Below are 920,441 nucleotides of genomic sequence, written 5' to 3'. Positions count from 1 at the left end.
AATTTTTTTTCCTGGTACTAAGGCTTCATTTGCCTTAAGCTCAACTCACTCTCAGAAGTCTTTTCCCCAAGGATATCGGAATGAGAATAAATTGAGAGAACCTTATTAGGGGCCCTTCATTACCTAAGGTGTAACAATTAATAGTCAGGTTTACTTTTATTGTGCTTTGAATGATGCTTTGGAAACAATCAAGGGTCTCATATGTAACTCAAGCAGTTTTGACTTGAGTAGTAATCCTTTCCCACTTCTCATTCTCCTGCCACTTTGAAATCTCATCTGCAACCATGGGGAATGGGAGAAAATTAGGACAAGCTAGGATTACAAAAGAAAACCCTTAGGAACTTTTAGAATATAAAAAGCCCTTGCCTTCTGATACAGGTTAAAATGAAGATTCATTTCCAATGATCCTCTTTTATCCCACGGCATGTGCTCTAGAGCCTGAGCATCTGCCTCTACATCCTCTGATCAAAGAAGAAAGCTTTCCTTCGCTTCTGAACCAAACCTGGTCTCTTTCTGTTGGTTCAAACAACACCGGGGGGTAGGAGGAAGACCCTTGTTGGGGCTTGACCTCACAGGGTTTATAACACTACCTTCTTGGAACTCTCTCCTCCCACCTCTTAATCCTGACTCTCCCTTTCCTACAGCAGTTCTTGTCCTGCTCTTCTTTTTTTTTTTTTTTGAACTCTGATCTTGGATGCTGGCTCTGAGGAATCTGGTCAATACTCCCTGAGATAAAATGGCCTTCAGAGCCAAGGCATTTAACAGGTGGAAGCTGAAAGTGCTGCTTGTTCCACATGACTTAGCCTATACCACCTCACTTTCCCACTGTGAATACTCACCAAATACTTGTCTTCCTGTAAAACTTGTGGCACAAGCTAGCCGATTCAGTGACAAGACAGTAATTTATGACTTGGGCTATCCAATGTTCCATCTCACCTGCAGAGGCCCATGACTTGCTCAAGAAATAGATCTGCCTGGAAGTTCAGACTCTACAATAACTAAAGAGGCTTCTGAGCATCACCATTCCGGACCACAGCCCTCTGCCTCTGGCCCCCAACCATCTGCAGCACTTTGAGGAAGATGGTTTTTCACGAAGCCTATAATTTCACGGCCACCCAGTAAGATATGGAACAAAGACACTCTTCCCAGGCCTGTGAGCTATATGAGTAGCCAAAGTGTCTCTCCACAGGCTGGCAATAGTCCCAGGCTTAAGAACAAGGTCCTCATGACCTGCTGAGCTGGGAGAAGATTGTGTTCCTGGATGACAACCTGCCTTTGGCTCCTGGGTGAACCCTCTCTGTAGGTATAATGTGAAAATGTGTTTAGTGCCTCTCTTCAGAGAAAACCTCCTCTCTGCTGACAAGGGTTAGTAATATGCTAAAATGGTACACTTACCTCTCTCTCTTTCTCCTTTAAATATCCAAGACACTTAGCGTCTGCTGAGGTTTGCTAGTTAATAATGGGGCTTTTTCCCCCCCGACAGTCCCATCAAGTGTTACCTGAAGAAGGGCTAGCCATTTCAAAATCCATAGTAGCCAAAGAATTCTTCTAGCACCTGCATGCACCTGAATGCGCCTCTTGTCTTCTATCCCACATTATCCTTACTGCTTTCAAGTAAAGAATCTCCTACCAATAGAGGAAAAAAAAATTTTTATTTTGTTTTTCAGCAAGTGCACTTTTTTCCAATCATCTTGTGTGCTGGAAGTTAAGTAAACATTGACCTAAAAATGTTACAGCACCTTCAAGAACCAAGCTTTTTTTCCCCCCTCTGTCTCATCCAATATGATGGGGCCAAGTTTGACATTTCCAGAGTATTTAAAATATAAGGCTAAAATATAACCTCAGTGGTCATTGGCCTGACATGAGTCTGGTTAAATTTAAGGAAACTGCTTCCAGGATACGACTTAGATGCTTCAGAATTTGTTGGAATGTGGTCAACAAAAAAATAAAATTTCAAATCCCAGTTTATTTGTTTGAAGGACCTCCATGAGGTAGACTCTATACAAGAAACAATTCCATCATCCAGAGTGAATATTCACTCATTTTTTTTTTCCAGCCAGGAGTTTGGAAGAAGCCAGCAGGCAATGTAATCATTTGGTAACATCCTTCCCACTGCCAAGATGGATTAATGCTGGGAGATCTTACAACTGGTGAGTAATCGGTAGTACTTACAGACCCTTCATGATCCCTAAGATGTGATTATTTTCCTACATGGATTTCTGTCCTCATCCTCCAAAGGGTGCTTTGTCATTTCCTTTACTCTCCCCGCTCTGGACTCTCAAGCCCATGTTACAAGTATGGCATGGTCTCCAAGTCATTGCTGACTTCCTTCTCAAACCAAGACAGTGAGCACTTTAGAGACACTGCTAAAATGTGAGGGCTATATTATCAAAGTTATACCAGTTTCCTTTTAAGTGATTCTGGAAAGGTATGAATAGTTGTTTATTAAAATTTAGAACCTAAGCATCCTTTGGTTCCACTGGTTTGGTTTATTATGCCCCTACCTAATACTCAAGCTGATTTGAAGATATCATGGATATACTAAAATCTCACTGTGGAGAACCTAACTGAAACAATAGCCCCACTGTGAGTTTTCAAAATAAATGCTCTTTGCGGCTTTTAGCACTATCATTCGCTTCTTAAGTCTTGCTCACCTCCACTGCCCCAGCTCTTCAACTTATATTCAACTCCCTTCTTGGACTAAAACGGCCTCTGAAAAGTGAAATGAAATCTGACACCAAAAGAACTCACATTCGGGAATCAAACAGCCTAAAGGTCAAGCTCTGTCTCTGCCACCAACTAGCTGGGAATCCTTAGATGATTCACCTAATTGCTCTGAGCTTTGGTTTCCTCATCTGCAATTTGGACATACAGTTTACCTCAAAAGACTGATGGTTCTTTGACCTAAGCCAAACTCTTTTCCTTTAGGCTTAGGGACCTGCAAACCTTTGCCTCCTAATCACTCAGGAGGTAGGTACTTTGGTCCTCTTCCCAGATCCCTTCAGCTGAGTCCCAAGTCTTAAGGTCATCCCCAACAGCAAGGCTAATTTTGGAAAACTGGGCTAAATATATCTCCAAAACCTCATTATTTCTGATTAGCAGCCTCACCCCCAGAAACACTGTGTTGCCTAAGCTGAGTGCTACCCCTCATTCACAGTAGCCCACACCGCAAACCAGTGGGCCCTGCCTCACCTGATATCAGAATCAGCCAAGAGCTTTGAAAACCACAGATGTCTGCTCCACTCCCAACCCTGGAAGCCTCTATTATTAAGTTTGCTGGGTAATTCTGATGATAACCTCAGGTTAAGAAGCTCTGATTTTAGTAGCCACCAAACATCCCTATCTTTTCCTCCCACACCTTTGAACTGGCTTATCTCTCCTGAGCTATATAAACCCACTGCTACTTCTCCTGAACCCAGTTAGATATTGACTATGAGCTCCAAACAGGTCACAGGGACTCAAGCTACTGATTATGGCTTAAGAACCCTCCTCCACATCCCCAGCCCCTTGGGTCCAAGAGGGAGAAAAGGCATCACATTTTAGCCAAAGAAATATAATCAAGAAAGCACTGGGGTTGTAGAATCAGTAGCAGCCAGTGTGGAACAATGGATCTAAGTTCAAAAGATTTAAAGGCCTGAGACTCCAACAGTGATCAGAAGCAGATAAACACCCTCCTCCCTGCCAAGGCAATCTAACATGACGTAGCACTGAGTGTGCGGGTGAAGCTCATAAAGCAACCCTGGTGAGACCTCTGTTGTGAGAGAGAGAGTGTGTGTGAGAGAGAGAGAGTGTGTGTGAATGAGAGAATGTGTGTGAGAGACAGAGTGACTGTGTGAGTGGGTGTGAGAAAGTGTGTGTGTGAGTGAGAAAGAGACAAAGTGTGTGTGTGGGAGTGTGTGAGAGAGACTGTGTGTGAGTGAGTGAACATGTGTGTGTGCGTGAAACTGTGAGAGAGACAGAATGTGTGTGGGAGAGTGTGAGAAAGAGACTGTGAGAGTGAACGTGTGTGTGTGCGTGAGACAGTGTGTGAGACAGAGCGTGTGAGAGAGACAGTAAGAGAGTATGTGTGTTTGAGTGTGAGAAAGTGTGTGTGTGAGTGTGAGTGTATGAGAGAGACTGTGAGAGAGAGTGTGTGTGAGAGAGAGTGCGTGTGTGAATGAGAAAGAGTGTGTGTGAGTGAGAGACAGGCAGGGAGGGAGAGAGGGAAGGAGGGAGAGAGAGAGGAAGAAGGAAGGAAGGAAGAAAACAGATCGTGTCAAGTCCTCATGTGATTAAAACGAATGAGCAGGGCAGTTTGCACTTAGGGGCATTCTTTAGGAGTACCAGTGCTGCTCATGTGGCCCCCGACTCCAGCTCCATCTCCACTCGTCCCCAAGTTCCAGGTACTTGCCTGCACCCTGCTCACTGGTTTGACTCATAGTATGGCTGACAGTTTAACATGTGCCTGATAAACCAAACACAGGGTGTAGGAGCCGGGATACTGAGCTGCAGGGACTCCAGCGGGAGTCCTTCAAGCCTGCCCACAGGAAAGCTCATGGAAGAGCCTGCTGTGAGACGAGACGCTGTGAAGGCGAAGGCAGGCGCCCCTCACTCCCTGTGCTCCTAGGCACTCTTCCCAGCACTGCCTCCTGAGCAAAGTCCAGTAGCTTCCCACTTAAAACGCATCAAGCCCTTTGCTTGACTGGCCCAAAAAGACTGTGTCACCTCACCCAGAATTCTTTTCAGAAGACTTTACAAAGCCATTCATAAGAACGACATATTTCACTATCTGATGTCTTTACTGACATCTCAGAACCCCTAGAATCCTTTGATCACTTTTTCTCCCAGAGGACATAGCTTTTCAGCAAGACCAGTGTGAGGACCATCTCCAAGGAAAGCAGCCAGCACCCAAGGTTCACCCTCCCTTAGCAAGCCTCTCCAGGCGTCGGCAGCCCTGTTCCATAAAATGCTGCTAGGTGCCCTTCTGCTTTTGCTGCGGTGGCTCCCCACAAGGGCTCCTGGGGAAACACAGGCCTGCACCCTGACTCTGGATCCTAGAGCCCAGCCATCCTCCAGCAACTGGCTAACGGAGCAGGCTAACAATGGTTGGAAATCGTTAAAACAATTTTAATAAAAATAAAATCATGAATAATATGGAACTCTAATACAGATCTCATTAAAGCAGGTAGCTATAAAACCCTATACTTTTAAGAATGGCCTCTCTCTCCAAGTGAATTTCAGTTACGGTCCAGAATTTAATTTACGCTTTGGGGCTCTGATACTACTGCAGATGGTGGGCAAACCATTGTCTCAGCACCGTGGTGATAGTCAAGCACGGTCTTAGCACAGCAAGTCTGCCTGGCTGGAGGGAGCAGGTGGCGGGCCAGCGACCTGAGGGCTGTTGCGCATGCGCCCCTGCGCAGCCCGCCGGGCCGGGGGCGTGGCTGTCCGGACGGCGGCCCCCGCGGCGGCGTCTGACATCGCCGTCTGGGGCACCCTCTCGTCTCACCCGGACCCGAATTCCTTTCAGGGATTAGTCCTGACTTCGTGATTAATCGGCGCTTTCTGGTTTTCCTAGGGTGACGTCATAGGTGCGCAGAGATAAAACAGGCTCCCCTCTGAAGGCTCCGGCGCAGAGCAGGGTCCTGAGCCCCGGAGGCGGTCCCGGGACCCCGCCCCGCCCGGACGGCGGTAGCCAACTCCGCCCTGCGGCCCTGAGGAGCGCTGGGTGCCCCGCCACGGAGACTCTGCTCTTTATTGCTTTGGCCCCCTGGTTAAATGCAAAGTTCAAGACTTTCTGTGCTTTTTTTCATAGTTATAAAAGTAGGACATGCTCATTTCAAAAGCTGGAAAATTATAGAGAAAAGGCAATCAAGCAACGTCTCACCCTGAGGGCTCCATCTCTGTTCATTTTGATGCATTTCTTTCCAGCCGTTTTTGTCTTTCTTTGCAATAGATTTTCAGATGTTAACACTGCCCAGCTGCAGTCGTGTTATAAGGAAATAATTTTGAATCTTTTTTAGCTTAATGTGGGAGCAGATACATTGCATGTGCTTCTGTAAAGCTTCTGTAAAGCTCCTTTAGAACCTCCTTAGTAGATGTACTCTCACATAGGAAAATATTATTTCTATTTATGGACATCTAAGATGGGGCTTCCCTCATAGCTCAGTTGGTAAAGTATCTGCCTGCAGTGAAGGAGACCTGGGTTCAATCCCTGGGTCGGGAAGGTCCCCTGGAGAAGGCAATGGCAACCAACTCTAGTACTCTTGCCTGGAGAATCCCATGGGCGTGGGATGTCCATAGGGTCACAAGAGTCGGACACGACTGAGTGACTAAACCACCGCCAGGACGCCTCCGTCTTTTACTGGAATCCAGGTAACAGGTGGACCAACTCTGCAGCCTTTCTCATGTTTGCCTAGGATTGGTTTTTGGTGAAACATACAAACCCAAACTAAGAATTTCATCCAGTTTATGTTAAAGAGAGAGAGAACTTGAAAACTTCCGCCCTTTTCCATATTGCTGAGGGTGGGGAACCAGGGTAGGGGCTGGCTGCAGGATGAGCTTTCTGTGTCTGTGAAGTGAGCGGTCACAAGGCTTTGCAATGGAGATGGAGGCTGGCGACAGAAGAGGATGCACCCTCTCCACTCAGCTGAGAAAGAGAGGTCAAGAAGGTAGTAATCTGGCAACTATGGGGAAAACTCCCTGTGAAGATAAGGGGTTAATTAATTTTTGTTGTTCAGTCGCTGATTCCTGTCTGACTCTTTGTGACCCCTTGGACTCCAGCATGCCAGGCTTCCCTGTCCTTCACTATCTCCCAGAGTTTGCTTAGACTTATGTCCATTGAGTCAGTGATGCCCTCCAACCATCTCACCCTCTGTCACCCCCTTCTCCTCCCACCTTCAATCTTTCCCAGTGTCAGCATCTTTTCCAGTGAGTCAGCTCTTCACATCAGGTGGCCAAAGTATTAGAGTTTCAGCATCAGTCCTTCCGATGAATATTCAGGGTTATTTCCTTTAGGATGGACAGGTTTAATCTCCTTGCTGTCCAGTGGACTCTCAAGAGTCTTCTCCAACATCACAGTTTGAAAGCGTCAACTCTTCGGTGCTCAGCCTTCTTTAAGGTCCAACTTTCACATCCCTACATGACTACTGGAAAAACCACAGCTTTGACTATACAGACCTTTGTTTGCAAAACGATGTCTTTGCTTTTTAATACGCTGTCTAGGTTTGTCATAGCTTTTCTTTCAAGGAGCAAGCATCTTTTGATTATTTTTAGAACACTGTTATTAAATGATCTATTTTAATTCTGTTGGTCACAAGCTCCAATGTATTATTTGGGGAAACTCTTCTTGTCTCTTTCTATTAAAAAAATAATAAAATCAGAGAAAAAAAGGTGGGAGAACTGGTCTGAGTGAAGGGAGAGAATCACCACTTGCATTTACTGCCCTGCTATGATCTGCCCTCTGGAAAGTCCCTGCTCCATTTTATGAGAGACTGGTGTAATGTTTTTGTAAGATTCCAGATAGCTGGGATAAGCAAAACCCATGAGCCATCCAAAACTTCTCTGTGGGCTCCTGCATAAGCCTACTTCTATTTTACCTCCTGCAAGCCACCTTGTCTGCAAGTTGTGATAGGAGAAGGAGATAGTGGGACAAAGGCTGGCAGCTGGGGAGTAAATTCAGCCTCCCAGGGCCTTTTCTCCCAGGTTTTATGCACCCTGTCACTTGTTAGTCTAGTTAGTGAGTGGCACACCACCCTACTAGTTGTGTGAGGACCAGAACACTGCAGGTCCCAGCCGTGCTTGGCCATGACTGTCTGTAACCCAAGAGAAAGCCAAGAGCAGCCCTGGCTTTCCCCTCCCCTCTTTGCTTGGTCTGGGGACGCTTTCCCTTTATGGGAGAGCGCTGTCTCCAGTGTAGTCCGTTTCCTCAATGCTATCTCTGAGAGGAAAGCTAGACTGACCAACTGGCAGCATTAAGACACGCCACCATGGTACTTGGTCTGCAAGGAGAGGAGAACCAGCTTTCTGGAGGGCAACACTCCAGACCTGCCTTCCAGCAGCAAACCCACCAGCTCCCAGATCTCAAAATCTGGTCCTCTTTTAGTAGCCAGCGGTTTTCAACACTTCCATTTCTGGAGGATGGTTTCCTTTTTGCTGTCTGGCTCTCACAGGACTAGGGAAAAGCCAGCTCCTTCACAGTTACTTCTCATCATGTCCAGTGAGGTCAGTCCTTCTTGGCCTGGACTCTCAGCATCTTTCTCTAAGTCACAACGTTCTCTAGGCACTTGCTGACCCTGCTGTGTTCTGCCTGTTAAAAGGTCACCTGCGTTTTGAATTCTTTCCACTCTCCTCCCAGTTACTTGTGATAGCCTCTTAGAAGCTTAAAAATAACATTTGTTTCCCCGGTGGTTTTGTATATTTCCATTTGACAAACTCTATTTTGTTCCATGTGTTTCTAAGGGAACAGAAACCAAAATGGTTTATGTCCTACTTCCTACACTGGCCTGACTGATGTTGTCAGCCTGGAATTGTCCTTCAGCCAGAGTGGGTACTTCCAACCATAAGCTGGACCTTGATGCAGAAACTATATAAACTACAAAGACAATGGACATTGTTTGGCTGTTGCGAAAGCTACTTCATTGTACTTCCTTTAATCAAGCAGTTAATTTTTTAATAGACAGATTCAAGCCACTTTGCATGCATATGATAATATAAAAGTGGGTTATACCAAGATACTGTGATTGTGAATCCATTATTAAAATATAACTGAGGGCAATATCAGACATCAAAATGGAAAGCAGCAGTTACCAGAAGGGGTACACTGGGGGACTTCTGGGGAAAGAAAATGTGCTGGAAATATTCTATTTGAAGATGTGGGTGTTATATGAGTGTGTTTGCTTGTGAAAATCCAGTGAGCTCTGTAATTTATGATCACGTTTTTCTGCATGTATGTTCTACCCCAACAAAAAGTTGACTTATAATAAACAGACAAACTGAGGGCTTTGGTTGAGGTAGGCAATTAAAGGAATGAGGACAACTCTTCTTTCATTTGACGTGTATTGTTTTGGTGCTCACACAGTGCTCAGTGGGAAACAGACTTAGTATGTATTACAGAAATGAAAAAGTTAATGGCCTGGCTTCAAGGAGTTTACAGTTATGAGTGAGTTATAATATAAATGCAAGTGCTCAGTATATATACCAATGATGCTAATTGGTTGTAGCAAATGTACCACAGTAATGTAGGATGTAAACATTAAGGGAAACTAGCTAAGAGGAATATGGAATTCTCTGTAGAGTCCTCACAAATTTTCTGTAAATCTAATCCTATTCTATGTTTAAATTTTTATTTTAAAAATATGCAATGCCATGAGAATCACTAGAAGGAAGAGATTATTTTTGTACTAAGGGAATCAGAGGTGACTTTGTAAAAGAAAAGATGTGATTACTTTAAAGGAAGAATAGGATCATAATCAAGGAAACTAGGGAAGAAGTTAACTGACAGGTGAAAAATGATATAAGTAACTATGGGGCTGGAGTCAGGGGTTTCCCTGGCAGTCCAGGGATTAAGACTCTGCATTTCCAATGCAGAGGGTACAGATTCAATCCCTAGTTGGGGAACCAAGCCATGTGGCCAAAAAAAGTAAAAATTAAATAAATTAAGCAAAAAGAAAGAAATTTTACAATCAATAGTCAAGATATGAAAATAACCTGTGTCCAACAACAGATGAATGGATATGAAGATATGTATGTATATATGCAATTCAGCCACAAGAAGAATGGATTCATTTAGCATACTGCATTCAAGATCCATCCTTTATGGCAACATGGATGGATCTTGAATGCAGTATACTAAATGAAATTAAGTCAGAATAAGCCAGATAAAGACAAATAGTATATGATTATTACATATGTGTGAACTCTAAAACACTCAGATTCAAAGAAACAGAATAGAATAGTGGTTACCAGAGGCATGGGGTGGTAGGAGAGAGGGAAATGTTGGTCAAAGAGTTCAAACTTCTAGTTGTAAAGTCATTTAGTTCCAAGGATCGAATGCATAGCACAGTGATTATATTTAATGAAACTATATTACATCCTTTAAAGTTCCTAAGAGAGGGAATCTTACGTGTTCTCACTGCAAAGAAGAAGTGGTCATTTAGGACATGATGCAGGTGTCACACCCAATGCTGTGGTGGTAAGCATTTTGCAGTATATAAGTGAGCAAGTCAACATTATACACTTGAAACTTACACAATGCTACCTGTCAGTTTATCTCAGTAAAGGTGGAAAAGAAACTGTGGAATGTATCAGGACTAGTACATGGTTCTGTCAGACTGGTGAGTTGGAAGCAGGAAAGAAGTGGTGTGGAATAGGACCAGAGAAGCAGAGGGCTTTAAAAGCAGATCGGGAACAGCCTTCAATTTTAAAACTTAGCTGATGCACAAAATATTAGCTCTTGATTGCCATTAAAACTCATTATTGGGCTTCCCTGGTGGTCTAGTGGTTAAGAATCCACCTGCCAGTGCAGGGGATGCAGGTTTGATCCCTGGTCTGGGAAGATCCCACATGCCACAGAAAAACTAAGCCCGTGCCCCACAACTACTGAGGCCCATACATTCTAGAGCCCATCTCGGCAACGAGAGAAGCCACCACAACGAGAAACCCACACACCGCGACGAAGTGTAGCCCTTGCTTGCCACACCCAGAGGAAGGCCATGTGCAGCCATGAAGACCCAGTGCAGCCAAAAATAAAGAAAATAAATGAATCATTTTTTTAAAAAAAAACTCATTATTTTACAATGAAAGACAAATGTTAATTTGAAAACAGATGGATATTATTACAGGTATTACCCATTTTTCATAACTTGACTTTACATCATCTCACTTTTACAAAAGCCCTAAGTTAGTACCCGTTTTTGCTAAAAGAAACCGGAGGAGGATTTTTTTGCTTTTATGAAAAGAGGTGAAAAGCAAAAATACACTTCAGTGTCTGACTTGCAGAGACTGACAGAGGTAGCACCCAGCTCAAGTGGTGAGAGTGGCCCCGCCAAGCTCCTGCCCCAGAAACCACACTCAGCATCTCTGCATCAAGATGCCACAGCTTTTGCTTTATTCTTTAGATCCCACAGATAAGTTATATCATATAATATTTATCTATATACCAATCAGAAACAGACTCATAGACTCAGAAAACAAACTTATGGTTAACAAGGGGGGAAATGGGGAGAGAGAGAAAATTAGAAGCAAGGCATTAACAGATATCATCCTCTATACATAAAACTGACAAGCAACAAAGTTTACTGTGTAGCACAGGGAACTGTATTCAGTATCTTATAAGAACCTATAATGGAAAACAAAGTGAAATATATATGTATGTATGACTGAATCATTTGCTGTATACCCAAAACAAACACAATATTGTAAATCAACCAAACTTCAATTTAAAAAAAATGCCATAGCTTTGAACTGTCTGTGAGGATATCTTGATTTATTTCATGCATCCTTAGCAAGATGTGTCCTAAGGTAATTGCTTTTTCACTTTTCGCCATTTCACCTTGTGAAATAATTTCCTAGGAACTCTCTATTTTCAGATAGTAGGAGAAACCTATATTTAACTCACTGTCCAAGTCTTTATACTTCTACCATGAACTAAAGGAATTAAATTTATTAAACATTCACTATGTACCTCATACTGTGAAATCACTTTGTCTACTATCTTAATCATCTTAAAATCCTTATGAAGCAGCTGTTATTATTTTATTCTACAGATAAAAAAATCAAGAACGTGTTCATTTCCAACAAACACAAAAGAGTCATAAATATAAAAAATAGATATAGGCACCTGAGATCTTGTTTGTTTCCAACAAGCACAAAAGTCACAAATGCCAAAAAAATAGATACAGTGCTTACTGCCAGAATGTGCTTCAGTGGTTGAAATAGAACTGAGTTAAAAATATGTTTACATTCAGATTTTGTTTAAATCCATTTTTTAACTGGAAAGAGAGTCATCTGGGACTAATTTAAGTTCTTCAAGACTTAATGGTCTTGATAAACCCATTTATCAAGTTGTTTCATGGAATAATTCAGACAAGTGTGTTTGGCAAGGAGTAATTATCACACAGAGTACCCAAAACTGATAAAGCCTGGCCTACACAGACTGGACTAGACATAGCGCAGGAGAGCTGTTTTCCAATTCAGTTGTATAAACTCGTTCTGTAGAGTCAGAGACAGCACAGCTATACTGCATGGACCATAGGGTGGACAGCCCAGTTCTGAGCTCTGAATGCTTGCAAACAGTTCCAACGGAAATGAAACAGACTTAACCTTCCTATCTTGGGGTGACTTGCATTGTGACTTGCCTGCAAAGCTAAGTTATTGGGTCTTTGAGAATAATAGAGTCCAATAGTTACTAATGTCATTTCCCCTCAAATTATAAGATAGAGTGAGGAACAAAATAGGTTTCAGCTTGGCTCTTCTAAATCTCAAATCATGCAGAAATGAAAAAGTCATCAAAGATCCACAGTTTCTATCGAGGACTTCCTTCCTTCGTTTTTTATTTTCTAATGAGATTTTCCCTCCCCATACAACCACATAACAAATTTTACCTTCTTTATATTTGTTGAAAGAAAAATAAATTCTCAGTTCTCTAAATTCTCAAAGAGAAATAAATTCTAAATTTTGCTTTCCTCTAATTCCTGACACACTGTTCTATACCGAACAGCCACAAGGTAGGAAGGCAGCTGAGTCATTCAAAGAAGCATTTTATTCTTGATCTTACCATTCAATATCACAGGGTGTGATGAAAACTGGAACAAATATGGAAATCACAGAGGTGCCAGAACATTACATTTAAAAAATGGAATTATTTGAGTCAATCTGGAATGTCTGGTTCTTTTAGTTTAGGCCTCATGGGTAGCATTGTGCTTCAAAAACAACTTGAATTGGCTACCAGGATTCCAGAAGGGTAACATAATCGTGTACCTTTGTGGGAGATGCTTATCTATGTCTCCTACGAGCAGAAGGAAGCTGGATTCTTCTACCTTTTCAAGTTTCAAAATGAAAATTATTCAAAAAAGTTCCAAACCTGAGTGGAATTTGGAAACAATGGGAGGAGGCAGTTTCTCAGATCTTTTCCATTTGTGCTAGTCTTTATTTGAAATAAACACCCAGCATGAATCAAATCCTCTACAGCTACAGACATATGGGGCTTGGGGGAGGTCCATCCTCACCACTTCCCCTATGTGATTTGACAAGTACAGAAAAGGTCTCCAAGTTAATCATCCTGAATACAAAATTCAGACCTGCGGAGGAGACAGAGATACTTAACTGAGACCCAGGAGCTGGCAGCAGCTTACCTCCTCTTCTGAAAAATGCAGCCTGGAACCCTGAGACCTCCCACCCCCTGGAAGGACACTGCTCCCTCTGCAAAGTCCTCCACTGAGGGCTATGAACACAAGGCAGGTCTCTCCTCCCCAGTCATTGATGCACAACATTGTACGGGTGTTGTCAGACCTCAGAAAAGGGTTGGGGAAAACCAAAGGGAATTATAACATATGAAGGAAGGAATTTTCAGCTGTGTCATCCAACACAGGGGAAAAATTCTCCACTGAGTTAAGGGGACACACCCAGACTCCTGACCTAGTTGCCTTGTCACACACTGGGAATGAATCCCCAAGCGCCTTTGGGGTTAGAATTTCTTCCCACGGGGGTAGCCTGCCTCCATCATTCTTCCTCTCCTCTGTGTAGTACCCATCTCCATGTCTGGGCTATCCCATCTAGTAAAAACTCTAAACGGCTCTAGCAGAACAACCCACGGTGCCTCGCAAGAGTCTAGGGTCCAGTTCCCTTGAGGGTTTCACCTTTGGTCTGGGTTGCGGACGTGCCTCTGAATGCTACTTGGATAACCCAGATGCTCCTCCCCTCTACACACACACACAGAAGCATTCCCCTGATGTAGTAACATCACAACCAAGAAACGTAATACTATTCAGTCATAAAAAAGAAGGAAATATGCCATTTGCAGGAACATAGATGGACCTAGAGATTGTCATACTGAGTGAAGTGAGTCAGAATAAGACAAATATCATATGGTATTACTTATTTGTGGAATCTAAAAAACTAATACCAATGTACTTATTTTCAAAACAGAAATAGATTCACAGACATAGAAAACAAACTTGTGGTTACAAAAGGGGATGAGGGGGAGATAAATTAGAAGTTTGGGACTAACATATACATACTACTACTATACACGAAATAGGTAAATGACAAGACCTACTGTATAGTACAGGGAACAATACTCAATATCTTATACTAACCTATGGTGGAAAATAATCTGAAAAATAATATATATATATGTATAACTGAATCACCTTGCTGTACACTTGAAACTAACACAACATTGAAAATTAATTATGCTTCAATTAAAAATTAAAAATAACATTTTAAAAAGAAGTGTTAAACTGATTTAATAATATCATCTAATATTCTAATATAATGCTTCTCAACCTTTAATGTGCATCCAAACAACCTGAGGTTTAAGCTGCATTTCTTTTTTTCTTTTTTTTTTTAAGCTGCATTTCTAATAAGCTTCCAGGTGCTGCCACTGCTGGTCAGCTGTCCAAACTCTAAATAGTAAGGATCTAATTAATATACAATCCATATTCAACTTTCTTCAATAGTTGAAAAATCTCTTTGACAGTTTTTTATTCCTAACTCAGGATCTGGTCAGGAATCATTCATTACACTTGGCTGTCATGTCCTTTTAGACAGAGGATGTGAGCTTTTTCTTGGCTGCTCACTTGGTTTCACAAAGAATCAGTCAAAGTGTTGACATTTCCCCTAGTGAGACCCCCTCACACCATTAAATACTGAGACACGGACCACCCCTCTCACAGTCTCAGTGAGGGAGAGGCAGAGGGGAGAGAGGTGTCTTGTCCAGCTGCATCTGGAAGGAATCGCCTGCAGGAGGCACTGTTAGTGGTGAGGTTCTATTATGTGCTTTTTTTAAAAAAAAAAAATGCAAACCATATATACTGACCTGGATTTTCTGAGACAAGTGCAGGTATATGGTGCCTATCTCAGAATAGCAGCACAGCACTCAAACATAGCTGCAAAAGAGTTTTATTATCCTTGTTGCTAGCCTGAAAGGTCTTATCCATTCTCTCCAGAGAAATTAGAGTCCCATGCTACAGGCATAGTGAAACCCACTGTGTGTACAAACTTCATTTTCTATTTTTCAGAGCTTAGAGTTTAGATGAATTCAATCGTTTCTAGAATAACTCTTCTAAGGGCCCCCGCAGGGTGGGCCATAGGGACTTGTCCAAATCCCACTACACTGTCCACTGTGGGCTCTACCATCCCCTCCCTGGCTTGGTGTGCCCATCTCGTTCACCTGTGCAACCTCATCATAGCAGTATCTGCTAAAATGCTAAATAATGCCTAGAAGGAAAGATGAAAGATGCATCCTTACGGCCAGTTAGCTATCAAAGACTCACCTGAAGAATCAAGATGGGTTATCTCTCAAGCTGATAGAGAAAGGGGTTATGTGGCAAAGGCACTTGACCAAATAGGAGGAATGGAGAAGCAGGGAACCCAAATAAGCAGGCAGCGCAACCAGCCATCTGGCACCTGAGATGAGGATGAGCATCTCAAGAAAGGCAGTGGCACTGAAAGGGCCCTGAGAAGCTCCCTGGTCACCAGCCTCATTCTTTGTCCTAAGGTTCACATATTATGTTCCCAGGCAGCACAGGAATTATTTCATAGAATGGAAAATAATCTAAGATGATGTTAGATCCAGACACCCTTGTCCCCTCATGTCCCAGTACTGTATTCACTTACAACATTTTAACAGTAGGAGTATTTTAGCCTCTGCTTGAGCATTTCCTACGTGGGGTTCACAGCAGGCCTACATTCCTACAAAACACATAATACTAACAGTTAGTGGTTACCAACCTAGACAGCATATTAAAAAGTGGAGACATTACTTTGTCAGCAAAGGTCCGTCTAGTCAAGGCTATGGTTTTTCCAGTGGTCATGTATGGATGTGAGAGTTGGACTGTGAAGAAAGCTGAGTGCTGAAGAATTGATGTTTTTGAACTGTGGTGTTGGAGAAGACTCTTGAGAGTCCCTTGGACTGTGAGGAGATCCAACCAGCCCATTCTAAAGGAGATCAGCCCTGGGTGTTCATTGGAAGGACTGATGTTGAAGCTGAAACTCCAATACTTTGGCCACCTGATGCGAAGAGCTGACTCACGGGAAAAGATCCTGATGCTGGGAAAGATTGAAGGCAAGAGGAGAAAGGGAAGACAGAGGATGAGATGGTTGGATGGCATCACCGACTCAGTGGACATGGGTTTGGGTGAATTCTGGGAGTTGGTGATGGACAGGGAGGCCTGGCGTGCTGTGATTCATGGGGTCACAAAGAGTCAGACATGACTGAGCGACTGAACTGAACTGAACTGAGTGGTTACTGAGTGCATTGAACATGGGCACCACTCCAAGGGCTTTACAGAGTCATTTAACCTCCACAATAGCCCCAAATCTGTAGTTCTCTTATAATCTCCATGTTATAGATAAGGATATGAAAGGATCCAAATTAGACCAAGATTGGGATTATAGACCAAAACCAAGATTATGAATTCTAAATTGGAACAAGAAGTGGGATTCCAAGGCCGGTGATCTTAACCACTTCTCCAAGCTGCTTCTCAAGAAGTCACAAAACAAAACAGTTGCTGCCTTACAGAGGATTAAAGCCTAAAACATGTAACACACATATATTATGTATGCACTCAACTTAAGAATTTAAAACTCATAATGCAATGCATTGATCAAACCAGTTAATCCTAAAGGAAGTCAACCATGAGTATTCACTGGAAGGACTGATGCTAAAGCTGCAATACTTTGGCCACCTGACTCAAGAGGCAACTCATTGGAAAAGACCCTGATGCTGGAAAAGACTGCATGCAACAGGAGAAGGGGGAGGCAGAGGATGAGATGGTTAGATAGAATCACGGACTCAGTGAACGTAAATTTGAGCAGACTCCGGGAGATAGAGGTGGACAGAGGTGCCTGGCGTGCTGAAATCCATGGGGTTGCAAAGAGTCAGACATGACTCAGCGACTGAACAACAAAAACAACACAATGCAATGCACTTTTCTTTAAAATTTCATGCCTTCGTTTTCTGTTTTTCCTATTTTCTATATTTTACTTGTGGTAGACTCAGCACAGACCTCCTGGGAAAAGACTTATGCCAGAGAGGAACAATGAAGATTCCTCCCATAACTCACCCACAACAGGAGGCTTCCCCCAAGGTTTCAGGGGGGATTTGGCAAGAGATTTATGGGGGAGAAAGGGAAGGGAGATGGCTAAATACTGTCTCTGAGATGATGACTTCCAAATCAATCATTCTTGCCTCAAACTTTTCCATTTTGATATCTAATAGACGTCTCCAACTTAAGTCCAAAATGAAATATTTTATTTACACCACTGCTCCCCAAACTGGCTCTCATCCACCTTGTTAAATCATACCACTGGTCACCTAATTCCTTAAGCCAAAAGCATGAGAGTCATTCACGATCTCTCTCTCACTAATATCCACAGCAATTCCACTGGCATGTCCCATTGGTTGTACTTTCTAAAGATATCCAGCATCCAAACATTTTTCACCACCCTGTCATTCTCATCACCTCTTGAGTCTAAGCTGCCATCACATTCTGCCTGGATTCCTGCTCTCGCCTTGCATCTGATCTACCCTCTTTGGCCCTTGTTTCCTGAAGACTCTACTCCAAATGGCAGCAGTGGTCATTAAAAGCTTAAGTGACATCATTTCACTCCCTGCTCGGAACTCTCTAATGGTTTCTCATCAAACTTAGAATAAGATACAAACCCCTCAACATGGTCAACAATGTAAACTCCGTATGACTAGCCCCGACCACCTCTCCAAGAGCAACCTCTATCCCTCTCTTCTTGCTCATTTTCCTCTGCCCACGTGGTCCTTCTTGCTGTCCCTAAAACACACTATGCTTATCTTCCCTTTGCACTGCTTCATTCAGATCGCTTCTCCTTGTCTTCAAACATTTGTAGGACCTACTCCCTAATTCCTTTCAATGCCACCTCCTCAGAGACAACTTCCTAGACACCCTTTCTGAAAGAGCTGTTCCAACCCCACCTCCAACCATCATTCTTTACCACTTTGCTTTGCTCTGTTTTTCTTTGTGAACATTTATCACTCCAAAATCATATTTTATATTTACTTGTTTACTTATTTTTATTTATCCTATTAGATTATAAATTTTATATTTTATAATGGTCTTGTTTCCCTAGTGGCTCAGTTGGTAAAGAATCTGCCTGCAATGCAGGAGATCCAGGTTCGATCCCTGGGTCAGGAAGATCACCTGGAGGAGGAAATGGCAGCCCACTCCAGTATTGTTGCCTGGAGAATTCCATGGACAGAGGAGCGGGGCAGGCTACAGTCTGCGGGATCACAGAGTTGGATCTGACTCTGTGACTAACTTTCATAATTGTCTTATTCATAAGTGTTTCCCCAGTGCCTGGTAGATTGTAAGTGTTCAGTTTATATTAATTTATTGAATGAATATCAAGATTGCCAGGAGAAATATCAATAACCTCATATATGCACATAGTGCCACCCCAGTGGCAGAAAGCAAAAAGAAACAGCCTCTTGATGAAGGTGAAAGGGGAAAGTGAAAGAGCTGCCTTTAAACTCAACATTCAAAAAACTAAGATCATGACATATGGTCCCATCATTTCATGGCAAATAGATGGGGAAACAACAGAAACAGTGCCGATTTATTTTCTCGGGCTCCAAAATCACTGAAGATGGTGATGCAGCCATGAAATTAAAAGATGCTTGCTCCTTAGAAGAAAAGCTATAACAAACCAAGACAGCATATTAAAAAGCAGAGATATCACTTTGCCAACAAAAGTCTGTGTAGTTAAAGCTATGGTTTTTCCAGTAGTCATGTATGGATGTGAGTGTTGGACCATAAAGAAGGACTGATGCTGAAGTTCCAGTACTTTGGCCACCTGATGCGAAGAACTGACTCGCTGGAAAAGACCCGGATGCTGGGAAGGACTGAGGGCAGGAGGAAAAGGGTGTGACAGAGGATGAGGTGGTTAGAGGACATCACCAACTCAACACATCAGTCTGAGCAAACTCCAGGAGATAGTGAAGGACAGGGAAGCCTGGCTGCTACAGTCCATGGGGTCACAAAAGTCAGACACAACAGAGTGACTGAACAACAACAACCAGTCCACAGTTTGTTTTTAGACTTTCTCACTGATACTTAGATCCATATAACTTGCTGTGTATGACCCACAAGTCCAAAAGGAAATTCAAACTCAGCATGGAAACTGAGCTCACTATTCCTTCCATTCATCCCCCGTCATTTCCAAGCATAATTAACAGCACTACTATTCATCTAGGCCCTCAAGACAGAATTCTGGGTGTCATTCTAGATTTCACCTTTTCTCTCACCCTAGTCTATCACCAAATCCCACCATTTCCACTGGTATCAGATTGCGTTCTTGGTCACAAACAACAGAATCCACTGCAGCTGCTTTAAGAAAAATCAAAGAGCACTTACTAAACCACCAGGTAGCACACAGCACCTTCAGGAAGGCCGAAGGCCCAACTCGGCAGATTTGCAGACAAGAACAATGCCCAGATCACCCTGCCAAGCTGTCCGGAGGAAACCTGTCCCTGCTGACCCAGGCCCCAAAGAGCACAACAAACCAGAGGGGAAAATTATAGCTAGGATCACTGTCTCTCAACACTCAGTGGCCCCCACTCTCCTCTGCAGAATATGTTCCGTTATCTCTTTCTTCACGCCCCTCTTTTCTAAAATCAGGTACTAGTGGGCAGCGCCTAGATCACATGCCTGTTCCCCATCTGTCAGGAAGGCTTCCTGGGAAATTCCCGAGGCATGGGAAGAGTGTTCAAAAAATGGAGGACAGCCACAGGGCATCACAGATGTCAGCTCACACTGTCTCCCATTTCCCGAGCCCACCCACCACTGCTGACTCAGCGCTAGTCTTAATAGTGTGTGGTCTTGACTGTGATCACCTCCTAACTGGTTTCCCTTGCCTCTTTTCTCACCTCTTCACTAATGCATCTGAGGGCAGACACACTGAAACCATACTCACAGAAAACTAGTCAATCTAATCACACTAGGACCATGGCCTTGTCTAACTCAATGAAACCAAGCCATGCCTGAGGGGCAACCCAAGACGGGCGGGTCATGGTGGAGAGGTCTGACAGAACGTGGTCCACTGGAGAAGGGAATGGCAAGCCACTTTAGTATTCTTGCCTTGAGAACCCCATGAACAGTAGGAAAAGGCAAAATGATAAGATACCAAAAGAGGAACTCCCCAGGTCAGTAGGTGCCCAATATGCTACTGGAGATCAGTGGAGAAATAACTCCAGAAAGAATGAAGGGATGGAGCCAAAGCAAAAACAATACCCAGTTGTGGATGTGACTGGTGATAGAAGCAAGATCCGATGCTGTAAAGAGCAATATTGCATAGGAACCTGGAATGTTAGGTCCATGAATCAAGGCAACTTGGAAGTGGTCAAATAAGAGATGGCAAGGGTGAACATCGACATTCTAGGAATCAGCAAACTAAAATGGACTGGAATGGGTGAATTTAACTCAGATGACTGTTATATCTACTACTGCGGGCAGGAATCCCTCAGAAGAAATGGAGTAGACATCATGGTCAACAAAACAGTCCAAAATGCAGTACTTGGATGCAATCTCAAAAATGACAGAATGATCTCTGTTCGTCTCCAAGGCAAACCTTTCAATATCACAGTAATCCAAGTCTATGCCCCAACCAGTAATGCTGAAGAAACTGAAGTTGAATGGTTTTATGAAGACCTACAAGACCTTTTAGAACTAACACCCCAAAAAGATGTCCGTTTCATTATAGGGGACTGGAATGCAAAAGTAGGAAGTCAAGAAACACCTGGAGTAACAGGCAAATTTGGCCTTGGAATGCGGAATGAAGCAGGGCAAAGGCTAATAGAGTTTCGCCAAGAAAATGCACTGGTCATAGCAAACACCCTCTTCCAAAAACACAAGAGAAGACTCTACACCTGGACATCACCAGATGGTCAACACCGAAATCAGATTGATTATATTCTTTGCAGCCAAAGATGGGGAAGCTCTATACAGCCAACAAAAACAAGACCAGGAGCTGACTGTGGCTCAGATCATGAACTCCTTATTGCCAAATTCAGACTCAAATTGAAGAAAGTAGGGAAAACCACTAGACCATTCAGGTATGACCTAAATCAAATCCCTTATGATTATACAGTGGAAGTGAGAAATAGATTTAAGGGCCTAGATCTGATAGACAGAGTGCCTGATGAACTATGGAATGAGGTTCGTGACATTGTACAGGAGACAGGGATCAAGACCATCCCCATGGAAAAGAAATGCAAAAAAGCAAAATGGCTGTTTGAGGAGGCCTTACAAATAGCTGTGAAAAGAAGAGAGGCAAAAAGCAAAGGAGAAAAGGAAAGATATAAGCATCTGAATGCAGAGTTCCAAAGAATAGCAAGAAGACATAAGAAAGCCTTCTTCAGCAATCAATGCAAAGAAATAGAGGAAAACAACAGAATGGGAAAGACTAGAGATCTCTTCAAGAAAATTAGAGATACCACGGGAACATTTCATGCAAAGATGGGCTTGATAAAGGACAGAAATGGTCTGGACCTAACAGAAGCAGAAGATATTAAGAAGAGGTGGCAAGAATACACAGAAGAACTGTACAAAAAAGATCTTCACGACCCAGATAATCATGATGATGTGATCACCAATCTAGAGCTAGACATCCTGGAATGTGAAGTCAGGTGGGCCTTAGAAAGCATCACTACGAACAAAGCTAGTGGAGATGATGGTATTCCAGTGGAGCTGTTTCAAATCCTGAAAGATGATGCTGTGAAAGTGTTGCACTCAATATGCCAGCAAATTTGGAAAACTCAGCAATGGCCACAGGACTGGAAAAGGTCAGTTTTCATCCCAATCCCAAAGAAAGGTAATGCCAAAGAATGCTCAAACTACCTCACAATTGCACTCATCTCACATGCTAGTAAAGTAATGCTCAAGATTCTCCAAGCCAGGCTTCAGCAATACGTGAACTGTGAACTTCCTGATGTTCAAGCTGGTTTTAGAAAAGGCAGAGGAACCAGAGATCAAATTGCCAACATCCGCTGGATCATGGATAATGCAAGAGAGTTCCAGAAAAACATCTATTTCTGCTTTATTGACTATGCCAAAGCCTTTCACTGTGTGGATCACAATAAACTGGAAAATTCTGAAAGAGATGGGAATACCAGACCACTTAACCTGCCTCTTGAGAAACCTGTATGCAGGTCAGGAAGCAACAGTTAGAACTGGACATGGAACAACAGCCTGGTTCCAAATAGGAAAAGGAGTACGTCAAGGCTGTATATTGTCACCCTGCTTATTTAACTTATATGCAGAGTACATCATGAGAACGCTGGACTGGAAGAAACACAAGCCGGAATCAATAACCTCAGATATGCAGATGCCACCACCCTTATGGCAGAGAGTGAAGAGAAGCTAAAAAGCCTCTTGATGAAAGTGAAAGAGGAGAGCGAAAAAGTTGGCTTAAAGCTCAACATTCAGAAAACAAAGATCATGGCATCCGAACCCATCACTTCATGGGAAATAGATGGGGAAACAGTGGAAACAGTGTCAGACTTCACTTTTTTGGGCTCCAAAATCACTGCAGATGGTGATTGCAGCCATGAAATTAAAAGACACTTACTCCTTGGAAGAAAAGTTATGACCAACCTAGATAGTATATTCAAAAGCAGAGACATTACTTTGCCAACTAAGGTCCGTGTAGTCAAGGCTATGGTTTTTCCAATAGTCATGTATGGATGTGAGTTGGACTGTGAAGAAGGCTGAGCACCGAAGAATTGATGCTTTTGAACTGTGGTGTTGGAGAAGACTCTTGAGAGTCCCTTGGACTGCAAGGAGATCCAACCAGTCCATTCTGAAGGAGATCAACCCTGGGATTTCTTTGGAAGGAATGATGCTAAAGCTGAGGCTCCAGTACTTAGGCCACCTCATGCGAAGAGTTGACTCACTGGAAAAGAATGATGCTGGGAGGGATAGGGGGTAGGAGGAGAAGGGGATGACCGAGGATGAGATGGCTGGATGGCATCACGGACTCGATGGACATGAGTCTGAGTGAACTCCGGGAGATGGTGATGGACAGGGTGGCCTGGCGTGCTGCGATTCATGGGGTCACCAAGAGTCAGACATGACTGAGCGAGTGAACCGAACTCACTAATGCTAGAGGAACATGTCTAAAAGCTTACCCTTACTTGCCATCCGTTACTGAAAAACAAAAAGTCTCTCAAAAGCGCTCATTGCCTACAGATATAAGTCCAAACTCCTTTGACTGGCATAGCGAGCTTTTGGTAACATGGCCCTGCCCATCTTTCCACAATCACCTCCAGGCTCCTGCGCTTCCACTGTACCAAACTATTTGCCCTTCTCCAAACGTTGTTGCCCATTCTTCCCTGCTTCTGCTTCTTTGTACACACTCCTTCCTGTTCCTTGGAATGACCTTCTCCTCAACAAACTCTTACTCATCCTTCAAAACCCATCTCAAGCATCACCTCTCTGCCTCCACCCTGATCTCTCATTGAGACACCCCAGATTTGGTTCTCCCTTGACATCTACCTCTACCAGTACTTATTCTGTTATTTTGTAATTGTTTGCTTCCACATTTGTCTCTGTGACAGGAAGGAGCTTGACTGTACTGAAATATTTATATATATTATATATATGATATATGCATATATAGACTCCAATATACTGTTTATTTAATAAAGATAATGACTCTATCATTTAAGTATGATTATCCTCATTTTACAGATTGGGGAAAAAGAGCCTTAATGAAGATATAAAAAAGAGAAGGGGGTGACAGAGGATGAAACGGTTAGGTAGCATCACCAACTCAATGGACATGAATTTGAGCAAACTCCAGGAGATAGTGAAGGACGGGGAGGCCTGGCGTGCTGCAGTCCACAGGGTTGCAAAGAGTCAGACACAACTTGGTGACTGAATAATAGCAACAACAAATAATATTCCCAGGATCACATCGCTAAAAACCAAGTGAGCTGAAATTTGAACTTGTGATTCCAAAGCTTATACTTCTGATTACTACAATTGACAGCTCCCTGTGAATAAATGAAAATGTGGGGAAAAGAATAAACAATGCAAGTGTGAAGCTTCACCTTGCATTCTACAGTTGGAATCACTCTCCAGCTTGCACAACCAGAACAGTGTCCTTGCTTTTTTGTTATTTTATGTACTTCATTCTGCTTGAAATACAACTGCTTCTTCCCATGCCCTCGGAGACAGTGAGCTCCGTGAGGGCAGGAAGTCCTCTCCTTTTCATCTTCATGTCTCCTCACTTGTATTAGTTTCCTAGTGCTTCACTGGTGGCTCAGACAGTAAAGAATCCACCTGCAGTGTGGGAGACCTGGGTTCGATCCCTGGGTTGGGTAGGTCCACCTGGAGAAGGGCATGGCAACCCACTTCAGTATTCTTGCCTGGAGAATCCCCACAGACAGGGGAGCCTGGAGGGCTACGGTCCCTGGGGTCGCAAAGAGTCAGATACGACTGAGCAACCAAGCACAGCAGAGCCTGAGGTTACCAAAATATTGTACCACAAATTGGGTACGTACTGTCTCACAGTTCTGGAGGCTAGAAGTCTGAGCTTAAGGTCTGGGCAGGGCCACGCCCCATTGAAGGCATGAAGGGAGGATCCGCTCCAGGCTCTCTCCTAGCTTCCGGTAGCCTCTTGGCTTGTAGCAGCAGAACACTAATTTCCACATGGCATTCTCCCTGTGTGACTGGTCTTTCTGTGTCCAAACTTCCCTTTTATAAGGAGCCAGTCACTTTGGATTAGCGCCCTCCTTCATGACTTCATCTTAACTGGATCACATGCAAAGATCCTATTTTCAAATAAGGTCGCATTCTCAGGGACTGAGAACTGCAACACATTTGAAGGGACACAATGCAACCCATAACACCACGCATCCAGCAAGGTGTCCTGAGGTTATCAGAGCTCACTGAAGGTTGGTTAAAAGACCTGTAGGGCCCACAGTGAGACCTGGCCTCCAGCCAGTGTGTCTGAGATTCCCTTCCCTGATGGCTCAGACAGTAAAGAATCTGCCTGCAATGCAGGGGATGTAGGTTCGATCCCCGGGTCGGGAAGATGCCCTGGAGAAGGGAATGGCAACCCGCTCCAGTATTCTTGCCTAGAGAATCCCATGGATAGAAGAGCCTGCTGGGCTACAGTCCATGGGGTAGCAAAGAGTCAGACAGGACTGAGCGACTAACACACACACATACATCCGTGGTGAGGTAGAAAAGCATCGCCAGGTGGTCACATTACTCCTTGTGAAATCTCTGCAGGGCTGGTGGGTGGAGAGGAGCTGTAGAGACTTCAGGTCATCTTCTCTTAGAAAACAGTATTTTCTTCCAGGAAGGGTATAATGTCCTGGGGCTCATTTGTAGATAAGAAGAACGGCATTTGAGCTGGCTGCTTTTATGGCAGTGGTGTTGGGCCAAGAGGTTGTAAACATGCCATCCTCTGGAATGCGTCTGCCTGCCTCACTTGGCAGACTCGTCAGGGACTGGATGGGCTCCAGCTGATGTCCAGGCTCTGCATCCTCACTTGGGGCCCAGCAGAATGTCTTGCCATCCGCCGCCGACTCCTCTGTGCCGTCCGGCCCCGCCCTTGCCAAGACTCAGGGAAGAATGATTTTATTCTTTTTAAAAAAATTTACACACGTATTATATTGATCACTTTTATGCCCGGCACCATGTGTGTGTCGTGGGCCATTTAATCTTTTTAATCTTTGCCATAATACCACAAAGTGGAGTTTTTATTTAATTGCAGGAGGTATCACAGATAAATGAATAAATGTTATCTGTAAATGTTTAAAATAATGGTGAAATGTGTAACCACTGCCCAGAATAAGAAACAGAACATTACCAAGTATCCTAGCGCTTCTGAGGCCTCTCTCCAGTTGCACTGCCTTCTCTCTCTGTATCTAAGCTTTTATTAACCACAGCCATGCTTTTCTTTATAATTTACCAACTGTGTATGCATCTCTTAGAGTATAATACTTGGTTTTGCCAGTTTTTGTTTTTTATATAAATGGAATCATCCCATGTGTAGTCTTATTTTGTTACATTTTTCATGCTTTTTTATATCTTTTATCATCACTCTGTTTTTGAGACTCGTCCATGTTATAGTAGTTCAATCATTGTCTCTGCTGTGTTTTTCCCACTGTATAAATAAGCCGTAGTCTATCTCTTTTACTCTTTATGGACATTTAGAATGTCACCAATCAGAGCTATCAGGAACAATGCTGCTAGGATATTCGTCTCTTTTTGTGTTGTTTAGTCACTAAGCCTGCCATGCTCTCTGTCCATGGGATTTCCCAGATAAGAATACTGGAGTGGGTTGCCATTGCCTTCTCTAGGGCATCTTCCCAACCCAGGGATCGAATCTGTAACTCCTGCATTGGCAAGCAGATTCTTTACCCCCGAGCCACCAGGGAAGCCTATAAGCTATTTTTCTACATGTCTTTAACATACATAAGCAGAGTTTCTCTAGGTGACAGACTCAGAAGGATAAGGAATAGATTCAGGATATGCACATTTTAGCTTTACTAGGTAATACCAAAGTGTTTGTAAAATGTTTACACCAAGTTATATTCTGCATAGTTACATTATTCCAAGTCACAGTGGATTAGAGGGCTCATTATTCCATGGACTTGCCATCTGCATTTATCAGAATTAAAATTTCACCCATCCAATGAGTACGAAATTATAATTTTAATATTAATATATATTTCCTTGATTGTTAGAAAAGGATGGACACTAATGAATTTGAGGCTCTCTTATGAAGTGCCTATTTTCATTCTTTTATCTGTTGGACCATGCTGTCTTCTTCTTATTGATAGTATACTTTAATACAGTCTGGATGTTAGTCCTTTTTGGTATTTGATTATATGTGTTGAAATACCTTTTTCATCTTTATGACCTCTTTTTACTCCTTATTTGGTATCTTTTGAAAGATATTTAACCAAATTGAATTTTTCAATTTTTCATTATGGTTTATGTTTTCATATTTTGGCTTAGAAGACCCTCCTTTACCCTTAGAATACCATAAAGATATTCTAATTTGCCTTCTAAAACCTTTATACACTTGCCTTTCATATTTAAGTCTTTATTCCACTTGAACTTGATGTTTGCATGCAGGTTAAGTTCAGATCTGATTTCAGGTTCTTCCACATGGATAACCGATTGTCCCAATACCATTTGTCATTGTCCCAATACCATTTGTCAACCTCATGCAATCCACCATGGCCAATTTGTCCTCTTTCAACTGTCCATGTGTATATGTCTGTTTGGAACCCTCCCTTCTGTTCCACTGGCCTGTTTTATCTGTTCTTGTACAAATATCACACTAATTTAATTCCCATGGCTTTAGCAGATCTGGTAGGGCAAGTTTTCTAGCAGTCTTCTTCCAGAGAATATTGGCTATTCTAGGCCTCTGTACCTCCATAAAAATTCTAGTATCATTTCATCAAGTTCCAGGAAAACCTCTGAGAGAATATTGACTAGAATTCTATTGAATCTCTGTATTTATTGATTTGTAAGCTACTGTAAATTCCTACTGAAAAATTTGCTATATGGCTTCACTTATTTCAGTTCAGTTTAGTTCAGTCGCTCAGTCAGGTCCAACTCTTTGTGATACTGTGGACTGCAGCACACCAGGCCTCCTGTCAAATCACCAACTCCTGGAGCTTACTCAAACTCATGTCCATTGAGTCAGTGATGCCATCCAACCATCTCATCCTCTGTTGTCCCCATCTCCTCCAGCCTTCAATCTTTCCTAGTGTCAGGGTCTCTTCAAATGAATCAGTTCTTCACATCAGGTGACCAAAATATTAGAGTTTCAGCTTCAGCATCAGTCCTTCCAATGAATATTCAGGACTGATTTCCTTTAGGATGGACTGGTTGGATTTCCTTGCTGTCCAAGAGACTGTCAAGAGTCTTCTCCAACACCACAGTTCAAAAGCATCAACTCTTTCATGCTCAGCTTTCTTTATAATCCAACTCTCACATCCATACATGACTACTGGAAAAACCAAAGTTTTGAGCAGATAGACCTTTGTTATGCAAAGTAATGTCTCTGTTTGTAATATGCTGTCTAGGTTCATCATAACTTTTCTTCCTAGGAGAAAGCATCTTTTGATTTCAAGGCTGCAGTCACCATCTGCAGTGATTTTGAAGTCCCAGAAAATAAAGTCTGTCATGGTTTCCACTGTTTCCACTATTTGCCATGAAGTGATGGGACCAGATGCCATGATCTTAGTTTTCTGAATGTTGAGATTTAAGCCAACTTTTTCACTCTCCTCTTTCACTTTCATCAAGAGGCTCTTTGGTTCTTCTTTACTTTCTGCCAGAAGGGTGGTGTCATCTGAATATCTGAGGTTATTGATATTTCTCCCAGCAATCCTGACTCCAGCTCTGCTTCATCCAGCATTTCTCATGATGTACTCTGCATATAAGTTAAATAAGCAGGGTGACAATATACACCCTCTATGTACTCCTTTCCCTATTTGGAACCAGTCTGTTGTTCCAAGTCCAGTTCTAACTGTTGCTTCCTGACCTGCATATAGATTTCTCAGGAGGCAGGTAAGGTGGTCTGCTATTCCCATCTCTTAGGAATTTTCCACAGTTTGTTACGATCCACACAGTCAAAGGCTCTGGTATAATTAGTGAAGCAGAAGTAGATCTTTTCCTGGTATTCTCTTGCTTTTTAGATGATCCAGTGAATGTTGGCAATTGATCTCTGGTTCCTCTGCCTTTTATAAATCCAGCTTGAACATCTGGAAGTTCACGGTTCATGTACTGTTGAATCCTGGCTTGGAGAATTTTGAGCATTACTTTGCTAGCGTGTGAGATGAGTGCAATTGTGTGGTAGTTTGAACATTCTTTGGCATTGCCTTTCTTTGGGATTGGAATGTAAATTGACCTTTTCTAGTCCTGTGGCCACTGCTGAGTTTTCCAAATTTGCTGGCATATTGAGTGCAACACTTTCACAGCATCATCTTTTAGGATTTGAAATAGTTCAACTGGAATTCTATCACCTCCACTAGTTTTGTTTGTAGTGATTCTTCCTAAGGCCCACTTGACTTCGCACTCCAGGATGTCTGCCTCTAGGTGAGTGATCACACCTTCGTGATTATCTGGGTCATGAAGATCTTTCTTGTACAGTTCTTCTGTGTATTCTTGCCACCTCTTCTGAATACCTTCTGCTTCTGTTAGGTCCATACCATTTCTGTGCTTTATTGTGGCCACCTTTGCATGGAAATTCCCTGGTGGCACAGAGGTTAAAGCATCTGCCTGCAATGTGGGAGACCTGGGTTCAATCCCTGGGTCTCCTGGGTCGGGAAGATCCCCTGGAGAAGGAAATGGCAACCCACTCCAGTATTCTTGCCTGGAGAATCCCATGGATGGAGAAGCTTGGTGGGCTACAGTCCATGGGTTGCAAAGAGTTGGACACGACTGAGCGACTTCACTTTCACTTTCCATGAAATGTTCTCTTGGTGCCTCTAAATTTCTTGAAGAGATCTCTAGTCTTTCTCATTCTTTGTTTTCCTCTCTTCCTGTGCATTGATCGCTGAGGAAGGCTTTCTTATCTCTCCTTGCTATTCTTTGGAACTCTGCATTCAAATGGGTATATCTTTCCATTTCTCCTTTGCCTTTCACTTCTCTTCTTTTCACAGCTATTTGTAAGGCCTCCTCAGACAACCACTTTGCCTTTTTGCATTTCTTTTTCTTGGATCATATATTTAGGTCTTTTTAACCTCTTTCCTTTTGAAGGAGGTAGCCATTATTTAGGCCAAACTACAGGGAGGGAACACAGCCCCACCCATCAACAGAAAATTGGATTAAAAATTTACTTAGCATGGCCCCACCCATCAGAGCAAGACCTAGATTTTCCCACAGCCGGTCCCTCCCATCAGGAAGCTTCCACAAGTCTCTTATTCTTATCCATCAGAGGGCAGACAGACTGGAAACCACAATCACAGAGAACTAACCAAACTGATCGCATGGACCACAGCCTTGTCTAACTCAATGAAACTATGAGCCATGTCATGTAGGACCACCCAAGATGGATGGGTCATGGTGGAGAGTTCTGACAAAACATGATCTGCTGGAGAAGGGAATGGCAAACCATTCTTGCCTTGAGAACCCAATGAACAGTATGAAAAGGTAAAAAGATATGACACTGAAAGATGAACTCCCCAGGTCAGTGGGTGCCCAATATCCTACTTGAGAAGAACAGAGAAATAACTCCAGAAAGAATGAAGAGATAGAGCCAAAGCAAAAACAGCGCCCAACCGTTGATGTGACTGGTGATGGATGTAAAGTCCGCTGCTGTAAAGAACAATATTGCACAGGAACCTGGAATGTTAGGTCCACAAATCAAGGTAAACTGGAAGTGGTCAAACAGGAGATGGCAAGAGTGAACGTCGACATTCTAGGAATCAGTGAACTAAAATGGACCAGAATGGGTGAATTTAACTCAGATGACCATTATATCTACTACTGTGGACAAGAATCCCTTAGAAGAAATGGAGTAGCCATCATGGTCAACAAAAGAGTCTGAAATGCAGTATTTGGATGCAATCTCAAAAATGATAAAACGATCTCTGTTTGTTTCCAAGGCAAACCATTCAATATCACAGTAATTCAAGTCTATGCCCCAATTAGTAATCCTGAAGAAGCTTAAGTTGAACAGTTCTATAAAGACCTACAAGACCTTCTAGAACTAACACCCCAAAGAGATGTCCTTTTCATTATGGGGGACTGGAATGCAAAAGTAAGAAGTCAAAAGATACCTGGAATAACAGGCAAATTTGGCCTTGGAGTAGAAAATGAAGTAGGGCAAAGGCTAACAAAATTTTGCCAAGAGAATGCACTGGTCATAGCAAACACCCTCTTCCAACAACACAAGAGAAGACTCTACACATGGACATCACCAGACGGTCAACACTGAAATCAGATTGATTTTATTCTTTGTAGCTGAAGATGGAGAAGCTCTGTACAGTTAGCAAAAACAAAGACCAGGATCTGGCTGTGGCTCAGATCATGAATTCCTTCTTACAAAATTCACACTTAAAATGAAGAAAGTAGGGGAAACCACTAGAACATTCAGGTATGACCTAAATCAAATCCTTTATGATTATACAGTGGAAGTGACAAACAGATTCAAGGGACAGAGTGCCTGAAGAACCATAGATGGAGGATTGTGACATTACAGGAGGCACTGATCAAGACCATCCCCAAGAAAAAGAAATGCAAAAAGGCAAAATGGCTGTCTGAGGAGGCCTTACAAACAGCTGTGAAAAGAAGGGAAGTGAAAGGCAAAGGAGAAACGGAAAGATACACCCATTTGAATGCAGAGTTCCAAAGAATAGCAAGGAGAGATAAGAAAGACTTCCTCAGTGATCAATGCACAGAAAGACAGGAAAACAATAGAATGGGAAAGACTACAGATCTCCTCAAGAAACTTAGAGGCACCAAGGGAACATTTCATGCAAAGGTGGCCACAATAAAGCACAGAAATGGTATGGACCTAACAGAAGCAGAGACTTCCCTGGTGGCTCAGACGGTAAAGTGTCTGTCTACAATAAGGGAGACCCGGGTTCGATCCCTGGGTTGGGAAGATCCTCTGGAGAAGGAAATGGCAATCCACTCCAGTACTATTGCCTGGAAAATTCCATGGACAGAGGAGCTTGGTAGGCTACAGTCCACGAGGTCGCAAAGAGTCGGACACGACTGAGTGACTTCACTTTCACTTTAACAGAAGCAGAAAGTATTAAGAAGAGGTGGCAAGAATACACAGAAGAACTGTACAAAAAAGATCTTCATGACCCAGATAATCTCAAAGGTGTGATCACTCACCTAGAGGCAGACATCATGGAGTGCGAAATCAAGTGGGCCTTAGGAAGAATCACTACAAACAAAACTAGTGGAGGTGATGAAATCCCAGTTGAGCTATTTCATATCCTAAAAGATGATGCTGTGAAAGTGTTGCACTCAATACGCCAGCAAATTTGGAAAACTCAGCAGTGGCCACAGGACTAGAAAAGGTCAGTTTACATTCCAATCCCAAAGAAAGGCAATGCCAAAGAATGTTCAAACTACCACACAATTGCACTCATCTCACACGCTAGCAAAGTAATGCTCAAAATTCTCCAAGCCAGGATTCAACAGTACGTGAACTGTGAACTTCCAGATGTTCAAGCTGGATTTAGAAAAGGCAGAGGAACCAGAGATCAATTGCCAATATCCACTGGATCACCTAAAAAGCAAGAGAGTTGTAGAAAAACATTTACTTCTGCTTTTCTAATTACGCCAGAGCCTTTGACTCTGTGGGTCATAACAAACTGTGAAAAATTCTTCAAGAGATGGGAATAGCAGACCACCTTACCTGCCTTCTGAGAAATATGTATGCAGGTCAAGAAGCAATAGTTAGAACCGGACATGGAACAACAGACTGGTTCCAAAGAGGGAAAGGAGTATGTCAAGGTTGTATATTGTTACCCTGCTTATTTAACTTATATGCAGAGAACATCATGAGAAACGCTGGACTGGATGAGGCAGGAGCTGGAATCAAGATTGCCGGGAGAAATATCAATAACCTCAGATATTCAGATGACACCACCCTTCTGGCAGAAAGTGAAGAAGAACCAAAGAGCCTCTTGATGAAAGTGAAAGAGGAGAGTGAAAAAGTTGGCTTAAAACTCAACAGTCGGAAAACTAAGATCATGGCATCTGGTCCCATCACTTCATGGCAAATAGATGGGGAAACAGTGGAAACAGTGACAGACTTTATTTTCTTGGGCTCCAAAATCACTGCAGATGGTGATGCAATCAAGAAATTAAAAGATGCTTTCTCCTTGGAAGAAAAGCTATAACGAACCTAGACCGCATATTAAAAAACAGAGACATTACTTTGCCCACCAAGTTCCACTAGTCAAAGCTATGGTTTTTCCAGTAGTCATGTAGGAATGTGAGAGCTGGACTATAAAGAAAGTTGAGTGCCCAAGAACTGATGCTCTTGAAATGTGGTATTGGAGAAGACTCTTCAGAGTCCCTTGGACTCCAAGGAGTCTAACCAGTCATTCCTAAAGGAAATCAGTCCTGAATATTCACTGGAAGGACTGACGCTGAAGCTGAAACTCCAATACTTTGGCCACCTGATGTGAAAAGCCAACTCATTGGAAAAGACTCTGATTGTGGGAAAGACTGAGGGCAGGAGGAGAAGGGGACGAAGAGGATGAGATGGCTGGATGGCATCACTGACTCAATGGACAGGAGTTTGAGCAAGCTCTGGGAGTTGGTGATGGACAGGGAGGCCTGGCATTCTGCAGTCCATGGGGTTTCAAAGAGTCGGACACAACTGAATGACTGAGTTCAGTTCAGTCGCTCAGTCATGTTCGACTCTTTGCGACCCCATGAACCACAGTACGGCAGGCCTTCCTGTCCAACACCAACTCCTGGAGTCCACCCAAAACCATGTCCCTTCTGTCGGTGATGCCATCCAACTATCTCATCCTCTGTCATCCCCTTCTCCTCCTGCCCTCCATCTTTCCCAGCATCAGGGTCTTTTCCAATGAGTCAGGTCTCCCCATCAGGTGGCCAAAATATTAGAGTTTCAGCTTCAACATCAGTCCTTCCAACAACACAGGACTGATCACCTTTAGGATGGACTGGTTAGATCTCCTTGCAGTCCAAGGGACTCTCAAGAGTCTTTTCTAACACCACAGTTCAAAAGCAACAATTCTTCTGCACTCAGCTTTCTTTATAGTCCAACTCTCACATCCGTACATGACTACTGGGAAAATCATAGCCTTGACTAAGCTGGCCTTTGTTGGCAAAGTAATGTCTCTGCTTTTGAATATGCTATCTAGGTTGGTCATAACTTTCCTTCCAAGGAGTAACAGTCTTTTAATTTCATGGCTGCAGTCACCATCTTCAGTGATTTTGGAGCCCAAAAAATTAAAGTCTGACACTGTTTCCACTGTTTCCTCATCTATTTGCCATGAAGTGATGGGACTGGATGCCATGATCTTCGTTTTCTGAATGTTGAGCTTTAAGCCAACTTTTCACTCTCCTCTTTCACTTTCATCAAGACGGTCTTTAGTTCTTCACTTTCTGCCAGAAGGGTGGTGTCATCTGCATATCTGAGGTTATTGATATTTCTCCTGGCAATCTAGATTCCAGCGTGTTCTTCTTCCAGCCCAGCGTTTCTCATGATGTACTCTGCATATAAGTTAAATAAGCAGGGTGACAATATACAGCCTTGACATATTCCTTTTCCTATTTGGAACCAGTCTGTTGTTCCATGTCCAGTTCTAACTGTTGCTTCCTGACCTGCATACAGGTTTCTCAAGAGGCAGGTCAGGTGGTCTGGTATTCCCTTGTCTTTCAGAATTTTCCATAGTTTATTGTGATCCACACAAAGGCTTTGGCATAGTCAATAAAGCAGAAATAGATGTTTTTCTGGAACTCACTTGCTTTTTCCATGATCCAGCAGATGTTGGCAATTTGATTTCTGGTTCCTCTGCCTTTTCTAAAACCAGCTTGAACATCTGGAAGTTCACAGTTCACATATTGCTGAAGCCTGGCTTGAAGAATGTTGAGCATTTCTTTACTAGCATGTGAGGTGAGTGCAATTGTGTAGTAGTTTGAGCATTCTTTGGCATTGCCTTTCCTTCGGATTGGAATGAAAACTGACCTTTTCTAGCCCTGTGGCCACTGCTGAGTCTTCCAAAGTTGCTGACATATTGAGTGCAGCACTTTCACAGCATCATGTTTTAGAATTTGAAATAACTCAACTGGAATTCCATCGCCTCCACTAGCTTTGTTCGTAGTGATGCTTCCTAAGGCCCACCTGGCCTCACATTCGATGTCCGGCTCTAGGTGAGGGGAGTGATCACACCTTCATGATTATCTGGGTCGTGAAGATCTTTTTGTACAGTTCTTCTGTGTGTTCTTGCCGCCTCTTCTTAATACCTTCTGCTTCTGTTAGGTCCATACCATTTCTGTCCTTTATTGAGCCCATCTTTGCATGAAATATTCACTTGGTATCTCTAATTTTCTTGAAGAGATCTCTAGTCTTTCCCATTCTATTGTTTTCCTCTATTTCTTTGCATTGATCGCTGAGGAAGGCTTTCTTTTTTTTAAATTTATTATAATTGGAGGTTACTTTACAATATTGTATTGGTTTTGCCATACATCAACATGAATCCGCCACAGGTATACACGTGTTCCCCACCCTGAACCCCTCTCTCTCCTCCCTCCCCATACCATCTCTCTGGGTTGTCCCGGTGCACCAGCCCCAATATCATGCATCTAACCTGGACTGGCGATTCATTTCATATATGATATTTTACATGTTTCAATGCCATTCTCCCAAATCATCCCACCCTTTCAGCAAGAGACACAGATGTATAGAACAGGCTTTTGGACTCTGAGGAAGGCTTTCTTATCTTTCCTTGCTATTCTTTGGAACTCTGCATTCAAACAGGTATATCTTTCCTTTTCTCCTTTGCTTTTTGCTTCTCTTCTTTTCACAGCTATTTGTAAGACCTCCTCAGACTGAACCTAGACAGCATATTAAAAAGCAGAGATATCACTTTGCTGATAAAGGTCCATCCAGTCAAAGATATGGTTTTTCCAGTAGTCATGTATGGATGTGAGAAAGTGAAAGTTGCTCAGTCGTGTCCGACTCTTTGTGACTCCATGGACTATACAGTCCATGGAATTCTCCAGGCCAGAATACTGGAGTGGGTAACCTTTCCCTTCTCCAGGAGATCTTCCCAACCCAGGGATCAAACTCAGGTCTCATGCATTGCAGGAGGATTCTTTACCAGGTGAGCCACAAGGGAAGCCCAAGAAAGCTTAGTTTCGAAGACTTGATACTTTTGAACTGTGATATTGGAAAAGACTCTTGAGAGTCCCTTGGACTGCAAGGAGGTCAAACCAGTAAATCCTAAAGGAAATCAACCCTGAATTTTTGTTGGAAAGACTGATGCTGAAGCTGAAATGCCAATACTTTGGCCACCTGATAGGAAGAACTGACTCATTTGAAAAGACCCTGATGCTGGGAAAGATTGAAGGTGGGAGGAGAAGGGGATGACAGAGGATGAGATTTTTGGATGGCATCACCGACTCAATGGACATGACTTTGAGCAAGCTCCTAGTTGGTGATGGACAGGGAGGCCTGGCGTGCTGCAGTCCATGGTTTGCTAAGAGTTGGACACAAATGAGTGACTAATTTACTGTATCTTTTTCCTAATAAAGTTCTATAATTTTCTCCACTAAGCACTTTCACATTTTCTTCTTAGATTTATTCATCACATGTGTTTTGGCGTTTCCATAAATTATTATTATTTTTTTTAATGCATTGCTTTTTGTAAATGATATGCTGTTTTGAATGACTCTCTAGTAAAATACTGAATAGCTATTCAGTCTCCCTTTTTTTTCCTGGATCTTATGTAGAATGTTTTCAATATTTCCTTAAAAATTATAATGTATTCTGTAGAGATTTTAATGGACACCATCTTCCAAATTAGGTAAACCTTTTTGTTTGTTTTTTAATCATGAATAAATTTTAAATTTTATCAAATGCCTTTTTCTGAGTCATATGTGCCTGGCAGCTCTTTGTTTTGTTTTGTTTTTGTATGTGGAAAGATTTTAAATTACTAATTCATTTTTTTAAAACTATTGTAGTAGAACTATTCAGATTTTCTACTTTTTGAGTCAGTTTTTCCATTATGTTTTTTTAGGACTGAATCCATTTCATCTAAGTTTTCAAATTTATTGGTATAAAGTTGTTCACAATGCCATCCATCTTTTAATCTAGGAAATTTCTTCATAATTGAAGTTTTGTTTCTGCTGTCTCTCTTTCTCTCCCTCATTCATAGTGTTCTGTTTTCCTAGTGTGCTTTTTGGGTTTGATTTTATTGTGAGTTGCTCATTTCCCTTGTAACTATCTGAAAAAATTCTTTAAGTCTAGGGTTGAAGGTGAGTTCCTCTTCAGAAGATTCAAATTGCTTCTGCCAGTCTCCTGGGGGCACTAATCTGGTACTATCTGAAGTTGAATACTTTACTTAAAGTTGTTTTGACCCTGAAGGAGTATGAATTCAGGCTGATAAACCCTTATGAGGGCTCAGTTGTGATTACATAATTCAGGGGGAGGAGCTGTTTAATCCCTTCACCCAGTAACCAGGTCAGTGCACTGATTTCTCTCTGTGGCAGTTCGTGCCAGGGTATCTTACTCAATCTCCGTACTGAGCAAGTGTGGGAGTTAACTCCAACTTCTTGAGTCTGACATATCCATCAAAGTAGAAATTTGCTGGCCCTCCAGAAAACCTCAGGGTGAAAATTACCTCGTTTCTCAGTGACTCCTGGATTCCTGGGTTCTCAGTGACTGCTGTTCCTTTCCTTTTGGGAATCACAGATTCTTTATTTTCAAGACACTTTAACAACGTGTTTTTGTTTTTTAAAGGCACTTTTTTTTCCTTCTTTCATTTTAGTTGGTTCAGTTGGAAGTGTCATTCAGTGTATCTAATCTGCTATACTGCCAGAAACTAAAACCCAGATAATCTTTTTCCAGATGAGTAAAGTGAGGTTTGATAAAGCTATAGCCAAGTCCAAAAGCCACCACATGAGCAGTGCTGACACCTAGAAGGAGCCACAGGTAGTGTGACCTCTCACATATCACTCTGGCTGTGGACGGGTGCAGGAGATATAATTTAAAGCCAGAGACTCTCAAGCAAAAGGTCCCGGAAGTCTTCTGTCTCCCCTGGGAAGTAGCAGTTGATACTGTCTCATGGGGAGAGTGTCTGCCTCCCTTTACAGTCCCCTACTCCATGTCATCTGGCCTTTAATACCATCTTCACTCATGAATCTGGTAATTCTGTGTATTACATAAGGTAGGAAGAGTCAGGGGTAGGAATGCTCACAGAATCAGCCAAGGTCAGAACTTCAGCTTAGAAGTCATCCCTTAGGGACTTTCCTGGTGATCCAGTGGCTAAGAATTCCATTCTCCCAATGCAGGAGACCAGAGTTTAATCTCCCGTCAGGGAACTAGATCCCACATGCCTCAACTGAAGATCTTGCATATTGCAACTGAAAGGTCACGCATGATGCAATTAAAAACCCCACATGCCATAAATCAAGATCCTGCCTGCTGCAGCTGAAAGATCCTGCATGCCAGAACTTCCCCGATGGTCTAGTGGCTAAGACTCTGCCTTCCAGTGCGGGGGGTGTGGGTTCGATCCCTGGCTGGGGAACTAAGATTTCACATGCCTCAAGGCCAAAAAACCAAAACATAAAGCAGAAGCAGTATTGCAACAAATTCAATAAAACACTTTAAAAAGGGTCCACATCAAAAAAAAAATTTTTTTAAGATCCCATATGCCGCAACAAAAGATTCCACGTGCCACAACTAAGACCAGGCACAGCCTAAATAAATAAATATTTCTTCAAAAGGTCATCCTTTAATTCCTTTTAACAAACGTTTATTGAATACTGTGCTATGCCTGGGGGAGTCACCAAACACAGGAGCCAATATTTGCATCTGTGTAGCTTACAGCTGGTGGAGGAGACAGAGGGGTGGAGCAGACTTTCTGAAGGTAGGACGGTTGCTACAAAGGGGCGAGCACCGGATACTGCAAGAGCACTGAGTCAAGGGGTCAAGGAGTGTGCGTCTGGGAGAAGTAACGTCTAAGCAGAGATCTGAGGGCAAGAGGGGATTAGCCAGGCAAAGAGAGGAGGCAGCCATGGTGTTCCATGCACAAAATATCCTGGGCTTGGGAGCTGAAGTGAGGAGCAGCATGAGAAAAGTCTGGAAGGTGGGTAAGGGCAGCCAGGGGAAGGGTCTTGCCTGTTGCCCTAAAAAGTATGGACTTTGTCTGGAGGGAAATAGAGAGTTAGAGAGGGTTTTAGAGAGAGCTCATTTAGAACAATTGCTCTGGCTGCATTATAGGGAATGGAGTGTTACAGGGAACGGAGGGCGGGGGACATGACATCATGGTGGCCTCAGAGGACTGAGGCACATTGAGTATTTAGAGCTTTGAAGCCAGACTGCCTGGGTTCCAATCCTACTTCTATCACATATTGGCTGTATGACTTCAGGCAAATTGTCTAATCTCTTTTGCCTCAATTTCCTCATCTGTAAAGCAGGAGTATGACAGCATCCACCTTACAAAGTCGTGAAGCTTGATGACAACACATGTAGAGTACTTTTGACAACACCTAACGAGGAGATCCAGCCAGTCCATCCTAAAGGAAATCAGTCCTGAATGTTCATTGGAAGGACTGATGCTGAAGCTGAAACTCCAATACTTTAGCCACCTGATGCGAAGAACTGACTCATTGGAAAAGACCCTGATGCTGGGAAAAATTGAAGGAAGGAGGAGAAGGGGACGACAGAGGATGAGATGGTTGGATGATGTCACCAACTTGACGGACATGAGTTTGAGTAAACTCTGGGAGTTGGTGATGGACAGGGAGGCCTGGCATTCTGCAGTCCATGGGTTCACAAAGAGTCAGACACAACTGAGCAACTGAACTGAACCCAACACATATGAAGAGCTTCCTTTTACTGTTATTTAAATGGACAGGACTTTGTGGGTGACTGAATAAAGGAAGTGGAGAAAAGAAGAATCAAAGATGGTTGAAGGGACAAGGAAACCATGGAAGGAGCCAGCGGGACATTCACGTCTAGTCTACAGCTGGATGTTCTTGCTTTCTGGTTCTTACATATCCCTGAAGCCTAGCACACAAAGAGCCGGGAACAGTGATTTAGTCCCTACTTTGGAGGAGCTAACAAAACAAAGTGATGAGCGTTTGGCTAGAAGAATTGACAGGATGCACAGGAATGGCTCCTGCCTAAGCTCAGGTGGGCAGGGAAGACACCCCAGAAAGAAACTGAGCCGCACCGTGAAGGACACGTAGGAGCTACTCAAGTGCTGGGAAGCAGGGAGAGGAAAATGGCAGGAGATAACCTGGGAAGAGGGATAAAGCAGAAAAGCCAGAGAACAAAAGGGAATGCAGCAGAGGAGGGAAACAGTGGAGGCAGAACAAGAAAATAGCAGTGTTATGACCTAATAGTGTGATGGAGTCCTTCTCAACTCCCTTTTCTCAATACCTACCATGAGAACCAACTTTTCTTTTTCCTTCCTTTATTTTTTCTGGGGAATGCTAACTTCTTAAAATGTTTTGCTTGCATTTTTAAAAATAGTTCACAGCAGATCTATTTAATCAACATGGTAGGTCATTACAGTGTCTATGTGGGCCTGGGCATCTCTGTGACTCTGCATCCCGGGAGTGGGGCTGAGGCCTGGCTACCCTTCCCTCTGCAGGATGCCCGGAGCACATGGCAGACTTTGATGGTAATGAAAACGCTTCTCTGCTCCTCTTCACAGGTCAAGTCCATGGCAATGGGCCAGCTAGCACCCTGGACCTCACTCACTGTCAGACTCTCAATATGATGTGTTCTTTCCACTTTCAAGGCTTAGTAAAGCCACCCAAAATTTAAGCCAGAAATGTAGTTGCAGGCCAACACTGACAGCACATCCTCATGACTTTTCAACATCAGGAGCGCAGGTGTGCTGGTCACGACTCTTTATGCCCCTCCTCTTCACTCTTCCCAGACCTTGGGTCCTGGAAACAGACTGCAGCAGTCCCACCAGGCAGCCTCCCCCGAATTCAGCCCTATGAGTCACTGGCTGCTGATTCCACATCCCCAGTGAAATTTCCTAAAGTCCAGCACATGGGTGTATGCTTATGAAGTTGAGCTACTGGGGGTGATGGTCAGTGCCAGGCAAGGCCCTTCCCAGAGGGTTCCTCACTCATGGCATCCTGAGCTCATTCAATACTGGGGAGACAGACCTGGGTTCAAATCCTGGCTCAGCCATGCACTCAGACAAGCTAAGCCTCTGAGTCCTCACCAAGAATGGCCCCCGGAAAATGAGGTGATAATAACTACCGTAAAGCATTGTTGAAAGGATTAGAAACAATTATATAAAGATTCTAGCACACAGTAAGGAATCAGAAACGGATGGCAACTGTTAAAAATAACATTTTGTAGGATTGGAGGCTCAAGGTGTTAGACTGCATGATCTCAGAGTTTCAGAGAGCAGACTTGGAGGCTGATAGTTTCCTCCCAGGCCAAGCAAACAGGGTGGGTTGCTGGTGGGAGGGTGGGGAAGGGGTGATCAGACCCTAGACCCCAGGGATTCTCTGGATTCTCAGCTCTTGCCCCATAGGACAGCAGGGAGTTAAATGGAACATCTTTTCTCCATGGCTCACCCCTTCTTTGGGCAGAGGCATGAACTCTCCAGCTTCAGGGAACCCTCTGTCTTCTATATAAGCCACTTTTACAATTTCCCCTTGGCTAATGTTTAATATATAATTTTATAATTAGCACTTCCCAGTCACCGTCTCCAACTGCTCTGCAACCCCCCTGGGGACTCTGATGTGATGAAACACACCCCACCCCACTTTGCCACAGGCCCTCCCCCACCAGTGCTGGCTGAGAAGGGCACAGGAGTCTGTCCCCTCATTTCTAGAGGGTCATTTCCTCACTCTCTGCAGGCTGGTATCTCAGTCCAGCTGTGGTCCTTGTTCTGGAATCATTCCACACAGACAGCACCAGATGTAACGTGCACACAGTTCACCTCTCAGGCCTACAAGCTTCAGATCCCCTCCACAGTTCTGCTTGGACTGTAAGAGTGCCAGGAGAAAACAGGACTGAGGATGCGAGGCTCCTCAAGGATAATCCTTTGGGATTTGAGCAATCTTCCCAGCCAGACGTTACAATGTGCTAACACCCTTGTGAGTCATGAACTAACTCATGGTCAATTCTGTTTGGAGAACAGGATGAATAATTGAGAGTAACTGGGTGTTTGCTTGAATCTGGGCCTAACCCAGTATTTATTCTGTTTTCTTGTCTCTTTTTGCCTAAAACAAATATGTCTAGTTTCCCATCTTCCTCCACATTCCCAGCCTAATCCTTCACTGGCTCTTAGAGGAAAGTCAAAGCCTTTAACATGATCTGAAGACGCTGCAGGATGGCCCTGCCTACTTCTTCAGCATCTCTAGACTGGATGTGAGGGCAACCACATCCTTGGGGGTATGTGCCTGAAAGTCATGAACTTTTCTTTTTTTTTTTTTTTTTTTGTGGAATGCTTTTACAGACAACTTGCAAAAATAAAACAGAAAGTTCCTCCATTTCTCTAAACTAGCTTCCCTAATGTTAACATCTTATATAACCACAGTCCAATGATCAAAACCAGGAAAATAACATTGGTACAATACTGCTAACTAAACCACAGTCTATATTTGAATTTTAACAGTTTTCCTATTAACATCTTTTTTCTGTCCCAGGATGCATTTGGGACCACACATTGTATTTAGTTGTTAGTTTCCTTTAATCTGTGACAGTTTCTCAATCACTCGTCTTTTATTTTTGATGAGCACTGGGCTCATTGGAAAAGACTCTGATGCTGGGAGGGATTGGGGGGCAGGAGAAGGGAACGACAGAGGATGAGATGGCTGGATGGCATCACCGACTCTATGGATGTGAGTTTGAGTGAACTCCGGGAGATGGTGATGGACAGGGAGGCCTGGCGTGCGCGATTCATGGGGTCACAAAGAGTCAGACACAACTGAACGACTGAACTGGGCAGTTATTTTGTAGAACATCTCTCGGTTTGGATTTGCCTGATGTTTTCTCATGGTTAGATTGAGATTATGTATTTTTTGGCAAAAATGCCACCGAAGTAATGTCATAGTCTTCTCAGCACATCATATCAAGGGGTAGGTGATATTGCTGTTTCATTACTGCTGATATCAACCTTGATTACTGACTAGAATTACCTTCTTCATGCTCAGCCTCTAAACATACTGTTCCTATTCTCTATTGTAATTCCTTTGGTGAACTTGTCCTTTCTCATTGGTTTGAGTATCATCTATCTATACCCCCAATATAACCAAATTTGTATGTTTATTTTAGTTCTCCTCTTTAAACTTTAACCTGTATGTCAGTCTATTCATGCTTTCAAATTGATTATCTAGTAAGGATATCAAACCTAATATTCAAAATCAAACTCCTTACTCTCCAGTAGTCTTTGATATCTTGGTGAATGGCAACCCATCTTTTTAACAGCTCAAGACAAAAAATCTTGGTGTCATCCTTCCCTCCTTTTTCTTGCTCACTGCATCTAATCCATCAGAAAATGCTGTTGGTTGCCTGGTGGCTCAGGCAGTAGAGAATCCACCTGCCAATGTGGGAGACCCCAGTTCAACCCCTGGGTCAGGAAGATACTCTAGAGTAGGCAACGGCTACCTACTCTAGTATTGTCTGGAGAATCCCACGGACAGAGGCTACATGCATGGCGTTGCAAAGAGTCGAACATATTTGAGTGACTAAGACTCTGTATTAAAAATCTGTCCAGGTTCATTTCTCACCACCATCTCAGCTACTGCCCTGAAGTAAGTCATCACCGCCACCACCTTCTACTTGGATTACTGTTAATTGTCACCCACCTGATCTCCCTGATGTTAGTCTTGTCCTCCTAGAGTCTTTTCTCCATATAGAAAAAACCTTTCAAAAACCTAAATCAGATCATGCTATGCCTCTGCTCAAAACCCTCCCATATTGATAGCATCCCATCCTGACAGCATCCCATCAAAAGGTAAAATCCTTTCCTGGTGACCTATATCATCTGCCTTCTCCAATCACACCTCTGATCTCATTTCCTACTGCTCTTCCCCATGCTATTCCTTGAAAACCATCGAGTTTTGTCCAGTTCAAGGCCACCTTTGCTCATGATTTCTGTTCTACTTTTCAGTGATCCCTCACACATAAGTGGAGCTCAGCTGATCCAGCAGCACAAATTGGAGCCTCAGTCATCCTGGATGATCCCTTTCCCTTGAGTCTAATCCATCATCAAACTCTGTTTTCCCACATAGACAATGCTCAAGCCTGTCTATTTCTCATCTCCACTGCTAAAGCCTGCATTCACTATGATCTCTCCTTCCTGAGCTCTTTGCCCACTGCCAATGAACTCCCCCCACTGAAGCCCAAGTGGTCTTTTTGAAATGCAAATCCAGTCAAATCACAGCCTGTTCAAAGGCTCCTCAATGGCTTCCCACTCCTGGTAGACAGACATCACAATTCTGAACACAGCTTACGTATCCCTCCTCCTGTGGCCCTCGCGCTTCTGTTCCAGCCACAGTGACCTCCTCTCCATTCCTCCCAGGGCACCATGCTCCCCTCACCATAGCCTGCTACTCTGGAAAACACTCCTCAGCCCAACCTGCTCCTGCTGCCCAGCCCAGTTTTTTGCCTAGTTGAGACCTATACCTACACATATGCACACAACCTAATCATCACTTCTTCAGAGGAGCCTCCCCAACTACTCTCTCCAATTGAGGTGTGTGTTTACTCAGTCATGTCTGACTCTTCACGACCCCATGGATTGTGGCCCGTTAGGTTCCTCTGTCCGTGGAATTTGGCTGCCAAGAGTACTCGAATACTGCCATTCCTCCTCCAGGGGATCTTCCCAACCCAGAGGTCGAAGCCACATATCGAGTCTCCTACATTGCAAGCAAATTCTTTACCCACTGAGCCACCTGGGAAGCCCCCTTTGTTTTATAGGTACTATCAAAGAACCTTTCTTTCCTACAGAAATGCTCACCAATTTATAATTGTCTATTCAGCACTGGAATTCTTTGTCAAATATGTCTCTCCCTCATTAGCCCATAAATCTTGTTATAGCAGAGAGCAAAGTGTTTAACACCCAGCTGGCACTCAATAAATATTTGTTGAATGAATGGATAAAGTGATGGACTGATGAAAATAAAATCATACTTTTGAAAGACAGATCTGGCAAATCAATTAACAGAAGGAAGAGAAAGGGAATTCTGTACAATTAAGAGGCAGAGTAACACAGGTCAGGAAAGAGGAACAAAATCCTAAAGTAGGATGCTGCATGCAGAATGGAAAGTAACTGCCTTGGGGGACTGTGTTGTGTTGATATACCAGGTCACCCACTAGCTAGCAACACTGCGTTCAGTGCCCACAGCTCACCCCACACATGGGTGGAGGATCAACAGACATCTGGCATGCTCAGGAGTCTCAGCACTGAGGGAAATTCCAAGGCAGGGACAAAGGCACTTTCTAGGACATCTTGTCCCTTCAAAAGACAAAGCTGTTTGAATGACAAAGAAATTCCAGTACCCTTTTGCCATCCTCTGGACCCTGGGAGTTCATAAATAGCCTGGTTCCTGTGTTTTAATAGCCTCTGATGTATTTGATTACATTTTCAATTCAAATGGTTCCATTACTACAAGAAGCAACTTCATTACCAGGAGGGCCCAGAGCCCAGACTATACTAGCTCCCTGTCATATAATTTAGCCTCAGTCATACCTCAGACAATATTTATACAAGGTCACTTCTTCAAACCATGTCTAGCCTTCCCAAATGACAATATTATTTATGCCAAATGCTTCTCCTAAGGGGTGGAAAACTGCCAACTCTGGTTTAATAGGCTATATGGACAGGCTAGAAAAACATCATTTGTAGCACACACAGTTTATGCATTTAGTATATAACTAGAAGTACAGACTGATCACTGGAATCATGGCCGAAAGCTGGCCCCAGGAAAAAAAAAAAAAGCCACAAAAGCAGTAAGGTTTGGATCTTTCCTCCCTGATATTAGTTTTGGAAGCCCTAGGCTTAGCCAGAATTATGAATGCACAAGAGAGAGCTGCTTCAGTGGCTACCTGAATATCCAAAATAGGGGGAAAGCCTGCAAAAGGAAATTTAGCTTGGGCGTGTTTGCCCAGCAGCCATCCTCCTGTGGTTGCAAATTAATGTGACCATCCAGTGGAACAGGCAGCCCAGGGGCATTTGGTAACAAAGAACAGTCTAACCCATTGATGTTAATTTACCAAATTATTCACATCCCACAATCTGGAATAGAAATCAGCGGCCAAAAAAATGCCTCCTCTACACCTCAGTCAAAACACCTATAAAAATCTAGATACCAGGAGGCAAAGTCTGGAACATAAACTACTTCATCCTGTTGCCAATGAGTTATTAAAGTACAGAGCGTCGGAGCTGCCAGCAGTGTCTGGGCCTCCCTTGCTTCCAAGCTCCATTCTTGGTGGTGTCTTTAATAAGACATTTGGGCAAAATATATTGGTGACAACTCCTTTCTCTTAAAATCTAGTTAAGGATACAAGTCATGCATTCCACTTAATCCCTTGGGGACCTCAGGAACTTGAAAATCTCTCTCGTAGAGAGTTGGCAAATGTTAGGATGCTGAGCTTTCTTCACATAAAGTGAAAATATCTGTCCAGATTTGCATGATTTATTGATGAAAAATATCACTAATAAACAATTTAAACATTATTGTCCTTTAAAGAGATGTTTACTACTCCTATGTAAAAATACTGTATCTAATTTAAATTTTAGGAACAAAAATGTCAGATTATAAAGGAGTTTAAAAATTCAAAAATTTCCTTTGTATTGATCAACTTGGACTGGTTCTTGTTTCTTAATATGCATTTTTTTAGAGAATTTACATGTTGCATTTTTGTTTTCAAGCACTGTCTCCAGAGTAATTGCCTCCCATTGGCCCAACATTTAACAGGACTTTATATCATTATGATTTATTAATAATAATAGAATTAACCCATTATGATAACTACAGCCTTGACCTAGCAACTCCATGCCCAGAATTCATTTCAGGACAGCATTTAAGAGATGTGTGCAAAGATGTGAATGTAAAGACGTGCATGCAAAGACAATCATCACAGAATTATATTATTATTGGTAGTAAATGTACAACAATCAAGGGCTGGTTAAACAAATTATCCATACGATGGAATACTATATAATCATTAAAAATGTAACACAAAGCAGGAGACACAACCTTCACACACTTCAGACAATATTACAAAACTACAGTAATCAAAAGAGTGTGGTATTGGCATGAAAAACAGCCGTATGTATCAATGAAACAGAAAAGAGAGCTCCAAAATAAATCCACACACTTAGAGTCAATTAATCTTTGACAAGGTAGCAAGAATATAAAATGTGAAAAAGATAGTCTCTTTAGTAAGTGGGTGGGCTTCCCTGGTGGCTCAGAGGTTAAAGAGTCTGCCTCCAATGCGGGAAACCCGGGTTCGATCCCTGGGTCGGGAAGATCCTCTGGAGAAGGAAATGGCAACCCACTCCAGTATTCTTGCCTGGAGAATCCCATGGACAGAGGAGCTTGGTAGGCTACAGTCCACGGGGTCACAAAGAGTCAGACATGACTGAGTGACTTCACTTTTGCTGGGAAAGTTGGACAGCTCCATGTAAATCAATGAAGTTAGAACACACCCTCACATCACATACAAAAACAAACTCAAAATGGCTTAAAGACTTAAATATAAGACAAGACATCATAAAACTCCTTGAAGACCTCATAAGCATAACATTCTCTGACATAAAATCATACCAGCACTTTCTTAGATCAGTTACCCAGGCAATAAAAATAAAAACAAAAATAAACAAATGGGTCTAATCAAATTTACAAACCTTTGCATAGAAAAGGAAAACAGAAAACAAAAGGACAACCTATGGAATGGAAGAAAAAATTTCAAACGACACGACTGCCAAGGACAACCAGTCTGTACAACTCAACAACATAAAAACAAATAACCCAACTGAAAAATGGGCAGAAGACCTAAACAGACATTTCTCCAAAGATGACATCAGTTCAGTTCAGTTCAGTCGCTCAGTCATGTCTGACTCTTTGCAACCCCATGAATCGCAGCACGCCAGGCCTCCCTGTCCCTATCACCATCTCCCGGAGTTTACTCAAACTCATGTCCATCAAGTCCGTAATGCCATCCAGCCATCTCATCCTCTGTCATCCCCTTCTCCTCCTGCCCCCAATCCCTCGTAGCATCAGAGTCTTTTCTAATGAGTCAACTCTTCGCGTGAGGTACAAATGGCCAATAGGCGCATGAAGAGATGCTCGTCAATGCAAATCATTAGAGAAATGCAAATCAAAACTACAATGAAGTATCACTTCACACCAGTTAGAATGGCCATCATCAGAAAGTCCACAAATAGTAAACGCTGGAGAAGATGTAGAGCAAAGGGAACTCTCCTACACTGTTGGTACAAACGCAAATTAGTGCAACCCCCACACAGAACGGTCTGGGAGTTCTTTTAAAAGCTAAAAATAGAACTACCATACAACCCAGTGATCCCACTACCGGGATATGTCCTGAGAAAACCATAATTTAAAAAGACACATGTATCCCAATGTTCCCTGAAGCACTATTTACAATAGCCAGAACATGGAAGTGACTTAAATGTTCATCAATAGAGGAATAAAGAAGTTGTGGTACATATATATAATAGAATATTATTCAGCCATAAAAAGTAACAGAACTGAGTCATTTGTAGAGAGATGAATGGACCTAGAGTCTGTCATACAGAGTGAAGTCAGAAAAACAAAAACAAATATTGTATATTAATGCATGTATATGAAATCTAGAAAAATGGTGCAGATGAACCTAGTTCCAGGGCAGGACCCGAGATGCAGATGTAGAAAACAGATGTGTGGACATGGGGCAGGGGGCAGGGAGGAGGAGGTGAATTGGAGATTAGGTCTGACTGAACTATACTTCCACGGGTAAGACAGACAGCTCGCAGGAAGCTGCTGTGGGCACAGGGAGCTCAGCTCGGTGCTCTGTGATGACCTGGAAGAGTGGGGCAGGGGAGTGGGGGGAATGCAATAGTGAGAGTGCAGGTGGAAGTCCCTCAGCCGTGCCCAGCTGTTTGTGACCCCATGGACTAATGGGATTCTCCAGGCCAGAATACTGGAGTGGGTAGCCTTTCCCTTCTCCAGGGGACCTTCCCAATCCAGGGATAGAACTCAGGCCTCCCACATTGCAGGCAGATTCTTTACCAGCTGAGCCACAAGGGAAGCCCAAGAACACTGGCGTGAGTAGCCTATGCCTTCTCCAGAGGATCTTCCCAACCCAGGAATTGAACCAGGGTCTCCTGCATTGCAGCTGGATTCTCTACCAACTGAGCTATCAGGGAAGCCCCCAATATATGTATACATATAGCTGATTCAATTTGTTGTACAACAGAAACTAGCAGAACATCGTAAAGCAATTATACTACAGTTAAAAAAAAAAGATACGCGCACCCCTATGTTCCTAGCAGCTCTATTCACAATAGCCAAGATAAGGAAACAATCTAAATGTCCATCAACAGATGAATGGATAAAAAAATATGGTACATACAAACAATAAAATACTACTCAGCCATGAAAAAGAAATAATATCATTTGCAGCAACATGGATGGACCTAAAGATGATCATACTAAGTGAAGTAAGTCAGACAGAGAAGGACAAATATCATGATATCACTTATATATGGAAACCAAAACATGGCACAAAGGAACCTGTCAACAAACCAGAAACAGACTCACAGGCATAGAGAACATCATGGTTGCTGAGGGAGAGGCAGGTGGGGGAAGGACAGGCTGGGAGTTTGGAGTTAGTAGATGCAAACTCTTATGTATAGAGTGGATAGACAACAAGGTCCTACTGTATAGCACAGGGAACTATATTCAATATCCTGGGATAAACCATAATGGAAAAGAACATGAAAAAGAATGTATATGTGTCATGTACAGATGTGAGAGCTGGACGATAAAGAAAGCTGAGCACCGAAGAATTGATGCTTTCTACTGTGGTGCTAGAGGAGACTCTTGAGAGTCCCTTGGACTGCAAGGAGATCAAACCAGTCAATCCTAAAGGATATCAACCCTGAATATTCAGTGGAAGGGCTGATGCTGAAGCTCCAATACTTTGGCCACCTGACGTGAACAGCTGACTCATGGGAAAGATCTTAATGCTGGGAAAGATTGAAGGTAGAAGGAGAAGAGGGTGACAGAGAATGAGATGGTTGGATGGCATCACTGATTCAATTGGGCAAACTCTGGGAGATGGTGAGGGACAGGAGAGCCTGGTGTGCTGCAGACTATGGGGCTGTGAAGAGTCACACATGACTTGGCAACTGAACAACATGTGTATAACTGAGTCAGTTTGCTATACATTAGAAATTAGCACAACAGTGTAAGTCAACTATAAATCAGTAAAAAAATAAATTAAAAAAGAGTCATGTTAGGACTTCCCTGGAGGCCCAGTGGTAAAAAAAAAAAAAAAAAAAAAATCTGCTTGCCAATTCAGGAGACACAGGTTCAATCCCTAATCTGAGAAGATCCCACATGTTGCAGAGCAACTAAGCCTGTGCACCACAACTACTGAGCCTGTGCTCTAGAGTCAGGAAGCTGCAGCTACTGAGGCGCCAGCACCCTAGAGCCCATACTCCACAGCAGGAGCAGCCACCACGATGAGAAGCCCTCGCACCATAACCAGAGAGGAGCTCCTGCTCACCACAACTAGAGAAAGCCTGCACAGCAACAAAGACCCAGCCCAGCCAAAAAAAATTAAATAAGACTTAAAAACAAATAAGTCATTTAAAAATCAGTTTATAGAAAATATCCCCTCATAGGAGAAAATTCACAGTACACTAAATAGGGAAATAACAGAGCAATATATACCAAGTGTATGTCCCGATGGAATAATATCAAAATATTCACCCATGTAGGACAGTCCTGGAGATGCCCCCAAATTTTGTGGATCAGGTTTTAGAAGGAGGCTAGGGAAGTAACACTGATGTGATTTCATTTATACCTGCAGGCAGGTAAGACTTGGGAACATTCAGACAGTAAGAATTTTTATTTACACTTTTATTATGGAAATAATTTGCTTCCTACTTGTCATCATCCAAGCAAAGAAGGGAGAGCATGGGCATTTTTCACTGTTCCTAGCCCAGTGGTGGTTTGGATGGGGTCTGCATAAGATTCCATCTGGTTCTCTGTCTGAATCACTTTCCTTAAGTCAAGAGCGAGAAGCCTAACTTCAGTCTCACACAGTGAGATCCCTCTGTCCTCAACAGTAAAGTGTTGCCATATGGTTCGTAACATTACAACACTCACGGGTAACCCCTGAAACCGTCTTCATGTCCACATGATCCCAGAGCACAAAGATTTATTTAGGATATTGTAAATAAAACTTGGATAAACAGAAGCATGAAATGGGAGACCCCACAGGCTAGGGGGAAAAAGTTGTTAGAAAAATAGACCTGCTTCATCAGCCTCTCTGGCAAATAGATATGACCCATGATTTATTAAAACAGGAGCTTTTTCAAGACATAATTACAGGCAAGAGAAAAAGCCTTTTCCTAAGAGTGTCTCTGTATGCTTCTGCTGAGACTTTTGTATTTGAACTTGACACATTTGAAAATCATTCTAATTTTTCCTTAGTGTCACTGGGTAGTACCTGAGCAGAGGTAAAAGCAAAGCAATAGGGGTGACTAAGATTTCTGTGGGCAGAAGCATCATAAGACTGGGGAAGAGGACCAACAAGAGACTCTTGGGATAGACCAACATTTGAGGGAGAAGAAGAAAGAAGTAAATACAAAGGTATCATTCAAGAAGTCAGGATGTGAATGAGTCCTCTCTGTATCAAACTATGTAAATAACACTTGCTTTAAGGTAGAAATTTTTAGTGAAAAATATGGTTTGAAAGCTATAGTTTTGTTTTGTTTAATGCGAATGGATCTTTGCCTGGGGCTAAATTAATCCAGATGTACTGGATAAAACAAAGCAAAATTATACTTAAATAGATTCAAGAGTTCTACTATTTTACTCTTCTGAAAAAAAAAAAAAACGTTAAAAATAAATAAAGGTTTTCAGGGAGTAAGTGAATAATTACAAGCATATAATCCTACTCTAAAACATTCAATGTATCAGGAAAAGTTTCTAAATGAGCAGACCTTGAAAGGGTTCTACTGGTTTTACAGACCATGGTTTCTCATCCTCAAAGGTTCAACTGACATTTTTGCTAGAACATATTACTAAACAGAGGGGGCTTGTGAGGGTTCACTTTTTGTTTCCCAGCCTGCATGTTGCCTGGCTCCCTCTGCTCCAAAATAACCACAGGGCTTGCTCACTCAGTAGCAATGCTGACAGCATCCTCCGCGACTGGAAGGTAGAAAACTTGCCTCTGTGGTTCCCGAGGCTAGGATCAGACTAGAGCAATTATGCAGTGAGTTTGGCCCACCTTGGGGACTTTGGCTTTCAAATGGCAGGGCTACACAGACTAAACTGAAGGTTGTTTTACAAGAGACCATCAAAATCCTTATTTGCATGTGTGACATTCCTGTGGAGAGGCTGATTTTCAATCAAGCTGGCTGGGCCAGATTACAAATCCAGTCTGCTAGTGTGAATGTAAATGGCATCAGCTGGATCTCGTCCCTCCCAGTTAGCCTTTGCCTTCTCTGACCCACTGCGTGCTAAGTCACTTCAGTTGCATCCTACCCTTTGTGACCCTATGGACTGTAGCCCACCAGGCTCCTCTGTCCATGGGGATTCTCCAGACAAGAATACTAGAGTGGGGTGCCATGATCTCCTCCAGGGGGTCTTCCTGGAGGTTGACCCCAAAGATCGACCCCATGTCTCTTGTGTCTCCTGCCTTGACAGGTAGGTTCTTTACCACTAGCGCCACCTCGGAAGCCCCAGACCACTAGCCAATTCAGTTTAAATACAAACGATCCCAACACCTTCTAGCTAACAGGAAGACATCAAGTTTTCTTAGAACAATGGTGATCAGTAGCCATCCCCACAATCATGAGGTCCACTGGGTATTTACATTGTACTAAGTGCTTTACACGCGTCATCTCCTCCAATCCTCACAGCAGCCCTATAAAATGAAAGTATGAGTCACTCAGTCATGTCCAACTCTTTATGACGCCATGGACTGTAGCCCACCAGGCTTCTCCGTCTGGGGAATTCTCTAGGCAAGAATACTAGAGTGAGTGGCCATTCGCTTCTCCAGCAGATCTTCCCAACCCAAGGATATAACCTGGGTCTCCTACGTTACAGGAAGATTCTTGGCCATCTGAGCCACCACAGAAATCTTCATAGCAGACCTATGGCATGTGACATCACTGTATTGTCATGTTGCCATTCTTCAAGGGGGAAACAGAAGCTCAGAGAGATTAAGGTTAACTCATCCCTGGTGAGTTAACACACCAGTTAACACAGGAAGAAGGCAATAGATGTGAAGGCAGACAGTCTAATTTTCACATCTAAGCTTTCCACCCTTTCTGCCTGATGTCATATTGCTAATGAGTAGCATGGCTTCAGTTGACAACAGCAGCAATGAACTTTGAGATCAAAACAAATCATAAAGTGTGCTGTGTCATTTTTGTCACACAGAGCTGTAGGAATCATAGGGAGCCCTCCCACTTCTGGATGGCGATTCTAGTCCATTAAAAACCTAGACCTTATATGGAGGATCCAGACAGAGGATCTGCTCCATGCCTCTGTCTCCCAGTGGCAATAGTTCTGTAATTATGCAGTTTTTCTCGTTAGGCAGCTCTGGGACTCAGCACTTTCTCTGTAGAGGCCTGGGGGAATAGGAAACAATCCATAACCAAAGTCCCAAACTGGAGCTGCAGAGGGCAGGTGCCCATAGCATTGCAGCTGCACAGACTACTCCCCTACCCCACTTTCAGGGTAGGTGCTGGGGATCATGAGGAAATGGGGACATTCACTCTTCAGCACAGAGATTTCTGGGAGTCATCAGGACACCCTCGGTCTTGAGGACATAAGGCCCTGACAACCATTCCAGGGGAGAATGAAGCCCAGTAGTTACAAACTTCCCAGCTCTCAGTCCCTGCGGAACATCTTCCACATATGGAGGGGGTCCTCCACTCATCACCTGGACAGCAGTCTGGCAACCGCTGGCCGAAGTGGTTTATAACATCTGGATAACTGTTTCCAGATGGGGCCTTCCCCTGAAAGACTTGATTAAAAGTTTCACACTCAGCATCTTGAAATAACTGACATATGCACAGAGAGTTTCTATCATCTGCACCCAGAGTGGAAGCAGCGAGCCACGCCTAAGATGAGAGCACGCATCCTTCGTAGGATTTCAAGAGCCTCAAAAACTGCAAGGCTGTTTCTACTGGGCCCATATCAAAGTCCAGTAAATCCAGCTGCGTAGGGAGGCAGTAAAGTGGACTGGACAGAACAAGACCTCGGGAATCAGATCTGCATCCAAACCCAGAATCTACCCATTGCCAGCAGGGACTTCAACAAGGACTTAACCTCTCAAAGTCTCCGATTTCCTCTCTGAAAAATAGGAATGCAATAGTCCTTACTTAGAGGAGGACTGTGACACGCCTGCACACAGCAGGCACTTAATAAATGGTTTTTTTCTCTCTCTTTTTTTATTATTAGCTGAGTCTATAAACACAATTCACTATCATACTTATTACAAAATTTAGCAAAACACGTAGGACTAGAAGTTCCTTTTTCAGTCTTTATACAGAACATTAACATTTTAAAAGCATAAACAATAGTAGCGGATGTTTATGATATGTCCTTTTGAGGAGGAGCTCTAACGATCTCCCATCAGAAAAAAAAAAAAAAAAAAAAACACCCTGAATTTGTCTTTTAAACAGATTCAGACCAATTCTGACCCCTGGATTCAAATCCTGTGGTACCTCATGTCTTCTGGAGCTAGACATCTTGATGTTGAAGAGAAAAGGAAGTCTGACTTCCCTGGTGGCTCACAGAAATGAGGCCCGCAGTGTGGGAGACCAGGGTTCGATCCCTGGGTCGGGAAAACTGCCTGGAGAAGGGAATGGCAATCCACTCCAGTATTCCTGCCTGGAGAATCCCCATGGACAGAGGAGCCTGGCAGGCTACAGCTACAGTCCACGGGGTCACAAAGAGTTGGACATGACTGAGTGTTGTCTTATAAACAGATTCAGACCAATCCTGACCCCTGGATTAAAATCATATGGTCCCTCACTTCTTCTGGAGCTAGACATTTTGATGTTGAAGAGAAAAGGAAGTCCAACTAGACCTAAGATTAAGAGTCACCAAATATGTGAATGGGTCAAACAAAATGATCCTCATTTAAAAGGGAGGGGCTTCCCTGGTGACTCAGTGGTAAAGTATCTGCTTGCCAATGCAGGAAACACAGGTTCGGTCCCTGATCCGGGAAGATCCCACAGGCTGCAGAACAATTAAGACCGTGCACCACAACTACCGAGCCTCTGCTCCATGGCCCAGGAGCTGCAACTACCGAGTCCATGCGCCACAACTTCTGAAGCCCTCTCGCCCTAGAGCCCGTGTTCTGCAACAAGAAAAGCCACTGTAATGAGAAACCCTCACACCTCAACTAGCGAGTAGGCCCCGCTTGCCGCAGAGAAAAGCCCAAGAAGCAGTGAGGACACAGCACAGCCAAAACCAAACAAAATTTTTAAAAATAAAAATAGGTTCAGAGAGGTTAAGTGATGCTTTAAGTGTTAGGTTGAAGATTTAGTACAAATGAGTAAGCTAATTTCCTTCACTTTACAGCACGTCTCCCACTTATTTTTAAAAAAAATTAAATGGAGGATAATTACAATATTGTGACGGTTTTTGCCATACATCAATATAAATCGGCCACGAGAATACACGTGTCCCCCATTCTGAACGCCTCTCCCACCTCCCTCCCCACCCTATCCCTCTAGATTGTCCCAGATTACTAGCTTTGACTGCCCTGTTTCATGCATCTAACTTGCACTGGTCATCTATTTTGCATATGGTAATATATGTTTCAATGCTATTCTCTCAAAACGTCCCACCGTTGCCTTCTCCCACTGAGTCCAAAAATCTGTTCTTTACATCTGTGTCTCCTTTGCTGCGCTGCATGTAGGATAGTCGTTACCGTCTTTCTAAATCCCATATATACGCTTTTATATACAGTATTTATCTTTCTCTTTCTGACTTACTTCACTATGTATAATAGTCTCCAATTTCATCCACCTCGTTGGAACTGACTTAAATGTGTTCCTTTTTATAGCTGAGTAATATTCCATTGTGTATATGTACCACAGCTTCCTAATCCATTCATCTGCCAATGGCCGTCTAAGTTGCTTCCATGTCCTAGCTGTTATAAACAGTGCTGCAGTGAACATTGGGGTACATGTGTCTCTTTGAATTGTAGTTTCCTCGGGGTGTATGCCCAGTAGTGGGATTTCTGGGTTGTAGGGCAGTTCTATTTCCAGTAAGGAATCTCCACACTGTTCTCCATAGTGGCTACACCAGTTTGCATTCCTACCAACAGGGGAAGAGGGTTCTCTTTTCTCCACACCCTCTCCAGAATTTGTCTGTAGACTTTTTGATGATGGCCATTCTGACTGGCATGAGATGATACCTCATTATGATTTTAATTTGCATTTCTCTAATATTCCCCCATTTATTTTGAAAATCATTATCAATATAATAATGGCTATAATTTATGGAGCATGTATAATATTCCAGGGCAGTGATAGGTCCTTACACTATTTCCATGTAATCTTCTTTACAATGTGCCTATAAAGCAGGCATAATCATCAACCCTGGGTTTTTTTGGGTGAGGAAATTGTAGCTCAAAGAAGTTAAATAGTTTACCACAAACCATAAAGCCAACCAGCAGCAGACCTGGAATTTGAAGCCATCAGTCTAGCTCCAAAGTCATTTGCCAAGAGCGCTGAAACAATTTCACCTTGCTTGCCATGAGGCGAGCAAGAAAACTAGTGAGAAAAATTTTTCCTGCTCATCACCTGAAATCGCTATGATAGTTAACCTGTGGCATCCTTGGTTACTGTGTCCACAATCTGGGCTCTGTCCACTATTCCTCATAGCTGCTATAAACCCTTTTTTTTTCTTTTTTTTTCTGGTCTCGATTGCTGGACAGGTGTTCAACACAATAGCTCCCTTTTCCCTCCATCTGCTTCTCCCTGCACAGTGAGGCCCTGATCCGCTTCGGGCGGCTGCTCCCCACATGTGCTCACAGCTCCACTGATGAGAAATGGCAGAAGCAGGTATTAAAGGTGGAGGTTCTGGCTTGTTGCTCTGGATGTATTAAAAACCATTCCCAGACTCCACATAAAGAGCTTTACACACATACCCAGCACATGCGATACGAGGGAGACAGAGAAGCAGACGTGGGGATAACCACAGTGAGACAAGTAACCACAACAGAAGTCTGGAGAGATGGGCCCAAGGAAAGCCGCTTTCACAGACCGGGTGATGGATCGTCTCCTCAGCAGACAGACAGACAGCTCGAGGTACTTATTTTTATAAAAAGCTGACAGAAAGAACTCCAGACATCCAGGCCCGCTCCCTGCTCAGTCCTGTGTCCAGAGCTGACTCAGCTCTCTGTTTCCCTTTGCAGGATGGTGAGTTATTCCATGCGCTCCTGCTAATTATCCCCATCCAGCTCCTTTCTTTTCTCACAGGTCATTTAAATGTCTCCTCGTCTGGGTTAGAACTCGGGTGGATGCTGAATTCCCTTTTGTTTTCCTCCCCAGGGATGAATTTCTCATACATAGGGTATTGTTTGTGGGGGTAAATTCTTTCAGTTTAAAGGCGCTTGAGATGATTATCCCAAGAACTCGTCTCACTAGGCTCCTGAAGAGGATACTCACCATTTACTGAGTCCACAGTAGGTGCCAGATAATCTCCACGCTCTATCCCCTTTGACTCTCATAATGATTATACAAGGTCCTTGTAAGTCCCACTATATAGACCAATAGCTTTGCGCAGTGGCAGTAGTGTAGCCAATGAGGTTTATCCAAGGCACAATTATTGCTAATTATTGCTATCTGAAAACAGATCAATAGCACGTAGGACATACACAACGAATGCAAGGGAAGACAAAGCCACATAGCCTACTGATTTCCTCAGTGTTTCTTTATAAACCAGAAGACAAAATGATATAGTAAAAGGAGTTGATTCTGGACCAGGAGACCTGAATTCTTGTGTTAACATGAAAACCAACCAGCTCTCTGGTCTGGGCAAGACATTTTACCTTTGTGCACTTCTGTTCACTCAGTCTAAAAAATGCATGAATAGACTAGCAATTTCTACACACATGGCTCCTTCTTCCTCTAAATTTCTATGACTATTGCCTGCTTTCATACTATAACTATAGTCAATACTCATAATGTCAGACTCTCCAAGAATGAAGTCCTTGAACACAGCTAGTCCATCAGCACTGAATTGACATCCTTCATCACCCAGCTCTGGAGCACATCTAAGCCACATCTGGATAACAAATTAAGGTAGCCATAACACTTTACCCCTTCCAGGCTAATTCAGCATGCTGTAGCTTTTAAAGACAAGGTGAAGCAGAACTTCAAACCCTGTGGCATAATAACAGATTCAGTTGTCTTACTACCTTGGATCTGAGAGATTTCCTGACAAAAACAGATACTTGGTATTGTAGTTAGTTATTTATTTCTGCCCCCCCCAAACCCCAAAACTTAGTAGATGACAACAAATATTTACTATTATCTTTCATGATTCTGAGCCTTTAAAGACTCAGCTGGTGTTTTTCATTTATGGGGTCCCTCATATAATTTTAGCAGGATGGAGGCAGAGGCTGGGAGTCTTAAAAGATTTTTTCATTCACATGTGTGACAAATGAGCTGAGATAACTGTGGGCTTCTTGGTCATATCTCTGTCCATGTGACTACGTTGGGCTTCCTCACAGCATGGTAGCCCTGGGGAAGTCAGATTTCTCATATCATAATGGATTTCCCCCTAAAGTGAGCATTGCAAGAGAGCCAGTCAGAAGCTATAAGCCTTCTTGTGAACTAACTTCACTTCTTCTGTAGGTCACAGCATTCACAGATTGGCCCAGACTCAAATACGTGGAGGCACAAATTCTAGTGCTCAGTGTGAGCACAGTTTTTCCCTCCAGGAATGAAGGGATGGTAGTCATCTTGGGGACAAGTTAATCTACTTGGCCTATCTCAGAGCAAAATGAACTACAGTAAAGGTCAGTTAGATTCTCAACATTTCTCTCTTTTCCTTACACACACACAGGCACGCGCACACACACAGTTACACAAACAGTTCCAAATGATGGCAATTATAGTACCATACTTGAACATCAAAGATGATTACATAAAGTAGGAATTACAGGTTTACTCCCATAAAGAACAGGTCACAGAAACCACTCTTCCATTTCTCTCTGAAATAACATTAAGCTCTGTCACTAATGGGAAAGGGAAAGCAACTTAAGTGAGGAAAATGTCTTCAGAAGAAAGAGTGATGGCAGGTCAGTGATCTAGTCAGGTCCATCAGGATGGACACTGAATCCCAGTTATCTTAAGAGAAATCCAGATGTTCCCTTGAAACCATCCTTAAAGGAAGGTGAGCCAGCAGGATGAAGTCGTCAGACTCTATTCCAGACATCCACACCAATAAGCAGGCCTGAGGTGTGGCAGTTTTGCTGGGCAGGCTTAAGAAAACTACTAAGCAAACTGAGGATCTGGACAGTATCACTATCAGGAAAGCATATCATAAACCTCAGAATGTGACACTGCCCCAAGAAAAATAGCAACCCAGAGGCCAGCTGAAAAACTAGAGATTCTGGAGTACAAACGCAGGTCAGATAGGAAAGCAGTGGTGAGCAAAGTCTGGATGGTGTGCTGGAACTCAAGAGGGATGGCATAAACACTGGAATTACAGGCCCCCACAGGGCTGAGATGATCTGTAAAAGAAAATACCAGCAGCTCCCGGGGAGGAAGAAAGACTTAGGAGCCATCAGGGAAGCAGCACAGTGATCCTTTGGGTATGGATGCCAGAGCAGAGCTAGAATTACTGTGGCTTGGAGGTGACTCTAAAGGCCCCCTCAAAGAAGCATTTCTTTCTCTTCATGACTCAGAGAAAGTCAGGAATGAATTCCCGAGACACGAAACTTAAGGAGGTTTCTAGCCTCTAATTGGAATATTTAGGATTTGTCAGTCTTGAAATCTGATGGGCACTTCTAGGAGCTCTGTGGTTCTATGGGGTGGGAAGATGCAATAGAAAGTTATTTTCCTCTCTGGTTCTGCCTTCAGATGGGAATACGAGGCTTGCTCTTTAAGCCGTACAATTTTTAGCACCAGAGGGCCCAATGGGTCAATCATAGTCCACCACCCAGCAGAGGAGCTAACTGGACCAATCTTCAGGTTAGAGTGCTCAGTTAAACCCGCCCCTCTGCCTCTTAAAGCACTCTCCCTTAATTCTCCATGAGCAGGGGAAACGCACGCGCATGAAGATGTTCACAGCAGCATTATTTATAAGTAGACAAACTCAGAGCTTCTCAAAGTTGATGCGCATCTCTTAGAGGTTTTCTTAAAGGGCAGACTTAGTAGATCTGGTGGGTCTGAGTGGGGCTCTCATCTCTGCATTTCTAGCAAGCTCTCAGGTGATATCCAGCTTATCAGGCCACACTTTGAGTCCCAAGGGGCTTACTTTATATGCACTGCTAAGTCTGCTGCCAAGTTGCTTCAGTTGTGTCCGACTCTGTGCGACCCCATAGACGGCAGCCCACCAGGCAGCTCCCCCGTCCCTGGGATTCTCCAGGCAAGAACACTGGAGTGGGTTGCCATTTCCTTCTCCAATGCATGAAAGTGAAAAGTGAAGGTGAAGCTGCTCAGTCGCGTCCGACTCTTCGCGACCCCATGGACTGCAGCCCACCGGGCTCCTCCGTCCATGGGATTTTCCAGGCAGGAGTATTGGAGTAGGTTGCCATTGCCTTCTCTGTTATATGCAACTTTTTAAAAAAATCAAACATGTACATGACTAAATAAATGATAGGTATACCTCCTCTGTGGAATACTGAAATGGATGTTAAAATGATTTCAAAAACAACTAATGTGAAAAAGTGTGTATGACATACAGTAAGAGAAAAACACAGGATACAAAATCGTATACATATTAGGATTGTAATTGTAAAAAAAAATAGGGAAAACATTGGAAGCAAATCCAAAATTATTAACTGAATGGTTCTTTTAGGATACTGAGATTATGTTTCCCTCCCTCATTTTCAAGTTTTCCATCATGTTGCCACATTACTTTCATAGTCTAAAATTGCTGGTAAACCGGGGAATATTAGGTAATCACACATCCTGCTTTGCTAGAGTAGTCTCAGGTGCCTGTTGTCTCTACACAATTATTAATAGTGGTCCCTTCACTCCCAAAATGCTTTATGTAGTTGATAAATTCTGTGGCCATATTAGATACAGGACTGTCTGGAGGCTAGTTACGTGCTTTCTCGGTTACTCCAAAGCACGTGAAAAGCTGAACTGAAATGCCTGGAGAGAGTAGGCAGGGGATGGGGGGAGGTCTCTGATGTGTACATTGTTTCAGTTGATTTTTTAGAGCAGTTTAGGTTCATAGCAAAATTGAGAGGAAGATACAGAGATTTCCCATATACTCCCTGTCCCCACACACACACAGCCTCACCTATTGTCAACATGCTCCACCACCACACCTGAACCTACACTGACGCATCGTAGTCACTGAAAGAGCACAGTTTACATTAGGGTTCACTCTTGCTGTTGTACATCCTGCGGGTTTGGACAAAAGTATAATGAATGACATGTGTCTACCATTATAGCCTCATACACAATCGTTTAGTTTCACTATCCTAAAACTCCTCTTGCACATTTGTTATAGGTGTATTTAGGTTGTGATATAAGACCTCAATAGTAAATGCATTAAAAAATGTCTGACACAACCATGAAAGCTAGCAATTTTGAAACAGGGGAGAGAGGAAGGCAGATAAATGTTTGCTGTGCTTTTTAAAACTCTTGCTTTTTAGTTAGCTCTTTCTGATCTTTTCTAACTGCACACCAGGAGTCATCTCGTAAGATGAAATCCTACACATCTTAGGGCTGTGATTTTTCTCCTGCTGCTGCTGCTGATCCTCTAAGGCAGTAGAGGTAATGTTTGAAAAGGCTGATGATTTGATTCCTTTTTGCTGCTTTTGCTAATACGTGGAATTTTTAGAGCCAGATTTTTTTCATTGTTGCCTTAAACCACGTAACTTACTAGGTCTTTTACTTTATGCCTTATAAACCTGAATCAAACTAATGCTACTACTTATCAGTTAAATATTTTTAAAGTATTAAGAGGAAAACTTCAAAACAATTGAATTAACTAAATACAAACTGGATTTCCCTATAGCAAATTCTAAGGCACATTCCAATTTCACTGACTTGGAATTTTATCATACAGAATATTATCTTCAAAAATGTAAGCAACAAAAAAATATATGTGAGCCATGGGGGAAAAAAAAAAGTGAGCCATCAATTGCAGCTTGGAAAATATCTTATAAATATACCTTCTGTTGTAATTATTTTATACAAATTGAATTTAACTTGCAATGTTATTTCTTTTGTCTTTTATGAGATTCATTAATTTTTTAATTCTTACAGAAATTAATATATGTTTCCCTCTCTCTCTTTCTCTCTCTCTCTCTCACACACACATACACACACACACACACACCCTGGTGTGAAACACTCTAAGTCCTAGGCCCAAACTATTTGCTGTAAGTCCTTGTCTGCTAGTGATTAGGTAGGTGGCAGCCCAGAGAATGATGGTCTTTGTACTTTTGTTCCCTCTGGTGTATATTCCATTTCACCTGTGTAGAGCTAAACTTACACCCCAAGGACAAACGACACTTAGGTGAATGACAATAGGTGATTCTAAATTGAGAACAGCTATTCAGTATGGGTGTGAGTTCTGATTGATGGTGCATTTAGAAGCAAAAAATAGAAGCCCATGGGGTGGATACTGGACTTCACCTTTCAGGTCATTTTAAAGAATAGTGAAAGAAAGACAGGAGAGTGAGAGGCCATAGTTTGCCATTCCAGGAAAACAAAGGAAAGAAAAAGACAACAGATAAAGCTGAAAAGCAATGGCCTCAGAGTATACAAGAAACAGAATAAGAGTGAAATAGAGTGTGAACAAACTCCAGAAAAAAAAAAAAAAACGTTTAAAAATGCTTAGGGGACAAAGTGTTACTAAAGAAAGGAAATCCTAGCTTGTGAGACTTAACGTGAAACAAGAAGATAAAAATCCTTTATACAATCAGCAAACAAAAGCAAGGAAATATAAATTCTCAAATCCCATGGAGAGCCTGGAAGGGAAGTCAGCGAGACAATGCAGAACAGGCAGTTGAGAGGATAAATCATTTCTTTACCTCACTCTACACAAAAAGAAGATAAGGGCCAGGGTGAGGCATATTTTCCAGCAGAAGGGTAGGGAACTGTTGCAATGCTTTTTCCTTACCACAAAAAACTAACAGAACACCCAGTTCCAATGAACAGGATTCTCTCAGAAAGACAATCCATTCCTATAGCAAACACGGGTGAGGTCCATGAAGGTGGAAGGAAGAGAGGCTGCCCACTATGGCACCACATGAAATATCTGTCAACCCACTGTTGAAGGAAAATCAATAAGGACCTTAGAATTTGTGGGAGCAGCCTCTCTTGAGGGAAGACACTGGGGTTTTCGGGAGGTGCGGTCTGAGTAATTGGAAAGTTGGATCGTTGGAACACTGAGACCATGAGTCTCTCACCCATAACCACAATTTTGAGAGGAAATTAAGATTGTTTAAAATAAAGAATCAAATTTACTTAAAAACATTTACTTAAATGTCTTGGCATGTACTTAAAAACAGTACACACACACACAAAAGACCTGGATTCCAAGAAGTCCACCAAGGTCTTACAAACTTGAGGGAAAAAAGAAATGCCTGACATGAGATTGAAGCCAAAAATATTTTCCCTTGGCCAAAAAGCATTTAAAGTTCATTTCTCATAATGAAACACAAATTTGGCACATATACAGAATGTTTATTTTTTCAAATGGCTGAAAAAGTAGGTAACCAAAACATACAATGTCAATGAACTATGTCCATTAATTTATCCTGGCTATGGATAATCAGATATGGAGTACCCTGAAAGCAATCATGTGAGTGACCTGAATAATTGCATAGGGGCATTTTTGTAGTTGGGCCTTAGAACCACTAGTAACTCTCGTCTCTAACAAAGTGTCCTCATTGTTCACCGGCAAAATGGACTCTGCGATAATACTGCTTTTCTCTATACTGGCTTTTTTTTTTTTCAATGCTCCGAAAAAGGTCCAAGCTTTTCTGAGATGCAGTTTTGAAAACAACAAGAGGCTTGGCAATTCAACTCAAATTCCTTTGTATACAAACTTGAGTTTCAGTGATACAGACAGAAGAGGAAGTGTTTCTGGCTTTGATTTGTGTGTGTGTGTGTTTTATTGAGTGTGTGTTTTCTTGAGAAATCTTTCCTAGTTAGAAAAAAGCCATCAAAAGTTTTCACAAGCTGTAGGGAGTCTTGCCTACATCTTGATTTTCCCCTTTCTTTTCCTTCTTGGTTTCTGATTGATTTAAAAATTTTCAATTTCTAAAGGAAAGATCCAAGTACTGTGGGTACAGGCAAATACAATTTGCATTTTCCCTAGTAAAATGCCTATTTCCTTCCCACAGTTAGAGAGCGGTCTAGAGCAAGAAAAGAAGGCCATCTCTCTGATTGGAGCACAAATAAATAGATAATTAAAGCCTTTTGATGTGCATGAGCAGACAGCTTAAAGAAGATTATTGATAGACTTTCGTGCTCTTTGATGGACTGTGTGGAAATAGCTTTTTCCTTAAACCAAAATAATAATGAAAAATAATGTTGGTAAAATAGTGGTTAAAAACTGAAGCTTTGGGGAATATTTAATTTGTACTTAGGTGGTTATGTGTCTTTAAAAATCTGTTTAGACTGTGTAAACACACATTTTACTAAAATGTCCTTTTTATATCCCTTTTTTCTCTTTTTTTGGATAGTACCATTATGGCCAAAGAAATGGCCCTTAGTTTTTCTATATGACCAATGAAAACCAAAGTTAATTATACTCAGAATTATTCCATAAGGTTTTTTGCCCAACAGATGTGTTTCTGGCTAGCAAGCTGTGAATTTATTTAAACTGCATGTTTGCCTGGTGTTAGTTCTAAACTCCAACATATCAGTCTATTTCACTAAATCATAAAAACTTTTTGAAACAAGAAAAAACTGCTGTTATTTCAAAAGAAGAAAAGGTAAGAAAAGACATATAAAGTATGGTTTCCTTGTTTTTGTTAAGATTACAGTTTTAATTTGTTATGGAACACTTCTGTTAAACCAGGAAATCTTGCTAGAACTCAAATTTGTTGCATTATTTGAGATGAACATACTTTTAGTTTGTAGTGAATCTCCTTATTCAAAAGCTATTCGGAATAAAAAGCCCAGTCTAGAAAGCAAACCTTATAGTTTGTGTTTTTAAAAGAACTAATTTGCTGGTAGGAAATTCTTCTTAGAAAAACCACAGTGACTTTTCAAACGCTATTTTTTAAGAAGACCCCTAAGGGTCATTTGTCTGTAAAAATAAGGACTAGGCTGCCTCCAAGGGCTGTGCCTTTCATTTACTCTCACGCAGGCATTCCAGTCAATCAAAGCAGGGCCCATCCTCTGGCTCCCGTTGCCTACACACATTTTTGCCTAATTTTGCCTAATTTTGGCCAATTCCCCCCTCTTCTCTTCATCTTCCCCTGTTCTTCCTTTGTTCTCTTCTCGGTTTTCTAAAGGAAAAACTATAGCATTTAACTTGATAAGTAGATATAAATAAAATTCCCATTTAGCTTCTAAAAACTGCTTCCCAAAGGTACAGGAAAACCTTAAATTGTGAAATGTCAAAATGTCACTGAGATGACTCTTTAGCTGTTTAAATATATATGTTATTTTATACAAACAGACACATAATAAAGTTATACCCTATTCATTAGAAATTCATTAGGAATTTACAAAATTCAACCTGGTTGAGATCAGAATTTATCTTTTTAGTCTTTAGAAATGATTTTACATGGAAGTAATATCATAAAAGATAATAGCATTAAGTTTAAATTACTTAAGACTGTCTAAGGCCAAATGAATATTGTTTTCTACTCAACAGAAAGCATCCAATAAGAAATCTTGGTAACCTTTTCTTAGCAGTTAATGTGAGTTATTTTTGATTTTGAAAGCAAGACCTACATACATTTTGAAAAATACCTGTGTAGCCAGTTAGACTGTTAGATCTCTTTCTCACAGTGTGATGAAAGAAAAAAAAAAACCAGACTTTGAAGTTAAATCTGTTTGACCCCTGGCTCTATCGCCCACTAATTTAATAGCTTTGGACAAATTTCTTCTTCAAGCCTCAACTCTCTATCTATAAATAGAGATACTAATACCTACGCCAGTGACTTGTTTTAAGTGTACAGTGCTAGATCCCTACTATGAGATTAGTCATGTGTGTTTCCTGCCTGTCCCTCAGCTCTCGGTGACCAGTTTCTTTGCAGTGATCTGAAGAGAGGAGATGCAGGAAAAGGACAAAGGAGGGAAGCTTTTGTCAGCTGGTGTTAATGAGTTGACTCAAATACAGTTGAAAGAAGAGTGATATACCTCCCTACCAACAGTGTGGCATTCTAGAATGTTTTCTCTCAACTGTGATTAGAGCTTCTTTTCCGCTCCAAGATGAGTTTTAAATGAATAAAAATGCTGAAGGGTATGGAAAGCTATGAGATAATTGGCAGTGCAATTATTATGTGCCCAACATATTTTGGGAATGACCCTTCAATACCCTTATGGCGGAAAGTGAAAGCCTCTTGATGAAAGTGAAAGAGGAGAGTGAAAAAGTTGGCCTAAAGCTCAACATTCAGAAAACAAAGATCATGGCATCCGTCCTATCACTTCATGGGAAATAGATGGGGAAACAGTGGAAACAGTGTCAGACTTTATTTTTTGGGCTCCAAAATCACTGCAGATGGTGACTGCAGCCATGAAATCAAAAGACACTTACTCCTTGGAAGAAAAGTTATGACCAACCTAGACAGTATACTCAAAAGCAGAGACATTACTTTGCCGACTAAGGTCCGTCTAGTCAAGGCTATGGTTTTTCCTGTGGTCACGTATGGATGTGAGAGTTGGACTGTGAAGAAGGCTGAGCACCGAAGAATTGATGCTTTTGAACTGTGGTGTTGGAGAAGACTCTTGAGAGTCCCTTGGACTGCAAGGAGATCCAACCAGTTCATTCTGAAGGAGATCAACCCTGGGATTTCTTTGGAAGGAATGATGCTAAAGCTGAAACTCCAGTACTTTGGCCACCTCATGCAAAGAGTTGACTCATTGGAAAAGACTCTGATGCTGGGAGGGATTGGAGGCAGGAAGAGAAGGGGACGACAGAGGATGAGATGGCTGGATGGCATCACGGACTCAATGGACGTTGAGTCTGAGTGAACTCCGGGAGTTGGTGATAGACAGGGAGGCCTGGCGTGCTGTGATTCATGGGGTCGCAAAGAGTCGGACATGACTGAGCGACTGAACTGAACTTCAGTACCAAGGTATGGGCTTCCCTTGTGGCTCAGCTGGTAAAGAATCCGCCTGCAACGCAGGAGACCTGGGTTCGATCCCTGGGTTAGAAAGATCCCCTGGAGAAGAGAACAGCTACCCACTCCAGTATTCTGGCCTGGAGAATTCCATGGACTGTATAGTCCAGGGGTCGCAAAGAGTTGGACATGACTAAGTGAGTTTCACTTCACTATGATCCTCTAACATAGGTTCATTCACTCATTCATCAGTCATTCAACTAGCGTTTATTATGTGCCTGTCAAGTCCCCAGCACTGCACTAGGTATTCAAAGATTTAGCCCTCAGGCACATTACAGCATCATTTACGGACATATAAACAAGTGCCCTAAAGTCCTGGCACTCAAGGTGTAGCCTGTGGGCCAGCTACATTGGTATCTCCTGGGAGCTTGCTAGAAATTCAGCATCTTGGTCTCTTTTAACTTTGGTTAAGAAGTAAGTATTGTCTCACTGTGACCAATTATCTTATTTGACCAAGTATTTCAAAGTTTTTTGACAAACTTCCCAAATACCAAATTTTAATTAACATTCTTTTGACTTCCAGCTAATGTTGGGATGCTTTAGAGGCCATCTCAGAGAAAAATGTTTAACTAATATGATTTGGTATATTAAATTACATAAAGCCCATTACTACATGAGCAATAAACTGACTTAAGATATACTGTATAGATGAATGTTATTAATATAGACATTCTAAAAATTATATAAAGTTTCTAAAATTTGGATAAGTCCTGGTATAATGCTATAGTTCTAGTTATTATCTTGAAAAGTTGTATGTCAAAACAGTAACCAAGCTTCTATATCAATTACTGTAATCAGATGTCTAAACATGCCTTTTCAGTCTTTTGTCATTCATAGACAATTATTATTGTACTCTGATGGTGTTACAAAAGTGCTTTATCTTCAGGAAGATTCATAGAAAGACTACTGAAGCAGTTACAACAGTTCCACATTAAGATGATGTCTGCGCAGGAATTCCAGCCCAAACCTACCTAAAACAAGAAGCTGTCCTGCCCTTGGGGCCTCTAGATCAGGCTTCAAAAGAGTTTTACTTCCTGACAGGCAGAGTTGATGCCCCTACTTAGCCCTGAAGCAGCTACAGAAAACAGACTATCCCCTTCTGCTTCTCAAAAGATTATGGGAGTAAAATTTCTAAGTGGGGAATGAAACGGTAGGGAAAGGGGCAGGGCAGAACCTTTAAATGAATGACAGTCATCGAGGACACAACATACACTGGTTAGAACCAACTAGGTCCAAGATGGCGGAACTGATTTCCACTGAACCTTGAGCCTTAATATACTTTCATACTACATGAGCAAGCTACCCACAACATACCCTCAGGTGACAGTTCCAAGGCTGACCATAAAGGCCAGAAAGTGGGCAGTGGCCCAAATTCCTGGAAATCTCTGTCTCTTCCCCAAAACAGCTGGAATACTCTTCCTACTCATTAGCTTATGAAACTACCCACCCCCTATAAAAACTCACAACCCTGACCCCTCTCACTTTCTGAGATCGCCCACACGCTGTCTCTGGAGTGTTTATCTCCCTAAATAAACCTCTTTCACTTAATGAAAAAAAACAGAAATTCAGTATCTGAGGCCCCAGTTTGGGCCTAATGACTCAGAATCTGCATTTTAACAAGGCTACAAGGTGATTTGTACGTACATTATAACTTTAAAAGCAGTGCCTTAAATGGGACCTAATTAAAAGCTTTTGAACAGCAAAGGAAACCACAAACAAAATGAAAAGACAACCTACAGACTGGGAGAAAATATTGGTAAACAATGCTATGGGTAAGGGATTAATTTGCAAAATAGAAAAAGTTAAAAAATATATATATAAACAACAACAACAACAAAAAAAAACAATAAAAAATGGGCAGAAGACCTAAGTAGACATTTTTTTGAAAGAAGACATACAGATGGTCAACAGATACATGAGACGATGCTCAACATCACTAATTATTAGAGATATAAATCAAAACTACAATGAAGTATTATCTCACATCAGTCAGAATGGTCATCAAAAAGTTTACAAATAATGAATGCAGGAGAGGGTGTGGAAAGAAAGGAATCTTCCTACGCTGTTGGTGGGAATGTAGATTGGTGTAGCCCCTATGAAAAAGAGTATGGAGATTCCTTAAAAAACTAAAAGCAAAGGAGAAAAGGAAAGATATAAGCATCTGAATGCAGAGTTCCAAAGAACAGCAAGAAGACATAAGAAAGCCTTCTTCAGCAATCAATGCAAAGAAATAGAGGAAAACAACAGAATGGGAAAGACTAGAGATCTCTTCAAGAAAATTAGAGACACCAAGGGAACATTTCATGCAAAGATGGGCTCAATAAAGGACAGAAATGGTATGGACCTAACAGAAGCAGAAGATATTAAGAAGAGGTGGCAAGAATACACGGAAGAACTGTACAAAAAAGATCTTCATGACCCAGATAATCATGATGATGTGATTACTAATCTAGAGCCAGACATCCTGGAACGTGAAGTCAAGGGGGCCTTAGAAAGCATCACTATGAACGAAGCTAGTGGAGATGATGGAATTCCAGTTGAGCTGTTTCAAATCCTGAAAGATGATGCTGTGAAAGTGCTGCACTCAATATGCCAGCAAATTTGGAAAACTCAGCAATGGCCACAGGACTGGAAAAGGTCAGTTTTCATTCCAATCCCAAAGAAAGGCAATACCAAAGAATGCTCAAACTACCGCACAAATGCACTCATCTCACATGCTAGTAAAGTAATGCTCAAAATTCTCCAAGCCAGGCTTCAGCAATACGTGAACCGTGAACTCCCTGATGTTCAAGCGGGTTTTAGAGAAGGCAGAAGAACCAGAGATCAAATTGCCAACATCTGCTGGATTATCAAAAAAGCAAGAGAGTTCCAGAAAAACATCTCTTTCTGCTTTATTGACTATGCCAAAGCCTTTGACTGTTTGGATCACAATAAATTGTGGAAATTTCTGAAAGAGAAGGGCATACTAGACCACCTGACCTGCCTCTTGAGAAACTTGTATGCAGGTCAGGAAGCAACAGTTAGAACTGGACATGGAACAACAGATTGGTTCCAAATAGGAAAATGAGTACGTCAAGGCTGTATATTGTCACCCTGCTTATTTAACTTATATGCAGAATACATCATGAGAAATGCTGGGCTGGAAGAAACACAAGCTGGAATCAAGATTGCCGGGAGAAATATCAATAACCTCAGATATGCAGATGACACCACCTTTATGGCAGAAAGTGAAGAGGAGCTAAAAAGCCTCTTGATGAAAGTGAAAGAGGAGAGTGAAAAAGTTGGCTTAAAGCTCAACATTCAGAAAACGAAGATCACGGCATCCGGTCCCATCACTTTATGTCAAATAGATGGGGAAACAGTGGAAACAGTGTCAGACTTTACTTTTTTGGGCTCCAAAATCACTGTAGATGGTGACTGCAGCCATGAAATTAAAAGACACTTACTCCTTGGAAGAAAAGTTGTGACCAACCTAGATAGTATATTCAAAAGCAGAGACATTACTTTGCCGACTAAGGTCCGTCTAGTCAAGGCTATGGTTTTTCCTGTGGTCATGTATGGATGTGAGAGTTGGACTGTGAAGAAGGCTGAGTGCCGAAGAATTGCTGCTTTTGAACTGTGGTGTTGGAGAAGACTCTTGAGAGTCCCTTGGACTGCAAGGAGATTCAACCAGTCCATTCTAAAGGAGATCAGCCCTGGGTGACCTTCGGAAGGAATGATGCTAAAGCTGGAGCTCCAGTACTTTGGCCACCTCATGCGAAGAGTTGACTCATTGGAAAAGACTCTGATGCTGGGAGGGATTGGAGGCAGGAGGAGAAGGGGACGACAGAGGATGAGATGGCTGGATGGCATCACTGACTTGATGGACCTGAGTCTGAGTGAACTCCGGGAGTTGGTGATAGACAGGTAGGCCTGGCGTGCTGCGATTCATGGGGTTGCACAGAGTCGGACACGACTGAGCGACTGAACTGAACTGACTAATATTATCCTGCAATTCCACTCCTGGGTGTATTATCTGGAAAAAACTCTAAAGATACATGCACCCCAGTGTTCACAGCAGCACTATTTACAATAGCCAAGACACAGAAGCAACCTAAGTGTCCAGGGACTGACGAATGGGAAAAAACGATGTGGTATATACATACGGTGGAATATTATTCAGCCATAACAATGAAATAATGTCATTTGCAGCAACATGGATAGACCTAAAGATTATGTGTGTCAGAGAAAGACAATATCATATGATATCACTTACATGTGAAATCTTAAAAAATGATATAAACATACATTTATAAAACAGAAATAGACTCAAGACATAGAAAACAAACTGATGATTATGAGAGGGAATAGAGGGGGCTGGAGATAAATTAGGAGTTTGGGATTAACAGACACACACTACTGTATATAAGATAGGTAACCAATAAGGACCTACTATATAGCACAGAGAACTATATGCAATGACTTATTTTAACCTATAATGGAAAAGACTCTGAAAATATACACAAAGGTATAACTGAATCACTTTGCTGTACACCTGAACCTAACAAAACATTGTAGTTCAGTTCAGTCGCTCAGTCGTGTCCAACTCTTTGCCATCCCATGGACTGCAGCATGCCACGCCTCCCTGTCCATCACCAGCTCATGGAGTTCACTCAAACTCATGTCCATTAAGTCAGTGATGCCATCCAACCATCTCATCCTCTGTTGTCCCCTTCTTCTCCCTCCTTCAATCTTTCCCAGCATCAGAGTCTTTTCTCATGAGTCAGCTCTTCACATCAGGTGGCCAAAGTATTGGAGTTTCAACTTAAGCATCAGTCCTTCCAATGAATATTCAGGACTGATTTTCTTTAGGATGGACAGGTTGGACCTCCTTGCAGTCCAAGGGACTCTCAAGAGTCTTCTCCAACACCACAGTTCAAAAGCATCAATTCTTCAGTGCTCAGCTTTCTTTATAGTCCAGCTCTCACATCCATACATGACTACCAGAAAAACCATAGCCTTGACTAGATGAACCTTTGCTGACAAAGTAATGTCTCTGCTTTTGAATATGCAGTCTAGGTGGGTCAAAACTTTCCTTCCAAGGAGTAAGCGTCTTTTAATTTCATGGCTGTAGTCACCATCTGCAGTGATTTTGGAGCCCCCCAAAATAAAGTTTGCCACTGTTTCCTCTGTTACCCCATCTATTTGACATAAAGTGATGGGACTGGATGTCATGATCTTAGTTTTCTGAATGTTGAGCTGTAAGCCAACTTTTTCACTCTTCTCTTTCACTTTCAGAGGCTCTTTAGTTCTTCACTTTCTGCCAGAAAAATGGTATCAACTGCATATCTGAGGTTATTGATATTTCTCCCAGCAGTCTTGATTCCAGCTTGTGCTTCATCCAGCCCAGCTTTTAACATGATGTACTCTGCATATAAGTTAAATAAGCAGGGTGACAATATACAGCCTTGACGTACTCCTTTTCCTATTTGGAACCAATCGGTTGTTCCATGTCCAGTTCTAACTGTTGCTTCCTGACCTGCATACAGATTGCTCAGGAGGCAGGTAAGGTGGTCTGCTATTCCCATCTCTTTCAGAAATTTCCACAGTTTATTGTGATCCACACAGTCAAAGGCTTTGGCATAGTCAATAAAGCAGAAAGAGATGTTTTTATGGAACTCACTTGCTTTTTCCATGATCCAGCGGATGTTGGCAATTTGATCTCTGGTTCCTCTGCCTTTTCTAAAACCAGCTTGAACATCAGGAAGTTCATGGTTCACATATTGTTGAAGCCTGGTTTGGAGAATTTTGAGCATTTCTTTACTCGCGTGTGAGATGAGTGCAACTGTGTGGTAGTTTGAGCATTCTTTGGCATAACCTTTCTTTGGGATTGGAATGAAAACTGACCTTTTCCAGTCCTGTGGCCTCTGCTGAGTTTTCCAAATTTGCTGGCATATTGAGTGCAACACTTTCACAGCATCATCTTTTAGGATTTGAAATAGCTCCACTGGAATTCTATCACCTCCACTAGCTTTGTTTGTAGTGATGCTTCCTAAGGTCCACTTGACTCCCATTCCAGGGTGTCTGGCTCTAGGTGAGTGATCACACCATTGTTATTATCTGGGTCATGAAGATATTTTTTGTACAGTTCTGTATATTCTTGCCACCTCTTAATATCTTCTGCTTCTGTTAGGTCCAGACCATTTCTGTCCTTTATTGAGCCCATCTTTGCATGAAATGTTTCCTTGGTATCTCTAATTTTCTTGAGGAGATCTCTAGTCTTTCTCATTCTATTGTTTTCCTCTATTTCTTTGCATTGATCTCTGAGGAAGGCTTTCTTATCTCTCCTTGCTATTCTTTGGAACTCTGCATTCAAATGGGTATATCTTTCCTTTTCTCCTTTGCCTTTTGCTTCTCTTCTTTTCACAGCTATTTTTAAGGCCTCCTTAGACAGCCATTTTGCTTTTTTGCATTTCTTCTTCTTGGGGATGTTCTTGATCCCTGTCTCCTGTACAATGTCACAAACCTCCATCCATAGTTCATCAGGCACTCTGTCTATCAGATCTAGTCCCTTAAATCTATTTCTCACTTCCACTGTATAATAGTAAGAGATTTCATTTAGGTCATACCTGAATAGTCTAGTGGTTTTCCCTACTTTCTTCAATTTAAGTCTGAATTTGGCAACAAGGAGTTCATGACATGAGCCACAGTCAGCTCCCAGTCTTATTTTTGCTGACTGTATAGAGCTTCTCCACCTTTGGCTGCAAAGAAATCCAAGATCAAACTGTCAGCAGCCTTGGTTCCTTCTGAGGGCTAAAGGAGAATCAGTTCCATGCCTTTCTCCTGGCTTCTGGTGGCCTTTGTCATCCCCTGGTTGTAGATGGTGTTCTTCTGTGTCTTCGCCTGGTCTTTCCTCTCTGCAAGTCTATCTACAACCAAATTTAGTCTTTTTATAAGGACACCAGTCATTCTGCATTAGGGCTCACTCTAGTGACCACATCTTAACTTGACCATCTGCAAAACTCTATTTCCAAATAAGGGACTGGGATTAGGACTTCAACATCTTTTGGGGGGACAAAATGCAATCCTTAGCATGACCTTTGACCCCTCAACTTGAAAATGATTAGGTATTAGTGAAACAAGCTGGGCATTTCAGGTGGTAGAACCAGAGTTAGTAAAGGCTAGGTAATGAAACAAGCATAAGGAATCACATCTCTCAGTAACCACAGTTGAAGGATAAGAGCAAACGGAAGGTGAGGGAAGGAAGGAGGCAGATTTACTAGAAAACTAAGTAGGTCTAAAAATGCTGCAACAGAACTGAACTTTTCATTCTGTAGGCAATGGAGACCCAAATGGAGGGCTCCAACCTTCAGTGATATGGCCCAGTTTCCAGCTCCCTGGAAGCAGGATGCAGAGCAGACTGAGCTGGCCTCTGGAATCAAGTCACCAGTGAAGAGGTCACTACACTGGTCTCTGTGAGAGATGAGGAGGGCCTGAGCTGGGGCAATTCAGATAGGATGAAGAGTGGGGGAAATGAGAGTCATGAGGAGATGGTGATGTCAGCCCTGGGCTTGCTGCTTAGTCTGCTTATGGGGGGAAAACCGACCTCAGGGGCAGCATGTTGGACTTGGGACTTGTGTTCCTTCAAGAAGAGAGTCTGGCCCAATGAGAAAGCAAGACAAAGGATGCTCCCCCTCTACACCCCGAATGCCTGGTAATCAACCTACAGACACATCAGCAGGGCTTCCTGGCAACATTCAGACACAGTTGCAGCAGGAGAAACACTCGTGACTCTTCTGGGATTCAGATCAAAGAGTAAAGAGGAAGAACCTGGAATGAAAGGCAGTCTCTATCTCACCAGAAACTTTAGGAATCAGCTTAGAATCTTATCTTCCCCAAACCTTGGAGGTGAGCCAGCTCTTAAAGAAGGGTATTGGAAGAAAAACACCCAAGTATCAAATGGCTCAGACGATTTGATAAACACGTGTGCTCGCTGGGAGGCAAGGCTGCTCTGGGAGTCCCTTCACGGCTGGGAAGTTAGAGAGCACTGCTCTAGTCCACATTCAGTCTCACTCTCTGTAAGCCGTTGGTTCTGCATCCACTTACCTGCTGAACACAAGGTTTGGCGGCCTTGGACTGTGGTAAGGCATGCCTCAGCGTGATGCAGAAAGCTCTCAAATTGCATGTGGTTCTCGTAGGGTCCTTGAGCCAAGTCCTCTCCTAAGCTGACAGACAACACAGACAACTTAAGGGACAAAGAGAAATGACATAGCAGCTAAAACTGAGAAATGTCTCATGATTACACCCTCCTAGCTTAGACACTTTTTCTGTAAAAGTCCAGATAATAAATATTTTAGATTTTGTGGGCCACATACACTCTCTATTCCATATTATTTGCTTTTAGTGTTTTTTTCTAACAGCACTTTAAAAATGTAAAAAAATCATTTTTAGTTTGTGGGCTGCACGATATCAGGGTACAGATGATAGTTTACTGACCCCCGGCTTAAAGCTGACCCATGAAGCCATGGAAAACAACAGATATGCAATCTATCTTGCTTAATCACTTGAGACATTTGAGTTTTTATTCTCACCTCTTTCCACCATAGAGTCTGATTCATTGGCTCTTGCAGTTAGCCGACATGAGAACTCTCCAAGAATTCAGAAGCAGAGCTTGTGTGGCCTGCCTTCTTATAAACAAACACACTCTAAGGTCTGAGGTGCAAAGTGATTGATGCACAGGAAGCAAAAGGCCTCTAGTCTTCCACTCACTACCTTAAAACCCTGACCACTATCTTTTTTTTTTTTTTTTTTAACTTTTTGGCCTCACCCTGTGGCACATGCGATCTTGGTTCCCCAACCAAGGATTGAACTTGCATCCCCTCCATTGGAAGCATGAAGTCTTAACCCCTGGACAGCCAGGAAAGTCCCATGAGCACTAGTAAGGAAAGAGGAGCCCCACTGAGAAGCGTAAGAAAAGGCCTGCCTCTGAGATGGCATGACTTTACGTTCCCCAAACAGTCATGGGTTATGCTTCCAATTAGCTTCAACCCTCCCTACATCCTGCAGAGAAACTCTTGGCCAGTTCACACGTGTTAGGTGTTACATTAGTAGCACACATCATGGTATCGATACAACAGGCCTGGTGTTTGCTTTCTGACTCACGGACATGGTTTCCGTGGAACTACAAGCACACAACCCCAACAATGCCCAGTCTGTTCAAGGTACAGACTATTTTAGGAGCATCTGGCTTAAAGCAGAGTAGATTAAATGGAAATAATCAGAGAAAGAAGAATTACAAAAAAAGTTTTATGCATAGATCTCAGTTCCAAACCCAAATCTCTATTCTAACATCAAACAATACAGATACTACTATGAATTTATATGGATGCAATGGGGTGAACTGGAGTTAGTGAACTCTAGCATATATGCAAAGACAACAATATATGATATGATAAATAAAGCCCTGGGTGTTTGTGTATTTTATTCTAGAAGCATTGATAAAACAGTTGATTTGAGCATATGCAAAGACAGATATTTGCCTGGAAATTGACAGAGGCAACAAAAACAGACTGTGTACCCTTCACGCCAAGGAAATTGTCTTCTCCTTTCCTTCTCACCCCCCAGCCCTGCTAGAACCCTGCTCTCAGGTGCTAAACTCCGTTCTCGGTTTACAGTGAGCATCCTGCCAAGAACCGAGAGGAAAACAATGTGCCTGTCATTCGAGCATCTGGGAATCGTTTTGTCACATGAGCCCAGACAAAGCCACGCTCACCACAGGTCAGACTGCTCCTCGGCTATATACATGGGTGTTTCTCCGTGTGCCTCGGAATCCCCTCAGCGTGACCTCACCATTGTGTTGTCCACAAAAGTATCAGCTGAAAAATAAAGGCCCACTTTTCAGCTATTGTATTGCTGGCTTGTTTTATGTCCAGAAATATTCTATTTAAATACAGCTTTTGTAGAACTTGGAAAATGCTCACTATAATTGCTAAAATATCAATGTAAACCCTCTTGGCTTTGGGATTTAAATATATCCATGAGCTACTATCGAACTGCGCAAGTTGAAAATTGTCTGCAAAGAAATAAAAGTGACAAATATGGTAGGAACATACAATAGTACAAATGATGAAAAGTAAATTGCCCTTTGAATTATGCTCATTTAACAACTGAAAACATTGTACTGCACATAAGGGATTTTATGAGGCATAGCATTTTAACTGCTGTTTCTCAGTGCAGCCCTCTATCCATTCCATCTCCCTCTAAAATGCCATAACCCAATGCCCTGCAACTGTGAAGGAAGGACAAATTTTGAGTTATAAAGCTGGGCTCTGCCACGTACAGCTGCCTTCTTAGAATAGTACAGCCCACTGCCAAAATAAATGAACAGCATCTTTTTGTGGAACTTACTGTCAGAAACCCTCTAGCCTCACGTCTACAAGCTTGATTGGTAACAGAAGCAACCCAAGGAAAACTATGTGATGCCTGCTCTCTGCTTAATGGTGCCATCTGTGCATTTGTTATTCAGACCCAGCTTTTCATAGCAACCATTGAATATGCAAAGTTGAATTTAGGGATGCCAGAGTTAATTAACACCAGCTCCATTTGATGGCAAGCTTTGTAAACAATCAGGATTCTAACTTCTCTAGACTTGAATTTGGGAGCCTGACAATTTTTTATCCCTTGGAGTTAGGAATTTTGTATAAAGTATAAATAGATGATATCAGGTCATATTTACTTGCCAAAAGATGGAACACCAATTGGTAAGGATGCCTGCACACCTACAGCTTACTGGATGAAGGAGGATTTTCATTTTTAATGGTTAGCAGTAATACCTCGTTTAAATTCAGAGGGAGGCCCAGGCTCAGTGGAGGGGCAATAATCTGAGGCAGGCTCTTCAGAAATCCTAGGCTGTGACTTCCTTTTGCTGATCTTCCTTGCACACACTTCAAGAATGACTACTACTTTGCTGTTCTCAGTGACCATGCAGTTGGATGCAACAGAAGAGGGTTTCATTTTTTCCATGTTATACGCTGTGCCCTGAAGATACTGCAGAGGTTTAGCATCTTGCCAAAGGCAAATTTCCCCCATATTCTCCCCAGTCTACGTACTTCACAGCTCCATACAAACCGTTCCCCTTACACAAAACTCTCAGTTGCCACAGAAACACCCATCTCTTATCTGCTACCTGGCATTTGAGACTCAGCACTTCCAAGTTTAGAAACCAGGCAGCTCCTGCTCTCTGAAATGAGACGAGACTCCAGTGAATTTTCATTTTTCCAGAGGTTGAATGTCCGGGTTGCTGCTCTTCCTCTGGCCACTTGCCTTTGGCATTTTGCTGCCCATTCAGGCACTGCCACCAGAGCCTGGGCAAGAGAAGTAAATGAAGTTAGGATTCAAATCTGCCAATGTGGTTCCTCCTTAGATTCTGCCTGGTAAAAGATTTGGCCAAGAAGGGTGCCATGTCTAAACCACTTTTTTTGTAATTGGAGGATAACTGCTTTACAATATTGTGCTAGTTTTCACGGTACAACAACATCAATCAGCTATACACATACACATATCCCCTTCCTCTTCAGTCTCCCTCCCACTGCCCCAGCCCACTCCTCGAGGTCATCACGGAGCTCTGAGCTGTGTTCCCTATGTTTCTAAACTATTTTAAAGTGTAAATTATCTATGAGCTGTAGCCATTTGACAACTTGAAAGTCAGGGACTAAAACGATTTTTAAACCTTTGGTAAATGAACAACTTACTCCAACAAACTAGGAGGACTGTGTACAAGTCAGGAGCCAAAGAAAATGAATCAAGAACCTGAATATGGAGAAAGCTGAACACTGTGTTGCTGGACCTAGACAAGGAAAGGCTCAGTGCAGTTTCCTGATGCGCAATGTGAAGGGGTTACATTGAATGAGAGCTGCAGTTCCTTCCAGCTGTGACTTTCTACAGCGTTTCAGCTGAGTGTAAGATTATTATTTGTTTCTGTATAGAGCGGCAATTACAAGGAAAGACCTGGGCACTCAGGGCAGGGCTGTTTTGCTTTTCTTCTGCCAGGAAACTGCTCTTTCTAAGGCTGTGAAAGATATCCGAAGAGTCATTATGAACCCACCTGTACCATGTGAGCACCTACTATTCACCAGGCACTCTGCTAGGGACCAGGATACAGAGGCGAATAGGACCCAGACTCTGCCTCCAAGGAGCCCAGAATCTGGTGAGGGAGACAAATGTTAAAAACCACCCAAATACAATATAGTAAGTGCTGCACTAGAGATGACATAAGAAATATTTTGAGTTACAAGAAAGAGCAAAAACTCTTATGGGATAAGGCGAGGCAAAGAAAAGGATGCAAGGGCATTTCTGGGAATGGCGATGAGTGAGAATTAGGAGGAATGGGAGCAGCTTGTGTGGCTGTAGTGGGGCAAGAAGTAAGCACAGCTAAATGACTGGAGATGAAACTGGAAACAGTTTAAAACAGCTTATACAGCTCGCTAATTAATGTGGATGTCATCTTCAAGGCAGTGGTTCTTGACTGGTGGTAAGTCGTCATGGCAAGAAATCAAGAATTCATTGTCTACAGATTGAATGTATCTTATGTTTCTGGATAGATATTATTGGTCAATTGTATGTCAATGCTTTATTTCTTTTTTCAAGTTTTTTAAAAAATTTATTTATTTTAATTGGAGGCTAATTACTTTACAATATTGTATTGGTTTTGCCATACATCAACATGAATCCACCACGGGTGTACACGTGTTCCCCATCCTGAACCCCCCTCCCACCTCCCTCCCCATAATAAATTGTAAACTGTTGCTGAATTCAAAGTAGCTTTTAATTTAGGTAATCTCTCAATTAACAGGTGAAAAGAGTATAGCTATCATTGACATAAAAAAAAAAAACCATGCAAAAAGGATTGAGAACTACTATTTTGGGTGATAAAAAAAATAATTACTTTAAATAAGGGCATGATTACTTTAAATAATGCAGCATGATTTAAATCATTCACTGTAGGAATGAATGAATTTTGGAATAATCACTCTAAAAGATATTCTAGGATGAATATGAGTGCAGTGAAAGGAAGCTGCTCAAGTTGAACAAGGAAAAGAGCTTTGACAGTAACAGGAAGAGACAGAGGAGAGGATAAACTCATGAGATATGTAGAGAGTACAAATAAAAGGATTTGTTGACAGATTGGATAGACTGGAGAGAGAAGGAGAAGAGAGTAAGGACCACTCCCGGGTTTCCCATTTGGACTGTGAAATGCAAGTGGGACATACAGGAAACAGAACTGTTGGAGAGGATAGGAAGCTTGGTTTGGGATATGTTCACTCAGAGGTGCCTGAAGGACAGAGAAGTGGAGTCCTTAATAGGAGATAAGGAATATGAGTTGGAACCCCAGGACAGAGGCAGAGGCCACAGGTTAAGTGATTTCCACAGATACCCAGTGGAAATCACGAGAATAATTAGGAGAGGTAATGGAAACCTTAAGAGTGGATGACATTACTCAGAGAGACTTGTTAAGGAGCTTAGAAAAGAATGCTATGAAACAGCAAACTTTAGGGTTGGGCAGTAGAAGAGTCCTGACAAAGGCGGCAAAAGACGCAACAGGATCTGAGGGGACAGTGAGACAGAAACTCTGGAAGAGATGGCAAAAGCCTAAACATCACAGAAGTAAATTAAAAGGGAATGAAAAAGAAGGCAACAAGTTCTGGCCACCAAGGGGCCATGGTGACCTGTAAGAACCCCTCAGGACAGGAATCGGCAGAGAATCCAGAGCACAGGGCATTGAGTAATGAGTTGTAAAGGGAGGAAAAGGAGGCCAGGAATGAAAGGAAAAGAGAGGTGCAGGACAGTAGATTGAGGAAATAGCAAACAAGGAAAATGATTTCAGACCTGAGGAAACATGAGTGTACAGGTTTCAACCAAGGAGAGGCTGTCAAGGGAGACGAATTATGAAGACATGAAAAAGGAAGGTGTCAACTGACAGAGCCAGTCCCAGAACCAATGAATGGGTTGATCGTGATTCCCTCTCCTCCCCAGCAACCTGGACACACTGCTAGTTCTTCCCCCGGGCTGGCAGAGAATTTTCACACCACTGTGCCACCGCTGTGGTATAAAATCACTTAATCTGTGGCCTCACATTGTTCTATCAGCTAGAAATGACTTGCCCACTTGCCCTGCCTTCTCTGTCTTCCATTTGCACTCACCCTTCCGACCCAGAGCAAATTGTGCCCTCCTCTGAGAATCCCTCCTGATTTCCCCTGCAAGCCCCAGTCCTACAAAACGAGACGAACCTGCTGGATACTGTCATCACAGACTTTATTTGTACTGCCATCATCATTTTCCTCTCTGTTTCCCCCAGTAGAATGTGAGCTCCTGAGGGCAGGGATTTTGTCATAATATGCTTTGTATCTCAATTGCCTAGCCTGTTATCTGATTGACAGGGGCAGGGAACTGTAATTGCATACTCACTTTGGAGGGTGCTTCAATCCCAGCAAACTCTGTTACACATGTAAGATGATCTTCCTCTTACAGAGGAGGAAGCTAAAATTCAAAAACTCTAAACAAGTTGCTGAAGGTCACATTATCAATAGTAATAAGGGAGGGTGGCGCTTTCCTCGTGGCTCAGTCGTAAAGACTCTGCCTGCCAATGCAGGAGACACAGGTTCGATCCCTGATCCAGGAAGATCCCACAGGCCGCAGAACTAAGCCCATGTGCCACAACTTTTGAGCTTGTGCTCTAGAGCCCAGGAGCTACAGCTACTGGAGCCTGTATGACCTAGAGCCTACGCTCCAAGAGAAGTCACCGCAAGAAGCCCGTGCACCACCGCAGAGTGGCCCCTGCTCACCACAACTGGAGAAAAGCCTGCACAGCAATGAAGACCCAGCCCAGACAATAATAAACAGAATCTTTTAAAAAAGACTTCCTGTTTAAAAAATACGTAAAATAATAGTAACAATGCAGTTGTAGCAAATACAGATCATGTTACCCCACCAGGCACTGCTTTGGGTTCCAAAGGAAAAAAAAAAGACAAAATTCAATTGATATGGCCCTTACAGTTTCATGCCTTTTAGCTTCAACAAGCCCCACAATTGCATCTAATCAATCCTTTTATGCTTTTCAGAGTATCTCCTTAACACAATTGGCATATTTGACCAACACATTCTTCTTCCTCTCATTGAGTAGCCATCCTACCACTTCATTACCCTCAGCACATAATTACTGACCCAAGCTCAAAGGTAACCTCTTCCCCAAGCCTGTGTGTACTCAATTCTGCAATTTAATCTCACAAGGTGCAGTTAATTGTGGGATCTAAGTCACATGCATATAGCCAATCTGTTAAGAAGACTGAGAGGAAAAGGTGTTTGGTTATCTTCCTATACCTTGTGATAGAGGAGCCCTGGAAGGGAGAGAGAATGGCTGTTGAACAAGCTAATCTTCAGTTTCATCCCTATATGGACTGCTTACCTCTCAAATTTAGCACATCCCAAATTAAAACAACATCTTTCAATAACTCAGATTTCCAATCCTCTCATATTTTTGTGAGATTTTCTGATTGCACACAGAATTTCTGTCAACCCAAACAAAAAAATTAAGTCAACTCTTATCTCTTTATCAGCTGTGTCCAGTCTTTTACAAAGACTCAGTGTTTTCTTTGAGAGGAACTGTTCGTGGACACACACTTTCTGCTCCATCCCTCATGTCCCTATCCTATCAAGGGTCTCACTGCCCCAGTGTAAGACTGCTGCCATTGACTCCCAGCCTGTGTACATGCCTCCAAGCTCAATCTCTTCCAAACATCTTTTGTAAAGTCAGGCATACTTCTGAAGCATGGCTTTCATGATGGCAACTTCCGGTCAAAAATGAATTATTAACACAGGAGAAAAAACACGTAATGTTTGATTAACAATTCCTAATGCTTGTATATGTATGAAAGACATACATATACATACATACAAGAAAAACTAAAACCGGGATTGTCAATCTAAAGTTTGCAAGTTTCTAAAGTATGCAAGGACAATCTACTAATTACAAAACATTTGGAACTGAATTGAGAAATTCTATAGAAGGTGATAAGGGCTTCCCTGGTGGCTCAGTGGTAAAGAATCCGCCTGCCAATGCAGGAGACGTGGGTTTGATCCCTGGGTCAGGAAGATCCCCTGGAGAAGGAAATGGCCACCCGCTCCAGTATTTCTGCCTGGGAAATCCCATGGACAGAGGTGCCTGGTGGGCTACAGTCCATGAGTCGCAAAAGAGTTGGACACGACTAAGCGACTAAAAAACAACAAAAAACAGAAGGTGACAAATTTTTGCCACTTAAAATTGAACAAACCACAGTCTGAAAGGCAAAGACATGTTTCTTTCCCACTTCCTGCATGACATTCTGGAATGTACTTCAGAAAATCACGCAGCTGTCACTGTACTGCTTTTTGGAGTAGCACATTACATTCCCCTCATATCCTCAAAACTATTCTAAGTGTGTCCCCTACTGTGTCCTTCTAGAACTATTGCTCCCAGCCTACAACAAGGTGGGATATAGAAAAATGGGTGTGGTGAACATGCCTCCCATTATCCAGAGTGCTTCAGACCAGATGGAGGCAGAGACAACCCTACTATTGGTGTGGCAGAAACTTCTCATTGCCACCACCCTCCCGCCGCCCCAATATCAATTCTTTCTTCTTCTCTGGTAAGAATCTATAGCCAGATGACGGCTTCCAAGAAAAGGAACCATCATCTACTCTTCACCTAGGTATCCCCATGAATGAAGTTCTCACCAGTGGCCTTTAAGACAAAGGTGCTCGTGCATCTTTAAGAGGCAGCTGGTGTATCCTCTTTACCCCTTATTCTTCATCCTCTTTCCCACAAAACTTCCCAGGCGGCACCAGTGATAAAGAATTTGCCTGCTGATGCAGGAGACACAAGAGAAGTGGGTTCAATCTCTACGTTGGGAAGATTCCCCTAGAGACGGAAATGGCAACCCACTCCAGTATTCTTGCCTGGAAAAACCCCATGGACAGAGGAGCTTGGTAGGCTACAGTCCATGGGGTTGTAGAGTCAGACATGACTGAGTCCACACACACACGTTTGTGCAAAATAAAATTGAAAAGCTAAAAACTGAAGGGTAGGCAATGATTTCTTAAGCAAATGCAGACACCAAACCCAGGTATGACAATATTAATTTCAAACAATTGAAAGTTAAAGCAAAAGACATTAGAAAGGACAAGGACGATCATATTCCTTTATAAAGATCAATGACTGGGATCTGCTACTAAGTAACAAAGCATCAAAATACGTAAGATAGAAACAATTAAAAATTACAAGGAGGACTTCCCTGGTGATCCAGTGGTTGGAGTCTGCCTGCCAATGCAGGAGACATGGGTTCAATCCCTGGTCTGGGCAGATTCCACGTATGTTGGGGCAACTAACCCAAAGCACCACAACTAATGAATCCTGAGAGCCCTAGAGTCCATGTTCTGCAACAAGAGAAGCCACTGCAATGAGAAACACGAGTGCCTCAAGGAGGGAGTACCTCCCTCTTACCATAGAGAAAGCCTGCACACTGCAATGGAAACCTAGCCAAGTCTAATAAAATTCAATAAAAAATTATAAGAAGTCAATAGACATAAAACTAGAGCGACCTTTTAGATAAGTCAGGTAGACTAAAAATAAATGCAATGAATTCTGGAATTATATAATTACATTAAAAATTAAACCATTAAAAATCCAGGTGAAAAGTTAGCTGATCTGAGAGTGGGTAAATCTAAAAACAATGGAACAACAGAAAAAAGAAATGAAAGATTTGTCTACGTAATTTTAAAATACGTAATCCAAAAAAAAAGGCAAATGATGTACTAGAAAAAGTTATAACAGGTACAACAGACAAAAGGTAAAATTCTGAATTTATGAAGGTCTCATAAATAAATATCAGAGATACTAACATTTGATGCTGCTGCTGCTGCTGCTGCTAAGTCGCTTCAGTCGTGTCCGACTCTGTGCGACCCCATAGACGGCAGCCCACCAGGCACCCCCGTCCTTGGGATTCTCCAGGCAAGAACACTGGAGTGGGCTGCCATTTCCTTCTCCAATGCATGAAAGTGAAAAGTGAAAGGGAAGTCGCTCAGTCATGTCCGACTGTTAGCGACCCCATGGACTACAGCCTACCAGGCTCCTTTGTCCATGGGATTTTCCAGGCAAGAGTACTGGAGTGGGGTGCCATTGCCTTCTCCAGCATTCTATGCTAGTTCTATCTAATTGTTCTAAATCCTCACTGTCCAATAGGGTAGCCACTAACCACAAGAAGACATGAAACAAGGCTAGTGTCAGTGTTAAAATGATACTATTTGGGGTATATTCAGCTAAAAAAATTTTATTATTAAAATAACTTCATTAAAATTATTTTGATACTAAAATTATGTTGATACTAGAAAATTTTAAATTACATACATGGCTCATCAGAGAGGGAAAGATGGCGGAGGAATAGGACGGGAAGATCACTTTCTCCCTCACAAATTCCTCATACATGGCTCATGTTAGGTCTTTATTGAAAAGGGCTGTTTTAGAATAATGATTAAGAAAACAAAGAAAAAATTCACAAAACAACAAATACAATAAACTAGGTACAAAAAATTGTTAGTACCTCACTTATAATCCAAGAAATACAAATTGAAACGAGATACCATTTTTTCTTTGAAACTGACAAAGTTAAAAAAAAAAAAAAGACCTTACTGTTGGCAAAGTTTCCATGAAATGGAAGGCCCATAAAATGGAAACTCTCATATAGTGCTGATGAGAGTATAAATGAATTCAACCTTTCTTGAAAGCCATTTGGCAATATGAATCAAGAATCTTGAAAACACTTATACTCTTTGACCTAATGTCTCTGTTTCTAGGAATTCAGCCTAAATAAATAATTTTTAATGCAATTAAAGCTTTTGTATAAGGATATCCATCACAGTGCTAATTCTAATAGTGAAAAGTTGGAAACAAATAGACAACAACAGAGAAACTGTTAGGTATATCATGGTTCTACCTTATTATTCACATTCTATAGCCTTAAAAAATTGTTTTTAAATCTAGTGATGAGGAAAACGTTCACAACAAACTGAAAAAAGCAGGACTTATTTTACAGTATAAAGAACACTGTATTTATGTACATATCATGCATAGAAACACTATTTCATAACCTTAATATCTTAATTTCCTAGTTTATAACACCTTTCACAAGGTTAGGATCAAAGTTAGATAACGCAAAAAAGGCTCTAAGTGGGTATCTCTGGGTAGTAGAATTATTTTATTTTCATCTTTATACTTCCCTGGGTTTTTTCCTCTAAAATATTCATGAGTATGTACTATTTTAAAACCAAGAAGAGAACAATCCCTTTTATGAAAGTATCTAGGCCACATCAATCCCCACCCTCTCTCAGGTTGCAAGCCCTCTATGAACCAGGGCCCTTTTCCTTTCCAAATTTATTTCCCATGGCTGCCATTAGTCATGTCAGAGTTCCCTCCATGCCACGTCTGTCCTCGCCTCCCTTCCCCTAATGTGGCCTGACTTCCCACTGAGCACATGCAGCTCAGAACATGCACAAACCCTCTCATTTATCCCACCAAACAATCCTGAAAGGTGGTTATTATTATCTGCGCTGTAAAGAGAGAAGGGGGAGAGGAAATGGTGTTTTTTTTCACTAACCTACAATTTCACCCACCCTTACCTTCTGCACAACTGTTTTTCACCTCCACTCCCTGAGTGACAAAGAGCAAGTTACTTAACTTCCGTAAGGTCGGCTTCTCACATGCAAAAGGGGGCAACAATGGTACAACCCCCACGGAGCTGCTGTGAGGACGTTGGGATCCCCCTACTCAGTTCTCTTAGCCCACTGCCTGGCCTCCTCCTACCATTACTGACCCTTTTCAGTTGGACCCCAACAAGACACCTCCTGCCGGGTATCTCAGGCTAGCGAGAACTAGTCCAGTGCAGACGGAAAGGAAAACTTTCTTAGCTCAGAAAATGGACAGCCAGAAGCTCGGGCTCTAGAGCACAAGCGCATCCCACAGGTTGTGGCCCCGGCTGCCTTATAGGGATCTCGCCAGAGGGGGCGGATTTCTCTCGGGGCTGGCACAAGTGCGCTGCTCTGCTTCCACAGAGCCGCGCTGAGCACTCCTCTGCACACTGCCTGCTGCCACCGCCGCCATCTTGACTGGAGCGTTGTGCTCAGCGCTTCTGCACAGGCCTGGCCAGAACTGAGTTATAGGAAACAGCTATCTCCCACCGGAAACTCTGGTCTAAAGGGCTGGGTGCGAGGCCTCTGCATGTGGCCCCTGTGAGCAAGTGAAACCAGACTCAGCACAAAGGATTTTTTTTTTTTTAAGTTTAGACCTTATTTCATTACTCAGATTCCTTTTTATATTTCCCAGGAATTGTTAATGGGCTTTGCCGGTGACACTGCCAGCTCAAGTCCCTCTTTGCCTTCCAACTCTCTCCAGCTCCTAAGACCCATGCCTTTCTCTGCCTTCTCTACTCTTCCTTAACACAGGGCTTAGTGGTTCTGTGTGTTAGTTGTGATTCCCCAACTGCACCACAAGCTCCCACCAGGGAAAGGCAGAGCCATTTCCACTCCGCCCCCCTTCCACCGCCCGTCTCCCTCTCCCACCACATTGAGCACTGTGGAACATTCTAGACTTCAACGTCTAATTGCTTGAAAAATATTTAATTGCTTGAAAAGTCAGTAGCATTAGCTCACGTGTCAGGTCTTGGGCAAACTGAAAATTTCATATAGGGTGAGCAGTCAGTCACATGGATTTAATAGGCTTCTCCCAGAACATTCTTACAAGCCAAAGATTGAGGAGAGGCCCATCCACTTTACTCAAGCAAACCTAAAGCACCTGCATATTGCCATGGGCTGGATACATCCCATTGCCTTAATTAGCAGGGACTCCCCAGGGAAGTTCAGGTGGTGCTAGTGGTAAATAACCCACCTGACAGTGCAGAAGACCTAAGGAACTCCGGTTTGATCCCTGGGTCAGGAAGATCCGCTGGAAGAGAAGATGGCAACCCACTGTGGTATTCTTGCCTGGAGAATCCCATGGACAGACGAACTACAGTCCATGGGGTTGCAAAGAGTCCAACGTTCCTGAAGCGAACTTAGCACACACAAGTTAACCAGTTTTCTAGCTAACTAATTGCCTCTCCTTCCAATCCTGACCCCAAATATCATATGCTGGATCTCAGCGAGATACGGCCTCTCCACAAAGAAGCTCACAAAAGGGATTCCTTCAGATGAGCCCCACCGGTCCCTGGGTCAGCGCATTCCCAGCCCATCACCCACAATGCCTCTGGCTGAGGACTCATTCCCCACTGGGCAGACACGATCCAAGATCAGGATGAGTCTGATATGATACTAAGTTATTAACCATCCAAGGAAAAAACAAAAAAAAAACTAATTTGCTTAGTACACACTTTTAACTAAGGTAGTACTTATAAGAGATAGTTACTGAGATGAAAAGAGAAGTTAGTTTAGGGGAAGCAAAAAACTTAGATACCCAGAATATCTCATCTTCAAACAGATTCAACAAATATTTTCTGAGCGTCTGTTTGGTGCCAGGCACAGTCTGGGACACTAGGCACACAGCAGCATTACTGTTGCTAAACTCCCACAAGCCTACCCTGCTCCTTGCCACCCGTCTCCCCTGACCACACCCCACGATGATTCAGAACCCTACATTTATCCACAAGCCTGCCTCCCTTGACAGCTTGGTGAAGAGTGATGTGGACACAGAAGGAAACCAATAAATATTTGTTGAAGGAATGAATTGGCAAGGAATCCAAGTCTTTGGTTTCCTCACGCCTTCAGCACAGGACACACAGAGTGAGAAACATTCCCTGGGCCCCTGGGAGGTAGGATCCTGCAGAGCTGCTCACAGCATCACCTGGAAGTGGGGAGGACGGAATTCTTCACTGAAGGAGCCGCACACACATGCGCCAGGGGGCAGAGTGAGCAGTACTTTTGGAGTTGGCCGGGAGCTGGTGCCTTTTCAAGAGAGTCCTCCTGGAGCCGTCTGAGACCTCCCAGTAGAACAACAACATATTTTCTGTGCTTCTCGGCACATTCATGTTTCTAGTCAAAGTACGGTATCTCGGAAATCCAGCGTGTGATGTCCAGGTCAGGATGGGAAGCAGAGGAAGGCAGTGAGCTGGAAAGTTGGGATTCCTCAGGAAATGTGGATAATTCATCCTACCCTTTTGGTTGGGGAGGCTGAAGGAACAGTCACTGCTGCTGGAAGACTGTGTAACACAATTCCACTGGCCCTCAGTGTCTGAATGGCCAGCCCCATGAAGCTGACAGTAATCCAATAACTGGGAGGCATTCTTAGTTTTATGTCCCAAGAAGAATGTGTAACATTTAGAGGACAGTAAACCCCAGGCCCACAGTGTTCCATTAGACTCTTCCTTACTAGGCAGTAGGCACCACTTGGGCACTCTAAGCCTAGCATTATCAGGAAATAATTGAGAAATACAAACTGAAAGAATTCTGCTACAAATGGTATTTATTACTTCAAAAGAGAGAAGTGTTTTCCCTTTTATGGAATCGAAGATATCCATTTTTTGAAAATGTTTTCCTAGCACATTACAAATTACTTCAGAGTTGGGAAATGCTCCTTGCTAGGAAGAGGCTGTGTGCTCTGAGGATTGGTCCTGACTCCTGATTGAAAATATTGTTTATTTGGGCAACTACATTCTTCAGTCAGTAAGGCCTGGGGAGTTTACTATTAATCCCAAATGTAAACCCCACTTAGAGTTGCTGGTTACAAAAGCTGATTACTATTTAACTCTCATGTTCACAGCACATCTTGCAAATGCCTCTGATAAATGAGAAAACAGTGCTTACAAGCAATGCTGACTGAGGTGACCTAAATTACTGCCCCTTCGATCTTTTCTCCTACCTCGAGTCTCTCCATTGACTGTCCCAGAAGACACCTGAGGGTTTAGCCTAAAGATGAACTTGCACCAATCTGGGGGTGGAGGTGGGGGTGGGGGGCCAGGGGGGAACACAGGAAGTTGTGCCTGACGGCTGGCCTGGTGATTGCATGCTCCCTTCCTGTTTTAAAGAATTGCTATCTGGACAGGAATTGAACCAGAAGAACCCTAGATACACATGGAGTTAGCATTGCCAGATTTAGCAAAACAGACAAAAACTAGTGTATGTGACATAGACAATATAGTCCCTGTTGATCTGAGGTTCAACTTGAACTGGGCATCCTCACAACCCTCCACTGAACAGATAACTCAGACTTGCAGGAGACAGGGGCTGTAGAAGGATGAGGCCTTCAAAATCCCTAAGAGAAAGGTTCTCAAGATTTCTAGGGCAGCCACAAGTACCCAAAGTAGAGGTGAAGAGTCTAAGACTCCTAGAGGGCAAGGGTTAGTCCATCCCATGAGCCTGGCACCCCTGGTTCCCCTGGTTCCCCTGGCCAGCAGTGGGCAGTGGGAGAGGAATCAAAGAAAAGGAGATAGCCAGCAGGGTACGCCCTTTCCTCTTCCTGCAAGCTCCTCTCTTCACGTGTTCTTTTTCCTCCTCTCCCTTTCGACTCTCCTCCTCCTCGCCCCAGTATCCCCTAAAGCCAAACAAATCCCGAAAAACAGAAAGTAAAAAAAGAAAACAAAACCAAAAAACACCTTTTTTTCCACTGTGCTTTTCACGTAGATTTTCAACCTACGACGTGCAGACATGATTGAAGCAATTAGCCCTGAGGTGCGAGAGACGCTTCACTAGGATTTGCAGTCGCCAGTCAGGAGGCGAGACTGGTGCGGGAGGGGCGGTGGGGCCCCAAGAGGAGGGCGCCCCCAGCCGCCATCCCCATGGGCTCCCGCGGCCGCTGCTGTTTATCAAGCGGCTCACAGGAAGGGCTTCACAAAATAAAAATCAACTTTCCAGTTGCAGCCCTGACAAGTCCCAGAACAGCCAGCTCCCGGCTCCCACACACGCACCCCTTGTGCCCTCTCTGGCTTTCAATTCCAACTCCCCATTACATGGGGGTCCCCACCTGCTGCCCCATGAAGCTGCTCTTCCTCTTGTAACAAGAATGTCCATCTCGGGTTTTATTTCCTCCCAAGAAGCCTGAGGAAGCCTCAGGTGGGTTTCCATGTCAACCTTCATTGAAATCCAAACATTTGACTTTCTCAAAGGCAGTTTAACCTCTGCCACCACATCCTTAGAGGGGCAGAGGATTTTTTCCCAAGGCTTAAAAAAAAAAAAAGACTAGAGCTTTCAAAAGACTCAGGCTTCTGGGGGATTCTATTCACAGAGTGATAACACATCTTGAAACAGGATATTTATAATTTGTTTGGTTTCACGTTTATCCTCCCAAAGCTAAACAGTAATGGCTGAGAGCTATGAAAACACTTAGGTAACAAGAGGGGCCAGAGCAGAGATAAAAAGGATAATTGGAAACAGAGAAGCTGCTTCAAGTCGCACCTTCTTGAAGGCTCATAGCTCGGCAGGCTGGAAAGCTCAGGACAGGCCGCAGCATCCTTCCATTCTGGGCATTCCTCAGCCTCCCCTCTTCCAAGGTTTACTTATGCAAGCTTAGCTGCAATTTTCCATAGATCCTTGGCCTGGTCCCAGGCCGCCTTCCCAGGGAAGAAGCCAGCAGGGATGAGAGCTTGGGGGAGAACAAACACAGGTTCCAAGCTCTGGAACAGGCCACCTGGAAATGAAAGAGAACCTGTTGAGATAAGGGATTTACCCAGGCCAGGGTGCGCTGTGGGAAGGGGGCAGGGCAGGAGAGGCACAGCCTCACATGCCCAACCATCAGATGACGAAACTGGGAGGTAATAAATGGGTCTAGTGAGGCCACACGTGGAATAGTATGTTCCTCATGGCCTCACAGGGAAGAGGCACACACTGAGTTGGCTGCCATTCAGAGAAGAGCAATTAGGATGATTAAGAGGCCAGAGGGAGTGACTTAGGGGGAGAGATTAAAAGAATTAAACATGTATACCTTGGCTAAGCTCAAAGCAGAGGGAATGTGGAAACTCTATAAGCATCCTCAGAACATAAACATGAGGAGAACATGGAATTGTTTCACATAGTCCCTGAGGGATGTAACTGGAAGTAATAGGATGGAGGAAAAGAAAACTGAACTACCTGTTGGAGAAAGCTCCTGAATAGGTCCAGATCAACTCTGACATTCAAAAAGTGTCAGTCACACCAAATGTTCTTGAAAACAAAGTCAACAAGGGGAGGAACAATGTGATAGGAGAGAAATAAATGCATGTAACAGAGACGCTGTGAAAGGGAAAATATAATAACACAAGACAATTCCTTATAGGGCATAGTCGAAATCTTTGGAGGCTCCCTACTAACTACAGTTGATTATTGGATGTCTTAGCTTGGCATTCAAGGCCCTCTCCCACTGGCCTGAGCTCACCCTCCTAAAATGACTTCTCATCAGTTCTCAACGTTAAGCGTATCTCCTGAAGTTTCCTGCTGTGTTTCCTCCTTTGTTTATGAAATCCCCCAACCTGGAATTCCTCCCCTGACTCCCACTGTCCAGCTATTGAAATCTTACTCATTATTTAGAATCTACTTAAACCCTGCCTCCTCTGGCTACCCTGATCAATCCCAGTACTCTTCCCGCTCCCTCCTTCCCAGAACCCATTTTGGCAGCTGTGACAAACTACTTGTTTTGTCACCTAATAGGTTCATGTAGCACTGGAGACATCATGAACTGGAATGTGTTATCTTCTCTCTCATCCTTTGCCACCAGCTTTTTGATCCTTCTTTGACAGTTCTTCCCTCCATGGTGAACCAGAATTCATACAACACTAGGATCCTGTCCTGCTTTCCTCCTTCCTACCACTCCAGAAAAAACTCTTTCTTTTTTCTGACTTTCAGATGCTGGTGTTCCCCAGAACTCCTTCTCAGCCACCTCTTTTCTCAGTCTGCATTCTCCCTGGAAGATCACTTCCAATCTTGGGGCTGCAAGGACTCTCTCAACACTAATAATTCACAAGTCTCTGTCCAGCTCAGTTGCTTCTTCTGTGCACCAGGCTTCTTACTGGGCATCCCAAGTTGGAGGTTCCATGTGCTCTTCAACATATCCCAGGTACAGATCTGAACTCAATGTCTTCTACTTCAAACCTGCTTCTACTCTTTTCAAGAGAATGCCCTCAACTAGAAATCTCCCTATCACCCCAAATGAAAATCTCCGAAGTGCCCTCCTTGGCTCATTCCTGCCCCTCCTCCACAATCAATCAATCATCTCAATCAGTCACCAAGTTCAGTTTATTCTGTCATGCCTTTGTGTCTGCCCAGGACTGCCCCCAAACTCCCCTCTACTTATCTGGTGATAGTACTTACCTCCTTGACCACTGATGAGAGCACATCCCTTAGACACAGTACTTCTCCTGTTGCATCCAGAGATGAGCCAAGATGTAAGCATATGATCCAAGCCTGGTCAAAAACAGATTTTCCTGGGCCCCTACATTTTGAAGCTGTTCTGAATCACAGAGAGCAGGACTCCTTGGTTTCATCAGACGCTGCAAAGACATGATTTCACAGCCACCAACAGGTCATGTAACCAGGCCTGAAAGAGCGAACAGCTAACTTCCAAAGATAAGAATAAAAATAGAAAGAGATGGCAGGATGCCATCCCCCAAACCAGCTGTGACAGGGCCAGTGGCTTCCTTGCATTTCCATGATTTGGTTACAGGAGCCAAAAAATTCCCCACCTTTAACAGAGCTTCTTAGAGGTCATTTCTGTCTCTTTGAGAGTTCCTATTAATATAAAAAAAAAATCAAATCTGGCATATCACCATCAGTCTCACCCAGGCCACTAAAAGCCTGCCCACTGAATCTTGCAAACAGTTTCACTCCTTTCTGTGTCACTCTCTCAGTGCAGCCACCATGAATTTTCTAGAACTCAAGCCTGATCAAGACACTCCTGACTTAAAAGTCTAGATTCCTTGTCAAGGCTTAGCAGGCCCTGTGCACCCTTGCTCTTGCTTACTTCTATTACATGCTGTGTGCCCTGATGTAGAATCCATTCTGCTTGAATTGCTCTTCTTCTCCTAATTTTGACTCATCCTTACAGTCTAAGTGTAAAATGCCACTTTGTCAGACAGACTCTGAACTCTAAATTGGATTGTGTGTTAGTCCCTCAGTCATGTCTGATTCTTTGCGACCCCAGGCTCCTATGTCCATGGGATTCTCCAGGCAAGAATACTGAAGTGGGTTGCCATTCCCTTATCCAGGGGATCTTCTCAACCCAGGAACTGAACCCAAGTCTCCTGCATTGGCAGGTTCTTTATCATCTGAGCTACCTGGGAAGCCCTAAATTGGGTTAGATATTCTGTTATTTCCTTGATCATAACACTACCCATCACGGTTCTTACAAAAATTATTTATTAAATGTTTTACCTTTCCCCACTAGTCGATAAGCGCCTGAGAGCAAGTCCATGTCAGCTTTCCCAGAGAGAGAGTAAACAGTGGTGAACATAGTGAATTCATAATACCAGCTACCACCTAGTCATTGATGGCTTTCAAATGTATTTCTAGACTTTCTCCCTTGATTCCAGATGTGTATTTCCAACCGCATCCTAGACTGGTCCACGTCCTGTGGTCCATATCCTCCTAGGAAAATAATCTAGATCCCTGGGAGTCACTTTCTGATGCCTCCTTCCATCTTCCCCAATATGCATTCAATCAACAAAGCTTATCTGTTATCCCTTCTACTCTGTGGCTACGCCAACTCTGCCTAGTAGAGGTGGTAGCCTCCCAAATGCTCCCATTGATTAGCTGCCTTAATTCATTTCAATCTATTCTTGACATTGTACCCAGAGTTGTCTTTAGAAAAATGCAAAGCCAATTGTGTTGCTCCTCTTAAAATTATATGATCTACCCAAGATAGAGTTCCTCTCTTTTATGATCTGGTCAAAGCTGACACTTCTCCTTTCACTTTCTGCCCCTTCTATCTCAATATTGTTCCTGGGGGCTTCCCTGGTGGTCTAGAGATTAAGAATCCACCTGCCAATGCAGGAGACATGGTGCGATCCCTGGTCCGGGAAGATACCAAGTGCCACGGATCAACTAAGCCCGTGCACCACAACTACTGAAGGCCGTGCACCCTAGATCCCTACTTGGTAGCAAGAGAAGCCACCACAGTTAGAAGCCCGTGCGCCACAATGAATAGGAGCCCCTGCTCACCACAACTACATGTGCAGCAATGAAAGCCCGCGTGCAGCAAGGAAGACAGCACAGCCAAAATAAATACATAAAAATATTGTTTGTGATACTTACACTATCTTTCATGCCTACGTACCTTGGCATATGTAATTTCCTCTGCCTAGAATGTGCTTTCTCCTATGTCAGCTTGGCCAGCTTAAGACAACTGAGCTCTGGGAAGCTTACCTTAACTTTCTTAAGCAGGTTTAGGGTAGTCTTCCTTCCATGATGAGAAGGAAGATAATGATAATGATAATAATGTATCACATATATACTGTATACTAGTTTCTCTGCTACTAACCATTAGTCTATATGGATTGTTATATCCAATAAAGAAACTGGGAACTGAGGTGAAGAAAGGTTAAATGACTTGTCCAAGTCTTCACGCTTAATGCATTTCCAGAGTCAGGATTCAAACTCAAACTCAAGTCTCATGGCCCCAAGGTCTACGCTCAGGTTCTTTATGCCATGCTGCCTTCTGTACCTCTGTTACTGCACACACACATTTTATCACTAAATACGTGATCTGCTTTATTTCTGTCTGTCCTGTGAGAGAGTAACTTAGAAGCAGGGCCATGGCATTTTACGTTTGAGTCCCAGTGTGGCAGACGGTCAAAAATGTTTGTTGAATGAATAAATATATCAATGAAGGTATGGTGAGAAGCGAGAACACTCAGTGGCTTATTCGTCTCCAAATATGGATGAAATGGTGACATAGGCAAGTTTCCCCTCAGTTTTTGAGTCAGTGCACTCATGTTTGCTTTCCACCCTTGGGAATGATGTGAAATTGGAGATAACAGGAGAGGGCAAGTGAGCCAGAGATTCCACAGAAACTGTGCAGGCCAGTGGAGCAGAACTGCATGGGAATAAGATAAATAATATGAAATTCACATGAAGTAAAAATTCCCCTTAACATTTCCTCAAGAAGATGCTATGTCAGGACCCAAAGTCATCGCCTGTTAGAATGTTTAATAAGGCCAGTTTTTCCTCCAGAGTTCAAATGCATGACTGTTTCTTTATTGAACCTTGATAACACAGTGAATGCATCTGGGGGTCATATTCAGGTGTTCCAGGCAAGGGTACTTTTAATAAACATCTTGCATGGTAAGTTTTATCTGACCCTCCTTCCTAGAGAAGCTGGTACTAGGAGTCATCTGGGAGCACAGATGGGAAGATTGGGTTTTAGAGCTGGATCACTTATAGCCTGTTTGGTGGTAGGTAGAGCACACATATCCCCCAGCACAAGGTGGAAGTCCAACTGTTAGAGCTCCATTACTGGTGAATTATTAGGAGAAGGCAACGGCACCCCACTCCAGTACTCTTGCCTGGAGAATCCCATGGACGGAGGAGCCTGGTAGGCTGCAGTCCATGGGGTCGCGAAGAGTCGGACACAACTGAGCGACTTCCCTTTCACTTTTCACTTTCATGCATTGGAGAAGGAAATGGCAACCCACTCCAGTGTTCTTGCCTGGAGAATCCCAGGGACGAGGGAGCCTGGTGGGCTGGCATCTATGGGGTCACACAGAGTCGGACATGACTGAAATGACTTAGCAGTAAGAGCAGAAAGAAATTACATGAACTGGGGCAAAGTATCAGGCTTTTGAGGTATATGAGGCAAATAGTAAGTGTAAAGTCAATGAAACTGAATGGATATTGCTAAGCCCCACATCACTAGGAAAAGATAATAAAAGGCTGAAAGCAAAAGACAGGCAATAGAAAGCGAAGTATGAAAGCAAAGGGCCTCCCAGGTGTCACACAAAAAAGGCTCCCAGATCCTTCAGGATGGCAGAGAAAACTAAGGACCAGGTTTTAATCAGAAGAATAGACAAACTCTAAGGAAGGTTGAGCTCCCAGCTGTGGCAGGTATGCTATGCCTGGTTGGAAAAGAATACAGCCCTGAATTAGTTATTGTAAACAAACTCATTTCCTTTTACATGGCTTGTCACATTAATAGATTTGGGAAGACAACGCAGACATATACATACATAAAGTGTCTGTTCTTGTGCACTGAGTGGAGAAATATGGTGGGTGTCATTCATTCAGTCAACAGTTAAGTTACACAGTGCCAGGCACTGGGCTAATTAAGTGAGATACAAGACAAATTAGTCATGGTAGAAAGGAAGTAAGAATAGAATCCAAAAATGCCACTTGGTGAATTGATTTCTATCTAGAGGGAGGTTTTTAATGGCATGCCACAAATCTCAGGCATTGTCCATACCTTATGTAATATTATTTATTAGCCATGATTTTGATAAACAATAATAGGAGACCTATTTGTCACATTTTATATTAGCACAAAACTAAGTAGGTTAGCAAATACAAAGATGGCAGGATCAAGACACAACCAAGACTGGAAGCATCAAGGAGAAATATTCAATATAGACAAATATCAATTTTACGTTAAGAATAAGTACAGGTTGGGGGTGACATGGCTTGATACCAGCTCATGAGGAAGAAAGTTGGCTTTGAGTGCAACAAGAGAGTGTGCTCTGAGAAAAGAATTGGATTGTTTGGAGCACAGAATGTGATCCACAGAGCACCTGGAATACCGTATCCAGTTCTGGGCACCACATTTTAAAAACACTGATCCACTGAAGTTGGTTCAGTGGGTGGTAGTTAGGACATGAAAGGTCTGGAAATGATACCATATGAAGAAAGACTGACAGAACAGAAACCCAGAGAAGACTGAATGGAAACACAGTGGTTATCCTCAAATATGTGGAGGCATTTAGGTAGAAAAAAAGAATGTCTTGTGTTTTGTTCCAAACAACAGAAATAGAATTCCGTTCTCCCTCAGACCTGTCCCATAGACAGGCTAGCATTGTCCAGAACAACTTATAAGGCAGAATGTAGGACTGGGAGATGGGGTTTGATCTCCTCTGAAGATTCTTGTGCTCCCTTGGTGGTGCTGGTGGTAAGGAATCTGCCTGCCAAAACAGGAGATGCAAGAAACATAGGTTCCATCCTTGGGTTGGGGAGATACCCTGGAGAAGGAATGGCAAACTACTCTAGTATCATTGCCTGAAAAATTCCATGGAAAGAGGAGGCTGGCATGCTACAGTCTATGGGGTCGCAAAGAGCCGGACACAACTGAGTGTGCACACACACACAAAGATTCTTTAGACTCTAACATTCTGTGTTCCCATCTGTCAAAAGTGAAAGTCACTCAGTCATGTCCGACTCTTTGTGACCGAGGACTATAGAGCCCATGGAATTCCCCAGGCCAGAATACTGGAGTGGGGAGCCTTTCCCTTTTCCAGGGGATCTTCCCAACACAGGGATCAAATCCAGGTCTCCCACATTGCAGGGGGATTCTTTACCAGCTAAGCCACAAGGGGAACCCAAGAATACTGGAGTGAGTAGCCTACTCCATTTCCAGGGGATCTTCCTGACCCAGGAATTGAACCAGGGTCTCCTGCATTGCAGGCGGATTCTTTATCAACTGAGCTATCAGGGAAGCTCTTCAAGTGTACTGGAGTGGATTCCAATGCCCTCCTCCAGGGGATCTTCCCATCCCAGGGACTGAACCCAGGTCTCCCACATTGCAGGCAGATGCTTTACTGTCTGAGACACCAGGGAAGCCCCATCTGTCAAAAATCTGCTCTCAAATACTTCATTCAGACTCAGGCATACACGATGGAAGACAAGCTTGTAGCCTCCCATTACCTCCTGGTATCTGGACTTTGATAAAGACACATCAAAGGGTTAATTTGCTTGCTCGTGGTGAGGCCATCCTAGCTGAGAGTTGTAGTGAACACTAAAGGGTATGGAGCCCTTTCCACTGCCTAGAATTCGCAGGGACAGGGCAGTGTTCCCCCAGGAAGCTCACAGCACTTCGCTTTCCTGGCACAAGGAAAAATTCCGCAAGAATAATGTATTTGTTGTTAAATCTGCTCTTCCAGCAGAGCTGTCATTGCTTCCCAGGGAACATCTTTACATCACAAAAGCATCGGTCTCCTTTTAAAATGAATGAATGAATGAACAAAAATGTCAATGCTTTCATTTCCTTTCATCAAAAGCCATGCTTACAGTAATAAAAGACAAACCGGGGTAACTGAGAATACATGAAAGCGGGAGGAAGTACCTAGTAAAGCTTACATTATAAAAGCTCCTTTGGCTGAAAGCTTTGCCTGTCTGGATACGAAATTGGCATTTCAGAGCCATATAATTTATGTAAACGGTAGCCACAGAGATATTTTATCTTGGTCATGTGCATAATCTGAAAGAAAAAGAAAAAAAAAAAAAACTGGACATCGTCCGGGAGGACAACTTCCTGCTGGAGCTTTCTGGATGATTTATCAAGAGACTGTGCATGAGGTCACCTCTTTAGGTGGCAGACGCTTTGGAGATAATTATTATGACCACGACTGGAGACCCTCCCGAGCCTGGGCTCAGGACCCCTCCCCAGCCTCTCTGGGCTGGCTGCCTCCTCCGTAACCATGGCTGACAGCTGTCTGCACACAGTCCTACAGTACCCAGCCGGACTGGGAGTTATTAGCCCATCTTGACGGGGCTCTTTCCCAGAGACTCGCTGGCAGTGCGTTTCTGCAGAGACAAGCTGTGTGTGCTCCTGGTGCGCTGGTGTGCGGCTCCCCTAGAAGGTTGGGGAGCCCAGCCTGGGTTTAGAGCAGCACTCCAGAATGAATGTGTGGTTTTGGAGGACGTGAGGGTTGGAGGGTGTTTGTCTATACTCAGTGTAATTCCACACAGGAGTGAGGAAACAGTAGATGAAGTGAAGGGGTTGGTAAAGACATAGAATAAATAAAAATGAACTCCAAACAGTGAGAAGGCCCAGAGTCAGCCAGGTCCCATTTCTTTGGCCTTGAGTCACATCAGGGAGGTATAGGCCCTCACAGGGGTTCAGAAGACCTGCTTATGGCCAGTTTTGTTTTAGTATAGTGCCTTGTGAACAGCTGGAAAGCAAAGAACACTATCAAGCAGAAGCCCAGCATTGGATCTGGTCTGAGGGAACACTCTGGCAAAGGCTTGAAACTCATGGGGTCCACATCCACAGACACCAACTATGGCTGTGGACAGACAGGAGTGGGGACCTGTTGCATAGGCCTGAAGGTGGTAGCAGAACGACCCTGGGTATTTCTCTGTGACAAATTATTGTTTTTTCCCTAAGGGAAGACTGGAAGTTTGCAGGCTGTTCTTGGAAATTCTGTAATCCTAGCAAAAGAGTTACCCAAACCATGGATCTGTTTGGAAATCAAGAGATAGTGCTTATCAATTCCTTATCTAGGTCTGACGATTCTGCTTCACTCTAAGGAAGGGCTTTCACAGTGCAGTTTCCAGAGAGTATCTGAAAGCAGAGAAACAATAGGAGAGGAGAAAATAATTTGAGAATGACCTGAGACTATCAGAAACTGATAAGATTCAAGAAACCTAAATCCCTAATGACACTGGGGGCAACTTGTAAATTCATTTAGTGACTCCAAAATGGTCTCTTTCTCAAACAAATGTTTGTTGTTATTGTTGTTTTACATAAACTTCTTCACAGTTAACAACTTTTTTCTAAATGACATTAGAGTACACACTTTTAATTGGTAAAAGCAATCTCTTGCATCATGAGGAATGAGTCATTACAGGACCCAGACGTCCCCTCAGTTTCCTCTACAAACACATAGGTAGGAAAGTGGGTCACAAGAGCCTGTCATCCATGTCATATTCTTTCTTGTATGTTTTATTCAACATTGTTTTGTACTTATAAGGAATTGTTACACTAATCATCTTTTTGCCAAATTGGCCACAATATAATCCACCTACCACTGACCAACTACAGAAGAAAAATTAAACAAACGTTTTGCTGTTGTTATCTTTTTTTCCTAGGGGTTGAGCTTCTGAAGCCAGGAGGTCACTTGGATTATGTATACAATTTTGGTAATTGCATTCCTAGATTCTACAAAATGCCATGGCACTCGCTGGAGTCGAAAATAGCTGTTGCAAACAATGACAATTACTGCCCAGACATTTTCAAACACAGCAGGTTACTGGCTGAGGCCGTGATGGAAACCCTAAAAAATAGATAAATATTTTGAAATGCTCTGTAAATCAAACTGATGCCCCAAACATGGAGTGGATTGTCTTGGAGCAGCTGAAATTATTTGGAGGCTGAGAGGCTTTGTGGAAGGATGTTGGAAAACTTTTGAGCTTGTTAATATTAAGCCCCAAAGTCATAATTAAATGATTTTTAAGTTTTCTCTCTCTCCAGGAACAGGGATCACAGTTCTGTCTGGTCACCTTCACCCTATAAAGGCCTGTACTCTATTAAAAAAAAAACATTACAACTTAAATTTCCCCAGTGTTTCCATATGTTCAGATTCCCACATCCAATGGCTGCTATTGGATGGTGATGGGCACCTGTTCATGGAAAGGGGAGATGAGGCACCTGTCCAGTGGTGATCTGAGAGGCCTTGAGGGTAGGCAGTTGGGGTCAGAGGGGAATGATGATGGGGCCAAGAAATCTTGCTTAAACACTCTAACAGTTTCTGCTGCCCTGGGTCAGCCTATGGAGGAGTTGCGGTGCCTTCTGTTTGGAGTTGGGTGGGGCTAATCATTGGAAAAGACTCTGATGCTGGGAGGGATTGGGGGCAGGAGGAGAAGGGGACAACCAAGGATGAGATGGCTGGATGGCATCACCGACTCGATGGACGTGAGTCTGAGTGAACTCCGGGAGTTGGTGATGGACAGGGAGGCCGGGTGTGATTCATGGGGTCGCAAAGAGTTGGACACGACTGAGCAACTGAACTGAAGTGAACTGAACTGAATTTTGTCAAGACTGATATCTAGAGGGAAGCTTACAAGTCTTGTCCAGTTGGGGCTACGGTAAGAAATCTGACACTAATATAGTCTCACAGCAGCAGGACAATCTGCCACAAGGCCCAGTCTCAACCAAGGATATGAAAGAGCCTGCTTCAAAAACTCCAATATGGCGGGCTGCCCTTGGGGAAGTAGGAGGTCAGAACTTAACCCAGTGCACAGCCTTAACAAGTATCTCTTCTTCCAAGAGGAAGTCTGGACCTTGAGTGAGACTAAGGAGAGTTTCTTTTCCTAATAAATGTGTGTCATGGACAGAACGTTTGTTTTCACCCAAAATGTGTATGTCAAAGCCCTAACCCTAGTATAATGGTGTTCGGTAGTGGGGACTTTGAGAGGTAATTAGGTTTAGATGAGGTTATGAGGATGGGGCCTCCATGATGTGATTAGTGTCATTGTAAGAAGAGGAGACACTGGAGCTTTCTCTCTGCTAATAAGCACACAGATGAGAAGGTGGCTGTCCATAAGCCAAGCGCAGGGCCCTCAGCAGGAACGGAAGTGATCAGCACCTTGACCTTGGACTTCCCAGCCGCCAGACCTGTGAGAAAAAAATATCTGTTATTTAAGCCACTCATTCTATGGTATTTTGTTATAGTATCCCAGGCTAAGATAGTATACATGCCAGTATACTGGATTTCCTGGAAGTAAATCTCTATATTCAAGTAAGTCATTTCCTTTAAAAGCTGAAAACTATTAAAACAAAAAAATATCCACCTATATTCAATTCTTTAAAAAATGTTTGTTTCAGGTCCTGGGTTACAGAAAAAAACACAATTTCCAACCCCCAGAAAGACATGAACCCTGTCCTCAAGGAACTTACAGGCCAGGAAGAAAGGAAGATATTTTTAAAAATGAGCTGAGTAATACATTTAAATTGTCAATGAGTTTAATATTAATTTATCTCAGCATTTTCCTGTCTTTTTATTTTTTATGTGCCACGGACCATGTGTTATTTTCCACTTGGCAGTGAATAAATCTGTGAAGGAAGACTTTTATCATTATTCAGTGATCAGGAAGCTGGAGGGATCACAGTTAATGCAGAGGACATCTTGACTCTTCACTTCCCCCAATGGCCCCTTGAAGGTGCTTCTAGCCCTTCTGAGGACCTGCCTCATTGTGGGAACTAACTGCTGCTTCTTGTCAGGCAGCCCTTACAGATCATGGGCAGGACTCTCTCGATTGCTTGTAGCACGAACCCAATTGCTACAGTCTGAATGTTTGTGCCCCCAAATGCATATGTTGACATCCTAATCCCAAGGATGATGGTACTGTGGGGGACTGAGGCCTTTGGGAGGCACTTAGGTCATGAAGGTGGAGCTCACGAATGAGATTAGTGCTTTTTTTAGAAAAGATTTTGGCTGCACTGGGTCTTGTTGCTGTGTGGGCTTTTCTCTAGTTGTGCTGAGCAGGGGCCACTCTCTAGTTCCAGTGCCTGGGCTCCTCACTGTGATGGCTTCTTTGTCGTAGAGCAGGGGATCTAGAGGAGGCAGGCTCAGTAGTTGTGACGCAGGGGCTTAGTTGCCCCATGCCATGTGTGGGATCTTCCTGGACCAGGGACTGAACCCAAGTCCTGGCTTCCTAACCACTGGACCATCAGGGAAGTCCAGGATTAGTGCTCTTAAAAAAGGAATCCCAGAGAGCTCCCTTGCTTCTTGCACACAACAAGAAGTTCTGACTATGATCCAAGAAGAACGTTCTCACCAAAATGCAAAATGCTGACACCTTGATCTCGGACTTCCCAATCTTCAGAAATCTGAGAAATATATCTCTGCTGCTTATAAGCCACCCAGCCTGTGGTGTGTTATTATAGCAACTTTAACAAGCAAAGATACCAACGACAAGGAAGTTCCTGATTCACATATATCAAATAAACAGGTAAGGCCAAGTCATTGGATTCCTGAATGGCCCTGAGGCCAAGCACAGCAGCTGCTATCAGCAGAAGGAGTAGTGAAGCCATCAGTTCAGTTCAGTCGCTCAGTTGTGTCCGACTCTTTGCAACCCCATGAATCGCAGCATGCCAGGCTTCTCTGTCCATCACCAACTCCTGGAGTTCACTCAGACTCACGTCCATCGAGTCCGTGATGCCATCCAGCCATCTCCTCCTCTGTCATCCCCTTCTCCTCCTGCCCCTAATCCCTCCCAGCATCAGAGTCTTTTCCAATGAGTCAACTCTTTGCATGAGGTGGCCAAAGTATTGGAGTTTCAGCTTTAGCATCATTCCTTCCAAAGAATCCCAGGGCTGATCTCCTTCAGAATGGACTGGTTGGACCTCCTTGCAGTCCAAGGGACTCTCAAGAGTCTTCTCCAACACCACAGTTCAAAAGCATCAATTCTTCGGTGCTCAGCTTTCTTCACAGTCCAACTCTCACATCCATACATGACCACAGGAAAAACCATAGCCTTGACTAGATGGACCTTTGTTGGCAAAGTAATGTCTCTGCTTTTGATATGATGTATAGGTTAGTCATAACTTTTCTTCCAAGGAGTAAGCGTCTTTTAATTTCATGGCTGCTGTCACCATCTGCAGTGATTTTGGAGCCCAAAAAAGTAAAGTCTGACACTGTTTCCACTGTTTCTGATGAAGTGATGGGTTCGGATGCCATGATCTTCATTTTCTGAATGTTGAGCTTTAAGCCAACTTTTTCGCTCTCCTCTTTCACTTTCATCAAGAGGCTTTTTAGTTCCTCTTCACTTTCTGCCATAAGGATGGTGTCATCTGCATATCTGAGGTTGTTGATATTTTTCCCGGCGATTTTGATTCCAGCTTGTGCTTCTTCCAGCCCAGCGTTTCTCATGATGTACTCTGCATATAAGTTAAATAAGCAGCGTGACAATATACAGCCTTGACGTACTCCTTTTCCTATTTGGAACCAATCGGTTGTTCCATGTCCAGTTCTAACTCTTGCTTCCTGACCTGCATACAGGTTTCTCAAGAGGCAGGTCAGGTGGTCTGGTATTCCCATCTCTTTCACAGTTTTCCACAGTTTATTGTGATCCACACAGTGAAAGGCTTTGGCATAGTCAATAAAGCAGAAATAGATGTTTTTCTGGAACTCTCTTGCATTATCCATGATCCAGCGGATGTTGGCAATTTGATCTCTGGTTCCTCTGCCTTTTCTAAAACCTGCTTGAACATCTGGAAGTTCACGGTTCACGTATTGCTGAAGCCTGACTTGGAGAATTTTGAGCATTTCTTTACTAGCGTGTGAGATGAGTGCAATTGTGCAGTAGTTTGAGCATTCTTTGGCATTGCCTTTCTTTGGGATTGGAATGAAAACTGACCTTTTCCAGTCCTGTGGCCTCTGCTGAGTTTTCCAAATTTTCTGGCATATTGAGTGCAGCACTTTCACAGCATCATCTTTCAGGATTTGAAATAGCTCAAGTGGAATTCCATCATCTCCACTAGCTTTGTTCGTAGTGATGCTTTCTAAGGCCCACCTGACTTCACATTCCAGGATGTCTGGCTCTAGGTGAGTGATCACACCATCGTGATTATCTGGGTCGTGAAGATCTTTTTTGTACAGTTCTTCCGTGTATTCTTGCCACCTCTTCTTAATATCTTCTGCTTCTGTTAGATGCATACCATTTCTGTCCTTTATTGTGCCCATCTTTGCATGAAATGTTCCCTTGGTATCTCTAATTTTCTTGAAGAGATCTCTAGTCTTTTCCATTCTGTTGTTTGCCTCTATTTCTTTGCATTGATCACTGAGGAAGGCTTTCTTATCTCTTCTTGCTATTCTTTGGAACTCTGCATTCAGATGCTTATATCTTTCATTTTCTCCTTTGCTTTTCACTTCTCTTCTTTTCATAGCTATTTTTAAGGCCTCCTCAGACAGCCATTTTGCTTTTTTCATTTCTTTTCCATGGGGATGGTCTTGATCCCTGTCTCCTGTACAATGTCACAAACCTCCGTCCATAATTCATCAGGCACTCTATCTATCAGATCTAGTCCCTGAAATCTATTTCTCACTTCTACTATATAATCATAAGGGATTTGATTTAGGCCATACCTGAATGGTCTAGTGGTTTTCCCTACTTTCTTCAATTTAAGTCTGAATTTGGCAATAAGGAGTTCATGATCTGAGCCACATTCAGCTCCTGGTCTTGTTTTTGTTGACTGTATAGAGCTTCTCCATCTTTGGCTGCAAAGAATATAATCAATCTGATTTCGGTGTTGACCATCTGGTGAAGTCCATGTGTAGAGTCTTCTCTTGTGTTGTTGGAAGAGGGTGTTTGCTATGACCAGTGCATTTTCTTGGCAAAACTCTATTAGTCTTTGCCCTGCTTCATTCTGCATTCCAAGGCCACATTTGCCTGTTACTCCAGGTGTTTCTTGACTTCCTACTTTTGCATTCCAGTCCCCTGTAATGAAAAGGATTCTTTTTGGGGTGTTAGTTCTAAAAGGTCTTGTAGGTCTTCATAGAACCATCCAACTTCAGTTTCTTCAGCATTACTGGTTGGGGCATAGACTTGGATTACTGTGATATTGAATGGTTTGCCTTGGAATGAACAGAGATCATTCTGTCGTTTTTGAGATTGCATCCAAGTACTGCATTTCAGACTCTTTTGTTGACCATGATGGCTACTCCATTTCTTCTAAGGGATTCCTGCCTGCAGTAGTAGATATAATGGTCATCTGAGTTAAATGCACCCATTCCAGTCCATTTTAGTTCGCTGATTCCTAGAATGTCAATGTTCATACCAACTGCCTAATACTGGTATGACAGAGCACTTTGGAGGGGATGAAAAATATGTCCCTGTAGTTTTCTCCTCTGCAACAGCCCTAAACAAATCTAATTTCTCCCCAATTTGAAAGTCATCAAAATATTTAAAGACAGGTGTGAAGACTAAGAATTCATCTCCATGCTGAGTATTCTCCCGTCCAAAACCTCATTGCTTAATGTAAAGTCCCCTCATAAGGTGAGTTACCTGTTCATCTTCTAGTTTGTTCATGTCTGTCCCTCTTTGGTCCTCAGCACAATGTCCAGCAAGAGGGTTCAGTTCAGTTCAGTTCAGCTCAGTCGTGTCTGACTCTTTGCAACCCCATGGACCACAGCATGACAGGCTTCCCTGTCCATCACCAACTCCTGGAGCTTGCTCAAACTCATGTCCATTGAGCCATTCAACCATCTCATCCTGTCATCCCCTTCTCCTCCAGCCTTCAATCTTTCCTAGCATCAGGGTTTTTTCCAATGAATCAGTTCTTCACATCAGGCAGTGAGAAGCCCTATATCACTAGAAAGGAAATATCTAAGTTTTCTTCCTAGCATTTGTCTAATAATTATATGCATTTCAGAAACATCTTGGAAGTATTTTGAAGTGTAGATCCATCTGTCTGTAATTACCATACATAAAAGAAGATTTCATAAATATTACCTTTCCTGTACTGTCTAAACACCATGAGGTGCCAGAATATACAGACATATTCCGAAAATAAACTACTCAGAGGAGAAGGAAGCCCTCAGGTATCACTTCCCAAGCAACAGATCATTCAATTGTCATGATGATTATTAAGTTATTAGCAATTTTTCTCATTGTCTTCCTCTCCTTTACTGAAATACAATGGTGGCCTACACATGACTTAGTCCTATCCTGACTTGTAATTCAAGAACCATTCATTGAGTGCCTGTTATGTGAAGAATACATTTCAACATTTTCTCTAAGTGATGGTTCGAGGAGCTATGGATTTACTGACTAATGCATGGAACCCATTGCTTGTAGAATGAAGTCTTGTCTTTTTCAATTGATCAGCAAAGATTCTTGAATTCCTAACGATTATATTGTACAATTATATTATAGAATTACAAGTAATAGAAATGAGCTCAATCTAGTAAAAGTGATAAAAGAAGGACGTGGTGTAAGGATTGAGAAGTGTCTCATGGAATAGCAGGGAGGAGCTGCTTTCACAAGGGGCTGGGTGGCGATCCGGAAGTAAGGCAACCACTCTCTCCTAGGGCTGTATGGACTCTCACCTCTGTTTATCACTGTGTGTCTGCTTCTCTGCTCTGTATAGGTCAGCTTTCCAGCATCACCATGTGCATGGCAGATGTCTGCTTCACAGAGAAGAAGTTTCTACGTCCTGCAGGTCCAGTCATATCTAGAGACTTCCAACTCCACATTTTCAGGGAAACTCCATCAGCCTATCCACCCCAAAAGTGAAAGTGAAACTGAAGTTGCTCAGTCACCCCAAAAGTGAAAGTGAGAGTGAAGTCGCATGACTCTTTGTGACCCCATGGATTGTAGCCTATCAGGCTTCTCTGTCCATGGGATTTTCCAGGCAAGAAGTGCTGGAGTGGGTTGCCATTTCCTTCTCCAGGGGATCTTCCTGACCCAGGAATTGAACCCAGGTTTCCCGCATTGCAGGCAGACGTCTTACCGTCTGAGCCACCAGGGAAGTCCATACACCCCAAGGACCCACCTTATCAGCTCTGGTCAAGGCAGCAGGAACGTGTATAACAGGTACGGCTCTGACGGATGAGGGGCCCCTTCTCAGAGAAGAGTGGTTGAACAGGCACCCCATAACACATCACTAGTCCTCCTTCACAGTCTGCTTTCAACTCATGACTCCCATGAACTTATTTGTTTTCATGTAGTCACTGTGGTCATCTAAATCTTTTCATCTCATTAAGTGCTCCATCTCCATTTTTAGTCACAACTTCTTGGTTCCTTCCTCTAATGAAGAGATAGTCATGCTGATTCTCATGAGTTGTCAAACAATCTTCTGTAGGACTGATTCTTGGGAGCAGGTTTCTAAGCCTTGCCAGAACCTTCAGTATCTTTGCTTGGAGTAGAGTGAATACTGCTGCTGTCGCTTCAGTCATGTCCGACTCTGTGTGACCCCAGAGACGGCAGCCCACCAGGCTCCCCAATCCCTGGGATTCTCCAGGCAAGAACACTGGAGTGGGTTGCCATTTCCTTCTCCAATGCATGAAAGTGAAAAGTGAAAGTGAATTCGCTCAGTCGTGTCTGACTCCTAGTTCATGGACTGCAGCCTACCAGGCTCCTCCGTCCATAGGATTTTCCAGGCACAAGTACTGGAGTGGGGTGCCATTGCCTTCTCCAAGAGTGAATACTAGATTCTAGCAAACATGTCTGGGAACAGGGTACATGCTAGTTGGCAAATATCCAATGGAAGCAACAATCCACAGGCACACTCAGAGATACACTCACACTCTAAGAATTAAGGGGGTGTGGCCGTCCAAGCCCCTACCTGTGACTGAAATGACGACACAGGATCACCTTGAGATTTACCACAAACCTAAGGTGGTGGTAGAACAGTCCTGGGACACCAACAACCTCAAGACCTGGCATTTTACAGGCAAGATGTCCTTGCAGCCTCGTATCAACACATGGGGTAGGGAAGTATGAGCTACACTCCACCCACAGGAAACTGAAGCAGCAACATCAGACAGGTGACAGAGACAGTGCCCCTTCACTAATGCTTTCTCTGCCCTAGTGTCCCCTAGTGCCCTCTAGTTGACCTGTGCCTGGAGGATTTTTTTCTCAACGAAGGGCTGTCTGTGCTTCCAAGGGGGCAGCAGCTAGTTCCTGAGACATGGGGCTTGGAGTACAATGCTGTTTTAGTATTCCAAGGAACAGATGTAAACAACTGTGATCGGGCCATGGCAACACCATCCAAAGCCCATCTCCCTGGAGGCCTATACCTGTCAACAGCAATCTTATCATCTTGGACAGCTGGTCCACCATGTTCAACATGCCAAGTCTCTACTGACTGGCACCTTCTGGCTTTGCATTTTATTCTTTTTGGTGGTGTCTGGTGAATTTTTCTTTTTTTATTTTTTTAAAGATCTAAGGGTCCTGCCTCTTTGGTGAAACTAGTTGGCTTCCATTTCATTTTTCAGGATAACTCAGTGTATTGATTTTTCCCTTTGCTGGTGATCAACTTGGCATCTATGCCCATGGGGAAGCTGTTTAGTTTTCCTGTTGTTTCGAGTTGATTCTAGACATTTCAGACTGCCCCAGACTAGCTGAATGGAGGCACTTACAGGGGTTTCACAGCCGCATGCTCATTCTGAGAGGTCTCACCTGGACCAGCCAGGTGTGGAGTCTGTTCTTTGCCAACTGTTACCCACTGCCTCAGATGGTGATCTGAGGATTGGCAGGCGACTCTGTCCCATCTGTCACCTGTGGGGCCACACAGTAGGGAAGCAGAGGTGTCTGGTGTCCATCTGCTTCCCTCCAGCAGAGGACCCAGCCTGGGTCATGCTCACTCCTGAAAGGTCTCCATTTACTTGGATTCAAGCCAAACTATGTTGGGCTGTAGAACTTTTTGGATATTTGACATTGTATCAGGAATATTCCTGAGAAGGAGGCAAGAGGTCTCAAAAATGCCTCTCTTGGCTGGGAGACAGGAAACTGACTCTGGGGCTATTTGTACGATACAGCTATGGAAAAGCTGACTCACATCTCCATAACTCAACTTCTCCTTCTCAAAAATGGGGACAATTCTGTCCCTTGAAGCTTCCTGAGGCCCCTGGGCAGGGGCAAGAGCTCTGTTCAGAAGTACCTGAGCCCTGTGGCAGAAACGCTCCCCGCTTATAAACAGGCAGGATCATCTATCATTTTGTTACTACTTCTCAAACAGGCCAGTCTTTGACTTCTGGCGGAATCCCATTTCTCTCCTCTTGGACTGAGAGCTTGAACTCTTCAGGGAGCCAGTTTGTCCCCCACGAAAGACCTCTGGCTCATCAAATGATATTTATTGACCAGTCTCATGCACAGGGCCCACCACTGGCAACTTAGACAGTGAACTCTCCGAGCACAGACTGTTTCTAACTCTGTGTTCAGGACAGCAACTAGAAATTAGCAGCAATCAAGACTCTGTTGAGATCATCATCTTGGGCTATTTTCTGTCTGGCAACTGTGTGCATCCAGGCTTCTGCCACAAACCTTCTTAGCTAAAAACCCTGTCTGTCTGCACTGCAATCCAGGGGATAGCAGCCCACACTTTGTGGGCAGGAGCTGCTCTCATAACTGTACCTATTTTGGGCAGACACTGAGGGAACAGGCAAGAATTCCTGTAGCGTTAGATTGGTAAAGAAAAGATCTGCCTTGGATTTAACAACTTATACATCTCAAATAGGAGGAGAGAAATTCTGAATATTGGAAAAAAGAAGAAAAGAACCATGGAGGTATATTTATATGAGCTGAGGAAGGAAGTTGAGGAATGGGGCTACAATGAGGAGCATTCCCTCCACTGCAGGTCTGGACATCCCTGTCTGTCTGAAGCAATGGCCTTTCCTTTCTGATGCTCTGGCAAGAGTGTCAAGATTTTCCCATGAGCTCATAAGGATGGGCTGTTTTCATTTCTCTAGATAAATTTGGAGAAAGACAGATTTCACAACGGAATCTCAGAATAGTCATCTTCAGCTGGACCTGGCTCACAAGATTGGGCAGCCAGGCATGTGGCAGAAAAAGAACATTCTATCTGGGGCACTGTTTTCAGAAGCATCCCCCTAGGGGGGATGGGAGGAAGAGTGTTATGGAGAGAAGAGAAGGTACAAGAAGGGGATCATGTGTCAACATTTTCTTCTTATATCTTAGTGTGGATGTGTGCTTCCAATGTACTCAAATGAACATTCAAAATAGAAACCACCTAAGTGGTGCTGTTTTGGACAAGTCAGTCTCATGGCAGAAAGAAAAAAGAAAGAGCCAACCACCAACAGCCAGGACACAGAGTATGTCACATATGCTCACATGCCATTGGTCAAACACAGAAAGTCGTATGGCCAAGCCCAAAGTCAACCGGACAGGGAACAGGCTTTATTCTGCAGCAGGGGCCACCTCAAGTCACAGGGCAAAGGGCAAGGATGAGAAAGTAAAGGAGCAGCTGGGAAGAACAATATATTCCACCACAGCCCTGTATCATGACCCACTTATGTAACTAGTATATCCCCATCCTGTGGGCATGAGGGTCTTTTCCCAAAATCTCCTCAGTGCTTTCAGATCAGTTCAATCGCTCAGTCATGTCTGACTCTTTGAGACCCCATGGATTGCAGCACATGAGGCTTCCCTGTCCATAACTAACTCCCACAGCTTACCCAAGCTCATGTCCATTGAGTCAGTGATGCCATCCAACCATCTCATCCTCTGTCGTCCCCTTCTCCTCCCGCCTTCAATCTTTCCCAGCATCACGGTCTTTTCCAATGAGTCAGTTCTTCCCATCAGGTGGCCAAAGTATTGGAGCTTCAGCTTCAGCATCAGTCCTTCCAATGAATATTCAGGACTGATTTCCTTTAGGAAGGACTGATTGGATCTCCTTGCAGTCCAAGGGACTCTCAAGAGTCTTCTCCAACACCACAGTTCAAAAGCATCTTTGGGTTTTGAAAGTCAAAATTCTTTGGCGCTTAGCTTTCTTCATGGTCCAACTCTCACATCCATACATGACTACTGGAAAACCCATAGCTTTGACTAGATGGACCTTTGTCAGCAAAGTGATATCTCTGTTTTTTTATATGCTGTCTGCGTTGGTCATAGCTTTTCTTCCAAGGAGCAAGTGTCTTTTAATTTCATGGCTGCAGTCACCATCTGCAGTGATTTTGGAGCCCAAGAAAACAAAGTGTCACTGTTTCCATTGTTTCCCCATCTATTTGCCATAAAGTGATGGGAGCATATGCCATGATCTTAGTTTTTTGAATGTTGAGTTTTAAGCCAACTTTTTTCCTCTTTTACTTTCATCAAGAGGCCCTTTAGTTCCTCTTCACTTTAGGAGACAGCAAATCCTCATAGACTTTCTTTCTTTTTTAAATTGTGATTCAATATACACAACATAAAATTTACAACTGTCTTCTTAATGGAAGGTAACCCCCTGGTGGCTCAGACAGTAAAGAATCAGCGTGCAATGCAGGAGACCGGGACTTGATCCCTGTCTCAGGAAGACCCCCTCGAGAAGGGAATGGCAACCAATCCAGTATTCTTGCCTGGGAAATCCCATGGACAGAGGAACCTGGTGGGCTATATAGTCCATGGGGTTGCAAAGAGTCAGACACAATGAGCAACTAACACTTTTTTAAATGAACACAATTCTGTAGCATAAGCACATGTACATCGTGTACTGCCATCACCATCATCCATCTCCAGAAGGTTTTCATTTTCTTCAACAAGAATTCAAATGAAATATAACTCTTCCCTCCCCTCCCCACAGTCCCTGGCAACCACTGTTCTACTTTCTGTCTCTATGAAGTTCACTCCTCTAGGTACCTTCATACAGTATGTGTGTTTTTGTGACTGCCTTGTTTTCTTTACCATAATGTCCCCAAGCCTCATCCATATTGTAGCAGGCATCACAATTTCCTTCCTTTTTAAGGTTGATAATATTCCATTGTATGTATCCCATTTTGTTTATCTGTCAATGGACACTTGGGTTGTTTCAGCTTTTGACTGCTGTGAATAATGCCACCACAAACACGGCTGTACAAATGTCTCGAGTCTCTGCTTTCAGTCCTTTTGGTTATCTACTCAGATGTGAAACTGCTGGAAAATATGGTAATTTTAGGTTGAATTTTTTTGAGGAATGTCCGTAGACTGCGGCCGTCGTTATCTCTGAAGTTGTGGTAAGCAGAGACTTCTGCTGTTGACGACTTAGGAATGTTTTTCCTAGAGACACTGATTCAGTCCCTCAAACTGCTTCTTCCCATGTTGGAGAATATTAGTAAGAATTTTTAGGATTTTGCTGACTCACCTTTTCTGAGTACCAGTTATGATGGGTAAGTTCAAAGGTAGGAGTTGCATGTAACTATGTGGATTGCACAAGACTTCCCTTCAACCACTGTTTTTCAATACAGACAGCAGAAAATTATTCTGCTTCTATTGTTGGCTTGTTGTTGGTGATATTTTTAGTCCTTTAAAAAATTCTCTTGTTTATTTTATTGGATTGTGGGAAGACAGATTCTATATTATGACTTTATTCTGTCATTTAATCCTGGAAATATATTTCTTTAGTTTTTGCTAAAATTGCAATTTCTCTTTTATACAATTTCAGTACATGTCTCAAAAGAGACTGGAGCTCCAGGCTAAGATGTTGTTTTAAAATTATCTGTAGGTTATCACGTTTTCCATGGCTTGTCAAGAGAGTAAAACGTTCGTTTTAATTACACTAACAACTCTCACTAGGAGCTGTTACAATTTCCTTTATGTAGCAGCAGAGGAAGACCAGTTCTGTGGGTCTGAATATTTTTGCTTTCATGAATAATTCAATAAGGCAGTTAATAAAGATGAGTAGTTGTTCACAGGCAATTGGGGGTGAAATGATGGGAGATGATTCAAGCTTTTCTCAGCAGAGCTATGATATCATTTGGCCAGGTTTCTTCAGGCTCCCTTGAAATGCAGGAAGATTTTGAGCATTATTTACATAAATCTCTGCTCTCAGCTTGGATGAAACTAAGGAAACCATTTCTTAGACTGTGGATATATGCTCAGCAGGCGCTGCAGGCCTCAGCGTGGGAAGCTCTAAGTGAAGAGCTCCCAAACACCAGGCTTCTGCCCCCGAGGAGGCTTTCAGATATGTGATATTGTCCCTAGTTCCCTACAAACAGTGGATCCTAGGCACTGGTAGCAGAGACACTGTGGGTTTCATCTCGGCCTTCTTGGAGCTGGAGCATGGAGTGAGGCTTCGTACCAGCCTCTGTGTTCTCAGGGTCCATGTGCTACAGCTTCTGGGAGCACTCTGTCTCCACGACAGTGCTCTCTGCGAGCAGCTGACTCTTCTGCATGCGCCCCTGGAACTGCAATGGCTGTTTTGCACATGAGGGAAGCCACAGGCATGTGGAGACAGGCAGAGGGACCTCCAGGGTTCCTCCAAGACCCTGTGGAACAATGGACTTCCATCTGGAACTGGATCTGCACTGCCCTTGGTGTTCAAGTCGCTTGTTTAGTGTTGTCAGTGGTAGGGGTGGTTGAGTCACTAAGTCGTGCCTGACTCTTGAGACCCCATGGACTGCTAGGCTCCTCTCTCTGTAAGATTTCCCAGGCAAGAATACTAGAGTGGGTTGTCATTTCCTTCTCCAGGGGATCTTCCTGACCCAGGGATCAAACCCAGGTCTCCTGCACTGCATGAAGATTCTTTAGCAACTGAGCCACCAAGGAAGCCCTTCGTGTCGCTCGTGTGTTGTGTTTAGTCGCTCAATTGTGTCTCTTTGTGACCCCATGGACTGCAGTCCACCAGGCTCCTCCATCCATGGGGATTCTCTAGGCAAGAATACAGGAGTGAATTGTCATTTCCTACTCCAGGGGATCTTCCCAACCCAAGGATCGAACCCAGGTTTCCCATATTGCAGGCAGATTCTTTACTGTTTGAGCTACCAGAGAAACCCAGTTATTAGTGTTGTATACGTGCAGTTAAAAGCCTTCTTAGTTGAAAAGGAGGTTAAATGGAAAAATAAGAATAAGATAGTAAATTCCACTAAAGAGAAATGTACTCATGTTTTTAGTGTTCAAATGTACTTTCTCTTAGAAAGGATAGATTTTAGAAAAATGTCTTTGCTTGGCAGAGCAAAAAGTTAGCCACTCTACATCTGTCTTCAAAGTAGTTTGAAATTTTACTGGTCCATGAAATCTGAAAGTCTGGGAACCGCTGCTCCAACTTGAGAAAAACTCATTTTTGGACCAAGACTCAGAATTGGGTTTTAGCCCAGTTGCTTTCCTCTCTGGCTACTCCTTACATGAAAGACCTGTGATTCCAAGTCCTGCTTTCCACTTGGTTTCCTGCTTAGAAAGATGAAAAAGGATAGGAAAGACTAATTCACTAAGCTTTCTTTTTTTTGACTGAGATATCAACAAGCCATTGCGCATTCCTTCTCCCTCTCTCTAAACATACACACACACACATGCATGTGAATACACATATACATGTATACACATGCAATACATGCACACGTGCACATACATTCTGCGGGGATGAACATTCTTCCTATTTACCCATCACCTATATTTACCAATTATTAACATTTGCTATATTTGTTTGTTGTTCTCTCTCTACACCTGCCCCATTTTAAAAAATCAATTCTTTGAAAGCTATTTGCAAATATCACAACACTTCCCTATAGATAACTTTTAATGACAGTTGAACTTGCTACAGTTAATTACATATGGTTACAGTCAGAAATTTTGCAGTGGAGTTGGAATTTGAGAGAAGTTTCATTAACTAGGGGAGCTTTTGACTCGCTGATTGTAAAGAAAAATATGGCTGAAATCATTTGTAGCAACAAGACAGTTACAGGTAGGCAACACTATCTTACTAAACACAGGCTGGAAGCACCCATAGTCCAGAAGGGCCAGAGGAAGGGAATTGTTTTCTCCATGAGTTACTTGTTTTTGGACCACTCTTCTGGGACCAATAAGCAGAGAGGGATGTTGTATGTTCCTCTTCCTAAATGTGATTTGCAACAAAGAAAGGCTAGGCACTGGCAGTAGCAGAACTGTTTTCTCATAAATCCTGGTTTTCTACAGTCCTGCTGGGCACAACATGCCAGCGGATGAGTGTGTCAACCTCTCTCAGCCTGAGTTTCCTCTTTGATAAAATCAATAATTATTATGATAAGATAATGGGCAGAAAGCCCCTTCTAATACAACCTGACCAGAAATAGAGCATACAGTAGGTGCTCATTAAGTGGCATATACAATTTTTTTACTTTCTTAAATTTGAGGACAACAGTTTTAAAAAGAGCAAATGCAATTTCACAATGAAAATATAAGTGTTTATAAAATAGTAGTGTGGTCTCTTTTCAAAGTCTTTATCTTTTAGGGCCATATTCTAGAATATTTAATGATGAAATAATTTTGCTTAAATAATCCACAGTAGAGGCATGCAGATGGAAAAAAAGGCTGGTCATGTGTTGATAACTGCCAGAACTTGGGTGAAGAAGGCTGAATAGTTAAACAAGTTTCTCTGCTCTTTGCATATGCATGAAAATTTCCAAAATAAATTAAAACAAAATAAACAAAGTTGATACTTTCTTGCCTAAAACAAACAAACAAACAAAAATCAAATTAAATGTCTTCAACAGTGCAGGAAACAGTTCTAATTACTCAGCACCCCTTATTCTTATAAAACATATTACATTAAATACATACACTATCCCTTATTATTTTCTTCATACACTTCTTGAAGGGATCCCATCTGTCTTATCAGAGCTTTTCTCCTAGGCGATTATCAGCAATTTAATTACTATGAAGTGGATGAAAAAGATCCATTTGTTAGACTGTTAGTGGTGGGGGAGGGGAGACTGTAAACAGGTTTAAAGTGAAGTTTTCTTTTTGATTTGGAATGACAGTGGACTCCAAAATTGTCCCTGACCATAGCTGTCATCACTAATTTTGAGGAACAAGAATTCCTGGCCACCCAAGGAGCCTTTTTGAAGCTCTTTGGAAAGAGATGGTATGAATTTAAAATGATCTGGCTCTTTGAGGGTGGGGAGTGGAGTGTTGTGTGCTCAGTCATGTTCGACTCTTTGCGACCTCATGGACTATAGCTCACCAGGCTCCTCTGTCCATGGAATTTTCCAGATTTTGGTGGGGGTGGGGGAGGGTGGGAAGGAAGATACAAAAACTGTGACTTTTAAGGCATGTTACAGCAAAAATCTTGGGAAAAATTTTTTTTGGTTTGTGTCTTGATATTTACATGGGGTATCTGTTTTATATGTAAAAAAAAAAAACCTCATGCTAAAAATTCACACTTCAAAGTTAAATAAATAAGGGAGTAACTCTCTTCTTCAAAAGACCGCTTGGAATTCCTTACAGTAGCAGTCGACCCCATATGTTTGAGTATCTGTTTACACATCATTAACAACTTCCTTGAAAACTCTAGGAGAGAGGCAGACTAAGGGAGAAGACACTCAGTGTTGGCTTGTCAGCCCCACATGCAGCCAATTCAGTTCAGAGGACAAGGCTCATTTTGAAATTACCATTTAAGAAAATGGGAAATGACTTGAGCTGCAGGAATGCAACACACAGACAGTTGTGTAAACTTGCGGCATATCCCAATGGTGAGGAAGCAGAGCACCAAGTCTTGCACACTTGGAGGCAGCTTTGCTAGCAGTGCTGATAGACCTTGGTTAATTAGCCCTCTGGAAGGGAATCCTGAAAAGACAGCTGTGTGCTAACCTCCAGGGTCTGAGAAGTGGTTCTGCTTCCTGTATTTAAGAGTTAACTCAGTTCTAAGAGGTCAGAGATCTTTCGTCTCCCTAACAGGTAACACATCAGGTCAGGTGGTCCAGGTTTCAGCTAATTTTAGAAGTAGAAATAGGGACATTTAGCAAAAGCATGTATTATATCAGTCTTAAATTAAATTATAAAGTAATGCCAATAATTTTTAGACAAAACACCAGCACTTTTGCATCCAAATGAGTGAAATCCTTCAAAAAGGTCACTTGCTCAAAGCATATTTGGAGTTGTTTTTGTGGTATCACCCGGGGCAATTTGTAAGACAGAAGATATTTGTAGCCAAAATGATTATATGCAAATTACTCATCAGATCTGGTTTTGAAATTTTGTGAAAATCAAATCCATCTTACTCGGGGAGATAGTCTAAACAAGCAATTTAAGAAAGCTTTGAGTGATGATTTTGCTCTTAGGATGAGTATAGAGTGATCTCCAATGATTACTTGGAAGGGAACAGCACTCATTTGGAGAGTTAAGGTCTAAGGTATTGATTTTAAAAGGCAGACATAGGAGATAGCTGGTACATGTAGTTTCTGCAGTTGAGATTAAATATGGGAAAAAATGAAACAGTGGGGCCTCTCCTCCTTCCCTTCAGCAGGAGCTTCCCACATTGGTGGGGACTTGGCTCCTGGCACAGTAAATAATAACATCTTCATGACCCAGCCTACATTCAGAAAATCCTGAAAGCTAAATGTGTCTGCTCCAGGTTATTATCTTGTTTCATAATTTCAACATACACTTCCTCTTTTAAATCTCAAAATAAAATGTATTTAATTTCTCAATTTTACTTTTTCTCTGTTTCAAAGTTTAGAGCTCTTAAATTCGTCTTTATTGCATTTAGGTCAGCCGTGAGAACTTTTTTTCCCCTACCCATTTTAATTCAAACTCACATTTTAGTCACTTCCGGGAGTGTTTTTTTTTAAAATATCAAGCCATTTTTATAACTATCCAGATAATAAGTACACATTATCTCTTAACTTGGACATCATCCTCCTTTGCCTTTATATTTGTATAGATACAAAGCATCAGGAAGGTTTTTTTTATTTTAACAACAACATAAGCAACAAACAGGAACTAAATGTTGATTCATTTATATTGGATTTGAATGGTTAAAAATAAAATACCAAAGTTGATGATATTGAAAGAAGGTGAAGAGAACAGCATGCTTTTTGCTCGCCTTTGGATCACAAAAGCAATTCCTCAGTGCATGTACACTTTGGTTTTCCTTCTCTGCAGCCTGTTGAGTGACCTGGTTTGGGGAGGAGCTGGGGTGGAGGGCAGAGGCGCATGAGGTCCATCTTGCCAGGCTGAGTCAGGCCAGTGCAGCTGCTGGCCTGGGCACAAGCGTGGGCGGCCACCTGTGGCTCCCAGCACAGCTGTTTGGTAGAGCGCCAGCCAAAAGCCCTGTCGGTGGGGTGGAGGCAGGTGGCCAGTCGGACAGCCAATACATTCTGGCATGGGCTGAAAGAACACCTGGTTCCACTCTGTGGACCCACCACAGAAGGTCAAAGAATGTGCTTCCTGGCAGCAGCCCCATGGCCTGGGCTTTCCAGTCCCTATGGTCCTGCTCTGACTGAAACACAGAGAATCCCACCTTCCTTCAGAACTTACCCCAAAGCCAACACAGGACTCATTCTGCTCCAACTGAGTGGATGCAGGTCAGCAAGGCCATCTGGCACGTTTGGAACTGGCGTGGGGGGCTGTCAGGCAGGGACAGGCTCCGTGGTTCCAAACAGGACGTTTCAGGAGCGGTGACAGCCTTCATGTTGCTTGGCTGCTGCCACATCCTCCAGTGTCTTTGACCTTCCTTCTCCTCCTCTTCCCACGAAATCTAACCACATGCTCAGAAACCACTTCTGGTCCCCACCTGTAATTTTGTCACCAGACATAGGAATTTTCAGAGTGAACACCACCACCTACTAGACAGGAGCCCAAAGTTTACCCTTCGGTGACCCCTGAGGCCCCTCTCATGGCCTTGGGCCCACTGCTTCCCAGGAAGTAGGACCCCATCGCCTCTGGTGATGTTTTCTCTTTGGTAGAGGAGCTTCCTTCCCAGCTTCCTTGTCTCAGAGGTGGGCCAGGCAGCTCCCTTCTATATGCCAAAGAAGTGACACTTCCTTACTGGCCTGTGACTATTTGTAACTTACTCAACATCTCTGAGCCTCAGTTTTGGCATCTGTAAATGGGGATCAACAGTATTGTCCTCACAGGTTTGAGAGAACATTGCCCGGGACAGCATATGCTAAGTGCCTAGCACAGAACCTGGTCACAATAGGGCCTCAGCAAATACTGCTATAAATGAATGCCCATGGCTAATGCCAATCTCCAGACACAGTGGCACAACTGGCCCAGAATCGAACTTCCTGTGGCCATGTTTGCTTGGGATTTCAGGAGCGTCATCTTATAGTTGCTGCTCTGTGAGTGCATTCAGTAGCCTGCTATCCACAGCTGCCCTTGCCAGGGCCACAGAGCAGGCCTCCCAAGAATTGCATCAGTCTTGGGCTGGTGGATGCCACCAACTTTTTGAGCCATTGATTTAAAGAAGCACTCTGAGTTCTAGGAGGGCTTGCCCCTTTTTATGTGAAACCTCTTGGTAAGGTAAGGTATTCAAGCCAAAAATTTAAGAAGCACCTATAGAATTCAAGGCTTTCAGTGTGCTAAGGAAAGCCACTGACCAAGAGACAATATGGGCATAACCTTGGTTTGCTCCACAGAGCAGAGCCAGCCCTCAAACCACTGTTCCATTTCCGGCCTCAGATATCATCTGCGGATGAAATGAGGGATGAACAAAGCTAGAAATAACCCTCTGAGAAAGAAATGGGAGAAAAGACCATTTTCCTTTTAAGTTCCAGCCTGAGGTTTTGAAGTCTAAGGCACAAAACCATTGTGAACAGCTGCTTTTTTTAAAACCATGTGTTAATTTAGTCCACACATTCTGATGATATGAATGAGACAGAATTGCAAAAATAATCTGTCACTTTTTTTATTCAGTGAGTGGTCTCTCTTCTGTGACCACTTATTTAGAATTTTCCAGTCCTGGGCTATGACTTTTTTTTTTCCCCTTGAATTACATTTCTTTTCCCTTCTTTAAAAGTAATGCATCTTACCCTTGCCACACAAATTCACGTATTTTCATTACAAAGATCAATACCCAACTTTCTCCCTAATTTACTTGAAAAAAATGTCACCTGGCCTCTTGGGGCATAAGGTTGAAGGGTCCTACTGTTCCTCCTGCTACTGCTAAGTCGCTTCAGTCGTGTCCGACTCTGTGTGACCCCATAGACAGCAGCCCACCATGCTCCCCCGTCCCTGGGATTCTCTAGGCAAGAATACCGGAGTGGGTGGTTGCCATTTCCTTCTCCAATGCATGAAAGTGAAAAGTGAAAGTGAAGTCGCTCATTTGTGTCCAACTCTTAGCGACCCCATGGACTGCAGCCCACCAGGCTCCTCCATCCATGGGATTTTCCAGGCAAGAGTACTGGAGTGGGGTGCCATTGCCTTCCCCAGTGGCAAAATCTTTAGAAAGCCTGACTGTCCTTGGGGTCAGTGCCCTAGGCAAGATAGTGACAGTTACGTATTTCACTGGGAGAGAAACATTTAAACAGAAGCTTGAAAACAACTGTATATGAAAAGACAGATTTGAATCTGAGGAATCAAAGCTAAAGCAAGACTTATTTCTTGGTTGGTATTCCCCCTCCCTGACCCATAGTAGTAGAATTACCCTTTGCAAATGCAGTGGGAGGTTGAAATAGTTGGTGCCAGGGTATTCTTATTAACTGAGCATTCATAATACTTTACCATTTTCGGCTCCTAAAATGATCTTGAGAAAGCACCCCCCAGGACTATCTAATCACCTTACTTGATTCCTTCTAATGTATACAACTGAATGTGTGGGGGGAGGGATATGCGAGTGAGTGGATTAAAGCACAAACATGTTTTGGACAGTGCACATTTTTTAATGTAATTGATGAAGTTGTCATTATGAAAGTACTGAAACAGCTAAGAATGCAGGAGGGACAACTTATTAGCTGCTAAGCTTCATATTAACTGTTGCCTTTCCATATGATAGGATCCCTCCGTTCAGCAAAGTGGCTCAGCCTAAGAGGAAATGTCTGAAAGTGGCAAAGTATGCTTATCATGTTCTTTGTTTCTAGTCAAATATGAATAGAAAAACCATTCAAGCATGAATTCTTTGTTCAGCACCCTTTCTACAATGAAATACCTTGTGTCTATACTAAAGAGTTTACATAGAAGGCAAAAAGGAGAGGGCAAAAAGTTGTGGGCCATGTGACTGAAGTTACGTGGCAGTGGCCAATCTGACTTCCCTTCTGGCCTTTGAACAGCTGGCTGGTGGCATCTAGGGATATAGCCCCACTAGAAATAACTGAGGCCTTGCATTTAGATGTTACTGACATACAAGTAGATGTAATCTCTGAGGACGGTAATAAGAAGGCAACAAGTGGGACCTCCCTGGCAGTCCAGCAGTGAGACTCTGCACTTCCACTGCTGGGGGTGTGGGTTTAATCCTTGGTCAGGGAACTAAGATCCTGCATTCTTCACGGGGTGGCCAAAAAAAGAAAAAAGAATTCAACAAGTTATCTCAATCCAGACACTTCCTGGAAAATTTAGACGATGTAGGGGCTTCCTTGGTGACAGATGGTAAAGAATCTGTCTGCAGTGCAGGAGACCTGGGTTTGATTCCTAGGTTGGGAAGATCCCCTGCAGAAGGGAACGGCTACCCACTCCAGTATTCTCACCTGGAGAATCCCATGGACAGAGGAGCCTGGCAGGCTCCGGTCCATAAGGTTGCAAAGAGTCAGACGTGACTAACACTTCATTTCACTTTCACTGCAGTATGGTATTGCAAGGGAGAGAGTTCTCCTACCGTGATTTTAACACCAGCTTTTCAGGGAATAGACAACTTTCATCTGAATCATTCTTACAAGCTGAATTTTTATTTTTACTAAATTATCTATGTTAAAAAAATCTGTGCCTGGTGTGGAATTTCACTCCATCAAGTGTTACAATGACTTTTTCATTTTCATTACAAGCAGGAGACTGAATGTAGAACAAGTGTTAGGAAACATGGCAATAAATTAGAATATAATTTACAAAGCAAAAAAAAAAAAAAAAGTAACAGTGTACCACATTAATACTGAATATAAAATAAGCAACAACTAATCACAATAATACAAAGGTAATTTCATTCTGTATTATTAAGGATACCTATGTGACATTCACTCAAATAATAAAATTCCTAATGAAATGGACTGTTCAGGGAGTCAGTTGGCTACGCTTACCTTGCCTTTTTTGGTGGGTCTCTATGCAGTGGCAGATACTTCTCTCAGTCATGGGGTACCAGTTTCCTTAGGCTTCTCTGAGTAGCCTACATAGCTCACTCCTTTTGGAGGGCCTGGCAGGGTGGCTCAGCCTCCACAGACAATCCTATTGTTAATATTTAGGAATAGGGCATCATGCAGCTATGTGATGGATGAGAGAGCAGCAGCAATGTTGCGATGTAATATGGAATAAGACTTTCTCAGTCAGGTATAAATTCGAGGCCAATTGAAAGTTTAGTTCTGTTGTATATGCTCTGTGTTTGGATCTTTCCAGAAAGTAATCTGATGCTGTTTCCAGGTGCTCTCTGCCCCCTGGCCTTGCCGCTGCACACCCCCCAGAGGGACATGGCTACCCTCCTTTCTAGCACCAGTTGGGGTGCTGCACGGGGCTCAGGGTTACAGCCCTCACAATGTTAGTTCCTGGGTGAGGGGGAAAGGAGCCTCTATTCTTAAAATAAAAACATATAAAATATTCTTAAAATAAAAACATAAGCTGGTATTTATGTTGGAAAAAAAGCAGATCCTGACAGCAAACCTATGTCTAAAAGGTGCCACAGAAACCACCTATCCTTTGTTGGTTTATTTTATTTCACCAGGCACGTTAGCACCGAGTTGCTCTTTGCAAGGGCCCAAAGGAAGTCAGTGCTTGTGGGCTGCCTGCCCTTCACTGAATGGCCGAGGTGGCACTTGGGCTGTCTTCCAAGGCAGCAGAGATAGACACGCTGGCCACTTTCGCCCACTGTCAATAGCTCTCTCTGGAAACTCGGGGATGTGAGCTGTGGTGTTGAGAGAGAAAGCAGGCGAGGAGACAGATAACCATGACTGAGCATGCAGAGCAACAAACATCCCAGGCTGACTGTCCACAGCAAACCTGACATCTAGTTTGGTTTTTGAAGAATATGAGTTTCTCTTCCTTTCTGAAAAACCTAATCAACCACTCTTAGGTCATGGTGTATGTGATACACCTGAGAGGTTGTTTCAGAGCACAGTGATGATTGAAGTCAAACACACTCTTTAACTGCAAGTAGTATCTTGCAAAGTAGCCATTTGGTTTGAGTTTGAGGTGTTGGTGTCGCATGGTGCACTCGTGTTTTGGACACAAAACACATTCGTCAAGATCCTGCTGCAAGTGTTCAAGTACAACATATTCATATAAGCAAGTACCCTCTTTTTGTTTCTCTTCTTAAAAAATCTCACTGTCAAATCTTTTTGATGAGCATGATGTGAAACTTGTGGACAGGGAAAATGTGAGCTAGTCAATTTAATTAAGGTGGATTTGATTCTAGAATTTGAGCTACCCAAGAAATTTGATTTCACATTTAATTGCCATTCAGAGTATCCATAAAAAATACAAAATCCTTGGTTAGGTGACTATTTAAATGATGCTTTATGATCTCTGGTCTTCATGAGTTTTTCTTCTTTGGTTATTGTCCCTTGCCTACCTTAGAACTCACAGAAATAGCACATCTATGTGCAAGCACACTCATCTACCCACACACTCAAAAGCGCCTGCACACACACACACACAGACATACACACACACACACTTGCTTTTATATAAATAAATGCCCTTCTGCCATATCAAAGAAGGGACATCTGGAACCCATCGTAATTGTCAGCAAAAGGGTCTGCCTGGTTGTCACCGAGCCAGTCTGTCTTTTGCATGGTATCATCTCAGCAAGCTCAGCATGCATATGCAACGATCCAACAGGGCAGAAGCCGGTCTGTGGCTGGAGAGGATGTAAACATGAGTGAGTTGGGGTGATTCAAATAAGAACTGAGGCAGCCTGTGTGCTGGCAGCAAAAGGCCTGGTACTTCAGTCTCTACCATACCCCAGGTCTGCTTCTGCATGAAATTGAAATGTTTTTCTCTTAAAGTTTTAATGGAAATCTCAGCTTCACTTGCACAATGGCAAGTTGGCCACAGTCTTTTAGCAGTGAATTTATAGACTTGCACAGCTGCAGTAACTGATGCACTGCTTTAAACTAAGTCCTTCATTGTTGTTCAGTTTAATATAGTTTATATATGGCTCACAGCAGTGTTCAGAACAGGGGGATTATTCCTAAGGAAATTAAGTGGAATGAAGAAAAATAATACAAACTTTCATTACTTCTGATTTATAATTGCTCCTTAAATTACAGTTCAAAGCCCATTTTAGAATTTAAATTGTGGTGCTGTTGTAGTGAGATAAAGTATAGTAAATATTTTTAAGCTATGACTTAAGATTTCTGAATCTTCTTTACTTCCATAGTTGACCAAAACAGCTACATTTTAAACAGTTTTAAACACAAATGGATTCAGTGTCATTGCTAAGTCCATAATAAAAATTATCTTAATGGTCCAAGGAGGTAAACAGGCTATTGGATTTACTCAAAAGAACACAAAGGTTCCACAGTAAGCAAGTCTCCCTGCGTTGTTTGGATCTCTCCAATCTGGCATTCCCTCCTACTACCGTGTCCAGCACTTTGGATCAATAAATCCCACTTCACAGAAGTTAAAATAATATTGAAATCCTGTCAGCTAGGGCTGACCAGTGGTTACGTTTTCCACAGGGTAATGCATTTGCAAGGACATCAATCCTCTTCCTCTGGGTGGCTCTCTGTGATGGATACATTTCCACGATGAAATGACAAGGCGCTCTCTCTGGCTTTCCGTGGGTCAGTGTCCTTGGCAGGTCTTACAACACATCTGTCTGAAGTATGCTCGACTACAGAACTTGAACTTCAGCACCAGTGGGCAATAAGCCACTTTGTTCACATCTTTGCACTCTAACCAGTGGGGGAAGAAAAGGGAAAACAATTAGAGGCACATAAACAAGTACATAAACAATAAGCTTGGATGTTCGGCAGAGACCCCACCCCCACCCCACCCCGCTGCCTCCCTGGGCCAATGCACCTTGGCTTTCACATCCATGTGGTTTTTGTTTTCAAGCATACCCTGTCTGGTACACCCTACCAGAAATATTCTTTTGATACATTTTAACACGAATTAAAAAAAAAATGATTTGCAAGGCTTTTCTCCCAGACTTTTATAAGTATGGTGCATGCCCACTGTGTCTTGAAAGAATTACCATTTGTTGGGATAAGTGATCACTTTAGACAGCTTGGAAACATGAGTCATTTTTCTTACAGTGCTTTTATTGCTTCTTTCTCAAGGGTTATTTTATTCAGCAGTGCAAGGTTATCCAAAATCAAACATGAGTTGCATTGTTTGATACCAGAGTACACATGTCTCCAGAGAATCTCTGCATCTGTGGGGTGTGGGGATGGGCCTGGGTGAATGAAAAGGACTGCTGACAGTGGCCTAGATTTAGCAACTACACTAGACAAAGAGGAAAACTTGGAGGGGGTTGGCCTCAAATGGCAGCAGTCTGTGGGTTATGGAAACATGTAGAAATGTCTTTTTTTAATTTGGAAGTGAGACATGGCCTTCTTTTTTCCTATGTGTGTTTTCTCCTCAGTGCTAGAACTGCCATAGTTGAAATCTGCAGTTCTTGCAGCCAGAAGGTGAATAAATGATTCTTTCTCCACTTCCCCTTGAGGCTGGTTGTAGAAGATGGGGCCGAGGGGCCAGTGTAGAAAAATAGACACAGGCTTTTGAGTCTCAGAAACCTCCACCATTCCATATAACCCCACTACTGCTAATGAAGATATTCTTCTCCAGTTCTCTGGTCAATTTTATCTGGGGGTTTTAAAATACTTTGTAAATCTAGTAATTAAATTTCCATATGCCTCCCAGAATCAACGTTCCACCCTCATTTTTCCAGGTGGTTATACTGAAGCATCCTGGGTAAATTGTTTAAGATAATTAGAATCAGGCAGAACACTGGGAAATGTTCAGTGCAACAGAACAAAGTTGTTTCTTTATTTGCCTGTTTTTTCCTTTGGCTTCATAAATCCACTAAGGTTCAAGAGATCATATGCATGGTACATAAGCCATATGATAAACATGGTAAATTAAATGCAAAGAAATGGAAAATTTTCTAGTCATTATTATTAAAAAGTAAGGTAACAATTTTATTGATCTCACTTTCAAGGCTTTTTCAGTGAAAGACTTAACATTTTAAACTGTAGCCTTTAATCTTCTGAAAGTATAAGCTCTGCCACCATAGAAATCCCTTGAGTTCTGATTTTCAAAGAGAATAATTGTTAGAAATTTGAATAGAAACTTTCTATACTAAGATTCTCAATAAATTTTAAGTTTTTGCTGAAAAAAGACAGGAGAGACATTAAAAATTTCTTTAAACTTTGCAGTGAAAAAATTAGATATTTGGTGAATCAAGTTTGAATTTGAGGTGAAAGTATCTCCATATATTTTAATTTGGAGGTCACTTGTTATGCTTTTTCTTCTCTGTCATGATCAGTGAAAAGTAACCCAAAAAGTTTAGGCTAAGGATATTTTTGTGTTGTATATTTGTCATAAAAAAGAATATTTTTGTTTTGTGTTGTACAAAAAAGGTTGTATCAGCGTTACCTAGAGGAATATATTATCAGGATAGTGAAGTTATTAAAATGATGAGAAAAGCTAAGCATACAGGATGAGGCAACCTAGACAGCATATTAAAAGGCAGAGACATTACTTTGCCAACAAAGGTCCCTCTAGTCAAGGCTATGGTTTTTCCAGTAGTCATGTATGAATGTGAGAGTTGGACTGTAAAGAAAGCTGAGTGCCTAAGAATTGATGCTTTTGAACTATGGTGTTGGAGAAGCCTCTTGAGAGTCCCTTGGACTGAAAGGAGATCCAACCAGTCCATCCTAAAGGAAATCAATCCTGAATATTCATTGGAAGGACTGATGCTGAAGCTGAAAATCCAATACATTGGCCACCTGATGCAAAGAGCTGACTCACTGGAAAAGACCCTGATGCTGGGAAAGATTGAAGGCGGTAGGAGAACGGGACGACAGAGGATGAGATGATTGGATGGCATCACTGACTCAATGGACGTGAGTTTGAGTAAACTCCAAGCGTTGGGGATGGACAGGGAGGACTGGCATGCTGCAGTCCATGGGGTTGCAAAGAGTCACAAAGAGCAACTGAACTAAACTGAAAGGATGAGGAAAGCTGATACAATATCACTCATCTTTAATTTCAAAACACCATCCTAATGGGGAAGCCCTCCAGTGGAGACCATCACTCTCACGCACTATAACAGGGTTTTGGTGTGACTGCTTTAGGTTCCAAATAAACTTTGGCTTTCATCTTCTTTGCCAAAATATAAAAATGATTTAGTTGATAAATGGATAGAGGAGGACTGGCTCTTTTATCAGTACAAGGAAATAAAATTAGTAGCCAGACTACTTGGATTTAAGACCAGCTTTCTATTTACAAACTTTATGACTCAGAACAAATTTCCTAACCTCTCTGTGCCTAAGAGGTTAAGCATCCTCACCTGTGAATAGGAAAGATGACTGTTCCCACTCCCACATGTAGCATGTGTTGCCAATGATTTTTGCCTAGCACAGTGCATAGAATGGTTATTGGCTCTCAGTAAGTGTAAAATACTGAATTACTATTACTACTGTTAGTTATCATCACCTTTTACCACCTGATGACAAGTACGTTGTGCTCTGAATTTCTCAACAAGGATGCGATACTTAGATTACTACTTAGAAAATGCTGTCCTACAGACACAAGTCAGTTTGAAGACAAAGAATAATATTTCCTGAGGTGTACCTTTATTGGGAGGTTCATTACTCCATTGTTGAAGAGTTTCTGAACCAGGAAAATTCTGAGATGAGCAAAATACAAGAAAATTTACAGATTTTTCTTTTAGATTTAGACTTTAGAATTTGATTCAATAGAAGATAATGAATAAAACAAAATATTCATAAATTGTTTCTTCCTCCAACCACCCCTCCAGCCACCCATTCAGGCCATTACAAATAAAATGTTCAGGATTCAGCTCCTTAGGTAGGGGCTAGAAATGAGAAGCCCCCTTCACACACAAAGGTCCCAGCACAGCCCTTAGGCCAGAGCAGTGTCTAGTCTAGGGGCAGCCTGAGGCCCACTGCCAGGGTGTCTCCCTGTGAACTTTCCAACACCTCTTCTAAGTTAGTTCTCAATAACTTGATTCCAAGTAACTTAATTGAAAGCAGGAATTCATTTGGGTCCTAGGAGCAGGATCAAGCTTAGGGAGGCAGGGACATTCCAGGATCTGAGAGTATCACTGGTGACAGTGGCAGATCCAGGGGTGAATTCTGGCACTGCCTCTTCCCAGTATTTGTTTGTCCTTGGCCAAGTGACTTCATCTCTCTAAACTCAGGTTTAGAAATGAAGCTCACAGGATGTTGTGAAGTTTATACGAGGTAACATCTACAGCACATGTGTGACTTGGCACAAGAGCGAGCACTCAGTTTATCAGCTCTCATTACTGCTACCAATAACACATTTGGGAACAACCATCCTGTATTGTTTCTCTGGGATTCCTGTCAAAAATATATAGGCTCTTCACTGGCATACATAAGTAAATTAACAATAAGATTTTAAGAGAGAGCAGGTAAATTATGATGAGGTGAGGAGAGATCTGGGGTAAGTACCAGGGTTGAAGACTGCCAAGCAGATAATGGGCCTTGATGAGATATAAAATGGTGATTCTTGGGCTATGGAAGGCCAGTCAATATTGATGGAGTGCAGGGGGCTCCCATGAAGAAGGGGCCCTGAGGGAGATTCCATTCCTATGTTATGGTTTTACCTTCTAGGGATTGCTTCAGTTCAGTTCAGTTGCTCAGTTGTGTCCAACTCTTTGTGACCCCCATGGACTGCAGTACACCATGCTCCCCTGTCTATCACCAACTCTCAGAGTTTGCTCAAACTCTTGTCCATTGAGTCGGTGATGCCATCCAACTGTCTCATCCTCTATCATCCCCTTCTCCTCCTGCCTTCAAACTTTCCCAGCATCAGGGTCTTTTCCAATGAGTCAGTTCTTCACATCAAGTGGCCTAAGTATTGGAGCTTCAGCTTCAGCATCAGTCCTTCCAATAAATATTTAGGACTGATTTCCTTTAAGATTGACTGTTTGGAGCTCCTTGCAGTCCAAGGGACTCTCAAGAGGCTTCTCCAACACCACAGTTCAAAAGCATCAATTCTTTGGCACTCAGCTTTCTGTATGGTCCAGCTCTCACATTCATACATGACTACTGGAAAAACTATGGCTTTGACTAGATGGACCTTTGTCAGCAAAGTAATGTCTACGCTTTTTAATATTCTGTCTAGGCTTGTTATAGCTTTTCTTCAAGGAGCAGCCCAAGAAAATAAAGTCTGTCACTGTTTGCACTGTTTCCCCATCTGTTTGCCATGAAGTGATGGGATGAGATGTGATGATCTTCATTTTTTGAATGTTGAGTTTTAAGCCAGCTTTTTCACTTTCCTCTTTCACTTTCATCAAGAGGCTCTTTAGTTCCTCTTCACTTTCTGCCATAAGGGTGGTGTCATCTGCATATCTGAGTTATTGATATTTCTCCCAGCAATCTTGATTCCAGCTTGTGCTTCATCCAGCCTGGCATTTTGCATGATGTACTCTTCATATAAGTTAAATAAGCAGGGTGACAATATACAGCCTTGACATTCTCCTTTCTCAATTTGGAACCAGTCTGTTGTTCCATGTCTGGTTCTAACTGTTGCTTCTTGACCTGCATACAGATTTCTAAGGAGGCAGATAAGGTGGTCTGGTATTTCCATCTCTTGAAGAATTTTCCACAGTTTATTGTGATCCACACAGTCAAAGGCTTTGGTGTAGTCAATAAAGCAGAAGTAGATGTTTTTTCTGGAATTTTTTTGCTTTTTCTATGATCCAACAGATGTTGGCAATTTGATTTCTGGTTCCTCTGCCTTTTCTAAATCCAACTTGGACATCTGGAAGTTCTCAGTTCACATACTGTTGAAGCCTGGCTTGGAGAATTTTGAGCATTACTTTGCTAGCGCACGAGATGAGTGTAATTGTGCAGTAGTTTGAATATTCTTTGGCATTGCCTTTCTTTGGGATTGGAATGAAAACTGACCTTTTCCAGTCCTGTGGCCATTGCTGAGTTTTCCAAATTTGCTGGCATATTGAGTGCAGCACTTTCACAGCATCATCTTTTAGCAGTTGACATAGCCCAGCTGGAATCCCATCACCTCCACTAGCTTTTTCATAGTGATGCCTAGGGACTACCTACACTGGAAGAACTGGTCTTCAGAGAGGTGAAAACCTGCTCATCAAAGAAGATCAACCAATGACCAGTCTTTCATTCTTTGTCTTTTAAGTCTATGAGAGATTAATCTAGTAATGATAACACTAAAAATAATTTATCAAGTGCTTCCTTTATGCCAGGTATTGACTTAGGCAGTTTTACATATTTATATATATTTAATCATTTTAAGTGAGCATCCCTGATGGGTCAGTGGTAAAGAATCCACTTGCCAATGCAGGAGATGTGGGTTCGATCCCTGGGTCGGGAAGATCCCCTGGAGAAAGAAATGGTAATCCACTCCAGTATTCTTGCCTGGCAAATCCCATGTACAGAAGAGCTTGGTGGACTAGAGTCCGTGGGGTCGCAAAAGGGTCAGACATGACTTAGCGACTAAACAACAATCATTTTAAGTAAATAAACTGTCAACTTTACACAGATGGAAAATCTGAGGCTCAAAAAGGCTACATACAAAACTCATTCTGTGTCACACAGCTGGTTGGTCTAAGCAGTGGGACCAGAACTCAGGTTTGTCTGATTCCAAAACCACTCTATTTGGCAGCATTCTTCTCATCTTAATGCAAAAGAGTTTCTGCCTGTCAGTACTTATTCTTGGCTGATAACCCTGATAAGTCAATCTTTGGGGACATCATTATTAGGAGGTCTGCTCTGCCATCCAAGAGAAGGGGTAAATATTTTTAAATAAACAATGACAAATATGTTTTGACTGGATTTCTGAATGATCCTCATTTGGCATTGATTTCTAGCTAATATCTAAAATATCTAAAAATTGGTTTTTCTATACCCAAGTAATACATAATCTGCACATAAACAATTATACTAGGAAAGCTACTGAAAGGAATCCTTTTTTTTAGGTAGAATCTTTTTGTAATATAATCTCTTTGTAGTTGATCTACTTCGAAAGTCTGGTCTTTACTATCATGTTTTCTTCATGCAGATACACTTTTATCTACTGCTTTTAAAGCAGTGAATCTGAGCTAGCAGGTCAAAGATTTTAAGATGACAGAGTCTGATATTTTTCTTCTACTATCTTCATGTACCAGCTAAGCACTCTCTGGGGAGGAGAATGAGAAGACACTCTTCTATCTTTTTTCTTCTGAGGCTATTAGAAGGGTGAGAGGTCCTTTTAGTGTGGTTTCTGGGACATATTTTGTGAACCTAACTAGTCTCTCCTTTTTTTACATCTCCTCTCACCTCCCTGCCCAAAAATAAAGTTTCACTTTACCCACGGTGAGAGATTTCTGGAGGGACAATTTATGGACTATTTCTAAATTCTTCTCAGAGAGACTTCGGGATATACCAAGGGCTGAAAGCCAGCTTCTAGGCCTCATGATATGAATTAGACCCACTATTAGAATCTTAAGTAACATGCCAGGTATGCTGGAGTGGGTCTCACTGGTAATCTGGGTTCTGGTAGAGTTGAACAATAAAATTAGACAACCTGTTTCATAGGCAACACATGAATTTACTTATCATTGATGTGCCAATAGTTTTTCCCCAGGTACTTTACATTAATCTTTCAAAACTCTGACCTAAAAGATATGATTTTATAGTCACACTGAACATAAGCTTATGAATTTAGGATGCAAAAGGATTGAGATTCATTATGACTTTGATGGCTTGACTTAACCCAAGGAGTATAAGAGCAACTCCTGAAATGCAGTGTTCCTCTATTTATTTCATAAAACACTGCCAAGCCTGCCTAAATCAGGCTTAAATTCTATTAATGGAGGAGTTGGGATACATATGACATATCCTTCCATGACCAAGTTGGACCATTCAGGACTTTTCTCTGGAGAATGCATGTTCTCTGTGCCTATAAGTTCTTTATGAAATTCAGAGGGAGAACACAATAAGCAGAGCTATGATTCTCATCTAAGGGTCTATCCTTTGGATTACAAAAGTAAAACCAGCTGTACTTTTGTCAAAGAGCCCATGGAGATGCAGAGCCTGGTGAGAAGAGAAAGGCAAAGGCTATGCATGTACATGTATGGTGAAGGAGTTAGGAGTAGGGGATGTGAAATCAGAATACTTTTCCTGACGAAACTATATTTGAGTCCTTGGTATTTTACATATTCAACTGGAAAAGGATGCAATAACATGTTTTACTTGGGAATTTGATAGCATTCATTGCAGTGGGAACAGTCCACTGACTTTTACTAGTAAAGCAAGGTAATATCAACTATGGGACTTCATTTTGAGTCCACCTTACCATGGACTAAGCCATTTCTTTCTCTCTTTATTTCTTGGTTTCTTCTTACCGAGTCTTATTCTCTGGATGCCACCCACAGTCAACTTGAGGTGCTTTGATCCAATACAAATCCAGGGTTCCCTCCAAACTAGACAGCAGGAATGTGACCCTGAATGTTATGGTGGATTATGAGCTCTTTAAAATGGCAACAGAACCGTCTGGTCTTCCTCACCTGCGTGAACTCAAAGCCCAAATGACCTTCACCATTCATTCCTTTCATTGATTTTAATATATCAGATGCCACCTTAAAACCCAAATTCAGTAGCTGTTTTGTTCCATGGATCTCAGGAGATTGCTGGAGCTGCTTAGGCAGCTCAGAGTCATTTACTTAAGGGAGACTGAGACCCGCCAAAGGCACCGTTAGACAGCCTGGTCTGGTAAACCAATGTACACTAACCACACCTTTCCTGCTCACCTTTCCACACCATGAATCATTACCTGGCAGCAATATATACTAGATGACAGAGTGCTTTGTGCAATTGAGAAGCTGGAAAGACTCACCATGTAAACTACAAGGGAATCTGAAACTGCATAAAGGTGAATAAAATGGCATTTGGGATAGAATTTCAGGTGAGCTTGAGTAGGCTAGTCTCAGCTGCCAGATGCAGTTTAAAAAAGTACTCTGAGTAGTATTTCAAATGCAGTGATACCCAGTGTGTCTATAATTCACTCTTAGCAGCAATGTAGTGTTACCCTCATCAGTGGCAGTCTGTCAAAATCAGGCCTATAATGCCTTTACTCTTAGCTGAAGGTTTTTAGGAATAAAAAGCTAAAGCAGATGTTAAATGTGGTAAATTGTATCTTCCTTCTCCTTCCTAGCTCCCTCTCACCATTTACTTTAAATTTTTTGATGCTCCACTTCTGATTCTCTTTCTCTTACTATCCTTTGGTGCCTTAACCTTCCTCCATTTCTTCAATCTCTCCATTGTTTATTTTTATTTTTTAAAACTTTATTCAAATTCCATTATTTTATTATGGCTTTGGGGGACTAATGTGCTTAATTTCCATACAGAGGCCTAAATTCCTTATCATGATTAATAGTATCTAGTTCCCTAAATCTGACACTTGAGAGTCATATGTAATACTTCCACAACATATTCTCATTCCTATGTCCAATGGTTCATCAAGGTCTTTTTCTTCTCCTTTCTATTTTGTCTCTCTCTCTCTTTTTTTTTTTTAATTCATTACCCTCTTTTTTTGCTACTTTACTTGAAGGATAATTGCTTTACAGAATTTTGTGGTTTTCTGTCATACATCAAGAATCAGCCATAGGTACACACATGTCCCATCCCTCCTGAACCTCCCTCCCATCTCCCTCACCATTCCAGCCTTCTAGAATGTCACCATTGCCCTCTTTTTGATCCTTACCATATCTGTTTGAGTTCAAGCCTTCATCATCTCTAGCCTGAGCTCTTAGCACAACTTGGTAACTCTTCTCCCACACACGGCTATCTTCCCTCTGCCCCTTTACACACTTGCCAGCCTAAGTATGTCACTCCCCAATTTCCTTCACTTGTTCCCAGAACTGGTAGATAGAGTCTTACCTTCCTTCCACTGCATCCAGGAACCCCCCAAACCAAGTCCCTGTCTCTTTCTTTGCAGCCTCATTTCCACTGCTTGCTCATCTGCCTCCCTCTGCAGCCATACTCAATTATGTTTGACTCTACAGCTCTGTGACTGCATACACTCACCTTCTGCCAGGAATGCCCAGCATCTCAATATCTTCTCGGCCAACTATTCCACCTTCCAGTGCCTTGCCCAGTGATGCTTCTGCTGATACTCCTTCCTCTGTGTACTCATGGGAGCTTCTGTCTACCCCTATTACAGTACTGGCCATATGGTAAAAACTATTTGTTTGCATGCTGTCACCCCTACTAAACTGTGCTTCCTTTGAGGATAGGAATCTTTTGTAGTCTCAGTGGCTGGCACATGGTAGGCATGTTTGCAAATTAAATGAATTTATTGGTTGGATGCCTGGAAAGCACATTATTTAAACACCATCACTTGACAAATGGACAGATAAGATTTCTATGTGACAAGGCAAGTTCAGTAAAATGTTAATGGTAGAATCTAGATGGTGGATATTCATTATAAACTTCTTTCAACTTTGCTGTATGTTTGAAAGTTTTTATTATTTTAAAATAAGATACCAGGAGGAGAACCATCTCCTAAACTTCAGTAGTTGAAATAATAATCAAGATTCTATCAGTGGTTCATGTTATCCATAGAGATTCCACTGAAAGATGGTCTTTTAGTTCCCAAGAGATCTTCCTCAGTCCTACTCTGTCTTGCTTAGAGTAGAAATGAACTAGCTTCTCAGTTCAGTTTGGTTCAGTTGCTGAGTCGTGTCCGACTCTTTGTGACCCCATGAATCGCAGCACGCCAGGCCTCCCTGTCCATCACCAACTCCTGGATTCACTCAGACTCACGTCCATCAAGTCAGTGATGCCATCCAGCCATCTCATCCTCTGTCGTCCCCTTCTCCTCCTGCCCCCAAGCCCTCCCAGCATCAGAGTCTTTTCCAGTGAGTCAACTCTTCGCATGAGGTGGCCAAAGTACTGGAGTTTCAGCTTTAGCATCATTCCTTCCAAAGTAACCCCTTTTCCAAGAAACAAGGGAACCTGACTCTGGTAGAAAAAAGCATCCTCTTTTACCTCCTGCGTTAACCAGAACTTGATCTGGTTAACCTTCCCCCACAACCGGACCTTCCTCCCAGTTTCCCCTTTGTAAGAGCTACTTCCTCTCTCCTTGATCTGATTTCCAGAAACTATCAGGTCACACTCATATTACTTTCATGTAAGAGCCTTTTCTCTTTTGAAATCCATATTATCTGCCCATTTCATATCTCTATGGATGACAAGTTATGACTTAAATCAACTGTTTCATCTGTATTTTTCCAACTACAACTGGCTCACAGACCACTTAGTCTATGAAGCTTGCCTTGATCCAAACATTAAAGTTTTTAGTCACTTATGTGAGCACTCTTAGCATTTGTGTAAATGGCTCCACATAACACATTCCATCTTGCTTTTTGTTTTTTTAAAGAAGTATCTTCCCTGTAAGACTATGAACTTACAAGAGTATTTGAATTTCCATAATAAATGGCAGAGGCTGGCCACAGCAAGCATTCAATAAGTAGCTTCTCATGGAATGAACAGATAGTTTCAGACATTTTAATATACTCAAATTATGCTATTGGGAAGCTAAGGAGAACACAAAACAAGTTACAACAGCTATATTATTTCTACTTTAATTCTAATTTTATCCTGTCTTAAATGAGTCAACAGCTTTAAGGAGTAACAATTCTAAAATTGGTCATACTTTGCAGGATTAATAATTTCCTAAAAGTTTCCTCCTTTACTGAGAAAGCTAAAAATATTGTCCTAACTGCATACTTCAGATTATGGTGATCAAAAGGTGATTTGGCCAGACAGAAATAACTATGAAGTATTTTTCCAAATAATCCAAGAAATATCAGATTAAATCTATCCATTTTAAGAGAATCTTTTTAAGGCAGAAATAAGTACAGTTGCAAAAGATATTCCACTCACTATAAAAACAGCCTTACATCTCCAGCTGCAAAGTTCATGTATGATAATTATCCACCTTAGAGAACTGTTTGGAGAAATTACTAAAATGGCCTAAAATAAAGTTATAAATATAACTTCAACATACATTATTGTGGGCATGTCAAAAAGCCAGGTCTTTCAACAATTATTAAGCCTTAATCCTTTGACAGTCATGCCAGAAGTCTCTGTACTTCATAATCAGAAGCTCTGTTTTCATGTTAAAATTCTTGATTTTAAGAGTAAATTACAAACAGCATATAAATGCAGTTGAAAATGATATACCCCAGGGCTCTTCCAAATCTTTGTTCAAATCCTGGTTCTTCTACATCCTACTTTTGTAATGTGGGTAAGTCACTCTCTGTGTGTGTTAGTTTCCTCATCAGTAATACCAACTCTCAAAAGGTTGATATCATGATTATATAATACATATAGATATTTATATACATGAGATATATATAATGGATAATAAATATAAAGGGCCTAACATAATACCCAACATACTTTACTATGATAGTTATATCCTCTCTTCTACCTTAATATTTTATCTTGCAACTCTGAAAAACAGACACCCAAACCCAAATGAACTGACTGATTGCCAATAATTTACAATAGATGAAGATTTGTTTGCTGCAAGGCTTAAAGAAATCTTTAAATTTCATATCATTTAAGGTAAACAGTTTTGCTATGAAAAGTACTTCTGTTTGTCATAGATTTTTGAGCCCTTCTCAAGAGAAGGAAAGCTAGATTTATAGACTATCCCTTACCAAAGGGAAAAAAGGAGATGGCATTACAGCCAGAGATTCTGCAAATTAAAATTGTAATTTTTAATTAATGTAGGGTAAAGCTATACTTCTTTGCAACAGTAAACTATATAGTAAGTATACTGTATCGAGCCACTAGGGAGGTTCTTAGTAGCTCAGATGGTAAAGAGTCTGCCTGCAATGCAGAAGACCCGGGTTTGATCCCTGGGTTGGGAAGATCCCCTAGAGAAGGAAATGGCACCCCACTCTGGTATCCTTGCCTAGATAATTCCATGGACAGAGGAGCCTGGAGGGCTACAGTCCATGAGGTCACAGAGTCGGACATGACTGAGTGACTAACACACTTTTCATACTGCTCAGATAGAAGAAATGGGCCACTTGCAAAGATGCAAGTTTTCTGTATCTTGTCATGCAAGATGCTTGCTCTTCCTAAAATGAAAGTCCTCATGGAAATATTGAAAAATAAGATTAAAAAATGTCCCTCAAACTAGATAGATTTTATCAAAAGGTACAATCTCTTTTTAATAGATTAATTACCATTTCATTTTCATTTGATAAATATTAACAAATTATAGTCAGCATAGCTCTTTATCTTTTTGCTTTTTTAAGTAGAGTCCTATAGCTGGGTTTCTGACATAATTAAAATTCATGGCTTCAGATATTTATATATGAGAAGGCAGTATGAACTTCCTGACTATGCCACAGTTGTCTCTGTACTCTCCAGTTTCTGTGATAGTGCCTTGCAAATAGTAGCATTCAGGAGATTTCAAATGGATGCTTGATTGAATAAACAAAGTACATTCATTTAAATACAATATAAGAAAATTCAGAATTTGGATGGGTATCTGCTGTTAATACAGAGACTTCCCCATATGTAACAGAAAATTTTCAGTCTGAAGACATTGTCCTCCTATATAAGCAGCTTTACAATAACATTCTTTTATTTTTCTTCAATGAGAAAATTAGTATTTGAAACCTAAGAAGTTCCAAACATATGATTTCATTATATCTGTAACAAGCATGGATTTTAACCTTTCCAATAGCACAAATCCACTGTTACAGCCAAAAAGAAACAGAAGTTTTTACTTTCAAGCTTGGTTCATTAGAAATCATCTCTATCTTTCTAGCACAAGTCAAACATAAAATGCTAGGTTGGACAGAACCTTAGAGATTATCTCCATTCCAGTCTTTCATTGTATAGATAAGTACACTTAGCTCCAGAAATGTTAAGTGACTTAAAAAGATCATATAGTTAGTGAAAGAGTCTGGAAAAAACAAACAACAACAACAACTTAGGTTTCCTGATTATATATCCAGTACATGTGTAGCTTTCACAAATGCTGTATGCAAACACACTACAACAGTGGTTTTACGGGGCTCTTTGAACCCTGTAAATCACTACAGTTGAATCACTAGAGATTAGAGTCCCCTTACCACCTGTACTGGAGGTACTGGGGAACTTACCTTCAGTACTGGAAATGGGCGTACTGTCACATTTGCTTTCACACTGCTGCATTGATGGAGGTCGACTAGTTTCTGGACAGTCACTTGATGCCTGGCCAGTGTAGGAAAGACACTGCACAGTCCGCATTTGCTGTCCAAGGCCACACTGAGCAGAACACTAAAGCAAAAGACAAGGAGAGACAAAATACTGTTCTCAACAATTTTCAGGAGATAAAATAGATACTATGTCATTTCAAATACTATATATATTAGCTTTTAAAGCTCATATGTAGTTAATCTTAGAGAGGTATGTGATTAAATCATTCTATTACAGCATTGGTTTAGAAACTCAAGGATCGTGTCATTACCCTAGAATATAGAAGTAATATAGTTTCCAGAAGACAACAGACAGAGATTTCTTGGGCTCTGATTCCAACGGTGCCAAGCAGTGCCAGTGAAGTTAAACAAGAGTATAATGAGAAAATACCTGTGAAGAAGTAAAATAGGCAGAGATTCTAGGGCTGGGACATCACTATTGCTCCCTATTTATTAAAGACTCGTGGGAAGACAACTCGGTGGTCTACTGGAGTGCTCTGAATCTGATTAAAATATTAGTTCAGTCTAACAGCAGTGACCATTGTGGGCCCTGGTGATGAGACCAATTTGAAAAAAAAAAAAAAAAGACATTAAATAAGTACCTTGAGTTTTGTAAAGTATGCAGATCTGAGACAAATCTGAGAAGAGGTCTGTAGGTAGCCAGTTAGCATGTCTCCCTTTCCTTCTTCATCTACCTGGGATTCAGTTACTTTAGAACTGAAATGCTCTCTGGGCCTGATCAGCTATCCTGGCTGAAGAGTGAAGCTGTGGTCTATTTTCAGGGGCTGCCACTCAGAATATGCAAAGGTAAGATTCGGGATCAAGGAGATGAGGAGCTACTTGTGGAAAGATGGGTGATGGTGATATTTACAAGGTAAATAGACCAAGGCCCTGCTGGATTAATTTGCAAAAACTCTCAAGGCACTTATAGGACTTGCCAGGATATTCACAGATACTTTTATTTTTAACTTTCTAAATACAGAATGATGAATAAATGCACCATAAAGATGTAATAAAGCATCTTTGAAAGGTATTTTCACTGATTAATTTCAATTTTAGGAAACTGAATTGAAAGTATACAGGAGAAGAAAAGGACTTGACAACATTTAAAAGAATAAGAACAGGGAAATTTGGTGAAATTATCAACATGAAGAAACTTCTACATGACCTTTATATAACAGTACATTGTAACAAAGAATATATAAGAAAGGAGATTCCTACCTAATTTAAATAAAAATCAAAAGAGTATGTCTGCACTGATTCTTTAATAGCAGAATATCAATTATAAATTGTGAAACTATCACATGTCTACAGATAAACACTTAACTGCATTCGATTCTTACTTAAGCTTGTGATGCATATTCCACTTGAGCACTTTGTAAATTAAACTAAATATCATTATATGAAAGAACATTATTAATTACTTGTTAAAAAAAGTGAAGTGAACTCGCTCATTCATGATCGACTCTTTGCGACCCTGTGGACTGTAGCCTGCCAGGCTTCTCTGTCCATGGGATTCTCCAGGCAAGAATACTGGAGTGGGTTGCCATTTCCTTCTCCAGGGGATCTTCCCAACCCAGAGATCAAACCTGGGTCTCCCGCATGGCAGGCAGATGCTTTATCCTCTGAGCCACCAGGGAACACAATTACTTGTTAGACAAATGCAAATGTTAATTATTTTATGGTCGTACGCTTTTATTTCCCCACAGGGCTGAGCATAGACCAAGAATATTTATTTGCCTTAACGGAGACTGAAAATCTTTGCCCACTCCCCAAAGAGGTCTGTAGATATAGCTACACTCTAGCGATAATGCATTTTGGCCACAGTTTTGGTAATTCTATGAAATGCCATTCCTACTAAGTAATGGCAGGCCCAGAGCACAGACAAAATCATGCTGGTGTAGTTATATGCCACTATGATTTACCTGGGCTCTCAGATATTAGAAAATAACTAGCTACAAGGTTAATTGTAAAACCACAGGAAAAGGGCATTGATTCACTAGAAACTTACTTTCTGGAGCATTATTTTTTAATATAACCTAAATGGGTTTCCTTTTCAACTTTCAAAAGAACAATATTTAATTTGCTGTCTATTCAAATAAATCAATTTGCTTTCAAAGGATTAAAAGGGGACCTTCAGCAAGATAACATAATTTAAAACTGAGAAAGAAAAAAATAGGAATTGGAAGATAAAATATAAATGAATCCAATCAATATAAAAATACAGGGACTTCCCTGGTAGTACAGTGGATAGGACTCTGCCTGCCAGTACAGAGGACATGGGTTCGATTCCTGGTGCAGGAAGATCCCACAAGCTGCAGAGCAACTAAGCTCATGTGCCACAACTACTGAGCCCAAGTGCTACAACTACCGAAGCCTTCATGCCTGGAGCCTATGCTGTGCAACAAGAGAAGCCACAGCAGTGAGAAGCCCTTGCACCAAAATGAAGAGTAGCAGCTGCTCACCCCAACTAAACAAAGGCTGCTCACAGCAATGAAAACCCAGCGCAGCCATTAAAAAAAAAAAAAAAGATAAAACCTAATTAAGATCCTGACATGTTTTCTGTGAGGTTAAGAGGATTCATTTCCTTAGTGTGAAAATTAAGAAAATGGTGTTAACGGATTTGTTCTTGAAATAGTTGAGAGTTGGCAACAGAAGCCAAAGTTCTGGTAGCTTGCTCAAATCTCTAGTCATCTAGATGATTTCTCTTTAAGTTAAAATCTTAGAATCCAAGAAGCAGGTGAACGTGGGAAGTGTGCAGGCGGGAGGAACACGGCTCGGTGTCTGCACGTGACTGCTGCCGCCTGCGCGCTTTTCACATTCCCATCTCATCCCTAGGTCTGTGTGTTGCTGCTCGTGTCGTGAGCCCCTGTAATGACCCAATCAGGAACCTCAAGTGTCTCACAGCGCTGCTTCAGCAGGGGCCCACAGTCCAACCACCTTACCTGGCCCCAGTCTCCTGCCACCCAGCGAGGAGGAGGGCAGCGGCCCAAACTGCAGCGGATGCGGACAGGGGGTTTGCTCTCCTCAGAACACTGTGTTGCTGGGAATGTTTTAGAAAGGTCACTGCTCTTGCACAGAACAATACGATGCTTGAATCCTGGACCACATTTGGGAGTGCACTGTAAATAAAACAAATACTAATGAATAACGATAGTCTAAAGATGGAGAAAAATTTGAGGAAAATCTTTCTCCAACTAAATGTGTATTTGAGTAAACAACATACACATGTACTAAATCTTAAGCAAAGTCTTAACAGATATGAAAATTCCTTAAGTTTTTAAATAGAAGAACTTCTATCTTTTGCCCTAAGGTCTTTAAGAGCTAAATCCAGAGTTTGCTTTTCTTGGCAGCTTATCTTTTATTGTTTGTAGGTTTATTCCTTTTGACTCTTCCCTATCCTTGGCCATATTCAGTTGTGGTAAGATGCTATGGATTTTTGGAATGTGGAATTCTTGGTTTCTTTTGAGAGTCCCCTGGACTGCAAGGAGATCCAACCAGTCCATCCTAAAGGAGATTAATCCTGAGTGTCCACCGGAAGGAATGATGTTGAACCGGATGCAAAGAACTGACTCACTGGAAAAGACCCTGATGCTGGGAAAGACTGAAGGTAGGAGAAGGGGACAACAGAGGATGAGATGGTTGGATGGCATCACCGACTCAATGGACATGGGTTTGGGTTGGTGATGGATAGGGAGGCCTGGTGTGCTGCAGTCCATGGGGTCACAAAGAGTCGGACACAACTGAGCAACTGAACTGAACTGAGGTGTAGTCTTCTCAAAAAAATTCTTATGGGTACTAGTAGGCGATGAGGAATTACCTTTGTGAAGCAAGCTAAGGTTTGATTCAGATGTGTACAGGTGGCCCTCAGTATCAGCAGGGAACAATTTCAGGACCCTGGAGGACACCAAAACCTGTTGATGATCAAGTTCCTTGTATAAAATGACACAGTATTTGCATATAACCTACACACATCCTCCTGTGAACTTTAGATCATCTTTAAATCACTTATGATACCTAATACAATATAAACACTATGCAAATAGGTGCCAGTGTGGCAAATTCACGTTTTACTTTTTGGAACTTTCTGGAATTTTTTTCCAAAATATTTTTGATCTTCAGTTGGTTGAATCTGTGGATATGGAACCTGGAGATATAGCAGGCTAAATGAACTCTTAGTATGCAATAGCCAAGAATACATGATCACAGGTAAAGATTTATTGCACAGAGAATCTCTGGATTCTTCCTTGTCCATCAGTTGAACATAATGAATTTGATGATTCTTTAGTTGGACCAGTAAGCTCTTCACACTGAGGAAAAGATCCTTCTTCCTGTCACAAAGTCTATTATTTACCTTTTTGAAGTTAATTGGAGTGCTTCAGGAGTTACCTACTCAACGTGGTGGCTGACTGAAGTCCTCCAGCTTTCTCCCCTGAACATCTGAGCCTTTCCTTAAAATCTGTACTTCTTAGTGAAGTGAGACCCTTACCCACAATATTTTGAAGCCCTGTTTCTACGTCTTTCATTCAAAAACTACTACCAAATTTCCTATAGGAACTACACTAGACTATAGTGTAGCGTAGACTGTAGGGGGAGGGGAGACCTAAGAATGAATAAGTCTGTATCTCAAGGAGCTCATGGTTTTAATGCAGGAGATAGACAAGTGAACATAATAAGTAACATTACAGAGAATGTAAGAATATATAAATTCTTGTGCTCCTAGTCATCATCTGCCTATTTTATGATTATGAATTCATATGTCCTCTCATTTCTATCAGACTATAAGCTTAAAATTATTTCATTTCTGCTTCATCTTCATATACATCCTCACCCCGTCCTCAGGATCCAACAGAGGACTTTGAGAATGCACTCAATAAAGATATTTGGAAATATCTTCAAAATATAAATATATTTGGAAAGATGATGGTTTTGATTTATTTTTAGGTAAATCAAGACCTACTAGCTGTGGGCTGGGAATGTCTTAAGGAACAATGTACGCTCCCCTAAGCGGCTTTGCCAGGGGCAATCTTGAACTGGTGACATGTCACAGAGAGCAAGAAAAATAATACAATCTTTTCATGTGTAAATCAAGGACCCACGAACACTCTTCATCACAATGAATGTAGTAACAGAGTGCATTTCCTCTAACTTAGAAAACATTTAATTAAGATACAGTTGAAGGAGAATAACATCCAGTTTTTTCCAATATGGTTCCAGAAAAGGCTTTAGTTAGGGATTTAGAGGTCAAGAGAGAAATTCCTGATCCCTGTTATTATGTTTTACAGCCAAGTCAACATCCTTCTTTTCAGCTGCAGCTTCATTCTACCCACATAATCAATCACTAGGTTCTATTAACTGAAGTCCTAAACCTCTCTCACATCTGTTGATTTCTCTCTGTCTCCACTGCCACTAACCCTCCTACCAACAAACATCATTTCTTGCATGTAATGTTGCAATGACTTTCTAACAGGTCTCCTGTTTCTTGCTCTTGTCTTACTTCAATCCACTCTCTAAAGTACATATCTGATTATGTTCTATTTTGATTTTTTTTAAAAATCCTACATAAACTCAAACTCTTTAAATATGCTTACTACAAACTGATAGGAAGGCTCTGCTTACCTTTCCATATTCACTTCAATAGGCATAAAGCTAATGCTGCTGCTGCTACTTCTATGACTGTGTGTGTGTGTGTGTGTGTGTGTGTGTGTGTATTCAGTTGTGTCAGACTCTTTGTAACCTCATGGACTGTAGCTTGCGAGGCTCTTCTGTCCATGGAAGTTTTCAGGCAATAATACTGGAGTGGGTTGCCATTTCCTACTCCAAGGGAATCTTCCTGACCCAGGGATCAAACCTGAGTCTCCTTCATCTCCTGCATTGGCAGGCAGTTTCTTTACCACTAAGCCACATGGGGAGACTTACTCCTATGACTACCGCTGCTATTAATAACTAATTATGATAGCAGCCGCCATTTAATAAATAATCTAGATATCAATGGCTTCCCTAGAAGCTCAGCTGGTAAAGAATTTGATTGCAATGCAGGAGACCCCAGTTCAATTCCTGGGTTGGGAAGATCTGCTGGAGAAGGGATAGGCATCAAGTGCTATGCTAAGTGCTGTAATTCACAAAGCTCTCACAAAAATCCTATGAGATGACAATTATGTTTAAAGGAAGAAACAACCTTAGGGTAAGTGGTTGGTACAAAGACATGCAGCGATTAAATGGCAGACCTAATGTTAACACCTACTGAGTGTTTCCTGGATGTCAGACCCTACATGATGAACTTTGTATATATTATCTCATTTAATCCTCACCACAACCATGTTACTTTATATTTCAAGAAACTAAGACATGTGACAGTATCTTGCAATCATGCATTCTGCAGAATGAATAGAACCCTGATTTGAGTCTCTTGAGCTTGCCCCCCTTGTGTTTGGTCCTCTTGACTTCACACAAGTTTCTTCTACCATTTATCAGTGTTAGAAGACACAGCTTTAGAGAATTTCTGTCACTCTCTTAATGTTTAATATTATTATTGTTAATGATAATCCTACTGCTTTATATTCCACTAGAGTTTCACAGTTCACAAAATATGTTCAATACATTATTCTCATATATATTTTTGAGCCTTTTACAGGAAGCTTAAACAACTTAATTGAGGTTAAACAGATAGCAAATGGTAGAACTGGAACTAAATTCTAAGGCTTCTGTTCTAATCCATACTTTAGCTCTTAGCATTCATAGAAACAAAGTCTCATGAATACATAAGTATTAATTATTATAAAAATAAATGAGGTAAAATACAAAAGGATAGAGAGTTACTTCAGACTTTAGGGATATGAGCAGAGACATATAGGATGCCTCAGGAATTCCAATTAGTATTTAGTATTCAGTTTAGTGTTCAGTAAATATTTTGAGGCTATGATTAATTTTCTATATTGGGAAAATTTATTGAAAAATGCACTCAAGCCTTTCTCTTTCTCTCTTCATATCTTAAAAGCATATGTATATATATTAAAGCCTCAGATAAAAGAATTCTATATGGGTATAATGAGTCACTCTGTTGTATAGCAGAGATCTGCACAAAACTGTTAATCAATGATATTTCAATTAAAAAGTAAAGTTAATTAAAGCCTGGGACATAAGTCTCTTGTTTATTCTAATATCTTTTTACAGTAACAAGAAGCTTCTGCTCTTATTTGAACACTGTAGTGATATCTAGCAGTGTTCCCTAAGAGCCTGTGCCAAAGTCCTGTTTACAATTAGGGGAAGCAGACAATGCAAAGACAGACGATTCATTCATTTGTGTTTGAGAAGTCCCCAGGGAACCAGAGACAAAACAAAACAAATGAGATCGATGACAATAGGGAGAAGAATAAAATGAGAAAGCAACACTGAAATTTATTAAGTGTTCTAAGCCCTCTGCATACCATAATCTAACTAATCTTCACAGAAACCTCACAAAGTGCTGTTTTCATACTCATTTTGTTAGTGGGAAGCTGAAGTATTGAGTAGTGCAGATAAATTCACATGGCAGTTCTGAAAAAGATAATGATCTGAAAGATAAGTAGAAATCCTCTGTGGGACAATGTGAAGTTATATGCAAAGCTTAACATACAACATCTTCTATTGAAACAAGAAATAATTTTAGAAAATTATAGCCCAAGCTCCACTAAGTAAGCCGTGGATATTCTATCCTATAGCACTGGAAATAAAGAGATAATCAATTGGATTCTCAAAACAGTGAATGACTGAGAACTACATTAAGATTCAATGAATACAATGGCCCCAAGCCCTGAAGACCTAGCCAAGAATATTACATGTCTATAGTCATCATCTCAACTCTTCTAGAGGGTGATTATAAAATTGTTTAAAAATTGCTTGTAAAAAATAATAAAGGCACAAGGATGTCACTTAGACTAGCTTCAATTTAAGTAGGGCTTCATCCTGCAAACTCTTCTGACCTTATGTCAGCGATGCTCAAGCAGAGACATCCCTCAGCTTGTTTTTATTGTTACTTTGTCCCTCTTCTTAATTTAAGCTACATTTCATCTTCGCCTCTCTAGCCTTCTGATGAATAAAGATGTTTATCTGTCTGACAGCCTCAGTTTTATTTAGTTACCCCCCAAAATAAGAAATCCTAGAAAATCAAGAGTAACCATGATTATGCATATGATTAGTAGGCAGTAAATTAATCATGAATGATTCAGAGCATTTTTTAGAGACAATATTAGTCTGCACTCATGTAAAGGGCGTATTTTTGTACATTTTTTGAGTATGCAGTAAAATTCATTAGAAATAATTAGAAACTGAATACTTAGTTCAGTAATAAAGTCATTTTTTAGACTAAAGTCCAGTTATAAATATCAAAATCCATTCAATTCATTCTTATAATAGCTGGGCGGAAGGTAATTCAGTGGAGAATGATTCTTTAGTAAACTTATTTCTATTTCTCCTTATTGCAGATAAATATCTATCTTTCCTCTTTTATTCATATAATCAGAATCTTACAATTATTTAAAATCTGATCAGACCATTTATTGTTTTGTTCTCATCTCAGTTGGATATAGATGGTGATTTTTACGAGAGATACATTTGTACTTCAGTTTAACATTTTACGATTAAGAAGCAAAAACACATTTTGCAGAAAAAATTTTGCAACCACACCAGGGAAAATAATCTGGCTCTCACTTATAAAGGATAGAAACATTAACATTTTGGGGTTAGACTGAATTCTCTCTTGATAAGTGGGTTTAATTTACTTAGTTATGGTACCAGAGTAGAACCTAGGAGTAAACACGGTGATAGTACAAGTATCTACTAAAACAAAGAATGACTTGGAGGTAGATTTTCCCCCACCCCCATCCTTCTTAAGTAATGCTACCTAAATGTAAACCCCATAAAGTCAATTGAGTATGATGCTAGTCATCTACTTGTTGAAGAATAAGTACAAGAAACAGACCTTTTTCAATGGGTACTCTGTGGGAGTCAAAAGAAACCATTCTTATACATCAAAAGAATGGCTAAGGATTGCTGGAGTCCATCCACAGTACACAGCAATGCTTTCAGAGTAACATGCCAAGAGAGGGCAAAAACAGAAAGCCATTTAAGTTCAACATAGCATGGGTGATCCCAGGAGTGAGGCTAGATTGTAGGAAATGGGAAAGCCATGGCTTCATTAGTTCCACAAAAGACTGCAGAAAAGTCATTTTCCACGAAAGTAATTTGGCTGAATTTTTTTTTTTTTTTTTGCATAAGCATGGGGTGAGATTCACTGATGGGGAAAATGGTTCCTGGCTTTGCAACAATGGAAATTTTATGTGAGAGCAGCCGGCAAAGAAAAGAAAAAGGTCAGAGGGTACATTCCTCTTACTGCAACATGTTTTCACCAGTTGAACCTCACCCTTGTGATTAGCAGAGCTCAGACAGCTGATAGTTGGAAGTGGGAAGGGGGCAGAAAAAGGAGGAAAGTTTTCATGGGTGTGTCAGAAAGATATTGTGTGAAATTATCTTTGCAAAAGTAAAGTGAAAGAGACTGACCACTGCCTGCTTTTCTGCTGGGACCCCCTTTTTTCATTAGTGGGAGATGTTACATTCCTCTGGGAAGATCAGGCTCCTTGTTCTCACTTTGTTCTCCATAGCTACTCAAACATTTTTTCACTTAGTGTTATTTCCTTCTACTTATTTTTAATTCATCTAGAGAGGAGGTAGGTTTTGTGGTAAAGGGAAGTGGAAGAGTGAGAGTATACCCTCTCCTTTGGAAAATACACAGGAGAGACTGAATGGGGCAAAAATCATCTCTTCTCCAGAACAAAAAGATCAACATGATGGTATTGATGATGTTCAACTAGAATCTTTGAGATGGTAATGGCAGGATTTCCTGACTCATGCTTACCCCAGAATAGTTTTCCTGCATTGCCTGTAGAGAGACAATAGCCCACTAAATTTTTTTGGTGGGAGTGAGGGTGGGGTGGGGGGGGTGGGGGGGTAAGGTGGGGGTGAGGGGGGCCAGTGATAGTCCCAACCTGTGTACTCCATGCCCTTGGCTCTACTTCTCTACCCTAAGCTTTGACTCAGCTATCTTAAAGAGATAGCAGACATGTGATTAGAAGTCCCCTTCACTTACATATATTTCTTCAGGCAGCTTCCAGGAGTGCCTAACAGCCTCATACAACCATTTGAGCAAGTCACTTATAAGACTGGAGAGATGAGAATTGAAATGCTAAGAGTAGGGTAATCACAACCTACATGAGGTTGAATTAGGAAGAAAATCTTAAAATGGTATTTGAAATGGAAATATACAGTAGTTTACACAATGGATATTTTAAGGTGATAATATTTGGTGTTTTATGTTAAAATAAAAATATAATGACACAGAAAAATGTAGGTCCTGAGACCAATGTGAAGTGAGTCTGCACATGAGAAGGTTTTGCTGTTTTAGTGATTGGCAGAAGTTTTTTTCTAGTTTTTGTTTTTGAACTTGTCTGTTTTCCTCTACTTTTTGCAGAAGAATGATGTGGTATGAAGTTCTGTATTCAAGCCTGCTTTAACCTATCACTACTTTTTCAATCTTATCTTCCATTTATTCTTTAAAACAAATCCTTTCCTCCCACCCTACTTTCACCACATATTCTTTGTGTTTTTGTTCAGTTGTTTCTCTTATCAGGAATACTTCTCCAGTTTCTCAGTTCTCTTCCCTACTTCAGATTTTACACTCCTACAATATTCAGTTCAACTCTCATCAACTGAAAAGCCTTCTGATTATATTCCAGGCTATTCTGACCTTCGTAGCTCTGAATTTCTGTATCACTTATACAATCCATCATTGTGTTAAACACAGTCTTATGTTATTCTCTAGTTGTTTCATAGATATTCCTTATTTTCCCAAGTTTATGAGATTCTTTTGAATTCTCCGTAGTCCCTATCCCAATAAGGTTAGAAAGCACCCAATTATACTTATTGAGTTGGCTTAAAACCCTTCAAACATTGCAGCCAATCATCAGGTCTCCCATTATGATTTTCCAGTAACAATGTTGCCATCATTATCAACAACTATTTATGAATTTCTTCAAGGATTTTGGGCACTGACTTGCAAGTAAAACAACTACTAACATGTACAATTCTATAAAATGTCTCTTCTTTATCAATGGATTTTATCTTCCAAACGAATTTAGGAGTTAATCCACTCACTGTAGGTAACAGAAGAGTTTATACCTTTTCCATAACCACTGAGTGAATAATACCAGGAATATCTCTACATTTGATTGAAACACAAATAAAAGTTAGGTAGGCAGAATATAATTACTGAAGAAGGACTATGGCCTCGGGAAACTTGGGAGAACATTCCCAACTTCTCCCAAAGATTCCACAGATAACCACAACTGGTCAGAATCTCCATTTCCATGTACCATCTTAAATACAGTCTCTCTTTCAACCCCAGCCCTCTAGCAAAATAAGGCTACTCAAGTAGTAAGATTCACAGGGAGAAAAGTTACATCCATAGGTTCCTAAAGAACAGTGTTTAATTATTTTTATTTTTTCCACAAACTTATGAGGTCTACAGGAAATACCTAAAGCAAGTACCACAATGTTTCCAGCAGGAAATGCATCCTGTTTTGCTATCTTAGAAAAATGATCTTTAGTTATATAGCCAGATACTCATCCTTTCTAACACTAAACAACATTTGAGAAAGATTCAGTTCCTCTTTAGGAAAAGTAGAGAATGGTACAATATGTATATGTGTATGTCTCATGCAGAATGAAGAGTCAATTAACTCTGCCTCTTACCTCATTTTTCATAAGACCATTTCTCTGAGGGTTTGGGATTATATTTGACTTTTTACATGTATGCCAGAAAAACATTATCTTAGCCAGATCTTCCTCACTAATCATGTAAGTGGAGGTAATGATAAAATCTCAATTTGACTTTTTGATATGTTATAACCCTCAAATCCATATTTTTTCCACAGAAGCAATTAAAACATATATAGATATATAATATGTGATAATCAATTAACAAATTCATATGTAAGAGTTAATACAGTTAGGCTTGAACATTACTTTGAAAAAAAAGATAAACATATCACTTATTTTGAGCCTATAAATACTGTTCAATAATAGCAAAGAAAAAGGAAAAAAAAAGAGAAAAATATACATAAGGTATATATATGTATATATACCTTAACTCACTATAATAGTCTCTCAAATTCACTTCAGGCTTGTTTTTAATCAAATTGATTACTAGTTTCTCATTGAGTTTCCTGACCCCCAAAACTTTTAGTTCCTGGCAAGCAGCAAAAAAAGTATAACATGGCCAAATTCACTGTTATGCAGTCCTTACTTGTTAAGTTCTAAGACGCTCACACGCTCAGGTGTCCTTAATATTAAATGCTTTGGTATTGATAGTTAAGACATCTCAAAACATACAGCCTCAGATTTCCTTACTTCTGACCAGTCCAAAGCCACCCACTGAGGGGGACATGACTGGTTGTTGCAGGGCTCTTTTTCAATAGGCCGGTGTGTTAAACAACCACTGTAGTCCAGTGTCTCCTCCTCAGAAGGTCCAATCTTCCTGATGCAGAGTACTGCCCTTGTGCGCATCCCACCATCACAAGTCTTGCTACATTCCAACCAGTCCCCAATGAACCACCTGCAGCAAGAAGTGAAAGAAACACAGAAAAGCATTCCCTCAGTGCAGCCAGAGATTTCAGCAGAGTGAAGGCACTATATCAGTGGACTACTTCCTCTTCCCAGAAGAGCTAACATTTCAGTGTTTGTTGACGTGACAAATGACAAACAGAAAAACTGTTTCCATATACATAAGGAAAAGATAAACCACTGTTAGCTGCTTTCCAGAGTATAGTGCATGGGCTTTGCAACAGGCAAACAGGTTCAAACAAGCAATGCATTATGTGTTTTTAAACTTTTTCTCCATTTTTAAAATTAATTTCTAAAATGAGGATAACAATACCAATCATGAGATTTTCATGAGAATTAAGCAAGGTAACATATGAAGCTCCAAGACACATGCTGGTAAATGTTAAAAACTGGCTCCTCATGGGAGGGAGAGAGTCCTGATCCATCGCATTAGCCAGTTTTGTGATATAGATACTTCATTATGGCCAAATTCAAGCTATCACCCTGAACATAACTAAGATAAGATATGCTAGTCACAGGGTCTCAGGAGCGTCTACCAACATCTGACACACAACAAACAAGACACAGAAGCCATTTTTATTATTATATTGAGAGAGGTTCTCCCTCAATTGAGTGTTTGGTGATAAAACCACCCTGCAGGAGCAAGGAATTTGTTTCCTGATTCCCAGAAATGTGCATCACGCTCTGCATAAGACACAAGTCTTTACTGTCCTTCTAGGGGCAGAGATGGCCCAGGTGTCCATTCAAAAGACATGGGAGTGCTGAAGACTCTGCAGTAGGAGTAGAGTCCTGAGCCAGGTCTGTGAAAACATGGAGATCCCTTGCTTTGACCTCCTTTACTCCTAAAAACAGCTTCTACAGAGCTAATGTGGAAAGAAACAGAAATGTCTCAATAAAAGGACATATCTTATATTTGTAGGTATACCATGCCTAAAGTCATCAATGAACTTCCATATACGCAATTTCAGGTGTCTGTTTGTGTCTGTGTCATATTTCTGCATGACTCACTCTTTGGGCACATTAATTGGTCCAAGGGTACTAACCACAATCCCAACCAAACCAAGAAGAATTCAGCTTTAGAATTTTTACATCTAAACATAAGCAAAAGGAATACTTTCCTTTCTGGTCACAAGGGTATATAAAGATATAAGAGCTGATGATGGCCATGTCCCTGTTAAGTGGAATTAACTGATCTGAAAGAATGCAGAGGAGGAGCTAGAGTCTTCAAAGTATTTGAGTGCTTGATTCCAGCCATTCCTAGGTCCACTTTTATATTTCCCTCGGCTTTGTTAATATAAACCAATAAATTCTCTTCAGTGTGGAAGCTAGCCGAAGTTGAAGTTGTGCTAGTATTACCAGAGTCCTGACTGATACACTATTGTATTTAATGCCATGAATATATGCTGAATGCCTACTATGCTCAAGGCACTGCGCTTTGTTTCACAGAAGAAAGTAAGACATTGTGTTAGGAAAACTGTTTTCCAAAATCATGATAAGTGCAATGATGGAGCTAGAACTAGATCCCGCATCTACTGTTATCCGCTGAATTTCACTTTCAACAACGCAACATTTCTAACAAATAGTAGAATCTAAACCACAAATATGAGGTCAAAAGACATTTTCTTCAATCCATGCTTATAAATCATGCATACATGCTAAATGGAGACGCTCATGCTCTTGGGTAGGAGACTAACCAGAAAGAAGAGTATAAAAGTTAAGAACAAATGTCAGCTCTTTCCGTGAGCTTAATTCAGTTGTGCCAGTTTTGTATGTGGAAGATAATACCTTAGTGAAGTCAGAGTACTAGTGCCCTAAATTTGAGCCTGCTGCTGCTGCTAAGTCACTTCAGTCGTGTCCGACTCAGCCAAATAAGCCCCGATGGCCTTTTTCATTATTATTTTTATTATCTTTACTGACAGAGGGAAACCAGCATTTCGAAATATAATTAACCAGTTTCCCAAACTTAAAATATATTTTGTAAAAAATTTATAATTTTTCAATCTAAAATTTACTTAAAGAGTGACAATTTAATCTGGAATTTTAGAAAACTGACATCAACATCTTTTTTCTAAGTCATTTTCCAGAAGAGATTTAAAGTGATTTTCATATTCTTTCCATTTTGTTTTCCACAGATTAATAGGATCCTAAGTTGTTAGTACCATTTTTGGTAAAGAGGAAAATGTGTACTGAGAATAATAACTTGCATGCCAGCCATAGTGCAACTCTGATTCAATTCGAAACAATGATTTCATCACCAAGATTAGGGGATAAAACAGTAATGTGTATAACTCAGCCACAAAAAGTTCAGTCATACCACCTCCAGCCATGATCTCATTAGGTCTCATAATGTAAGAGGGATGGAGACCTTCAAATTAAACACAGGTGCCCAGAGTAACAGCAATGATTCAGGAGGTGTTGCTGTTATTTTTGCTCACAAGGCCAGGGCCACCTCTGCCTTTTTATTCTTCATCCTCTCTTATTGCCAACCATCTCTTAGCCTAGGTGTATCACTCTAGCATTTAACTCGAAATGTATGAAAGTAAAAACATTATCTACCCTCCTAATTTCCCTTCTGACTTTAACTTTGATTTCAGGCTTCACACTCAGTCCCTCCCTGTTGTATCTTTATTGCTCAGCAAATCATCCCTTCCCATGTCTCTCTAAAGGATTAAATCACCATCCAGATATTTAAGCAGTTTTGCAATTTTACCACTGTATCTACTAGTCCCAGTTTCACCACTCTTCTGTCCAGTTTAAGACAGACTGCTTCCTCATCATTTTCCATGTATTTGACCCTCTGACGACATTCTCCTATTTCTCTTTTTTCATTCTCTAGATTCAGTGGTAAAATACGAGCATGAAAATTCTCAGATTATCAGCTGCTGAATCATTATAATCTGTATAATACTGGGGCTATTCCTTTTTGAGCTGAAGAACCTATAATAAAATTGTCTTCATTCTCACCAGGATGAAGAAGCTGTACAGTTAGTAGGATTCATTTTTGAGTGTCTGAAATAAGAGTGGCTTGAGATAGCCTGTGTAATCCAATCTACAGTATCTGTACATTAAGAGGACAAACAATAATACTGGAGGAAGGGAGTGAGATGATGGGAGTTGACTTCTAGGATCCCTCCCAGGTCTGATATTTTGGAGTTTTATACAGGAATTTGATGATCTTTTCCTCAACTTAGAGTATGGTTGTACATGGGAGTGATGTGCAATGACTCAAAATAAAAAGATACTATTAAGAAAACCTTGCCCCTGGGTAAAAATCTCTCTCCACTGTGACTCCTTTTGCTTATAACTCTTATCATACTTAACATATTTTGCCTTGTACTACAGTTATTTTTATAGGGCTTCCCTGGTGGCTCGATAAGGAATCTGCCTGCAATGCTAAAGACCTGGGTTTGATTACTGGGTTGGGAAGGTCCCCCGGAGGAAGGCATGGCAACCCATGCCAGTATTCCTGCCTGGAAAATCCCCATGGACAGGGGAGCCTGGCAGGCTACAGTACATGGGGTTGTAAAGAGTCAGACAGGACTAAGCACAGTACAGCACCATGTACTGTATTCTATTGCTTTCACCTCTCTGATTTTCACCAATTTAAAAATGAAAGTTAAATACAGGAATTATATTCAGTATTTAAAGATTCTTCACATGAGGTCATATACAGAAATCTTTTTGCTATTAAAAGACAGCATGGTAAAAACTGAATGCTTGGCCTTTCTCTGGATTCTAACTCAGCATTACTTCCTTTTCCTATGGTGAGGCACCAACTTCCTATCAGTCATGCTCTTTAACATCAACTCCTCCCTTTTCCTTTTCCTAATGATTTCTGCCTGTGTCACGAATCCCACTATTTTCATTCAAGGCCTTTAGAATTATTGTTTTTTTTTCTCTCTCCCTAGTCACCTGACCACCTTGACTGTTATTCTCATTCTCATAAGGGTTGCTCCTCTGACCACATTACTTTTTCCCAGCAAGACTTCCTTTGGCTTTTTAAAGTCTCTCAAATAAACACGATTATCAGTATTTCTTTATCAATGCCTTTTTTGTCTATTCTTCCTAGTCCCTGTCATTTTCTTTACGTAATATAAGGACAAGTCTTATTGCCCTCTTTTTTTTTCCAGTCTCTACTTATAAAGTCTCCAATATGACTAAAGGAGATTTAAAATATTTCATTATTTGAAAAGATAGTTTCTGATTAAAAAGTACCATCTAGGATTATAAATTAATGGTATCGGGAAAACAGTAATATCTGAAAATAAATATAGGTCCTTTCCTCAAAGCAGGCAAATATATTTCGGATAGACTAGAGTTTACATAAAAAAAAAAAAGACTTTGAAAGCATAAGCATAAACTGGGTAAGGCCTTCTTAACATTATACCAATGAAACAAATAAAAGTTAGATAGTTTTCCTATATAGTATTTAAAAAAAAGCTTTTATAAGTAAAACTAGATCATAACAAACTATAAAAAAATATTTCCAAAGGAGTTAAAAATCTTAATTTATTAAGACTTCATACAAAACAATAACATAATGATAAGCACTTTGATAGAAAAATGGCACAGGCCATGAAGAGAAAAAAACAAAAAAGAAATGACCACTGAACATAATTTTTAAATGTTTAGCTGCATCAGCAATTCTAGAAGTACAAAAAATAAAACAGCAATTAGATATCAAGGGTTTTTTCCCCCCTTTAAATAGTTAAAGATTGTTTTAAAAATAATATTACCAACTGTTGTTCAGGTTAGGGAAACAACAGTCTTATGTACATACTATCAGTGAGAATACACTTTTATACATTCTTTCTAGAGAGTAATCTGACAATGTGTCCCAGAGGGTTAAACAAAATTCCATTTACACTAGAAATTTTAGAGGCAAAAATGATCAATGCTGTGGAATAGAAAGGGATCAAAAGCTAGGGCCCAGAGAAAATTGTTCTATAGTGGAAAGTCAATTCAAATAAACATGACCTATCTACTAAATGTTGTAGATGGTGTTTAATGTTCAGAACAACATAATGTTCAATATGCTGAGAACTGACTACAAGACATCATAAATAACTGTTGTTTAGTTGCTAAGTTGTGTCCGACCCTTTTGCAACCCCATGGACTGTATGTAGCCTGCCAGAGTCCTCTGTCCATAGGATTTCTCAGGCAAGAATAGTAGAGTGGGTTGCCTCTTCTTTCTCCAGTGGATCTTCCCGATCCCTGGACTGAACCCACATTTCCTGCATTGGCAGGTGTATTTTTTTTACTACTGAGCCACCAAGGAAGTCCAAATAATATAATACCACTTTGTTACAAACATGTGCTGATGTAGACACTGAAAAAGACGAAAAATATTAACCATGATCTTACAAGAATTATTGTGTTTTTAAAATTTTCTTCTATTTATCTGTATTTAAGAAATTTTATGCTTTAATATGTATTGAAAAACCAAACACGATTGTCACATTGTCATCTGAAAAAACTTCTTTCTCCCACACTCATTTAAAGTCTTTTTGAATTCAGTAGTCTTTCAGTGAGCCTTATCTCTATAATACCAATGTAATGGGAATCTTATAACATACGATAACAATTCTGGATAGTTTATTAAGATTTCCTTATTCATTTTGTATTGGGGTATAAAAAAATAAAAGTTAAATTTAAAAATTCCTTTTTCATAGTCTGAATTCAAAGAAATAAGGAAGAAATTAAAAAGGAACTAACAAGAAAAACTACACTAATAAAGAATATTTTAAATATGTATATTAGCTCTTTTCAACAAAGAAAACTGATTTTTCTTTTTCAAATTCCATTCTCTTACCTCCAAACAACAAAAAAGTTAAGAAGTAACTTTTTATTTCAGAACTACAAAAGAAAGGGAAATACAAAACAATTTTAATTGTTTAGGTTGATTCCAATATGTCAATTATCCTTAAAGGGTTAAAGACTCCAGTGTAATATACAAGCATGTAATATATGGGATGAAATGACCAACCACTGAAATCTCAAAGGATGCTTGAATAGCATGCATTTGAACTTAAATGAAAAAGCTGAGGCCCAAACAAGTGTGACCATGCCCATTCAAATGCCTTAAATGGCTGATTATGATAAACATAATACTTAAAAGTATTCAGTGCTGGGGAAGTAACTAGGATGAGGCTCACAATTATATGGAAATACACTTAGGTCTTTAGAAATGTCAAAAAATAGCTTGTGAGTTTTGAGCATCACTTTGTTTTATATAGCTTTTCAGCTTCTGTTGAGACAAACTTACAAAAATAATTAGCAGAAGAAAGGAAAATAAAAAAATAATTAAATATCTTGTCTTTGTAATACATACCAGGTTGTATTTCTATACTTTCCCATGTCTGGATTTTAAGGTGCTAGTTACATAGTGATCACATTTGAAAAAGAAGAGACATGAAATTTCAAAAGTCTTAGAATAAAAACTTCTATCACTCTAGATTCTGTGTGCTCCTCATTTGGCAGCCACTAAACTTTTCCAGAGACTAGGGGTTGTGTATTTCCCTTAAAGATTGAAACATTCAGGCAGATACTGACTTTGGATATTGAAAATTCAGAAGGTATTATTATTTTGGAACAAATATCAACAAATATATCTTGATTTAACCATATTTTGTTGATGTTGTTTAGTCACTTGGTCATGTCTGAGTCTTTGCAACCCCATGGACTGCAGCATGCCAGGCTTCGATGTCCTTCTTCGGGAGCTTGCTCAAACTAACGTCCATTGAATTAGTGATGCCATCCAACCATCTTGTCGTCTGTCATCCCCTGCTCCTCCTGCCTTTGATCTTTCCCAGCATCAGGGTCTTTTCTAAAGAGTTGGCTCTTCACATCAGGTGGTCAAAGAATTGGAGTTTCAGCTTTAGCATCAGTCCTTCCAATGAATATTCAGGACTGTCTCCTTTAGGACTGACTGGCTTGATCTCCTTGAAGTCCAAGGGACTCTCAAGAGTCTTCTCCAACACCACAGTTCAAAAACATCAATTCTTCGGTGCTCAGCCTTCTTTATGGTCCATACATGACTACTGGAAAAACCATAGCTCTGACTAAATGGTCCTTTGTTGGCAGAGCAATGTTTCTGCTTTTTAATATGCTGTTCAGTTTTGTCATACCTTTTCTTCCAAGGAGCAAGCGCCTTTTAATTTTGTGATTGTCATCACCATCTACAGTGATTTTGGAGCCCAAGAAAATAAAGTCTGTCACTGTTTCCATTATTTCTCCATCTATTTACCATGAAGTGATGGGACTAGATGTGATGATCTTCATTTTTTGAATGTTGAGTTTGTTTCTTTGTTTGTTTTTTTAAAAATGAGCAATGTGTAGTGTTCTTAAAAACTTTTATTTATTTATTTAAAAAATTTTCTATGTATTATGTCATGCTGCTGCTGCTAAGTTGCTTCAGTCGTGTCTGACTCTTAGTGGCCCCATGGACTGCAGCCCACCAGGCTCCTCTGTCCATGCGATTTTCCTGGCAAGAGTACTGGAGTGGGTGCCATTGCCTTCTCCAGTATTATGTCATAGGTATGGCAAAAACCATGACATGTATGTCATGTCAATGTATGGTAAAACCCACTACAGTATTGTAAAGTAACTAGCCTCCAAATAAAATAAATTAATTAATTAAAAAATAAAAACATATACATGAAAAAAATTAAAATTAAATTAAAAATAAATAAAATAGGAAACAACATAGAGAAAGACTGAATGTTGAGTTTCAAGCCAGCTTTTTCACTCTCCTCTTTCACCTTCATCAAGAGGCTCTTTAGCTCTTCTTTGCTTTCTGTCTATGCCATAGACATTTTTTTAAACCATATTCAGTTCAGTTCAGTTCAGTCGCTCAGTTGTGTCCGACTCTTTGAGACCCCATGAATTGCAGCACGCCAGGCCTCCCTGTCCATCACCAATTCCCGGAGTTCACTCAAACCACGTCCATTGAGTTGGCTATGCCATCCAGCCATCTCATCCTCCGTTGTCCCCTTCTCCTCCTGCCCCTAATCCCTCTCAGCATCATGGTCTTTTCCAATGAGTCATTTCTTCGCATGAGGTGGCCAAGGTACTGGAGTTTTAGCTTTAGCATCAGTCCTTCCAATGAACACCCAGGGCTGATCTCCTTTAGGATGGACTGGTTGGACCTCCTTGCAGTCCAAGGGACTCTCAAGGGACCAGAATTCTTTATCCATTTTAAGTTTCAGATTTTTGTGACTCTTACTCTTAGAGAAAGAATTACTTTGTTATAGAATTTCCCTCCCCAGTTCTAGAGAGCCTGGAATACACAAATTCCTTTGCCTACTTTCTGCTTTTTTAAATCAATTTCATGTTGGGAATAATTAGCTAACCTTGGGATAATGGTTACTCTGATTTCTCAAACAAGAATGAAATGCCTTCCATACATGTTCTGTCTTCCATACATGATAAGGATTAAATCATCATCTTTGTCTTTTTGCACATAATTATCGCCTTTTGCTCAATCAAAAAGCCTTTCTTTCATATTATAGAGTGTGGCCACTGACAGCGTGTCTCATATTTTTGAATTTTTTAAAAGTCATCATTAAGATGGATGGGCTCTCTTCTGCCTCCCTTTATAGTGAGTTGTAATTGCTACATTAATCAATGGAAAGGGATTGACGTATGCTTCTATGCCTGTGCTCAACACTTAGAAGACAAGATGCCTTAGGATGACAGAATTTAAAACCAGGTCAGCAAATTAAAGCACTGCTAGTCCATTACAGAATATTTCTAAACAACTAAAAAAGTCTTTAAGCCTTTAAGATAAATATCTGGAAAAGATAGGACTGCATGCCAATCTTTTATAGTTTATTGAATCTAAGAAATCATTATTTTATATACCATTAAACAAAAATAATGTTGATTATTATTGTAAGACACCATCAATTGCAAAGTGAATCTAATTTCAGAGATGTTAAAATGCAAAAGATATGTGCTTTAGAATTAAAGAAATATGACAACTACCAGCACTATGCCAGGATTAATCTACTGAAGTTCCTGCTCTAAAGGGGTTACTTACTAAATTTTGTGAATAAATAGGAATCAAAATTCTACCCTCTGTGATGTTTTACTTGATTTTTTTAGCTTAATTTATTAATATCATATGAATGTATATTTCCAGATAAGAATATCTAATGTTTTTCTCTGTGCACTTGAAAATATTTCTCACTTCTTTCTCTTACTTACTCAGGTGGGCAGGGCTCAGTGTTGCAGGTTCTTTGATTTTCAGGTGGCTTACTATCAGGGTCACAGTAATTGTTCTGGACAATGGAGTTGTCATCCAACCTTTTACAGACCACCTCCTGTCTTTGGACACCTTGAGAAAAGGAGGACATCATTAATTGAAGAGTAGTTTACCTTCCAGTAAGTTAGGTATGCATAGCTTTCCTCTGTCGGGAATCAACCTCACTGGATCGATGCTGTCTTATCTGTTCCAGAATACTTGACTGCTTCTCTAAAAAGGAGAGAAGTCTTGGTCATTATATTGCAAACTTAGGCAAAATCACTGTTCTCATATTTAGAAAAATAACTTTTCAAGTTCAGAAAAGAAACTATTGATAATTTTAAACAATTGGTATATCCATATGTATATTCTTCTTCATGCTTTCCTTTAAAAAAAGAAACTTTATTTTCCCAAAATATAATCAGATAAAGTATATGAATATACATTTCAATGCAAAACAATGGTTGTAGATCTATTTAAAAACAAAACATTAGGGACAAATTTACATTTTAATATTTTGTAGGAAAAATCCAATCAATTTAGTCTTTGTTAGGAACACATAACATTCACACATTTCATTTTTCTCCCTTCCATTTACAAAAGGTTTATTTCTCTGAAAGTCCACAAAGTCTAGAATTTAAAGACAGCAGGGAGCCTCTTTGAACTGCAACCCATTAAGTAATCTGTTTGCTTTTGTAGAGTTGGCCCTGTTGATCACACCATCGTCAAACAGATATATACATGTTCCATCAAATATTAACTTACAGAATACTTTTCATCCTTAAATATTGGTCTATATAACTTGTTTGCCATAGCTAAAAATATTCTCATAAAAGTTGTAAAATTCTAAATATGTTTATTATTTTTGGCAAAGATATCCACCACAACTTGCTCACATTTCACAAAATACAAGGACACACACAAACACACTCTTATTTGTAAGCATGCCCGGAAATAGACTTTGTGCAGATTCATTTTCTCTTCAGTGGGGAAGAATCAAAAAGAAGCAAAGATAAGGTTTATCAAAGTCTCAGAGAAAAGTCAATCTATAAGACAATGCTAAGTATTTCAGATCTTATGGGGGTAGTAGCTTACTCCCAGAACTAAAAATAAAAGCACAAACTAAGCTACCCTTGCTAACCACCCACCTCATTTCTATAACCAAGTAGGCTAAATTACCCAGAACCAGTTGTAAAAGCAGCATTAGCAGTATCCAGGAAACTACAGCTTCATATCAGGCTAAACCTACACAAACCTTCAGTTTTTTTCTCAGTTGCTTCTACAGTGCTCTAAAGAAAAGAGTTTGATCCCAGATTAGAGAAATCAGTGTGAAACAGGACCATTCAATGAAGGAAACTGTCACCTAAAGAGGTATGCACTAAATCCTTCCTCAAGCATGCATGAGACTTCTGCAGATGGGAGTGCCACAGCTATCAGGTTTTGCACACTTTTAACTAAGCCCTTTGAATCTGAAGATAGGAAATCTATTTCCCTGATAGGGAAAACCATTAAGTCCCATAGTCTCCATAATGGTGGTGAGCAGTTGAAGAAGATGTATTTGATTACTAGCAGTGGTTCTTACTAATCATCTTCAACAAGTTTCTTGGTTTTCCTAAATTTAGAGCTTTAAAGCACAGCCAAACAACTTACTGGCAAAGTGTCTCAGAGTATGTGTTGTATTCATTCCTTCCCAACCCATTGAATAGGCCAAACATCTCAGTTTATGCAACAACAGTTTGGAATTTTTTTACTATTAAACTTAAGATTTTTGAGGCAAGAATGATTCACATCAGGCATATCTCTGACCCATTCACAGATGTTCCACAATATTTACCAGATAGTTCCTCATTGTGTCATCCCAGTGGGCAGATAACTAAGTCCATGTGATTCACCTAGACAAAAATCTCTATTATTAGTCATCGGATTCAACTACCAAATGCCACAATGGCTCAGAATATATATCCGCCCGACTTCAATACTTTGTTCCTATCAGGAAGAGCAGGGAATTGTTTTTATAGGTTAGTATGGTTATTTTTAAAAAGTCATTCAAATATGATTATACTTGAAGTGGGGAAACTCAAAATATCCACTTATACGAAGGACTTACAACTTTAACTAACTTTTATAAATATGTTTAATAATTTAAAAAAATACGATTATACTTGCAATAAGAAAGTTGTCATTCAATCTAGTATTCTTGGGTGTTTTTCAGAAAAGCATAAGCTTTTAATTTTAATTTAATTTTATGTTTATTGAGGGAGGATAAACATTTTCAACACTACAAAATGGGACTGATATTGCTTGATATCAGTGGCAGAAATATCAATTCAGTTTCTACAGGTTAAGATAAAATTCTACTTCCTTAAAAAATCTTAGAAATGTTGTTTGTTTATAATGATATTAGTTTTTAAAAGTAGCCTTAATTATAAAAGAAAGACCTCTGCAATGTGAATCACAGATGAGATACTAGTTATTAGAGGTAAGATTTACACTTGATTTTAAGATAAATTCTATCCACGTACGATCTTGAAACAAATTCAGCTACGTAACATTAATTGTCAGAAATTTGGAAAATACACAAAACCAGAAAGAGCAAAATAAAAATTATCCACAATCTCATATCTTTGCTTTGGATCTTTATTTTTAAGGCAATTTTATTCTTTGGTGGGATCCAATAATTAAAATTAATAGTACACAAACTAAAAGTGCCAGCTAAACATGGTTAGTGGGTCATTCATTCTTTCACTCACCCATTCATTCATTCAACAGAGAATAATTACTGAATACAAGGCACTGTACTTCTTATGCGACACTGAGCTAAGTGTGAAGAATTACAAATTGACTTAATTTCCTCATGTCTAGTTTCTTAACAACTAGAATTTAGGATATTTAGGGGTGCATTTCAGTTTTATAATTTCAGAATGCTATTTTTTATGAAGCAAAAATTAAAGTTCTTGAATAAGCAGCTGAAATAACTGTATTTTACCAAGACACATTTTCCTTGCATTCATCTTTTATTAATTTTCTTCTAAAATGTCACATTAGATAGTGTGGTTTCACACTCAAGAACTGACTATACCAGTAATTTATTCCAAATCTTCCTAAAATGCTGAACTATCTTCCTTCAACAGCACAAATCTTCCAATTTATACCCCCCACACTTGGTAGGTTTACAGATTTTTTTTTCTTTTTAAGTCAGTAGCAACAGAGTTGCTGACAATTAAGGCAAAGCACTTAATTGAATGGATTTTTCAACACATACTTATGGATTAAGGAAAATGCAGCTTTTAGCGTTAGAAAATTTAAATCAACTGGAAATAATCTAAACTAAGTCAACAAGAGAAATGATTGAGTTTAGAATTTTTTTATATGATTAACCCTCTTGTACATAGCTTCTTTTAAAGTAATCTGTAAAACATTGCTAAGAAATTGATTTAAACCTTTTCAGGAATAATTACATCCAGTTACACAAAACCACTATGCTTTCAAATCTAAAGACATATAGTTTATAACCCAAAACATAAAATATCTGTATGACCAGTCAGTATATGCCTAATCAAAAATAAAATTCTGTGGTTTAGTGCCCATATCCCCTGGAGATATGCAGATGTTCAGCAGAATTTAATTGGTCAGACTTACAACTGCACTAATATTTTGTTCTTAAACACCTGAAGTTACAGGCATGCAAATTCTATACCTAATTCTGTTTTTAAATGCAATTCCTCTTCCTTGTTTAAAAAAAAAAAAAACTTTGCTGCTTTCATATTACAAAATTTAAGTACAAAGATATCACTACCAATATACATTTACTCTAAACTCTCTAAAATGAGTGCATCCTGTTTAGAGTCTTTTGTTTATTATTTTGATTAGTAGTAGTAGTAGTGTTAGTTGCTCAGTCGTGTCCGACTCTGCAGCTCCACAGATGGTAGCCCTCCAGGCTCCTCTGTTCATTCTCCAAGCAAGAATACTGGAGTGGATTGCCATTCCCTTCGCCAGAGGATCTTCCTGACCCAGGAATCAAATCTGGGTGTCTTACACTGCAGGAAGATTCCTTACCATTTGAGCTACAGGGCAGCAAACATGCTTCTTAACACAGAAACATAACCTTTATTTTTAGCTTGGAAGCTTAAATTTGACAGATCTTTTATTTCATTTCTGCCAATAGTTAAAGGTTACAGATGATCTACTTGCCCATCAAAAGTTATGTTGTCCAATAGGAGGAAGGAGTACACAGCTTGAATCACTGCTCAAGGTACACATGAAGAAATGGCATTTAGTATTTTGAAACAGCAATATACCATAGGAAAACGAGCAAGAAGTCCTGGATGGAATCCTTCATCTTCTGTGCTTATTCTAGGAAATGGTGATGGTTCACGAATATAGGGTCTTTTGCTCAGCAGTTGCAGTCATAGGGCCAACCCTGAGTGAAGACTTTAGAGAACTTTCCTGCTTTTCATTTCTTGCATCCTTTTCAGTCCCTCTTCTATTCCTCTTATAAACTGCTCAGAGTTCTCACATCCCATCTCTCTTTTTTCAGATAATTAAATCACTTTATAGATACATGTGTAAAAATATTTAGCAATTTATTGCTTTTCTCTGGGCATTTTTTTCAAATGCCATGATCAACAAACTAAGATCTTGGCATCTGGTCCCATCACTTCAAGGCAAATAGACAGGGAAACAATGGCAATAGTGGCAGACTTTATTTTCTTGGGCTCCAAAATCACTGTAGATGGTGAGGCAGCCATGAAATTAAAAGATGCTTGCTCCTTGAAAGGAAAGTTATGACCAACCTAGACAGCATATTAAAAAGCAGAGACATTACTTTGCCGACAAAGTAATAGCTGTCTAGTCAAAGCTATGGTTTTTTCAGTAGTAACGTATGGATGTGAGAGTTAGACCATAAAGAAAGCTGAGCGCAAAGAATTGATATTTTTGAACTGTGGTGTTGGAGGAGACTCTTGAGAGTCCCTTGGACTGCAAGATCAAACCAGTCAATCCTAAGGAAATCAATCCTGAATATTCATTGGAAGGACTGATGATGAAGCTGAAGCTCTAATCCTTTGGCTACCTGATGCGAAGAACTGATTCATTGGAAAGACCCTGATGCTGGGAAAGATTGAAGGCAGGGGAGAAGGGGATGACGGAGGATGAGATGGTTGGATGGCATCGCCGACTCGATGGACATGAGTTTGAGCAAGCTCTGGGAGTTGGTGATGGACAGGGAACCCTGGTGTGCTGCAGTCCATGGGATTGCAAAGAGTCAGACACAACTGAGCTACTGAAATGAACTGAACTGAATCTTTAGTGCAGATAGCATCCAGAGAGCAACAAGTGCCAGGGGGGGAAAAAAATGTCTCTCTGCTCTGCCTTTCACGGCTGGAATCTGGCTGCTGTGCTGTGATTATTGGCCAGACATAAGCATTTGTAGGGCAGAGCAAAGCCCATCTGCCTTGGATCTAACAGCTGGCATCAGGGTACCAATCAGCTGCACCCAATTACTTCCTTCTGAAAAGACTTGTGCTAGTTTTTTATCTTCCAAAGGTTTCCTTTCTCTCTTTCCAGCGTCTTCCCTTGTCTTGAGGAAAATTAAACATCCTAAGAAAGCAGGATTAAGAAAAGGAAAATGAGGCACTAAAAATACTTATTTTTTTAGAGCAACTGTGTTTAGTGATGGTTAGATAAGGTGGAGCATACAAATATTGTGTTTATTGGAAATCACATTATCCTTAGAGGGAATTCCTACTGCTCATTACAAATTAACAGTAATCTTTTCCATGGAAAGAATCTAACTTAACTCACTGAATTCCTACTAAGTCTAAGTCATAGATTTTCTGTTATCATAAGGTGGAAAATGAGTGAGACAGACTTGACTTCAATGAGATTACATTAATAATGAAGGGAGAGGATATGGCAATTACTATTATATTATGGAAGCTACCTTATCTAATAAGACCATGCCTTTTCAGACCTAATATTGTTAATTTTATAGTCCTCTCATTTTGTTAAGTTGCTGTCTAATTCCTTTTTCTTTGATATTCGTGGATCTTAAGAATTCTCATAGCCATATATCTATGTGGTTATCTCCTTTCACTTTATCTTTTTATATTTTTTTCTCAGTCCAATTTCTGCCATGTTTAGTTACCATCTCTTTTTGAGTTCTAGCAGTGTAGGTAAATGATCTAAGGCAAGTTTTTATTCTCCTTTGTATAATGAGATTAAAAAATTAAATGATTTCTAATGTTTCTTTCAGATCCAAAATTCTATGAAAGCTGCCTTTTCTTTTTTTCCCCCACAATTCAATTTTCCATTTTTTCCCCTTCTATGTCTGCTTTCCCCTGTATTCGACAGACTATAAGTCTGGAGAACAGCGTTTGATAGATTCCATTTGCTTTTGAGTTGTTTAAATGTCTCAGTTCTTAGCAGTGTGAGGTATGTATCAAAGGAGTCAGACATGTCAAGAGGCAGAACACTAGAAATAAAAGACTATGAGAGGCAAGTTCCCTAATTTTAACTCATATTATACTAAAAGGTATTTCCATGAACTTTAGTAGGAGTTTATTGTTTTGGGTATTTCATTAAAAATCTTAGAGGAATGATGCTGGAGTATAAGATGATTTTGAGCTTCTTTTACTTATTACCAAATAAAAAAGCTTTCCTTTAATTATATGTAAAATCCTTTTCTTGGAACCAAAGAGCAAATATTTCAGATTTAAATTATAACAAGGACACAATCATAAACAAGCTGTTCATTTAAAACTAAAATTTTAATTTTGTTTACATAAAAAAATGGGAGTAGTAATATCATAAAATCCTATAGAATTGTGATAATATTTATCATTATAAGAAGCTTTATTTTTTTCCAAAAGTATTTTATGTATAATACCTTGTAAACATGCATGATATTATGACTGTCAAAAATGAGATTTGGGACAAAATTTCTGTGAAGTGAAACATGACCTGTGATATATAGATCATTAATACAAAAGGAATGCATTTAAACATTGCTTTCAGCCCTACCCAAGTTTTTCAGTGAGTAAATATATATGCAGGCCCTGTTTATGTTAAGGAAGAACACAATCTCTAAAGCAATAGAAACAAAATGAAAGAGGAAGGAAAACAGCATTAGGAGGAATATTTTAGGTTAGCAGAGATTTCTTTCCCTCAGTTATAAATCTTAGCATTAGAGAAAACGCAAGCCACAGTATGCAAGGGTAAACAGTAAAAAATGTCAGATTCTCAAACTAAACTTGCATATGCAAGATTTTTTACAAAAAGTTAGAAAGCTTAAATTATATTGAAAATACAGAGTAGAATTCAAAGAATTTTTTAGAATGTATATTCCATAGAGGAAGCCATATAAGGAAAACGATAAATAGAAATAGAGAAATAAAAGAAAAAACATATTAGCTTTCAGAAGTGTGAATCAGCCAAGAGTATGAGTTTACTTAGTGGAATACTCCTCTGAAGGGCATGTTACATGAGAACTGAGCTAAGTGCAGTCGATGGCTACATTTGTTGCTCATTTGCTCAGTGATGTCCAGCTCTCTGCAACCCCATGGACTGCATGGAGCACACTAGGCTTCCCTGTCCATCACCAACTCCTGGAGCTTGCTGCAACTCATGTCCATCAAGTCGGTGAGGCCATCCAAAAATCTTGTTCTCTGTCGTCCCCTTCTCCCTCTGCTTCAATCTTTCCCAGCATTAGGGTCTTTTCTAATGAGTCGGCTCTTTGCATCAGGTAGCCTAAGTATTGGAGCTTCAGCCTCAGCATCAGTCCCTCCAGTGAATATTCAGGATTGATTTCCTTTAGGGTTGACTTGTTTGATCTCCTTGCAGTCCAAGGGACTCTCAAGAGTTTTCTCCAACACCACAGTTAAAAAGCATTGATTCTTCAGTGCTCAGCCTTCTTTATGGTCCAACTCACATCCATACATGACTAACAGAAAAACCATAGCTTTGACTAGATGGACCTTTGTCGGCAAAGTGATGTCTCTGCTTTCTAATATGCTGTCTAGGCTTGTCATAGCTTTTCTTCCAAGGAGCAAGCATCTTTTAATTTCATGGCTGCAGTCACCATCTACAGTGATTTTGGAGCCCAAGAAAATAAAGTCTGTCACTATTTCCATTGTTTCCCCATCTATTTGCCATGAAGTGATGAGGCTGAATGCCATGATCTTCATTTTCTGAATGCTGAGTTTTAAGCCAGCTTTTCCACTCTCCTCTAGATAGCATAGGCTTTTAGGAGCTGTGATGTTCACAAGAGCCCTGCTATAAGCCTGATACAACTAACCCCATATGTTTAAGTGTACTCTTCCTTCTCAACACTGAAAGTTAATTGAAAGAAGGGGATGATGAGAAAGAATGACTAGGGGAATGCCACAGTCAATACAATGACAGACTATAGTCTAGTCTAACAAATATTTTATTTTTCAAAGAGCAAAGCGAAAATTAGGGAATAATGAACAAAGCTCATACAAATCTTTAATTCCTTGTAAACTCAAGTCACTTTTTACAAAGGCCTTGTGTCATTAAAAGTATCACAGTGATCTGCTTTATGTCTAAGTTTGGTATATAAAGGAACCAAATGTAACAGGACCCTCATAGTTTCAAACAGAACACAATACAACCTTAAACAGAAAATATCTTTTATAGGGGATTTTTCCTAAAAAGTAATTATATAACTATATTTCTTCAAAGGGAAAGAAATGACAATGACTAATAGGTTTTTAATTATTCAAACTAAAATTCCCATCTCTTATCTTTTGCTTAACTCTGAAAGTAACTTATGTATGGTAATTTCTAAATCCAAGGGAAGAGAACAATTATGTGACTTATTAATGTCTTTCACACTTCATTCCAATCAAGTCTATCTTGAAACTCGAAAAATAGTTGAGTTTTGTTTTCCTCTGCTTCATTTTAGGGCCCCATCCACTTTGAGTTTGTTTCCAAGTTACAGTGTACGCGTCATTGCTGCTGCTGCTGCTGCTGCTAAGTGGCCTCAGTCGTGTCTGACTCTGCGCGACCCCACAGACAGCAGCCCACCAGGCTCCGCCGTCCCTGGGATTCTCCAGGCAAGAACACTGGTGTGGGTTGCCATTTCCTTCTCCAATTATTTACTAGGTCTATACAAGTCAAGTCTCAAAACCCTTTTTTGTATGAAGCATATTCTGTTAGTTCACTAATAATGTCAAATGACCATTATTAGTGATGTTAAATATCTTAGGTATATTGAACATCACTAACAGAATCAGCAAAGAAATTAAAAGGACATCTGTGAATATATAAAGCATTTGTCTCTGTTTTATCTAGTCCTTTGAGAGATGGTCTCTTTCAGCCAGATATTAGTACTGGCATAAGATTGCATTATATTTTTCTAATAATTACTTTTCAAAATTGTTATTTTGGATTTATTTTAAGTGCACAATTATGGTTGTGTTGCATCATTCTTGAAAACAATAAAATATGTAACATTAAGTGCTTCTATAGAAACAAGATAGAAATATCTAACTTTCTAAGGGGACCAGGTAATCTGCATGAAAGATTCACTAAAGCAGTCTGAAAAGTCTATTATTAGTAAAAAGAATAGTGTATATTATTACATAAACTTGTTAGGTAGTAAACTGCAAAGAAGAATTTGCTATTGGGGCTCTTTCAAATACATAGTTTTTTTTTTTCTTTTCCCTTTCTTCCTTTTTTTCCTTTTGTTTTAATCACTTGAAGCTGAACTAACAGAAACAGGAAGGAAACATATTCAAACAGGGCACATCAGAAGAAATAAATATAGATATGAAGGAGAAGTTTACATACTACTCAGAATCTCTAGTTTCTTAATGAAAGTGCATAAGAGTCTCCATTTTTAAACTCTGAACATCACTAAGACCCTGAATAAGGAGTTTTTATACATTTTTTCCTCTTATGAAATAAAATTCACCAACTACTGAAACGAAGTGAGGTGACTAATTTTTGTCCAACTTTACTGATGCTCATTTTAGTCTAAATCAAGAGTTCTCAAATTTTCTTGGTTCACAGCACCATTAGTGTCCCAGTAATTTTTTCACAGCTCTCCCAGGAAGAAAAAAAAATAAGAGTTTCACTTATTAAACAGTTAGGTCCAAACAACTCAAAAGTAATAATTTGTGTAGTGTATGACCCATGTCATTGTGTTTGCATTGAAAATGTACAATATTCAGTAGTGCCTCTGTGAGTGTGCTGTGGGGAACCACAGTGTGGTGTGAAAAATATGACCCTAAATCAGGAAAATACAAACTAGTAACTAGAAACTATGTAAAGCATCTTAAAAAGTAGAAACCAGTTCCAATACATACAAGAATCTAGGTGAGTCAGGTAAAACCACAGAGTAAAATATCTGTCTTAGAAAGAGGAAAAACATAGAGTTTCTTTTTAAAATTTATATGCTATTCACACAAATACACACACACACACACACACACACACACACATTAGGCTTAAGATAATATCCAGGGAAGAAAAAGAATAACAAGTAAAATAAGCATCTATATAAAATTTAGGCATCAAATATATAATAAAATTAAACAGACTATGTAAATGTAAAAGAAAAACTGATAACATTTTAAATAGTCAAAGACAATTGATCAGAAACATTCCTTAAACACTCCATTGTATAAAAAAATCTGTGCTCTTTGATCAAACAAAATCAAAATTGCCTCTAAAAATAAATCTGTCTCCCTCTTCCAGTCCTCCATCTAAGCATAGCTTTAGCTTATCTTTTTCTTTTTCTCCCCTGAGCTGCTAAGTAATGAATGGCTAGCAGAGAGATGCTCTTGTCAGCAGAAAACTGACCAAACTGGTATATAATTTTTGTATTTCAATATAAAGAGAAAGAAAGAAAAGCCTAGAAAAAACAATTTGAAGAAAGTAATCAGAAGTGTCAACAGACCTGATTGCAGGACAAAGACTGTATATTTAGAGTATAAATGTAAAACTAATACATTAAAATACATATGTATTGCTGAACTTTCTTGGCACAACTAAAGCATCCTTAAGATTTCTTTTGTAACAGAACAGGTACAACAGTACAGCATCAACTCTGTTAACTGGTTTTGGAAAGTTTTGCTTTAAAGTCTTTGTTAGTTTCTCAGTCCTGTCCAACTCTTTGTGACCCATGGACTGTAAACCACTATGCTCCTCTGTCCATGGATTTCCCAGGCAAGAATACTGGAGTAAGTTGCCATTTCCTCCTCCAGGGGGACTACTTGATCCAGGGATCGAACCCGGGTCTCCGGCATTGCAAGCAGGGAAGCTTTAAAGTCTAAGGGTTGTATTAAATAAGAGGAGGACTTGGCGGGTGAGGTGTAAAGGGACTGGTTTGAATAGTGGGAAATGAGAGTACCTCTAGAAAGATAGGGAAGGAGATTATCGTGAATACTGCTGCATTTTGCAAAAATTCATTCCCTAACAAAAACAAGAATTTCCTAAAACAATAAAAGACCTTCTCTGATTAGAACTCTTAGTCACAAAGAAAAAAAATAAAGTTTGTTATCAGCTTTTCATAAATGTTAAAACAAGGGCCTCATATTCTGACTTGTGCATCTAAATTAAAGTTGGTTGAGTATATATATCACTTATTCATTTTAGCTCCCTAAGTACCACAGAAACTTGAAATGAGAAGAAAGGGTTTTGGAAAACCCATTTAGTATAATTTCACTTGATCTTAGCCAAAAGGCCAAAATAAGATATTTAACACAATTTCAGTCAGTTTTAAAAGCATTATTTAGACGCTTATAAATGATTTACTAGGTAAAGAAGTAAGCTACAATAAACTACAATAAACTTTCTAAAGACAAGTCCAAGGACAATGACCATACTAAACAAAATTGCGAAATTAATTAGTATTCTACCACTCTTTTCATTCCCTTCTCTGATGCCTCTAGCTACTTTTCCACCCCAGATACTTATACCAAAAGCTCATTAACCTTTACATTCAACTAGTAACCAATTAATAACAGAGATATGAGTAATGCTTCGAGAGGTGTTTGCATCTGAATGCAATTTGAAAACTAACTAAACCTTCAATCAGCCTCAAAGGCAGTACTTAACCATGGCTACACATTAGAGCTATCAACGGAGCTTTTAACAATATTCCTAAACAATTAGATAGGAATATCTGGGGGTAGGACCGAACTTCAAAGTTGTTTAAAGCTCCCTAAGTGATTCCAATGAACAGTCAAAGCTGAGAATCACTACTTTAAGAAAAACATTTGAAAAAAAGAAATTTCAAGCTGGAAAGGAGAAATTATTAGTGGGGAATATGTCACGTTGCTCTACTGTTGTTTAGTCACTAAGTCATGTCTGACTGTGACTCCATGGACTGTAGCAGCCAGGCTTTCCTGTGCTTCACTGTCTCCTGGAGTTTGCTCAAACTCATGTCCATTGAGTCAATGAGGCCATCCAACCATCTCATCCTCTGTCACCCCCTTCTCCTCCTGCCCTCAATCCTTCCCAGCATCAGGGTCTTTTCCAATGAGTCAGCCTCCAGAACGAAAACCACAATACAGAAAACTAACCAAAATGCACACATGGATCACAGCCTTGTCTAACTCAATGAAATTATGAGCCACGCTGTGCAGGGCCACCAAAGACAGACAGGTCATGGTGGAGAGTTCTGACAAAATGCGGTCCACTGGAGGAGGGAATGGCAAATCACTTCAGTATTCTTGTCTCAGGAACCACATGAATAGTATGAAAAGGTAAAAAGACATGACACTGGAAGATGAGCCCTCCAGGTTGGTAGGTATTCAATATGCTACTAGAGAAGAGTGGAGAAATAGCTTCAGAAAGAATGAAGAGGTTGAGCCAAAGTGGAAACAATATTGAGTCTGGTGATAAAAATGAAGTCCAATGTTGTAAAGAACAATATTGGACTGGAACTTGGAATGTTAGGTCCATGAATCAAGGTAAATTGAATGTGGTCAAACAGATGGCAAGAATGAACATCGACATTTTAGGAATCAGTGAACTAAAATGGACAGGAATGGGCAAGTTTAATTCAGATGACCATCGTATCCAATACTGTGCACAAGAATCCCTTAGAAGAAATGGAATAGTCCTCACAGTCTGAACAAAAGAGTCCAAAATGCAGTACTCGGGTGTAGTCTCAAAAATGACAGAATGATCTCCGGTTATTTCCAAGGTAAACCATTCAACGTCACAGTCATCCAAGTCTATGCCCCAACCACTAATGCCAAAGAAGCTGAAGTTGAATGGTTCTACGAAGACCTACAAGACCTTTTAGAACTAACACCAAAAAAAGATGTCCTTTTCATCATAGGGGATTGGAATTCAAAAGTAGGAAGTCAAGAGATATCTGGAGTAACAGGCAAATTTGGCCTGTTTGGAGGGCAAAATGAAGCAAGGTAAAGGCTAATGGAGTTTTATCAAGAGAACACACTGGTCATAGCAAACACCATCTTTCAACAACGTGAGAGATGACTCTACACATGGACATCATCAGATGGTCAATGTTGAAATCAAATTGATTATATTCTTTGCAGCCAAAGATGGAGAAGCTCTATACGGTCAGCAAAAACAAGACTGGGAGCTGATTGCGGTTCAGATCATTGACTCCTTATTGCAAAATTCAGACTTAAATAGAAGAAAATAGGGAAAACCACTAGGTCATTCAGGTATGACCCAAATCAAATCCCTTATGATTACACAGTGGAAATGGCAAATAGATTCAAGGGATTAGATCTGATAGACAGAGTGCCTGAAGAGCTATGGACGGAGGTTCACAACATTGTACAAGAGGTGGTGACCAAAACTATCCCCAAGAAAAAGAAATGCAAGAAGGCAAGATGGTTGTCTGAGGAGGCCTTATAAATAGCTGAGAAAAGAGGAGAAGTAAAAGCCAAAGGAGAAAGTGAAACATATACCCAACTGAATGCAGAGTTCCAAAGAATAACAAGGAGAGGTAAGAAACCTTATTCAGTGGATAATGCAGAAAAATAGAGGAAAACAATAGAATAGGAAATTAAGAGACACCAAGGGAACATTTCATGCAAAGGTAGGCCTGTTGCTCTACTGATAATGTCAACTGATGAAAAAGCTCTGTTCAAGGTAAAGGACCATTTTTATTATAAGAGAAAATGCTACATTTAGAAAATCACTAGTTTGAAGTCTTGATTTCAGCAAGTTACTTGAGTTTTACCTGTAAAAGAAGAAAAACAATAGGAATGCCTATCTCCTGGTGCTATTTAGAATGAGCAAATGAAACAGGGCACCAAAAAATGTTTCATAAAACTGTAAAATTTTATTTGCTATTACATAGATGAGCTAGAACCATTTATCATTTAAAAGATTGGTTGTAAAGTGATTACAACTATAATATGGATTATTATCTAAAAGATTTATCAGTTTGTTTTAATAATTTACTTTATAAAATCTAAGCATCTAGCCCAATGTTTCTTAAAGTATGATTTCTTAAAGTATGATTCACTGATACCACTGAACGCTGGTATTACCAGCATCAGTTGAAAATTTGTTAGAAAGGCAAATTCTTGGAGTCTGCCTCAGACCTACCAAGTCAGAAACTGGAGGCAGAATTTAGCAACCTTGTTTGAACAAGACTTCCAGGTGATTCTGATGCATACTACAACTTGAAAACCATACATCTACCCAAACATCAGTAAAAAGAGAGTATATACAACTAAAACTAAAAGATAATATATATTATTTATTGTATGCGCTTAATAACTCAGTCATATCTGACTCTTTGTGACCCCATGGACTGCAGCCCACCAGGCTCCTCTGTCTATGGGGATTCTTCAGGCAAGAATACTGGAGTGGGTTGCCATGCCCTCTTCCAGGGGATCTTCCTAATCCAGGGATCGAACCCAGGTCTCTTGCATTACAGGCAGATTCTTTACCGTCTGAGCAAATATTTAAATAAGAAATGTTATTTATTATTTAAATGTTTAAAAGTCATAGAAAAGGCATATCATCATCAATTGCTACTTAAAAAACTCCTAACGTTTTGTATTGTAAAACAGTACAATTCTCACTACCTGGCCAAGCTTTATCAATTAACAAGTTAATCATGAATACAATAGTAGTATATAAGTTTAGAAGTCAGATTAATTACAGAGTATACAATACTTTGGATAAGGAATTCTCACAATAGTGGGAATAACAATGGTTCAGAAAATAGTCAAGTTTTAATTCTCTCAGAGAGGAAGAGTCACAACTGTATCTTAAAAATCACATTTATCCTGAAGACAACACCCCACAGCATCTCAATGTTTTTATTCAGGCTAAGGAAGTGTGTCATCACTGACTCAGAGAAAAGGCCATTTCTTGGACTGAATCACCAGTAATGTTTCCTGCAGTCTTAGATTTGTCATTGTGTCTGCTAAGCAACAGAAAAACAGTCTCAAAACTTCTTATCTTGAAAGATTTCATAAGAAAAAATACCAACATTGCTCCCAAACTCAAAGTCCAAAGGTCTTGCTATTAATTAGACATATGCAGGACAGCATAGGTGAGAACACTAACGAGTCACGAGATTGCAATAGAAAGTTCTTTGAGATCATTCCTGTTCCTTTGTTTTACATTTTAAAAAGTTTTGGCAGTCTCAAGATACCTAGCACCACCTTGGAAAGATGAGCATAGAGTATCCCAATTAAAAATTCATGTTTAGTATTCATCTTTAGCTTCTGAGTGAAACTGAGAAGAAATGACTTTCCCTGAAAGACTCCTTAACTACAGATGAAGTTCCATTTACCATCACTGAACATATGACTCTGGTTCTTTCTTTGATCAAGATTCCTGGAGCTGTAAGGGATTTTCCTTCCCTGAATCCTAAACCTCCAATATTTAAAGAACCTAAGGTTAAAAGTGGGGTTATGTGTAGGAAGAATAATTCTAATAATTGATATCTGTATTCTATATTCTAGGAAATATTTTCAACCTATTCAAACAAAAGACTATAATCAAAATTATACTGTCTTTCTCTAGCAATTGCTTTGCTCCACCTTACAAGAAAAACAGCAATTCTAAACTCTAATTTCCTCCACTGGAAAGAATAACATAAATATAAAATTGCCCAAAATAATTCACTCCTTTTGCTCATTCACTTACTATAAACATTTCCTGAGTTCCTAGTATGTTCCAGAAATTGTTTTAGATGCAAAATGAGTCTAGTGAGATGCACAGACTTCAGTGGTGAGGATGTGAATTCTATATGTCTAGAGTGCTAGGTTTCAGATTCTCTGTGAACTAGGACCAGTGGTACTGAAATTTGAATGAGTATCAGAATCACTTGGAGAACTTGTTAAAACAGAGTTTGGGGCCCCATCCAGAGAGATGCTATTTGGTAGGTCTGAGATGGGTCCCAAATTAGCATTTCTCATAAATTCTCAGGTAACACTGACACTGCTGGTCTGGTGACCACACTTTGAAAACTACTTACCAAGAAATAACAGCTCATCACACTATGCCTGCCAATTTTCAAACACTGTACATCTCTCTTCCAAAGAAGGAAATGGCCTTTTAAAGGCTTGTCACTCATAACTGAGCAGAACTTTATTTCCAGAACCACCTCAAATATCTAGAATGGTAGCTCCACAAGAGAAGAAAAAAGTACAAATAACAAAGAGAAAATTCTCTTTCCAATGGTTTTGCTTCCTCCTTGTTTTTCTTTTGTTTTATCTCCTAGCACAAGAAGTCTATCTTCTATTATGATTTCTCAATACTAGGGTCATGGAAAAGAATAACACACATTCAGATTTTTCATATTTCTTTACTTTAATAAAATCATAGTTTCTCTCCTAAATTAAGTCCCCTTTTTTGTTGGACTATCTCCTTTCTGAACAAAAGAATCAGAGTTAGAAGGAACATTGAGAATTTACTTAATCCCTCCTTGGCCTCAGACAAGACTGTATCTAAACCATCCCCAAATATAGCAATTGTCAGTACAAAGATGAATAGGCACTAAGAATTTCCCATTCAACATTCTGTCACATACTTGAAGAAACTAATATTCTCTCCCTCAGCCTTCTCTTCTCTGAGATAATCAACCTCGACATTCAAACTCCATTAGATTTCCTAAACTTAAATTCTTTTTACTCTTCTTTAATAAGTTTATCCCACCTTACCTCAGGGCCTGAATTATGTATTTATTGTTATCATGAAGATTTCTTTTTGGTATGTGAAAAGGGGAAAGTTAATTTATGGATTAAAAAAAAGGAATTTAATTGAAACAAAGAAAGATATAATATAATATATTATAATGCCACTATAATATAATGGCATTCACTTGAATGATTCATTTCAAATATTCTCTATTTTATTAAAAGAAATAGTAGTGCCCTAGAGTTTTTTAAATTTTCTAAATCACCAGCCATTTCACACATAAAATGGATGGGAATTAGAGATCTTTATAAGTATGCCACAGATTACACATAACCATGTTTCATGATACTTCACACAGAAGGAAAACATTATTATTATTCATTGGTTTTTCTTTTTTCTATAGTGTTTACTACAGAAGTTGGAGTTTATCTGTGATTTAATTCTATATGAGTTTAAAATTACTGAATCTATTATTGTGATTATTTACCTCTGTGAAAAATAATTTCTCTGATTCAAGCTTTGAGAATCAGAAGTATTTAGAGATTCAGTGAGTATAAGACTAGTAGGATAAAGTCCATGTAAAGCCTGTGTTTCTTAGTAGTTTAGAAAGGAAAAATAGGTAATTGGAATATGGGGTAAAATGGGATGATTCACTTTAGTTCCATCTCTCCCATTCTATATATCACTATTCAAAATTTCACCTTTGCTTTTGGAATGGTGAGGTGCTCTAGTCCAGCACAGACCTGAGGGATACATTTGCTTTCTTGCCTACTAGGATCAAGGTGTACGGTGGAGGCGATGCATTTAGTCTCCAGAGAGAAGGAAGATGCTGCTTGCACAGCACTTCTACTCACCAGTCCATGCAGCAGCAAGGGTGTTGGCTTTGAAGGAAGCCAACTGTCCTGCTCTCCCAGCCAGAGGTAAAGAATTGCATTGGTGGCCACTAGAGGGAGGAGGATTAGGAATAGAGTAAATTGTGGGGAAAAGGCACCCATGAAAAACGCACATGGGACAACCAACACATCACCAACCACCGCCTAGCAGCTACCTCTCTGAGGGACTACCATGGGGTCTGCAAACACCATTAAGCCAGAGACCCAGACCAGTAATTATTGTAGTATCCCAGAATATAGTCCCTTAACTTGGATGGCTGCAGAAGGGAGTTTGAATAGGATTGTGGGAAACACACAAGCACACAAACACAAACATACAAGCACACAGACATACATTCTCATCCCCCATTACAAGATGTTGCATCTGTGCCGTCTGATTCTCGCTCATTTTCTTATTTAAAACTCTTGATGTTCTTTACCAAGAATGTGTTCACGAAAAGCAAACAGCCCACCTTCAAGATAGTCTTGGGAGAAGCACCAGCAGAGACACTCATTGTGCCAAGATGTATTTTACCAACAAATCTGTACAAATTACATGAGGTTAAAAACAAACGGAATGTAATGTAATTAAAGCAAAGTTTCTTTTGCTAAATTACAGCTTGAAGCAAACCTGCAAGAAATGTTTCCAATTAGCTTCTTTAGCAAACACAAAGCATAGCTCAGAATGTTTTGCTTTCCATACTGCCCTCTGGGTGGGCTGCCTAGTGGGTGTCTTACCTCCAGCACAAGTAGCTGAGCATTCTGACCAAGGCTGATGATTCCACGTAAAGCCAACTTCATTGTCTCCACTGCCCGTCCGGGTGATGGGAACATTGAATTTATACCTAATTCCCAAATTCTGTTCCTGAAGCAGAACCTGCCATTGAAAACAACTGGTGAAGATAATTAAAATACAATGAGCCTTTATTCAGATATTTATTATTTCTTTTGAAGAAGAAAATGTCATAATCTAAGTCTTAAGGGAAATTTAAGACAACTTTTAGAACACATGTATTTATATTGAATATTCTCCTTCCATTTTCATGGGTAATTTGGAGCCATTTCTCTGATTTGCCTTGTTTGGTTATACAAATATCATTCAAGCAGGCATTGAAAAGATCAGTCATATGGAAAGAGCAGTGCAGTCTCAACTTGACACAGATTTTTTCACCCTTGGGCATTTTACCATTATTTACTTTAATTTCAGATAATAAATCCTGCCCCGTCCTACCTCAAAGGACAGATTACAAAGAGGAGAAATGAAGTGGCAAAGGCATATTTACCATGACAATGAGATTTTCCGAGGTGGGACCTAAAGCTTCTAAGGATTCTGGTTCATCAGTTGGTCTCTTATAGTGAAAAGCTGTCCCAGCAACATCAAATTTCCTCGGCCAGTCAATAGTCCAGGCACCATTAATATAGTAATCATCCCCTTCAGATTTTAAAGCTAAAAAAAAATTTAAAAAATAAACCAAAACACTTTAGCTAAAATCTGAAACTTCATTCACTACAATGTAACTGAATAAAAACTGCACTGAAGTGTACAATGAATATCCATTTTCATTTAGATATGGGATTCTTGACCATTTTCTTAAGTACAATTTTAAATAGTAATTTTCCACATGAATGTCAAGAAGATATTGAGTATTTATAATGTTATTGATAGACAAGAATGAAAGGCTTATCTGAAAGAATAAAAATATGGAACAAGCAAGGGAAATTATGACTAAAGGATGGGAGTAGGGGTGAAGAGCAGAGTTTCCTGTCCAAATGTTAAAACAGTAATTATACAAGTACAGGGGTGGGGCAACCTGTGGTCTGGCACATAGATGGACAGAAAAATAGAACAAAATGGATAGCTAAGAAATAAACACAAGTACAATAGGGAGTTAATGTATAACAAAGGAAGCATCCCAAATTAGTAGAGGAAAGATAACAAGAAATGGAACTAAGACAAAAGACTAGATTTTAGGCAAAAAAAAAAAAAAATGCTGAATTTATCTCATTTTTTATATAAGAATAGCTATCACAACTCCATTCCTAGGTATATATCCAAAAGAAATGAAAATTAGTACTCAAATATTTGTATACACAAGCTTATAGTAGTAATTCTCAATAGCTAAAGGTGGAAACAACCCAAATGTCCATCAATGAATGGCTGGATAAAAACTGGAGCATATACAAGACACTGGAATAAAATTTAGCCGTAGAAAAGAATGAAGTACTACACATGACTCAAAGGAAACTAAAAAAAAAAAAATTGCACTAAGTAGAAGAAGCTAGACAGAAAAGATCACCTATTTTACTCTTCTATTTACAAGAAATATCTAGAATAGGTATATCCATAGGGACAAAAAGCAAACTGGTGGCTGCCAGGGGCTAAGGGATGGGAAGTAACTGCTTAACAGACATGCAGTTGTTTCTGGGATGATGAAAATATTTTGGAATGTATTAAATGCCACTATGTTGTTCATTTTAAAATGTTTGAATTCTATATTATTTGAATCTTACTTCAATAAAAACAAAGTTTAAAGAAAGGGAGAGAAAAGAATAAATGCCAGATGTGTAATTATTTAAATGTAAATTTAGTTAAGTCATAAAATGCTAGGAGAAAATGTGGGAATATATAAAAAAAATAATGTTGGGGCATTGAAAGGCTTTTCTAAGCATGATCAAAACCTCAGAAGGTATCAAGAAAAAGATTAACATCATTTTTTAAACCTCCTTAGGAAAAAAATGTGAAAAAAAGTTTAAAAATATGTAATACAAAAATGGTTATCAGCACTACTACATAAAACTTCTATAAATAAATGAGAGATAATTTTGATAATAATTATCATGCTTTGACAGTGATAAAAAATATGTCAGCTTAATCTTTCTGTTAGTTTGCTAACTTATTCAAAAACTTTATGAGGCCAGATGATCATGCAGCCCCAAAGGACTAAAAGGGTCATGATGCAGAGTCTCTGACTCTGGAAATCTACCACTTATCCTTAGCAGTATAGATCATTTTCATTTCCTCATCCTTAACTGCCTGGAAAATATATCTGTACCTTCTTGACTTCAAATATGTTGTAAATTCATTTGACTGTCAAAAAAGTCTAAACTTTGGAGGCAGGAACATGCTAGCTAAAAATTATTTAGTCTTAAATTTGTCTTATATTTAAAATATTTTATTTTCAATTCTCACAGTGATTCTGTCTCATTTGAAACATCAACACTACCTAGGCAATATAAGGACAAAATGAAGCAGGGCAAAGGCTAACAGAGTTTTGTCTAGAGAACTGGTCATAGGAAACACCCTCTTCCAAAAACACAAGAGATGACTCTACACATGGACATCACCAGGACGGTCAATGTTGAAATCAGATTGATTATATTCTTTGCAGCCGAAGATGGAGAAGCTCTATGCAGTCAGCAAAAACAAGACTTGGAGCTGATTGTGGCTCAGATCATGAACTCCTTACTGCAAAATTCAGACCCAAATTGAAGAAAATAGGGAAAACCACTAGGTCATTCAGGTATGACCCAAATCAAATCCCTTATGATTATACAGTGGAAGTGACAAATAGATTCAAGGGATTTCATCTGATAGACAGAGTGCCTGAAGAACTATGGACAGAGGTTTGTAACAATGTACAAGAGGCGGTAACCAAAACTATCCCCAAGAAAAAGAAATGCAAGAAAGCAAAATGGTTGTCTGAGGAGGCCTTACAAATAGCTGAGAAAAGAAGAGAAGCAAAAGGCAAAAGGGAAAGGGAAACATATACCCAACTAAAGGCAGAGTTCCAAAGAATAGCAAGGAGAGATAAAGTTTTCTTAAGTGAATAATGCAAAGAAATAGAGGAAAACAATAAAATGGGAAAGGCTAGAGATCTCTTCAAGCAAAGTAAGAGATACCAAGGGAACATTTCATGCAAAGATGGATAACAAAGGACATAAATTGTATGGACCTATCAAAGCTGAATCACAACAAACTGGAAAATTCTGAAAGAGACAGAAATACCAGACCATCTGACCTGCCTCTTGAGAAATCTGTATGCAGATCAGGAAGCAACAGTTAGAACTGAACATGGAACAACAGACTGGTTCCAAATAGAGAAAGGAGTACATCAAGGCTGTATATTGTCACCCTGCTTATTTAACTTATATGCAGAGTACATCATGAGAAACGCTGGGCTGGAGGAAGCACAAGCTGGAATCAAGATTTCTGGGAGAAATATCAATAACCTCAGACATGCAGATGACACCACCCTTATGGCAGATAGAGAAGAAGATCTAAAGAGCCTCTTGATGAAAGTGAAAGAGGAGAGTGAAAAGTTGGCTTAAAACTCAATATTCAAAACACTAAGATCATGGCATCTGGTCCCATCACTTCATGGGAAATAGATGGGAAAACAGTGGAAACAGTGACAGACTTTATTTGGGGGAGGGCTCCAAAATCACTGCAGATAGTGACTGCAGCCATGAAATTAAAAGACGCTTACTCCTTGGAAGCAAAGTTATGACCAACCAAGACAGCTTTATTTTGCCAACAAAGGTCCATCTAGTCAAAGTTGTGGTTTTTCCAGTAGTCATGTATGGACGTATGGACTATAAAGAAAGCTGAGTGCCGAAGAATTGATGCTTTTGAACTGTGGTGTTGGAGAAGGCTCTTGAGAGTCCCTTGGACTGCAAAGAGATCCAACCAGTCCATCCTAAAGGAAATCAGTCCTCAATATTCATTGGAAGGACTGATGTTGAAGCTGGAACTCCTATACTTTGGCCACCTGATGCAAAGAACTGACTCATTGGAAAAGACCCTGATGCTGGGAAAGATTGAAGGCGGGAGGAGAAGGGGACAACAGAGGATGAGATGGTTGGATGGCATCACTGACTCAATGGACATGAGCTTGAGAAAACTCCGGGAGTTGGTGATGGACAGGGAAGCCTGGCGTGCTGCAGTTCATGGGGTTGCAAAGAGCAGGACACAACTGAGCGACTGAACTGAACTGAACAAAGTTGAAGAGATTAAGAAGAGGTAGCAAGAATACACTGAACAATTATACAAAGAAGGTCTTAATGACCCAGATAACCACAATGGTGTGATCACTTGCCTAGAGACAGATACCCTATGAATGTCAAGTCAAGTGAGCCTTAGGAAGCATCACTATGAACAAAACTAGAGGAGGTGATGGCATTTCATCAGAGCTAATTCAGATCCTAATAGATGATGCTGTTAAAGTGCTACACTCAACATGGCAGCAAAATTAGGAAAATTCAGCAGTGGCCACAGGACTGGAAAAGGTCAGTTTTCATTGCAATCCCAAAGAAGGGCAATGCCAAAGAAAGTTCAAACTACCATACAACTGTGCTCATTTCACATGCTGGCAAGGTAGTGCTCAAAATCCTTCAAACTAGGCTTCAAAGAATGTGATCTGAGAACTTCCAGATGTAAAAGACAGATTTAGAAAAGGCAGAGGACCAGAGATCAAATTGCCAACATCTGTTGGATCACAGAAAAAGCAACAGAATTCCATATAAACATCTACTTCTACTTCACTGACTTCGCTAAAGCCTTTGACTGTGTGGATAACAACAAACTGTGGAAAATTCTTCAAGAGATGAGAATACCAGACCACCTGACCAGCTTCCTAAGAAACTTGTATGCAGGTCAAGAAGCAATAGTTAGAAGCAGACGTGAAACAACAGGTTGGTTCCAAACTGGGAAAGGAGTTCATCAAGGCTGTATACTGTCACCCTGCTTATTTAACTTGTGTGCAGAGTACATCATACGAAATGCCAGGGTGGATGAAGCACAGCTGGAATCAAGATTACTGGGAGAAATATCAATAACATCAGATATACAAATGACACCACCTTAATGGCAGAAAGTGAAGAGGAACTAAAGAACCTCTTGATGAAAGTGAAAGAGAAGAGTGAAAAAGGTGGCTTAAAACCCAACATTCAAAAAACTAAGATCATGCCAGCTGGTCCCATCACTTCATGGCAAATAGATGGAGAAACAATGGAAACAGTGACAGACTTTACTTTCTTGGGTTCCAAAATCACTGCAGCCATGAAATTAAAGATGCTTACTCCTCGGAAGAAAAGCTATGACAAACCTATATAGCATATTAAAAAGCAGAGACATCACTTTGTCCACAAGGTCTGTCTAGTGAAAGCTATGGTTTTTCCAATAGTCATCCACAGATGTGATAGCTGGATCATAAAGAAGACTGAGCACTGAAGAATTGATGCTTTTGAAATGTGGTACTGGAGAAGACTCTTCAGAGTCTGTGGGACAGCAAGAATATCAAACCAGTCAATCCTAAAATAAATCAACTGTTAATATTCATTGGAAGGACTGATGCTGAAGTGCCAATACTTTGACCACAAAGAGCTGACACATTGGAAAAGACCTAGATGCCAGGAAAGATTGAGGGCAGTTGGAGAAGAGGGTGGCAGAGGATGAAATGTTTGGATTGCATTACTGACTCGATGGACATGAATTTGAGGAAACTCCAAGAGATAGTGAAGGAAAGGAAAGCCTGGCATGCTGCAGTACATGGGATCGCAAACAGTCAGACATGACTGAGTGATTAACAACAATAAATATATCTGAATCTGCACAATAAAAAACAGTGAAAACAAAATAAAAACAAGACATCTAGCAGCTTTGAATTTTCCTTCAATTTAAGCTCTCACTTTTCAATTTTCCTATCTACTCAGTTAAGGAATCCTATATCACCTTTGCTAGTGTCATAATGTATTTCAGAACCACACCAAACACTTAAAGGATTTAACAAAAATTTGCTAAGGGAGGAGAATGTGAGGAGGATGTGACATTACGGACAGAGAATTATCAAAGGTAAAACATCTGATGTTAGAAATCTTATTTTCGTTTGATTCTTGCTGTTGCACAAAGGAATCTAAAATTATGCTGTAAGAATAAAAAAGTCTTCTTAAACAAAGAAAGGAAGAGTCTGATGATACTGATATTCTATCTAAAGATGCATTCTAGATATAGTCTTATTTTTAAAAGATTAAAGGAAAAAGAGGTGATATTTTAAGGGGAGTAAGAACTCATAAGGGCCATAATAGAGTCTAAATCCATCTCAAGGAATCAAATATCAAATAAACAGAATTTCCATTTTTTCACATGGGAAATAACTGGGATTGGGCTTGCCCTCCAACTATAAACAACTAGAAAACGCATGAAATATATGAAGCAGCTGTTTTTAGACACTGGCCAGGATGGTGAAGAGCTGTGATATGCAAAAAGTAACATAAAGTGAGTCATATAATTTCCCTACCTTTCTGCCTGGAGGCACTCTCTGTCAGTGTAGACCAGGAGAACCAAAGCAGAACATGGTGGTCTCACTGAGTTAGGAGACAAAGATCAGAAACTAAGAAGCCTGAAATAGCTGGAATTTGCAGAACCAGAAAATTAGAGTAAAAGGAGGGAATTTGTTAGTGAATAGTAGTCTATATATACACAGGATAAAATTCCATGAAGCCATATCGCCCCACCCCAATACTAGATAATCATAAGCAGAAAAATTTCTAGAGCAAGAATTCAGAAGTTTCAAGCACTAGGGCATTCATCAGAGAATAATGGGGCTGAGCAACTCTGAAATAAAGGCTACTCTGGACTCATCTCAACGCTGCTCAAAACAAGCCTCAAAAAGATCAAGCTCATCTACAAGTTACTTAACACTCCAAGGGGGGAAAAAAAAACAATAAAAAAATCGATACTCTCAGTAAGAAAATATTCACAATGTACAACATCTAATGAAAAACTACTACAAATGGCAAGGAGGAAGATAATATGGTCTAAACCAAGAAGGCCAAGTTAAAGCAAGAGACTCAGAAATGACAGAAATTATAGAATTAGTAGAAAATAACTTTCAAACAACTATCATAAATATACTCAAGAACTTTAAGGGAAAACAAATCTAATGAAAAAACCTGGAAGATATATATATATCTTGATGGATGCTCAAGTCAACACAAAGAAAGAAAGTATGACAGATACAGTAAATTTGCAGGTAAACAGAAAATAATTCTTATTTAAAAAATTTTTAAAAGTGACTCTTTAGAAAAAAATAACAACAATGCATTGTGTTTATAACATGAAGAAGTAAAATGTGCTTTTGAAAAACAACACAAAGGATGGAAGAATACAATGGAAGTAATCTGTTGTTAAGAGTCTTGTATCATACATAAATGTTGTAATATTATTTGAAGGTATATTGTGATAAAGATGCATTTTATAAATTCTAGAGCAACTACTGGGGAAGGCAATGGCACCCCACTCCAGTACTCTTGTCTGGAAAATCCCATGGACAGAGGAGCCTGGTGGGCTGCAGTCCATGGGGTCACTAAGAGTTGGACAGGACTGAGTGACTTCACTTTCACTTTTCACTTCCATGCATTGGAGAAGGAAATGGCAACCCACTCCAGCGTTCTTGCCTGGAGAATCCCAGGGACGGGGGAGCTTCGTGGGCTGCCGTCTATGGCGTCGCACAGAGTTGGACACAACTGAAGCAACTTAGCAGCAGCAGCAGCAGCAGAGCAACTGCTATTTAAATAGAACAAAACAATATAGCTAATAAGTCATTGTGTGCGTGTGTGTGCTTAGTTGCTCAGTTGTGTCCGACTCTTTGTGAGCCCATGGACTGTAGCCTGCCAGACTCTTCTGTCAGTGGGATTTTCCAGGCAAGAATGCTGGAGTGGGTAGCCATTCCCTTCTCCAGCAGATCCTCCCAACCCAGGAACTGAACTTAGGTCTCCTGCATTGCAGGCAGATTCTTTACTGTCTAAGCCACCAGAGAAGTCCACTACTGGAGTACCATAAAACATTTGATAAAACAAAAAGAAAACATAAAAGGAGAATAAAGGGAAAATACATGGACAGAATAGAACAACAGCACAATGACAGACTTAAATCCAATGATTTTAATAATCCTACTAAATACAAATGATTCAGACACAGCTGACTGAGATAAAGTCTTCATGTCCTATAAAGTTGAAAATATTTTCCATGTGGCCCATTACAGAAAAAGTTTGTCAAGCCCCTGCATTTAGAGATTGTATTTGAAAAAGCAAAGATTGTTAGACACCATAAGAAATAAGACTCAAACAACATGTTGCCTAGAAGAAACATATTTAAAGTTCATAAACACCTATATATGAAAAGTGGATGAACAGAAAAGAATTTACTATGCAAGCACTAATAGAAGAAATCTGGGTTGCTAGATTAGTACCAGTCAAAATAGATGTGGGTCAAAGAATACCATCAGAAATAAAGAATATAGGATAACGATAAAATGTTCAACACATCAATAAAACCTAACAATCTTGAATGTCTACACACCTAACAACAAAGTTTGAAAATAAATGCAGCAAAACCTTACAAACTAATGGGAGAAATAAAAAAACCCACAATTCCAGTTGGACATTTCAACAAGAATCTTTCAGTATTTGCTGAAACAAACAGGCAGAAAATTAAAAATGTACAAGACTTCAACAAAACTATCAACCGATTTAATCTAATTGACATTTATGGAATACTAAACCCAATACCACTATAATACATATTCTTCTCAAGTGCACATGGAACATTCACTAAAAGAGACTATGCTCTGGGGCATAAAACAAACCTCAACAAAAGAACTAAAATCATACAAAGTATCTTATCTGTCCATAACAGAATTAAAATAAAAATCAGTAATGACATCTGGAGTCCCCCCCAAATTATTTAGAAACTGAATAATACCTTTTAAGCCATGATTTATGGTAAATAAGAAAATATTTTAAACAGTGTTAATGAGAAAACAACATATCAAAAGTATATGGGATGAAGTTAAAGCAGTGCTTAGAGGGAAATTTATAGTGCAAACTGCTTATTTTAGAGCAGAAAACAGACTTTAAAAATCAATAATCTAAGTTTCTATCTTGATAAGCTAGAAAAATAACAAATTAAATACAATGTGAGTCACAAAAAGGAAATAATAAAGAGAAGAATAGGAATCAATATGATGGAAAATGGAGAAATAATAGGAAAGTCATTTAAACCAAAAGCCAGTTCTTTGAAAAGACAATAAAATTAATAAAAACTACTCATCAATTTAATCTAATTGACATTTAGACAATACTAAATGATTATGGAATACTACATAATACTAGAATGATTAAGAAAAAGAAGACACCAATCACCAATGTGAAGAATGAGAGAAGAGCCATCACTAGGGATCCTACAGGCACTCAAAGAGGATAATTAGGTAATATTATACAAAGCATTATGCCAATAAATTCAACAACTTTATAGCTATTACACAAACTGAATTTTTCATCAAAAACTTCCCACACAGAAAACACCAGGCTTCACAGTTTATTTATAATTGGAGGATAATTGCTTTACAATGCTGTGTTGGTTTCTGCCATACATCAACATGAATGAATCATAGGTATACATATGTCCTCTCCTTCTTGAACTTCCCTCCTACCTCCCACCCCATACCACTCCTCTAGGTTGTCAAGGAGCACTGGGTTGAGCTTCCTGCATCATACAGCAAATTCCCACTGGCTATCTATTTTACATATGGTAAAGTGCATGTTTCAATGCTACCCCCTCAATTTGTCCCATCCTCTCCTTCCTCCACTGTGTCCATAAGTCCGTTCTCTATGTCTGTGTCTCCACTGTTGCCCTACAAATAGGTTCATTAGTATCAGTTCTCTAAAGATTATATGTGAAGTCACTCAGTTGTGTCCGACTCTTTGCAACCCCATGAACTGTAGCCTACCAGGCTCCTCTGTCCATGGGATTTTCCAGGCAATAGTACTGGAGTGGATTGCCATTTCCTTCTCCAGGGGATCTTCCCAACCCAGGGATTGAACCTGGGTCTCCCGCATTGTAGACAGACGCTTTACTGTCTGAGCCACCAGGGAAGTCTCTGCATTAATATATGGTATTTGTTTTACTCTTTCTGACTTCACTCTGTGTAACAAGCTTTCGGTTTATCCACCTCACTAGAACTGACTCAAATTCATTTCTTATTATGGTTGAGCAATATTCCATTGTGTATATGTACCACAACTTCTTTATCCATTCATCTGTTGATGGATATCTAGGTTACTTCTATGTCCTGGCTATTGTAAATGGTGCTGTAATGAACACTGGGCTACATGTGTGGAAGACAATATTTTTAAGATGTCAATTCTCCTCAAAGTGATCTATAGATTCCAAATAACCTCATTTTGTAGAAATTAACAAGTTGATTCAAAAAAGTATATAGAAATGTAAGGGACCTAGTGAAGCAAGAATAATTTTGAGAAAGAACAAATTTGAAGAACTAATGCTTCTTATTTTCAAGACTTAATGGAAATCTCTATTAATCCATACAATGCGGTTTTGGTTTAAGGGGAGGGAACATCAACAGACCCAAACATTTATGTGAGATTGACCTCTCACAGCAGAGAGACATTACTTTGCCAACAAAGGTCCATCTAGTCAAGGCTATGGTTTTTCCAGTAGGTCATGTATGGATGTGAGAGTTGGACTATGAAGAAAGCTGAGTGCCGAAGAATTGATGCGTTTGAACTGTGGTGTTGGAGAAGACTCTTGAGAGTCCTTTGGACTGCAAGGAGATCCAACCAGTCCATTCTGAAGGAGATCAGTCCTGGGATTTCTTTGGAGGGAATGATGCTGAAGCTGAAACTCCAGTACTTTGGCCACCTCATGTGAAGAGTCGACTCATTGGAAAAGACTCTGATGCTGGGAGGGATTGGGGGCAGGAGGAGAATGGGATGACAGAGGATGAGATGGCGGGATGACAGAGGATGAGATGCCTGGATGACATCACCAACTCGATGGATATGAGTCTGAGTGAACTCTGGGAGTTGGTGATGGACAGGGAGGCCTGGCATGCTGCGATTCATGGGGTCGCAAAGAGTCGGACACGACTGAGTGACTGAACTGAACTGACCATTCACAAAAATGTCAAGGTAGTTGAAGGGGGAAACAATTTTCTTATATAAATGTGTTATAGCAATTGAACATCTATGTGAAAATAACTGAACCTCAACCCTTACTTCATACCTTACATAAAGATTCAAAATGGACCAAATATCTAAATGTAAAAGCTAAACTCATAATTTATTTAAGACACATTGAAGACAGTCTTTGCAACCTTAGGGTAGGAAAAAATTTTAAGGTAAGATGTGAAGGCACAAACCATAAAAAAATTTACACATTATATCTCATCAAAATTAAAAGATACAATTAAGAACAAGCCACAGACTAGAAGAAAATATTCATAAAACATACACTTGAGCAGGGATTTATAACTAGTATTTATAAATAACTTACAACTTTATAAATTTAAAAAAAGTAAATAGGCAAAATATTTGTTTAGGTACTTCACACACAAAAAACATCTCTATGGGTACAGTTAAAAAGACTGACAATGCCAAGAATTGATGAGGACGTAGAACAACTGGAACTCTTTTACATTCCTGGTGGGAATGATACAATCACTTTTAAAACAGTTAATTCAATCAATTTCTTATAAGGTTTTCTTGTTTGTTTTGTTTAGTCACTAAGTTATGTCCAACTCTTTTGTGACCTCATTATAGCCTGCCAGGCTCCTCTGACAATGGGATTTTCCAGGCAAAAATACTAGACTGGATTGCCATTTCCTTTTCCAGGGGATATTCCAGATCCAGGGATTGAACTCATGTCTCCTCCACAGGCAGGCAGATTCTTTACTGCCAAGCCACCAGGAAGCCCTCTTAAAAGGTTAGATATGTATTTATCACATGACCAGATATTTCACTCTTAGGCTTTTTATCCAGGAGAAATGAAAATACACGTCCATACATAGCTTGTCTATGAATGTGCAAAGAAGTTTTATTCATAATAGTCGAAGACAGCAAAGACCCAAATATCCATCAACAAATGAGTGGATAAATAAATGATGGTGTATAATCATATAATGGAATACTATTTGGCAATAAAAAATGAATGAACTTTGAACACACTCAGCAATATAGATGAATTTAAAATTATTTGTTATGAACGAGAAAAGCCAGATGTAAAAGTACATATTGTTATGATCCTATTTATGTGAATATAAAAATCCAGAATAAAGAAAGGTAATATAATAATGTCAGAATAACAATAATACGTCAGAAAAGATTAATGTTTTCTGAGGCTAAGGCTGGGGAGACTTGACTGCAAAGGATAAGGAAAGAATGTTCTGGAGTCATATAAATGTCCTACATTTTGGTTGTAGTATTTATATGGATACATAGACACACACACATATAACTGTAACACTCTTTGAACTATACACTTACAAAGAACGCATTTTATTTTATGCAAATTATTTTTAAAAACATCAAACCACCCATAAAGAGTAAGGTGTAAACTGCTAATTTTTTGTTTAGTTCTTTCATGTGGAACTTCTTTTTTAACATCAAAGTGTTCTACCTCAAAGCAGTATGTTTTTTCCTTCCTGATACTGTGCTGCTTTTCCTCATTAATATTTAAAATCTAGCAAAATATGCTACTTACCAATATAGTTCTTTGACATGGCAACTTCTTTGACTTCAATGTGAACAGAGCCTCTTGGTATCTGCACTACTTCCATGTAGCCTGGAACACAGAAGATTACCAGTAATAAGCAGCATCTGGAGCTTTCATCAGAAAATGAGTGTTTAGTAACCATTCAGCAGTTAAGTTTCCTTATTCTTCTATTCTTTCTATACACTTTATAAATTATAAGTAATGAGTAAATTTCCCTTTGGGTTCATGAATACACCTAGAGTATTATTTTTCTCTAAATCATCTAAAAATATCTTTAAATCCTCAAAACATATAATATTGGTTCATGGTTTTTTTTTCCCTCAACACAGGTTCTATGGGAATTCCCATCTTAAAGAAACATTACTAAATGAAGCCAAGCAGAAATAGAATAATATTTCCTTAAAATAACTAATCTGAAGCCATATTTAATATTTAAAAGATTGAAAGTAATTTGGGGAGAAATCACTGTCTACTTAACTAAAGAAAATTTTAAAATAAGGGGGAAATCAAGTAATTTGTCTTCAAGTACACCAGAGGTGTGAGGAAGAGTTCTTTCTACACACTCACCTCCTCTGGGCAACGAATCATTGAAGAACCCTTCAATGGCATCACATGTGCTTCCATCCCCTCCACAGACTCGACATCTATCTTCCCTAGCATCGGATCCCAAAATATTATCACAACCTACATGCTGAAAACAGAGAAGAATATTCAGTGTGTCAAAAAGAGGAACTCTTGGACCCACTAAGCAAATGAATACAACTTACTTATCTACTTGCTTTTCCAGTAAAGGAAATCTAAACAGGAAATGTGAACCACTTCTACCTTCATTTTCTGGTAATTCTAGCTAACATTTCTCAACATATAATTTGAAAGAAAAATAATCTGATTCCCCAGGAATGTATACCTACATTTCTAGACTAGATTTCTTCTTCATTTATAGACACCATGCTTCAATTCTTAAAATATTATAATTTGTTGGCAATGGGTTCTTATATATAACCTCAATTAACTCAGAAAAAATGGCATATGGTCCTATACAACATGGGTGATAATAACAAGAGTCTTTACTGAGCATTATGGTTTGCCCTTTCTAAACCACTGACCCTTTAGGATATCCAATTGTTAGTATTAATGAAAAGACTAGTTGTGGAATTGATGCCTGGGTAAATCCCTAAAAGTGAATACCTGTTTCCATCAGCTGAATAAAATTATCATAAAGAAAAAGGAGATGTAAACATGTAATTTTAGAACCTGAAAGCCTACCTTTCTGTTTTGCATTTAATCATAGAAATACAGTTTGTATCTATATTTTTGGCATATTTTGGCACTTTATTTGTAACTTGTCTTTTATCCATTAAACTAGGCATGTAGTCTCTGAATATAACCTGTGTCTGGGTCTTTTTTATCTGAAAAACATTTTTATACTATCCCAGAAACAAGTGTTTTTTCAAGTAAATATATAAACACACATACACACACACACACACACACACAGTATCATCTGATACATAACAACACACACTGCATCATCTGATACATAAGATACATTTGGAGGCAAGTTAATAAGGACATAATTTGCAAGAAATTATAAGATTAATTAAAGTAGACATGGTTTTTTGTTTGTTTTTAAATCTTTTCTTTCTCAGTTTCTGGCATTCAGTTTATGCTTCTCTTTAAGGTAAAACAAAAGCAGACAAGGAAAAAAGTTAAGAGAACAGTGGCTTTTGTGGCTTTTCTTACGATAAGATGCCTACACAGTTCTAGGAAAACACCATGGATTTGCTCCTGCAATTTCCAACTGACTGGTCTGGCTAATTATCTGAAGTAAACACTTTAAAAAGGTAAGACTAATTCTATAATCAAAAACTACTATAAATGCTTCAAAAGAAGACAGAATGAGAAGAGCATAGCTAGTTTACATTTTGACAAGATATTTTGCTATGAAATACATCAAATAATCTTTCATTGAGAACACACAGTAGCCATACAAATAAGAATTGAATCCTCATTCCCTCTCTTTTGCTATCATCTTGTTTATAAACAGAACATAAGAATAATGAAAACTAAATTCCAAAATATTTTCATAGTTCTAGCAATTCGTATAAATATAACTAGAACACCAGAATAAATCACATTTGCAAGGTGCTTGTGAATGGCTAATTCTACCTTTAATTGTGTACATTTCTTATAGAAAATCAAATGAGTCCAAAATGCAGCTTTCATTATTAAAAATTAGCACAGTATTAATTAGGAGCTACTATCTGAGAAAAAGAGACAACAGCCTCAAAAATCCCAGCAAAATGGAATGAGATTCAAAATCTGAGCAACCTTGCATTCTCCATTGATACAGATATCCAGTGAATCCGCATTGCACTGAGTCCCATCAATCACCGCAGGGGAACGTTCAGTGTAGAAATTGTAACCTTCAGCCAAGCAGTTCAATGCACAAGGTTTTACCCCACCTGGAAGAGTAATAAATGGAGAGATAGTAGAAGAAAAGTAAATGGAGTGTAAGGAACAGTGATTCAATATTATCCATGGCAAAGTTATGATTGATATAGACATCATTCTCTGTTCTATTGCCTTCTTTGGTAAAATTTCATGTTTATTTGTATTGCTTGTGCAACTTGACGGAGGATCTGCTGAGTAATATTACAGTTTTAAAATTTCAGGTATTTCCCATATATATATTTTCAGTATATTTTAGGTCAGAAGGGATCATAGTGGAGGTAACTGAATATTGAAAAGAAATGGAGGAAATAAAAGCAATTTTTAAAAACTAAAAAAAAAAGTTTAAGAAGACCTTGAGAATGATCTCGTAAGATAAATACAAACTTATGCAAATGATATCACTTGTTACTGAAGATGATACAAAAACTGGTACTTCAAGCAGAGATATGGTAGTTGTAAAATTAAACTTAGACCTGTTTTAAACATATCAGGGACTTCCCTCACAGCTGGAGGTTAAGACTCCGCGCTTCCACTGCAGGGGGCGCGGGCTAAGTCGGGGGACTAAGATCCCACATGCTGCCTGGTGCTGCCAAAAAGTAAAAAATAAAAACATAAAAATTAAAAAAAAATAAAAAATAAAAACATAAAAATAAATATATTCCATGAATATGGCTTTAGCATGGAGATAAATTCTTATGATTAGCAAATCAAAGATTAAAATATATTAAATTTGAATAATTCTATGAGATCAATAAATTGAAGAAATATTGCATAGCATCATATGTATTTTACCTTAAATAAACTGAATAAAAACTTTAAAATAAACTTTAATTAAAAATCTGATTTTATATTGTGAATAAATTCATGTAGTAACTTGAGCATTTTTATTTTGTCACTGAAATCTGTATTTCAATGGTTGTATGTATTTTTCAAGGTTGATGTGAAAGAGGTAAAAACAGATATAAATAGTAGCAATTTAAAAAATAAGCAGAGTGCATAACTTCTCAGTATACTGGAAAAGTAGCAATAAATATGAATTTACTTTTATTCAAAACTGCACATAAAAAAGCTATTAATAAATACATAATTATTTTAAAATACTTTCTTTTGAACTCTTACTTTGGTCTTATTGTAATGATCTTATAAAATTTATCTTTGAAATAAAAAAGACTACTTCTAAACAAGAAAATTAGGCAGGAAGATGATATGCCTAGGTCTTAGTAAAGGTAGAATCCAGGTCTCTACAGGGTGAAGTAAAGGAAAAGCCAGCTGAGTGGTGGAGACAATAAGAGAGAACAATCCATTAAAGATCACTGTTACAGTTGACGTTTGTCATGTAAGAAGATGGCCCAATATTGCCAGACATTCTGTTTTTCCAAAAGAAGATAAAAACCTAGATTTTAAAACTATAAACTCTTCTTGGTAACTCATTTAAAGTTTTCAAAAATACTGTGGCGTTTAAAACATATATATAAGTAAAAACGGTTCCTGAACTGCCAGTTTACAACTTCTGGCTTAATTTCATGTTTTCTTCCATTTTCAGTGTCTACAGGCTATAGAACTTCTACATAACTTATGATGTTATTATTAGGCTTAGGTTAATGATACATTTTGCTGTACTAGGCACAGAAATAACAAGTAATAAATAAAATATTTTCTTCCTGAACTGATAATGAAGGTACTATATTTATTTATATAAGATTCTTGTGAATAAAATTGCTCTAAATTTCCACAGATCTTACTGGGAATGTTTTTTTTCATTACTACCCAATATAGTTCTTTCCCCATCTCTTTATTGTAATGCTTTGGAATTTTATGCAGCTTTTACACATCAGGTTTTAAAAAGAGAACCTGAATCTTTTATTTATATAATTTTAGTATTAATTACGTAAGGTAGTATTTCATAGGCAGGACATATAAATGCTATGGTATATTCCTTAGCCCACTATACTATATGATAATAATACAAATAAATTTATTCTTCTTTTATTGTTGAATATGTGTTCAGCTTCCTCCACTACAATAGGTTTTTAGAAGAGGTAATGCTACTATTTCAAGCAGGGATTTAAGATGATTATCTGAATGGAAGGTTACATTATCAGTTACCTTCATTTAAAGCTCATTATGAATTTAGGGTTAATTACTAAGCACACAATTATTAAGATGCTAGTGATTAAATCTGTGAACTATTTCAGAGACTTACTTCTACAGTAAGACAAAACAATTCCAAATGTATATGTACCTAATAAAAGCAATTCAAAATACATGAAGCAAAAACTTCAACCACATATAAAAAGAAAAGTTGTAAAATACTTGGAAGATTTTAAGACACTTCTCTCAGGAACTAATTTAAAAACCAGAGCAGAAGGAAATCATAAAGATTATATAAAAGACCTGAAAAATATTATGTCAGCTTGACATGATGATCATATAGAACACAATAGCCAACAACTGGAGAAAATATATCCTTTTCAAGTATACACAGAACATACATCAAACTGGACAAGAAGCTGTATCATAAAACAAATTTTAACTAATTAAAAAAACTTAAATCATTTAGACTATTACTGATCATAATATAAATAAATTATAAATCATTAACCAAAAATTAGAGAAAATTTTAAATTATTTAGAAATAAAAATAACATAGCTTTAAATAATACATGGGCCAAAGAAGAAATTACAATTTAAATAAGAAAATATTTTTAACTGAAGGAAGTAACAATATATAGAATTTGGGGAATGCAAGATAGCAAAATAAACCCCTCAACCAAAATAATAATAAGAGCAAGAAACTAATTAGAAAAAAGGATAAAAGCTTTTTTTCTTTGAAAAGAGTAATAAAATTGATAAACTTCAAGCAAGACTAATCAAGAAAAAGAGAGAAGATACATATTATCAATATCAGAAATACAATAGTATATATATCACTACAGATCCTACAGATATTAAACAGGATAATAAGAGAATGTTATGACAGTTTTCTGCCAATAAATTGGACAAAATGGAAGTAACATAAATTTCTTAAAGACAAACTCAAAAACTGACATAAAAATAAAAAATGTGAATAACTCTGCATCTATTAATGGAGTTGAGTTTATAATAAAAAGAAATTCTTTTTACAAAGAAAATACTGAGCCTAGATGGTTTAATTAGTAAAATCTGTTCTAAGGAGGAAATATTATCAACCTACGAACTCTTCCAAAGTAAATAAGAATTCTATTTCTGGAAGCCAGATTAACTTTGACACCAAAACTTGTCAAAACCATGAGAAGAAAAAATTTACAAATAAATATTCCTTATGACGATAGATGTAAACATCCTTAATTAAATATAAGCTATTAAGCCCAATAACATATAAAAAAGGTCATCAACACCTGGAGTTTAATGTGAAAAGCAAATGTTGATTTGGCATTACAAAATCTATCAACTAACTCCCTCTATAAACAGAATAAAGATGAAAACACATATAATTGACACATGCACAAACTTTACTGAAGGGCCAAGTCAGTTAATTAAGGGAAGAAAATAAAATAAAAAGGCAAAATGATTGGGAAAAAAAGTACCTATCTCCAGATAGCAAGACTATTTACCAAGAAAATTCTAAACAATCTACTAAACAACTATTAGAACTAGTAAGGAAATTTAGAAGGGTCACAGAATATGTAAGTTAATATATAAAAACCAATCTTATTTGTATATATTAGAGCAAACTGTTGAAAATGAAAAATTTTAAATCTTTATTTACAATATTGTCAAAACCATAAATTGCTCAGGAAAAGATTTAACAGCAGATGTGATGACCTTAAACCTAACACTATAAAGCACAGCTGAGAGAAGTTAAGCAAAACATGGAGAGATACACCATGTTCATAAACTGGAAAACTCGATAGTTAGCAAGGTAGTTCTCCCTCAATTGATGCATAGATTCAACAGGAAAACAACCATGAGCCCAACATGTTCTTCTGTAAAAATTAACAACTGACTCTAAAATTTATGTGGAAATGCAAAACAGAATACCCAAAGAGCTCTTGAAAAAAAGACCCAAGTAGGAGGAGCTTATACTTGCTATGTCTAAGACTATACAGTTAAAGTAGTCAGTATGGCACCAGGATAGGACTGACAAATACATCAATGAAACAAAATAGTCTGTAAACATACTACAAATACATATTATACCCCCAAATTATTTTTAGAGTGTAGATCTAAAGACCAAAACCATAAGGTTTTTAAAAGAAAACATAAGAAAATATCTTTCTGAGTTAAGGGAGGCAAAGATTTCTAAGACAGGACAGAGAACACAATGACTATAAAATATTTAAAAGCTGAAAAATTAGAAGTCATCAAAATTAAAATCTTACATTCATCCAAAATATCATAAGCTATGAAAAAATACTTGTAAAATTTATAAATGAACCACTTGAAAATAAAAGATAAATAACCAATTTAAAAATAAGCAAGGGATTCGAACAAACATTTTATAAGAGAAGATACAGAAATGCTCAATAAGCATATGAAAATGTGCTCAACACATTCAATAATCAGAAAGCGCAAATTAAAACTTCCTTGAGACAACATTATAGACCCACAAGAAGAAGACTGCAAACACCAAATGTTGGCAAGGATGAAGAGCAAACAGAACTCTCATACACTGGTGGTGGGAGTGTGCTTGGTATAATACTTCGGAAAAACATCTGCAAGTTTCTTTTAAAACTAAACTCACAGCTATCCTATGGGTTAGAAATCCCACCCTTAAGTATTTACCTAGGAAAAATGAAAACTATGCCCATAAAAAGACAAACACAAATGTTTATAGCAGCTTATTGATAACAGCTGTAAACTAGAAACAATATAGCAGAATGGAAAAACAAACTGGTTAGTACAATGGAATACTGCTCAGCAATAAAAAAGAATGAACTAATTACATTTGCTGTGATATGGATAGATCTCAAAAACATCAGGCTTAGAGAAGCCTTACATGAGACTAAATATGGCATGATTTTATTTACACAAAGTTCTGTAACAGACAAAACTAACTGATAGGGGGAAAAAAAAATCAGAACTGGCTGCCTCTTGTAAGTAGGTTGAGCCAGTTGCTGAATAAGAAGGATGAAGACTATGAGAATTTTGGAGGCAATGGTAATGTTCTGTAACTCAGTAAGGTTTTATAGGTGCATGTGTTTGTCAAAACTCAGGGAAAGTACAGTTAGGTAGGTTAAGATCTGTGTACATTGTACATAATCTTCCCTCATAATTTCATTGTACATAATCTTCCCTCAAAAGAAAAATAAATATTGAACTGCAGTTAATCTTATGTATGCTGAGGTATTTAGACAGGAAAGTATACTGATGACTACAATTTACTTTGAAATGCACCTGAAAACAGAATAAATTAATGAATGGATAAAGAGATGACTATACATGTAATAAAGAAGTATATTAAAATATTAATCATAGAATCTTGGTGGTGGGTATACAGTTGTCACTGCAAAATTATTTTAACATTGCTCTGTGTTGGAAAGTTTTCAGAGTAAAATGTTGAGGGAATTCCCTGGCGGTCTAGTGCTTAGGACTCAACACTTCCACTACTGGGGCCTGGGTTCAATCCCTGCTTGAGGAACTAAGATCCCCTAGCTGCATGGTATAGCCAAGAGAGAGAGAAAAAAAAAAAAGTAAGATGTTAGAAAAACAATAAATAAAAGTTGTTTTTAAGAGTACATTTTATTTTTCTAAGAGAAAATTTAAACAAATTTTAGTTTGTGTTTTGGGACCATAAGAAAACTTGAGCTTACTAAGCAATTAGCGTCTGATGCTTGCCTAAATTAGAGTAAGAAATGTTTCCCTAAAAAAAGAACAATAATCACCAGTGGAAAGATCCTTCGCCTTTGGCCAAGAGAGAAACACATTTTCTTAGCTTCTTTTGAGCTGATTTATATCAGGGTGATAATTCCAAATATTTGATATTATAAATTATCATAATGTCTATACACCTCAAGGAAGTCTGAATAATTCAGAAATATTATTTGGATTTACAACCTTTCTAGGAACTCTGTACCTAAATAGAATTAGGTTTTAAAAAATGATTTCTGATCATTTGTACTAACATATTAACTTTACTACAGGGAAACTACAGGAGACCTTTTTAGTACTAGAGCACTTTCGTGCTTTGATTTGTAAACATTAATTTTTACTAGTCTGTATATGAATGTATGGGTATGTTTGTTTGTATTTATATATTCTCTTATATTTGCAAAGCTCTCAAGCATAATGAAAACTCTGCCAGGTTATACATTACCTCCAGTATAGGGTTTCCAATTATAATACTTTCCACGGAAAGGCATATTGTCAAAGTCTGCACACTGTTTCTCTCGAAAATCTCGGGCCCCCAAAGGACATGGCTAAAATAAAATAAAATAATAAATAGCATGATTGTTGAAAAATACCAAAACCAAGGGACAATGCCCCTAAAATTAAAAATGTCTGAACACCCAACACATTAGCTCACTCCCTTATTCCTGGGCTACAATTCTGGCATTTGCTTTACTGTTTCACAACCAGTATTCTGACTGAAGTGTCTGAATTGTAATCTTAGCCATGGAAGAAATAACTGAAGTAATTTAAACACAGTTAAGTGTTAGACAGTTTCCATATAACTTCACACTCAGATGCATGTCACAGTCCACTTTGCAATCAATCCGTTAGGTGTCTCCTTATAAACAGACGTAAAACCTAGGTGAAGACACTAAAACACAAAACCCTTTTTGGAAACAGTATTTGAGGTCCAGCTGCCACAACCAATCCCAGCTCTTTAAGAAATCAAGAGGCAGGTTTGTAACATGACATTCAGCACTATTAATTGAGGTTTGGATCCCAACTACTATAGCTGTTTACTGTCTAGTCCTGACAAAAACCATATTTTGAGATGCGGAATGAACTGGGCAAAATCCTAGGCCTCAAGTGTAAACACCTTTAAATCAAAGAATTTGGACTTATTAAGATTTACATTTAATCTATTAACATCACAGAAAATAAAATACTAAATTTTCAAAACATGTACATGTGTTGGTTGTTGGAGAAGAGAAGGATGTTGAGAGAGTAAAGAGAGGATTATTTGTTTTTAAAAGATTGGAATGCTTTTTCTATCTAAGTTTTTTAGAGAAGAAAATCTTGCCAATCAATCTAGCTAGGTCTAGATTCCAAATTCCACATTATTTAGGGCCATCCTAAACTTGAAGTTCACAAAGAATTAAAAATATAACTTCTCATAGTGTTAAGGAAACATGACCTAATTTGACTTATCCTTTAGAGTTCTGTACCAGTAGCATCTAAAATTGGGCTTCCCTGGTGGCTCAGATGGTAAAGCATTTGCCTGCAATGTGGGAGACCCGGGTTTGATTCCTGGGTCGGGAAGATCCCCTGGAGAAGGAAATGGCAATCCACTCCAGCACTCTTGCCTGGAAAATCCCATGGACGGAGGAGCCTGATAAGCTATAGGCTACAGTCCATGGGGTCTCAAAGAGTTGGACATGACAAGTATATATTGCTTTTGAAAGAGGGATGGAGAAAATATTTCCCTTAAACATGACAGAAAAAAACAAGTCATTAGATGAAATTCTCAACTATGAACAAATATGTTACATTCTCAGAGATCATTTTGAGGACATTTTACTACCCTCCCTTAGATCTCTACATTTACTTAATACAGCTTCCTGAGATCAGTACATTGCTATTGTCCTTTAAATCAAGTGCAAAAAATAATAAGGCTACAATGTGCAAACGTGTGCAAGGTCATCATTACTTGCTATATGCGAAGAGCTGACTCATTGGAAAAGACCCTGATGCTGAGAGGGATTGAGGGCAGGAGGAGAAGGGGATGACAGAGGATGAGATGGTTGGATGGCATCATCGACTCAATGGACATGGGTTTGGGTGGATTCCGGGAGTTGATGATGGACAGGGAGGCCTGGCGTGCTGAGGTTCATGGTGTCGCAAAGTGTCAGACACGACTGAGCGACTGAACTGAACTGAACTGAGGTTTGAATTTCTAGCGTATCAAGTTTAAAGCCTCAGATTCTGAAAATAGAGGCAGCAGGTCTACATTCTGTTATGAGCCTTGCATTTTAAGATATTTTCTGCACATTAAAATATGACACTGCAATGCTAAATCCAATGGTTTTACTTATCAAATTATCCTTCATATTTGCCCTTTAAAAAAATGAAAAAGAACTATTCACATAGGCTATGCAATGCATCACACTAGACAGATATGCTTCCACCATCTTTTGTTTCATGGTGTGCTAATTTTTGGAATAAAGAAATGCTTTCCATTACAAGACATTTTCAAGAAACCCCAGAAAATGACCAAGGTTATCAGTGGCTTTGTATGCAGCAAGACTAGTTTTAAAGAAAATATCCTCAATTTTAAAAAACAGAAGTAATTTGAAATACAACTTTTCACACAATATTTAAGTATTTGTAAAGCACCAACCACCTAAAACTTCATCCAGACATGTCTTTCAATCTATTTGGAGTAAAGCATAAAAAGGGAAAAACTACAATCCTATCTGAGGCAATAAGTATATGACAGCACATTATAAGTTGTCTACAAGTGCTGTATATAGGTGAAAGATCGAAGTGTCAAATGAATCAGGGAAATATTTGTTGAGGAAGAAAATCTTGAATGCATCACAAGAATTATAATAAAAGTACCATACATACTTATTCTTTATAACATTATAAAATATTAAAATATTATAGGAATTGAGCTGGTTAAGAAAGAAAACAGACTTCTATTAAGAATGAAGCCAAGACTTCTCTGTAGTGCAATGGCTAAGACTCCACACTCCCAACACAGGGGAGCCAGGTTCAGGGAACTAGATCTCATACGCTGCAACAAAAGATCCTGTGTGCCACAACTAAGACCCAGCATGGCCAAATAAATAAATAAAATAAAAATAAATATTAAAAAAAGAATTAAGTCAAGTAAAGCCATGGGGAAAGAAAAGAAAAGGTCAATTTTTGGAATAGTTGGATAAAGCCCATCCTGGATGAAAGAAAGGAACTGTATAGAAGGATAAAAGTTAACATTTCATAGATGGAAATTGGTTAAAAAAAAAAAGCCCTGAAATCATAAATGAAGTTGAGGGACACTCACTTCAAAAAAAAAAAGAAACACAAAAATCCTATTCTTGACCATCTGTGTAACTATTATCCTAAACAGCAGAGAAGTGAAAAGTCCAAAAGACGAATATTAGTTTAATGACATACCTGGATAACATTTCATAAGATTTCTGACCTATTCTTTTCTTGTGATAACCATTCCCAGGGTCAGCATAGTAAAATTAACAATAACAATACATACTTACATTTTTCTAAGCATTTAGTAAGTACCTATTCCATGGCATACTGTTCAGAGGTCTCTAGATCTATTATAAGCTGTCTCACCACTCTTGAGGTGGTTATAATTAATAATCCCAATTTACAACTGAATAAATTATATTAGTCTGCTTAGTAATAGTTTCAATGTGCAAAGACACTTCCTTCATCTGAGTAGGGGCTTCCACTGGACTCTGTAAATGCTACAATAACAACATAGGTTTTTAGCTCTGCTGCTGCTGCTAAGTCACTTCAGTCGTGTCCAACTCTGTATGATCCCATAAATGGCAGCCCACCAGGCTCCCCCGTCCCTGGGATTCTCCAGGGAAGAACACTGGAGTGGGTTGCCATTTCCTTCTCCAATGCATGAAAGTGAAAAGTGAAAGTGAAGTCACTCTTACAAAGTACAAAAACCTGATAGGAGTAACTTGGGTTCTAGACCTAGCCTTGTCTTTACCAGCTGCAAGTTTATCTGCTCCAACTACTTTTTTCTTATTTGTAAAATGAGAGGGTTAAAGTATGAATTTTCAGACTTGGATTTGATTCTAACTGATTTATTTCATTTACCGCCTTCAGCAATGTACTTAACTTTCCAGGTATCATCTATAATCTAGGGATGATACTACGATTTACTCTGCAGGTGAGGATTTATGTAAACTGTTAGTTCTGTACCTGGCAGTGGTTCAGTTCAGTTCAGTCGCTCAGTCATGTCCGACTCTGCGACCCCATGGACTGCAGCACGCCAGGCTTCCATGTCCATCACCAACTCCTGGAGCTTGCTACCTGATAGTGGTAGCACTCACTATTAGCAGTTGTGTGATCTTGGGTCTAGGCATCCTTGGACTCATTCTGCACCCTCCTCTTGGTCTGTTCTTTATTTCAGGGGAACAAATCTGCAGGCTCTATTTCATAGGATTCTATGCCAGTTGACTTCTAGTTGAGTTCAGGCAGTGGAAGGCACTAGTGGGAGAAGCCAGGGTATTTCATTTCCTCTCTACCTCCAGCAGCATCTTAGGCAGAAGAAGAATACTTTTGTGGCTCCAAAATCAAACAGCCACCCTTACCCTCAATCCTATGGTTCCAGATTCAGCTGTGTGATTTCAGTCTCTAGCATGAAATAAAACTACCTCCTTCCTGTTTTTCTAGTAGGAGGGGTGGTATCTTTCTGCTGATGCTGATCTATGGGCTTGTCACCCTCTTCCATTATTCATGTAACCAATTCTTTACATTAAATTCACTTGATTCAAATATTCAGAGGTTCATATTATTATGGTTGGATCTTCACAGATACTACAGTTGATGATGATGATGATGATGATGATGAAGAAGAGGAATAATGAGAAAAGAAAGAGGAGAAGAAAGAGGAGGAAATGATAGTAGTGGTATTGGTACTTGGGAGACTGAATAGAGATATGTTTCCTTGGATTATATTTTGCAATTTATTGGTTAAAGGCAGAGGCTGGCAAACTTCTGTCAAGGGCCACACAGTAAATATTTTAGACTTTGTGGTCCGTATAATCTCTGTTGAATGTGCTCTGCTGCTTCAGTTGTATCTGACTCTTTGAAATCAGTGTCTGACTGCTTGTTACTGACCAAAATAAAAGATGCCCAGGGAATTTTACAACTAAAAAAACATTTTATTTTTCCAGTGTACTAATCCAGTGGAATCTTTCCCTCTTTTAAAATATTTCAGTATACATTGTTAGTTGCTCAGATGTGTCCGACTCTTTGCGATCCCAGGGACTGTAGCCCAACAGGCTCCTCTGTTCATGGAACTCTCCAAGCAAGACTATGGGAGTGGGTTGCCATTTCCTCCTCCAGGGAATCTTCCTGACCCAGGGACTGAACTCACATCTCTTGTCTCCTGCATTGGCAGGCAGATTCTTTAACACCAGCACCACCTGGGGAGCCTATATAATCTGTTACAACTACTCAGATGTGCCATTACCCTTTTTAAAGAAGACAGACCATATGTAAATGATAGGGCTCTGTTCCACTAAAATATTATTAACAAAAAGAGGCGATGGTTCAAATTTGACCCAGCAGGCACAATTTGCCAACCCCTGATTCAGGATGTTAACATCTGTATGTCAGCATTGTGCAGAAGAACCAAGCTCACCTATTAATTTTTGAGTCAATACAGAATCATACACTTTAAAGACTGATGTCAGATTATAATATAATTTGCATAAAATATTTAAACTTCCTGTACAATTATCCCCATAGGGGTCATACACTCTGTATAATCCATAGAAAGATAAAATACTTTTCAGATGACCACAATTATTATCCAGTTCTTTCTTTCAGCCAAAATCTGTTTTCCCATAACCCAGTGGTCTTGTGCCTTTCTTCTGAACAAATCTAATCCCTAACTGAAAGGTATCTAGACCTTGATGGCTTTCTTATGGGGACATAATAAATTATCATTAGTACTTTTAAAACCAGGCACCAAGAACTGACCTTAGGGGTCTTTATATTCAGCAAATATATATAAAAATATTGTATGTATCACATAAGATCTAGGCTCTGGAGATAATGCAGTACACAAAACAGATTAGGTCCCTGCTTTCATGGAGCTCACTGTAGTTAACTGGAGATGAGAAAGAAGAAAAATAATGCAGGGTACTAAGATGGTGGTTAGGTGGAGGTTGGGGGACGTTGTTTTAAATGGTAGACTAAGAAAAATTTTCTCTGATAAGGTGGCACTGAAGCAGAGAGTTAAAAAATTGAGGACATGACTTATGTACATATCTTTAAAAGAGTGTTCCAGGAAACATTAAATGCAAAGGGTCTGAGGCAGGAATATGGGAAATTCACAAAACATGGAAGATGGAAGGTCTTGTAAATTGGAAACTGCAGCAGACTTGGGGACTTGATTCCATACCTTTCTGTTTCTAGAATATATCAGCTAGTGTTATCTTTTAATTTAACTGTTTCCTTCAGTGGACGCTCTGAATTTGTGTTGATTAGAAATAAGCTTACGAGGAGTTGTATATTCTGGTTGCAAAGAATGAGAAAGATCAAAGAAAAGAGTAATCTCTTAAGGAAAAATTCCATAAAATATATTTTTGTTTTGTTTAAGCATAATGGCAAGTTTAGGGAGCAATGTTTTTTAAATTACTTGAGTATAATAAATGTTGACACTATGTCAAAACCATAACAGGAAATAGGCATAGGCAACAAATTTATTATGTAAAGCTTGACAGGTTTTCAGCTTCCTAGTGTTAACACTAATCAAGCATCCTCTCCTTCTAAAAAGCAATCAGCAGGGCCCCATATAAATCTAGAAAGCAGGCCTCAGTATCTTTTGATCTTAGTATTTACAAATATACAAAAAAAAACAATATTAGCATCTTTTTCATTATTTTTTTTTTTTAGAGAAATGTGTATGTTAGCACATTCTATGGACTATCTTAGGCTTCCAATCATGTTGACAGATTACAAGAATCTCCTTTCACAATACTTTTTATTGGTAGATAAATCTAAAACAAAAGAAAAAGTAATTCATTGGGGCATGCTGTTGCTGCTGCTAAGTCGAGTCAGTCGTGTCTGACTCTGCGCAACCCCTAGATGGCAGCCCACCAGACTCCCCCGTCCCTGGGATTCTCCAGGCAAGAACACTGGAGTGGTTTGCCATTTCCTTTTCCAATGCGTGAAAGAGAAAAGTGAAAGTGACATCACTCAGCTGTGTCTGACTCTTCGCGACCCCATGGACTGTAGCCCACCAGGCTCCTCCATCCATGGGATTTCCCAGGCAAGAGTACTGGAGTGGGGTGCCATTGCTTTCTCCTCATTGGGGCATAAAAGTGCTATAAAAAGAAATCTCAGCTTTCGCTGACAAACTGTCCTGGGACTTTTCTATTACTAGGGTTGAAATCTTCGTTTTATTCCAAAAAATAGGGTGACCTTGGAAAGTCCTGGGATCTCTTTGTGCCTTCTTTCTTTTGTTTGCAAAATACACCCCAAATGCCCTTACCTTTCAAGAGCAATACATCCCAATATGTTTGCAAATGAGGAAAATTCTGCAAATACTGAATTAAGTCTTCTTGTTGTTGTTCAGTTACTCACTTGTGTCTGACTCTTTGTGACCCCATGGACAGTAGCACGCCAGGCTTCCCTGTCCTTCACCATCTCGTGGAGTTTGCTCAAACTCATGTCCATTGAGTCAGTGATGCCATCCAACCGTCTCATGCTCTGTTGCCCTCTTCTCTTGCCCTCAATCTTTCCCAGCATCAGGGTCTTTTCAAATGAGTTGGCTCTTTGCATCAGGTGGCCAGAGTACTGGAGCTTCAGCTTCAGCATCAGCCCTTCCAATGAATATTCAGGACTGTTTTCCTTTAGGATTGACTGGTTTGATCTCCTTGCTGTCCAAGGGACTCTCAAGAGTCTTCTCCAGCATCACAGTTCAAAGGCATAAATTCTTAGGTGCTCAGCCTTCCAACTTTCACATCTATACATGATTACTGGAAAAACCATAGCTTTGACTATACAGACCTTTGTCAGCAAAGTGATATCTTTGCTTTTGAATAAACTGTTGAGGTTTGTCATAACTTTTCTTCCAAGAAGCAAGTGTCTTTTAAATTCACGGCTGCATTCAGCAGCTGCAGTGATTTTGGAGCCCAAGAAAATACAGTCTGTCACTGTTTCCACTTTTTTTCCCACCTATTTGCCATGAAGTGATGGGACTGGATGCCATGATTTTGAACACAGAGTTTTAAGCCAGCTTTTCCACTCTCCTCTTTCACCCTCAGCAAGAGACTCTTTACTTCCTCTGTTTTACGGGTAATAAAGAGTGAGAAGCAAGCTGAGAATAAAAACTTTGTTCTCTCCCCCCTTTTCCCTTTCCTCGTTTTTTCCTAAAAGAGATGGGAAGGCTAGGAAGACAGGAGGATTCCTATAGCTTCAGGAAAAACAGCAAAATGAGCATTCTGTTGGCCTTTTCTCTTTTCCACCTTCTGTTTTTTCTTTCTTTCTTACATGCATGCCAAATGCACTTGTATCTCCTCACTATTACACTAGACCAACTTTATACATTGCCCAAATTTAATGTTCTTTCTCTCCACAATAGAAACATATTTTTAGGCACTTATATCCTATTACTTGAAGAAGCAGAAGTGGAGATTGGATTCTGACTCTTGCTTTGCTTAGCAAGGCATGCACTTGACATGGGATTGTAAAAAAGGGACATATTTCTGTTCGTTCACCCAGACAGGTGTCATATACATAAAGATACCACATGCCTCTCTTATAAGTTCCAAACAAAATTACTGATTTCTTAATTATCAGGAACTGTTTTATTATCTCATTAAAAACATCACAAAGGCATTTCCAAGGTTAAATTTAGTGTTCAATATATGTAATAAATCATTTCAACCCCAGTTTTTTCTTTAATTGGAGGCTAATTACTTTACAATATTGTGGTGGTTTTTGCCATACATTCTTATGAATCAGCCATGGGTGTACATGTGTTCCCCATCCTGAACCCCCCTCCTACCTCCCTCCCCATCCTATTCCTCTGGGTCATCCTAGTGCACCAGCCCTGAGCACCCTGTCTCATGCATCGAACCTGGACTGGCGATCTGTTTCACATATGATAATATACATGTTTCAATGCTATTCTCTTAAATCATCCCACCCTTGCCTTCTCCCTCAGAGTCCAAAAGTCTCTTCTTTACATCTGTGTCTCTTTCGCTGTCTCGCATATAGGGTCATCATTACCATCTTTCTAAATTCCATATATATACATTAATATACAGTATTGGTGTTTTTCTTTCTGACTTACTTCGTTCTGTATAATAGGCTCCAGTTTCATCCACCTCATTAAAACTGATTCAAATGTATTTTTTAAGAGCTGAGTAATATTCCATTGTGTGGAATATTACACAGCTTTCTTATCCATTTGTCTGACGATGGACATTTACGTTGCTTCCAAGTCCTGGCTATTGTAAACAGTGCTGTGATGAACACTGGAATATCAATCCCAGTTTAAATGTAAACTTCTCATCTTTTCTCTCCCAAATAGTTCCTGGTTTTACGGGAGCAATTTCACTATACTTTTACTTTTGAAGAAAACAAAAGTCTGATAATCCTACATTGTCTAGAAAAATTTAAGTCTCAATCTCATGTTTGATATTATAGTCTCTTATACAAGTTTTCAAAATTAAAGCTGTTTTTATATGCCTTGTATAGCCTGTATTTTATTTAAATGTCTTCTATCCATAGCATGACCCTTTTCTCAGCCTGTAAAAATGTTAAGAATCAAATTTTTACTGAGTGATTTTAGAAATGTCTCTTTAAAGAACAAAATAAACAAGCAAGTTTTTTTCTATGCTTAAAGCTAGTCTTTATTTCTCAAAACAAGATACACACTATAAAATTCATACTAACCTAAAGGTTAATGACACTGCTTCTGCTATTTTTTGCCATCTTATATATATATATATATATATATATGGACACATACATACATATGTATACATGAAAGCAAACTTTTATAAGTATATTGAAGTATACTTATAAGAATAATGTGGTTGATACATGTTTGCTTTCTAATTATAACTTGGGACACAGTTATAACACTGTTAGTTAATAGAGCAACTCTGTACTTTGTCATCACTTACCCCATACCTTTCCCTGGGGGCAAGGTCTGTAGTTTCATAATTTTCTCAGCTATCTGGTTCTGCTGCAGGTTAAGGTTAGACTGGAAGTAAGACAATGTCAAAGGTGACTAAACTCAGAGCTTACTTTGCCATACCCACCTCCCAAAGGTTCCATCTTTTTAAAGAAGGCTAGAGCAGCATCTGGAAATTCTATGCCTGATTGAATCCTTTCCATGGCACTAGCCTATTGCTAAGCTTTAGTTCCTCGTGAAGCGTTCCATATTTTTAGCAAGGTGAAAAGACAGCCTTCTGAATGGGAGAAAATAATAGCAAATGAAGCAACTGACAAACAACTAATCTCAAAAATATACAAGCAACTTATGCAGCTCCATTCCAGAAAAATAAACGACCCAATCAAAAAATGGGCCAAAGAACTAAATAGACATTTCTCCAAAGAAGACATACGGATGGCTAACAAACACATGAAAAGATGCTCAACATCACTCATTATTAGAGAAATGCAAATCAAAACCACAATGAGGTACCACTTCACACCAGTCAGAATGGCTGCGATCCAAAAATCTGCAAGCAATAAATGCTGGAGAGGGTGTGGAGAAAAGGGAACCCTCCTACACTGTTGGTGGGAATGCAAACTAGTACAGCCACTATGGAGAACAGTGTGGAGATTCCTTAAAAAATTGCAAATAGAACTACCTTATGACCCAGCAATCCCACTGCTGGGCATACACACCAAGGAAACCAGAATTGAAAGAGACACATGTACCCCAATGTTCATTGCAGCACTGTTTATAATAGCCAGGACATGGAAACAACCTAGATGTCCATCAGCAGATGAATGGATAAGAAAGCTGTGGTACATATACACAATGGAGTATTACTCAGCCGTTAAAAAGAATTCATTTGAATCAGTTCTGATGAGATGGATGAAACTGGAGCCAATTATACAGAGTGAAGTAAGCCAGAAAGAAAAACACCAATACAGTATACTAACACACATATATGGAATTTAGGAAGATGGCAATGACGACCCTGTATGCAAGACAGGAAAAAAGACACAGATGTGTATAATGGACTTTTGGACTCAGAGGGAGAGGGAGAGGGTGGGATGATTTGGGAGAATGGGAATTCTAACATGTATACTATCATGTAAGAATTGAATCGCCAGTCCATGTCTGACGCAGGGTGCAGCATGCTTGGGGCTGGTGCATGGGGATGATCCAGAGAGATGTTGTGGGGAGGGAGGTGGGAGGGGGGTTCATGTTTGGGAACGCATGTAAGAATTAAAGATTTTAAAATTTAAAAAATAAAAAATAAAATTAAAAAAATAAAAATTAAAAAAAATGATAAAAAATAAAAATATTTACAAAACAAACAAACAAGGCACTTTTCTGGGCAGTTTAACGGTTAAGACCTGTGCTTCCAATGCAGGGGGCACAGGTTCCCAAATCCTACATGCCACGCAGCAAGGTCAGAAAAACAAAACAAAACAAAACAAAACACCAACCCTGTCTTTCCCTATTATAAAAGTGATTTGAAGATTTAATGAGTACTTTTAAAAATATATAAAAGTACTTTGTAATCTTTAAAACACAAATGTGTACAGTAATAGCTGCACTGATTGAATACGGATTAAGCCCTAGATGTTTTAGAGTGTGTGTGCTCAGTCACACATGACTCTTTGTGACCCCATGGACTGCAGCCTGCCAGGCTCCTCTATCCATGGAATTTTCCAGGTGAGAATAATGGAGTAGGTTGCTATTTTCTACTCCAGGGGATATTCACAATCCAGGGATCAAACCGTCATCTCCTGTGTCTCCTGCATTGGCTGGTGGATTCTTTACCACTGAGCCACCTGGGAAGCCTAATTAAAGTGTTACTTCTTTTAATTCTCAAACAGACCAGCAAGTTTGATATAATTATACTCTATTTATACCAGGTGTTCCTTAAAAATTTAGTGATGTTAGGTATCTTGCCAGGGTGAAATAGTAACAACCAGGATTAAATTTAAGTCAATTCTAATCCAAAGTCCATACTTCTTTCACTATAGTTTTACCTCTGAATATAGGCTATACTTTTCCTGTGTATCACAACCAAGGCAATAACACCATTTAACTGACCTTAAGCAATGAATGGAAGTAAAGAACTGCAGACAGCATGCACCTCTAGCAAAGCTGACCGAAAAAACACCCATGTACTACATAACCTATGCTTAAATTTTAGAACAGACCACAGGTGAACTGGAAAATCCTTAGTCTCCATAATTTTTTTTATAGTTTTGATGCATAAAATGAAGGAGGAAATGAGATGCTCAAGATGTGAGAATAATATGATTTCATCCAAACCAAGGTGGAGCTTAGGTTTTTCACCAGAAGTTCTATCCTAGTCACATTTTCACGCAGACAGGCAAATCACAAATAGTATGGAAAGAAAAACTTAAGGATTTTCTGGAAAATAGCTAACAATACCAGAACGCTCTTTTTAGAAATGTAGAAAAGTTCTTTATACTGTAGCTAATATTTCCTCTTTAGGCTTTGATGATAGAAAGTTTGGCTTATAACCTTAATGTAGGTATATTTTTCACCCATGACAAAAATCGTTTGATATTTAACACACTGATATATAAATTCTTCTACTTAAAATACTATGTACACCAATTTTTACCCTCTTAGAACATTTTATGTAATAGTTTTAAGTGACTGCAGTGAAAAGTTTCTCAGGAAAGCAGAAATGCCTGCTTAACAGTCAGTATTCTTTTATTCCAATAAAAAGGAGATTCCATATACAAAATAAAGTATTTTTTTAGCAATACTTAAGTAAACACTTTTAGAAGACTGAGTACATATCTGGATCTTTATTTCTCATAATGGCACTACTGGATAATCATGTTAGCTCCTACCTGTGCTCATTTATAAACACTGTCAGGACCTTATTAATCATTTAAGTCCAAAGAGGGCAACTGTCCTCAACCAGTGAACCCTCAGCATCACAGCTTCAATAAAGCTCTGCTCTCCAAAACCAAGTTCCGTAAGACCATGTCTATTAGATTAGTTTATGATTCCAAATATTCTCTTGAAGTTCCTGTTTAATGATGAGACCAAACTTCATCTAATTATCCTGTCTTTAACAGATGCCTTCTAGGGCTTCCCTTGTGGCTCAGCTGGTAAAGAATCTGCCAGCAATGTGGGAGACCTGGGTTCAATCCCTTAGTTTCTCAGTAGCTTCAAGGCAAGAAGCATATTCATTGTTCCTGCCACAGCTATTGTCTTTACCTACCGTTCTGTCCTAGAAATCATGATGTGAATATCATAGAAAGAATCTTTGTCTAGATGCCAGAGGTTCCTAATACAGGGAACATACTACACATCTAATACACCCTGATGTAGACAGCCAGCCTGAGAGTCTATTGTGTGATAGCTTTGGCCTGTAGGCTGGTCATGCTGCTGCTGAGAGTGGTCAGACCAATTTTACAGCTCGCTTTATTTAAAAATCTTACAGACTGAGATTCTCTAAGTTGCCTCTTTCAAGAAACATAAGAGAAGTAAAAGACCTACACAAAATAAACACAAGAAAATTGACAAAATCGTAATAAGCTCATACATATTGATAATTATCTTAAATAGAAATGGATTAAAAGTACCAACAAAAGACATAAGCTGGCTGGGTGGATGAAACATGTGTATGTATGTACTTCCACTTACCACAACCCCCAAATTATATGTAATCATTTTACATTGTTAGGTTAACCATGTCTCCATTATAGCTTGCAACTGTAATTACCTTTTCTGTCTGACTATTGATCGTGAAAACTGATAAATGTCTTTTACTACTGTGATTATTAAACTATTATCTGCTTAATAACATTGTATTATGATTGGTCAACAGAAAATAATATAATTCTATATCACTAAAACTATCATTTAATAGGAAAACTGGTAATCACTTTTAAAAAATCCAGATGTATATCAGAATTATCTTGAAATTTTTGAAAAATACAAGTGTCCAGTATTGCTTTTTTCTCCAGACTTCCAGATGTGTTTCTAATGAGCATCCATGTTTAAAAACAACTGGACTATATGATGATTTTATCTAGTTTGTTTCACTTATTCTATTTCATATGCAGTACTCTCATTTCATTTAGTTTATGTTTTCCAATTTTTATATCTCTTTTTGTTGTTCTTTCTCAAGCCTTCATCAAGAGTAGTAGAAATGCTTTTGTACACACACACATATATAAATATATGTATAATATAATATATATATTAGAAAACCTATGAATTTTTGCCTAGCTAAAAAAATTTATGACATTTTGATTCCACTTGTTTGACTTAGTATGAAAAGAATGCTTAATTTCTAATTTATATTCACTCAAAAGTTTGATATAGTTTCATGTATTCTGGCATCTAATATAACTGTTAAAAGATTAGAAAGTTTACTATCTTAATGATCTTTAAAAGAAAATTTGAATGAGGCTGGAAACTTCTAATCCAGTTCTAAGAATATAAGGAAATACTGTTGTTAAAAAACAAAACAAAACAGGAAATTAATGTCATATAGTATTATTAACTAATGTGCAAATTTTGTTTCAATTTTACAAAATGTTACAGTAGTGGCCATTATTTGTTTTCATACCTTATTCAAGATTCCACTTTGTATTTAGCTGCATTAAGCAGCTTCAGCTGCATGCAACAAATTCTGGTAAATTCTCATTTTTATTCCATTACAAATATTCTCTAATATTGCTTGCTATATCAATAGCTTCTTAGACATACCCATCATTTAAAAGTGAACATTTAATTTTTTAAATACATGGGGCTTTTAAGGTACCTTTGATATTAATTTCTCATTTAAATGTTTTCTTCTCTGCAACCACCACCTCTTTTTTCAGTCTTCTAACTTTATTGTGGCTTTCAATGGCTAAGTCAAAGATCTCTCTTGCTAAATGTCACATAACACTTGAAAATATGTGGGTTGTTTTCAAATATCTTTTGATATTGACTTCTAACATAATTCTACAGTGATAAGAGAACAGATTCTGTATGATTTCAATACCTTTAGACAATGAAATTTTTGCACCTTGTTTTATGTCCATGGATATGTTCCAGTGTCTCCTAGTTTAGTGTCTATGGGAACCTGAATATCACTGTTGTAAGAAAATTGTATAAATTTTAATTATGTTGAATTGGTTCATGATGTTTTTCAGGTCTACTATGCCCTTCCACTTTTCTGTATTATTCATCTTATTAATTTTTGAGAGTTTGATATTGAAACTCCAACTAAAAAAATCTTTATTTATCTACTTAAAAAATAAGTTTGATATATAGTAGAAATATATATTACCTTGTTCTAAATTTTCCAAGTCTCTTATAAATGTGTTATCATACTTTCATAATTTCATCTGCTATTCAGCTGTATAAAGTCAAAATGTATTTTGACTTCAGTAATGTATTTTGCTGTATTTCTTAGTGGCACGAAATAAATCACTTATCAACTAATTTGTGTTGTAGAAACAAGGCTGTAAAAAGACAGACTAATATAAGCTTATAGCATAGTTTTTCTAGATTTCTATTGAACAAATGGAAATTAAAATTATCCTACAAGTCAACTCACTGCTGAGGAGTGGTGAATACAGAAAATATGGTTAAAATAATAGGTCTAGTATGTAGAAAGTGCTCAATAAATAGCAGCAGCTACAACTATTACTACTACTGTTGCTGCTGGTACTACTGGTATTGCTATTAGTACTAGTCCTGTTACTGCTGCTACTACTTTTGTTGCTGAAATATAGAAACTAGATGAGCTCTGATGCAGAATCTGAGGTATACTCAACATCTATCACTCCCTACTTTCTTGCTTCCTTGTTGTTGTTCAGTCACTGAGTCGTGTCCGGCTCCTTGAGACCCCCTGGACTGCAGCATGCCAAGCTTCCCTGTCCTTCACCATCTCCCAGAGTTTGCCCAGGTTCATGTTCATTGAATTGGTGATGCCATCCAACCATCTCGCTCTCTGTTGTCCTCTTCTCTTTCTGTCTTCAGTCTTTTGCAGCATCAGGGTCTTTTCTGATGAGTCAGCTCTTTGCATCAGATGGCCAAAGTATTGGAGCTTCAGCTTCACATCAATCCTTCTAATGAGTGTTCAGGGTTGATTTCCTTTAAGCTTGACTGGTTTGATCTCTTGCTATTCAAGGGATTCTCAAGACTCTTCTCCAGCATCACAGTTTGAAAGTATCAATTCTTTGGCATTCAACCTTCTTTATGGTCCAACTCTCACATTCGTACACGACTACTGGAAAGACCATTATTGTTTAGTCACTAACTCGTGTCTAACTCTTTTGTGATTCCAGGAACTGTACCCCTCCAGGCTCCTCTGCCCATGGGATTTCCCAGGCAAGTATAGTGCCATTTCCTTCTCCAGGAGATCTTCCTGAATCAGGGATCAAACCTGAGTTTCCTGCTTGGCAGACGGATTCTTTACCACTAAGCCACCAGGGAAAGACCATAGCCTTGACTATATAGACTTTTGTTGGCAAAGTGATGTCTTTGCTTTTTAATACACTGTCTAGGTTTCCTTCCAATCATCTTCTAAGTTCATGCCTGCAGTCACCATCCACAGTGATTTTAGAGCCCAAGAAGAGGAAATCTGTCACTGCTTCCACCTTTTTCCCTTCTATTTGCCATGAAGTGATGGGACTGGATGCCATGATCTTAGTTTTTTTAATACTGAGTTTTAAGCCAGCTTTTTCACTCTCCTCTTTCACCTTTATCAAGAGGCTCTTTAGTTCCTCTTCACTTTCTGCCATTAGACTGGTATCATCTGCATATCTGAGGTTGTTGATATTTTTCCTGGCAATTTTGATTCCAGCTTGTAACTCATCCAGCCTGGCATTCTGCATAACATGCTTTGCATATAAGTTAAATAGACAGGGTGACAATATGCAGCTTTGTCGTACTCCTTTCTCAGTTTTGCACCAGTCAGTTCTTCCATGTTTGATTCTAACTGTTGTTCTTGACCCACATACAGGTTTCTCAGGAGACAGGTAAGATGGTCACATATTACCATCTCTTAAAGAGTTTTCACAGTTTGTTATGGTCCACACAGTTAAAGGCTTTAGCATAGTCAATGAAGAAGAAGCAGATGTTTTTCTGGAATTCCCTTCCTTTCTCTATGATCCTGCGAATGTTCGCTATTTGATCTCTGGCTCCTCTGCCTTTTCTAAACAGAATTCTAATTTTTTCTCAGGAATCTACTTCTCAGAGAGTATGACTCTAACCCCATTTTAAGGACTTATCTGGATTAGCTGAAACCAGTTATAGTAATATCATTCCTTTTGCTTGTGACTGGGTTAAGGGTGGGCATGTGGCGTCTTGACGAACAAAACATGAAGGAAGTCTGCTGAAGAAGCAGGGAAGAAGCTTTGGTAAAAATTTGTCATATACTTAAGAAAGACACACAGGAGTACTTTATCTCTTCTCTTCCTCTGAATATTGTCAGGGAAAAGTACCTTAGTTGTTCTGTTGCTCCCTTTTTGATACTTTTCAGTTTCCTTTAAAAAAAATATGACCTTAGGATATTTTCCTTACTATCTGGTCAGCTCTTTGCTGATTTTAAAATGTTAAAAAAATATCTTATTCAGCAATCTAAAAAAATTTTTCTGTCACAGTAATGTCATTACCAAAAACAGAAGTTTCACATTTGTTTCTAAAATGAACTAAGATTGATTTGATTAAAGAATTTTATCCATACTATTTATAGTCTTTTTTATTATTTCTTTTAAATTTTATATTTACAATGCTTCAGGTATACAGCAAAGTGATTCAGTTATACCTATCTATCTATATATATTCTTCAGATTCTTTTTCATTATAGGTTATTACAAGATATTGAATATAATCTTCTGTGCTATACAGTAGATCCTTCAAAACAAAAATAGACTCAACAGACATAGAAAAAAAAAACTTAAGGTTAGCAAAAGAAGAAGGGAGAAGGATAAATTAGAAATTTGGGAATAACAAATACAATCTTTATAATAACTAGTTTTCTACTGCAAAGCTAGACTAGCTTTGTGCTGTCCAATACAGCTGTCACTAGCCACATGTGGCTATTTAAATTAAATTAATTAAAGATTCTGTTCTTCTGTTGCACTAGATGAATTTCAAGTGTTCAACAGCTAATTTGACTATGCATTGGACAGTGCAAATATAGAATATTTCCATCATTGAGGAACATTATCTTGGACAGTGGTGGGCTAGATTATGTGCCTAGAAAGTTTAAATTTTCATGTATTAGATTAAATTTTAAAAGGCTCTAGCTTCCACAATTTATGCTCAGATAGCTTTATTAACTTGGATAGCATGAAAATAAGTTTTGGTGTGGTAATTTATTTGTCTCTAATTCTGAACTAGTAGAGACAAGATTAATGAAAAAACATTATTTGCATATCCATTATATATATATATGTTAAATATATCTCCTTAACATTTGCTGAAAGCTGAAACAGAAGACAAAGATACTAATAGAAATGTCAAGCGACCAATAGCAAGCTTTATAAAAAATCTGAGCTTATAAAACATGGGTAAAATGTGTGTCTGGTGTGTCTTTATCTGTTTTTTTATTACCTTACCATACATTATTCATATTATATAGCACTTATGTTGTTAGGCCCAAAATGTGGGCCCACCTCTACAACTATATAACAGAAATAGATGGGGATTGAGAGATGGGTTTGGCTTTCACACTCCTACCTAACACAGTCTAATATACAGTAGGACTCCCTTCTTCTTCTCATGCATAAAACCTCTATTTTCTGAGATTTACGTTATTCATCCAAATCACTATTTGGTTTCATCACTGCTTTTTACTAACCGCATGATGACCATTTCCCATCACTGGTTAAAGAGCTTCATATGTACTTCACAGTTTTACTATATGCTTCAAGTCCTAATGTCACCCACATAGAAGACTCCCCAAACTCCTTACCCTTAACAGTCCTTGAACTCCTTGACCTCCATTCAACATTGGGGATGTACTCCCATGATCACACTCTAGAGCTGACCTCAGTGATAATAGTCTCACTTCTCACATCTTAAATTCAAATATTAATATATTCCATTCTTGGATCCCCTGACTTGCTTGCTATCTCTTTCACCCTGTTTATCCTGCAACCTTGGTTCATTAATTTTTATGGATTTTTCAAAGTTATATATCTAATTTTCTCCCTGCTAGCCCTCTTTATAGACTCCATTGTCATTCCCTAGTGTACAGTGCATGACTCACCAGTATCCTTAAATTTTCTTGATTTGTTTGCTGTTCTGTTGTAGTCTCACCTTTCTCTAACCCATTTTCATCTAAAGCATAAATCTGAGGCTAAATTTTAACCTACACACTTTGCACTTAATTTTATTTGTGCCTAGAAAGCTCTCAATGTCTCTTCCTTCTTTTCTTTTCCAATTTGCCCTTCAGGTCTTTAGCTTCCTATGGGAAGAAATCCTTAACTCCCTAATTAGGCTATGTGCCAATTCCACATGTTTTCATAGCTGCTGCTGCTGCTGCTAAGTCGCTTCAGTCGTGTCCGACTCTGTGCGACCCCAGAGACGGCAGCCCACCAGGCTCCCCCATTCCTGGGATTCTCCAGGCAAGAACACTGGAGTGGGTTGCCATTTCCTTCTCCAGTGTGTGAAAGTGAAAAGTGAAAGGGAAGTCGCTCAGTCGTGTCCAAGTCTGTGTGACCCCATAGACGGACGCCTACCAGGCTCTTCCATCCATGGGAGTTTCCAGGCAAGAGTACTGGAGTGGGGTGCCATTACCTTCTCCAGTTTTTATAGCATTCCATACTTATTCTATCATATCACTTGTCACCCTGCCCTGTGATTTTCTGTGACTTCCTAAGAAATTATAAAATCCTTGAAGGCATAGACTCTCTTACTTTAGTACAGTCTGATAAAAGTAGGCACTCAATTACTTGTTAATTAATGCTGAAAATTTAATACAATCATTGTAATTGAAGCTACATCTAATTATTAAATTGAAACTACACATATTATTAAAAATAAATTAATAGAACTAAATATCATAAGCTATAAATAAGAGTGTGTTAGCAATAATATGAGGAGAAATAGAGTAGGGTAAGGAAGATTAGGAATCCCAGGGTTGTAGGGAGAAGGGAGGGTTGCAACTTTAAATTCAGTATTCAGATTAGGCCGCACTGAGAAGATGATCAGTTGAGTAAAGATGAGGTTAGGGAGTTAGTGATGTAGATATCTGGGTTGGAAGAGTATACATTTCAAAGAGAACAGCCAGTGTAAAAGCCCTAAGGTGGAGCATGCCTGGCATATACAAGGAGGGAGGCCGTGGGCCTACAGCAGGGGGAATAAGAAGGAAAACAGTAAAAGATGAGTTCAGAGAAGTAGCAGAAGGCCAGATTGTACAGGCCTTGCAGACCTTGATATGAGTTTGGATTTAAATAAAACAGAGAGCCACTGAAAAGTGTTGGGTAAAATACACTGAAACTCTGCCTCTCACATTGAGCACTGTAGGGAGCAATAGTAATATCAGGAAATTCACTGAAAAAGCTATTTAGAATAATCCAGGGAAAGATAGGGGACAACTTCCCTGATGGTTCAGTGGTAAAGAATCCACCTGCAATGCAGGTGACACAGGAAACACAGAAAGCATATGAATGAGGAATAGTGTGGGAATGTGGGTAATAGTCTCATGATACGATAAAAACTTAAAAGCTGTCTTTTTAGATCTGAGAAAGGAAGGAGTAATAAGATATATGACTGGGTATGGGGTTCCCTGGTGGCACAGTGGGAAAGAATCCGCCTGCAATGCAGGAGATGCAACAGACGCAGGTTCAATCCCTCGGTGGGGAAGATCCCCTGGAGCAGGAAATGGAAACCCACTCCAGTACTCTTGTCTGGAGAATCCCATGGACAGAGGAGCCTGGTGGGGTACAGTCCACAGGGTCGCAGAGAGTTGCCTTATAAAGCATCACTACGAACAAAGCTAATGGAGGTGATGGAATCCCAGTTGAGCTATTTCAAATTCTGAAAGATGATGCTGTGAAAGTGTTGCACTCAATATGCCAGCAAATTTGGAAAACTCAGCAGTGGCCACAGGACTGGAAAAGGTCATCCCAAAGAAAGGCAATGCCAAAGAATGCTCAAACTACCACACAATTGCACTCATCTCACATGCTAGTAAAGTAATGCTCAAAATTCTCTAAGCCAGGCTTCAGCAATACATGAACCGTGAAATTCCAGATGTTCAAGCTGGTTTTAGAAAAGGCAGAGGAACCAGAGATCAAATTGCCAACATCTGCTGGATCATGGAAAAAGCAAGAGAGTTCCAGAAAAACATATCTTTCTGCTTTATTGACTATGCCAAAGCCTTTGACTGTGTGGGTCACAATAAACTGTGGAAAATTCTGAAAGAGATGGGCATACCAGACCACCTGAGCTGCCTCTTGAGAAATCTGTATGCAGGTCAGGAAGCAACAGTTAGAACTGGACATGGAACAACAGACTGGTTCCAAATAGGAAAAGGAGTACGTCAAAGCTGTATACTGTCACCCTGCTTATTTAACTTCTATGCAAAGTACATCATGAGAAATGTTGGGATGGAGGAAGCACAAGCTGGAATCAAGATTGCTGGGAGAAATATCAATAACCTCAGATATGCAGATGACACCACCCTTATGGCAGAAAGTGAAGAGGAGCTAAAAAGCCTCTTGATGAAAGTGAAAGACGAGAGTGAAAAGGTTGGCTTAAAGCTCAACATTCAGAAAATGAAGATCATGGCATCTGGTCCCATCACTTCATGGGAAATAGATGGGGAAACAGTGGAAACAGTGTCAGACTTTATTTTTGGGGGCTCCAAAATCACTGCAGATGGTGACTGCAGCCATGAAATTAAAAGACGCTTACTCCTTGGACGGATACTCAAAAGCAGGGACATTACTTTGCCAACAAAGGTCCGTCTAGTCAAGGGTATGGTTTTTCCAGCGGTCATGTATGGTTGTGAGAGTTGGACTGTGAAGAAAGCTGAGCACCGAAGAATTGATGCTTTTGAACTGTGGTGTTGGAGAAGACTCTTGAGAGTCCCTTGGACTGCAAGGAGATTCAACCAGTCCATTCTAACGGAGATCAGCCCTGGGTGACCTTCGGAAGGAATGATGCTAAAGCTGAAACTCCAATACTTTGGCCACCTCATGCGAAGAGTTGACTCATTGGAAAAGACTCTGATGCTGGGAGGGATTGGGGGCAGGAGCAGAAGGGGACGACAGAGGATGAGATGGCTGGACGGCATCACCGACTCGATGGACTTGAGTTTGAGTGAACTCCGGGAGTTGGTGATGGACAGGGAGGCCTGGCATGCTGCTATTCATGGGGTTGCAAAGAGTTGGACACAACTGAGCGACTGTACTGAACTGAACTGAGCAATTAACACACACTAATAAGATATAAAGAAGATAGTCAATTCAATTCCAGGCCCAGTCATTCATGGGCTAGGGGAGAAAACACAAGTCCTTAACTTTAGAGGCCTGCGAAGGAAGCAGTATCTTCAGAGGAAAGCCAGTTTCCATTAGAACAAGAAGGTAAAAGGAAAGAAAATTCAGAGACTTCAAGATATAAGGGATTGTGCTGATGATGAATCACGAGTGTCTGGGAGCACAGAAGAGTTTCAGTGGTTCGGAAGGGATAGGAAACAGCAAGGATATGCAAAGACTTATGGAATTGAATGGAAAGAGATGAGGAATGATGTGGAAGTCTGGGACTTCTTGAAGTGGCAAACATAAAATGGAATAAAAGCCATAATAAGATTAATCATTATTTCTCGAACTCAAGAAAGATAATGGTGGCAAGGTTGTGAGTAATGAGGGGCTAGGAAGTTCAAGGTGTGTGTGTCTCTTGATTCCTTTTCAGGAAAGCATATTTGCTCCTAGTGCTGGAGCTTCCTCTTGACTCTTGTTGATGGAATTGATGGACCTAAAAGGCTGGTTCCATCCAATTTCAAAAATTCATGTGACCCTCACACACATGGATTTCTGATCAAATTAGCTCACAGTTTAAAAAATTTCCCTGCTCTAGGGGAAATGTAAGCTAACTTTTCATAGCAGAATTCGGTTTTACTTACATCTGTGTTGCAGGAGCGATACCGTTTCCTTTCCCCAAGGCAATATTTTCCACCTCCTGAAGGTCTGAAAACACATTTTGTTTAACATGTGAATATATTGAGTACATAAATTGCTTGATGGAAACATATTGACATTTAAGAAAATAAAAAATTTGACATTTTATTAGCTATTAAAATAATAATCATGGTGATAGCAATAATGATTATGGTTGTCAAACAAAAATTAAGACAATTTACTATGAGTAATTTTATAAGGCTATTAATTGTGATGATACATACATTTTTAAGAAAATGTGATTAAGTCAATGTAGTTTCTAATTAACACAGTAAACAGGTATTCAGTTCAACACAATGAGTTTAAAAATCATTTATAATGAAAAGCCATTTTAATCATATTCAACAAAACACATAATCTGATACTATATGTTTATCAAGTAGGAAGTGGAAAGTTTGTTTTTACAGACTAGAAATAAGGAGAAGACACTAAATAACTTTCTGGAAATAGCTTCAGTTCAGAGTATATAATGCAGAAATAAATTTCTATCTTATTTCAAATATTAAATAAAGTTTAAAAGAATTAAATCAGATACACTTGTACTATTATATATTATAATGTACTTTATAGTACATTCAATTAGGGTATTAAATACTTATTTTACAGAAATCAATTTCTGGAGTATTTAACATTAGAGAAAGTCACATGCTATTATTTTGGCATGTAATATTTAAATGGAAAAAACTAACTTGTTGTTTCAAAAGTGGTCCAAGTCATTCTCTTAAGTATTTTGGTATATTATTTATTACCATAGGGTTTTATACTTTTGGTTATTAAATTACAGTAGCTTGGAGCTGAACTTCATTATTCTGTACTTGTTTTAAAAAGATCAAGTCTAAAGTATAATTTTGGTTCACTGATAACTATTATCAATTTATTAAATTATCAATTATCTCATTGATATTAATTACAAATGAGATAATTAAAGTTATACTTTGAATATATTTTGAATGCCAGTGAATGCTGACTTTAAACAAGGGGAAAAAATGGCCCAGCTTGAGCCAGGATGGGAGAAATGGGTTGGTCAGACAAAAACAAGGTAGTGGGAGTAGTGGTGGCACTGCTGTTTATGAGTGGGTGACAGTGAGCTCAGTTTAACAAAATGAAAAAACTGAAGCAATACAAAGGGAAACAATTTCAAACTGAAAAAGAAGAAAAGAGAAAACACATTTAGAGGGAGGAACCAAAGACAGAGATAATAAGTTAAAATAGGAAAAAATAAAAATAGACCATTTTTTTACCCCAGCAGGGGGAAAAAGCAGAGGTAATATCATAACATCATTTTGCACCAAATAATTGAATTCTAGACAAAAATGGGAGCACTTGACATGAAGCAGCTAAGGAGCAGTTTAGTCTCTGGCAGGACACAAAAGACCAACTAGAGAAATCATCCACCTGTAATGGGCACTGGTGGGAGGGAGAAGCAATACAGCTTAGCAAGGAATATGGCTGGGCTGGCTTTATGCCAGGGGACTCTGGCTAGAGAAAGAGTGGTGGGAGAGGAGCAGTCTGACCTGCGTAAAACAGTCATGAGGAGAAAAGTGGTGGCAGTTCCGGAAGATGATTAATGGGGGCATGTGAATGGAAACTATTTTAACACATGGGCAGTATTCTTTTCATTGTGATTTGTGATGCGAATCAAGGCATTTCAACCCTTGAAGTGCTCTCATTGGTCTTTTTAATACTAATGTAGCAGTAATAATTTTATGTGACATGTGAAAAGACCTTAGGTTTCCTGGGAATAATGGTAATGTAGCTAAGACCAGACCTGGTTTCATCCATAATTCAGTAGTTTTTGGAGGAGGAAATCTATCTGATTATTACTAGATGAAAAGTCTGGCTGTACCTGGGATAGATACACACACAATGCTTTTCTTTTCTTTTTAGTTACACAGTAAGGTGAAAAGAAGAAAAAGAAAGTCTGTCTAACAAGGCTCCTCCACTTTCCTGTGCCTATTGCTTGTTCTGAAGAAAGCACTTGGCTCACTGGCGAAACGTTTTTACAGATAACATGTGAAACCACAGCTTTGAATCATTTCCAACTGTGTCTTTTTGTTGGCTCCGGCTTACTTTAGCTACTTACGCTGGACTGTCACAGTGTCTTAGGGATGAGGAGACGCCTCCCCCGCAGGTCCTGCTGCACTCTCCCCATAGTGACCAGGGACCCCAGCCCCCATCTATGCTCTGGGGCCAAGTGCCAAAAGGAACACAATCTCCCTGATAACACCACTGCAAGATTTCACAGAAAACACAGAATTAGCTTTTAGGCAGACAGGGCTACCAGGATAGAAATAAATACACAAAGGTCAGGCAATGACCAATTATAGGCATTAGCATTCTCCCAATAGATAACAGACTGAAAGTTCTTTACCTGTATTTAGACATTAGTAAAGGTGCATGTGATTTGCAAATTAGCTAAGCAATGATTTATAAATCTCTAACAAATACCAGGTGTCTAAAAAACTTGACTTTACTTCTTTTTTTCCTTCTTTCTCCTCCTCCAGACTTCGGTGTTTTCTCATTATAGAGACCTCAAGAGCCTTTTTTAGATATTTTAGTATTATAACATTTTTTTCTTTATATTCCACTATTATTAGACTCATGGAATGATAACGCAATATGGAAAGTTCCCCAGTAAGGAATTTTTATGATGGTAATTGCTTTCTCTTAAAAAAAAAAAAAACGGCCGATTGAGGCTACAATAGTAAAAGAATGTGTTGTGGCATTTCATCTACATGAGTACTGCAGACATAATAAAAGTAATGCCAAGACACTAGGGACAGGGTACAAAAAAACCCTTATATACACTGACTAGCCATGTGTATAGCCCCTACATGAACATGTGTATTGGAATTCTTCTCAGCTTTACTCTCTGCAATAAACCACACATACTGCACATAAGTAGACAGCTAGGAATAATTTATCGAGATGCAGACATCACATAATCAGCTCATAACTCTAACATGATAAATCTTATTTGCAGAATATGGTAAAAATGAAAGCCATTTTTAAAAAAACCAAGCACTATGCAAGACTTTCATTAGTGCATTTTTTCTGAGTTATCAAAATTTGATGAACCATGCTGATGCTTGGAGAAGGAAATGGCAACCCACTCCAGCATTCTTGCCTGCAGAATCCCATGGATAGAGGAGCCTGGTGGGCTACTGTTCATGGGGTCACAAAGAGTTGGACACGACTGAGGGACTAAGCAGCATGCTGATGATATGAAAGTTCTTTGTTTATATGATGAATAACAATAGTGAACATTATCAGAGTTGAATAACTGTCAGCAATGTTAGATTGTTAAATAAAAATTCAACTTTATATTAAAATGTAAAGGGTTTATGACATGTAAAGGTTTACTTTTTAAAAGTAATCAATTTATTATATTAATTCTATATATCCAAAATTATTTCATTCTCACCATTAGTACTGCTATCACTCTAGACCAAACTGGCAAATGGAATAGCTTGTTACCTGGTCCCGTTGCCTCACTTTCTTCTATCTATAATCAACCTATTCTCCAGGGAGCTATCAGAGAGCTCTTTTAAAACATACTATGATATCATGTTACTCTTTTTCTTAAAAGACTGTAATGGTTTCCTCTTCCCCTATGGTCAACAGTGACCTTTGTGACCTAGCCCCTGCCTCCCTCTCCAGCCTCATTCTCTTTCTGGTACAGAATGCTCCAAACACACTGGCTTTCTCTCTATTCCTCAATACACTAAACTTATTCTCTGCTCAGGGTACTTGGATTTGCTGTTCCTCCTAGAAATACTCTTCTAATTCCTTCTATTGTAGTCTTCTCATCATTTGGTCTCAGGTCAAGTATCATTCAAAGAGGGGGGCTATCTTTCCTTGACCACTCTTATTATGAAGTGGCTGTACCTCACTACCCCTGCCGCCCTCCCCTCCTCCTACTCCAGCATGTACAGAGATTACATCTTCCTGTTTTAGTCCCCTTTACCACTCATTTAAATTACCCATGGCAGAAGATGAGATGGGTTAGACAGCATCACTGATTCAATGGACATGAACTTGAGCAAAATCTGGGAGATAGTAAAGGACAGGGACGTGTGGCATGCTACAGTCCATGGAGTTGCAAAGAGTCAGACACGACTTAGTCACTGAACAGCAATAACTTATTTTTCAAATTATTTTTTTATTACTTTTATTGCCTCCTCTCTTTGGTATACAAAAGCCTTAAGAGCCACATGTGGCTATTCAAATTTAAATTAATTAAAACTGAAAATTCAGTTCCTGAGACCCCCTTCTAGGACTCCATAGCCACATGTGTCTAGTGGCTGTGATACTTGACAGAGTAGATATAGAACATTTCTATCATCACAGAATGTTCTAACTGAAAATGCTGAATGTCTAGAATAGTGCCCAGAATGTAGTGGATATTTAACAAAACTTTATTGAATGAATACATTAGTTAAATTATTGAATTCTGTGTCCCATTTTGGTTACTATATGTCAAGAAGGAACTGGAAATACTGGAGAGTAAAGAAAGTCAAATTCATCTTTGCGTCCTTGGTAGTTGGCATTCAGAGAATGTTTCAGTAATTGTAACAACATAAGGACTTTTTAAGAAAAGTGCAAAGGAATTATCATTTGTCCATAAAAAATTAGGCAAGAGGAAGTTAAAATTCGGTTGACTATGTAAGGCCAAACATTCTGATCCTAAATCGAATAAATGTTAAAGTAGTGCATTAAAAAAGATGATGAGTTTTGGGCAATTAAAAAGTATTATGAAGAGAAAAAACCATCTGTCTAAAATGATGAAGCAGAGGTAGTTGGCTGAACTGATAATACAGTACCAACTCTAGAAGCAGGGCTGCTAATTATGTACATGTGAGAGGGAGAATGGTCAAGGTGCCAGCTAATGATTTACCTAATTGATCTTGAAGACCAACCAGTTTGTATAATGGTATATCAATTGTGTTAGATCTTCATCTATATAAAAATCATAACAGTGAACCAAATACCCTCTGGTTTTACATTTTTGGTATTACAAATGTTATTACAAGTAGCTACATGTAAGAATATTTATGCATCATCTATTTTCCTATGAGAGTAACTGAGTAATGTAGTATTAACCAGCAATTAACTGTTCTTCCCCCACCGTGGTTTGGAAGGACTGATGCTGAAGCTGAAATTTCAATACTTTGGCCACCTGGTGTGAATAACTCACTCATTTGAAAAGACCTTGATGCTGGGACTGATTGAAGGCGGGAGGAGAAGGGGATGAAAGAGGATGAGATGGGTGGATGACATCATCGACTCAATAGACATGAGCTTGAGTAAGTTCCAGCAGCTCATGATGGACAGGGAAGTCTGGTGTACTGCAGTCCATGGGGTCACAAAGAGTCAGACACAACAGAGCGACTGAACTGACTGAACACTTAAAAATTCCAAATATTAAAATTTGTGTATTTTTTAAGTCGGAAACTTAGCATTACTGATTTCAAATAAGAATAAAATTTGATTTTACATTGATCTTATATAATCACAGAGCTGCACTTAAATCTCAAAGAGATTTTAGAATTTATGTGGTCTAAGCACTTCATTTTTTCATATGAGGCAACTAGAATCTTAAGACTTGCCCAAGATCACTTACTGAGAAAAAAGGATTTGCTGTCCAAATACATATAAAAAATGTAGGGAAAAATCAATTGGAGGTGAAGGACTATATATCCAAAGACATTAAAGAATATGCTAATATACTTTATTGAACTGTTTTTACTACATAAAATACAAAATAACACTAGAGATTTTTTAAAAATTCAATTAGCTGCAAGTGTGTGTATATATATATATAATACATATACACATACATGGATATGTTTTTTCATACCTCCTTGAATATTCCTATAATTAGTAGAGGAAAAAATTCCACTTTGTGCATTTTTTAGGGCATGAAATTGTGAAGGCCACAAAAACACTGAAAGATGTAGGTTTTAAAGTATTAAATAATATTGTTTTACATGTTTTTTAGATGCTCACAAAATACAGCAGAGGGAAAGAAATCACATAAATTCTCCTCTTAAATGTACACTTAATGTATAAGATAAATACAAGTATTCAGTTTGTAAAATGTTGCTCAGTTCTTACCATTAATTAATATATACACAGTAGTAGTATTCTGTAAGTGGTTTGCTAAAACTTTTTATCGTGAAAATTCATGCTATTGATTATATCTATTCTACAGAGTCATAACATAATAGACATATCATAAAGTTAAATAACATAAATTAATGGGTAAAGAATGAAGAATTCATAACAATAATTTAAGTATCAGACATTTAGCAGTTGACAAGAGACTGCTGCTGCTGCTAAGTCGCTTTAGTCGTGTCCAACCCTGTGCGACCCCAGAGATGGCAGCCCTCCAGGCTCTGCCATCCCTGGGATTCTCCAGGCAAGAACACTGGAGTGGGTTGCCATTTCCTTCTCCAATGCATGAAAGTGAAAAGTGAAAGAAGTTGCTCAGTCGTGTCCGACTCTGCAACCCCATGTACTGCAGCCTACCAGGCTCCTCCATCCATGGGATTTTCCAGGCAAGAGTATCGGAGTGGGGTGCCATTGCCTTCTCCAGACAACTTAGTCTTCAGTCAGTGTGTTGATTTTAGTTGCTCAGTCGTGTCAGATTCTTTGCCACACCATGGACTGTAGCCCACCAGGCTCCTCTGTCCATGGGGATTCTCCATGGCAAGAATACTGGAGTGGGTTGCCATGCCCTCCTCCAGCGGATCAAATCCCAGGGATTGAACCCACGTCTCCTGAATTGCAGGTGGATTCTTTACCATTTGAGCCACTAGGGAAGCCCAAGAATTCTGGAGTGGGTAGCCTATCCCTTTACCAGGGAAAATTCCCAACCCAGAAATACCACCAGGGTCTCTCCTGCATGGCAGGAGGATTCTTTAACAGCTAAGCTACCAGGGAAGCTCAAAGTTGCTCAGTCGTGTCTGACTCTTTGTGACCCCACGGAATTCTCCAGGCCAGAATTACTGGAGTGAATTCCCTTCTCCCGGGGATCTTCCCAACTGAGGGATCAAACCCAGGTCTTCCACATTGCAGGCAGATTCTTTACTTTCTGATCCCACTAGGGAAGCCCAAACATTTTCTTGGCTCCTCTGTGCATGGGGATTCTCTAGGCATGAATACTGGAGTGGGTTGCCATGCCTCCTCCAGGGGATCTTCCCAACATAGGGATCAAACCCAGGTCTCTCACATTGCAGGTGGATTCTTTACCATCTGAGCCACCAGGGAAGCCCATCACAGAAGTCTGTGTAGCCTGTTACAAACTTCAGTTCTCATTTTAGCAACATCCTTCTTTGGTCCAAAGCAAGTCCTTTGTTCCTTTTATTTAGTTTCCCTAACTATAAAATGGGGTCTAATTCCAGTTTTTGATTAGAATATGGTTTGGATTAGGATGACTACAGAAATTAGTTCTATATAGACATTCCTTCAAAGAAGTTAAAAATCTATCAAATGACTTGTTTAACTTTGCTCTCTGGCAAAATGTTCTTTTGTGCTTGTTTACTTTCCTCTCAACCTTGTGTTTATAGGAAAGGATCTCTGGAATTTTTGCTACTTCTCCTTCTGGTAGCATTATGTATCTTAATGTAGTACATGATTTTAAGAGAAGAAATTCATTTACCTTAATTAGTTTTTTAAGAAACCTATAGGGAACTTCATGTGGATCAAGTTATTTGAGCTAATTTTCTAGATGATGATATTAATCAACTATACTAAGATTTTAATCAAAGTTATAATTAATATAATTAGTTTATGGACAGGGAGGCCTGGCATGCTGCAATTCATGAGCTCGCAGAGAGTCGGACACGACTGAACGACTGAACTGAACTGAACACCAAATAAACTTTAAGTATACAAATCCTATAAGCATAGTAAAGGTGAGAATTCTGAGTTTTGTATTTTCTATTTTTATCCTTTTTTAACCTGAAGATGCCAAAACTGTAAAAGTTCCATTTCCACAGGCATAGAATTTTACTTCATTTCTTAAACTAGAAAAGTTAAATATTCAGAGGGAAACTAGTTTTTAATTTTTATTCTCAAGGGTTATATCCAATCTAGTGATTTTGTACTATTCTAAATATCAGTCATATTACTTTAGCCTAGCCTATTCAGATAAAGTAGATAAATCTGGCCTTCTTTTCACTAATTCAGGTGTGTTTAACCAGATTCAGAAAGGTGGAAGAAGTGAAACTATCACATTCCAAACATAAAATCTTGTATTGCTCATTCTTGCTTTTCACATTCCTTCTAAATAAAAGAAATATGTTTTTAAAACTATCTAGAAAGATGATATATCCCAGTTAGGCTTTAAAATTTTTCTTAAGAAACACTTATTCATCATTAAACATTTATTTCTGTTAAGCCACTGAATTTTATTAATATTATAAATCAAACAATCTAACTTTGAAAATTTGTCAGAATTCTACAAAGTAAAATTTCAAAATAAGTATACACACAGTATTTTAAAATAATTTTTTAAAACTGGACATATTTTAGGATGTAATTATGGTAGATCTTGTACCATAGCCAGCACTGGGTCTAGTCAGCATATGGAATAAGATAATTCTAAGGAAATCCTAAGATTTTAAAGGATGTGATATTGGTGATTCAATATAGAACATTCTTCCCAAATCAGAAAAGCTGAGAGTTGGAGCACAGTGCTGTTAGAAGGCTTATCGTTCGCTGTGCAGGTGTGGGAATGCGAAAGTTTATTTCAGCCCAAATTTTAAATCAGAACTGGTCATCCCATACTATTCAAATTTCTAGAGCAATTGGAAGAGTTATTCTTTTTTTACTTCCTGTGTTTATAGTTTGGGACACAGTCAAAACATATTAAATTCTACTCTAAGAGAATGAGGATCTAAGGCTGCAAATGTCCTATTATATAGACAGTGCTTTAAAAGGACATGTAATAATTCTATTCTAATCTAGTCTAATGCTTAGCATGCAAAAATATTAGGAATCAATGTCATATATATGTAAGACTAAATTCTGGATTGTGTCTCTAATTGGGTCTTGTAGAATCATTAAATTAATCTTTTGGCAATAAACCAAGTATATGAAATGTTCTTTGTGGTCACCATCAGAGCTTACAAGAGCTGGGTTTTGATTATCCTTAATATCCTGTTTAGTAACAATGCCAACACTACTATCAGAATTTTTATAGTGTAGATCTTTGTTTACTATCACATCAAATATGGCATCCCTCCGAGTTCTGTCCAAAGGGCTATTGCTGATGGCATGCCTAACGAAAAATCTTTTACTGCAAGTTATACTGACTGATTTGTAAGAGTGTGACCCATGGACATACAGTACCAGTGCACTGTCTGGGCTCATCAAATTTCCTCCTTTGGTTAAGGCTACTGTCCCAGAGCACATCCATTCAGACCATATGGTTCTTATTCAGCCCTTGAATGGCTTATTCAGGCAAACATCCAATGGCTGTAATAGCGATGTCAGACCCCCCAGGACTCACGCAAAGATCAGTTTTTAATTTTTTGGCCATATTTCTTACTCCATCTGCTAAATGTGCATGGAACAGTTCCCATACTTACATGGAACATTTGTGGAACTGTGCCCCCGGGCAAAGATCCCGTATCTTTTGCAGCCAGAGTTTGACGAGATCATTGTGGATCCAGTCCTCTGGATATGTCTATGCTATCACTTAAGCCATATTTCTCCCCTCCCCCAACCTTTAAAAAAAAGATTTATTTAAAAAACTATGAGCAGCTTTGGTTTTATCCTGCTGGCTAGACAGGATATAGGTTCTTTCTTGTTCCTTCTGCTGAGAGTAGTTTTGAAATTCAGAATTAAGATCAGAGGTTGTGGATATACCATTCATGCTTCTGAGACACACAAACTCATGCTTACAGTCTGTGATGCTCATTACTACCAGTTAAGACAGTCTGGCAAATAATTTTCTGCCCACCACCATCTAAGGTTGGCACATAATAATGAAAAGTAATAATGATGTTCTCGTAACATATATTAGCACCATTCCTCTAAGGAAGCCAACAAAAAGCTCACCAAGATAGTGAGCTCATTCCATTCTCACTCTATCTCTATGAAATATGTAAAAATAGATTTGGTCTCACTTTAAAGTGATTCATTATTTTGCCAATTCACTATTTTGCCAACTACCATATATATTTAGCTCAATGTTCTGTCCAAGGGCCTTTTTATTGTGATTCCAGAGATAACAAACTATTACAAGTAAATAAATGAAAAATCCACTTAGTAATAAAGGGTAAAACATATTGTTAAACCATTTTAGGCTCAGTGACTCAGCATTCCTATGACAGTGAAAATTTGTCTTTTATTCCACATAATTTCCCATTTGAAGGTAAAATATAATCAGAGGCAGTAGAGAGGGACAGTTTTCAACTTTGGAATCAGAAAGACCTGGGCAAGAATCTCAGCTTTACTATTCAATTGCTATATAATCTTAAGCTTTCAAGTCTTACTTTCTTCATCTGTAAAATAGAATTAAAACAGTACCCACTGTAGAAGTTTTTTGTCAATAGTAAACAGAACAAATATGTGCTTGGCACACTGTAAGTATAAAACTATTCATTATCATTTATAATCATTATTACTGATAATGTCAACTATTTATAGATGGCAAGAATACAGACTAGTTACACAAAGTTGATCAGACCAACTGAAAACTTTGCTTTAATTTTGTTACTAAGTGTTTGCATGGCTATTTTGGTTTGAATTAAATTCTGGGCTCTTATTTAATATCCAAATATGTGTGCGTGCCCAGTCGCATCAGTCCTATCCAACTCTGCAACCCTATGGACTGCAGCTTGCCAGGCTCCTCTGTGCTTGGGAGCCATTCTCCAGGCAAGGATGCTAGAGTGGGTTGCTACGCCCTCCTCCAAGGGATCTTTCCAAACCAGGGATTGGACCTTTGTCTCTTATGTCTCCTGCACTGGCAGATGGGTTCTTTACCTCTAGTGCCACCTGGGAAGCCCTAATACCCAAATAGGTATAGCTTTAAGAGGAAAATCTGCATTTGTTAATAGTACCATGCTTCTCTCTTAAGGAAAAAAGTAGCTTGAGATCAACAACAATAAAAATTCATAAACAGATAACAAGGCAAATACAGTAAGTGAAAAATAAAATAAATTCAGCTCACATGAATAGTACTTTGTACTTTTCTCCCTTAAAACTGTAAGTTGGAAAAAAAGGTTAAGTTGATCTAGCTTTCAAAGCTTTTTCATAAATTCAAAATTAATAATAAGGATATTTTGAGAGTCTTCTCCTAGTGCTGTCCTTTCTATTTCTAAGAGTTTTTATGTTTGTTTTTTTTCATTCATTCATTTAAAATTTCCTAAGGCTATTCTATCTATAAACCTTCTATGACTTTGGACGAACAGCTAAGATTTATTTTACATATTAATTTGAGATGATGAAATCCAAAGTATTGACTTTATGAAACTGCACTCTAATGTTGTGAATTTTAATAACCTCTTGGTAGGCAAACTTTGCTAAAACTTACAAGTTCTTAAATAGACTTTAATGGAGTGCAAGTTGTTGTGCCAAAGTCTGCTGGAAGCTGAGAAGATTCTAAGGAGAGGGTAAGGAGGCAGGAAAGGGGTTCTTTTAACCTGAACATTTCCACTGTTTTCAAATGTATATAACAGAATTATGTAGAATGCATTTGAACAAAGTATTTAACAATTAAAAAATTGACAACCATTAGCCTAGATTAAGAAAGTGAATCTTTAGAAATCAAATACATTTTTGCCCCATTTCATTTAGTTTCTCTTGCCTGTGCTTATTCTTACTTATGCTTAGAAATAATTATATTTCCCTTCTATTTGCTAATCTAAATTTAAATTCAATATTGTTAGCTTTGATATTATCTAGAACATTTTTTTAAAGTAGCCTTCAAAACTGTAATGCATATGTAAATGACATCTCTATCAATTATATGCATATAAGCTTTAAAATATGATATTTTAGAGCCCTGCTGTTAAGCACAAATTATGAGATATTAACTGTGTTTACCATAAAGATGACTGAGTTGGGTTTTCAGATAGCCACTACTTGTGATTTACCTAATTAGAGTGATCATATAATTTACAGATGCTTTCAGGAGAGCTCTTAAGTGTTTAAAAGAATGAGTTCTTCATGCTTTGGGTTAAAAATTAAAGTAAAATAAAAAGAGATATCAGGTCTAGTGATAGTATTATTACAGGCAAATAGAAACAGTGAGCTGCTGGTGTAGATCACAAGAATAATAATCAATCAATGGCAAATAAAGAAACAGATTCTCACTGTGACTTTCCCTTTACTGTTGTACAGTACAGATCTGTTCTAAGTACAGATCGATGTAAATTGCTACTTGTCATTGACAAGAATTGTTGGTTCCAGAATAAACCTAGACTGTTGTTTCAAGAATGTGGTCCTAATATTCCTATTACATCTATGAAAAAACAGAAAGCATTTTTGGTAGTGTGTGAAGGTCTCTGTATTTTTATTGGCTACTTACAAAAGTTTCAAAAAAAGATTCTCAATCTTTAAAAAAATGACCCTATCAATTTATACATTTAGCATAATTTACCAACATTTTCAAACTCAGCATGGAAAAACCATCAACATGGCACTAGGTCATGGGTCCTGAATTAAGCTATCAGCAAGGATTAATAAACTCTGACGGCTGCCCAAAAGCTTTCATTCTTTTTATTTAAACATCAGATTGCAAGCTGAAATTCACTATAATCTGTGTTGAAACTAGCCCATCTAACATGGAAGAAGTCAGAACTGAGAACAGATGACAGTGTAGTTACTGTTGTAAACTCAGCCCATAGCAATAAATTTTAGAATCACATATATAGCAATTCCTAAAGAATTTCAAGAATAGCCTAAAATATTCTTATCTGTTTAAACAATTCCTAATAATTGTGGGTTTTGAAAACTAGGCTGATGATACTAAAAATTATTCAGCAATCATTTCTATGCTTAATAAATTATTCTTCTACTATTAGATCTTTCATATTGCAATTTAAAAATGACTCATTAGACTATTTTAGGATCACATAATTTTCTTGGAAATTGTTGCAAAAAAACAGCCATATGACTAAATAGACTCTATTAAATAAGACTGCTGTTGGGCTTTTTTTGTGCACATACAGCTCAAACATATACATAAAGAAAGATGAAACTGACTCAGAAAATACTCACTATACTTTCCTGAAAAATGCATATTTGCAGATATCAAGATAATTCATTAGGCTAGAAAATTACTATCTTCTCAAGCACAATTTAATTAGTATGCATGATTTTCTAGTGGCTGAATATCAAAACCAGAAATTTGTCAGTTTAGTCTACATGTTAAAAGCTAATGAATCTTTTGAGCTTACCCCCTTTTCAATATTCCCAGTTTGACAGAGTGTTCCCTCAGCTGCGGGAATACTGTTGGTGACACAGCGGTTGCTTTTGCTGAGACACCAGAGCTCTCTACACACTTCCTAGGAAAGAAGGCAAAAGCAAGTTGATCAGAAGTAGAGACTAAAATCATATCCACTTGTCCATAAAAAATATCCACAGTATGTAAACCATATTAAGCATTACTTGTCTCTTGCTGGTATTGAAGCATCAGAGATGAGGGTTTTAGAGGAGGTCCTTTTAGAAGGTAGGTTCCCCGTTTCACAGATTAATTTTTAATATTTGTCTTCATAATTCTTTTTTCAATAGATAAAGCATATCTTCATTTTTAAGTATATCTTTGTTTTAATCAGACTCTTTTAAAAATAATGTACACAAATTCTATTAATATAGAGTAGTGAGAAGGAAAGAATATGTGGAAAGGACGCATATGTTTATTACTCCCCAAAACATACTATAGCACAAACTTTCAAACTAATAGAGTTGCTGAGGAGGTAATTTCCTAGACCTAATGAAATATTCTAATAAAGAGTATTTTTTTAAAAGAGAGACTATGGGAATGTACAGGAAATGATTTCTAAAATTATTGTATGCCAAAAGAACAATCTAGCAATGTTATTTGCAGTTCATCAACGTAGCCCACTTTCATGAAAGGGAAATTTGGTTTTGAACAAATGCTGCTATTTATGTGTCATTTCCATAACTGATATATTTCAGATGTTATTTGGAGCTGTTCTGTCTTCTTGATTATAAATTTTCACTACCCCACTGCAGCACAGGAGAATTACATTTAACTGTAATGCTGGCAATTTAAAATATCTCATTTTGTTCACACATCCGAGGTGGCTCAGTGGGTAAAGAATCTGCCTGCAATGCAGGAGACGAGGGAGCTATGGGTTCAATCCTTGGGCCAGGAAGACCTCCTGGAGAAGGGCATGGCAACCCACTCCAGGATTCTTGACTGCAGAATTCCATGGACAGAGGAGCCTGGAAGGCTACAGTCCATGGAGTTGCAAAGAGTCGGACACAACTGAAGTGACTGAGTACACATGCACATATTAATCTATCAGATTTTAAAATAAGCTGTCCAACATATACCAAAATAAAGTGTTGGAAACGCATGGCCAAAAAAGATTACTTTGGAGAAAATACTGAAAAATTTTAGGTGTTTTTAATATATGCTTACTAACTAGCAGGAGGCAGTGTTCAAAAGCATCCCTAAGAAAAGAAATGCAAAAAAGGCAAAAGAAAAGAAGTGAAAGGCAAAGGAGAAAGGGAAACATATACACATCTGAATGCAGAGTTCCAGAGAACAGTAAGGAGAGATAAGAAAGTGTTTTTAAGTGAATAATGCAAAGAAATAAAGGAATATAATAGAATGGGAAAGACTAGAGAGCTCTTCAAGAAAATTAGAGAAACCAATGGAACAGTCCATGCAAAGATGGGAACAATAAAGGACAGAGACAGTGTGGACCTAACAGAAGTAGAAGATATTAAGAAGAGGGGGCAAGAATACACACAAGAACTATACAAAAAAGATATTAATGACCCAGAAGATCATGATGGTGTGATCACTCACCTAGAGCCAGACATCCTAGAATGTGAAGTCAAAGGGCCTTAGGAAGCATCATTACAAACAAAGCTAATGAAGATGATGAAATTCCAGCTGAGCTATTTCAAATCTAAAAGATGACGCTGTTGAAGCGCTGCACTCAATATGCCATCAAATTTGGAAAACTCAGCAGTGGCCACAGGACTGGAAAAGGTCAGTTTTCATTCCAATCCCAAAAAAGGGCAACACCAAAGAATGTTCAAACTATTGCATAATTGCACTCATCTCACACACTAACAAACTAATGCTCATAATCCTCCACACTAGGCTTCAAAGTACGTGAACCAAGAACTTCCAGACAATCAAGATGAGTTTACAAAAGGCAGAGGAATCAGAGATCAAATTGCCAATATTTGTTGGATCACAGAAAAAGCTAGAGAATTCCAGAAAAACATCTACTTCTGTTTCATTGATTATGCTAAAGCCTTTGACTTTGTAGATCACAATAAACTGTGGAAAATTCTTAAAGAGATGGGAATACCAGACCACCTGACCTGCCTTCTGAGAAACCAGTATGCAGGTCAAGAAGAAACAGAACTGGACATGAACAACTGACTGGTTCCAAATTGGGAAAGGAGTATGTCAAGGCTATATATTGTCACCCTGATTATTTAACTTATATGCAGAGTACATCATGAGGAACACTGGGCTGGAAGCACAAGCTGGAATCAAGATTGCCAGTAGAAACATCAATAACCTCAGATATGCAGATGACACCACCCATATGGCAGAAAGCAAAGAGTAACTAAAGAGCTTCTTGATGAAGATGAAAGAGGAGTGGGAAAAAGCTGGCTTAAAACTCAACATTCAAAACATGAAGAATGGCATCTGGTCTCATCACTTCAAGGCAAAAAGATGGGGAAACAGTGGAAACAGTGGCGGACTTTATTTTCTTGGGCTCCAAAATCACTGTGGATGGTGACTGCAGCTATGAAATTAAAAGATGCTTGCTCCATGGAAGAAAAGCTGGGACAAACTTAGTGTATTAAAAGGCAAAGACATTAGTTTGCCTACAAAGATTCGTATAGTCAAAGCTATCGTTTTTCCAGCAGTCATGTACAGATGTGAGAGCTGGACAATAAAAAAGGGAGAGTGCTGAAGAATTGATACCTTTGAACTGTGGTGTTGGAGAAGACTCTTAAGAGTGCCTTGGACAGCCAGGAGATCAAACCAGTCAATCCAAAGGAAATCAACCCTGAATATAAATTGGAATGCCTGATGCTGAAGCTCCAATAGTTACGCCACCTGATGTATAGAGCCAACTCATTGGAAAAGACCCTGATGCTGGGAAAGACTCAAGGCAGGAGGAGAATGGAAGACAGAAAATCAGATGGTTGGATGGCATTTCTGAATCAACGGACACGAGTTTTAGCAAACTCCGGGAGATGGTGAAGAACAAGGAAGCCTAGCCTGCTGCAATCCATGGGGTTGCAAAAAGTCGGACACGACTGAGCGACTGAACAACAACAAACTGGCATCATTAGTGACATTAAAAGTTTTCAATTTAAACTGGAAATAATATCTATAATATATAAATTTGCAGTAAGAACATATTAATCTGGAGTGTAAAGATACATTTATATGCAACATTCAATTCTATTGCTATTATTCCCCAACTGCTCTTTTATTCTCAAAGTATAAAAGTAAGAACTTATGCCACATATCACAAGAAAAAAAACTGTAACTGCTTATGGTGATATATATTAACTATATTTATTGTCATGATAATTTTTCAATAAATACAAATATTGAATCATTATGTTGTACACCTGAAACTAATATTATGCTACTTGTCAACTGTATCTTAATTAAAACTTTTTAAAAATAATTTTGCCACATAAACACAATTCAGAAGTACAACGGTAACATAATGAATTCACTAGTTAATCATTGCTATAAACAGAGATGCCCCACAAAACATAGCAAAAAGCAAGGATCTTTTGGGGCTCCACTTTAAGGTGTTTCACTCCACCAGGCAGAGAAAGAAACAAAATTTATATTAGACTTTTAAAATATGCTAAAAAATTCATCTATTATACCTAATTTATCTACTTTAAATCCCATGTGAATTACTGAGCCAGAAGAAAGTTAAAATCCTTGAAAAGAAAAACATGTGCTGTGAATCATAATATAAAGATAAAACTTTCCTGTCCTACAATCCAACATATTACAAATTCTTCTTTCTTTCAAAGTTTCAGTTTCTGTTTAAAGAGAAAGATATTTGCACTAATTTATTCTTCCTTTTCTACAGGAGATGGTTTTTTTACTATATGTTCCTAAATATATTCTCTTAGTTTATTTAAAAGTAGAAGGAATAATATTTTATGCTCTTAAAATATTATATCATATATCCAAAATACTTATATTCAAAGAGAAATGCATTCACAAAAACAGAAAAGCATTGTTAGGATAATGATTGAGAAATTACTAACAATGTTATAATTCTTGACCATATTCTTGATATTTTATTATTTTTATCAGGTATAAGAGCTTCTCTGGTGGCTCAGACAGTAAAGAATCTTCCTGCAGTAAGGAATCTACCTAGGTTCGATCCCTGGGTTGGGAAGATCCCCTGGAGAAGGGAATGGCTACCCACTGCAGTATTCTTGCTTGGAGAATTCCATGGATAGAGTCTGGCAGGCTATAGTCCATGGGATCACAAAGAGTTGCACACAACTGACTAACATTTTCATTAGGTCTAAATCTTACTTTAGACAGAAGAAAAGAAGCCTAAAGTTTCTTTAGACAGAACTATGCGAAGAAAATCCTATCATTGTAAAGGACAATATTCATAGCATTTATTAGGAAAACACACTATTTAGTCAAGTTATAGAAACTCTATTGATATTTTCCAAAAGTTTCCTGAAAACCTCTACCTTAAAATGGCAAGTCCTTAAGATATTCTTTCCAAAAATTTAATCTCAAGATTCTACAATAGAGTCCTCTGATAAAGCACTCATATGCTTCAGGGAATAACACATTTTGAAAGTTTGATTCCCACTCTTAAAAAAAGATTTTATTATTTTAGTGGGCTCCTGGGAATTTACATCTGCTAGGTATTAACTCCTCACATATTGCTATTTAAAGTATGGGACAAGAAATCCACGTATGGGGAAACTCTCAAGATGCTAAACTAGTCTTGGAGGAGACTCTGCAGAGTTTTCAAATAGACTTCTCATCTAAAATATCAGCTTGAATAAGAAAGATTTTGAAATCCGAATTAAGAATACCAAGATAAAAACTACTGTCTTGGAAGATAAAAAAAAAAAAAAAAAAAAAGGGAAATTTTATTTCTTACTGAGAGAGCAAGAGGTACATTTTCTGAAAGAATTGAGAACAAGTTCACACTTTCAGAAATACCCTTTTTTCTCTAAATGGAATCCTACACCGTGGTTGATATATTTGCATATGAATATCAGTTCCAATTGCATATGTGTATCAATTGCTGAATAAGCATCAAAAGGTAGGTCCCAACCTCTAATTAAATTAAATGAATACTGAAACATTTTTACTCTTGGAGAAATTGTATAACAATCATAGTAGCTGGGTTAATTTCCCTAAATAAAATATATAAGGTGATAGAGTATAGAACACGACTGGGTGACTGAACAGTGAACAACACAGTACAGTAAGTGAGAGGCACTGATGACTTTTTTTTTGATTACCCACCAGCTTAGCTCTAGAAGAACACAGTTCTCTTTCACATACACATTATTCTTCATAGGATAAGTTAAGATTTTTTTAAGATTAGTTTCACAACCTCTATGAACTAATAAATAATTGCCTATTTCTTACAGCAATCAATTTCCTTCAGTAAACCTATAATTCATTTGAGAAGGCTCTCTAGGAGAAACTTGGGTCTTAATGTTTGCTCTTGAAATTAAAGAAGGAGACAGAAGTCCTCAATCTTCATTAAGGGAACTTTCTGTTATATTACACTGAAAATTAGAAATGATATTTCTAACCTCATAGGATCAACTTTTAACCAGTTAGGAGAATTGCATGGTAAAACAAATAACAGGTTATTTCCCATTCATTCAAGAATATTTGTTGAGCATCCACTATTCACCAGGTAATATAGTTAGTGTTATGAAAAAATAATACTATCACTTAGAATTCATGAGAAACAGGAGAAGGTAGGATATAATTTAGACATGTAACCCAGCTGCCATGAATTGGTAATGCTCTGTAATAAAGTCTTTAATATTCTGGAAATAAATTAGAAGAATGCTATCAATATGGTTAGATTTTTCACTAATTTTTAATTTTAATGAACTGTCCTTATTTATTAAATTATACTATTTTTACTTTCTAAGTTTCAAAAAAACTGTAAAATTTCTCAGTGCAAGGTATGTATGCTTATGCAATCTTTATAAAAATGTTTCTACTTGGCAAATGTGAGAGTTAGCACCCCTATGTTGGTGTGTTAACTTTTGGAGAAAATTTTTCTTAGCATCCAAAAATTTAAGTTTGTGACCCCCCGTCATTAACCAAATGTGTGTTTAGACATAGCTATGTGTTTACCAATGCCTTTAACAACCAATGGTTCTTATAGCCCACCACTATCTTCTGAATTCAACTTCTTTCTTCCAGCATGCATTCTTTAGTAGTTAAAATAGCAAGTTGAAAGTGGTCAAATAGGAGATGGCAACAGTGAATGTCAACATTCTAAGAATTAGCATACTAAGATAAACGGGTGAATTTAACTCAGATGACCATTATATCTACTACGGTGGGCAGGAATCCCTTAGAAGTGGAGTAGCCATCATTTAGACAAGAGTCAGAAATGCAGTACTTGGATGCAATCTCAAAAATGACACAATGATCTCTGTTCATTTCCAAGTTTGCAAACCATTCAATAGCACAGTAATCCAAGTCTATGCCCCAACCAGTAATGCCGAAGAAGCTGAAGTTGAACGGTTTAATGAAGACCTACAAGACCTTCTAGAAATAACAGCCAAAAAAGATGTCCCTTTCATTACAGGGGACTGGAATGTAAAAGTAGGAAGTCAAGAAACACCTAGAGTAACAGGCAAATTTGGCCTTGGAGTACAGAATGAAGCAGGGCAAAGGCTAATAGAGTTCTGTGAAGAGGACCCTCTTCCAACAACACAAGAGAAGGCTGCACATGGACATCACCAGATGGTCAACAATGAAATCAGACTGATTATATTCTTTGCAGCCAAATATGGAGAAGCTCTATACAGTCAGCAAAAACAAGACCGGGAGCTGACTGTGGCTCAGATCATGAACTCCTTATTGCCAAATTCAGACTGAAATTGAAGAAAGTAGGGAAAACCACTAGACCATTCAGGTATGACCTAAATCAAATCCTTTATGATTATGCAGTGGAAGTGAGAAATAGATTTAAGGGACTAGATCTGATAGAGTGTCTGATGAACTATGGACGGAGTTTCGGGACATTGTACAGGAGACAGGGATCAAGACCATCCCCAAGAAAAACAAATGCAAGAAAGCAAAATGGCTGTCTGAGGAGGCCTTATAAATAGTTGTGAAAAGAAGAGAAGGGAAAAGCAAAGGAGAAAAGGAAAGATATACCCATTTGAATGCAGAGTTCCAAAGAATAGCAAGGAGAGATAAGAAAGCCTTCATCAGCAATCAGTGCAGAGAAATAGAGGAAAACAATAGAATGGGAAAGACAAGAGATCTCTTCAAGAAAATTAGAGATTCCAAGGGAACATTTCATGCAAAGATGGGCTCAATAAAGGACAGGAACGGTATTGACCTAACAGAAGCAGAAGATATTAAGAAGAGGTGGGAAGAATACACAGAACTGTACAAAAAAGAGCTTCACGATCAGATAATCACAGTGGTGTGATCACTCACCTAAAGTGAGACATCCTGGAATGTGAAGTCAAGTGGGCCTTAGGAAGCACCACTACGAGCAAAGCTAGTGGAGGTGATGGAATTCCAGTTGAGCTATCTCAAATTCTAAAAGACGATGCTTTGAAAGTGCTGCACTCAATATGCCACCAAATTTGGAAAACTCAGCAGTGGCCACAGGACTGGAAAAGGTCAGTTTTAATTCCAAAACCAAAGAAAGGCAATGCCAAAGAATGCTCAAACTACTGCACAGTTGCACTCATCTCACATCCTAGTAAAGGAATGCTCAAAATTCTCCAAGTCAGGCTTCAGCAATACGTGAACTGTGAACTTCCAGATGTTTAAGCTGGTTTTAGAAAAGGCAGTGGAACTAGAGATCAAATTACCAACATCCTTTGGACCACTGAAAAAGCAACAGAATTCCAGAAAAACATCTCTTTCTGCTTTATTGACTATGCCAAAGCCTTTGACTGTGTGGATCACAATAAACTGTGGAAATTTCTTCAAGAAATGGGACTACCAGACCACCTGACCTGCCTCTTAAGAAACCTGTATGCAGGTCAGGAAGCAATAGCTAGAACTGGACATGGAACAGCAGACTGGTTCCAAGTAGGGAAAGGAGTATGTCAAGGCTGTATACTGTCACCCTGTTTATTTAACTTATATGCAGAGTACATCATGAGAAATGCTGGGCTGGAAGAAGCACAAGCTGGAATTAAGATTGCCGGGAGAAATATCAATAATCTTATATATGAAGATGACCAGACCCTTATGGCAGAAAGTGAGGAAGAACTAAGGAACCTCTTGATGAAAGTGAAAGAGGAGAGTGAAAAAGTTGGCTTAAAGCTCAACATTCAGAAAACTAAGATCATGGCATCCAGTCCCATCACTTCATGGGAAATAGATGGGGAAACAGTAGCTGACTTTATTTTTTTGGATTCCATAACCACTGCAGATGGTGATTGCAGCCATGAAATTAAAAGATGCCTACTCCTTGGAAGGAAAGTTAAGATCAACATAGATAGCATATTAAAAAGCAAAGATATCTCTTCGTCAAGAAAGGTCTGTCTAGTCAAGGCTATGGTTTTGCCAGTGGCCATGTATGGATGTGAGAGTTGGACTATAAAGAAAGCTGAGCGCTGAAGAATTGATGCTTTTGAACTGCGGTGTTGGAGAAGACTCTTGAGAGTCCCTTGGACTGCAAGGAGATCCAACCAGTCCATCCTAAAGGAGTGTTCATTTGAAGGACTGATGCTGAGGCTGAAACTCCAATACTTTGCCACCTGATGTGAAGAGCTGACTCATTGGAAAAGACCCTGATGCTGGGAAAGATTGAGGGCAGGAGAAAGCAATGACAGAAGATGAGATGGTTGGATGGCATCACTGACTCAATGGACATGGGTTTGGGTGGACTCTGAGAGTTGGTGATGGACAGGGAGGCCTGGCGTGCTGTAGTTCATGGGGTCACAAAGAGTCAGACATGACTGAGTGACTGAACTGAATCTGAAAATGGCAAGGGACTCATTCTTATTTGTCTAAAATTATCTTTGTTTTAGTTTCATTTCAAAAATAATATTTTAGTCAAATATAGAGTCCTAGGCACCGTTTATCTTACTTCTGCATTTGAAGATATTAAGTTCATTGACACCTGGATTTTATAGAGGCTGATGAAAAATCACTTGTCAGTCTAATTGTTGCTTCTCTGTGATAAAGTCTTTCTAGTTGCTTTCAAGAGTTCTCTTTGTCTCTGCTTTAGAGCAGTCTCACCACCTTAACTATGTGCTCTTTTTATTTATCTACGCTTTGAGGATTTATATATTTGTTTGTTTTGGAAAAATTACTAGTTTAGTCATTAAATCTTTTAATATACTTCTTCTCCATTCTTTCTTCTAGAACTTCGTATTTAACTTACATTGGACCTTCTCATTCTAACTCATTTCTCTTAATGTCTTTCCATATTTTCCACATCAGTTGATCTTTTGTAGGCTTAAAGTCTGTTGATTGTGATACTTCCTTTTTAGAGATGTAGGTCTTTACCTCTGACAAGAAATCAGCGTCATAAAAATTACTAAGTGGCTTCTGGATACAGTTTCTATCAATGTTTTAAAAATTAAACAAATGAATGCATCTTCACAGATTCTTCACTTGCCCTAATGACTTCATCATCTTAGTTTTGGAAATCAAGCTACTAAGTTATCTTGTAAATGTCCAGTAAAGAGGCCATTCTATAGGAATTTCAAATGTTTCTAAGAATCTAATGTTACTGCTACAGATTTTTCTCTTTGTAAGAAAATTTGCCTGATAGCTTCATACCATTAATGCACTTAGAAACAATCTAAGTGAAGAAACAAGATTTATGCATTATACTGGCATCATCACACAATATATCAATTTTACCTGTGCCTCTCCTCATTAGAGAAGTACATACTGAAGCTAAAACAATATTTAATTTTATTTTGTTAGTTTTGTGTGCATGCATGTTAAGTCACTTCAGTCGTGTCTGATTCTTTACAACCCTATGAATCACAGCCAGCCAGGCGACTCTGTCCATGGGATTCTCCAGGCAATTATACTGGAGTGGGTTCTCGTGTCCTCCTCCAGGGGATCTTCCTGACCAGTGATCAAATCACATCTCGAATTGCATCTACTGCATTGGCAGGCAGGTTGTTTAACCCTAGCGCAACCTGAGAAGCCCTTTGTTAGTTTTACTTATCTACTATTTTATGTTTCTGTACCTGAAGGAGTGATTATTTATTCTAAATCATGTTTTTGAAACATGACTCAAAAAAAAAGTTACATACAGGATTGGAGATAAAATACGCATGCTGACTTAGAAGTCAGTTCAACTAATGGATAAAAGGTAGAAGGTACACAGGAAATTTGCTGAAAGAGTAGATCCTAAGGAACTTTCCTGGTGGTTAAGAATTCAATTTCCAATACAGGGGGTACAGATTTGATCCTTGGTGGAGAAGCTAAGATCCCACATGCCTCACAGGCCCCAAAAGCAGAACATAAACAACAGAAGCAATACTGTTACAAATTTCATAAAGACTTTAAAAATGGTTCACATTAAAAAAAAAAACTTAAAAAAAGAGTAGATTCTAAAAGTTCTCATCACAAGGGAACAAATTTTTCTTTTCATTTTATCTATATGAGATGATTGTTGTTTTAGCCGCTAAGTCGTGTCTAATCCTTTTGTGACCACATGTACTAGAGCCTGCCAGGCTCCTCTGTCCATGGGATTTCCCAGGCAAGAATACTGGAATGGGTTGTCATTTTATTCTCCAGGGGATTTTCCAAACCAGGGGTCAAACCCATGTCTCTTGCATTGGCTGGAGGATTCTTTACCAGTGAGCCATCTGGGATGCCCATATGAGATGATGCATGCATGCATACTCAAGTCACTCAGTCACGTTCAAATCTTAGCAACCCTGTGGACTGTAGCCCACTGGGCTCCTCTGTCCATGGGATTCTCCAGGCAAGAATACTGGAGTGGCTTGCCATGCCCTCCTCCAGGGTATCTTCTCGATGCAGGAATCGAACCTATATCTCCTCAATCTCCTGCATTGCAGATTCTTTAATGCTGAGTCACTGGGGATGCTCATATGAGATGATAGATGCTAGCTAAAACATACTATAGTAATTATTTCACAACATATGTAAATCAAATCATCATGCTGTACACCGTAAACTTATACAGTGATCTATGCCAATTATGTTTCAGTAAAACTGGGAAAAAAGGATTTTTAAAAAACCTGGAGACTATGCAGATCTATTTAATATACAGAAAAATCTTCCAAAAGTCAGACCTGAACAATCATAATTTCCTAATCATTGGTGATACTGCAGCATACACTAAATAACTTCTTAGCAGCAATGTTGTAGGCATGAAAAAAGAAACTAATACTTTTTCACGGTATACTGGCAACTACTGTGCTAGGCATCTTCATATCTGTATCTTATTTCATCATGACAATCTATTAGAAAGTGTGAGAAACAAGCTCAGAAAGACTTAGCAATTGCTTCAATCCTACCTAAACCTAGATTTCAATCAGTTGCCTAATATCAGTGCCTAAAATATTTCCACACAATTAAGCTACTTTTCAGTTTCTTTTAAGTGTATCAAAACTGAATAAAGTGACTGGTCAATTAAGGCTGATTAGTAAAGGTTTACTTACAACAACATCATACAAAACCCCACTCAATATTCATAATGTCCTTTATGGACATAATCATAATCCTACACTTTACCTGTATTTTAAAGGAGGATACCTCAACTTAATATTAATTAGCCTCCAATTAAAATAAATTTATATTAAAAATATTATTATGTACAAATTCATAATATTCAATATATGAGCTTGAGGGCTTCCCTGGTGGCTCAGATGATAAAAGAATCTGCCTGCAATGTGGGAGATCTGGGTTCGACTCCTGGGTTGGGAAGAACCCCCTGGAGAAGGGAAGGGCAACCCACTCCAGTATTGTTGCCTGGAGAATCCCATGGACCAGAGCTTGGTAGGCTACAGTCCATAGACAGGGTCGCACAGAGTTGGACACAACTGAGTGACTAACCCTTTCACTTTCAAAGTATGAGTTTAGGCATCAACTTATACATTCTTATTATTGGAACTTCTGAATGTAACATCATCATGTACATAGAATGTACATCTCTAATGTAATTAAAGATACTGTTAATATACTCTTCAAAACTTACCTAAAATTTTAATATCAACTCCAAGATTTCTATTCCATTTGATTTTTCAAATGAAGGAAGTTTGCAAATACTAATAACAATAAAAATATTAGCAAGTATAAATCATAATTAAAAATACATAGAGAGAGTAGAGTTTTAAAGTAATCATCTAATGAAAAATAATTTACCTGATATCAAGAAAATAACTTTGTAAAGGACTGAACTTGTCCTCCTTTGATCAGAATAGAATAATTGGTTATTTTATAGTCAAAGACATTAGGATTATCTTTCTTAGTGTTTCCATCCTTTTCAAGTAACTACAGCTGTTAAATGATGCTAAAAAAAGGGGGGAGGGAGAAAGGCCCTTTGATTTACCTGAGAAAATTAAAATTAGCAGCTGACATGGGGGAAAGTGAAAGTTAAGTCACTCAGGCATGCCCAGATCTTTGAGACCCAAGAATACTGAGGTAGGTTGCCATTTCTTTCTCCAATAGGGGAAAGGGATATTGTAAAAACACAATACCATTTCATAATTATTATGTCATTAAGAAATTAAAACAGTATAAGAAGAGAAAATGACCTTTTTACTGCTAGATGGTTTTTGTTTTTAATTTTTTAAACAACTCTAAAGATCAATTGGCTTCTCTGGTGGCTCAGAGGTTAAAGCATCTGCCTGCAATGCGGGAGACCTGGGTCCGATCCCTGGTCGGGAAGATTCCCCTGGAGAAGGAAATGGCAACCCACTCCAGTATTCTTGCCTGGAGAATCCCATGGATGGAAAGATCAATTAAGAGACATACACAAATTTTCTGCCCTTGTGAAATCCTAACCCTATGACATCTTGGGTCCCTGGTTCTGGATATGAAACATTCTCTTTGTCCTCATTATCCTATTGGTAACATTTCTCAACAGCTGTTTGCAATAAAGGATCCTAATGGCCAAGGGGGAGAGCAGAGCACTAAAGAGGTCAAGAAAGAGCATCGGTGATTAGAAAGGTTACTTATCATTGTATCACCCAAAGGAAAATTGAAAACCAACATGTGGTGACCCGGTGTCCTGGCTCCAGGTGTTTAGTAGCCATTTGAAGAAAGAGAATAATGTACCCTTATTTCAGCTTAAATAGATTAATCCTGTTATGTGTGTAATTTAAGTGCAAGAGATCCTAAAAAGGTTAAAAAAAAGCCATATATATATATAGTTATATGTGTATTATATATATACATCAAATACACACACATACATATAAACAAAAAACTAGCCTAGAAATTCAGATTAAATAATTATCAATCTAAAGGGATTAAAAATTATTAAATGGTTTAAAAAATACTTCTAAGAAGCAAGTGAAAGTGTTAGTTGCTCAGTCGTGTATGACTCTTTGAGACCCCAGGGACTATAGCCTGCCACAGTCCCCTGTCCATGGGATTTTCCAGGCAAGAATACTGCAGTGGGTTGCCATTTCCTTTTCCAGGGGATCTTCTCAACCCAGGGATCAAACTTGGGTCTCCTGCATCTCAGGCAGATTCTTTAGAAAGCCCAGAGTAAGAAGCAGAAAACCCAGAGTAGAAACTACTGATCTCCAAGAATACAAATGATTATAAACCTATGATTTTTGGCTTGAAATTTGAGTAAAAATAAAAATTAAATCAACTTCTTATCAAGTATATGCCTGATAAATACATATATTTGTACTCCAAAAGAATATTGAGGTGTTAAAACAATTCCATGTCTTTTATTCCCTAAGCCCATATCAAACCATATTGTAGAATATTTACGTCACCTTAAAATCCTCAAGGAAAGTGATTCTACAATTTCCCTCAGTACAAAATTCCAGTATTTAATAACTTGAAATTCTTCCTACTACCTAATCGACAACCTTCCAGCTGTAAAAATTAAGGCAACTGTGCTTTTTTATGCTCTTGGTGGGGAAGGAGAACAATTTGTTACCAGCAATCAAACTATAATAAATGTTCCAAAGCCTGAAAGTGATTTTGAAGCCAACATTTAGCTTTCTTTTTTACAGGCTACTCAAACTCAATTTCTTTAAACTTCCCTTATATGTACTTCTAAGTATTTCACTATTATCCTCTGAAGTTATCTGAATCTCTTAAAAAAATTATGGAGGTAGTCAAAGGTACCCAAAAAAAACTAATAAAGTATTTTTAGTGAAATGATTCTCAATGAGAAAGCAAAAATGGCTTGAACCTTAGCTAACTCGTAGTGATAAAATAATAAACAAAAGAGAGCAACATGAAAACATTAAAAAGTGAGTCTAAGAGACAAAATAGGTCAGTCTTAAGTACACTCATGGGGATAATACCTTGATTAAATAACTCAAATATCTTATCTCTAGCAGGTTACCCTTACTGCAAAGAGCTATATTTCAGGCAGACACAGCTTGATGCAAGGCTTCTTAAAGACATTAATTACTACAATACTGTAAAGTAATTAGCCTCCAATTAAAATAAATAATTAAAAATATAAAGACATTAATTAACATGTTGATAAAAATAATTTATACTGTCCTATATTAAATTATATTTATTTCCTAAGATAATGTGCCTTCGAAATTTCATGATTCTCTGCACATCAATAAGTTCTCCTGGTCTCATTCATTAAAAAAATCTTTTGTTTTCTATTGCTCTTAAGACAAAAACCTAGAATTCTTAACAAATCCTGTAAGTCTGATTTGGATCCTACTCTTTTCTTGCCTCATGCACATGATGGCTGCTTTGAGAGTGTCAGTCGCACTGGCCTTCTCTCAGCTCTTCAAATACACAGCTTCAGGGTCTTCACAAGAGTCTTCTCTCCTCTCTTTACCAGAAAATTCTTCTCACTCATTTATTCACCAAACATTTTCCGAGCTCCTATTATAGGGCAGACACTGTGCTATTCACTTTATAAACAGCCAAGAACAAACAGGCAGGCAGAAGCAAAATGAACAAAATATACAGTGTGTTAGAAAGTATCAGCAACAAATAATAAGGAAGAAGAAAAAAGTCAGGAAAAATTACATGAAGTGTGTTTGTGTATGTATATGTGTGTGTGCAGTTTCAGATAAGGTTGTTAGGGCAGGCCTTACTTAGAAGATCACATTTAACTAGCTAACAGGTAATCAAATAAGTAAAATGACTATGGACTGTGGTAAGTGCTATGAAGGAAATAAAAAGCATAATTTCCTTTATGCTTTAACTGGGAGCATAAACGTAAGTAACTGGGAAAAGACTGCATATAGATGGATCAGACTGAAGGCCTGTCTGTAGAGAAACTGCATGTGAGCTGAGACTGAAGGATGAAATTTAGTCAAAATGTGACCCTTAGAGTATGTTAACATACTCCCCGAAGTACAGATGGCTCAGATGCTCCTAAAGCACTACGAGCATATCAGTTACAGAGGATGGTAACATGGCTGACATAGATATTCATAGAGGAAAGGGAAGTATGTATTGAATGTCTACCATGTGAAAGGTAAATGAAAAGTATGCTTGTCATACTCTAGGTTTTTGAAGTCTTCAAGAACAAGTTAGCTGATGTTCACTGTAAAAAGTGGCTGAGTAAAATCTCTTGGTGGACAATGAACATTTAGGTTGCTTCCATGTCTGAGCTATTTTGAATAATGTTGCAATAAATATGAGAGTACATACCTTCTTAAAGATCCTGATTTCAGTTCCTCTGGATATATACCCAGGAGTAGGATTCCTAGATCATATGGCAGTTTTATTTTTAAGTTTTTGAGAAAGCCCCATACTGTTTTCCACAGTGGCTGCATAAATTTACATTATCACCAACTGTGTATAAGAATTCTCTTTTTTTTCACATTTTTGTGAACACTAATTATCATTTTTTTAATAATAACCATTCTAACAGGTGTAAGGTGATATCTCATTGCTGCTTCGATTTGCATTTTCCTGATGATTAGTGAGGATTAGCACCTTTTCATATAATTATTCATTTGTATGTCTTTTTTTGAGAAATGTCTATTTAGTTCCTTTGTTGATTTTTAAATTGGATTATTCACTTTTTTGCTAAAACTATAAGAGTTCCTTATATACTGTGGACATTATCCCTTCAACAGATATATAGTTTACAAATAATTTCTGTAAATTCCATAAACTGGTTTATCATTTTGTTGACTGATTTGCTGTGTGGAGCCTTTTATTTTGATGTAGTCCCACTCATCAAAAGTAACTATAGTTACTTTTGTTGCCTGTACTTTTCATATCAAGAAACCACTGCCAAGAACAGATCAAGAAACTTTTCTCCTATATGTTCTTCTAGGAATTTTATAGTTTCCAGTCTTATATTTCAGTCTTTAATCCACTTTGAGTTAATTTTTGCAATATGGTGTAAGCTGAGGGTGCAGTTTTATTCTTCTGAATGTGGTTGTCCAGTTTTTCCAGAGCGTTTTATTGAAGAGACTATCCTTTCTCTTGACTCAGCTCCACCCATCAACAAAAAATTGGATTAAAAATTTACTAAGCATGGCCCCACCCATCAGAACAAGATCCAGTTTCTCCCTCAGTCAGTCTCTCCTATCAGGAAGCTTTCATAAACCTCTTATCCTTCCCCATCAGAGGGCAGACAGACTGAAAACCACAATCACAGAAAACTAACAAATCTAATCACATGGACCACATTGTTGTCTAACTCAATGAAACTATGAGCCATGTCATGTAGGGTCATGGTGGAGAGTTCTGACAAAATGTGGTCCACTGGAGAAGGGAATGGCAAACCACTTCAGTATTCTTGCCTTGAAATCCCATGAACAGTGTGAAAAGACAAAAGATAGGACACTGAAAGATTAACTCTCCAGGCTGGTAAGTGCCCAATATGGTACTGGAGATCAGTGGAGAAATAACTCCAGAAAGAATGAAGAGACAGAGCCAAAGCAAAAACAACACCCAGTTGTGGATGTGACTGCTGATGGAAGCAAGGCCTGATGCTGTAAAGAGCAATATTGCTTAGGAACCTGGACTGTTAGGTCCATGAATCAAGACAAATTGGGAGTAGTCAAAAAAGAGATGGTAAGAGTAAACGTCGACATTTTAGGAATCAGCGAACTAAAATGGACTGGAATGGGTGAATTTAACTCAGATGACTGTTATATCTACTACTGTGGACAGGAATCCCTTAGAAGGAATAGAGTAGCCATCATGGTCAACAAAAGAGTCTGAAATGCAGTACTTGGATGCAATCTCAAAAACGACAGAATGATCTCTGTTCATTTCCAAGGCAAACCATTCAATATCATGGTAATCCAAGTCTATGCCCCGACCAGCAATGCTGAAGAAGCTGAAATTGAATGGTTCTACGAAGACCTACAAGACCTTCTAGAACTAACACCCCAAAAAATATGTCATTTTCATTATAGGGGCCTGCAATGCAAAAGTAGGAAGGAAGTCAAGAAACACCTGGAGTAACAGGCAAATTTGGCCTTGGAGTACAGAATGAAGCAGGGCAAAGGCTATAGAGTTTTGCCAAGAGAATGCACTGGTCATAGCAAATACCTCTTCCAACAACACAAGAGAAGACTCTACACATGGACATCACCAGATGGTCAACACCGAAATCAGATTGATTACATTCTTTGCAGCCAAATATGGAGAAGCTCTATACAGTCAGCAAAAACAAGACCGGGAGCTGACTGTGGCTCAGATCATGAACTCCTTATTGCCAAATTCAGACTGAAACTGAAGAAAGTAGGGAAAACCACTAGACCATTCAGGTATGACCTAAATCAAATCCTTTATGATTATGCAGTGGAAGTGAGAAATAGATTTAAGGGACTAGATCTGATAGAGTGCCTGATGAACTATGGACGGAGGTTCGGGACATTGTACAGGAGACAGGGATCAAGACCATCCCCAAGAAAAATAAATGCAAGAAAGCAAAATGGCTGTCTGAGGAGGCCCTACCAGTAGCTGTGAAAAGAAGAGAAGGGAAAAGCAAAGGAGAAAAGGAAAGATATACCCATTTGAATGCAGAGTTCCAAAGAATAGCAAGGAGAGATAAGAAAGCCTTCATCAGTGATCAGAGCAAAGAAATAGAGGAAAACAATAGAATGGGAAAGACAAGAGATCTCTTCAAGAAAATTAGAGATTCCAAGGGAACATTTCATGCAAAGATGGGCTTAATAAAGGACAGAAATGGTATGGATCTAACAGAAGCAGAAGATATTAAGAAGAGGTGGGAAGAATACACAGAAGAACTGTACAAAAAACATCTTCATGACTCAGATAATCACAATGGTGTGATCACTCACCGAGAGTGAGATATCCTGGAATGTGAAGTCAAGTGGGCCTTAGGAAGCACCACTACGAACAAAGCTAGTGGAAACGATGGAATTCCAGTTGAGCTATTTCAACTTTTAAAGACAGGAGCTTGCATCTGTTGATGATGCTGCATCTGTGACAATATACAAGGCACCCTGCTTATTTAACTTATATGCAGAGTATATTATGAGAAACGTTGGGCTGGATGAAGCACAAGTTGGAATCAAGATTGCCAGGAGAAATATCAATAACCTCAGATATGCAGATGACACCACCCTTATGGCAGAGAGCGAAGAAGAACTAAAGAGCCTCTTGATAAAAGTGAAAGAGGAGAGTGAAAAAGTTGGCTTAAAACTCAACATTCAGAAAACTAAGATCATGGCATCTCGTCCCATTACTTCATGGCAAATAAATGGGGAAATAGTGGAAGATTTTATTTTGGGGGGCTCCATAATGATTGCAGATGATGACTGCAGCCATGAAATTAAAAGCTCACTCCTTGGAAGAAAAGTTATGACCAACCTAGACAGTATATTAAAAAGCAGAGACATTACTTTGCCAACAAAGGTCTGTCTAGTCAAGGCTATGGTTTTTCCAGTAGTTATGTATGGATTGACAGTGGGACCATAAAGAAGTTGAGCACCGAAGAATTCATGCTTTTGAACTGTGCTGTTGGAGAAGACTCTTAAGAGTCCCTTGGACTGAAAGGAGATCCAATTACTCCATCCTAAAGGAAATCAGTCCTGAATATTCATTGGAAGGACTGATGTTGAAGCTGAAGCTCCAATACTTTGGCCACCTGATGCGAAGAACTGACTCATATGGAAAGATCCTGATGCTGAGAAAGATTGAAGGCAGGAGGAGAAGGGGATGACAGAGGATGAGGTGGTTGTATGGCATCACCAACTCAACGGACATGAGTTTGAGTAACCTCCGTGAGTTGGTGATGGACAGGGAGGTCTGGCATGCTGCAGTCCATGGGGTCACAAAGAGTCAGACAAACTAAGTGATTGAACTGAAATGATCCTTTCTCCACTGTGTACTCTTGGCACCTTGATTGAAAATCAAGTGATCCTATATGCATGGGTTCATTTCTGCATATCTTTTCTGCTCCACTGGTAAATTGCCAAAAGTATTCAAAATGTATATTAATCAACTTATTTAGAAAGAATTCAGACAAGATTTTTCACAACTACAGATGTAATTACTGATAATCCCTACAATGACTGCATGAATACAAAAATGGAAGAGATGGAAACCTCACCACCGCTACAGTTCTGGGTCAGTCTGTAGATCTTTGTTTAAAATCTTCCCTGACATCATTATAGACCTGCTAGTTGAAAGATTTCTTGATGAAACATTTCTTGATGCTTCAACACCAAAAGTATCTCCTCACAAAAAGGATAGAGTGCCTTCTTTGAACCTCCAGTGTTTGTGTTTGGTGTTTATCTCAGGATGCTATATTCAGATAGCCATCTAAATTAGGGCTGGTTTGTTTTTCCCTTTGAAGGAAAGTTATGACCAACCTAGACAGCATATTGAAAAGCAGAGACATTACTTTGCCAACAAAGGTCCGTCTAGTCAAGGCTATGGTTTTTCCAATGGTCATGTATGGATGTCAGAGTTGGACTGTGAAGAAGGCTGAGCACCGAAGAATTGACACTTTTGAACTGTGGTGTTGGAGAAGACTCTTGAGAGTCCCTTGGGCTGCAAGGAGATCCAGCCAGTCCATTCTAAAGGAGATCAGTCCTGGGTGTTCTTTGGAAGGAATGATGCTAAAGCTGAAACTCCAGTACTTTGGCCACCTCATGTGAAGAGTTGACTCATTGGAAAAGACTCTGATGCTGGGAGGGATTGGGGGCAGGAGGAGAAGGGGATGACAGAGAATTAGATGGGTGGATGGCATCACCGACTCGATGGATGTGAGTTTGAGTGAACTCCGGGAGTTGGTGATGGACAGGGAGGCCTGGCGTGCTGCGATTCATGAGGTCGCAGAGTCGGACACGACTGAGCGACTGAACTGAACTGAAGCTACAAGTATATACAAAGATTGTGATTTAAAACAGTTTTTCTGAGGGAAAAAGCAACCAAGGGAAAAAAGTAACTGAAACCATACAGCAACAATAATAGAAGTAAAGATTCTTTATAGAGAGACAAAGTTTTACTTAAGGCTCTAGATCTTTAGATAGTTGCACACAGTCTTTAAATCTAGTGCACAAAATGTGCTGCCAAAGCCTCCTAGGAATAATAATATACTTGTCACTCAAAGGTTGTTTAAAAAATCACTTTCCTTTGTACTGCACCCAACAAGAATAACTGGTACAGTACAATGTGTGCATCATTTAGTCTTAACTACCTTTTATTGTTATTATTTTTTAAGGGATTTTAAACACACTGTTTACAAAAAAATGGAACTGAGGCCTTAAACTTACTTTCAAAAATTTCTGACATACAATTCATCATTTAAAAATCCTATTCTTTCATTCAACATGTTTACATTGTGTATGTACTATCAACATCTCCCCTGTTAGACACTGAAATCTTTCTCTATGAAAATTTTAAAACAATTATTTTTTAACATCCTCTGAGGTAGATTCTGAAACTTTTTTAGACAGACAAGAAGAGTAAACCATGATGTCTCCATTATTTTCCCATAGCAATTTTCCTTCTCTATTTAGCCTAATGTCATTTGTGTCCCCACTCAGTTACTGTGTTAGAATGTGGGCAACTTGCAATGACTCAATACAAAAAGTGTAAGTTAAAAACTCTGAGCCAAAGTGAAAGTGTCGGAAGTGGGGGAGGTTTCAAAATCATAACATTTTAAAGACAAAAGTTGGCATTATAAACTCAGGACTTAAAAAAGAAATACACTGGAAAATATTTAAATTCTATCTGCATCCCTCTCAAGACATTTGAAATTTATTTAGTTAAAGGACTATTCAAACATTTAGAATAAACATCATACAAATGATTTCAGTAAAGGAGCAATGTCAAAGGCCATACTTGTGTTAATACTGATACCAGAGAAATTACATTCATCAAAATTCCTTCTTAACAATTGTGTCATAAAAAAAAAAAACATATATTTGACTAAACAGAAGGATTAAGACTTCTTACCCCATATTTACATTGGCGAGATGTTGCTCCATACTGGAAACGGCATTGTTCATCGGCATCATACACCTGACCTGGGGCCACAGCTGGATAAAGAAAGTCACGCTTGGGAGGCTCATTATCAAGGCAAGTACCACGGCCTGAACTGTTCAACATAAAGGATCAAAGGAGATTAGGTACACTGTGGACTATTTCAATCTCAGTCATGAAACCATGTATTGAGTTCTTTATTTTAATAATTGATGCATGAAAAACAATCTATTCTACTAATATATAATCATGGCAAAATAGAATAACTTTACTAAAACTTGAATAAGAGCTCCAACAGTTTTTTCCAGAACTAAGACACGATAAAAACATCTTACAAAATAATTTAAAAATGTCAGGTTGGCCTTTAAACACTGATTTAAACTAATTTCTGGAGGAATCAAAACAATTTCATACTGCTCTAAGTTTCTTGTTTGTTTTCAGTGAAAACATAACCATATCTGGTAGTGGAATCAAAAACAAAATATGGGAAAAAAATTGGTTGTGATCTTTAAAGACCTAATCTATATATTTCCACCTTGCGTAGAACAAATAGATGGTGTGGTAAAACATGCCCAAAGGTTCTTGAAATATTTCAATAACAAATGGGCTGAATGACAGATGAGGCCAAGATCCAAAGTTCTCTTCTCAAGTATATTAAAAATGTTTAGTCTCTCAAAAATTTCATATTTCATCTAGGATCATCAGAATTGGAAAAGAGAATGTTCTCCTCTCTATAATTTCTGCTTTTCAAAGTATGCTTCATTCAAACATAATATTTAATTCAGTGGAACAAATAACATAAAGATTGCCAAAAGTCAGACAGAATATCTTGAGTTTAAGGAGCTTTATACTTTGCTAAATATAATTGTTCTTTTTATTTAGTCAGTGTGCATAAAATAGGACAGATGCTTTTTTACTTTCATTTCACATGTGAGTAAGTTAGAATTTTTAAAGAATTCCTATGCCAACATTAAAAATTTTTTCCAACATTCCTGTCAATTGTGCCAGCACTTGTGTTTTTTTTTCCAAATCTTTTCCATCCACTTTGCCAAAGGAAAATAATTTTACAAGTAGAAGTTCCTCAACTATTATTTAGGACAGTACAAATTTTCATTTATAGGTAAGCAAGAAAAAAACATACATAATAATAAACTTCATATTCACTTCAAATTTTATCATTCTTATAATGTGAAAGTAAATGTTATATACTAATACATATTTGCATAGAAGCAAATAAATACCTTTCAAAAACTGAACCATGCTATTTATAAGGTGATAGATTCAAAGACCCCTTTTTCTTTCATTTATGCCCCTTGATTAATTTTTTTAATTTTTTTTTGCTTTTTTGATTGATTTTAAACAATAATGATATTTAGATGGAATAATAAATGTAGTGCTGAATAGATGGATGTTATTATTGGCTATTATAATCATTTCATTTGTCACTGCTCTAGGTGTCTCACTAATAGAGAAATTTTTTCACCCAGTTATCCATATTTCATGACAGAATGCTTTTTATTTTCTGTTCACAATGCTTTTAGAAATTGACATATACTAAGAAAGACCATTTCCAGATGAATTTTAAAAATACCAAGTTCTTTTTATTATATAAAATAGCTTCACATGGGTATGCAAATTTTAGCCAAATAAAATTTTACTAGTAAATTCAAAGTTTATATTAAGGTTAGTGATAAAGAGGTCAATGTGAAAGTATAACAAAAGAAGAATTTATGAGATAATTCCATTAGTAGTTTTATTTCCTAATTTTTTTCCTAAAATATAAATTTCATCTCTATCTACAACCAAACTATAAAAGTCTCTCTGAAAGGAGCTAAATATGTTATAAAAATAAAATATCAAGCTAAGTTCTATATAAATTAATGGAAAATTTTTAAACACTGACATACTTAAGTATAGGAACCTACAGATATTAAATATTTGCCAATAGCATAACAAACAAAGTATAAGATATATTCACTTAAGTGGCACCAGCTCAAAATCCATTAAAAAATAGTATACATAATTATTTTTAGCACCTAAAAACTTAAGAGAAAGAAGTATGTGGACCCCCCAAAAGTTTACAAACAGGATAACCTGAGGAGAAAAATAAAACATGGGAAAAATTCTTTCCTGATAGCTAACAGAACTGGTTTAACCTAGGAAGAAACAACAATTACTTCATTTAAAGTTCTTGTTCCCAGGTATTAATGGTCTACAAATCATGGTTGGTGGGCTTTCCTAATAGCTCAGCTGGTAAAGAATCCACCTGCAGAAGACCCCAGTTCAATCCCTGGGTTGGAAAGATCCCCTGGAGAAGGGAAAGATTACCCACTCCTGACCTGGAGTCCATGGGGTCATGAAGAGACAGACATGACTGAGTGACTTTCACTTTTTCTTTTCACTTTCAATCCTGGTTGGCATTCTTTAAAAACTACCAAATCAGATGACTATTGCAGGAGCCTCCAGACAATGAAGAATGCCATGTACTGTGGTCCCCTGTGGGAAAATCTTTCTGAGAAAGTCTACCCCAAAAGTGATTTGTCTTTCAATTGCTTTGTATTGATGTGGTCTAGTTAGTTATCTCGGAGAAGGCAATGGCACCCCACTCCAGTACTCTTGCCTGGCAAATCCCATGGACGGAAGAGCCTGGTGGGCTGCAGTCCATGGGGTTGCTAGGAGTCGGACACGACTGAGTGACTTCACTTTCACTTTTCACTTTCATGCATTGGAGAAGGAAATGACAACCCACTCCAGTGTTCTTGCCTGGAGAATCTCAGGGATGGGGAAGCCTGGTGGGCTGCCGTCTATGGGGTCGCACAGAGTCGGACACGACTGAAGTGACTTAGCTTAGTTATCTAGCACGTGTCATTCTCTTTCCAATATATGTATATTTTGTAGAAGAAACACCATATGAAATACAAGTGAAAAAAAATCAGACCTTTAAATAATAAACATGTATTTAGGAATACAGCATCAACAGAAACCTTTTAAAATGGATTTGGCTATAGTTGTACAAAATATCAATGCTTGTAAGTCTAGTGTTTTACCTACTAGTATTGGCTCTAGGATAGCAAGTGTAGGATATCTGTAAGGTTGACTTAAACTGTTTTTACATTTTGGGTAGAAAATGTACCACATATTTTCCTTCTAGTAATGATAAATATTACATACAGTAAAACCTTGACTGAAATATTTGAGGGGTAAGATAGTCTTCATACTTTAATTCTTAACTGAGGGTTAAAGCTATAAAAACAGTTTTTGCATGTTACTAAAATCTGTTACTTTTTGGTTATCTTCAAGTAAGTTAAACCTATAAACATTAAGTATTAATTAACTCTTTAGTCGCTCACGCTGTCTGACTCTTAAAGAGACCCTGCAGCCTGCCAGGCTCCTCTGTCCATTGGATTTCACAGGCAAGAATTCTGGAGTGGGTTGCCATTTCCTTCTTCCAGGGATCTTTCCCAGGGATTGTGCCCGCATCTCTTGCATTGGCAGACAAATTCTTTAGCCCTGAGCCACCAGGGAAGCCCTTAGAAGATAATAATTCTGGATATTTTCATGCCTCTGTGCCATCAATTGCCATTATGAAGTATCACAGATATAGGTATAGAAAGAAGATAGAGGACATGAACCTGAGAGATGTACATTTAACTCTAAGAAGTGTTTTCTCTGTTTTCTGTCCCCTTAGAAAATTTCCAAGTGCTCAATCACAACTCTCCTTGTCTCCCAAAGAATTAATGATTTTTTTCTGTGTAATTCAAATTTCTAATGCCCACATATTACATTTTCATTCTCCAAATAAATAAAAGGTATAAACTCTGAATCTACAGGGAAGAGGATGCAATTAATGATTTTTAAAATAATTGTTTTTGCCTGATTTTTAAAATGATACTTTCTTTGGTGTTCTCAGTAATTATTCATCTCTCAATTTATTCATCTGACAGTTCTTGAATTCTACATAAAAGGAGTCATTTTGTAGGTTTTCTTTTATGACTTTATCCTTCTGCTCAATACTATGAATGACAGACACATCCATGTTGAGGTGCACAATTGTAAGCTATTCATTTATACTGTTCTTTGATATTCCATTTAAGACTATGTCACTTCTATTAACAAGTGTTTAAATTATTTCTAATTTCTGGAAATTGCAAATTATGCTGATATAAATCATTTTGTATTATCTTCTGGTATAAATGATTTTCTTAAAAATATTAGATATGAGTTAATTACACATATTTTATAGTTGTTTTAACAAAAAGAAGCTATGAGTAATTTTTACTAAAGTTACAATTAATCAATATAATAATTCTTATGATACTGAGCCTGTTATTTATGCTATTTTAAAATTAATAGTAGTAGTATTATATATAAATTTTCTTAAATTTTCTCATAAAATGCCACTTTTAAGCATAGCGAGCTTGTGCCCTAGTGTCATATGTGAATTTTTTCACTCAGAAAATATAAACCTCACTCATTAATAAATGAAATGGAGAACATTGTATATTCCACCTATAAGATGTTATTACAACTTACTATTGCTTGTGACAAGATATACTTGTCCTGAGCAAAACTGTATACTCCATAAAAGTAGAAGTATGATTAGTTCCCTAGAAGCACATATTTCACAACTAAAAGTCTAATCCTGGTTAGTGTCTACAGCAATATAGGTAATTATTGAACTAATACACTCCACTTTTCTTTATGCTTCTAAGACAAGGCAAAAAATTTGTTATTAGTTTGAGAACATGCTTTTTCCTTAATTATGAAACTCTTAGTAAATCAAAGTATATTTACATTTCCAGAAATCCTTACAGAATGATAGCAAAGTCATATTTTATGTATTCTACTTCTAATTTAGAGAAGTCTTATTTACAGAGTTCAAAAATTAGCTTTGAAAATAGGAACATGAGCCAGATTTGTGTCTTCAATTAAAATGTACAGATTCTTATGTAAAATATGGTGTCTTGGCTTTGTTTCCAGAACACATGAAAACATAATTGTAATTTTAGATTTATTTTTTAGTTAAACAATTACACTATAAAGTACAGATCTTCAGCCGATAACAGTGGGTCAATCTAAGAAATAAATCTTTCTATATAACCCTGATTATATCTTAACAGTTTCTTAACAACAACAACAAAAAGTTAACAGATAATATAACATCCACTTTTTCCTATAAAGTTGTGCTAACACACGCAAATTAGGCAAAAATGAATTAGGTGTCTCATCTATGGCAAGTCAAGTGTCTTACCTACTACATTTTCATAAATTGCTTTACCAATCTTGACAAAACTAACAATATATTACCTTTAAAATGAGTTACTCTAAGTCAGACCTTTATCTCTTACCCTCTATAGGACTGGGATACTTGAACACAACTGAACTTGAGGCTTCCAATATGCAAACACTATGCTAATCATGTTTACTAAGCTATGCTCTTTCTCTCCATATGTAATTATGACTTATCAAAGATATTTGTGGGTTAGAGTGAAGTCCCCAAAATACGTCAGATAAATGGAAGGAGGAGAAATTTGTTTTGCTAGGCTGTTTTTTGGCTCCACATAAAAAAGAGGTCCCATCTATAAAAGTTGTTTTCTGTCTAATAGACTACCGATAGTGACCTTCAAAAGTAATTGCTCTAGAAGAATTGTTAAGTGCCTTACTTGTCCTGTTCATCTTATATCACTTCTCTTGCAGCTCTACCTTTCTTTCTAGTTCATCTTCAAACATAATATTGCTTCTCTTTTTTTCAGCTTCCATCTTTTCTGTGAAAATATTTAATTTGGAACTGTAGGAAATTTTGCTACGGATCTCTGACAGTTCAAACAATATAACAGACTTTAATTTAAATAGAGCAAGAGTTGATTCACAGAGGCCCCAGGATTTTTGAGGACTATTTGAAATTACTCTGTACTACCACTAAGTGGTGGAAAATATATGAAAAACTGGCCTCAAATACTTCTGGCTGCCTTCTACTGCCTGGTAAATTAGCCCATAGACATCAATGAATGTGAGCCATAATACCAGGTTCATCTTCTCTAGTTTCTAAATAAATAAATAAATGAATAAATAAATAAATAAGTCCCGCAGGCAGATAGGAAGGACACTACCTGCAAAGCCGTCGTCGAAAACATCAGAAGCTGGCATAACACGTCCATTTTAACGGTAATGGGTTCTTTATTATTTAATCAGGACGGCTTCTGGGCGATTCATGAACCACTTATTGAATCACCGAGTTTAAGAAATCTGAAAAAAAATATTGGGAGTTGGTAAACACCATCTCCTGATTGATCAATAGCACCTAGTGTTTCAGAATGACACGAGAGACTTTTTTTACTCTATTGGCATTTAAAGGCCATGGAATTGCTTTCAGTTGAACATAGTAAATAGTGAATCTCTATAAATCATAGAAAGCTTATTGTTAAAATCCACCATCATCTTTGGCCTATATAGTCACTAAGTAGAGAAAAGTATGCATTCTGTTGGCAGGGCTGCAGTTCCTAAACAATTCATCTTTCAAGATTTCTTTTTCTTGAGAAGAGAAACTAAAATAAAATGTTATGAGTCTTTTAGAGCCAACTATAAAACATAAATGTAACCTCAATCCCTAATCAAAATATCACTGGATTTTTAAAAATATCACACAAAGCTGTTAAAGCAATTAAATCCCCTGAATTAATAAAGAGGAACAAAGAAATTCAAGAAAGTTACTATTGTATCTTTGTGCTCCAGTGAACTGACCTTTTTAAAGGGCCTTGTGTTTAAAAAACCTTTATTGCTTGGTCAGATTACAATCAGAGTTATTTAGTTTACTATTAAAGAGAGGGGAAGAGATGCCAACTTCTCCCCAACTCCCTACCCATTGTCTTTCACATCTATCTTTTACTAATGTCTTTAATTTTGTGAGCATTCCCATGAGGATGCAACAGAAATATTTTTATAAAATACAGGATAATAGACCCACTAGAACCCTGTCAACACTAATTATGCTTACACATAGAAAATGCAAAGAGGCAATAAGGCTTACATAATGCTTTTTGGATTAATTCTTTCAATTAATTCAGTGGAATGATTTATTGTAACTAGTAATAATTTTACATCTCTCAACAAACCAGTGGTGATTTCTTAACTGTGTTTTATCAGCAATTTAGGGATTCCCTTTTGGAATGTTTTAACAGCCTTAATACAGTTTTAACTACACGGGGTCTGGCAAGAGATCAAAACCAGTCCTTGTATTTAGTATAAAGAGATATTCCTAGCAAATGGGCTGTACAAGAGAAACAAGACAGAACAGAGAGAAATGATGTACATGGGGAAGGAAAAAAAAGCAAAAAACAAGCAGAGAAAAGTCTTCAAAAATGCACAGGAATACTGAGCATTCATACAGCTTGTCTTTCTGGAGATAGACACTAAGATTCCATTATAAAAACATGAGCCAAGTCAAGGGAGAAATTCCAGATCTGGCTTCATTTCTGGGGAGAGTAGATCTTCAACAGTGCTTAAAGTTTCGGTTATATGATCTTGTTAAAACATCTCAGAAAATGATACTGCTAGTGCTTTGTGTTAAAAAACTACAAAAAGATGTCAAATTTTCTGTGGTCCTTCACCCAGTTTTGGCACAAGGCAAGTATTATAATTTATCTATTACAAAAATTTAAAATTGTTAGGTTATAGTATAGCCATCCAGAAAAGCTACCTTCTAAAAATACTTGCAATTCCTTCAATTTCATTATCACATTAATTCAAAAGAGTCCATTTTAAACATCTGTCTTTTGATCTTTGACTGAGCAAAGCACTGCTCTCGGTAATTTATTAATAAAATCTCTTGTCTGGGGCTTTTAAAAATATGCAATTATAAGTTTTAAGAATATAATCTGGTTCTTAGCAGATATGAATCAAAATCTTAGTAAGTATTATTACCCTACATAGTGTTAGAAAGAAAATGTTGGTCGCTCAGTTGTGTCCAACTCTTTGCAACCCATGGACTGTAGCTTGCCAGGCTCCTCTGCCCATGGAATTTTCCAGGTAAGAATACTGGAGTGGATAGACATTCCCTTCTCTAGGTGATCTTCCCAACCCAGGGATCAAACCCAGGTCTCCCTCCGAATTTCTAAAATGTTACACTATGATCATGTTAAGGTGAACTTTAAACAAAGACAGTTTTTAAAAAGAATTTCTGTTGCTCTCCTGTACTTTGTGTATGACCAACTCTTTCACAATACTTCATCACTCCTCCTCAGAAAAAAATGGCAGAAAACAGTGGAAGGTAATGATAGAACAACAGTGCTTAAAACCTTGATATTATTTAATATACCACATAATGAATGTCTATTAAGTGCTTTATATACATTATGGTGTTATACATAATTATTTACATAACAACTTAATAATATGTGTATCATTACCTAAATTTATTCAACAAATGAAGTCACTGAATATTAGAAAGTTTAAGTAAAAAACATGAATGACCAAGATCACACTGTTAGAGAGTGAGACCTAAGTCTAACAGTTTCCAAAGTCTAATCTTAAAGTTCTACGCAGGTGAAATATGGAAAAACATCTGCTTTCCTAAACATAGTTACACCTGAGCTAATTTATAGTCTTCAAATTTAAATAACCGGACTCTTAGAATATACGTTAAAGGACCAGCAAAGAAGTTCTCAAACTGGAGAAAAGATGAGTCACTTTAATATATTTTCGAAGACAAATTTTCATTTTCTTATTTTCATTTCCTGGGTTTTGTTTTTTGTTGTTGTTGTTGTTTGTTACTATTAGATACTTTGGCATTTCTACAGAACTCAGTTTTTTTTTTAACCAACAAAATGAAATATGTAATCACTGAATTAAGGCCTGGCTTATGCATTACTAAGTTATGTAAATCTAAATTCTTTCTAACATTCCTTCCCATTTATTTAACATTTCTAACTCACATCATTAACTCCTTTTACAGTCTTACTCCAGTTCCTTAATCTGTTTGTGTCCCCCTAATTTAGTCTGTGTTCTATTTGAGTACAAAGAAAAAAATTTAAAATTTGCCACAATGATGTATTAAAGTATTTGGGGAACAGTCTGAAGTATCACTGGGACCCATAAAAGTTACTCATTATGCAAAGTTTGAAGCACTACATATTAGGCTTCTATCAATGGCTTACTTCTGGAGCAATTCATCATCACTCTCCAGAGATTACTTACTCTAGAAAGCTGGTGATATAATCTCGGCTGCAGGCAGACCAGGAAAAGGGATTGGTATTTGCAGTAATGTGAGCTGCCATAAGTTTTGCTGCTTCATGACCTTTTGTCCCACAAGAATTTCCAATTCCATCATGGTTCATACCAAAACTGTTTTGACAAGGAAGAAACATAAGAAACATACAAGAAAAATTAGAAAAAAATAAATAAAACAAACCCTCAATATGTTTTATTTCCTTTTTAGATCATTTATTAGCCCTATCAACATATGGCTTCTATCAAGATAGACTAGATTCTCTAAGGAAATATAGGATTAATGTAAAGAGATTAAGGAATAATTCAATGATATAATGTGTTTCTAAATCTGTTTACATTTATACTATACTCTCAAATGTTATCTCATATGATAGTCTCTCCTTGAATAGACAGGGATGTATAACTGACCCATAAAAATCATACTAAGTGTTGAAACTGTTAATAGCCCCTACCTAATACCTGCTAGAGTTCAAGCTACTTCATAATGCTGAATCCAAAATGGAATTATGAAAAGATAGTTATGATCCATAGAGTTCTATGTTATAGGCAAAACATAAAAACTCTTTTTCTTAATATGTATAAAGGAGAATTCAATACATTATGTAATTTACGTTTGTATGTGTATGTGCTTTCAAACCACCTTTTGAAAAATCTTGATACATTTAAGGATTATGAATATAGTCTTTTCTTTAACATGGCCTCTCTGATTTTTTAAAGCTTTTCTTTGTCATTTTTTTCCTGTGTCCTATAGCTATGCTGAGTGCTATCACTGTGATCTGAAAACATATCTCAATGATAAATCATAAAGTTTTTCTGTAAAGGATCACTGCATATGAATAAAGTTAAGTCTTTCATCACAAGGAGTCAAAAGTTTAGGTGAAATCACTAAAAAATATCCTTGTTGTGTCCACTGTGACATTCTAGTAAGTGCACCATTATATCTGTTCAAGGAGATAAGTAATTTGTGTGACACAAGTAAAAAACAGATAAGAATAGCTGCTGGAGAAAAATTTGGAAAAGTACTTGAGAACAGATAGTCTCAAGCTAATACATGTAAGAAAGTATCAACACTTTAGCAAGTGCACAGACTTTAAAGATTTGTCAGTAAGAGCAACTGAAAATTTCTAAGCAGGAGAATATGGAATTGATCCAAATTTTAGAAAAATTATTATAGTAATTCTGTGGTGGATACAATAGAGTAGAAAGAGAATGGAGCCAGGGAGCACAGATAAAAGATGATAACCAATTGAGAAATGAGGTAGATCTGAATGAGGGCACAGGACAGAGAAGAGGGATTAGATTTGAGACATGTATGGTAAGCTGAATTCACAAATATAGTATTAAAGAGCTATCATTAAGACAGATATGGTGGGGCGAGGGAGGAGGAACTATTCAGGTGTAGGGACTAACATAAGCAAAAGAAGAGAATTATATGAGCACCCTAAATGAAACCACCAAATAACCTTCCAAGAATATCAATACTTAGTCTTGGGTTTGACATCAACACACTCAAGTCAACCTCTTCCAGGAACATAATAGTTCATTGCCTCAGGGTATAAAAACATGGGTGTCAAGGAAAGAGACAATTAGAAACAGTGTCAGGACTAAGAAGAAGACTGATTTCATTGATTGAGTAACATATGTAGTTTCTTGCTTTCATCAAGTTTATAGGATGATATAATCAAATTAATAGCTGATGGGTTGTTAAAAATTTTGATGATAGATCCCCAAGTTGGTTTTAACAAATAATTCAAAAGAACTGAGTGATATTTCTATAATAAAATCTCTTCATCTCAACTACATATGTTATCCAATTTTATCAACATTCACATCTATAGAAAAAAAATAAAGAAGCTGAATTGGTGCTGAAACCCTGTCTTATTCTAACAGTACAAAGGTAAATACAGTAATTGAAAATATACATTTAAAGATACATCTTCTATTGCTTCTTGGTCTTTTGGCTAAGATCAAGTCTAGTAAAGATATATTTTCTAACATAAACTTTACTTTTATATTTAACTATTTATTAAAATTCATAATATGTATATATTCTTCTAATCAATTATTAATAATTGTAATGTAATGAACATATAACCCAGAAAAAAGATTTTTTATGATCACAGGAAATTTAAAAAATGTAATTGTAACTTAAATTTTTTATTGTAGAGATATTTTATATAATTGAAATACTTTAAAGCATAAAAATATGTTTTTAAAAAATATTAAGAAATATTAAAATATGCATTAGGAATGATATTCTGGGAGGGAAAGGAGCAGCAGAAACACTGAGCTAAAGAAGGGGAAAAAAAGATGTAAATTTGACTATAAAAGAAGAACCAAATGGATAAAGAAGCTATGGTACACATACACAATAGAATATTTCTTAGCCATAAAAAAGAATGACTTTGAGTAAGTTCTGGTGAAGTGGATGAACCTAGAGTCTGTTAAATAAAGTAAGTCAGAAAGAGAAAAACACATATAGAATATTAATGCATATATATGAAATCTAGAAAATGGCACTGTTGAACCTATTTGCAGGGAAGGAATGGAGACACAGATGTAGAGAATGGCCTTGTGGACACAGTCGGGGAAAGGGAGTGTGAGAGGAATGGAGAAAGTGGCATCAACATATGCACACTATCAGGTGTAAGATGGACAGCCTGTGAGAAGCTGTGCAGCACAGGGAGCCCAGTCCGGTGCTCCATGCTGACCTGGAGGCATGCAACGGAGGCAGGGGAGGAAGGCCAGGGAGGGAGAGGATGTATGTGTAACTATGGCTAATGCGTGTTGCTATAGGACAGAAACCAATACAACACTGTAAAAATAAGAAACAAAAACCAGAAGAACCTATTTGTGTATTTTTAAAATGCATAATGATAGTTACCAAATTGCTATGGCATTTAGATTTAATCAGGTATATTTAAGGAGGTTTTTACTTTTTACAAAGTAATTTCTGCAGTACTCTAGAAATTCTATTCTTTGCAATTAGTTAGACATAACAAATTCTGGACACCAACTGAAAAATAACCAATAGAGTACATAGTTTTTAAAAATTCAGAAGTAAAGAAGGGAAAAGATTTGAAAATTAATGAATTCAAGTATCTGAAGAAGTAAATCTTAAATTCTATTTCTACATAATCTTCATAGTTTAAGGGTCAGGTGCAGATAGCTGTCTTAAGGATCTTGGTTTCAGTTGTCTAGGAGAATGTATACTTTTACAAATTATATTTAAAATGTAAAAAATCCGAGAAATGATATGACTAATGTCAACTGGTTTCCTGACAGTGACACAAAGCGTAATGGGACATTACAATTGCCATTCGTGACACCAGCTTCAAAATATCCCTCTAGTACACTGACCAGGCTGGAGTGTGTGTGTGTATGTGTGCGCGTATTACAGAAAAGCTCCTTCCTGAGCAAACACTATCAGTGAGGAGTTTGGCAAAAGAAATGAAATTCACTAGTAATTAGAGAAAATAAATGAGAGCAAACTTTAAACCATCATATTAGCAAAAATGAGAATGTTACCTAGGACTAAATATTGGCAATGGTATAGAGAAACTGAGATCTTAGTATAGAACAGTTAAAGTGTGGCAGGGCAGCTGTTCCATAAGGCAATTCAGCAGTACTTTGATTAAATTAAATAGAAGAAACATTATGACCCAGCAATTCTATTCTTGGAGAGATATGCCAGAAACATTCCTAAAAGGAACATGTATGGGGATGTTAGTGACAGAATTATTTACGATAGCAAGCAGTTGAAGACAACATAGGTGTTTGTCACTCGGGAACGGATAAGTAAACTTTGGCAGATGCATACTATGGAAAACTAGGCAGAAGTTGGAAGTAACAAACAAGATAGACGTCTACACATAAATATAGGTGGATCTTAGAAACACTGAAAAACTGAGAAAAGGAACAAGGTCTATACCAGTATATCATACAAACAAAAATTACATACATATTATCAAATAACAAAGAAAGGCCAAGGAACTGTTCCGGAGAGTTAAAGACTAAAGAGACATGAGCAAATGCAACAGAAACTAGACTGGAGGAGGGAAAGGTTAAAAAAAACACTGCTGAGACAACTGAGGAAATTTGAATATGGATTACATATCAGATAATAATAGTGTATAAATATTAAACTAACTTGATAATCATACTGTGGTTATGTAAGAGATTGTTTTTTCTTCTTAGGAAAGATACTGAAATATTTAGGGATAGGGGACATGTCTTCAACTTATTTTCAAATAGTACAGAAAAAATACATGTACATAAGAGAAAGAAATGTTGCAAAATATTAACAATTAAAAAAATATGACTCAAGAACATATGGGAACTCTTTCTACTATGTCATTTTCTCCATAACTTTGAAAACATTTCAAACTTAACTTAAAAAACAAACAGACATATATAAAACAATCTGCAATATTTTACAAGGATACAGATGATTTCAAATATGCTAAGTCACTTCAGTCATGTCTGACTCTTTGTGATCCCATGGACCATAGTCTACCAGGCTCCTCTGTCCATGGGAATTCTCCAGGCAAGAACACTGGAGTGGGTTGCCATTCCATTCTCCAGGGTATCTTCCCGACCCAGGGATCCAACCCTCATCCTTTATGCTTCCTGCACTGGGAGGTGTTCTTTACCACTAGTGCCACATGGGGAGCCCAAATATAGGTATCAATTTTATCAAAGGAAAGAGGGAAGCAAGGGAGTGAAAATGAGAATACAGAAATGTACATTTACATATATTAAAACAGGGCTTCCCTGGTAGCTCAGCTGGTAAAGAATCTGCCTGCAATGCAGGAGACCCCAGTTCGATTCCTGGGTTGGGAAGTTCCCCTGGAGAAAGGATAGGCTACTCATTCCAGTATTCTTGGGCTTCCTTCGTGGATCAGACGGTCAAGAATCCAGATGCAATGTGAGAGACATGGGTTCGATTCCTGGGTTGGAAAGATCCCCTGGAGGAGGGCATGGCAGCCCACTTCAGTATTCCTGCCTAGAATCCCCATGGACAGAGGAGCCTAGTAGGCTATAGCCCATGGGGTCGCAAAGAGTTGGACACAACTGAGTAACTAAGCACAACACATATTAAAACGAGAAGGGTTCTTGCTGGGACTGATAATGATGATGTGCCAAGATCTAAGGAAAGATAGATAAACAGATAAAAAATAAACTCAGCCCCCTGCTCTTGAGGTAAATAATAATTTAAAAAAAAAGAACAAAGGAGAGTTGGTGAACCTGGTGCCCACTCCACTGGAAGAACAGTGATAGGAAGAGAACATTATCATGGTTGGTTTTATGTGTTTAATAAAATACTTCAGATTAGGTAATGATTGTCATTTGTTTGACAGAGAGAGATAAAGGCACATATAGGTAGAGAGAGAGAGAGAAATGAGAGAGACGCTCTTATGATTTCCCATATTTTGTTGAGTATGATAAGTCTGCAAGGCTTGCTCTTAAGGCCCCAGGACATTCCTCAGAATAACTCTGAGAAATGAGGTTACATCCCCTTGTTATAAAAGTATTGGGCTTCCCAGGTGGCCCTAGTGGTAAAGAACCTGTCTGCCGATGCAGGAGACAAGAGACTCAGGTTTAATCCCTGGGTTGGGAAGATCCCCTGGAGAAAGAAATGGCAACCTGCTCCAGTATTTTCTTGCCTGGAGAATCCCAAGGACAGAGGAGCCTGGCTACAGTCCATAGAGTTGGACATGACTGAAGCAACTTAGCACACATAGAAGTATTAGATTCCCCAAGCTCACTGTTTCTCAGTTTTGATATAAACCCACCACTTGTGTGGCATTTATCTGAGGCCATACTGTGCTGCCCATGTGGGATTTTGGGTTCCTTCCAAAAGGAAACAAAATAAATATACTAATGCTTATACTACTTGCTGTGCTTAAGTGCCTGATTCAGGAACTCATGCCTTTTGCTAGCATCCATACAACAGTAATAAGCTAACTTATTGGCTTATAAGTAAGGCAAAACAAATCTCAAATCCAATGATAGAAGTTTGTACTCGATTAGGATAACATCATTAGGAAACAGCAACCCACTCCAGTGTTCTTGCCTGGGGAATTCCACACACAGAGGAAGCTGGTGGGCTACAGGCCATAAGGTTGCAAAGAGTCACACGACTTAGTGACTAATAACAAGGATAGCATAGCCAATTATGGAAAGCTAAGTAATCCTGAAACCAAAGTATTCCAAAATTATTCTTAACTTTTCAAAAAATGAAGTACAAAATCTGTTAAAACAAAGTAGGCTTTTTGCTTTCTTTCTTTCTCAGGAAATAAATTGTTTGATGAACATTTTCAGCTAAACCTCCCCTAGGCGATACAAATGAAAGACTAGGAATTCCCCTTCTCATATCTTAGTACTTCTGGTTGTATCTCAAAGTTTAAAGGACACTTTTTTCTACACTGGGAGTAAAAAGTTTTCCCTTTTCCTCTAATATATCACTCAAAAGCAATTAAAAAAATGGAAAAAAAGAAACATAAACTCCACATTCAATGAAAAGTAGAAAACTTGTAAAACCATACACCACCATGTCATAATGTATGTGGAGGGATGACTAAATACAGAAAAATCAAAGAGGAATGAAGACAGACACACAGAGGGGACAGTAATAATTGATCTAAGCTAAAACGAGTAGAGCATGGTCTCTGAAGTTAAGTTCAACAACCTGAAGGACAGAACCAACAATACTTCTTATAAACAGCTGGAATAAGGGTGCAAACTGCTGGAATATACACCCTTATTCTAGTTGTCACAAGAGTAGATGGGGCTGACTGGGGAGTCAAACAAACCATATTTGTAGGAATCAGTCTGTCAGTGAGAAAAGGTGAAAGAGAGATTCTATCTTGCCAGTAGTTATTAAAAAAATATATACAGAGTTAAAGAATTTCAGTCATGCAACACTGTATATCATTAATACATTTCTGTTGACAAAGTAGCTCTGGTCCCTCTGCAACATAACCTTCTACAAGTAGTTCATCCAGAAAAATCAAACTCATTCAAAGATGTGTGGTTCAAAAGGAAAAAGAAGTGTGTCTACAAATATATTAAATATTTAAAAGAAAAAATAGAATAGGAAAATACAAACAAGATGAAGGACATCTGGCAGAAAAAAATATTGCTACAGAGAAGATAAAAATTGGACACATATGAACCCAAACTTAACAAAGCCATCATTTCAGAAAAACAAGAATTCAATGTGGAGATACAAGTAATCAGGGAAGATATGGTAAGACAAGAGATGAAAACATGAACTGTCAGAGGGAATAAATGGAGGAGGGGGAGAATAAAACTATTACAAGAAAAAGGCCACGCTGAGGTAGCAAAAAAGAAAAACAGGCAACTGCTAAAAATATTCCTGACAGAAGTATAAAAAAAGCAGAGTTTAAAAGGATCAAAGTAAAAGAATCCAATATATGTATCACTATTATTCCCAAAGAGAAGAATCAAAATAATAAACACTAAGAAAAGTGATTTAAAAGTACAAGAAAACTTTTAAGAAATAAAAATGGCTCAAATCTCATCAAACGTGAATTATTCTACATCCTAGGAAAAACTGACACAGGTGCATCCACATTGGATCACATCCTAGTAAAATTACTGAACATCAAAAATAAAATATATTTGGGGCAACACAAGGCAAAAGAACAAATTACCTGTAATAGTAAGATAATCAGATTAACCTCAGATTTCTCCACGGTGACATTTAACACAAGCGCACAATAGAGCAGTGCCTAGGAAAAGTCTTGCATTCAGCCAAACTGAGTATAAAGTCATTTTGAATAAGACCGCAAGAAACAGAGGTCTTATGAATCATTCTTATAACAACTGCTTCAAGATAAACTTCAGCTTTGTTTAAAAATAATGTTAAGGTGTGATGGTTTATTGACTCTGAGTTTTATAGCAGGCAATATATACAACACATGTGAAATTAGTCACCAGTCAGATTAACTCCTTTATCATATTTCTTAATCATATTTTCTTGTTTGTTGTTTTATTTTTCTGGGGAGGTTAATTTAATTCTCTTATGCTCATAATATATGATATGAGAGAATAAAACATATATTTACATCTTAGAGAAAAATTATAAAGCAAACATCCATGATATCTCCACCAAATTTAAGAAACACACATTTTCAGAATAATAAGAACTTGTCTCCTGTACTCACCTTAACAGTTATATCCTTTTTACCCTGAGAGAGAACCACTATCCTGACTTCTGGGGTAATCATTCCCTATGCAACTCTAAACCATATATGTTAACTCTGCCTGGTTTTGAAATCTATACAAGTGGAATCACAGTGTACATATTCTTTTATAACTTGCTTCTTTTATTCCACAATCTGTTAGAAAGCATAATCTTTGCTCTAGCTACACACATCATTCATTTTCACTGCTATATAGATTTCCAATGTAAATATGCCATTTAATTATCCATCCAATGATGAAGAATTTGCTGTAGTACCTGATATGGGGCTACTATGGACAATGCTGCTATGAATTGAAGTGAAGTGAAGTAGCTCAGTTGTGTCCGATTCTTTGTGACCCCATAGGTTATAGCCTACCAGGTTCCTCTGTCCATGGGATTTTCCAGGCAAGAGTACTAGAGTGGGTTGCCATTTCCTTCTCCAGAGGATCTTGCCGACCCAGGGATTGAACCCAGGTCTCCCGCATTGTAGGCAGACGCTTTACCATCTGAGCCACCAGGGAAGCCTCTTAAATATCCTGGTCACATATGTAAGAATATCTCTACAACAGCTTCTTAAATTTTTGGTATCCTTTACACTCTTAAAATTATCAATGACCCCAAAGACCTTTTGTTTATGAGGTTGTGTGTAGTGATATTTATCATAACAAAAATTAAAACTGAGAAAAAATTTTAAATTAATTCACTTTAATAATTAAATGTTTAGATTAATAACCCAATACATGCTAACATAAATAACCACTTTAATTTTAAAAATCTTCTAAAACAGAAGAATGTCACTGAGAATAATAGCATTGTTTAATTATATTTTTGCTAATTTAGTATTTGGCTTATTAGAAGACAACCGGATTCTCATATTTGATTCTTCATTCAATCTATTGTGGTCTTTTGGTTTGTTGAAGTATATGATGAAAATCTGGCCTTACATTAACATATAGTTAGAAAAGGAAACAGTATTTTCACTAATCCTTTCAGATAATGGTAGTTTTTTTTGATTCTACAATAAAACTTGACAACTAGAAATTTCTTAAAAAGCTTAGTCGTAATGCAGATTCTGAAACCGTTATCAGTGATCTCTTTGTATCCTGTTTCATCAACTATCACCAATCTCACTGGGAAAGTCTTTCTTTAAATATTAGGAAGCTGGCAGGCTCAGTGACAGAACTTTTATTAAATTTGAATTTTCGCTCAAAAACGTTCAAATTTTCATTGGCAATAAACAGGATTGTTTGTTTTCCTTGAATAGTAAGCTCTTTTGTTCATTTTTCAAGTGAATTTCTGCTAACCACCCATAGTTTTTCATTTGTTCTTTTAAATACAAATTGTGTTCCAGGAAAAAGTAGCTAGTTCATCTCAAACGACTGCACAAGCACTTTTCATTATAACAACCAACAGACTAAGACATGAAGCAAAAGGAGGTTTACATACTTCCCATTCTATGAAACAGATGATTTGTTCAAAGACATGCACTTAAGAGTCATGATTTAATAAAATTGATAATTCTTCTGCTTCATCAAAGATATTTTTAAGTGAAACTGGGGTGATGGTAACAAATACAATGACTATTAGTATGGGTGCCTAGATTCAAGCTAAAGTGCCAGAACATACGCAACACTGTTTTTGTACAATCAGAGGAAACAACAAAAAAAGTCTTAGTATTATTATGAAAGAAAAAAAGAATACCAAAAAAAAGCGTGAGTTAGAAGATGTTCTTGAAATGATCAAGAGTTGGAAAACTGACCAAGGGAAAGAGAAAAAGAGACAGTGATAAAAAAAGACATGTTCCTTCAGAAGAGAAGACTGTTTTCATTATCAATGTATCCATAATATATAGCAGCTGCTCAGTAAATCTCTGAAATCAGATAAATTGTACACCAGTGAGAGAGTACATACTGATCAACTGTGAACCATAACAGACATAATTTGTGAAGTATCATACATTTATACCGCCCTTGATTTCTTCAAGAAAATTAGAGATAGCAAGGAACATTTCATGCAAAGATGGGCTCAATAAAGGACAGAAATGGTAGGGACCTAACAGAAGCAGAAGATATTAAGAAGAGGTGGCAAGAATACACAGAAGAACTGTACAAAATAGAGCTTCACGACCCAGATAATCATGATGATGTGATCACTAATCTAGAGCCAGACACCCTGGAATGTGAAGTCAAGTGGGCCTTAGAAAGCATCACTACGAACAAAGCTAGTGGAGGTGATGGAATTCCAGTTGAGCTATTTCAAATCCTGAAAGATGATGCTGTGAAAGTGCTACACTCAATATGCCAGCAAATTTGGAAAACTCAGCAGTGGCCATAGGACTGGAAAAGGTCAGTTTTCATGCCAATCCCAAAGAAAGGCAACGCCAAAGAATGCTCAAACTACGGCACAATTGCACTCATCTCACATGCTAGTAAAGTAATGCTCAAAATTCTCCAAGCCAGGCTTAAGCAATACGTGAACCGTAAACTTCCTGATGTTCAAGCTGGTTTTAGAAAAGGCAGAGGAACCAGAGATCAAATTGCCAACATCCGCTGGATCATGGAAAAAGCAAGAGAGTTCCAGAAAAACATATCTTTCTGCTTTATTGACTAAGCCAAAGCCTTTGACTGTGTGGGTCACAATAAACTGTGGAAAATTCTGAAAGAGATGGGCATACCAGACCACCTGAGCTGCCTCTTGAGAAATCTGTATGCAGGTCAGGAAGCAACAGTTAGAACTGGACATGGAACAACAGACTGGTTCCAAATAGGAAAAGGAGTACGTCAAGGCTGTATATTGTCACCCTGCTTATTTAACTTCTATGCAGAGTACATCATGAGAAATGCTGGACTGGAAGAAACACAAGCTGGAATCAAGATTGCCGGGAGAAATATCAATCACCTCAGATATGCAGATGACACCACCCTTATGACAGAAAGTGAAGAGGAGCTAAAAAGCCTCTTGATGAAAGTGAAAGAGGAGAGCAAGAAAGTTGGCTTAAAGCTCAACATTCAGAAAACGAAGATCATGGCATCCGGTCCCATCACTTCATGGGAAATAGATGGGAAAACAGTGGAAACAGTGGCAGACTTTATTTTTGGGGGCTCCAAAATCACTGCAGATAGTGACTGCAGCCATGAAATTAAAAGACACTTACTCCTTGGAAGAAAAGTTATGATCAACCTAGATAGCATATTCAAAAGCAGGGGCATTACTTTGCCGACTAAGGTCCGTCTAGTCAAGGCTATGGTTTTTCCAGTAGTCATGTATGGATGTGAGAGTTGGACTGTGAAGAAGGCTGAGCACCAAAGAATTGATGCTTTTGAACTGTGGTGTTGGAGAAGACTCTTGAGAGTCCCTTGGACTGCAAGGAGATCCAACCAGTCCATTCTGAAGGCGATCAATCCTGGGATTTCTTTGGAAGGAATGATGCTGAAGCTAAAACTCTAGTACTTTGGCCACCTCATGCCAAGAGTTGACTCATTGGAAAAGACTCTGATGCTGGGAGGGATTGGGGGCAGTAGGAGAAGGGTATGACCGAGGATGAGATGGCTGGATGGCATCACGGACTCGATGGACATGAGTCTGAGTGAACTCCGGGAGATGGTGATGGACAGGGAGGCCTGGCGTGCTGCGATTCATGGGGTCGTAAAGAGTCAGACACAACTGAAAGACCAAACTGAACTGAACTGAACTGATGGTGAATAATATACTGAAAGTATGTACTATCATATAAGCAGTAATAAATGGGCTAGAGGACAGGTTTCAGGTCAAAATAAATGGCATCATCAGTCAGAGACAAGGTGGTTGCTATACAGAGACCAAGAGATATGTAATAAAGATTACTCATTAAGTTTCTGTAACTGAGGAGTCTATCATACATATTAATCTATTGTTACACATGCTTTTCTCAAATGTAAGTACATAGTTTTCTATGCAAATGATATTTTTTCATTTGAAACTATATTTAAACTTCCCCTTTCTATGATAGACAGATACAAAGAGATATATCTTAGGAAAGAATGTCTTATGTTTTAAGATATATACGAGGCAGCTCATTTGTGATTACATTTTATGTCATTTCACCATATATTATACGACCATTTAACACTGCAAAAGTAATATAACGTGTGTGTGTGTGTGTGTGTGCGTGCGCTCAGTCCTGTCTTACTTTTTGTGACCCTACAGACTCTAGCCCGCCAGACTCCTCTGTCCATGGAATTTTCTAGGTAAGAATACTGGAGACTGCCATTCCTACTGGCAGGCTGCCATTACCTACTCCAGGGCATCTTCTCAACCCAGGGATCGAACATGCATCTCTTGTAACACAAAATAACAATTTACTTTTGATTCTGGTATATAATTAATACTGGTTCTTTTGGAAGATTTGTAAAAATGAAAAAGCGTAAATATAGACTGCTGAGTAAAAATTTAATATGCATTGTCAGGATTTCTTCTAAAAATCAAAACAGATGTTTTCAAACCTAACAGAAAATCTATATAGCTAAGGAAAATCTTAAAATGCTTAATTCAGTTTTTTGTCTAAGCAGTTAATTTTGCCATGTTGCTAATATATTAACATCATTGTTCTTTTTAGAAAACCATGGTACTTTAAACTCTGCCTTTCATTTTATTAAATATAAATTCTTCACTAAAATAAGTTGATGACTATTCAGTTCTTCAAAAATATAACACATTTACAACTACAAAAAGAATAGTTTCCTAACATTTTCAATATGATTAAATTTCTCTTCAGAAAGTGATGAAATAATTATAGTCTAAATTGTGACAATTATAAAATCTCAAAACTACATCTTCTCATTGTAGTAGAAAAATACAAAGGAACAAAGGGACATCTTTCCTTACAATTATTTTCCATTTATTCTCTTTGATCTGTTCTTAGTCATAACTGATCTTGGCTATGAATCACTTGTTATAAAAAAGCAAAGATGAAATTTAAGGGATGTATTCAGAAACTTCTCTACCCACATCTGGCAAACATTTTTAGATTTAACAGTTACCCACTAGGATAGCTATTACCATTTGTTCATGTGTTTTCTAAAACAGAGTTTGGAATTCACTTCTACTTTTGGGCTTTACATACAATTTACTAAACTAAGTGAACTCAAGATTCTGAACTTATTTAGGAAGATATTTAACAAGCGAGGTGCCTAAAAGAATCTAGGACCTAGACTCTTTCCACATGTGTAGAAAGCAATGTTCACATTTAGTATAAACATTTCTGAGTTGAAAGTTAGGTTTCTAAAGCCAATGATATCACTATAATGCATTTCTACTTCTACTTCACACTTTTTTCCTTTTATCTAACTGTAAAGATGCTAGGGGTCAGAGGAAACAAGCTATTTGAGACATACTAAGATTTTGGGCAGGGTATGTACATGTATGTGCATTTATTTGTGTGCATGTGCAGTGAAAGGTAGGGAAGACAGAAAATTATGGCAAAGATAGGGAAGGCAGCTGAAACAAGGAAACCTTTGTTGTTATAATCTTCCATGTACTATGAGCAAAATGTAACTGAATTCGTTTACGGCAGCTGAAATTTATGTCGACCAATTAGTACAATCGTGTCTGCCTACAAATTCATTCTTTGTTTTTCTGCATGAAGAGAGTGCCTTATCAAAGTTCTTAAAGTTGACAGTAACTGAATTCTACTTCAGTAGGTTTAATATTTATATAACACACACATACATACACCTATTCTGTCCTGTAATTCTAGACATTTACTTCAGTAATTACCTGATTGGTTTTACCTACATTTTGTATTACTGCATGTCATAGCAAAGACTTAATCAGTGAAGTAATTCAATTTGTTAGAATTTCTTATAAAAACTTTTCTTAAAAAATCTTAATGTTACTATCATTGTTTTAGCTATTATTGGGAGTATGTCTGCATATGTGACAGCCTATATATTAAAATGCATATTGTATTAATATATGTAACATATATATATGTGTATGTGTACATATGTGCATGTATGCATATGTATACAGGCAGGTAACATAATTTTGGCTTCTTCCTAGCCCTGACAGTTATGGAGTAGTATTTTAATAATAGTAGCAATATGAAATATATACAAATTTTAATAGTAGATTCATAAAATCTAATACAAATAGGAAGAAACAGGCATATTATATCATACATGGTATTACTAGTTTAGGTAAATAACAATGGCACCATACAGCTCTAAAGCTTAATCAACTGACAGAGTAAAATGTTTGTCATCTTCCATTGAAAAAAAAATTTCCATATTAGAAAAAAAGTAAGTTCATTGCTTTTCCCAAAGGGTGTAAAACCTTAAAGGAACCACAACATTCATTTTAGAGTTAGACCTTGTAATATGAACATTTATCATTCAATCATTCATTCAATCATTAACAATTATTGACAGAATGCTTATTACCTCACATTAAGGTACAATTTACCTCAGTCCCTATTATCCAATACATCATGTCTGGCTTTAAATAAACAATGGCAAGACACGCTGAAACACATTCAAAATGGAAAAAAGAAACATCAAAACTAGACTCAGATATTATACAAATTTTGGAACTAACAGAATGGGAATTAAAGATAATTATAATTAATATTTAAGGGCTCTAATGAAAAAAGTAGCCAATATAGGAGAAAAGATAGGTAACAGGCAGAAAGATGAAAACTCTAAAAAAAAAAAAATCAAAAGAAAATCTAGAAACCAAAACCAGTGTAATAGAAATGAAGAATTCCTTTGATGATCTCATAAGTATACTAGACTAACTGAGGAAATAATCAGTGAGCCTGATGACAGCTCAACAGAACCTGCCAAAATTGAAATGCAGAGAAAAAGAATGAAAAAGAGCTCCCCCCCCAAAAACAGAGTAAAACATCCACGAACTCTGGAACAATATCTGAAGGTATTACATGTATGTAATGTAAATACCAGAAACAGAATAAAGAAAGACTACAGCCGAATGAATGTTTGAAGTAATGACCAAGCATTTTCCAAAATGAACAGATACCAACAACACACTCAGGAAGTCCAGAGAATATCAAACAGGATAAATATTTAAAAAAAAATATCTACTTATATTGACTCAAACTGAAGAAGACACAAAATCTTAAAAGAAATATCTTCTAGAGTACAAGGATAGGAATACCAGCAATTTTTCATCAGACATCATGCAAATTCTATATCCAGTAAAATTATTCTTCAAAAGCTCTGAAGGATAATTACTTTCACAAACAAAAACTGAGGGAAGCTATTATCAGTAGACCTGTACTGAAAGAAATGTTAAAAGAAGTGCTTCAGGGAAAAGGAAAATTAAATAAATTAACTAATTAAAAATAAATAAATAAATATATAAATTTATTTAAAATTTTTATGCTAAAACCCAAGAGAAACCATTAAAATTTTAAAGGAAGCATAATTGATAAGCTATGAGAAGAGATAAAATAAAACCATGTAAAATGCTCAATTAAAACCAGAGAAAGGAGAAAAAGAGAAGGAAACAAAACAAACTGCAACAAAGAGAAAAGTTACAAAAATAGTAGATATTAATTCAACTATATTAATAATCACTTTAAATATAAATGGTTTAAATACATCAATTAAAAGCGAGAAACTATCAAGAGTGAATAAAGATATAAGAACTAATTATATACCGAATTTAAGAAATCCACTATAAATATAAAGACTCAGTGAAGCTAAAGGGATGTACATACACAGATAAACCTTGCTCATATGAATCAAGAGAAAACTGGGGCAGCTATATTAATTTTAGACAAAGAATACTTCAGAAAAGAGAAATTCTCAGGATAAAAATATTAAACAATAACTTAGAGGTCATTTCTCCAAGGAGACAAAAAACTTAACAAGAATGTATGCATTTAACAATAGTGTCAAACATTTGAGTCAAAACTGATACAAAAGTATAGGGAAACACACAAATCCATTACTATAATTGGAGATTTAAACATCCCTTTCCCAATAACCGATCAATCAAACAGGAATAAAAAATCAGTAAGGATACAGTTGACCTGAACAGCACTATCAACTGGATCCAAAGAAGACATACAGAGGGCCAATAAGTACTTGAAAAGATGCTCACATCACTAATCACCTGGGAAAATCAAAACCACAATGAGATATAATTTTATATCTGTTAGAATGGCTAACAAGAGATTACAAGTGCTGGCAAGGATGTGGAGAAAAGGGAACTACTTTGCACTGCTGGTGAGAATGTAAATTGGTATAGCCACTATGGAAAATAGTATTAAGTTTTCTCAAAAAAATTGAAAATAGAACTATGATATTTTCCATATGATATGGATCATATGATCCAGCCATCCCACTTTGGGATATGTAGTCAGAGGAAATAAAATCTCTATTGCAAATAGATACCTAAACTCTCATCTTCATTGCAGTATTGCTCACAACAGCCAAAATATGAAAGCATACCAAGTATCCACCAATGAATGAATGGATAAAGGAAATGTGATACACATCCCCGCTCACACAGTGGAATATTATTCAGTCATAAAAAAGGAAATTCTGCCATTCCCTTCTGTATAGCAAAATCAACAATCAACAAAACAAAAGGGACTCTATGAAAGGAAGAAAATATTTGCAACATGGATGAAACTTGGGGCATTAAGATAAGTGAAATAAGTCGAATAAAGACAAATACTGTTTGATCTCACGATATATTTGGAATCGAAAAAAGCTGAACTCATACAGAGTAAACTGGTGATTGTCAGGGGATTGGGGTCTGGGAGAAATGGGAAGATGTTGTTCAAAGTGTACAAACTTCCAGTTATGAGATGAATAAGTTCTGGGGGGTCTCAGGAAAGCATGGCTGACTATAGTTAATAATACTGTATTGTATGGGCTTCCCTTGTGGCTCAGCAGTAAAGAATCTGCCTGCAATGCAGGAGATGCAGGAGACACAGGTTTGATCTTTGTGTTGGGAAGATCTGGAGGAGGCATGGCAACCCACTCCAGTATTCTTGCCTGGAGAATCCCATGGACAGAGGAGCCTGATGGGCTACAGTCCATAGATAGGATCGCACAGAGTTGGACATGACTGAAGCAACTTAGCACGCATGCAAGCACTGTATTGTATACTTGAAACTTGCCAACAGAATCAATCTTAAATATTCTCACCATACCCACACAAAGAAGCAATTATATGATGTGCTGGATCTGTTAACTAACCTTATCATGGTAATCATTTCGTAATATATACGTGTATCAAATCATCACGCTGTACACCTTAAACTTATACAATGTTATATGTCAATTATATCTCAATAAAGCTGGAAAAAAAGGAGAAAACACAAATTACAAATATCAAGAGTAAATGATGAAATGTCATTATTTATATTATAGACATTAAAGGAGACAATAATAAGAATAACTGTAAAACAAAATTGGTAATTTTGCTGAAATAGTCAAATATGTCGAAATACAAAGTTAACCCCCCCCAGGGAAAGACTCAAAGATTTTAAATGTTATCTCACATCTAATTGAAAAATTAAATTATTAATAATAGTCCTACAAATGAAATTCCAGGCTCAGATGGCTTCATTGGTAAGTCTATTAAACATTAAAAATGAAATAATATCAAACTTATGTATACAAACTCTTCTAGAAAACAGAACACTTCTTAATTCAATTTATAAGACTAACTTTATTCTGATACCAAAACTAGTCAAAGAAATGAAAAGAAAGCTACAAACCAACAATTTTTTGACAAATTGGACTGAAATAACTGGATCTTCATATGAGGAAGAAGAGGAATTTCAACCCTTACTTCACATCATACAAAAGAAGTTAACTCAAAGTGCATTATAGATCTTAATATAAAAGCTAAAAGTATAAAACTGAGACAAAAATATTGAAGAAAATCTTCACAATCTTGAAGCAGACAAAGATTTCTTAGGACACAAAAACACAAACCATACAAAAAATATAAATAAGATTTCATCAAAATTTAATTCTACTTTTCACAAGACATCATTAAAAAATGAATGATAAGCAAAAGACCTGGAAAAAATATTCACATTGCATATATATGATAAAGACTTTTATCCAGAATATATTCAGAATTCTTGCAGTTCAATAAGAAACACCTCAGTTTTTTTTTTCCAAATGGGAAAAGAATTTGAGTAGACATTTCAGAAGATAATAAATAACAAATATGCACATGAAAAGATGTTTATCATCACTATTTATCAGAAAATAGATAATTAATTAAAGCCACAATGAGATACCACTAAAATGTATAATGGGTAAATCAAAAAGACATAATAATAAATGTTAGCAAGGATCTGAAGTAACTAGAACTCCCATAGACTGCTAGTGGGAATGCAAAATGGTATACAGCCATTGTGAATTAGAGTTTGTTTATTATAAAGTGAAACTAACATATACCATTCTACCAGCAGGACTACCCAAGAGAAATGAAACCGTATGTCCATACAAATTCTTATACACCAAATCTATTTAAAATAGCTCCAGACAAGAAATAGCCTAAAATGTGATGTATGCTATTATGATATGGAATATTCCTCACAAAAAAAAAGAACTATCGATATACATAACAACATGAAATGAATCTCAAAACCTGTGCTGAGGGAAGAAAGCTAGTCACAAACGGGTACCCACTAAATGAGTCTACTTAAAACTACAGGAAACTATTGGAAAGACAAGTTTAATCTATAAAGATAAAAGCTAGATCTGTGGTTGTCTGGGGCCAAGGAAAGCTGTAAGAGTGTGGAGACTGACTATAAAAGGGAGCAGAGGGACTTTTCTCAGGTAATATTCGTGTTGATATCGTGATTGCGGTGATGGGTACATAGTTATATATATTTGTCAAAATTCATCAAACTGTACCCAAAATGGATGCATATTTATTGTATACAAATTATACCTAACCATTTAAAAACTTACTCATGGGAAAGCAAACACTTTGAAAAAACAGAATACTTAACTCATTTTTATAAGACTAACACTATTTTGATACCAAAGTTAGACAAAGGCATTCAAGTACCAACTACCTTAGTGTATGTTTATTATTAGCCTTCTACCAAGAAAACACAACACTTGTACACATTGCTACATTTAAAACGGATAACCAACAAAGGCCTACTGTGTAGCACAGGGAATTGTGCTCATTATGTAACAACCTCAACTGGAAAAGAATTTGAAAAAGAATAGTCATATGTATATGTATAACTCAATCACTTTATTGTACACCTGAAACTACCATAACATTGTTAATCAACTATACTCCCAATATGAAACAAAAAGTAAAAATATATATAAAGAAAAAATAAAGTCTCCATATATTATATATCCACCAAAAAGAGAAAAAAAAAAAAAAAAACAGCACCGATCAAACATTTAAAGATATTTAGGGGGTTTCCATGGTGGCTCACTGGTAAAGAATCTGCCTGGCAAGGCAGGAGGCACAGGTTCAATCCCTGGTCAGGGAAGATCTCACATGCCACAGAGCAATTAAGCCCATGCACCACAACTATTGAGCCTGTGCTCTAGAGTCCAGGAGCTGCAACTACTGAGCCTGCATGCCACAATTACTGAAGCCCGTGAGCCCTAGAACTTAAGATCTGCAACAAGAGAAGCCACTGCGATGAGAGGCCCAAGCACAAGTAGAGTAGCCCTTACTCACCACATCTAGAGAAAAAGCCCACTTGCAGCAACGAAGACCCAGCATAGTCAAAAATAAATAAATAAAATTATTTTAAAAATAAAATTAAAGATACGTAGGTATTTGCAGCAGGAGAGGGGAAGTTTGGATAAAGAGAACAATAATAATAGCTTCCTAACAAAAGTAATCTAATTTACAGTTTTGTCCTGAAGTCTTGCTACATTTTTCCTTATTTAAAAAATTTCACCTCCTAACCAATCTTCTTTAAAAAGTATATCTCTACTGGAGACCAAATATTGATACTGATTTCCAAAAGCAAGACTTATATATCCCTGCAGCTTTTAATACAACTTTCAACAATTCTTCCAAAATTAGTATTATAGTTCACTCAAATGCTATTAATTGATATATGAGTTAAGTCAAATCTAAAAGTTTTATGATTGCAAAACCTGTTCATCTTTTATGAAAAAATCAGACATATATAATAGTAGAGTAGCATAATGGACTGTCATCCCAGCCACATATCATTAAGATTACAAAATTCAAAATGTTATTATTTTTGCTTTATCTTTCTCTTTTCTTCTTCTTTAACAAGCAAATCTCAGATGTCCTGCTACTTGAACCACATATACTTCAACATATATCTCTAAAATATATTGATTTCTTAAAAGATTTCTATTTAAGATTATCTGCTTTTATACAGTATAAATATATAGCTTTCTTAATATATACATGCCTGGTTGAATTCTTGTGAATTCTCTTCAACATAATTTTTTTCACTTTCTAAAGCCTATGGCAGCTACATAATTAATAAAAAAAATCAAAGACTCTTTTCTCTAAGGTTTCATTAAGTGTTGATAGCTTATGGCCTGCATTAAAGCCAGATATATTTAAATAAAGCATATAGATCAGTTTTTCATTTGACAAGGAAGCTGATTTTTTGCTTGCATAAGGGAATGAACATGGTCTAGTCTTAGCTATCCACTGCTGTTTAAAATATACCATTCCCACATAAGTATGTGTGTGTGCTCAGTCATGTCTGATTCTTTGTGACCCCATGGACTGTAGTGTTAACAGGCTCCTCTGTCCATGGGATTTTCAGGCAAGAATATTGGAGTGGGTTGCCATTTCCTTCTCCAGTACATAAGTATACCCCAGGTGCAAAACCATATTCTATTAATATACAACCTAAAAATTAGTACAAAATATTCACAGTCTAGTAACACAGCAGAGGTACTAACTAATTCATGGTCAAAGATTTTTCATAATCACTTAACATTTACCTTACTAAATGATAAAAATGATAAAAACTTTTGTCTTATACTCTATATAGAACACATTATACTCTGAAAAGTACCTGATATATTTACCATATTATTTTGTTTCAGCACTTTATTTTAATAATGACATGAGTTGTACCACAGTTGACTTGCTAAATTCCTTAAAGTTCAACCCAACGATCTTAGAAGCAAGTAAAAGAATTTTCATCCATGAATAGGGGGTATGTTTAGTAAACCCTACTTAGTTGTCTGAAGATAAAGGGATAAGGGGATAGTGATATAGGAATCAACATGGAAAGAAAGCTAATTTCTAGTGTTTCAAATAACATTTTTGAATTGAAGCATTCTGGCTTTCAATATAAAGCATTTTGTGGATTCCCCCCAATTTTCCCTCATGTTATCAAACAAGAATTAGCTGTGAAATAGTTACTCCAAGGCACATATATCTTAAGAGGTATATTTTACTTCTCTTTTACATTTCTTCTACATAAGGTACAAACCATTCATCTTAGGAAGAATTACAAGGAATTATCCATAAGGTCAACAAAAAAAATCTAATAAGCTTAGAGTAGCTCAGTTAGAATCTAATAAAAAATACAAAAGAGATGAACCCTCACCTTGCCTATTTAAGTGCATATAAGAATGGGGCTTGTAATGCATATGTTGACATTGACTAACTTGTGGTTGCATGAGGCAATAGTGCCCTCATTGACACATTATTCATCTGCTGCATGTTACTTGTCCTAACCTTTCAATTTAATTGAACCTAAAAGACCCTATTAAATTCAGTCTGGTTGTATAAGATTATGACAGTCATTAATGAGTCAGATTTTTAAGTGAGTTCAAGATAAACTGCCTGGTTAAGAGGGCTTTTCCCTTTTGTTTCCCTGCTGTTTATTGCAATGGAAACTAGAATACCAATATTTTTAGGACTTCATTAAAAGTGTAATACTGACTTTCCTTGTGTCTGAATTAAGTCAGGTTTGAAACTTGTTGGTTACCTGAATTCACACATAAATCAATACCAATGTGGTAAACTTTAAATTGAAACTTTCAAAGTATCGCAAGAGACTGACCCAATTTTACTCTTCACTTAGGGAGAAAAAAATGAATTACAGATTTATCTCAGGAATGACCTCTGAGGCAACTATACAATAAACATTCATTTTGTTTGTTCTTTTCCCCCATCCATTTTTCTACCAAAAAGGCAGACTGTAAAAAACTTAAGGCATACCAATCAGCATCAGAAGTTCTTGCAAACAGCCTGCTTCTTTTAGTTTAAAATGTTTGACTATCCTTTTAAAGCATTCAAACTTCTCTCCCTCCACATCAGCAAGCTTTTACATTTACTGTTGCCTGTTGCTTGAAATAAAGTAAGGGTTTTATTGCGACTGGGTGGTGGGTTGGGGGAGGGGAAAGACATAGGATAGTTTTTGGCACAGATTTATTGAAAACAAATATTGAAAACTCCAGATCCTCCTAAAAAGTAGTGAGAATAATATCTCACTACTCCTGTAATATCAGGATTTTGTTTTTTACTGACCCACAAGTACACCTGAAAATGCAAATTGCTCAGCAGTAATTACACAAACCTAGAAAAGGCCATGCTCATAGATGTATGAACAGTGAAAAATCAAAGTTCACTTTATGGTAATGATGTCAATAATGATTTTTAAATATATATGTATTGTCACTTAAGGAAATGAAAGATCATTTAAACAATTTGACTGTGAGAAATTGGGCGTTGAGTGGATCATGCTAAAGCTAAACTGTTTCAAATGTATATAAAAAAAACTTGAGTGTAGTGCATTCACTACTCTGAGGACACTAATCACTGAATCAGAGAGACTATTTAACAAGTCTCCAATTCTTAAGATGATTTATCCCAACACCTTAAATGATAACACTCTCTATTGAAATCAGACAAAAAGGTATAAAATATGGTTGAGTACGGGCATTTCACACAGTAGTTATTTATGAATTGCTCAAAAACGTGGAGCTCTAAAATTTATTTTGATTTTCTTAAACTCACTCACTTGTGACCAATCTCATGTGCAATGGTAAAAGCTGAACCCAGGCCAATGTCTTCATTAATGCTGCAGCTCCTTTCAGGCTCACACATTCCAGCCACAGAGGCCAAGCCTGAATAAACAGAAGGAGACACAAAGGGTCAAGCCAAGGTGTTTCAGTCTTAAAAAGCCCATACTTATAAATGCCTGGATTCTTTTTAATAACCTCCATGCACAGAAGGAGCAGTTGGCAAAAGGTTAACTTTCTAGTCATTTGCAAAATCACTGGGGGGAGTTTCACTTTGCCGGCTAGACATTAATATTTTTTGAACTGCAGTCAGTGCTGGAAAATGTCTAGACTAGGGGTTAGATTTATAAATTTTACTTCTGGTAACTTGGGACCACCTAGTAACTTGAGCCAGAAGAGGGAATTCAAGAAAGCATTTCTATTTTAACATTCTTCAGGCTGTAGAAAGCAAAATATATCCACATTATTTTTCTAAAGAGATCTGTTTAAGTTTAGTGGGTTCATAAAAATATACAAGCAACTTTTTAGTTACCAAAAAAAGGGAATCCCAAATGGTTTTTTAAAATGACATTTTCATAAAAACATAAATGAATGATTCAAAACAGAAAAAAGAACTGTTAAAGATGTGAGGTTTTCGCATTTTTTTAAAAAAAATTTTCTGAAATTAGTCCTGCAAGTGATGCAACAATTTCTTTAAGTATTTTAATGGACAGAAAGTCATTCACACATTCAGTGTGGTTGTCCCCTCTCTCATTCCCCTAAATGAAGTAGAGTTTTAGTAATAAAGCAAAAACTATGGTGTTAATTCACTGATTTCTGGTGAAATGTTATGTTACTGAAGGCATTTTTCTCTTGGGAATTTTACCATGTAAAAATTTTTATATTTATTTTCAAATGAATACCATGCTTTGTGATTAGTCCATAACTTTAAAACAGTGCTGAGAAAGAAAAAAAAATTGTGTGAAAGATAAAATTTCATGTATTATAGGAAATAGATGCCAAGTCATACTTAACACACATATGTACTTAAGCTATTTCGAATAAAGTGAAGAAAGAGTAAAAAAATATATTTCATATATTAGGAGCCTACTATCATTACCCAGGTATTAGTAATTATCTTCCCATGAAAAGTGATTTCAATCTAATTCAATTAATATTTACTGAATGCAATAAACAATGTTCTGTGTTAGGAACAATATCCCAGTTGCACTAATTTGGAATAGTAAAAGCTATCCAATTCATATTCTTACTGACCAGAAAACTCTAAAATTGCATTTCTATTGTATCAATTAATATGAAATATCAACACTTACTACCATATTGGAACAAAGTTGAGGTTAGTATTGGATTTGCTAATAGACCATTTGCTTTTCTTACTGTTTTATGTTGAGGGGTAGGCAGGAATTGGGGAAGGAAGTAATTTCTGTCTCACAGAGTTAATAGTGATACCTTTGTCCTGCTCTTCCATTCAACTAGAAGTCTTGGGACTTGAAGAAGAGGAAGTAAAAAAAGAGATTAGTTGGGCAAGATGACTTAATTGTTTTTTTTTGGTTAATCAAAAAAAAAATTTAATGACTATTACTACTAAACTCCACAGAGAAAAAGAGAGGGAGGGAAAATACAAAAAACTTTGCAGTCCATTATCTTTTTTAAGCTATTGGGTTCAATACGATCCATAATATGGAAGAAATAAAGCCACTCTATTTGAATATTGTTTCTCTTTTGAGCTTTATGAAATCTGGTTTAAAAAATTGCTAATATTTATTGCTAAATTAACAGCATTTATATTCCCCAAATATATTATTCAACAGGTTATCTTTTTGTTGTTATTGTTGTTCTTGTTTGGTATGTGCCATATAGCCCTATTTTTAATTGAGAATTCTAAATGACTCCCCAGGGTGTATTTGCAAGCACAGATTTACTTCTGCATCTGCTATAAAATTGTTAGCTCTACTAAAAGAACAATCTAAGAAAGAACAGTTCTGGGAAATAACTACGATTTATTGAAAATACAAGGTATATCTTAACTAAAATAAAGAATTTAGATGCTAATATATTTTTTACAACTCCTTACCATTTTTTCTTTTCTTGTAAAATTAAAGCTGTCAGTTTTTATGTGTGATTGTGTTAATAAGGGTTTGATTACCATCAGGTCATTTAGATTTCCTCAGTCTGATGGCCAGTTTGCATGCTTAAATCTACTTAGCCATGTCACAATTAGTCACCAGCAGTATTAAGCAAGACAATATCCAAGAATTGGGATAAAACCAATATGAAAGTTAAAAAGACCACTCAAAAAGAAAAAAAACTGATCAACTGTGCTGATAACATATTTGCCACATATTAAATTCAACACATGTATATATAATGTAGTTCATTCAGTTTTCAGCATAAGAGATAGTATAAAAATAATTTATAATAGTTTATAATTTGACAAATATAATTTATATTATGATTGAAAATACATTGACATGTACCCAAGTATTAATATATTGATTCTGGACATTAAAATATACTAAAGCATTAGGCAGTGTTATTTATGTCCCAATGAAGAATGTATCTCAAGTATAAATAAACTGCTTTTAAAAAGCAAAATAGACTATGTACAGATCCTACATATGAATATAGCTATACGTATTTATTTCCTCAAAATATATACACTAGAGAATACAAGCTGTAGCTGGTATCCTCTTTGGGACTTAGTGGATACTGTACCTAAAACTGATTAAGTACTTAATAAAGGCTTATAGAATCTACACAGTAATAGAGGGAATAAGTTTAACTGTATAGATAATTTCTACATTAAATAATACCAGTTCATTTCTATAGTAAACACCCTTATATTTCCTTAAGTGACTTTAACAATATCCTTGCAGCATAAGGGCAGATATTACTCTTAACTTCATAGATAAGGAAACTGAAGAACAAAGAGGTAAATAAACTGTAAAAGGTAATGCACTAAAACTGTCAGAGCCAGTGGTTGGTTTTTAGCTCAGGTTCCCTTCCTTTGGATTATTGTTGGTCTTGTTAACATAATACACTATGAAGAAAACCTTTCTGATGTGAGCTTTCCTAGAAAAAAGAGCTCTTTCTCTGTTATGATTTTAACTAGCAAATTTCTCCACCATAATACTTGTCATTGGCAAACTGGGATTTCTTCTTTCACCATAAATCCTGAGGGAAATGGCCTGAGGGAAATGGTGAAAGAGAAGCCTGGGAAGGCAGGTAAAATCATCAAGAGAAATTTTAATTTCTAAAGGGGCATTTAACTGACCTCCTCAGGAAGTGAGGTTAATACCTTTTCTCCCACCTCTACTTTAAATTTGATCTCAAAATTCTCATGAAGTGCATAGGAACAGATTTATAACTATTCCTTTTCAGATAAGAAAAGTGAGACTTGTCAGAGAATCTAGAGAATTCACCTTCAGTTGCTTAACCTCTAGGTCTGTAAAAAGTCACTATGACACTGAAAAAAAAAAAAAACATAGAAAAGGCTCCTTTTTTACTTAAAATAATTCTAGTTGCTTAAAAATTTAGTTGACTTGAAAGCTACCATTTTCCCTCCTTTGTATTTGCAGATAACATTTAACCACTATGAAGTCATGCTCCACAACAATGCATAATTTTTTAAATTGTAGGCTAGTATAGAACTGCCTTAAAAATGTGATATTTAGGAAGAACAAGGAAGATAATTCTGCTCTCTCTCCAAATCTGGCTATAATATTTTACAAAATTGGATTTTTTTTCTGTACAGGTAATAAAATTTTCCAATAATATATTAATTTATGAGGACATAATCTTTCCACAAATTGGGACCAAAAGAAGTACTGTTCTTAATGTCTCTGCATGAAGTATCTCCCAAGTTTCTTTTTCCTTTCTTTTCCTGAGATTTGAAGGTGCTTTAATTTGCCCTCAAACTCTCAATATTTTTGGAAAATACATTACAGAGATGGATTATATGAAAATGAGTGGTAACTTTTGATTTAGTATTACTGTGTGATGATTTTGAAACACCTTCTAATTTGTTTTTAATCATCATTTTACTTGTTTCCTAATCAGTGACATATCCACAAAGGTCTGGTTTAATACTTTATAGGAATAATTTCAGATGTGCCAGAAATGAAAATCACCAAATTAATAATGATTAAAAACTAAAACTATTGGACCAAAAAGACAATCTGAACTATCCTCCCTTTATAAAAAAACTTACCCAGTGTTCCACAGGGCTTATTTTTATAAGTGCAGATATCATATCTATAGAGGAGAAAAAACAGAAATGAAATTTGTAATCTGATCAAATTTTTAAAATGTTTTGTATATTCATCACATTTCTTTCATGGAGCTTTGGTTGTCAGACCACAATCAGTGCAATTATAAGCAGCCAGCTGGAGTGTCGGCATTTTCAGCACTCTGGGGGACACGCCGGCTGTACTACACTCACAGCCTCTGGCTGCAAGCCAATGGGACACCTGCCAGTAAGAAAGAAAGGTTAAAGTGGATTTCTGTAATTGCAGGTTCCATAAAACCATCTACCATACTGTTTTGAAGCTAGAATAGCTTGTCTGCAGAATGCTACTGCTTCTACAAAAAGCAAACGGGTGGCTTTTTATTCCCAATATCTTTTGGACCTGCTGGAACATTTTTTTTATTATAGCCACAGACGGTATTTTATACTTCTGAGCTATAAGTAATATTTGGAATTCCTTCAACTCTAACACAGGTTCTTGTTTTTTTTTTTTTTTAAATAGGGCTAAACAACAATGGGAATAAAATTGATATCATCTGGCTTTCCTAGTTGTATATCAATAATTTAGTGTGGTTAAAATATAAACATTTTACAAAGAACTAAAAAAATAGCTCAATAGAAACCTTTCCTAATGTTGGTCAGATACTTATTCCAATGTTGTTCTACATTAAAACTCAACATAAAAAATAGAATCTATAATACTCCATATTTTAATGTATATTACATTTAGAATGCTAAATCAATATTGATGCAGACATTTAAGTACTTTTATATATCTTTTTAATCGAATCTCTAAAATCAAAAGTATTCAAACTACTAAAATGAAAATAAAAAATAAAGTTAAAAAGACTGAACATTTTTGTTTGCCTACAATTTATGCTAGAAAGGAAAAGCTTTTTTGGAAAAAAGAATAAACTTTCACCAACTACAGGAAAATCTAAGTTGGAAAAGTCTTTTTTTTTTTAATTGTATATAAATGGTTAGTCCATATCACTTGAAGAAGGGGTTAATAATCAATCTCATTCTTGTTCATTATATCAAAACGTGTTTTCAAGAAACAAATATTATACCATTGGTTATTTCCTTACAATCCCTGAAGATTCCTTTGCCTACTTTTGAATTTCAAAATCTTGATCTTGATGACTTTATATTTGAGAAAAGGGATTTCTTCTCTTCTTGCATAACTTTATCTTCTGACCATTCACACATTCATGCCCTCTTTTCCTATAATTAGTAAACCACAGGATTGCAGTACCTGGTACACTCCTAAATATAAGATAGATATCAGTATCTAGTACACACTTGAATATAAGAGAGAGGGTACTTGGTGTACTTATCAAAGCACCAGAAAATATATTCTGGGTGTCACAATCAATTTATCTTGTGATTATATGTGTAATGCCTATGACATTACATAGACACCACCCAAACCAGCAGTCTTCAACACAATGTAAACACACCTCTCATTGGTAACGCAGATACAAATGCATTACCTATTAAATGGAGCCTATTTCCAAATCATTAATTTCCATTTGTCAGTTCAGTTCAGTTCAGTCGCTCAGTCGTGTTCGACTCTTTGCAACCCCATGACTCGCAGCACGCCAGGCCTCCCTGTCCATCACCAACTCCCGGAGTTCTCTCAGACTCACGTCCATCGAGTCAGTGATGCCATCCATCCATCTCATCCTCAGTCGGCCCCTTCTCCTCCTGCCCCCAATCCCTCCCAGCATCAGAGTCTTTTCCAATGAGTCAACTCTTCGCATGAGGTGGCCAAAGTATTGGAGTTTCAGCTTTAGCATCATTCCTTCCAAAGAAATCCCAGGGCTGATCTCCTTCAGAATGGACTGGTTGGATCTCCTTGCAGTCCAAGGGACTCTCAAGAGTCTTCTCCAACACCACAGCTCAAAAGCATCAATTCTTCGGCGCTCTGCCTTCTTCACAGTCCAACTCTCACATCCATACATGACCACTGGAAAAACCACAGCCTTGACTAGACGGACCTTAGCTGGCAAAGAAATGTCTCTGCTTTTGAATATACTATCTAGGTTGGTCATAACTTTTCTTCCAAGGAGTAAGCGTCTTTTAATTTCATGGCTGCAGTCACCATCTGCAGTGATTTTGGAGCCCCCCAAAATAAAGTCTGACACTGTTTCCACTGTTTCCCCATCTGTTTCCCATGGAGTGATGGGACCAGATGCCATGATCTTCGTTTTCTGAATGTTAAGCTTTAAGCCAACTTTTTCACTCTCCTCTTTTACTTTCATCAAGAGGCTTTTTAGTTCCTCTTCACTTTCTGTCATAAGGGTGGTGTTATCTGCATATCTGAGGTTATTGCAATTTCCATTTGTACCCCTACCTAAAGTTGGTTTGCTGAAAATGCATCTGCAAGTCACCAATATTCTGTCCCTCTTTCACTTTTCATAATTGGCCTGTTTCTACTTTACAAAAAAAAGAAAGCATACTTCTCACCCTTCCCAAACCTTGTCACTGTGCATTGTTCCCCTGGGGATAAAAGTTTCCAGAGCATAATGCAAGTGGATAATTCAAGAATGCATTGATCCTAGAGGATAATCCTTTATGTGAAAAGCAAGAAAAACTGAAGGGGATGATGCTTGTTTCATCCTGGGAAGATCCTGTGTCTGTCAGTCTATCTGACTGTTTATTAGTAAATCTATCTATCTCATAATTAGAATTCAGAAGTGAGATGGTTGCCATGGAGGGTATTAACAGGCTGATTTGATCTAAAAAATAAAGACATCAAAGTCTGACTTAGCTAAGTAATTTGGAAGCTAGGAATGAGGTAGCCAGTTAGATTTTATGCAGACATTTTTTCATGACAATGAAGTAGGCACCTCCAAAGTTTTGAAAACATTTATTTGAAGCATTTACACAATATATGTTTTTAGCTATAGTCTCTGTAGCTACTTAAACTTGCAATTAAAAGTATTTTAGATTTAAAATATGCAAAGTGGTATATAATTTCTCAAAATTATTTTAGGGGTCAAATTAAGCAAAAAATTTGAAAAGCCACAGACAAACACAACTTATATTTCCACCTCTTAGCAGTCCTTTCTTATCTTCTTTTCTTGTTCTCATTTTGCCTATACCCTTTATATTGCAGTAGATGAATATTATTTCATTCTGTCATGACTGTAAAAATACTTACACAAAGGCTAAAGATACCAATAATAAAAGCTAAAGCATCCTAGACTAAGATATTTCTATTTGCATTTTCTTCAGCTTTCTCCAATCCTTTAATATATCTATAGAATTTTTCTATAAGCCATTCTATAGAGAAAGAACATAATTTCTTATTGGCTTCTTCATTCAATTCATACTCTATCCATCTCTGTTTTATACTCACAGAGAACAATTATGACCTATGCTTCACCTATAATATCAAGTACTAAAGGCAACATTTTTACATTCATTCTTTTATATACAGATGTACTGAGTACCTATCATGTGCCCAGATATAGTGCCATATACTTAAACCTAAAAATGAACAAGTAAGTTATAGTCTATTTGGGAAAAGACACATAAGCAGATAAGTTACAAACTGTGAAAAAACGATTAAATAAATGTTAAAAAGCTAAACTTACACACAATAGAGCTAATACTTGCTAGCTATTATAATTAAGATTATTGTCACAATCAAGTTATAAACAAAATACTGTGGAAATACAGATGAAGGAATGATTCCGTAATAGAAAACTAGGAAACAGATGCATATAGGACATAACATCTGAAATGGATTTCAAAGATCTAGCCAGATAAAACAGAAAAGTAAATGCATTCTAGGTAGATAATAAAATAGTCAAAGAAGCAGAGTTTGGAAAGGGTATGGCATGTGCAGGGAACCATGAAAAATTCAGAGAGGCTGAAACACTCAAAGTATAGGGTAAAATATCAGAATACGAATTTGGGGAGTTGTTGTGGGAAGGATACAGTATTAAATACTCTGAATGCCAAACAGATTTTTTTTTTTCCTACAGGCAAAAGAAACTAAAGTTTGAACAACAGGAAACATTTTTAAGTATGTTTATATGAATGTGTATACAGATTAAGTTTGCATACAGATAAGTGTGGAAGGTAAATGGTGGATATCTGAGAGTGGGAGGTAGAAGAGTGGGGGAGAATACAATGATTTTTACTCTTTTTACTATGTGTGTGTTTGTTGCTCAGTCATGTCCAGCTCTTTGCAACCTCACAGTCTGTAGCCCTGTCCATGGAATTCTCCAGGCAAGAATACTGGAGTGGATTGCCATTCCCTTCTCCAGGGGAACTTCCCAACCCAGGGATCGAACTCTGGTCTTCTGCCTCGCAGGCAGATTCTTTACCGTTTGAGCTACAAGGAAGTCTCTTAAAAAAAAAAAAAATGAAGCCTTAGCACCTGAAAAGGGACATGAACCCTGGACCCTCAGATTAAAAGTCTGATGCTCCAATGACAGAACTATCCAGGCAATGTATACTCTATTACATCCTCCCTCAGTGTTAGTTGCTCAGTCATATCTGACGCTTTGTGACCCTGTGGTCTGTAGCCCGCTAGGCTCCTCTGTCCATGGAAATTCCAGGCAAGAACAGTGGAGTGGGTTGCCACTCTCTTCTCCAGAGATCTGCCTGACCCAAAGATTGAACCTGGGTATCTCACACTTCAGGCAGATTTCTTTACTGTCTGAGGCACCAGGGAAGTCTAATAAATTTCTGTTTAGCCAAGATTTAATCGGAAAGCATTTTGGCTATATGGGCCTTTGATTATCAACACAAGAGATAACTGATAACTAGCCTAATTAATGTTTAATACATGTTACCTGCCTCCTTAGAAACCTGTCTGTGGTCAAAAAGTAACAGGTAGAATCAGACATGGAACAACAAACAGGTTCAAAATTGGGAAAGGAGTATGTCAAGGCTGTATATTGTCATCCTGCTTATTTAACTTATATGCAGAGTACATTATTTGAAATGCTGAGCTAGATGAATCACAAGCTGGAATCAAGATTGCCAGGAAAAATATCAATAACCTCAGATATGCAGATGATACCACTTTAATGGCAGAAAGTGAAGAGGAACTAAAAGCCTTTTGATGAAAGTGAAAGAGGAGAGTGAAAAAGCTGGCTTAAAACTCAACATTCAAAAAACTAAGGTCATGGCATCCAGTCCTATTACATCATGGCAAATAGATCAGGAAAATGTGGAAACAGTGTCAGATTTCATTTTCTTGGGCTCCAGAATCAATGCGGATGGTGACTGCAGCCACGAAATTAAAAGACACTTGCTCCTTGGAAGAATAGCTATGTCAAATCTAGATACTGGTAAAATGTATGGAGAGAATAACATGGAAACTTACATTACCATATGCAAAACAGATAGCCAATGGGAATTTGCTGTATGATGTAGGGAACTCAAACAGGGGCTTTGTATTGGTGAGATGAAGATGGAAATGGGAGGGAGGTTCAAGAGGGAGGGGACATGTGTATATCTATGGCTGATTGATGTTGATCTTTGATAGAAAACAACAAAATTCTTTAAAGCAATTGTCCTTCAATTAAAAAAAAATTTTTTTTTAAAGAAACCTGGACAGTGTTTTAAAAAGTAGAGACATCACTTTGCTGACAAAGGTCCACATAGTCAAAGCTATGGTTTTTCCAGTAGTCACGTATGGATGTGAGAGTTGGACCATAAAGAAGGCTGAGAGCCAAAGAATTGACGCTTTCGAACTGTGGTGCTAGAGAAGACTCTTGAGGGTCCCTTGGACTGTAAGGAGATCAAACCAGTCAATCCTAAAAGAAATCAACCCTGAATATTCACTGGAAGGACTGATGCTGAAACTGAAGCTCCAATACTCTGGCCACTTGATGCAAAGAGCTAACTCACTGGAATATACCCTGATGCTGTGAAAAACTGAGAGCAAGAGGAGAAAGGGGTGACAGAGGATGAGCTAGCTGGATGACATCACTGACTCAATGGACACGAATCTGACAGTGATGGAGAAAGAAGCCTGGCATGCTACAGTTCATGAGGTCTGGCAGTGATGGAGAAAGAAGCCTGGCATGCTACAGTTCATGAGGTCTCAATGAGTCGGACATGACTTAGCAACTGAAAGCAACAACAAATGCTGAAAACACGTTTTTCGTTGAAAAAAAAAAAGAAAATCAATGATGCTCCAGATCTGTAGACTGGCCAAAAGATCGCAGAAGTACTCTACTACTCTTCATGAACACTTACAATAATTCAGCAAACTTTGCAGGCTGTACACTAGGGTAAAGATTCTAAGATTTGTCTTGTACGTCTACTCAGTGGTTTGAGTATTACAGCGCTAACTGACAACTCTAAGAGTAATAGAATTCTGCCCCTAAAATATGTTCATGCACACATGCAATTCATTTTTTTCATACAGAGAGTACCAAAACAGCCGAAATGTCATCCAACATTACACACAAGGAGTATGAACATTTTTTGACTCCTTGCTTACTTTATAAATATTTGTATGCTTAATGAAATTTGATCTAAAACTTCCCTTCATTACAGTTGATACCATACACTCACCAAACCCTAAGAGTACGCCTGATCATATTAGCTTAGGTCAGTCTGACAATAAAAATTCCTGGCTGATGGAAGGAAGGGGTGATAAAGTAACACAAAAATAATACTCTCAGCACCCTTATCAATCTCTAATAAATCTTGACCAACCCAAATATGGCAGGAGTCCCCAAACTTGGGCCTTTGTCTAAACTACAGGCTAAGCTAAGAAATACACTGGAGTCCTAAGTAGTGAGAGAAAAGCTAAAATACAATTAGAAAAAGGTTTTCCAGATTCTGAATCTAGATAGAAAAATAGCACTTTTTCACTATGGTACTTTTTTCTTTGTTTTCTTTTCATGAAAGAATAATAAAGGGCTCAATCAAGGCAGGTGAAAAAGAGCTAAGAAAAGTGATCAAAAGGATTCTAGATAAAGCCAGATACCTAAAGGAAATCAGGGATCTTTTTGAATGGGTAGATGAATGCACACATTGTCACTTCCTTACCCTCAATTCATCAGGGTGAATTGACTGAGCAAGATCGAAACCAGAGTTAGCTAAATACCTGTTACTATAACACTGGTATACTTTTCTGCTGTGGATACTTTAAACTGTTTAATCTCCTAATCACTTTGGCTAGACAGGGCTATCAGAGGAAACTGACCAAAACGTATCATGAAGCTCCATTTTAAGATCTATACAATATAGCACTACCTTACAGTGATGTAATACCTGGGTGGGTTCTTCAGACCTTTCTTCAAAAACTACATTCCATTCTTATGCAAGTGAAACAATCATTGCAAAGAAGCATTCCTTTCAATGATTTACTTTTGAAAGTGAAATGATTCAAAATCTAAACCTTGAGTCTCATTTGTTTAACACCAAATCACAGACTAACTTCCAAACAGAATGTCCTATGTACTGTGCTGTCTCATTTTGTTCTCTTAGATGTGGTGGCAAAAGCCAAGTGATGGTGACACAGCACTTTTCAGCTTTCTTTTCATGTGCTAAGGCTCATTGTAAAAAAAATTATCTCAGTTCTAAAAACAATTGTAATAAAATGAGAAAAGTTATTTTAATCTAGTATATTTGAGAACCTGGGAATTCCAAGGTCAAGGTGGCTGCAGATTCACTGTCTGGTGACAGCCCACTTTCTAGCTTGTACACACTGTGTGCACATGACCTTTCCTTGGTGCCTGCTCTCATGAAGAGACAGAGAGCTCTGTGTCTCTTCCTCTTCTAATAAGGGCACTAATCCCATCATGAGGACTGGGTCCTCATGACCTCAACTAAATCTAATTACTTCACAAAGGCTCCACCTTCAAATATCATCATACTGGGGATTAGGACTTCAACACTGGAATCGGGGGTGTGGTTCAGTGGCTCAGTCACGTCCGACTCTGCGACCCCATGGCCATGGACTACAGCACTGCAGGGGGGATACACATTCAGTCCATAACATTTCACCCCTGTGCCCCAAATTTATGTCCTTCTCATGTCCAAATATGTTCATTCTATCACAGTAACCTCAAAAGTCTTACTGCATCCCCGTATCAACTCTAAAGTCCAGAGTCTTACCTAAGTATTGGCTAAATCAGATATGGGTGAGACTCTAGGCATAATTCATCTTGAGGCAAAACTCCTTTTCAGTTGTGAACTTTTGTAATCAGAAAAGTTATGTGTTTCCAAATGGAGGGACAGGCCTAGAATAGATGTTCTTATTCCAAAAAGTAGAAATCAGAATGAAGAAGGGGGTGATAGGTCCCTAGTAAGTCTAAAATGTAGCAAGCAATGGAATTAGACCTTAAGGCTTGAGGATAATGCTCTCTGATATGATGTTCTCCCTTCTAGAACCACTGGGGTGGTGGTATCATCCCATGGCTTCCTGAGGTGGCCTCACCCCTTCAGCTTGGCAGAGTGTTGCCCACTTGGCTTCACCCACTCAGCTTTCTGTGAGGGCCCTCCCATGCAGCTCTGCAGGGCAAAGTCTTGCCCTTTGAAACCAGGTAGAGGCAGTCTTGTTTCCCAGGCTGCACAGTCTGGGCCTGTGGTGGGAGTAGTAGCCCTGCTGGTCTCTGAATTGTCTTTAGGGTCTTTCTTCCGTTTTCTTGAAGGATAATTCACATTCACAGCTTTCTTTCATTCCATCCTATTTTCTGTTTCCTTTTGTCCCAGCTGGCAATTTTTTCCTAGTATAATCCCATTTCTATTCCTGACTGTTTAGATGGCTGAAGAGGTCTGTAGCTCAGAACCACACTACTCTCCTTGTCAAATGGTTCAGTCAGCCACACACTGACTGTTCTCTTTTGAACACGTTTCCTCACTTTTTGCAATCTGGACAGGATGAGGATTTTCTAAATCTTGAAGTCCAGATTCTTTTCTGTTTAATATTTCCTTCTTCATTTCTCTCCTTATATTTTATTGTAAGCAGTTAGGAGGAACTAAGGCACTCCTTCAATGCTTTGCTTAGAAATCTTCTCAGCTAAATATCCAATTTCTTTTCTCACAAGTTCTACCTTCTACAAAACACTAGAACACAAACATAATTTGGCCAAGCTTTTTTGCCACTTTACGACAAGTTTCAGTAAGATTCACCTTTCCTCCATTATCTAATAACCCTCACTTCTGACAGAGACATCGCCAAAATGGTCTTTCCATCCATATTTTTATCAACATTCTGCTCACGATTGTGTATTCTCTAAGAACACTGAAGCTTTCTCTATAACTATCCTCCTTTTATGAGCTCTCACCAGAATCACCTGCAAAGCCCCTTCATAGCAACTAAGCTTCTTCTGCTGCTGCTGCTGCTAAGTCACTTCAGTCGTGTCCGACTGTGTGTGACCCCATAGATGGCAGCCCACCAGGCTCCCCTGTCCCTAGGATTCTCCAGGCAAGAATACTGGAGTGGGTTGCCATTTCCCTCTCCAATGCATGAAACTGAAAAGTCAAAGTGAAGTCGCTCAGTCGTGTCCGACTCTTAGCAACCCCATGGACTGCAACCTACCAGGCTCCTCCATCCATGGAATTTTCCAGGCAAGAGTACTGGAGTGGGGTGCCACCGCCTTCTCCACTTCTAGCAGGCACCTTACAAGTTTTTCAGTCTTTACACACTACCAAGTTTTAAACCTACCCCACTTCTCAGTACCAACTGTGTAATTAGTCAGCTTGGGCTATGTAACAAAATACCAGAGACTGAGTGGCTTTATCAACAAATATTTATTTCTCATATTTCTGGAGCGAGCAAGTCCAAGATCAAGGTGCTGGCAGATCCTAGGTCTGGTGAAGGCCCTCGTACCAACTCACAGACAGCCACCTCTTTACTGTGTCCTCACATGGCAGAGAGAGAGAGGGGGCTCTGGTATTGCCATCTTATAAGGGCATCAATTTCATCATGGGGCCCTAGCCTCAAAATCTCATCTAATCTAATTACTTCCTAAAGGTCTTACCTCTTAATACTATAACCCTGGGGGTTAAGATGATGACATGTGTATTTTAGGGGACCACATTCAGTCTACAACACTACTTTAAACAGCAAATTTGATTCAATTTATGAACTTCACTGCTTAAGTTATATTTTCCCCCAAGTTACATGTTTTATAATACTTATCTCTGTATCCAAATGACCTTAATTATCTTGGAAAAGTTACTTGCTAACATTTTTGAACTCCTAAAATGCAAACAACCATATGTATATTGTCTGACAAAGGGACATAATTATTATTATGTGAATACCTTATACACTAGTCCTCAAAGATACGTCAGTTATTTGTTTAATAAATATTAGACATATTTAGCTACTAGTTCCTGTCTTATGTCAGATGTTACCCATGTTTTTGCTCATGGGATGAAATAAAGATTTACCTTTAAACTGTAAAACACAACTCTGGTTATTCACATTATAATATGAATTTTCCATTCAGTCTACTAGGATTTTTCTATTGGGAAGCATAAAAATAGTTAGCAAACAATGATTTTGCAAAACAGTCTCCCAACTATTATAGCAAAATGTTGATCGACCTGACAAGATTGAAACTTTCATATGTAAGTTATAAAAGGCCTACCAACACAGGATTTTCATTACTTTACAATCACCAGTAGCCTCAATTCAAAAGATTATGATTTTGGTCCTCCGGGCCTATCCTCAATAGCGTTTTAATCTTTCTACATCTCCTGGTTATCTAACAAATTTTCTCCTTGATTGCTTTGTCACTAAATCATGATATATTATTTTCCATGAATAAATTGTTTCTATATTTCTACACGTTCACAAAAATTAGGATATTGCATTGTTTGCATTCAGTTAGTTAACAATATATTTTGAGCATATTTTTATGTTAGTAAAGAAATATGCACATCATTTTAATGACTTTATCAAATTCTACTGTAACAAAATTTATTTAAACAATTTTCTACTGTTGAAAACATAAATTTTCCTAAGTTTTCACTGAAATAAACTTAACTGCAATGAACATCACTATGTTTTGGCACATTTATCTGATAATTTTTTTCATATTAAAATCCTAGAAAAGAAACACATTTAAGGATTATTATTCATATTGTAATGATCTCATTCGTGTTCACTTCAATAACCTTAGGTCTACCTCCGTCCCCTCTCTACAATCAAGTTGTATTTGTCTTCTTTTGGTTTCCTGAACATATCATATTTTCCCCCATTTCACGAACTCTGACCTTGCTCTTCCCTCTATTTGCAACACTTTTCAACCAACCTTACTCTCTTTGCTGGGTTACTCTTACTAATCTTTCAAATTCCTAGTCAGTGCAGTTCCTCAAGGAAGTCTTCCCTGACTAGATGAGGTTTCCCTAATTAATACCTGTGGAACTCCCTAAATTTTTCCTTCATAACTTTCCATACCTTTTCCTTTCCATCAGATGGGTATTTTGATATGTATGTCTTCCCACTAGATTGCAAATTCTTTGAGATTAGAGACTAGACTGTTTGCTCATTACTGTATCCCAGTACCCAGCAAAAGGCCTGGCACACAATAGGTATTTAGTGTTTATAGAATTAATGTCCTCTAGAAAAATATCCCATTTTTGTGAACGTGTAGAAATATAGAAACAATTTTATCACAATTTAGAAATAAAGTCAAGGAGAAAATTTATTCATTTGTCAGTTTATGCTTCTACAAGCATATTTTCCAATGCCCTTGCCATTGAGGAGAAAGTTATTTTAAGGTACTAAAACAAAGTTAAATAATGAAGTTCTTGTGTGTTTGTCAGGGAAGCAGAATTTTTTTAAAGGTACATTTAACATAGCAATGCCTAGATAATGGAACAAGTTTGATTCATTTAAAAAACTATCTAATAAAAGATTCTCTCATAAATTTAGAAAATTAATTCATTTTTTGAACAAATATTTACTGAGAGTTTACCATGTGTTGGGGTAGGGAAAAAGATGGACAAGACTAACATACTTCTCATCTGAAGAAGCTTAGAAGCTTTTCTAAGATCAGTAAAAGATTAATCAGTTCAGTTCAGTTCAGTTCAGTTGCTCAGTTGTGTCCGACTCTTTGCATTACCAAAGAAAGCAAATCTTTTCACTCTTTTACATCAGTGCAGTACAATTTATTGGACTCAACTTTAGTCATTTTAGTTATTATTGTGTTCTACTTTTCCTTTGTTTTTCAATAAGAAGAGATAACTACAGACTAGAGGATAACCTTTTCTCAGGTCAGCTATATTCTTCCTTTGAGTTTCAACTCTATTCATAACTCCCTAATTTATATGCTATGCATCTCTTGTTGGGGTGAATACAAATATCCTTTATCCAACTCTACCTAATATATTATTATTATTATTATACCTAAAGCTTAGCTCTGCTTATACCATTCTCCCACTCAAAAACTCAATTGTCTCCAAAAAAATCTAAACACTTTAGCTTGGAGTTCAAGACCCTCAAAAATCTCACTTTACCTTTCTACAACTACATTTTACTTCTCCCTACATACGTCTTTTATTTTAGCTAAATTTGACATGATATTCACCACTATCTAAAAAGTGATAGGAATGTAAACTGCTATACCCATTATGGAGAACAATATGGAGGTTTCTTTAAAAACCAAAATTAGAGCTACCATACAACCCTGCAATCCCATTCCTGGCCATATATCCAGAGAAAAACATGATCCAAAGGATATATGCACACCAATGTTCATGGCAGCACTGTTTACAATAGCCAAGACATGGAAGCAAGCTAAATGTCCATCCACAGAGGAATGGGGAAAGAAGATCCACTATTAATCAGCCATTAAAAAGAATGAGACAATGCCAATTGCAGCAACATGGATGGACCCAGAGATTGTCATACAGAGTGAAGCAAGTCAGATAGAGAAGGAGAAATATCATATGACATTTCTCATATGTGGAATCTAAACAGAAATGATACAAATGAACTTACAAAACAGAAAGAGACCCACAGACTTAGAGGATGAGCTTATGGTTGCTGGGGGAAGGATGAGGGCAGGGACAGTTGGAGAGTTTCGGATGGACATGTACACACTGCTAAGTTTAAAATGGATAACCACAGGACCTACTGCATAGCACATGGAACTCGGCTCAGTGTTATGTGGCAGCCTGGATAGGACAAGAGTTTGGGGGAGAATGGATAAGTATATGCATATGGCTGAGTCTCTTCACTGTTCATGTGGAACTATCACAATATTGTTAATTGGCTATAGTTCACTACAAAATAAGTTTAAAAGTATTTTTTAAAAGGCCCTCAATTTTCCTGTAACCCATACTTTGATGATGCAATATTCTCTCCCATTTATATAGTGTAATTCTAGAGATACTTTAAGCTCATTTCAAATATCTCATCCTACACTATGCCTGATGTGATCTATTCCTTATCTAATTATTACAGCATTCTTATGTTTTACATTGCTGCTTTACACCATAATTACTTACATAAACTTCATTTTCTTCCCAAATACTGTCATCAGTATTTAGGAATTATAATAAAATCTGCCCATCATTGTACTCCTCCAAAAAAAAAGAGAGAGAAAGAGAACAAAAGACAATAATGATGAGAATTTGATGGATTTTTTTTTATCCTTGGGATAGTTATATTTATCACTGCAAAATTATTAAATGGTCCTCAGATTATGATTAAGCTTTTCATGTGATTTAGCAACAAGGAAGAAAAATGCTGTGTTAACTTGTACAGTTTAGTCCACTGTCAGTCATATTTGTTACTGTAAATTAATAAGAAATGGGGCATTTTTATTTCATATAGATCAGTTTCAAAAGTTTGGTTAATTGTGAGTAAATCTTTAAAAGTGGAATTGAATGCTGACAAAAATCAGCTTTTTAAATCTCCAAGGTTAAGCACCAGGTTCCAGAGTATCTAAATTCATCTAATTGATAAATGCCAGTCCATTCTAAAGGAGATCAGCCCTGGGATTTCTTTGGAAGGAATGATGCTGAAGCTGAAACTCCAGTACTTTGGCCACCTCATGCGAAGAGTTGACTCATTGGAGAAGACTCTGATGCTGGGAGGGATTGGGGGCAGGAGGAGAAGGGGATGACAGAGGATGACATAGCTGGATGGCATCACTGACTCGATGGACGTGAGTCTGAGTGAACTCCGGGAGTTGGTGGACAGGGAGGTCTGGCGTGCTGTGATTCATGGGGTCACAAAGAGGCGGACACGACTGAGCGACTGAACTGAACTGAACTGATATGTGGGATCCACATATTAAGTTTCACAACTAGTGCCAAATACACACCCCCAGCAGTAGAGTATACAGTCTTCACCACTGGACCACTGGGGAAGCCCCCAATATCATATACTTTCAATATTAAAATATTTAAAATCATTATAGCACCTAGAACAAAAAAGGATAAGAGTGTTGAATGAAAAAAAAGGCTGGTTTTCTAAAAAATAAAATTTCTCTTTGGTTAGAAAATTAATTAGCTGCCTGTAAAAAAAAAAATACAGCTTTCTTTAGTACTAAGAAAAAAAACTACTTTTGATATCAATTTAGAATGAAAACTCTTTATAAACAATGAAAAATCCATCAGTCCATTTTATATTATTTATAATATAAGGACACTTTATACAAATAACTTTACATACTTACTACATCTAAAATGTTTTTTCTTTCTATATTTTTACTATAGCATCTTTTTAGTTTTATGGAACATGGTAGACCACAAGAGCTCTCTGCCTTAAAACAAAGTACATAGCTTATTTTGTCTTTTTCCTCAAAAACCTCAAAACCAAAGAAGCTATTTAAAGCAAAAAAGGAAAAGCATAATATACATGTAAAGCACTGCTCAATAGGGAGAAGAATTTTTCTGCCACAAGCAACCAATAGTCTAGTTCTGTCTGTCAGTACTTTAGTAGTTGAGTTGCAAAGATAAATTAATCATTTCTCTCTTTTACTGATATTCACAATAAAACCAGTGAACAGCTGTCATTTGCCTTCTAAAGCATGGTCTAGTTAAAGAAAGTAGGCGAACAGGTCATATTGACTATTCTGATTTAACAGAACATTATACTACACTGTTATTAACAGAATTGATTATAACTTGAATTATAGTACCTCTATCAAGTAAATTAGAAACATTTTCAAAAAGACTGATCGTAAGTCAGAATTAACTGTTAACTTTCCTTAGGGAAAAAAAACAAAAAACCGAAAAAACGCAGGCTTACCTAATGAGCTACTGTGATCATAAATGCCTCAAATGCCCTTTGATGTAATCAATAAGGATCTATAGTGTTGCAAAAGGTTTCACATATACCATAGTCATTTATTATACCATTCTATCTGTAAAATTTTCCTCATATCTAATCTAAACCCTCCATGACACAGTTTAAGTTGATTTCTTGTTTGACCATCAGTGAAGATTGAGACAATCTGTTCTCCATACTTTAATGCATAAATTAAATACCTCTAAGTCATCTGGAATAATAAAAATCCCTGCTACTTTAAAATTTTTCTTTTAGGTTTCTCTTTCAACCCTTTAATCATCTTTGTGGTCCCCCTCTGAACTTCCTCCAAGTTCTCCATGTCCTTCTTTAGTGGTAGAGCCCAGAACCAGAAACAATGCTCTCAAAACATTCTGACCATGGCAAGTACAATGGGGAAATAATCTCAAGTTTCCCACATTTTTGATTCTTATTTATATGACCTTATAATGTGCTTGCCTTAACCACAACATTACATAATGTTAACCCATAATTGTTGACCCATAATAACCTTATTATTTCTTTACTACTGAGGGGCCTTCTAACTTTACTTAAATTCAGTTACTTATCCTTTGGAGTTCATGATATTTTTCATCTCTAACCACATTGCTTTATATCTGTCCCCTACATTATTTCATTATCCTAGTTTCTAATCTATATTCCAATTTACTAAATTATTTTAGTCTAACACTACTTTCTAACTCTGATATAGTAAGGTACTGACATCTCTTGCCATATTTCTCTCCAATTTCAACTTCTAATATTTTATCAAGAATATTAAAATGAGTAATCATTACATGTCTGTAAGGGGCGATGAGGTATTCGTTAAAAAAAAAAAAAAGGAATGCCAAAATTTATCCTCTTAAAAAGTATGATCACAGAGATATTGTCAAATTTGCTCCATCACCTTCAGGTCCCAGCCTCAAACTGTCCATCTCAGGAGCTAGAGGGTAGAATATATGATGGACCAAAATGCTTTCATAATTTCCAAAGGTCTCAAAGAGCTATGTTAAAATTTTCCCAATATGCTTTTCCCAATAGTTCCTTTTGCAGAAAACAATAAAAAGCTTTCAGGATCACAATACATTATAAATATTTGAGTTTCCTTGCTCTCTACTAGGCAAGCCTTCCATTCTGTAATTAACAGAACAAGATTTGTTTGAATAAGTTTACTAATAAATACACACAAAAAAACCCACAACACTTTCATAATGACCTTATTATATGTAGAGCTATATCAGATAAGATACCAAGAAAATTAAACTGACCTGGTTTCCACTGGGAAGGAATTTATTATGATGGAAGTATACATAGCCAGATAAAATTCACCAGGTCACCTATTGCTATCACACAGACATGAATTATATATTAAACACTGCTGCTGTTGCTGAGGCTAAGTCGCTTCAGTCATGTCCGACTCTGTGTAACCCCATAGACAGCAGCCCACCAGGCTCCTCTGTCCCTGGGATCCGCCAGGCAAGAATACTGGAGTGGGTTGCCATTTCCTTCTCCTATGCATGAAAGTGCAAAGTGAAAGTGAAGTCGCTCTGTCACGTCCTGACTCTTCGCGACCCCATGGACTGTAGCCTACCAGGCTCCTCCGTCCATGGGATTTTCCAGGCAAGAGTACTGGAGTGGGTTGCCATTGCCTTCTCCATATTAAATACTGTTGCAGAGTAAATGTACTTAAGAGATGAAAAACAAAGATCAGTACATAAATGACATGAAGAAAAACAATCGTGGTGTTCTATGCTCTATCTGAACAAAGTTGTTCCACTCAACTTTAAAAAATATCAAATAAGCACAAATATTGTCTTCTACAAAGTGCAAAAGCAAAAGACATTTAACTTTTCAGTTATAAATAAGAAACAAAGGTTAATTTATTGTTTAAATTTTAAATGATTATATTGGGAAGATGGGAATAAAGTCAGTGGTTTAAATCAGTGAAGTTATTATCCATAAAAGAAGCAAATAAAAGAAAATGTATAAAATTGACAAATCAAAAAGCTATCATAAAAATCATATTTTTTATAGACAGAGCACTAACTCTCAGAAGTTACAGCTGAGAAGGAATGGGACAAAAGACAATTGTTTAGTACCATAGTAATACATTACTTTGATGTTAAAATTTTTCAATCCCTTTATTAAAACTTAATCACAAATTCCAAATTTCACATCAGTAAAAACTGTATAATCTAAAAATAGCAAAAAAAAAAAAAATTAAAAAATTAAAAAATAAAAATAGCAATAACTCTTTTATTGAAGATTATGAAGCAATTAACAATATTTTACTTTATGCAGAGTCCCTCCTAACTGAATTCACAAAGCATCCATTGAAAGATGATATTTATAAATTTATAATGTAACTAATAGCAAGCTAGGAACCACCTTGAAATTTACTCTGAATATTCAACAAGGTTTCCTTGGAAGTTGCCAAACTAAAAAATTATTAGCCCTAATGCAGTTAAGATAAATGAAGTGTCAGGAAACGTTCTGTGGCAAGTATGAAGGCCTGTTTGGCTGGTAAATTTTTTCTATCTGACAAATTAAAGAATACTTCACCTTTCTTCCAAAACCACTATTCTTTTAGTCTTGTGAGCACTGTAAAAGTAGTCAGCTTTTTTTTAAGAAGAGGTATAAATCAAATTTGAAATCCCCAAAGTGCTCTTGCTGTTTTTTTGGCCAAATCTAGTATATCTTCTAGTATTTTCCTCTTGTTCTTTGCCCCTTATATTGCTTCCAAGACTAAAAATTTTTCTGAGTAAAAGTCCTAATGGCCACTTTTGTGGATTCATCATAACCCAAAAGGTGTGTCACAATGTAATGTGGTAATGTTCTGTCACAAAACAATGACACTGATGTGAGAATGAATATAATACGAAAATGAATCATTGTGTAAATAGTTTAAAGGTATAATGATAATGTTATGTTAAAACTATACAAAGAAAAGGCAATAATTGAAGGTGGGATCATTTTTTAGAGACAAAGCAAAATTCTAGAATGCATAAAAATCTTCAAAATACCAAGATAGTTCAAAAATGTGTCTTCACGCAAAGTTTCAACTTCCATTATGAACTTATGCTATATAGGACATGATTCTACTCTCACCAAGGAACCATTATGGCAAAAGGGCAGTTGAATTGTGACATTCACATTTGGCATCAATGAACCAAGAAAAAAAGGTTTGACCAAAGTAAAGATAGTATTTTACTCACTGAAATCAAATGACTTCTCTAAATCCTTCTTTAGCCTGGCACCAAACCACATATGTTTGAAAGGTTGTTGTTGAATTACGACGCCGGGATTCTTGGCCCCCGGAGGAAAAGAATTCAATCCGGGGCCAGAGACGAGGCTTGATCGCTCAGAGCTTTTGTGTAACAAAGTTTTATTAAAGTATAAGGGAGATAGAGAAAGCTTCTGACATAGGCATCAGAAGGGGGAAGAAAGAGTACCCCCTGCTAGTCTTTAGCTGGATGTTATATAGTTATCAGCAGTCTGTTAATGAAAGAAAGGAATGTCTCAAAACTTAGAATGGCACCAGGCCCGTCACCCATAGGATGTATTTTGGGATAATCTTGGCTCCAAATGGTTCATCTTGGGCCATAAAAGGATTAACTTGAATCTTGAAGAAGGGCAGAGCACCATACAAATAGTGTTATTTACATAGATTAGAGGAACAATATCGGAGTATAACATACTGGTTTATCAAGTAGGTTCTGAGCCCAAAAGGCAGAACTGACTTGAAGACAGAGTTTGGGGTAAATGCATAGAACATCAGCATAGCTTAAGATAAATATTTCCATAAGAAAAAGGCATTGGTTAACTGCAGGTGAAACCAGGTATCATTATGACAACACAGAATTTTAAGAGAAACCTCCTTTTAAATATGTATAGAGAAGGAAAAAATATCGCTAGTTTGTTTCCTCCTGCTAGTCTGTTTCCTCCTGCCGCTTAAGAGAGATAAAATGTCTGACACTTGCAGGCTATTTCCTCCTTACCCTCTCAGGTTTAAAATTAATAACCACTTGAGACATAAAACAAAGCCACCCTGGAAAAACAGAACTGGGTTTACTCGATCCAAGGGAAATGAGTAAACAAGGAAATCAAACATCCTCTCCAATGTATGGCTACAAGGATATTTTAATAAAACTATCCACTTCAAATAGGTCTATGAACATTTTAATGATACTAACACTATATACTCTTCAGGTATGAGTTCAGTTCCGTTCAGTTCAGTTGCTCAGTCGTGTCCGACTCTTTGCGACCCCAAGAATCGCAGCACACCAGGCCTCCCTGTCCATCACCATCTCCCGGAATTCACTCAAACTCACATCCATCGAGTCGGTGATGTCATCCAACCATCTCATTCTCGGTCATCCCCTTCTCCTCCTGCCCCCAATCCCTCCCAGCATCAGAGTCTTTTCCAATGAGTCAACTCTGCATGAGGTGGCCAAAGTACTGGAGTTTAAGCTTTAGCATCATTCCTTCCAAAGAACACCCAGGACTGATCTCCTTTAGAATGGACTGGTTGGATCTCCTTGAAGTTCAAGGGACTCTCAAGAGTCTTCTCCAACACCAGAATATGTCATAAATATGTCTGAAGTAATAATTGCTGTCATAATATTAAACTATATATTTTAATTCAGTTTCTTTATTTTTCAAAGTTGCTCTCTTCCATCCCCTAATCTCATCATCACATTTCTCAATCCTAGTTCAAACACACACACATTTAGACAACAAAGTGATGCTAAGAAACCATTCATGTAATATGAGATTTTTTTTTTTAATACCAGAGCTCCTACTTTTAGTAGACATATTTTTAGCTTACATTTAAATAATTAAAAATGGATATACCTTTTTTCAGGTATATATTTGTCAATATATTTCATACTTCCAATTCATCAATATATTAATTTTACAAGCTTGATAGCCAGAAAAAGAAATCACAAAAAATTAAAGCAAGGCCCATTTCAATAATAATTCACTGAAATAATCTCAGTTACAAATATTTTATCTTGAAAATAAAACATTTTTGTAGATCTCTTTCTAACTAGTGTTCTCAAAAAAGCTCTGATCTAGGCAAATACGAGAACTACATCCTGTTCTTGACTGTGGTGTGTCAGTGAACCTTTCTACAACTATGTCAGATGAAGAGTGCTATTCTTTCCCTCTTGTTTACCTCAAAAGCAGCGTCTATAATAATGGAAGGCATGCAGTGTGAAAGCAAGGGCCAAACAACAGGACCCTACCTCTCAAGATCCAGAGAGCAGCTGGCTAGCCCCAAAGAGCTATGCTTTTCAGTTCTTGTCTGAGAGAATGCATTTTGCACTTTTTCCTGTTTAGTATTTAATATCTTTTCTTCATATATTTTTTCATCCCTGCCAAGGATGCCCCCTGTGTATGTCTCTTCTGATTAATCCAAGCCAATGACACCACACTAACATTTATCACTTTGCTCAAATTCTATTTTGCTGGGAAATTGGAATTTATTAGAGATTTTAAGTTCCAACCAAATATTGATGCAGCTGCTCCCTGAAATTTTAAGGGTATGTTAAAACTGCGTGTTTTGGAGAATGAAAAATAAAGGTGTTCAGCTTCCTACCTCTGCTTTCCTTCCATATCTGAACACACTTTTATTTAGCTTTCAGTTTTAAATGAAGATAACATAGATTTTTCAGGAATGATAAAATTAATAATGAAATAGCCTCTAGTGCAGATGGGAAGGAACTAACCTGGTTTGGCATGGAGTTTGCTGTTGAGTATGGGAGCAGTGAAAGTAAAGAAGAGTGTCAGATAATTAGATATTACTTAACAGAATTTATTGCACTCAAAACTACATATAAAACTACTCCATGATCTACATATTTATAGTCAATTAAATTATAATAAAGGAGGCAAGAATATCCGATAGAGAAAAGGCAGTTGTTTCAGTAAGTGATGCTGCAAAACTGGACAGCTACATGCAAATTAGTGAAATTAGAACATTCTCTAACACCAAATATAAAAATAAACTCAAAATGGATTAAAGACCTCTATTTTAGACCGGAAACCATAAAACTCCTAGAGAGAAACACAGGCAGAATACTACTTGACATAAATTATTACAATACTAAAGCAAGGGAAATAAAAAATTAGCAAACGGACCTAATTAAACTTAAAAGCTTTTGTATAGCAAAGGAAGCCATTGAGAAAACAAAAAGACAACCTACTGACTGGGAGAAAATATTTGCAAATGATATGACTGATAAGGGGTTACTGTCCAATATACATAAATAGCTTATGCAACTCAACATCAAAAAATGAACCACCCAATCAAAAAATGGGCAGAAGACCTGAACAGACATCTTTCCAAAGAGGAAATGGAGATGACAAACAAGTACATGAAAAGATACTCAACATCACTAATCATCAGGAACATGCAAATCAAAAGTATAATGAGATACCACCTCACACCCGTCAGACAGCTATTATCATAAAGAACAAAAACAATAAATGCTTTTGAGGGTGTGGAGAAAAAGGAATTCTCATATTCTATTGGTGGGAATGTAAATTGGTGAAGCCTCTGTAGGAGGTGCAACCTCAGCAGTGAGGTTTCTCAAAAACTAGACAGCTACCATATGACCCAGCAATTTCACTCCTGGATATATATCCAAAATAAACAAAAATACTAATTTGAAAAGATATATGCACCCCAACATTCACAGCAGCATTATTTACAATAGCCAAAATATGAAAGTAACCTAAGTGTCCATCAATAGATGAATGGATGAAGGAAATGTATTATATATGTATTATATATAAATGTAAATATTATATAAAAATGTAAATATTATAAATGTATTATATATACACAAATACACACACACAATGGAATACTATTCAGGCATAAAAAGAATTAAATGTTGCCATATGCAACAGCATGGAAGGACTTGAAGAGTATTGTGCTAAGTGAAATAAGTCACAAAAAGAGAAACCATTTTTGCTATTTCATTCACACATTGAGAAATTACCATAACAATGCACTTTGAATAGTCCTTTGTCCCAGAGACCTAAGAAATACAGTGAATGTTAAAGAGAATTAAGAGGAGAAAGACAGTATGTCATCAAAAGAACTCCAAATTTAACTATACAGTCCATGGAATTCTCTAGGCCAGAATACTGGAGTGGGTAGCCTTTCCCTTCTCCTGGGGATCTTCCCAACCAGGGGATTGAACCCAGGTATCCTGCATTACAGGTGGATTCTTTACCAACTGAGCCACAAGGGAAGCTATTTTATCTACAGAAGCTGTTAAGATACAACCTTGATGCTTTGTCACTTTTATTAAATGTTTCATATTTTTTAGTAGTTAGCCATGCTGGCCTCACATTCCTTTAAAGTAAGCTTTGGGAAGGTACTGATCATATCTTGTCTCTATGATGTAAGCTCTTCTAAGAACTTAGTGAAAACTATGAATCCTCACAAACAACTTGCAAATAAAGAGTATAAAGTATGTAACCAGATAGCATAGCATCAACCTCCTTTGGGACCATCTAGAAGTGATTCATCAGACCCATGAATATGAATCCCATAGTGAAAACTGGAATCTAGTCTTAGACACAAAAACTACAGACTAGAGGAAAAAAATTTCAGTAAGAGCAAGATAGCTTAAAATAGTTTATACAAACATGAAACAAATTTTGTTTGGATTCTAAATTTGCAGTGAATTTATAAGCCATCCTGCTCCAAAATTCCTCTTTATAAGATGTACAATTATGTCGAATGCCTCAGTATTCCAAAGACACTCAAATAGCCACCACTGCCATCTACCTTAAAAAAAAAATTGTTTTAAATATATACACAAATTTAGTACTCAAAGTTCAGTACCAATACCACTTCATAGAACTAGGCACCTCAGTTTCAACCTACAACTCCCAAATTGTTTCCGTTTCTACACCACTGCAACTAACAATCCTGCCAGACTGCACAAAACCATCCAGTGGTTTTGTCTGATGTGGAAAAACATCCATGAGGAACTAGGAGGTGCCACCAATTTCATGCCAGGATAAAGATCTAAGTTGGTTGCGCTAGAAATTGGTGCCTTAACCAAATGCATCACCTTATTTCCATTCTCTATCTTTTTGAGCAAAAATTATTTTTACCACAGTAATTTTGTATTTATCTCTCAAAAAACCTGCTTTATCTGAACTAATGGTAGTGTACCTGAAGGAATCATTCTGATAGATGTTTGAAAGAATGAATTTTTATAATGGTAAAACTTTAGAACACAGTGATGAATACGCTATAAAAGGAGACTGTGATTGGCTAAAGAGAACAAGAAGTTAGCCTGTCAGAAGATCTGAGTTCTAGTTCTGGTGCTACCAGCATCTAGTTATATTCCCCTGACAAGCCACCTCACTGTGCCACAACTTTCTCATACTGGCTCTCTCAACTTCATAGTATCCTGCCAGGAGAGCCAGATGAAATATTCTACACGCACAGAAAAGTACTTAATGAATATAATAAACTAGTGAATCAAAATTAATAAAAGGTAACTTCATTTTGTTTTTTTTTAACCCAGAGAGAATTCTGTCAATGAATATTATTTATTCTCCAAAATATTTTCCAAGGCTAAGTACTTTTCTAAGGCTGTTTCTCAAAAGATCAAATCATAAATCTAGAAAAGGAAACACATTCAAATCATATTCTGTAGACATTTATCATATTAATTCAACAACAGAAAATAGACCTTGAAGAGTATCCCACGTTTCATATGAAAATTAACATAATACCAGGAATTACTGGACTCAGTTCTTCCAATCACATATTTTGTTTTTCTCTCGCTAACTTTTTCTTGACTTCAGAAGAGATTTGCCTTCAGTTGAAGAAACAAGTTGAGGAAGAGACGAACAAAGCCCAGTCTACGAATTTTACTCCAGGAAATAAGTCATTCATAAATGTGATTTTTAAAACCAAAGATAATTATCCTGTTTCAGTAGAAAATGTTTTAAAAAAGAATATTTTAAGTATCACTAAATAAAAATAATTTCTTTCCAAAAATATGACATCACAGAATGCAGAAGGAATACAGGACAAATCCCAGTTATCAAAAATCCAACAGGTAAACTTTAAACAACTAGCATTTTCCCCCCAAGACAATGCAGCAGCCAATCAAGATTTCTGATGCATCATGTACTAAATTATATTCAGAGTAATTCTCATACAAGTATTTATTGTAGCCTAGTTTTGTGAATACATATTAATCCATGGATACATGCATGCATGCATGCGTATGTGTTCTGTCGCTCAGTAATGTCTGACTCTGCGATTCCATGGACTGTAGTCCACCAGGCTTCTCAGTCTACAGAATTCTACAGGCAAGATACTGGAGTGGGTGCCATTTCCTACTCCAGGAGGTCTTCCTGACACAGGGATCAAACCTGCATCTCTTGCATCTCTTGGATTAGCAGGAGGATTCTCTACCAACTGTGCCACCTGGGAAGTCCCCAGTGCATGGAAAAAATATAATTCTCATATAAATAAAATACCAAATACTCCATCTTTTTGAAGAAAGAAATAAAGAACACTCTAGCATGCTACTGATGTAATAGGCGATTCAAATAGAAGCACTTAAGGTGCTTCAGTTACTGGTTTCCCAGTTTTTTTACTTGTAAGTCAATATAAGATACAAAGATAGTAAACAATGCCAAAAATGTTATAGCAAGAGCTTCAACCTCTTTTATGGTAGCAAAATTACATATCCTTTATGCCCAGACAGCAAATAATAGTATTTTGGCAAATTTTAAAGTTAGCATTAGGAAAGCCAAAGAAAAATTTAGCATTAACAAGAGTTTCTAAAAATTAAACTTTTCCTCCAAAATAATACTTTCTGACATAAGACACAAAGTTTATTGTTAATTCATTTCAGGCCAGTATTTATTATTCTTTTGGCAATGCATGTTTCTGCATCTTGAAAATGCATTTAAGTTCACTTTAGTATTATTGAATCCGTTCATCAAATCTAAATTATCCACTAAATGCAAATAATTTTCGGAAGCATTGCTTAGTGCACTTTTATGCTGTGTAATGTATTCAATTAAAGGTAAGAGACTTTTAAATAATCTTTAAGGAGAGCCACCTGCCAAACCACACAGAGTTCCTGGTAAGAAAATGATATTTGAGATTTACAATTTCAAATCAAAATAAATCATCAACTATTCAAAAATAATTTTCTGTGCCAAATAGAAATGTTAACATCACAAAAAGCTTGTATCTAATTATGAATCATTTAAAAATCATCTCAGGATACTTCAAGTTGATCTAAGCCATAACAAAGTTCTCAGAGCTAATTGAGAGTTACCTTCACAATCTACTTTGAAAAATTGAAGTGCAAACATCACACATATATGTGGTAAAGATTCTGGTGTTCTGAACTCTTGTCACTTTGACAAACAGTTCACCATCTAAAAAGTCAACCACCCTGTGTTTGGAAGGGGCATACATATTCTCAATTTAACTATAGGACATGGTTCTGTCTCCTCAAATATTGATATGAAAGTCTTTTGGCAAAGTACAAGGACTATTTTTCCCTGGAGAAACTGCAGCTGTGAGAGTTGACCTCAGTCTTTTAAGATCAAAGGATTCTGTCTGGGAAAATGATTTACTCATTATCAGAGTTAGCCAGAATAAAAGACCTCAGTCTTCAGAGCATCCTCACCAAATAACTACTGTCTTTCAGTATTCCTAATACATCATGGAGTACTGCCATGTTGCACAACTCCACAGGATAACATTCAAAGAGAATACAATATGAATGAGTATGCCCCGTGGAATTTCGAAACTCAGCCCTGATATTACCATCATTGTAAAAGCTTTTTTGACTCCCTGCTAAGCCCTGATTATGAAATCCTGGTTTATTTTGATATAATCTATTTACCTTAGATATGCTGCCTAGAATAGACCATCTTATCACTTTATACTTCTTGGGAGCCTCATAAATACCTACATCTCTTAGAACAAAACTAAGATCATGCCATCTGGTCCCATAAATTCATGGGGAAAAAGTGGAAACAGTGACACATTTTATTATCTTGGGCTCCAAGATCACTGTGGACAGTGACTTACAGTCATGAAATAAAAAAAACGCTTGCTCTTTGGAAGGAAAGCTATGACAAACCTAGACAGCGTATTAAAAAGCAGAGACAGCACTGTGCCAACAAAGGTCTGAATAGGCAAAGCTATGGTTTTTCCAGTAGTCATCTATATCTGTAAGACTTGGATCATAAAGAAGGCTAACTGCCAAAGAATCGATGCTTTTGAATTGTGCTGCTGGAAAAGACTCCCGAGAGTCCCTTGGAGTGTAAAGAGATCAAATCTGTCAATCCTAAAGGAAATCAACCCTGAATATTCAATAGAAGGACTGGTACTGCTGGTGGGATATAAACTGATACAGCCACTATGGACTATGGATATTTCTTTAAAAACTAGGAATAAAATACCACATGATGCAATCCCACTACTGGGCAAATACCCTGAGAAAGCTATAACTGAAAAAGACACATGTATCCTAACGTTAATTGAAGCATTATTTACAATAGTCAGGACATAGAAGCAACCTAGATATCCATCAAGAGGTGAATGTATAAAGTTGTGGTACATATAAACAATGGAATCTCACTCAGCCATTAAAAGAAATGAATTTGAGTCAGTTGTAGTGAGGTGGATGTACATGCTACGCAGAGCGAAGTAAGTGATAAAAACAAATGTACATTAATTCATATAGATGGAATCTAGAAATATGGTACTGAGGAACCTAGTTCCAGAACAGGAATAGACACTCAGACGTGAAGAACACCTATAGACACAGCAGGGACAGGAGAGGGTGGGATGAACTGTGACGCACTGAAACATATACATTGCCATATGTAAAACAGATAGCTAATGGGAATTTGCTATATAACACAGGGAGCTCAACCTGGTGCTCTGTGACAACCTAGAGGGGTGGAATGGGTGGGAGGTGGGAGGGAGCTTCAAGAGGGATGGAACATATGTATACTTATGGGTGATTCATGTTGATATACGGCAGAAACCAACACAATATTGCAAACAATTATTCTCCAATCAAAAAAAAATAATTTTTAAAAAAAGAATGAAATAATGCCATTTGCAGCAACATGAATGCTCCTAGAGATTATGTGTAACTGAATCACATTGCTATATACCTGGAACTCTCCTGGAAAGAGGAAAGTGAAAAAGTTGCCTTAAAACTCAATATTCAGAAAACTAAGATCATGGCATCCAGCCCCATCACTTCATATCAAGTAGATGGGGAAACAATGGAAACAGTGAGAGACTTAATTTTCTTGGGCTCCAAAATCACGGCAGATGGTGACTGCAGCCATGAAATTAAAAGATGCTTGCTCCTTGGAAGAAAAGTTATGATCAACCTAGATAGCATATTAAAAAGCAGAGACATTACTTTGCCAACAAAGGTCCATCTAGTCAAAGCTATGGTTTTTCCAGTAGTCACGTATGGATGTGAGAGTTGGACTATAAAGAAAGTTGATCGCTGAAGAACTGATGCTTTTGAACTGCAGTGTTGGACAAGACTCTTGAGAGTCCCTTGGACTGCAAGGAGATCAAACCAGTCAATCCTAAAGGAAATCAGTCCTGAATATTCATTGGAAGGACTGATGCTGAAGCTGAAGCTCCAATCCTTTGGCTACCTGATGCAAAGAACTGACTCTTTGGAAAAGACATTGATGCTGGGAAAGATTGAAGGTGGGAGGAAAAGGGGATGACAGAGGATGACAGAGGATGAGATGCCACCAACTCGATGGGCATGAGTTTGAGTAAGCTCTGGAGTTGGTGATGGACAGGGAAGCCTGGCATGCTGTAGTCTATGAGGTCACAAAGAGTCAGACACAACTGAGAGACTGAACTGAACTGAAGTGGAACATTGTAAATCACCTATACTTTAAAAAAGTTAAAAAGTCTTCTCAATATTATTTGAATATAGCAATGCTAAATAAACTATTTCGAACAGAATTTCCAAGAGTCTATTTGTTCTAAGTACTGGGGCTTCCCAACTGACTCAATGGTAAAGGAATCTGCCCATTAATGCAGGAGATGTGGGTTTGATACCTGGGTCCAGAAGAATCCTGGAAGAAGATGGCAACCTATTTCAGTATTCTCTCATGGGCTTCAGTCCATGGAGTTGCAAAGAGATGGACAGGACTGAGTGACTGAGCATATATATGCACAGCACATACTATATTTAGGGTCTCTTAGATAGGTCATTTTTTATGTAAAACTAGCTCAAATTGATGGAGAAGGCAATGGCACCCCACTCCAGTACTCTTGCCTGGAAAATCCCATGGACGGAGGAGCCTGGTGGGCTGCAGTCCATGGGGTCTCTAAGAATCGGCCATGACTGAGTGACTTCACTTTCACTTTTCACTTTCATGCATTGGAGAAGGAAATGGCAACCTACTCCAGTGTTCTTGCCTGCAGAATCCCAGGGACGGGGAAGCCTGGTGGGCTGCCGTCTACGGGGTCACACAGACTTGGACACGACTGAAGCAACTTAGCAGCAGCAGCTCAAATTGAATTAAAGAAGCAAGCATTGTCACTCTTTCTACAAGGTAGAATAACGATTACTAGATTATCATACACAACAGTGTTTTTACCTGCCAATTGCTTTACTTTATGTACAGACTTTTTAGCACTGTAGAGATTTACTGTATCTATAGTTTCAGGGAATAAGCATTCCTATATAAGCAAACATCTAGTTCTACTTTTGGTCTTCACAGTCATCACATGAAACGAGAAACATCTCTTTTAATGCCACAGGCACAGTCATCAACTAAACTGGAAAACCAAAGATCCATTTTCTCCAAGTTTAAACCAGACTATTTATTTCATCAGATTTCCAGAAACTAACCTGAAAAAAGGAACTAACTTTATAAACACAACCTCCTAAGGAACAAAGGGATACATAACTTTTCATGCTACATAAAGGCAGAAGTTGAGAATTATTCTTCAGAGAACCCTACATCAGTTAGTCCAAATTATTTGTTAATGGTAATGGTAAAAAGTTTAGCAGGCCTAAAAAAATAGCATCTTTATAACTTTCATTCTGATTGTGTCTTCCAGTTGCCAAAGAGAAAGAAGAAAGAGTGAGAGAAGGAAGAAGAAAATACTTAATACAGAAAGTCAGCCAAAATCTACCAATCTTATTTGAATCCTGGAGTACAAGAAGCACAAAGCCAGAGGAAGCTAACTTAAATCATTACTGATTTTTCTGGCCTCGTGGATTTACACTCCAAAAAGTGTAAGCTTGTTATTTAAGATGTGTAAGACTCTCTTATAACTAGTGTGTCTTGTTATAAAAATCCATGTTCATAAAATTATTATTTTACTGATCCCATGTTCTCACAAACTGGTCACAGACTTAAACTCGAGGTTATTCTAAGTGTAAAATCTGTGAAATCTAAATTCAATCCATCTTATTGCTGTTCTTGTAGTCAATACAAGATATCCCCACCCTCTACCCCCTACTAGGTTCAGTAGTAAGCTGCTCTGTTCTATAAATACTGTAGCTTCTGGATGATTTTCAGGGAAAGTCCAAAAGAAAATAAATTATAGCAGTTTAACCAAGAGGCAAGGAAGGTACAGATAACAACCAAGACAGATTCCCTCTCTTTTAAGCTTCCATTCCAAGAAAAAGAATGGGAAGCATTAAAGAAGGGATTCTTTTAATACAGGCCAGTTAATTTATGAGGCAGGAAAAGAGAATGATGTCAAGCATAATTCTTAAAAATGCTACAGAAATAATTATGGAAATGCACTAAAATGAATATTCTCATGAGTAAATTAAATTTAAAACTAAAAAAACTGAAAAACAAGCTACTATTCTTACTTAGTATTCAACATATGTAGAATGATATTATAAATGTGATTTAATACAATTAACATTTCTGAAAGCAGGGGAGACTAAAGTGAAGTTCATACTAATCTTAAAAAAAAAACCTGTTTATTAGAATAAGTCACTTTTTAATAGTTCAAGAGCCTTAAATAAAAGCACATATTAGTAAGATTGGCACAACACTGCAAATCAATTCTACCTCAATTTAAAAAAGTACATATATCTGTAGATTTTGCACTTAGCATGGGTAATATTCCTAAAAACTGTAATGAAAAAAAAAAAGTGGAAGTTAAATCTGATTTTCCCATGATTACAATGTTAAATTAGAAGAATTTATTCTGCAAATGGCTATTAGCCCTCAACTGTCTGTCAGTCCTCTCCAAGAATTACTCTCAGTTCTACAGATCATTTTATTCAAGATTACACCACCTCTTGGTGTCAGCTTGCATCAAATGACTTATCAATGTAGGGGAACAAAGATCCAGCCCACTTACTTCACCCTACATCAGCTCTGAACTGCCTCCCTGTAGGATTGGCTAAGGCTATTGTTCTGATTGAAGCAGCACAGCCCTATTTCTCCTTCAGCCCAATTCTGCTTCCTTCCCTTTACCCATTGGTGTAAATCCCAAAAGTTCTCACTGACAACATCCAGCCTGTTGATCCTGCTTCCAGGCAACCGACCTGCAACTACTGTAGATAAATCAAACAAGATTACTTATATAAATCAAACAAGACTACACATATATCCAATCACATAAAATTCTATTTATGATCATACTATATCACACCCTACTGCACAAAAGTCTTTTTCCTTAATTCAGGGTTGCTTTTTTTTTTAAGTAATCACAAAGGTATGGAGTAAGGAGATCTTGAATTTACCTCCTCCCACAGACACACCAAAACTATAACTACATGAAAGACAACTATCTCTGAGAGCAAATTAAAGACTAACAGAAAAGATTTTCTGCAAAGAAGGATATGAAGAAATGGCCACATCAAGACAACTAACAAGGGCAGAGACACTGTTCAATTAGAATTTATACTCCTAGTGTGGCAACCCACAAGGAGGAGGGATGTCACAACTATAAAAGTTGCCTCTGAGGAGTGAGCGGTCTGAGTTGTACCTCAGGCTCCCCAGCCTGGGGAACCTACATAAGAGGAGTCTTCATAAACCTGGCTTTGAAACCAGTGGGGCTTATGTCCTGGAGAGTCAGACAGCTGTGGGAAACGGAAAATCAACTCTTGAAGGGATCATGCATGAACTTACAGCACAGGGGCAACAGCTTGAAGAGCACATGGTTCATACAAGAAGGAAATTCATTTTAGGACATGTGCCAGAGAGGCAGGGAGCTGGTGGAATTCTGTGGATGAAGCACTGGTAGGTAACATTTTTTCTTTTTTTACTCTTCTTCCATCCAGTAGGTCCTGAGATGGCAGGCATCATTTCTGTCACTATCAACCTACCTAACACAGTGAACATCAGTTAATGCCCCACTCTAGCATTGCAGAATCAGCCCTGCCCAAAACACCAACCCCAATACCTCTAAAGTTGCCCCTGACTCATTCTACCTGGTAGGCCACCTCAGCCAGCACTATCAGTCAGTCAGTTCAGTCGCTCAGTCATGTCTGACTCTTTGCGACCTGATGGACTGCAGCACGTCAGGCCTCCCTGTCCATCGCCAACTCCCGGAGTTTACCCAAACTCATGTCCATTGATTTGGTCATGCCATCCAACCATCTCATCCTCTGTCATCCCCTTCTCCTCCCACCTTCAATCTTTCCCAGCATCAGGGTCTTTTCCAAAGAGTCAGTTCTTCGCATCAGGTGGCCAAAGGATTGGAGCTTCAGCTTCAGCATCAGTCCTTCCAATGAAAATTCAGGATTAGGATTGACTGATTGGATCTCCTTGCAGTCCAAGGGACTCTCAAGAGTCTTCTCCAACATCACATTTCAAAAGCATCAGTTCTTCAGCGATCAACTTTCTTTATAGTCCAACTCTCACATCCATACATGACTACTGGAAAAACCATAGCTTTGACTAGACGGACCGTTGTTGGCAAATTAATGTCTCTGCTTTTGAATATGCTGTCTAGGTTGGTCATAACTTTTCTTCCAAGGAGCAAGCGTTTTTTAATTTCATGGCTGCAATCATCATCTGCCGTGATTTTGGAGCTCAAGAAAATTAAGTCTCTCACTGTTTCCATTGTTTCCCCATCTATTTGCCATGAAGGGATGGGACCAGATGCCATGATCTTAGTTTTCTGAATGTTGAGTTTTAAGCCAACTTCTTCACTCTCCTCTTTAACTTTCATCAAGAGACTCTTTAGTTCTTCTTTGCTTTCTGCCATAAACATGGTGTCATCTGCATATCAGAGGTTATTGATATTTCTCCCAACAATCTTGATTCCAGCTTGTGCTTCCTCCAGCCCAGTGCTTCTCATGATGTACTTCTGCATATAAGTTAAATAAGCTGGGTGACAATATACAGCCTTGACATACTCCTTTCCCAATTTGGAGCCAGTCTGTTGTTCCATGTCCAGTTCTTTTACTTCCTGACCTGCATACAGATTTCTCAAGAGGCAGGTCAGGTGGTCTGGTAGTCCCATTTCTTGAAGAATTTTCCAGAGTTTGCTGTGGTCCACACAGTCAAAGGCTTTGGCTTAGTCAATAAAGCAGAAATAGATGCTTTCCTGGAATTCTCTTCCTTTTTCCATGATCCAGCGGATGTTGGCAATTTGATCTCTGGTTCCTCTGCCTTCTCTAAATCCATATTGAACATCTGGAAGTTCACGGTTCACATATTGTTGAAGCCTGGCTTGGAGAATTTTGAACATTACTTTACTAGCATGTGAGATGAGTGTAATTGTGCTGTAGTTTGAGCATTCTTTGGCATTGACTTTCTTTGGGATTGGCATGAAAACTGACTTTTTCCAGTCCTGTGGCCACTGCTGAGTTTTCCAAATTTGCTGTCACAGTATCATCTTTCAGGATTTGAAATAGCTCAACTGGAATTCCATCACCTCCAATAGCTTTGTTCATAGTGATGCTTTCTAAGGCCCACTTGACTTCACATTCCAGGATGTCTGGCTCTAGGTGAGTGATCACACCATCGTGACTATTTGGGTCATGAAGATGGTTTTTGTACAGTTCTGTGTATTCTTGCCACCCCTTCTTAATATCTTCTGCTTCTGTTAGGTCCATACCATTTCTGTCCTTTATTAAGCCCATCATTGCATGAAATGTTTTCTTGGTATCTCCAATTTTCTTGACGAGGTCTCTAGACTTTTCCATTCTAATGTTTTCCTCTATTTCTTTGCATTGATTGTTGAGGAATGCTTTCTTATCTCTCCTTGCTATTCTTTGGAACTCTGCATTCAAATGGGTGTATCTTTCCTTTTCTCCTTTGTCTTTAGCTTCTCTTCTATTCACAGCTATTTGTAATGCCTCCTCAGACAACCATTTTGCCTTTTTGTAATTTCTTTTCCATGGGGATGGACTTGATCCCTTTCTCCTGTACAATGTTACAGATCTCCATCCATAGTTCTTCAGGCACTCTGTCTATAGATCTGATAGACCGACAGCACTGATACCCCTACAAAATGGCCCCCAAAATACTCCACCCAGTGGGGATCACTGGCCAGCACTGGCACCTCAAAAGTATCTCCCACTTCAAGGGGCCAGTCACAACCACCAGCCCACCTGTAACAGTCAAGTCCAATTACAACAGAAGGGGCACCCTGCTCACATAGGGGATATCACTTGACAGGACCTGGCTCTGGTGACCATGGGGCATTGTGTCACTGGGTCCCACAGGATATCTACTACATGTGCTCAGTCACTTCAGTTGTGTCCGACTCTCTGTAACCCCTGGCGAGCCACGGCACGCCAGGCTCTTCTGTCCATTGGATTCTCCAGGCAAGAGTACTAGAGTGGGTTGCCATTTCCTTCTTCACTGATAAAGTGTGAAGTGAGTGAAGTGAAGTTGCTCAGTCATGTCCAACTCTTTGAGACAGCATGGACTGTAGGCTACCAGGCTCCTCCATCCATGAGATTTTCCAGGTAAGAGTACTGGAGTGGGTTGCTATTTCTTTCTCTGACATAAAGTCATCAATTGTAGCTAATATACCTGCTACACATAGAAAAACAGAGTTAGGGAAAATGAGACAAAAGAATACTTTTCAACAAAAGAGCAAGACAAAACCTCAGAAAAAGAACTAAATGAAATGAAGATAAGCAATTAACCTGAGTTCAAAGACACAGTCATTAGGATGTTCAACAAACTTGGAGGAAGAATGGATGAACTCTGAGTAATTAAAAAGAGGTAGAAAATATAAAAGAGAAATAATCAGAACTGAAGAATACAATAAGGGATATGAAAAATAAACAAAAGGGAATCAACAGTAGATTAGAGGATGCAGAAACATTTGATTAGTGACACGAAAACTTTGTAATGAATATCACCCAATGTCAATGGCAAAAAAAAAAAAAATTGTTTAATGAAGATCATTTAATGACCTCTTATATAACATCAAGCATACTAACATTTGCACCATAGAAGTCCTAGAAGTAGAAGGGAGAGAAAAAGGACAGAAACCCTACCTGAAACAATAATGGCTAGAAATTCTTCTAACTTAGTAAAGGGAGCAGACTTCCAGGCCAAGGAAGTACCTAAAGTGCAAACAAGATGAACTGAAAAGACTCACACCAAGACATATTATAATTAAAATGCCAAAAGATGGGGACTTCACCAGTAGCCCAAAACTGAAGAATGCAGGGGACATAGGTTTGATCCCTGGTTGGGGAAATAAGATCCCACATGCTACAAGGCAACAAAGCCCACATGCTGCAAGTCCCTCAGTTATGACTCGATGAAGCCAATCAATCAATAAATATTTTAATGCCAAAAGTTAGAGAATCATAAAAGCTGTAGGAAAAAAATAGCTAGCAATATACAGGAGAATTCTGTAAGACTGTTAACTGATTTTTCAGCAGAAATTTAAGGACTGGCAATATATATTCAAAGTACTAAAAGGAAAAAACTTATAACAAAGAATATTCTACCCAGCAAGGTTATCATACAGAATTTAAGAAGAAATAAAGAGCTTCCAGACAAACAAAAGCTAAAGGAGTTCATCATCACTAAGCCAGCCCATACAAGATAAAGGGACTTCTTTAAATGGAAAAGAAAAGAATGAAATGGAATTGAAACAAGAAAATTATGAAAGTAAAAGAAAAAGTATTACTGGTAAAGGCAAACATATACTAAAGGTAGGGGATCAACCACTTAAAAAGCTAGTATGAAGCTTAAAAGATAAAAATAGCAAGGTATCTATATCTAAAATAATTACTTAAGTGATACACAAACTAAAAGATGCACAATATTATGTTCAAAATGTAAACTGTTGGGGAGGATTAAAATGTAGTGCTTTTAGAATGTACACAAACTTAAGGAACCATCAGTTTAAACTACTATGCACATAGATTGTTATAGATGAATCTCTCAGTAATCACAAAGCAAAAACCTATGCAGATACACAAAAAATTTAAGAAAAAGGAATACAAACTTAACTAAAGAAAGTCATCAAATCACAAGGGGAAAAAAAGAAGAAAGGAATAGAGAACTACAAAAACAAAACAAAACAGAAAACAAACAACAAAATGGCAATAAGTACATTATGTCCAAAATACTTTAACTATAAATGGGCCAAATGCTCCAATCAAAAGATATAAGGTGACTGAGTGGAGAAAAAAAAAAACAGATCCATTTATATGGTGCCTACTAGAGAGACTCACTTCAGATCTAAAGACACAGACAGACTCAGCATGAAGGGATAGCAAAAGACATTTCATGAAAATGGAAATGAAAAGAAAGTTGGGGTAGCGATATAAATATTAGACAAAATAGGCTTTAAAACAAAGACTGTAAGAGAGAGACGGAGAAGAACATTACATAATTGGTAAAGGGATCAATACAACAAGAAAATATAACACTTGTAAATATCTGTACACCCAATATGGAGCACCTAAATACACAAAGCAAATATTAAGAGACATAAAAGGGGATATCAACACTAATACAATAGTATAGCAGTAGGGGACTTCAACATCTTACTTACATTAATGGCTAGATTATTTAGAAAGAAAATTAATCAATGAAACATAGGCTTTAAATGACATCCTGTACCTGATTAACTTAATAAATACATATAGAATATTGCAGTCCAAAACAGTAGAATATAAATTTAAGAACCCAGAACATTCTCCAGGATAGATCACACATTAGCCCACAAAACAAATCTCAGTAAATTTAAGAAGACAGGCCTGACTCACCCATGGACCAATTCCAGGACTTCCAGGAATCTGCAGCTAGACTCCCTGGAGCCTAACTCCACTCAACTGTAGGCCAGCACTAGCCCCAGGACCAGCCTGCCCCCACCAGTGAGAAGGCATCTGCAGGATGCTCTAGGCCATGGCTCTGCTCATCAGCAGGTTGACACTAACTCCAGACCCCCAGGGGTTGCAGTCAGAGACCTTGGGATCTGTCTGCACCTACTAGCGAGACAGGCCACCAGCAGGATAACAATAATTCAGTCAGTTCAGTCGCTCAGTCAAGTCGAGCTCTTTGTGATCCCATGAACCGCAACACACCAGGCCTCCCTGTCCATCACCAACTCCTGGAGTCCATCCAAACCCATGTCCCTTGAGTCAGTAATGCCATCCAACCATCTCATTCTCTGTTGTTCCCTTCTCTTCCTGCCCTCAATCTTTCCCAACATCAGGGTCTTTTCAAATGAGTCAGCTCTTCGCATCAGGTGGCCAAAGTATTGGGAGTTTCAGTTTCAACATCAGTCCTACCAATGAACACCCAGGACTGATCTCCTTTAGGATGGACAGGTTGGATCTCCTTGCAATCCAAGGGACTCTCAAGACTTTTCTCCAACACCACAATTTAAAAGCATCAATTCTTCTGCATTATAGTACAACTCTCACATCCATACATGACTACTGGAAAAACCATAGCCTCGTCTAGACAGACCTTTGTTGACAAAGTAATGTCTGCTTTTTAATATGCTGTCTAGGTTGGTCATAACTTTCCTTCCAAGGAGTAAGTGGCTTTTAACTTGATGGCTGCAATCACCATCTGCAGTGATTTTGGAGCCCAAAAAAAGAAAGTCAGCCATTGTTTCCACTGTTTCCCCACCTACTTGCCATGAAGTGATGGGACCAGATGCCATGATCTTAGTTTTCTGAATGTTGAGCTTTATGCCAACTTTTTCACTCTCCTCTTTCAATTTCATCAAGAGGCTCTTTACTTCTTCTTCACTTTCTGCCATAAGAGTGGTGTCATCTGCATATCTGAGGTTATTGATATTTTTCCCGGCTATCTTGATTCCAGCTTGTGCTTCTTCCAGCCCAGCGTTTCTCATGACATACTCTGCATATAAGTTAAATAAGCAAGGTGACAATATACAGCTTTGATGTTCTCCTTTTCCTATTTGGAACCAGTCTGTTGTTCCATGTCCAGTTCTAACTGTTGCTTCCTGACCTGCATACAGGTTTCTTAACAGGCAGGTCAGGTGAACACATTTAGAGTATATTATGCTAAATGAGAGCTTCCCAGGTGACTCAGTGAGTAAAGAATCCACTTACAATGCAGGAGACATGGGTTTGACCCCTGCGTCAGGAAGATCCCCGGAGGAGGGCATAGCAACCCACTTCAGTATTCTTGCCTTGAGAATCTCATGGACAAAGGAGCCTGTTTGGCTATAATCCATAGGGTCACAAACAGTCAGATACAACTGAAATGACTGAGCACGAACACACACACATGCTAAGTGAAATAAGCCAGACAGGAAAAAAAAAATACTTTATGACTTGACTTTATGTGCAATTTAAAAAATAAACAAAGCAAAAAACAGACTCATATACGGAGTACAAACAAGTGGTTGCCAGTGGTGGGGTGTGTGAAAGAGGTGAAAGGGATTAAGGGGTACAAACTTAAAATAACTAAATCATAAGAATACAATATATAGCACTGAAAGGAAACATTCAATGAAGATAAGACTTAAAGTCACTTAACTTTTCGAGTTAGTCATAGCATGTCTGTTTTGCCTCTTCCTTCTAATTTCACATTTCCCTGTAGCAAATATGGTTATCAGAAATCAATCTGTTTATGTAAAAGAGAAGAAACTCCTTTTGCTTATTTCAGCCATCATTTCATCTGTAACAATTCTTTTGGATCCTGATATTATTTAAAGGATATCTGCTTTCAGAATGCAAAGACCAGCTCAATTAGCCTGAAATTTACTAGTCTTGAATGGTTTATCACTAATTGCTTCATGTTGTCACTCAATAGCTAATTCAATGCCTCTTTCCTTTGCATTCCTCTATTGCAGAAATTAGAAAACAAATACTTTCAGAAATGTAGCACAATTCTAGACAATGAGATGCAGGCAGAAGTCCCATTCTTTGTAGGGAATGATAGGAAGATCTGAATGCTTACACCCTCCGCCCCCTGCCGAAAGCCACTAATCACTGCTATGCTTCAGTTTAAAAAAATGAAATAAACACTAAAATTTGAACAAAGCAAATTTGAACTATGATTATAGCCAACTCAGCTTTTATAGAAAATAACTAATACATTAAAAAAATTTAAGTATTCATTTAAATAGCTTTATAACATTTTATTAAGAATGAATATCAAAATATTTTGGTATTTAATTAAATTATTATAGCTGAATAAGTACTATATTAAGTACTATATTAAGTACTATATTAGGCATATTAATAATAAGAATACAAATATGAGCTATCTTGTTACCTTTAAGCATAAATTTTCCACACAGGCATATTTTTTCTTGCCATGTATGATTAATTCTATAACACGATAACAATTCTAGAAATCATCTGAACCAGCAAAAGTGTATGGTCAATCAGATTTCATAGTTGATAACAGAACTGAGGGAAATACTGCTCCTTACCAATATGTTTAATGGGAAAGTTTTGCATGGCAACCAAATGGACAGTGTATACACACTGGGAAAAGGAACTTATGTTCCAAGGTCAACGAGCATCAAAGTCTGTATTTTCACTAAAAAAATAAAAAATTGTGGCTTAGGCATGAGGAGTTCCAAAAAAGCAAATGTTCACATGCACTTAAAAGTTTTACTTTCCAAACTACTTCAGTTATTTGGTAGCCTAACTGATCAATCTCCAAAACGTAACAACAAAAAAAAATATATATATATATATATCAGAAACCAAGTCAAAAAAGCAGATCAAGGGGAAGGGGAACAATGTCTATAAAATTAGATACAACCTTTATATTATTTCAATCATTAAAAAATTGAATTTGTCAGTTAAGACAATAGCACTAATACATAGGACCTCTTCAGACAGAGTTACAAGGACAAGCATTTACTACTCTCTCTTTTTTTCTGACATGCTCTGTGACTCACGCTCTCTTTTCTTATTTCGTGATCCCCATATTCTCCCCACTTCATATGGCTATATTTCCACTTTATTCTGACATCTGATATTCTTGAAAATGTAGGTAATGTGATTTCAGATTGCCAAATAAGCTAGATAGACTTATTACCTTTATTCCCTAAAAGCAGATGCACATATCCCAATGACGTATTCCTGCACAATCCAAGATGACTTGACTCACATTAAAATCCCATTTAAGAATGATATTAAGTGAATAAAATATTAATAAATGAACAGATTATTTTTAAAAGTTAACAAACTGTTCTCTCTAATTTTGACTCCATTTACTTGTGTTTTTGTACATTTTTCCCAAGGAAGAAGTTAGGAAAAAGGAATTGTTAAAAAGAAGAATCAGGGATAACCCTTGTGGTTCAGTGGCTAAGACTCTGTGCTCCCAATGCAGGGGGCTGGGTTTAATTCCTGGTCAGGGAACTAGATTCCATGTGCCACAACTAAGACCCAGTGCAGCCAAATAAATTAATTAATTAAAAAAAATCAAAGAATAGCATCAGCATCTGTATTAGTTTCCTGTGGCTGCCATACCAGAGCACTGCAAACTCTGTGGCTTAAGACAACAGAAATTTATTGCCTCATATTTCTGGAGAATAGAAGCTTGAAATCAAAGTGTGAGCAGGGCCACACTCCCTCTGAAATCTACAGGAGAGAATCATTCTTCGCCTTTTCTAGCTTCTGGTATTTGCCTGTGATCATGGGGCTCCTTGCCTTGTATATATATACCTCACTCCAATATCTGACTCCTTCATCACACATGACCATTTTCTCCCTGTGTATCTCTATCTCTCTGTCTCTTCTCCTCTTCTTATAAAGTCTTATTGGATCAAGGGCCCATGTCAGTCCCACAAGAATTCATCTTAAATAATGACATTTGAAATGACCCTATTTCCAAGTAAGGTCATTGGGGTACTAGGGGTTAAGACTTAAACATGTCTTTTTTAGGGGGATGCAATCCAACCCACATAGCATATGACAAATGGATATTGCAAATTAGATGTCTAATTATTTCATCAAATATAAAATGCAGTATTTTCTCTTACAAAATTTTTCTATGCTCCCAGACCTCTTTAATTATTGACTTATTCTTTTCACATCTATCAACCTTTCTTTCAAGATGGCCCTAATTCAGTTTAATCCACTCAGTCAGATTTGTTTCAACAGTCTCCTCCTACTTTCAAGGTCTCATTCAGACAATCCATTTCAAACATACTGTTTTCTTCAATTCTTACCAACATGTGAATCCTCTTTTAAAAACGCCATTAAACATATATAAAGTGCTTAGCAGGACTAGTTCACAGTATTACTTAATTTAAAAAAAAAATCTATTACTATCACTTTACTGTATTTATTGCTTTTATTATTTTTTATAGTATTTATATTTTATGAACAATTTTTTCCATATAAAGATCAATAATTTCTCAAAACTAATTCTGATTCCCAATAAATTTTAAAAGCATCAGGACAGAAGGATGCTTGTTATTCATATTTATTATGGCATGCTAAATACCCAAGTATTGAATGTTTTACCAACAAAAGGGCAAATACATCCAGTTCTATACCTGAGAAGGAGTGGCTATAGGAATTTAAAAATTATCAAAAGGAATAGTGTAGTATGAAAAATATCTCAGAGTATAAGACTGCGCATTTAAGTTTCAATGTGGTCCTTAAAATTTACCACTACGCATTTTGGCTGAGCATGGAGAAAGCACTAAGAATTATGAGGCAGTGATGACCTCTATGGTCAGAGAAAAGAGAAGCTGTTTATGGTGACCAGATTTTATTTATCAGAACTCCTCTAGTCTGATATTTGAGTATTTTCACAATAGAAGCTCTGTAATTTACTAATTAAGCTATAATTTACCAGAGTCATGGGTATGCTACAAAAATTATAGCATTGGTGTCTTAGCTACATCTTTAGATATGTTTCTTCTAATTGAATTTTAACCTATATACTATTACATTTTGCCTGGGGATTGAAAATATCTCATTTTTTAACAATAAGTAATGAGTACATCTACTCTATTTTTGTGTACATTTGAAATTTTACCCTTAAACATCCTCCTTCACTTGATTTTTAAGTTGCATCCAATTTTCTTCTATATAAATAATATGGTAATGAATAGCTGTTTTTCACAAATTTTTAATGACGTATCTGTTTATATCCTTAAAATGGATTCTAAGAAATGCACTTGATGGATCTAAAGATATATAAATGTTAATGCCATTAATTCATATAGATAAAATGCCTTTTGGTAATCTTAAACCAATTTATACTATCAAATACAGGGGACATGAGGACGATTTACACAATAGCTTAATAAACATTGCTATTAGCTTCTTTAATTAACATCTTAACAAGCAATGACTATTACCTTTTAGGTCTTGATGAATATAAAATGATTAGTGAGAAACAAAGATGATTTCATTGGATTTGTTATAGAAGGGAGAACAATAATGCAAGCTGGTTTCTATGTTAGTCATTTGGAAACTGTACAATTTTAAAATTATCTCATGTTTTCCTTCCACGGTACCTGAAGTTCTTCCTTCAGTAGAGTTACTCTTTGGTTCAAAACATGGGGCAGTTATATATGATAACTGACATTTTGATCTCAGCATAGGTGATCTATTGATTTTTTAAAAAATTATCAGTGCTAAGAAACAAAACCTATGCTATTAGTCTGAATTTTAGTGTGAAAGCTATAAAATGAGATATATATATATATATATATATATGCAATTACCCTAAACCATAAAAAGCATATTCATAGCCATGTCATCTAAAGCATATTCATAATAAGAGATAAAAATATAACTCATAGATTAGCTAAAGACTTCATTCCTTAGTCATTAAACTATTATGAATAGATGTTCAGTAACACATTTTTCAAACTTTATAATTCTATCTCCAGCACAGGACAAGAATTTTATACTTTATATACGGTGAGAGTGTACCTTTTAAATCAAAGGTTTTAAAGTGTCTGACAGGTTGTCAGTAAGGTCACTGTAAACTTCAGATTCATGGTTAAGTCAAGCCAACCTGATATCTGAGTAATGGAACAGGGCACTGGACAGCATGAACAAATTTCTTAATTTCCAAGCATGTAATCATCAGCAGTTTTATAGAAGTGGTATTTATGATCTCAGAAGGTTATAATGAAGGAGACCATTATTAATAAGTTTTTTGATGTACATCTCATGTGGATTAAACTCATGAGTTACCCTGAAAATTTTCAGTGAGGTTTGTTGGTAAATCTTCTGTCCAAGAAAACAGTATAGTTTATCATATGCTACCATATGTAAGACTATTCAGAGAATTGAAACAATATTTAAAACCACATTCTTTTGCCTAAGAATACTTACATAAGGTAGGAGACCAAATAAGAAAATAAATGGTAGAATTTGTACAATAAATCTTGTTAAGACTGGTATAGTAAGCAAGCATAATATGCAAGTATATACAGTAAGTATAATATGCAATCCAACCCTTATCATTCCTCCACTACCACCCTTCTGTAATTTGTTGCATCTAAGGGTTCTCCTAAATCTACTTTCTATGATGTAATTTAAAGCAAGTTATTTAACTTCTCTGAACCTCAATCTCATCTATAAAATGGTAAAAAATAATATCAACCTAGGGTTTTAGTAATGATTAAATTTGATAATGTAGTGTTTCTCATCCTGGGAGTACATAAACTCCTTCTGGTTACAGATTTACTGATAATTGTTTTTGTTTTAGATTTTCATTTTGAGGACAATCTTTTAAAATGATGAACCCAAGTATGATAAAAAAAATAAACACAAGTATGACTAAAAAATAAAAACTAAGCATGTAAAATGAATATCTTAAAGTACCAGTATGTAGTGTCAGTGCTGCTTTGGCATCTGTGTTCTGGATTACACTGTCCCCCAAAACTGTCATAACTGTCATAGCTTCAAATGAAAAGAAAGTCACCTTTAATGGTCATTCTTGAAAAATTATCATTAGATAATCTATGTATGCCTTTGGTTCAACGAAGAGAACAGGATGTCAGGTATTCAAGGGAACTCTCAAAGCTTAGACTCATACAATTTCTTAGAAGCAGCAGCAATTGGAACCTAACAGGTTACAAAGTAACTCTAGCCCTAACAATCTTGAAAGCAGAAGAATAAAGTCACTGAAAACAAACTAGTTTTATTTATTTAATTATAACATCTTTCCATAAAGAATTTGATATAAGCATATTAAAATTAACAAAGCCATAGATATGACAAATTTCATCACAGACTAGGTCTCCAGTCTAATGCAGTGAGAGATATCACCTGGTGTTGTGACTTGCCTAGTCAAGCATTTTAAAACTGCTTCAGTTTGTCAGAATTCCTCCTGACGAGTTCATAAGAGGAACTTTTATCACTGGGTCAAAGACAAGAGGGGAAAATAAGTAAGAAAGGCATTGATAGAGTAGGCTGCCAGAGATTTCAGTAAACTGGAGAAAATTAGGGTAGATTAACTACAGGGCTGCAGAACAGAAGCAAAGGGAGCTTTCAAAGCAAGATATAAGCAAAGGAATGGTTAATACGGTAGCATAGATTGGCGAGCAACTATTTTCACAAGTAACAGCATAAATTCATAGTCATTCAGGTCACTGAAAATAATACATATTGTTCTCTAATTCTACAGTTCTAGAAGAAAGGATAATAGTTTGAGTTTCTTTTTCTTACTTACACATTTGAATACCTCAAAACAATAGAAAAATAGGACATTACCAATTAGCTCACTTTTTCCTTGATCTTTCCTCACAGCTTTGATTATACCACTTGCCAAAATCACAGAAAGAATCATAGACAGAAGAAAAAATTCCACCATGTTGTTCACTTTGATACCTTCATGAAATAATCTCTTTAATATCTTTGAGATATAATTTCAAATGTCTCAAAGTAATGGATCTCCTACTAGCTTATTAAATGAAATTATTTAGTTTTGCTTTATTTTATCTTTTAATTCTAACATCAGCTAGGTTTTCTGTTCCCTAAAAAACAAACAAAAACAAATCTTAATTGAAAATTTCAAATTTACACAAAGCTGCCAAAACAAAAGGAGCACAATGAACACATATATCCAGACTCTTCTATTGTTAAACCTTCCACCCTATTTTCTTTATTATTTGCACCATGCTCTCTATACACATATATAAAATATTTTTTGAACTATTTAATGGTAAGTTACATACACCATGGTCCTTTACCCCTAAAATTTCAGTGGGTATTTCCTAAGAAATCTACTTATGGATACTCTCTTATCTAACCACAAAAATTATAAACTATATATATATATATTGATAAACATACTTGTATCTAATATTCTAATTATTAGTTGACTTAATAATGCTGCTTACAGTATTTATTTTTCTCTCCTCCAGTACTAGAAACAGCTTGCTGCTGCTGCTAAGTTGCTTCAGTCGTGTCCAACTCTGTGCGACCCCATAGACGGTGGCCCACCAGGCTCCCCCGTCCCTGGGATTCTGCAGGCAAGAACACTGGAGTGGGTTGCCATTTCCTTCTCCAATGCATGAAAGTGAAAAGTGAAAGTGAAGTCGCTCAGTTGTGTCTGACTCTTCACGACCCCATGGACTGCAGCCCACCAGATTCCTCCATCCATGGGATTTTCCAGGCAAGAGTACTGGAGTGGGGTGCCATTGCCTTCTCCAAGAAACAGCTTAGGGTTAGGTATTATATTTAGTTGTCATGTTTCTTCAATCTCTGAACATTTCCACAGTCTTTGTCTATTTGACATTGACATTTTTAAAGGACACAGTGCTCACTCCTTTCTTTAAATAAAACATTCCTCAGTTTGCATTTGTCTGATGTGATTAGGATGAAGTTAAGCATTCTTGACCAGAATGTCACAGCTGGAGACATAACAGGTCTAACTGTCCTTCATTCACTCTGTAAATTTTAGTCACATGGTCAAGTTGTTACATGATTTCTCCACACATATTATGGATATTTTTCTAATTGCAGCCTACTAAGCAGACTCACACTTGAAGTCAATCAAACATCCAGCTTCTCATCAAAATTTTGCCCTAGATTTGTCATCCATACATGATCCTTCCCTGATCTCTCTTTACTGTGATGATTTTCAAACTCAGATTGTGGTATTTATAATTAGCCCTTAGCATTCTATTATAAACAAGAGCCTCTCTTTCTCTTCTATTTATAGTAACAAAACTTTACTGTAAACCTGAAAGTTACAAAGAAAGTAGATCTTGAAAGTTCTCTTCACAAAAAGAAAAATAAAAAAGGTAGCTATGTGAACTGATGGATGTTAGCTAACTTTATTGTGGTAATCATTCTATAACATATACATATCAGATTGTTGCACTGTACACCCTAAACTTAGACAATGCTATAGGTCACTTATATCACAATAAATCTGGGGCGGGGGAGAAACAGAATAGAGTAGGTATGATCTTAATTTAGCATGGGTAAACTACCCAATTAATCTCTGAAACAGGAAGTGAAAATGTTAGTTGCTCAGTTGTATCGGACTCTTTGCAACCCCACGGACTGTAGCCTGCCAGGTTTCTCCGTCCATGGGATTTTTTCAAGAAAGAATACTGGAGTGGGTTGCCATTTCCTTCTCCAGGGGATCTTCCAGACCCAGGGATCAAACCCAAGTCTCACACATTGCAGGCAGGCAGACTACCGTCTAAACCACCAGGGGGGTTTCAAAACCAGAAATGGGCTAATAACTAATGTTCTTTAATACTGAGTAACTGTCACTACCTATGGGCACTAGCCACTGGTTGTAGAGGAATCAGGATGTTCATCTCTATCCCAGAAGCTATTCCTGTCAACTCCCTGAAAATACAGGTTATCAGATTCAACAATGTTTATCAAGTACCTACACAGTGATAAATTAGCAATTAATTTTACTTATAAAGAGATGACAACATATTCTGAAGACAATATGCACATAACTATAACATAGTATAAAGTAACAAATATGATAACATGCACAGAAGGTGTCAAAGGAAATAAGAATAAAACATCATCACTATCTATCACAGTACAAACGGTTCTCCCCAATAAAAGTGTCTGGAGTTTCAATGCAAGCCAATGACAATGCATACTTTTAACATGTGCTTTCCAAACTAATATTTATTAGCACACTTTTAATAAATAAATATGACTCCAAATAAAATTGAGGGTTTTTTCCATTAGCTCTGTCAATAATCTTTCCAAAATGATGCATAATTTAGATTTAAGAGTGTTTTAAGAGAGTAGTCCTATTACTCTTACTCAGTTTTTGTTTTTTCCTTATTCATATGTAGCAGGAAATTTGTGTAATTACAAAAAAAAATGAAACTAAGTCATTCAATATTGTGGTTCCAGAGAAGTCAGGATAACAGGTGGCAAGAGCTATATGTGAAAAAATAGGATCAATCATCATTCATATGGCAGATTATTTTTTCCAAAGATGGTCATAATAACATCCCTAATGCACCTATGATTTTGACACTCCTCTCAAGAGATGAGATATGTTTCTTCCTCTGGAATCTCAGCAGGTTTGTGACCTCAGAGGTGAGGTCATAAAAGGCATCACACTTCCTCCTGTTTCGCTCAGGACACTATCTTTTGGATTCTCCTGTGAGCAGGCTGGCTGCCCTAAAGTCAGAATGCTGTGAGAAACTCCCAAGAGATCACAAGGAAAAATTACACAAAGAGACAAAGATGCCCAGTCAGCCTTCAGCTGCATCAACTGCCTTTATCAACTCTGGTCGCAGTCTACCTGCAAATGCATTAGAGAATAAGCAACCACTGCCCAGCTGAATGCTTCTCAAATTCTGACTCAGAGAATCCATGAGCAATAATAAAAATGATGGCTGCTTTAAGCCACTAAGTTCTGGGGTGATGTTATGCAACATAACATGTTAGCATTCCAGATAGTGAATAGTGAGTAACACCATGGACTGGTCTGAAAAGGAATGTCAGGTAAAGAACTGAAGGTATGAAAATCAGGCTGAATGTTTATTATACTTCTCATTCAAGTGTCCACAGGGCTCTCAGTTTTTCTCAAAGTTCATTCAGTAATGTTGATCTAAGCAAAAAAAAAAAAATCATGAAGTATAAGTGGTAAAGCTAACTTTGGTCTGCTAGAAAGAGTTAGCAGCAGCATTAAACAGTTATGATTCCAATAACTGGATCTATCGCCAAAGTTCCAGAGACTTAGCTTCTGATTTACCTACTATAATATACTAATATTATATATATACTTGTAAATAATAATTTACAAAGTACTTTCATGCACATGATTTCATTTGATCTTATAAATAATCTTGTGAAGTTGGTAGAGCCTCATAGTGAGAAAATTGAGACTCAGAGAAGATACATAGGTTGCTTAGAATTCAAGAGCTGGGGGGTGGGAAATGTTTTTAATCCAAACAAGTAGAAGACTTGGTCTGCTAGCCTGACCTGGGATTCAAGACATAAGTACATGCATGGAGCAACATGATATGTTAGACTCTAACTGTCACTGATCATGTGGTATATGGTGGGAAAAAAACGAAAGACTCGGGTGTATATTAAATATTATGCTCCTAAAGATTATACTCTTTTTGCTTTAAAAAACCCTCCCCTGAAAAACTTACTTTTTTTAAAATTATTCTCTGGATAATCACCAAAGGCTATTCCAAGGAATAGTCTCAGGAGCCTTATAATTTTTTAAATGTTAAACAAAGTAGGTGCTATTTCAAAGTCCAAAGTTTTGATTTAATGAATGCCAAGCATCTCAAATCCACAGGAAATTTTTTTAACACAACATTGCTGGAGATCCTCCAAAAAGGAAGATTAACATATGGACCAAATGGAAATCTCCTAGAACTCCAAGTATTGCTTATCAGGATGGAAGATATTTGTTGCTATTGTTGTTTCTGTTCAGTGCACCAAAACATTGATTAATTATAGGAAAAAAAACGAAGTTTTTTTTATTCTTTGCCTTACTAACCACCCCTCCCTCACCACTGGAATAGTTCCATCTCCTTTTAACAACTTCCCATTAAACCTCATGAACCATATCCTGTACTTAATGGGCTGTTAATATTTTAAAGCTTCTGTAGTTCTACTGTAAATCCCTAGTCCCTTTTGCAACATTGAAAAGATATACCAAAAATATTCCTCCAACTGATGGTACAAAGAAACAACACATCTTACACTTTGATAGTTAAACAATAAGCTGTACTATTACAACAGACACATCACTGGCTTCAAGTTACATACTTGTCATGTTAGCCCACCACAGGCCACAATGCACTGGCTTAATCATTAGAATGCACTTCAGTGCCTAAAAAGAATAAGTAATAAATACAATCAAGGTAATATGCCAAGAGAGTTTAACCTGATTATTTCCCTCTAGAAAATTTACATAGAAAAAAAGATAATAAGATAAACTACTATCTCAAGGAAGTAAACTAGACCTCTAAAAACATTTTGTCCCTCCCTCCTTTTTTGGGAAAATACATAAAAACAGTTGAGATGATGTCATTTCTAGTTTCCGTGCCGATTTTTATGCATACATACAATCTTTTAATAATTCTTGCCAAGAACTGGAATAGATAAGTTTTATCTAAGTAAAACATTTAAGTTCAGAAAAAGAAACATTACGATAAAATTTACAGGACTTAAAATGTCTTGATTTGAGATAAGGAAGAAAACTACACTACTATCTGATTGGAGCAGACGTTTCCTATCTACGGCCACCCAGTTTATCCCCTGGTCACTCCTGACCTAACCCATCTGGTTCATACTGTCAACCTCGCTTCTGTTTCTATTTTCAGCTCTCCAACTTCCTCTTCAACAATTAGAGAGTTCAGAGCAGAAAGCTGTGAATTTTATATAAATAGAATATATCTATGATGAATGGGACATAATTCTTCCTTAAATTCTAACAGGTGCTTTTTTTTTTGATGTACCACAATCATTCTTGAAATTTAACTTTAGTTTTGTTTTGTTGTTTAACTCCTGACAATTTTCTCAAATGTTTAACTACAGTGCTATTTTGCCTACTAAAATCAAGACTTGTGTATCTTAACGTTTTCTCTTGGCTATATAAATAAGCCCCTGAGTCAGTTCTTCAAAACTCCAATACTTTGGCAACCTGAAGAACTGACTCATTTGAAAAGACCCTGATGCTGGGAAAGACTGAACACGGGAGGAAAAGGGGATGACTGAGGAGATGGTTGGATGGCACCACCAACTCAATGGACATGAGTTTGAGTAAACACTGGGAGTTGGTGATGGACAAGGAGGCCTGGCATGCTGTAGTCCATGGGGCTGCAAAGAGTTGGACATGACTGAGTCATTAACCTGACTGATATAAATAAGCACCTTAAAATTAGCAAGACCAAGAACTCTTGGATTTCCTCTAAAAACCTTCCCCAACTCTTCTAAAAACAAAACAAAACAAATAAAACAATTCCATTCAATCTCTTAGTCAGACTAAAACGTTGGAGCTTTCATTTACTCCTCTCTTTATCTAACACTACTGGCCCCTATACAATACACTGGCATAACTTTATTAACTCTGCCTTCTAAGCATATATTTAGAATGTGATTCCATTGACACAATACTGGTTCAAGCTCCTATCATGTGTTATTGGAAGTGCTGAATAACTTTTAATTGGTAACTCGACTTTCACCTTTGTTCTTTATAGAGCATGTTATCCACCTAGATGGAGAAGGCAATGGCGACCCACTTCAGTACTCTTGCCTGGAAAATCCCATGGGCAGAGGAGCCTGGTAGGCTGCAGTCCACGGGGTCGTGAAGAGTCGGACACAACTAAGCGACTTCAATTTCGCTTTTCACTTTCATGCACTGGAGAAGGAAATGGCAACCCATTCCAGTGTTCTTGCCTGGAGAGTCCCAGGGATGGTGGAGCCTGGTGGGCTGCTGTCTATGGGGTCGCACAGAGTTGGACATGACTGAAGCAACTTAGCAGCATCAGCAGCATCCACCCAGAAGTCAAAATTATTTTGTAGTGCTTTTCTCTCTCACTTAGAGTAAATACTATCTTTACATTGGTCTCCAAGTTCATAAGTGATCTAGCCCCTGAACCTCTCTGATCTTACCTTCTACCTCTCCCTATTCCTATCATTTATTCAACTCCTGCCACACTGGTCCCTACATTTCCCCTTGAATGTTTAACTTGCTCCTGCCTCAGGCCTTTATTCTCACTGTTTCATTTGACCGGGTGCCTTTCTCCTACTATCTCCCAATATCTACCTGGCTTACTCTATCACTTTGACTGAGTCTCTAAAATTAAATTTCACCTTAAGAGAAGCCTCCTGACCACATAATATAAAATAGCAATTTCTACACACATACATAAACATATACTATGACTCTCTTGACTCTATAAGTCTTCACACATTTAGAACTAGCAATTTATTCTGTATTTATTTATCTTGCTTTTCACCTGTGTCCCCAATTTAAATGGAAGCTCTCCCAAAGACAGGAGGAATTTTGTTTGTTCATCACTGTACTTCAGCTCTTAGAATGCATAGTACATAACAGCTCGAAAAAAATAAATTAATGAATATTAGACTTTATCCCAATTTAAAATCACTATTTAAGAATCTTCATCCAGGTTGTCTATTATTTAAGATGTGATATAATAAATCCTAAAAAATTCAGAATAAAGTTTCACATTTTAGTATTGATATTAATCAATCAATGAATTAAGAAACTATATTTGACTCAATTTTTAATATAAACACGTAGGTTACTTAAATGCTTTGGCCTCTATGAAAATCACATACTTGAAGAAGAGAAAGCATAGTATTTGTAATTTCAGAGGACTGCTTACAACTCCATTTGGTTGAATTTATCATATTATTTCCTAAAAATATACTTAGTCCCAGGTAACAGTAAGAGCAAGGAAAGAGTGAGAAAGGGCCTCAAAAAGAGAAACTTGGAGTCTCACTGACAAACTTGGCCATGTCATAAATGCTCAAGTCCTGGACATTGTTGGTAACCAATTAAAAAACATGTCTGTTTACTATAAAAAAATAACATTTATTCTTATATAAATTATTACATACAAATTCAATCATGTAACAGTTTGTTGACCCATGCATAATTCATTAAGTCAAATAAATTACAGATACAAGTTAGAGATAATAATAGTTGCTAGCATTCTTTTTCTTATGTTGTAGATTGAATATTTGTTGTCCTCCCCAAAATTTATATGTTGAAGCCCTAACATCCAATATGATGGTACTTGGAGGTTGAGCCTTAAAAAAGCAATTAGATTTAGTTGATGTTATGAGGATGAGTCTCCATGAAGAGATTACTGTCCTCAAAAGAAAAAGAAGAGACCACCTCTCTCTCTCTCACTCCCTCTTCCTTATCCCCCATTAGGGTACAGCAGAATAGTAGCTGTTTGCAAGGCAGAGCAAAATCAGGGAACAGAACTGACTATCACTTTGATCTTAGAATTTCTCAGCCTCCTGTGAGAGATAAATCCCTGCTTTTTAAGCCTCCCAATCTGTGGTATTTTGTCACTTGCATCTTGAGCTAAGACAACTTAAATGGAAAAAAATATATATTTAAAAGTTGCTGCTGCTGCTGCTGCTAAGTCGCTTCAGTTGTGTCTGACTCTGTGCGACCCCATAGATAGCAGCCCGCCAGGCTCCCCCACTCTAACAGAATTCTACTATTTCTCTCATAAGCATTTTATTCCTATTCCAACTACTTCCTACCTTTTGCTACCAATCTGTCCTCCTCACAGTCTATCTAGTCCCTGTTACTTCTCAAATTGGAGTATGAGTAATGAGAGGAGCTTGGCAGGCTGCCATAAAGTAGGCAAAGTCATAAGCTAAATATGGTGCCTCTTCCTGCTCATTCAATTTTATTCAAAGATAAGGGTACACTGGGGAAAGAAAAAAACAACTTAAAAGTTAAAAGAAAACATTTATTATTAAAATCAACATGGTTATTAAAACTGCAGTGCGCAGAAGCCTTGAAAGATATTATGCATTTCTTGAAGGCTGTCACAAGCTAGAAGCTGTAGGTTCTCATGTAGACCACATTACTATGCCCTTAAGGGTAGGGAAGTAGGGAATTAGAGCTGCTCTACAATATATTATATTTGTAAGTCTCCTGCTAAGTCAAATAATCTCACTAGAGTGCTAAATATTAATAATAGCTGTCATTTATTGAGTGCTAATTTATACCAGGCACTGCTCTAAAATATAAGAATTATTTAATCATCATAATCACTCAGTGAGGTAGGTCATTATTACAATCCTTACTTTATAGGTGAGAAAATTAAGCACAAAGAAATAATCTGTCCAAGGACACACAGGAAAGCAAGGGAATCTTTAATTTAACAAATGATTATGATGTGATATATATTCTGGGAGAATATATACTTTCAAAGGTGAAAATACAATTATCAAAAACTATAAGCTTTTAGAACCAAGAAATTATATTTTAGAGTAGAATGACAAAAACAAATGCAGAGTCTCAATTATCAATAATTAGTCCTTGGAGGAGTGAATTATGATTGTAAAGTCATATACTTGTTTTTGTGCAAGTATATATATATATTAACTTTAACCATATACATATAATTTCATATTGTATAATAATGTCCTTTAAATATTTTAAAGCAATAATTTTATTACTCTTACCATGATAGCATGTTGTAACCTATTTTCATGTTACACATTCATAGCACATGTCACCAATAATATATGCCTACACAAGTAAATTTCAAGTAGTGGGTAATTTATATACATTTGCTTTAGTAATAAAGTTATAGATGATTCATATTGAGATATGACAGCTAAATTATTGGGATACTACATATAAAAAACAAAAGACTGTTCATGCAAGACATATACTTGGTATCAAATAACAAAATTAAATAAAACTAAATAATGTAATTGAAAACAACAATGAATTTACTGAAAACTATTCAAAATAACACTGATATAATGTTTTCTGAAAACTCAGCTATATGCACCTGGAAACTGTTTAATGTTAAAATACAAGTCCCTAATCATGTGTATCTTAGTATTTTCTACTGTATTGCTTAATTTTATGAATACCAACTTTTCCCAAATCTTTCTAACTTCCTTGTGTGTGCTAAGTCACTTCGGTCATGTCTGACTCTTTGCAACCCTATGGACCGTAGTCTGCCAGGCTCCTCTGTCCACAGGAATCTCCAGGCAGGAATCCTAAAGTGGGTTGCCATGCCTTCCTCCAGGGGATTTTCCCAACTCAGGGACTGAACCCACGTCTCTTATATCTCCTGCACTAGTACATGGGTTCTTTATCACTAGCGCCACTTGGGAACCCCCCATAAAGTGCTTTGTAGTTTGCTAACAGCCCAAATCTATATATTAAAGATCAAAGTTCACAGAGCTGTATTTATTTCTCTATAGCACCAAAGGTAGAGAAGGTGATGGCACCCCACTCCAGTCCTCTTGCCCGGAAAATCCCATGGACGGAGGAGCCTGGTAGGCTGCAGTCCTCCGGGTCGCTAAGAGTTGGACACGACTGAGCGACTTCACTTTCACTTTTCACTTTCATGCAGTGGAGAAAGAAATGGCAACCCACTCCAGTGTTCTTGCCTGGAGAATCCCAGGGATGGCGGGCTGCCGTCTATGCGGTCACAAGAGTTGGACACAACTGAAGTGACTTAGCAGCAGCAGCAGCACCACCACCAAAGAAAGAACTTGTAGTTTTGATCAGTTTGTAGCGTCTGAAAATGACCTTATAAAACCTAAAAACAGGCCTCTGTATCTTCTTAAAGAATCACTGGCTACAACTATAAGCAGACTCAGCAGGACATTCTCTCAGATGACAATGTTTTCTCTAAAGAAACTTGACCCCTATATATGCCGTCTACAAGAGACCCACCTCAAACCAAGGAACACCTACAGACTGAAAGTGAAGGGCTGGAAAAAGATATTTCACGCAAATGGTGACCTAAAAGAAAGCAGGAGTAGCAATACTCATATCAGATAAAAGACTTTGAAATAAAGACCATGAAAAGAGACAAAAAAGGATACTACATAACGATCAAAGGATCAATTCAAGTAGAAGATATAACAATTATAAATTTATATACACCTGACATAGAAGCACCTCAATATAAGGCAAATGCTAACAAGTATGAGAGGGGAAATTAATAGCAACACAATAATAGTGCGAGACTTAAATATCCCACTCACACCTATGCTTAGATCAACCAAACAGAAAATTAGCTAGGAAACAAAAGCTTTAAATGATACAATGGAACAGTTAGACCTAACTGATATCTATAGGGCTGCTGCTGCTCCTGCTAAGTCACTTTAGTCGTGCCCGACTCTGTGCGACCCCATAGATGGCAGCCCACCAGGCTCCACAGTCCCTGGGATTCTCCAGACAAGAACACTGGAGTGGGTTGCCATTTCCTTCTCCAAAGAATGAAAGTGTACACAATGGAATGTTATTCAGCTATAAAAGAGCACACATTTGAGTAGGTTCTAATGAGGTGGATGAAACTGGAGCCTATGATACAGAGTGAAGTCAGAAAAAAAAAAAACCACCAATACAATATATTAATGCATACATATGGAATTTAGAAAGATGGTAATGATGACCCTATATGCAAGACAGCAAAAGAGACACAGATGTGAAGAACAGACTTTTGGAGTCTGTGGGAGGTGAGGGTGGGCTGATTTGAGAGAATAGCATTGAAACATGTATATTACCGTATGTGAAATAGGTGACCAGTCCAAGTTTGATGCATGAAGCTCAGAACTCAAAGCCAATGCACTGGGACAACACAGAGGGATGGGATGGGAGGGAGATGGGAGGGGGTTTTAGGACGGGGGGACATACGTACACCCGTGGCTGATTCATGTCAATGTATGGCAAAAACCACCACAATACTGTAAAGTAATTAAACTCCAATTAAAATATTTTTTTAAAGTGCACAATTCTGTCATTTTACCATATACACAAAATGGTTCAGAATATTTTCATCATCATAGCAGAAGAAACTTTGTACCCATGAGCAGTCACTCTGCATTTCTTCTCAGCCCTAAGCAACACCTAATCTATGATTTGTTTTTCTATTTTCTTTTATTCTGGATATTTCAATAAATGGAGCCATATAATATATATGTATGTAGATACATACATATATATATATACACACACACAGAGCCTATTTGACTTCTTTCACATAATATAATGCCTTCAATGTTCATTAATACTGCACTATGAAACATTTCTTCATTCCTTTTTATAACTGAATAATATAACAATGGATAGATATACTACAGTGTAGCTTTCATTGATCTGTTGGGATTTTGGGATATTGTATCCTCTTTTTGACTATTATGAATAATGGTATTAGTAATAGTGGACAAGTTTGGACATTAAATTTTTGATTCTCTTAGATTTATGCCTAGGAATGGAATTACTGAATCATACAGTAATTCTACATTTAACCCTTGAATAACTACCACATTGTTTTTTTTCCAACAAATTCAAACTGTATTCCAAAATAACTCTACCACTGTGCATTTATATCAGCAATACAAGAGGGTTCCAATTTATTTACACTATCATCAAAATGTGTTATTCTGTCATTTTGATTACAATCATCCTAGTGGGATGAAGTCCTTTCTATTTGTAGTTTGATTTGCTTTTCTCTAATGACCAATGATGCTGAACATCTTTTCATGTGTTTGTCGGCCATTTGCATATCTTCTCTGAAGAAATCTCTATTAAATATTTTACCTAATTCTTAATTGAATTCTAGTGTAAAATTTCATTATTTAAAGAACAAAAGATTACAACTAAAGATAACAGTAAGGAAGAAAAATTATAGGATACAATATCAATAGGTTATTATTTCAAAAAACCAAATTTCCTCTAAATAAGCATCAAAGAAGTCACATGAGTTAATGAAATAAAGATAAAATTCTGTTTTAGTTCAGTTCAGTTCAGTCTCTCAGTCATGTCCGACTCTTTGCGACCCCATGAATCGCAGCACGCCAGGCCTCCCTGTCCATCACCAACTCCCGGAGTTCACTCAGACTCACGTCCATCGAATCTGTGATGCCATCCAGCCATCTCATCCTCGGTCGTCCCCTTCTCCTCCTGCCCCCAATCTCTCCCAGCATCAGTCTTTTCCAATGAGTCAACTCTTGGCATGAGGTGGCCAAAGTACTAGAGTCTCAGTCTTAGCATCATTCCTTCCAAAGAAATCCCAGGGTTAATCTCCTTCAGAATGGACTGGTTGGATCTCCTTGCAGTCCAAGGGACTCTCAAGAGTCTTCTCCAACACCACAGTTCAAAAGCATCAATTCTTTGGCACTCAGCCTTCTTCACAGTCCAACTCTCACATCCATACATGACCACAGGAAAAACCATAGCCTTGACTAGACAGACCTTAGTCGGCAAAGTAACGTCTCTGCTTTTGAATATACTATCTAGGTTGGTCATAACTTTTCTTCCAAGGAGTAAGCGTCTTTTAATTTCATGGCTGCAATCACCATCTGCAGTGATTTTGAAAAAAGAAACTCTGACACTGTTTCCACTGTTTCCCCATCTATTTCCCATGAAGTGATGGGACCGGATGCCATGATCTTCGTTTTCTGAATGTTGAGCTTTAAGCCAACTTTCTTGCTCTCCTCTTTCACTTTCATCAAGAGGCTTTTTAGCTCCTCTTCACTTTCTGTCATAAGGGTGGTGTCATCTGCATATCTGAGGTGATTGATATTTCTCCCGGCAATCTTGATTCCAGCTTGTGTTTCTTCCAGTCCAGTGTTTCTCATGATGTACTCTGCATATAAGTTAAATAAGCAGGGTGACAATATACAGCCTTGACGTACTCCTTTTCCTGTTTGGAACCAGTCTGTTGTTCCATGTCCAGTTTTAACTGTTGCTTCCTGATCTGCATACAGAGTTCTCAGGAGGCAGCTCAGGTGGTCTGGTATGCCCATCTCTTTCAGAATTTTCCACAGTTTATTGTGATCCACACAGTTAAAGGCTTTGGCTTAGTCAATAAAGCAGAAAGAGATGTTTTTCTGAAACTCTCTTGCTTTTTCCATGATCCAGCAGATGTTGGCAATTTGATCTCTGGTTCCTCTGCCTTTTCTAAAACCAGCTTGAACATCAGGGAGTTCACAGTTCACGTATTGCTGAAGCCTGGCTTGGAGAATTTTGAGCATTACTTTACTAGAATGTGAGATGAGTGCAATTGTGCCGTAGTTTGAGCATTCTTTGGCATTGCCTTTCTTTGGAATTGGAATGAAAACTGACCTTTTCTAGTCCTGTGGCCACTGCTGAGTTTTCCAAATTTGCTGGCATATTGAGTGCAGCACTTTCACAGCATCATCTTTCAGGATTTGAAACAGCTCAACTGGAATTCCATCACCTCCACTAGCTTTGTTCGTAGTGATGCTTTCGAAGGCCCACTTGACTTCACTTTCCAAGATGTCTGGCTCTAGATTAGTGATCACATCATCATGATTATCTAGGTCGTGAAGATCTATTTTGTACAGTTCTTCCGTGTATTCTTGCCACCTCTTCTTAATATCTTCTGCTTAGGTTCTCCAATTTTCCTAATAGTAATACAGTCAAATTTGGATAAAATCCTACTAAAATGTACTTATTGGTAACTGGTCTTTAATAGTAAAAACAATTATCTTAGTTGCTTTTGAAAGTGAAGTGAAAGTGAAAATGTTGGTCACTCAGTTGTGCCCAACTCTTTGCGACCCCATGGACTGTATCTCTCAAGGCTCCTCTGTCTATGGAATTCTCCAGGCAAGGATACTGGAGTGGGCTGCCATTCCCTTCTCCATGGGCTCTTCTGAATGCAGGAATGAAACCCGAATATCCTGCACTGCAGTCAGACTCTTTACCATCTGAGCCAAAAGGAAAGCTATCATTTGCTTTTAATACCTGTAAATTGGCATTTTAGATTTAAATCTCTGATAACTTGTTTTGACTTTTATATTCTCTTAAACCAAACTCATAAGACTGTTTAAAAAAAAAAAAAGACTGTTTTAACCAAGGTTTAATATCAGACGTAGGATAGTAGCTACCAATTCATTTTCTATAAGATAAAAAAGCATTTTAGAAATTCATTACCAATCTTTCATCCAATGTAACTCACTCTTTCTGGTCTCCTCACCCTAATATCATCTCCAAGCATCCATCCAATCAGTCAGTCCCACCAATCCTCACAAAATTTTTCCACATAAATTTCTCAGGGTCTCTGACTTGTCTCCCTCATTATTACCCTCATTCTCCCACAAATGTGATGATACTGAAAACTCATCAATGTAAAACTGTCTAACTGTTCTTTATCCTCCTTTCTACCTTAAGTGCCCAGTGTCTTTTTTTAGCACTGATTCCCAGTGCTAAATCTGGGATTTAAATTTTAAATCTGATTCCCACTATAAATGGGCCTTGCTCTCAGAGCTCTGTTTCTTAATAATTTCTGAAGCTCCAGCAGAGCCCTTACTAGGACTTAAGACATTTATAATGCCGATTTATAAATAAATCTTTAAAAAGTAATTTAAGAGCCAACATGCAACATTATATGAATTCTCAAAGCATCTTCTTCACATCAGTGTCCATGCTTTATCACTGCAGTCATAAAATCACTTAAGTAAATCAAAGGTTTTAAAAGTCACATTTTTCCCATAATATCTGCTAAAATTGGTTCAGAATCTGTTTGGAAGTAGCTGTGATCTGCACAATAAGCTTGGCTCCATTTTTCCTGATGTTCATCTCTAATATTGTGTGATCCTGTCAGGAGAGAAATGGGATGAACTAGCCAAAAACTCAAAGTAGGCTTATAATGAGGATAAGGAAGAGAAAACTTTCGAATATGGCAGAGGAGTAGAAGGACATGGAGTTCATTTCCCTACACACACATCAAGAAAACATCTACAGATCAAACAATTCTCACAGAGCACCAACAATAGCAGAGGGCCTCAGACACTTAAAAGGACTAAAAAGATCCCCACTTAACTGAGTAGAATGAAAGAAAGAAGGGAAGAAGAGGAGAGGAAGTAGGACAGAACCTGCTCCCCTGGCATAGCACTGAAGGTAAGGAAAGGTTCCTGCATCTGGGGAAGTTTCTTAACCAGCAGGGAGATCAGATGGGACAGAAGGGGAACTTCAGGGGCTCAATAGAAAAGAAAGCTTACTGACAGCACAAATATATATTTAGTATACAAAAAAAAGAAAACAAAGTTTAAATTAAAAGTATATAGATAGCCAAATACAGCTAAATGCAGGTTTAAGTCAAAATGCCAATATGACTCAGAACAATATATGAAAAAAAATTTTTTTCTTTAACTTAAAGGTATACTCCTAGGGTAAAAATGGTAAGTTTTGAAAATAAGAAAATATAACTAGTCAAAATTCTTATCATAATTAAGTTAACACATGAATTTTTATTATAAACTTCTCTTGCTCTATGAAATTATTTATGAAAAAGGAGGGACTTCCTGGGTCCAATGGTTAAGAATCTGCCTCGCAATGCAGGAGAAATGGGTTGACCCCTGGTCTGGGAAGATCCCACTTGCGTGGGGCAACAAAGCTCATACATCACAACTACTGAAGCCCATGTGCCCTAGGGCCCATGCTCCTCAACAAGAGAAGCCACTGTAATGAGAAACCTGTGCATTGCAATGAAGAGCAGCTCCCACTCGGTACAACTAGATAAAGCCCATGCAGCAACAAAGATGAAAAGTCAATAAATAAATAAAATTTAAGGGAAAGAGGAATTATTTATAAAAAGGAATTATAATATAAAAAGTGTACTTCAGAAGTTCAAAAATCATGATTTGAAAGTTATTTTAATTATTGTCTTTATTCCCACTGGTCCCAAAGAGTTGGACATGACTGACTGACTATTTCCTATAGACAGTGTCAACTACAAATGGGCATTTCCCATGGGCACTTGCCATCCACCTCTACAGGGATTACATCATGTGCTGCTGCAGTTGTTGACCTCTACCATTCCCTGAAAGAAGTGCAGGGTAAGAGCAGAAATGAGGCACTCCGTACTTAGGGGTAGGCGAGTATGGGTGGCAAGACAGGTCTTCAGATAGTTATATATTTTCAGGAGCAGTTTTATGAGCCCAACTTTGATACGTCCTCATTCTATGGGGTCGCTAAGAGTCAGACACGACTGAGAGACTTCACTTTCACATTTCATTTTTATGCATTGGAGAAGGAAATGGCAACCCACTCCAGTGTTCTTGCCTAGAGAATCCCAAGGACGGGGGAGCCTGGTGGGCTGCCATCTATGGGGTCACATAGAGTCGGACACGACTGAAGTGACTTAGCAGCAGTAGCAGTAGCATACCTAGAAAAGCACTAAAATCCTTCATGGTGATGACTATTCCTCGTGACTAGCAAAAAATTTCACGAGACTAGCAGAAACTTTTTGGAAAAATATGTGCTTGATTGAATGTATTTCCATTTCACTAAAAGCACACGACTGAGCGACTTTACTTTCTTTTTTCACTTTCATGAATTGGAGAAAGGCAATGGCAACCCACTCCAGCGCTCTTGCCTGGAGAAGCCCAGGGATGGCAGAGCCTGGTGGGCTGCCATCTATGGGTTCACACAGAGTTGGACACGACTGAAGTGACTTAGCAGCAAAAGCACATATATACTGATCTTGCCCCCTGCCTCTTTGGAGCAGGTTCTCAGAGCTACCTGAGGAGATGTCTTCTAGACTGCAGTCCTGATTTAGCCCCAAATAAAACATAACTTGCAACTCTCATGTTATATTTTTTAAAGTTGACAAAAGGTTCACTAAGCACACAGTAAGTGTGACGATTTTTAGTCACTTTCATTAAATAAACATTCAGCATCAAGAATATAATCATTATCATTTACAAACTCTATGGAAAAGTAAAAGTACTTACATGCCAAAGGAAGAAAACCAAAGAGAAACAAAGGGCTTCAAGGAGTATTGCCCAATAAGCACTGAAAAGGCTCAGTAATTTACACGCTGTACCCACATTGGGTGAAAGTCAAAGAGGAGAGTGAAAAAGCTCGCTTAAAACTCAACACTCAAAAAACTAAGATCATGGCATCCGGTCACATCACTTAACAACAAAAAGAAGGGGAAACAATGGAAACAGTGACAGACTTTATTTTCTTGGGCTCCAAAATCACTGCAGACGGTGACTGCAGCCATGAAATTAATAGATGCTTGCTCCTTGGAAGAAAAGCTATGACAAACCTAGACGGTGTATTAAAAAGCAGAGACATTACTTTGCCTACCAAGGTCCGTCTAGTCAAAGCAACAGTTTTTCCAGTAGTCGTGTATAGGTGTTGGACCATAAAGAAAGCTGAGCACTGAAGAATTGATGCTTTTGAACTGTGCTGTTGGGAGAAGTCTCTTGGGAGTCCCTTGGACTGCAAGGAGATCAAACCAGTCCATCCTAAAGGAAATCAGTCCTGAGTGTTCATTGGAAGGACTGATGTTGAAGCTGAAGCTCCAGAATTTTAGCTACCGGATGTGAAGAACTGACTCATTAGAAAAGACCCCAATGCTGGGAAAGACTGAAGGCAGGAGGAAAAGGGGACGACAGAGGATGAGATGGTTGGATGGCATCACCAGCTTGATGGACAAGAGTTTGAGCAAGTCCCGGGACTTGGTGATGGACAGGGAAGCCTGGCGTGCTGCAGTACAAGAGGTCGCAGAGTCAGACACGACTGAATGAATGCATGAACTGAACAGAACTGAACCTTCATTGTAGATAAAGTTACTTGTTTTTTTCTGAAAATTATTAACTTATTTTACATATTTAAACTTTCCTAAGGACCACGTTACACACCAAAGTACTTTACTAGCAATCCTGATGATTTTCTAGAGCTTACCTGGCAGAAATCCAAAGGGATGTTCAGTCTATTCTGAATTGACCTTTGCACAACATTAGTAGGAAATCAAAGCTTTCTTTCTAACTAGAGAAGTATCATAATCAAGTACTTAAGAAAAAAATTGAGGAAGTGAAAAATTGTCATTGGAAGGAACAGAGTCAGTGGGAAATAAAAATAAATTTATTATATACATAATATTACTTATCATCATACTACTGAATGATTAATCAGAATTAACCAACCCTAAGTAACAAGACAAAATTAAACAAATTTTGTCTATTCCATATACTTCATTATCAATATCACTTGAAGTGAAGCGAAAGTTGCTCAGTCGTGTCTCACTGTTTACAACCCCATGGACTATACACTCCATGGAATTCTCCAGGCCAGAATACTGGAGTGGGTAACTGTTCCCTTCTCCATGGGATCTTCCCAACCCAGGGATCAAACCCAGGTCTCCCATATTGCAGGTGGATTCTTTACCAGCGAAGTCACTAGGGAAGCAATTATCATTATGATAGCTAACTTCAGCTATCATTATCAATATTTGTTCTGTATTTCTGAAAGATTTAAATACATTATCTTTGCAAAAAGGAAGTGGAAAATTAAAAATTAACCATCTCTGGGACTTCCTTGGTGGTCCAGTGCTTAAGAATCCACCTTGCAATGCAGGGGACATGGGTTCAATCTCTGGTATGGGAACTAAGATCCCACATGCCTCAGGCCAACTAAACCCCTGTGCCACAATGGAGAGCCAGCATGCAGCAACTACCAAAGAAAACAAACAAAAAAATTAACCATCTCTGAAAGGACTGAGACAAGAGGTTGAAAACTGGGATTGGTATAAAAATCTGTACACAAAATTTAGGTATTTCTACAAGTCTAGAAAATAGCCCCAACCTCTAGTTTTGTTATCTGAAGAAACAAAAATAGAGAAGCTCGGTTTCAAGCATATTTTACTCAGTGGAGGGCAAAGGTAAAGCGTAAGGCTAAAAAAATGAGAATGTTCATGCATGGAACCTTTCCACCCCCTCATCCATCTTGCTTTCAGAACATGTGCAAATGGGCAGGAAACTCTTGGTTATTTTCTGGAAAAAAAGAACAATCTCAGGGAAAAGCGTCCAAAACACTGACACTTTTGCTCCCACACACAAAGAAAGTCAAACAACTTGAAATCACCTTAAGGAAGCCCTCCTCAACAAGCCCTACCCAATGTAAATAAAAGGTTCTCAATTAGCATTTTTTCAAAATAAACAGACAGCTAAGTGTGCTCATGGAAAGGCAAAGCACAAATAAGTGAGAAAAGAGTGGGTGTGCTTGTACTTATAGCAAATATTCTCATAGAAGCTAAACTCTTTACCATCACTTTTACTTGCTGCTGCTGCTGCAGCTGCTAAATCACTTCAGTCGTGTCCGACTCTGTGCGACTCCATAGACGGCAGCCCATCAGGTTCCCCCATCCCTGGGGTTATCCAGGCCAGAACACTGGAGTGGGTTGCCATTTCCTTCTCCAGTGCATGAAAGTGAAAAGTGTAAGTGAACTTGCTCAGTTGTGTCCGACCCTCAACGACCCCATGGACTGCAGCCTTCCAGGCTCCTCCGTCCATGGGATTTTCCAGGCAAGAGTACTGGAGTGGGGTGTTTATTATTTGCATGTGCTGTTTCCTTTGCCTAAAACATATATATGCCCTTGTCATTTCCTCCTCCAGTAGGCATCATCCTTCAGAATTTTTAAATCAAGTCACCTTATTAAAGAGACTTTTCATAGTTTATATATATATCACACGCATTTCTTTGTTTACTTACTTATAATCTATTTCCCTCTAGAATATAAGCTGTGCCCAGATTTTTATTTCAGTCACTGCGATCCCAACAATTTACACACAGTAAGCACTCCATAAATGCTGAATATATGTTAATGTTGTAGAATGTCTTGCTGCTGCTGCTGCTAAGTCACTTCAGTCGTGTCCAACTCTGTGCTACCCCATAGACGGCAGCCCACTGGGCTCCCCCGTCCCTGGGATTCTTCAGGCAAGAACACTAGAGTGGGTTGCCATTTCCTTCTCCAGTGCATGAAAGTGAAAAGTGAAAGTGAAGTCACTCAGTTGTGTCCGACTCTTAGCAACCCCATGGACTGCAGCCTACCAGGCTCCTCTGTCCATGGGATTTTCCAGGCAAGAGTACTGGAGTGGGGTGCCATTAGTGAATGAATAAATGCAGCTTTAAGACATTTCTTAGAAAGATAACAATTTTTTTACACTTCAAGATTATTTTTAAATTGTTTACTTCTTTTTCCACTGCAAGCTCTATAGAGCCCAATAAACATCTCTTCTTAGTTTTTGCTTTCTCAATTACCCTTTGTCATCAGCAAAATGGAAAAGTTTATTTTTTGAAGAAACTTTTGAAAAGTTACTGTATTATTTCAAGTGTTTCTTTTAGGCCCCTAAACTCATTCAGAATCTAAACCCAAAACTTCAGAGAAATGGACTGGTTGGCAGGATCCCCTGAATACATCATTTACCTTCACAAGAACCATAATTCATCTTCTTTCCTCTTAATAGTGTTTTTAAGTTTGTATATTTTGCTAATAGCTCATGACATACATAAACTATGAGGAGGCAGGAACAAAGATATGAGAGATTAGCAAACAAAAAATATCAATTTAAAGCAAGGAAATCGAGGAAACGCTTGAAAATTCTGTAATAGCTAAATACATATTAATTTCCCAGTATCAAGTTATAATTTCTCAATATTAGTTCCCTAATTGGAACCTCATTCACTTTTTACGACAGGAAAAATTACCATAATTGCCATTCAGGGACAACCTGAAAAAAGAAAAGCTGCAGAAAGAGCAGGTTTAAAGGAAAGACTGGGAATCTGCTTTAGTTTGAGACACATGGAGATGTCAACTATGCAACTTGATAAAAAAAATACAGACTTTAGGGGAGGGACCCAGCTGATGACATATATTTAAATATAAATGGTGCTTAAAACTGTATAGACATACCTAACCCCATAGATGGTACTTAAAATCATGAAAAAATAAAAATACTAAAAGTAAATGTAAGCTGAGAAGAGACTGAGAGAAATTGGTAAAAGACGTAAACACTACTTTTTCTTATTCTAGAAAAACTTTTCAGAATTACTTCTATCAACATTTCTTTAACATAGGCCTATTATTAAGGTGCTGAGAATTTATGAAATGAGAAAGATATCATTTATAGGGATGCTGATTTTTGATAACTTTGGGGGGAGTGGATAAGAAAGATAATGTGAATTTAGTAAATATTGTCCCAAAAGAATCCAGTGTAAAATTACCAAAAAAGAGGAAGAACCTATCATAAACTTCAAGTGGAGTTTTCCCCCTTTTTAAGCCCCAAATCTCCTTTTCCTCTTTCTCTTTTATCCTTTTACATCACTCATCAAGAAGTCCTCATCTTCTAACACTAAAACTCAAAGATTTTTGCCTGGCATCCAATTCTTCAGGATAGCAAGAAAAAGGAAAGTGAAATGCTAATTCAAATGGTTCTAAAAAGCCTTTCTAAACTGGAGAGAAAAGAGGCATTGAATTTTTTTCTACCCATTTTTCACTGCTTTGCATATATTAGCACTTAAGTCTCTCTCTCTCTCACACATACACACACACACAATCTATCCTCATACCCTTTCCAGGGACATATTTTGAATTTGCTCATGTCACTTTTCTGCTTAAATTTCTACAGTATCATCCATTATGTAAAGAAAATAGAAGCTAATTCTTTTTCTTCTCAAAACCTGATTGTATCTAACATATAGTTAGCAACAGCTCCAAATTATTACTATGCCTCCCTACAAGGTACCACCTACTTAAAAGGATAATATGAAAACATTATGAAGAATTTTGTCAATACATTCTAAATTTAGATGAAATGTATTTCCTGAAAGACTGAAACTACCAAACCACATTGAATAAGATAATCTTAATAGCCCCACATTTCAGGGACGTCTCTGGTGCTTCAGTGCTTAAGAATCCACCTTCCAATGCAGGGGACAAAGGCTTGATCCTTAGTCAGGGAACTAAGAGCTCCTATGCCTGAAAGAAAAGATCCCACGTGCTGCAACTAAGACCAGATGCAGCCAAGTAAATAAATAAACAAATATATGTGTATTTTTTAAAAGCCCTGTATCTCTGAAAGATTTGAAGTGGTAGCTAAAAATTACCCCACAAAGGAAATTCCAGGTCCAGAGAGCTTCATTTGTGAATTCTATAAAACGAATACAGCAAAACAATATTGATTCTACGTGAGTTTTTCCAGAAAATTGAAAAGGAAACAATGTTCTCTAACTCACATTGTGAGGTCAACATTACCCTCTTAATACCAAAACCAGATAAAGACATTATCAACAAACACTACAGGACAATATCCCTCAAACATGCATGTGCGCATTGCTAAGTCGCTTCAGTTGTGTCCAACTCTTTGCAGCACTATGGACTATAACCCGGCAGGCTCCTCTGTCCATGGGATTCTCTAGGCAAGAATACTAGAGTGGGATGCTGTGCCTGCAACTTCTGCACTGCAGGCAGATTTTTCACCACTGAGCCACTTGGAAAGCCCATCTGTCATACCACATGGGAAGGCCATTTTGCATAGAGATGCAAAGAACTATAAATAAAATTTTGGCAAATATTATCTAATGGTATACGAAAAAAATTACATACATCACGACCAAATTGGGCTTATCTCAGAAACTTAAGTTGATACAATGTTCTAAACCAATCAATGCAATTCACTGTATTAAGCTAAAGAATGAAAAACCATATATATAATCATCTCAATAGATGCAGAAAAGGCATTTAACAAAATCCAACATCCATTCCCGATAAAAACTCTCAGAGAACTAGGTATAGAAGAGAACTTTGCTAGCCTGACTGAAGGGCATTTACAATAACCTACAACTAACATCACAATAATGAAAGATAAAATGCTTTCCCACTAAGATCAGGAAGGAACAAGACAATGATGTCTGCTTTTGCCACTGTGGGGAGACAGCAAACTAGCCAAGATGGCATGTTTAGGCTCTCATGCTCCATGTTTTGTAAATAATGACTATGTAACAGCTGAGATCATTTATAGCACTGAGCATAAACATCGCAAGGTACTCCCTCGGACACAGGCTACTTCTGCTATATGGGCTCCACCTAAAAAGCAGCAGCATTACTGCTGCGTCACAACTGTGTCCATTGGGTAAGCCACGAGAGAAGACAGCCTGTCGACTGATATGGCTGCTATGTCAGCCAGGAGAGAACACTGTTATGGCTGCTGTGTCAACCAGATGAGAATAAATGCAGTTCCTACAGCTCCTCGAATTTTCTTCGAGTCTCTCAGATCACGCCTTGCCTACCATAGGTTCAGCGAACAGTGCACACAATGAAATACAGCAAGACAACTGGCGCTGCAATACAGCCAGCTTTATTCCACACTGTAGGGGAGAGGATAGTCAGTGAAACAGGCAAGAAAAAAAAAAATTTCATGACTAAAAGAGAAAAGTAAAAATATTTCTAATCTCAAAAATCATTATCATCTTTGTAGAAAATATCACTGGAATCTTAAAAAAAAAAAAAAAACCTACTTAAAGTAATAAGGGCTACCCTTGTGGCTCAGCTGGTAAAGAATCTGCCTGCAATGCTGGAGACCTGAGTTCAATCCCTGGGTTGGAAAGATTCCCTGGAGAAGGGAATGGCTACCCACTCCAGTATTCTGGCCTGGAGAATTCCATGGACTGTCTAGTCCATGGGGTTGCAAAGAGTCAGACACGACTGAGCAACTTTCACTTAAAGCAATAACCTTAGCACGGTTATACAAAATCAACTGCATTTTTATATACTGAAAGTGAAAGTGAATATACTGGTGATGAACAATTAATAAGTGGATTTTAAAAAACAGTATCATTTACAATAACATGGAAAAAGGACAAGAGGTATGAAAACACTGAAAACCACAAAACATGCCTGAGAAATTAAAGACCTAAAGAAATGGAGAAATATACCGTGGCTATAAGTAGGAAGAAGTCTCATTATTAAGATACCACAAGGTCCAGCTCAAATCCAAGAGAAGCTGATTGCACAAAGTCATGAACATCAGGAGGCAGAGATAGCTGGGGACCATCTTAGAAGACTGCCTACCAGGGGCACCAATATTAGTAAAGTATCTCCATATTAATTTTTGTTGAATACCCTTGTAATTCCTCTAAAAGTACTCTGGAACCAAACTACCTGTTTTACATTCTGGGTCTTCTAACTAATGTGTGAGCTTGCTAATCATTTAACTTCTCCATGCCTCAGCTTCCTCATCTATAAAATAGAGATAATGATAGAACCTATCTCATGCAGTTATTGAGAAGTTTAAATGATTAAATATAAATCTGTAAAGCACTAAGTATTTGGCACATAATAAAAAAGTGCATAAATAGATCCATACAAACAACATAAAAATTTACTTACTGTTAACGTGTTTATTATAACATATCCTTCTTAGATTTAACTATTTAGTGATACCCATTATAAATAAAACACAGTTTTAGGCAAGATGTATACAAAGACAATTTACTAAATTGCATGCTATTTGATCTTCATGGACTGAAGAAAAAGTATCTTCTTATTTCCATTTCTCAACCAAAGTTTAACAAGCAAACATACATAACGTCTGGGATGACCATAACCCTGTTTACCTGGGACTAGTTTTGTGCCTATTATTTAGCCAAAACTGTCAATGGTACCCTCTTTTACTCTTAAAGTGTCCCAGATTGGACAAAAATTAGGGTCACACAAGTGTGTCATGGAGAAGGCAATGGCAACCCACTCCAGTACTCTTGCTTGGAAAATGCCATGGATGGATTTCCCCTGGTAGGCTGCAGTCCATGGGGTCGCTAAGAGTCAAGACACGACTGAGCGACTCCGCTTTCACTTTTCACTTTCATGCATTGGAGAAGGAAATGGCAACCCACTCCAGTGTTCTTGCCTGGATAATCCCAGGGACGGGGGAGCCTGGTGGGCTGCTGTCTATGGGATCGCACAAAGTCAGACACGACTAAAGTGACTTAGCAAGTGTGTCATAATCCTCAAATGGAATGGAATCTGAATCTAGATAAACACATCTACCTAAGGGACAAACAAGCCATGGATAAAGAAAAAAAGAAAAAGACAAAAAAAAAAAAAAAAAAAGGGAAGAAGAAAGGTAGGCAGCAGGACAGGTAAGAATGGTGGTAAGCCAAGGTGGTAAGAGAATAATAAATGCTTCAAAATATCAAAATAAAAAAATCAATATACCCACAACCTGCAATCAAGATTCCTTTTTTGCCTGTAAACACAGCATATTCTTAAAAGCTTAACAATACTTCATAAAAAATTTAACTGGCATTTCCTTAAGGATTAAAAAATCCATAAATGGATACCAAATAAATATTAAGGTACCATGTTTAATTTCCCTTTCCTCTGTTTTTAATATATAATCAAAAAGCCTATATATAATTCTCCAAGTCTTTAAATTTTTTTTTAATTTATTTAAACCTGTATGCTACAGGCTGTTTTAGCAAGAAACCATTTTTATAGCTATTTTTAATTTCCCACCTGAAAACATTAGTTGACTTTGGAAATTCTAATCCCTTTAAAACCCAGCAGCATCAAAGCAAATAGTCATGATCCCTTAAGAGGATAAATATGCTGATTTTAATTAAAGACTAAATTATGTCACTTGGTGTATAATTTTTGCATCTGTACTTTGAGTAGTATTTATATATCATGTGCATTTCATTAATGAAAAACTGAAAAGAAAGTATATATTTTGAAGAAAAGCCTATCAACAGAGACACTTTTAAAAGAGCCGTACCTTGAATTTTCCAAGAATTTAAGATAACAGGAAAAAAGTCCTGGTATATGCTACTATAGGATGAACCTTGAAAACACCATACAAAATAAAAGAGTTATTCAGTCGCTCAGTTGTGTCCAACTCTTTGCAATCCCATGAACTGTAGCCTGCCAGGTTCTTCAGTCCATGGAATTTTCCAGGCAAGAATACTGAAGTGGGTTGCCACTTCCTACTCCAGGGGATATTCCCAACCCAAGGATCAAACCTGAGTCTCCTGCCTTGGCAGGTGGATTCCAGTAATTGTGGTTACTTATTTTAAAAAGCAAAAATACTGAATGGTATGACTAGGCTTATTACACTAGTTTAAAAATAGGCCAAGTACTAGCACTGCATTCTCCTCATGCTAACAATAGTAATTTAAAATAGTGAATATTAAACATGTGGGCTCCATATCTAACCCACAGAATCTCCACCCCAAATGTTAATGTCTGTGTATCAAATGTCCACTCTGTGTGTACTATGAAAGTTTTATTTATGCCAGTCACAAAAGACTATACACTGTCAGTTCAGTTCAGTCAGTCACTCAGTCATGTCCAACTCTTTGTGACTCCATGGACTGCAGCACATCTAGCCTCCCTGTCCATCACCAACTCCCGGAGCTTGCTCAAACTCATGTCCGTTGAATTGGTGATGCCATCCAACCATCTCATCCTCTGTTGTCCCTTTCTTTTCCTGCCTTCAATCTTTCCCAGCATCAGAGTATTTTCCAATGAGTTAGTTTTTCACATCAGATGCCCAAAGTATTGGAGTTTCAGCTTCAGGATCAGTCCTTCCAATGAGTATTCAGGACTGATCTCCTTTAGGATAGACTGCTTGGATCTCCTTGCAGTCCAAGGGACTCTCAAGAGTCTTCTCCAACACCACAGTTCAAAAGTGTCAATTCTTTGGAGCCCAGCTTTCTTTATAGTCCAACTCTCACATTCATATATGACTACTGGAAAAACCATAGCTTTGACTAGATGGACCTTTGTTGGCAAAGTAATGTCTCTGCTTTTTAATATGCTGTCTAGGTTGGTCATAACTTTTCTTCCAAGAAGCAAGCATCTTTTAATTTCATGGCTGCAGTCACCATCTATACTATACACTGTAAGATTCCCTTTATATGAAAAGTTTATAATAAGCAAAGCTAAAGTAAATTACCACTTGCCTCAGGCTGGAGCTGGGGTGGGGAGAATGAAGGGAATGGGAAAAATGTTCTAAAATTATGTGATGGTTGTAAAACCCTGTGAGTATACTAAGACTACCGAATCATATACTTTAAATGGGTAAACTGTATGGTCTATGAGATACTATTTCAATAAAGCCATTACCAAAAGGGAACAACTTAGATTGTAATACCTATGCAAAATATATACTGTTATATAATATCATAAAGATTCAAAATATGATTCTGATGCATGTTTAGGGGAGAAAACTATGAAATATATGCGTTAGTCATGTTAATTTGCTCAAAACAATGATGCAAGTACACTTATGTCACTAAATTTTCTACTTATTTTCAGACTATACATAGATTTCTTGAATGTCTTTGACTTAAGATAAATTTAAAAATTGACTTGACTTTAAATTTATGGTGGATATTTCCTGATTCATGTAGAAATATAAATAATTTTTTGAAAACATGTCAAATGGTAGAGTTTTACTCCTAAATAGCATTAATTCACAATTTTTTGATACCAATAAATAAGGATTATCTAAAATTTTTGTAGCAAGTGCAACTTTTTAAGTGTACACACAGTTCTATGTTATCTTCTTAAATTCTGTTTCTAGAGTATCAGGAACAAACTATTAATCACTTCTTGAACTAATATATCATGTCATACTCCATTATTTTGAAAGAGTTAATAAATGTCAGGTTGATTTAGATGAGCACTAATAACTGTCAGATAAAATGTACGTTACTACTATTTTATTTTAACTAAAAACAGATCACAAAAATGGAAGATAAGTTTCAATAATGCACCATTATTCAAAAAAGCACCACATGGTCATATTTTGACAAATTTATACATGATAGCATTATCTCTGGTATTCAAAACTAAAATGTCAGGTAGTTGATATACCATAGAGAACTAATCAATGCCAGGGTATCAGTTTAGAAAGTGACATGAAACTGCTCTTTGATGGGGTATAATTTTAAGATTGAATAAAGCAAGGAGAGTAATATCAGCAATGTGGTGAAGTAGGAAATATTAACCTTCATCACCCAACAGAAAACAATTAGACAGCAATCCACAAATAAAAATGGTCCTGAAAGGGCTTGAATCTAATTAAGTCTAATTAAGAAACAACAGTACCATAATAGGGCAAAAACTAAAGGGTAACTGCATAGAAAGGGGAGAAGGCAATGGCACCCCACTCCAGTACTCTTGCCTGGAAAATTCCATGGGCAGAGGAGCCTGGTAGGCTGCAGTCCATGGGGTTGCTAAGAGTCGGACACAACTGAGTGACTTCACTTTCACTTTTCACTTTCATGCACTGGAGAAGGAAATGGCAACCCACTCCAGTGATCTTCCCTGGAGAATCCCAGGGACAGGGGAGCCTGGTGGGCTGCCATTTAAGGGGTTGCACAGAGTCGGACATGACTTAAGCGACTTAGCAGCAGCAGCAGCAGCAGCATAGAAGGATCACTGGGGAGATCAGCTTACTGAAGATGTCTAAAGGCAACTAGGAACAAAGAGGAAAGGTGGAAACTATCAGCCACAAGACTGAAGAGCCCTCACAACAGCTGCTCCCGAGCAGACTGGCAGGTTTTATCACCCAAGTAATTTAGTTATTGTTATCACAGATCTTAGGGAAGGAGATGTCACTGCGCTTACCCCAAGAAAGAGCCACTATTATGCTGGCCTGGGAAAAGAACTTCCAGCACTCCCCGACCCTGAGCACATCCTGGGCACTACAGTGTCATAGTTGCTCCACTTGTTCCACATGCCAGACCTGGATCTAGGGCCACTTTGTGGCACCCATGCACCAGACTCCAGCTCTGCCACTGGTCCACACATGACCACATCTCAAGACTTGGAGGCACTGTCACTTCCAGCTAGCCGGCACCTGGACCCAAATGCCATCACTGCTCTCTAAGTGCCATGCTTCAAACTCCATCTACATGGCTAATTCACACACATCTACAACTCACACATCACTGCTGTTGTGGTATAGCCAGCACACCAACCCCAGAGCCGCTGTCACTCTGCAGGCTCTAGCATTCCAGTCCCCAGCTCCGTGACTGCTCCACAGGTGCCCACACATTAGACACCAGCACTGGTGTAGGCTCTTCTAAGCCAGACGCAACACCAAGAGGAATCCCTTGCACAATGATATCTCCTGTGAGAGAAAAAGAGATTAGCTGGTCTCCAGCAGCCTTTGCTGCTACTGCAGGGGTCCTGACCATTGGGGATTCCTGCAATCTTCACCAATGCTAACCACAACTGATGAAGCTGCATGAAGACTACACTGCTGGGCCTTCTCCAGAGCTAGAAATGATTTAGCTTTAAGGATACATATAGACTGAAAGTGAAGGGAAGAAAAAACATATAAAAGATATTTCATGTAAAGAGAAAAGAGAAACTCATATCAGACAAAACAGACTTTTTAAGTCAAAAGCTGAAAAAGAGACAAAGAAGGTCATGATATAATGATAAAGGGATCAATTCATCAAGAGTATTTAACTGGAAATATATACGTACTCCAAAATCAGAGCACCTTAACATATTAAGCAAATATTGGAAGATCAGACGGCAGAAATAGGCAGCAATGCAATACTAGTAGGAATTTTAATATCTCACGTTCAACAATGGATATATATATATATATCCACAAATATAGATATCAGCTCATAATGTATATGTATGTCAAACCATCACATTGTATACTTTAGATATACGTAATTTTGCTTGTCAATTATACCTCAGTTGTTCTTGTTCATTTTGGACATGCTGCACGGCTTGTGGAATCTTAGTTCCTTCACCAGGGATTGAACCAAGGCCCTCCCAGTGAAAAGACCAAAACCTAACCACTGGTGCATGCATGCTAAATTGCTTCAGTCATGTTTGACAATTTGTGACCTATACATGGGATTCTCTAGGCAAGAATACTGGAGTGGGTTGCCATGCCCTCCTCCAGGGGATCTTTCCAACCCATGGATCAAACCCACATCTCCTGCATCTGCTACATTGCCAGGCAGGTTCTTTACCACTAGTATTATCTGGGAAGCCCTGCTAATCACGGGACTACCAAGGAATTCTCAGCTTCAGTTTTTTAAAAAAAACGTTAGCTAAAGCTAGTTGAGGTGTAACAAATTTCACTATATATTTATATACACATATGCTTACACACAAAAAAATGTATATGAACATTTAAAAATATGTTATATTAATCATTTTTAATATGCTCTTTAGTGTTAATTAATTCAATACTGCTGATACCAGATAAAACAACAAAATTTCATTTTTTAATTTTCTTTCTGTCTGCTTATGGTAGTCTGAGAGCTTTGTACAGTGCCTTGCTTTAAATTTACATCAATAAAATATCATTTGATAAGAGGAGATAATATTTTTAGTTTTTATACTTTTTTCCAAAAGTAACTATTATACCTATATAACTAGGTTCCAAATGTTTTTCTGATTAAAACATTTAAATCCCTAAAACAAAATTGAATTCTCGATGAACACATTATACATTCTCCCTAGTGAGCTGACATTTCGAGCAAGCATAAATCACGATCTTACCTCCAAATGGTGGAATCACAATCCTGAACATGTCAACAAATGAGTTACATGAAGCAATTTCCAAACTTAATATAAAATCATCTATGGAAGTGTCATAATTATTTTTAATAAAAGTGGTACTATGATATAAGCATATATTCAATTTTGCAAATCAAAAATATACAAGGAAGAGTCAAGAACTGGTAAAACTTCCAACCAATAAAAAACCTAAATAATATTCAGAAACTCATTTATATAAGCCACTCTGTGGCCCTAATAAAGATAATTACAGATTTTTAATTAAGGTGAAAGTTATTTTGAGACTTTAGTAACAAATCAAAAAGGTATTCTATGCAGTCCTAAAGGGCATTTTTCTAACCTCCATTATGAAATCAATCTAAAATGATATGAAATATGAATTCTTTATAGTATTGACCTTTAAGTCCTGAGATCATTTCTAGTGCTTTCTGAACATTAGGAGGAAAATTTCAAAAGAAAATTTTGTGATCAAATCTCAGACATCAAACACGCGCTCAAAGTAGCTTATAGAAGCAAAAAGAGTTCTGCAGAGGATCGCAAAAATATCTGGGCCAATTCAGAGTAACAAATCAGATAGTTGCATGCTGTAGCCAGTGTAAAGATAGGGTGGCTAACTGCCCAGATGTATTTCCCTACTTGAACACTTATAATCTTGCACTCTTAGTGTAACTCCTGTCATTTGATGGAAAAGTTAAAAATCCAAGAATTCCTTGGCAGTCCAGTGGTTAGGACTTTGTCCTTTCACTGTGGAGGGGCCAAGGTTCAACCCTCTGGTAGGAGAACTAAGATCCTGCAAGCCATGCAGCATGGCACAGTCAAGTAAATAAATAAATAGATTTTTTTAAATGCGGAAAATCCAGCACAGATACAATAACAAAAATATGAATCATCAGGAGCTTTCTGGGGAGAGGTAGCATTTTATAAATATAAGTACTATGAGTACAGATACCAATGCAAGTATCTGTGATCATTCTGCTAAATATATATAATAGATATATTCCTCTAGTAATTTCATAGGAACCAATCATATCATATAAACCTTTATATAAAAGTTTCTATATTTGCACATTTCCTAGTATATTTTTAACTCCTCAAATTATATTTGGGAATCATACCAGACCATAAGACTCTGAAGAATTGAAGAATTTATCAGACTGATGAGTCAACATATATGAACAAAGAACTTTAAAATGTTGGTTTTATTCAGCAAGCATATCATAAAAAATTTTTTTTGGTCTACAATGTGAAGTAGATGAAGTCAATTGTAAGCATTAAAAAAGGTAAAATCAGAAACTTGACAACTCTATTAACAGGAATATTTTTCAAAAAGCTAAAGTCACATTATCATACTGGGCCTCACAGTTCTGATCCTACATACTTCTTACTCCTCACCTAGAGAGTCTAATGTGGAGTCTGTGGGCATACCACAGATGATGTTTATGTTAAATATGGCCTTGTAAATTAAAAAAAAAGTAATCTACTTGCCAAGATAGAATAATGCTTCCATTTTGCTTATTTGTCTATTTATTATAACTTATTTTGTTTTCACTTTTAAATACTGATAAGAGATCAAAGAAAAGCATCTTTAGTTGATTTAAGTATGGTTTTAACCAACCATAATCAAAGTATTACAAAACTAAGACAGACAGCCAAGTATAAACAAAGATAGGATCCTGGACTTGAGCCCTTCTCTTTTACTTAAATATTTTGAACTGGTTTCCTTGTTTCTTACATGAGAAAAATAATAATAATATCTACTTCACAGCATTTTTATTGAAGACTAAGGAATAATGTGGATCTGAATATAGGTTTATAAAACTGGAAAGAAATATATGAATTCATTGAGTTATCATCAAGTAATAATTCTGCCTGAAAGACAAGTGAGTCAACATATGGTATAGCAAATATGGTTCTTTATGTATCTCTTAATTAAAATGTTTAATTAAATAAGCATTCATCTAAATATACTGTAAAACTACTGATGTCTTCCCTTTTAACAATTTGGAGGTAAGAATAATTAATATATTTTATAAAAAGAGTAATAACCCACTTTTATATTTAAGACAGATTTTTCTCATAATTTTCAATTTTGCTTTAGCAAGTATTTTGTTCAATTAACAAAACATGTATGTATTTCCAGTTAAACTTTATGAATAGAGCTTAATAGAAGAAAGATATTTACTAAATTCCTAAGTCAACTCTAAATCTTTTCTTTTCTCTTATTTGGTTCATTTAATGCAAACACAATAATAGTGTAATATATTCTTTCTCAGTGGTGAATAATAAAGTACCATTTTGCTTTCTCCAAATATAGTTACAATATCAAACACAACAATCAAAGGTAAAATACTTTCAGCAAACCATACCTAGTAATAAGAACTGCATTATCGTGGTGGGCAATCCCATTTTCTGGAATGGTGTTTCCATCACTTTGGTGGGAGAGAATGGATTTCTGCCATTTACAGAAGCTATCGAGGGACTTGTCTGCATGGTGGTTTATCTCCAAGTTTGGCTGCAATACAACATGCATACCAGAAATGTTCCAAACAAATTACTAAGGTCAGTTGTTAAAACTTTTGAAGACTAAAGTGGGACTATAATTAGACATAGTGGTTTCTAGGAATAACCTCTTGCCAATTTTCATCTCTGTCATATCTGGCCTAGAATTAATTTAGTGTATTATTGAACAGATATTCTTTCCAGTTTCAACTTTAAAGATAATGTGAATATATGTGATTATCAGCCTACAAAACCAACCAAAACCACTCTTATAAGGTCTGCCATGCAAATCCTCATCTTTATACTGAAACATATAGCTAACACACACATATATACATCATGTACATAAGAGGTATACTCTTGTAAACTACTTAAAATTTGCTTAAAATATTAAGTGCTTAGAGCTGAAAGTCATATTCAGCTAGAACTTTCTAAGAGTAGCAATAATAAAATATACTTTTTAATATTTCTACAGTCTGTTAAGAGTTTTAGACTTATAAACTAACTCATTCTTACCTGATCTTCTGTGAGAACAATTAAACGGGCCACTATAATATTCACAACGTTTCCTAGGCTGGAATCACGGTAAAGTTTGGCAACCTGACCTCCAGAAAATAAGAAAAGACACAAAGTCAGACAAAAATCACAAAGTGATTGTTCAATTTTTTTTAGAGTGGTAGAACAATTTTTCATCAAATTAACCACTGTGTGTATAAAAAGGTATTCTTTTATTTTATGTCACTTAGAACTCTACCCTCAAGATATCTTAGTTAAAGGTTATACAAATCTACGTTAAGAAAAATTTTCTTCTAAAGTTGAACTACGTCATAGTAATTAAGAGGATGAGTCAATCTAAATGAACAATAAAGTAACCTTTAAATTTATCTTACAATAATAATAGATCAATTCTAACTTTCAATGAGCTAGTTCTCAAAATTATTTCACAATAAAAATTCACGACCTTAGTCAAAATTCACAACAAATTATTAAGTTAAAAAATTACATAGAGGGATCAAACTTACAATATTCATCACACTCAAAATGTAATGTTCAATGTCTTTGCGGCCATGGTAGCCCACCATCATTTTGTCTGCCACTACTAGTGTCTCCACAAACCGCTCAATGCTTACTGATCTCTTCTGTCTCTGGTGGATATGTGTGCCATTAATTGGTAGTGAAGAAGGAAAAGCAGATGTGTCATTCAGCCACCAAGGTTTGCCACTTCTTAGGAGGTCTACAATAAAAACAATACATAGTTCACATAGTTAACTAATTTAACCTACTTATTCATAGAGCTTTCATGCAGACATGCTTCTCAAATTCTCTAACATATAAAGATTTATCAAAGTGAGGGAAGGGGATGAGGAAATGCAGTAGTGAAAAAATTAAACTCTTCAAATTTTTCAAAATAATCTTACCTGAAAAAATTAATAACATTAAACTATTCATGAAAACAAAATAAAGCTAATAGTTAACTTTAAAAAAGGAAACTTCAAATAATCAGTTCACATTTTTCCAGTGAGTGATTATGTCATAATACTTTTAAATTTAAAATCTATACTTTAAAACATCATTTCAAGTTGTTTAAAAAGCAACTATTAAGCATTAACTTTCTAAACAGCCTAAGACAGTTCTGATGAAGAATATTAATATTGTAAAAATCTATTCCTAAAATGCTTTGCAAACATTTATTTTAAAATAAGATGCTTTTATTAAACTATTTTAAATTAGAGCAATTTTACTCCTCTAGATAAAGACCCTGACTCAATGGACATGAGTTTGAGCAAACTCAGGGACATAGTGAAGGACAGGGAAGCCTGGTCTGCTGCAGTTCATGGGTTCGCAAAGAGTCAGACATGACTTAGTGACTGAACAACAACAACAAAGGCTCTAGAAATCTCAGTTCTAAAAAGATATGAATTATCATTTCCATTTAGCTTCACAGTCTAGAAATCTTTATCCTGACAAAGTATTCAATATATTCCTTTTCCAAACTCTAGAGGTAAATGGGATTAGAATCAGAGTTGAAAGACAATGATTCCAACATGACTCACTTTAAACCAGATTTCAGCGTGGATTGTAGCTTTTCTTTTGATTTCTAGATATTTGGTCCTTCAGCACACAGGAAGCTTTTTAGTACTATGGCATTCGTAAACACTTGCCTAACTTATATTCATCTTCATTTAGTAAACTTGAGCAAGTACAGATCCATTGTACACATTTTCTTTTTTTTTTTTTTAAGGGAAGACTTTTAACTACAGATTCATTCTTTTATTATTATTATTATTATTATTATTTTGGCTGTGCTGGGTCTTTACTGAGGCTTTAGTTGCCTCACAGCATGTGAAATCTTAGTTCCTCGACCAGGGATTAAACCTGTGTCCCCTGCTTTAGAAATGCAGATTCTTAACAGCTGGACCACCAGGGAAGTCCCTATATGCCCCACTTTCTGATCGTCAGACTGAACAGGAAATCTTTCTAATTATCACTTATTGAAAAATTTGGTGAGGAAAAATCAGAGTAATCTATATAATCTACTTTATAAAAAGTAGTGGCATTACTCTCTGTTTTCAGGTTTTCCCTTTTAAAAATGATGTTGAGAGAAGTTATAAATTTTAAGAAATAAGAGAAATAACCACAGGGAGCATCAGTCGAATACTTTGAAACTCAAATAAATTAAATGAGTGTCTATTCCTAGGTCAAAAGGTCAAGAAAGAAACATTCTACTTCTTAATTCAATAGCATATCCCCAAGACAGTCAGTAAGTATTCCCCTATGTCCATTGTGGCAGACACTCTTAAGGTAGTTCCCATAACCTCCTGTGTCCTCATCTCCTCCCTTGAGTATGAGCTGGAACTGTGACTAGCTTCTAACAGAAACATGTATATGCCTACATAGCTATACTATATAATGTTGTAGCATCTCTCTTACTACAGTTGTTCCCTTGCTGACTTACAGGAAGGAACCAACCAAGTTGGTAAACTGTACATGCTGAGGCACTGCAGGTGGACTCTGGCAGACAACAAGCCAAAACCAAAGCTTTCAGTCTTATAACAGCAAGGAACTGAATGCTGCCAATAACTATGGGAGTGAGGAAGTGAATTCTTCCCCAGTAAAAACTCTGGATGAGAACCCAGCCCTGGTTGAGGCTAAATAAATAACCTGAAAGTGAAAGTGAAGTCACCCAGTCGTGTCCGACTCTTTGCGACCCCATGGACTGTAGCCTACCAAACTCCTCCATCCATAGGATTTTCCAGGCAAGAGTACTGGAGTGGGTTGCCATTTCCTTCCCCAGGAATTCTTCCCGACCCAGGGATCGAACCCGGGTTTCCCACATTGGAGGCATACGCTTTAACCTCTAAGCCACCAGGGAAGCCCCATACACAAACTTCTGGTCCACAGAAAATGCAAGATAATAAATGTATATTGCTTGAGCCACTGGGTTTGTGGTAATATCGATGTGAGACAGCCAAAATCTTTTCTGCATTAATATTACTCCCAGTTTCTCTTGCTCAGTCTTTTGTGATCATGAAACCACTCATACATTCAAATCATGCTTAGTTTTCTTCTTCCTCTGGCTGGACAGCTTAAAGGTCTAAATACAGGACAGAATTTCCATTATTTTTATCATTTTCACGTATTCAATTTCTCCTTATTTTCATTTAAAGTATTATATAAAGAATTAGACATAATTGGGCAAAATAAACATTAGCAATAGTGTTTCTCATTTTATAGCATTTAGTATAAGGTAACTGTTGTTATTATCATTTTCACAGCTTTCAGCTTTTAGGATTTTTAAATGTTAAGTTTGCTTGGCTACTGCTCCATCAGAAATATATATTCACAATGTCCTTGATCAATGTTCATAAATGAAAAAACGTAATCCTTATACTCAAAAGATTTGTAGTCTGATAAATACATGTAATAAACATGCATGTATTCTGAGTAAAATTTAAAGATTAAAGACTCCCCCATGTGATTAGATCATTACAAAACATAATCTACATTTTACAATTGTCAATTGACTGCTTAACATTAAGTTTAATGATCTGTAATTAACATCCTTTTTAGTGTGAAGCAGAATACAGAACTGACTTGTTTTGTTTCAAAACAGAGATAAGTAGTTTTTCAACTGATACTCATTCCATGTGGCTTGCTCAGTTTAATCCTGGATTGAGTATAAAATGTTAAAGAAAACATTCTTCCACAAACATATATTGTACAATGAAGAACTTTACCCCCAAAGCCAAATACATAGATCTCTTCGTCATCTAAAATAGAATTTTAAGTTTTTGATCAATATTAAAACATTTTTAATATATACAGCCATGCAAAATTATCTCATTGATCTGCTTTATTTTTCATTACTCACTACTTCTTGACAGTTGGCCATGTAGTTATTTGTTTATTTAAATGCTTGTTTAGTAACTGTCTCTCCTCAATGGACTTCCCTGGTGGCTCAGATGGTAGAGTCTGCCTGCAATACAGGAGACCTAGCTTTGAATCCTGGGTAGAGAAGATCCTCTGGAGAAGGAAATGGCAACCCACTCCAGTATTCTTGCCTAGAGAATTACATGGACAAAGAGGCTGGTGGGCTACAGTCCACGGAGTGGCAAAGAGTCAGACACAACTGAGTAACACTCTCCTCACTAGAATATAAGATTCCAGAAAGTATGAACTTTTTCTGCTTTATTTGTCGCTGCATCCCAGCACTGAGAATAGTCTTGTGCATGCATGCCAAATGAATATTTATTTCATATTATATTTAAGTAGATAATGCAGGTATAAAGACATATCTGTATGAACAGACTATAAGAACACTCAGTTATCTCTGGGTAGTGGTATAAGAGCAACTTCTTTTTTCTTTTCATCCTGTATTTTCTAAAATTTCTACAAAGAACAGACATTTCTTTCATAAAAAGTTTCCTTTTTAGTTTTTAAAAATTTAATACAGTTCAAATTAATGTGTGTAGTTCATTTTAGCTCCTTCACTGTCAAACCTAGGGGCAAGGACTGCTTCTTTGCTTTCTCTTTGTCTGCGAAGATGAAGGTATAAAGGTATCTGCTGCAACGAACTTTAAACTTTGCATTATCCTTATTTTTCTTCATCTTGACAGATCTGGTGTCCCTTCACCTGGCTGTGAGCAGAAAGTCCTTGATTTCTAAATTCGGTGAGGCATGGTGACGAAGTGCAGGGAGCGGGGCCAGACACAAGAGACTCACTTTGAGCTCCATAAAAAGTTTTTTAATCAACAGTAAATCTAACTAGAATGAGAAAGTTCATATTTTAATTTGAAATAAATATACCCACTGTCAACAGTTTTTATATATTTTAATATAAACTTGAGTTCCTGATAACAGGCAGTGTATACCTGTAAATGCACATCTCGCTTTACTATACTGAACTATACTGTTGAACTAGTATCAAAATTAAAATCAGTAGTTCTTAACCAGACATTTCTCACACTTATTAAATATAAAATGCTTTTTCCCCAATAATATCTAGTGACATATCCATGGAATTTAGGGAACTACTAGTACTACTATATTCCCACTGTTGGGATGCCAGTGGGAAGGTGTGTAAGCCAGAATTAGGAGACAAACCTGACGAAAGGCAGAAATGGACAAACCTGGAGATAGGAAGACTGGATAGAAACTCATTACAATGGTCTAAGCAAGAGATAATGAGAGTTCAAACTAAATGGACCAGTGTTAGAGGTAGCAGAAATGGCTAATGAAAGGATGCATTAAAAGCAAAGACTATTTAGGAAACAATTTCCATAATCTAGGGAAAGAGATTGTAGAATATAAAAATCTTCTTCCAAGAGGACAGAATTTTACAACAGTGATAAAAACAGAATTGCCTGATTCATGTCTAAACCATTGAAAAATAAGAATCTTCCTGGTAAATACCAATTAGTAACAAAATAGGCACTGCAAAAGTTGATAATTTGAATTTCAAATAGTTAAGAGATACTTTTCAGAATATGAAATCTTTAAATGCATTTGCAAAGGTTATCTTTACAATCATGACTTGAAGAATGTCATGTTAAGAAAAAAATGGGAAAACTATATCACAATAAACAGCTAAATATTTGAATCCTGCTCTTTAAAGAATTTAAATAAGGTTGTCACTTATAGCCTAAATTTTGTTAACTATAGATAAATAAATGATTTCCACACTGTTTAGTTTCATTATTCAATCCAAAGACAAATAAAAGTTTTTTTTCATTATTTACTATGATGTTGTATTTCATCTCTCAGGTAGATTCACTTTAAGTGATCTTTTTTAGGGCCAATTATCCTTAACCAATAAGAATCTCCCACAATTAAAAGCCTCAAAAATCACTCAGGAAGAGAGCATGGAGAATGAGAACAGTGAGCTGAGGAAAGAACTCCAAAGAAAACTTGTACTTGAAACAGAAGAAAAAGAGCCTATGAAGGATACAGAGAAGAAACAGAGGGTGATACATTCACTAACTCACAAGGTAAACTACTCCACTTTTACAAATCTATCTGTTGAACACATTCCATATTTTACTAAATTTACTGGTTGGTGAATTCTTCTTTGTATTAAGCTGAAAGTTGTCTCTGAAACACTCTGCTCCTACTTCTAGCTACCAGAACTACATGGAATAAATCTACTCTTTTTTTCTGATATAGTATCTCAAAGGTCATCCCAATAATAATGATGGCTGCTGCCACTGGACTGAGTAACTAATGTTTGCTGAGAGGAGTACTCAGAAAGTTGGATAATTTGTCCACAAATATGCCCCAGCCCATGTTCTTTCTACTATATTATACTATATCCTCTATTTCTCTAAGTTCCTAATCTTTAGACTAAATCACCTCCTAACCCCTTACCTCTCTTCTGCCCAATTCAGTCTCCATAAGGCTGCCAGAGTAAGCTTTTTAAAACCCAAATCTAATCATTTGATTTTCACTGACCCTTTCTGTGGGATAGCACTACACTTAAGATAAACAAACTCTTCAACAAAGTTTATAAGCCCTTTGTGACTGGGCCACTTCTTACAGTTTCACCTCTCACAACCACTCACCCCAAACCACTATGAATCTCACTCTTTCTCTCCAATCCATATTCTAATATCGAGTTACATCAACTGCCAGTTTCAGCAATGTGATATCTTCTCTTTTGGTTCAGAACCTTTGTAAATGTTATTCCTTTTATATAGAACACTCTACCCATTACTCCCTCAGCTTAAAATTCATTTCCTCCACGAAGCCTTCTTTGACCACTGAAGTCTAGGTTTGTATGTATCTCCACAGTATCTGAACTAACACTACCTTTGAATACGAACTTTAAGTCTCTTCAAGCTTTATTCAAGTGTTTAGATTCTTATATCAGGCAAACCAAACAGCAGAGTACTACAGAATACCTGTGCATGAAAGCTGTAACTATTATCTGGATAAAATAAGGCTTAACCTTCAAAGAAACAGGTTTCCCTAGTGGCTCAGACAGTTAAGAATCCACCTGCAATGCAGGAGACCCAGGCTTCAATCCCAGAGTCAGGAAGATCCCCTGGAGAAGGGAATAGCTACTCAATCCAGTTCTCTTATCTGGAGAATTCCATGGACAGAGAAGCCTGATGGGCTACAGTCCATGGGGTTGCAAAGAGATGGACATGACTGAGCAACTAACACTTTCAGAGAAAAAAAAAACAACTTTCACACAGACTTGTATTTTACAGACTTCTTCAAGAGCTTCCAAAATTGACTTGAAATTATTGACAGGTGACATCTTTTAAGTAGACTCTGGATATTATCATTCTAATTACTCAAATTCCTATTTATTTTTTATTGTTAATCTTACCATATATGCCAGAAGGAAGTGGCAATACAAGACTATACTTTCTAAAAGCTACACACTCACCCGAGACCCCACAATGAGAGTGATCATATAGATGCCTTTGCTGAAGGGTAGACTTTTTGTAAATGACATGAGGATGGCCATTTTCATAACTAAAATGTTTGGAATCCTCTGTGGTATTCTTTAATGGTTCAATAAAATATTCTTCATCTTCTGTAGCAATAACACCATGCTAAAAGAAAAAGAAGCAAAGAATTTAACAAGAAGAATCATTTTAAATATTAATTACTACTATTGCCAAGAGTCAAAAATAAGGTGATACCTCTCCAAAAAGGAGGCTAAAACACATGAATTTTGCTATTCTTTAAAAAGGATGCTTATATACCTTTACATGCTTTGCCTTGTACTAAGCATAAAACATAAATTATTCCCTCCAGTTTTCCCAATAACAATGTTAGGTAGTAGAGATCTCTGTATGTTCGTGTGGTACATGCTCAGTCACTCAGTCGTGTCTGACTCTTTGCAAACCCATGGACTACAGCCTGCCAGGCTCCTCTGTCCATGGGATTTTCCAGGCAAGAATAGTGGAGTGAGTTGCCATTTCCTTCTCCAGGTTTGTATGTTCACTAAGACTTATTTACTTTCCAAATTGTGCACACAACTTAACTAGGTACAACTTTATAGTTAAATTGTGACCAACAGAAAATAGACAGAGCATATACGACTTTCAGGCCAAGCCCCTAAGAGTGTCTCCACTGGAATTCTCCACTCTCTCAGAGAAAACCTAGGAAAAGTGGAAGCCAAAAAAGAACTTGGGTCCCTAAGTGACCTCATGGAAAGCTGTCCAGTCTAGACACATATACGGGAGAAATAAACTTGTATTGTGATACACTTCTCACATTTAAAGCTCTATGTTACACCAATATATATGTCCTTAATTCATATACATGCCATACATCTCCATACATCTCTGAAGTACTAGGTTCAGAGGTTAAGAACCTGTCCAATATTAGACAGAGGTAAGTGAAGGAGCTGGCAGTCACACAAAGCTCTGCTCTTATTTGCAATATTATATTGCCTTACGTCTGTTTACTTAGCCAAGTTCTACTTAGCTCAGTCATCATTCCTCTTTAAAACATCTTTGAGCCCAACTGGAGTAGCTTCATACTCTTCTGAACTACAAGAGAGCTTACTATTGGTATCATTTATGTTTAATTAATTCAACATTGCATTGCTACATCTCAAGTATTGAATCAATTTTTAACTTTTCAACTCCATGTTGTCTTTTCCCAAGCATACTATTTGCTCTCTTAAACAGAGATTGGGCCACTTCTTATCTCTCCAATCCCCAACTCTTAATCTCTGGAAACGGGTTTCTTGTATCAGTTACAGGCAAAGAAAGTATTCCATATGTTGTATATATAGGAAAAAAAAAAAAGCTGATTAAAAGAAATGAGATAGCAAGCTATCTGCAACAGAAATAAGAACTTCCAGCTTTGTCTAACAGTGTTTTCCTAAGAATGGCACATGTAAGGACTGTTCTTAACCCAACCAATTTACCCTGTAACATTGGATAAAACACAAACTCTGAGTGTATTTCCTCAGCTGGAAAAATGAAAGGGTTGCTGTAAATTAGTGCTTTTAAAACAGCACTCTAGGGAACCCTAAAGGTTCTATGGAAGTGCCTTCAGGAGGCTGCCACAGACAACAAAGGGAGACCTACATGGCTTGGATTGCTAGGCTTAGGAATCAGCTGCACTTTTATTAATCTATATATTAAGTTTCCACATAATATTTCATTTGAGAAAAGAATTTTGCTGCTTTAAAAAGAAAAAAGCTGAAAACCTCTGGTGCAATAATCTCTAAGATCCCTTTGAATCTAAACCTCTATGATTCTGTTTAGGGAAATTCATGCTAAGTACCATATGCTTGAAGAGAAAAATAAGACATAATCAGAGCTACTCTAATTAATAGATGAAGTTGGCTGTCACCTACATGAAATGAGCTAAAAGAAATGAGTTAAAGAAGAGAAGCAAAGAGCAAGTGAGAAAGGGAATGATATACCCAACTGAATGCAGAGTTTCAGAGAAGAGTAAGGAGAGATAAGAAGGCCTTCTTAAATGAACAATGCAAAGAAACAGGGGAAAACAGAATGAGAAAGACTAGAGATCTCTTCAAAAAACCTGGAGACAACAAGGGAGCATTTCATACAAGGATGGGCATGATAAAGGACAGAAATGGTAAGGAACAGGCTAAGAAGAGATGGCAAGAATACACAGAATAACTAAACAAAAAAAGGTCTTAATGACCCAGATAATCATGATGGTGTGGTCACCTACAGCCAGACAACCTGGAGTGTGAAGTTAAAAGGGCCTTAAGAAGCATTACTACAAACAAAGCTAGTAAGGTGATGGGATGCTAGATGAGCTATTTCAAATCCTAAAAGATGATGCTGTTAAAATGTTTCACTCAATATGCCAGCAAATCTGGAAAACTCAGTGGCCACAAGACTGGAAATGGTTAGTTTTCATTCCAGTCCCAAAGAAGGGCAATGACAAAGAATGTTCAAACTATCATACAACTACACTCATTTTACATGCTAGCAAAGTTATGCTCAAAATCCTTCAAGCTAGGCTTCACGAGCATGTGAACTAAGAACTTCGAGATGTACAAACTGGGTTTAGAAAAGACAGAGAAACCAAAGATTAAATTGGCAACATTTGTTAGATCATTGAGAACACAAGGGAATTTCAGAAAAACATCTACTTCTGCTTTATTGACTACACTGAAGTTTTTAACTGTGTGGATCACAACAAACTGTGGAAATTCTTAAAGAGATAGGAATACCAGACTATCTTACCTGTCTTCTGAGAAACCTGTATGCAGGTCAAGAATCAACAGTTAGAACCAGACATGGAACAATGGACTGGTTCCAAATTGGGAAACGAGTACATCAAGGTTGTATATTGTCACCCTGCTTATTTAACTTCTACACAGAGTACAGCATGCCAGACTCACAAGCTGGAATCAAGATTGCCAGGAAAAATATCAACAACATCAGATATGCAGATGATACCACACTAATGGCGGAGAGTGAAGATGAACTAAAGAGCCTCTCAATGAGGGTGAACAAGGAGAGGCAAGTGAAAAAGCTGACTTAAAACTCAACATTCAAAAAACTGGATCATGGCATCCAGTCACATCACTTCATGGCAAATAGAAGGGGAATAGTGGAAACAGTGACAGATTTTATTTTCTTGGGCTCCAAAATCACTGTGGACAGTGACTGCAGTCATGAAATTAAAAGGCACTTGTTCCTTGGAAGGAAAGCTATGACAAACATAGACAGCACATTAAAAACAGAGACATCACTTTGCCAACAAAGGTCCATACAGTCAAAGCTATGGTTTTTCCAGTGGTCATGTATGGATGTGAGAGTTGGACCATAAATAAGGTTTAGTGCCAAAGATCTGATGCTTTCAGACTGCGCTTGAGAAGACTCCTGAGAGTCCTTTGGACTGTAAGGAGATAAAATGAGTCAATCCTAAAGGAAATCAACCGTGAATATTCACTGGAAGGACTGATACTGAAGCTAAAGCTCTAATACTTTGGCCACCTGATATGAAGAACCTACTCATTGGAAAACACCCTGATGCTGGGAAAGACTGAGGGCAGAAGGAGAAGCGGGTAGCAGAGAATGAGATGGTTAGATAGCATCACTGACTCAATGGATAGGAATTTGAGCAAACTTCAAGAAATAGTGAAGGACAGGGGAGCCTGGTGTGCTGCAAACCACCGGGGTCACCAAGAATCGGACACAACTTGTGACTGAACAATAAAAAAAGAGTGCAAAAAACACAAAAAAGCGGCCTAGTCACTTCACATTATTTTCACTATTGTTGGCCTTATTTAAGGATATTAGTCTCTAAATTAAATAGAAATACTGAAAGGAATACTTCCCTGGTGGCTCAGTGGTAAAAAAAATCTGCCTACCTTACAAATAGCTGTGAAAAGAAGAGAGGAGAAAAGCAAAGGAGAAAAGGAAAGATATAAGCATCTGAATGCAGAGTTCCAAAGAATAACAAGAAGAGATAAGAAAGCCTTCTCCAGCGATCAATGCAAAAATATAGAGGAAAACAACAGAATGGGAAAGACTAGAGGTCTCTTTAAGAAAATTAGAGATACCAAGGGAACATTTCATGCAAAGATAGGCTCAATAAAGGACAGAAATTGTATGGACCTAACAGAAGCAGAAGATATTAAGAAGAGGTGGCAAGAATACACGGAAGAACTGTATAAAATAGATCTTCACGACCCAGATAATCATGATGATGTGATCACTAATCTAGAGCCAGACATCTTGGAATGTGAAGTCAAGGGGGCCTTCGAAAGCATCACTACGAACAAAGCTAATGGAGGTGATGGAATTCCAGTTGAGCTGTTTCAAATCCTGAAAGATGATGCTGTGAAAGTGCTGCACTCAATATGCCAGCAAAGTTGGAAAACTCAGCAGTGGCCACAGGACTAGAAAAGGTCAGTTTTCATTCCAATTCCAAAGAAAGGCAATGCCAAAGAATGCTCAAACTACGGCACAATTGCACTCATCTCACATGCTAGTAAAGTAATGCTCAAAATTCTCCAAGCCAGGCTTCAGCAATACGTGAACTGTGAACTCCCTGATGTTCAAGCTGGTTTTAGAAAAGGCAGAGGAACCAGAGATCAAATTGCCAACATCCGCTGGATCATCAAAAAAGCGAGAGAGTTCCAGAAAAACATCTCTTTCTGCTTTATTGACTATACCAAAGCCTTTGACTGTGTGGATCACAATAAACTGTGGAAAATTCTGAAAGAGATGGGCATACCAGACCACCTGACCTGCCTCTTGAGAAACCTATACGCAGGTCAAGAAGCAACAGTTAGAACTGGACATGGAACAACAGACTGGTTCCAAATAGGAAAAGGAGTACGTCAAGGCTGTATATTGTCACCCTGCTTATTTATCTTATATGAAGAGTACGTCATGAGAAACGCTGGACTGGAAGAAACACAAGCTGGAATCAAGATTGCCGGGAGAAATATCAATAACCTCAGATATGCAGATGACACCACCCTTATGGCAGAAAGTGAAGAGGAGCTAAAAAGCCTCTTGATGAAAGTGAAAGAGGAGAGTGAAAAAGTTGGCTTAAAGCTCAACATTCAGAAAACTAAGATCATGGCATCCAGTCCCATCACTTCATGGGAAATAGATGGGGAAACAGTGGAAACAGTGGCAGACTTTATTTTTTGGGGCTCCAAAATCACTGCAGATGGTGACTGCAGCCATGAAATTAAAAGACGCTTACTCCTTGGAAGAAAAGTTATGACCAACCTAGATAGTATATTCAAAAGCAGAGACATTACTTTGCCGACTAAGGTCCGTCTAGTCAAGGCTATGGTTTTTCCTGTCGTCATGTATGGATGTGAGAGTTGGACTGTGAAGAAGGCTGAGCGCTGAAGAATTGATACTTTTGAACTGTGGTGTTGGAGAAGACTCTTGAGAGTCCCTTGACTGTAAGGAGATCCAACCAGTCCATTCTGAAGGAGATCAGCCCTGGGATTTCTTTGGAAGGAATGATGCTAAAGCTGAAGCTCCAGTACTTTGGCCACCTCATGCGAAGAGTTGACTCATTGGAAAAGACTCTGATGCTGGGAGGGATTGGGGGCAGGAGAAGAAGGGGACAACAGAGGATGAGATGGCTGGATGGCATCACGAGATGGACATGCTTCTGAGTGAACTCTGGGAGATGGTGATCGACAGAGAGGCTTGGCGTGCTGCAATTCATGGGGTCTCAAAGAGTTGGACAAGACTGAATGACTGAACTGATCTGAACCAATGTAAGAGATGTGGGCTTGATCCTTGGGTTGGGAAGAACTCATGAATAAGGAAATGGCAACCAACTCCAGTATTCTTACCTGGGAAATCTCATGAATAAAGGAGATTGGCCCTCTATAGTCCATGGGGTTGCAAAAGAGTCAGACACAACTTTGCGAGTAAATAATAACAACTGACAGGAATAATAGAATAGGCCACTAACAAACCCTAATCTCTGATTATGAATTACTTTACCAAGAAGATTAACAAAGCAATAACAAACTAAGCAAGTCTCCTGAAGAAAAGAAGGTGCATGCAGAAGGGAGGGCTTATGTAAGACATTTTGATAAGCATGAAGTAGAGGAAGCAGGGTCTACAGTAGATGCTGGACTGTGGGCAGATGTCAAAAACAAGAAAGTCAGGCTGCTGGAGAAAAATAGTCAGAAACCTGGTAAATAAAATCTCTAATTTCAAGAAGGTAAAGGTCTTGGAAGAAAATCCAGAGATCTGATGTGTTAGGTAGTCTGTAAAATGTCTATACACATTATCCCATTTAATCTTAATATCTCTATAAAGTAGGTACTACTATTTGGCAGATAAGAAAATTATATTGAGCAAAGTTCAGTAACAAATTCATTCAACTATGTTTGGAAGCTGAACTCTTAGTCACTATATTATAATTCCCCTAGTCTCTGAGGGTTGCTTCTCACTTCATCTATTTATTTAAAAAGTATGCTTTGAGAGTCTATCACATGACAGGTTCTATTCTAGGTGGTAGGAGTGCAAAAATGAAAAAAGAATTTTGGCCCTTTCATGAAGCTTATATGCTTTAGGAAAGAACTAGAAAAAAAAAGTTGTTCATTCATTGTATAAATAAATGAAGAATCAGGTAGCAAGATATGTCAAGAAGAGAAATAAAGCAGTAAGAGGACAAAGTAATCAGAGGACAGAGAGAATTATACAAACTATTTAGGATGGTCAGGAACATCCTCTGTAAGGTGGTATTTGAACATAAACCTGAATAAAGTGAAGGAGTATGCCAGATATCTTAGGAAAGAGCCAGACAGTGGGAATGGCAAATGCAGAGACAACAGGACACAAGCATGCACACAGTATTTGAAAAGGAGCTCTGTAGATAAAGGGAGGGTAAGGGGAAAGGATTATGTGCTGGACGTTAGATGATGGAGTCCTCCATTCCCTGACATGCCAGTCCCTACAAAAACCCCAAGACTCATTCCCTGGATTCTACTGCCCGTATGGTTAGGTACATTACATTTTGTGATCTCATCTTCTATTTCCCCCTTCACCATTTAAAACACTGCAACTATATCCTCTCAATCTCAAGGTCAATTATATATAATTGATATATACCCTCTGCCTCATCTGTGAATGTTCATTTCATCAGGTTCAAACAAAAACCTGAATCTCCCTGAATAACATTTTTCCTTCCCTGTAGTCTTCTGGAATGGTGGCTACTTTCTCTCCTACATGCCTCCTATTAGACATGGAGGGAGGGTTAAGATTTCTTGTACTCAATGATATTTCTAAGCAATTATCGCCCTGTTCTCAAAAAAAAAAAAAATTCCATACCCTTCAAATCCCATACCATCACCTTTTCCCTCTGCAAGTAGTAGTTGCCAACTACTGACCCAAAGTCAGTTTCATCACTCCTCACAGACGTTAGTTTCTGGATCATTGTCACTCACTACAACACCATTCCTGAATAATTGTTGACTTCAGTATTTTTTTATATCATTGGCTCTTAATATTTGTATTTGTGTATGTACCCTGAATCCCTCTGGAGGTCTAGGAGAGAAGCCATTGATAAATTCAATTTTTGGTCTTTAGTTTACTCTTATTTTGACTCAGCAGCACTTTTCCCTTTAAATACTTCCCTCTATTAGCTTCCAGGATATTTGCCTGGTTTTTCTTCAGCCTTCTTGCTCCACTGTTCTTAGATGTCCCCTCCACATCTTTTTGATCTCCCTAACCTCTTGGAGCACTCAAAAGGCCCAGTCCTTAGACCTCTAATTTATTCTATATATACTCTCTCAAAGCAAATTCATATTACCTCCTGGCTTAAATGCCATATATAGAGAGACAGATACAGATACAGACATATACATAGATAGATGACTCCCAAAATAAGTTCACAACTCACATCTCTCTCCTGAACTCCAGGCTTGCATATCTAGTATCCTAGATAGTATCTCAAGTTCAGTATGTGAAATTATGTTATATAAAACCCCCCAACCTACTACTACTACAGTTTTTCCATCTCAATTAATACCTACATCTTTCTCATCTCATTGATGGCTGCTATTAATATATTCTAGTTGCTCAGGCCCCAAGCTTGGAATCATCACTGATTCTTTCCTTACTGTGTTCTCTAAAGCCTAACATCTGCCCCGAGTTCTCTTTCTAACTTCACCTTCCATTACTCTTGCTCTCTCTCACTTAGCTTTAGCCATGGCAATCTTCTTGGTATTCCTCAAACACTCTCAAATCAGACCTTTGTATTTGAAGATTTCCACCTGGAAATCTTATCCTTCAGATGTCATCATTCCTTTTCTTATTCCTTTTAAGGTCTTTAGTAAATATTTTTTCTACCTTAGAACTTATCACTACCCAACATATTATGATTCTTATTTACTTAATTGTGCATCTCCTCCACTAGAATGCAAGCTATAGGATTACATGGATTCTTGTTTTGCTCATTGTTGTACTCCTATTACCTGGAACAGTGCCGCGTACTTGATAAGTACTTATAATCATTTGATGAATGGATGAATTAATAATGAAAAATGTAGAGAGGCAATTGTGAACATAACTAAATGAACAGAAAGTCTAACGGGGTTGTTGGTCTTTTCTAACTATGTAGGCAAGAATCCCTTAGAAGAAATGGAGTAGCCATCATGGTCAACAAAAGAGTCTGAAATGCAGTACTTGGATGCAATCTCAAAAACAACAGAATGATCTCTGTTCGTTTCCAAGGCAAACCATTCAATATCAGGGTGATCCAAGCCTACGCCCCAACCAGTAACGCTAAAGAAGCTGAAGTTGAACGGTTCTATGAAGACCTAGAAGACTTCTTAGAACTAACACCCAAAAAAGATGTCATTTTCATTATTGGGGACTGGAATGCATAAATAGGAAGTCAAGAAACACCTGGAGTAATAGGCAAATTTGGCCTTGGAATACGGAATGAAGCAGGGCAAAGACTAATAGAGTTTTGCCAAGAAAATGCACTGGTCATAGCAAACACCCTCTTCCAACAACACAAGAGAAGACTCTACACATGGACATCACCAGATGGTCAACACCAAAATCAGACTGATTATATTCTTTGCAGCCAAAGATGGAGAAGCTCTATACAGACAACAAAAACAAAACCAGGAGCTGACTGTGGCTTAGATCATGAACTCCTTATTGTCAAATTTAGACTGAAATTGAAGAAAGTAGGGAAAACCACTAGACCATTCAGGTATGACCTAAATCAAATCCCTTATGATTATACAGTGGAAGTGAGAAATAGATTTAAGGGACTAGATCTGATAGATAGAGTGCCTGATGAACTATGGACAGAGGTTCGTGACATTGTACAGGAGACAGGGATCAAGACCATCCCCATGGGAAAAAAAAATGCAAAAAAAGGAAAATGGCTGTCTGAGGAGGCCTTATAAATAGCTGTGAAAAGAAGAGAAGGGAAAAGCAAAGGAGAAAAGGAAAGATATTCCCATTTGAATGCAGAGTTCCAAAGAATAGCAAGGAGAGATAAGAAAGCCTTCCTTAGTGAACAATGCAAAGAAACAGAGGAAAACAACAGAATGGAAAAGACTAGAGACCTCTTCAAGAAAATTAGAGATACCAAGGGAACATTTCATGCAAAGATGGGCTCAATAAAGAAATGGTATGGACCTAAAAGAAGCAGAAGATATTAAGAAGAGGTGGCAAGAATACACAGAACTGTACAAAAAAGATATTCACGACAAAGATAACCACAATGGTGTGATCACTCACCTAGAGTCAGACATCCTGGAATATGAAGTCAAGTGGGCCTTAGAAAGCATCATTATGAACAAAACCAGTGGAGATGATGGAATTCCAGTTGAGCTATTTCAAATCCTGAAAGATGATGCTGAGAATGTGCTGCACTCAATATGCCAGCAAATTTGGAAAACTCAGCAGTGGCCACACGACTGGAAAAAGTCAGTTTTCATTCCAATTCCAAAGAAAGGCAATGCCAAAGAATGCTCAAACTACGGCACAATTGCACTCATCTCACACGCTAGCAAAGCAATGCTCAAAATTCTCCAAGCCAGGCTTCAGCAATACATGAATCGTGAACTTCCAGATGTTCAAGCTGGTTTTAGAAAAGGCAGAGGAACCAGAGATCAAATTGCCAACATCAGCTGGATCATCAAAAAATCGAGGGAGTTTCAGAAAAATATCTATTTCTGCTTTATTGACTATGCCAAAGCCTTTGACTGTGTGGATCACAATAAACTGTGGAAAATTCTGAAAGAGATGGGCATACCAGACCACCTGACCTGCCTCTTGAGAAACCTATACGCAGGTCAGGAAGCAGTTAGAACTGTACATGGAACAACAGAGTGGTTCCAAATAGGAAAAGGAGTACGTCAAGGCTGTATATTGTCACCCTGCTTATTTATCTTATATGCAGAGTACATCATGAGATATGCTGGGCTGGAGGAAACACAAGCTGGAATCAAGATTGCCGGGAGAAATATCAGTAACCTCAGATATGCAGATGACACCACCCCTATGGCAGAAAGTGAAGAAGAACTAAAAAGCCTCTTGATGAAAGTGAAAGAGGAGAGTGAAAAAGTTGGCTTAAAGCTCAACATTCAGAAAACAAGGATCATGGCATCTGGTCCCATCACTTCATGGGAAATAGATGGGGAAACAGTGGAAACAGTGGCAGACTTTATTTTTGGGGGCTCCAGAAAATAAATCACCACACATGGTTATTACAGCCATGAAATTAAAAGACGCTTACTCCTTGGAAGGAAAGTTATGACCAACCTAGATAGTATATTCAAAAGCAGAGATATACTTTGCCAACAAAGGTCCGTCTAGTCAAGGCTATGGTTTTTCCAGTGGTCATGTAGGGATGTGAGAGTTGGACTGTGAAGAAAGCTGAGCACTGAAGAATTGATGCTTTTGAACTGTGGTGCTGGAGAAGACTCTTAGGAGTCCCTTGGACTGCAAGGAGATCCAACCAGTCCATCCTAAAGAAGATCAGTCCTGGATATTCACTGGAAGGACTGATGCTGAGGCTGAAACTCCAATACTTTGGCCACCTCATGCAAAGAGTTGACTGACTGGAAAAGACCCTGATGCTGGGCGGGACTAGGGGCAGGAGGAGAAGGGGACGACAGAGGATGAGATGGCTGGATGGCATCACTGACTGGATGCACATGAGTCTGGGTGAACTCCAGGAGTTGGTGATGGACAGGGAGTCCTGGAGTGCTGCAATTCATGGGCTCGCAGAGAGTTGGACACAACTGAGCAACTGAACTGAACTGAACTATGTGTATAGTATTTAGTATCTTAGAGAGATAAAATCATTTTTCATAAAGTTGAACAAAATACGAAGAAACAAACAGATCTGGAAAAGATCTGTTGAAAATAAGAAATATGACTGCTATAATTTTTAAATCAATGAAGAAAAAGAAAGCAAAAGTGGGAAAATTTCATAGATCTTAGAACAGAAATGAAAAAAAAATGGGGTGAAAAGAAAAAAGGAGATCCAAGTACAGAATGGGATGGTGGGGTACAAGGAGAGAAAGTTACTAAGAAATTTTTTTTTATATATCTCTCATTTGAAGGAGAGTCTTTAAATTGAAAGTACTCATCAAATACAAAGTCAGTGTAAGTACAGAAGACCCACAGCTTATACATTATTATATAATTTCTGAAACAAAAAGGATAAGAAGAAAAGCATACCATTTTGAAGAAAGAAAAATTTTTAAAGAAAAGAATAAGAAGCAGACTTATCTGCCACCAAAATAAATCAATGCTTAGACCTTTAAATCTTTTCCTAAGATATAAAGCCATAGAGATAAGTTTGATACCCCATATTTCCCTTTTCCAATTCCAATATCCATGGTCCTAAAGGAAAATTATTTTTGAACCTAGACTTCTATATCTAGCTAAATTATTAACCAAACAAGAGGGCAACATAAAGTCACTTTGAAACAGGCAAAGACTCAGAAATTTTACTTCTCAGGTACCTTTTCTGAGGTAATTACTTAACAATGTTCTCCAACAAAACAAGTATGCAAATTCTGTAAACAAAAAGAAAATGCAGAATTAACCTAGGAATAAAGAAACCCCAAGATCTTGAGCTATTACTAGCTCAAGAAATTGATTAAACCATATACTCCAAGAAAAATGACTCCAAAGTAGAATGGAATATATTCCAAGCAATAGATACAAGGGCTAAGGAAATGGATGAGTGGTATAAGCATTGTAAAATTGAAATTATGGGTAAGGAAATATGATTAGAAGGCACCAATGATCTCTACATTGAAAACTATTTTATATAGAACAATTAAAAACAAAATTGGTTAAAAGGGACCTTAGAAAAATGGGATTTTAGAAAAACTTATTTATATATTCCATTTGATTAAAAATGTAATATGATATAGGGCTTCCCTGCTGTGTCAGATGGTAAAGAATCCACCTGCAATGCAGGAGACTCAAGTTCAATCTCTAGGTTGGGAAGATCCTCTAGAGAAGAAAATGGCTACCCAATTCAGGATTTTTGCCTGGAGAATTCCATGGACAGAGGAAGCCTGCAGGCTACAGTCTACGGGGTCACAGAGTTGGACACATTTTAAAAAATAACATGACATAAAATAAGAATAAATGTGAGGATTACTAAAACTGGCAAATAAAAGTATGATGAGGAAGGATATTTACATAGGATCTGCTCACAAATTCCTTATTAGTTGCCAAAGTGAAATGGAAACTTCAGTTATAAACCTGGTAGACCACCCCTGAATCAAGAAATCAAAATGAATCAACACCATACAGTTTCAACAGGAAGCTAAAAGTAAAACAGGTGCTAAAAGTGAAAGTGAAAGTTGCTCAGTTAGGTCCAACTATTTAAGACCCCTACAGTCCATGGAATTCTCCAGGGCAGAATACTGGAGTGGGTATCCTTTCCCTTCTCCAGGGGATCTTTGGAACCTAGGGGTCAAACCCAGGTCTCCTGCACTGCAGGTGGATTATTTACCAGCTGAGCCACAAGGGAAGCCCAAAACAGGTGCTAATGAATAGGAAAAAAAAGAGAACAAGAGACACAGAAGTTTCAATGAGGATGAAAAATAAACGAGTGACACTGTTAGGGGAAGCACATTGATTGAAACCACCCACCCTGGCCAGGCACCATAGTAACCATTTGCATGAGTTGTTTTATGACAGAAGATCCTGATAAGGAATAGGGAACTAATAAGCCATTACCAACTGGAAGAGTTCGGGAAAGGTCTAAAGGAGACACTGCGTGTCCGTCCACTTCCCAGAATCCCTCTCGCTAGCATCCATCTTGGCTGAGCGATGCGTGTGCCACCAGGAAAGACTCTGAATTAGAATGATTGGCCAAAGACCACCAGGAAACTAATCCCATCACCATAAAACCCAAGACTGCAAGCCACACGGCAGAGCAGTTCTCCTGGATTTCCTTACCCTACAGTTCTCCTGGGTTTCCTTACCCTACTGGTCTCCACTCAGGTGCCCTTTCCCAATAAAATCTCTTGCTTTGTCATCCCATGTGTCTCCTTGGACAATTCATTTCCGAGCATTAGACAAGAGCCCAGTTTCGGGCCCTGGAAGGGGTCCACCTTCCTGCAACAACACTCTGCTATTCCCTTAAGTACAGATTCCATTTATAATCTTCTTCTCACCTTTGCCTTATCAACGTCTTTCACCATTCCATCAGTAGCCACTTATATCAGCAATTCTCAAATTATTTGTTTCCAGAATAAAATTCTTTTCTAGATTTCAAAGCTATATTTTCCAAAAGCCAACTAGAATCTTTAACCTTTATTTCTTCAGATTCTTCACATTCACTATATCAAAATCACTATCTTCATCTTCCTTTGAACTCCAGCATTCCACTACCATGACTTTTCTCTGTTAGTAAAATTCATATACAGCCTCGTCCAAAAGTGAAATCTCAATCATCATCAATTACTTTCTCTCCTCCATTTCACATCCAGTTCAATGACTTTTTAAATATCATTAAATATCCACTACTTACTATATGCTAGGGAAGAAAAATCAATAAGACACAAATCCTATAAATTTTCTCACCAAACTGAGGTTCAAATTTATCCATCTGCTCCATTCCCAGTGCCATAGTCGGTATAGACTTTCATTATCTCCTATAAGATCTAACTCACCTTCATATCTCCAATCACTCCTCTTCCCTCAGCTTCACAATGGAATTAGCTTTTTTTCTAAATCTCAGATCTGTTCATTTGACCAGCATGTTAAAATTATCAATGGCATAATTAATGCCAAATTTAAAGAGCTTGGTTAATGACTAGGAACAGTATTTTTCTATCATACTTAACAGCAAATGTCATAAGTTTAAAAATAGTTGTTTTGGATAATTTATTCAAAAAGAGGAATCTCTTTTGTATATAAAGTTTAAAACTGCTTAGAGACAAAGAAACTAGTGATGAATATATTCAATATGTCTATATTATAGGAATTAACCCAAATATTAAAATCTAAGTAATCATTTTGACTTATTAACATTACAGAAAATTGACATTTGAGCAAATTCTTATATATACCCATGGCAAAAATTTTTCTCAACTACATGGTTCTTAATACTTCTTTGAAATTTAGAATCTATCTAAACTCAACTCCATATACTTTTTTATAGTGAAATAAGATTGAAGATATGGATGTGATAGAGTAAGGAAGAAAAACAGTTTCTGAAAATGTGAGTTGAGCATCAAAATGTCTGTACTCTTTTACACCAATAAAGCTTTAATAGAACATCTACACTGGCATGAAAAGCAGTAGATGAAATGTGAAATACAGGAAGTAGAAACGAAGAATGTGCTTTGTTCTACAACCATTACTATGTGCAGCCTTGAACTGTGTATTTACCATTAGACTAGAATGGACTCAAATGCCCAGCATAGAACCTATACTCTTGAAATCCAGTTTCAGGGTAAAATAAGATTTATTATCAATTATCAGATAAATGTGGGAAAAAAAATATTTTCTAAAGAGACATTGATTGATATATAAGATTTTGCTTCAAGGACTTATAAACCTAAATAGGTCATGAGTAATTTTAAGTTATGTTGATTACCAGAGAAAGACACGAAAGAAACTTTAAGAGGTAATCAGTGTCATGGTTTCCTGCATAATACAAACACATACATACACACAATACCCTTAAGTTCCTCATCAAAGACTGAGTTTTGTCTATGCATTAAGCATATAGTATTTGATCAGAAAAATTTAACTCTAAAAGGAAAGGAGAGGTTTCATTCACTCCTCTACTAATAATACAGGGTTTTAAAAATTGTTCTTACTTTGAAAGTTCAATGCAAACATTATGAAAAAGATTATCAAAAGCAAAGGCAATAGAAATAACAAAAATTTTAGAATGTTTCCTTCCCTAGATAAACCATATAAATATATGTGTGTATATTATTAACTTGAGAAAAGACATTTATATTGTGAATTTATTTCCCCATCAGAAATTTAAAATTATAACATCTACTTACCAACCCAACACAATTGCTTAAAGCCACTTTAGTTGTACTATGTTGATCTTGCAAGTATCCTGTGTAATGACAGTTGTCTAAAAAATCATGCTTCCACTGGGGTCCATCTTTTCCCCAATATTCTACTGTAAAATGTTTGGACACAAAATCTGTGTTGAGAGTCAAATTTAGGTGAAAGTGCTTGCCATAGGCTGAAAGTTTAAAAAATAACTTAGATACTGCCTGCTGTGGATCGATAGGGTCCATACTCCGTCTTCTCCTGGAGTGTTTATCATTTTTCACAGTAAAGCTGAGAAAAGCTCCATTTTGATCAACTCTTATTGGAATAGTTAGCTGGTAGTGTTCTAGATAAGTCAGGAATTCCTCTTTTGTAATCACAAGGCAGAAAATCCAGAAAAAACACATGGAAGAAAAGAAAATTTAACAGATCAAAGAAGTAGCAGTATAAGCAACTATATTCCTTAAAACTATGCATTATTATATACAAAGTATGGGAAAACATGTTATATTAAGCAAAAATGAAACAGCAAAAGTTTAAAATCTCAAGATGAATTAAGTTCTAAATATTCCATTCCTTTAAAAAGTATTTTAAAGTTTTTTGAAAGGCTTTTTTTTTAATTTAATTTTGAAAACATGAATTCTAAGAGCTAAATTTTATAGCACATAAGAATATTGGTAAAAATACACATATGTAAAACAACAGAATTTCATTCAGATAAAATGTTGTGAAAGTTACCCAAAAGAGTTTACACAGAATCTCTACAGCCTTGTTGAACTTTTTTTTTTTTAATTATCAGTTACAATGTAAAATTACAGCAACCACTTTGGAAAACAGCCTAGCAGTTCCTCAAAAAGTTAAACATAGAACTACCATCTGACACAGCAATTTCACTCTCAGGTATTTTTACAAGAGAAATGAAAACATAAACCCACACAAAAACTTGCACAAAAATGTTTATAGCAGCATTATTCATAATAACTAAAAGGGGTAAATAACCCAAATGTCCATCAATTGATAAATGAATGAATGGATGAAAAATATATGATATATTCATGCAACAAATTATTGTACAATAAAAAGGAATACTGAAACATGTTATGACATGAATGAATCTTCATAACAGCCTTCATAATCAAAGTTCCTTATCTAATACTATAAAAACACTATGCTAAATGAAAAGAACCAGTCACACAGAATAGGCAAAACTCTATGGACAAAAATAGACCAGAGGTTGCCTAGGACTGGGGATAAGGTGGTTTGGAGGGAAGTGGGGAGTGACCATTAATGAGTTCAGAGTTTCTTTGGGGGTTGATAAAATGTTCTAAATTTGATTGTGATGATGGTTGTACAACTCTGTAACTGTAAACCAATGAATTGTATATTTTAAATGGGTGATTATATGGTATGTGTATTACAGTACAGTTGTTTAAAAATTATCAGATCGATAAAAAATTCAGAAGACTATTAAATATATTTTCGTCACTTAGATGCATTAAATATTACCAATTTACCTTCTTAACCATATCTTCCTTTAGCTAAGTTTATCACTAAGGCAGAACCAAATGTCTGCACACTGCTTCACTGTCTAAATATGAAGTTTACCCACAAATATAAACTCCCATGAAACCATGACCAAATGGAAAAAAATTTTAAAATAATACTTATGTCAATTATAAACAACAGTTTATATTAAATGCTATGGCTTTGTTGATTTGAGAGCCACATTTTGTACATATGGACTTCTTAGATATATACATCAATCCATAATGGTCCTGAAAATCTGGCTTATCAGAACAACAAAAAAAGATCTGTTACTATACATTCATGGGAGCAGAATTCAAAAAGGTATGCTTTCAATAACTCTTTAAGAATTGGACTGGTCTGTGGAAAACAAAATGATCTTCATTCCTAGGACCTCTGGTAACATCTTTTCTATGATAAAAAGTTCAATTTTATGGACTAAAATTATGGGCTTCCCTTGTGTTTTAGTTGGTAAAGAATCCACCTGCAATGTGGGAGACCTGGCTTTGATCCCTGGGTTGGGAAGATCCCCTGGAGAAGGGAAAGGCTACCCACTCCAGTATCCTGGCCTAGAGAATTCCGTGGACTGTATAGTTCATGCGGTCGCAAAGAGTCAGACATGACTGAGCAACTTTCACACGTGGATTATTAGAACTTGACAAGTTGAACTTCTAATTCTTTTATCTAGCTTCTAGTCCTTAGATCAGAATTCTTAAGTTTGGAAACACATTTTTATATTAAGGGTCCACAAGGATCTTACGTCAGAATTTGTCTGGTTTCTTATTCTTCTATAGCAATAACCTCTGGATTCCTTTTGAGCATGATCTTTACTGTAAACCCTGACAATGAGTATATTAGTAAAGTTAAGAATCAGAAGAAGAGGCCAGGGTCTTCTGAGGAAGACCAGTCAACTCTAAAATGCACTAGATGTTAAATACTAGTAGGACAAGTTAAAAGTCTATTATAGCCATTAACATTTATGAAACTAGCACTGAATTGACACACTAGGTCTCTGCTCCTACCATTATACATATGAAAGAAAATGTTTGTTCAACTAAACATTCAGAATCTTTCCTTGTAAGATTAATAGCAATATTTTTTTGTCAGTTTCGAAAGCAGGAATCCTACCTTGAGAACTGTATGAAAGCCTGTAGTCACTATGAAATTCCGATGAAGCCATGACGAGGCTCAAAATCCAGGTAAACGTCTTCCACAAAATTTCCATAATTTAGAAAACTGGATGATTTTTTAGAGGGCTACCTATGTTCTAGAGAGTCAATACCATACCAAAATCGAAGCATAACAATTTTATTTCTTTATAACTTCTTGCAGATTAGTTATTAGATGTTCCACTATTTAGCAGGTATTTTTTCCCAACATCTGGTACTTTCTTCTATACTTGGATTCATTTTCTCAATCCAAAATGAAAATAATAATGATGGAAATTTTCATAAGCAGAGTATTAGGCTGAATAGTCACTAAAAGTATGGCTATTTTTTAACCTAGAAAAAAAAAATTAAGTTAATTGAAAAACATTCTGAATGGACAGATCTATATTGCAGAATGCTTGCCAAAGGACATATACTACAAAAATACATAACTAATCAGACCATTGTTGTCCTTCATAGTGTAAATAAACATTCACGAGACTAAGTACCGAATTGGAAACCTAAATGTTTAGAAGGATAATACCAAAGCTACTTGATAATCAAAGAAGGAACCTAAGGAGGATCATAAAAATTCTCTTCTTAAAACTTTGAAAATAACAATGTATGGGTATATAGTGACTAATCTTTCAGTAAAAACCAGGCTGACTTCACAAAGTTCATTTTATGAACAGTACTGATAAACAGTATGTGACTGTATTCCTTAACATTTAGTACACCTCTATCTAGAGTTTGATTTGTTACCTATCATTTTTTTCTTAGAGAGTAGATCTAAAAATACACAGCGGTATTAAGCAACTATTTGTGAAAACTCAGACAGTAGCATAAATTAAACTTCTGAAAAGCTGAACCATATTTACTGTAACCCTTGACTTTATCTGGAAATCTTTTGACTCATAAAGCAACACATATGAAACAATTTATCTAGAATATAACTATAAAGAAAAGTAATTCATTTTCTGAAAAGAATTTTTTAAAATTCAGTTCAGGTAACACAACAGATTTCATGTCCTATCTCATATACTTTTCTTCTGACTTACAATTTCACTCAGAAGCCATGATTTCACATTTTATACAGAACACTGGCATATTTGGCTACCTGATTTTCCAGAATAAGGAAACAAAAAAAGGACTAAAAGGTAGCTCAGAAAAGACAACAAAAGTTAACCAAAAAAAGAGGAAAAACCAAAAAGTAGCTTTAGAAACCGAAAGCAATACATTGAAGGTAGAGACAAATGGTCCTTATATAGCTTAATAGTTCATATTGTGTATATGACTGTGTTATAGCTAAATATCTGATATTCAAAAGCTTAACTGTAAAATTAAGTTATTTGGAATACTTCATTCCCTATAGTGCTAGAAATATCGGTTATTACAATGTATTAAAAAACCCACAATCGTTTCAAGTTTCTTAAGTCTGTGTCTACAAATTATTAAATTGATAAACCTTGAAAAACTAATTCAACCAATCAACAACTGTTGTCTCACATGTTTTAAAAATGATGCTATAACAACATGGAGATAAGAAAAGATTAAGACACAATCTTTGCTCTTTAGGCAATCATAATCTAAGGAAAAAGAAAAAACTCAAGACAGACTGACATATGCCATAATAAACTTACAAAAGTATTTATAAGAGATCAGATGAAGGGAATGACTTCTGAATCAAAGAAAGATAGTGAAGAAAAGGTTATGAAAAAAAATAACACTTGAGATACACCCTGGAAGATGAACAGAATTTGACAAGTCAAGTTTCTGGGGGCAATCATTACAAATTAAAGAAACAGATTGCACAAAGTACAGATGGCAAGAAAAAGTGGAAAATATTAGTAATGATATTAAGTTTTGTTCCTATGCAGAAGACAGGTAATATCTAGAAAGGTAGTTTAAGGTCAGGTCTAAAAACAAAGAGAACTTTAAATATATGTTACTCCTTTTAATATTCATTACAATCTTATAAAGTAGGTATTATTGCTGTGTGTGAGGAATGGCCCCAGAGATCCTGCCTCCTAATACCCAAGCCATTCTGTAACCTCCTTCCTTGGAGTAATTTGATCCTAACTAATATAATACCTCAATGGTGAGAGGATGTCACTTCCATGATTAGATTACAAAAGATTCTGACTTCCATCTTAGCAGTAGACTCCCTTACTGGACTTTGATGAAACAAGCTGCCATATGGATAGGCTCACATGGCAAGGAACTGAGAGCAGCCTTCAGATAACCACTAGCTAGGAAATGCAGCCCTCAATTCTATAGCTTGCAAGGAACTAAGCCTTGAATATGTGAGCTTATAAGCATATCCCTCCCCACTCAAGTGTTCTGTGGTTCCCTTAGTCCTTGCCAACATTTTAACTATAGCCTCTTGAGAGACTCTGAAGCACAAGACAGAGTAAGCCATGCCCAGGCTCCTGACTCACAGATACTGTTAATAAATGTGTGTTCTTTAAGTTGCTAAGTTTATGGTGATAATTTTTGAACCAACTGATAACTAATACAGCTGCTAATTTACAGATAAAGAAGTTGAAGCTCATAGTGACCACATAACTAGAAAATAGCAGGGCACAGAGTCATATATAAGATTATCTGGCGTTAAAGTCTAAATTTTTTATATCATATCACATTTCCATTTTAAATTACTCTAACTTAAATATTCAATAGTAATTGCATATGACCAGTAGCAAACTAAATATTCATAAATGATGATAATTAACGTGAAATTTTAAGCGACTTGATACACAATAACTTCTATCTCAAAATTTCTTCTACAGTGATTTAGGCAAAACAACAGGCACTATATATTCTTTCTCAGGCAAAAATCTATAAAGAGATTAAATCGCACTATTATTTAATAACAGCACAACTGACCCTTGAATTACCTGTGAGCGGGCAGTACCCAGTTTCTGCAAAAATGTGAATTATAAACTACAGGCAACCCTCTACGTATGCAGCTTCTCCATAACAGATTCAACTAATAAAGGACAGTGTAGTACTATAGTATTATTATATAATGTATAATATATAATAATACATAATATAAATTAATATATATAAATAAATATATAACACTATAGTATTATTACTGAAAAAAAATTCTTATATATATGGACTTGCAGCTCCAATCTGTGCTGTACAAGGTCAACAGTAAAAAAACAATCCAGTTATCTTGATTCCCAGCCTATTCATGTACAGTCTCCAACTGCTTACCTGTTGCTTCATGAGCATTTACTCTTCGCTGTTGTTTTGTCAGATTACTTGAGTGCTGGGCATAAAAATATCTGACATTAAGTGTGTCCCTCATATACTTTAATCTTCCTTTAAAGAGGAATATATAATAAACATATTTGAGTGAATTTCTAGTAAGTGATGATAGATTTGTAGTGAATCATATTTATCCTTTTTTTCCTATTTTCCTAGGCTCTAAAACTGACAAACTTATAATGAGCCACATTTAGGAAACAACTGTTTTCTCCTCTTGAGAAATTTCCTGCTCTTCACAGTTTTTTAACCTCTACTTTTACCATTACTACCACTATCTTGTAAGTGCCCAAGTTAAATAAGCAAGTATAACATCCAGAGAAAAAGTAGTATGAAGTACCTGGCCAAAAGTACACTAACATTTGATTTAAGAACTTGTAGTAAAAAAAGAACATTGATGCATAATAGAAAGAGCAGAAGTTTTGAAGATAAAGAAACCAGTGCGATAGTCCTGGTTCTACCACTGACTACAGTATCTGGCACACAGGCACTCAATAAATTTCAGTCTCTTTCTCCATTCTCATTCCTTCCTCCCCTCCTCACATTTTTCAAGCTTCTAGTGCCAGTGAAGAAATTTAATAATGAGTAAATGAGTGGGCTCAAGTTCAATTAAAGTCAACAACAACTAATATATCTAACCACTCAGTCACCTATACAATAAAAATGAACAGCTGAACTTACTTTCTGACACCTACTGGAGAATTTAATCTGGACATTATAAGCAAATATGTATAGGTACTAACTTCTCCAGAAATAGTTTCCAAAATTCAGATTAATATTAAAATAGTACATAATTATCCAAAAAGCATAATGTCCTTACATTGGACAGCAGAAGCATTATGCTGTGGAATATACAAGAGGTTTTGAATCCTGTTTTGACTGCGAGTTACTTAACTCTAATAGATGTTTCCTCATCTATAAAAACATGATTATGATATCTACCTTACAAAGATTTGCTGAGAGATTTGATTATACATGATGTAAAGTGTCCACATGCTTCACTTTAATAGTTAAATAAATATTAGTCCCCTTCTCCTCAATATCTGACTCATCATTTTTCAAAGGCCTTCCTTCAAGGAGTTTCATGTATCTCCGTCCCTTAAGAATGTGGAACAGTTGGATATGACGATGGAATCAACTAGGTCATATTATCTATTAGAATGAACAGTAAAGAATTTAGGTCATGATAACTGGACTGACAACTACTTTAAATTTGAAAACAGAATCAAAACTTCCATTTTACATTGATTTTACACAGACTTTTTCCCCTAAGAAAAATGCACCAATCAGTAGAGTTAAGGGATCATTTACCTGCTTCCATCGATCAAAGCGACACTAAGTAGAAATAATTTTAAAAAACTTAAACTTTACTGATTTCCTCAGTAGTCCACCCAAGCTGAAGGGTACTTGTCTTTTTCCTCTATCATCTGTACTTCCAACTCAAATGATCTAAGAGTAGCCAAGGTAATAATTTCCTCTCAAGAACTATCATTATGGAGCTAAGGAACACACATAACATCCTTCTTGACTTCCTTCATTCATCTTAATTCTGATTATTTTTTTAAAGCTGATTTTGTCTTCACTGAGGAAGCAATAATACCACACTTCCTTCAGGTACTTCAATTTTTATATGTGAAAATTAACTTCTCATTTCATTTTCCAATTATTCATTCAACAAATATTTAGCTACCCTGGTGACTCAATTAGCAAAGAATCCACCTGCAATGCAGGAGACACAGATTTGATCCCTGGGTTGGGATGATCCCTGGCGAAGGAAATGGAGACCCACTCCAGCATTCTTGCCTGGGAAATCCCATGGACAGAGGAGCCTGGCGGGCTGCAGTCCATGGGGTCGCAAGAGTCAGACACAACTTAGCAATAAAACCACCACCATTATATGCTAAGGCTTGAAATACAAAAGTTTACAGGTCATTTATAAATTCTGTGACACTGCTTTCCAAGGAAAGGTGTAGTTAAGGAGACTTAAAACTTAGCTAACAAGAAAAGCAAACAAGCCAAAAGCAAAAATATACAATATTATTCTATAAAAATCAAGCCCCAAATTACATACAGCGCCCAACTGTTTATTCCAGATGGCAAGTTAAATATGTTATCTTTATTATAACTTCTCTCCTGAAAAACAGAAACACCTTTTTCTCTTGACATTAGCTCAAAATGTTGATAATTCTTTGGTAGAACCAAGAGAGCTATCCACTTCTTCCACCTTTTACTCTTCTCCCCAGAAATGTTCCAGAGAATGTGCTATCAACTCTCTTAATATGTTAGCTCTTTATTCTCTCACAAAAGTCACACACAGCATAAGATTGGCATAGAGGACCATCCCAAAGCACCAGCAGCTACTAATGGGTGCTAAGGAAATGAAGAGGAAGTAGTAAGAATAGACAAGAATAAGAATTAATCTTACATGCAATGGCTCAGACATGAAAAGTATTAAAGTATTTCAAGTCTTGAGGTTAGAGAGTTTTGCCCTTGAGAATCACAAAAATACTAATACCACAACACAGATTTCATTTGCTGCCATTTGTAAAAAATTGAATGATTTGTTTGAAATCAGCTTTTTTGCCTCTATAGCTATTCTTCAAAAATCTAAAATACCAATGATCACATATAAACACTAAATTAATATAAACTGGAACTGCAGCTACCACTTTGGTGAAACACAGGAAAACAATTATCTCCAAAATTAATTTTCTCAATTTCCTTTCAACTACACCAGTCTTATGTTACATTTATTTTCCTGTCATGAATTTTGAGAGCTGCCATTCACACATCTAAGTTTCAGTCTAATCAACATAACCTAAAAAAGGAAAGAAAAAAATTGTCCAAGAAATTTGAACATAAAAGAGTATGTTGAAAATCACACTCCAGTGTGTTTTTAAAAGTTCCAAGCAATAGTTCAGTTTCCCCTTTCCTCCGTCATTCTGCATACTCTCGCCTCCCCCCAACCCCCCCACCCCCACCCCTCTTCACCCAGACAGAGGGTAACAGTCTGAGCTGCCCTGGTTGAGTTGATCCTAAAGTTAACATTCAGCAGCCCATTTCCAGACAGCAGCGCTAAATCTATTTGGATAAAACGCGTGTGACCCAGACAGTTGGCATTTGGCCCAAACGCGTTGCACCGGCAGCTCAAATAAAAACAAGAGTAAGAAACTCACTCTCTTGTTCCCTCTCAGTGCGCTTTCTCACTCTCTCCCTCTCTTTGCTTCCACTACAACAAGGAAAGAAATTACCAAAGACAGGAATTATAGTAAACATTATCTAAAGGCAGCTTTCCAATAACCCCTGAAGCACAATCCCCTCTCCAGTCTCTGAACTTTGATCCCATATACCATATACACGGACATATCCCGATATTCAAGGCTCCAGAGGGTTATGAGCCTACCATGTCCCAAGTGGCCAAAAGTAAATCAAAAACACACGTTTCCATCTCTTTGATTAGCCTATTAAGAGCTTAACATATCTAGAGCATCGGGACTATAGCTAGCACATTAATTCTGCCCTCTGAGCCCAGGCATAAAATATGCACTTGTCTGACTACTTAAGACACTGACTTGAAACTGTAAAATGCAGGTCTTTTTTTAAGAACTGAAAATCAGATTAAAATCACATCATTATTACTTTCCCAATTACTATTTGGTGATTAAAGACCATAAAAATCATAAGCAAGTCATACTTCACAAAACATGTCTATTTGTATAATAAACATATATTTCTTTTTGCATCATAAAATATTTGCAAGACCCAGAATTCTCCAACCCCCGACTAGTCTGGAGTTAAAAGATTTCTATCTGTAAAATGAGTTCAGTCAAGCTCACTCATTGCCATTAAAAAAAAAAAAAAAAAAAGAAGAAGAAAAAGAAAAAAAAACACACACAGAAAAAAAGTTTTCTACGCGTTATTCGGAAGACAAGCAAAGCACAAGTTTTAATTAAAAAAAAAAAACGGTTTCATTGAATATTGTGAACTCTTCCTTACCGTTTTCATCTTCAAATTCTGATAAAAAGTAAGTTTCAAACAATAGAGATTGCACTGGACGACTCACGTACTCCCTCTCCTCTTTTTTTTCTGCCCCCCTTTGCAAAGCCACAGCAGTGAGTTAGTTATTCTGCAGCCAGAATAAAACCCTATAGTCTGGCTAACCCGGGCTTTAGAGAACGGACTTTCCGATTTGGCAGAAAAAAAGATGCCTTCAATACATCCAGGCTATCATCCTGAGATGCTGCCTTTGCAAACCCCCTTTCTCTCCCGCACCCCCTCCCTTCAAAAAAAAAAAAAAAGGAAAGAAAAAAAAAGAAAGGAAGGAAGAAAAAAAAAGACTTAAGACTTATTGGGGGTGGAAGTGGTGCCCTCTCTTCCTGGACAGCTTAGTGCCTTTGCTATGCAAATAACATGTGAAGAGCATCAAAAGGTATCAGGAGAAAAGAAGACAAGAAGAGCAGGAAGGGCAGCAAAGTTTTGTTGAAGTAGCCCTAGATCTCACTACCGGCCCCCAGCCAACTTGAATTGCAGCAGTAGAAAATTTTGGCAGCTTTTCCTCAGAGGCAGAGCACACTGACGTCAGTCTGCAGATGTGCCGGGCTGCGTCGGGTGCGCATGTGTCCTGGGTCGTCACGTGGAGGGGGAGGGGAGGTAGAGGTACAATCGGGGTAACCAACTACCAGCCATTCAGAAGGGTTTAGACAATGTCAACTTTTCCACCCTGTGAATGAGAGAAATTCTGGCCCTTCTAACCTCAATCCCCTTCCCCACTCTGCCTCGTTTCCTCCTCTTCCTCTAACCTCTTTTAGAAATTCTAGCTTGGTTTGTGATTAGTAGTTTCTTGGAAAAGGAAAGGGGGAGGGAGGATGAATGGCTTTAGGTGAACTAATGTCACTGTTAAGATCTCTGGTACCCTTCTTCGTGTATTTTTTTTTAAGTCCACGCAACAATGTTAAAAGTTTCACATAAACAGTGTCTCTGAGGAAACTATAGTAAACATCAATCAGTGGCAGATTTCAAGACTCGGTAGCTACAAGTGCACAAAATGCCTGTGTGTGAGCTTTTTCTCCCCCTTAATATACCTCAACAAGCAAAATTGCCAACAAAAGGGAAAGTAGACTAAAATAAACTAAGACCAGCACATTTTCCATCTGATTACTGACTTCAGGTTATGTGGGGCTTTAAAAGAAAAAAAAAAAAAAAGTGGGGGAGGAGAGAGCGCGGGGGAAGAGAGAGAAACTTGCATTATTTCCAGATGAGGGTGAGACTGGATGGTGTTTTCAAGTGCAACCGGGGAAAGCTACAAGTATATATACATATATATATTTAAGACAGTATATTGAATGAAACTTCAATGACTGCCCCAAGGAAAATAAATCCCAAGTCAGACCCCAGAGTCGGGAGAGGGGGCAGATACCCTCCTGCTATCTCAAGATAAACAAACAAAACCTGAAAACTGGTTCTTCAAGTTTCCCAATCCAACCCCTCCCCCAACAACTCCATACACACCAGCTGCCTGTCCCCACTTTAAGGATAAAACAAGGCTACAACGTAGCACTTTCACTTTCATTTGTTGGGGAAAAGCTACTGGCATTAAACTATGAGTGAAATGCCCAAATATGTTTTCCATGTCCTAAGAAAGCAAACAAAGTCTGGCACACAAATCGGAAACAGGAAAAAATGTGAAAATAGCTCAGGACAAATGTTGCCTTTCAGCAGTGTAATCTGCTGTATCATTTATCTGTCTCTACCGTTGAGAGGAGGGTAGGGAGAGGTTTAAGAGTTTCCGAGGGGTGGGGAGTCGGGGGTGGGGGGGGTGGAGGCTGGGAATTGACGCCTCGAAATTCCAGTTCGCTGTTAATGCCAAGTCAATTTCCGATGGCCAGAACCAGAAAGGGGAATTGGACCGGAGGGAAGGGGATAGGGAGGAGGGCGTTTCTGAATACCAGCTCTTAAGTTTCAAGCTTCTGTTAACACTATTGCTCATTTGATTTTTTTTTTTCTTCCTACACCGGAGGTAGTAGGTGTAATACTTCTGGTGAATACATGAATAGTTGGCTAAAGAAGGCATGAATCAGACTGAGAACATCCAAGAATACAGTTACTTCTATTCTTTTTTGAGGACTGAAAGGGGAAAGCATCTGTCCACAGTCAATAGTTTGCATCTTGACCTTAATCAGTTATATCTGGCTCAATTCCATTTAAAACGTAGAAACATAACCTGAGGTTGGAACTGACAGTTTTAAAGAAAAATGATTCATATGGAGATATAGATAGATAGATATTTACATTAAAATATACAAGTTGGCAGTCTATGGGGTCGCAAAGAGTTGGACATGACTGAGCGACTGAACTGAATTGAATACAAGTTGGCTAATCTCTTACCAATAACTGTAAATACTAAAAATAAGGGTGGGTACAGAGCTGGCTTTGCATCAAACCACCTTTGAAATAGTAGTTGAAACTTATCCTTAATTTTTCAAAACCTGGTAGTAGACAGAGCTAGCAGAGAAAATTTAAAGTTAAGGTATGAGTAGTAATCATGTCTATAAGCTGACTGAAAAGTTTTTACACTCACCTAAGACAAACTGCCTTAGGAAACAGCAGTACTGTAAAGGAAAGGAGCTTATTCAATGAGAAGTGGACTTTGGCTAATTACTTATTCAAAGAGTGCCATCCTGCGTCTAAACAGAGTAATGAAAAATTTCCAAGAGATTCTCATCCTATCCTCCAAATGACTTAAGAAAAACAGCAAGAATAAGGGTAAAAACTTATCAGCATAAGAAATGATGAATTCTCAGTTTAACTCTGTGTGTGTGTGTACATTTTCACTGTATGACAGAAATTTCAAACACATTCAAAAGCAGAAAAATAGTACAATGAATCCCAATGTATCCATTATCCAGTCTTAACAAGTATCAAATCATGTCCACTTTTCCTATTACTGGTTCTATCCCTCTAGATTACCTTAAAGCCAAACTCAGATAACATCTCATTTCATTCATTAAATATTTACTGTATTTCTAAAATATAAGGACTAAAAAAATAGCCGCTACTACACTATTGACTTAAAACAACAATCCCTTAATTTCATTAAGTACTATAGATTTCCTCAATTGCAAATAAAGGCTTAAAAAACTTACTGGAATCAGATCTATACATTGCATTAGGTTGATCTCTTATGTCTCCTTTTTAAAGAACTTTGTAATGAAGTAGAATATTCATAAAGAAAAGTACATAAATATATCTTGATGAAAGTGTTATCCTAATATATTTTCACAAAAAGAAGCTACCCATGTAACCATGTAACTTTAATCTATTGGTTCCTCCTCATTTCTTATCAGGGTTCCCTGGTGACTAGGCTGGTAAAGAATTTGCCTGCAATGCAGGAGACCCAGGTTCAAATCTTGGATCAGGAAGATCCCCTGGAAAGTAGAATAGCTACAAACTCTAGTATTCTTGCCTGGAGAATCCCATGGACAGAGGAGGCTGGGAGTCTACAGCCCATAAGTCCCAAAGAGCTGGACGCAACTAAGCCCACATGCATTCCTTATGTTGCAATGTAAACACTGTATTAATATTTTACTATACAAACAACTTCAATTAGCATGGAAGTGTTTTAGTGCACTACCCAGACATTATTTTTTAGTTGAATTATATGTAACAAATTTAAATCAAACCCTGAATGAATTTAAGTTGCAACAGAAATTCTTTAAAATGTTTATCATGAACAATCCTCTACTCTTAGACCCTAAGTTTTCGCTCCAGCTTTCTTTCTCTTTTCACTGTTTCATTTTAAAATGATAGAGGAATTGGGGTAGGGGAGAGATGGAATGGGAGTTTGGCAAATGCAAACTATTATATGTAGAATGGATAAACAACAAGGTCATACTACATAGAACAGGGAACTATATTCAATATTCTGTGATAAACCACAGTGGAAAGGAATATAAAAAGAGTATATACAAAGCACTCATTTCTCAGTGGGAGACACCTTGGCTTTAAAAAATAATAGTAAATAATTAATTAAAAATTTTAGAAAGAAATAAAGATTATGAGCAAAGTGGACTTGATAGCAATCTCCCTACCTAAAAATATTTTTCCTGTAAGTTTTAAAAATATAATTAAATGTAAATGAATGGACACTTTCCGGAAATCAAAGATGAAATGAATGGAAATATGGGCGAGGAAGAAACTTGTATGTACACACATACATATATTTTCATGCACACATGTGTTTATTTTTTCAGAGACTGAAAACCAAAGGTAGAAGAGATTGAGAATCGGAAAAGAGGGACCAAGGGAATTTTAAGGGTAATAAAAATTGTAAGGTAGTTTATTAATATATTATTAGCATATAAATTAAATTTAGTTAAAAATCAAGCCATGTCTTATAGTTAGTGTTTTCTTGTATTTTCAGAAAAAAATGAGATGAAGAATTCTGATTTTATGTTGGTTTGAAATTATTAAATTGAAGCAGGTGACTATCTCTAAAGATGATGAGTTTTAAATTTACCTCACAGATATTAAAACCAGAGTCCATACACTTTTTATATAAAACATTTTATTCTTTCAATAGGACTGGATTTAAATTTGACTTAGTTAAAATAAATATCTTCTAATCTTTGAAAGACTATTATAGGATTTCTTAGGTAATGTGCAAAAGCTCAAAGCATAAAGGAAAAGATTGGTAAGTTTAAATTTATTAATGAAAATTTTAAAAACATTTAAAAAAGCATAAACCAGAAAGCGGGAGAAAAATCGTAACAATATAAGGCTATGGTTTTTCCAGTAGTCATGTATGGATGTGAGAGTTGGACTATGAAGAAAGCTGAGCACTGAAGAATTGATGCTTTTGAACTGTGGTGTTGGAGAAGACTCTTGAGAGTCCCTTGGACTGCAAGGAGATGCAACCAGTCCATTCTGAAGATCAGCCCTGGGATTTCTTTGGAAGGAATGATGCTAAAGCTGAAACTCCAGTACTTTGGCCACCTCATGCGAAGAGTTGACTCATTGGAAAAGACTCTGATGCTTGGAGGGACTGTGGGCAGGAGGAGAAGGGGACGACAGAGGATGAGATGGCTGGATGGCATCACCGACTCGATGGACATGAGTCTGAGTGAACTCCAGGAGTTGGTGATGAACAGGGAGGCCTGGCGTGCTGCGATTCATGGGGTCGCAAAGTCAGACACGACTGAGCGACTAAACTGAACTGAACTGAACTGAAGCTTAATAAATATCAAGAATATTGAAAGAACTCTCACCAATCTATAAGGGACAGGTCAAAAAAACTTTTTTAATGGTATAAACAGAAAAGAAGCAGGAGAAAAAAACCTGAGGACCGATAAATGAGTAATGAAATGTTCTATCTTGCTAGCAATCATAGAAATGAAAATGTTTCTTTCATCAGAGTGGTAAAAATGTTACAATTTGATAATATCAAGTGTTTGGGAGGACTGGACAAACTGGACATGTAATATTTTGGGGGTTTTTTTCTCTTTTTAAAAATTATTTATTATTTTTTAAAATGTTTTACTTTATACTGGAGTACAGTTGAGTAACAATGTCATGTTAGTTTCAGGTGATTCAGTTATACATGTACATGTATCTATTCTTTTTCAAGTTCTATTCCCATTCAGGTTATTACAGAATATTGAGCAGAGTTCCTAATGCTAAACAGTTCATCCTTGTTGGTTATCTATTTTAAATAGCAGTGTATTTATGTCAATTCCAAACTCCCAATCTATCCCTCCCCCTTATACTTCCCCCGTGACAAACATAACCCTTTACACTTCCCCCTTGATAAACATAAGTTCATTTTCTATGTCTGTGAGTCTTGTTTCTGTTTTATAAATAAGTTCATTTGCGTCTTTTTTCAGATTCCACATATAAATGATACCGTACGCTATTTGCCTTCATCTATCTAACTTCACTTAGTATAATAATCTCCAAGTCCATCCATGTTACTACAAATGGCATTATTTCATTCTTTTTAATGGTTGAGTAGTATTCCATTGTATATATGTATTTATATATATATATACACACACACACACGTTTTCTTTATCCATTCATCTGTCAATAGACATTTAGATTGCTTCTGTGTCTTAAATACTGTAATTAGTGCTGCAATAAACAATGGGGTGTATGATCCCTTCTGAATTATAGTTTTCTTCAGATATATGCCCAGGAGTGGGACTGCAGGATGATATGGTAGCTCTATTTTTAGAGTTTTAAGGAACTGCCAGGCTGTTCTCCATAGTGGCTGTACAAATTTACATTCTCACCAACAGTGTAGCAGGGTTCCCTTTTTTCAATACTCTCTAGCATTTATTATTTGTAGACTTTTTCATGATGGTCATTCTGACTGGCGTGAGGTGACATCTAATATATTGTTGATGGAAGTGTAAATTAAGTGCAAACACCACAAAGAGCAAATGTGGCAATATCTAATCCAGAAGATGTGCATTTTTGACCCAGCCATTTCATTTTTAAATACATAACTTTAAGAAATTCTTGCAGATGAACATCTACATTAATAAGTAAGGGAACATTATTTGTAGCAGTGAATAAATGGAAATAACCAAAATGGCTATCCATAGGGGGAAAAAAGTTGTATTCTATTTCTACATTGGAGTATTATATAGCAGTTAAATGATGGACTAAATCCACACACATCAACACGGATAAATTATATAACATTTTGGAAGGAATGATGCTAAAGCTGAAACTCCAGTACTTTGGCCACCTCATGCAAAGAGTTGACTCATTGGAAAAGACTCTGATGCTGGGAGGGACTGGGGACAGGAGGAGAAGGGGACGACAGAGGATGAGATGGCTGGATGGTATCAGTGACTCGATGGACGTGAGTCTGAGTGAACTCTGGGAGTTGGTGATGGACAGGGAGGCCTGGTGTGCTGCGATTCATGGAGTTGCAAAGAGTCTGACACAACTGAGCAACTGAACTGAAGTTGAAATACTGCAATAGGATACATTATAATTCAAACTGGGACAGGATGTAGATATATGACTATATGTATATAAAGCTTTAATTATAAATATTTTTAACACTAAATGTATATCTCAAACTTACCAAAGTACGCAGAGGAAGAACATAGTATCTCAGGGATCATACTTACCTAGGAGAGAAAGAGGGTGGAATTAAGGATCACAAACTGAGCATCAGCTACATCTATAAAATTCTGTTTGAAAAACAAAACAATTTGAATTATCACAAAATGTTAACAGCTACTAATTCAGGGTATTGAGTGTACATGGGTATGTATTCATTTTAATCTCTGTATACTTGAAAAAATTTGCAACTTTATAAAAAAGGAAAAAAGATTACAGTGATTTGTTGTTAGCATTTACCTGGCAATTTCAAAAACATTTTAAATTTGCAATCAGCAATATAATGATACATTATGGGTGAGCAAAGCTCACTAGAATTCATGTATTGTGTTTTACTTTATAATTTCGGCCTTTATATCCAAAACTTTTTACTACAGATAGTGGCATAAAATAATTTCACTTTAACCTTTTTCTTTATTTAACTTATTGAGTATGAGATTTTTTTTAAAACTTGCTAAGAAAAGTGTGTGTATAACCAATTACTTTTAACTGTATTATACAAATATCTATCATTCAGAAAGGAGAAGAAAAAGTCAAAGAAAAAGGCCTTGATGCCAGGAAAGACTGGGGGCAAGAGAAGGGATGACAGAGGATGAGATGGTTGGATAGCATCACTGACTCAATGGACATGAGTTTGACCATACTCTAGGAGATAGTGAAGGACAGGGAAGCCTGGTGTGCTGCAGTTCATGGGGTCGCAGAGTCCAACATGACTTAGCAACTGAACAACAGCAAAGACCCTGATATGCCAATAACAACTGCCTATTCCTCAGCACTGTGCAGACAGCAAAAGAGTATAAAAATAAAAGGCAAAGTTCTTCCCCTCAATCGAGTTACAGATGGACTGCAATAAGTTACGTAATTTAATAGTACTTTGGGCTTCAAACAAGAGAACTCAGTGCAGTCTAAATAATGATTTTTTTGGACATACATGTAGACAAATTTTGTGGTCGATTTCTTAGTTCTCACTTAAACTCCAACAACATTCAATTCAGTTGATTTCTCCCAACTTCAGGAAATCCTAATGTCTGATGTGACTGTATTAGGAGGTGGGGCTTTGAGGAGATGCTTAGGTCATGAGGATAAAACACTCATAAATGGGATGAGTGTTCTTATAGAAGAAACCATATAGAGACCCCCACCCAGCCTTTCTATTTTTGCAAATGAATAATTTCTGTTTTTGCCTTTGTAAACTATCTTTTCTCTTTAGTATCTTTGAAAATTCTTTCTTTGATATTTTACAGCTTTATTAAACTGTTTCACAGTGTTGCTTATCATGCACAGTATTCAGTGTACATTTTTCTGAGGCTTTCAGTTCTTCTGCAGAAAAGTTTCCAGCTATTATCTATTCAAATATTGCTTAACAATCATTTCTGCTATTCTTTCCAACAGGAAATTCTATGTCGAAGTGCCTCAATTTGTTCTTTTTTATCTGCTCTTCATATTTTTTTTTAATTTTTCTGGATGAATTCTTCAAATTATCTTTCAATTAAATGAATCAATCTGTAACTCTATCCAGTCAAGAGTTTATCCTACTTGTAGAATTTGTATTTAAGTCATTATATTTAATCATAATCGGACATACAATTAATTCCTATTTATAACCAAATGTTGTTTCATTTGTTCCTATTTTTGTATTACAATGTTGGGCCCTTTTTAAATGGAAAAAATTAATTTCTCCCAGCAACCTCAAAATACACATTTTAAAGTCTTTGTCAGACTGTTTCATAAAATCAATTTCAGCAAGTTAAAGTTCCATTTGATGGTTTGGTTACATTGGTAGAATGACTTTTGTTTCAAAAAACAATAACAAAAAAATCTGCCTCAGAAGGAAAATGTATTTTCTTGTAAATCATGCTCCCTAGTACCACAGCTCTATGGTCAATTACCTGGTTCAATAACATCAGGATTTGTTACTTTTTGAGATACTGCCATACTAAATATGCCAGATTCTCCCATGGCAGCTCTCCAAACGCTTACAAAATGGCTAAAGAGTCGTAGATGTTTCATGCAGATGTAATAACACCCACCAGGACATCACAAACCATTTCTTCATGTTTATTTTTTTTAATTAGTAAGAAAAATCTTTCTCCATTTCCTCAGTTCCCATATACTTCATTTTCCTTTGCCCATAGTTTCCACTATCATTAACATCTTATATTTGGTGTTATACTTGTTAAAACGGAAGAATTAATATTGATACATTATTAACTAAAGTCCCTAGTTTACATCAGGTTTCATTTTTTGTATAGTGCTGGGTTTTAATAAATGCATAATGTTAAATATCCACCAATAGAGTTAACATAAAGAATAGTTTCACTGCCCTTAAAATCCTCTGTAATCCACCTATTCATTCCACCCCTCCTGCCCTGCTGCTGCTGCTAAGTCACTTCAGTCAGGTCCGACTCCGTGTGACCCCATAGACGGCAGCCCACCAGGCTCCCCCATCCTTGGGATTCTCCAGGCAAGAACACTGGAGTGGGTTGCCATTTCCTTCTCCAATGCAGGAAAGTGAAAAGTGAAAGTGAAGTCGCTCAGTCGTGTCTGACTCTTTACAACCCCATGGACCGCAGCCTACCAGGCTCCTCTGTCCATGGGATTTTCCAGGCAAGAGTACTGGAGTGGGGTGCCATCGCCTTCTCCATCCACTACCAATCCCCTAAAACCACAATCAATCATCTTTCAACTGTCTTCATATTTTTGCCTCTTCCAGAATATCATACAGCTGGAATCATACACTATGTAGGCTTTTCAGATTGCCTTCTTTCACTTAAGAATATGCATTTAAGTTCCCTTCATCCTTTCTTGTGGCTTGATCATTTCTTTTTATATCTGAATAATCCATTGTAATCCACTGTCCCATGATTTGTCCATTCAATTATTGAAGAACATCTGGATTGCCTTCAATTTTTGACAATCATGAAAAAGGCTGCTAAACTCATTGGTGTGCAAGGTTTTGTGTGAATGTAAGTTTTCAACTCATTTGGGTAAATACCAAGAAGCATAATTGGTGGATTGTATATTAAGAGTATGCTTAGTACAGTTTTTTCCAAATGACTGTATTTTGCATTCCCACCAGCAATACATGAGTTCCTGTTGCTCCACACTGTCAGCATTTGGTCATTCTAATGGGTATTTAGTGCTATCTCATTGCTTTTCAATTTGCATTTTCTTGATGACATACAATGTGGAAATCTTTTCATCTGCTTACTTGCTGTTTATCTTGTTTGGACAGGAGTCAGTTGAGACATTTTGCCCTCTTTTTAATTGGGATGTTTGCCCTTATTGTTGAGTTTACTGTATTTTGGTGAGTTCTATCTTTTATCTTTTTGATATATGTGTTCTGCAGACATTTTTTCCTGTTTTTTTCCACAGTGTTTTTAACAGAAAAAGTTTCAATTTTAATAAAATCCAGTTTATCAATTTTTTAAGAAGTCTTCACCAAACCCAAAGTCACACTAGATTTTCTATTATTTTCTAGAAGTTTTGTAGTTGTGCATTTTATATTTAGGTCTATGATTCATTTTGAGTTAATTTAAAGGTGTAACATCACTACGGCAGTGCCGTTTTCTTTCTTTGTATGTGCATGTACAGTTCTATCACCATTTGTTGAAAAAGACAGAGCTTTCTCCATTGGATTGCCTTTCCTCTTTGTCAAAGATTAGCCGATCATATTTGTATGGGTCTACTTCTGAGCTCTCTATTCTGTTCCAGTGATCCGTTATCTGATTTTGCACCAACTTTACAATATTGGTTACTACAGATTTACAATGAGTCTTAAGGTTGCTGTCAGTTCTTCCACATTGTTCTTCTTCATTATGGCAGATATTCTGCGTCTTTTGTCTTTCCATATAAATTTATTCAACTTCCAGTACAATGCTGAATAGCACTGGTGAGAGAACATATTCTTGCCTTGTTCCTGATCTTAGAGAAAAAGCATATGGTTTCTCATCATTAAGCATGTTAGCTGTGTTTTCTATAATTTTTTTTTAAAGAATAAGTAATAATGTACAAGATTGTGGATGTTCTTTATCAAGCTAAGGAAGTTTCTATTTCTAGCTTGCTGAGAGCTTTCATCATGAATAGGTATTCAATTTTGTCATATAGCTTTTTAATAACCTATTGGTGTCATCATGATTTTTCTACTTTCTATTTTGAGAATATATGCGTTACATTAATTGATATTTGAATGTTGAACCAGTCTTGAATATTTGGAATAAATACCACTTGGCTGGATGCATAATCCTTTTAATATACTGTTGAATTTGATTATTTTGTTGAGGATATTTGTGCCTGTGTTCATAAAAGATATCTGTTTAAAAGTCTTTGGTTTTAGTGTTAGGATAATGTAATGTCTGGTTTTGGTATTAGGGTAATGTAATAAGCTTCTATTTTTTGGAACAGACTGTACTGAATTTTCATCATTTTCATCTCAAATATTTGATAGAATTCACCAATGAAGCCATCTGGGTCTGATGTTTTCTGTTTTGAAAGTTTAATAACTATTTTCAGTTTCTTTAATACATAGGCTTATACAAAGTGGCAATTTTTCCTTGTGTAGGCTGTGTCTTTCATAAAATTGGTCCAGTTCATCTAATTTATAACATTTAGGAGAACAGTTATTCATAATACTCATTACCCTCTTAATGTTCCTGGGATCAATAGTGATGGCCCCTACATACAGGTTCTCAAAAACTGAAACATTTTCTCCAACATACTCAAAACCACACACACACAAAACAACAACAACAACAACAACAACAAAAACCCTTAGAGGCCTGTAAGCTTAGATGGGGTACAAATCAAGACTAATTCTACTGTAATTTACTTTGTTTATGATTGAGATGAAAAGTGGGCAAAAAACTGTGCTATATAAGAAGGCTGGGTTAGCAAATTAAAAAGTAGGATGCAATCATCATAGTTTTCTTTAAAACTTTACACAAGCCCATGCACCCTAGAGCCCATGCTCAGCAAGAAGAGAAGCCACCACAATGAGAAGCCTGTGCACCGCAACTAGAGAGTAGCTCTCGCTTGCTGCAACTAGAGAAAAGCCCGCACAGCAATGAAGACTCAGTACGCCAAAAGTAATAAATAAATTAAATTACATAAATGTGAAATCAAGACATCAAAAAATCATCAAATTGTTTACTGCTTTTATCTATTTATTTCTGTAATTTGCAACACAGAGAAGTTCACAGACAACAGTATTATCTGCTTTGTAGAAATACTGTCAAACTTATACTGCCAGCACCATTTTGCCTTTTTCTAGTAACTTCAAGGAATAGTAAGTTGCTCATTCCTTTGAATCTCAATTAGAGTATTCTAGGAAGGTATTTTTGTATGTCATCTTCCCGAGAAAGAACTTACAAGTTTTCTAAAATATAACAGTATTTGTATTTGTTACAAAAGGGACATGGTATACTTGTAAGTTTTTGCCTGTTTTAAGAGAGACTTAGTATTCAAGGTAAATAAAAAACTTGAATAATACAATGCAGTAGAAATCAATTTCAAAAATAAAAATATACACCAAGTCCACTCTGAAAACTAATGACACAAAAAGTGTTTGGAATTCTCTAGTTTACCTTATATGTAGTATAATTATATTGTCACTTATCTACCTATGATAAAGGCTATTTATTAAAATATCATGCCACACCCCCAAAAAAGCTAGAGAATTTTAAATGAGAATTTTATTTACAGAAAAGTCACAGAGGATTAACAAAATTTCACAAACACAATATCATTAGCAATAATTAACAGAATGAAGAAAGGTTTAATATATATATTACTTATAATACACATTAAGATAGCTTTCATGCTACCTTTATTCATTATTTTTTAATATTCCAATCTTTAACAAACCTAGAAATATTGTAGTATACATGGAACAGATGTACTATATACTTAAAAATTATGCTACATTATACATTAAGATACTAAGTCAGTTTTTTAACCTCCAGCAAATTATGGCCTTTCACCATAATTTATAAATTTACAGGATATAAGCACCAAATAGAACTCAAAATGCATAAAATAAACTGGCATATATTTTAAAAGAAAAACATTACATTAGGAATATAATTAACAAAGAATTTTCCAAAGAATAGTGCAGAAGTAAGGTATATTTAAAGTATTATAAAGTCTAGAATGTCTTTTACTTACATTCTTGTCAACTCAGTTGAAAACACAAAAGCATTGACTGACTATGAAGCTATCATTTTTAAATGAATAGTAGATGGCAGCATGAGTCATTTTAAGCAAGAAAGGAAAATGGACTATATTATGCGTTTTGATTAGCAAATAACATTTTTTATCCAAGCAGTTCTCAGTGTTTCCATTATCCTTGAATGACAAGATTCTTTATGTACTGTGTGAAAAAAACACCATCTTTTTACTGATGGAAGGCTTCTAATCTTATTCGGGTTGGATCTTCTGGATGTCTCAAGGCAATTCCATTACGCAGGAGCAGCTCAATATAAGGTGGCCAAAAAGAATCACTAATTTTAACATATGGGTCATGTGGAACACCAAATAATCTATTTAAAAGAATCTAGGAAAAAACACCATTCAAGATATATCTTACTTGGGAAAAAAAATTGATACAGATATATTAAAGCAGTTTTTTTTTTTTTTAGCCAAAGAACGTTGATCTCTTTTCTTTGAATAATTGTTTAATCATAATTTCTATGTATTAAATAGCTGATTCTCTTTTTAAAAAAACTACAAATATTACTAAACGGAAATAGCTTTAAAATGAATCTTTGTACCTGAATTTTTAAAACATTTCCTAAAAACTTGTTAAAAGCATTTACAATTCTCCCCTCAAGATTAATAATTTGTTTATGTTAGAAATTTGGTTATAACCATTTCTTCAGATTAAAAAAAAAGTTCAAAAAATTGCATACATGTCTTAATATTTCAGGGAAAGAGAAAACACCAACCTTCCCCCTCTACTCAAAGCCACTTATTCATCTGATAAACCTTCAAAACAAAAATTCTATCATCATTATTTCTTCAAATTATCTTAAACACTTTGATCTCTTCACTAAGGATACTGAGAAGTTTTCAATACCTGTAGTAAATTATATAAGACTAATATTTCTTGAACTACATTCCATGAAATTGGTCTCCCTAGCAATGCTCTTAGCATGGAGTAACAGGATCCTGTGGTTAAATAAGCTCAAGAAAGATACTAATATGCACTGAGAATGACCCATCTTTCCCAGATTCAGGGCATTAGAAAAGTTGTGTAAGAAACACACATTAATATCTGAACATTAATGTTCTATGAGATATAGTGAAAAATGTTAAATATGTATCAATTATTACTCTACCTCCTCAGTTCCCACAAAGTGCCTTCAAAAATTACAAAACCAGGATTCATAACGGTTAAAAGATTCAAGGGGTACATAATTAGTAGAAGATAATGAATTAGAATCCATATCTTCGAACTGCCATGCCAAAGTTTTCACGTAAAGACATTATTTTAAGAAACACAGAAAAGGAAAAATAAAATTTATACCATTAAATAAAGAATCTGCCTGCAATGCAGGAGACGTGTGTTTGATCCCTGGGTCGGGAAGATCCCCTGGAGAAGAAAATGGCAACCCACTCCAGTATTCTTGCTGGAAAATCCCATGTACAAAGGAGCCTGGCGGGCTATAGTCCATGGGGTCGTAAAAGAGTCGGACATGACTTAACAGCTAACAATAGTAAATGTGTCATAGAAATATAATTAAACTATTAAGTTCTCATCTCAATCACATTTCATGATAATATCAACACCTCTATTCTTGTTTTTTAACATTATAATTCTTAAAGAAAAATTTCACCTGTCATAAATTTTAGCTTGGTTTTTTTTTTTTTTTTTTGGCGGTGACAGTGTAGAATATCAGTTCCTCAACCAGGGACTGAACACGAACTGTGGCAGTGAAAACCCAGAATGCTAATCACCAGACCACCAGGGAATTCTCTAACTTTAGTTATTTCTAGAACCACATCCTGGAGAAGAAAGCTGTTGGTCTCATTTCTTTTAGGTATGATCATAAGAGAATAAGATATTATTTCCATTTTAGAGCAATTGCTCACATTTTAATATAATTTAAAATCTTACTTTTCACTGCTACATAAAATAATATCAATCAAAATCCTAGTAAATGCCAGAAATAATTAAATGTTAAAAATTCTACTTTAAAGTCAATATGTTTATATTATTTTACTTTTCACTGAACAGCAGTATAAATTTAGTTTACAATTATCATTGATAATACAAGGCTTGGCATGTAATGGTTCCTAGATCTAAGCTTTATATGGTATCTCATAGTACACTATTCAAAAATTACAGATGTATTTCTGCATTAACTGTCAATATTTGCCATATATACGACAATGTTTATTTTAAAAAATGTCAAGTCATCCATGAGAAATGGTAGTTTTAGTTTCAGTATAAATTGTAAGTAAACTGGAATATGCTGAAAGATTCAAATTACAATCTAAAAAATATTTGTATTTTGCTGTTCAAAGTAATAATAATCTATATTAAGAAATCCTGAGGTATCAAAGATACATGCTTTCTCTGCCTGACATTTACTTTTTTTTCACAAATATCTTTGACCCAAAGTTTTTGAACTTTGGCCAAATTATCAACTATATTAAATACTTTAGATCTTGATATGACAACTTATTCCAAATTGGGTGAACAAGAAGGTAGAGGTACCAAAACCACTTAGCTAAAGACGTTAGTATCAAAAACACTTACCTAGATAAATGAAGACTTTAACTAGATAAAGACTTTTCATAAAATTACTATGAAGCAACTTTTCTGAAATCACTTTGTTCTAAAATTATCACTCATTTTAAAAACCCACATTGATTGTTAAACAGCTCTTCATAGACCATCTACCTTTCTGTTCATCCAACTTGCAATAGGTCATCATATCAAGATCTAAAGTATTTAATACTTTAGTTGATAACTTGGCCAAAGTTCAAAATATCTTTGAACCCTTTTTTTTAAGGGTCAAAGATATTTGTAAAAAAAAAAAGCAAATGTCAGGCAGAGAAAACACGTATAGATTACATAACAGCAAAGGGTTTCACTGTGTAGATACTAAATAACATCATAAAAAATTTTCTTTTTTTTAATATAGATTTATTTTAATTGGAGGTTAATTACTTTGCAATATTGTATCGGTTTTGCCAGCCATTAAAAAGAATACATTTGAATCAGTTCTAATGAGGTGGATGAAACTGGAGCCTATTATACAGAGTGAAGCAAGCCAGAAAGAAAAATTTTCTTAAAGTAATAATCTAGAATACAATTAAGGGTAAGATTTTAGTTTCACCTTCTCTTAAAAAATATTCTTTCTTACTACACAAAAAATAGAAACTAATTTTATACTAAAGATAAATTAATATATGTAATAAAATCTGGTGTATACCTTAAAAACTAAAGCAGCATTTTTTTCTTTTTCATACCAGAGCATGTGCCTGTACTTAGTCACTCAGTTGCATCCAAATCTTTGCAATTCCCATACACTGTGGCTGGTCAGGCTCCTCGGTCCATTGGAATTTTTCAGGCAAGAATACTGGAGAGGGTTGCCATTTACTCCTCCAGGGGATCTTCCCTGTTCAGGGATCAAACACTCATCTCTTTCATCGGCAGGTGGATTCTTTACAACGGAGCCACCTGGGAAGCCCCAAGTTTCTGTATAATTGTCCATAAATCACTAATCAGGACATCTTCAAGACAAATCTTCAAACAAAACAACTACACAAAACACTTACCTCTAACATATCATGCAGTGTTATCAGCTGCGCAGTTGATTCTTGAATGTTTTTCTTTGAGGAAAGTGTGAATAATAAGAAATTAAAATTTCAGTTCTGACAATGGCAGGCTATTAGACTATTTATTTAAATTTTTAAAAAATCTTTTAAATTAATATCTCTCAATTGCAATGATACAAGATATACTAAAACCAAACATTTAAAATGAGATGACTTTAAAAGAATTCTGAAAGAAAACAACCTGTTGTACTAAACATTAAGGTTCATAAAAATACAACTGAAACAATCTCTAAGACAGGGAAGTCTTTTGTAATTACTAAAACATACAATTCAGACTATTTACCTACCTATCTATAAATAAATAATGAGTAAAGTATATTACACATATTATATATACCCATATAAATGTAAATCTAATTTTTGAACTTCCCCAATCGAAATATCCAAGCAAATGACATTTCAGACTCTACTGATAGTTTCAGGACAGAAAACTTGCTTCCTGGGGAGATTTGCTCATCTTTTCACAGTTCATGATGGTTCCTAATATTAACTCAACTCACTAGTTCTTTTTTTCCTGGAATGACAGAGAATAGATCTCATTCCAGTTCCATTCTAGAGTTTCACTGTATCTAGCTAAGATATGTCTCCTTTATTCTTTTTTAATGTTTTAACCCAAGAAAGATATTCTAAGTTCCACCACTAAATATTGTTCTATTTTATTTGGACTATCCTATTTTATCATGGCAATTAAAAAATTCAGTTTTAATTTTGTCATCCAATAAATTTACTCTCTAATCCTCTTCAGTTTCATATCATTTATAAACTTTGATGACTATGTTCTCTACCTCTTTATCCAAATTACTGCTAAAAATGTTCAATAGGATAAGGTTCTACGGGAAATCTTCCAAGATAATACTAAGTGAAATCAGGAGCTTCTGAGTTCAGACATTCAATTAACTATATTTCCTACCATAGTGAAATCCAGTACTTTCCTGACAACAGGCAAAGATTACCACAGAGTCCTTATAAGGTCTTATAGAAATATAAATATATAAAAGAAACAGTAAAATAATCCTGACAAAAACAAATGTGATTACTGAGTAAAGATGGTAAAGCTGGAGATCATCATCTCCTGTCCCCCTAATACCTTACTAAATGGAAGAGAGGTAAAAAGTAGCATATGCTTTCACTAGTGATGAAAGCATACACAATTACCAAACTGATAAAGAAATAAGAAGCAGCTAGGCACAGATAAAAATATAAAAGTTTGAGACAATCAAAGAAAATGCAGAGAAAAATTATAATAAAAGGAAACAAAAAATGTTTAAACATCAAGATATAGTGAAAGTGAAATCGCCCAGTCGTGTCCGACTCTTTGTGATCCCATGGACTGTAGCCTACCAGTCTCCTCAGTCTATGGAATTTTCCAGGCAAGAATACTGGAGTGGGTTGCCATTACCTTCTCCAGGGGATCTTCCAGACCCAGGGATTGAACCCTGGTCTCCTGCACTGCAGGCAGACGCTTTACCGTCTGAGCCCCAGGGAAGATATATCAGAAGCATATAATAAAAGACACAAATGGCAATATAATTATATAATAAAGGCAATATAACAACATATAATAAAGTACAGAAATGGCAAGGACCTAAAGGAAACAGAAGAGATTAAGTACCAAGAATACACAGAACTTTACCAAAAAGGTCTTAATGACCTAGCTAACCACAACGGTGTGGTCACTCACCTAGAACCAGACATCCTGGAGTGTGAAGTCTAATGAGCCTTAGGAAGCATTACTATGAATAAAGCTAGTGGAAATGATGGGATTCTAGCTGAGCTATTTCAGATCCTAAAAGATGATGCTATGAAAGTGCTGCACTCAATATGCCAGCAAATTTGGAAAATTCAGTGGTGGCCACAGGACTGGAAAAGGTAAGTTTTCATTTCAATCCCAAAGAATGGCAATGCCAAAGAATATTCAAATTATATTACAACTGCTCTCTTTTCAAATACTAGTAAGACAATGCTCAAAATCCTTCAAGCTAGGCTTCAGCAGTATGTGAACCAAGAACTTCCAGATGTATAAGATGGATTTAGAAAAGACAGAGGAAATAAAGAACAAATTGCATAGATCTACTGGATCATGGAAAAAGCAAGGAATTATTAAAAAAATCTATTTCTGCTTCACTAACTACATGAAAGCCTCTGACTGTGTGGATCACAACAAACTGTAGAAAACTCTTAAAAAGATGGAAATGCCAGACCACCTTACCTGGGTCCTAAGAAACCTGCATGCAGGACAGGAAGCAACAGTTAGAACTGGATATGGAACAGCAGACTGGTTCAGCGTTACTGGGAAAGGAATACGCCAAGGCTGTAAACTGTCACCCTAACTTTTTTAATTTATATGCAGAGTAAGTACATCATGCTAAATGTTGGGCTAGAAGATTCACAAGCTGGAATCAAGATTGCGGGGAGAAGTATCAACAAACTCAGTTATACAGAGGATACCACTTTAATGGCGGAAAGTGAAGACGAACTAAAGAACCTCCTGAAGAATGTGAAAGGGCAGAGTGAAAAGGCTGGCTTAAAACCCAACATTCAAAAACGGAAGATCACAGCATCTGGTCCCATCACTTCATGGCATATAAATGGGGGAAAACTGGAAATATTGACAGATTTCATTTTCTTGGGCTCCAAAATCACTGCAGATGGTGATTGCAGCCATGAAATTAAAAGATGCTTCTGTCTTGGAGGAAAAACTATGACAAACCTAGACAGCATATTAGAAAGCAGAGACATCACTTTGCTGACAAATATCCATATACTCAAAGCTATGATTTTTCTAGTAGCCATGCATGGATGTGAAAGTGGGACCATAAAGAAGTCTGAGCACCACAGAATTTATGCTTTTGAACTATGGTGCTAGAGAAGACCCTTGAGAGTCCCTAGGACAGCAAAGAAATAAAACCAGTCAATCCTAAGGGAAATTAACCCTGAATACGCATTAGAAGGACTGATGCTGAAGCTGAAGCTCCAATACTTTGGCCACCTGATGTGAAGAGCTGACTCTTTGGGAAAGACACTGATATTGGGAAAGATTGAGAGCAAGAGGAGAAGGTGGTGACAGAGGATAAGATGGTTGGATGGCATCACTGACTCAATGGACATGAGTTTGAGCAAACTAAGGGAGATAGTAAAGGACAGAGAAGATGAGGTCACAAAGAGTTGGATATTACCTAGTGACTGAACAACAAAAGCAGTATAAAATATAATATATTTCCATGAAATGAAATGTGACCTAAATCTGCCCCAAGAAACAATATATCATCAAAGCAAAACAGATACTGAATGATCAACATGGTGACATATCCTCATTAAGTTACTGAAGGTCAGACATAAAGAATCTTTCAGGCAAGTAGTCATGCCAGAAAACATCTGCAGGCTGGCCTCAACTTCTCCACAGCATATTTCCATCTAAGAAAAATGGAGAAACCCACTACCAAGTCTTGTGATTTTTTAAAATCTCTGCCAAAGATAAGCCTCTAATTATAAAGCAAACAATGTCAGCAGTTAAAATTTCAAAAATAAAACACCCAGGAATTCTTCTTGAACAAATTACTTGTTCAAGAAATCCATCATAGCAAACAATGGATTCAACTTAAAAACGAAAGGTAAAATATGATAAGAATGGAATCTAACAATGTACAATAAAGACTAAATGCATATGTGAATGATGGTATAGAACAAAATATAAATTCAATAAAACTGGGAAAGTTAAAAATAAATAATACAATTTACTTATTTTAAATAAACTGATGGCACTTTGGACTTTTGGCCGCCAAAACTGTGAGAAAATTAATTTCTTTTGTTTAAGCCACCTAATCTTTGGTAGTTTGTTATAGCAGCTTGAGCCTACTAATACATCCATTTTTCTAGCTTGACAGAGAAAGTAACCTATCATTTTGTAATACGTATCAACAGTTCATATACTTCATTTTAAAAAACTGAGCTTATCCAATATGACTTAACAAATTCATGATAGCTTCTGGTAATGAATGCTTCCTTTTAAGAATATCTCAAATCTATGGTTCTATTAGTGGAGAACCTTAAGAGGTTAAAAAAACCCAAAAAAAAACAGTTAAAAAAAGGGAGACTAGAATCAGGAAATAAATCACTGAGTTAAGATTATGATCATTAAGACATAAGGGATCCTAAATTAACTGAAATGGTTAACAGAAGGCTGTCAACAATTTCAGAAATGACTAACGGGTATAAATAATAACAGAATCAGAAAAATATTCCATAACAAATATAAAGCCTACTGATAGTTACAAAAAGAAAGAGAAGAATAAATAAACACAGATTATAAGAAAACAAAACTTTCTCCTTTCCCTAGACTGCACACAGTCACTCAAGAAATATGAACTGAGGTACTACAATAGGTATGAAAGACAGTACAAATACAAATATGAATTAAATGAAGCAAGCAGCTCACAGAGCATGGTAGGTGAAGAGAGAGGCATAAATTGCTACTACGAAATCATGTAATAAATGCTAATAAGATGACACCTCAACTTCACTTAATGCCTCATACAAAAGATGTTGTTTCAGTTGCTTTGAGAAGGAATTTACTATCCTCATCAGATAGGAACTCTTTTGTAACCAGAGGGAACAGCATGTAGAAGGCACAAAAAAGTGACAGGTTAAATTGTACATCTGCTCCAATAGCATGGATGAATGGACTCATGCAAGAGATGGATAAAGATGGAAAGAAGGCTACAGAGATGGACAAAGTCCAGAATACAAATTCATTACTCTAAGGCGTTTATAGACTTCATCCCAGAGGGTGGCATCAAAATTGGAAAAAAAAAAAAAGGTTTTACAATGAAAGATTAAAATATGCATATTTTAAAATATATGATTAAATAAATTATTAAATATGTAAAGTTTTAGAAAGATCATTCTGGATCCAGTTTCAATGCCTATCCTACGCCCACAAGTTCTTATTATTTATACCCTGTTTTGCTTTTTAAAAATGAATTAAAGTGCTTGTTTCCAACTTTCTGTCAACCAATGAAATATTTATTTGCTTTTGTGAAAAAAGTTTACTTCATCATAACTACTATTAAAATAGTCAATAACTTACCTCATAGGTATAGGTATCTTCTGATTTTAAGTTACATGTTTATTATGGAAAATTTGGAAAATATTGAAAATGAAAACAAAAACAAGTCTCATCTAAAATCTTAGCCCCAGGCATTAAGCACTATTACATTTTTTGGTACCAATTAGACTTTTTGGTATACAATTTAATCATCTATGCTTTATCCTCTAACGAAAATTTGTGAGCATTTCATCAATTCCTTTGATAGCGTTCAATACATTATTTTGAAAAGCTCCATTTTCTCCACTATATGAATACAATGTAAAAAATATATATTTATTTAGTTTATTGAATAACTAGATTCCTTCTAATTTTTCAATAAATACCATAACATGATGATGGAGTACTTCTGTACATATACCTATTTGTTTATATCTTTGAAAAGAAAAAAAAGAAAGAAAGAAAGTGAAGTCACCCAGTCGTGTCTGATTCTTTGTGACCCTGTGGACTGTAGCCTATTAGACTCCTCCATCCATGGGATTTTCCAGGCAAAAGTACTGGAGTTGGTTGCCATTTCCTTCTCCAGGGGATCGTCCCAACCCAGGTATCGAACCCAGGTCTCCCACATTGCAGACAGATGCTTTACCGTGTGAGCCACAAGGGATGCAAATTTATATCTTTGAAGTGCATATTAAACAAGAAAATTCATCAGAAAATTTACATTTGAACCTACTAAAACAATTTCATATCTGAAATTGAAGAGAATGTCTTCTCTACAACTTACCTTTTTCTTTTTAACGTTTCTATCAGGCAGAGGAAAATGGTCTTCGAGAAACTCACCCATGGTAACCAAGAGTTTCTCTTTATATTCTTTTACATCGCTCATTTTTGTTTTCAGCTCATTAAAAATTCTAGAAAGATTTTTTTTAAATTAAGAGAATTAATTTGTTGATAAAATACTTAGGAATAAAGAATTGGTTACTCATAAAATTAATCAAACACTCTGTTCAAACTTCATTGCTCAAATCAAACAACTAGCTTTATGAGATAAATAGTCTATTTAACATAGGAAAACTAAAAGTCAAATTATTAATAAAAGATTATATAACTTTTAATAATTAGTAAAAGTCAGGGTAAGACAATTTCTGATAAAATTCATCTGCTTTTCATCTATGCATTTCATATAACATAAAAAAGTAAATAATTTCTCCTATTTTGAAAACCTAGAACACAAAGTCAATACCTTGATTCAGAAAATGTCACAACCTGCTGTTTCAATTCATTTTGTATTACATTAAGAGATTCCAATATTTGTTGCTGTTCATCCAACCATTTTTGCTCCCTTTAAATGTGAAAAAACAAAACAAACAATAGTCAAATAAAACATTAATGCTAATTCAATACACAGAAAAGACTAATGGTAATTATAATATAAATATACCTTTCTAAATCTTCCTTTAATTTTTCATTATTTGACTGAATAGTAGATAGCACCAATTCAAGATCATGTCTCAATTTTTGGAACTAGAACAAAATAATTAAAATTAATTGTTTAATCTTGTAGATAGTTATATATCTGAACAATAGTGAAATTTACATACTAGGATATACATTCAGAAATTAACGGCAAAAAAACGCTAGCAAAAAAGTCTTTGAAACAGAAATATACACCAGGTATTAGAATGTTCATTGGTAGGACTGATGTTGAAGCTGAAACTCCAATACTTTGGACACCTGCTACAAAGAGCTGACTCATTTTAAAAGACCCTGATGCTGGGAAAGATTGAGGGCAGGAAGAGAAGGGGATGACAGAGGATGAGATGGTTGGATGGCATCACCAACTCAATGGACATGGGTTTGGATGGACTCCGGGAGTCGGTGGTGGACAGGGAGGCCTGGTGTGCTGTAGTTCATGGGGTCGCAAAGAGTCAGACACAAGTGAGCAACTGAACTGAACTAAGTTCTATATAATATTTCACTGTTAAATTAAAAGATAAAAGAGGTTTTGAGCAATAAATTGTAATTTCATACTGAAAGGCAATTCAGTGGAAAATTTTCAGTAACCAGGCATATTAGGTAGGTCTCTTTTCTAAGGAGACTATACTAAACAGACACAGATGAGTATCACTCATTCAACAAATATTTCTTGATCAATTTTTAACCCAGGCACTGTTGAAGGAGTCAGGGATGCAAAAGTGAACAGAACAAAGAGGGGAATCCAAACGAAGAAAACAAACTTGAAACTCCAGAGAGGGATAAATACAATACAGCAAAAATAGGTCAAAGCAAGAGTACAGAAATGAGGAGCAGGGATGGCATTCTTAGGTATGATATAAACAACACTGACAGTACATTAAATATGGTCCAATAATGGACTTAAATTAATAATAAAAAAATTTATTTGAAAAAAATGTGAAAATTTGGATGCTAGAAGTACAAATAAAGATGCAAATAATCCATGGGTCAAAAACACAATCTTCAGAAAAATAAGAAATTATGATGAACTATTTGAAAATAAAAGCAAGATTAAACTTTCTGGAATAAAGCAAAAGAAGTATTCAGGTAAGAATTTACACCACTAAAAGCCTGTATTAGAAAAAAAGAAAGCTCTCTCTCTAAATTCAGCTTGAACATCTAGATCATCAAAAATGCAAGAGTTCCAGAAAAACATCTACTTCTGCTTTACTGATTATGCCAAGGCCTTTGGCTATGTGGATGACATCAAACTATGGGAAATTCTTAAAGAGGTGGGAATACCAGATCACCTTACCTGCCTCCTGAGAAATTTGTATACAGGTCAAGAAACAATAGTTAGAACTGGACATGGAACAACAGACTGGTTCCAAATCAGGAAAGGAGTGGTCAAGGCTGTATATTATCACCCTGCTTATTTAACTTATATGCAGAGCACATCATGTGAAACACCAGGCTGGATGAAGCACAAGCTGGAATCAAGATTGCTAGGAGAAATATCTATAACCTCAGATATGCAGATGACACCACCCTTATGGCAGAAAGCAAAGAACTAAAAAGTCTCCTGATGACAGTGAAAAAGGAGAGTGAAAAAGTTGGCTTAAAGCTCAACATTAAGAAAACTAAGATCATGGCATCTGGTCCCATCACTTCATGGCAAATAGATAGGGAAACAATGGAAACAGTGACAGATTTTATTTTCTTGGGCTCCAAAATCACTGCAGACGGTGACTGCAGCCATGAAATTAAAAGACGTTTACTCCTTGGAAGAAAAGCTATGACCAATCTAGAGAGCATACTAAAAAGCAGAGATATTACTTTGTCAACAAAGGTCCATCTAGTTAAAGCAATGGTTTTTCCAGTAGTCATGTATGGATGTGAGAGTTGGACCATAAACAAGACTGGGCACCGAAAAATTGATGCTTTTGAACTGTGGTGTTGGAGAAGGCTCTTGAGTCCCTTGGAGTGCAAGGAGATCCAAGCAGTCCATCCTAAAGGAAATCAGTCCTGAATATTCATTGAAAGGACTGATGCTGAAGCTGAAGCTCCAATACTTTGGCCACCTGAATGTGAAGAACTGACTCTCTGGAAAAGATCCTGATGCTGGGAAAGACTGAAGGCAGGAGAAGGGGATGACAGAGAACGAGATGGTTGGATGGCATCACTGAGTCGATGGACATGAGTTTGAATCAGCTCCGGGAGTTGGTGATGGACAGGGAGGCCTAGAGTGCTGTAGTCCATGGGTCACTAAGAGTTGGACATGACTGAGTGACTGAACTGATGAACAATGAGGTGCATGTATCTTTCTGAATTAGTATTTTTGTTTTATTCAGATATATACCCAGGAGTGGAGTTGCTGGGTAATATGATAGTCTACTTTTAGTTTTTTGAGAAACTGCCATACTGTTTTCCACAGAGGATACACCAATTTATGTTTCCAACAGTGTTTGAGGGTTCCCTTTTCTCCATGTCCTCAGCATTTGTTATTTGTATTCTTTTTGACAAGAGTCATACTGACAAGCATGAGGTATCATCATTTTAATCAGCTTGTTTTTTCGCTTTTTGGGGGGGCATTACCATGCGGCATTCAGGATCTTACTTCCCCGACCAGGGATTGAATTCAGGCCCCCTGCAGTGGAAATGCAGTCTTAACCAGGGGACTGCTACGGAAGTCCTAGCTGTTTTTTATGTTGACTTGTATAAGTCATTTATATAAGTTGGATATTAACCTCTTATCAGTCATAGCATTTGCTAATGTATTTTCCCATTCAGTAGGTTGTCTTTTCATTTGCTGATGTTTTCTTTTGCTGTGCAAAAGCTTTTAAATTTAATAAGGTCCTATTTGTTTACTGTTGCTTTTATTTCCTTTACCTTAGGAGACAAAGCTAAAAACACATTGCTATATTTTATGTCAGAGCCGACAAAGGTCCGTCTAGTCAAGGCTATGGTTTTTCCTGTGGTCATGTATGGATGTGAGAGTTGGACTGTGAAGAAGGCTGAGCGCCAAAGAATTGATGCTTTTGAACTGTGGTGTTGGAGAAGACTCTTGAGAGTCCCTTGACTGCAAGGAGATCCAACCAGTCCATTCTGAAGGAGATCAGCCCTGGGATTTCTTTGGAAGGAATGATGCTAAAGCTGAAACTCCAGTACTTTGGCCACCTCATGCAAAGAGTTGACTCATTGGAAAAGACTCTGATGCTGGGAGGGAGGGATTGGGGGCAGGAGAAGGGGACGACAGAGGATGAGATGGCTGGATGGCATCATGGACTCAATGGACGTGAGTCTGAGTGAGCTCTGGGAGATGGTGATGAACAGGGAGGCCTGGAGTGCTGCGATTCATGGGGTCGCAAAGAGTCGGACACGACTGAGCGACTGAACTGAACTGTTCTACCCATATTTTCCTCTAGGAGACTGATGGTTTCTGGTCTTACTTTTCTGTCTTTAATCTGTTTTGAGTTTACTTTGTATATGGTGATAGAAAATGTTCTAGTTTTATTTTTTTATGTATGGATGTCCAGTTTTCCCAACACCACTCACTGAAGAGACTGTCTTTTCCCCATTGTAAATTCTTGCCTCCTTTGTTGTAGATTAAATGACCAAAAATGTGTGGGGTTCTTTCTAGACTGTGTTACATGCCTACATTAGTTCCTTGTTAGTGTAGAGAAATGTAATATGTTTCCATTAATTTTGTATCCTGAAACTTAACCAAATACACTGAAGTGTTCTAGTAGTTTTCTAGTAGTGTCTTTAGGATTTTCCACATATAATATCATGTCATCTACAGTAATAGCTTTACTTCTTTTCCAATTTGGATTCTTTCTATCTTTTTCTTGAGTGATTGCTGAGTCTCAGACCTCCAACACTATGTTGAATGAAATTTGTTTCATGTTTCATTAAAGAAATGTGAGTTTTAATTCACATTTAAAGCTCAAAAACAAACTCCACTCATAAATTACTTTTTGATGAACATCCATCCTGCTTTCCACTGGGAACTCCCCTGTATTAATACTTATAAACCTTTTTTCTAGGGCCATTTATATTTTCCAGAGACTATTTTAACTCCAGTTTGAGGCTACTTTTATACCATACTTTAGGAACTCTAAAGGAAATCAACTCTGAATAGTCATTGCAAGGACTGGTGCTGAAGCTGAAGCTCCAATACTTTAGCCACCTGATGTGAAGAGCCAACTCAATGGAAAAGACCCTGATGCTGGGAAAGACTGAGGACAAGAGGAGCAGGGGGCGACAGAGGATGAGACGGTTGGATGGCATCACTGATTCAATGGACATGAGTTTGAGCAAACTCAGGGAGATAGTGAAGAAGAGGAAAGCCTGGCATGGTACAGTTCATGAGGTTGCAGAGACTGGAACACAACTTTGCAACTTAACAACAACAAAGGACCCCTGTAGACAGATCAAGAGAAGGAGCTGGTACTTCCACCACACAGTATAAAAATGTTAACTTGAACTTTCTGACTTTTGACCTCACACCAATCTTATTAAACCTGGTGTGCTAAGGTCAAAGCCTCAATAGTTTAATGTCTCCATATAACATGCCTCCAGTTTTCAGGTGTGTGAGTCAAAGTTAGCCACTTGATTGCAAGAGAGAGAGAGAAGGTCTAGTGGTCTGTTCTTACTTTAAAGAAATCTTATTTTAAGCTCTACAGTTGAACCCTGAATTTTCAAGTACCAGGTTCCCTCAAATCCAAAGCCCTTCTTCAGTTCTACTGGGCAGATTCTGTCTCTAAGAATACAGATATTTATCTATTTCAATGCTCTACAACTTTGTTTAAAATTCTTATTTGCTTCTATCTTATCTCCTAAACTTCGATCTAATAAACTGATGCTTTTAAAAACATCTTTATTGACCTTTATGTTAAGTTTTAAGGACAGATATGTATGTATAATCGCTTAGTTATATGTAAACTTTTAGCATTTGAAGTTTAATCAACAAAAATTAAATACAAGAGTAAAGTTTACATATTTAATTCAAAATTCAAACAATCTGAAGAATCCTATTCAATAAAACATAATTAATACAATTTTAAAGTGGTTTTATCTCACTCGCTATGGCATGAACTTATTAAAAACACTTCTTGTCATAAGCTATTTTGGGTTACTACAAATTCATTCAGTGACTTACCTCTTCTTTTCCTAATGTTACCAGAATTTCTTCATTCAGGGGAATCACTGTAGGAACAAAACAAACAAAAATTATACATATACTTAGTTATCTCTCAAAAATCAAGAATTTGATTTTGTAGTTTCTAAGATAACAATTTAGCTTTTCATTTATATATACTAGAATGTTTATGAGATGTGTAAAATTTTTATAAACATTTTTATTTAACACCTTTACATATATAGCCAAATTATATATCACATTAGACAAATGTGATATTTTCACATTTTGTTTTCAGTGCCTTTTTCTCTTATTTTATTTTCCCAATCCATCAAAAACAAAATTAATAATCTACAGTGTTTCTTAAATATTTCTCTGTGGTTAAATGATTCTATGCATACAAACATAGTTCCAATGTATACAGTATATGCATATTTGTACATATACAAAAAAAGGATTATTAATTTTGTCATTCCCAGTTTTACAAGAATGTTATCATATCATACACATTACTCTTATTTTCACTCAACAAAACCCATATGGAAAGCCTGTGTATTCATCAGGAGTAAGTCAAATTCATAATTTTAAATCACTGCATAATATTCCACAGGGTAAATTCATCAAATGTGTTGAGCAATTTCACTACTGATTGAGCACTAACTTTGTGTCTAGAGTTTAGCCTCAAAAAACAATGATGCAGGAAACATTCTTTTATTTATGTCCTTATATGTTGATTCTTTCATTTCTGTGGGATAGATTCCCAGAAAGTAAATTTCACAGAAGAAAATGAGTATTTTGAATTTTAAAATAGTATGCTAGATTTTTTTTTTCATTTTCTGGGAACAATGACTAACAAACAGCAAAAATATTATAAACTCTTCTAAAAATTCTGCCAGTCTGATGAATATAAATTAATATTCCATTTTAAATTCATATAGAGGAGCCTGGTGGGCTGCCATCTATTGGGTCACACAGAGTCAGACACAATTGAAGCGACTTAGCAGCAGCAGCAAAATCAAACCCTTTTATTTACAAAAGTTCAATTCTTATACTAAATTTATTTTTCCTAATAAAGTGCTACTAAAATTTCTCAAATGATATGCTACTGGAAACTTTCTAAGCTTTCTTCCATGCTAGAGGGTTTTCTAACAGAAAAGAGATGTAATTCATAGGCCCTGTAGAACTAAATAGGACTAATTATAGGCAGCCCTAGGATAGCTATACAATGAAAAGGATTCTAAGAATATAAAGTTTAAAAATCTCCCTTTTGACAAATGTGACCAAAAGTAGCACTTCATATTCAAACAATCATTTCAACCAATATGGCAGGCTCTAAGAATATAAAGATTTTAAAAATCTTTCCAGTGTGGCAGCCTATGGGATTCACAACCTTAAGCAAGGTGGATATTTGACCAACAATTCAATGTGCTAGCAGTACAAGGTCTTTATGTAAGATTATTAGACGTCTGGAAGGTAGAGAGATATACAAGTGTGATGTTACAGAGAAGTCTTCTTTGGATATACAGACATGAAAGCTGTGGAAATTTTGTGTCCTCTCCCTATTCTTCTATCCATTCCCACTCCACCAAAATTCATATTTTGACATCCTAAGTTCTAGTACCTCAAAACATGACTGTATTGGGGCTGGATCATAATTAAGTTAAAATGAGGTCAACAGGGTGGACCCTACTCCATTATGAATGGCTTTCTTATACAAAGAGATTAGAACACAGATGGGTGACCATGTGAAGACACAGGAAGAAGATGGTAGGCAGTCTACTAGCCAAGAAGAGAGGCCTCAGAAGAAACCAACCTTGCCAACACCTTGATCTTGGACTTCTATCCTCTAGAATTGTGAGGGAGGAAAAAAGCTTCTGTTGTTTAAGCAACTCAGTCATGCTACTTTGTTATGGCAGCACTAACAAACTAATACAGAAATCATTAATACAGACATAACACATTAAAATAGGAGCAGAAAAATATAATGTTGAAATAGATATAGAGTAAGAAGCAAAAAGCACTGAACACCAACATTTTAGAGTATGAGCGGTCTTTGAGATGCCCAATATAATGCTAGAGGAGGCAACAAGATATACGGTTGAATATAAATTAAAATCATAATTGTATATACATACATATCAGAGGTGCTGAAATTAAAAAGACTACTAGGTGGTAGAGAAGACATAAAACAATGGTGGACATTGGCATGAACATAATATTAGGTTGGTGCAAACATAAATGCAGTTTCAGATCATAAATTTTAAATCATTATAACCAGGCTCAAACAGATCTTTATTAATCAAAATAGGAACCATTATAATCAATACATTTTTGCCAATGAGAAATAAGTTAGTTTATTCCTGTAGCATAAAAATCCGGGCTTCAGGATTTGACAAACTCTCAGAAAGCATTTTCTGCCTCCTGCTGGTTGTAGAAGCGTTTTCCCTGCAACAGTTGTCAAGATGCTTGAAGAAGTGGTAGTCCATTGGCAAGAAATCAGGTGAATATGGTGGATGCGGCAAAACAACAGCCCAGTTCATTCAACTTTGGAAGCACTGGTTGTACGCTGTGCAGTCAGGTGTTGTTACAGAGAAGAATTGGGCCTTTTCTGTTGATCAACGCCAGTGCAGGTGCTTCAGTTTTCAGTGCATCTCATCAATCTGCTGAGCATACTTCTCAGATGTAATAGTTTCACTAGGATTCAGAAAGCTGTACTGGATTAGACCAGCAGCAGACCACTAGTGACCATGACCTTTTCCTGGGGCAAATTTGGCTTTGGGAAGTGCTTTGGAGATTCCTGTTGATCCAACCACTGAGCTGGTCATCAATGGCTGTCATATAAAATCAACTTTTCATTACACATCACAATCCGATTGAGAAATGGTTCATTGTTGTTGCATACAGTAAGAAAACACTTAAAACGATGATTTTTTTTGACTTTCAGTCAGCTCATGAGGTACTCACTTAATGAGCTTTTTCACCTTTTCAATTTGCTTCAAATACTGAACAACCATAGAATGGCCAACACTGAGTTCTTCCATAACTTCTTGTGTAGTTGTAAGAGGATCAGCTTCAATGATCCTTTCAACTAGTTGTTGTCAACTTCTGATGGCCGGCCATGTGCTCCTCATCTTCAAGGCTCTCATCTCCTTTGCTAAACTTCTTGAACCACCACTGCACTATACGTTTATTAGCAGTTCCTGAGAAAAATGCATTGTTGATGCTGCAAGTAATCTCTGCTGCTTCATCAACATTCCAAACTCCTATAAGAAAAATCACTCAAATTTCCTTTTTGTCTAACACCATTTCCCTAGTCTAAAATAAATATAAACTAAAGAGCAAGTAATGTCGTTAGCAAAAAATACATAAAGCTACAAATGTGCATTAAATGTATAATATAACCACATTTATTTAAGATTATATTCCAATATTAAATGGCAAAGTTCAACATTGCAAAACTGCTATTACTTTTGCATCAACCTAACAGTTTAAAACAAGAATGCAGATAAAACTGTTTAGGAAGAGAATGAGAAAAAAGAATCCTGATAACTGGAAGAAAATGGAGAGGAAACTAAGAAATAAAGTTGGAAAAGAGACAGAGGGTTAGAAGAAAGCAGAAGGGAGACCTAAACAAAAAAAGAGAGTACAATCCATATAAAAGATCGAATACAGACATACATACCACTTAAAGGAATGAAATCTTTAATAACTGAAAAATATCTCCTAGCTGGGTATTATAACCACAGATTTTTAAGTAATTTTCTGTTTCTCAACTAAAGGCAAAAATACCGTTGGACAAATCAAAAGGCAACATAAAATGTGTGCAGCTTTTAATTCAAGTCTCTAAAATAATTTCTCTCTTCCACTATGTAAGTTTGATTCATTAGGAAACAATACAGTTTCTACTGAGCATATAAAATAGTGTCTATGAGAATAAAGTGATAGCTATAATAAAGTCTCCATAATCAAGATTACTATATTCTAATGCGAGGCAGACATGCTCATCTATAATAATAAAGAAGTATGAAATTCTGTGCGTAAAAAAATAAAAATAAGGTGACTTCCTTATAGCAATGGAATTTAGACCAATTTCAAGAAAGTTAAATACATCTTGAATTCTTCTTGTGATCATTAGATTAATTCAACATTAATTTGTTTATGAAAATATAAATCTAAAAATAAGAATCTTACTTTCAGGAGTTTCTTTTTGCCACTGACTAAGTTCAGCAGTTAAACATTTCACTTGCATAATTAATAATGAGAGCTATTAAAAGAAGAGAATAAAACAAAGTTATTTCCTATGGAATATTCATATCTATTCATAGATGAATGTGTAAACAGTCTTAATACTTTAGTACAAGTCCCTAAAATAAGTGGCTAATGTAACATCCATCTAAACTATAAAAAATTATCACTCCCAACATAATTTTCCTTTAAATCACATTAATTATAGCCTATAAATTGCCATTATAGCAGCAATACAGTCCTACAAATGATCATTTCTAATTTCACCACTCAACCTAAAAGAACCTAAGTACATTAAGTCTATTCTCTGAAGTAATATTCTTTTTTTAAAAAATGCTATTTCTTGCCGATTTTGGGGGGCAAATTTGCTTGAAAGATGCTCTTCCCCTTTCTATGCACTTTTAGAAAAATTGCAACTAGTTTAACTGAGGAGTTAAAAATAAGTTTAAATACTTATATAAAAAACAATTATAAAATGAGACTTATTCCACAAATCACACATACACACACAAAAAAAGTTTTACTATACCAAAGTTTGTAAATTGTATATCCCTTTAGCCCAAAATAAATTAGAATAAATGTTTCTGATATTAGGTGATTCCAATCATTTTAATCTGAAAAATTATAAATCTATGTGATAAATCTGTTGCCAGATTAGACCATAAAATTAACATGTATGTATGATTAAATTTCTCAAGGAAATGGCAACCTACTCCAGTATTTTTGCATGGGAAGCACCATGGACATAGGAGCCTGGTGGACTAAAGTCCACAGGGTTACAAAGAGTCAGACGCAACTGAGTGACTAACACATGCTTAAATTTCAGAACATTTTAATCTCTTCTACATAATTTTTATAGGTAGCCAAATAGATTAAAAAAACTTACATTTCAAAAATGCAATAGGGAGGCTTCCCTGGTGGTCCAGTTATTAAGACTCCGCCTTGCAATGTATGGAATGCTGGTTCAAACCCTGGTGAAGGAAGATCCCACATGCCACAGAACAACTAAGCCCATGTGTCACAACTACTGAGCCTGTGCTCTAGAGCTCTCAAACCACTGCTACTGAAGCCTGTGTGCCTAGAGCCCCATGCTCCACAAGAGAAGCCACCATAACAAGAAGCCCACATATCACAACTAAAGAGCAGCCCCTGCTCTGCACAACTAGAGAAAAACCCTCACACAGCAGAAGTCCCAACACAATCAAAGATAAAAAATAAGTAAATAAATATTTTTTAAAAGGCAGTAAGTATTCCTGTAATAACTATATTAAAAAGTTACCAAGTACTCTTTTTTTTATAATTAAAATTTACGTATTTATTTTTGGCTGTGCTTTGTCTTTGCCGTGGTGCCTGGGCTCTTTGCTGCTGAGCTTGGGCTTTCTCTAGTCGCAGGGACCAGGAACTTCTCCTGTTACAGAGCACGGGCTTTAGAGTGCGCTAACTTCAGTAGCTGCAGTGCAAGGGTCTAGTTGAGCTCCAGCAGGTGGGATTTTAGTTCTGGACCCACAGATCAGACCACAGATCAAATCCACAGCCCCTGCATTGGCAGGCAGATTCCAATCACTGCACCACCAGGTAAGTCCCTCAAGTACTCTTGTTTAATCAATATTTAAAATACAATCAGGAAGCTTAAAGACCCTACTCTGGATCATAACATTGGCTGTTGAATAGTCACATGGAAAAACCTAGTCTCTTTGAAAGATTTACTTAATTATATAAAAATGCATCTACAGGTATTATAAATTTTTACCAAAGAAGAGTTTAACATAATTTTCTTAGAGATTAAACAAGAATGTAAAAAAGTGTTTTGAGAACTATAAAGTCACTTATAAATGCTAATTATTATTATTACTATAAAAGAATAACAAATTCTTAAAAAGTAGCATTTAAACTAGGCAAAACTATCAAAATGATAAGGACTCTATATCACTTTTCCTGCACATATTAGACCAAAATACATAAAATTACTGACACTCATTTTTCTAACCTATTAAAAAATATAATTTAACCTCATACTATAGATGAAACTCAGCTCTTACCTTTTAAAGCCCAGGTAAGGCAAATATGCAAACTACATCTGATACTGCTATAAAATTAAACCCTTTCTAACAAAGAAAAGAGTAGTATTTCTAAAGTGACTTTTTAAAAATTTGAGAAATCCTACCATTTTCCCATTTAAATATCTAATTTCTTGCTTTAGAAAATGGACTAGCTTTAATACTGAAGTTTTGAAACAAATAGACATGCTGAAAAGAATAAACTAAGCAAGCTTGAAATTATCCTTAAAGGCCTGCTTGCAAGGTTGGTCCCTGGCATCTAGAAACCTGGATCTTAAGTAAGTTCCCACCAATCTGATAAGAGCGGCTCTCTGTGCCTAACTGTAAGAAAATACAATTTATACTGAACACCTGCTTTCCTCCTAAGAATCTGGTGTTTTGATAACTGACAGGCAAAAGGGTGCCTATGTAACTACCTCCCACAAAAAACTTAGGACTCTGAGTCTCTAATAAGCTTCCCTGGTAGACAATGTTTCACACTCGTCACAACTCAATCGGGTAATTAAGTATGTCTTCTGTGACTCCACTGGGAAAGGGTCCTGAAAGCTCATGCCTGGTTTCCTCTGGACTTCAACCCATGCTTCTTTTCCCTTTGCTAATTTTATTCTGTACCATTTCAATGCAATAAATCTCAGTCATGAATATGACAACTATAGATTAAGTCCTCTGAATAATTGTAGAGAACCATCAAACCTGGGAGCAATGTTGGAGACCCCAATACATTTTGTGGATTCTTTGGATAATGTTATTACTGACTACCTCAGGATACTGATTATTTACCACTATCTAAGCACTTCCCTCAAAACTGATGTTTGGCTTATTGTCTGAAAATCATTCAGGAAACTTACAGGCTTCATCACTTGTGATTCTGATTCAGAAGGTCTCAGTTTCTACAAGAAAAGAATCACATTTCCCAAGGAAACCAGATAATTTATTTACTGTACAATGATTTCCCAAATATAATATTCAGTTTTACCCTGTACAAAAGAACATTATTTACTTATTGATGGATACAAACCCTTTTACAAAAGATGACTTAATTTTTTATGACCAGTTTTCAAAAATCTGCTGTAATAGGCACTTTTCAAAGTGACAAATTAGCATTTTTCTTGTCTCTTTCTCACTCATGAGAAAGAGAGGAGTATTACTGAGTAATTACTGAGTAATTACTGAGGAGTATTATTCTCACAGATTTTAATGTTTTCATATTGTTATAATCAGCTGAAGCCATTATTTTTTTTTTGATGTTCACATGATACCAAATATGGACAGCTGAGTGCCTTCAAAAGGTTCCAATGTCTTTTGACATGCTCCCAGTATTTCTGGAGAACTTTCATTGGAATTATTTGCATATTTAACTCTGTTCTTAGAATTTTTATTATAAAAACATTTTTAACTTTTTATATGGTCAAATGCATCTAAATTTTCTTTTACCATGTCTAGATTTCTATTCATTCAAAAAACGAAGATCATGACATCTGGTCCCATCACTTCATGGGAAATAGATGGGGAAACAATGGAAACAGTGTCAGACTTTATTTTAGGGGGCTCCAAAATCACTGCAGATGGTGATTGCAGCCATGAAATTAAAAGACACTTACTCCTTGGAAGAAAAGTTATCATCAAGCTAGATAGCATATTGAAAAGCAGAGACATTACTTTGCTGACTAAGGTCCATCTAGTCAAGGCTATGGTTTTTCCAGTGGTCATGTATGGATGTGAGAATTGGACTGTGAAGAAAGCTGAGTGCCGAAGAATTGATGCTTTTGAACTGTGGTGTTGGAGAAGACTCTTGAGAGTCCCTTGACTGCAAGGAGATCCAACCAGTCCTTGGAAATCAGCCCTGGGATTTCTTTGGAAGGAATGATGCTAAAGCTGAAACTCTAGTACTTTGGCCACCTCATGCAAAGAGTTGACTCATTGGAAAAGACTCATGCTGGGAGGGATTGGGGACAGGAGGAGAAGGGGACGACAGAGGATGAGATGGCTGGATGGCATCATGGACTCGATGGACGTGAGTCTGAGTGAACTCTGGGAGTTGGTGATGGACAGGGAGGCCTGGCGTGCTGCGATTCATGGGGTCACAAAGAGTCGGACACAACTGAGCAACTGAACTGAACTGAGATTTCTATTATTGACCAAGCCATTTTCTTCTGTCTCTACCAAGACTGCAGTCTCCAGCTTTTCTTAGGTTTTCATAGCATCTAGAACTAAGTTTCTACACTAAAAGACAGAAGTCCAATTTTATTTTCTCCAGATGAATATCTAATTGTACCACTATTATTTATTAACTAATTCATCCCTTTCCCAAAGATTGTGCTGTCATCTCTGTCACACTTTAAATTCTTAACCTGTTGCACTGAACCACTGGTATATTTCTAAACTAATTCCATAGGTCTTTGATTATTCAAATGAATAGTTTAATCCTTTTATGAAGCTTAGGGTAAAACTAGTCAAGATTCCACACAGAAAGTAAATAACTGTGGCTACTGCACTTAACACAACGTAGGACAGTCTTTGTTCTAATTTTTAACAAGGTATCACGATAGCTGCCAATGAGCAATTCACTCCATGCTGAATGCATGCGCAGTTGTTAAAACATAAATAATAAAGAATTTACTTATAACAGATTATTCAAAAAGTTTTTAGAATATTTCTCTTAAATCAGAAAGAGGAGAAAATTTTCCAAATCATTAAGTATACAGGTAGTAACAAAAATGTTATACTTGGCATAAATACAAACACATTTTGTACCTAAAACACAATGTATTCTACTTTTAGGAAGAACAAAAGGAATCATACCTGAACATTTGAATCACTGAGTGTCTCAGTTCCAGTAAGTGATAATTTGTTTTGACACTTGATTTAAAAAGAAAAGAAAAACAAATCACATACTATATACCATAGACAATTTCTTTCCTCTATCTTTTTATACCAATGTAATATTCCTCTAAAATGATATACAAATATCTTATGTATGAGAACAATCTTTAAAATCCTTATTTTCCAAGCAAGAGGATCAAGAAGGAAGCCAAACAGGTCCCAACATGAACACAACAAAAGTACAAGTGGACTCTTGACTCAACACAGAATGAAAAAATGAGCATAAGAAAAACAAAAACTAATAGCTAGGGTAAATTAGAAAGCAGATCATGGAAAAATGGGAAATAATAGAACATGGGGGAAAGCACTACAGAAAGATAACAAGAGGTAAGAAGGCAGTTAAAATCATATGAAAATAAAATCATCAGGAGACACTGCTACTATGCTATTGAAAAAAGAATTCACAATTGTTAATAGTGATTAAATCTAAGTAAAAATATGGCCAACTTAAATGTTATTTGTGCTTATTTCTAGTTGCAATACTTTTCCATAAAAATTTTTTAGTTTTTAAATTCAAAATTCTATATTGAAAATATTTCAAAAGCAACACAAAGTATCTTAAAAATTCAGTAATCACAGGGTACCAAGGATATATGTTTAAAAAATAATAATTTTTTAAAAAGGAAAATATGAAAAAACCATTAACTGCCTTAACATAAAATTTTACTGGGAATAAGATGTAAAAAATTGTCTATGGCCTATATCATATATTACACTATTTTGAGTAAAACAAATTTTTACCAGCATATTATAGTGCACCAGAGTGATTCTATCTCATTAACTCAGAAAATGTACATATAATTCAATCAAATTTTCTAAATTAATTCATATTTTCACTCAAACTCCATTAAGTATAAAGTGTTCTTACCCTTTATATTCTCTATCTTGGAAAATAAAACCACTAACCACTCAATGGCCCAAGCTAGGAACCTAAAACTATCTGTAATTCTATATTACCATTTCATAACAATTAACCTCCAGGTCCTTTTAGTCCAATCTTCTTAGTATCTCTTGAATCCATTCTTCTATTCGCAATGACAATACTCTGGCTTTAGTACTTCTTATAGGACCACTACTAGAGCCTCCTGAATATTCTTTCTTTCTGTAGTCTCACTTTTCTACATTCCATCTTCTTCAAAACTACCAGAGTTATTTCCTTGAACAAGGTGTCTCATAATGCCACTTCATGTTTATAATCCTTTAATAGTTCCCCATAATATTCATCCAACAAAATTCTTCATGTGCTTGCCCCTAATTACCTCTCCAGTCTCATTCTACAAATCCTTCTTCTTCTAATTTAAATGTCATAATATTCTACTAAGAGTTCTCTAAATTCTCCCAACATTTATATATTTTGTTCTACTTTGTATACCTCTCCCACTTTCACAGGCTAACTCCTATTTATCCTTTTGAAATGAATTCAGTATTATTTCCTCTTTAAGAAAGCTATCTTTGATACCTTCGGGCTAGGCTTAGTACTCCTCTTAAGTATAGTCTTTAAACTTTACCACCATATTATAATTTGTGATTGCCTGAATTAGATGATAATCTCCTTGAGGACAGGGACTGCCATAATTTTTTCTCTTTCTACAGCTCACCTAGCATAAAATTTCTAAAATGAATGCTTATAAGTATAAAAAATATGTAAGTATTTATCATATAATATAATGGCTTTCAGGCTTCCCTGGTGGCTCAGCAGTGAAGAATCCACCTGCCAATCCAGAAGACACAGGAGATGCAGGTTTGATCCCTGGGTCATGAAGATCCCCTGGAGGAGGGTATGGCAACCCACTCCAGTATTCTTGCCTGGAAAATCTCATGGACAGAGGAGCCTGGCAGGTCCATAGGGTCACATATGGCTACAGTCCATAAGGTCACAAAGAGTCGAACACAACTGCACACATGCATAACTGCTTTCAGAAACCAGTGTAATTCTTTCTTAAGTCTACTACTGAAATGGAATTCAACCTTATAGTAATTAGTTAGTATATCACTTTTATGTCTTGATACTTACTTCTTCCATATCTTTCCACATTTCTTCACATTTTTTAATAAGTTCTTCTTCAGCATCGGCAACATCTTCCACATCTGTAGTACTATCTGGATCTAGATCTTGCTGATTCACTGACATATGCCTTATGATTTTTGTTAACCTTTTAAGAAAAACTAAAGTAAAAAATATTCATTTAACAATATTCATTGATACCCACTACCTGCCAGATACTCACCTAGAAGCTAAAGATGTAACAGTGAAGAAAACAGGCAAATATTCCTCCAACCAAGGAGCTTACATTTCACTTGAGGAAAACAATATAAACTCAAAAGATTAAAACAAATATAAATAAATATGAACTATAAATAAAACAAAAGATATACATATGTGTTATATATCAAATAGTTTAAAGTACTATGAAGAAAAGCAAGACAAGCAAGAAACATAGGGAGTGCTCAGACAGGGGCAACATGATTTTTCATAAGGTGGTCACACAAGCTCAATGAGACAACTTAGCAAAAATACAAAGGAGAGAAGGAAGACACATGGATATTTAGGAGAAGAGGCTCCAGGCAGAGAGAACTGTAAGTACAAAGGTCCTGGGGAAGTAACATGACTGCTGTGTCCTAAAGTAGTAAAGAAGCCACTGTGATTAGAGCAGAGTAAGGCAGAGAAAACAAAATGAGGTCAGAGGTCCTTTGTTCTTGAGGTGAGGTCAAAGGTTGAGATTCCTATAAACCACCACCAAAACAAATGTTAATTCTCTGTTCTGACAAGAGAGGGAAAGGTCCCAAAGCTCAACTTTTGCCCCCCAAGGTCCAGGCTAAGAGAAGGGGGGTCTCTACATGAGCAATTTCCCTTGCCTGGGAGAAGCCATCCACCACTCAGGCTGGGTCTTCAGCACCTTGCTCCCTCAGTGATAATGGCTGGGTAGAGTCTGGGAACCTGGCCCTGAGGGCCCTACCAGCTGAGAGCTGACTCTTCAGCCAGGCCCGGGCACTGGCTGGAAGACCCAGACTGAGTGGTGGATGGCTTCTCCCAGGCAAGGGAAATTGCTCATGTAGAGACCCCCCTTCTCTTAGCCTGGACCTTGGGGGGCAAAAGTTGAGCTTTGGGACCTTTCCCTCTCTTGTCAGAACAGAGAATTAACATTTGTTTTGGTGGTGGTTTATAGGAATCTCAACCTTTGACCTCACCTCAAGAACAAAGGACCTCTGACCTCATTTTGTTTTCTCTGCCTTACTCTGCTCTAATCACAGTGGCTTCTTTACTACTTTAGGACACAGCAGTCATGTTACTTCCCCAGGACCTTTGTACTTACAGTTCTCTCTGCCTGGAGCCTCTTCTCCTAAATATCCATGTGTCTTCCTTCTCTCCTTTGTATTTTTGCTAAGTTGTCTCATTGAGCTTGTGTGACCACCTTATGAAAAATCATGTTGCCCCTGTCTGAGCACTCCCTATGTTTCTTGCTTGTCTTGCTTTTCTTCATAGTACTTTAAACTATTTGATATATAACACATATGTATATCTTTTGTTTTATTTATAGTTCATATTTATTTATATTTGTTTTAATCTTTTGAGTTTATATTGTTTTCCTCAAGTGAAATGTAAGCTCCTTGGTTGGAGGAATATTTGCCTGTTTTCTTCACTGTTACATCTTTAGCTTCTAGGTGAGTATCTGGCAGGTAGTGGGTATCAATGAATATTGTTAAATGAATATTTTTTACTTTAGTTTTTCTTAAAAGGTTAACAAAAATCATAAGGCATATGTCAGTGAATCAGCAAGATCTAGATCCAGATAGTACTACAGATGTGGAAGATGTTGCCGATGCTGAAGAAGAACTTATTAAAAAATGTGAAGAAATGTGGAAAGATATGGAAGAAGTAAGTATCAAGACATAAAAGTGATATACTAACTAATTACTATAAGGTTGAATTCCATTTCAGTAGTAGACTTAAGAAAGAATTACACTGGTTTCTGAAAGCAGTTATGCATGTGTGCAGTTGTGTTCGACTCTTTGTGACCTTATGGACTGTAGCCATATGTGACCCTATGGACCTGCCAGGCTCCTCTGTCCATGAGATTTCCAGGCAAGAATACTGGAGTGGGTTGCCATACCCTCCTCCAGGGATCTTCATGACCCAGGGATCAAACCTGCATCTCCTGTGTCTTCTGGATTGGCAGGTGGATTCTTCACTGCTGAGCCACCAGGGAAGCCTGAAAGCCATTATATTATATGATAAATACTTACATATTTTTATACTTATAAGCATTCATTTTAGAAATTTTATGCTAGGTGAGCTGTAGAAAGAGAAAAAATTATGGCAGTCCCTGTCCTCAAGGAGATTATCATCTAATTCAGGCAATCACAAATTATAATATGGTGGTAAAGTTTAAAGACTATACTTAAGAGGAGTACTAAGCCTAGCCCGAAGGTATCAAAGATAGCTTTCTTAAAGAGGAAATAATACTGAATTCATTTCAAAAGGATAAATAGGAGTTAGCCTGTGAAAGTGGGAGAGGTATACAAAGTAGAACAAAATATATAAATGTTGGGAGAATTTAGAGAACTCTTAGTAGAATATTATGACATTTAAATTAGAAGAAGAAGGATTTGTAGAATGAGACTGGAGAGGTAATTAGGGCAAGCACATGAAGAATTTTGTTGGATGAATATTATGGGAACTATTAAAGGATTATAAAACATGAAGTGGCATTATGAGACACCTTGTTCAAGGAAATAACTCTGGTAGTTTTGAAGAAGATGGAATGTAGAAAAGTGAGACTACAGAAAGAAAGAATATTCAGGAGGCTCTAGTAGTGGTCCTATAAGAAGTACTAAAGCCAGAGTATTGTCATTGCGAATAGAAGAATGGATTCAAGAGATACTAAGAAGATTGGACTAAAAGGACCTGGAGGTTAATTGTTATGAAATGGTAATATAGAATTACAGATAGTTTTAGGTTCCTAGCTTGGCCATTGAGTGGTTAGTGGTTTTATTTTCCAAGATAGAGAATATAAAGGGTAAGAACACTTTATACTTAATGGAGTTTGAGTGAAAATATGAATTAATTTAGAAAATTTGATTGAATTATATGTACATTTTCTGAGTTAATGAGATAGAATCACTCTGGTGCACTATAATATGCTGGTAAAAATTTGTTTTACTCAAAATAGTGTAATATATGATATAGGCCATAGACAATTTTTTACATCTTATTCCCAGTAAAATTTTATGTTAAGGCAGTTAATGGTTTTTTCATATTTTCCTTTTTAAAAAATTATTATTTTTTAAACATATATCCTTGGTACCCTGTGATTACTGAATTTTTAAGATACTTTGTGTTGCTTTTGAAATATTTTCAATATAGAATTTTGAATTTAAAAACTAAAAAATTTTTATGGAAAAGTATTGCAACTAGAAATAAGCACAAATAACATTTAAGTTGGCCATATTTTTACTTAGATTTAATCCACTATTAACAATTGTGAATTCTTTTTTCAATAGCATAGTAGCAGTGTCTCCTGATGATTTTATTTTCATATGATTTTAACTGCCTTCTTACCTCTTGTTATCTTTCTGTAGTGCTTTCCCCCATGTTCTATTATTTCCACATTTTTCCATGATCTGCTTTCTAATTTAACCCTAGCTATTAGTTTTTGTTTTCTTATGCTCATTTTTTCATTCTGGTGTTGAGTCAAGAGTCCACTTGTACTTTTGTTGTGTTCATGTTGGGACCTGTTTGGCTTCCTTCTTGATCCTCTTGCTTGGAAAATAAAGAGATTTTAAAGATATGTTCTCATAACATAAGATATTTTGTATATCATTTTAAGGAATATTACATTGGTATAAAAGATAGAGGAAAGTAAATTTTGTCTCATGATAGTACTAGTCATAGTGAAATTTAAGTTTTTCATTTCAATTTTTACAATGCAAGATGTCAGAAACAAATTATCACTTACATTGAACTGAGACACTCAGTGATTCCTAAATGTTCAGGTATGATTACCATATTCATGTTACTTCTAAAATGTAGTAATACATTCGTGTTTTAGGATATCAAAATGTTTTGTATTGTAGGCAAGTAATCAACATTTATAGTTACTAGCTGTAACGTCTACATTGGATTTGGATGAACAGGGTCTGGCATGCTGCTGATTTATGAGGCACAATAGTCTACAAAACTGTTTGAACTGAATGACTGCATTGTATGTATTTCTTTATTACATTATCAATAACAATCGCATCATTCAGCATGGAGTGAATTCTCATTCAGCTATCGTGATACCTTGTAAAACAGTTAAACATTACAAGACTGATGACCTACGTTGTGTCTAAAGTGCATGTAATGCAAGACAGTTATCACTTTACTGTATAGGATGCTTATGACTAATTAACTGATTAACTATGCAAAGTTCATTAGAAATGATGCACATTCATGTAAGAATCATATGACGCTATTGGAATTAAGATTAGACAATACTGACAGTGGTAATCAGTAGCACAGGTTTAAGAAATTTATGCATATCCAGATATGACAGCAGCAATCTTCCTTGTATGGCACTAAGGATGAATAGTTAAGTTCACAAAATAAACAGTCGTTACAATTTAGATAATTTATCTGAAGCAAAAATCAAACATTGGATCTTTAATAGTACCTTAACCTGCTTAGAAACTTAGTATGCAGATGCTATCGATCCTATAGAAAAGCTGGAGATGGAGAATACATGAGCTAGAGACAGCAAGAATGCCTGGGATCAATAATCAGAAACTCAGATATGCAGATGACACCACCCTTATGTCAGAAACTTGAAGAGGAACTAAAAGCCCTGATGAATGCAGTGCAAGCAGCCAGGCCAGATCCCTGTGACAACTCAGAGGTCACTCAGACGAGATCAGGTCCGTCCATTCGATCCATGGCCATCAGACCATCTCAAAATCCTCTGATCGCCCTTCGTACTCCTTGGAAGAAAAGTTATGACCAACCTAGATAGTATATTCAAAAGCAGAGACATTTCTTTGCTGACTAAGGTCCGTCTAGTCAAGGCTATGGTTTTTCCAGTAGTCATGTATGGATGTGAGAGTTGGACTGTGAAGAAGGCTAGCGCGAATTGATGCTTTTGAACTGTGGTGTTGGAGAAGACTCTTGAGAGTCCCTTGGACTGCAAGGAGATCCAACCAGTCCATTCTGAAGGAGATCAGCCCTGGGATTTCTTTGGAAGGAATGATGCTAAAGCTGAAACTCCAGTACTTTGGTCACCTCATGCAAAGAGTTGACTCATTGGAAAAGACTCTGATGCTGGGAGGGATTGGGGGCAGGAGGAGAAGGGGACAACCAAGGATGAGATGGCTGGATGGCATCACTGACTCGATGGACGTGATTCTGAGTGAACTCTGGGAGTTGGTGATGGACAGGGAGGCCTGGCGTGCTGCGATTCATGGGGTCGCAAAGAGTCGGACACAACTGAGCAACTGAACTGAACTGAACTGAATTTAGAAATTAAGTGCAAATTGATCCTTCCCCATCTTGCAGAATACTAGCCAATAAAATTCATTATCAGTGAGAAAAAGTAATGTAATTAGCTGAATGTACAACTCAATGTAGCATGAATGTACAACTCAATGTACAACCCAATGTAACAAATAAATAAGAATATTTAAGGATTTAAATTTTGGAGAAGGAAATGGCAATTCACTCTAGTATTCTCACCTGAGGAATTCCATGGAACAAGGTGTCTGGTGGGCTACAGTCCACAGGTCGCAAAGAGTTGGACACGACTGAGTGACTAACACAAGGATTTAAATTTATCCTTTCCCTACAATATATATCCTTAAATCTACCTTTCTATAAAGAGAACAAGTCCTCAGATATTTTGAAGTCCTCAGTATTACAATTTGGAGTCACTTATTGAAGAACAGTAGTGCTATATTTAGAGATACTATGCCATACAAACTTAAAAGATCTAAAACCAAGACAACATTAATTAAAGAACCTCATACCATCATTGGAAGAATATACATGAAATAAATTAATAGGAAGTACCCATGTAATTCTAAGCTATATTTATTTATCTGACACATTATCTTAATGTGTGCCATTTGTCAGACACTGTGGCTCTAACTGTGTAGATGAAGTCTGCCCTCATGCAGCATACATTTTCAATGGAGACAATATAAATAAATGGACAAATAAATATCTGAAATTTCTTCAGGTAGTTGCAAGTGTGGTAAATTATACAATAAAGACTGCAAGTGCTTTCAGAATTAACTATATCGAAGATCAAAGAAATCTACTGGGAAGAACAAATGGCTTAGTACAGTGCTCAGTACACAGTGCTAGCTCCCTAGAATGGCAATGATTATGAGAAACTGTAAAGATGAAGGTTAGCTTTCCTATAGAGATGCTCTCTCAAAGAATTAAAAACAAGATTAGAGCAAGTATGAACATGAAAAATTTGTGAGACACAAAAGAAACTGGTGTGATTAGAGCAGAAGGCAGAGAAGAAATGAGAATTTCTAGGTAGGACCTGTCAAATAATGGGAGCCTTTAAAATTTGCTGTTGCTGTTGTTTAGTCACTATGCCCTGTCCAACTCTTTGGCGACCCCATGGAATGTAGCCCACCAGGCTCCTCTATCTGTGGGATTTCCCAGGCAAGAATACTGGAATGGGCTGCCATTTCCTTCTCCAGGGTATCTTCCCCACCCAGGGATCGAACCCACATCTCCTGCATTGGCAGGTAAACTCTTTACCACTGAGCCACTGGGGAACTCAGGGGGAATTTAAAATTTAGAGGCGAGGTGAACCTTTAACAAGTATTTCCTATGGGCAGTTACCTCCCTGTATTTCGGGTCTGTGTGTGCATGCGTGCTAAGTTGCCTCAGTCGTGTCTGACCCTTTGGACTGTAGCCCGCCAGGCTCCTCTGTCCATGGGATTCTCCAGGCAAGAACACTGGAGTTGGCTGCCATGCCCTCCTCCAGGGGATCTTCTCCCACCCAGGAATCAAACCCATGTGTACTGTGACTCCTTCATTACAGGTGGATTCTTTACTGCTGAGCTACCAGGAAAGCCCATCTGGGGTCTACCACAAAGCAAAAGCAAAGAAGCAATTTATCTGGTTTGAAACAGGCAACCAGATGCCTTCTGAGTGGGCTTCTGGAGGAAGTGTTTTAGGGAGACCATTTGACAAGTTGTATTTATTGGATAAAAAAGATCAAGATGGCAAATTTTACACATAGGTCAACAAAAACAGAATAAAGAGCCCTGAAATAAACCCACACAAATAAGGTCAATTAATTTTATGACAAATGAGCCAAGAATACATGACAGGGAGTCTTCTCAATAATGGTGTTGGAAAATCTGGACAGCCACACACAAAAGAATGAAACTGGACCACTATTTTATACCATACCCAAAAATTAACTCCAAATGGTTAAAAGACTTGAATGTAAGACTTAAAACTCTAAGACTCCTAGAAGAAGATATAAGTGGCAACTTCCTTGTCATCAGTCTTGGTGATGATGTGGGGAGTTTGGCAAAAAAGCAAAAATAAACAAGTAGGACTATATTAAACTATAAAGCCTCTGCACAGCAAAGGAAACCATTAACAGAATGAAAAGGCAACTAACTGAATGGGGGGAAATATTTGCAAACCATATATTTGATATGAGATTACTATCCAAAATACATGAAGAACTCAGACAAGTCCATACCAAAAAGTAATGTGACTTAAAAATGAAAACGTTCCAAAGACATATAGATGACCAACAGTTACATGAAAAAGTACCTAACATTATCAAGTAAATGCAAATCAAAACCACAATGAGGTACCATCTCACACCAGTCAGAATGGCTGCTATCAAAAAGTTTACAAACAATAAATGCTGGAGAGGGTGAGGAGAAAAAGGAACCCTCTTATAGTCTTGGTGGGAATGCAAACTAGTACAGCCACATGAAGAACATGTTGAGATTCCTTAAAAAAGTGGAAACCGAATTGCCATACGAGCCAGCAATCCCAATCTCAGCTGGGCATACACACTGAGGAAACCAAAATTGAAAGAGACACATGTACCCCAAAGTTCACTGCAGCACTATTTACAATAGCCAGGACATGGAAGCAACCTAGATGCCCATCAGCAGACAAATGGATAAGAAAGCTGTGGTACATATACACAATGGACTATTACTCAGCCATTAAAAAGAATACATTTGAATCAGTTCTAATGAGGTGGATGAAACTGGAGCCTATTATACAGAGTGAAGTAAGTCAGAAAAAAAACACCAATACAGTATACTAACACATATATATGGAATTTAGAAAGATGGTAACTATGACCCTATAAAGAACAGTCTTTTGGACTCTGTGGGAGAAGGCGAGGGTGGGATGATTTGACAGGGTAGTGTTGAAACATGTATATTATCATAAGTGAAATGGATCGCAGGTCTAGGTTTGATGCATGAGACAGGGTGCTCAGGGCTGGTGCCCTGGGATGACCCTGGGGGATAGGATGGGGAGGGAGGTGGGAGGGGGGTTCTGGATGGGGAACACATGTGCGCCTGTGGCAGATTCATGTCGATGTATGGTAAAAACCACTACAATACTGTAAAGTAATTAGCCTCCAATTAAAATAAATTAATTAAAAAAATACAATGAGATGTTAGAGTGGCAATTATGAAACCAGTGTTGGCCAGGATGTGGGGGAAAAGGAATTCTTTGTTCACTGTTGGTGAAAACATAAACTGGTGTGGCCCCTGTGAGAAATATTATAAAGGTTCTTCAAAAAGGTAAAGACAGAACTACCATATGATCCAGCAATTCCACTTCTGGGTTTATCCAAAGAAAACGAAAACATTAATTCAAAAATATATATGCAGTCTCATGTTCATGGCAGCATGACTTACAACAGCAAGGACAACCTAAGTGTCTATCAACTGGCGAATAAAGAAAATGCAATACGATATAGACAGACATATCAGTAAATTTTATTCATCCATAAAGAAGAATGAAATCTCCTCACTGGCCACACCAATGGACCTTGAGAGCAGTATGCTAGGTGAAATAAGTTGGACAGAGAAAGACATACCACATGATCTCACTTACATGTGGTATCTAAATGGCTGGAGAGGGTTGAAAGGTACAAACTTAGTTACAAAATAAGTAAGTCATGGGAATATAATGTACAGAACGGTCACTACAGAAAATTATACTATATGAAAGCATATATGAAAGTTGCTAAAAAGAGTAGACTTAAAAAATTCTCACCACAGGGGTAAAAAACATTCTGTAACTATGTATAGTGATGGATGTTCGACTTACTGTGGTGATCATTTCTCAATACATACAACATACAAACACTAAATCATTACACTGTACACCTGAAACTAACATGTCAATTACATCTCAATTTTTATGGTAAATTTTGTATATTTGTTTTTTTCACCAGAGTAAAAAAAATCATTTTTAAATAAGAGAGCTTAAGTCTAGAAGCCCACTAAGAGATGGAAACCTAGACCAGAAGGTAAATGGTCCTGCCTGGGCCACTTCGGCGTGACTGGATTTCTGCCCAGTCCCTCCCGCCCCAGTCCCTCCCGCCCCACTCCCCAGCCCCACCACTCAACCCCCACAGTAACAAGCGCTCATTATCTTCTTCAGACTGTGTGTGAAAGAATCAAGAAGCTCAGGAAAAAAGATGTTTGGCAAATCTCAAGGGAGGCCCGAAAGTTAACTAGTTCTTTCAAATTCCCCACCCCTATGTCTTTCTCTCATAACCGGTGGGATTCTAGACCCGGAGAAGAACGGGACTCAGGCCTGGTGGGACGACAGGTATCCAGTTTCTCGGAGCTAAGGGTCCCACCGTGGGGGTCTGCAGCTCCATATCCTAGGAATTGTCAACCCCGGGAGCAAGTTTCACCGGTTACGACGCTCTCCCGGCCAAACGCTTACCTCCGCCGCACCACAGACTTCAGGTCGCCTCAGCCTACTCCAGAAGTGGCTCTACGGCCCAGAACGCGCGCGCGCTGATTGCTGATTGGATCTGCTTCCACCCATTCCAGCCAATCCTGGAACTTGCTCGGCCGCTGACGAGAAGGCCGCGCCGCTGCTTCGGGATTGGTAGCCGAGCTGTGAGTGTCGCGCATTTTCTGACGGTTCGGACAACATGGCGGCCGAGTGTGGTAGTGATTCACAGCTGAGAAGAAGAAGGCGCCGGGACCCGGAGGAACCGGAAAAAACGGAACTCAGCGCTCGAGAGCTGGTAGTGGCAGTGCCTCAAGAGAACGAAGAAGAAAATGAAGAGCGCTGGGTTGGGCCTTTACCTGTAGAAGCAACATTGGCGAAGAAGAGGAAAGGTAGCTACAGAGACAGGCACAGGGCGAGATGAAATACTGTGTCCTCCGAGTGGGAGAGTTCAAACCAGACCCCAAAACGGAGGGTGTGTGATTGTGGGGATTTGTGTCGTCGGAACAGAGGGTCGTTTTCTCACTTCTGGCCGTTCTCTACTCCGAAATAGTGATTTGGACAGAGTAAAGCGTCTTTTTAATAGTTATCTAACAATCTCTTGTTTGTTACAATAGAGGCTAAAGCTAACTTGCCATTACATAACGTGTTTGGCACCGCTCATTTAATCCGTACAGCTGTCGTATGAGGTTGGAAGTTTTAACCCCGTTTAGCAGATGTGGAAAAGAAAACTTTCTATTTCAGGTTTTTAGTTGAAGACTGGTGGTAGTGTATTTGGCCACCCGGGAAGGTGGTGCCTGTTTAGAGTCTTAAGGAATAGATAAGGATAATGGCAACCCACTCCAGTGTTTTTGCCTGGAGAATCCCAGGGACAGGGGAGCCTAGTGTGCTGCCGTCTATGGGGTCGCACAGAGTCGGACACGACTGAAGTGACTTAGCAGCTTAGCAAGGATAATTTAATTCCTGACTCCACCACTAATGAGTTTTCTGACGATTACAAAACTTTCCTGGATTACAAGTTTTTCATCCAAAAACCAAGATCTGTGTTTTTCAAAGCATACTCGTGAGATATCATGGCCGGAAGCATTTTGCCACTAGCGTGTAATAGTGACAAAATTTTATGAAATAAACAGGGTGCACCAAAAAAGGGGGGAGATGTTGGTGAAAGGGTCACATTAAATTTTCTTATTTTTCAGGTTCTTTGAAATGTTTTCCTTAAACGTATAAGACCATTAAAATGTGATCTTTCTGAAAGCTCGAATCTTTAATTACTCTTCCAACTTAAAAATTTTAAGTGATTTCTGATTAGAACAATGTCCAAACTCCCTAATATAGCATGTAAGGCTCTTGATATGATTCCTCCTTCAGCACATTTCCATTACTTCCTCTCCCAAATCCTTGATCCTCCTTACTCTTTGTCCAAGCCATACTATAACACTAGAGAATGGGGCATGCCCTTTTACAACTGCGAATGTCTGCGTGGGTGTCACAGGGTCTACCTGGAATAATTTTCCTCACCCACTTCACTTAACCTACTGTCGTTCAACCTTTAGCTCAGCTGTTACTTTTTCTGGAAAACGTATGACTTTTCCAGTCTGGGCTGAGTTTCTAAAGTACATTGATCATAAGTATGAGGTGTATTTATCAGAGTGACATTTTTATGGTTCCAAATTTTGAATACAATTTGGATCCAGATACAGCAAAATTTTATGTATCCAAATTTTGAAGAAGCTACTTTTTTGAATATTGTTCCTTAACACCCTTAAAGTGCAGTTACCTTTTTTACTGCTAAGCCTTTTAAGTTGAATGTTTCCATAGCAGTTGTTCCTCATTGCACTTGCTACATTTTTAAATTGAATGTTTATTCATGTAATTCTCTGGTGAATGTTTCTCTTCACTGTTAAGACTGTAAGCATGTAAGAGCAAAGACCATGCCTATTTTGCTCCAGTGCTGGGTACAGGGCTTTCCATATAGCAGGTACAAAGTAAGTCTTGAACAAATGAATATTACTATGTGTATGTTCACAATTATTTTCTTGGACTAGATATCAGGTCCCTTTTTGTGGAAATGAGTGGAAATGGAAAAGTCCGAAAATGTCAAGTTGCTGATATTATTAGCATTAGGGAACAAAGAGCTTATAAACTTAATACAGTTGAGACAATGAGATGCTTATTCAAATTAATCAGTAGTGTATTCATTTTGAAGAAAAAGTTGAAATTCAAAAACATGTATGAAATGTTAGAAAAATATCACTGAAGATTTCATTTAAAAGGATAGGGTTTAAAACTTAATAGAAATGGAACCATCCCCTTTAACATGTTCTTTGGACATTGGACTTTTGTACACATTTTCAGAAAGATACTATAAATGGTTATATGGCTCTACCTTATATGGCTCTCTCTCTATATATATATTATATATTATATGGCTCTACCAATGATGGTTTTCTCAAGACAGTGTTAACTCTTCATGTCCATGTCCCTTGGAACCTAGTTTTTTTTCAGTAAATATCTGTTCAACAAGTGAACTAACAGCAAAAGGAATATCCATCAGGATTAAATTTAGCTGTATATTACAGAAAAATCCAAATGACAGTAAATAAAGAAAAAAAATCCAAAATGACAATAAAGATAAAAGTCCTAAAGTAGACAATCTGGGATTGGTGTGGAGGCTCCACAGGTTCTTCCTAGTTTTCTGCTCCAGCATCACTAGGATATGGACCTCGTGTTTGTCCTTGATGGTTATCTCCCAGTTTTAAACTGTCAGATGGGGAAAGAAAGAACTGCACAACTCTTGAGGGAGACTTATTGACTGTTACACAACACTTCCATTTTTATTTCATTGGTACTTAGTCACTCCTAACTGCAGAAAAGTTAGAGGTGACTACAGCTAGATGTCAATATTCCCATGTAAAAATGGAAGTTCTGTTACTGAAAATGAAGAGAGACGTAATTTGTTGAACACAACTTTGAGCTTGCTAAATAGCAGTGATGAAAAACCATGAAATGATCATGCTTAATTTAGAAACTTTTTATGGGCATGTTTGGCCATCATTGGATTGTTTTTAGGTAACAAGTATGTCATTTTTTTACTAGTAAAATTTTTTATAGCTCATACCATGAAATATTTCCTCAAATTACCACTCTTTTTTTTTTAATTTTTATTTTTACTTTATTTTACTTTACAATACTGTATTGGTTTTGCCATAAGATTACCACTCTTAAAAATGTTTTGCCCTTGGAAAAAGTTTGAGACTCACTCAACTGCACGTTCTCTAGGATTGTCTCAGCTCCAGAAATCTAAGCATTTATTACGTTTACTCAAACCTAGTATCAGTGACTTCAAAGAGGATCATTGCCTTCAAGATAAACTGAGATGTTCTGGATGGCCTCTGACCTCTTACAACTTATTTAAATTAGCAGTAATAATTGGATCTACATGGTTGGAAAGTTGGTTGTGATACTTTCATGAAATTTAAGTTTTTTCTCTTTTAATGGAACTTGTATATTAAGCCAGAGCCACTCAATTCCTAAGTTCTGGGACACAGTTAAGCATCTGTATAAAACCTGAGAATGATTCATGACCAAATAAACAACGGTGCTATTCAGTACAATGAAATAATAAGTTACAACTGACATAACAGACACTGGATATTTTTTCATTACGTGTGAATTGAGAGAAATTAAAATCTAAAAGAAAATACAAAATAGTATTTAGTTCCAGTTGTTAAAAATATTTTCCTTTACTTTTTTCCCTTAGTTCTAGAGTTTGAAAAAGTCTATCTTGATAATCTCCCCAGTGCATCCATGTATGAGCGCAGTTACATGCATAGAGATGTTATCACCCATGTGGTGTGCACCAAGTAAGTCTATATTCTTTTCTGAGAATGTATTTTTTTTTTTAATACTTCAGTTTTGAGGTGAATTGTAGAAGTAACTTTTCTGGAAATGTCAGAGAATCTTTAAAATAGCTGAATGAGGTTTTGTAGAAGGAATAGTAATACTCTGCTCTTTGTTGAGCTCATATTATGTCTAGGTCCTATATCAAGGCTTTTTCATTAATTGTCCCATTGATCTTAACAGTCTTACAAGTAGTATTCATCTATGTTTTATAGATAAGGAAACAGGTTTAGAGGGGTTTAAGTGGTAGTTGAGGCTGGAGAAAAAATGCAAGAAGTCCCACAGTTTTCTATTTCTTGTATGGATTTTGAACCTGATTGAGAGAGTAACATCACACATGTGTATACATGTGTCTGTGTGTGTGTAAACTTCAAGATCACTGTGGTTGTGGTGAAATGAATGGATTCAAACACAGCAAAAATGGATACAGAGAAAGCAATTAGGAGGCAGTAATCATAGATGAATTAGGATGGTACCTGAGATGATATTGGCAATGAGTATGGAAAGAAGTAGATGATTTACTTTGCTGTTTGGATCAGTTTATTCTTGATCTCTTAGAGACAATTAAAAGATTTAAATATCTTTATATTCCTTTTATGGGATAATTTTGACCAAATATTAGCTCTTTTCCTGGTAGAAAGTTGTCGGTTAATAAGGCAGCATATAGGACTAGCTTTCTGTCACTCCAGGTTTCTTTGTTTAACCTAAGGCAGCAGACTATAATGGAAAGATTTTTGAAGATTTTATAGAAACCTAGTGTTTTGAAGTTAGGCAAACCCAGTATTGAATGCTCTTCTCCAGCTACAGACCTGGGGCAAATACATTTAACATTTTTAAACTATTTCCTAATTTTTAAAAAGATGGTGAAAAATACTCACCTTATAGGGTTGTTGTAAAGATGGTTATAACTAAGATAATGTATGTAGAGTACTCAACATATAATAGCTTTCAACAAATGGTTTCTATTTTTATATAACTGATGAGAGGCTATACTGTACAAAATTTTGGTACTTAACCAAAATACCTTGGATAATATCTGAAACAAACTTACATTGAGTTTTGCTTTATATGTAAGTTGTATGTTGGGATTTAATTATTTATCACCTTCTGAAAGATAGTACATTTTCCCTGTGGAAAGACTGCCTGTAGGGTAATTTTAGCATTAAAGGACTCTATGAACTAGTGATTCCTTGTGAGACTTTTTTAATGTCAAGATTACCTCAATCCTGATCCTAGCTCTTAGATTTAAAATTAGTGCAGCATGGAACTCTTTTTAGTGCTCTGCGGTGACAAAGAGGCGAAATATTGAACATGTTTACATATAGCTAATTCACTTTGCTGTACAGCAGAAACTAACACAACACAACTGGCATAAAGCAATTATACACCAGTAAAAAATAAAAAAGATTAGTGCAGCAGTAGCTGTTATGATATCCAGAAAAGAGCTTCAAATTTTGCAATGTCATGTCTACCCTAATACAGTGATACAGTGGTTTGTATAAAGGAAGATTTTTTTTGTAATCTGTTAAGAGTCCAAGATTCTCAGTAAATGATTGGCTTGGGGGCACAAAGTGATTTTTACATCTGTTTTAGAAAGTAACTTCTATAATTTTTTATGCAGGACAGACTTTATTATTACTGCTAGTCACGATGGACATGTTAAATTCTGGAAAAAAATAGAAGAGGGAATTGAATTTGTTAAACATTTTCGTAGTCACCTAGGTAAGAATTTCACTTTTTTTTGGCTCTCATTTCAACTGTATTAATTAAAATTTCTTTTTAAACTTCTTTTCCTTTTAATTATATCCATTTCTTTTATGTTTACTAGAATGTTTTGATTTGGTTTCTTTAAATAGGAGTTATTGAGAGTATTGCAATTAGCTCTGAGGGAGCTTTATTCTGTTCCGTGGGTGATGATAAAGCAATGAAGGTGTTTGATGTAGTAAACTTTGACATGATCAATATGCTGAAGCTTGGGTGAGTCTTTTTTAAAGTGTGTGTGTGTATATATATATATTTTTTTAACTTAATAAAAGAATTTTTGAACTAAACTTCACCATTTCATAGGTATTTCTAAACAGAATATATTACCATTCCTTTAAAAAATGTGCCTTTAGATTTTGCTTGGGAAAATTAAGTTCTATGAATCTTTGTTATGATGTTGTTTGTGAGCTTCTGCTGTGAGTTTTGTCATTAATTACAACAGAAATGTCCAAGTAGCCCCATAACAAGGATTAATTATATCATGTCTAATTTACTGGCATTTAAATTAACTTCCTAGTAATGCTTATTTCAGTAATATAGCATTGTGTTTTTATAAGGCTTATGTGCATTTTTGGAATTGTTGGTGATTTTAAACTTTAAAGTGTATTGATACCCAAACTATGTGGTTAGACTGTGCAGTAATGAAATTAAACAGAAGACCATGGAATGCGTAGCTTAAGCAACAGAAATATATTTTCTCACACTTCTGGAGGTTCAGTTCAGCTCAGTTGCTCACTTGTATCCGACTGTTTGTGACCCCATTGACTGCAACACACCAGGCTTCCCTGTCCATCACCAACTCCCAGAGCCCACTCAAACTCATGTCCATCAAGTCAGTTATGCCATCCAACTATCTCATCCTCTGTCGTCCCGTTCTCCTCCTACCTTCAATCTTTCCCAGCATCTGAGTCTTTTCCGATGAGGAGATTGGAAAGTCCAAAACTTTTGGAGGTGAAAAGTCCAAAATCATTGTTCTAACAGTGTTTGTGTTCTGGTGAGGACTCTTAGGGGTTTCACACTTTGTCCTTGTTAAGTACAGGGGAAAGAGGGAAATATTTTGCTCTTCCACTTCTTAGAAGGCCAAGGCCTGTTGGATTAGGGCCCCACCTTCTGACCTCATTTAATTACCTCTTTAAAACCCTTTCTCCAGATACAGTAACTTTGGGAATGAGGGCTTCACCATGTGAATTGGAGGAAAGTAGGGATCAGAACTACACAATTCAGTATGTGACAGTACTTTTTGGGAATTTCCTTCAAAACCAGTTTATGAACCACTAAAAGAAGTTAGTCTCATTATTTATGATAAGAGCTTATTTTTTTACTACAAATAGAAATACCTATTGATATGTGTCATATTCCCAGCTTTGTTTCCCCCAGACTTTAGCTGTTTGTTTGTTTTTTAAATCAAATATATGTTGAACATTTGCCACCTTTGAAGGTATTGAAAGAGAACAGGCATATCTTGTTTTATTGCACTTTGCACACATTGGGTTTTTTTTTTTTTTTTTTTTTAACAAATAACAAGTTTGTGGCAACCCTGGATGGAGTAAGTCTGTACTCACCAATTTTTCCAATGGCATTTGCTCAGTTTGTGTCATTATTTCACATTTAGTAATTGTCATAATATTTCATTTTTCATTATTATTATATTTGTTATAGCGATCAGTGATCTTTGATGTTACTGTTACAAAAAGATTACAACTGGCCAAAGCCTCACATGATAATTAGCATTTTTTAAGCAATAAAATATTTTTAAATTAAGATATGTATATATACATGTAATTTTTTAGACATAATGTGATTGCACACTTCAGTAGAAATACAGGTAGTGTAAACAAACTTTTATTGTGCTCTGGAAAACCAAAGAAAATCTATATGGCTCACATTATTGCAATTTTCAATTTTTGTGATCTGGAACCAAACCTGCAACATCTCCAAGCTATGCCTGTGTCTTTTAAGATTTTATAGAAATTCTGAGAGTCCTCAAAAAGCTTTGAGCATTAGCTCTGTCATTGGAGAAACTGTAGCTTCTCAGACTAATGATTTTGAAGGAGACAACACACAATTGAATATATAAATTTAGTATGTTGATTACATCTGTCCAATTCTTTTACACTTTATCAGGTAACATGTTCAAAGCTCATAGTATTAAGATCAAGCTACTGATAATGAGAGAGTGATATCAGAACATTTTTGTTTTGAGCAAAGCCATGACTGAAATATTTTGACCTTAAATATTTCAAGAATGGATTTGTAAAGTATACTAACATGGTAACCTATTTAAAAGTAGGGTATACATAGACAGGGGCTTCCCAGGTGGAGCTAATGGTAAAGAACCTGCCTACCAATGCAGGAGACATAAGAGATACATGTCTGATCCCTGGGTAGGGGAGATCCCCTGGAGGACCTGGGCATGGCAGCCCACTCCAGTATTCTTGCCTGGAGAATCCCATGGACAGAGGAGCCTGGCAGGCTACAGTCCATTGGGTCCCAAACAGTCAGACACAACTGAAGTGACTTAGAATAGCACATACATAGACAGAGACATCGAGATCCAAAACAAAACAAAAAATGCCTTAGAATATTTTAAGAACCAGGTCTGTTTCAGTTACCTTGTAAATACTTGCTGTGTGAGTTCTCTTCCTGTGGTTTGATCAGTCCTCAGAAGTTATTATCATTCATTTATGAGGTCAGAAAGAGAAAAATTAGTAACTTTTCCTATTCTTCCCCATTCTGTTTCTTGCTGCTATGTTTGATCAAAGAATCTAAAACTGGCTGAATCACTGCAGGGACGTTTTTTAGTGATGGGAATGAGTAAGGATGCTTATGACTTGTTTTGGCCTCTTCTTATCCCCCTCAATTCTTTACTATTTTAGGTATTTCCCTGGACAGTGTGAGTGGATCTATTGCCCGGGGGATGCCATATCTTCAGTTGCTGCTTCTGAGAAAAGTACAGGAAAAATTTTCATTTATGATGGTCGAGGAGATAACCAGCCACTGCATATCTTTGACAAACTCCATACATCACCTCTGACTCAGATACGGCTAAACCCAGTTTACAAAGCAGTAGTGTCTTCTGACAAATCTGGAATGATTGAATACTGGACTGGTCCTCCTTATGAGTATAAATTCCCCAAAAATGTGAATTGGGAATATAAAACTGACACAGATTTATATGAATTTGCCAAGTGCAAGGCTTATCCAACCAGCATATGTTTTTCACCTGATGGAAAGAAATTAGCCACTATTGGTTCTGACAGAAAAGTTAGAATTTTCAGATTCTTAACTGGAAAACTCATGAGAGTCTTTGATGAATCACTAAGTGTAAGTGCCATATAAATTTAATCAGATTTTACTTTTCTAAAAATGTCTTTAGTTTGTGCTGTTTCTTAAAAGATTTTTTTCTGGACATGGACATTTAGATTGATGATTAATATGCTTATCACATTAAAGATACTGTTTGTCTGCTGTCTTGCATTGTTACTCTTTAAAACTCTCTTCTCTAGGTTTATGATGTGACATTTTCTGAGCCAGTTTTTCTTACACTTACGTGGCTGTTTTTGTAGTTTTGTTGTTTGAAAGCTCATTCTTTTGAGATCCTCAAAACCCATGCTAGGCCTCCTTCTCTTCTCATTCTTTTCACTCCTGCCTTCTATATGACTACTTAAAAATTTATTTCTCCAGCCTTCTATTATAAACAGACCTGTCCCTATCCTTTTATTTATTTGTTTTTGCTGTTTTCATGAATGGCACCAATATGTATCTGCTTGCACAAGCCAGAAATCTGAGTCATTTTTAACTGTTTTTCCTTACCCGTCTGTTTAATTCATCATCAGTCCTGTCAGTTTTACTTTCTACGTATACTTTAAATACATACATTTCCTTTTAGCACAGCTGTGACTACCCTAGCTCATAATCTGTTGCCTGGCCTATTGCATGGCCTACTCTCTGAATCTATTCTAGCTTCTTCCTAACCTGTTATCCATGTTCCACCCAGAGGAATCTTTTAAAAATACATTATCTTATCATGTCATCCTTTGATTATTTCAGTGACTACCTGTTGTTTTTAGGAGCGAGAGCAAAATCATGGCCTGCCGTATTGTACCCCTCCCTTCCACTTCAACCTGCTGTAAATCACCTCCCTCCCTGCCTCTGCTGTACCTAGTCAGGCCTTCTTTCAGTTTCTTGACGTCTCCCACCACGGCGCCTTTGCATATGCTGTCCCTCCTGCTTGGAGTGACCCCTAGTCCCATTAATCCTCATTCCTCCCCTTACATATTGAACTCATCCTTCAAATCTCAAAGAATCATTTCCCCCAGTGATCTTCCACTATTCTCCCAGTCTCAGACTACTTATATTTTTTTAATGTGGTAGTATATCACTATTTATTTTCTTTTAGAATATTTGGTCTTATTATTTGATTAATGTGTATCACCCCCTCCCCCAGTAGATTAAACTGTGTGTCATTTATGGTCCTGTATCTGTTGTGCTTGTGATTGAATCTCCAGCACTAAGAATGATACCTGACACATAATTAACTGTTAACAAGAATTTATTGGGACTTTGCTAGTGGTTCAGTGGTTAAGACACAGCACTTCCATTGCAGGGGGGCATGCGTTCAATCCCTGGTTGGAGATTGAAGATCCTGAATGCCTTTTGGCATAGCCAAAAAACGGGGAATAAAAAAAGTATTTATTAGAGCATGTAGCTGTAGAATGAGTTTTTATCCATGCAAAGATAATTGGTTTTGTGGATATTTGAGTCTCATCATGTTTCCATCTTGTGGTTCTCTAACTGCTATGGGTATGTTGAATTCTCCAAAAGTCTGTGGGTGAAATCTTTGTAACAATAGTGTTTATTGTACAACAGTGTCAATTCTACAGTCTTTGTAGCCACCAGTTTATAATAGATTCCTTGCATTAAGTAATTCAAAAATGCTGTCACCTTATTAGAGATGTAGTAATAAGTTGGGTGAATTAGCTGCCTGAAGGAATATGAATCCAGACCAAAGGGAAGGTTTGTATGCTAGTCAACTTATCCTCATAACTCATTTTCTTATTGGAAGAATATAACTTTCCATTATGCTTTTGGGAAAAGGAGAAACCTTGTGATGTTTTCTTTAATGGTGGCTTCAACTTAACTATAATTTTAAAACTCTTCACAATTTGCAATTCTTCCTAGATTCCTTAAGAAAACAAAACTATTCTCTGATACAAATCATTTAACACATATACTCTGAGCCGTTGAATTCACTCTATTTCATTATTGTCTTTAATATTTGTTGAAATTATAGGATTATTGTGATAAGATCAGTAGCAAAGTATAGGACAGAAGTTGAGATTCAGGATAAGGGAGTTTGCCACCCCCCCCAAAACAAGAGGGGGTGTAAATGCCAATTAATTTAGTAATAATGCTAGTTACTAGTTAGTTAATGACTGGTATCTCCTAGTTCCATGTTAAGGGTTCTAACTAGTTAAGCGTCCTAGTTTAATAGACAAATTTAATTGGATGGTGTGAAGTTGTATCTTTTGGTATTTTATTAATCAGGAGTACTGCATATGGCCATACAGAGATGATGAGATGGTAAGAGATGCAGCTATTAAAGCTAGAATATTGTAAAAAAACACCAATACAGTATATTAATGCATATATATGGAATTTAGAATGACGGTAACAATGATCCTATATGCAAGGCAGCAGAAGAGACACAGGTGTAAAGAACAGACTTGGACTCTGTGGGAGAAGGTGAGGGTGGGATGATTTGAGAGAATAGCATTGAAACATGTTTATTACCATATGTGAAATAGATGACCAGTCCAAGTTTGATGCGTGAAGCAAGGCACTCAAAGCTGGTGCTCTGGGACAACCCAGAGGGATGGGATGGGAAGGTGGGAGGGGGGGTTCAGGATCGGGGGACACATACACCTGTGGCTAATTGATGTCAATATGTGACAAAAACCACCACAATATTGTAAAGTAATTATCCTCCAATTAAATTAATTTTTTAAAAGATACTAATGTGCTTGAAAGGTTAGATTAGCATTTGTTACTTTTACATGGGCAGATCACCATCTATAAACTTTATTTCTTGAAAATGAATCTTCTTTCTAGCAAAATAGTCAAGGCTCCCATACTACAAAAATGTAGTCTAGCATCTAGGCCATTTCTGGCAAATGAGTAACAAGAAACCCTATACTCCTTTTCATTTCTGGAGTTAACGTATATTGTTGTTCTTTCCACATCTAGAAAAACCAGAGATTTTGTTAATGCAAGCATGAAAAAAAGTAGTAGATGGGACATAAGCCTGACTGACCTCTTTTCATTCGCAATCTAGCCACTTTTGATTTCTGCAGTTTTATGCCCTAAATGTTGGGGAAACTGAATGTAAAGATCACATCTTTGGGGAGGCTGGTAGTGTGACTGTACATAGTAACTGACCCTTATCTTGAAAGTTGTATATTAAATATCTAAAGAAAAGTAAACCAAATATCCAAACTAAAGGGCACTCATAAAATTCATCAATCCTAAATCACATTTACCTAATGATAATCTAAATATATAGTGATGCTCCAAAACAACTTGAAACATTTTCTGAAATATGAAATTGTTATAAGTTAGTGAAATCATAAAAAATAAAATCGAGTGCTTGTTAAATGGCAGGTCCATGATCCTGGAACAAGGTCTCACAGTCCGTATCTGCATTGTGCAGCTTAATAGCCACTAGCCACATAGGGTTGCTGAACACTTTGCATGTGACTAGTCCAAATTGAGCTGGACTAAAAGTGTAAAATACACACTGGACTTCAAAGACTTAGTATAAGAAGGAAAAAAGATCTCAGTTTTTAAATATTGCTTAATATTTTAATGTCTTTATTTTGCTTTTTTGTATTATTGATTTTGCTTAATGTCTTTTGATAATATTTTAGACATTGGGTTGAATAAAAGATTAATTTCATGTTCATTTTTACTTCGTTTAACATAGCTACTAAAAAATTTAAAATTACATATATGGTTTATATTGGAAAGTGCTGTGTGTGGCTTATAAAATGCAGCAGATATATTGTTTCTGCAGAAAAAGCAGTAGTTACATTAACTCATTTTTTTAATTAAAATAACGAGTTAGTATAAATACTATTTTTTATGATTGAATTTTGTAATTCAATTCCTGCTTATAGTGTTTATAGAGTACTCCTTAAGAAGATATATAAGCACATAAACTGTCAGTGGCTATTAATGGACACTCTGCTTTTATTTAAATTCTCCTTCCCTTTATCATGTAACATTATTTTTGTTAATAAATGGTTTGTTTCCTAGATGTTTACTGAACTGCAGCAGATGAGGCAACAGCTACCAGACATGGAATTTGGTCGACGGATGGCTGTAGAACGTGAATTGGAGAAGGTGGATGCAGTAAGATTAATAAATATAGTTTTTGATGAAACTGGACACTTCGTGCTGTATGGAACAATGCTGGGCATTAAAGTTATAAACGTAGAGACAAACCGGTAAGCTTTAATATCACATACGCTTTTTAAAAATTTACTTCTAAAGGACCATTTCCTCCTTTGGGGAAACAATGGGAGTTTTGTTTGTTCCAAGACAAGTGGAATGGTCCCAGATGTCTAAACTTAACCAAATGTTTTGACTGGATTTTTCTGTGGTCTTTTGGTTGTTTATAATCTTATGTAAAAAGTTTCCACTCATGTTTGTTAAAGAAATGGAAGAAAGATATGCATAGTTTCAAGTTGTTGTGTTTTTTTTTTAACAAGTTTCAGTCTGTCTTTTGCTTATTGATTTAAATTAGCCCGTTTCATGTTAAATGTTGCCAAATATTTTAACCACAGAATTCAGCATTACATCCTGCTAGACATAAAATCAGAAGTTAAAATGCATGAAACCACAATAAGCCTTTTGTACAAACAGCCCATTTGGTCTTAGAACAAAATTGCTATAATCAGATACTATCACTGAATGTAAATGAAAAGAACTTAAAGTATATTTAAAGGAAAACAGTCTTGTACTGTACATTTTCACATATAAACAAATTTATATTGTAGTTCTTGGCAATACAGAATCTTTGAAGGCTTGAAGAAAGATTAAAATGATAGGGGTAGGTTAAAACTATTTAAATAAATTATTTTTTTTAATCTGAAAATTATAAATACCTACCAATTTAAAATAACTTTTTGTGGGGAGTGGGAGAGGCAGAAAAATACTTTTTAAAAATCTTTTACTGGTTATTTTGTACAGAAATAAAAGATAGTTGATTTCTAGCTTTTATCTGCAAAGTTGGTATAATTGGAGTTAATCCTAATAATTTTATTATATGTATTTTCCAGTTGTGTGCGGATCTTAGGCAAGCAAGAAAATATTAGAGTGATGCAATTGGCTTTGTTCCAGGGAATAGCCAAAAAACATCGTGCTGCAACTACTATAGAAATGAAAGCTTCTGAAAACCCTGTTCTTCAGAATATTCAAGCTGACCCAACAATAGTCTGTACATCCTTCAAAAAGAATAGATTTTATATGGTATGTGGAAGTATCAATAACAGGAGATAGTCTTTAATGTTTCTTCCAGTTTGATTGGAGTTTTATTTTTTTAACTTGTGTTTTCAACTGAAGAGAATGTTGCCCATAATAACAGACTTTCTAAACAACCAGAATACCATCTTATAACATTAGTATTGTAGAATCTTTAACTAGGGTTTGTTTAAGTATTTCTGTACTGTTTTACATCCGGTTTTGAACTAGTTTTCAACCTAGCTTCTACAACTTGTGTTGTCTAAGACAATAGGAAGTAAGTGGCTGTGGTAATAATTGCATCCAAAATTGATTTTCCTGTGGACTTTTAAAAATTCTTCTGTTTTAGTATTATTCACCTTTTATTCTTCAACATGACTTGCACATTTCCTTCTCTAGATACAAATCTTTTTTCACCTTTTGATTCCATTGTAATGATGCTACCGTGGTATACATTCCTGAGAGATTTTTTTTTTTCTGGAAATTAAAAGTACTTTGCATGTTAAGTAAGATTGGGCTCAAAATCAAACTACTAAGCCATCTAGGAATAACACTGTTCTAATATTGTTCAGTCAAGCAGAAAAATCTGAAGTGTAGAGACCTCTGCATCTGTATCTGTCTTTCATGCTTAGAGACTTTCTAAAACCCAGGTGTGATTATTCTTTTGCCTAAAATCCTTAAATGACTCCCCATCTGTCTATATTAACCGCTCTCCTAGTTTATCTTTCTTCATTTTTAGTTCATTGCCTATACTGAACTTGACCCCATTTGCAGGACTTGATGTTATTTTTACTTGGTGGTGTTTGCACAGGTTATTCCTTCTGTCAGCCACAAACCTCTCCCCAGTTCCTCTTCATATTTCAGATCCCAGCTTGGAAGCCTTCCCCTGACATCAAGTCTGGAATAGGTGTGCCTGCTTGTGTACATGTCACACTTTCTGGAATAATTGTTATTTTCAGGGGGTGGGGAGGAGTCCCTTACACTGTCTTCTCTTCCTCAAGATAACATAAAATCCATAAATACAGAGCACTATGTTTTCGTCACATACCAAACTCCACAGAGTTTGGTGAATTATCTGACCCATTATAGTATACTCATTCATTCGTCTGACAATTTACAAGCAGCTGTGAGGCTTTAAAGGTTACCAGCATTTGGTAAATGTGCGAAATAGCAGTTTATCTACTCCAATATTTTTCTTTTAGCCTAAAATGGGATATATTTTTTTAAGATGAGAATTTTGCTTATAAACTTTCAAATTCACTGCTAAAGATTTATTAATATATATGTTAAAGAAAAATACTTTTTCTTGTTATTACCTATAATTTTTTGAAGGTAAAAAGAAATCATAAAAGACAGTTCTTAATATACACTAAATTTAATTTTCCATCCACTTTATTTAAAAATTGTCTTTCCCCAGAGTTTATGTTTGATTAAACCACACATGTTCCTTAGAAACTCTGAAGAAATAGAAAAATAAAAAATTAAGTCACTCACTGAGTATTTATACTGCTAACATTTTCATGAATTATTAGATGTACATATTCTTAAAACTAAAATGGTATTCATATATGCAAATTTTATATCCCTTTTTTCAAATCCAGTACCATAAAATAACCATAAAAGTAAGATTGTATAAAATTTGAACTGTAATAGTTCTATATGTGAACTAAATCAAGATAATTTTTAAAATTCATATAATTAAATAGTGAAACAGACATGTCATTCTTTGGTAACTGGAGAAAAATATGCTAAAGCAGTGACATCCTGGCTTAGTTGTTCCTTTATCTGGAATCGATCCAAGTAGACCAAGGACGGACATAGGCAAAACAGAGTCTGGGCACTAGACTGACCTTCCTGGAGCTCAGTTAACATCCACTTTCTCAGGGAGAGAAGATTTCTGCTTACTGAGAGTCAAATAAAACAAATAGGCCTTTAGAAGTCCAGAATTTTAACAACTGAAAGTTTTTTCTTAATTTTCTATAGACCTTGAGGATCCTGAGATTTCTGCTTCACTCAAAATGTACTGTACATCCTTTCTTCCAAGCTTCAAGGTTTAGATAGATCAGATGGGACTCTGTCAGAAAAAAAAGAGGTCAAGGTCCACTGCTGATTCATCTTTGAATCCTCATCCTACCAGTACCAGGTCCTGTTCATAGTAATAACAATTATTAATATGTATATATTGCCTTCTGTGTCAGGCACTATTCTCTAAACATTTTATATCCTTCATTTAATCTTCATATCAGGTGTCATTTTGAGGTAGTTTTTATTATCTTCTTTTATGAGTAAGGAAATGAAAGTAATGAATTTACTTCCCCAAAGCCATATAACTAGTTAAGTGGCAAACTACAATTCAAACCCAGGCAATCTAAGTAGTGAAAAGTAAGCAATAGATGGCAGGTTAGGTAGGACATACTAGAAGGCAGAAGCAGAGAGCTACCTCAGAACTGCCTATTTTTAAGTGGGTACTCAAAAATTTTTTCACCAAAAAAGAAATTAAATTCCATTTGAAATCATTCATTTTCATCATATGAATTTTCTCATTAGGCAAATGTAGAAATTTAGCTGCCTTGCATGTCCTATGATTGGAAGCAATTCCTGAAATAAGCATTTATTCTGATGTAAATTCTTAGTTTCCTCAAATACTTCATTAGAAATGTAATTTTCTTGTTCATAAATTTTAAACAGATGAAAAATTTAATTGATTTACTCACTTTTTATTTTCCTCCTTGAGTTTACTAAACGAGAACCAGAAGATACAAAAAGTGCAGATTCTGACCGAGACGTTTTTAATGAGAAACCTTCTAAAGAAGAAGTCATGGCAGCTACTCAAGCTGAGGGACCTAAACGAGTGTCAGATAGTGCCATTATCCACACAAGCATGGGAGACATTCACATCAAACTCTTTCCTGTTGAGTATGTACTGTTTCTGTTGTCATAAGTAAATACCAGTGTAAATGTATATATTTGAGGAAACCGCAACTTCTTGTTATTTTGACTTAAAAGTATTTTGAAAAATTGAGCTGTTAGATAAAGCATCTTCCTAAGCTCTGATAATTATTGCATTAGAAAATGTGAAAATTTTATACATACATAAACATATTTCACAGGTTTATTATTATGAGGACAAAATATAGTAGATATGACAGTGCTGAATGTAAATTATAGATTTACACAGATATATATTATCGCTACCATCAACTACACATGCCAACTATAGGTTTTGTGGCTCACTTGTTATAATTGGCTTTCCTCTCAAATCTTTAAGGGGAGGATAATTATTTTTCCTTCCTGACATTTGAGTTTGCAGAATGAACATACAATACCAAATACAATGTGATATGACTGGTTATTCTTGATCCAAAAGAAGACCTCTTGTACAGTGCCTTGATTTAAAAGTACTTTGTTATTTTGATATGAATGTTTTATGTCCAACCAGACAAAACACCTGGACTATCTCATTTTAAGTATTCAGAACCCATGCATCCACTAAGCCTACTCCCTGATGTGGTTGGTACAAGATTCTCTTGATTCTCTCTGCCATTCTCAGCATTGGGAGCTATTATATGATAATATACAGTATTAAATCATTTCATGAGATTAGTTAATATTATTTAGAAAGTGTATCTGAGTGTGTGACTATCATTTAAAGTTTATTAAATTTAGTAGCTATCATAGCAGTGAATAAGTTCTTGGTCAGGAAATGTCACCATACTATAACATTGTTTTTATAAGAAAATTACCTTTCCCAGGAACTATATACAGTGGGTTATGGTGCTGTGGTTATATTTTTTAAAAATACTAAATGACTTTGGAACCTAAATACTCTCAAATTCAAGTAAAATAAGCAGTTGTGATGTAAAGATGGTATATTATATAAACTATAAGAACAGGCTACTGCCTATATGCCCTGTCAACTCTTGCTTCTACTGAGATCAGAAGAAATTATGAAAAAAAAGACTGTCCTGAAACATTCAGAAGATTCTGAAAATACCATTGGGAAGCCTAACTACAAAGAAAACTTTCCTAACATGCTCCATTAAATTTTCATATTTTTAATATGTCTCACTAGGTGCCCTAAGACCGTGGAAAATTTCTGTGTTCACAGCAGAAATGGTTATTATAATGGACACACATTTCACCGCATAATTAAGGTAAGTTATGCAAATTTTATATGATTTAAGGAAAAGTATGTCATTGTATAACAAGAGGTTTAGAACCTAAGGAATCTCATTCACACTTAGCACTTTATTAGGAATAGGAAAAATGGACTATGGAAGTCACAAGAATAATGGATGATCATGAAAATCAGATATAAAATCAAGGATAGGAACAGTAGCAGGGTAGCCTTTTTGGAAACACTGCAGCAGTTTTTGTCAGCAGTTAAAGCAAAGGATCAGGTAATGAGTAAAAGGTCTTGCTGAGATCAAATCAGTAGCCAAGGTAACCTGTTTTTAGTGGCTAGATAAGGTCTAGATCTAGAAGATTAAGTATTAGAAGAGCCATGTTGCCACTTTATCTGTGAAAACTACCACTAATACCTGATGAACAGAATGAATTCAAGCCAGGATTTTGTTGAGCAACATTCCATGAAATGTATGGAGCAGTGAGGTAGTTCTTGATTACTGGCAGGTCAGAAATGGCAGAAGAAATGTCGGAAGGAAAAATTAGATTTCAGATTTCTGAAGGAATTAGTGAAGTGACTGACTAGGACATTCAGAGTGTCTAGGGAAAGGGGAGAGAAAAGAGTGGGCCAATTATGTAAGACCTAACACATTAAACAAGATCCTAAAACATATCTACACTATTAATTGGCTTTAATTAATTATTGAGTGAGATAGTGCCTATCTATAAATGGAAAGACCTTTACATTTTTGTTTCCATCACTGAGATAAGGTGGCAGTTACGCAATGAAAATACATAATCTAAAGTATAAGCAAGGGTTTACTTTAAAATGAGTTTACAGAATGACTTAAGATTTTATTGAATATAAAGCACTCTTGACAAACATACGACTCCAAAGCATACATGTATATAATGTGTGTAATACTACTTTGGCTACTTTCTGTTAAGGGCTTCATGATTCAGACAGGAGATCCAACAGGTACTGGTATGGGAGGAGAAAGTATATGGGGAGGAGAATTTGAAGATGAATTTCATTCAACATTACGACATGACAGACCATATACACTCAGCATGGCCAATGCTGGATCGAATACTAATGGATCCCAGTTTTTCATAACAGTAGTACCAACAGTAAGTAGAACATGCATGTGTGTGTGCTAAGTCGCTTCAGTCATGTTTGACTCTTTGCAGCTCGATGGACTGTAGCCTGCCAGGCCCCTCTGTCCATGGGATTCTCCAGTCAAGAGTACTGGAGTGGGTTGCCATGCTTCCTCCAGGGGATCGTCCCAACTCAGGCATCGTCCCAACTCGGGGATCGAACCCATGTCTCTTATCTCTCCTGCATTGACAGGCAGTTTCTTTTCTACTTGCGCCACCTGGGAGGCATTTTCCAGGTGAATGTAAGCCAAAGATTCATCAGCTTTGATCTAAGAGAGTGAATTCAGTGGAAAAGAGAGCTTTATTATTCTCTATTAATGCTAGGATATAAAAATGAAAACAATTTAGAAAGGAAAATGGAAAATTACCTAACAAGGCTTTATAATCAGTACTTTTGTAATTCAGGCCAATAAATAATAATAAATTATTAAATAATTTATTTATAATAAATAAAGCTGAGTTTAAGTCAGCTTTGCACTATTTCTTGGACAATCCAAAACAAATTATTCTACCTCTGGGCTTGTTTCCTCATCTTTAAGGATGAGGGTATAAGAATTCCCGATTTTAATACAGTTTTTCCCACATTTTTCTATCTCTGAAATCAAAATGCATTTTCCAGCTCCCTTTCATCTAAAAGATGCAGATATTAAATATTAAGCTTTTATTAGTTTTTATTATAACATGGAACTACTCTTAAAAGCTTCTAAGTGAAAATATATCTTTTAAATTATATTTTAAAATGAAGCCAAAGTTTCTTTTTAATCAATGACACTGTAGCTTTGATGAAATACATGTAAGAATATCTAGCTCTGTTGCTATGCAGTTCTACAAAATTACAAAAACTCTTTATTTTTTAGAATTAAAGAAAACAATTTATAACTACTATCTGTCTGCCAAGTACATGATCTCATGTAATATTCACAATACTTCTAGTATCATTGCAACCGCATGGACTGTAGCTCATCAGGCTCCTCTGTCCATGGGATTCTCCAGACAGGAATACTGGAGTGGGTTGCCATTTCCTTCTCTAGGATATCTTCCCCACTCAGGGATCAAGCTTTGGTCTCCTGCATTGCAGGCAGATTCTTTACCTTCTGAGCCACCAGGGAAGCAAGTTTTAAAAAAATAGATGAGGAAACAGTGAGACCTGATGAACTTGCCAAAGGTCAAGTAAGTAGCAGAGCCAGAGTCTGAACTCCTATCTCTGATGCCAGAGCACATGCTGCTTAAAGTATTCCAGACTGCTGCTTGTGCAGGTAAGGTTACTGCAAAGAAACTTACCTTTAGCAAACATCTCCCAGCTCCCTTTGATCTAAAAGATGCAGATATTAAATATTTAACTATGCTTTTTTATTTTTATTATAACATGGAAACTACTCTTAAAAGCTGCTAAATGAAAATCATCTTAATTATATTTTTAAATGAAGCCAAAGTTTAATTCTTTTTAATTTGCTCATCCAGAGGGTGTGATTTAAGAATTTAGGGTTTACCAAGATTTTCTGTTTGTCCTCCAACACAGCCTTGGCTTGATAATAAGCACACAGTGTTTGGACGAGTGACTAAAGGAATGGAAGTCGTACAAAGGATCTCCAACGTCAAAGTCAATCCCAAAACAGATAAGCCCTATGAGGATGTCAGCATCATAAATATTACTGTTAAGTAAAATAGATTTGTCTCATTGTCTATGTAAATAAAAATACACATACATTAAACACAGGATTATTTTACATAAGGAAGCTCAAGGTTTGCTGAATGTACAAATCATGTTTCAGGAATTCAGTATTATATTTGTGTATTTTTCATTAAAGGCTCTTTTTTAAAAGCTCTGCCTTTGAGTTTTCTTGCAGTATTTCTCATCCTAAGAGGTAATAAACTCAAATGGACTAAAACTCAGGCAAATAGCACTCTTTATACATAATTTCTCAAGAGTCTTAAAAACCATATTAAATAATGAGAATGGTATGCATTTGTTCCTCAGCTTTTTAAAGATATGCCAAATAGTCTGCCCTCAAATGTTTCTTTTAAGAAACATGTTTTCTTAGATCTTAATAAAGGGCATCTTTGGTGATGTAACATTTCCTTTTTTACAAGGTTTGTCTTTCAAGCCAAATAATTTTGTCTTTTGAGCACTCAGTCAGTTCAGTCGCTTAGCTGTATCCAACTCTTTCTGATCCCATGGACTGCAGCACGCCAGGCTTCCCTGTCCATCACGAACTCCTGGAGATTGCTCAAACTCGTGTTCATCAAGTTGGTGATACCACTCAACCATCTCATCCTCTGTCGTCCCCTTCTCCTCCTGCCTTCAATCTTTGCCAGCATCAGGGTCTTTTCCAGTGAGTCAGTTCTTTGCATCAGGTGGCCAAGGGACTGAAGCTTCAGCTTCAGCATCAGTCCTAATGAATATTCAGACTGATTTCCTTTAGGACTAACAGGTTTGATCTCCTTGCAGTCCAAGGGACTCTCAAGAGTCTAAGTAAGTAGTAAGCAAAACTTCAATAAATAGGGAGTTCCTCTGGTCAAAAGTGTTAAATTCCTGAATAGTTACGAAATATTCTTCAAATAAAAGAATCAGAATAAATGAATACCTGAGTCCATGGTTTTATATAATAGTTCATTTACTATTTTCACATCATTTTTCTAATGTAGCTAAACAATTTTTGTCTTCAGGTTATAGTATCTCATCTTACAAAATATATCATCAAAAAAACTAAGTATGAGTAAAACTGTTAACATCTAACAAGGGAAAGATTAGTAGAAATTAGAGCAATATGAGATTAAGTCGTAAACTGATTTCTTCATTCACCCTCATAAATTACTCCATAACTATTCAGAATCACTGCTTCTACTTTCCAAATAAACTCTTTAAGGACTTACAGGAGGTACATGTTCAACAGACCTGTTTAGGAAATTCACATTCTCATGCTTTATATCTAAGCTTGTACTTTTCCTTCTACTGATCGGCAGGAATATTTCCTTTACCCATTGTGTACCACAAACTGATGGAAGAACATGCCGTAACTGTAATATTGTGTCCTCCTTGTAAAAAGAACTAAAACCGGGACACAAAATGACACTTTGCACTATAACATTTATCTTTTTTTCCCTAATTTTAGGTGTTTAGACTTATCTATCAATTCATTCATAAAAGCTTAATCCTAAATTTTGGGTAATAACTGCCAACAAGTGGTGGTGGTGATGCCTCATCCTCCCCAAAATACAATTATTTTTGCTTTGAGGGAAATCATGTTTGATTAATGAATTTTTCCATTCCATGTCACAAATTTACCATAATCAGACCTAAAAAACATACATTGCCATATGTCTATTTTAAAGCATGTTTTAAACTATTAGCAAGATACTGATACTTACTCATTAGTCCTTTTCATTTATTCATATGTCTATTTTGAAGCATGTTTTAAACTATTAGCAAGATACTAATACTTACTCATTACTTCTTTTCATTTATTACTCTTTATAGGGAAAAGTATAGCTATTTTCTTCCTTATTACCTCCTTGCAAATTGAGAAGTATCTCAGTGTTACATAAAAAGTCTTTCTTTTAGCAATATTAGCTCAGGATATAACGAGGTTTCCCAAGGCCTTTTCTGAAAACAGCTATTTAAAATATGATATTCTGTGTGAAACAAGTTAAATTTAAAATTTTTAAAGCAATTATTTCACTTTAGTCAGTGCAGAATTTTAGCTCTCCTTTAAAAAACACTACAGTTTTAATATACATTTAAATGTGACTTAAATTGCAAATAAAAAATAACATTTCTAAATTTTTAATAAACGATCTCAATTTGACATTCAATCCCTATCCCATTTTGTTTTGTTTCTCTTAACCACAGCACAAATATGACTTTAATTGGTTACTAGCAATACTACTATATAGATGATTCAGGATGATTCAAGAATTTTTAGAAAGATGATAGGATTTCTTTAAAGTGATCTTAACATTTTATTGCTATCCATACTGATGATTTGTATAATGTAAATAATGGCTTATGGTGATTATAAAGCATTCCAGAATTATAGACCCAAGACTATACACTTGAAAAACCTGCTTGACATAAACTATACAATAGTATTTAGCTTAATACAGAAATTCAGTGCCAGGAGGCAAATCCAAATAGACTGTATTTAAAACCTCTGAAGTTTGACATTTCCCAGAGGGAACTAGCGCAGTCTTGCTAATAATTAGTGAAAGTACAACCAGAGATAAAAATAAGAGCCTGAAAAAAACTTCTTGAAAAAATAAATACTACTACTAGATACATTATAATCAGGTCTAAGCACAATTTTTAAATTGTTGTAGAAATATGCTAGGAATGTGATTTAAAAGTCAAGCAAAACAGGTAAAATAAATTTACAGAAGAAAGCAAGTTTACACATTAGTGTTAGACTGTTTTTGAATTACCTAGTAGACAAAACAGTTCAAGGGATCACAGGCAAATGTAACACTTTTATTTTTCACAGTTACTGCAATCAAATATTAATTTAATTCAGAAGTATTATATGCACAAACTACACTTGTAACAGCATGACCTTTTACTTGAAAAATAAAGGATGAAATATTACATTTACTTATTTACACACTGCCCATAACTGACAGACTTTTAATGCTTTGTTTTCTAAAAGTTTTGTTGTTTTTAAACGAATTATATTTGAAGAGACTGAACCAAAACAGTGCTACCCAGAAGTCACATCTTGTCATCAGCCATCATAAGGATTTAACTTCATCCTAAAGTATGTGCTCAGTCATGCCTGACTCTTTGTGACCCCATGGACAGTAGCCCACCAGGCTCCTCTGTCCATGGGATTCTCCAGGCAAGACCACTGGAGTGGGCTGCCATTCCCATCTCCAGGGGATCTTCCCAATCCAGGGACTGAACCCGTGTCTCCTACGATGGCATATAGATTCTTTATGAAAGAGCCCCCTGGGAAACACTTCATCTAAAGTATACAGAGCATTTAAAAAAAAAAACCTATAAAACCAAATCTAGGTATTTTTAAATATAAAATTAGACTGCCATAAGGGAGTTTCCTTAAAAAATGAAAAACAGTAAAGAGCGCACACTTTAATTTTTTTACTCACAACCCTGTAATAAATGTGATATAAATTTTTTACACATTTCTTCTTTTCCTTTCGTAGACATGTTTCTCTCAAAAAACCTCTTAAGGCCTTGTCATGAAAACCCTTGATCACATTGTTTAAATAAATGCACTTATTTTGGGAAAACATTTTAAGGTAATCATTTCTACTGCTTAAATAACTTCTCTTGAGGTAGAGGTAATTTCTACTTAGATCTCTACCTTTTATGTAAGACCAACACTGGCTTCTGTGTGTAACTTACTACATTTTACCTATAGTCATTCTCCTTAAAGATGCAATATTATTTTTAAAAAACACACTACTAGGTACTTTATATTGAAAAATAGAAGGACGAATTTAGAACTCTGACCTTGGAAATAATATATCCAGGTTCAGCTCTGCAAATCAGTCTTTTCACAAGTGAAGATCAACTAGAATATAACTGACTTTCAGTTTTTTATTAATTGTTCTTCAGTGTAGTACTAATCTGGTATCAGGCCTAGTAGGATTACATTTCAGTCTAACTCATCGGGTTTTATACAAAAGGCTTTAAGAGAGCTTTAATAAAATACTGTATAAAATATTAATCTTCTATAGCTTATAGTTCTTAGCATTAGATGTTCTGTTATACTGAACATTAAAGTAATCCTATTACCCAAAGATGCAGTTTGGATTTTATTTCATTAAGTCATTGCCTTTTTTGCTACTGAATACTGCCAAAATCCAGTGAAAAGGCAAGTTAAGAAGCCATGCTTCACTTCATACAGAGGTTCAACAGAACCTCTGGTTCACTAGACACTTGGTTGGCTATTCTTCCTTGAGTGAATAAACCTTCACCTGCTCTTTCACTGTGACTACTTACTTCCCAATGCTGGACTGAATACTAATGGATCCCAGTTTTTCATAACAGTAGTACCAACAGTAAGTAGAACGTGCACGTGTGTGTGCTAAATAATCTGTGTGTACACGTGTAATCTGAAAAACTTAACAAATGTATGTTTAAAAAAAATATATACCCAGTAAATCCCTGTTTAATCCAATTTAATCTGCTCAATCAGCTATTTAAATTTTACTAGTTTTTAAAAGTAATATTGTACTGAATTCCCAATCCAAGATTCCTTTTATATTAATATATACATTGTAAATTTACTTTCAGATGTAGAATTTCTTACATCATATTATGTGCAAAATAACTCTTTAACCACAAAACTTTAAACAACTGCTACATTTAAAATCAGGCAACGTCCAACACTCCAGCAGCCACAAGTTGGCGTGAGAGCCAGTCCAATCCTTCATACAGTCCCATACCACTTCGAGCATCACAGCCCTGAATATACCAGCTTCGGCCACAGCACAATTTATGGAGACTAAGAAGCTCAGTGATTTCTTCTACTGACAGAGCTCCAGCAACATCCTAAAAGATATATACACATTAAAAAATTTTTTCATAAGTCTATGAAAATTAGCATTTCTGTAATTATTGCTATATACAATTCTGCTGGTATCATTTGAAAGTGAAAGTGAAGTCGCTCAGTCATGTCCGACTCTTTGCGACCCCATGGACAGAGGAGCCATGGGATTTTCCAGGCAAGAGTACTGGAGTGGGTTGCCATTTCCTTCTCCAGGGAATCTTCCCCACCCAGGGATCAAACCCAGGTCTCCCGCATTGTAGACAGATGCTTTACCATCTGAGCCATCAGGGAAGTCCCTGGTATCATTTTAACAGAAGCCTAAATTCAACTTTCAATAATCATTCAGAGATTAATGAGAATAGAAAAAGAATTGTTTTGGTTATAACAGTTTGTAAGAACACTCTTTTAAAAAAAATATTTGGCTGCATCAGCTCATAGGATCGTCATTGTGTCATGTGGGATCCTTCGTTGTAGCACAAGGACTCTAGTTCTGGCACACAGTTTTAGCTGCTCCACAGCATGGGGGATCTTAGTTCCCCAACCAGGGATCGAACCAGCATCCCCTGCACTGCAAGCCAGATTCTTAACCACTGGACCACCAGGCAATAGTCTTGCAATGAAATCAATGAAGGCTCTGCCCCCTGAATAAAAAATACTGCCCATCTCACTATAAGGCATCTACTTAAAAGGAAATTAATACACATGTATCGTAAGAAATGGCTCTTATGTAGGGTTTATAAAGAGTTTATTAAACTCGCCCAAGGAATTCTCTGACAGTCCAGTGGTTAGGACTCAATGCTTTCACTGCCAGGGACCCAGGTTCAGTCCCTAGCCAGGGAACTAAGATCCTGCAAGCTGTGCAGCAAGGCCAACAACAACAAAAAACTCTCCAAACAGCACTGAATACCCTTCTTCCCAGAAGCAACCAACAGTAACAATTGCTTTCATATTTTTCCAGAAAACTTCCACGCACACTCATGTAAATGAACAGTACACACCCTAGGTTTTTTTTTTAACACATATATTGAAAAATAAAGATACATTTCCATTATCAGAACAAGCAGAAAAAACTTTCCACCAGTATTTTTAACTTCTATATTGCATTCCACTGTAGGTGTAACATCAGAGAAGCAATGGCACCCCACTTCAGTACTCTTGCCTGGAAAATCCCATGGACGGAGGAGCCTGGTAGGCTGCAGTCCATGGGGTCGCTAAGAGTCGGGCACGACTAAGCGAATTCACTTTCACTTTTCACTTTCATGCATTGGAGAAGGAAATGGCAACCCATTCCAGTTTCTTGCCTGGAGAATCCCAGGGACGGCGGAGCCTGGTGGGCTGCCGTCTATGGGGTCGCACAGAGTCGGACATGACTGAAGCGACTTAGTAGCAGCAGCAACAGGTGTAACATAATTTTCTTAACCAGTCTTATACTGAATATTTAAATTGAAAATATGTGCTTATGTGCTATTACATATACATACACATGGATGTAAACATATTTTTAAATACATACACTTGCAAAATTATCTCTAAGACAACCTTAGGATAACTGTCTTCAGAATACATTACTAGAGATTTACAGGGTAAAAGGGTATATGCATCGAAACCTTTGACAAAGTACTGCCATATTGCCCTCCAAGAAAATGTCTCACATTAATAACCACACCAGCAGTGTATCCTGCCTATGATTATCAAACATTTTCATCTTTAACAAGATGATAAGTGGAAAATGGTATTTCACTCTGCCTTATTTGCATATCTTTAATCATAATGTGAAGTGTATCAGCTCTTAATAGCTTGCCTTTTTTTCAAATTAAGGGGAAAATCCTTACCGTCTATCCAACTCTTCCTTCTTATGACATCTAAGCCACTTTATTGCATTAAAAAAAAAAAGCATTCTTATCCTCCTAGAAGCTGTCTCAAAATCTAAGAATCTTCAGCTGCCACAGTTCGAAAGTATCAGTTCTTCAGTGCCCAGCATTCTTTATGGTCCAACTCTCACATCTGCACATGACTACTGAAAAAATCATAGCTTTGACTATATGGACCTTTGTTAGGAAAGTGCTATCCCTGCTTTCTAATAAGTCATCTAGGTTTGTCATAGCTTTTCTTCCAAGGAGCAAGCATCTTTTAATTTTGTGGCTGGAATTATTGTCTGCAGTAATTCTGGAGCCCAAGAAAATAAAATTTGTCACTGTTTGCACTTTTTCCCTATTTGCCATGAAGTGATTAGTTTTTTGAATGTTGAGTTTTAAACCAGCTTTTTCACTCTTCTCTTTCACCCTCATCAAAAGCTCTTTAGTTCCTCTTTGCTTTCTGCCATTACAGTGGTGTCATCTGCATATCTGCTATTGCATATCTGAGGTTGTTGATATTTCTCCCATCAGTCTTGATTCCAGTCTGTGAGTCATCCAGCCCAGCATTTCGCATGATGTGACAACATACAGCTTGGCGTACTCCTTTCCCAATCCGGAACCAGTCTGTTGTTCCATGTCTGGTTCTAACTGTTGCTTCTTGTCCTGATACAGGTTTCCAGGAGACAAGTAAGGTGGTCTGGTATTCCCAGCTCTTTAAGAATTTTCATAGTTTGCTATGATTCACACAGCAAAGGCTTTAGCATAGTCAGTGAAGCTGAAGTAGATATTTTTCTGGAATTCTTTTCCTTTTTTTCTATGATCCAATGGATGTTGGCAATTTGATCTCTGGTTCCTCTGCCTTTTCTAAATCCTACTTGTACATGTGGAGGTTCTCAATTTACATACTGTTGAAGCCTGGCCTGAAGGATTTTGAGCATTACCTTGCTAGCATGTGAAATGAGTACAACCATACAGTAGTTTGAACATTCTTTGGCATAACCTGTTTTGGGACTGGAATGAAAACTGACCTTTCCAGTCCTGTGGCCACTGCTGAATTTTTCAAATTTGCTGGCATACTGGTCTCCATGATGCTCTCTAAAAATACTCATGTTTTTATTTTTTCTGTCTATAGTGTTCTTTCCTTCACATACTAACTCAAAGTATTATCTATAATTTCAATTCAAATCCTACTTTTTATAAATCTTAGAAAATACAACTTTTAGAACTACTCTATAATTTTCCATAATACTTTATATTAATATTACTGAAGTCACTTAGCAGTCTTATTAATCTGCACTTAGCAGTGTTAGAAATAAACACTTAACATGCAAACCTAAATACATACGAGTTTCTACCGTATTTCTTTCTGTATACTCCAAGGTACCAAGTATGGCACCTTCCATATAGACTGCATTCAAAATACAGTGCAGAAATTTTATATCTACTGAGTTATTTCTCTCAAAATCTTAACAGTTACCTTATAATGTAGAATGCTAAAATAAATATTCTGAAATACTAATGTATTACCTGTTTGTTAGCAAAAATCAGGAGTAAGGCATCTCGGAGTTCTTTTTCTGTTAACAACTTTGCGAGTTCACTGTGTGCTTCACTAACTCTGTCTCTATGACTGCTATCAACAACAAACACAACAGCTATCAAAAAAAGACAAAAATATTCATTTAGTCATTTGTTTAATTTCAGTAAGTGGGCTAAATATTTTAATGTTATATTATGGTGAGTTGACCATCATTATTTTCACAGGAAGGCTGCCTGTTATAGGAGCATCTAGCAATAATTAATGATATGATCTCAAGCAGTTCACCTAACTTTTGGTCTATTTTTTTGCCATCTATAACAGGATTTACAACATTTGCACTACCAAACACATATTGCCTTGCATACAATTTAATATTTTTCTCTTAATGAATGAAAATGTACCTCTCATGATCTACCTACTGATGCTACTTCTTTGATTACTTTGATCACTCTACTTCCTTTACCAAAAGATAGTCTTTTAAAAATAAATAAGTTACCAACTTTATCTCTCCAAGGTATTCTCTTTAGGTGCCTGGCACAGCACTTTCCATAACTTTACTCAAAATACACAGCAGAAACTTCATGAGTTCAGTTCAGTTCAGTTCAGTTCAGTCACTCAGTCGTGTCCGACTCTTTGCGACCCCATGAATCGCAGCACGCCAGGCCTCCCTGTCCATCACCATCTCCCGGAGTTCACTCAGACTCACGTCCATCGAGTCCGTGATGCCATCCAGCCATCCTATCCTCAGTCGTCCCCTTCTCCTACTGCCCCCAATCCCTCCCAGCATCAGTCTTTTCCAATGAGTCAACTCCTTTCCAGCTATCTAATGGCAGCTAAACATCCTAGGCTTTCAACCATTCCTCATGTTCAAAATTCTATTTCTTCCCCTTAATCACTGGCTCATACTAACCTAATATCAAAAATTTCAAAGTAAAAATTATCTAGTCTTTCTTCTAGGTGGAAAACAGCTTGATATATGGAACAGAGAGTATGAACATAAGCTTTATGCTGGGGTACAGGAGGCAAAATGTACAATTCATTTATGTCAATAAATGCTAAGTGGAATGTATGTCACATAACACAGTTTGGTTAAAATCAAACCACTATGGGTTTTCTGCTAATGATAACTAATTGTGAATGGAAATAAAGGAGTGGAGCTATTGAGAGGTTATAATGGGATAAATGTTGAGTTGAATTGAATTGAATAGAGCAACAGAACTATACACCACAGATTCTACCCTATAACACAGTATTGCCAATGATTATACTCATATGACGGAGAAGGCAATGGCAACCCACTCCAGTACTCTTGCCTGGAAAACCCCATGGGCAGAGGAGCCTGGTAGGCTGCAGTCCATGGGGTTGCTACAAGTCGGACACAGCTGAGCAACTTCACTTTCACTTTTCACTTTCAGGCACTGGAGAAGGCAATGGCAACCCACTCCAGTACTCTTGCCTGGAAAACCCCATGGGCAGAGGAGCCTAGTAGGCTGCAGTCCATGGGGTCGCTACAAGTCAGACATGACTGAGCGACTTCACTTTCACTTTTCACTTTCCTGCATTGGAGAAGGAAATGGCAACCCACTCCAGTGTTCTTGCCTAGAGAATCCCAGGGACGGAGAAGCCTGTTGGGCTACCGTCTATGGGGTCGCACAGAGTCAGACATGACTGAAGCGACTTAGCAGCAGCAGCATACTCATATGAACACTAATAATACTCTGTGTTAAGAACACCAAGAGGAAAAATAAATAAATAAAAAGAATACCAAGAGGAAAGTACCCTTAATTGCTTACATGTATAAGATAAATATTATGTTAAGTTATGGTTTTTCATGAAATACACCAGAGTACATATCTCAGTCTATCTAGCTTAATTTTCTTAATAGTGTTGGGCGTGCTACCAATATGTAATAGTATGGTCATGTATTTAATCAACTCTAAAATATCAGCTTTATTAGCTAAATCAATGCACTGATAACTGGACTGACATTCTAAAAATTTGAAAAATTAAGATGTAATTTTACACTCTTACCTTGAGTATTAAGGTAATAATGTTTCCACAATGGTCTTAATTTGTGTTTTCCACCTACATCCCAAATGGTGAACTTTAGATTTTTATATTCTACAGTTTCCACATTAAAACCTGTTTAAAAAAAAAAACAAAAACTTACTTTAATACTGACTTATGAGTGACACACCAAAAACCGGCAACCCCAATTGTAACTGTGACTTACAAATCATCTTCATACAGCACTATCTAACCAACTCCACTTGTAATAAACATACATGGGGGAAATGTATACCTTTAACCAGGGTTAGCCCTCTAATCCAATAGAGTCCTTAAGACCTTGACAGCTGAGTACCAGCTCTGCAACACTACCACCTCCTCATCCCTAATTTTCAGCCAGAGTCATCAATATTTTATTCCTTCCAACTGTCCCACCAATATTTTATTCTTTACTATCCCCCCTCAATCCACATTTCAATCCCACAGTCACTGAACCTTGCATTTTTCCTCTGAAATGCTGATGTCTTACAGACAATCTCCACATCAAGTGGGCATAAAGTAAGGCCCTGAGAACTCATCTGTAAGTTAGGGTTTTTTCCTATAAAATATTCATTAAGGTAAAAGCAATACGCATACTTACCAATTGTTGGAATAGGCTGCATAAACTCATCCTGTTTTAATTTAAACAAAATAGTAGTTTTTCCAGCACCATCTAATCCTAATGTAACAACTCGAATTTCCATTTTGGGTCCAATGTGAACTCTATTGTCCTATAATTTTTAAAAAAATAAATCTTTTTATTTTGATACAGAGTTCAAAGTACTAGCACTTACACTTTTATTTATAAAATACCTTTGTTAATTATTTTGTCTCCTACTCATTCCTCAATCCATTAAAATCAGTTCTATTCCCATATTAAAATACCCTGATTCTGATATTTACAAAGAGGAAATGTTTCCTCACTGCTTTGTTAAATCTTGGCTTAGTAAAACTTTCTACATACTATGTAAGCTAAAAAATGCACACACACACACACACACACGTATTTTTCCCAGATTTTCTAGCTCAACTGAACCTTCTTTAAATAAGATTTTTCATGCTGTGCTAAATATATTAATTAAAAATAAAAAGTGACGCTTACTTCCGTTAAATATTCACTGTTAACAATTTCACATGTATCCCTCCAGACATCTTCCTGTGCATCATACACTGGTTGACATACACAAAGCAGACACACTTTAAAAAAAAACGCACACACTGCAACTAACTTTTTACACTCAATAGTACCTTACAGAATCCTTTCATTTCAAACATATAAAACTACTTTTTTTCTTTCAATTGCTTTATTATATTCCATTTACCACTTGACCAATCCCCACTGACAAATATTTGATCTCTCTGACTTTTTTATATTATAAGTAATACTGCAATGAACATACTTGTTCAATTTCTAGCTGCATGACTACTCTGCCTCACCTCACCCATGTATAAAATGGGCATTAAAAATAGACTAAAGTCCTAGAGGGGCGGGATGGGGTAGCGATGTGGAAAGGAAGTTCAAGAGGGAGGGGACACATGCATACCTATGAGTGATTCATGTTGATATATGGAAGAAACCAACACAATACTGCAAAGCAATTAGCCTTCAACTAATTTTTTTAAATAGACCAAACTTACATAGGATTTTTGTAAGAATTAATTTTTTAAAAGATGGGTAATTTGGACTCATGGAGTTGGGAGAGAAAAAAACAATGAAGAAAAGTGAAAAGACCCTAAGAGACACATTGGACTGGGAGTCCCAGAAGGAGAATACAGAAATAAAGGGGCAAAGAGATCTTACTTGAAGATACAATGGCTGAAAACTTCCTAATCTGAGGAAAGAAAAGGATATAAAAATCCTACCTCAATGCATTCAAACTATGATAAATGCAAAGAGACCCACATTAAGATATATTATAACCCAACCGTCAAAATTCAAAAACAGATAATCTTGAAAGCAACAAGAAAAAATGACTAATCACAGAAAGGGAGCTTCCATAGGACTATCAACAAATTTCTCAGCAAAAACACACTGCAGACCAAAAGGAATGGGATGATACAGTCAAAGTGCTGAAAGAAAAAGGCTTCAACCAGGAATTCTATATATAGCAAAACTCTCCTTCAAAAATTATGGGAAAAAAGATTTTCCTAGAAAAACAAAGCTGATGAAGTCAGGATCACTAGACCTGTTCAACAAGAAAAGCTAAAGGAGTCCTTCAAACTGAAATGAAAGGCTGTCAGCAATACGAAGTCATATGAAAATCCAAAATGGTAACAATAACTACAGGAACAAATAGTAACCTGCATTATTATAATTTGGGTGAATAAATTTAATTCTTCATGGAAATGAAATAACAAACACATTAAAAGAAACTATAAGCCTGTGCTAATAAGTGTACAGTATATAAAGATATAATTTGTGACATCAATAATATAAAGTACAGGGGGTGGAGCTCTGGAGAAATAGAATTTTTCTATGCAATTGAAGTTAAATTGTTATCAATTTAAAACAGAATGTTACAACTAAGATATTTTATGTAATTGTAAAGGTAACCTCAAACACACACACAAAAATCCATAGAATATAAACAAAAGGAAATGAGAAGGAACTCAAACCATGACATTAAAAAAAAAAATCAATAAAACACAAAAGGCAATGAAAGAGGAAAGGTAAAACAAAAAAAAGTATCAAGTTAGGCAGAAAATAAACAAAATGACAACAGTGAGGGTTTACCTAACAATAATTAAATATAAATAGACTTAACTCTCCACTCAAAAGACATAGTGTGACCTAGTGTGAAAAACCAAGATCTAAAAATATGCTGTTTACAAGAGACTCACTTTATATCTAAGGAAACACACATCTGAAAGTGAAAGGATGGTAAAAATGCTAATCTCTTTGGGATGCAAATCACACCCAAAAGAAAGCAGGGCTGGCTATCCTAAAATCAGACAAAATAGATTTTTAAGTCAGAAACTGTTATAAGAGACAAGTTCATTATATAATGGGAAAATAGAAGGTTTATAAAGAATATATAATAATTCTAAATATCTGGATTATAAATAAATAGAGTAAAGCCCTAAACATAAGAACCAAAGCTATAAAAATCGTAGAACAGCAGAAAAGCTCCTGACACTGGATTTAGCAGTGATTTTCTTGGATATGACATAAAAAACAATCAACAGAAGCAAAAATAGATAAACAGGACTAGATCAATGTTAAAAGCTTTTGTGAATCAGAGGACACAATCAACAGAGTGAAGAAGAAAACTACAGAATGGGAGAAGATACTTGCAAATCATGTATCTGATAATGGATTCATATATGAAATATATAAAGAACTCCTACAACTCAACAACAAAAGTCAGATAGAAACAGAAAAATAGGCAAAAGGACTTGTAAAAAATTCTCCACAGAACTGACCAAGAAGCATATGAAAAGATGCTTAACATCACTGATCATCAGAGAAATGCAAATCAATACCACAATAAGTTACCACTTTACACCAGTCAGGATGGCTACTATCAAAAACAAAAACAAAACAAACAGAAAAGAATAAGTGACAATGTGGAGAAACTGGAATCCTCATGCACTTTTGGTAGGATTTATATCACGTGATGGAACACTAAGCAAAGAGTATGACATTTCCTCAGAAAACTAAAAACAGAACTACTATATGAACCATTAGTCCCATTTCTGGTATTTATCCAAAAGAATTGGAAACAAAGCCTGAAAGAGATGTCTATACAATCATGTTCACAGCAGCACTATTCACAATAACCAAGAGGTAAATTAACCCAAATATCCACCGATAGATGAATGTATACACAAAATGTGGCATACACAATGAAATATTATTTAGACATAAAAGGATAGTCTGTCACACACTACAACACAGGTGAACTCTGAGGACATAATACTAAGTGAAATAAACCCAGTCACAAAAAGACAAACATTATCCACGTATACACTCAATTTAGAGTAGTCAAATTTAATGAAACAGAAAGTAGAACAGTGGATACCAGGATATGAGGAGAAGCAGGGAATAGGGGAGCGGTCATTTATAAGGTATAGTTTCCATTTTTGAAGATGAAAGAGTTCTGCAAATGTTTCACACAATGTGAATATACTTAACAATACTGAACTATACACTTAAAAAACGATTAAGATGGTAAAAAATTTTGTGTTTACCAGAATTAAAAAATGTACATACTCACAATCGAGTACCTTGTAGGTGTAAAAGGGAATGGAAAAGGTCACATATACTGCTAAGGCGTGACCTCTAGGATGTACCCTCAAGTTAAAATGCAAGGTGGAAGAGTATAGTACTCTACCTTTAAATGGGTGGAGAGTACACGCAAACATATTTCTCTATTTTTTTAAATGATGAATAAAACTAAGAAAACTAAGAAAAATTCTATTCTTCTCCATAGTTTTGTATGGAGAAGGGAAGAAAAGGATGGAGGGGTCAAGTTAAAGTTAGACTTCACTGAATGCACTTTGCTTTGCAGATATGACTCTGGACCATGTGAATGCTTCACAGTAATTATAAAACAAGATTAAAAACAATTTTAAAGCCACTCAAAAATAGCAAAATGAAACACATGTACCTTTTTAAATTAGGGGGAATCCACTTGAAAAGAGACTAAAACATTATCAAAAAATGCGAAATACGGTCTCAGACCTAAAAAAATTTATTTAACAATCTAGGAAATCTGAATACTAATTCAATAATGGGTAATATTAAAGATGTATTTAATTTCTTAGGTGTAGTGATGGTATTTTGATCATGTTTTAAAAATGATTTGATGTTGGGATGAAATATGTTGAGATTTGTTTCAAAATAACCTGGGAGATTACAGGCAGAAAGAGACTGGGAGAAGTGTAGGTGAAATAAAAAGTTTGTAACTGTTGAAGTAGGTGGTGATGAGTATAGGAAGATTCATTACACCACCTTCTATTTTCCACTGATAAAGTTTTCTTTTTTAATCCTATGGTTCATTAATTTCTTAGTTGTCTATTCAAGCTAATTACCAAGGAAGGTAAAACAATTATGATTTAATTGTGAACAATTATGTGTTCAAAAACACACCTAAAAATGAAGTACAGAATGCATTACCTTTGTAAAAGTGACAGGGATGCTGGCATCCAACTGAATGTGATCTGCAATTTCTGTAAACTGCTGCTGCTGCTTTTGCAATGCTTCCAGTAACCTTGTAATTTCTTGTTTTGCCAAAACAACTCTACAATCATCCTAGAAAGAGAAGATATTTCTTATAAACCTTTTAAAGAAACCAGGAAAAGCGATAGCATTAAAACTCAAGAAAAGCTCATTTAACATTATAGTATTCAAAGTTAGCTGCTGAAGATTCAATGCTTTTGAATTGTGGTGCTGGAGGAGAAGACTCTTTACAGTCCCTTGGACTGAAAGCAGATCAAACCAGTCAATCCTAAATGAAATCAACTATGAATATTCACTGGAAGGACTCATGCTGAAGCTGAAGCTCCAATATTTTGGCCACCTGATATGAAGAGTTAACTCACAGGAAAAGGCCCTGATGCTGGGAAAGACTGAATGCAGAAGGAGAAGAGAACAGCAGAGGATGAGATGGTTAGACGGCATCACTGACTCAACAGACACGAATTTGAGCAAACTCTGGAAGACAGTGGAGGACAGAGGATCTTGGCATGTTATAATCCATGGAGTCGCCAGAGTTGGACATTCAACAACAACAAAGTTAACTTATGTGTAAATCTGACTAAGATAACAATAGTCAGACATTAATAAATAATTTAAGAGACCATCAACATAAGAATAGGTAAATAATTTTATATTCACAAATGTAACACTATCACAATAAAAATGAACTACAATTACATTTTGACAAAATGAATTTCACATGAAATAAGAGTAGAAATGACATGAAGAGTTCTTATTGTATGATTCCCACTTTTATTAATTATTCAAAATAGACAAAAACAAAGTATACATTAGAAATCAGGATAGTGGTTCATCCTTAGGAGGAAAGGCAGGTAGTTACTAGAAGAGAGTCTGAGGGGCTTCTGGGGTCCTGGTAATGCCGTTACTGGATCTGGATGCTGGTTACATAGCAATGTCCAGTCCTAAAATACAGCAAGTTGAATGCATATGCACATATTTCTATGTGTGTGTGTATATATGTATACACATATACACATACATATATATACACACACACATATATATAGTACTCCTATAAAAGTTTTTCAAAATAATGTAAGATATACACCTATCAGTTCCAGAAACAAAGGACTAAAGGTCAAATTGTGATGTCTCGTCTCACTCTAGAGTCCCAGGCTCTTTCCTTCCAGTTGCTCAAATATTATTCCAGAAATATTCTATACATATGCCAATGTATTCTTCATAAGATATAGATTTTCCAACAATACATAAGCTCCATGAAAGAAACAGCATTGTTAGTTTTTGCTCACTGCTGTATATTCACATGAAAAGAAAGAAAGTGAAAGTTGCTCAGTAGTGTCCGTCTCTTTGCGACCCCATGGACTACGCAGTCCATTGACTTCTCTAGGCCAGAATACTGGAGTGGGTAGCCTCCCCCTTCTCCAGGGGATCTTCCCAACCCAGGGATCGAACCCAGGTCTCCTGCATTGCAGGTGGATTCTTTACAGCTGAGCCAAGAACAGCTCACTCAAGGGCTTTCCTTGAGTCAAGGGAAGCCCAAGAACATGAGTGGGCAGCCTATCCCTGCATATAGCTTTCTCAAGAGGCAGGTCAAGTGGTCTGGTATGTTCCCATCTCTTTCAGAATTTTCCACAGTTTATTGTGATCCACACAGTCAAAGGCTTTGGCATAATGATGCTTACCCTATTTCAAAATGCAATCTGCTACACCTTCACACTTTTTATTTTTCCCTTAGCTCTTATCACTTTTTAACATACTATATAATTTACTTATTAGAAATGGTTATGGCTTATTGTCTGTCTCTTGCTAAGATGCTAATTCCACAAGATTATGGCTTTTGGCCTATTTTGCTTATTGATGTATTCCATGTACCTAGAATTTACATGGCACATAGCAGGCACACAAAAAAATGTCTGCCTCATAAATAAATCTTAACCAAGCAGCATCATGCCTTGAACTTAGACGATGCATCAATTGTTTTGGAGGGGAGGGATGATTAAATTTTATCCTCAAAATTGGTAATAAATATGTGCTAATCCATCTATTCCTCTGTTCAGGCATCTCTGTGGAAGGAACTTTTAAGACTACTGGCTGAGAATAGGGTTCTGTGGCCATAAATCAGAATAAAACTAATAAGTCCATATGAAGAATGAATCCAAGGCCCCAATTTCATTTGCATTAACACAGTGAGATAATACCATGTCATTAACATTTATCAGTCACTTTGACAAAATGCTTCAGAAACTCTAAAATACTTCTAAATATTTCAGTAGCCATGAGCATACTTTTAAATTAAATAAATATAAAAATACTTTGAAGTAGTCACTTAAGTATGATTTAGGGCATGCTCCATTTCTAATTTTGCTGTGCAGCTTGAGCTAAACAAGTGTTTATTAAGCTCTTTCTAACCAGATACAAAGAATTTAGATACAAAGATGCATTCAGCCAACATTCAGAAGGACAAACGTGAGTAATGTATCACTAGACTCAAATCAGGAGACAAAAACCCCCACAATCATGTGAACAGAAAAACTAATACGAAAAAAAAAAAAACTAATACGAAGAACAGTTAACTAGGTGTAGTTATTAACTAGGCAACTGAAAGTGTAAAAAGAGCTCAGAGGTCTCATGGAGGAAACAACTGTAAGAAATAGCTACCACTCTCAGGGCTGGGGGAATAAAGGAGATGCTAGAATTATTAAAACTTAGACACTTATAGGAGGGATCCCATGGAGCTGAAACTCAGATCTCTAAGGAAAGAGGTCTCGTTTGAGCAGTGACATTTACATGAACCCCAAGCAAACGGGAACCCACAGGAAATCACATCCACCTTTCAGCCTCCCTCTACTGCCCCCTACTGGCAAAGCCTAAAATAACATGGAACCAGCTGGCAGAGCAGGTTTTCAGCGTTCCAATCTCAGCATCACAAAGCAGAGGTCAGAATAGGACTGAAGCAAGAAGACAACTTAGTAAATGGCAAAAACATCAATTACTACAATTCAATGTGACAAGAACTAAAGGACGCAAGACTGATGCAGTTACAGCCTAGCCTATCAGATTTTTAAGAGAAAAAGCTCTACAATGGTAGAAAGTTTTTAGCTCTCTAATGATTTGTATCAACACAATCATAAGCAATATATCAAAAAATGAGTGTCTGCAGCATACTAGGATTCTTAAGGCAACAATTAGTCTTAAATTGCATGTTTATGAAGGCAGATCCAAAACAGTAATGAGTAAGACTGACATTTTTTTAGAATAACCTTAAATCTAAATCATTTTAAAAGCATATTATCTTATGGCAAAACCAATACAGTATTGTAAAGTAAAATTTAAAAAATAAATAAATAAAATAAAAGCATATTATCTGCAATATGGGTAACAAATTGCTTATGATACCTCATGCATCAAAAAAACCATGGATTTTCTGTGACATAAAAGTTAAGAACTAATAAATTAGAGCAGAGATGGGTAGTTCATGCTACAGATGCACTACCCACCTCCCCCCACCAAAAACCAATGAACAAAAAAGAGCAAGGAAAAGGAACTTCAAACAACAGTAAAAATTTGAAGAAGGATTTCCAATATTAAAAAAGGGAGACAGAAGCCCACCAAGCAGGAAGTATAGTATGTATGTTTGGCAAAAAAGGGTTAAAGGACTTGGGATGAATAAAGAATGACAAAAAGTTAAAGAGGTTCTAGAACCTATGGTTTTATGGTGGGGAGGACACAAAAAAGAGAGGCTACTGATATGATTGACTGGAGCAATGCGAGGTTAGAGATCACGTCCTAAGCACAGCCCACATTAAAGCCCACAATAACATAGAGTAATAATATAAAACTATTTATTAAATTAATAAAATAACTAGTATGTACTCTGGTAATGATTTGATTAAGCTTACAAATTCTCCTTCCTAAACTATGTCCTAACCATGTTTTAAACCATGTACCTGTTGCAAAGTCTTTTCACAATGGAGACAGGCTGTTGAAACCTGAGATAACAAAATAGTCATATCTTCTTGTTGCTGCCTAAGCCAAATCAATTTTTCTCGAACATGAGCATCAACAACACTTAGAGCCATTTCTTCTTGACGACACAGAGTTTCATGCAGATCAGAAAAATAAGCTCGGACACACGATCGGGCATTCTCTGCAGTACCTGGTACCTTGGGCAATAAAAATAAGTTTTCAACAACTGTAACCTTAAAAAAGATTTTTTATGTGAAATAATGAAAATTTCAATACCATCTATAACCTTAAAAATCCCAAAATGTATATCTCCACACAGGACTTTTCCCCTTAAACACAGCCTTTGGATATCCAACAGTTTAAATGATATTTCAAAAAAACAAGGAATGCCTAACCTACAGTCTCCCTCAACCTCAAACCTAGCTTTCTCCATCTCAATAAACGGCAACTACAACTTCCAGGTTGTTCAAGCTAAAAAAACTGGAGTTACCCTTAACACTTCTCTTTTTTATCTCTCAACTAGTTTCTTACTGAATTCTGCTGACTTCAAAATATATCTAGAATCTGATCATGCCTCACCATCTCTACTTCTACCAACCTAATCAAAGCCATTATCATTTCTCACTTGATTATTGTAATAGCCTTCTAACTCTGCTCACTAGATCTACCCCTGCTCCCTATAACATATGCTCCATCCAGAAGCCAGACTGATCATTTTAACTGTTAAGTCAGAATGTTAATTATTACTTTGCTCAAAACACTCCCATGGTTTCCCACACAGAGTAAACGCCAAAGTCCTTTATATGGGATGTTCAATGACAGAATCCCTGAGAAAGAGCCATCTGAGCTGAGACCTGAAGGAGGTAGGAGAGGGAACCACATGAACATTTTGAAGAAGAGCATTCCTGAAATAAAGTAAAGCAAGTGCCTATAAGGCCCTTTCTGACATCAATTCCAGCTATGCTTTCCATTAATCATTCTGTTTTAGCTACACTGAGCTTCCTTAAAGTTTCCTAAGAAAACAAGGCTCATTCCAACTGCAGGGCCTCTGTACTTGATCTAGAGTGTTCTTTCCCCAAATATTAGCATGGTTCCCTTTTCTCAGCTCCTGTAGGTCTTTGCTCAATGCCCCTTCTCAGGGAGCCTGTCCTCAAATACCACCTTTTCTGGATTTTTATCCAAAGCACCTAATAAAATACTTCTGCCATATTTTCCTTGTATATTGTCTCTCTTCCCACATTAGAATGCAAACTCTGCATAGGTGTTATTTTTGACTTGTAGAGTGGTGTCTCCTTAGCTAGAATAGTGTTTAGCACTTGAGATATGTTCAATAAATATTTACTGAGGGCATAAGTATTTCCACCATAGTACAACAAGGTCCAACAGAATTTTATGTGGTGACATGTTCTATATCTGTGCTGACCAATATGGTAGCCACTAGCTACACACACAGAAAATGTACTTCAAATGCAGCTAGTGAGACTGAGGAAGTAAATTTTGTATTTCTTGGGATTGATAAATAATTTAAACTTAAACAGCCACATGAGGCTACGGGCTACTAGTTTGACAGAGCGTTATTCTAGCCATTATTCCCAATGACTTGGCTTTAATTTTGATTACCAAAAAAACCCACTATACTTTGTCTGTCCCTGTGCTTTATATTCCTGTCTGAAAATATCCCTTTCTTCTCTATGCATGTGTGCTAAGTCGCTTCACTCATGTCCAACTCTTTGTGACCCTATGGACTGTAGCTCTCCAGGTTCTTCTGTCCATGGAGTTCTCCAGGAAAGAATAATGGAGTGGGTTGCCATGCCCTCTTCCAGGGGATCTTCCTGACTCAGGGACTGAGCCCATATCTCTTAAAGACTCCTGCACTGGCAAGTGGGTTCTTTACCACTAGTGCCACCTGGGAGGCCCAAACGCTTCTCCTCTATAATTCAATTTTTAAAAGCAACTACCACTACTGCCTAAGTCCCTTCCTTCTCTTCATAGCCAAACTCTTAGAAGTTAGACACACTCACCTCCTAATACCCACTTACTCTTCACCTTACTGGGGGTTGGTTGCGGGGGCCGGGGGGGGGGGGACAGTATTTCCATTTATTTCACAGATATAACAAATTCAACACCCAAATTAAACTTACCACCTTGGTCTCATCCTCCCCTCCCAAATTCTTCTTCCTCCCCGTTTAGAGCACAACCATCCGCCAGGCTGGGCAAGGTGGAAACCTAGGCATCATGCTTGACCCTGCAAGTTACCTATCAATCAATATTATCAGTCAATCACTATGACCTACCTATTCTACTTCTTTAACATCTCAAAGCCATGTGCTTCTCTCCATCCTCAATACTGCAGTATTATGGGCCACAAACAATTCTCAAGTAGATAATTTCAGCAACCTCACAAGAGGTCTCCTTGCTTCCAATCTTGTTGTTCCTCCAATTCATTTTTTATATTAAACAGCAACCTTTCTTAATGCAAATCTGATTAAGTTATTCCTATGACAATTCTTCAATGGCTCATCACTGCCTGTGAGATAAAGTCCAAACTCTTTAACATAGCTAACAAGATGTTGCACGATTTGGCCCTTAATTCTCCAACGTCTTTTCTTACCATCTGCCACCCCAATACTCAAAGCTTCAATCACAGTGAACTTAGTTAAGTTTCTACAATATGTCCAAGTCTCACTGCCAGGTATTTTAACATATGCTTCCCTCTCTGGAACAACTCTCTCCCATCTCACTCTTCTCCCTGACTAAATTCCTTTAAATCTCAGTTTAGACATCACATCTTCTACAAAGCCTTCCAAGACTTACCTAAGTTAATGCTGTTTATATGCACACTGCCAGGGCATCCTGCATTTCCCCCACAAAGTAAACAGTTACCACACTTGAAACTCTTCCATGATGGATTATAAATTTCCGTAAAGACAGAGACTTTTCAAAAAACTTATTTCCACTGACTAGTGCAGTACTGGTACAATGGAATTGCTCAATAAATCCTATAAGGTGAAAAAGTAAGAAGGAAAAAGGGTAAGGAGGAAAAAAATCCATACATGTTCTGTGTGGGCCATTCCAATTCCATCTTCTACTATTTGTTCTCCTCCTTCAATGTGCTGAACGATTCCAACTAATTTTCTGGAATAATCTGAAATTTCCTCAGTGAAGGTCCGTATGCAATGAGCCATATCTAAAATTGATGCTCGGATCTGGTTAGCTTCTGGTTCCAATACTGAATGCTATAAGATGCAACATAATTATAGAAAAGAACTCATAGTATTGACTAATGATATAAAATGCTACTTAACTGGTTCCTATTAATAAAAAAAGCATTAGCTGCAAGTGGGTTTTGTAACATATTTACAAAATCACAGCATGAAGAAATACTAATTTGCCTTCATTCCAAAATTACTGATCCTTCAAAGAAATAATTTAAAATTTGGAATTTCATATACTGCTAAGAAACCAAGAAATCTCTAAAATTTGATCACAAGCATTAGCTCATCAACAGATATATTATCAACACAATCCAGTGCTTTACAAAAACATGCACAGAAAGAAAAGGACTTTTTATTTCCTTTCTGGAAAGCCACTTTCAATAAAGAATGAAGCATGAGGACTCTGAAATTTTTGATAAGTCATTATAAACCTCTCTTTTCCTTTCATGCTACCAAGCTCAACTCATTTATCATTTAGCTCTTCTTCAGTTTCTACTTTAGTATAAAGAACCAAGTCAGTGAAAATAAACAGTAGGCTGGTAAAGCAGATAAAGTTATCAACTTTAGTTATATTCATACCTTGTGACCTTGGTGTTTTCCATATTCTTTGCAGACACAACACATGAGTGGGCTAGTTTGACAGCCATCTTCCAAGCAAACAAACTCAATGGCGTGCACTTGATGCTGAGAGCACATGGTCTTCTCATGCGGTTTATCAGCTAGAGGCACTCTCCTGTGCTTTGCTAGTGTCTTCGTAGAATGAGTAACTTGGGAACACTCTGAGCACAAGTGAGTTGCACATACAGTGCAATATACAGATGCAACATGAGCTTCATCTTCATCACAACGAATGATGCTCTGATAAACAAAAAAGTAATGTATTAAAACTAAACCCCTTTATTAAACAGAAACTGACTGAGACCCAGAAAACAAACTTACGGTTACCAAAGGAGATACCAAGGGAGAGGGAGGAGAAATAAATTACACATTACTATATATAAAATAGGTAAACATCAAGGACCTACTGTACAACACAGGGAACTATACTCAGTATCTTATAACAATTTATAATGGAAAAGAATCTGAAAAAGAATATGCGTGTGTGTGTTTGTGTATAACCAAACCATGTTGATGTATGCTTGAAACTAACATAATATTATAAAGTAACTATACTTTGATTTTTAAAAAAATTTTTTAAACTAAACCCCAATCATTATAACATGCCAAATTTTGAAATATAAAAGCCCATAATCTTTATATATATAAAAATAAACTGATCATTAAATACAAAGGTCATTCACTACTCACGTCTATAGGTAAGTGAAAGCTATTTCCAAAACTGATCATCAATATATGCTATGAATTTGAGGCCAAAAATACAACCATTATTTTAGATTCACTGTCAGTGCAAAGGTATCTACTGCAAAATCCCCTCACTTTATACACAAGAAACGAACAATAGAGGATAGAAGTCTGTGTTTTTTAAGACTGAAAGAACTGATAGTAAATACTTCCCCCCTGCTTTAAATATACTTGTCAGCATAATGTATAGAAAAAGAGAAGCACAAATTTTATTACTTATATAACCAAGTGAAGCTTTTAAAAAGATGCTTGGACTCCAACCTGAGAAATACCCATTGCTCAATAGGTGTAGATGAAGTCCAGGCTGTGTATTTTTTCTAAAACTCCATAGTTGAGTCCACTGCACTATCCTGGTTGAAAATCATTAAATTTAAGAAAAAAATAAAATAAATAAAATAAAAATGTTACATGTAACCTTATAAATGTTTATTATTTTTATGAATTAGTTAAAAAGCATTCTGAGTTGTCAATTTTACATGTCAGATAATCAAGAATGCTTCAAAAACTTTTTCTAAATACTAAAAGGCCATAACTGGAAAGGGAAAGATTTGATATAAATTTCTGTAGAAATAAAAATTAGAAAATATATCAATGGTATCATTCAGTATCACAGTAAATAAAAAATGAACCCAAAGTTAAACAACTTTGCTTACAACTATGAAAAATGCCTATGTATAAAATTAAAAAGTCATGTCTTCTGCTTTCTAGAGCTGACAAATTTGTAAGATCAACGTTAGATAATCCTCAATGTCTTTCAAAATAAAGGTAAAAGATAAATCATGGGAAAGAACTGTAAAATTTTTAGAAAACAGTGCTTCAGTTTGAGATTACTTTCATTGATTCACTTCATATAGGAAATCATGGTCTAATAAAAGAGAAGTAAAAAGTCAATCTGACATTTTCCTTGATACTAAACATGTGGTTTTCAAGGTGTTCATTAAAATTATTAACTATTTACTGAACAACTATTCCTATATTCAAAACAGTCTATGAGTTATGTAGACAAATTTTATGCTAAAAATGTGTATTTTAACTTGTGTTAATGGCCTTCTAATAATTATTGGACACTAACCTGTCTGGATAAAGAGAGTACATCTACATACAATTTAACTTTTCATGAAGATATTTAATAGTAATTCCCTCAGGAGCTATGGCTACCTGTAAGGCATTTTGTCTCTATGCTAAAAGGTCCCTTTCATGGAGTTCCTCTTGCTTTCTCTGTGCTTTAACTGTTGAATGATTCACTTTTGCATCCTCTGCTTTAAAGTAGGCTACATATCCTTCGTATTCATCCATAATCTTCTCTTCCACTTTACCCTTATGTAGAACTAATGATGATAAGGAAACAAGTTCATACAAAAAACATAGTTGCATATATTTTCAGAGAATTCAAGCTTCAGTTTTGCTTTTCTTCAGTTGGGGATTCTGTTGCCTTCAGAACTATAATGTAATGAAAAGTTGTGTCTCTGGCATCCTACTTCATAGGGCAAGTGAAGGTAATATTGTGCATATAATGGCAAATATTTTAAATTTTAAAAAAATTCATGGTCATAACAAATATTTCAACAGTTTTCGATCGATACCTCTCCAGATATCCCAATGGCTTCTTCTGCAGCTCCATACTGACCAGTATGTCCATTCTGTAGTCTTTCCAAAAGCTCCAATAAAGCAAAATTTTTTTTCAATCCCCAGACACCTGAATCTCCTAGAATATAAACATATAAACTAAATATAACAAAATGGAATATTATTTATTTTACCCCATATCCTGATAGTAATTTCAATGTCTCACAGTTCAATCATTAATAATGTTTAAATTTTGAAAATTCAAAATTCCTCCATTTCCTGTTAATGATATAACAGCAATATTAATATTCTCTTTAAAATACAGAACTCCTTAGCATTCTAAGTAGAAACACTTTTTCTTTTCTTATTCTTTTTCTATAATTTAACTTCAATATAATTTATAATTTATAAATCCTATTTCCTCACTGACTTTTACTATATATCCAAAAAAAGTGCTTTAAATATTTTTTTTTGCTTTAAATATTTTTAACAGCAACCTACAGTAAGAAGTATATTTTACACTGCAACCCAGTATAACACACACACACACACACACACCACTGAAACAGAAGATTTACAAACCAAAATTCACCCTCGCAGTGTGCAACAAACTGATTGGTTTTATCCTATTTCTTTTTAAAAAATATTATTCACAGATAATTAAACTGATTTTATGACCACAAATATGGTCATAAAATATGATGCATGTTTGAAAATCACAGTATGAAAGATACACTTAACCTAAAATAAATCCATCTCTAAACTGGAACTACAGCAGCTAAAGACATTTCCCCATATCTCATCTAACCTAGAACCCTAAGGGCAATCAATAAATATATAAACTCCTTCCCACACACATACACAGAGTTTCACACTAAAGTCTGACGATACTCCCTTTTAGGTAGATAAGACTTTAGGGCACATCTGAATGAGGACCAATGCTCTTTTCCCCAGAACTGACCATAAAAGGCCAGGTGAACAAACATATGTGCATCCACACGTGGCCACACACATGAGCACACATAAACACAAACTCTTCCTAAGACTATAAATAAAAGACAGATCCTCTGGAAATTAGAAGGAATATCTGTTACGCTGAGCTTGTATACAACAAATACCATCTGACACAAAGCTGCCACCTAATACATACTCATTGAAAAAACAAAAGAATGATGAAGTCAATGGTTACAAGGCTTCCGTCCTTCTTGGCCCCTCTTTTCTAAGGGAGGAAAGGAAGGAAGGAGGAAAGCTGAAGAAAAGGTAAGGAAAAAAGCCATTTCTAGTTATGGTTCTTCAAAAAAATATTTTTAACTAGGCTAAGTATCTTTACCCTCCTCTCTGATTTCTGTGACCTCCTTTCCCAAGTATCTATATGCAGCCCCTACCCAGCATTTCCCCCCTGTCTTGCCATCCTAGCAAGGCTTTCTCAACTGATTTAATTTTTCACACATATTCTACATCAAACTGGGTTCTATCCACTTTGTTTATAAAAAATTAAGAAGTACACTAAGTCCTTTATTTAAAAGTATTATCTTGACAGTATCCAAATACTTTAATTATATATTAAACACAAACACATAAACTCCCAGTAGTATTTAAACAGTCCCTATCTAGTGCCTAAGATATCACTTAATTTTTCTGTGACTATCAAAATAAATCAATATCTCAATGACTTAAAACAACAAAGATTTGCTTTTTGCTCATATAACATCTCAGGGGTTGGTGAAGACAAGAGAGATTCTGTTCCCTTCTGTCCATTATCAAGGACACAGGCCACTGAGGCTCCAACCACCTGTATCACCTCACTACAGCAGGGAAAACAATTTACTACAAACTATCATAAATCCATCCTTAACAGCTTCTACCTGGAAGTTAACACCTCACTTCTACTCATAATTTCACTAGTTAAACGAAAATCACACAGCTCTGCCTACCTAATCAGAAGAGAGCAGGAAGGTGTAATTTTACCATGAGGAAAGAAGAGAAGAACCACAAATGATGCTGACCGCTACTAATAACTATGATAAACAACTACTGATACTAAAGAAGAATTCTAATTTTGATTCTTTCATATTAACAGCAGTTCATGGGGACTGGGGTGGTAGAAGGGAGGGATGGGTTGGGAGTTTGGGATTAGTAGATGTAAACTATGATATACAGAATGGATAAATGACAAGGTCCTACTGTATAGCACAGAGAACTCTATTCAATATCCTATAATAAGTCATATGGAAAGAAAGAAAAAAACAGTAACTTGATTTTATAAGCAGGAAATACAAATGATTTTCTTATACTTTTTAATAGATTTTCCAAATTTTCTGCAATTTATATATATATAGAATTTCTATAATAGATTTTAAACAGAAATTTAAAAATAATGACATCAAACTATATCAAGGGTCAATAACACATATTCCATAGGCTCGAATCAGAGTAAAATTCTAAGCTACAAGGTATAGTAATTACTATACATCATGCAAAATGCCAGGCTAGATGAATCACAAGCTGGGATCAAGATTGCCGGGAGAAATATTAACAACCTCAGATATGTGGATGACAACATTCTAATGGCAGAAAACGAGAAGGAACTAAAGAGCCTCTTGAGGGTGAAAGCGGAGAGAGAAAACGCTGGCTTAAACTCTACATTCAAAAAACTAAGATCATGGCATCCAGTCCCATCACTTCATGGCATACAGATGGAGAAAAAAGTGGAAACAGTGACATATTTTATTTTCTCAGGCTCCAAAATCACTGCAGACAGTGACTGCAGCCATGAAATTAAAAGACAGTGGCTCCTTGGAAGAAAAGCGATGATGAACCTAGACAGTGTATCAAAAAGCAGAGACATCACTTTGCTGACAAAGGTTCATATAGTCAAATCTATGGTTTTTCCAGCAGTCATGTACAGATGTGAGAGCTGGACCATAAAGAAGGCTGAGCGCTGAATAACTAATGCTTTCAAATCGTGGTGCTGGAGAAGACTCTCGAGAGTCCCTTGGACAGCAAGGAGATTAAACCAGTCAATCCTAAAGGAAATCAACCCTGACTATTCATTGGAAGGATTGATGCTAAAACCAAAGCCCCAATAGTTTGTCCAGCTGAAGTGAATAACCAACTCACCGGAAAAGACCCTGATGCTGGGAAAGATTGAGCAGAGGTGGAAAAGGATGAGATAAGATGATGATGAGGATGAGATGGTTGGATGGCATCACAAACTCAATGGGCATTAGTTTGAGCAAACTCCAGGAGATAGTGAAGGACAGGGAAGCCTGGTGTGCTGCAGTCCATGGGGTCACAAAGAACTGGACATGACTTAGTCACTGAACAAGAACATAGAAATCACAACCTATATTCAAGGCAAAATTATTGGTTTGATTGATTTCAACTAGGATATCACTAACCATTACCTGTCACGAATTCCTAGTTTATCACAGTGAGGGTAGTAATAACCCACACTGTGGTATTTATGTAGGGAAGATACAGTACCCTTCAAAAGAAAGAAAGGGTCTATCTTACATTTGCAAAGTATTACTACTTCTATACAGTTTTATATAAAGAAGATGGTATGATATATAAATTACAGAATAAAAGCACAATAAAAACACTGTAAAAATAAAGACATTTCCCCCCTGAACCTTATTATTTCTTGACTAATGATAAGTTAATGCTATCCATAATAATGCTAACACTGTCTTATATTAGTTTTCTGGCAAATGAGCATGCTACTTAGTTAAATCAAAGTCTACCAAAATCTTAAAAAACCCATTCTATCCTACCCTTATAAGAAAATATTTTACAACAATGTTTCTTAGCATTTTAAAGCTTTCTGATCTAAAAATCTGGGTATTCTTGCTTGTTTTCCTGGTGGTTTAATTATTTCAAATGTGTTCCACATGATATATAGTCTGAACAGTCTTAAACAGTACTACTGAACTAAAAATAAATGACAACCTTAAACTATTAATTTTGGAGAAAATTCCACCATTAAAAAGAATAAACATAAAATTTATAGTTGTAAGATAACTGTTCAAATGTTAATAAATGTCATTTGCAAATCTGGTATCCTACAGTAATAACTCATTTTAAAAACTATAAAGCAAAGTTTTAAAAGTATGCAAAAAACTGAAAATAAAAACCACCAGACCTTTAAACACATTTTAATGGAGGAACAAGAAGTATTTAGTAGTTATCAAATGCTAAAAATACTTCTGTCTCTGATATCAATAAATAACATGTTGAAACTCCAAGTACTTATCTATATTTTCCTTAATGGCCTATTCATGTCTAAGATAAACCCTGTTTTAAGGAAAGTGGAAAAGGCTAGCATATCTTTCTCAGGTGTCTTAAAACTATTGATCTATAAGTACTGAATATAAAAGTCCTAGAAGATGAAATAAAGTTAGTCCCTAAGAGTGGGGCTAGTTTATAGCTTCAGGACTACTGGTTTTAAAAGAAACTGAACCCTCCTTGGAATTTTGTTTCTTTTTATTTTTTTGGCCACACCTTGGCATGTTTCCCGATAGGAAAAGACCCCATTCGCCCTACAGAAGAAGGACAGAGTCCTAACCTCTGGACTGCCAGGGAATGCTCAGGGTTTTATTTTTTAAATCAAGCAGAAAGAAATTGTCTACTATGACATTTGTATTACATGAACAATTATATATATATATATTTTTTTTCCTACCTAGGTCTGTTACTTGCCGATCAAAAGGGCAACGGATTGCTCTTCCATGAAGAGGCAGCCGAGTGAGACAGTCATGACAGACTGTATGGCCACAAAGCAGAAGGCGAGGAACTTTGTCTCCTTGCAAAGAAAAGACATCTTCACAAACTCCACATTCCAGCACCTAATAATTGGAAAGAACATATGTGCTCTTCAAATGACTTTAAAGCATAAATATTTTAGGCTAAAAAAAAAAGTCTAATCGTATTTAATGAATCAATCTTGTTACTTTTCCTCCATGAAAAAAAACTGTCTAGGTGTAAAATCTTAAATCATCTTTTATTACTTCATCTGATAGATCTCATGAAAATTACATCACAGTGAAATCTCCTTGGCAGGATAAGTGTCAGGGACCAAAACAATGTTGTAAGTTAACATCTTAAGTTTTGAAAATTATTACATGATTCATTATATGTGAATACCTAACAGTATATAACTCTACTGAAGTTGGGTTCTTAAACAATTTCTCTGCAATTAACTAACCCTCAGAAAACCCAACATTAATTTGGACAAAATAATTTGATAAATGTGCTTGGATGACAACTTACCTGGTAAATGATAAAGAAGTTAAGACAAGACTATAAGTAATTTTCAAGTATCTTCTAACATATATTTGCTTCATACAATGTAAAGGTAAGAATGCAGTTAGACTTAAATTTCAACTCCAAGTCCTCAATTAATAATAATGCCCCGGGTTAGAAAGTTTGTTGTTTATCTAGTTCCAGTTGCAGGTACCTGACTTGTGAAAGTAGACGGAGTCAGTCGTAGGAAAGATGACAAATCAACTATACTTCAAGTTAAAAAGAAAAGGTATACTTCAATTAAAAAAACGGAAGGGTGACAAGAATTGGCATATTCTAATTCTTCAGCCCATGAGTTTGTTTTATAATTAGTCAACAAACTATATCAATGAAGGTTATTTCTTATATATTTGCAGTTTTCCACAATAATTTTTTTAAACATACCCACACTGAACTGTTTGATTGTACCCCAAATTCCAGAACCACCATCTGTGACTTGCCGCAGCATGGCTCCTATTCTATTGCTTCTCTTCTCTTTCAAATTCTATTCTCAAACTATATCAAATAACTTGCAGTTCACGGCACATACCAAACTGTTTTTGCCTCTTTCTTTACGTTAACACTGAAAAAACAGCTAAAGAGACATTTTCCTAGGGATTCTATCTTTACATTAACAAACTAACAAATTCCTAAGTGAACACACTATCCTTAGGGTTCCCATGTACCATGGATAAGTGTTGATCTCAATACTCAAAACACTTTTTAATACTTTAATTGGCTTTCCAGCCTCTCTTACCCTGTTAGACCAAAGCCCTCAGGAACAAGGTATTCCAAATACCAAGTACCTATGTGCTTAGGTTAATAAAGTCCCAACAAAAGTAAAAATTTTAACCAACAAATACATACTACAAGGTTAAAAAAAAAAAAAAAACACAGAAAACCCAGAGTGAAAATCAGACTTAATCCAGTAAAACTTTAATAGTAACTCTACAGTCAAGCTGGAGTCAGCACATGAAATGTTAATGTTTTTCACTGTAAATAAACTGATAATTCATGACTGGCTTGCATCCCAGTATGGTCCAAAAGAAGCTTAAATGTAACACATAGTTCACAGAAAAGGCAATGAAAACAGATCTTTAATTATATGAAAAGATGTCCACTCTCACTCAAAGCATTTTGCAATCAGTTGAAGCTATATCAATACACTTTTTCCAGATTATATTTTAAACAGCTGATAACACTTCCTACTGATGAAAGTGTGGGAGAGTAGATAAACTGCCGGTTGCTGTGAACTGTTTATTGACTGATATAGCCCCTATGGAAGGCAATTTGACAAAACCTATCAACAGTGTGAATAGCTTAGTAATTCTACTTTCAGGAATTTATCCTACAAGTGTATCACATATGTATAAGAATACCTATATATTATTCCTTCAAGCATCTTTTCCACTAGCAAAATATCGGAAACAAAGTAAATATACACAGAAAATAAATTAAGCAACATTCATATACTGCAAAACTATGCAGTCTAGTGGGGGGATTCTAGATGGCTCAGCAGTAAAGAATCCACCTGCAATGCAGGAGACGCAGGAGACGCAGGTTTGATTCCTGGGTTGGAAAGATCCCCTGGAGGAGGAAACAGCAACCCACTCCAGTATTCTTGCCTGGAGAATCCCATGGAGGAGGAGCCTGACGGGCTCCAGTCCACAGGGTCACAAAGGGTCGGACATGACTGAGCACCGACTCACACATGCAGTCTAGGGAGGAAGAGTCAGGAAACTTCTTATGTATACACAGAATGATTCCATATGAATACAGCAAAGTGAAAAAAAAATCTAGAATATTTAACTTTTGCATAATGGAGAAGATATAAAGGAGGCATATATTTTTATATACACTGTTTTGCAAGTATGTATCTTTGGGGAGCTAAAGAGAATATTCGTAGTTCAGTAGCTTAGTCATGTCCGACTCTTTGCGACCCCATGAACTGCAGCACATCAGGCCTCCCTGTCCATCACCAACTCCCGGAGTACACTCAAACTCACGTCCATCGAGTCGATGATGCCATCCAGCCATCTCATCCTCTGTCATCCCCTTCTCCTCCTGCCCCCAATCCCTCCTAGCATCAGAGTCTTTTCCAATGAGTCAACTCTTCAAATGAGGTGGCCAAAATATTGGAGTTTCAGCTTTAGCATCATTCCTTCCAAAGAATACCCAGGACTGGTCTCCTTTAGAATGGACTGGTTGGATCTCCTTGCAGTCCAAGGGACTCTCAAGAGTCTTCTCCAACACCACAGTTCAAAAGCATCAATTCTTCGGTGCTCAGCTTTCTTCAGAGTCCAACTCTCACATCCATACATGACCACTGGAAAAACCATAGCCTGGACTAGACGGACCTTTGTTGGCAAAGCAATGTCTCTGCTTTTTAATATGCTATCGAGATTGGTCATAACTTTCCTTCCAAGGAGTAAGTGTCTTTTAATTTCATGGCTGCAATCACCATCTGCAGTGATTTTGGAGCCCCAAATAATAAAGTCTGACACTGTTTCCACTGTTTCTCCATCTATTTGCCATGAAGTGATGGGACCAGATGCCATGATCTTCATTTTCTGAATGTTGAGCTCTAAGCCAACTTTTTCACTCTCCTTTATATATATTTATATATATATTGCTTTACAAGCTTACTATCTTTCTGGCATGATACAGTACATTGTAATGTTACAATGTAACATTACATTTTAACTGTAGTTCTCTTTGAAGAATGGAAACAGCTGGAGAATAACTACACATAAATCATATATATATATGTACACACATATATATACAATATACAAACTTCATATTATCCTGAATTTTTTTAAAAAGTCAGTAAAAAAGTATCACTTAAATATCTTCACTTAAAAAAAAGAACAAAAGAAAAAATCTTCAATATCAAATTACAGAAAAGATATTCACAATAGAAATTAGATATCACAAAGTAAGTGCAACATTTTAAATAAATGTTCTCATATAGAGACATCATATTACCATTATATATCACAAAACTCCAAAGAACCAAATTAAAATTTTACTTTTTTCATTCAGATCTTGTATCTTTAACAGCATCATTATTCATGTTACTACCATAGGTTTTTTTCAAAAAGCACTAGTAAAATTCCAGTAAACCACATTTACTAGATTATTTTGCATCATCTCAGTAAATAATAGAGTAAGAAATTTTTTTCTTCAGTATTTATGAATAGAAGTGTGGCTAACAGCATAAGAAATTAAGTCCTAGATAGGAAAAAAGCTCTTAGTGTTATAAACTTCACAATATGCCAAAGAGGGCTTCAAACTTATCTCATGTAAATTAAATTTTAATAAAGGAGGCCATATTTTCAAAGGATTAAGGTCAGGAAGCAACAGTTAGAACTGGACATGGAAGAACAGACTGGTTCCAAATAGGAAAAGGAGCACATCAAGGCTGTATATTGTCACCCTGATATTTAACTTATATGCAGAGTACATCATGAGAAACACTGGGCTGGAAGAAACACAAGCTGGAATCAAGATTGCCGGGAGAAATATCAATAACCTCAGATATGCAGATGACACCACCCTTATGGCAGAAAGTGAAGAGGAACTAAAAAGCCTCTTGATGAAACTGAAAGTGAAAATGTTGGCTTAAAGATCAACATTCAGAAAATGAAGATCATGGCATCTGGTCCCATCACTTCATACGAAATAGATGGGGAAACAGTGGAAACAGTGTCAGACTTTATTTTCTTGGGCTCCAAAATCACTGCAGATGGTGACTGCAGCCATGAAATTAAAAGACACTTACTCCTTGGAAGGAAAGTTATGACCAACCTAGATAGCATATTAATAAGCAGAGACATTACCTTGCCAACAAAGGTCCGTCTAGTCCAGGCTATGGTTTTTCCAGTGGTCATGTATGGATATGAAAGTTGGACTGTGAAGAAAGCTGAGCGCTGAAGAATTGATGCTTTTGAACTGTGGTGTTGGAGAAGACTCTTGCGAGTCCCTTGGACTGTAAGGAGATCCAACCAGTCCATTCTAAAGGAGATCAGTCCTGGGTGTTCATTGGAAGGACTAATGCTAAAGCTGAAACTCCAATACTTTGGCCACTCATGCAAAGAGTTGACTGATTGGAAAAGACCCAGATGCTGGGAGGGATTGGGGGCAGGACGGGACAGAAGGGGATGACAGAGGATGAGCTGGTTGGATGGCGTCACCGACTTGATGGACATGAGTTTGGGTAAACTCCGGGAGTTGGTGATAGACAGGGAGCCCTGGCGTGCTGCGATTCATGGGGTCACAAAGAGTCAGACACAACTGAGCAACTGAACTGAACTGAACTGAAGGCAGTTCACTATTCTTCTGTGAAGATTAAATAATTTCATATCCAATTTCTGTTTTTCCTAACAAGAAAACTCTAGCAACTCGTTCATAAAGCAGGAAGTTATTTTATATATACAAACATTAGCATTATATACTTCCAACTTTTACCTTCCAATGAACACTTCTTACTTCCATCTGTAACAATGGCCATGAGGATTTTTTAAAATTTGATTTGTAATTTATCTTACAAATTACAGCATGACGCTCTTGCCAAAAAGGACTATCCTACTGCACATCTCAGTCACATTTTACAGATAAAAATGAAAATTAACAAAATGAGCCTCTAATTTACCAATCTCTGTGCTTTAGTAAACTGGAGTTACATCAGGTTTTGGTATATTTTTCAGATTTTAAGACAAACAAGATAACAAAAGCAGAGACAGTAGTAATGTACATTCCTATTACTTCTTAATTCAGGTTATTTCACAAAATAATCTTCAGGTATTCTCTACTTAGAAAAAGCACAATTCAATAAATAAAATCTCAATCATACAAGCCAAATAATGAGGGCACCTTCACATCTCAGATATGCTATGTATCTTCAAAATAACTTTATTAATATTTAAAAGGCGAATCAACCACCACCAATACCGATTGATAATATAGTTGAAGGCAAAAATGTATCATTCCTTGTCATATGAAACCAACGTTAGATGAAAAACCACAGGTGCCTATTACTCAAGATCTTAAAAGAATTTCAGATATCTCCTTCAATGGTTTTGAACCCTAGTTGCACATTAAAAGTATTCTGGGAATGCAAAAAAATATACTGATAACAACTTAAGCTGAACTGGGGGATTAAATCGTGTGTGTGTGTGTGTGTGTGTGTGTGTGTGTGTTTTACGTCCTCAGTAACATGTAGCCAGGAATAAGAATTACCACTATCTGAGATTACAGGGGATTCTAAAGGTTATTAAGATCAGTTCTCCCTTCCAGATCTATCTATATACGAAAAGTGGATTCTACGGTTATTTCAACTGAATTTTTGGTAAACCCATTTTAGAGCATTTAAACATGGCAGAATTTCAAACTTCAAACATAGGGTAATTGATATTCCCGAGCATTAACGGGGCTGTTGAACACCCGTACTACCAAAAGAGGAGAGGGCAGGTCAACCAGTAACAGAGGTCTGATTAAAAAGAAGTAGTGCTTTAACGAAAAGAATACTTTAGAGCAGTCAATTCTGGCTCAGCTACAGTGTTAACCGAAACCTGAGTTTCCTCACTTGTAAAACTAGAATCAACAATTACTTCAGAAATAGATATTAACGAGGTAAAATATCTAAGATAGTATCTGTCAATAATAATGGATCAATTTCATAAAAATAAGCTTATTAATGTCTGTTGGGCTTAGCTAAAAACAGAAGGCCTGAGGAAAGATCAGCCCAGGTCACTCTCACAGGCCCATAGGCTCCTTTCCACAAAAGTCCCCGTTGGCGACTACAAAGGACTAGAATGACCAGGAGACCCGGTAACCTCAAGCCTGCAGGGATAAAGGTCCGGAGGGGAAGCATAGGCTTGTAAAGCGGAGAGGGACCCGAGTCCGCGCAACCCGCCCAAAAAAAAGCCAGATCTCCGGGATGAACCGAAGGGAGGCCGATGGCGGAGAACAGAGCACGCAAGGTCCCTCACCTTCACCACGGCCGTCCCCCGGCTGCCCTGACGACCACTGTCTAGTCCCGCTCCAGGCTTGTTTACAACCAGAGCAGCCATCCCAGAAGGAGCCTCGCCACTGAAGCAGCCGAGAAGGCCTTCACATGAGGGGCGGGGTAAAGCCACCTACCCAGAAGCCTCGGCGCTTGCCGCTGGCGCACAGGCGCACTACGACGCCGGGCGTCGCCGGGCGCCGCCGAGGCGGCTTCCTTGCACCTTTTCACGCCAGCAGAGGCTTGCGAATGGGAGCTTTATTTTTATTGAAGAGTCTGGAGATTTTCAGTCTCCGTCAGACTTCTATCAATTTGATGAGAGGAGTAAAATTAAAGCAAAAGATAAGGGCTAAGACAGAAGTAAGGTTTTGGGGTGAAATTCTTGCTCCAGTAAAGACCTTTTCTCCCCAGTTGTAAAACGCACTGGATGAAAGGGGACTTCATCTCCCTGCAGGCTTTGCGGCTTTTGAACTACAAATCCCAGCATGCCACATCTACAGCAGTTACTGGGAGATGTAGGTATTTGCAGGGCCGCGTATTGTCTCCGAGGAGTGGTTTCTTGAAGTCGCGGTTTGTGATTGTGGCTGGAAAAGAGAGAAGTATTTTATGTATGTCTCTAAGAGGCAAGAGATGGCTTTGGTAAAAAGAAGCCGTTGAGTCGCTAAAGGACGTGGTAAGAGAATTTAAGGCATCACCAGCAGAGAAGAAACGATTGGGAATGTGATGCCGTCTTCCGGAACTTGCGCTTTCTGTTTTCTTCCGAGCTAAGTGAACCTCTTCAGCCTCCGTAGGCAGTGGGTTCAAAGTGCCGGTCAAAATGGAGGTGAATCCCCCCAAACAGGAGCACCTGCTGGCCCTGAAAGGTAAATTTTTGCGAACCCGGCTCCCTCTACGCTGTTTTTTCCCCTTTTCTCACTAATTCTTGCAGCTTTTGGCACGTAGACCTGACCCCTGGGATGTAGATCTCGTCCTTCTTAAACAGTCAGTGCTCGCCCTCCTGTTCAGTTTCTTGCCGTGGAGCGAGAGGAAGCTATTCTTCACTTTTTAGGTTTGAGAGCCCCTCTCCTCCCTGCGACGGGATGGAATATGAGTGCTCAGTCAGCCAGTCATGTCCGACTCTTTGCAACTCCATAGACTATAGCCCGCCAGGCTCTTTATCCATGGGATTTTCCAGGCAAGAATACTGGAGTGGGTTGCCATTTCCTACTCATCTTAGAATGAAATAGATACCTGGTAAATTACTTACCCTGTTATATGTTGCTGAAGCCCCCAAACAAGCCGCAGATGCTGAAGTTCCCACCCTACCCGGGGAGAGACCTGTGTGAACCGAGATGATTAATAGCGGGTATCTAAAGCGGTTTTTCCTCCTGTCTCTTGTCTCTTCATTCGGCAGTGACAAGTTTACCAGGCTTCAGCTTTAGTGAAATTAGTCTAGTATTGTGCCAAGCATTTAGAAATGCGTAGTACTACAACATATAATTTAGGTTTGTTAAAACTCACTGCAGTTTACTTCAGAGTATTGTGTATGGGAAAATTCGTATCAAGTTTCGTTTTCTGTATACAGCATACAGTTTTGAGTAAGTTTGATTATTTGATTGGATTATTATTTAGGGAGAACCAGCAGGGCATACTTTCTCTAAAATTCCTGAGGTCTCAGATTGTTCTCTGCGATCTTTTATTTAAACTGCCTTTAGCTTTATTTTATCTGTTTTCTACTACCATATATGCACTTATTTCTTTGGCGCACTACTCTGTGGTTACCAGTATCTTCTTGGACTGAACTGAGAAGATGCTCGGTAGAGGTGAATTCAGCTGAACTGCACTTAATCTTTCTTATGGTATCCATTTTGAGGGATTCTTACCCCCTAACTTACACTGTAAGCATCAGACATTCCGGAAGCTCACCAGTTTCATTTGTACAAAAAGCATGTACTAATAGTTGGGGTTATCAGAACTGTCTCTGACTATGGAACTAAGAATTTGAAATGTTAACTAATAGCAGTAAGACCTGTGACTTAGCCTGAGCAAATGGCCTGGACTAAAATGACTTATTTCTGAAAGAAAGAAAGAAGAGAAATTGTCACGTTTTTCATCTCAGTCTTACATCAGATATGTAGAATATATATTGCTTAACTCTCAGTTAAACTTTTTCCAGATCACAAAGCTAGTAAGTGATTGAGGTGGTATTTCAACATAGGGCCTTCATCTTTCCAAGACTCCATGGTGCCTTCAAATGAAGGAAAGAGCATTTTCAGATGCTCTTATTTCCTTAGTATTTTGATGGAAATTTGGAGAAGTTCTATTAGCTACTAGATGTCATTTTATACACATTCAAGGATATTATATACAGTTAAATTCCGGTGATGTGGAGGCTAACTGCCACTGTCTTTTTAGGCTGCTACAATGGTCTTTCCCAGGTATTTTTTATTTTCCAAAACAGAAGGTTCCTGGGAAGGAGTATTTTGGCAACCTAAAAGGACAAGTTATTTGAAAGTCAGTGTCAGTTTCAGCTTTCTTAAAGCTCTTTGGACCCATTTTCTCCATTGTCCTAATTATCTAAGAATTTTCACAAGTTCTAATCGTTGAATGCCAAATATATCGGTTTGCTTTCATATATATGTAAAATATTAAGGCGTTCTCACAACTTCAGTGTCCCTGGAATACAACACTGAATAAATTCAGACAACAGTGAAAGAATTCTCAATGCCATATCTTCAAATGTAAAAATGGAAGGAAGAAAAACTAAAAGCATTATTAAGTAATAAAAGAATATGCTATATATATTTAGAACCATGTTAAAAATGGATGTTAAGGATCACAGTCATTTTGAATTTAAGAGTTGTCAAATCTTTTAGTCAGTGAACATTAACAGTAGGGAAAAGAATCATGAGATTGGTTACTTTTGAGTTTTCAGAACATTGGTCAAATGAGTGTTGTGACATCATGACAGGGAGCCTCCACTCACAGTCATCGTGGCAACGGGAGAAGCATCATCAAGTAGTTCTCTGATGATTTGTGGAAGAAATGATTCAACCTCTTTTTTGTTTGTTTTTAAAATTTTATTTATTTATGGCTGTGCTAGGGCTTCCCTCATAGCTCAGTTGGTAAAGAGTCTGCCTGCAATGCAAGAGACCTGGGTTCAATTCCTGGGTGGGGAAGATCCCCCGGAGGAAGAAATGGCAACCCACTCCAGTATTCTTGCTTGGAGAATCCCGTGGACAGAGGAGCCTGGCAGGCTATGGTTATGGGGTTGCAGGGGTCGGACACGACTGAGTGACTAAGCACACGCACACAGCTGTTCGGACTTTTCTGTAGTTGCGAGGAGCGGGGCTCCTCTCTAGTTATAGTGCATGGGCTTCTCACTGTGGTGGTTTCTCTTGCTGCAGGGCACAGGCTCAGTAGTTGTACCGTGCGAGCATAGTTGCTCCACCACACATGGGACCTCCAGCTCAGGAATCAAACCCATGTCTCCTACATTAGCAGCCAGATTCTTTACCACTGAACCACCAGGGAAGCCCCAACCTCTTGTTTTTAACTCCAGAAGCTAGAATTTAAAAGAGCCTGCATTATGAGCTTTGGGCCCAATTAGGAAGTCTTTACTTGCAGATCCAGAGAAGGCTGCATTATTGAACCTGTGTGTTGTGTACTGGCACTTACTTTTGATGACTTAATTTGGTGTAACGTGAAGACTTCTGTGTTCTAAGGGGAAAAAAGTAAGGTGCTAGCCTTCTTGTTCATCCTCCCAATTGGAATTCAGGAGCCATGCTACTAAGGTTTTGACACTGCTTAATTGCCCCAGTTATATAGATGAGACTTTGTCATGAAACCAGTTCCTAGTCTGATTAAAATGAAAGGTTAAACCATTTTCATGTTTTCATTTGCATTTCCACTTCAAGTGTTTACTTCTGAGAATGAAATAAAATCATTTAAGTATTCTATTTGGTAGAATTCGTGTAATTTTAAAGTATGAGAGGATCCATTTTCTTCAAGGTAGATTAAAAATTACAGTGATTTTCATTGTCCTCAATTCACATCTCAGATTTTTAAGTATTATTGCATTTTTGTTCATTATCTTCATATGGCCCTAGTATTTTAAAAATCTTAATTTACTTTTTGTTTTTGCTATAGTGTTGATTATATATTAATATATTAATAGCAGTACTTCTAAATCTGTTACATCTGTTCAGTTAAATATGTTGATTATTAGAAGTTTTAGGTTAAAAGGATGTTAAGGATTTGTTATCCAGATTCCTTATTTTCTTGAGAGAAAGGACTTCCAGTTTTGTGGACTGCATTCACATTTACCAGTAGCACTCTGATAAAATATCATATTAGAATTGGTTTTGTTTTTTTCTTTTTTCCCTGCCTATCTGTATATAGGCTCTCCCTACCATATCTTATTCTTTGTAATACTTCCACTTTAGGTCCTGTTTCCCTCTGATATGGAAAGAGAGAGAGTCTTGTAATTATAAATTACATTCTAGCTCTGAGGAACTCAGCTAAGAAATTTTCTCTTCATGAAGAATAGAAGGATTACTGCAGAATGACTACAGAAGTAATACTGCATTATCGACCATATGAGAGTGATCCCACACAACTGCCAAAAATTGCAGAGAAAGCAATTCAAGACTTTCCTACACGTCCGCTATTGAGATTTAGTCCTTGGTTTCCACATGATGGGTCCAGACTTCCACTCAAACCTAAAAGATCACCGCCTGGGATTTCTGAAGAGACAGCTGAAGATGTGAGGCAGTACTTAGCCATTTCAGAACATAGTATTAAATCACAGAGTTATGATTGCACAGTAGATCTGTTGGAGTTTCAGCCTAATTTGAAAAGAAAGAAGCACTTAATCCAGTCACACACGCTGAATGAACAGACTAATTCTGGAAGTCTGGAGAAACAGGCAGAAAGAGAAAAACGGCACAAGAAAAGGTCTTGGAGTGTATCATCACTTCCCAGCAGTAACTGTACTGAAAATATTTCTCCTTTGTGTAAAGAATTGCGAGATAATCTAAAGGCACTAAATTTGCACTCATTTTATAGAGCAAGATGGACAATAGAACACACTATTTGTAACAGCCAGACTCTGGAAGACATTTGGGCAAAACTCAATCGAATTATCAGGCACAATGAACTTCCGTCTTGTAATGCTACAATTCAGAGACATTTAGGCCAGATATGGGTGTTCTGTGATATTATGTACTGTGAATATGTGGGGAATCTTCTTAAAGGAAGATTAGCTCTTACTGGGAAAATTAATTTATTTGTGCATAAATATGGTGTTATTTTTAGTATGTGATGAATTACAGTGATTGTCCAAAAAAAGAATATTGTGAATGAACTGAGTAAGAATGAAACAGATGAATAAATTTTTAAGTGTGTGGTTATGTATACAATTTGTGTCCCAAAAGTAAATATCAGGTGCATTCCTAGGCTTTCCATTTAAGTCAGGAACTTTCTGGGTTCTACTTTGAGCAGCTTTCCTTTAATTGAGTTGTGATGAATTATTATTCAAACTGAATTTAAAGGTAAAATGTTCTATTCTTTTTGTTCTGTTACTGCTTTTCCACTAGTTCAATTAGATATTTCTGTGAATTACAGTGAATAGTTTGGATTTTGATAAATTCCCAGAATCTAATTTTACAGGATTTTTTCTTAACTTGCCTAAAGTGTAATGATTTTTTTTTTTAATATAACTAAAACCAATTCTGTTGGGAATGATACTCGTGGCATAATGTAATTGAAATTGAAAGACCAGCCCATATTCTGCCTATTATGGCCAAAGATATGTAATAGACAATAGCTGATGTGTTGTTTTGAAACAGAAGTACAAAATGTATAATTTGTCTAAGACCGTAATATATTTTTAAGGCAATAAACATTTTTTGAAGTGAAGTATCAAATATGGATAAGAGATCAATTTATTCTTTGTTTAACACAGATAATTCAGTCTGATATTGGTAATGCTAATCACTAGTTCTGTGGTTCTTGGATTCACTGTGGGTTTCCCATAGCAAAATGTTAATGGGTTTCCACATCATTTTATAAAAATCTCCAAAGTCATTATATAATGAAAGTTTTATTAGAAAGTATATTTAACAAATTTGAATGCCTACCATGAAATAGGTGCCAGAGTAAAGTGGAGAAGGGACAAATACGGACCCTACCCTCAGAGCTAACATAGAGACACTATTATTAATATTTAAACTATATTCATAAAAAAATCAGTAAGACTATATTCATTAAGAAGGCAAAAATATGCTTGCCTTGTGGCACAGTGCCTGGCAAGGTAAATGTGCCCTTTGGAGGATTTCTCATAACCCATGCCTCTTGAGGTTCCTTAAAACCTAAGAAGTCTACCAGTTTTTAACTGAAGAGGTTATCTTTTCTAATTAGGTTTCACACTGTTCAAACACGTTTTTGTTTTCAACTATTAGCCCTTTTTTATTGTCTCAAATGAGACTGCTCTGTAGAAAATAATCATCATGTACATGAATGCTTCCAAAAATCTTTAAATGAAAAAAATCACCAGGTATAGAGGGAGTTTCCAAGATAACCTCTTCAGTAATTACTTCCTCTTTCATTCATTAGTCATCTTTGCAGTCAAAACTGCTGGTGAAAAGTCAGAAATTATTCATTTTTACCAGTGAAGTTTGCAGGTGGCTCAGTGGGAGAGAAACTGCCTGCAATCAGGAGAACAGGGTTTGATCCCTGGGTCGGGAAGATCCCCTGAAGAAGGAAATGACAACGCACTCCAGTATTCTTGCCTGGGAAATCCCATGGACAGAGGAGCCTGGTGGGCTGCAGTCCATGGAGTCACAAAAGGGCCAGACGTGACTTACTCACTTAACAGCAGCAACAGTGTTATTCAGTTCAGTTCCGTTCAGTCGCTCAGTCGTGTCTGACTCTTTGCAACCCCATGAATAGCAGCACGCCAGGCCTCCTTGTCCATCACCAACTCCCAGAGTTTACCCAAACTCATGTCCATCAAGTCAGTGATGCCATCTAGCCATGTCATCCTCTGTCATCCCCTTCTCCTCCTGCCCCCAATCCTTCCAGCATCAGTGTCTTTTCCAGTGAGTCAACTCTTCACATGAGGTGGCCAAAGTATTGGAGTTTGAGCTTCAGCATTAGTCCTTCCGATGAACACCCAGGACTGATCTTTAGGATGGACTGGTTGTATCTCCTTGCAGTCCAAGGGACTCTCAAGAGTCTTCTCCAACACCACAGTTCAAAAGCAGGCTATCATAAACAATTTTCTGTTGTTGTTCAGGTCTTACACAGCATTAGGTAGTTAATCAAGGGTTAAAAGTTAAGTAATCATAAGACATGGTCACTTACATAGACCACAGTGTTTCTTGTATAGTACATTCTTATTATTTTAAAATGATGATACACAGAACTGAAAATATTCTTAGGAATATTTTCTTAATGAGCTTCTTACGAGCAGCTCTTTAATTCAAGAATCACATTAAAAAGGGCTTCTTTGTCTTCGTATGTGGCAGATGTAAATTTCTCTAATTTACTCTGTATAAATTGTTTTCTTCCCCTTTGAGAAACAATGAAAAGGTGAATCAGAACTGGGAAAGTGAATTTTACTGCAAATAGTGCCATGATCTTAAAGGAAGAAGCAATTCATGTCTCATCTTCCTAGACAATACTTAAAGAATTGAGAGTCCACTGCCACATCTTTGAAGCCTTAAGAGTATTTAAAACCTTAGGACTGATGATTCTAGCTCTAATAGTAGGGCTCAGCAACATTTGTAGGTTCCGCTGTTAAGTCATCAATGTGAATAAATTGAGGGAAAAAAAAACATGTACAGGAAGGTGAATCGGAGGGCATTTGGTGAAATGCCAAAACATTTAGGGCTTCCCTGGTAGCTCAGCTGGTAAAGAATCCTACAACGCAGGAGACCCTGGCTTGATTCCTGGGTTGGGAAAATCCCTTGGAGAAGGGAGTGTGTACCCACTCCAGTATTCTGGCCCGGAGAATCCCAAAGCATTTACTCTCTAGGAAAGAGGCAATGATACCATAATTTTATTTTTCTCTGTCAGTGTTATAAATGTTAATCCATCCCAAGAAAACAGATGTGAAGGGCATCACATGAATTTCTCAGATGAGTTCCTGCATAATGATTAACTTATTTAATCTGCTCAAAATATCCCAGATTATTCAAAGGTTCACAAAATTGAATGCCTTCAGGAACTAGACAAGGAAAACTAAATATGGTAAGAACTCAAGGATTCGAAATAAATTTTATTTTTAATATTCTGGCCAAGATAAATGTATGTGCAAGTTGAACTAGCCTCATTCATTAATTAATAACATCAAGACTACCTTTTTTAAAATATTTTAATTTATTGAAGACTTTTAAAAGTTTTTTTTTTTTTTACAAAATTTTAGGTGAAATCTGAATTTCATAATCAAGTGTAAATCAAATGTATCCTCTTCAGGTTTTAATCTGTTTTCCTAGTTAAAAGGAAGAGTGAAAAGAGGTTTGAAACACTTCCCCATTCACTTCTTTTCCATGTCACTGATGTGCAACTGGTTAATGTTCTGAGAGAGAGAGATGGACTTTGAATTCCCATGAGATGTTTCTAATAAAGCTTGACATTCCAGGTTTATGACCCAGGGCTTATAATTAATAATAGGGAAAATTATTTGTGAACAGAATGAAGTCATTAGAGGCTAGTTCTGACATCTACCTGCTTTATAATCTTTTATATATAAATTACCTTCTCAAGGCACCATCCTTATCTGTTATAGGAGGATAATGATAATTTCAGCCTTATAGTTTTGAGAATTAAATGTGTCAGTACTTGTATTTAGCATAAAGTCTGGCACTAGTAAATGTTGAGTAAATATCAACTACACAAGTGACTTTAGAAATTTTAAGGTTAGCTTTTTTTGACTATCTCAGCAGCCATCTATTCACTATAACATTGTTTAGTGGCCTCAGTTCATGAAAGTTAAATCTTCAAAAATACCACTTACTTGAGGATTAGGATCAGGTGCTAATTCTGCCAGAACCTGTGTCAAGTGGCAAGACTACAAAACTGAACATGATACATAAGAGCTTAGACTACAAGGAGCTTGAATAGGAGTGCTATAAACTAATAAGTGAATAAACATAGTCCATGATAAATACAAGGCGCTATGAGAGGTGTGCAGAGGCTTTGGTAGTTGCGGCTTTGGTTCTCTAGAGCACAGGCTCAGTTGTGGCACACAAGCTGAGTTGCTCCGTGGAATATGGGATCTTCCCAGATCAGGGATTGAACCGATGTTTCCTGCATTGGCAGGTGAATTTTTTACCACTGAGCCACCAGGGAAGCTTCTAGGTCAGTAAAGTTTGGGGTTTTAGATTTGAATGAACATATTAATAAAAGTTCTAGGATTCATTTTCTGTAATAGAGTTTATATGATTTTTACTTCTATATTTTTGTCTTTATTTTGATGTGGTGAAAAGTCAATCTTTGGAAATAATTGAAAAAGATTTTTTAATTAGAATGTCCTATCCTTGCTAGATTAGGTATAATAAATTTTCACTTTTTCTGGTTCTCTGTTACTTAATTTTTGTCTATTATTTGATACATACAGTATTTGATATTTGAAAGGTAAACTAAATTTCATGTTTCCCAGATAGTGAGCCAGTTTCCTAATACCTTATAGTGTTGATTGGTTTGGCTTCTTAAAATTCTCTAACACTCTGTATAATAGGCTCCAGTTTCATTTACCTCATTAGAACTGATTCAAATGTATTCTTTTTAATGGCTGAGTAGACACAGATGTATAGAACAGTCTTTTGCACTCTGTGGGAGAAGGAGAGGGTGGGATGATTTGGGAGAATGACATTGAAACATGTATAATATCATATATGAAATGAATCGCCAGTGCAGGTTCGATGCATGATACTGGATGCTTGGGGCTGGTGCACTGAGAACACCCAGAGAGATGGTACGGGGAGGGAGGAGGATTAATCTGTGGCAGATTCATGTTGATGTATGGCAAAATCAATACACTATTGTAAAGTAACCTCCAATTAAAATAAATAAATTTATATTTAAAAAATGAACATAAATTCTCTAACATATCTGTATGGTCTTATATTAATAAGCATATTAGTTGGTTATGGACTTACATGTTTTGCTGTCTATTATGTCCAGTTTTTCTCATTGTTTCCTATGAATTTCTATAGCTTATTTTTATTTGTTTTTCTAGATAAACTTTAGATACATTTTGTCATTTTCCACAAACAAATACTAGTTTTGGTTGGAATTCTATAAACCTACACATTTACTGGTACTTTCATAATGTTTACAGAGAATTAAAATTACTTAAAGGGCTACTTTAAGTCATTGGAAAAGACTCTGATGCTGGAAGGGATTGGGGGTAGGAGGAGAAGGGGACGACAAAGGATGAGATGTCTGGATGGCATCACTGGCTCGATGGATGTGAGTCTGAGTGAACTCCGGGAGTTGGTGATGGGACAGGGAGGCCTGGCGTGCTGTGATTCATGGGGTCGCAAAGAGTCGGACACGACTGAGCGACTGAACTGAACTGAAAGGGCTACTTACTGAACTGCAGTGATCCATGATTATAACACATGGATAAAGTTTACAAAAATCCTTTTTACATAAAAGTATTGTTTCATATTCAAACAATATGAAAGCATCCTAACTTTTTCCCTGTCAGACCAATATTGGTTAATAATAATTTGTTGGTATTGTTTACAGTGAAGTCACTCAGGATCTTTTTAAAGTCTATTCTCCTACTATACCTTAAGTTTTCAAATTCTTTTATTTTCTACTTTTTTTATAATGAGACATATTACATTTGCATATGATTTTTATAATTCCTTAGATTGTAAGTAAAAGCAAAATTGTTCTCTTTGTCATATATAAAATTCTTCATTACATATTAACATTTTTAGTAAATTATTGCTGTATAGTAATCTTGGGAAATACTTAATATTATAATAAGTTTAGGTCGTATTTAGATTATATTTTACCGTAGTATAAAATTGATTAATCTCATACATTCAACTTGGGGACACTGGCATAAAACATTAATATTTTCTTTCTTATTTTCCCTACTTTTCTAATTGACAGTTATGCGGTTGACCAAACCTACTTTATTCACCAATATTCCAGTAACATGTGAAGAGAAAGACTTACCTGGTATGACACATGCTTTATTCTTCTTGTACCTAGGAAAGAGTTGTATTACCTTGGGGATAAGCCTAGCCTTGCCAATCTTACACTGACTCTTTGCTGTATCCTTCTTTGCTTGTTTTTGTACATGTAAATATGGCCATTTGAGCAGTAAGTCTCACTCATAATCTATAAATCAAGATACTATTGATATCCCATGGCAACAGAGACTTTTAGTTTTAGTAACAACACATTCCTTATAATAATGTTATTAAAATTTTGTTTATCCTCACATGCTCCATCAATGTATGTTAGCATTCCCTTTATTTAAAATTATTGGAGCTTCTATATTTTATATCTCATGACCTACATTTTCCTTTGTCCCTAAAGTGTTCATTTTCTGTAGAAACAGAATTTTTTGGTGTACATTGTTGTAATGAAGATTAGAAATTAGATTTTTTTAATATAATTTTTGCTGTGAGATTATTTTTTTTTAATCTCTCAAAACTATTTCTTCACATAAATAAAAGTTACTTACAAGGTCAATGTTAGAATTTGATGTTTTTCTCTTTCTGCAGGAGATCTCTTTAACCAACTTATGAGAGATGATCCTTCAACTGTAAATGGTGCAGAAATTTTAATGTTGGGAGAAATGTTGACCTTACCACAGAATTTTGGGTAAGAATCGTATGCTCACGTTTGAAACACAATAGCACTCTGAAGCCATAACAAATCATGTTTTCAAAAGATAACTATAGGGTGGAAAAACGCTCATGATACATTTAAGTGGTTGGAAACAAAAGTTTAACAGAAATTATACTATTTGATTCTGGTGGTTTTTGTTTTTGTTTTTAATAAATGCATACCAAAGTATTAATAGTGGTTCCTAGGGTGGTAGAATTTTAACTTTCTTCTTTGGTGGTTGTGGTTTAGTTGCTAAGTCATGTCTAATTCTTTGTGCTCCTCAGGAGCCTGGAGCCACAGTCCATGGGGTCACAAAGAATTATTTTCCAGGCAAAATATTGGAGTGGGTTGCCATTTCCTTCTCCAGGATATCTTCCTTACCCAGGGATCGAGTCTACATCGCCCACATTGCAGGCAGATTCTTTACCAACTGAGCCAGCAGACAAGCCTATGGATCTTTTAAAATGCCTGTGTATTCCTTTCATTTTAAAGGATTCAGTCTCAGTGTCTTTCAGAATCAGCTCTTTTCTTCACCTTCACAGCCCTTTACCAACATAAGTTATTGGACTTGTCAGCTTATTAGGAACTCTAAATGTTTTATTCCTTCTCTTGCTCTTAGTTATTCTCTTATTCTAGGTTATTACTGAGGTGAAAGCCCTTGGTTCCACTCTGTTTGCAACCAAGATAATTTTTAAAGGTTTGTAGAATGTGGTCATTGATTAGTGTCTTGAGAGCTTAGAAATATATCCATGTAAAAAATGTTCATCTGAAAATATTTTTATATAAACCTACATACATCTATATGTTAATATGTATTATATATAGTATATACTGAGGCTTCCCTGGTAGCTCAGCTGGTAAAGAATCTGCCTGCAATGCAGGAGACCCCTGTTCAATTCCTGGGTCGGGAAAATCCGCTGGAGAAGGGCTAGGCTATCCACTCCAGTACTCTTAGGCTTCCCTTGTGGCTCAGCTGGTAAAGAATCCACCTGCAATGTGGGAGACCTGGGTTTGATCCCTGGATTGGAAAGAACCCCTGGAGAAGGGAACAACTACCCACTCCAGTATTCTGGCCTGGAGAATTCCATGGACTGTATAGGCCATGGGGTCGCAAAGAGTCGGACATGACTGAGCCACTACTAGTCATTTTAATTAGAATAAGTTAGAAAAATAAAATAAATTGGTAAAAATACTCTGAGATCAATAACTTGATCCCTTCTAGATTCAGTGCATAAGTTATTTCAAATATTGCCTTTTGTAGCCTTCTTATTAACAAATCTTAAGATTTTTAACATCGATCTGATTTCACTGACTTATTTTTAGGAGAGCTGTTAGTTTTGGCAGTAGTTGAGGGTCAAGTTATATAGCATGCTTTATAGATTAAATCATATTTTGAATTGCACTAGATAATGAGTGAACAGCCTAGTGTAAACAAAGAAATATTGAAATAGTATTTCACCTGAGTTACGAAGCCACTCTGCCTTGACAAGGCTGTATTCCATGAAGGGATTACTATCCTTGAGTAACTTCTCCATTTGATATTCTCAGTGGTGCAAAAATAGAATATTTGTGATAAAACTTGAATGGGTTTCTGTCTAACAATTTATTTTATTTCACAGGAATATATTTTTGGGAGAGACCTTTTCCAGTTATATCAGCGTCCATAATGATAGCAATCAAGTTGTAAAAGATATATTGGTTAAAGTAAGTGGCATTCTTTTTGAGGATTTTTTTTTTTACTTTTTAATTTTTATTCTTAATGTTTTGAGACTTCATTAAAATATGTTTAATACTGACTTTTAAATTATTATTAGCAAGCATTAATTGAACACCCTAAGTTATAAGATATGCTTTGCATAGAATCATTGTTCCTTATCCTCAAAGTTTGTGATAGCTTGGATGAGAAAATATACCAAAGGTAAATAGCACTTAAATTTCTGTTAATGATTTATGATTAACGTAATAAAGTTTGAATTTCAGAGGAGAGATCATCACTGGGGATTGCATCATTCAGGAAGGGCTGTTGAGGGAGAGGGAACACAAGGTCTTGAAAGTGCAGGGTTTAGAAGAAAAGATGAAAGAGGGGCATGGTGATTGGAAGCAGAAACATAGGAATATGTAATGTGTTCTTGTAGCAGTGAACAGAATTCACTTAGTAAGAGCAAGTAAGGTTGTACAGATAGGTAGTAACCATACAGTAAGTGAGCATCTTAAAAGCCAGACTAAGGCTGAGGTTATTTTAAGACAGTGTGCAATCAGTGGAGACTTTTGAGCAGAGGTTCGTGTTGGAAGGCTAACATGAAAGCATTCTATGGGATGGCTTGTAGGAAATAAGCCAGTTAGAAGATTCTTACAGTTTTGAGAGATCAAGAGATAGGATATGCTAGCTCAGTTAAACACCTTGGATATATTCACAAAGAGAAAGAGCTTGAAAAAGAAAAAAATTCATTGTCAAATCTGTATTCACATGGCATTTATAATAGCAAATGAGACAATACTAATAAATATCCCACTTTGAAGTCCTTGCATTAAGAAATATTAGGTTAGAATTTACTGCAGAGCGGGTTCACCAATACTGAAGTGAGAGCGCGAGTTGGGGAGCGGTTTGGCTGAGGAGTTCGGGGTTCTGCCACTTGCTGAGGCTGGGGGTGAGTCGATATCCCGGACCAGGAGAGACTGCAGTGGGTGCCCCGAGGGGCTGCCTCTCAAGAGGGCTGTCACCTCCACAGGCCAGAAAGGGGAGCCCGGGTACCTTCCAGAGCGTGAGACCCAGCGCCCCTCTCCCGCTGACCGCAGGCTTTCGTCCCCGCCATGGCTGAGCTAATCCAGAAGCAGCAGCAGGGGGAAGTGGAGAAATATCAACAGCTGCAGAAGGACTTGAGTAAATCCATGTCAGGGAGGCAGAAACTAGAGGCACAACTAACAGAAAATATCGTGAAGGAGGAACTGGCCCTGCTGGATGGGTCCTACGTGGTGGTTAAATTTCTGGGGCCCGTGTTGGTCAAACAGGAGCTGGGGGAAGCTCGGGCCACAGTGGGGAAAAGGCTGGACTACATCACAGCTGAGATTAAGCGGTATGAATCCCAGCTCCGAGACCTAGAGCAGCAGTTAGAACGACAGAGGGAGACCCTGGCTCAGCTGCAGCAGGAGTTTCAGCGGGCGCAGGCGGCAAGGGCAGGGGCTCCTGGGGAAGCCTGACCCTGTCCTGGGGGGTGGGGGAGGGGAGGGATGCGGCAGCTCTAGGGTCTATACTGTAGCTAATAAAATGTGAAAATGCCAAAATAATAATAATAATAATAATTTACTGCAGAAAGCTTGTTAACTGATTTCTTTTTTTTAAATAAAATCTTTTTAAAAGTTTTAGTTCTTACAGACAAAACCACTGGCACTCCCCATGACTTAATGTGATCTTTTCTTTCTCTGTGTTTTTCTTGACATTTGCTTTGAAGTTTTATCATAATTTCATTGATTTCATTATTTGACAAACATTTATTAATTGCCTACTGTGTGCCAGGCTCTGTGTTATAGTGGTGAAGAAGAGAAGACATCTCTTTTTAAATCCTGCTCACCCAAAAACCAATTTGGAGCATGAAACCTACCCTGTAGTTGTATTCCGCTTCCTCAAGCCAGCCATCCATTCCTCCTTTACTCTGTATTATCTTCCCAAAACATTTAAATTCCATAGGAACAGAGATTTTGGTCTCTCTTGTTCACTGCTTTGTCTCTAATTCCTGGAAAAATCATGGTGGTAATTAGGAAATAAGTGTTAAGTGCAGCAGTTATAACATGAAAAAGGAAAAAGGTATAAGTGTTTAGCTATATATATAATACATACTGTAGTTATGATTAATGTTTAACAGATAATACATAGGGAAACAAACTGGACAGAAAGCCCATGGGTTTGACTGTTTGCTTTTCTTCCCCTCCTCCTTCTCTAATGTCTAAAATGTTAAAGAATTTTGAATTTTAGTTTCATTACTTATTAGTTGTGTAACCTATGGGGAGTTGTTCTTTCTGTGTTCTTTCACTTGTATGTAAAACAGGGATGGTACAATTACCTGCTTCAGAATTTATTCAGTCACTAAGTCGTGTCCCACTATTTGCGACCCATGGACTGCAGGATGCCAGACTTCCTCTTGGAATTTGCTCAAACTCATGTCCATTGATTCAGTGATGGGATCCATACATCTCATTCTCTGTCGCCACCTTCTCCTCCTGCCCGCGATCTTTCCCAGCATCAGGGTCTTTTCCATTGAGTCAGCTCTTTGCATCAGGTGGCCAAAGTGTTGGTGCTTCAGCTTCAACCATCAGTTCTTCCTAAATGAATATTCAGGGTTCATTTCCTTAAGGATTGATTGGTTTGATCGTGCTGTCCAAGGGACTCTCAAGAGTCTTCTCCAGTGCCACAGCTTGAAAGCATCAATTCTTCTGCATTCAGCCTTCTTCATGGTCCAACTCTCACATTTGTACATGACTACTAGAAAAACCATAACTTTGACTGTACAGACCTTTGTCGACAAAGTGATGTCTCTGCTTTTTTAATACTCTTTTCTAGGTTTGTCATAGCTTTTCTTCCAAGAAGTAAGCATCTTTTTAATTTCATGGCTACAGTCAACATCTGCAGTGATTTTGGAGCCCAAGAAAATAAAATCTGCAGCTGTTTCCACTTTTTCCCCATCTATTTGCCATGAAGTAATGGAACCAGATGCCATGATCTTAGTTTTTAGAATGTTGAGTTTTAAGCCAGCTTTTTCACTCTCTTCTTTCACTTTAAGCAAGAGGCTCTTTAGTTTCTCTTCACTTTCTGCCATTAGGGTGGTATCATCTGCATATCTCATGTTGTTGATATTTCTCACAGCAATCTTGATTCCAGCTTGTGATTGCTCTAGCCTGGCATTTCACATGATGTACTCTGCATATAAGTTAAATAAACAGAGTGACAATATACACCCTCGATGTACTCCTTTCCCAATTTTGAACCAGTCTGTTGTTCCATGTCTGGTTCTAACTGTTGCTTCTTGACATGCATACATATTTCTCAGGAGGCAGATCAGGTGATCTGGTATTCCCATCTCTTTAAGAATTTTCCACAGTTTGTTGTGATCCACACGTTCAAAGGCTTTACTGTAGTCAGTGAAGCAGAAGTAAATTTTTTTCTGGAATTCCCTTGCTTTTTCTGTGTCCAACGGATGTTGGCAATTTGATCTCTGTTTCCTCTGCCATTTCTAAATCCAGCTTGTACATCTGAAAGGTCTCAGTTCACGTACTGTTGAAGCTTATAGCAGGCATCAAATGAATAATGTGCTTAGAACAGGGTCTTGCACATGGTAGGGGCCCAATAAATGTGAGCTACTACTACTGTTTAGTAACTGAATATAATAACAAAAGAGAGGGCACTAATAAATATCCCACTTTGTAGTGCCTGCATTAAGAATGTTAGGTTAGAATTTACTGCTAAAAACTTAACTGAATTTTTTTAAACAAAATCTTTTTAAAAGTCTTAGCTCTTACAGACAAAACCACTTCCACTCCCTGTGACTTAATGTGATCTTTGCTTTATTTGTATTTTTCTTGACATTTGCCTTGAAGTTTTCTCATAATTTCATTATTTGACAAACATTTATTAATTACTTACTGTATGCCAGGCACCATGTTATAGCAGCGAAGAAGAGAGAACAAGAGGTTCCTACCTCAATAGACCTTACATTTTTGGTAGGGGAGATGGAAAGAAACAGGGGACAGAAAATCATAAGGTAATTATAGATGGTAATAAATGTTACAAAAGAAATTAACAGGGAATGTGGTAGAAAGTAACTTAGTGGGGGCAGGTTGCTGAGTTAGAGAAACTGGTTCTTTCTTGCTGCTGCTGCTGCTGCTAAGTCGCTTCAGTCGTGTCTGACTCTGTGTGACCCCATAGACGGCAGCCCACCAGGCTCCCCCGTCCCTGGGATTCTCCAGACAAGAACACTGAAATGGGTTGCCATTTCCTTCTTTCTTAGTTGATGACTTTAATGTTGATCTCTACTTCTGCAAATCAGTTGGTTTCTGACTTCTAATGTTTCGAATGATTGTTTACCTTTTAGTGCTATATTCTAACACATGTGTACACATCTGTATATATTTCTGTAATATCTATCTGTATATATATAAATTTTAAAACCATAGGTTCATATGGATGCCCTAAATTCCAGTCCAGTACCAAAGGTTTCATTGTAGCCTTCTCACTTTTCTTATTTGTACTTTTTTGTCTCCAAAGGTCAGAAACCTGTCTCTTGCTACCCATAATGTATATATTTTTTGTTTAATCCTGGTATACACATAGAAGTTTTAGAATTGCTAATCTGTACCCTTGCCAAAAAGCAGATGTTCAAGAGTAAAACATTTGTATGCCATTCTTTTTGTTTTTAGCTATTGTTTGCCAAGCTTAAATTGGTTCTTACTTTTCCTTTTACTCTTGGTATGGTTGTGTTCATTTGCAGTAGAGTTAGATTCATTTGATGCTGTATGGATTCCATTTTGGATTCCTCCTACTTCATGGCTGATTTTATTTATTTTCAGGTGTGCACTGGTATGAACCATTACTCTTTTCTAAGCATCAGAGAAACGTGACATCAATACAGAGTGATGTGTACAGAGAAGTGTCGCTCTCCTTTCATCCCTACTGCCTTGTTCCTGTTCCCCTGTTCCCTCTGCCCATACTCACCCACAGCCTGGAGGAAACCAAGTTCACTTGTATGTATTCTCTCTTTCTTTCAAGGCTGATCTTCAGACAAGTTCTCAGCGTTTGAATCTTTCAGCCTCTAACGCTGCAGTGGCTGAACTTAAACCCGATTGTTGTATTGATGATGTCATACACCATGAAGTAAAGGAAATTGGAACACACATGTAAGAATTAATTTTACTACATCTCAAAGGCTTTTACTTATGAAAGGCTTTATTTGAATTTTTTGCTTTATTTCCACTCATTATCAAGCCTGAAAAATTACTTCAGAAGGAGTTTTATGTGCCATGTTTACATGTTTGCCAGAAACAGACTTTAAACAAAATATTTATTGTGTAAGGGAAAAAAAATGTTCATTTATCTCTAGTTTTATTTTTGCATCTGCAGTCTGACTGAAAAATAAAAATCCATGCTGCAAACCTTTAAAACCCAGGTGGTACTCTAAAAATACTTTTAGAGTATGTTTATTCTTTTGAAATGCTAACAACTGATGTTAATCACATTTATTTTTAAATTCACAGCTTTTCAGTTCTGGGTTTAACTATATAAATACACTCTATCCTGAGAGTTCAAAAGTAGAGACCCAAAATAAAGCAAACTATGAGAGGAAAAAGAAATGTCAAATTCTGTATCCCTGGCCTGTGTGGGTATTTGAATGTGAATGCTCTGTTTTTCTTTGAGAGGCAAAAATGAACATTTCAGAGCCATCTAAAGTAATTTTAGATTTCTCTGTCTGCCTTACCACTCCCACGTGTAGTTGATTCTCAGAGTCCTATTCTTGTTAATTATCTCTCAGTAGCCTCTCTTCATCTCTTCTTATATCACCGTTTCAACTGTTTCTCTTTCTTGTCTTGAAGAAGTACATATAATATTATCTATCATTTAATTCATTTTAGTGACAAGCTCTGTTTAGGCACTTTTTAATGTATATTCTGGGCTTCCTTGGTGGCTCACACCACAAAGAGTCTGCCTGCAATGCAGGAGACCCAGGTTCAATTCCTGGGTCTGAAAGATCCTCTGGAGAAGAGAGTGACAACTCACTCCAGTTTGCTTGCCTAGAGAATCCTATGAACAGAGGAGGCAATCCATGGGATCGCATAAAGTTGGACATGACTGAGCAACTAACACTAGTATATATTCTGTGGTTGGTATAAGCTTTGGTGTCAGATTTTCTGGAATTCAAATGTTAGCTCAATCATTTATTTAACTATGTGATCTTGAATAAGTCACCTAATACTTCAGTGATCTCCCATTCAGTTCAGTTCAGTTCAGTCGCTCAGTCGTGTCTGACTCCCTGCGACCCCATGAATCGCAGCACACCAGGCCTCCCCGTCCATCACCAACTCCCGGCGTTCACTCAAACTCACGTCCATCAAGTTGGTGATGCCATCCAACCATCTCATCCTCTGTTGTCCCCTTTTCTTCCTGCCCCCAAACTCTCAGCATCAGGGTCTTTTCCAATGAGTCAGCTCTTCCCATGAGGTGGCCAAAGTACTGGAGTTTCAGCTTTAACATCAGTCCTTCCAAAGAAATCCCAGGGCTGATCTCCTTCAGAATGGACTGGTCGCATCTCCTTGCAGTCCAAGAGAGTCTCAAGAGTCTTCTCCAACACGACAGTTCAAAAGCATCAATTCTTCGGCACTCAGCCTTCTTCACAGTCCAACTATCACATCCATACATGACCACTGGAAAAACCATAGCCTTGACTAGACGGACTTTTGTTGGCAAAGTAATGTCTCTGTTTTTCAATACGCTATCTAGGTTTACCCTTAGGAAATTCTGACTTCATATAGGTTTTGCAGAGCTCTCCATGCCTATTCCTTACCAAATACTCTAGTTCCACCTTTCATCATACTTCGCTCCCACTTTACACTGCGGTTATATTGGACTCTTTTACCTCTGAATTCCTCCACAACTTGAAATGTATTCTTCTCTTATAAAGGAATGCCTGTGTCATTTTGTTTAGTTTAATTCTACTTCTTCAAATATTTTTCTATGTCTTTTGTACTTGAAACTCACCGAGTGCCTGCTGTTCCCATTAAAGAATGAATTCCACAAAATTGGCTGTATCCTCAGAATTTAGCAGAGAAATAGTGGTCAACGTTAGTTGAAGTTGAGTTTACTGAAATAATAAATGTGTAAAATCCCCATTTTACAGAAAATGAGACTCTTGTAGAATTAAATAGCTGGCAAATAATGGCATGGAGCTCAAATCTGGCTTCAAAATCTGTACTTTGTGTCCAACTGTGAGCACTAGGAGAGCAAGTATTGAGTTTTGATCAACTCTAAATCCCTAGCACCTAATTTAGAACTAGGTACAAATATAAAAAAGAAATTAAATTACCTATAATGTCACCACCTAGCATAACCACTATTAAAATAATGGTATACTTCAGTCTTCTTATGTGTATATATAACAGATATGTATAAATAAATTAAATAATATTTTGTAAAATTTTGATAAAATTACCCATGGCTTTATCGTTTTTAATGCACCAAGAACATTTTCCCACTTGAGTCAGTATTCTTTGAAAAGATTCTTAAAATGATTTTGTCTACACACTTGGACCATGTACTGTAATTTGTTTACTCTGATATTAAACTTTCCACTTGTTCACTGTTATAAATAACACAGTGATGAACACCTTAATATTTCCTATGATAGATTACTTGAAATGGGTTTACTGTAGGAGCATATATGCATTTTTAAGACTCCTTTCCTGAAGGATTGTTTTCTCAATTTTTATAACCAGTAGCAGTATAAAGAGTGTCAGTTTCTCTAAACCCTCAAAAACCCTGTTATTTCTTGGAAAGAATTTTTGCCAGATCCTAAGATGGGGAAAAATCTTACCTCATTATTATAATTTGTAATTTGTTTCTTCGACTACTTGTAAGGGTAAACATTCACATTTCACATTTTTGTTAGTAAATCATGGTACTGTGATTTATATATATATATAATTTTCTCCTATTTTGAGTGAGATATTAATGTTATACCTACAAAGCTTGATATTGTTAGAAGCCTTTTATCCCAATATGTTGTCCTTTTTTAAATTTTGTTTTAGTGTCTTTGATTTATCCAGTTTGTAAATTTGTAGAGGTCATCCTTTCCATTGGATTTATATTAAAAAGCCTTTCCTCATCTTGGAATTTTTTTAAAAATTTGTATTTTCTTCTAGTTTAATGTGAACTTATTTTTAATATTCAACTGTTTAGTTATCCTGGTATTTATTTTGGATCATGTTTCACTTTTTGAAGAAAAAAGTTTCTGACTTCCGTCTTTAAAAATGGTGTATCTTATTTTACTAATCATAGCTTTCTTGTTCATGGAATTATATCTATATCTACTGAAACTTTTTTTCCTGCCCTAGGCTCATTTGACTACATTTTCACATCATTGGTATATTTTCCAAATTTGTTGATAGAGTTGAAATGTAGATTAAGTATTAAAAAACAAAACTGAAAATGATTCAGAAATCATTAAGACATCTTTCTGTTTCAGCTTGGTGTGTGCAGTGAGTTACACGACTCAGGGTGGAGAAAAAATGTATTTTAGAAAATTCTTCAAGTTTCAGGTATTAAATCTGATGGTGGTAAATTGTGTTTAGGTGCCTTCCCCCTGCCACCCTGCCCCCAGGAAATTACAGCTATTTATCTGCAGTAAAAACAGACTCCAAATAAAGCAAATGCCCTAATATTTTTTTAATTTGTCATGTTACTAGCAATCTAAAGTCAGACTAAAGTAAGTTAAATAAAAACAGAGAAATTATCATTGGCAGTATAATATTTTTATTCAAAAAAAAATTGTTTGGTTTTCATGCCTTAACAAAACATGCAAGAATCCAGAAGATGGATAAAATGACTGTAAAGTCCAGACAAAATAAGTGTAAATAATATCAGATTTATAAAGAAATATTTAAATGAAGGATTATTGATTTGGGTTAAGTGCACCAAGCTTCCTTCAGAGAAATCAGGAGTCACTAAAATTGCAGTTAGAAGTTTTTATTAATACAGAGATTTCAAAGTCCATAATCAAAGAATAGTTTAAAACCACTGTTTTTAACACCTCTATGTGTATGGATAGGGAAATGAGATGACCATATAGTAGATCATGCTATGACACTATGTATATTTATGTAGATCTAGATATGACACTATATATATTTTTTACTCCTCTGTATGTGGAAGAAAAAGTACTATCAATAGGAAGAAAAAGATTGCTATTGCTTTGTTGTTATTGCTTTTGTTATCACTCACCTGTAAGATTTTACATGCCTTTTAAAAGAAAATAAAAGGTTTGATTGCTTATGTTGATAAATATACTTTGTGAAATATATAGAGAAAAATACACAAGCATATATGTGTTCAGTTTAGCAAAATACTGTGAAGTGTAAATCCATATAACTCATGTAATTGTCACCCAGTCAAGAAATTATGGTAGCTTTTTTTAAAATGCCTTTGGGATTGTTTTTGTTTTTATTTTTACAAGAATATTGCATACCCATTTGAAAAGTCTATTACAATTAAAATTGGAAAATGCCTTTGACAAGCTTAAACCCAAGATTTAAAACAAATAAGCAAAATAAATGGCCAAATGATAATAATCTTCTTTGATTGGTATGCTTTATTCAACTAGGTTCTCAAACCATTGGATGTGAAAACCAAATTTTACAATGCAGAGGTAAGTGTTGAGCACCTAATGGGATTTCATGTTCAACATTAAGATCTTATCTGACTAAAATTCTCATGTATTATATTTCTTTTCATATCAGAGTAAATTGCTGATATGACTACAAATTACTTGTGAAAAATGAGCATAAAGTTAAATCACAAGTGATTAATTTCACTGCAGATCTCTTTTAATCTGCTGTTTTCAATTTACATGGAATCAATATGCCTTGCTTTTTATTCTCATTAACTTTGAGGCTTTCACCTCCTTTCATTAAATGATGACCCTGTGCTTCCATTGAATAGTTGTTGTTCCTGTCTAAAAACATTAGCAATCTGTTAAATATTTATAAATGTGGTTGTAATATTGTAAAAATTGAAGCAGTAGATCTAAACCTGCAAAAAATATTTAATATTTATATAGAAGAATATTAAGTAGAACTCAATACATTAAATTCTTTGTCCTGAAAAGTCAGTGTGAGATTGCTTAGTTTAGTGAATGATTTTAACTTCTCCATAGGAGAAACAAATTTGGCAAAAATATAGAAAGGAGTAACTTCTAGAATAGAAGATTGTCTTCTGTTCTAACAAAAGATATAGAATAGAATTTGTCATAAGGAAAGGGTTTTACTGCTTGAATTTCTTTTACAAAATTCTGTTTTATCCTGGTACCTAGAATTCCAGAAAAAACAGATTTCCTAATGGGCCTCTTACCCCCGAAAAATCATGTTTCAGATCATTTTGAAATGCAGATTATGTCTGTTACTCCAAAACCAGGTGATAAGAAATTTGTAGTCACATGTCAAATTTGACAATATTATTTTTACCATCAGCATCTTAGAGTTTTTATTCACTATGAAGTTTGTGCTACAACTGGGCATACTAAAACATCTAAGATAAGGAACCTAACCTTGAAGTAAAAACCTATCAGGAGAAAAGAAAAAAGTGCATAAAATAAAGTTACTAGTATAGTATATAGTGAGACTAGAGAGACTGGTACAAAAAAATGTGCTACAGGAACTCTGGGAATGAGATTCTGGAGTAGTCTAAGAAAGCTTCATGGTAAAGAAAGAGAACTCCTCAGAGTCTAGAAGGAATAGGTGCCGGAAGTGTAGTGTCAGAGCAGTGAAGGCATTCCAAGCAGAGGTGCAAGGGGAACATCGAGTATGTAGTGAAGAGTATACATACCACTATTTGATGGGAGGACTCAGTCTCATCAAGGAGATTACTAGATATTTAAAGAGTTGATGTTTCTTTGTGTGGAGGGACAGGAGAATTGGGATAATACATATTTGTTCTCCCTTTATTTGTTATTAGTAATATATGTACTTAAATAGTCTTAATTTATTATTTTGCTGGGAAAGATTTCATTAATAGTATGAGAGGAGACTGGTAGTTATTCTATTAGAAAAAATAGTTTGGAAAATTAAAAACAAATATGTAGGTGAGTCTTTTTTTCCTGTAATTGACTCCTAGGAAAGCACATACTAAATTACTCTTAAGTTTTCTTTCTTGAAATATGGTGGTACATGAGGGTACTTGTCTAGTTTTATCACACCAATATTAAGGGTGAATTGCAAATTTTTTTAAATTGCTAATAATTCCATAAATAACATAAAAGTAACATACTCCCCAAGAAGAAAGGAAGAAACCCACAATTTTACCACAGCAAAAAGTAATTGGTTCTTCATTAACCAGTTTTCTCTTTCAGTCTTTACTCATTTATATATAATATTCTGTTCTTATAGTCATAGTAACAATTTTGCTTTTTCAATTAACATTAAATATAGACATAATCTTTAATGTAGACTTTGCCAACAAACTTCAGCTAAAAAATTTTCATAAAATTCGAAACTTTTGAAAGAGACATTTCTTTAAAAATGAGGAGTGAGCAAATAGCATTTAGGATCTTTCTAACATATTTGGTGCTACCTATTAGGCAAACTAATACTGTCCTGCCTGTGGCATAAAGCAGATTCTATTAACCCCAACTAGGAAATTTGGGAGTTAGTTAAGCACACTAGTTTCAATAGTTTATTACACTATTCCATAGACCTTACCTGACAACTATTGTTAGCCCCACATTTGTTGCAAACATGTTTTTTTATGCTGCATCTAAAAATACTGTGTGAATCACCAAAAGGAAAACAAGTTTAATAAAGCTTTGCTAGGAGAAAAAAAATGACATAAGAAGCTAGGCTTCAAACCTTTTGGTCACCTGCTGAGCACAGTGTTCTGTGCCAGGTACTGAAGAGAAATAAATGTAAACTGAACATCTTCCCTATCCTCATAGCACTTAGATTTAGTGGAGGAGACATAACAGTGCTTCCCTGGTGGCTCAGACGGTAGAGTCTGCCTGCAGTGCGGGAGGCCCAGGTTCATCACCTGGGTGGGGAAGATCCTCTGGAGAAGGAAATGGCAACCCATTCCAGTATTCTTGCCTGGAAAATCTCATGGATAGAGGAGCCTGGTGGGCTACAATCCATGGGATCACAAAGAGTCAGACATGACTGAAGTGACTTAGTGGTTGATATGACTTGATATCACAGTGTAAGCACTCCCACCCACCCTGATCATGAAGTGTACTTTTACTCTGGGAACATAGGTGAAAAATGATTTCCAGCTTGATGTTTGATGAAAGAGCCGACGCCTGTGGGAAATAATTAGCTTTAGCTGCTGCTGCTGCTAAGTCGCTTCAGTCGTGTCCAACTCTGTGCGACCCCATAGACAGCAGCCCACCAGGCTTGCCCGTCCCTGGGACTCTCCAGGCAAGAACACTGGAGTGGGTTGCCATTTCCTTCTCCAATGCAGGAAAGTGAAAAGTGCGAGTGAGGTCGCTCAGTCATGTCTGACTTTTAGCAACCCCATGGACTGCAGCCTACCAGGCTCCTCCGCCCATGGAATTTTCCAAGCAAGAGTACTGGAGTAGGGTGCCATCGCCTTCTCCAACTTTAGCTATATATATATATATATATATATATATATATATATATATGAAAAGAAGACAAACTGTGAAATCTGTTAACTTTCAGTTGTTTGAAGTGGTCTAGTTCAGCATTCCCTGAACTGTAAGATCCCATTATTAGATAAATTTAGAAGAAGCTATACAGTATCTGTCCTGAATGTGGCAGATATTTGTATACCCATACTAAGTAATCTATGAAGAATTACAAAGTGGTAAGAATTTAAAGAATTAGAAAGGCATGGGATATGCCTCTCCTCCTGAAAATATGCCCTTGAATATTTGCTCCTGTTTAAGTATTCACCTGCAGTCTTCTCTATTCATTTAGCCTTAGCAGTTTCACCTTTTTAGAAAAATGATTTGTCATATTTCTTTGTGTTACTTTCTGTTTATGTCCTTGTTTTACTAATGCTGTCTTGTTTAGTAAATTAAAAAATGCAGAAATGCATTTTATTTTAAAGTTATTCTTTTCCTTTAACATTTAATCTGATTTTTCTAATTTTTCTTTTTATTTTTCCATTAGAGTGACCTCAGTTCTGTGGTAATTTGATTTTTTATTATAAATTTATATGCTTTTCTTACTTACCACTTTTTGACTTTGCCTAATTAATCTCTCCATACAAAACATAGTGGAAAAACAAAGTTAGTTGTGAATATACTTATGTGACTTTGAAAATATGTATATAATTTGTACTTTTTATATTATATTGTCTTATTATATGAGAAAATATACATCAAAGATTAAATTGTCATATTGAAACAATTCTTATTTTAGTGTGTTTTCTGTAGATATTTTTTAAAAGAGGCCTTGTTAGCCTTGTTTAAATAGCCTTTGAATTTTCAACATCTTAACATAAAATAGTCTGTGATCCTTCACATCTTTGAATGAACTGTGTAGTTGAAATTCATCTTCAAATGCACAGTGGTTTTAGTCTTAATTCTGGGTTAGGTAAAGATGGCCCTTTAACAGTAAACTGAAGAAAATTAAATTTTCCCAAGTTGGTTAAAATCATATTTTCAAATTTCTATTTAAGCAACATTTGCTTATAACATATTATATACACAATAAAAACAACTGCCTTAGCACTGATTTCTTAATTTTTTTAATGTCAAGTAACTTTATACTAACTGTTCAAACTAACTTAATTTTCCATTATGCTGCTTGTTTTTCCTTTCATTTTATCTAAGCTCTTCTAAACTTGTGCAGAAATTGAATTTTTAAATTTGAAATGTGGGTCTATGGTTATTTTTTTTTAAGCAATGGATTGATGGGATATATTTACTTTTTGTTTTTTTGAGAAAAAAATAACAAAAGGCCTTTGAATGTGTACCTTTTAAACTGATAAATCATTGTATTTCTATTTTATTAGGGCACATGTACCTAGGACAAAAGAATCTGTTTTTAGATAATAATACATTACATAATAAATTCATCATTATGATTTTGCAAATAATTTCCATTTTTCTGGATTTAGTGTTAAAAAAGCTAAATGCCAACATTTTTTGGTCATAGTTTAGTTTGTTTTACTTCTGTATATATATTACTATGAAACTTTTGAATAAAGTAATTCTAGAATATCCTTAGTATACCATTTTATATATAAGTTTGTATCAAAAAAGAGGCAAGTTGTCTATTATCCTGCAATTATATACCCCCCAAAATAACAAAATAGCATAAAAGGAATAATGTTTAGCATAATTAGGGAATTTTAAAAATTATGTTAAAGTACATATGTAAATTACCCCATGACTGAAATACTGCTGTATCTGTCAATAAGACTACAAAGTACCTTTTCTTTGATTTAAAAACTCAAAGATTTCAAGTATAACTCACTTTTTTTTTCCCTAAATATATACTTAACAATAAACTGGGAAATCACTAATGAACACTAAAATAATTGCTTTATAAGTTAAATCCTATAAGATTATAAAATAGATTGTTCACTGTACTATCTTAATTTGAAATAATAATGAAAATTAAGTTAAAAATTATGCTGAATAGTATAACAAAGACCTAATTATCTTAACACATTTCTGAAATGCTAAGTGCACAAGTGTATTCATTATCCTAGATTGCATTTTCACATTTTAATAACTTACCAGAAAATTTAAGATATATGTGAATGAAATTCCAGTTAAACATTTTTGGATGTCAGTACAAAAAATATTATAGTTATCCCCCATCCATTGTTTGATAACTTATCAGTTGACTAACACTTGACTTTGCCCCTGTTAATTATGTTAGGATAAAGATTTCTTTTCTTGCATTAATTATGATAACTTTGATTTGCAGGCATGAACTAATCACATTTATGGTTAATGTTTTTTCTTCAAATAAATCAGATATTGTTGTTGAGGTAAATACTTTAAACACCATCATACTTTGGTGGATTTTTTTTTTTCAGACTGATGAAGTATTTCTTGAAGCCCAGATTCAGAATATTACAACCTCACCCATGTTTATGGAGAAAGTTTCATTGGAGCCATCTATAATGTACAATGTAGCAGAATTAAATTCAGTCAACCAAGCTGGAGAATGGTAAATATGAATTGTGAACTGTTTGTTTTTATTTAAAAAACATGAACTTTTGTATCATTGTTTCTCTTGGGTGATTTATGATTTTTTTAATTAATAGACTCTACTTTATAAGAGAATTTTTAAGTTTACAGAAAAATTTATCAGAAAGAGCAGTATTCTCATGTGCCCTCCCCACTTACAGGGTCCCATATTGTTTACATTTTAACTTGGTGCATTTTTTACTATCAGTGAAGCAATATTGATACTTATTATTAACTAAAATCCAGTTTACATTCGTGTTCACTTTTTGTGTCGTGCATTCTATGAGTTTTGACAAATGTAATGACATAGCCATCATGACTTTACCTTCTAAAATAATTTCACTGCCCTTAAAGTCTCTCAGGGTCCATCAAGCTCTCCCTTCACATAAAAATAAGATCTTCACCATTTGTACCTGGAGCACTTATTTGAATTTTCATAGTAACTCAGTGAGATAAATATGGACCATTTCATCCTTTATCCTGCAAAGGATAAAACTGAGGCATGGGAAGGAATGATGGAGAAGTTAGAGTGAGCAGTAAGTTTCAAGATGATGTATCCCCTCAACATCAAAAGGAGCAAGCATAGGAATAGATGATTTAATTATTTTTACAAAAATGAAATAAACATCTATGAGTAATTTGTAAAAAGAAGAATAAATGTAAGATCAACATTAATGTATATAAGAAGGTAATAGCTGGAGAAATATCTGATTTTATTAACCAAGAATGGAAATTTTACTTTTATTATGTTAGAATACAGTAAAGTTTGTAGCCTCTCATACCCCCACAGAGGAAAACAATATTTTTCCCCTCTTTGCCTGATCCTTTTATTCATTTTGAAAATGATTCCTTAGTTTAGAATGGTATGTTTCTTTATTTTCGTTTATAATTTTAGAGAAAAGGGACAGGATACTTAAGGTTCTGATTTCTATTGCATTTTTTCAGCTAATTGATATACGTCCAATACTTTAGATAATATATTGCATTCTATTATAAAGAATCTGAAGATTTTCCTAATCAATTGAAAAAAAATAAAGAAAAATAAGTCTTCTCAGTTCAAGTTCTTTTCATTTGTATTGAAACCACTGACCTGTTGTATTCTAGATCTTTGGATGGTAGATCATTCAGGTCCTATCCAAAGGAACAATCACAGCTATGGTTTTTCTTTTAAAAGAGTGTAGAGAATTTTTTCCATCTCTGTCTTCACCCCTCAGTGTAACTACATTTGGGTCAAGAGCATATTTGCAGCCGATGGATACACGCCAGTACTTATACTGCTTAAAACCCAAGAAGGAGTTTGCAGAAAAAGCAGGCATCATTAAGGGAGTAACGGTAATTGGAAAATTGGATATAGTATGGAAAACAAATCTAGGTGAAAGGGGAAGGTTACAGACCAGCCAACTTCAAAGAATGGTGAGTCTAGAAAACACATTGATGGGGATTTTGGTATGTTGGGGATTCAGATAGTTAGAACAAGTTAAATTTCCGTAGGTCTGTCACTAAAAATCAGAGCACTATAAAATGCATTAATATTACCAGAGAATAAAAAACAAATAATTTCACTGATACCTAATAATACCTAATACCTAATAATTTCACTGATACCTTTTTTACTTACCAAAGAAATTAAAATAACTATATCAGTTGTTTCCTCCTATGGTAATTCATGCTCATTGTTATCTGCCTTCCACTGTATTAGAGTTATCTCTTTCTTTTTGCAATTTTTGGAACTCTTGGATTTATACTGTATTTACCTACTTAGTTCATTCTTTTTTTTTAAGATGTTTAAAATGTCAGTCATCTGAAACTCATGTGAGTCCCACTCAAATTATCTTGTAAACACTGGTTGGATATTTTATCTAATATCTACTCTGAGAGTATGGATAGCGACCAGCCTTCTTTTTTTGTGTGTGCTAGTGAAAATATGCTACAGAGTCCTCTATTTATACTGAATATTACCTGCTGAGATAAGTTCTAAAATTTACTGTTTGAGGTAAAAATTGAAGAGAGAGAGAGAGATTACCACTGGGCCTAGTTTAAAACATAGCCGTTAGCTATCACCCTGTCATGGCATTTTGATTCTACTGTCTGTCCATATCAGTGTATCTTGTGAAACAGACAGGATTTGCTTCCTCAGTGTCTTCCAGTTATTTCAGTGTCTTCCTCTACCTGTTTAGGCAATAACCCTACCTATGCAGAGTTATGTTTCTATAAGCTACAGTAAGTGTCTTTGGAAGCTTCCCCTTAAGATCAGACCCCCTGAAATTGCTTTACTATTTGCCTGTGAGACTCATTTCAGCTTTACTAGACATGGAGTAATTATAACAAAAACAGTCAGGGTCTCTAGTACTATTTTACAAATAGGAGCAGCAAAAGAAGTTAGAATGGATAACAGTAGGACTGTGGTCCTCTTTTAAAATGGCAAGGTTTTTACAATAGATGTATATTAACTGATATTTCATTTTCTCATAGGCTCCAGGTTATGGAGATGTTAGGTTGTCTTTGGAGGCAATCCCAGATACTGTAAACCTTGAAGAACCTTTTCATATTACTTGTAAAATAACGAACTGCAGGTAATGCCAATATTTGTGGATGGATATCCTTTCTTTTTTACCTAAGAGAGACTTTTTGAAGCTTTTAAATATGCTATCTCCTTGTAAGTTTCCTCTTGCCATATAGTCTTCTCTGATGTTGCCATTGAATACTATAAAGTTCTTCATCTGGTAGCTAGTATGACATATTTTAGAGGTCCTACTCTATTAGGCACTTTTTAATATTTTATTTCTGTACCTGTGAGATAGGTATTAATTATTCACATTCTTTGCAAGAGCAAGGTAACTCAGAGCTTGTGGCTTATTCAGTCTCAGAGAGCTAGAAAAGATGGGATCAGAGTTTGAAACCAGTGTATTTGACTTCAAGGTCCGTGTTCATTTCATTGTTAACACTCTTTCACACTTCAGAGTACTAAACATGAACTAGTAGGTTCTTATGGAATAATACATTATAGATTGACTGTAATAAGATAGATTTTCCTGGGCCATATTTATACCTAAGCTGTATCTTTAGTATTAAGAAACTAAAAAGTAGTTATGAATTTAATATAAGGGATAGCCATAGTCTGGAAAATAGGACTTTGATAATAGAGTATAATCTAGCTATTGAGAAGCAAAGAGCATAGAGTTTTGAGGCCAGAAAAACCTAGGATTAAATCCCAGTCCTATCACTTTGCTGCTCCTTGGAGTACTGTTTGGTGCTAAGTCATTTCAGTTGTGTCCGACTCTTTGCAGCCCTGTGGACCTTAGCCCACCAGGCTCTTCTGTCCATGGGCTTCTCCAGGCAAGAATACTGGAGTGGGTTGCCATTAGGGCATTTTGATAATATCACAGTAATGAATCCAAATCATCATAGTCTGAATATATAATCCTTTTTAATTCTTTTTTTTTTTTAATTTTTTTTATTTTTTAAATTTTAAAATCTTTAATTCTTACATGCGTTCCCAAACATGAACCCCCCTCCCACCTCCCTCCCCATAACATCTCTCTGGGTCATCCCCATGCACCAGCTCCAAGCATGCTGTATCCTGCATCAGATATAGACTGGCGATTCAATTTGAATGGATAAGAAAGCTGTGGTACATATACACAATGGAGTATTACTCAGCCGTAAAAAAGAATTCATTTGAATCAGTTCTGATGAGATGGACGAAACTGGAGCCGATTATACAGAGTGAAGTAAGCCAGAAAGAAAAACACCAATACAGTATACTAACACATATATATGGAATTTAGGAAGATGGCAATGACGACCCTGTATGCAAGACAGGGAAAGAGACACAGATGTGTATAATGGACTATCATGTAAGAATTGAATCCTTTTTAATTCTATATCCCTTACACCTTTATGGTATTAGGAAGATAAGCATTTATCCTTCAAAATTACAGAATACCTACTTACCCTGTGATACTTCCTAGACCTTCTCACACATAATCATAGCAAATTGTAATATAGTTTTTTTGTGATACTGATATATTCCTATAATTAATCACTAGTCTCTTCTGTATTGGATTGCAAATACTTTAAGAGAAGAGATCATGTCTTACCAGCATCATAAGTGTAGTGCCTGCCATATCATAAGAGCTCAGTAAAAAACACAGGATAAAGACTTTGTGCTACATATACCCTTTATGGGTCTGCTTTTGGATTATTTGTTTTGTGTTTTTTGAGTTATAAAAAATCAGTTATTCACCAAATGACAAAGTGCTGTAATAAATAAAGAAATAACAGTTTGAGTATTCACTTTACCTTTTGGTAATTCAAATAAGTTTTCTAAAAGCACTTCTAAAAAGCACTTATTTCTTAGATCTTCAGTTTCTTCATCTATAAAAATGGGATTACTACCAACCCACAACACACACAGACACAGACCTGGAATCTGCTCTTACTGAATTTTTGTGAAATGTAATGAAGAAATTCATGTATTGCACCTAAACTGGTCTGTGGCACACAGTGAACATTTCAAATTTTAGAGGGGAGACAGAGACATATAAAAGCTAAATATCATTAAATCAATACATCTAAAATTCAAGTTTAAATTTAAATTTTAAATGAGTATTTTAAAATGTGGAGCCAACTAAGGAGAGAAAAAGAGCTTAAAGAGTTGAAAGTAAGTCAAGCGTGGTGGTAGAGTAGCAGACCATTTTTCATTATGAAACTTTCAGTTTTGTTTTTGTTTTAAAAACAATGCACACACTTTCACTAAAAGTGTTTTATTAAGTTAATAAGTTTAATTGAACTGGTGTTATCAATTATAAGGAGAAGTAAGTAGTCTTTTTCATGTCAAGTGAATACCTGAATAGTTTTACTTGTAAATCTTGCCAGTCATTTGCTATGTTATCTGCGTGGTAAGGGCTTCCCAGGTGACTCCGTGGGTAAAGAATCTGCCTGCAGTGCAGGAGACACGGATTTGATCCCTATGTTGGGAAGATCTCCTGGAGGAGGGCACAGCGACCCACTCCAGTATTTTTGCCTGGAGAATCCCATGGACAGAGAAGCTTGGCAGGCTACAGTCTATAGGGTCACAGAGAGTCGGACGCAGCTGAAGCGACTGAGCACACACCGCGTGGTAAAGGAACATAGATTACATAGAAAAAGCACTGGACCAGCCTCAGGTTTTCATTCTTTCCCACAGAGTATCTAACAGAAATAGGAAGGCTACATAGCAACAAGATTAGACACAGATGTCTGGAAGTCTCCCAGAGAAACGGCAAAACTCTTTTTAACAGATCAGCATCAGAGCCAGTGTTCAATAACAGAACCAGAAGGCCTACATCCAGATAGGCAGATTAGTCTAAGTGCCACTGTAAACTCCAGAGCAAAACCGTGTCCTTTCATTTTCCTGATTCTGTCTTAAGTGAAATAAAATGATATGACAGATTTTCATTTCTGTTCCTGGTTTGCAGCTGGATACCATGAAAAGAAATAGTGATTTAGAAACACTGCAGTATCCCTTTGTGAAAAGAACAAGATTTATTCCTGTTTTTCTGATTCCTCCAGCAGTGAAAGAATGATGGATCTTGTTTTCAAAGTGTGATTTAGAAATATTGCAGTATCTCTTTGTGAAAGGAACAAGATTTATTCCTATTTTTCTGATTCCTCCAGCAGTGAAAGAACGATGGATCTTGTTTTGGAAATGTGCAATACCAATTCTATCCACTGGTGTGGCATTTCAGGAAGACAACTTGGAAAGCTCCATCCAAGTTCCTCTCTCTGCCTTGCCCTCACACTACTGTCTTCAGTGCAAGGACTGCAAGTATGCTATCTTTTCAGTAATTTCAGTATTTAGAGGCTATTAACCCATAGTCATTTATTATATCCATTCTTTCTCTGGTCATTACCAATGAATGAAAACTTGGGTCTGTGTTTTTCTCTCAATAGAGCGTCTCCGGCTTAAGACTAACAGACACATTCTTAAAGAGAACATATGAATACGATGACATCGCACAAGTCTGTGTGGTATCTTCGGCTATTAAAGTGGAAAGCTGAAGAAAATGTCCAGTGTTACACTTTTCACTGAGTTGCCCAGAATTTTCTGTATTTTTGTCACCTTTGTAAAATGATCAACAGTAAAAATAAGTATGTTATTTAAATTTCTTTCCTATAAAAGTTAAAATATTAAATATTTGTTTTGAAAAGAACCATCTACTGATTTTATCTTGTAAATTATATTCCAAAGGAACATTTGTATATTTTCTGCACATGTGATTTTGTTTCACTTTAAATGACAATTGGACTTTGTTCTCCAAAAGCTATATTTGAGGCCATGTGTCCCTAGCAGGTATCTTGAACAACGGTCAGTAAACTTTTAATGCAAAGGGCCAGATACTGCATATGTTAGACCTTGCAGGCCACGAGGTTTCTGCTGAAATTACTCTGCGGTTGTAATACAAAAGCAGCCGGTAGGCTCTAGTGACTTAGACAGGAAAGAATCTGCCTGCAGTGGAGGCGACCCAGGTTCAATCCCTGGGTCAAGAAGATTCCCCTGGAGAAGGGAATGGCTACCCACTCCCATATTCTTTCCTGGAGAATTCAATGGACAGAGGGGCCTGGCAGGCTACAGTCCATGAGGTTGCAAAGGGTCGGAAACAACCGAGCGACTTTCACTTTAGGCAAAAATTGTCCCACAGCATTTACAAAAACAAGCAGCTGGCCAGACCTGACCTGCAGGCCATAGCTTGCTGACCTTGATCTCAAAGATACAGTGGTTTCTTAAAACTGTAGAATTCTCATCATCCTTTATATAGGAGTATTTTCGTTAACACCAGCTGTTTCCTCAGTCAACAAAAAAAGTTTAAAACAACTGTGGTGGTCCTCACATAATCTTGTATTTGCTAACACGGTATGAATTTTTCTAGTTGTTTTCAAAATTATATTGACATCTGTATTTTTGTGTGCATACAAACACAAACGTCTAACTTTCAGTTACTAAATGCAGATAAGAATTGGTTTTATTTCTTAAACTGTCAATTACTCAGATAACTCTAAGCTAAGAAGCCTCATCATTTTCTAAGACTGAACTGAACTGAACTGAACTGAAGCCAAGAAAGTCCTGTTTTATTCCCATTGAAAAATAAACTACTTTTTTTAAAGGCATACTTAAAGGATTTCCAGCTTCTGATACTTGATTTTGAACTCTACATCATGTATTATTATTACAAAACTGTTTCTGGATATAATCACATTAATTTACTTATGTCATATACAAAACAGTGAGGAGATTAAGACTATAAACAACTTTTCGATATGGATGTAATAAAAGTTTCAGTACTTTGAAACAAAACAAAAACTAATGCTGTTAAATAAAAACTTAAGTTGAAATTCAAGCATGTGTATATAACTGCTTAAATGTAAATGCATTAAGTCAAATACAAAAATCGGTTCTTCTTAAATGCATAATTATTTATTGCCATGACAAATTGTTTGATCCAAAATGAAAGCTGTATTCAGAATGAGATTTGCCCTTAAATTGAAGAGGTAATTAATGAAACATCCGTGCAAAATAAAGTGCAAGCAGTGTAAAATTATCTTTGTCCAAAGACAGTCTTTTCTCCAAAATGAGTACAATTGATTAAATGATGAAATAAGACTTTATAGCCCCTGCACTGGATACTTCAGTAGCTTTCAAGGTGTCTTCTCATGACTGAACCTTCTGTTTGACTCCATTCAAATTTTAAAAGTAACATGATGGTCACTTGGGATTCTGCTATACAATTTGACTTAGTTACAAAGACTCCCTTTTTTATAAGCCACAACCTAGACACATATTGTTCCTTCTTAAGGAAAGGTTACATAGTGTCATCTTAGAAAGGATCTGTTTAAACCATATTATAAAAATTAGATAACCAATTTGGTACATTAAGTAGAAATGTCATTTGCATACAAAGGACATTGTAAATTTTACATTTACAATGGAAAAGACCCTGATGCTGGGAAAGATTGAAGGCAAAAGGCGAAAGGGGCAGCAAAGGATGAGATGGCATCACCAACTCAATGGACATGAAGTTGAGCAAACTCCAGGAGACAGTGAAGGACAGAGGAATCTGGCGTGTTGAAGTCCATGGGTTCACAAAGAGTCAGACACACCGACTGAACAACAATAAAAAATTTTACATAGCATCATAACAATTACAGCTACTATAATGAAAAATGGTTAATGGAAACCAATCATTCCTAAGTAGAATGTATATAAAGATTTATTTTAACGGCTTCTTGTTTCAGACAAGCACAATAACATTTGGGGCCTTCTTTATAATTTTAAGAGTAGCTAACACAATACAGCTACACAAAACCTTCTTGAAATAGCGTGCAATGGAGTAATTTCAAAGTGATGAAAGTACTTAAAAAGCAAAAGTGGCTTGAACAGAATGGAAATCCAGGTAAGTGGATAGATTATCTAGATGTGTTATGGGAGATACATTAGAAAAGAAACAAACTAGAAAAATGAAATGGAAGTAATACACCAATTCACATTACTTCATATAAAAAGAATGGCTACTTTACAGATATTAGTAAAGACATTGTTTTAAAGTATTTTTGCTTATAATGTCTTTGATTTTGGTATCAAAGTTGGCAAAATAAAATGAAGTTGGGAAGTGTTTCCTCTTCTGCTGGAAGAAATTGTGTAGATTCAATATTAAGTGTTTGGTAGAATTCACCATTGAAATTGGGCCTGTGGTTTTCTTTTCTGGAGGTACCTTATTTCTTCAGTGAGTTATGGTAGTTTGTATCTTATAAAGAATGTATCTGTTCCATGGATATGGACCTACAATTGATCACAGTATTTTCTAGTTCTCTTTCTAATGTCTGCATGGTCTGCAGTGATATCCCTTCTTTCATTTCTGATACTGTTGATTCATATTCTCTTTATTTTCCTACTCAGAGGCTTACCAGTTTTACCAATTTGAAAGCATCTGTAATGCTTTCAAGATAATTATGCTAGGAACCTTTTCTTATGCAACATCAGCAAGAATTGACTTTTTTTTTTTTTTTTTTTTTGCCCACACCATAGGCTGGCAGAATCTTTGGAAGTATGGCATCTTAACCACATCACCACCCAAGTTGATTTAAGTGCAATATAGGAGACAATTCAGAAGGCTTATCTTAGACTTATGTCCTACTTTTCTCTGGAAAAGAACTGTAGGTTCATGTAGCTCTTCCTTGTATCCTGAGCTCAGGCATTTTAGATATTTGCTGACCTAAAAGAGGAGAAATCTCTAACCTAGTGTTTAAATTAGAGCCCTTGGGATCTACATCAGAACCACTTGTTGTGCTGTGTGGAATGGTGATTCCCAGACCTTATTACAGGACCGGATAAAGTTGAAAAGTATGCCCCTGAATCTGGATTTTGAACGAATTCCAAGGTGATTATTATAATGAAATTATCGAACTGTTCTAATCCAACAAAGGGAAAGAAGGGAAAGTTGGTTTTTAAATTTTAAGATATCAAATAATTAGCCTTTTGAGATGAAGTTATAGTAATAATTAAATCAGTCAGCAGTAGTACTGATTTAATTTTGTATTACTGTTTCAGTTTTCTTTCACAACACTTGTGAAATTCATTATGTGTCCACCAGCTTTACCAATTTTATCATTAACAAACCAAAGAAATTCCAGCTGGAATTAGAACAATCTCATCCATCACTCTAGTTAAAGCCATTCCAACACTTAATGCCACTTCTCTTCACTAATATGTATTCTAATTTCAATACAATATTTCAAGTCCCCTGTTACATTTAAGCTGCATCAAATTAAGAAACATAAAAGTGACATGCCAAGCCAAATTATAGCAGAGGATGAACATGAACAAGAAGTGTTAATGACAGATACTTTTTGTAACCCATCAAATAATTACGAGTTCAAAAAATCAGTGTCTGCAGGCACATAATTAAATGCCACTTAGGAAATCCTTAAGGGCCAAGCTATTGGTTTATTTAAATGTAGATATATTTGAAAGTTTCCATGGTAAGGTCACTAGAGAAATTGTGCTAGTGAAATTGAATAGTTATACAACTCACCTAACCAATATTATTAAGGATTTCTAAATGTATTTTATTATGTACTTAGCATAAGTGGCCATGCTAATGTTATCTATACCAAACTGTAGGCAAGATTAGTTAAGACCTATGCAAAAAACCTGAGCACCCTACATTCACTTTCTATACATTCACAGCATCTAAACAACACCGAATACTGCTTTCCACCAGCTCTTAAGATTTCTGTCACCCGACAAAATAAGCACCATTAAAGACAGTACTGGCCCCTGTCATATCTTCACTACTGATAGCACTATCAAAGCTAAACCCAGTAACGAATTTCTTCTCTCCAAAGATGCTACTCAGTGGCAAGTATATTTCTCCTAAATCAGCATGAGAATCCTTTCCTCTTGGTTATCTCCCCTTTCAAAAAAGTTTGCTTATGGGAATTTGGTGCTAGAGAACTCAACCAGTAAACAGTCCTACTGTTCAATAAATATACTCTGCTATTAAGTCTAGTATACAAATACAATGAAGATTTGAAAATGGAACCATGTCCAGTTAAGTGCTATACTGGCACTTAACAAAGCTACTGATCACCTGCTTACAAAGGAATCATGTTATGGTCAAGTCAACATAACATAATCATGTTATGTTATCTGTTTGTGATAAACCTATTGTCTAGACAGATTTATATTTTAGATTTGTTTTTGTTTTGGTCACTATCTACAGCAGACACTTGAGAGCCATCACCAACTGCATTCTGGGTGAGGGGCCCCAGTCAAGTCAGGAATGTTCTTCAGCACTGCTGCTGAATGACCTGCTCCGGATGTGATTTCTAAGTTGCTCTATGAGTTCAGGATTCTGCTGCTGTATCTGCTGAGCAAACTGCTGTCCCCTGTAGTAAAGAGGCAAAGTAGTATGAATTAAGGAACTTCCAACCACACAATACCAACACAAAAAGAACTGCAAACGATGTGGATACTACCCAAAGGGAACTTTTTCTATAAAAACAACTTTTAGACTCGACCTGTCTTCAAGAGTACCAGCACCTCCATATACCATTTATACAGTGCAGTGTTCTTTATGAGAAATCAAACACCCAAGCTAACAAGTGAGTTCCTGAATTGAGTGAAATCCACCCCTCCCCCACCCAGTGCTTAACCACAGATAAGCAAAGGGCTAAAAAGAATATGCTTTTTATTATATGTGTGCAAATATAATGCAAGGTATTTGTTCTTGTGATCAAGTCAGTCTCTCATATGGCAGGTGTCACACCTATTTGGGAATGCTTATGAAGTCACCTAACAGAACTGAGTTTTTGAAAGACAGAGATTTGATCCAAACTACTGAGTGTGTACCTCCCAATTGCAAGTGTTAGGTATCACTAAAATCATGCCACTTAAAGATCCCTCTAAAAATGCCATATTGCAAGTGGGTTTATACAGTTGTGATCACAAACAAAAAATTATATTTGTCACTTCATATAACATTTCCAGTAACAGCATCACACAGATTCAAAAAGCACAGCAGCCTAAGCAACTTGGATGGAGGTAGAGGTAATGTGTTCAAGTAAAGAGAAGATAAAATGAGGTCCTTTAGCAATGACATGCACTGCAGAAGTTTGAATTAAAGTATCCTAAATCCTATGCAATATATGATTTTTAAATACATAGGTGTACATAAAACTCAGTAAGTAGATATTCGTCATCTGATTTGCTAAAAAAGTTTTTCTTGGATCCAATCTTCTGGACTCCTGCCTTTCAGGCAGAAAATTTAAATTTATGAACCACTTTAAAATTTAATAACTAATGAGGTCACTGATAACAGTAAAAGATAAAAATTTAAAAAGAAAGCCTTGGTCCCCTTACCTTAGAGACAAATGGTAAAACATAAAGTACTCAAACTGTAAACATAAAATACCTTTTTTGTTTTTTTAACTATTTCTATTTTAAATAAAACTTACGCTTGAATGAGGCTAGACAGGTCAGTTAGGCCCCCAACACCAGCAGCAGGCCCCCCAATAGCATTTGTCATCATTCCTGACATTCTAGAGGAAGCAAGAGATAAATCAAATTGGTATATATTCTTTTTTTTAATATTTTTAATTGGTGGATAATTGCTTTACAATGTTGTGTTGGCTTCTGCCATACATCAACATGAAACCAGCCATGGGTATACGTATGTCCCCTCCCTCCTGAACCTCCCTCCATCTCCCACCCCATCCCATCTCTCCAGGTTGTCACAGAGCACCCAAGTTTGAGCTTCTTGCAGCATACAGCAAATTCCCACTGGCTATCTGTTTTACATATGGTAATGTTTATGTTTCCACGCTGTTCCCTCCGTTCGTCCCACCCTCTCCTTCTTCCACTGTGTCCGCAAGTCTCTTCTCTATGTCTGCCTCTATTGCTACCCTGCAAACAGGTTCATCAGTACCATTTTTCTAGATTCCATACATATGTGTTAGTTAATACACAACATTTGTTTTTTTTCTCTTTCTAACTTCACTCTGTATAACACGCTCCAAGTACCTCCACAACATTAGAAATGACTCAAATGCATTCCTTTTTATGCCTGACTAATATTCCATTGTATATATGTACCACAACTTCTTCATCCATTCATATGTCGATGGACATCTAGGTTGCTTCCATGTCCTAGCTATTGTAAATAGTGCTGCAACAGACATTGGGCTACATGTGTCTTTTTCAATGAATTGGCATATATTTTTAACAGGCAGAATACCAGCCAAGGAAAGCAGGTAGATATACCCACATTGGGTAGGCCAAATGAGTGTGACTTTAAGTTCCAATTGACTGACATTTAGGTATCATTTTGGCGCTAATGTGCTCAAATTAGGAGCCTGACAAGTGGAAAGGAGAAATGTAATATACTCTTTCTGTATACTCACAGCTGTTGAACTTGAGGATTCTGCATTAAACTTGCTGCCTGGAATTGAAAAATGGTATCTCTCATGAAAGGCAGTTAATATTTAGGGATCGTTAAAAAAGGTTTCTTTTTCAAGCAGAGAAGCTAGATCATGTATATATTAGCATTTTACAGAGTTTTGGTGTGCTATACAAAGTGAGTGGGAATGTAAAAAAGAGGAGGTACTAGGAAAAATGGTATTAACAATACATTGCACAATAAAGAATTACAAACACTATAAACTAAGGATACTGGCAGCAGTTTACTTCCTCCTACTGATCAGACAAATAAAGCCAAAAGAGCTTAGGAAACCACAATAGCCAAAATCCTCACACTTCAAATACTAGATACCTTCCTAGGGTTACTTTCACCTAAGAGGGTAGTTTTTAGCCTTCTGTAGATTTGCAGATCCCTTTGCCAATCTCATGAAAAATATGATTCTCTCCCGAAAAATGCATGTATCTATATGTACTCAAAGTTTCATCTACAGTCCAAGGAATCCAGGGGCTTCCTGAAGTTCACCCATGGCTTTTTCACAAAACTGTACATGAGTAGGTTAAAAACCTCAGCAATAACATCATACCACCACTGCTACCACTGCCATCGCAAAAGCTCTCTTACTTGTTTCTAAAAACTTTGGAACTATACAGTTCTAATGGGAAATAGAGCCAACAAAGCAGAAAAGGAAATATACTCACCATACTAATGAAGGCTGGATTATTTATTAAGCTAGCCATGTCAAAGCTCAGTCCAGTTCCTGTCTGTAAAACAATTACATCTGAGAATTACTCTAAACACTACAATTTGATAATTGTGAATGATAAAATATTCCATTTATTTGGCATTAATAACTTACAGGACTAGATACCTCTCTTAACTTCTGTTCTGCTATTTTCAGATTTGATTTATAGGAATCATTTTCAGGGTCAAGATCTAATGCCTTCTGATAACTTGTAACTGCTTCTTGAAATTTATTCATGGCAGTGAGGGCCAGCCTGAAAAGAATGCATTTTGAGAGTATAAGCTGTATGACTGAAGAACATTAGGACACCACAAATGTCATCAAAAGTCTATCTTGGTATTCAGTTTGAATCCAGATTACATTTTATTTATTCATTGTACAGTTGACCCCTGAACAGCATGGATCTGAATAGCAAAAACCCACTAATATGTGAATTTTTTCCAACAGCAAATACTACAGTACTGTACAATCTGGTTGGTTAAATCTGCAGACCCAGAGGAACCATAGATATGGAGGAACTGTGGATACCACGGTTGACTGTAAGTTACACACATATTCTTGAATGCAGAGTGTCAGTACTCCTAACACCCACATTGTTCAAGAATCAACTACAGTATGGTTCACAGGAGTGTCACTTCCTTTTAACTCCAAGATTCTGTAAGTCTGGATTCTCTCCATTCTGCTTGGTGCCAACCTTGGTTGTCCTACATGAATCAAGAACTTAATGATTAGAAAGGGAAAACAAACTGAAAAAAAAAAAAAAAGTAGATAAATATGAGGAATTCCCTAGTGGTCCAGTGGTTTCACTGCTGAGGGCCTGGGTTCAATCCCTGGTCAGAGAACTAAGATCCTGCAAGCTGTGTGGCATGGCCAAAACAAAAAACCAAAATACAGCAACAACAAAAAATAAACATTTATGTACATGTAACTGAATCACTTTGCTGTACACCTGAAACTAACACAATGTTGTAAATCAACTATTATTGTTTAGTTGCTAAGTCGTGTCCAACTCAACTATACTTCAATAAAAATATTTTTTTAAAAAGAAATTATTATACAGAGTGATGTAAGTCAGAAAGAGAAAAACATATCATATTCACACACATATAAGGAATCTACAAAGATGGTACTTATGAACCTATCTGCAGAGGAGTGATGGAGACACAGGCATAGAGAGCAGGCTTGTGAAGATGGCAGGGGTCGGGGAGCAGAGGGTGGGACAGATGGAGAGAGTGGCGTGGAAAGAGACACTACCATATGCAAAATAGCCAGCCAGTGGGAGTCTGCTATATGAGTTCAGGGAACTCAAACCGGGGCTCTGTGACAATCGAGAGGGCTGGATGGGCTGGGAGATGGGAGGGAGGTTCAAGAGGGAGGGACACATGTATACCTATGGCTGATCCATGTTGATGTGTGGCAGAAACCAGCACAACACTGGAAAGCAATCATCCTTCAATTGAAAATAAATTTTTTTTAAAAACTTAATGATTAGAAATGAATCTTATATACCCTTGCATTTTTAAGCTTACTATGTGAACTAATTTGCTTTATGAATGATTAAGCTCCATAAAAATGTGAGCTGACTAATTCTGTGGTCATGTAACTCCATGATGCTAAAACTGCTTTAAGAACTCCAAACTAAATTTGTCCTTCACTACGGCCCACTTTCTTCCTTCTTAACAGAGACACTGAACCACAATAAATATCACTTTACCATAAAAAGTAAAAAAAAGTAAGCTGTGAGGTGTCAGCTAATTACTCTTGAATAAGACATGTTAGTTTTTAAATAGATAAAACTGGCAATCCTTATGCCTCAAATAACACATTATCCCAGGCACAGGTCAAAGAATTAGTTACTAAATTTAATTTTTTCCTCTACCTAGTTAGGATTTATTTACTGCAAAATTATTTCAGAACTAAAAACTAATGGTGTATATAGAGAGAGCATTGAGGGTTTTATTTTTTCTAAGTTTATTTTTTAACAAATTAACTCCAATTCTTTCTTGACTCACTTACCTCATAGACTTCTGATCTAAATAAAATATAATGCCTAATCACAGAGAAAAATCTCAGAACCTAATTAGTTTTCTCCCAATCATGCAAGATACTTTATCACAATCCTCAATTAAGTCATACATGTTTATTGGAGTCATACTATGTACCAGGCACTATTTTAGATTCCTCAGTGAAAAAGGTAAAGTTCTTGGGTTTGAGAAAATTTTATTCTATCGGGGAGGACAAGCAATAAACATGCAAATAAAAAAATATACTATTAAAGAGAATGCATAGGGGCACTCAACAATGAAAAGAAAAGCGGTCCTAAGCAAATTAGAGGAGCAACATTTTAAGCAGAAGCAGCAATGAACGCCACGGCCCTGAGATGCTCCAAGTTTAGCATGCTTAAGGAAGAGGACTAAGGCTGAGGCGGGAGCTCAGAGAACAAAGTGCGGGAAGAGACGATGTCAGGGAGCATTATGGGATTATGGGGCCACGGTTTGGAGTCTGGATTTTATCCTGGTCGCAACAGAATGACATAATTTGATTTATGCTTTAAAAAGCTCACTCTGGCTTCTCTGCAGAGGATCAACATGGGGGGACAGAGTAGACTGAAGGCAGGGAAATGAGTTAGAAGGCTACTGCAGTAGCCTAGATAAGAGATGGTAATTTGGACTAGAGCTGTAAACAAGAGAGCGATCAATGCTTGAGTTCAAAAAATACGTGGAAACTAGAATTGGTAGGAGATAGGTTAGATGTGTCAGGTATAATAGGAGTGAAGGATGATTCCTAGGCTTTTGAACGAAGCTCAGGACAGGTAGAATGGCACTATATTTACTGAGAGGAGAAGGATTTAAGGGAACAGGAGCTCTGTTTGGGACACGTTAAGTTTAAATGCTTATAAAAAATCTAAGTGGAGATGAAAAAGAGCTGGTTACATGAGTATGGGGTTTAGACATATAACTTCAGAGCTCCATAAACATATACAGTTGGTTTTTATCATCTATAGTAATTATGCTCTACAAGGACACTGCAAACACTAAATCAGCAAACACTGAACAACTGCTCCTAGGGGAAATACAATGTTATGTTCCTGTGAGCCTCTCGTCACAACATTTTCATCAACCAGTCAATACACAACTTGTTTTTACATGTGTTTCTGTTTAAAGAAAACTTATCTAATTGATTCACAGTCTACTGTACTAACTCATGCCTGAACAAAGCTTATCTAACTCAGGTATTTTCTTGGTGAGGCACATTACAGCCTCCTTGCACACAGAAACACTAGACGACACTTCAGCCTATGTTTGGGCAGCCACTGTAAACAAAAACACAAAAATGCAAAAAATATAGCACTAAATAGACTGTGAAAAGGACACTCATTGTACAGCATGAGAGCTGAAACAAGAAAGATTGAGCACTGCCTTATCTGACCTCAACTGAGCTCTTGTACATCAGGTGACTGAAGGTTTTCACCATTCTGCAGATGCCCACAAAGCATAGTAAGTACAGATTTGGATCCATTAATACAGAGTATTGACAACAGATGAAATTTAAAAACATGGGACAGGATGAAATCAGAGAAAAAATATAGACAGAGAGAGAGCAGCAGCAGAGGAAAGAGCCCTGCAGCATATCATTATTGAGAGGTGGCAGAGGAGGAAGAAGCAGCATTAGAGACTGAAAAAGAACATCCAGTGAAGGAGAAGGAAAACCAGGAAGCATGGTGTCCCAGGGGCCTAGAGAATGAAGTATTTCAGAAAGAAGTTAATCCTGGGAATTCCCTGGTTAACCAGTGGCTAGGGCTAAACATTTTCACTGCCTTGGCCTGGGTTCAATCCCTGGTGGGGGAACTAATATCCCACGAGCTGAGCAATGCAGGAAAAAAAAAAGTTAATCATGCCACATACTAAAAGATGGGGTAGGATGAGACTACAGAACTGAATACTGACCTTGGAAAAATATGGACAACTGGTGACCTTGAATAGAGTTCTCAACAGAGTGATACAGATAAATAGTCCTACTGGAGTGAGCTGAAAGAATAAGAGATGATGAAGACCAGACAGCAAGTACAGACAACTATGAGGGGCTCTGCAGAGAAAGAGGAACAGAGGAATGATGTAGCTGGGTACAAGGACGGTTCTAACAGATGATTTTTATGATCTTTTCATGTGTAGTAATTGTCACTGTTAGAGATGGGAAAACAGGTATTGTAGAAGATACAGGAGAGGATTACAAATGTAAAGTCCTTGGTACAAAGGCATGAGATCTAAGGCATGAGTGAATGCATTAGTCTTAGATAAGACCCCTTCCATTTGAATAGGAAAAAAAAGGCTATCTGTGCAAATACACATGTGGGTACATTGGTGGCTTTGCAAGTAAGACGATGAAATTTTTTTTAATGCATCCATTTTTATCAGTTTAGTAAAAGGTTGAGAGGACCATGGAAAATGCAGTGGAAATTTGAAAAGAATATGTATGAAACAGTCAACTCAGAGAGGGGTAAGGTGAATTTAAAAGTGTAGTAGGATTAGTTGTCAAAATACTGTGTGCTTGAGATTTGTAGCCTTGAATATGAAGTAGGTCTACTCAGTATGGTTGTTATGGTTTTCTCCAAAAACCACCCATTCATCATACACTAATCATCTCCCTTCCAAGACAGAATTGCAATCATTTCCTCCCTCAATGTTATATTTATACTAGTGCAGAGGGTGCAATATGACGCAGGAAATTCAAAACCAAGCCATTAAGAACAGCATATCTGATACTACTTGCTAGTACTTTGAACATTCTCCCAAAACTTACCCCATTCTCCCATAGGCCTTGCTGTACTTTGAATCAATCGCTATTGCTTTTTCACAATCCTTTATTGCATCTGTGTAGTGACCTAATTTACTCTGAGCAGCAGCCCTAAGAGAAAGAGAAGAGATTTTTATCATAAGAAGCATTCAAGGCACTAATTTAGATTTCCAGGCGCTAATAAAATTATATTTTCCTTGTCCCAATTTGCGTATCACTCCCAGTAAATATTTAAACCAAACTAAGATAATTCTATAATCAAGTGACAATTCAGAAACAAAATTCAGAGAAAATATGTACTTTGCTTCCCCCAGTTTGCTTTGATATAGAAAAGATAAAATATGAGAACCTTACAACTGGTTTACCTGCTTTCTAATTTGCCCAAACAGAAAACTGAAAACACCAGGACATTTGGGATTACTTGGGAGGCATACACAGTGATGGCTGTGAATGGCCACTCAGAGTGTTGTACTGTTAAATGATCACATAGGAACTAAAAAGCCTCTTGATGAAATTGAAAGTGGAGAGTGAAAAAGTTGGCTTAAAGCTCAACATTCAGAAAACGAAGATCATGGGATCTGGTCCCATCACTTCATGGGAAATAGATGGGGAAACAGTGGAAATAGTGTCAGACTTTATTTTGGGGGGCTCCAAAATCACTGCAGATGGTGACTGCAGCCATGAAATTAAAAGACACTTACTCCTTGGAAGAAAAGTTATGACCAACCTAGATAGCATGTTGAAAAGCAGAGACATTACTTTGCCGACTAAGGTCCGTCTAGTCAAGGCTATGGTTTTTCCAGTGGTCATGTATGGATGTGAGAGTTGGACTGTGAAGAAGGCTGAGCGCCGAAGAATTGATGCGTTTGAACTGTGGTGTTGGAGAAGACTGTTGAGAGTCCCTTGGACTGCAAGGAGATCCAACCAGTCCATTCTAAAGGAGATCAGCCCTGGGATTTCTTTGGAAGGAATGATGCTAAAGCTGAAACTCCAGTACTTTGGCCACCTCATGTGAAGAGTCGACTCATTGGAAAAGACTCTGATGCTGCGAGGGATTGGGGGCAGAAGAAGGGGACGACAGAGGATGAGATGGCTGGATGGCATCACTGACTCAATGGACTTGAATTTGAGTGAACTCCGGGAGATGGTGATGGACAGGGAGGCCTGGCGTGCTGCTATTCATGGGGTCGCAGAGTCGGACACGACTGAGCGACTGAACTGAACTGAAGGTTGAGATCATCTACAAGTCAAAGGTGAAAAATGAAACTTAACCTATGTGCCTAAATCTGACTGTAAATTGAGTATGGCGATGTATTCAATCTACTTAGCATAGAATCTCAGAGCGATTAAGGACTGCAAGTCCTTCAGACTGAATGGCTCCAATGTCTCCTGCCCTCCATCCCAATCATTACCCCATACCTTCTCCTCCAGACTAAGTATTTCTACTTTCTTCACTCAACTAATCTATCTGTCAAGGGCAAGCTAATGCATACCTACTTTTCTAGACATAATGGACAGAACAGTAATCATGATTATATTCTGGTGGGGAAGGGAGGAGGAGGGCTAGCAGACTATAAAAGGAAGGCTGTGGTGAGTTCAGATTTCCATCAACCTTTGTTTACACTACACGAATGAGACTACTTCTCAAACTAAGATTACAAAATCTGAAAAAATAAACATAGTCTTCTTTGCTTGAGTTAAAAAATATAAATATGAAAGTAGAGGATTCAACGAACCTGTTTTGGTGGTTCATGTGAAAAAGCAGTATGGATTCATTTGACTGAATACTCACTACAAAACTAACAGGATGACAAGAATGCCCATTAAAAATGACCACTAAGGGCTTCCCTGATGGCTCAGTGGTAAAGAATCTGCCTACCAGTGCAGGAGATGCAAGTTCGATCCCTGATCCAGGAAGATCCCACATGCCATGGGAAGCTAAACCCGTGCACCACAACTTCTGAGCCTGAGCTCTGGAGCCCCAGAGCCACAACTGCTGAAGACTATCCGAGAAGCTCCTGCACCACAAGTGAAGACTAGCCCCTGCTCTCCCCAATTAGAGAAAAGCACTCGCAGCAATGAAGGCCCAGCACAGCCAAAAATAAAGAAATAAAATCTGAAAAAAAAAATGCCACTCTTTGAAAAAAAAAATTAAAAGAATAGATATAGAATGCTAGCACTTCCAAATAATTAGAAAAAATCAAGTAAAAATAACAATGTAATAGAAAGCAAAAGAGAAAACAGAGCGAAGGAGAGGGAGAACAAAACAAAATATAAGCTAGCAGAAAAAATTCAAATACATAAGTAATGAAAAAATTGCCTAGATAAACATCAATTTCTCAAACTGTATACATATCACTTACAAAACAAGCACACACAAGTTGAAGTTAAAGGGATAGAAAAAGAGAATGAGGTAAACTAAAAACCAACCAAAAGAAAGCTGTTACAGAAACATTAATAATAGACATAATGCAAAGGACATGAGTAAGACTACAAAGTCATCATTTATTAACATTCTTTTTTAGTTCAATTTTACGAAAAGTGTTTATGTGGCTCAGAAGTCAGACATATATTAAAAGCCTCATGCTTATCTCCTAGAGGATGCTTGGCAATGGGAGAGAAACGAGAATGACACTTCAAAAAGAATGAAAAAGTAAACCTTCTAACAGAAGAAAACAGAAGCAAATAACCCTAACTCTATACCAAAAGCAATTCAAGAACTCAAACACAGTATTCTGAGTATATGGCCTTAGTAAGATGCATTCTAAGAACAAAAAGTAAACTGCAAAGGAATTCTGAAGTTCCCTTAGTGAGCCAGCTAGAGCATGTTGACAGCCTGTGTGTGCTCCGTTGCTCAGTCTGTCCAGCTCTTTGCAACCCATGGACCGTAGCCCGCCAGGCTCCTCTGCCCATGGGATTTTCTAGGCAAGAAGACTAGAATGGAGTAGGTTGCCATTTCCTCCTCCAGGGGATCTTCCTGACCCAGGGATGGAACCTACGTCTCCTGTATCTCCTGCATTGGCAGGCAAATTCTTTACCACTGAACCACCTGGGAAACCCAATACCAGTTGACGAATAGAGCTTATCAGGAAGTACACTGGTGCTGTTGGAAAGCAGCGCTCTCTTCTGGAGACAGGTATAAATACAAAATGAGGGACGGCAGGGAAAGCCTCTGTGACACTAGATGGGAACTGAGAACATCTGGATAAAATGATGACTTTTCAAAAAGAATTATTTTCTAGCTCTGTCCTTTGAAAGGACCTGAAGCAGTAACATTTCAGTAGAAGCTATCATGCCTTGCAATCAGATCTTGGTTTCTAAATATGATTCTCCACTAAAAGGAGTTCCTTGCAGAAATAGTTGAGCCCAGGTTTAAGGGCAGAGAAAGTACAAGGCATATCTGGAATGCTTTGTTCTCTCAGAAAGCAAGAAAGTGGTCAAAAACAAATGAAGGTATACAAAAGGACGACCAGTTTAAAGGGCTCCCACTAGACAAATATAGGATAATTTAAGGGTCAAAATGATAAGTAGGTAATTTATTAGAACACACTGAATAGAGGATTTTTTTAAATTCATGAGTCCATAGGATGCTTTGGGAAGACAAAGGAGACGAGAAGCTGAAAAAGGTGAAAAGGAAAGAAAACTCTTCTTTATAGAAATATGTGAGGAAATATACGTAAAGGAAAAGACAAAATTAGAAAATCACTGTTTTGTAACCATTTATGTAATAATGATTCAGGGACACTTCTTGAATGGATGACAAAACACTTCGTAAAAGACTGTTGGTGAACAGGATAGTAACACGATTTGACCATATAATTTTTTCCTTTTTTTAACTGAAATACAGTTGATGTACAGTTTTATGTTTCAGGTGAACTACATGGTGATTCAACATTTATATCTGTTGTGAAATGGTCACAGTAATTCTAGTATACAACCATCCCTGTACAAAGTTATGACAAAATTATATCCCATATTCCTTAGGCTGTATATTATGTCCTCTTGCTTATTTACTTTATAATTGGAAGTTTGCAACTCTTAGTTCCCTTCATCTATTTCACCCAACCCATCGTTCCACTCCCCTCTGGCAAACACCCATTTGTTCTCTATATCTATCAATCTATTCTCATATTGTTTGACTGAGTGGCTACACCAAATTACACACCCACAAACAGAGCATGAGAATTCCCCCTTGTATACACCCTCACCAATACTTGTCACATGCTGTCCTTTTGCTGACAGCCATTCAAAACCATTGTGGTTTTGATTACCATTTACATGATGATTAGTGATGCTGAGTAACTTTTCATGTGTTTCTTGACCAACTGTGTCTTCTTCAGAAAAAATATTTATTCAGGTCATCCATTGGTTGGTTGTTTTTATGATGTTGAATGGTATGAGTTTTTGTATACAGTAAGCAATTATCTAATAAACATAGAGTCTGCAACTCTCTTCTTCCATTCAGCAGGCTGCCTCTTCATTTTGCACTTCGAATTATTTCTAAGTATTTTACTCTTTTTTGCATGCTAAGTCACTTCCGTCATATCCTCTGCTCTGTAACAAATCTTTAGTTTAATATAGCCCCATTTGTTTATTTTGCTTTTAATCTCCCTAGCGTGAAGAGACAGATGCCACAAACTACTGCTAAGATTGATATCAAAGAGTGTATTGCCCATGTTTTCTTTGAGGAGTTTCATGATCTCAAATCTTACATTTAAGTCTTAGTTTCATTTTGAGTTTATTTTTGCATGTAGTGTGAAAATTGCTATTTCTTCTTGAGTCAGATTTAGTAAGCTACAACTTTTAAAACTGCCCATTTGCTCCAAAGTTCATAATACTTATACTCACTTAAGGTTTTTTAAAAGTTCTGATTGTACCTGTAGTTCTGTTTTACTCCTGATTTCTTTCTCCCACAAAGAAAGCTTTAATCTCACAAAATCTTTTTTTCTTGCCAATCTTCCTCCCTGCCCCACCCCTCCCCCAATCTTTGTCTCTGCTATTCATACACTGAAAGAACCAACTCTGGTATTTTTTGCAGATTGTCTCTGTTTTTAAAATTTTCTTCCATTACCTTTTGTTTGGGGCTTCCCTGGTGTCTCAGATGATAAAGACTCTGCCTACAATGCAGGAGACCCGGGTTTGATTCCCGTATTGGGAAGATCCCCTGGAGAAGGGAATAGCAACCCACTCCAGTATTCTTGCCTGGAGAATTCCATGGACAGAGGAACCTAGTGGGCTACAGTCCATGGGGTCACAGAGTCAGACACGAGTGAGTGACTAAACACACACATAGTGTGAGAAAATGGTTCAGTTTCATGCTTTTGCATGTGAGTATCCAGTTTTCCCAATACAATTTGTTAAAGAGCCTATCTTTCTCCATTGTGTATTCTTACTTTCTCTGTTGTAGATTAATTGACCATGTAAGTGTGGGCTCACTCCTGGGCTCTTTTCTGTTTCATTGATTTGCGTCTGGTTTTGTGCCAGCACCATACTATTTTAATTACTTTCACTTTGTAGAATAGTTTGAAAACAGGCAGCATGATGCCTCCAGATTAGTTCTTTTTTCTCAAGAATGATTTGGCTATATGGGGTCTTTTGTGTTTCCATACAAATTTTAGAATTATTTGTTCTAGTTCTGTAGAAATTGTCATTGTTATTTTAATAGGAATTGTACTGAATCTGTAGATTGCCTTGAGTAGAATGATCATTTTAAGAGTATTAATTCTTCTAATCCATAAGCACAGTGTATCTTTCCATCTGTTAGTGTCATCTTCAATTTCCTTCACCAGTGTCTTATAGTTTTCTGAGTACAGATCTTTTATCTCCTTAGTCAGAAATATTCCTAAGTATTTTATTCTTTTTTGCATGCTAAGTCACTTCAGTTGTGTCTGACTCTTTGAGACCCTGTGAACTGTATCCTATTAGGCTCCTCTGTCTGTGGGATTCTCATTGGGGAAATATGGGGGGAAGCACCCCATATTTTTAATTATAAAAGAGTAACAGAGGGACTTCCCTGGGAGTCAAGTGGCTAAGGCTTCTGCACTCAGGCAAAAATACTGGAGTGCGTTGTTATTCCTTTCTCCAGGGGATCTTCTTGACCCAGGGATTGAACCTGGGTCTCCTGCATTGCAGGTGGCTTCTTTATTTTTCTTTTTATGCAACTGTAAATGAGATTGTTTTCTTAATTTCTCTTTTTGTTAGTCAGTCTGTAGTGTATAGAAATGCAACTGATTTCTATATATTAATTTTGTATTCTGCAACTTTAATGAATTCATTTATTAGTTACAGTAGATTTTAGTGGTATCTTGAGGGTTTTTTATATACAATATCATGTCATCTGTAAACAGTAACAGTGTTATTTTTTATTTTCCAGTTCAGATTCCCATTATTTCTTTTTCTTGTCTGATTGCTCTGGCTAGGACTTCCAAAACCATGTTGAATAAAAGCGGTAAGATAAACAAGTCTTTGTCTTGTTCCTGATTTTAGAAGAAATGCTTTCAGCTTTTCACCACTGAAGATGATGCTGGCTATGGGTTTGCCACAGATGGCCTTAATTATGTTGAGTTATGTTCCCTCTATACCCACTTTGTTGAAAGCTTTTATCACAAATGGATGTTGAATTTTGTCAAAAGCTCTTTCTGCATCTATTGAGATGGCCATATGATTTTTATTCTTCAATTTGCTGAGTTTTATCTTCAGTGGTGTATCATATTGACTGATTTGCAAATATTTAACCATCCTTGATGCATTGGGATAAATCCCACTTGATTGTGATGTACGATTTTTTTAATGTATTGCTGAATTCAAATAGCTAATATTTTTCTGAGAATTTCTGCATCTATGTTCATCAGTGGTGTGGTGTGCTGTGCTTAATATCATCAATGAGACTGGCCTATAATTGTCTTTTTCTGTAGCGTCTTTGGTTTTGCTATCAGGGTGATGTTGGCCTCATAAAATAAGTTCAGAAGTATTTCTTCCTCTTCAAATTTTTGAGGATAGGTGTCAACTCTCCTTTAAATATTTTATACAATTCACCTGAAAAGTCACCTGGTCCTGGGCTTTTGTTTGTTGGGAGGTGTTTTGTTGTTGTTGTTTTTAATTACTGATTCAATTCCACTGCTAGTAATTGGTCTGTTCATATTTTCTACTTCTATCTAGTTCAGTCTTGAGAGGCTCTTCAAGATCATTCAAGTGGATCTAACCCAGCTCCCTTCAAACCACTGCCTCTGCACTGGGACTTGGAGACTGTTAGATTTTACCTGCACCCATTAAAAGTAGACCCTCTCTTTCCTAGAGTGCTCCAGCTCTCCTGAACGTAATCCCTGCTAGTTTTCAAAACCAGACTTTCTGGTGACTCATCTTGCTTGTGTAGGACCTCTGGACTGAGGAGCCCAAGGTGGGACTTGGACCCCTCACTCCTTGGGGAGGACCTCTGCAATTACAGTATCTTTCCTGCTTGTGGGTCACTGACCTAGGATTGTAGATCCTGCCTATATCACATTTCCTCCCCTCCTTCTTTGTATCTTTATATCTTTTCTGCTAATCTTCATGTCATCCTCTTACATATTCACTCTGTTAGTACTTCTAATTTTCGTATGCCACTGGGAGGAGGTGAATTCAGAGTCTTTGTACTCAGCTATCTTGAGGAAGCACCCTATATTTTTAATTATAAAAGAGTAATGGAGGGACTTCCCTGGTAGTCAAGTGGCTAAGACTCTGCACTTCCAATGCAGGGGACCCACGTTTGATCCCTGGTCAAGGAACTAGATCCCACATGCCACAACTAAGACCTGGCATAGTCAAAATTAAAAAAAAAAAAAAAGAGTAATAGAAAGGCATGGTAGTCACCACTTTAAGATATCAAACTCAGAATCAGTATCAACAGGACTGTTTGAAATTATGGGCCTCCTAATATAATGTAATAAATGGTATACATAATTATTTATGTAGGCTTGATGTCAAAATGTGACCTAAATTTAATCATGAGGAAGCAATCACACATACCGAGAACATGGCACATTCTGTAAGATCATTGGCTTAACTCTTTGAAAAAAATCTGTCATGAAACATAATCGAAAAAGACAGGGATACTTTCCAGATTAAAACAGACTGAAGTGACATTAAAAAAAAAAAACAATGCATGATTCTTGATTGGATTCTGAATCAAAAACATAGCTATAGATGGTATTTGGGGAACAACTGAAGAAATTTCAATATTAATGCTAATATTCTTACATGTGAATGACATGATAGTTATACAGAGTATATCTTATTCTTAGGAGATACAACTGAACAATTTAGGATCAGCAAGAAACTTCTGTGTGTGTACATACACTGATAGAGATAATAAGACAGAGAGGAAGGAAATACGGCAAAACGTTAGCTACTGTTGTCTCTAGGGTAGACATATGCAGATGCTCATTAACTAGAAGTAAGTTTAAATTGGTTTACGTTCATTTACCTAAATTAATAAATATAAATAAAAATACTATAGATAATAAATATTATTTATGGATATATATATATATGCAATATGCTGCCATGTGATTGTCTCACCATTAGAAGTCTTCAAATAGAGGCAATTCTGCCTTCTAAAATTCACCGAATCAATTCAACTCAAAAATTTTGTTGAATACCTACAATATGTTAACACAGCTCAAAATCAAATATACAGAAATGGAGAGGATATATCTTTGCCCTCTAAACATTCCCTCTCTAATAGGGAAATAGATATGTAAATAAATAAACAATATGGTAAGTGCAACAATGGAAATGCCAAAAGAAGAGGTAACATAGAGTAAGGTATGGTTAACCCTATGCAGAGCTGTCTAACAGAACTTTCTGTAATAGACAAGTTCTTTCTGTCTAATAGAACTTCCTGTAATAGACAAGTGCTGCCCAATACAGAAGTCCCTAGCCACATATGACTAAAGAACATTTGAACATGTTAGTGCAATTAAGAAACTGTATATTTTATTTTACTAATTGTAATTAATTTATATTTGAATGGCCAAATGTGGCTAGGAGCTACCATATTGGACAGCACCACTCCATAGGCCATGGCAGAGAAGGGGAGGTTGAGGAGAGAAGAAATTAAGAAAAGTCTTCCCAAAATATGCAACATCTAACAGGGTCTGGAAGGATGACTAGCATTTGACCAGTTACATAAGGCAGGAAATATCCTATGAGAGGAAGGAGCACATAAAATCATGCAGAGATATCCCAACATAGCATTTTTAGGAAGTCAGTAAATTTCACATTACATGTGCATAGAGAATAAAGAAGAAGGATGGGGTAAGAAAAGTGAGGATAATAAAAGAAAAGAGAGAGCCTATACTATAAAAGACCTGAAGCGTCATTCAGAGAAGCTCAAATTTGATCATGTTGGTAATTTGGAACTAGTGAACACAAAGCAAGAGTTGGATGATTAATTTCATATTTTAGAACAATCCTTTTGGCAGAAGACTGGAGTAGAGAATGGAAATGGGAAGCCAACTGCAGTTACTAGTGTACTAGTTTAGCAAAAGTTAAGAATTTAGCAAAGTTAAGAATTTGGCAAATGAAGGAAGGAGCGAATGAGCTACTTGGGAGATGTATGAAAAGAAAACAAAGAGGAAGATTCCCTGATACTTACCTTCAGATACTGGTAACAGGGAATAAAGCACAGAGAATCAGACCCAGAAAGAAAGAATGGGCAGAAAGAAAGAGTGTGACTGTATTTCAATCCTGATAGCTTGGGCTTTAGATCACAAACTGCAAGCTGAGATGAAAGATTTGTGCAGTTCACAATAGAAAGAGGACAGGCGTCTGAATCTGCAACTAGGAAAGGAAACAGAAATCAGGCTATATTTGAATCTTCTGTGAGATGCAGCCAAACACATCAGTGTCTGAACTAAATAACAATGTGGTCTGCTCTCTCTGGACCTGCTGTCTGATTATCAGAGCATAACTAAAGAAGCTCCAGCAGAACAAAGCAGCTGGCGTCATCATGTTTTCAGACACGCTCACTTTCATTACCTTGTTAGAGCAAGAGCATGAATATAACTTGTGCTCTTTTATAGGAAAAAATAGGCAGAAAAAAATTTACAGATGGCTGGATGGCATCACTGACTCGATGGACGCGAGTCTGAGTGAACTCAGGGAGATGGTGATGGACAGGGAGGCCTGGAGTGCTGCGATTCATGGGGTCGCAAAGAGTCGGACACGATTGAGCGACTGAACTGAACTGAACTGAACATTTCACATACTGTATATTATATATATATATATATATGTTATAGCAAAAACCTATTCTTACAGCTAGGAATTACACTGTTTTTTAAAGAAACAAATATTGAAAGCCTATAACTATATATATGAATGTGTGTGTATATATTTACTCCTTAAAACTACTCTATGAAATGGTTAGTATTACCTCTATTTTACAAGTGAGGATATTGAGGCTCAAAACGGTTTAGTAAGGCTACCCAAGGTCTCACAGCTAGTTAGCGGCTTAACTGAGATTCAACTCCAAGTTCAACAAACCATCAAATCCACCTTCAACTCAAATTCCCATCAAGTGAGAGGCCTTCCAGATAAATTTTCTCCATCATGCTCCTTCTCCTTCCTGATATTTTTAATTCCAAGTTCCAGGGAACCTAATGACTACATGCTGCTTATGGAGGTGGAAGAAAACAAAACGTATAACAAAATGCATAATGTGGTCTCCGTTTCCGTCTTTCTGGGAGCTCATGCTGTCTCTAAGCACTCCCTGGTACAACAAGCTCTCCAACATAAAATACATTCCTCTCTCCTCTGTTTACCCTTGTTCTACCTGTCCATCAAATCTACCTTCAGCTCAAATTCCCATCATGTGAGAGGCCTTTCTGATAATTTTTTTTTCCATCATGCTCCTTCTCTTTTCCAGTATTTTAATTTCATTTATTGCTTCAGTCATTCAACCAGGTATCCATCCCCAAAACATGACACAACTCTGGGTAAGGTAATGTACTTAGCCATGAGGCTGTACAAACAAAAAGACCTGTAAGAATACAGATGGCCCCTGATTTACCATGGTTTACAATTTTTGACTTTACAATGGGGCAAAAGCAATACCCATACAGTAGCAACCATACTTCAAATTTTGAATTTTGATCCTTTCCTGGGCTGGTGATATGTGATATGAAACTCCCTTGTAACCCTGGGCAGTGACAGTGAGCTTCAGCTCCCAGTCAACCCTGTGGTCATGAGGGTAAACAGCTGATAAACTTATAACCATTCTGTACCCGTGCAATCTTTTACTTATCACTTGCAGTACAGTAGTCAATAAATTACACAAGACACTCAACACTTTTACTATAAAATAGGCTTTGTCTTAGATGAGTCTACCCAACTGTGAGACTGATATCAGTGTTCTGAGCATGTTTAAGGTAGGCCAGGCTAAAATAGGTCACTAAATTAGGAGTATTGAATGCATCTTCAACTTATGACATTTCCAAGTTTATTGGGATGTAACATCACAAGTTGAGAAAGATCTGTACTCTTTAGGGATGGAAAACAGAAAACTAGCCAGTTTCATATGAAATACCATTTCATATTATAAAGTACTTGGAAATGTTATAGACTTGTAAATCATTTGCTGTTTTATGTATAAAAGTGTTAATCTGTCTGGTCACTACAACGTCACTGGAAATTCCTTATATTTCTTCTGCGTCTTCCATGCATCCGACAAAAACTGGCTCAACTCTGGTGAGGTACAGTGCTGAGTACTATAGGGAATACAAATAGATACAAGATACAATATCTGCCCCTCAGCTGAAGTAAACAAGTATGCATATAACTGGGGCTTCCCTGGTGGCTCAGTGGTAAAGAATCCGCCTGCAACGCAGGAGACAGAGGAGATGCTAATTCGATCCCTGGGTTGGGAAAATCTCCTGGAGGAGGGCATGGAAACCCACGCCAGTATTCTTGCCTGGAGAATCCCATGGACAGAGGGGCCCTGTGGGCTATAGTCCATAGGATCGCAAAGAGTCGGACACAACTGAAGCGACTAAACATGCATCAGTTCAGTTCAGTCGCTCAGTCGTGTCCGACTCTTTGCGACCCCATGAATCGCAGCATGCCAGGCCTCCCTGTCCATCACCAACTCCCGGAGTTCACTCAGACTCACATCCATCGAGTCAGTGATGCCATCCAGCCATCTCCTCCTCTGTCATCCCCTTCTCCTCCTCTGTCGTCCCCTTCTCCTCCTGCCCCCAATCCCTCCCAGCATCAGAGGGGAAGACTCTTTTCCAATGAGTCAACTCTTCGCAGGAGGTGGCCAAAGTACTGGAGCTTCAGCTTTAGCATCATTCCTTCCAAAGACATCCCAGGGCTGATCTCCTTCAGAATGGACTAGTTGGATCTCCTTGCAGTCCAAGGGACTCTCAACAGTCTTCTCCAACACCACAGTTCAAACGCATCAATTCTTCGGCGCTCAGCCTTCTTCACAGTCCAACTCTCACAACCATACATGACCACTGGAAAAACCATAGCCTTGACTAGACGGACCTTAGTCGGCAAAGTAATGTCTCTGCTTTTCAACATGCTATCTAGGTTGGTCATAACTTTTCTTCCAAGGAGTAAGCGTCCTTTAATTTCATGGCTGCAGTCACCATCTGCAGTGATTTTGGAGCCCAAAAAAATAAAGTCTGACACTGTTTCTACTGTTTCTCCATCTATTTCCCATGAAGTGATGGGACCAGATGCCATTATCTTCATTTTCTGAATGTTGAGCTTTAAGCCAACTTTTTCACTCTCCTCTATCACTTTCATGCATATAATTACAAGGCAGAACATACATCATGGTAAGTGCTAGGAATATAGACAAAAAAGTAAAACAAAATCATAAGTTTTCAAGAAAGGACTCATGTTTTCCTGGTATCCGAGCTGAGCCTTAAGCATCATTAGAATCCTGCTGCGTCTAAGTTGCTTCAGCTGTGTCCAACTCTGTGTGAACCCAGAGACGGCAACCCACCAAGCTCCCCCATCCCTGGGATTCTCCAGGCAAGAACACTGGAGTGGGTTGCCATTTCCTTCTCCAATGCATGAAAGTGAAAAGTGAAAGCGAAGTCACTCAGTCGTGTCTGACCCTCAGCGACCCCATGGACTGCTGCAGCCTACCAGGCACCTCAGTCCATGGGATTTTCCAGGCAAGAGTACTGGAGTGGGGTGCCATTGCCTTCTCTGCATTAGAATCCTAAAAGGCCCCAAATAGACAATTAGGTCTAGAAAACAAAGACATGCTTAAGAAATATACCAAATGATTGTTTTCTAACATAAAAAAATCACTTTTATTAAAAAGTAAACTTTGGTTCATCTAGCAAGTTTAACATGTAAACAATATTTTGATTAGTAATAAACTGTGAAAATACATATCAGAAGATTTAGATCTGCTATTCTGAGCTCCCAACTTCTGGCTGTCAGCTGGCCGAGAAAAACGGCAAGGAGTCGTTGGCAAGACTACAGGCTACTGAGATATTTATAGCCACCAGAGTCTAAAAAAATCCCAAAGCTTTCATATTCATAATAAAAATACAAATAAAGCTTTCTAATTATTTAATATTAAATTTCATATGCTATTACTGAACTTCTCAAGGAAGAAGATACTACTCAAATGTAAAAAAGGAGCATAATTATTCATCTCAATTTAATAATAATTAAATGAAATGCAAGATGGGAATTGTCAAGAATTTCTCCTATTACAGAACTAGTGAACATACAACTATTAACAAATGGTAATCTCATTAAAAATAAATGATTTATTTTGCCTCCAATTCATCATATTTATGGTTAAGAGTATATGCCTTACTGAGCTCTATAAATAATCTATTTTCTGTTAACACTTATATCTGGTCATAACATTCTAGACAGTATTAAATAAATTTATTTGAAGATTTCATATGCTAAATGAAAACCTGTCCAGTCATCTGATTACAAAAAATAAAATTCAAATAAAGCAGAATTAATTTTTTGTGGAGAGAGAAAATGCAGGCTTTCAGCATGGCCAGATGAAATTCCTTATGGATCCAACTCTCCCAAAGGTAACTATAAATGCTAGACAATACAAAAACAACAACAACAATTAAAGGTGGCTCAGGTGCCTATGAGTAGGAAAATGCCTAGACAAACTGTGATGCATTCAAAGAACCAATACTCAGTAGTGAAAAAGCAAGAACCACGCAACAATGGAGCTGAATGCCAAAACCATTATGTTGATCAAAAAAGGTCTCATACACAAGGGTATGTATGGTATGATTTCTTTTTTATGAGATTCTACCAGAGACAAATATTGTCTATGGAAAAACAATAGTTTTCTCCAGTGAGTGTTTTAGGCACCTGACTCTGAAGGCCAGGTGGAGCTTCCCGGGCTGGTGGTAATTTTCACTATCGTGACGGGGTGTTGAGTTATATAGGTGGATGCATTTGTCAATACTCAGTGAACATACGGTTAAGATTTGTGCTTTTTATTGCATGTAAATTTTACCTCAAAAGAAAAGAATGTAAAATACTGAACTCTACATAATGATATGCATACTAAAATATTTAAGGGGAAAGTATACCAATAGCTGCAGTTTACCTTGAAATGCATCAAAAATAAGAGAGGCACAAATAGATGAATAAATGGGATACAGCAAATAAACTAAAATATTACTGGCAAAATCTTGGTGTGGACATATGGATATTCACTGTAAATTTTCAGTTTCATATATTTTCACTAAAAATGTTTGAGATCCCCCCAAAATGGAAAAAAACCCACTAGATTAATTCAGAACAAGTCCTATAAGACTAACATCGTTTCTTTTCTATTTTAACAGGATTACTACCAGACTGGTCACTCAGAGAAAAATAACTGACAAGATATTTGGATCCTGATAAATTTAGATCTCTCTTCATATTCCGATTAAAGCAAACCCCCAGATTACATTAACAATAATGATAATAGCTATTGCTGTGTACAACACTCTTTACTAGACACCATTCTAGCACTTCATATGTACTAACTATTTAATCTCTACAACAATATGATAAGATAAATACTATTAGCCACAATTTTACCAATGGGGAAGCTAAGATGTTGGGGTAATTTGCTCAAGGTCACATTCACGTAAGTGGAAGAGCCAGAAGGTAGAATTCAAAGACTGTGGGTTAGAACCCCTGTTCCTAACTACCTCCCCACAGCCACTCCCCTAGCTGGCTCTGTAACTCATACCATGTAATATATGGTGCTCTTCTCAAGTTTGTGGGTGACATGAAGCTAGGACCAAAAGCAAATGCATTACAAATTATCCCAAACGATTAAGGAACCTATAAATAGAAGACTAGAATGAGATAAAATTCTATAGGGATAAAATATAAGATCCTGTATTTGAGTCCAAACAACCAACTTTACCTCCTGAGACAACACTGGTGCACAGCAGGTGTTGGGCAAGAACCTGTCAAATGAATATACAACTGAGTGGCAGGATAGAATGTATGAAAAAGGAGGACAGGATTCAATAAGCCAAAAGCAAAATATAAATTTAATAAAGAATGCTACAAAACACGAATATATAGTGTTTTATAGAGGTAGATTAAATGAGACCCCTGGAAGACTGCTCTACTCAAGCCAATGCCAGATATGTTAACTTCTGGGAAGTACAGAGTAATGGCTACAGGTAAATTGGAAAAGTTTAGAGCAAAAGTGCAAGCTTTAAAGCTGAACTATGTGAGGTAAAATTGAGGAAGCTGTGAACATTTGATGTGGAGAAAAGAACTCAAATGAGGATAGTAACAAAGTTCAAAAATGTTAAGAGTACTGTCATGAAAAAGAAGAATCAGTTATTCTGTAACTGCCATTAGAATAAAAATAAAGTCAATTGAGAGAAGCTACAGGGAAAACAAAATCAGCATCAACAAGGAAGAATTTCCTAACAGAAATAACCACAAAAGAAAAGGTGGGGGAGAACAGATATCTCAGAAGAGTATGAATATGATTTAAGAAAAAAACAAACCTCAATGAAAGATTGGACCAAATTAACAAAAAGACTGCATTTAAGTCCAATACTTAGATAATAAAAGGTAATTTTTATAAATCTCAGTCATGAAAAGCTTCAGATTGATTCAAATGGTTATACCAGCAACCAAAATAGACTTGGCATGATAAAATTTAAATGTAAAGGAAAAATAAGAAACTAGACATTATCTGCCAAGTCTGTAAACAGAGCTGTCAGCCTAAAAACACTGTAATAAAATTCAAAAGAAAAGAAAAACAAATATGTTTCAAGTGGTCATGTATGGATGTGAGAGTTGGACTATAAAGAAAGCTAAGTGCCGAAGAATTGATGCTTTTGAACTGTGGTGTTGAAGACTCTTGGAAGTCCCTTGGATTGCAAGGAGATCCAGATAGTCCATCCTAAAGCAGATCAGTCCTGGGTGTTCATTGGAAGGACTGATGTTCAAGCTGAAACTCCAATACTTTGGCTACCTGATGCGAAGAGCTGACTCAGTGGAAAAGACCCTGATGCTGGGAAGGATTGGGGGCAGTAGGAGAAGGGGACGAGAGAGGATGATGTGGCTGGATGGTATCACCGACTCGATGGACATGGGTTTGGGATGGACATGGTCTGGGAGTTGGTGATGGACAGGGAGGCCTGGCATGCAGTGATTCATGGGGTCGCGAAGAGTTGGACACGACTGAGCAACTGAACTGAACTATATAAATATTTAAAACTTTTATATGTGAAAAACATTAAAAGGCAAACAATAAGCTGTGCAATTAGGATAAAGAGGTTTTAGCCTTAATACACAGCTATAGTGTCCAAAACGGCAGCCAGAAGCCACAATGTTGTTGTTGCTGTTGTTCAGTCACTAGGCCATGTCCGACTCTGCAATCCCATGGACTACGGAATGTCAGGCTTCCCTGATTTTCACTATTTTCCAGAATTTGCTCAAATTCATGAGCATTGGTGATGCTATCTAACCATCTGCTGCCTACTACTCCTTTTGCCTCCAATCTTACCCTGCATCAAGGTCTTGTCCAATCACATCAGATGGCCAAAGTACTGGAGCTTCAGCTTCAGCATCAGTCCTTCCATTGAATATTCAGGGTTGATTTCCTTTAGGACTGAATGGTTTGATCTTGTTGCTGTCCAAGGAACTCCCGAGTCTTCTTCAGCATCACAATTGGAAAGCATCAATTCTTTGGTGTTAGCATTCTTTATACTCCAATTCTCACATCTGTACATGACTACTGGAAAAACCAGTAGCTGCTTTGATTATCGGACCTTTGTTGGCAAAGTGATGTCTCCACTTTTTAATACACTGACTAGGTTTGTCATAGCTTTTCTTCCAAGGAGCAAGTATCCTTAAATTTCATGGCTGCAATCACTGTCTGCAGTGATTTTGGAGCCCAAGAAAATAAAATTTGCCACTGTTTTCACTTTTTCCCCATCTATTTACCATGAAGTGATGGGAACAGATGTGCCATGATCTTAATTTTTTGAATGTTGAGTTTTAAGTCAGCTTTTAAACACTCCTCTTTTACCCTCATCAAGAGACTCTTTAGTTCCTCTCTGCTTTCTGCCATTAGAGTGGTGTCATCTGCATATCTGAGGTTATTGATATTTCTCCCAGCAATCTTGATCCCAGCCTGTAATTCATGCAGACTGGCTTTTCTCATGATGTACTCTGCATATAAGTTAAATAAGCAAGGTGACAATATACATCAAGTACTCATTTCCCAATTTTGAACCAGTCTGTTGTTTCATGTCCAGTTCTAACTGCTGCTTCTTGACCTGCATACAGGTGTCTCAGGAGACAAGTAAGGTGGTCTGGTATTTCCATCCCTTAAAGAATTTTCCACAGTTTGTTGTGATTCATGCAAAAGCTTTAGCATATGAATGAAGCAGATGTTTTTCTGGAATTCCCTTGCTTTTTCTATGTTCCAACTGATGTTGGCAATTTGATCTCTGGTTCCTCTGCCTTTTCTAAATCCAGCTTGTATATCTGGAAGCTCTTGGTTAACATACTGCTGAAGCCTAGCTTATAGGATTTTGAGCATAACCTTGCTAGCATGTGAAATAAGTGCAGCTGTATAGCAGTTTGCACATTCTTTGGCATTGCCCTTCTTTGGGATTGGAATGAAAACTGACCTTTTCCAGTCCTGTGGCCACTGCTGAGTTTTCCATATTTGCTGGTATTCTGAGTGCAACACTTTCACAGCATCATCTTTTAGGATTCGAAATAGCTCAACTGGAATTCCATCACTTCTACTAACTTTGTTCATAGTAATGCTTGACTTCACATTTCAGGATGTCTGGCTCTAGGTGAGTGACCACACCATCGTGGTTATCTGAGTCATTAAGAACTTTTTAGCTCTTTTTTTCATGGCGCCTCTGTCAGCTGCTTCAGAATGAAGCTAAACGTCTCTTTCCCAGCCACTAGCTGCCAGAAGCTCAATGAAGTAGAAGATGAACGAAAACTTCGTACCTTCTACGAGAAGCGTATGGCCACAGAAGTTGCTGCTGACGCTCTGGGTGAAGAATGGAAGGGTTATGCAGTCCAAATCAGGGGTGGGAATGATAAGCAGGGTTTCCCCATGAAGCAGGGTGTCTTGACCCATGGCCGAGTTCGCCTGCTACTGAGTAAGGGGCATTCCTATTACAGACCAAGGAGGACTGGAGAGAGAAAGTGCAAATCTGTGCGGGGTTGCATTGTGGATGCCAGTCTGAGTGTTCTCAATTTGGTCATCGTGAAAAAAGGAGAGAAGGATATTCCTGGACTCATTGATACTACAGTGCCTCGTTGCCTGCGTCCCAAAAGAGCTAGCAGAATCCGCAAACTTTTCAATCTCTCTAAAGAAGATGATGTCCGCCAATATGTTGTGCAAAAGCCCCTAAACAAAGACGGTAAGAAACCTAGGATTAAAGTACCCAAGATTCAGCGTCTCGTGACTCCACAAGTTCTGCAACACAAACGCTGGCATGTTGCGCTGAAGAGCATACTGAGAAAAATAAAGAAGAGGCTGCAGAATATGCTAAACTTTTGGCCGAGAGAATGAAGGAGGCCAAAGGAAAACGGCAGGAACAGATTGCCAAGAGACGGAGGCTGTCCTCTCTGAGAGCTTCTACTTCTAAGTCTGAGTCCAGTCAAAAATGAGATGTTCTAAGAGTAACAAATAATGAGATCAGACATCAGAAAAAAGAAAAAAAGAACTTTTTAGTATAGTTCTGTGTATCCTCACCACCTCTTCTTAATATCTTTGCTTCTGTTAGGTCCTTCCCATTTCTCTCCTTTATTCTGCCCATCTTTGCATGAAATGTTCCCTTGATATCTCCAATTTTCTTGAAGAGATCTCTAGTCCTTCTCATTCTATTGCTTTCCTCTATTTCTTCGCATTGTTAACTTAAGAAGGCTTTCTTATCTCTCCTTGCTATTCTCTGGAACTCTGCTTTCACTTGAGTATGTCTTTCCCTTTCTCCTTTGCCTTTCACTTCTTTTTTCAGCTATTTGTACGGCCTCCTCAGACAGCCACTTTGCCTTCTTGCATTTCTTCTTCTTATGGATGGTTTTGGTCACTCCCTCCTGTACAATGTTATGAACCTCCATTCATAGTTCTTTAGGCACTCTATCGGATATAATCCCTTGAATCTATTTGTCACCTCCACTGTATAATCACAAGGGATTTGATTTAGGTCATACCTGAAAGGCCCAGTGGTTTTTCCTACTATCTTCAATTTAAGTCTGAATTTTGCAACAAGGAGCTCATGAACTGAGCCACAGCCAGCTCCAGGTCTTGTTTTGGCTGACTGTATAGAGCTTCTCCATCTTTGGCTACAAATATAATCAATCTGATTTTGGTATTGACCATTTGATATCAACCATGTGTAGAGCTGTCTCTTGTGTTTTTGGAAGAGGGTATTTGCTATGACCAGTGTGTTCTCTTGGCAAAATTTCTGTTAGCCTTTGCCCTGCTTCATTTTGTACGCCAAGGCCAAAGTTGCATATTACTCCAGGTATCTCTTGACTTCTTACATTTGCACCCCAGCCCCCTATGATGAAAGGACATCTTTTTTTTTTTTTTGGTGTTATTTCTAGAAGGTCTTGTCAGTCTTCACAGAACTGTTCAACTTGATGTTGAATGGTTTGCTTTGGAAATGAACCATGATCATTCTGTTGTTTTTGAGATTGCACCCAAGTACTGCATTTTGGTCTCTTTTGTTGACTGTCAGGGCTACTCCATTTCTTCTAAACGATTCTTGCCCACAGTAGTAGATATAATGGTCATCTGAATTAAATTCAGGGTTGAAATCTGGTTCTCCTGCATTGCAGGCAGATTCTTTTACCATCTGAACCACCAGGGAAGCCCAGACAACATAACGCAAACTACCAGTCACATATGCCTATTTAAATTTAAATTAATTTAAACTCATCTTAAATTCAGTTCAGTTCAGTTCAATTGCTCAGTTGTGTCCGACTCTTGGTCTCAAATTAATTAACCATTAAAATGTTAGTTTCTCCATTGCACTAGCCACATTCCCAGTGTTCAATAGCTATTGTAATTAGTGGCTACGCTCCTGGACAACGCAGATACAGAAAATTTCCATCACTGCAGAAAGTTCCATTGGAATTTTAATATCTAAAAGAAAATAATTTAGTGCAGGGAATTCATTGCATAGCTAATAGAAGAGCTGAGATACCTAACAGGGTGTTGTGCAGGAATCCAGAGATTAGCAACAGCAGGAAGCCACTACCATCACTAAGACTGAACAGAGTACACAGCCCAAAACCCAATGTCACCTGGCACAAGCTGGGACCATAGCAGACATCTTAGGTGGGCTCAGGAGACAAGAAAGAGAAGCAGCCTCTGCTAGATGAAGCCCCTGATGGAAAAAGAGGGGACTTCTTTTTCCCTTCTCCCTTCCTTCTGCTCTCCATTGCCTGCCAGTACCTTGCATGACTGAACACAGAGGTGTGAAAGGAGCCTAGGAAATGCAGACCATAGTGGTCAAACCCTCGTGAAAAAGGAAAGAGCAGAGAAGGAAAGAATCAAATCTGAGGTCAAACAGCCTGAGGCCTGCCACAGATACAAATAGATAATTTAGAGGCGGGGAAACCCACAAATGGCCAACATCTGAAAAATGTCCAGCCTTACCAGTAATAAAATGTAAAACAAGAGTAATATTAAATTAGTAAGAATAAATACTAATTCAAATACACAGTGCTGATAAAGGTGTGATAAAAACAGACACATTCATATATCCTAGGGGAGGAAAAGAATTTTCAAATATTTTCAAAGCTGAAATAATTTTGAAATTAGCATCACCAAATTTTAAACATTTTTCATACTTTTATATATTGTTAGACCAACTGAGTACATTTCCAAGGATAGATCCAAAGTTGAGAAAATCTTAAGTCCAGAAAATAATTTTAGAAATAAAGATGTTCATTGTAGCTGTATAGTACTGGGAGAAAATGGACAATTTCAATGTCCATCAGTGGGTCAAGAGTTAAGCAAAGTAAGGTACATTCATCCATTTATTAAAAAATAGTCCTGTTTATTTGCCAGCCACAATGAAAGGTACTGGAAATATAAAAAAGATTAGGAAGTAATAGGAGACTAATTCATATCTATTTAAGTAATGTTTATGAAGGATTTAAATAAACTAAGGACATGTTTGTGATATGCCCAGTGAATAAAAGATGAACCTGAAATTGACTACACTTACATCAAACAACATATGCCAAAAGGTTATTAGTAACAGCAATTGTCTGTAAGTGGTAAATTTATGAGTTTATTTTCTCCCTTCTTTATACATTTATAAACTTTCAAAGTTTTCTAAATAAAAAAAACAAATTTTACAGAGCTATAAAAGACTCCTTCAGAGCTATTAATGTAAATGTTTAAGAACTGTAAACCTGCCACAATCATGCTAGCTTACCTGTTACAATAATAAACTGCATTATTTGAATCCAATTCTATCGCCTGTGTGTAACAATCCACTGCAGCAGCATAATTTTCTTCTTTCATGTGATTATTGCCTAAAACAAAGTAATCGACAGGTACAGTAAGTACAATATACAGGAAAAAATGTGAAGCCTGGAAGATACATTTTAATCATAAAAAATTACAGTAATACGAAGGACAATAACATGATTTTTCAGTCACACTGGAGATAAATTTTATATAGTACTATAGAGCTGATGGAGAAGGCAATGGCGCCCCACTCCAGTACTCTTGCCTGGAAAATCCCATGGGCAGAGGAGCCTGGTGGGCTGCAGTCCATGGGGTCGCGAAGAGTCAGACACGACTGAGCGACTTCACTTTCACTTTTCACTTTCATGCATTGGAGAAGGAAATGGCAACCCACTCCAGTGTTCTTGCCTGGAGAATCCCAGGGATGGGGGAGCCTGGTGGGCTGTCGTCTCTGGGGTCGCACAGATTTGGACACGACTGAAGCGACTTAGCAGCAGCAGCAGCAGCATAGAGCTGATACTCCTTAGCCTTCAATGTGTTTGAATGATTTTGAACTGCAGAGTCTTTCAAAAATATTAATGTTTGAATATCTTATAAAACCAGACTTCAATAAGTGAGTAAATGCTACAGTAAATGATTTTCTCTTGGCAAAATCTAATCTCTTCTCACTTTCCTTATCTTCATCTGCCTCTTCCCTTTTAGAGCTGCTATGGGGTCGCACAGAGTCGGACACAACTGAAGCGACTTAGCAGCAGCAGCAGCAATCCCCTTCCATGGGAGAATCCCATGGAGGGAGGAGCCTGGTAGGCTACAGTCCATGGGGTTCGCAAAGAGTCAGACACGGCTGAGCGACTTGACTTTACTTACTAATCCCCTTCCAGGTGGACCACCCTCTACAATCACTATCTCAGTCTGGACCTGGTTCTCCATTCCTTCCCTGTCAAAACATATACTTGCTAATGAGCAAGCCCTCCGAACCTGCTGTGGGGGTAAGCTAGAAAAACTAACTGTGTCAATATGTTACTGGCAGATAATATTTTTTTATGTGTTATCCTTTCCAGAGATAGATTCTTTTCTAAAGGGGATTATGGGAGATTAATTTCTAGAAAGACAGCATTTCAGATACCACAGCTAGCCCACAGGATACTGATCTTCAGGAAAGGCATCTGCAGATACATCTGGCAACAATTTAGCTACATTAACAACTGCTCAGCAAAATAAGGGATTTCCTGTGGCTATCTTCTGTATTCCATTAAACAGAAAAAAAGCAGTATGCTCACTTATAATAACTGATTCTCAAAAATGGAAATTTTTAAAACACTGGGATTAGAAGGAAGGATTTATATAACAAAAGCTTCTATTATTTCTTCCAGTTATTTCTAAACTAGAAGCTCTCCTATCAGCCTTTTTTTAACAGATCATTACATACTTATTGGGAGAAGTATGTAAATTTGCAGAGAACAGGAAGATTAAAAGGAAAGACATCTAAAATCATACAAAAGTTACTGCAAATTTAGAAGCAGAAACGGATATAAAGAATGATTGCTAAATGGATATTAAGTGATTTCTACATGATTTCTCTTTGGGATGACAAAAATGTTCTTTAGTTGTGGTGATGGATACACAACTCTGTTAATCTACTAGAAACCAATGAATTGTCACAGTGTATCATGTGGTATGTTAATTATAGCTCATTAAAGCATTTCTTTAAAAGTCAAAAAATTAATTTAAATCCCACCTTCCATAAGAAATGAGTATAAAGCCTCTAAGGAAGAGAAAAGGATTACATAGTTTTTATGATTGAGTAAGAAATTAACAACATTAGTACTTTAACTACTCAGTACTTAAATAGATTAGATTGTTCTGTGTAAAAGATTTAAATTTTATGGGTTATGTGGATTTTCTTTTTGTTGGATCTTCATGTCTTGGCATGACCTCTCTTGGGTTGTATTAAAACCTAGAGTATGCCTTTTCCCATAAGCCACATCAAGTGTATAGATACTATTATGTATCTATACGTCTATCTAGACAGATAGTGATATTAATCATAAAAAGATTCAAGTCAAAAAATATTCAATATACAAAAAGTCAGGACACAGATATTTGTGAAGATACGTATCACTAGGTACTGCACAGCACACTTAGACACAGTACTCTCCTGTCTCCTTTATTCCTCAAGACAACCCTTTGAGATATGTCTTTACTTCTGTAACAAGGCAGGGAATGACAGCAATGAACACTTCCTGGTTTTGTCTGATCTTATTGAAGCTTTTCAGCAGCAAAGCACACAAAAATATTTGAAAGCAACCTTCTGGGAAGGTACTAGCTAACTAGAAACCTTGATTAACACAGGTAAGTATAACATGCAGTATGGAATAACTATGCTTGACCATCTACCACAGCCATCTGTTTTCACATGAATAGCAAAATCTGTACAACAGCTGCTTTAACTTTATGGGTAACGTGTCTTAGATGTGACAGGTCCTAGGGAAGAGTAAAGGATAAGAGCTTTTGGTTAGAGGTGAAAGCAGTTAAGTAATTCAGTCTACCCATGCTGCCACGGTAACTAAGCCTCACTCTGCAGCTCCTTCCAACCCTCAACTTACTAACATTCATTATATCAAGACAAACTCGAGGAAATGCAGACTCCCAGTGTTCTGCCATGCAGATGGAGTAAATGCGAGGGACAAAAAAATAAAACATCAATTTGCCATTTAGTACTAGAGCTAAAGCAAGAGAGCTGCAAAAGCAAAATGTTTAGCGAAGCATATAATATTATACATCACTGAGGATTTCACACATTACAAAAGTCTAAGTGGAAGGAAAAAAAATCAAATTAAATTGCTTCGATTAGAATAATATATGAAAATGCATTTGTATCGAGATAGTTTAAATTCAGTCATTGGGGAACACTGTAACTCAAACAGCAATGAGGATCTGACTGTTACTTTATTCTACGGGTAATTTGTGAAAGTCCTAATTCTAAAATTTTAAGTCACTGTAGTAATAAGATTTCTTAAAGAAAATAAAAAATTGAAAACCGAACACAGCACTTTCTAATGTTATCCAAAGAAGATAATCACCCAATAGTGAAAGTAAATATAGACAAAGATACAAAGACAGTGTTACTTAGGATCAAAAAATTATCTGTCTAGGTAAGTAATGGTCACACAGTATCATGGAACACTATGCAGCCATTAAAAACACTGATATAGTGTAATTTATAGACCTAATAGAGAGAACCATGCTTGAAAAATGGGAAAAGCATACTCTTTTTCCTATCTACTTTTTAGACACCAACTGATTTTTTTAAACAAAAACTCAACTGTCCTATTCAGAGTATGAACTAAAAAAAAAAAAAAAAAAAAGGCCAGAAAATAAAAACATTTTTGTACAGCTTCTGGACATTACAAATTCCCTAACACCTCTGTGCCCATTGGACAGGGTCTTCTCTGACTCTCATTCACTGGTGAAGATCAGGACTCTGGCCTACAGCTCCTTACTACAAATCTTATAGGCCTGACCTGGCTTGCCTCTATAGCTTAACATAACTGACCATGAGAGAAAAATTGAACCTGGATTCTCAATGCTGACTTATTTATAAAAAGCAAGTATGCTCCAATAGCTTCCCTCGTGGCTCAGATGGTTAAGAATCTGCCTGCAACGTGGGAGACGCAGGTTCAATCCCTAGGTCAGGAAGATCCTCTGGAGAAGGAAATGGCTACCCACTCCAGTATTCTTGCCTGGAGAATTCCATGGACAGAGGATCCTGGCAGGCTACAATCCATGGGGTCACAAAGAGTCAGACATGACTGAGCAACTAACACTTTCATGTTCACGCTTTCTATAGCCACTATTAGAAAATTTAATAACACAGTAATCAAACGTGCTAGCTAATAAACTCTTAAGTGCCATATACATACATTAACACATGTCAAAGAACTCAAAAACACTAAATACAGGAAAGTTAAAAACAATATTGAAAACCATTTTCATGTCTTTTATTTAGCATAAAGACTTTGGGATCCTAGAGTACACATAGCAAACGCAGGTACAAGAATCACCTCTTAAGTGATTTGTTCTGCAGGTTTTCCTCACAACAGATCTGCTTCTCTTGAAACAAGCCATACTCGGACCTTTCACAAGCTATTCTCTATTTCCAGGCCTCTTCCCTATCACATTCATTTCTGTTTCACAAATGCCACGAGGACTTATGACAATCCAGTCTTGGCAGTATAAACCAGAATCTTACCACTTCATAGTCACTTTCCCTAGTACTGCAGAAACTTTTTACTAAATAAGTAATTTTTCTATGAAACATTTACCTTCATCTTTTAATTGGTCAGCTTTTCCCATATCTTCAGGCACTGAGTTTGAGAGAGGCAGAATGTCATTCTGAAATTAAATAAAATACAATGTACTTCATTCATAGAGTCATCCCAGAGAACTATCAGTTAGAGTAATAATGACTTAACCGTTATTTAGTACATCATCTATAATTTCATGTCATGAAATCTACCATCTAAATAACAGTGTTAACAAGAAATAGGGGGAAAGTCCCCTCACATACGTTTATTAGAAAAATGAATATGTGGCATTTTTCCAGAAAAAAGTGAACAACTATGAATCAATTTGTTTTACTTGCTTTCACTATATCTAGAAATCCTACTTCATGAACAAAGAATGGAATCGCTATACAAAGAATAGTAATAAAAATATGTTCAAGGCATTGTTTAGTGAAAATTCAGAAACATAGTGCTAATATTCTAAGAGAAAACCTACTAAGTCAAATTCACAGGTAACCAATAAAGCATTTATAATATGACCCTGTTATTTAAATATATGCAAAAATATTCATACATATGCTGGCTGAAAATCAAAGAATGGTAAGGTACACACAAAAAGTTAACAGTAGGAATATTTGGAAGTAAGATTTTCAGTCTCTTCTTTATATCGTTCCATATTGTTTAAACTTTTTAAAACAATGGTCATAAATTCCTCATAAGATAAAAAACAGTGTAAGATTCCTGCTTTTAGCACCTACTATCATCCTCAAACCTCTTTTGCAATAATAAACTTCAAGCCAAAGTGCTTATGAAAACTAAATAAAAATTTAGAAATGTCCTGAGTGGTAATAGGAACACAATGTATTTTTCCATTTTTGAAAGAGTCTTTTCAAATTGTGTTGTTTTTAAACTTGACTCTGAAGTTCATAAATGTTTATAATTTTCAAAAAGGCATAATTTGGAGTCAATATACCTATGTATCATATTAAAAATACATTCACCATTACCTTTGTTTTGACTAAAATGGCAATAAACTTGACAGCTCTAACACTGGAAATATACTTTGTTAAATATACACAAATCTTCACAGGTACAAAACCACTATAAGGTATGTAAGTTGTTCTTATGGTTTTTAATCTTTATCAATCAGTTTTTCTAAGCAAAGTATTAAAATAAAAAAGTACAGAATCAAATAGGACATTAATAAGTAGAGATCACTACTTAAAATTGACTGTTTCAGCTACTCAGGATGTAAGTGTAGTTCAAAGATGCATTGCTGCCCTGCCGTACTTGCTTTTGAGTTCCTTCTATTTCAGATCTCCTAACAAGCCTAGGCAGTTTATGTATGCAAAAGTGACTTTGGGGGGTCAAAAAATGGCATACTGAAAAACGGGTTATAGTCCATTCTGTCTTCTAAATCCTTCTGAATGATTTTAATGAAATTGCCACAGTTTCACAACTTTGGAAGTTAATTCTCATATTCATGAAAACATTTGAGCAGTCCACAACGTGAGGACAAGTGTTATCTACTTTATATAGGAGAGAATCCACTTAGTATATAAACTTAATTGGGGAGGAAAGCAGTATCCTAAAAATAAACTGCCCAACATAACAACCAAGTACAATTGGAATGGCAGTGATTTCTGTAATTGTAACAGTCTTGCTGCTTCAAACCAGTTTTAGACTTTCTCCGCCATACCCTGCTAACAGACACCTACACAATAAGTCATACCTGTTAATAGGACTGTGAAAGGACTGATACCACAAATAACCCCATGTAGATATACTATGGAGCCAGTTTTAAGAAACTATATATTTAAAATAGTAAGCAACAAATTTTTACAAGTAAATCCAATCAGAAATAGGAAAAAAAAAAAAAAGAAAAGAGCTCTATTCAAACAGTGTAAAAATCAATCTGAGTTTCCCGGGAAGAAAAATAGTTTTGATCTCTTCAGTACTAGTCAGTGATGACAGGAGCAAAAAGAGTGAGCAAATCCAAGCCCTGTCTCAAGCACAAGCCTCTTCTGCACGTTGGAGTAAAGGTCAGCCCTGCCGCTGCCATGCCCAGCCTCTGAAATAGGGCTCCCAGAGGAGGACGTGAGCCTGGACAGTGAAAGAACCACAGAAGCCAAAGAGAAGAACAGCACCACGTAGGCATGCCACTAGCTCCTCGCATCTTCTCAGATGACCGGAATTCATCTATTTGATGAATTAATGTGTAACTGCATTGTCCTTTTTCCAAGTATAAAAGGAGGGAGCAGCTTACTGCCAAATCACCATTTTCATTGCAACTCTAAGGACCTCTTCCCAGGGAATTCTAGAAACAGTGTGTGTGGTATTCTCAGCAATGTCCCTGCCAGGCTGAAGATACCCTGCATGTTTCTGCTCCTCTCCTGAGTTCCTCAATCTGTACTGAAGCTTGAATACACAGTGAGAATACTAAAAAGAGATTCACGTGGCACCAAAATGTAATGAAAAATCACATGGGAGGTCCTTCTGGGGCCCTAAACTCACCAACCTTAAGATTTTTCAATCTTATCATCCATATTTCCTGAAAAGGTCAGAAACCAGACAGCATGTAAACAGCCCCAGGGAGCAGATATCAGCATCCTTGGCTTTCAGTCTTGGTTTTGCACACTGACCACAGAACCTTTCCCTGTTTAAAGAGCCCCATTAATGGCCAAATTTGATAAAAATCTGTCTCAAAATGATGATGCCTTTTTAATATAGTTTCTTCCTAAACATTAAGATTTTTATTTTTAATTTGTATTTCACATTTTCGGGGACCATTAATTCAGATGTCAGAAATTTAAAAACACCCAAATACTATAAAAGACTGAAGAAGTCAATTAAGATATATCATTAAGTATAAAAGAAGGTGAGAGGATGAGTAGAGTTACTAATACGAAAATCTAATGCACAGTAAAAGTTACATTTTTAGGTCCCAAATCATATCCATGTGGACTATCTTATTTATACCCAGGAAGAAGTTAGTTACCTAAGCCTGGCCCCTCCAATATTAACAATCCAACGTAATACTGTAGTCACACTTAGATAATCCCATACTAATGAGGAAAGGACGGGAGCTTACCTTACAGAAGGAATTTGTGAACATTTCTGTCAAAGGCTGTGAAACTGCTAGATGTGTATCTTCTGCGCTGATTTTAAAAACTGTCTCCAAGCACTGAATTGCAACTTGAAATAAATTTTAATAGTGAAAAAAATTAGCAATCTAAAATAAGAAACTTTTTTTTTTCTGGTAGAAATCTGCCCTAAGCAATCTGTGGTAATTCAGCATTTTGATCACAGAACATAAGGAAAACTAAAGGGTTCAGCTGCACAGATTTCTGTTTATAGCCCAGCTACTGAGGGAAGACGACTCGGCTTCTTTTTCTTCACTTTAAGAAACATGTTACCTAGAATATAATTTCTCAATATGTGTATTACATCATATTCTTTTTTAAGCAAGTCATTAACAACATATTCCCCATTACCAATATCTTGAACAAAACTTTAAAAAAACTATTTTTTTAAATGTGAAAAATAGAATTCTCAATCTGATTAAAAATAGTGAGAGAAATAGTCTCTGGCATTTAGGAACCACTAAATATTATCCTGATGTACTTACTTAGGTGAAGATAGTTTGGCTTTTAAAAACTCATTCAGGTATGCAAATTTACCAAGCACCTACTATGTGCAAGGTGCTCTTATAAGGTGGCAGAGATACAACAGTTAGCACAAAAATCCCAATCCCAATGATGAAGCTTACCCTTAATAGAAGGAGGCAGACAAACACAATTGCTTGTTTTTACACCACTCTACTGAAGCATGATTGACATGTAAGAAAGTACACATTTTAATGAGCTTGTCCCCTTTACTGGTGTGTTTGCGTGTGTTAAGAACACTTAACATAAGATCTACCCTCTTATCAACTTTTTAAAATTTATTTCTAATTAGAGGAGAATTGGTTTACAATATTGTGTTTGTTTTTGCCATACAACATCAATCAGCCAAAAGTATTCACATGTCCCATCCCTCTGGAACCTCCCCCCTCCCAGCCCCGACCCCATCCCACCCCGCTATGTTGTCACAGAGCACCAGGCTGAGCTCCCTGTGTTACACAGCAACTTTCCACTAGCTGTCTATTTTATATATGGTAATATACATGTTTCAACGCTACTCTCTCAATTCATCCCACCCTCTCCTCCTCTGCTGTGTCCACAAGTCTGTTCACGTCTGTGTCTCTATTCCTGCCCTGCAAATAGAGTCATCAGTATCATTTTTCTAAGCTCCACATATATGCAACATTTGTTTTCCTCTTTCTGACTTACTTCACTCTGTATAACCAGGTTCATCCATCTCACTAGAACTGACTCAAATTTGTTCCTTTTTATGGCTGACCCTCTTACCAAATCTGCTGAATAGCTCTCCAGAACTTATTTGTTTAGTACAGCTGAAACGTTGTACCCTTTGACCATTACTTCCCCATTTGCTCTTACCCCAGCACTGGCAACCACCACTGTGCTCTCTCTCTGTTCTTATGCATTTGACTGCTTTAGAGTCCACATTAAAGCAAGCACAGGTGCTTTAATAAGTCAATTTGCTGCCAGAATGTTTAGTGTTCAACATTAACACATATTTAGAGAGACATATGGTTTAGTAAAAAAAATAAGCCACCACAGCCTTGGAACTCAGGACTCTCATTATCATTATTAATCCAGAAAATAAAAGTCTAATAACCTGGGCACAACAATTTATCTCACTTTTACCTCAAGATTCTCATTTATGAAACAGGGATTATTACATATGGTCCTTTCAGGAATAAATCATAAAAATCTAGACAAATTTTGTATACAAGTTTGCTCGACTCTTACACCAAACAGTAAGAGTCTGATACTGATGATGATAAGGACAAGCAAAGAATTCTATTCAATGATACCACATCCCATCTATGAAGCACCTCATACTAAAGCTTCCATATGCCAAACACCTGCCATCACCAATTCTGATTCTTTTGACACATCTATTAGATGAAGGGGGAAAAGAACTCCACCTATTAGAAATTAAGATACAGACTAACTAGGATGCCCAGGATCACTGGATTTGATTCATCAGTTCAATTCAGCAAATATTTATTGAGCACCTATCATGTCTCAGGCCCTTTTTATATATCAGTGAACAGAAAAAACTCCTGACCTCTCGGGGCTGTCATTCCACTGGAAGATGGAGAAGAAGACTGTAAACAAACAATAATAAGAAGCAGAACAGGGCAGAAAGGATGGGAATGCAGAAGACAGAGGAGGGAAGTGGGCTCCAGGTTTAATGGAGTGCTCAGCGAAGGCCTCATTCAGAAAAGAGGACCTGGAGATGGGGATATTGCCATTATCTAAGGGAAGAACATGCTAGGCAGAGAAAACAGATGTAACAAAAGTCTTTATTTATTCATTTTGATACGGACCATTTTAAAGTCTTTGTTGAATTAGTTACAACATTGCTTCTGTTTTATGCTTTGGTTTCTGGGCCCCGAGGCATGTGGGAATCCCAGCTTCCAAACCAGGGATCCACCCTCACCCTCTGCAGGGGAAGGTAAAGTCTTAACCACTGCCAGACTGCCAGAGAAGTCCCTGCAAAAGTCTTTAGGAAAGAAGATTTGGTGCATTCAGAGTAAGAAAGCTAATCTGACTAAAGCCAAGTGAGAAAGAGAAGGAGTCTTCAAACTGACATAGATCTGACATAGTCTGTTTTAAAGGATCACTGATGGCTGCATTAGGAAGAGTCAATGAAGGAGCAAATGTAGAAGCAGAGAGACTAGCTAGAGGCCATCACTGTAAATAAGTACTTAGTTCTATCCATAGCTAATATTGGTGGAGGTGGGAAAATGTCAAGATATATTTGGAAGGGACAGCCAACAGGATTTATTGAATAATTAGATGCAGAGCCTAAGAGAGGGAGAAGAGTTCACAATGATAAGAAAACTTTTAGCCTAAGCAACTGAAAAGATGGAATTAGGGAACTGAGTTAGGGAAGTTGTGAAATAGAACAGATTTTGGGTGGGAGGATCAGGAGTTCAGTTTTGGAAATATTCATCTTGAGATGCCTGTTAGACATACAAATGAAGTTAGCTAGTAGGCAGCTGGATGTAGAAGCCTGGAGTTCAGAATAAAAGTCTGGGCTGAGGGTATACATTTGACAGATATCAACATATAAAAAAAAAAGGATGGTTAAAGCCAAGAGGCTGAACTATAACACCAGTGAAGTGAGTGCAGATAATGAAGAGAAGATCAAGCACTGGGCCCTGGATACATCCAGGGATCAAACCCAGGTCTCCCACATTGCAGCCAGATTCTTTACCAGCTGAGCCACCAGGGAAGCCCAAGAATACTGGAATGGGTAGCCTCTTCCTTCTCCAGGGGATCTTCCCAACCCAGGATCGAACCAGGGTCTCCTGCATTGCAGGCAGATTCTTTACCAGCTGAGCTACCAGTATATTCCTAGTATATTCCAGGTCAGGGAAAAGACGAGGAATCAGCAAAGGAGACAGAGAAAGAGCATACAATGAGATCAGAAGGAAACCAAGAGGAATATGAGGTATCCTGGAAGCCAAGTGAATAAAGCATAAGGGGAGGAGGGAGAGGGAATGAGGGAGCCATCATCAATTTTACCAGGGACTGCTAACAAGTGAGATGAAGCCTGAAAACTGACCTTTCGAACTACATCCCACAGAAATCACTGACAACCTTGATGAGACCAGTATGAGCGGAGAGATGGAGGCAAAGGCCTATCTGAGGCGAGTTTAAGAAAGAAGAGGAGAGGAACTGCAGAAAGCAAGTATAGACAATCCTTTCAAAAAATGTTCCAGCAAAAGGGAGAGAAAAAAAAGTAGGCACCAGTTCAGTGGGGGAAAGGGTGGATAGTAGTATGGCAAGAGTAATCAGTTACTGGTTTTGATTTTTTAAGAAGGGAGAAAGTTTATATTCTGATGGAAATGATCTAGAAGAGACTGAAAATTTGCTCATGTAAGTCAAGGAGGGTAAAATAACTACAATGAGAGCCTGGAGTAGGAGAGACAGGATGAGATCTAGTCTGCAGGTAGAGGGGTTTCATTTAGAACGGACAATGGATAGTTCACCTATGGTGTCCTGGGCTTCTATGACAGAAGTTCTGGAGATTGGGAGGTTCAAGATCAAGATGCCGGGAGAGTCAATGTCTGGTGAGGACCTGCTTCCTGGTTCACAGACAGCACCTTCTTCCTTTGCCCTTACATGGTGGAGTGAGTGAGGGAACTCTCTGGTGGCACTAACCCCAGTGACGAGGACCCCACTTAATACCATCACACTGGGCATTAGAAAGTGAAAGTGAAGTCGCTCAGTTGTGTCCGACTCGTTGTGACCCCGTGGACTGTAGCCTACCAGGCTCCTCTGTCCATGGGATTTTCCAGGCAATAGTACTGGAGTGGATTGCCATTTCCTTCTCCAAGGGATCTTCCCATAGGTCTCAACATTTGAATATTGGGAGGACACAAATATTTAGTCCACAGTATATGGTAATAGGCAGACAGAGTATGTGTGTATTGCTGCTGGTGGCAGGTAGATGGAGCAGAGGGAGTCTATGGAATATTCTTATTACTTCAGTTTCTTGATGGAGTAAGCAGCAAGGACATCAACAGAAAATGAGTACAAGGGAGAAGATTTGCTGTTTTGAAAAGGCATGAAAAAGTGTTAAAGTGGTCATCTAGGAGAGCACAAATGTGAATGCACTTGGAACAGAGGGCAGCATTAAAGGTTCACTTGAGGCTTCTGGTCATGAATTCAAAGTAGGACTAGTCAGTAAGGTTGTGCATCATCCCATCTATACACAGTCACAGAGATAGGGGCATGGAATAGGTGGAGGGTCAGATTCAAACAAGTTTTGGAAGAAAGGGAGCCATATACACCAGCATGATTATAATGATCAACCATGGACTTTAAGCTGGGGGGAGTGAAGTAAGTCAGAAAGAGAAAAACAAATATCGTCTATTGACACACATATATGGAATCTAGAAAAATGTTACTGATGCACCTATTTGTAGGGCAGGAATAGAGACACAGATGTAGAGAACGGACTTGTGACCTGCGGTGGGGAAGGAGAAGGTGGAAACTGAGAGAGTAGCAGTGACATACACACGCTGCTGCTGCTGCTGCAAAGTCACATCAGTCACGTCCGACCCTGTGCGACCCCAGAGGTGGCAGCCCACCAGGCTCCCCCGTCCCTGGGATTCTCCAGGCGAGAACACTGGAGTAGGTTGCCATTTCCTTCTCCAATGCATGAAAGTGAAAAGTGAAAGTGAAGTCGCTTTACAATGTTGTGTTAATTTCTGCTGTACAGCAATGTGAATCAGCCATATACATATGTATATATATATATCCACTCTCTCGTGAGCCTCCCTCCCACCCCCCGCCATCCCACCCATCTAGGTCATCACAGAGCACAGAGCAACTATATTCCAATAAAAAAAGAAAGCAAAAAAAGAAGAAGAGGGGTGTGGAAAGGTGAAGGATCAACAGCTTGGAGGTACTGGTAGGGTCAAAGAACTGATGGAATATGAATTCTGTAAGGACTGAGTTGGAAAAACAAGCAGCAGAAATGAAATGTTTAAGACAGAGTTTATGGAGAATAACAACAACAAGGCCTAGGGAAGAGTTTCTCAACCTTGGCAACTGATATTTTGGACTAGACAGCTCTTTATTGTTGGGGTCCATCTTGAGCATCTGTGGTATCTTTATTTGTGACCTCTACCAACTAGATGTCAATAGTACCAGCCCCATTCCCAACATAACAATCAAAATATCTCTAGATACTACAAAATCAAGCCAAGCTCTCTAGATACTACAAAATCACCCCAAAATGAGAACCACTGGCCTAGGTTACGACCAAGCAAGAGAGTGGTGAGATCACTGGAGTAGTGAAAGTCAAGGAACTTAGTGGGAGAGAACTGGAAGCATTATGAATGAATGCATTACAATCGTCAAGAATGAAGACAGGATAGTGGTAGAGAGACAGTGAACAGGAGCCACGATAGGGAAAACATGAAGCAGATGTCAGCTGATGACAATTAAGAGGAGTGGGCGACACAAATCAGATGACAAGGTTCAAAGCTGATGATAATACACTAGCTTCCCCATAGTGGTAAAGGTAGTGTGAGAACTCAGGCTCCTCTCCGAGGGCTTTTTTAAATGTCTAGAAGGTGGGCAGATATTACCACGTGATTTTATGTTCAATTAAATTAGACTCACTGAGTCAAAAATAGGGGTCGGTCAAAAACAATTGGCACCATTTCTGACTGCCATATATAACACACAGCTGAAGACACATATTTTTGGCTGACTACTATCCTCAACATAGGACACAACATCTTGGTTTTAAAAAAACTCTTTTTTTTTTTAAATTTTCTTTCAGGCCCTTTAAAAGTATTATACTGCCTTTGATGACAAAACAAACATCTTTAATTAAATGATTCCATTATCTGTTTGCTACAGAGTAACTATAAACAACATTTTCCTTAGATAACCAGTCGCCTTTATCTTCACATGGTCTAACAACCAAGGAGGACAAAAAGACCTTAATGGACTGATTGCAATCTCCAACTGCGAATCACAAGCTCCTCTCACTGCCACCTGGAAAGATTATCTCACCAGATTGCAAGCAGATTTAGAGCAAATGCTCAATTTTCATCCCCACTTCCTAAAGCATATTCACAGGGGGAAGTACTTGTTGAAATTAATAGATGTGTCCCCCTTTATAGGAGAAACAGCTCAAGATGGAAAATGCAAATTGTACTGTTATCTATTAAATTCTCCCCAATGCACTATCTTATTGAAATAATTAAGTCTTTAGGCCACAAGGAAGCTGGCTCACTGAACCTCCACGAGCCCATCTGCAAAATTCTATCTTCTTACGGTTATACTGAATTTAAATTTTCTAATGCATAAGCATGAAGCAGAAAAGATGGTGTCAAGGAAACATGTGATGCTATCATCCAAATCCTGCTCAACTTTACAGATTACCAAATCTAATATTTAAAGCTAACATAAAACAAGGGTGATATCCTCTTATTTCAAGTCCCCCAGTAGGAAATTATTAGAGATTAATAGTTATTAGACTTTTGCATAGTGCTTTAATAATGACTAAGGTGTTTTCAGACATTGATTCTAAACTGGATGCTTTTCTATTAAAAGAGAGGATCTTCAGAGTACGAACCAGGATTTAAATCTCAGCTTTGTCACATATTAGCTGTGTTAGATTACTTAATCTATCAGGTTTCACTTACTTCTCTGTTGAATGGGGATAATAACTAACAACAGTTACCATGGAGAAAAATTTCCCTATAATATGAATAGCATAGTTCTGATACATAATAGTTGTTCAATAAACAAACAAAAGTCCTCTTATCTTGTTGTTAACTGGAAAAAAAAAAGCCTCAGCAGATGAAAACATTACAACCTTACCATAAGGTCTCTCTTCTTGAAAAATCAACAAGATATTCTGATTTTGAAACAACAGATCATAAAGTCAAACTTACAGATATTTTAGTCTTTATAATCATAACACAAATGAACAGGGAGAACAGGTGCCTACCTTCCAAACTTTCTTGCTCATCTGAGGTATAAGCATCCATCTGACTTTGTTCCCGTAAGAAACGAATAACTGCATAAACGAGATGCTTGATGGATGACATGTTCAAAGCTTAAACTTTTCCTTGATAAGAAAAGGAAAACACTGGATTAAGTAATTTTAAAGAAGCAGTGAAGATTATAAATCACAAAGGTCATAAATTACATTAAAGGTAAAAAGCAAAAACAAAAGTCTTAATTACTTTCACTCCTTTCTTTTAAAGTCAAGAGAGCACAAATTATTGATATGGTAACGCATGACATTTTCATTTACACCTAGGAATATCAGGTTATGTTAAAACTTGCAAAAGTAAATGTTTTCTCAAAACATGTACAACATAAGCTTAGATTCTTGCTGAACAGCTCACTATATCTTAATAGTTTATATGATAGGTATCCAGATAAGCATAGGGGTACAGATACAGAAATCCCCAAAAGGCTTTAGTACTATTTTGAGGGAGATTTCATACTGCTGACTCAGAAGCTGATCCACGCAGGGCATCTTCCTTTACTTCATGAAATTTTTTTCAAATGTATGCATAATTTACAGTCGTAGGTGGAGACAGTTACCGGATGAGGAAATTTATTAGTGAAAGGTTGTTCAACCATTGAGGGTCATTTTTAATAAAAATGTCATTTCTATTCAATCAACAGACATGTCAGATAATCATTGCCCAAGTCGATGGATACTACAAGCCGACCAATGCTCTCTGGAGTAGCTGTGCTCTCGTGGACAGACTGGAAGCTCCAGGTCATGTTCATTCACATGGAATACTATCGCATCCAAACAGTGGCGCAGGGCCAGACGGCATTAATGGCTTATTTCCACTAAATCGCATCATCCATCTGCTCACCAGGTTCCCTTATTCAAAGCCAGGGTGTGGTACCCACCGCGAGGACGTTTACTGCTCGGTGCTTATTTTAAAAGAGAGCCCAGCCTATAGGCCACGGGGCTGCAAGTCCTAAATAAGGACCCAGGGCAGAAGGGTGCAAAAAGAATGGGGAGGGGGAGAGGGGACGCGAGGCAAAAATGAAGTCCAACCTCCTCCAGGCTTCTCCCCATTCCTCTTCCCGGAGCACATCGACCTCCTTCTCCCTCCCTTCGTTACCCAGGCCTCGCCTTAGCCTCAACAGCGTTTGCTGCGGATTAGCCGTGCAGGCCCGGACGGGGGCGGCGGGAGACGCACCCTTCCCAGACAGAAGCCCCTTACCAGGGAAGAGGATGCGAAACGGTGGCAGCGGCCCGAGAGCGTCCGTAAGTGTGTCCACTTGCCCCCTGGTTCTCCGGGCTTCAGCCTGGCTCGGGAGCGCAGCACCGCAGCCAGAGGTGGCCCAAACTTCCCCGGCTCCCAGACCGCCGCCGCCCCTCAGCCCACTCCTCGCTGCGCTTGGCTCCGGGCCGCCGTCTCGCCAGAACCGCCCCCGGGGCGGTGCGAGACGCATGGGGCGGGGCCGGGGCGGGGCCGGGGCGGGGCTGAAGTGGGCGCCAGCGTGGGGCTGCCGCACGTGGGAGGGTTCAGGCCCAGCTGGCCGCCGCCGCCACGGTTGCCTCCTGCGCTAGGCCACCGCACCGCTTCCCGGCGCCCCGCCACCCCCACCCCCAGACCGGAAGACAGCGCGCCCGCAGCCCGTCGCCTCCCGGCTCTCCCATGATCGTCCAGTGCCTTTTGGCTGTGCGAGGCCTCCACAGGTACCTCCCGTGCGCGGCTTAACCTTGACCGTGGGCGGGGGTCTTCTGCCTGGTCAGTGCCAGGCGCCCCGGGCCCAGCCTTTCCCAACAGCACCCCTACGACGCTCTTGGAACCTTCCCTCCCCACCGCCCTCTTGGTCTACCCCAAGGGACACCTGGCGCGGGAACGTGGGGCCACCTTTCCTTCCTCTGCTCCCTCGGGAGGGCATCCATTCCCTTTGTTTGGGACTGCCTCGACTGCAAGCAGTCAGATTGGTCAGAGGCCCGGCCCGAAGGAGTGCAGAAAGATGATCGGGATAAAATCGTTAGACTTTCGCCCCCATCCGGAACTGCAGACCTGTCGTTAAAAGTGAGGGCAGCTGTAGACTCAGATAACAATTCTCATTTACTCCTCGTGTGCATCGTTGGCACACAGATCGTTTAACATCCACGCAAAATGGAATCGCTATGATTTTGCTGCTTATTTCTGTCCATGCTTTCTAATTTTCTTTTCATTTACTTCTTCCGTATAAAACATTCTGCTTCTTGCCGGGGCTAATTGACATGGCCCAAAATGGAGGAAAAGATTGCTTGGACACGGTTAGGGGCAGCTTCAGCGCTGTTTTGGATAGATTACTTAGCGCCTAACCACACCCCTCTGCAATAGACTAGTAGCAAGATGGTGAGTGAGAGAATGAAATTCTTTTCCCCGCTGCGACGGATGGAGTGGTTTTCAGAAACAATGCGACTATCACCCGCATTCCCAAATCTAGCTTTCAACTGAAAATCCGAATGAAGAACCAACAAAAAAAGGAAGATCCTTATAAAACCACTTTAGAACATAGCAATCAGCATGTAAGCTTTTTAACAGTTTTCTGCTGTACGTTGCCACTCATCTTATGCTGATCAGTCTTTATAGTTTTGGTGCATTGGGAACCTTAAACTAATCATAAAGAGTTCATGTGATGATTTGGGCTATATTTCAAGCTGTCCTTTTAGTCTGCAGGCTGTAGGTGGAAGAGCTGTCAAATGAAGCTATACCAGCAAATGAGGAAATGTAACACAGGTGTAAGAAGAAAGAATAAATTTCATATAAGACAGTAATTCTCAAACTTTTTAGTCTGAGGATCTCTTTACCACTCAAAAATTACTGAGGACCTAAGAACTTCTGTTTATATGGGTTATATCTTTCCATATTTACTGTATTAGAAATGAAACCAGGGAGATTTAAAAGTATTTATTAGTTCTTTTTAAACAGTATTACATTTGTTACATGCCTAAGATTTTTAATGAAAAATGACTATTTTCCAAAATGTTTCCTAAAAAAATCACTGAGAAGGGTGACATTGTGGATTTTTTTCCTTGGGCTTGTGTGTGTGTGTGTGTGTGTGTGGTAAAAGATAAATAAAATTTACCATTTTAATCATCTTTAAGTGCATAATTCAGTGCCATTAAGTGCATTCACATTGCTACCTAACCATCGCCACTATTCATCTCCAGAGCGTTTTTATTATTCCAAACTGAAACTCTGCATGGGCATTAAACAATAACTTTTCATTATCCCCTCTTCTAGTCTCTGGTAATCACTATTCTCTCTCTGTCTTTGAATGTGACTATTTTAGGTTCTTCATACTAGTGGAATCTTAGAATATGTGTTCTTCTGTGACTGGCTTATTTCACTCAGCAGTGTGTCTTTAAACTTCATATCCCTCCTTTTTAAGGCAGAATATTATTCTGTAGTACGGATATACCACATTTGTCCAGTCGTCCATCCATGGACATTGGGTTGTTTCTACTTTTTGGCTATTTTGAATAATGCTGCTGTGATCATTGGTGTGCACATATCTGTTTCAGTGTGTACTTTCAGTTCTCCAGGATATGTGCCTAGAAGGGGGATTACTGAATCAGATGGTAATTTTATGTTTAATTTTTGAGGAACCAGCATACTGTTTTCCACAGCAGCTATACCATTTTACACTCCTTTGGCAAAGCATAAGAGTTCTAGTTTTTTCGCATCTTCATCAACACTTACTTTCTGTTTTGCCTTTTTTTTTTTTTTTTCCCAAGAGAACCATCCAAGGAGTGGCACTGTTTTGTACTTTTGCAAAACAAATGTATGACTTAATAGAAGATGGCTGGATTCTTATATCTGCTTCTTTCCACATTTTTTCTGTTGTACTGGTTTTTTTGGTTTAAGAAAATTGAGAAAATCCCACCCGTCATGTGTAGTTGTAAAAAGAGAAGTATTTTAATAGACTTTTTAAGATAATCATGGATATTCTTTGATATCACATCAGAGTTTGACAAGTGGTAGGTTTTGAAGGATGGTTGCAATGTGAAATATGAAACGATCAATGTGCTTTTTTTACTGTTACATTAAAATCCATGGGTCTGTCTTACAATTTGAATGAATCTTTAACCTATGCATGATTTTGTAATATCAGACACTTGCCATTTGGAAAATTGTGGTTCACTGTGTTACACATATCTTTCTAATGTTCTAAGGTGCCTAAAGTTTTATCTACCTTTGCTTTTCACCATCAATGCAGATGTCAACCAAGTGAAAATGTAGAGAAGGTCTTAGTATTTTTATGCAATTCTTTCAACCTCATGTACTCCTTAAAATGGTCTCAAGAGCTACTGCTCATATGCTCATCCAGGAATGCAGACCACATTTTGAGAACCACTGATAGGTGTTACGCAGATTCTTTGTTTATGCGTGGAAGGAAATAAACATTAAAACCCATACAGTTGTTACTTTTTTAGGAGCTAGCAATTTGCCATGAATATATCAACTTTTTTGTTACTCAAGGGCATATATTGCAGTTAATCAGTGTGCTCTACAATGATCCAGTAGTCATCAACCCCATGCTCTTAAGAGTGACTTACTAACAGAATCTCTGTTTCAAAACCTCTATCTTAAAAAACAAAACAAAACAAAACAAAACCTGTATCTTCCTGAAAGAGTAAGTACTTGACCACATGGAAGGCCGTCTGTGTACTCCTAATCATTTTCCTGTTCCTTCTGACACTTGGGAATTCATTTTAGTGTTACATGAGTAACTAGGTAACTGGTTTATGATATCTTTTGGGTTTTCCTGAAGGCAGAGTTACTATAGACCCCTTCCCGAAGCCAGCGTGGCACCCAGGATCATTGATTGGGGTATTTAGCCAATTTCTTGGGAATAAGTACACTGGGAATCTGGAGATTGAATTGTAGTTGCTGTTCATCTAACTTTGTGACCTTAATTAAATCACCCAATTTCTCAGATTTCTCTTAAATTTCTTATTTTGTAAAATGAAAAGGAGTAGGTTAAATGATGTCTGAGATTTCTTATTGTCAGCTCTTGTTGTCATTGCAATTAAACCAGGAGAATTTCCCCTCATGGGAAACAGACACAGCATGTGAGCCTCGCAAAATCTGATGTATATTATCAAGTAAGGGATGGTTGGGATGGTCAGAGAAATGAGAGAAATAATTCAACAGTGCTTAGTCCAAATCATAGCTATGATAGCGCTAATGTCATCTTTCCGTTAAACAAAGAACCTTGATTTGTAAAATTATGATAGCAATACATATTCCCTGTAGTAGTTGTTCAGTCACTAAGTCATATCTGGCTCTTTGTAGCACACCAGGCTCCCCTGTCCTTCACCATCTCCTGGAGTTTGCTTAAATTCAGATCTGTTGAGTCGGTGATGCTATCTAACCTAACCATCTATTGATAAGCAAAAGAAAATATACACAATTCACCTATCCAGAAGAGCCAGTCATTAATAGCTTCTAAAATATTTTTTGTAAAGAGACATATTTTTACAAATATAAGACTTATTCTATAATCTTTCTGTAATATAAACATCATTCCATAATACAAATACCTATAATGTAGTTCATTTGTGGGAGGTTTGGTAATCCAATAAACCCTATTTTTTGGACATATCAACTATTTCCAACTTTTTACTATGAGTAAAAGTGCTAAGATCAACATTCTAGCTACCAGATTTTTAAGTCCTTAATTATTTCCATAGCAAGAGTTCTTAATGATGGAACTTGAACATCAAACGGTATGCATATCCTTCAGACTTTTGTTGCTTGCTACATATTCTCCTCCAAAATATTTCTACCAAAGTATGCTTTTATCAGCAGACTGTGCAATGTTAACAGTTTCCTACATGTTTACTAACACTGAGCATTTTAGTTTTTTTTATCCTTACCAGTTCGATAAGTGGAAACTTATTATAAAAATTGTTTGCTTTCTGATGTGAGAATTTATTCATATGGGAAATCTTAGAAAGTCAAGCAAATTAAATTACAGCCATCCATAACTTTAACAATATTTATGTATCTGACTATAATTAAATAAAATTGAGGTTCTCCCCCCAAATCCAGTATATATATGCCCCAAATTTTTAGAGCAATGGTGCTAGAAAAAGAAAAATTGACTAATAAAAGGAAAGGTTAGTAGTTAACAATTCTCAAAGGCTAGACTGAAATTATTTATAAAAATGGATTTTTAAAAGTTGAAAGATTTATTTTGATCTTTGTTGTTTTTGTTCTGTCACCTCTTTGATTAAGACAAAGCACAGACCTTCCCTGGAGAAGGAAATGGCAACCCACTCCAGTATTCCTGCCTGGAGAATCTCATGGACAGAGGAGCCTGGCAGGCTACAGTCCATGGGAAAGACCTCCAAGGAAGCACTTGGTGCCCAGGCCTGGAAGCTGCGTGCACAGCACGCGAGGAAGCGAGGCTCCCTGGGCAAAGAAGCAGCAGCCCGCTGGCGTGGGTTCGCAGAGAGTCGGACATGACTGAGCAACTAACACACGACACACACAACTTCCATAAGGAGAAGCACCTAGATTAAAATCTGAAGAACCAAGGAAATTGATGTTTATTGAGTGCATATTGTACAATATATCCATAAGCCTCTACATTAGGAATGCCTATGGCCAGGCAGTCTAGACTAGATTATACAGGCTATAGTAATCTGGAGCCAGTTTGCTTCAATTTGTATGCTGGCTCTGCCACTCACTAGCACTGTGATCTCAGGCAAAGTTGCTTAACTTCTCTGTTTATTTCCTCATCTCTTAATTGGGAATTGATTGGCTGGTTTCTTCACTCACCAAATATTTACTGAGCATCTAATGTGTGCCCGATAGGATTCCAGTCTAAGGATACAACAATGAACACAGCAGCCAAAATGCCTTGTGTTCATGGAGCTTACCTTTGCAGAAGAGATTACTAAGGAAAATATATAGAGTGTGTTAGATGGGGAATTGTGCCAAGAACAAGAGTAGGGACTTCCCTGGTGGTCCATTGGTTGGGAGTGTGCCTGCCAATGCAGGGGACATGGGTTCGATCGCTGGTCCGGAAAGAGCCCACGTGCCATGGAGCAACTAAGCCGGTCTGCCACAACTGCTGAGCCCACGCTCTAGAGCCTGTGCTCCACAAGAGAAGCCAGAAGCCACTGCAGTGAGAAGCCTGCACCCTGCAACAAAGGGTAGCCCTCGCTGGCCACGACCGGAGAGAGCCCACGTGCAGCGATGAATGAATAAATAAATAGATAGGTTTTTTTTTGTTTGTTTGTTTTTTTAAGAACAAGAGTAAAGCCAGAAACAGGGCATCCCAAAATTACAGAGATGACTGAAAAGGGCTCACTGGGAAGGTGATTCTGTGCCTCAAATACTATGTTTGAAAAAGTAAAGAGGCCATTGTGCCTAGAATGGAATACATTTCAGATAGGAGGGTGGGGGATGAGACGAGAGGGGGAAATTGTCCTCACCTGGACTAGAAGACCTAGTTCTCCCTTCTGCTGACAGTCTCCTTTACTACTCACACAGAACAGTTCACTCCCAACACTTCTGGTCGCGATGTGTGTGGAGGTGTTTTACCACAACAGGCAAATCTCTTATACCAACTAGGTATCCAGGAATTTAACTCAGTTCTGCCCCTTTCTACCTGGAGATGGCATCAGATTCCACAGCTCAAGGACCCAGTCCCACAAGACTGCTCCCACCCTCCTCAGAAGGTAGTTGCACGCCCATGTTGTCACCTCTACTTCTGACCCATGGGGCTGTAAATCTGAGCTTCCCGCAACCTTCTCCTTGGGTTTTATTAATTCGCTAGAGCATTTCACAGAATTCAGGAAAACACATTAACCACTTTATGAAAGGATATTTTCAGGATACAGATGAGACCAGAGAAGGAGATGCATAGAGCAAGGTCTCCCAAGCACAAGAGGTTCCGTCCCCTTGGAGTTGGGGTGTGTTCCCCTCCCATTGTGGGTGTGTTCACTCGTGGAAGCTCTCCGAAGGGGTTTTACGGCATCTTCATCAGGTAGGCATGATCAATCACTAACTCCATTTTTCAGTCCTTCTCCCTTCTTAAGAGAATGGGGGCTGGAGCTGAAAATGCCAAGCTTTAAATCATGGCTTGGTCTTTCTAGGATCATCCCAGAGCCCACCCAGAGTCCCTTCATCAGAACAAAAGACTCCAGGGCTTCAGGAGCCTTGTATCAGGAACCAGGGTCGGAGATGGACTATTAGAACAAAAGAAGCTCTTACCAGCTTAGGGATTTACAAGTGTTTTAGGAGCTCTGTGTCAGGAACCAGGGCCAGAGAACAATATGCATCTATTTTCTGTTAACTCACATCACCTTTTCAGATTGAGAGATAATACACGTAGAGCGCTTTGAGCATTGTCCCGCTAAATTCATTACTATGGCCCCAATAATGCATATAACAAATCTCAGTGGAGTACAAGGATAAATGTTTCTTTTTCTGACATATCTGTATGTTTGTTGGGCAGTTTTTCTGGCCCTGACTGGGCTCATTCTGCACCTCGAGTTAGCCATGGGTTATGTAGGCAGTTCTGCTGATCTTGGGCGAGATCTCTAACATGTTTGGGGATCTAGGGTGGCCAAAGCTGAGGCCACTTGGCTCTCTGCCACATTATCTCTCATCCTCCAGGAGGCTAACTGGCTTGCTATCATGTCAGGGCAGGCTTCCATGAGCACCAGTTCAGTTCAGTTCAGTTCAGTTACTCAGTCATGTCCAACTCTTTGCAACCCCATGAACCGCAGCATACCAGGCCTCCCTGTCCACCAACTCCCAGAGTTCACCCAAACCCATGTCCATCAAGTTGGTGATGCCATCCAACCATCTCATCCTCTGTCATCCCCTTCTCCTCCTGCCCTCAGTCTTTCCCAGCATCAGGGTCCTTTCCAATGAGTCAGGTCTTTGCATCAGGTGGCCAAAGTATTGGAGTTTCAGCTTCAACATCAGTCCTTCCAATGAACACCCAGGTCTGATCTGCTTTAGGATGGACTGGTTGGATCTCCTTGCAGTTCAAGGGACTCTCAAGAGTCTTCTCCAACACCACAGTTCAAAAGCATCAATTCTTTGGGGCTCAGCTTTCTTCACAGTCCAACTCTCACATCCATACATGACCACTGGAAAAACCATAGCCTTGACTAGATGGACCTTTATTGATAACGTAATGTCTCTGCTTTTTAATGTGCTGTCTAGGTTGGTCATAACTTTCCTTCCAAGAAGTAAACATCTTTTAATTTCATGGCTGCAATCACCATCTGCAGTGATTTTGGAGCCCCCAAAAATATAGTCAACCACTTTTTCCACTGTTTCCCCATCTATTTCCCATGAAGTGATGGAACTGGATGCCATGATCTTCGTTTTCTGAATGTTGAGCTTTAAGCCAACTTTTTCACTCTCGTCTTTCACTTTCATCAAGAGGCTCTTTAGTTCTTCTTCACTTTCTGCCATAAGGGTGGTGTCATCTGCATATCTGAGGTTATTGATATTTCTCCCAGCAATCTTGATTCCAGATTGTGCTTCCTCCAGCCCAGCGTTTCTCATGATGTACTCTACATATAAGTTAAATAAGTAGGGTGACAATATACAGCCTTGAAGTACTCCTTTTCCTATTTGGAACCAGTCTGTTGTTCCATGTCCAGTTCTAACTACTGCTTCCTGACTTGCATACAGTTTCTCAAGAGGCAGGTCAGGTGGTCTGGTATTCTCATCTCTTTCAGAATTTTCTATAGTTTATTGTGATCCACACAGTCAAAGGCTTTGAACACCTCCTGAGTCCTAGGGTTAGAACTGGAATTCTCTCAGCTGCCACAGTTTACTGGACTGTCAAAAGCAAGTCGTAAGGCCATCTCAGATTCAAGAAATGGGAAGATAGATCCTGACTTTTGATGGGAGGGAACAGCAGATTCAAATTATAGGAAGGCATAAATAGAGGGATGGGGCCATTTTAGCAATTAGCCTACCACATTGGCACACAAAAGCCCAATAAATATTAGATATTACTTTTATTTTATGAATTGCCTAGTTGTGTTTTGGGGGTTTTTAATTGAGATTATTAATTTGTAAGAGCCCTTCTAGATGTTGTGGGTTTTTTGTCTTTAAATTTTGGGGTGGACTGTTACTGCTTTTTGCTTTTTTGCCCTAAAGAAGTTTATATTTTTACTGTAATAAGACATACCAGTCGTTTTTCCTTTATGACTTCCGCCTTGGTCTCATGCCTGGAAAGCCCTGTCCTACTCCAAGACTGTAAGTGTTTTAGATCACCTACATTTCTTATAGTACTCTTATGTTTCATTTTGCACAGTTAAACCCTTTCTGTGTCATGAAGACTGACATTTTTTTTTTTTTTGGAAAGACTTTTTCTAATTATTAAGTGAACCAAAAAGGAAATCAACACAGAAACTATAGTAAGTATAAGAGAAAGGCCAGCTTACTAAATATGAGTTTCTGAATTACCATAGCTTACGTTCAAAGACCCTGTCCTTTTCCACCTACTCTGAGATGTTCTCAGATGTTCTCTGATACCTCCTGCTTAGCGTTCAAAAGGATAGTCTCGTATTTCTCACTGCACATAGCTGGTATCTTTGATACCTAATCTTGTTTGTCATGAAGACCAAGAGAAAATTCTTTTTCTGCCTCACTTTGTAGGCAGAGCTATGGGGACTGAAATAGTCACAGCTTTCAGGTAACACCTGCTTGCCACAATGGATGACATATATACTATAAAGCTACATTGTCAGATCTTATCATTCTAACACTGAAAATTATACATTTATACAGCATTCAGATTCTAATAGGAATTTTCTGCCAAGGCACAACATAAAGAAACTCAACTATTTAAGTAAAAGAGAAGATGAATGATATTAAATTCCAACTACAAATTGGACAGCTTTTTTGGAGGTCTCATTCAGTCATTTTTTCATTTTACAAAATTTATTGAGTATCTGTTATGTTATTATTTAACCTCAATGCCACCTTATCCTAAACTGTATTTACAACATTCCTATAAATCCTCTCTTTGGCTATTGTCCTCTGTCTCAATGAATGTCACCAGTTACCCAAATCAAAAGACTTGTTCCTCGCCTTTTTCTCTCTAACTTTCCTATCAACTCCCAAGTCTTCAAATTCTTTCTCTTCTTCATTTGAGGTGTCACTGCTATAATCCAAATCTTCATCGTCAGTCTTAGCCGCAGTTTTTGCTTCCTACTTATATACTTTCCTTATGAAAACCAAGATCTTTGTGAAATGCAAATGTGGTGCATCACGTTCTTAAAAATCTTCTTTGATTGGCATGAATCTTAGGATAAAATCAAAACTCATTCAGATGGTTTATAAAGCCCTATACAGTCTGACCATGACTTAGCTCTCCTGGCTTCTCTTACTCAGTGTTTTAGCCAGAGAATTCATGGTGTTTCCAGAATAGTTGCTTAAAAAATATATTTAGTGAACGAGTGGATGAAAATATGTCATCAGTGATAATGACTTAAAATTCAGCATTCATTCCTGATATCTAAGGAATATAGGCCTAGATTTGACGTTTTTATATTGACAGTGAGTTATAACTTTCACTAGAAAGTAAATATTTCAGACTCTTCATGAAATAGCTCATTGTGAATTTCTTTATGCAAAACAAAAAAAGTTGCCAGGGGAAATTTCTATTATCTAGTTGTGTAATAAAAAATTACAGTGTAGAGTAATATGCAGCAGGAAGCTAACCTGACCAACAGACTCATAGGAATTTTGAGTGTATACCAGATGACTATGAGGCAGAAAAGAAGCCACACATTAAAAGAGATGATCTTTGTCATATTCCCTTATCACCACAGGGGGCATTCAAATAGTGACTTTGTGCCTTACAAACCCAGTTGGTGAATCTGTACAGTAACAGTCTAGTTAATGAATACTCTATGTATTGACACGGGCTTCCCAGGTGGCTCAGTGGTGGAGAGTCTGCCTCCCAGTGCAGGAGATGCGGGAGAAACAGCTTTGGTCCCTGGGCTGGGAAGGTTCCCTGGAGGAAGAAATGGCAGCCCACTCCAGTATTCTCTCCTGGAAAATCCCATGAATGGAGGAGCCTGGTGGGCTATAGTTCACAGGGTCACAAAGAGTCAGACACCGCTGAGCAACTGAGCGCACAATATATGTTAATAGACATTAATATAGTAATAGCAAAGCTTATTGTACATATGTCAGCCTGGATATGGAAGAAGTTGAAGACAGTGCCAGGCTCTGAAGTACCGGCTCAGAAGCAACCCACCTGAGAAGGAACAGAAAGTGAACTTCTCATGAGTGGGTCTGGACCAGCCCAGGGCAGGGAAGCCAGACTCTCTGGACTTGTATGACCTGGGAGCTGCTTGGGCCTGGGGAAACTCATGACATGAAGCAGAGCATAATCCAGAGAAAAGCCAAAATACTTACCTGTTGTTCAGACCAAGAAGGTAATAACATGCAGCTTGCCCTAGCTGGTGGAAGAAGTACCCAGAAGAATGCAGAGAAGACATGGTGTGGATCCGTACCCCGGAACCCACCTCATTCCTGCCCTACTGGATCTAGACCCCGTGTGCTCAGTGCTATGCTCCCATAACTGCACAGACGTAGCCGAAGGGAAGTGAGACCAGAACACACCTTCTTGGAATGGCAAAAAGGACCCAAGGCTGCTCAGTAAGGGGTTTAGCAGCTCATCAAAAATGTTTTTAATGACATTGAAAAATTATAAAGTTACAGAAGAGATACATAGGAGAATGTGGTCAATTGAAACCTATGTATAACTTTCAAACCTTCATTCTCTCATGCCACAAATACTAACTGAATGCAGTTACTCTGTGCCAGGGACTGTGCTATCTACCAAGAGGAATGTAGATGTGACAAACTTAGATCCGATTTGCAAAGGACTTAGATTGTATTTGCTTGTTGAAATTTACTCTGTACCCCTCTCTTTATCATATTTATTTCATGATCGCTTGCCTAAAAAATACACCTTAAGATTAATAAAGGGAAAAGAATATTAGGCAAAAAAAATTAAACCTTAGGGTCAGTCTAGTTCTTCTAACTGGGTTCAGAATTGTAATGTGAGCTTTCCGGCAATAAAGGCAAAGGGAAAACATACCATTAAAAATGATCAGGAACAGAGTTTTTCCTGGTACTGTTTGTGAGATACAATTTTCATGTGGTGAAATGTGCATGATATAGGGAAAATTGTGTAAATTCAGTGAATACTACATAGTATAATGTATGTAGTATGTGTGTGTATAAGTAGATTTTTATGGGCTATTTCTTATTCTGATCTTTCTTAAAAGGCCAAGTTATGATCAACCTAGACAGCATATTAAAAAGCAGAGACATTACTTTGCCAACAAAGGTCTGTCTAGTCAAAGCTATGGTTTTTCCAGTAGTCATCCATGGATGTGAGAGTTGGACTACAAAGAAAGCTGAGCACCGAAGAACTGATGCTTTTGAACTGTGGTGTTGGAGAAGACTCTTGAGAGTCCCTTGGACAGCAAGGAGATCCTACTAGTCCATCCTAAAGGAAATCAGTCCTGAATATTCATTGGAAGGACTGATGCTGAAGCTGAAACTCCAATACTTTGGCCACCTGATTTGAAGAACTGTCTCATTTGAAGAGACCCTGATGCTGGGAAAAATTGAAGACGAGAGGAGAAGGGGACGACAAAGGATGGGATGGTCAGATGGCATCACGGACTCAATGGACATGAGCTTGAGTAAACTCCAGGAGTCGGTGATGGACAGGGAGGCCTGGCATGCTGCAGTCAATGGGTTCGCAAAGAGTCAGACACAGTTGAGGGACTGAACTGAACTGAACTGAACTGCAAAGGTCAAGGCAATACAGGCTAGTCAGGGTGATAAGGCACGTACATAAATAATTAGAATCCAAGATAGCGGGTGATAAGTGCCCTGGAGAGTAATAGAGAAGTTGATATGGGAGTTCAAGGGAAGGTGAGATTTCTTCCAGGATAAAAGAAAGTGGCAAAGTCATAACTGGTCCTTAAAGGTAGGATCTGGACATAGGAGGACCGGGAGAGGGAGTTCCCTTCCCCTAAGACTATTTGCCAGAATTTAGGAACAGACACATTGAAGTAAGTTGAATATCCAAGGCAAACATGCTAAAAACTAATGAAATGACTCCAAGAAAAAGAATGTTGCTACACCTTAAACTTAGACTGAGTTATATGGGAATTATAGCTCAGTAAAGCTGGAAAAAGAAGAAAGTTCAGTGTGTAGAGATTTACACCCCTCAAAAAAAAAAAAATGGAAAAGAGAATGTGCAAACAGCATGGCTTTGGAGGTGGTCAGCATGGATGGCATAACCATCCAGGCCATGGTTTTAGATGCTTGTATAATCTCACAAAGCCTGTTTCTTCAGTCTTGAAATAAAGATAACATTTACTGCCTCTCATAATTTTTGTAAGGTGTGCAGGAACTAATGTAGATGAGAGCATCTGGCACAGTGGTTGATACCATGGGTACATAGTAACTTATCATTTTCTCCCTGCCATTCAAGGTAGAAAAAGTAGTTCTAAAGACCGGGATAATTAAGAACCGTCTATGACCTTCTTCAGCTCATGGCAGGGTCACGTCGTGATGAATGCATAGTAAGTTGAAAAGTCAGAATCCTTTTAATACACCTAATCTACCAAACATCATCACGTCATCCTAGCCTACCTTAAACATTTTTGGAGCACTTAGATTAGCGCAAGCCTGTTTTATAATCAAGTGTTGAATGTCTTGTGTAATTTACTGAATACTGTACTGAAGGTGAAAACCAGAAATGTGTGGGTATAGCATGATTGCAAGTGTTATGGTTGTTTACCCTTGTGATCACACGGCTGACTGGAGGCTGCAGCCTACTGCCCAGCTCCATGACAGAGCATCATCCCATGTAGCGCTGGCCTGAGAAAAGGTAAATATTCAGAGTTTGAAGAATGGTTTCTATGGAATGCTTTTCACACCATCATAAGTCAAAAAATCTTAAATCTAGCCATTGTAATTTAAGGGCTGTGTATATTCATGGATATTGAAAGTTGCAAATGCTTAATCAGTGACTGGGAACAGGATATAAAGACCTACTAGTGAAACCTTAGCAGTGAACACTTAGAATTCCTGAGGATCTCAACTCCGTGGGACACCATTCTAAAGAGGAGAGTCTTAGTAGTATCCAAAATGAAATCTTATATATAAGCTAAACCCATCATCGGTATGAGAGCAGGGTGATGTAAGAGCAGCCCATGGGAAAAACTTAGAACCTTGACTTGTTTTTCAGTTTCAGTGTGAATCAGCCGCTTGATGTGGCTGCCGAAGAACGGGAGAGGAAGGAACTGCTAATCAGATGACACTCTAAGTCTGGGGTGTTAGTCACCAAATGCAGGGCAGACCTTTCAGTCCTGCCTCTGCTCAGTCTCCGTGTAATATTGACACTGCTGGCCACACATTCTTTCTTGATTTGCAGAGAAACAAATTCCTAATTTTATTCTGTTATGAACATTCCTCCAATTTCTTTCAAGCTTTATTTTCCTGACACTTGCCTCTCAAACTCTAGTCTTCCTCTGCTGTAAATCTCTTTTCGGACACCTTTCCTTGAGCAGACATACATGCTGGAGTCTCTCCCACACACAGTTCCATCTGAAACATTCCCTCAACCCACCAGGTATGTACTTTTCCTTACCCTACTTTTTCCAGACTTCCCCAGTGTTCTTATCTACATACTGTCCTGAGAGGCCCCAGTCCACTCGAAGATTTGTACATCTGAGGACATCTATGGTTGTGTCACCCACCTGAACCCCTCTCCTTGCCTTTAGGTTCGTATTTCCAATTGCCAGATCACCACGCTTTAACACCATGGCGTATCTCATAGGCACTTAAAAATCAACATTTCTGAAGCTTACCTAGTAATGTTTCCCCAAACCTGACCTTGTATTTTCTGTTTTCAAGGGTAAATTTGCTATGTTCGTTTGCTTCTGTCCCCGCCAAACCCACCTAAACTAGGAACTATGACATCCTGTCTTTCACAAAGTCCTGCCAGTTTTACCTCTTGAATATTTCTTGAACCCACTGTTTCCTTTTCTACTGCTACTACCACTTTAACTTAGTTGTTTATCTGGACTGAAGCCTCCTAACTGGTTCTTCTTTGCCTCCTAAAATGGACCTTTCACAGTTCCCACAGCTGATAGAGCACCTAGCTAAAATACAGGTCTTATACATGCACACTTGTGCTCACAGCAGCACTGTTTACAATGACCAAGACATGGAAACAACCTGAGTGATAATTCCATTGTATCTACACATCTTTTTGTGTATGTACACATTTTTTTTAATCCATTCATCTCTAAATGTCCATCAACAGATGAATGGATAAAAAGTAAGATGTGTTACATATATACAATGGAACATTACTCAGCCATAAAAAGAATAAAATAATGCCATATACAGCTACATGGATGGACCTAGAGGTCCAACCTTCAAACTAAGTGAAGTAAGTCAGAAAGAGACAAATACTGATGGTATCACTTATATGTGAAATCTAGAATATGACAGAAATGAACTTATCTACAAAACAGAGACAGACTCACAGACATGGAGAACAGACTTGTGATTGCCAAGAGGGAGGGGCATGGGAGAGGGGAGGAATGGGAGTTTAGGATCAGCAGATGCAAGCTCTTATATAGAATGGATAACCAACAAGGTCCTGTTGTATAGCACTGCTGCTGCTGCTGCTAAGTCGTTCAGTTGTGTCTGCCTCTGTGCAACCCCATAGACAGCAGCCCATCAGGCTCCCCCATCCCTGGGATTCTCTAGGCAAGAACACTGGAGGGGGTGGCCATTTCCTTCTCCAATGCATGAAAGTGAAAAGTAAAAGTGAAGTCGCTCAGTCGTGTCCGACTCTTAGCGACCCCATGGACTGCAGCCTTCCAGGCTCCTCCGTCCATGGGATTTTCCAGGCAAGAGTACTGGAATGGGGTGCCATTGCCTTCTCCGCACAGGGAACTATTAATATCTTCAATATTCTGTAATACACCATAATGAAAAAATATATATATATGCAACTAAATAATGTTACTATATACCAGAAACTCATAATTGCAAATCAACTGTACTTCAATAAAAAAATAAAAAAAGATCTTACCTTCCCACTCAAGGCTTCCCATTGCCTTTGATACAAAGTTTAAGGTCTCCAGCATGACATAAATCTTGCCTATCAGCCTCTCCAACCTCATTTCTAATTCCCATTTCTAACTTCTAAATGGATTGTAGTTCTTGTAATATGCTAAACCAGTGATTGAAAATGAGCCTTTGCTAATCCTATTCTCTATTCTAGGCTTGCTCTATTCTCTATTCTATGTTTCTTCACACACGCCATCCCATCCTTTTCTGGATAATTCCTACCCATGCCCCCTCCCCAAGAAGCTTGCTTTGACTCCCCAGTCTGAGTTGAGTATTGGTTTTCTGTCCATCTTGTATGTAATTCTATAATTTCATTTTTACTATATTGTTGTTATCTGTGCCTGATACACGTCTGATCAATGAGTACATGCTACATTCATTCCAATATGTTTTTCTGCCACATTAGCCAGTGAGGTCCCTGAGGCCTTATTCATCTTTTATCTTTAGCAGCTAGCTCTGTGGTCACTTTGCCCTGAGCTCCAAATGCATACTCCACATCTCTATATGGATATCTCACCCGCATTACTAACTTAGTATGTCTAAAATGGAATGTCAGTGAACCTCCCACATCCCCAACCTTCTCACTCTCCCCCAGAAAAAGAAAAGGAAAGGAACTCTACTTTTCCTGAACTCTCTAGCTATCACTCGCATCCAAGCAAAACCAACATGGTCATCTTAGACTCTCTCTCTCCCCTCACCCTCATTTCACCAAGGCTTGTGGGGCTGCTATAGAAAGATTGAGTCTAGGTGACCTCCAGTTCTAAAACTCTGTTATTCTATTGGTAAGCAGCAGCTTGGCTTACACAAAATAATATAACTGTTTTAGGTCGAAAGAGGCAGCTTAGGAAAGATTGATGGTTAAGATTTCAGACTCTGGAATGAGATTTCCTGGTTCACATCCCGGATCTGCTGCTTGCTTTGCTGTGTGCCTCTGGTAGGGCTAACTCAAACTTTCTCTGCCTTGGTTTCTTTGTAGAATAATGACTAAATGAGATAATGGATTAAAAAAACAGCACAGTGCATGGATATAGTTAGAGACTTCATAAGTACATAAATGACTTTATATTATATTCAAGTAGGTGCTTTCCTTTGCTTTCAGTGTGACTTGAAAATCTCAAGAACCTAAGGTTGGCAATTCATCTTTCACCTTTTTAGGAAATGTTTTAAGAACATTTTTTTATATTTTATAAAATATAAATTTTTAAAATAAAAAATTTTAATTTATTTTTTAAAATATAAATTTATAAAATAAAATTTTTTTTATAAAATTTTTTTTATATTTTATTGGTGAGGAACCTCTCTTCTCTGCTCTAAAGAGTAGCTTTAAAGGTTTGGGAAGATGCCCTGGAGAAGGGAACAACTACACACTCAACTATACACTCCAGTATTCTGACCTGGAGGATTCCACAGACTGTATAGTCCATGGGGTTATAAAGAGTCAGACACAGCTGAGCAACTTTCACTTTTGATATACAGACAGTCTAAGAATTTGAAATCATTTTTATCATCTTGAAGTAACTTAAATACAAGGTATCCTTGTTATTTTCCTTTCTCACATAGTCTGTCAAGGGTTCAATCCCTGGGTTGGGAAGATCCCCTGGAGAAAGTAAAGGCTACCCACTCCAGTATTCTGGCCTGGAGAATTTCGTGGACTGCATAGTCCATGGGGTCGCAAAGAGTTGGACACAACTGAGCGACTTTCACTTTCACAAAAGTAAATGATGTTTGAATTGCCCCTAGAAGAAGGACCAGACCAGCAGGATAATTGGAACATGCTGTGGGCCAACACAGAGCCACGTGGACTGTGTCCTCTGACTACGTCTCTGCCTATCTCAATTAGGACAGGAGGATATCAAGAAAAGTACTGGGTGTTAGGCTAATAACTGTGGGTAACTTGAAGAAAATGGCCGAATTGCCAGAGTGATTGGTGAGATTGCTGATACATATTTAACAGCATTGACGCTGGAGTTACCTTGGATGAGTGATCTTAGATAAGTGATTTGACTTCTCTGTGCCTGTTTCATTTCTAAAGATGAAGATAATAGAATCTCTGTCACAGTGTTGTTCAAAGATTAAATGAGTTCGTATATGTAAAGCAGTGCCTGCGGTGTAAATGTTTGACATTGTTGTTTTTATTGATGGTAGTGGCCAGACAGCAGCTAGAGGCTTATTCCTTAACTCGATGATGTAGCAAGCCAGCTACCTAATACTTGTGCTCCAGGTTGTCAGCCTTAAGTTGTAGATACACTAGAAAGCAGTATCCCTTTGAAGCTTCTCTAATAATCCATTTATAATGTAACATTCGCTATATCTGCAATGATTACTTCTGACTTAATATCACTGAGCTTTGTTCTGAATACAAGAATTTAAACCACTCGATTCTTTTAGGCCCCTTCCAACTGTGAATTTATGAATCTTCATTTACTGGTCAAATATATTTTGTGCTCTAGTTTCTTCTTGTGTGTGTATGCGCAGGCACTCAGTCCTGTCTGACTCTCTGTGGTCCCATGGACTATATCCCACCAAGTTCCTCTGTCCATGGAATTTTCCAAGCAAGAATACTGAAGCGGGTTGCCATTTCCTTCTCCAGGGAATCTTCCCCACCCAAGCATTATCGCCCCATTTCTTGCATCTCCCACATTGGCAGGCAGATTCTTTACCACAATGGTAAAGAATCTTTACCACCTGGGAAGTCCCTCTAGTTTCTTCTTACGTGTGCTTTAATTTTCTCTTGAGGTTTACTCCATTTATTATCCCTTTTAATCTGCTTGTCAGCTTGTGTGGGTTTTTAAATGTTAAGTTATATTTTTCAAATCATGTGTCTGAGTTTAGAATAGCAACTAGAGCTTTTTTATTTTTATTTTTTTACTTTTTAGTGTGTAAATTTTCAGTCATAACTAAAAGTCATGAAATTAGGATAGCTTTAAAATTGTCAGCTCATTGTCTATAGAATCTAGATAGAAAAAGGGTAGTGATGAACCCGTTTGCAGGGCAGGAATACAGACACAGACATAGAGAACATATTTGTGGACACAGTGGGGGAAGAAAAGGGGGGATAAATTGAGAGTGGCATTGAAATATATATACTACCATGTGCAAAACAGATAGGTATTGGGAAGCTGCTATATAACAGGGAACTCAGCTTGGTGTTCTGTGATGACCTGAACGGGTGGGATGGGGGTGGGAGGGAGGTCTAAGAGGGAGGGGATATATGTACACTTATAGCTGATTCATGTTGTACAGCAGAAACCAGCACAACATTGTAAAACAATTATCCTCCAATTAAAAAATGTTTTCAATGTCAGCTCATGGCCAAAGTCTTTTCATGTACCTCTTCATCCTCCAATTATTTTGAAACATATGCCCAGTATTACTTTAATCATAAGTATTTCATATAGCTCTGAGATAAATTTTTTTCAAAAATATATAACCACAATACCATTGTCACATGTGAAAATAATGAACATTCATTTGTGGTTGAACCAGTCTTTGAAAAGAAAAGCAAGCTAGTTATTACCCAGGCCTAGGAAGAGGATTTAGAAATCATTGTTCACTCGACAAAACCCATGCGTAGATGACCCCCCAAAAAGACTAAGTATTAAATAATGTACTGAGGAGAGAAATCTCTCTCCTGAGTAATTTATTAAGGATTTCAATTCTGAAAAGTATGCCCCAAACACCAATAAAATGTGCCAGAAGCAATTTATTCATCCTCCTAGAGAAAAATAAAGATGGAATGTCTTTTTGAGTTGTGGTTTTCCGTGTATGTGGTAGACCCTTTACTAATGAATTATTGAAGCAGTCTTGATTTCATTTGTGACCCAGCACTCTATTCTAGATGCTTCACAGTCTCAGGTGGCTTTTCTTAAGCCAATTAAAAGATTTAAGAAAAGAAGTCTTTGCATGTCCATTTATAATAACTTCATTTAAAATTTATAATTAGGAAACCACAGTCCTACACACAAAACTAGAAGAAAGTCAGTTTGACTATTATTCTATTCTTTTTCTTATTTTTCAGAATCTGCCACTTTTCTATTTCATCCTATATAAACTTAGTGATAGGAACCTTTTCTTAAAGTTCTGTTTATCAAAAGTAGAAATATTACAAACATCTCTAGTATCACAGTGCTTCATAAGACCTTAAGCCACTTCTTTCAAATGTTTTTATTTTTATTCCTGTTTCTTGGAAAAGATGACTTTGAAGAGTCCTTTTTTCATTTATTTGCAATGAAATTTGGAAACAAGAACTTACTTCCATTAGATACCAGAATCTAAAATAAAATTATCTTTTTTCCACTTTTTTTTAAATGAGTCCCTAACATTTTAAGAAACAGTTGAAAGTGGATCCTTCATTCCCAGGGGAGCCTTCATATAATATAATTGGGTCTACTCTTAAGCCTTGTTGATAGAGGAAATTGTACACACTGAGATTATATGTGGTACTGTTTCCAAATAGTATGTTTTCACTGTGTAAGACACAGTGAACCATTATTGCTTCCCTGGTCACTTTAGTCATCAAATTTAAGTGCTTTGTTTGTGAATATAAAAATGGGATGGCATAATGAGAGAAAATGGATAATGCTTTTGACTTTATCAGCTACTAGAAGTACTCAGAATAAAGACCACCGGAATATCTCCATATTTAGGATAATTCTGCTTTGTATTCAATATGTTTATAGCTGAGTTCATGGTGTACCTTTTTGTAAATTGCTGTTTATGGGAAGTGTAGTGTTACCTTTTCAAGAGTACTTTGAAAGTTCAAACTTTTCATACAGTTTCTTTCTAGAGCTGCTTAACATTTTCTGCCCAATCTAAAAATTACTTTCCTATGCCAGCAGGTGGAAGCAAGAGCAGCTGAATCGTAAGACTAAGTATACTGGCGTGTCCTGTAGGTAATCTGTCCATGACTCAAAGTATCTTTATGATATATTCCTTATTTTAATTACTTTTCTTCAGCAACCTTATTATCCTAGCACTTTCTCTTGATTGCTTGCTTTATCACCGTATTTACTTAGTGTCTGGGGCTGAATTTACTAATCATTCTAAGGCAGGCTAATTTAGATTTTTTATTGCTTTCTTATACTTGATTTAACAGTTGCAACATATATGCTATGTGCCGATACATTCTTCCACATTTGCTGAAAAGTAAAAAGATAACTAAGATACATACGGTCTTCACTCTCAAAGAGCTTACTTTCTAGTGGAGTGAGGAGGATGTTTTCTTCATTCTTGGCCTGGCCTGGGAAGAACAGATCACTCAGCCATCCTAGTGGATCTCCATCTAACCTATGGCTGACATTCAATATTCACACAGATTTTAATTCATTCAACTAATATTTACCAGGTACTAGGTACTGTAGCAGAGAAGGCAATGGCACCCCATTCCAGTACTCTTGCCTGGAAAATCCCATGGATGGAGAAGCCTGGAAGGCTGCAGTCCATGGGGTCGCTGAGGGTCGGACACGACTGAGCGACTTCACCTTGACTTTTCACTTTCGTGCATTGGAAAAGGAAATAGCAACCCACTCCAGTGTTCTTGTCTGGAGAATCCCAGGGATGAGGGAGCCTGGTGGGCTCCCTCGGCTATGGGGTCGCACAGAGTCTGACACGACTGAAGTGACTTAGCAGCAGCACCAGGTACTGTAGAGGAGCTTAATTGATAAACTTGTGCTTTTTTCCTAACAGAACTTAAAAGAAAAAAGACCAAAACACCCTTCAGGAGAAGTATCATTTATTTTTAAAATTTTCAATTCTGATTTTATAGATGCAGTTAACATATAGACCCTAAAACATTAAACTTAAGATTTAGAAGTTATAAGTAACTACTGTGAGTAACATTTCCTAGAATATACTTGGAAGGCCTTCCACAAATATTAATCAAAATCAAAATAAAAGTAAGCTCTTCTAGGGGTTTCCCCAGAGGCTCAGTGGTAAAGAATCCACTGGCAATGTAGGAGACACTGGTTTGATCCCTGGAATGGGAAGATCCCCTGGAAGAGGATATGGCAGCCCACTCTAGTATTCTCGCCTGGAAAATCTCATGGACAGAGGAGCTTGTTGAGCTGCAGTCTATGGGATTGCAAAGGGTCAGACACGACTGAAGCGACTGAGCACAAGCTATTCTATATAAATTCTATTAGCTGTTTACTGACAGCTAATAATAATAAAGTATTTTATACAAAGAATATAAAAGAAGAGGAAAACCAAGTTCTATGGTTGTGTGTGTGCACGCTTAGAAATATAAGAATCTCCCCAAGGTAGAGTTACTTGTTCTTTCTTACAAATTCCCCATCGCTTTATTCGTATAAAATTTGCTGCCTGATGTTCTCATCTATCTCTGTGTCTCTTCTTCACGAGTCTATAAGCTGAAAGGCAGGAACTGTGATCTTATTCATCTTCATAATCTCAGTATTTCCTAAAGGAATGAGCGAATCAACTAATTTATTTCATGGAAAAGGCCTTTGTAACGAGCCCTTTTGAGAGTGGGCGATATAATCTGCAATGGAAACATAATCACAGAGGATGGTAACAAATCAGTATCTTTACCTGAGAAATCACCAGGGAATGAATAACTAGCATTCGTTGCATAGGATGCCTCAACTGAACCTTGTTTACAAGAAATGTGTATTATTGGTTTGCCTGAGTACCTTAAGAAAGCATTTGGAACTTCCTAGGCATACACTTCATCAAGTGGTATACTTGCTTACCTAAGAATAATCAAAGGACTCTGGAAAAAGTGAGGCCTGAGTGCAAAGGGTCACCATCAGCTTGTCTCAGTTTGAGTTGTTTTACTCTTTTGAGGCCTTCAAACTGTGGTGCTGGAGGACTCCTGAAAGTACTGTAGCCAGCAAGGAGATCAAACCAGTCAGTCTTAAGGGAGATCAACCCCGAATATTCACTGGAAGGACTGATGCTAAAGGTGAAGCTCCAGTATTTTTGTCATCTGATGCAAACAGACAAGTCACTGGAAAAGTCCCTGATGCTGGGAAAGGTTGAAGGCAGAAGGAGAAGAGGGCATCAGAGGATGAGATGGCTGGATGGTATCACCAATGCAATGAACTTGAACTTGGGCAAACTCTGGGAGATGGTGAGGGACAGGGAGGCCTGGCATGCTGCAGTCCATAGGGTCACAAAGAGTCTGACGTGCCTGGGCAACAGAATAAAACAACAGTCCTTTAGACATAGGTAACTAAAAGGTGCTAATGCCCGTTTGGGCTGTTTCTCAGAGATGGGTGAAAGCTGAAGTGGGGCACCCTTCCACAGTCCTGGCAGCAACCTTTCAGAGAGTGGTACAGAGAGATCAGACAAGTGATGTCAGTGTATATGCTTCAGCTACCTACCTTCTTCTCTCCTCATTACAATCAGGGTGGAAAATCAGGAAGATGCAGATGGTGACAAATGTGATTTTTTTTTTCTAAGATTCAGGTGCACCATGAATATAGCATGGTAGTTAAGAATATGGGCTCTGTAATTAGGGTTTAAATTCCAGCTCCATACCAGCTATATGACCTTGAGCACACTATTTCTCTCTGCCCAGGAAAATTGTATTAATAATGCCTACCTCTTGGCTGGTTGGGAGGATTGAATAAGAAAATGCATGTAAGCTCTTGGTATAGTGCCTGGCATATTAATAGACTTTCAATAAATATTAGGGGTGATGATGATACTCATCCTTCACATGTGTGACCAGTTGCTAGCTTCGGAGCATAGGTGAAGAGTGGTAAACTGGGACTGAGAATCCAGAAGAAAGATCAAGTTTTGAACGTGTTGCATTTGAGATATCTATGGATCTGGAGCCCCATCTTGACATCTGGATGGACTCATGGGAAAACACCCAACTTTTTCGAGTGGTTACAGAAAGAGAAGCCAGCAAAGGAGACTAAGAAGAAATGGTCAGAAAAGTTGAAGGACTAGGAAAGCAGAAAAGCGACATTGCCAGAATGCTTTTGGTAGAAGAATCAGTGATAAACAAGGCAGTGTAGTCAGTACATGAGAAAATTACAGGACTCAAAAGTTGAAGACCATGGGTTAGGGGACATATCTTTCTTTAAAATTCAGAGAAAGAAAGTGGGACTAAGTAGAGATATAAGTACCATTTTTTGTATTTTAATTATATTTTTTGTAAACTTAAAAACCAAGCCGGAATGGTCTTTCTGGACATTAATTCCACTAAAAAACATCAAAAGAAACGATCTTGGCCAAGGATGTGATTCTCTGTTTGCTGTTAAAGATGACTTATTCTAAGGCATTTAATTCCAGAACATTCTGTTCATAAAACAGTTTGATCCTAGGTCAAATTAAAAGGTCTGCAAATGAAAAAGCTGCTGTCTGGAACACTAGTGGCTCAAATACCAGATGCTTAACTTCGTTAGGGGCTTCTTGTTGTTGTTGTTCAGTCACTAAGTCATGTCTGACTCTTTGCAACCCCATAGACTGTAGCACACCAGGCTTCCCTGTCCTTCACTATCTCCCAGAGTTTGCTCAGACTCATGTCCATTGAGTCGATGATGCTGTCTAACCATCTCAACCTCTGCTGCCCCCTTCTCATTTTGTCTTCAATCTTTCCTATCATCAGGGTCTTTTCCAATGAGTCAGCTCTTTGCATCAGGTGGCCAAAGTACTGGAGCTTTAACATCAGTCCTTCCAATGAATATTCAGGGTTGATTTCCTTGAGGACTGACTGGTTTGATCTTCTTGCTGTCCAAGAGACTCTATAAAGAGTTTTCACCAGCACCACAATTTGAAAGCATCAATTCTTGAGCACTCAGCCTTCTTTATGGTCCAACTCTCACATCCATACATGACTACAAGAAAAACCATAACTTTGGCTATACAGGCCTTTGTTGGCAGAGTGATGTGTCTGCTTTATAATATGCTGTCTAGGTTTGTCATAGCTTTCATTCCAAAGAGCAAGGGTCTTTCATGGCTGCAGTCATTGTCCATAGTGATTTTGGATCCCAACAAAATAAAATCTGTCAATGCTTCCAGTTTTTCCCCTTCTATGAAGTGATGGACCAGATGCCATGATCTTAGTTTTTTGAATGTTGAGTTTCAAGCCAGCTTTTTTACTCTCCTCTTTCACCTTCATCAAGAGGCTCTTTAGTTTGTCTTTGCTTACTGCCATTAGAATGGTATCATCTACATGTATGACGTTGTTGATGTTTTCTCCTGGCAATCCTGATGTAAATATGCAAACTGGGAGGCTCAATAACTAGCTGGTGAATACTACTCCTGAATCTGATTCCCCAGTGGCAACAGTTCATTCAGAAGAAAAATATTAGCAGTATTCAGGACACTTGATTATCCAATATTTGCCATTCTGTCTAGTCTGCGTGAGTGTGTGCACACTAAGTTGCTGCAGTCATGTCCAACACTTAGCGACCCCATGAAACTGTAGCCTACCGGGTTCTTCTGTCCATGGGATTCTCCAGGCAAGAATTCTGGAGTTGGTTGCCATGCCCTCCTCCAGAGGATCTTCCCAATTCAGGGATCAAACCTGCATTTCTTGTGTCTCCTACACTGGCAGGTGGTTCTTTCCCACTCACGCCACCTGGGAAGCCCTTCTATCTGGTCTATATCCCCTGAATGCAAAATAGGGATCTGTATAATGCTCCATGGAAGTTAAACACTCTCAGATGGAACTGCTTTTATATTAAACATGTAGATAGAAGGAAAATACTAACCAAATAACTTTAAGAGAAAAATTTTGGGTAAACTTGTTACAGTTAAAATGTACACGTACCACAAACTATGATAGGTTCAGGGTCTACAGATATCACTAAAACCCAGTCTCTGCTCAGAGTCTGTGAATGCAGAGCTGGGTATGTAGGTGAATAGTCTTCAGTGTGATGAGTGCTTTTGTTCACTGGACATGTAGAATAGATTAAGAGCACAGAAAAAGAATTTCTAAAACAGCTGGAGGTGGTCAAAGAAGCCTTCCTGGAGAAGATGAAGTCTGAACTGAGATCTGAAAGATAAATGAGATGTGGAAGAGGCGTTGTTCCTCAGGTAAGGAAGAAGAAAGGTGTTCCCAGCAGAGGGAGAACACTGCAGAGGCCTGAAGAGAGCCTAACAATTTCAGGAGATGTGAAAGTAGTTACTTTTGCCTGGAGCAGAGATTTGAGGGCAGAAAGATGGTTGAGAAAGCCATGGAAAGGGGACAGATCCGGGGGGGCTTGTCCGTTAAGCAGCTTGAACTTGATCCTGAAGCCTGTGGAGTCAGAACTTGATCCTGAACCATGCCACTGAAGGAGCACCATGATCAAACTTAACCTTTTAAGAAGATTATCTGCAGACAGTCTGGAAAGTAGATCAGAAGACATCTGTAGTCTGAAGTTTTGGACTTGGGCAACTCAATGCACACTGGTGATCTTCATTGCGTATACCCCTGTTACTAGTTAGGAGTACAAGAGGAAGACAGGTTTGGTTCTGGGACCTAAGGAAGATTGGTCTCTTTAATTTTAGATGTATTGGATTTGAGGTGACCATTGACATCCAGGTGGAGTTTTCCAGCAGGTATTAGACATATGGGTCTAAGGGCTTCGCTGGTGGCTCAGTGGTAAGGAACCCTCCTGTCAGTGCAGAAAACCTGGGTTCAATCTCTGGGTCGAGAAGATCCCCTGGAGCAGGAAATGGCAACCTATTCCAGTATTCTTGTCTGGAGAGTTCCATGGACAGAGGAAATTGGTGGGCTACAGTCCATGGGGTCACAAAGAGTTGGACACAGCTGAGTGAGTAACACATACACAAACAATCTTATAGGAAGTGTTTTTTATATTTTAATTATACTTGTTGGTGTCTTTTGGCCCTGCCTGCTTCTTGTGGAAAGAACTGGATAGTCTTTTTTACTTCACTGATGCTCTTGAAAATAGTGCTTCCTCAGACGTATTTCTCAGAATGTAGTTAGGATTAAATAAGTGTTTTTAATATTGCCTGACACATAGGAAGTGAAAGTCACTCAGTTGTGTCTGACTCTTTGTGACCCCATGAACTATACAGTCCATGGAATTCCCCAGGCCAGAATACTGGAGTGGGTAGCCTTTCCCTTCTCCAGGGGATCTTCCCAACCCAGGGATCAAACCCAGGTCTCCCACATTGCAGGCGGATTCTTTACCAGCTGAGCCACCAGGGAAGCTTGAATCTGCCTGCAATGCAGGAGACCTGGGTTTGATCCCTGGGTTGGGAAGATCCCCTGGAGAAGGGAAAGGCTACCCACTCCAGTTGTCTGGCCTGGAGAATTTCATGGACTATACAGTCCATGGTGTTGCAAAGAGTCAGACACGTAGAAACTACTTGGCAAATGACTCCTCCTTTCCTCGCTGTCTCTGTTCTTTCTTCCCTCCAAAGAAGACACCAGGGAACTGCTTTGCAAGTCGAAAAGAGAAAGGATACCAACAGGAGGATCCGGGCATACGCTCATTCCTGAAGGGAGACCACCTAGCACAGCACTGTCCTTTAGACCTTTCTGCTCTGATGGTGATGTTCTCTGTGCTGTCCAGTATGGTTGCCACTTGCCATGGTGGCTACTGAGCATTTGAAACGTGCCTAGTGCAACTAAAGAACTGCATTTTTTCTTTTGTTTACTTTAAATAACCACATGTGGCTACTCTCTTAGAAAGGATAGATGTAGGGGATAAAGTGCTACCTGGCTCGAGGCTTCAAGGTAGAAGAACGCTAGGTGCCTAAAGGAACAAGTGATCCTTGGGGAGTTGCACGGCTGGGATGTGGCATTGAAGAAATCCAAAATTAAGGAGTCCCGTATGCTTTGCTGAAAGGAGCCTGGACTTGAGCTGTGGCTTCTAAGTTGTAAGGCGGGGTGATTTAGTTAGATCAATGGCTGAAAAAGACAACTTTGTGACTAGTGGGAATCAAGATTGAAAAGGCATGGTTCTGACAAAATAACCAGAGAAGAAGAGTAGAAATTACTACATTATGGGGAAAGGATGGGAGCATGGATTAAATATAAATTCTGGGGAAATGGAAGTTGTGACATTTTACGTCGTGGAGTTTCACACTAGTCCTGGCCCTAAGAAAACACACTTTCCTGAATGGATGTTTATTTGTGATAATGAAGGGAGATAGTGTTGTGACAGTGTTTCAGCCATGTCAGTACCATCTCATTTGAAATACATAAAGCATCTACTGTGTGCTCAGCGAGATGCTAGGGTTGTGACACCAGATAAGTACAATGGTTGTTGTGCTAGAAAAGTCCTAGTCTGATTTGGCATACAACACCAGCCAATTGAACAAGTGGATGGCAGTTATTTCCGTGTCTAAAACAGATGCCACAGCTAAAAGGTGATACAAGCTCAGATCTGTATGAACTGACACAGTCAAAGACACCTTGTGGAAGGACGTGGAGGCCTTTAAACTATGCTTCAAAAGAAAATGAACCCAGTAAATTAGAATATTTCTCTCTTTAAAATATTTCTTCATTTTCGGCTCTGTTGGGTCTTAGTACAGTACACGCAATCTGTCTTCTCAGGGCATGGACCTTTCTCTCTAGCTGTGGCGTGAGGACTTAGCTGCTCTGTGGCACGTGGGATCTTCCCGGACCAGGGATGGGACCCGTGTTCCCTGCATTGACAGGTGGATTCTTAACCCCTGCACCACCAGGGAAGTCCCAATCAGAACATTTCTGAAAGTACATTCCATAAAATATTTTGCCAAATTTTTCAGACAGTTATTAACTCACAGTAACAATGGCATGCTCATTTGTCAAGACAAAATTCTTTAGCCTGGTAATCTCAGTCAAAATCTGTGCTGCTTGCTTGCTTCGCCTAAATATTTGGTGTTTGGACACAGGGGACTAGAGTCCCAGCAAATGTGTCTTCCTGTCAATTCTACTATGGTATTTTGTATTATTTCTTGGTTAGAAATTCAGAGCTGTGTGTTGAAAGTGCCTCAAAGACAGAGGAGAAAATGAAGGTGTGGTTGGGACTGAAGTAATAGCCTGGGAGTTTGTGGAGAGGGGGCGGGAAAGCTAGAGTTTAATTAGACTGTGGGAATCTTGGATTTAATCTAGATTTTCATGTTCACATAACTGCATGTAATAACTCCTGTAGAGAAAGAAAGATCACGGTGTGTTGCCTGCTTTCAAATTTTGTAGCTCTCAGTTGCAAAAATTCAATAAAAAATCCTCACTAGATCCTCGAGGGTACAAGCACAGTTGCTAGAATGACGGCAGGCGCACTGGTTTCCTCCCCAAGTGCAGTTCTCCTGCAGAGACACCAAAGGGAAGAGATCAAGGTACCAGCGTCCAAAACACCGAATGAGATTGAAATCGTAAGAAAGGAGCAAAGAAGGGATACTCAGCGAAGAAACAGTGGAAGAGAGAAAGCAGAGACCATGAAGGGAGAAAAGTTCTCGATAGATCAAAATGTTTTAGTTAGAAGTATTAGGGAATCCTTCTGGCTCCATTCCTTTTCTTCAGTAACAGTAATTATAAATCTTGAATGGAAGTACGACAGAATCCCAGACGATGAGAAAAGACGGTATAAGATTAAAATTTTCATGTGTTCTGTTGACCATGAAATCATGATTTCTAACTTCTGTTCCTTTCTTCTTAGCACATCTATTTAGGAAATCATTGCACTTTAAGGTAGCTTCTTGTTAGTTGCCACAGAAGCCATACAGGGGTGATTATGGGTGGAGCCATTCAGCCAAGATAGAGCTGCTGACATCTTCATCAGTTTAACCAAGTTAAGATCAGGTGTGCTGTGACCAAACACTCCATCTTTCGATAATGTTAGGAAATAAATGAAAACCAGAGGCAGTCATCATATCAGTGAGATGTTTGACATAATTTTCTTTTAAAGCTATTTAACATTAATGAAACGTGTCCGTAGTAGTTGGTTTGTTCTAAGAGGTGGTGAAAGGAGCAGGGTATTGGGATGTAGAAATGTTATGTTTTACTCATCATTGTCCCTCTTACTATTCCTTAGCTCAGTGATCCCATGGCCAGCCTCTTTGTCTGTCCTGCAACTTCCTTGGAAGTTCAGCCAATCAGGGTCATGGCTCACTCCTTCAAGGCCTCCGTTCTGTGTATCCATGAGGAATTGTGGGAATATGTATTTTGGAAATTTTCAGCCAACACACTACATTTCACATCCCTGTTATTTTAGGCCACCACCAAGCCTGGGAGACCCTCCAGGCTTGGAAGGTCTTATACTCTGACCTCTGTATGTCTTGTTTTTTTCTCTGCTCATTTCTTCTTGTTTTTTTCTCTGCTCATTTCTTTATCCGTTTTCATTCCCTTTCCAGCTAGGATCCTGTTTGAGGCAAATAGCGTAAAACCACGTTCAAACTGGCTTTCAACAATAGACTCGCATAACTGGAAAGTCTAGCTCTAGGTCAGGCTTCAGAATTAGTTGATCTAAGGGATCGGTGATGTCAGTAAATATTTGGTTTCTTTCCTCTATTCTTCTAGTCGCAGTGTTTATTTCATCCTTTAAGTCAGGCTCCACTCATTCTCTACGATGGATGCCAGCTGCGGTCAAGGACAGCCGCCTGCTCATTTAGACTCAGGAGGAATGAGACCCCTTTCTCTCACAGCAGTGCTGAGGGTCAGGGATGCATGGGGCCTGGGAAGAAAGTTGTATGTGATCAGATAGGGGAAGAGGTGAATAGCTGGACAAAAAAAACACATGCTTAGCTATTGGAAGTACTTGGACTGATCCTTTGTTATTTCCAGAGCCCTTGTCCCATGGGAAACAGACTCCTCCTTTTTTTCATATTCTCTGGATCCTCTTTTCTCCTCCTAACATTTATTGAAATCCATTCAGCTCTGAGGAAAGTATTTCCGCATATCCCTCTTTCTTCCACACCGCATATCACAAAGTAAGGAGGAAAGGTTGATATCTTCTCTGTTCCCGATTGCCTCCTTACCCCCAGATCTGCTCACAGGCCAGCACCTCTTCACCACGCCGTAAAAGTGCCTTTGAGGCTCACAGTACCCTGCTCATGATGTCCTCTCCCACCCACCTGGTTGGTCCTCCCAGTTCTTTGACGATTTTAGTTTCTGGTTCAGTCTTCTTCTCTGCTCCCAGGCCCAGCCATCAGACTGCTGACTCCAGTGTTCACAAAGACCATCCATCCAGGACCGGGCTGTCAGTTCTTTGCACTCTTCAACTATATCAGTCATCCACTTCCAGGAAAATATCGTGGTTCTCGTCAGGGTTAACCTTTGGTTTCTTAAATTCCGACATCTAATCGTTTTTAGTATAGCCTAACTACTTCCATATTACCTGTTTCAATGATTCTGCTTAGACTACAGTCTCTCTTCCTGTCTCATACAGTGTGCTCTGCCTAGGGACATATGCCGCTTCTTCCTACCTCCATTAGCACCTTGCCCCATATGTCCCCCTTTTTTTTTTTTTGGCCAGCCATGCAGCATGTGGGATCTTAGTTCCTCAACTAGAGGTCAAACCCATGCTCCTTGCAGTGGAGGTACAGTCTTAACCGTGGGACCGCCAGGGAAGTTCCACTTCATGTCATTTAATAGTGAATGAATGAGTGGAAGTCGCTCAGTTGTGTCCAACTCTTTGTGACCCCATGGACTGTAGCCCACCAGGCTCTCCTCTGTTCATGGGATTCTCCAGGCAAGAATACTGGAGTGGGTTGCTGTTCCCTTCTCCAGGGGATCTTCCCAAACCAAACCCAGATGTCATTTAATAAGTAATTTAAAAAACTGGTTTCACACAGAATCATTAAAAATCACAAATTGCTCAAATAATATATTCAAACAGAACATAAATGAGTATTTTAAAATATTTTGATGGAAGAGCAAGGCCTTTTTGTTAAATGTGAATCACTTGATCGGCGTTCCTCACTGCCCTTGAGTAAACTCTACCAAAAATGCATTATTTTTCACTTCCAGTTTCAGTCTCTTTAAAGTGAAGCAAGCACACTCCAGACACGCATAAGTAATCTGAGTTAAGAAACCTGCTGAATCTTTGTAGTTCTGTTTTAAATCTTCTCTAACAGCGGTTTTTTGGTTGGCTTTTTAGTAACTGTCATGTTTAAAGTGTTCCCAAGGTAGTTGACCTAAACAACAGATCATTCTTTTGGCACACATTTAATCAGTTAAATACTTCAGTTACATGAAAATGAGTATAATAAGTATAAACAGTTTTGTAACAAATAAACTTGACTCTTGGTGAATATATAACTCAGCTGGTTGAAGGAGAAATGTTGAAATACATTGGAAAATAGTCTGCCAGTCTTGAGTGTAACTATCAACCAGTATGTTTCACATAGGAGACATCAATTATTAGGAGAGACGGTTAAGGGGTCAGATGGTTAAGGCTTCTCGTATGTTAATAATGTACCTTTCTTTGTCTTTGGCTGAGACAAAGAGACAAAGAGAACCCCTCAGTTCTCACAGCCAGCTCCATGGAGAGTTGCTGAGGTGCACTCTGTCTGGTTCTTCACCTCCATACCCTCAGTCGTAGTAATCTGACTTCCACCCCTTCCACCTGGCTGACACTGCTCTTGCCAGAGTCACCAGTGACATTCCTGTTGCTGAATTCAACAGAGACTTTGCGTCTTCTTGAAATTCATCCATCACACTGTCCTCCACCCCTCCCATTTTCACTGCTCACTGTTCACAGTTCCTTGACCCCTTCCTACTTGGTTTTCTTTCCTTCCGTTTCAATGATTAAACTAGAGTTAGAGTCCGGTTGGTCTGTTCTCCCTCTGCAAATTCCCCTGGGCCAGCTCAGCCACCCATGTCACTCCAGTTACATTCAACAGTAACGGATTTTGCTGACTTGCACCACAGCCGCTTCAGACTTGGCACGTCCAAAACTGAATTTCTCTGTGTCCCACCAGAGAGCCTCCTCCTTTGTCTAAGTTCCCTAGTTTAGCAATGGTGCCTCTGTCTGTCCCTCTAGTTCAAGGAGAGAAGGCTAGACACCATCTCACCTCTTCCTAAAACGCGTTCAGTACCAAGTCATAGTGACTTGACTTCCTGAATATCTTCTGAGTCACTCCAATTCCCCTGTTTCCTAGTGAGGTATTCCATAATATTATGCCCCAGTTCTCATCACAGCTTTCCTCTGGAATGAGCCCTCTTTTCTAAACATTTCAACTCATTATAATTTGAGTGATTTGTTTAAAACATGTCTTTTCTCGTCTCTCATCTGATTAAAACCCTTCAGTGGTTTTGTTGTGACTCTTAGAGTAGGTCTGAACTCTTAAATGATTCCCAAGGCTCTTCATTCTCGAGTCCATCCTTAAGCTTTTCAGATTTTTCATTCCTTACAGTCTTTACCTTTGGATAATTTCTATACATTGTTCACATCTTGGCTTGGTCATTGTTCCTTTTAGAAAATCTTTCTAGAAAAGCTCCTTCTGTGATATTTCAGAGTTCTCCCTGTTTACCCTATAAAACTCATCTCAATGTAGTACAATTAACTATTAATCAATTGTCTTCACTATATTATAAATTATATATGTTATAAATAGAAGGGTCCCAGTCAATTTGCCTTTTTGTCTTTGGTGTCTATAACAAGGAGTAGACACAGTGCATGCTTATAAGTATTTGTTGAACAAACGACATTGAGTCAGTCACTCAGCCTTTCTCAGCCTCAATTGCATCATCTATTAAAGGGGAATATTGTCCTGCCTACCTCATAAGGTCGTTTTGGGGTCTTGTAAGATAATAGGAATTAAGTTTAGTATTCTGGTTAAAAGAGTAGGTTCCGGCTCTCTACTTCTTGGTTTTTAATCCTCAGTTCAGTTCAGTCGCTCAGTCGTGTCCCATTCTTTGCGACCCCATGAATCGCAGCACACCAGGCCTCCCTGTCCATCACCAACTCCCAGAGTTCACTCAAACTCATGTCCATTGAGTCCGTGATGCCATCCAGCCATCTCATCCTCTGTCGTCCCCTTCTCCTCCTGCCCCCAATCCCTCCCAGCATCAGAGTCTTTTCCAATGAGTCAACTCTTTGCATGAGGTGGCCAAAGTATCGGAGTTTCAGCTTTAGCATCAGTCCTTCCAGTGAACACCCAGGACTGACCTCCTTTAAAATGGACTGGCTGTGTGACCTTGGGCAAGTTACTTAACTTTTCTGTGTTTTAGAACCCCCTTGACTTTTGAACTGTGGTGTTGGAGAAGACTCTTGAGAGTCCCTTGGACTGCAAGGAGATACAACCAGTCCATTCTGAAGGAGATCAGCCCTGGGATTTCTTTGGAAGGAATGATGCTAAAGCTGAAACTCCAATACTTTGGCCACCTCATGTGAAGAGTTGACTCATTGGAAAAGACCCTGATGCTGGGAGGGATTGGGGACAGGAGGAGAAGGGGGCGACAGAGGATGAGATGGCTGGATGGCATCACTGACTCGATGGACATGAGTCTGAGTGAACTCCGGGAGTTGGTGATGAACAGGGAGGCCTGGCATGCTGCGATTCATGGGGTCGCAAAGAGTCGGACACGACTGAGAGACTGAACTGAACTGAACTGGCTAAAAGAAAACCCACAATATCTACCTCATAGGGTTATTATGAGTTTTAACTGAAAAACATTCAGTACAGTACCTAAACACAATAAATGTTAGCTATTATAATATTTTTATTTATAAGCTCAAGAATTCCATATTATAACTATACATGCAAATATATGGCATCAATTTTTAATTTCAGTATTTTAAGGGGTTAAAGGATTGGTATAATTTTTAATTTTTTTTTACCTTTATCTTTAGGATAATATCTACCAGATTTTATTTTTTAAGTCATAAATTCATATCAACATAGTTGATTTACATGAAATTTTGGTAATACGTTTTTTAAATTGTTCAATATAAAAATAATTTTGAAAATACTTCCTTCCTGAATATCAAAATATTGAGTTTACATACATAGTAGGTGAATATTAGCAAGAGAAAAATGTTTAAATAAGAAAGACTACTGCCCAGCAATCCCACTGCTGGGCGTACACACCAAGGAAACCAGAATTGAAAGAGACACATGTACCCCAATGTTCATCGCAGCACTGTTTATAATAGCCAGGACATGGAAGCAACCTAGATGTCCATCAGCAGATGAATGGATAAGAACGCTGTGGTACATATACACAATGGAGTATTACTCAGCCATTAAAAAGAATACATTTGAATCAGTTCTAATGAGGTGGATGAAACTGGAGCCGATTATACAGAGTGAAATAAGCCAGAAGGAAAAACACCAATGCAGTATACTAATACATATATATGGAATTTAGAAAGATGGTAATGATGACCCTGTATGCTAGACAGCAAAAGAGACACAGATGTAAAGAACAGACTTTTGGACTCTGTGGGAGAGGGAGAGGGAGAGGGTGGGATGATTTGGGAGAATGGCACTGAAACATGTATACTATCATGTAAGAAATGAATTGCCAGTCTAGGTTCGATACAGGATACAGGATGCTTGGGGCTGGCGCACTGGGATGACCCAGAGGGATGATATGGGGTGGGTGGTAGGAGGGGGGTTCAGGGTTGGGAACTCATGTACGCCTGTGGTGGATTCATGTCAATGTATGGCAAAACCAATACAGTATTGTAAAGTAAAAAAATAAAATTTAAATTAAAAAAAAAGAAAGACTACTGGTTTAATTTATAAAGGACAATTATCAATATTTTGACACCTAACTTTATTTCTCTGACTTAATTACATAACTAATTCAGTGTTTGGAAAGTCCAAATTCCATTAACTCTGTAACTAGTCAAGAAAACAAGTAAATACAAGAGCATTTAGTTTCATGAATATGTATTCACCGGAAAGAAATTTGCTTAATTTGAATAAAAAGTTCTTCCCAATTTAAAATTTAATTAAATAATACACATTTATCTGTTGACTTTGAACCAACAAAATGCCTAATTTTTATCCTTTTCTGATTGTTTTTAGAGTTGGTGGTTCCAGAATTTTATTCAGAATGACTTTAGGAAGAGAAGAGATGTCTCCCCTTCAGGCAATGTCTTCCTATATGGCAGCTGGTAGGAATGTTTTAAGATGGGATCTTTCACCAGAGCAAATTAAAACAAGAACTGAGGAGCTCATCTCGCAGACCAAACAGGTGTACGATGCTATTGGAATGCTTGACATTAAGGAGGTAACTTACGAGAACTGTTTGCAGGCACTGGCAGACGTAGAAGTGAAATATATAGGTGAGTAGGATGCAAAAACATATCAATATTTCATTCTGTGGGCATCATAAACCATTTTATGCTTCCCGACTCGACAATTTATTTTCCAATTTTACAAGACATTGATTTTTACATAATGATTTGTAATTGCTTAAATGATTAATGATTCATAATTGCTTAGAATTATATTACCTAAGGTGAAAAATTTTATTATGTGACCTGAGGTGCTATAAAATATACACTCTTGTTACAGCTGCTTTCTGGAGAGCAATATCTATCAAAACTTTTTAAGACGTGCAGGCAGATTCTTTACCAGCTGAGCCACAAAGGAAGCCCAAGAATACTGGAGTGGGTAGCCTATCCCTTCTCCAGGGGATCTTCCTGACCCAGGAATTGAACTGGGGTCTCCTGCATTGCAAGCAGATTCTTTACCCACTGAGCTCTCAGGGAAGCCCTAACAAGTGCATACCCTAGTCCAATAATTAATTCCCCATTTAGGTATAATTTAAGAAATAACCAGATATAGGAAAAATCATGTATAAATTTATGTATAAACAGGTACTCTATCATAGCAAAAGCTTGGAAACAGCTAACTGCTAAGTGTCAACTAGTAGAATAGCTAAATAAATTATGGTATATTCACCCTCTGGAATAGTATACAGGCATTAAAATCATGTTTAGGAACAGTATTTAGTAACATTAAAAGGACAGAGAAAGAAAACAAATTTTAATAATGTCCAATGTCTTGGGTACTAAGTTTATAGTTGATTTTTAATTTACTCTTTATACTTTTCTCTATTTTCCATATTTCCTACACATAAAATATATTATTTTTATAATCTATTGTGTGTTCAGTTGCTCAGTCATGTCCGACTCTTTGCAGCCCCATGGACTGCAGCCCACCAGTCTCCTCTGTCCCTGGAATTTTCCAGACAAGAATACTGGAAAAGGTTGCCATTTCCTGCTCCAGGGGATCTTCTTGACCCAGGGATTGAACCCACCTCTTGCATCTCCTGCATTGCTGGCGGACTCTTTACCACTGCCCAACCTAGGAAACCCCCAATATAACTATTAGACCCTTTGAATTATAAGGAGTGAAGAATCATGCCAGTTATCTCGAAGAATTTTGTAGGATAATTATGCCTTAACAATCTTGGCTGTGTGGTAACTGGGCTAAGAACATAAGCTATAACTGAATATCATAAACATCTGTATGAATTCTGGAATTTGGAAGGTTGTCCAAATCTTAAGCAGCCCTAGTGACCACATCACCTCTTTACCCATACCAAGAGTTCCCTACCCTGACGTAGGGACTGGCTGACTACTTTCTCTTCCCTCTGCATTTCAGTTTCAGTTTCGGCCACTTACTACCAGCTTCTTCACTCGTTTTTGTTCAGTCGCTAAGTCATTTCTGACTCTGTGACCCCATGGACTGCAGCACAACAGGCTTCCCTGTCCTTCACTATCTCTTGGAGTTTGCTGGAATTCATATGCATTGAGTTGCTGATGCTATCCGTCTCACCTTCTACCACCCTCTTCTCCCTGGTGGGTCAAATGGTAAAGAATCTGCATACAGTACAGGGTTCCTTCCCTGGGTCAGGAAGATCCTCTGGAGAAGGGAATGACTACCCACTCCAGTATTCTTGCCTGAATTCCACAGACAGAAGAGTCTGTTGGGCTACAGTCCATGGGGTCACACAAAATCATGACTCAGTGACTTTTTTTTTCACTCTCATTAATGGCCACTAAATTTTGCTACAAGGCTTGAACTTAAAATCTTCAGTGAAAAAGATCAAAAGAAGGAAGTTGATCCCCATTCAGCAGAGCTTTCTCAGCAGGCAATTTCACATGCCTCTTCCTCCTTGTGAGTGGTTTGTCCTTGGTTCACATGCTCACATTTTCAGTCAATTGTGGCTATGATGCTGTGCCAGGGTAATAGCTTATGCATTTAAGAAATGTAAAAATAGGTGGGGAAAAAATCTTTTAAAACAGAATGATCTTAAATTCTGCTTTTTCTCCCCAAATCATACATCTTTTAAATATAACTTTAGTTTTGTGATATTTGTTCTCCCTCTCCTGTGAATTTCTCTTCATAGGTTAATCATAAAAATGTTTTAATTTCAGAATAGATTTTTTAAAATAACTATCGAATTTTTTAAAAAACAGGCACTATGAATTTGTTCAGGTATTTATGGCATTTTATAGCTTTCTTTGTAACCATGTTATAAGAGGACTGATATGCATAAGGTAGCTTGTTTAACTGGACAGTTCCTTGGTATGTAAAGGGTAGCTTTGCCATCTACCATGTATCACATGTGTAAATTTTACCTATTTACAATACCTTCAAAGTGCTAAAAATTAAAATATGTTAATTGTCACAACATAGCCACAACTTCCCTGTAAATGATACTCTTTTTTTTTTTTTGCTGTAATATGGATTATTTCAAGACATCAGATTTTTGCCTAATTAAAGTCAAAATACAAATGTTTGAAAAATCCAACTACCAAGTTTGACATGGGAAAGTGAGAACAGAAAACATTACCACTATCATTTAACAGGAAGACCCCAATATTCAGCTGCTTACTGGATATGTCCATTGAGATTTCTGAGGATCATTTGAAATTATATGCACTGCAGCTTTTTATGTTTGTATGAATGCCTACATTTGGGGGAGGGTTCATGACTTTGGTTAGATTAAGAGTAAAGGTTAAGAACTTTTCTAAACAAACCCATCCCTCTAAACCACCTGCTTGTTCCTTAAACATGCTTTGTTTTGCCAGTCCCCGTGCTTGCGGCCTCTACTTCTCCAGTCCCCAGCCGAGCTCTTCCTCTCGCCCCTCCCATCCTCTAAGGTCCAGCCTTCTCCACGGGCACGGCTTAATGCCTCAGCCCTTGGTATTGCTGCCTTTGAGTTCCTGTCCCATTCATTTGACAGCTACGCTGCTCTGTCCTGGTATTATTGTTTATCTTTTCATATACTGTTCCCTACCCCCAACTCCCAGACTATAAAATGCCTCAGTATGAGAACTATATCTTTTAAATTGGAAGATTGTGATTGATGTATACACCGTACTATATATATAGAAAATAGATACTAGTATAAGCCTACTGTATAGCTCAGGGAGCTCTACTTAATACTTGGTAATGGCCTATATGAGAAAAGAATCTAAAAAAGAGGGGTTATATGTATACGTGTAACTAATTCACTTTTTTGTACTCCTGAAACTAACACAACTTTGTAAGTCGACTATACTCCAATAAAAATTTTTTTTTAAAAAAGGACGTCTTGTTTCCCCTCTACATTCCCAGATAATAAATTGCACTCTAACCATACTTCGTTAATTCCTCAGTGCACACCCTTACTGTTCTTAGCAATGCCCCTGGAATAGCAAAGTCCTATTTTAGACTCTGTTTCTCAAAAGCCTTAGGAGCTTTTAGAGAAAATATATAATAAAGACGTATATTAGGATAATCATTCACCTATGTATGAAGTTTTTCTCTTAACACCAACTTGATGAGTCCTTGTGGTTTTTTTCCTCTATTAACAGTGGAACGAACCATGCTAGATTTTCCCCAACATGTCTCCTCTGACAAAGAAGTACGAGCTGCAAGTACAGAAGCAGACAAAAGACTGTCTCGTTTTGATATTGAGATGAGCATGAGACAAGATATCTTTCTGAGAATTGTTCATTTAAAGGTAAATGATCTTATGACTCCTTTAAGAGGGAAAAAAAACCAACCATAAAGACAGAAAAGCCTTTAACCAATGATAAAAAGTATTTGAATGTGCCTAGATTTTGTTTCTAATTATTATAATAGAGGGCACAACATAGTGTTATATTATGCCACTTAGGTTTATGTTGAGCTACTAATTACATTCATTAAAAAATTTTAAGACCAAGTATAATAAAAGAGTGTACATCTATAAATCTAAGACTTTTTAACTATCATGAACTTTAATAGTTTAATGGAAAAACTTCTTTGAATTTTTAAAAAATTGCAGCTCAAATGGAGTTGAGTTGTCTGTAAATAATCATGTGGTTTGGGCCGTAAAACTGATGACTTACTGTTTGATTCTGCATGCCGGAGACATTCCTCTCTGTCATTCTTACATTTCTCAGGACTCACAGAGATTATGGATTATGAAATCTCTAGGTGGGTCTCCTTTGAGTGTTTTCACTCTTTTCATCACCAATGTTGATTTGCTTCCTAGCATTTTCATCATGTCTTTGCTTTGAATTTTTATTTTCATGGTTCTCAGCAATTTGTTTGGAAAACAACCAAGGTGTTACAGTCCTAGGCATTTTTGTTAATTTTGCATGTTGCATATGCAAAATCTCTAAGATTGTTTTCTTTTTAGCAAATTATGACAAGAATTGAAATTAAGAGCTGTTTTATTTCAAATTTTTTATTTGTAATTCACTGTGGCATGTGTAATCAAAAATTTATTTAGACATGTAAGACATATGTGCTATTTTTTCATGTCAGACATTTTTCACCCTTAATTTGTGTTCATCTATGATGACTCATAATTGTTCATCTTTGGCACTTTAAAAATAACATAAAATAACTCTCTGACTATTTTTTACTAAATTGTTCTCTTTTCAACTTTTGACTCCAGTTGTTATTCTATACAAATCATGGCCCTTATAGTTGCTGATTTTTATTGCATCCCAGAATAATCTAATTTCTTTTCTATCTGGATATTATGTATGTACTATAGAAATTTCCCCTAGTATTTTCTAATTTTCTTTGATTAAGCATTTTTTAATCCTGACTTCTGAGTTCTCATTTGGGATTTTCTAGCCTCAAAAAGGTATTGCAATCTTAATGTTATTACTTGAGTCTACTGTTTTTGTTACCTTTCCACCTTCTCTGATTTCCTATAAATATCATCAAGATCTGGGAGGTTTGTCACTTTAGATTTCTTTGTTAAACTTTTATATTTTGTATGTATTGGCCTCTGATCCCACTAAATAACCACTGTGCTTGTTTATGTACTGGACCTTATTTGGTAAATTTAAATACCTACCTTGACAAATAGTAATATTTTTCAGTTGGTATTTTAAAAAATTTAGAACTATCAGTTTCAGTTCTTTGCTAGAGTTGGATGCTTGAACAGATGATAAATCTCACACCATTCATACCTAACAAAGTTAGATGTATTTAAATCTTCTGTTTATTTTTTCCTTTAACTTTCCTCTAAGTAAAAATAGAGCAACCATGATACAATACATAAAGCCTTCATTAGACTGAGTAATAGGATTTTACATTTATGTAGAGTCATCAATTTCAGCCTTGCTCTACCTGAACGAGGGTGTGCTAAATAATAATCTCAAGGTACCACCAATGTAGCCAATAATCAAATGTATTATCTTAGTTAGATGTAACTAAGCTCCTGTTATTTTTCACCTAAGATTGATGAAAGGAAGCATGAAATTACTTTTTTTCACAGTTCGTTAATGCAAAATCTGTGCCCGGTAAGCATTCTAGTTATCTGTGGATGTATATATATAACATGTAACTCTAAAACTTAGTGACTGAAAATAGTACCAGTCATTTTATCTTCTCTCATAGTTTGTATAGGTCAGGAATTCAGGAAAGTGTCAGTTGAGCAGCTCTGGCTTGGAGTCTTGCGTGTGATTTCAGGCCATGGTGGCTGGAGCACGTAGACCAGCCAGATATCTCTGTTTTCGTGTCCCCTCAGGGCACTTCCATATAGTGTCTCTCTGTGGGCTAATTTGGACTTCCTCCCAGCATGGCAGCATCAGGCAGTAGGACTTCTTTTCCTGGAGACAGAAGGCTTCAACACGGATGTTACAGCATGTTCTACACAGAAGCTGCACTGCATTGTATGACCTCAGAAGTCACATAGCATCACTTCTGCAAAACCATGTTGACTGACTAGTCAACGACAATCTCCCAGATTCAAGGGACACCACATTACAGTCTAGGGAGTATCATCAGATTCACAGTCTTGTTTCACAACCTTTAAAATAAGCAAGTTCTTGACTAAATGATGGATGAAATAGTAAGGCATGAGACTAACCAGCATGCTGTAGCCTTCCTACTTCCTTCCCAAGCGTGACTAGTAATGCTACTTTACAGTTATGTAGCAATATAGTTATCTAGCTTAACTCTCATACCAATCTTGTGAAGTATCCCTTTTTATAAGTAGAGAAACTAAGGCTCAGAAATGGTAACTTTCCAAGAGTCATGGAAAAGAAGTGAAAGTGTTAGTCTTTCAGTCATGTCCAAGTCTTTGCAATCCCATGGACTGTAGCCCACCAGGCTCCTCGTCCATGGGATTTCCCAGGCAAGAATACTGGAGTGGGTTGCCGTTCCTTCTCCAAGTCATGGAAGTGGTTGGTAAATACTTGCCAGAAGTCACGTAGACTTTATGTGAAAGCCCTCAAGGGAAAAAGGTGTCACATTTGGTTTTATTTTGCATCTTTGGCAGAGTGCCTGGTACAAAGTACAGTAAATATTTAGTAAATGTTCCTCAAACTGAAGTAAGAAATGGTAACAAATTAAAAAAACAGGCCTTCAGTAATTGATGCAAGGACATGGGCTATCCATGTGGGGCAAAAAATATCGTATTGCTTCCTCACAACCAAATGAAAAACAATCCCTAATGGATTAAAGTCTTAAAAAACTAAACTTAAAGCTTCTGGCAGTTTATATAGAAATAAACCTTCATGACATCTGAGCCGGGAAGTATTTCTTAAAAAAAGACACCAAAAGTGCTAACTATAAGTCTGATAAACATGACTACATTAAAATAAAGAACTTCTATTAATAAAGTGAAAAAACACTAATACAAAAAAAAATTCAAATACTAAAAAAAGAAATTTGCAAAACATGAAACTAGCAAAGCATTAGTACCTGTGATATATAAGGTAATACTTTAATCAGTAAAAAAGACAAGCATCCCAATAGAAAAGTGAGCAGATGACATGGAAGGTAGTTCAGATGAAACACAAATGGCAATTAAACATGAAAAAAATGCTTAACCTCATTAAGTCAGGGAAGTTCAAATAAAGACTGCAGTCAGATTCTTCACTGACTAGATTGACAAAAATGAAAGTCTGACGGTGCCAAGTGTCTGTGCAAACAGGAATCAATGGGAATATCTGTGCACTGCTAGTACATGGGTAAACTGATTTTTTAAATAATAGTAATAACTAATTCAGAAAAAAATCTAATCCTATGAAGTTGGATCTTACATTCTCTGTAACATAGCACACCCTCCCCACGCCCACTTCAGCATTTACCTAAAAATAGTTTCCATTTGTCCACAGGTGAAATTGAACATGTATTCATAACAACCTGATCTATAACAGCAAAACACTGAAACAACTCAGATTTCCCTCAAAAGGAAAATGGGTCAATACACTGTAATATATTTACAATAGAATGTTTTATAGTAGTGAAGAAAATAAGCCACAGCAACATGCAACAGCATGACTAAATCTTCAGTTCAGTTCAGTTCAGTCGCTCAGTCACGTCTGACTCTTTGTGACCCCATGGACTGCAGCATTCCAGGCCTCCCTGTCCATTACCAACTCCTGGAGTTTACTCAAACTCATGTCCATCGAGTTGGTGATACCATCCAACCATCTTATCCTCTGCCATCCCCTTCTCCTCCCGCCTTCAATCTTTCCCAGCATCAGGGTCTTTTCAAGTGGGTCACTTCTTCAAATCAGGTGGCCAAAGTATTGGAGTTTCAGCTTCACCATCAGTCCTTCCAATGAATATTCAGGACCAATTTCCTTTAGGATGGACTGGTTGGATCTCCTTGCAGTCCAAGGGACGTGCAAGAATCTTCTCCAACACCACAGTTCAAAAGCATCAGTTCTTCAGTGCTCAGCTTTCTTTATAGTCCAACTCTCACTTTCCATACATGACTACTGGAAAAACCGTAGCCTTGACTAAATGGACCTTTGTTGACAAAGTAATGGCTCTGCTTTTTCATGTGCTGTCTAGGTTAGTTATAACTTTCCTTCCAAGAAGTAAGCATCTTTTAATTTCATGGCTGCAGTCACCATCTGCAGTGATTTTGGAGCCCAAAAAAATAAAGTCTGCCACTGTTTCCACTGTTTCCCCATCTATTTCCCATGAAGTGATGGGACTGGATACCATGATCTTAGTTTTCTGAATTTTGAGTTTTAAGCCAAATTTTTCACTCTCGTTTTTCACTTTCATCAAGAGGCTCTTTAGTTCTTTGTTTCCTGCCATAAGGGTGGTGTCATCTGCATATCTGAGGTTATTGATATTTCTCCCGGCAATCTTGATTCCAGCTTGTGCTTCTTGTAGCCCAGCGTTTCTCATGATGTACTCTGCATATAAGTTAAATAAGCAGGGTGACAATATACAGCCTTGACGTACTTCTTTTCCTTTTTGGAACCAGTCTGCTGTTCCATGTCCAGTTCTAACTGTTGCTTCCTGACCTGCATACAGATTTCTCAGGAGGGAGGTCAGGTGGTCTGGTATTCCCATCTCTTTAAGAATTTTCCAGAGTTTGCTGTGGTCCACACAGTCAAAGACTTTGGCAGAGTCAATAAAGCAGAAGTAGATGTTTTTCTGGAACTCTCTTGCTTTTTCTATGATCCAGCAGATGCTGGCAATTTGATCTCTGGTTCCTCTGCCTTTTCTGCCTTTTCTGCAGAGGAAAATCTTAGTAACAACAAATGAAAAAAAGAAACTCCATAACACTGCATACAACGAGATATCATTTTAAAAGGCCAAAAGGAGCAAAAGTAAACAATGTATTTAGTGGGATTTTAGTGTGTTGTCCCTAAGTCATGTCCAACACTTTTGTGACCCCATGGACTATAGCCTGCCAGGCTCCTCTGTCCATGGGATTTCCTAGGCAAGAATACTGGATTGGGTTGCCATTTCCTTCTCAAGGGGATCTTCCTGACCCAGGAATCAAACCCAAGTCTCCAGCATTGCAGGAAGATTCTTTAGTGCTGAGCCACTGGGGCAGATCCAAACAATGTAAATGTAAGTGGTAAAACTAGAAGAAGATATTTAACACAAAATTCAAGGGAATGGTGACCTATTACATAGATAAAGGCAACAATGTTTTAACATTCTGTTTCATAAGTTTAAGGATGGATTTAATTTGTTTTCAAAATATATATCAGAGAAGGCAATGGCAACCCACTCCAGTACTCTTGCCTGGAAAATCCCATGGATGGAGGAGCCTGGTAGGCTGCAGTCCATGGGGTCACTGAGGGTCGGACACGACGGAGCGACTTCACTTTATTTCACCATGCCTTCTTGATTTTGAAATGTACAAGTCTAGTCATTGGTCATAATACATTGAAACGTGTACCTTTGTCAGACTCTTCAATGTCAATAGATCCAATATAAAGCATCAACTTCCTTGCCTTAGTTTCCCCATTAGCCCAATGTCCCCTTGTGCCTCCCAAGTACTCCCCTCTCTTCTCACTCACTGCAGAGTAACACTGTTTGCTATTGTATCTTTTCTTCCTCTGTGGGACTTAATTGGAGCTCCATAAATGATGTTGAATAGAACAGAACTAGTCCCAGTCTAAATGTGTCCTCATGTAGTGCGGTTTCTCACTCTGCCTGTGGCCTACACAAAAGCAGACTCTTGTGACAGCGTATAGGAGTCAGCAAGCAGGCCCTTCTGCAGCCCTCCTGCGCAGAGTGCAGGCAGCTGCCTGAGAACGCCCTCCTCACCATGGTAGCACAAAACCTGACAGTATCAGTTCAGTTCAGTCTCTCAGTCCTGTCCGAGCGACCTCTTTGCGATCCATGGACTGCAATATGCCAGGCTTCCCTGTCCATCACCAACTCCCGGAGCTTGCTCAAACTCATGTCCATCAGTCTGTGATGCCATCCAACCGTCTCATCCTCTGTCATCCCCTTCTCCTGCCTTCAGTCTTTCCCAGCATCAGGGTCTTTTCCAGTGAGTCAGTTCTTCGCATCAGGTGGCCAAAGAATTGGAGCTTCAGCTTCAGCATCAGTCCTTCCAGTGAATATTCAGGACTGATTCACTTTAGAACAGACCAGTTGGATCTCCTTGCAGTCCAAGGGACTCTTGAGTCTTCTCCGATGCCACAGTTCAAAAGCATCAATTCTTTGGTGCTCAGCTTTCTTTATGGTCCAACTCTCACATCCATACATGACCACTGGAAAAACCACAGCTTTGACTTTTGACATACAGACCTTTGTTGTCAAAGTAATATCTCTGCTTTTTAATATGCTGTCTAGGTTGGTCATAGCTTCCCTTCCATGGAGCAAGTATCTTTTAATTTCATGGCTGCAGTCACCATCTGCAGTGATTTTGGAGCCCATATAAATAAAGTCTGTCACTGTTTCCATTGCTTCCCCAATACAGCAAGTAAAAGTGATTGAAAAAAGAAACCAAAATGAGAAGCAGAAGAAAGGGAAAGACATTGCAAATACAGAAGAATTTGTTTCTATCCCCACTTTTACAGCTAATCAGCTATGGGATATTGACGAAGTAATTTAACCTCAGTTTTCTTATCTGTGAAGTGAGTATTTTGTTACTTAGTTAAGTCAAGTCTTATCTGACTCTTTTGCAACCCCATGGACTGTAGCCCACCCGACTCCTCTGTCCATGGGATTTCATAGGCAAGAATACTGGAGTGGGTTTCCATCTCCTTTTCCAGGAGATCTTCCTGACCAAGGGATCAAACCCGTGTCTCCTACTTTGGCAGGCAGATTCTTTACCACTGAGCCACCAGGGAAGCTCAAAAGCATACATATAAGAGTATGTGTGTTTATGTGCTCATACTTGTATATAAAAGTTCTTAGTTACAGAAGGAAGTTGGGGAAAACTAATCTTGTTACACAGAGTTTAAAGTAAGATCCCCTGAGAATGGATACATGTGTATGTAAGGCTGACTCCCTTTGCTGACCACCTGACAGTTAACAATGTTAACTGGCTATACTCCAGTATAAAATTAAAAATTTTTTAAATAATAAAGCAAGATCTGCTGTCAGATTATATAAATTTGAAAATGACTTCAGAGAACTTTGGCCCCTGCCTGCCCACACCAAAGAGGCCTGAGACCTGGTTCAAGTTCAAGGAGATTAAATTCTTTTTCAGGAAGGAAGATACAGTTGGATCAGAGCCGTCTAGAAGTGTCGGCTGATTCCCTCTTAGAAAATCCTTGGGCAGTAATTCTGACCTTGCCTGGAGATTATAAGGGAGAATATTATTATGATCAGCTTTGGGATAGGAATGTGCTTTCAAAGCACATTTTAGACGTGCTTTACTCCTACCAGAGACGTCTGGAAATTTCCCAGGACCTCGAGTCTGAAAGGCAAAGGGTGTCTGGTTATAATCGAATCAGACTTTTGTTAAATGTCATTTTTGTGGTAAGTCAAATATTTCAGTACATGTAGTTTGGTCATTTTTAATTGTACCTAATTCAGAACTGATTTTTCTCAGGACATCCTTCCACCTGTTGACACGTGGGTTACCTATTTGGGGAGAATAAGTAGTTACCTAATTTAGGCCTGGAGTTTTAAGTTTACTGTGCTGAGCGCCCTTCTAGGCTCTCTGAGATAGCACCCTGCAACTACCAGATATGTCCAGTCCAGCCCTCTGAGTGTGAGGGCACCTGCTGATCAAGCATAGGAGGAGAGGAAGAATTCTGCTTAGGTCTGCTGGTGAGGCCTCTGATGAGCCTCTGTCCTAAGCTCAGGGCCACCTGTGACCAGGTGAATGCCAGGAACCTGAGAACCCACGCGGCTACCCAGCTCTGTGCCTCGCCACTGCCAGATGGGAAGGCCCTCTGCCCTGGATCTCAGCCTGCCCCCTTGGGTTCTTCACAGTGTACCTGGCCTTTGCCAGGCCCTTCTCACCAGGGATTGTTTTTTCCTCTCTTCCACTGCACACAACTACTGCCTAGATTCTCCCCAGCCTTACAAGCCGTAGTGTCATCCTGTCTGGGGACTCTTGTTGCCATGCCCCACATCTCAGGACAGACTTCCTGGCGCTGTTAAAGCCAGCCTCAGCCAGCCCACGTTCACCAGAAATCTGTATGAACACTGTAATTTGAGCGACTGGCCGTCTCTGAGGGATCAGCCCCCAGCTCAGCTGTCTCCCTCGCCGTTCCGGGTGTCTTGGCCCTGAGCCACCTGCTGCTGGCATCCCAGTGTGTGCCAATACCAGGTGAGAGGGTTCCACCTCCACTCATACCAACATGCTCAGAAATTCTCCAGGGACGCAGAAAGGATTATTGTGGAAAAAGAAGTCTAACTGTTCTCTGCCTCCACTGGGAATAAACTCAGAGGAGACTGTGAGTAATGTACGTACAATAAGTACTTTAGTACTATGGCACAAAGTACTTTTTGGTAGGTAAAGTGAGATACAAATTGCTGTATTAAGGACTGGATTGGATTGATACCATCTCTCAGGAAAACCTGAACGAACTTTTTGGCCACCCCCAATCGTACCCTCGGTTAAAGTACAACTCTGTTTACCTGCTGCAACAGAATGTAAGGAATTGCAGACGTGTTGCAGCAAGAACTCTATCAACAGTCTAACATGCAAGCTCTAAAGCTGAGCATTTTAAAGACATGATTAGGTGGGAAGATACAAAGCTTGAGGTGAACAGCCCAAGTCTTTCAGGGAGAGCGAATGCAGCCCTCTTCGGTCTCTGAAGCTGAGAGGGTGCTAAGGCTCTACAAACCAAAGTCCCTCATCAGCTCTCAGCCCCACTAGAGCCTTTGCACCTGCCGAATCTGTCTGGAGCCTCTTTCCTCCCAGGGACCAGAAACTAACCAGCCACCCAGATGTGCCATGTGTATTCTGCTGCCTGTTTTAAAGAAACATCTGGTGTGTTTATTACCTTGCTGTGGCCAGGGGAGTTTTCTGCTCTTCCTCCAGGGCCCTCGGTCCTTTTTAGTGAGTGTTGCGTGCACTGCTGCACGCAGGTTCACAGGTGTTGTCTAGCTCTCCTCCTCTTGGTGATATCCTGGCTCATTTTCCCCAGATACTTGTTCATATGCAGCTTGTCGTGGTCCCTTGATCTTTCTTGCCAAATGATAGGCATTTTTGAAGCTCTGGAAGCCCTTTGCTGGTGTTCTATCCAGCTGTCCCTGTTTGGTATGCTGGCAACAGAGTCCTACCTTCCATTTGTGCGGAATTTGCCCATTATTTTCTATTCTCGCCTCTCAAGTGAAACCAGGTTAGCAAACGGTAGAAAATTAAATCCAGATGCTTTGTGATAAGAAAGATGTTTTGTGAAAAAGACCACTCAGTCATAAAGAACGCTCAGAATGAGATTATGCAAATATTCCTATTATCACAATTTCAAGTGGTACAGCACACTTGATTCTGATGCAAGGCAGGGAAATTCTGGTTAGCTTTTTATTTCATTTTTTCTGTTTTAAATAAGCAGAAGCTCACTAAAGCATACAAGAACTTAGGTTTTCCAAAAGGACTGCCTCATAATCACCTGTGTGCTTTCACAGCCCACCAGAGATGATGAATAAATTTTACTTTGGCCTTGTAGTTTATAATTTACCCATGCATTGTTGTAATAGAAATGAAAGAGGTTGTCACACTGTTTAATTTCAGGAAACCTGTGATCTGGAAAAGATAAAGCCTGAAGCCAGACGATACTTGGAAAAATCCGTTAAAATGGGCGAAAGGAATGGGCTCCATCTTCCAGAACAAGTACAAAGTGTGAGTTTGTTTCTTTTTCTTATTAGAAAATAAAAGAATAAATTTTAAAAAATTCAACAAAAAGACAGGAAATTGGGAAACACATGTTTGTAACGTGGGAAATAACTTATAGTACAGATCAATTTACAATGTATTTGGTAGCCAATGATTTTAAATCCCACAACTCCTATTAACCTCGTGTTGACTGTCAAACAGCTGATAACTTAATTGTTCTTTAATTCTGTGTGGATTTTATCTGTTTAGTGTGTGCCGGGTTTATCTCCCCCCATTCTGCTGTACATCCTCTGATAGCTAGTTCAGATCTTAATAGTCAACTTGTACCGTCATTCCTTTATGCTTACAGAGATTGGGCACTGGTAATAAAACCCTCATGACGGAAACTTTTAAAACCAGCATTTTGGAATGAAACCCTCTATGAGTAATACATGGACCTTAAAAATGGAGAGATTAGCTTCTCAAATGTTCTCCTTTATCTAATACCCAGTGAGATCTTCCAGGTTCAGAAGCTCAGCTACAGAATTAACTCATTCTTCAAGATAGGACGACACTGCACAGTATGTGTTAAGTCAGCAGTCTCAAATTTCATGTGTCTGCACATCACCCAGAGGGCTTGTTAAAGCTCTGATTATATAGGACCCCGCCTCTTGAGAGTCTGTTCTTCAGTAGCTATGGTGTGGGTCTCCAGAGTGGGCACTTCTAACAAGTTCCCAGGTGATGTTGATGCTACCTGTGAGAAGCACGCTTTGAGAAATTGTGTGGTTTATGTAAGTTTTATAATCTAGAATTTTTAGAAGAATGGGACAGGTTAATAAATTCTCTCATGTGTTTTCTTGTGATTTCCCTCCTATTGCTTTCTTTGATCTCCCACCTAGTACTTTTCTTTCCCCTCATCTAGTACTTCTTAAACAAATGTTAGGGCCCATAAATCACCTTTATTTGCAAATGCTGTATAAAACTAAAACATAGCCTGTTTTCCTAAGGAACCATGGAATTAATTACTCGGTTCTTACCGCTTCATTTACTTCAGTACCCAATACTGATTTACTAAATTAAAATTTTGGATTGGAAAAGATTAAAAGTGTTCATTATCAATAGGCTACCAGATTCATTCATTTGTTCAGCAGCTACTTACTGTATATGTACCATGTGCCAGACTCTGCTGTCACTATACCTCCTAAATATATTTAGTTCTTACAAATTTATGCCTGATTTCTAACACATTACCAGGATTACCTTTCTGTACGTATTACATACAGGTTCTCATGGACACAATGTAGAAAATTGCAGAAAACTGTGTTACCGAGCACATCTCTAAGAAAGTAGAGAGAGTTGGGTACAGAACCTAGTCTTCATATAAAAGTGAAGCTTCCTTGACTGGGAGATAAGAATGAAAGTTGCATTTTATTGTTATTGTCCTGTATTTGTATCTTTGTTTCAGGAAATTAAAGCAATGAAGAAGAGAATGAGTGAGCTATGTATTGACTTTAACAAAAACCTCAACGAGGATGATACCTTCCTTGTATTTTCCAAGGCTGAACTTGGTAAAACTTTGTTGTTTTTTCAAAAGAAGTCTATAATTTAGACAAATAATGTCACCCCACAGTTTACCAAATCAAAGTTAAAAGAATTCTTTAAAAAATGTACCTTCTGCAGAAAGCACCTGGAGAAGGCAATGGCACCCCACTCCAGTACTCTTGCCTGGAGAATCCCATGGACGGAGGAGCCTGGTGGGCTGCAGTCCATGGGGTCGCTAAGAGTCAAACACGACTGAGTGACTTCACTTTCACTTTTCACTTTCATGCATTGGAGAAGGAAATGGCAACCCATTGCAGTATTCTTGCCTAGAGAATCCCACGGATGGGGGAGCCTGGTAGGCTGCCATCTATGGGGTCGCACAGAGTCGGACACTGCTGAAGCAACTTAACAGCAGCAGCAGCAGAAACCACCACCCGTTGTAAAAAGAGCACAAGCAAACCACACCTCACTTTTAGGCTTACAAGAATATACACTGTTTGTAGAGACAGTCTAGAAGAAATTTTATAATCTTGCTTGACAGCTCATGCTGGTGTTTAACAGCCTTCGGTGCTTTGAAAATTTTTTGCCTCACAGTACTCTCTACACTGTAACTTAAATTGGCGTTTAGTTGCTGAGTCGTGTCTGAGTCTTTTGTGACTCCACGTACTATAGCCCACCAGGCTGCTCTGTCCATAGGATTTCCCAGGCAAGAATACTAGAGTGGGCTGCCGTTTCCTTCTCCAGTGGATCTCCCCAACCCAGGAATCAAACCCGCATCTCCTGCATTGGCAGGCAGATTCTTTATCACTGAGGCACCAGGGAAGCCACTACAACTTAAACTAGCCTTTTCTTATTTGTTACAGATTTGCGCGGGGGGTGGGGGGGCTTAATTTTGCCTATTCCTCATCAAAATGCCATCTGTACAAGTGCAGTGAAGCCTGGTCGTATTTTGAATTACCATCTCCCAGGCCACCTGACCTCTAACTGCTACCCCATTCCAGTAACATCAAAGCAATATTATAAGGATTGTCATTATTTTACTTGAATTTCAGTTACTCCACAAAAACCCCTGGAGCTTCTTAAAGGCACCATGCCAGTGCTAAATAAACCAGTCATGAGTGGAAAAATTGATGTGTGAGAAAATGATTTTTTGCAGGTGGTCTTCCTGATGATTTCGTTAACAGTTTAGAAAAGACAGATGGTGACAAGTATAAAATTACTTTAAAATATCCACACTATTTTCCTGTCATGAAGAAATGTTGTGTACCTGAAACCAGAAAGAAGATGGAAATGGCTTTTAACACAAGATGCAAAGAGGTATTATAAATGTTTGCCTTTTCTTTTGTTTTTACAGAAGATGTTAAGAAAAGGGTTTGCTCTGTTCACCAGTGTTGAAGTTAGCTCAGAAGTAGATTCCGATTTCTCCATGTAAACATGTTTGTGTGAAGGTCATGCCTCCTAAATCCTCAGACTTACAAGACTTAGCTTTTGGCTTGTTTTTTGGCAACGTTCTTAGTGTGGCCATAGGTTCAGCTGTTCTAATGCAGATTGAATGGGTTAGAGAAACTAACGCTTGTATTCTTCTTCCAAGTCAACAATCTAGGGCTGGTGGAATAACTCTAGTCAATAAGTGACTTCTAAGGCCAGTTTGTCACCATTTTCAAGCCTGTTGGTAAATGGGAAAATAAAATACAGAGCAAACATCTTTAAGAAGAAGACCTGGAAATGACATACATAAACTCTGTTCACATTCCATTGACCTAAATTCTATCATATAACTGTATTCAACTGCAGGGGAGGCTGGGAAATACAATCTTCAGTTGATAGCCATTTGGTCAGCTAAGGGCACTCTATTACTGAAAGGAAAAGAGGAAAAATTAGAAATGAATTCTGAGAGTCAGCTAGCCAGCTCCACCACAGTCTGCCTGTCTGGCTATCCAAATAATCATGAGTACCTTTTTTTCTTTCCCCCACACAGAAGCCATTGACCATATGTCAGATCCCAACCAGTTAACTGCCTTTAGCTCAAAGACCAGACTCTCTAAGCGGCACACGGTCCTCCCCAATTACAGCTTCTCGTGACCTGGCCACCTGTGAAAGGGTGGAACACTTGCCTGGCCCGCTCCAACACACACACCCCCCCAGTGGTAGAACAGGAACAGAAAACCACACTAAAGACTCCCATTTGAAAAAGGAAAGAGTGGAAACATAGCAGGCCCATACCAATTCTCAGGAAGAGTCTGGCAGAAACCGTAGGGATTCCGAGCTCTGTGAAGTTTCCCGGGATTGCCCATTGGACTTACCTGGGCCTCCTTTCTAGGAAGAATTCCTTTAGCAGTTGTATGCGGTGGCCCCTGGTTTTGCCTGCAGGGAATTCTTTCTTGTCCATTATCTTCCATGACCGTATCCTAGACAGCTACTGGTATACATTCCTACTGATGCCAGTTTGAAGTCTGAGGGATATTTTTGTAGGCCAGGCTTACTTATCTTTGGTAATAAAATGCCCTCAGAAACTTAATAGGTTTCTTTTCTGTTTGCTCACAACCAGATTCGTGTTAAGATAATATCCAAACCTGCCAAATGTTTTCTCATACGCGGGTTTCTATATGGTGTCCATCCTCTGGTCCTCACTTTAACAGCGTCTGCTTCAGGGCCCTCTGAAACCATAGACAGCACCCTCAACGCTAATCATAGTTCATTAGCACCAAGCATCAGTCTTTTCTACTGGTCAGGAGGAACAGAGCAATTGCCTTTCCAGTCATCTGATGCCCCAAATCAGGGGCCACGGGCAGAATTTTCTTAGCAGAACTCTTTTCCCTCTGTTTTTGCAAACTGACCAGTTCTCACTTGAGCTCATCTCTCTTGTGTAATCTTTCCAAAAGCAGCACATACCAACAAACATACACCAACATTATTAGTTTTCCCAAACAATCCCCTCAGAGCTAAGACTTGGTAGGTGACTGGCTTGCCTTCCAAGTTATGGTGAGCAACAATTTTTAAACAAATGTTATCTATGGTATACTGAGTATTACCAGCTTCCTACGTCTGTGTCCTCACCTTCCATCCCTGTAGGTTTTTCATTTCTGTTATAGCAGCACTCTATTCCTATGTTTAGTCTCTGTGGGTTTAGTCTCTGTAGGATGCAGATTAAACCGGTGTACGAAGTCAACCGAAAGCACAGTGACTCAAATAAGATAAAAATTATTTTTCTTCAGAAAGGATTAGTGGATGCCAGGGGCCAGAGAGACTGGGAAATTATTGTTACCAAGTTTCTGTTTAAAATGTCTTAGAAACAATGGTAATGGTTGCACAACAGTATAAGTGTAATTGCCGTGAATTGTACACTTAAAAATTGGCTGAAATGGTATATTTTGTGTTGGGTGTATTTTACTACATTTTTTTAAGGTTTTTATCTCTTACAATTTAACAGTACAGAGATGAGTGGTCCAGAGCTGGAAGCTCTGCTGTCCTTAGTATGTGGCTTCAAGGTCATTGCTCTCACTTTCAGTCCACAGCTAGCAAGACAGAGATCTATAATGACCCAGAAATTTCTCTCATCGCCTCATTTATGTTCTGTTGTCCCATTGTGTATTACGTGGCCACAGCTAGTTTTAAGAGGGACTGGGAAAGGGAGGCAGGTGACCATGTACCCAGCAAGCTCAGAGAACTCTGCTACTAAAAGGAAGAATGGGGGAATAGATATTGGGAAAAAATTGGCAGTCTAAGGAGACTGGAAAGGTGAAAGAGACTCAAACTAGGTAACTTTGGAACTTATGTGTTTCTCACATCCATGTTTCCATTCTAGTTTTAAAATAATAATAATTATAATGCATAATTATGTCATGTTTGCTCTAGTACCAGGCATTTTTCTCTGGGCTTTACTTATATTCTCATGTGAATCTTCATGATTGCTCTATAATGTAGCTACTTTTCTTATGCATGTCTTCCAGATGAGAAAACTGAGGCTTAGGAAGATTGAGTGACTTGCCAACATTTTGACAACTAGTAAATGGTGGAGCCAGATTTTGGTAGTGTGATCTTCCTTAGAAGCATGTCCATAAATAATCTGATGATTTAATAGCAATTTTTCTTTGACCTCAACATTTCTTTACTTTCTCTGGGAGATTATTTTTTCCTTTATTGTTAAGGAAACAATAAAGCAGTATCACTATTTGCATTTTAATACAAATAAAATGTTTAAATGTGTGTAATAATTTGAGAAAATCCCTAAAACATTAAGCATAGAGTTCTGTGGCATTAAGTACATTCATATTGTTGTACAACCATCGCCATGTATCTCCAGAACTTTTTCATCTTTCCCAACTGAAACTCTGTACCCGTTGAACATAAACTTCCTTCTCTCCCCACCCACCAAGCCCCTGGCATATATCATTTGACTCCCGGTCTCCATAAATTTAACTACTCTAGGAATTGCATATAAGTAGAATCATACAGATCCATAATTTGGCATGTGTCAAAATTTTTTCCCTTTTAAGGCTAAATAATATGTAATATGCACTAAATTTTTTTTAATCCATTCAGCCATTGATGGACATTTAGGACGCTTCTACCATTCGGCTATTATGAATAATACCACAGTGAACACAGTTATACAAATATCTGAGTCTCTGTTTCCATTTCTTTGGGATGTATACCCAGAAGTGGAATCATTGAATCATATTGGAATTCTTTGTTTAATTTTTTGAAAAATCATAATACTGTTTTTTATAGCAGCTCTGCCATTTTACATTTTCATTAGCAATATACAAAGGTTCCAGATTTTCTACATCATAATCAATGCTTATTATTTCCCTTTTTTTTAAGGGAAATAAATTTAACAGTATGTAAAATTTTATTAAGACCCTCATTGCTATCTCCTGAGATTTAAAAGATCAATTCTAATTTCTGAAATAAAACTGGATCATGAATCCAAAAAAAAGTCTATAACACTGAAATGGAATAACTTACTAGTTGAGATGCCTAAAAATATTTGACAGTCTTACCAACCTGAAAGTAATGTAATAGCTCTTCTTTTTAGTGCCTTGGATCCAGTTAATTATTGACCTTTATTTTGGTTTTTATTGTTGTTGTTTATTCCTAGGAGAACACTGCCATCCTGCAGCAGCTACTCCCACTGCGGGCTGAAGTAGCCAAACTGCTTGGCTATAGCACACATGCTGACTTTGTCCTTGAGATGAATACTGCCAAGAGTACGAGGCATGTAACAGCCTTTCTTGGTTAGTCCTCTTCTCTTAATTTCTCATGTTGCTGTTTCTTTCTTTTTTAATGACTGTCTTGCTGCATGGCACCAACTTGACAGAGGGCCTCAAAACCTAGCATGCCCTTGAGAATATTATTTTTCATTCATGCAAGAGAAATGTATTGATCACCTGTTATGCATTAGATACTGTCCTTAGTTCCAAGGGTGGCTCATTGTTTATATTTCGGTTATGGTCCTTGTCCTTGCTTCATTCTGTCTGTATCTTGATGGGGATTTCTATGTTAATTCCTAATGAGATACCTGGAGACCTACAAGGTTAGCCTTTGGCTTTGTTCAGTGTCTGTAGGTGTTTGTCAGCTACAGCATGGCTGCTTATCCATGTGTGTGAAATAAGCTGACAGAGAGGACAAAAATGATGAGTGGAACATACAGGAACAACAATACTTTATGTTCCAGAAGCCACTTGTTAATATGTAAAAGAATATAAGGTAATAGGCATCAAAACTGTTATTTAATAACTGTCTTCACATTCATTTAAAATCGCTTTTTCATTAGTCTTCTTAAAACCACAGTTCTGATGTCCTTGACCTTTAGTCTCTGGCACTCTGTCGTGCTTGCTCCTCTTAATCTCAGTGTCCCGATTCCGGCAGCCACTCTGCTATTCTCTTTCATTTTAGGGAAAATGGTTGAATAACATAACCATTGTAAAGATACTAATTTTTGCTTTTATCTGCTCTAGTCAGAGTTTCAGTTCAGTTCAGTCGCTCAGTCGTGTCCAACTCTTTGCGACCCCATGAATCGCAGCACACCAGGCCTCCCTGTCCCTCACCAACTCCCAGAGTTCACTCAGACTCACGTCCATAGAGTCAGTGACGCCATCCAGCCATCTCATCCTCTGTCGTCCCCTTCTCCTCCTGCCCCCAATCCCTCCCAGCATCAGAGTCTTTTCCAGTGAGTCAACTCTTTGCATGAGGTGGCCAAAGTACTGGAGTTTCAGCTTTAGCATCATTCCTTCCAAAGAAATCCCAGGGCTGATCTCCTTCAGAATGGACTGGTTGGATCTCCTTGCAGTCCAAGGGACTCTCAAGAGTCTTCTCCAACACCACAGTTCAAAGGCATCAATTCTTCGGCACTCAGCCTTCTTCACAGTCCAACTCTCACATCCATACATGACCACAGGAAAAACCATAGCCTTGACTAGACAGACCTTAGTTGGCAAAGTAATATCTCTGCTTTTGAATATACTATCTATGTTGATCATAACTTTCCTTCCAAGGAGTAAGCGTCTTTTAATTTCATGGCTGCAGTCACCATCTGCAGTGATTTACCACAGTATGATTTATTTTTGAACTTTCTCATCGATCCCATTCAGACTTTATTTACTTCTGACTACGAGTGTATAATTTTATTAGCTTAGTTAAGTTGGAAACAGTGCATAATGTATCAAGATCAGCATTCAGCCTGCAATTTAGACCTCTGTGTTCTCAATAGCAATACCTTGAATTACTAATGTATATGCTGGCATTGTATATAACATGTAGCAGCTGTGCCATAAATGGTACTATTCATTATTATGTTATTCATTCATGAGACATTTATAAAATAACTGCCTCTAATGGAGTGGATGCTACATGGTTGGACAACAGAAAAAACTAAGACGAGGTTCTTTTCTCAATGAATTTACCGCTGAGTGGAAACAATAGAAATGTGAAGTGGTAATTGCCATATGTTCTGATGTATTTTATACAAGAAAATGGCTCAGGGAATTAACAGGTTTGGCGAGAATGTTTCCCTTAGTGGTGATTGTACATACCGAACATTTTCCTTAATTAACTTAATTTTTGAAAACAGTTTCCCCTCTTTTTTAAAATTGGCATATTCCTATCTGAATTGTCCTCTTGCTACCTGTATTTACCCGTTCTCTCACAGGCCTAATCAGAACGACATCTCTCTGCATCTTCCATGAGTTTCCTCTTTTCACCTCACAGCCCTCCTCAAGCCTCTGCATTCACCTCATTATGGGTATGCTACCCAGACATGCACGTCCCTTACAGAGCCAATGTTTTTTACCTTACATACGTAACGAATTGTGGAGACCAAACACATAATAAAAGCATACTACTTTAGCCGAATACAGTGAAATAGTCAAAAACCAACCACAATATTAAATTGCAGTGTCCACCTGGAAAGTACAAATGCTGTGTCCAAATAGACCTTCTTCATAGGAATGGAGTAGTTATTAACTGAATCCATGGCTGTCAAAGGAACTGAGCAGTTTCCAGTAATTCTGATCATAGGTCACATCTGATTTGTCTTTCCTAGCTCTGAGGAGCCTAGGAGCTTTCCCCATGGCTCTGTGGTAAAGAATATACCAGCAGTGCAGGAGACACAGGAGACTCAGGTTCAACCCCTGGGTCAGGAAGATCCCCTGGAGTAGGACATGGCAACCCACTTCAGTTTTTTCTTTCCTAGAAAATTCCATAGACAGAGGAGCCTTGCAGGCTACAGTCCATGGGGTCACAAAGAGTTGACACAGCTGGGCACATGGAACAAACAAAAGAGCCTAACTAACCTCACTGAAAACTAATCATGTACATAAAGAGTAATTTAGTTTCACTATCACTTCGTTGAGTTCTGTGAGATAAATTTCAGCTTTGTTGATGCTGTGAGGAAGTTGTGGCCTGATTTGAGTTGTGCCCAAAAAAAAAAAAAAAGGACAGGGAGCCATAAAATACAATTAGCCTGAAGAGAACAGCAGTGCTGTCATAATAAAGCCTGCTTTCCTCTCTCCCTCCCTCTTTTCCCCTCTCCTTCCTTCCTCCTGATTTATCTGTATTGAGGGTCACAAAGGAGGAAGCACCATGCTAAACTACTGGTGGCATGTATGATTATGCTTGCTCCCAAGAGCAATGGATTGCTAACTTTTCCCTCTTCCCCACAGATGATTTAAGCCAGAAATTAAAACCCTTGGGTGAAGCAGAACGAGAGTTCATTTTGAACTTGAAGAAAAAGGAATGTGAAGAGAGAGGTTTTGAATACGATGGGAAGATCAATGCCTGGGATCTCCACTACTACATGACTCAGACAGAAGAACTCAAGTACTCTGTAGACCAGGAGACCCTCAAGGAATACTTCCCGATTGAAGTGGTCACTGAAGGCTTACTGAACATCTACCAGGAGTTGCTGGGACTTTCATTTGAGCAAGTGACAGATGCTCACGTTTGGAATAAAAGTGTTACACTTTACACTGTGAAGGATAAAGCTACAGGAGAAGTATTAGGACAGTTCTACTTGGACCTCTATCCAAGGTACTGAGGATCACAGTGGTGAAAGGGACCTTGGAGATTCATCTCCTGCCCAGATTGAGACTCTTGTCTTTCATAATTCTCATACGTGATTCCTAGAAAAGGGATTAAAAATGTGGGCTCTGAAGCCAGAAAGTCTAGCTCCATCACTTACTAGGCAAGTTACTTAATTTTTCTCTGCCTCAGTCTCCTTATATATATTATAGGTCCTATGGGAGTGGGATGGGAATACCAGTCACAGCTGCTTTGTAACGTTGTTAGGACTGAAATGGTTAATCACATGCAAAGATTTTAGAAGACTGCTCAGAACACAAGTGCTTGATAGGTGTGAGCTTTCATCATCACCATCATGATCATCTAGTTTGTGTGCTGTGTTTCTTAATTTACTTATTTATTTTTATAATTAGACTCTAGTTTTTGTTTTTTTACTGTGCCATATGTCTTGCGGGACCTTAGTTCTCTGTTCAGTTCAGTTCAGTTCAGTCGCATCTGACTCTTTGCAACCCCGTGGACTGCAGCACGCCAGGCTTCCCTGTCCATCACCAACTCCCAGAGCCTACTCAGACTCATGTCCGTCATGTCGGTGATACCATCCAACCATCTCATCCTCTGTCATCCCCTTTTCCTCCCACCTTCAATCTTTCCCAGCATCAAGGTCTTTTCCAGTGAGTTGGTTCTTCGAATCAGGTGGCCAAAGGATTGGAGCTTCAGCTTCAGCATCAGTCCTTCCAGTGAATATTCAGGACTGATTTTCTTTAGAATTGACTGTTTGGATCTCCTTGCAGTCCAAGGGACTTTCCAGAGTTCTCCAACACCACAGTTCAAAAGCATCAATTCTTCGGTGCTCAGCTTTCTTTATAGTCCAACTCTCAGGTCCATACATGACTACTGGAAAATCCATAGCTTTGACTAGACAAACCTTTGTTGGTAAAGTAATGTCCCTGCTTATGCTGTCTAGTTTTGTCATAGTTTTTCTTCCAAGGAGCAAGTGTCTTTTAATTTCATGGCTGCAATCAGCATCTGCAGTGATTTTGGAGCCTAAGAAAGTAAAGTCGGTCACTGTTTCCATTAATTCCCCATCTATTTGCCTTGAAGTGATGGGAACAGATGCCATGATCTTAGTTTTCTGAATTTTGAGTTTTAAGTGAACTTTTCCACTCTCGTCTTTCATTTTTATCAAGAGGCTCTTTAGTTCTTCGTTTTCTGCCATAAGGATGGTGTCATCTGTATATCTGAACTTATTGATATTTCTCCCAGCAGTTTTGATTCCAGCTTGTGCTTCATGTAGCCCAGCATTTCGCATGATGTACTCTGCATATAAGTTAAATAAGCAGGGTGACAATATACAGCCTTGACATACTCCTTTTCTTATTTGGAACCAGTCTGTTGTTCCTTGTCCAGTTCTAACTGTTGCTTCTTGACCTGCATACAGATTTCTCAGGAGGCAGGTCAGGTGGTCTGGTATCCTCATCTCTTGAAGAATTTTCCACATTTTGTTGTGATCCACACAGTCAAAGGCTTTGGCTTAGTCAATAAAGCAAAAGTAGATGTTTTCTCCGACCACAAATCAAACCCAGGCCCTCGATAGTGGAAGCACAGAGTCCTAATCACTGGACTGAGAGGGAAGTCTCTGCATTTCTTAATTTAAAATTGACCTCAGAATGTTTATTATTCAGGTACTCTGTCTGCCAATACTCTTAAATCCCTTCAGTCTGGCTGAAAGGCAGCACAGTATTAAGGAATAGCAAGATCTTGGCAATCATTCAAACTTGAGCTGCAGTGCTTGAGTGACATAACCTTTGTGGGTCTCTATATCCACCTCTGTAATACGGGAATGATCTTCCCTTTTCAGGATTGTTCTGTACATTAGATTATTCAATCAATTGTAAGAATTAAAAATATTATTATCTCTGTAGCATGTAGTAACTATGGACTCCACAGTATCTTATCAGATATGAAAGGATTTAGGTTACTCTCTGTGGGCTGCTTTCTAAAACAAAAGCCACCCTGTTGCAATTTTACTAACTAGACCAGAGTAAATAATAGCGTCACTTTAGATCAGCAACACATACAAGTTCATAATCTACTGACTTGGGGTGACTTCAAGAAGGGGCCGGATAACTCCATCAGGCAGATAGGAGGCAGAGTTGTCTTATCCCACTGCTTTATGAACTTTCTTTCACTTCTGATATGATCTAAAGATAAACCCATGCCAGATGTGGATAAGTCTGAATAATGAATAATGTCAGGATATAGTTGGAGGCCAAGAATTCTATCAGGGGAAATCCTTCAACATTGGAGCCTCCTATAACTGTGCCTCGATTCTCTTTCCGTGGTCAAAGGTAGCAGTTCTCACCACCCCATCCTGCTGTTCCTTTGCCAAGATATAACTGCTAAGTCTTCTGTACTCAGAGATCTGGTTATTGCTACCAGCACTCGTATGGGGACCAGAGAGTGATGTTTCGTAAGGGTAATGACCTAGTTAATAGTCACTTTCTGTCAACTGACGTGCTTACTTCTTATTTTCTTTGTCTACTTGACTCAAAAAGAGTATATTTGTACTAGGAAAGGAAAGACCAGTTTCCTTCTTTTTAAAATCACATATCAATTTTAATTCATCAAACCCTGAGATTCTCAAACAATAGACGAAACAAAAACTCAAATAGTTCCAACATTAAGATTGCCAGGTAATGGCATCTTTTTAAATCACCATCCTTTTATAAACAAAATGTAAAGATGTAATCTTGGAGTAAGGAAACCTCTGAAATTAAGTAAATCAAGTTTATTTTTTAAAAGGAAAGATTAAAAGCCCCTCAGTGGCACTGATTTTTAAATTAGTAGCAGGCTTTATGGCTTTTCATAATGGACCAAGAGGTATAAAATATACCAGGATAAACACTTTCCATATTACTTTAGTTCATTTTCCCCTGTTAAAAATAATATTTATAGATCTGTTTACCTGTTTAAACAATTCATTCTAACTACATGAAATCATTGTAGAAACACTGATGGGCCCTTTGAACATCCAGAGACTAGCTGGCTGAAAATGTCATGAAATTCAGTGCACGGTTTCTGGTGTGTTTGTCCGTGGGTTCTCTTCCTTCCTGTCCCCTTCTCTGTCTGCCTTCCGTTCCCACTGGCCTGCTCACTCCTAGCTCAGGCTTGACCAAGTTCTTTTTGTTGTTGTTGATTTATTTCTGCTTATTTATTTCAAATAGATTTTATCTTTTAGCGCCCTTCTAGATTCACAGCAAAACTGACCAGAAAGGACAGACATTTCCCATATATTCCCTGGCCCCACACATGTATAGTTCCCCCGTTATCAACATCCCTCACCAGAGTGGTACATCTGCTAACAACTGATTAACCTACACTGACACATCATTATCACCTAAATTATATTTGGGTTCACTCTTGATGTTATACTTTCTTTGGATTTGAAAAAACATATAATGTCTATAAACCATTAGAGTATCATACAGTGTAGTTTCACTGCCTTAAAAATCCTCTATGCTCTATCTATCCATTTCTTGCCCTGCCACACCAGTCCCTGGAAACTACCGCTCTTTTTACTTTTTCCAAAGTTTTGCCTTTTCTAAAATATTGTCATATTTGCTTAGTCGCTCAGTAGTGTCTGATTTTTGCAAACCCATGGACAGCAGCCCGTCAAGCTCCTCTGTCCATGAGATTTTCCAGGCAAGAATACTGGAGTGGGTTGCCATTTCCTACTCCAGGAATATCATATGGATGGAATCATATAGCCTTTTCAGATTGGCTTCTTTCATTTAACATTGTGCGTTTAGGGTTCCTCCATGTGTTTCATGACTTTTCTTTTTAGCACTAAATAATATTTCATTTTCTGGATGTACCACAGTTTATTCATTCATCTACTAAAGAGCATCTTGATTGCTTCCAAGCTTTGGCAATTATGAACAAAGCTGTCATAAGCATCCTTGTGACATAAGAGGCTTCCCTGGTAGCTCAGTGGGTACAGAATCCACCTGCCATGCAGGAGACCCCAGTTCGATTCCTGGGTCAGGAAGATCTGCTGGAGAAGGGATAGGTTACCCACTCCAGTATTCTTGGGCTTCACTGATGGCTCAGCTAGTATAAAGAATCCGGCTGCAATATGGGAGAACTGGGTTCTATCTCTGGGCTAGGAAGATCCCCTGGAGAAGGGAACAGCTACCCACTCCAGTATTCTGGACTGGAGAATCCCATGGACTGTATGGTCCATGGGGTCTCAAACAGTCGGACACAACTGAGCGACTTTCTAATTCTAATCTAAGAATCCTTGTGCAGGTTTTTGTGTGGACATAAACTTTCAGTCCCTCTGGGTAAATACCAAAGAGTGCAATTGCTATATTGTTTGGTAAGAGTATGTTTAGTTTTGTAAGAAACTGCCAAACTGTCTGCCAGAATGGATGTACTATTTTACATTACCACCAGCTATGAATGAGAGTTTCTATTGTTCTACATCCTGTTAGCATTTGGTGGTGTTGGTTTTCTGGATTTTGATCGTTTTAATAGGTGTGTAGTGGTATCTTGTTTTAATTTGCATTTCCCTGATGACATATAATGTGGAACAACTTTTCATATACTTAATTATCATCTCTATATCTCCTTTGATGAGGTGTCTGTTAAGGTCTTTGATATATTTTTTAATCAGATTGTTTATTTTCTTATTGATGAGTTTTAAGAGTTCTTTGTATATTTTTGTTAACAGTCTTTTATCAGATGTCTCTTTTATAAATATTTCCTCCTAGCCTATGGCCTGTCTTATTTTCTTGACAGTGTCTTTTTCAGAGCAGAAAATTTTCATTTCAATGAAATCCAGCTTTATTAATTTTTTTTCTTTCATGGTTTGTGCCTTTGGTGCATCTAAAAAGTCATTGCCAAACCCAGGGTCATCTAGATTTCCTTCTGTGTTGTATTCTAGGAATTTCATAGTTTTGCATTTGACATTTAGGTCTGTGATCCATTTTTTGAGTTATTTTTTGTGAAGAGTGTAAGGTCTGTGTCTAGACTCATTTTTTTGCATGTGGATGTCTAGGTGTTCCAGCACCATTTGTTGAAAAAAATTGTCTGGGCTCTGTTGTATAGCCTTTGCCCTTTTGTCAAAAAGAGGTTAACTATATTTATAGAAGTGTATTTTTAATTTCCAAATATTTGGATATTTTCCAGATAGCCTTCTGTTGTTTCTAGTTTGGTTCTGTTATTGTTGGAGAGTGTACTTTATAGCTTTTCAGTTCTTTTAAATTGTTTTGATTTATGTCCAGCATATAATTAGTCTTGGTGAATATTCCATGTATACTCGAGTATTGTTTTCTGTTGTTGAGTTGAGGGTTCTATAAATGTCAGTTAGGTGAAGATAACTGTTAATGTGGTTCAAGTTTTTTGTTATCTCAGCTGATTTTCTCTTGGCCTGTTCGATTAATTTCTGAGAAAGGAAGCCTCTAAATGATTTGTCTATTTCTTCTTTCAGTTCTATTAGTTTTTGCTTTGTGTATTTTTTTTAATTGAAGTATAGTTGATTTACAATGCTGTGTTAATTTCTGCTGCAACAATGTGATTCAATTATATATATATATATACACATTCTTTATATATATGTGTGCATTCTTTCTTTTCTATTATGGTTTATCATGGGATATTGAATTGCTTAGTATATGTTGAAGTTCTGCTTTTAGATATATGCATATTTAGAATTGTTATATCTACTTAGAGAACTGTCCCATTTATCATTATATAATGTTCCTTATTATCTGTAGTAATATTCTGAGTTTACAGGTATTTTCTTTTAGCGCTTTAAAGATGGCATTCCATTGTCTTCTGGCTCACCTAGTTTCTGACAAGAGATGGCGGTAATTCTTATCTTGGTCGTACTACATGCAGTGTGTTCTTTTCCTCTGACTGCCTTCAAGATTTTCTCTTTGTTCATCATTTTTAGCAGTTTCATACACTTAGGAATATGGGATAATTTTTTTTCTGGTTCTTTGTTTTGTGTTTGTCTTTCTTGGTGTTCTCTGAACTTACTGGATTTGTGACTTTAGTGTCATTAATTTTGGAAAATTCTCAGCTCTTCTTTTGTTTTGTTTGGATTTTTTGGCCTGCACTGCACAGCTTGCAGGCTCTTAGTTCCCCAGCCAGGCATTGAACCCAAGCCCTTGGCAGTGAAAGCGTGGAGCCCTAACCACTGAACCGCCAGGACGTCCCCTAATTTTGGAAAATTCTCAGCTATTCTTCAAATATTTCTTCTGTCCTCTATTCTCCTTCTGAAATTCCAGTTACATGTTTAGTAGGTCATTTGATATTGCCCTGTAAGTCTCGATTCTCTCTTCTTGTGTGTGTGTGTGTATGTGTGTGTGTTTGTATGTTAGGTAATTTCTCTTGACCTGTCTTTGGGTTCAATGATTCTTTCCTTGGCTGTAAGAAATCCATCAATGAGACGATCACAGGCATTCTTCATCCTTATTGCTGTGCTTTCCACATCTAGCATTTTCATTGCATTCTCATAGTTCCCAGCTCTACCAGAATTATCCATCTGATTGGGCAGACTGTCTACCTTTTCCTCAAGAATGTCTAACATTTAATAATTCATTTTAGATACTCTAATCGCGCCAGCATTTTTGTCATATGAATCTATTTTTCTTGGTCTTTTTGCCTCTTGACATTGTGTTTTTTCCTTGTGTCTTCATATGCCTTACAGTTGTTTTTTTTTAAGTCAGATGTCTTATATAAAACAGTCAAGACTAAGACAGTCTTTATACCTAGCAGTGGGCACATACTTGCTAGACCTTTAATGTGAGTGTCTGATTCATTCTATTTAATACTTGAGCTGGATTTGGGCCTTGTTATTGCTATGCTTAACCTCAGTGAACCCAAAGCTTCAGCTCAGATTCCTGTATGTGTTTAGGATGAGAGCTTATTTGCCAGAGTTTTTTTTAGTCTCTGTTCCCCACTCAATGTGAGTTTGTCCATTTGTTCTGTGCTTTAAAGAGGTCTGTTTTCATGCTCTTGTTCCTCTCCTTGTAGTAGACTGCTATTACTTATTACTAGATTCCTATTAGCCTCATTAGAGGAGTGTCATTTCTGTTGTTCAGATTAAAGGTCAGTCATAGGAAGGCTCTGAGTCCCTGGGTGTTAGGAGTGGGCCTATTCGGTGAATCTGCCCCATCCTCAGCTGTAGGTCTGGGCTGAGGATGTTTTCCTGACCCACCTTCAGAATAGAGTTTTGTTTGTTTGTTTGTTTTTCTGTTACCATCCCCCGGTAGCAGTGAGGTTTTACCACTGTTCTTAAGGCAACAGTGTGTTTTGCCTTTAAGGTCCAGGCTCGTGTTCTCTAGGAGAGAGATGAAACAGACCTGGGCAGGGCTCCCTTCCACCAGGCCTGCATCAGCACTGATTCTTTCTCAGGGCTCTCATCCTGCCCCTGATTTTTTGTGTGTACCCAGTAAGATCTGTGGAGAAAACCTTACAAATGGACGGAAAATTTCCCTTATTTAATAACTCCTAGTGGTTCCCTACTTTTGCTGGTCCATCATCAATCTTTATCAATTTGTTAAACATTCTCTTACTAGTGTCTACAGGTTAAACACACACACACAAGCCAAAAAAAAACAAAGTGCTTGCTTCCTTTCTCTCTATCCTTGGAGGCATCTATCTTAGATTGTAGGTTGCCCTTCAACTTTCACTTTATGATGGACTTCCCTGTGGCTCAGAGGTTAAAGCATCTGTCTGCAATGCGGGAGACCTGGGTTCGATCCCTGGGTCAGCAAGATCCCCTGGAGAAGGAAATGGCAACCCACTCCAGTATTCTTGCCTGGAGAATCCCATGGACGGAGGAGCTTGGTGGGCTACAGTCCACGGGGTCGCAAAGAGTCAGACACGACTGAGCGACTTCACTTTCACTTTCAAGAAAAGTTGTGATTTGCAGATTGTCCATCATGTTGCTGTAAGAATAGGATCAATGCCCTGTTCAGCTTGATTCTTAATCAAGCTGTTTATTAATGGGAAGCTGTAAAAAGACTAGTTTGTTTTTGTTTTACCTGAATAACTTCAGCAGGTAAAAAATAGTTATGAGTCACCGAGAAAAGATAATACAGAAAAAGATTTACAAATCAAAACATCAAACTAAACTTAAATGTATTTTAGTTCTCTGAGCAAAGAAAAGAGGAGGAAACCTATTCCTACATTAAAGTCTAACAGCCCTTAGCTTCTGGAGAGACCATCACAGATATCACATTGTCCTAGCATAGATGACTTTATAGTATAATTTATGCTTTTTTCCCCAGGCTAACTAAAACCATTCTGTTCCCAAAATGGCCTGTCTGGTTTATAAAAGGAGCTCATTTAATTATGAGTACTGATTCTCCCTTTATTGAATAAAAGAACAACTTTACTCTCTGGATTTTAGTTTTTATCAGTTTTTTTAATCAATTTTAATTGTAAGGAAAAAGCGCCTAGTAAGTCAAACTCTGTATCTCATATTTCCCTCAACACTATTTAGTGTTTAATGATTCCATCTTTGAAGACAAAAAGCAGGAGCTCGTTAAAATAAATTGGACGTTCAGCTATACCCTACTTGAGGTATATATTAATTCTTACATTAAGATTTCAACACAAGTTCAGTTCAGTTCAGTTCAGTCGCTCAGTCGTGTCCAACTCTTTGCAACCCCGTGAATCGCAGCACGCCAGGCCTCCCTGTCCATCACCAACTCCCAGAGTTCACTCAAACTCACATCCATCAAGTTAGTGATGCCATCCAGCCATCTCATCCTCTGTCATCCCCTTCTCCTCCTGCCCCCAATCTCTCCCAGCATCAGTCTTTTTCCAATGAGTCAGCTCTTCGCATGAGTTGGCCAAAGTACTGGATGCTTTAGCATCATTGCTTCCAAAGAACACCCAGGACTGATCTCCTTTAAAATGGACGGGAAATCTTGGAAATATACTTCATATCAAGCGATAGTGGGTTGTTGTTTTTTTTTTTAATTTTCGTTGTTTCATCTTGACAGAACGTTGACCTACTTCATGAAAGGTGAGTTAAATGTTTCAAAGCATCTTCTGTTATCAAATGAGTGAGAGAGGCCATGCCAATGTTGTTGCTCCAGAAGAGTGTTTGTATCTCACCAGTGGTGCTTCTGGTCCCTCAGGGAAGGGAAGTACAACCACGCAGCCTGCTTTGGTCTCCAGCCTGGATGCCTCCTGCCTGACGGGAGCCGCATGATGTCTGTGGCCGCCCTCGTGGTGAACTTCTCACAGCCACTAGCAGGTCGTCCCTCTCTCCTGAGACACGATGAGGTGAGGACTTACTTCCATGAATTCGGTCATGTCATGCATCAGATTTGTGCACAGGTGAGTGATTTTTTTTTTGTTTTTGTTTAATGGTAAACCTACTAATTGCTTTTCCAGGATTTTTTTCCCACTGATGTCAGATTTCTCAACATGTTTCTTAGCATGTTTTTCTCAGAAGCTGAACATGTTCAGAAATGTCATAGGGCTTCTACAAAACCACAAAATTTTTCTTATTGTGTCCTCTTTCACAACATACTTTTACTCCAGAATCAATCCACTGATGAAAGAGCTTCATTGAATACCATCCTATGGCATGAGCGCACGCGTGCTCAGTCATGTCTGACTCTTGCGACCCCATGGACTGCAGCCTGCCAGGCTTTGTCTGTGGGATTTCCCAGGCAGGAATACTGGAGAGGGTTGCCACTTCCTTCTCCAGGGGATCTTCCCAACCCAGGGTTCAAACCCTGCATCTCCTGTGTTTCCTGCATTGGCAGCTGGATTCTTTACCACTCAGCCACCTGGAAGCCCCACCCTCTGGAAAAAGAAAGAAAACTATTGTTAAGAAAGGGTGTCAAATATTTGTTTTTCCCTTTTAAATCTTTTCCTTAGAGGAATTTGGTATAAGCTTCAGAGATAAACTGTGCTGTAATCTGTCTCTTATGCTTATTAAAGCTTTGTTTAGTTCAGTGGTTTTCAGTCATCCAGACTTTATACTCCTTTTTAAATAATAAATAATTTCTTAGACCGTCCTTTACTAGGTGTCAGTTAAAATCACAGATAACATGGTATAACCATGGGGGAAATTTACCAAGAAAGAGATGTATGTGTGCAATAGATTACAATTAATTTCTCTTTATTTCTAAAAGTAAAAAGTATATTTATTCTCAACTTCATAACACAGTCCAGTAAACTAGGCCCAGACTGTTCTAGGATGAACCATGTGAATTTGCTAATATTTAACCACTATTGACATGAAAACCTCTAGTTCAGTTGTTCAACCTAACAGTTTTTCAAATTGATATTTACATAAATGGAGGGACAGTTTTACAAATTGGAAATCTCCACCCCATCTCTAAAGGTGAACTTTTTAGAAATAACCTCTTTATTAGCATAGTTTTAGATTTACAGAAAAATTGCAAAGATAGTGTTGCCCTTACTGTTAATGTCTTACAGTATATTTGCCAAAACTAGGAAGCTAACTTTGGTATGGTACTTCTAACTAAACTCAACACTTTACTTGGATTTTTCTAGTTTTTCCCAAATGATCTTTTCTGTACAGATTTTTTTTTTCAAATCTAGGTAATATCCTCACTAAACATAAACGAAAGCATTTTGTTTATATTTTTCAAATTCTGGGCCCGCCAGGCTCTTGTTTTCATGGGATTTTGAGGCAAAAATACTGGAGTTGGTTGCCATTTCCTTCTCCAGGGGATCTTCATGGCCTGGATAGAACAAGGATCGAACCCTGCCTCCTGTGTCTCCTACATTGAAGGCAGATTGTTTACCCACTGAGCCATCAGGAAAACCCCTTAATATCCTCAGTAAACATAAAAGAAAACATTTTGTTTATGTTTTTCAAGTCCTAGGCATGGTTGTGTAGTATGACATAATGACGAATTCAGGTTACATGTGAATAAACCTGAATCTTGCAGCAAAAACTGCAGACTTGATACATAAGTGGTTTTGTCAACTCAAGACCAAGAGTAGTATAGCCACTTGTCTTAAGAGTGCTATTAATATAGCAGAATATCATGGATTGGGTGCCTTATAAATAGCACGTTGTCCTGACGTGCAGTTCAATGCTGGACATCCAGCATCCCATACCTAGAGTAGCCCCTGCTGCTGCTGCTAAGTCACTTCAGTCGTGTCCAACTCTGTGCGACCCCATGAACAGCAGCCCACCAGGCTCCTCTGTTCCTGGGATTCTCCAGGCAAGAATACTGGAGTGGGTTGCCATTTCCTTCTCCAGAGTAGCCCCTAATCGTTATAATAAACAAAAATGTACCCATTCTTTTCCAGAAAGCTACTATCACTTTTGTTAAAAGAAAAAAAAAAAACCATTTAGTTCTTTCAACATTTTATCTTTACTTCCTGGTGCTTCCATGTTCTATTTTTAAAAAGCAGAGGGGAATAGAATATGAATCTATTCAGATAAATAAATCCTGGTATACTAATATAGCCATTTCTACTCTATTTAATCCAAAGAAAATAAAGCTTTCAGAATAACATAAATTTTCTTCCTTAGATAATTTTAAAGTCTATTTTCACAGCAATAGGGTTCCTGCAATATTTATTTTCCATCAGTGTCCATTCTATGACCAGCATTTCCTTTAAGTAGAATAAAACTAGATTCCATTTTTCAAAACATTTTTATGAATAATTTGGAAAAGTCAAATATTCTTCTTAATTTCAGACTTATGTGACTTAGATTGTCTCAGATCCAGTTGTGTGCTTGTACATAGATAAACAGTAGATCTTCTTTGGATCTGAGAACCTATGAAAATCTGATTTAAGCTATAGAAATCTCTTTGAGAAAAATGGACATAAATTTACACAACCAAATTTTTACATGGAATTTCAAAGGGCTGCTAACCCCCTAAAGCCTAGGTCATACTGAATTCCAAGCTAAGAACTATTTCCTCCTTTGTTTGGATGTTAATTATCAGCTAATGATTTCATGAGGAAGTCATTTGGTGTCTTAATCACATTTATTAAAATAATACTGATCCTCAAATAGGGTTTTCTGTGCTTTTGATGCATGTTCTTATTTTGAAACACGACCCTCATTTAACCTTAATATCGTATGCTTATCATGTATTCACAAAGCAGTTCTCTACTACACTGTTATTCTCATTATTTCTTATGTTAATTTTGATCCTTTGAAATATCCACTTTAGTACTGGAAAATAAATTTCTTGGTACAATTTCATTTTAAAGCTCTGTGACTCATGACTGAAATATATATATACTTATATAGCTGAGCTATATATAAATATATAATTATATATGTGACTGAACATGCTTATGAATATATATGAATCAGTATGTATACTGATATACTGATAATAGTATATATACTGATGATCAATATATATACTGATGAATGAAATACATGTATGTTTCATGTATATACATACATATATATGAATAAACTATGTATGCACATATATAATTATATGTGACAACTGTCTATCAATATATGAATCAGAGCCAACTCATTGGAAAAGACTCTGATCCTGAGAAAGATTGAAGGCAAAAGGAGGAGGGGGCAGCAGAGGATGAAATAGCTAGATAGTATCAGTGACTCAATGGACATGTATTTGAGCCAACTCTCAGAGGTAGAGGAGGACAGAGGAGCCTGGTGTGCTGCCGTCCATGGGGTCACAAAGAGTCAGACACAACTTAGCAACTGAACAACAACAAATATATATGAATCCGTATATATACTGATATACTGATGGTGAATGATATCTCTTGAAACAGTAGACTATATTCAAAGACTTTGCCTAACCTCCTTCATGAACATAAGATGTGTCATACAGATGAATAGTATATTAGTACAATCCCTTGTTCAGTCATCTCCTAATGAGATTATCTTTGAAAAGTCTCTTGTTTGTTAATCCTTTCAAATGTCCTATAATATTTTAAGATCTTTTAAAGTAATGTGTTTGAAACCAGTGATCATTGCTTTTGTCTTAAAAATCATAGACAGATCCACATATTTGCAGCTTTATAATGATTTTAAAACCTTTTGTACTGACCTAAAGTAGATGGAAATGAAAAAGGAGTATAATAGTTTCTGTGTGCAGTAATACTTCTGACTTATCTGAGAAATGTATAGTGAATTTATTAATTTGCCGTATATATTCAGTAGATTGTTTTTAAGATATGGCAGCCAAGTGTTTCAGTTCTCCAGGCTGGCAGTTTGCAAGTTTGATGACCCAAAGCGCTTGCTAGAGCTTGTCATAGTAATATTTAAATAGGTCAGCAGGAACATCCAGTTTTCAAACATGTAGATGGACTAGTTCAAGGTGTCTACTATCTCATCATTCAGGAGATGAGTTTCACTCGTGTCTTTGTGTTTACACTACAGCGTAGATAATTTTGACGATAGCAGTCAGGAGGTGGCATCTCTAGTATCTGTTCCTGTTTCATGGCTTTATTGTGGTTTGGGCTGTCAGTAATTGCTGGCCTTTTGAACTTCTGTAGAAAAGAGTAGAGCTTCCTAACAGCTTCCATTGTGCTGTCTGTATTGGCTGTGCGTTAAGAGCAATAATGAGTTTTGGACTGTTAGAGATCGTTATTTTAAAGCAACACATAAGAATCACAATAAAGCCTTATTAAAGTGAAAGAAAAACTTCACATTTCACATAATCTGTCAACTTCATCTAAAAACTAATAGAGTATTTTGTCTGCTTTAAATATTTTGGATTACACACTATTTTAAATAAACATAGTCTATATCAGTTAGGAAGCACCCTAGTGTTATAAAAAAGCTTACTGGATTAAAAAATCATTCATGTATTTGTGGGCCTGGCTGTTTGACTTTCGGCGCGTTTTTCAGGCAACCCACTCCAGTATTCTTGGGCTTCCCGTGTGGCTCAGCTGGTAAAGAATCCGCCTGCAATGCGGGAGACCTGCGTTCAATCCCTGGGTTGGGAAGATCCCCTGGAGAAGGGAAAGGCTACTCACTCCAGAATTCTGGCCTGGAGAATTCCGCAAAGAGTCAGACACAACTGAGCAATTTTCACTTTCAACCTCCTTGAGCCATCTCTTTTTTTCTTACTCATAAAATGGGAACAACAACAGTTCTCATATATACTTCCCTGGAGTGCTGATGTGATTAAATAATGTGTGAAAAGGTACTTGGCAAAGAATAAAGTGCCATACATATCTGAAGTGTTCTTGTAACCATGCTTATATATAATTCAACTCTTCTGAAATCGATAAGTAGCACACAGGTCATAACTTAAGAAGGTTATGAAGATTGCCATGAAGAAAAGCACTGTCACTTCAGATTTAAAAGAGTTCACAAATGCCTACCCTCCATGGGTGTTGGGTGAAGATCTATGGAAGGTGATTGGAAACCATCACATTTGTATTTTTGTTTTGTTTTAATGATTCCTGCCTACTTAGAAGTTTGATTCCTAGAGCTAGAGCAGAATGAGCACTTTGTTTATTCATTTATTTGTTTTTTAAAAGTATCTTTTTTTTTGGTTGTGCCCTACAGCTTGCAGGATCTTAGTTCCCTGACCAGGGATTGAACCCAGGCCCTTGGCAGTGAGAGGGTAGAGTCCTAAACACTGGACCAGCAGGGAGTTCCCCAGTTTGAGCAATTTAGAGTATTGGCAGAAGTGGAAAGGAAGTCTGGGTCCATTTATCTTCATCATTAACCCCAAGGAATAGGCACTTGGAGGAAGCTAAGGAGAGGCTTGGTCAGACCAGCCAATGGGCAGGCCAGGAACAGTGATGGCAGCCAAGATTTACTGAGAACTGACCATGTGCCAGGCATTGCAGTCAGTGCCTACATTCATTCTTTAACTTTGTACGTACAGTATTCTCAGAAGTGGGTTGACCAGTCTACTTCTATTACTATACTATTATTGCCCCCATTTTCTTTTTTTTTTTTTTTCCAGTTCTACTAGTTTGTTGCCACCAACCCACCTCCCTCCACCCCCTCATGCATGCGTTCTCAGCAGTCCACCAGGCTTCTCTGCCCATGGATTTTTCCAGGCAAGAATACTGGAATGGGCTATATTGGCCCCATTTTCAAGTGGGAAAAAACTAAGACTTAAAAAAGTTAAATGTTCACCCAGAACTAACCATCCTGCTCCTTACCCCTCTATTTTATTGCTCGTAACTATTCTTTGCACCCCCGTCCTTGTGATGGAGACAGCATTATGTCATGGGGTCTGAATTTGGGCTCCCAGGTATGGATTCCTGTTGGATGGACTTCTTCTTTCTGAGTTTCTTCTGTCGAATTCCCTCTAAATCATTCTCCTGTAAATGTGTGTGGAATGATGAGATTATCTAGTTCCACATTTCCCTTTGTGTAAGTTGACCTTTTAGGTCCTGAATTCCACTGAACACCTATCAACAACCTTGTAGCCTCTGCTCCCTGCTCCCAACGCTGCAGGCTGTTACAGTTTTCAACGTCAGTGTTAGAAGCACTTTCTTTCAGGATCCATTTTTGTTATTTGAATATTTGCGTGTTTACACATACACAAGCACATGGGCATATGTACATAGAACAAATGCTGAAGTCATGAACCAAATGTGATGCCATACAACATCGTTCATTTCTCTTTGAAGACTTTTTTTTTTAATTTCTTACTGTGTTTTCTGTGTGTGATTTCTGAAAAATAATTAGAAAATGAGAAATGTTTTATTGACTCCTTAGAAACAGTTATTATCTATTGGGTCTGACATGTTGTACCAGATATGATAGAATGGGGATCAAAAGATAAAGTATCTTGAATGCCTAAAGTGTGAGGATATGAAATGTAAGAATTTAAAAATTAAAATCAGAATATTATTAAGTAAAATGATATAAATTATATACTGATTTACTGATTGAGTATTGAAAGAAGACAAAGTAGAGAGGTGATGTTGGATTGGGAGCTAAGAGATCAGGTCAAGTATAAGACCAAGAGAAATCTCTTAGGGTTGTTTAAGGTTTAGGTGTCCTATAGAAACATTCTCCTCACACCTTCATTTATTTCACAAAGATTAATTGACTATCCACAACTTTCTGAGCATGTGCTGGATTTTGGAGGTACAGTTGTTAACAAGGGATTCATACATATAAGGTTGTTCTCAGCGTTTGAGTTTGAATGGAGTAGCATGCTCAGTCATTCAGTCATGTCCGACTCTTTGAGACCCCATGGCCTGTGGCTCACCAGGCTCCTCTACCCATGGAATTTTCCAAGCAAGAATACTGGAGTGGTATTCTCCAGAGGTATTCTCCATTCCCTTCTCCAGAGGTTCATCCCAACCCAGGGATCGAACCCATGTCTCCTCCATTGGCAAGCAGATTCTTTACAACTAATGCCACCAAAGAAGTACTTTATGGATAAGAAGTAGTAGTCAGGAAGATATAGCCAGTTTGAGGATAAACATGTGAATTTAAGTTGCAGTATTCAGGACTTCTGTAGGGAATTTCCTGGTGGTGCAGTGTGGTTAGTACTTAGCACTCTCACTGCTGGGACCTGAGCTCTATCCCCAGTCGGGGAGCTAAGATCTCACAAGCTGCACAACACAGCCAAAAAAAAGACTTCTCTAGACAACGTGTTGTTTTATATGTCTTAAATGATGATGGTAATACTGACCAGGGGAACTGTAGGGCTGTTGTGAAAGTTAACAACGTGTTATTCAGGTTCTCTTTATTACTATTATTATTGCCAATGATTGCTAGGTATATGCGAAGTTAAAAGTATGACCTTTAACCCTCTATTGCAAAGCCTAGGAGACAGTGGTACTTTTCTTTTTTTAATGCCTTATTTCTTAAACTTCCTCATCCCTGGATTTAGGGTTGGATCAGACAGGTCAAGACATGGAATGACTGCTAGGAAATCATTAGAGGATCACCTCAGACGGCCAAAGTCCACTCTCCTGAGCCCTGTTCTTTTCCCTAAACAGAGTACACCTGTTGATTTCAGCAACTGCCTTTTTTTTGAGTTGAGATTTGCTCTCATGAAAATAACACTTTAGTTGTAAATGCTAAAAGCAATGAGTGAGTCTCTTAATTAGAATAATAGCCTATATAAGATTTGGTCCTTAAATATAACAAAGGCTCACATAACTTTTTGAGCTTTAGTTTATATCATTTTGCTCCAGGTCTCTGGAGCAATATCCATTGAGAAATGAATGTCTGTAGCATCTCATAGTTTTAGACAGCTTTCTTCCTCTCAAAAACTTCTAACCAAACAGGAATCTAAGTTTACCTTGTTTTCTAGGCTTTTATTGTCAAAGTATTTCCTGTAGCAATAAGGCTCCTGAGGTCTATGTTCAACACCATTGAATTATTCATGTTGAAAACTAGAAAACACTTCTTGGGCTCTTTGGAGCCCACAGTTGAAAACTGGGGTGGGAATGATATTTGTTGGTTGTCAGAAAGTAATATCATTCAAAGCCAGGCTGTTTTGCTCACCAGGCCCCCCATCAGGCTGCTGGTTTCTAAGACTTACCCATGGTTTCTTTGTGAATGGACACAGAGACTGACTGTGGATTCCTTTCCTTTTCAAATTTAGCTATTTGCGGGGAAATTGAGCTTTTGAATTTTATAAGTTCTTTGTCCTCCTCATTTGAAAAATATTTAAATGATCTTGCCCAAAGGGCACACAGCGAAACAGCATGACTTTCGGGAAATTAGTAAGCGGTAGAGTTATTTTTAGCTTTTACTCCTAGCAAACATTTCCTTTTGTTCTTTAGAAGACATTGTTGATCTGTTCATTCATGTGCTGTGGTCTTTCCCCAACTGCAGGATGGCTTCAGATAGAATAAGCCCTCTCTTCTCTACTCTGCGTGACGGAACTAGTGTTACTTCTCTTTAATTTTAGCTCATGACTTACTCATTTGTTCGTGTTTTTCTGCATTCTGCAGCACCACTACTAACACATACATTTTATTGTTGTTTGGGGTGGATTTTTCTCTCTCCCCAGCAAATACTAACCAAAAAATGTCCACACATGCAGGCTGTACAAAATTTATTTATTTTTTAGTCAAAATACTGTATAGTAATAGTTGATGGTATAATTTTGTCCTTATTTTCTGTTAGTACTAATTTTGCAGGTATAGATACCATCTTTAGAAAGTTATGTGGTTAGTATTACAGAATCCCAAATCCAGGATAGATGGTTACAAAGGCTGGCCTTTACACTTCAATGTCATGTTTGATCTTTGAAAAATCTTCCAGGACTTAGAGGAAATCAGGTTTTTAAGCAAGTACACTGACACTTCACTTTTACTCTTCACATAAAGGCAAGTTTGATATAAAAAAACTAGATCCAAAATGATTTCACCATTTTGTAAAATCCTAATTTAACTTTTTTTTTTTTTTCCTGTAAGAGAGAGAGGTATTATAGTATCTGTGATTAAAGTTGGGGTTCTGACTCAGACTACCTGGTTTAATATACAGGTTCTACCATTAATCTCAGTATGCCTCAATTTCCTTATCTCATAAATGGAGATTGTGATTATTATACAATTGTTTTGGAATTTAAATCAGATAATCCATGAAAAAGCCTAGCAAAACACCTAACATAGTAAAGTCTCAATAGATGTTGGCTATTATAATTATTGTATACAATTATTTTCTCTAGAGTGTAGGCTGTAGTTATTTTTAGAAGATTATATACAGGAAAGAGGCAAAAATATTCAGTTTTTCTGGAGCCCTTGGCTTTTTCCCTATAAGAATTTTTAATTGGAATGTCCTCAAACAGAGGTTACCCAGTTCCATTGCCTAGTGAATTTAGTTTCCCTTGGCCCGTCAGTATTTGCAGCCCTTCATATCTAGAATCAGCACAGTTATAATAGGAAGTCAAGCAAAACATTTTTTTGCATAAAGAGAGGGAGGCCGAATGTGAGATGGCATTGACATCTGTGCCTCTGCCCTGGGCCAAAAGCAGAATGGCCCATCTGCTGCCTCCTCCACTGGTGACGCCCCATCCTCTCCCTTCCTTCCATTTAGAGCCCTGGGGATGATGACATCAGGGAGAAAAGACTGGGATGTGAAGCATCTAAAGAGGGAAGCGGGACAGAGGTTCAGGGGAAGGTAACAGAATCACCCCCATTCTGCAGCTGACCCAGTTGGGTAAATGCTAAGTATTCCTCTGCCAATAGCAATTTTACATGAGTTCTCTGGATGATGTGAAGGCTGAAAAACACCAGCCTGTCTAGTGAATTCCCATCTTTCTGGTTAAGAGCTTTCCTGACATATGATTCAGCAATTTACTAAACTTTCCTTTTTTAAAGAAAACTTTTTTTTTAATGCTTAACTCAGAATAAATCCTTTTTTTTACAAGGGGTTCTTTAGCTTCTGAGTGTATCCTTTGTTTCTCTTTTCTTATAGCTGCATTAAACTCACCTCACTTACCAACTATTATACATTGGTAACTCCTGCTGTAGAGGCTTCTTGTTTTAAGGTAACATCTTCTACCCAATCTGAGAGCTACAGCTCAGGCTTTCCACAATATGGTTGCTTTAGAAACACTTATTTAAAGCTTAAAGCACAAAACATCATACACCTGAAAGGGATATCAGTCTATAATGTTTTAATTTAACTCTTTAACTGATTTTGAGTAGTTAAATAATAGATTGATAAATACTCCAGAAAGGCATGTACTGAGTAAACAAAAGTATGCAAATAGCAAGGGAAACTAGGGAGAGATTGTCTTAGATTATGAATCTCTTCAATTTTAGTGGGAAACTCTTTTTCTTCTGGCAACACTGCTCGGCTTGCATAATCTTAGTTTCCCCAACCAGAGATTAAACCTTCGCCCTTGGTAGTAAAAGCATTGAGTCCTAAATCACTGGACCACCAGGGACGTTCCTGGGAAATTCTTTTAAAATATTTTTACTTTCAAAGCTTAAGGTTTCTTTTAACTTAAACTAATTTTTTTCAGTTTTCTGATAATTATTTCAAGTGTGTCTGTGATTCAGAAGAATGAAATATTATTTTAATATAGATATTTGGGGACTATTTTTCAGGCTGCTTGGCTACTTGTTTTACTTTCATTTAAATTTGAAGTTACCTTAACCTTCATTCAAAGAGGCAATTGACTTGATTCTGCCTTAAGTTTTAGTGAGTCGATTATAAGTCATCATATATGTAGTTTTCATTCACTGCTTTTTAAAAAAAAGATTTTTATGTTTACTTTCTAGACTGACTTTGCACGATTTAGTGGAACAAACGTGGAAACTGACTTCGTAGAGGTGCCATCACAAATGCTTGAAAACTGGGTGTGGGACGCGGATTCCCTCCGAAGACTGTCTAAGCATTATAAACACGGAAGCCCTATTACAGATGATCTGCTTGAAAAGCTTGTTGCTTCTAGACTGGTCAACACAGGTATGACTTACCATTTTAGAAAATAAATCAGAATTGCTCATGGAGAATTGGTGGCATCTTTTTTAGGTAAGAAGTGGATTTATTTAGAGAAATACAAGTTTCCATAGACAGAATGTGGACCATTTCAAAAAGCAAGAGGAGCTCCGGGGCCTGGGGTCATGTCACAAAGTGAGAAAAGCCGTGAGAAAAACACACTCCACAGATAGAGTGTAGGCCATCCCAGAAGGCGAGGGGCCTGCTGGCATCTTCTTCTATAGAACTTATTTCCTCTTTTGTAATGATAGCACCCCAGAGTGTTAACATGAGGTGGGAAGGCCACTAAGCATGTTGGAATACTGAACACTGGAATTATATCCAAGAAAAAAAGATGGCTCTCCTTTTAAATCTTAAACAGAATGAGGTGTCTTGCTCCGACCTTGTAATGAATACTGTTAGAATCCGTTTATGAAATCTCTGATCTTGTGATATTAGAACATGTAATTCTCTCTTCTCCCCAACATGCCCAAACATTCTTATATTGTTAGGTCTCCTGACCTTACGCCAGATTGTTTTGAGCAAAGTTGATCAGTCTCTCCACACCAACACCGCGCTGGATGCTGCAAGTGAATATGCCAAATACTGCACAGAAATTTTAGGTGTTGCAGCTACTCCAGGTATGTAAATATGCTTCCTGCAGGTTCCTTCTTCCTGGGAAGCACAGGGCATACTTAACACTGCTAGAGAAGGCAGAGGGTGTCAGGCAGATTAGCTAATATAATTTATTTCTGATTTCTGAAACCAGGCCATGACTTTCAGATAAGCATACTTTTGTCCTTATGAGTTATCCTATCCAAATGTGCTTGAAGGGAAGGCGGCTCCAGCTCTGCAGCATTTTAGTGTAATCAGGCGTGAGCAATTGGCCTCCACCCAGAGCAGAGAAAGCCATTCAGTTTGGCCACATGGCCGGGCCCCGCCCTCCCCGTATGCCCTGAGACTTCTGTAGGATTTCAGTCAGACACTGGCAGGAAGGACATTTTAGAGAAAGGCACAAACTTCTACCTTGTGTCTGATCCTGCTTCCGAGGTCAGTTCAGGTAGTTTGACTTTCTAACCTGCTATGATTTATGAGACTCGTGTGAGTGGGTGGGAGATGGTCAGACATACGCATTACATTTATATTTATTTATTTCAAGCACACATGTAGCTGTGCATGTAAACATAGTTGGAAAGAACTTTTTCGATCAAAGAAACTGTGGTCTAGTTGAGGCAGTCACTTTTCTAGAGATAAGAAAGGCCCAGGCCCCTCACCTCCTTTTGTGGTCCTGCACACTGAACAGCCATGTGGGGCCTCAGGCCTCTGACAAAGCCCTTTCTGTAAAGTAACCCTGGAGGCAGATTGGATTGGTAAGCCCGTGTTTTGGCTCTTCAGGTGAAGAGTTCTTTTCCAGTAATTATGAACCTCAAGTACCATTCTGACCCATTTTAGATATAAATGGGTATGACAAAGAGAAGGCTCAATATTATTAGAATATTTATAAGACACATATGTGTCTAAGGGACAAGAAAGGACTGAGTTGTCTGTTGGGTGTGGACGAAGCCTCTGAAACTATTGTTAGGCATTCCAGGGTGTAGGGCCGAAACCAGCTCTGAGGTGGAGCTGTCATAGGAGAGAAGTTTGTAAACATCTTGGCCAAGGACACCCATAAACCCCGGGAGTGCTAGAGGTGTCTAGAGGCAAGGACCTCCTCCCACAGCTGGACTCCCCATAGGGAAGCCTTAGCTAGCTAAGAACCTGATATTTAACATCTGACATCACACTGTTTGAAATGTATCTTTTTTTAAAGGCACAAACATGCCAGCAACTTTTGGACATTTGGCTGGGGGGTATGATGGCCAATATTATGGATATCTTTGGAGTGAAGTGTTTTCCATGGACATGTTTTACAGCTGTTTTAAAAAAGAAGGGATAATGAATCCTGAGGTATTGTACTGGTTTTTTTTTTTTTTCCTCTTTTTTTTACTTCTATACTTGCCCTGTCCCCCTTAACTCCTAGTGTAAAATATTTTTTAGCACCTAGATTTTGACAGTAAGAGATCTAGTAACAACTTTTAACTTTAAAAGTCTAGCATCTGCTCACATCATCATACATCATACATTTGCTTTGTATAGGTGATTAATTCTGTAAGTTTGAAAAAAAACAAGCCTACTGCATTTTCTTGCTTACTAGCATTCCATTATATTGCATAATTAAAATTCAAAGCTTTGTTTATGCATCTGCTAGTTTTGACATGAGCGGTACAGTGTTTTCATTTTATAGGTTGGGAAAGAAAGGTAAACTCCTTCCTGATATAAATGATCTGCCTACGTTTTGATACACCCTACATACTTTCATTATACGTTTTCTGTGGAAGTCACCCTTTTTTCTGTGATTGGAACACGCCACCTACAACACAGAGTTTGTAACCTAAATGCCTTTGAGTAATTTAAGCTGCTTCATTAACCTGAGCCGTTCCTTTCCGTGTGCAGCGACTTGACTGCCAGGTGGCTGCCAGCCAAACCGTCCTGAGTTACAGTCCCTCTGTCTCCATTCTTGTTGAAGACTCAGCTGTCAGGTTATTTCCAGGGCTGATGATTTTCCAGTGTGTTTTTCAGTCTGTTTGATGCAGAAATTAGAAGAACAAAGTGTCAAAATCAGATTCTCTGTGTGTATTTCAACCGACTTATTCTCAAAACTTTGTGTTTCGGGATTGCATACTGCCTTACACATGAGCACTGAAATAATGGGTGTGATGTAGACCACCAACCCTTCTCGCCAGCCTTCACCCCCAAAACACCACCTCCAGAGTACCTACAGTCTGTTCCCTAGCCTCTCCAATCCCTTCATCTTCCATCCATCCTACCCAGGCTATTAGGTCCCTGCAAGTCTCCTTCCATCCCCTGGCAACCCCACTTAAAGAACGATCAACCACTGGCTTGTTCTCATAAATACCCTGACTTCTGCATGACCTTCAGCCAATGTCCAGCCCTGGATTCCTCTACCATCTCATTTAGAGATGGTACCCTTGGGGTTCAGGTTCCCCTTCTGCGGAATATCCTGAGGCTCCATTTGATGCCCCGCTGCAGAGTCCGGCTGTCTGGACCCCCGCGTAACTCCGCAGTCCTGCTCACTTCCTGAATTGGGGTCCCCACCCCCTGTCTCCCTCTCAGCAGATGCTCTGGCCTCTCTACTAAGGACATTAAACACATGGAAAGTGAGTACCTTCATCTTCAATATTTAACTTCTTCCCTCCCGTCTCACAAGACGGGTCTGTGATACTAAGCCTCACTGGTTTACCATCTCAGGAGAAAGACCTACCACTGACTGCTAACCTCAGCGCTACCACTCAGTCGTTTCTCCTTTCACAGCCTACTGTCCTGGTGTAAGAAACTGTTTCTGCACACCTCTGCTTCCCGGCTTTTGCCTCCACCAACTGAACTGGAAAGTTGTTACCCTTCCCTCCAGAGCAACCACCGATGATCCAGTCCCCAACTCTCAAAGGCCCCCATCTACCTTTTGTCTTGTTTATTCCTGCTTCTCGGTATTCCTGTCTTTGTCACAGCCCTTAGCTAAGCAAACAGATCCCGTCTGTACTTCCCAGAACTCTCAGCCTGGCAGCCAGGTTTCTGTGTTCCCTTGGGTCTTTTCCTCCTTCACAAATTTATTCATTCGGCTTCTTCCACCTAAAATCTATGCCTTCCTTGTCTGTGCCTCTCCAGAACTCTGCCGTTCATAAAGGCCCTATTCAAACGGCCACTCATTTATGAAGTCTTCCAGATCACTGAAACCAGAAGTGATCTTTCCATCCTCTGAACAGAAGAGTGAACTTGGGCATGGGGTATACGGTTTCAATAAGCTTTTTCTTGTGTCTGGAATGTTTAATATAATTATCTTACAGAATGACACAATCAGGTTATAAAATATTTTATACCATAGAATGTGAATTCTGATTTTAAAATATGCATTTAGAAAAAAAAGTACATCTAAGTATTGTCAGTTATTATCTTTGCTAAGTTTATGGTTGTTCAGTATTTTCCTGTACTTTTTATAGAGCTTTTCCTTATTTTTACACAGAGCATGGATTATTGTAGAAATCAGAAAACCGTGTTTAAAGAGACACAAGGTCCGGGTTTGTAAGAGTATAGTTGTGACCTCCACCGGCTCTTAAGTCATTGGCGAGGCTTCCTGGCGCAAGTACTACATCGCCTCTTTCATCTCCTCTACCCACTCACTTGACCACACCTTCGGGAGCCTCCACTGCCTCCTCTCTTCCAGCTGTCACAGTAACAGCCAAAGCACTGATTCCAGTGGATCCCGAGGAACTTGCAGTTCTGGCAGAAGGGATCCCTGCCATCATGCTTCTGTGTGCCTCCTTTCTTCTCTGGCTTCACTGCTTGGCAGGCAGCCAGACTGCTCTTAATTCAGACAAAAGGGTAGGGTTGAACGTGGAGGAAGCAAGATTCCATACAACCTGGAGTTGCCTTGTGGTGTCAAAACCTGTTTTAAGTTTGACTGAAATTCTAGATTCAGCTGTGCAATATATTATTACTCGTCTTATGCCAGAAAGCTGGCCCTAATCCCTTCTTTTCTCCTTCCTGTTAAATTCTCTGGAACATCATGTCATTTCCCGCTCCTCTGCTGTCACAGCAACAGTGAGCCCGGCTCCAGCGGCCAAGCAGAATCCACTGCACCCACCCTCACACTCTTCAATTCAGATAGCCATTTATTTAAAAACTGACACTTTGGAATAGCAATCCTGTTCTACAGAAACTTCTGTCATTATTACGACTATGTCATGGTGAAGGGAAAGAATTTTTGTGGTATGAAGGAGTAATGAATTTGATCTGAAGCTGTGGGACTCAGAGCAGGCACAATATATCATGCAGTCTTGTTGTCTCAAGACCCCTCACCCTCCCCAGTACATATATTTGGAGCACTTTGAGAAAATAGCAGGGTGGCCCTTCAAGGAGTCAGTACCTGCTTTTCTTAGTCCCCAGGCTCTAGAGAGGCTGGCGGCTGAAAGAGCATGTATTGTTGACATTATTGTTCATGGTCATTAGCATCAACAGAACATCTCCAGGCCTCACCTCTGTAACCTCTTACCATCCTGGAAAGCATGGGGTCTGAGAACCATTTTAGATCTCAATAAGCAGAACCGCAGAAAGTGTGCAGCTCACTGGGAAAACAATAGTAGGAGGGATCGAATATAAGCCTACAGTCTTCTGTGCCCTACGTGTTAGCAACAAAATATTTTATAGTACAGTTGTTTGATAGCCTCTATCAAAGGTTTAGAACTGGCTGCTTACCTGAAATAGCCTGAAAGTTTGCTACCTCTGGTTTTATCTCTAATTTTCTATGGTCTTCATCTTAACTGTTTAGTTTGTTAAATATAACAGTATCTTTAGTGTTTACTTTTTCAACTCATCTCTTAAATATCTTTAGCTTTTAGTTTTTAAACTCATCTCTCAAATAGCTATGGAAGGGAGCTACTTGGGAGTAACAGTTTCCCAGCAAACTCTAGGAGCTCTTTTAGGATCCCTTTAAGGTTCCGAAACGTGGTTTCAAAATCCAGCAGCTAATCGTAGGGTTGAAAGAATGAGGGCATTTTAACAAGGGCCATTTCTTTTTATAATGCAACTTCATTGTGGGAAAATTTCCTAAAAAGTAATAGACATGCAGATTCAAAGGCAATTATATTGTTAAGCTAGAATTATGTTCCTCCTCTTCTGCATTTAGAGTAATTGCTAAGCTTTGTTTTTTTCCATTAGTGAAGATTACAGCCAAGTATCACATGCATAAAGGAATACTGAGAAAGTCAAAGATAGAGAAGTATAACTGTCCACAATGCCATAAGGAAGTACCTAAATCTTACATACAATAATGGACAGAGAAACATACAAAGAATCTTGGCTAAACAGGAAGAAGAATTACATCACAGGGACTTTCCTGGTGGTCCAGTGGTTAAGACTCCATGCTTCCACTGCAGGGGGCACAGGTTTGGTCCCTGATTAGGGAACTGAGATCCCACATGCCGTGTGGTGCAGCTAAAAAACTAAAGAGAAAAATTACCTGATAAAGTGCATTATAAAGCTAAGTATTCCAGGGCCTAGGCCCAATTTCTGCTTAAATGCATTGCTAAGAGAAAACATGAAATTTCCTCTCCTGATGGGCCTTGTAAATAGATTAAATTCTGTTTCAGCTTCTCTGACCTACCACCCCAAAGCTAATTTTTCTTACACTTCAACTTTTTCTAACAGCATTCAATTCTGCCTGATTTAAGGGAAAAAGGAAGGAAGTTGGGTTGATGTCCAACCTACTTCTTGAATATTTACAACGCCAGACCTTCTAAGCCTTGAATTCCAACCAGCTGGAAGCCGTTTCTCTTCCTTTTTGTGTTCCTCCAGCCCTTCTTTGTGTTTCTGTTAGAGCTCTAGTAATCTGCCTTGCAAATTGTCTATTTCTTTATCTCACCTTCTGGATCATGAGGCTCTTGTAATATGAACTGTTTTATTCATCTTGGTGTTCGTCCTCTGCATCAAAATACTTACATTGCTGGACCCAACTGGCAGCTCCGCGACCTGCTTCCTCTCATCTGGTCCCCTAAGATATGGGACTGGTCAGGCTGCGCTTTTTCTCTCCAGATCTCCTCCCTTCCCATGAATATTTGCTCATCCCTCCTCACAAATCGAAACTTCGCTGAAGTTTTCCAGGTGAACTCTTTGAGTCGAGGGGCGATTCCGACGCTGTCCTGACTACACCACCAGTCTTTCCCCTTCTCCCTCCTTCCAGTTTGTCGTCCAGGGTATTCTTTCTCCCACTCACAACCTCCCCACCCTGACTCACAGAAAACAAAGGAAGTGCTGTGGGGAAGAAGTGCACAGATGAGCTATGGAAGGACAGGTTTCACTATCCACTGTAAGAGCAGGCTGGTGAGCCCGTTAGGTGCCTGGCTGTCATCACTTGTCCTTGGGCGGATGCCCTCTGCTCTGATGCCTGCTACTCAGAGCAGGAAGGAGACACCTGGCTCTCCTGCCGAGACTCAGTCACAGGAAGCAGGAGGAAGGGAGGGTTGGAAGGCCGGGGGAGCTTGCGTGTGCCCCTGCAGAGAAGCCAGAGGTGGCAGGAGACCCAGGCTGCTTCCCATTCATGTGTTCTCGTAGACGATGGGCTCCTTCACTCAGATAGTTATGAGCGCTCAAAGAAACGGAGGCGGGCATGGCCACCCACTGCAGTATTCTTGCCTGGAGAAGCCCACAGGCAGAGGAGCCTGGTGGGCTGCAGTCCATGGGGTCACAGAGAGTCGGACACGCCTGAGCGGCTAACACACATAAGGGCTTCCCTTGGTGGCTCAGATGGTAAAGAATCTGCCTACAATGAAGGAGACCCGGGTTCCATCCCTGGGTCAGGAAGATCCCCTGGAGAAGGGAATGGCTACCCACGCCAGTATTCTTGCCTGGAGAATTCCATGGACAGAAGAGCCTGGCAGGCTACAGTCCATGGGGTCACAAAGAGTCAGACAGGGTTGAGCAACTAACACAAGATTGTTGCATAAAGTGAGTGCCTTGTCTCTCCTACTTAGTAGTCCTGTATGTGTTTTCAGTCACGTCTGACTCTTTGCGACCCCGTGGACTGTAGCCACCAGGCTCCTCTGTCCATGGAATTTTTTGAGTAAGAATACTGGAATGAATTCCCATTTCCCACTCCAAGGGGCCTTCCCGACCCAGGGATTGAAACCCCTCTCTTGTGTCTGCTACGTTGGCAGGCGGATTCTTTACCTCTGCATCACGGGGGAAGTCCATTTAGCATACTATTGTATACTAAGTATACACTGTAGTATACTAGTATACTTAGTATAATATTTTATACTAATAGTGGAAATGAAGTCTTTTATGCTTTTTTTCTAGCCTTATTAGGAGACAGAACTAATTTTAAGGAAATGCTGAAACAGGAATGCGTTTGTTTCCCTGACTATATATGAGTAACTGAACTTAGGGACAGTATGAGAAAGAAAAGGAAAGGAGAGGTAGATGATGACTCAGGTTTGTTGAATACCACCATATAACAGGAATGATTCTAGGGAGCAGGCAAGGTGCTAAAACCATTGCTCAGATTCCTCATATACTGAGGGAGGTAGGCATATTCCCACCTTACAAATAAGGGAACTAAGGCTCAAGGCCACATAGCTGAGGATGAAGCCAAGATTTTAACCTGGGCCTGATTCCAAAACTCCTGATCTTGCTTTAAAAAACATCAGTGTTGAGGACTTGCCTGGTGGTCCAGTGGTTAAGACTCTGTGCTTCTACTGCAGGGAACACGGGTTTGATCCCTGCTTGGGGAACTAAGATCCTGCATGCTGTGGGGAGCAGCCAAAAAACAAAGAAATCTGAACATATTTTTTAAAAAAGAAAGAAAGAAACCATCAGTGTTACAGAGGGTTTACACAGTTGCCAAAAGATACATGTTAACCTTCCAGGAGTGAAAACCACAGAGGTGACCCATGATGATTTTCCCTTCCTGGATGACTAGCAGGAGCGCTTATTCTGTACAGACCCTCCTGCAGGGTTTTTCAAGCGTGGAAGTTTCTAGTGGTTGTCTTAGGGCTTTTCTTCCTGCTTTGCTCACAGTTATGGTTTCTCCATTATATAAATAGAGGAGAACCACTCACACCACAGACTCTGTCCACCTGTAGCATTTGTCTCCCAGACAGCATTCTCTCACCCAGGAAGCCGGTACCTTCCTAACACACAAATTCACTTAACTGTTTTTTTGTTTTTTTTTTAAGAAAAGCAAGATCCTATTACCAATATGACTCTTAAACTCTTCTCCAAACTTCATTGCCAAGGAAATGAAACTATTAAGAGACCATTGCTCTGTAATTCAGGAAATTGAATCAAGTTGTGTGGAGCTGCAAGCAGGGGAGGACCTGTGCTGTTCTGAGCCACATACTGTGAGACTAAACACTGCCCAGCTGTACAGTGACTGTACCAGCAAGGGAGATGAGAACCGGCTCTTCACAGCAGCCTGCAGCCCCTCTAAACCTCACTGTTCTTCACTGTCCACAGTTACAGTTCTTGGTACAAAATGAGAATATTCTGGCAGATGTCCACATTTGGGTGATTTTTTAACTTTAAAATTTTCATTATTTTTCCTATAATTGTGCAATGAAATACGCCTTTTTAAAAGACTCTCAGATCTTGAGCATTAAGAATTTCTGCAGGTAAATACTAATAATTGAGGCTGCATGATAGGTTCAAGAGGGTTGACTATACTCTTGTCTCATCTATTAGTATGTATTGAAAATATTTCCATAATAAATGGCTTAAATTATTTTTATGTTCAGATCAATTTGATTCACATTTTCCAAGTTCCTATACTGCTTCATCCAGGAAGAACAGCCCTTCCTTCCCCCACACCACCCCACCTACTGATTTGTTGCTATTCAGTTGCTCAGTTGTGTCCAACGCTTTGTGACCCCATGGACTGCAGTGCACCAGGCTTCCCAGTCCTTCACTATCTCCCAGAGTTTGCTCAGACTCATGTCCTTTGAGTTGGTGATGCCCTCCAACCACCTCATCCTCTGTCGTTCCCTTCTCCTCCTGCCTTCAGTCTTTCTCAGCATCTGGTTCTTTTCCAGTGAGTCAGTTCCTCACATCAGGTGGCCAAAGTTCTGGAGCTTCAGCTTCATCATCAGTCCTTCCAGTGAATATTCAGGGTTGATTTCCTTTAGGATAGATTGGTTTGATCTCTGCTGTCCAGGGGTCTCTCAGGAGTCATCTCTAGTACCACAGTTCAAAGGCATCAATTCTTTGGTGCTCAGCCTTTTTTACTTTTCAGCTCTCACATCCGTACATGACTACTGGAAAAACCATAGCTTTGACCATATGGACATTTATAGGCAAAGTAATGTCTCTCCTTTTTAATACACTGTCTAGGTTTATCATTTCTTTTCTTCCAAGGAGCAATCTTTTAATTTCATGATTGCAGTCACCATCCGAAGTGATTTTGGAGCCCAAGAAAATAGTCTGTCACCATTTGCATTGTTTCCCCATCTATTTGCCATGAAGTGATGGGATCGGATGCCATGATCCTTGTTTTTTGAATGTTGACTTTTTTCACTCTCCTATTTCACCTTCATCAAGAAGCTCTTTAATTCCTCTTTGCTTTCTTCTATAAGGGTGGTGTCACCTGCATATCTGAGGTTATTAATACAATAGTCTTGATTCCAGCTTGTGCTTCATCTAGCCCAGCATTTCACATGGTGTACTCTGTATATAAGTTAAATAAGCAGGGTGACAATACACAGGCTTGACATACTCCTTTCCCAATTTGGAACCAGTCTGTTGTTCCATGTTCAGTCCTAACTGTTACTTCTTGATCTGCATACAGGTTTCACAGGAGGCAGGTAAGGTGGTCTGGTATTCCTATCTTTTTAAGAATGTTACACAGTTTGTTGTGATCTACACAGTCAAAGGCCTTATCATAGTCAATGAAGCAGAAGTAGATGTTTTTCTGGAATTCTCTAGCTTTTTCTTGATCCAACGGATGTTGGCAATTTGATCTCTGGTTCCTCTGCCTTTTCTAAATCCAACTTGTGCATCTGAAAGTTCACATACTTTTGGTTCACATACTTTTGATGCCTAGCTTGAAGGACTTTGAGCATTACTTTGCTAGCATGTGAAATGAATGCAATTGTGGTAGTTTAAAGATTCTTTGGCATTGCCCTTGTTTGGGGCAATGAAAACTGACCTTTTCCAGTCTTGCGGCAACTGCTGAGTTTTCCCAATTTACTGGCATATTGAGTGCAGTAGTTTAACGTCATTGTCTTTTAGGGTTTGAATTAGCTCAGCTGGAATTGCATCACCTCCACCAGCTTTGTACTGATGCTTCCAAGGCCCACTTGACCTCACACCAGGAGGCTGGCTCTAGGTGTGTGATCACACCATCATAGTTATCCAGCTCGTTAAGTTTTGTATAGTTCTTCTGTGTAGTTTTCACACATTTTGTTAATATCTTCTCTTTCTGTTAGGTCCATACCATTTCTGTCCTTTATTTGCATGAACTGTTCCCTTTGTATCTTTTAGTTTCTTGAAGAGATCTCTAGTCTTTCCCATTCTATTGTTTTCCTCTATTTCTTTGCCTCGTTCAGTTTAAAAGGCTCTCTTATCTCTCCTTGCTATTCTCTGGAGCTCTGCATTCAGATGGGTATATCTTTCCTTTTCTCCTTTGCCTTTTGCTTCTCTTCTTTCCTCAGCTATTTGGAAACCGTCCTCAGACACCCATTTTGCCTTTTTGCATTTCTTTTTCTTGGGGATGGTTTTGGTCACTGCCTCTCGTACAGTGTTATGAACCTCTGTCCATAGTTCTTCAGGCACTCTGTTTATCAGATCTAGTCCCATGAATCTATTTCACTTCCACTGTATAATCGTAAGGGATTTGATTTAGGTCATACCTGAATGGCCTAGTGGTTTTCCCTACGTTCTTCAATTTAAGTCTGAATTTGGCAATAAGGAGTTCATGATCTGAGCCACAGTCAGCTCCCAGTCTTGTTTTAGCTGACTGTATAGAGCTTCTCTATCTTTGGCTACAAAGAATATAATCAGTCTGATTTCAGTACTAACCATCTGGTGATGTTCATGTGTAGAGTTGTCTCTTGTGTTGTTGGCTACTCTATAGGTATGGGGCGTAGAACTTAAGATGACCCTTAGAGGGGCTTGTTAGACAGTGTTCTAGTATGACACTGAAGAAGTGGTAGCAACCTTCTTGCCTTATTTACGAGTTTTGAATAAATTCTCTTGAAAAGGAGGGGCCTGTAATCGCTGATAATGGAATTCCTGAAAACCCTGGTAGTGACAGTTTAAAAGATATGTCATTTCTCGCTTGGTCGCAGTGATTAATTACTGTTTTAATAGTGATCTAGAACCTAAAACATGAATAATGGCTATTCTTATTACAGACTTTAATATTCTAAAAAGTACCAGATCAGAGATCTTGAGCTCAATGCAGCTTACCCCTTCCCTTTCTTTCATTGCCCAACGTGTCTAAATTTGACCAGTGTTAAATCAGTGGCTTAGGTAAGGTTTAGTTAGTTACACTCATGTTTTAGGTTCTAGATCACTATTAAAACAGTAATTAATTGCTCCAGAACAAACAAGAAATGACGCATCTTTTTTTTTCTTCCTGAAGAAAATTAAACCTAGCTCTACACTGCCACTACCAGGGTTTTCAGGAAGTCCATTATCAGTGATTGCAGGTCCCCCCTTTTTAAGAGAATTTATTCAAAACCTGTAAATAAGGGAACAAGGTTGCTACCACTTTTTCAGTGTCATACTAGAACATTGTTCAACAAGCCCCTATATGGGTTGATCTCTTATATTCTAGGCCTCAGACCTGTAGAGTAGCCACAGGTAGCTACTGAGCTCTTGAAATGTGGCCAGTGCCATTGAAGAATTGAGATGTGCTATAAATGTAAAAAACACACTAGATTTTGAAGACATACCACAAAAAATAAATCCCAATAATTGATACATGTTGAAAGGATAATATTATAGACCTCCTGGTTTAAATAAAATATTTAAATTAATTTTACCTATTTTCTTCTCATTTTAAACATGATTTCTAGAAAATTTTAAGTTATACATGTGGCTCACATTATATTTCTACTGGACAGTGCTCTCTAGAGTTTATGGAAAGTAACTTCATTTCACTAATTGTTTATTCCTGATTAAGACTCATCTGTGAGGTTAGCTGTGTGCTTATAGATCATTAATAAGTTTCAGATGATTTCTGTTTATAATCAAAACCTGAAAAGTTGTTTTTGTGTGTGTGACCCTTGTAGGACTTTAAGTAGTTTTGTATCTAACTTGGTAGATTTCCTTCATCAACATTTTATTTTCTTTAACAGTTTGACTAGACATCTCTGATGGTTGTACCAAGCAGAATCATTGTCATAAGTCAAAAATGAGGTTACTTTTGTTTCTGGAAATTCTCAAGCTATTTATGTACTCAGGAAAGCTATTAGTAGCTGTTCAAATGATTTAATGGATATAAATTTGCATCTTAACCCTGAACTATTTTATAGGTAGATTTAGAATTAAGCTTCATTGAATTGTCTTGCCTTTCAAAAAGACAGTGAAAAGGAAGTGAAAATATTGAATAATGCTGATATTGAATTTCAGTTGTTTTCTTTCACTTTATCTGCTTATGTATTTGTGTAAATAAAGGCAGAAGAAATGTTGTATGCTTTAAACTTCTAGACCTTGTCCCCAGCAAATTTACAAAGGTCCTCCTTCCTCGTGTTGGACCCACAAAACTATCTACCTTCCACCATGGGACATGGGTTGTGGCCTTACCCCCGCCCATAAGGAAGAAGAGTTTTTTTATGAGCCCTTCATAAAGATATGGCAGAAACTGCTTTGACAGCAGCAGCTGGGCTGCTGTTTCCAGGTGCACACTATCCCTGTTTGTAGCCTAATTGAACTCCTGTTTTGCGAACCCTTTCGAAATCACATTTTAGATGGGGTAGCAAATAGAAGACTGTTCAAGCTTCCATTTGGCTATTTTTTGTTTGTTTGTCTGTTTGCTCATATTGTCAGCATGCTGCTGAGGATCTAAGGAGACAAGACAGTAATAAAGGGAAATGTGGAAGACCGGAGGTCTAAGCTCCAGATCTCTTAGCTACCAAAGTAAATAAATACTACAAAGCTGTAGTCTAGGGGAAGGAGAACGTCCAGAATAAAGCTAAAGTCCCTTTTTTTCCCCCACTCTTTTGCATCTAGAGATTTGGAAAATTGCTATAACCATGAATTATTAGGCATGCTTTATTTTATTAGGTTGGAATGAAATACAGAAAGCTGATCCTGAAACCTGGGGGATCTCTGGACGGCATGGACATGCTCCAAAATTTCTTGACACGTGAGCCAAACCAAAAAGCGTTTCTAATGAGCCGAGGCCTGCCTGCTCCGTGAACTGGGGCTCTTTGGGATCCGTCCATGTTTGGAGGACAAGCCAACATCACCACGTGTTACTGGCTGGAAACTGAAGGGAGTTTTGCAAATGAAAATGTAGATTTCTATTAACTTCCTTTTGTTTTTTAATTTGAAAAATTATACAGATGTAAATGGAATTCTAAATACTGTGACCTAAGAAAAGATGCGTTAGAAAATAATTGATTGTACTATAAACTTTCATAAAAATGGATGTGATTTCTTTTTATAAAAGTTTCATATGAATGCAATTTGATTTTTTTACGATTATAATCTAGATAATGTAAGAGGGCTAAGAATTTTTTAATTGAATCATATACATTATCTGCTTTGATCCTTCTTATATCTGAGTTTTGTACTTGGGATTTCTCGGCTGATAAATGAATCATCACATCCCTCTGATAGATATTTTCTCAGAGCCTTGCATCCACTTTAACTCTCTGTCTCCCAGTAAAGTGTGACCTCTTTGCCTGCATACCTCCAGGCCAGGGGACTATGCCTCGGTAATTAATGGATGTATCTTTGTATTTCAGGCCTCATGATTTCCAACTTTCCACCACCTGTAATTGGTTTAGTCTTTGTTGTCTGATGTCCAGTCAGAGAGTACCAAAAAATGAGTTTTAGCTGAAATGGCCTAATGTATATTATGACTTTTAATATCTCACGTTAGAGTATTTGAGATCTTGGCTTCGGCACATAAGATCGTCATATTTACCAGTTAGAACACTAAAGCAAACCTAAGATTCCTTTTCTCTTCTCGGGCTTCTAGTAAACAGCAAGGTCTCTGCCTCCTTTACTGTGCTCCTCGCCTGAAGTGACAGGTAAATTGTTACAAAGGCCTATCTCGAGTGCTGCAGGAAGAGAGCTGAACGGAAGCATAAAAAGTCCAGAAGCCCCAGGAAGTGAGTGGATTCTGCACAGGAGTCTGTGAAGACGGCCGCTCCAGCGGGACGTGTGCTTCAGCTCAGCCATGGGGAGGGGGCTCCTCTGCGGCTTGTTTCATCTGGTGATTTTAAGTGCGCCTTTGGAGCGCTTTAGCTCTCTTTCCTGTGGGCCTAAATTCCAATTTGCAAACCAGGAAACTTACATACTTACTTTTCCTCTAGGCGTCTACTCAATGAGAAAACCAAAATAGGATAATAAAAAAATTTTTTTAATTAAAAACTAACTTGGAATGTATGCATTCTGCATAGGGCTTCTAATTGTTTCCCAGTGTGTACTGAGGTATGACTCTGCTGGCCAGGGACAAAATTAGAACCTTTCCATTCTCTAATCCAAATGGACTTTGTGCTAAATAAAAAGATATTATGCTGCATAGTCAAATTATAGACAGCAGGAAAAATCAAGAGCTGTAGTGACAAAAGAAAATTCATATTGTTATTGTCGAGCAAAATACCCTAAACATCACAGGAAATCCCACCCTCCCTTCTGAGACAATTGCCTGGCCCTCTCGCCCCCATATTCATCCCGTGTCATCATCTCCGGTCCTTAAAGCTGGTGTTTTTGTTTTGTTTTGGTTCTTTTTTTTTTTCGGTCTTAGCAACGTATGGTACTTTTTTCATATCTTTGTTTCCCCAAACTGTTCTCTTTTCCAGTTTCAGGCAAAAACTCTCTTCAGCTTTTCTATTGCCCAGTGTGTTTCCTTAACAACAGTAACTTTTATCATTTTCAATCTTATTTCATGTGGAAAAACTAATATTTGGTATGGAAACGTCTACACACAATAAAATTACATTATTATCCAAGAGAATGAATTCACATTTCTTTTATACTTTAAAACTGAAATGCATAAGAAAACGGAAGTACTGCAGTATTCTTTTTATTTAGGGTTCACATCTGGTATTTAAAATCTATCAAAGAACATAATGTCTACCAACAGATGAATGAGTAAAGAAGATGTCACACACACACACACACACACACACACACACACAATGGAATACTATTCAGCTAAAAACAAGAAAACAATGCCATTTGCAGCGGCCTGAAAGCAGCTAGAGATGATCATACTAAGCAAAGTAAGGCAGGAAGGGAAAGAAAAATACCAAATAATATCAGTTCAGTTCCGTCACTCAGTCGTGTCTGACTCTTTGCGACCCCATGGACCGCAGCATGCCAGGCCTCCCTGTCCGTCACCAACTCCCGGAGTTTACTCAAACTCATCTCCGTCGAGTCAGTGATGCCATCCAACCATCTCATCCTCTGTCGTCCCCTTCTCCTCCTGCCTTCAATCTTTCCCAGCATCAGGGTCTTTTCAGTTGAGTCAGCTCTTCACGTTAGGCGGCCAAAGTATCGGAGTTTCAGCTTCAAAATCAGTCCTTCCAATGAACACCCAGGACTGATCTCCTTTAGGATAGACTGGTTGGATCTCCTTGTAGTCCAAGGGAATAATATCACTTAATCACTTTTAGGTTGTGAAGTCTAAAGTATTATGCAAGCAAGTCTATCTGTGAAACAGAATCATGAGTATAGAGAACAGGCTGGTGGCTGCCAAGGGGGTCGGATAGAGATTGGGGGTGGGGGACAGAGTGGGAGATGGGGGGTTCAGTTCAGTTCAGTTCAGTTCAGTCGCTCAGTCGTGTCCAACTCTTTGCAACCCCATGAATCACAGCACGCCAGGCCTCCCTGTCCATCACCAACTCCCGGAGTTCACTCAGACTCACGTCCATCGAGTCAGTGATGCCATCCAGCCATCTCATCCTCGGTCGTCCCCTTCTCCTCCTGCCCCCAATCCCTCCCAGCATCAGAGTCTTTTCCAATGAGTCAACTCTTGGCATGAGGTGGCCAAAGTACTGAAGTTTCAGCTTCAGCATCATTCCTTCCAAAGAAATCCCAGGGCTGATCTCCTTCAGAATGGACTGGTTGGATCTCCTTGCAGTCCAAGGGACTCTCAAGAGTCTTCTCCAACACCACAGTTCAAACGCATCAATTCTTTGGTGCTCAGCCTTCTTCACAGTCCAACTCTCACATCCATACATGACTACTGGAAAAACCATAGCCTTGACTAGATGGACCTTAGTCGGCAAAGTAATATCTCTGCTTCTGAATATGCTATCTAGGTTGGTCATAACTTTTCTTCCAAGGAGTAAGCGTCTTAATTTCATGGCTGCAATCACCATCTGGAGTTAGCAGATGCCAACTCTTATATACAGCATGGATAAACAACAAGGTCCTGCTATACAGCACAGAGAACCATATTCAATATCCCATGATAAACATATTGGAAAGAATATAAAAAAGTATATATATATGTATAACTGAGTCATTTTACTGTACAGCAGAAATTAACACAAGTAACAAATCACAAGTAGTATATCAACTATACTTGAATAAAAATAAAAAACAAAATTACCAAACAGTAATAGAAGCAAACGCTCATCAAGAAATATTCTCTAGCATAATTCAAACTAAAGACCTGGTTTTTAAGCCTTTTTGAATGTGGCCAACCATCGGCTTGTTCTTTTTTTTCCCCTAGATCTGCACATAGAGTGTTGGTGAGTGTTCTGAATGGTGGAAAACTATAAAAATTGTAATTGACCAACCTACTCTTTAGATTTATGGACTAAGGCACGCACACATAATAAGGTATCTCTTAGTTACTGAAACAGGAGATTTGGACCTGTTTAAGGTATTCAGGGAGTCATTAGTTCACTGAGGGCGGGTTCTTAAACATCTCAGGTATAGTATGCCTGGTTCCTAAAAGTTTAATTTTAAGATGCAACAAAGAAGAGAAAGAAAAGTGCTAATGTGATGCCACTTAATACAGACTTTTTTTCCCTCTAATACAAATGTTGCATGTTACCTAGATAACTGAAAATTATCTTGAAGAGTAGTTACACCAAAATCTTTCCTTCCTAAACTCTTATAATGAAGAATAGATAATCTGTAGCTCTTTACCCTTGACAGACTGCATTGTGTAAGAGACCAAAATCAAGAAAGGAGCTCATAAGCGATCTTAATATGATTTTGTATTTGTAGGTGATTGCCTTAATTAGTAGGGAATGATAACTTTCTACTTTACCATTTTACCTTCATCCTTTGGGTGTGAACTAAGGTGGATAGGGATCTGGCCTTCCTAGTGAATGTGTTGGTTCATTCATGACTATTTTTCACATTTTCCTTTTCTGTCACTCACAAGAATGACATTTTTCATGTTTGGAGGAGATTGCATTAAAATACAAATCTCCCAAATTGGGTTTTGGCATAGTTAGCTGATCCGCAAAAAGTGTTAAAAGAGAAACCCTATTCCATCTGACCAGATACAACAACCAAGGTTTCTTTCTTCCCTCAACATGACATTATTACAGTTATGTCTCATCTGAAATTGGATAGCCCTTCAAAACTGAATATGCCTTCTCTTATGAACACTTGATGAGAATAAAAGCAAAAAAGACAAACATGCTTTTATTTTCTTTGAAAAGTAGTCAATATCCAAAGTTTACTTTTTCAGATTTTTTTTTTTGTTCAACCAAATTTTTATTGAGTACCTACTATGTAGCAGCTCTTTTCTAGCTTCCTGGACTATAACAGTATAGAGCTTACAGTCTGGGGGAGCAGGGATCAGGAGAGACAATAGCAATGGGTGGGCAGAGACAATAAATGCAATAACAAAGTAAATTCCATACGGAGGGGCTTCCCTGGTGGCTCAGAGGTAAAGAATTCACCTGCAAACGCAGGAGACACAGGTTTGATCCCTGGTCCTATAAGATCCCTTATGTCTCAGAGCAACGGGAGGGACCGTCCTGAAGGCCAGGGGCTGGCTCAAGTGGCTCCAAATCTCATGGCTGCCTAGCTGGGGCTTGGCCCGCACCTGAAGCTCATATTCCGTGTCTGGAGTGAGATTCTCCAGGGAGATCCATCCCTGGTTCTGCCTGAGCGTCAACAGCAGGGTGTCCTCCCAGATGTGGTCCGTGCACCTTAACCAGACCTTGAACTCCACGTTGTTTTGAATGTAGTGGGATACCGGGAGACGGTCCAGGTTATGTTTCACCTATGGGTCTCCACGTGGACAACTTGGGGCAAAATCAGAGGAACGTAATTGAAGGGCTTGATATCCTGGGTCATCATTCTCCACTCCCCGCCTTCATAGCACATCACCATCAGTTTCATGACATCCACTGCGGTCAGTTTCTGAGCTTCTGGAGAATGTCCTAGGACCAGTTTGCATGCCCAGGAGCCCAGCTTCACTGGTTGCAGCTCACAGGTGTGGTTCCACTGTTTTGTAGGAAAAAGCACCTCTCCCATAGGCTGAAGGTTCTGCAAGTAGCAGGTGGTGGCAAATAGGGCCTCATTGTGGCTGTGGATGCAGGAGACATTGGTTCTCAAGTTATAGGAGCATGTGATGAAAGTAGGGGAAACCATTCAGGTATGACCTAAATCAAATCCCTTACCATTATACAGTGGAAGTGACAAATAGATTTAAGGGACTAGATCTGATAGACAGAGTGCCTGATGAACTATGGACAGAGGTTTGTGACATTCTACAGGATACAGGGAACAAGACCATCCCCAAGAAAAAGAAATGCAAAAAGCAAAATGGCTATCTGAGGAGGCCTTACAAATAGCTGTGAAAGAAGAGAAGTGAAAAGCAAAGGAGAAAAGGAAAGATATACCCATTTGAATGCAGAGTTCCAAAGAATAGCAAGGAGAGATAAGAAAGCCTTCCTCAGGGATCAGTGCAAAGAAACAGAGGAAAGCAATAAAATGGGAAAAGCTAGAGATCTCGTCAAGAAAATTAGAGATACCAAGGGAATATTTCATGCAAAGATGGGCTCCATAAAGGACAGAAATTGTATGGACCCAACAGAAGCAGAAGATATTAAGAAGAGGTGGCAAGAATACACAGGAGAACTGTACAAAAAAAAGATCTTCATTACCCGGGTAATCACGATAGTGTGCTCACCAAGAGCCAGACTTCCTGGAATGTGAAGTCAAGTGGGCCTTAGGAAGCATTAGTATGAACAAAGCTAGTGGAGGTGATAGAATTCCAGTTGAGCTATTTCAAATCCTAAAAGATGATGCTGTCAAAGTGCTGCACTCAATATGTCAGCAAATTTGGAAAACTCAGCAGTGGCCATAGGACTGGAAAAGGTCAGTTTTCATTCCAATCACAAAGAAAGGCAATGCCAAAGAATGCTCAAACTACTGCACAATTGCGCTCATCTCACATGCTGGTAAAATAATGCTCAAAATTCTCCAAGCCAGGCTTCAGCAATACGTGAACCGTGAACTTCCTGATGTTCAAGCTGGTTTTAGAAAAGGCAGAGGAGCCAGAGATCAAATTGCCAACATCTGTTGGATCATCGAGAAAGTAAGAGAGTTCCAGAAAAACATCTATTGCTGCTTTATTGACTATGCCAAAGCCTTTGACTATGTGGATCACAATAAACTGTGGAAAATTCTTAAAGAGATGGCAATATCAGACCACCTGACCTGCCTCCTGAGAAGCCTGTATGCAGGTCAGGAAGCAACAGTTAGAACTGGACATGGAACAATGCACTGGTTCCAAATAGGAAAAGGAGTACATCAAGGCTGTACATTGTCACCCTACTTATTTAACTTCTATGCAGAGTACATCATGAGAAACGCTGGGCTGGATGAAACACAAGCTGGAATCAAGATTGCTGGGAGAAATATCAATAACCTCAGATATGCAGATGACACCACCCTTATGGCAGAAAGTGAAGAAGAACTAAAGAGCCTCTTGATGAAAGTGAAAGATGAGAGTGAAAAAGTTGGCTTAAAGCTCAACATTCAGAAAGCTAAGATCATGGCATCTGGTCCCATCACTTCATGGGAAATAGATGGGGAAAGAGTGGAAACAGTGGAAACAGCGGCAGACTTTATTTTGGGGGGCTCCAAAATCACTGCAGATGGTGATTGCAGCCATGAAATTAAAAGACGCTTACTCCTTGGAAGGAAAGTTATGATCAACCTAGACAACATATTAAAAAGCAGAGACATTACTTTGCCAACAAAGGTCCGTCTAGTCAAGGCTATGATTTTTTCAGTAGTCATGTATGGATGTAAGAGTTGGACTATAAAAAAAGCTGAGTGCTGAAGAATTGATGCTTTTGAACTGTGGTGTTGGAGAAGACTCTTGAGAGTCCCTTGGACTGCAAGGTGATCCAACCGGTCCATCCTAAAGAAAATCAGTTCTGAGTATTGGAAGGACTTATGCTAAAGCTGAAACTCCAATACTTTGGCCACCTGATGCGAAGAGTTGACTCACTGGAAAAGACCCTGATGTTGGGAAAGATTGAGGGCAGGAAGAGAAGGGAATGACAGAGGATGAGATGGTTGGATGGCATCATTGACTTGATGGACATGGGTTTGGGTAGACTCCGGGAGCTGGTGATGGACAGGGAGCCTGGCATGCTGTGATTCATGGGGTTGCAAAGAGTTGGACACGACAGAAGGACTGAACTGACCTGCACTGATGTTGGAAGCATCACTGATGTAGATGCCCGAGGGATGGCCAGGGGCAAGAGGAGGATGAGGAGGGACAGACAGCTGGACAGAGCCAGATCCAACATCACATCCACGTGTAGGGGCTGGGAAGGGAGCCCTGCGTTTAGGACCTAGTGAAGTTCAGCTTCTTCATAGCTCAAGAATTGGTGTAGGCCATCTCAGAAGGCAAGTGATCAGATTATTCTTAAAGGAGAAATTTCCACTAGAAACAAAGCCACCTAAGTGATTATCTAGTACCGACTGTATCAAAGTAAATGTTATATAATCTAAATACCAAGTTAATGTAGCCTCTTCCAACATACCCACAATGGTGGTTTAATCGCTCAGTAGTGTCTGACTCTTGTGACCCCATGGACTGTAGCCCACCCAGGCTCCTCTGTCCATGGGATTTCTCAGGCAAGAATGCTAGAATGGGTTGCCATATCCTTTTCCAGGGGATCTTCTGCCCCCAGGGATTGAGCCCAGGCCTCCTGCACTCAGGCAGGTCTCCTGCATTGCAGGCAGATTCTTTGTTAACTGAGCCACAATAACTATATTAATGGATATTTTGTAGAAAACCTTTTTTTCAAAAATTGGGGTAATGAACACAACAGCCCTTCAAACACTCACTCCAATGATTGATTCTCGAGTGTTTATTTCACTACCTTCACCTTGTAGTTTCCCTTCCTGATAAAATATAGGCCCAATGCCTCAGGTCCACTATGTGTACACACGAAAAGGGAAAAGGTGAAAATTACAAGCTGTTTTGTTCCTGCCCATATGAGTGACATTCTAGCTGCTTATTTCATAGAGCTGGAAGGCTCACCTAAAATTTTACTGCTATGATAAAGTGTCATTAGCATTTGTTGTCAAAGAAACCGTATGGCTTAGAATGTTTTAAAGGCACGTGTTCATTGAATCCAACTAGACACTTGACACATTTGTTGAAGTCTTTAAGGCTAAGATGGAGGACATGACAGAATAATTGTTAACCTGGTAGATTCCTAGCTATTGAAACAAACTGAATGAGTTTAATAATAATTTACCTTACATTGAGGGAAATCATGGCAAACGGATGGGGAAACAATGGAAACAGTGACAGACTTTATCTTTTTAGGCTCCAAAATCATGGCAGATGATGACTGCAGCCATGAAATCAAGACGCTTGCTCCTTGGAAGAAAAGTTATGACCAACCTAAACAGCATATTAAAAAACAGAGACATTACTTTGCCAACAAAGGTCCGTCTAGTCAAGGCTATGGTTTTTCCAGTGGTCTTGTATGGATGTGAGAGTTGGACTATAAAGAAAGCTGAGCACCAAAGAATTGATGCTTTTGAACTGTGGTGTTGGAGAAGTCCCTTGGACTGCAAGGAGATCCAAATAGTCCATCCTAAAGGGAATCAGTCCTGAATATTCATTGGAAGGACTGATGCTGAAGCTGAAACTCCAGTGCTTTGGCCACCTGATTCAAAGAACTGACTCATTGGAAAAGACCCTGATGCTGGGAAAGATTGAAGGCAGGAGAAGGGGAGGACAGGATGAGATGTTTGGATAGCATCACCGACTCAGTGGACATGAGTTTGAGCAAGCTCCAGGAGTTGGTGATGGATAGGGAGACCTAGTGTGCTACAGTCCACTGGGATCTCAAAGAGTCAGACACAACTGAGTAACTGAGCTAAACTGAACTGAGGGAAATTTTGGATGAAGACATGAGGAATTCTATAGAAAGTGTTCTATATTCTATTGATAAGTGAAGTTGCTCAGTCGAGTCCAACTCTGTGTGATCCCATGGACTGTAGCCTACAAGGCTCCTCTATCCATGGGATTTTCCAGGCAAGAATACTGGAGTGGGCTGCCATTTCTTTCTCCAGGGGATCTTCCTAACCCAGGGATCGAACCTGAGTATCTTGCACTGCAGGCAGACTCTTTACCATCTGAGCCACTAGGGAAGCTTCTATATTCTATAGAAGGTATTATCAAATTTACAGATAACAGAGCCAGAGTGTTTAAATATGATGATATTATTAAGATTTAGAGCTATTTCACTGCTGAGACAAATTTAAGATAAAACTGGGCACATTTCATGCCTATGTCAAACTTGACTTGATAGTGGTATACTCAGGAAACAATGTCCTGGATTTTTATCTGACCAAATTCCAGTATAAGCCCACAGTACTGCACACCTGGGGAGGGAACAGGAGGAGGGAACTAAAGCTTTGTAAAAGTGTGTTGATGGAAGAATGTGTCCAGGTCAAAGGAATAGTTCCACTGGACTCCAACATGTTAAGATCAGTCACGGTTAGAATATCGTGTTCCAATCGAGGTGTCACATTTTAAGCAGATTTGGGGTGCGTATTACAGCCTTTGGAAGGATAAATAACAGGAGGGTGATGATTTGACTTCTTAAGAAGAATACATAAAACAATTAGGGAAATTCAGTCTGGAGTTGAATTCACACATACAAGTGATAACTATTTTCAAAATACGTTGAGGGTATGGAAGAGAGAATAAGGTTACTCTTCATTGCTTCAGAAGCCAAAGCTTTAGAGAAATAGTTGAAAATTTTAATGAGACTTTAGCTCAGTATGAGGCACGAGTTTCTAATGATTATTGTTGACTACAAATACATTATGCTACTGCTGTTAATGAGTGTTCAAACAAATCCTGTGCTTACCAAGACTGTTAAAGAGAGAATTGCTCCTTTGAGTAGACAGATAGTCATGCCAGATCAACTCTGAGGTCTCCTCATCAAAGTTTAAGAGGCAACAAATAATCATCAGAAAACCACCACTCAGAGGAAAGAAACGTTTACAATGCTGGATCTTAGAAATGTCGTTTAGATAACTGCAGCTCCATTATTCTGTAGGGATATAGTTGAAGCATTGTCTTCCTCCTCATTCATGATCAGCCCACGTTTATCTAGACATTATTGTTTCCTGGTGGGTAATCTGTTAACTGAGAATAGGAGGTTAAGAGCCGTATATGACCATAAGAAAGCCAAAGCCTCTTACAGAATGAATTAAAGTTATTTTCCTTCCTTTAGAGAGTCAACAGTTGCTCTCTGTCCATTCCACCCACCGCTGTCTTCATCAAACACACAAAGAGGCAAAAATCTAACTCAAATACCCAAGCTTCTTGTGCATGCACTCCACCTCGTTGCCATCTCTGTGGGTCATTGCTTCTATCTCTGTCTTCCACAGTTCCTGATTCATAGGGAACAGTCCATAAACGCTTGTTAAATAAACACGTCTTCTTTGAGATTACTTTTTGCTATAAATCCTTACAGCATTTTTTCTACTATCTAATTTACAAATTATCCAATTTATATCTAGATATCTAAATATAATATCTAATTTATAAATTAATCTAAAATGACATAGATCAATTTTTTTACATCTTTCACAAGAAAAGGCCCTTTTCCATACTGTCCTGAAAAAGTTTCTGTGTGAAGTAGATGGGAGAAACATGCTTTTTGAAAAAAGAAAACTTAGGGAGTGGAGAATGTTTCTGAGGATTCCTCCACTTCCTCCACTTTAGATTATGTTCTAAACCTCAGAATATCTTAATCTAGAATCCCCAGTTCACTAGAAGATCTACAAAACGAGGAGGAGAACACATGTCCACAATTGCCCTAAAATTATGTTGACATTTTTGTATATATGAATAAGTGCAGACTTTCTGGGGGAAGTGTCCCTACCAGTAATCAGAAAATTTTAAGAACTACTATCTTAATTTTTTTTCAGACTTTAGTTTTTATAATTAATTTGAAGGCTACAAAGTATCCATTATGTATCAGGTGCTGTGCCTGGTACTGAGGATACAAAAATGACAGACAACCTTGAACTCAATTCGCTCACAATGTATGAGGTTAATAATATGATTATAATATGATTAGAATAATTAAGTTCATAATATGTTGAGAAATTGTAAAAGAAAGATCTGTTTAAAAGCTTTTCTGCTGTTTTTCTCCAACTCTGGTTAATTCCATTGTACAGTTAGACCTTTGTGCCACAAAATCCCAGGTGGATCAGTGGTAAAGAACTGCCTGCCAAAGCAGAATACACAGGTTTGATCCCTGGTGGGGAAAATCCTCTGAAGAAGGAAATGGCAACCATCCAGTATTCTTGCCTGGGAAATCCCATGGACAGAAGTCTGGTGGGCTACAGCATATGGGGTTGCAAAAGAGTTGGTCAGGACTTAGCTACTGAACAACAATGCCACCCACCACCAGAAACTTCTTTCTAACATAACGATTCACTTTCTCTTTTCAGCCTGTCACCAGTGGGATTAAATGGTGTTCTCACCTGGGGTGGTTCAGATGATAAAGGAACTGCCTGCAATGCAGAAGATCCAGGTTTGATCCCTGGGTCGGGAAGATCCCCTGGAGTAGGAAATGGCAACCCACTACAGTATCCTTGCCTGGAGAATTCCATGGACAGAGGAGCCTGGTGGGCTACAGTCCCTGGGGTCACAAAGAGTCAGACACAACTGAGTGACTAACTATCTGTTAAACCCAGGAGGTTTTAAGACTGTGTCTAAAGGACTCATAAGCAATAGATGAAAATGTTCACTTTAACTATTTTTACATATTGTGATCAAACCTCTAGCCGTTAGAGGAACGGTGTGGGATTTTTCTTCACCTAACAAATATATACCAAAGAGCAGTGGTACATCCTATAAATCTAGAAGACAGGCTAAGATGACCTTTGAGCTATTTACAGAAGGTCCAAAAGTAGTCAAGATCCCTTCCTTCCTTCTTCCATCAGTGTTGTTAATGTTCGTTTACTACCAATAAAAGCCAAAGGAAAAGCACCCAACTCTTCAGTCCCTCACGGTCAATATTTGTAACCTCCTTATATGAGGATGACAACTAATTAAGCATTAGATCAATGAATGACTATAACAGCATCAGAGTTTCTGGTTCATGAGAAGGACTAGGACTGGACTTTCAACTTACACCTCATTTCCTTGTGTAAATGTACATTAATTTATTTAATCATTTCCCTGTCTATGAACTTTTCAGTCATTGTCACTGTTTGGACATTACAAACAATGCTTCCAGGATTCTCTCTGTAAATATGTCATTTTCCACAGCTGTTAGTTTAGCTCTTAAATTCTTAAAAGTATAATTCCTGGTTCAGAGGGTAGAGACATGTTAATAATGGTGAGATATATTATCAGAGTAGCCATGTTTCTTAAATAACATTTACAACAATTGTTTAACATTGAGGCAGTCACTAGAGATAAATGAGGAAAAGTGATCAGCAAACAAAGCAAAATATCTGGCGTGACATCGTTTATATTGCTTTCTTTCTCCACTGCTGATGAGGACTTAAGGTTACTTCTTTTAGAAAATGGAAGGAGTGAGTCCAGACAGGAATTTTCTTTCTCTACTAATGATTGGGTAGGTCCCCAAAGGAATGCAAGACTTTATCCCAGAACAAAGCCGTCATCAGTCCCTTTGTATTCCGGGCAAAGTAGAGAAAACCAAAAGATCCATTTTGTCATCCCCTGTCTCAAATCAGATGCCTTTCTGTGGTCTTAAATGTTTGTGTGACTGACAAGTGGGACTTCTGTTATAATTCACAATGCAATCACTGTTCTAAACATGCACATGGCCCACTCTGTCTCAGCTTCAATTATAAAATCTTCAGCCAGAGGCTATTATCCTCTGTTTTGTTCTGTCAGCAGCACAGCGAGCCAGTGAATTTCCAACTGGGATCAGGTGGCAAGAGAGAAATTTCTCACACTTCATCAAGCCTTTATGCACCCCAGTATATTTCCTCCTTTGGGGAGTGGGGCCCTGATTGGGGAAGTTCCCTCGATGTCTGTACAGAATCTGTGAGAGCGCATAAAGCTTTGGTTTCTTTCATAAGTCATCAACTAAATTTTAAATAAGATTATAAACTTGTTCTAGGAAAGCTAGACAGCTACCTGGTTGACCTTTATCTGCTGAAGTTCGGATGAAGGGGGCAAAAATTGCTAAGCCCTGGTTAAACTTTTTAAGCCCTAGTTTAACTTTTCCCTAGTTAAAAACAACCTGTGTTATAAGGGTGGTGTACAGTTGTACTCAAGTCTATAACGATCTTGTTAGTTGCTCTGACTACCTAGTCAGTTTTTCAGAGCCCTATCAGAATCCAGGCAGGGCGTGTTAGTTCAACAACGCACTGTTTTCTATGGTGCCAGGAGACAAAATGTCAATGTGCCTGCTGCATTCCTCTGGGATAATAGAAATGAAGTCACTACATTAGAAAATGAGTCATGGGTCCAGGTACACGTCTCACCCTGAACACACAGCCTCTCCCAGTTTAAGGTCATTAATCCATCAGCTGGAAGAGTTCTAGTACCCAGGAGAGAGTGAGACAGAAATGTCACTTAAGGAGCATTGAGGTTTATGATATTCGAGATGGTAATGACAGTGGTTGCTACAGACACTCAAGTTTAAATGTGTCCATCAGGAGGTAAACGCTGAGAGGTCAGTGCTAGAATGGAGGGCTGAGAACTCGACAGCTCGAAGGGCTGACTATAAACTGGGCAGTTTTGGGAAACAAAGGGGGAGCAGAATTCACATTCAAGAGAAGAAAATGTTGTCTTTCAAGGACCTACTTGATTAACAAATGATTACTTTAATTCAAGAGGTGTAGGGGAAGTTTTACTCTTCAAAAACAATATAGCAAATATCTAACCACTTCCAAAATTTTTTTAGGTCTTGCTAAGCTTTCACAATAAAAGGTATGAAATCAGAAGGAAACTCTTAGATACTTCCTTATTACCTGCTATGTAGTCAAAGTTTTGTAGTCATGTTTTAATGGAACATTACCAAAGGTGACCTGTACTGCGCGTGCCAGAGAAACCTAGCTGTCACCTTGAGACTCTAGAGGAAGCATAATAGGAGCTGTTTGGCAAACTTAACAACAGTTTATACCATTCCTAAACAGCCTAATCAATAAAAAAAAGGTGGGGGGGGCGGGAAACGGTATTACTCCATCCTCTAGGAACCTAGAATCAACATACAAAAATTGAAAATCATCATTTTTATCCTGACTTTGATGTTGAACACTTCTTTGTGCCTGCAAAACTCACTCTGCACCTCCACTCTCTCATACACTTTCTCACTCACACCACATTCTTTGAGGAAAGAAAATACATTTTCAGGTTGGGAGTTTCCTTTGATGCTAAGACACTTTAAAAGTAAGTATAGAAAAATGAGAGAAATAAATGTTTATTCCTTTCCCAACTGGATTTTGCAAAGCAAACTGCAAGAGAAAACAATTCATTCTCAGTCAGTGTGCATTTGTTCCCTCCTGTCTCTCTCTCATTCTGCTCAGGATTAAATGTTCCCCTTGTGCTCAACCAAAATGGAAATATGATCTCATGTTTGTTTATTGTGTTGCCTTTCTATCTCATAGGCCAATGCGATACGGGGTAAATTTTGATTTATTGATGTTACTTCGTCCCCCAAACACAGGGAAACTCTTCAGGGAGCTTGCTGTGAGCGTCTCCAAGAGCAGCTGAATTGGCAAGGTAGACAATGTATGAAAATAGAGTGATGCTTCAAGGTGCTAAAGGGACATCATTCAGCAAGGTCATTGCCATACTCCAGGTGCAAGTTCAAGAATTCTACCAGACATGGTTGCCAAATATGAATCACACTAATTTATTATCAATGCTCTTCTTAAATCTTCTGATCTTGGGATTTTTCCAGTGAAAAAGGGGGCTATTTTCCATTCCCCATACAAAATACAGAAATTCTGATCACATTATACACTTAGTCAAGTGAGCAGGAAATTATCAAGAAAAAACTATCTGTCTAAAATAACAGTTTGGAGAGAAATCGACAAGTGTCTGAATACGTGTATTTATTTCTTTTTTCTCACTGTCATTTCTTTATGTCCAATAAGCAATAAAATAGATTTCAAAGGACGAAACAGGGTAACTTCTATAACAAAATGAAGAGATTCATAATAGCCTTTGCAATTGCCCATGATAAAGGAAAGAAAACAATTTTCCAGTATGGAAAATGGGGTTAAATGTTAGAAACTGATGAGTTTTAAATGCATATGAAATATCACAGAAAAGAGAAATTATTATATTTCCATTCACACCTTCAGACTGGCAGCAATCTGACAATATCCATTAAGATTGAAGTTGCTCACATCCAGTAATTCCGCTCCAACATATGTGCCACCAGAAACTCTCCAGCATGTGCGCCATGAGGGTCTTCTGGAGCATTCACAATATCTTAATATCTTTGTTGGGAATTGTGTAACAGTGAAAAGCACCAAAATATCCGTCTGCATAAGAGTGAATAATGCATTGTGGTATATTTAAACAATGGACTATATTGCATTTGGGATGAATGAACTAAACTATATACATCAATATATATGTAATTCAAGAGCAATGTTGAGCAAAAAGTGTCATTGCAGAAGGATATGTTTGGGGGTACCATATATATATGTATATATATATGTAACTTTATTTATATACATATTCAAAGCAATAATATGTATCTTGGATCTGTTTTTAGTAGTAAAATCATAAAAACATCCATGTGGGGACTTCCCTAGTTGTACATTGGTTAAGATTCCGTGCTTCCACTGCAAGGGGTGAGGATTCAAGCCCTGGTAGGGGAACTAAGAACCACATGTCACATGGCAGGCCAAAATAAAAAAAAATTTTAGGTTAAAAAACAAACATCCACATGAAAATGGAAACCAAATTCAGAGCTGTGTTTCCCTGTGGTGAAGCATAAAGGAGCAGGGGATCTGCAAAACATATTCAGGGAACTTCAACTGTAACTGCAATTTTTTTCTTAAAAAATTCAGTGCAAATATTGTGTGATATAAGATTTTCAAAGTTTTGTTGTTTATTGCTTGAAATATTTTATAAATAAAAAATAATACTGATGCAGAATTTGTAAGAATGTAGCTTTCAAACCAAATTTCTGCCAGACCATCCAACTTCAGTTTTGCAAACTCAGTCATATAGAATTCCCACAGTCAAACTTTTTGTTTAAAAATGTTCCTTGCCTCCATAAAAGCCAAAAGCGAGCACCCTACTCTAATAAAAATCTGAAACAGTTGAGGTTGTTGTATGAAAAGCATGGGATTTAGCACGCCTGAGCCCTGCCGTCTTGGCCTCAGTGGTAGGCCTTGGCCCCAAGACTTAACCTACAGGTGTTGGGGTAGATCCCTTTCTGCTCCTTCCCAGGTTGTAGTGCTTGACCCATACTCATTAGCAGCCCCCTTTCTCCTTCTCCTTAACACAGCCTAGATTTTCATCAAGTATCTTGATTTATCTAAGGGTTATCACAAGACTCTTGCCGATAACTGATTTGGGGATGGTTATATAAATTAATCTGCGCCAGTAAAAAGTAAGGAGAACTTTACTAAGGACCTCCAAGGACACTCGCCTACTTCTCAAGATAAAGCTACAGAAAGAAAGGGTCTTTTCCTCTGTCACTGCTGTATATAGATTTGAGACCCAGAACTGTAGCAGCCACCTACCTATCAAGCTGAAGTTAACTATCAAGCTAACTATCGACACTGAGTAAAGAACAGAACCAAAAGAGTTAAAGTGAACAGTCAGTGCAGCTAGATTACGTCAACCCTGAAGAATACCTCACCTCTGGGCATCCAAGTAAGCGAGTCAATCTATTTCTGTATTGTGTAAACCAGTTAGAGTTGGGTTTTTGTTACTTGTGGCCAAAGACATTGTTACTGAATGAAGCACACATATATGATTCAGCTTCCGCAACTGTGAGCAGGGATATTAATGCCTGCCCTGCCCTCCTACTTCACTCAGTGGTTTTGGAGAGCAAGATGAGTGTGTGAATGTGCTTTGTAAACTATAAATTATTGTTCAAGGGCAAATTGCTAATATCAATAATGATTTTGTTATACATAAAAAAGAATGAAATAAAGCCACTTGCAGCTACATGGATGGACCTAGAGATTATGACACTAAGCAAAGTAAGTCAGAAAGGAGAAGATAAATACCATATGATATCACTCATACATGTAATCTAAAATAAGACAAAATGAATTTATCTACACAACAGAAACAAACTCACAGACCTGTGGTTGCCAAGGGGGAGGGGAGTGGAGGAGACACGCATAGGGAGTTTGGAATTAGCAGATATACACTGTTTTATGTACAATGGATAACAGAGTCCTATTGTATAGCACAGGGAACTGTATTTAATATCCTGTTATAAACCATAATGGAAAAGAAAAAATAACTTTGCTATGAAGTGTGAGGTACAAATTATTTGTTCACTATAAGAATTATGTATGTCTTAGAATATATAACTATTCAACTCATTTTAATTTGATAGATACTTCCAGAAACTTTATGAGAATTTACACATCACTCTTTTATATCATATAAAATAGTTACACATTTATAGTATCAGTTGAGAACATCTTCAGCAATGAGTTTTTACACAAGTACAATAGCTATTTATGTTAAAGGATTTAAAAGACAGTTGTCTATAAAATATGGTCTTCTTACTTAAAAATTATGTGATCTTTGTTATAACCTGTCTGTGTCTCAGTATGTAGAGTATCTGTAAGGGTTAAGGGAGGAAACACCTGTAACTAACTTAGATCAGGACCTGCCACATAGCAACAAGCAGAATAAAGCAGCCAATAGTTACTTAGCACTTACTGTGTTCCAGACATGTTCCAGGCTCTTCACATTCATCAGTTCATACAGCAGAACTCTATTGCTGCATTGTGGTAGTTTTAATTTTTTTTAAACCAGCTTGGGGCTGGTGCACTGAGACAACCCGGAGGGATGGTACGGAGAGGGAGGAGGGAGAGGGGTTCAGGATGGGGAACACGTGTATACCTGTGGCGGATTCATGTTGATGTATGGCAAAACCAATACAATATTGTAAAGTAATTAACCTCCAATTAAAATAAATAAATTTATATTTTAAAAAATGTTAATAAATTTACTATTAAAAAATTATATTCCTATTAATTTAAAAAATTCAAACAATACAGAAAAGTACAAAAATGTAACAAAAGTCACCCAAAATTACATCTTATTACTTGGATGCTGGATAAGCTGCTAGACACTTCTCTGTTTAATATGGCATGTACACATATGTACACATTCATATACAGGAGCACATGTGTGTGCATATATGTATATGTGTGTGTGTGCTTATTCGCTTCAGTCATGTCCAACTCTGCAACCCCATGAACGGTAGCCCTCCAGGCTCCTCTGTCTGTGGGATTTTCCAGGCAAGAAGACTGGCGTAGGTTGCTATGCCCTCCTCCAGGGGATCTTCCCAGTCCATGGATTTAACTGGAGTCTCTTTCATCTCCTGCACTGGCAGCAGGTTCTTTACCACTGGGCTTCCCTTGTGGCTTAGCTGGTAAAGAATCCGTCTGCAACGTGAGAGACCTGGGTTCAATCCCTGGGGTGGGAAGATTCCCTGGAGAAGGGAACGGCTACCTAGCCACTACAGTATCCTGGCCTGGAGAATTCTGTGGACTGTATAGTATTCCAGTATCCTGGCCTAGAGAATTCCACGGACTATATAGTCCATGGGTTTGCAAAGAGTCGGATGTGACTGAGTGACTTTCACTGTGTTCCACTGCTTTCTTTACCACTAGTGCTGCCTGGGAAGCCCGTATATGTACATACACATACATATATGTCATTTACATATATGTACACATTTTTTTTTAGAAAGACAAAAAGAAAAGAATAGCATTACTTTTAAAACTGTATAGCCGGTTCTACATCCTAGGGGATGAAAGGGGTAAGACTTTTTCATATTCTTTGGGATATTGCTTTTAAGTGAGTAGAGTCTAGACAGGCAGCAGACACCTAAGTACATCTTTATATACACAGGGCCATATGTTCTTGTTTTTACTGGTCTTAATTAACAATTCAGTAAAGTATACTCATATTGCTGTGCAATAGATGTACAGAACTTTTTCATCTTGCAAAACTGAAACTCTCCACCCATTAAACAGCTACTTTTCATTTTCTCCTTCCACCATCCCTGGTACCATTCTACTTTCTATGAATTTGCAGCAATCTTATCTTTCATACCTCAACTTTTATTACTCAGCACCTACTATATTCATACTTGGTGAGTAAATGAATGAATCCATATTTGCACTATACAAAAACAAATAAACAAAGAGAGGTCACAGTATCATTTGTACTAGGAAATCAATAACCTCCAAAGAGATAAAATTTTTTTGAACATTTACTAGCTATCAGGTACTTTATGTTAATTATGAACTTCACCCCTACAGTCAATTCCCAACACAGCAACCAAAGTGATCTTTTTAAATATATCAAATGATGTCACAACTTTTCTTAAAACTGCAGTGGCTCCTTTTTACACTAAAATTAAGAGTCGAAGCTTTCACAGTGGACTACGAAACCATCTCATACCTGGACCCCTTTTCTTCTCTTATCTTTTCTGTTATCTGTCTCTGTGCCTTCATTCCAACCATACTGGATTCTTTGCAGTTTCTCAAACATTCCAACAACTCTCACCTCTGGGTCATTGCCCTTGCTGTTCTCTCTACCTAGAGCACTTTTGTCTTAATATCCACATTACTCGTGCCTCACTTCCATCAGATCATTGTTCCAGAGCACCTTATGTCCAGTCCATGCTGGAGAAGGATCCTTCCCCTCACAGCGGCCGAGACTGTGCAAGCTGCGCCACCCACAGTGCCCTTCTCTGACCCCTCATGTGTGGGGCATCTTTGCCCTCTAATGTGGGTCCCGGTGATGCACTCTCTGCCTTTCCATCTTAAGGGTTCTCATGGTGATTGCTTTTTTGGAAGGGGGAAATTGCGAGAGAGAAAAGAACATTCAAGCCAATGTATTCGTTTATTTGTTTTTGTAAGAAGAAAACCAAATCCATCTCAAGCTGAAAAAAGAGTAGTGATGTGATCCCTGACTGCCCTTTGAAAAGAGCAACATGTATCCCACCCTACTCTGACTCTCTGCAATTACTTCCCATAATTTCTGTAGAAGTTACAGAAATCATGTGACTACCATATATTTTTTACATACTTAGTTTGCTTTTTGTTTCCCTCTACATAATGGCAGCTATTTTTTTCTGTTTTATTTACTACTATATCCTAGCACCAACACCTACACATAATAGGTGCTCAATAAATATTGTTTGAAATGAATACATTAATAAATAGGAACAGAAAGCAGATCAGTGAGTAGGAGGATTTGATTGGGAAGGAACACAAGCAACTTGTTCTATATTATGTATATAGATTACACAGGCGTAGAAATATGTATATTTCTACATATGTATATTAGAATTATGGATATGATTATGCAGGTGTAGAAATTTGTTAAAACTCATTGACATATACACTTAAATAGGTACATTACTATTATATGTAAACTATACCTTAATGAAAGGAATTTTTTTAAACCAGTCAATCCCAAAGGAAGTCCTGAATATCCATTGGAAGGACTGATGCTGAAGTTCCAATGCTTTGGCCACCCGATGAGAAGAACTGACTCCCTGGTAAAGACCTTCATGCTGGGAAAGACTGAAGGCAGCAGGAGAAGGGGACGACAGAGGATGCAATGGTTGGATGGCATCATCGACTCAATGGACACGAGTTTGAGCAAGTTCCGGAAATTGATGATGGACAGGGAAGCCTGGCATGCTGCAGTCCATGGGGTCGCAAAGAGTCGGAAACAACTGAGCAACTGAACTGACAGCAATTTGCTTAAGGTCTCAGTATTTGCAAAGTAGTAAAGCTATAATTCAAAGTATGTCTCGTGTGTCTGATTTCAAAGTCTGTCCTCTTTTTAAGAAATTACGCCACATCGCATCATCTCTGCCCTACCTAGTCTCCACAACAGGCCCCACCGAGTTCTCAACCAGGAAGCTTAGTCTCACTTGTTTTCAGACTTATACATCTCTGAGGTATGCAATACATCTACGGTTCCGTCTCTCCCACAATTTTAAGATCTTAGGAACATTAATCATATAGATGATTAAAATGCATTTGTTCCCCTCTGGAAGACATAGTATAACACAAAAAACCCCCCACAGTCATTACCTTTTGGAGGCTCAGATCCAAATCAAAAATCAGACACTTGACAGTTATTTAATGATATTTAACTGGTGTAATGGTCCAACTTGGCTAGGCTATGCCTAATTTTTCAATCAAATACTAATCTAGGTGTTGTTATGAAGATATTTTGTAGATATGACTAACACAATCAGTGGACTTTAAGGAAAGATTATACTCCATAATCTGGGTGTACCTGATCCAATCAGTTGAAAGGCCTAAGGACAAAACTGAGTTTTTCTGAAAGAGAAGAAATTCTGCCAGTGGACTGAAGTGTCAACTCCTTTTTGAGAGTTTCCAGCCCACCCTTTCTGATGGCCTGCCCTGCGATTCCAGACTTGCCTACATAGCCAGTTACAGGTACAGTTACATAAACCAGTTCCTTGCAATAAATCTCTCTTTGCCTGTGTGTGTGTGAGAGAGAGAGAGAGAGAAAGTTTGTATGTGACTTACGAAAGGCATGCAGGAATGCTGAAAGAATGTGAATTCTTCCAACTGTTAGTGTTCTAATGATAATTTCTGGGGCTAATTATTCCCTGGGTATTCATATTGTTAGCTGGACTTAGGGTGTCTACATGAATGATTATGGATATATTACCATCTCTTCCCTCCATGCCTATGACGGGCTTTGTGTTGATCACTATACCCAAATTATACCAGACTTAAGCCCTTTCCTATCCTTCTAACCCTTTCCATTATTTCACCCTTTAGTCTAAATCCTGAGTATTGAGTACCATCTGAATTTCCTGCTACTGTACCCAGCCTCCTTTATCAGGAAGCCAGTGGTCACCACATCTGGAATTAACACGACTGTGACCTTTGGACATGGCATAAGAAGCTTTCCCTGTCCCAGCTACCTAAGCTTCTGGAGTCAACTTTTGCAGCCAGGTCCATTTTGCTGTTCAACCATGACAGGCAGATCTTAAAACTTTCCCACCTTACCAGTTCCATGCAGCCGCAGCAAAGCGCCAGGCTTCCAGTTTTCATGGCAAACACTATAAGAGGTGGTTAAAAAGACCAATTTCAGTTAACCACGAATGGCTCAATCATAGAGAATAAGGCCTTTTCCAAAAGCAAGTAGGACCCAGTTTTCCAGTGATGAGACTGAAAATTCTCTGTGTGTGTACACACCTAACTTCGTGACTTTATTTTCAGAAATTAGATTATTTTTCAACTGGCTATTTTGCTGAATAACCCATAGTGCTTAATCATAGAAGCTAATTTTAAGTATATGCTAAATTCCGTAAACTCAAATATCAATGAGAATGGGAGTGTTGAAATTGTGGGTAAATATTAGACAAATCTATTTCATCTGCTTTCAGTAACCAAGGTCATTTTACCATTTGCATGTCCTCCTAACATGGCACATAACCTCCTAGGGCACATAACCTGAGCAATGAGATACATGAAGTTGCTGTTTTCTAAGAACTTGAAGTCAGCTGTGTCTAGTTTGAGCCGAGCTCAAACTGGATAGAACCACTGATCCTCCAACTGGGTACAATCTGGTGGGATTTTGCTATGTTTGGCAGAAAATATAAAAGGTTACCCCGCTAAGATATTCCATACTTGGGTTAGAGACCCCCGGACTTTGGTTTTGGGTCTTATTTGGCTTTTTTTTTTTTTTTTTTTTTTTGGTCTCGTTTGTCTATGTCCATCTGTTTCTGATTGTCTTAATTGCTAAGAATGGGCTGCTGGTGATTGAACTTCTTGATGTCAGTAGCAAGGACCTATAGAGAGACTGCTTTGCATCAACCACCTGTAAGCAAACCCCAAAATGGGAAAAGTTAATTCAGTTCTCTCTTGTAGCCGTCTAGGCTTCCTTCTCCAGAACTGAATGGCTTTCAACTACAAGCCCACAGAAAAGAAAATGACGGTATTTTTTGTTAACCCTGCATACCATTGAGACTCCGGAGAAAAACGGCCTGAAAATGGATCCTTAAATTACAATACAACTTTTGCAACTAGATTTATTTTGTAAAGGGAAGAAAAATGGGATGAAATAAATTGTGTACAGTCTTTTATGCGGTTGTGTCAGAATAAACCTGTGCAGAGAAGATTGAAAGTTGTTTTCCTGTTGTGCTTGGTTCTAGCGAGAAGCAAGAGGGCTTGTGGTCCATTCAAACCCTCAGACCACTCCTCCTGCACCCCATGCGAGGGTGATTGTGCTGCAGCTCCTTTTCTGCAGCACCTAAGCCGCAGCCTCAGGCTCCCCCACTACTCCCACCTCAGGATCTGAGGCTCAGAAAATATAGAGAAGGTCTCCTTCTCTTACACCCACCAGGGCGCTCCATATGGCCAGGGAGTTACCCAAGCTCGTGGAGCACAATATCCATTAAGGCAAGTCCCCAGTGGGGGGAGTGAATGCTGAGACAGGGCGGCCAATAGGGTCTATCTGGGTCCCAAGTGCCCTTTTCAATGTCAAGTTTATTTAATTAGGAGAACACTATGCCAACTTTTAGAGATGATTCAAAGAGAATGGAAAATCTTTTTTCATTGATTTTCGCAACCCACAACTGGACCTGGGCAGGTTTTAAATATTTATTAAATACCCTCACTTCAGAAGAATGTAGAATAGTGCTGGATAAAGCCAGGAGGTAGTGGATTGGTTACATTCAGAAACCCCTGGCAACCCCATGAGAGCTGCAGCAAGCATAGCTATACAACAGCTGATCCTCATTGAGATGTGAATCCTGGGGATAGGCCAAAACTTGAGCATTATCAAAATTGCATTCTTGCAGGATTACGAAAAGGGATGCCAAAACAAGCCTTAATAAAGCACAGGACGTATAGCAGTAACAGAATGAGGATTCTTCAGAATTTCCAGAAAGGGTTTTTAAAGCCTACAGCGTAGGTATAAGCCTATAGGCAACATACAGATATAGATCCTGAGGCCCCAGAGAATTTAAAGATGGTCAGAACGACTTGTATTGGTCAGAACGCCCCCAACATACAAAAGAAACTGCAAAAGGTAGAAGGAATTTAGGGATGCCTACATTTCAACTTGAACATTGCCTCCTAAGTTCTTAGCGGCAGGGACCATGTTCAGGAGCAAAGGGGACAAGAATAAACAACAGGCCACTCATCTGGAGGCTGCCCTCACAGGGAAGAACTGGATCAAACTGAGAACCTCTGAGTCAGACTCAGCAAAACGTAGGAAGCCCCACATCAGTTTCTGAGAACTCCAAGAGTTGTAACCACTTACAAGCCAGACTACATCGGGTGGGCTGCAAGAGCTGACGTAATTGGCATACATCTCTGCCTGTCATTACCCCACAATCTCTCCTCGTCTTTCAGGTATCTGGTGCAGTCTGGAAAAATAAGGGTCACGTATAAATAAACCTAATTGGATTGAGGCAAATAAAGAGGATTAACTCAGTTCCTATTGATTTGGATTAATGTCACATGTCTTCCAATGTAGGCCAGTGTGAAAGAGAATATGAATTGAAGTGAATATATGTTTTCTGTTGTTAAAGTCTATAGATACTTTTCTGACGAGTTAGATCTTCCTTAGTCATGATAGAAATGAATACCTCTGTGTAGAAAACAACTTTTTAAAATATGTGTTCATTATTTTTGGCTGCGCTGAGTCTTCATTGCCGCACGCAGGCTTTTCTCTAGTTTCAGAAAGCAGGGGCTGCTCTCCAGCTGTGGTGCACGGGCTTATCGCTTTTCTTGTCGTGGCTCGTGGGTTTCAGGATGCAGGAGCTTTCAACTGTTACAGCACGTGGGCTCAGTAGTTGTGACTCTTAGGCTCCAGAGCACAGGCTCAGTCGCTCTGAGGCATGTGAGATCTTCCTGGACCAGGGATCAGGCTGGTGTCCCCTGAACTGCAAGGTGGATTCTCAACCACTGGACCATGGAGGAAGTCCTGGGTTTTTCCCTTTTTTTTTTGAAGTATGGTTGATTTACAATATTGTGTTTCAGATATATAGCAGTGATTCAGTTATATATATATATACATATGAATATATATGTATAACTATATATGTATGTACATAGAAACCTGTATGCAGGTCAAGAAACAACATTTAGAACTGGACATGGAACAATGGACTGGTTCAAAATTGGGAAAGGAGTACATAAAGGCTGTATATTGTCACCCTGCATATTTAACTTATATTCAGAGTACATCATGTGAAATGCCAGGGTGGATGAATCCCAAGCTGGAATTAAGATTGCCGGGAGAAATATCAGTAATCTCAGAAATGCACTTGACACCATTCTAATGGCAGAGAGTGAAGAGGAACTTCTCTTCATCAAGAGAGCATCTTGATGAAGGTGAAAGAGAAGAGTGAAAAACCTGGCTTAAAACTAGGCATTCAAAAAACGGAGATCATGACACCCAGTCCCATCACTTCATGGCAAATAGAAGAGGAAAAAATGGAAACAGTGATAGACTTTATTTTCTTGGGCTCCAAAATCACTATGGATGGTGACTGAAGCAATGAAATTGAAAGACTCTTGCTTTTTGGAAGAAAAGCTATGACAAACCTGGACAGCATATTAAAAAGAAGAGACATCACTTTACTGACAAAGGTGCATATAGTCAAAGCTATGGTTTTTCCAGTAGTCATGTATGGATGTGAGAAACGGACTATAAAGAAGGCTGAGCACTGAAGAATTGATACTTTCAAACTGTGGTGTTGGAAACAATGCTCGAGAGTCTCTTGGACAGCAAGAAGATCAAACCAGTCAATCCTAAAGGAAATCAACCCTGAATATTCACTGGAAGGGCTGATGCTGAAGCTGAAACTTACAAGACTTTGGCCACCTGATGTGAAGAACTGACTCATTAGAAAAGACCCTGATACTGGGAAAGATTGAGGGGATGAGGGAATGGGGGTGACAGAGGATGAGATTGTTGGATGGCATCTTCGACTCACAAGTTTGAGCAAACTCCTGGAGACAGTGAAAGACAGGGAAGCCTACTGTGCCCTGGCATGTGTGGTCACAAATAGTCAGACATGCCTGAGCAAAAGAACAATTGTATGTGTGTGTGTGTATATATATACAGATTCTTTTCCCTTATAGGTTATTACAAAATACTGAATATAGTTCCCTTCTTTCTTTTTAAATTGTGGTAAAATAATACATAGCATAAACTTTAGCACTGGAGCTATTTTTAAGTAAACAGTCCAATGTTTTTAGTATATTCACGTTATTGTGCATCTGTCCCCACTATACGAACTAAGCAGCAACTCCTCATTCCACCCTCCCGCAGCCCCTGGCAGCTACCACCCTACTCTGACTCTAAGAATTTAGCCGCTTTCTATAGCTCATTTAAGTGAGATCATACTGTGTTTATTTTTTAGTGTCGGGCTTATTTTACTTAGCATAATGTCCTCAAAAGTCATCCATGTCATAGCATGTATAAGAATTTCCTTCCTTTTTAAAGCTGAATAATATCCCATCGTATAAATATACCACATTTCATTTATCCATTCATTTTGTTGGTGGGCATTCGGGTTGTTTTCACCTTTTATCGATTGTGAGTAATACTCCTAGGAACTTTAATGGGTGAATATTTGCCCAGGTTCCTGGTTTCAGTTCTTTTGGTTATATACCCAGAAATGGAATCGCTAGATCATGTGTTAATTTCATGTGTCTTTTTTTTTTAACTGCCATATTGTTTTCCAGAACAGCATTTCCCATCAGTCATGCAGGATTCCAATTTCTCCACATTCTTACCAACACTTGATATCTTGCTTGGTTGTTTATAATGGCCATCTTAATGGGTGTGAAGTGATACCTCACTGTGGGTTTGATTTGCGTTTCCCTAATCAGTAGTGATGTTGAGCATCTCTTCATGTACTTATTGTCTGTTTATACACATCTTCTTTGAGGAAATGTCTATTTAGGTTCTTCACCCATTTTTAAATTGGGTGATTTGGGGATTTTTTGTTGTTGTTGAATTGTAGGAGTTTTTTATGTATTGTAGATTTTAATTTCTTTTCAGATATGAGTTGCAAATATTTTCTCCTGAAAAACGGTTGACAGGTTTTAATTTTTTTGCAGAACACGTATATTTTATGACTAAAGAAGTGACACATGCTCAAGGTGTAGTTTCAGAAAACTTCTCAAAAAGCCAAGGGAGTAAAGAAGCAAGAACTGCTCAAAACCCCACAACTCAGAGATGAAAGCATATTTTGGTGTGTATATCCTTCCAGGTTTTATCCTAAGAATGTGGAAAAATTTTTTACAACACAGATTAGAATTCTATTGTATAACTTTTCCTTAACAATACATACAGATATTCATATTATTCTAACGCACTACAACGTTCTCCATTGAATAGATGTATCACCAGTGAGAAAAGATTTCGGTGGCTCCTAACTCGTCATTGTTGTGAACAGTGCTTTATGAAAACCTTTTATGTAGGTCTTGCATCTTTGTCCAGTTTGTTCACTTGGGATAAATTCCCAGAAGTTGAATTTCTGGGCCAGAGGATATGCATATTTAAAATTTTGATAGCCTGTACATTGCCAGTCTACCTTCCAGAAAGGCTGAACTAGCTGACATTCGGACTATGTCTGAGAATGCCCATTGTTCCACACCCTTGCCAAACTGGCATACTTTCAACAACAGTAAAAATTTGTTCTTGTCTATTTTTCTCCTGTGAATCTTGCCAACGTGCATGATGTGAAACTAAATGGGAGAAAAATAAAGTTGACAGATGGGAAGTATTTTGGTCCCTATACTGTTTTATCTGAAGCACACCATTTTCCCCTCAAAGCAAATGTGATAGATAAGCCCTCCTCATTTTCAAGTATAAGTTCTAGGAAGTAATTTCCTAAGTGAATTGATTCCTTAGAGAATGTCTCTGAGGATGTAGAAATTACTCAAACCAAATGTGCTTTGGGTTGATAGAGGAGATACATTTTTTTTTTACACAACAGTATCCATCTTTCTTTAAAAGATGTAAAGTGTTTTTATACTATCCTAAGTGTCATACTATAGCCTATTCTGAATGTACTCATTTATTTGATGGAAATTCCTACAGGGGAATTTTCTCCTAACCTGGTTTTATGATTTTAAAAATTTTAAGTTGAGGCATAATTTATACTCAATGTGAATAAATTTTTCTCTTTAAAATCTGATTGTAAACAACTGCAACATTTTAAGATAGCCCTTTCACCACAAATTAAGGAGAGAGGAATATATATTTAAACATGCTGTCTTTGAGAAAGCACACAAAAAAAGAATAGAGCTTTGAATTCAGCTATTTCACATCCTGAATATAAGATCTCAAGCATATAACACGATATGCTGTTTCCTCATCTGATAATCTAGAAATACGGAAAGTGTTCAGCCTTCTCCAGAGAGATGTTGAAAAGAGGGGGATGTCCCAGTACTCTAGTGATTTGAATTATACATTTAAATAAATATGTGTCCAGTCAAATATATTGAATTTACTTATGTCTGACCTTGAAGTTTTGGTGCCCAAGGGAGGGTTTTTTTCAAATAAAAATGTACAAGTCAGATGAATGTTTTACTATGTGAAATTGTTCTGTTTTGGCATGAATATCAATTAAAAGCATTTTGAAATTGTTCCGCTTCACTGACAGTATTAATGAATGTGACATGATAAAAAGCCAGAAAATAGTGAAGATAATTATAAAATGCAAACTGTACATTAATAATCCCTTTTATTTTTTCCTTTTAAGCCACTTAATAAATTGAGTGTATTAGATAATAATAAATGTGATACTCTCAATGTTAGCAAATTACGTTTTTTAAAAGGCCTACCATGTATATCTATGGCTGGTTCATGTTGAGGTTTGACAGAGAAAAGCAAAATTCTGTAAAGCAATTATCCTTCAATTAAAACTAAATTAATTTTTTTTAAGCCATACCAATTATACTGTTTTGAGAAAAGAAAAAGATCACTCCAAATTCTGTTATCGTAGTAACTAAACTACAAAAATGTCACAGTTTTGTATATTCCCTCCTAGTCTGTATTCTACTATGTTTTTCCTGCATTGTGCTGGTTAGGAGTGAATTTGTGTCCCACTCAGATCTATCCGGGCTTCCCTGGTGGCTGAGCTGGTAAAGAATCTACCTGCAGTGCAGGAGACCTGGGTTCGATCCCTGGGTTGGGAAGATCCCTGGAAGAAGGGAAAAGCTAGCCACTCCAGTATTCTGGCCTGGAGAATTCCATGGACTACAGTCCATGAGGTTACAAAGAGTTTGACTGACTGAGCGACTTTCACTTTCACATTTATCTATTCCCTAAGACAGCCCTCGGGCCTCTCCCCCTTTACTCTCTTGCTCCTTGGGGGGGAAAAAAAAAAAAACATTTTCTTTGGTAAAACTGAAGGAAGGGATTATTGTATTACTCAGTCCTTCTTTCTTTCAGAGTGGCCTGTCCTTGGAGGACTTTGTGATAAGATTACTAGAATAAGCCATGTCCTTTGAAAAGGCCTGATGTTTAAGGAAATTTAATTCAATGACGTATTAGTGAGCCCATATAACTACAGATCTATGTCACTGACTACCTTTATTAGTAATGAAGCTGACTTTTTAAAAAATTTATTGTGATAAAAAAAACCCATAACAAAATTTTTCATCTTAACCATTTCTGAGTGACTAAGTTAGTAGTTTTAATTACATTTACATTGTTGTGCAGTCTCCAGAAATTATTTTGTCTCTTAGAACTGAAATTCTCTACCCATTAATCAACAGCCCCTCATTTCCGCCTTCTCCCAGCTCAGCCAAACCACCATTATACTTTCTGTTTCTGATAATTGGGTTACTCTAGATAGCTCAGATAAGTGCAATCATATAGTATTTGTCCTTTAGTAACAGGCTCATTTCACCCAGCTTAATGTCCTCAAGGTTCATCCATACTGTAGCATGTGTTAACTTTACCATCCTTTTTAGGATTAAATAATAATTGAGAAGGAAATGGTAACCCAGTCGTGTCTGCTGCTCTGTGACCCCATGGACTGTAGCCCACCAGGCTCCTTTGTCCATGAGGTTTTCTCAGGTAACAATACTGGAGTGGGTTGCCATTTCCTTCTCTTCCAGGGGAACTTCCCATCCCAGGGATCAAACCCACATCTCCCGTGTCTCCTTGTTTTGTCTGGCCAGTGTCAAATAAAGCACAAGTATGAATTGAGGTAAGGAGAGACTTTATTCAAAAGGATGATTGCAACAAGGGTGGAGGACTGTTGCAGTAGGGAGAGTGCTTCGATCGTAGGCCATAAGGTCTGAAAACATCTCAAAGTTCTCTCTTATCAGTCCTTTTTTTTTTTTTTAATTGCAGTTGCTTTACTAATGCTGTGTTAATTTCTTCTGTACAGCAAAGTGAATCAGCTATACCTATACATATATCCCCTCTTTTTTGAATTTCCCTCCCATATAGGTCATCACAGAGCACTGAGCAGAGTTCCCTGTGCAAGGAGTAAATGAGGATGGAAAGAATCAGGTATGGGAGATTGGGATGGTAGATGGAGTTATCAGACAGTTAGTCGGTCAGGGATTTTTCCCCAGAGATCAGCTGATTGTCAGAAGGAGCAGTTAAAGAGGGGTTAATTCCCTGTTCTCATGCTCAGTGGTAGGTGGAGTTCTGGGACCAAGTTCAGGGTAAAGGAGATAAACTTGACTAAAGTTTATTCAAGTTGAGTTAGCAGGTATTTTGCCCGGCTTAGCCAGTGGAACTAACAGCTCAGCTAATCAGCTTGAGACAAAGAATAGGAAGTTAGAGAGTCTATGTCTGGCCTTGTCATAGGTAGACAAGGGGGTCCTGAATCCTGTCTAAGTCATGTGGGTAGGGGTTCTTTGCCATAAAACATTCCCTACAACACAAAGGTGAGTGGGTGTGCGTATGAGGAGATAGTGTTCCAAGAGCAAGGGGTTTAGGTGATTTCAACATTGTCACATACCCTTAGCCACTGCATATGGTAACAGAACATCCCTTGTGGTGAATCCACTTCTTCACTTGGTTTGAGTGAAGTGGATCCCACTTGGTTCCTTATATGGAAGGATGTGCAGCCCAGGCTTTACCCACGCCCTGCCAATTCAAGTATCTTATTTTTTGGTTACCATCAGTGATCCACAAACCCAATGGAGGTGATGGAATTTCAGCTGAGCTATTTCAAATCCTAAAAGATGATGCGGTTAAAATGCTGTAGTCAATATGCCAGCAAATTAGGAAAACTCAGCAGTGGCAGCAGGGCTGGAAAAGTTTTCATTCCAGTTCCTAAGGACAGTGCCAAAGAATGTTCAAACCACAGTACAGTTGGGCTCATTTCCCATGGTAGCGAGGTTATAAAACCTTCAAGCTAGGCTTTCAGTTCAGTTCAGTTCAGTTCAGTTGCTCAGTCATGTCTGACTCTTTGTGACCCCATGAATCGCAGCACACCAGGCCTCCCTGTCCATCACCAACTCCCGGAGTTCACTCAGACTCACATCCATCGAGTCCGTGATGCCATCCAGCCATCTCATCCTCGGTCGTCCCCTTCTCCTCCTGCCCCCAATCCCTCCCAGCATCAGAGTCTTTTCCAATGAGTCAACTCTTCACATGAGGTGGCCAAAGTACTGGAGTTTCAGCTTCAGCATCATTCCCTCCAAAGAAATCCCAGGGCTAATCTTCAGAATGGACTGGTTGGATCTCCTTACAGTCCAAGGGACTCTCAAGAGTCTTCTCCAACACCACAGTTCAAAAGCATCAATTGTTCAGCACTCAGCCTTCTTCACAGTCCAACTCTCACATCCATACATGACCACTGGAAAAACCATAGCCTTGACTAGATGGACCTTAGTTGGCAAAGTAATGTCTCTGCTTTTGAATATGCTATCTAGGTTGGTCATAACTTTTCTTCCAAGGAGTAAGCATCTTTTAATTTCATGGTTGCAGTCACCATCTGCAGTGATTTCAGAGCCCAAAAATTTAGCAGTGCATGAACCGAGAACTTCGAGATGTACAAGCTGAATTTAGAAAGGGCAGAGGAACAAGCCATCAAATTGTCAACATTCAGTGGATTATAGAGAAAGCAAGGGAGTTCCAGAAAAACATTTACTTCTGCTTCATTGACTATGATAAAGCCTTTGACTACATGGACTACAAAAAACGATGGAAAATTCCTGAAGAGATGGGAATACCAGACCACCTTACCTGTCTCCTGAGAAACCTGTATGTGGTCAAGAAGCAACAGTTAGAACCTAACATGGAACAACTTTCACTATTGGGAAAGGAATACCTCAAGGCTGTAATATTGTCACCTTGTTTATTTAAATTATATGCAGAGTACAGCAGGCAAAATGCTGAGCTGGATGAATCACAAGCTGGAATCAAGATTGTGGGGGAAAATATCAAAACCTCAGATATGCAGATGATATCACTCTAAAGGCAGAGAGTGAAGAGGAACTAAAGAGCATCTTCATGAAGGTGGAAGAGGAGAATGAAAAAGCTGGCTTAAAACTCAGCATTCAGAAAACTAAGATCATGACATTCAGTCCCATCACTTCATGGCAAATAATTGGGGGAAAAATGGAAACATTCACAGACTTTACTTTCTTGGGATTAAAAAATCACTGCAGACAGTGACTGCAACCATGAAATTAAGATACTTGCTCCTTGGAGGGAAAGCTTTGACAAACCTAGTTCAGTGCAGTTCAGTCACTCAGTTGTGTCCGACTCTTTGTGACCCCATGAACGGCAGCACGCAAGGCCTCCCTGTCCACCACCAACTCCTCAAGTTTACTCAAACCTAGACAAACTTAGACAGAATCTTAAAAAAAAAAACAGCATTACTTTTGCAACAAAGTTCCATATAGTCAAAGCTATGGTTTTTCCAGTAGTCATGTATGGTTGCGAGAGTTGAACCATAAAGTAAGCTGAGCACCAAAAAATTGATGCTTTCAGATTGCGGTGGTGCAGAAGACTCTTGAGAGTTCCTTGGACTGCAAAATCTAACCAGTCAGTCCTAAAGGAAATCAACCCTGAATATTCATTGCAAGGACTGATGCTGAAACTGAAGCTCCATTACTTTGGCCACCTGATGTGAAGAGAAGACTCACTGGAAAAGACCCTGATGCTGGGAAAGGTTGAAGGTAGGAGAGGGTGACAGAGAATGAGGCGGTTAGATAGCATCACTGACTCAATGGACATAAATTTCAGCAAACTCTGGGAGAGAGTTAAGGACAGGGAAGCTACAGTCCATGGGGTTGCAAAGAGTTGGACAGAACCTAGCAACTGAACAACAACAACATCAGTGATCCAGCATAGAGTACATGATCCAAGCAAGACCGTTGGGTCTCCTAGATTTGATCACATGGAAGTTGAGAGAACCCTGATGTGATGAAAGCCCCTATACCCAGAGTCCAGTTTAGTTCCTCCTCCAGTCTCCCCAGTTATGTGAACCAATAAAACCACCTTTTGCTTAACTATGCAGCATTTTTTTTCCCCAAAATAACTGCACTGTAGCCTCTGGAGACCTTGGTTGCCTTGGAATGGTTGAAGGGCCTTGCCTACTTCTTATTATGAAAGATTGCAAGGGTCTCATTTTAATTCCAAGTGAGGGAATGTTGACTACAGAATTCTGGCTACATTTCAAGCTTGAGTAATTCCATCTGCCCTCTCTAAAAACTTATCCTGCAGGAATATTCAATATTCTTAACCTCCTTTACTAGACTTCTAAGCATCATCTTCTCCATCATTTTTCACTCCTCAAAGACAAGTCCTAAATATGGGGGGGGAGGGGTTGGAATATAATATTTCAACTCAAATTTTGGAAAAGAAACCCTGGTTTTCAAGAAAAATGCAGCGACAAAGCCCCAAATGTTAAATTGGTTTTTAATAAGTTTTGTGGGCAATAGATTAACCTAAGGAACAGAAGGAATTGTTTCCATGAGTATTTAGGGAGAGCGAACATTAAGGCATTACAGAGGAAATGCAATGTGATATTAATATGAATAATGAAGTTTTGCTTACAGTTTCCTAAACTTCAAAAGACATTTTCATTTAATAACTGGCTTGTTCTGATAAAGTCATGAAAGAACATGAAAAGGATTTTAACTGCTTTAATAATTAAGGGGGGAAAAAAAGTAGCAGCTAGTCTTCATAAGTAAATGTGGAAAAAAATATCTAATTCAACAAATATTTCTGGAGTGTGAGGCACCAGGCTACAGCCATGAACAACATAGACAAAAATCTCTGCCCTCACAAAGCTTCTAGTGAAAAAACGCACCAGTAAAATAACAGTGACAAAGCTCCAGTAATAAACGCATCTGGGTTCCTAGGCAGGAGGACCTCCAGTCTGCTCTTTTTTTGCATCTCTCTGCCAATTAGAAATTCTCCCACACTGAAATGTTACAGTGGTCATCTCTTGAGTAATTTTTGGTTTCTCCTTAAATTTTTTTTGTATTTTCTAAATATACGACGATGAGGCTTTTTGTTTATTGGCTGCACTGGGTCTCGATCGCTGCGCGTGGGCTTTTCTCTAGTTGCGGTAAGCGGGGTCTTCTCTGTCTTGCATTGTGTTGGCGTCTCATTGTTGCCGAGCACAGGCTGTAGGCGCGTGGGCTCCAATAGTCGTGGCACTCCAGCTTCAGCAGTTGTGGCTTGAAGGCTCTAGAGAGCAGGTTCAGTAGTTGTGACTTGCCCATGGGCTTAGTTGCTCCAAAGCACGTGGAATCTTCCCAGACCAGGGATCAAACCTGCCTCCCTGCACTGGCACGTGGATTCTTATCCACTGTACCACCAGGGAAGTCTGAGGCTCTTTTTAATTGAAAAAAAAAAAAAAAAATCCTTATTAAGAGAGAAAAAAACCTGACAAATTAGATGTTCAGATTATTAAATCTTGGGGGGGCGGGGTGGGGAGGCTGACCTAAACACCTTCTCTTGGCACCTTATTGCCTCTCCTGAACTGAAAAGGACTCTTAAAAAAGCAGCAATGTTGCTTTCGTTTTGGGAGACTCTCCCCCTCCCATCTCTTTTTCTTAAGCCCACCTGAAATATTCTAAAGCAGCTTCTTTTACAGCTTCACATACCTTTTAAAATTCCCTTGTAAATATTTAGAATGCCTAGAGACCTATCTCTTCCTTGCTTCTTTCCCTTTGTCTTATCTGCCTGGTTCTTCTGTCCTTTTAGCTACCGAGATCGCCACTGTTCTGCCTCTCGGCAGACCAGATAAACCTTATTTACTCAGTATTGCCCCTGTCACTTCCATTTCTAGCTTCCACTTTCCCTTAAATTGAACTCTTCACTCTGAGTTACCATGGCATTTCCTGATAAAATGCCAGTCTAAATTGAATCATATCGCTTATATTTATAAAAGCTTCTTAATACATTTGTAAAAGAACCTTTTGCCCTGGGTGGGCTGAAGCATTCCGTTATAGACTTTGAGGCCATATGGTCATCATAGAAAATTCTGGAGTCTTTTTGTTTGTTTTATAATTGCTCCCCTGGTAGTTCAGCTGGTAACGAATCAGCTTGCAATTAAGGAGACCTGGGTTTGATCCTGTGTTGGGAAGATCCCCTGGAGGAGGGAATGGCAACCCACTCCAGTATTCTTGCCTAGAGAGTCCCCATGGAGAGAGGAGTCTGTGCTGGCAGTGCTGAGTCCCTCAGTCGTGTCTGACTCTTTGAGACCCCGTGGACTGTAGCCTGGCAGGCTCCTCTGTCCACAGGGATTCTCCAGGCAAGAATACTGGAGTGGGTTGCCATGCCTTCCTCCAGGCGATCTTCCCACCCTAGGGATCGAACCTAGGTCTCCTGTATTCAGGCGGATTCTTTACCCCCTGAGCCACCAGGGAAGCAATTAGGTTGCAAAGAGTTGGACACGACTGAGGGACTAAGCACAGCACACAATCAAAATTTTATTCTTACAATCAATTGTTGCTTCAAATGTTTCTCTTTTCTCTTGGTTTAAAGAAATTTTTACTCTTTTCCCTATTCTTTTTTTTTTTTGGTTTAAATTGACCCCCAGTATGGAAGTTGCATTGCCTTTTATCAAGGCAAAGGGAGAATTCATTTGACATTTGGGTGAGATTTTTTTAAAAAATTCTTTTATCTACCTTTTTCAAATTGTTTATGTATACTTGTTATGCTTTTTTAAAACTTTGAAAATGTTATCAATATACATACAGTATAAAACATGCTAATCTACAGTGTAGAGCTCAATTATTTCTTACCTAGCTCCCCATGCCCCACCTTTGCCTGAGGTAATCACTTTTCTGGTTTCTATTATAATTGATTAGTTTTGCCTGTCTTTGAACTTGAAATAACTAGAATCATTCATTATTTACTTTTTTATGTTGGCTCTTTTAGCTCAATGCTCTGTCCCTGATGGATTATATCATAGTTTGTTCTCTTTATTGCTATGTGGTTATTTCATTAAATAAATATGCTTTAGCTTATATATGCTTTCTCTCACTGAGGCACATTTAGGTTGTTTTCAGGCTTTGTCTATTATGAGAAAAGTGGCCGTGAATATCCCTATACATGCTTTTTGGTGGACATATGCATACATTTCTCTTGGGTAAGTACCAAGGAGTGGAATTGCTTGGTCACAGAATGGACATATCTTCAGCTTTAGTCAAATTGTTGGTGTGTTTAAATAGCAAAAAAAAATTGAAAAGGCACAAAAGATTATCCAGTGAAAATTATCTCTCCCATCCCTATCTCAAAGTTCTCTTTTCCAGAGGCAACCAATATTACCAGTTTCTTGTGTATTCCTCCAGAAATACACTTTGTGTATAGAAACATATATATATATATATATATATATTTTCTCATGTTTACACCAAAACCACAACACCGTACAAACTCTTTGGTCAACAACTGTGAATTAATCAACCTCAGAAAGAATGGTCAAGGTATTTCAGGCAGTAATTTGTTCAGAGTGGACTGTAAATCTGCAGCTAGATAATCCAGGTAGCTCAGGGACTGACTGACTGAGGTGAAGTCAAGGAGTGTTCAGGGGCTGCCGACAGAGGATGCTGAAATGGTAACTATATGCCAGATCCTGAAAGGCTTTGAATACCATTCTAAGAAGTATGGGTGTTATCCTGAAGAAAATAAGGAAGCAGGGAATGATTTTGAGTGGAGGGAGATGGGACAGGGGGATGGAAGAATTGGATTTGTGATTTTAAAGATCTTTGTGGAGGATTAAAGGGAGAAGAGGAGACTGCTGGCTATGAAGCGACAGTCCAAATGTCACTTGTTATGGTGGTTTAGTCCCTAAGTCACGTCTGACTCTTGCGACCCCGTGGAGAGTAGCCCACCAGACTCCTTTATCCATGGGATTTTCAAGGCAAGAGTACTGGAGTGGGGTTGCCATTTCACAGTATGAGAATGGCGACAAAAACATATCCAGACTTGATTACTAGTAAAGGTAGGTGCTAAGGAGGAATTGAGAGATGTGGGTGTATTGAGTATACAACTGTTTTGGAAAGGGGAAAATAAGGAATTCAGCTCAGACGTTTTGTGTGTGACTCCCAAATATGATTTTCAGAGATGCTGACTTTAATTTTCCTGAAGTAATGAAAAACCATATTGTTATAGTTAATTAAAACTGATTTGGATAATTTCGAAACCTTCTCTTCAATGTTCACTGATTTCCTGGGAGCCCTGTTGCACCAACTCTGACCCAACCACACTTAACACATGGATGCTCATAGGAAAATTCCACCCAGGATAGGCAGATTATTGTCTAATTTGATTCTCATATCTTTTCCTCCCAGCAGAATTAAGGAGGAGATTAATGGTCAAAATAGAAACAGCTGTAAGAGAGTAAAAAATAATTTGAAGCACACATAGTTGACCTTAGAATAATTAGATTATTAGAAAAAATAAGCTTATTTATTTCTGAAATATAATTTTACCCCAAAATGGGAAAATTAAGGCATGAGGGGAATTATAACCCAGCCACTTCAGTGCAACCACTGTAAACATCATGAAATACTATATTCTATCAATTTCTTTCCTAGCCCCTCTTTTGATATAGCTATAAACCATACTGTAGTCATTAATAGAATAAAATATATAGTGGTATCCTAGTGGCATAAGATAATATTTTAAAGGCCTTAGAGGAAATTGAATATAAAGTAAATTATCATTGTCCTCTCCTTAACCTGATATAAAGTGTTGCTCTCTTTAAGGAAACAGAAGAAAATGTGGGTACAGCTGCAGTCACCTAATATATAACCAGGAAGTAGCATAGTCCCTGAGACAGCTTGGCTTATTAGCACCGAAATGGAACCTACAACTATTTTTTTAAGTTAGTAAGAATTTTTTTTTTAATTTGTATAAGTTATGTGGTATCATAATATGAAAAGACCATTGGCCTTGGGGTACAGTCCTACCTTTGGCATCACCTGTGTGGTCTGGGGTTTACTTTAACCTCTGTGTTACATCAGGTCAGATTCTGCCTTGTGCTGCCCCTGAATGCTCTGGTATCACCCCGTTTGTCCACACCTGCTCTGTGCCCACCCCTGGAACTAGGGGTGTGATCAGCTCTCTCCAAACCCAAAGATCATGAGTCAAGGAACAGCACCAAAGAAAATTCCATGGGGTAGATTATTACCAGAAGGGAAATTGGTTCTGGGCAGACGGAAACACTAGATGTCCATCATATCCAGCTGAGGTCTTAGTTTCTTTATCTGAAAAACGATGGGTGTGTGCATGCTTAGGGGTTTGGTGTCGAAGGGTCTATTCCTTCGTCTGTCTAGATCAGTCTTCACAGGATTGAAAACACCGTGGTGTTGAGGTTATAGTATGAGAAAAACTGTGTTCCTCTCTTTAACTTCTAATGTGGGGTATCTCTTCCTTGTGACTTTAGGGCAGTTTCACGAGTTTAGACCAGGAGTTTTATAGCAGGTTCCTGAGTGACTTTCCTGTTTTTGTGAGCTGTCTGTGTATACTTCCTGCAAAGAGACTGCTTTATTATTAGCAACACATGCCCTGAAATAACATCCTTCTTTGACCCCATCACCGTTTTTATCTTCAGAAAGGCTATAAAGTGTTACCAGGTGTTAAGAATAGTTTATTCTTCAGAGTGCAGTTGCCAAACTGAATTCATTTCTACTCAAACTGGATAGGGCCTGACTAATACAATGACTCCCCCAAATTCAAGTTTTCCACAAACTGTCTTTTAATTTACAACTCTGGGAGAGGGGATTGTATCAAAGGAATGTGCAAACACGCTTGAAACATAATTTTAACCCAACAACTGTTTCTTTCCTATCTCTACCTCAGTGATTATTTTTAAAGGGACTGGCTCTAGCAAGATAATTCTGGCAGCACCTTTAAACTCTATAATACACAGAGATAATGTTTCATTAAAAGTTTCCTGCTCTAAAAGTCTAACAGCAAATTTATCTATATATTATCTTTATTGACAAACTACAGTACTAATAACAATAGTGGCTGCCTATCTCAGAAGTTTGTTGGGTTGGGTAAAATGAGGTTTTTGTTGTTGTTTAGTCACTAAGTCATAAATGAGATTAATGGATATAAAATACTTGGCACAATATCTGTCACAGACCAAGTGGTCACAAATGTTAGCGCTTGTGATTATCTGTGAAGAGAACATAAAAGCTGCCATAAGGGGCTGTTCTAAAGTGCAAAAAGGACGGAACATATAAAGTGCTTAACATAGTGCTTGGTACACAGAAAACACTTGGAAATAGTTTCTGCTGCTGCTACTAATAAACCTGTGGTTGTTTTCAAGGTATAATCAGTTCAGTTCAGTCGCTCAGTTGCGTCCGACTCTTTGCGACCCCATGAATCGCAGCACGCCAGGCCTCCCTGTCCATCACCAACTCCCGGAGTTCACTCAGACTCACGTCCATCGAGTCAGTGATGCCCTCCAGCCATCTCATCCTCGGTCGTCCCCTTCTCCTACTGCCCCGAATCCCTCCCAGCATCAGAGTCTTTTCCAATGAGTCAACTCTTCACATGAGGTGGCCAAAGTACTGGAGTTTCAGCTTCAGCATCATTCCCTCCAAAGAAATCCCAGGGCTAATCTTCAGAACGGACTGGTTGGATCTCCTTACAGTCCAAGGGACTCTCAAGAGTCTTCTCCAACACCGCAGTTCAAAAGCATCAATTCTTTGGCGCTCAGCCATCTTCACAGTCCAACTCTCACATCCATATATGACCACAGGAAAAACCATAGCCTTGACTAGACGAACCTTAGTTGGCAAAGTAATGTCTCTGCTTTTCAATATGCTATCTAGGTTGGTCATAACCTTTCTTCCAAGGAGTAAGCATCTTTTAATTTCATGGCTGCAGTCACAATCTGCAGTGATTTTGGAGCCCAAAAAAATAGTCTGACACTGTTGACACTGTTTCCACTGTTTCCCCATCTATTTTCCATGAAGTGATGTGTTGCCCAAATCAGTAGCTAGCAATATTTACCCTGTTCATGAGTGAAAAAATCTTCTGACTAGAATATCAGTTTGATCTATTTATTATAAATAACACAATGAAAAACACACCCTAACTCTGCCATGTAGCTGCTGAGAAAATTCTCAATTCAATTTCTTATCTTTAAAAAGGGCTATCATAATGCTTACATTATATACTTAGCATGAAACTATTGTAAAAGATCATGTAACATTGGGTTAATGAACTTTGCAAAAGGTCAAAAGAATAACTATATAAAAATAATAATTTCTTGATTATTGTTTATCTACTAAACATTAAACCTATGTTAAGTGCTTCATTTACATTATCTCATTTAATCCTCACAATAATCCCATAAAGTAGTTACTATTTTTATTTTTATTTTATAAATAAGGATGAAAGTTAATAGTTGCCTGCAAAGTTGATATGCATAGCTGATGTATTGTTAGTATAAGCTCTTTGGAATTCTTAGGATACAATAACTTGCTTGGCTGAGCAGTGCACGAAACGTGCTGTTGTTTAGTCACTAAGTCCTGTCTGACCCTTTTGTGACTCCATGGACTGTAGCCCACCAGGCTCCTCTCTCAGTGGGATTTTCCAGGCTAGTATACTGGAGTGGGTTGCCATCTCCTTCTCCAGGGGATCTTCCTGACCCAGGGATGGAACTCGGGTCTCCTGCACTGCAGTCAGATTCTTTACCACTGAGCTACCTGTGGAAGCCCACAGATGTGGGTACTGATTTACAAATTGAGGATGCAAGTGGGGATACAAATTAACATCTGTTCAGACTCCAGATCACTCTTAACATCTCTGCACATGCAAGCCATTATGATTATTTTGTATGTTAATAGCATAAGTGAGTTTTAATGGCATGGTGATATAGAAAGAATATCTGTGTAATTATTTCAAAGTTATGGACTGACATGTTTTACATATTCATTTCTGATATTTTTAAGGGAACAGTACTAAATAAAAACAATGACTACCTTCTACACATGTATGTATAAATATGATCATTTTCTAGGAAAACATGGGACTGACTCCTTTTTCAAACAGGAGCCAGGCCAACCAATGGCTCTTGTTTCTAGTCTAGAAGCCATCCATTTGATGGACAGACTTTCACAGGAGAAACAGAGGAGCCCTTTCTTCCAAGGAGATTACAGCTCTTATTTGGGTCAAATAAAATGAGTCTGGAAGAGCTGCTCACTCCTAAATGAGCATTTGAATTTCATGAGAAAAGATGAAGCGTGATCAAGCATGTGGCAACTTTCTCATTACTGCTGAGAAAATTGATTTCGTTGTTATGCTAAATATCTTTTAATTTTCAATCCATCTCATGGTGCCAGCCCAAAATAACCATTTTGGTTGAAACTATAATTCTTTCTTTTCTTTTTTTTTTCACTTTCTGACCCCACCCCTCAGATGTGGGATCTTTGTTCCCTGACCAGGGATTGAACCAGAACCCCTGTACTAGAAGTACAGAGTCTTAACCACTGGACCACTAGGAAAGTCCTTAGACTGTAATTCTTACACTCTTGTAAATAAAATATTCCAAAGTGCTAATGACTGAGCTTTCACACTGCTAGACTCTTGGAGTCTTTGGAAGTAGATGCTGTGAAATTGGTCATCTAGGTGGGTACTGAGCTTTGCTGCTCGCTTAGGCTGACTTTTGAACAACAAACAACCTCAAGTCTAATAACTATACTATATTTTAGCTGTAAATCTATAATTACCCACCAGAAAACCAAGACTGTTGGTTTTTAGTGAGGTAGAACCAGTAGCACGCTTGAGCAGCTGGAGAGAGACAATTGTTAAATATTTAGCAGTTTGAGGGCAGATTTTTTCAACTTGGTGGCCTAAAATTAGCCACAATGGGCGTATTTACACCACAGAAGTTGGCAAACACTGCAGATTCACCCCCTTACAACTGGTTTTCTCCCCAAAGCTCTGGTTTGCCTTCATACCTAGGCTCAAGCCATCCTGTAGCCAGTGAAATGTCAGGAAACCAACCCCAGGCCTGATGTTCTGTCGCCATTGATGAATGGCAAACTGCTTTTCATCATACCTAGAAAATCAGCAACCCAGGTGAATGTGAAAATCAGAACACCAATATTTAGGGCTCGGTTTCCCTCTCTGAAAGGGAGAAGTTCACTTTAAAGTGTCAGCTGCTGCTTGGCAGTGATGGGTGACATGGAACACTAAAATAATGGGAAGTGAATGACTCATTCCCCTGGTCAGCAAAGTGAGGAGACATTCATCCCTCGAAGTATTATGGGATTTTCCTTCCAGTATTATTAATCACAATGAATATGTTTAAAGATTATGTTTTACTAAGACGGGAGAAATTAGACCTCATGCACCGAAGAACAATTCTTCACTAGACTGGGTTATTCATTATTCTGCTAATACTGCCTTGTGTAAATCCTGCCTTCTCTGTATATCAGCCAGGCCAAAGCTGCTCTAACTTGTACATTTCATCTTCCAGAGAATGTTCAAAGAATGATGTTTATTTTATTTGTTTTCTTCAGATTTACCAGGCCTCTCTTTAATTCACCTGAGGCTTACCTACTGTTTGACTCAAGTCCATGAATACATAGGTTTCTTTGTCTTTGTGGTTTAAGGTATAGAAGTGAAATTGAGCCCTGGAATACAATCCAGTGTCTTTGCCAAGAAAAGAAGTAAAAATTCTTTCAGACTGGTACTATAACACTAGTGAGACATCTCCCGAACATAGAATCCATACCATGCTTTCAAGGAGCCTCAGAAAAGCAAGCTACCTCAGGCATCTTTATGAGACGGATGGGCATGGAGTTCAGGAGCTTTTATTTATTTTTTAATTTTTATTTTTTCTTTATTTTGCTTTACAATACTGTATTGGTTTTGCCATACATTGACATGAATCAGCCAAGGGTGTAAATGAGTTCCCAATCCTGAACCCCCCTCCTACCTCCCACCCCATATCATCTCTCTGGATTAACATTTAAAGCAGGAACTCTTTCTCCTCCGCAGTGACACAGGTATTCTTATTTGAGCCAAGTTTTTTCTGTTGGTTTGGTTTGGGTTTGGGGGTTTTGTTTTTGAAGTATAGTTGATTTACAATGTTGTGTCAATTTCTGCTATACAGCAAGTGATTCAGTTATACATATAAATATACACATTTAAAAAATATTCCTTTCCATCATGGTTTATCATAGTGTAATGAATATAGTCCTCTGTGCTATACGATAGGACCGTGTTGTTTATCCATTCTCTGTATAATGGCTTTCATCTCCTAACCCCAAACTCCCAGTCCGTCCCTTCCCCAGCCCTCTCCGCTTAGCAACCACAAGCCTGTTCTGTCTCTATGAGTCTGTTTCTGATTCATAGTCAGGTTCCTTTGTGTCATATTTTAGATTCCACACGTAAGTGATGTCATATGGTATTTGTCTCTCTCTTTCTGACTTACTTCACTTAGTATGATAATCTCTGGGTCCATCCATGTTGCTGCAGATGGCACTATTTTTTTCTCTTTTGGCAGAGTGGCATTCCCTCCTGCACACGGACCACATCCTCTCTATCCATTCATCTGTCAATGACATTCAGGTTGTCTCCCTGTCATGACTATTGTGAATAGTGCTGCTATGAACATAAGGGTACATGTATCTTTTTGGATTATAGTTTTGTCCAGATATATTCCCAGGAGTGGGATTGCTGGATCATATAGAAACTTTATTTTTAGTTTTTTGAGGTACCTCCTTCAGTTCAGTTCAGTTCAGTTCAGTCGCTCAGTCATGTCTGACTCTTTGCGACCCCATGAATTGCAGCACGCCAGGCCTCCCTGTCCATCACCAACTCCCAGAGTTCACTCAGACTCACGTCCATAGAGTCAGTGATGCCATCCAGCCATCTCATTCTCTGTCGTCCCCTTCTCCTCCTGCCCTCAATCCCTCCCAGCATCAGAGTCTTTTCCAATGAGTCAACACTTCGCATGAGGTGGCCAAAGTACTGGAGTTTCAGCTTTAGCATCATTCCTTCCAAAGAAATCCCAGGGCTGATCTTCAGAATGGACTGTTTGGATCTCCTTGTAGTCCAAGGGACGCTCAGGAGTCTTCTCCAACAGTTCAAAAGCATCAATTCTTTGGCGCTCAGCCATCTTCGCAGTCCAACTCTCACATCCATACATGACTATTGGAAAAACCATATCCTTGACTAGACGGACCTTAGTTGGCAAAGTAATGTCTCTGCTTTTGAATATGCTATCTAGGTTGGTCATAGCTTTTCTTCCAAGGAGCAAGCGTCTTTTAATTTCATGGCTGCAGTCACCATCTGCAATGATTTTGGAGCACACAAAAAAAAAAGTCTGACACTGTTTCCACTGTTTCCCCATCTATTTCCCATGAAGTGATGGGACCGGATGCCATGATCTTCGTTTTCTGAATGTTGAGCTTTAAGCCAGCTTTTTTACTCTCCTCTTTCACTTTCATCAAGAGGCTTTTTAGCTCCTCTTCACTTTCTGCCATAAGGGTGGTGTCATCTGCATATCTGAGGTTATTGATATTTCCCCTGGCAATCTTGATTTCAGCTTGTGTTTCATCCAGCCCAGCGTTTCTCATGATGTACTCTGCATATAAGTTAAATAAGCAGGATGACAATATACAGCCTTGACGTACTCCTTTTCCTATTTGGAACCAGTCTGTTGTTCCATGTCCAGTTCTAACTGTTGCTTCCTGACCTTCATACAGATTTCTCAAGAGGCAGGTCAGGTTGTCTGGTATTCCCATCTCTCTCAGAATTTTCCACAGTTTATTGTGATCCACACAGTCAAAGACTTTGGCATAGTCAATAAAGCAGAAATAGATGTTTTTCTGGAACTCTCTTGCTTTTTCCATGATCCAGCGGATGTTTTCAATTTGATCTCTGGTTCCTCTGCCTTTTCTAAAACCAGCTTGAACATCAGGAAGTTCATACTGTTTTCCATAGTGGTTATACTAATTTACATTCCCACCAATAGTGCAAGAGGGTTCCCTTTTCTCCATATCCTCTCTAGCATTTGTAGAGGTTTTTAAAAACATATTTTACTTATTTTTAATTGATGGATAATTGCTTTACAATATTGTGTTGGTTTCTGCCACACATCAGTATGAATCAGCCATAGGTATACATACGTTCCCTCGCTCTTTACTCTCCCTCCCACCTCCCACCCCATCCCACCAATGACTGCCATTCTGAACAGTGTGAGGTAGTACCTCATTGTAGTTTTGATTTGTGTTTCTCTAATAACTAGCAATGTTGAGCATCTTTTCATGTGCCTATTGGCTATTTGTATTTCTTTAGAGAAATGTCTATTTAGGTCTTCTGCCCATATTCTGATTGGGTTGTTTTTCGTTACTGAGTTGAATGAGCCTTTCGTATATTTTGGAGATTATGCCCTTGTCAGTTAAAACAGGAATTCTTGATCGTGGTTCACTTTAGAATCATGTAAGGGGGATTTAGAAAAGAAATCTCAGGCTCAGAACAATTAAAATGAGAATCCGGGGCATGGGACTCAGACACTGATAGTTTTTAAAGCTCTCTAGATGATTTATATGTGCACCAAGGTTTGAGAACCATTGACCTAAAGCAATAAGATTAGTTTTCTGCCAGGTGAGATTTGTTCTGTTTAGTCACCTTCCTAATACATCAGAAACCTTCATTTCCTTAGTGTCTGATTACCCAGTTGTTGGCTTTAAGACTTTAAATAGACAATGAATCATGCATTACAAAGAATGATCTAGAATAAGCCAGCTACTTCACATACCACAGCTATGATCATGTCACATTCTCACTCAAAAAGTTTCTTTGTTGATAAGATCTGATATTGGTAAAGGTACAGGGAAAAAAGCATTTAAACACTTTTGAAACATAAATTGATACAATTTTCTCAGAGGAAAATTTGAAACTTTGTATCAAGTTTTAATATGAGTATATTTAGCAATTCCACTTTTAGGAATTTAGCCTAAAGGAGTAATTTGGCAAGTGTAGGAAGATAATCAGATATTTATTGCAACATTGGCTATATTAATATATATTTTCTAGATTTTTTTTTCATTTTACTGCATCCAAGTTTTGAAATGCTTGAGGCTGTGCAAAGGTCTTCATGGCATGTATTAACATGCAAAAGTATTCATGATATATTACTCAGTGAAAAAAAAAAGCAAAGCAAGTAACCAGAAAGTATGTATAGTATAATCCACTAATGTTTAAAAGTAAATCTACATTTTTATTAGTTTTTAAAGGTTGGAAGGTAATACCCGAACTAGTAACAGTGATTATTTCTGATAAGTAAAATTACGGTCTGATGCGAGGGAGGAGAACTTTTGACTCGTCTTTCTACACTTCTGTATTGCTTAAATTTGTTTTAATGTACATGTTACTATCATAATTTAAATAATTTAAATGTGTTAAATCATTTCTGACTCACCATTTTCTGTAAAACAAAGTCTAAATTCCTTAGCTTTATAAGCACTCAACAATTTGTCTCCAAACTACTTTTGCCAATCTTTAAGAAAGTTTGTGGGTAGAATTGAGTTTCACCTTCACTCTCCTGCTTATACTCACTTAAGCCCAACTATTCTCACCAAATTTGCATTCATGTTTTCAACCTTTGGCAGTGCCCCTTTCTTTGTTTGGAATGCTCTCTCACTCTTACTCTCCATTCACTAAAATCCAACTGAACAAGGAAGCTCAGATCAAGTAGAACTCCCTCTCCTATGAATTCCTATATTATGCAATATCTGATACTCAACAAAATTGTTATTGAATGAAGAAATGGATCTTCACAGCCAAGTTCAAGTTTCTGTTTAGTTTTCTCATTTGTAACATGGGGACATACTACCCGTTAAATTATTGTGAGGATTGTGATAATTATGAAAAGTACTTAAGACAACACCGGAACATAGTAATTCATAGTTCAAAAACTGTCATTATGATTATCTTTTTTTCATCTACTGACATGTCCTCTCTCCATCTAGATGGTCAAATCCTGGATGGCAGAAACTGCATATCATGTATACTAGCATCCTTCTCCGAACTCTGTGTAGTAGAGCTCCATATGAAACACACTTCATATTTACTGTTCATAGTGACAGAGAAGATTATGAAATATGCATAACCTTCTAACCTTCAAAGAAATAAATCTCTTAGTTTGGAAAATACTATGACTTCAAGGCACCAAGAATTATCACAAGGCATGGAATTATCACAGTAAAAGATTACTGAGATGAAATATACAAACCAATATATTTTCTTCAGTGAAATCACAGAAAATAGGGATAGATCATTCTTTGAATTCTGTTTTCACAAACATAGTCAATACATACAAGATGCTAGACAATACTAGTGAATTATTTACAGAAAACACCAGATGAATTTGGTTTGTTTAGTCTCTTGTTGGCAGATAGCACATCATGCTTCTGCAGAAGGCTCCATGTGCTCTAGAATTTTAACATAATGGGACTTTATACACTGTCACAGAAATAGAATGCTCTAGTGCAGAGACACAGCAGGAATGACCAAGTCTTGCTGTGTTTAGCTCCTCACATTGTCCAGTTCAAAATCACTGCTAGATTACAGCCTTCAAATTTCAGTCAAGGTACTGGCAGCTTGATTGGAACAGTTTCTGTTCCCACTTAATCCCACCGGACAGATATGATCTGTGTGGCGCGGCACAGTGCCATTGAAACAACTGGAGTCACCTGATACAGTACATTAGCCTAGAGCAAATAAAGTCAGATTGTTATTTTCTCTTTGGAGGCCTAAAAAATATTTTTCTGAGCACGGCTTCTTATTTGGTTTGTGTGTTTGCTCAGTACTTTATAGTTAAACGGACTTTGTCCCTCAGCAGTGTATAACTCCAATTGTGTCCAGTAATCCAGAAAGTCAATCAAAGTGTGAAAAAAGGATACGAAGAAGCCTTAAATATTTTGTTTAAACTTCAGTCTTGGACGTGTGCGTGTGTGTGCTCAGTCGTGTATAACTCTTTGTGACCTCATGGACTGCAGCCTTCCAGGCTTCCCTGTCCATGGAATTTTCCAGGCAACAATACTGGAGTGAGTTTCCATTTCCTACTCCAGGGGATCTTCCCCACCCATGGATCAAACCCATATCTCCTGCATCTCCTATCTTGGCAAGTGGATTCTTTAACTTGAGGAGAGGGATAAATTGGGAAATAGGGATTGTCGTTTGCTGCTGCTGCTGCTGATGTTAAGTCACTTCAGTCGTGTCCGACTCTGTGCGACCCCATAGACAGCAGCCCACCAGGCTCCTCCGTCTCTGGGATTCTCAAGGCAAGAATACTGGAGTGGGTTGCCATTTCCTTCTCCAATGCATGAAAGTGAAAAGTGAAAGTGAAGTCCCTCAGTCATGTCCGACTCTTAGCGACCCCATGGATTGCAGCCCCACCAGGCCCCTCCATCCATGGGATTTTCCACGCAAGAGTACTGGAGTGGGGTGCCATTGCCTTCTCCAGGACTGACGTTTACACACTACGATATGTAAAAGGGGGCTTCCCCACCCAGTGTCTCAGATGGTGAAGAACCTGCCTGCAATGCAAGAGACCTGGATTCAATTCCTGGGTCAGAAAGATCCCCTGGAGAAGAGAATGGCAATCCACTCCAGTATTCTTCCCTAGAGAATCCCAAGGACAGAGGAGCCTGGCAGACTACAGTCCATGGGGTCGCAAGAGTCAGACACAACTGAGCGACTAACACACACATATATAAAATGGATAACTAATGAGGACCTACTATATAGCTCAGGGAACTCTGCTCAATACTCTGTAATGATCTAAATGGGAATTGAATCTAAAAAAAGACTCACTTCAGTCATGTCCAGCCCTTTGTGACCCCATGGACTGTAGTCTGGACTGTATATATGGACTGTGTATACACACACACACACACACACACACACACGTGTGTATGGGGGGTATATATATATGTCTATAAAACTGATTCACTTTGCTGTATACTTGACACTAACACACCATTGTAAATCTGCTACACTCCGATAAAAATTGAAAAAATAACTTGAAACTTATGTTTGTAACTAGTTCAGCAACCTTTTGATTAAGAGTCAAGCCTTCATAGTTGATCTGTTGATTATTCACAATCATTTTTGTGTTTCTTTAAGGAGTGAGGCACTCCAACCAACCAATCAAATAATCAGGAAACCAAAACCCCAGCCAGCATATAGGATTTGAGATCATTTATGTAAAATGTATATATTAGAAAAAGTTAGGGAAACTCTTAACAGCAGGTAAAAAAAAAAAGTTTGCAGAATAATGTTTGTCATAGTCTATTCCAGTAAAGGCCAACAACCCACAGACCTACCCCTGCCTACTGGTACACATAGTGAATAAATAAGGAGACAAGCACAGAAGGCTGGAAACTCAGGAAGATGAAGAATATGGCAGGGGAGGACGAAAATAGTTTTTGGTGTTTTTTTTTTTTTAGGTATTTTTGTATTATAATGGGCTTTCCTGATAGAACAGTTGATAAAGAATCCACCTGTGATGCAGGGGACAAGGAGATGCAGGTTCAGTCCCTGGGTCGGGTAGATCCCCTGGAGGAGGAAATGGCAACCCACTCCAGTATTCTTGCCTGGAGAATCCTATGGACAGAGGAGCCTTGTGGGCTGCAGTCCACAGGGTCACAAAGAGTCAACACAACTGAGTGACTAAACATGCACTATTATAATGAATTATTATTGAAACATATTGTCAGTTTGACAATATGGAATAGATAAATTGCATTACTAGAATACTAAAAAGAATCTACAGAAAAGTTATTAGAATTAATAAAATAATTTAGTAAGATTGCTAGAGAAAAATCAAAATTTGTTGTATTTGTAAACACCAGCAGTAAGCTGTTGTAAAACACCATTCACAATAACAGTAAAAATTATAAAATACCTGTACGGAGGTGATTATAAACTTACTGAGCGATATTAAGGAAGATTTCAATATCCAGAGAGGTAAACCATCTTCTTAGGTAGAAAGACTCAATATTTTAAGAATATTCTCATAAAACTGATTTGTGGCTACAGTTCAGGAATACTATTATGACAACACGGTGTTGGTAGATAGACAAATTACAGACCAGTGGAACAGGGTGGAGAGCCTGGAAACGAAACTATACATTATGACAAAATGTCATAAAACAGCTAAAAACACTTGTCTTGCCCTGAGTTATGTACTCTCCCTGATCAAGTGGGATTATGAAGATCTGGCCCTCTAGTCCAAATGGGTCAACTCTGAAGTGTCTCAGCTTTCCAGTTCCTTGCCTGGTGAGCTGAGGCTTTTCTTGAGATTGTATCACAGTCCAACTTCTCCCTTAATCCTATCCCACCTCAATCCTTTCCCTTCCACATGTGTTGATCCTAAGAGTACTCCCTAAGAAACTTTCCACGCAAAATCTCTACTTCCCTGGTAGGATGTAAATTTACACCAGTATTTTATAAAACAGTTTGAAATTACTTGATAAAGCTGAAGTTGCATATGCTTTACAATTTAGTCCATTCCTAGGTACATACTCTAGAGAAACTCTTCCACAAAAATTTACGACAGGGTTTTTCTTGGTGGAAAGAGATAGCCATATGGGGTTTCTCAGGTCCTGGAAAAGACTACGTCAAACAAGAACAAAACCCAAAGATTGTTCCCATAAAATGAAGGGTTAACTTGTCTGGGAAGGCTAAGGGCTAAGAGATTTGATGAATTCAATGAATGTTGATTGAATCAAGAATAGTTGCACGTCCGTAGAAGGGGAACCTAGAAGTGGGTTCTGCAGCCTGCTCAGGGGATGAACGGGTGAGTGAGAAGGAAGCCGAGAGGATGGTCCAAGTAAGGAAACAGCAACAGCAAAGGCTTTCTAAACACAGGCCAAACCAGAAGGAGTCAAGTAAGCCGTTAGAGTATTGCTACAGAGAATAAGGCCGGAAATGGAGTATCACAAAAAACATTTAAAGTGATGCAGATTTGATATGCCAGAAAGATGAGCCTTGAACAATTGTGAGCAGAGGAGGAACATCCTGGAAACGGTATTTCAGGAAGGAAAATCCAGCAGCAGTTCCCGGCATCCCTAGGCGAAGTATTTTCACCTTCATAAACAGGTACTCTTGGACAGGCTGAAAAGAAAAATGCTTCCCAATAAATGGCATTGACGAATAAGACCAGTAGGTAGCTTGGGGCAATTTCTAAATTAATTACTGGACTTCTATTTGCTTGCCCAGTTTGGTGCTGGTCTCTGCTGAGTAGTGTGGTTCTGATGCAGCTGTTGTTTCCGACAGCATTGTTCTCTCTGCTTGCTAAAATGGTTAACGTTGTCCTTAAATGACTGCACTTAAATGAGAGCCACTCTGTCCTTCTGGTTACAATAGCGTCTACGTCTGATCTGAGACAAGCGTTGCTTATATTCATGGGTCTACTGATTGCAGTGAGGGTCCATCCAGCCCTCCTATGCCAGTGACACATGTTTTTCTGAAAGCTAAAAGCTTTGAAGGCAATGACCAAAGTCTCAGATCCTAAAAAGGTTCAATATTGCTTTTGTTTTGAGTGCCTATTACCTCTTTGGAAGACACTTGATTAAAATACAGTGCTAATGGGTCTAGGGTTTCAGGTTAATCCCTTCGTGAGAGTTAGTTTGCTTTGGTCTCCACGGCTGCAGATGGTATTTCTAATGACTATTCTGGCTCCTTTCACAAAAATGCGGCCACAGAACAATTCTTGGCTGTAGTCTAATTCCACTGCAGATTCTGGAGCTAACCCTGTTTTTAGACCAGGGGAATCACAGAACCTGGCCTATTAGCTTCATGGTATTCCACAAAAATCATTGCTGTTTCTGATCCTTTTTTGTTCTGGCAACTTCCAGGCAGGAAAGAACTCTGGTCTAGCTTTTTGTGGCCAAGTCTCTTTGGTCTCTGTAAGTACCTGGTCTTGTCTCTGTAGATAACCCTTTGCTTTGGGGCTCCAGGTATGCCCCTCTCACTCCCAAATTTCAGGAAATGGAGTTCCACCTATACCCAGCCCACTTGTCTGGGACTGTCTTATGTGCTGTTGCATCCCTGGCACCAAACACTGTGGCAAAGGCAAGATTGCCCCTCCCGATGCTGTTTCCTGAGGAAGAGGAGTGCAGACATAAACTGGCCAGGGTATTTGGGCTGTATAACTTGTGTGCTATGAGTGCGCACGTGTGTGTGTATGTATAAAAGAAATGGGATTGAAAATAAGTAGATTCAATTTTCTACTTCTTTTTGAAGTGTCTCATCCATAAGGGGCTTCTCTGGTAGCTCAGCTGGTAAAGAATCTGTCTGCAGTGCAGGAGACCCCAGTTGGATTCCTGGGCCAGGAAGATCCCCTGGAGGAGGGCATGGCTACCCACTCCAGTATTCTTGCCAGGAGAATCCCCATGGCTACAGTCCATGGGGTTGCAAAGAGCTGGACATGACTGAGCGACTAAGCACAGCACAACACATACATAAAGTATGGCACAGTGATAAAGAATCCACCTGCCAGTGCAGAAGACATAGGTTTGATTCCTAAGTCGGGAAGAACCCCTAGGGAAGGAAGTGGCAACCCACTCCAGTATTCCTGCCTGGAGAATCCCATGGACAGAGGAGCCTGGTAGGCTACAGTCCATAGGGTCACAAAGAGTCAGACATGACTGAATGACCCATCACGCATGCATGCGTATGGAAAGCATACAAGTTTAAATGCTTAGTTTAATGAATTTTTGCATATTGGAGACACCCAGGTAATCCCTATGCAGATCAAGATATGGAATGCTTCCCACACCCCAGGAGGATGTCCTGAATTCCTTCCCAGGCGTGTCTAACAGCCCCACCAGCCTGGACTCAGAGATGACTGCTATTCTGACTTTTATCACCATATGTTAGTTTTGCTGTTCTTGAACTTGATATAAATGGAATCACACAGTATGCTGTTTTTATGTCTGGCTTCTCTTGCTCACTGTATGTCTGTTGAGATCCATGTTGTTAGTCTATGTTCTTTTAATCGGTTAATTTTCCTTGGGCTTATCTCCCCTTGGCTCATTTCCCCATTGAGGTGGTGAAACCAAGATTCATCTCCGAGACCAGAGGAGAGAGCATACTTTTGGGTTAGACCTTAGGTCAGAGGAGAAGTGGTCTCTGCCTCCCCACCATTTACCCAGCTGTAGGACTTGTGGTTCTAATGTAGACTTTAGGACCAAAGCTTGATAGTGATTTTCCTGGAGTATTGGAGGAGGCCCATGGATGGTAAGCACATTTTCCATCTTGCCTTGATTAGACTGTTTCACTTTCTTCCCTTATTGCATTCCTCTGAATGTGACGCATGCTCATGGTTCTCCCTAGAGCGTGTGATTTTCTGTGAATGTCTAACTATAGATCCTGCTAATTCCTAACCTATTTACTGTTCTCATTCCTGACCAAGAAATCAAAGAGGATAACTGGTTTAGATAAAATCCACTATTATTCATCCAAGAGCAAGTCCTACTGAAGGGGAGTGGTGCATAGCAGCCTTATTGTGGACAAAAGGCAGCACACTAATTTAGCAAAAATTTATTATCTTGATGTCAGCTCTTGTGCTAGTTTTCCAGAAGATGCATTAGCTTTCCGACACTCTGTTCTTTTTCCATGTGTAAGTAATTAATTCAGATCCTGGTAAAAAGCTTTCTATTCCTCCTATCCTCTGCATTTAAATACTGTTAGATAAAACTATTTTGATAGCTTCTCATGTTATAAGACGGAAATACGATTCCACTCTTTTCTCTGTCTATCCCCTGCTTGCACATCCCCCTCAAAGTGGAGCAGAGAAAAAAAGAACAGGGGCCTTCTGGCATCCTCTATCCAGCCTTTAGTTCATCTTTGGTTCAATCTTCCTAGAACTTCTGTTGCACAAATCCCTCATTGTCACTTCTTCATTGAATTTCTTTTCCCAGTAAGTAACCAACCTTTTCTACAACTATTTCTGCTGGAAAGGTGACTCCTTAGCTACTTACTTATGGAGAAAAATGTATATGTGTTCAGGAGGTGGGGGATGGTTCTGGGTATGTGTGTGTCTCCAATGGAACTCTAGTTATTGTTGGCTTTTCGTATTTCATTTTGAAGAATCCTTCACATTTCACTGTCATTCTGGTACTGATGTTGTCACAGGTGATTTAAGAAGAACTTGGCTAATCTACACCCAAGCTGTACAATATTTATTCATCTGTCTTCCTCATTAGCCTTCCTAGAATAGGACTCTCTTTCCTGTCTGACTCCTGACCTAGCCGTGTACTTGGTGAAAAATCAGCTTCTCAGTGCAAGACAGCTTCTTGTGTCAGCAGAAAGGCAGAGACTTCCAGGACATGGACCAGAGGAGCAGACAGAACTCATTTACCCTTTACCCTGGCTTGGAAAATCTATGGCTGCTCTGCTGCCAGTAGCCATTTGTCACTTGATTCATACCCAACACGAAGGGAAAATAAATTCAGTATAACTTTCCTTGACACAGGGGCAAATAGAGAGGATGTTCTAGTGAAGTTTTTTTTTTTTTTTTTTTTTGGTCACTGTTTTATAAAGAGCTTAGGACTCCAAGAAGGAGTGAAATAAAAGCCTTGTTGAAAGATAAGGCTCTTCCCTTCATTCATTACTATTCAGCCACATTGTCTGAGAGCTGATTATGCACTGGGCACTGGGGAAGACAAAGGTTAGTGAGGAAAGGATCCTTGGTTTCAAGAGGGAGACTGACAGTCTGGAGAGGCAGACTGACATGCTGATGTAAGTGACAATTCAGCACGACGTGGTGAGTGCTATAGTGAAAAGAATACACTCAGAGCTATGGAGACTCAGGGAGGCCAAGGGCCAACTCTGCCTGGGCCATCTATGGACACATGCGGACACAGCTAGCAGAAGAAGTTGGCAGGGACTTCCCCGGTGGTCCAGTGGCTGAGACTCCACTCTCCCAACACAGGGGGCTTGGGTTTGATCGCTGGTCAGGGAACTATTCCACATGATGCACCTAAGAGTTCACATGCCGCAACTAAAGATTCTGCATCCTGCAACGGAGACTGAAGACCGTGCATGCTGCAACTAAGACCCAGCACAACCAAATAAATAAAAATAAATGTTTTTTAAAAAGTAAAAAGAGGTTTGTAGTCCGAGGAGGACTCAAGAAAGCAGGATTCCCTATAACCAGTATTCACAGTTTGGGAACACTGGGAGGTGCACTCTGGGACAGAGCTTAGTGTTAGGGATGTTCACTAGAGGAGAGAAAGGAGGATTGGGCAGAAAGGGAAGTCAAGCTGTAATGCAAGTCTGGCAGCTTTAGCCCATTCCTTGGGGAGCTCTGGAGCAGAAACCATTTCCCCCAGTTGTCCCAAACTGGGCCACATTAGCCAGGCCTTGATCTCCCCCTCCATCAGTTACTGGATATGGGTACCCCAGATGGGGGAGAGTGGATCTCTGCAGCCGATGCAACCCCTACAAGACCTGACAGTCGCGTGCCCAGAATACCCCTTGTGCTACTTGGATCCACCGCATCCTGTGTGTCCAGTGGGCCTCTCTCCCTTAAAAGGGGAAAGCTGGTGGAACAAGCAATACCCCTTGCTGATAAGACTGGTCTTGGTCCTGTCACTGATATTCTGTTTTAATTTCTCCTCCGCTGATCTTTATAGGAAAGCCTGGTTCTCAGCTAGCGTCTCTGATGGTTTGGGTGACTTTCATGGCAGCATGATCCAGATCTCATTCCTGAGGAGAGTGAGACCCTCATCTCTATGCCCTTTTCTGGCTAAGGATACTTCTCTTGTCTATTTTCATCATACTTTGCTGAGAGTATAACAAGAGGTGCTCAAGGAGATCACCTAAGCTCCACAGTATGTTCCTCCATGCCCTGGTTGTATAGGAGCGGCCCTGTCTCCTCTTGACCATCAGACTTAATTGGTGATTCAGTCGCTAAGTCGTGTCCAACTCTTGCGACCCCATGGGCAGAGGAGCCTGGCAGGCTACAGTCCATGGGATTCTCCAGGCAAGAACCCTGGAGTAGGGCTCCAGTGCTCATGACGCTTCCTAAATAGGGACTCTTCTTACTTGCTGGTGCTCTACACAAGGATCTTGAAATGCTCAGGCATAGCCTCTGTCTGGTTCAATGGGACTCTCACTGCGTTTCCTAGGGGAACTGTTCCTCCTTTGGGGATCAGAAGCTCTGACCCTGCAGAGCCAAATGTAATGAGAATGAACAGCATGAATTCCCTAGGCGGGTTATTGTGAGTGATGGTGACTAGGGTCATTCCTGCTCTGATTCCTTGGTTCCCAGTTCCATGAATTTTCCTAACAGAGATGTTGAACCCTGGAGGAAAATGCCCCTCTCTTACAAAGTATTGACTCTGAATTGGCACTCAAGCATATCTTTAGCAAATCTTCCAGTTCTCTTTCTGGTCAGCACCTTCTGGCTGGTGGTGTAAGTGACAAGTAGTTTGGAGAATTCCATGGTCATGGGCCTACTCTCACATTTCCTTTGCTGTAAAGTGGGTTCCCCTGATCTCACAACTGTTATGAGGGATCTCGTGTTGGTGGAGCAAACACTCCATAAACTCTTGGAGAGCTATGCTGACAGAGGCTGTGTAAGCAGGAAAGGTTAACATATATCCAGAATATTTGCCTCTTTTTAACAGGAAAATATTGAGTAGAAGGGGCCCAATGTATTCACCTTCTCACTGAGTGGCGTTTTGGTCTCTTCAGGGATAGTCTCTTCGGGGATAGTGACTCTGCTGGTTTCTGTTGCTGACATGTTGCCCATTTGTTGGTGCCACTTAGATCCGATCTGGCAAGTGGCAGCCCGTGAGACTGGGTTCATACAGAGCCTCCATTGTCCCCCATGACTGTGTGTTCATGTGCCCATTACATCAGCACTGGTTTGGCAGATGACGTAGACTGACTGACGTCAACCAGTGAAGTCATCTTATCTCTTGGGTTGCTTAGAATCTCTTGCATGGTGAATTGTCCCCAGTGGGCATTGATGTGTGGTACAAAGATCTTTACATTCATGCCCATTCTCATCTGTCCATTATGTATGGATGAGAAATACTGTCAAGACACCACAAATCAGTTATTTCCACTTTAACCTCTGGGAACTCATTATTCAAACTTTCCCAATCTAACCTTTGGATACTTTCAAATTGTGCTTGAGAAGACTTGGATAGCAGGAAGATCAAACCAGTCAATCCTAAAGGAAATCAACCCTGAATATTCATTGGAAGGATTGATGCTGAAGCTGAAGCTCTAATACTTTGACCACCTAATGCAAAGAGCCGACTCGTTGGAAAAGATCTTGATGCTGGGAAAGGTTGAGGGCCGGAAGCAGGGATGTGGGTGACAGAGGATGAGGTGATTGGATAGTGTCACTGACTCAATGGATATGAGTTTGAGCAAACTCCAGGAGACAGTGAAGGACACAAGCCTAGGGTGCTGCAGTCCATGTGGTCGCAAAGAGTCGGACACGACTTAGTGACTGAACAACAGCAACAAACCTTCGGATAACTTTCTCCACAAGAGCTAGAACAGCAGGATTGATGTCAAGATAGCAGAATTGATGGCAAGATTCTTTTCAACTGTTTTTTTTTTAAAACTATTTAAGCCTGTTCTGTATAAAAGGTCAGTGATTTACTACTTCTACTTTGTCTTCAAATATTCTAAAACCTTTGTCCCTAATGTTGTTTATCTTTGAGGAAGTCAAACTGTATTTGATTTTAAGAATGTGTAACTTGGCAGGGCAGACAAAAGTATTACACCTTAGATTAATATCCATTACAGGAAGGTGAGTGAAAAACCAAGTGTTCTTATTCTGAGGGAAGATTTTCAACCTGAATTTTTGGGCCATTCAAAAAATACTGTGAATCAACCTTACCTTTTACATTTTTGTAAATATCTCATGTTATGTAAATGTCTCTAATATTAAAACTATTAAAATGTTATAAATTTCATTTCTGAAAACTAGTCTCCCATCTCATTTTGTACTTGAACAAAAGATAAAATTATCTGTGACACCTACAATAAAAAGTATATTCTTATAGAATAAAAGGTTGTTTATTAGAAAGAAGTTATCTAACCAGTTAGGCCTGTGGTGGTTGCATAAACAGGACTATGTTCCCTTTTAATGTTAGTATCCTACAAACCCTGTGGCTCATGGGGAAACCAAAAGTACAATCCACCTTGGCTCATGAATTTATAAGGGTATTCTCCCTAGTGATCTTGTTTTAATGTATAACATGAAAGATTTCATCATTGTCAGAAGTCTTGATGATCAGCATCTCCCCATTTTAGCTACTTTCACCAATTAACTCTATAATTATTAAAGCAAAATACTGATAAAACTCATTATATATGCCTTGAACAGAGGTATAAAGAACTTTCTGTAGTTGTTTATTTCCTTCAAGAGATCCTGGGTAGTATAGAAGTATTTTCTGAAATGCTTGTTTTTTCTTGGTTTTGGACCATTAATCACAATACTCCCCCTCTTAATTCTACCTGACTTTTTTTTTCTGTTTTTCTCTCCTCTTTGGTTTCTATATCCCATTCATACCTCTAAGTTGAGGAAAGTCCAAGGAAGCAAAAGACAATGTTCAGCTGAAATGGTGAAACGCTTTGTGCTAGAGGCAGAGGTCTATGTGCTGTTCCACTGATGTCCCCTAGTATTCCACCTGTATTATTTTCTTTCACTATTTGCTGTTGTTAGAAATAAAAATTCAGTGCATGAATTTCAGCATCAAGAAAAATCATGAATGCTTCATTGAAATTTAACCTAGCTGGACACCAATGAAAGTATCTAGGACACCAACCGCTTGTCAAATAAAAAGAAAAAATTAAGAATTAATTTTCTTTAACCTGGTAGGCTGAGTTGATGAAGAAAGGTTCTTCTTCACAGAAGAATTTCTATTAATAAATGTAGAAGGAATGATAAGAAATAATTATTTGAAACCCGTGAAAAACTAGTTCAAGCAAAGATCATCTGTGGTTACTACCATTAGTTGAAAAGCTGATGGAGAACTTTACCATGGAGGAGTCAGGCTGTCATCGTATGAACCCTTCAGTAATCTTGGCATTACTAAGAGTGGAACAATCAGACATTGTGGGCCTCCTTGTATGACGTAATAGAAGACTCCCAGTATCTCCCATGTCGTGTTCGTGCAGCAACACTTTTTAAAATTGAAGTTGGATATAAACAAGGCTCTACAAGTTAGGAAATATGGGAGACAGAGAAATAAGTTGAATAATATCACAAAGGAGCAAACAGATAATTTCAGAATGTGTGATATTCTGCACAGCAACTTAACTCATTTCTGAAACTACAGTCTCTTGGTATCTTCAGGGGATTGGTTCAAAGACCCCCTCAGACACCAAAATTTAAGAAAGCTCAAATCCCTTAATAATATAGTAAAGAATTAGCATATAACCAACTTATATCCTCCCGTATAGTTTAATTCATTTCTAGTGCAAGGTAAATACCAAGGCCAAGACAAATGCTATGTGAATAGTTGTAAATGCTATGAAAGTAGTTGCCAGTGCATGGAAAATTCAAGTTTTGCTTTTTGGAACTTTCTGGATTTTTCTCCTAGATAATCTTGATCCATGGTTGGTTAAATCCAAGAATGCAGAACCCACAGATATGGAGGGTCCACTGTAGTTAACAGCAGTGGATGAAGATAAAGGGGGACAGCTGGAACAATAAACAAATGCCACGTGTTTGGATCCTGATTTGAACAGTCTGGGAATTTTATTAAGCGATGGATTTTAGATAATATGAAGCTGCACTTTTTAAGTTTTTGGTTATGATTATGATTTTAAAATTTTATTTTTAGAGTCTCATAGGTAAAGCACACAGGAGTGAGACTTACTTTATGAAAGTTTGGCAGATGCAAAAAAGATCACAAAGTTTTTATAATTATAATTATATATAACTGTAATTAGGGTGTAAATGGAGGTTTATTGTACTATATTGCTATGCTTATCTGTGTTTGGAACTTTTTTACAATAGAGGTTCAGATGTGGAAGAGAGAGAAAAAGGCCAAGTATGAATATATACTAATATGAAAGAGCATATAAACTTTGAAAACCGAAAACCTAAGCTTAGACAAGTTTAATTTTTTCCAGGAGCTCACAAGTTCCAAATATTCTATTATGGAGGAAAAGCATTCCATGAGAGAATGATACAGTGAAATTTGTGTGTATGTGTATATTTTTATATCTCTAAGTCCTTAAATAGCAGGCAACAAATGCAGTCTTCAGCAAAATGATAATGATCATATAGCCAGATAGGTTCCTAGCAGACAGCCCACATGCAGTATATGAAATAAATATTTTAATCTTACTGCATTTTTTAAGATCCCTCAGATGTAGTCATTTAAAAATAACTCAGTCATTGCCAGTGTAAACACCAAACAAATATAGAGATATATCCTAGAGCAGATGTCTTATTATTAGTTCGCTATAATTGTATACGTGGAAATGTAAATGTACCGAACCAAAGAAGAACTGGTTTGGTACCTTGCCCTACATTACAAAATGCCAGATCCCTGGGAATTAGAAGACCTGAGATTCATCCCTCTCATGCCTCTGACGTATTCTATGACCTTGGGCATGTTCATTCATTTCTCTTGGCCTTGTTCCCCCATTTTTGAATGTGCGTAACACTTTCCATGCACTTACCTTGGGGAAATGATGAGGACTAATGAGAAGACACTGGTGAAGTGCTTTGAGCTCCTCAGGAAAAAAAAAATTTTTTTCAGTACATCAGTATATTACATTTTTATTTTGACAGAACCATACAAAGTTTCTGAAATTATAGATAACAAATCAAGTTTTATAATCATCAACAAACACTATGTTGATAACATTCCCTAGCAAGGAATGCTGTCCAAATAACTTTAATTGCACTCAGATTCAATTCACCTTTAAACCTCACAGTTTCACTAGAAAGGCTGTATAAATTGTAATTAAACAGAGAAGATTTGCAAGATTTCAGCTGTTCACTTAAAGGTCTAGAGTGAAAGGTTTTAAAACCTGAGTTCTGGTTGGATGTGATTGTTATAAATTCTGATTTTAATTGTGATAACCACCTGGGAGCAGAATAGGTTAAAATTTGTAATTAACTTTAGTTCTTAAACAAAATTACTTTCTAATCTCCCATTGGGTAGGAACGGTGAAAAAATAAAAGTGTGCAGGGAATATTGATTCTTTGGCTAGACTCACTAATGCAGGGGATGTTTTTAAGTTTCCTTCAATTGAGGAAATAAAATGTATGATAAATGCATTTCAATAAGCCAGCAATTCACTGTGAGTATTGAAATGCTGCAAAGCACAGATGTATGGTTTTCGTTTAAGGAAAAGAAGTTAAAAAACTTTGTCTTTTTTTTTTTCACTTTTAACTCCTTCCTCCTCAGTCTATAAGTTTAAGAATATTTAGGTAAAGTCAATTACATGTGAGAACCCTCCATTGTCTTCCCAGAGCGCTGATGATTAAACCCAAAGTCCCTAGCACTGGCCATGGGCCTTTCATAGCCAGCCCCTGTCACCTCCTTGCTCTCATCTGTACCCATCCCCCCTTGTTCACACTGTTCTTTCTTCTGTCCCTTGAACTTGCAGATTTAGCCTTTTACTTGCTATTCCTTCCAATGGGATCATTCTTCCTTCATTTCTTTACATGCCCATCTCCTTTTCACCATTCAGATCTCAGTTCAGATGTCACCTTAGTTCAGAGGCCTTGGCCGACCCCTTACTGTCAGCAGCCACTTCCCACCCCTACCTCCTAGCACATCGCCCTATTCAGACATCACAGCATCGATCACTTTCTGATTTTATTTAATTGATTTATGTGTCTGTCATCTGACCCTTCTCTTTTATTCAGTAGGGGCTTTGTCTCTTCTTCACCTCTGTTTCTGATACGTTCCTGTAAAAATATTCTAACTATTCAATCCTTGCATTCAACAACTCAGTCACTGCATTGTTCTCTACCAGTAATCTTTATCTCTTCTGGCCTATCTGTTTTTGTGGAATCTAAGGTTGAAACCCTCTAATCCATAGAAGAATGCTCCAAAGAAGAGAACAATAGGAGACTCACTTTACCTAGTTACTAACCCATTTTAAAGATGAAGTTGCTTCTGTCAGAATCAGGAATTAAGGGCTTTTAAAGTAACATGCTTCAGACTGATACGGGAACTTAATCTAGATTAGGCCCTCCATCAAAAGTCAGAGTCCTGATTTTCCCCAATCTGGCCTACGTCTGAAGGTTTACTTGCTAATGTAAGCAGTCGGAGTAAGTGTGTTAGTCGCTCAGTCGTGCCCGACCCTTTGTGACCCCATGGACTGCAGCCCACCAGGCTCCTCTGTCCATGAGATTTTCCAGGCAAAGATACTGGAGTGGGTTGCCATTTCCTTCTCTGTGACAAGCTTTATTTAGCAGCCAGGGAGACTGTCCCAACTGTTACTCCTACTTTATTTATTAGCTCAACAAATGTTCAGTTCAGTTCATTTCAGTCGCTTAGTCGTGTCTGACTCTTTGAGACCCCATGGACTGCAGCACGCCAGGCTTCCCTGTCCATCACCATCTCCCAGAGCTCGCTCATACTCACATCCATCGAGTCGGTGATGCATCCAACCATCTCATCCTCCATCGTCCCCTTCTCCTGCCTTCAATCTTTCCCAGCATCAGAGTCTTTCCCAATGAGTCAGTTCTTCACATCAGGTGGCCAAGGTATTGGAAGTTTCTGCTTCAGCATCACTCCTTGCAATGAATATTCAGGACTGATTTCCTTTAGGATTGACTGGTTGGAGCTCCTTGGAGTCCAAGGGACTCTCAAGAGTCTTCTCCAAAACCACAGTTCAAAAGCATCATTTCTTTGTCACTCAGCTTTCTTTATGGTCCAACTCTCACATCCATACATGACTATTGAAAAAACCATAGCTTTGACTAAATGGACCTTCGTCAGTAATGTCACTGCTTTTTAATACACTGTCTAGGTTGGTCATAGCTTTTCTTCCAAGGAGCAAGTGTCTTTTAATTTCATGGCTGCAGTCACCATCTGCAGTGATTTTGGAGCCCAAGAAAATAAAGTCTGTCACTTTCCATTGTTTCCCCATCTATTTGCCAAGAAGTGATGGGACCAGATGCCATGATCTTTGTTTTTAGAATTTTGAGTTTTAAGCCAGTTTTTTCACTCTCCTCTTTCACTTTCATCAAGAGGCTCTTTAGTTTCTCTTTGCTTTCTGCCATAAGAGTGGTGTCATCTGCATATCTGAGGTTATTAATATTTCTCCTGGCAATCTTGATTCCAGTTTGAGCTTCATCCAGCCCAGCATTTCCCATGATGTATTCTGCATAGATGTTAAATAAATAGTGTAACAATATATAGCCTTGACATACTCCTTTCCCAATTTGGAACCAGTCCATTGTTCCATGTCCGGTTCTAACTATTGCTTCTTGACCTGCATACAGATTTCTCAGGAGGCAGGTAAAGTGGTCTAGTATTTCCATCTCTTTTCCATAGTTTGTTGTGATCCACACAAAGGCTTTGGCATAGTCAACAAAGCAGAAGTAGATGTTTTTCTGGAACTCTCTTGCTTTTCCTATCATCCAACAGATGTTGGCAATTTGATCTCTGGTTTCTCTGTCTTTTCTAAACCCAGCTTGAACATCTGGAATTTCTCGGTTCATTTACTGTTGAAACCTCACTTAGAGAATTTTGAGCATTACTTTGCTACCATGTAAGATGAGTGCAATTGTGCAACAGTTTGAGCATTCTTTGGCATTGCCCTTCTTTGGGATTGGAATGAAAACTGACCTTTTGCAGTCCTGTGGCCACTGCTGAGTTTTCCAAGTTTGCTGGCATATTGAGTGCAATACTTTAACAACAAATGTTAATTGAGAGCTTACTGGTTGCAGAACTTTACTGGTTTCTTTGTAAGACAAGATCACTTTACAAGAAATAAAAAAGTAAAAGATACTGTGTTTGTCCTTAGAGGGCTAAAAATCTAGTAGGGGAACACAGAGAAGTAAAAAAAAATATATATATATATATATATATATATATATATATATATATGAGTAAGTATGGAGCGTCAGGAGTAAGAAGGGGCCCCTGACTAGGTCTAGGGAGGGTGTAATACTAAAAAGGCTTCCCGGGGAGCATGGCACTTACACCAAGCTCTGAGACTGAGTGTAGTTGATAACCAAAATTAGATGATACAGAGAAGCCAGAGTGTTCCAAGTGGCAAGTGTGGTATATACAAAGACCAGGAAATTATAGAGCCAATGAAAAAGAAACTCACTGGCTATATAGCAAGGCCTGAGAGGCGGGGAGATAGGAAGGGATGAAGCTCAGAAATAAGTGGGGACCAGATTATGAAAATTTTATAAAACTAGGTTCAGAACTTTGGATTTATTTCTGAGGGCAGCAGCTATCTAGTACATTATTTGTAGCAAGAGGGTGACATGATTACATGTGTTTTAGAATGATCATTCTAGCCATAATGTATATATTAGAGCTTCAAGGATAGAGACCAAAGGCAAGGAAATGATTTAGGAGTCTTTTGCAGTAACTGAGGTGAGAAATGTTAGTGGCCTGGACTATTAGTGGCAGTGGTGATGGAAAGAAGTGATTCGGGTTATGTTTAGCAAGTAAAAGCTGCAAGACTTGGCATCTGGATATGAGGGATGATGGACAGGGATGGGTCAAAGATGATAGGTGGCTGGCTTGGGAAACTAGCTGATAGTGAGGCCATTTGCCTAGGTAGGAAACTAAAGATGAGAGAAGGGTATGGGAAGAAAATAAATTTTGAATATATGGTGTGTGAAGTGTGTTGGCATACCCAAATAGAGATGTCCAGCCAGCAGTTGATCATCTTGGGCTTAGAAGAGAAATCTGAGCAAGAGATGTAGATCAGGAACCCCTGGCATAGAGATGGTGGCTGGAGCCACTGAAGTGGGTAAGAGTCACTGTTCTTCATGGAGGCATGTTGGAAAAAGGAACTGGTTAATTTTTTAAACACTGCTCTCTTTCATGAAAATGGCTAACAATATAAATGTGTTATCAAAAAGACAACACTGAAGCAGTGTACCATTATTGCTATCAGAATTTACAGTCTTTTAAGTTCAAGGCTAAGTGCCCAAGATTCAGCAAGTATAAAATGACCATGCGGCAAGTAGGTAAGAATAGTTTCTTGCACAGAGAATATAGTCAATATTTTATAATAACTATAAATGGAGTATAATGTTTAAAAATTATGAATCTTTCTGTTGCACACCAGAAACTTATATAATATTATATGTCAATTATACCTCAATAAAATAAATCAACAAATGTGCACTTCAAAAAGACACATGTACCCCTGTGTTCATAGCAGCATTATTTATAATAGCCAAGACATAGAAGCAGCCTAAAGGTGCATTGACAGGTGAATGGATAAAGAAGAAGATGTGGTGTGTGTGTGTATATATACATATACATGTATGTGTATATAAAATGGAATGTTGGCCATCAAAAAGAATGAAATAATGCCATTTACAGCAATATGGGTGGACCCAGAGATTATCATACTAAATGAAGTAAGTCAGAAAGACAAATACCCTGTGATATCACTTATATGTGGAACCTAAAATACGACACAAGTGAACATACATGCAAAACAGAAACAGACTTAAAGACATAGATAGCAACCTAGTGGTTCCAAGGGGGTGGGAGGTGGGGGAGGAAAGCAGTGGGGTTTGAGATTAGCAGATGCCAACAATTATATATAGAACGGATAAACAACAAAGTCCGTCTGTATAGCACTGGGGACTATATTCACTGTCATGTGACAAACCATAATGGAAAAGAATATATGAAAAAGAGTAAATATATATGCATAGCTGAGTCACTTTATTGTATAGAAGAAATTGATAGAACATTGTAAATCAACTATACTTCAGTAAAATTTTTAAAAAATCATTAAACAACAACAAAAAAGAGTTTTTTCTTTTTGGAGAGCTCTATATGGCAACCCACTCCAGTGCTCTTGCCTAGAGAATCCCACGGACAGAGGGGCATGGTGGGCTACAGTTCATAGGGTCCCAGAGTTGGACACAACATCATACATCATACGATACATTATTAAAGGAGGGAGTCCATGTTTCTTCTACTTAATTAGCTTTTTAAAAAGTGCTTTGAGATGTTCGAATGTTGATTGTATTGGCTCTTTCTCCCTAAGGTAAAACTTCTGTCCTGTCCCTTCAGGGAATTAAGCGCTCCTTTGAACCAGTAAGGCAGTTCTGAGGCAAAACTGTCAAGAACTGAAGTTAACTTTGCTTTACTCAAAGTGCCATTTTCCAAGATGCTTGTTTATGTGTTTATAAAGAGAAGGGATACATAAGATTTGGAGAATTTTGTTTGCACAAGAAATGTTACAGACAAAAGAAACAGAAGGAAAAAACTATTCTTGAGTCATTTTGTTTTTTTCTCGGGCACCCTGAGCCTGAGAAGGAAAGAACATTTACTGAACACCCCCTAAGCAAGATTCCCACCATTAACAAATAAATTTAATTAGTCACCAAATCTAGTACCATCTGCCGACTCTCGGAAAGTGATTTCTATAATGTCCTATTTGTGTTAGAAAGGGCAGTTATGTCAGAGACAATAATTCATTTTCTGATTATACTAAAACACATAAGAACAGGTGAAAACAAAAGGAATATAGCCTGTATATTAAAGCTTTCTATGGAATTTCACCTGGAAGGAAGATTAGCAATATTGTGCAAGACTAGAAGCAGAGTCATTAATACTAAGCTCAAAGAGATAGAGGATGGGCCCCAAAGTTAAGACAAGAATGTGTTGACGCATTTCATAAATGGAGGCTCAGAGACTGCAAGCGTCTAGCAGAGAAGCAGAAAATGTGTTCAATACAGTGTACTTTAAAAAATGTGTATTTATTTATGGCTGTGCTTGCCTCAGTTTTCTCTAGTTGGGAGGGGGGAGATATTTCCTAGCTGCAATGCACAGCCTTCTCATTGCAGTGGCTTCTCTTGTTGCAGAGCACCAGCTCTAGGTGCGTGGGCTTCAGTAATTTAGTGCGTGGGCTCAGAAGTTGCACCTCCAGGGCTCTAGAGCACAGGCTCAGCTGTTGTGGCTCACAGGCTTAGCTACTCCGTGGTATGTGGGATCTTCCCAGATCAGGGACCAAACACGTGTCTCCTGCATTGTCAGGCAGATTCCTAACCACTGAGCTACAAGGGAAGCCCTATAACATATTTACTTTTTAAAGTTTGTTAATTTTTGTTGACGATATTAAAAATATAGCCCTTCCTCTTGTAGAAACACTGGGGAAAAGTGAAAGAAGAAAAGAAAAATTAATCATAATTCCACATCCCAGCAATGTTAACATTTTACAGAATTTTCTTTCATTTTTTTTTCTTCAAATGAATGCATGTTTTTGTGTGTATGCATGTACTTAAGACACAGAGTCTTCCATATTATAATGTATCTGAAATTATGATGAGTTTTAAAATTGTTGGCTATTATATTTTCATGTTTGCTTCTGCCTTGTAAAGAAAAAAGAATCTTTGTCATCTTAAAATTGAGAAACTATAAACTTATGATTTTATAGGAATTGAGTTTCAACTATTTTATTCAGAGGTAAAAGTATGTGCTCATATTAGGACAAAATACGATAAATTGGAAAAAGTTTATTTTGGAGTATTTTGGGGAGAAGTAGGAACTATAAGAAAAAGAGTGATGGGCAGGGCTAGACTGGGAGTTTGGGCTTGACATGTACACACTGCTAAATTTAAAATAAATAATACTGCGATCCAAAAATCTGCAAGCAATAAATGCTGGAGAGGGTGTGGAGAAAAGGGAACCCTCCTACACTGTTGGTGGGAATGCAAACTAGTACAGCCACTATGGAGAACAGTGTGGAGATTCCTTAAAAAATTGCAAATAGAACTACCTTATGACCCAGCAATCCCACTTCTGGGCATACACACTGAGGAAACCAGAATTGAAAGAGACACATGTACCCCAATGTTCATCACAGCACTGTTTATAATAGCCAGGACATGGAAACAACCTAGATGTCCATCAGCAGATGAATGGATAAAAAAGCTGTGGTACATATACACAATGGAGTATTACTCAGCTGTTAAAAAGAATTCATTTGAATCAGTTCTGATGAGATGGATGAAACTGGAGCCGATTATACAGAGTGAAGTAAGCCAGAAAGAAAAACACCAATACAGTATACTAACACATATATATGGAATTTAGGAAGATCGCAATGACGACCCTGTATGCAAGACAGGAAAAAAGACACAGATGTGTATAACGGACTTTTGGACTCAGAGGGAGAGGGAGAGGGTGGGATGATTTGGGAGAATGGCATTCTAGCATGTATACTATCATGTAAGAATTGAATCGCCAGTCTATGTCTGACGCAGGATACAGCATGCTTGGGGCTGGTGCATGGGGATGACCCAGAGAGATGTTATGGGGAGGGAGGTGGGAGGGAGGTTCATGTTTGGGAACGCATGTAAGAATTAAAGATTTTAAAATTAAAAAAATAAAAAACTAAAAAATAAAATAAAATAAATAATAAGGACCTACTGTAAAAAAATTTTTTTTCAAAAGAAAGAAAAAGAGTGGTGGAGAGTAAAAGGTAATTTCAGGAAAATTTCATGGATTTCTAATCAAATACAATTAGATGTCCAGGTATTCTTATACCATAGAATTCTCTAACAGCAGAGCCAGCCTTATTAATACATGTCCTGGACACAAATATATCCTCAATGGGGAGGAAGCATTCTAATGCTTTCCTTCCAGGAATTCACCAAAGACAATATTCATGAACAAAACTATATTAACATAATTTAATAAATTGAACTGATAAGATCCCTCTTATCTGATGTTCCTGTCAGGCAAGTCTCTGTTACCAAATATGACAGTCTTATTTTTCAACACATAAGAAAGAATAGTTCCTCTCTCCTGAATAGTCCTCTAATTGACTCAAGTGTTTATCCATTCTGAGATTTGTGCTAAGGTCTGGGGGTATAACTGTGAGCACAAGCATACAGACCCTGTCTTCATGGAGGTGATAGTCTTGTGTGGGAAACAAGAAAAGTAAAATAAGTCCAGGGTAATGAAATAATAGACAATGAAAGGAAGTACAGAGAAGTCTGGAGATACCTGGGAGGGCTTCTTAGCCCAGAGTTCGGGGGTTGAGAGGCTTTCCAGGGGAGGTGATATCTATAGGAACTCAAGAATAGGAACAAGCCAGGCAAAATGGTATAACAGACCTTTCCAGGAGTAAGAGTGGGACAAGGATGGGAAGACTGGAGCGTAGAAGTGAGGGTGGCGAGAGATGACGATGAAGAGGCAGGAGACGCATCCTGAAAGACTTGGGTCTGGACTTCTCCCTAAGGACAATGGCGACATGATTACATCACTGGCCACAACGTGGAGAATCAACTGGAGAGAAAGGAGACTAAAGGTAGACCACTGAGGAGTCTGGGGAGGTAACCACGAGAGGTTATCTCATACCCCAGGTTAAGGCAGTCACAATGGGAATGGAGAACATTGGACACATTGAGAGGCATTCACTTACACTGTTTGTCACCGGTCGTGCCTGACTCTGTGACCCGCCCCCAGGCGCCTCTGTCCATGGAACTCTGCAGGCAAGAATACTGGGCTGGGGGACTTCCCTCGAGGTCCAGTGGGAGGCTCTGCACTCCCAGTGCAGAGGGGCATGTGTTTGATCCCTGGTTGGGAAACTAGATCTCACATGGCACAACTAAAACCCAGCACAGCCAAATAAGGGATGCGAAAAAAAGTTTTTTTTTTTTCTTTTTAAAAATAAGAATGCTGGAGTGGGTTGCCATTCCCTTCTCCAGGAGATCTTCCCAACCCAGGGGTCAAACTCACATCTTCTGCATTACAGGCAGATTCTTTACCATCTGAGCCACCAGAAAAGGAACATGTTAAAACAGGATCCAAATTATGTGGGAAAAGAGGGAAATTAAAACAGTCAGATGGATGGGAATATGTATATAGAGTCTTTTGAACTTTTGATATTGATTTAAACAGGAATCAGTTCCGTTCAGTCGTTCAGTCGTGTCTGACTCTTTGCGACCTCATGAATCACAGCACGCCAGGCCTCCCTGTCTATTACCAACTCCCGGAGTTCACTCAGACTCATGTCCATCGAGTCAGTGATGCCATCCAGCCATCTCATCCTGGGTCGTCCCCTTCTCCTCCTGCCCCCAATCCCCCCCAGCATCAGAGTCTTTTCCTATGAGTCAACTCTTCGCATGAGGTGGCCAAAGTACTGGAGTTTCAGCTTTAGCATCATTCCTTCCAAAGAAATCCCAGGGCTGATCTCCTTCAGAATGGACTGGTTGGATGAATAAAAGATTACTATTTTATTAATAATTTTAAGTTGAATAAGTAATGCATACACATGTTATAGAATTTCAAGTAGTTTCAAAAGGTATAAAACGAAAATTTTCTTTTCCACCCCAACACCTGCCCTTTAGGTCTCCCTCCTAGGCAATTACTACCAATTTCTTGTATCTTTTTCCAAAGATATGCTATACATAAAGAGACATATAGTATAGTATAGTATCTTGATATTTAGTATTTTCTTTAGAAATTTCAGGTCTATGAATATCCTCATAAAATTTTTGGCAAATTATTCAATGATATATGAAATTTTCATAACATATCAGTATATTTTTGACAACAATATAATTCTTTTCTGGATAAGCAGATCTTATTTTACATCTAAATAAATATTTAGGAACTTTTAGGAGTCTATGGCCTAAAATGTTTCATAAATACCTTGAGGGCTAGAATAAGACATACTTATCAGTTGTCCTGCCACTGTCTCAAATTCCCTATTCTTTCACTCTTCTGTACACTTCTTGTTCAAGTCTAGTCAAACAGAGGGCCCCTCACTGCACCCAATATTCTCTTCTCTCAACCCCAGCTGTATTGTGTGAAAGTTTGGTATTTTTTCCCTGAAAATCATCTCTGTTCTTTTCTTCAAAATACTTATAAAAAAACCCTCAATGTCTTTCAAGAAATTGACCCTAAAGCGCCCCAACCTTTGGAGATCATTTAAAGTGACTCATGGATGTTATAGATTCCTTACCTCTATTGTATTATTGCTCCATTTTCTTCTCAAGTCCAAGAACTCTCTGAATTTTTTGAAGAAAAGTACCTTCTCTTCAGTGTGTAAACATGACTGCAATAGATACCTCCTAATGGTTGAGTTCTTCCTCTCAGTAACCCAAAGTGCCCCCTAAAAGTTTCCACCCATTTGCATTTCTTCCTTACTGAATGAGTAATTCCTTTTTCTGTATAACAGCTGTTCACGTGCAGCCCACAGTCACGCCCCACACACATTATTGGCTGTTCATGTCCAGGTAAAACTCTTCTAGTTTCTTCACCTTTTTCTTGGATAATACATTCCTTTTTAATCTTTAGGCTAAGATCAGTTGTGTTCAGGTGTTTCTAGATAATTCATTGTCTTGATTATTTTATATTTTTACTTATCAATATCTGGCCTAGCATGACTCCCATAACCTAATACAATGTTCCATCACAGAGTAAATGCCCTTTCCTCACTAGTACTAGCCAGGGCTGGATCCAGGCCAGGATTTTTAGGTTGGCTGTGGGAGTGAACCTTGCTGGCTTGTGCCTCTGAGTTACAAACAGACATTCAGTGGCCACGTCCCACGTAAGTATGAACAGAAGTAAGAGACAATCCAAAGTGTCAAGTAAGGGCAATAGTCAGAGGGTGAGAACTGGACCTGAAATAAAAGATTAGTAATTCAGAATGGTTAAATGGGAGTTCCTTAATTTGTTCACTTCTTGTCTGTACGAAGTGAACCCTATAAGTTCCAGTGACAATAAAGCACAGAAACACAGGGATAAGGAGCTGAATCTTTTTTACAACATCCTGTCCAAGACATTGGTCAGGGAGAGAAAAATGAAACATGCTGAGCTGGTTTGAACAGGACTTTTACTACTTCAAGCAAGATATTCTGCGTTGATTCATGTAGCCTCATACGGTGGTCACTTTTTCAGTAGCACATCACACAATGGACTCAGCTGAGATTGCGGTCAGCCAAAGCTCTCAGGTCTCTTGTATGAACTGTGGCTATCAGCAGTACACAATTCTGCAGGTTTGCAATTTCTTCTTCCTCTTAAATTCAGGAAATTATATTCATCCTTATTAGCATTTCTTTTCTAATCATTCTACTTGGTTTAGAGGTAAAGTGCTTTGAAATTAGACAGCCTGAGCTCAGAACTCAGCTCATCCATTATCTGGCTCTCTTTCTTGGGAAAAATACGTTGCTAATATTATTTTCTTAAATAACATTTATTTCTTACTAATGGTACTGACTTTGTTCCATTTTGCCATCCATCCATTATTCATCCATTCAACAAATGTGCGCTTTCCTTGCACCTTGTATTGTGTTAGGTGCACAATAGATACCCTTTCCAGAGGTCTTCATTAATTCACACTTAAATTCAAAGATCAACCACTTGATATAGTAAGACATATCTCTTAACCTCAACTTTTTCTCTAGGTGGGTAAGTAGATAGAAATCTGTTACTGAACATGCAAAGAGTATGATTGCTGGATCTGATATAAATACAACCGAGTAAACATTTTCCCAGTCCACAAACACATCTATACAACATTTTGTTAAATGTTTTACACACAACAGAGTTTAGGACCAGTCAGTGTGATTAATGGAAGAACAAGAAGAAATGCATTAACATGTGTATTCTCCTAAAGAATGTATATTTTGTAGCCTGTGTTGTGTTCAGAGAATCATTGTTTCTAACAATCCTAAACTTGAAACAACCGAATGGTAGAGAAATTATGATATATTAACTCATTGAAATAATACATAGCAATGAAAAGAACAACACACAACAACTTGGATGAATTTCACAAAATAATGTTGAGTGAGAGAAGCCAGACATAAAGTGTGCATGCATGCTAAGTCACTTTAGTCATATCTGATTCTTTGTGATACTATGGGATGTAGGCAGCCAGGCTCCTCTGTCCATGGGATTCTCCAGCCAAGAATACTGGAGTGGGTTGCCATGCCCTTCTCCAGGGGATCTTCCCAACCCAGGGATCAAACTCTTGTCTCTTACGTCTCCTGCATTGGCAGATGGGTTCATTACCGTTAATGCCTCTTGGGAAGCCCCAGAACAAAATAACACCCATTAAATTTTTCCACTTAAAGCATAAAAACAGGCAAAAGTTATCTGTAGGATGGAAATCAGTCTAGTGGTATCCTTGGAGGAGGTCGTGACTGAAAGGAGACATGGGAGGTTTAGCCTATATTTCATAGTACAGGTCTTCAGAGTACTGATTCGTATACCATCCTGCTTAAGACTTTCAGATGGAAATAAGATTTTTTTCCACAAAATATATTCAAGAAATGCAAAGAAGACTAAACCATATTTTGCCTAAATAAGTCAGCAATACTACCCAATTTATGTTTAAGTTAGATGTGATTATTACTTCTTTCTTAAAATCCTTTCTTATCACCAATCTATCTTCTCAGGCCCAATATGCTTTTTGAGATTTGGTTGCATGACCAAAGCATCTGGCAGCCTTTCTGCTAGACCAGCTGTCAATGAATGAAAAACAAGCAAGCTCTCATTGCACAATGTGTATCAAGTCATTCCGTTCTATAAAAGGAATACTGATTTGATCTTCAGTGGCTGGGGTCTGGTGGCAGGATGGTGATTGTAACTATGTCTGGTATTTATATCAACCTTAATCACTCACTGTGTACCAGTTGAGAGCCTTGGTTCTAAATAGTTGGTCCCAGCCCTATATTTAATTTCTGTAAATTACTTTCATCTCTACTGCAAATTAACGGCAATAAATTTTCTTTATGCTGGGCCAGCTTCTTGCTGTAGTCTCTTAGGTCACTCTCCCTCCCATCTTGCTGGTATGTGCCAGCAGAAATAACACACTAATTTTGATATTGCTGTAAATCAGTGCTTTTTAATTGGGACTGACTTTGTCCCCCCTGGGGGACATTTTTGGTTGTCACAGCTAACATCTGGTGATAGAAACCAGGAATGCTGGTAACATCACATAATGCACAGAGTACCCACAAAGAATTATCAGTTTCAAAAGGTCAATAGCCTTAAAGCTGAGAAATTCTGGTAAATAAGGATAAAATAGGGGAGTGATTACAATTAACAAATACATGTCAAACTGAAGTATGAGTAGCAGGAGTTATCCTCTGTGTTCGATTCTCCATTCCATTGCTTTCCTCTATGAACAAGGAAAATGAATACTGACTATACGTTCATCATTCCTTGTGCACACCTTTCAGTGGGAGATAACCCTTCTTTTCAAATGAGAATGTCTAATGCTGGGCATTTGCACGATGGCTGAGGCATATTTATGGGTAGTGGAAGTTCACATGAACATTTCATAGAGCCTTAACCAAGAGTGTGGAAAATATTCTCAACATTAAGTCTTCTGGACTTCAAAAAGGTTAATTCTTGGATACTTTGGTTTCTGAACTCTCATTCAATTTTTATGTGTTCATTCTATACCCCCAAAGACCTGTTTCAGTCTCCTCTTTTGACCCTGATTAACTGAGTTTCTTGCATGCTCAGACTTCAGTTCTGCATGACTGGACAAATTCCTGGAATGAACCTAACCTTCTCATCCTCCTTCTAAAAGTGTTGTTAATATTGAATAATTTTTAATGACTCTTTACATTTCTTTCAGAAGTGAGCTTGTAGTGCTCTTAAATTGACATTTATCTCAACAGTTCTAGAAAGAGCATTTCTTCTTTTAAATGAATAAATCAAATTTTATTTGGGAAAGATTAAGTCAATACAATGTAGAAGTATAAGCATGCTCCTCGTAGAGACATTTTCTTCATTTGTGGCCGTTTGCACTTCATACCCTAAGTAGCTTACTGCATTGCGAAGTTGAGTCTTCAGTGTCTGAAGGTCAGTGAAAATTCCCAAAGAAATGTGCTGCTATTACTCGTCCCCGCAGGACTGGTTCAGATTTGACATGTATAACGCCATCTAAAGGAAGGGATTGGTTCTAGGATTCTTGCGGTGGTGTGTGTGCTCAGTCATGTCCAACTCTTTGTGACTACATGGACTGCAGCCCACCAGGCTCCTCTGTCTATGGGATGTTCCAGGAGAGAATACTGGAGTGGGTAGCTATTTCCTATTTCAGGGAATCTTCCCGACCCATTGAATCCCCATCTCAGGAGCTCTAAGCCAAGCCTGAAAAAAAAAAAAAAGAGGGGGCCCACATTTTACAAACTCTTAACCAAAACTCACATCTGATGATTTTGGAGTATGAGCAAGAAGTAGGGAGTAGGTTTTAGAGCCAGCGTGCTGCCCTGGGAATATACTATTGACTATGTTTGTTTGTTTGCTTTTTTAGTTTATTGATGGTATAGTTGATTTAAAATGTTTTGTTTAATTTCTGCTGTACAGCAAAATGACTCAGTTATACATGTGTTAATATATTTTTTCATCTTTTCTATTATGGTTTATCACAGGACATTATATATAGTTCCATGTGCTAAATAGGACCTTGTTGTTTATCCATCCTATATATAAAAGTTTGCATCCGCTAATTCCAAACATCCAGTCCTTCCCTCTCCCATCCCACCTCCCACTTGGCAACCACAAATCTAATCTCTATGTCTATAAATCCGTTTTTGTTTCATAGATATGTTCATTGGTGTCACATTTTAGATTCCACATACAAGTGATATCATATGGTATTTATCCTTCTGATTTTCTTTTCTTAGTAATCTCCAGGTCCATCCACGCTATGTTTCTTAAACTCAGGCCTAACCTGAACCCTGGTCCTCTCCCTAGACCCTGGAGACGCAGAAGGTACTGGGTATAGAAAAATAATTATGTGATTTTTTTTTTTTTCTCCAGCATTTCTAGAAACCTGCTGACTCCACCTTGGAAAAAAAATGTGTTCAGAATCCTAAATTGTACCTTCTTGTCGACATTTTCTCTAACGGAAATAGAGTAAGTGTATCATGATTATCATTATTTGACATGACTAGAAAAATAATTATAATCATGGCAATGATTTCCATGAAAGCTCAATTAACCAATTTTAAACATAGCAGAAACACAAAAGCTTAAAAGTAAACGTGGGAGACTTATTAAGTAAACTTATAGCTGGAAAGTTTTGAAAGACTTTTTCTAACCACAAAGATGCTGTGTTGTAAGTCCCATATGGCAGTGCAGAGCCCGTAAAGTCAAACTGTTATAACGTGGTATTAAGGGCAGTGATCTGGCGTCAAATAGACCTTGGGTCAAGCCTTGATTTTGTTACTCTCTGAGTGATCTCTTACAAATGACTTCAGCTTTCTGAGCCTCAACTTCACATTCAAAATGGAGACAATAATGGTACTTATCTCAGGGACTTTTGAGAATATTAAATGACTTATTGTGTATAAAATCCTATTCAGTCCCTTAGTATTGGTTTACATTTATTTCTCCTAGATACCAAGCAAGTAATCATGCTTTGGCTACCTGTTAACAGAACATAAGTATGGCAAGATCATGGTATTTAGTAAGTTTAATTTAATGACTAGAGATAATCTGGAGTAATTTTTTTTAACCCATTTATTTATTGTAGTAAAATATACATAAAACTTACTATTTTAACTATTTTTAAGAATACAATTCACTGACGTTAATTACATTCACAGTGTTGTACAACCATCATCATAATCCATTTACAGAACTTTTTCATCATCCCAAACAAAAATTCTATACCTGTGACAATAATTTGGAGATTCCCTAGTAGCTCAGACAGTAAAGAAACCACCTGCAATGCAGGAAACTCAAGTAAGATCCCTGTGTCTTGAGGATCCCCTGGAGAAGAGAATGGCTACCCACTCCAGTATTCTTGCCTGGACACAGGAGCCTGGTGGGTTACAGTCCATGGGCCACAAAGAGTCAGACACAACTGAGTGACTAACACAACAATGGCAATAATTTATGTTTTATTTTAAAATGATTTTAAAATATTTTATATAATGATAATCACATTTTCTTTACTACTGTGTATGTTCAGTTCAGTTCAATCGCTCAGTCATGTCTGACTCTTTGTGACCCCATGAACTGTGGCACACCAGGTCTCCCTGTCCATCACCAACTCCCGAAGTTTACCCAAATTCATGTCCATTGAGTTGGTGATGCCATCCAACCATGTCATACTAAACATACATACATACATACTAACTAACCATACATACATACATACTGAGTATGTATATCATCACTATAGAAAGTTAGGAAATATAGGTAAAAATGAAAATAAATCATTGGAAATTTCATTCTTCACAAATATATAACATTAATATTTTAGTATATCATATCACAAATTTTCCTCTTGCAAGCATATATATAATGGAATGCTATTATGAATTCTATTTTCTAACCGTTAAAAAAAATCTTTTGGCTTCATGATACACAGCACCTGGGGCAAATGACCACTAAGAAGAGAAGCAGAGAATTACTTTTCCACTTCAAAAAAGACTGACAGGGAAGCAATGAGAGAAAGGCAAAAATGACTTGTTTTTATAAAGACTGCTTCATTTAGAGACTAATTTTTCCTCAATCTACAGCTGTTGTGATCCTAAGAATTCCTGTAGTAAATCAGCCTGAAGTCTAATTGCCATCCCTCTTCGTGTCTCAAAGCAAGTAAATAAATGAAAATCTTTTAAAAACATAACACTTAAACCCTACCTAATAATGATTATCTCAAAAAGGAACAAACAGGGTGGTCGGAAAAGAAATGAAATTACTTCTCTGAAAGTACCTTGTTATATAGTTTGGCCATGTAATGTATATAAATATTTCACGTATTTGAAAAAGAAATTTTAAATCAATCTATAAAAATTAAAAATACACTGAAACAAACAAACCAAACTCTAACATGAAGTAAATTAATGAATTGAAACAAATAAACTCAATATCAAATCAGTAACACAAAGGGGGACAACTAAAAAGATACAAGAAAAATAATTATTTCAACAGTATACCTTACCAGAACATGTTCTAAGAACAAATAAAGGTACAAAGAAAACACAAACTGCATTCTGCATTTACTTATTAGACGCAAAATTGTTATTATTATATTGAAACTATTTAAAATATACTATAGGTTAATGCAAATAAGTAATTATGTTGACATTAGGAACAAAGGTTTCAACGTAAGAGAAACAAATAGAAAATCAAAGAATCTAAGTCAAAACAAATCCTACAGGATTACATTGTTTTAATGTCATATTTGAGTTAGAAATAGCATTGCTATCAGTATTTTTTCCTTTCCAAATATAGATATTTCCTACTATATCTACTGAAAAGGCCTAGAAGCAGTGACACCCAGTAGCAATTACGAAATGCTTGATTCAGGAAACAATATTACTGAATGAAACTGTTCATTGAATGGTGGATGGGAACCTTACCATGCAGGATAATAAGGCCGTGGGAGCACGGCTGATCAGTCCTTGTTGTTGCTCAGTCACTCAGTTGGGTCCAGCTCTTTGCAGCCACATGAACGGCAGCACCCCAGGTTTCCTAGTCCTCCAGGAGTTTGCTGAAACTCGTGTCCCTTGAGTCAGAGATGCCATCCAACCCTCTCATCCTCTGCCATCCCCTTCTCCTTTTGCCTTCAATCTTTCCCAGTTTCAGGGTCTTTTCTAATGAGTCAGCTCTGCATCAGGTGGCTGAAGTACTGGAGCTTCAGTTTCAGCATCAGTCCTTCCAGTAAACATTCAGGATTGATTTCCTTTAGGATTGATTGGTTTGATCTCCTTGATGTCTAGAGTACTCTCAAGCATCTTCTCCAACACCACATTTGAAAGCATCAGTTCTTCGGTGCTCAGTCTTCTTTATGGTCCAACTCTCACATCCATACATGACTACTGGAAAAACCATAGCTTTGACTATATGGACCTTTATCAGCAAAGCAATGTCTCTACTTTTTAATACACTGTCTAGTTTTGTCATAGCTTTCCATCCAAGGAACAAATATCTTTTAATTTTATGGCTGCAGTCACTGTCCAGACTGATTTTGGAGCCCAATAAAATAAAGTCTTCCACTGTTTCCATTTTTTCCCCATTTGCCATGAAGTGATGTGACCAGATGCCATGATCTTACTTTTTTGAATGTTGAGTTTTAATCCAGTTTTTCATTCCTCTTTCACCCTCATCAAGAGGCTCTTGATGAGTTCCTCTTCGCTTTCTGCCATTAAAATAGTATAATCTGCATATCTGAGGTTGCTGATATTTCTTCTGGCAATCTTCATTCCAGCTTGTACTTCATCCAGTCTGGCATTTCTCATGATGTACTCTGCATAGAAGTTAAATAAGCAAGGTGACAATACAGCCTTGTTGTACTCCTTTCTCAATTTTGAACCAATCCATTGTTCCATGCTCAGTTCTGTTACTTCTTGACCTGCATACAGGTTTCTCCGGAGGCAGGTAAGGTGGTCTGGTATCCCCGTCTCTTGAAGAATTTTCCACAGTTTCCTGTGGAATGAAGAGTGAATGAAGCAGAAACAGATGTTTTTTTGGAATCCCCTTGCTTCTTCTACGTTCCAACGAATGTTGACAATTTGATCTCTGGTTCCTCTGCCTTTTCTAAATCCAGGTTGTACATCAGGAAGTTCTGGGTTCATGTATTGTTAAAGCCTATCTTGAAGGGTTTTGAGCATTACCTTGCTAGTATGTGAAATGAGCACAATTGTACAGTAGTTTGGGCATTCTTTGGCATTGCTCTTCTTTGGGACTGGAATGAAAACTGACCTTTACCAGTTCTGTGTCCACTGCTGAGTTTTCCAGATTTACTGACATATTGAGTACAGCATTTTAACAGCATCGTCTTTTAAGATTTTAAATAGCTCAGCTGGAATCAATCTTAGCATCATTAAAAGTGAAACAACCAGAGAATTCCCTGGTGATCCAGTGTTTAGAATGCTATTCTTCCATTGTAGGAGGCACAGGTTTGATCCTTGGTCAGGGAACTAAGATTCCATAAGCCTGGTGGCATGGCCAAGAGTACAAAAGGTGGAACAACCAGATATCGCATGCCTCCTGAAGTGATACATTGCTAACAATACAATACTTATCAAGTATCCCTGTGGAGGGCAAAAAATTGACTCAGAATCTAATCAATCCTTTCGATCTAACTTTCATTTACAGGACTACAGGGGATAAAGGAGCCAGTTAAATGACACTGCAAGGAAACAAACATTCCTAAGACTGCTTATCTAGTTTCTGCAACTAGTTAATGGCAGAAGGAAAGGGAGAGGAGTGGGAGGGACTGTTTAGATGAAAAGAGGCAAAGAGGCACAGCAACCAAATACTGTGTGTAGACATTATTTGTATCATTATTCTAAGAAATCATGTAAAATCATGGTTTTGAGGCAATCATCACATTTGATTATGCTTTAGATTTTAAATGATCCCAGAAAATTATTGTTAATTTTGTTAAGTGTGATAATGACAAATTGGTTATGTAAGAAAATGTCTTTTTTTAAAGATATTCATACTGAAACATCAGGCTTCCCCAGTGGCTCAGCGCTAAAAGAATCCACCTGCAATGCAGGAGATGCTGGAGAAGCAGGTTTGATCCCTGGGTTGGGAAGATCCCCTGGAGGAGGAAATAACCACTCCAGTATTCTTGCCTGGGAAATCCCATGGACAGAGCCTGGTGGGCCACAGTCTGTGGGTCTGCAAAGAGCTGGACACCACTGGGTAACTGAACACACGCACACACACTGAAGCATCATATGACACTTGGCGTGGCACGGTATCTGTAATAAAGTTTAAAACATTTCAGCAAAGGGAAACATGTGGAGAACAGGTGAAGCAAGTGTGGGAAAAACTTCAGTGTGTTGAATCTGGGTAATTACACATGAAAGTTCATTATATGACCTCCAGAATGTATTTGAAAATTTTCAATACCCCTACCAAAATTTTTAACTAAAAAGTTTTTATCTGCTTTGGTTACTGTTGCTATGTGATATATCACCCTCTGAGCCGGAAGTTTGGGAAGAGCTTTTCTGGGCAGTCCTGGCTCTCACAGTTTCTCGTGTGTTGATGGCTGGAGCTGCACCAGAACTGCAGTGGGAGACACAGGCAGTGCAGGGCAGAGCGGCCAGAGAGGCTGCCATAGCTGGAGACGGGCCGGCAGCTCTCTCTCTTTCTCAACTCCTATATGTCGCCATAGGGCCTCTCCATGTGGGCGAATTTGACCTTTCTCACACTCCATTAAGTGTGAGGGCAGATAGAGTATTTACTTGGCCGCTGATGTTTTCAAAAGCCAGTATTTCAGTGAGCACAGTGGAAGCACACTTCCTTTTATGCCCTCACCTGGGAAGTCTCAGGAGTGTCATTTCCTCTGTATTCCAGTGGTTGAAACAGAAGAAAGAGCCAGCCCACTTTCAAGGAGAAAGTTCATAGACTGCATTTTTTGGTGAAAGGAATGTCAAAGAATTTGTAGACGTATTTAAAAACTGCCACATCATCCCACACATCTGGTGAACAGTCCTCAAAGCAAAAGACCACAAAAGAATTGACAGTCTCTTTATCATAGTTTTTCATAAGTAGGGACTTTTTCTGATTCCTAAGACCATGGAACAACTGATTCCTTCTGAAATTCCCATATAGTTTACAGAGTAATCTTAAAACTTCATAACTCGGTGTCTTTTAAATTACCTTATGAGGTACCACATGTGAAATGTTCAGCCCACTACTGGGTCCACAGATGCTGGTGACATCTGATACATGTTTAAATTACTTGGAGGCTTTTACTGAATTTCATAATGGTGAGCATACCATCAATAAGTTATAGTTGGGGTGACCTCATTATTCTCTGAAAGGCTAGTCATCCTTACACTTTGTAGGAGAAATGGAACCTCTGTAGAAACTAAAATTCATTCTAAAATGTTGCAATTGGGTGATAGTTGGAGATAACAAGAAGTGAGTTGTTGCACAGGACAGAGTGCCTATTTTCTTTTCCATTTTGTTTTTACTTTCTATCAGTTTTCTCCTTTCCCTGATTACCTTTTTATAAACTTTCCTGAGCTACCAAAAAATAAGAGCATCTTCCTTATGTGAAGTATGAATGTGTCATGCCCATGCTTTTTATAGAATACTAATGATGTTTGGAATGCAATCTGTTTTAAAATATTTCTGAAGATTAAGCAAAACATATGCCAGATTTCCGTGTCTATAAGAAGCTTCAGATTTTCTTTTTAAATTTTAAAAGTCAAAGATGACTTTAAATTATGGTGAAATTCATTCATAATATAACTTAATGTGCAATTTCCCAAACTGATAGAAGCAATACAGATAATTTTTATAGCTATGCAAGGAAATAAAATCTAATATTCTCTTTCCCTTAAAATTTAATATTTATTATTCTAATATTTTCTTTCCCCTTAAAGTGCCTTTTTTTATTTTTTATTTTTTTTATTTTTTTATTTTTTTTAAAGTGCCTTTAAAATTATAAGTCACATAAGCAACGGGCTAATTGTTATGACTATACATTTGTAAGTTATGACTATACAATTAACTAAAATACTTTGTTAATTTTCATTGACATTACTGTTTTACTTAACAATTACATTGTGTGTTCATACTCTTCATTGATATAGACTGCCTATCCTTTCAACCATTATATAAAATTCAGTGCCTTCACTTTTCCTATTTAGATGATTTTATTTACCCAGAAATATTTGTGTAATTGATATTTAGTTCCACATATCTTGGTCTAATAAGTTTAAGAACTCCATGCTTCCAATCAATGATATATCATACAGCATAAAATTTCAGAGGGTCAAAGCCTTCTGACTGAATTCAGTTGTGATTTTTATATTGCACGCAAAACTCTCTCTCTATATATATATATATATGTATATTCCTATATGCATGCATGCTAAGTTGCTTCAGTTGTGTCCAACTGTTTGTGACCCTATGAACTGTAGCCCACCAGGCTCCTCTGTCCAGGGGATTCTCCAGGTCAGAATACTGGAGTGAGTTGCCATGCCCTCCTCCACATTATCTTCCCGCTTCAGGGATCGAACCCAAGTCTCCTGCGGCTCCTACATTGCAAGCGGATTCTTTATCACTGAGCCACCATGTATATATATAATTGCAAGCAGATGAGTTTAAAATGATCTAAAAGTCTCTCATTCTCTGCAAAATGTCTTATTTATCTTTTAAATCATGTTCTATGAGAAAAATGCATTTTGTAGATGACATTTTATTGAAATAAAGGGTAGACCTAAACAAAAAAGGAGGAGTTCTACATATATTTTCTTTATTATATTATTTGTAGGATATGTTCTGGCAAAATAGAAAGCATTGCAGAAATCATTTAACTGAGGAAGAAATTCTACTCTGCACAAAATGCTCATTGATGTCAGTGGGAGTTCCGTGAATGGAACAAATGTTGAACTTGACCCTGTAATGTTTAAACTGCAATCCTCCCTACTCTTGGCAGAGCCTGGCTTCCCACTGAAAAGCCTTGTAGACTGTGCAGGGATTACACAGCAGGTTAATAGTCTAGTTTTTTGCTTCTTTGGAACAACAGATGAAACACATAATACCTTCTTTTAGGACTATTACAAACTTTTCAACACAAAAGACTTTAAATGAAGTGGTGTGAGAAAGTAAAAGGTAGGGTCTGTAGATGAAAATTTACATTGATAATGATTTTTAAACTATCTCCTCTACTACTGACTCAGAAGCATCAATGAGTCATATATACACTATAGAAAAAGAGAACACCAAGATGCTGGACACCACTTCGCATATCAACATTGAAGCCATGCTTACTCTTTGTTTTATTCCATTAGACATATGTAAAGAATGACTATCAGTAAGATTCCAGTGCAAATGTTTTTTGGTAAAATGAGATGGAATGATTATAGATGAGGTCAAGAGGAAACACAGTCTGATAAACACATCGAGGTAAATTACTGTGGTATCAAATTGGAATGGCTCATTTTTTACTCAGTCTCACAAATAAAGGATGTGTGACAACTCTAGTTAAAGATCTGGCACAATCATTTATTGATGCTACAAAATAATGAGCATTATGTTCTGGAGAAAAGTCTTTGAAATCACCTAGCCTCTAGAGTTATACCCAGGCAGTTGAATAACACCATTATCAGGTTCTTATTTTTAGTAGTCTGTACTTGATAGGATATTTTCCACTTATTTCGTATGCTTTTCAGCAATACGTACACATTGCCTTTATAAGAGAAAGAACAAAGAGAAGAAAAGCAAGAGACCAACTTTTGTTTTAAAGGAGCAGAGGAAGAGGAAGACAAAGAAACAGGAAGTATTTTGAGATGAAATTAAAGTTGCTTTTGTTTTTATTTTACAGATGGTTGTGAATTACAAGAGAAAAAAATCCCCTGTGACTAAAAGTGAAAATGTTGGCTTCTATATGATGTGGAAAACCTACTGGTACAGGTATTAAAAGTACTCACAGTATTGCATAGAACTGAATAGTTGGCACTTAACACTTTAGTCTCAGATTGCAGGGTGCTTATTCCAGCTCTGCAACTTCCTACCTGGGTGATCTTGCAGGAGGTTATCTACTAACTAGATACATAATTTATTATTCTGATAAGGGTGTATTCAAGAAGAGGAGGGAGTGCAGAGCTTGGGAGAAGGTTTCAGAGGCCAGGCTGTGCTGCCTGGACCAGCTGCAGGAGTCAGAAATAGCCACCCCTTGGTGTCTGCGAGGGGCGGGAGAGGGGGTGGTTGGTGACTGGTTCCAGGCTGCCTGCAGATACTGCAGATACTCAAATCTCCAGATGCTCAAGTCCGTTCTATAAAACGGTTCCCACAGATGTGGAACCACGGATGAGACTGTACTTACTTCCGTAAGTAGCTGAGAAGGACACTTGGGAGCCATAAGGCTCCAGGTGTCCCAAGGCAGTTTCAGAGTATCCCTTGGTTCCAGGACTTTTCTACCTAGGGGGGCTCCTGGTGCGGTAGGACCCCATTTCCCGGAAATATCAGACTCACTCAGAAACTGAATGGTCTCTAGAAGTTTTCATTCTTTTTTTAACCAATTCATAACTGTTGATTGATAGACGGATAAAGGGATACATTATAGTTTGTTTTTTTTTTAATTCTTTTGGCCACACCAGTGGATTGCTTGTGGGATCTTATTTCTACCACCAGGGATTGAAGCCCTGACCCCTGCAGTGGAAGCTCAGAATCCTGGACTGCCAGGGATTCCCTAGACTCTTTATTTTAGTTTATCCACACTCCTCTTACTATCAGTGTGATTTTTTTAAAACTACGCCCCCCCCCATATATAGTATATTGAAATGAATCTGATTTTCTGGCTTTTAGGAGAGTTTAAACAAAAATTTTTTTCTCTACTTGCTCTTTCTAGTGGTTTTTAACTCTCATTTTTCTTCTCCCTTAATCTGTTGTGTTTCATACAAACATTTTAATCTTTTAAAAATATTTTACTTATTCCTAGTATTCATAGTTTTTGGTGTGCATTTATCTTTTTTCAAAAATTATCTTTTTATTTATGGCTGTGCTGCATCTTCATTACCTTAAGCTTTCCTTTAGTTGTGGCGAGCGGGGGCTACATCTAGTTGTAATGTGCAGGCTTCTCATTGCAAAGGTTTTTCTTGTGGAACGTGGACTCAGTAGTTACAGCTCCCGAGCTCTAGAATACAGGCTCGGTAGTTGTGGTGCACAGGCTTAGCTGCTCAGCAGCATGTGGGATCTTCCGGGACCGGGGATGGAACCAAGTCCCCTGCATTGGCAGACAGATTCTTTACCACTGAGCCACCAGGGAAGCCCCTGCATCAGTCTTTTTTTAAGAAATTATTTTAAGCCTACTTTTTTCTCAATTACTCCTACCTGATTCCATATTTTGTCTCTATTACTTGTCTTTATAATTGTTGGCAGGAAGCAAGTTCAAGAAGTGGGAATGGTTGAGAGTCCCCCTTACAGAGCAGAAGAGAGGCTTCCTTTTGTTCCTTTCCTCTCTCCCGTGTTATTCTTGCTCTTGAGTCAGATCCTTCACAGGAGTCTCCAGCCCCAACAGAACCTTATTCCAGGGACCTGGGGGAACTGGGGATTAATTTCTTTCAGGGCCTTAAACTCACTACAAAAATAGCATTTGAATTTTTTTTTATTGAAGTATATAGTTGACTTACAATATTGCGTTAGTTTCAGATGAACAGCAAAGTAATTCGGATATGGATATGCACATATATTCTTTTTCTTTTTTCAGATTCTTTTCCATTATAGGTTATTACAAGATATTGAGTATAGTTCCTTGTGCTCTGCATTAGGTCCTTGTTGATTATCTGTTTTATACATAGTGGTGTGTATGTGTTAATCCCGTGTGTTTGTGTGTGTATGTGTGTGTGCACAGTCATGTCCAACTCTTTGCAACCCTATGGACTGCAGTCCGCCAGGCTCCTCTGTCCATGGGATATTTCAGGCAAGAATACTGGAATGGGTTGCTATTTCCTCCTCCAGGGGATCATCCTGATCCAGCGAACGAACTCACATCTCCTGCGTCTCCTGCATTGCAGACAGGTTCATTACCACTTGAGCCACCTGGGAAGCCTGTCAATCTCAAGCTTCTAATTTATTACTACCTGCCCAAACAGCACTTTCAATTTGCTAGGACAATTTGCTACCATCTCATCATGTTCCCTGGTGGCTCAGAGGTTAAAGCGTCTGCCTGCAATGTGGGGGACCTGGGTTCAATCCCTGGGATGGGAAGATCCCTTTGGAGAAGGAAATGGCAACCCACTCCAGTATTCTTGCTTGGAGAATCCCATGGATGGAGGAGCCTGGTGGTCTACAGTCCATGGGGTCGCAAAGAGTCAGACACAACTGAGAAACTTCACTTTCACCATGTGCAGAAACTAAAATATTAAAATCCATGGCTTCCAAAGTATATATCTTTGAAATTTGGCAAACTGTGGCAGATACACATCCAGAAGTCTGGTGGTCTGGCCGAGGGGAATATGCTGCAAGAGGGGCTTGCGAGTGTGTGCTGAGGCCTGACCCTTTTGATGTGGTGATGCTGGGCTTCTCTGCACATGTCCATGGACAGGGATGCCAGAAATACTGCGTCTAGCTTTTGGGACCATGTTTCACTGAGTTTAATGCCCATTTACTTGTCATTAGATTGGTTCAAGGTCAAGGTCACAGGAGTGCCCTTTGATGCATCCAACTGGAGTTCCTTTTGCTCACTGAAAATGAGCTATCACCCCAACTACAATAACAACAGCAAGACCTAGCTAGGGTTTCAGTTATGCTGGTTTTTAATTGGAGTTTCTCTTCACCTGCTTTTCAAGGCCCTTACATGTTTCTAAAGTTTATTCCTTTTTGTATTTTGTGTGTATGTGTATTGGTGGGTTTATATATTTTGTAAATACTTCTATATCGATTGTTACTTTCTTCTAGAATTGTAAGAACTCTTTACATATTGTGGATGCTAGTTATTCTTTCTTATATATATTTTCTCTCAAACTGCCATTTGTCTTTTAACTTTATGGTATCTTTTCATGTTGCAATTTCTATGTGCTGCCAAAGTGATATACACTAAACATATACTGGACAGGAAGAGAACCGGGTTTTAATTATGGTTCTGCTGCTGCTACTAAGTCGCTTCAGTCGTGTCCGACTCTGTGCGACCCCGTAGACGGCAGCCCACCAGGCTCCCCTGTCCCCGGGATTCTCTAGGCAAGAATACTGGAGTGGGTTGCCATTTCCTTCTCCAACGCATGAAAGTGAAAAGTCAAAGTGAAGTCGCTCAGTTGTGTCTGACTTTTCGCGACCCCATGCACTGCAGCCTACCAGGCTCCTCTGTCCATGGGATTTTCCAGGCAAGAGTACTAGCTGCTAAGTCACTTTAGTCGTGCCCGACTCTGTGTGACCCCAAAGACCGCAGCCCACCAGGCTCCCCCGTCCCTGGGATTCTCCAGGCAAGAATACTGGAGTGGGCTGCCATTTCCTTCTCCAACGCATGAAAAGTGAAAAGTGAAAGTGAAGTCGCTCAGTCGTGTCTGACTGTTCGCGACCCCATGGACTGCAGCCTGCCAGGCTCCCCCGTCCATGGGATTTTCCAGGCAAGAGTACTGGAGTGGGGTACTAATCTTCAAATCTAATCTCATCTATATAAAATGGAGCTGGACTAGATACCAGATGACTTCTAAGGTCTGCTGCTGCTGCTGCTGCTAAGTCGCTTCAGTTGTGTCCGACTCTGTGTGACCCCATAGACGGCAGCCCACCAGGCTCCCCAGTCCCTGGGATTCTCCAGGCAAGAACACTGGAGTGGGTTGCCATTTCCTTCTCCAATGCAGGAAAGTGAAAAGTGAAAGTGAAGTTGCTCAGTCGTGTCCCACCCTCAGCGACCCCATGGACTGCAGCCCACCAGGCTCCTGCGTCCATGGGATTTTCCAGGCAAGCGTACTGGAGTGGGGTGCCATTGCCTTCTAAGGTCTACTTCCTGCATATTCAAACACTACTGAAAATTCTTAGATTCTAAAGTTTCAAAAGCTTATTTTCTTTAAGTAGGCCAAACATTCTCCCTGAAACTATTACTTCTAATTTGCCTAGCGACATTTTCATAGTGTAAAATCTAGCCAGTGTCTAAACTATTAAAACTGAATTTTTGGCATCTGAATTAATGTCTTAAATTTTTGCATAAAATCTGATGAGTTTATATCTACCTGCTCTTATAGGATATAGACTTTTAAAGAAAATATGTTTAGTAGCTCAGTCATGTCTGACTCTTTGTGACCCTTTGTACTGTAGCCTGCCAGGCTCCTCTGTCCATGGGATTTTCCAGGCAAGAATACTGGAGTGGGTTGCCGTTTCCTTCTCCAGAGGATCTTCCTGACCCAGGGATTAAACCTGCATCTCCTGTGTCTCCTGCATTGCAGGTGAACTTTTTATAGAGAACAGACGCTGCATTTAATATGTAATCTAAAATATGCATATCATAGAGCTACTAAGTCAATGGACACTGATGGCTTATGATATTTTATTTGATGATAATGATGAAATGTATCACTATTGATGTAAGAGAAAAAAATAGCTTTTGTTTATATAGTATGCTTTCAAGTCCATCATCTCATTTGGTGCCCACAATAACCCTATGAGGTAGATAAGACAGAGCTTTATTTTCCATTTGATAGATCATGAACTATTGCACATGATTAAATGATTTTTCCAAGGTCACCAGCTAGTAAATGCTAATGCCTCTGCCAGAACTTTTCTGAAAGATGACAATATTGACAAGAAAGAATCTAGGTCTAGGTTTCATTACTAAGGAAGACAAAATAGAAATATCAGTTGTCTATGACTAAGGGTGGCTAGAAATCAGGTAAATGAAAGAAAATGTCAAGAATGAAGAAGAAAAATTACATTGAAAATTATAAAATATTTGAAGGCTATTTCTTCTCAATATATTTACTTCTTTGTAAAGAAATGAAAACCTTTTGAAAGGAAATGACATTTTTATTAGAAGTTTGGTATGTGGTACAGCAGGAAATATGAAAAATATACCATATAAAGTTTTATATAGGAAAACAAAAACCCTCAAAGGGAGGTTCCCAAGATAGAAGGAAGAGAAATGTAGCATCTGTTTTAAAGGAAAAAATGGAAGAACAAGAAAATTAAATGGTAATCAAAAACTAAGAGAACTAGAATACTCTATTATCTGATGGTTGACATAAATTTAATGGCATAAAAACAGAGATTGGACAAGGAAAACAGAGAGGAAACATTTTAAAATACACTATCCAGATCAGCATTTTTGAAGGATAGTTGCAGTCAATTCCCAGAAAATAAATTTCTTTCCAAAGGAAGAAAGTATGAGTTAAAATATATTCAGAATTATTATGGAAAATTCAATTGAGATACATTATTTTCCAAATACTGACTAAGCTAGATTTAGGTGAGATTTATTTAGTATTCTGATTATATGGCCATCATCAACAAACAGATATGATATTTTACTTTGATATAGGAATAATTTGCTGGTTAACTAAAAAACGAAAACAAGGTTTTATGAAACACAGTTGGCATTTCAGAGCAGGGCATTTAGCCTTATCCTACATCTCAAGTTATGCTTAATACCCATGTACTGGCTTTTTTTTTTTTTTTTTTGATGTTAAACAGTATTTTTTTAAGTACTATAGAAAAAAAGGGCTTCCCTGGTGGCTCAGTGGTAAAGAATCTGCCTGCGATGTAGGAGTAGCAGGAGACACAGCTTTGATTCCTGGGTGGGAAAGATCCCCTGGAGTAGGAAACGGCAACCCACTCCAGTATTCTTGCCTGGATGATGTGCAGAGGAGCCTGGCAGGCTACAGTCCATGGAGTGGCAAAGAGTCAGACGTGACTGAAGCGACAGCACGCACACATGCATAGAAAAAAATGTAAAGTTATAAGTGGCCTTAACTGAGTAGGAGAACAGCAATTTCACTACTCAAAGGAAATATTAAGTGAAAGCCTGCATGGAAGGACAATAAGCAGCAGTATTTAATCTTTTCTTTTGTTGACTTAACACTGTTATCATTTAGAAAGAAGTGTGCATATTGTGATATAATTGAAACAGATTGTGATTCATATCAGGGAAGACCTGAGAGGGGAAGTGTATCAGAATATGGTAATAAAGTTGGAAATTATTAAGGTGACTATTTGCCTCAGTTGGCTCAGGACAGTCCTGGTTTTACATTTCTTGTCCCCATGTAATTATTGTCTGTTTTCACTCTCAAAAGTGTTCTATGTTGGATGATACATTGTATGGTCACCTTAGAAGTGGGGGCAGCATGGCAAATATTATCAGTGTATTTTAATTGCACTACTAATAACAGCTAACACGTTTGAATCTGCCTAGCAATTTGTGAGCACTGTCTTACATAGACCTTCCAATAGTCTATGAGACAGTATTATAGTTCCCATTCTAGAGATGAGGGAGCTCAAACTTATGTTTATAGATATTCAGTAACTTGGCCAAGGTTATACAGTAGCCATTCCTAATTCAAGCAGTCTTGTTTCAGAGGTCACAAGAATAATCACCATGAACCATTTATTTTCTCCATACTTCTAAAAATTTCATAAGACATCTGAAAATTTAGATGTCTGAAAAAATAGGCTACCAAATGTATAATATAGAAAAAAATTATCAAGCATATATTGGGGGGAATACTTCAAAACTTTTCATAAGTTGAGGCAGACTTCCCTGTGATTCATAGAATATTATTGAAAATAGGTGTGAAAGAAAGAAATATGCTATGGGAGGGATGATTCCATTCCCTGTATATTATAAAATTCTTAATTTTGCTTCCTGTATGTACTTCCTCTTTTGAGCCCAAAGTCCTTTCTCACACGCTTGCCACCTTAACCTCTTGCCCCCTCTATCTAGGCACTAAGATGGAAGTGAAAATAGGAAAGTAGTTCCTACTAAAAATACATGTTATAATGCATTTTGATCTACTTCATCTAAAGCTTCTAGACATTTTTTCACCCAAGTATAACACTACTCTAGCTCAAAAATTAATTTTTCCCGAAACTGCTATGGTAAAAACTTTGGTTTTTAGGTAACCAATTATTTACAGTTGTTGAGAACGGGAGAAAAGAAGAATGAGCACCCTAAACTTTTCCTCACCTTCTGCTAACTTTGTGCCCACAGTGCTTTGGCACAGCTGCTGGGCAGGCATGGGGGAAATGACAGGGGAATTCATTTTAAAACAGTGGGTAGGCTTTCTGCATCTCCCCCAGCCCCTCCACCCCGCCACCACATGCAGGCTATGTGCATTCCCTGGAACGTTTAAGGTCTTACAGCTCTCCTTCAGATATGTGTCTTATCTCTGATAGACCTTTCCTGAGCCCAGCCATTGGGAAGAGGAATCCCCAAGAAGGAATTCCTGCTTTCACAGAGAATTATTTAGAGAATCACAATGGGGAAGATTGAGCTATCAACAAATATTTATTAGTTTACTCTCTATGGCGGTTCTGGAGTTCAGTTAATTATTACAGAATCACAGGCATTCGTATTTAAAGTGGGGTTTTAGTTCTCCTTTTAAGCATAAATTGAAATGTTAAGTCCATCTTAGGTAAACTATAGTAGGATTCTCAAAACAAACTAGTCTGTATAGCACAGAACAGAAATGCCTTGTATAAAAAAGAACAAATGGAAGATTTAGCTCTCTCTGTATGTGCTTCTCATATGAGTTAGAACGTAGTAGTCATTGATGAATAATAAAGATGAATCGTTATTTTTGAGTACCCTGATCATAGGGCTGTCTTTTCACCTTTCTGTGTGAATTTCTGCTGAAGAAACTTAGCAAAGGGGCTATTAAAGAAATATGTCAAAATAGGTTTTTTTAAAAATTTTATTTAAATTTGTCTGTACCACATGGTTTGTGGGATCTTAGTTCCCCCACCAGGGATGGAACTCAGATCCATGTAGTGCAAGTGCCAAATCCTAACTACTGGACCGCTAGGGAACTGTCCCAAATGGGTAACATTAGTAAGTGTGTCCTGCCTTCCATTCTGTTAGGGCCAGTGTTTTGGGGCTCATTCTAGCAGTATTGGACTTATTTAACAATCAATTGGGAGAGGGGCACTTTATTGTCTCTACCACTCTGTGGATGGCCCCAAAGAATGAAACCCCATTTCCCTCACCTGCCTACTCAGCATCAGCATATGCTATCTTTATATTCCCTTCCATCAAAAGCTGCTTTGGGGAAACAATCTGATGAATTGGTATAAACGACTAATAAGGCTTAAAATATTACCTTTCCCCTGGATTATGTCTTTGTGCTAGAGAAATAAACCACTCAAGGGATTAAACTCTAGTGGCAAAACTTCAGGTGAATTGTAGGAGGGGTTTTGGGTTATAGGTACTTTTCTAAGCCTACATAGTAATCGCCCAGATAGGTTCAGATTGGAACCTATCTGAACCAGTAGGAGTCTAAGGTTTAAAACAAACAAACAAACAAAAAGGGGCTAGGGGGACAGGGCAGGTTCTAGCCCACAGACTGGGCTGGTCCTATTTATTTAGGTTGAGGATTGGGACAGGGAAGGGGACGTTAGTTCTACCTGAATTTATGATGCCACATTCAAAGAGGTCTTGAACCAACCTGAGACCAGGGAATCCCAGAAGCCATCCAGTCTCGCCCAGGGAATCCCAGAAGCCATCCAGTCTCGCGCTGATCTGGGACTCTCCATCCTGGCTTGCTTTTGGAGAGAGAGCTCTACCACTAAGTCTGGGCAAACTCAAAGCACTTTTTGAAAGTGGGGTAGGAGATTTTTCTTGTGATGATTAAAATTAGCTTATATAATACGCTAACTTTTATACAATGGCCAAAATGGATAACTAGCTTGGTCTAGTATACCCGGCTGCCGTTTCTCTTCCTAACTTCCAGTTTAATGCTTTTACCTTCAGTTCAGCACTGAATAAACCTGAACATTTTGGCACTATCTGTGAACCTTCAACTTCTGCTATTAGGCTAAGGCCCTAGGTCTGTTAATTCTTGTAGTCCTGAAGTAGTTAATAGCTCCCCACCCTCATAGAATGTCTTGAAAGTCTCCCGAGTTATTTCAAGTATTTGTCACTAGAGTACAACTCACTTTGCTAAATAATTCTTTGATGGACTTTATCAACTCCTTCCTTTGGATCCAAGCCAAAATCATCTGTAGGGCATACAGCTCTTTATTCAAACTTGGTTATAAATAATTATCTCTGGAACACAGAAGGAAGAACTGAAGCAATGACTTCAGGGACACAGAGGTAGACTAATTACCATCCTTGTACGCTGTTAAGTACAGCAGAGACTGGGGGCGGGGAATGGTTTGTTTCGTATCTATTGCGTTCCTTCTCGGGGTAAAACAAGGCCGTCTTGTCTGTTAACATATGTAAGGCAGTAACTGCAAAAACTGCAATGTTATGGTTGAGGCGTTTTATGCCATATGTGTTGATAGAATGCCTAAGCAGCTCTCTCCGCAATAAACGCAAACGCTGCCAGGCTGAATCACTAGGGCCAGCGAAATTCAACGACTGCACGACCGAAACCTCCAGGGTTGAAAGCCTACGTCGCGTATCGGAGTGTATCCAATATTTCCTCTAACAAAGGCATTATCTTGAGGCAATTTCGCGGGCCATTGTCCCAGGGCCAGCTTTGTCTCCCCACCGGTGTGAGGCTGAGACTCGGAGGAGCTGCGTTGCTGAGCGAGCAAGCTCGGAGCAAGGGCCGGCGTGGGAAGCTTCTCCGAGCTGCCGCTGTGGTTTCCTGCAAACCGAGCGTGCCATTAGAGGAAGTTGGAGTGCTGCAGTTGAAAGAGATACCTGCAGCCTTGAAATCGGGGTTGGACTTGAACCGATCACTGTCGTACAAAGAAACTCAATTGGCCGGGGTGGAGGAGGCCTGGAGACTCTCGGTCTCCCAAGCTGGGCACCGGGCAAGCCGGGCTCCACTTCGTCGGAGTCCCCCACCTTGGGCAGCCGGGGAGCGGCAGCAGGCCTCTGAGGCCTGGGCTGCAGCGGGCCTCACCAGCGAACCCCCGGCGGCTACCAGCCCCGCCCCCCGGTCCCCGGCCCGCCGCCCCCCGCCGCAGACGTCGGCCCGCACCGCCCCCGCGCGCCGTGACTGGCTCGCGCCGGCCTCCAGCCCGGCTGTTGGCGGTTGGGGCGAAGCCCGCGGGAGGCCGCCCCGCCCCCGCCGCGGAGCCGCCGCCGCCGCGCGCTGCTCTTCCCCCCTCGCCGCCGGGGCGGTGGCGCTGTTGCCGCCGCGGCCTGTGAGGCAGTGACTCCCCAGCGCCCCAGCCCCCTTCCTCCTCCTTTCTCTCCGCTCCCTCCCTCCCCTCCCCGCCCCTCGCAGTCTCTCGCTCGAGTGAATGTGGCGCGGCGGCGCGGGACGCAGCCTCGGCCCCTGCCGCGGCCCCGCGAGCTCCTGAGGAGACGAAGCCGCCGCCTGCCCTCAGCCTTTGCGCTTCCCGGGGGAGCCACCGCCGCCTGGGAAGAAGAACGAGGAGGGGCGCGAGGGGGCGGCGGCGGGAAAATCGGGAGGAGGAGGAGAAGAGGGCTCGAGGGCGAGGAGGGAGGGCGGGGAGGGACGGACGGAAGGACGGACAGCCCGACGGACGGCCCGGGGAGGGGGCCGCCATCGAGCCAGCCCGGCCCCTCGGCTCCGGCTCGGGGCGGCCGCGGCGGCGGCGGCGGCGGCGGCGCAGGCGAAGGGCGCGGCAGGCTCTATCGAGACAATAACCCCGCCGCCCGGCTCCGGGGGCGGCGGCGAGGAGGAGGTGGCGGCCTAGCGCGACCGCGGCTCTCCCAGCGCCGCGGCGACGTCTTCGCCCCCGCCGGCCGGCTTCGGCCGCCGTCGGGTATCGGGGCGCGCGGGTCGCCCGGAGTCCCAGGCTCGGGGCGGACGCCCCCTCCCCTCCCCCTCCCCGGCGCGCCTGGAGCTGGTTTTCCGGGTTCCCCTGGACCGAGCTGGATCCTGCTGTTCGCCAAGGCAGGAAGTGAGTTTCGCACGGTAATTCCGGGCGGTGTCACGAGTGAAAAGTTTTTTTTTCGGCGGAGATCCTAGTTGGGGCTGGGAAACTCCTGCAAAACTCGAGACCGGGAAACCAGCCCGCGCGTCCCAGCCCCCACCAAAGCCACCTACTCTTCCTTCTGCGGGAGGCCACTCCACATCCGCTCTCACCGGAGAGTGAAATTGGGCTGGATCCGAAGTGACTAATGAAGGGAAGGAAATCATGTCAGGCGAAGCCTTGAAAAAGCTGCCTTGAGACACTGCCCGACCGAAAGGTAAATTTCACGAGAAGTGTCTACGAGCCACAAAGCTCCCGGGCCAGAAAAGAGAGGAAACTTTAGTAGTTTTTCGGTTTTTTTCTCAAGTTCCCCTAAATTCTCCTTTTCTGATGTCGAACGGGATAGTGTTTTAGGTGCTGAATAGTAAGATGTTACTCCCTCTTTGGTTATTTTAGAAGAGGTTGTAAGAATGAGGTGGGACGAAAAGTTTTAAGCAATCCGAAGGAAGAGTGCCTTTGTTTGGCACAAGGTCCAGAAGTCTTAGATTCCTGGAACATATACACTGTGTATGTTTCTGATTCATTAAGTTGCTGAACCTGGCAACTTTTGTTTTGGAAGAAAGTTAGGTCACTGCGGGGAGCGATTTGCTGCTGCTGAGATGGCTGCCACATTTGTTTATACTGTTACCGATTACTTGGCCTTTGCGTTTAATTGTATCTATATAGATTTGTTTTTAGTAGCAGTCTTTATGGATATATTTCATTTGAGTTTTATAAAACAGAAACCTTTGCCATTCTCAGTCGTTTTTCTAGGTGGGTAATAAATAGATTTCTTCAGTAACTTGTTCCTTTCAGACATTTAGAACTTGATAATACTTGTCTGGTTAATTAATTGAAAACAACTGTCGGCTAGATTTTTCTTGTTACTGAGAGTAGAAAGAAAAAGGAGGGAGGAAGTATTGTCGATAAAGAGTGTTACGATTAAAAACACACGTAAACACCTGTGAAGTAGTTTGGTTTGTTGGGACTTACGTGCAGTTCAGAACAGGACACAGAGAAAGGAAAGTAAAACGCTTACAACAATTTTCATGGGCATCACAGTGATTGTGATAAACATCTGTGCTTTTGGAATAGTACAGTATTTACATTTTTGTGTTGGCCCGAATGTTTTGGCCGCCTCAGAGGTGATGAGTATCTACGGTGGTGGCAGGGGTTATTGAAGCATGGGAGACATTCCACCAGTCAGTCATAAATACAAACACTTCTGAACCAATCGGTAGTCTTTATAGATCAAACCAGTTTTGGTCGGAGCAAACACGAAACGGTTTCTTCAGTGGTGTTTTAATGTGTCTTTTTAAGGTTGGTTTTTTTCCGTTTGTACTTTTGTGGTAAAGGGAGGTGAAAGATTATACTGTGCTTTTGAATAAATATTAAATAAGTATGGTATTTAGTTGGTAGGTATATCTTAAATATAAATGGACGTTTAATTGCCCATGCTACCTCAAGAAAGAATAGTTGGCTTTCTTTAGTTCAAAGGAGAGAAAAGTTAGGTCATAAAGGACTAGATCAAATTATTTCACAAATACATTTCAAAATGGCAATCTTTCATCTCTGTTTTGAATTTTTTCCCTAAAGCTTAATCTCTAGAACGCCTTTAAAATTTTTTTAAATTGTTGCTAAGATTTGTGAACCATCAGGTAATTCCTGTTAAGTCAAAGTAACTTTATCAGGAAATTTAAAGTAGTTAACTGATCTGCTTTATGATTTTGGAACATATCATTAGGCAACGAAAGAGGTTATTCTTGGGCAGCTGAAAGAGGGGAACAAAATAAATGGCATTGAACTTCAGTCTCCTTATATGGTTTATACTTGGCTTCAGAGCAACAAAGCCTTAATAGAGCAAGTCTTTTAGAGAGCTATCACTTTGCAAATATGTTTCTCTGCATTAGTAAATTTTACTTATAAAAAGTATTATAGCCCTGGAAAATACTTACATCCCTGTTTTTAGATACAGTTCTTGATTTTTCTTTTTCCCTTGGGGGAGCAATAGTATGTTTAAATGCAGACTTAGTTTGGTGTTGAATTAACTTAAATGAATTTTAGGTTTTAATGTATTATCAAACTGTATTTTTCAAAATCTTGTTTAAAATGTGACAGTGGTTTAAAAAGATTAAAAAAATGATAATTAAAGTATTTTAAAATGGCTTTAAAATTTGGATATTCTTAATATTCTAAGAGTTTTCTTGGATTAAATTGGCAAATCTAGAGTACTTCCAAGGTGTCTGTACAAAATGCACACTGAATGGCACTGTTTATTGAAGGTACTTAAGAGTTTTCCATGGCGGTAAACTTAATCTTTCAACTAATGGATTCAAATATTATATTATGAAGTCTGCCTGTTCTTTGAGAACAAACTATTACAAATTTTTTCATGTCTAAAAAGCTTACAGAGGTTCAGATATAGAAAGCAAATTTTTTATTGCATGTTTTTTCTTAATAAAGTGGTAACTATAATTAGTGATATTTCATATGTATTGTTGGTAAATCTCTAAAATTCAGCTATTTTAGTGATATTGGTATTGAGCTCCTGGTAGAAACAACACCTTACTATAAGAAAGACATGAAAATTTCAGAAAATTAGGTGCATATTTGACCATTTATTTTAAATAGTTGCTTATAGATGACACAGTTTAGAGCTTAAGTTGTTTTTGGTTTAGAAATAGATTATGGCAGTGTTTATAAAGTATTTGGGCTAATGCAGATTTTCGTAATGTTGGATAGGAAAGTAATTTTTCCTTTTGTAATTGCTACTTATCTAGATTGTCTTTAAACAGACTTTGTTGACTGAACTTTTATTTTGACTATTACCTTTGCTCATCCATTTCTCTATCACGTCGTGTTTTTTTGGGGGGTAGGGAATACCTGTGTTATAAATTCCTAAAGAAGCCTTTCTCTTTTCCTTTCCTGATAACATATATTGTACTTGTGTTTAGTTCTTCATAAGAAATTATTCAGTTTTTGAATGCACACTATTTACCATGAAAAAAATCTGTGTGTGAATTACGCTCTATAATACCTACTTTCGAATTGTCTAAGGAAATAAGCTCAGCATTTCTGCTTTCCACTTTTTCTGTGATTTTACTCCCTATTATTTTTTATCTTTTTGTGCCTGAAATCACTTGAATGGTAGTACACCCATTTTTTTCAGATTTAACTTTTAACTTTTTCTGTCTTGTTTCTTAATTGTAAAGGAGAAATCTAGCTTTACTCAGCATTCTTCTCTAATTCCTTTATCTTCCTATTTTTATAGTTAGCTTCATTTACTTCCCCTATTCTCTCCATGTTCAGCTTCTGTTTTTTAATTATATTTTGCTCGTCTCCCATTTCTGAACTTTACCAGTTTATGCTGACCACTTCAAAAATTGTTTAAAAGATGAGTAGGAGACATTTATTTGGTCAGTTCCACTGAACTTTCAACATCCCTTTTCATTCCCACTCAATTTACATGCCAATATTTAACCTAATACTCCTCAGTATATTTTAATTTTACTTTGTTTCCTCATTTCTTTTTTCTCTTCAATATCCCTAAAATTACCTCTGTTAAGATAATATCATGTTATTATGTATTCTTATGTTTATTAACCCCCTTTACCTTCTTGCTTTCTTATGCTTTTGGCCTCTTACAGCACTAAAGCTTATACTTCTGTATCTCCCTTCTCTATTTGTTCCTTTCTTTCTTCTCAGATTAGGTGTCTTATTTGTCAATGTCTAAATTTTTGAAATTGCCTTCTTTTATCTTGTTATGAAATAGCATGAAATTCTTTCACTTATTTTACTCTTCTCACTTCAAATTTTTCCAGGTACCATTGGATGAAGGCCATGCCAGGCTTTATAATTGACAGTGTATGAGACAGTAGAAAAGAATATCTAAAACTTAAGTTAATAAAAGAAGATTCTACTTATCTGGAGATTATTTACCTATAGAATGTGGTATAAAAATTTGAAAATGATTAAGATTTAAGTAATCAAAATAGATGTAATAAAATCTTGGGGCTTCATTCATAGGGGCGTCCTTATTCATAGCACATTTGTTTTTGATTATACTGAGCTGTTTCTTGCCTTTCATGTACTAGAAGAGGTGAGAAAGCACATTGACAACGTCATGAAGCTAGGGACTATGATACAATGAGAGAATAGAAAAGTAGAAAAAAGACTAACTTAGAAAACAGAAGAGTCTCACATTGCAAGCAGTATAGCCCATGTTTTGTAGTAACTAAATGGAAAGTAACCTTTAAAAATTGTATAAAAATAAAAAATTTAAAGAATAGTCTCAGCTTGCTTTAGGGAAGAGTGCTGTATACATTTTATTTGTCATTAGGAGGATTCACTCAGTTATAGCATAGTAAAATTACAAGCAATAGTAATTAGCCCTAAAGCAGCTGTTTTCAAACTTTTTATTCTTAGGATCCCTTTACTCTTAAAATTTGCTGAGAATCCCACTGAGCTTTAGTTTACATGGGTTATATTTATTTTATTTCCTGTATTACAGAGTTTTACTAATTAATTAAATCATTGTGTGTTAGTGTAACACTTTTAACAAAAATATAACTGTTTCCCAAAACAAATAGTGGCATTATTATATGTATTTGTAAGGCTCTTGTGTCTGGTTGAATAGAAAACAGTTTGATTTTCGTATCTGCTTCAGCATTCAATCTTGCAGTATACTGTTTTGGTTGAAGTATATGAAGAAAATCAGTATCATACAGACATATGGTTGACAAAGTATTTTAGCCAAAACTTGGCAAGTGGTAGTTTTTTAAAGGAGACCTGCAGTGTTGAATCTGAAATCATATCAATGAATTTCCATTTCTTGTTTCCTGAAACAAGAATGAATCTTTTACCTGTTTACGATTTTGTAACACCATGTATTGGCTGTTTGGGAAATATTGGTTTGTTGAGTTAATACATTTTTTTCCCCAAAAGTTGACACATTTCATTTTGCAGTAATAAAACCAGAAAACTTGTTAATGTCACAAGTGATCTCATTAATATGAAGCTGTCAAGCTCAGGGTGGCAGATATAAGTTTTCCACAATTTTAAATTTTCACTTGGAAGCTCAAATACTAATCATTGGTAACAAATACTGTCAGTGTTCTCCCCTTGAAGTTACAGGCTTACTTAGTTTATTTTTGAGAAAATGTCTGCCAAATTCCTAAATCTGTATAACCATAGTTTCTCATTCTTTTTAAGGTCAAAATGTTGTTTCATTAAAAAAAAAAAGGCTAATTTACTTTTTAAGTCTAAGTCCTTTTCCTCAAGATTGCCAATTCTCTACAGAATATGAAGAAGACACATATTGAAGAGTTGAGAATTAATAAAATTATTATTTTCTTGGAGGGGAAATTCTGTGACAGTCCATTGGTTAGGACTCTATGCTGTTACTGCTGATGGTCCAAATTTGATCCATGCCGAATGGTCAAATTTTAAAAAAGTTATTTTTTTTACTGCTTCATTAAAGATATCCTTAAGTGTTTGAAAAGAAATCTGTGAGTATATAATGCTGCTAGTCTAGCTTAATATCACTGCCTTTGTGCTAAGATGCTAGAGATTTTACCTACCATTGCTGTCAGTATAGTGGGAAAGGGTAAATGATATTTTAATATTAGGATGAAATAGTTTAGACCTTGAAAATTCCTTGACCATGTCTCAGGACTTCCCTGGTCCATTGCTCACACTTTGAGAACTTAGGTGGATGTTGGGATTGTGGAGCTCTTGTTATTTGATTCCCTCCCCCCACCCCCATTCTGGGAGAATCCTCTGGCTTGATTGTTTAGTTCATTAATTTGGTCTTCAGTTCTTTTTAATTATTTCATTACTTTTGGGGAAGAAAAGTAGAGTTTCTAAGAACTCTTGCTTTTTTTTTTTAGTAGGAATTGATTTTTATTTTTTAGTGTTATTTTTGGTCGACATGTATTTGAATCTCTGCTATATATATATAGTGTGTGTGTGCGCGCGCGTGTGGTCAGTTGTGTCCGTCTCTTTGTGACCCCATGGACTATAGCCTCCAAGGCTTCTCTGTCCTTGGAATTTTCCAGGCAAGAGTACTAGAGTGGGTTGCCATTTCCTCTGCCAGGGGATCTTCCTGACCCAGGGATTGAACCCAGTCAAGATACATATTACTTTTACATTATCTTGTTTTTGCTCCATTAAAAATATAAGAAGTTTGTACCTATTGTGCTTGGAATTTATATCATGCTTTTGGTTTTTCCTCAGATGTTAGATTTTTCAAAGTTTTATATTACGGTCCAGACTATACCGTATTGGTCATTTAAGTATTTCCCCAGGCCAAGAGAGTCCCTGTTCTTCTGTCTTTGGTCTGTTTAGCTAATGGGTTTCTCCTTAGGGTAGCTTGTCCTCTTACATGTATTTCCTGTCCCTCGGGAGATAATATTCCCCTCTTTTCACAGTTAAACTGTCCAAGTGTCGTATCTCCCACATTATAGAGAGAGCTCCATGGCTGGAGGCCTTAGCCATGCAGCTCTTCTACTGTGCTTTTATTACCTGGCTCACTGCCCAGGACACACTTCTCCCAATTCTTCTTGCTACGAAAACTTACCCTTTTTGGAGATCCCACTTTATGCTTGTTTTGTGTATCTGGTTCTTCAACTGTGCTTGTTGTCTACCCTACCCCCCCACCAACTCCATGTCCCAATCCACTTTTACTTTTGTGCAAATTCCTTTCTGTTCTTATCTGAAGATGTACTGCTCCTAGGTTTTTACTTTGCCAACAAAGGTCCATCTAGTCAAGGCTATGATTTTTCCAGCGGTCATGTGTGGATGTGAGAGTTGGACTGTGAAGAAAGCTGAGCGCCGAAGAATTGATGCTTTTGAACTGTGGTGTTGGAGAAGACTCTTGAGAGTCCCTTGGACTGCAAGGAGATCCAACCAGTTAATCCTAAAGGAGATCAGTCCTGGGTGTTCATTGGAAGGACTGATGCTAAAGCTGAAACTCCAATACTTTGGTCACCTCATGCGAAGAGTTGACTCATTGGAAAAGACCCTGATGCTGGGAGGGACTGAGGGCAGGAGGAGAAGGGGGCGACAGAGGATGAGATGGCTGGATGGCATCACCGACTCGATGGACATGAATCTGAGTGAACTCCAGGAGTTGGTGATGGATAGGGAGGCCTGGCGTGCTGTGATTCATGGGATCGCAAAGAGTTGGACACGACTGAGCGACTGAACTGAACTGATATTTTTTGGCTTTTTATAAATTTTAAACACATCTTTATTAATCACAATAGGAATCATTGCAGTCAACATATTTTTGGCAATGAGAAATAAGTTTGTTTATTGCTGTAGAGTAAAAGTCCATGCTTTGGGAATTGGCAGACTCTTGGAAAGCATTTTCTTTTTTTTTCCTCCAAACTTGAAACTTTTTATTTTATGTTGGAGTACAGCTGATTAACAGTGTGGTTGTAGTTTAGGTGAACACGGAAGGGACTCAGCCGTATGTGTACGTTTCCCGTGGTGTGGGTGATTCTCTCCCAATCACCCTCCTATCCAGGGATTTTTTTGGTAATTTTTTTCATATTTTAAAATTTGAAACAATGACAGATACACAGAGAAGTTGGAAGCATAGTGCAAATAACTTTTTTGTTCTTGTCAACCTGATGCCTCATCACTTCTAAATAATGCTTATTTCCTACAAATAAGGGCATTCTCCTACATAATAACATCATAACTATCCAAATTAGGAAGTTAACACTCCATTACTAACATCTCAGTTTGACAAGTCACTCTAATGTCTTTTAGATTAAAAGTATCCAGTTTAGAATCATACATTACATTTAGTTATATTCTTTAGTCTTGTTTAATCTGGAACAATTTTAATTAATCTTTACTTTCAGGGGATTTGACATTTTAAAGGTTATAGATCTATTTTTAAAAATAAACCTTAATTTGCATGTTTCAGACATTTTAATTAGATTTTGATTAGAGTTTCATGGCAGGATTATCATGGAAGTGATTTTGGATTCTTGTATCTTATTAGGTGGCAAGCAATTTCAGTTGTCCCATTACTCATAGGAATTGGTTATGTAATTAAGATTGTAACTGCTAGACATCTATGTCAAGGTACTCCTTCTTCATTTGTAATTATTAAATATTTTGGGACTGAGTATTGAAACTATGTAAATATTTTGTTCCTCATCGGATTTTTAATTTATTTACATCTGTCTATTCATGATTACCTGTTATATTCACTGATTTATACTCCATTATCATTTATTGTGATGCTCAAATTCTTGTTGATTTTGCTGGTGAGAACCCCTTCAGCTGGTTTATTTTCTTTTGACATACTTGTATTTTCCTTCTTCCTTCTTTGAGCACTTTTTTTTGTATTCAGTGCAATATGCTGTTCCAGACTTACCTTCAAACCTGCTGCTTCAGTTATTTTTAGTGGAAAGTGGTACTTAGAAGCCAAAATCAGGGCACTTCTTGTACTTGCTGCTCTTAGGGTGTTGCTCCTCCTGGCCTTCTTAGTATGTAGAACTAGGGAATATTTTTATGTGTGCAGACATACACATTCATATCTATGTTTCTGTAAAAACAGACTGATTTCACAGTGATACTGCCGGTTCTAGTCTAGCACCAAGAGTTCACTCTAGGGTTTTCCCTTTCCATATTTGTAACCTTTCTCTGCTAGTGAGAACTAGTTTTGTTTCTGTACTTTTTTTTGGTGAGTGAGATGAGGTAAGCATTTGATAAGACAGACATTTTTAGCTACAAGGCCCTATAGTTCAATTAATTTTTGAAGTATTTATAAAGGAATAAAATTCTAAAATGTAGCACATTGTAAAATACACTGGGTGAAATATTCCTTAGTAATTCCAGGTTACTGTATGAAAGGGGGATGGAATGAATCAGTACTTTTATAGTGTAATAGGTTACTTGTGGAGATGATGTTGGGGCTTGATTTTAGTGTGAATGCAGTGATTTTGGTGCAACTGTGTTTTTCCATATGAAAGTTTTATTTTTACGTAATTCCAAAGTTTGGAATTACCTTACCTTACCTTACCTTCTTGATAATTGTGTCCTTGGAATTTCAATCTGTAGACCAGTAGACCAATTCTAGAATCCTGTGGGGTGGGGTGAGAGAAAGTTGTGTCATTTGTGTTAGGGCTAACACAGGAAACCTGTAATCTCAAAATGAATCTCCTTGCCATGGTTATCACCTAGTCTAGAATAAGTTAGTTTGACTAGCCCCATCTCTGAAGATTATGGAAGTGATTTTAAGTTTTTCTTTTTAATTTTTTTTTATTTTTTAAATTTTAAAATCTTTAATTCTTACATGCGTTCCCAAACATGAACCCCCCTCCCACCTCCCTCCCCACAACATCTCTCTGGGTCATCCCCATGCACCAGCCCCAAGCATGCTGCACCCTACGTCAGATATGGATTGGCGATTCAATTCTTACATGACAGTATACATGTTAGAATTCCCATTCTTCCAAATCATCCCACCCTCTCCCTCTCCCTCTGAGTCCAAAAGTCCGTTATACACATCTGTGTCTTTTTTTCCTGTCTTGCCTACAGGGTCGTCATTGCGATCTTCCTAAATTCCATATATATGTGTTAGTATACTGTATTGGTGTTTTTCTTTCTGGCTTACTTCACTCTGTATAATCGGCTCCAGTTTCATCCATCTCATCAGAACTGATTCAAATGAATTCTTTTTAACGGCTGAGTAATACTCCATTGTGTATATGTACCACAGCTTTCTTATCCATTCATCTGCTGATGGACATCTAGGTTGTTTCCATGTCCTGGCTATTATAAACAGTGCTGCGATGAACATTGGGGTACATGTGTCTCTTTCAATTCTGGTTTCCTCAGTGTGTATGCCCAGCAATGGGATTGCTGGGTCATAAGGTAGTTCTATTTGCAATTTTTTAAGGAATCTCCACACTGTTCTCCATAGTGGCTGTACTATGTGGAAGTGATTTTAGAGGTATATTGGGATATTATTTTGTGACTAGAATAGATTTATTCTTAGTCCTCTAGGAAAAGATAAGGATCCTGGCAGCAACAAATGGATTCTTTGGGTGCCCTGTTAATCTCTGGAGACTTCAAAAGATTTAGTTGATTGTCCTGGGGCTAACTGCAGAATATTAGCGTGTGTATAGTAGATGCAGTTCAACCCATCAGAGATACTTGATAGCAACATAATGTTCTGCCTGCTCTTTCTTTTGAAAACTGTTCCTAAACTAGAAACTCTTTGAGTCTGTCTGTCTTCTTTATCTCTTTGAACTTGATTACCAAAATGAGTACCATTTCTATCCGTTCTGTCTTTTAGGTATGTGTAGAGTAAAATACTTCAGGGTAGGGCTTCCCTAGTGGCTCAGATGGTGAAGAATCTACCTGCAATGCAGGAGACCCAGGTTTGATCCCTAGGTCGGGAAGATCCCTGGAGAAGGAAATGACAGCCCATTCCAGTATTCATGCCTGGAAAGTTCCATAGGGGAGCCTGGTGGACTATAGTCCGTGAGGTCTCAAAAGAGTTGGACACAACCGAGCAATTAACACTTTTCAGGCTTGGAGGGCTGGACAAGGTATAAGCAGTGAGAGACTTTTACCTTAATTTTTTTTATTGTTGATAAAATACAGAAATTTATAGTATAGAAGGTGAAAATTCCATATACTTCCGTCTCCCAGGGATTCTCAGTGTGTTGTGTGTTCTTCTGAAGACTTCTATATGTATTCTAACATGTAAGTGTACATATATGTGCATGTCTAAGTATCTTTAGATAAAATGGAAGATAAAATATTTCAATGTAAGAGATTATAGTAGGTATGTATGTATATATGTTAATTAGCATTAACATTTCTAGGTTGTTTCCCATGTTGATGAAAAATTAATCAGTTGGTCTAAGAATTGGAAAATTTTATTTGCGCCAAATTTAAGGACTATAACCCAGAAAGAGCATCTCAGAAAGCTCTGAGAACTGTCCCGCCCATTAGAAGTCAACACATGCTTTATATATGAGACAGCGGCTGTACATTAAATGAAGTATTATTGGCAGTTTACATAATCCAGATTTAAGCACCATCGTGGTGGGTCACGTGACCCTTTATAAGATCAAGAAGGAATAGTATCCTTTGAGTTGTCCTGTTGTTGGGAGAATGGTGTGTTTTTTGGCTACACTGGGTCTTCATTGCTGTGCATGCTGCTGCTAAGTTGCTTCAGTCGTGTCCGAAGCTTCAGGCTCCGCTGTCCCTGGGATTCTCCAGGCAAGAACGCTGGAGTGGGTTGCCATTTCCTTCTCCATGCTCTGCATGAGCTTTCTCTAACTGTGGCGAGTGGAGGCTGCTCTCTGGCTGCAGTGCATGGGCTTCTCACGGTGGGGGCTCGTCTGGTTGCCAGGCACAGTCTCTCGGGCTTGCAGGCTTCAGTGGTTGCAGCCCATGGGTTTAGTTGCTCCGTGGTGTGTGGAATCTTCCTGGACCAGGAATCAAACCAGTGTCCCCCTGCATTGTCAGGCTGATTCTTAACCATTGGACGTCCAGGAGAATGTTGCTGTTTATGGTTGAGCAGGTATGCCTGTTGATAGGGGAGGTTTGGTCAATGCAAAATGAGGATACACAAAGCACAGAGGAGACTAAAGGGTAGAGAAAATTTTTATGTTTAAATTTTTCTTGGCATAAATACGAATTTTATTTCTTATTCATGACAGTGCTGTACGAAATATAAGTTTATTCTTATACTCTTTTTAAAAATAATTACACTTACTTATTTTTGGCTGTGCTGGGTCTTTGTCATTGCTCAGGCTTTTCTGTGGTTGAGGCAAGCAGGGGGTACTCTCTAGTTGAGGGGCATGGGATCTCAGTGTGGCGGCTTTCCTTGTTGTGGAGCATAGGCTCTGGGCGCCCAGGCTTCAGTACTTGCAGCACATGGGCTCAGTATTTGCGGCTCCTGGCCTTCAGAGTACCGGCTCAGTAGTTGGGGCACGTGGGCTTAGTTGTTCCGCAGCATGTGGGATCTTCTCAGATCCAGGATTAAACCCTTGTCTCCTGCATTGGCAGGTACATTCTTTACCCCTGAGCCCTCAGAGAAGCCCCTATTCTTGTATTCCTTGTATGTAAGTTTTTACACTGGTGTGTGTGTGTGTATATATATATATATATTTTTTTTTTCTGGTGGATAAATACCAAAAGTACATTTGCTGTATGTGTAGTTGAAATTGATTGATAGATTCTCTCTGAAGAGTTTGTATCCATTTATACTTCACCAATAGTGTATGAGAGTACCTTACTATAAGCATTCTTGAACAAATTGGATATTAGCTATCCTAAAATATTTGTATAAATCTGAGACCGGCAGTGTAGTATGGCTTATGTATAATTTAGGCTTTGGAGTCAGATTGCTATTTACTGATTGTGTCTGCCAAGTTAAGTGTAAAAATTATTTTAGAAATACTACGTATTTGTATGTGTTTTTTTCCTACATGAATTTAGTTGATTTGCTGTTTATACACTTTGGTTGTGTTGTTTGCTATATAGTAGTTTAAATTTTAATATAGTCAAGTTTGTCAGTTTTTATGCATTTTTGGGTTTAATGGTATTCTAGGAAGGATTGATGCCAGGATTATAGAAATAATAACTTGTTTTCTTACTTTGGCTTAAGAAGTGAAGTAATTGTCTAGATTGATTCTTTCCACATTTCTAACCAGGTGTAACACCATTTGTTGAGCAAATCATCTTTTTGCTTCTAAAAATTCTACCTTAATTAATAGTAAATTCCCAAATACACTTAATCTATATCAAGGTTTTCTTTGTTATTTATTTATTTTTTAATCTTATGCTATCTTGATTCTCCCCTCCCCCATTATAGTATTAATATCTGGAAGTGTTAGTTTATTACTCTACTTTTGAAAAAATTTGCCAGGTGGACTTGAATCATTAAGTTCTAAAAAATACTTCTTGTGTGTATCTTGATTGAGAATGCTTGAATTTATAGATTAGTTTAAAAAGTAATTGATACCATTGGAATAGCATAGCTCTTTCTAAGAAAGTAAATTTTCCATTTATTTAACATTTTATGCTCTTCAGTTGATTTTATGATTTTCTTCTTGTTACATCCAGTGGCTTTTTTTTTTTATTAGTATGTGTAATACTGTGAGGAATTATGTTGGTTTTTGTTGTTGTTGTTAAGCTTATTTCCAAAAAACTTGAGGGGAAGGTGAGAGCTGCTGTTGCTGTGAATGGGGCTATTTCTTTAATTGTATTCTTATCTGGATACTTAAATAGAAGGAGGAGATTGATTTCTCATGTTTATTATCTACTGCATTCTACTGAAGACTTTAAAAAATCACTAGTAGACTTTTAGATGGTATGCTTGGATCTTCTAGGTATATAATTATAAATGAACCAGTAATAGCACTTAAAAAAAATTGAATAATAAATTATTAAATTGTATATTCTCATGTTTCATAATTAATAACCTATCTTTTTAACTGTGAAATTCTTCCCTTGTTTTCTTTCATTGCTTGAGATCATCCTCCAAGATTAGGATAGCAGTCTGATTAATCTTTGAAAGGGGGATTTTTATTATTGCCTAGGAGTTTCCATTTATCATACTACGCTTTCTTCCTCTAGCATTGTCTGACTGAGGGAATGGGAAAGGGAACAAGAAAACTTGCTAATCAACTCTTGAGGTTGATTTAAGTAGAAGTTGGTTTCTTCTATCACTGTTCTGTCCTTTAACTGCCTGTTGACGGTAACTTCAGTGGTATGAGAATGGCTTCCTGAATATTGTTTTTCCTTGACTGCTTTTTGATTTATTTCTGAGAAAAATGCTACTACTTATAAACATTTCCCTTGAACTCTTAGTATGTTACTGTGATGCACAGTAGTAATTATGTATATCTTTTAATGATAGTTATTTTGGTCCTTTGATTATAATATTAAACTCCAGCTTTGTAGTTTATACACATAGTAAATGTTTCCCAAGAGATCTTTGCCACTGCTTACTGCACCCTAGGGCAGCAGCCCCCAACCTTTTTGGCCCCAGGGACCAGTTTCCTGGAACACAATTTTTCTGTAGACTGGAGGCCGGGGCAGGGTGGTTTCAGGGTGATTCAAGGCATTACACTTATCATGCACTTCCTTCATTTCTATTACTATTAAGTTGTGCTATATGATGAAACTATTGTACAAGTCACCATAATGCAGAGTCAGTGGGATCCCTGAGGTTGCTTTACTGCAACTAGACGGTCCCATCTGGGGGTGACGGGAGACAGTGACACAAAAGTGTGTCCAGTCTTTGTCCAGTCTACTCTGTAATCTCGTTTTGGTTGCTGTCACTGCAGAAAATCCTGCTTCACAAAGGTAGGATGTTGAAAATGGAAGCAGGCTTTTCTGTGCTTTTGTGGAAATCTAAGGATATTCTGCCTTGACTTTAATCTAGAGTGGATGGAGATTTGAAGTCGTCTCATACTTGTAGGACCACTGTTATTTGCAATCTGCAGCAGTTGATCTTTTCTAGCTTGGACAAAGTCAGTTCACCTGCCTCATTCACAAATAAGTTGTGGATCCATTCTTTTCCAGTATTGGGGTCGTTTGTGGTTGAGAAGTAATGCTCAAACTATTTTGAAAGCTGACATAGGTGATATGTGACTTGGGAGAAAGAAGGCCCAGGCTGTCTCTTTCAAAATCGCTACTAATGTTTGAAACGTGAAAAATCCCAATGTCCACTCATCGCCCATAATTCCAGTTTGGCTTTAAGTGCAGCCACTTCATCTGCCGACTGGAACATCTGTTCTCCCCTGAAGTGGCAGGGTCCATTGAGCAGGTTGAAAGTGTCACACAGGCAAGTTCTGCGACTCATTTTTTGTGACTGAAATGTGCTGCAGTCGTGACCGTTTTTCTAAAAGAAATCTCTGGAGTGACTCTAGTAATTTAGAAACTCTGGCCTCTAGAACGCCATCTCACTTCTCTGTATAAGAGAAGATGTGTGCATCCATGTCCTCAGAGCTGCATGAACAGACATGAGTTAAGGGCATATACTTTAAGGTGGTTGACAATTTTAATCACATCTTGCAAAATGTTAAGTTCAGGTGACATTTTTTGGCTAGTCAGCATTTCTCTATGGATGACACAGTGCATAAGACTCTCATTCTGAAGCTCCCTCCGTCTTTGACCTGAGTAACCGTCTAGTCATGGTGACTGGTCAGTCCGTGCATATGCTGACACAGAATGACCTATTCAGTTTTCCTGATATCTAACCATTCAAAGACTCTGCAACTGTGATGTTGTTGGCAACAAAAGTGCATGTAACATATCCTCGTGCACATCCTCCTGAAAATACAGCTCACAGAAGCAAGTGTTGTTTCCTTGTCAACATCGGTAGACTTGTCACCCTGGATTGCTTACCACAGTGACGCATTAATTCTCTCTAACAGTTGTGCCTCAGCATCCCCTGCTGTTTCATCAGTCCATCTAGTTAACGGTGCTAGCCATAAGAGGAACGCATGCCACCTTTTCAATTGCAGCCTCTCCTAAAGAGTTCCCTTCGCTAATAGTAAAAGCTTCTTTGCTTTAATAAGGCGGTTAGGCACTAAGAATGATGCTCTCAGTGTAGACACAATTGATGAAGAGGTGGACTTTGGTACTTGCTTCTGTTCATCATGTTCATGTTTCTTTATTTTGAGAAGTTCTTCGTATTCACATTTTTTATGTTTGAAAAACTCCAGAGGCTTGTCTTTTAATGCAGAGTGCTTGGTCTCCATGTGGCAAAGCAGTTTTGAAGGTTTCATGGCTTTGTTGGATAGCTGGTCACCACATATTAGTCAAAGGAGCTTGGAGAATGCGAATCACCTGTTGCAGTGAACCCACAATTAAGTAGGACTCTTGGTATTTTCTTTTTAAATCCAACTTTCTTTTTGTTGGCAGTCTTAGAGTCTTTTGCTGTCTCATCATCGGATCTTTCCTTCTTTTCAAAGAAGCTTTGTTTGTGTTTTGCTCATTTTGGCTAGAGTTAGCTTGTGGGCTGACAAAAACTGTGACTGGGATAAGTATGCAGTGCAGGAGAGAGGCATGGACAGAAAGGGTAAATAATTGGCAGGCCATGTGTGCACTAAAGTAAGTGTTGGATTCTGACTTAAAGCCTGCCACCAGATGTAGCTGTATAATCGAAGTACATCAACTCACTTGACACTATAAAGTCTGCTACCACATGCAGCTCAGTTGTGACTTGCCGTTCGTGGATAAAATTTTGATAGGAGTCTGCAAGCTATTGATTTATTATGGTCTCTGTGCAGTCAAACCTCTCTGCTGCTGATATCCATATTTGCAGTTGCTCCCCAGAGTGACTCACCTCCACCTCAGCACCTCAGATCATCAGGCATTGAATCCTCAAAAGGAGCATGCAACATAGACCCCTTGAATGCATAGTTTAGAGTAGGATTTGTGGTCCTGTGAGAATCTAATGCTGCCACTGATCTGATAGGAGGCAGAGCTCAGGTGATAACTTGAGTGATGGGGAGCAGCCTGCTGCTCACCTCCTGCTGTGTGGCCTGATTCTTAATGGGCCACGGACCAGTACCAGTCATGCCCAGGGGTTGGGGACCCCTGCCGTTGGGTTTATTTTTGTCAGTTTCATATATCAATGACCTTGATCTAATCCTTTTTTAAAATATGTGTCTAATAGGTAATTTGGTGTACATAAAAGACGTCCCCAGAATGGTGATATTGTCCTTAGATTCAGTGGATTTTATCACTGAAAGTGGGTTAGAAACAGTCTAATCTAGGTAACCGTTCTTTTATCTTTAACAGAAGAGGAAATTTTTGGTCCAGAGGAGGGGATGAAATCCTAGAGATCATGTAGTTTATTACTGACATAATGAGATTGAAAAAATAAATCTAGGGAAATCCCTGGCAGTCCAGGGGTGCTGTCACTGGTGTGGGCCCAGGTTCAGCCCCTGGTTAGGAAACTAAGATCCCACAAACCACTTGGCACCAAAAAAAAATCCAAGTTCCCTGACTCTGTGGCTTTCCCTTATATCAGAATTTTCCTAGATACATTCTGAAATAGTCTCTGTAGAAGAGCACTATTTTTAAAAAATTTGACAAATGTTTATTTTTGCCTTCTTTCAGTTCTCATCTTCCCTGTCCCTCCCCCAGCTTTACTGAGGTGTAATTAACATGTAAGCGTTTTGATTTGATACACATATATTGCAATATGGCTACCATCTTGGAGTTAGCTAATACCTCCATCACCTCATGTAATTACCTTTTCCTTGTTGTGTATTTAAGACCCACTTTCAGCAATTTTCAAGTATATAGTGTTTGTCAATTATAGTCAATCACAGTGCTGTGCATTAGATTCCCCCAAACTAAATCCTTCCTTCCTACTCACTAACCCCACCCCTTCCCGGGAGACCCTGCTTTCAGTTCTTCTGGGTGTATACCCAGAAACAGAATTGTTGGAACATATAATAATTTCATTTTTAGGTTTTTGATTAACTGCCATATTTTCCACAGTTGGCTGTACTATTTTACATTTCCGCCAGCAGAGCCCAAGTGGTCTAAAAAGAGGTTTAATTTCAGTACATCCTTGTCAGCACTTACTTTCTGTTTTATTTTGTTTTTTGGATAGTAGCCATCCTAATGTGTGTGAAGATGGTATCTCATCTTTTTGATTTACATTTCCTTAATGACAGCAATATTGTACATAGTTCCAAGTGCTTCTGTATGTTTTCTTCGGAGAAATGTCTTTGTCCATTTTTGAATCATGTTGTTCTGTTGTTGAACTTTAAGAGCGCTCTGTATTCTGGATGTTAATCCCTTATCCAGATACATGATTTGCAGACACTTTGTCTCATTTTGTGGGTTGCCTTTTTTTCTGTTGATAGTGGCTTGAGGCACAAACCTTTTTTAATTTTTATAAAATCCAGCTGTCTGATTTTTCCTTTATTGCCTCTGCTTATGGTGTCATAGCCAGTAACTCATTGCCAAATCCAGTGTTGGGAAGTTTTGCCCCTTTTTTTCTTTCAAGAGTGTAGTTTGGATTTGTAACTTTTAACAAGGGTTTAGCTTAAATAATATGGACTGTTTCGTATTGTTTTCTATTATTTTTGGATATTTTGATTTGCTTAACTAAATTGTTTCTTTTTAAAATCAAAGTAAAAATGCTAGTGTTCTTCTCTCTTCCCCTAGTTTATAGATACTGCTTTTCAGGCTTCTCTTTGAATTAAGCCTTTTATTTTGAAACAACTGTAAATTCACCTGCAGTTTTACAAAATAATATAGTGAGATTTTCCCCTTGAGGCAGTATCTTCAAGAATTATATTATGGTATCACAACTAGGATTTTGAAATTGATAGGATACAAAATAGATCCATTGTCACAGGAATCTCTGTTGTTGTCACCCTTTTATTATTATAGTGACTTCCTCCTCCCATTCCTCTCCCTCCATTTTTGTCTTTTCAAAACTGCGTAAGTGGAATCATATGTAACTTTTGGGATTGGCCGATTGCCTAATTCCCTGGAGAATTCATCAGCCTTGTTGCTTATAGCAATAACTCATTGATTTTTATTGCTGAGTGGTATTCCACAGTATGGATGCCCTGTTGTTGATCAGTTGTTCAATCTTGTACGATTCTTTGTGACCCCGTGGACTGCAGCACGCCAGGCTTCCTTGTCCTTCACTGTCTCCCAGAGTTTGTTCAAACTCATGTTCGTTGAGTCAGTGATGCCGTCCAGTCATCTCATCCTGTGTCATCCCTTTCTCCTCCTGTCCTCAGTCTTTCTCAGCATCAGTGTCTTTTCCAGTGAGTGAGTTCTTCGCATCAGGTGGCCAAAGTATTGAAGCTTCAGCATCTGTCCTTCCAGTGAATATTCAGGGTTGATTTCCTTCAGGATTGACTGGTTTGATCTCCTTGGGTCCTTCTCCTTCTCTGGAGAGAAGACTCTCGAGAGTCTTCTTTAGCACCACAGTTTGAAAGCACTACCAGTTTGTAAAACCATTTCACATTGAAGGACATCTAGGTTGTTTCCAGTTTGGGGCTATTATGAATAAAGTTGCTATGAGTATTTGTGTATGTTTTTTTCTGTGAAGGTAAATTCTCATTTTTCTGGGATAAATGTCAAAAAGTGTAATTAATGTGTTGTTTTAATTTTATAAGAAGCTGTCAGCGTGTTTTCCAGAGTGGCCATACTGCTTTGCATTATTCTTACCAGCAGTGTATGAGAGATCCAGTTTTTTTCCACTTTTTTTAAAACAAGTATTTGATGGTGTTACTATTTCTTCCTTTCTTACTAGTTTTGTCTTAGCCATTCTTTTTTGGTACGTAATGGTATCTCATCATATCTTACTTTTAGCCTAATAGCAAATGATGTTGAATATCTTCCATGTGATTATTCATCATCTGTTTATTTCTTCAGTGCAGTGTCCATGGTTTTTGTCCACTTTCTAATTGGGTTTGTTTTTTACCGTGGAATTTTGAGAGTTCTTTATAATTCTAGAACTGATCTTTTTTTTAATATGTGGTTTGTAAATATTTTTCCCCTCGTTCTGTAGCTTGTCTTGTTTTTTTTTTTTTTTTAACCAAGTCTTTTGCAGAGCAGAAGGTTTTAGTTTCACGAGGTCGAATTTATCACTCTTTATGGTTTGTGCTTAATACACTTTGCCTATCCTTATATTCTGAAAATTTTCTTGTGTTTTTCTGAAAGGTTTATCATTTTACATTTAAATCTGTAATCCATTTTGACCCAGTTCTTTTTTTTTTAATAAGGTATGAGATTTAAGTCAAGGATATTTTTTTGGCCTCTGGGTGTCTAATTGCTATAGCATCATCTCTTGAAAAGCCTGTATTCTTCCTCTCTTGAATTGCTTGGGAATATATGTGTGTGACATAAGGAGAGGTGTGAAATAGAAAGTAAAAATCACGTGCAGTTTCACCGCAAAGATAATTACTGCTAATATTTTTATGTGTGTGTTTCTAGTCTGTTCTTAAGCCTGTGTGTATATATGAGTATATATTTCCCATTTAAAAAAAATTGTTCCTAACTTTGTTCTCTTTTAATTATGAGTTGTTTTCCATTTCTGCATAAAAAGACACCATTTTCATGATTGTGTAAATTTCTTTTATGCGACTCTGGTGTAGTGTATCATTGATTGGATTTTATAGTGTTTCCATCCATTATTTTCATAGCATAGTATTTAAGACATAATAGATTCTCAGCATATACTTGATAAATTAATTTAGCCCTATTCATCATACCTTAAAAAGACAAAACAAAGTTCCACGTTTTAAGTTGCTGTCTTCTGCCATGCATTGGATTATAAACTAGTATTGAGAATAGAGTGTTTATTCTTTGAATTGTATACAAGGTGAAAAGGTTCCAGTGTATCAGTTTATGGGGTACAGTTTTTGTCTGCACTGTACTGCTTCTCCTATAGCGTCTGCTCACCATGTAGGAGCAAGGATTTAAGGTAAATTTTTGGTCGATAATATAAAGTCTAGATGATATCTTCTTTTAGCTTTAGATATTAGATATAACTACACACATGAGCATCTACTTTGTGCTAAGAATAAGAACTGTTGTAAGCTCAGGAGAGGGCAAAGAACAAATATTTGAGGTCCTACTTTCCTAGTCTATAAGTAGCCCTACCTTTGATCTGGTGAACAAGTGAGCTGAGGCACATAGGCCTTCTTTTGCCTGGATTGTTTATGTCATTCAGCTTCTGTATGTAGGCTATTAGTTTTCTTTGTGACTTTCGAGCATTTTGTGGATCTGTTTGGGGATCTTTTCAAATGATAATTCAAAGGCAGCCTTAACATTTTTTTCTTCTATTTTTTCACCATATGATGTAATTATTTATTAAGATCCCTGTCTATTTAGTTTAACCTTTCTTTTCCTTTTTCCTTTTTTACTGTTTCTCCTTAACAATAAGATTTGAGGTGACTTTTAATAGGATGTGAATACTAGTTAATAGAAATAAAAAAATCAGATACAAAGAAAAGAGTGAGTTATATATACCTTTTATAACTTTAAGATAATTTAGCTGTGATAGAACATCAGACTTAGCTTCCTGGGAGCCTTATCCTAAATAAAGAAATATTGGATTGGCAAAAAAAAACTCTTTTGGTGTTTTGCTGCTAAGTTGCTTCAGTCGTGTCCGACTCTGTGTGACCCCATAGACAGCAGCCCACCAGGCTCCCCGTCCCTGGGATTCTCCAGGCAAGAACACTGGAGTGGGTTGCCATTTCCTTCTCCAGTGCATGAAAATGAAAAGTGAAAGTGAAGATGCTCAGTCGTATCTGACTCTTAGCAACCCCATGGACTGCAGCCTACCAGGCTCCTCCATCCATGGGATTTTCCAGGCAAGAGTACTGGAGTGGGTTGCCATTTGGTGTTTTAAGTACAAATAAAAGATACATTGTTTATTTTAATCAAGAACTTTATTGAACAATCTATTCAGCATTTTGTTCTACTACATTCTGCCATTTTTCAGGCAACTTTATAATTCCTTCTTCCTAAAACTTTTTATCATTTTGAGCAAAGAACTCTTCCAGGTGTCAAATTTTAGAGTCTTCTGGGAATTGAAATTTATTCCATTAAGAGAATTTTGTAAATACCAAAATAAATGCATATCTGAAGGTGCAATGTCTGGTGAATATGGTGGATGAATCAGAACTTCCCAGCCAAAGGTATAACAGTTTTGACTGGTTGTCAAATCAAAGGTCTTGCAGTATCCTGATGGACTATTATGTGTTTTCTGTTGACTAATCCTGGATGCTTTCATCACATACCGCCTTCAGTTGATCTAATTGAAAGTAGTACTTGTTGGAATTAATTGGTTTTTTAGAAGGAACTCATAAAGGACTCCTTTCCAATCCCACCATACATCATTGTCTTTGAATGAACACTGGCCTTTGGTGTGGTTGTTGGTGGTTTATTCCACTTGTCCCATCATCTTGTGCAGTCCACAGTATTGTGCCCACTTCTCATCATCCCTCACAGTTTTTTTTTTTAAATGGAGTGTTTTCATTACGTTTCACTAAAGAATCGCATGTGGAAGCACAGTCAAGAAGGTTTTTTTCACTTAACTTACATGGAACCCAGCCATCAAAGTGAGTAACATAATCAAGCTGGTGCAAATGATTTTCAGTGCTTGATATGGATATTTTAAGTGTGTTGGCTATCTCCCTGCATGGTATAACATTGATTGTTCTCAGTTAATCTCTCAATTTGATCACTATTAACTTCAACTGGCCTCCCAACCATGGAGAATTGTCCAGTGAGAAATCTCCAGCAAGAAATTTGGCAAAACACTTTTGACTTGTATAGTTAGTAATGGCACCTTCTCCATACATTTCACAGATCTTTTTTTTTTCTTGCATTTTAGTTGTGTTTTTAACCTTTCTTGAACTAATAAAGCATAATATGCTGAAATGTTGCTTTTTCCTCTTCCATCTTCAATATTAAAATGACTATACAAAAATTCACCAAGTTGATAAGTTTTTAAAAAAATGTACACTACTGTGACAGCTGTCACAATACACTCTTAACAGAGTTGTTTTGAATGAAGTTTTAGACAACTAAGCACTATGAGAGCCATCTTATGGAAAAAAAACCAAAGGCAACTTATGGCCAGCCTATCACAACCCAATACATCACAAATTATCCAGAGGATTGGAAGATTTTCCTTGCCTTAAATTCTAAATGATCTCTAAAATGTGAATTCTCTTATGTAACAGCTATTGAGCAATGAATGTACAGTATTGTTGACAGTAACTTAATAGCACATATTCTATAGCTCTCAGACTCTTTTTTAATATTATATTTTAATAAAAATAGTTTTATAAACCAAAAAATCTTAGTAAAGATGGATCATATATGAGGGTGGGCTAATGTGCTTCAAAATTTTATGTGTGCATATGTACACAAACACACAAAGCATATACATACATATGTATTTATACATACATATATTTTTGCTACTCTTATTTGATAAGGTCAAAATATACATAGGTGCAGATAGTATTTCTTATACTCCTCTTAACCATCATTGTTCTAATTTGTAGTTTTGCTAGTTGAGTAGCAGACAATTTCAGGATTTTTCTTTCTAATGAAAGAACGACATGTCAGAATTCTATATTCTTATTAATTTAGCTTCAGAAATCATTGAGAAAGTGATATGTTTATTGTCAGCTTAAGAAAGTTGGTAAGCATTTATATCTGACTGGCCAGTATTCCTTCTTTACAAGGGGTGCTTGCTATTAGAAAGCTTGTAGTTCCTCAGGAGGCAGGTTTAGAGCTGTTATTGGCATCTAATGCAGGTGCTTTACCGAAACCACTAAAGTACCAAACAATATGGTACAGATGATTTTGACAAACGGATTTTCAAGATTCCTGAGCATGAACAATCACATGTCTACTGTAAAAAAAAAAAATCCTTATAGTCTCAGGGAATGCCAGATTTGGGGCAGCATGATGTCTTGTTTGTTTGAGTTGTCTTTAAAAAAGAGACAAATTTTTCAGGTAGTTGAAAGAGGTGCACGTGGCATTACTATGATGGCTTTATTGACTACACCAAAGCCTTTGACTGTGGATCACAACAAAGTGTGGAGCATTCTTAAAGAGATGGGACCACCTGACCTGCTTCCTGAGAAATCTGTATGCAGGTCAAGAAGCAACAGTTAGAACTGGACGTGGAAGAATAGACTGTTTCCAAATCAGGAAAGGCGTACGTCAAAGCTATATGTTGTCACCCGCTTATTTAACTTATATGTGGAGTACTTCATGCGAAATGCCGGGCTGGATGAAGCACAAGCTGCAATCAAGATTGCTGGGAGACATGGCTCATCGTTCAGTTTAGTCGCTCAGTCGTGTCCGACTCTTTGTGACCCCATGAATCCCAGCACGCCAGGCCTCCCTGTCCCTCACCATCTCCCAGAGTTCACTCAAACTCACGTCCATCAAGTCGGTGATGCCATCCAGCCATCTCATCCTCTGTCGTCCCCTTCTCCTCCTGCCCCCCATCCCTCCCAGCATCAGAGTCTTTTCAGATGAGTCAGCTCTTCTCAAGAGATGGCCAAAGTATTGGAGTTTCAGCTTCAGCATCAGTCCTTCCAATGAACACCCAGGACTGATCTCCTTTAGGATGGACTGGCTGGATCTCCTTGCAGTCCAAGGGACTCTCAAGAGTCTTCTCCAACATCATAGTTCAAAAGCATCAATTCTTCGGTGCTCAGCTTTCTTTATAGTCCAACTCTCACATCCATACATGACCACTGGAAAAGCCATAGCCTTAACCAGACGGACTTTTGTTGGCAAAGTAATACCTCTGCTTTTTAATGCTATCTAGGTTGGTCATAACTTTCCTTCCAAGGAGTAAGCGTCTTTTAATTTCATGGCTGCAGTCACCATCTGCAGTGATTTTGGAGCCCCCCAAAATAAAGTCTGACACTGTTTCCACTCATTATTAGAGAAATGCAAATCAAAACTACAATGAGATAACACCTCACATCAGTCAGAATGGCCCTCATCAAAAAGTCCAGAAATAATAAACGTTGGAAAGGGTGTGGAGAAAAGGGAACACTCTTGCACTGTTGGTGGGAATCTAAATTGATACAGCCACTATGGAAGACAGTATGGAAATTCCTTAAAAAATAGAAATAAAACCACCATATGACCTAGCAATCCCACTCCTAGGCATATACCCTGAGGAAACCAAAATTGAAAGAGATACATGTGTCCCATTGTTCATTGCAGCACTATTTACAATAGAACATGAAGCAACCTAGATGTCCATCGACAGATGAATGGATAAAGAAGTTGTGGGAAATATACACAATGGAATATCACTCAGCCATAAAAAGGAAAACATTTGAGTCAGTTGTAATGAGGTGGATGAACCTAGAACCTATTAGAGTGAAGTGAGTCAGAAAGAGAAAGATAAATACCATATTCTAACACATATATACAGAATCTAGAAAACTGGTCCTGAAGAATTTACTTACAGGGCAACAGTGGAGAAACAGACATAGAGAATAGACTTATGGGGGGAGAGGAGGAGAGGGTGAGACGTATGGAAAGAGTAACATGGGAACTTACATTACCATATGTAAAATAGATAGCCAATGGGAATTTGCTGTATGGCTCAGGAAACTCAAACGGGTTCTGTTTCAACCTGGAGGGATGGGATGCGGAGGGAGGTGGGAGGGAAGTTCAAAAGGGAGGGGATATATGTATACCTATGGGAATTGATGGCTTTGAACTGTGGTGTTGGAGAAGACTCTTGAGAGTCCCTTGGACTGCAAGGAGCTCCAACCAGTCCATCCTAAAGAAAATCAGTTCTGGTTGTTCATTGGAAGGACTGATGCTGAAGCTGAAACTCCAATACTTTGGCCAGCTCATGAGAAGAGCTGACTCATTTGAAAAGACTCTGATGCTGGGAAAGATTGAGGGCACAAGAAGGGGATGATAGAGGATGAGATGGTTGGATGGCATCACCGACTTAATGGACATGGGTTCGGGTGGACCATGAGAGTTGGTGATGGACAGGGAGGCCTGGCGTGCTGTGGTTCATGGGGTTGCAAAGAGTTGGACACGACTGAGCAACTGAACTGAACTGATGGCTGACTCACTTTGAGGTTTGACAGAAAACAGTAAAATTCTGTAAAGCAATTATCCTTCAATAAAATATAAATTGATTAAAAAAGAAAACACTAGAGTTAAAAAAAAAATTGCTGGGAGAAATAGCAATAACCTCAGATATGCAGATGACACCACCCTATGGCAGAAAGCAAAGAAGAACTAAAGAGCCTGTTGATGAAAATGGAAGAGGAGAGAGCAAAAGTTGGCTTAAAACTTGACATTCAGAAAACTAAAATCATGGCATCCGATCCCATCATTTCATGGCAAATAGATGGGTAAACAATGGAAACAGTGACAGACTTTATTTTTTTGGGCTCCAAAATCACTGCAGATGGTGACTGCAGCCATGAAATTAAAAGGCGCTTGCTCCTTGGTAGAAAAGCTATGACCAACCTAGACAGAATATTAAAAGGCAGAGATACTACTTTTGCAACAAAGGTCCGTCTAGTCAAGGCTATGGTTTTTCCAGTAGTCATGTATGGATGTGAGAGCTGGATGATGAAGAAAGCTGAGCGCTGAAGAATTGATACCTTTGAACTGTGGTGTTGGAGAAGACTCTTGAGAGTCCCTTGGACTGCAAAGAGATCCAACCAGTCCATCCTAAAGGAAATCAATCCTGAATATTCATTGGAAGGACTGATGCTGAAGTGGAACCTCCCAGTTCTTTGACCACCTGATACAAAAAACTGACTTATTGGAAAAGACCCTAATGCTGAGAAAGATTGAAGGCAGGAGAAGGTGACAATAGAGGATGAGATGGTTGGGTGGCATCACCAACTTGCTGGACATGAGTTTGGGTAACCTCCGGGAGTTGGTGATGGACAGGGAGGCCTGGCATTCTTCAGTCTGTGGGGTCTCAAAGAGTCGGACATGACTGAGCGGCTGAACTGAAATGAGAGTCAGATATTCTTTAAGTGGTTGCATGTTGGAATGAGGACCACTGACAGAGATTGTAATTGTTCTAGTTAATGTACCTCCATTCTTTTTTCCATAGTAAGTAAAACATCAGGACTAGTTGTTCTTTTTTAAGATAGACTTTTTTTTTAAGAGCAGATTTATGTTCACAGTCAAATTGAGCATAAGGTACAGAGATTTCCTATATACTCCATGTTCCCACACTTGCATAACCTCCCCTATTATCACCGTCCCCCACCAGCGTGGTACTTTGTTATGGTTAGTGAACCTACAATGACACATAATTATCACCCACAGTTCTTAATTTACATTTGAGTTCACTCTTCGTGTATCGTGCATTCTAGGCATTTGGTCAAATATATAATGGCATATATTCATCATTATGGTACTATGCAGAGTCGTTTCACTGCCCTAAAAATCCTCTGTGTTCTGCCTTTTCATCCTTCTCCCATGCCCAGTTCTTGGAAACCTCTAATCTGTTCACTGTCTCCATAGTTTTCCCTTTTCTTGAATATCGTGTGTTTGGAATCACATGTATGTGTATGGTCTTTTCAGAGTTCTTCACAGTGTACCTCTAAGGTTCCTCCATGGCTTGATTGCACATTTCTTCTTAACCTCTGAATAATCCATTGTCTTAGTGTACCAGTCACCTGTTGAAGGACAGTTTGGTTGCTTTCAAGTAGTGGCAATTATGGAGAAAGCTGCTATAAGTGTCTGTGTGCAGGTTTTTTTTTTTTTTTCTTCTTTGTGGTCATAAGATTCCAGTACCTTTGGATAAATACCAAAGAGCATGATTGCTTGACTGTATGGTAAGAGTATGTTAAGTTTCATAAGAAACTACCAAACTGTCTTCCACAATGGCTGTACTGTTTTTCATTTCCACCAGTATTGAATGAGAGTTTCACATCCTCACCAGCATTTGGTATTGTCAGTGTTCCAGATTTTGGCTATTCTAAATAGGTTTACAGTGGTTTCTCATTTTAATTTGCATTTCCCTGATGACTTATGATGTGCAGCATCTTTTCATATGCTTATTTTTCATCTGTATATCTTCTTTGGTGATGTGAGAGTGTTAGGACCTTTGGCAAGTTTTAGCCGTGTTGTTTGTTTTCTCACTGTTTGATTTTCAGAGTTCTTTGTGTATGTTAGATGACAGTTCTTTATCAGGTGTGTCTTTTGCAAATACAGTCCTCCCACTCACATATGCAGTGGCTTGGTTCCAGAACCCTCCCTTGCCCCAAGATACCAAATGTGAGGGTGCTCAGGTCGCTTATGTAAAATGGCACAGTATTTGCATGTAACCATGGCATATCCTCCCTGTATACTTTAAATCATCTTGGGTTACTTATAGTACCTAATACAATGTAAAAACTATGCGAATAGTTGTAAGTACAATGTAAATGTTACGTAAGTTGTTGCCAAGCTGTGGCAAATTCAGGTTTTGCTTTTTGAAATTTTCTGGACTTTTTTTTTCAAATATCCAAGGTTGGTTGAATCTCAAAGTACAGAAACTGTGACTATGAAGGATTAGCTGTGTTTTCTGCCAGTCTGTTGCTTGTCATTCGTTCTCTTCACATTGTCTTTTGCAGAGCAGATTTGTAATTTTAAGGAAGTCCACCTTATCAATTATTTCTTGCATGGATTGTGCCTTTGATGTTGTATCGAAAAAAATCATCACCATACCCAAGGTCATATAGGTTTTCTTTTATGTTATCTTCTAGAAGTTTTATAGTTTCATATTTTACATTTAGGCCTGTGATCCATTTGGGGTTAATTTTTGTGACAGTTCTAAGGTCTGTGTTGAGGTTCACTCCTTTGCATGTGATTGATCGTCCTGGCACCATTTGTTGAGAAGACTGGTGCCTTTGTATCACCGTAAGGGCCATATTAAATAAATTGTATGAAGGTAATATTTTATGGATTTGTGGTTGCCTTTTTCTGGAAAAAGGAAGGGTCATTATGAATTGCGAGGTTATTCGACTGGCGTCTGCTGTGTCATTTCCCCCATCATCCATTTTGGTAGAGAATATTTCTATTGAAATTTTAGAATAGTTTCTACCCTTAGGCCATGGGGTTTTATTGCAAAAGACTCCCAAACTCATATGCCTGTCAGTATTTTCTTAAGAATATTGAAAGTGTAATTCTTATCATGTCCGTCCTTGACAGTTTTGGACCTAAGGTGTCCTTGCGTTCATTGAGAATCATTGATGAAATGAAACACTGTTACACTTGGAGCTTTCAGATTTGCCTCTTATTTGTCCTGTAACCTTTGTTTATATTTAAATGTGTATATAAGACCTAATTTGGAGGGATGTCAGAGTTCAGTATGTGAATGAACTTGGCAGAAAGCACCTGGCAGTCCTTAGCTGTTCTAACAGTATTTTCCCACTTTCTTTTCTGCAGAAAATTTTAAAGAAGTTTGTTACTTAAAACAGAATTTTCAGAACTTCCCTGGTGGTCCACTGGCTAAGACTCTGCACTCCCAATGCAGGGGGTCCCAGGTTCGATCCCTGGTCGAAACAGATCCCACATACTGCAGCTAAGACCTGGTGCAGCCAAATAAACAAATATTTAAAAGACAAAACAGTATTTTCAAAAGTAATGTTTGAAAACCTAAGGCTAATTTCACACATTATATATCAGATACGCCCAAGAGGATTTAGGTATAGGTAGGACAGTACCTTCAAAAGTAAGTAAGACCTTAGGTCTCCTGCATTGGCAGGCAGATTCTTTACCATTAGTGCCACCATATTAATAATTAAAATCCTCTGTTATAAGGTGTTAAGACTGATTGATTTTCTTTGAAAGGTTTGTGGTGGTTATAATAATAATCAGGCTAAGTTAAACACTTTAGTTTTACAGAAAAATAATGATTTCATACTGGCCTCGTGTGTTTATAGGTGTGTGTGTTTGCTGATTTCTGTCTTTTTCTGCTCTTTGCTCATGGTTCCTTCTCTAAAGCGTCTTTTCTCTTGAACTTAAGGAAGAATAAAAAGAAATTACCTTAAGAAGTTAGGGCCTTGTCTTCACTAAGTAGGTTGCATTCTAATAGAGATTGTTTGGAGAATGTCCAAAATATAATAAGTAACTAATGGTGGAATTTCAAGCACTATGGCACTTGAGTCAAGGATCCACAAATCAGGTCACGCTTTTCAACAGATTTGACGCTGTTTCTAGGGCAGTGTACACATTGCACAAAAGCATTTTATTTATAGACAGCTTTATTTAAAATAGACTTCCCTGGTGGCGCAGACAGTAAAGCATCTGCCTATAGTGCAGGGGACTTGGGTTCGATCCCTGGGTCAGGAAAATCCTCTGGAGAAGGAAATGGCACCCCACTCCAGTACTCTTGCCTAGAAAATCCCACGGACGGAGGAGCGCAGTAGGCTACAGTCCATGGGGTCACAAAGAGTCAGATATGACTGAGCCACTTCACTTCACTTTATTTAAAACACCACTTAAAGAACCAGAGAAGTAATTAGCATAGTGAAGTATTAGGTGGAAAAGAGGAATCCGTAGTAAGGTAAAAGTACTGAGCAAAGCTTTGACATAGTAAAGTTATAAATTGGGATTCGATTAGGGGGTTGCATAGAAGTAACTTAAGTTTTTAAAGGGAGAAGGAAGATAGGAAAATAAATTTCTGTGGAAAGAAAGATCCGTTCCAGACCCAAGGATCGAACCTAGGTCTCCTGCACTGCAGGCAGATTCTTTACTGTCTGAGCCACTGGGGAAGCCCAAATAATAAATGATAAAGTTCACCTGTTTATAAAGTGTACACTACAGTAATTTTTGGTACATTTGCAAGGTCCTGCAGCCATCATCGTCTGATTCCAAAAAACCTCATCACTGCCCCAAGCCCCATACATGTTAGCAGTCACTCCTGTTTTCTTTTGCCCCTAGACCTGGAACCACAAATCTGCTTTCTGTTTCTATTAATTTGCCTGTTTGAAACAGTTCATAAAAATGAAATTACAAAATATATGGCCTTTTGTATCTGGCTTCTTTACCATGGCATAATGTTTCCAAGGTTCATGCCTGTTGTATCATGTATCAGTAGTTCATCTCTTTGTATAATAGCTGAATAATACATATTTCATTGTATGAATATAAAACATTTTGCTTGAATAGAAAACATTCATTGTTTATGTATATTAGATTATTTCTACTTTTTTGTCCACTATGAATAATGCTGTTATGAACATTAGTTACAAGGTTTTCTGAAAGCAGATGTTTTCAGTCCTCTTGATTAAATACCCAGGAATAGAATTGATGGGTTATATGGGGACTTCCCTGGTGGCTCAGAGGTTAAAGCGTCTGCCTGCAATGTGGGAGACCTGGGTTCGATCCCTGAGTCGGGAAGATCCTCTGGAGAAGGAAATGGCACCCCACTCCAGTATTCTTGCCTGGAGAATCCCATGGGCGGAGGAGCTGGGTGGGCTACAGTCCATGGGGTTGCAAAGAGATGGACACGACTGAGCGACTTCACTTTCAGTTTCACTGGAGGCCTAGATTGGCCTCTGAATGAGGGGGTGGGGATGGTAACTATGTTTAACTTTTTGGAAGAATTGCCAAATTGTTTTTCAGACGTGACTGCAGTAATTTACATTTCCTCAGTGATGTATGAGGGTTTTAATTTCTCCACATCAGTTCTGATACCTGGCTTTATTAAGCTATCTCTAGTTGGTGTAAAATTTTAATCTCTTTGTGGTTTTAATTTCTGTTTCCCTAATGACTAATCATGTGGATCATCTTTCCACGTGCATATTGGCCATAAACATATCTTTGGAGACATGCTTCTTCAAATCCTTTGCCCATTGTTACGTTTTGTTATTTGTATTTTTAGTGAAAGTGAACAACAGTGATTTCTGTGCTGTGGGAGGCCAGCTCGACCAGAAAGCAAGCAAGAGCTACTAGTAGTTTGGGAAAGTTAACACCCATAGAAGCAGCGCTTAACCAGTAGGAAACAGGAGCAGATGTATAACAGCTTGCCTCTCATCTTAGGGACAGACAATTTTGAGACCCCTATGTGCTTCTCAGAGAATTTAAGTAGAATGAACCCCAATTGTCCTTAGGTTAGGGATGACTTCAATAATATACTGTTTCTTATATTGGCTCTTCCTCCCTATCACATACTCTAACTGCTGTTTAGGTCATTTCTTAGATGGACTATCTGCATTCAAATCCTTATATTAGCCCTTGTTTTTGAGAGAACCCAAACTAAGACAGGTATCATTAGAGTGCTTAGTATTGAAAGACTTGGTAATATTTCAACATTTGAAACTGGATCATCAACAAGAGTATGAGTATAGATAGGAGGGCTAATATCTGCATTCTCCATCACTGTAATGTGTTGAGGTTGATATAAAGCAGAGTAATTATTGAAGGATACTGTGGTGTGGCCAGTGGTGTAGGAACAAAATCAGGAGGATGTCATATCTTGGAAGCTAAGTGAAGAAAATACCTGAAGTAGTGGGAAGTAATGCTACTATTAAGTCAAGTGAGAGATGAGCTTAGAGTTGTCTGTTGGATTTGGCAATAGATAGACCATTAATGTTTATTGCACACACACAAGAAACAATAAATACATCTACAGAAAAACATCTATTTCTGCTTTATTGACTATGCCAAAGCCTTTGACTGTGTGGATCACAATAAACTGTGGAAAATTCTGAAACAGAACAGATGAGAACAGACTACCGGACCTGCCTCTTGAGAAACCTGTATGCAGGTCAGGAAGCAACAGTTAGAACTGGACATGGAACAACAGACTGGTTCCAAATAGGAAAAGGAGTATGTCAAGGCTGTATATTGTCACCTTGCTTATTTAACTTACATGCAGAGTACATCATGAGAAATGCTGGGCTGGAGAAAGCACAAGCTGGAATCAAGATTGCCAGGAGAAATATCAGTAACTTCACATGTGCAGATGACACCACCCTTATGGCAGAAAGTGAAGAAGAACTAAAGAGCCTCTTGATAAAAGTGAAAGAGGAGAGTACAAAAGTTGGCTTAAAGCTCAGCATTCAGAAAATGAAGATCATGGCGTCTGGTCCCATCACTTCATGGCAAATAGATGGGGAAACAGTGGCTGACTTTATTTTTCTGGGCTCCAAAATCACTGCAGATGGTGACTGCAGCCATGAAATTAAAAGACGTTTACTCCTTGGAAGAAAAGTTAATGACCAACCTAGACAGCATATTAAAAAGCAGAGACATTACTTTGTCAACAAAGGTCCGTCTAGTCAAGGCTGTGGTTTTTCCGGTGGCCATGTATGGATGTGAGAGTTGGACTATAAAGAAAGCTGAGCGCTGAAGAATTGATGCTTTTGAACTGTGGTGTTGGAGAAGACTCTTGAGAGTCCCTTGGACTGCAAGGAGCTCCAACCAGTCCATCCTAAAGGAGATCAGTCCTGGGTGTTCATTGGAAGGACTGATGCTGAAGCTGAAACTCCAATACTTTGGCCACCTCATGCAAAGAGTTGACTCATTTGAAAAGACCCTGATGCTGGGAAGGATTGAGGGCAGGAGGAGAAGGGGACGACAGAGGATGAGATGGTTGGATGGCATCACCGATTCAATGGACATGAGTTCGGATGAACTCCGGGAGATGGTAATGGACAGGGAGGCCTGGCGTGCTACAGTTCATGGGTTTGCAAACAGTTGTACAAGACTGAGCAACTGAACTGAACTGAGGCCATTAATGACCTAGGAAGAAGTTTCCATTGAAGTGGTGGGGTACAAAAGTGTGATTCGAGTGAGTTTGAGAAAAGTTGATGAAATAATTGGTTAGAGTGTATATAGACAACTTGTTTGGAATTTTGTTGTAAAGGAGAGCTGAGAAATGGGTTGATAACTGGAGAGATATCTTCAGAGGAGATCCTTTTAAGATGAGAGGGAAAATACACCTACTCAGTGTCTCATATTGCTGTGTGTGGTCAAAATCAGTTGATTCTTAGGATATGTCAGAGAATTAACATTCTCTTTGGTTTATTTGACCATCTTGTTCTGTACCCATCAAGGCTTACAAATTATGTGTAATGAGTTTGCAAAGGAAAAGGAATTGTTATAAGTCATTAGCAGAATCTAAGAAGATTGGGATTTACTCTGGCATAGAGATGAATACCAGGAAGTAAAGAGAAATAGGGGAATACGTACAAGGAAGTTAGTCCTGCCACTGTTCCCATTTGGGAATAGTTTAGAATCTGATCAAGGCTATATGAGAAAGTATTTCTAGATTTGAAATAATGCCAAGATTTAATTTATCACATTAAGAGCAACATCATTGCGAATATGTTTGTGGTGCATATTTCTACAGTGTCTGTGCACAGCTTTTATTGATCTGTTGTTGAAAGAACCAATTGTGTGTTATAAAAAGTTGAAATTTACTCACAGACCTTCAGTATTCCTTTTTTTGGCACAGTTTTCACCTTCTCTTAAGTTTGGTTCTGAGCCATGCTAAAACCTCCCTCTACTTCCTCCCTCTGATTTTAGAATGATCTTATGTTAGGTTTTCAGAGTTAAATAAATCAATTCTGTCTGGGATGTTTGCATTTGTAGTCTTATTTCTAATTGTGGAATGAAGACCTTTCTGTAAGAATAATTAGGCCCTCTTTTTGTTTCGTAAATTGTAATTCCTTCTAATCTGAGATAGAGGAGAATTTTGAAGATTTTTCTTCTACCTTTACCAAATTTGTTTCACAAAAGGGTGAAGCAGACTGAATCTCTTCCATGGGAGTGTCTTAGCTATAAGCAGAACTGTTTTATCTACACTGGCCATCTCCTTTTCTGCTTCTAGTAGCGTGTTGTTCAGTCTGTCATGCGAGTTAGCATATACTGCTACTACTAAGTCACTTCAGTCGTGTCCGACTCTTAGCGACCCCATGGACTGCAGCCTGCCAGGCTCCTCCATCCATGGGATTTTCCAGGCAAAAGTACTGGAGTGGGGTGCCATTGCCTTCTCCGAATATAGGAGCACACAAAAACTTTCTGGTCCCCCGGTAAGAATAAGAAAAACCTGTAAAGACTAAAAATTGCATTAAAAAAAATTAGAGGTAGCAAAAAATCAGTGGAATCAAGGAAGCCTTGGTGAACTGATTTACAGAGATACATGAACTTCTCATCGGTGTGTCAAGAGTGTGGCAGTTTCCCAGCCTGGTTTCAGTATAGGATGAAGCACGACATGCTGTAAATGGAAAGACTGAAGGGCTGAGATAAATCATCCAATCTTCAAGAGACACTGGGCTTTTGGGAAAGGGTAGGTATCTGACAAAGCCTGAAAGCAAAATTAAATCATTAAGCCTGATAATTTTATCTACCTTGAATAAAGAGGAGTACAGGAGGGGTTGAAAAACCTAAAGAAATGTATAGATCTGCAAATTCTAATGGTTCTTGAATTATGAGACACTGCTGGAGTTGAATCTAAAGGTAAACCAAACCCAAAATATGTAGAACTATAGCCCAATTTCTTCCTATCTCAGATTTTGACAAGATCACAAAGACATGACTGTGGTTGAGAATGAGAAGTCGGGAATTGAATTGATGACAGAAAAATTCACTCTGATTGAAGGCAGGAGAAGGGGACGATAGAGGATGAGATGGTTGGATGGCATCACCAACTCAATGGACATGATTTTGAGTAAGCTCCAGGAGTTGGTGATGGACAGGGAAGCCTGGTGTGCTGCAGTCCATGGGATTGCAAAGAATCGGACACGACTGAGCGACTGAAGCTGCAGTCTGAAAGCTGCAGAACTGAAAGCTGCAGCCAGTTTCAGCTCAAATTGCATCTGCTAGAAATCTGAATTATCCGTGACTCATTCTAACTAGGGGTTTCCCATGTAGCTCAGTGGTAAAGAATCTGCCTGCCAATACAGGAGACGCAAGAATAGGAAATGGCAACGCACTCTAGCATTCTTGCCTGGAAAATTCCATGGGCAGAGGAGCGTGGTAGGCTGCAGTCCATGGGGTTGCAAAGAGTCTGACATGACTGAGCGACTGATTGAGCATGCATGCATGCGTCCTAACTGAGAGAAGAGCATAGGTTCTCTGAGAAATAAATAAAACTTGACAGAACAGTTTTACATTCATTTCTCAACCATCGTTTTATAAAAAGGATCTAGAATACTATGAAAAATTATGAAACATAAAAAGAAATAGGAAAGTATGATTATATAATTAAGAGAAAACAGTTAACAGACTTCTTAGATGACCCAGAGTTAGGAGTCAGTGAGTTAGGAGACAATGATTTTAAAGCAGGATAACATGTGAGGGATTGAGTATTTCAGGAGAGTGATGGGAACTTTGAAAAAATAGCAAATGCAAATTCTTGAACTAAAAAATGCAGTATCTTTAAAAACACTGCTCAAATGGACTTGATAGCAAATCTGTTATAAGAAGTAGACTGTAAGAAATGGTGAATGTGTGAATAAATATGGAAGTCTGTTTTCTGGTCTTCAAATTTATATAAATGACAGTGAATGTGTGTGTGTGTGTGTGTGTGTGTGCACACTCAGGTATTTCCAACTCTTTGAGACCCCATGGACTGTAGCCTCACAGACTCATCTGACATGAAATTTTTCAGGCAGCAATACAGGAGTCGGTTGCCATTTCCTACTCTATGTCTCCTGTGTTGGCAGGCACATTCTTTACCTCTGCACCACCTGGGAAGCCCTGGGATTTATAATATATAGAAGTAAAATTTATGACCATAACATGAAATATGAGTATAAACAAATAAATTATACTCTTTTTCATTTGTTATATATAAAATTACATACGTAATTAGAATAGTATAATATTATTTGAAGGTGGACTATGATGAATTAAGAATATGTGCTGTACATTTGTAGAGCAGCCAAAATACATGTGTTGTGTGTGTATGACTTAAAAGTACACACAGTGAGATTAAATAGGAAAATAACTATATTTGGAGGCAGGAAAACAGGAACAAAGAACAAGTTAAAAATATATAGTAATGTAATAAACTTAAATTATACAAGTAATTATATTAATACAAATGGTCTAAGCCAAGCATCAAAACATAGAAATTGTCAGGTTGGATAAAATAGCAAGAACCAACTATATGCTTTGTACAAATGGGCAATTTAAAGACAAATTTGGTTAAAGCAATAGTGGGAAAAGGTATGCTAACACTTGTCAAAAGAAAGTTGTTATAGCAAAATATACTTCAAAACAAGGACTATTAGTGGAGTAAAAGGACATTTTATAATGATAAAAGGATCCATTTATCAAGACGATATAAGAACCCTAAATGTATATTTACAAGATACTCAGAATACATGAAATAAAATTTGATAGAAATAAAAGGAGAAATAGACATTTATACTTGGAGATTTCAGTACGTTTCAGTAATTAGTAGAAAAAGAATACCATAAATTAGGAAGGGTATGGAAGATTTGAACACCACTGTCAATCAGTTTCACCTGGCTTTTTTTGAACACTAAGCCCAAGAGATGCAGAATGTGACATTTAAATATACATGAAAAACCAAGGTAGATCTCATGTGAGGGTATCAAAACTTTAACATACTGTGGAAGACTTGAAATTATAATATTTTCTTTGACTACAGTGAAATTGTTAGAAATCAGTAACAAATGAGAGTTCAGTGCAGTCGCTCAGCTGTGTCCGACTCTTTGTGACCCCCAGTGATTGCAGTATGCCAGGCCTCCCTGTCCATCGCCTGGAGGTTACTCAAACTCATGTCTGTTGAGTCGGTGATGCCATCCAACCATGTCATCCTCGGTCGTCCCCTTCTCACGGCTTCAGTCTTTCTTTCAGGGTCTTTTCCAAGGAGTCAGTTCTTTGCATCAGGTAGCCAAAGTATTGGCGTTTTCAGCTTCACCATCAGTCCTTCCAAAGAATATTCAGGACTGATTTCCTTTAGGATGGACTGGTTTGATCTCCTTGCTGTCCAAGGGACTCTAAGGAGTCTTCTCCAACAGCACAGTTCAAAAGCATCAATTCTTTGGCGCTCAGCTTTCTTTTTCTTTATAGTCCAGCTCTCACATCCATATATGACTACTGGAAAAACCATAGCTTTGACTTGACGGACCTGTGTTGGCAAAGCAATATCTCTGCTTTTTAATAGTTTGTCTAGGTTGGTCATAGCTTTTCTTCCAAGGAGCAAGAGTCTCTTAATTTCATGGCTGGAGTCACCATCTGTGGTGATTTGGGAGACCCCCAAAATTGTCTCTCATTTTTTCCGTAGTTTCCCCATCCATTTGCAGTAAAGTGATGGAATTAGGAGATCCCTGAATGGTGGTGTTTTTTGTTGTTTGTAGCCATGCCATGAAGCTTGCGGGATCTTAGTTTCCCGGCCAAGGGTTGAACCCCAGGCACTTGGCAGTGGAAGCTCAGAGTCCTAACCACTGAATTGTCAGAGAATTCCCAATCTGAATGTTTTAAAATTAAGGTGATTCTGAATAACTCGTGGTTAAAAGAATAAATCAAATGGAAAATGAACATTTTAAACAAATGGAAAGACAACATATCAAAATTTATGAAGTGAACTTCAGAATTTATAGCTTTAAATCTTGAAGAAGAAAATATTAGAATCAATTACTTAAAAAGTTTTAGCCTAAGAAAAAGACAAATTCAAAACGAATAAAAAGGCAGAAAATATAGAGAAAACTGAAATGAGCGAAATGTAAAATGTCCCATGTAAATGAACAAATTGTAAAATTTTCTCATTGGAAAAAAATCAGTATAATTGGTAAACTTAATGTTTAGAGCAATTTAAGTAACTCTTGAACTTGTGAATCAGCATTTGGTCTTTTATCCCTGGCTTCTTTATGGCATCATGTCCTCAGAGCTGCATTCAAAGAAGGTAAAAGCAGTAGTAGTAAATCTTGAGGCAGAGGCACTCTTGTTTGCTTAACTTCTGCTATATTGAGTTGGTATAAGCAAGTCGTTGTTGTTGTTTAGTCACCAAGTCATTTCTAACTCTCTTGTGACCCCATGGGGCTGTAGCCTGCCAGGCTCCTCTGTCCATGGGATTTCCCAGGCAGGAATACTGGAATGGGTTGCCATTTCCTCCTCCAGTCAGCCCAATTTCAAGGAGTGGGGAAGTAGACTCTGGATCTCTTAATCTTGGCGGTGAAAGACATTGTGGCCATGTTTCTTAATTCATAGTGGTTAAATCTCAGGTCAAGGGGCTGGGATTTTACCCGCTTTACAAGCTACTGTGTTAACTTGCCAGAAAACACAAACCAGAGACAAAGAAAGGGTTTATTACTCCCTGGAAAGCAAGCAGCCACCAGGGCAGTACTTGTGCCGGTTACTTGAGCCTGAATCTTCATAGGGCTTCACAGTGAGGGTCGGATGGGACCTGCACAGGTAGTAGTGTGCACTGCAGAAGGGGAACCCTGAATTAGGAAACCTGACCACACGTAGGACCACTCATGACCTGTCCTCTCCTCAGAAGAGTGAGAGATAGAAACCTTATCTTTACTCTGGAATTTAAACAAATCTCTGGCGGCAGAGGATGAAATGATTAGATAGCATCACCAACTCAATAGACATGAATTTGGGCAAACTCTAGGAGATAGTGAAGGACGGGGAAGGTATGCTGGCGTGCTGCAGTCCATGGGGTTACAAAGGGTTGGACATGATTTAACGACTAAACAATGAACAACGATCTCTGAAGAGAAGACACTGAACTGTCTCAGTGTTGCTGAGTGTTATTATCTGGAATGTATCCTTATATAAACATCTTAAATTGGCTGTAAATGACATTGCTCAGAGAACCCAGAAATGTGAGATGCTCATGGAGAATTATTTTCTTATATAGTGTATCTTCTTGCACAATAATATGCATTCTTCCCATATACAAAAGCTTTTCACTCTTCTCACTAGGGTGTCATGGTCAGACTTAAGTCCAATATCTTTCTTATCTAGCTGAGGTCTAAGTACAGATAAGGCTCTGCTATGCGGTTCAGTCACTCAGTCGTGTCCGACCCTTTGCAGCACCATGAATTGCAGCACGCCAGGCTTCCCTGTTCATCACCAACTCCCGGAGTTCACTCAGACTCAACGTCCATCAAGTCGGTGATGCCATCCAGCTATCTCATCCTCTGTCGTCCCCTTCTCCTCCTGCTCCCAATCCCTCCCAGCATCAGAGTCTTTTCCAATGAGTCAACTCTTCCCATGAGGCGGCCAAAGTACTGGAGTTTCAGCTTTAGCATCATTCCTTCCAAAGAAATTCCAGGGCTGATCTCCTTCAGAATGGACTGGTTGGATCTCCTTGCAGTCCAAGGGACTCTCAAGAGTCTTCTCCAACACCACAGTTCAAAAGCATCAATTCTTTGGCACTCAGCTTTCTTCACAGTCCAACTCTCACTTCCATACATGACCACTGGAAAAACCATAGCCTTGACTAGATGGACCCTAGTCGGCAAAGTAATGTCTCTGCTTTTGAATATGCTATCTAGGTTGGTCATAACTTCTCTTCCAAGGAGCAAGCGTCTTTTAATTTCATGGCTGCAGTCACCATCTGCAGGGATTTTGGAGCCTCCCAAAATAAAGTCTGACACTGTTTCCACTGTTTCCCCATCTATTTCCCATGAAGTGATAGGACCGGATGCCATGATCTTCGTTTTCTGAATGTTGAGCTTTAAGCCACCTTTTTCACTCTCCTCTTTCACTTTCATCAAGAGACTTTTTAGCTCCTCTTCACTTTCTGCCATAAGGGTGGTGTCATCTGCATATCTGAGGTTATTGATATTTCTCCCGGCAATCTTGATTCCAGCTTGTGTTTCTTCCAGTCCAGCATTTCTCATGATGTACTCTGCATATAAGTTGAATAAGCAGGTTGACAATATACAGCCTTGACGCACTTCTTTTCCTATTTGGAACCAGTCTGTTGTTCCATGTCCAGTTCTAACTGTTGCTTCCTGACCTGCATACAGGTTTCTCAAGAGGCAGGTCAGATGGTCTGGTATTCCCATCTCTTTCAGAATTTTCCACAGTTTATTGTGATCTACACAGTCAAAGGCTTTGGCATAGTCAATAAAGCAGAAATAGATGTTTTTCTGGAACTCTCTTGCTTTTTCCATGATCCAGCGGATGTTTGCAATTTGATCTCTGGTTCCTCTGCCTTTTCTAAAACCAGCTTGAACATCAGGAAGTTCACGGTTCACATATTGCTGAAACCTGGCTTGGAGAATTTTGAGCATTACTTTACTAGCATGTGAGATGAGTGCAATTGTGCAGTAGTTTGAGCATTCTTTGGCATTGCCTTTCTTTGGGATTGGAATGAAAACTGACCTTTTCCAGTCCTGAAAAATGCAAAACAAAAATACAATGAGATACTGATCTGCACCTACTACATAGGTTAAGATTAAGAAAGACTGAGAATATCAAGTTTTGGTGAGGATTTAATTGGAACTCTGGGAGTGGTAAGTGATAAAACTACTTTGTAAAATGATTTGTTTATTGTTTAAGAATAAAATGAAACATGCTTATAGACTCCAGTTCAGTCACTCAGTTGTGTCCCACTCTTTACGACCCCATGGACTGTAGCACACCAGGCCTCCCTGTCCATCACCAACTCCTGGATCTTGCTCAAACTCATGTCCCTCAAGTCGGTGATGCCATCCAACCATCTCATCCTGTCATCCTCTTCTCCTCCTGCCTTCAGTCTTTGCCAGCATCAGGTTCTTTTCCAGAGTTAGTTCTTTGCATTAGATGGCCAAAGTATTAGAACTTCAGCTTCAGCGTCAGTCCTTCCAATGAATATTCAGCGTTGATTTCCTTTAGGATTGACTGGTTTGATCTCCTTGCAGTCCAAGGGATTCTCAAGAGTCTTCTCCAATACCTCCATTCAAAAGCATCAATTCTTTGGCACTCAGCTTTCTTTATGAACGGTGATCTAGCAGTTTCACTACCCTTTATTTATCTGCAAGAACTGAAGCTTACATTCTCATAATACTTGTACACAAATGTCATAGCACTCTTATCTAGGACAGGGTCTTGATGAGGGTATTGACTGGAAAGTGGCACATGGGAATTTTCTTGGGTGAAGGAAAGATTTTATATCTTGATTGCTGTTGGTTATATGGATGTACGCATTTGCCAAACTATACTCCAAAGGTCTATTTTATTATGTAAATTATGTAAAAACATAAAAGTGGAAATTTCTGCAAATGTGGGAACGCCTTATAACTTCAATATGTATGTCAACTGCTTTGTTCCACGTTAAGATTTTTTTTACCATATATATGCTAACCATTGTTTGATATAAAACTTTGTTTGGGTAATGTTGCTGGCAAGACGAAACTTTCTACTCAACATTCAGAAAACTAAGATCATGGCATCTGGTCCCATCACTTCCTGGGAAATAGATGGGAAAACAGTGGAAACAGTGTCAGACTTTATTTTGGGGGGGCTCCAAAATCACTACAGATGGTGTTTGCAGCCATGAAATTAAAAGACGCTTTCTCCTTGGAAGGAAGGTTATGACCAACCTAGATAGCATGTTAAAAAGCAAAGACATTAGTTTGAGAACAAAGGTCCATCTAGTCAAGGCTATGGTTTTTCCAGTGGTCATGTATGGATGTGACAGTTGGACTGTGAAGAAAGCTGAGTGCCAAAGAATTGATGCTTTTGAACTGTGGTGTTGGAGAAGACTCTTGAGAGCCCCTTAGACTGCAAGGAAGTCCAACCAGTCCATCCTAAAGGAAATCAGTCCTGGGTGTTCATTGGAAGGACTGATGCTGAAGCTGAAACTCCAATATTTTGGCCACCTCATGCGAAGAGTTGACTCCCTCCCTGATGCTGGGAGGGATTGGGGACAGGAGGAGAAGGGGACGACAGAGGATGATATAGCTGGATGGCATCACCGACTCAATGGACATGAGTTTGAGTACACTCCAGAGTTGGTGATGGACAAGGAGGCCTGGTGTGCTGCAATTCATGGGATGCAAAAAGTCAGACATGACTGAGTGAACTGAACTGAACTGAGCAGGGGTCAGACAGCAATGCTGACCTTGAGAGTGTGACGTGTATCTATTTTAGCAGCCTTCTTTCCTTGTCTCTTGCTATATGTGTTGTAAGACATAGTGCATTTTATACATACAGTTGTTTTCGTCCTTCAGGATCTAGTGCCCTTTACAGTATTTTTTTTTCATTATATAAGTTTCTTACCTTTTTATTCTTATTCTTTTACATATAACTATTTTTGTTGTTTACTAGCATGTACTTACAGGTAATGGGTTAATCATGTCCATAAAGTTCCTCAGAACTAAGCACAGATTGTATCAAATACAGATTAGCAAGTATGAGGGCCATGATTAAACTAAAATCTTTCAGAACAACTAAATACCATCTAATAGCTATGGGCATGCCTGAGGAGCCTTTGTTGTGCATTTTAACTTGTGAGCTTTTATTTAAAAAGATCATTCCAACATAAGATTTCTCTTAAATCTAGCCAAGTATAACTTGTGATCTCTTCAGATCCATAGGGAAGTATACATACTATATTTTAAAAAACTTTTATAGTGATTTCACTTTTCAGTTTCAAATATATCCCAAATGAGAGTTTATCAGAAAAGAATGGGAAGGGGAAAAGATGGTAATTTGAGTATAGATGACTGTGGATTATTGTTGAAACTGTTAGGGAAAAAAAAATCATATCAGCATTTTCTTTATGATAAAGAATCTTGAGTTATTGCTAATCTTCTAAATCAGTATCTGTAAGGGAGAAGCTACAGTAATCTGTAGTTTTGAAAAATAACCCTAAGCTGTACCGTGGCACCCAAGGTTTCTTTTGGGTCCATGAGCAGCTTTTTTCTTTTAACTGGCTGGAAACTTTGTTGGGGTGGTCTATGAATGGTTTTCCAAATCTGTTTATAAAAATCTATCTTTCTCTTACTAGATTATTCCCTGCACATCCACTACTGTGAGTCTTGACTCACCATCAGTCTCACTCCTCCTGTATTTTTCCAGTGTCCTTTATAGCTGAACTTCCTGGGATGTTATCCTTCTTCTATTGCTTGAATCCCCTACAAACAGCATTTTGTCTCTATTACTCCTCAGTAAGATAATCAGTGACCTTTACCTTATTAAACAGTGGCAATTAAGGTTCTTATTAACATAATTGATAACTTCCTCCTTGAAATAATTTTTTCCATTTAGCTTTTAGAATATCATACTTTGGGCGAATGAGGGGTGCTTTCTCTTGACTCACTGCCTCTTCAGTGTCCTTTGCTGGTTCTCTTCTCTTCTTTATGACCTGTATTTTTATAGTATCTCAGGGCTCAACCATTGAATTTGTTTTCTTCCTTCATTCCTTTCTTTTTGAACCTGTACTCTTCTCTCCACATTGATGCCCTTGATTCTTTCATGTAATTTCATCACTTTGTTCATTTTTAAATGTTTATTTATTTATTTGGCTGTGTCAGGTCTTAGTTGGCGGCACTCAGGATCTGTGGGCTCCAGAGCATGTGGGCTTAGTTGCTCAGTGGCATGTGGGATCTTAGTTCCCTGACCAAGGATCGAATCTGTGTCCCCTGCATTAAAAGGCAGATTCTGAACCATTGGACCACCAAGGAAGTCCCTAATTTCATTACTTTAAATATCTCTAAACAGATAACTTCCAAACTTACAGTCTCAGTTTGGATTTCTTTCCACTCTGAATACTCATGCAACTGTCTACATAGGATCCCACTAGGACAGCTTTCAGGTTTCAAACTGAAGGCTCTACATACAAACTTTTCTTCTCTCTAACCTCCTTCTGTAGCCATCCATATTCCATCAGTTCATTGTCAGTTCCATTTTTTCAGACTACCACGTATGTGGGAGTATGTTAAGTGACAAAATAAGTGGCCGTCTTTGCTTGATATACACAGAAGGTATTTTTTGTGGTATGTGCTACGTGTAGAATTTGTAGAGAAAGTTAACTCAGCAGTCTTAAACAATTTTTTATAAAGACAAATAGTCTAATATATTTAGAGTGACCCTTTAAAATTCTGAAACACATTTATTAATATCACTGAGCTTTTAAGAAAAAGATTATTGATGATGTATGTACTTTTAATTAATGCTGCTGTTTTGGGTTTGGGGCTGTCCTATTTTGGAATGTGTTGGTTTCAGGTACAGAAAACCTAGCACTGGTTTAAGCAAATAGAGGATTTGGTTTTCTTATACATCAAGAAATCCAGATATTTCTGTGGTTAGCATTGGCTCAGCTACTCAGCAGTGCTGTTAAGAGACCCCAGCTTGCTTTGTCTTTCTATTTTATCAGCCTTATTGGTAGGCTTTTAATCCTCATGTTTGTTGATTCATAGTCATCATGTTCACACCCATCCCTAGATAAGGAAACAGATGTTTTTCCAGAATCCACTACCATTCTACCCTCAAAGTAGACTTCTAAGTATGTGTCATTGAGCTTAACTGTGTCATCTGTCACCTGTCCACCCTTCTTGGAAAGCTAAAAGTGGGTATTTAGCTAGGTCTATTACCACCTTGAATAAAAGAAACTTCTGAAAAGAGAGAAAAGACTGATAAGCAGCTAACAGTGTTTGCCACAAAGAACCATCGAAAACTACTAAATTTTAAATATAATTGGTGATTAGAGTTTATTTGCTTGGGAAAACTTTTATTATTTCTCAATAAGCTCAAATAAATGGGATTTTAATGGTAGATAGAGTGGATTCTGTTACTTAATATAGGTGAGGGCTCTCAATAGTCTACAAATGTGTTATAAACAATAAATCCAGTGACTATTGAGAAATTAGTGATTTTGTGTGTGTGAGTTTATGTGACTGAATTATAGAGGATTTTAATACAGATTTTGAGATAAATAAGAAATTGGAAGAGATGGTCCTTAAAGTCATAAAGATTATTTTTATTGTTAATTTTGTTTCTTTTTTTGTTTTTCATAGAATGTTGGCTCAATTAAGAAACATCAGGGAGATAAATTCAACCCAGTGGTAAGTAGTTTTAATTTCTTTTGTTAGAAAGTGTTTCCATTATTATTATGCCTCTTATTTGGTTGGCACCTCTTCCTCCACTGTTTTTGTATCTGCCGTTTTAATCCTGATTTATAAAGTGGCTCTTAAATCAGAACACTAAAATTTTAATGAACAGTCCCCGTGTGGATCACTTCCTGTTCAGATCAGGTCAGTCTTTCTCCTTGTGCTTTACTTCCTTGCAGTATTGTGTAAGGGAGGATCTCTTTGGATTTCGTTACTCATTTCTCTCTCATGTGGTGCTTTCCTCCTCTGACCTCATTAAGGTCCTCCTCCTTTCTTATCAATCAGCAGATTTAGTCTGCTAAATTAGGATCCATTTTTATATTTGTTCAAGGACCACTGAATTTATTCAGAGGTCTCAATTGTTCTTTTCACTGCCTCTGTCCACAGGAAGTTCTGTTTTGTTTTAATTCTGAAAGTTTTCATTTTAGATATAAACTCTTTGCAGTTTCCTAGAGCTAAGTATCTAATTTTTTTTTCTGAATTCACATTCTTTTCTGAGAAGTTCTGCAGTATGATTAGGACTACAGAAACGTCTTAGAGGTCATCTTACTGCCATTAGCAATTATTCTGCCCTGCAAATTGCCTTCTACCTCAAGTGCCCAGCACATATGATTGAAATAATATACTAAAATAAACATACTCTTCTTTTTTTCTGACCACTGTGTATAGCACATAAGATCTTAATTTCCAGACCAGGGATTGAACCCAGGCTCTCTTTATTAGGAGTGTGGAGTCTTAAGCACTGGACCACCAGGGAAATCCCCACACCCTTATATCATTGTATTTGGTAATAGCATGTCATGTCCATTATTCTCAGCTGGGAGTTATGCTTTCAAATCCATTAGGATTTCTGGACAATGGATTTTTTAAGGCCACATTTTATAAATTATTGAATACTATCATATATAAATATAAGCATATTGTAGTTATAATATGAACCAGAGTAATAGTTTGAAGTATTATATTAGTGCTGTCTCTGTAGTAATAGAAAAATGTTCCTTATCTTTTCTTACTCAGTTTGGTATCCAGTAGCCACCTGTGAGTACTGAGTGTTTACAATATAGTCAGTGAGACTGAGAAACTAGATTTAAAATTTCGTTTGATTTAATTTGAATTTTCAGGTTAAAATGCCACTCTGTCTACCATATTGGACAAAGCATATAGTTTTTCCCCATTTTTCTTAAGTGTCCTCCTTAGTCATTATCAGTTGAAAAAGAAAGTGTATATTCATTTTTAGAATCTTTTTTTCATTATCTCTTTAAACATACAAGTATAAGCTAAATTCCCCTTTAGTGATTAAATATCAATAAAATGCTTATTTTGAGTAAAATACACCTTCATATAAACATAGGTTAAGCATATTCAGTAAACTTTATTGACAGAGTAATTTTTTGTTTTTTATTGAGTATAGTTTACATATAATGTTACATTAGTTTCAAGTATATGACATAATGATTAGTATTTGTATATGTTGGAAAATGATCTTTACAATATGTCTAGCAACCATCCATCACCATACATAGAAGCAATTTGTGTGTGTGTGTGTGTGTGTGTGTGTGTGTGACAAGAGCTTTCAATCTACTATCTTAGCAACTTTCAAATATGCAATACAGTATTATTAGCTGTAGTCACCATGCTGTACATTACATCCCCATGACACAGAAATTTTAGATAGAAACAGTTGATGTTTGACATTATTAGTGTAAGGGAGGAAAAATTTTCCCTTCCTCCTGTTAGGGTTCCTGGCTGGGTCTGAAAATTTAACTGACAGAGACAGATTAACAGGAGAAAAATGTATACATTTGTTTAAGTATTAAAGGACACAGGGAGCCTTTGTAAGGAAAGGAAGACCCAAAGAAACAGTTAAACGAGTATTTTTATGTGATGTTTGATGAAGTGGACTGTTGTGTAGAAATACAATAGATCAAAGAGTAAATGTAGTAAATGAGGAGATTTAGCAGGCCCTGTTCATTAGAATTTCTCTCCCTTCGTCTTTAGAGATACCTTCTAGTATAAAGAGGACACCTTTCACAGAAACATGTTTATGACCTGTTTCGGGGGGAAAGGCACAGAGATCAGAGTGACCTTCCTGCTTTTGCTATTTTCTCAAATTCCTTTAGTTTAAAACACTAAGTATTCCGAGTACCGTATTTTGTCCTGAACTCCCATCAGTTGTTTGTCTCTGTAAACCCTAAAGGAGTATGTAGTAAAGACCTATTGATATTTGAATTCTGAGATGAGTATATCCTAATATATTGAGAAATAGTGTAGTGCAGTATGAGTACAGAATCAGTTTCTTTATGGAAAATGGGGATGATAATAGTATATGCCTTAAGATATATGAGGATGAAATGAGAATAAGCATATAGTTTATTTGAAGAATTTAGTACAATGCCTGGTGCACATGGTGATTAAGTAAGAATAGTCAGATTTTATTTTCTGTACTTGCTAGGGAACTACTTAAGCTTACTGTCAAGCACTTTTAAGAATATGATATAATTTGATGAGTTAGAAGCAGTGCCTTGCAGATTCATGTTGGAGCCTGAGGCAAAAGAGAAAAATTAGTCATACTGATTCTGTCTTTATTTTTAAATTAACCATGGATTAATGAATTATTTTTCCAAGAGTTTGATTTTTTACAAAAATGTTGCATTAAAATATTTAATTTGATTACTGAAGGGTTTTACTGTGTCTGAGGCATTTGCCTCACTGGCTTCAACCTAGTCTTGGCTCTGGGTAGAAGTAATCTAATACTCTAATGGAGTCTTCTGCCTAAGGCAAGAATTTATTATTATTCTGCAGAGAATTGATAACATTAATTAGAAGTCATTCTTATTTTATTGTGGTGGGCTTTTTTTTTTTTTAGTAAATTAATGTTAGCCTCCTAGTTGGAATTAACCTTTGTATGTATGTATGTGTTCTTAATAGCCTTGAGGATTTTCACTAATTCAGAATTGAATCTTTCCCCCAGTTAGATTGAAATAATGAAGTCTGCACTTTATTGAAGCAGGTTTCTTCTCTAGTAAACTTTAGAAAAATTAAAAGAATGACATTAATTGAAACAAAATATACTTAGCATAGATTGGAATTTTGATGTGGGAGAGTTACAGGAAAGTTAAATGGCTGGTTAGAGAGACCTGAAAATATCTTTACACTCCCACTTTTCTACTCAAAATTGCATATAGTCAAGTTCTTATTTAAGAAGCAGCTCTTAATCAGAAGTTAAATAAATATCTTTGTTATATTAGGGTTTTTCTTGTTGATGAGGAGACTTATAAAGTATAGTTCTTTTCAGTTCCATTCAGTAGCTCAGTTGTGTCTGACTCTGCGATCCCACGGACAGCAGAACTCCAGGCTTCCCTATCCGTCGCCAACTCCCGCCTGGAGCTTGCTTAAACTCATGTCCATCAAGTCAGTGATGCCATCCAACCATCTCATCCTCTGTCATCCCCTTCTCCTGCCTTCAATCTTTCCCAGCAACAGGGTCTTTTCCAATGAGTCAGTTCTTTGAAAGGTGGCCAAAGTATTGGAGTTTCATCTTCAGCATCAGTCCTGCCAGTGAATATTCAGGGTTGATTCCCTTTAGGATTGACTGATTGGATGACGTTGTAGTCCAAGGGACTCTCAAGAGTCTTTTCCAACACCACAGTTCAAAAGCATGAATTCTTTGGTGCTCAGCTTTCTTTAGGGTCCAGCTCTCACATCCATACATGACTACTGGAAAAACCATAGCTTTGACTAGACGGACCTTTGTCAGCACAGTAATGTCTCTGCTTTTTAATATGTTGTCTAGGTTTGTCATAACTTTTCTTCCAAGGAGCAAGCGGCTTTTAATTTCATGGCCGTGGTCACCATCTTCAGTGATTTTGGAGCCCAAGAAAATAAAGTCTGTCACTGTTTCCATTGTTTCCCCATCTGTTTGCCATGAAATGATGGGATCGGATGCCATGATCTTAGTTTTTTGAATGTTGAGTTTTAAGCCAGCTTTTTTACTCTCCTCTTTCACTTTCATCAAGAGGCTCCTCAGTTCCTCTTGGCTTTCTGCCATAAGGGAGGTGTCATTCTGAAATGGTCCTTTTAGAAGCATATAAATGGTTACTTTGAACTGTGGTGTTGGAGAAGACTCTTGAGAGTCCTTTGGACAGCACAGAAATCAAACCAGTCAATCCTAAAGGAAATCAACCCTGAATATTCATTGGAGGGACTAATGGTGAAACTGAAGCTTCAGTACTTTGGCCACCTGATGTGAAGAGCCAACTCATTAGAAAAGATCCTGATGCTGGGAAAGATTGATGGAGGAGAAAATGACAGAGGATGAGATGGTTGGATGGTATCACCGACTCAATGGACATGAGTTTGAGTAAGCTCCAAGAGGTGGTGATGGACAGGGAGGCCTGGTGTACTGCAGTCCACGGGATTGAAAAGATTCAGACACAACTGAGTGACTGAACAAACAACAACAACAAATGGTTACTTTTATGATCATTTTGTGAAGTACAAAGTGCTGGAGTTTATTTTTAAATTCACTATAAATTTGAGTGTGAAGTGAAGTGGGCCTTAAAAAGCATTACTATGAATAAAGATAATGGAGGTGATGGAATTCCAGCTGAGTTATTTCAAATCCTAAAAGAAGATGATGTTAAAGTGCTGCATTCAATATGTCAGCAAATTTGGAAAACTCAGCAGTAGCTACCAGACTGGAAAATGTGTTCTCATTCCAATCCCAAACAACATTCAAATTACAGTGTAATTGTGCTCATTTCACATGCTAGGAAGATTATGCTCAAAAGTCCTTCAAGCTAGGCCTCAGCAGCAGTATGTGAACTAAGAGCTTCCAGATGTACAAGCTGGATTTAGAAAAGGCAGAGGAACCAGAGATCAAATTGTCAACATTTGTTGGATCATAGAGAAAGCAAGGGAATTCCAGAAAAACATCTATTTCTGCTTTATTGACTATGCTAAAGCCTTTGACTGTGAATCACAACAAACTGTGGAAAATTCTTAGAGGTGAAAATACCAGACTACTTTACCTGCCTCCTGAGAAACCGATCAAGAACCAATAGCTAGAACTGGACATGGAACAACAGACTGGTTCAAAATTGGGAAAGTAATCAGACAAGACTGTATATTGTTACCCTGCTTATTTAACTTTTCTGCAGAGTACATCATGCAAAATGCTGGGCTGGATGAATATCAAGCTAGAATCAAGCTAGAATATCAAGCTAGATTGCCAGGAGAAATATCAACAACTTCAGATATGCAGATAATACCATCATAATGGCAGAGAGTGAAGAGAAACTAAAGAGCCTCTTGATGAATGTGAGAGAGGAGAGTGAAAAAGCTGGCTTAAAACTTCAACATTAAAAAAGCTAAGATCATGGTATCCGGTCCCATCACTTCATGACAAATAGAAGGGGGAAGTGTGGAAGCAGTGACAGACATTTTTTTTTCCTTGAGTTCCAGATTGACTGTGGACAGTGACTGTAGCCATGAAAAAGACACTTGCTCCTTGGAAGGAAAGCTGTGACCAACCTAGACAGCGTATTAAAAAGCAGAGACATCACTTTGCCAACAAAGGCATGGATAGTCAAAACTATGGTTTTTCCAGTGATCATGTGAGAGTTGGACCATAAAGAAATCTGAGCACTGAAGAATTGATGCTTTTGAAGTGTGATGTTGGAGAAGACTCTTGAGAGTCTCCTGGACTGCAAGTTCAAACTAGTCAATCCTACAGGAAATCAGCCCTGAGTATTCACTGCAAGGACTGATGCTGAAGCTGAAGCTCCAGTACTTTGGTCACTTGATGCAAAGAGCCAACTCATTGGGAAAGACCCTGTTGCTGGGCAGAAGGAGAAGGGGGCAGCAGAGGATGAGATGTGCGGATGGCATCACTGACTCAATGGACATGAATGAATCTGAGTGAACTCCAGGAGATGGCGAGGGACAGGCGAGCCTGGCATCCTGTAGTCCATGGGATCACAAAGAGTCAGATAGGACTTAGTGACTGAACAACAACAACAAATATATGAAATTTGATAGGAAAGCAGTGTAAATGCATTCTGTTGAGTGTGCTTACAGAAGGGAATATTTATCTGTGATGTTTAGTTTGTTTTGAACAATTGTTATAATGCTTTTACTAAACTTATTTTTGTTTGCATATTTCAGTGTCTAAAAATGACTACAAAACGAAGTTTATTTGTGCGGTTGGTACCATGTCGTTGTCTTCGAGGAGAAGAGGAGACTGTCACTACTCTTGATTATTCTCATTGCAGTTTGGAACAGGTTCCCAAAGAGATTTTCACTTTTGAGAAAACTTTGGAGGAGCTCTACTTAGATGCTAATCAGATTGAAGAGCTTCCAAAAGTATGTTAATCTGGTCTTTCAAGAATTGCCTTTGGTTATTTTTATGCCTAGAAATATGATATTCCCAATGTTGCCATAATGCTGATACATATTATTGCCCCTGTCTTGGTTTAATTTCATCTTTAGGATATGTAACAGAAATCAAATTTTTTAAATTGAATTTTTAACCTTTATCTCTTCAAGTTAATTGCTTTATCTTTTCAAGTTAATTGCTTATTTATGCAAATAATTTAAAAATTTGTATTTAATTCCTGTCTTATTAGAGCCACTAAGGTAGATAGTGAAGTGAAAGTCACTCAATCATGTCCAACTCTTTGTGACCTCATGGACTATATAATACAGTCCATGAAATTCTCAAGGCCAGAGTATTGGAGTGGGTAGCAGTTCCCTTCTCCAGGGGATCTTCCTGACCCAGGAATCAAACTGGAGTTTCCTGCATTGCAGGCGGATTCTTTACCAGCTGAGCTACCAGGGAAGCCCAAGGTAGATAATAAGACACTACAGTTTCTGCAGCCAACAGATTTACCTAGACAAAGAATTGAAATTAATGTTTTTCTAGTTTCCATGAGACCTTGATCTACATTATAGTAATTAAAGATACATTGTCCTTTTAGTTATCATGTCAGAATTTTGTTTTTTTAACAGCTTTGCAGAGGTGCTATTCTGTTTTCCCCATTTCAGTTTTGTTTGGAAAGGCTTTGGAGGACTTAATATTTCTGAAATGTAGGAACAACTAGCAGGAGAAAGTTGGTTTGTTGGCATGAAACATCCTCTCCCATTAACAACTTGCTTGCTAAAATGTTTTAGTTGTTGCTTCTCTTTTTTCCTTAAATTCTAACCTGACTTCATCCCCTACTCAGTTTCTTATTTTTGCAGAGAAAGTTGCAATAGTTTTACCACCCAAACAACAGTGTTTTTTAAGCTGTGGATGTAGACTCATTAGTGGGTCATAAAAATCAATTCAATATATGGGGCATTTCCAAAAAATAAACTCTTTATTTGGACTGGTGGATTTAGAAGACAAAAAATACAAGACATCCAATTAAATTGCAAATTTCAAATAAATAGTAATTTTTTAGTATAAGTGTGTTTCATGCAGTGTATAGGACATCTCTCTCACTAAAAAATTATTGTTTGTCTGAACTTCAAGTTTAACCAGGCATCCTGTATTTTATTTGGTAACCCTAACTATCATAGAGTGAAAAATAGAGTGTTGCATGTATCTATTGTAACATAAAATATTTGTTTTAGATTTATGTGTGTGTTTATATACATTCTGGATGGCAGCATTGTTTTGAAAGAGTTGCTGTTTGGGTGGCTAGTATAGTAGTAAAATCATTCTGAAAGCCAGCACCATCTGAGATTGCCTTATAAAGAAATCTTTATATAGCTGTGGATAAAATATTAGAAGTTGTGAGTTGCATGTTCATGAATTTCTTCCCTCGGTTGTGATAGGGTACTTTGTAATTGACTGTTTCCTTGCATGTTATTTTTCAGCAGAGAATTTATCTTCCTTAGCCAGGTCTCCTAGAGAAAATGGAAAATTGGTCCCATTTTCTAATTACCACCAGTGAGGTCTCATTTTGGGGACTGTGTTGAAAAGAGAGAGGGATGCTGTGATAGTGCAAATAACTGAATCACTTATCATGCCTAGCAATTTTCCGTTTTTGGAAGAATGTTCTCATTAAATAGCATTTATCCAGTGCCATCCTGCAGACAGTTTTGGTTTTTCCCAAAGACTTTACTTTTTAGAGCAATTCTAGATTCACAGCAAAACTAAGAGGCAAGTATAGAGATTTCCCAAGGCCACATAGTGGCTCAGATGGTAACGGATCTGTCTGCAGTGTAGGAGACCCAGGTTCAATCCGTGGGTCATCAGGAATATACCCTGGAGAAGGGAATGGCAACCCACTAGTATTCTTGCCTGGAGAATTCCATGGACAGAGGAGCCTGGCCAGCTACAGTCCGTAGGGTCGCAAAGAGTTAGACGTGACCTGGTGACTAACACATGCACATAGGTTTACCAAATATGTAACCTGTCCCCACACATGCATGGCTTCCACCGTTACCAACATCCCCGCTTTGGTACCAGAGTGGTTAAACCACCACAGTAGTTAGAACTGATGAACCAGTGTTGAAAAATCATAATCACCCAAGTCCATAGTTTACGTTATGGTTTGCTCTTGGTGTTGTGCATTCTGTGGATAGCATAATGCATATAATGACATGTATTCATTGTTATGCAATCAAACATAGTATTTTCAGTACCCTAAAAATCCTCTGTACTCTGTAAAGGTTTTTTTTTTTTTTTGGTATGAAGCTTAGAAGTAGCCCACGTACTTACTGCCTTTGGTTAAATATATTTAAGTCACATTTTCATTATTGTGATTTTAGCATAAAAGTATGTTTGCTCCCTTACTTTATTTTTCTCTCAAATCAGGGTTCTATATTTTAATTCATTTAAAACCAATTTTACATATTTGAATTTATATAAATATAACTGATAAACTTACATTTTGGAATAAGGATGCTTGAAACATAAAATCCAAAGTGAAAGTGAAAGGGTTAGTTGCTCAGTTGTGTCCGACTCTTTGCTGTCCCGTGGACCATAGCCCCCCAGGCTTCTCTGTCCATGCAGTTCTCCAGTCAAGAATACTGGAGTGGGTAGCCATTCCCTTCTCCAGGGAATCTTCCTGACCCAGGGATTGAACCTGGGACTCCTGAATTGCAAGCAGATTCTTTGCCATCTGAGCTCTTGGGAAAGCCCTTTTAGTTTACTGTATTTAGTAGCCACTTATTTCTTATGACTCTAACAGAAAATACACCATATGCTAGATTTTGTTAAATGCATTTTGCCCAGGGTAGAAGTGTGAGGATATAAATCATTCTGAATAGTCCAATTGTATTCAGCATAAAATTGTAATAGCATAAAATAATAAGAGGTCTTCTCTGGTATATGTGTAGGTATAATTCATTCAGTTTTAATGACATTGATAATATTTGTCTTTCTAAAGGTTAATAAATGAAATATTTAAGGAAACTGAAGGAATAATCAAAATCCTTCTCTACCTTGTTTCAACAGCAACTTTTTAACTGTCAGTCTCTACACAAACTGAGTTTGCCAGATAATGATTTAACAGCATTACCAGCATCTATTGCAAATCTCATTAATCTCAGGGAACTGGATGTCAGCAAGAATGGTAAGATTCTTTCTTTCTGACTTTTTGTGCTTGGGGAGCATGTTAAATAAATAAAATTTCTTTTGTATTTTACCAGATAAAAAAGAATTTTAAAAGTTAGATTGCAGTCTGTTACATTAGGGTTTTTATATATATGTATAAATTTATGAGAATTTAAAGCAAAGTGAAGAATAAGTGTAAACATTTTTAAATAGCTTTAATTGAAATGCTGTGGATATGTGCATGCACATATGTGTCCTTAAATCTGCTTTTTTCATATATATATTTACTGCCATGTTTGTGATGATGAGAAATTAGTAACAACTAGCTGTAATGTCTGTTGTTGATAACACATTTTGAATCATCTGTAAGCATGGACTGTAATGTAGCTCCTAATGATATTGACGTAAAATATTTACAGTGTAAAGTTTTAAAAAAAGTCGTGCTACATTAATGAATTGAACATCAGCAAGTACTTATTGAGAGACCACTGTGTGCCAAATACTTTATTAGGAGCTTAGATTACGAATTAATGATGAAAAGTAAAAGGACATAGTCACTGTTCTCTTGGGATACAATGTCTTGGTTTTGTGTGCTTAGTTTGATAAACATTAAAGTGTGGAAGAGATGTTCCAAATTGTTAATTCCTTACCTTGAAGTGAGAGAGAAGTAACACTTAAAAATTTTAGAGTGAGCATATTATAATATATTGGAATAATAGAATAAGCATTTCCCAAGACCAAGGAAATCCTTATACATAACCACAATATCATTATCACTTAAGAAATTTGACACCGTATTTTCCCCTGTTGCCTAATAATGGCCTTTTTAGCTATTTGCCCAACCTACACCAAGTTAAAGATCACATAGCTTTCAGTTGTGTCTCTTTGATCTTTTAAAACTAGCTTGTCCATCTTTTTGTGACATTGTTTTTGTAGAGTTCAGATCAGCTGATATTTAGTTGTTAAGAGTTTTCTTCTAGCGATTTTATTTTAGGTTAGTTAATTTCCTCAGCTTCTTCAAGGGCAGTTTGAAATTTGTTTCCATTCCTCATGCTTAATAGAGTGGCAAGTATTATGTAAATTCCAAAGAAAATGAACTTGATGATTACCATTGTAGCTGTACATTCACTGACAGTTAAGTAGCATTGTAGAACTTTGGAATTGTGACATTAGAAGTCATTAAGTGTAACCTTCCACTCTGAAGGGTTATGTCTTCTACTTTTTGGTATTACTGATAAAATTACATACACCTGGGAAAGGCTAGTAACCAATGTTATTAGTCTTCATAGTATGAAACTTTTCCTTGGCTCAATAATGTACATGCTTTATTCTCCTCCTGAAAATGCAGTAATTCTAGACTTATACTTCTCTAAACTTGAGAATTGTGCAGTTATGCCCTACAACATCATTCAATCAGTATCTTAGACTTTCATGCAAAGAATAACGTGTTTGAGTTATGACAACCCCTTGGACTGTAGTGTTTCTCTCTTTTTTTCATTCTAGCTTCAGCAGTTCTTTGTGGATTAATGAAAACCTGCTTTATACAGTTCTGTCAGCTTGTGAGTGTTTTTTGAAGAGTTAGAGAGAATTTGTATGTGACCAAAAGATTTAGGATACTTAAGTATTCTGCTCTGAAAGAGAATGGCATTAGTTATTGTTATCAATAAAACCTTACAATTTATTTCATTAAAAATTAAGTTGATTTTGTCTATTCTTTTCTTCTCTTTCTACGTGATCTCATCTATTTTTTAAATGGCAGAATCAGTCCCTTGCCTTTTATTTGTTTTCTTCTCTTCTTAGTCTTAAACTGATGTCTAAATGCAACTGCGTTTCATTGATGATGAACAAAGTAAGTGAGGAGAGACAGGAAACTATGATTATGTCAGAGCCATTCCTTGACTGACAAAAATTCTAGTACTTCTAATTCCTAATCTAATAGTCATCATTATAACTGATGTAATTAACCTATTTTGCTTTTATAGAGTTGAGAGTATTTTAATTAACTTGTGTAACCCTCAAGTATGTGCTTATACGAGTCTACATTACTATTACTTTTTGGCCGTGCCTCATGACTTGTGGGATATCAGTTTCCTGACCACGGACTGAACCCAGGCCACGGCCGTGAAAGCCCAGAATCCTAACCACTAGGCCACCAGAGAACTCCAAGTCTACATTATTGAAAACGGAATACATTATGCATATTACAGGGTGATGTGGTTGATTATGAGAATTTTGAGTTTCATTAGTTGTACATTTAAGTTAACAGCTTGCTTAAAAGAAAGGATAGCACGCTAAATGAAAGCAGTGTTTATCAAATTTTGGAATTAATTACATTTAGTATTAAGATGGTCATTATGTTAGAGATGGATGAGTTTCATCTTTTATTCTGAATGAGAAAATTGAATTACCCCTAAATATACCCCTAAATATTTTCTCTATTACAACATCTCATCATGTTAAATGTTACATAAGATGCTTTAATCTTGTATCCAAGTTCTAGTATTCTTATCCTTTTAGGTATTTTTATCAGTTCAATCTAATGATATTCTATCTTAATATAACAGATATTTTTTTCATGTTCACTATCTATATGACCCCTGCTTGGAAGGAAGCAGGAAACATTGTGGCATACTTTATTAGTGTTTCAGCAAGCTGTATTTATTTAAAAGCACTTGTTTTAGGATTCTTTACTTTCATATTTTCTTAGTTTCTGATATTGATATTTCTTCCAGTGTTTCTCACTGGCAAGTAATATGGCTTAGTGATTAAAACATTTGTTTAGAAAGAGAAAAATTGAATTGTATTTTGATCATTACTTCTTTGTTTATTTGCCATGTTGCTATATTTGGAAATTAATCTCATTCTCAGTTAGACTATACATAATTTCATCAATATTACCACTTCCTATTCTGCCTCATGAGACTGCTAACCACATTGTGGACCAGTGTGTATACAGGAAGTATATAAATTTAAGATGCTGATATTTGTCTTCATTTTGTAAGGAATTCACTTTTTATCATTTGATGATAAAACTAAAGTCTTAATTTATGAGTGTTAATTTGTTCTTTTTCTTATCTAAAGTTTTGGTTTATTGTTAGCTTTTTAAAGAAAGGAAAATCTCACCAGGCTGCTATGCCAAGTCACTGTAAATAGCAACTGGTGTTAGAGAAATTAACATTTAACATCCATTGTGTTCAAGTGGCTTCTTCTTCTTCTTTTTTTTTTTTTTTTAATTGCTGCACTCTGTAGTATGTGGGATCTTAGTTCCCTAATCAGGGATTGAACCCCCACATCTCCTTCATTGCAAGATGAATTCTTAGCTGCTAGACTGCCAGAGAAGTCCTGGCCTGTTTTCTTGAGCAGACTATTAGGGATGATGATTAAGATTATTTGCAAAAGGGGTTGATAGAGAAAGCTGATGGAGAGAGAAAAGAAATGAAGACTATCTAGCTGTCAGTTCTCTCTATATAAGCACACTGAATAAAAACTAGGAATTTTAATGCAGAGAAACCAGAAAGAGTAGCTCAGATCTTTCTGTCTGATATGGAAATGCTAGAGAGGTTAATTATGCCTTTTTAAAAACTGAGTTAAAACATTCAGAAAGAATAGATTGAAAGTTTATGAATCAAAACAGGAAGCAGTTCCTTGAATCTGAGAAAATCTGATGATTGGGGACAGAATACTGGAAAAGGCACATCACTTTTAAGTTCACAGAAGTTATATTGATTACAAGGATTATCAGTTACTGGGGAAGTCACTTATTTTTCTCTGTTTTAAAATTTCTAGAGTTGTTGATTTGCTTAATAGTTAATGTTGCTTAAATTCAGCTGTTTTAATAAATCAGCTTATTTAAGATAACGAAAGAAGAAAAATCATGTGTTAAACTGACATGGAACTTAAAAAACATAGTCTGGTGATTGCTGGTCACTGCTAAGTGTGTTGTTGGACCAGAAGTGGGGTCTGCAGTCACTGTGCCTTACCATAGGCCTTAGCACTCACTGTGTTATACCTGAGGCTAACCATACGTCTGTTATACCCTAGCCACTGTGATCATTTAAGTTTGTAATTTCTGGTTCAGACTCTTGACTGGAAATCAGTGTTACATTCTATACTATTTGTTACCGTAGCCTTTAAAATACAGAAACAGTAAAGAACCACTATTAACTTATATTGTACATTTGGGTCATTGGAGGGATATTGATGCCCTCTGAACAAAGATCCTCAGGATTACCTGTGATTGAGCCATGGGGATGGAAGGGGAGTCGCAGTGGGTGCTAAAAGACTTTATTACAGGATTTGGGTTTGTACTTGATGATTGGAAGAGAATTTAAGAATATGAGTGTTTGCTATGGATGGAATGCTGTCAAGAAGTATAATTCTGTGATTGAGAATATTAATAAATGTTATCTATAGGAAGGCAGATTAGAGCAAAGCTAAAGCTATAAGCACTAAAGCAGCAGCGGTCACACATTAGAAGAAGGGATGGCTTGGACAAGATTCACATTTTGTCTTTGTTAAGTTGTGATTACAAATACGCTTTGGTCTTGATCTCTTGTGGTTAAAGAATGGCCTCCTTTAGTATTGGTATTATGTGAAATTGCTTAGTTCAACAGGGAAATACCAAGGTCTCCCTTTGATTGCATCTTGTTCATAGAAAGACCAAGGACTAACTGATAGTACCAGGCTAGTTCTTATATTAGATTTCAGGAGGTATTTTCTCTTTCTCAGCAGTAAAAAGAGAACTCTTCTGTAGAACCAAAATAGATTAATCTGAGCAGGATAGCCATGTTTAATAGTATATTCATTTTATTAAATTTTCGCAACAGAGACAAGTTTTTATGACAAGAGTATATGACAAAGAAACAATACCGTTGAAGTCAAGTAAGAATGAAAACGGAACAGGTAGTTGAAATTGCTAAAGAATTAAGTAATTCATGATAAAATTCAGGTTATGCATACTTTATGTATGAGGATGAAAGAGCCATCTTTGGAGACAAGCTAACACAAGCATTGAGCTTAGGCCTCATTGAGAAAGTGAGAACAAGGATTTGGTGGAAGTGAGGAAGTTAGTGATGCAGGTATCTAAGGTAAGAATATACCAGAAAGAAGAAACAGCCAGTGTACAGTTTGTAAGGTGAGAGTGTCCATGGCATGTATGAGAAACAGGAGACTATAGTAGCTAAACATAGTGAGCAAGGTGGGAGTGATAGGAATAGAGGTCAGAAAGGTAGGGATTTGGAGCAAAAAGACAATGTAGAGCCTTATAGGCATTTGTATGTACTTTGACATTTACTCCCATTCAAGTGGAATCACTTGGAAGGGTTTGAGTCAGGTCATTCAGAGCATGATCTGACTTGCATTTTATTTTTATTTTTTTATGTTTTTTAAAATTTTATTTTAATTGGAGGCTAATTACTTTACAATATTGTAGTGGTTTTTGCCATACATTGAAATGAATCAGCCATGGATTTACATGTGTTCCCCATCCTGAACCCCCCTCCCGCCTCCCTCCCCATCCCATCCCTCTGGGTCATCCCAGTGCACCAACCCTGAGTACCCTGTCACATGCATCGAACCTGGACTGGCGATTCGTTTCACATATGATAATATACATGTTTCAATGCTATTCTCTCAGGTCATCCCACCCTCACCTTCTCCCACAGAGTCCAAAAGACTGTTCTATACATCTGTGTCTCTTTTGCTGTCTCGCATATAGGGTTATCGTTACCATCTTTCTAAATTCCATACATATGCGTTAGTATACTGTATTGGTGTTTTTCTTTCTGGCTTACTTCACTCTGTATAGTAGGCTCCAGTTTCATCCACCTCAGTAGAACTGATTCAAATATATTCTTTTTAATGGCTGAGTAATACTCCATAGTGTATATATACCACAGCTTTCTTATCCATTCATCTGCTGATGGACATCTAGGTTGCTTCCATGTCCTGGCTATTATAAACAGAGCTGTGATGAACATTGGGGAACACGTGTCTCTTTCAGTTCTAGTTTCCTTAGTGTGTATGCCCAGCAGTGGGATTGCTGGGTCATATGGCAGTTCTGTTTCCAGTTTTGTAAGGAATCTCCACACTGTTCTCCATAGTGGCTGTACTAGTTTGCATTCCTACCAACAGTGTAAGAGGGTTCCCTTTTCTCCACACCCTCTCCAGCATTTATTGCTTGTAGACTTTTGGGTCACAGCCATTCTGACTGGCATGAGATGGTACCTCATTGTGGTTTTGATTTGCATGTCTCTGATAATGAGTGATGTTTTGCATCTTTTCATGTGTTTGTTAGCCATCTGTATGTCTTCTATGGAGAAATATCTGTTTAGTTCTTTGACCCACTTTTTGATTGGGTTGTTTATTTTTCTGGAATTGAGCTGCAGGAGTTGCTTGTATATTTTTGAGATTAGTTGTTTGTCAGTTGCTTCATTTGCTATTATTTCTCCCATTCTGAAGGCTGTCTTTTCACTTTGTTTATAGTTTCCTTCGTTGTTCAAAAGCTTTTAAGTTTAATTAGGTCCCATTTGTTTATTTTTGCTTTTATTTCCATTACTCTGGGACGTGAGCCATAGAGGATCCTGCTGTGATTTATGTTGGAGAGTGTTTTGCCTATGTTTTCCTCTAGGAGTTTTATAGTTCTGGTCTTACATTTAGATCTTTAATCCATTTTGAGTTTATTTTGTGTATGGTGTTAGAGAATGTTCTAATTTCATTATTTTACATGTAGCTGTACAGTTTTCCCAGTGCTGTTTATTGAAGAGACTGTCTTCTCGATTGTTTAATCTTGCCTCTTTTGTTGTAGATGAATTGATCATAGGTATGTGGGTTTATTTCTGGACTTTCTATACTGTTCCATTGATCTGTATTTCTGTTTTTGTGCCAGTACCATACTGTTTTTATCAGTGTAGCTGTGTAGTATAGTCTGAAGTCAGGGCGATTGATATTAGTTAGGAGCATGAGATTAAGAAATGTAATCTGTGTGGTGGTGCTAGTGGGAAAGAAGCTGCCTGCCCTTTGAGGAGACATAAGAGATGTGGGTTCAGTGCCTGCGTTAGTAAGGTCCCCCAGGGGAAGGCATGGCAGCATTCTCCAGGATTCTTGCCTGGAGAAGCCCATGGACACAGGAGCCTGGCAGGCTGTGGTGGATTGGGTTGCACAGAGTTGGACATGACTGAAGTGACTTAGCATGGCACACGTGTGTATAAAACAGGTAAGCATCAAGGATATATTTTATATTACAGGGAACTATAGCCTTTATCTTGTAATAACTTTTAATGGAGTATAATCTGTAAAAAATACTGAATCACTATTCTGTACACCTAAGATGTAATACAGTAAATCAGCTACACTTAAGTTTAAATAGATCAATAAATGTGAAAATGTGTTCATTTCTAGGAAATAGCTCAGTTGGCAAAGAATCTGCCTGCAATGCAGGAGACCCTGATTCGATTCCTGGGTCAGGCAGATCCACTGGAGAAGGGATAGACTACCCACTCCAGTATTCTTGGGCTTCCCTTATGGCTCAGCTGGTAAAGAATCCACCTGCAATGCAGGACACCTGGGGTCAATCCTTGGGTTGGGAAGATCCCTTGGAGAAGGGAAAAGCTACCCACTCCAGTATTTTTGGCCTGGAGAATTCCATGGACTGCACAGTCCATGGGGTTGCAAAGAGTCGAACATGACTCAGCGACTTTCACTTTCTAGGAAATATCAGGAAAATATCTACTTTTAGTTAATATCTCATTTATATCTATGAGGTTCAACCCTCTCAGAAAGTGTTTATTGGGAAAAAGTAAAGATACCATCAAATGTTGACAAGATATAAATAGGTATTGTAGTATGAAAATTGATATTGCCACCCTAGTAAAGAATTTGGAAGCTATTGAGTGACACTGATAACTATGTACCATGTCCTATTCCATTAGTGCACAAGAGAGGCAAAGATTCTCCTCTCAGAGAACAAATACTTCTAAAGATAAATACGTTAATCTGCTTGACATTGTCCCAGATATCACTGGGTTTCTTTACTTTTTGCCCTCTGTGTTTCAGAATGGCTAGTTTTTGTTGCTGTGTCTTCTGTCTCATTGACATTTTCTCCTGCAGTGACTAATCTTTAAATCCTATCCTGTGGTTTTTTCCATTTAGATGTATTGTTTTTATCATTTGTAAAGTTTCCATTTCTTACATTTAACCTTTTCTTCCCCATCATTTTGTTGATTTTTTTCCCTTTAAGTACCATAGCTGTTTTAAAGTCCTTTTTTAAAAATCTTTTCTAAGTAGAGAATAATACAGTAAACCTGATGTGCCTGTCAACCAGAACTGTAACATACCAATCAGTATGTTACATGTATACCTCATACTTTGCCAAACAATCTCTCTCATACATAAATATTTCAAGATGAAGCCACTCTACTATTACCACAATTTATAGAAAAACAGCTAACAGTAATTCCTTAATATCATTAGATATTCATCAGTGTTAACATTTTCTGATTTGAACCGTTACATGAACTCTGTAAATTCTAGCAAAAGTTCTTTAAACTGAATCATCTTGAAACTTTTAGGGAAAATTGACTTTTAATAACAACAATGATAAAAACCTTTCCTTAAGGAACCATTGAGCCCAGATTTTTGAAGTTGTTATTGAGATGATTGTAGAGTTACATGCATTTTTAAGAAACAGTACAAATTGGTGCTCTTGTACTTAGCACCTACTTTCCCCCATTGATAATAATTGCAATTATTACAGAACAGCAGTGATGTTGACTGATAGTGGTATGGTCTCCCAGTCTTGCTTGGCTTTTTTCCGTTTATGTGCCTGCAGGTGTGTGTGTAGTAGTAGGTTTAGATGTTTACCATAGGCAGTTCTCTTTGGTCTCTATCTGGGTGGTTATTCAGTTTTTCTTTAGCTTTTTTAACCTGGATGGTTTTGATGATTACTGGCCAGTTTTGTAGGATTTCTCTTCATTTGGACTTGTTTGATACTTGCTTGTGGTTAAATTGGGTTGGTGTTTGGGGAAGGAATGTGACAGTAGGTGTTGCACCCCTTCTCAATGCATCTGAAGATGAATTGCACTGTGATCATACTGGTAACTGCTAGCCTTTAAATGGTTGAAGTGGTTGGTGCCTGTGAGAGTTCTTTACTCTTTCTCCTCTTAAAAATTAGTATGTGTTTTGGGGGAGAAGCTTTGAAACTATATTGATATACTGTTTTTCTTCATTCTTTTACCCACTAATTTTAGCATCCATTGCTAAGTTTTGACTGATCAGTTATTGCTGTAGTATTTGCCAGTTGATGATTTTGTATCATTTCATTTTTCATCATCTGAAATTCTGTGGTTGGCTCTGTAATAAACTTGCTTAGAATCATACATTCAAGAAGTTGACAGAGCCTTAAGTGATCCTCTAGTGTCAGCCCTTTTGAATAGTCATGTTGTGTTAGTGAAGGAATGAGTTTTCTATTAATAGAATTTTGGGAACATTTTTTTAAGTTATTAATTTGCATTCCTCTAATCTGGATTACAACAGTACTACTTAAATTTGGTCTGTGGATTGTTGCTAACTCAACTATTGTTGCTATATTTTCGCTGAGATAAGTTGAGGTAAGATTAAGTGCCTAGAAACTTCTGCCATAATTTCACTTGTCACGTTTGTGTTGTATTTTGCAGAAGTATTGGTGTATAACTGCCTCAGGCATGTCCATTGGCATATCTGATGCATATTCTCTATCAATACCTCTTCTATCTTCAGCTTTGCTTTCAGCTTTGTTACCCTAGATGTATTAGAGGCCAGCTCAATCTGGAACCCAGGATTTAAAAAGTAATGCCTCTTTTATATACTACTATATAAAAATTAGATAAATAATAAGGACCATAAGGACCTCCTATATAGCACAAGGAACTCTTAATACTCTGTAATGACCTATATAGGAAAAGAGTCTTTAAAAAAATGAATATATGTGTATGTTTAACTGATTTACTTTTACTGTATAGCAGAAAATAACACAACATTATAAATCAACTATACTCCAATGAAAAATTTTTTAAAGTAGTGCGTCTTTATGTGAAAACACAGAAAGAATGCTGATTATTCTGAATTTTGGGTCCCTAACACCACACAGAAAAGGCACTGATTTTCTGATGAATAGCGAGAAGGAAAGGAGGGTAAAACTAAACAAGATAGTTTGTCGTTGTTTAGTTTCTTAGTCATGTCTGATAATTAGCAGTAGTCATAAAGAGGCAAAAGAGAAGAGAGAAATTTTTTTTTGAGATTTAAAGTTTTTAATTTAATAATTAGAAATTTTTGTGGAGGTGATTCTGTTTGATTGACATTGGTGTTGTCAGTTTATCAAGATTCTACTCCGTTGATAAATTTTGAATCTGTGAAGTGTACGTTAATTATTAATATTGTTATGATTTGCTCCTTTGTAATAGATTCTTTACACTTAATGATTAATTATTTGTTCATTTTCTAGGAATACAAGAGTTTCCAGAAAATATAAAAAATTGTAAAGTTTTGACAGTTGTGGAGGCCAGTGTAAATCCTATTTCCAAGTAAGTTCTTCTCTGTTGAATTATAATATGTCAATAAAGCAACTATAATAAAGTAGAATACTACTTTCTACATTTTAATCAGCAGTTAATATCAATCTTAAATCTATACAAAAATTTTAGTTTTACATTGGAAAGGAACCTTTTTAATGCTCTTTCCAACCCCGTATATTAGAAAGGTAAATTTGACATCCATACAGATAATACAAGTGGTGTTCTCCAAGTCCCATGGTTAGTAATTGTCAAAAATGAGACTAGGATCTAGGCCTCCTTAGCTCAGTGTTACTTGTACAATATAAGAATGTCTTCACTTGCACATCCAATGTGTGGCACACTCAAACTTTTGAAAATAAGAGAAACTGAAAAGTCAAAAAGCTAAAAACAAAAAAAGGAAAAAGCTAGGTGATTGGTTGTATTATATACCAAAGGTCACATATATTCTTTTGTGATCATAATGGTTTGAAGCAGAATGCTTTCCTAGTAACAGAGGTGTTAAATTTTGAAAAAACAGAATGACAAAGCAAAAGATGAATATTGTAAAGCATAGCTTAGTATAGCTAAAATGAAAGTTGAAACCGGCTTTCACATATTACAGTAAATCCCCTACATATGAACGAGTTGTGTTCTGAGAGTACATTCATAAGGCTGCTGCTGCTGCTGCTGCTGCTGCTGCTGCTGCTGCTGCTGCTGCTGCTGCTGCTAAGTCGCTTCAGTCGTGTCCGACTCTGTGAGACCCCATAGATGGCAGCCCACCAGGCTCCTCTGTCCCTGGGATTAGCTACTCAGTTAACACAATCGACTATACAGTACTATACTGTAATAGGTTTATAATACTTTCCACACAAATAATACATAAAAAACAAATAAAATATAAAGATAACATTTTTAATCTTACAGTACAGTACCTAGAAAAATACAGTACTACCAGCTACATCAGTGCTGCTTTTATGCTTGCTTCTGCACATCCTGGGCTTGAAATAAAGATACCATGCTACTTCTGTACTGTATATAATACTCTTCAGTAAAGTACACAGAAGCACAACCGGTTGTAGAGGACGCATGCTTATGACAGTGTATTCCAGACACGTGAACTCGTTACGTTTGAACCTGCAGATGCATGTTCGCATCTTTGAAAGCTCACAACTTCAAGGTTTGTATGTAAGGGACTTACTGTACAAATTTAACAGGTTTTTCCAAACATAGACAAACATGTAAAGGCAAACACGTAAAGATGATGTTTTACCTTTACCTGAAAATACTCTTCTAGCATCGGGTTCTAGATCTGTAATTTCTTTTATTAGCCAGAGGAAATAAAAGCAAAGTTATTTATAGGTTCTTATATGACCCTAAATGTCATTCAGCTTTTAATATTAGTTCTCATTTGGTCATTATAAAATTATATGATCTTTATTTGATTATTTAGGAACCAAATATTGAAATGGAAAATAATTGAAACCAGTAATTCTCAAATGGGGACAGTTTTGCTGTTGACAGTCATTTGGTAAATTCTGAAGACATTTTTTGGTTTACACAACTTGTGGTGGCCAGTGCTAGCTAGCTTCAAGTGATTTAGAGGTTTACATGACTTACGGTGGTGGGAAGTGCTAGCTTCAAGTGATTTAGAGGCTAAGATGCTAATGCAGCCTCCTGGCAACACAAAATTATCCAGCCCTAAAAGTCAGCTGGCTCACCAGGCAGGTCAGTGGTAAAGAATTCACCTGCCAGTGCGGGAGTTGCTGGTTCAATCCCTGGGTCCTGAAGATTCCCTGGAGAAGGAAATGGCCGCTCCTTCCAGTTTTCTTGCCTGGGAAAATCCCATGGACAGAGGAGCCTGGTAGGGTGCAGTGCATGGGATCACAAGAATTGAACACGAGTTAGCAACTAAGCAACAACAACAAAAGTCAATGCTGTCAAAGTTTAGAATTTTTATTTAATCCTTTCAATTTATGTTAGATAAGGTAAGTTTCAAGAGTGCCTGCTGATGTCATGAAAGTGAAGTCGCTCAGTCGTGTCCGACTCTTTGCGACCCCATGGAATGTAGCCTACCAGGCTCCTCTGTCCATGGGATTTTCCAGGCAATAGTACTGGAATGGATTGCCATTTCCTTCTCCAGGGGGATCTTCCCGACCCAGGGATTGAACCCATGTCTCCCGCATTGTAGACAGAGGCTTTACTGTCTGAGCCACCAGGGAAAGGTGCTGATGTCATAGTCATGTCCTAAATACATTTCTCTGTGTTGAGGTTCATTCATAGTTGACTGTTATGTGCAGATTTTATCTTATTGAGACAAATACTGCTTTACTTCCTTTTTTCAAAATGATGAAGATACAAACATTGAAGCTGTAAGTTATTATAAAAGGTAAATCTCAATATGAGGATCACTCATAAAAGAGATAGCTGTTATCTGTTAAGAACATGTGTTGGTTAGACTGTTTCTTAGATTTTAATAGACTAAAATTCTGCATATGAATTAAATTTAAACCCTGTTTATTTTATATAGGCTTCCTGATGGATTTTCTCAGCTGTTAAACTTAACCCAGTTATATCTGAATGATGCTTTCCTTGAGTTCTTGCCAGCTAATTTTGGCAGGTAAGTTATAGTTTCTTCTAAAACCTTCTCTTGTTAGCTCTTAGCAAAACTTTTGCAAAGTTTACCAGACTACAGGCTGCTTTAGCAATACTGTTAATTACAGTTTCGTGAGCTCTTTTGTAATTATTTCTAAGCATTGTAATTTTTATAGTTTCTTCAGCACTTGTTATTTTGACTTGGAATTTATTTTCCCAAATAAAAATAAGCAGTGAAAATTTTAAAGAAAAAAAGTAATTTAAGACTTGGTTTTAAAGTACGTAAAAATAAGGAGTTTAACTTGGGATAATTTTTGTATATTTTTGATGGAATGCTTTATTCTCAGCACTTACATATTGTTTAAGTGATCTAATTACTGGTTTATCTGTCTTCTTCACTGGAATTGAAGTTCTAGAGAAAAGAAAAATGTGTTTCTGGGATCCAGCCCATTGCTCCCTCCTTAAATTTGTGCTTCTTGTTGTATTATATATAGTCCCTGAGTAATTTTTCTAATGAAAAGATGAATCAGTAAATGAACAGTAGGTATTAAATTATTATTGTGTTCAAATTAATTACTAGAGAAAGTGCTATCCAAGTATGTGTTAATATGGCAATGTTCTTGTTTTTTTCCTTGAAGAGAGATATATCATATGGTCTCACTTTAATGTAAATTCTAAAATAACCACCAAAACCCCAACCTCATAGATACAGAGAAAAGATTGGTGTTTGCTAGAAGTGGAGTGGTGGGTAGAGATGGGAAGAATGAGTGAAGGTAGTCAAATGATACAGACCTCCAGTTTATAAAATAAATCATGGGGATGTAATGTCATGGTGACTATAGTTAACCATACTATATTATGTATTTGAAAGTTTCTTCAGAGAATAGATCTTAAAAGTCATCTCAAGAAGAAACTTTTTTTTAAAAATATTTAAGTATAGTGACAGATGTTAACTAGACTTGTTTTGGTAACCATTTCACAATGTAGTTGACCCTGGAACAATGCAGGGGGTTAGGGGTGCTGATCCTCCCAACACAGTAGAACTCTACATATAATTTACAGTTGGCCCTCCATATCTATAGTTCCTTAGTATCCAGGGTTCCAAATCCATTAGATTCAACCAGCCACAGACTGTGTGGTACCACAGTATTTACTATTGGGGAAAAAAATCTGTACATGAGTGGATTCACACAATCAAAACCCATGTTTTTCAAGGGTTAACCGATGGTTAACTTTAGCTCAAGTGGTTACTCCATCTTCTGATGCCCACGTTCAACGATGTATATGCAGATATCAAATAATTATGTTGTACACCTGAAACTAACAAAGTGTTGTTTGTTAATTGTACTTCAATAAAGAAAAAAGAATTTGGGACATTGTTGTAGCCCAGTGAACTGTGGGACCCACATTAAAATGCTTTATATTTTTATATACATAAACATATATATGGATCTATGTACACACATATATATACACATACACACATAGTGTATGTGTGTACATACATACATTTCATGTACTTGTTAGATTTCTGTGTCTGGCATTTGGACCACTTTTTAAATTGAAATATATTTGGCATGTAACACTCTACAAGTTTAAAGTATACACCCTGCTGACTTGATCTGTTGTATATTGTAATATGGTTGCCACTTGTAGCATTAGCAAGCACTTCAGGACCGGTTCTTCTGCTCATTTATCCTCTAAATTGGAACATGCATCACTGAAGTGCCAGAGGATTTCTCCCTTTCCATGTCCTGTTTCTTTATTTTTCTCTCTCAGACCTCAACTCTAGACTTAAATTATTGTTCTCTAATCTACTAATGACTAATAATTGGGGGGAGGATTTCATTAAAATGCACAAAGTTTATTAGGATTGACATTGGGGACAATTACTTTGTGCTTTGGATATGTTTAGAAATATTTACTGAAGCTTCTCCCCCATTAATTCTGAGGAGCAAAAATATCTTTTCTGTCTTTGTATTTTTGTGTAATTTTTAACACTAGATTCTACACATTGTAATTACACAATAAATATTGGTTGCTTTAAAACTTTAGAGAATGACATTAATTCATTAATTAAATTTTTATCTTTGTCATAGATGCTTAATTCATTTTATTTGTTTTGCAGATTAACTAAACTCCAAATATTAGAACTTAGAGAAAACCAGTTGAAAATGTTGCCAAAGTAAGTAAAGGTGTTATCTTTTCCAAAATTTAGTTCAGCATTTTAAATTCTTAGAGAAATATTAATTTTCTATTATCTAAAATATGAGTACAGATTATTTTAAAAGACTGACATTTGTGGTCATTGTATTTTAATTAGTGGAGTTCAGTATACATCTCTTGGACTTCCCCGGTGGCTCAGACAGTAAAGCGTCTGTCTACAATGCGGGAGACCTGGGTTCGAGCCCTGGGTTGGGAAGATCCCCTGGAGAAGGAAATGGCAACCCACTCCAGTACTGTTGCCTGGAAAATCCCAAGGACAGAGGAGCCTGGTACACTTACAGTCTTTGGGGTCGCAAAGAGCTGGGCACGACTGAGCAACTTCACTTCACTTCACTTCACTTAATACATCTCTTAGTATTTATTAGTGATTTCATAGCTTTCTGAAACTCAGTCTTGTGTGACAAAAGTCAAAATAATAAGTATGTAAAGCTCACCTGCGTCCCAAATAAAGGTCCCCATTTTTGTACTGGAGTTCTTTCTTAGTGCTCCTTAAAGAGATCCATAAAGTCTTCTCTGTGAAGTCTGATTAACTCTAGTTCTCAGAACTTGTATGGTTTTAGTCAGTTTTAAATTAGAAATGGGATGGAAGGCCCCCTACTGGTAAGCTAACATCAGGAGGAGATAACAGTCCAAGAGAAAAAATAAAATGAAAACAGATCTACAGACTCAAAATGCACTAGTCTACGTCCTTTATTGAAGATATGTCTTAAAACATCCTGATTCACTACTGCGTTTTTGTAGTTTAGGCAAGTGGCAAACTACAGGCTGGCTAAGTTTGGCCCGGTGCCTATTTTTTTCTAAATAAATTTCCTAAGAAGCGCATTCATTCATTCACTCACATGTTGTTTATAGCTGCTTTTGCTCTACAGTGATAGAGTCAAGTAGTTGTGACAGAAACTGTATGCAGAGCTTAAAATATCTGACCCTTACAGAAAACTTCCCAGTCTCCTGTGGCAATTTATTTGTCAAGAGTTGGCACCTCTTGTTAGAAGCATCTGCCGTTTTCCAGGAGTTAGTTGTTCTGTGTACTCAACTTCTGTAGCATCTTATTTATATCAGTTATGATATTTACCACATTAGTCTAATTTTTAAAATACATTTTACTCTCTTCCTGCCTGGCTAGCATATTTTCATGTGCACATGTACTTGATCCTCCTCCTTCCCCACTCCAACCCATGAGTATAAATCTCTGAGGGCAAGAAGCGTACATGGTTTTGATTCCCCAAAGACTGGAATGATTACTGTGTATATTGTTGGTTGTTAGTATAAATTAAAATGAGAATTATCTGTGTTAAAATTCAAAAAGGTTTGACTTTTTGGAGATTTGGTATTGGCATTGATGAATCCTTAGCTCAGAACTTGACTGTTAAGAGATTTGAATAATCTGGGTATTAATTGTTTACTGAAATAGCTAAGCTTACCGTTAATATGGTATCTCTGATATCATAGGTAATTCACTTATTTTATCTCCTTATATTTTAATTTTAACCTCAGATTGGACTCTCATGTATTTGCAAATGTAACTCTTTATTGCTTTTTTAAAGACATGGTTACAATATTTGAGGCCTCACAAATTAAAAAGAGGCCATGGTTTTATGTGTCAGGAAAGTCTTGTGCTTTCAGGTTATGTGAGTAGATCTTTTTATGATCAAAGATTCAAACAGTGAAAAAGCTATTTTAAATATATAGTTCAGTGAAATTTAATACCATGTTAATCCTGGAGGGCCCAGTACCAAAAAACCAAATGATGTGTATTTCCCCTCTGAGACAGGAGAAGAGAAGGTAAAAATGAGTTAAATACAAAGAAAGTTTAGAGATAAGCAGAAGGAAGTTTGAGGGATGACTGTTTTTACTTTCTCCTTGAAGTAGGAAGCTGGATCTTAAATGAAGTAGGACCAAATATGCCCATGTTAGCTACAGCAAGTTGAGATGGAGACACTTTTAAAATTTTACAATGTATTTCCTCTTTTTATTACATATCTCTGTCATTTATGTTTTCCTAAATCAGTTTTAAAACTTAGATTTTTAAGGATATTGTTTGTAATTGAGTTTTCCAGTGTAAAGGTTTTATATCCTTAAAAAAAAAATTTTACCCTTGTTGATATACAGTGAATTGCTACATGTGAATTTTCTGTGTTACCATTGTAACAGTATTGAATTAAGAAAAATAAGACCATCTTTTCTTTTTCCAGTCTTACTCCCTCTGCACAGCTCTCTTCACCTTTCTCACATATCAACCTAGTATAGTATTATGGGCATAGAAATTAGTATCTAATCTTTTCTTGAGAAAGATCCTGGAAACACCTTTTCAACTTTGTAATAAAGCAAATTGGAACTGAATTACAGGCTTTCTGGACAAAGACAGATATGAGTAAAGGAAGTCAAATTTTTATATCTCATAGAACCTGAAAATAGGCACTCAGAATCAAAGTTAAATAAAGCAACTTTGAGAAAAATTGGTACTGGGAGATGAATTAAATTAAAGGAGTGTTGATAAAATGGCATATTTAAAATGAAAGGGTTTGGGAAAATTAGCTTTCTGTAATATTAGGTGAGTAACATAATAATTGGGCTTCCCAGGTGGCGGTAGTGGTAAAGAACCTGCCTGCCATGCAGGTAGACATAAGAGACCCAGGTTCGGTCCCTGGGCCAGGAAGATCCCCTGAAGAAGGAAATGGCAACCCATTGCAATATGCTTGCCTGGAGAATCCCATGGACAGAGGAGCCTGGTGGGCTGCAGTCCATGGGGTCGCACAGAATTGGACACGACTGAAGCAACTTAGCATGCATATGCACAACATAATAAATTACTTTACAATTATTATATGTTTTCTTTTTCACTAAAAAACCAGAGAGATTTAAGCTGATTTTATCTTACTTTCTGTTACTAATTTGTTGAATGTCGAGAAGATAGAAATAATATGTGTTCTTTGTCATAATTTAAGGAGTCTGTTGGTTTTTAATGATGTTAATTTTCCAGTTAACACATTGATATATTGATATTATGATGATTGTATTTTGCCATATGCAAAAAAGAGTTAATATAGTTCCTAAAGAGTTTCCTAGTGTGGTCTGTTGGTTAGGATTCAGCACTTTTACTGCTGTGTCCAGAGTTCAGTTTCTAGTTGGGGAATCTCTTGCAGGCCATGTGGGAGGGTGTGCCCCCCAATTTTTTTTAAATTTAATGTAGTTCCTATCTGGTTACCTGGTAGCAATCTATTAAATAATAGGTTTTTCTAAAAATAATAATTTTAGAGTATAAATATATTTGAATTAATTAACAGTTCAGTTTAAGAAGTGCCTTTATTGAAGGAATATAAAATACAACTTAGTTTATTTCATCATGAAATCAGTTTATACATTCAAGTTTCTGTAATGGCAGAGAACTGTTGGTATTGAGTTGAAAGTTTAAAAATGGTATATTGTAGCTTTAATTTAAAATAAATACAGTCTTCTAATTATATTTTTGATTCATATAAAACTTTGTTGTGAATTGTATTGAATTTAATTTGAAAGTGTGGAGAACAATGTAATATTTGCTGTTCTTGGAATTTTTAGTTAATTATCTTAAAGTTTTTTACAAATACACCATCAGTTTTGAAAAATGTTAGTAATTAATATGAAGCTACCTAACAATCTAATCATTAGTTGATTTATACTATCTGAGAAGTTATTCTGTGAAGAAAAACAAAAATGGAAAATCACTTACTGATATTCTGGTCCGTGTAATTACAGTAGTTACTTCTTAAGAATATAAATAACCTGGGATTTCCCTGATGGCTCAGTGTTTTAAGACTCCACACTTCCAATACAGGGGGCGCAGGCTCAATCCCTGGTTGGGGAACTAAGATCCCACATACTGTGTGGCATGGCCATAAAGTAAAATAAAAAAGAATAGAAATAACCTGGAGAGAAGCCAAAGTCAGAGAATAGCTAATAACTTATTTCATTTTTATTTAGAAATTAAATGTGACTTGTTTCTTAGAAAATCATTATTTTTATTTTGCCAGCATTTGAAAGCCTATATGTTATTAGGTAATACATAAGAATATTTTACAAGTTTCTTTGTAATTGTTATTTTTGTATACTTAATTCCTTATTACTCCATTGTGCATAGAACCATGAATAGACTGACCCAGCTGGAAAGACTGGACTTGGGAAGTAATGAATTCACAGAAGTGGTAAGTTCTCACCAACCTTACTATCCATAAGTCATTCATTTGATCAAGAAAAAAAATGTGAAAATTAAGGTATTTATTTCTTTGCATTTTTAAAGTATAAAATCGGATAAAGATACACACATATTTTGGAGAGACAAGATATAAAAGTTTTTGACAGGATAATTAAACAGATAGCAACATCTAATAGGAGTGAGGGTAAAAATGTAAAATTAATGAGAAGCCCATGGAAAAGGTAATTAATAGTTTTTGACACAGAAAGTAGAAATTCTGAAAGATTATAAGGGAAAAGCTTTCATCAGACTAGAATGCATCAGGAAAAGAACTTGAGTCAAAAATAACTTCATGGGAATATTGCTTAGGAATTTATTCAGTGGTAGCATACTTCTCCAGAGAAGGCAATGGCATCCCACTCCAGTACTCTTCCCTGGAAGATCCCATGGACGGAGGAGCCTGGTAGACTGCAGTCCATGGAGTCGCGAAGAGTCGGACACGACTGAGTGACTTCACTTTCCCTTTTCACTTTCCTGCATTGGAGAAGGAAATGGCAACCCACTCCAGTGTTCTTGCCTGGAGAATCCCAGGGACAGGGGAGCCTGGTGGGCTGCCGTCTCTGGGGTAGCGCAGAGTGGACACGACTGAAGCGAATTTGCAGCAGCAGCAGCAGCATGCTTCTCTATAATTTTACTTAATAGCTAAAAGAAAAACATTGAATGAAACAGCTGTTATTTTCGAGTTGATAATGAGACCTCTGGATTGCGTTTTTGCTTTGTTTCCAAAGTCGTATGATGCTGAATCAAAAAGAAAAGAAGAATGTAAGCAATTTGTTGTCTCCAGTCATTGCTTCAGGAGAACTCAGATAATAAGCTAGATATTTGTTTTTTGAAGAGAAGCTCGTTAACTTGAAAAATCATCATTAAAATTTTTATACTGTGTTTACAAGTTTGTTTTAATTGTTGCAAGTTTCAAGTGCTAGTCTCAAAAACAAGAGTTTCTCAACACTGTTGCTGCATAATTGTCCTGTGGAAATTGTATTAGCTCACTAAATAGCTTTTCAGCTGAAGTCACTGGAGGAGCGTGGTGGTTTGGGGTATCTCATATTTTTTCTAAAATACTGTCTTTTATATTCTGTATTTTAATTGAAGCTGATATATGATGAATCTTACTGTGTTTTGTAGATGTTTTTACTCTTTTTAAAAAAATGCATATTCTGTGCTTCATAAATTATCTGTTACATATTTCCTCAGTATTTGTCTTTACATGTATTCATCTATTGCTATATTAACTATTTTAAGTTTCTAAATTGCTGTTAATTTTATAAATCAGAGCAGAATTCAAAATCATTAAATTTTGGACCATTTCCTTCTTCGAGCATTACACATTTTTAAAAAAATTACTATTACAGTTTTAACAGGTAATGCACAAAAGGGGCTTCTTAGGTGGCTCAGTGGTAAAGAATCTGCCAGTGCCGGAGACGCGAGTTCAATTCCTGGGGTGGGAACATCCCCTGGAGAAGGAAATGGCAACCCGCTGCAGTATTCTTGCCTGGGAAATCCCATGGACAGAGGAGCCTGGCAGGCTACAGTCCATAGGGTCGCAGAGAGTCGGATACAACTGAGCATACACACATGCAAGGCACAAAAAGAGATTTTTTTAATCCAAGTTAAACCTAGAATTCTTACTTATATGTTAACAGTAAATCTGAGTGACATGCCTTGTATGTGTTACTCGTGTTATAGTGATGAGATATGATGACACCTCAATGCCATAATACTGTCAATGATTGGACGCAGGTTTGTGGGTTACTGGAAATATCTTTAAAGGATTCTTTCCGAAGAGCCTCCAAGGGTGAATAACCTAAGGGTAAATCTTGCCTGAATACCAGGTCCACTAAATCACTTTAATTTTTTGGTCCTCAACATTTTATTATAAACAATATTCTACTATGTAATTACTAGAAGCTTAAAATAACACAATAGGTTTATCATATGATTATGCCTTGGTTTACTTACTTTTGCTTATGATTGGGTTTTTAAGATGTAGCTTGCCTTATTTCTTTTTTCCTCCCTCTTAGTCATCAGGGAATAGCTTTTCTTTAAGATTTCCTAAAAGTCTACATCTTTTTGTGGATAATGATTGAGAGTATACTTTTATTGTATTCTTGAAAGTAATGGATCTTATTAATTGTGTAAATACTTTAGCCTGTTATGTAATCAAAAGCTGAATTTATGCTATTATGGAATGTCTTTAGTAATATTTGTGTAATAACTATTACACGGTGGAAAGACTTGAGTTTTACCTCTGCTTTTTCCCCCCTCGTAATTTAAAAAAATGTCTTTAATACTGAAAGTTATTATTAGAAATACCCAGGGGAGCTTCTTTTGCCAAATAAATATATTCAAATAAATTAATGTATCTCCTCATATCCCCTCCTGCACTTCCGTCTAAACAGCCTGAAGTACTTGAGCAGCTAAGTGGATTGAAAGAATTTTGGATGGATGGTAATAGACTGACTTTTATTCCAGGGGTATGTATATCAAATTTTAAAGACTTTGATTATTTCTGTCTGTCCTTTGCATTTTTACAAATTATACATTTTAAGTACATTTAATCAGTTTAAAATGATTATTCTTAATACTGTTCAGTCGCTCAGTCGTGTCCGACTCTTTGCGACCCCATGAATCGCAGCACGCCAGGTCTCCCTGTCCATCACCAACTCCCGGAGTTCACTCAGATTCATGTCCATCAAGTCAGTGATGCCATCCAGCCATCTCATCCTCTATTGTCCCCTTCTCCTCCTGCCCCCGATCCCTCCCAGCATCAGAGTCTTTTCCAATGAGTCAACTCTTTGCATGAGGTGGCCAAAGTACCGGAGTTTCAGCTTTAGCATCATTCCTTCCAAAGAAATCCCAGGGTTAATCTCCTTCAGAATGGACTGGTTGGATCTCCTTGCAGTCCAAGGGACTTGTTAGATAGAAGCAAATTACATTTTTTATTGTCGATACTTTTTTTTATTTTAACAGTGTTGTGTTTTAGGTGTACAGTAAAGTGAATCATAGACAGGGAGGCCTGGCGTGCTGCGATTCATGGGATTGCAAAGAGGCGGACACGAATGAGCGACTGAACTGAACTGAAAGTGAATCAGTTATACATATTCATATACCACTCTTTTTTAGACTTATTTCCCACATAGATCTTTACAGAGTATTGAGTAGAGTTGCCTGTGCTATACAATAAGTCCTTATTAGTTATATGTTTTATATATAGTAGTGTATATATGTCAATCCAAATCTCCCCGTCTATCCCTTGATCTCTTTCCCTCCGGTAACCATAAGTTTGTTCTACATCTGTCACTCTATTTCTGTTTTGTAAATAGGCTCATTTGTACCTTTTTTTTTTTTTTTTTAGATTCCACATACTAGTGATATCGTATGATATATGTCTTTCTCTGTCTAACTTACTTCACTCGTTGTGACAGTATCTAGGTTCACCCATGTTGCTGCAAATGACATTTCATTCTTTTTGATTGCTGAGTAATATTCCATTGTATATATGTACAACATCTTTATCCATTGCTCTGTCAATAGACATTTAGGTTGCTTCTATGTTTTGGCTGTTGTAAAAGTGCAGTAAAGTTTGGGGTGCATGTATCTTTTTGAATTATGGTTTTATCCAGATATATGCCCAGGGTGGGATTGCTGGACCATATTGTAGTTCTATATTTAGGTTTTTAAGGACCCTCTAACCTCCATAGTGTTCTCCATAATGGTGGTACCAATTTACATTTCCATCAGCAGGGTATGAGGGCACCCTTTTCTCCATGCCTTTTCCAGCATTTATTATTTATAGGTTTTTTTTTTAATGATGGCCATTCTGACCTTATGTGAGGTGATACCTCATTGTAATTTTCATTTTCATTTCTCTGATAATTAATGATGTCAAGTATCTTTTCATATGCCTTTTAACCATCTGTATGACTTCTTTGGAGAAATGTCTATTTAGATCTTCCACGCATTTTTCGATTCGGTTTGTCAATACATTCTTGATTAAAATTTTTATATTTCTGTAATAAATTTTTGTAAAACAGTTGACTTGTGAACAACTCAGGGATTAGGGGCACCAACCCTTTACATAGTGAAAAAATCTGTGTAATTTATAGTCAGCTTTCCCTATTTGAAATTCCTTCATAACAAAGATTCCTCCCCAGGGTCTGATGTTCTGCATCCACAGATTGAACCAATTACAGTGGAGTACTGTAGTAGTTACTGTTGAAAACAATCCATGTGTAAATGGGTCTGTGAAGTTCTGTGTTGTTCAAGGGTCAACTTAAAGTTTCTTTCTAATGTCATGGAGTATGTCCTTCCCAGGGGTTGCAGTTGACTTTGTATCCTGTTTCATTTTGCCCAGGGAATTGTTGAAATAGGCTATTTTCCATGTAGTTTCTTCGCAGTTGACATTGTGTTTATTCTCAGACCTAAAGCCATATGAATTCCCATATGTGCTAACTCCCTTGCAAATGATGGCCAGCTAAATTCCCAAAGAAAATTATGTACTTGTCACTCTGCTAGGCTAAAATAGTAGGAGCTCTTAGCTTTTACTGACTATATCTAATTAATGGCATTAAAAATTATGAACCTCTCATATAAACATTTAATTATAAATTACAGTTTGTCACTAAGTTTCTTATCTAAACTTTTCACAAACTGCTATTGACAGAGTCCTTAGATTTCCTTTTTTTTAAACTTACAGTTTATTGGTAGTTTGAAACAGCTCACATATTTGGATATTTCTAAAAATAATATTGAGATGGTTGAAGAAGGAATTTCAGGATGTGAAAACCTTCAAGATCTTCTATTATCAAGCAATTCACTTCAACAACTGCCGGAGACTATTGGTTTGTATTGATTTCTAATTCATGTGATTAAAATTTACTAGTATACAATCTGAGAAACTTATTGCCATTGCTTGATTCAAAGCTTCCATATATCAAATTTTATTTATAAGATAGTTTTACTGTATTCTGAAGTCACAGATCCTATTTGAATTTTTCCTGTTGTGATCAGTAACTCAGTTTACTCATTTGTTGGCATTACTGTTTTTCTTTAAGGAAATGTCATTTTTGTCACTGTAATAAAGTCTGAATCCTTTAAAAGATTAATTTACCCAAATTCACTTTAATTCTTGATCATGGCCCTTACCTAGTAACTTTTTCCTATCTTAACTTCATTTTAGACTTAACAAGAAGACAGCTGTATGAGCAAAATCCTTTGAAAATTATACGGTTGACCCTTCAGCAATGACGGTCGTTAGGGGGCCAACCTGCAGTGGGAAAATCTCATATAGTTTATAGATGTACTTTTGTATTCACATTTATTTCCTCCCTATCCATGGTTCTGCCTCTGTGTATTCAGCCAACTGTGGGTCATGTAGTACTGTAGTAGTAAATTGAAAAGTTCACATACATGTAAGGTGATCCATACACTTCAAACCTGTGTTGTTCAAGGGTCAACTGTATTTATGTAGTTACTTATCTGGTGGTGCATCAAGGGAATTGAACTATCAAAATCCAAAAACTTACATATTAGCATCTCCATGATGTTTGAATATAAAAATCAGAAATATTTTTATGTATTTTTCAATTGAATTACATAATTGTTATAGCTCAGGTTGTGTTTTGCAGATTCTACTGTAACTTTTCCAATGCTTTTTATTTTAAATTAAACGCCATTTTTATTGTTTTAGTATTTAGTATACTTACAGTATGTAGAATAGCTTGTTATACTCTTAAGAAAAAACTACCTTTGGACTACCACATCTTTAATCCTTTGATACTACAAGTTTGTGCTGTGTATCTTCACTGTGATGTCACAGAATTGTTTCAAGGAGCATGGCTACAACAGTGAGCAAAGGAGACAAAAAGTACATACTCTTATGAAGCGTACATTTTAGTGAGACCTAAATGGGTAAATATACACTAATGTTAAGAGGTAATATGTATGTGAAAATTGTAAATACAGGATAAGGGCATGGAGAGATGGTAGGGTTGGGGTGGTGTCTCTATGAGATAGCTTGGCTTTTTAAAAGTTGTTTATGATTCATGTCAAATGTAATATGTGCTCACTTGACTGTTGATTGACTTCTAATTCAAGATGAAAAATTGTATATTATTTCTTCCCTTAATAGGTTCATTGAAGAATGTAACAACTCTTAAAATAGATGAAAATCAGTTAATGTATCTACCAGACTCTATAGGAGGGTAAGATTTTTGTGTATTAAAAGAACTAGAAGATTTTTCTTTCAGTTCAGCATCCTATATAATTTTTCAGATAATTGTTAACATCAGTAGGAGATTCTAAAAGTATTTAAATAAGCAATTGGCTGCAGGTTGGATTTATTTATAATCAAGATAGGCCAGTTTTTCTACAGGTGAACTTTAGCTTAGTAGAAATAGATTTTTTTGTAGGTTTGTTAAAGTCGAGTTCAAATGGTCATATGTTCTTGAGTTTTGGATTATATACAGGAAATTTTTTGTTAAAATATGTGTTTTCTTTTTTAATTAAAGGTTAGTATCAATAGAAGAACTGGATTGTAGCGTCAATGAACTTGAAGCTTTGCCTTCATCTATTGGGCAACTTACTAATGTAAGAACCTTTGCTGCGGATCATAATTACTTACAACAGTTACCCCCAGAGGTACTGTATTTAAATTTTATTTTGAATTTTTATTTTTTCTAATTATTAATTATAGGTGTCCAGTGTGGTTTTCTTTAGTTTCTTTCAGAGATAATTACGTAACTAAGTTATGTATTTTCTGGATAATAATTAGTTATATTGATTTGCTAATACTTTTATTCATGTGAAAGTTAATAATTGAAAAGGAAAAAAGTAATTACTTTTATACATGAGAAAGTACTTTTATTACTTTTGAAAATGATACTTCAGTTACATTTATTAAGCAGTAGGCTAAAGTTTTAATCCATAATTCTCTGTTTCTCTTTCAGATTGGAAATTGGAAAAATATAACTGTGCTATTTCTCCATTCTAATAAACTCGAGACACTTCCAGAGGAAATGGGTGATATGCAAAAATTAAAAGTCATCAATTTGAGTGACAATAGGTTTGTAACAGTATAATTCATCATTTGGCTTATAGAAGACATCTATTGGATGAAATTAAAGTTCCATTATATGTGATAGAAAATCTAATACATGTTTTTCTTTGCATATATAGTTTTGGGTTTTGTGCAGAATTTTTATTTGAAAGAATAATTTTACGTGGTATTAATTATCATACAGTGGTTGTTATGGTTTATTTTATGTTGACTTTTGCTGTATAGTCTTAATTATCTTCTTATGATAGCAATTTTTATTCCTAAAGTCAGATTTTTGCTCTAATACAGCTGTTGAATAAAGCAGCTTTTAATCTTATCTACTCCTTGTATTAATCTGGGCAGACGTGTGATTAGACACCCACTCAAATAATTTGGACAACACAGCCAAGGTACAAAGCAAATAGATCACTAGGGATGCTAAATTGAAGCAATGTTTAAGTTAAGAACAAATGTCCATAATTTTTTCTGGTGTAAAGAGCCTAATAGTGATAAAAGAATATTTGTAGAGCATTTTTACATTTTGTTTTTGTTGTATCTTAAAAGTATTCAAAATAACCCTAATAATAAAACAGGTATTCCTATTTTATGGAGGGAAAAAAATTAACTCAGATTTAAGATGATTCACATTGCTTATAAAATAGAGCTTTTAGTGTAAACTCGGTTTTCTGAGTAGGGTATTCAGACTGTTCACACCTTCCTCCTTTTAAATTGTTAATTATAGCTATGCAGTGTGGTTTCAAACTAAATCCCTTTTAAAATTAAATTCTTTCAGCTCATACTTTATACCCTAAAACTAGAGCCCTAAGTTCCAACACCTTGAGTTTCAGAGACCTAAATTCCTTAGGTTCCTTTGAAGTTCGGCATAGAAGAATAGATAAACATAAGATGGAAAGTTTAAGTAGTCATTTTGTTTTAAATAGGGTCTTCTTTCAAGTAGCATTGTACTAAATATCTTTGTTATTTAATTTTCACTCATTATAATGTTAAAAGAGTCTTGAGTATGAAAGTGCTGGCTCACAGTGAAATAAAAAGAGTGCAATATTTATAACATAACAAACTCTGATTAAGAGTGGTTCCTATAACAGTTTGTTCTCTCTAAATGCAAATAAAACATCTAAAGCAATTTTATAAAACATTGTTTAATTTGTCCTTGCCTTTGCACTAAAGTATGGATAGTTGCTAGATTTTCCTAGGTAATTTTTTTGAGGTTATTAAATTATCCAGTTTTCCCCCCAACCAAATTGATTCAATGGAAGATTTGTATTTTTAAAATTAATTCTTATAAAACGGGATAGTATTATGTCTTACGTCCTGTTCAAAGACCTATAATTGATTTTCTCCTGAATTACATATTTTTCTCCTATTTTCATATGCAATAACATAACATTATTTAGAAGACCATTAGATCCAGTTCTCATTTTAACATTTCTCATTTTTAAAGTTTAATTTTTGTTTGCATTTTTTTTCCCACAGATTAAAAAATTTGCCCTTTAGCTTTACAAAGCTACAGCAATTGACTGCTATGTGGCTCTCAGATAATCAGGTAGGCATTCTGATTTTGTAAATTGATTATGCATTCTAATTTATTTAGGACTATTTAAGAGTAGTTCTAATATGATACACGTGTAAAAACATACAGATACAGATCATTTTTGTGAAATATGTGTAGATTCATGAAGTCCTTTTTGGCCTGACCTCATAAATTTGTAAGAAGATAGATTAGGACAAAATCTTCCCTAAATTTTTAATGTTTTTATAGAAACTCTCTGTGGTTTATATCTGTATACATTTGATAATTTATGTTTCTAATCAAACACTTGACAAACCTTAGAGAGGTATTTCTAAGGAATTAAGAGTTGTTCCTTGAACTTTTCTTTGGCAGACATTTATTGAAAGCTTATAGTAGAACGTGAATGACTCTGGGAGCCGGAGTTATACTGATGAAGCAGACAGAATCTTCTTAGGTTCTCATTGAGTTTAAATTCTCATGGGAGACACTTGAGATAAATTAATAACTAAGTAATAATGTTTCAGAACTAGAGAGAAAGAGTTTGCTAGGCATTGGAACAGCAGCAGGGTTGGAGTAAATATACTATTTTAAATTGAGTGATTTAGGAAATACCTGTCTGAAGAAGGGAACAGTAGAGCAGTTTCTCAAATGAAATTAAGAGTGAGCCATGATGTGAGTTGAGTGAGGGGTGCATTTAAAGAATACTAAGAATAAAGATCCCAATACTGGAATGAGCTCAGTGTGACTGAGGAACAGATGAAAGCCCAGAGGACTGGAATGTAGTAAGCAAGGGAGAAAACATATACAGTCAGATCAGAAGAGGAAAACTGAGACTAGATCACCTGGGACCCTGTAGACCATACTAATCCCTTGGGGTTTTACTCTGAGGTAGAAAGAAATCTGTTGAAGTATTTCATTCCAGGAAATAATGAGATATGGTTTACATTTTTGGAAGATCATTCTGGCTGCTTTGTGAAGAATGGACTGTGGCTGCTGAGGGTGAGGATGGGATATTCTCTATTGGAAGCAAAAGTTAAGTAAGAAAGCTGTTGCAGTTAGTTTAGAAGGACATGTTGCTGGATTTTACGTAATAGATAAGAGTGGAGATTGTGAGGAGAGCTTCAATTTGGGATGCATTTTTAAGAAAGCTATTGTCAGAGGGACTTACTGATGAACTAAATGTGGAAATTCAGAGAAAGAACTGAAACAACTACGACTTTTAGGTTTTTAACCTAAGGAAGTACAATATTGGCGTTGCCATTTTCTGAGATAGGAAAGATGGGAGAGGAGTAAGTTTGGGGATAAACTTAATAGTTTGATTTTATGAATGTCAGGTCATCAGTTGAGTATCTATAATTGCAAGTGAGGTATTGGCTGGAGATAAAATTTGGGGGTCAGCATTGTACAAAGGGAATTTTATACTGTGGAAGTACATTTAATTACTAGAGAGAAAAGATAGACAAGAAGATCAAACATTGAACTCAGAAAGGGATCCCAGAAAGAAAATAAAGAGCAACAGCCAACAAGAGAATGTTATCTAGAGAGACATATGAAGAAAGTGCTTTAGGAAAGATCAATTAAGTCAGATGTTGATGAATTAGGTATATGAGGACTGCTAATTGGCCATCGGGTTTATTAATATAGAAGTAATTACTGATGTTGAAGAGTAATAGTTTTAATGAAATGGTGGGGATTAAAGTTTGATTTAAGTGTATTATAGTGCATGGAAAGAAAGAAGGCTGGGGCAATGAACATATCTTAGTAGCCTAGCTAAATTTCATTGTGTACACTGTTGTTAAGCTTGTTTTAGTGGATAAGAAATCTCTTGTATAATGTCACCGTAGTAATGGATTGTAGGTCCTGAAGAAAAAGAAAAGAATAAGGACTATCTCATCTGTAATTATGAGGAATCCATTTTTTCTGTATCTATTCTCAAGTATTTCTTACTAGTAAATGTTTTTAAACAAAATATAAAATTTACTGATCCCTTTAATAAGTTAATGCTTAGTGTTTGAGCAATACTTTATGATTTATCTAAAGCTGTGTTTACCCATGGAAAACACAAGGCTTAGATACACAAGTCTCATATGATAGTCCTGAATTCCATCATCAAATTTGCTTGTGAGACATGTTATATCCCTCTTTTGGATTATGTTAGCAACCCTGATGTGTTCTGATAGTAAAGAAACCCTCTTGTTTCAGAATTCTCTAAACTTCTTAACTAAGAAACCCTTTCCCCCTAACTCTTAATAATATCTTAAAAACCTTAAGTTGATCAGTTCAGTTCAGTCGCTCAGTCGTGTCCGACTCTTTGCGACCCCATGAATTGCAGCACTCCAGGCCTCCCTGTTCATCACCATCTCCCGGAGTTCACTCAGACTCAACGTCCATCGAGTCAGTTATGCCATCCAGCCATCTCATCCTCTGTTGTCCCCTTCTCCTCCTGCCCCCAATCCCTCCCAGCATCAGAGTCTTTTCCAATGAATCAACTCTTCACATGAGGTGGCCAAAGTACTGGAGTTTCAGCTTTAGCATCAGTCCTTCCAAAGAAATCCCAGGGTTGATCTCCTTCAGAATAAACTGGTTGGATCTCCTTGCAGTCCAAGGGACTCTCAAGAGTCTTCTCCAACACCACAGTTCAAAAGCATCAATTCTTCGGCGCTTAGCCTTCTTCACAGTCCAACTCTCACATCCATACATGACCACAGGAAAAACCATAGCCTTGACTAGACAGACCTTAGTCTACAAAGTAATGTCTCTGCTTTTGAATATACTATCTAGGTTGGTCATAACTTTTCTTCCAAGGAGTAAGCGTCTTTTAATTTCATGGCTGCAGTCACCATCTGCAGTGATTTTGGAGCCCCGAAAAATAAAGTCTGACACTGTTTCCACTGTTTCCCCATCTATTTCCCATGAAGTGATGGGACGGATGCCATGATCTTTGTTTTCTGAATGTTGAGCTGTAGGCCAACTTTTTCGCTCTCCTCTTTCACTTTCATCAAGAGGCTTTTCAGTTCCTCTTCACTTTCTGCCATAAGGGTGGTGTCATCTGCATATCTGAGGTTATTGATATTTCTCCCAGCAATCTTGATTCCAGCTTGTGTTTCTTCAGCCCAGTGTTTCTCATGATGTACTCTGCACATAAGTTAAATAAGCAGGGTGACAATATACAGCCTTGACGTACTCCTTTTTCTATTTGGAACCAGTCTGTTTTTCCATGTCCAGTTCTAACTGTTGCTTCCTGACCTGCATACAGATTTCTCAAGAGGCAGGTCAGGTGGTCTGGTATTCCCATCTCTTTCAGAATTTTCCACAGTTTATTGTGATCCACCCAGTCAAAGGCTTTGGCATAGTCAATAAAGCAGAAATAGATGTTTTTCTGGAATTCTCTTGCTTTTTCCATGATCCAGCAGATGTTGGCAATTTGATCTCTGGTTCCTCTGCTTTTTCCAAAACCAGCTTGAACATCAGGGAGTTCACAGTTCACGTATTGCTGAAGCCTGGCTTGGAGAATTTTGAGCATTACTTTACTAGCATGTGAGATGAGTGCAATTGTGCAGTAGTTGAGCATTCTTTGGCATTGCCTTTCTTTGGGATTGGAATAAAAACTGACCTTTTCCAGTCCTGTGGCCACTGCTGAGTTTTCCAAATTTGCTGGCATATTGAGTGCAGCACTTTGACAGCATCATCTTGCAGGATTTGAAACAGCTCAACTGGAATTCCATCACCTCCACTAGCTTTGTTCGTAGTGATGCTTTCTAAGGCCCACTTGACTTCACTTTCCAAGATGTCTCGCTCTAGATTAGTGATCACATCATCATGATTATCTGGGTCGTGAAGATCTTTTTTGTACAGTTCTTCCGTGTATTCTTGCCACCTCTTCTTAATATCTTCTGCTTCTGTTAGGTCCAGACCATTTCTGTCCTTTATCGAGCCCATCTTTGCATGAAATATTCCCTTGGTATCTTTAATTTTCTTGAAGAGATATCTATTCTTTCCTATTCTGTTGTTTTCCTCTATTTCTTTGCATTGATCGCTGGAGAAGGCTTTCTTATCTCTTCTTGCTATTCTCTCGAATTCTGCATTCAGATGCTTATATCTTTCCTTTTCTCCTTTGCTTTTCGCCTCACATTTACGAATCAGTCTGTATATCTATTTGTTCTACGAATTAGAGAAAGAAGTATTAAAATGATGATACTTTTGTTTTCATTAGAACTTGAACACAAGTGATTACTACATCTATTAAATGTGTCAGTTCATGTATATATACCTGTGTGTGTATATATATATATGTATATCTCTCTTACTTGAATATTTACAGTTTAAGTCTGATATGAAGTTTAGCTGCTGGATTCACAAAATGTTTAAACATCTGCTGGGCTCTGACTCAAGTACCTATTACAACAATATGAATGAGACATGGCTCTTGGTCTTAAGGACTCTGAACTGTTAGTATATTAGAACTGCTGTGGATAAATCTGTGCCAGAAAATTATACCAGATGACTTATTAAGGTGAAATTAATAGCCTAGTGTCTGTACAGTGTTCGCTCATTCAGCTCTTCTTGCACTTCATTTGTAAATTACTTTAAAATAAAAATTATGATGATATGGGGCTTTGTTTTTCCTAGTATAGAAAAGTAATAAATAGTAAAACATATGTGATGTGGCTATAAAACCTCCCTTACAGTATGAGGTACTCATTCCCATATAAAAGGATGAAATGTAGGGGAGAAAAATATGTGAAAGTAGTTTGATTATAAATTATGAAAATAAATTGCTTCTGGACGTTTCACTGACCATGAAGAAAATAAACCTATAGGCAGTACCTGCAGTAACATAATCTTTCAAAGTCTCTAGAAGGTCCAAGCAGAACAGTTGGTCATTCATCCCTCATTCATTTTGTCATTCTTATTCAGGAACCATTTATTGAACAACTACTCTATGCCAGGCAAACTAAGATGGGCCAAATACAGATATTAAGAAAGTTGTTTTAATACAGTATGGTAAAAAACCTGATAGGCTTCAGGATCAGAAAAGGGGCGCATCACTTGGGGCTATAAAGGCCAGTTTCCCAGAGGAGGAAATGCCTGCTGTGCCTAAAAGAGGAATAAATCTTCTCAAGAGAGTAATAGTATTAAACGACGAAAGAGGAAGAGTGTTCTGCTTAGAAGGGATATCAGCAGCCTAAGCACTTATTAGCAAAGCAGTGTAATCAGTGTCTGTACAAGTGGTTTTATGACTAGAGTATAACCTGTAAGGTGGAAGAGTTGGACATGAGGCCCCAGAGGTAGACACAGACCAGGTCATGGAGGATCTTATATACCATACAAAGGGACTTGCATTATATATCAAGGATGACAAACAGATTTTTAAAATTTTACATGTCAACTTTGATAAATTATAATTTTTAAAAGGATTCTAAAGCCATATTTAGGCTCAGAGGAAAATTGTTGTGCTTAGGTTCAGTGTGATTTATCAGCTTTACTAGGACACTTGATAGTGAAAGGGTCCTCTATGATAATTGTCAGAATGAATAGTAAGTGTAAAAATAGGAATGTCCCAGGCAAATTGAATGTTTGATCATTGTAGTCATAATCAATTATTCATGTATATAATCGGTTTAAGAGAAGTGATCCTGGGATACATGCCAGCACTACTGTAGGAGATAAGGAACCTGTATAACACACAGGCAGGCAAGTGGTATGGTCAGATGGACCTAGTAGAAAGGCTTTGGGGTCTGCATTATGGAAGATGGATTTAGCAGGGCTGATGCCAATGGCAAGGCCTACTGAAGACCATTGCCATACTCAGGTCAACAGAAAATGTTGGCTGAAGTAAAGCGGTGATGACAGAGCCAGTGAAAAGACTGTTATTTAGGACATAACTTTAAACATCACATCAATAGAATGCGTAGAAAATGCATGTATGTGAGAAGAAAAGGAGTAAAGGCAAAGATCAGCCTCGGAGGTGTACCCTGAGTGACTAGGTGGATGTTGATTCCATAACGGAGAACCACAAGAGAAGGAAATATGTTTATATAAATGTATTAAGTTCTAGTTAGATTTATTGGGTTTGAAGTACCTTTGGTATATTGAGTTGACACTCAGAGAACAATTCGAGTGACCTTGAACCACTACCTGCCACCTTGTTTTAAACTAAGGTTTCTGTGCTCTTGATTTCTCCATGCTTTTAATTTTTAACCTCCAAGGATTTCTTAAAATTGCTCTTGAAGACCTAATTTCTTTTTTCACAGTACTGCTATATATTTATTCCTTTTATTTGTAAGATTCATAGAAGACTTGTAGCGTGAGAAGAGATACCAGCCCATCATCTTAAGCACTTTTTCTTGGGAGTGGTTTCATAGCTTTTTATTATTTTCTCAAAGGGGATTGTTGTCAGATTAATTTTTTAATGTTGCTGCTGCTGCTAAGTCGCTTCAGTCGTGTCCGACTCTGTGTGACCCCATAGACAGAAGTCCACCAGGCTCCTCTGTCCCTGGGATTCTCCAGGCAAGAATACTGGAGTGGGTTGCCATTTCCTTCTCTTTTTAATGTTAGGGATGGGTTAATCCTGTGGAATACTAACATTTAAGTGACAAACAAGTTACTAGGCTTCAAAGGAGTGGCTACAGAGGTAGAAGGAGAACTATATGACAGTGTTTTTTAAGATAAGGATGAAACAGCTGTCCTGAAGAAAGGAGTTGCAACAGGATAAATGCTAATGAGAGGTTAGTTCAAATGAAGTCTGAAAAACATCAGTTATATTTTGGCAAGTCACCTGTCTTGCCAACTTACCTTGGCTATAGCTAATGCAGTTTTAGAAGTATATGTCAAATACCAGATTGAAGTAGTTTAAGGAATAAATAAATGACTGAATGGAAACCTGTGGTTATTGATTAGTCTTTTAAGAAGATTGGATAAGAAAGAAAAGGAATAGAACAGAAAGAAATTGGTAACTAGGGGCAAGGTAAGAGAGCATGTTTATAAGTTGTTGGAAAGAGGCTCTAGGAGATTGGGATTAAGGATATTAGAGAGTGATGGATAACTGGAGTGGAAGCTGATGGAATCAAAAGCTCTGGCAAGTATTCTTACATTCTTGAAGGGATCTTGGGTGTGAAGTTTGTGAGAGAAAGGGCTAAAAATGTACATGGTAAAATTCTTAGAACATAACATTTTCCAAACTCTTAGCAGTTCTTGAATCCTATTTTTGTTAAAAATTTTTTTCAAAGATACTGTCTTCTTCAAAATTCAATTTAGGAAGTTTGGAAGAATTTTCAAGCAGCATTGGGAGTCTGTTGAAGTTTTTACCACAACCTTGTTGTTAATACGAATTTGCTCAACTGTGTGACATAGAGAAAGCATGCAATTGGAATAATTCTGGGTTGTGCTTTATCAGCCCAGGTGCAAGAGAAGGCCAGTGCAACAAGGAGGTCTTGGTAATTGGCAGGAAATTGGTTATAAAGAGATAAGGTGAGGTATGAAAAGAGAAGCGAAGACAGGAAAGAACGATAGTGATAAAGTTAAAAGCTGAAGAGAGTGACAGTCTTGGTGGGATTGCTGAGCAAGTATGTAGAAGCAATGAAGTGAGGAGTCTGCATGAAGTCTGTGTTACATGCTCTGCTGGTTGTCTTTTGACTGAGCACTCCTTAGTTTCCTTTTTAGGAATTTTTTTCTGCCAGTATCTTTTATGTTGAAGCCCCTCCTGGTGCTCTACGCTCTGCTTTATTTACTTTCTCTATACCAGTTACTGACTCTCTCTTAGTAGTGTTAGTGGCTCTGTCGTGTTCGACTCTGTGATCCCATGGACGGCAGCCCACCAGGCTCCTCTGTCCATGGGATTCTCCAGGCAAGAACACTGGAGTGGGTAGCCATTCCCTTCTCCAAAGGATCTTCCCAGCCCAGGGATTAAACCCAGGTCTCCTGCGTTACAGGCAGATTCTTTACCATTTGAGCTACAGATACCAGTTACTGACTATATTATCATTATTCTTAATAATTGTCTTCAGCCCAGTTCTCTTTCCTTAACTTCACACTCACTGCTTAACACTGTGCCTTAGATGTCTCAAATTCAACCAACCTAAAGCTGAACATTTCATCTTCTGCTTCATATCTTTTTCTTTTCCAGGGTTCCCTAGGTCAGTAATAAGTACTTGCTGGAGACCGAGATCTGAGAATGTAATTCTTACCTACTGATTCTCCCTATACTTCAGTGCAGTGAATCACCAAACTCTTGTCTAGGCTTACCCATTAACTATTAATATATCAGATGTTTCTGTGCTTTGCTTTATCCCTGCTCCTCCTTCCCTTAAATAGAGTCTACCATCATCTTTCAGTTAGACCTACACTGTCCAAAACAGTAGTCATTGTGACTAGTCCAAATTGAGATGTGCTATCAGTGTAAAATACACACCAAATTTTCTACACTTAGTATGAACAAAGAGTGTAAAATCAATCAAGAGTTTTTATTATTGATTACACATTAAAATGACAGTATTTTGAAGAAGTTTAGATTAAATACATTGTCAAAATTAATTTAATCTCTTTTTAGAAACATGTGGCTACCAGAAAATTGTAAATTATATATGGTTCTCATTTTTTATCTCATATTATATTTCTGTTGGATAGTGTTGACTTAAGATCATTGAGATAGCTTCCTGAGAGGTCTCTTTCTCCAGTGTAGCCACAACCCCTAATCTTCTATCACCCTAATTCATTCAGAACCACACTATAACTCAACTGATCCTTTACCCTTGTTATTGTCTAATTTTATCTCCCCCCCTCACATCTTCATTCTCATTTCCCCAAATGAGTTCTGTGCTCTTGGAGCATTCTTCCTCCCTCTTGTTACCTGTTAATGGCTATTCATCCTCATCTAGGAGGGCTTTCTTTCAGTAAGGCTTTCCTCATTGCTCAAGATTGTGGTAAGCAAATACCTCCTTCTTTGTGTTTTTTTAGCACCCTGTACCCTCTCTACCTAGTTCTTACATTGTATTGTAATTTATTTTGTTGTCTCTGTCCCTCCTCTTGTGTATTGTAAGCTCTACAGAATCAGTAAAGATGGTTTGCTCACCACTCTATACCTAGTGCCTATCATAGTGCTTTGCATGTAGGAGGCACTTAGAAAATACTTGTTGAACAAGTAATTTCAGGTTTCAGAGAAGGAACATTTAACAGGCTATATTAGAGAAATTATGACAAAGAAATAGAATGAGTATCCAAAATGAAATAGATATTGGAGTTAAGTATTTAGGGAATGGAGAGTTAAGTATTTAGGGAATAAATAGTTCTCAATCTGTTTCTGTCTGCTCTCAATAAAAGATGATTCGTTTTCTTAGAGTGCCTTTATTGAAATATGAATCACGTACTGTACAGCTCACCTAAAGTGCATAATTCTGAGGTTTTAATATATTCATAGAATTAGACAATCGTTGCCACAGTTAATTTTGAACTTTTTTAGGAGTGTGATTAGTTTTTTAGAAGCCTCTCAGATAATTTTTTAATGTAAATTTTACCTTTAAAATTAATTTATTTATTTAGTCACATCACATAACATGTGATGTTCCCCAGCCAAGGATCAAACCCAGAGCCCTGACCACTGGACTGCTGGAAAATTCCCCCTCACAGATAATTTTTTTAACTTTGTCTTTTATGTAACTACCTGTGTGGTTAAATTTAGTTGTGTTCTTTTTTTTTTTTTTTTTGCCATGCCACACAGCTTGCATGATCTCAGTTCTCAACCTGGGATTGAACCATAGCAGTGAAAGCCCAACATCCTAACTACATGGCCACCAGGGAAGTCCTTCCCAGATAATTTTGAAATGTCCACCTAAGTAGACTTCTTTGCTTCTTCCAACCCACTGCTCATCTACTGAGAAATCACTGGGCTAACAGTATGGCTGTGTCATTTTTATGTCTATAGAATTACCCATTACTATTGAAGGATTTGGCATAAAAGAGTCCGAAGTAGTTGGATACTACTAGAAGGTCATTGAGAGACATATTAGGAAAGGAGCTTGAGTGAAGCAGGGCTTAATCTTTCTCAAAAGAAGGGGTGTTTATACTTGAAAGAGGAGTAATGATCTTGTACCATTTGTAAACTATCTCCGCTTACTGAGCTAGGATTTGTGCAGTGTGGGAGAAGAAGCAACTTGTATCTGAAAAGGCTTCAGGGCAGTGCTGTCTTTGGGAAGGGAGTACGTCTACCATTGCTATTATCTGAGGAGGCCAAGAAAGTTCTCACTGATGATGTTTGAGACACAGGGCAGTATCTTTACTATGGAACAAGGACAGGGGCACAGAGGAAATGTCTGAATGGGAGTAAGATTATAGGATAACATTAGCTAGCGGCAGTTTCCACAAGAGTAAGTCCAAAGACTTAATGGATGGAGTGGCAGGTTGAGGGGAGAATTGGATTGTTCTGCTTGTCTGGAGTTAGCCAAGGCTTAGATTGGTAGAATGTTAGGTCAATAGGCTGGCAAAAGTATTAGTTATTTTAAGAAGTAAATTGAGAACACTTAATAACTAGTTAGGGAAAAAGTCTTATGGAGAAATGAGATCTGAAATAATTGGAGTTTCCAGCTCTGCCAGTGAGTAACTTGGTGTTGCATTAATGGAGAAAGGAGACACAGGGGATAATAGAGAAGAGAAAAGGTTACAGCCTACTGTTTATACTCTGTTTTCAGCTAAAATAAACCTGCAAATAACTAGACTAAACCTCTTAACTCGTTTCTGCAAAAGCATCTTCTCAAAGGGGAATGCTAGTAGGGGCAAAATAACATAAAATGAAGAGGCTTAGTTTTTGGTGTTATTAAAATCACTGTGATAAGTAATTATTGGACTGTGGATATATGTAACGTACTTAATACATGAGAACTTTTAAAATTATTGACAGTGATAATTGCAATACAGTATGAGTTTGCCTTGTATTAAAAGCTAAATTTTATTTTTTAGTTTTGTACAAGGTTTCAAATCAATGTTTAAAATTTTATTATGTAGATTAAATTTTTTTGTAACCCACACATTAATACTTAATAGAAAAAATGGTGAGTACTTACTCAGAAGTATTGCTCAATATGTATTTGCTATAGGATTATTGAAAATTAAATATTTATTTTCTTTCCCTAGTCCAAACCCCTGATACCTCTTCAAAAAGAGACTGATTCAGAGACCCAGAAAACGGTGCTTACTAACTACATGTTCCCTCAGCAGCCAAGAACTGAGGATGGTAGGAATTTAAGAATCTCTTTTCTTTTAAAAAAAACTAATAACTGATAAAGTAGAACAGAGATGTGAATTGAATTTTAAGTCTCAAAGAGTTTTACTAGCTTGAAGAAAATTTAGAGAATTGGTTAATGAAGTTCTCTGAAAACAGGAAAATAAAGCAGCATCTCAGAGTTATATATAGTTGAATTTAGAGGTATATCTATACCATATTTCCTTAAATGATTCCTTTGATTTTGTTAGATGCATTTTAGTGTGGGGAGACTTCAACAGAAAAGTATAAGTTTATAATATTCTGAGTCCTCTTAGAGTTTCATATGTAAAGTATTTCACTATGGGTATCATGAGAGCACTATAACTAGTATACTCACAGTACTGAATCAGAAACTACATTTTGTATGGTTAGGCAGCTGAATTTCTTTTTAACTGAAAGAGAAGCATTTTCCTTTATCACAGTGTCTGAGAAGTAAATGAGTCAGAAAACATAATGTGCTAAAGGTGGAATTTTTCATACTTTGAGAGTAGACACTTCACATTTAATTCATTCTATTTTTATTACCACACATGTGCCAGGCATTGTGTTAGATCTAAGTATTTAAGATCTTTGCCCCACCCCTGGCTGCTTCTCGAGGCACGTAGGGGTGTTTGTTCCCCAACCAGGTATTGAACCCATGTCCCGTGCAGTGCAAGCAGAGTGTCTTTTAACGACTGGATCGCCAGGGAAGTCCCAGATCTAAGTATTTAAATCTTAAATACTTACTTTCAAGAAGCTTATGATGTGAAAGGGGGATAATGATGGATAAATTTGAAAAAGAAGGTGTGGTATCTTGAGCTTAGTTAGAGGAATCAGTCTTAAACAGGAAAAAGGGAAAGAATGGATCCATATAACAAATTTATAACTAACAGGATATTGGGGAGCAGTATCGGTCTGAGGGTTTTTATTATATTTACTTTCTCAGTGATGTCAAAGAGAAAGTTACCTGTAAAGGTTGAGGGGAGGGCATTTGAGGTAAGTGGTGGTGATTTTGTGTCGGAGAGCAGGCTGTCTTGGAATGAATTCCTGAGCAGTGTTGAAGGTGGAACAAAGAGTAAGGAATACCATAAATTTGTAGCGGTTCTAAACCACAAGGTTATATCATTTTTCTCTGGTTGAATTCCAGGGCACAGAAGGTAGGTGATTGAAATACCATGTTACAGGATTTACTGGGTAGGTATGACTTAAGGAAAGTGGGGGAAAAGATGAGAGTGGTAGAAATAATATGTCATGAAATCTAAGGTGAATAGAGAAGGGAGTAAAAGAATGCTTTTACAGGAAGAAAAGGAAATGAGGTTAAGGAACTCAGCACTTACCAGCAACAACAAGTGAATGATTTAGAAGGACAAGTAGAGTGGTCAGGTATTACACAAGCTAAGGTCTTGAGTACCACCATGATTTTGAATCACATGGGTGAGATGCAGATGGACATTGAAATTGAGGACATCAAGAAATTACGAAATTGTATTGTATTGTTGGAGTCATCACGCATTTGTCATCATTCAGGATTTTGGCAGGTCTTAGGTAGATAGGGCTTCCCTGATAGCTCAGTTGGTAAAGAATCTGCCTGCAATGCAGGAGACCCCGGATCGATTCCTGGGTCAGGAAAATTGCTGGAGAAGGGATAGGCTACCCACTCCAGTATTCTTGGGCTTCCCTGGTGCCTTATTTGGTAAAGAATCTGCCTGCAGTGTGGGAAACCTGGGTTCAATCCCTGGGTTGGGAAGATCCCCTGGAGAAGAGAAAGGCTACCCACTCTAGTATTCTGGCCTAGAGAATTCCATGGACTTTGTATAGTCCATGGGATCGCAAAGAGTCAGACACAACTGAGCGACTTTCACTTATGACATATACGTAGAGAGAACCATGCTATGCAAACGCTAGAATCCCGAATGAATATGCTAGTGTGATCAGATCTAGTGGCCTCTAAAATGCAGAAAAAGTAATGTTACTACCTAATGCCCTGAATCTCAAAAGATGTGAGATTTATACTAAAGGGTAGAAAGTATAGATGACCAGAAGTTGACAGGAGTGAGAGAAATGGTAAAAGTTACTTTCCTTGGGGTTCTGAAAAAATTCTGATGTAAAATTGCTTTGATATAATCTAAAACTCTTAGAGATATTTGGACTAGGCTGATGATTGGGAGTCTTAACCCTCATCCCCACCTCTAGTACATAATGAACAGTATTGGAATTAGGAAGACTAGTTCTGAGTGCCAAACCTTGAATGAAATATTTATATAATTACCATGTTACTTCTTGTAGGGAATTGCACAAAGTCACACATCTGTAGTGTTTATTGGATTCTCTTCAAGAATCCTTCTGGTAACAAAACAATCCTAAGATGGGAGGGGAAATCCTCTTTCTCAATCCTGGAAGTAGACTTTGTTGGAAACTGCTTGGATCTGCTTGCCTTTCCCAGTATACCACAAAAAGTATGTCAGGAAGGCTTCCCAGGAATTTGAACCTCGTTGCACAAACGAACAAACACTGTAATTCATTTAATATTAAGCAACAACACAAAGCAAGTAAAAAATTTTGAACTGAGTAATTAAAACAAAGAAAAAGGTAAATAAAGCTTTATTCCTGTTGTTAGTATTTAATTTCATGGCATTCTTCCTGTGGATATGAGCTTAAAGAATCGTAAGAAGCCCAAAAGAAGGACTAAAAATAAATGATAATTATGCCGGTTTTGTGGAAATAATCAAACTGTATTTGGGTTTTCCGTTTTTCTATTAGCTAAAAAGGTGCTTTTAAATCTCTTTTGTTTTCTTTTAACGGTCAGAAAATAAGTTGTGATTTTTTTTTTTTTTGCACAAACTTCTATAAGGTGATATATATTAGTCAAATGAATTAATTTTTTAAGCCTTACCTTTTGTTTTGGTTGCCTAATAGGAAGCAAAAAACTTTGACAGGTGTTAAGTCTTTAATATTGTATCAGATAGCGGGATATGTAAGTGTTGAGTGTGTTAAATTTTAAATTTTCCTTAGTTTTGATATAAAGAATATCTTGCAGTCACTTTGTTTACATAGTCAAACTATTTATAATGTTTAATGCAAGTAGGGGCCATCAGGGTAGTCATTTTTTACCAAAATATTTCCTTTTTTCTGTGTTAACGCCCCTCCTCTAATACATAATAAACAATATTGGAATTAAGATTTCTGAATGCCAAAACTTGGATGAAATGATTTGTGTATTGCCATGTTATTTTTTGTAGGTAACTACACACAATTACATATCTATAGTGTGTTAATTATATTGTATTCTCTTCAGGAATCTTTTTCATAAAAAAAAAAAAAGACAAATCAGCTTTAAGAAAGAGAAGATGTGTGAATTGCTGTTGTGAAGAAATGTTAGAAATGCAGCCTAGTTGTTAGTGTAGCATTTGTAGCTGCTGACATTGACCGGTCTTGATTTATTGTGATGAACATCTCATAAAATTATGAGCAAGTAATAGTTTTTCATAATTATAGTAAAATACAGTGGGGTTTTGTTTGTTTCTGTTTTCCTCTAGTTATGTTTATATCAGATAATGAAAGTTTTAATCCTTCATTGTGGGAGGAACAGAGAAAACAGCGAGCTCAAGTGGCATTTGAATGTGATGAAGACAAAGATGAAAGGGAGGCACCTCCCAGAGTGAGTCTATTCTTTTTTCCTTCAAATTTTAAACAACTCTCCTGATATTTATTGGGTGCATGTATGCTAAATCATTTTAGTCGTGTCTGACTCTTTGCGACCCGATGGACCATAAGCCCGCCAGGCTCCTCTGTCCATGGGATCCTCCCGGCAAGAATCCTGGAGTGGGTTGCCAGGGGATCCCACCTCCAGGGAACCCCACCTCCAGAGGACCCCACCTCCAGGGGATCCCTCCTCCAGGGGATCCTCTCAACCCTATGTCTCCTACTGTCTCCTGCATTGCCAGGTGGGTTCTTTACCACTAGCACCACCTGGGAAGCCTGCATTTATTAGGTGCTATGTAGCTCATCTGTGCTATTTTCAGGGATACAAAGAAGTATTTGTTACGTTCCTTACCCTCAAGGTGCTTGAAATTTTATTGATCCAGTACATTTATGATGTGAAAGTATTTGAGAATAATATAAAATTGTGTGAATTAAAAACCAAATTTCATAGTGTACATAAATATAAGAACAAAACAGATTATTATTTCCCCCTTTTCTTTAATGATTTATTTATATATTAAAGGGATGAACAACTCTTTGAGGTGAACATTTTGTTTCTTTATGAGACTGTGTTGTAGTAATAGAAGTAGCAAATACACATTTCCAAGTTAGTTATGGATGTGATTATTTTTCCCTTGTATAATAAAGCTGGCTGAATTCTAGAAAATGATGATTAGGCTGATCTTAGAGGTGTTTGGTTTCTGGCACGTAAGTCATCATAATGTTGGAATTTTATGTCTGTTTGCGTAATTATCTAGCTGGAAAACATGTATCTGTTTCAAAGCCAAGTGACAGTGTTGGCAATATCCATACCATGTATCTCCAAATGGAATATATTTAAGTCTACTAAAAAAAAGCTTTAAAAACAGTGAAATCTGTTAACTGTGAAGTTGGTTTTTTTTTTTTTACTGTCAATAAAACCATACATTTATTGATCTAAAATGCTTTCAAAAGCTTATCATCTGTCTTCACAGTTTCCTTATGAGCTAGGTGTATAGTATAATTAAGATGGACTATAGATTAAATTTTGAGATTGATGTTAGAAATATTTATCTGTAGATAACTAATAAGAACCTTCTGTATAGCAGAGGGACCTCTACTTAATACTCTGTAATGGCCTATATGGGAAATCTAAAAAAGAGTACATCTATGTATAGGTGTAGCTGATTCAGTTAGCGCTACAACAGAAAATAACGCAACATTGTAAATCAACTATACTCCAATAAAAATTTTTAAAAAAAGAAATACCTGGACTTTGAATTGTGAGATATTTTAAAATTATCTCTTATTTTATTTCTCTAGGAGGGAAATTTGAAGAGATATCCAACACCATACCCGGATGAGCTTAAGAATATGGTCAAAACTGTTCAAACCATTGTACATAGATTAAAAGATGAAGAGACTAATGAAGACTCTGGAAAAGATTTGAAACCACATGAAGATCAGCAAGTTGCAAATAATGATGTGGGTGTGAAGGTTAGAAAGCTCAATTTAAAAACGTTGACTAAAGTCTATTTCCAGTTCTTTAAAATTTTTAAATGATAATTGATATAATGATCCTTTTTGTATACACCAAAATACACTCCCAGACTTGGGGAGTATTCTCAGATTGTTGTTGTTGTTCGGTCATCTCCGACTCTTTGCAACCCCATGGATGTCAGCACGCCAGGCTTCCGTGTCCTTCACTATCTCCCAGAGTTTGCTCAGACTCATGTCCATTGAGTCAGTGATGCCATCTAACCATCTCATCCTCTGCTGCCCCTATCTCCTCCTACCTTCAATCTTTCCCGGCATCAGGATCTTTTCCAGTGAGTCGGATCTTCATATCAGTGACCAGAGTTCTCAGATACCTGAACTAAAAGCTGTCATAGTGAGCAAACTGAAACGCTATTATACCACTTCACTTGTGGTTACAGACTGTCCACGTGGGCAGGAGAGTGTCAGCATAGCTTTTGAACTAACATTGCCTGAACAAAGAATAAGAAAACGAATGTCAGAAAGTTCATGGTTATAGAAATACTTTTTCCTCGGTAATATTGATCTATTCTACCCAGTTTTCATTTTAAATGTAATTACTATGACAGATCATTGACGTTTCCCTAGGATATTTCCGAAACCTACACAAATCCCTAAATTGTGTGTTCCTTTAATGAACTTTCCCCTCTGCATCTGTATCACAAAAATAGAAGTTTTATTCTGTCACTGAAGTTTCTATTCATTCCACAAAGAGCAGGAAAAAATGGAGCCTTCCTGAGTTTGCACATTGCCAAGTGACTCACTCAAAAATACCAGCTTTGCACCTTCTAGGATGAAACGGAACCTTAGCTAAATTATAAAGTTCAGTGTGGCTCATGGACCTTTGTGACTGCCTGTTCCCTCAGTGAGCGTTTTCTGTCTCGGTGCTACAGATTTCTGTGTTTAAAACTTCTTCAATTTACCCATAATAGGAACATACTTTTAAATTTTCCTCTGAACTTTAATACACTAATAGGTGTAAAGAATGTGAGTTCTTTTATCTTTTCTTTTGCTTAGACTTCTGAAAGTACCACTCCAGTAAGAAGCAAAGCTGATGAAAGAGAAAAGTTTATGATAGGAAACTCTATACAGAAGACCAATGAACCTGAAGCTGAGGTCAGTTCTGGAAATCTGCCAGTGACTGCAAATGTGAAAGCCTCTGAGAACTTGAAGCATATTGTTAATCATGATGATGTTTTTGAGGTATGGCTTTATGATTATTCTGGAGTAATGTTAAATGATAAGAATTTAACATTTCATTGTTGCTAACTAAAGGTAGGGGAAACCTGATACCAATAGCAGAAAATATGCTAATACAGTTTGCCATTGAGGAGTTTCACAATATTTGTTTTACCACTCATTTATCACTTAAGCTTCAACACTGGAGTATAGAGGTTATAAAAATTTTGACTATTTAAATTAGATTGTGGCAGTTCTAATTCTGTAAAATTTATAATAGCAATTGATTTAATCTCAGTAACTTAAAAATGAAAAAGTTGCTGTTGGTTTACCAAATAATAATTTGACTTATTTAGGCATTTATCATTGATTGTATTTTTTTTCTTGAATATCTGAGACTTTTTAAAGAGATTTTTCCTTTGGATCAATAAAAGCTTTTTTTTTTTTTTTTAAAGCAGCTTTATTGAGGTATAATTCATATACTATACAACTCACTCATTTAAATAAAGAGTGCAGTTCAGTGGCTTTTAGTGTGGTGAAAGTTGTGCAGCCCTCACCACAAACACTTTGAGAACATTTTTATTACCCTAAAAGGAAGCCGTGCTTCTTAGTTGTCTCCCTGCAACCTCCATATCCTCCTCCCCAGGCCGGAGCACCTGGTAGTCTTTGGCCTCTGGATTTGGCTGTTCTTGGCATTTTGTATAAATGTAATCATACAGTATGTGATCTTTGTAACTGTTTCTTTCATTTAACATAATATCATCAAGATTATTCATATTGTAGCACATATCAGTATTTCATCCATTTTTTTTTAATGTCTGTGTATTTCATTGTCATCATCCATTATGAACATTTGAGTTATTCCCACATTTTGTCTCTAATGATGAGTGAGGTTCCTTTGAATATTTGTATACAAGTTTTTGTGTGGATATATATTTTCTTTCCTCTTGGATATAGATTATACCCAAAGAAAATACATCCTCTTTCCTCTGGAGTTGAATTGCTAGATTGTATGATAACTCTCTGTTTAACTGTTGAGAAACTGCCAGTTTTCCAAAAGTGATTGCACCATTCTACATTCCCCTCATACACTGCTGGAGGTATTAAGTTTTATAGAAATTTAGAAAGAGGTATTTTCTGGCTATAAAGAACCACAGATGCTTTAAGGTGAAGGAAGTGTTTAACTTGTATTTTGAAGTATTTCAGTTAACAGAAATAGGAGAATTGAATGAAATGTGAAAAGAATAATGAGAGCAAAAGAACCGCCTTTAGAAAATGGAGGAAAGAGCATTGGTCAGACCATCTGACCAAATATATCAGGGGGTATAGTTAATGAAATAAAGTTAGTAGAATAGATTGTTTCCTGATAGCTATGCTGAGAAGTCTCGACTTAATGTTCTATACTATAGTCTTTGGGGAGCCACTGAACGTTTTTTAGTGGAATTATCTACATTAAACATAATCATTGTAACTTCCCTGGTGGCCTAGTGGTTAAGACTCCATGCTTCCAATTCAAGGGATACAGGTTTGCTCATTGGTTGGGGAGCTAAGATCCCACATGCTGTGGGGCATGGTCAAAATAAATAAATAAAAAGTTTTAATTAAGAAAATAAACAATCATTGGGGGAAAAATGCAGTAGCTGGGGGAAAGAATAAGAAAGGAAAGAATATGAGCAAACTGCAGGAAGATTAATTGACATGAGCAAAGGAAACAGAAAGGTGGTGGGAGATTTGGGAGACTAGAGTTCGCAGAAGCCCAGGTATAATATAGTCTCATGATGAAGAGGGTCTGGTCAGCACTTTAGATGCTGCAGATACCAAAAGGCTGAGACAAACCTCCTTGTCCTGTTACCTCACTCTTTGTATTCATTGTACCAGTCAAGTTCTGTTAATGGTAATAAAATTTCTCCCCAGTTCTTTTTTTTTTTTTCCCGTACTAGCTATCACTGCCATTGCAGGACAGATGTAGTCTTTTTTGTTCAGGACTATTACTATAACCAGTTTTCTTTCTGCCAGTCTCTGTTTCCATAAGCTTTTAATACCAGAGTTACTGTTTTAAAAGATAATCTGCCTTGTGAGTTTCTAGCTTGGCATCTTTCAGTAATGACCAGCATGTACTTAATTGAGTTCATACTCAGAGCATAACCTTTTACTATGCAATCCAGTCTGCCTTTTCTGTCTCTCCTGTCCCTTTTCCTAAATTTCAGCTTCATGGAGCTGACTTGCCATACATTTTCTTATTTCCATGTTTTCCTCTACTCAGAATATTACTTACTTCTTAACTTACCCGTGAAGACTAAACCCAATTTACATTTCTCTCCCTTAACTACTTAACAGTCTAACTCCATAGTAGTACAGTCTGGAACAGGATTGGCAGACTATGGCCTGTTTCCCCAAGCTGCCCCACTGCCTATTTTTATATGGCTTGCAAGCTAAGAACAGTTTTACATTATTGAACATTGAATAAAGGTCAAAAGAAAAAGCATATTTTGTGAAATACTAAAAATTAGATGACATTTAGTTTCACTGGCACACAGCCATGGTAATTTGCTTACATATTGTCTGTGGCTACGTTTGTGCCACAGCAGCAGGATTGGTTGGTTGAAACAGAATGTGTGGCTTGCAAAGTATAAAATATTTACTGTCTGGCCTTTTTATTGAAATAGTTTTCTGATTTCAGTTCATATTTTATTATGACACTTAAAGCACTTAGAAATCTTAGTATTTTTAATAGAATACTGTTTTAAGACCTTTTATTTATTTTCATTATATTAGTTAAAAATAAACAGCAGATGATCTGATTTTATGTCTGTTATATACAATGTTAAAATCTTTCTATTAATAGTTGTTGACAGCAGAGTCTCTGTGTGTGTGGTAATAGCACTCGATGGTAAGTTGCATGGGACAGTTGCCAAATATCAGAGAAAAAAATCATGGAGAGTAATAAAAGATTCTGTCTTCAAACTGGGCAGAAATTGCCATTAATTTATCTTGCTGGAAGAGCATCTCAGTCTTTCTGATTCCTTGGAACCTGGTGATCCTTGAAGGAATAAATTTAAGAACTAGGAATACAGTTTTTGTTAGAGCATCTTCACTAAACTGAGTTTTTCACCTGCAGGGATTGTGTTTTACTCATTTTTGTTTCTCTGGCACTTGATATAGTACCAGGTACATACTAATCATTAATACAGTTGAATTAAGGACCACACAGAAAATTTATACCTGAGACACTTTGGTGTAGTGTTAATAATTTCCATAGTTTTATTGCCATGTCTTGAAAAATTTAAGTCACATACTAGTTTTATTCAGTTACCGTAAGAAGGTTTTATGCCTGTGTCAAGTATTTTCTCTTTGAAGTTCATATAACTTAATATTTATTCATTTAAAGAAACCAAAATTTATTTTTGTGAATATTTTTCTCTTTTTTCTTTAAATTAGGAATCTGAGGAACTTTCTTCTGACGAAGAGATGAAAATGGCAGAGATGCGACCACCATTAATTGAAACCTCTATTAACCAGCCCAAAGTGGTAGCACTTAGTAGTAACAAAAAAGGTTAGATGTCAAAAGAAAGCTCACTAAAAACAGAAATGGACTGAATAAAATCTATAATTTTTTTTTCAAATAAATTTCACTAAATGTTACTATGTTGTTTAAAATACTTTTCAGAAGCAATTTTTAAAACCTGTCTTTGTAAAGGGTCTATTCCTTGTCTCTCATTTTTAAAGAAAAATCTTGATGGATCTCTTCCTTCGTTCTTGCACGTTTACTTACATGACTTGGATTTTTTAGGCAGATAAGCCTAGATTATGATTCCCTCTCTACCACTTGTTTGCTATACGATCTTTAAGCTCCTTACTTTTGTCCATGTTTATACATCTAACTGGGCTTCCCAGATGGTACTGGTGCTGAAGAACCCACCTGCCAGTGCAGGAGACATAAGAGATGTGGAGTTGATCCCTGAGTCAGGAAGGTCCTCCTCTAGAGGACACAGCGACCCGCTCCAGTATTTTTGTCTGGGGAATCCCATGGGCAGAGGAGTCTGGTGGGCTAAAAGTCCATTGGGCTGCAAAGAGTCAGACATGACTGAAGTGATGTAGCACGCATACATCTAACTAGACATACAATGAAGCTAATGAAAGATTTTGAGAATTTCAAATATATTGGGTTAGTGTACTCAGATCTAACAAAGTACCTTATGTATAACAGATGCTTGTTGTTATTTCATCTAAGGAACTTTTTTTTTTAGCATACCACCTCACCCCCACCTAACATAGAATCTCAGACTCTTAGAAATGAAAGACAACTTGGAGAGTAGCTATCCCTTCCTTTTATCCTTCCCTTACTCTTCTCCACCAAATATCTGAAAATGTCTACATTATCTCCACTGGATACATTATGTCCACATTATTTATCCAGTCTGTACCTTTATGTCATTGATGAAACTTACTGGCAACGTGCCCCTTTACAGGATAGCTTGGGGTTTCATAATAATGGTACTGATATTTGTTACTAATTGTTACTTACTATGCTAAATAGTTTCCATATTATTATCTAATTGTCACAGTTACCCCATGAGAAGGAAGCAGGAGAATATAAATAGGAGAGAACTTAAGTGCCATGTAGTTTAACAGTATCTTAAAAATTCAGATTCTCAGACCCAAACACCTTAAAGCAGAAGTTACAGAGCCCCATGTGCTACCATGCCTGTAGGGTTGTAAACATACTAAGTTATTATCTTCTTATCACTGCTTTTAAAAAATGGTACTTTTTATTACTACCTACCTATAGTGGACTATGAATATTATCTGTTTGTTTATATCAGTTCAGTTCAGTTCAGTCACTCAGTCGTGTCCAGCTCTTTGTGACCCCATGAATTGCAGCACGCCAGGCCTCCCTGTCTATCGCCAACTCCCGGAGTTCACTCAAACTCATGTCCATTGAGTCAGTGATGCCTTCCAGCCATCTAGCATCAGAGTCTTTTCCAATGAGTCGACTCTTCGCATGAGGTGGCCAAAGTACTGGAGTTTCAGCTTTAGCATTTGTTTATATAGTTGTTGCAAAACCATCTCACGTAGTGAGAATTCACTATTCATATATAGTTCTTTGAAATGATATTAGAAAGGGGAAAGCTGACCTTGGGAAAATTTCTGGATTTGTGTGGTGTTTCTTTTTTGGTTAACTATGCTGCTCATTTTTATTATCAGAATAGGTGAAAACAATTCCATACATGTATGAAATCATTTATACCCCAGATAGTAAGTTTATTGAGGTTGTGAACTATAGTATATATTTCTTACTGTTACAACTTTTTAAAACTAAATTCATGGAAAACAATATTCACTAAAATGGCCTAAAATGCCCTTAAAAACATTATGTGATAACATTTGTGTCAATTTAAATCAGATTCTGGGTAACTCTATCGTCGTTCATATTTAAAAAAAAAAAACTATAGGTATCACTAAAAACTAACTGAAGGTATCACTCCTTTTAAATTCTTGAATCTTTGTATGTATTAGGACTGAATTTTCTGAGGTGAGCCTCTGGTTATCTTCTATCCATATAATTCCCTATCTTATATATTGAACCAAGACAATGTAAATGCCATTTGTCATTACTGGAAATTCTATGTGGCTTTATCAGTAGCTTAATTTTTTTTCTTACAGATGATACGAAGGATACAGATTCTTTATCAGATGAAGTTACACACAATAGCAATCAGAATAACAGCAACTGTTCTTCTCCATCTCGGATGTCTGATTCAGTTTCTCTTAATACTGATAGCAGTCAAGATACCTCACTCTGCTCTCCAGTGAAACAAACTCACATGGGTATTAATTCCAAAATCAGGTTTGTGAGCATCTTAATGAGATAATTTATTTGTACAATACATAGAGATGGCAAGGCAAATAAATATATGCTATTTATATAATATTATTAAATATATATTATTAAAACATAAAAGACTTTGCAAATTGATATTATAGAAGTGGTTCAGACAGTATGTAATTTCTTCCCCAGTTTATTTACTAATTATAATTACTTAGCTTTTATACATTTCCCTGGATTGGGAAGATTGGCTGGCGGAGGGCATGACAACCCACTTCAGTATTCTTGCCTGGAGATTGCCCATGAATGGAGGAGCCTGGCGGGCTACCGTCCCTGAGGTTGCAAAGAGTCAGACAAAACTGAGTGACTAAGCACAGCACAGCACATACATTTTCCTCTTAGTCTTTAAAATGAAAAGACTTAAAATATATTCTAATTCTCTTCATTAAAAGGTTGAACAGTTTTATAATGTTTTTTAATATAGCCTGTTTAGAATAATTCAAGTTAAAGGGTTATGCTTGATAGAAGGATTTGGATTACTGCTGAATCCAAAACTTACTGTATGGATATTGTTAACTGATTTTTAGAGTTATATAATACTTAAATTCTGGGTATATTTAAGTCAGATTTTTCTATATATTGATTTGCTTTGCTTTAAAAGGAAGATGAATTTTATGTCTCACATTGAGTTTTAACTCTTATGTAGTTGTATTTAAGATTAATCACTTATACCCTTCTTCTGAATTTGAGGCTAAAATCTAGTGTGGTAAAATATTACTTTTATAACCTCTTGGATATTAAAATAATGGTTAATTTGTTGAAAAGTAAAATTTGATATCGTTGGCAAGTAGTTCAGTATTTTCTAAATCATGTGTTTTGTAATGAAATAAAGGCTAAGAAAGGGATATAGCCATACCTTCTTTGGTTGTATTTCTAATAATATTTTCTATTATCTAATCAGAAGATCAGTATTAAAAAATATTTGTTGAAATGTAACTTGCATATTTACACAAAAGAACACAAATATATTTTCATATTATCAACTAGAAATAAAATATCTTTTATAATTTTGGAATGGCATGTTTTATAAATATTTGCCAAGCACAATGTGGTCACTTAAGAGAGTAATTAGATGTAGTTTCTCGTTTGATCTTCATACTTTGCAGATCTTTGAGTGATTGTTTATTTCTTTGTATAATTTCCTTATATATATTTGGATCTAATAATACATACTTAATTGATCAATACTGTGAGGTTTTGAATTATTCATAAAAATATTCTGTGCTCTTACTCATCTGTTCAACTTATTGACCTTGTCTCCATGTTTGTGCCTATCTTTCAAGCATGTCATATTTTAGAACATTCATGAAAAGGTACAGCGGTAGAAGAGAATTATTTCAGTATAAAATATGCACATTTTTCTCCATTGTTTAGCTCTATTAAACTGTATTGTGATACAGCGATTATGATAGTGGCAATAATTAATCTTATCTGTGCATTTTGATTAGTATGTTTTACTTGTCTCTATTTAATATAAATCTCTATTATTTGACTGTTACAATAATATTTTAAAGTTACATGCTTGATACTAAATGTCTTTTATCTGTGACTCCCATCAACACTCTTATCTCTGTGTATCTACACAGTAGGTAGTTGTTAATGTTCCCAATGACTAAAAACTGGGCTTTATGATGTTTGTGATAAAATTATCTTTCTTTTAGGCAAGAAGATGAAAATTTTAACAGCCTTTTACAAAATGGAGATATTTTAAATCATTCAACAGAGGAAAAAATCAAGGTTCCTGATAGAAAAGATTTTAACTTACCTGAGTATGATTTGAATATTGAAGAGAGGTTAGTTCTTATTGAAAAAGGTGTTGACTCAACAGCCACATCTGATGAATCTCAAAAATTAGACCATATCAATATGAATCTAAATAAACTTATAACTAATGATACATTTCAACCAGAGATAGAAAGATCAAAGACACAAGATACAGCGCTTGGAATGAGCTTTTTAAGCAATAATGCTAAAGGAGAAGCTGAGCACTTGGAAAATGGAAACAAGTTTCCTAATGTTGAATGCATAAATAAGGTAAATGGACATTCTGAGGAAACTCCCCAGTCTCCTAGGAGGACCGAACCACATGACACTGATTCTTCTGTTGATGTGGGTCATTCTAAAAGCACTGAAGATCTGTCCCCTCAGAAAAGTGGGCCAATTGGATCTGTTGTGAAATCTCATAGCATAACTAATATGGAAACTGGAGGGCTAAAAATCTATGACATTGTGAGTGATAATGGACCTCAGCAGCCAAGTGCCACAGCTAAAGTAACATCTATTGATGGAAAAAATATAGTCAGGAGCAAGTCAGCTACACTTTTATATGATCAACCATTGCAAGTATTTACTGGTTCTTCTTCATCTTCTGATTTAATATCAGGTGCAAAGGCAATTTTCAAGTTTGATTCAAATCATAATCCTGAGGAACCAAATATAAGAGGTCCCACAATGAGCGGCCCACAGTCTATGCCTCAGATGTATGGTCCCCCACAGTATAATATTCAGTACAGCAGCAGTGGCGCAGTCAAGGACACTTTGTGGCACTCCAAGCAAAATCCCCAAGTAGATCCTGTCAGTTTTCCCTCACAGCGCTTTCCTAGATCAGAGAGTACAGAAAGTCACAGTTATGCTAAACATTCTGCCAATATGAATTTCTCTAATCATAACAATGTTCGAGCTAATACTGGGTATCATTTACACCAGAGACTTGGTCCAGGAAGACATGGGGACATGTGGGCCATCTCACCAAATGACCGACTCATTCCTGGAGCAACTCGAACTACAATTCAGCGACAGAGTAGTGTGTCTTCAACAGCCTCTGTAAATCTTGGTGAGCCAGGTTCCACGAGGCGGACCCAAGTTCCTGAAGGAGATTATTTGTCATACAGAGAGTTGCATTCAGTGGGACGAACTCCTCCAGTGATGTCAGGATCACAGAGACCTCTTTCTGCACGAACCTATAGCGTTGATGGTCCAAATGCATCAAGGCCTCAGAGTGCTCGACCCTCTGTTAGTGAGATACCAGAGAGAACTATGTCAGTTAGTGACTTCAGTTACTCACGGACTAGTCCTTCAAAAAGACCAAATACAAGGGTTGGTTCTGAGCATTCGTTACTAGATCCTCCAGGAAAAAGTAAAGTTCCTCATGATTGGCGAGAACAAGTACTACGACACATTGAGGCCAAAAAATTAGAAAAGGTAATTAAACATGAATTTTTCATTTGCCTCTTTATGAATTTACTAATTTTCCTTTAAAATTTTTGGCATACTTTGTTTTTTAAACAAGATTAAATAAGATACTCTGAGTTATTGAATACATACTTATTATATTCTAGAAGTTTTTCCTTGGTAGTGAGATTAGAGGTCCAAGTTGAGAGTTACCCAGACTCAAAATAGTTGCGAGAGTGATAGGAACTTCTTTCCTGTTACTCCTTAATGTTTTCTAATGGGCTTACATTCTTCTGTGTATCTTAGATTGCGCCGCACATACTACAAATAATACATGTATATACATGTTTACCTCTGTTCAGTATTTCCTGACTTCCTGCTGATCTATTAATAATTAATTATGTAAATATATGTATAAAAACAGCAGTTCACTATATAGTCAACAGAATAACGCAAAATGTATTGTAAATGTATATCTTTCCCCTAAGATTTTTTTCCCAGTTCATGTTGTATAACTAACACTGTCACTGACTCAGATGGCTTCTGGCATGGCATTTACTATTGACTTTCCTATATTGCATTTCTAGCCTATTTGAACTCAGGTGTCTGTGGCTCTAATATAGTTAGGAGATTGTTAAGTAACTTAAGCTCATGTAGATGAGCTTTTATAACTTTAGATATTACTTTTTTGAAAAGAGAAATGTTTTAAAAAATTAACCTTAAAACTAATATATTAGGACAGTTCTGTGGCCCAAATATATAAGGCATATTCATTCTGCAAGATTCAGCTTCATGTCTCTCAGCAGATTTTACCCAAGAATTATTTCAGCTTTGTTTATTGATATAAGATGTTTTTAAAGGAGCTAAGTGTATAGAACTTCAGTAAATTCTTTAAGTCAAAATGTTTGGAAATCAATGCCTAAAATAAGGATTAATACCTTATATCAATTCACAATGAACCTTTGTTTGTAATAACTAGCTCTTTTAAATTCTGTAGCTTTAAATAACTGAGCATCTATAGCATTAGGAACTTCATTGTCATATATCCATTTTGTTTCAGCTGTAATTCTGTACATTCTGTTGAGGCTCTTGAATTTGTGTACTTTATCTGAGGAATTTGGAACTTTCTTAAGGAGTAACATAGCTGTTTTATAAATAAACTTCTGGTGATGGTGTGGAACTGGATTTAAGGAGGAAGAAGCTATAGCCATAGTTATAGTTAAGTTGATTGAGTTATGAGACTGTCTGACAGTCCTGAGAATAAGTAGAAGGAGAAATGCATCAGTGGAATTGAGACAAAAAAATAAATTCAAGAGGCAGTTCTGAGATAGACTTTATAAGGGTTTACTCTGATGGGAATATTCCTGTAATCATTGATTGAGGAAAATGGATTAAACTTGAGATTGGTCCCTTGAATAATTTTTTTGGGGGGAATGCCATTAACTAGATATTGATGAGGAATAGTAGATTTGGAGGACTAGACGAGTTTGGTTATCTTAATGTTATTAGTTGACATCTCAGATGGCTATTCTCCACTACTTTCCTGTCTGTCGGAGATTTGTCTGGACTTTAGTAATTAGGAAGCAAGGATGAGCCATCTCATTGTTCCTTGTACTTTTCTGCTCTTTATGTTTAGAATTTACTGTATGATTACTTGGAGAATACATGACAGTAGTTTCCCAGTTGTGCCCACTGGTAATTTAGAGATGAGAATCAACTCATTGAAATTAGGAAAAAGGTTTAGAGGACACAGGGCAACATAATTTAGACCCCAGACTTGAAAGCATTGGCTGAAAATGGTGGAGGGTTACGGGAGATCTCTGTTCCTCTGCATCTCCCCCTCTCTTCCTTAAACATAATTCTAATGGCATGATGGGCATTTGAAAATTCTCCTCAGGGGATTTCACAATGCCTGCCCTACCTCTAGAGGAAAAGGTGCTGCTCTGCCCAGCTGGGAGTTTAGTAGTAAAACAGTAAGCAATTAGTCATTGAAGCTTACTTGGCTTTTTTAAGTAGTAACCCCTTCTTCCCAACTTCCCCAAAAACTGTACCTGGAACACAAACATAGAAAATAGATCTTACCTCAGAAATCTCAAGACTGACTGAATTAAACATATCAACAGATATTACAAAGGAATAAAACTGTGTAAAATTATTCCTAATGTCAACATTTGCCAGTATCCCTTATTATATTAAAAACTGATAAGCACTCCATGTGATTAATACAACATGATGATTTCCATTTTTACTTGCTGTTATACGACTATTAGCATGTAGTAAACAATGTCCAGGACATGTGTTCAGCACTTAATTGAACTTTGCACAATGTGTTGATGTGTTTGGATAGGGTGCAGTTTTATGTGGATGTCTCTGTACAGGCCTAAATTCAAAGTCAGACCTATTCCTAACTTGTAGCCTTCTTTCTCAGTGAAATATTTATAAAAACCTCATATATGTTCAAAGATGAGAGCAAAGACTTTGTTCCAAGATTAACATATTATTAAAAAGAGTCAATCAGACCACTCAAGTTAACATGTAAAACTATGTTACAATGCATGGACATGTGTTTTTTACATGTTTCTGTGTGATTATGTGTATAATTTATTTTTACTTTTTAATCAGATGTTTGGGGAACCTATGAATTGCCTCTGCCAAATCCTTATTCTTTGTGAAATGCTTTGAGAAAGTACGAGCCTGGTCTATTCAGCTTTTTCCTTGGTCTCTACTTTAGATTCACAAAATAACTAAATTTGTTCATTGTAGTTTTATAGATTCTTTTCATTCTGAAATGTCATATTGTTTCTTTGTATAAGAGATCAACTTCATAATCTGGAGAAAGTAAATTCTTCCTAAGAGTAATACAGAAATGCTTATTATGGCCATAACAAGCATTTGTGTATTTCTTACTAAGAAGCCATGTTCAAAATGAGGTTTCTCTTGGTTTGACCATCAGACCTTCAGTGTTTAGGGACATGACTAAAAGCATCCACATGTGAAAGGACTATTAATAGTGAACTCCGGGGAAAGGACAGTAGTGAACTCCGGGAATAACCAAGCAAGAACAGGAAGAATCAGGCAGTGCTTTTATTGAAGTACATTGTTCAGGCAACTCTGGGATTGGCGATTAGGCATTTATGTAAACTCAGTCATGGAAGGCATCTATCAGTGAAACTTGAAGGCTTCTTCAAGGTTAAACAGCAGAGCCACTACTGACTTCGAAAAATACAATCACCTTTAATATCTATTTGAATGGGAAAAGAGTTTTGCATGTTCATTTTCTAGATTTATTGGAATTTTTTTCCTGATAATTGCAGAGCATTAGGAGCCTTTTAAATATTATACCCTAAAAGTCTGTGTGTGTGTTAAACTTTTCTTTAAGACATTTTTTAAGTGTGGAAGGTAATTTTTATTAGAAATTGCAAGAGCCAAGTATTTTTTTGCAAATACATTTTGTGCTATATTATGTATGTTTAAACTCTCCATTTACTTAATAAGACAATTTCTATAGAATGAAACATTCTCTCTATAAAACCATTTTGAGTTAGAAATAACTGAGTGTTGGTAAAGTTTGTCTTTACAAAGAAATTAGTTTGTATTCTGTGTGTAACCATATACATACAAATACATCTGGATGTGACATCAATTCCTATTTTCTGATGAACTTCTAATAAGATAGGTTAGAAGTAAAAAATAATAGCCTAAGAGCCAACTGTATGTTTGCACTTTCTTTTTTGGTGTTTAAACATGTAAATGGTTGGGTTTACATATAATTTATGTGTGTATACATATATGTTTTCATGTAAATATATGGTAAATGGTGCCAGTTTCTTTCAGTGTCTCTGAAAATTCAGTGTTGCATGGTATTCCTGCGTGATCTGGGGGTTACTTGTATATATGTCTATGTGTATAACGTGTCTTGTGAATTTTGCATGCTACACTAATCTCTGTTAAATCTATCCCCTCTTTATTCAGAGCATGCTGTCAAGGTCCTTTAATTCCAATTTTACTGCTGTAAGCAACTTTCACTATGGCAGCTCTAGGGATCTGCATGGCAGCCAGGGCAGTCTCGCCTTGAGTGTTGCAGACGGAAGAGGTTCTGGTGGGCACACTTTTCGAGTGAGTACCTGCAGTAGATCAGTACTTCAGTACATAAATGAGAAAGAAGCCCACATTTCATGTTACCCAAGTGTTACTGACCAGAGTGTTTGAATATCCACTTACATAACAAATCACCTGCCACAGGCATTAGTTTCTGCAAGAATCCCTGGGTCAATAATGTGTTAACAGTTCTAGAAAATAAATCTGTACTGTGGGTTAAATACCTTGATTACCTCCCAGTTCTTCCATGGCTTAGTTGTAAAGCTCTGCAAAGCTGATTTAGGCTTTACCTCTTTAAGTTTCGGTGGTCATAACTAAAGGTGTAGTCAGCTCTTATTTATGTAAAAAGGGGTGAGCAATAGGAGTTGAAGAGGTTTTTTAAAAATTCTTTTTCTCTGCAGTGCTCTCTCAAAATTAGCTTGCTTTCCCTAACTCAGAGTTTTAATGCTGCGCCATGCATAATACATAGAGGGGTTGTAGGAATTAGCCTCCAATTAAAATAAATAAATTTAAATTAAAAAAAGAATAATTTTCACTTTAGTGACTGAGAGTTGGCAAATAAATACCTGGAACTAAGTTTAATCATAATTTGCAGAATATGATTAAATGTGAGGCAGGAGAGATTGCAATAAGTACCAGTGAAAAGGCAAAACCCAAATCCATTAACACCCACCTAATCATTTGTGGGAAGAAGGAAGGTTTATTCTTAATGAAAGTTAAGGGTAGGAGATAAGAAGGACAGAAAAGGAGAAAGAACAGAACAACTCTGGCTGTTATGAAATTTGTCTTTCCATAACAACTTGAGGTGGTAGCATGACCTCTAAGTAAATATTTCCTCTGCCCTTCCATCCTGAAAAGAGCTTTCTCCCTCTGTAGAGCTTATTCTCTCCCACATAGTTTTATTTCCATACTGACCCTGCTTCTGGGTCCTTTGCTTTTGACTTGAGCGTCCCCTTTCTTACCACCCCCAGTCCCCTACTGCTGTTTCATACAATCCTGGCTTTAGTCTGTTGTTCTCTCGGATAGAAGCAGTATCCTGGGTTCACTTTGCTCTGCCTGGGCCTCACTCATCTTGCTGTCCTCTGTCACCTGCTGCCACTCGGTTTCTGTGTTACACGTTAGTGGCAGCAATCATTTTGTAACTTAGCATTTTGAAACAGGGAGAGAGGAGATGATGGCTAGTAAGCCCTGCTTTTCTGGTGCTCTTTCTAGCTGAAGCCATGGGGTTATTAACTCAGGGATAATCTTTGTAGTCATCTAGAGCAATTGTTTTTTACAAATTCTTGATCAGTAATATCTTTTGCTTGTTATTATTAAATTCAGAGTCTTTGAGTCTGTTGCACTTTAACTTTTTCATCTGTAATGTACTTGTTCATTTAAAGATATAGTTGTACATTCACACTTGAGTTTAAACTTCAAGCTGTGAGTTAAGTTGATGATTACACATTTCTGAAAACACATCTCAAAAATAGAAAAGGCAAATAAAGTATTCACTGTATAAATACACAAAATCAGATCAAACTACATCTAAAAATACTGAGCCAGGACTTCCCTGGTGGTCGTGTGGTTAAGACTCCAGGGAACTAAGATCCACGTGCTGTACAGCACAGCCAAAAGAAAAACAAAACAACAAAAAACAAACAAAAACCCACTAAGCCAAAATTTGAACTAGTAACAGACTGCACATGATAGCTTTGTCGCAGATATGGTTCCTAAGACTAAATTACAGACACTTAGATTTGTATGTATCCTGTGGCATATAATAATGAAGTAGATTTCACATTATTTTTCAACATGCTGATACATTGAGTTGGGCAGAAAGTTTGTTTGGGTTTTTATATAACGCCTTTTGTAGTAGTTTGCATATCTGTGTTGCCAGCCATAACACTTTTTTGAAGGTAACAATACTGCTATTTATCAGAATCTGTTTAGTTTTCTAAAACAAAGCTTGGTGTGTTTAGAACTATATTAAGGTGAAAAATAGGCACATAAGGCTGTATATTTATTGATATTGCTCATCATTAAGAAGTAAATCCTGGATGACACTATGCTGTTAAAAGAACAGCAGTTAATTTTTTTCTTTTCTATTGAAACTATTTGCTGTACTCAACAGGAGTACATATATTTTAGCTGCTCTTAAAATTTGGGCCTCTTAATTTGGATTAATAACTAAACTTATTGCTGTAAATGTTAAAAGCTAGGTATTACTGTAAATAAAATCATAAAAACGTCATCAAGGAATATCTTAACTATATATTCAGATGTACTTTTTACACATTATAAGAATAAACATTTTGCCACGTAACTTTGAAAGACTGTTAAAGGTACTAATTTTTTTCCAGTTTTAGAGATACAACTGACATATAACCTTGCTTTAGTTGAAGGTATACATCATGATGGTTTGATGCATGTACGTATTGTACAGTGATTACCACAGTAAATCTAGTTAACAGCCCTTAGAAAGATGCAGTTTTGATGGTAACGTTTGATTTAGTTCTTCGTCTTTCCATTGTCTAGCAGTATCTCCTAAGTGTCATCACTGTTTTGGTTTCACATCTTAAAGATCATTATTTGTTTATTTTTTATTTCCCCCTTATTTGAAGCATCCCCAGACATCTTGTCCAGGAGATCCCTGTCAAGATGATATATTCATTTCAGGACAGCAGAACTACCCATCAGCTACACTTAGTCACAAAGATGTTCTTCCAGACAGCCTGATGAAAGTAGATGCTCAGGGAATGAAGTAGTATCTGTGAGCTTACTGTGTTTTACAGCTTTTCAACTAGAAATATGTTTTAACACTGAAAATGCTTTTGCGAGGACCTTTCCCACTTGATTAGTAAGTTTTTTTTTTAAGAATTGAGAAATAAGATATAAAATTTCACTCTGCTGTTTCTTAGTTTATTCCATGATTTTGTCCACACTGAAGAATCATTTTGTTAATTTTGGATTTCTGTAGTATCTTGTCTTTTGAATCAAAGGCTTTTGGGCATTCCTGATGGTAAACTATTTGGAGAGTTAAAAATGAACCTGTCTTAAGTTCGTCATTGGATGATGAAGGCATTTTAACAGATAATACTTCTAATGTAACTGGAAATCACTTTGAAAGACTTTTATATATGATAAAATAGATGATGGTTATAGTCTTATTACTTTTAAATTAAAGCATCACTCATTTAGAGAGTACTTTTTTGTCTCCAGTGCTGGATACATAATTCTTTTCTTTAGTATTTTCCTCAGTTCTTTTATCTTAACTAAGCCTGTATCCCTAGTATAACCAGATATAATTGTGAAGCACAGTTATATAAACTTTTGCATTGTCCTTGAGAGTAGGAACCTACCCATTTAAGTTTGCACGTATTTATTTATTTTACCCTTTTTTGGCTGCTTTTCTTGTAATTGAGCTCTCCTATCCAGTTTCTTTTTAATACCATTTTGTAGTTTTGGTTACCGAGTTTGTCTTATGTGTCTTATTCTCCTGAGTTATCTGCTAATCATAGCTTAGTATATTCCATGGCTATATTTAACAATGATGTAGAATGTCAAGTATGCCTAAGTTCTATGTGTCAGGGAGTCTTAAGAATGGGTCAGAAGTAGTTATTGTCTAGAGTATTCTTCCTAGGAGAAAGGTATTGAATCTGCCCATAGGAGTAAATTGTATTAGCATGGAGAAAAGCAAATGCTATCTGCAGTGTGCATGAAAAAATAGCTGCAATCTCATGGACAGAGGAGCCTCGAGGGCTATAGTGCGTGAGGTTGCAAAGAGGCAAAAACAACTGAACACACACACACTGTATTTAAGTGCTCCTGGACAGATTAATTGCTTCAAGTCTAGTGACCAAGTGGTAAACAACCACAGTTTAAAAAACAGAATACAGGACCTCTTTCTCCTCTAACCAATATAAGATTTGTGATAGAGGGTTATCTTTGTGCCTTGTTATAAAATACCCAGACTTCATATTTTACGAAGTTAAGTATAATACAGTGAAAAAGAGAACTTTCTGTTTAAGTAAAAATATTCTTCACCAAAACCACACTTCGTATTCCTCAGCATGATGCACATAAATAAATAAATAAGTAGTTCTGAAATTGTTGTCATAATCTTTTCCCAAACTTTTCTACTTTGGGTAATTTTAGGGAAATGGGACTCAAATAATTTCCCTCACAGTTTTTCTGTAATTTCCTTGTAGGTTAATAGTTAACAGTGAAGTTTTGAATGATTGAATAGCTTAAATATATTTATTTCCTCTTCTATGCAAAAATCTCTTTATATGCATATGTTTGTAATATAAATATAACCCTTTTGTTTTCAGATAGATTTCTCACAGTAACAGAATAAGCTATTATCACATTTCCACAAAGGTTATTTTTAAGTCTAAAAGACAAGAGTCTTTAAAACAAAGATAATTCTTTAACAGCAACAGAATAATCTGGACTTTTTTGTTTAGTCTGTGAAAAGTAAAATGTCAAGGTTTAACTTCTGTGGCTCACATTTTATGGAATTAGTATTTAGAGAGTTTAAAATTTTATAACTTGAGACACACACACACGAAAGGAATGAATCAGTTTTCTGTTATATTGCTGGATTGGCTTTTTAATTCTGGAAAGGAAAGAACAGAGGTAGAAGAATATACTCAGATTATGAAAAAATTCTACCACAAAAAAACAGCAAATGCATCTTTTGAGTATATGTGAGAGACTAAGTATAGGAAAAGATTCCCTTTTAATGGCTTACTTAAATTCTAAAATTTTGGCATACTTTATCATTTTAACACTGGGTTACGGTTACAGAAAAGCAAACAGTTTTAAATGTAGATGTGATTAATTTGAAGCTTTAAAAGAGTGAATCTATCAGCAAGCATCAGGCAGACTTAGAATTAAGACATTAACAGGGTTTTTCTTTTCCTTTTAAAAGTGTAAAATCAGAAAAAAAAATGGCATACATGGCGTGATAATGTGATTTAGAATGTTAAATTCAAGTGCTTTTGTAATGCTCCAAGAAGAAAATCCAAATATTTGTTATAAGACATTATTATTGGTCATTTTAAGACACTTCATGTTTTTCTTAGATGCCTTTGAGTAATGGACAGATGGGCCAGCCTCTCAGGCCTCAGGCAAATTATAGTCAAATACATCACCCCCTTCCTCAGGCATCTGTGGCAAGGCATCCCTCTAGAGAACAACTAATTGATTACTTGATGCTGAAAGTGGCCCACCAGCCTCCATACACACAGCCCCATTGTTCTCCTAGACAAGGCCATGAACTGGCAAGGCAAGAGGTAAGAATGATCAAGACTATTTGGAATATGAGACTAAGCTTTTAATGTATTTTATAGGTTATTTAATTATAGCAATAAATCCATATAGAATTTTAACATAGTTTTTACCATTTTAATAGTTTGGTTTTCATGTAGTTTATAAGGTATTAAACTTTATGGTTTAACTTGACTGTATGATTCCCCCGCCATTCTGATAAATTGACATAGGATATAGCGTTGAGGGCATGATTTATTTTCCCTAAGGTGGTTGTTTTTCCAAACTGGTTGATGATGTTCCAATAATCAAATGTTCTTCAGGAATATAAATAGTAGACCTTTAAACTTTAAGGGTGTATTATATCTGCTAATTGTTATTTGATACTTGGTTTCTGAAACTGGACTATAGTCTCCAAAGAGCTTTGAGAATTAAATCTTAGAAACTACTTTCAAAGTCAACAGTCACATATTCATGTATTTTGATAGTTTATTAATAAAATAATATCATTAGAAACTTAGAGAAATGTATCATTCATTTTGTTTTAGTTTCTGAAGAAAGAGAGTGTTTTACAACAAAATTTAGCTCTTGCCTCTTTTTCTATAGCTTGATTGTAAAAATACCAATTGATCATCAATCCTAGCTCCTTTAAAGGGTTATAAACAGATTAAGGAAAGAAGTTAGCCTCCTAACAACCACCCAGGGATCTTTTATATGTCTTATGAAACATAGTCAGAAATACTATGTAATTTAGATGTTTGCAAATGGAAATTGATGATAAAGTACATGTTTTGTGTGTATGCTCTATGTCATTAGAGTCTGTGATGTCCAAAATATATAAAGTCAACATTAATTGGTTGTATAATCCTCATAAGATAGCAATAGATTGATTTAGGAGCTATGCTTTATAATCTTAGCTGTGCCTTTAACTCACTAACTCATTAACATATTATTTCACATTGTAATTTCATTTCATCTGCCCAAGTGTTTATTTTTGGTGAATTCTTGCATATTTATGTTTTCTTGAGCTTAATTTACCATATGAATATCATTGTAACTTTTCCTGATACAGCAGTAAGTTTATTTTTGTGTTAACTCAGATTCGAGTAAGAGTTGAAAAGGATCCAGAACTTGGATTTAGCATATCAGGAGGGGTTGGGGGAAGAGGAAACCCATTCAGACCTGATGACGATGTGAGTTTTGTTTATATATCCTTGAAATGCCCATTAATTTTTATTCACTAAATTAATGCCTTTTATGCATAAGTAAAAATCTAACAGATATTTATTTAAATCTAGATAAACGTCACCTTATGATTTCCCTGTTCAGCTTTTAGTTTTGAAATGTGATCGCTGCAGATTAATTGTTTGAGGAATACAAATTTAACTCCAAAATATTAATGTTCTTTATATTGTGAAGTGACATTTTAATTGTTAATACTTTTCTACACATCTATGTATGTACTTTTTTATCACTTTGACAAAAAATCACTGTACTACTGTAAGAATCACCAGAAGCACAAATAACATAGCATTATCACAGTATTGGAGAAGACAGGGAGAAAACTTGTACCACAATTCAAATATTTGCATACTATAAAAACGATTGCTCCTTGGTACGCTTCTTTTTATGCATACTTCTTTCCAATAAATAATTATCTTTTTTTTGTTGTTATTAAAGGGTATATTTGTAACAAGGGTACAGCCTGAAGGACCAGCATCAAAATTATTGCAGCCAGGTGATAAAATTATTCAGGTAACTTAAGATACATCTTTCATTATCTTCTTTTCTTTTCTTTTTTTTAAATAATATCTGAACTCATCAAATGCCAGATTAGAAAGTAAGCATTTTATGAAGTTATCTTTAGATATTTGTGATTGAACAGAGGCATTTCTTATAGGCTACTCTCTAGTGCTTTCATAGCTTAAAATACTTCTGCCTTATACCTTGAAAAATCATACTAATAATTTTAAAGACACCTTAGCAGTTTTGAAATATATCCTAGCCTTTTGATTAAGTTTATGAATGTTGTTGTCCGGCCGTGTCCAACTCTTTGGGAGCCCATGGACTGTGGCACACCGGGCTTCCCAGTCCATCATCATCTCCTGGAGCTTGCTCACACTTACGTGCATTAGTCAGCGATGCCATCCAACCATCAATGGCAAGAACAAGTTGCGCAAGTTACGAATGTTAACTTGTTCTAAAATAAGATGAGAAAGAATCCCTTTTGTGTGTTAGGAGAATTAAAAGATTTAATTTAAGAAGCACTGAGAGGCATTTAGAACTGTGTATCTGGTGTAGAGTAAGACCTCATTAAATGTTTAACCTATCACAAGAAGTATAGTGTTCTTGCTCTGGTGGCTCCTGGGCAAGTGGGAAGACTGGACCTCAACCTCTTCTCAGTTCAGTCATTCAGTCGTGTCTGACTCTTTGCAACCCTATGGACTGCAGCACACCAGGCCTTTCTGTCAGTCACTAACTCCTGGAGTTTATTCAAACTCATGTCCATTGATCAGTGATGCCATCCAGACATCTCATCCTCTGTCATCCCCGTCTCCTCCTGCCTTCAACCTTTCCCAGCATCAGGGTCTTTTCAAATGTGTCAGTTCTTCAAATCGGGTGGCCAAAGTATTGGGTTTCAGCTTCAGCATCAGTCCTTCCAAAGAGTATTTAGGTCTGATTTCCTTTAGGATGGACTGGTTGGATCTCTTTGAGTCCAAGGGACTCTCAAGAGTCTTCTCCAACACCACAGTTCAAAAGCATCAGTTCTTCGGTGTTGAGCTTTCTCTATAGTCCAACTCTCACATCCATACATCACTACTGGAAAAACCATAGCTTTGACTAGATGGACCTCTGTTGGCAAAGTAATGTCTCTGTTTTTTATTTTATTTTATTTTATTTTATTTTTTTATTTTTTTTATTTTTAATTTTTTATTTTTTTTAAATTTTAAAATCTTTAATTCTTACATGCGTTCCCAAACATGAACCCACCTCCCACCTCCCTCCCCACAACATCTCTCTGTTTTTTAATATGCTGTCTAGGTTGGTCATAACATTCCTTCCAAGGAGTAAGTGTCTTTTAATTTCATGGCTGCAGTCGCCAACTGCAGTGATGGCTGCATCTCTACCATCTGGAACCAAAAAAATAAAGTCTGCCAGTGTTTCCACTGTATCTCCATCTATTTGGTGTGAAGTGATGGGACCGGATGCCATGATCTTAGTTTTCTGAATGTTGAACTTTAAGCCAACTTTTTCACTCTCTTCTTTGACTTTCATCAAGAGGCACTTTAGTTCTTCGCTTTCTGCCATAAGGGTGCTGTCATCTGCATATCTAAGGTTATTGATATTTCTCCCGGCAATCTTGATTCCAGCTTGTGCTTCTTCCAGCCCAGCGTTCTCATGATGTACTCTGCATATAAGTTAAATAAGCAGGGTGACAGTATACAGCCTTAACGTACTCCTTATCCCATTTGGAACCAGTCTGTTGTTCCATGTCCAGTTCTGTTGCTTCCTGACCTGCATAAAGATTTCTCAAGAGGCAGGTCAGGTGGTCTGGTATTCCCATCTCTTTCAGAATTTTCCACAGTTTATTGTGATCCACACAGTCAAAGGCTTTGGCATAGTCAATAAAGCAGAAATAGATGTTTTTCTGGAATTCTCTTGCTTTTTCGATGATCCAGCAGATGTTGGCAATTTGATCTCTGGTTCCTCTGCCTTTTCTAAATCCAATTTGAACATCTGGAAGTTAACAGTTCACGTATTTCTGAAGCCTGGCTTCGAGAATTTTGAGCATTACTTTACTAGCATGTGAGATGAGTGCAATTGTGTGGTAGTTTGAGCATTCTTTGGCATTACCTTTCTTTGGGATTGGAATAAAAACTGACCTTTTCCAGTCCTGTGGCCGCTGCTGAGTTTTCCAAATTTGCTGGCATATTGAGTGCAGCACTTTCACAGCATCATCTTTTAGGATTTGAAATAACTCAACTGGAATTCCATCACCTCCACTAGCTTTGTTTGTAATGATGCTTTCTAAGGCCCACTTGGCTTCACATTTCAGGATGTCTGTCTCTAGGTGAGTGATCACACCATCGTGATTATCTGCGACATGAAGATCTTTTTTGTACATTCTGTGTATTCTTGCCATCTCTTAATATCTTCTACTTCTGTTCCATACCATTTCTGTGCTTTATTGACACCCATCTTTGCATGATATGTTCCCTAATTTTCTTGAAGAGATCTCTAGTCTTTCCCATTCTATTGTTTTCCTCTGTTTCTTTGCACTGATCAATGAGGAGGGCTTTCTTACCTTTCCTTGCTATTCCTTGGAACTCTGCATTCAGATGGATATATCTTTCCTTTTCTTCTTTGCCTTTCGTTTCTCTTCTTATCCCAGCTCTTTGTAAGGCCTCCTCAGACAATCATTTCGCCTTTTTGCCATTCTTTTTCTTGAGGATGATCTTGATCACTGCCTCCTGTACAATATCATGAACCTCTGTCCATAGTTCATCAGATACTCTTGTCAGATCTAGTCCCTTAAATCTATTTCTCACTTCCACTGTATAATCATAAGAGATCTGATTTAGGTCATACCTGAATGGTCTAGTGGTTTTCCCTACTTTCTTTAAGTCTGAATTTGGCAATAAGGAGTTCATGATCTGAGCCATAGTCAGCTCTGGGTGTTGTTTTTGCTGAGTGTATAGAGCTACTCCATCTTTGGCTGCAAAGAATATAATCAGTCTGATTTCAGTGTTGACCATCTGGTGAATGTTGAGTTTTAAGCCAGCTTTTTCACTCTCCTCTTTCACTTTCATCAAGAGGCTGTTTAGTTCGTCTTCGTTTTTTGCCATAAGGGTGGTGTCATCTGCATGTCTGAGGTTATTGATATTTCTGCCGGCAATCCTGATTCCAGCTTGTGCTTCATCCAGCCCAGCGTTTCTCATGATGTACTCTGCATAGAAGTTAAATAAGCAGGGTGACAGTATACAGCCTTAACATACTCCTTTCCCTATTTGGAACTGGTCTGTTGTTCCATGTCTAGTTCTAACTGTTGCTTCCTGACCTGCATACAGATTTCTCAAGAGGCAGGTTAGGTGGCCTGGTATTCCCATCTCTTGATGATTTTTCCATAGTTTGTTGTGGTCCACACAATCCATGTCATAGTCAGTGAAGCAAAAGTAGATATTGTCCTGTAACTCTCTTGCTTTTTTGATGATCCAACGGATGTTGGCAATTTGATCTCTGATTCCTCTGCCTTTTCTAAATCCAGCTTGAACATCTGGAAGTTCATGATTCACGTACTGTTGAAGCCTGGCTTGGAGAATTTCGAGCATTACTTCACCAGTGTGTGAGATGAGTGCAATTGTGTGGTAGTTTGAGCATTCTTTGGCATCACTTTTCTTTGGGATTGCAATAAAAACACCTTTTTTCAGTCCTGTGGCCACTCCTGAGTTTTCCAAATTTGCTGGCATATTGAGTGCAACTCTTTCACAGCATCATCTTTTAGGATTTGAAATAGCTCAACTGGAATTCCATCACCTCCACTAGCTTTGTTCAGTGATGCTTCCTAAGGCCCACTTGACTTCACATTCCAGAATGTCAGGCTCTAGGTTGGTGATCACACCATCGTGATTATCTGGGTCGTGAAGATCTTTTTTGTATAGTTCTTCCGTGTATTCTTGGCACCTCTTCTTAATATCTTCTGCTTCTGTTAGATCCATGCCATTTCTGTCCTTTATTGTACCTCTTCTACCACCCTTGTAACTTGGCAACCTCAGCTTCACTGTAGTGTGTATACACTCAATGCCATGTCTGACACTATGTCTTAGACAAGTGCTTCCTAATACCAGGATTGCTACATAAGAATCATCTGAAAAAGTGGACAAGATCCAGGTTCCTCGGTCCTACCTTTAGAGCTTTTATTTCCATAGAGATGGGGTGGAGCCCAGGAGTGTAGATGTTGTTTTAAATTGCCAAAATGATTCTTATTTTCTGCCAGATTTGTGGACTACCTGGCAGAAATTTAAATGTGCAAACACAAATTATTATGAAAAAAAATTTTTAAGTCTTTTTCTTCTCTCTTCTAGGCTAACGGCTACAGTTTTATCAGTATTGAACATGGACAAGCAGTGTCCTTGCTAAAAACTTTCCAGAACACAGTAGAACTCATCATCTTAAGAGAGGTTTCCTCATAAGAGCCGTGGACTAAAAAAACGGAGAGACAGCAAGATTTATTGGAAGATACTTGCGGGGAAATTAATATTTTGACTATTTTTATATATAAAGAAGAACTCAAAAAAATTATGTTAAAATTTGTACATTAATGAAATAATGGAACTTGTGATTAGAGGGAAAGAACCACTGTACAGTATATGGGGGAGACTATTGAATTCATACCATATAAAACTTCTCGTTAGGTTTTTAAACATAGCAATCAAGGCTACAAAAACAGATGTATGTTGTTTTTGTATAGAGTGTAGGTTTATTTTTGGATTTCATACTCATGATTGAACTCTGTGCAAGGCTCTAGTTAGCCTTGATTGTAGCCCAGAGACAGATGGCAGAGCTGTCTGTCTCATAGCTTTTATGCCCTTATTTTTATTCAACTTGTATTAATGTTTTTCTGCTGAAACTTTTCTTTTAATGTGGGCAAGAGATTTGAAGTGTTGGCTTTTGCTATGTGCATATTGAACTGAAGAGTGAGTAGGTGAAGGTGGCGCAGGTGGGTTCCCTTTCCAAGGCCAGATTAAAACAGTTATTTTCTTTAAAAATCTGGAAGCAAAGAATGAAAAAACAGTTGTTAATGTGTTCTTATTAATAGAATAATGCAATAAAATGTGATGTCTTTTTAAAGAAATAAAAAAGACAATAAATCGTGTTTTATGAGCTCTATAGGATTTGTTCTTGTCATAGCCTTTGACTATACAGTTGCTACTAGTGAATCAATTTTCAATTTTTTAGTCAAAGGAAATTTTTAACTCTACTGTAGATGAATGTCCATGGATTCTCTTTCTTTTTTTTTGGTCCATGCATTTTCTGTGTTGCAGAAATCCCTTGATTTTTTGTTCTTTTTTTTGCAAATGGTGGTACTTGCAATCTGTTTTATAATTAGTACTCCATTTTAAACTTAATTTATAATTTTTACTTTAGGCAACAAATGAAACTAAAATGGCCAGTTTTGAGATAGTGTTGCTGTAACAGAACATGTAAGAAGATTTTGGAAGGCCTCTTGATGTTGTTTGGCCTCACGTTGCCTTGGTAAAGTAGAAGGAAAACAGTGCGCATGGAGCTAGGAAACCAAAGCGAGTCTGTGAACTGGCATAGCGATAGAGGACTGCTGTGGAGAATCGAGAGCAAAGGGGCGGGCCCTGAGCCTGCCCGTGTGAGACGGTGTTCAAGGAAGGGCTGTTCCTACAGGCAACAGGAAGTGTGAACTCGGCACTCCAGAGTCTTTAAAGGGTTTCTAAGTGTATGTGTGATCGTGTTTTACCACCAACTGCCTTTGTTCCTCGTTAGTGTAACAAATGTTTGATAGAGTTTATAAATTTTGTTCAGACCATTACTTTTATTTCTTTTTGTTCTATGTAATCAAATAAAATTTGGATAACATGCAATGGTGAGAATTAACGCATAGTTATTTGGACCAGAAAAAAGTGCCATAGAAGACCAAGAACTGTTTTTAGTTGAGGCTAGTCTGGAGCCTTTCTTTAGAGCAATATTCAGTTATTACAATTCATTTTTAATTACTAAGAATATAATTTTGGTATTTTTAATCTGTTATGCTTTGTTCTTCAACCTTGTTTGAAGGTAAAGTCTTTTATAGGACTAGCAAAAATAGTAATCTACATTATTTTTGCAAAAGTGAGTTGAACTCATTTGTTTCTTGCTAGTCATCGTAAATAGGCAGTACTTTTTAAAAGATGTGAACTCCAATACTGCACTTCTTTCAAGATGTTATCAATTGATTATTGTACTGTATAGTTTTAATAATATTGATTGAAACCCTTTAACAACTCTTTGTAAATTTTAACTCATTTTAGTTGATTTTCAGTACTATTTGCATAGGAATTGATTTTTATGAATATAGTAGAAAAATGTGCTGTATTTTGATAAAATTCATTTATTGTATGTGTGTTGTAATCTCTAAAAAAATGACAAACAGCTTCTTTAAGACAAGCCTCGGTGTCCCCTTTATTCATAGTTTACTTAAAAATACTAATTTTGGCATTCTAAATTATTCCCATCTTGTATTGGTTTCAGTCGATTTTTCACAGTCATATTCTGTTTCCTGGTAACTCAGCTGGTAAAGAATCTGCCTGCAATGCAAGAAACCCCAGTTTAATTCCTGGGTTGGGAAGATCCACTGGAGAAGGGAAAGGCTACCCACTCTAGTATTCTTGGGCTTCCCTGGTGGCTCAGCTGGTAAAGAATCCGCCAGCAATTTGGTAGACCTGGGTTCAGTCCTTGGATTGGAAAGATCCCCTGGAGAAGGGACTGGCTACCCACTCCAGTATTCTGGCCTGGAGAATTCCATGAACTGTATCGTCCATGGGGCTGCAAAGAGTTGGACCCAACTGAGCTACTTTCACTTTTCATAAAAATAAGTATAATTATGACATGTTTTACTTCTTTAGCTTGAATCAGATACACAAGCTATGATTTTGAAAAGGGAAATAGACCACAAAGAACAATTGATTTATCAGTGATCAACTTAAGTTAGTTGTCTGCATATTATATTGAAATATTACAAGTGCAACAAGTATTATATGCACTAGTATTCTAGTTAATTAAAAAAATTTTTTTAATGTTCTCATAACACATAGTCAAGTAAGAAAGTTTGTTACCAAGATAAATAATAGGACATATAAACTAAAAATAGTTTTGTACTTAAATGTATAGCCAAAGTTTTTTTCTAAACTACTGGAAAATTAGAATTAAATAATAACGCTTCATTAGAATTTTTGTTTTGATAGTGACAAAATTTCAATATTTGAATAAAAGTAATAATTTAAATCTTCTGAAGAGAAATTTGATGAGTAATTTGTAGTTAAAGCCCATGCCCATAATTGACATACTTATTTTTAATAAGTATTATATAGCAA

At 37.9% G+C, this 920,441-nt stretch overlaps 8 protein-coding genes and 2 pseudogenes across 28 annotated transcripts; 6 read left to right on the top strand and 4 right to left on the bottom strand.

The window, feature by feature from the left end:
* On the bottom strand, window positions 123,729–408,575 carry ADAMTS6 (ADAM metallopeptidase with thrombospondin type 1 motif 6). The gene is made up of 25 exons (XM_005694638.3): window positions 408,266–408,575; window positions 400,974–401,347; window positions 398,324–398,688; window positions 382,757–382,925; window positions 375,888–376,099; window positions 375,382–375,465; window positions 374,733–374,878; window positions 297,149–297,192; window positions 292,938–293,043; window positions 269,713–269,859; window positions 260,494–260,635; window positions 238,934–239,041; window positions 227,605–227,750; window positions 225,467–225,530; window positions 202,636–202,738; window positions 196,218–196,351; window positions 194,454–194,577; window positions 193,875–193,955; window positions 181,600–181,763; window positions 181,055–181,193; window positions 162,296–162,425; window positions 152,876–153,080; window positions 143,380–143,556; window positions 140,360–140,516; window positions 123,729–126,896 (listed from the first exon to the last, which is right to left on the bottom strand). Exons 2-25 carry the CDS (start codon window positions 401,068–401,070, stop codon window positions 126,787–126,789), a joined length of 3,354 nt encoding a protein of 1,117 aa, XP_005694695.1. The 5' UTR covers window positions 401,071–401,347; window positions 408,266–408,575; the 3' UTR covers window positions 123,729–126,786.
* On the bottom strand, window positions 420,553–458,085 carry CENPK (centromere protein K). Of its 2 annotated transcripts, none has more exons than XM_005694637.3 (10): window positions 458,005–458,085; window positions 448,081–448,232; window positions 445,986–446,042; window positions 441,073–441,145; window positions 436,903–436,949; window positions 431,728–431,810; window positions 431,530–431,628; window positions 431,071–431,197; window positions 425,183–425,236; window positions 420,553–421,949 (listed from the first exon to the last, which is right to left on the bottom strand). In XM_005694637.3, the coding sequence occupies exons 2-10, from the start codon at window positions 448,195–448,197 to the stop codon at window positions 421,791–421,793; spliced, it is 816 nt and encodes a 271-aa protein (XP_005694694.1). In that variant the 5' UTR covers window positions 448,198–448,232; window positions 458,005–458,085; the 3' UTR covers window positions 420,553–421,790. The 2 variants fall into 2 exon arrangements, with proteins under 2 accessions (XP_005694694.1, XP_017920997.1); XM_018065508.1 differs by having other exon boundaries at window positions 420,553–421,868.
* PPWD1 (peptidylprolyl isomerase domain and WD repeat containing 1) lies at window positions 458,150–479,311 on the top strand. 2 transcript variants are annotated; one of them, XM_005694635.3, is made up of 11 exons: window positions 458,150–458,408; window positions 461,777–461,879; window positions 463,538–463,638; window positions 463,773–463,893; window positions 466,557–467,004; window positions 470,995–471,185; window positions 472,020–472,209; window positions 474,935–475,116; window positions 476,273–476,354; window positions 477,274–477,456; window positions 479,003–479,311. In XM_005694635.3, the coding sequence occupies exons 1-11, from the start codon at window positions 458,219–458,221 to the stop codon at window positions 479,144–479,146; spliced, it is 1,935 nt and encodes a 644-aa protein (XP_005694692.1). In that variant the 5' UTR covers window positions 458,150–458,218; the 3' UTR covers window positions 479,147–479,311. The 2 variants fall into 2 exon arrangements, with proteins under 2 accessions (XP_005694692.1, XP_013828189.1); XM_013972735.2 differs by lacking the exon at window positions 461,777–461,879 and having other exon boundaries at window positions 479,003–479,309.
* TRIM23 (tripartite motif containing 23) lies at window positions 479,917–516,162 on the bottom strand. 2 transcript variants are annotated; one of them, XM_005694634.1, is made up of 11 exons: window positions 515,996–516,162; window positions 509,404–509,566; window positions 504,737–504,858; window positions 502,371–502,649; window positions 501,630–501,812; window positions 498,558–498,773; window positions 494,548–494,682; window positions 490,030–490,159; window positions 489,414–489,524; window positions 487,373–487,497; window positions 483,589–483,991 (listed from the first exon to the last, which is right to left on the bottom strand). In XM_005694634.1, exons 1-11 carry the CDS (start codon window positions 516,074–516,076, stop codon window positions 483,812–483,814), a joined length of 1,725 nt encoding a protein of 574 aa, XP_005694691.1. In that variant the 5' UTR covers window positions 516,077–516,162; the 3' UTR covers window positions 483,589–483,811. The 2 variants fall into 2 exon arrangements, with proteins under 2 accessions (XP_013828192.1, XP_005694691.1); XM_013972738.2 differs by lacking the exons at window positions 501,630–501,812; window positions 502,371–502,649; window positions 504,737–504,858; window positions 509,404–509,566; window positions 515,996–516,162 and adding an exon at window positions 500,871–501,528 and having other exon boundaries at window positions 479,917–483,991.
* On the top strand, window positions 516,237–552,337 carry TRAPPC13 (trafficking protein particle complex 13). 4 transcript variants are annotated; one of them, XM_005694630.3, is made up of 13 exons: window positions 516,238–516,872; window positions 527,122–527,190; window positions 527,742–527,841; window positions 529,467–529,551; window positions 534,605–534,732; window positions 538,071–538,143; window positions 539,205–539,249; window positions 542,722–542,739; window positions 544,604–544,737; window positions 545,972–546,170; window positions 547,230–547,330; window positions 550,416–550,566; window positions 550,692–552,337. In XM_005694630.3, exons 1-13 carry the CDS (start codon window positions 516,827–516,829, stop codon window positions 550,797–550,799), a joined length of 1,257 nt encoding a protein of 418 aa, XP_005694687.1. In that variant the 5' UTR covers window positions 516,238–516,826; the 3' UTR covers window positions 550,800–552,337. The 4 variants fall into 4 exon arrangements, with proteins under 4 accessions (XP_005694690.1, XP_005694687.1, XP_005694688.1 ...); XM_005694631.3 differs by having other exon boundaries at window positions 550,419–550,566; window positions 550,692–550,953; XM_005694633.3 differs by lacking the exon at window positions 542,722–542,739 and having other exon boundaries at window positions 516,237–516,872; window positions 550,419–550,566; window positions 550,692–550,953.
* LOC102170267 lies at window positions 530,448–531,122 on the top strand (annotated as a pseudogene). Its single transcript, XR_001919783.1, has 2 exons — window positions 530,448–530,495; window positions 530,577–531,122. The product of XR_001919783.1 is annotated as a prefoldin subunit 6 pseudogene (transcript).
* Window positions 554,985–601,560, bottom strand: SGTB (small glutamine rich tetratricopeptide repeat containing beta). Of its 2 annotated transcripts, none has more exons than XM_018065507.1 (11): window positions 601,369–601,560; window positions 600,123–600,242; window positions 592,600–592,703; window positions 589,548–589,617; window positions 585,188–585,287; window positions 563,256–563,360; window positions 558,582–558,708; window positions 558,412–558,474; window positions 557,697–557,734; window positions 556,752–556,835; window positions 554,985–555,683 (listed from the first exon to the last, which is right to left on the bottom strand). In XM_018065507.1, the coding sequence occupies exons 2-11, from the start codon at window positions 600,220–600,222 to the stop codon at window positions 555,572–555,574; spliced, it is 903 nt and encodes a 300-aa protein (XP_017920996.1). In that variant the 5' UTR covers window positions 600,223–600,242; window positions 601,369–601,560; the 3' UTR covers window positions 554,985–555,571. The 2 variants fall into 2 exon arrangements, with proteins under 2 accessions (XP_017920996.1, XP_005694685.1); XM_005694628.3 differs by having other exon boundaries at window positions 558,570–558,708; window positions 601,369–601,558.
* Window positions 581,659–582,435, top strand: LOC102169704 (annotated as a pseudogene).
* Window positions 601,678–697,299, top strand: NLN (neurolysin). Its single transcript, XM_005694627.3, has 13 exons — window positions 601,678–601,847; window positions 637,216–637,475; window positions 641,004–641,152; window positions 651,044–651,151; window positions 652,590–652,692; window positions 653,823–653,983; window positions 657,768–657,903; window positions 660,829–661,195; window positions 670,345–670,546; window positions 681,368–681,554; window positions 682,079–682,207; window positions 683,377–683,513; window positions 695,400–697,299. Exons 1-13 carry the CDS (start codon window positions 601,807–601,809, stop codon window positions 695,532–695,534), a joined length of 2,115 nt encoding a protein of 704 aa, XP_005694684.2. The 5' UTR covers window positions 601,678–601,806; the 3' UTR covers window positions 695,535–697,299.
* ERBIN (erbb2 interacting protein) lies at window positions 792,128–919,515 on the top strand. Of its 13 annotated transcripts, XM_013972726.2 has the most exons (28): window positions 792,258–792,327; window positions 837,527–837,574; window positions 843,785–843,982; window positions 847,065–847,182; window positions 857,641–857,719; window positions 860,217–860,306; window positions 862,410–862,466; window positions 866,625–866,688; window positions 869,138–869,212; window positions 871,435–871,579; window positions 872,869–872,941; window positions 873,248–873,377; window positions 873,686–873,801; window positions 875,269–875,338; window positions 886,430–886,529; window positions 890,075–890,196; window positions 891,543–891,716; window positions 892,773–892,958; window positions 896,373–896,487; window positions 898,599–898,782; window positions 900,483–900,855; window positions 901,528–902,022; window positions 905,965–906,108; window positions 908,694–908,813; window positions 911,160–911,369; window positions 912,444–912,536; window positions 913,024–913,098; window positions 917,427–919,515. In XM_013972726.2, exons 3-28 carry the CDS (start codon window positions 843,794–843,796, stop codon window positions 917,532–917,534), a joined length of 3,705 nt encoding a protein of 1,234 aa, XP_013828180.2. In that variant the 5' UTR covers window positions 792,258–792,327; window positions 837,527–837,574; window positions 843,785–843,793; the 3' UTR covers window positions 917,535–919,515. The 13 variants fall into 13 exon arrangements, with proteins under 13 accessions (XP_013828177.2, XP_017921033.1, XP_005694682.2 ...); XM_018065544.1 differs by having other exon boundaries at window positions 792,221–792,327; window positions 891,543–891,704; window positions 900,483–902,022; XM_018065545.1 differs by having other exon boundaries at window positions 892,773–892,871; window positions 900,483–902,022.

Source organism: Capra hircus, chromosome 20 (genome assembly GCF_001704415.2).
Source record: "Capra hircus breed San Clemente chromosome 20, ASM170441v1, whole genome shotgun sequence".
NCBI classification, from domain to species: domain Eukaryota; kingdom Metazoa; phylum Chordata; class Mammalia; order Artiodactyla; family Bovidae; genus Capra; species Capra hircus.
The sequence above is the reverse complement of the archived record's forward strand: the minus strand, read 5'-3'. Positions and strand labels throughout refer to the sequence as shown.

Bases quoted from the DNA above. Each gene is read 5' to 3' on its own strand.
- ADAMTS6 (XM_005694638.3), bottom strand. From the start codon at position 401,070: ATGGAAATTTTGTGGAAGACGTTTACCTGGATTTTGAGCCTCGTCATG. The intron at 269,860-292,937 runs GTGAGTGAGTTT...TTGTCAAAACAG, and splicing joins GCACATGAGATTGGTCACAA to TTTTGGTATGAACCATGATG. The intron at 126,897-140,359 runs GTAAGTTCCCCA...CCCACTGGTTAG, and splicing joins GCCCATTTCCAGTACTGAAG to AGTGCAAAGATGTGAACAAA.
- CENPK (XM_005694637.3), bottom strand. From the start codon at position 448,197: ATGTCAGTGAATCAGCAAGATCTAGATCCAGATAGTACTACAGATGTG. The intron at 431,198-431,529 runs GTATTGACTTTG...AAATCTTTCTAG, and splicing joins GTGACATTTTCTGAATCAAG to AATTTTTAATGAGCTGAAAA. The intron at 425,237-431,070 runs GTAAGTTGTAGA...CTTTCCTCAAAG, and splicing joins GAAACGTTAAAAAGAAAAAG to AAAAACATTCAAGAATCAAC.
- PPWD1 (XM_005694635.3), top strand. From the start codon at position 458,219: ATGGCGGCCGAGTGTGGTAGTGATTCACAGCTGAGAAGAAGAAGGCGC. The intron at 467,005-470,994 runs GTAAGTGCCATA...TTTGTTTCCTAG, and splicing joins TCTTTGATGAATCACTAAGT to ATGTTTACTGAACTGCAGCA. The intron at 475,117-476,272 runs GTATGTACTGTT...ATGTCTCACTAG, and splicing joins ATCAAACTCTTTCCTGTTGA to GTGCCCTAAGACCGTGGAAA.
- TRIM23 (XM_005694634.1), bottom strand. From the start codon at position 516,076: ATGGCTGCTCTGGTTGTAAACAAGCCTGGAGCGGGACTAGACAGTGGT. The intron at 494,683-498,557 runs GTACATGGTTTA...TTCTCTTTCTAG, and splicing joins GTGAAAAGACTTTGCAACAG to GATGATTGTAGAGTTGTTTT. The intron at 490,160-494,547 runs GTAATGCATTCT...TAAAAATTATAG, and splicing joins TCCCTGTCACTTTTACAAAG to GACAATAGAGTTCACATTGG.
- TRAPPC13 (XM_005694630.3), top strand. From the start codon at position 516,827: ATGGAGGTGAATCCCCCCAAACAGGAGCACCTGCTGGCCCTGAAAG. The intron at 529,552-534,604 runs GTAAGTGGCATT...CTTTCTTTCAAG, and splicing joins TAAAAGATATATTGGTTAAA to GCTGATCTTCAGACAAGTTC. The intron at 544,738-545,971 runs GTAAATATGAAT...TTCACCCCTCAG, and splicing joins GTCAACCAAGCTGGAGAATG to TGTAACTACATTTGGGTCAA.
- SGTB (XM_005694628.3), bottom strand. From the start codon at position 600,222: ATGTCATCCATCAAGCATCTCGTTTATGCAGTTATTCGTTTCTTACGG. The intron at 585,288-589,547 runs GTAAATGTTTCA...ACTTTGTTTTAG, and splicing joins TGACCAATTAAAAGATGAAG to GCAATAATCACATGAAAGAA. The intron at 557,735-558,411 runs GTGAGTATATTT...TTTCAATTCCAG, and splicing joins ATCCAGCCTTCATTAGTATG to GCAGCAAGTTTAATGCAGAA.
- NLN (XM_005694627.3), top strand. From the start codon at position 601,807: ATGATCGTCCAGTGCCTTTTGGCTGTGCGAGGCCTCCACAG. The intron at 682,208-683,376 runs GTATGTAAATAT...CTTTTTTTAAAG, and splicing joins AGGTGTTGCAGCTACTCCAG to GCACAAACATGCCAGCAACT. The intron at 683,514-695,399 runs GTATTGTACTGG...TTATTTTATTAG, and splicing joins AAGGGATAATGAATCCTGAG to GTTGGAATGAAATACAGAAA.
- ERBIN (XM_005694623.3), top strand. From the start codon at position 843,794: ATGACTACAAAACGAAGTTTATTTGTGCGGTTGGTACCATGTCGTTGT. The intron at 843,983-847,064 runs GTATGTTAATCT...TTGTTTCAACAG, and splicing joins AGATTGAAGAGCTTCCAAAA to CAACTTTTTAACTGTCAGTC. The intron at 911,370-912,443 runs GTAAGAATGATC...GTGTTAACTCAG, and splicing joins ATGAACTGGCAAGGCAAGAG to ATTCGAGTAAGAGTTGAAAA.